At 43.2% G+C, this 1,153,433-nt stretch overlaps 2 protein-coding genes across 3 annotated transcripts; one reads left to right on the top strand and one right to left on the bottom strand.

The window, feature by feature from the left end:
* Positions 1 to 300,931: 300,931 nt before the first annotated feature.
* On the top strand, positions 300,932 to 1,140,692 carry EPB41L4B (erythrocyte membrane protein band 4.1 like 4B). Of its 2 annotated transcripts, XM_082258285.1 has the most exons (25): positions 300,932 to 301,290; positions 425,776 to 425,880; positions 482,922 to 482,964; positions 520,839 to 520,917; positions 543,101 to 543,145; positions 583,351 to 583,403; positions 642,119 to 642,239; positions 671,856 to 671,943; positions 679,272 to 679,360; positions 684,201 to 684,270; positions 684,360 to 684,529; positions 694,721 to 694,830; positions 695,729 to 695,759; positions 727,546 to 727,579; positions 733,487 to 733,554; positions 940,420 to 940,619; positions 960,296 to 960,411; positions 978,491 to 978,619; positions 995,430 to 995,497; positions 1,050,855 to 1,050,962; positions 1,055,232 to 1,055,358; positions 1,058,263 to 1,058,340; positions 1,134,526 to 1,134,594; positions 1,138,831 to 1,138,988; positions 1,139,809 to 1,140,692. In XM_082258285.1, the coding sequence occupies exons 1-25, from the start codon at positions 300,997 to 300,999 to the stop codon at positions 1,139,876 to 1,139,878; spliced, it is 2,523 nt and encodes an 840-aa protein (XP_082114411.1). In that variant the 5' UTR covers positions 300,932 to 300,996; the 3' UTR covers positions 1,139,879 to 1,140,692. The 2 variants fall into 2 exon arrangements, with proteins under 2 accessions (XP_082114411.1, XP_082114412.1); XM_082258286.1 differs by lacking the exons at positions 1,138,831 to 1,138,988; positions 1,139,809 to 1,140,692 and adding an exon at positions 1,098,711 to 1,098,740 and having other exon boundaries at positions 1,134,526 to 1,134,597.
* On the bottom strand, positions 860,182 to 862,031 carry LOC309556019 (uncharacterized protein; the record flags this gene model as incomplete). The annotated part of the gene is made up of 2 exons (XM_082258287.1): positions 860,182 to 860,215; positions 860,614 to 862,031. The coding sequence occupies 2 exons, from the start codon at positions 862,029 to 862,031 to the stop codon at positions 860,182 to 860,184; spliced, it is 1,452 nt and encodes a 483-aa protein (XP_082114413.1).
* Positions 1,140,693 to 1,153,433: the final 12,741 nt, after the last annotated feature.

The following is a 1,153,433-nucleotide window of genomic DNA, read 5'->3' as shown; positions in this document are numbered from 1 at the left end:
CTGGATATTGGATCTCAAATCTCTGATGCTCGGAAGGACAAAGTTCTTGCGTTTGCTCACATTTCCTCTCCCTCCACCAAGGTAGCGGAATCTAACTACAAGCTATTATCCCGATGGCACTATACTCCGCGGAAACTGCACAACATTTCTCCGGCCATCTCCCCGTTATGCTGGAGGGGATGCGGAGATACCGCATCACATGCACACATCTGGTGGCACTGTTCAGTAATACAACCGTTCTGGTTGGAAGTTCTCCGACTTATTCAAGTAATAATGGAAGTTACTATTCCATTAGATCCATGGGTTGTCCTGCTGCATGGAACTACCACGCCGCTATCTAAGTACAAAAGATCAATGATTCCTCATATGCTTGAATGCGGCTAAAGCCCTGATTCCCACCTTCTGGGGCACACGACACGACCATTCCCACAATACGACAATGGCTACGGAAGGTGGATATGACATACCAATTAGAGGAACTTACTTTCATAGCCCGTGACAAACTGGACCGTTTCCATTCTGCCTGGTATCCTTGGTCCTCCTTTAAAACCACTTCGTCCTATGTGGCCCTGCTCACTGAGGACACCTCCACTGGTCTATCGCCTTCTAATGCAATCCTAACTGTTTAAGGTTTTTCTTATGTGGAATATATGTCACCTATGGCCTAACCCCCCCCCCCCCCCCCTCACCTCTTGTCCCCTTTCTTTCTGGTTGCTCTTTTCTTTTCTTTCCCTTTCTTTTATGCTCTTCGCTATCCCCTCGTTTTCCTCTGGGCTCTTTCCGGCATTGGTTTTATTATGCAAGATGTTATGTTATCATTATGCTTTTTCTGACTTATTGGTGCAGTGCTTATCTAGACAATAGACACCAGTTTTTTATGACTGGGTGTTCACGGCACACACTGGAATTTTCATGCACTCGTTGATACTGTTCCATTGTTTCTTATTGTATTTCATGTCGGATTGTACGGTCTATGTTCTGTTTTTCTTTGTTTTCTTGAAAATTTTTCAATAAACAGAAATTAAACAAAAAAAAAAAACACTGAAATACAATATAAATTGTGTCGCAATTGTATGCGCTATATTGTTTTTTTTTTTTTTTTTTTTTTAGCACCCTACAAGGTAGGTGCTAGGCAAAGTATAGTGGGCCTTAGCTGCCTAACAGCAGGGCCATGATTTTCAGCTGGCCTGTCATGTCTCTCAGGTGTAGCTGTTGAGACTGGGGAGTCTCCCCACTGTGCTCCATGAGAGGGTTCTCATTGGGCAGTGGAGGAAACCCAGCCAATGGCACACTCAGGCCTGTATCTACCCCAGAAAGGCAGATTCTGCCACAAAGGATTCTGGGAGTGGGTATAAGTTTGAGGGGAGTGCATGACGCAGCATCTTTGGCGGGAAGCAGAGTCCCAGGAGGGAGATTACGGCTGTCTCTCCTCCTGTCAGCAGGATCGGGTGTCCCGGGTGGCTTGCCTGAGAGGACGGAGTGAGCTGAGTTGAGCTGCAGAGAGGATCTGGTGTGCCGAGGATCAGTGGAGCAGAGGGGGTCCAGGTTCAGGAAAGCATTCCCAGTTTGTGAGTACTGTAAACTACCCCTGGGAGTCTCCCTTGCAGAGCGGACCACTCCGGTCCAAGGGATCCAAGGGATCCAGGAGCCAGCTAGTGGTAAAGGGGGTGCCTAGTGAGAGGACCCTGAAGTGTAGAGGGGGTGCCTAGTGAGAGGACCCTGAAATGTAGAGGGGGTGCCTAGTGAGAGGACCCTGAAGTTCAGAGGGGGTGAAGTGTGCAGTGTACAGTGTTGAGAGTTGCAGCAGCACAAGCAGTTACAAGGAGCTTCTTCAGTCAGTGAAGGGCTGGAGGGAGCTGTTTTAAGGACTTTTGAGCTAACCAGAGTGTCAAGAGTCAAGTTCAAGTACAAGTTCAGCAAGTCAGTATTTTACAAGCGCCAGCAAGCGTTGGTCGGCATTCAGCTGGCGTCAAAACAGCGCTAATAGGCATTTTTCTGCAAAGTGTCCCAGTTGTACCTAGTTGAGCCAGAGGAGTATGCCACTTATTCCCTTCTCCAATCCCCATTATCAAATAAACCAAACAAACCTAAGATGCCGGAATGGTCATTGTCTCCAATCTCACACCTGGGCATTCAGCTTAAATGGGCTGAAGGTGCCACCGGTGACAATGGCAGACCCACATCAGGCCCAATGCCTGGAAAACCTGCTACATTTATTTGCTATTTTTTTTCCTCACGAAATTGTGGAGTCACCCTTTATCTAAAGAAAATACCAAACTACTCATTCATTCCCTTGTTATCTCTCACCTTGACTATTACAACTCTTTTCTCTTAGGCCTATCTCTCTGCAGGTTATCTCCCTTTTAGTCTATCATAAATGCTTGTCTGCTACCCCTCTCTCCCAGTCCCTCCACTGGCTTCCGCTTACCCAACTAATTCAATTAAAAATACTAACAACATACAAAGTCATTCACACTTCTGCCCTGAGCTACATCACCAGTTATGTTTCAAAATATCACCAAAACCATCCTCTCAGCTTCTCCCAAGACCTTCTGCTCTCTAGCTTTTTTATCTCTTCCTCCCATGTTTGTCTCTAGAACAAAGCCTAAGGCCCCTTTCACACAGGCTTTCCGATCAGGTCCCCCTGTCAGTTTTTCAGGCGGACATGATCGGATGCTCCATGCACCCCTATGAAGTGGCGGATGTCAGTGGTGACATGTCCGCTGGAACCCGTTGCTATGCTATCTGATCCGATCCTGTCCGTGAAATCCAGACGTAAGGAAATCCTATTTTCTATCCTTCTGTAGGATAGCATCAGATGAAAACGGACAGGCGTTTTTTTTTTCATCCGATCTCCCATAGAGGAGAGTGGGGATCTGACAGGTCTGTCTCTGCAAAGTAAGCGGAGACGGACCTGCCATCCGCCTGCTCAGTGGGGATCGGTGGATCGATCCCTGCTGAGAAAAATGGAGTCCACCGGGCGGAAAGCCCGCGTGAAAGGACCCTTACAATGGCCTGTTTCACTTGCTTTGAATGCATGATGTAGAGTCACAGCAATAGATTCCAAATGCAAATACAACACTTCGAATCAATCTTTTATCTGCTTAACCACTTTACGACCGGAAGATTTTACCCCCTTCTTGACCAGGCCCTATTTTTGCGATTCGGCACTGCGTTACTTTAACGGACAATTGTGCGGTCATGCGTATCCAAACAAAATTTACATCCTTTTTTCCCACAAATAGAGCTTTCTTTTGGTGGTATTTGATCACCTGTGCGATTTTTAATTTTTGCGCTATAAAAAAAGAGCCACAATTTTGAAAAAAAAATTTTTTTTTCGCATTCTGCTATATAACATTCCCAAAAACAAAATTTTAAAATCTGTTTTTTTTTTAACATTTTAGACCAATTTGTTTTCTGCTACATGTTTTTGGTAAAAAAAATTGCAATAAGCGTATTTTAATTGGTTTGCGCAAAAGTTATCGCGTTTACTAACTAAGGGAAAGATTTATGACATTTTTATGTTTTTTTTTTTTTTTTTTTACTAGTAATGGCGGCGATCTGTGATTTTTTGCGGGACTGCAATATTGCGGTGGACAGATCAGACCCCTGACTGACATTTTTGACAGTTTTCGGGGCACCAGTGACATTACTACAGTAATCAGTGCTATAAAGTTACTGTAATAAAGACACTGTCAGGGAAGGGGTAACCCTATGGGTGATCAAAGGGTTAAATGTATGCCTCATGCTCACTGACGTGGGGGGGGGGGGGGTTCTGTGACACAGACAGAGATTGCAGGTTCAGCTATGCTGAATCCTGTGATCTCTCCCTGTCTGTCACTGAGAAGATCTGCCTGCTTTGTTTACATAAGCAGGTGGGTCTTCTCACAGTTTCCCCGACGATCAGGGAAGTGAGGCGGCGATTGTCTAAACACAGCAGGAGCGAGCCTCGGGCGGCACATGCGCGCCGCCGAGACCACTAGGGGTCCAGCGACGTAGGTCTATGTCGCTGGACCCAGGGGAGCCGCACTGCCGCAGTAGGATTACTGTGAGCAGTCGGCAAGTGGTTAATTGATGAAGAAATAAGGAAGGAGTAGCCCACACCTGGCCATGAAACAGCTTTTGATGTATTTGTCCAATTACTTTTTGTCCCTTGACAAAAACGGGGATTGCTATTATTAAGAGCTGTAATTCCTAAAACCCTTCCTCCGGTTTGAGTGTACATACCCTCAAATTAAACCTGAGAGTGCACTTTCAGCCCATATCCATTATATAACTGTAGCTTGAATATGTTTTGGTAAATGGTATCTGAAAAAATCTAATGTATTAGAGCACATTGCTGAGTATGCAATAGCAATAGGCATGACACCCCTTAGAAATTGTAGACAATAGGCAATTAGGGATAAATTGGGTTTTTAACCACTTGCCGACCGCTCACTGAGCTGGTACTGCGGCAAAGTGGCTCGTTATTGTCCAGCGACGTAGACCTACGTCGCTGGACTCCTCCCCCTCTCGGTGGCGCGCGCGCGCCACTGGAGGCTCGCTCCCGCTGTATTAAGAGACAGTGGGAGTCGGGCCAGGGGAGGAGAGGCGGTGATCACCGCCGCTCTTCCCCGATCGCCGGGGATCGAGTGAGGAAACCTGCCCGCTTGTGTAAACAAAGCGGGCGGATCTCCTATGTGACAGGCAGGGACAGATTACAGGATTCAGCATAGCTGAACCTGCGATCTGTGCCTGTGTCACACAATCCCCTCCCCCAACACACGTCAGTAAGCACCAGGCATACATTTAACCCCTTGATCACCAATAAAGTTAACCCTTTCCCTGCCAGTGTCATTATTACAGTAACAGTTCATATTTGTTGCACTGTTTACTGTAGTAATGTCTTTGTTACCCCCAAAATGTCAAAAATGTCAGTTAGGGGTCCGATCTGTCCGCCGCAATGTCGCAGTCCTGCAAAAAAAATCGCAGATCTCCGCCATTACTGGTTAAAAAAAAGAAAAACAATAAAAATTACATAAATCTTTCCCGTAGTTAGTAGCTGCGATAACTTTTGCGCAAACCAATCAAAATACGCTTATTGTGATTTTTTTTACCAAAAATATGTAGCAGAAAACAAATTGGCCTAAAATGTTAAAAACATTTGATTTTTAAATTTTTTGGGGGGGAATTTCATATAAAAAAATGTGAAAAATATTGTTATTTTTTCAAAATTATCGCTCTTTTTTTGTTTATATGTAAAAATTGCACAGATGATCAAATACCACCAAAAGAAAGCTCTATTTGTGGGGAAAAAAAACAACATAAATTTAATTTGGGTACAGATTCGCACGACCGCGCAATTGTCCGTTAAAGTAACGCAGTGCCGAATCGCAAAATATGGCCTGGTCAGGAATGGGGTAAAATCTTCTGGTCTTAAAGCGGTTAAAAATACACTCATTGAGAATTTTTTTGTCAAAGACATGTAGCTAAATACATTTTGGCCTAAATATATGACAAAAATGTATTATATTGGATATGTTTTAACTGTCAAAGTAGAAAATGTCAATTTTTTCGCAAAATTTTCGCTCTAAATTTTTTAATATTGCAAAAAATGAAAAGCGCAGAGGTGATAAAATACCACCAAAAGAAAGCTCTGTTTGTGGGAAAAAAAGGACATTAATTTCGTTTGGGTATGGCGTTGCATGACCGCGCAATTGTCAGTTAAAGTCGCACAGTGCCAAGTTGCAAAAAGTGGCCTGGATGTAAAGCAGGTAAATCCTCCAGTGGTAAAGTGGTTAAGGTGCCAGTACACAAGAAGAAGAGTTCAATATAACATTAAAAAATGTTTATTTTATTTGTACAAAATAAAAAAAACATATATAAATGTAGCTGGGACCGGATCACCATGTTTGAATGTACAGACTTATTTTTGTTTTTTTTGGTTTGTTTCTGTGTCCCTCTGGTGTTCGTTTCAGGATGGGGTCGCCCCAGGGCCTACTCCAGGTCCAGACTGCAAGTATTACACTTCATCATTACACTGAACACAGACACTAAAGCCAATACCAGATCTCTGACGATTACAATCTATCATCCTGTTTCCTTTGTTATATATCAAGCCACATTGGGAATTGCTTTATATGAGCTCCAACTGCCCGTGAAGAATATAGCAAGGCCTTGAAAGGGGGGGGGGACACACATTATTGTACAGTTACTCTTAACCACTTGCCGACCGCCGCACGCCGATCTACGTCGGCGGTCAGCCCCCCACAGGCAAAGTGACGTAGGGCTACGTCACTAGCTTGTGAGGGTCTAGGGAGCGAGCGCGCGCCGCCGGAGGCGCGCTCCCGCATGGTCACGGACCCCCCCGCGCGTGTGACCGGCGGATCCGATGTCCGCCGGCCACTCTGCGATCGGCGGGGGAGAGGGAGAAAGTCAGGCAGCTTGTGTAAACAAGCTGCCTGTCATTCTCCCCTCTGTATGAGAGCTAATCATATGGATCTACTATGTAGATCCGTTGATCACTCTGCATACAGCTGAAGCCACAGCCAATCACAGTAAGAATCAAGCCCCTAGGGACACACACAGCCCCTCCCTCTCAAATAAAGTTAACCCCTTCACTACCAGTGTATTTTTACAGTAACAGTGCATATATATAGCACTGATTACTGTAGAAATGTCACTGGTAACCCCAAAAGTGTCAAACATGTCAGTCAAGGGTCCGATCTGTCCGCCGCAATGTCGCAGTACCGCAAAAAAAATCGCAGATCGCCGCCATTACGCGTTAAAAAAAAAAAACAACAAAAATGACAAAAATCTTTCCCTTAGTCAGTAAACGCAATAACTTTTGCGCAAACCAATCAAAATACGCTTTTTGTGATTTTTTTACCAAACATAGGTAGCATAAAACAAATTGGCCGAAAATGTTAAAAAATTTTGATTTTTACATTTTTTTGGGGGGGAATTTCATATAAAAAAAAGGGAAAAATATTGCTATTTTTGCAAAATTTGACGCTCTTTTTTTGTTTATAGCACGTGATCAAAAAATCGCACAGGTGATCAAATACCGCCAAAAGAAAGCTCTGTTTGTGGGAAAAAAAGGACACCAAATTCGTTTAGGTACAGCGTGGCAGGACCGCGCAATTGTCCGTTAAAGTCACGCAGTGCCGAATCGCAAAATACCCCCTGGTCGTTTAGCAGCCAAATCCTCCGGGGCTTAAGTGGTTAAAGGGGACACGTTCTGGTTTTCATATTATCATATCTCTCATTAGGATACTCATGGTATATGTCAACTCAGAGTTCCTCTTTAGCTTTGAGTGCTGCCTAACAATATAACTGAAAAGATTTACTTGCATATTATAGAAGATTGTGTTTAGTGATACCTTTTGATGTTATAACATTCTGTTTTACTTTTTGGATGTCAGTCTTGCTGAACTCTGGTGGCTTATCCAGGGTTTAGCTGACTGACATAATTCTGCATGTCTATTCTTTGATTAAAAGTTAAAACTAATTTCTACTGTGTCATACTGTGCATTACTTAAAGGTGTATACATTATGTCTGAACCTGGAGTGTCAGGAGGGCTGTACGGTTCACAGGGTAAAAGCAGTGTGAGAGAACATACATTAAACAGCAACCCTCAAGGGGGTAGTGCTACATAAAAGGAATTGTTTCACATGTGTTATGCAGTTAATCCATTTCACTCTACATGTTTCACTATGACACTACAAGAAAAAATATTTATCATTAACCACAAAAAAAATTGATGATAAGCCATTACATCTAAATCCAAGTTCTCAAGCCACAACAATGCTTAAAATGATAGGTCCTCTGGAAGGAATATAGGCCCTACAAACATATACCCAGATAAGTAGTGTGCAATAAGTTAACTAGCAAAGGTACTTAAGCCACTACTAGATTGAGAGAGGATGCAAATCCAAATTATGTAAAAAGCTTTATTATTTATCAAATGCATGTCAAAAAATAGGGAATGACCATGCATACCCATAGATAGGGAACAAAGATTTTAATTTTGAACTTTGAATTTTGAGTAGTGAGACAGTTTATTAGAGTTTAAAGCAGTCCCAGTAGTAGGCCTATAATATCATGGAGTGATAAGGTCCTTTAAATAGTTGGTAACTAGGCAAACAAAAGCCAAATAAACCTTCAAGGGTCTGTAAAAAAGGGGGGCAGAGATCAGCCAGAAATCAGATTTTTAACTAAAAGTAATAAAATAGCATTGCTGTCTGGCTCTATTTGTTTCTCCCCCCACCTCCTAGGCGCCAGGTGCAAAGGCCAAATATGACCATCTGCACATGCACAAGATGGCACCGGATCTCACGTCAAGCGCATGAGTCCTCCATTTCGAAAAATCCCAGAAGACAGGCAAACAGGGTAAACAGGCTCCCTGCAGCCATTCCAGGAATATGGCTGTTGGATATGCCAGCATAACAACATGGCCAGATGACAGGACATCGGCACGGACAGGGAGGCAGACAGTGAGGCAGACAGTGACATGACAAACTCCGCTGACCAACTGCCCGCCAATATCTCGAGCGTGCGTATAGTAGCCCATCCATATGTTTTACACCTTAAAAATTGCAAAACAATGCCATCTAGTGGCCATTTAAGTAAACTTAAGTGTTAAAATAACACATGAAGAATTTATTACCATTCATCCCATCAGAAGATTTCTACTAAAAGGGTAAGCACCATTGAAAGATGGCTGAGGACAAGACATAAATGGCAAACACAACAATCAACTGGTCAACAATTATTTCATATGAAGTAGCAAAACAGCATTGGTGAACAAAATAACACCTTTTACATCAAAAAAATAAATCAAAGATAAACTATGAAAAAGATTTGAAACTAATAGATTCATACAATCTGGGAAATTTGTGGGGGCTAAGGTATATATCCATTTGGATTCAGGCTGCAGTAGAAGTTTATCGATAACCCTCCCCCCTTTCATGTCTAGGTATATGTTCAAGGGCAAAAAAAAATTAATCTTAGATGTTTTAAAATTGTGGTAAAGGCCAATATGTCTGCCATTTGGAGTTTCCATCTTATTTTTATGAATCAGAGACACATGTTCACTAATCCTACGAAAAAAAAAGGCATCTTAGTTTTCCCAATATAGAAAACACCACATTTATAAGCCATATAGTATACAACACCAATAATCTGACAATCTGCCCAAAAGTTGGGTCTTTAGACATGACCATTAGGTCAAGTTACTTCATGGGTGTTCATAACAAAACTGCAGAAATAGCATTTTCTGCGTGGTTTTGTTCCAGCAACTAAGGGTCTTCTTTTGATGCAGTAGTGTCTTTTAACTAGCCGGTCTTTCAAAGAACAGATTCTTCTAAAAGTAATCTGCGGTTGTGCATTGACATACTTTCATCCATCACCAAATAATGCCAATACTTGTCCAAGATTTGTCGTACCTGTCTTTGATGACCAGAATATCCGGTAATCAAACTTACATGCCTTTCTGACTTGCTAGCGTTCATGGTATGCAACAACTTATCTCTAATTTGATCTCTCTGATAGGCTTTTTTAAGGCAGGAACGACAATATCCTTGGTTAAGAAGCCTGCTCTGCAGAGCCTTAGCCTCCATTTTAAAATCCTGTTGGCGACTGCAATTTATTTTTAGCTGTAATTATTGACTATAGGGTTTACTCGTTATTAAGGAAATTGGATGAGAACTAGCAGCATGAAGGATTGTATTCCCCGCAGAGGGCTTTCTGAATAGGGAAGATTCTATGCTACCATCAGGATTTATGAAGATCTGAATATCCAAGAAGCTTATAGTTCTTTGATGGCAAGACGTAGTGAATTTTAAATTGAATTCATTGACCTGTAGGATTTTCAAAAAGGCCATCAACTCTTCCTTAGACCCTGTCCAAATAATGAACACGTCTTTAAATCTACCCCAGATTAACGCCAGGTATTTGGAGATGACATCTCTTCCTCCAGACATAAAGAGTGCCCCCTTGTCCTCTGTGATGACCTTAACCACTTAAGCCCCGGAAGATTTTACCCCCTTCCTGACCAAGGGGTATTTTGCGATTCGGCACTGCGTGAATTTAACGGACAATTGCGCGGTCATGCGACACTGTACCTAAATGAATTTGACGTCCTTTTTTTCCCACAAATAGAGCTTTCTTTTGGTGGTATTTGATCACTTGTGCGATTTTTTGATCATGCGCTATAATCAAAAAAAGAGCGACAATTTTGCAAAAATAACAATATTTTTCACATTTTGTTATATGAAATCCCCTCCCCCCCCCCCAAAACAAATGTAAAAATCTAAATTTTTTTACATTTTTGGCCAATTTGTTTTCTGCTACCTATGTTTGGTAAAAAAAATCACAGTAAGCGTATTTTGATTGGTTTGCGTGAAAGTTATTGCGTTTACTAACAAAGGGAAAGATTTTTGTCATTTTTGTAGTTTTTTTTTTAACGAGTAATGGCGGCGATCTGCGATTTTTTTTGCGGTACTGCGACATTGCGGCGGACAGATTGGACCCTTGACTGACATTTTTGACACTTTTGGAGGTACCAGTGACATTACTACAGTAATCAGTGCTATACATATGCACTGTTACTGTAAAAATGACACTGGCAGGGATGGGGTTAACTTTATTGGAGAGGGAGGGGTTAAGTGTGTCCCTAGGGGCGTGCTTTTAACTGTGCAGGGATGTGGCTGTGTGTGTAACAGCACAGATTAACGGTCCTACATAGCAGGACCGTTAGATCAGTGCTTTTACACAACGAAGAATGACAGGCGGCTTTGTTTACATTAGCCGCCTGCCTTTCTCCCTTCACAGCGGACGATCGCGAGTGACCGGCGGACATCGGGTCCGCCGGTCACACGCACGGAGGTGTCCATGAACGAGCCAAGGCGGGAGCGCGCCTCTGGCGGCGCGCGCTCGCCCGCTATTGGCTCCCAGGCTAGTGACGTACCGGTACGTCACTTTGCCTGGCCCGGAGCTGACCGCCGCAGTATATGTACTTGCAGCGGTCGACAACCGGTTAAAGTGAATAACTCAACACTAAGTATTTATGTATTTAGATTATGATGTATTTATATGCATTCATCATATCCCCCCTTAATCTCCTCTTCTCAAGAGAGAATAAATTCAGTTCTTCTAATCTTCCCTCATAGCTTAGCTCTTCTATGCCTCTTATCAATTTGGTTGCCCTTCTCTGCACTTTCTCCAGTTCCCCAATATCCATTAATAACCTTGGACCATTTTGAGTATGAATCATTAATCACTATTCTCTGAATACGGTCTTTTAGCCAGTTTTCTATCCATTTACAAACTGATTATTCAATGTCTGTAGACTTTACCTTACAGGTTAATCATGTCTGGGGAACTGTGGCAAAATCCAAGTATACTATATCCACAGCCACTCCTTTGTCCAAGGTTTTGCTTACCTCCTAATAAAAAAAATCAGATTTCTTTGAAAAATTCTGTCTTTCATAAATCCATGCTGTCTTAAAAATATTAAAATATTTTTTTTTTCTACCAAGGACTCATCTACAGTATGTGAAGAAACTCTCAAGTATCTTCCTGTCTATAGAAGTTAAACTAACATCAGTCTAAGCTCCAACTATACCCAAAGCTGTAACCACCCTCCTTCTCTTCACTCATTCAGCTCATTCATCTCTCAGTCCCACAGCTCTCATCTATCACTATTAGAGATGGTATTGCGGTTCGCCCGGCGGTCGGTTCGCGGCGAATTTCGCTTGTTCGCTACCCGCCAAATTTGCGAACACATGGTGTCGTTCGCGGCGGCCATATTTGTTTACATTGGGGAGAACTTTGACCCGTGACACAGTCGTCAGGTGGAACGGGACAGCCAATTGAAACATTCCAGCACATGGACAGTCCCCCTACCCTATAAATAGACCCGATCTGCCGGCCATTTCACATTCTGCTTTCTGCCAGTGTAGGGAGAGGTCTGCTGTGCTCGTCAGGGAGAGTTTGCTAGACACATATAGCGCTGTGAAGATCCACAAAAGTCCTTTTGAGGGCTGGTATTTTTCGGTATAGGTCTACTAGTATCTTTTGAGCTTAGGGGCAGGTATCCAGTGGTTTCTTTAGGGGCAGTTAGAGATAGGCTGCAGTCACAAATCGCTCTGTCAATGTCCACAAAAGTCCTTTTCAGGGCTGGTATTTCGGTATAGGTCTAGTATCTTTTGAGCTTAGGGAGAGGTATCCTGTGGTTGCTTTAGGGGCAGTTAGAGATCAGCTGCAGTCACACACAAATCGCTCTGTCAATGTCCACCAAAGTCATGTAAAGTGCTCCAATGTCATTCTAGGCTCTATTACAGTCTCTTTACTATAGGGGCAGGTATCCAGTGGTTGCTTTAGGGACAGTTTGAGATCGGCTGCAGTCACACACAAATCGATCTGTCAATGTCCACAAAAGTCATTTAAAGGGCTGCAAATTTTTTGGTATTGCTGTGCAGTGCACTAAAAAGGGGCGTGGAGGAGGGGGTTAATCCACAGTATAATATACTTTGTAGAAAGCATATTATAGTGGATAAGTAGTATTATTGTGCACTGTGCAGCATTGTAAAAGGTGTGGTGGTGAGACTGAGCATTTCTGCAGCAACACTACACACAGTGGCAAACTCCCTGGCCAATTATTTGTAGAACTGGTGTGACAGACCAGTGGCCCCCCCAATAGCACATATTGAAGTGGGGTGTTATCTGACTGAGTATACTTTTACAAGTGTATTTGTGTCCTGCAACAACATTGCCTCTGTTGCTGTGTGAAGTCTGATACACACAGCGCCAAACTCACTGGCCAATTTTTTCAACAACTGGTGTGATAGACCAGTGGCCCCCCAATAGCACATATTGAAGTGGGGTGTTATCTGACTGAGTATATTTTTACAAGTGTATTTGTGTCCTGCAACAACATTGCCTCTGTTGCTGTGTGAAGTCTGATACACACAGCATCAAACTCACTGGCCAATTTTTTCAACAACTGGTGTGATAGACCAGTGGCCCCTCAATAGCACATATTGAAGTGGGGTGTTATTTAACATTATACTTTTCTAAGAGTGTATTTTAGTCCTGCAAAAATGTAGCCTCTTTTTCTGTGTTAACTGTGCTACACACAGTGACAACAGTTACTGGCCAATTATTTGTAGAACTGGTGTGATAGACCAGTGGCCCCCCAATAGCACAGATTGAAGCGGGGTGTTATCTACCTTTTTCCAGATATACTGCGATTCTCTTGAGACTTTTGTCACAGGGTAATTAAAAAACATGACAGGCAGAGGAAGAGACAGAGACGTACGCAGGGGTGGTAAGGGTAGGGCAGGAGCAGTAGGCCGGAGCCTAACTGCGAAGTTTCAAAAGCCGCGTGCAATTACGACAAAGGACGCACCAGACTTAGTTGAGTGGGTCACTCAGCCTTCCTCTTCTGCACCCTCCTCATCCTCTATATCTGCACCCTCTTCACGCTCTGCTGTGTGCACCCCCAAAGACACCACCAGCACATATAAAAAACTCAAAAAAATCGGCGCTAATTCTTAATCTTCCAATAAATTACAATAAAAGACAATGTAAAATAAATATGCTAGGATAAATATAATTGCAGGATAAATTAAAATATATAAAAATATAATTTATGCATATATAACTTCTTATGTGATGATCTGCCAACCCTCACTAAGATATTCAAGCAGGTGCAGATGAATGGATAAGGTGCCGATGGATAAATCCGTGTGGTGAAATTAATGAAGAATAAAAATATATTGTGTGTCTTCTATTAAAAAAAATTAAAAAAGACTGAAATTCCAAAGATGCGAAAAAATCAGTGCAGATGGATAAATGAGGTGCAGATGTGTGAATAAAAATGAAAATGGAAAAAAATCTGTGATGTGAATGGGTAAAATAATAAATATATCCTTTAATATGAGGTATCAAAAAATCTAAAACATCCTAATATGGTAAAAATAAATGTAGATGGATGAGTAAAGTGCAGATGGATAAATATGGTGTGAAAGGGTAAAATCCATGATGTGGATGAGTAAATAAGTAAATGTATCCTCTTAATCCAAAACAAATATTGAATATATAAATATGATGAACAGTGAAATAAAAACGTGCTTAAAAAAAATCTCACTGATGAGTGTATAAACAATGCATGAGAAAAATGATACTAATTATCCAATAGAAGAATGTCTGAGGATAAATTTATCAATGTAGCAAATTGTCCATACCGGAGGAGAGCCAGGATCGTACCAGTCAGGTGCAGGCAGGGGTCTGCACAGAGGTGGGCGGAGTATCGGAGGTGCAGGCATCAGAGCAGAGTAGAGGGGTGACAGTTAGGAGGGGTAGAAGGGAACAAGGCAAGGAGGCTGATCCTGGGCTGAAGCACCCCAACAGATACGCCCCGTTGTGTGATGTTGGGGAAACCAGTCAGGGACCAGCAGTGCTGGAGCAGAGCGACGCCCCTAGCTGCCAGGGGAAGAACTCCTCCAGTGAGGACGGGAGAAAGGGAAAGGAAAGACAGGTGCTGGTGGTAGGGGACTCAATTATTAGAAGGACAGATAGTGTAATCTGTGACAAAGACCGTGTGCGCCGAACAGTCTGTTGTTTGCCGGGCGCTCGGGTTCGGCACATCGCGGATCGGGTGGACAGATTATTGAGTGGGGCTGGGGAAGACCCAGCTGTCATGGTACACGTGGGTACCAATGACATAGGCAGAGGAAGATGGAGAGTCCTAAATGATTTTAGGGACTTAGGCGCTAAGTTGAGGAGAAGGACCTCCAAGGTAGTATTTTCCGAAATACTACCTGTACCTCGAGCCACACCAGAGAGGCAGCGGGAGATTAGGGAAGTTAACAAGTGGCTGAAGAGCTGGTGTAGTAAGGAGGGTTTCGGGTTCCTGGAGAACTGGGCCAACTTCTCAGTCGGCCACCGGCTCTTTGGTAGGGACGGATTGCACCTAAATGGGGAGGGTGCAGCCGTACTGGGTGAGAGGATGGCCACAAAGTTAGAGGGGCTTTTAAACTAGGGAATGGGGGGAGGGTACAGATGTAGAATTAGCCAGTGGAAAGCAAGTTTCAGAGGGCAGAAATGGGGGCATTAGCGGTAGGGTATTCGGAGCTCCTATACCCAGGGTGGGTATAGGGAAAAATCAAGAGAGCAGCCTAAAAACATCAAACGAGGATATATGTAACCCGTCAAAATTAAGAGGTTTGTATACCAATGCCAGAAGCCTGGCCAACAAGATGGGAGAGCTGGAGCTGCTGATGTTTGAGGAGGACTTAGATTTTGTGGGGATAACTGAGACTTGGTTTGACAGCTCTCATGACTGGATGGCGACCATTCAGGGGTATTCCCTTTATCGCAGAGATAGAGAGGGTAAAAAAGGGGGAGGGGTATGTCTGTATATTAAGAACAGTGTACAGGTAAATATGAGGGATGATATTAATAATGGAGCTATGGACGAAGCAGAATCCCTATGGGTAGAGCTTCAAAGGGAAGGCACGGTGGGGAAGGTAATATTGGGCGTATGCTATAGGCCCCCCAACCTGAGGGAGGAGGGGGAGGCGGACCTCATTTTACAGATAGGATTGGCAGCAAGGATGGGAAATGTCATTATAATGGGGGACTTTAATTATCCAGATATAGACTGGGCAGAAGGAACCGCACACTCAGCCAAGGCTAGGCAGTTCCTAAATGTTTTGCAGGACAATTTCATGGGTCAGATGGTGAATGCACCGACGAGAAAAAATGCGGTACTTGACCTACTGATTACCAACAATACAGACCTGCTCACGGATATAGAAATACGGGACAACTTAGGAAACAGTGACCATAGGTCAATAAGTTTCAGTATTAATTACAGTTATAGGAAGCAGAGGGGTAATATAAGGACACTGAATTTCAAAAGAGCCAATTTCCCAAAACTGCACTCGCTGCTAGAAAATATAAATTGGGATAGAACCCTGGGAACAAAGAACACGGAGAAAAAATGGGAGTGCTTCAAGAGCATACTTAACAAGGGGATTGACCAGTGCATTCCAAAGGGAAATAAATTTAAAAGAGCAAAATTAAACCCTGGGTGGCTAAACTCCAACATAAAAATGCATATTAGTGCTAAAGAAAAGGCCTTCAAAAAATACAAGACTGAGGGGTCATTGGCAGCATTTAAGCATTACAAAGAGTGTAATAAGAAATGTAAAGACGAAATCAGAGCGGCTAAAATAGAACACGAGAGACATATAGCGGAGGAGAGTAAAAAGAACCCCAAGAAGTTCTTTAAGTATATAAACAGTAAGAAAGCGAGGCCAGAACACATTGGCCCCATAAAAGATGACAAAGGAAATATGGCCACTGAGGACAGAGAAAAGGCGGAAGTGTTAAATCATTTCTTCTCTTCAGTCTTCACAAAAGAATCAGGGGGCTACACGAACCTAGCTTGTAAGGCCGAACTAAACAACACACCTCAGGAAATGCCGCCATGGCTAACAGAAGATAGACTTAGAACTAAACTAGAGAAACTTAACATAAATAAATCACCGGGACCGGATGGCTTGCACCCGAGGGTTCTTAAACAGCTCAGCCAGGTGATTGCCAGACCATTATTCTTGATCTTTAAGGATAGTTTACAGACGGGTATGGTGCCAGCTGATTGGAAAAAAGCCAACGTGGTACCAATATTTAAAAAGGGGCCGAGGTGTATCCCAGGGAACTATAGGCCGGTCAGCCTAACATCTGTAGTCTGCAAGATTTTGGAGGGGATGTTAAGGGACCACATACAAGACTTTAGTAATGAAAACTGTATTATTAGTAGCAATCAGCATGGATTTATGAAAAATCGTTCTTGCCAAACCAATCTATTAACCTTCTACGATAAAGTGAGCTGCCACCTAGATAAAGGAAAGCCTGTGGATGTGGTGTATCTGGACTTTGCAAAGGCCTTTGACACCGTTCCCCACAAACGCTTACTGTACAAACTAAGGAAGGTAGGTATGGACCATAAGGTGAGTACCTGGATAGAGAACTGGCTCCAGGGGAGAGTCCAGAGGGTGGTGATTAATGGGGAGTACTCGGATTGGGCGGGTGTGGAAAGTGGGGTCCCCCAGGGTTCTGTCCTGGGACCAATCCTGTTTAATTTATTCATAAATGATCTAGAGGAGGGGATATCTAGTACAATCTCAGTATTTGCAGATGATACTAAACTAAGCATGCCATTATCTTCTAAGCAGGATGTGGAAACCTTACAAGCAGACCTGAACAAAATAACGGGGTGGGCAACTACATGGCAGATGAGGTTTAATGTTGAAAAATGTAAAGTAATGCACTTGGGGGCCAAAAACCAGAAAGCAAGCTACTCACTAGGGGGGGAGCCTCTGGGTGAGTCTAGGATGGAAAAAGACTCGGGGGTACTGGTAGACAACAGGCTTGGCAGTGGCATGCAATGCCAAGCCGCTACAAGTAAAGCCAACAGAATACTGGGATGTATAAAAAAGGGGATTCACTCCAGAAATAAAGAGATTATTCTCCCACTTTACAAGACTCTGGTCCGGCCACATCTGGAGTATGCTGTCCAGTTCTGGGCACCGGTCCTCAGGAAGGATGTGCTGGAACTGGAGAGAGTCCAGAGAAGGGCAACAAAAATAATTAGGGGAATGGAGGACATCAGCTATGAGGAAAGACTACAAGCACTGAACCTATTCTCTCTGGAGAAGAGACGGCTGAGGGGGGATATGATATCAATGTACAAATACTGTACTGGTGACCCTAGCATAAGGAACAAACTATTCAGAGAAAGGAAATACAATAAGACACGTGGCCACTCACTAAAACTAGAGGAAAGGTGGTTTAACCTTAAAATGCGTAAGGGGTTCTTCACTGTAAGAGCAGTAAGGATGTGGAATTCTCTTCCACAAGCAGTCGTATCAGCAGGGAGCATTGATAGTTTCAAAAAACTGTTAGATGGGCACCTTAGAGACCACAACATACAGGGGTATACAATGTACGGTTAAAAGCAATCACACACACACATCATAGGTTGAACTGGATGGACTGGTGTCTTTTTTCAACCTCACTAACTATGTAACTATGTAACTATGCAATCTGTACTAATGGAATATGTGCACTCCTATGTGCAAAAAACAATTCAACAAATGTCCAAGAAAAAATCCATAAGTGATAAAACAAATTGTCCCAATGAATCCAAGATATCCTGTGTAATTAAGATGTGCACTCCTATGTGCAAGAAACCAATCTTCATACAAGGTATCCAACAATATAATGGAGGGAAAAACAAATAGAGATACAGATCCAAATGATCTTAAAGTGTGCAGTGGCCGCTTACCTCAAACACACATAATGCACGTATGTGTGACATCCAATGATGAGACTCCCTTTGCTCCCGATCAGCTCAACAGATCGTTCCTCTCTACTAAGTGAAGGGCTGGATCCTTCTTTCTACTGATTCCAATATAATGACACAGATCCTCCGCTGCGGACTACTATATCATGGATGCCGATCCACCTGGGGGGTGGGGATCTCTTAGCAATCACCTGCTGCCGGCTAGGGCCCCGGCTGTGGCCCCTGGAGAAAGGAGGAGAAGAAAGCAGGATATGGTGCAATTAATTAAACCGGTCGCCCATATAACGAACAGCACCCCCTACAGCCAGGGCCGGGAACAGCATTCGCTCCTCCGTGATGTCATGTGAAGACTTTCCTTATCCACCTGCGGTGGCAGTGCTTGAAAGAACCAACTCCCGCCAAGTTTACGGCAACTCTGTCCGCTACACCCACCCGGCAACAACTCCGTCGGATGACCCGCCTATACTGCCCCGTCCGAAGAACACCGGACTCCTGGAATATGGCGGAATAACTGTAGTGGTGTAGTGGTTTAACCCTCTAGGAAGCGCACTGGTCCTCGGCTTTTTTACCACCAGCACATACCCTCCACTTGAGTCACTGGAATTATTTTCCGATCCATCACAAGAGGTTTGCGATACGCAGCCATTGTTGGCATTGGATCAGGAAGAGGAGGTAGCAACAGCCGACACTCAGCAGTCTGACGACAGTACTCAGATCAGCCCAAGAAGGTTGGTCCCCGCTGTTGCTACCTACTCCGAGATCTCGAATGTTAGTGGTGGGGAAGATGACGTGGATGATGACGAGTCTATAGACGTCACGTGGGAGTCCACAAGAGAGGAAGAGGAAGGGAGTTCAGAGGGAGAGACGGACCGGCAGGTAGGGAGGAGAGGCAGGCAGAACTTGCATTGCACAAGAGGTAGAAAGCAGACTGCAAATGAATCAGGAGCGAGCCATTAATCATGTGCAGTCACATTTGGCGCTCCCAGGACGCCGGCACATGGCTCCGCAGTGTGGGCTTTTTTTAATGTGTCCGTTGCTGACAACAGTATTGCCATCTGCAGCCTTTGCAGTCAACGCATAAGTCGCGGTAAGCCCAACACTCACCTAGGGACTAGGGATGATCGAACGGTTCGGGTCGACCATCGGTTCGACCCGAACATTGGGTGTTCGAAATTCAGCCGAATTCCGAACTTTTTGCGGTAAAAATTCGGAATTCGGTCACCCGAACCGCCCAGAATGCAATGGGACAGGAAGTGGGCTTTTAAAGCCCGTGATTGGCCCAGAAACGTCAGTAAAAGCCAATGAGGGGGCAGGAGCCTGCTAGGAACCTGATTGGAGTGACTACGGGGACCAGAGGCCAATTAGGAGTGAATACGCCCCCCAGTTTATAATATAGCCCCGCCTAACCTCTAGCACTGTAATACAGAGGCTTTGGAAGAGAGTGGAAGCATTTGTGTTTCTCCTGCTGTGTTAGTCAACGTTGCTGCATAGCCGATTTCTTGTAAAGCTCCATATCAGCAGAAGAGCGGTCAGCTTACAGAAAGATTGTCAGTGTAGTTAGAAATACAGCGATTGTGCTGTTTGAGTTAGAAAAAAAAAATTAACCACTTTACCACGGAGTACTGGAATAGTACTGCGGCAAAGTGGCACGATCCCGTCTGACGACGTAGACCTACGTCGCCAGACTCCTCCCCTGTAGGCGGCGCTCGCGCGCCGCCGGAGGCGCGCTCCCGCTGTTTTCATTCACAGCGGGAGTCGGGCCAGGGGAGGAGCAGTGGCGATCGCCGCTGCTCTGCCCCGATCGTCGGGGAATCCAGCTTGGAGATCCGCCCGCCTGTGTAAACAGAGCGGGCGGATCTCCTCAGTGACAGGGAGTGACAGATCGGAGTGTTCAGCATAGCTGGACATCCGATCTGTCCCTGCCTCACACAGTCACCTCCCCCCCCACACGTCAGTAAGCACCAGGCATACATTAACCCCTCCCTCTCCAATAAAATGAACCCCTTCCCTGCCAATGTAATTTTTACAGTAACAGTGCATATTTATAGCACTGATTACTGCAGTAATGTCACTGGTACCCCCAAAAGTGTCAAAAATGTCAGTCAAGGGTCCGATCTGTCCGCCGCAATGTCGCAGTCCCGCAAAAAAAATCGCAGATCGCCGCCATTACTCGTTAAAAAAAAACACCAAAAATGACATAAATCTTTCCCTTTGTTAGTAAACGCAATAACTTTTGCGCAAACCAATCAAAATACGCTTATTGCGATTTTTTTTAACAAACATGGGTAGCAGAAAACAAATTGGCCAAAAATTTTTTAAAAAATTGGTTTTTACATATTTTTTGGGGGGGAATTTCGTATAAAAAAATGTTAAAAATATTGTTATTTCTTCAAAATAAACGCGCTTTTTTTGTTTATAGCGCAAAAAGTAAAAATCGCACAGGTGATCAAATACCACCAAAAGAAAGCTCTGTTTGTGGGAAAAAAAGGACGTAAATTTCGTTTGGGTATGGCGTTGCATGACCGCGCAATTGTCAGTTAAATTCGCACAGCGCCGAATCGCAAAAAGTGGCCCAGACGTAAGAAAGCAAAATGCTCTAGTGGTAAAGTGGTTAAAGGGACAGTGTCAGTTAGAAATTATCTTCTGCTGTATGGAGCTGTTCTTTTAGTGTGTGAGGAAAGGGATATGCAGTGTAGTTAGGGTACTATATACTACTATAATCTAGTTTTTGTATGGATACTTTTAGTGTCGGGGTTCCGTCTAGTGAGCACGTTGCACTGCTGATATATCTACAGCAGGTATACGTGCTTGCTAGTCAGCTATTGTGCAAAATACATTTCAGCGATACACACATCGGCTGTATTTAGCGACAACTTTGGGTCGCATAGCAGTGTGCGTTTTGCAGGTGAATTTCACCGCACAGAGTTGCCAAAGCCTCAGTGACAACTTAACGGCTGTTCTTGTTGTAAGCCATAAGTCCGCTGCAAAAGGCTTTGCTACTCTGCGTCACACACATCTGCTTTATTTAGCGACAACTTTGGGTCGCATAGCAGTGTGCGTCTTGCAGGTGATTTTCACATTGCACAGTTGATAAAGCCTCAGTGACAACTATACATAAATTAAAATTCATCACAAAAAAAACAGATTATTTTTCTTAGAATTTCAGTAGCGCAGGGATGGTGTTACCCTCCTTTCATAAAGTTCAAATAAATAAAGTGCATAAATTGCATAAATAATCCAAAACATCCAACTAAGCAAGAACAGAGTCCTTCAAAAGTCTTTGTTTATGTAGTGCCAGAGCAATATACAGTGCCTTTAATGCAGGGTCATTGGTGTCAGTTATAGGAATCACCGTACAATGTCACCACCACCAGCTTTGGCACTACATAAAGTAAGCGGGCTTCACCGCTGACCACCAGTGACACTGTACTTCTGTTTTATACTATTTTGAACCCGTTTATTGGGTAATAAACTCTTTGAACTCTAATATACTACACTATTTGGAGCATTCTTTTTCCCTCCCTACTACACCTGGTTGTTTGCCCTGGAGCCTAAGGAGCCGTTACCAGCCCATAGGACTACACATAAAGGGAACCCATCTAGCCCAGGGGGATTTTAAGCTTGAATGGTCCTAGTTCCATATGGCATTTAGGACCCACTAGATCTGGTAAGTGACTCAACTTATTAATTCACTCGGGACCAGAAATCGCTGACATAGCCAATCAAGCCTGAGCAAGTGCACCTTGAATTCTGAAGATTCACTTTCACTAAGGACATTATATCTTTTTGAGCACAAAGTCACCGTATATTCTGGACTGTTCATTTATTCATTTTTATATTGTTGATTGTGATCTATCTATTTTTATATTTTATACACTTCTATCACTTATGCACTTTATGGAACCGTTTTAACTATTTATTGGGAATTTTGATGATCTACGTATATTTATTTACTGATATTATTTCATGATATACCTTTTGATTACCTACTCACATTTATCACAGAAGTTGGCATGGATATTGCTATCCATTAGTTATTTACCAGCAAGCGCTGTATTTGGTCTTTTTACAAGACCATTCACCTTTTAGTATACCTTTTTTCCTACAGCAGCTGCTTCTTCACCAACTTATTTATTTATTTATTTACTCCCAGGCATATAGATTGTTTTCACATAATAATACACCCTTTCCCATCGGGGCGTGGAATATACTCTGTATATTTTTTCACCACCTATCAGTGCCTATCATTGCCCATCAGTGCCGCCTATCAGTGCCCATTAGTGCCACCTATCAGTGCCCATCAGTGCCGCATATCAGTGCTACCTATCAGTGCCACATATCAGTGCCCATAAGTGCTGCATATCAGTGCTGCCTATCAGTGCCCATCAGTGCTGCATATTAGTGCCTCATCATCAGTGCCACCCCATCCGTAGAGATGGCCTTGCGGTTCGCCCGGTGGTCGGTTCGCGGCAAATTTTGCTTGTTCGCTACCTGCCAAATTTGCGAACACTTGGCGTCGTTTGCGGCGGCCATATTAGTTTACATTGGGGAGAACTTTGACCCATGACACAGCCGTCAGGTGGAACGGGACAGCCAATTGAAACATTCCAGCACATGGACAGTCCCCCTACCCTATAAATAGACCTGACCTGGTGGCCATTTCACATTCTGATTTCTGCCAGTGTAGGGAGAGGTCTGCTGTGCTCATGAGGGAGGGTTTGCTAGACACATATAGCGCTGTGAAGATCCACAAAAGTCCTTTTTAGGGCTGGTATTTCGGTATAGGCCTTCTACAGTCTCTTTTCAGGTTAGGGAGAGGTATCCAGTCTGTGCTTTAGGTGCAGTTAGAGATCGGCTGCAGTCACACAAATCGCTATGTTAATGTCCACAAAAGTCCTTTTCAGGGCTGGTATATCGGTATAGTTCCAGTCTCTCTTCAGTATAGGGGCAGGTTATTCAGTCTGTGCTGTAGGGGCAGTTAGAGATCGTCATCTGCAGTGACACAAATCGCTCTGTTAATGTCCACAAAAGTCATTTAAAGTGCTCCAATGTCATTATAGGGTCTATTACAGTCTCTTTAGTATAGGGAGAGGTATCCAGTGGTTGCTGTAGGGGCAGTTAGAGATCGTCAGCAGTGACACAAATCGCTCTGTTAATGTCCACAAAAGTCATTTAAAGGGCTGCAATTTTTTTGGTATTGCTGTGCAGTGCATTAAAAAGGGGGGAAAGAGGGGGGTAATCCACAGTATAATATATTTTGTAGAAAGCATATTATAGTGGATTAGTAGTATCATTGTGCACTGTGCAGCATTGTGACAGGTGTGGTGGTGAGACTGAGCGTTTCTGCAGCAACACTACACACGGTGACAAAAGCACTTATAATTAGTGTGGAGCGAACACGGACTGTATTATTCGTGTTCGTACTGAATAATTGGATTTTTGTTACCCGAAACCGAAAACTTTACTGTATGTTCGGGTTTAAAATCCGTGTTCGGTCATTTTACTTCCTGTTTTGTATGTAATGGCGCGCTTTTAATGGCGGGTTTTCAACAGCCAATCAACAAGCGTTTAACTGGTGTGCCTTAAGCCATCCCATCCATGCCTACTAATGTATTAGTAGCTGTAATTTGCCTGTAATCTGAAGCATGTGACCATGTTTTTATAAGTTCGAGAGCCCCAGCGCGCCGCGTCATTCTGCTGTAGTATTAGGGAGAGAGCACACATACGTGCTGGCTGCTGATTAGGGACAGACAGTGAAAAATTTTATTTTGTCCGAAAATAATGCAGGGACAGGTCGGAGTGCAGGCAGGGCGAGTTATTAGGGCATTTTAGGGTGAGGCTGGAGAATAGGCAGGGTCAGTGTTCTACAGCGATTTTGCTGTGTGGGGGGTTGGTTGTGCAGTGCCAGTGAACGATCTTATCGAGAATATTAGGGCGAGGCTGGAGAATAGGCAGGGTCAGTGTTCTACATCGATTTTGCCGTGTGGGGGTTGGTGCAGTGAACACAATCGTTTTTGCCCTCAGTTAAGCCCGCTGAGGAGGAGGAGGGAGAAAAAAATCTATTTTTATCAGTCAGTTGTGTGCAGCGTTTTTGCTTCATGGCTGACTGTGATAAGACACTGCTGTGTTCACATGTGCTATTGAGTGATTTTCAATTTTATACACTTTTTTCTATTCCACTATTCAATAAACACCCTTTTGGGTTAAAAAAAATTAAATTGTGGCATAGTCTGTACTAATCTATTTAAAAATTACAAACTTAAAGGGGAATTTTCTTTTTTTAACTTCATAGCCTGCAGCAGAGCTGACTGACATAAGATACTCGATGGGGGCGAAGTTCGCTCCCAGCCTTGCCAACCTCTTCATGGCCGAATGGGAGGACAAATACATTTTTAGTAGAGAGAGACCTGCTTTATTGTTCTACCGCAGATTTATAGACGATATCTTCTTTATTTGGAATGATACTGAAGAGAGTCTGGTAGAATTTATGAGTCATCTAAATAACAACACCAACAATATTAAATTGGATTTTCAGTGGAGTCAAGATGAAATCCACTTCCTAGATGTGAATATCAGGAAAATGATGGGGAAGTTGACTACCACTGTTTATTTCAAACCTACAGACAGGAATAGTTATCTGTCCATACAAAGTGGCCACCATCCGAGTTGGTTACACAACATCCCGCGCGGGCAATTTATGCGAGTGAGACGCAATTGAACGTTTGACGAGGATTTTGTGTCACAGGTTGAAGTATTTAAGAAACGGTTTGTGGAAAAAGGTTACAAAGAGGACAAGTTGGAAGATGAAATTAAGAACATTTTAGATATCCCAAGATCTGCATGTTTACAAACCGCTAGTAGACCTCAAAACGAATCAGATGAGAGACAGTGGAGTTTCTTATCCGATTATTCGGAGGATCATAAAAAAGTAGAGGCCATTTTTAAATCTCATTGGCATATCCTACAAATGGATGCCACCCTAGGTCCTGTTTTGCCGGAGGTGCCGAAATTTATCTACCGGAAAGCTCCCAGCTTTGGGGATAGGGTAGTGAAAAAGGTGCTGGATGCACCTAACACATCCTTCTTTCCTGGTCGGCGTGGCTTCCATAAATGTGGAAGGTGTAAGACGTGTTCCTTCACCACTGCAAATATGAGGAGACGTGATTCGTTCCATGTGGAAGCTATTAATAAAGAGTTTGAGATTCAACATCTAATCACGTGCGATACTACGCATGTAGTATATGCATTGATGTGCCCCTGCAAACTAATTTATATTGGTAGGACAAAACGTACGCTTACTATTAGGGTGGGTGAACATGTCACCAACATTATCAAAGGCAAGACAGAACACAGTGTACTGGCCCATTTTAGATCACATCACCAACGTGACCCCAGTTGTTTACAGTTCTGGGGAATAGAACGGGTCACACCATCCTGGAGAGGGGCCAATTGGGTCAGGGAATTGTCCAAGTGCGAAACTAAATGGATATTCCTGACCCAATCTTTGAGCCCCATGGGTTTGAACATCGAACTGGACTTGAACTGTTTTATTAGTGATTCTTAAAATTAAATATTTTTTATTACATCTGTATATATTCTAGAATTTTAACATTTCAGAATATTTATTTTTTTATGTGAATAGCTGCACTTTACATTTTTGTATATGTGCAGTGTTCTTTATTAGGGTTGTATATTCATGAGTAATCGGGGTTGTTGGTTTTTCTCCACTCCGTATTATTAATGTTAATTTTATTAGTTTTACAGTCGATTGTGACCTGGACCGATCAATTGATTAGTTTATTGATTAATTTATTGATTACCAATCTACCTGTATCCATATCAATACCTCATATGGTTAGGTTGTTGAAGTTTTTTGATTCATGTATGTATTATATCTGAAGGAGTTGATATCTTCTGATATTGTATATTTTATGCATGCTACCTGATTTTATGAATGGAGTATGCTTGCTCATTTGTAATGTACTTGGTTGTGCATGCGCCAGTAACCTAAGTGTAGTACCCATTCGGATTTATGTGGGAATTAGATCTCTCCAATATAGAGCAATATTGGCAAAATGCACCTTATCTTGATATGGAGCGGGTGTATGGCCTGCGAGGGCTATAGTGGATGGGAGTCGGGAAGTTTCATCACCCGTAAGTGTTAAAACAGAGAGATGTTTAACAGCAGGTGGCGCATGCCCAATCATGTGTGATGTAGAGCTTGGAAACCGCCCGAATGGGCGGAGAAGTTGAGGTATTTATTTTGCTGCCGTGCCTGCCGTGGCCACGCCCCCGTGAGGAAGTCGGAAGTACGAAACGCGTCGGGGCGTGGCCAGGCGGCGTAACCTCATTCCTGCTCACAAGGAGTCTGCAAACCCGGAAGGCGCGCTACCCGCGGCGTGGAGCCTGGGTTCCGGTCCTGAAGGGTGAACACCTCCAGCTATTTTGCTATGCCGTTTATCCAGTCGTGACATGTGAGTGCATTATTTTATTGTGTGAATAAAGCAAAGTTTTAACTTTATTACACTAGTGGAGCAATTTTTTCTCCCTCTACATGTCTCATGTTGGATCGGTCTTGAGTCTCTGTTCTGGTGTGGAAGCCTGAGGGAAGCTGATATCATTTGCCTGTTTGCTCTGTCACGAGAGTGACTTAGCATCGGGAGTCGGTGAGTGGGCATTGCCTATCCCCCTTCAGAGCACAATGGTGATGGTTGGTGATCCCATACATCTGCACCTGCAGTCTACCTATTTGTGACCGATACTTGTGGATTTATGCTGCATATCAATTAATGAACTATACCTCATTGGTGACTTTATATTGTCAGTGCTAGCTGACTTTTTTGGTAGGGGCTGGACTGTGTGCTTTTCCCCTTGCGCTACAAGAATATTTCCCATGGGTGTGTTTTAGTATTCTTTTTTTATTATATGTTTTTTATCAAGTAGCAGCAATTACCATATTACTGTGAGAGATATCTCCTCATTAGCGCTTGGTGGCTTACACTTTGTCTGGTATCCGTGTGTTTGTAAGCAGTTTATTGACATAAGATACTGCTGTGTTCACATGTGCTATTGAGTGATTTTCAATTTTATACACTTTTTTCTATTCCACTATTCAATATACACCGTTTTGGGTTAAAAAAAATTAAATTGTCGCATAGTCTGTACTAATCTATTTAAAAATTACAAACTTAAAGGGGAATTTTCTTTTTTTTTTCCCTTCATAGCCTGCAGCAGAGCTGACTGACATAAGACACTGCTGTGTTCACATGTGCTATTGAAAAATCACCAATTTTATATCATATTTTCTATTCCGCTATTCAATCTACACCCTTTGGGGTAAAAAGAATTAAATTGCGGCATAGTCAGTATCGGTACGTGTGAGATACACCTTTACAATTTTTGGGGCTCATCTTACACCGCCGAGGATTGCAGGGTGTTTCAGTTTGCCTCCTGCCTGTTCGGAACTCCTCCTACTCCTCATCCTGCCTTTGGGGTACAAAAAATAGTAATCGTGGCCTAGTCTGGGTCTGTACGTGTGAGATAGATACACCTTTTGATATCATATTTTCTATTCCGCTATTCAATCTACACCCTTGGGGTAAAAAGAATTAAATTGCGGCATAGTCAGTATCGGTACGTGTGAGATACACCTTTCCAATTTTTGGGGCTCATCTTACACCGCCAAGGATTGCAGGGTGTTTCAGTTTGCCTCCTGCCTGTTCCGAACTCCTCCTACTCCTTATCCTGCCTTTGGGGTACAATAAATAGTAATCGGGGCCTAGTCTGGGTCTGTACGTGTTAGATAGATACACCTTTTGGTATCATATTTTCTATTCCGCTATTCAATCTACACCCTTGGGGTGAAAAGAATTAAATTGCGGCATAGTCTTTATCGGTACGTGTGAGATACACCTTCCAATCTTTTGGGGCGCATCTTCCACTGCCGAGGATTGCAGGGTGCTTCAGTTTGCCTTCTGTTCCGAACTCCTCCTACTCCTCATCCTGCCTTTGGGGTACAAAAAATAGTAATCGGGGCCTAGTCTGGGTCTGTACGTGTGAGATGGATACACCTTTTGATATCATATTTTCTATTCCTCTATTCAATCTACACCCTTTGGGGTAAAAAGAAATAAATTGCGGCATAGTCTTTATCGGTACGTGTGAGATTCACCTTCCAATCTTTTGGGGCGCATCTTCCACTGCCGAGGATTGCAGGGTGCTTCAGTTTGCCTCCTGTTCCGAACTCCTCCTACTCCTCATCCTCATCCTGCCTTTAGGGTACAAGAAATTGTAATCGGGGCCTAGTCTGTGTTTGTACGTGTGAGATACACCGTTTTATAAAATTTTTTCTATTCCGCTATTCAATCTACACCCTTTTTGAGTGTAAAAAATTAAATTACGGCATAGTCTGTATCGGTACATGTGAGATACACCTTTTTAAATTTTTTTGGCGCATCTCCTTCCACCGCCGAGGATTGCAGGGCGCTTCAGTTTGCCTCCTGTTCCGAACTCCTCCTACTCATCATCCTTATCCTGCCTTTAGGGTACAAAAAATTGTAATCGGGGCCTAGTCTGTGTTTGTACGTGTGAGATACACCGTTTTATAACATTTTTCCTATTCCGCTATTCAATATACACCCTGTTTGAGTGTAAAAAATTTAATTACGGCATAGTCTGTATCGGTACATGTGAGATACACCTTTTTAAATTTGTTTGGCGCATCTCCTTCCACCGCCGAGGATTGCAGGGCGCTTCAGTTTGCCTCCTGTTCCCAACTCCTCCTACTCCTCTTAATCATCCTGCCTTTAAGGTACAAAAAATTGTAATCGGGGCCTAGTCTGTGTTTGTATGTGTGAGATACACCGTTTTATAAAATTTTCCCTATTCCGCTATTCAATATACACCCTGTTTGAGTGTAAAAAATTAAATTGCGGGATAGTCTGTGTCACGGGCCCTACTTCCCCCTCCTTCTTTTCCTCTCTTCTGCACCCCCAGTACTTTGCTATCTTCCCCAGCATGAGATTCTTCTCTCCCCCCTGGCTACTCACTCCATTGCCTGCCCCCCCTTGTGCTGTCCTCCTCCCCTCCCCAGCCAGGTGCCTGGAAGTCTGCTTCTCCGCCTTCATGCTCACTGTGGACAATGAACACATTCCTTGTGTGGGGTCCAGTAGAGGGGGGTGGGGCTGGTTGCTGGGGCAACTGGACGCCAGGCTGGGAGTGGCCTGGCCACCTGCTGGGACACAAGTCCTAAGATATTATAGCTGAGTGAGAGTCTCTCCTGTGGGTAGTTCATCTTTGCTGTTTGGAAGACTTTGTGTCCCTGAGCTGCGGTCAGAGAACACAGAATGCCCTATTGGTTCCTGTGGGCCTCTTCAATCCTACAGCCAACCTGGAGTTTGGATTTACCCTGTCCTTTCCTACAATCTGGAGTGTGGATTAACCCTGGACCTGCCTGCTGGTGAGTGGAGTAACCCTGGGCCTACCAGAACTCTGCCTGGGCTTTGTCACTTCCTTGTTTGCCCTGATCCATGTGTGGCCCAATCCCTTGCTGGCCAGGACTTTGCCCGTTCTATAGGGAGCCCCCTGTTATGGACTACCCCTGCTATCTGGAACTCTGTCCTACCCATGTTGGGTCTGGCCCTGGGCACCTTTGTTTGGCCCTTTCTTTGTGAACCTACCCACTACCGTTCAATAAAAGGCTTTGTTGGCACTCCTGCTCTCCATGTGCGTTCTGTCCCACCTACACTTCCGTCACAGTCTGTATCGGTACGTGTGAGATACACCTTTTAAATTTGTTTGGCGCATCTCCTTCCACCGCCAAGGATTGCAGGGCGCTTCAGTTTGCCTCCTGTTTCCAACTCCTTCTACTCCTCTTCCTCATCCTCCCTTTAGGGTACAAAAAATTGTAATCGGGGCCTAGTCTGTGTTTGTACGTGTGAGATACACCGTTTTTTATCCATTTTTCTATTCCGCTATTCAATATACACCCTTTTGGGGTAAAAAACATTAAATTGCGGCATAGTTTGCATATTTGACTGTGAGATACACCCGTGCGATACTGTTGTTGTTTTGTTCCGCTATTCAATAAACACCTTTCTAGGGCAAGATCATAAATTACAGAAATATGAGGAGACCGTCAAATAGGGGCCGTGGCCTGGGTCGTGGTGCTGCTGGTAGAGCTCCTGTTGCAAGGAATGGACGTGGTCGATCTGTGCCAGCTACACGCACAAGTGAAACACCTTCCTCAAGTGTTAGAAGGCGACAGAACCTGCATCAGTATTTGGTAGGGCATCATACGCCTCTAGAAGTGATGAGGCCAGAACACAGAGAGGCGATAGTAGATTGGTTTGCTGCTGACAGTGCCTCCAGTTCCTTCACATTGTCTCCCACCCAGTCTAATGCAGAAAGGTCAGAGTTGGCACCTGCAGCCGATGTCCAACCGTCTTTCACCTCACCCCCTTGCAAATCAGGCAAGCAGTCTGAGCCCCAAGCCATACAGCAGTCTCTTCTTCTTTTTGATGACTCTGTCAGCAGGGTTTCCCAGGGCCATCCACCTAGCCCTGCCCCAGAAGAGGAAGAGATTGAGTGCAGCGATGCCCAACCACTTATTTCTCAAGATGAGTACATGCAAGGACCATCGCAGCACATCTCAGATGATGACGAAACGCAGGTGCCAACTGCTGCGGCGTTCAGAATTGTGGAGACCGACAAGGAGGGCAGGGGTGAAGACTGGGTGGAAGATGATGTGGAGGACGATGAGGTCCTCGACCCCACATGGAATGAAGGTCATGCAGGTGACCTGAATAGTTTGGAGGAAGAGGCGGTGGTCGCACAGAGCCACCAGCACAGCAGAAGAGGGAGATGGGTGCAGAAGCGGAGCGGCCGTGCCCTAGACACTACGCCTGCTACTGCCCAACGCAGCAAGGGAATGAGCGCAGCAAAGCCAGCTAAAAGGAGTTCTCTAGCGTGGAAGTTCTTTAGAAAATGTGCTGATGACAGGACACGAGTGGTTTGCACCCTGTGCAATCAGAGCCTGAAGCGAGGCATAAACCTTCTCAACCTGAGCACAACCTGCATGATCAGGCATCTAAGTGCAAAGCACGAGCTGCAGTGGAGTAGACACCTTCAAAACCAAGAAACGTCTCTGGCTCATCCTGCTTCCTCTTCTGCTGCAGTCTTGGCCGCTCCATCCACATCTGTAGTGATACCGGCACCTGCCACCCCGCAAACAGACGATCTGTCAGCAACACCACCACCTGGGTCCCCAACCATTTCCACAATGTCCCATGGAAGCGTTCAGCTTTCCATCTCCCAAACACTTGAGAGGAAGAGGAAGTACCCCCCTACCCACCCGCGATCCCTGGCCCTGAATGCCAGCATTTCAAAATTCTTGGCCTTTGAAATGCTGTCATTCCGTCTGGTGGAGACGCACAGTTTTAAAAACCTTATGTCGGTGGCTGTCCCACAGTAGGTCGTGCCCAGCCGCCACTACTTTTCCAGGCAAGCCATCCCTTCCCTGCACAACCAAGTGGGGGAAAAAATCAGGTGTGCACTGCGCAACGCCATCTGTGGCAAGGTCCACCTAACTACCGATACGTGGACCAGTAAGCACGGTCAGGGGCATTATATCTCCCTAACGGCACACTGGGTAAATGCAGTGGCGGATGGGCCTGAGGCGGATAGCAATTTGGTGCATGTCCTTCCACCACCGAGGATTGCAGGGCGCTTCAGTTTGCCTCCTGTTCCTAACTCCTCCTACTCCGCTCCCTCATCCTCTACCGCCTCCTCATCCGGACAGCGTAACACCTTCACCACCAACTTCAGCACGGCCAGGGGTAAACGACAGCAGGCAGTTTTAAAACTTGCCTGTTTGGGGGAAAAACCACACACCACGCAGGAGTTGTGGAGGAGCATGGAACAGCAGACAAATGAGTGGCTGCTGCCAGCAAGCCTCAAGCCCGGCCTGGTGGTGTGCGATAACGGGCAAAATCTCATAGCAGCTCTGGGCCTAGCCGGTTTGACGCACATCCCTTGCCTGGCGCATGTGCTGAATTTGGTGGTGCAGAGGTTCCTTAAAAACTACCCCGATATGTCAGAGCTGCTGCAGAAAGTGCGGGCCGTCTGTGCGCACTTTCGGCGTTCTCACCCTGCTGCTGCTCGCCTGGCAGCGCTGCAGCGTAACTTCGGCCTTCCCGCTCACCGCCCCATATGTGACGTGCCCACAAGGTGGAACTCCACCTTGCACATGCTGGAAAGACTGTGCGAGCAGCAGCAGGCCATAGTGGAGTTTCAGCTGCAGCACGCATGCGTTTGTCGCTCTGCGGAACAGCACCACTTCACCACCAATAACTGGGCCTCCATGCGAGACCTGTGTGCCTTGTTGCGCTGTTTTGAGTACTCCACCAACATGGCCAGTGCCGATGACGCCGTTGTCAGCTTAACTATCCCACTTCTATGCCTCCTTGAAAAAACTATTCGGGCAATGATGGAAGAGGATGTGGCACAGGATGAGGAGGAGGAGGAGGAGGATGAAGAGGTAACATTTCCAAGGCTTTCAGGGCAGTCATTCACAAGGGGCTCCGAGGGTGGGTTCCTGCACACACAAACGCCAGGGACGCAATTGTCCAGCAGGGGCACAGTTCTGGAGGATGAGGAAGATGAGAAAGAGGAGATGGAGGAGGAGATGTAACCATGTTCACAGCAGGGTGGCACCCAGGCCAGCTCATGGCCATCACTGGTGCGTGGCTGGGGGGATACAGAGGACACGGACGATACACCTCCCACAGAAGACAGCCTTTCGTTGCCTCTGGGCAGCCTGGCACACATGAGCGATTACATGCTGCAGTGTCTCCACAACGACCACCGAGTTGCCCACATTCTAACTTGTGCTGATTACTGGGTGGCCACGCTGCTGGATCCCCGTTACAAGGACAACGTACCGTCCTTAATTCACTCACTGGAGCGCGATCGCAAGATGCGCGAGTGCAAGCGCACGCTGGTAGACGCGATGCTGCTGGCATTCCCACCTGACAGCGGGGCCACAGTGGAAGCACAAGGCAGAGGAGGAGGAGGAGGAGGAAGAGGTTGCCAATGCAACCAGGGCACCGCCAGCACCTCAGAAGGCAGGGTTAGCATGGCCGAAATGTGGAAAAGCTTTGTCAGCACGCCACAACAAACAGCAGCACCAGCAGCTCATATGGAACGTCTTAGCAGGAGGCAGCATTTCACGAACATGGTGGAGCAGTATGTGTGCACACGCCTAGACGTACTGAATGAGGGGTCTGCCCCCTTCAACTTCTGGGTCTCCCAGTTGGGCACATGGCCTGAGCTTTCCCTTTACGCCTTGGAGGTGCTGGCGTGCTCTGCAGCCAGTGTATTATCTGAACGGGTATTTAGCACGGCTGGGGGCGTTATCACACACAAGCGCAGCCGCCTGTCCAGAGACAATGTGGACAAGCTCACGTTCATTAAAATGAACCAGGCATGGATCCCACGGGACTTTTCCATACCTTGTGCAGAATAGCGATGGATACCGACCTTACCCAGCCATTGTTCTATTTTTGCTATTTCTCACTCTTTTGGGGTGTACCCTCATTTAAAATTTCTGGAAAAAAAAGCAGTGTTGGCTACCTCGTCCTCCAGTCAGGGCCAGATTAACATAGGGGCTATTGGAGCTGCAGCTCCAGGCCCCTACCTTAATATAGGCCCCGGGTTGGCCATATTCACTGTTACCGCTCTTCTGTCACTTGTAAACACAGAAGTCTGGCTTCTATGCTCGCTTCCCCAGGCAGCTCCCTCAGAACCTCCCCACACAGCAGGAAGGCCAGACAAGGAGGGACAGTTGCCGATGCATGGATGTGTTTATGGGCTTTAGAGACAGCATCCCACGTTGAATTAGGCATGCATGGCTGCACCCTTCCTCCTCTGGGTGCATGCCAAGGCACGGCCCTTAAGGCCCTTCAAAATCCTCAGCACCAAGCCCATGATGCTCTTAATCCGGCCCTGGTCCTCCTCCACCGCCGCTTCCACCTACACCGTTTTGGAGACCACAGGAGATTAATTGAAAAGGGGTCTGTGGAGCATAGTGTTCCCAGACATTTCCGTCTCCATCATAATCAGTCGACCGAGGGACTACGGGTTTGGGTCATCGAGACCATCCCCCCTTGCGATTCAGTGGCAGAGCGTTTCCAGACCCTCTGCCATAGGGAAACTTTCTGGATTTTCACTCTCAATTCCTTGGCCCCCGGGGGGTTAAATGAGGAGCTCGAAATCAACACCATTTTATAGTGAGCACTATGGATGTGATTATGTATTATTGCTAATTTTGGTACTTTCGGTAATTTTATGCATTTCCCTTCCTTTTACAACGAGTCCTGCTGATATTTGTTGTTTTTTCCCCTCCACCCCCCCCCCCCTATTTTTGTCCTTGCCAGCGGTTAATTGGTTAACCCCCAGTGAGGTTGTTTGCCTTTTTATGTATTTTATTGATTGTTTTTTATAGAGTTATATTTTATTATTCATCCACTAATGCTATATAATATTTAGGTTTTTAATAGAGTCCCATATTTACAGCTATATTCATATAAACCTACATATTTTATATATGTGACACGTTCACACAAGATAGGTTATACCTCGTTCAAAGCGGAGGATATATTAATTTAATGTTTTAATTATATCTTATGTATTTATATATTTATAATTTTATATGAATCCAATGGGGAGATGTCCGCATTGAGCTAGTCACTCCGCTCCTATATAGGGTTCTACATATGCCAATTATTGTGATGAGTTAGTTACTCTGCTCTTATATAGGGTTTTTTTATAATGTCTATTAATGTGATGTTCCTTTAATAATGATTGCCTCCGTTGCTGCTGGGAGGTGTTCGTTTCTCCCCCCCCTCCCTCCCCTTTTTTTCTTGTTAATTTTCCCTCCCTTTTTTATTGGTGACACCTGAGGTTTGTCCAATCCTCAGCAGTGCAATTGTTTCTCAGGATTATAAATACTTTCTATGGTGGAGGGGTGGGCTTGCCTGATGAAGGAGGAGGTCCTCCGAAACGACGTTGCAGCCCGCCCTCCACTCTCGGTTCAGTGTACGTTCCTGTCGGCTTCCGTGGAGGAACCGACAGACTTGTCCTTCTATTTTTGGTTCCGGGTTATTACCTTCCTGCTGTACGGCAGACATCGGTGAGGCTGCCCAGCCAGGGAGCCCACGCCATTTGCAGCATCACCCGGCATTGCCGGTATTCAGGACTTCCTTCACCACTACACAGGACCCAGATGTGACTGTCCTTCATTTGCATCTTCCATCGGATCTACTGTGGGGACTGTCCTTTTACACCATGCATGCTGTTTCATTGGAATACCTGTTTTTAACATGTAAGTTACTACATTAAATTACACAGCTGTTCGTCTACCTTTATGACTTGGCACCCTTGTTTCTTTTCTCCGCTTCCACCTACACCGCCCATAGGTGTGCGCAGCCTATTGCATTAGGGTGTGCACCCCAAAGTTTAAATACACATGCATGTGTTTGCCTACATGTACATGGCCCCGATACATTACTCTCCCTGCTGGCAAAGTGAAATAGAGCAGAGCAGGTCCGAGGGAGATCTTTCCCATCTCCTCACTGGCAAACAGAGCGATAATGCTATGTGCCCTAGGTGATTAGGGTGTGCCCAGGTACACCCGGCACACCCTGTGTGCACGCCTATGACACCGCCACATCTACCACCACCTCAACCTCCCTCCTACTCCATATGGGCCTCGTCCTTCAGAGATGAAGAACATTGTTTTATTTTTCTGTTTTATTTTTTTGTTGTTTTAAGTTATTTCCCTATCCACATTTGTTTGCAGAGCACTTGCCATGCTCTTAGCTACGTTTTGCTGCCATTTGCAGCACTCTAGCCCTTTCCATTGGTGTTTTAGAGCCATTTTAGTGCCTTAAGGTTCGGGTCCCCATTGACTTCAATGGGGTTCGGTGTCTGTGAAAAGTTCGGCAAAAGTCCGGGACACGGACCCGGACTTTTTTTTCAAGTTCGGCCGAACCCGCCGAACATGGACATCCAGGTGTCCGCTCAACTCTAATAAACAGTTATAAACAAAAAAAATCCTTAGTGCCCCCACTTATCCAACCCACAGAGATGTCTAACACAGCAGAGGGATTTAAATGTACAGAAAGTCCATCATATATCAGATCGTCATGATACAAATCCCATCACCAAAAGAAGCAAAGCGCATGCCTACCAAATACTACACCCGTATGCGCCAAAGTATAATCACTATTGTGATCCCAATAGCCAAACCACTCTACTGGGATAGCTGCAAAGTTGATTTGTTCTGCCTCAGAATTAACTTGCATCAATTCCCTTTAGACACTGAAGGAAGGTTTAGTCTCTGTGCCCAAATGCTTAAAGGGGTTCTCTGTATTCAGGTAAAGAACCTTCTGTGTCCAGGATCTCCCCCAGACTCCCCCTTACCTGAGCCTGATCTCCATCCAGCGCTGTGACTGAGAGCTGAAGGTCTCTCCTTTCTCTCCCTCCTTACAAGGCAGATTGATAGCATTGGATGCTGTCAATCAAATCCTGTGATGAAGGAGTGAGGATGGGGCCGAGCCCTGATGTCTGTATCAATTGACAGCTTGGGTTTGAACCAGTAAGGGTGCCCCAAAAGGAAGCAATGTGTACTTACCATAGAGGAGGAGCCTGGAGCACTGGTGTGAGACCCCAGAAGAGGAGGATTGAGGCTGCTCTGTGCAAAACCATTGCAGAGAGCAGGTGAGTATAACATGTTTATTGATTTTTTTTAAATGAAGGTTTAGATTCACTTTAATGCTCCCTCACATAAACATAAAGAGGAGCAAGCCCCATAGTGAAGCATTTATGTATGATAAAATTAAATATATGTAAGTAATAGCAGAATAAAAGGCCAGAATACTGTACATCAGCCCACATGTATGCTGCTATCTAGTTCAAATGACAGCAATGTGTACTATAAATATGGCCAAGGCACAACTATCCCCACCCCTTTTCTTACATGACCAGGTATTCCCAGAGATGTAGGTCAATGTTCTGGTGACTTTGACGTTTGCTAGGAATGGGGCAGGTGGTGACACCCGCTGCTTCCTTTAAAACTATTGGCAGCGGGAAGCTATCATATATAAAAATATCCCTTCTATATATGCTGTTCAGCTCCTGCCAAACATGGGGCCAAGTGGGAAAAAGTGATGAGCTGATTGTCACTACAAGAAACAAACACAGAAGGGCGCACCAGCCCAGTGCATTATGGCACAAACTCACTTTATTAATTAATTAAAAATTCCTAACCAGCTACTTGTCTTTAGATTCACACTCCTGGACACAGTGCGCTACAAAATTCAGGGGGACCTTGCCGGGGTCAATTCTGGCTAATCTTTTTCGAAGGCATCACCTTCTTCTTCAGAGCCAAACCTAAAGGGCAGCAAAGCTTGAAGTGTACCCCCCAGATGTGAATTTATCTCCAACACTTGTATCACACTACCACATTAATATTAAGGAGGCTTTTCTTTCTGATATATGACCTGATTGTATCTGGGTTTGGTTCCAGACAGATTTGAAGAACATGCACTTGTGCAGTGCGAGACATAGCATGTAATTCTGATAAGAATTGCACCACATTCCTAATCAAATTACATGTGATTCTTTGCAGTGTGATTTGAGCCCATTCATTTTGTATAGGCTCAATTTGCATCATACCACACGAAAAAGATGCAGCATTCTTTTTTTTTTTTTTTTTGCGGCACAGCAAATGAATTGCATGGGTGTTAACTTTACATTCATCGGGTTATCAGATTCTTGCAATCACACTGCATTTTGCAGCCTATTTTGGGGTGTTAGATCACATGAACGAAATGCAATTTCAATGCAGTGTTCGAAATGCTCAGGATTTGCTGCGTTTCCTGCACCGCATATATGTTGCGTTTGGGTGCCAAAACTGAATACCACTGGGGTAATAAAGGCAGAATATTAATGTGTATGTGTGGCATATGGGTGTTAAAACTCACCTTCTTTGACAATTGCACATATGCGCTATGTGGGCGGTAAGAAGATAAACAGTAATGTCCATTTTCTAGGGTAACAGGCAGGGGGTACTGCCCTGGGGGACATGTACCAAAGCAACATAAACATTTAAAAAATCTAGTTTGGTATGGAGTAATGTTTTTTTTTTTTACAACTGAAACATTAAAAATGCAAAATAACATGTCTGGGTGTGCTCTTAACCTTACGTTGGAATGGCACATTTGTACGATGTATGCAATCTATTACAGCAAAACTAACATTCACCAAAACACCATTTAAATTGCCAGCAAATGACAGCTTCAGTTGTTTTACTTCTGTTTGAAGACAAACTGCTGGGGATTCCCGTCATCTATACTAGACCCTTATCCTAGATGAGTTCTGATATAAATGTTAATGGGGGACCACCTTAAAATAAACAAATGAAATGTAGTCCCTTGTAAAAATACATTCCAGACCTTTTCCTTGATGAAGGTCTGGTAAAGATATAAAGGGGACCCCATATAAATAAAGTAAAAAATAATCATAAACAAATAAAACAGCACTGGGTACCCCTAAAATTCCATATCAGAATTGAGGTCTAGAATGAATTTTAAGGGGGAAACCCATTAAATAAACAAGCCAAAAAACATAAGGTCCCATCAAAAATCCATACCAGACAATTGATTGTTTTGGTCTGATCAGGGTTTCATGAGCTGAGAGTTTGATGGCTTCCCCCTGTCCCTGGATGTAATAAATGTGCAAGTGTTCTTTCCCTCCCAGGAGGGTTCCAAGAATTAGAGGGGGTTGTTGCCCATAGGGACAGCTGAAGTGATGTAAGGATTACAGCCTGGGCCTTCTCAGGTGCTAGGCTGAGGGTCTGTGGCAGAATCACCAAAGAATTATATTTGCTGAAGGGCACTATCCTGAAGTCCTGGTCTGGAGAAAAGATATTTTATCTCTCTCAATGTGGATCTACCCGTGAATGCTGGGACTTATATGTTGAACTTCACCGTAAGGGATCTCGAGAAGGATTGTCTTCCTCACTAGGGAGTGTCCAGTGGAAGCTGGAAGGTGTGCAGCTATGTTGGGACTTGTAAGTACTGACCCCCAACAGTGATGCTAGGTGAATGTGTACTTTTCAGATGTAAGTGCCAGAGGTAGTTATGGACTGAGATAGCTCTCATAGGCTCTCAGACTACTGGCCATAACCCTGTGTCCTCAGCAGAATCCATATATGGGAGCTTAGAGAAATGTGTCCTCCTGTTACTGTGCAAGCGTTTTGGAGTATTTCGTTCCCTAACCCTTCTCCTGTTTAAAGTGCTTTAAGCAATAAAAAGACATTGCCTAGACTGAGTTATTGGAGCTGGAATTCATGGACTGGTGCTTGTAGGGATGGGCAGCCCCTGTACTAATTTGGAAGAACTAGCCAGTGGCCCCTATGACGGTAGTGCTACAGTGGGATTAGTGTGCACCACTCTCTTAAACCCTACAGGGCCACATGTCTTCAACATGTGGGGTACCTTACCAGAGAAGACCCCTGTAGAAATGCACCTTGTCCCCTTGTTGCTGAGGAGAAGGGCCTCTTACCCACAACCCTGGGGGTCTGTGAGTGAGGGACTTATTTCTACTGCTTCTATATAATATGTTTGGCTCCTGCTAAACTGGCAAAAAGTCCAGTGTTTGGATGAATCTCAAACAGCCAAAGTTCTGCCTGTAGCATATGTCTTTTATGAGGAACAATCTATTTTACATACATACATAAACATTTGCTTTAAAGTTCAAATATCAACATACTTTACACATGCTGAGAAATGTCTTCATCACATACAGCTAATTAATAATCTGTACATTACACATGCAGCAAGAACATCCCACACACATTTCTTCAAAATTATATATTAAATTTGCCTTTACATCTCAAATTTCAGCCTTTATGTTGCTGTTTTTAAATGGAATATAAAATCTAAGTATACTTCTTTGTTCAAACAATTAATGGTATTATTCATCTTTAAAGTGCATTAGTTGCCAGGTGGTGTGGTTTTTACATCATTAGGCTTTGTGCTTCCCCATACAATTATTCGCTTACAATATTCACTTTAAAAAGCTAAGATTTTAAAATGAATAGAATGATTTTATTGTCTTTTCTTGTCACTCATTTTTGTTAAAATTAAAAGCTTCATTGACAGCAAAGTGTGACTTAATGGTGAAGGGTAAAAGTTAACTAAAGTTTAAGTTGCTAATCTGAATGCGTTAACCAAAATGCTAAGCATTTACTTGTACTTATTTTAATTTCCTTAGTTGTGGCTTTTGTCACTGTATATATGCATCTTAGTGCTGAACCAAAGATTGCAATACCTTTCCTAAAGGCCCCCACTCTCTCAGTCTGACTCCAAACTATGGGCAATGCATGATACCTGTGGATATGGTGCACATGTGACCGTCTCCCCTATTACAAGACCTAAGAAAACTCATGTGGAAGAAAAATATAACTTGGTTGCTAGTGATGGGCCGAACAACCCCCTGTTCGATTCGCACCAGAACATCTCGAACAGGGAAAAAGTTCTAGCGAACATGCAAACTCTATTAAAGTCTACGGGACACGCACATGAAAAACCAAAAGTCCTCTTTGTAAAGGCTTTTATGCAAGTTATTGCCATAAAAAGTGTATCGGGACCTGGGTACTGCCCTGATGGACATGTTTCAATGTTTTAAACAATCATTTTTAAAGGCGCAGTGATTTTAATTATGCTTAAAGTGAAACAATAAAAAATGAAAAGTTTCTTTAAATATTGTGTCTGGGGGTCCCCCTAGTCTGCCTGTAAAGTGGTGCATCTGTACGATGTATAGAGCCTGCTGCAGCAATACTGACATTTTTATTGAATGAATGAAAAAGTGTAATTTAAACTTGCTCGCAGCTGTAATGTGTTTCTGCTCCCTGCAATACAGATAAGAAAAATGGCGTGGAACCAAAAAATGTTTTAAAAAAATGGTGTAGGGTCCCCCCTGAAATCCATACCAGACCCTTATCCGGGCATGCAGCTCGGCAGGTTAGGAAAGGGGAGGGGATGAACAAGCCCCCCCCAACTATACCAGGCCACATGCCCTCAACATGGGGGGGTGGGTGCTTTGGGGCAGGGAGGGCAGGATCTGGGGGCCCCCTTTGGTAAAGGGAGCTCCAAGATTCCGATAAGCCCCCACCCACAGACCCTGATAACCACAGCCCAGGGTTGTTGGGAAGACATTTTGTTGTGGAGATCCCGTTAAAATCTATACCAGGCTCAAAGGGGGGGGGGGACCCCACGCCATTTCTTTTTTACATATTGCCATGGAGTTTCCCTTAAAATCTATACCAGACCCAAAGGGCCTGGTATGACTTTTGGGAGAGGACCCCAAGCCATTTTTTCTGAATTCGGTCATGGGGTTCCCCTTAAAATCCATACCAGATTTTTTTTAACTTACATTCTTTTTTTACAATTCTTTTTTTAAATTCAGCTCTCAGCAGGAACGCCTTGACCACTTGCTGACCACCGCAAGTACATTTACTGCAGCAGTCAGCCCCGTACAGGCAAAGTGACGAAGTACTACGTCGCTCGTCTGTGAGCCTCTAGGGGGCGAGCGTGCGCCACTGGAGCCACGCTCCCACCCCTGCTCATTCCCTGACATGTCCCCGCATGTGACCGGTGGACCTGATGTCCGCCGGTCACTCCCGATCTCCCGGAGAGGGAGAAAGGCAGGCGGCTGATGTAAACAAAGCCACCTGTCATTCTCCCTGATCTAACTGCAGAGATCATAAGTTCCTGCTATGTAGGATTGTATGTCTCTGTGGTTACATCACTAGCCACACCCTTTTACAGTAAGAAGCACGCCCCTAGGGACACACTTAACCCCTTGATCACTAATAAAGTTAGCCCCTTCCCTGCCAGTGTCATTTTTACAGTAACAGTGCATATGTATAGCACTGATTACTGTAGTAATGTCACTGGTACCCCCAAAAGTGTCAAAAATATCAGTCAAGGGTCCGATCTGTCTGCCGCAATGTCGCAGTCCCACAAAAAAAATCGCAGATCGCCGCCATTACTCGTTAAAAAAAACAATAAAAATGACAAAAATCTTTCCCTTAGTTAGTAAACGCAATAACTATTGCGCAAACCAATCGAAATACGCTTATTGCGGTTTTTTTTACCAAACATATGTAGCAGAAAACAAATTGGCCTAAAATGGTAAAAAATTTAGATTTTTGCATTTTTTTGGGGGGCGAATTTCATATAAAAAAATGTGAAAAATATTGTTATTTTTGCAAAATTGTCGCTCTTTTTTTGATTATAGCGCATGATCAAAAAATCGCACAGGTGATCAAATACCACCAAAAGAAAGCTCTATTTGTGGGAAAAAAAGGACGTCAAATTAGTTTATAAAAGCTAGAAGAATCAGCGCTCAACTCTCAATGAGGGGGACCACTCTCTCTAACTAAATAAGCAAACCGTGTCTTTAAATACAAAAAAATCTATAGATCAATATCTAATGAATGTGTGAGTGGAAAAATGTAGAAAAAGTAAAATAATAATGGTGATGGTGAATGAAGAGATGTATAGAGTATATGCAGATGGTCATCTAATCGAAGTGAACAGGTGAATAAACTGGTACAATCACAAGATGTATACAGTATATGCAGATGATCATCCAATAAAAAATAAGAAATAAGATCAGTGAATAAACCGGTGCAATCACAAAAGTGACTGATCATGCAAAACAAAATAATGTGCAACTCCTATATGATCAAACAATTAAAATATAAAGCAGCACATAACAATGTAGACAGTGATCATAAGCAAAGTGTCCAAAAATAAATTCCAAAAAAATGTGTAGCAATAATCTGCTAAAACGTGCTTAAAATGTCCACCAACTGAATCTGAACATCTAGAAATGAAGAATATAAATAGTCCCAATAAAGTGATTAAGGTGCAAGGTGCCAAAAAAATTTTATATATGAAGTGATCTTTTCAATACACTCTAATGGTGAGGTGCGCTTTGCAGACACAGCAGGGTGAGTGTATCCCGGTGAGCTCACAATCCAGACACCGAGTGCAGTGGCCGCTCACCTCCACAACACTCAGACTGAGCGTTAGATATGAAATATCCTGGCCACCCTCTCAACTCGTCCGCCAACTGAGACCGGAAGCTTCGGATCGCACCGCATCGGCGGTTTGTGAAACTGTCTGCACGCTATTATCTTCTATAATGTGAGTAGCCTGTACTACTATGTTTGAATAAAAGTTACCATATGTTTCTGCACCATGAGAGCCTCTCTTTGCTTGAGCACTAATACAGGAAATAAGGCACTGTGAGTTTCCTATGCTGCTATACCCCCCATTGTTTGATCCATTGCTGCTGGAGGACGCTAGGCAGTTGGCGGACGAGTTGAGAGGGTGGCCAGGATATTTCATATCTAACGCTCAGTCTGAGTGTTGTGGAGGTGAGCGGCCACTGCACTCGGTGTCTGGATTGTGAGCTCACCGGGATACACTCACCCTGCTGTGTCTGCAAAGCGCACCTCACCATTAGAGTGTATTGAAAAGATCACTTAATATATAAGATTTTTTTGGCACCTTGCACCTTAATCACTTTATTGGGACTATTTATATTCTTCATTTCTAGATGTTCAGATTCAGTTGGTGGACATTTTAAGCACGTTTTAGCAGATTATTGCTACACATTTTTTTGGAATTTATTTTTGGACACTTTGCTTATGATCACTATCTACATTGTTATGTGCTGCTTTATATTTTAATTGTTTGATCATATAGGAGTTGCACATAGTGTTGAGCGAACACGGACTGTATTATTCGTGTTCGTACCGAATAATTGGATTTTTTGTACCCGAACACGGACACGGACACTTTACTGTATGTTCGGGTAAAAATCCGTGTTCGGTCGTTTTATTTCCGGGTTTTGCATGCTTTGGCGCTCTTTTCATGGCGGGCTTTCAACAGCCAATCAACAATCGTTTAACTGGTGTGCCTTAAGCCATCCCAGCCATGCCTGCAAATGTCTCAGTAGCTGTGATTGGCCGTCTGAAGCATGTGACCAAGTCTTTATAAGTTCGAGGCAGCCGCAGCGGCGTCATTATGCTGCTTAGATTCAGGGACAGAGCACACATCAACGTGCTGGCTGCTGATTAGGGAAAGATAGGCAGGAAAAAAACCATTTGTGTCCGGATAGAATTGAGGGACAGGTCGGAGTGTTTAGGCAGGGCGAGTTGTAGGCATTTTAGGGATAGAGTCTGCTGAATTATAGGGTCAGTGTCTTCTACAAACTACAATCGATATTGCTGTGTGGGGGGTGGGGTCTGCACTCAATCCTGATCTACGATCTCTTCTCAATCCTGTTAGGGACAGAGTCTGCTGAATTTTAGGGAAACTGTGTTCTACAAACTACAATCGATATTGCTGTGTGGTGTGGGATTGGAGATAGGCAGGTGTCAGTGATCCACATCCATTTTTCTGTGTGTGAGCTGCAGTGAACACAATCTTTTTGGGCTGCAGTGAACACAATCTTTTTGGGCTGCAGTGAACACAATCTTTTTGGGCTGCAGTGAACACAATCTTTTTGGGCTGCAGTGAACACAATCTTTTTGGGCTGCAGTGAACACAATCTTTTTGGGGTGCAGTGAACAAAATCTTTTTGGGGTGCAGTGAACACAATCCTTTTTGGTGTGCAGTGAACACAATCTTTGTGGGGTGCAGTGAACAAAATCCTTTGTGGGGTGCAGTGAACACAATCTTTTTGGGGTGCAGTGAACAAAATCCTTTTTGGGGTGCAGTGAACAACATCCTTTTTGGGGTGCAGTGAACACAATCTTTTTGGGGTGCAGTGAACAAAATCCTTTGTGGGGTGCAGTGAACACAATCTTTTTAATCTTTTTGGGGTGCAGTGAACACAATCTTTTTGGGGTGGAGTGAACAACATCCTTTTTGGGGTGCAGTGAACAAAATCCTTTTTGGGGTGCAGTGAACAAAATCATTTTTGGGGTGCAGTGAACACAATCTTTTTGGGGTGCAGTGAACACAATCTTTGTGGGGTGCAGTGAACACAATCTTTTTGGGGTGGAGTGAACAACATCCTTTTTGGGGTGCAGTGAACAACATCCTTTTTGGGGTGCAGTGAACACAATCTTTTTGGGGTGCAGTGAACACAATCTTTGTGGGGTACAGTGAACAGAATCTTTGTGGGGTGCAGTGAACACAATCTTTGGGGGGTACAGTGAACACAATCTTTGTGAGGTGCAGTGAACACAATCTTTGTGGGGTGCAGTGAACACAATCATTGTGGGGTGCAGTGAACTCAATCTTTGTGGGGTACAGTGAACACAATCTCATACTTCTGAAGGTTTGAGGGTGCTGCCTGTTCCATACTCCCCCTACTCCTCATCTAGCCTTTTAGGGGTACAAACAATAGTAATTGGGGCCTAGTGTGGTTGTGTACGTGTGATATACATACACTTTTTTGGGATCATATTTTCTATTCCGCTATTTAATCAAAAACCTTTGGGGATCAGTTAAATTGGGGGATAGTCTGTGTTGGTACGTGTGAGAGAGATCCACCTTTCCAAGTTGTTGGGGTTCATCTCATACTTCTGAAGGTTTGAGGGTGCTGCCTGTTCCATACTCCCCCTACTCCTAGCCTTTTAGGGGTACAAACAATAGTAATTGGGGCCTAGTGTGGTTGTGTACGTGTGATATACATACACTTTTTTGGGATCATATTTTCTATTCCGCTATTTAATCAAAAACCTTTGGGGATCAGTTAAATTTGGGGATAGTCTGTGTTGGTACGTGTGAGAGAGATCCACCTTTCCAAGTTGTTGGGGTTCATCTCATACTTCTGAAGGTTTGAGGGTGCTGCCTGTTCCATACTCCCCCTACTCCTAGCCTTTTAGGGGTACAAACAATAGTAATTGGGGCCTAGTGTGGTTGTGTACGTGTGATATACATACACTTTTTTGGGATCATATTTTCTATTCCGCTATTTAATCAAAAACCTTTGGGGATCAGTTAAATTGGGGGATAGTCTGTGTTGGTACGTGTGAGAGAGATCCACCTTTCCAAGTTGTTGGGGTTCATCTCATACTTCTGAAGGTTTGAGGGTGCTGCCTGTTCCATACTCCCCCTACTCCTAGCCTTTTAGGGGTACAAACAATAGTAATTGGGGCCTAGTGTGGTTGTGTACGTGTGATATACATACACTTTTTTGGGATCATATTTTCTATTCCGCTATTTAATCAAAAACCTTTGGGGATCAGTTAAATTGGGGGATAGTCTGTGTTGGTACGTGTGAGAGAGATCCACCTTTCCAAGTTGTTGGGGTTCATCTCATACTTCTGAAGGTTTGAGGGTGCTGCCTGTTCCATACTCCCCCTACTCCTAGCCTTTTAGGGGTACAAACAATAGTAATTGGGGCCTAGTGTGGTTGTGTACGTGTGATATACATACACTTTTTTGGGATCATATTTTCTATTCCGCTATTTAATCAAAAACCTTTGGGGATCAGTTAAATTGGGGGATAGTCTGTGTTGGTACGTGTGAGAGAGATCCACCTTTCCAAGTTGTTGGGGTTCATCTCATACTTCTGAAGGTTTGAGGGTGCTGCCTGTTCCATACTCCCCCTACTCCTAGCCTTTTAGGGGTACAAACAATAGTAATTGGGGCCTAGTGTGGTTGTGTACGTGTGATATACATACACTTTTTTTGGATCATATTTTCTATTCCGCTATTTAATCAAAAACCTTTGGGGATCAGTTAAATTGGGGGATAGTCTGTGTTGGTACGTGTGAGAGAGATCCACCTTTCCAAGTTGTTGGGGTTCATCTCATACTTCTGAAGGTTTGAGGGTGCTGCCTGTTCCATACTCCACCTAATCCTCATCTAGCCTTTTAGGGGTACAAACAATAGTAATTGGGGCCCAGTGTGGTTGTGTACGTGTGATATACATACACTTTTTTGGGATCATATTTTCTATTCCGCTATTTAATCAAAAACCTTTGGGGATCAGTTAAATTGGGGGATAGTCTGTGTCGGTACGTGTGAGAGAGATCCACCTTTCCAAGTTGTTGGGGTTCATCTCATACTTCTGAAGGTTTGAGGGTGCTGCCTGTTCCATACCCCCCCTACTCCTCATCTAGCCTTTTAGGGGTACAAACAATAGTAATTGGGGCCTAGTGTGGTTGTGTACGTGTGATATACATACACTTTTTTTGGATCATATTTTCTATTCCGCTATTTAATCAAAAACCTTTGGGGATCAGTTAAATTGGGGGATAGTCTGTGTCGGTACGTGTGAGAGAGATCCACCTTTCCAAGTTGTTGGGGTTCATCTCATACTTCTGAAGGTTTGAGGGTGCTGCCTGTTCCATACCCCCCCTACTCCTCATCTAGCCTTTTAGGGGTACAAACAATAGTAATTGGGGCCTAGTGTGGTTGTGTACGTGCGAGATACATACACTTTTTTTGATCATATTTCCTATTCCGCTATTCAATAAAAACCTTTGAGGATCAATTGAATTGCGGGATAGTCTGTGTCGGTACGTGTGAGAGAGATCCACCTTTCCAAGTTGTTGGGGTTCATCTCATACTTCTGAAGGTTTGAGGGTGCTGCCTGTTCCATACTCCCCCTACTCCTCATCTAGCCTTTTAGGGGTACAAACAATAGTAATTGGGGCCTAGTGTGGTTGTGTACGTGTGATATACATACACTTTTTTTGGATCATATTTTCTATTCCGCTATTTAATCAAAAACCTTTGGGGATCAGTTAAATTGGGGGATAGTCTGTGTTGGTACGTGTGAGAGAGATCCACCTTTCCAAGTTGTTGGGGTTCATCTCATACTTCTGAAGGTTTGAGGGTGCTGCCTGTTCCATACTCCCCCTACTCCTAGCCTTTTAGGGGTACAAACAATAGTAATTGGGGCCTAGTGTGGTTGTGTACGTGTGATATACATACACTTTTTTGGGATCATATTTTCTATTCCGCTATTTAATCAAAAACCTTTGGGGATCAGTTAAATTGGGGGATAGTCTGTGTTGGTACGTGTGAGAGAGATCCACCTTTCCAAGTTGTTGGGGTTCATCTCATACTTCTGAAGGTTTGAGGGTGCTGCCTGTTCCATACTCCCCCTACTCCTAGCCTTTTAGGGGTACAAACAATAGTAATTGGGGCCTAGTGTGGTTGTGTACGTGTGATATACATACACTTTTTTGGGATCATATTTTCTATTCCGCTATTTAATCAAAAACCTTTGGGGATCAGTTAAATTGGGGGATAGTCTGTGTTGGTACGTGTGAGAGAGATCCACCTTTCCAAGTTGTTGGGGTTCATCTCATACTTCTGAAGGTTTGAGGGTGCTGCCTGTTCCATACTCCCCCTACTCCTCATCTAGCCTTTTAGGGGTACAAACAATAGTAATTGGGGCCCAGTGTGGTTGTGTACGTGTGATATACATACACTTTTTTGGGATCATATTTTCTATTCCGCTATTTAATCAAAAACCTTTGGGGATCAGTTAAATTGGGGGATAGTCTGTGTCGGTACGTGTGAGAGAGATCCACCTTTCCAAGTTGTTGGGGTTCATCTCATACTTCTGAAGGTTTGAGGGTGCTGCCTGTTCCATACCCCCCCTACTCCTCATCTAGCCTTTTAGGGGTACAAACAATAGTAATTGGGGCCTAGTGTGGTTGTGTACGTGTGATATTCATACACTTTTTTTGGATCATATTTTCTATTCCGCTATTTGATCAAAAACCTTTGGGGATCAGTTAAATTGGGGGATAGTCTGTGTCGGTACGTGTGAGAGAGATCCACCTTTCCAAGTTGTTGGGGTTCATCTCATACTTCTGAAGGTTTGAGGGTGCTGCCTGTTCCATACCCCCCCTACTCCTCATCTAGCCTTTTAGGGGTACAAACAATAGTAATTGGGGCCTAGTGTGGTTGTGTACGTGCGAGATACATACACTTTTTTTGATCATATTTCCTATTCCGCTATTCAATAAAAACCTTTGAGGATCAATTGAATTGCGGGATAGTCTGTGTCGGTACGTGTGAGAGAGATCCACCTTTCCAAGTTGTTGGGGTTCATCTCATACTTCTGAAGGTTTGAGGGTGCTGCCTGTTCCATACTCCCCCTACTCCTCATCTAGCCTTTTAGGGGTACAAACAATAGTAATTGGGGCCTAGTGTGGTTGTGTACGTGTGATATACATACACTTTTTTTGGATCATATTTTCTATTCCGCTATTTAATCAAAAACCTTTGGGGATCAGTTAAATTGGGGGATAGTCTGTGTTGGTACGTGTGAGAGAGATCCACCTTTCCAAGTTGTTGGGGTTCATCTCATACTTCTGAAGGTTTGAGGGTGCTGCCTGTTCCATACTCCCCCTACTCCTAGCCTTTTAGGGGTACAAACAATAGTAATTGGGGCCTAGTGTGGTTGTGTACGTGTGATATACATACACTTTTTTGGGATCATATTTTCTATTCCGCTATTTAATCAAAAACCTTTGGGGATCAGTTAAATTGGGGGATAGTCTGTGTTGGTACGTGTGAGAGAGATCCACCTTTCCAAGTTGTTGGGGTTCATCTCATACTTCTGAAGGTTTGAGGGTGCTGCCTGTTCCATACTCCCCCTACTCCTAGCCTTTTAGGGGTACAAACAATAGTAATTGGGGCCTAGTGTGGTTGTGTACGTGTGATATACATACACTTTTTTGGGATCATATTTTCTATTCCGCTATTTAATCAAAAACCTTTGGGGATCAGTTAAATTGGGGGATAGTCTGTGTTGGTACGTGTGAGAGAGATCCACCTTTCCAAGTTGTTGGGGTTCATCTCATACTTCTGAAGGTTTGAGGGTGCTGCCTGTTCCATACTCCCCCTACTCCTAGCCTTTTAGGGGTACAAACAATAGTAATTGGGGCCTAGTGTGGTTGTGTACGTGTGATATACATACACTTTTTTGGGATCATATTTTCTATTCCGCTATTTAATCAAAAACCTTTGGGGATCAGTTAAATTGGGGGATAGTCTGTGTTGGTACGTGTGAGAGAGATCCACCTTTCCAAGTTGTTGGGGTTCATCTCATACTTCTGAAGGTTTGAGGGTGCTGCCTGTTCCATACTCCCCCTACTCCTAGCCTTTTAGGGGTACAAACAATAGTAATTGGGGCCTAGTGTGGTTGTGTACGTGTGATATACATACACTTTTTTGGGATCATATTTTCTATTCCGCTATTTAATCAAAAACCTTTGGGGATCAGTTAAATTGGGGGATAGTCTGTGTTGGTACGTGTGAGAGAGATCCACCTTTCCAAGTTGTTGGGGTTCATCTCATACTTCTGAAGGTTTGAGGGTGCTGCCTGTTCCATACTCCCCCTACTCCTAGCCTTTTAGGGGTACAAACAATAGTAATTGGGGCCTAGTGTGGTTGTGTACGTGTGATATACATACACTTTTTTGGGATCATATTTTCTATTCCGCTATTTAATCAAAAACCTTTGGGGATCAGTTAAATTGGGGGATAGTCTGTGTTGGTACGTGTGAGAGAGATCCACCTTTCCAAGTTGTTGGGGTTCATCTCATACTTCTGAAGGTTTGAGGGTGCTGCCTGTTCCATACTCCCCCTACTCCTAGCCTTTTAGGGGTACAAACAATAGTAATTGGGGCCTAGTGTGGTTGTGTACGTGTGATATACATACACTTTTTTGGGATCATATTTTCTATTCCGCTATTTAATCAAAAACCTTTGGGGATCAGTTAAATTGGGGGATAGTCTGTGTTGGTACGTGTGAGAGAGATCCACCTTTCCAAGTTGTTGGGGTTCATCTCATACTTCTGAAGGTTTGAGGGTGCTGCCTGTTCCATACTCCCCCTACTCCTAGCCTTTTAGGGGTACAAACAATAGTAATTGGGGCCTAGTGTGGTTGTGTACGTGTGATATACATACACTTTTTTGGGATCATATTTTCTATTCCGCTATTTAATCAAAAACCTTTGGGGATCAGTTAAATTGGGGGATAGTCTGTGTTGGTACGTGTGAGAGAGATCCACCTTTCCAAGTTGTTGGGGTTCATCTCATACTTCTGAAGGTTTGAGGGTGCTGCCTGTTCCATACTCCCCCTACTCCTAGCCTTTTAGGGGTACAAACAATAGTAATTGGGGCCTAGTGTGGTTGTGTACGTGTGATATACATACACTTTTTTGGGATCATATTTTCTATTCCGCTATTTAATCAAAAACCTTTGGGGATCAGTTAAATTGGGGGATAGTCTGTGTTGGTACGTGTGAGAGAGATCCACCTTTCCAAGTTGTTGGGGTTCATCTCATACTTCTGAAGGTTTGAGGGTGCTGCCTGTTCCATACTCCCCCTACTCCTAGCCTTTTAGGGGTACAAACAATAGTAATTGGGGCCTAGTGTGGTTGTGTACGTGTGATATACATACACTTTTTTGGGATCATATTTTCTATTCCGCTATTTAATCAAAAACCTTTGGGGATCAGTTAAATTGGGGGATAGTCTGTGTTGGTACGTGTGAGAGAGATCCACCTTTCCAAGTTGTTGGGGTTCATCTCATACTTCTGAAGGTTTGAGGGTGCTGCCTGTTCCATACTCCCCCTACTCCTAGCCTTTTAGGGGTACAAACAATAGTAATTGGGGCCTAGTGTGGTTGTGTACGTGTGATATACATACACTTTTTTGGGATCATATTTTCTATTCCGCTATTTAATCAAAAACCTTTGGGGATCAGTTAAATTGGGGGATAGTCTGTGTTGGTACGTGTGAGAGAGATCCACCTTTCCAAGTTGTTGGGGTTCATCTCATACTTCTGAAGGTTTGAGGGTGCTGCCTGTTCCATACTCCCCCTACTCCTAGCCTTTTAGGGGTACAAACAATAGTAATTGGGGCCTAGTGTGGTTGTGTACGTGTGATATACATACACTTTTTTTGGATCATATTTTCTATTCCGCTATTTAATCAAAAACCTTTGGGGATCAGTTAAATTGGGGGATAGTCTGTGTTGGTACGTGTGAGAGAGATCCACCTTTCCAAGTTGTTGGGGTTCATCTCATACTTCTGAAGGTTTGAGGGTGCTGCCTGTTCCATACTCCCCCTACTCCTCATCTAGCCTTTTAGGGGTACAAACAATAGTAATTGGGGCCCAGTGTGGTTGTGTACGTGTGATATACATACACTTTTTTGGGATCATATTTTCTATTCCGCTATTTAATCAAAAACCTTTGGGGATCAGTTAAATTGGGGGATAGTCTGTGTCGGTACGTGTGAGAGAGATCCACCTTTCCAAGTTGTTGGGGTTCATCTCATACTTCTGAAGGTTTGAGGGTGCTGCCTGTTCCATACCCCCCCTACTCCTCATCTAGCCTTTTAGGGGTACAAACAATAGTAATTGGGGCCTAGTGTGGTTGTGTACGTGTGATATACATACACTTTTTTTGGATCATATTTTCTATTCCGCTATTTAATCAAAAACCTTTGGGGATCAGTTAAATTGGGGGATAGTCTGTGTTGGTACGTGTGAGAGAGATCCACCTTTCCAAGTTGTTGGGGTTCATCTCATACTTCTGAAGGTTTGAGGGTGCTGCCTGTTCCATACTCCCCCTACTCCTCATCTAGCCTTTTAGGGGTACAAACAATAGTAATTGGGGCCCAGTGTGGTTGTGTACGTGTGATATACATACACTTTTTTGGGATCATATTTTCTATTCCGCTATTTAATCAAAAACCTTTGGGGATCAGTTAAATTGGGGGATAGTCTGTGTCGGTACGTGTGAGAGAGATCCACCTTTCCAAGTTGTTGGGGTTCATCTCATACTTCTGAAGGTTTGAGGGTGCTGCCTGTTCCATACCCCCCCTACTCCTCATCTAGCCTTTTAGGGGTACAAACAATAGTAATTGGGGCCTAGTGTGGTTGTGTACGTGTGATATACATACACTTTTTTTGGATCATATTTTCTATTCCGCTATTTAATCAAAAACCTTTGGGGATCAGTTAAATTGGGGGATAGTCTGTGTCGGTACGTGTGAGAGAGATCCACCTTTCCAAGTTGTTGGGGTTCATCTCATACTTCTGAAGGTTTGAGGGTGCTGCCTGTTCCATACCCCCCCTACTCCTCATCTAGCCTTTTAGGGGTACAAACAATAGTAATTGGGGCCTAGTGTGGTTGTGTACGTGCGAGATACATACACTTTTTTTGATCATATTTCCTATTCCGCTATTCAATAAAAACCTTTGAGGATCAATTGAATTGCGGGATAGTCTGTGTCGGTACGTGTGAGAGAGATCCACCTTTCCAAGTTGTTGGGGTTCATCTCATACTTCTGAAGGTTTGAGGGTGCTGCCTGTTCCATACTCCCCCTACTCCTCATCTAGCCTTTTAGGGGTACAAACAATAGTAATTGGGGCCTAGTGTGGTTGTGTACGTGTGATATACATACACTTTTTTTGGATCATATTTTCTATTCCGCTATTTAATCAAAAACCTTTGGGGATCAGTTAAATTGGGGGATAGTCTGTGTTGGTACGTGTGAGAGAGATCCACCTTTCCAAGTTGTTGGGGTTCATCTCATACTTCTGAAGGTTTGAGGGTGCTGCCTGTTCCATACTCCCCCTACTCCTCATCTAGCCTTTTAGGGGTACAAACAATAGTAATTGGGGCCCAGTGTGGTTGTGTACGTGTGATATACATACACTTTTTTGGGATCATATTTTCTATTCCGCTATTTAATCAAAAACCTTTGGGGATCAGTTAAATTGGGGGATAGTCTGTGTTGGTACGTGTGAGAGAGATCCACCTTTCCAAGTTGTTGGGGTTCATCTCATACTTCTGAAGGTTTGAGGGTGCTGCCTGTTCCATACCCCCCCTACTCCTCATCTAGCCTTTTAGGGGTACAAACAATAGTAATTGGGGCCTAGTGTGGTTGTGTACGTGTGATATACATACACTTTTTTTGGATCATATTTTCTATTCCGCTATTTAATCAAAAACCTTTGGGGATCAGTTAAATTGGGGGATAGTCTGTGTCGGTACGTGTGAGAGAGATCCACCTTTCCAAGTTGTTGGGGTTCATCTCATACTTCTGAAGGTTTGAGGGTGCTGCCTGTTCCATACCCCCCCTACTCCTCATCTAGCCTTTTAGGGGTACAAACAATAGTAATTGGGGCCTAGTGTGGTTGTGTACGTGCGAGATACATACACTTTTTTTGATCATATTTCCTATTCCGCTATTCAATAAAAACCTTTGAGGATCAATTGAATTGCGGGATAGTCTGTGTCGGTACGTGTGAGAGAGATCCACCTTTCCAAGTTGTTGGGGTTCATCTCATACTTCTGAAGGTTTGAGGGTGCTGCCTGTTCCATACTCCCCCTACTCCTCATCTAGCCTTTTAGGGGTACAAACAATAGTAATTGGGGCCCAGTGTGGTTGTGTACGTGTGATATACATACACTTTTTTTGGATCATATTTTCTATTCCGCTATTTAATTTAACTGGGCCTCCATGCGAGACCTGTGTGCCTTGTTGCGCTGTTTTGAGTACTCCACCAACATGGCCAGTGGCAATGACGCCGTTCTCAGCTTAACTATCCCACTTCTATGCCTCCTTGAAAAAACAATTCGGGCGATGATGGAAGAGGATGTGGCACAGGATGAGGAGGAGGAGGAGGATGAAGAGGTAACATTTCCAAGGCTTTCAGGGCAGTCATTCGCAAGGGGCTCCGAGGGTGGGTTCCTGCACACGCAAACGCCAGGGACGCAATTGTCCAGCAGGGGCACAGTTCTGGAGGATGAGGAGGATGAGGAGGAGGAGGAGCTGGAGGAGGAGATGGAACCATGTTCACAGCAGGGTGGCACCCAGGCCAGCTCATGGCCATCACTGGTGCGTGGCTGGGGGGATACAGAGGACACGGACGATACACCTCCCACAGAGGACAGCCTTTCGTTGCCTCTGGGCAGCCTGGCACACATGAGCGATTACATGCTGCAGTGTCTCCACAACGACCGCCGAGTTGCCCACATTCTAACTTGTGCTGATTACTGGGTGGCCACGCTGCTGGATCCCCGTTACAAGGACAACGTACCGTCCTTAATTCACTCACTGGAGCGCGATCGCAAGATGCGCGAGTACAAGCGCACGCTGATAGACGCCATGCTGCTGGCATTCCCATCTGACAGCGGGGCCACAGTGGAAGCACAAGGCAGAGGAGGAGGAGGAGGAGGTCGCCAACGCAACCAGGGCACCGCCAGCACCTCAGAAGGCAGGGTTAGCATGGCCGAAATGTGGAAAAGCTTTGTCAGCACGCCACAACAAACAGCAGCACCAGCAGCTCAGATGGAACGTCTTAGCAGGAGGCAGCATTTTACCAACATGGTGGAGCAGTATGTGTGCACACGCCTACATGTAGTGAATGACGGGTCTGCCCCCTTCAACTTCTGGGTCTCCAAATTGGGCACATGGCTTGAGCTTGCCCTTTACGCCTTGGAGGTGCTGGCGTGCCCTGCAGCCAGTGTATTATCTGAACGGGTATTTAGCACGGCTGGGGGCGTTATAACAGACAAGCGCAGCCGCCTGTCCAGAGACAATGTGGACAAGCTCACGTTCATTAAAATGAACCAGGCATGGATCCCACGGGACTTTTCCGTACCTTATGCAGAATAGCAATGGATACCGACCTTACCCACCCATTGTTCCATTTTTGCTCTTTCTCACTCTTTTGGGGTGTACCCTCATTTAAAATTTTTGAAAAGAAGCAGTGTTGGCTACCTCGTCCTCCTCCTCAGGGCCAGATTAATGTAGGGGCTATTGGAGCTGCAGCTCCAGGCCCCTACCTTTTATATAGGCCCCGGGTTGGCCATATTCACTGTTACCGCTCTTCTGTCACTTGTAAACACAGAAGTCTGGCTTCTATGCTCGCTTCCCCAGGCAGCACCCTCAGAACCTCCCCACACAGCGTGAAGGCCGGACAAGGAGGGACAGTTGGCGATGCATGGATGTGTTTATGGGCTTCAGAGACAGCATCCCATGTTGAATTAGGCATGCATGGCTGCACCCTTCCTCCTCTGGGTGCATGGCAAGGCACGGCCCTTAAGGCCCTTCAAAATCCTCAGCACCAAGCCCATGATGCTGTTAATCCGGCCCTGGTCCTCCTCCACCGCCGCTTCCACCTACACCGCCCATAGGTGTGCGCAGCCTATTGCATTAAGGTGTGCACCCCAAAGTTGAAATACACATGCATGTGTTTGCCAGCAGGGAGAGTAATGTATCGGGGCCATGTACCTGTAGGCAAGGAGAAATAGAGCAGAGCAGGTCCCAGGGAGATCTTTCCCATCTCCTCACTGGCAATGCTATGTGCCCTAGGTGATTAGGGTGTGCCCAGGCACACCCAGCACACCCTGTGCGCACGCCTATGTCACCGCCACATCCACCACCACCTCAACCTCCCTCCTACTCCATATGGGCCTCGTCCTTCAGAGATGAAGAAGAACATTGTTTTATTTTTCTGTTTTTTTTTTGTTGTTTTAAGTTATTTCCCTATCCACATTTGTTTGCAGAGCACTTGCCATGCTCTTAATTACGTTTTGCTGCCATTTGCAGCACTCTAGCCCTTTCCTTTGGTGTTTTAGAGCCATTTTAGTGCCTTAAAGTTCGGGTCCCCATTGACTTCAATGGGGTTCGGTGTCCGGGAAAAGTTCGGTAAAAGTCCGGGACACGGACCCGGACTTTTTTTTAAAGTTCGGCCGAACCCGTCGAACACGGACATCTAGGTGTTCGCTCAACCCTAGTTGCACATTATTTTGTTTTGCATGATCAGTCACTTTTGTGATTGCACCGGTTTATTCACTGATCTTATTTTTTATTGGATGATCATCTGCATATACTGTATACATCTTGTGATTGTACCAGTTTATTCACCTGTTCACTTCGATTAGATGACCATCTGCATATACTCTATACATCTCTTCATTCACCATCACCATTATTATTTTACTTTTTCTACATTTTTCCACTCACACATTCATTAGATATTGATCTATAGATTTTTTTGTATTTAAAGACACGGTTTGCTTATTTAGTTAGAGAGAGTGGTCCCCCTCATTGAGAGTTGAGCGCTGATTCTTCTAGCTTTTATATACGTTGTGATAAGTGGGGACACTATCAGAATTAGCGGCTTTGCTTGGAGGAGTTCCATGTTCAGTAGTATTTCCTTGATTTGGAACATCCGCTTGATCGCTTACCTCAAGATAGCACATAAGTCTACTATTTCTTTTTCCAAATTCGTTTAGGTACAGTGTCGCACGACCGCTCAATTGTCCGTTAAAGTCACGCAGTGCCGAATCGCAAAATGCCCCCTGGTCAGGAAGGGGGTAAAATCGCCCGGGGTTTAAGTGGTTAAGGTCATCACAGAGGACAAGAGGGCACTCTTTATGTGTGGAGGAAGAGATGTCATCTCCAAATACCTGGCGTTAATCTGGGGTAGATTTAAAGACTTGTTCATTATTTGGACAGGGTCTAAGGAAGAGAAGAGTTGATGGCCTTTTTGAAAATCCTACAGGTCAATGAATTCAATTTAAAATTCACTACGTCTTTTTTTGGGGGAATTTCATATAAAAAAATGTGAAAAATATTGTTATTTTTTCAAAATTATCGCTCTTTTTTTGTTTATAGCGCAAAAAGTAAAAATCGCAAAGGTGATCAAATACCACCAAAAGAAAGCTCTGTTTGTGGGAAAAAAAAGACTTCAATTTCATTTGGGTACAGCGTTGCACGACCGTGCAATTGTCCGTTAAAATCACGCAGTGCCGAATCATAAAAATAGGGCCTGGTCAGGAAGGAGGTAAAATCTTCTGGGGCTGAAGTGGTTAACAACCTATCTGAGAGTGAGAGTTAGTGCTGGGAGGATTATCACCGCAACCTTTTTCATAGAAACTGATAGGAATGGCCTTATTGATACAGGCAGTTGTCATCATTCAGCCTGGCTTAAATCCGATCCTAAAAGTCAATTTCTCAGACTCAAAAGAAATTGCACCAATCATAAGGATTTCTAGCGAGAGTCTGAGACTTTGAACTTGAGGTTTCCCGAAAAGGGTTATGACCCTATAGAGTTGGAACAGGCACTCACCTATGCCGATGAACAAAGTAGAGATGATATGCTTGCAGCAAAGAAAAATAGAATTACAAAACCATCACTACCATCTTACTACCCATTAAAATCATCATTATGCAGTTAGGAGGATCATACAGAAGCATTGGGGTGTTTTACATAATGATGGAGTGGTAGGGCTGCTGCTCTGCAGAAACCCCCCCAGTTATATATAGGAGGGCTCCCCCCTTGAGACTACAGGTAGTTCCATATGTTATTGAACCTCCAAAGAGACCCTCGGAATTAATGTTTAATGGGGCTTTTTTGGTTATACGGTTTATTATATTTGTTTTTCTGGTTGGTTTATTGATTTGTAAGGAATTTATTTTGTATTCTTTGAGCTTATCTATTCACAGCATCTTATATGTGTTTGAAATTACATTGTAATCTGGTTCCTGACCATACGATGGAGCCATGTCTGGGTGTATGGTTTCTTATTTCCTTTTAATTGTAATTATTACTTTTTAGCTGGATAATTTTTTCCTCTTTGTTGGGTTGGGTTAATGATAGATTGTTATTTCTTAAACACTAAGCTTTTGTTTAGCCTTTTTTGGTGATTACTGTGAGAGTTCTTGCCTGTGTGTCCCCTTACAGTTGGAGGCTCGATGGTGCCAATTCCTGTGTATTTTCCAGAATTGTATCTTGATGGTACAATTTCCTGTGCATGGACCGCACAGCCTCACAGATGGTGAGTTGAGGGGGTGAAGTGTTTCCTCTCTTACGGCCTGTGAGACGCAATCATAACCGCTGCCCCGGGTATTCTTTAAATACTGTGTGATGTCGCATGCTGGCCACTCCCCTGACGATGTCATTGCTGATGAAACATGTAGGGAGGAGTAGTGACGCATTATGTCATTGTTTACCGGCGACCATCTTTTTGGTTACATACATTCAGTTTCCATGCTGGATTCCTGAACTTTTATGTGTACAAGTGAGTGCAATATTTTTTCTAATAAATTACTATATTTGAACCTACTACACTATGATCTACCCTCTTTTTGCATCTTCACACCCGATGAAACTGGGGTAGACACTTTGAGCAGGCGTTTATTATTCCATTCAGGAGAAGTTGGCTATCCAAATTAGTTATAGAACAAACAGTGGTAATCAAATGATTAATACATAATTAAATGTATAAAAAACAAAATAGAGGAAATGTGGATGACAACAATCCCACAGATGTAAAAATCCTTGTGAGTGATATACACATGGGTGTTAGGAAAAATAAATAAATAAAGTCTCTAAAGGTAAAGGATGAGAAGAGGTGATGACAGGAAGCCGCTCCCACAGTAGAAAGATGATCCACCGCCGTGAGAAACAACAAGGGTACTCTTATCAAACGAGGTGGACCCTCAAATTAATGAAAGGTCAATCAAGCATGAAGTGTGTATCCTGTGTCTGGTCAGCAATGTCTGGTCACTCAGCCTCCTCATCACATTAGGTAGAAATGAAATGTACCTTCCGGTATAAAGAGGTGTCCCCAATTTCTCCAAAACACCTCACAAAGAAATAAAGGGGGATCCGATAGTGTAATACGTTCCAACTGATAATTTATTGATAAGCTGTAAAATAGGTACTCACATGAATTTTGTTTGAGAAACAGCATGGAAAAACAAATATGACCGTGGCGGGAGCGTGCTTACGTGCGTCATACGTGACTGACGCGTTTCGTCATCATAGACGTTGTCAAAGGCGTGACGAACACCCGTAAGCATGCCTATAAGTATAACAATAGCAGACAATCACATAACGTCAGCCAATCATATGCATTTCGGATATACACATATGCGGCGAGCTTGCGTTCCACCGCTAAGGCGAATGACATGAATCTCGTACAGCGGAAATGGAAATAGAAAACCGCTCGTACAGACTCCAAGAAAAAGAACTCCTAGCATATTTCATGGAATAATTGACATTTATAACCGGAGTTTATGTCAAAATAATATAAAAACGGTGACATAAATTCCCCAATAGCTAAATGAATGGACATTATTAATCGAACAAATAAATCTCTCATGAGACCTAAAAATGATACATTAAATATTTAAAAGGGATAATTAAGCAATTGGATAAACGAATACCATGTACCAATTAATCTCATAATATAAATGAACATAAATACATATACAAGTTACATAATGTAATAATAAAAACCTCAATACACATAATAAATAGAGGTCCAAGTAAAAGGGTCCCCAGACAATTGATCAAAAAGAGGGGACCCTCACAAAAATTGATAAGGCATGTGGAAATATATAAAACATAATCAAATCTTAAATAATAATAAATGGTGGGTCAAGTAATAAAACTTGACAAATGCCATCAATACTAAATGGTAGAATTACTCTACATAATCAAAAGAAAACCAGAGGCAAACTACGTATAAGCTTAATCATCAAAAATAGTATAAAAAAAAATGCAACTAAAGAATTAGAATAAGAGCAAAAAAGGACCCCAACAGTAGATAATAACATCATCCCTCAGCTATTATTAATATAACAGTTGACATCCCAGTTGCTCCCCCTCCAATGAGCTGAAAATCTATCTATTCCGATAATAGATGTTCCGTTGGCTGATTTGTTGTGGTACTCCAGATAGTGTCGTGAGACACTATGCTTCGGAAAGCCACACCTGATGTTCCCTGAATGCTCATTCACTCTAATTTGCATAGTCCTAATGGTTCTGTCCACATATTGAAAGCCACATGGGCAATCCAAAAGGTAAACTATATTTTTAGAGGTACATGTAATGAAGGAGTCTATAGTGTAGGATTTATTGGTGGTATTAGATTTTAAAGCGGAGTTCCACCCTGGATTTTTTTTTTTTTTTTAATACCCCCGGGACAGTCAGGGCTAGTGCATTCCACAATGGCTAGCCTCTGATCTGTCCCGGGTTGCACTTACCTGTTAGGACAAATACTTACCTTGCAAACGTCTTGTCCAGCGCTGCCATCTCAGATGTGGGCAGCTTGAAGCCAGCGCGTCCTCTTCGGCGTCTTCTTCCGCCTTCTTTGGTCCCACGATGCTCTGCGCCGGCCCCGACGTCACTTCCGGGTCGCGTGCGTCATCCCTCCACAGCTTTTGGGCATGCCCAGAAGCTGTTTAGAAGGGGATGACGCGCGCGACCCGGAACTGACGTCGGGGCCGGTGCAGGCGCAATGATTCCTGGGAGCTATGACGTCCAGCTCCCAGGAATCATTGCAGAGCCAGGAAGTGACGACGGGCCGCGGCCGAGGAAGGAGGAAGAAGGAAGTAAGGTAAGTATATTTTCTTCGCTACGAGGTAAGTAAAAAAAAAAAAAATATGCGATTATCCATTTCTTTTTCAGGTGACCCGGAGCGAGAAGATGGAGGTAAGTATAAAAATAGGGTGGAACTCCACTTTAAAGTATACATCTTCCTTTTGATAGAATTAGTTTGACATACCATGCATTTCCTACATGGGAAGAAGCCCTTTACCTCTGGAAAGAATGAGCAAGCTGTCGGTTGGTTTATAATTAGAGTTGAGCGGACACCTGGATGTCCGTGTTCGGCGGGTTCGGCCGAACTTTAAAAAAAAATCTGGGTCCGTGTCACGGACTTTTGCCGAACTTTTCCCGGACACCGAACCCCATTGAAGTCAATGGGGACCCGAACTTTCAGGCACTAAAATGGCCCGTAATCTGCAGCTCCAATAGCCCCTACGTTAATCTGGCCCTGAGGAGGACGAGGTAGCCAACACTGCTTCTTTTCACAAATTTTAAATGAGGGTACACCCCAAAAGAGTGAGAAAGAGCAAAAATAGAACAATGGCTGGGTAAGGTCGGTATCCATCGCTATTCTGCACAAGGTATGGAAAAGTCCCGTGGGATCCATGCCTGGTTCATTTTAATGAACGTGAGCTTGTCCACATTGTCTCTGGACAGGCGGCTGCGCTTGTCTGTGATAACGCCCCCAGCCGTGCTAAATACCCGTTCAGATAATACACTGGCTGCAGAGCACGCCAGCACCTCCAAGGCGTAAAGGGAAAGCTCAGGCCATGTGCCCAACTTGGAGACCCAGAAGTTGAAGGGGGCAGACCCCTCATTCAGTACGTCTAGGCGTGTGCACACATACTGCTCCACCATGTTCGTGAAATGCTGCCTCCTGCTAAGACGTTCCATATGAGCTGCTGGTGCTGCTGTTTGTTGTGGCGTGCTGACAAAGCTTTTCCACATTTCGGCCATGCTAACCCTGCCTTCTGAGGTGCTGGCGGTGCCCTGGTTGCATTGGCAACCTCTTCCTCCTCCTCCTCCTCCTCTGCCTTGTGCTTCCACTGTGGCCCCGCTGTCAGGTGGGAATGCCAGCAGCATCGCGTCTACCAGCGTGCGCTTGCACTCGCGCATCTTGCGATCGCGCTCCAGTGAGTAAATTAAGGACGGTACGTTGTCCTTGTAACGGGGATCCAGCAGAGTGGCCACCCAGTAATCAGCACAAGTTAGAATGTGGGCAACTCGGTGGTCGTTGTGGAGACACTGCAGCATGTAATCGCTCATGTGTGCCAGGCTGCCCAGAGGCAACGAAAGGCTGTCTTCTGTGGGAGGTGTATCGTCCGTGTCCTCTGTATCCCCCCAGCCACGCACCAGTGATGGCCATGAGCTGGCCTGGGTGCCACCCTGCTGTGAACATGGTTCCATCTCCTCCTCCAGCTCCTCCTCCTCATCCTCCTCATCCTCCAGAACTGTGCCCCTGCTGGACAATTGTGTCCCTGGCATTTGTGTGTGCAGGAACCCACCCTTGGAGCCCCTTGTGAATGACTGCCCTGAAAGCCTTGGAAATGTTACCTCTTCATCATCCTCCTCCTCCTCATCCTGGGCCACATCCTCTTCCATCATCGCCCAAATTGTTTTTTGAAGGAGGCATAGAAGTGGGATAGTTAAGCTGAGAACGGCGTCATCGGCACTGGCCATGTTGGTGGAGTACTCAAAACAGTGCAACAAGGCACACAGGTCTCGCATGGAGGCCCAGTTATTGGTGGTGAAGTGGTGCTGTTCCGCAGAGCTACTCACGCGTGCGTGCTGCAGCTGAAACTCCACTATGGCCTGCTGCTGCTCGCACAGTCTTTCCAGCATGTGCAAGGTGGAGTTCCACCTTGTGGGCACGTCACATATGAGGCGGTGAGCGGGAAGGCCGAAGTTACGCTGCAGCGCTGACAGGCGAGCAGCAGCAGGGTGAGAACGCCGAAAGTGCGCACAGACGGCCCACACTTTCTGCAGCAGCTCTGACATATCGGGGAAGTTTTTAAGGAACCTCTGCACCACCAAATTCAGCACATGCGCCAGGCAAGGGATGTGCGTCAAACCGGCTAGGCCCAGAGCTGCTATGAGATTTTGCGCGTTATCGCAGACCACCAGGCCGGGCTTGAGGCTCGCTGGCAGCAACCACTCATTTGTCTGCTGTTCCATGCTCCTCCACAACTCCTGCGTGGTGTGTGGTTTTTCCCCCAAACAGGCAAGTTTTAAAACTGCCTGCTGTCGTTTACCCCTGGCCGTGCTAAAGTTGGTGGTGAAGGTGTTACGCTGTCCGGATGAGGAGGCGGTAGAGGATGAGGAAGCGGAGTAGGAGGAGTTAGAAACTGGAGGCAAACTGAAGCGCCCTGCAATCCTCGGTGGTGGAAGGACATGCGCCAAATTGCTATCCGCCTCAGGGCCATCCGCCACTGCATTTACCCAGTGTGCCGTTAGGGAGATATAATGCCCCTGACCGTGCTTACTGGTCCACGTATCGGTAGTTAGGTGGACCTTGCCACAGATGGCGTTGCGCAGTGCACACCTGATTTTTTCCCCCACTTGGTTGTGCAGGGAAGGGATGGCTTGCCTGGAAAAGTAGTGGCAGCTGGGCATGACGTACTGTGGGACAGCCACCGACATAAGGTTTTTAAAACTGTGCGTCTCCACCAGACGGAATGACAGCATTTCAAAGGCCAAGAATTTTGAAATGCTGGAATTCAGGGCCAGGGATCGCGGGTGGGTAGGGGGGTACTTCCTCTTCCTCTCAAGTGTTTGGGAGATGGAAAGCTGAACGCTTCCACTGGACATTGTGGAGATGGTTGGTGACCCAGGTGGTGGTGGTGCTGACAGATCCTCTGTTTGCGGGGTGGCAGGTGCCGGTATCACTACAGATGTGGCTGGAGCGGCCGAGACTGCAGCAGAAGAGGAAGCAGGATGAGCCAGAGACGTTTCTTGGTTTTGAAGGTGTCTACTCCACTGCAGCTCGTGCTTTGCACTTAGATGCCTGATCATGCAGGTTGTGCTCAGGTTGAGAAGGTTTATGCCTCGCTTCAGGCTCTGATTGCACAGGGTGCAAACCACTCGTGTCCTGTCATCAGCACATTTTCTAAAGAACTTCCACGCTAGAGAACTCCTTTGAGCTGACTTTGGTGCGCTCGTTCCCTTGCTGCATTGGGCAGTAGCAGGCGTAGTGTCTAGGGCACGGCCGCTCCGCTTCTGCACCCTGCTCCCTCTTCTGCTGTGCTGGTGGCTCTGTGCAACCAACGCCTCTTCCTTCAAACTACTCAGGTCACCTGCATGACGTTCATTCCATGTGGGGTGGAGGACCTCATCGTCCTCCACATCATCTTCCACCCAGTCTTCACCCCTGCCCTCCTTGTCGGTCTCCACAATTCTGAACGCAGCAGCAGTTAGCACCTGCGTTTCGTCATCATCGGAGACGTGCTGCGATGGTCCTTGCATGTACTCATCTTGAGAAATAAGTGGTTGGGCATCGCTGCACTCAATCTCTTCCACTTCTGGGGCAGGGCTAGGTGGATGGAAGAGACTGCTGTATGGTTTGGGGCTCAGACTGCTTGCCTGATTTGCAAGGGGGTGAGGTGAAAGACGGTTGGACATCGGCTGCAGGTGCCAACTCTGACCTTTCTGCAGTAGACTGGGTGGGAGACAATGTGAAGGAACTGGAGGCACTGTCAGCAGCAAACCAATCTACTATCACCTCTCTATGTTCTGGCCTCATCACTTCTAGAGGCATATGATGCCCTACCAAATACTGATGCAGGTTCTGTCGCCTACTAACACTTAAGGAAGGTGTTTCACTTGTGCGTGTAGCTGGCACAGATTGACCACGTCCTCTCCTTGCAACAGGAGCTCTACCAGCAGCACCACGACCCAGGCCACGGCCCCTATTTGACGGTCTCCTCATATTTCTGTAATTTAAGATCTTGCCCTAGAAAGGTGTTTATTGAATAGCGGAACAAAACAACAACAGTATCGCACGGGTGTATCTCACAGTCAAATATGCAAACTATGCCGCAATTTAATGTTTTTTACCCCAAAAGGGTGTATATTGAATAGCGGAATAGGATAAAAAACGGTGTATCTCACACGTGCAAACACAGACTAGGCCCGATTAAAATGTTTTTTTCCCTAAAGGGACGATGAGGAAGAGGAGTAGGAGGAGTTGGGAACAGGAGGCAAACTGAAGCGCCCTGCAATCCTTGGCGGGGGAAGGAGATGCGCCAAACAAATTTAAAAGGTGTATCTCACACGTACCGATACAGACTATGCCGTAATTTAATTTTTTACACTCCAAAAGGGTGTATATTGAATAGCGGAATAGGAAAAATTTTATAATACGGTGTATCTCACACGTACAAACACAGACTAGGCCCCCGATTACAATTTTTTGTAGCCTAAAGGCAGGATGAGGAAGATGAGTAGGAGGAGTTGGGAACAGGAGGCAAACTGAAGCGCCCTGCAATCCTCGGCGGTAGAAGGAGATGCGCCAAACAAATTTAAAAAGGTGTATCTCACATGTACCGATACAGACTATCCCGCAATTTAATTTTTTACACTCAAACAGGGTGTATATTGAATAGCGGAATAGGACAAATTTTACAAAACGGTGTATCTCACACGTACAAACACAAACTAGGCCCTGATTACAATTTTTTCTACCCTAAAGGCAGGATGAGGAGTAGGAGGAGTTCGTAACAGGCAGGAGGCAGACTGAAGCACCCTCAAATCCTCGGCAGTATGAGATGCGCCCAAAAAATTGGAAAGGTGTATCTCACACGTACCGACACAGACTATCACGCAATTTAATTGTTTATACCCAAAGGTTTTGATTAAATAGCGGAATAGAAAATATGATCAAAAAAAGTGTATGTATCTCACACGTACAGAACCAAACTAGGCCCCAATTACTATTGTTTGTACCCCTAAAAGGCTGGATGAGGAGTAGGAGGAGTTTGGAACAGGCAGCACCCTCAAATCTTCAGAAGTATGAGATGAACCCCAAAAACTTGGAAAGGTGGATCTCACACGTACCAACACAGACTATCCCGCAATTTAACTGTTCCCCAAAGGTTTTTATTGAATAGCGGAATAGAAAATATGATCAAAAAAAGTGTATGTATCTCACACGTACAAAACCACACTAGGCCCCAATTACTATTGTTTGTACCCCTAAAGGCAGGATGAGGAGTAGGAGGAGTTTGGAACAGGCAGCACCCTCAAATCTTCAGAAGTATGAGATGAACCCCAAAAACCTGGAAAGGTGGATCTCACACGTACCAACACAGACTATCCCGCAATTTAACTGTTCCCCAAAGGTTTTTATTGAATAGCGGAATAGAAAATATGATCAAAAAAAGTGTATGTATCTCACACGTACAAAACCACACTAGGCCCCAATTACTATTGTTTGTACCCCTAAAAGGCTGGATGAGGAGTAGGAGGAGTTTGGAACAGGCAGCACCCTCAAATCTTCAGAAGTATGAGATGAACCCCAAAAACTTGGAAAGGTGGATCTCACACGTACCAACACAGACTATCCAGCAATTTAATTGTTCCCCAAAGGTTTTTATTGAATAGCGGAATAGAAAATATGATCAAAAAAAGTGTATGTATCTCACACGTACAAAACCACACTAGGCCCCAATTACTATTGTTTGTACCCCTAAAGGCAGGATGAGGAGTAGGAGGAGTTTGGAACAGGCAGCACCCTCAAATCTTCAGAAGTATGAGATGAACCCCAAAAACTTGGAAAGGTGGATCTCACACGTACCAACACAGACTATCCCGCAATTTAACTGTTCCCCAAAGGTTTTTATTGAATAGCGGAATAGAAAATATGATCAAAAAAAGTGTATGTATCTCACACGTACAAAATCACACTAGGCCCCAATTACTATTGTTTGTACCCCTAAAAGGCTGGATGAGGAGTAGGAGGAGTTTGGAACAGGCAGCACCCTCAAATCTTCAGAAGTATGAGATGAACCCCAAAAACTTGGAAAGGTGGATCTCACACGTACCAACACAGACTATCCCAATTGTTCCCCAAAGGTTTTTATTGAATAGCGGAATAGAAAATATGATCAAAAAAAGTGTATGTATCTCACGTACAAAACCACACTAGGCCCCAATTACTATTGTTTGTACCCCTAAAAGGCTGGATGAGGAGTAGGAGGAGTTTGGAACAGGCAGCACCCTCAAATCTTCAGAAGTATGAGATGAACCCCAAAAACCCCGAATATCATTCAGCTCTGCTGCAGGTCACAATTTAATTTTTTTTAACCCAAGGCTGTATATTGAATATTGGAATAGAAAAAAGTGTATGATTTTTGAAACCACTCAATAATAGCACATGTGAACTGAACACTGAACACAGCAGTGTATGATCAGTCAGCACAGCACAGCTGAAGGAAAAACGCTGCACACAGTGACTGATAGAAAAATACTTTTCTCCCTCCTCCTCAGTGGGCAAAAAAAATTGTGTTCACTGCACCCCACACACAGCAAAATCGATGTGGACCACTGACACCTGCCTATCTCCAGCCTCTCCCTAAATGGATTGATAAGATCTTAGATCGGTCACTGCAAACCCCTCCCACACAGCAAAATCGATCGTAGAAAACTGACCCTAAAAATCAGCAGCAGCCTCTCCCTAAAAGAATTGATAAGATCGTAGATCGGTCACTGCAAACCCCTCCCACACAGCAAAATCAATCGTAGAAAACTGACCCTAAAAATCAGCAGCAGCCTCTCCCTAAAAGGATTGATAAGATCGTATATCGGTCCCTGCAAACCCCTCCCACACAGCAAAATCGATCGTAGAAAACTGACCCTAAAAATCAGCAGCAGCCTCGCCCTAAAATGCCTACAACTCGCCCTGCCTAACACACTCTGACCTGTCCCTCAATTCTATGCGGACACAAATGAGTTTTGCCTGCCTGTCTGTCCCTAATCAGCAGCCAGCACGTATGTGTGCTCTGTCCCTGAACTAGTACACAGCAGAATGACGCCGCACGGCGCTGGCTGGAACTTATAAAGACTTGGTCACATGCTTCAGATGACCAATCACAGCTACTAATACATTTGTAGGCATGGCTGAGATGGCTTAAGGCACACCAGTTAAACGCTTGTTGATTGGCTGTTGAAAGCCCGCCATGAAAAGCGCACCAATGCATGCAAAACCCAGAAATAAAACGACCGAACACGGATTTTTACCCGAATATACAGTAAAGTTTTCGGGTCCGTGTTCGGGTAACAAAAAAACAATTATTCGGTACGAACACGAATAATACAGTCCGTGTTCGCTCAACCCTACTGTTTATAATGTTGGGTGCCACTCTTAGACGGAAGGGGGAAGACCCCTATAAACCACCGTGGGTTTCTCTCCCACCAGCCCAGCCAGAAGTGTGACATTTCTTAATACCTTCCAGTGTTTACAGAAGATATTTTTTATATCCTTATGTTGTTGGGAATATGATGTAACAAAGGCTACCCCAAAAGGATTATCAGGGGTGACTACCTTAGGTTTATCCATCAACATTATGGATCTATCCTTTCTAGCTACTTTGTGGATGACGTGATCCAAATCTTGTGGGGAATAGCCCTGTTCCACAAATCTAAGCTTCAAGGTTTCCGCTTGTTGAACATAGTCACACAGAAAGGAACAATTCCGTTGAATCCTAGTGAATTGAGTCCTGAGGACTGACCTCAACCAGGAAGGGTGATGGCAACTGTCAGAACCAATGAAGCTGTTCCGTTCAGTGGTCTTTTTGTGGTTTTTGGTTTTTGTGGTTAAATAGTTATCTCTTACCATGTTGTTAAGATCCTCATGTTTGAGTTTAATTCCCAAATTGTTTATGTTAAGAAAGACAAAAAACTCATCTAGAGACTGTGAGCTACCATTCCATATAACCAACACATCATCGATATATCTTTTCCAGAGGATTAGTTCAGGTCTACTATTGTGAAGGACACATTCCTCCTCCCACTTCGCCATGAAAAGATTTGCCATACTTGGCGCAAATTTGGCACCCATAGCTACTCCCCTAGTTTGAAGGTGATAAGAACCCTCAAACCAGAAGTAGTTGTGGCTCATGGTGAAGGAGAGGAGTTGTAGGATCTAATTTTTTGCTCAGAAACGAGCAATGGGCCTCGGCTGAGAAATGAGTCAACAGCTTCTAACCCATGCTCCTGTGAGATAATAGTGTAGAGGGAGGCCACATCCACAGTTGCCAGGATGTACCCCTCCCTCCACACTACATCTTCCAACAGCCTAAGGACTTGGGTTGAGTCCCTAAGGTAAGAAGGAGTAGACAACACCATTGGCTGCAGGAAACCATCAATATACTTACCCACCCTGGGGGTTAAGTGGATCCTTATGGATCTTGGGGAGGTAATATATTACCGGAACTCGGGGTGCGGCTGTATCAAAAATAATTTCTCCTTTTTATTCAGGATATTATCCCGAAACCCTTTATTCACCAAAACAGTGAGTTCGGACTTAAATTTAGAGGTGGGATTGCCATTCAATAGTAAGTATGTATCGTGATCCGAAAGGATCTTCAGCATCTCATCCAGATAAACCCCTCTATCAAGAATGACGATCCCACCTCCTTTTTCCGCAGGTCTCATAACAATATCGGTCCTAGCCTCCAACGTTTTAAGACCTGTTTGGAATCTTTTGTCAATATAGTATCTTTTGACATTTAGAGATTCCTGGATTATTCTGACGGTGCTCCTTTGACCTTCCTTGCTGGGGGTCCAAATTAAGGGGTAAAAGGCAGTGTGAACGGGTGTTGGTTTTTGACACCCCTTTCTCCTCTTGTATCATCTATCAGCACACAGCACATTTGAGGACTTATTGTGATATCCAATGGACTGATAAATGCATTAGCGCTGCACCTCTTTTGTTATATTTGTTTTTTATATATCATTAATCCTGCATTTACGTGCTGGCATCTAATTCTTATTTTTATATGATCTTATTAGTTTACAACCTAGTGCAGCTAATTATGCTATATCTTAACAACCTGTTGACTGTGCGCTTGGCAAACATCCAGCTAAGTGCCCAGAAAGTTTGGGTGTTAGGCAAGTACCTGAATGGGCGATGTTTAGGCCAAACTTATGCTTGGCCCAAACCGTTCGCCCATCCCTAGTGGTGCCTGAACACTGTAACCCCTCACAGTTACTCTTGCAGAGCACAGGAATGGGCCTTCTGTTAAAATTTGAAAAAAAATTTAAACTACATGCACCTGTCAAACAGGTGCGGAAAAATTGGGCCTTGAGTGTTGGTTGTGCCTGAACACTGTAACCCCTCACAGTTACTCTTGTTGGGCACATGAATAGGCCCTGCTGTTAAAAATTTGAAAAAAAAAAATTAAAAAACATGCACTTGTCAAACGGGTGCAGAAAAATTGGGCCATGGGTGTTGGTGGTGCCTTAACACTGTAACCCCTCACAGTTACTCTTGCTGGGTGCAGGAATGGGCAATGCTGTTAACAATTTGAAAACAAAAACCTCTGAAATTATATGCACCTGTCCAACAGGTGCATAAAAATTAGGCCTTGGGTGTTGGTGGTGCCTGAACACTGTAACCTCTCACAGTTACTCTTGCTTGGTGCAGGAAAGGGCCCTGCTATTTCAAATTTGCAAAACAATTCGAAATAACATGCACCTGTCAAGCAGGTGCAGAAAAATTTGGCCTTGGGTGTTGGTGGTGCCCCAAACCAAAAACATTGTTGGAAGCTAGCAAATTCAAGATTCAGGAACAGGATAGGCAACATAAGCAGTCTTCAAGAGATCCTAGATCCCTAGCAGATTCTACCAGTTACATCAGCATCAGGGGCTTGATAGCTGCTGTTGATCCAGGACTGATTCATTTTGATAAATGTCAGCCTGTCAACGGAGTCTGTGGACAGACGCACTCTTTTATCCATCACAAAACCTCCAGCAGCACCGAATGTCCATTCAGAAAGCAGGCTGGATGCAGGACAGGCTAGTAGCTCGATAGCATATTGAGCAAGTTCTGGCCATTGGTCCATCCTCAAGACCCAGTAACCGAGTGGATGCTCAGTTGGAAAGGTCTCCAAGTCTGCTCTTGCTCATACATAATCCTGCACCATTTGATGCAGGCGCTGCAGATGGTTGCTTAAACCTGGGCTCTGAGGACTAAAGAATTGTTTAAATACTTGTCAACCGTCCACCGTCAAATGACAGCAGAGCAGCGTGGCTCCTGTTCTGGGAGAATGTCATATGACGGCGCCCCAGAGCAGCCACTCTCGCACGTCCACGGGGGCATGCAGCACGGCGATCGTGGCCACGCCTTGTTCCTAGGACACAGCGTGACCTTGTTCCTAGGACACAGCGTGACCCCAATCTTGGTAAAGAACCAATTATGTGGCTCTTTACCCACGTGATCGGCTGTGTCCAATCACAGCCGGTCACATGTAAATGTGGAAGTGTGTGGTGAGGAGAGCCAATCAGCGGCTCCTTCTGAAAGAGGAGTCAAGGACAAGTAATCAGAGCACTGATCATCAGTGCCAAAACAATGCAAAAACAGTGCACATCAGTGACACCAATCAATGCCCATCTGTGACACCAATCAATGAATCAATGCCCGTCAGTTATACCAAACAGTGCCCACCAGTGGCCTCAATCAGTGCCTATTAGTGATCCCAGTCAGTGCACATCAGTGAATATTGATTATGTCTGCACTTTTTGGTCACTTTGTTGATTTGGAGTTGCACCAATTATTGGGTCATTTTTGATACTCACTATATATATGTTTATACATATGTTTCAATTTTCATGATAGCGCTGCACTATTTGTTTTCCATAAGTTTTGATTTATATAGACCAAGTGTTTCAGCTGCTTCACCATATCATTTTCTGTTTATATTATTTTTACTTAGTGCAGGATCTTCTTGTTTTTCAAGTGCACATCAGTGCCTGCTCATCTGTGCCGCCCATCAGTGCCCATCAGTGCTGCCCATCAGTACCCATCAGTGCCGCCCATCAGTACCCATCAGTGCCGCTCACCAGTGCTGCCTAGCAGTGCCTATCAGTCCCGCCCATCAGTGCCACCTATCAGTGCCCATCAGTGCCGCATATCAGTTCCACCTATTAGTGCCCATCAGTGCGGCATATTAGTGCCTCCTTCCCATTGAATGTCAGCCAGCCAAAAACTGGCATTGTATGACAGCCAGAAATGGCCACAGACTTTTCTGGTCTGCCTCAGAAGATTTTGTAAGCCTGGGTACCTGTTCAAGAAATGCTGCACCACCAAGATCAGGACATATGCCATGCATGGAACATGTGTCAAGTGTCTCTGTCGGAGGGCCATTGTCGCATGCAGCCATTGCTGACTCAAGTTACCGTGGTGTGAACCACCTCTGAGCCTGCCCCTGCAGAGCTGACAGAATATCTGCCCTTGTGTGGCTCCTGTCCCCTAGACAGACCAACAGAAGCACTGCATGGCATCTTTTAACCTGACTGCTTGCGTAGCCCCTTGAATGCTTAGGGAGCATTGCTGGTTCAGAGGATAATTTAGCATAAGATGCCAAAGAGGAAGAAGAAGTGGGGGGGGGAGCAGACAGATGTGACAGAATCACCACCAGCTTTTTGGAGGTGTGGTGGCAGAACAAGCTGCAGCACTGAACACTGTCCTGCATCCTTCCCAGTTGCCAACAGAGTTACCCAGTGCACTGTGAAGGAAATGTAACCTGACCATGCCTGCTGGACCACGTGTCAGCAGTAATGTGAATGAACCTTGCTGCTAACCAACAAGGCCAAAACATTGCCCTCCCCGTGATGGTAAAGAGCTGGAATGGCCTTACGTGAAATGTATTTTTGGAACCTGCCACTGTGGTACAACACATTCCGCAAATTCACGAAAAGGGGGAGAGTCTACCAGATGAAAAGGCAGCAGTTTTAGCAAGCTAGCAATTTAGCCAATCTAGCATTTAGACACTGAGCATGTGGATGGCTGGAACAGTATTTTTCTTACGGTTCAGCAACTGGGGTAGCGAAATTTGCCTGGTGAAAACAGGTGGTGTACTGCTGGCAGATTGGGTGCAAGTACCTGTGGCACCCATTGCTATACCATCATTCCTCTCAGTGGAGGTTTTTGAGAAGACTAGAGGTATAGTAGGGGTCAAGACGAGGAGCAAGGAAAAGTCTGCATTTTTTATAGTGTGGGTCTTTTAGGTGCTGTTGCCAAGGGACTGCATGGCAGCTGGTCATATGTCTTCTCAAGCATGTGGTGCCCAAGCAGCTGGTGTTCTGGCCACACTTAATCTGCTTCAGACAGAGATTGTAGGCAGCAACACGGTGGTCTGATGCACATGTGTTGAAAAAAGCCCCCACAAATGAACTAGAAGTCAGCAGGGAGTCAGCAGCGCTCTGCACCTGTGGAGCTTTGTGGTGTGATGCAATAGGGTGGCTGCCCTTAACCTGGCACCTGGAGAATATCCTGCCTCATTAGAGTTGTGCCTCCTCCTCTTCACTTTCCTCCTCTGTTCGCTCAGGCACCTAAGTACAGTCAGTGACCTCATCAGTCCCTCCCTCCTCGTAGCGGAGCAAACTTGGCAGTATGCTGCAGCTGGGGAACATGACTGCTAGTTTCTTGTCCGTCATTAGCACCCCCTCTCTCTAGGCTCACGTTACTCCCTTTCTCAACCTGAGAACCAACATCAGAAGAAATTTTTTGCTGCGCATCCTCCAGCAGCATGTAACTGGCACTTTGAATGAAAAGTTCAGGTGACTCCTCTGTGCACGATGGTGGGGCTACAGAAGGAGTAGCTGTGGACAAGGAGCCTGTGGAATAGGCCACTTTGGCAGCTGCAGTGGAAGGCAAACTAGTATGAGCCTGGGTGACAGAGGATGAGGAGGATGAGGAGGATGAGGACGGCTTACTTGTCTAATCCACCAACTCTTCTGCATATTGTGGCTCAATAACACGGCCAGCACCAGAAAAAAAGGAGTGACCACCTGTAGAGGATGCCCCATGTCGGCGACCACCACTTTTCACTGTGGACACCGAGGCTGCTTGGCCTCTTTTAGTTGCCTGGGAGCATCTGCCACTCTTTGTTGGCCTGTCGGACATGATGCGGTTTTTTTGGGGGGATTTTTTATAGCTTTTTATTATAGAGTGTGGGAAGGAAATATGGTACTTGGGTGCAATACTTTGTGCTTGGTACACTATAAACCATTTTTTATTGTTTTTTATTTTTTGGGGGGGATTTTTATAACTTTTTATTAGAGAGTGTGAGATGGGAATATGATGCTTAGTTCAGTAGGGCAGAGGATGGTGTCAGTAGAGCAGCGGGTACTGGTAGTCGGGCAGAGTATGGTTTCAGTAGAGCCATGGACAGTGTGAGTAGGGCAGAAAATAGTGTCAGAAGAGCAGTGGACAGTCTCAGTAGGGCAGAAGACAGTGTCATTAAGGCAGTGGGTGGTGTCAGTAGAGCAGAGGACCTGTCAGTAGGGCAGAGGATGGTATCAGTAGGGCAATGGATGGTGTCAGTCAGTAGAGCAGTTTACGTGTCAATAGGGCTGAGGAGGGTGTCAATAGAAGAGTGGACAGTGTGAGTAGGGCAGTTGAGAGTGTCTGCTGATTTCCATCACCCATCATGTGCAAGAAAAAATGTGTTTTTTCTCTTTATTCTCTTTGGATATGATTGGGTATTCTTTGCAAAATAAAATGTTATCACATTTATTAAACTTTATCATTAGTAAATCAAACCCATTGTGTCAGGTTTTTTTTTTGTATTTTAGACAAAATAAAAAAAATTAAAGGCTAAGTTCACCCAAACATTATTTTTTCCTAAGGAGCCTGCAGAGCATTCCAGAATGCAGGTGCAATGTCCGGCTCCTGTAAACTCTCACCGTAGCTGTCTGCAGTTACTTGAGAGCAGGACGCTCACCAGAGCCCTCACAGTTCATTGAGAACTACAAGCCATTCACAGGAAACTGAATAAATGACACAGTTGTGTGGGTGGAGCCCCGCCCAGCTGTGCTGTTTTTAAGTTTTGACAGCAGGTGAGGGGAGAGGATCCCTGGGGGGGGGGGGGAAGGTGCAGATACCTGGAACATGTTACATGTTCCACCCAGAAAACAGGTGGAACATGTAACATGTTCCAAAGATGAATTTATCTGTTAAAGCTGCACCCTGGCTAAAAAGGCCCTTGAAATGGGGCTTTCCCAGAACTGTAAGAATACAATTCTCATTTTCTCTAGGGGGAACAAAGAAAGCAACTATACCTACCTTTTCCCTGTCTACTCTAGCAACCAGTGCTTTATTCCTCTCTCTAATGCTCTGGGTTGGCCCTCAAAGTCTTCATCTAGAATGTAGAACTGCTGGTCCTAAATTTTATGTGATATTGCTAAAGTGCCTGGGACCGATGGAGTGGTAAAGAAAAGAGGCTTCTGGGGACTCGTAATGCAACTGGCAAGAAGCCTATAGGAGGGAGGAATGGTTAGTATAGTTGCTTTTTATGTTCTTCCTATGCAAAATAAGCATTAAACCCTTGTAGTGCGGCTTACCCTGCACTGCAACTACAATTACCTTATTCTTCACTCCCCAGTCTTTCCTATATAGCCAGGGTCTGGCATAAGGACCTCTTTATCATGGTGGAACAACAAGTGCTGCCATGCCCATTAGCTATGCCTCTATTGTCTCTTATGTCTCTGACTGATTGGTCAACATCAGACTATGAGGAGAAAGGTTGTTAAGAAAAGGAATGAGAGAGATGTAGTTTCAGTACAAGCAGCAAGAAAACTACAGTCCCCAGGGAGCAATGGGAGGGAAATTCAGTGAGCTCCTGGGAGGTTCAGGGCACTTGGTACCAGACCGGGAAAGAAAGCGTTTGTTCAGGCTAGAGTGCTGAGTCCACTGGCACTTGCCTTCTAGTGCGGCCTAGCAGCAGCAAAACCAAGCAGTTCACCAGTCCCCATTTACATATTCAGGCATACAGAGCAGGTTTGCCAGTCTCCTTCTACATCTTCAGCCATACAGTACAGGGCGTATTCTCCAGGTCTCAAGCTATTGATCAATGAAAAGCCCCTCCACTGTCAGCATCTACAGCTGAAGCGCAGGATTGGTGAGAGGGTTGCCAACCCACTAAACACACTGCACAACAGGAAGCAAGACTTTCCATCAGTTCCAGACATAGCCAAACTTTTTCAGCATACCATGAAAAAGTGCCATATCACTTGTTCAGCCCTCTCAAACTGGAAGTTCCTGAAAGTCAATCCGCATCACTATAGTGTGCCACCTAAATGGCCCCAACCAAGTCAGCAGAAGTACCTATTTTTTTGGAGACTGTTCCATCCTGTTATTATGATACTCTAGGTGACTATGTTACAGTTTAAGATGATTGGTAAAACCTGGGCCCAATTATTTTTTGAGTTGCTTCCCATATACAAACTTGGTATAGAAAGTGCTCTGTGTAGGAATTTGTGTTATATTATCCTGGTTATAGTTTGTGTTTACAGATGGGCCAAACACCCCTGTTTGGTTAGCGCTAGAACTCTGGAACATCGCAACAGTTCAGAGCCAAATAACGAACCCCATTGAAGTCTATGAGACCTGAACTGGAAAAATCTAAAGTGCCCATTTTGAGGGCTTAGATTAAATCTATTGGGCATACAAAGAGTATGGGGGTCCGGGTTCTGCCCTGGGGGATATGTATCATTGCAAAAAAGTTTGTAAAAAACATAATTTTTAAATGATCAGTAATCTACTGACGCTTAAAGTGAAACAATAAAAATGAAAAATTGCTTTAAATATACTGTCTGGGGGGGGTCCCCTTAGCCTGCCTGTAGAGTGGCGCATCTGTACAGTGTATGGAACCTGCTACAGCAAAAATTACATTTATAAAAGCAAAAAAATTAAATTTTCTGTGCACGCTTTCTTTCTTTTATAAACAACTGCTTGGGAAGCCCATCTGTATGATGAGGCCACAATTTAGTGCACTCGGAACACGATTAGAGATTTTTTAACATAAATTCTGGTATCTATTTCTCAGACTTTGTATAGAGGTAACATGTGTGGAAAAATTGGGTTTTGGGTGTTGGTGTTGCCTTAACACTGTAACCCTATATATGTACTCTTGATGAAAGCAAGAATTGGCCTTGCTGTCAAAGATTGAAATTATATGTCCTGGTAAAAAAGCTGCGGAAAAATTTGGGCTTGGGGTGTTGGTGGTGCCTACACACTGTAACCTTATAGAGGTATTTTTGATGAAAGCAACAATTGGCCTTGCTGTTAAAAATTTAAATGGTCAAAAACGTCAAACAGATGCAGAAAACATGGTACTTGTTTGTTAATTGTGCCCATGAAACCTATACCAAAAAATGTCTTACAGATTAAATCAACACCCACAAAGCTAGGCAGCGCAGACAGTCTTCCAGAGATTCCAGATTCAGAAAACACTTAATCGGTGACATCAGCATCAGGGGCTTAATAGCTGCTGCTAATCCAGGACTGATTCATTTTGATAAATGTATTTATCTGTCACAAAACCTTCGGCAGCACTGAATGTCTGTTCAGAAAGCACACTAGATGCAGGGCAGCCCAGCAGCTCAATTGCATACTGGGCAAGTTCTGGCCAGTGGTCTATTCTCATGACTCAGTAACCCAGTGGATTGTCAACTGGGAAGCTCTCCATGTCTGTTTTCGCCCCAGATAATCTCACACCATATGATGCAGACGCTGCCATGGGATGTGGAAGCTGACAGCCCTGGGCACAAACAACTAAAAAAACATTGAAATTAATCACTGAGGCAGACCCCTTCTCCACCACTCCTCTCTTGACCAACAGAAGTGCCACAACTACACTTTCCACCAGATTGTAACCTACCAGAGTCAGGAAAGGCATTACATAAACTCCTCTTTAAGGTGTCTTCAAGAGGTTTTATCCTCTGCTCTCTCTCTCTGTGTGGACGAGATGAGTTCCCAGACTTTTCCCTTGTAATGGTGGTCAAGGAGGGTTGCCAACCAATAGTGATCCTTCTCCTTGATGCCATGAACCCTCGGGTCCTATCACAGGCTTAGATGAATGAGGAAGCCAATGCATCACAAGTTTGCAGAGGCATGAGAAGCAAAGTCCTTGGGGTCACTGAGGATTACACTATCTGGAACTGCCTCCTCCCAGCTATGTTCTACTCCTAAGGGTTCTGGGGACAAAAAAACATCTATTAAGGTTTGACTTATGTCTTCCCGTGCTTCAGTGCTTCCAAAACTGCCAGAATCCTCCTCCTCTTGAGTGTTCTGTGGCGTCGCAAGAATGGTGCCTGCATAAAGTGGGCCTTGAGAGGAATGGAAGCCTTCCTCTTTCTCCCGCTGCTCTGCCGGGAGTGCCCTGTCCTTAATGCCACGCAGAGTCTGCTCCAGCAGGAACACAACATGAAATGTGTCATTGATGCATGCGTTGTCACAGCTCACCATCCTTGTGACCCCCCTCAAATGGTGACAGTATAGTGCATGCATCCTTTATTAGCAGCCATTGGCAAGGGGAAAAAAAGCTGAGCCGGCCTGAACCTGCCGTTGTGTCATACTCACACAGGTATTCCTTGATGGCCCTCTGCTGCATGTGCAGCTGCTGCAGCATTGTCAAGTTGAGTTCCACCTGGTAGGCATGTCACATTACGGGCAGGTGGAATTCCTGCTGAAATTCAGCCAACTGAGCACTGCATGTAAATGACTGCCTGAAATGGCTACAGACTCTACTGGACTGCTTTAGCTGATCTTCCAACCCTGGGTACCTGTTTAAAAAACGCTGCACCAACAAATTGAGGACATGTGCCAGACATACATGTGTCACCTTTCCCTGTCTAAGGGCGGACAGGATGTTAGTGTTATTATCGCCCACAACCATTCCTGACTCCAGCTGGTATGGCGTGAACCTGCCACTGCAGAGCTGAAAGAATCTCTGCTCGAGTGTGGCTCCTGTCCCCAAGACAGACAAGCTGAAGCACTGCATGACATCTTTTAGCCTGACACATTAAATAGCCCCTTGAACGCTTAGGAGGTTCATAGGACAATTCAGCAAAGGAGGGCACAGAGGAGGATGAGAAGGGGGTGACAAATCTCACATCATCACCACCAGCTGTATGGAGATGTGGTGGCAAAACAATCTCCAGCACTGAGCCCTGTTCTGCATTCTTCCGAGTTGCAAACAGAGTTACCCAGTGTACTGTGAACAAAATATAGCATCCCTGACCACGTGTAAGCAGTAATTTCTGTCTTGCCCAACAATGCCACAACATTGCCTTCAACATGATAGTACAGAGCTGGAATGGCCTTACGTGCAAAGAAAAAGCGACTAGAAAACTGCCATTGTGGTACAGCACATTCTGCAAATTCGCAGAAGGGGCAGAATCCACCAGACAAAAAGGCAGGAGTTATAAAGTCAGCAACATTGGAATTTAGACACTAGGCATGTGGGTGGAAATGACTGTATTTTTTTCACTACAGCAGCTGGGGCAGAGATGTCTGTCTGCTATAGTCTACAGCTGGTAGTGTGCTGCTGGTAGACATCTTGCAAGGACCTGTGACACCCTTCGCTATACCATCATCCCTGTCAGTGGAGGCTGCTGAGAGGTCATGAGATATAGGGGGGGTAGACCTGACAGGTAAGGAGTGAGAAGGAGCAGAACTGTGTCCCTTTTGTGTTCCTTTAGGTGCTCTTGCCAATGGTCTGAGTGGTGGGAGGTTAAATGCCTTGTCAAGCATGAGGGGCTGGTGTTTTTGGCATGCTTGATTTGCTTGAGGCAAAGTTTGCAAATTGCAACAGTGCAATCGGCTGCACATGTGCTAAAAAAGGCCCAAACAGCTCAGCTGTTGGAAGTGGACTGGGAGACAACAGCTCCACAATGTGTTTGAATAGGTTGGCTGCTCTCTGCTCTTCCATGATGACTGCCTCCTTAGGGTTGTGCCTAACTTTCCTCCTCTGCTTTATCCAGCACCCAAGTCATGTCAGTGACCTCACCATTATCACCCCCCCCCCCATCCTCATAATCACTGAAGCCAACTTGGCAATAGGCTTGTGACGGTATCAGATTTTCATGCTGCGATTAATTGATTAAGGTTTTGCCACGGTATACGGTATTATCACGGTATTCTATTATTACATTTAAATTATTAAATTTCCACCTCACTTCAATTTCATTGCTGAATTCAGGGGCTTTGGTTCACTTATGCACATTATTATATAGTCAGTCAGTACAGACTCTGTGAACCAGGCCTAAAATAGGTCATCAAGCAGTGTCTGGCCTAACTGGTGATAACTGGTCCTGGCGCTCGGCTCCGATCCGATGGCCTGGTCATTAAGAGGGCAAATCCTTGTGGTCAAGAAGTGGTTAAACCTGAAGGAGGTGTTGTTTATAAATTACTTTACTATTGCTTTAGGCCTGGTTCACATGTATGCGGGTTGGTGGTTCACATGTATGCAGGTTGGCGGTTCACATGTATGCGGGTTGGCGGCCCACATTTGCACAGGCATAGCAGCCCATTGATTTTAACGGGCTGCTATGCCCTCATTTTCCGCAGAAAAAAGGTGCATGCAGCATTTTTTTAAAATTAAGTGGCCTTGAAATCCATCCTGCTTTTGCACCATGCGACTAACCTGCAGTTCCTGCTCTGGCAAGCTTTCTGCATTTTTTGTATACGTGGGCACGGCATTTAAAAACAGTTTGCGTGTGCAGCAACGGCAGGTAAGTCGCATGGTGCAAAAGAAGGATGGATTTCATGGCCACTGCATTTTTTTAAATTCTGCATGCACCTTTTTTCAGCTGAAAACGCAGGCATAGCAGCTCAAGCCCATTCACATCAATGGGCTGCTATGCCTGTGCAAATGTGGGCCCCCAACCCGCATACATGTGAACCAGGCCTAAAGCAATAGTAAAGTCATAAATTGGTTAAACCTGCAGGAGGACCGGTGTTTTTATCTTGATTTGCCCCTTTAAAGACCAGGCCATCGGATCAGAGTGCCAGGACCAGTCATCACCAGGTAGGCCAGACACTGCTTGATGGCTATATAATAATGTAATGTGGGCTGCTGTGCGTGTGTGTGTGTGTGTGTGTATATATATATATATTTATATATATATATATTATATATATATATATATATATATTAGAGCTGCACGATTCTGGCCAAAATGAGAATCACGATTTTTTAGCTTGGAATAAAGATCACGATTCTTTCACGATTCTCTGTGTAACGAAAAAAAAAAATTGGGATAACTTTACTGTTACGTTTTTTTTTTTTTTTTTTATTCATTAAAGTCTATTAATTGCGTTTGAAAGACTGCTGCGCAAATACAGTGTGACATAAAATATTACAACAATCGCCATTTTTTTCTGTAGGGTCTCTGCTAAAAAAATATATAAAATGTTTGGGGGTTCTAAGTACTTTTCTAGCAAAAAAAAATGATTTTAACTTGCAAGAAACAAATGTCAGAAAAAGATCCAGTCTTTAAGAGGTTAAACTTCCTTTCTCCCTGGCAGAGGGAAGGAAAAGATACAATGTAATCATTTTTGTTTATAGTTAGGAGACTTAATGCTGAAAGGCGTTAGCTGTGTGAGTGAATGAGTCATCCAGCTCACTGAAATGTATCAATTCACAAGTCAGACCCAGGAGTAGAGAAACTCGGTATTTTAAAAATGTCACAATAACAATACAGTGGCTATGCAATACCGCGATATATCGAATTACCGAAAACCGGCATATGTCTACTTGGCAATACGCTGCGGCTGGGGGAACATGATTGCCAATTTGTTGTTTAGCAGTGTTCTCCCTGCTCTGTATGCTCATGTTCCTATCTACCTCAACCTCAGAACCAACATCAGAATCAAGTAATGTCTGTGCATCAAGGAGCAAGTGGCTGATGCTCTGTTCAAATAAGTCAGCTGACTCCTCCATAATTGATGCTGGAGCAATGGCAGGAGTAACTGTGGACAAGGTGGCATAATATGCCACCTTGTCCACCTCTGGCAGCTGTGATGGACTGCGCATTAGTCTCTGCTTGGGTGATGGAAGATGAGGAGGATGAGGATGGTTTAGTAAGCCAGTCCACCACCTCCTCTGCATGCTGTGGATGAATAGCATGGGCAACATCACTAAACAGAGGAAATGGTGCCCTGCCTGAGAACAGACCAAGTCCACCATTGCCTGTGGACACATATGCTGCTGGCCCCCTCACAGTGTCTTGGTAATATCTGCATCTCCTTGTTGGCCTCCCAGATATGAGGGGGGCCTAATACTAAAATGTAATAGAGATGGGTAAACATGTATTGGATGCACTTTATTTAATAGAAAGTGGTGTTTGGTGCACTTTAACTTGAGTACTCACTACACAGACACACTCCACTGACACACTACAATATACTGCAGAAAAACTGCACTGACACACTTCAGTATACTGCAGAAAAAGTGCACTATTGCAATGTAATATACTGCAGTAAAACTGCATTAATGCACTTTAACCACTTTAGCCCCGGAGGATTTGGCTGCTCAAAGACCAGGCCCTATTTTGCGATTCGGCACTGCATGAATTTAACGGACTATTGCGCGGTCGTGTAACACTGTACCCAAATTAAATTTACGTCCTTTTTTTCCCACAAACAGAGCTTTCTTTTGATGGTATTTGATCACCTGTTCGATTTTTATTGTTTGCGCTATAAACAAAAAAAGAGCGAAAATTTTGAAAAAATAACAATACTTTTCAAATTTTTTTATATGAAATTCTCAAAAAAATGTAAAAATCAAAATTTTTTAACATTTTAGGCCAATTTGTTTTCTGCTACATATTTTTGGTAAAAAAAATTGCAATAAGCGTATTTTGATTGGTTTGCGCAAAAGTTATTGCGTTTACTAACTACGGGAAAGATTTATGTCATTTTTATTGTTTTTTTTAACTAGTAATGGCAACTATCTGCAATTTTTTTTGCGGGACTGCGACATTGCGGCGGACAGATCGGACCTCTAACTGACACTTTTGGGAGTACCAGTGACATTACTACAGTAATCAGTGCTATAAATATGCACTGTTACTGTAAAAATTACACTGGCAGGGAAGGGGTTAACTTTGCTGGTGATCAAGGGGTTAAGTATGTCCCTAGGGACGTGATTCTAACTGTGGGGGGGCATGGCTTGTGATGTAATCACAGAGACATACGATCCTACATAGCAGGATCACATAGCCTCTGTGATTACTTTAGTGAGAATGACAGACGGATGTGTTTACATCAGCTGTCTGTCTTTCTCCCTCTCCTGCTGGAGATCGCGGCGCACATCAGAGCCGCCGGTCACACGCGCTGGCTCCCCAGGGAACAAGCGGGGGTGGGAGCGCGCCCCTACATGCTCGTGACACACTTCAATATACTGCGGTAAACATGTACTAACGCACTTCAATATACTGTAGGGAAAGTGCACTAACACACTTTATTATACTGCAGTAAAAGTGCACTAACTCATTTCAATATACTTCAGTAAACCTGCTCTGACACACTAAACTGACACCACAGTAAAAATGAATGATCGCACTACACTCATGCTGCACTATCACTAAATTCACACTATAGTAAAAATGAACGGTCGCACTACACCCACGCTGTACTATCACTATATTCACACTACACTGATACTTTACACTTACAATAGAATCACAATAGCACACTTTAGCACACTAACTCACTAGTAGCAATGAATGGAGCCCTGTTCTATCTATCTCCACTCCAATATCACACTGCAAATTGGTGCTCTGGGAAGGAACCTTTTACAGTGTGGGGAGGCACTATGAGCAAAAATCGATCAATTCGGGTACAGCCAGCCTGCTGGATTCTCTTGCGATTGTCATTTTCTCCCGGCGGGAATGGCTTCCCCTGCCTGAAGTCAATTGCTGATTGCCCTGTCAGCACTGTCTGTGTTAATGGGAGAATTTTGGTTTCAGGAAAGAAATCACCGTTTGGGGCCTGCCTTCATTTCAAACCATTGGATTTTCATATAAATGAGCCCCCAGATTTGCACCACGATGTGCAAACACACTATTGGCCCAATCTTATCTTTGCAACAGATTCATAAACCACCCTTCAATTTGTCAACATTCTACATGCAGCATGCTTTCTTGTTTGCTTTCCAGGTAAGAGATAATTTAATAGGGAACTTGCTTAAAAAAAGCTGTACCTAAACTAAAAGTGATGGAAGTGTACAAACAGCAGATTATTTATGACTTTATTACATAGATAACCTATGGTAGCTTTTGTGCAAAACTTTAGCAGTGGAAATTTTAAGTCAAAATTACAGTTAATAAATGTTTATTAATGAAAAGCAATTAGCCAATTGCTGTTTTTACTTTTTGGGTGCCTTTGGCCAATCATGGCTCATGGGCTAAGTCCACACCCCACACTATATAAGGCTGCTTACACGGCAGCCCTGTGTAGTGTGTAAGTGGAGATTAGGTAGGTAGTTAGTGGATTGTGCGTTCAGTCAGTTTAGTGCAATCAGTATAGTGTAGTGCTGTGCTGTGATTCTTGTGTAACAAAAGTGTAGTGGTGCCACTGAAGTGTTGGTGTATACAACACATCTGTGTCACCCCACTAATCCCATTTTTCTTCATTTATATATATATGCAGCTATGGCACCAACCTTCTCTCTGCACTCCAACAGAGACACTTGACATATGTTCCATGCTTGGCACATGTCCTGAATTTGGTGGTGCAGTTTTTCTTGAACAGGTACCTGGGCTTACAAGATCTTCTGAGGCAGGCCAGAAAAGTCTGTGGCCATTTCCGGCTGTCATACAATGCCAGTGCTCAGCTGGCTGACATTCAATGGGAACTCAACCTGCCCACCAATGGCTTAGTTTGTGACATGCCCACCAGGTGGAACTCAACTTTGGCAATGCTGCAGTGGCTTCAAAAACAGCAGAGGGCCAACAATGAGTACCTGTGGGAGTATGGCCCAAGGACAGGTTCAGGAGAGCTTGGTTTCTTTTTGCCGCACCAGTGGCTGCTTATAAAGGATTCATGCACTGTCCTGTCACCATTTGTGGAGGCCACAAGAATGGTGAGCCGCGACAATGCATGCTTTAGTGACACTATCCCTCTAGTCTTCCTGCTGGAGCACAAGCTTTGTGGAATCATGAACAGGCCACTTGAGGAGAAACAGCAGAAGGAAGAGGAGGACTTCCTTTCCTCACAAGGCATCCGTTATGCAGATACCATTCCTGCGGGGCGGCAAAACACACACAGGAGGAAGAGGAGGAGGGGAATGGATTGTGGCAGCATGGCTGTAGAGGAAAACATATAGCAGTCTTCCAGAGATGGTTTTCATTCCCCAGAAACCCCAGGAGTTGTACGTGGCTGGGAGAGGTAATTCCTGACAATGTGATCCTTAGTGACCCAGAGGACTCAGAATCTTATGCCTCCTCAAACTTACGCTGCATGGGCTGATTCTGCAAAGCCTGCGAAAGGACCCGAGGATTTGTGGTATCAAGGAGAGGGATCATTTCTGGTTGGCCACCCTTCTTGATCCATGTTACAAGGATAAAATTGCAGAGCTTATCCTGCCTTTGCAGAGGGAGCAGAGGATGAAACAGCTTGAAGACGCCTTTAAGAAAAATTTGTGTAACATCTTTCCAGACAGGAAAGATGTTAATGGGAGGTTACCATTTCATGGACAACGTGTTTCTGAGGTTGGTTCAGTCAAAGGAAGAGCGATGGAGATGGGGCCGGCTTACAGATGCCTTTAAACAATTCTTTTGTCCTCAGTGCCCAGTGCTGTTAGATTTAAACAACCATCAGCAGCATCTGTATTATTTAGTGCAGGATTATCTAGGGGCAAGAGCAGACTTGGATACCTTTCCAACTGAGCATCCACTGGGTTACTGTGTCTTGAGGATGGACCACTGGCCAGAACTTGCTCAATATGCAACTGAGCTACTGGCCTGTCCTGCTTCCAGCGTGCTTTCTGAATGGGCATTCATGGCTGCTGGAGGTGACTTATAAAAGAGTGCGTCTGTCCACAGACTCCCTTGGCCGGCTTACACTTATCAAAATGAATCAGTCCTGGATCAACAGCAGCTATCAAGCCCCTGATGCTGATGTAACTAATTGAGTTTGCTAGGGATATGGGATCCATTGAAGACTGCCTATGCTGCCTATCCTATCCCTGGATCTTGATTATGCTAGCTTCTAACAATGTTTTTGGTTTGAGGCACCACCAACACCCAAGGCCTAATTTTTCTGCACCTGTTGGACAGGTGCATATGATTTCAGGGTTTTCAAAATTTTAACAGCAGGGCCCGTTCCTGCATCCAGCATGCGTAACTGTGAGGGGTTACAGTGTTCAGGCACCCCCAACACCCAAGGCCCAATTCTTCTGCACCTGTTTGACAGGTGCATGTAATTTAATTTTTTTTTCAAATTTTTAACAGCAGGGCCCGTTCCTGCACCCAGCAGGAGTAACTGTGAGGGGTTGCAGTGTTCAGGCACCACTAGGGATGGGTGAAGAGTTTGGGCTGAGCAGAACTTTCGCCTGAACATCGCCCATTCAGCTACTTGCCTAACACCTGAACTTTCTCTGCACTTAGCGGGATGTTCGCCCACCGAGCACACAGTCAATAGGTTGGTAAGGCTTCCCTGCTGAGAGCTGAATTTAAAAAAAATAATTGTAAAAAAAAAAACATTAAAAAAAATTGTCGTAAAACCGCTTGGGGGGGGACTCTTTGGGTCTAGTATGGCTTTTAAGGGGAACTCCATGACAGAATTTAGAAAAAATGGCATGGGGGCCCTCCCCTAAGCAAAATCTATACCAGGCCCTTTCGAAAAATAGAAAAAATAAAAAACACTTTCGCCTCTTGGGAAGCGTTCCACCGAATGCCTTCTCTCTGCTTTTTCAGCTGTTATATAGGCAAGGGGCGAGCCACCTGGCTAGGTCTCCCGGTGGCACCATCCCCTTCTGATGATCCATAAGAAGGGGGTAAACAATAGAGATCAGTCACTTAGTCCCAGATGATTCCTGGAGCAAAGATGATGACTTCTGTCTAGGCCTCCTGCTGTATTGGTCCCTCTTGCTAGCAAGGTCTCACAGCCAAGCCTGACTGAGACTGCAGGGGGGCTCCTTCTCTTCTCTCTCTCTCTCTTTCGCTGAAGTAGCAATTCTAGGCAGCCTAGAGGCACAGCTCCCCAGGGCAGGGGTCGCTTCAAGGCCCTTGGATCCTGTAATCTTCTCACATGGCCATGCTCTACTATATTTTTGAGCCATCTCCACAACTTCTGGGCTGTCCTCACCCAGCGATTGGCAGAGATCCCTTAAAATTTTAGACCCTGATTTCTGTCCCTCCACCCTCTCAGTTCCAGAACCTTCAGGGAGCTTCTTGGAACCAGGAGAGGGCAACAGAGAATCAGCCTGCAGAGCCTGCCAGCTAACTAAACAAATAACCCTGGCTTCACTAGCTACAGTGGAGCCCAACTAAGTTTTACAATACTAACTCTGTACAAAGGAGGTGCTACAAAATCCCCCCTAAAAAAGAGGCCTTGTCCTCATGGACCAAAAAGGCTCCTAAGCCCAGGAAAGGGGCATCCCATTAAAAACTAGGGAAGAAGAGGGCAAAAGGGAACAAACTTGGAAGGGGAAAACATATGTAAATTAACAAGTATGAGTACAAAAATAGAAAATTAGGTTTTTTTTTAAATCTGTGCAAAATATACAAACTGTTTACACTAATTGGCAGATTTCTACCATAGCTATCTAAGCACTAAATTGAACAATATGTACACCTAATGTATACAGACACCAGTAGAAGCACCACCTCCTCAGAGGGAGCCCTTCTCGAGAATAATAATCAAACAACTGGAAAGAGAGTCCATCTTGATTGAAGAGGGACCACATAATGGTTGATGTAAGCCAAGCTCTCCTCCCCACAGCCCTTTGGGAAAAATAGACACAACCTAACTAACTAGCTCTGCCTAAATGGTTATAGCTAACAGGGGGTTATGATGCTGCTGTTAAAACAGAACAATGGTGTACAAAAGTCCTGTAAAGATACTCTAGACTTTTAGGGACAAGCTCCTCCACATATATGGGGTTAATCCCCACAACCCTCCCCTGTAAAACAATTGACCGACAATTGATCTGCAAATGACCAACCCTTATTTTTTTAAACTTACATAATCAGCAATACTGTCCTTACAGTATTGCTGATTACAAACAACTCCTACTTTATAAATGCAGGGTTACAACAGGAAGTGAGAGGAACTCTAGCCCTAGGAAGGGAAATTCACTCCTGTAAGAGTTATCATGGGAAAAAGGTGTCTCCACTGGAGATGTATCACCAATACCCGTTTCCCCAACAACCCAAAATTTTCAAAATCCAATTGTCACAGGGACAGAAAGTGAGGTGAAATCTTTAGAACAGGGGCACAGACAGCAAAACAAATGTTACAGGGGTGTTAATATGGCATACGTAAGTTGCGCTAATACGTGATGATGACAGATATAAACATAAATTGTTGATATGTGATCAAATCGCAAAGGAATGTCCACATATACTGTCAAAATATCCAAAAAATGTCCAAATACCAAGAATTGATCCAGAGATCCGGAATCATCAAATGGAAAATGAACCACCAGATATATAGTCTCCTTACCAGACAAAAGAAGGAAGTTTGCCCAAATGACACCAGGATGTGTTGGATCCAACAGCCTCAGGTTCAACGAACTTGCGTGGTATCTCAGTAATGTGTATCAAACGCATGTGAAGAAAAAATAAACTTCCATAGCATAATACTGTTTTACCAATAATACAGATCACCCAAAGTGTGAGCCACCACCGGACAAGCAATAGATATGAGTGGAGAGAAAGGCCACCACACCTATATATAATCTGCTTACCAGATGACAAAATATGTAGTGCAAAAGTGAACAGAGACAGCCAAATAGCCACCAAGATGGATTGGAGACCACCACCGATAACACTGCCGCTTACCAGACACTGATGTTGTGCAAGCCAAACAGTCTCATAAAGATGTCTTCAGAGTGTACCAGGACAGCCTCAGATATCAAGTATACAGTGCAATAGTGAAGGGAGACAACCAAAGAACAAATGGAGCCCGCCACCAAAAACACTGCCGCTTACCAGACACTGATATTTTGCCAGCCAAACAGTCTCATATGGTCTCCAAAGGTATCCCGATACCGAACCGATTGCTCCAAGTTCCAACAGACCAATAAGAAGACAAAAGCGCTCGATAGTGTAAAACCGACAATTTAATGTGTTTAAAAAGAAAGCAACTTACAAGCATAAAAATTTGAGAGTGTGGGTTTGAAATGAGCCGCCGGCCAGTCGGCTCCTCCGCCCGTCCTCAGACACAGGATGGTGACGTCAGCATGCCGCGACCAAGTTGTTTGTCACAATTTAAGTTGCTGCTTACATTGATTAGTTAGCGCAGTTATTCTCCTCCCTTTTTTTTTTTTACAGGGGTGTTAACCCTTCCTTATGCTATCCAAAAAACATAAAAATGATTTCTTTGGCTTAAGCTACACTTAAAAAATGTACCTGCTCTGACCTGCAAGCAAATTCAACTTAAGAATAAACCTACAGACCCTATCTGTTTTGTAACCCGGGGACTGCCTGTATATCTTTTAACTTCCTACTTGAATGATTGTTTTGGAGAAACAGGTTATGTTGTAAAGGATTTGTGAAAACAGTATATATCCTGTGTATTTTTTTCACTCTTCTCTATATTCAAAAAGGGCTATGATTTGCCACTTTACATTCTTTTCCTTTTCCTAAAATTTTTAAACTGTAGATGGGGGCAATGTATTTCTGAACTGCACATGTGCAAACCTAATGACGTCAAGCGCGTAATGACGCCATCGCGTGGCGTGCATGATGACATCATTGCACAGGAAGCATGGCATAAATTTTGTGAAGTTGTTTAGAAATAAAAGACCCACACACACAGATGCCGTTTTTCCACGTGGGAATAGTTCGCACTTTGGCCTATTTTATTTTTCCTTGTTTTTTGTTTACTCTGCAGCCCTGACTAAGCTCTTATTAGAGTAAAACATGTAGGGTATTTTTCGTAGCGCTTTTCTGATTTTGGTGCACATATGGTTTTTATTGGGGAGGTGGCAGTTGACTCCATTTGGTATTTGTCGAGGGTGGCTTGAAACATAGTTTGGGTCGGTTTGAGTGGGGAAAGTGTGCAGTGGATTAAGATCTGTCTCCTCTGGAGATCACTGAACCCATAATTCTGATCCCTCCATTAGGTTGACCTGCTGTTGGTCCAAGTTATTTAGGTTGAAGTAAGGTCTAGTATAAATCCGGTCCAAGCTGGAGGATTTCAAGATCTGTAGGAGGACAATGCACTATTTTTTTCTGGAGTGCGCTGTGACAACATAATCCTGCTGAATGGGTTTTAAGGTAGTAATTTGTGCCTATGTAAAGCTTTATAGCGTGCTATTTTAGAAAAATAGGTTGTGTTCATATTTTGGGTGGAGTAAGGTCAGTGCACAGAAGGTTAATTTTTGAGTTGATCTCTTTTGCCGGAATGTCACTGAACAGGTACTTGATTTACATCTCTATCTAAAATTGACTTATGATGACACATTTTGGAAGTCCTCCTTTATATACCTCTATATCGCAGAGTGATGAGAGTCCTTCTGAATTGATTTGTAGTTGGGGGAGCTTGTTTTTCAGTTATATTGACAGGCTACCATATAGTTTGGGGAATATGTCCCAGACAAAAAGAATATTGATCTTTCTTTTTTTTTTTCTGAAGTCTGTATGCCTCTCCCTTTAAGTAACAAACACACATACAGTCTTCTTTATACATTTTTAATAACGTTCTAATAATGGTTAATTTTTACCCTAGTGGCCATGGTGCATGGATAGATGCTCCCCTGTTCTGTAGTAGATATTCACATTTTGCCACATAAAATGGAAATAAGTGTCTATATTTATATATTACAGCGAAGGCTTTTATGAGTTATATTTAGAATATAAAGAAAAGGCTGCACCACAATTCACTAATCATAAAATGTAAGTTAATCATGTGGTAGCCAATGTGTTCATACTATAAACTGTACAGTCTCTGTTTCATACTAAATCAAATCCAACATTCTACAGCACACTGGCATAAATCCCACATTATCGGTCCAAACTGGTGGATTTTAGAATCTGTAGGACAAGGCACTATTCTGGAGTGTGCTGTGACAACAGAATCCTGCTGAATTGGTTTTAAGGTTGTTTTTACTAAATTAATTCTAAAAAAAAAGTGATCTGTGCCTTTGCTATTTTAGAATAACAGGTTGTGTTCATAATTATTTACAGTTATTTTTTAGTATAAGTTTTATAAATAGTGTGGGGATTTAAGTCAAATTGTTTAAAGACAGACTGTTTATTTCAGCAAAAGAAAGATTAAATGTACCCAAGGCATACAAACACAAAGCAAAGTCACAAGTGTCAAAATAATTTCTGCTTCACTAAGCTTCTACACAAATGATATCTTTGATAAGTCCCTTATTTCAGGTAGTCAATTTTCGGGAAAAACAGTGGCAGTCTAGCAACAGATTCCTATATCATTGGCAAAATTATTGTAGAAGCTTTGATCTTTACAGCTCAGAAAGGCTCCCTGAGCTGACACACACACTCATCACCACAGCCTGGTCCTTCTGAGCTTAATCAGCAAACCTGTCAGGGAAAAAACAAAAAGCCTTTGGGATTGGCAATTCATCCACCCTGCGAGGATTCCCAGGGAAACCAGTAGGTAAAGACTTAGATTTCTTTGTCATAGGGACTAGCTAAATGCACCTTAAAATGAATATTTAAGAAACTGTAGAGCCACATCCTTCCAATCATACCCTTTTTCAGATTTCACAGTCACCAATTATAGTAGCAATAAACACCTGAAAGAAAGGGCATGGTTTGCTGCTTGCAGAAGATAGCTGCATGTTAGAAACGCTCCAGCTTGCTTCACTAAGGGAAATCCACAGTCTATCCTGTGCTTATCCACCTTAGGCAAGGTCGGGAGATACGCACAACCAGGGCCGCTGATAGAAATCATGGGGCCCCGTACAGCCTATCTGACAGGGCCCCCTTCAGCCCCACCCCTGGCCCCTCCCCAGACCCGCCTTGAAACAAAGTGAAGGTTTGTCTTCAAGTGATAATTTATCATGCCACGCCATGTCATTCATAGTAAATATGTGCAGAGCGCAGTACAATCACCACACCATGCCATATTGGCATCCATAGTAAATATGTGCAGTGCAATGCAGTATAAAACTCACAACGGAAAATCAGCTGCTTCTGCCCGCCGCACAGCCACTCGCTCTCTGTCTCGAGCCTAACTCAGAGCTGAGCGGAGGAAGATTACCCTTACATAGATTATCCCCCCTTCAATCCATAATGAATGCAGCTGCAAGACTTATCCACCTTACCAACCGTTCAGTGTCCTCCAACCCTCTCTGCCAATCCCTTCATTGGCTTCCACTCACCCAACGAATAAAATTCAAAGTGCTAACAACAGTTTACCAAGCCATCCACAACTCTGCCCCCAGCTACATCACTAACCTGATCTCAAAATATCAACCTAGCCGCTCTCTTCGGTCCTCCCAAGACCTCCTGCTCTCTAGCACCCTTGTCACCTCTTCCCATGCTCGCCTCCAGGATTTCTCCAGAGCTTTTCCCATTCTTTGGAACTCTCTACCCCAATCTGTCCGACTGTCCCCTAATCTATCCATCTTTAGACGATCCCTGAAAACCCTTCTCTTTAAAGAAGCCTACCCGGCTACTAACTAATAACGCTGTTTCTCTTGCTCCATCAGCGCATCCCCCACAGCTATTGCCTTTTGTATCAATTGACCCTCCCTTTTAGATTGTAAGCTCTAACGAGCAGGGCCCTCTGATTCCTTTTGTTCCAAATTGTAGTGTAACTGTAATGTCTGCCCTCATTTTGTTAAGCGCTGCGCAAACTGTTGGCGCTATATAAATCCTGTATAATAATAATAATAATAAAGGGAAGAAACTATCTTGCAAGTGAAGCTAAACAAAACAAATAAACTGAATTCTTCAGAACAGACATTAGTTCCCCCAATAAATTCCCTACCTCCATACATTGCACTTTGGGGCAGGGCTAAAGCCAGATCGAAGGATGAAGGGAGTCTATCCACATGGGCCCCAGCACAATAATCACCCCACAAACTGGATCTCCCTCAGAGAGGGATAGGTGACCTTGAATAATTCAATAATGAGCATTTGTCAGTGGGATATTATAAGTACATACAAAAGCTCATAGAGATTCAACAATCATTTACACCCATTAATCTCCCTGGCGGCATGATTCTTTCCGATTTTAGGTGCTGAAAGCGGTACCATTATTTTGCATGTAATTCTTAAGAACGAGCAGCCCAAACCAACTATTTACATATGATTTTTTCTTTACTGTGCGTTCTTCTTTATAACATCTCGGGTATGATAAAGTTTGAAACACAAAATCATAAATTATAATATAATAAATAACTATAAATAAGTTAAAGTATGTACGTATGTATATACATACATATATATATATATATATATATACACACACACACACGTATACATACTGTATATATCTATATATATCTATATATATATATATATATATATATATATATATATATATATGTGTATATATATATATATATATATATATATATACTGTATATATATATATATATATATATATATATATATATATATATACATAAAAAGTACAGTAAAACTGCAGGAAAGGGCACTGGGGGCAAACTAATGTGAATTTATTTTATTTTGTAATGTATCAGTGTGTTTGGTGTGTTTTACTATTTGAATTTGCCCCCGGTTCCACCCCCTCTGAGCCTCACGTCGCAGGAGACGGAAGCCGGGGCACAGATCCAGCCTCCGCACACTGCCGGGATACATCGCTGGATCCCGCGGACAAGGGGAGTACCCTCTCTTACAGGATCCAGCGATCTCCTTAGCGGTACCCCGAGTGTGGCTCGGGGTTACCGCTAATGGCTCTGAAATTTCACCCCGAGCCACACTCGGGAATACCGCTAAGGAGGTTAATAAATAGTCAATAGTATTTACTCACTTTTTGATATGATATACAATGGTTGCACCAATGTTTTTAGAGAAATTGTATACAAATAAACATTCTTTGATTTTAGCTATATCAAATTCTGTTGTGTATTAAATAACCTATGCACCCTAAAAGTCCCGTATCCCCATTCCATTTTTTGAATTTTAAACTATTGGGATGTTGGTGCACACATCTTGAATTTTTGTTTATTCACAGGATTAATTATATTTTATGTGATTTCACAGTCATTTTAATTGTTGTGCAGACTTCTGCTATTATTACACTAAGAGAAAGTTCATCTTAATGCAAAAACTATAGTGTGAACGTGACAAGAAAAGTGAGAAATCTTTACCTAAGTCCTTCCATGTAAGAAAAAAACCTCCTTACAGATACACACAATTTAAGACAAACAGGCTTCCGACAAACAACAATATGGAGGCTATTGCCAGGCAATTCCAGAGATATTATATGAGGCCTTATATAAAGCCTTGTCTTTAGTGCAGGAGGAGAGAATGAAAACCTTTTTAGCAAAGTTTAAACAGGTATTATCTGTGAAAGATTCTTGGAAATTAGAAACTCTAATGAGTGAATAAGCTGGCTCAGGCTCTGAAGCTCATGAAACCTGGGAAAAGCTTGGGCCCAGACAAGTTTCTAGTTCAGTACTATAAGTGCTACTATCAGATAGTAGCTCATCCTTTTCTTTCAGTCTTTTACTCCATATTAGACTCTGCTCCTCCCTTTCCTTTTGGAGGTCCACATTACCTTAATTCCTTAAGAAGGAAAAGATGACATGTGTAGAGAATTACAGACCTATCTCCTTGATTAATGTTGATGTCAAGCTTTATGTCAAAATTCTAGCCAATAGGTTGCTTCCTTTCCTTCTCAAATGGATCTCTCTAGACGAGGTGGGATTTGTCATAGGCAGGAAAGCTCAAGGCAATACTGTGAAAGCTCCAAACATACACCACTGGCTGACGTCCAAAGGCCATAGGGTTTTTTTTTTCATTCTTTAGATGCCGAAAGGCATTTAACAGGGTGGTGTGGGACTATATGGAGATTGCTTCACATTTCTTGGGCATCCAAAAAAAGTTTGGCACCTGGATATTTTCCTTATACACCTCTCTGCATGACAGAGTGAGAGTAAATGCCCACCTGTTGGACACCTTCTGGATCCACAATCCCCTACAATACCCTATCACTTTATACTCACCTTGGAACCCTCCCTTAGGAGCTTATGAGCCAACTTTGAGGTGAAAGACATTCCAGTGGAAGGTAGAGAATATAAGATAGCAGCCTTTACCGATGACATTCTTCTATTCTTGTTGGAATTGCAATCCCTATTCATGGTCCTAGGCCACTTTCAGGAGTTACCAAACTTGAAAATCATCTATTCAAAATCAAATGCTGTCAATATTACTTTACCAAACAAGAAAGTTTCTTATTTTAGGCAATAATTTATTTTTATCTGCAAAGAAGAGGCTATCACTTTTTAGGCGATCTTCTCATCTTTGAAGCATATGATATTAAAACTTTGGCAAAGTAAATCCCCTAGATTTTACTCTAGCCCAATACTTATTACACCATACTAGCTTTTTCAAACTCCATTATTTTAACCACTTTACCACCAGAGGATTTTGCTGTCTTACGTCCAGGCCACTTTTTGCGATTCGGCACTGTGCGACTTTAACTGACAATTGCGCAGTCATGCAACGCCGTACCCAAACAAAATTCATGTCCTTTTTTCCCCACAAACAGAGCTTTCTTTTGGTGGTATTTGATCACCTGTGCAATTTTTACCTTTGGCGCTATAAACAAAAAAAGAGCGAAAATTTTGAAAAAATAACAATATTTTTCACATTTTTTTATATGAAATTCCCCCCAAAAAAATGTAAAAATCAAAATTTTTTTATCATTTTTGGCCAATTTGTTTTCTGCTACATATTTTTGGTAAGAAAAATCGCAATAAGCGTATTTTGATTGGTTTGCGCGAAAGTTATTGCGTTTACTAACTAAGGGAAAGATTTCTGTCATTTTTGGTGTTTTTTTTTTTAACAAGTAATGGCAGCGATCTGCGATTTTGCGGCGGACAGATCGGGCCCTTGACTGACATTTTTGACACTTTTGGGGGTACCTTTGACATTACTACAGTAATCAGTGCTATAAATATGCACTGTTACTGTAAAAATGACACTGGCAGGGAAGGGGTTAATTTTATTGGAGAGGGAGGGGTTAATGTATGCCTGGTGCTTACTGACATGCGTGGGGGGAGGTGACTGAGTGACACAGGGACAGATCGCATGTTCAGCTAAGCTGAACCCTGCAATCTGTCACTGTCTGTCACTTAGGAGATCCGCTCGCTTTGTTTACACAAGCGGGCGGATCTCCACACTCGATTCCCCGACGATCGGGGAAGAGCAGCGGCGATCGCCGCTGCTCCTCCCCTGGCCCGACTCCCGCTGTGACTGAACACAGCAGGAGCGAGCCCCCGGCAGCACGCACGCGCCGCCCACAAGGGGAGGAGTCCAGTGACGTAGGTCTACGTCGCTGGACGATAATGAGCCACATTGCCGCAGTAGCAGCAATGTGAGCGGTCGTTATGTGGTTAAATATTTGGAAATGCACATGGTGAACATGCCAGATTATGTGTCCCTGTCTATTGGAGAAGAACCCAGTCCCCTACCATTGCAGAATTATTTTCTTGCAATATAATAAAATTGTGGACATGGAGGAACTGATTCATATTATTCAGAACAGAATCTCACAATATCACAGATTTTGTGAGTGCTGGATTTATTACAGGTCTATGGTAGAATACAACACCCTGCTCCAGGGTAAAAACTAGATGGCAAACATGGGACAAAAGGCTATGCATTTATGTTTCACCTGTAGGGGAGAACCCTGCAGATATTTAGCTCAGGGCTGGAGACCACCATCCCACCAGACCACTCAGTTTGTGTTATTTTTTCGCTCTCCCACATGTACCTCCTTTGTATACCAGTGGCAATGCGATTTGCTCCCCCTCCCTTCCCTCATTCCTTCCTTTTTCTTTGCTCTTTTTTCCTCTCTCTCTCTCTGATCCTCTCCCAGCAGACAGGTTGGGTACAGGGTGTCTTGCTAGTAATGGATTTGAAGAAGTGTCTTACGCAGAATTATGTTCATGTTACTCAGAAAACTTTTACCCCCAAAGCACCCTTCATGGTAATATTGTTATACTGGCTATGAGTGCATAAGCACTTTGGAAGTAGACTATGTTTGCACTTACACAGGGACGCAGTCGTGTTTGAACAGGAAGTGGCCATCCCCAAACTGTTCCCACAAAGTTGGGAGCATGAAATTATCCAAATTGCCTTGGTATGCTGACACCTTAAGAGTTTCCTTCACTGGAACAAAGGGGCCAAGCCAAACCCCTGAAAAACAACCCCATACCATAATCCACCCCCACCAAATGATTTGGACCAGTGCACAAAGCAATGTCCATAAAGACATGGATGAGGGAGTTTCGGGTGGAGGAACTTTACTGGCCTGCACAGAGTCCTGACCTCAACCCGATAGAACACCTATGGGATGAATTAAAGAGGAGACTCTGAGCCAGGCCTTCTCATCCAACATCAGTGTCTGACCTCACAAATGCACTTCTGGAAGAATGGTCAAACATTCCCATAGACACACACCTGAACTTGGTGGGCAGCCTTCCCAGAAGATTTGAAGCTGTTATAGCTGCAAAGGGTGGCCCAAATCAATATTGAACCCTACAGACTAAGACTGGGATGCCATTAAAGTTCATGTGCCTGTAAAGGTAGGTGCCCCAATACTTTTGACAATATAGTGTATGTATGTATGTGAATGTACAGTATATTTTTTTCTCTGTCACTTTTTTTCCGGTCGGCTAAAAATATAACTTTCTCTTGAGTTTTAAGCATTCAGTTACGTTTCAGGGTTTGGGTTAAGTATTTGTTTTAGAAATTAGGGTAAGAATTAAGGTCAGTGGCTAAGGTTATAGATAATGGTTAGGATTTTTTGGTTTGGATAGAGCGAGCAACAGAACCTCTGCCAACATGTTAACGCTGTTTGTGTTCTCTTTTTTGGCAGATTGCTTCTCACTTATAGCAGAAAGTGAGGGAAAATGTTTTCACTTCCTCTATTTAAAGGGTGATGATGTCATCCATCCAGTCATTGAGCAACCTGGTACATGAAGCCCTACTAAGAAAAGTGACAACTAAATACAGACAGTAGGGTAAAAACCAAATTGTACAAAAAGAAGTGGCATGTGTTTGAAAAATTAGTCTGTTATGTCGAATATATGTTGCAAAAGAAAAAGACCTGAGTGCACAGATGCACGGTAAACCCCACATGGACTTTTGTGTATCCCTGAATCAGAAATGGCCTATTGTCTGGTTTTGCCTGTCCAGTAAACACGTATGTCTCATTCATTAACTGCGATAATGATAACGGCTTTGCTATAATTGGGAATATATTTTCTCCTGAATACATATGAGAACAAACCCAGCAATCTCCCTTTCCCTGTGACTGTTGTATACCAAATTCATGCATCAGCAGGAAATGATGGGGAATTCTATCCATATCCTGGAAGCCTTGAGGATGTACATTCCCTAGAATCGATGGTAAGGGATCTATGAACTCCTGTAATGCTAAATTCAAATATTTTGCTAAGTATTTTCTTAAAGCAGGGGACTACACAAAGTATTACGACACCTATTATAACAAATATTATAACAATGATAATTCCTAGCTGCATTAGGGCTTGTTTCCAACTATTAAACCATCCAAAATACTGATCCCAGGGGTTGTCAATGCCAAAATTCTTCCTTAGTTCCACCGAATGGCCAGAATGACCTTCCCTTTGGGGCCAGTATTATCAGGAATGTAAGTACAGCATCCATCTACTTTATCAATATATACACAGGTACTACCTTTTTCTGCAAGGATCATATCCAGAGCCATTCTATTCTGGAATGTCATCTGGGAAGTGGCTTCTTATTGTTCTGCTAGGATTATAATATATATAGTTTATCCAATCTACATTTTTATTTATGGTGACAAGGGGAGAGATAAAGGACTCAAAACCGTCTTTAACCTGATCTCTCGCCTTGAACTCATTAGGGACCCCTTTTGGGACCCCGATGGCATATATATATATATATATATATATACTGTATATATGGGTCAAAACCTCCTATGGAAGCCTCTCTCTTTTGTTTCCCTGTAGTACTTGTGTGTTAGAGGAATTCTACTAAAATTGTGTCATGCCATTCGTTTGTGTGAAGGCTATCTGGGAGGGTGAACTATGGGACAGGGCTCTTTTATTCCTTTTCTGAGGTGTCTCTGATACTATGTCTGGGCTGGTGGCATTATTGGTCCCACAAATTCCTCCAAGGGGCCCCAGATCCGCTGGGTGATATATACAGTTAGTTATGATCCAGGTAGGGATGAACACTAAAAATACTAGTGTCACCAACAAAATCCACAGCTTGCCAAAGTTCCTTGCTAGGAGTACAGTCATTTTACAACTTTTCAGAGACTATAACACCTGCTTCACTCGCTCTTCGAGGATTTTTAACACCTGTTTCACCTCCTTTATCTGTGTCTTTTATCTGTGTCTTACTTCCACCTTGACCTTTTACTCAACTGGCATGGATCCGGGCTTGTTGGTTTTCCACAAGGACAGCGATTCTGGTTACTGCGACTACCTTTGTCTTTTGGTCCAAAGCGAAATCCAGCCTTGGTCCTGTGATGTGGCGGCAGCTTGATAACTACTTAATTTCCCTCCTTCAAGGGATGGGTCGTTACCTGTAAAGAGAAAAGAAAGGTGCGAGCAACTTTTTCGTTCCACTTGATTCAAAGTTTAAATTACTTTTTTTCTTTTTCTCAACTCGTCTTTGAGTGTCCTATTTATCCTTTCCACTATACCTGAACTCTGTGGATGACAATCTATTTTCAGGATTACTCATCTGCTGAACATGTCCACTATTAACTTTTGTTTCTACCCTGTGTTGGGCTTATGTGTGAAATCTTTTTGAAGATGTTCATGTTTGGTTGAATTGTTCCTAATACAGGTGATGCACCTAGCAACATATACTTTCACTAATTTAGGCCTGTAAATGCAAAAAAAAAAAAAACTTCAGTAATACTTCATATGTTCTTTCCCAACCCCTATGTCCTATTCCACGATACTAGAGAATAGACAGTGGGGCGCTAGCTGCGGGAATACAAGATCTCCCCTCTTTTAGAAAAAGGCTATTCTCAATTTTTTCCTAAATCACCACCCAGTTCCTTAAAACCTGTTCTGTAACATGCGTTTATAGCTCTAACAATGTGTGATCTTTTGGCCTGGAGCAGGAACCATCTACAAAAACATCCTCTGCTCCCTCTATGGCTGTCTTGATATATTATGTCTATACAATCATGTTGTGGCGTAACACACCCTTTAATCCCAGTAACCCATCAAAACTGGGGCCTACCTAGGGCAAATGATGTGGCCATCCCTATTACCCTCTCACAAGATGCTATGCTTGGAGCCACTTCAGGCATGCCTTTAGACCTGGATTGCGACCATCTTTGGACAAAAACTATAGGGTAAAGTTTACCACCATACTTCTGGGCAAGAATACCTGTCATGGTCTTACAATTGTCCCTTGCAAAAACACAAAACATTTTTCCATAATTTGGGAGGCCCAGTGTAGGCGCTACAACCATAGCATTTTCAGATACATAAACGCATTCAACATTTCTTGTGACATTTCTGGACCTGTGGCTTGTCTCAAAATGTTGTCATAAATAGGAGCAGTCTGACCCATTGCAGTTAATGATCCTGGTTTGTGGGCGGGCAAGATCCACTTTGGGCTGGCAAGACCCAGTAGAGCCGCAGCTCTTTTGTGACTGACTCTCCTTTTCCCCTCTGTGAGAACAAAACCAAGGTAAACAACACTTTCCTAACACCATTGTCATAAATCCTGTGACACTTTGTGTCCACATACATGTAAATACTTCAATAAACTCACTGAATCGCTCTGACTGGCCTCGACAGAGTGACTACATATGTCATCTACATATTGTAGCGAGACTGACCCATGAGCAGGTGTACATCACCTCTTGCGTGGTCTGGAGAACTATAGAGCAGACAACTGAACTGTCCACTTAGCCCTAAGGCATTTTACACCAGGTCAGTTACCCGGACTGAAAAACAAGAAAACAAAGATGGCTGTGTCTCCTCATCCACTAGGATGCTTAAAAAAAACGCATTACATGAACCAATCACTGTAAAGTGGGTAGCATCGGATGGTATGGCTGTCAGTAGAGATGGCACATCAGATACCACTTGCATCCTACAATCAGATAAAAAACTAAAAACCCTTTTTCTTTTTTTTTGGCTCCATGCCAATTTTACAAAAATCTTGCCAGAGGTTCCCTTTCTTCAATAAAGGATATCCCTAAAATATCACTTAAATACTTTAATCAGATAAAAAGTTAATCTGATTTGAAACTTTTGGCCGGGTGCCAACAGGGTCCAATGGTCACACTAATTGTGGTAACCCTTTCTGTCCAAAAATAAATTCCATAACTATAACAGGAACCAAGATATTTACGTCTTTCTTGGCAAGTAGCCAATTTTCAAAATTTTGCACCAGAGCTCCCTTTTACATAGGGACCCATTTGAAAATATAATTTCTCATTATCTATAATTCTATATAAAAAAAATAACCTCAAAGTATCCTGCCGACTACGGCGAACTACGTTTTGCCTGATAAAAAAATTTTTTATTCACTATTATTACTCTTCCCAGAGGTTCCTATGCTTTATACACAATGTATAAATGGCAAAACTCCAAAAATTCCATAAAAAATAATTGCATATGTGTGGGAATTCTGGGACCCATAGTCCTATAAGCTCTGTGCAAGAAGTGACCCCCTCCCTAGGAATGTGGGAGCCACCCCTCCATAGGAATGTACCAATGTCAAGGTCAACATCGCAGCTTCAAACAATTATGTATGTCTAGCTTGGAAAATGAATATTCAGAATAACAAAAAACAGGGGCGCAGTATACTATTTCTTTAAATATACCTTCGGCCAAGAATCTGTCTAATGTATACCTGACTCCATCCTCCCTCCAAGGGGGACATGGAATCAATCCTGCATCCAGGGGACTTATGGCCCATTACCCCTGGATCCCAATATCACTGTAAATCCACTCACTGTTGGGATGTTGTTCAATTGTGGGGGGGGGGCCTAGTTTGAAAATTTCCTACTTTGCCTCTGAATTCCCCCTTTCTTCTGCTTCTCTAACTCCCTTGAAAATGCACGCTGACAGGCTGTTTTCCTTTAAGCAGATCAAAAACAGCCAGCCGCATTTTTTCCTATTATGGCTTTATGCTTATGCTTTTGGACTATCTAGACCATCCACCTCCATATATATTCTATATCTACAACTTCTTTCATTTTACTCACTGCCTCTCTGTCTTGTTTTAGGTATATATGATGAGTTGGCGGAAATCTTTTTCTATATCCCTTTAATGCCTTTTTCCCATTTCTTACAATATTGCATCACATACATTTCATCCCAGGCACCCGGGGGGATAATTGTATTTTGGGTGAAGCCCCATCATCCTTTTAACCTCCGCCCAGTCCCCTTCATTGCGAGGACCTATAGCGCGGAGCCGCGTGATTCCCAATTGCGGACCGCGCTCATATATGTTCACCCAAAATGGATCAGTGACTGTTATCCCACAGGTGCCTGATACAAAGAGTAACGGTGTGGGTCTGGTCTCCGGCTCACCATCCGGATCCTTTCCCAAATCATTACCCATGACTTTTCAATAAAATCTAAAATAAGTTCTATATATTCCTTCAAACAATAGCACAATGCGGATTATAAATAGCAGCAGTTGTAAAATTAGCTTTATGTTAGTGATAAGCGTGAGCAAGCACAATAAATACTTAATACATAAATACTTTGAAATATTCTTACAATGCATCTAGAATTTCTTTGACAATGTGGGCACCACAATGTATGGGTTTGATAAGAAGTATTTATAAATACCACTATTTGTACCATTCAATCAATACAGACCAAATCTGACTGTACAGTTATGTTACGCAATTGATTCAATCCAAAGACAATCCAAGTAAGTTGAGAACAAATATATACTTTTCGATATATTAGTTTCACTTACTGTGCGTATATTCCTTTTCCCTTTATATGTCTTATACCTTATTTAACCTTTTTCCTTGTACTTCACATAGATTCCTTGAGTGATCCTTTAACTCAATAAGCCTTGCCAACATCAAACAAGACTAGCTCTATGTTTGAAAATACCCTGCCAACACTCAAACGAGACTAATTCTGCGTTTGAAAAATTCCCTGCCAACATATGACGCGTGTTGCTACAAAACACCGTCACGCTGCGTGTTCTCTGGGAGTACGCCCCTCCTGGGAAGCTACAGAACACAAACCGCTATCTTGTGTCTGTCACAGCCATGCAAAAAACTAAACTAACCTGCCAACAACTAACCTGCCACCAACTAATATGCCAACAACTAATATTACTCTAGTACTGGGCTCACTGCATCCAGGAAAGCAACATCTCAACTAGCATAAAAATGGGAGGAAATATTACTGCTGGATAGACAGCTCCCGGGTTTCGGCACCACCTGTAAGGACCACCGGTTCGGGTATACCCTTGATTTGCTCTGTGGATGAATCTTTGGCTAGCCAGACAATCAATAAAAACCATACACAATAGATAGGTTCTAATGACTGCATTTATTTCTATATATCGTTGAGAGTATATAGCTTCAAACCACAATATTACCCTATACCTCCCATAAACCTCCCATTAGCTTAATATCCTCCCCGCACCCCATTACCCAATCAATTAACGAGTTTACTTAATTTACCCAGTTACCTGAGACATGAAAGGTTAAAATAAAGTACCAAAAGTTCATATGAAAGCATGTCATATTTGTGACACAAATACCGGATGGGACATAACAACACATTCACCACAGTGTCTGTACATTGTGCAGAGTTCTGCTAAATATACACTTGTGGTCACATAGCGTCTGCAAAAGCATCTCTCATTACTGAAAGAGATTATAGCAGTAATTTTCCTATTCACTTATCAATTATTAATTATTGCTGAAAAACTTATTCAAGCTATATCAATGTAAATATATGTATTATGCATTATATTGTAGCTGCTATATGGGATGTATTGGCAATATTCTATCATTATATATATATAAAACATTTCTATAGCTTGCATGCTTTAATTTGCAAATCGAGTTGCAAAACACATCTAACATCCTGTCTTAGATGCTAATCTCTAACCACAAGCTAATATCTGGCATAAGCTAGAGCAGGTGTGATAATGTCTTGCAAAAAGACTCATGTCTAAAGATTATATGAAAGTATATTCACAATGTGTGGGGTAACTCTAACTTTTAACATATACTGATGTGACTTTGCTAAGCTGAACATACTAAGATGGCATTCCAAGATACACATTTCCCTTACAATTTATACTTTTGTACTTCTGATGTGCTTTTTAAACCTTAATGTATAATAAAAATATGTTTTTACCATACACATTGGTCTGTCTGAAAAGTCCATGAGGGGTTTACTATGCAGTTGTGCACTCACATATTTTTTCTTTTGCAATACAGATAGTAAGGCAGTCTTCCAATTAACACAAAAAAATAAGCAGTTTTCCCAATGACTCCAGAGTTTGGGCAGTCTTTCCACTAACACTACCACTTTACCGTATAAACTGTTCTGTATGTTCCCCCTGGCCACTGCACTCTCTACACTATGTTATATGCCTTGATCCCTAATTTCTGCAAGCTGTGCTGCATATTACATACTCCTGACTGAAGTGTTTACTGTTTCAACAATTTATGATTGCCAAGTAGTCTCTGACTATGTATTTTAATGAAGTTCTTCTTTAAGGAAGGCACAGTGTTATGTCTATTTTCTGTGTGCAGAAAAGCATATGCAATGAAACAGTTTCTTTTTTTCCCTAAACTACTCATTGTCTTGAGGCATTTCAGGATCCTAGCAATGCCCCTGTAAAGAATATTCACATTTGTGCCTTAAGCAGAATTTATCTAATAATGAGGATTTTGACCTACAGGCTAAATTATTGGTATAAATAATAAATAAATATAGTTGTATGCTGGTAACTAACATTTATTGGGGGGGGGGGGGGGGGGGCTGCAAAGAAAAATAAAGTACCATTGTTTTGGACCACTGTACTTCATGCAGCAGTGCTTTTGTGACAGTGTGTTAAGAACCTGGGAATTTTTTTGTGGCTAAATGTTACTATCATTTATTGTTAAAAAGAGAATGTGCCAAGTTTATCTGCATAAAAATTCAACACAAAAAAAGTTAGATGAGCATAATGTGCAGTGCTACCAATGTTCCTAATCACCATGGCTTTTTTAAATTGAGTTTTGTAAAAAAAGTTTCTAGTACCAATTTATACAGTAAGCTTGTTGACTCAACACCTGTTCACAAATCGAGCACTAAAGTCAGAATATTACCTTAAAATGTAGATTTAAAAAACAAGTCTCTATATGCGACTACCACAGTTCTGTACTACAAAAATAACTATCAAAAACAAAATATATAAACAGAAACATGGGGGATTTACTAAGGTATTAAAACTATTTCTTTACAGCTATATGCTTGTCCTTATAGAATAATTATCTTCAAGAAAAGACAAACTGCATAAGTACTGCTCACTATGAAATACTCATACAGTGGCATTATTACTACCGATGAGATTAATTTGTGTCTGGAACAAAACTTGGCTTTTCAGGCATTAGAAAACACACCCAAATGTTTACCCATTCAGTGGGTCACTGTCACGTAGCAGTGTTATTTCCACTATTATATAAGACTGCTGTGAATTGTTAAGGTTGCCAGCAGATGCAAGCACCTCCGAGTCCTTAACAACCAGTAACGCCACCAGCCTCATTTACTTACATGGCCAGAATCCCTGGGCATGAAGAGTGGAGGTTCCCCACCAGATTAATAACAAGCATGCCATTATGTCATTTACCATATATTATGTCAATATATGTCAATAACATCACCTGGGAGATCCTACCCTTTTCTACATAACAGCTGTCATCCATCAGACCTGCCATCAGATTTGACAGGGACAGATAAATATTGGCAGGTGTTGTTTCCTTTTAGTGGGTTGGCATGTGTCAGGCATTGTGTTTGACGTGGGTCTACATGACAGGATGACAGGATGACAGGATTGACAATGGATGGATGTCATGGGGTTTTTTTTATGTTAAAGGACTTGTCAAAACTGTGTGTGTTTTTTATTTACACTATTTCTTTTTCACAAATAAATGACAGATGAAGCACAGAATCAACTTATCATAAATAGTTATCATTCTTAGAAAATCATAACAGTTTAAAGTGGTTGCAAAGCTTAATGCATTCTCTGCATTAAGATGAAAGATATCCCAGTAGCAGTATGCCCCCCCCCCCACACACAATACAATTTGAGTCCTCCCTTGATCCAGCACTGTGCCTGTCTGTAATGGCTCTCTCCTCTCTCTCTCTTCATTCACAGGGCAGAGGCAGCAGTGGGAACCATTGGCTTCTGTTATTGACAATCAAATCCTATGAGGAGCATAGGGCACACACAGCCCATCAATGGACACAGACAGCCCGTCTCAAGAGCGAGCCCACGGGTGTGCCCCCATAGGAAGTGGCTTCCTGTGTTTGGCATATAGAGAAGAAGTGGAGCCAAGAACACTGGTGGGGAACCCAGAATCCTAGATGTGGGGCCACTTTGTGGAGTACCTTTGAACATAGCAGATAAGTATAACATGTTTTTTTATTAATATATATATATATATTTTAAATCACACTTTACATGAACTAATCCTCCAAATAAATTCAAACACTCAAACAAGTCTTTCAATGGATATACAGTATCTCACAAAAATGAGTACACCCCTCCCATTTTTGTAAATATTTTATTATATCTTTTCATGTAACAACAAATTACACTTTGATAAGGTGTAAAGTAGTGAGTGTACAGCTTGTATAACCGTGTAAATTTGCTGTCCCCTCAAAATAACTCAACACACAGCCATTCATGTCTAAACCGCTGGCAACAGAAGTGAATACACCCCTAACTGAAAATGTCCAAATCAGGCCCAAAGTGTCAATATTTTGTGTGGCCACCATTATTTTCCAGCACTGCCTTTACCCTCTTGGACATGGAGTTTACCAGAGCTTCACAGGTTGTCACTGGAGTCCTCTTCCAGTCCTCCATGACGACATCACGGAGCTGGTGGATGTTAGAAAGCCTGCGCTCCTCCACCTTCCATTTGAGGATGCCCCACAGATGCTCAATAGGGTTTAGGTCATCAGACATGCTTGGCCAGTCCATCACCTTTAGCCTCAGCTTCTTTAGCAAAGCAGTGGTTGTGTTAAAGGTGTGTTTGGGGTCTTTATCATGGTGGAATACTTCCCTGCAGCCCAGTCTCCGAAGGGAGGCCAACTGTAGCTCCCGAATGCCGAAGTACTCATGCAGCCCCAGACCCTGACACTCCCACCACCATGCTTGACTGTAGGCAAGACACACTTGTCTTTGTACTTTGCTCTCACCTGGTTGCCGCCACACACTTGACACCATCTGAACCAAAAAAGTTTATCTTGGTCTCATCAGACCACAGGATATGGTTCCAGTAATCCATGTTCTTAGTCTGCTTGTCTTCCTCAAACTGTTGTGGGCTTTCTTGTGCATCATCTTTAGAAGAGGCTTTCTTCTGGAACGACAGCCATGCAGACCAATATGATGCAGTGTGCGGCGTATGGTCTGAGCACTGACAGGCTGACCCCCCACCCCTTCAACCTCTGCAGTAATGCTGGTTGCACTCATACGTCTGTTTCCCAAAGACAACCTCTGGATATGACACTGAGCATGTGCACTCAACCCCTTTGGTCAACCATGACGAAGCCTGTTCTGAATGGAATCTGTCCTGTTAAACCGCTGTGTGATCTTGGCCACCGTGCTGCAGCTCAGTTTCATAGTCTTGGCAATCTCCTATAGCCTAGGCCATCTTCATGTAGAGCAACAATTCTTTTTTTCAGTTCTTTGCCATGAGGTGCCACGTTGAACTCCCAGTGACCATTATGAGAGCGATAACACCAAGTTTAACACACCTGCTCCCCATTCACACCTGAGACCTTGTAACACTAACGTGTCACATGACAACGAGGAGGGAAAATGGCTAATTGGGCCCAATTTGGACATTTTCAGTTAGGGGTGTACTCACTTTTGTTTCCAGCGGTTTACACATTAACCACTTAAGCCCCGGAAGATTTTACCCCCATTCCGACCAGGGGGTATTTTACGACTCGGCACTGCGTGACTTTAACTGACAATTGTGCGGTCATGCAATGTGGTACCCAAACGAAATTTACGTCCTTTTTTTCCCACAAACAGAGCTTTCTTTTGGTGGTATTTGATCACCTCTGCGCTTTTTATTTTTTGCGATATTAATAAAAAAAGATCGAAAATTTTGCAAAAAAATGACATTTTCAACTTTGTCTTTTAAAAAATATCCAATATACTCAATTTATGTATTTTTTTTTTTGGCCAAAATATATTTAGCTACATGTCTTTGACAAAAAAAAATTCAATGAGCGTATTTTTATTGGTTTGTGCAAAAGTTATAGCGTCTACAAACTATGGTGTAAATACAGAAATTTACGCAGCTTTAATTTTTGACTGCCTATCTCATTTCATGAAGTGCTAAAATGGCAGGGCAGTACAAAACCCCCCCAAACTACCACTTTTTGGAAAGTAGACATCCTAAGGAATGTTCTGAGAGGCATGTTGAGCTCATTGAATATTTCATTTTTTTGTCACAGGTGTTTGAAAAATGACTAAAAATTTTTTTTTTTTTTTTTTTTACACAAAGTTGTCATTGAAATGATATATTGCTCACACATGCCATGGGTATATGTGTAATTACACCCCAAAATATATTCTGCTGCTTCTCCTGAGTACAGGGATACCACATATGTGGGACTTTTTGGGAGCCTAGCTGTGTACAGGACCACAAAAACAAATCCCCACCATCAGAATTTCAAAGGGCGTACATTTTTCATTGCATTTTCTCACTACCTCTAACGGTTTAGGAGGCCCTGAAATGTCAAGATACCACAAAACCCCCCCAAATGACCCCATTTTGGAAAGTAGACACCCCAAGCTGTTTGCTAAGAGGCATGGTGAGTCCATGGAATATTTTATATTTTACCACAAGTTTTGGGAATATTACTATTTTTTTTTTTTATTTTTTTTTTTTACACAACGTTGTCACTAAAAGATAAAATTCTCACACATGACATGGGTATATGTGGAATTACACCCCAAAATACATTCTGCCACTTCTCCTGAGTATGGGGATGCCCCATGTGTGAGACTATTTGGGAGCCTAGCTGTGTACAGGACCGCGAAAACCAATCAACACTCCCAGGTTTTCTAATGGCGTAAATTGTGCATGTCACCTCTGCACTACCTGTCACAGTTTCGGAGGCCCTAAAATTCCAAGATAGCACAAACCCCCCCCAAATGACCCCATTTTGGAAAGTAGACACCCCAAGATATTTGCTGAGAGGCATGGTGAGTCCATGGAATATTTTATATTCTGCCACAAGTTCCGGGAAATACATATATATATATATTTTTTTTTTTTTTTTCACAAAGTTGTCAGTAAATGAAATATTGCTCACACATGCCATGGGTATATGTGAAATGACACCCCAAAATACATTCTGCTGCTTCTCCTGAGTACAGGGATACCCCATGTGTGAGACTTTTTTGCAGTCTAGCCGAGTACAGGTCCCCGAAAACCAGTCCCCGCTTTCAGGCTTTCCAAGGGCGTAAATTGTTGATTTCACTCCTGACTACCTATCACAGTTTCGGAGGCCCTAAAATTCCAAGATAGCACAAAACCCCCCCAAATGACCCCATTTTGGAAAGTAGACACCCCAAGCTATTTGCTGAGAGGCATGGTGAGTCCATGGAATATTTTATATTTTGCCACAAGTTCCGGGAAATATATATATATATATATATTTTTTTTTTTTTTCACAAAGTTGTCAGTAAATGAAATATTGCTCACACATGCCATGGGTATATGTGAAATGACACCCCAAAATACATTCTGCTGCTTCTCCTGAGTACAGGGATACCCCATGTGTGAGACTTTTTTGCAGTCTAGCCGAGTACAGGTCCCCGAAAACCAGTCCCCACTTTCAGGCTTTCCAAGGGCGTAAATTGTTGATTTCACTCCTGACTACCTATCACAGTTTCGGAGGCCCTAAAATTCCAAGATAGCACAAAACCCCCCCAAATGACCCCATTTAGAAAGTAGACACCCCAAGCTATTTGCTGAGAGGCATGGTGAGTCCATGGAATATTTTATATTTTGCCACAAGTTCCGGGAAATATATATATATATATATATATATATTTTTTTTTTTTTACACAAAGTTGTCAGTAAATGATATATTGCTCACACATGCCATGGGTATATGTGAACTGACACCCCAAAATACATTCTGCTGCTTCTCCTGAGTATAGGGATACCCCATGTGTGAGACTTTTTTGCAGTCTAGCCGAGTACAGGACCCCGAAAACCAATCATCGCCTTCAGGCTTTCCAAGGGCGTAAATTGTTGATTTCACTCCTGACTACCTATCACAGTTTTGGAGGCCATGAAATGCCAAGACAGCACAACCCCCCCCCCCCCAAATGACCCCTTTTCGGAAAGTAGACACCCTGAGCTATTTGCAGAGAGGCATGTTGAGTGTTTTGCAGATCTCACTTTTTGTCACAAAGTTTTGGAAATTGAAAAAAGAGGAAAAAAAATGCATTTTCCTGTTTTTTCTTCATTTTCCAAAAAACATTAGAGCTGCAAAATACTCACCATGCCTCTCAGCAAATAGATTGGAGTGTCTACTTTGCAAAATGGGGTCATTTGGGGGGGGGTTTGTGCAATCTTGGCTTTTTATGGACTTCAAAACTGTGATAGGTAGTAAGGAGTGAGATCAACAATTTACGCCCTTAGAAAGCCTAAAGGTGCGCATTGGTTTTCCGGGTCCTGTACGCGGCTAGACTGGCAAAAAGTCTCACACATGGGGTATCATTGTACTCAGGAGAAGCAGCAGAATGTATTTTGGGGTGTCATTTCACATATACCCATGGCCTGTGTGAGCAATATATCATTTACTGACAACTTTGTGTAAAAAAATAAAAAAAAATAAAAAAATTTTTTTTCCTCGAAACTTGTGGCAAAATATAAACTATTCCATGGACTCACCATACTTCTCAGCCAGTAGCTTGGAGTGTCTACTTTGCAAAATGGGGTCATTTGGGGGGGTTTTGTGCCATCTTGAAATTTCAGGGCCTCTGAAACTGTGACAGGTAGTCAGGGGTAAAATCAGCAATTTACGCCATTAGAAAACCTGAAGATGTGGATTGGTTTTCGGGGGCGCGTACACAGCTAGGCTCCCAAAAAGTCTCACACATGTGGTATCCCTGTACTCAGGAGAAGCAAAAGAATGTATTTTGGGGTGTCATTTCACATATTCCCATGGCATGCATGAGCAATATATCATTTAGTGACAACTTTCTGTAAAAAAACAACAAAAAAAAAAAAAATAATAATTTTCCCGAAACTTGTGGCAAAATATAAAATACTCCATGGACTCACCATGCCTCTCAGAAAAAAGCTTTGGGTGTCTACTTTTCAAAAAGGGGTCATTAGGGGGGTGTTTGAACAGTTCCGGCATTTTATACTCAATCTTATCCACACATCACCCACTCTTCTAACCACTTGAAAACCAAGCCTTTTCTGTGCCTTTTTGTTTACATGAAAAAATATTTTTTTTTTACTAGAAAATTACTTTGAACCCCCAAACATTATATATTTTTTTAAAGCAGAGGCCCTATAGAATAAAATGGTGGATGTTGCAAATTTTTTTGTCACACGGTATTTGCGCACAGATTTTCCAAACGCAATTTTTGCGAAAAAAATACATTTTTTTTTAATTTATTGCACAAATACACTATATAATTCCAATTTTTTTGGTAAAATTTAAAAGATGATCTTATGCCGAGTTCATAGACACCTAACATGACATGCTTTAAAAATTGCGCATGCCTGCGCAGCGACAAAAACGTATGTACATTTTTGAAAACCTTTAAAAGTCTCTACAGGTTACCACTTTAGACTTACAGAGGAGGTCTACTGCAAGAATTACTGCACTCGATCTGGCGATCGCGGCGATACCTCACATGCATGCTGCAATTGTGGTTTACATATGACACTAGACCACCGCTTGCGTGCGCCATTGCGCGCAAGCACCGGGGGTAAGGGGGGGGGCTCAATTTTTTTTTTTTTTTTTTCTTTTTTCTTTTGCTTTTTTATGTTATTTTGACACCTTTCCTTTAATTTTTTTTTTTTAAATCATTTTTATTGTTATCATAGTGAATTTAAATATCCCCTATGATAGCAATCTGTAGTGACAGGTACTCTTTTTAAAAAAAATTGGGGTCTTTTAGACTCTAGATCTCTCCTCTGACCTTAACGCATCTGACCACACCAAAATTGGTGTGATAAAATACTTTCCCAATTTCCCAATGGCCCTGTTTATTTCTGGCGAAACAGAAGTCATAAAATGCTCGTAGCCTCCGGCATCTTAGGCCATAGAGATGATTGGAGCCATTCTCATCTCCAATTAGCTCTATGGTTAGATAATTGAACCACCGGCTGCACTCTCGGGTTAACCGGTGGGACAGGAGAGCCAGAGAAAAACCATGGAAGGCTGCGGAAGGCGGCGGTGGGGGGGGGAGGCCCCTCCCACTGCATGTAAAAGCAGTCTAGCGGCCAATTACCTGCTAGAATTGCTTTTACATGTAAGCCGACCGCTGGCTGTAAAAAACGATACCAAGATGATGCCTAAATCTGCAGGCATCATCCTGGTATAACCACTCAAAGTCCAGCAACGTACCAGTACATTGCTGGTCCTTGTTTGGCATATAGGTTTTTTTTTTTTTCATGCAGCCTGTGGGCTGAACGGAAAAAAAGAGAACCTATCAGAAATCAGCACAGGAATAATGCGTAGTATTACTCATCATTAACCGCCCAAACAACCACCCACTGAATTTAATGATGGGTATACACGACACTATCCACGTATACCAAAATAGGATTTTAACTGCAGTGCTGAAATCAGAAAATCACCACAGCTGCTATCAGCAAAGGTATCCATATATGCTGAGCGCAAACGCTGTTTGTGTCAGAATATATAAAATCAATGCGTGGTAGCCGACGAGGGACCTGCAAGAGAAACAGGTCACAAAAGAATGAAAAAACAAACAAAGGACATTGAAAAAAAGTATAGTAGGAAGGAGTAGAAGGACATATAAAATGACTGACAACAACAGTTTTTGGATCTTCATCATTAACCGCCCAAACAACCACCCACTGAATTTAATGATGGGTATACACGGCGCTATCCACGTATACCAAAATAGGATTTTAACTGCAGTGCTGAAATCAGAAAATCACCACAGCTGCTATCAGCAAAGGTATCCATATATGCTGAGCGCAAACGCTGTTTGTGTCAGAATATATAAAATCAATGCGTGGTAGCCGACGAGGGACCTGCAAGAGAAACAGGTCACAAAAGAATGAAAAAACAAACAAAGGACATTGAAAAAAAGTATAGTAGGAAGGAGTAGAAGGACATATAAAATGACTGACAACAACAGTTTTTGGATCTTCATCATTAACCGCCCAAACAACCACCCACTGAATTTAATGATGGGTATACACGGCGCTATCCACGTATACCAAAATAGGATTTTAACTGCAGTGCTGAAATCAGAAAATCACCACAGCTGCTATCAGCAAAGGTATCCATATATGCTGAGCGCAAACGCTGTTTGTGTCAGAATATATAAAATCAATGCGTGGTAGCCGACGAGGGACCTGCAAGAGAAACAGGTCACAAAAGAATGAAAAAACAAACAAAGGACATTGAAAAAAAGTATAGTAGGAAGGAGTAGAAGGACATATAAAATTACTGACACCACAACAGTTTTTGGATCCTTTTATTTTTCTTTCTAACTGTTCCTTTACTTCTTGATTTGGGAGGGACTGCGATCATCTGCGATCTTCTCTTCCAGCTTGGGTCTCTCAAAATGTCGATGGACATCCAACATCCTTCGAGACCCTGTGTTTATGTGCCCTACACTGTGTCGTGCTGTACCCTACGCTAATAATCCACTAGTGTATGGTAGCGCTCGAAACATTCCCCGATGCAGAGACCAGGTTGGTCAGGACATTTGGGACAATAATAACGGGTGTCACGCCTAAATCCGCGCTTGCTACAGACACGACATCTTCTTTGGGGCCATCTTTGGGTAGGGGTACTCGGGAGGACATGTGAAAAATGCCTCTCATACAGCCGGCTCACTGCATCTGGAAGGGGAAGTTGGGCAGGCATGCCTCCTGGGTACAGGTAGGCAAGGATGATCTCTTCCTGGAATTCCCGGAAAGATCCAGTTCGTCCTGACGCCCTGTATAGGACAAAGGCGTTCAGCATAGCCAATTGGTATAGGTAAACAGACACTTTTTTGTACCAGCGTCTGGCTTTACGGGCAACTAAATACGGCGCCAAAAGCTGGTCGTTAAGGTCCACCCCTCCCATGTTAAGGTTATATTCGTGGACACAGAGGGGTTTCTCCATAACGCCAGTTGCCGTAGGAATTTGGATCGTCGTGTCTGGGTGAAGGGAGGACAGAACATAAACATCCCGTGTATCCTTCCACTTCACCGCAAGTAATTTGTCCGTTTTCAAGCAGGCTCTCGCCCCCCGACTAAGACGGGAATCTACAAGCCGTTGGGGGAAGCCCCGGCGATTAGGTCGCACGGTGCCACATGCGCCAATTTGTAAATCAAGAAGGTGACTAAATAGTGGCACGCTTGTATAAAAGTTGTCCACGTACAAATGGTACCCCTTTCCGGATAAGGGTGACACCAAGTCCCAAACGATCTTACCGCTGCTCCCTATGTAGTCTGGGCAGTTGGGGGGCTCCACACAGCTATCTTTTCCCTCATAGACCCGGAAACTAACTGTATAGCCTGTGGCCCTGTCACACAATTTATACAGTTTGACCCCGTACTTGGCACGCTTGCTGGGGAGGTACTGTTTCATAGCAAGGCGGCCAGTAAATTTAATCAGGGACTCGTCAACGCAGACAACTTGTTCGGGGGTAAACAAGGCTGCAAACCGCTGATTGAAGTGGTCTATGAGGGGCCGAATTTTGTGGAGCCGATCGTATGCAGGGTCTCCCCGAGGACGACAGAGTTCATTGTCGCTGAAATGCATAAATCGCAGAATTTGCTCGTATCTCGTCCTGGACATAGAGGCAGAGTACATGCGCATATGGTGAACTGGGCTAGTGGACCAATATAGCCGCAATTCACTCTGTTTAGTTATGCCCATGTGGAGGGAAAGGCCCAGAAAGATCTTAAATTCGGAAACCGTTATAGGTTTCCAGCCGAATTGTCTGGCAAGGTGTGAATTTGGGTTGGCGGCGATGAACTGTTGTGCATATAAATTTGATTGATCCACAATAGATCTGTAAAGATCTTCCGTGAAGAACAGCTCAAAAAAGTTCAGGGGCGTAAAACCAGCTGTCTCCACGTGGATTCCAGGTTGGGCGGTGAATGGGGGAAGTACTGGCGCTGTAGTATCAGTGGGTTGCCAATTAGGAAATGCCAGCGCATCAGGGAGGGCACTATGGGCTCTACGGGCCTGTCTTCGAATACGCGGTGGCTGCGGGCCACTACTTGTGCTAGCCACCGCACCAGCCTCAACTGCACTTAGGGGACTCGCCACGTCACCAGGTCTTACTGCAGTGCTGGTTGTACTAGGTCCAGGTTGTACTAGGCCGCTGGCGCTTGCCAGGTCGCCAGAAGGATGAGCGGCACTAGTACCCACACTCTGCTCCATACGAGCACCCTGCGATTCCTGCATCACAACAACTTCAGAATGGGGTCGGGTACGCCTGGGTCTAACAGGGACCCATCTGTCGTCGGAGCTATCTGTCAGGGAGCCGCTGCCGTCATCAGGTTCATATACTGACACTAATTCGGTCATTGTAGCTTCCCCTTCGCTATCAGATGACTCGGTCAGCATATAACTGACAAGCTCTTCATCCCTGTACGAACGTTTGGTCATTTTGGTAACTAAATTTACTCGTACAGTGATGCGACTCACAGGTAATAAAAGCACCTGGTTGTCGAAGATTATTTCAAGCGCTACAAAAAAAACTGCTAATGCTAGCAGGGATCAGGCCTGACTCTGCTAACACAGCGGTTTTGTGTCTTGTGTTTTTTTGCAAGTGACAGTAATCTATTGATTACTACACTTGCCTGGGTGAAAGGGTTAAACGCAGGTGCTGGCCGGAATCAGTACTGATCGTGCAAACACCGCGTTTTGGGAACCCTAAACTATGGGGGCGCTAGTATAGTTCTGATCAGATCAGATATTGATCTGTTCAAACACTATACTAGAAATGGAAGTGTAGGTGCGTGCGTGCGTGCGTGCGTGCGTGTGTGGCAATCAAGGGGTTACTTCTAAACTATGCGCTGGGGATCTGGGGGGGGTGGCGGGGACCCTAAACCTCCTTTGGGAAAGAAACTAGCTAGCTAGCGCAACCTCAAGTCACAATGACACCAATACAAAATACAGTAAAAACAGTATATTATGTGTGTATTAGTGCTAATGTGACAGAGGGTGTAGGGGTTAACGGGATGTGATCAGGGGGGGATCAGGGGTTTAAATCTTTATTGGAAGGGACTGGCGGGTATCCTAAGGATAAAAGGAACGGTGGCAAGCGCTAAACCTGGTCACAAGTCACACTTATACGGGTATATAGAAAATGCTATATACTGTATACAGTGTGCGTTGTGGCAGGGGGTGTAGGGGTGATCAGGAGGGGATCAGGGGATTAAATCTTTATTGGGCGGGTGGGGGGGACCCTAAACCTGCTTGGGACACAAACTTAGTCGCCTGCGCTAATTCTGATCACAATGACACTAATACAAAAATACAAAAACACAGTATATTACGTTTGTATTAGTGCTGATGTGACAGAGGGTGTAGGGGTTAACTAGCGGTGATCAGGGGGGGATCAGGTGGGATCAGGGGCTTAAATCTTTATTAGGGGGGGGTGGCGGGTAATTCAAGTGGAAAAAGGGGGGTCGCAAGCGCTAGACCTGACCACAAATCACACTTATACGGGTATATAGCAAAATGCTATATACTGTATACGGTGTGTGTTATGGCAGGGGGTGTAGGGGTGATCAGGGGGGGGTCAGGGGCTTAAATCTTTATTGGGCGGGTGGCGGGGACCCTAAACCTTCTTGGGACAGAAACTTAGTCGCCTGCGCTAATTCTGATCACAATGACACTAATACAAAAATACAATAACACCGTATATTGCGTTTGTATTAGTGCTGATGTGACAGAGGGTGTAGGGGTTAACGGCGGTGATCAGGGGGGGTTCAGGGGGGATCAGTGGGTTAAATCTTTATTAGGGGGGGGTGGGGGGTAATTTGAGTGGAAAAGGGAGGGTCGCAAGGGCTACACCTGTTCACAAATCACACTTATACAGGTATATAGGTATATGCTATATGCTGTATATAGTGTGTGTTGTGTCAGGTGCTGTAGGGGTTAATTGGGGGGGCGATCGGGGGTGAAATGTGCCTATCTAACTGTGTGTGGGTGTGCTTGGTGCAGTACTCACAGTAAGATGTGCTCTCCTCTCACGCTGGATCCAAAAAGACCGTTGTGGGGGGAGGGCACATCTCCTCTAAGCCTGTGTTTACATTTCACAGGCTTAGAGGATGATCTGATTGGGCAGGACCGATCAACAGGTCCAGACCAAAAATGATTGGCCTGGACCTGATGACTGATCGGTTCTGAACCCAATCGAGTCATCATCGGCGGCGGGGACGCGCGGGAGCGCGCACAGGGCCGGCAAATTGTGCTGACGTAGGCCTACGTCAGTTTGCCTGGCCGGGGCTGAGTGCCGACGTAGATCGTCGTGCGCCGGTCGTAAAGTGGTTAATGGCTGTGTGTTGAGTTATTTTGAAGGGGCAGAAAATTTACACTGTTTTACAAGCTGTGCACTCACTACTTTACATTGTAGCAAAGTGTCATTTCTTCAGTGTTGTTACATGAAAAGATATGATAAAAGTTTTACAAAAATGTGAGGGGTGTACTCACTTTTGTTAGATACTGTATGTATAAACTAGGTTTTCCTTGTTGCAAAAAATATGTATCAATTTATTCCATTATGGCAGATTTGATCAAAAACATTATTAAAAACACACACAACATTTAAAACCATTTAATACAAATGCTCCAGGCTTGTATGCATGTGCAGCTCATACTCTATACCCTTTACTCATTATTAGACATAGGTTTTGCCTGGTCTCTATTCCTCTATACCTCCAGTAGAGAGAGATTGTTTGAAGTCTTGTCAGCAATAGTCAATAGCCAAATATGACAATATAATTGATATCTTCAAAAGGTTTTCAACCAAGGTTCCAGAAATAATACACACTAAACTGTCTGCTATTGACAATAATTAATCCAGAGTAATTGCCATTATTGACAATCCAGAGATAGTGGGCCAGAAATGCAGACATCATAATGTGATCATCATGTCACAAAGAAATTACGTTATTTAGCTAATTTGTTGCACGTGACTCAGTATGGTTTGGGGGGGATGCATGATCACCTCAGACGAGGCTGCATGTACAGATAATGGTCGCGCGGGGGTTCCTGCCTTACAATCCATATCAGATCTAAATGATATGCATTGGGGGGGACCCCAATGTTGTATCTTGGCCTAGGCCAACAAGGCCCAGGCCTAGGGTGGCACTTTGCAGGGGGGCAGCATAAAAGCTGCACCCTGCATGAAAAAAAAAAAACAGCCTCCTTCCGGCTGCCACACGAAAAGGGTCCCCGCCGGCTTGTGCTACACTTTTAGTATAGTGCCAGTCTTATGAGGCCAATTGGGCCAGAGGGCAGGGTCCAGGAGGCAAATCAGTCTGGCACCCACATAAAGCGGTCCCACTGCTACCTGCCGCTATGATAATACAGGCAGGTGAGGACATTCGGACAGACCACAGGCCGCCAACCACACTTAATACAACTGGTCCGATGGCCCCCAATGCTAATAAGTGTGGCACTGCAGCCTAATGCTCCACCTACCCTCCTCTGTCCCCAGGTATGGCAGGCTTCATGTCAAAAATATATTTTCCATTTCTTTAAACATCCTTGTCCTTGAGCGAGCATATTGAATTGCATCATATACAATTAAGACTTAATGATGACAATAATATTTTGGACCTGCTTACCTATCACAATATGTCACTGGGTTAGCAAGATTACTCCAATCTTATAAGATATTTGGACTTGTGTTTGCTGCCACTGATTATTTCACTTAATTGTATAATGACTATGGACGTTCTAGTCATTATACAAATAAGTGAAATATTCCTATAATTACAATCAGTGGCAGCAAACACTGTCCAAATGTCTTAGGCTGCATTAATGGGCAATGATAGGCTGCACTGGTGGCCACTGATGGGGCTGTACTGATATGCTGCACTGATGAGGTTGAACTGATGGGCAGCAATGAGGCGGAACTGATAAAGCTGCCCTGATGGGCACTGATAAGGCTACGCTGATGGGCACTGATACACTGTGGTTGTGGTCTGTGGTTTACAGATGACAGAACGGGTCATAAACATGAAGGAGTGTGGCCCTTACAGGAAGGGGTGGGTCATATTTAAATTAGTGGCTGCACAAGTTTAGTCAGGCCTAGGGCAGCGCAAAACCTAAATACACCCCTGGGGAACCCCATGTCATTTTTTTGTGGGTGGGGGGTCCCTTATTAACATCTATATCAGGCTAATGGTCTGTTATAGTTGAAGCGAATCCCCATCCATTTGGTTTGTATATAGAACAAATCATCTTGGAGCTGTCATTTTGCTGGTTTATTAAACAAACTTTTTTCTTTGTAAGTTTTACTGTATTATGTTGTAAAGATGTGTCAATTCACATACAGGGTCAGGGCATCCTCCAGGCATGTTATTTATGGAGTTTTGCGACCACACCAGTACACAAGTACTTTACTTTAAGCTGAATTAATGTGAATAGTTTTGCATCCAGTGCCTTAGTACTAGGCTATGGCAAGAAATAATATTATAATATTATACAGAAAAAAAAATAGTAATATTATACAGGATTTATATAGCACCAACAGTTTGTGCAGCACTTTATAATAGAAAGGGAGACAATACAGCGGCAATACAATTCAATGCAAGAGGGTTAGGAGGACCCTGCTCCTGCTTCCAATCTAATAGGGAGGGGCTAGTGGAACAACGGTAATTAACTGTGAGGAATGAACTGATGGGAGAAATATCAGATTTGGTTATTAGAGGACAGCAGGATAGGCTTCCCTGAAGGATTGAGTCTTCAGGGATCGCTTAAAAGAGTAAGAGAGAGCTGGATAGATTGGGGTAGTGAGTTCCAGATAATGGGAGAGGCTCTGGAGAAGTCCTGGAGATGAGCATGGAAGGAGGAGACAAAGGAGCTACAGAGCAGGAGGTCTTGGGAGGAGCGAAGAGGATGGTTTTGGTGATATTTGGAGACAAGATTGGTGATGTAGCTCGGGCAGAGTTGTAAATGGCTTTGTATGTTATTGTTAGTGTTTTGAATTGTATTCATTAGGCAACAGGAAGGCAGAGGAGGGATTGGCAGAGAGAGGCAGCAGACACTGAACGGTTGGTAAGGTGGATGAGTCTAGTAGAAGCATTCATAGTCAAAGCGAGAAAAAACAAGGGAGTGAATTAGTTGCTTAGTGATTTCACAGTTAAAAAAGGGGCATATTTTGAATACAGGTCAGAGTCCAGGATTACATCTAGCACCCTGGCATGATGGGAGGGACTGATGTTTGTATTATTGATCTTAATGGAGAATTCAGGGTAGGAGGCACAGGCAGGAAGAAATATTATGATCTTAGTTTTAGAAAGATTGAGTTTGAAGAAGTGGTGTGACATCCATGCTAATATGTTGGTTAGTAAGTTAGTAATGTGAGAGGAGACTGAAGGAGTGAGGTGAGAAGTAGGGAGTTGGATTTGTGTGTTGTCAGCATAGAAATGGTACTGGAAGCCATGGGAGTTCCTCAAGTGACCAAGATATACATTCACAGCTTTTTAAAGTAAAAGACTCTTTAAGTGACAGCTATTACATGTAGGGATTGACCAAAAGTCTTGGCTGCAAATTACAGTTTTGGTATCACTGCAACCTTTTAAAATTACTGACTAATATTGATGAAATGCAAAGAAACATTATAATAATTATGTCTTTGATAATGTATAGGATACATAAATATTTAGGTTAATTTGCACAACCCTTGTAATTACTGACTACTATTGATACAGTGCAAAGAAGCTTTCTATTCATTTTGTCTATAACAATGTATAATCTAATTAAATATTTAGGGGTATTATGCAATTATAACAATCATTTTCAGTATTTTAAAAAGAAGCATACAATGTATATTTTTTTCCAGTTCATGGTCACATCATGTGACGTACTGTCTTTGTCTTCATCCAGTATATATCTTTCATTTTAATTATGCTGCCTAATGAAACTTGGCAGCAACTGTCAGGTCATATAGCCAGCATTTGGAAGTGTTTGTCTATTTGGATCTTTTCAAACTTCGTTTTAGCATTATTATTATTTAGCATTATTTTTAGTGCTAGCAGTGGGGTTTTTTTGGAAACTATTCCTTTCCATTCTGTAAAAATGATCATACTTTCCTTGTACAACAGGTAAAATATTTTATAGAATGACAAAATTTATCATGAAAGTGTGTTTCACAATTATAAAATAATCTGTTGCAATCTATTTCTATTCAAGGAAGACTATTACTGCAAGAAATTTGCATGTTTCTATTGCTGACCCCCTCACCCCTTTCTGAAAAGGATTCGTTTTCTAGTCAATCCAATTGCTTCAATACTTCTTGAGTCATTAGTCTGGTACAAGTAAAATCAGGGGTTCGGATTTAAATGTAGCACACTTGTTCAGTAATTTATGAAGAGCAAAAGCATTTTTAAATTGAGATCAGTAATAACTGTCCATTTATTTCTCTTTGTGCATGTTTAACTGAATTAAACTTTACCTAGACCATTCATGTAAACAATGTTTCTATTTCATGCAGGTTGGTTTGGCTGTTATAAATATGGAATGTTGGGGTTGGGTGGTAGCTCTATTTAGTTCCATACTTGAAGCTGATCACTAACATTGAAAATCTTGTCTGGGGAGTTGCCCACCTACTCTCCCCTCATCTGATGATTTTTCTCACAGCTTTGCTGGCAGTTTAACCTTTCCAGTGTAAAAAAAAAAAAAAAAAAAAAAGGCCACTTTCTACTATGTATGTTTTCTTTATCCATATTCTTTTCAATGAGAAAATAGTACTAAAACTGAACATGGAGCCCTCCATGAGTACAGCTTTTTAATAGCATGAGCAGTATAAGTATGCCATTTTGAGGAGCACGGCTGTATGGCTCTGAGCAGGACCACACAGAGAGGAACACTGGATCTGTTCTAAAGATGCATTTATCCTAGTGGGAGGCATTCAAGGAAGTGAGGGTGTGAGGATAATGGGGTCTGATGTATTCCAAACTAAATAATTCCAAACCAAAAAAATTAAAAGTAGTACTAAACACTGTTCCATCCTCATTTTCTCCAGAATTTTCAAATCAATGAAGAAATGGTCAGATTCAAATTTCATGTTTAGGTTAGGCTCAAAAAGAAGTGATACAGTTGACTAACCAGAATCCCACTTAAGAAACATTTGACAGAAAGTAGACACATTTAGAAGGAAGGCAGAACCTTTTATAGCAGGATATTCAAACGATTGCCGATGAAGCCCTGTCATAAATGGTCAAGTCATAAACAGTCCAGTGACACATCTGTAAATCTTTTTTTATCCAAAACAGAACTTTCATGAATCTCAACCTCTTGACCTTAACTTATATTCTATAATGGTTATCGTAATCGAGTTTTCTTCCAAAAAAGTGGCTTCATGTACTAGACAGTACCAATCAGTTAAACACCAATTCATTTAGAAAGTCCAGAAGGCTAATAAGACACATTCTAACTTCTAAGTAAAATATACATCAGATCCAAATCATCTGTGGTATCTAACATATTGTAATTGCATTCTATAAATAATATGTTTATTGTCATATTGTAAAACCTTGTCAGATGGAAATATACAGTAGATGTATATAGGAAATATTTTTGCTTTTAAATCATTTTTTTTTGTTGCCTATGTTTTTCTTTATATTATTTATTGTAAGCTCTTCTGAGCTGGGCCCTCTTAACCCTCTTGTATTTTATTGTATTGTAACTGTATTGTCTCCCTTTTGTATTGTAAAGCGCTGCGTAAACTGTATAATAGTAACAATTTTTCTTTTCTTTTCATGAATCACTTTCCCACTAGGGCATTGGTTCTCAACTCCGGTCCTCAGGACCCACTAACAGGCCAGATTTTAAGTATCACCTTGGGGAGATGCAGACTAGAATACTGCAATCACTGAGCAGAAAAATATATCACCTGTGATATATTTCAGTTATCTTGCAAACCTGGCCTGTTAGTGGGTCCCGAACCTCAAAGTTGAGAACCACTGCACTAGGGCATTTTCCACTAGGGCACACGTGTTAAAATCTGCATTTTTAGCTATTAAAATACTTTAAACACCCAAATAGTTGTGAATATTTTAATTATAGTGTCTATTTAATTTAATAATAATATTTTAATTATATATAAATAATATAATTATAGTTAATTATATTAAATTTTTAATAATAGTGAATGATTTACATTTTTTTTAAATATAAGCTGGGTTTCGTTTGGAACGAGGCCGGACCGCAATTCTAAGTGTTAAGCGACTTCCTGATCATTCCCAAAAGTTTTTGCTATATTGAGGCTTGTATTGTCTCATAACGAGGCTAAAGCCACATATTACACGTTCCCGGAAGTTCCCAGAAATGATGTCCATATCAAGGCTTGTCTAGTCTCAGAACGAGGCTTGAACCGCACCCCAACGCCATCTTTGGCGTTCACGGCAAGGCATTACAATGCAAACTTCCTTAAACAGGTGGGAACACTAATATTTTAATTTAATCCACTATATATATCATAGGGATGCTTATTTATTTTGGCAAAAACCTTTGAAGAAGTCACATATGACGAAACGCCTCAGCACCACATTATCTGGCATCCGCCATTATTCCTATCTTTTATGCTGGTTTTACATGGATGCTTGTAAATTGCTTTAATCCCTTCTAACAAAATAAATATATATATATAGCAGTATTACAATATCTTTGTATTATCTGCCTTGCTTTCTTATGTGGATATTACACTGGGAGGCTTAGCTATCTGCTTTCAAGAGTTCATCGTTATCCTTTGAAAAATATTCTTTGGGACAGGCATACACTGTGAGATCCATGGATTATATCAAGTCTGTTTGACCCATTTGCTATAAGGTGCTTGGGTCCATACCTTCCGGTGAGCGCATTCCATATTCACTCTGTTGGTGTGGGAATTCTTCTAATCACCTGTGCAAGTTTAGGTGGCTCCACATTTATGCTCTAAATTTCACCATTTTGGGACTTATCACTATTTACTTTTTTCATCACTATTTTGATACACTGTTATATGGATTGTATCAGTAATTTTTAGCACTGCACTTTGTATTACTATTTGGACAACTATGTGTCGGTTGACGTGCTGGCAGCTTATGTTTACATGTCAGTTAGCGCAGTAAGAGCTATATGATACACCCAAATAGTTAAATATTTTCTGAAATCAGAGACCCTTTAGAATAAAACAGTAGCAGTTACAATTTCTATGCCACATGATGTTTGATCAAAAGAGTTTATCAAATGCATATTTTTTAGTACACAAACACAATATAATAGCAGTTTTTGATCAAATAAAAAATATAGGGTTGAATTAAGTAAATGGATACAAATTTGCATGTACCTATGAAATGGCAAATGTGATGAAAAACTGTGGTACCTAAAACTTTCCATAGGTAACACTTTAAAAGCCTTTACAACCCAAATTTGAAATTAACCCCAAATTATGGTTCTAGAATTATCGCTCTCATTCTGATGTTTACAGCAATAGTAGCATAATTGCTTTTTACATGCCAAGTCTTGCATTCACATGTATGTGTGTGTGGAGCGGAGAGGGGGTGCAGATGACAAGTCCTTTTTAGGGAGGTATCAGGAACGTATTAGAGACCAAATGTTATTCCTGCCATCCACAGCAGTTAATCAAGCAGAGATACTGCTTGTTTCCCTTCTTACCCTGCTGCTGTCCAAGTGTAACTCAGTTGTTCCTTCCCAATACAGTTATGACTGAATCAATAGCTGAAAATAAAGAAAAAAAACAAAAAAGCAAAAAAAAAATGCAGCCAGCACATAGAAGGATTATAGAGTTGCAATATATTGAATTTCACCACTTTAATATTTTCTAAGTTTCTGTATTAATAAGTTAAATAACAACCAGGAACATTTGTAGGATTTAGTTTTACTTTAACCACTTTACCACCGGAGGATTTTGCTGTCTTCCGTCCAGGCCACTTTTTGCGATTCGGCGCTGTGCGACTTCAACTGACAATTGCGCGGTCGTGCGATGCCGTACCCAAACGAAATTTACGTCCTTTTTTTCCCACAAACAGAGCTTTCTTTTGGTGGTATTTGATCACCTGTGCGATTTTTACTTTTTGCGCTATAAACAAAAAAAGAGCGTTTATTTTGAAAAAATAACAATATTTTTAACATTTTTTATATGAAATTCCCCCCAAAAAAGATGTAAAAACCAATTTTTTAAAAAAATTTGGCCGATTTGTTTTCTGCTACCTATGTTTGGTAAAAAAATCGCAATAAGCGTATTTTGATTGGTTTGCGCAAAAGTTATTGCGTTTACTAACAAAGGGAAAGATTTCTGTCATTTTTGGTGTTTTTTTTTTAACGCGTAATGGCGGCGATCTGCGATTTTTTTTGCGGGACTGCGACATTGCGGCGGACAGTGGTAAAGTGATTAATATGAATAGGGAACGTGTGGGTTGGCTTTAAATGGAATACTTCAGAATAGAAAAATGGAGACTGCCATCTCTGCCCTCAAGATTTGCCTTGCAATGACAGCTACAATATTTCTGACAGGTTAACTTTAATAAGAACTCTTTCAGGATCAGAAGGGGCAACAAAACGTATTCTTAAACCAGGTACCTTGACATGTAAAACATATTAAACTAAAATAGGTAAAACAAACAAGTCACACAAAATAAACGAACAAACACATAAAATGATACAAACAATATTTGTTCAAAATGCCATGATTAAAAAAAAAAAAATTGCATCCTTTGTATTATTATATACAGTACGGTATTATATTAATTAAAAGGCAGTGGTTTTAGGTATACAGCTCTAATAATCTATAATCTATAAGAAAATAAATAAAACACAATTATTCTTCTTATGATATATATACTTTTTAATATACTTATATTTTAATCTATAACTTAAATAATTTGTAACATAACAAATATAATTTAAAATATACCATGCAGTCTCAAGTGTTACTATTTGAAATACTGACTTAGCATTAAAAGTTTGTTTAATTGGCAATAGTGTGCCATTATTTTCCATCTTTTTGTCAGCTTATAATTAACTTTTTGTTTTGCATTATTTCATATAGTAATAGTGAAAGCCTGTAATTTTAAACATAAAGCACACTCTCTATTTCAAAAGAAATTACTTCATTCTCTTGTTTCTCTCTAACTGTGATAATGAATCATTTTGTACTGCAATCATTTTATACTGAGAATTTCCAGATGTGATTTAAGCAAATCTAAAATAAAATTGTTCTACGCGTTTGACTGATTGTATGTTGTTTTTCAATTACATTGAATCATAAGTTATTAATGGAGATATAAGAGCATAGTAATCCTCTTACCTATTGACAAGAAAAAAATCTAATGAAAAACCCTATGAATTAAATTGTTAAAGAATAAAACCTAAATAGAGTTATGATTTTGGTTATCAATGAGGTATAAAACAATACTGAGTAATGCAAATATGCATAGGTAAATAAAAAGAAATAAACACCTGATTAGGACTGATCGGATGCTCCATTCATCCATATGGGACAGTGGATGTCAGCGGTGACATGTCTGCTGACACCCGCTGCTCTCCGATCCAATCCTGTCCGTGAAATTCGGATAGATGGAAACCCTATTTTCCATTCATTTGGAGGATCAGATCAGATGGGATCGGATGAGAACGTACAGGCGGTCCATTCTCATCTGATCTCCCCATAGAGGACAGCGGGGATCTGACAGCTCTGTCATCCCCCTGCTAAGCGGGGATCGGCTGATCGATTCCCTGCTGAGCAGAACGGACTCCGTCGGGGGGGTGTGCCCGTGTGAAAGAGGCCTTATGCATATCATGTTCAAACGCAAAAAAGCAATTTGGAAAGACTCAAGTCCTCACAAAGGCAACATTTATAAAAAATGTGGTCAAATAATTAAAGCACAAGATATATTCAATTATTCACTGCAAAATTTTCCACCACAACTATATTCATACTATCTGTACTCGAATCAAAGCAATAGTACATGGCCAGTTTTCTCAAGTATACCACTTTAACATTAAATTCTAAGCATCTTCAAGTTCTACAGTATGTCAGTATAAACAATGTCAATACTTAAAGCGTTACTGATCTCTGTGCATTGCAGGGATTTTAACATATTTTGTTGCAGATTCCTACCTTTTGTTATTCTGAAGAAATCCCTGTTTGTTCCTCTGTGCCTCTGTGCTGAGTGGGTAAAATGGAAGTGGTTTCATTGGTAGCTGCAGGGCTCTAATGAGGAAAGCTGCTGGGCCTGCATCCCTTTAGATGTGTTCCTATTGGGAGTATCTCACCAAAAATGAATTTTTTGTTTCAGGGGATACCAGAAATCTGACTTGTATCTTAGACAGACTTCTGGGAAAATTGGTGAGCCAATCACACAAGCGGGAAATTATGTTTCTGGGGTGTGGTCAGTACACATTCTGTGTACAGAACAGCTCCAGGTATCCATATTTCATCGCAATTTCAGAACATTACAGCAGCTGAAGATTGAAAAGGAAAGGTCATTTTTAATAACATTCAATTACAATATGACTTGTGTAGCATTTGTATATGCTATATTGTTTTTTCTTTATTTGCTTGCAAAAGTGGAGTTACCCTTTAACATCCACTGACAACATATAAAAGGACAGAAATGAAAAGGAACAAAAATGCAGTATGATGGTAAACTTTTTTTTTTTTTAGTTTCGCAGAGTTGTGAGCATTATTATTACCTCTCAAGTTTTCACCGCTGTCTGTACTCTCATTGGGGAAATTGTGAAAATCACATTGTAAAAATATCTTCTCACTTCTTGTTGAGCCTACAGGACAGACATTGAAGGAACATCTCCCTAAATAAATGACACAGATGACAAAATTGCTTACAGTGGTTTTAACCCTCCTTCTGTACAAAACGAAAAAAACAATTTTGGCTTAGAAATACTTTTTTTTTTTCATGTTGCCAAAAAGACAAACAAAAGAAGACCTGCAATGTTTTGCAGTTTCTGCATCACTTATTAAAGTGGTAGTAAACTTAAAGTGATAGTATAGCTAAAAATGTTTTTTTACTTTAATGTGCATTCCTTGCACTAAAAAAGAAAACTGGAAATTATATACTCTGTAATTTTCCTTTTCTGGTGAATCTTCATAGCATCATAAAATGGGTTGTGGCTCCGCCCCATAACCTGATAGGACTGGTTAACTATAAATCAAAGACAGACCCGGCTCACAGCATTCCCTGTAACTCTCACCATTTGGGTGGGAATCTGTATGCTGCCATGATGATGCACCAGGAAAGGAAAATTACGGAAAGGAGAGTATACAATTTTCTGTTTTCCTGGCGCATCATGGCAACATAAAATGGGAACTAACTCAACATACGGGAGGGTGCAAGAAAAATGGTATAATAGTGAGTAGCGTAAGTTTGGATTTTCCAAATTTTACTATCGTGAGCCCGGTTCACCTAAGAAAGTTTAATGAAGGTGTCTCAGGAGACACTTGGCACTGTTCTGTCCACAGAGCTGACACTGCCCTAGTTAAATGTGCTCTTAAGTCTTCCGGAAAAAAGGAGGGTCTTGTGAAGAGTAGGCTCTTTTAATTGTCTTAACAATCTAGGAGGTGACTGTACGTGTTGATGCAGACTGACCCTGCCTTAAGCCATGCTGGAACCAAGCACAGTTTTCAGCTTTCCTGAATGAAAAGGTAGCTGCCAACCAGGTCAACAGAGTTAGATCAATATCCAGGGGAAGTGGTTCTCTCACTTAACCAAGAAAGACTGTAAATTGATTTCCTGGGTAAGGTGGAAGAAGAAAGATACCCCATGGATAAAAAGCAGTGCAGGGTTTTGGGACTATTTGGTCTGGGTAAAACATTAGGTGTGGGTCCTTGAGTACAAAGCCTGCAGCTCTGACACCCTTTTCACAGAGGTTGTAGCAACCAGAAATATGGTCTTCAGGGTTAGATTGCAGAGTGTAGCAAATTCTGTAGGATAGAAATGAGGCCTTGATAGAGCTGAGGACCATAAGCAATTCCCACATAGGGAACAATGGTTTCCTGGCAGGTCTATAACTTCATGCAAGCATTTTAGGAATTGCATTACTAAAGGATTAAGGACTTCTTAAACTCCTGTAAGTGCAAACAAGGCTAAACTTTGAACATATTTGAACCTAGGCCCCTGTTCAGTCCCAGTTGTAAGAACTGCAGAACCTTGGCTGATTTAGGTGATAAAGCACTCCAGGCTTTTGATGTGTGAAATCTGCATAATTTACCCATACCTCTCTGGCTTGCCACAAGGTAGCCACTACCTGCACTGAGCACCCTTGACTTGGTAGCTTCCGCCTCTCAACTTCCATGCCATCAAAAGTAGTCTCCTGGAGCTGGATTGCAAAACTGGCCATGAGAGAGCAGATCCATCATAACTGGCATAGGCAGTGGTGACTCAATGTTCAACTGTAGGAAAGAGACACTAGAGCCTAAGCCAAAATGCTATAATTGCACTTATTGATACAGGAAGTTCCACTAACAGCCTAGGATTTCTACCCTTCACTGCTGTATAGACAGAGTACCACTCTTGCTCCTCTTATACAGGAGTGACTGTCAGAAGGGCTTTGAACACTACTCTCAGTTTGAGAGCATTCAATACTTTACCTCATAAACTGAACATCCCATGACCTTGAGCAGCTGAGAGTTCTGGAACACTGCCCTGCAAACTACAGAAGAGGAACTCCTCTGTTGGATTTGTGTCTGTCTGGATGTGATGTGGTGAGTGTTTCCCCTCCCAGCAAGGTAGCAGTGCTTAGCACGGTGTACCTGCACTTTGAAATGTGTCCCCCCAACCTTTCTGGCTGGGGTCTGATGTGATAATGTTCCATTCAAAAGCAAGAATTGGTCAGTTACAAAGACCCAAGGATACTCAGGCACTGTTCTGCTAGAAGAGACTTCGCTCTCCCAAAGCACCTTTGACTTTCTCTATCAGAGGACGGATCTTCCCTTGTGGAAGTTCTACTGAATTTTTCCCATCGCTATTGCAGACAGTAAGACCTTTGTGAATGCCCTCGAAGCGGTGTACAGACCGAGGGGGAAGCACTGAAACTGGTAGAGGAATTGAGGATGGATTGGGACACATAATTAGGTGTCAGATAAACCTACAGAGCATCCAATCTCCCAGATTTATTAATAATAGAATTGATTTTACACGACTCCAACTTTCTGTGCTTGTTGAGTTTTTTCAAGTTTAGCACAGATTACCTGATTTTCATTTTTTTTTTTTTTGCTAGGAACAGAGGTGAACCTAGTCCTCATCTCCTCTGGGCACTTGGAACCTTCACAATTGCTAATTTTTCATTTAATCGAGCAACAAACTGGACCAGAATTTTCTGGACCAGAATTTTTTTCTTTTCCATCAAATCTGGTAGCCGGGCTGGCTGGAAGGGATCGGAAAGGTGAACATCTCTTAAACTTCCAGTGATGTCACACCAATATAGCTGATATGGCTCACAGATCCTGAATATTTTCCACCCAGGTGTATACGCAAAGCTTCACACAGGCACCCCCTGCATTATTTCCCCCCTAAAAAGACTTCCGCTATTCTCCCAGAACAGGTGCCTTAGATTTTTAAGGCTTCAACAATGAAGATTGGGTACTTCTCCAGTTCTTTTATTAATCTTTTTCCTGGTCCATAGCAGTTTACCTCCTTGTATCTATTTGGGAGTTGCTGCCTGTATGCTGGACCTTTTCTGATTTTTTCTGTATTTTGTCAGATGATATTCGCCCTGACCTGCTAGTGGTCACCCTTGAGATGGCTGTTTCCTGTCTACTCCCAAGTAGATTGGACCTGTTGTCTGGTATCTTGCACCAGTTTTATTTTTAAGGCGGATTTGCCGACTTCAGCCATATTGCCCTCCTTGTCATGACCGCCGGGAACATCGCTCTTGAAAAACATCAACTGACGTCTACTGACACATCTGCCGCAGAGTCTCCTGCCAATTTCAGCTCTTACAAAGCTTTTACCACCTTGTCTCTCTTCACTTCCTCCAGAAGGGCTTCTTTAAAGGGTTACACCACTTTCCTTTTCAATCTGCAGGACTGTAATTGTCTGTAAAATGCAAGGCAATATGGCTATCTGGAGGTGTTTTGTACACAGAATGTTTACAGAAACATAGAAACATAGAAACATAGAATGTGTCGGCAGATAAGAACCATTTGGCCCATCTAGTCTGCCCAATATATCTGAATCCTATGAATAGTCCCTGGCCCTATCTTATATGAAGGATAGCCTTATGCCTATCCCATGCATGCTTAAACTCCTTCACTGTATTTGCAGCTACCACTTCTGCAGGAAGGTTATTCCATGCATCCACTACTCTCTCAGTAAAGTAATACTTCCTCATATTACTTTTAAACCTTTGCCCCTCTAATTTAAAACTGTGTCCTCTAGTGGTAGTTTTTCTTCTTTTAAATATGCTCTCCTCCTTTACCGAGTTGATTCCCTTTATGTATTTAAAAGTTTCTATCATATCCCCTCTGTCTCTTCTTTCTTCCAAGCTATACATTTTAAGGTCCTTTAACCTTTCCTGGTAAGTTTTTTCCTGCAATCCATGTACTAGTTTAGTAGCTCTTCTCTGAACTCTCTCTTGAGTATCTATATCCTTCTGGAGATATGGCCTCCAGTACTGTGCACAATACTCCAAGTGAGGTCTCACCAGTGTTCTGTACAGCGGCATAAGCACTTCTCTCTTTCTACTGCTTATACCTCTCCCTATACATCCAAGCATTCTGCTGGCATTTCGTGCTGCTCTATTACATTGTCCTCCCACCTTTAAGTCTTCTGAAATAATTACTCCTAAATCCCTTTCCTCAGATACTGAGGTCAGGACTGTGTCAAATATTCTATATTCTGCCCTTGGGTTTTTATGCCCCAGGTGCATTATCTTGCACTTATCCACATTAAATTTCAGTTGCCAGAGTTCTGACCATTCTTCTAGTTTTCCTAAATCCTTTTCCATTTGGCGTTTCCCTCCAGGAACATCAACCCTGTTACATATCTTTGTGTCATCAGCAAAAAGACAAACCTTACCTTCGAGGCCTTTTGCAATATCACTTATGAAGATATTAAACAAAATTGGTCCCAGTACAGATCCCTGAGGTACCCCACTGGTAACAAACGGTCAAGAGGGAAAAGAACCGCTCAAGTGAGGGGATAGTTCCAAACACATCCAACCCAGGTGCAGGCACGGATCCGCAGTCCTGATAGCAGCAAATGGAAGAGCACAAAAAGCCGCACAACCGGTTGAAGATGCAAAAAGTTAAAATCCAAATTTATTTTGCAGGCAAAAAGATAAAATCATCCAAGATGAAACCAAAACAGTCGGAGACATGGGGGGGAAAAGGGGAGCACGGCGGTTGACGCGTTTCACGGAGTCTTCCGCTTAGTCGTAACCATGCTGTACAATACAAGACACTGCTATATATAGAGGAAAAGGCATTTCAAATAACATGTACTTCCCAGAATGTGCTTGATTGAGCCCACACAGCTGCAGATACTAAATCCCAATTAAGGGCACACAAACAGCCCAGCAGGAATTGTATGTTTGTTTTTGCTTCACCTTTTGTCCAAAAACGCATAGCAAAAAAGTTCTATAAATGCATATGCGAAAAAGCTTTCAATAAAAATAAGGAAAAAACAGTAGTGATAATATAAAAAGACAGCTGGTAGAAGCCAAAAAACGAACAAAAACAAAGTGAAGGGAGAAAAGAAAAAAGAAAAAAACGAAGGGAAAAAAAAAAAAAAAACGAAGGGAAAAAAAAAAAAAGGCGGAAAGAAAAAAAAAAAAAAAAAAAAAACAAGAAAAAGAAAAAAGAAAGACAAAGAAAAAGAAAACAGTAAAACGGAAGCATATAGATGTGTTCATACCCAGATGGAACTATGGTATAAAAAGAAATGGTGTATAATATAGTCATGAAGAGCATATATGTGTAAATATATAAGTGGTACACATAAAAAAATATATAATAAATGTGTAACCACAAACACATACATCACGTCCATATAGCATATGAAACAAATAGATAAATGGGGGGGGGGGGGAAATTGTACACATATGTAATAGGTACATTGGTAACGTCTCAGGCATATCCCACATCGATCTAACACACAAAAAAAAAAAATATATATATATATGCTTACGTGTACATGTCGACTTAGATCATACTGAACACAGAGTATAGCATGCACATGTGTGAACCACCGTGCATATAGCACAATCAATATCCATAAAGGAATCAGCCACACATTGCATAAATATATAGCCATGGAGGCAAGCCGAACGGAACAACATGCATATATATCGAAGAACACATGCATTCCAAAAAAAAAAAGATGCAGAGACCGAAGTGGGACAAAAGGGAAGGAGAAATGAGAAAAAAAAAAAAAAAGAGAGAAAAGAAGAAACAAAGAAACACTAAGACATAGAATGGTCAATCAAAGAAACATGTACCATGTATGCGTATGGGATACAGGTAGCCCTCTCTGTATGTATAGTTAAATGTATGTACCCACGAATAGATACATGAATCATTACTGGGAATAAAAGTGAGTAACATCCCATTCAAAGTTTAAACCGCCAGGTAAGCGGGTCTGGAGTTTATGAATCCCGAAAACCTCCCGCTTACACAGAAGGCGGAACACATCGCCCCCTCTTACAGGAGCAACCACACGTTCGATCACTTGGACCGATATCAGAGACAGATCACCGTCATGTTCTGAATTAAAATGTCGGGCCACATTCGTGGATTTCCTCAATCTGACATCACTAAGGTGTTCCCTAAATCTGTCTTTAAGTTTTCGTGTGGTGCGACCCACATATTGTACAAAACATTCTCTGCAAGTAATGAGATAAATAAGGTATGTAGTGTTACAATTGAAAAACCTGTTGATTTTGTATGTTTTGTTCTCAATAGAGGATTGAAAGTTAACACCCCCTAGAATATGGGGACATGTAATGCAGTCCTTAGCCCCACATCGGAAATTACCTTTCAGATGCAACCATGTTTCTGATGTATTTTTAATTGTAGTGCTAAACAGACTTGGGGATAACTGGTTTCCCAGTGTTTTGGCCCTCTTGGCGACAATATTCACTCCTCCCTCTAAGATCCTGGCACAGTCCTTATCACCATACAGAATGGGAATATGTTTATTGATAATTTGTTTGATCCTGTTAAATTCCAAACTGTATTGGATGGTGAGATTAATGGAGCCATTATTGCCAGAAGTCTTAGATTCATTGAAATGTCTCTTTGGTGTAAGAAGGCTTTTCCTGTCCCTATTAAGGGCAATAGAGTATGCCCTGTCAAGGGTCCATTTTGGATAACCCCTAGCCAAAAAGCGTCTATACAAAAGTGCTGACTCTTTATTGAAAACGTCCAAGTCACTGCATATCCTTCTGATACGAAGGAATTGACCTACCGGTATACCCTTTCGAGTATGAAATATAGGTGACTGGAGTCAGCATGTAACAAATTGTTACCAGCTGAGGGTTTCCTATATAGGCTAGTGACCACCTGATTTTGTCGATGCTCAAGGGTAACATCTAGGAAATCAATCCTATCAACATTGAATTGGCCAGTAAATGCCAGATTGTAATCATTGCGATTAAGATATTCCAAAAATAGGTCAAAAGGAAGGCCTTGTCTAGTGATAAAGATCAAATCATCTATATAACGAAAGAATATGACAATTTGATTCCTGTAGGGGTTACTATCTCCAAAAATGTGGACCCTCTCCCACCACCCCATGTAAAGGTTGGCCAGGGAGGGTGAAAAAATAGCCCCCATGGCTGCCCCACACTTCTGGAGATAGTAAACCCCATCAAACATGAAATAATTGTGCCCAAGGAGGTATTCCAAGACCTCCAAAATGTAGGTCTTGGCCACCTCAGCCAGATCAGTATAGTGGGTAAGTGAAAAATGTACAGCTACTAGAGCTAGATTGTGGGGAATCGAAGAGTAGAGACTCACTACATCACAAGTCATCCACTGGTAATCTGGCTGCCAACAAATCTCACTGGTGATATTTAAGAGGTGCATAGTATCTCTTAGGTAACTGGGTAGAGTGTGCACAATGGGTTGAAGCTGGCCATCAAGCCACTCTCCCAGTCGTTCATTGAGAGACCCGATGCCAGCGACAATGGGCCTCCCCCGAACCGGGCGTGCCCCCTTGTGCACCTTAGGGAGGTGATGAAAAATTGGGGTGATGGGATATTCCGGTATCAGTTTATCAGACTCCTTAGGGGTAAGGATACCCATAGAGGCATCTCTATCAATAAGCTCTCGCAAAATGGCTCTGAACCTATTCAAGGGGTCACCACTTAGTCTTATATATGTATCCGTATCAGACAATTGCCTGAGAGCTTCCGTTTTGTATTCACCTTTGTCTAATATGACTACCGATCCCCCTTTATCTGCATTCCTAATAACAATAGAGTCATCCTCCATCAAAGATATTAAAGCATTCCTTTCCTGTACATTCAGATTGTCATTTCTCACCTGTACCTTATTGGGAATCGTTTGTTTCAGTTCAAAAATGTCCTCTTCGATTCGTTTTTGAAAGGTGTCCATCTGGGGTACCCGTGACTGAACAGGATAAAAATATGAGGGTACTTTGAATGAAACTTTGTTGACATTATCCTCTTTCTCCTGTACAGCATCTCGATTTTCCATCATTAAGTCCTCCAGATCGATGGTTGCACAATGTTCTCTAAAAGATCTCGGTGATTCTGGGCCATTATCCCCCAATATTGTCACAGGTTGATCCACACCCAAACCATTGTCCACATCCTGAGAAACCTGTAAAGCTGTATCATCCTTCAGAAAATGCTTGCGTAAGGTCAAGTTCCGGACAAATTTATTAATATCCAGGATCGTGGAAAACGGATCGAAATGTGTATGAGGGCAAAAGTTCAATCCTTTCGATAAAAGGCTCAATTCCCCCACGGTTAGGATCTTTTGTGATAGATTAATCACATTGTTGCTTGTCTCATCCTCATGTTTTATTTCCTCTGAGCTCGCAATGAATAGTGGTGATCCCGTTGGCCTCCGGTGCTTCTTTCCTCCCCTCCTTGTTTTCTTTGCGGTTTTTTCTTTTTCTGGGGCTTTTTCTCCCTTCTCTGACTGTTTTTTGAAAAAGGGGTATTGTACGGTGTACCTCCTGATCTAGGGAGTTGAGCATGATCAGGAGAGCTATCCGAGCCAGGTGTACCATAGGGACTCTCTATGACGCTTGTTTCTGGATCGGAAAAGCTCACTCTTTTCTTAAATTGGTGGCGATTCCATCGCTGCGATTTTTTCCACACATATACATTGTCCATTTCATAATCCACTTTATCACGCTGAAACTTTTCTTTTTTGCCATTCATGATCTCCTTTTCAAATTTGTCAGTTCTAGCACTGAGATTCTGATCAAACTCCGAAAATGAAGGCAAATCTTTAAAAGTGGATAGCTCCTGTTGTAACATTGTTATATCCTCTTGTAGCTTTTTTAATTCCAGGGTTCTAGATGTTATGATTATTTTCATTAGTTCAATAGAACAAGTAGAAAGAGTATCTGTCCACAATTTTTTAAGATCCTGGTTGAAAAGATCAAACGTTGGAAATTTCTTAATTCTCAAGCCACGAGGGATACGCTGAACCTCTACATACTCCGCAAGCGTAGTTTTCTCCCAATAGGCTTTAATCTCTTTAATTATTAGTTTTTCCAGTTTTCTGAACGAAGCGTCCATAGGGGCCGAGGAATTATCTGAGTCTTCTCTCAGGAGAGATGTTGCTCCTGTTCTGAGGGGGTTAGCGTCATGTTTCCTAAGTGATCGGCCATTCACAGTCTCATCCATGTCTCCGGCTGAGTGGTATAATGATACAAAAATGTCAAGTCTATAGTAGCTCACATATGTAAAAGGGAACTCACCGAGCCGGTATCCAAAAGCGGAAACAGCAACAAACGGTCAAGAGGGAAAAGAACCGCTCAAGTGAGGGGATAGTTCCAAACACATCCAACCCAGGTGTACCCCACTGGTAACATGACCTTGTTCTGAATGTTCTCCATTGACTACAACCCTCTGTTGTCTGTCACTCAGCCACTGCCTAATCCACTCAACAATATGGGAGTCCATGCTCAATGACTGCAGTTTATTGATAAGTCTTCTATGTGGGACAGTGTCAAAAGCCTTACTAAAATCTATATATGCAATGTCTACTGCACCTCCACCGTCTATTATTTTAGTCACCCAGTCAAAAAAATCTATAAGATTTGTTTGACATGATCTCCCTGAAGTAATAGACTGAACTAGTTTTTCTTCTGCCTGCGCTTTAGAAGTTCTTATAACTTGCTTGGCCTCTTTCTGCCTAATCTTGTAGATTTCCTTATCTTCATTGCTCTGGGTTTTTTTATAATTACAAAATGCTAGCTTTTTTTTTTTAATGATTTGGGCCACTTCTGCTGAGTACCACAGTGGTCTCTTCCTTTTTTTGCTTTTACTGACAAGTCTAATGCAATTTTCTGTTGCCTTCAATAATGCACCTTTTAAGTAGTCCCATTTCTCCTGGACTCCATGTAATCTGTGCCAGTCTGATAAGGACTCATTTATGACTAATTTCATTTTTTTTGAAAAGTCTGTTTTTCTAAAATCTCAAACTTTTGTTTTTGTGTGGTGTGACTCTTTCACAGTTCTTATATTAAACCACACTGACTGGTGATCACTAGATCCCAAGGTTTCGCCTACAATGACATCATATACCGAATCCCCATTTGTGAATACCAAATCCAAAATGGCCTCCCTCCGGGTTGGCTCCTCAACCACTTGTTGCAGAGACAACCCCAGTAGGGAATTTAGAATATCTGTACTCCTGGTAGAACTTGCTATTTTGGTTTTCCAGTTTATATCTGGAAGATTGAAATCTCCCATAATGATAACTTCTCCTTTCATTGTCATTTTAGCTATTTCTTCAACTAGTAGATCATCTAGTTCTTTAACTTGACCAGGTGGTCTATATATCACACCTACACAAGTTACTGCATGATTAGCAAACTGCAACGTAACCCAAACTGACTCTATGTTGGCCTCACCAACTTGTATTAGGTTAGATTTAATGCTATCTTTCACATACAGGGCCACTCCTCCTCCTTGCTTGCCTTCTCTGTCTCTTCTGTATAAAGAGTACCCTGGTATGGTTATGTCCCAGTCATTTCTTTCATCAAACCAGGTCTCCGTAACAGCCACTAAATCTACATTCTCAGATGCCATTATTGACCCAAGTTCATTGATTTTTTTACCTAAACTGCGAGCATTTGTAGACAGGACTCTGAGCTTATCATTTCTTAACCTCTGTGCTTCTGACCTGTTCTGGCATTGTTTCAGGGGGCAATTGGACTCTTGTATTTTCACTCTTTTGCCCCCCCTTCCTAGTTCTTTTGCAAATTCTTGGAGTTCTTCACTAAGTACATTTGTTCCTTTGAGAGAAAAATGCAAACCATCTTTTTTGTACAGTTCCTTTCTATTCCAAGTAGAGCTATCATGAGAAACAAAGCCAAATCCTTGCTCTTGACACCATTTACTAAGCCATATGTTGAACTCCTTTATGCGCCTCTGCCTATCATTCTGAACATTATGCACAGGCAGAACTTCAGAAAATGAACTGGTGGATGCAAAATCCTGTATGTCATTTCCAAGTGTGATAAAAGATTTTTTCACCTCTGACACTTCATTGCAAGCCAGGTCATTTGTCCCTAGATGGACAAGAACATCCACGTCCCCTTCCTGCTTTGCTTGCTTAACAATATTAATAATACGTCTTCTATCTCGCCTAGCAGTAGCACCAGGGAGACATCTCACAAAACCATTTTCTTTAAGCTCCACACTTCTTATGATTGAATCACCCAGCAACAGCTGCTTCCTTTGAGACTTCACTTTATCTTTTTTGTCCTTGGCTGCAGTCTTGCATACATTAGACATAGGAGTCGATGGTTTCTCACCCTCTGTGCTTGAGTCCATATCCATGTTGTCCTTACATTCTGAGAGTGCTGCAAATGAATTTTGGAGAACCACCGACTGTGGGACTTGTCTTCTATCCACCACTCTAAGTCTTCCAGAACCTACAGTAACCCATCTGCCATTTCTGGGGGTCCTCTGTGGCATTGCAGCAGTCCCAGCTGAAGTTTGTTTAACAGATAATTTAAATATCTCTGATTTCAAAAATGCAATTTCCTGCTGCAGTAAGGAGAAATGTAGTTTTTGGTAAGATACACCCAATAAGAAATCATGTCTAAAGGGATGCAGACCCTGACACTTTCCTTAGAGTCCTGCAGGTGCAGCAGCTGGTTGATAATTATGAAACCACTTCCATTAGACTCCCTCAGCACATGGGCTGGTTAATGCTGGTTATTGCTAGTCTGCAGGCATCTGCAGATGCTACAGTATGTAGGAGCACTTCAGAACTGGGTATTCATTTTGGACTAGAGCCTCCTTGAACATAACCGCAAGATGACATATCTTGCCAGCTGCATTAATGATGCATCCACCATTGGAGGAGACCACAGCAGGTTAACCTTCAGCTTTTTTAGGGTATACAGTTTTGACAATATGTTTATAAAGGCCTTTTTCTCTCACCCCTTCCATTCTTCCTGGATTAACTCCTCCAGCTGTTCAGTGAAGTGAAATGAGTACTTTCTAACCTTGTGGAGAGTTTCCTATACATCAAAAGCATAGGGTGGTCTGACTGGACAGCAACAGAGCAAAGCAGCAGACTGAAATGAAAAACAGCATGACACAGTGATCCCAGAGCAAGCATTGAGAAGGAGAAAGCAAAAGCCCAGGTGAATGCTATGAACAGCACAGCGATCATAGAGCAACACTGAGAAGGAAAAAGCAAAAGCCCAGGCGAATGCCATAAAGAGCACAGTGATCCCAGAGCAACACTGAGAAGGATATAGGAAAAGCTCAGGCAAATTCCATAAAAAAGGAAAACATACCAGCAAACAATGACCACATAAGCATCCAGCATGCATGAGTAGAGAGCTCTACCATGTGTTGCCCAAAAATGTCATAAAACCATTTAAAACTATCAAATTTTGCCATTAGTGATATCAGTGCCTGAGCACCTTGGAAAATGGCTAGCCAGGAAACAGGCTACAGGGGATGCATCACTTCCTGCTTTTCATGTTCAGAGTGTACTTGCACTGCTGTAGCCATCTTGGAAATGGAAAAAGCCCACAAAAAAAAGAGAAAAGAGATATAAAGCATATGGAAAGTAAAGGGAAAATGCTGCCACTTATGTCAAAGCTTGTTTAAAACTTTCTTTGACAGGCCTGCACCGCCAGAAGGGGGCTCCAACCATATAGCTCATGTAGAGGCTGTACAGGAAGGATTTCCACTCAGGAGAGGCTGAACTATACCCCCCAGACCACCAGAATGGGTCTCCAACCATATAGCTCATTTAGGGACTGTACAGGAAGAACTTCCACCCAGGAGAGGCTAAACCTGGCTGGGGCGACAAACGGTAAGAGATACCTCATGACTCGAGTCCTGATCAGGTGAGGACAAAAAGGAGAATGCTGTGAGCCAGGTCTGTCTTTGATTTATAGTTAACCAGTCCTATCAGGTTGTGGGGGCGGAGCCGCAACCCATTGTTTGCTGCCATGATGCACCATGAAAACATTTTACTGTATATTGCTCTGTTCTCCCCCTTTCCTGTGTGAAGGGGAAGAGAAGGGAGAAGAGATCCAGCTGCATCTCTTCTCCCTTCTTCCTCCTCACACAGGGACTCAAACAGCCATAGGCTCCTGCTGCTGTCAATAAAAAGCAGTGAGAAGGAAGTGGGGTGGGGCTAAGCCCTGCTGTGTGTGTCTATAGACCACGGCTCCATAGAAACACAGCTTAGGAGTGAGCAGGCACTGTGTGCTTCCCTAGCAAGCTGTTTTAATTAAATGTTTGCTATGGGGACACACGAAGAAGAGGAGGAGCCAATATCGCCTGCAGGGGACTCCAGAAGAGGAGGCTCGGGGCTGCTCTGTGCAATACCTTTGCACAGAGCAGGTGAGTATAACATGTTTGTTACTTTAATTTTGTTTTAAAATGTAGCACTGCCCCCTAGGGAGCTGCTGAGATTGGATTTCTCTGGGTTACCCATAGCAACAGTCCGTTGAAACTTAGCACTTTAACTCTTGGCTCAGACAATGAGCAGTCCAGGGGATTTGTATTTTATTTTGAACTGGGATGGGATAAGGGATGAGTGGGATACTCCAACTACGAACTAGGCACAATTCTGAGGACAATTAGCTGCAGTGTATGCGGCAATGCCGCTGCTTTACCCTGCCACAGAAGTGAAGATAGATGAAAAGGCTTCTGTTTAAATTACTCTTCAGGGTTTCAACTTGGCACCCCCTTTCTCTCTTGCTGTGTGTACTAGCCCCTGTCCACTGACTCTAACGAAAGTGGTACCCTTCCTGGGCAGACCCCTGGCAAGCTCCCTGGTACTCACGGACACTGTTTTTCCTCAAGTTGCTCTGCCACTTGTTCCACAGTCAGTATCCCCTGGACCTCCTGGCTCAGCACCACACTTCTGATCATCTAGGCCGACTGCCTTGGACCACTTTCCACACTGACAGTAGGAGAGACAGCCATTACCCTCCTCCTGGGACCTGGCTTCCTGCCCAAAGACGCCCTGTCACATGTGCCCTTGGCTTTTATGACCAATCCCAGGATGCAACACTGTTGTGCCAATCCACTGGAACAGCCACAAAAGCCTGTGTGTCATTGGCTGGGTTTTCTCCACTGTCCAACAGGCTTCCCTATTGGATACAGCGGGGACACTCTCTCAGACCAAGTGAATCACACATGGACACATGTAACAGGCCTAACTATTGATCAGACTCTCCTGATAAGCAGGCGGAGCAAAAACTATGCTTTTCCTAGCACCTACCTAGGAGGGTGCTACATCCATCCCCCATCAAAAATGAGCCATGTCCCCACTGGTTCTGGGGCAGCCGCCCCCTACAAAAATCCTACAAAATAACAAGGAGTATCCCACAAACCTGGAGAGTATCCCACAAACCTGGAAAAGGGAAAAACAAATGTAGCACCCTACAAAGTAGGTGCTAGGTAAAGCATAGTGGGCCCTGGCTGCTTAACAGCAGGGCCATGATTTTCAGCAGGGCTGTCATATTTCCCAGGTGTAGCTGTTGCGACTGTGGAGTCTCCCCACTGTGCTCCATAAGAGGGTTCTCATTGGGCAGTGGAGGAAACCCAGCCAATGGTGCACTCAGGCCTATATCTACCCCAGAAAGGCAGATTCTGCCACACAGCATTCTGGGAGTGGGTATAAGTTTGAGGGGAGCGCATGACGCAGTGTCTTTGGCAGGAAGCAGAGTCCCAGGAGGGAGAGCACGGCTGTCTCTCCTCCTGTCAGCAGGATCGGGTGTCCCAGGTGGCTTGCCTGAGGTGACAGAGGGCTGTGCTAAGCTGCAGAGAGGATCTGGTGTGCCGAGGACCAGCGGAGTTGAGCGGGGTCCAGTTTCAATATAAGCATTCCCAGTTCGTGAGTACTCCAAACTGCCCCCTGGGGGCCTGCCTAGAGAAAGAAAGGACCACTCCGGTGAAGGTCGTGGGGATCCAGGAGCTAGCTACCCGGTGCAGGAGTCAAAGTAAAAGGGGGTGCCATTGTTGACCCTGAAGAGAAGCAGAGAGCGTGCCAGTGTGTGGACCCTGAAATGCAGAGAGGGTGCCAGTGTGTGGCCCCTTAAGTGTAGAGGGGATGCCTAGTGAGAGGACCCTGAAGTGTAGAGGGGGTGCCTAGTGAGAGAACCCTGAAGTGTAGAGGGGGTGCCTAGTGAGAGGACCCTGAAGAGAAGTAGAGGGGGTGCCTAGTGAGAGGACCCTGAAGTGTAGAGGGTGTCCGGTTTATCCCCATCCTGGGAAGGTGGAGAGACGCTTGTAGGCCATATACCCCATCCGGGGAAGGTGGAGAGACGCTTGTAGGCCATATACCTGGATTACCTTCATAGGCAGCAACTCCTGCTGTCGGTGCCTTTTGATTTTTCTACTGGGTATCTCTGCCCCACATGATTCCCTACAGAATACCTATATTGTCTGGACCTATCTGACCTTGAGAAACAACTACAGGCGGATAGTGTGCACGGACAGGATCTATGCCTTCATCAATTGTTTTCAAGTCGCTCCAGGCCCCTGACCCGACCTTCCCCGCCTTCATACTCTGGCTTTGTGCCTTATACCATGTTGATGGTTTGACAATATACAGAGCATTGAATAACTAGTTCCAGAAGAAGCTTTCCAAGCGAAACATGTCGAGCAACCCAGCTTTATGAATTCTCTATATACCTATTGTCACACCAACCAATCTCGATGGACGGCAGCTCACACACCTGCCATCTTCTGTGAGATCTTCTTGATGTAAAGTATCCAAGAAATACCGCAGTTACCACTGTTTGTGTTTATACCTTACTAGTTTGTGTGTATGTAGGCTACATATATCAACGCCTTTTTTGAGGCGAGGTATTTATGTCTTTGATGTATTTTTAGTTGTGACTTAATAAAATTGTTATATTTTAATATACCCAGTGCCTTTAAAGTCCATGTTTTTCCAACAACCTATCTTTTTTCTCCTGATAAACAGGCAGAGCAAAAACTATGCTTTTCCTAGAACCTACCTAGGAGGGTGCTACAAAAACGTAATCTTTAGTAACACTTTAATGCACTTTTATCTTCACCCAGTCTTCCTTCCAGGTTTGCACTCTCCAGCCATTTGAATGGCTGAGCTACGATGACGTCACTCCAGTGCATGCACATGGGAGTCATAAACATGGCACGGCACTCAATGTATTGACAGCACACTTGTGTGCCCTAAAAGTATAGCTGAATGCATAGATGCACTGTGATATAATCAGCAGAATCCAATGTGAATATCTCCTAAACAGAGATAAGCGAGCGGTTCGGGCCAAGCATTGGCTGTTCGCCCACTCGACAAACACCCCAAATGTTGGGCATTAGATCGTTTGTTCGGCTCACCAAAGGACCACTATGCACTGCGCCCCCGCACAGTGGATTGGAAGCCCTAATTGGCTGAAGCAATTAAAGCTTTACCCAATCAGGGCACAGAGCACTGTCAGAGCCATGATTGGAGAAAGTAATGATGAATGTGCCCAATCATGGCTCATTGCTCTTAGTCCCACCCAACACTATAAAAATATTCTCTCCATAGCGACCATTTCAAGTGTGATATTGGTGTGGACAGAGACAGAACAGGGCTCTGTTCAGTGCTACAAGAGAGGTAGTGTGCTATAGAGTGAAACTAGCCAGAGAAATGTCCACAATAAAGGGAAGTTCAATTTCTGTGAGTAGTGGAGATGCTGGGTTGATATGGATACAAACACTGGGCTGCACTCCAGGAGAGAAGCAGGCTCTGGTAAAAACAGAAAGGAAAGAGAGGCGCCTCTAAGTTCAGTATCACAACACAATTTATTAAGCTGTTAAAAGCACACTTACAAGACAGATGTAAAAGAAAGGCTCATTGATTGGAATAAATCCAGCAGGAGCTTGTCACACAGTTGTTCAGCGAGGAGGATCCAGATCCGGCCAGCAGAGGGGAATCATCAGTGGAGATAGTGACAGGACAGCCGAACTGCCAGGGCCAGCATGGAACGCATAAACTGGAAATGACGTAAGCAGGAAACCGTCAGCGCCAGCTTGGAACGCAGGTCCGGATGTGATGTAAAGGAGGCGGGATGCATTTCAGAGCTTCTGATTGGCTCTTGTTGACTGTAGTTCTATTTATTTATATCCCTTATTTTTCTGGTCATTATATACACAGATATGGTCAGAAACTTTGGACAAATGTACTCCCAGAAGAAGACTTTCAGTTGAAACACGTAGGGGTTTGGAGTCCATATGCTCGAGTAATATTATGCAAATATCCTCTGTGAACAATTTTTTGTATTCTGTGCACTTTTAATTGTTGCTGTATTGACAGTACTTTTGTACTTAATGGTATGCAATGTCAGTAATATATTGTCTTTTTATCTGTGTTTAACAATAAAGATTATACTTTTTTATATACTTTTTGCATTCACACCTTTGGTATCGCAACATCCCTTTCCCCGCTTTCCAAATCCCTCAGGGATTTAATTTTTTTTCTGTACTTCTGGGATAGATACCACATTTTGAAATTTTAGAGTGGAACATAGCAACTTTGCTCTTTTTCCTTGCAATCATAGAGACGGTACACACCTACTAGAACTTTTCTCCCCTTACATCTGGGAACCCTCTTATCTATGGGTTTCTCTTGATGTTCAGTCTTTATACACGTCTATACCTCACAATGTTGTTAATGTGCTATACAGTCTTTTTTATGTGAGGATCCCATGCTCAATCCCACACAGGCCTCCTTTATTTTAGAGGCTATTTTAAACTTAATGCTGATTTCTATCTATAGGTCCCTGGGACTGCCATGGGAGCTAATTTTGCACCGTCTTATGACAATCTTATGACAACACCTTTTCATCCAACATCGTATTTTATGGCAGGTATATTGATGATGTCATTATCATCTGGGATGGCAGCGAATCTTTGGTTTTAGAATTTGCAGCGCACTTCAATGATAACAGTATGGGTCTGTCCTTTACGTCAGTCATTTGGCTTTTCTCAACCTGGAATTATACCATGTTGGAAACCAAATCCATGCGAAAAATTATACCAAACCAACTGCAGGGAACTTGATGGCTTGACAACATCCCCAAAAGTCTGTAGAAAAATGACATAAATTTCCCGTAGTTAGTAGCTGCGATATCAAAATACGCTTATTGCGATTTTTTTTACCAAAAATATGTAGCAGAAAACAAATTGGCCTAAAATGTTAAAAAAAATTAGATTTTTACATTTTTTGGGGGGGGATTTCATATAAAAAAATGTGAAAATTATTGTTATTTTTTCAAAATTGTCGCTCTTTTTTTTGTATATAGCGCAAAAAGTAAAAATTGCACAGGTGATAAAATACCACCAAAAAAAGGCACTATTTGTGGGGGAAAAAAGGACATAAATTTAATTTGGGTACAGCATCGCACGACCGCGCAATTGTCCGTTAAAGTAACACAGTGCTGAATCGCAAAATGTGGCCTGGTCAGGAATGGGGTAAAATCTTCTGGTCTTAAAGCGGTTAAAAATACGCTCATTGAGAATTTTTTTGTCAAAGACATGTAGCTAAATACATTTTGGCCTAAATATATGACAAAAATTGAATATATTGGATATTTTTTAACTGTCAAAGTAGAAAAATATTGTTATTTTTTCAAAATTGTCGCATTTTTTTATTAATATCGCAAAAAATGTAAAGCGCAGAGGTGATCAAGTACCACCAAAAGAAAGCTCTCTTTGTGGGGAAAAAAGGATGTAAATTTTGTTTGGGTACGGCGTTGCATGACCGCGCAATTGTCAGTTAAAGTCGCACAGTGCCGAATTGCAAAAAGTGGCCTGGACGTACAGCAGGAAAATCCTCCGGTGGTAAAGTGGTTAAAGTTATTATTGAAACTAGTAACAAACCTGGCCTTTGGGACAACAGGACGTTGGGGGGGGCTGCTCTCAGTATTGTGAGTTGGAGGCATGTCCATATCCATACAGGAATTGTATGCTGATAATAAAAGATCCTCTGGATAGCCCTTCTCACAAAACTTAGCCAGCATGGATTGTGCCTGGGCAACATAGTGGTCCTTGCGGGTGCAGTTCCTGCAGAGTCTCAGGAACTGCCCCTTGGGGATGTTCCTGAGACTCCTGTACATCCCATCGGCAGCATCTGAATCATATGGAGGGAGATCATCTAGGGACAAAAACAGACACAAAGAGCTTTCCAGTTGACAATGCACTGGGCTACTAAGTCATTAGAATAGACCACTGGCTAGAACTTGCCCAGAATGCAATTGAGCTTATGGGCTGCCCTGCATCCAGTGTTCTTTCCGAACAGGCATTCAGTGCTGCCAGAGGTTTTGTGACAGATAAGAGAGCTCATCTGTCCAAAGACTCTGTGGACGGGCTGACATTTATAAAATTAAATCAGTCTCAGGTTAGTAGCAGCTATCAAGCCCCTGAAGCCAATGTTGCTGATTAAGTGCTTTCTGGATATGGAATCTCTGAAATACTATCTAGGCTACCTAGCTTTGTGGGTGTTGAGATCAGAAACAAATTTTTTGGTGTAGGTTTCATGGGCACTTTTAACACCCAAGGACCAATTTTTCTGCACCTGTTTGACAGGTGTATCATTGCAATTTTTGACACTGAAATCATTGTAATTTTTGACAGCAAGGCCAATTCTTGCTTTCATCAAGAGTACCTCTATAGGGTTACTGTGTGAAGGCACCACTTACACCCAAAGACCAATTTTTCTGCACATTTTTTGGCTTTATAAATGTCATTATTGCTGCAACAGGTTCAATACACACTACAGATGTGCCACTTTACACGCAGACTAAGGGGACCCCCCAGGCACTATATGTAAAGGAATTTTTCCTTTTTTTTTTGTTCTTTCCCATTTTTATGGTTTTACCTTGTTTTCCAGGTCGGGTCCCATAGACTTCAACGGGGTTTGTTATTCGGTTCTGAACCTTTGCGATGTTCGAAAGTTCTGCCACATTCATAGTGCATATGTTTGAATGTATTAACCTTAACTTTCATCTGCTTTTTAAATGTTACAATTTTGTAAAAGTTCTATCATATCACTGCCCCTATCCTCAGTTTTTGATTAACCCTTTTGCTGCCAGAGCCTGTTGTCCTTTATATGCTACTATATGCAATGACATACCTCCTTGGACCCAGTCTGTGTGGACAGTATGACCACTTGCTTACTTAGCAGAATCCAAAGGCAGCCTAACTCTTCAATAAGACACAGAAAATAAATTAAATGCAATTTTACTTCAGATAAGTGCATTTCCAGCCTTTGTAAGTATAAGGAGACTATGACTTTCTAAGACTTTCTAAGTTTTCCATCTCCTCTCTGCTCACCATCCTAAAATTGAATTTGGGCATCTTGGACTTCCACAGGACCCAGGTGCGCCCAGGACACAGGAAGAAGGGGTGCATCTTGCAAGTGGGACCAGGTAAGCCTCAAACCCAAATGGCAACATGTCTCAGTGTTGAGATAACAAAGGCCTCTTTCCACATCCTGTCCCCCAAAAGGGATGTTGGGGTGTGTGTGTGTGGGGGGGGGGATGATCAAAGTGTCGAAGTCCCTTCTGGAAAAAGTGGGCCCAGTGAAATATACCCTGCTAGAACTAATTTCTGAAAGAAGTTTGATTTCAGCAGACACTTTTTAAATATTTATTTATATGTAGGATTTGCAAATAACAAGTCAGATAGAAAATAAGTCACATATAAATGTTGGACAAAAGCATGACAATGAATGCACCTTCCAGCAAAGAGGAATTAAAATGTTACTAAACCCTGCACCCTGCATTCACTATATCTGGTCTCCTTCAGTACGCAGAACAAAGGAAATGCAATTATTTTAGTAAATATAAACTGCTAAATACCTTTTCTCATTAGCAGTATATAGCAGTCTTGTAACTTCTATCAGTGTCTGGCCAAGCACTGGTTAAAGCTTGTAGGAGGAGTTTTTATTCTCTTCTCTCCTATGATGCTGCATGACCTCTGACCCTCTGTCTGGACAGTGCTGATTGGCCCTGTGCCTCCAAAAAAAAAACTCTCTAGCAATAAAGATCAAACTGAGCATGTGCAGAGTGCCTCCAAGGGCTCTGTATTATCAGCAGATGGATTAGGGACTACAGAAGAAGGGGAGGATCAGAGAAAACACAATCAAACTGCCTTTTTACTCAATTCAGAGGATTAACCCCTTAGGTTCCACAGTGAGTATAACAAGCGTGCTTTACTGCATATATAGACTGACTTTACTGTTGTGGGTTTAGTGACAGTTTAAGTGTACAATGTATAGCAGATGCAAAAACTTTTTGCAGTCTATAGCTATTAGGACAGCAAAGTCTTACAGCAGATTTATACAGAGCATATGGTAATGAAATTAAACAAAGACTAGCTGGTATATCCAGCCTTTCAACTGCCCCTGTTTTGACATATGGAAGGTCAGCAAAAACTTACATGACCATTAGAGAAAAAACATAAAAGGGACAGTCAGTAAAAATATTAGTGAATTAATGGATACAATTATAGAGGGGTAAGGAGGTTGGGAGTCATCCAACATGCAGTAGCCTGTGATAAAGTCATCAGGTAAGTATTCAATGAACTCCAAACAGCATTAAATGTATCCAATTTGTTCCTTGCTCTAGCCGTAAGGTGTTCCATATGCCTTACTTCCTTAATATGATTCAGTAGATCTGGTATGGTGTGTGTGTGTGTGTGTTTGTTTGGGGGTTGTTTTCACTTAGAGGGATCAGACATCTTGTCACTGTAAGGATATGTGCCAACAGTTTTTTTTTTCCACACCTCTGATTGGGAGTCTCAGGAGATGTGTCAATGGTTCCAATAGCATTGATGTTTTAGTTAGCTTACTTAATACGGAAAGAGTTGTTGATTAAAATCGCCTCCAAGAAACAGGAGGGTGGATTGAAACGAGAACAAGTTCATGAACACCCTTCAAAAAAAAAAATCAGTTGTGCTGTGTTGTTTTTTTTTATAATAATTTTGTATTGCTATTTCAAATAGAAAACAATACAATGTATTATATATTAAATCACACAAATAATATCAAATCAACTAATAAAGCACATCTTCATTAAACCTGTAGCTTATAAAATTAGCCCTTAACCGCTTGCCGACTGCTCACAGTATATTTACTGCGGCAGTCAGCCCCGGCCAGGCAGAGTGACGTAGATCTACGTCGCTAGCCTGTGACCGGCTTTTGAGCCAATAGCGGGCGGGCGAGCGCACGCCCGCTAAGGCGCTTGCCCGCCCCGGCTCGTTCACAGAGGAGTCCGCGCGTGTGACCGGCGGGCCCGATGTCCGCCAGTCACACTACGATCGAGCGGGAGAAAGGCGGGCGGCTTATGTAAACAATCCGCCTGTCATTCTCCCCTGTGTAAAAATGGAGATCAGACGGTTCTACTATGTAGAACCGTTGATCTCTGTTTTTACAATAGGAGACATGTCCCATCACAGTTAGAAACACGCCCCTAGGACACACTTAACCCCTCCCTCTCCAATACAGTTAACCCCTTCCCTGCCAGTGTCATTTTTACAGTAACAATGCATATGTATAGCACTGATTACTGCAGTAATGTCACTGGTACCCCCAAAAGTGTCAAAAATGTCAGTCAAGGGTCCGATATGTCCGCTGCAATGTCGCAGTCCCACAAAAAAAATCGCAGATCGCCGCCATTACTCGTTAAAAAAAAAACACCAAAAATGACAAAAATCTTTCCCTTTGTTAGTAAACGCTATAACTTTAGCACAAACCAATCAAAATATGCTTTTTGCAATTTTTTTTACCAAACATATGTAGCATAAAACAAATTGGCCGAAAATGTTAAAAAATTTTGATTTTTACATTTTTTTGGGGGGGAATTTCATATAAAAAAAAGTGAAAAATATTGTTATTTTTGCAAAATTTACGCTATTTTTTGTTTATAGCGCATGATCAAAAAATCGCATAGGTGATCAAATACCACCAAAAGAAAGCTCTGTTTGTGGGGAAAAAAAGACGTGAAATTCGTTTAGGTACAGAGTCGCATGACTGCGCAATTGTCCATTAAAGTCAGGCAGTAAAAAATCGCAAAAAAAACCCTGGTCAGGAAGGGGGTAAAATCTTCCGGGGCTTAAGTGGTTAATTCAGATGTAATTACAATGTCAACGTATTTCAAGCATTAAAATATTTTTAATTGTTTTAAACATAAACCTTTAATTCCCTCCCTCTCCCCTTCGAGAGGAGGCATAAAAGGGAGGCGGTGGGAAATTGTGGTGGGGTGGGGGGGGGGGGCCTGTTACAAATGAATATATAACGCTATCAACAAGTTAAAAATTAATTTAACAGTAACTAAAATGTCATATTCTGACTCACTTTACTTAGGAGTCTGAGATTATTTCATAATAGAATGTAGTAGTCCCAAATTCAAACAAATTTGCCCATGTCTTAAAATATTTTCTGATCAGCCCCTTATTTCTACGTTAATTATTCTATTAAACGGAGGTCATCAACCCTTCATAGCCATTGGGAAATAGTAGGTATAGATCGCTTTTCCCAAAAAAATTGGATCAAAGATTTACCCACATTTAATAGATGTAGAGACATAGACAATCTATATTGTCCTATTGATTCCTTCATACAATGAAATAGGAATGCCAATGGCTAGGGCCTAATTACTACCCCTTGTATCAAAGAGATCAATTTTACAACTTCCTCCCAGAATGGACTAATTTTAGGGCAAGACCACCATTGATGCCCATGTGTTGCTCAACCTCCACATTCTCTCTAATACAAGGGTGAGTTTGACGTAAACATAGCTGCAATTTTTCCTGGCATGTAATGCCATCGGGTAAGAAGTTTAAAATGTACCTCCTCCATTCAGCACAAAGTGGCGGACATGTAGGTAAGTTGTATAGCCTTATCTTTTTGTTTGTCTGTAAATCTAATTTGCAGATCTGATTGCGAACCCATGATGTGTATGTGAGCTGCTCAGGCTGCTAGGAACTGTAGTCCTGTGCCTGCTGCTGTGACTGCTGGCTGGGAAGGAGTCCGCCCATGCTCCAAACATAGACTGATAAGAGCAGAAGATCTCAGGAGCCGCATATCAGAACAAAACCTGCTGTGTGTATACAAGTGACAGTCTCAGCCTGGACCCCACCAGGCCACGCCCCCAATGTGTTTGATTCTGCCCACTGGAGCTTACTCCCATGTTCTGATGTGTGGCTCCCGGGAACTTCTGCTCTTATCTGTCATTGCGGATCGGATTCCCAACAACCTATATAACCACTTTAAGACCGATAGGATTTGCCCCCTTCCTGACCAAGTCCTATTTTGCAATTCGGCACTGCGTTACTTTAATGGAAAATTGCGCAATCGTGCGATGCTGTAACCAAATAAAATTGATGTCCTTTTTTCCCCACAAATAGAGCTTTCTTTTGGTGGTATTTGATCACCTGTTTGATTTTAATTTTTTTGAGCTATAAACAAAAAATGAGCAACAATTTTGAAAAAAAAAAATAACAATATTTTTCAAATTCGGCTATATGACATTTTAGAAAAAAAAAATAAAAAAATCAAAATGTTTTAACATTTTAGGTCAATTTGTTTTCTGCTACATATTTTTGGTAAAAAAAAATTGCAGTAAGCGTATTTTGATTGGTTTGCGCAAAAGTTATCGCGTCTACCTACTACGGAAGATTTATGTAATTTTTATTGTTTTTTTTTTTTTACTAGTAATGTCGGCAATCTGCGATTTTTTGCGGGACTGCGACATTGCGGCGGACAGATCGGACCCTTGATTGACATTTTTTACACTTTTGAGGGGACCAGTGACAATACTACAGTAATCAGTGCTAAAAATATGCACTGTTACTGTAATAATGACATTGGCAGGGAATGGGTTAACATTATGGGTGACCAAAGGGTTAAATGTGAGCCTAGGGGAGTGATTCTAACTTTGTGGGGGCGTGGCTTGTGAAATGACAATAGAGACATGAATATAGAAGGATCACGTGGGCTCTATGATAATTTCAGGGAGAAGAACGGTCAGCTGTGTTTACAACAGCTGACCATTCTTATCTCTCAGCGGAGAACGATCGCGGGTGTCAGGTGGCAATCGGAGCTGCCTGCCCGCTGCATCGGCTTCCCCGCTGATGAGCGGGGGTGGGAGCGCTTGCCCCCTAGCCTCCCGAGAGCGCCATACATGTACGGCGATTCGCCTGGGAGCAGCTGCCTGCCGCAGTACATCTGCGGTGGGCGGTCATAAAGAGGTTAATCTGGATAGCCTGGATTTTTCAAGGTCAATAAAGCTTTGAAAAAATTGAGAAATACAATGCTGTAGTAGGTCCTTATATTGCATAATCGCTTCAATAATGTTTAGTTCATTCAGAGAGCAGTTGTGCTGTGTTAGTAGTGCAAATGTTATAAAGAGTGGTCGGACTGTGTTTCAAATGACCATCAGGATCTATTTTTTGATTGAGAAACGTTAAAAGTAATGTCCCTATGGAAAAGTATGGCAACCCTGCTGATATTCTATTTAGTGCTGCATAAACTAGGGGGTAATGTTTAGCAGCAACCGTAAAGGTGCCTGTGTCCTATCAAGGTGCGTTTCTTGGAGCAATACCATTGGGTTATTAAAACTGGAGAATGCAAAATCTGGTGCAGCTTTGCATAGAAACCAGTCAGCTTCCAGATTTTTTTGTCAAAGCTTCATTGAACAAGCTGAAGTTAGAAGCTGATTGGCTACCATGCAAAGCTGCACCAGAATTTGCACTTTCCAGTTTTAGTAAATCAACCCCCATGCCTGCTTTCTGTCGCCCATGTTCCTGAACAGTAAGTTTCCTTTTAGAATAGGAATTCAGTTCTAACATTTTATGACAGCCCACTGCTACGATTTATGGAAGAGGTAAAATGGGTGGATATATGGAGAGAAAAGTACCCTGTAACTGTCCAATTCTCCTGGTATTCTAAGACATATGGGTCACTATATAGATCTTTGTCTCGGGTCGGCTCGATCGATTGGGCTGGTTTCAAAAATAGTGTATGCTCCTTGAGGGGTGTCTGACCACTCACCTTTGATATGCTGGATTACAGCTAGACCTATCCTGACCCTTTCTAGAGCTCAGTGGCATCTAAATGCTTTTTGGCTGAAACTGATACCTGAGAGCGCTGGGATTGGACGAAACATGGTTAGTTTCTTTGAGGATAACGTGCTCTATACTGATAACCTGCTGAAGTGGGGTGCTTTTAAACGCTATATACGTGGAGTTTTCATATCCCCAGTTAATAGTATAAAGACACAATCTAAAAAGCATGAAAAGCTTCTCACTCAGCATGTCCAGGAAAGGGAGAGGGTATATATTTCACAACCCACAGACGAGGCCCAGTCAGCTTGGTTCGATGAACAGGATGCCCTGATAACCAATTAACTCCAAAGTTGAAAAAAAAAAGTTTTTTTCCTCAAAGTAACCTTTTATGAAGAGGGGGAACAGACTGTTCGTCTGCTTGCAAAAATAGTTACTGTACGTCCAGCGGCTCCGGTGGTTTGTGCACTAAAGCTTCTTACAGGGGGCTTTGCCTATTCCCTGGAAAAGGTTATGGCAGAACTACTGAAATTCTACACAGATCTCTATGCCTCTAAGGTCTCCTATATCCCAGAGGGCCTATCAAGTTATTTACAGTCTGTCAATATACCCACCCTGTCAGACGCTCATAGAGCAAGTCTGGATGCTCCTCTTACATTAGAGAAGATCCAGGAGGCGACCAGCTCTTTTCCCAACTTCAAAGCACCTGGGGATGATGGGCTGCCAATGGAGGTCTTCCAACAACATGCTAATATCCTTTTACCTAAGCTGTTAAAAGTATTCAATGAGGCCCATGAGCATGGATGGTTACTGCCTTCCACAAACAGGGCTAGTATTATTTTGATTTTGAAGCCTGATAAGCCAGCTACGGAGCCTAATCCCTACAGACCTATTATCTTGTTACAAACTGACATAAACATTTTGGATAGAGTACTGGCTCGGTGGCTTAACAGAGTCATTGCTGATATCATTCATGCAGACCAAGCTGGCGTCATGCCTAACAAATCCACTGGTTTATACCTCAGACGACTTTATATAAATATGCAAACACCAGCTGATAATGGAGGGGCGAGAGTGCTTTTGTCGCTGGATGCAAACAAACCCTTTGATAGTGTGGAATGGTGCTATTTGTCGGCACTGCTGGAAAGATTTGGCTTTGGAGAACAATTTATTGCATGGGTCCATTTATTATATAATAATTCCCACACTGCTATCCGGGAGGGTGTTAGGACCTCACAGATATTTTCACTGGGTAGGGATACTAGGCAGGGGTGCCCTCTCTCCCCCTTCCCATTTGCCCTTGCAGTAGAACTCCTGGCATCTAAAATTAGGACCAGCTCTATGGTTGAGAGCTTAAATATAGTGCACTCCATGAAAAGATCATGTTTTATGCAGACGACATGCTGCTTTTTATGGGGAACACAGGCCCCTTTTTGCAAGCTGTAATGGACATACGGAATTTGGCATTTATTCAGGCTTGACTATTAACTGGACCAAGTCAGTCCTGTTGCTGCTGGATGGAGCTCTTGACCCCCAGTGATCTTCTTTCTGCCCAGTGCCTATAGTGGGTCAGTTCAGATTTTTGGGAATGATAGTCTCGGCTGAGATTGTGGACTATTGCAGCTTGAACATATTTCCCCTGCTGTCACGGTTTAGGGATAAGGTGAAATTGTGGTCTAAAATACTGTTGTCAGTGGCGGGTAGAGCTAATTTAGCAAAAATTATCTTATTGCCCCAGCTGTTCTATTTCTTTCACAATACACTGAGTGTCTGGGAGTACCTATTACTACCTGAGTGCGAATGACCGGGCTGTGTGTCGGCGAGTGTTGTGCGACTGACAGTGTTGTGCGACTGACAGTGTTGTGCGACTGACCGGGCTGTGCGACTGACAGTGTTGTGCGACTGACCGGGCTGTGCGACTGACAGTGTTGTGCGACTGACAGTGTTGTGCGACTGACAGTGTTGTGCAACTGACAGTGTTGTGCGACTGACCGGGCTGTGCGACTGACCGGGCTGTGCGACTGACAGTGTTGTGCGACTGACAGTGTTGTGCGACTGACAGTGTTGTGCGACTGAGGGTGGTGCGACTGAATTGGGCTGTGAGACTGTGAGTGTGGTGCGACTGACCGGGCTGTGAGATTGTGAGTGTTGTGCAACTGAGTGTCAAGTGAGTGAAGCGGAGCAACAGAGGGTGAGCAGGTAGAGTTAGGGAGCCAGGAAATAGCCACATAGGATAGACTTAAATTACTGAATCCCCATTAGATTAGATTAGTAGGTACAATGCCCGGCGGGTGTGGAGATGCGACTCGGTGTACATCTTGTGATATGTATGCGTTCCTCAGACATGTGATCGAGGGCGAATACAAATGCGCAAAATGTAAGCACGTTGCTTCCCTGGAAGCTCAGGTCCTGAATCTAGGGAAGCAGCTGGCAACACTGAGACGAATGTCCATACCGGAGGAGAGCCGGGATCGTACCAGTCAGGTGCAGACAGGGGTCTGCACAGAGGTGGGCGGAAAATTGGAGGTGCAGGCATCCGAGCAGTTTAGAGGGGTGACAGTTAGGAGGGGTAGACGGGAACAAGGCAAGGAGGCTGATCCTGGGCTGGAGCACCCCAATAAATTCGCCCCGTTGCGTGATGTTGGGGAAACCAGTCAGGGACCAGCATTGCTGGAGCAGAGCGACGCCCGTAGCTGCCAGGGGAAGAACTCCTCCAGTGAGGCTGGGGAAGACCCAGCTGTCATGGTACACGTGGGTACCAATGACATAGGCAGAGGAAGATGGAGAGTCCTAAACGATTTCAGGGACTTAGGCGCTAAGTTGAGGAGAAGGACCTCCAAGGTAGTATTTCCCGAAATACTACCTGTACCTCGAGCCACATCAGAGAGGCAGCGGGAGATTAGGGAAGTTAACGAGTGGCTGAGGAGCTGTGTAGTAAGGAGGGTTTCGGGTTCCTGGAGAACTGGGCCGACTTCTCAGTCGGCCACCGGCTCTATGGTAGGGACGGATTGCACCTAAATGGGGTGGGTGCAGCCGTACTGGGTGCGAGGATGGCCACAAAGTTAGAGGGGCTTTTAAACTAGGGAATGGGGGGGAGGGTACAGATGTAGAATTAGCCAGTGGAAAGCAAGATTCAGAGGGCAGAAATGGGGGCATTAGCGGTAGGGTTGTTTGGAGCTCCTATACCCAGGGTGGGTATGGGGAAAAATCACAAGAGCAGCCTAAAAACATCAAATGAGGATATTTGTAACCGGTCAAAATTACGAGGTTTGTATACCAATGCCAGAAGCCTGGCCAACAAGATGGGAGAGCTGGAGCTGCTGATGTTTGAGGAGGACTTAGATTTTGTGGGGATAACTGAGACTTGGTTTGACAGCTCTCATGACTGGATGGCGACCATTCAGGGGTATTCCCTTTTTCGCAGAGATAGAGAGGGTAAAAAAGGGGGAGGGGTATGTCTGGATATTAAGAACAGTGTACAGGTAAATATGAGGGATGATATTAATAATGGAGCTATGGACGAAGCAGAATCCCTATGGGTAGAGCTTCAAAGGGAAGGCACGGTGGGGAAGGTAATATTGGGCGTATGCTATAGGCCCCCCCACCAGAGGGAGGAGGGGGAGGTGGACCTCATTTTACAGATAGGATTGGCAGCAAGGATGGGAAATGTCATTATAATGGGGGACTTTAATTATCCTGATATAGACTGGGCAGAAGGAACCGCACACTCAGCCAAGGCTTGGCAGTTCCTAAATGTTCTGCAGGACAATTTCATGGGTCAGATGGTGAATGCACCGACAAGAAACAATGCGGTACTTGACCTACTGATTACCAACAATACAGACCTGCTCACGGATATAGAAATACAGGAGAACTTAGGAAACAGTGACCATAGGTCAATAAGTTTCAGTATTAATTACAGTAATAGGAAGCACAAGGGTAATATTAAGACGCTGAATTTCAAAAGAGCCAATTTCCCAAAACTGCGCTCACTGCTAGAAAATATCAATTGGGATAGAACCCTGGGAACAAAGAACACGGAGGAAAAATGGGAGTGCTTCAAGAGCATACTTAACAAGGGGATTGGCCAGTGCATTCCAAAGGGAAACAAATTTAAAAGAGCAAAGCTAAACCCTGGGTGGCTAAACTCCAACATAAAAAGGTATATTAGTGCTAAAGAAAAGGCCTTCAAAAAATACAAGACTGAGGGGTCATTGGCAGCATTTAAGCATTACAAATAGTGTAATAAGAAATGTAAAGATGAAATCAGGGAGGCTAAAATAGAACACGAGAGACATATAGCGGAGGAGAGTAAAAAGAACCCCAAGAAGTTTTTTAAGTATATAAACAGTAAGAAAGCGAGGCCAGAACACATTGGCCCCATAAAAGATGACAAAGGAAATATGGCCACTGAGGACAGAGAAAAGGCGGAAGTGTTAAATAATTTCTTCTCTTCAGTCTTCACAAAAGAATCGGGGGGCTACACAAACCTAGCTTGTAAGGCCGAACTAAACAACACACCTCAGGAAATACCACCATGGCTAAAAGAAGATAGACTTAAAACGAAACTAGAGAAACTTAACATAAATAAATCACCGGGACCGGATGGCTTGCACCCGAGGGTTCTTAAAGAGCTCAGCCAGGTGATTGCCAGACCATTATTCTTGATCTTTAAGGATAGTTTACAGACGGGTATGGTGCCAGCTGATTGGAAAAAAGCCAACGTGGTACCAATATTTAAAAAGGGGCCGAGATGTATCCCGGGTAACTATAGGCCGGTCAGCCTAACATCTGTAGTCTGCTAGATTTTGGAGGGGATGTTAAGGGACCACATACAAGACTTTAGTAATGAAAACTGTATTATTAGTAGTAATCAGCATGGATTCATGAAAACTCGTTCTTGCCAAACCAATCTATTAACCTTCTACGATGAAGTGAGCTGCCACCTAGATAAAGGTAAGCCGGTGGATGTGGTGTATCTGGACTTTGCAAAGGCCTTTGACACCGTTCCCCACAAACGCTTACTGTACAAACTAAGGAAGGTAGGTATGGACCATAGGGTGAGTACCTGGATAGAGAACTGGCTCCAGGGGAGAGTCCAGAGGGTGGTGATTAATGGGGAGTACTCGGATTGGGCGGGTGTGGAAAGTGGGGTCCCCCAGGGTTCTGTCCTGGGACCAATCCTGTTTAATTTATTCATAAATGATCTAGAGGAGGGGATATCTAGTACAATCTCAGTATTTGCGGATGATACTAAACTAAGCATGCCAATATCTTCTATGCAGGATGTGGAAACCTTACAAGCGGACCTGAACAAAATAAAGGGGTGGGCAACTGCATGGCAGATGAGGTTTAATGTTGAAAAATGTAAAGTAATGCACTTGGGGGCCAGAAACCAGAAAGCAAGCTACTCACTAGGGGGGGAACCTCTGGGTGAGTCTAGGATGGAAAGGGACCTGGGGGTACTGGTAGACAACAGGCTTGGCAGTGGCATGCAATGCCAAGCCGCTGCAAGCAAAGCCAACAGAATACTGGGATGTATAAAAAAGGGGATTCACTCCAGAAATAAAGAGATTATTCTCCCGCTCTACAAGACTCTGGTCCGGCCACATTTGGAGTATGCTGTCCAGTTCTGGGCACCGGTCCTCAGGAAGGATGTGCTGGAATTGGAAAGAGTCCAGAGAAGGGCAACAAAAATAATTAGGGGAATGGAGGACATCAGCTATGAGGAAAGACTACAAGCACTGAACTTATTCTCTCTGGAGAAGAGACGATTGAGGGGGGATATGATATCAATGTACAAATACTGTACTGGCGACCCTAGCATAAGGAACAAACTATTCAGAGAGAGGAGATACAATAAGACACGTGGCCATTCACTAAAACTAGAGGAAAGGCGGTTTAACCTTAAAATGCGTAAGGGGTTCTTCACTGTAAGAGCGGTAAGGATGTGGAATTCTCTTCCACAAGCAGTCGTATCAGCTGGGAGCATTGATAGTTTCAAAAAACTATTAGATGGGCACCTTGGAGACCACAACATACAGGGGTACACATAAAGCAAACACACACACATCATAGGTTGAACTGGATGGACTGATGTCTTTTTTCAACCTCACTAACTATGTAACTATGTAACTATGTAACACCTGTGGTTATACCCCTTAAAATTTTTTGAGTGGTAAATTACATATTTCGCTCGCTACTATGGAAATCAGGTCCTGCTAGAGTCAGGCTGGAGCAACTCCTGAGATCTAATGATACAAACCCCTGGCTGTACTATCTTGTAGCCCAGCTGCAGCAGCTGCTAAACGGCATGAATGATGTATCGCCCAAGGGGGAAACACACACTGATTCCACATTAGCTGTGGCGTTACACTGTGTAGAAGCTCAGACTCTCCCGGAAGCCCTTGAGGCCCAGCTCTTCCTAAAGTTCAACAAAAGGTACCCAACATATAGGCTACTACATAAGATTTGGTTCAAAGCAAAACAATTACAAAGAGTGTAAGGATTTACTAGTTACAGCCCCATCTGGAATAACAATACTTACCTGGAACTGTCAAGGCTGCACCTTGCAGCCCGATGGCTAAAATATTGTGTTACTCACCTCCGTCACACTTTAGATTTCAATATTTTTATTAATTTTGTGTGCAAAGAAAAAATACACAAGAATGCCTACAGTTAACATCTGCAATGAAAGATACTCCATCACATTTTAACCACCTTGGCGGTATTCCCGAGCGTGACTCGGGGTGGATTTTTCATTGCAGGAACGGTAACCCCGAGTCACGCTTGGGATAGATGTGCAGAGAGCGCAGCGGTGTTCTCTTACCTTCTCCTGGCGATCCAGCGATGATCTCTCATTGCTGAGATCGCCAGCCGAGAGTCCCGCCGCTCCTCCGTCCTCCGTCGGTCTGATCACTTCCTAGTTCCGTTCCCTGCAGCAGCAATGCTGCATGGGAGCGGAACTAGGGAGGGAAATTAAAAAAAAAAAAAAAAAACGTTGCACAAAACACATTTTATATTATATATATATATATATATGCATATATATATATATATATATATATATACATACATACATATATATACACATATATATATATATATATATATATATGCATATATATATATATATATATATATATATATATATATATATATGCGCATATATATATATATACCGGTATATATATATATATAAATATATATATGCATATATATATATATATATGCATATATATATATGTGTATATATATATATATATATATATATATATATATATATATGCACACACACACATATATATATATAAAATTATATTATTGATTCAATTATAATTCATGCGTTATATATATATATGTGTATATATATATATATATATATATATATATATATATATATATATATATACACACACACACACACACACACACACACACACACATATATCTATATATAATATATAATGCATGAATTATAATCTAATCAATAATATAATTTTATTATATATATTATATATTAAATAATAAAATAATATTATTGATTCGATTATAATTCACGTGTTTGTGTTTCAAATTTATCACATCTGGGATGTCTACTAGACTCTTGTTTTGGTCAGGTTTAAGTCAGTAATTACTAAGAATTGTAGGCCTATAATACATAACGCCAAATTTCCATGAAAACAATTGTACCACTTTTGGTATGTAATTCCTGACATAATCATACCGCCAGGGAGGTTAAGCAAAGTTTCTCCCATTTGCCCAGATGCAAGCCAGACATGCAGTGTCAAACAAAACATACTTCCTCTACCTTCAATTGCAGCACGCCATTAAAGCGCAAGCATCTTTAGAGCAGGCGGTGTTTCAATATAATTCAGCGATATACATCCACTAAATGGTTTATCTCCAGGTGCTATGCAATGCTACTGCCAGAGTACCTGGAGAATTTTCCCAATACAGCTATGGAAAAATGGGTGGAGGATGTGGGTGATATAGATGGGGATCAATGGTTGGAGGACATGGAATCTGTCCATGGCTGTTCTTTAAATGTAGCCCAAAGACTGTTCCAACTATATATATTATTGCGGGTTCATCACACCCAATTTAAATTGTTTACTCTTGAACTCCGCCCAGACCCATTGTGTACGAGATGCAAGGGGGCTAACGGGGACCTGATACATCTCCTTTGGCGTGCCCAAAGTTGCACGGCTTTTGGACTGGCATAGTAAACACCAATAATAATACTTTTTAAGTAACTTTCTCTCTTAACTCTAAACCTTGCTTCTTGGGTATACTGGATGAGGTGATAACTGACATACAGTATATGTCAGAGAGGCGGTGTCCAGAGCACTGTTCTAAGCTCAAGAGCTGATGTTGCAACACTGGATATCGCAAACCTCTCCAACTTTAGAGATGTGGTTAGCCAACATGGGATTAACCTTGAGATATAAGCGCTTGATATATCAGCATAGAGGCAACCTGACTCGGTTTAATAGGATCTGGGGATGCTGGCTAGCTACCCCTGGCTTAGCTCCATTGGTCTTAATTCTTGTTAGGCTTTTACCTTAAAGTGCGATCTCAACTGCCCTGTTTGTCCCCTTGGAGTGGGTTTAATTAAAAGTACTGGGGAAGAGATATGATGATAATGTCTTCTTGAATCATACCTAAGGATGCATACACTGAGAGAGAGATATAACGACTAATGAAATCTCAGGTTCAATTGTTTTTTTTAAACCTGCTTTGTCTTTGTACAAGAACATTATTCTACTTTGTTTTCTGCAAAAGTATTGTATAATGTAATACTCCGGAATGTGTCTTGTTTATTGTTTTGTTAAAAGTTGTTAATAAACTTTATTCTGATTTTAAAAAAAAAAAACATTTTTTGACATAAATCTAGCCATAGTGATGTTGTGAGGGTGAAATAGGTATTGCCACATCCTAATTCTCCAGTGCTCCTTATCTTGTTCTTTCGGGCAAATGCATTTTGACTGACTTGGAGTTCCATTGCTGGTCTTTTAGGCTGGGTTCACACATGTTCGGCTGCAGTTTGCAGTCCAAAGTCCGGTGCTGTTTTGCTCACTGGTTCACTTGTGTTTCAGGTGCAAATTTTTACTTGAATTTGTACCTAACCTGACCAAAAATCGTAGAGGGCCCTTTTTAGAAATGGACTGTGGTCACCCCTGACATGTGTGAACTGGCTCCATTGAAAGCCGGGCTGATTCACATGTTATATAAATCAGATGCGGTTAAAAACACATCTGAGTCACATGTGAACCGAGCCTTAGTGAACCAACCTACTAGTGTATGCAACTGAATATGTTTGTATTTAAACTTACTGTTAAGCAACCCGTAGATGATACCATTTGATTTTTCGTTCTTACTGTTAAGCAACCCATAGATGATACCATTTGATTTTTCATTCAACGGGTGGGTTGAACGAAAAAAAAAAAGCTGACTCAATTTCCACACACATGATGAGAATGGAGGAATCCTCCCCACTGCGTTTTTGTATTCTGGCAGCGAGAAGACTTCCCAGCTGTCAGAATACACCGATCAGCGTTGCCAGCGATGCCAGCTATAGCCAGTGGCGCTGATTGAGATAATCCAACAGGGCAGTTGTACAGATGTCGATCAGTAGATCAATTTCTGTACAACATCCCTGTCCATACATGGATCGAAATTCAGCTCGTTCATGCTGAACCGGCCACATTTCTATCCATGTGTAGTTGGCTTAACTCTGTGTACAGAAGACTGGGAAGACGTTCAAACAATCTAGGCTGTATCCCCAATTACAGTGTGTTTTACAGTAGTGTCATTCTAACATAGTGAATATGCATACGGGAGGCTTATTTTTCAAATGTTGCTTTATTCAAGTTATATAACTCTGAGACCTAATCTGCATAGAGAATATGGTAGCTGGTTGACTAAGATTCTCAGGTGGTTTAACTCACCAAGAAGGAACACAAGTACAATTTAAAATACCTTGAGATATACAGGGGATATTTTCTGGGTTTTTTGCAGGTATAAAGTAAATTCATTTCCATTATCTTCTAACTGCATAGTTTATTAGGGTGGGTAAAGTAGAACTTATCAACACCTGAAGATACAAAAACAAAGCATACGCAATGCTACTTTCCTGTCCAATCGGCAAGCTTGGTTGGGTCTTTAACCAAGCCATATTGCTTGGTCAAAAAACTAAGCATACATCAATGTACTGCTGCTATTTTTCTGTCCAATTATCAAGCTTGGGTGGGTCTTTGACCAAGATGCGTTGCTTGAAAAAGTAAAGAAAAATCAGGCCACTGAGTGCCCTAATTAGCAGTGGTTCTTGCATTGTGAAAAATGGCTGAATAGCCAATATGAACAGATGTTTTGGCAAAAAAAACTCATATACATGAACTACAACTTTATGTTTATTTATTTCATTCGAACATAAAAAAGATGTATTCTTTTTTTGTTTTTTTTTTTGTTTTTTGTTTTTTACATTTTCACTTGGTCAACACATAGATGCTTTTAGTCTTTGCATTTGTCCAAATTATTTAAATTAGAGCAAACTGAGAAATAGGTAGTATTCTACGATGCCAACTTTTGTCACAATTAAATATTAAACAAGAATTTATGGAATTCTATTCATTTTAAAATGTTTGAGAAGCAGCTCTCTTTAAACACATAAAAGTTTACAATTGAATAGGCATCATTTCAAAACCCCCCTTCAAGTTCTGTAAAATTCTTTAATAGCATAATTGTAAAAAAAAAAAAAAAAAAAGAGAGAAATGAATTATTTATAAAACTGTCGCCTGAATGTATCTATCAAAAAGCTGGACAATATAGAGGCATTTGTAAATTGTACCATGTGTTTAGCTGTGTTATTTTCTCCTAATGATTCTGTATTATTAGCAAGTCTTTATGCAAATTGCTTTTATTTAGAAAGTGTGTTATAATAAACACATACAGATATGGAACGCAAGTACACTAAAAACACATAAATAACACTATATATTTGTTCATTACAAAACATGTTTTCAGTGCCTGAACAGCAAGGCTTTATTTAACGAAATTTATAATATTTTGTAGAAATGTTTTTTTTTATATATATTTAGGATTAAAAAAAAATTAAAAATGTTCTCATTTTGTAGTAGGAGCAGCAAGAATTTATAGGGCACTTACTAGTTAGTAGAAAAACAGTACAAAGGTTTATGGGGATACATTGAAGTAACAGTTCAATACAACAATTTTGAAAAATATTGCTAGAGATTTAGAACAATAGAAAGCACCACATCCCTATAATAAATGGTAACTACAATAAAGGGGGCAAAGTGGGACTTTATAGGTGCAAATGATGGAGAAAAATCTGGATTCTCAAATTTTTGAGAATCCAGATTTTTCTCCATCATTTGCACCTATAAAGTCCCACTTTGCCCCCTTTATTGTAGTTACCAGTTCAATACAACAGTGCATGCAGTTGGCTAAGACCACATGTAAATATAGTAGCAACAAGAGTAACATTCAATTCTGAAAAATTAATAGTGAGCCCAATGGCTATACTGTAACAGTAACAGGCATATAAAACCATGAGCAAGGCCATAAGGGTGTCTAGAATCATTTCAAATTGTGTTTGTCAAGTGGTCAACAATGTGTGGGAAGTTGGATTTAACTCAAGCCTAGCCAAGTAGGCTAGAAGTTTACCTACCTTATTACCAATCCAAAGGTTTTATGCTCTATGTAGAGCATATTTTAAAACATTTTTTCACTAAATATAGTTTGTGTTCCTTTCTCGTATGAAGCCATCCTTTGAAGTAACATGGATGTACTGTATGTACCATGCTTAGTGTGTAGCATAGCTTTTTCAGTAGTGATTACTAATAATGCCATATTTTTTCAAAGTATACTCACAAAAGACACAAAAGGACCGCTAAGAATGACTTTACGACTTAATTTAAACGAAAGGAATTTCAGGGACTGCATTAACCACATAACGACCGCCCACCGCAGATATACTGCGGCAGGCAGCCGCTGCTGGGCAAAGTGAGGTAGGGGTACATCACTCGCTCAGCCGCCTGTAGGGGGCGAGCGCGCACCGCCGGAGGTGCGCTCCCGCCCCTGCTCATTCACAGGCATCCCCGCGCGAGTGACCGGTGGCTCCGATGTCCGCCGGTCACTTGCGATCTCCCGCAGGAGAGGGAGAAAGGCAGACAGCTGATGTAAACACAGCTGTCTGTCATTCTCCCTGATGTAAGCGCAGAGACTATACGATCCTGCTATGTAGGATCGTATGTCTCTGTGGTTATATCACAAGCCACGCTCCCCCACAGTTAGAATCACGCCCCTAGGGACACACTTAACCCCTTGATCACCAATAAAGTTAACCCCTTCCCTGGCAGTTTCATTTTGACAGTAACAGTGCATATTTATAGCACTGATCACTGTTGTAATGTCACTGGTACTCCAAAAAGTGTCAAATATGTCAGTTAGGGGTCTTATCTGTCTGCCGCAATGCCGCAGTCCCGCAAAAAAATCGCAGATCGCTGCCATTACTAGTAAAAAAAAACAATAAAAATGACATAAATCTTTCCCGTAGTTAGTAAACGCAATAACGTTTGCGCAAACCAATCAAAATATGCTTATTGCGATTTTTTTTACCAAACATATGTAGCAGAAAACAAATTGGCCAAAAATGTTATAAAATTTTGATTTTTACATTTTTTTTTGAGAATTTCATATAAAAAAAATGTGAAAAATATTATTTTTTCAAAATTGTCGCTCTTTTTTTGTTTATAGCGCAAAAAATAAAAATCGCACAGGTGATCAAATACCACCAAAAGAAAGCTCTATTTGTGGGAAAAAAAGGACGTCAATTTTGTTTGGATACAGCGCCGCACGACCGCGCAATTGTCTGTTACACTCACGCAGTGCTGAATCGCAAAATAGGGCCTGGTCTTTGAGCAGCCAAATCTTCCGTGGCTTAAGTGGTTAAAGTCCCTTATAATCAGGAGTGGGCCTTTTGCTATTTCCAAGACCTGGAGGTTAAGTGAATTCAAAAAAAATTTAAAGTATATGTGAACCCTTATCTTGTAAAACAATCCTTTTTAGTTTAATGCAGAAATTAAAGGAAAACAGCTTCTGTGTATATAATATACTGTATATATATATATATATATATATATATATATATATAAATATATATATACACACAGTATCTCACAAAAGTGAGTACACTCCTCACATTTTGGTAAATATTTTATTATATCTTTTAATGCGACAACACTGAAAAAATGACACTTTGCTACAATGTAAAGTAGTGAGTGTACAGCTTGTATAACAGTGTAAATTTGCTGTCCCCTCAACATAACTTATCACACAGCCAATAATGTCTAAACCGCTCGCAAAAAAAGTGCAAATGTCTAAATTGGGTTCAAAGGGTCAATATTTTGTGTGGCCACCATTATTTTCCAGCACTGCCTTAACCCTCTTTGGTATGGCGTTCACCAGAGCTTCACAGGTTGCCACTGGAGTCCTCTTCCACTCCGTCATGACGACATCACGGATGTCGTGGATGTTAGAGACCTTGCGCTCCTCCACCTTCCGTTTGAGGATGCCCCACAGGTGCTAAAAAGAGTTTAGGTCTGGAGACATGCTTGGCCAGTCCATCATCTTTACCTCAGCTTCTTTAGCAAGGCAGTGGTCATCTTGGAGGTGTGTTTGGGTCGTTATCATGTTGGAATACTGCCCTGCGGGGTTGCCCTTTCTGTTCTAACATGACTGTGCACCAGTGCACAAATTCCATAAAGACATGGATGAGTGAGTTTGGGATGGAGGAACTTGACTGGCCTGCACAGAGTCCTGACCTCACCCCGATAGAACTCCTTTGGGATGACTGTGAGACAGGCCTTCTCGTCCAACATCAGTGCCTGACCTCACAAATGCGCTTCTGGAAGAATGGTAAAAACATTCCCATAGACACATTCCTAAACCTTGTGCACAGCTTTCCCAGAAGAGGTAAAACTGTTACAACTGCAAAGGGTGGGCCAACTCAATATTGAACCGTATGGACTAAGACTGGGATGTCATTAGAGTTCATGTGCATGTAAAGGCAGGCGTCCCAATACTTTTGGTAATATAGTGTACAGTATACTGTATATATGTGATCACATAATCTTTGTTTTCAGCTACCTTTGAAAACGTCACAGGAAGTCACAAAACGCGTCAGTCGTGGAACGCACAGCGTGACGGAAGCTCGTAGTTTGGAGCGCAAGCCGGAAACCTCCGCTCGCCACTCTGCATAGCTTTGTACAGTCACAGAATACTGTTTACCTTGCCTTTTCAATCACCGAGGATGGGTAATAAATATACAGTGGATCAAAGCAAGTTTTCCCATAGGAAAGCATTGAAACTCAGATGATTCGTTCCACAAGCATTTAATGTAATGAATAAAGATATGCTGTATTATATATAAAGTACATTCCTGTGCAGTAAAAGTATGCCATCTCCTCTGTTAAATAACATCATGTGTCCCTGTGCCTGCACTGCACACAACAAATGCTGATTTATACTTTATTAGAGAGTCTGTGGCACTGTGTGATTACTTAGCCCTGCTCTGCAGCTCTCCTCCCCTCCTCCTCAGATGACGTCAGGAGGAGTGATCGGCCCCTGCCGCTGGGGATAGCAGAGAGGACGGAAACCAGAGAGAGACACAGGGACAGGAATCGTACAAAGTAAGTGCAGGGAAACACTTTGATAAGTACATATCGGCATCTTCACATACAGTAGAAGCACTGGGACACATAATAACATGTGACAGAGGGCATTAACAGAGGGGATGGCATGGTTATAGTGTAATAAAACTGCTCGTATATCAAGACAGTGCTCGTATACCAAGACAGATTTTTTTAAAAAATGTTTCTCGTCTTTCAAAATGCTCGTAAACAAAGGCACTCGTAAACCAAGGTTCCACTGTATTTGACTCTATTACACTATTGGAGAATTTTCTTTTCTATACCGTGACCCACGCTGATACGAGGGAAGTTGAGGAGAAATCCACACAACACCCATCTCAGAGGCAGCACGAGGGGATCCACCTTGGCCCTGAGGGCCCACGAAGCGTGATTGGTCTTAATACCGTACGGTATATAAGACCCATTACATCCGGTAAGTTAACCATCTTTACCAATTTCACTGGAAAAGGAACCTGCACCTTGAAGTTCAATCGCATTGGAGGAAGCCTACCACTGAGCACTTGCACTTTTGATATAATTGGAAGAACTTTTTACACTGAAGAAAATTATTTGGACTTTTTTCAATTATTCACATATTGATGAACTTGAACTATTATTTGCACTATTCAGTTCCGTTTATAACAGCACAATTGATTTATTTATTTATTTTGGAATTCATGTCACCTATTGTTGTTTATTTATTGCTCTAGTACACCATAATTTTGAAATAAGGTTTTAGTTAATTATTGCACAACCCCTAAATTTATTAGTCATAGTTTTGCTAAAACACCCACCCATTCCACATAATACAGTGCATTGCGAAAGTATTCGGCCCCCTTGAACTTTTCAACCTTTTGCCACATTTCAGGCTTCAAACATAAACATATAAAACTGCAATTTTTTGTGAAGAATCAACAACAAGTGGGACACAATCATGAAGTGGAACAAAATTTATTGGATATTTCCAACTTTGTTAACAAATAAAAAAAACTGAAAAATTGGGCTGCAAAATTATTCAGCCCCTTTACTTTCAGTGCAGCAAACTCTCTCCAGAAGTTCAGTGGGGATCTCTGAATGATCCAATGTTGACCTAAATGACTAATGATGATAAACAGAATCCACCTGTGTCAAGTCTACGTATAAATGCACCTGCACTGTGATAGTCTCAGAGGTCCGTTTAAAGCGCATAGAGCATCATGAAGAACAAGGAACACACCAGGCAGGTCCGAGATACTGTTGTGGAGAAGTTTAAAGCTGGATTTGGATACAAAAAGATTTCCCAAGCTTTAAACATCCCAAGGAGCACTGTGCAAGCGATAATATTGAAATGGAAGGAGTATCAGACCACTGCAAATCTACGAAGACCTGGCCATCCCTCTAAACTTTCAGCTCATACAAGGAGAAGACTGATCAGAGATGCAGCCAAGAGGCCCATGATCACTCTGGATGAACTTCAGAGATCTACAGCTGAGGTGGGAGACTCTGTCCATAGGACAACAATCAGTCGTATACTGCACAAATCTGGCCTTTATAGAAGAGTGGCAAGAAGAAAGCCATTTCTTAAAGATATCCATAAAAAGTGTTGTTTAAAGTTTGCCACAAGCCACCTGGGAGACACACCAAACATGTGGAAGAAGGTGCTCTGGGAGACACACCAAACATGTGGAAGAAGGTGCTCTGGTCAGATGAAACCAAAATCAAACTTTTTGGCAACAATGCAATATGTTATGTTTGGCGTAAAAGCAACACAGCTTATCATCCTGAACACACCATCCCCACTGTCAAACATCGTGGTGGCAGCATCATGGTTTGGGCCTGCTTTTCTTCAGCAGGGACAGGGAAGATGGTTAAAATTGATGGGAAGATGGATGGAGCCAAATACAGGACCATTCTTGAAGAAAACCTGATGGAGTCTGCAAAAGACCTGAGACTGGGATGTAGATTTGTCTTCCAACAAGACAATGATCCAAAACATAAAGCAAAATCTACAATGGAATGGTTCACAAATAAACATATTCAGGTGTTAGAATGGCCAAGTCAAAGTCCAGACCTGAATCCAATCGAGAATCTGTGGAAAGAACTGAAAACTGCTGTTCACAAACGCTCTCCATTCAACCTCACTGAGCTCGAGCTGTTTTGCAAGGAGGAATGGGCAAAAATTTCAGTCTCTCGATGTGCAAAACTGATAGAGACATACCCCAAGCGACTTACAGCTGTAATCACAGCAAAAGGTGGTGCTACAAAGTATTAACTTAAGGGGGCTGAATAATTTTGCATGCCCAATTTTTCAGTTTTTTATTTGTTAAAAAAGTTTGAAATATCCAATAAATTTCGTTCCACTTCATGATTGTGTCCCACTAATTGTTGATTCTTCACAAAAAAATTAAGTTTTATATATTTATGTTTGAAGCCTGAAATGTGGCAAAAGGTCGAAAAGTTCAAGGGGGCCGATTACTTTCGCAATGCACTGTATGTTAATTTGTTTTTTGCACAATAATCTATGTTTTTTATAACTAATTTTATCTAATACAACATTTGCTTATTTGCACAACCCACTGTTTATAAGGTATTTGTGATAAATTATCCAATTTTAGTTTATAGCAAGCGCTGTAGGTAGTCCTGACCCTAGGACTATTTTTTCTGACACTTTGTTTTCAGCTGCCTAAGAAGCTTAGAAAGGTAGGAATGGAGAAACAGCAGTATACTGATTTTCCCAGTGAATGGCTGTGCTGGGGGGGGGGGGGTGTCAGCAGAGGTCTTGGCTATACGAGGACAGTCAGGCTGTGCTCTAGCACAGTCAGAAAACTAACCACACTCGAATGGAAGTACTTCTATGCCTAGCATGGTCAGTTTGAAATAGCAGAGCAGGGGGACTGGCAGGATCGCCACTGTATTTCCAACAAATTAAGCAATACAAAGGGAACAGGGTACTTTTTAACATGAGTACATGATATAACATACACACACATGAACATATAATATATTCAGTAAAGTCAATGTTTTTGTATATTAAAATGGCTGTCTGTCTATTTTTAGGATCAGTATTCCCGGTGCAATGGATTTAGTAATTAGAATTTACTTCACTCTTGTATAAAAAACTGGGCTTTATATGGGACACTGGGATCATATACAGCAGTGTCCAGTAATTGAAATACATTTTTCCCAAAGTATAATTACATGTATACAAAAATAGTAAAAGGGAATTCTTATCAATAGGTTTCCCATATCCACCTCTTCAGATATATTCAGGTATATTTATGATGAGAAAACTTTATTGGATAAATCCATAAAGAGAAGTTCACAACCACATAGCAAAATTTAAGAGAAGGCTACTAATAAAGTCATATTCTTGCCTTAGAGTTCACAATATATGTGGCTCCCTGCTGATACATGAGCGACAGGCCTGACTTCTTCTATCACTATCACAGAAGCCCCACATCTGTTGTGGACCAGACTGTTGCTTGAGCACCACACCTCCAGGAATCTATACATTGCATGTAATAAGGATCCTATCCTTAAGAAGCGGATATGCAAAATGCTGTAATAAAGGTTTCTATACTATTTTTGTATATGTGCAGTAATATAACAATTGATATCAATTACTGGACACTATATAGTATACCTTTTTAAAAATAAGGTTTTTAATTGGGCTTACTTGGCTAGTGTAGGATTTAGTGTATATGCTTTAAAAATTAAAAAAAAGTATTTTTTTTAAAATAGATTTGCTGTATATGATCCCCGTGTTTATATAAAGCCCCATTTTATCTTGACCCGAGTGAAGCACTTATACAACTTAGGATGGTTGTGAAGGCTGAGGCTGGGGGCTATGAAGACAGAAGATAGGGGAGACTGTAAAGCCTGAGGATAGAGGGGACTGTGCAGACTGTGGATGGAACTGTGCAGCCTGATGATAGGGGGACTGTGAAGCTTGAGGATGAGGACTGTGAAGCCTGGGGACTGTGAAGCCTGAGGATAGAGGGGACTGTGTAGACTGAGGATGGGGTGGGGAGCTGTGCAGACTGAGGATAAGGGGGGGCTGTGCAAATTGAGGATGAGAGGGACTGTGCAGCCTGAGGATAGAGGGACTGTGAAGCCTAAGGATGGGGGGCTGTGAAGCCTGAAGATGGGGGGGACTGTGATGCCTGAGGATGGAGGGGGCTGTGCAGACTGAGGATGGGAGGGGACTGTAAAATCTGAGAATGGGGGAGAGCCTGTGCAGAGTAAGGATGGTAAGACTGTGCAGACTGAGGTTGTGGGGGAGGACCTTTGAAGCATAAAGATGGGGGAGGAACTGTGAGGACTTACAGTAGGATGAGGGAATGTGAAGACTGACGATAGGGGCCGTGCAGACTGAGGATGAGGGAGCTGTGAAGTCTGAGGATGTAGGGTAGATTGCAAAGCCTGAGGATGGAGGGTAGACTGAAGTCTGAGGATAGGGGGGACCTGGGAAGCCTGGGGATTGGGGGGGGTTGTGAAGCCTGAGGATCGTGGGACTGTGAAGACTGGGAATTTGACGGACTGTGCAGACTGAGGATGGGGGCGATGAAGCCTGAGGATGGGGGGAGGATGCAGCCTGAGGATGGGGGACTGTGCAGACTGAAGATTGGTGGGCTGTAAAGCCTGGGGATGGGGGAGCTGTGAAACCTGAGGATGGAGGGGTCTGTGAAGACTAAGTGTGGGGGGACTCTGCAGACTAATGATGGGGGACTGTGCAGACTGAGGATGAGGAGGGATTGTGAAGCCCCAGGATGGGGACTCTGCGAAGACTACGGATGGGGGGCTGTGCAGACTGAGAATGGGGGGAGGACGTGCAGACTGAGGATGAGGGGGGATTGACTGAAGCCTGAAAATGGGAGGGGAATGTAAAGACTGAGGATGGGGGAGGGCCTGTGCAGTTGGAAAATGGGGGACTTTGCAGACCAGATATGGGGGGGGGGAAGGGAAGCGTAAGGATGGGGGGACTGTGAAGACTGAGGATTGGGGGAATGTGAAGACTGAAGATCGGTGGACCATGGAGACTGAGGATGAAAGGAGACTGTAAAGTCTAACTATTGGGGGGCTATGCAGATTGAAGATGGGGGACTGCGAAACCTGAGGATGGGGGGACTGTAAAGACTGAGGTTGAGGGGACTGCAAAACCTAAGGACGGGGGGACTATGAAGATTAAGGATGAGGGAGCTGTTCAGACTAAGGATTGGGCAACGACTGTGCATACTGAGGATGGCTGGGAGAACTGTGAGGCCTAAGGATTGGGGGACCGTGAAGGCTTGAAGATGGGGCAACTATGCATACTAAGGATCTGGGGGGGGATGTGCAGACTGAGTATGGGGGGCTGTGAAGACTAATAATGGTGGGGACTGTGAAGACTGAGGATGGGGGAACTGTGCAGACTGTGGATCGGGGGGGGGGGGAGAAACTTTGAAGCCTGAGGTTTGGAGGGACTGTGAAGGATGGGGGGGGGGAGACTGTAGACATTCTCACTCATTCACTGTATTGTACATTACAGACTTCTCAACAAGACAACTGTTCATTGTCTTAAAAGTTGCTGGTTGCTAAGCAGTCCCTCTCTATTTTAATGAAGGTCTTCTTTAAAACCTTTGCGTCCACGTTTGTCTGCACTTTGCAGGGAGGCCATCATATGACGTCCTCCAGTGCTCGCGCTGCCTGCACGCCCCCTGCAGCATCAGCAGCGATCTGTGACCGCTTCATTCTTCGGGTGCCGCTGATCACAGATCTGAGTAATTAGCCAATCACGGCAGCTCTTTACCATGTGATCAGCTGTGTCCAATCACAGCTGATCATGGATGAAAACAGGATTTGCCAGTTATTGACAATCCTGCCCTTATGCTGACAGGGAGTGAGGAGAGGTGAGCCGAAAACTGGCAAATCCACACAAGGGACATCTGCAATGACAAAAAGGGCAGCGATCATCAGTGTCCTGATTGTCAGTGCAGCCCTAAGAGTGCCCACCAGTGCTGCCAATCTGTGCCGCCAATCAGTGTCGGTCAGTGCCCACCAGTGATGCCAATTAGTGCCCATCAGTAATGCCTATCATTCCGCCAGTAAGTTCCCCCCATCAGTGCCACATATCAGTGCCCATCAGTGCCATCCATTAGTGCCACCTATTAGTTCAGCCTCATCAGTGCCTCCTCATCAGTGCCGCCTCATCAGTGCCCATCAGTACCGCCTTATCAGTGCTGCCTATCAGTGTCCATCAATGCAGCCTATCAGTGACCATCAGTGCAGCCTATCAGTGCAGCGCACATCAGTGAAGGAGAAAAATTACCTATTACAAATTTTTGTTTAATTTTCGGGCTGTTTTAATTTGGTTAGTAAAAAATAAAAAACCCAGTGGTGATTAAATACCACCAAAAGAAAGCTATATCTTTTAAAAAAAAAAAATGATAAAAATGTCATTTGGGTACAGTGTTGCATAACCACACAATTTTCATTCAAAGTTCAACAGCGCTGATAGCTAAAAATTGGCCTGGGCAAAAAGGGGGTGAAAGTGCCCAGTAGGCAAGTTGCTAAGGTAGGCTCAGATAAAATGTTAGCTCTCAGACTATTTTCAGTGTATGCAAAATCATATGTAATGGAAGAGTTTTCATTTAAAATAAAAAGTAACAGTAACAGTCATTTTTTAAAAATGATTTTGCTGATGTTTATACATGTCTGTGAGACTCTTGCTTGCGGCACAGCAATTTAAGCAATTTTTTTATGGGTACAAGAAGGCTTTTGTTTTAGTTAACCATCCCCTTTAGGCCTCTCCCACTGTTAATGCAATTTGGTTGTACTCACTATTCAATGCGGCACATCATTCGCGCGCTCCATTGGAGGTTCCCAAACACACCCCAGGTCTTTTACCATCTTAGCAATACCCCAGCCACAATAAAAACAATGCAACTCTTTGCCACAGTGCACTAAGCATGCTACATTTTTTTTTTTTATCAAGCAATGGGGCCCATCTTATGATCTTGCCCGCAGGCCCACTAATTTCATTAAACACTACTGCACATAGTGCAGATTTTTTCATCTGGAGAGGTTTTCGAGATCACCTATTTTGAAGTGAAAGTAGCAGAGGATTTTTTTTCAGTTAACTCTTGGCATTGGAGATCATAAAGGTTGTGTCTTCCAATGTATTAATTCTGTTTTCCATAGCCGGGATTTATTTTGAAAGCCCTGCTTAAGCAAGGAGAGATTAATATTCATGCTTTCCATTTGTGAAATCTTTTGATGGCCAGCATAAGTTTGGACAAAAATGCGGTCTGGGTCTCTGTGTCGAATTCCTTTAGAGTTTTCAATTAAGTGGAGGGCTAGGAGAGTCTCTGGTAGGGCTGTCATAAAATGCAGAAGGGAAAGGAAGTTGCTAGAGCTATTCTGGGAGCGCTGGAGCTTAGTAAATTTGTGAGGGACATTCAGTGTTTAACCTTGCCTGATATTCACCATAGCAGTCTGCAGGTGTGTAGAGGGATTAGTAGGATGACCTACTGCGTTGAAATCAGGGTAAATGGAGTGCAGGATGAGGTGAGTCTAGTGGAGCTGCCTTTTTCACATCCTACCATCATTCTCTCGGCAACCAGGCCACACCCATAAAAGTTCTGTAACATTAAGTACACACTAACTTTAAGATTGTATCAGTTTTTTTAAATTACAGGTAAAAAAGAAAAAAAAAATTTTTCACAGAACTTTATTGGGGGTTAAAACTTTGTTTTCAAATCAACAAGAACATTTAGTAATTTGAAGTGTGCAAACAGAAGGAGCAGTGCTACTACCCGTACAGCTCACCAATAAACAAGCTCCTGGGTGCCCGATCCACAGCTGTTTAACTGAGTGCATATGTAGAAAGATAATCTGCACACCGGTAGCTGCTCTTAAAAAATCTTCATCTTTATACAGAAACCACAGAACACAACTGCTGATAAGATCAGTTGACGCATTTCAGCCTTTGAGGCCTTAGTTATAACTACATTGCACAAAGCTCTTTATACCATGGGGATACATTTTTTTACCCAGTACAAGCGAGGAATTCCATTATGGACACCTTTCAGGCTGTAATTGAGGAGGAGCTGATAGCGCTTAAACAATGTAGCTCAGCCACCAGACTAACTATCTCTAAACAAGAAAGGCAGGCCCTACAGCATTTAAAAGAAAATAAGGGGATAGTCATAAAGGAAGCAGATAAGGGGGGGCAGTGGTGGTAATGACCAGGGAACAATATAGATCTAAAGCCATTAAACAACTTAGTGCTATTAGCACATACCACCACTTACCCAAGGATCTCACGAAAATCTTTCAATTTATCCTTTTTTTTTTTTAATCCTTTTTGAACATCTATAGATGGTTAAAGATATGGGAGTCTTATCTTCTAAAACTGCTGAATACTTCTTTGTGGACAAACCTGTGGTGCCGATCTTCCATCATCTCCCCAAGATTCACAAGGTAGGGTGCCCTCTGAAGGGATGACTCGTTGTGGTTGGAATTGGCTCCTTATCAGAACATTTGGGAGAATGGGTAGATTGGCACCTTCAGCCATTGATCCAAAGACTGCCAGGTTACATTAGGGACACCAGTACAGTTCTATCTCATATTACATCAGTCAAATGGTTGTCAACCTATGTATGGGCCACTTTGGATGTTAGGGCACTCTGTTCTTCGCTCACCCACAGCACTGGACTACAGGCTATTCAGTATCACCTGCGGCGTTACAGCTATTATTCTTTAGAATTACAGGAGTTTATTCTATTGAGTGTTGAGTGCCTATTATCTCATAGCTATTTTTTGTTTGATGGTGCATACTATGTCCAGCATTGTGGGGCATCAATGGGTGCAAGATTTTCACCATCAATAGAGAATCTTTATATGGGCTGGTGGGAGGAATTGTTTTTTGTTCTCCCCCAGCAATTGTTTTTCCAGACAGATTATTTGGCCCATACATAGGTTGTCAACCTATGTATGGGCCACTTTGGATGTTAGGGCACTCTATTCTTCGCTCCCCCACAGCACTGAACTACAGGCTATTCAGTATCACCTGCGGCGTTACAGCTCTTATTCTTTAGAATTACAGGAGTTTATTCTATTGAGTGTTGGGTTCCTATTAACTCATAGCTATTTTTTGTTTGATGGTGCATAATATGTCCAGCATTGTGGGGCATCGATGGGTGCAAGATTTTCACCATCAATAGAGAATCTTTATATGGGCTGGTAGAAGGAATTGTTTTTTGTTCTCCCCCAGCAATTTTTTTTCCAGACAGATTATTTGGTATGGTCGCTATATCATTGACCTCCTGATGGTGTGGGATGGTAACCCTGTAGGATTGCATGATTTCTGTGAGTATCTTAATGACAACTAGTTAAATCTATATTTTTCAATCGAACACAACATTTCCAGTATTAACTTTCTTGACATTAGACTGCAGGGTAATTCCACTACAGGCAGTGTTTCCACATGTACTTACAGAAAGTCACGTTCCAGCAATACTACTTTGTTTGCAGATAGTTGTCATCCATCCGACACCATCAATGCTATCCCTTATGGGGAATTTATTCAAGCTAGATGCAATTTTTCCATAGATTAAGCCTTTGAACAAGAATGTAGGGTCATTCATCATTGCCTATTGGAGAGAGGGTATAGTGTTCCCAGCATACATCAGGGATTAGAAAGATCTCTGATGAAGGATAGACAGGAATTGCTAGCAGACATGCCCAGGAATAGAAAAGGCAATAGAAGTAAGCCTCATACTTTCAGAAACAATGTAACAGGTCAACCTGTTAGCTTGGTAACTACATTTTCTCAGGAATATCATCAAATAACCAAAATAATAAAAAAAGGAATTTGCCTATATTGTACAAAGACATAGGTTTAAATGTGATTTTAAAAGCAGGCTGATGTTTTTCCAATCAGAGAGCATCCACATTAGGAAATGCTTTATCATCCAGCATTTTTACCTCTATACAATGCCAACCCACTTGGCTGGCATATCCTGGGAACTATCCTTGTAACATTAACTTGTAGGTACTGTCATTTGAGCCAGGCAAAACTTTTGTTGGCGTGGCTACGGGTGAGGAGTTTACCATACAACAATATGTTGACTGTGGCACAAATTTTGTAGTCTATCTGATTATTTGTACATTATGCGACTAAAATATGTGGGCTGCACCACACATCCCCTGAGAACCAGAATAAGGGAACACTATTGTGACATAAATTATTTAAATGTTAGAAATATTTCCAATGCAACACGTCACTATAGGGAATGCCATCAGGGTGATCTTTCCTCATTTTTTTTTAGAGGAATAGAACGGCTGTTTCACTCACCTAGAGGAGGCGATAGGGAGAGAAGGTTACTAGGAAGTGAGGCATGGTGGATTTTTAGACTTAATTCCAGATCACCCCAGGGGTTAAACCTGCGAAAGGGATCTAGATCTGCACATACACTAAACTGTCTCTCTCCAGTGTCTCTTTTTATTAAATTATTTTTATTGATTTTTTATTTTTATTTTCATTTTTATCTATGTATAATATCATTGTGTAGTTTGCAGATATTAGGTGGCATACACATGGGTTTCCTTAGTATATACTACAATTGACTCTATTTTCGGTTTATTGTCTGCAACCAATTAGGACAATGAATGGGTGGAGCCTGTGATATGTAGAGTCACTATATATTTCAAAGTTTTGTGTCTAAATGTAGTTATGACTAAGGACTTATAGGCAGAAATGCATCACCTGATCTTATCAGCAGTTGTGTTCTGTGGTTCCTGAATAAAAATGAAGATTTTTTAAAAGTAACTACCAGTGTGCGGATGATCTTTCTACATAACTTGAAGAGTGACCTGGTAATTAAGTTATCCACTGTTTCCGTAAGTGTATCAAAAGTCCTTAAATTTCAGAAATTTGAGATACCGTACCCTACTAGAAGCATAGTTGAAGATTATCAATCTTACTCATCAGAATATTGTGATCTTGTGATATTTAATATATATATATATATATATATATATATATATATATATATATATATATATATATACATACACACACACTGTATATATAGAATGTAGAAGGTCTGTGGATGTCTCCTAGGAAAACAGGTCTCTGATCTTTTATTTTTACTGCAGACTCAGCTTTAAAAAGTTCTTCAGATGTTTAGGCAAAAGGAATTTTCTTTGCATGAGCTCAGCATGTCCTATAAGCCCTGAGTATTGTTACTTCATTAAAAATAATTTTTAACACCATCACTAACTGGAGCCTCTCTGACCACACCTCTGGCTACCACTCACAACTGTCCAAAAGGCCCTACATTCCTCATCCATTCCATGTTATAACATATTAGTGAACTACTACATATCAATTGCCATACCATTTTTCATAAATCACAAATGTATTGCTTAAAAAAACACCTTACTCTGACTTTACTGGTCTCAGAAAGGAACAACCACACAAAACTATAAAATTATTAAATTTTATTACAAAAAATAGGTAAAATCAGGAAAGAACAATCCTTTTTATGCGATAAAAGCCATAATAGTTAACCATACATTTGTTTTTTATACTATCCAAGAGGTAGACGCGTTTCACATCTACAAGCTTCCTCAGGACCCCCTTATTTTGGAAGCAAAGAAAAATGGGTTAACCAAAAGTATCAAAATAAATATATAACAGCATCATTAAATATATACCACCCTGCGTGCTCTGTGTCAACTTACACATCTTTTTCTAAGTATAGCTTAAAGATGGTGGTGAAGTATCCGGTGTGGACAAAAAACACTTGCTTGGCCCAAAATACCTTAACACAACGCCATTAAGTCTAAATCATTGGCGACAAAAGTGATTACCCCCCTAAGTGGAAATGTCCAAATTGGGCTCAAAGTTTCAATATTTTGTGTGGCCACCATTATTTTCCAGGACTGCCTTAACCCTTCTGGGCATGGAGTTCACCAGGGCTTCACAGGTTGCCACTGGAGTCCTCTTCCACTCCTCCATGATGACATCACAGAGCTGGTGGATGTTAAAGACCTTGCGCACCTCTACCTTCCATTTGAGTATGCCCCACAGATGTTCAATAGGGTTTAGGTCTGGAGACATGCTTGGCCAGTCCATCACCTTTAACCTCAGCTTCTTTAGTAAGGCAGTGGTCGTCTTGGAGGTGTATTTGGGGTCGTTATCAAGTTGGAAAACTGCCCTGCAGCTCAGTCTCTGAAGAGAGAGATCATGCTCTGCTTCAGTATGTCACAGTATATGTTGGCATTCATGGTTCCCTCAATGAACTGTAGCTCCCCAGTACTGCCAGCACTCATGCAGCCCCAGAACATGACACTCCCACCACCATGCTTGACAGTAAGCAAAACACACTTGTCTTTGTACTCCTAACCTAGTTGCCACCACACACTCTTGACATCATCTTAACCAAATAAGTTTATTTTGGTCTCATCACACCACAGGACATGATTCTAGTGTCAGGATTATTGGGGGATTAAATAATATAAAAGAAAATGGAAATATTTAAAAGCCATGTAGACTATAGAGATTATGAACAGCACAGCTTCTATCTTGTTTTGGAGGTGAATGAAAGTTCATGTATGTTCTTTTGCAAAATGTCTCTTACAATAGGGTCTTATAATTTCAGCAGATATTTCTGTTTTCTTTTGTCATAAATAAGTGGTACATGGACATCTCATCAGATAAGAGTCAATTAGCGAGACACCATACTAGTCACTGATGTCCAGACGTTAGTCTATCTGTATTGAACAATGGACAATAGTGTATTCATTAGGTTCATTTAAACTATACGTTTTAAAGATATATTATATCGTGTGTAAGAAAATATGAGTAATAATTATACGTATATGTATACATATATATTTAGGAATGTTATATCACATTTTGGTTTTATATTCTTGCACATAGTAATCTTAATTAAGCTAAATACGAATTACCTCATTTTATGTAAGTTTGTGTTTAAGTTTTTATGGCTATATAAACCCTACAAGCCAGACGCTTTTCTTGACGGTATAGGACACATACAAGTAATTAATGGATTTTCACTGGCCAGACAGGTCAAAGGTTATCAGTATAATAATAGTGGGCTATTTTGTGTTTTATGCTGAATCTAATGAACAGTACAATACTGCCCCTTTGGAGATGCTACTAAATGCAGTCTTGGGGTAAATGAGATATTTCCAATATAAATATATATATTGTATTAAAAATATAATCTTTATCAATGGCTTACCAGATCCAATAATTGCCAAGATGAGTGATGGAGATATAGATGGACATTTATGTATGTACTGACAGTATGGACAAGTTTATATGGTGTTTTATGATTACTCTTAAATATAAAGAAATTATCCTTTAATTTTTATTATCCAAAGTATTGGGTTAATTGATATGGAGGCGTGACTATGACCTCACCAGTTAATGGATAGAATATCCCAACCAATGGGGATAATGTTCCTCCCTCTGGGTTTAACTTATGGTAATTTTAAAAGTCCTTTGTTCAATACCATATAAAAAGGAGAACCCAGATGTGAGAGACACATCATTAAATACTGACAACACACACACTACTCACATCCATACATATACTCATCTAAACATACTCCATTTTGCTCCATCATTTATCTGAAACTTTGAGGGAAGCCAAATGAAACTCCTCCCTAACTGGCTACCATCTTGGGAAGGCAGCCATTTAAGGACTCTGGAAACGACCATTTGAAGCTAGCAGCCATCTTAAGTATACCTTGCTGTGTTTATTTGATATTATTCAATATTGTTTATTTCCTTCCTTATATGTTTTATATTGCATATTTAAGGTTAATAAGATTACAATCTCAGCCGTATAAACAATAATAGATTTTTTTTCTAAAAAGCAGATTTTTGTTTTTATACATTTTTATTAATATCAGATTCAGCACATTATTGCGATTTTAGTCTCTCGTTTTGCATAGCTTATTTTTGCTCCATCTGCAGTGGAGTGACTGTCGGCTGTGCAATTCGCAGACAATTGTGGTCTGATTATTTAGAACACTTATATATGGTTTATGCTATACCTGGAGAAAAGGTAATCTTTAGTGTTGAGCGAACACGGACTGTATTATTCGTGTTCGTACCGAATAATTGGATTTTTTTTACCCGAACACGGACACGGACACTTTACTGTATGTTCGGGTAAAAATCCGTGTTCGGTCGTTTTATTTCCGGGTTTTGCATGCTTTGGCGCTCTTTTCATGGCGGGCTTTCAACAGCCAATCAACAATCGTTTAACTGGTGTGCCTTAAGCCATCCCAGCCATGCCTGCAAATGTCTTAGTAGCTGTGATTGGCCGTCTGAAGCATGTGACCAAGTCTTTATAAGTTCGAGGCAGCCGCCGCAGCAGCGTCATTCTGCTGCTTAGCTAAGGGACAGAGCACACATCAATGTGCTGGCTGCTGATTAGGGAAAGATAGGCAGGAAAAAACCATTTGTGTCCGGATAGAATTGAGGGACAGGTCGGAGTGTTTAGGCAGGGCGAGTTGTAGGCATTTTAGGGATAGAGTCTGCTGAATTATAGGGTCAGTGTCTTCTACAAACTACAATCGATATTGCTGTGTGGGGGGTGGGGTGAATCTGCACTCAATCCTGATCTACGATCTCTTCTCAATCCTGTTAGGGACAGAGTCTGCTGAATTTTAGGGAAACTGTGTTCTACAAACTACAATCGATATTGCTGTGTGGTGTGGGATTGGAGATAGGCAGGTGTCAGTGATCCACATCCATTTTTCTGTGTGTGAGCTGCAGTGAACACAATCTTTTTGGGCTGCAGTGAACACAATCTTTTTGGGCTGCAGTGAACACAATCTTTTTGGGCTGCAGTGAACACAATCTTTTTGGGGTGCAGTGAACAAAATCTTTTTGGGGTGCAGTGAACACAATCCTTTTTGGTGTGCAGTGAACACAATCTTTGTGGGGTGCAGTGAACAAAATCCTTTGTGGGGTGCAGTGAACACAATCTTTTTGGGGTGCAGTGAACAAAATCCTTTTTGGGGTGCAGTGAACAACATCCTTTTTGGGGTGCAGTGAACACAATCTTTTTGGGGTGCAGTGAACAAAATCCTTTGTGGGGTGCAGTGAACACAATCTTTTTGGGGTGCAGTGAACACAATCTTTTTGGGGTGGAGTGAACAACATCCTTTTTGGGGTGCAGTGAACAAAATCCTTTTTGGGGTGCAGTGAACAAAATCATTTTTGGGGTGCAGTGAACACAATCTTTTTGGGGTGCAGTGAACACAATCTTTGTGGGGTGCAGTGAACACAATCTTTTTGGGGTGGAGTGAACAACATCCTTTTTGGGGTGCAGTGAACAACATCCTTTTTGGGGTGCAGTGAACACAATCTTTTTGGGGTGCAGTGAACACAATCTTTGTGGGGTACAGTGAACAGAATCTTTGTGGGGTGCAGTGAACACAATCTTTGGGGGGTACAGTGAACACAATCTTTTTGGGGTGCAGTGAACACAATCTTTGTGGGGTGCAGTGAACACAATCTTTTTGGGGTGGAGTGAACAAAATCATTTTTGGGGTGCAGTGAACAACATCCTTTTTGGGGTGCAGTGATCAAAATCCTTTTTGGGGTGCAGTGAACACAATCTTTTTGGGGTGCAGTGAACAAAATCCTTTGTGGGGTGCAGTGAACAGAATCTTTGTGGGGTGCAGTGAACACAATCTTTGGGGGGGTACAGTGAACACAATCTTTTTGGGGTGCAGTGAACACAATCTTTGTGGGGTACAGTGAACAGAATCTTTGTGGGGTGCAGTGAACACAATCTTTGGGGGGTACAGTGAACACAATCTTTTTGGGGTGCAGTGAACACAATCTTTGGGGGGTACAGTGAACACAATCTTTTTGGGGTGCAGTGAACAAAATCTTTGTGGGGTGCAGTGAACACAATCTTTGGGGGGGTACAGTGAACACAATCTTTTTGGGGTGCAGTGAACAACATCCTTTTAGGGTGCAGTGAACACAATCTTTGTGGGGTGCAGTGAACAACATCCTTTTAGGGTGCAGTGAACACAATCTTTGTGGGGTACAGTGAACAGAATCTTTGTGGGGTGCAGTGAACACAATCTTTGGGGGGTACAGTGAACACAATCTTTGTGAGGTGCAGTGAACACAATCTTTGTGGGGTGCAGTGAACACAATCATTGTGGGGTGCAGTGAACTCAATCTTTGTGGGGTACAGTGAACACAATCTCATACTTCTGAAGATTTGAGGGTGCTGCCTGTTCCATACTCCCCCTACTCCTCATCTAGCCTTTTAGGGGTACAAACAATAGTAATTGGGGCCTAGTGTGGTTGTGTACGTGTGATATACATACACTTTTTTTGGATCATATTTTCTATTCCGCTATTTAATCAAAAACCTTTGGGGATCAGTTAAATTGGGGGATAGTCTGTGTTGGTACGTGTGAGAGAGATCCACCTTTCCAAGTTGTTGGGGTTCATCTCATACTTCTGAAGGTTTGAGGGTGCTGCCTGTTCCATACTCCCCCTACTCCTAGCCTTTTAGGGGTACAAACAATAGTAATTGGGGCCTAGTGTGGTTGTGTACGTGTGATATACATACACTTTTTTTGGATCATATTTTCTATTCCGCTATTTAATCAAAAACCTTTGGGGATCAGTTAAATTGGGGGATAGTCTGTGTTGGTACGTGTGAGAGAGATCCACCTTTCCAAGTTGTTGGGGTTCATCTCATACTTCTGAAGGTTTGAGGGTGCTGCCTGTTCCATACCCCCCCCTACTCCTCATCTAGCCTTTTAGGGGTACAAACAATAGTAATTGGGGCCTAGTGTGGTTGTGTACGTGTGATATACATACACTTTTTTTGGATCATATTTTCTATTCCGCTATTTAATCAAAAACCTTTGGGGATCAGTTAAATTGGGGGATAGTCTGTGTTGGTACGTGTGAGAGAGATCCACCTTTCCAAGTTGTTGGGGTTCATCTCATACTTCTGAAGGTTTGAGGGTGCTGCCTGTTCCATACTCCCCCTACTCCTAGCCTTTTAGGGGTACAAACAATAGTAATTGGGGCCTAGTGTGGTTGTGTACGTGTGATATACATACACTTTTTTTGGATCATATTTTCTATTCCGCTACTTAATCAAAAACCTTTGGGGATCAGTTAAATTGGGGGATAGTCTGTGTTGGTACGTGTGAGAGAGATCCACCTTTCCAAGTTGTTGGGGTTCATCTCATACTTCTGAAGGTTTGAGGGTGCTGCCTGTTCCATACTCCCCCTACTCCTCATCTAGCCTTTTAGGGGTACAAACAATAGTAATTGGGGCCCAGTGTGGTTGTGTACGTGTGATATACATACACTTTTTTTGGATCATATTTTCTATTCCGCTATTTAATCAAAAACCTTTGGGGATCAGTTAAATTGGGGGATAGTCTGTGTTGGTACGTGTGAGAGAGATCCACCTTTCCAAGTTGTTGGGGTTCATCTCATACTTCTGAAGGTTTGAGGGTGCTGCCTGTTCCATACTCCCCCTACTCCTAGCCTTTTAGGGGTACAAACAATAGTAATTGGGGCCTAGTGTGGTTGTGTACGTGTGATATACATACACTTTTTTTGGATCATATTTTCTATTCCGCTATTTAATCAAAAACCTTTGGGGATCAGTTAAATTGGGGGATAGTCTGTGTTGGTACGTGTGAGAGAGATCCACCTTTCCAAGTTGTTGGGGTTCATCTCATACTTCTGAAGGTTTGAGGGTGCTGCCTGTTCCATACCCCCCCTACTCCTCATCTAGCCTTTTAGGGGTACAAACAATAGTAATTGGGGCCTAGTGTGGTTGTGTACGTGTGATATACATACACTTTTTTTGGATCATATTTTCTATTCCGCTATTTAATCAAAAACCTTTGGGGATCAGTTAAATTGGGGGATAGTCTGTGTTGGTACGTGTGAGAGAGATCCACCTTTCCAAGTTGTTGGGGTTCATCTCATACTTCTGAAGGTTTGAGGGTGCTGCCTGTTCCATACCCCCCCTACTCCTCATCTAGCCTTTTAGGGGTACAAACAATAGTAATTGGGGCCTAGTGTGGTTGTGTACGTGTGATATACATACACTTTTTTTGGATCATATTTTCTATTCCGCTATTTAATCAAAAACCTTTGGGGATCAGTTAAATTGGGGGATAGTCTGTGTTGGTACGTGTGAGAGAGATCCACCTTTCCAAGTTGTTGGGGTTCATCTCATACTTCTGAAGGTTTGAGGGTGCTGCCTGTTCCATACCCCCCCTACTCCTCATCTAGCCTTTTAGGGGTACAAACAATAGTAATTGGGGCCTAGTGTGGTTGTGTACGTGTGATATACATACACTTTTTTTGGATCATATTTTCTATTCCGCTATTTAATCAAAAACCTTTGGGGATCAGTTAAATTGGGGGATAGTCTGTGTTGGTACGTGTGAGAGAGATCCACCTTTCCAAGTTGTTGGGGTTCATCTCATACTTCTGAAGGTTTGAGGGTGCTGCCTGTTCCATACTCCCCCTACTCCTCATCTAGCCTTTTAGGGGTACAAACAATAGTAATTGGGGCCCAGTGTGGTTGTGTACGTGTGATATACATACACTTTTTTTGGATCATATTTTCTATTCCGCTATTTAATCAAAAACCTTTGGGGATCAGTTAAATTGGGGGATAGTCTGTGTTGGTACGTGTGAGAGAGATCCACCTTTCCAAGTTGTTGGGGTTCATCTCATACTTCTGAAGGTTTGAGGGTGCTGCCTGTTCCATACCCCCCCTACTCCTCATCTAGCCTTTTAGGGGTACAAACAATAGTAATTGGGGCCTAGTGTGGTTGTGTACGTGTGATATACATACACTTTTTTTGGATCATATTTTCTATTCCGCTATTTAATCAAAAACCTTTGGGGATCAGTTAAATTGGGGGATAGTCTGTGTTGGTACGTGTGAGAGAGATCCACCTTTCCAAGTTGTTGGGGTTCATCTCATACTTCTGAAGGTTTGAGGGTGCTGCCTGTTCCATACTCCCCCTACTCCTCATCTAGCCTTTTAGGGGTACAAACAATAGTAATTGGGGCCCAGTGTGGTTGTGTACGTGTGATATACATACACTTTTTTTGGATCATATTTTCTATTCCGCTATTTAATCAAAAACCTTTGGGGATCAGTTAAATTGGGGGATAGTCTGTGTTGGTACGTGTGAGAGAGATCCACCTTTCCAAGTTGTTGGGGTTCATCTCATACTTCTGAAGGTTTGAGGGTGCTGCCTGTTCCATACCCCCCCTACTCCTCATCTAGCCTTTTAGGGGTACAAACAATAGTAATTGGGGCCTAGTGTGGTTGTGTACGTGTGATATACATACACTTTTTTTGGATCATATTTTCTATTCCGCTATTTAATCAAAAACCTTTGGGGATCAGTTAAATTGGGGGATAGTCTGTGTTGGTACGTGTGAGAGAAATCCACCTTTCCAAGTTGTTGGGGTTCATCTCATACTTCTGAAGGTTTGAGGGTGCTGCCTGTTCCATACTCCCCCTACTCCTCATCTAGCCTTTTAGGGGTACAAACAATAGTAATTGGGGCCCAGTGTGGTTGTGTACGTGTGATATACATACACTTTTTTTGGATCATATTTTCTATTCCGCTATTTAATTTAACTGGGCCTCCATGCGAGACCTGTGTGCCTTGTTGCGCTGTTTTGAGTACTCCACCAACATGGCCAGTGGCAATGACGCCGTTCTCAGCTTAACTATCCCACTTCTATGCCTCCTTGAAAAAACAATTCGGGCGATGATGGAAGAGGATGTGGCACAGGATGAGGAGGAGGAGGAGGATGAAGAGGTAACATTTCCAAGGCTTTCAGGGCAGTCATTCGCAAGGGGCTCCGAGGGTGGGTTCCTGCACACGCAAACGCCAGGGACGCAATTGTCCAGCAGGGGCACAGTTCTGGAGGATGAGGAGGATGAGGAGGAGGAGGAGCTGGAGGAGGAGATGGAACCATGTTCACAGCAGGGTGGCACCCAGGCCAGCTCATGGCCATCACTGGTGCGTGGCTGGGGGGATACAGAGGACACGGACGATACACCTCCCACAGAGGACAGCCTTTCGTTGCCTCTGGGCAGCCTGGCACACATGAGCGATTACATGCTGCAGTGTCTCCACAACGACCGCCGAGTTGCCCACATTCTAACTTGTGCTGATTACTGGGTGGCCACGCTGCTGGATCCCCGTTACAAGGACAACGTACCGTCCTTAATTCACTCACTGGAGCGCGATCGCAAGATGCGCGAGTACAAGCGCACGCTGGTAGATGCCATGCTGCTGGCATTCCCATCTGACAGCGGGGCCACAGTGGAAGCACAAGGCAGAGGAGGAGGAGGAGGAGGTCGCCAACGCAACCAGGGCACCGCCAGCACCTCAGAAGGCAGGGTTAGCATGGCCGAAATGTGGAAAAGCTTTGTCAGCACGCCACAACAAACAGCAGCACCAGCAGCTCAGATGGAACGTCTTAGCAGGAGGCAGCATTTTACCAACATGGTGGAGCAGTATGTGTGCACACGCCTACATGTAGTGAATGACGGGTCTGCCCCCTTCAACTTCTGGGTCTCCAAATTGGGCACATGGCCTGAGCTTGCCCTTTACGCCTTGGAGGTGCTGGCGTGCCCTGCAGCCAGTGTATTATCTGAACGGGTATTTAGCACGGCTGGGGGCGTTATAACAGACAAGCGCAGCCGCCTGTCCAGAGACAATGTGGACAAGCTCACGTTCATTAAAATGAACCAGGCATGGATCCCACGGGACTTTTCCGTACCTTATGCAGAATAGCAATGGATACCGACCTTACCCACCCATTGTTCCATTTTTGCTCTTTCTCACTCTTTTGGGGTGTACCCTCATTTAAAATTTTTGAAAAGAAGCAGTGTTGGCTACCTCGTCCTCCTCCTCAGGGCCAGATTAATGTAGGGGCTATTGGAGCTGCAGCTCCAGGCCCCTACCTTTTATATAGGCCCCGGGTTGGCCATATTCACTGTTACCGCTCTTCTGTCACTTGTAAACACAGAAGTCTGGCTTCTATGCTCGCTTCCCCAGGCAGCACCCTCAGAACCTCCCCACACAGCGTGAAGGCCGGACAAGGAGGGACAGTTGGCGATGCATGGATGTGTTTATGGGCTTCAGAGACAGCATCCCATGTTGAATTAGGCATGCATGGCTGCACCCTTCCTCCTCTGGGTGCATGGCAAGGCACGGCCCTTAAGGCCCTTCAAAATCCTCAGCACCAAGCCCATGATGCTGTTAATCCGGCCCTGGTCCTCCTCCACCGCCGCTTCCACCTACACCGCCCATAGGTGTGCGCAGCCTATTGCATTAAGGTGTGCACCCCAAAGTTGAAATACACATGCATGTGTTTGCCAGCAGGGAGAGTAATGTATCGGGGCCATGTACCTGTAGGCAAGGAGAAATAGAGCAGAGCAGGTCCCAGGGAGATCTTTCCCATCTCCTCACTGGCAATGCTATGTGCCCTAGGTGATTAGGGTGTGCCCAGGCACACCCAGCACACCCTGTGCGCACGCCTATGTCACCGCCACATCCACCACCACCTCAACCTCCCTCCTACTCCATATGGGCCTCGTCCTTCAGAGATGAAGAAGAACATTGTTTTATTTTTCTGTTTTTTTTTGTTGTTTTAAGTTATTTCCCTATCCACATTTGTTTGCAGAGCACTTGCCATGCTCTTAATTACGTTTTGCTGCCATTTGCAGCACTCTAGCCCTTTCCTTTGGTGTTTTAGAGCCATTTTAGTGCCTTAAAGTTCGGGTCCCCATTGACTTCAATGGGGTTCGGTGTCCGGGAAAAGTTCGGTAAAAGTCCGGGACACGGACCCGGACTTTTTTTTAAAGTTCGGCCGAACCCGTCGAACACGGACATCTAGGTGTCCGCTCAACCCTAGTAATCTTGCTTTCATTTTGCTTTTATTTTTAGTTTCATTACTGAGCTACATATCACATTGAATTTATTGTTTGAAGTTTGTATTTTATGTAGAGTTATCATTTTGTGTCATTTCCAGTTTGATCATATATTGTGAATACATGTCTTGTGAATAAATATTTTTATATATTCCATACTGTAGACTGTTTTCACTAAGATTGGTATATGCTTTTAAAAAGAAATTAATCAATTAAAAAGAATTCGCTACATATTGATTTGTGGAAATAAGTTGAGATTCTCCTACCTCACAGATCTTTGCTTATTGACATAAATAGACACTGTTATATTCAGAGCAGTATAAATATTCTGACATAATGGAGGCACTGCTGAGATATTATTAATTTATTACATATGCCAATCATAATTTTGATCATGGTGACATAATCAAAACATTTTTTTTTTATTAATTGTGAATGTTGATAGAAATGCCTTAAAAATGTCTACAGTAGGTAAGGTTCAGGCTGCCAACTCTGGCAAGGTGTCAGTCCCTAGTGGTAATGCCACAACCCCAATAGATTTGGCACAGATCAAAAATGTGTGGAAACACCTCTCTGAGTCTGAAATGGTGGAATATGTAAATGCTGGTTAGATTCCTATATCAAAATCCCCAGAAGTCGGGCCAATAATGGGCATCTGACACTTGGGTAGAGGAAAACCCACTGTATGAACTCACAAATAGCTTATCTAACACCAAAAGACGTCAGGAAGCGTGATCACATACTTTTAGAATCATGGCCAATCTTACTGTATCTCTGTGAGGAACTGCACCAGAAGGCTCAGCAAAAAGGAATTTGGTAAAGTTCCAATCTCCACTCCAAATAATAGGAAGTGAGATTAGGAACCTCCTTGAGCAGGTGAAGGAAACCTCTATTGGGACACATTAGTTAAGAGAATGTAGCGTGAAACTGCAGAATGAAGTAGAATTGTGGCAGAAGTCTTATCAAGAAAGCTGTAATGAAAGTAACCATTTGAAAGAGAAATGCAAATGATTAAAAATGATGCAATAATTAGGAAGTTTTGAGCAAGGAAAAATGTTTTCTAGCGAAAATTGCTGAGTAACCAGCAGTGGAAAATTTAGTTGCTGAGTAATCAGCAGGGGAAAACTAAAAAAAATAAAAATAAAAAAGTGTAACTGCTCAAGTAAACAGGAACTCATCAGTAAACAAATAGGAGAGTTCCAAAAGGGTCATGGTGTCCATGCAAAAGGGTAATGCTTATTAGTAGGGATGATCGAACGGTTCGGGTCGACCATCGGTTCGGCCCGAACATTGGGTGTTCGAGGTTCGGCCGAATTTAGAACTTTTTGCCCAAAAAGTTTGGAATTCGGCAGCCAGAACCGCCCAAAATGCAATGCTTCAGGAAATGGGCTTTAAAAGCCGTGATTGGACCAGAACATTAGCAAAAGCCAATTGAGGGGGCAGGAGAATGCTAGGAATGTGATTGGAGTGACTAGGGGGTCCCTAGACCAATCATTAGTGAATACGCCCCCCAGTATATAAGATCGCCCCCGCCATATTCCTAGCATTGTTATACTGGACATGGAAGAGAGTGGAAGCAGTTCTGTTAATTTTACTTTAAAAGTGTCATTTAGCTATTTTTAGTGTGAGGAAAGGGATATCTAGTGTAGTTAGAGTGCTCCTTTACACTTAAGTTAGCTTCAAAAATTTAGTTTCTGTAGGGAAAGTGTTAAGTGTAAGGGGACCGTAGTGTAGTGTAGGGTTAACTGGCAGTGACTGCTATGGCAGGGTGACAAAAACCTTCCATAGCAGGGTGACCGCTATAGAGAAATGATCATTTCTCTGAATTGCTTCGGCACACCCATATGGCTTCTCACCAGCCAAGCATTTTTTATGCTGCAGGGGCTGCCACTGCCAGTGCTTTTTTGAGGACATGTTTGATGTCAGACATGACATCTGAACATGTGTATAGGGGGTATATATAGACATATATGTCTGAATATATACCCCTAGACATATATAGGTGTGATAGTAGCAGAAATAAATGCTTGCGCTAATGAAATCATTTACAGTAATATATTTCTGCTACTATCACACCTATATATGTCTAGGGGTATATATTCAGACATATATGTGTATATATACCCCCTATACACATGTTCAGATGTTTTGCCTGCCTCAAAAGAACCCAAAAAAATGCCAAAAAACGCTAGCGTAAAAAAAAAATGCCCAGGTGTGTTTTTGCTGGCATTTTTGGGGGGTTTTGGAAGCAGGCAAAACATCTGAACTTGTGTATAGTGGTGTATATACACACATCCATATATTTATATATACACCTAGACATATATAGGTGTGATAGTAGCAGAAATATATGCTTGCGCTAATGAAATCATTTACAGTAATATATTTCTGCTACTATCACACCTATATATGTCTAGGTGTGTATATAAATATATGTATGTGTGTATATATATACCACTATACACAAGTTCAGATGTTTTGCCTGCCTCAAAAGAACCCAAAAAAATGCCAAAAAAACGCTAGCGTAAAAAAAAAAATGCCCAGGTGTGTTTTTGCTGGCATTTTTTGGGGGGTTTTGGAGGCAGGCAAAACATCTGAACTTGTGCACAGTACCACTATACACAAGTTCAGATGTTTTTCCTGACTGCAAAGAACCCAAAAAAATGCCTGCTTTGAAACCGGCAAGGTGTGGAGCGAAGCTAACCCCCTGAGCTGAAAGTTTTCTAATACATACAATCCTTTTTTTTTCTGGTTCTGGACATGCTACAGAGCTGAAACTTCACAGGTACACCTTTTAGACCCCCCAGACACAAAATCACACAAAAAAGTTCTTAAAAATTGTCATTTTTGATAAAAGAAAGCCAATTATTGAAAAAATTTTAAAAAAAAAGAGAGATTTTTTGATTTTTACTTTGGATTTCAGATCTGGGGGGTCTAAAAAGTGTACATGTGAAGTTTCAGCTCTGTAGCATGTCCAGAACCATAAAAAAAGATTGTTTGTATTAGAAAACTTTCAGACAGGGGGTTGACTTCGCTGCTGTAACACCTTGCCGGTTTAATAGAAGGCATTTTTTTGGGTTCTTTGCAGTCAGGAAAAACATCTGAACTTGTGTATAGTGGTACTGTGCACAAGTTCTGATGTTTTGCCTGCCTCCAAAAACCCCCAAACAATGCCAGCAAAAACACACCTGTGCATTTTTTTTTTTGATGCTAGCGTTTTTTTTGGCATTTTTTGGGGTTCTTTTGAGGCAGGCAAAACATCTGAACTTGTGTATAGTGGTATATATACACACATACATATATTTATATACACACCTAGACATATATAGGTGTGATAGTAGCAGAAATATATTACTGTAAATGATTTCATTAGCGCAAGCATATATTTCTGCTACTATCACACCTATATATGTCTAGGTGTGTATATAAATATATGGATGTGTGTATATACACCACTATACACAAGTTCAGATGTTTTGCCTGCCTCAAAAGAACCCCAAAAAATGCCAAAAAAACGCTAGCGTCAAAAAAAATGCCCAGGTGTGTTTTTGCTGGCATTTTTGGGGGGTTTTTGGAGGCAGGCAAAACATCAGAACTTGTGCACAGTACCACTATACACAAGTTCAGATGTTTTTCCTGACTGCAAAGAACCCAACAAAATGCCTTCTATTAAACCGGCAAGGTGTTACAGCAGCGAAGCCAACCCCCTGTCTGAAAGTTTTCTAATACAAACAATCTTTTTTTTATGGTTCTGGACATGCTACAGAGCTGAAACTTCACATGTACACTTTTTAGACCCCCCAGATCTGAAATCCAAAGTAAAAATCAAAAAATCTCTTTTTTTTTTTTTTTTTTTAATTTTTTCAATAATTGGCTTTTTTATCAAAAATTACAATTTTTAAGAACTTTTTTTGTGTGATTTTGTGTCTGGGGGGTCTAAAAGGTGTACCTGTGAAGTTTCAGCTCTGTAGCATGTCCAGAACCATAAAAAAAAATATCGTTTGTATTAGAAAACTTTCAGACAGGGGGTTGGCTTCGCTGCTGTAACACCTTGCCAGTTTAATAGAGGGCATTTTTTTGGGTTCTTTGCAGTCAGGAAAAACATCTGAACTTGTGTATAGTGGTACTGTGCACAAGTTTTGATGTTTTGCCTGCCTCCAAAAACTCCCAAAAAATGCCAGCAAAAACACACCTGGGCATTTTTTTTTTGACGCTAGCGTTTTTTTTTGGAATTTTTTGGGGTTCTTTTGAGGCAGGCAAAACATCTGAACTTGTGTATAGTGGTATATATACACACATACATATATTTATATACACACCTAGACATATATAGGTGTGATAGTAGCAGAAATATATTACTGTAAATGATTTCATTAGCGCAAGCATATATTTCTGCTACTATCACACCTATATATGTCTAGGTGTGTATATAAATATATGGATGTGTGTATATACACCACTATACACAAGTTCAGATGTTTTGCCTGCCTCAAAAGAACCCCAAAAAATGCCAAAAAAAAACGCTAGCGTCAAAAAAAAAATGCCCAGGTGTGTTTTTGCTGGCATTTTTTGGGGTTTTTTGGAGGCAGGCAAAACATCAGAACTTGTGCACAGTACCACTATACACAAGTTCAGATGTTTTTCCTGACTGCAAAGAACCCAAAAAAATGCCTTCTATTAAACCGGCAAGGTGTTACAGCAGCGGAGCCAACCTCCTGTGCTGAAAGTTTTCTAATACAAACGATCTTTTTTTTCATGGTTCTGGACATGCTACAGAGCTGAAACTTCACATGTACACTTTTTAGACCCCCCAGATACTTAATCCAAAGTAAAAATCAAAAAATCTCTTCTTTTTTTTATTTTTAATTTTTCAATAATTGGCTTTTTATCAAAAATGACAATTTTTAAGAACTTTTTTGTGTGATTTTGTGTCTGGGGGGTCTAAAAGGCGTACCTGTGAAGTTTCAGCTCTGTAGCATGTCCAGAACCAGAAAAAAAGATCATATAGGTGTTAAAGTTAAAGGAGGGTCCCGACCCACATCCCTGTTCTACTGAAAAATTATCTTTTTTTTCTCATGGTTCTGGACATGCTACAGAGCTGAAACTTCACATGCACACCTTTTAGACCCCCCAGATACTAAATCCAAAGAACTTTTTTTGTGTGATTAATAGTTAATGGGGCATGACCCAGAACCCTATGCACTTTTTAGGGGCATTTATTGGGTTTTAGGGCTTAAAATGGTGTTTTTTGATTACCGAAGTTCGGGTCCCATTGATTTCAATGGGGTTCTGAAATCCGAACCAAACTTTTGGGAAATTCGGGTGTTCTGGTCGAACCGAACTTTTCAAAAGTTCGATCATCCCTACTTATTAGTCCTGCATTTAAAATGAAGTAATTATTCATAGACCCAGATATGACTCCCAGTCTGATGGTCATGACCTAGACAGGGGGGGGGGGGGAGTCAGGCAGAGAGTCCATGTCCCACCCCAGCCATCTTCTAAAAATAGGAGGGCAGAAATTGGGCAGCCATGCATAAATAGGTATGAATCATATCAGGTCACTGCAAAAAGACGAGCACCCCTAAACAGATACCATACACTTCCAGAATTTATACGTTTTTAAAAGAGTACTGTCCTGATTTTTGTTAAGAAAGGGTCCTTAGACATTATTGATAATTTTGAGGCCTATGATAACACCCTTTCTGGGTTGGGCCTGTAGGATGTCTGTGCTGCCACGCAGCTTTAACTGTCTAGCAGTTGTTATTACATGTTATATGATGCTATGTTATTGGTATCATCCTAGCACCCCTGCTGTTTCTGGCTAGTTGGTTGCTCCCATCTCCATTTCCTGCTGTAACTCCCATTTTGTTTAGTTGTTATGAGGAGACTGCAGAGTGTGGAAGCTGTGTAACTTCATTGGAAATTTACCTATGGAAAAGTCTCTATGTTTATGCCTTTGCTAACTTGAAGCATAAAGAAGCATTGGAGAACACCTCTGGAGTCTTTATTCATTGAGTAAACTATCTGTTAAAGCCATCATTCAACCTGCTGCACACACTTTCAGACTGGGTCTACAAGAAGGTCACAGGTACAATCGATGCTGAGACAGAACAGTAAATTTCCAAGAATCTGCAGCTTCAGAAAGTAAATTTCCATGAATCTGCAGCTTCAGAAAGTAAATTTCCAAGAATCCATCACATGGTTATCTCTGCAGCTTCAGAAAGTAAATTTCCAGAAGCATCCATCACAGGTATCTGCAGCTTCAGAAATGTGAGTAAACACTTACCTGTGTGTCACCAGAAGCATTACTCTGCATATGAAACCAGACACCTACTGAATGCTTCATTACTGTTACAGCCTTCTGAGATGATCTATCCAGTCTGAACTAGTTTCAGCACTAGCTAGCTATTGTAACAACAAATACCTCAGCCCAGCCTGCTTATTAACAGAAGTCACTACTTACAGAGCTGAGCTCTGGCCGATTTCTAACAAGACACCAAAAAATACAGTACTTATTATGTCTGACAGAGATCTCACAGAGTTACCTGCATTTAGTCAAGATAAAGCAGACTCCTTACTTCATTCTGCTCATCCTGTCATGGCTCCTGTCATGCCTCCAGGGATTTTCCCTGTTTAACCTAATGCAGAGTTTATGTTTGAAGCCACACTAGCACCTCGGCCTGCCCCTTTTGGAACCCACCCTCTTCGGACTTATGCTCTAATGAGCTACTTATCAACTGGGTATATATTCCCTGTCCCTGATAAGCCACCCCCACCGCCTAATGAAGGAGCACGGATGCTCCGAAAGCTAGCAACGCCCATCTTTCCCTCCACCTCACAGGAAGTGATGTCGGGCTGACAGGAAGTAGGAAGTGGAGCCCCATTGAGAGTCCTCCACCACCACAGCACCATCAGACAGGCTGCCAGACAACAGCCTCCAGGCACCACCGGCACCTGGCACCCCTCCTTTCTGCAACGGTATCCAGGACAAAAAGATGGATGATCCCATTTACCTACCGAACCGGCCTTTACTTACCTAAGAGTAAGTCACTATGTGTTTTTTTTTATTAATAAACCTTATGCTTCACTAAGCTGGCGCTGCTTTCTTTTTGTTTATTCTCCTCAGAGCCTCTCCTTGCTCCAGCTGGCAGCCGCTTTCGTGGGCCCCCTCCCCCCTTCCACCTCATCCTTTTTTTTATATTTTTTTATATTTTTCTACCCATTTTTTACTTTCTATATTTTTAACTCTTTACCTCATGGTATGCCACCCACTATCAGAGAGCGCCATGTAATCATTGACTTCATCCTGTCAGAGCCCCTCATCCATCCTTGAAGGCAAGGGAGGTTTATGAAGCAAGTAAGGAAGAAACATCTAGTAACCTGACTGCATTATGGGAAAAGACTTTAAGTTGTATAACAGCCACTAATGAAACTAGCAACAATTCTGAGCAATTGAACACTGCTCTCTCAAGGGTTAAGAAGGCATTTGAGAATTATAAAAGACTTTCTGAGAAGTACTATTCCCTATTGTCACATTCCAACATAGAGGAAGCTGCATTGGAATTAAAGGACTTTACTTCTAATGACCAGCAGAGGCATAGTACATATCTTGAAGCAAAGGCACAGATAGAAGGTAGATTAGCACAGCTACATGAAACCACATCCTGCAAATCTGCTTCTTCCAGACACTCAGCAAAATCTTCTAGGTCTGCCCGTTCATATCATAAATCTTCTTCTAAGTCATTGCGGTCCTGCTCTATAAGGTCAATACTGAGCAACCAAATTCTCAAGGCTCGCCAAAGGGTTGCAGTAGCCCAGGTTCAAGCTGCCTGCTCTGAAAAAGAAGCAGCCTTCAAGGCAGAAGCTAAATGCAAGGAAGCAGGAATACAAGCAGAAACAGAGGCTCAGCTAGAAATTCTTCAGAAGAACAGAGAAAAGGAAGTAGCTTTAGCAGAGTTATCTGTCTTGGAACAAGCCCTATTGGAAGAAGAAGGAGCAGCTTGTACCAGCTTGGCTGCTTGTCAAGACCCTGTTGAAAGGACCCTTCAGTTTGTCTTAACTCAGAACCACGACAATACAGTCCCACCTACAGTTGGAGATTCTTCTCATAATCATCCAGCAAGTGGATCAGAAGGCAATGTGTCGCCAAAGCAAGCTGGTCAACTAGACACACCTACTAACAGAGACCCTCCACAACTACCGCATGTCACAAAATCAAGTGAATCAACCTACGCAGCTCATGTGCCACCACAACCCTATGTGCATAGAGATTACAAGGGCACAGCAGAAGACTACAGAATGAACTCTATACCCCCTTTGATACAGCTCTCTTTAACTTCAAATGCTCAGAGACCTTCAGACGACAGACCCTTACCTAGATTAAACCCATCTGCAACACCTTTCTCTCTACCTACCAGCCAACATCATATACCAACCATGGTCCAAGACGGCGCACCATCAGTACCCCCTGTGGCTATAAAAACTGAAAGCACTGACATTGCAGAGTTCAGCAAGTATATGATTCGACAAAGGTTGATTACAACTGGACTGTCTAGATTTGATGACCGCCCAGAGAACTACAGGAGTTGGAGATCTACATTTAAGGCGGTAACCAAGAACTTGGACATTGATCCTCAAGCAGAACTTGATTTACTAATAAAGTGGTTGGGGCGTCAATCTTCAGAACAAGTAAAGAGACTTAAATATGTCTACATTTATAACTTTAAAGCAGGCCTTGATGCTGCCTGGGAATGTCTAGAACAAGACTATGGGAGCCCCGAAGTCATTGAATCTGCCTTATTCCAGAGACTAAACGACTTTCCTAAAATCTCTGTTAAGGACAATCATAAGCTTAGAGAGTTAGGTGACCTCCTTCATGAACTTGAAATTGCTAAGTTAGATCCTAGTTTACCAGGTCTTAGCTATTTAGACACTGCTCAGGGCGTAAATCCTATAGTAGCAAAGTTGCCTAGTTATCTTCAGGGAAAGTGGACTAGTGTAGGATCAAAGTATAAGTATGAACATCATGTTTCCTTCCCTCCCTTTTCTTATTTAGCAGAGTTCGTGCGGAAGGTTGCAAGATCCAATAATGACCCAAGCTTCTTCTATCCAGATACAACCACCATTCCTTTAAGTACTTCAAGGGGTATTGCCACCAACAGTAAATTCAAGGATTTAAGGCATCCTATTGCCGTGAGGAAGACCGCGATAGCATACAACGTCTTAGCTACAGACATTAAAGCTAGCAATCTTAGTCAACAGTGTCCTATTCATAATGCGCCACACTCTCTCTAAATGTCGTGCATTTAAGGACAAGCCTATTGAAGAACGCAAGTCATTTCTCAGAGAGCATAATATCTGTTTTAAGTGTTGTGCATCCTCCGATGATTTAGCTAGAGACTGTAAGATCGCCATCAGATGTTCTCTCTGCAACAGTGCCAAACATGTGGACGCTCTTCATTCAGACCTGTTCAAAAGGAAACCTTCACCCGGCAGCAACCCCAAGACTACATCAGATGATGGCGGGGAGAGAACTGAGCAATATGCCAACCCAGTAACCACAAGGTGTACAGAGGTATGTGGAGAAGGGCTTCATAGCAAGTCTTGTAGCAAGATATGTCTTGTAAGGGTTTTTCCTGAAGGATGTCCACAAAATTCCATAAAAATGTATGCCATACTCGATGATCAGAGCAATCGCTTATTGGCCAGTACAGAATTCTTTGACCTATTCAACATTCAAGGAGAGACCTGGTCTTATACCTTGCAGACATGTACAGGAAAGGTCAATACTTCTGGAAGAAGAGCTCATGGCTTCATAGTTGCGTCAGAATATGAGGACACAGAGTTTCCTCTTCCAACTCTAATCGAATGTGATCAGCTACCGAACAACAGAGAAGAAATCCCCACACCAGAGGTTGCACGTCATCACCCTCATTTGAGCCACATTGCTAACTACATTCCACCACTTAACAAGGATGTTAAGATTTTGATTCTACTAGGGAGAGACATTCCTAGAGTTCATAAAATAAGAGAGTTATGTAACGGTCCAGATGATGCTCCTCAGGCCCAGAAACTTGATCTTGGATGGGTGATAATAGGAGAAGTCTGTTTAGATCAATCTCACAAGCTCTTGGATGTAGCTTCCTATAAAACTAATGTTACCTATCGATTGATGAAATGTCCATTGCACTATTATGTGAAGGAAAGACTTGATTTTAAGAACGAAGTTCCATATCAAGCACTCCAAAGCATTAACTGCAAGCTCCCTTCTCAAAAGGACTTTGGTGATTCAGTGTACCAGACTACGTGTGATGACAACAAGAAGTTAACAAACAGAAGAAGAGTTCTTCAAGGACAATTCCAACAGACCCAAGTTTTTAATGGACCAGTCTTCTACAAACTCAGAAGAAGATATCGATTTCCACCTGGAGGATCCAGATACTGATCCGGAAATCCGGCCTGAAGTTGTAGCATTGAGTTCCAACATCAGCTCAAGAAGAAACTTGGAGGTAAGGCGTTTTGAACGTTTCTCCTCTTGGAAAAGGTTGGTGAAGACTATAGCAAGATTGAGTCATATTGCGAGGATTTTCCGCAAATCGAATCAGACATCTTCTTGCCATGGATGGCACACCTGTAAGGAGTCACCCAATGCATTTGAGTATGAGAGGGCTGAGCTGTTCCTCATACGTCGTGTGCAAGAAGAAGTCTTTGTGGAAGAGATTAAGTGCTTAAGAGGCAATGGACCAGTCCCAAAATGTAGCCCACTATTCACACTGAACCCAGTGATCGACAACGAGGGCACGCTTTGAGTGGGTGGACGACTGAAAAGGTCAAACCTGCTAGGGAAAGAACAGAACCCCTTGATAATACCAAGAAACCACCATTTGGGAACATTGATTATACAGCAATACCATGAGAGAGTCAAACATCAAGGAAGACACTACACAGAAGGTGCAGTCAGAATTGCAGGGTTCTGGATAGTTGGAGTGAAAAGACAAATAGCCACGATCATTCACAACTTTGTTAAATGTCAGAAGTTACGGGGTAGACAGCAGTTTCAACAGATGGCTGACCTACCTGCAGACAGACTGAGTGAAGATACACCCTTTGCATATGTTGGAATCGATGTGTTTGGACCATGGACAGTAACTGCTAGAAGAAGTCGTGGTGGTCAAGTCAACAGCAAAAGATGGGCTGTAATGTTCACTTGCTTAACTGTAAGAGCTGTGCATATCGAAGTAATCGAGTCAATGGATACTTCGAGCTTTATCAATGCTCTAAGGAGATTTTTTGCTCTAAGAGGTCCCGTGAAGATGTTGAGATCAGATTGTGGAACTAACTTCATTGATGCTTGCAGAAAGTTACAGATCGACCGACAAAAAGTTGGAAATTATTTGAGTGATCTAGGCTGCATGTGGAAATTCAACCCACCACACGCTTCACACATGGGCAGAGCATGGGAACGTATGATTGGGATGGCAAGGCGCATACTGGATTCTTTGTTGCTTGATGTGAGTTCTTCACGTCTTACCCATGAAGTACTTACTACATTCCTTGCTGAGGTCGCAGCAATAATCAACTCAAGACCGTTGACCGCTGTATCCACAGACCCAGAATGTCCGACTGTTTTAACTCCAGCTGCATTATTGAGCCGGAAAATTGGACAGATCCCAGCGCCAAAGAGCATCTTTGATGAAAAGGACATATATAAACGTCAATGGAGATACGCTCAATACCTTGCAGATTGTTTCTGGGACAGATGGAGGGGGGAAATACCTCACACTTCTCCAAGGACGTAAAAAGTGGCAAACCCAGAAGCCTAACTTAAAGGAAGGGGACCTGGTTCTTCTAAAAGACAAGCAAACCAATCGGATCCAGTGGCCAGTTGGAGTTATTACAAAGGCCATTGCTAGTGATGATGGAAAGGTCCGAAGTGTGGAAGTCAGGATTGTAAAGGACGGGAGCCCAAAAACCTTCCTGAGACCAGTCACTGAGACAGTCCTAATTATGCCTGCTTCCAAAAATTCTGATTCAGTGTTATGTGAAGGAGTCACTTAGACCTCTAGTATAGTTAGCTTAGACTAGAGGGCTACATAGCATTCTACTGTATGCAATGTTAATTGTATGTTTATGGAAAATAATTGTGTAGTGGTATCTCACGATACCAGACGGGGAGTGTGCTGCCACGCAGCTTTAACTGTCTAGCAGTTGTTATTACATGTTATATTATGCTATGTTATTGGTATCATCCTAGCACCCCTGCTGTTTCTGGCTAGTTGGTTGCTCCCATCTCCATTTCCTGCTGTAACTCCCATTTTGTTTAGTTGTTATGAGGAGACTGCAGAGTGTGGAAGCTGTGTAACTTCATTGGAAATTTACCTATGGAAAAGTCTCTATGTTTATGCCTTTGCTAACTTGAAGCATAAAGAAGCACTGGAGAACACCTCTGGAGTCTTTATTCATTGAATAAACTATCTGTTAAAGCCATCATTCAACCTGCTGCACACACTTTCAGACTGGGTCTACAAGAAGGTCACAGGTACAATCGATGCTGAGACAGAACAATGTAATTTAAAATTCAGCCCATACAAAACCTTACGCTGCTAGAGCTGCTATCTACAATTTAAGATGTACACAGCACAAAGCCCCACTGAATTTTTGGCTGTACTCAAAAGTAGGCCTGCGGAATATAATCGAAAGATCGATGCATCGCGATTCGACCCTTCACGATTCTGCATCGATGCGGGTTGCCGGCATAATCGATTAGGAAATGACGTCATCAGCCGCCGCCACGCCCTATCGCGCAAGGGAGAAAAAGTCACAAGATCGCAGCTGATCTGTGGATTAGTGCGGGAGCTTAATAAAAAGGTTCCACCCCTCCTCTTCCGTCTCTTTGACCCGGGCCGAGGTGCAGCAAGAACATCCCCCACGTGTATCGGCGTCCCACCTGCGGCCTTGCAGCCAAGAAGCCAGCCAGCCAAGGCAGAAGCCAGTCCACACTCCACACACAGGAGCCCCAAGTGCGTCCCCATTGCAGCCAGCCAGCGCCGCCCGCCTCACCGTAGCCATCCCAGGCCCACCTGTCCTCCTCTGCAATGCAGTGCACAACAACCCACACAGTCACACAGCAGGTATGTTAAGTCCGAACGAATAAATCATAATTGTATTAATCATGGGGGTCTCGAGTCTGTATCTCTGGGGGATGTCTGTAATGGGGGGGCCTGGGACAGGGGACGGTCGGTCGGGGCCCTGGGGTACTGTTCTGCTGTGGCAGGCTGGCAGCCAGGGGGCTCTCTCTGAGTGTCAGTGGGGGGTCTCTGTCAGTGTCAGCTGTGGGGGTCTGGGCAAGGGGGGACTCACTCAGTGTTTGTCAGTGCTGTGGGGGATTGGGGAAGGTGTGGGACAGTGGGACATCCAGGTCTCTGTCAGTGTGTCAGGCTGTCAGCTCAGCTGTGGGGGGAGGGGGGTCTCTGTCAGTGTCACTGTCACTGTCACAGGCAGGCAGCTGTGGGGTAAGGGGGGGGGGTCTCAGTGGCTCTGGCTCAGTGCATGCATAAGAGGGAGTCTGACAGACAGACAGACAGTCATATTTTATGAAAGATGTTGCTTGCTTGACTTGTTGCAGCTTAGTTTACAAGTGGTATTTTTTTTTTTTTAAACTGACGGAGTTTGGCAACTTTCGTCATTCGTCTCCGTCACATATGTGGTAGTATGGTAATGGCAGAAGGAGAAAAAGATTGAGAGATAAAAAATGCACCTAGCGTTTTAAGAGCAAACATCTGGGCACATTTCAGATTTTACGAACACACAGGGAAGCGTGAGTTGGACAAGACACACGCCATGTGTAAAGCCTGTCACACAAAAATTAAATACCTAGGGAATACTACGAACTTGAGAAACCATGTTAGCCGTTTTCACTCTGAGTTAGTAACACCTGTCACCACCAGCAGCGCCACCACTGCCAAGGAAAGACTGCTAGACCCAGATCAGCCAAGAATTGATGCCATACTGTCAACTTATCCGCCCAACTCAGAAAAAGGGAAGAAACTAACCAAAGCTGTGGCAGCTTTCATCGCCAAGGACCTACGGCCTTACTCAGTTGTGGACAACGCCGGGTTTTGCTGCCTTTTGAAGACGCTAGAGCCACGTTATAAGATCCCATCATGCAGTCACTTTACAGAAAACGTTATACCTGCACTCTACCACGACACCAAAGCTCAGGTACTTGCGTCAATGAACCAAGCCAGTCGAGTCGCAATAACGTGTGATTCATGGACTTCAGTCACAACGGAGTCCTATGTTACAATAACAACACATTACGTTACTAAGGACTGGCAAGTCTTGTCACATGTGTTGCAAACAAGAGCCATTTATGAGTCTCATACAGGTGCTCATCTGGCAGAGCTACTGTCTCATGTCGTGGAAGAATGGCAGCTGTCTGATAAATCTGTAGTGCTTGTGACCGACAACGCGGCGAACATGATAGTTGCAGCTCAAGTTGGTAAATTTCCTCATGTTAAATGTTTTGCCCATACACTCAATCTTGCATGTCAGCGGGCACTGAAAGGGGCCACGCTCTCCAGGCTTCTCGCCAGAGTGCGACGAATATCCACATTCTTTCATCGTAGCACTAGAGCAAGCCACTGTCTAAAAGAGAAACGGAAATGTCTGGGCCTGAAGAATCATAAGCTAATAACTGATGTGCCAACAAGATGGAACAGCGCATATGACATGGTCGAGAGGTTCTTAGAACAACAACCTGCAATTTGTGCCACCTTGCTGTCTCCAGAAGTCAGAAAAGGAGAGTCTGATCTCTGCACTCTCAATGAAACAGATGTGTCAAATGCAGAGGACGCTGTGAGTGCATTAAAGCCAATGAAGGATGCAGTGTCTCTCATTGCCCCTCTAAATGCAAAACTGCTCCAGAGCATGACAGACACCATGGGAGACACACCCATGACCCATGAGATCAAGAATGCCATCAAAACAGATCTCATGAAGAGGTACAGCAGTGAGGCAGAGAAGAAGATCCTTCATACAGCCTCTGCACTGAATCCTCGCTTTAAAGGACTGCCTTTTATTCTCCCAGAGGAGGAGAGATCGGAGATATACAGAGGAGTGACTGAGGAGGCTGCATCTTTGGAGGTAATTAGAATTTCATCATGTTTCCTCCCAGACAGCTAGAAGCTCAGCTACATTGTGTTGTGTAACATGCCCTGATTCACTGATGCGGTGTGGGAAGTGGAACTATATGGTATGGATTACCGTGCAGTTTCCCACACCTCATCAATGAATCACACTGTTAGTCAGTTCAGCTCTTCTTATACTATTATCTTTTGTTCAAACACACAGATTACATCTAATAGAAGGACAAATGTGGATGAAGTGCCTAGGGAAAAAGCAACTGTGGAAGAAGAGACACCCATTGATGACAGCCATTCTCCTCCCAAAAAAAAGGGCACAACATCGCTGCTCATGACTTTGCTGGGGCAGTCTTTCACTGATGGTGCAATAGAACCTAAGACCCCCTATGCCAAGGCAGAAGACGAAATGGAAAAATATTGTAAAGCCCCACCTCTGCCTCTCACTGAGGACCCTTTGAAATGGTGGCATGAGCATGAGGTCATATTTCCCCTCCTCTCTCAGCTGTCAAAGAAATACTTGTGTATCCCAGGTACAAGTGTATCTGCAGAGCGGGTTTTCTCTACTGCAGGAGATGTTATAACAGCGAAAAGAAGCAGTCTGAAACCTGAGCATGTGGATCAGCTAGTGTTCTTACAGAAAAACCTACATGTTCCCAAATGCTAAGCACTGAAATAATTACTAATTCATGTTTTTAATTAATTAGTAATTACTAATTCAGTCTGCCGCCAGTCACCAGTCAGTCACACCACCAGTCTTGTTTTATAGCTTTATAGCACTGATGGTTTGTTTTTGAAGATTGTCCTGTCCAATGTGTCCATTTCCAATCCATAATCCGTTCCGTTGCTTCACACTAAAAGTGTCTAGGCAAGTAGGCAGGGGTTCATTTAACCCTCAACCAAATAAATTATATTAAAGTGTATTTTCTTCTAGACAACTGACTGACACCAAGCCAGCCACGGTGCAGCAGGAATAGGAAGGAAATCTCATTAAGAGAAGTAACTTGTACATTTGAAGCTTAACCTTGAGTAAATCTTATCTTATTGGATCACAAATAAATACACCAATTGTGGATTCTTGTGTAATATACTATATTTGTGAGTTTGTGAATGTGACCCCCATAGGATTTCCTCAAGGTTAAGCTTCAGTTGACAATTTATTCTTTCAAGGATTTTCCTTCCTCTAATGGTGGCTTGTTGGCTAGCTTGGCTTCAGTTACAGATGTAATCGACGACGTGGTAGAGCGCTGCTCAGTGCAGTGCAGGTAAAGTTTTCTTTCTATAACGTGACTGACTGACTGTCGTGACAACTCAAGAACTTATAACGCAGCTCTAGCATTAACTCAACACACACACACACAGTGTGTGTGTGTGTTGAGTTGATGCTGAGGCTGCATATAAACTTTTGAGTTGTCACGAGTCATGACACACACACACACACACACACACACACTGTGTTTAGTTGACTGGCAATGGCAGGGGCAAACACAATCACAGTGAACCTGGAACATTTTATATTTTTTACAGCTTTTCTGGCACTGGAGGGATGGAGAATGGCTTGTTTTCAAAAATGGTCCATTCACATAAGTGAATTGATATTTAAGCTTAAGCTTATATTTGTATAACTCCCCTCTAGCAGCCATCAACTCACTTCACTTGAGTTGACTGGCAGTTGCAGGGGGAAACAAACATCACGGTGAACATGGAAGTTATGCAGCAGTGCACTATTGTCAGGTTCACCTTTGATGTTTGCTACTAGTCAGGAAGTGCTCTGTTTTGTAGAGGATGGGTTATGGCACACACCTGGAATTTATTGCAACGCATGTCTGTCTGCTGGTGTCTGTTGTACTCTGTAGCAATAGCAAGTGTAGGGGGTTCCCTCAACCAAACAAATACTAAAGGTAAAAGTGTATCTAGACAACTGAAGGCAAGCCAGCCACGGTACAGGAAAGGACATCCTTGAAAGATTAAATCAATCATACATTGAAGCGTAAAACCTTGATTAAATCTTTACTGGATCACAAATACACACAAACCTGACCTAACCTATATGCCTTGAGTTGTACCAGTGTGCCAATGCCAAACCTTTCTTCAGTTCTCATGATTCTGATGCAGACTGTTGTGTGTTTTTTTGTGATCTCATGAAGATTTACTCAAGGTTTAAGCTTCAGTTGATGATTTACTCTGTCAAGGGTTTTCCTTCCTCTAATGGTGGCTTTGGCTTGACTTCAGTTGGGTTTAATCGTGGTAGAGACAGAGACTGTCGGCAGGACAGGTAACGTTTTCTGTAAAGTAAGTGACATAAAAGTGACATAAGTGAATTGATAAGCTTAAAGCTTATATTTGTAACTCCCCTCTAGCAGTCATCAACTCACTTGAGTTGACTGGCAGTTGCAGAGGGAAACAAACATCACGGTGAACATGGAAGTTATGCAGCAGTGCACTATTGCCAGGTTCACCCTTGATGTTTTCTACTAGTCAGGAAGTGCTCTGTTTTGTAGAGGACAAGTTATGGCACACCTGTTTTGTGGGAATTTATGATGACCATTTTCACAAGAATATTAGCTTGGCTGGCTGGCTGGCTTCTTCTATCTTGGCTTTAAAGTACAACTATAGGCAAAACTTTATCCAAAATCAAAAAAGTTTTGCCTTTAGTTGTACTTAAAATGGTGGTAGACCTAGCTTATATTAATATTTTCTTTTATGAAGCAGTAAACTGCACTACTACAGTTTTTTACTAATTTTACTGTTATGCCCTGTACACACTATCAGATTATCTGCAGACTTTTGTCTGCAGACTTACCTTTTCTATGTAGTGCAAGGGCCTGCCGGATTGCATACAAATTGAAAGTGTTTAGGTTTGACCTCATATTATATGGTTTTGGTAAGTCTGCAGACAAAAGTCTGCAGATAATCTGCACGTGTGTATGGGGCATAACTTCTAGTAAAATACTAGTGTTGTCTGTCTCTGCTATGCTATTTGCATTTTCAGACCTTCCTATATGTTTGCAGTGCCAATGCACTAAAGTATGCAGGGCTTGCAGGCCATGACAGGGTCCAGGAAAGTGTCCTTTTAAGCAAATGAAAATAAAAAGGATTCTTTTATTTGTGACTGCTTGATTGTTTGTTTTTTCTTATAAAGTTTTGAAAACCATTGGGCAGTGGGCTGGGCATGGGCATTGGGCAGTAATCGTGATGCATCGCGCAATCGAATCGTATCGAATCGCGACCCTAATAATCGTAATCGCATCGAATCGTGAGGTAAGTGAAGATGCGCAGCCCTACTCAAAAGTGCCTAACACCCTTCAATGAAGGAGCCTGAGCACAACCACCCGGAATTTATATCCCTGTGCTTTGAGGCATTGCCCATGTACATAAAAATGTGTTTGGCAAAGTAACAGGAGACATACCACCTAGGCCCCAAGGGGGACACCGGATACCTCAAGGAGGACACCAGACATCCCACCAATTAACAGGGGGGGGGGACACCCACAAATAGGGATTTTCCCCATCTTAGGGTTCCCCAAAATCCTCGGGAACATCGAGAGACATTAAGGCCCAGACCTCACGCCAGAACCGAGTAAGTGGTTCTGATGGGGATCTGTCCAAGCTGTCTGTACCTGAGAGATATAGGCACCGCAGGAGGCGGAGCCAATAATCCAATTCTGAAAAGGTTTTCAGCTGAGTAGATGAAGTTGGATCAGCTGATCACTTGGTTCACTCAGGGCACTGCAGCCCAGAACTAAAATAAGCCCTCTTCAGGAACAAATCCTGTGGCCAGCCAAGGGCCACAAAATCCTTAAATGTCCAAGTGGTCAGGAATCAGAGGGATACACTGAATGGAGGCATAGGATACAGAGGCTCTAACACCACTTTATCCCCAGGTTACAGCATTGAGGATCCTGAAATCCCTGCCAGGGGACCTTGGTTGTTAGATACTAACTACCCTCCTATTTTTCAGTGGTCACTTCATCCCTCTGATTCAAACAGGTCGCTCAAAGCGGACACATTTTGAAAAATTGCCAATGACGGTGATATCAAGGAGGATCAAACCCTAATGACGTAATGAAGTCAAGAGGTTAAAGGTTGTATACGGTAACCAAGAAGGAATCCTCAATGTCAGGTAGTTTTATTGCCTACAATAAATTGCATTGATGCCCCATAGGGGGAGATATTATATTTTTCCTCCCAAGTAGTAGGTAAAATTTAACAAAATATTGTATCATTGTACAATTGTTCAATGCCTAGTATCCATGGCGATAAATACATCCCCATGTTAATGAGCCCCAGAATTCAATCACCCCTAGGAAAGGTTGCATATATTAGTCTCACCTTCTATGGTAGTCAGACAAATTGACTGATCACACGGTGGCCTAAAGGAGAACTCTGAGAAAGCTTGGGTAGCAACATCGCATTGAAATTTCAATTGATAAGAATGTATATTCATACTGTATGTTTCATGTAATAGGAGGAGATTAACCTTCCATGCCAGGTCGTTGATTGGTACAGACGATGATGTTTGCCAAAAACGCAGTGATTGGATGGGTCATCTTACTCCTTAGAGCCCAGCTCAAGACGGAACCCCTCATTGAATCGGGTCCTTCTTCAGGAATCATGCTGCGAGATGCCCTAAATTCTTGTTGACGGAGAGGAAGATTTGTTTCAACAGATCTTTGTGCATTTGATCCGAGGAAATCCATTAAGAGGAATCGCACTACCTCCTGTTTTCAGTTGAAGGAGATGCAATAATGGTGCATTGCATATGTGAGCAAAACTCAGTCTAGGTGTATGACACTATAGACCATGCTGAAACCATTCATTATCCAACCAACATCCAAGGTTGAACGTCCAAACAGATTTCTTGGATTCCTAATTGCCAGCATTGTTTTACTGCGCTTTAAATGGTAGTTATACCATTGCTGTAGTTAATTTCTGTCTCCATTAAGACTTTGCAAGCTGAAGTTGCAGATTTCAAAGAACATTTGAGTTTCTTTACCAGGAGATCGAAATTCAAAAAAAATAATAAGGAACAGTTTGTGACATAGCTAACACTAGCAAAGTCACTACGAACTGACATTTGGAACTGATTTTCTTTTTCATTTTCACCGCTTTACTTAAAAGTTATGAACAATTCCCAATATGAACTATTCTCTTATAAAAAGAGGACAAGACATTTTTTCTCTTTTCTTTTTCTTCTGACTTCTTCCCAGATATATCTAAAGGCTGTTTACCTGAATACTGGGAAGAAGGGGGGGGATATGTCAGGATTATTGGGGGATTAAATAATATAAAAGAAAATGGAAATATTTAAAAGCCATGTAGACTATAGAGATTTTGAACAGCACAGCTTCTATCTTGTTTTGGAGGTGAATGAAAGTTCATATATGTTCTTTTGCAAAATGTCTCTTACAATAGGGTCTTATAATTTCAGCAGATATTTCTGTTTTCTTTTGTCATAAATAAGTGGTAAATGGACATCTCATCAGATAAGAGTCAATTAGCGAGACACCATACTAGTCACTGATGTCCAGACGTTAGTCTATCTGTATTCAACAATGGACAATAGTGTATTCATCAGGTTTATTTAAACGATAAGTTTTAAAGATATATTATATTGTGTGTAAGAAAATATGAGTAATAATTATACGTATATGTACCGTATTTTCCGGCGTACAAGATGACTGGGCGTATAAGACGACCCCCCTATTACATGATCTACCGGTAATACTTATACTTAGGTTACCTTGGAGATATTATACTCGGCGTATAAGACGACCCCCCATTTTTGGGGGATTTTTTTGAGGTTCAAAAGTAGTCTTATACGCCAGAAAATACAGTATACATATATATTTAGGAATGTTATATCACATTTTGGTTTTATATACTTGCACATAGTAATCTTACTTAAGCTAAATACTAATTACCTCATTTTATGTAAGTTTGTGTTTAAATTTTTATGGCCATATAAATCCTACAAGCCAGACGCTTTTCTTGATGGTATAGGACACATACAAGTAATTAATGGATTTTCACTGGCCAGACAGGTCAAAGGTTATCAGTATAATAATAGTTGGCTATTTTGTGTTTTGTGCTGAATCTAATGAACAGTACAATACTGCCCCTTTGGAGATGCTACTAAATGCAGTCTTGGGGTAAATTAGATATTTCCAATATAAATATATATATTGTATTAAAAATATAATCTTTATCAATGGCTTACCAGATCCAATAATTGCCAAGATGAGTGATGGAGATATAGATGGACATTTATGTATGTACTGACACTATGGACAAGTGTATATGGTGTTTTATGATTACTCTTAAATATAAAGAAATTATCGTTTAATTTGTATTATCCAAAGTATTGGGTTAATTGATATGGAGGCGTGACTATGACCTCACCAGTTAATGGATAGAATATCCCAACCAATGGGGATAATGTTCCTCCCTCTGGGTTTAACTTATGGTAATTTTAATAGTCCTTTGTTCAATACCATATAAAAAGGAGGACCCAGATGTGAGAGACACATCATTACATACTGACAACACCCCTTATGCTTGCAACACACACATTACTCACATCCATACATATACTCATCTAAACATACTCCATTTTGCTCCATCATTTATCTGAAACTTTGAGGGAAGCAAAACGAAACTCCTCCCTAACTTGCCACCCTCAAGGCAGCCATTTTAGGACTCTGGTAACGCCCATTTGACGCTAGCAGCCATCTTAAGTATGGTAAATATACCTTGCTGAGTTTATTTGATATTATTCAATATTGTTTATTTCCTTCATTATATGTTTTATATTGCATATTTAAGGGTAATAAGATTACAATCTCAGCCGTATAAACCATAATAGATTTTTCTCTAAAAAGCAGATTTTTGTTTTTATACATTTTTATTCATATCAGATTCAGCGCATTATTGCGATTTTAGTCTCTCGTTTTGCATAGCTTATTTTTGCTCCATCTGCAGTGGAGTGACTGTCGGCTGTGCAATTCGCAGACAATTGTGGTCTGATTATTTAGAACACTTATATATGGTTTATGCTATACCTGGAGAAAAGGTAATCTTGCTTTCATTTTGCTTTTATTTTTAGTTTCATTACTGAGCTACATATCACATTGCATTTATTGTTTGAAGTTTGTATTTTATGTAGAGTTATCATTTTGTGTCATTTCCAGTTTGATCATATATTGTGAATACATGTCTTGTGAATAAATATTTTTATATATTCCATACTGTAGACTGTTTTCACTAAGATTGGTATATGCTTTTAAAAAGAAATTAATCAATTAAAAAGAATTTGCTACATATTGATTTGTGGAAATAAGTTGAGATTCTCCTACCTCACAGATCTTTGTTTATTGACATAAATAGACACTGATATATTCAGAGTAGTATAAATATTCTGACACTAGTAATCCATGTCCTTAGTCTGCTTGTCTTCAGCAAACAGTTTTCAGGCTCTCTTTTGCAGAGGCTTTCTTCTGGAATGACAGCCATGCAGACCAATTTGATGCAGTGTGCGTCATATGGTCTGAGCACTGACAGGCTGACCCCCCACCACTTCAACCTCTGCAGCAATGCTGGCAGCACTCATTTGTCTATTTCACAAAGACAACCTCAGGATATGATGCTGAGCCCATGCACTCAACCTCTTTGGTTGAACATGGCGAGGCTTGTTTTAAGTGGAATCTGTCCTGTCCTAAACCACTTTATGGCCACCATGCTGCAGCTCAGTTTCAGGGTCTTGGCAAACTTCTTATAACCTAGGTGATCTTTATGTCGAGCAACAATTCTTTTTTCTGATCCTCAGAGAGTTCTTTACCATTAGGTGTCATGTTGAACTTCATGAGATCTTGTAACACTAACGAGTCACATGACACCGGTGAGGAAAAATGGCTAATTGGGCCCAATTTGGACATTTTAACTTAGGAGTGTACTCACTTTTGTTGCCAGCGATTTATACATTAATGGATGTGTGTTGAGTTATTCTGAGGGGACAGCAAATTTACACTGTTTTACGAGCTGTACACTCACTACTTTACATTGTAGTAAAGTGTAATTTCTTCAGTGTTGTCCCATTTAAAGATATAATAAAATATTTACAAAAATGTGAGGGGTGTACTCACTTTTTTGAGATACTGTAGCTCTTGTGCAATTAGACAAGTGATGAACCAGCGATATCTACACACACAACGTATGTCAAGAAATAAGTGCATATTGCAAAGATCTTAAAGAATGTGAAATTAAATAATATAATACAAAAAATATTAAAAGTCCAATGTGACAATAGCCAACACCAAACAATAACATTCACTTCCTGAAAACACCGAGTGCAGTGAAACGTACGTCGGAGAGGAGATTCAGAGTTTTCGAGTACCTCTGTGACTATCCATCCAGATCCAATACCGAAAGCGAGGCGTGTAATGCAGATCTCACTGGTTTATCACTTGTCTAATTGTACATGAGCTATGTTTGTTTGAATATTACCCCACATTGTGAGCACCAACACCTTTACCCATTGTTCTTAATTTAGAAATGACCCTTCATTTTTAAAGGGCAGCCACACATTTTATCCGATTTTTTTCATATTTCTTATTCAAGGTCGCCATCACCAGTTCTAATGTCACTAAGTAATAACATGAAAATATATTTATTATTATAGATTATTATATGTTTATATTTTTTCTCTCTAATATTAATAAAAATGTATTCTGATAAAAATGTGCAGCTGTACATAGGTCAGCAGATTATTTTGTGTTGCACACACAAGTACTTAAAGTAATTGTAAAGGATTACCTTGTAAAACAACCCATTCAGTTTAAAATTGAAAGGCAAAACATTTGTGTATAGATATAAAAAAATTAATATCTTCTTTCCCTTTTTTCTAAGTGATCACATTCCCTCTGCTCCCAGCTGCATTGGAGCTGAGGGAGGGGTGGTGACGAAGAAGCAGCAGCACACTGAGCTTCCCAGTGAATAGCTGTGCAGCAGGGGTGGGGGGCGCAAGACAAATCTGATCATTGAAGGAGAGCAGGCTGAGATTCCAGCATGCTGCAAAAAAAGTACCCTGTATAGACACAGGACAAAGAGGCTATTATGTTGACGGAAGAAGTGGCAATGGCATAACAAAAGTAGAAGGTAATAATGTAGCTTTATTATTCACAATGGAAATCTCTCTCCATAAAAACAACACATACATCCTGGACAGGAAAATACCAGAACCACATCTATGCATGTAACCATACTGACATAAATAAAAAACAGGACACAATACAACATAAAGTAAAAATTCGCCAGACAACCAGGAATAACTTGCACACAGAAGAAATACCAACGGCAAGACGCTGTATCAAAAATCTACCAAAATTTAATTTATATGTGGAAATTCCCCTATGTGAGCCCCTGGGAGCTCGAGCTGTGAAAGATGGTGTCTGAAGGAATATACTGAGATAGGGGAGCAAAGAAAAATGGAATTGTAGGTGCAGGATAATTATATCAAAGATGTATTGGGAATTCCCTTGATGCTACTGAATACTATAACCATAGGACCATCACAATAGCTGATTAGGACTACAAAACATCTCCAAGGGGAAATAAATCCTCATCAATGTGTCTTCCAAGTTTAGTTGACAGTTAATGTCTCAGTTTGTACAGCGAACATGCTTTCCATTCTTTCCGCACGACCTGAGATTAGTCCATACAAGTTGAAGGTGTTAGTGTGCACAGGTGTATGCGCTTTAACCTTTTTCTATGTGCCGTAATAGGCAATGCTAATGAAGGTAGTAATGAGCATATATCGGCTTCCACAGTGATCTGTGCGACATGGTAAGGATTGGCTGATGTGTCACATGACCATCTAATGGGTGCATACCAGTCACTTGAGATAAGAATATACTTTACCCCCTTGCTTGTAATCACTCTTAAGGCACTGCTACGATCCTTAGCCGTGATGCTCCTTCAGATTCCATGTGATATCCTTCTTGTTCGGCTTCACATGCCTGTATGAGCGTTCAGTTCAGTCTCTCCATAGTGCTGGGTACATATTGCTGTTTGTACATCCCTGCTTGAGTTCCCAGCATAGCTAGAGAACTGCCCACGGTGTTTTCTCCTGCTTAGTGTGGTCAGTTTTTAATAGGAAAGCAAGAGGACTAGCAGGAACACCAGGGATTTTACATAAAGGAAGAAATACAAAGAGAACAGGATACTTTCTCATACAAGTACATGGTGCAGTTGACATATGAACTGTTGGGGTAACAAATGCTTTAAACATCATATGGATTTATTCCCCAGTTATCAATAAATTATGGTGTTGAGAGGAGAGTGAGGGGGTAGAGAGTTTGATCTTGAATAAAGGAGATCCCTAATGCTCACCAGTGCCTTTAGTCAAAACATATTCAATTTAATTGGCTTATGAAATAATTACTGATATCATTATGTTTCATTTTATCTATCTGTTCTTCATAAATAAGTCCCAGCTGAATGCATTTTGCTTCTAGCATATGATCTAGTGAAACAACTTTTTTGAACTGCAAAGTCAGTGTGTCCTTACCAAAGCACATTTTAACACTATACAAAGCACAGTATGAGCAGCACACAAAATTCCAGGTAAAATGTATTTAATATTTTATCTATCAAGGAAAATTTCCCCCAGATACTTTAAATGTAGGAGGCATAGTTTTCACTATGTAGAAAGATTATTCTTTTATTTTCTAAAATGGGCAGTATTGAAATTCTTCTCTACCCCCCAGCCTTTCTGCCTGTGTAATTATGTATTTGAAGATTTTTCTAATGCTACATGTAACAATAAGATAGTAGTTAAGATCTGACTACGGTATTTGTCTTAGACAAAATTATATGAAAATACTGATAGCAAAAAAGTTTACTCAATTAAAACCACAAGAACAATCAGTGTGTGGAAATATAATCTTTTAGCTATTTTCTGTCATACAAATCATACAGTATGCACACACATATACATTATATTTTTACATCATAGCTGATATACAGTATGTACAAAGTACTCATGCATGAGCTATGTTACTGTAACCATTATGAAAATATGCACATGGAATCATTGTTTTATTAATATTTGGCCCCATCACATGTGCATTGTACAAATGTACCATATAAAATGAGGTTGCAGCGCTAAATAGTGACTTGAAGTGATAGATAATCCAAAAAAAAATTTTTAATGTGAAAAAGTTCTATATGGCGATTCAGTCCGTTACAACTCATAAAGTCCTTTAAATAAATCCATAAATGTGCTGATATTCAGTGCCATTATAATTAAACAGACACCACTGTGATCCTCCACCAAGGTAAGAATGCGGACTCACCAGACCGATATGCTGCCTTTTAAGGACAGCTAATGCATTTTACTATGGTATCAGGTCTTGAGCAAAGCCAGGTAAATGGGGGTTCACAAAAGAGGATGGCTCCTCCTCCAATACTCCAACAGGACAGGTGTGAGAACCAACAGAGAGAAAAGATCTTCTCATGGTGTAGTATTTATTGTAAAAAGTGACATACAACTCTTAAAAGCTGAATAAAACATCCAGTATCAATCCATACAGTGCAGACATCAGTAAAAGCACTTACATAAAGAGCCACCAGACTCAAGATAAGACTGGTGGCTATGGACCTCTGGCATGTTGCACTGCTCTTTCTTGCTAAAGTTTTCAATTAATTTATAATACACTTCTGTAGAAAATATGTATGTGTGAGCCAATCATCCAATGGCTGTGAAACGCTGCCTTGTACCTAAGTTGTAGACTAAGTTTACAGGAGGAGATATTGCAAGCAAAATACAGCACAAAGATCTTAAATTAAAAGCGACTTGGCCTAAAACAATTGTAAGGCATCAGTGCTGAAGATACATGCACAGATTATTTTCATTTCACCTGCCCCCAAACGCAAAAAAACATGCAACATATCCCCGTATATTAGTTATATAGCGTGGAGAGAGGAATCTCCAGCTGCAGTTATTGTATTCTGTCAGACAGAGCTGGAGCCTGACAGTATGTCCAAACAGTGGCTGCATCTGACTGATTGCACTTGCTGTTCAGCTGACAATTTTTCACCTTGCTCCTTCGATTTAATAATTGAAGTATGATGAGTGGGAGATGGAGGTGATGACTGACAAGGCCACCCACAAAGCAAATTTCAACTGATTTCTTAGGACTGGCTGAAATTTGTATAGTGTGCCATTGGTCTTCAAACCATTCCCTGCATACTTGTCAAGCCTCAGAATAATGGCCACTGTCCCTCATTATCAGTATCCCACAGGCTGTCCCACAAGATTCAGGACACTGTGTAGAGTGGCAGTAGGTGCTGTGTGCTAGTATGCGCTTTATCCTAGCACCTGACACTGCACTGAGGGGCAGAGCGATCTCCTACAGATAGTCATGACAGTTTCATTCAGCAGAGCAGAAGTGGTAAGTGCCCCATACCAGTAGTGGTATGGGGCTTATTACTCCCATTAACACCAATTATGGGGCTTATTTTAGTCCCACCGATACCAATTATAGCATTTATTTTACTCTCACTGACCCCAATGGTTTGGCTTAGTTTATCTCATGGACACCGGCAATAGGCCTATTTTTCTTCCACTGACACTAATGATATGCATCTTATATTCCCACCACTGACACGAATGATGAACTTTTTACTTGCACTGACACCAACAATATTTTACTTACAGTGACTCCAACAATATGCATCTTATTTTACTCCCTCTGACACCATCAATATGCAGCTTATTTTATTCCCACTAACACTAATGATGGGGTTCATTTACAACTATTGATACCAATGATAGGGCTTAGTTTATCTCACAGACCCTATTGAATGGTTTATTCCTTTCGCAGTGACACCAATGATAGACAGCTTATTTTACTCCCAACTGACACAAGTACAGGGGCTTATTTGATCCCACTTGCATTTTAGTGTACCCCAGTCTCTATTTTGTATAAAATATAGCAAAGTTGAGGGGAAAAGAAGCAATACATATGCAATGACGCCATACCCACTTTATTTTCAACACCTACTTTTGGTCACACCCAAAGTGTGACAGCTGGCAAATTTCACACTGCATTTTTGTTCTTGGACCTATCCAACTGTCCTCCAAAAAATTTTCAAATAATGGAAACCTCACCAGGGATATGGACTTTAGTCCCGAACTGTGCATGGTACTTTGGCTAAGCCTAGATAAAAGGATGCTCCCTCCAAGACCATATCAAATGTCATAACTTTAATGGGCAGTAGACACAATTACATTTGACAGCTCTATTACTGGGGAAGAGGCCTAAAGCAGGGAAGGAGTGGGGCTTAATTTTCAAATGGAGCAGATATCCAACATATGCCTGGGTCTGGGTCTAGTACCTTGCCTGATTGCGGTTAATCCCCCTGAGATAAGTGTCATTGGGAGATGTCCCTCTCCTCTGCTGGTTCTACCTTCCTACACTTTAAATTCAAACATATATGCTCAATTGAACCAAACATACAGTACATACCTTGCATCTGCATACCTGACTCCAAGTCCACCCTTAGGTTTTAAAACATTAGCGATTGCAACCTCATATATAGCAAGTACTTCCAAGCACTGAGATATGTGTGACTAGATACTGAAGATTGGTTAAAATAAATTGCACATAAATTGGAGGCTAAAATAACTCACACATATGTATTTCAATTGTGTATTAGTTGTTTAGCCAGAGCCAATGTTAATGTATTGTAATGTTGTGGGGGGGGGGGCAATATTAATGTATTGTAATGTTGTGGGGGGGGCGGGAGTTCACTTAGTGGTAGTGCTTCCCAGTAAGTTCAGTCCACTATAGAAATGCTGTTTAAGGGCTTATTGCCCCACTTTTAATAATAAAACAGAAAAAGTTCACACAGGAAAATCAGTTTCCCAGACAGGGGTTTCCACCATCAGCAGGATATGAATGCGGTTCAGGCCCGGTTCACACTAGTGCGACACGAAAGTCACGCGACTTCGATCCAACTTTGCCCTGCGACTTCGGTCCAACTTCTATATGACTAATGAACGGGACCTGATTTTAATCTGACTTTGGGATGAGTGAGGCTTATTCTTTGATCAATCAAAGCAATTCCTTTGGTTCTGGTATAGATAAAGCCTCACGGCAATTTTTTTTAAAAAAAAAGCATGGGCACCGCCCCCCCCCCCCCCCCCCACACACATGTTCAAATCTATATCAGGCCCCTTAGGTCTGGTACGGATATTAAGGAAAAACCCCATGCCAAAATTTAAAAAAAAATGGCTTGGATTCCCCCCAAATTCATGTGGGGGCTAATCGGAATCTGGAAGCCCCCTTTAAGAAATGAGGCCCCCAGATCCCAGCCCCCCCCCCCCCTCATGTGTAGAATGAGTATGGTGTACGGTGTACATTGTTCCTCTACCCATTCAACCCAAAAAAAAGCAGTGTAGTTTAAAAAAAAAAAAAAACATGACATGGTTTTTGACAAGTCATTTATTAAAATGGAATAATGTGGTAGCTCCAACGCCAATCATGATGTCCGCCGCCACAGCCCAGATTAAAAAAAAGCTTTTCCACCGATTAGGTGATGTCACCTGGAGATCCCACCCCCTTGTGATGTCACAGACCCTACAGAGAGACTTCCTGTCTCTCGAGTGGAGCCTGAACTGTTGTCAGGTCCTAGATTATAAGGGCTGTGAACATCTGCACACTTGGCCTGCTGGTTTCTGGCAAGACCCAGACACAGGATAGGAGACTCTTTCCCTCCCAAAGCACTTTGAAGTCTTTGAGCTACAGGCGCTGGTTCGGGAATTACAAAAACAGAAGGAAGATTTTAAAAAAACAAATTTTGCTGCTCAGAACTGTCATTCTGGAGCCTCTCAAACTGTATTCTTGTTAACCCTGTTGTTTTCTTCTACATTTTTACAGTGGCAGAGCCTCCAAATGTCACAGTATATATGGTAGTCAGAGCCCACCATTTAATATAAATATTCTCAGTGTACTGACCTTTCCCAGACATAGGAGTTGATGTACTAAAACTGGAGAGTGCAAAATACTACTTATGGTCTACTCCTCCACCTTTTGGGCAAACCTTCCCAGGGATTGGCTGGAGTCCCATAAATATTCAGGCCGCCTGCTCTTCTCTTCTCCTACTATGTTCCCAGAAGCCTCTAGAAGACAGTAACAGCAGCCTGTAAAAAAAACTGAGCAGCATTAAACAATAAAGCTCTGCTACACCATTTACCATTTCAAATAAATTTACCTAGCAATCTACTCCAACTAGGAGGGTGCTGCACCTTGACAAAAAACCTGGAAGCTGATTGGTTTCTTTTCAGAGCTGCACCAGATTTTGCACTCCTTTACACCATTTTAGTAATTCATTCCCAGGGTGTGTTTAATGTCCATCTTCCTGAACGCAATTTGAACAGCTCTAACAGCAACCCATATCCTTTATTATAACAATTGTAGCTAAGCATATGACCTAGAGATGTCTGTATTCAGCAAAGTAAAATATGGCAGCTTAAACCCAGGACCCTGCATTCACTATACCTGGTCACCCACAGTACACATAACATGGAAAAGCATTTTTTTTTGTAAATATAAACTGCTAAATACCTTTTCTCATCAGCAGTATATAGCAGTCGTGTGACTTCTATCAGTGTCTGGTTAAGCTTGTAGGAGGAGTTGTCATTCTACTCTGTCCTACCAGGAGATAGATTGGGGACAGTGGAAGAAGCACAGAATCAGAGAAGACAGGATTAAAGAGCTTTTTTACTTAATGCGGAGGATTAACCCCTTAGGTTTAACAGTGAGAATAACAAGCATGCTTTACTGCATATACAGACTGATTTTTTTACACAATATCAAGAGATATTTTGTCCTTTGTATGCTGGAGTGCATTCACATCTTTTTTCACATTTTTGACTTGCCTAGACCGTAGACTCAACCTGCAACTGGTTACTGAAGGGTGGAGCTTTCTCGCCTGGAGCTGTGTATACTTTATTCTGCTTTGGATTCCTTGCTTCGTGCACATGCGAACTCGGTGAGACCTTTTATTTCCCTTAACTGTTGTTTGGACTGTTTTGAGGTCACTATTTATTCTATCTACGATCTGTGCTATCAAAATATATACTATATCGGACATTAACACCGTAGATACAGATGAGCCAACTATTAGTCGCACTTTCAGAACCCTTGACAACAATCCGCTTAGAAATAATTCACAGAGTATTATGACACACAATAATGAGGATTGTACGGGTTCCATCAAGCTTCTAATTCAAAAGTTAGAAAAATGCATGATTAAAGAAGTAAAAGCTTACTGGGAGAAGACCACATTAACTGAATATCTACCATACCTAGAGGGCTTTGCATCAAAAAATAACCCACCTTTGAGTTGGTCAATGAGGAGTTGAAAAAAACAATGGATGGATTGTTCTTTTGCTTGTTCTTTTGCTCTCATGAGGTTAATAATTATCTCTAAGGCCCCTTTCACACGACAAAACGGAGCCGTTCTGCTCAGCGGGAGATCGATCCCCTGATCCCCGCTGAGCAGGTAGATGACAGCTCCATCTCCACTCTGTGTGCGGAGACAGAGGTGTCAGATCCCTGCTGTCCCCTATGGGGGAATCGGATGAGAACGGACCGCCTTTCCATTCTCATCCGATCCGCCAGATGGATGGAAAATAGGGTTTCCATCCGTCCGGATTTGACGGACAGGATCAGATCGGATGTCAGCGGACATGTCTCCGCTGATATCTGCTGCCCTATAAAGATGCATAGGGCATCCATTCAGATCCGCCTGAAAAACTGACAGGCGGATCTGAACGGTCCGCATGTGTGAAAGGGGCCTGAAACTTTAGAGTTGGAGAAATTACAAGAGGAGATTACTCCCTTTCAGCAGGAGATTTTACCTTTGAAAAGTATTGTCCTATTCCCGGACCTAGATCAAAAATTTTATTATAAAATAAATAAAATTGAAAGGAACACGATTGATGGGAAAAAAGAAAAACTTCAGGGACAGACTGGATTACGAAAACAAATAATGTCTATGTATGGAAGAAATCGGGCTAATGGGATAGTTACTCAAATCAACAGGATGGAAATTGTGTTAGTTTTTCAGACCTTGAAGTTAAGTATGCAGAGGATTCTTTGGCCATGACAGTGTCTGACACATCAATGGACAGAAGTTCAAAAACAAGAAGTTTCAAAAGAAGAAAGTACCTTCAAGAAAACAAGGAGGGGTGGAAGAAAGCATCATCGATTCTGCCAACAACCGTTACTCCCTCAGGGCTCAGAGGAAGTAAACCATATGGAAAATGTCATTAATCTATCTGCAAGAACTTTATCTCATGCTTAAAAATCCCTTTTACCTAAAAGACTTAATTTTTGTCCTCAGTCCCAGTGCCGTCACGCATAGGGAAGAGGCCAGGCTATTGTTGGTGGACACAGTATCATTCAGTGAGGACACATTGATATATGTAACAAGAGCGACATCTTTGAACGAATTGTTCATGACCTTATTACTCTGGAATCCATTTGTTACAGACTGGTGCGCTTTAGCTCCAGCACTATGTGAGTGTTTTTAAAAAATGTTAACCACTTGCCATCTGCTCACTAGAGCTCTACTGCATGCAAAGTGGTTCGTTATCGTCTGGCGACGTAGACCTACTTCGCCAGACACTCCCTTATCTCGGCGGCGCGCGCGCACCGGCGGAGGCTCGCTCCCGCTTTATTCAGTCACAGCGGGAGTCGGGCCAGGGGAGGAGCAGCGGCGATCGCTGCTGCTCCTCCCCGATCGTCGGGGAATCGAGTCTGGAGCTCTGCCCGCTTGTGTAAACAGAGCGGGCGGATCTCCTAAGTGACAGGCAGGGTCAGATTGCAGGGTTCAGCTTAGCTGAACCTGCGATCTGTCCTTGTGTCACTCAGTCACCTCCCCCCACACATGTCAGTAAGCACCAGGCATACATTAACCCCTCCCTCTCCAATAAAATTAACCCCTTCCCTGCCAGTGTCATTTTTACAGTAACAGTGCATATGTATAGCACTGATTACTGTAGTAATGTCACTGGTACCCCCAAAAGTGTCAAAAATGTCAGTCAAGGGTCCGATCTGTCCGCCGCAATGTCGCAGTCCCGCAAAAAAAAAATCGCAGATCGCCGCCATTACTAGTTTAAAAAAAAACACCAAAAATGACAGAAATCTTTCCCTTAGTTAGTAAACGCAATAACTTTTGCGCAAACCAATCAAAGTACGCTTGTGATTGTGATTTTTTTACCAAACATAGGTAGCAGAAAACAAATTGGCCAAAAATTTAAAAAAATTTAGATTTTTACATTTTTTTGGGGGGGGATTTCATATAAAAAAATGTGAAAAATATTGTTATTTTTTCAAAATTTACGCTATTTTATTGTTTATAGCGCAAAAAGTAAAAATCGCACAGGTGATCAAATACCACCAAAAGAAAGCTCTGTTAGTGGGAAAAAAAGGACGTAAATTTCGTTTGGGTACGGCATTGCATGACTGCACAATTGTCAGTTAAAGTCGCACAGTGCCGAATCGCAAAAAGTGGCCCAGACGTAAGACAGAAAAAATCCTTCGGTGGTAAAGTGGTTAAATAAATTACTTTTTTATTACGTTATTTGCACTATGAATCTTCCTATTTTTTTCCCTATGTGAATGGCTGAGCTAATTATCCACTGACTGGGAATTCACACTCAGAAATAAACATCCAGGGCTGAGCAGTGGAGTTCCAGGCTGGACACTGATTAAAATTGAGCGTATGATTGAATCTTACAAGGTAAGCACACACTCTTAAGGGGAGCCACAAGAAGGAAGGCAAATTTCAATATAAACTGCTTCATGGGATTGCAGGCACGGATCATCTATTCAAGTGTTATCAACACGGTGGTGTTTGGAATTAATTATAACCATGGACTTTAAGACATATATGTAGCATTTTTTGTTTATTGGAATTCATTTCAATCACGGACTCTAAAATTATTTTCTTTTTTGTTCACCATCTGGATATCTGAACACATTTATATTAGTATATTAAGCTGTATACACAGTTAAAATTCTTTATGAATATTATTTTACATTCACCAGGATAATTTTTTTATATCATTTACAGGATACATTGTGTGGTTCACTGATTTATTTTCAATACTTATCACGTATTTTCATACACATTTAGGTTTATAGTGATATTGTTTTATGTTGTAAATTAACTCTTTTTTCCCAAATAACACACATTTGGCTTTAAAGTACCAATCTAATGCGCAGCACTTTTTAATTCCTATTCACACTTCAGCACTTACCTTTAAGAGGAGTGATCAGTGCAAGCAGCATTACTATACCGGTTTATACATAGCTGCTCACGGGATCATACAAATTTCTGGATATGGATACATTTCAGAGGTTAGTGGAGCGTGATCTCTTTGCCTTAGCTTCTGAGACGTCTTCTCATACACGTATTAATGATGATAATTTAACCAAAGGAGAGAGATCGGCTTTTTTTGTTTCCTGATGGATGACACATCTATCATGGTCCGTAACGCTGACAAAGGAGGTGAAGTGGTTGTTTTGAGCACAGATGTATACAGGAATGAAGCGGTGAGACAAACGTATGTCATGTTGAGAAGTGATCCCACTAAAAAGTATAGAAGTATCCTCAACCTTGTTGTAGACAAGGGAGCTAGTTTGGGGGCATTTACATCAAAGGTAGCAGAAGTGTTAATCACGGATTGTCCTATTCTCCCCATCTTCCACCATCTCCCCAAGGTTCATAAGGGTATTAACCCATTATATGGTAGACCCATTGTTTAAGGCATTGGATCTCCTAATGAACGCTTAGGGGGGAATGGATGGGTGGTCAATTACAGCCTATTCAAACATTATTGTCTAGTTTCCTTAGAGATACCATTCATCTATTACCTATCATGGAGAGCTTCACATGGAAAACTGATTTTGTTTGGATCACATATGATCGGCCACGTGGAATGCATCGCGTTCTGGAAGAGCACCAGAGCTACAGCACCACTCATTTGTATTGACTTTTATTCTTCATGTAAATGTGAGTACTTTTCCTAATAAAATCATACTTGTACATTACGGTACTACACTATACAAGCCCTTCTTTCCTCATATGTGTACCCAGAGCGTACCTGGAGCCTGATTGGCCACGCTATAGGACCCTCATTGGCCATACTATCCATCCAAGGAGATATGATCCCTATTGATTACACCATCTATAGGAACCAAGGGATGAGCTTTGTGGGCTATAGGAACCACATTTAGCCCGGATTACAGGCCTACTAGCTCTGCAGGGGTTTTTACTTCTGGTAAGTGCGGTCCTGGGAGTGAGGGGAGCACCATTGACCCATCACACCAGCCACACTTGAAGAGTCACAGGAAGCACTAGAGACACTTTCGGATGCGTTTTAATATCAAGTTGCACTGATTTAGCCCTGCACTGGAGCACTTTCACGTGCGAGTGGGTCTAATATATAACTCATTTATATACCACTTTTTTATTGAGAGTTACATCTCACTTTATGCGTGATGGGGATACATGTTTTTTGTATTTTTGTATGCGATTTTGTTCATTATATTTTTTATGCTTATGCGGCTTTGAAATCGCACCATTTTGCACTGTTAGTTGCCTATTATATACAGTAAACCCCCCTCCATTGCGGGAGTTACGTTCCGGACCCAGCCGCGAAAAGTGAAAATCCGCGAAATAGAAAAACCCTATTAAAATGCATTATAGGCATGTTTTTTTTACTGTCACTGTACGTGTAAAAGCATTTTAAGGTCTTTAAACACACTTTTAAAACAATAGAAACTCATTTAAACACATAAAAGATACTGAGAGACATAGCAAGAGCTATGGAAAACACAAAAATATTTAATGATTAATGATTTATATAGTAAAATAACATTACAAAAAAAAAGCAATATACCGGGACCGCAAAAACTGAACCGCGATGGAGCGGGGGTTTACTGTAACCTGATTTGACTGCACTTTATGTCCCACTTACCTTTTAATACTTATTCACTTATTTAGTTCCACCTTCACATCCCCATAGGGTTTACCCATTGGTTGGTTACACCAACACACAGCCACTTTAGCACCTTATCTCTGACCCTGATTGTGATTTGCACTTTAATGATTTATATGGGGATATTTATCATACATTGATTTATACCACTGAGTCACTCAGTCACTCTTCATAGATCTTGATCTGCACTTTATAATTTATTTCTCGGAGAAGGAGTACATCTTTTATTTTATTTTCAAGTCACTTTTTATTGTGCAATTTACCATATTAAGTATAAGAATTTTATATTGGGACCATATTTATTTGAACATACTTTTTATCATTATCAAGTCCTTTTTTATTGTTTACTACTTATAAGTTTTCCACACTGTGACCATATTTATTTATATCTCTGAACTATACCCTTCTCCTCACACCTCTTTATCCACATTGGGCAGTGCCATTTACCTTCCCACTATTTTTTTATACTCTATTCATCTATACCCCATGATTTGGCTCATGAAGTGGTTAGGTATTCGTTGGTTTACCATGCTAATTTGTCTCCTGGTTTGTGGGAATTCATTGTGGAGGCTTTGGATTATCTTCTATTCCATAACTATTATCTGTTTGATGGGATTTTTTATCTCCAGACGTGTACAGCCACGATGGGGGCCAAATTTTTGCCCTCATTGGCCAACCTTTATATGGGTTGTGGGAGAGGTCCCACATTTTTGGGGATAGGAACCCCTTTAGGAGTCAGATTTCCCTATATTTTAGGTACATTGATGTTTTATTCTTTATCTGCAGTAAAGACAGTGGTGGGATTTAGCCGGTTCGCACCGGTTCCACAGAACCGGTTACTAAACATTAGGAAGTTTGCAGAACCGCCTTACTGTGACCATCTGTATATCATCCGCTCTGGGCACTGGCTCTCTCTGTCCCTGCCTTTGGCCGTGGCGGTGGCGCTCTCTCTCTGACCCCACACACAGCACTGGTTGCTAGGCTAGAGCCGCTTAGCGTCTAGCAACCAGTGACATCACCCCTTTCTCCTCCAGGCCGCCGCACCGCTGCCTCCCAGACAGTCCCCGCCTATTACAATTTGGCTCTAGTAGGCTTCAGGAAAGGGTGCACCCGAGCCCACCCATTGTGTGACAATAGCGAATGAAAATTCGCTATTATCACACGGATCCTCCTCCTGGCCAATCAGGAAGCGGGTCTGAGACCCGCTTCCTAAATGGCTGAAAGGCAAACCCCATGCCATTGGCCGAGGAGGAGGCGGGAGAGGAGATGCGGGGACTGATGAGAAGCCGCCGCTACAACAGGTAAGTCAAGTGCACTGGTCTCGGGGGTGCTTGGGACGCTGTTCACTCTGCATTGAAAGGGGGCACGCTGATCTCTGCATTGAAAGGGGGCACGCTGTTCACTCGGCATTGAAAGGGGGCACGCTGATCTCTGCATTGAAGGGGGCACGCTGGTCTCTGCATTGAAAGGGGGCATGATGATCTCTGCATTGAAGGGGGAACGCCGCACTCTGGTCTCTGCATTGAAGGGGGCACGCTGGTCTCTGCATTGAAAGGGAGCACGATGATATCTGCATTGAAAGGGAGCACGCTGGTCTCTGCAATAAAAGGGGGCATGCAGCACGCTGGTCTCTGCATTGAAAGGGGGCACGATGATCTCTGCATTGAAGGGGGCACGCTGGTCTCTGCATTAAAAGGGGGCAAGATGATCTCTGCATTGAAGGGGGCACACCGCACGCTGGTCTCTGCATTGAAGGGGGCACGCTGGTCTCTGCATTAAAAGGGGGCACGATGATCTCTGCATTGAAAGGTGGCATGCAGCACGCTGGTCTCTGCATTGAAAGGGGGAACACTGGTCTCTGCATTGAAGGGGGCACGCTGGTCACTGTGCATTGAAAGGAGGCACGCTGGTCACTGTGCATTGAAAGGGGGCAAGCTGGTCACTGTGCATTGAAAGGGGGCACGCTGGTCACTGTGCATTGAAATGGGGCATGCTGGTCATTCTGCATTGAAAGGGGGCACGCTGGTAACTGTGCATTGAAAGGGGGCATGCTGGTCTCTGCATTGAAAGGGGGCACGCTGGTCACTGTGCATTGAAAGGGGGCACTCTGGTCACTGTGCATTGAAAGGGGGCACGCTGGTCACTGTGCATTGAAAGGGGGCATGCTTGTCACTGTGCATTGAAAGTGGGCACGCTGGTCCCTGCATTGAAGGGGCACGCTGGTCACTGCGTTGAAGGGGACACGCTGGTCACTGCATTGAAGGGGGCACGCTATTCACTGTTTCGAAGGGGGCACGCTGGTCACTGTGCATTGAAAGGGGGCACGCTGGTCACTGTGCATTGAAAGGGGGCACGCTGGTCATTCTGCATTGAAAGGCGGCACGCTGGTCACTGTGCATTGAAAGGAGGCACGCCTGTCACTGTGCATTGAAAGAGGGCACGCTGGTCATTCCGCATTGAAAGGGGGCACGCTGGTCACTGTGCATTGAAAGTCGGAACTGGTTACTAAAATTTTTGAATCTGGTAAATCTGACTGCTTTTCTATGGTACTTGAATGATAATACCTATAAGTTAGTCTTTACAGGTCAGAGAGATGCTGATACCATCAATTTTATGGATGTAGAATTGAAATATTGTCAAGATAAAATCGTTACACAGCTATATAGAAAACCTCTCTCTGGCAGTAATTTAATTCTTGCTCAGTCTAGTCATCTGGCCCATACTATCAAAAGAATCCCTGTGGGACAGTATATAAGACTTTGTAGAATTTATAGCAAGGATTCTATTTTCAAAAAAGAATCCACAATTTTGTATGATTTTTTGAAAAGGGGTTATCCTAAAGCTTACTTGATAGCGCTTAAGAAGAAAAGAAAGGACCTTCTATCGGTTAAGAGGGAATTCAGGTCAAAGAAAAGGGGGGATAATTGACACAATATATGTCCTTTATTTACATTAGCTTATAGCCTTGAATTTAGACAAATCAAAGATATTTTTCATAAAAAAATACAATGATGAAACCTGTGCAAGAATTTTGGACAGGGGAGTTAATGTTGTGGCTTGCAAGTTGGAGACATCCTGTAAGGAAGTTATTCCACTTCAAAGCTTGGTGTCATATGCAGAGACTGAATTGGTACTTTTAATTCCAGATCCTATATCATTTATAAAGATATTAAAAAGTAAGGGTCCCTACACTGAGCCTTGGGGTACACCACTGATAACCTTAGACCAGAGTAAGCATTATTAACCACTACTCTCTGAATTCTATATTGTGATGGGAGTCACTTTGGTTGGGGGGCCTGTGGAACCCAGCTTACCTTAGAGAGGTTGGGGAATCTCTGTATCAGGTCCCCTGGCTCCTCTTATGTGTAAGTCACCCTGTGTCTATTAGGGGCACAGGGTGGACAAGGAAATGATGGACTTAATGGACACAGAATATTGTTTGGATTACTCAAATGGGATAGTAATATTTGTCAACAATATATCTCAAAGAATATATGAAGACTCTGGGACTCTAGGCCTAGCTGCCTATTGCCAATAAGGCTTCACATAGTCAGACTCCTAGTAGATGTTAATATCATCAGCTCAACCACCTGTCTTCAACACCTCGTAATTATGCTGATTTACTCTGTGTAAATGTGTAATTTTGTTTTAGCCTTGTTGCCGGCAGTCTGGTCTTCCAGCCTGGTTTAAGTGCGCGAGTTAATTAGCATGTTAATGAATACTTTTGCAAGGCCAAGGCACTGTAGATGGGATTAGCCATGAATCGTTATCTATCCATTGTGTGATGTTTTGGGTAAATATCCGGGTCATTCTTCATGTAATGACTGACAAGCTTCTCAAGTGTTTAAAAGTCTGTTTATTGTTCAAAAAAGAGTTAATTGTTTTTCAGAGACATACAAGCTTAGTTCAGGCTAGTTTTTGTAGGGCGGTTGGAATCTCTATCTATGTTCCAGACTGGAGGAAGCTGTATACTGATGGAAGACCACAAACACAGCGTGGGTCGTCAGTTCCGTTACACTGGTTGGCAGCGGTGGGATGCTTCCTGCAGTCTGGGACATCCAAACATCCACCGGGATCCAAGGTCCGAATAACAGAAGAGGAGAGGTACAGATACCAGCCGCAATGGAAGAGGAATTCGGAGGGAGGTTGCGAGAGATGCAGATACAGCACAGGGGAACAATTTCAGAGCAGGCTCTACTAGTTTGGTATGATTTAATCTGCTTTGAACTCTGGAAAGAAATGCTAGCCCATGAGCAGCGACACCAGGGAAAAATCCTCCCCTCCATCCAGGAAAGATACTGGTTGCAGTATGGATTGGGGGTGCTGGTTTTGGTAGATAAACCAAACAAGGAATGGAAAGCTGAGTTAAGCAGGCTTGTCCAGGAGGAGATGCGATTGGACGAGAGCTACAGAGCTCTCCGCTGGTATGTAATACAAGTGTGCCCATGGACAGCGGACGACAGCCCAACGGAAGGCTTTGGCTATGGCAGCCTGGGACTGTCATTAGAGAAGTGGTCAGAAGACCCTAACTTTGGTAGCGATTTGGAGTGGCGATTAGAGGAAATTTTGTATTCCAGAGAAAAGATCCTGAACATCTCGGAAGTCCTCTGGGCACTGGAAGATATGGAGTTTCTGGCCATTCAGGAATGGGAGTTGGAGATCGCCTACAGACGGCTGCTAGACTCTGCTCAGCACCAGTCAGTGTTACCGGGAGAGGAGATTGTAGGTCCCTAGTCCCAGCAGCAGCTAACAGTAATGGGAGTGGAGACGGTCAGTCCCACTACCCAGCACCAGCCAGTGTTACTGGGAGAAGAGATTGTAGGTCCCAGCAGCAGCCAACAGCACTGGGAGTGGATACGGTCAATCCCACTACCCAGCCTCAGCCACGGATTATAGATTTACCTCACTTTTCATGGGAGGATGATGTGGATGATAAATCACCTGCCAAAGTGTTGGCACTGGGCCCGAGTGCCACCAGCCTGTGCCCTGGACTTTCAGCAATTCTAGAGACTGGGGATTTAATAGACTTTTCTGCTGAGGAGGGACGTCTCAGTGAGCTTACAGCAGAAGAGCGGGCATCCAGGCCTAGCGCTGCTGACCTCTGCCTGCAACAACTGGTGACCCAGGAAGATATGTGCAAGGCCACTGACTTTTCAGTTTACTTCCCTGCGGAACAGCGGGCATCAGGGCTTAACATCACTGAACTCTGCCCAACACCAACAGCAGCTTCAGCATTCCTAAGAGAAGAGGCAGCTGGCCTTTCTGCAAATACCACTGACAGGGACATGGGGTTTCCTGCCAGCAGCATCTGTGGAGTTACAAGAAACTTCTACAGCAGAAGAGCTGACAACTGGACAGGGGGGGCAAGACCTCTGCCCCACACCTGCAGCAGTTCCGGAGGCCCAGGGTGAGAAGGTGGAGGTTACTCCCCAGCAGCCCAGAATGATGACACCAACCCAGCAGAAGAGTTGGCAGCAAGGCAGAGTGCTGCTGGCCTCTGCCCTCAACTAAAAAGGATGGGTTTCCTGAGAAAGTTGATGGGACTACAGTCATCACTTCTATACCCCAGGGATCCTGGACAGTCGGCCCAGATCCCCAACAGCCTGACAAAGTGAGCCCAGCCGCCCTGGCATCTCTCCAGCGGCTGAAAGAACTCCAGGATGAAGGGCCAGTTCACGCTTCTCCCCAGCGGCGGGTATGTTCTTCGAGAGAGGCAGAGGTTGGCTGGGTGAGTAACGCTGTGTTCCAAGCAATTTGTTTGGGGTACTGTGTGGGTACAAACATTGGGGGATGGGGACTATGGACTAACTTCGAAGTCAACCTGTTTGGGGTCTCCTCCTGTGTTAGTCTCCTTCGGAGAGGGGAGAGATGTAATGGGAATCACTTTGGTTGGGGGGGCCTGTGGAACCCAGCTTACCTTAGAGAGGTTGGGAAATCTCTGTCTCAGGTCCCCAGGCTTCTCTTATGTTTAAGTCACCCTGTGTCTATTAGGGGCACAGGGTGGCCAAGGAAATGATGGACTTAATGGACACAGAATATGGCTTGGATTACTCAAATGGGACAGTAATATCTGTCAACAATATATCTCAAAAAATATATGAAGACTCTGGGACTCTAGGCCTAGCTGCCTATTGCCAATAAGGCTTCACATAGTCAGACTCCTAGTAGATGTTAATATCATCAGCTCAACCACCTGTATTCCACGCCTCGTAATTATGCTGATTTACTCTGTGGTTAGACTTTTAATAAATGTGTAATTTTGTATTTTGTTTTAGCCTTGTTGCCAGCAGTCTGGTCTTCCAGTCTGGTTTAAGTGCGCTGAGTTAATTAGCATGTAGATGGGATTAGCCATGAATCAGCTGTACCTCATTATCTAACCATTGTGTGATGTTTTGGGTAAATATTCGGGTCATTCTTTATGTAGTGACTGACAAGCTTCTCAAGTGTATAAAAGTCTGTTTCTTGTTCGATAAAGAGTTAGTTGTTTTTCAGAGACATACAAGCTAAAAGCTAAATTCAGGCTTGTTTTTGGGCTAGTTCAGGCTAGATCTGACAGAAGCCCACAAACACGGTGTGGGTCGGAGGTTCTGTTACATATATTTTAGCCAATTTTCTATCCATTTACAAACTGATGTTTCCAAGCCTATAGACTTTACCTTAAACATTAGCCGTGTGTGGGGAACTGTGTCAAATGATTTTGCAAAATCCAAGTATACTACATCCACAGCCACCCCTCTGTCCAAGGTTTTACTTACCTCCTCATAAAAAGAAATCAGGTTTGTTTGACAACTTCGGACTTTCATGAATCCATGCTGTCTGTTGCTTAAAATATTTTTTTTTCCAGCAAGAACTCATCTATGTAGTGTTTTTTAATACCCTCCAGTATCTTCCTGATTATAGAAGTTAAAGTAACAGGTCTATAGTTACTTGGCAAAGACTTTGATCCCTTTTAAAATATAGGCACCATGTTGGCCCTACGCCAATCCAGTGGTACTATTCCAGTCCTTAATGAGTCCCAAAAAGAAAATTAGAAACAAAGGCTTTGAAATGACAGAGCTCAATTCTTTTAGGATGCGTGGGTGAATGCCATCTGGTCCAGGCGCTTTATCCACCTTTATTCTGTCTAAATATTTCTGGACCATATCACTTTTGAGCCATCGTGGATCATTTGGGGCTGTGTCAATACCATCCTCATTATGGTCATGAGCTCCCCCACGCTCCTTTGTATACACAGAGCTGAAGAAAGCAGATCTTTAGAATACTGTAGGTCACTCTGTTCATTCAAACAATTATTTTCTGTTTTTCCACACCCAGCCAGGATGAATGCCTGTGCCCCTTCCTATACTTTTATTTTTTGGCTGATGGGAATAAAGAATTTTGCATTCAACATATTCCTGTAGAACAAATTATTGATGATATTATGGGAGGATCCCTATGTTTACAGTATTTCTTATATTTCTTATATTCATCAATGCTGCCTATCAGTGCCACCTATTAGTGCTTATCAATGCCGCCTATCAGTGCTCATCAATGCTGGCTATCAGTGCCACCTATCAGTGCTCATCAATGCCGCCTATCTGTATTCATCAATGGCACCTATCAGTGCTCATCAATGCTGCCTATCAGTGCTCTACAATGCTGCCTATCAGTGCTCATCAATGCCGCCTATCAGTGCTCATCAATGCTGCCTATCAGTGCCACATATCAGTGCTCATCAATGCCGCCTATCAGTACTCACCAATGCCACCTATCAGTGCTCATCAATGCTGCCTATCAGTGCTCTACAATGCTGCCTATCAGTGCTCACCCATGTCACCTATCAGTGCTCATCAATGCCACCTATCAGTACTCATCAATGCTGCCTACCAGTGCCACCTATCAGTGCTCATCAATATTGCCTATAAGTGCCCATCAGTGTTACCTAACTGTGCCACCTATTAGTGCTCATCAATGCCACCTATCAGTACTCATCAATGCCACCTATCAGTGCTCATCAATGTTGCCTATCAGTGCTCTACAATGCTGCCTATCAGTGCCACCTATCAGTGTTCATCCTTGCCGCCTATCAGTGCTCATCAATGCAGCCTATCAGTTGTAGAGCACTGATGGGCAGCATTGATCGGCACTTACACAGAGTGCCGATAACTGACAAGTCTGTTTACATGTGATCAGCAGTACTCTGATCTGAGAGTATCTACCTCATACAGCTCAGACTCAGAGCCTGCACTGACAGTCCCTCCTACCTCACACGGATAGGAGACAGACGATCTGCTCCCTCTCCTCCCGCCCCTCTCCTGTGCGTGCACCTCGGGAAATGTGAAGCTAAGCAGCTGAATTTGATCATGTACGCGGTGCACACAGGAGAGGGGTGGGAGGAGAAGGATCAGATCGGCCGCCTCCTATCCGTGCAAAGTAGGAGGGGCTGTTAGTACAGGCTCTGAGCCAGTGAAAGAACAGGCAGACAGTCGGGCAGGCAGTCGGGCGCCCCCGCCCCCACAGTATCAAATCGTCCGACTGCTGTGACCCTAGAGGTTCCGCCACTGGGCTTTCCTAGCAATCGTCAAGCGATTCCGCGTGTCGCACATGGGGCAGCCTATGCGCATTTTGCTGTGATTGCAGCGTGATTCTGTTAGTAAAATTGTGCTTTTTGCACCTATTGCCACGTGATTTGGAATTGCAGGCATAATTGAGGTGATTCCGCCCGCGATTCCAAATTGCTAAGTGTAAATGGGGTCTAAGGGTTTACATATTCTTTAAACTAAAAATTATTGTTAAAAACATATATACACATGTTTGATACTGCATATACAAGTGACACAGAAACAAAGGCTATTTTCTCTAGCTCTTTCAAAGATACAAAGATGTGCAGGAACCTTGCAGAGGAGTGCAGATATATTATTATGAAATTTAACAAGTCAAGGCTTCAACTAGAATTCTTTCAGCACAACAAATAAACAGGTCTGACTCATCAGTACATTAATGTTAAAGAAATGTCTTGAAATATACCACACTATAAACTCATTTTTTCAAGTCATTTATTTTAAACCATTTCTTCCAGAATAATGTTCTATGTGAAGTGAGAAAAATATAGATATGTAAGAAAGCTGCAGTTTTTTTTTTTGCTTGATGCATAAATGGAAACAGAATTTAAATTAATGGAGAATTTAACACATGCAGGGCTATTTAAAGCTGGAAAAAACTCCAGCTTCAGAGAAGGGGTATTTAGAAACAACTTTCAGAGAATATATATTATGTATTATTTCAGTCCTTTGTAGCCTTCAAATCTATTTTCAAAAGAGAATAAAAGCCCAACCTTCAGTTTACATCAGCTATTCATCAAGACAACAGGCGCTCGATGTCTTACACAGTTGCACAGTAATACCTCTTGGTACATCATTTGCATCGTATTTTGAGAGTTTTGAAACTTTATATGTTTTGTAGTGTTTTGTACATTTTGTAGATAAATTATATATATTGTATATATTAAAAATAGATCTGTCCAGATTGAGAGGGTAGTAGTTCTGTACTGTAATTGTACTTACATCTTTACATTTTTAACAAAAAGAATCCAGCTAATGCTGGATAACCCCTTCCTCAATATCCTAATAAATGTACAGTATCTCACAAAAGTGAGTACACCCCTCATATTATTGTAAATATTTTATTTTATCTTTTCATGTGACAACACTGAAGAAATTACAATTTGCTACAATGTAAAGTAGTGATTGTACAGCTTGTATAACAGTGTACATTTGCTGTCCCCTCAAAAATAACTCAACACACAGCCATTAATGTCTAAACCACTGCCAACAAAAGTGAGTACACCCCTAAGTGAAAATGTCCAAATTGGGCCCAATTAGCCATTTTCCTTCCCCGGTGTCATGTGACTCGTTAGTGTTACAAGGTCTCAGGGGTGAATGAGGAGCAGGTGTGATAAATTTGGTGTTATCACTCTCACTCTCTCATATTGGTCAATGGAAGTTCAACACGGCACCTCATGGCAAAAAACTCTCTGAGGATCTGAAAAAAATTATTGTTGCTCTACATAAAGATGGCCTAGGCTATAAGAAGATTGCCAAGACACTGAGCTGCAGCACTACAGCGGTTTAACAGGACAGGTTACACTCAGATCAGGCCTCGCCATGGTCAACCAAAGGAGTTGAGTGCACATGCTCAGCGTCATATCCTGAGGTTGTCTTTGGGAAATAAACGTATGAGTGCTGCCAGCATTGCTGCAGAGGTTGAAGGGGTGGGGTGGTCAGTCTGCCAGTGCTAAGATCATACGCCGCACACTGCATTAAATTGGTCTGCATAGTTGTCGTCCCAGAAGGAAGCCTCTTCTAAAAGATGATACACAAGAAAACCCGCAAACAATTTTCTGAAGACAATCAGACTAAGGATATGGATTACTGGAACCATGTCCTGTAGTCTGATAAGGCCAAGATAAACTCATTTGGTTCAGATGGTGTCAAGCGTGTGTGGGGGCAACCAGGTGAGGAGTACAAAGACAAGTGTTACTTGCCTACAGTCAAGCATGGTGGTGGGAGAGTCATGGTCTGGGGCTGCATGAGTGCTGCAGGCACTGGGGAGCTCCAGTTCATTGAGGGAACCATGAATGCCAACATGTGTTGTGACATACTGAAGCAGAGAATGATCCCCTCCCTTTGGTGAGTGGGCTTCAGGGCAGTATTCCAACATGATAACGACACCAAACACACCTCCAAGATGACCAATGCCTTGCTAAAGAAGCTGAGGGTAAAGGTGATGGATTGGCCAAGCATGTCTCCAGAACATACATAGATCATAAAAAATTATTATGAAAAATTATGAAAAATTCCTAGTGCACATGCATGCAAAGTATGTCCAACTTGAACCAACATTATTCAACAATGCATGCATGTGTTAACCCCTGAGATACTATGCAAGAGCAGAGATACCACAAATGGACACACAGACTCCCAATGCCATGCGGTGTTATAGTTTAAACTACTCATAAAAGTGGATGACATCCCATTCAAAGTTTAATTCTTTAGGCAATCTAGTTCGGAGTCTGTATATCCAAAATACTTCCCTCTTGCACAGGAGGCAAAAGGCATCACCCCCCCCCCCCTTTGTGGGGGTGTGACTCGTTCTGAGGACCTGAACTAGCAACAAAGAGAGATCCCCATTATGTTCTCCATTGAAGTGCCGAGCAACGTTGCAGAACTTGCAGCCTCTAATGTCACTAAGATGTTCCCTAAATCTATCTTTCAACTTACGTGTAGCACTTTGTACTGGGACTTTTTCACATACAATATTAAGTCACTTCATTTTATTTTAATTGGGACATTTAATATCTTGGTTTGTTTGATTCATATTAATTTATGATTATCACCATATTTGTATATTACTTGTCACATATTCAAGCGATATTGGTTAACATTTATTCACTTAGCGCAGCAATATTATTTATTGATTACTGCCCACATATTGTATGGAACATTCTTTACATGTAATCATATAAATCAAAAATGTGGTGTTGCAGTTGAAAAATGTGTTTATAATATATGTTCTATTGTCTGATGTTGGCTGAAAAGTGTTACCTAATACAATATGTGGGCATGTCAAACAATCCTTGGTGCCACATCTGAAGTTGCCTTTGAAATGGAGCCATGCGTAGGAATTATCTGTATTTTGACTAGAAGTGAAAAAGCTGGGTGATAGGTAGTTTCCTAGGGTCTTGGCACGTTTGGCCACCACGTTAACTTTTTCCATAATCTTGGCACACACATTATCTCCATATAAAACAGGCAAATGCCTATTTATTATGTGTTTTATTTTGCCAAATTCTAGACTGTAGGGAACTGCCAATGTAATGGAGCTTCTCCACTCAACCCTATCCTTCTTGTGATTTGTCCTAGATGTGAGAATTCTACTTCTATTTTTGTTTAAAGCTATTTTATAGGCCCTATCTAGGGTCCATCTAGGATATCCCCTGGCCAAAAAACGCCTATACAGTAAACCAGACTCTTTTTTGAAAGTAGACAAATCACTGCATATTCTTCTAAGTCCGAGAAACTGTCCGACTGGAATTCCTTTAATGGTGTAAAAAAGGGTGGCTGGACTTTGCATGCAATAGACTATTGCCCTCTAAAGGCTTTCTATATAAACACTGATGTTGAAGAGTGACATCTAGAAACTCAATTTTGTCCAAATTCTGTTGTCCTGTAAAACCTAAATTAAGTGTGTTCTTATTCAAATACTGTAAAAAACAATCTAAATTCACACTGCGTTTGCATATGAAGATCAGATCGTCTATGTACCGGAAGTACAGGGCGATCTGATCTCTAAAGGGGTTCCCATCCCCAAAGATGTGGGTCCTCTCCCACCAACCCATGTAAAGGTTGGCAAGAGACGGTGAAAACTTGGCCCCCATGGCTGCCCCACACCTCTGGAGGTAGAACACCCCATCAAACAAAAAATAATTGTGTTTTAAAAGGTAATCTAGGACTTCCAAAATGTAAGATCTTACTGTATCAGACAAGCATGTATACTGCGTTAGCGAATATTGGATTGCTTCTAAGGCTAAATCATTGGGAATTGAGGAGTAGAGACTTGAGACATCACATGTAATCCAAGAAAAGTCTTCCTGCCATGTACAATTATCCATAATATTTAACAGGTGATTCAAATCCTTAAGGTAACTAGGAAGACCCTGTACTATGGGTTGTAGTTGTCCATCTACCCATTCCCCCAAGCGTTCATTGAGTGACCTGATAGCAGAGACAATGGGTCTCCCCTGGACCAGGAAGCATGTCTCCAAACCTAAACCCTATTGAGCACCTGTGGGGCATCCTCAAATTGAAGGTGAGGAGTGCAAGGTCTCCAACATTCACCAGCTCCATGATGTTGTCATGGAGAAGTGAAGGAGGACTCCAGTGGCAGCCTGCGAAGCTCTGGTGAACTGCATGCCCAAGAGGGTTAAGGCAGTGCTGGAAAATAATGGTGGCCACACAAAATATTGACCCTTTGGGCCCAAATTGGACATGTTTACTTAGGGGTGTACTTACTTGTGTTGCCAGCCGTTTAGACATTAATGGCTGTGTGTTGAGTTATTTTAAAGGGGTTAGCAAATTTACACTGTTATACAAGCTTTACACTCACTACTTTACATTTTAGCAAAGTGTAATTTCTTCAGTGTTGTCACATGAAAATATATAATAACATATTTACAAAAATGTTAGGGGTGTACTCACTTTTGTGAGCTACTGTATATAAAACCTCAAATTCTCTCTCCAACAGTTGATAAATATGTCATTTGGATCTGATTATTTTGAACTCAGGAAGCTCAACTGCACGGATCCTAGAGGGCAGTGCTGGGTAAACCATAGGTAGAGAAACTATAAGCAGAACAGAAGTAGATGAAGAGTTCTAAAAAAATGTAATTCATCTTTCCTGGAGGCAGCAATGAATTTGAAAAGTTTGCAGAAACAAGGTTTTCCAAAGAATCAAACACCACACAACACAATGTAGTTCATCCTTCAGAGTTTCTGAAAATCCAATTCCAACTAGTATTTCATGCTAACATCTGCAGCCAGACCCCAAATATTTACAAGTCTATGGACTGTTGTGTTCTGGATTATTATACTATATAGTTGAGCAATAGCTTTTAATAGGGTGCAGTAGCATCCAGAAGGGGATTATCTTGTTTCATAAGCCAATACTCCTCGGCTTGAAGAAGAGGAAAATGACAAACCCTGTCTTGGTTACTTTCTTTAAACATGTACATGGTTACAGGGCAAAGTATACCTAGCAGGAGTCCATAAAAGCATGAATTTTACTCTGGGTGGCCAAAAAAGTTCAGGTTTGGGAATATGTGGCTCTAGTGAAGAAACAGTAGTTGTGGGAATCAAAACTGAGTTTTTAATATAAGCAAGAGTAACTAAAGCTTGAACTGAAGAGCAAGTATACCAAACCACAAAGCATATGGATCTGACCATTCAACTGGAAAAAGAAATAAATATTCTAGAGATTCCCCGTGGCTTGGGTCAATGGAGCAAAAGCTAACAAAAATCCTTCATTTCATAGCAGAGGCTTCCCTCGTGAGCTACATTGGCTACATTGGCTCATGAGGGGAGTGCTACTTTCATGTACTTTGGTAAAAACTTGGATAATGAGGGCAGCTTCTCTTAGCCCTTTAGTCCTAAAGAGTGGATATTGGAGACACATGGCAAGACTAGCAAATGGTGGTAGGTAGGGATGGGCCGAACGACCCCCAGTTCAGTTTGCACCAGAACTTTCGAATATCAAAAAGTTTGGAACCAAATAACGAACCCCATTTATCTCTATGGGACTTGAAATTTAAAAAACAAAAGTGTCAATTTTAAAGGCTTATATGCAAGTAATTGAGAATACATTGGTTATGGTGGCCTGGGTACTGCCATGAGGGACAAGTATCAATGAAAAAAAAAGGATGTAAAAAAACATCATTAAATGAGCAGTGATTTACTGATGCATATAGTGAAAGCATAAAAATGAGAAATAACAATAAAAATTAAAAATTCCTTTCAATATAGTGCCTGCGGGGTCTCCTTAGTCTACCTGTAAAGTGGTACATCTGTACTGTGTATAGACGCTGCTGCAGAAATAATTGCATTTATAAAGCCAAAAAAATTACATTTTCCCTGCAAGCTTTCTTTATTTTGTAAACAACGGCTTGGTGAGCCAGTATGTACGGTGAGGCCAAAATGTAGTGCACTGGAAACAAGATTAGAGCTTTTCAGGATAAATTCTGGTGTCTCTTCCGCAGACTTTGGATAGAAGTAACAGGAACATTAAAAAATGGTCTTTGGCTGTCAAAGTTGCCTTCAAACCGTTATTGTATAGAGGTACTCTTGATGAAAGCAAGAACTTCCTTGCTGTCAAAAATTTAAATAATATGCACCTGTAAAACAGGTGCAGAAAAATTGGTCTTTGGGTGTCTGTGGCGCCTTCTCACCGTAACCCCAAGATGTACTCTTGATGAAAGCAAGAACTGGTCTTGCTGTCAAAAATTTTAAAAGATATGCACCTGTCAAACAGGTATGGGAAAATTGGTCTTTGTGCCCATGAAACCTACTCCAAAAAAATTCTACCGGATGAAATCAACACCCACAACACTAGGCAGCCTAAAAGTCTTGCAGAGATTCCACATCCCAAAAAACACTTAATCGTTGACATCGGCATCAGGGGCTTCATAGCTGCTGGTAATCCAGGACTGATTCATTTTTATAAATGTCAGACGATCCACAAAGTCTGCGGACAGACACATTATTATTAGTATTATCAGTAACAAAACCTCCAGCAGCACTGAATGCATGTATGAAGGCACGCTGGATGCAGGGCAGCCCAGCAGTTCAATTGCATACTGGGCAAGTTCTGGCCACTGGTATATTCTTATGACTCAGTAACCCAGTGGATTGTCAACTGGAAAGCTTTCCATCTCTGTTTTCACCCCTAGATAATTGTCCACCATATGAAGCAGACGCTGCAGAATGTGGAAGCTGAGAGCCCTGGGTGGTGACGACTACAAAATTGTGAATTGCATCACTTAGGCGGTCCCGCTATCCACTGCTCCTCTCTTGACCAACAGAAGCCTCAAAACAATGTTTTCTATGACACTGTAACCTACCAGAGTAGGGAAAAGCTTAAGATAAACTCCTCTTTAAAGTGTCCTCAAGAGATTTCATCTTCTGCACCCTCTGTGGGGACAGGATGAGTTCTGAGACTTTCCCCTTGGAACTGTGGTCAAGGAGGGTTGCCAAACAATAGTGATCCTTCTCTTCTTGGGTCCTTTTGCAGGCTTTGAAGCATGAGGGAGCCCATGCACCACAAGTTTGCAGAGTCATGAGAAGCAGAGTCCTCGGGGTCACTGAGGATTACAGTATCTGGAACTACCTCCTCCCAGCTACGTACTACTCTGGGGATGGAAAACCACCACTTAAGGTTTGACGTATGTCTTTCTCTGCTTCATTGCTTCTAAAACTGCCAGAATCCTCCTATTTTTCCTCCTTCCTCTCCTATTGTGTGTTCTGTGGCATAGGAAAAATAATGTCTGCATAAAGCGGGCTTCGAGAGGAGAAGAAAGGAAAATGGTTACACTTACATTTAGGTAGATGAAAGACAGCATAGACAAATGTGCACGGCCGCCTGCAGGGTGGACATTGCGTGGTGACGACATGACTGCTCCACCCAATGCATTTCCCATCAGAAGGCGTCAACTGAGATTGGATGTCACAAATCAGGTGGTTTACGGGCAGGTGGAATTCCCGCTGAATTTAGGCCAACCAAACACTGGCTGTGTATGACCGCCTAAAATGGCTACAGACTCTTCTGGCCTGCTTTAGCAGATCTTCCTACCCTAGGGACCTATTTAGGAAATGCTGCACCACCAAATTGAGGACATGTGCTAGGTATGGCACATGTGTCAACTTTCTCTGTCTATGGGGAGACAGGAGGTTTGTGCCATTATCGCACACCACCATTCCTGGCTCTAGCTGGCGTGGCTTAAACCACCAGACTGTCTATAACGAGATCCTGATGCGTTTCATCGTATCAGACATTTTCATTCTCATTATAGACAGCCTGCCTTGATTGCATATTGTTTGTCTGTACTAGTGGATGCTTGTAAGTGTATTTCTGCTTGATTAATAAACCTGTTTTAGCAGTTTTACACTATGTTCTTTTCCTTTGGTTTGTACCCTTATGGCATACGTTGAGCAAGATTTTCAGCATCTCTTCACTCCATTTGATACTTACCTTTGGATTGTCCGTGGGTGCAGTCTGACGGAGAGGAATCCAGGATATTTTTGTATGAGCCTCATATGACCAATATGCTATATGAAAGAATGTAAGAAGCCTATGCGCTGCTAATAGGGTACAAGAAAGAAGGGAGTCAGGGGGAAATTAGATGAAGGTAGGATATAAATAATGGGATAAATTCCCGCACAAAAGCAGCAGCCAATTCTGTATTTTCACAATAACTAACAGAAATGAAGGTATGAATAGTGAACCGGCGCTAGTTTGAAAAAAACCATGTAAAACATTTAAAAAACGCATCAATTGCAAATAACAAAGAACGCACACGAATGGCAATTCGATGCGTTTCCTAATTTTTTATAAAAAATTCTTGGCTGCTGGATGCATTTTCATTATTTTATATCCTTGGATATTTGGATCCATTCGCCAGCTTTGACATTGCTTTCCTTCCTATCCATTGGATAACATTTTTTTCATCTGGTATACAAGCATTATGCATATTCAGTGAATCGTGTGCGTTCTTTGTTATTTGCAATTGATGCGTTTTTTAAACATGTTACATGTTTTTTTTTTCAAACTAGCACCGGTTCACTATACATACAGTACCTCCATATGCTATATGGTAATGTGGGTTCATGACATCTGGTTAGCTCTTATCTATATATCTTTCTCTATTGGTGTCGGGATCTGGTAACCACTGTGATCACTTCTACCACTTTGGATATATCACTTCACCTTCACACATGGGACTTTTATTTATGATCATAATTTTTGGTCAGATTTGAACTATTTTGGTTTATTTATTTGTTTGTAGGAAGTAAAACTTAAGGGAAAGTGTACTCCACACGCCAAGTGTATAAATGATTGATATAATCTATGATAGTAAAAATATATGATAGTAAAATGGATAGGATTGGTAAAGGGGAGCAGCGGTAGTAGTAAAAAGGGAAATTTGTGGAAAAAATAGTCCTAAAGAATTAGGGCTATCTACAGCGCTTGCTAACAATCCAAATGTATAGAATAAATAGTGGGTGTTCAGAATAAATAATTAAATGGATATAAATAAAATATCATAAGTAAATGTATAAATAATTAAATATCAAATCAATTAATATAACATAGTGCGGTATTTTGTGCAAGTGAAGTAAATTAATAAAAGTGATCCAAATAAAATTAAAATTGATATTAATATGCAAATCAATCAATATTGTGACATGAAAAATAATAAATACATCAACTGGCAATAAAATCAAAAATTGCAATAAATCAAATAAGTAACACAAAAGTCCCAATTGGCTATTCTTCAGTGCAACAAAGTTCTTCCAGATGGGTTTAAAAGTGAAGGTGCTCAGTGATAGGTTTTTTCTCCAATTTTGTGACTTTTTTAAAGTGCAGGTGCAGGTTCCTCTTTTCAGTGGTATGTTAAAAGATGGGTGACTTACCAGATGTAATGGGTCTCGTATATCGTATGATATTGAGACCAATCACGCTTGTGGGCCCTCAGGGCCACGGTCACCTTTGAAAAAGTCACAGGAAGTGACGAAACGCGTCAGACATGGAACGCACAACGTGACGTACACACAGAGTACTGGAGCGCAAGACGGAATAACCTCCGCTCGCCACTCTGCATTGTTGTACACTGCTGTCACGGGGATTTTTAACTCTTTTACCCTGCTATACGTTGTGATTTTTATTGGAATACCCACTATATGGGGAATAAAAGCTCTTAAAACTTTATAACACTATTTGAAGCATTTATCTTTTCTATATACATCCACTGTTTGCTAATACGAGGAATGGTGAGAAGGAAACCCTAATCTACATATCCAGGAGGCATCACGAGGAGACCTACCGTGGCCCTGAGGGCCCACAAGCGTGATTGGTCTCAATATCATACGATATACGAGACCCATTACATCTGGTAAGTCACCCATCTTTTAACATACCACTAAAAGGAGGAACCTGTACCTGCACTTTAAAAAAAGTCACAAAATTGGAGAAAAAACCTATCACTGAGCACCTTCACTTTTAAACCCATCTGGAAGAACTTTGTTGCACTGAAGAATAGCCAATTGGGACTTTTGTGTTACTTATTTGATTTATTGAATTTTTTGATTTTATTGCCAGTTGATGTATTTATTCTTTTTCATGTCACAATATTGATTGATTCGCATATTAATATCAATTTTAATTTTATTTGGATCACTTTTACTAATTTATTTCACTTGCACAAAATACCGCACTATGTTATATTAATTGATTTGATATTTAATTATTTATACATTTACTTATGATATTTTATTTATATCCATTTAATTTTTTGTTCTGAACACCCACTATTTATTCTATACATTTGGATTGTTAGCAAGCGCTGTAGATAGCCCTAATTCTTTAGGATTATTTATTTGTTTGTATAATGTGAACTGTTATGGTTCACTTATCTATTTAGCGCTGCACTTTTATATATTATTCTATCTGGCCCCCAGGTCGCGTCAGTGACCTCATCGTCATCTCCTCCATCCTCATTACCACTGTAGACAACTTGGCAATACGCTGCAGCTGGGGGGAACATGACTGCAGATTTGTGTATCAGTGTTTTCCTCTCTGTGTAGGCTCATGTTCCTACCGTCCTCAACCTCAGAACCAACATCTTAATCAAGTAATGGCTGTGCATCATAAAGGAGCAAGTGGCTGACGCTGTGTTAAAATAACTCAGCGGACTCCTCCATGCCTGATGCCGGGGCTATGGAAGGAATAGTTGTGGACAAAGAGGCAGATGTAGCCACTCTGGCAGCTGTAGTGGACTGCAGACTAGTCTCTGCTTGGGTGACAGAGGATGAAGATGGTTTAGTAAGCCAGTCCTCCACCTCCTCTGCATGCTGGATAGCACGGGCAACATCACTAAACAGAGGAAATGATGCCCTGCCTGAGGACTGACCACGTCCACCTTTGCCTGTGGACACATACACTGCTGGCCCCCCTCACAGTTCCATGGGAACATCTGCCTCTCCTTTTTTGCCTCCCAAACATGATGGACACATACACTGCTGGCCCCCTCACACTTCCATGGGAACGTCTGCCTCTCATTGTTGGCCTCCCAGACATGATGGGGGGCTGATTATTAACAAAATGTAACAAAGATGTGGAAATGTGTACGTGGATGCAATTTAACCAATAGGAAGAGGTGTTTGGTGCACGTTAGTGGAAAGTGGTGTTTGGTGCTTCAGCCAATCAAGGATTCCAATGCACTGTGTGTCCGCACAGTGCATTGTGGTTAATGGAAAATGGTGTTTGGTGCACTTTAACCTGAGTACTCACTACACAGACACACTCCACGGACACACTACAATATTCTGCAGTAATACTGCACTAACACACGGAAAAATATTGCATTAACAGAAATATACTGCGTTAAATGTGCACTACGCACAGAAATGTAATGCGTTAAATATGCACTAACGCACAGAAATACAGTATACTGCATTAAACCTGCAGTAACACACAGAAATATACTGCGTTAAACACGCAGTAATGCACAGAAACATACTGTGTTAAACGTGCACTAACGCACTGAAATATACTGCGTTAAAGGACACATAACGCACTGGAATATACTGCATTAACGTAAAAATTAATGTCATTACACTCACATTGACTGAACTATCACTTAGATTCACACTAAAGTGACACTAAAGTAAAAATGAATGGTCGCACCACACACACACAGACTGAACTAACACTAGATTCACACTAAACTGATATTCTACACTGACAATAGAATCAAAATAGCACACTATAGCACACTAACTCTCTAGTAGCACTGAACAGAGCCCTGTTCTATCTCCCTCCCCGCCGATATCAAACTAAAAATGGCCACTATTGAAAGAATTGTTTTATAGTGTGGTGTGGGACTAGGAGCAATAAGCCATTATTGGATAGAGTTATCATTACTTTCTCCAATCATGGCTCAGACAGTGCTCTGTGCCCTGATTGGGCAAAGCTTTCATTGCTTCAGCCAATCCAATGCACTTTGTGGCGGCGCAGTGCATTGTGGTCGTTCAGCGGGCCGAACAAACAGTCAAACGCTCTGATAATTTGGATGTTCGTCGAACAGATGAACAGTCAATGTTCAGCCCGAACTCATGTTTGGACCAAACCGTTCACTCATCCCTAATGGTAGGTAGTGGACCGAGGAAATGCATGACTAGGCTAAGAAAAAGGCTTAGACTTAGCCAGCAATGAGCTAAAGCCATTGTTGCAATCAGAGCAGGAACAGATGCATGCATAGGAGACTATTAGCTAACCATTGTAATATACAAGGATCAGCAGTGGACAAAAGAATAATCAGTTGTTAGCCAAGAAGTTAGATCTACTAGATCCCTAATATCAGAGTAGAGATTATGGGGCAGGGAAGCAAACAGATCTATGTCCCAAAGAGAGTGGCCATGGAAGATTATGGAATGGCTCAGGCGTAGTATAAAGACGCTTTATTGTGGCACCTCTTGAGAAACTGAAAATTCTCTAGAGCAACAAAAATATACAACAGAGGGTGCATTTGAGTTTAGTGCAGGGATGGGGAACCTTTTTTCTGCCATGGGCCATTTGGGTATTTATAAAATCATTCGGGGGCCGTACAAAATTATCAACTTAAAAATGTGTCTGTTATATTTGGTCAAAAATTTAATTAACTCACCCTTAATGTGATGGCTGCAAAAAGAGGAATAGTGGTATCCATGAGATCCAGCTTGAAGCAGTCAATAAGTAGGTGGTGAGCAAGGTTCTGTGAAGGAGGGAACATGAATGGTGTTAGAAAAAATGCAAGAAATGTTGGACCCGGCGCTACCACTTTAGAATAGTATTGTGCAAATATGTGCTGTAAAAGTGCATGTGTTGCAATCAACAAAGTGAAAAGTGCTACGTGCCGTTTAAAACCAACAATAGGTATTAACCTGGGCTGTGCTCATTGTGCCACATTAAAATGTCATATACCATACATTTATACAAAGTGCCAAGTGCTGATAAAACCAAGTGCCACGTGTTGTGATCCGTGCTAAAACAATATATGGCGCCGGCGGATGTTCCACCAGAAAAAGCACCGCTGCTTACCGCACTCTTAAGCCTTTGACTCGACACTTCTTGGTCACTACAACAAAGAATAAACCTCCATTGCGTAGCATTTGTTGTATAAAGCGAAAATATTTAGCATCCACTCACAGTTTGGGGAGTTCAAGATCAGCTTGAATGGTGTTCGCCGGGTCGCTTCCGCGTTCCACTGGCTCAAACCACCAAAACCGGAAGTGACGTATTGACGTACACAAACCACGCCCTACGCGTTTCGTCATACGACGTCATCTGGAGCGTGCCATCTCTCACTACTCCCGGTCTTTTGGTGTACCTAATTTGAGGCCGGATACGGCGGCCATCTTGGTGCACCCATCCCATATCCTAAAGAATGTTTATTCATCATGTGAACTCCCTTCATGTTGTGTTTGCCGTACATAAAAACAACAATATACTTTATTAACCACAGCGTACGACTAAAGACAATTACTATGTTTAAAATACATTTGTGCAAATAGTGATGTGTCTGGTTTAATCGGAGTGAACTGATAACCAGTGTGTGCCGTGATTGGGAAATAAATAGATATTGATTGAAATATTTTTATTATTATGTGACAAAGTGATACGTGCCTAAACTATACTCAACACATAAAATATAATGTATAAAATCGTGGGCCCATGTGTCTATGCAATTGGTGCTAGACTATGAAAGAAGTGCCCATACATGTAACAATTAATCGGTGAGATAAAATCGTGCTGAAAAAATATTTTTTTTTAAAATTTGTAAAATAGTTTATATTTTTTGTAATTGAAGTCCAAAGACGGTTCTCACGTTTTTAGACGAAAATCAATAAAATGAAAATAAATAACAATGTATATTCATTATAAGATCCAGAAAAATCCAGAAAAAACGGGGAGGACGTTAAAGTAAGGAAACCATTGCAGTGGGACACTTGGAATATTCTTATATGATGAGGAGAGACATTGGAACAGAAAAAATATATAAGAATAAAATTCCAAAAAATAAAAATATAAAATATATATAAAAATTCCAAAAATCTGTAAATTGCGATTATCCATAAAAGGAGAACTTTAAGGAGGACTAAATCTGCATCAGAGGAGAAAGTTATCTTGCTTGGATGTATATTAAAATGAAAATAAAAATAAAAGAGATAAAATTCCAAAGTTAAAAATCCAAGGCTCAAAAAAACCGGAGTTTTAAAACGGGAGTTTTAAAAATCAGTGATAAAACAGTTCAGATCAATGTCGATATTCAAGCCTTTGGGTTGGAGGGTCTGCATTTGATATATCCACTTCGTTTCGTTTTTTGACACATCAATTTTCTTGTTGCTACCTCTCCAGTTATTTTTGATTTTATCAATGGCATAGAAAACCATTACCGTGGGGTCTTGAGAGTGGTGGAACTTGAAGTGTCGTGATAAACTATGCTTCTCAAATCCCTTACGGATGTTCTTTACATGCTCCCTTATGTGGACAAATAAGGGTCTGGTGGTGCGGCCTACATATTGTAATTTACAAGGGCACTCTACCACATAGGTTACATGAGTACTGGTGCATGTAATGGTCTCCTTTATTTCATATGTTTTTCCTGTGCTTTGTGCCATAAAGGACGTTGTTTTTCTTTTCTTCTCCTTAGACGTTTTGCAAGGCAGGCATTTTCCGCACCTGAAGAAACCCTTTAAACTGGTTGGGAGATTTATTTTCTTAGGAGGGTCAATAACGTTATGCACCAACCTATTCCTCAGGTTTGGTGCTTTTCTGTATGAATGGTGTTGCCTTTAAATTTTCAGCCCGCCTAATGTATTGGATATTGAAGCCTTTAAATACCATTCCGTGAATTGGAAGGGGACCATCAAATCTTTCAATTCATCTGCATGAAAGGTGTATTGCAGGAAAGAGCGCCATCTGGAGAAAAATGTTTCCATTGACGAGAATTTGTCAATGTCCAGATTTCCTTTTTCCATGTAAAGAAGTGCTTTAAGATCATTGCAAACCATGGAAATCGACGGGGGAGTGTTGGAAGTCCAAGTCTTTAGAATTGCTTTTTTGGCTGCCAAGGTGCATAAGTGGGTCCAAGGGGGTAGCCGTTTACCTTTCCGATTTGGAGCAGTTGAGGACTGTGATGTCTCTTCGTAGCCAAATAAGAACAAGTGGGGGGATTTTTCCAGCTGGATTCCCAGAACCTCCTGTATAAAAGTCATCACCTGGTCCCAGAAACAAGAAATAGTGGGGCAATGCCAGAATCTGTGGGCTAGCGTCGGTCTCTCTCCACCGCACTGAGGGCAGATTGCAGGAGTTCTCGGGTAGTTTGGTATATAGAGCAGGAACAAAGGCCCTATGAATCAGCTTGAATTGGGTCTCTCTCCATGTCTCCATCAGCACGGTTTTTCTAAGCCGTAGGTAACCTTGCAGTATTTTAGGTGCAATATCCTCCAGGGGGAAGACAGCACCCCATTTATCGAACATGGTTTCCGTGGAGATTTTATTTGAGTGTACAAGTAGTTGATCATATATGACGAAAATGTTGTAACTTTTGTTCTTGATGAAATCATCCAAGACTGATTTTTGGAAACTTTTAGCTGAGCTGGGTGAACAAGATTTAACATAGGCTATTGCCTGATGGTAGTATAGCAGATGTGATGGGGGCAATTGATATTCCCCTGCAAGTTCCGTGTATGATTTTATGGAGAGATCCGAGGGTCTAACCAAAGAATGAGCCAACATCAATCCATTCTGCTCCCAGAGTCGGAACGAAGCATATTCCATAAATTGTGGAAATAATGGATTGCCATGAAGAGGCAGGTGTTTAGAGATGGTTGAGGGAACTCCCAGACGTTTCCGTATTTCCCTCCATGCTATCATAGTGTCTCGAAAGAGTATGTGTCGTTGAAGGTGTACGGGCAATGCTGTAAAGGTGCTATGGAGCACTCCAGGAAGGTCCCATGGGTAGGCTAGTTGAGTTTCAATGTAGTAGTTGGAATAGGTTGAGGATTTGGTGATCCAGTCCAGACCATAGCGTAAGAGGCAAGACAAGTTATACAGCCTAATATTGGGTAAGCCAGCTCCCCCCTCACTCTTCGGAAGGTGCAGTTTGGCAATGGATATCCTTGATCTCCTCTTATTCCAGAGGAAGGCCGTAACGGCTTTGTTCAGAGTATTAATATCTTTATGTTTAAGGAGGAAAGGGAGGGTTTGGAGGGGGTAAAGCAGACGTGGGAAACTAACCATTTTGACCAGGTGGCACCTTCCAAAGAACGAGAGGGGCAGAGTCATCCACAATTCCAATTCTTTAATAATTTTTGCCAAAAGTGGGACATAGTTCAGTTGGTAAAGTGAAGAGGTATGTTGGCCAATCTTGATGCCCAGGTAGGTGATGTGATGGTGGTTTAGAGGGAAAGGGAGGGAGGGATCCCAGTGGTCTATGACCGGTTGCGTTAGTGGGAGGACTTCACTTTTTTCTATATTAATTTTTAACCCCGAAAATAGTCTGAATTCCTTTAACAGCGAACACAACGCTGGGAGGTCAGTACTAGGTTGGGATGTGAATATAAGCAGATCATCTGCAAAAAGTGCAGTTTTGAGCTCTGTTTGACCTAGCGGGATACCGTGGATTGTGTTCGAGGTCAACAAGTACCTGGAAAGGGGCTCTATGGCCATGTTAAACAATAAGGGGGAAAGGGGACAGCCCTGACGTGTGCCCTTGTATAATGTAATCGGGTTTGATATGCCTAACGACGTGAAGATACGTGCTGAGGGGGAAGCATAGATAGCTTTTAAGAAGTCAGTTATCTTGCCTGAAAACCCTAATTTCGTCAGGGTCAGGAAGAGCCAGTCCAAATTAACATTATCAAATGCCTTTTCGGCATCTAAAGTCACTATGGCAGAGTGACTAGTAGGGTTAGCTTTAGCATGTTCAAGGACCGCCAAGACCTTGCGGATATTTGCAGTGGCCGACCTGCCCCTGACGAAGCCAGCTTGGAAGGGATGAATTAGTGTGGGAAGAACCTGTGCTATTCTGGAAGCTATTATTTTAGATAAAATTTTAGCATCAATGTTTAAAAGGGATATTGGCTTATAGGAGCTTGGTTGAGTGGGGTCCTTGCCCTTTTGGATAGTAGTTTTATGTAAGCCTGAGAGCCTGTGGGTAGATAAGTACCATTTTGCCACAAATTGTTATACAGTGTAGTGAGAGTGGGTAAGAGGGTATCCTTAAAAGTTTTGAAAAATTCCGTCGAGTAACCGTCTGGCTTTTTGAGATGCCATATGAGATATGGTGTGAGCTATGTCCTCCGAGCTTATTGGTGCATTGATTTCTAGCAATTGGGCTTCCGTAAGTGAGGGGAGAGGGACAGTGTCCAGAAAGTTTTTGGCAGCCTCAAGATTCACCTGGTCTTTGCTATACAAAGTGCTATAGTATTTTTCCAGAATACCACTAATGTCAGTAGGAGAGTGTGTTAGCTGTCCTGACTCGTTCCTGAGTGTCAGTATATGTGTGGGTTTTTAGGGGCCTTTGACCAATCTGAAAAGTAGTTTTCCGGGTTTATTCCCGAAGCGGTAAAAGGATGCCATAAATCGGGAACGTTTAGATTCCTCGATTTTGTTTGCCCAATGGTCGAAGTTCTTTTTAGCCTCGTGCCACTCTTCCTTAAGCTCAGGGGAGTGCGATGTGGTGAGACGGGATTGGGTTCGAACATCCCCTTTTATCATACCGCCTCACTCCTTGACCAAATGCAATATTGGCTACAGGAACCACCGGACAAACTTTGGGTTTTCAGGGAGCGATCCCTTCTAGTGCACCAGGATCTAGGGGCACTATTAGCTGCCTCATCCTTGTCCTCCTCGACCCACCGCATCCATCATCCTACTATTATGGCCACACTAACTGCCTGGCGATCCTTACTGTCCATTCGCCATCAGACCCTTGAAAGGAGTAACTTAGATATTCCATTGGGGGCTTACGAATGGATCATTCCATCCTTATCGACATTAGATTGGAAAAAAAATGGCCACAACTATTGGCTCAGCGTTAAGGATAGCTCTTTCCCTGCAGACTGCTTTAAAACAGCACAAATTCGCCATTTTCACAAAACTAACAAACTTGCCTTCCAGTTATCCATCCCTGCTATGGCATGGGACTTCCTTAGGGACCACGCTACATCTGGCACATGGGGCATATCTTTTTTTTACAACTTGTATATGAATACCCAAGCACCTTCATTGGGCCCAATTAGGACTAAATGGGAATCTGAATTCCAATTCACATTTACAGATTCACAATGGCATAAGGCCATCACGGTCAACTATAAACTGTCTAAATGTATTGATCATAGGGAACAATTTCTGGAAATATACCATGGATGGTACTTAACGCCTCATAGGCTATCTAAAATCTATCCCTCCTCCAGTGCGTTGTGTTGGAGACGGTGCAATAAGGTATCATATCCTTTGGGATTGTACCTTTGTTCAATCCTTTTGGAAGGAAGTGGAGGTTTTGCTTGGAGTTTTTCTGGGAACGACCTTCTCTATCTGGCTGGCTTTGGCACTTTTGAACTTGGGAATAGATCTGATCCCTCCGAAGTACCAGACTATAGTACTCCACATCTTGTTTGCTGCTAGATTGACCATCACTTACCATTGGAAATCACCTGAGTCACCAAAAATTCAGATACTTACTTCACGGGTAAACACACAATGTCATTTTGAGAAGTTACTAGCTGTTAAAGATCATAGAATGCCTACCTTTAGCAAACGATGGATTCACTGGTTAAAGCATCCTAATGCTGCTCCTGGTCTCAAGCCCAATTAGCCTGCTTTGATTTACTACCAAAGAGTATTCCCTTTACTTTTCCTTTCATGTATTCTCTGTTAGTGTCACTAATAATACCTTATAGAACTATGTACATGTCAGTCTAATATATGGTGGTTCATGGATGTTTAGCTGTCGGACGGTCTACCCCCTCCCCCCCAACTGGACACAGTGTGTACCCATTTGGGGTGTTCAGGGGGGTTGGGGGTGGCCCTATTAGAGAATGGCCATCAGCGACCCATCTTATAAGTATTAATGCTATTCGTATATTTGGATTGCTTAATGCTGTAATGGCTTATCTACATGGGCATGAAGTTAGATTACATAACTGCACCTATCTACTACTGCCCATAATATCAATGTTTTATGAGTTTGCTTTCCTCTGTTATTATTATGATTTCCTTCCTCTGTTATTATTATGATTTATTTTCCCTGTTTGTTACTATTTGAAATAATCTTAATAAAAACTATTTAACAAGAAATACATTTAAATATTTTTTCAATTCAACTAACCACTTGCTGACCAGCCATCTTAATTATACTATGGCAGGTCGGCTCTGTTACGTGAAACAACATACATGTACATCCCCTCATTTAGCAGTTACAGTGAGCATGCACACACGCCGATTGGCTAGAGGGGAGCCAATCATTGGGTCCGGTGGCCGCTATGTCTGGCCGGCAACCGCGATCGCTCCCAATGGAGACAGAACAGTTTGGTTCTGTCAGTGATGAACACAGGGATCCTGTGTTCCTCCTTTTTAAGAACATAGGTCTCTGTGTTCATCCAGTAAACCCACCCCCCATACAGTTAGAAAGCATCCCCCAGGCACACATTTAACCCTTTGATCGCCCCTGGTGTTGACCCCTTCCCTGCCAGTGTCATTAGTACAGTAACAGTGTATATTTTTAGCACTGATTACTGTAGTAATGTCACTGGTCCCCCCAAATGTGTGAATTAAGTGTCCAGTCTGTCCACCACAATGTTGCAGTCCTGCTAAAAATCACTGATTGCCTCCATTACTAGTAAAAAAAAAAAAAAAAAAAATGACATAAATCCTTCCCCTAGTTTGTAGACGCGATAACTTTTACGCAAATTAATCAATATACACTTACTGGGATTTCTTTACCAAAAATATGTAGCAGAATACATATTGGCCTAAAATGAAGAAAAAATCTTATTTTTAAATTTTTTTTTTATTGGGAATGTTTTATAGCAGAAAGTAGAAAATATATATATTTTTTTTCAGAATTGTCACTTTTTTTTTGTTTATAGCGCAAAAAATAAAAATCGCAGACCAAAACAAAGCTCTATTTGTGGGCAAAAAAAAAGGAAATCAATTTTATTTGGTTACATTGCCACACGATCACGCAATTGTCAGTTAAAATAACACAGTGCCATATGTAAAAAAATGGCCTGGTCATTAAGGGTATAAAACCTTCCGGTCCTTAAGTGGTTAAGTAGACAATCAGCAATTTATTTATTTATAAATAATTTTATATTTATCACCGGGTTGCATTCAATATGTGTATATTTTGGGGTTGTATTCAATATGTGCAAAGAGGGATCACACAACTACTTATAAGTATAACATTTAATAAAAGTCATGACAGATACAGATAAAGTAAATATTAGAAAATATAACAAGAATACTTAACTAAAGATGCTGTTTCGCCACTGAGTCCCCCCCACACTTTTACAGTGTGGCAGATGATAACAGATGCATGCATGATAGCAAGCTTTAAAGACCAGACTGAGGTCTTACTAGTTTTGGCTGTGGCAATATAGGACTTGAATGTAAGGAAATGGTCAATTGTAGAAAAGAAAGTGGGCTTAGCCATATCTTGGTCAGTTAAAAATAACGTTACTTTGGTATGAAGTCAGCTAACGTAAAGCCACACTTATGTCCTTATATGGCCCTTTGACCAAGATTTGGAGGCTTAGATTTCATTAGTGAGCCACAATATTATTAAGGAAATACGTAATATGCAATTTCCCCATCACTTATATGATACACATGGCAATAACTGGCGTGTAACTGTAAACACACATATGCCAGCCTTTGGGGGGTGAATCTTCTCACAATAGGACAGGCTTCCTCAAAGGAATTCTAGCAACTGGGAATGTGGTAACATGGATGAGTCAACCTCACACACTGGTCCGTCAGTCTCTCAGTTTCTCCAGAAACAGGAAGGCCAGGCTGGGATCCACAGCAGCTAGGTTCCTGTAAATGTCAGTGGAAGCCAAGGGCAGCAAACTAAGTCCTCCAACGACATCATTTCCACTTAAATGCATAGGGTGTTGCTATGATGTGATATCATCTGGCACTCCCACCAGAGCCTGGGGTGGCTGATTCAACCTGCCACATCTCTGTTTGCAGTATTGCTATATTGTATGTTCGGCTGCCTGTATTAGAGAGGTTCTCTGTTAGCGTTTTTTTTTTTTTTATCCATTTACATCTGTTTTACTTACTGTTATGCACAAGTGTTTTATTAAATAACATTTTTACATACTTCACCATGGGAGTATACCAATTTTATTTTCCTATGGTATACTTCTAATGGTGGAGTGATCTGGAAGGAGAGTCCATCCTAAGCTATAAGTCTTCTTGGGATTTGGATGATATAGAGCCTTATTTGACCTTTTATAATCTAATGGTCACTCCATCTGGTAAGAGGCTCTTTTAATAGTGGCACATCTTTTCGGGCAGGAAGGAGAAGTGCGAGGACAATGTTGGTGGCACAACAGCTGTTTGATACACATTTCCACGTTCACTCATTTTTATTTTGGTTATGTAATTTGCTTATAAAGACTTTTTAACTGGCCTTTTTCTTTTTAAACTGCACTTATTTGTTTTGGAATAAAAGTTGATTATTTATGTATAATGAGCTCTTATTATAAGTAAATTTTCTTTATTATTTATTGCACTTTGTTATACATTGTTGTATTGGTCACTCATATTTATGTATTTATGTTAAGTTAAGATTCACTTTACTATACTTCAGAATTTAGCGCTGCTTTATATGGCATAGAAATATTTTCATATAGTATATGATGTAAAGAGAACATCCTGTGACAAAGACAATCTAAAGTAGGTTGAATTCTATTGCTATAGAGTAATGAAAACCTGTAATGAACTGACTTTTTTCATATCACATGCGATATATGGGTTAAAATGTGTCACATGACCCAAATACCTCATGCGATATCCTTTTGTGAGACTACCCCATTGTCCCCTAATGTCAGGGTGCCAGGAAACAAGACCACACAAAGATGCAAGTAAAATAAAGCAGTTTATGAGAGGGACAACGCACAACAAGAATGAGGAGCGAAATCAGGAAAAGCTGGAGTCAAGTCCAGAGCGGGTAGTCATCCAAGTCTGGATCGAGTCTAGAACAGGGTAGTCACCCAAGCCGGGTCATCTGCCAATGCGGAATCGAGAGCCAGGAAAGTCGTCAGCCAAGCGAGGTCATGCACGGAGGAACTTGAAGAATGGAAGACTGTACCTTGGAGCACAAACACAAGGGCAAGGGACTGCAAGCAAACAGGTGATATATATATATATATATATATATATATAGAGGCTGCATTGATAGTGTCAATAAGTTTATCCTGCTCCATAGCTTTCATATGTTTGTCAGTAATTTCTGCAGTGTGACATATCTCAATTGCTGTATGTTTCCTCAACAGGTGGCGATGTGTGCTTTCACTGATGATACCCAAAACTATTTTATCACAAATAAGTTCATCTCTCAGAGAGCCATTCTCACAGCTTGCAGCTTTTTCTCTTAGCCATGTGACAAACCTGTCTATTGATTCACAGTCTTCTTGCTCACAGCAGCCAAATATATATCTTTCATATATGCCATTTTTAGAGGGTCTGAAGAAAGCTTCCAATGCATCCAGAATGGTTTTGGTGTCACTCTTTTCCTCCTCTGTGAGGTTCAGATTATGCTTGTACACATGGAGGCATTCACTGCCCATCACCCTCCTCAGTGTGGCTGCTTGCACTACTGCAGGCTTCTCATTTAACCCTGTGGCTAGGGAGTAGTCCTCAAATTCAGCCCTAAAATTGTCCCAGTTACTGCTGATATCTCCACTCACCCTCATTGCCTCAGGCAGTGGAATGCTGTTAGCTGCCATGATGCTGTTTTCCTTGCTGCAAATACTCAGTATCCAGGACAGGACTGCAATTGTTAGAAAGCACAATCAGTTCTAAGAACACTCACATCAAGGCTAGCAGGCTCTCAGCATCCAATGTGTAGAAAGAGTATGGATCCAGAAATCTTCTGACACCATGTTTGATGCGATATATGTAAGGAGACAACACAAGCCATTACTGTACACAAGCTGTGTTTTACTGAAGTAAACAAACAGGAACAGGAAACATAACACAGGAAGTAGTACAACAGAGATGCACCATATAGTTACATTTAAAGAAACATATCATCCATAACAGGAACTTGGGTGCAAGCGTTTCCTGGACAGGTAGGATAAGATTTCAGGAAATGCCCACCAAGGCCGCAACACAGGCAACAGCCTTCCCTCCTCCCAAAGGCCTGCTCAGCTTTGGAAAGGTGAGTAAACCCCAGCTGCATGGGTTCATCACAGCCAGACACACCATCCCCAGGAGGCTTGGGAGGTGAGGGAGGAATGGGTGGGGAAGAAAACGTAGGTAGGAGGCCTCCGCAGGTTCTCCTTAAATGATGGTCTCTCCCTGAGCCTGGTATCGATCAAAATCAGGAAAGAAATGAGAGCCTCAAGATACTTGTCCTTCAATGCATCGGAGAGATCATGAGAGAAGACAGCCACCAGAGCCTCATTATTCCAGCCCACCTCTGCTGACAGGGTTTGAAATTAGATGGTATACTTGGCAACGGTTTGTATACCCTGTAGAATGGATAGGAGCAGCTTAGCTGCAGAGGCAGAGTGAGCAGGCACGTTGAACACCCTATGGAAAGAGGCAACAAAACTCGAGTAATCGAGTATCACAGGATTATCGTTCTCCCATAAGGAATTCTCCCAGGTCAAGGCCTTGTCCAAGAGCAATCAGATTAGGAAGCCCTCCTTGGTCCTGTCAGAGGGAAACGCCTGAGGAACCATCTCAAAATAAATACCCACTTGGTTTGTGAAGCCACAATACTGACTCGGTTCACCCCCATAGCGCTGCGGAAGGGGGGCTAAACCAGTCATCACTCTGGTAACAGCGATTCCAGCTGCAGGAGCAGCAACAGAGGAGCAGCAGGAGGAACCACTGGCCTAGCAACACCAGGAGCAAGGTGTGCTGTGCATTCAAGCAATGTCTGCAATGCCTGAGCGAAGCGACCCATAAGGTGAGCTTGTTGATCGAGCCTGGAAACCCGCATGGGGAGCGTAGGAGCACCTGCATCGCCAGGATTCATGGCACTTGTGTACTGTCAGGGTGCCAGAAAACGAGACAACACGAAGATGCAAGTAAAATAAAGCAGTTTATTAGAGCAACAATAATAAACACAGCTAGAATGAGGAGTGAAATCAGGAACAGCCGGGGTCAAGTCCAGAGCAAGTAGTCATCTAAGCCAGGATCAAGTCGAGAAGCTGGTAGTCACCCAAGCCGGGGTTGAGTCCAGAGGCGGGTAGTCTGCCGATGCAGAATCGAGAGCCAGGAAAGTTGTCAGCCAAGCCAGGTCATGCACGGAGGAACACAGAGAACCGAAGACTGCTAGCAGTGATGCACCTTGGAGCACAAACACAAGGGCAAAGGACTGCAAGCCAACAGGTGATATATACAGTATCTCACAAAAGTGAGTACACCCCTCAGATTTTTGTAAACATTTTATTATATCTTTTCATGTGACAACACTGAAGAAATTACACGTTGCTCCAATGTAAAGTAGTGAGTGTACAGCTAATTTGCTGTCCCCTCAAAATAACTCAACACACAGCCATTAATGTCTAAACCACTGGCAACAAAAGTGAATACACCCCTCAATGTGTACCAAATAGGGCCCAAAGTGTCAATATTTTGTGTGGCCACCAATATTTTCCAGCACTGCCTTAACCCTCTTGGGCATGGAGTTCACCAGAGCTTCACAGGTTGCAGCTGAAGTCCTCTTCCACTCCTATATGATGATATCACGGAGCTGGTGGATTTTAGAGACCTTGCGCTTCTCCACCTTCTGTTTGGGGATGCCCCACAGATGCTCAATAGGGTTTAGGTCTGGAGATATGCTTGGCCAGTCCTTCACCTTTACCCTCAGCTTCTTAGCAAGAAAGTGGTCATCTTGGAGGTGTGTTTAGAGTGGTTATCATGTTGGAATACTGCCCTGCGGCCCAGTCCCTGAAGGAAGGGGATCATGCTCTGCTTCAGTATGTCACAGTACATGTTGACATTCATGGTTCCCTCAATGAACTGTAGCTCCGCAGTGTCGACAGCACTCATGCTGCCCCAAACCATGACACTCCCACCACCATGTTTGACTGTAGGCAAGACACACTTGTCTTTGTACTCCTCACCTGGTTGCCGCCACACGCTTGACACTATTTGAACCAAATAAGTTTATCTTGGTCTCATCAGACCACAGGACATGGTTCCAGTAATCCATGTATATAGTCTGCTTGTCTTCAGCAAACTGTTTGGGGGCTTTCTTGTGCATCACCTTCAGAAGAGGCTTCCTTCTGGGACGACAGCCATGCAGACCAATTTGATGCAGTGTGCGGCGTATGGTCTGAGCACTGACAGGCTGACCCCCCACCCCTTCAACCTCTACAGCAATTCTGGCAGCACTCATACGTCTATTTCCTAAAGACAACCTATGGATATGGTGCTGAGCACGTGCACTCAGCTTCTTTGGTCGACCATTGCGAGGCCTGTTTTGAGTGGAATCTGTCCTGGTAAACCGCTGTATGGTCTTGGCCCCTGTGCTGCAGCTTAGTTTCAGAGTTTTGGCAATCTTCCTATAGCCTAGGCCAGGGCTTCCCAAACTTTTTTGGGCTGAGACCCACTTCTGAATACAGTTATTTTTTGGGACTCACTTGCTTGTAATTGAATATTGTAAAGCGCTACAAAATTTGTTGGCGCTATATAAATGCAAATATTAATAATAATAATGCATATTTTAAAGGGAGGGATATGTTAAATTAAAAATATCAATTTACTACTTTTCAATTTATTATTGAATACACTTGCCAGATGTTCTAAGTGAGCAGTCAGAAACCTGTGGCATAAAAGCGGAGTTGTAAGTAATCAGCACCCTCATAGACAGTATAAGGCAGGCAGAGGACAGAAATCAACCAACCCAGGACAGTGATCAGCAAGCTATATGGCACTCACCCTCCTTCCTCTCCCAGCAGTCCACAGTGAAGGTGAAGCCCCTGTTTGCCCTCTCCAGGGCCCAGCACACCTCACCTAGAGTCTCCATGATGAGGAGCTCTATGCTGGTCTTGGTGTCCTGGCTCTTCTCCTTCAGATCCTCTACTGGGGTCACAAAAGCTGCCATGAACTCCTGACACCGCCGGGCCACCTGGTCCTTCTATGACACCGAAGCTGCCTTCTCTACCTGCTATAGCTGAGAGAATCCTGCCGCCAGTCTAGCCACCACCGCTGCCGCCAGCAGGACCGAGGAGCTGGCTCTGCACCCCGTGAACATATCCTACATAACAGCCCACATATGTACTCACTGATGCAAGTATCCTCCTCGCGGGAAATGCAGACCAGCCTCCGTAATCCATTGCGATTTGACTGCTCTGGCTCTCTGTAATTTGCGTGGGCTCGCACAGCGCAATTTAAGAGGGCCACTCTCAGTGATTTCCTGCTCAGTGCGACCCACTTAAATGCAGCTCGCGACCCACCTAGGCCAGGAGTTCCCACAGTTTGGGAACTCCTGGCCTAAGCCATCTTTATGTAGAGCAACAATTCTTTTTTTCAGATCCTCAGAGAGTTCTTTGCCATTAGGTGCTATGTTGAACTTCCAGTGACCAGTATGAGAGAGTGAAAGCGATAGCACCAAATTTAACACACCTGCACCCCATTCACACCTGAGACCTTGTAAACACTAACGAGTCACATGACCTAGGGGAGGGAAAATGGCTGATTGGGCCCAATTTGGATATTTTTACTTAGGGGTGTACTCACTTTTGTTGCCAGTAGTTTAGACATTAATGGCTGTGTGTTTAGTTATTTTGAGGGGACAGCAAATATACACTGTTATACAAGCTGTACATTCACTACTTTACATTGTAGCAAAGTGTAATTTCTTCAGTGTTGTCACCTGAAAAGATATAATAAAATATTTACAAAAATGTGAGGGCTGTATTCACTTTTGTGAGATACTGGATATATATAGTCAGGTGTGCAACATCATCACTAAGCGACGCCCAGGCAGCAGGCAAGTGATGATGCAGACAGAGTTTATAAAAGACAGCAGTCTGCACATGTCCCAGATGGCTACCAACAGGAAGGCAAGGTAAGACCTTGACACCTATGCCTTCTACCATTTTCAAAAATCTATCAAACAATCTGCCTGCAAAACTGATATTGAATAACTCAAATTAACAAGGTGAGTCTGCCATTTGACAGTAACATGCTACTTTTATGATTTTTCTTCTAAGTGTGGTTAAGAAATACTAAATCAGGAAACAAAGGAAAGTACTTGTAACCATAAAACATATGATATAGTAAAACCTGTAAAATATTGGAACATGGAAGGGAAATACCAGGACACAAGTAAATGTAATGTCCAGGAGAATACATGACATGTTTTTAAATTACATAATATATACCATTTTGTAGCTGTGACCAACAGAAAAATGATATTTGCCAGAAATCAGCAATCTTTTTTTAACTTCTTTTAAAGAAAGGAAAAGCTCAAACATTAGGCTATTTTGCAACACCACAATTTCATCTTTTTGGATCACATAACAGCAGAATTAAAGTTTTATTCAACACCCTATACATATAGATCTCTGTTGTAGTTTCATGTGTTCGATATTTGGTTGCACAAGGGTACCCGCTTCTTCCTCTGCCTCCATGGTATATCCTTGACCATCCAACAACATATACCCCTTTATCTGATAGGGGCAGGGAACATGACTTTTGTTACCACACTTCAGTGATAACAATCAGGCCACTCTTTGTAAGCACCCTGTGGAGGCTGAATAATTATTTTTACAATGAGGTTCTCTCTCTTCCCAAACCTGTGATGTCTTTACTACGTGTTCAATCACCATGTTCGTAAGCTCACTGTCTTAGGTTAAAATTAGGTAAAATGTTACATGCTACGATGTTTTTGACCCACATATACTGAAAAGCAGATGCACACAGAGATCTGTGTTACAGGTCTACAAGTATTGCATGATAAAGTCTTGTTTTAAAAATTGAAAAAGCCCATTACAATAGTAATTTCCTACCAGTAGACTTTTTACATTTTCTTAAACATTTTCTCTGCATCAATAGTCTTCACGAAATTTGGGCTGATTGCATCCTTTGGAATTGAAGAACTATGTAAATATTCATTTTGAAAGCTTGGGCTAAAATATGGTGCCAAACGTAATAACTATGTGTACCCTTTTCCTCCTCTTGCTTGGTTTAAATTTACTGCTAATTGTGAGATGGGACAATGTTTAAATTACTAGTATATTTCTCATCAATTTCTATTTTTTATGTCTTTCAAAATGCAATCATTGAATGTTCAATCACAGTGAAAAAATAAAAGTTGTAAGATAAGGATGTGCGCTAGAGAAAAAGGTACAACTCACTCATTAGAAATTACTGTGAGGATATCATTTTTTTGTGCCTGTCCTTGCTTACTGTTGGCACCTTTTGTGCTTGATATGATCCCTCCTGAGTCTTTTAAATCTTCCTCTTCCCTAAAAGGGTCTCCTGAAGTCAATTCATTTCATGGATTTTTCCATTGAAAAATATTGAAAATGGCTTCTCTAGAAGCTGCAATTACATCTTAGATCAGCAAACCAAATAATCTGATCAGCTAAGGTCATAACTGGTGTCACTTTTCCTGTGCCTACTGCTAAAAGCAGAAAAACACTTTAACAATAGTATGTGCAATTGTTTCAGGTTGGGTGTAAGGATGTTTTTTTCCATTCATGTACTGTATTTAGTTGATTCTCACATCAGCTTCTAGTTCTCTGCTGAACACTATGTGGGCTAGTATGGCTGTAATGTTGAAGGCAAGATTTATTGGTGGTAGACGTTAGTAGAGTGGCACCCAGAGTGTTGACTTGCACAACACAATGCAAACAAAAAGTCCTGAACCTTCTAAATAGTAGAATTTTAAAAAACAAATTATTTTAAAGTGTATTTGCAACAAAAAAAATCACATAGCCCAATTTTTGTCAGAATTTTAGTAGTAATACATTTCATAGGGGGATGGGGATTAAGGCTAATAAATAGAGGTTAGATATTTTTTAGTGCAAGGTCAGTTTTGTGCAACACCACAGTACATGAACTTATAGTGAGAACAGTTAATCATACATTAAAAAAAAAAAAAACTGATTACATAATTAGAAAACCATATTGACTGTGAAAAGCTGATTTCATACTCCTTTTTATGAGTAAACTATTCATTATAAAGCCTTTTTAAGATATGAGGAACCATTAGTTGTGTTTACATTTCTTGTAGCTTTAACAAAGTACATCAAGTACTCACATCAATAGTGCTCAGATCAATAGTGCCAATATTGCTTAGTTTATTACATCAAAAAAGGTGTGCCTGTATGGCACAGTAATGCTTTTCATGCACTGTATAGGGTCACATTAATTACATTAAGCTGCTGAAAAGGCAAGCACAATAAAACGCAACACTGTCATTACAATCTGAAACATAAATAGTTCCAAAAGGCACAGAATACTACATTTTCTAACAATTATTAATCTACTATTACATTGTATGTTTTCATGATTTTATCTAGATATTAGTGTAGTTATATTCCCTTGTGTCATTTGTTTGCCTTACCCTGTAATGATGGGCTCACATGTTGCCGCTGCAGTATGTAGTGTCATGGCTAGTGTTGATTCTCCTATGCCCATGTATTGCTGCAGCTAGCCTGTTCCTAATTTCTATAGGGGCAGGCAACTTCATTTTCTGGATCCCATAGTGTCCAATTCATGACTCGCTATTTTCTCTGTGCTGCATCACAAATGTGGGAGTCATAATGATAAGAAACTGCGTAGTCTCTTACTGTTTAGCTCTCACCTGCTGGACACTAGCCTGAGAGAATCAGGGTTTGTGGGATATGTAGTTTCTTCACAGGAAATGTTAGCTCCCAGACTATAAACAGAGGTTATGCAGTAACATGTGAAGTGCCATGCGGCATACCTCATGCTTAAACACAAACAGAAACTGCTGACACAGAAATTTGAAAATTTAGTCTATTATAGACTTTAAAGCGGAGTTCCGGCCACAAAATTGACATAATCGATTTTGTGGCCATCCGCTTGCTTTTCTTCACCTGAAAAGGAAATGGATAGTTAGGATATTTTTTTTTTTTACTTACCTTGTTATTGTAGAAAGAAATACTCACCTTTCTTCCACTTCCTCCCTCGGCAGCCTCGGCCCGCGCCGTCACTGCCGGTTTGCAATGATTCCTGGGAGCTGAACGTCATCGCTCCCAGGAATCAATGCGACGGCACCGGCCCCGCTCGTCACTTCTGGTGCGACGCCGCATTCCCTGCTAAACAGCTTCTGGGCATGCCCAGAAGCTGTGGAGGAATGCAGCGCCGCACCGGAAGTGACGAGAGGGGCCGGTGCAGGCGCATTCTTGGAGAAGAAGACACGGAAGAGGACGCAGAAGAGGATCGCGCTGGCTTCAGCTGCCCACAACAGAGATGGCAACGCTGGAGAAGAAATTTTAAAAGTGAGTATTTCTTCTTGCAGGTAAGTGCGAACCGGGACAGATCAGAGGCTAGCCATTGTGGAATGTACTAGCCCTGACTGTCCCGGGGGTATGTTCATTGAAATTTTTTTTTGTGGCCGTAACTCCGCTTTAAGTACAGGTCAACTAATGACACTACGAAACGACATGAAATACCATGGTTCACACCTATATTTAGGATGTAACTAATGATACATCTAAATTATCGGCCGAAAATAGGGATTTCAGCATTGTGCAAAAGAAAAAAAGTACCAATAATGGCTACTGAAAATGCTCTTGGTTTTACCTTGCCTATGGTGTGTTTTTTCATAGGTTTGTGATTAAAAAAATTGCATCAAAAACGCAACACGGGGGGCATGTTCGATGCATTTTTGCTGCGTTTTTAATGCATTTCAATGGGGAGGTGCGTTTTCTTGTTAACTGACCAAATTTTAACAAAAGTGCAGCAAGCAAGATTTTTAACACTGCTTCAAAAGGTGCCGATAGGCCGACAATAAATTTATATTCATTTAAATTCATGTCATCAATAAAAAGTTGAATATAATACAATTATTTTTAAAAATATATTTATATATTTTTTAAAAAACGTCAATTTCAGTTTCGGCCATCCTGAATTTTTGTTTTCGGCACCAAAATTCATACTATATGCAGCATAAAACACAAACTCACCATACATAAATTCTACGAGGCCATGATCATGGAAAGGTGAATCGCTTCAGGCTCGCATGTAACAGACATTTTGCTTATGCGTTTTTCCAAAGTGTATGGGGACCTGGGTACTACCCTGGGGGACATGTATCAATACTAAAAAATGTTTTTAAAACAAAAGTTTTTAAAGGAGCAGTGATTTTATTGATGATTAAAGTGAAACAATAAAAATAAAGAATTCCTTTATACTGTATATCGTGCCTGGGGGGTCCCCTTAACCACTTGCCGACCGCCGCATGACTATTTACTGCGGTGGTCAGCCCCTACTGGGCAAACCGACGTAGGGCTACGTCGCTCGCGCACGAGCCTCTAGGGGGCGAGCGCGTGCCGCCGGAGGCGTGCTCCCGACCCCACACATTCACTAACATCCCCGTGCAAGTGACCGGCGGCTCCGATGTCCGCCGGCCACTCACGATCTTCCGCTGGAGAGGAAGAAAGGCAGGCGGCTAATGTAAAGAAAGCCGTCTGTCATTCTCCCTGGTGTAACTGCAGAGACTGTTAGATCCTGCTATGTGGGATCGTATGTCTCTGTGGTTACATCACAAGCCACGCCCCCCACAGTTAGAATCACGCCCCTAGGGATACATTTAACCCACTGTTTACCAATAAAGTTAACCCCTTCCCTGCCAGTGTCATTTTTACAGTAACAGTGTATATGTATAGCACTGATTACTGTAGTAATGTCACTGGTACCCCCAAAATTGTCAAAAATGTCAGTCAAGGGTCCGATCTGTCTGCCTCAATGTCGCAGTCCTCCAAAAAAAATTGCAGATCGCCGCCATTACTAGTAAAAACAATAAAAATGACATAAATCTTTCCCTTAGTTAGTAAACGCAATAACTTTTGCGCAAACCAATCAAAATACACTTATTGCGATTTTTTTCACCAAATATATGTAGCAGAAAACAAAATGGCCTAAAATGTTAAAAAGATTTGATTTTTACATTTTCTTTTGGGAATTTCATATAAAAAAATGTGAAAAATATTGCTATTTTTTCAAAAAATTGTCACTCTTTTTTTGTTTATAGTGCAAAAAGTAAAAATCGCACAGGTGATCAAATACCACCAAAAGAAAGCTCTGTTTGTGGGGAAGAAAAGACGTCAATTTCATTTGGATACAGCATCGCATGACCGCGCAATTGTCCGTTAAATTCAGGCAGTGCCGAATTGCAAAATAGGCCCTGGTCTTTGAGCAGCCAAATCCTCCGGGGCTTAAGTGGTTAATGTGCCTGTAAAGTGGCGCATCTTTACGATGTATGGAGCCTGCTGCAGCAATACTGACATTTCTAGGAGAAAAAATGTAATTTAAACTTCCTTGTTGCTGTAATGTTTTGTAGGCTCCCGGCAACACAGAGGAAAAAAAATGAAAAACATGGCGTGGAGTCTCCCCCCCCAGTGCATGGAAAAAATAAATAAATACGGTGTGGAGTCCCCCCCAGTTAATAGACTTTAAGGGGAGTCCCCCCAAAATCCATACCAAACCCTTATCTGAGCATGCAGCCTGGCAGGTTAGGAAAGGGGGGGACGGGCGAGCGCCCTCCTCTCCTGAACCTTACCAGGCTACATGCCCTCAACCTGCCCCCCCACCCCAGAGCACCCTATCCCCATGTTGATAGGGACAAGGACCTCTTCTCCACAACCCTGGGCTGTGGTTGTCGGGGTCTTATCGGATTATGGAGCCCCCCTTTAACAAGGCATTCACCACAAAAGTGTATAAAAAAAATAAACACAAGACAGTTTTTGACAAGTCCTTTATTCAAAAAAAATATATAGTATCCCCTGATGTAAATCGATCATCAATCAAGTCGCCCGCTGACCCGCAAAAATGTTTACAAGACAGTTTTTGACAAGTCCTTTATTAAAAAAAAATATATAGTATCCCCTGATGTAAATCGATCATCAATCAAGCCGCCCGCTGACCCGCAGAAAATTAAAAAAAGCTCTGCTCTCAGTGAATGCTTCCCGCGGACTGCCTGTTCACGGTTTGACAGTTCATATATGGGGAATGGGCAGGGCCACGCCGGTTAAGTCACCGGGTGGTCCCACCACTCGTGACATCACGGACCGGTGAGTGATGGGTCGGTGACGTCGCAAGGGGCAGGGCTGCTGGGTGACATCACTGGTGTGGCCCCACCCATTCCCTATATAAGAACTGTAAAACTGCAAATAAGCAGTCCGAGGGAAGCGTTCACCGAGAGCTGAGATTTTTCTTTTTTCAGGTCAGCGTGTGGAGGGGGCAGTGTGACTGACAATGGACTTACATCGTTGGACACTATTATTTTATTTTTAAATACAGAAAGGTATCAAAAACTGTTTTGTGTTTTTATTTTTCTTGTACACTTTTTTGATGAATGGGTAAGGGTACGATGTACCCAATATCTATTCACATGGGGTGGGGGCAGGATCTAGGGACCCCCTTGTTAAAAGGGGCTTCCAGATTCCGATAAGCCCCCCACCCGCAGACCCCCACAACCTCAGCCCAGGGGTGTTGAGAAGAAGCCCTTGTACTCAACATGGGGACAAGGTGCTTTGGGGCACACCAAAGCACCCTTTCCATGTTGAAGGCAAGCAGCCTGGTATGGTTCAGGAGGGGGGGTGCTCGCTCGTCCCCCCATTTCCAGGCCTGCCAGATTGCATGCTTGGATAAGGGTCTGGTATGGATTTTGGAGGGGACCCCACGCCGTTTATTTTTTTAAATTTTGGCGTGAAGTTCCTCCTAAAATCTATACCAGGCATGGATTTTGGGGGGGACCCCACGCCATTTTTTTTTAAATTTTGCGTGGAGTTCCCCTTCAAATCTATACCAGACCCAAAGGGCCTGGTATAGATTTTGGGGAAGACTCCATGCATTTTTATTCCTAATTCTGTCATGGGGTTCCCCTTAAAAGCCATACAAGACCCATAGGGTCCCCCAAGCTGTTTTTACCCCAATTTTCTTAAATTTACATTTTCTTTTTACAATCATTTTTTTTAAATCAGCTCTCAGCAGGGAAGCCTTAACAACCTTTTGACTGTGCACTCAGCGGGCAAACATCCCGCTAAGTGCCGAGAACGTTCAGGTGTTAGGTGAGTACCTGAATGGGCGATGTTTAAACCAAACTCTTCACCCATCCCTAGTGGTGCCTGAACACTGTAATCCCTCACAGTTACTCTTACTGGGCACAGGAACAGGCCCTGCTGTTAAAAATTAGAAATAAAAAAAATTACAATTGAAATTACATGCACCTGTCAAACAGGTGCAGAAAAATTGGGCCTTGGGTGTTGATGGTGCCGTAAACCAAAAACATTGTTGGAAGCTAGCATAATCAAGATTCCGCAATAGTAAAGGCAGCATAGGCAGTCTTCAAGGGATCCCAGATCCCTAGCAAATGTAATCAGTTATATCAGCATCAGGGGCTTGATAGCTGCTGTTAATCCAGGACTGATTAATTTTAATAAATGTCAGCCGGTCAACGGAGTCATTGGACAGACACACTCTTTTATCTGTCACAAAATTCTCGGGTCCTTTTGCAGAATCAGGGAGCCCATGCAGCGAAATTTTGAAGAGCCATGAGATTCTGAGGGTCACTAAGGATTACATTGTCAGGAGCAACCTTTCCCCAGCCACTTACAGCTCCTTGGGAAGGGGTTTCTGGGGAATGAAAACCATCCCTTGAAGACTGCTGTATGTTATCCTCTACATCCATGCTGCCACAATCCTCCTCCTCCTCTTGTGTGTTTTGTGGCCCCGCAGGAATAGTATCTGCATAAAGGGGGCCTTGTGAGAAAAGGAAGTCCTCCTCTTCCTCCTGCTGTTCTGCCTCAAGTGCCTGTCCATGATTCCACAAGGCGTGTGCTCCAGCAGGAAGACTAGTGTCACTGATGCATGCATCGTTGCGGCTCACTATCCTTGTGGCCTCCTCAAATGGTGACAGGACAGTGCATGCATCCTTTATCAGCAGCCACTGGTGTAGCGAAAAGAAGCCAAGCTCCCCTGAGCATGTCCTTGTGCCATACTCACACAGGTACTCAGTGATGGCCCTCTGCTGCGTGTGCAGCCACTGTGACTGCAGTATTGCCAATATTGAGTTCCACCTGGTGAGCATGTCACAAATGAGGCGTTTGGTGGGCAGGTTGAATTCTTGTTGAATGTTAGCCAGCCGAGCCCTGGCATTGTATGTTGTATGACTGCCAGAAATGGCCACAGACTTTTCTGGCCTACCTCAGAAGATCTTGAAAGCCCAGGTACCTGTTCAAGAAATGCAGCACCACCAAATTCAGGACATGTGCCAAGCATTGAACAAGTGTCAAGTGTCCCTGTCGGAAGGTGGAGAGAAGGTTGGTGCCGTTGTCGCATACAACCATTCCTGGCTCAAGCTCAAGCTGCCGTGGCGTCAACCACCTCTGAGCCTGCCCCTGCAGAGGTGACAGAGTCTCTGCCCCGATGTGGCTCCTGTCCACAAGACAGACCAACTGAAGCACTGCATGGCATCTTTTAGCCTGACTGCTTGCGTAGCCCCTTGAACGCTTAGATACAAAGTGAATTTGAAACACAGAAAAATAAAGATCCATGCAAGCATAAAGGGACTTACATGCGCGGGAACTGTAATTACTGTGGCTTTATGCTCACCGCAAAAAATCCTACATTACCCAATGGGCACACATTTATACCAAGGCACTTTGCCAACTGCCGCACTCACGGAGTGATCTACCTACTCCTCTGTGAGTGCGGCTGTTTTTACGTTGGCAAGACTAAACTGGAATTTTCAAAACGTGCATATAGACACATCAGAAGCATGAAATCGTGTGACCCTGAATTGCCCCTCGGTCGCCATACCAGCTTAGTTCATGCTGGAAAATTCCCAAAAATTAAATTCCTCATTTTAGACAGATTCCATCCCAGTCCCAGAGGCGGGGACTGGAACAAAGTCCTTTTACAGATGGAACTGCGCTGGATTTACACCCTGAGGGCCACTAACTCTCCAGGGTTAAATGAAATGGTATCATTTAAGCCCTTCCTGGAAGGATTCACATCAGGAGGCATGGAAAAATAAATCTTCAAAACTTCATCCCTCATCTGTTCTTTTTTCTTCTCTAACTGTTTCTAGTCATCACTCTTTGATGTAATAATAATAAGTTATTTGATATGTATATATTGCATGTCTGCTTTATTTGTTAGCATAATATATTTATATTTATATTTTGGTTTATAATCTGATGGTTGTTCATATAATTCATTCTCTTGTACTCTTACACTGTTTCAACACAGGTTCTGAGTCTACTTTCACCGGTTGACCAAGATAAAATGCTGACATAGGTTTGCTAGATTTCATGTATATGATCTGGGTTTTGCTGAGCATATGCCAATAGTGCTATGCTTTGAACTTTGCATTTTGATTGCAATATTCAATTTTTCTATTTATACAATATGCTATTTTCACTCATATACGTTTCCTCTCTTCATGATTGTGTGTTATGAGGACATGCCCGGCACGGGCAGCGGACGCCACCTAGTGGTTGTCCGCTAATTGAGCAGCGCTGAACCATATAGATCCTTAGAGATCTACTGCGCATGCTCACTTTGATTTCGTCTGCGCTCCACGCCGACGGAGTCCTTTCGTGTCGGTGGAGCGCAGTGGCCGGTCGCATCTCCGCTGCATCATGCGCGGTAGGGGCCGCGGCTGGCCTCCGTGCACCAGGAAACTCTCATAGGGAACAGCTGATGAGAATTGATGGGGTAATCACACAGGGCTGTCATTTATTGATCAATCCCCCAGCCAATATAAACCTTCACTTCCTGGTGGTTAGCTGCATTGCTCATTCACCAGGAAGATGATGATCCTTTCCCACATAGATTTTTGATGCTACTGAAACATCCTTAAGGTAATGACTCTTTGGAACCTAATTACTACATCATATACTAGAATTGATTTGATAATTCAGGGAATGTTTCCCTTCCTTTCAACCGATTTTTAGTGGCACATAAACTAACAAAGACATATCTATGTACTTGATCTATTTCATCCCTATAGAGCTCTTTCTCTCATAATATTGTGGTGAAATGTCAGCCTGGATGTGGTATATAACATTATCCTGTGAATTGATCAATTGATCATCCATGCACCAGGAAACCCTCATAGGGAACAGCTGGTGAGAATTGATGGGGTAATCACACAGGGGTGTCATTTATTGATCAATCACCCAGGCAATATAAACCTTCACTTCCTGGTGGTTAGCTGCATTGCTCATTCACCAGGAAGATGATGATCCTTTCCCACATAGATTTTTGATGCTACTGAAACATCCTTAAGGTAAAGACTTTTTGAAACCTAATTACTACATCATATACTAGAATTGATTTGATAATTCAGGAAATGTTTCCCTTCCCTTCAACCGATTTTTAGTGGCACATAAACTAACAAAGACATATCTATATACTTGATCTATTTCATCCCTATAGAGCTCTTTCTCTCATAATATTGTGGTGAAATGTCAGCCTGGATGTGGTATATAACATTATCCTGTGAATTGATCATTTTTATAGAAGAAAATTATAGATCTTGATGTGACAATCCAAATATTGGGATTTAACTGTCTCTACCCCCTCTTAAATTTCTTCTCTATTTTTATATAATAGACAATTTGTAAGATTTTATATCAGATAATTTTTGACCTTTTATGAATATGGAATTTTCTATATTTTCCTCCTCAATCTTCATCCAGCAGAGTTTCCAACTCTTGGATTTCAGCTGTCCCCAACCAGCCACTGGCTGGATAGCACACATCTTTGAGATCTCTCTCTGTGGATCATCATTAACAAAGAATCCCTCCTGACACCTCTGATCAGCATTTCTTGGTCAATGGTTTGAGCACTCTGATTACCTGTTTTTAATATGATGTTGGCAGGCCTACAATTTCAAATCAACATAGCAGAATATGTAAATGTTTTCTGACTTCAATTTTGTTTTTGGGACACTGTCCTTTTTTCACAAACTTTGTGATAAATTGTAACATGTCTATAAATATTACAAAATGACTGATTTGTGCAATTAATCATCCACAGACCGCTATCCAAGGATACCCCTGAAGAAGGAGTTATAATTGTGATTTCGAAACGCGTTGGATCTATACCCTGGAGTCTAGTGGCCACTTTTCTGCCTGCGGATTTTATGTATTGTATTAGCTTGCCATTCTTTTAACCCATGTAATTTTTTCTAATAAATTGTATTTTCATTAAATATTTTGTTTACATTCAACTTCTTTAAACCAGTGCCTAAAAAGTCCCACAACCAGGGGAAATTTTTCTTTGCAATTCTTACCTGGGATGTGGCACACCTAGGATTAGTCCAACACGAGCACAGTTGTGCATTGATCGCTTAGGGAGAACTGCTGGTGCAGCGGACAATTCAGCAGAAGAGGTCATAGAGGAAGAAAAACAGGAAGGGGTGCAGCGGCCAGATGTGGCAGAATTACCACTAGCTTTTTGGAAGCGTGCTGGCGGAACAAGCTGTAGCACTGAACCCTGTCCTGCATCCTTTCCAGCTGCCAGCAGAGTTACCCAGTGAGCCGTAAAGGAAATGTAACATCCATGACCATGAAGTTAGCAGTAATGTGAACCTTCCTGCTGACCGCTTTGTCCAACGAGGCCAAAACATTGCCTTCCACATGATGGTACAGAGCTAAAATGGCCTTGAGTGAAAAGAAATTTCTTTTTGGAACCTGCCACTGGGGTACAGCACATTCCACAAATTCACGAAAGGGGAAGAGTCTACCAGATGAAAAAGCAGCAGTTGTAGTGCTAGCAATTTGACCAAGATAGCATTTAGACGCTGAGCAGGTGGATGGCTGGGACAGTATTTTTCTTTTATGGTTCAGCAACTGGGGTAGTGAAATTTTCCTGGTAGTGAAATCAACAGGTGGTGTACTGCTAGCAGATAGGATCGAAGTACCTGTGGCCCCCATTGCTATACCATCATCTCTCTCAGTGCAGGTTTTGACAAGACTTGAGGTATAGTAGAGGTAGAGATCCCAGATGAGGAGCAAGGAGAAGTCTGCATTTTTTTTATGATGTGGGTCTTTCAGGTGCTGTTGCCAATTGACTTCATGGCAGTTCGTCATATGTCTTGTCAAGCATGTGGTGCCCAAGTGGCTGGTGTTCTGGCCACGCTTGACCCACTTCAGACAGAGATTGCAAACAGCAACGCTCTGGTCTGCTGCACATTTGTTTAAAAAAGCCCACACCAATGAACTTTTGGAAGTCAGTGGGGAGTTAGCAGCGCCCTGCACCTGTAGGGCTCTGTGGTGTGATGCAATAGGGTGGCTGCCCTTAGGCCGGCCCCTGGAGGACATCCTGCCTCGTTGGAGTGGTGCCTCCACTATTCTCTCAGGCACCCAAGTACAGTCAGCGACCTTATCCTCCCCTCCCTCTTCGTCACTGGAGCAAATTTGGCAGTATGCTGCAGCTGGGGGAACATGATTGCTAGTTTCTTGTCCATCATTGTCACCCCCCCCCCCCCCTAGGCTCACGTTATTCCCTTCCTTAACCTGAGAAACAACATTGGAGCACTCAAATTGCTGTGTATCCTCCAGCATCATGTAACTGACACTATGATCAAATAATTCAGGGGACTCCTCTGTGCATGATGGTAAGGCTATGGAAGGAATAGCTGTGGAAAAGGAGCCTGTGGAATAGGCCGCTTTGGCAGCTGCGGTGGAAGGCAAACTAGTATGAGCCTGGGTGACAGTGGATGAGGAGGATGAGGACAGCTTAGTTATCCACTCCAACTATTCTGCATGTTGTGACTCAATAACACAGCCAGCACTGGAAAAAAAGGACAAGCGTTCCCCACCTGCAAAGGATGCACTACGTTCGGGACCACCACTTTTCCCTGTGAACACAGAGGCTGCTTGCCCTCTTTTAGTGGCCTGTAAGTGTCTGCCTCTCCTTGTTGGCCTTTCGGACATGATGAGGATTCTTTGGGGGGGTGTTTTATTACCTTTTTTTTTAGGATGTGGGATGAAAATATGGTGCTTGGGCGCTAAACGTTTGTGCTTGGTGCACTATAAAACATTTTATTATTGTTTTTTATTTTTTGGGGGAGATTTTTATAACTTTTTGTTATAGAGTGTGGGAAGGGAATATGGTGCTTGGTTGCAATAATTTTGTGCTTGGTGCACTTTAAACCCTTTTATTATAGTTTTTTTTTTTTTTTAATAAAGAAAAACTTAATGAAGCCAAAAAAACAATACCCCTGCTACTGCAGATGGAATAGCACCTGTGACGCAGAAGTGAGAACAGCAATTATGCCCTAAATAATATTAGTGCTGTTGCGCCACAAAAAAAAGAAAACCTATGCTGATGCAGAAGGAATAGCACCTGCGACACAGAAGGGGGACAGCAGTTATGCCCTAAATATAGTGCTGCTGTGCCACAAAAAAATAAATAAAAAAAACGCAGAAGGAATAGAAAACCCTCTAGTATTGAGGAACAGTTTAGCATTTATGAGACCCCCAGATCCCGAATCTCATATCCTATTCCTTCCTCAATTCCCTCAGTAATTTCCCCCCAACTGACACAGGATATTAGACCACTCGCCTCTACTATTCCTATTCCCCCCCCCCTCCAGCAGACCACCACAACTCTATGACCAACTACCTATGACTCAACTACCATCCATGCCGAACCAATATCCACCTGCACCAAGACCTTTTCAACAGCCCAAACCAAGAATTTCAAGTCACTATCCATACCAACATGAATCCCTTCCAGTTGCCTCAACCCTATCCACAATATAGGCCCCCAAGTGGACCACTAGATATAGAGACATCCCCGTTTGTGCCATTGAGGCAATATCCCTCAACACAAGATAAAACCATGGAGCTTACACCTCCAAGCTCTGCAATAGAGAAGAGAAGGAAGAGGGGACCAGATAGGAAGGATGAGGAGAAGAAAGACAACACAAACAACAACAATGGGATAAATAGCGCTCCCCAGGACAAAAAAGCTAGGCTGGTGAATGAGGGATGAAATATCTCAGTTTATTGAGGATTCCATGACAAAAAAACTCCAGTAAATAGATGGTAAAGACACTGGTCACCATAAACATAGGTGGCTGGGCAGTACCTTGAGTGGGAGCCAAAGCTGAAGACGCTGTGTGGAGGAGAAGATGTCGCCCCAATGGGCGGTGGAAACGAGCTGAGCCTGGTGAAGATGGAAGGGAAAAACATCTGGGGAGATGCCGCGAGGAGGGGGAGAACCCCGGCTCGGCTGCTGTCTTCAGGTGATGTCCTCTCCCGGCGGGGCCGTGGATTCACGAGTGTAGGAGACGCCAGTTTGGTCCGAGGATGCGGCAGGCCACCCTATGCCCATAGCTGTGACCTATACTCCGGTGTGTAAAGATCCTCTGGGTTCTCCCCCTCCTTGCGGCATCTCCCCGGATGTTTTTCTCTTCCATCTTCACCAGGCTCAGCTCGGTTCCACACCCCCCCCCCCCCCCATTGGGGCGACATCTCTTCCTCCACACATCGTCTTCAGCTTTGGCTCCCACTCAAGGTACTGCCCAGCCACCTATGCTTATGGTGACCAGTGTCTTTACCATCTATTTATTGGAGTTTTTTTTTGTCATGGAATCCTCAATAAACTGAGATATCTTATCCCTCATTCACTAGCCTAGCTTTTTTGTCCTGGGGAGCGCTATTTATCCCATTGTTGTTGTTTGTGTTGCTTTTCCCATTGGGATTGAGTATGGCAGGGGTCTCCAAACTATGGCCCTCCAGTTGTTCAGGAACTACAATTCCCATCATGCCTTGTCATGTCTGTGAATGTCAGAGTTTTACAAAGCCTCATGGGATGTGTGGTTCCGCAACAGCTGGAGGGCCCTAGTTTGAGGATCCCTGGAGTATGGGACAGCTGCACCCCTGACAAAATCTATGGCCAACTTCATTTTCAACATTTTTATCGATTTCATTGTTTTTATCAATCAGTTCTTTGAGTATCCATATTAGTCAGCTCCCAGCAACAGGCCTTTCTGTGTGAGGAGGAGAAAGAGAGACTCCCTCTCACATACTAACCTATTAACTGACATGCGGGAGTAGTTGAAGAACTTATCTTCGTGTTGACAGAGATCATTATAGAAGATTGTGAACTGGCCTCTCTCTTCCCTATTTGAAATTTTTGGATGGGCCCAATATCTTCAGCTTTTAGGAAGGGGGGGGGGGGGGAATCAGCGCTCAATTTCTAGAATTGGTGGGCCACAAGACAATTAAAGTAGATGAAGGGTATCAAAAGGTAATAGAAGATGAAAATAACAATGTGTATAAATGAAATTCAATAAGCAATAATGAAACATTCAAATGATAAAAGATGTAATAGAACAAGTGCTGCAATGCTAATAAGGTGATCAAATATTGCCAAAATATGCAAATGAGCAAAAAGTGCTGGTGAAGTGATCGATAAATAACCAATAATAAAAGGTGCAAGAGATGCAATGGAGCAGCACACAAAAGTGACTGTGAAAATGCTGACAGCAAATAAACAATCAATAGCAATAAAGGTGCAAATAATGCAATGAAACAGCACACACAATCGCACCCGTTCGCATCGCACAAGTGTGAGTGGGCAAAAGGTTATAAAGGTTATTCACTTATATAAATATATATATATTTATTTTTTTTGCACAAGTGTTGGTTCATTTGTATACATAGCACATCCAAGGTGCAGCGCAATTTTATTATCCAAATATTTTTGTGAGCTTTAACATCAGGGAGATAAATGCATCAATGTCTACTTATCCTGAGAATGTTGTTTTGCTGGAAAATATCTCTGCTTTATTCTCTACTACCATTCATGACCACGCTTTAGGAAAGATAGCTGCTGTTCTGGCTACAGGCCACAGCAAGAACCAAAATCTTTTTTCTTTTTCATGGATGTAAGGCACACGCTGTGCTGTGTTTAAATGTCCCATTATCAACCAGCACACACCAACTTACTGCATTGCTGGAGCTATTGGAAACAAGGCAGTTTGCCTTGTTCTTGCCTTAGAGCTGTGTTGGGTCCCTCAGTGAGGAACTATAAAAAATGGTTTAGCAAAGTCTGAGTATTCATAGCCAACCCTTTGTTTAGGTTTCTATTTTTTCATACATAAAACCTACAAACCAGGCTGGCTATTATGATTGATTATGATCTGGTTTTCTAGTAAATACAGCATATGTGTACTTTAGCAAACAAACTACTTCCTTGCTATGGAAGCCAAACATACAGAACTGTGTGATTCCTTTATCATTTTGATGAGTTTGTTGGCCATGTATTTATACAATATATTCAGTACAATAGATGCATCATTTTGATACATATTGACTAACACGTACTGGTTTAGTAAAGGCTGGATACAGAACAAGATGTGTGCATATTCAAAATGGAGTTCCACTAATTTTTTTGTTTATTGAAAGTCAGCAGCTACAAAAAGTGTAGCTGCTGTCTTTTATTAACACACACTCACCTGTCCCACAGTCCAGTGATGCGCCCACCCGAAGCCTCGCTTTTCTCCCTCTACTCTCCACAGGGTCCGCATTGCAAGTTTGGGCACCCGGCTGTGACAGCTTGTGGCTTCACAGCCAGGTGCGAGCCGTGCAGCGCCTCCCCATTGGTCGGGCAATCTTCTGGGACCTGTGATGTGTCCCAGAAGATTACAAGGAGGGAGGGGGAGAGGTGAACTTCTGCTCGAGCCACCAAGGGGCTCGAAGGGAAGTGGGAGCAGGTACCTGTCAAATCCAGGTACCTGTTCCCCCCTCCCCCAAAAATGACATGCCAAATGTAGCATTTTTGAGGAGGAGGAGTACTAAAAGCGGAACTTCCCTTTTTGGGTGGAGCTGCGCTTTAACCACTTAAGCCCCGGAAGATTTTACCCCCTTCCTGACCAGGGCCTATTTTGCGATTCGGCACTGCGTGACTTTAACGGACAATTGCGCGGTCGTGCGACGCTGTACCTAAACGAATTTGACGTCCTTTTTTTCCCCACAAACAGAGCTTTCTTTTGGTGGTATTTGATCACCTGTGCGATTTTTTTTTAACGAAAAAAGAGCGACAATTTTGCAAAAATAACAATATTTTTCACATTTTTTATATGAAATTCCCCCCAAAAAAATTTAAAAATCAAAATGTTTTAACATCTTCGGCCAATTTGTTTTATGCTACATATGTTTGGTAAAAAAAAAAATTGCAAAAAGCGTATTTTGATTGGTTTGCACAAAAGTTATCGCGTTTACTAACAAAGGGAAAGATTTTTGTCATTTTTGTTGTTTTTTTTTTTAACGCGTAATGGCGGCGATCTGCATTTTTTTTTTTTGCGGTACTGCGACATTGCGGCGGACAGATCGGACCCTTGACTGACATTTTTGACACTTTTGGGGTTACCAGTGATATTTCTACAGTAATCAGTGCTATACATATGCACTGTTACTGTAAAATTACTCTGGCAGTGAAGGGGTTAACTTTTTTGAGAGGGAGGGGAGGTGTGTGTCCCTAGGGGTGTGATTCTAACTGTGATTGGCTGTGGCTTGAGGTGTAGGAAGAGTGATCAACGGTCCTACATAGTAGAACCGTATGATCAGTGTTTCTACACAGGGGAGAATGACAGGCGGCTTGTTTACATCAGCCGCCTGCCTTTCTCCCTCTGCACCGACGATCGCCGAGTGACCGGTGGACATTGGGTCCGCCGGTCACACGCGCGGGGGGGTCCGTGACCGTGTGGGAGCGCGCCTCCGGCGGCGCGCGCTCGCTCCCCAGAGCCTCACAGGCTAGTGACGTATATATACGTCACTTTGCCTGTGAGGGGCTGACCGCCGCAGTATATGTACTTGCAGCGGTCGGCAAGTGGTTAAAACTGAACTTTATGCAGATGCAAATGTACAAATAATGAAACTCTGTATTCAAATAATACATTCTGAAATGTATTTTGTAAATGTAAACAAATAATACATTCTGAAATGTATTTTGTAAAGGTAAACACTGTAAATAGATAATTTTACTTATTAGCCTTTAGTAATGCAGCAGAGCTTAGACTGGGAGCGGGAAAAAGAAGCACAAGGGGTCAGTTTTGCTTTTTCAAGTGCTGATAGGGGAGGAACAGAGTGACAGAGAGAAGAGCTCATCAGAGTATGGCTTCTCCTTTCAATGTCCAGTCCCAAGGGGGAGTTAGAAAGGAAACCTGTAAATGTAGACAGGAGTGTGCTGTGGGGTAGAGCTCTGTAAATCTCAAAAATGGATGAACAGAAATACAATGGTACAACCATTGGCAGGGTTGTACCATTGGCAGGTACAACCGCTCTCATATATATATATATATATTCCATGTGTGTACTTTGCGGTTTGCCTGGAGTTGAGATTTAAACATTTTCTGCTGTAGTAAAGCAAAATAAAACTGTATAGAAACAACGTAAACATTTAGAAAGTCACACGAGGGCACTAGAGAGCAAAATAGAAAATCACATTCACATGTAGAAAGAAAACCTTTTGCATAAACCTGTAAAATGCCATGTGATTTTGCATAAAAAGGTGTCTCAAAAAGATATCCAATATCAGGAAAATTACAGTTTTTTGTAAATTTGATATGAAACATAATTTATCCATAAAACATTTTGTAATGTAATATCAATTGGAAAAAAAGGGAAAAATGATATGAAACTGCAGCTCGTCATGACTTATTTGCAGCCTCTTAAGCCATTCACCATGGAGACACACAACAGTATCACTGCAGCAGGAACCGCTTTGCCTCTTTATTTGCTGTGTATGTATTTATATATACAGTATGTGTATATGCACTCTCTTCTTTTTTCTTCAGGGATTCATTAGCACATTTTATGAGACAAGGCAATCTGTGAAAAAAAATTGACTTTTAGCGTAAATAAACATAATTTTTAAAGTTTCAAAAGAAAATCTGATTCACTTTCTGCAACCATGACGATACCAGCGGCAGTCTGTGTACTGTAATCTACAAATCGCCCCCACAAAATATATTTTCTGGTCTCGTGATTGGCTTGCCATTTTTTCCCAAGCAATATTTTTATTACAAAACTGGAATTGATCTCGTAATTGTAGCAGACAGACCCTTCGACTCAGCACTACCAGGACTAAATCTTAGAACGTTGTATACATGGTGCACAGCATTGAAAAAATGCATGCCAGTTTTTTGGCCTGTTCCCCTGTGTTAGCAGCTCATTCAAAATGTATTGGCTATCCTAATGCAACACATGATGACGTGCGATACATTGCACATTAACACACTGCACAGGAACAGAGATGTGTGAATCAAGCCTATTGAAAGTTACCATATTCTTGGTAGCTGTATAATTATGCCAAACACATTTTTTTTTTTTTTTCTAAGAAAGTAGCATTTTACTTTAGAAAACAGACTTGACTATCCACAACAGCAGATTGTAGCTACTGAAGAGGATCATAGCCTATCTGTGTGTAATGCAAGTGCTGTCTGTGAGCAAGAGAAATGCTTTTTTTTGGAAAAGGCATGGGGGTATGGTGGTGAGCCTATAGATCCAAGACTCCTAACAAAAAACAGCAGGTACCTGAGTAAGTAGCACAGTTGCAGGGGCAGACAGTCATTCTACAGCCTGTGGTAAGGTAGCATGCAATTCCAATTTTACTCAGTAGGCTGTGCTGTTTTATACCAAATTTCCAGGACTGCTTTATCCTATGTACCATGCTGTATTTCACATACTCTGGACTTTAATACTCAATGCAGAATAAAATATGTTAAATAATCTGGATTGCTTTAATCTGTACAGAGTATGATACGTCACATAATCCAGGCTGTTTTACTTTGTAATCCATCCACCATGTTATATGCCCTGGACTGGTTTATCCTGAATGCTGTTCAATACACATGAAAACATACTCTGGAGGGCTTTATTTTTACATGCTCTGAACTGCTTTACTATGTATGCCATGCTATGCTTTACATGTTCTGAATGACTTTACTCTGTATGCCATGCTACATTTCACATACTCTAAATAGAAGTGAAGTTCAGGTTTGGGGCTTTGGAGGTTTTTCTCCACGCTAGCGGTTTGTGCTTTCACAAAGCAGCAAACTAAATGGCTTGTTTGCCTGCCATTGCTGCCCAAAAGCACTGGCAATGCAAGAAGTCATTCATTAGTGGTGGTATTCAGCTCAGGTTGCTAAGATGCTGGTGATCCCCAGAATCTTAGTAACCAATAATGCAGCTGCGGCCCCTTTCTCTGATGATAGAGAGTTCATTGCTGGTTTGAATGTAAACAATGTAATTGGCTAAACATGGTCAGGCTGCACAGTGTCATTGGTTGCTAAGATGTTAGCAAATACTTATGTCCTAGCAACCAATAATGCCGTGTGGCCAGAACAAAGCCCAGGCACATTTGGCTCATCACTAACTGAGCTATTGTACTCTGTAGGCCATGCTGTGTGTCACATACTCTGGACTGCATATTTCTGTATAGCATATTTCATGTCACACACTTTGGATTGCTTTACTTTGCATGAAATCAATGACATAATCTGGACTGCTTTAGTCTTGTACATAATGCATGTACATGTACAGTACTTACTCTGAGTTTCTTTACTCTGTACACCATGCTGTATGTCACATATACTGGACTGCTTCATTTTGTATGCCTCGCTGTATGTCAAATAATCTGGACTGTGGTTTTGTACACTATCTCATACATAATATACTTTGCAGTGAGAGATTTTGAATGTTACAAACTTTGTTGACGTTTGTCCTGTAATGTCATTATTTGTTAGACTGTTCCTCCTAGCTCAATAAATTATTTAGTGTTTTTTTATGGATGCACATGTAATTTCAAAATAGATTATGAAGCTTATTTTTACTGTATTATTTAGCTAGTTTATGCACTTCTATCCGAGGCATAACCCAAGGCTGAACTCAGCAAGCAGATATAAAAAACACAAATGAATGCAACTCTGCAATTAATATTACATCATGAAATGTATCTTTTTAAATACAAGCAGTAAAACTACCTGAATTTGACCTGAAATCATGCTCTTGCAGTCCCTGCAAAGCATGGCCTGAGTGTGAGACACAAAGGCAGAAAGATTCAGCTTGATGTGATGACAAGAAGCATGCTGATAAGTGGAGAAAGCAGAGTGACAGCATTTAGCTCATCACTACGCAGCCTCTCCATTTACTGTCCAGTCACCGGCTGGGGGAAGAGAGGGTTTCAGGACAACCTGAACTCAGAGGATGTGCATAGAATGCTGCCGGCCACCAGACTGAGGATACAGTATCTAGCAGCAGGAAAAAGTCCTGGTGGGATCTCTGGAATGAAAGTGAATATTGCAGCAGAAGAAAGTTTTGGTATTTTTTTTTTTTTTAAGAGGCTATTCATTTTATCATATCTTGTTTTTAAACGGAGTTCTGCTTTAATTGTGACTGATCATAATTAAAGACATTGTAAAGGCTCATATTTTATTCTATTAAAATAACAAACATGTTATACTGACCTTCTCTGTACAGTGGTTTTGCACAGAGCAGCCCAGATCCTCTTCTTCTCGGGTCCCTGGTTGCAGCTCTTGGCCCCTACCTCCTGTTGAGTGCCCCCACAGCAAGCAGCTTGCTATGGGGGCACCTGAGCCAAGCTGCAGCTCCGTGTATCCATTCAGACACTGAGCCACAGTTCGGCACCACCCCCTGTCTCTCCTCATTGGCTAACTGAGTTTGACTGACAGCAGCGGGAGCCAATGACGCCACTGCTGTGTCTCAGGTAATCAGAAGGAAGAGTCCCGGACATTGCTGGATCAAGAGGGGGCTTAGGTAAGTGTTAGGGGAGGCTGAGAGGGGGCTGCTGCACACAGAAGGATTTTGTTATGCTAAGGCAGTGATGGCGAACCTTGGCGCCCCAGATGTTTTGGAACTACATTTCCCATGATGCTCATGCACTTTGCAGTGTAGTTGAGCATCATGGGAAATGTAGTTCCAAAACATCTGGGGTGCCAAGGTTCGCCATCACTGTCCTAAGGCATTAAGATAAAAAAACCTTCTGACTTTACAACCACTTTAAAGCACCTTTGTGCAGTTTTCAGTTATATGTACTTTTATTAGGAAAGTTATAGACAGAAGCTAGTGCGAGTTAGGATGAGTTTTAAACAATTTGCTACAGTTTCTGTAGGTGTTTATGACTTGTAAAGTAATTCAGCATACAAAGCCTGACTTATACAGTGTTTTTTCCCAGGACCCTATTTTTTCTAAAACTGGCTCTGATCCAAAATCACAGTCAAGACAAACATGAAAAAGAAGATGTATAGTTTGAACAGAATGACTGAATCTAATTATTTCAAATACCACCTTATTACAGAAGTTTTGACAGGGATCAGCTACTGCCAAGTCCTATGCCAACGCGTACCTGTGAATGATGAAGTTTCTAGAACATGTGTTAGCATGGAATCAAGACATCAGTATATTGATTATTTATTTATTGTTTTGACTAGCTCCAGTATAGATGCAGTGTTTTTTTTTTAATGTTATTAAATTGTTGTGAATCTTACATTTAGACCAAACATCCCAAGAAGCAGCAGAAAAAATGTCCAGGGTGCATAAAGCCTTACGCTTGACTATCATAGGCAGTCTTTACCTTTTTTGGACCTGAAAGTTTCAGTGGAGGAGAATGGAAACATCAGCCCCTAATATTTTGCAGAAAACCACCACAAATGTTTTTTTACATGCACATAGTGGTTACCATAAAATTCTCACTAGGCTATCCCTATAGATCAATATTGAAGGTCAAGGCGCAATTGCATCAAGAAAAGTGATTTTGAACATGAAGCAGGACTATTTCCAAATCAGTGACATAAATTTGGAGTTTTATTAAGGCACATAAATTTTCCTGGAATCTCTGGCACACAGTAAGAAATGCAAAGGTGACAATGAACAGATAACTCAAATATGTTGGAGGTATAGTAGAAAACATATGGTAATTATTAGGATTTTCAAGAAAAACTGGTACTCCTGAAACCAAACCGGTATTTCAAAAAGTAGGTGATTTATAAAAGAAGTAAGTCACTAAGGGACAGGTTGTTGTGAAATTAAAGAAAATAATAGAAATCATTGTGCCAATACAGGTACCTACAAATGTGGACATTGCAGTTATTGCCAATATATACTTGAAGGTCTAGAAATGACTCTTACCAACATGTAACTATGTTAAATTCTATCACCATATTGATTGTGGTATTGAGGGGTGGTTTATGTGTTGCTTTTCCAGTGTTAGAGCTTTCATATTGGTAGGACGAAAGATACATTTTAGAAGAGGATATATGATCATTTGTATGCTATCCGCTCAGGGAATTTACAATCAATGATAGTGAGACATTTTATATTAACACTTGGAAATAAATATCCATTACCCCGCTTTTGGAGACTAGAATATAGGGATGTTAGAGGACACCTTACTGGAAATGTACTCTTACCAAAGCCACTCAGTCACCTGATATAAGTGACTGTCTACATTTTTTGTAGCACAAGTTCATTTTGGAGGAGGTAATGACGAATACTGGATTTTTTTTGTCTTCGTATTTTTACAATCATAATAGGCACAGCTTTTTATGCCAACATGGTAATAGGGTTATGATGTAAATGTATGTATTTAGATATGCATGTGCGTATGTATGTTGTTGGATGACTTGTTAAAATCCATGAGATAAAGTGTAGGGGGTGGCGCTGTCTGTTTGCTGACTTAGGTGAATAATAAAGTGCCAAGTGAATAAATAGTATCAATATATAGTTGGCAATAATAAATATGATATATAAAATGATGTATATAAAAAATGTGTGAGGTAAACCGTGAATCAAATTGACATGTGCATATACGTCCCTTAAAGGTGACGTGTGCTGAGATGATCGTAAGAGATAGAACCAGGTATTGATATGAGGTAGCAATATAATAGATATATGCGTCCTGACGGATACAGGTGTAATAGTATGTATACACTCAACAAATGGTGTAGAAATGTGACATTAGCACCAATAAATAAACACAAATAAATATAAGTGCAACTATACATAAAGTGGCACGTGAAACATCCTCAATTTAAAGTGACATATACTGGTAAGTGCATGAAACTACAAATAGATAATTACGATCTTCCTCAAAATATATAAATATGCATATAAGTGCCAATAATCCAATAAAATAGTGAAAGAATAAAAAATAAATAATGTAGAAATTATATAAATATGTTACTATAAGTGAAGAAAAAAAGGGGGCAATATAGTGATCCGATAGTAACTATAAAGTGGCAAGTGCTTGAGACTCCAAAGTGATGTGTCCCAATGACAACAACGGGATAAATTAGTGACAAGTCAATAATAGTTCGATGGTAGTCTATTTCAAGTGAAACGGTGATAGGTGATGGGTGACCGTCTTAAGGGAGTGACTATAAAATTCTTTGTGTATACCGTACACAATACTGTGTGGCTCCGTGGTGGGTGGTGAGGTGCCCAGTGACCCCTTCGATAAACAGCACACTCACCAGAGATACCCACCCCACACAGGGGTACAAGGCGGGTATGTTAGGATGTGTAGATGGTGGGTCCTGTCTCCTACTCCAGGTCCGGGACGGGACGTCAGGAAAGATCCCTGGTGGTCCAAGGGTAAAGGGTCCCGGCTATATATTATGGGAGTTTGGATCTCAGTCTCTGACAGCTCGTTGCTCAGCCCCAGGCTTCCTGCACTCATTAGAGGTTTTTTTTCTTCACTTATAGTCACATATTTATATAATTTCTACGTTATTTATTCTTTATTCTTTCACTATTTTATTGGATTATTGGCACTTATATGCATATTTATATATTTTGAGGAAGATCGTAATAATCTATTTGTAGTTTCATACACTTACCAGCATATGTCACTTTAAATTGAGGATGTTGCACGTGCCACTTTATGTATAGTTGCACTTATATTTATTTGTGTTTATTTATTGGTGCTAATGTCACATTTCTACACCATTTGTTGAGTGTATACGTACTATTACACCTGTATCCGTCAGGAAGCATATATCTATTATATTGCTACCTCATATCAATACCTGGTTCTATCCCTTATGATCATCTCAGCACAGGTCACCTTTAAGGGACGTATATGCACATGTCACTTTGATTCACGGTTTACCTCACACATTTTTTATATACATCATTTTATATATCATATTTATTATTGCCAACCATATATTGATACTATTTATTCACTTGGCACTTTATTATTCACTTAAGTCAGCAAACAGACAGCGCCACCCCCTACACTTTATCTCATTATATTATATAGTCTTCTGACTATATTATAGGGAGGCTGCAGTCCATATTGCCAAATATATCCATAACTCCATAAGCGCAGAGCCCACCATCTCTTGTTAAAATCCATGCCCTTGTTATATAAACTGTGTTACAAAGAATGGATGTGATGTGATGGGATTTCCAGGGTGAAACGCACTGCAGTATTCTGGGGGAAATGTGTGATGTACTTTCCAGGGCATATGGTTTGTGTAATATTACAGGTGAACATAGTATGTACTTAACTGACAGGTGTCTTTGATAAAAGTCATTTGAACTTTTGTTGAAAGGAATGGTGCTGGCAGGAAGTATTAATTACGTCGACAAAAATATTTTCAACAACTAAATAAACACTTTTTTAGTCTACTAAAATGTGACTAAAACAATTCAGATGACGAAAATACGGCTAAAACGGCATTTTAATCAAAAGACTATGACTAAAACAAAATTGAAATTTGATGTCAAAATAAACACTGCTGGCAGGACCATACACTGCTTGGATATTAGGTGAGCCAGCAGGAATGTTTAAGCTTTCTAGTACCCTCTTAAGGCCCATAAACATAATTTAGAGAAGCGGAAGTAAAATTCAGTCTGACAAACGATCTGCGAACGATCTGCCGATTTTCAGATCGTTCGTATAACGCTTTTGACAGCCAATTACGAATTTTCGTACGACAAAAACTGAATGTGCAGTCTAGAAATCGGAAGAGCAAGACTACGTAAGCTCAGAAACTACAGAATACATAAACACAAAATTTAACACATCACTTCTGAAGTTTATCTCTGTCGTACGAGAATTTTCGTATGAAAGTAATCTCTTCACTTTCGATATGAGATATGCTTTAGGCTGATGACACATAGGTGATGACTCTGCCGCTAGCGATCCCGCTAGTGACAGTTTGTCAAAATCAGCAGCGGCAGGATCAAGAAGCTGTTTGCTTTGTCCCTACCAACATTCTCTCTGTAGTTGGGGCAGAAAAAATGTTCCTGCCATAGCTAGGAACTGAAATTCAGCAACATTTGGTGTTGCAACAACAGAGTGACATCTACATGTGTCGACAGGGGCAACAATTCCATAGGAACACAGGCAGCCTTTTTAGCCATCCTGGCTAGTGGCAGAATCACCTGTGTGCTAAGCTCACATGTGGGCAGCTTCTGTCAGTGGCGGATTGCTTTTAGGAAGATGGATAAGCAGCCACTATTAAGTATTGAGAAAAATGTCCATTTTTTTGGAGCATTTTTTTTTTTAAATTGGTAATATTTAGTGGACTAACATGCTTTAACTGAGATCATAGCATTTGGCCTGCAGTTGTGTGGTCCTAGAAACTTGAATAGATGAATATGGCAGACAGTGACACCTGTCAACATGACACAGTGCAAAACATTGCTTCTGTGGTATGTGTATGGCCCTCTACAGCTGTATGGTGGCTTTTAGGGATGTGCAAACCACCACACAGACAGACCCTTAACATGCCTGGCAAGTTTATTGTGGATTTTAGATGTATCTAGTAATGTGTTTATATTTAGGTTCTCTTTATACTAATAAAAGTGATACAAATGTTTCTTTTTTTTATACATTTATTTATTGTTTTTGAAAAAAAGAAGGGTGCATACAAAAATATTTCACACAATAAAACATCCATTTTCAATAATATAACTACTTCCTTCCCATATTATTCCCTCTATTCACCCCCCTGTCTAAACTAGTAGTCTTTCTCTTTTTCTCCACTCCATTTAGTGTATTCTCTCGTTGTCTTAAATTCCCTCCATTCTTCCCATATGTCGCCTCTATTTCATCCTCTTCCCAATCTTTCAGATATTCCAATGTTATTCTCTCACTCTTTGTATCCAGTCTCCCGTGGTCGGGGCCTCTTCTTTTTGCCAAAATAATGGGATTAGCCCTTTTGCTGCATTCATCAGATGGGGTATTAATGTTGTTTTATATTGCCTAACAGAATTTTTAATACCGTGGAATAGGCAATACCAAGGATCTTCCGGGATTTCTATTTTAGTGATTTTTTAAATTAGTCCCAGGATTTCCTTCCAGTACTTTTTAATTTTTGGACAATCCCACCATAAATGCGACATTGTACCTACTTCTAAGCAGTCCCTCCAGCAGTTTTTGGATTTTCCTTTTTGATAATTATGGACTTTGTTGGGGGTTATGTACCATCTTGCAATGCATTTGTGATTCATTTCAGCTGTGTTTATATCTACTGTAGAACTGTGTATTAATTTTAAACTTTTTCCCGATACAAATGTTTCTATATAACTAAAATCAGATTGTATATTTTGTAAGAGCCGGTTCACAGCGACTTTTTAGCGTGACTTTAAAGAGACTTGTTTAGAGACTTGGAAGAGACTTGGGCACTACTTTGAAGAGACTTAAATGATAGGCGACTTTGTCTGTGGGGAATGCCTGGCTAATCTTTTTCTTCTTTTTGGGAAGTCTGATAACAAGTAGCTTGAAAATAGATAAGGATCCGACTTAGAGGCGACTCCCATTGAAGTTTATGTGCACAAGTCGGATAGAGGTCGCCTTGAAGTAGTACAGGAACCTTTTCTGAAGTCGGACCAACTTCAGTAGTGCATATTAATACGGCTCTCATTCATTTACATTGAATTTGTGATGACAAGAGACTTGGGGCGACTTGAGGGCACACAAGTTGTGTCCCAAGTCGGAGTAGTGTGAACCGGCTCTTAAGGGTCCATTCACACTAGCGTGACTTGTCAGGCGACTTGGTCGCCTGACAAGTCGCGGTGGGTCGCTCGCCATTGAATAGTACAGGACCCGTTCTAATAGAAGCAACACAAGCCGCTCCGACTTAGAAAAAGGGTCCTGTACTACTTTGGGGCGACCTGGAGGCGACTTGCATTGACTTCAATTATATGAAGTCCCTGCAAGTCGCGCCGAGGTCGCGGTGCACACAACGTCCTAATAAAGTGACATTACAACAAGTGAACATTTGTTGACTAAACCTACTAGAATAGTACTTATAGTACCCTGACATCCTCAAATACACCCAGAGGGCTGCCAAACATGGAGAAAATGGTGAGCCCAGATGAGTACATTTGATGGATCCCGACATGTTTCGGAACTGTAATCCTTCCTCAGGGGTGATAGTGGGTAATTTTACTTAAAGTGGTTGTAAACCTTCACATATACCCAAAGAAGTGAAAAGCCTCAGATGATACACAGAGATGAAACAAATTCTCCTACATAAGTTTTACTTGTATATCTGCTGTCTTCCCCTTTCTTCACACTTTGGAAAGCGCAGATAGTGTAGATCGAATATTTCTTCCTCTTTCAGCAGCACATAGGGATGGGTGGGGAGACTGGGCTTACACTGTGTGAGAGCTGACTGCAGGAAAGGCCCCCCTCCACATAGGCAGAGGAATGAAGGAACATGCAGAGCTGTAGTCTGAAAATACAAGCTTCCTGCTTATCTCCCTCTAAGCTCCCTTCCCACCACACATTTGCAGCTACTGTTATCTCATGTTTTAGAGAATTGGTCAGAAGTGACACATGCTGATTACAGGAACGGAGCACCGGAAAGAAACAACACTTAGAGCACCGGAGAGAGATAAGTAAACACTACAGATATATGTGCTTAGTTCAATTATCATGAACGGGGTTTACAACCACTTTAAAAATCAACCACAAGAGCATAGAAGGTCACATGGACCAGATTCAACCCTACTTGACAGGACAGGTGCATAACACCCCTCAAAGGCGTACAAGGGGGACATCCAAGATGGCCCACTATGTATTCACAGGGACCCCCCTAAAAAGCAGATAATGCCAGCGAGAGAGAGTACACCACATGTATGTGGTCAGTCAGCCAGCAGGCTCGAGCGCAACAGCCTACCTGCTGAGTTCCTTCAAAAATTGTGTGTAAGTGTACCTAGAAGAATTGATGCTGTTTTTAAGGCAAAGGGTGGTCACGCCAAACATTGATTTTATTTGGATTTCTCTTCTGTTCATTTACTTTCCATTTTGGTGATAAAAATAAACCATTTAGGCTTCATGTACACAAAGCCTATTATGACCGGTGGCCGCAATTTTGCAGCGGTTTGCAGCTGATGGTCAAAAAGTTCCTATCCTAAACATCTTCTGTGTTCAGGAGAGGGAGGTTGTCCTCTAACTGCAGCAGCTCCGAAATGATCCTATAGGCCTATGTGTACATGGAAATTGTACAAATTCCCCAGCACACCAAGGATCCCCAAAGTTTTTTATTGCAGAAAATGGTTGCACTTTCTCTTGTGATGTGATCTTTCTGCAATAAAAATCTTTGCATTGCATTTAAAGATCCTTGTTCTGCTGGCGAATATGTGCATTTACTTGTGATTTTCCAATAGCCAGCTGGTAGTCACTGCAGCACCCACTATGGATAAGCCCTGTTCCCAGGAACATGTGCCAGGGGAATATAGACAAGTATGTGTACATGGACACACAGGCTTTTATAGAGTTGAGTTTAGGAGGAGCTTTGGCATAAAAAAAAAAAATGCCAAAAGCTCCTAAAACTCAAGTTTAGGAGCTGTAGTGAACATGAAGCCCATTAGCTCTTTCACGCTGAGGCCCTTTTCAAGTGCCTTGGAGCGAAAAAATGTGCCTGAAAAGCTCACAAAGACCTTTTTTACACTCAGCCGCTTTCGCACTAAAAACAGTGCCTGAGAAGCTCACGAAAACAAATATCCAATAAAATCAATTAAGTCTTTAACATTGGTGCGGTGCGTTGGTGGTGTGGTGAAAAAACTCCTGCACACAGCATCTTTGGAACATGTTTGGAGCGCTAAAAAAGTGCCATAAAATTAATGGGAAGTGCGTCAAAATGGTTCTTTTGAGTCACGTGACCTTCAAAAAAGCGCACCGCTAACACCTCAAAAGTGCTTAAAAAGCACCGCAAAAGCGCCCAGCATTTTATGGGCAGTTTTTAAGCGCCTCAGTGTGAAAGCAGCTGAAAACCAATTCCCAATAAAATCAATGAATGCTTTCACATGGGGGGGGTGGGGTGGGGGTGGGGGTGAAAGAAATCCTGCAAGCAGCATATTTGGAGCATGTTTGGGGTGCTAAAAAAAAGCGCCTCAAAAATGCCCCTCTCCATTGAAATGAACGGGACGCACCTCAGAAGCCCTTTACATAGCTAACTTAGTCAGGTTGAAAGAAAGACACAAGTCCATCTGGCTCAACCAATAAAAACAAAAAACAGTAAAGAAAACCCAACCATACAATCCCATATACACAATCCTATATCCGCAGTTGATCCAGAGGAAGGTGAAATACCCCAGCAAAGCATGATCCAATTTGCTACAGCAGGGTTAAAAATTCCTTCCTGATCCCCGAGAGGCAATCGGAAATTTCCTGGATCAACTTTACCTATAAATATTAGTACCCATTTATATTATGTACACCTAGGAAAGAATCCAGGCCTTTTTAAAGCAATCTAGTGAGCTAGCCAGAACCACCTCTGGAGGGAGTCTATTCCACATTTTCACAGCTCTTACGGTGAATAAAAAGCGGGGGAGCAAATAATTTTCCTCACCCACCAATGGGAGCTTGACAGTATAAAGTATAGTTGAGATTCATAGCAACAGGCAGTTTTAAAATGGTTAAATGTAATTGGTCAAGAGGTTACATGATCATAACTGCCGTGGCACGAGCTACTAGCAGCAATTTGAATGAAACAAATCTGCGCAACAGCTGTCAGTCAGCAGTAGAAGAAGAAGCTTCTCACCCTCCCTCCCTCGTTGCGGTCCTTATTGTGTGGCATCTGTCCCTTTCTGCAATTGAAAGTGGACAGTTTCTGGTTAAAATGGTTATAACTTTAGCTTTAATGGCTGAGTTATCAAAAATAGATTTCAGATATATGTGTGTAAAATGATATAATAATAATTTGGTTTGGTGTGATATTATTTGGTGATAAGAAAATAATGTAAACGTGTGTTACGAAATTGGTAAATTAATTAATTTATTGCCAATAATAAAGGGGCACGGCCAATTTCGATCCATTAAAGGTGTGTGTGTAGTGTTTTTATAATCATTAATTGTATAATTGAAGAATATTATATGGATTAAATACTGTCTACGATCCCAGAAACTGTATTTGGAGACGAAATTGCTTTTCTGCTAGATCAGGGTTTCTCAACCAGAGTTCCCTAGAGTTCCTCCTGAGGTTGCTAGGGGTTCCTTGAGCAATGGGCAATTTCTGACTCTCAGATAAGTTCCCAATGACACCATTGTTCCTTTTAGCTATCTGTAAGGGGCGAATTATTCCCAATGGTGACAAGAGTAAGGCGCATTCTTCCCACTGACTGTCACACTAATGTGTCATGAGTTGTAGTTTTTTAATTTTTAGCAGGGGTTCCCCGAGACCAGAAATTTAGTTCAAGGGTTCCTTTGTTGAAAAGGTTGAGAAAGGCTGGTCTAGACTCTAGACATAAAGAGTGCCCCTTTGTCCTCTGTGTTGACCTTAAAGTGATTAACTCAACACCAACTTTACTATATGGACCCCTTATGTATTTATACATGTTGATCATATCCCCCCCTTAATCTCCTCTTCTCAAGAGAGAATAAATTCAGTTCCTCCAATCTTTTCCCATAGCTGAGCTCCTCCGTGCCTCTTATCAGTTTGGTTGCCCTTCTCTGCACTTTCTCCAGTTCCCCGATATCCTTTTTGGAGAACTGGTGCCCATGGGCACCCGCAGGTAGGGGCAAGGGGGGGGCAAATGCCCCCCTGGAATCTCAACTTCCCCTTTTAAGTGGTTATTAAGCCACTTTATACCATCTTGTCTGGTCTGTTTAATATTCCTGTGTGCCTGTGTGTCTGTTTGTTTTAAAAAAAGAAGCCGTTCTTTACCATTTTTCAGAGGGCCGAGCGCCGCTCACATGACCTGTCCACTCTCTCCTCTCCCCGTCTGACAGTTGCCTGCAGCAGGCGGGGCCAAGGATTCCTCACTGATGTCAGAAATACATCTGACAAAATAGGTGTAATGACTAAGCCCCTCCCCTTCATGACACTGTTAAAAAGGGGTGGAGCATGGGTGACCTTAAAATTATGCCCCCCCCCCCTTGAAAAAAGTTCTGTGGAAGCCCATGGTGGTGCCCAAAACTGAACTGCATATTCCAGATGAGGTTTTACTAATGATTTGTACAGGGGGCAAAATGATATCATTGAAAAGCGCCTCAAAATGGTTCTTGAAGACATTTTTGAGTCAGGGGTCCTTCAAAAAAGCACACCACTAATGCCTGAAAAGTGCTGCAAAACGATCAGCTTTTTATGGTAAGTTTTCGAGCGCCTCAGTGAGAAAGGACTCTAAAACATATGTAGCACCCTACAGGTAGGTGCTAGGTAAATGCATAGTAGGCCTTGTCTGCTTAACAGCAGGGCCATGTTTCTTTCTGTCAGGAAGGTTGTCACGGCTCTCAAGTGTGTCCTCTGAGAAGGGGAGTCTCCCCACTGGCTCTATTGGAAGCTTCTGATAGGGCCGTGGAGGAAACCCAATCAGAGACACATTCAGGCTTGTATCTACCCCAAGAGGCAGATTCTGCCGCAGAGGATTCTGGGGGAGGGTATAAGTCTGAAGGGGGCGCATGACTCGGTGTCTTTGGCAGAAGCAGAGTCCCAGAAGGGAGAGAACGGCTGTCTCTCCTCCTGTCTGAGGAAGGTGGATGTCTCGGGGTGTCGCCTGGAAATCCAGAGAGAGCTGAGTTGAGCTGAGGGGGATCCGGTGTGCCGAGAGCCTGCGGAGAGAGAGAGGGGTCCAGTCCAAGGAAAGCCTACACAGGTCGTGAGTACTGAGGATTGCCCCTGGGGGTCTGCCTAGAGTCAGAGGGGGCCACTCCAGAAGAGGTTCTAGGATCCAGTATCAGCTAGCTGAGGAAAGGAGATACCTAGGTTGAGGACCCTGAAGTTACTGAGGGGGTACAGAGTCAGTGAACCTTGAAGAGTTCAAGGTTACAAGAGGCACCTGCAGTTTGGGCCCTGAATTGTACAGAGTGTCAGTTGAGAGTTTCAGCCATACAGGAACCTACAACAAACTACCTCAAGCCAGTGCAGGGCTGGGGGGGGGGGGGGGGGGAGTAGTCAGTGACTTTGCAGTACTGCAGTGTCAGTAGTTCTATAATCCACAGTCCTGGATCTTCTGGACTTAGAGCCCATTCACACTAGCACGACTTGTGAGGCGACTTTTGTAGCCCCAGGTCGCTTGACATAACAAAAGCAATGTTAATCAATCAGTGCCGTCTTAATTGGCACTACTGAAGTCGCTCCGACTTCAGAAAAGGGTCCTGTACTACTTTGAGGCAACCTGTGATCCGACTGTCCCATATACTTCAATGGGAGTCGCCTCCTTATCTTAATTGAAGCGACTTGTTATCACACTTTCCAGGAAGAAGAAAGAGATTAGCCAGGCATTCCCCACAGACAAAGTCGCCTGTCTCTTCAAAGTAGTGCCCATATCTCTTCCAAGTCTCTAAACAAGTCTCTACAAGTCACGGGGCGACTTTCTGGTCGTGGTAGTGTGAACCGGCTCTTAAAGTCAAGGATTCAGCACTTCTATCAAGTTACAGTGTGTTCTGAGAGTCAGTGAGCGTTGGCTGGCGTCGCCTGGCATAACAGACATTTTTCCTGGATAAAGTCCCAAGTGTATTTAGTTGAGCCTTGGGAGTATCCCACTCATTCCCTTCTCCCATCCCCTTATCTACAATAAAACCACAAAACAAAAAAGCCGAGTTGTCAATGTGTCAGTCATAGGTGTGCGCAGCCTAATGCATTAGGGCACAGGTGTCAAACACAAGGCCCGCGGGCCGAATGCGGCCCCCCAGGCCATTTCATGTGGCCCTCGCACCTCTCCTGAAGCTGCAGCACCCCCCTTGTCTCTTCCCCCACCTTGTCTCTGTAGTCGACAACAGAGAGGACAGAACTCCTTTGCCAGATCCTGCACTCCTCTGTGCAGCTGTAGAAAGGCTCCTCTTTGCCCCCCCAGGACATGAGGTGCTCTGGACATCTAATCCTACAGACATAACCGGCCCTTTGAGGACAACCATAATGCTGATGCGGCCCACAATTAAATGGAGTTTGACACCCCTGCATTTGGGTGTGCACACCAAAGCTCAAACACACACTACCGATCACTTATGATGTTCATTCAGAAAGGGAGGGGGCTGGCAAATTATATATTTACCGGCCCCTTTCCCCACTCATCCTAAAATATATACCCACAGCAACAGCCGGCTGGAGAGGAAAGGAGGGAAGCCGGCAGAGCTGTGGGGGTAAGAGGGAGGGGAGCCAGGGCAGAGGGGGGGGGGGTATCTGTGCTGCACAGGGTGATTAAGGTGTGCCTGGGCACACCTATGGTGTCAGTTCTCACACCCAGGGTCACAGCTCACATGGGCTGGAGAGGAAAGGAGGGAAGCCGGCAGAGCTGTGGGGGTAAGAGGGAGGGGAGCCAGGGCAGAGGGGGGGAATCTGTGCTGCACAGGGTGATTAAGGTGTGCCTGGGCACACCTGGCACACCTATGGTGTCAGTTCTCACACCCAGGGTCACAGCTCACATGGGCTGGAGAGGAGAGGAGGGAAGCCGGCAGAGCTGTGGGGGTAAGAGGGAGGGGAGCCAGGGCAGAGGGGGGGAATCTGTGCTGCACAGGGTGATTAAGGTGTGCCTGGGCACACCGGGCACACCTATGGTGTCAGTTCTCACACCCAGGGTCACAGCTCACATGGGCTGGAGAGGAGAGGAGGGAAGCCGGCAGAGCGGTGGGGGTAAGAGGGAGGGGAGCCAGGGCAGAGGGGGGGGGGGGGGAATCTGTGCTGCACAGGGTGATTAAGGTGTGCCTGGGCACACCTGGCACACCTATGGTGTCAGTTCTCACACCCAGGGTCGCAGCTCACATGGGCTGGAGAGGAGAGGAGGGAAGCCGGCAGAGCTGTGGGGGTAAGAGGGAGGGGAGCCAGGGCAGAGGGGGGGGGGGAATCTGTGCTGCACAGGGTGATTAAGGTGTGCCTGGGCACACCTGGCACACCTATGGTGTCAGTTCTCACACCCAGGGTCGCAGCTCACATGGGCTGGAGAGGTAACCGGTAACAATGGCAGACCCATATCAGGCCACAGGCCTGGAAACTTTCTACACATAGATTTTTCAAAGAATTTTCAATTGACAGCATTTCTTCACACCTGCCTAAAACTTTTGCACAGTACTGTACATAGGCAGCCTACACAAAGTTTGGTTTTATCTACAGACTCCCCTCACCCATAGAGGCAGTTTATTCCGGTAAAGGTAAGATAAAGCTGTAGAAGAAACAGCCACAATATACAACAACAGGTCATGTAGGGAGTTGCTAGCTATAAATGCCGTTTGATACCATCCCTAGGTGATCGTCAGCCTATAATTAAAGTCCTCCCAGTGCCCTCTCCTCTATCAGATCTGTCAGCTCTCTGCTATTGTCTTTGACTGACAGCGACTTCCCCACTGTGGACTCGGCGTGGACCACGTGACCCCCGTCCTCCCCGCGCCTTACCTTTCTTTCCCTGGAGCAGGAAGTGGAGGGGAAGGGGTTAAAACACCTGCTGCTGCTGCAGCCTCGTCAATAGAGAGACTGGGAGAGGAGCCAAAGTAGTGTAGAGGGAGGAGGAGGAAGAAGAGAAGGAGGAGAAGAGCTGAGGGAAGGAGGGAGGGGGAGAAAGCAAACAAACCCGGCTCTGTGTCATTCCACTTCAGCTGGAGAGGAGACGGGAACCCGAAGTGAGAGAAGGACGGGGCGGCCATTTCCCGGGGGGCTCTCAGGTGTGTTATTAGTGGAGGAGGGGGAATGGCTGCCTGAGGAATAAGAAGAGATGTGTGGCCGGGACTAGAAGAGGAAAGTTTCCTGGAAGGACACACCTGTGTCCATGGTGCCGGCTGTGAGGTGCCCTCAGTTTTATCACCCAGGAAGAGGAGGTTCTAGGGCGGAGGGAGAGGTGAGGGGACGATGATGCTGCGGTTCCTGCGGAGGACCTTTGGCCGGCGGTCGATGCAGCGGCACGCTGGGAGAGGAGGGATTCGTGCTGGCCGGGATGAGAGAGATGGCGGAGCCGCGGGGATGAGGGCAGCAGCTCCGGTCACTTCTCCTCCTGGGGGGTTCTATTCTCACCCCACTTATCTCAACCACCCTGTGGTCAGCGGAGGAGGCACAGTCCACATCCCCGCCGCAGGGGACAGCAAGTCGGTGCTGACCTGTAAAGTGCAGCTGCTGGACGGGACCGATGTCAGTGTGGACCTACCGGTAAGACCATCAGCCACCTCAACTGAGAGGGACAATTCTTCTGTATGGGACTGGGTGTCACATGGGAGCTCAGGAGCATGGCAAGTGCTGGGGAGCTGGCAGCAATGGGTGGGCAAAGCATGGCACAGGGGGGCGACAGGACATTGCTGGGTCATCTATAGATTGCACTGATGTCAGGACACTGCGGGCTCATTCTGTAGGTTGCACTGATGACAGGACACTGCGGGGTCATCCTATAGATTGCACTGATGACAGGACACTGCGGGGTCATCCTATAGATTGCACTGATGACAGGACACTGCGGGGTCATCCTATAGATTGCACTGATGACAGGACACTGCGGGGTCATCCTATAGATTGCACTGACAGGACACTGTGGGGTCATCCTATAGATTGCACTGATGACAGGACACTGCGGGGTCATCCTATAGATTGCACTGATGACGGGACACTGCTGGGTCATCCTATAGATTGCACTGACAGGACACTGCGGGGTCATCCTATAGATTGCACTGATGACGGGACACTGCTGGGTCATCCTATAGATTGCACTGATGACGGGACACTGCGGGGTCATCCTATAGATTGCACTGATGACGGGACACTGCGGGGTCATCCTATAGATTGCACTGATGACGGGACACTGCGGGGTCATCCTATAGATTGCACTGACAGGACACTGCTGGGTCATCCTATAGATTGCACTGATGACAGGACACTGCTGGGTCATCCTATAGATTGCACTGATGACGGGACACTGCTGGGTCATCCTATAGATTGCACTGATGACGGGACACTGCTGGGTCATCCTATAGATTGCACTGACGGGACACTGCGGGGTCATCCTATAGATTGCACTGACGGGACACTGCTGGGTCATCCTATAGATTGCACTGATGACAGGACACTGCTGGGTCATCCTATAGATTGCACTGATGACGGGACACTGCTGGGTCATCCTATAGATTGCACTGACGGGACACTGCGGGGTCATCCTATAGATTGCACTGATGACGGGACACTGCTGGGTCATCCTATAGATTGCACTGATGACGGGACACTGCTGGGTCATCCTATAGATTGCACTGATGACGGGACACTGCGGGGTCATCCTATAGATTGCACTGATGACGGGACACTGCGGGGTCATCCTATAGATTGCACTGACAGGACACTGCGGGGTCATCTATAGATTGCACTGATGACGGGGACACTGCGGGGTCATCCTATAGATTGCACTGATGACGGGACACTGCGGGGTCATCCTATAGATTGCACTGATGACGGGACACTGCGGGGTCATCCTATAGATTGCACTGATGACGGGACACTGCGGGGTCATCCTATAGATTGCACTGATGACGGGACACTGCGGGGTCATCCTATAGATTGCACTGATGACGGGACACTGCGGGCTCATTCTGTAGGTTACACTGATGACAGGACACTGCGGGGTCATCCTATAGATTGCAGTATAACTGTTGTCCATGTGTGATAAAGAAGCGTCCTTTTCCAGTATCTACAGAAGCACATTGGATCATTCCTCACTGTTCTAGATTCTACTGTTGTCAGCTACAAGGTTTAATTCGTTGGCTATTTGTTTATCATTTTAAAATAATTTATTCCAAAATAGTGCTGACTTGGGGCACTGTGGGGCAGCTGTAATCTGTGGCTGGTTTATAAATGGGAGAAAAGCTGCATGCATTGTGTATTAGCGGGTACGTTGTAGAATAATGCAATATAATAGTGACTGTTTTTTTGAAAATGTTCAGCTTTTTCGATTTCATCTTTGCTAATGTTCAGTAGCTTCTTGATGAGCTAAATTCTACATTTTGCCCTGTAATACATCATTCAGTAGCTAAATATCATTGACAATCAGTTCAGCAACAGGTGAAATGCTGGAAGCTGCCAGAATAGACCACAATACTCTTCTTTTGTGTATGAAATGCTGGTTTTGAAATCGATTTGTGTTTTGCTGAATGATTTTCTGTATTCGCTGTCAAACGAAGGAAAGTAAGGCCCCTTGACATGTGTTTGGAACACAGTTCAGCATAATCCTATTGGCTTCAGAGGCGGCATTTGACCTGTTTGTGTTGTGTGTGGTTTTTGGACACGGCTTGTCCCATTAGAGGTGTGTTTACACTGCAGGCAAAGCAAGTCAAAAGCAGCGTTTCATGTTTGCCATTCTAACACATGGAATTTTGCATGTGAATAAAAAATGTAGCATTTGGAAAAAATACATGTCACCATAAGCCCTCTTAAATTTGTGGCTTGAGCTCATGCTTGCACGCTCCCAATTTTTAGTAAGGGTCAAGGCTTTTTAGACAATCTCAGGGTTTCATGGGCACTCTCTGCCCTAAACACTATCAGGTGTAAATTCTTGTGTTTTAGACATTTACTGTATACTGTGTCTCTATAACATAGGTACAGTTGCTCATTGACCCTTTATCTGAATGCAGAACGCACTTTGGACATCAGTTGCAGGTTACAGGTACTTCTGGCGGGCAGAGAAGTGTCAGCATTGGTTATTTACTCTATCAGTAATCAGAAAAATCTTTGTCAGGAAGAAACGTCAGATGCTGTTGTAGGGCTCCTAAGTGGCGTTGATTTGCTAGAAAAGAATATAGATATATATTACACACACTTATGAATGTGTAAGCTAGGAATGTTTTTTTTTAACTTCCTTCTATACATTAGGATAAAAAGCCTTCTGTGTGTAGCAGCCCCCTCAGCACCCCCTAATACTTACCTGTGCCCCCTCTCTGTCCAGTGATGTCCATGAGTCCCTCGGCCATCCTGGGACTCTCCCTCCTGATTGGCTGAGATACAGCCTGATCCTGAGATATTGGCTGAGATTGGCTGTCTGTCAATCTAAGTCAGTAAGCCAAACAGGAGAGAGAGGGGTGGGGCTGACCGGTAGTTCTGTGTCTGAATGGACACGCGGAGCTGCAGCTCCACTCTGGTGCCCCCATAGCAAGCTGCTTGCTGTGGGGTCACTTGATAGGAAGGAGGGGTCAGGAGCAGGAATGATGGACCCGAGAAGAGGAGGATCCGGGCTGCTCTGTGCAAAACCAACTGCAGAGGAGGGAAGTATAACATGTTTGTTATTTCTTTTAAACAAAACAAGACTTTACAATCACTTTAGGCCCCTTTCACACATACGGGTCCGTTCAGATCTGCCTGTCAGTTTTTCAGGTGGATCTGAAGGAATGCACCATGCATCTCTATGGGGCAGCAGATGTCAGCAGAGACATGACCTCTGACATCCGATCCTGTCCGTCAAATCCGGATGGATGGAAACCCTATTTTCCATCCGTCTGGCGGATGGGATGAGAACGGACAGGTGTTCTGTTCTCATCCATTTCCCCCATAGAGAGCAGCGGGGATCGGACACCTCCCGTCTCCACACAGAACGGAGATGGAGCTCTTATCCGCCTGCTCAACGGAGATCGGACACCTCCCGTCTCCACACAGAACGGAGATGGAGCTGTCATCCGCCTGCTCAGCGGGGATCGGCAGATTGATCCCCGCTGAGAAAAACTGGCGGAACGGACATGTGTGAAAGGGGCCTTAAGTAAACAGTTGTTATGCCTTTAGTAAAGCAACCCCAATGTGCCTATCATAGTGGCTATATTGTTTCAGTAGTAAATGTGGGTTTTCATTTAGGCTGACCATTCACAACTCAAATTTTGTCAGATTTAGCAAATGCCGTAAGGGAGTTGTGGTAATGAGAAAACCTGAAGATGTGATACAGTATAGAACAATGATGTAAATATGATCAGAGCAATAACTGTGGAATGATGGGTAGTAGTTGTATGCAGTGTCATTGGGAGATTACTCCTGCTGTGTAACATCCACAAAAACAAAGCTCCTTTTTTTTGTAAATCTGTGATTGTCAGAACTCATTAAACTCCTACAGCACTGAACTAAGGTTTTCTGTCTTGAAAGCATTTCATTATTGCAGAGTTGATTATTTTCTTCAGTGACTGAAAGGTGGTTGCTTGATCCACAGCTAGAAATGTATTAGAGCTTAAAGAAGTGTCACAGCAAAGTGAAAAACCTTGTTGACCCCACCAGGGGACCAAATGCATGTCGTTTTTTGGTCCCCTTCCGATCGGTCTATGGGTGCTGAACAGAATGGATGGATTCCTTTCACCAAAGCAAGGGGACAGTCAGCTGGTATTACAATTCCAGAACTCACATTAGACTCTGATTGTACTGTATTGTAATTGTACAGTCTGCCCTTATTTTGTAAAGTGCTGTGTAAACTGTCAACACTATATAAATCCTGTACTATAATCATAATTAGCAATGGATCTGTTAGTGCTGGTGTGCAATCGTATAGCCCTGCCAGCACTAAGAGATCCACCACTTTTTGAAATGTAGTAACAAGGCACAGTGTTTGAAGGCTGCCTGTGATCTTACCTGACTCTACTAATAAACATCAAGAGACTTCCAGGCAGCTCCAAAGATTTCTATAGCAGTGGCAGGGATTGCAGCAGGTGTTATGAAGATGGGTACCTGGAGAGATCACTTACAGCTTATCTGAACAAGCATCTCTGTGAGCTGGCTGCCTGCTGCAAACTCTGCTGCTTCTATAGGCCCCATTCCTGTCAAGGCGTTGTCTCCACCAATGTTAACATGTAGCCAGTGAGAACAAGCAACTGCAACAACCTTCTCTGCGAGGTGGTGTTTCCCTGTGTCTTCTCCGTTCCTCCCAGATTCTCTAGAGGGGTTGCACATGCAGCAAGAGGGAACTGGTCCTGTCTGGGGGAAGGGATGGAAGTGTACAATGTGGGCAATCTGAGACTCCACTTTTTAAATGGTAGTTTTCAGTCAGAGAGGGTGGTAGCTATGGTGTTGGGTGTTTCTCTCCCATAGGAAGGCCTATCAATTGAGCTTCAGTCTGGGGTGGAGCTTTTTATTTTCTTCCCATGGTGCAGATCTGAATGGGGCCAAGTGCCCAACAAGGTTTATACATTGTTGTAATAACTCAACTCCACTGATAATGATGAATGACAAAGAACTGATGCATTGAATTACCTTGCTGGCTCTGGCGGTTATCTTCCCAATAGTTACTAGTGTCTCTCCTGTCACTCTTGAAGCTTTTATTTTGTGGCAGAGCTATTTGGAGGCATCTGTACATTCAGTTGGGTAAATCCTGTCACTGTATCTTACCTGATTTTAGAGGCAAGCATGTGATTGATTGCTTTTGTTTCCCATCAACCATGCTCAGTGGAGTTGTTGGATGTCCTTTAGCTTATTTTGTTAAGAAATGTATATTTGTATTTGGGAAGGTTTAATGTCTTATTTTACAAGAGTTCATGCAATATATAATATTTCTTTAATTCCCAAAGAATTTTGGATAGTTACACACATATATAGACTTTTGCAGTGTTCCGCCTCTTTGGAGACCAGATTTGTGTGTGCTTTGTTTGTTTTTTTAGCAACTGTTGTCATTCAGACTGTATGTATAGGAAAACTGGGCAGCATGCAAACAAGGTTGTTGCTGCTAGGTACTACTAGGTTGTTGCTGTTAGGTTCTTCTAGGAATATGTGATGTATTTGGAGCCCCTAAAGCCCCGTACACACGTATTGATCGGCCGTCTTTTGTCCAGGGCTGTCTTGTCTGTTGAAAAGTGCAAAAGACTGCACACGAATTTTGTCGACCAACAACAGCCGACTGCAGAAGTGATGTCATGTGATGGTTAACTTTCCTTGTCTTTTTTCTTTTCTGAGCATGCCCAGTCTTGCAAATCTGCTGTCTGTCGGCCGAAATCTGTACTGACTGGCGAACAATCGGCCGTTCTGGTGTTGGCCAACAAAAATTTTAATGCTTGCACGACAGATTCTGTTCGGCCGAAAATGCGCTGTCGGCTGTCGGAAGCATCATACTAACAAGCCTACAATCGGCCGATCGGTCGTCGGCCGAATCTTTACGGCCGACAATCGGTACGTGTGTACGGGCTTTAACACTCTTCTGTGTTTTTCTGTTGGTATCTTCTAATGTATGTATGTATGTGTGTATATATATATATATATATATATATATATATATATATATATATATATATATATATATATATATATATATATATATATATATATATATATATATATATATATATATATATATATATATATATATATATATATATATATGTAATATATATATATAAAAAAAAAAAACACGCAGTGCCCTGGCAAATGAGGCAGGTGCGTTCAGTTTGCCTGTTGATGGAATATTGAAGATGAGCAAACGCGTGTAGACTGGTGCAATCTCCAATTCAAATAAATGGGCTGAAAATGCGCTGCGCTCAAATTGCACAGAACGCAAGTATTTTCCTTTTACAATTCCTAGTGCGAACCAGCCCTAAAAGTCAGTTCACAAAAAAAAAAGTAAAACATTTGTTAAATAAGGGGTGGCCTAAATTATTTAAGGAACACAGTCGCCAGGGTCAATGATGATGTCAAAATGGGGCATGGACAAAAAAGTGATATCATTGATCACAGTGGGATACAGCGGGGTCAATGTCATCACAAGTGCGGGGCCACACTGTTATTTAGTTGATTTCCCCATGATCAGTGTCATTGCCATGTAGCCCTGCCCTTTGTGATGTCATTGAACCACCCCCTCTCCCCCATGGTTTACTTCAAAGGGAAGCAGCATATTGCCAGGTCATCCTTCCTTTTTTTTTTTTTTTTTTTGTGGGCGGCGTTTATCATGATTGATGACTATAAATCTACAGCCAATAAAAAATAAAACTTTTTAAAAACTGGGTTCTATGTACACTTTAGTGCTTGGCCATTCACAGGGAGTCCTTGTATTTATTGATAAAATACAAGACTTCCTCTGAATGGCTAAGGTGGGGATAGTGGCGTCATCTGCCTGCCTCCCCACCTTAGCCATTCAGAGGAAGTCGTTTTGTTTGGGCTTGGTTCAAATTAATTCTTTAAAGTGATAAAAAAAGCTAAAAGTAGGCTTTAATTAGTTATCACTGCTGGTGGTTCTGAAACTATTTGCAAATGCTACACATTTCTGTATCAGTTGTGGAATTGCATCAGTTCAATACTACGCACTACAGTCCATATTACACTGGTCTCTATGGGTCATGCTCACATCTATGCAGTGCATTTTTTAGAAAGGTGCAGGAACTTCTTTTTTCACACGCAGCATGGTGCTTTTTTGGCTCCATAGACATCAATCGAATTGCTGAAAAACTCATGTATGTGCGCCTACTAGCAATATTGGCACATAGGAAAAGGAAGCAGGAACAGGGAAGCACATCAACCACAGCCTGCTTAGGTGTGAACCTATCCTGTGACTGGTCTACATGTCTTCTCTAAGACTCATGCATTTTAGTGAATTTTAATTAAAAAAATTCTAGCAGGGGTTGATGTGTGGCTTTGTGCATTTACATTGATTTCAGTGGACATGCACGTACATTAAAAAGGAAAGATGTGGATCTAGCCTAAGAACTGTGTCACTAGCAACATTGTAGCAGCTACAGATCTCTCATTATCCATGGCGATTTGTAGTTAGCCAGGAAATTGCTCTTGTAATGGAGTACCAGACTTCCCCATGCAGCTGTAAGTGACTGGTGTGCCCATGGGCATCAGGAGCTGTATTAAAAGAACATAAGTAGCTGATGTTGAACACTGCAAACATTAAATTAGTCTGTGACTGACCTAGAAACTGCAGAAACTTGTATGACAGACTTTTCACTGACTGCAGTTCAGTTCTGTCCCTAGTAAATAGAATAGCTATTGCAAACTATTCAGTAGTTGCTACAGAATTGCTTGGATGAAATAATCCAGAAGTCCCCATTTTTTCCCTACATCTGATTATGCAGAATCCCATTCTTTCTATTTGTCCCAGTTCACATTTGTATGCTGAGTCGCTTTATGCTCCAAAAAGTGCATAAGCTGCTGTGTGTTTGTTTTTTTTTTTTTTTTTGTGCTTTTTTTTTTTTTTGTGCTTTTTGTCATACAAGCGTTTTTGAAATGCTTTCATGTATTTAACCACTTGCCTACAGGGCACTTAAACCCCCCTCCTGCCCAGGCCAATTTTCAGATTTCAGCCCTGTCGCACTTTGAATGACAATGGCGCGGTCATGCTACACTGTACCCAAATTAAATTTTTATCATTTTATTCAAACAAATAGAGCTTTCTTTTGGTGGTATTTAATCACCACTGGGGTTTTTATCTTTTGCTGAACAAACAAAAAAATACCGAAAATTCTGAAAAAAACAAAAAGCTGTTTTTATAGTTTGTTATAAAATTTTGCAAACAAGTAATTTTTCTCCTTCATTGATGTGGGCTGATGAGGGGGCACTGGTAGGCTGCTCTGTTGGGCACTGATGGGTGGCACTGGTGGGTACTAGTAGGTGGCACTGGGGGCACAAATAACACCTCTCCTCTTCGGACCGATGTCCCTCTGACAGCAGCCAGCGATCATTTTGTTTTTTTTCTCCTCTCACTGTGTGAGGAGAAAAAAACAGCTGGTCGCCGGGTGCTGTTTGCTTAACATGATCAGCTATTATTGGCTATTATTGGCTGACAGCTGATCACGTGGTAAGGTGGATGGATCGCCCCAGTGTAACGTGAGAATTACCTACCCTCGTCACTTCCGGCGAGGAACAGCTGAGCAGCGCAGGAGTGCGCATGCTCACAGCCCCGAATACCCAATAGAGCAGCTGAGAATCAGACTAGTGCGCATTCGCACTAGTATGAAACGAGCACGGTGTCCGTGAAAAAAACCTATCTACGTGGGGGTTACATTAAAACAGCTGTGCTGCAATATCAGTCATCTCCGCTCCTATCACTGTCACTTCCCTGCTCTCGGCTAGTAAATATAAAAGCGGCTGGCGGCTCCGTGATTTATCTTTTCATACAGCCGCCGCCGCTTTTATATTTACTATCGGAGATGAGGGAACTGACAGGGACAGGAGCGGGGATGACTCATATTGCCGCACAGCTGTTTTAATGTAACTGCTCGTGTTACATACACTGCCGTGAACCGGAAGTGACGAGGGTAGGTTTTTCTCACGGGTAGGTAATTCTCACGGAACACCGGATCTCCAATCTGTGATCAGGCGAGTCTCATGGATTCGGCAATCACAGAGTGAGCCGAGCTCGCAGGCCGCTCATTGCCGAGAAGATGTCATTGTACGCCCTCCTGGCAATTCAGGTCCGCGCTGTAGCCATCATTCAGCTATAGCGCGGATGTCAAGTAGTTAACATGTGTTTTTGTAAGCTTTAGTTCCGGTTCACACTTAGCGATGTCAGACATCGCATGTGATTCGCAGCGCACTGCTCTGCAAATCCCGTGGGATGTCAGGTTGTATGGCTAAATTTTCATCGCATTCGGACCAAAGTTGCACAAGACACTTTTTCTTTGTCAGCACCAGAATCTGATTGCATGGTTCACACCCATGCAACCCGATTCCTGTCCAAACTGACAGTTCGCACTGCAATATGCAAACTGATCTGGGGGTGTTGTTAACTTTATATGGAAACCCCCCAGCGATTTGCATATGGCAGTGTGAACCGCCTGCGAGTTGAGTGCGATGCGGGAACCCACAGTTGATTCGCAGGGTTCCGGCATCGCATATGTGTGAACCGGCACTTAGGCAATCTTCTCTTGTGCTATGAAAATTTAGAATCCTGCTTTTTCTGAGGTGTCGTGTCTTTTTCTGCTGTTGGAACTCAGCATTTTGTCCTGCAATTCCCCCAAAATATGCAAATAAGTTTAAATAAATTTGCAAAAAAAACAATTTTTATTATGCAAACATGGTTTGTCAGGAACAGTAAGGCATTTTTTTTAAACTTCGAAAACCATATGTATGCTAAAATTCTGAAAAACAATCCTATGAAGTAGCAAAATTGTGACTTAGGACTGGATGTACACAAAGGGGAGGTGTTCTATAGTACTCAAAAATAATCAAGAACTGACCACAGTGCAGTACAGGTACAGGTACAGGATGTGATCAGTTTACAGGCTGCACATAGGCCGGCTGAGCACAGGCAACTAAGGTGCAGTATACAGCCTGCCATTGACACAGGTGGCTGTGCACTGGTGTGTGTGTGTATGTATGTATATATATATATATATATATATATATATATATATATATATATATATATATATATATATATATATATATATATATATATATATATATATATATATATATATATATATATACAATTACACATACATACAAAGTGAAGCATATGGGTGCAAGCAAGAAAAAGAAAAAAATCAGCTGTACCTGGCTCCTTGGGTGGAGGGAATAAACTGGCAGTTACGCTAAATGGGCTCAGCCAGCCTCAGTGCAACAGCCCTACCTGGTAGGGTATTCCTGGTATGATTCCTGGTAGGAGCTAGGAGCAACCGGTAATAATTCTTGATTCATCAAACCGATATAGCAAAACAACAACATTATTAAAGCGGTATTAAACCCCAAAAACAAAAATGTTAAATATTGCGGATTATCAATCCAAATGTGAAGGCTGCATATTTTTTTTTTTCTTTTACTTTCACCCGGTGATCTGGCAAGTAACCAACTTGGGTGTTTCCATTCTGGATGGAGGAGCAGTGGAGACACCTTTTGGACAGCAGCATGGTCAATCTGGGGGAGGGTAGTGTTTGATGGACTAGCAGGACAAAAACTAAAGCTGAAGCTGAACTCCAGTTAACACTGCAGTTATAGCAAATGCGTTTATTTTTTTTCCTTTTGGGCTAAAAGGTTGTGCATGAATAAAAACGGGCCATTGTAAGAACCCCTGCCAGTGGTTATTTTTTTTTCTTTTTTTTTTCTTACCACTCTGATACATTTGCTGAGGGGTTTATTAAAGGAAGTGATGAGATCAAAAAGTGAAAATAAATAAAAAAAGAAAAGGGAAAACTACTTCAGCTGCCACATTGAAGAATTGGTTTACTGCAGTATAGTGAAAACGTTGGTTTTTGTGTTTTACTAAAACTTTATAGAAAATACAGCAAGTAAAGGATAGGAAGCTGCATACTAGGTAAACCCAAAACCACATGTGCTAAAATGCAGTGAAGTGCTTAAGAATTTTATAGAAGAAAGCAAATGTACAGTTGTCACACCTGGCAGTGTCTTGTTGGACACACAAATCTTGAAATTGGCTAAAGATAATGAACTCAGGCATGTTCGGACACCAGTTTGAATCCGCATGAGCTATCCTCCTAGGAAGCTCTCACTGTCAGTTACCTGGCAGGATAGTTTACACATGCATGAGCTCACCATCTTTTAGCATGCCTGTGTAAGAACAATTAACCCATAAAACAAAACCAGACAAGGATTTTTTTCCCAAAAGTATAAAAGGCAACCCTAGACTGCTGAAGTATAGGCTACAGCTGCTGATCAGTGTATGGTGAGTGGCAGCATTTATCTGGCTGCATTGCCTAATTTATTCCCTGGGAAGAAGATGGAATGAAGGCAGTAGAGAGGATTGTGCTGTCTGTAGAAGGAGTGTGCAGTAGTGTGTGCACCCTCAAAATGAGGGTGGCTCACGGGGGGGGCAAAATGTTTGTGGAGGAGTAATACAGAGGAGAGAGATGGCTGGGATGGGGGGTTGGTATGGATGCTGGGTGTACTGTAGCGCTGTGGGTGTGTTGTGGGAGAAAAAAGAGTTGGCAGAGGAGTGCGGGGCTGTTGGGTTGTATGGGCCTAGAGATCGTGGAAAGGGAGGAGGGATTTGAGGACGGAGGAATGAACGAGACATTGAAGTTCTAGATCCTCATCCGCACTTGATACTCCTGAGGCTGTTGCAAAAGCCTTACATTTCAGGGCTGCATTCCTCCATTTAATCAGTGGTTTTTAAAATGTGACCTATAAACTGTTCAACTCAATTGAAAAATACTGAAATCTTTTTTTGGGGGGGGGGGGGGGGAGTAAAAATAAACTAATGTGTTTGCAGAAGTGTTCACACCCTCATATACTGGGGATGTAGCTGTGTTTAGAATTAGGAAGTCATATTCAAACTCATGTTAAATAGGAGTCGGTACACACCTGCCATCATTTAAAGTGCCTCAGATTAACCCCAAATAAAGTTTAGCTGTTCTAGCAGGTCTTTCCTGACCTTTATGTTAGTCGCATCCTACAGCAAAAACCACAGTTCGCAGAGAGCTTCCAAAGCATCAGAGGGATCTAATTTTTATAAGGTATCAGTCAGGGGGAGGGTACAAAAGAATTTCCAAGGCATTATATATACCATGGAACACAATGAAGACAGTCATCAAGTGGAGAAAATATGGCACAACAGTGACATTACCAAGAATTGGACGTCCCTCCAAAATTGATGAAAACACCAGCAGTGGATCACCCTTACGGTGCCCCCTCCCGCCGCTTCCCGGTCGTTTTCCCCGCACACCGGACCCGCCGGCAGCAGGGAATACGATCCGGTCAGCGCTCCTCACAAGCAGGAAGTCGAGTGAGGGCAAGATGGCCCCCAGTCGACTGCCTTGTAGGACCGGAGTGACGTCAAACGTTGTCTCGTAGCAACGCATTTAACCACTTAAGCCCCGGAAGATTTAACGGACAATTGCGCGGTCGTGCGACGCTGTACCTAAACGAATTTGACGTCCTTTTTTTCCCACTAACAGCTTTCTTTTGGCTTTCTTTTGGTAGTATTTGATCACCTGTGCAATTTTTTTTTTTTTTTCCGTGGGACTGCGACATTGCAGCGGACAGATCGGACCCTTGACTGACATTTTGACACTTTTGGGGTTACCAGTGACATTACTGCAGTAATCAGTGCTATACATATGGGAGGGGTTAAGTGTGTCCTAGGGGCGTGTTTCTAACTGTGATGGGACATGGCTACTAGTGTAAAAACAGAGATCAACGGTCCTACATAGTAGAACCGTCTGATCTCCATTTTTACACAGGGGAGAATGACAGGCAGCTTGTTTACATCAGCCGCCTGCCTTTCCGGCGAACGATTGCGAGTGACCGGCGGACATCAGGTCCGCCGGTCACACGCACTGACTTCTTAGGGAACGAGCCGGGGGGGGGGGCGCTCGCCCGCTATTGGCTCACAAGCCGGTGACAGGCTAGTGACGTACCGGTACGTCACTTTGCCTGGCCGGGGCTGACCGTCGCAGTATATGTACTTGCGGTGGTCGGCAAGTGGTTAAAGAGCCTATTTTTTTTTCATGAAAAAATACTTTTTTTTTTTTTTTTTCATAGTGTAGATGTGAGGTCTTTTTGACCCCCAGATCTCACAATAAAGAGGTCCAGTCATGCTTATTTCTATTACAAGGGATGTTTACATTCCTTGTAATAGGAATAAAAATTATCAATTTATTTTATTTTTTTTTAAAAATAGGAAAAAAAAAATTGGTGCCCTGTCCCCATTAGCTCGCGCGTAGGAAGCGAACGCATATGCAAGTCCCGCCCACATATGTAAACGGTGTTCAAACCACACATGTGAGGTATCACCGCGATCGTTAGAGCGAGAGCAATTATTTGAGCCCTGGGCCTCCTCTGTAACTTTAAGTTGGTAACCTATACAAATTTTTAAAATGTCGCCTATGGGGATTTTTAAGTACCAATGTTTATCGCCATTCCACGAGCGTGCACAATTTTGAAGCATGACATGTTGGGTATCTAATTACTCAGCGTAACATTATCTTTCACATTATAGAAAAAAACTGGGCTAACTTTGCTGTTTTTTTCTTATTTGTTTTTAATTTAAAATAGTGATTTTTTTTTTTCCCCCCCAAATAAATTGCGTTTGGAAGACTGCTACGCAAATACAGTGTGATAAACATTTTATTCTCTAGGGTCTCTGCTAAAAAAAAAAAAAAAAAAAAAAAAATCATAATGTTTGGGGGTTCTAAGTAATTTTCTAGCAAAAAAAAACTGATTCTAACTTGTAAACGACAAGTGTCAGAAAAAGGCCTGGTCCAGAAGTGGTTAAAGGAGCTGCAGGAATATCTGGCAAGTACTGGCTGTGTGGTACATGTGACAACAATCTCCCTTATTCTTCAAATGTCTGGGCTATGAGGTAGAGTGACAAGATGGAAGCCTTGCCAGATGCGTTAGCCGAGGTAAAGGGAATTATGAACAGTTCCAAATACCAGTCAATATTGGCACAAAACCTTCAGACTTCTGTTAGAAAGCTGAACATGAAGAAGAACTTCATCTTTCAGCATGACAACGACCCAAAGCATACATCCAAATCAACAAAGAAATGGCTTCACCAGAAGAAGATTAAAGTTTTGAACTGGCACAGCCATAGCCCAGACCTGAATCTGATTGAAAATCTGTGGGGTGATCTGAAGAGTGTTGTGCACAGGAGATGCCCTCGAAATCTTGACAGTTTTTAGAGTGTTTTTGCAAAGAAGAGTGGGCAAATATTGCCAAGTCAAAATGTGCCATGCTGATAGACTCATACCTAAAAAGAGTGCTGTAATAAAATCAAAAGGTGCTTCAACAGTTTGTTAAAGTGGAGTTCCACCCTATTTTTATACTTACCTCCATCTTCTCGCTCCGGGTCACCTGAAAAACAAATGGCTAATCGCATTTTTTTTTTTTTTTTTTACTTACCTCGTAGCGAAGAAAATATACTTACTTTACTTCTTTCTTCCTCCTTCCTTGGCCGCGGCCCGTCGTCACTTCCTGGCTCTGCAATGATTCCTGGGAGCTGAACGTCATCGCTCCCAGGAATCATTGCGCCTGCACCGGCCCCGACGTCAGTTCCGGGGCGCGCGCGTCATCCCCTTCTAAACAGCTCGCCTAGTGACGTAATCCCCTATAGGTGGCCGGACCCGGAAGTGCGGATGAATAAAGAAGAAAAAAAGGTATTTCCTTACAAAAAAAAATTATTTACATTGGTAAAAGCATTTTTAAAGGGGATTGCATACATCTCAACTTATTAAAATGGGTGGAACTCAGCTTTAATAACATCGAGATTGTGTGAACCTATGTTTTACAGAGAATTGGATGATGCTAATTTACCTCCTCATTTCCAGGATGGGTGGGAGGACTTCCAGTTCCTTGCTATTGATGTACTCCCCCATTGTAGCTCCTGTACCACTTCATTTCCTCTATGCTGCCTACTGTACTGTTCATTTTCTTTTAACTTTCAGGCTGGGTTCACTCTATTGCAAATTGGATGCGGGTGTTTCTGCATCCAATTCACATGGCAGAGTGTGACCGGCTCTGAGTCCTGTGTGTCTTTTAATCCAATTTCAGGTCCGAATTCAGCCAAAAGTTCAGACCGAATTTGGACCTGAAACAGTGAATTGGGACGCACCGGACCCCCCGCTGCGAGCCACGCCGCACACAGTGTGAACCCAGCCTCAGTGTGTACTGGCAAAAAAATATAAACTTTATTTAACACTGCATTTTGTACAGATGTTTGTAAGAGAAAATGGTTCCTCGTCTAACATGTATAATTTTGGGTGGAGAGAACTTTGTCATGGTTGAGCACCTGCTAAGGCCTGGCTAATTATCAAAAAAACAATTGGGCAGCATAAGTGGCCAGTGAACAGTATATATCAGTCAGAGCAGCCGGGACAGAGAGCGCAGCAGATAAACAGCAAAGGAGGATATGTGTCAGAGCAATTGAATAGTTGCAGCAGGGTACGGCACTGATAGGCAAAATATAGATAATTCAGCAGGATGACCACTCAGATTAATGGGCTAAAGCATGTAGTGTATGGGTCTGGATTCAAAGTCTACACTCCCATCATAAACCCAGCAGTCCGAGTGTAAAGAGCCAATCCTATAGCTCAGTCTGAGTGGGAATAGTCACAGCCAAATCAGACCTGGTCCCTTGTTTATTAGTCTCCTTTCATATGCCTTCAGTATGTCACCGCCCTCTCCATCAGAATAAATCATGAATGCAAACCCACAATGCCTTAAACTGAATGTGTAGTTACCGCTCTGCATTGCATCACCTCCTGTGGCACGCTCCCAAATAGGTGACAATAATGACCCGTGTGATAAATGGCGTCTGGAGCAGTAGAGTAAAGCGTCTACATGTTTCACAGATAGACCAGCTTCTTCAGGACAACGTTGTGTTTTTTTTAATGGTGATGGTGGGAAGTTTTTTTTTTTTTTTTAACATGATTTCTCTACATGTTGCATTTGCTTATATTGTATTTACAAAAAAAATTGATACTTGTTGCTACACCTATTGTAGGTTGATATGTTTTTGTAACCATTCCCCGGTGACTCATCAGATATGGTGCTTTAGAGCCTGTTCACACTGAGGCGACACGACTTCGGGGCGCGACTTGCAGGGACTTCACATAATGGAAGTCAATGCAAGTCGCTCCGAGGTCACCCCGAAGTAGTACAGGACCCTTTTTCTAAGTCGGAGTGACTTGTGTCGCTCCTATTAGAAGGGGTCCTGTACTACTCAATGGACCGTGACCGGCCGCGACTTGTCAGGCTGACAAGTCGCCTGACAAGTCGCGGCAGTGTGAATGGGCTCTTAGCCTACTCTTTCCAGTCCCCTAATTTTTCCTGTATGCTGTTTTTTATTTATTTATTTATTTTTTTGCCATAGTCCCACTCTTTATTCTACTGTATATTTAAAAGGGAGTGGGTAGGTTACTAGAGGGTGTTCACTACATCCTAATTTATTAGCATTCACATTTATCTTTTTTTTTCTAATTGTTAATAAAAGCTTTTGACACTTATAATATGCTTGTAATTATACTTAAGTATACCATAGTAACATCTGACAAACATCTAAAAACAATGTAGCAGCAGACTTTGTGAAAATGTAATATTTGTGTCATTCTCAAATGGGTTGGCCAGGGCTGTACTCCTATGACCACCCTGTTAACCTCAACACGGCATGCCAAAATCTACTGTTAAAGCAGACACCTGGACCCTTCTAACCTAACGTCATTCAAGCAGGAAGAGTGCTACTTATCGTGGAAAGGAACTTTAATTTAATTGAAAAAAATACAAGCCTTCCCAGATGGGAAGTCCTTAACTGCTGCTGTAACACTGCTGTGTACTGTATGGAGCTGATGCTACATATTCTAAAACCAGGACTGAGATAAAAATAAGGAAACAAATATTATCGCAATCACCCTGTGCTTTAGGCTACATTCACACCTGAGCGTAGCGTTTTCGCGCGGTTTTTACCGCGATTTACAGGCGTCTTTTGTGCAGGCGTTTTTTGATTGAATAGATACCAATGGAAAACGCCTGTAATCTGCCCAAAAAGAAGCTCATGTACTTTTTTGAGCGTTGGGCGTTTTGTATACAGCGTCAAAACGCTCAGATGTGAACAGGGGCCATTGAAATTAATAGGATTTGTCTTGTTGGGCGTTTTGAGAGCTGATCCTAGAGCAGAAAAACTCCCCAAAAACGCCCCAAAACGCCTACATGTGAACGGAGCCTAAGGAAAAAATAAATTCTAAAATCATATGCCAAATAACGCCCCAAAACGCCTACATGTGAACGGAGCCTAAGGAAAAAATAAATTCTAAAATCATATGCCAAATAATAAATAAACCTATCTGACATATATAGCTGCTGCTTAGAAATAATAAACAAAAGAAAACGAGTGTTAATCCCTTCAGTAGTCCGTAAGTAGAAAAAGTCCAACACATCAGCAGCGCTGTGAAAAACCCTTAAAGGTTTCCACATATGGGAATAAGCAAAGTCCTCAGAAAAAGGAGAATCCACGGATGAAGGTAAGATGAAAACTTCCACCACACCACGTGACCCCCTCAGGTATTGCTCACTCACCAGATATATAAAAAATAGAGCCTTTTAATCTCCTCAATCGGAACCGGATGTAGACCCCCCTCCACGATCTTTAGGCACAGATATCTCCCCCAATCTGAAATTTATTATCAATTTATACGTATAAAGAATATCTGGAGACCTGAACATAAATGTTCATAATGCTACTAAACGTCGATAATCACTTATAAAACAATTGATTTACACAAAGGAGGTTTTTTTTTTTTTTTTTATCTTAATGCATTAATATAAAAAAACCTCTGACTTTACAACTCCTTTAGGGCCACTTACACCCCCCTGCTTCTCCCATAAATGTTTTTATGAAGGCATCCTCCATATAATAGTATAACAGAGTAAGGACAGGAAAACATGCAGGGTTGCCATTAACTCTGTATTTGCTGTACTTTGGCCATTGAAAAGGGAGCTGTGACAGCTGACAGGCTTAAGCTGGATACACACTATACTACTTTTGTTAGATTTCCTTTAGATTTACCTTCAACTATGTAGTGCAAGGGCCGGCCTGAATGCATACAAATTGAAAGTGTTGTTTAGGTTTGACCTCATATTATATGGTTTTGGTAAATCTAAAGGAAAAAATCTAATGAAAATGTATAGTGAGTATCCAGATTAAGGCACAGCTTGGCTTTCTACTACTTTTGAACTGTAGAATTGCGTATACTGCAGACTTTTTATGTTGGTCCCATATTTAAAATTCCTATTGAAATGTAGCATTTAAACTCGTGTACAAATTTACTCCTCTAAGCGCATGTGTGCATGGACACATTGGCTAGCATGCAGAGGTGGTTAGAGGCAGAAAAAAAGCCAAACTCCCCACGAGCAGCAGAAAAAATGTCCAGTGTATATGATGGCTAAATGTGTTGCAGCATTAAGGCCGGTTCACATTAATGCGATCACAGAGATCACAAGTAATTCGGAGCGCACTGCTCCTCAATTACATGCGATCTGTGTGGTGCAAATTTCAGCCATACAGTTTTGTATGGCTGAATTCGCACCGCAATCGCACTAAACATGCACATGACCCTTTTTTTTTTTTTTAACCGCAGCAGAATCGGATCGCATGGTGGTTCACACTAGTGCGATCCGATTCTGTGCGAACTTGCAGATCGCACTGCGATATGCGATCTCAACGGGGGGTGTCGTTAACCTTTTAATTGACACCTCCTGCGTATCGCATATGGCAGTGTGAACTGCCAGAGGTGCAGATGTGATGCGGGAACAAGCTGCATATTCGCAGCGTTCCCGCATCACAGAAGTGTGAACTGGGACTTAGTGCGATTGTGGTGCGAATTGAAATTTGCACCGCACAGAGATCACATGTAATTTAGGAGCAGTGCGCTCCGAATTGCATGCGATCTCTGTGATCGCACTAATGTGAACCGGCACTTAAAAGGAAAATTATTGTAACAAAATGTCTTAAGTGTAAAAGATTGTATAAATGCACTGGTGCACAGCTGTATTGTTCATTACACTACAGAATGATAGTTTGCACATGTAATGGGTTATTCTTGCAGTGTTTATGGCCAGTATAGTGTGGGAAGAGCACTGCTTGCTCTTGATTTTTAAGCTCAGATTTGCTGCTGGTTGGCAAGGAAACCCTCTGTACAGAATGTGTTCTCTCGGTATGGAATCCTCTCTACCCAAGCAGCTTTTGCACTACCCTGCTCTCTGTTGAAGTATCCCTTGCACATTGGCAGAAGACATTGTTTTTTTTTTTTTTTTTTTTTTTACAGATCCATTTTCCCTACTTTTATGGGAGTTTTTTATCCAGCATTTAACTCCACGGAAAATGCAAACACTAATGGAGGGCAGGTCAATTGGCAACTTGTCTCCATAGTTACAAGAATACACAAGACTTGGAGCAAACATACTTTGTTTTTTTGATCACCTGCATTTGTGGAAATAAAATGAAACCTGCAAACCGTGTAGAATCTAGCTGTGGTGGTGAGCATGAAAATGCATCTAAAAAGCTGAATTTGTTTTTTGTGCAAGTATCCATAAGGAGTGACATAACTTGCCACTAAAAATGACAACTGGGGTTCTGAACAGAAAGTAATGCCTACAAAGTTGCTATGGCTGCCCTGTTGGTTTTACCTTTGTGTTCCCCATGCCTCCTTAATGGAGAAGGAAAATTAATATTAAATGATTTCAAGTTGTAATGCACTCTGATCAAGCAGGGAAAACTTCTCCAGTACTTTGTTCACTGCATGTGCATGCCCAATGCTTCGTGTTTTTTTTTTTTTTTCTTTTCTTTTACTCTTAAGTGCCCATTCACACTACCGCGACTGGTCAGCCTGACAAGTCACGGTCCATGCAGTGCTACGGGAACCGTTCTAATAGGAGCGACTCAAGTCGCTCCAACTTAGAAAATAGTTCCTGTACTACTTTGGGGCGACATCTGAGCGACTTGCTTTGACATTCATTATATGAAGTCCGTGCAAGTCGCGCCGAAGTCGCGGTGCACGCGACTTCACAGGTCACCCCCGAAGTCGTGCCGCGGTAGTGTGAACCGGCACTTAAAGTGGAAGTTCAGGCAAACCTAACTAACACTAAACCTGCTTCTCTGACGCATTCTAAACCTAACTTATTTAACACTGTAAAGCAAAAATCGCTATACTACAGTCTATTCTACAGCCATCCTGGTTCAGATCCTAGCATCCGCTGTCAGTATGGAGCTTCAGTGTGGAGGCAGGTGCAGGAGAGGCAGCCGACAACGGAAGCCCCATAGCAAGACTATTGGTGAAGTCACTTCCCAGCCATTTCACAGCCGTTATTACTGGACGTTCTTACAACTGCTGTTTTTGGCTTCAGGCTTTTTTTTTTTTTTTCTCTGCAGCCAGTAAACTCCCCAGCATATGTTATTGTATGTGTCCATGCGCACATAGGCTTATATCAGCATTTTTTTTTATTTTGGTAGGGGGTTTTTCTGGCTGAAAAAAACCCCTAGGACCTAGTGGGTTTGAAGAGGAGTTTTTCAGTTATAAAAATGCTCAAACTCTGAAAAAAAAATAAAAAAAGACAGCTATTCGGCGTTCCATAAGCGTATGTGCTAGTATCGTTTTTCTAAAAAAGACTGCAAAACTCATTCTACAGCTCCAGCATTTTACGGCTAACACTACTGGCGTTTTTTGCTCTGCGCCACTTCCCTGAACTTCCAGGTAGGGGGATCACGTGCACAGGGACCAAGTAACCATAAACAGCGCAAGCTTCTGTCAATCTTTCTCAGAAGACAGAGGAGAGGCTTTGGAGCGATCGGTTTGTATTAAGACACACAGTATAGGGACACATGGCTGTAGTCCCAGCTGAGGAGTGCGCACGTGAAGTTGGCTCCGTGGGATCCTGGAAATAAATGTAGCCATCTGAAAACAGGAGCTAGAAGACAGATGGAATTTACAGCAGCCAGAGGCAAACATGGAAAGCTCCGAGGTCTGCTGCTCTTTGCTTTTTACATTGCAGGGTTTAGGAACACTTTAACTGTTAGGGTAAAATAAATTATTAGGAATAATTAAAAGATTGATGGCATGGTTACTGACACAATTCACATTTGATTTTGTCCTATGTCGAAATGTACTGTGAAGTACTGAGCTATGTTTGCCTGAGCATTCCTCTGTAACGTGTTTCTACTGTAGAAGAACTTTAAATGGTATTAGGCATACTGATATGTGATTAACACAAGCAAAGCTGTGTCCTCCTTGATGCTGTTTACATCATCTTTAGGGTACAAGCTTTGGCATGATAGAGGGAAAAAAACTCAGGAGATGCTTGCCAGTGGAGGGGATAGCCCCTACTGGAAAATGAAAATAATTGGCTAAGTGGTTAGCACTTCCACCTGGCAGCACTAGGGTTTTTGGTTCAAATCCCAACCACAGCACAACCTGCCTGGACTTTGCATGTTCCCCCCTGTGCCTGTGCGTTTCCTCCGGGTACTCCGGTTAATTTGCTCCTGTCTAAACAAGCTTTAGTATGTGCATGAATGTGAGTTGCGGACCCAGCGTGATGTAAAATGCTGTGTAAATTGTTATTAAATATAGTGGAACAAAAACTTGGCTTAGAGCAGGGGTAGCCAAGCTGCAGCCCAACACAAAATCGTAAAATTACCTAATGTAGATTTTTTTTGCATTTACACTTAGCGAACAGATGCGGCAGAAGAAAAATGTGACCGCGCCTCCTCACTGGATTTTTATAGGTTTTTCGTATTCAAATATTTTATTGAAAAGGAAGTGAAAATACAGAAATGGAAGTGAAAATACAGAAATGGAACAGAGTACATATAACGGAATTTTATACGTTTTTTTTCTTCTAACAGAAATGTATTCTGAAGTGACAGGATTGGATGTTAATCCACCTGTGCATATTATTATTATTATTATTATTATTATTATTATTATCATTATTATTATTTTTTGTTTTTGTTTTCTCTTTCGTTCATTGACGGACACAGCTCTTGATCTTCTTGACCATTGGGTTATCCTGTCCCCCTACAGGAGTAAGACACTAGGCAGAAAAAAACTTGACTACGCCTATGGGCAGTCCCAGGAGGTATACTCTTCCCCCCCCCCCTCTCTGCTATAGGTACTCCGTTTTGTTTCTGCCTAGTCAGGAGTAAGGACCTAGTTCCTTGCTGGGATCTCTGGTCCTGGCATTTTTTTTCTTTTAAATTAATGAATTTATTTTTTTTCTCTCCTGTTTGTTTTTTTTTTTTTCCTGAGATCTACAATCAACTGCTGGACTGGGTGATTGGCTAGATAATCTAGATCCAGTGGTCACCCCAGTCTGACCAGCGAGGGTGCGCAGACCTTAGCTCCACGCTAAGTCAGCCCCACCAGATGGCCTGCAGGTTAAACGTCTTGTGAGGTCACATGCAACTGGGTCTCGGGGAAACGTCGCAGAGTTCCTCCTGGCCAACAGTCCCCCATTTTGAGGAGAGTTTTGGAGTGGACGTGGGCCCCTCCCTGGGACTGTAGGACCCCCCCCTGTTCCCCTCCTTCCTGTTAGGCCCCCCCTTGTCTGATGGTCTTGTGGGTCATCTATTCCCCCCTACACCTATACTGTATGGTGGCTTGGCTACCTACTGGGGTAGGGTGCTGTACTGGCGATAGGGGCGGTGGGGTGCACCACCAGGCCAACTGCTGTGGGGGACTCCTGCCACGGCCCCACTTCTTGTTCTGCCTTGCCTAGGCCCATGGATCCCTCCTGGGAGCCTCGTGGAGCCGCCATTTTGTTGTAGCCTATTTCCTGTATAGGCTGGCGGCCATGTTTGTGTAGCCATGGTGGCCATTTTGCATTAGTCCGGCATTGAATGGCACCCATTACTGTGGAGCCTTATCCTCTGGTGCTGACTCCTGGGCCGTACATGGAGTGCTTTGATCTTGGTGCTGCCGATGACTGACTGGTGGGGTCCTCTCCCTCTCTCTTCTGCAGGATCGGGAGGTGCTCTGTGGCTGGAGATCGGGTGGTGTTACCAGCACGGTGGGGGTGTCCCTCAGCAGTGTTTTTTTTTTTTTTTTGCACTTCCGTGGGGTACCCTTATTCCTCATGGAGTCCTTGGAGCACATTTCCCCACCTGACCCCCCTCTCAGAGCCTGCGGGGGCCCTCCAGGTCCCAACCATCCGTTGATGCACAGACAGCGATCCTGGAGTCCTTTGTGTCCTGGGTGGAGGTGGCTTTCGGGCAGCGGGGTAGAAAAAAGTGCCCCCCCCCACCTTGTTCCGCTTCATCTGTCTCCTCAGATTTTGAATTTGATCTGGCCGCCACAGACGGTGCCCGCCATGAGGAGTCTGCGGCCACACGCCCTGAGTTCTCAGATAAGGATGCCGATTTCCTCCACTCCTGTAGCCATGCATGAAGAGGCGCCGGTGGACACACTGATTGTTTCTGTGCGTGAGACTTCAAAAATGGAGGCTGGATCTGTGGCGGAGGCACAGTTTCTCTTTGGCACTCATAAGCCATCTAGAGTGGCAAAGGTGATTCCGTTTCCTTCCTATTTTGACAGATTTGTTGCACAAGAGTGGGAATGTCCAAAACGCCCCTTTGTGGTCCCTACAGCTTTTTGCAATGAGGTACCCATTTGAAGAGTCCCTCCTTAAGAAGTGGACTATTCCACCGGTTGTGGATACCCTGGTTTCCGGGTTGAATAAGGCAACCATGAATTTCGGTAGAAGAATCACCAGCTTTTACGGATCCGGCTGACCGAAAGGCGGAGGCTGTGGCCCGCAGTATGTTCCGGACCAGTGGACCTCCTTGGTGCAGGACAAGTGGGTCCATGAAGTCACACGCTCCGACTAAAAGATCGAGTTTCGTTCTTACCCTCCGGAAAGCTTCTTTCCGACCAATGTGCATCTGTCCCTGTACCGATTTCAAGCCCTCTTTTGGGGTGGTGAAAGACCTGTTTACTTCAAGGGGTACTTGTTCTGCTTCCAACTCGAACGTTTTCAGGGTTTTTTTTTTTTTTTTTTTTTTTTTAATTAACTTATTGCAAAAAAAATACAGGGTAAGGAAAACAATGCAAAGAAACCATCACAAAATCAATACATAGAGTATCCTGCAAGGCAAAAGGATAACTGGCAAATAAAACTAGGGGGGGGGGGGGGCAGTGAAGGAGAAGAGGAGCTCACATAGGTCAATGTAGTTAATAGACAACTCGAGGGATCACAAACGATAAACGAAGGAACGGTTGAAGGAGTCCAAAGTTTGGTGTGGAAGATTAGACTCAAAGGCAGACCAACGTTTAATGAAACGTTTATAGGACGTATGATGATTAAAGTCCGTATAGAGCTTTTCCTTATGGATCAGTTGAATGAGATCCTGTATGAGTAGGGGGATGGAGGTGCAAGATGACAAAGTCCAGTGTCGTAGAATAAATCTCCCAGATCTGTGAGGAGGCAAAGAAGAATCCAGTCCTTGGGGTAGAACTGAGACAGTAGAGAGTAGGTCAGAAGCTGTTTGTCCCAATATCCGAAAATCAGTAAAAACTGGTCCTTTTGGAAGGTGTAGCAGAGTGACACTATGGATGAAGTACACGACTTGATCCCAGAAGGCTGATATAAAGGAGCAAGACCAAAAACGGTGAGTGAGAGTGGGTCTCAAGGTTTTACAATGTGGACAACGTGCCGAGTCCGGGTTACCCTTATCCAGAAGGAAAGAATTGTAGGCTCTATGAAATTTTTTTAACTGAGATTCCCTCCATTGTTCACATGGGATAAGCTAGGTGGTTTTGGTGAGTCCAAGCAGTAGCTTCCATGAGGTTAGGGTCAGAAAAGTCATTGTGCTAGTTGTTAGCTGAGAGGGAGGATAGAGAATGGCTGAGGGCTTTAGACAGCTGTTTGTAGATGGCTGGAATGTGGTAAGACCCTTCCATGAGAAGTTGGTCTAGGAAGCAGGACTTGAAGCAGTGACCTCCGGATGAGCAGGATGAACGTACAAAATTAGAGCATTGCCAATAGTGGAAGGTATGGGACAGCGGCAAAGAGAATTTTTGAGCAACCGTTTCAAATGGAAGTGGGGCCCCGGTGTCTTCCCGACACAAAGAAGAGAATTTCAGAAGACCTGATTTGTGCCAGTCACGGAATATGGCATAATCCATTCCAGGAGTGAATCCGGGGTTGCCCTGGATAGGGGTATGTTTAGATATGAACGGGGGTAGTCGAAGACATTTACGCGATTCCCTCCAGGCTTTTACCGTATCTCTAAAGGATTAAATTGAGTCTCAGGTCTCTGGGGATGATGGTTAATTTGGAGTGGAGAAGAGCAGATAGAGTAAGGGTGTGCCATGGCCGATTCCAGGTCAAAGTTACAGTAACGTGAGGCTTCAGAAATCCAGTCAAGCCCTATCCTAAGCAAAGCAGACAAGTTATAAAGTCTAATATTAGGAAGGTTAATGCCCCCTTCATTCCTGGAAAGGTATAGTTTTTTTCAGAGCTATGCGGGGTCTTTTCCTTTGCCATAGAAATTTCTGTAGGGTTTTGTTAAGCATTTGGACGTGTGCATGTTTGATCAATAAAGGAATGGTTTGCATTGGGTATAGCAGGCAGGCAAAGCTGACCATCTTAGCCACTTTTTTCAACTTTGCACTGCGCGACTTTAACTGACAATTGCGCGGCCATGCAACGCCGTACCCAAACAAAATTTTTGCGATATTAATAAAAGAGTGAAAATTTTGCGAAAAATTTGACATTTTCTACTTTGACAGTTAAAAAATATCCAATATATTACATTTTTGGCATATATTTAGGGCAAAATGTATTTAGCTACATGTCTTTGACAAAAAAATTCTCAACGAGCGTATTTTTAACCACTTTAAGATCGGAAGATTTTACCCCATTCCTGACCAGGCTATATTTTGCGATTCGGCACCGCATTTCTTTAACAGACAATTGCGCTGTCCTGCGACACTGTACCCAAATTAAATTTATGTCCTTTTTCCCCCCCCCCCCCCCACAAATGGAGCTTTCTTGTGGTGGTATTTGATCACCTGTGCGATATTTATTTAATTTTTGAAAAAGAGCGACAATTTTGAAAAAAAAAACTATTTTTCACATTCTGATATGACATCCCCCCCCAAAAAAAAATGTATAGATCAAAATATTTTAACATTTTAGGCCAATTTGTTTTCTGCTACATATTTTTGGTAAAAAAATTCACAATAAGCGTATTTTGATTGGTTTGCGCAAAGTGATTGCGTTTACTAACTACGGGAAAGATTTGTCATTTTTATTTATTTTTTTTATTTTTTTACTAGTAATGGCGGCGATCTGCGATTTTTTTTTTTTTTTTTTTTTTTTTTTTTTGCGGGACTGGGACCATTGCAGCGGACAGATCGGACCCCTAACTGATATTTTTGACACTTTTGGGGGGACCAGTGACATTACTACAGTAATCAGTGCTATAAATATGCAATGTTACTGTAATAATGACACTGGCAGGGAAGGGGTTAACACTGTTGGTGATCAAGGGGTTAAATGTGTGCCTCATGCTTACAGACGTGTGTGGGGGGGAGGGGATTGTGTCACACAGACACAGATGGCAGGTTAAGCTATGCTGAATCTTGTGATCTGTCCCTGCCTGTCACAGAGGAGATCTCCTCAGTTCGAGTGATTTCCTCACTCTTTCCCCGACGATCGGGGAAGAGCGGCGGTGATCACCGCCTCTCCTCCCCTGGCCCGACTCCCGCTGTGTCTGAATACAGAGAGGGAGGAATTCAGTGACGTAGGTCTACGTTGCTGGACTAAGCCGAGCCGCTCTGCTGCAGTAGCAGCAACGTGAGCGGTCGGCAAGTGGTTAAAGAGGTGGCACCGACCCAGAAATGAGAGGAGGAGATCCATCCAGTTTTCCATTTCTGAAACAATTATGCAAATTTGAGGAGGATAGTTTAGAGAGTAAAGAGAGGAGGGGAGCTTCCCCATTTTGATACCCAGGTAGGTGATATGAGATTTGGCCAAGGTAAAGGGGGATGTGGTTGACCAGGACGGGGTGGGTGAATCGCCGAGAGGGAGAATTTCACTCTTACTGAAATTTATTGCTAGACCCGAGTAGGTTCGGAAGTCACTTTATAGTTGCTTAATGATGGGCATGTTGGACGGCGGTTTGGCAGTGAAGATAAGGACATCTTCAGCAAAGAGGGCGGTGCGGAGGTCGCAGCCGCCAATATCAGTACCGTGGAAAGGGGCATGATCAAGGAGGTATCTTGATGGTTCCAGGGCCAAGTTGAACAATAGGGGGGATAGAGGGCAGCCCTGTCTGGTGCCCTTATATAGCCGGAATTCATCTGACAGGATACCTGCCACCATCAGTCTGGCCAATGGTTTGGAGAGAGGATTAGCGACACGAAATGACCGGAGAAGCCTCGTTTTGGTTAGAACCATGGAAAGCCATTGAAAATTAACATTATATCAAAGGCTTTCTCCGCATCCAGGGTGATGATGGCGGAGTCTTGGTCTGGATGACGTTGGGCATGGTCGAGGACCAGGAGAACTTTACGAATGTTAAGAGTTGCCGTTCTGCCTTTTACAAATCCCGATTGGGCTGGGTGTATAAGGGAGGGAAGTATATCAGCGACAGCGAGTCTAGTGGCCACGATTTTAGAGAGAATTTTAATGTCTAGATTGAGGAGTGAAATGGTCCTATATGACCCAGGTTCGAGTGGGTCTTTATTTTTTTTTTTGCCAAGAAGCTTAATAGTAGCTTGATTTCCAGAAGATAGATGTGGGCCTCCCGTCCAGATGGAATTATAGATTGCTAGGAGGGTGCTTTCCAGCGGTTCTCGGAGAGTTTTAAAGAATTCTCCTGTGAAGCCGTCTGGGCCAGGGGCTTTGTTAGGGGCTAGGTGGGATATTGTAGCAGAAAGTTCAGCAGCTGAGATGGGTGTGTTAAGCATATCCTGCTGATCTTGGGAAACCATGGGAAGGGTCAATTTATCAAGGAATAGCTGGGCAGCTGATTTGTCTATTGGGTCAGCGACATAGAGAGGAGTAATAGCGAAGCATTATGTCGACCACATCCCCAGGGATCTAGCAACATTGCCCTTAGGGTCTCTCAGCGAGGTGATATGAGTGGGGGAGTACGGACCCCTGCAAAGTTGGGCTAAGAGTTTGCCCGCCTTATTACCGTGTTTGAAAAACAAGGCATCTGTTCGAGATTGTTTGGCCAATTCTATTTCTTGTACCCAAGTATCAAATTCTTGTTTGGCTTGGAGCCAAAGGTCCCTGTTTGTGGGGGAGGGATCGGCATTGAGTGAGCGCTGAGCCTGTTGTAGTGCGGAGCTGGCTAGCTTATATTTGGCCTGAGCCAATCTCTTATGGGATACCGTATAGGCAATAATTTTCCCTCTGAGGAAAGATTTCACAGCATCCCAAAAGAGCTTGGGGTTGTCCCTATGGGGGGCATTTGCACAGGCATATTCGTCCCATGCCTGGGTGATGTAAGATTTGAAATCTGCGTTTTGGTTCAGGAAGGCAGGTAAATGCCAGGTGGGTGGAGATGAAGCTGTGTCTAGGTAGTTTAGTGAGGCGGAGATGGAGGCATGATCCGAGATGGCAATTTCCTCAATGGTAGTGTCAGCGATGGTGGGGACTGCACTGTTAGTGCAGAAAAAAGTAATCTATCCTAGTGAGGACGTTGTGAGGATGAGAGTAAAAGGTAAATTCCTTATCAATAGGATGATGGAGCCTGCAAATGTCTATAAGATGAAGAGATGCCATTGTGGAACTCAACAGTGTGGGGGTATCAGGATCTTGTTGGCAAGACCTTTTTGGGGGGGGGGGGGGCGGTCATCTAATTTTGTTATAGATGCAATTAGTCACCGCCCACGACTTGGGGAATGAGAGGATATTTGAGTAGTTTTGTGAGAGGTCGGTGAAGAAGTGTGCCGTGGGATTGTTGGGGGCATATACATTGGAGATTATGAGGTCCTTGTGGTATAACCTAATGTGTACTGAGATAAAACGGCCAGAGTCGTCCGTTTCTGAGGATATCAATTCATAAGGATGATTTTCATGTATTAAAATGAGGACCCCCGCTTTGCGGCCCACGGCATCCGAGCCCAGGACCGTCCCCACCCAGAGTTTCCTAAACCTAAAAAAGTCAGAGGAGGTCAGACGGGACTCCTGCAGGAGGGCCACATCAGTTTTCAACCATTTGAGATGGCGGAGTATTTTGGTGCGTTTAGTGGGGGATCGCAATCCCTTGACATTCCAGGACACCATCTCCATAAGTGGGGGTGCAGAGAGTGGGTTTGAGCTAGGAATTTAAATGTAGAGATAGAAGCAGTGAGAGCTGTAGGTACAGTAGTGAGCTGCAAGTAGAAGGGAGGAGAGGGTGATGCTGGATAAAACGGAATAATCCAAGAGGGACAGAAGGGAGTGACATGGAGGGACCAGAGGGGAAATTAACGAAAAGGGAAGTATAAAAACATAACCACAAAATAGAGTAAACAATGGACTTCGCTTTCTTCCACATGACAACACCGTGAACCAGCTCCACGGCGTCAACGGACCATAGGAAGACATAATACGTCTCGCCAAAGGTAGAAGGGTACCCATGAAGAGTATGGCGGTCCCGTATCTGGCAGCCAGGTGATGTCAAAGAGAGAGTGTTAACATGTTTCATCAAATATAAACAGAACGAAGAGAATAAAAGGATAAATAGCTTGGCTCAACCACCGACCTCACCTGATGGCAGATAGAAAATGGGCGTTGGAGCCAACATCCATCCCCCGAAGTTAGGGATGGGAAAAAAAACATTGAGCATGTTACCGTCCATGAGGAATTAGCGTGCAATGTACCGGGAGGTCGGGCCCGAGAACCTCAGACGTTTGGGGGATTCCTTGCGCGGACTGCGCTGATCCCGGGGTCTAGCGAGTGGGGGCGCATGGGAGGAGGGGGTGTTGGTGTTATCAGGCGCGATAGATCTCAGAAAGGATTCCGCAGCTGAGGGCTCTTGAAAGACAAGTTGCTCGCCCTTGGGGACCTTCGGGCGTAAGATGGCAGGGAATGCCAGTGTAAATTTGATGTTGCGTTGATAGAGTTGTGAGCATATATGCTGAAATGCGTTCCGTGTCTTAGAGACTTCACTGGAGTAGTCGGCGAAGATTAGGATTTTGATGCCATCCACAAGTAGAGGAGAGGATTGCCGGGTTTTCTGCAGAATGAGGGATTTGTCGGCATAGTTGAGGAATTTTGCGATTATGGGACGTGGAGTGGTGTGTTCCACAGTACAGGGGCCTGTGAGACCCAGGGCCTCAGGGATGCGATTGGAGCAGAAATGCGGGATATCGGAAGACTGCAGCGATTCAGGGATGCCCACAAATCGCAGGTTGCTGCGCCTGGACCTATTTTCCAGGTCTTCAAGTTTTTGTAAAATGAACTGTTTGGTTTTGTCTTGTCTCTGCTCAGTTGCCTGAGCCTGGTACAGTCCATCTTTAATGCAAGACAGCCTATCTTCCACCTCATTTAAACAGGAGACATGTTCCCCCAGCTCCTTCTTTTTTAATGAGCTGCATAGCTGTTGATATGGCTTTTTCCACAGAAGCTGTAATTGTGGGAGTGAGAATGACAGCTACTGCCTGGGCAATAATTTGATTATGTCCCCTGGTGGTGAAGGAGTGGGGGGAGAGCCACCCCTCGCCTCCATTGCAGGCGCTTCTGTGCTGGTGGAGGAGGAGGCCGCATCCCCGGTCTCAATTAGAGCGGCAGGCTGGAGCGATTGTGTGCCGCTCTTCTCCAAATAACGGTCTATGGTGACGGCCACAATGCCTAGTATCCTCCTGTAGGGGGCAGTATAACCCAATGGTAAAGAAGATCAGGATATGTTTACTTGCAGTTTACAGGGATATTGGCACCTCCTCTTTGGTGAAATGACTCCCATGTTTAGAGTTCGCAGCAGGATGGGATGTATGTAACTTTTGTGACATCTGTGCCTATTTCGTTTTCTGTCCACATTTTGGCAGCAGAAGTTTGCTGACCCATGTTGGATCTATGGGATGCTGGTTTTAAACTGATCTGTCCATTTCTGTCAGGCTACTTCCGATCCATCACATTGAGTTCCTAAACAACTTGCAGATACAACCCTTGGACTCAAGGTAGGCGGATTTAATCAGACATGGGTTCATTTAAACCTGCCTGTCCGTAGACTTGCATGAGGCTTCCGATCAGGTCTGCCTGAAAAACGGACAGGTAGACCAGATCAGAAAGCCTGTGTGAAAGGACCCTTAAGCTAGCCCTTCATTGATTTGAAATTCAGTTGGTTCAGCAGGGACTGTTTGGTTTTTGGAGCAGTGTGTGGCAGTCCCTGCTTGACAAGTCCTTTGAACGACATCTGGCATGTTGGAAAATTTTCCTTGATCAGTGACTGCTGCCTGTGATCAGTGTGTTTTGCACTGCCGCAGGAGCAGCTGTCAGAATACAGTGTCTTGGCTCTGGGTATTCTTGTATCCACCTCCATCTTCTGTTTTTGCTTTACAGCTTATTAAAGCTTGCTAACTTTGCTAATAAAATGTGGCATTTCTAAAACCTTCAGAACTGAAAGTCCAGATCTGTTCTTTTTTTATATAGTTGTTTGGTTTTAGAAATAGGAAAACAAGGGCATAATTTTTAGTTTTTCATCAGACAATGAAGGGCAGCCCATATTTTATTGACTGTTAAACAGTACTCAATGTTCAGAACTACCCTCTAATTTCAGGTACTCACCGCTTAATTTGTGTTGCAGCATATTTTGTGAGTGTGTCAGTAGTTGGCGGTTATTGTCTTGATAGTTTATATCAAGCCACTCCAGTTTTTGTACAGTGATGTATATTGGTTTTAAAGGTTGTTTTTACAAACCTACCCAATGATTGGCTTTTGGCCTAGAAAACACCCATGATTTCAAGTGCCCTTTTGATTACAGTATAATATTTAGGGCAGCATTTGTTTATGACGAAATGGCTTTATACCAACTACTGTTCCAGTAGGGTGGATCTCACTTTAACTTTGTATAGCCAACAAGAATAATAAATGAAGCTTGTTAAAAATAAAAGTAAATTATATATGTAAATGTGTATTATTACTTAGTGACTAAGACAAAGGTGACTGTTCTATGACAACACATGTGGTGTTTTTTTTTTTTTTTTTTTTTCCTGGGGAAATCTGCAGTCATAATGCAAGCTTGCTGGCCACACGTCGCTTTTAGGGTTTGTTAATTGCAGGGGGATCAGGCAAGGAATGTTTCCGAGTCACCTTTGTTGTACCTCAATGGTATAAATGTTTACTGCTGAACTAATTTTAATGTATTACTTTCTATTTTACTCTGGATTCTTCAATCCACTCCTTGCTGTTTTAGAAAACTGTAGGAGCAATGCACCCGGATTTGGGTAATCTAAGGTAATACCTTAGGAGCGGTACCCTGACCCCAAGGATGGCTGTAAGGATGGCTTAAAATGTTTCTTCAGGCACTTGAGCCTCTTTGAGTGCTCACCTTGGCACTTAGTGCAACATGTGTAGTTATCCAGTGAATGTTATACAGTTCCAGAGTTGTGGTCCATCCCAAACACTGAAGATATACTGGGGGTATGCCAATCGTGTCGGGTGGACCGTAATTAAGGACAGGCGACATGGATAGGTAAGGCAGGTTTACCCTGTTTCGGACCAATACTAGAGTCTCCTCATTTATTACAGGTTTCCGAATAGTATTTATTTTTACGAAAACCAGGAATTGTGTTAGCAAAATATTCACTTATAGAATGTTAACTTTTCAAACTTAGCCGTAAAAATTCCACAGCTTGTTCTCAGGTAGATGACTAGGTGTTAAGTCACACCACAAGTCGCACAACTACCACCACTTCTTCTTGGAGCCCTTTATCAGGGACTCAAGCACTTCCTACCATCCTTTTGCAACAGGGACTTGGCTGCAGGGTTGACACCTGGATTGCTGTGTTTTCCTTTTAGGGACAAGCTTACCCCATTTTTGCACCCTACTCTGTGAGTACTCTACTCTACAAGGGAGCACCCTCACTGATTTTTTTTTTAAAGCCCGTAGCGTGTGAAACACACTCAAAAGACTTCACCCGGTGCATAAAAAAGTGCACACACACAAACGTGAGGAACACAAAAAGTGCACAGGGTGTGCGAACACAAATGGTTTTCCCTCCGAAGAGGTAGGACCCGAATCTCGATCCCCCGGGGCGCAAGACTCCTGACAGGGATTTAAGGTACTCATGGTCTGTCTGGCCGAAACCAGACCGACCCCGTTCTTCAGGGGGACTGCCGAAACAGCCCCCACCGAGTACTAAGTGGGGCTCCCCCGAAGGGAGACCCCATGAGAGAGGGCGAACTAAGCCAAAAGGCCATATCCACCCCCTCCCAAGACTCAAGGCAGGGCCCGAGGACCCGGAGCACCCTCACTGATAGCGGTCGTGAAAGCCAGGTGTAAGGCAACCACTGCAGTAGCTCAGCAAACATGTATTTTACCAATGGCCTGCAAAACACTCAAACTGCTCAGAGTGAGGATGCTTTGCTTGCATTGGAGCAGGACCTCTTCCTTTTTTTTTTCCTGTCAGACTTTTTCGAATGCCTAACTGCTATATTACTGTCCAGAGCTGAAAAGTGCCACACTTCTTCACCCCTGCAGTCTCTGCTAAAGTGAAATGCCTTCCTTAGTGGAGGCAGACATTTAAAAAGGAATGAAGAGGAGACCACAGATGATTTCTTACCCTCAGCCTCTCATTTAATTGATGGTATAGCTTCACCCAATATGCATGCCAAGGTAGATATGCTCACCTTTGCTGTGTGCAAAAGCTTCAGCATTGTTGCACTTGATTCTTTATAGTCTCATCATGCTCTCATTGGTATTAAGAGAGCTGCTAGAATGGGCAATTTATGACCATTAGGGGAACCTGAAAAGATTTGCAAATCGTTGCTGAACGCTATCCAGCGGAAAAAGTTTACAAAGGTACTTGCACCTCTGCTTGCCCTCCAAAAGGTCAGGGCATTCAGGTAACAGGATGCCTAGGCAAAATTCTTCTGAAGGAGCCCTCTCTCTCCTTTTACCTGCAAACATCCAAAGAACTATTTTAGGCCTCTTGCACATGATACTCCTGTTTGAGCATCTCGCAGCTTGAAAAAGCTCAGCACAGCTTTTTTTTTTCTGCGCTAAAATACAGCCCATTAATTGTAATGTGCCTGTGTGCACACAGGCACGTAAACAAGCGCTGTGCATTCTTCAGTAAGAACAAAATAGAAATATCTGCATTTTTGGTCAGTAAAGCCCCGTACACACGTACCGATGGTCGGCTTACAAATGTTCCTCTTTTCTCCCCGGGATGTCGGTGTCTGCTGAAAAGTGCAAAGACAGCACAAGGACAGCACAAGAATTTTGTCCGCCGACTGCAGAAGTGATGTCATGTAATGGTTAACTTTCCCTGTGTTTTCTATTTTCTGAGCATGCCCAGTCTTGCAAATCTGCGGTCTGTCGGCCGAATTGTGTACTGACAGGCGAACAATCGTCCGTTCTGGTGTCGGCATACAAATATTTTCATGTTTGCACGAAAGACTTTTGTCCGCGGATTGTGCGCAGACATCTGTCGGAGGCACCATACTAACACGCGTACAATCGGCAGATCCTTCGTCCACCGACGTTTGTATGCCGACGATCGGTACGTGTGTACGGGCCTTAATTCTAATCCTCAATGCATGCAAATACGCTCGATTATGCACGAATACGCGCAAATGCATTAAAAAAAAACCTCTGGAAAAAGTAGATGCTCAAACAGGAGTATTGTGTGTAAGAGGCCTTAGATGCTTTATGCTTTCAGTTGGGTAATCTGCTTTCAAAAGTCTACTCTGCACCTTCCCTTTGCTGGAATCCTTGTCTCATTCTTGACACAGCCAAGACAAATGTCTTTTCTTCCAGAAAATAAAACCTTGAAACTTGCTTGAATATTAAGATCAAAGTAGCATCCCTCTGTTTCTGTACGAAAGATCTTGGCCTCATGGTAGCCTGATTTGAGGCTGCCCCTTTCTCTTTTTTTTTTCCATTTTTAAGGCCTCCAAAGCAACATCATGTTGGTCTAAAACAAGCACAATCCTTCTCTTGATCTACCTACCTGCTTCTCTTGATCTCTGCATGCCCCAAGCAAGGAACTCTTTATCTTGGTGGATTTTCATTCCAACCCTGACAATGGGTAAGTCAATTCTATCACACCCATGGAAGGTGATCACAGATGTACCAACCCCTCATATTTCAGGGAGCATGCCCACCTAGAGAAACCAAGCTTCCCCATCAACATCCTGTAGCTCAGAGCAATAAAACTAGCTCTGAAGCACTAACCCCCCCCCCCACCCCCCCAGACTGACAATGCTTCTGTCCAAAAGTGCCCCCTGTGCTCCTTCTTCATCAGTGTGGGGGTGGGGGGCACTGTAGTGCAGGAGGTGTGTTACTGGTCAGATCACAAGGTGAAAAAAGCCTAAAAAATAGAACACTAATGCAACCACCTCTTCTAATGATTGGTAAGCTGCAATATTACATTTTTGGTTTTGCGTTTAATACTGCTTTATTAATAGCATTGAGAGATCATCACCTGCAATCATATGCTTTTAGAAATGTGCTCTGAACACCCAAAACACAGGTTTGACACTCGCATGATTTGAACCTATTAACCAGTTGTTTGGTGGTGTACAAAGACATAGGCAAATGGAGTTGTCACAAATACGTTTATTAAGCTTCTGGTTCAGGACAAAGTCCAGGTACAAAGCTGGATGGCAACAAACAGTACGGTTGTTAAACTGTTGCTGACATATGGCAATAATGTTTCTTTGCCTAGGTTCAACACAACAAATTATCATGAAGCTGAGCAGTATAATCTTAACCACATAGAAACCAGGCCAATTCTGACATGCATAAAAAAATATTTTTTTTTGTAGAAAATTACTACTTTTTAATGAATTTTAGTGTACACAAGCACAATATAATACCCAGTCTTTAGTAAAAGTCAGAGTAAATAGTTACCTTGCGTACACCTGTGGAACGGGAACAAACCATGGTTCCTAAAAATTTCAATAGGTGAGCCTTTGAATGCCTTTTCGGTCCCTTTCACGCGGGCTTTCTGCCTGGCGGACTCTGTTTTGCTCAGCGGGGATCAATCCGTTGATCCCCGCTGAGCAGGCAGATGACAGCTCCGTCTCTGCTTACTTTGCTGAGACAGAGCTGTCGGATCCCCACTTTCCTCTATGGGAGATCGGATGAAAACAGCCTGCCTGTCCATTTTTCATCTGATCCTCCAGACGGATGGAAAATAGGGTTTCAATTCGTCTGGATTTCACGGACAACATCGGATCGGATAGCAGCAAGTGTCAGTGGACATGTCACCTCTGAGATCCCCTGCTCCATAGAGGTACATGAAGCATCCGATCAGGTCTGCCTGACAGGTTGACCTGATGGGAAAGCCTGTGTGAAAGGGGCCTTACATGTTGCCAGTTAGAGTTGCACAGGAGGTCTGGCAGCTCCCAGTGATGAGTAGAACGTAACCACTTAAGGACCAAGCCTATTTCTGACACGTTGTTTACAAGTTAAAATCAGTATTTCTCTTACGTCCTCCGACAGTCGCCGCCTCCTCTAAGTCCTCACTGTTGGGTATTGTCTTCCTATCCGTAGGAATAGCTAGGCATATAGACTTAGTCCAAAGACAAAAGGCATTAGCATATACACACCCATGGGGGCTGTCCCATCCGGTCAATACCCCCCCTGCATCACCACTCCCAACTCAGTTTTAATTTGCCTAGCGTCAGGAATAGTCAGGCTTCCCTTGTGCTGGGGCTTCAGTCTCAGCCTTCCTGATCTTTTATTTGATTTTCTTTGAAAATGTCAGTTTTTTTCTCTTACTTTACTTGCTGTTTATTTTGTCAGCTCTAGTCTTCTCTTAGGATGAAGATGGATCATGCGAGGCTGGGATTCGGACTGGCCGCCCTGGTTCTCCAGAGCACAAGGGTCAGATGGACCCCCAGCCCGCCATCGAGCGTTCAGCTATGGTTCGCCCTGGCATTACGAACGACCCATCCCTGTTCGCTGCAGGGATGCAGCCGTGAGGTGGCTACCTCACAGGACTCGTCTGCGGTGCTGCAGCGTCATGTCCCTTGCTCACGGCACTCCCTGTCAGATGAGGACAGAGGTTTTCCGTGCATAGAGGCTCCCCACGCCATCTGGTACAGGTAAGTACTTTTCTGTGTGGGGCTTCTGTTTGGGGTGACAGTCTGTGTTGCTGTATGTCTGTGCCTGTGTGACTCCCTGTGCGATCCCTGCGGGGTTCGCTTGTGCAGATCTGTATGTTGCCTTGGGGGTCCCTGTCCCTGTGTCACCTTAGGTGCATGTTGGGGGTGCAGACGTTTGTGCTTGTGCGGCGACCGCAGCGGTGCATTTTCGCGCGGTCCTCCATCTGTACTGTGGGCACACATGTATAGCTCCTCTGGGGAGATCATGCTTGTCATTTTGGCGCCATCCGCCGCCATTTTGTGGGCGGTGGAACGATCGGTTCGGCCGCATGTCGGCGGCCATTTTGGCGTAGCCTCCAATGCATCCCTATGGGGCAGTCATTTTCCCTGGGGTCTGGCTTATAGTCCAGCCCTCTCCAGCAGCACTTCCTTTTCCATCAGCAGCAAGGACACTGATAGCAACGCTCTGCAGGTTATCTCTCTCAATCTCCCTCTGTATATTGCTTCTGGCTCAGTTTCTTTTCTCCTTTGGGGGTCTTTCATAGCTGTGACAGTAGCGGTGGGCTGCGCACTCCGCAGCGCTATTTAAGGGGACAGTACACTGTTTTTGCACTGTAGTTTGTTTTTTGATAACTTGAGCCATGGATTCTCAGGAAAGCAAGTTTCCTCCAGCTTTAGTGGGGGGCCCCAGTTCTCCTGTGGTCCCGCTGCGATCTGATCTGGCTGCTGTAGTTGCGACTTTGGTGGCAAATATGGAAATGCTGATGTCTGAACGGGCTGCGAGAAAGAGGCCCAGGTTGTCTCTCTCTTCTGATTCAGATGGGGATATGGCTGCTGCTGCTGCGAGCGTGCCCTTTTCAGGGTCCCGCTCATCCTTAGACCCCCCGGGGTCTGAGGGGGAGGCTGAAATGGAGGGTGTTGATACATCCTCCCCAGGGTCACCTGAAGAACGGGTGACCATGGATGAGTTAATTGTTTCTGTTAAGGAAACCTTGCATTTAGAGGATGAGCCCTGTCCTTCGGGCGTTGTGTCCTCGTTTGGGACGCACAGGACCCGCAAGTCTGCGCAGGTTTTTCCCTGCCCAGCTGAATTTCATTACACTGGTAATGAAATGTGGTGCACGTTAAAACGTCCATTCCTGGTACCTAGTCGGTTCAAATTGCTTTATCCTTTTGCGCCGGCTACTGAATCGCGATGGTGTGTGCCTCCACAGGTAGATCACACTGTGGCCGTGCTGAACAAGGCTACCTTGGTTCCTACTGAGGATACCCCGGTTTTCCGGGATCCCACGGACCGGCGGTTGGCGTCTCTAGCCCGCCATTCCTATACGGTGGCGGGTTCGTTGCTCAAACCCGTTTTTGCGTCCGTTCTGGTGGCTCAGGCGGTGGCTGATTGGACTAAGATGCTTAGAAGCAATCTCGTGTCTGATGACGTGCCGCCTGCCCGACTGGAAATGGTGGATCAGATCCACCAAGGTGTCATGTATTTGTGTGATGCAGCCTTAAATGAGGCCCCCTTGTTGGCTCGCCTCTCGAGTGTCGCGGTACTTAACCGGCGACTGATATGGCTGAAGAGCTGGTCGGCCGACCAGTCCTCACGGAAAACAGTTGCTGATTTTCCCTATGCTGGCTCTCGCCTTTTTGGCGAGGCGTTGGATACCCTGGTAAAAGGCGTCACGGGGGGCAAGAGCGCTATGCTGCCCCAGAACCCGAAGAACAAGTCTTTCCGAGGCAAGCGGGGTTCTGCGCCTAGATCCAATCAGGGGTCCTTTCGTGCCTTTCGGAACCAATCCAAGGGCAAGCCCTTCAAGGCCCAGGGCAACCAGAAGAAACCCTGGGCTGGTAAGCAGAAGGCCGGCAATGCCGGCTCAGCGGGACAATCCGCCTCTGCCTGAAGGGGTGCCCTCACCCATTTCAGGGGTGGGGGGACGTTTGCGCGGTTTCCTCCAGCCTTGGCTGCTCCGGATTTCGGACAGGTGGGTCCAGGAAATCGTTCGATCAGGTTACAAGATCGAATTCCTTTCCAGGCCGGCGGACAGATTCTTTCCCTCCAATCTCCATCTGCTTCCGGGGCGTCTGCAGGACTTGCATCAAGCGGTGCAGGACCTGCTTGCTCAGGGGGCGATTGTCCCGGTGCCTGATCGGGACAGGTTTCGGGGGTTTTATTCGAATCTGTTCACTGTGCCCAGGAAGGAGGGCAAAGTGCGTCCTATTCTGGACCTGAAAGCGCTGAACCGCTTCGTGCGTGTTCGGAAGTTTCGAATGGAGTCTCTCCGTTCGGTAGTGGCCTCCTTGAGTCCAGGAGAATTCCTGGCTTCGATAGATCTGAAGGAGGCGTACCTGCACATCCCCATTTTCGAGGGTCATCAGCGGTACCTTCGGTTCGCTATCGCAGAGGACCACTACCAGTTTGTGGCGTTACCGTTCGGGTCTCGCTTCGGCACCCAGGGTGTTTACCAAGGTGTTGGCACCGGTCCTGGGCCTGCTGTGGGCCCAGGGCATTGCGGTCCTGGGGTACCTGGACGATCTGCTTCTGAGATCGTGTGCCAGTCAGGACCTTGTGCGCGATCTGTCCATCACGGTACAGACGCTCCAGGAGTTCGGATGGACCATCAACGTTCAAAAATCAGCGTTGTCTCCGTTGCTTCGCCTTCCCTATCTGGGAATGGTTCTGGACTCTGCTCAGGCAAAGGTATTCTTGCCGGAGGACAAGCTCCGGACTTTGCGGGACGAAATTAGGTTCCTCAGGGACAATCCGTCCTCGTCACTCAGGACCTGCATGCGGGGCCTGGGGTTGATGGTGTCGGCCTTCGAGGCGATTCACTTTGTCCAGTTCCACACGCGGGCTCTCCAGACGGAGATCCTGGCCAGGTGGGACAGACTTCCTCAGTCCTTGGATCTGGATGTCTCCTTGAGTCGCCAGACCAGATTGGCTCTTCTGTGGTGGATCCAGTCCCCGTCGGTGGCGGAAGGCAAGTCCTTCCACCCGTTGGTGTGGACAGTGGTTACCACGGACGCCAGCCTGTCGGGCTGGGGTGGAGTCCTGGGCACCCTGTCTGCCCAGGGCACTTGGTCGGAGGAGGAATCCTCCCTCCCGATAAATGTGCTGGAACTACGAGCGATAAAACTGTCTCTTCCAGTGGTCGGACCGTCTCCAGGGCCTGCCTGTTCGTGTACAGACGGACAATGCTACCGCGGTGGCTTGCATCAACCACCAGGGAGGCACCAGGAGTGCTCGAGCGGCCCGGGAGGTGACCGATATTCTGTCTTGGGCCGAGACTCATGTCCCGGCGATCTCGGCAGTTCACATTCCGGGTGTGGAAAATTGGCAGGTCGACTATCTGAGCCGCCAGACCCTGGACCAGGGGGAATGGTCCCTACACCCGGAGGTCTTTCGGATGCTGTGTGCGAGGTGGGGATCCCCAGACGTGAATCGGTTCGCATCCCGGCTAAATCGAAAGGTGGGAAGGTTCGTGGCAAGAACGCGCGATCCGTTGGCGGACGCCTCGGATGCGTTGGTGGCCCCTTGGCATCAGTATCGTCTGATGTACGCCTTTCCTCCGATTCAGTTACTATCCAGGTTCCTCCACAGATTGGTCTCGGAACCACACATGGTGATTCTGGTGGCGCCGGACTGGCCTCGCCGGTCCTGGTACGCCAACGTTGTTCACCTGGCAGTGGCGCCTCTGTGGCGTCTGCCTCTGTGGGAAGATCTCCTGTCTCAAGGTCCGATCTTCCATCCTGCTTCACAGTCGCTGGCTTTAACGGCCTGGCTGTTGAGACCCAGGTCTTGAAGGACAAGGATCTATCCCCTGAGGTTATCCCTACCCTGATCAAGGCTAGGAAAACCTCCTCTGGTAAGATCTATTACCGTACCTGGAAAGCCTATTTCACCTGGTGTGAGTCCAGGGGGTTCTCCCCTCGTTCTTACTCGGTGTCGAGAATTTTGTCTTTCCTCCAGTCTGGAGTGGATCAGCGCCTGGCTCTGGCCACGATAAAGGGCCAGGTGTCTGCACTGGCTGTTCTTTTCCAATGCCCTGTGGCGTCTCATTCCTTGGTGCGCACCTTCATTCAAGGTGTGCGACGTCTGGCTCCTCCCAGGAAGGAGCCTTTACCTCCATGGGACTTGAACTTGGTTCTGTCCGCGTTGCAGCGTGCTCCCTTCGAAAACATCAGGGAGATATCGTTGCCTCTGCTGTCGAAAAAGGTTGCTTTTCTAGTGGCGATCACTTCGGCTCGCAGTGTGTCCGAGCTGGCGGCGTTGTCTTGCCGCTCCCCTTACTTGATCATTCACAAGGATAAGGTGGTTTTGAGACCACCCCCATCCTTCCTTCCCAAGGTGATCTCTGAATTTCACCTTAATGAGGACATTGTCCTGCCTTCGCTTTGTACAAAGCCAAAACATCCAAAGGCGATTGCGTTGCATTCCTTGGACGTTGTCAGGGCGATCAGGGTTTACCTGTCTACGGAATCCTTTCGAAAGACGGATTCCCTCTTTGTCCTTCCTGAGGGATCTCGGAAAGGCATGGCTGCGTCCGCAGCAACTATTGCCAAATGGATCAGACAGACCATTGAGCAGGCTTACGCCTTGAAGGAACGGGTTCCGCCCTTCCCTGTTAAGGCGCACTCTACCAGGTCTTTGAGTGCATCCTGGGCCTATTGGCATCGGGCCCCGGTGGCCCAGGTGTGCAAGGCGGCGACTTGGTCGTCGGTGCACACTTTTTCCAAGTTCTACAAAGTAGACGTTCTGGCATCAGCTGATGCTTCTTTTGGCCGCAAAGTTCTCAGTGCGGCAGTGCCATGATGGACCCTTGAATTTTTCTCTGGGTCCCTGGCTGTTGGCATTTGCTTTCCTGGGCTGTTGCTCCTGTTGAGCATTGTTGTTTTCTGTTGCCCAGTTGGTTCTCTTACGGTGCATGGAAGATTCCTTTTTCTGATGTGGGTACTGCGTTGCCTTTTCTACAGTTGCGTCTCCCACCCCTCATGTCTATACTGCTTTGGGACATCCCAACAGTGAGGACTTAGAGGAGGTGGCGACTGTCGGAGGATGTAAGAGAAAACTGAATTTTTGTAAAATCTTACCTGTAAAATTCCTTTCTCTGCGTCCTCCGACAGTCGCCGCCCCGCCCCTCTTTTGGGGTTCTTGTTACCTACTGCTATGCTACCAAACTGAGTTGGGAGTGGTGATGCAGGGGGGGTATTGAACGGATGGGACAGCCCCCATGGGTGTGTATATGCTAATGCCTTTTGTCTTTGGACTAAGTCTATATGCCTAGCTATTCCTACGGATAGGAAGACAATACCCAACAGTGAGGACTTAGAGGAGGCGGCGACTGTCGGAGGACTCAGAGAAAGGAATTTTACAGGTAAGATTTTACAAAAATTCTGTTTTTTTGCAAGAAAATTACTTACAACCCCCAAACATTACACTATATATATATATATATATATATATATATATATATATATATATATATATATATATATATATATATATATATATATTCCTGCTGCATTTCCCTGTTTGCACATGGCATGAGCATTATTAGAGAGGGCTTTCTTTTAGTTACTTCTTGGGTCCTTAACCACTTCTGGACCGGGAGGATTTACCCCCTTAATGACCAGGCCATTTTTTGCGATACGGCACTGCGTTACTTTAACTGACCATTGTGTCGTCCTGCAATGCTGTAGCCTAAGGGCTCTTTCACACGGTCCGCCTCCGTAGGCGGATCCGTGTTGCTCAGCGGGGATCGATCCGCGATCCCCGCTGAGCCGGCGGATGACAGCTCCGTCTTCGCTTGCGGAGATGGAGGTGTCTCAGCACCCGCTGCCCTCTATGGGGGATCGGATGAGAGCGGACCGCTTGTCCGCTCTCATCAGATCCGCTCCGCTCCGATTACTGAACGGATGGAAAAATAGGGTTTCCATCCGTCCAGATTTCAGCACAGGATCGGATGCGGATGGCAGTGGGTGTCAGCGGAGGTGTCTCCGCTGACACCCGCTGCCCCATAGAGCTGCATGGAGGATCCGATCAGATCCGCCTAAAAAACTGACAGGCGGATCTGATCGGACCGCCCGTGTGAAAGAGCCCTAATAAGATTTGATCACCTGTGCGGTATGTATTTATTTATTTATTTATTTTTTTTTTTGCGCTATAAACAAAGAATTCTGAAAACAAACAAAGAACTCTGAAAAAAAAACAATTTTTTTACTTGCTGCTATAAAACCTTCCCCAAAAAAAAAATACATTTAAAAATCAAATTTTTTTCATAATTTTTGGCCAATTTGTATTCTGCTACAAATTTTTGGTAAAAAAAAAATCCCAATAAGTGCATATTGATTGGTTTGCGCTAAAGTTATCGCATCTACAAACTAGGGGAAAGATATTTATGGCCTATTTATTTATTTAATTTATTTTTTTTACTAGTAATCGAGGCGATCAGCAGTTTTTAGCGGGACTGTGACATTGTGGCGGACAGACTTGACACCTAACTGACACATTTGCAGGGACCAGTGACCTTACTAGAGTAATCAGTGCTAAAAATATGCACCGTTACTGTACTAATGACACTGGAAGGGAAGGGGTTAACACCAGGGGCGATCAAATGGCTAAATGTGTCCCTAGGGAGTGCTTTCTAACTGTGTGTGGGTTGGACTGGCTGCATGAACACACAGACCTGTGTTCCTAAATAAAGGATCCCTGTGTTCATAGCTGACAGAATGGCGGCCTGCCGTGTTTACAATGGCAGACTGCCGTTCTGTACCCACGGGGAGCGACGAGGACGCCCGCTGGCAATCGCGGCCGCCGGACCCCCAAATTGGCTTCCTCTGTGATGAATGGGCGTGCGCCCCCGCTAGCTGTCCCGCGAAGCGACATACAGGTACGTGGTTTCGCGGACAGAGCCGACCTGCCGCAGTATATGTACTGCTGGCGCTCGGCAATTGGGTAAACTAATTCTTAAAGTAACAAATTCCCCGCCATTGGTTGCAGGAAAGAGAATCACTCAACACTGAATGAGTTGATTGGGAAATCCCTCCCACTGAGCCATTGTGTTCTCCTTGCCGGGGAAGTTGTCCCTGCTGGGAGAACACAGTGAATAATACTAACCGCTAACTAGAACTATATACTTCTAGCTAATAACCGATAATTATAGGCGCTAACAGTAATCCTATGTAAAATCTAACAGGCTGGTTGTACCCAAGTGTATTCAATCGATCAACCTTAGATACCTTGAGCCTGCCCATAGATGGTTTGAATCTCGGCTGGTCCCAGCCGAGATTCAAACCTTCTATGGCCAGCTTTACTCACCATTCATGACAAAAAAACAGGACTACCGAAACTTCCCCCTGTATTCTTGATCATAACAGATGGTCTGGGCCCTGTAGTCCTTAGATCAATATAACTGATAAAAGCACATAATGAACAGGGTTTTTTTTTTTTTTTGCATTTAGCAAACCGGGAACAACTTCCATATTGCAGTCTCAACAGTGTGTGTGTGTAGATACACACAGTACTGTGCAGATGTTTTAGGTAGGCGTGAAGAAATGCTGTGAAGTAGGAATGCTTTCAAAAATCTAGATTTTAATTGTTCAATTACAAAATGCAAAGTGAGCAAACAGAAGAAATCAAATTTGGTTTGATTACCCTTTGGCTTCAAACCAGCATCCATTCTTACACTTGCACACGTTGTATACTTACACAAAATCAGGGGTTTTTTAGGACTAGATTCATGTGTATGATTGCCCAAATATACCAAGCAGTTGCTAATGATCATCAATTTCATATGTAGAATGAAACACAGCCATTACCGGAAACAAAAACCGCTTTGTAAGGGGCTTAAAAATAGGTGAGGAACAGTCCAGCTCTGCTACTAAGATGAGGTTGTGGAAGACTGTTTCCTGTCACAGGTCATACACCATGGCAAGACTTAGCAAAGCAACAAGACCCAAGGTAGTTATACTGCATCAACAAGGTCTTTTCCAAGCAACAAATTCAAGGCAGACTAGGGTTTCAAGATGTTCTGTTCAAGCTCTTTTGAAGAAGCACAAAGCACAAACTGGGCAATATTGAGGAAAGTAGACGCAGTTGTCAGCCAAGGAAACTTACTGCAGCAGATGAGACCCATCATGCTTGCTGCTGTTCAGCATCATAAAATGTCCAGCGTTGCTATCAGCATAGTTCTTGTGGAAACCAGTGGGACCCAGGTATACTCACCTACTGTACAAAAAGTGGTCTCTTCCCCCACCTATAACTTGTCTAAACAGAAAGGAGCACTGGAAGGGCAAATGCATGTCAATAAAGCCAAGGAATTTCCAGTCACAATTTACCAACCAGCCTGCAAATTAACCTTTCTAACAGTATGCATTAAAAACAGGGGTTTAGTAGCACACATTTGCAAATACATGCGTAAACTGCAGGCCCTGGCAAGGCACCCTGATATCTGCAGTCCCTAACTACCTTTAAAGAGTCTCCACAGTGGGAGCACATGTATTCTGATGGATAGATGAACAGGTGACTGGAGGGAGCCCACCCCTCCTTAAAGGCGCAGGATCGCACTGAACATAATCTCTACTACTCATCTACTGTCTGGAGAAGTCTGAAAAGGAGTGGTCTTCATGGAAGAATTGCGGCCAAGAAGCCATGCCTCCAACATGGAAACGAGGCTAAGTAACTCAATTATGCATGAGAACCTACAAACTGGGGTACAGAAAAATTACAACAGGTACTCTAGACTGATGATTTAAAATTTGTATAATCGCTGTATAATCTTTTTTTATTGACGTTTTAACAACCAAAACAAAGCGAGTAATAATTGGGTTCACAAGGTAAATAGAATTTAGGACAAATTCTTTAAACATAAGGTCCGTACACACGATAAGAAAATCGGAAGATAAAATTTCGTCCGAACGATCTGCCGATTTTCGGATCGTTAGTATAGTGCTTTCAACAGCCGATTACGAATTTTCATACAACAAAAACTGTATGTGCAAGCTATAAAATGTTTACCATACGTGAACACAACGTCCCATTTTTCGTTTAATTAGTACAGTTTTTGTCTGAAAAACATCATAGGAGCAAGACTAGGCATGCTCGGAAACTAATGAATACATGAATATAATGAATACAAAACAATTCAACACATGAAATCCCTTCTGAAGTTGAATTTTGTAGTACGAGAACTTTCGTATGAAAGTAACCTCTTCACTTTCCATATGAGACTAGCATGCAACAAAAAACTAAAGAAAATTTGTCCGATAATCTGATCGTTTGTACGAGGCTATACAGAGAAGACATTGTTCTGGGTGGACCGGTTGTATTAATACCCAACTAATTGTGGAACATATCAATTTGAGGTGAACCTGATAAAAGTAAGGGGGGCTAAGATGAGAAGGTGGGTCAGGAGCAACAGGAAAAAAAAATCTAAAAGAAAATGAAGAATACGTGCTCCAGAGCAACTCTAAATATCAGGGTGTAACTATATATTTAGGATTTTGAAGCCGACCAGGTGGCATAGTACTTGGCATATTTTGGAGAACAAATGGCTTCTCCATTTTGCATTGATAATGAACGCCATTAATCATCAAGAAGGTGGAAGGTTGTGTTCAGGATTTCTATAATCTGGTAATTTTGGTATGTGGTTTTGCCACATAGCGTAGGTATACTGTGATCGTCCTAGATTTGGGAGAGAATTTATCGATGCAAACAGTATGGCTAAAACTGGGCTGCCATGGTAACCTGCGATCTCAGACATCAGGGTGAAAATATGATTCCAAAATGATTGGATGGACTTGTACGACCAAATAATGTGGGGTAAAGAACCATTTTCACCACATAGTCTCCAACATCGTTGGAAGTAGAACAATGTGAAGCCATGTAAATGTAGCGAAAGGAGTTCTCCCATTCTTGTTCTGTGATACTCGCATCAAAGTCGATTTCCCATTTGGGCAAGGTTGGTGTTCTGGGTGTCAGAATTTTTTTTATAAATAGGAATACAATTGAGATATTCCCCTACCTGGGTAAAGTTGGTTATTGAAATATTAGAATAAGGGTAATAGAAGGGTTGCCACATCCGGGACATAAGTCGAACATAGACAGTGACATATTCTGATGTAGGCGAAAATATAATCGGGACTTAATGTGTATTTGTCTTGTAGGTATTGGATGGGTGCTAATTTGTGGTTTATGTGGAGATTTAGTAGAGTGTACATTCCAGAGCATTTCCAGGGAAGTAGGTTGAGATTTGGGATCATAGATTGAAAGGCATCAATGGATAAATGTATGGTTTTAAGAGGGCGTAATGTGGGCGGGTGGGATAAAAGTTTGGACCAAGCTTCATGGGAAGCTGTAACAGTGGGGTTGTTTTTGGTTCAGAGCCAAAAAGCCCTTGTGAATGAAGTAGGAGATGGAGTTGTGTCGATGGGTAGAACAGTAAAGATTCCATCCAGGACCATGTTTTTTTTTTTTTCCCTCTAGTGGGATGTCACCAATAATACAATTGGTCCAAAAGTGTAGCAAGGCATTATGAGCGAATGTGGGGTAGGCCCATCCCTCCTCTCTTAGTAGGGCGTATGAATGTGTTAGTTGTGCAACAAGAACCACCAGGTTCCCATACATAACGAGAAAATGAAGATTGTAATTTGCAGAGAAAAGTAGAGGGTAGTGGTATTTGATAGTGTCCTAAAAATATAGAGCAGTTAAGGAAAAATTATCATTTTCAGTGTCACAATTTGACCTAGATTAGAGAGGTCGCATGATCCCCTCTCTTCAGAGACTGGGCCGCAGGGAAATATTCCAACATAACGACCCCAAACACACCTCCAAGACTACCACTACCTTGCTAAAAAAGCTGTGAGTAAAGGTGATGGGAGTGAACTGGCCAAGCATGTCTTAAAGCGGAGTTTCGGCCACAAAATCGATAAAATCGATTTTGGGCCATCCGCTTGCTAAGGGGAACCTGAAAAAGAAATGGATGCGATTTTTATTTTTTTTTGGTCACTTACCTTATTATAGAAGAAAATATACTCGCCTTCCTCCCTCTGCGGCCACGGCCCGCGCCGTCACTTCCGGTTTGCGATGATTACTGGGAGCTGAACGTCATCGCTCCCAGGAATCAATGCGCCTGCACCAGCCCCGCTCGTCACTTCCGGTGCAGGCGTGGCATTCACTGCTAAACAGAAGCTGTGCAGGGATGCACAGAAAAGTCACAAAAGAGGACATGAAGAGGGACGCTGCGGCTTCAGCTGCCCACACCTGAGATGGCATCGCTGGAGAAGAAATGTTTAAGGTAAGTATTTCTTCTTACAGGTAAGTGCGACCCGGGACTGTTCAGAGGCTATCCATTATGGGATGTACTAGACCTGACTGTCCCGGGGGTATTTTTAGCTCAAATTGACCCAGAGGCCAGAACTCCGCTTTAAGACCTAAACTCTATATATAGCGCATCTCTTGAAACTTTTGGCCCAATTTGGACATTTTCACTTAGCGGTGTACTCACTTTTGTTGCCAGCGGTTTAGACCTTAATGGCTGTGTGTTGTTGTTTTGAGGGGATAATAAATTTACACTGTTATACAAGCTGTACACTCACTACTTTACATTGTAGTAAAGTGTCATTTCTTCTGTGTTGTCTGTCACATGAAAAGATATAATAAAATATTTACAAAAATGTGAGGGGGTGTTTATCTATCTATCTATCTATCTATCTATCTATCTATCTATCTATCTATCTATCTATCTATCTATCTATCTATCTATCTATCTATCTATCTATCTATCTATCTATCTATCTATCTATCTATCTATCTATCTATCTATCTATCTATCTATCTATCTATCTATCTATCTATCTATCTATCTATCTATCTATCTATCTATCTATCGATCATCTATCTCATATATGTATATATAATATGAGAATTTAATTGTTGGGGTTTGCATATCCTAACATGGCTCTGTAATGCACATCAACTATTGCTATTGTCATGCGTCTACGCACATTCTTGTATATTTTTACCACATTTTTTTTCCCCCGTGCATGCCATTATAGTACATGCAGAAAGATTGTGTAAGCAGTGTAAATCCTCAGTTATAGCTAGATTTAGTAGGCTGGAATGTTAAGCAATAACACATGAAAGGATTAATGTTAAAATGTAGCTGTTTGAATTTTTTATTCCTTTTTCTTTTTTTTTTCTTTTATTTATTTTTACAATGCACATTATTTTACTATCCAGTAAATGACCATTTAAGGTTTTCTTTTTTGACCTAATTGGCTAAATTATTATGATTTTATAATTCTATTTTATTATTTTTATTTTTTTTGCATTAGAGGTTCAGTACATTTTGTAATACTTTCAAAACGTCTTTTTTACGAATCAGAATTTTTTTTTTTTAAGAAATATTTTACGTTTTTATCTGCGTTCAGTCCTAGGGTCCTGTGCAGATTGCTTTCTTGACATGAAAGGCGATGCATGAATATTGTTGTGTGTGGCTGTTATTCCCTGCTGATCACAGATGGTGCTTTCGCTCCCTTGAAACCTGCTCTATAAATGAGGGGAAAAGGCAGGGCAAATAAACTATTATATTTCATTGCACTTTGTTTATTCAACCAATTTTCCAAAACTGTTTCCAAAACTGTAGTGTGGTATCTGTTTTTTAGTAACCCTTAAATGCATGTAATGTGTAACTGGTATTTGTTGATCAAGATCAAAGCATCCTCAAAGCACATGTTTTAAACTGATTTAAACAATATTAAAGTGATTGTAAAGTCTTTATTTTCTTTTCTTTTCCATTAAAACATGTCATACTTACCTGCCCTTGTGATTTCTGGGGTCACACACTAGGAGGAACAGTGCTTTATTCTGTAGCACTGTTGTGTGGTCATATGATCTTTCCCTATTCTTTGGCATCTGCAGGGAAAGATCCTTTACTACTACTACTACTACTACTACTACTACTAAGCTCCCTTTACTCTGCTAATGTAGGCTCTCTACAGTGTAAGTCTGTATCTGCCCAGCCCTGTTTAGTGCTGTGACTGTGAAAGAAATAAAATAAAAACTTGCAGAAGAGCATTTCAATTGGATTATAATTATTAAATGACTGTTTTACAGCTCCCAATCTTTATTGAACAGCAAATGTGTATTTTTGTGCATTAATATGGTGTAGGCAGAGTCAGAGAAGATTGACGTTGGCTTACATTTTTGTTCATGGCGTCTGCATTCAAGGCTCTTTTTTTTTTATTTTTTTTTTATTTACAGGTTTTGGCAATTACATTAGATAATACTGATTTATATATATATATATATATATATATATATATATATATATATATATATAATTTTTTTTTTTTTTTAATTTATATCTTTATTGGTGATTTTTTATATATACATACATTTCAAACAAACATTGTCATGATCTGACCAAACCCCACCCCCCTTACCTCCCCCTCCCTCCTCCCCCCAATTAAACCAAAAAAAACAAAAAAAAAAAACAAAAAGAAAGTTTTTATACTTTTATACACTCATTCCCAACATTTCTTCGTATGAAGATGTATTCCATACTATATTACCGTACGCCAGAAGGGGTATGGGGACCGTCCCCCCGCGGCCTGGACCAGGCTCCGCCCAGGATGACCCTCTATTAAACTCCCTTTAAGAAGAATTGGCTTCCAAGTATTGCACCCAGGGTCTCCATCTCAACTTAACTTGATCCTCTGAATTTCCCAATATGGCGGACAGTTCTTCCATCTTAAAAATCTCGTTGACCTTCCCACACCACAACTCGTAAGTTGGGATCACTGTCTGTTTCCAGAAAATGGGTATGCATGCCCTTGCTGCATTCAACAGACGCAGAGTCAGGGACTTCCTGTAGCTCCGCACTGAGCTTCCTGTCAAATGCAGCAAGCACAACGCGGGGTCCTCTAGTATATCCACGTTGGCTATATGTTTTATAGCCACTGCTATCTTATTCCAAAATGGCTGCACTCTTTTACATCCCCAAACAATATGTACCATATTTCCATCATCCAATCCACACCGCCAGCATTTTCCTGAGACCGCCTCTTTTATTCTGTGTAATAGTGATGGGACTCTATACCATCTGGTTAGAATTTTATACCCTGTCTCTTGGATCTTACAATCTAGTGACGATTGGTGAACTAATCTCAGGATCTTATTTATCTGCTCTTTTGACCACACGGTGTTTAACTCCTGCTCCCATTTTTGGATAAACGGCAATTGTTGGTCTCCCTCTTCTTCTGACAATTGTGTATAGAACCTTGAGATCAAATGGCCCGTCGCTTTACCTGTTCTACACATATTTTCCAGATCTGTTAGCTCTCGTGGTGCATACCCTTTCTGCCGAACTGATCTAATATAATTATACAACTGATAAAGGCTGAAATAATCTAGCGATTCTCCTGCACCTGTCCTATGTTCTTCTAGGGAGGGCATAGGCCCATTTTGCCATATATCACCTAGGCGCCTTTTACCATTCTGAGCCCACCTACGGAGTCTGGCATTTATACACCCCGGGGGAAAATCCGGGTTCCCCAAGATCGGTGTCATCGGAGATATACCCGGGGCTACCCTCCAATGCGACTGTATTCTCTTAGTTTCTTTTGTAGTCGCTCCCACTGTAGGATGTTTGAGAATAGCGTATTTTGATTCGAACACCGACCATGGGGCTGGGGGGGTTAGCTGACCTGATTCCTCATTCTCTAAATCCACCCATTGTTTGGTAAGTTTATTGCAGTGCCAGTCTACCACCCTTACTATATGGACCGCCCTGTAATATCTCAGGATATCTGGTAATCCCATCCCACCTCTTACTTTGGGTAAGGCCAACGTCTGCATCTTAATTCTCGGGATTTGTTTGCCCAAATATAGGCGCGGAGTATGCCCTTGATTGATTGAAAGAATTCTTTTGGAACTGCTATTGGAATTGTCTGCATTAAATACAAAATACGGGGTAACACATTCATTTTAATAATGCTACAGCGCCCAAACCACGTCACTGCCAACAGCTGCCATATTCTAAGATCTGCTTTAATCTTTCCTACAAGCGGAAGGTAATTCTTTCTATAGAGATCCGCGGGATCTGCCGTTAACTGTATCCCTAAGTATTTCAGCTTATCTGAGGCCCATTGAAACGGGAACGCTGTTCGAAGTGCTCTCTCTTCTTGGTCAGATAACGATATGTTGAGTGCCGCTGATTTAGTTGCATTAATTTTATAATTAGAGAACCCACTGTATGTTTTCAGGGCGTCTAGAATATTTGGTAATGAAAGAGAAGGGTTAATAGCAAAAAACAGCAGGTCATCCGCAAACGCGGCCACCTTGTGGTGTTCCCCCCCGCTTTGGATTCCCGCTATATCCGGAGAACTCCGAATTCTGCACAATAGGGATAGAGGGCACCCCTGCCGTGTGCCATTAGAGATAGGGAAGTAACTCGACCTCCATTCATTTACCCTAACCGCAGCCGTAGGGACAGTATAAAGTGCCAGTATAAATTGCAGCATTTGTGGTCCCAGGCCTATGTATGACAGGGTGGCCCAGATAAAATCCCACGCCACCCTGTCAAAGGCCTTTTCCGCATCTGCTGCGAAGAGAACCATCTTCTTCCGTGATGTACGTGCCCGATGTATTAAATCTATGGCTCGGATTGTATTGTCCCGGGCCTCCCGGGTAGGAATAAAGCCCACTTGGTCGAAATGGACCAAGTCTGCCATATGTGGTAAGAGCCGATTTGCTAATATTCTTGCGTATAGTTTCGTGTCTACATTTATCAAAGATATCGGGCGATAGCTGCCACAACACAGGGGGTCCTTCTCCTCTTTAAGTATTAGAGTAATGTGCGCCCGTAAAGAATCCAACGGGAACGCCGCTTTTCTTCCCACTTCATTGAAATGTGATAGTAGGGGGTTCTTTAAACGCTCCCCAAATTTCTTGTAATAACTTAAAGTAAAGCTATCTGGGCCAGGTGCCTTATGTGCCTTGGTCTGTGAAATCGCAGCGGCCAGCTCTTCCCCCCGATATCTCGCCTTCCAAAGTCAGTACTTGGTCCTCTGAAAGTGTACGCATGCCCGAGTCTCGTAAATACTCCTCTATCTGCTTCCCCTTTTCTGGACTTTTCTTGCTCCCTATTTCCGGTAGGTTATATGGTGACCGATAGAAAGAGCAGAACTCTTCTGCTATGTCAGCTGAAGTGTGAACCTCCCCACCTTTTGTATTTCTAAGACGTAAAATTTGAGTTCGTCTTTTTGGGCCCGTCAATGCTCGTGCCAGCATCGCCCCTGGTTTATTTGCGTATTCATACAGGTGTCTTTTCAACCATAACATATTTCGTACTGTCTTTTGAAAAAGTATCTGATTCAATTCCTCTCTTACCCGCATGAGAGGGATCAAGTGAGCTTCTGCAAGCGTTCTCTTATGCTGTCTACTCAGATGTTCAATTTTAGTTAGATATTCTTTAATTTTCGCCTCTCGCTCTCTTTTACGCTGTGCACCCAACTGTATCAGAACCCCTCTTATCACGCACTTGTGCGCTTCCCAGATCGTGGAAGGTGAGAGCGACTCCGATGTATTTTCCAAAAAGTAGTTATATAACGCCTCCTCTATCTTCCCCCTCCGTTTCCGAGGATTGTAATAAGGCCTCATTTATGCGCCATGATCTTGGACTACAGTTTTTTGATTCCCACTCTATACTCGCATACACCGGAAAATGGTCAGAGATTGAAAAATCTCCGATATCTGAGTCTGTCACTAATACTGATTTATATTACCACCTCAATACTGGCCGCTTCCACCTCTTTCTGTCCAGACCAATGTTTAGCTTTCAATGATGTTTTGCTTTGAATAATGATTACTTATTCATGCAACACTGTACCCATATGACCTTTTTTTTTGTCCTATGAGGTCGCCCGGCAAGTCGGATCGCCCCAGTGTGAACGGGGCCTGAGGCATTATCCACTTTAAGGCCAGGCCTTCTGACACTTTTTGTTTACAAATAAAAATCTGTATTTTTGCTAGAAAATTACATAGAACCCCCAAACCTTATATTTTTTTTGTAGCAGAGGCCCTAGAGAATAAAACTGTGGGTTTTGCAAATTTTATGTCACACCCTATTTGCGCAGCAGTTTTTCCAACCCACTTATAAACATTATTTAAAAACTCATTAAAAAAGTGATTGTAAAGTCTCTCATTTAAAAAAAAAAAACAAAAAACAAACAAACATGGTATACTTACCTGCTTTTGTACAGTTGGTTTTGCACAGGGTGGCCCAGATCTTCCGCTTCTCGGTTTCCTCATCTGTGCTTTTGGCCCCTCCCTCCTGTTGAGCTGCTTGCTGTGGGAGCACCCAAGTCGAGTCACAGCTCCCTGTGTCTATTCAGACACTAAGCTGTGACCATGCCCCATCACCTCTCTCTCTCCTGATTGGCTGACTGACTTTAATTGACAGCAGCAGGAGCCAGTCACGCTGCGCTGCTATCTCAGCCAATGAGGAGGGGATTCCCAGGCAGCTGAGAAACTCCTGCAACATCGATGGATAAAAATGGGCTTAGGTAAGTATTAGGGGGGCTGTTGCACACAGGTTTGTTTCTTATTGCATAGAATGCATTAGGATAAAAAAAACCTTCTGCCTTTACAATCCCTTTAATCCACAAATGCATACAAAAAGAACATGTAAAATGTCCACTCATAAGTGTGTGTGTGTGTGTGTGTGTGAGTTCCAAAAATTGCAGTTTTTCCAACAAAAGAGTGCTCCAGAATACCAGGGAACCAACCGACCACATGGCCTTCACACCTCGCTCACCAGATGGTTTTGACGCCTTGTGTTAGCAAATGAGTTAAAATGGCAAATATACACCAAATCAGAATACTGCAGCTCCAGTTTCCCAAATGGATCGTCCTCCAGCTCCTTATTATGAGTAAAACATTCCAAAAGACGTGTAGTAATCGGCGCAAGCCTCAATAATCCAAAATAAATTAAAATTAAAAATAAATTCTATAGATGAATAGATTCAAGGCTGCAAGCAATCAGTTTTAACACATACCACCAGTGAATAAAAATCAATATTGCTGCGCCAAGTGACTCAAATCATTCAAAAAATAAATCCATAACAGTAGTGGGAATCATACACCTGAATCTAAAATGTGCATAAATATGAACTGATGGCACCGGAGACACGGGAGGTTGGTTCGGCGCAGCTTGGTCACGCAGGCGCCTCAGGAAGGGGACGAGGGGCTGTGTTCGGGCGCTGGAAGGTATCACCATACCCTGGAAACCCGTTAAGGGGAGGTTGAAGATACGGAGTGGAAAAGACATGCCGTCCAGTTAATTATACCGATGCTTGTATGACTCTTATGGGTCTATCCATGAGGTGAGCTGCTATTCCAGCACCAGTCACTGAGAGCACTAGTTTGAAGTGTTTGGAGCGCGATTTCACTTTCACTTCACTGGATCACTGATTGAGATATTTGAAAGACTCTCCCCTTCATTAGGATTGAGCTTGGGACTTTTTTCTGATCATTTGATTATTGCACTTTTTGAATATTTTTGCACTCGCACTTTTTATTGCATTTGCACTTTGGATTTACATTGTGATTATTTATATTGTATTCATATTATATTTAGTTCATATTTATGCACATTTTTGATTCATGTGTATGATTCACACTACTGTTATTGATTTATATTTTGATTTGAGTCACTTGGCGCAGCAATATTGATTTATTTTTATGAGTAAAACATTGCCCCCAAGATTATGGCCCAAGGAATGTTCTTGGTGTTCTAGAAAGACGAAAAGGAACCCTGCATAGTGAAAGTAATTTTATTCCAGTTTGAAATGAACTTGCATAGCATAAAACCATCATTGGACCATAATGTGGAAAGCACCCTCTCCAACGATGGCTGCCGCATGCTTTTGGTTCTCAGATATAACATCAGCTGGAAGTTCTCCCCTACGTGTTTCGTCATCAAAAGTTGATGTCCTCGGGAGCATGGACTTCTGGCCACTATCTTGCTAACTTTATACCTGCCCTCTCCACCCAAACTGCTACATAAGGCAGAAAATATTTTTAAGTCTTTCTGATTATGTGATGACCAATATAAAACATGCAATTCTTTGCTAAAAAAAATATGTAGGTTACTGGTGTATATAATTAATACTACGGCTGCTACTAACTATTATTTTCTTTAGAAATGCACTGAAATTTTGGCCGCTGAAATCGGCCGAAGATGGTTTTATTGTCACTGCGATTTTACCACAATTTTTACTGTGCTTTATGGTTTGCTTTTCAAGGTCATGTGACCCAAAAACGACATCAAATACGTAACACCAGTGCATTATTGATGCGTTCTTGCTGCATTTTGATGCATTTCAACAGGGAGGTACATTTTTTTTTTTTTTTTTTTTTTTTTTTATGATGTGCGTTTTTACCAAAAATGCTGCAAGCAGGATTTTTAACTTAACACTACAATGGAAGCACAATGGACCAGTGTGAAGACATATGTAGAATTTAAAGCGGAGTTCCAGCCTCAAAACGAAAATTAGACATTCGCTTGCTCTAAGTAACCTGAAAAAGAAGTGGATAATCACAATTTTTTTTTTTTTGCTTGTTTTTAACGAAAATATACTTGCCTTCCTTCCACTTCCTCCCTCTGCGGCCGTGGCCTGCGCCGTGACTTCCTGCTTGCATTGACTTCTGGGAGCCGAACGTCATCGTTCCCAGGAGTCAATGCGCCTGCACCGCCCCTGCTCGTCACTTCCGGTGCAGGTGCTTCATTCCCTGCTAAACAGCTTCTGGGCATGCCCAGAAGCTGTGCAGGGATGACACGCCTGCACCGGAAGTGACGAGCAGGGCATTCTGGGACTCCATCACCGAAGAGGACGCTCTGGCTTCAGCTGCCCACACCTGAGATGGCAGCGCTGGACAAGACATTTTCAAGGTAAGTATTTCTTCTAAAAGGTAAGTGAACCCGGGGGTATTTTTATCGAAATATTTTTTTTTTTGAGGCCAGAACTCCGCTTTAACCACTTGCCGACACAGATTTACTGTGGCAGGACGGCTTGGCTGCGCATAATCGCGTAGCTCTATGTGATTATGTGCACGCGGTCTCAGCTCCAAAAACCTATCCTGTAAAACGAAGCTTGTAAACGCTATAATTTTTGCACAAACCAATTAAAACGCGCTTTTTGGAGTTTTTTATTACCAAAAATATGTAGCAGAATACATTTTGGCCCAAACTGATAAAAAAAAATTAAAATACATTTTTTTATCTGGAATGTTTTATAGCAGATAAGAAAAAATATTGTATTTTTTTTTTTTTCAAAATTGTCGCTCTTTTTTTGTTAATAGCGCAAAATCTAAAAACCGCAGAGGTGATTAAAATAGCATCAAAAGAAAGCTCTGTTTGTGGGGGAAAAAAGGACCTCTATTTTATTTGGGTACAACCTCGCATGATCGCGCAATTGTTAAAGTAACGCAGTGCCGAATCACAAAAAATGGCCTGGTCATTAAGGTGGTAAAACCTCCTGGAGCTGGAGTGGTTAAAGGGATAAATTTTACTTGAGCTTTTCTTGCGCTAAAGGTGCCAATATTGGCTGACAAGTGAGTCATTCATTTAAATTCATTAATTAAAAAGTCGAATACAATTCTAAATATAGAATGCATTAAGATCAAAAAAAGTTCTGCCTTTACAACCCCTTTAACCACTTCAGCACCGAAGGTTTTACAACCTTAACCACTTGCCGACCAGTCACGTTGACTGTACTGCGGCAAAGTGGCTCGATTCCGTCCAGCGACGTAGAACTACCCCTTCTGGGCGGCGCTCGTGCGCTGCCGGAGGCTCTCTCCCGCTGTGTTCAGTCACAGCGGGAGTCGGGCCAGGGGAGGAGCAGCGGCGATCGCCGCCGCTCTTCCCCGATCGTCGGGGAATCGAGTCTGGAGATCCGCCCGCTTGTGTCAACAAAGCGGGCGGATCTAATAAGTGACAAACAGTGACAGATTGCAGGGTTCAGCATAGCTGAACATGTGATCTGTCCCTGTGTCACTCAGTCACCTCCCCCCACACCCGTTAGTAAGCGCCAGGCATACATTAATACATTAACCCCTCCCTCTCCAATAAAATTAACTCCTTCCCTGCCAGTGTCATTTTTACAGTAACAGTGCATATTTATAGCACTGATTACTATAGAAATGTCACTGGTACCCCCAAAAGTGTCAAAAATGTCAGTCAAGGGTCCGATCTGTCCGCTGCAATGTCACAGTCCAAAAATCGCAGATCGCCGCCATTACTCGTTAAAAAAAAAAAAAAACACCAAAAATGACAAATCTTTCCCTTAGTAAACGCAATAACTTTTGCGCAAACCAATCAAAATACACTTATTGTGATTTTTTTTTTTACCAAACATAGGTAACAGAAAACAAATTGTACAAAAATTTAAAAAAATTTTGATTTTTACATTTTTTTGGGGGGAATTTAAAAAAAAATGTTATTTTTTTCAAAATTTACGCTCTTTTTTTTGTTTATAGCGCAAAAAGTAAAAAACGCACAGGTGATCAAATACCACCAAAAGAAAGCTCTATTTGTGGGAAAAAAAGGACGTAAATTTCGTTTGGGTACGGCGTTGCACGACCGCGCAATTGTCAGTTAAATTCGCACAGTGCCGAATTGCAAAAAGTGGCCTGGACGTAAGACCGCAAAATTCTCCGGTGGTAAAGTGGTTAATGACCAGGCCATTTTTGTGCGATATGGCACTGCGTTGCTCTAACTGACAATGGCACGGTCATGAGGAGCTGTACCCAAATTAAACTGATATCCTTTTTCCCCACAAATAGAGCTTTCTTTTGATGGTATTTGATCACCTCTGCGGTTTTTATTTTTTGCGCTATAAACAAAAAAAGACTGACAATTTAAAAAAATAATACAGTATACCAAAAGTTTGGACACACCTTCTCATTCAAAGAGTTTTTTTATTTTTTTATTTTCATGACTATGAAAATTGTAGAGTCACACTTCAAGAGGTAGTCACCTGAAATGGTTTTCACTTCACAGGTGTGCCCTGTCAGGTTTAATAAGTGTGATTTCTTGCCTTATAAATGGGGTTGGGACCATCAGTTGTGTTGTGCAGAAGTCAGGTGGATACACGGCTGATAGTCCTACTGAATAGACTGTTAGCTGCTTTTTTCTTGCCATAATACAAATTCTAAGTACAGGAAAACGAGTGGCCATCATTACTTTAAGAAATGAAGGTCAGTCAGTCCGAAAAATTGGGAAAACTTTGAAAGTGTCCCCAAGTGCAGTCACAAAAACCATCAAAGAAACTGGCTCCCATGCGGACCGCCCCAGGAAAGGAAGACCTAGAGTCACCTAAGTTCATCCGAGTCACCAGCCTCAGAAATCGCAGGTTAACAGCAGCTCAGATTAGAGACCAGGTCAATGGCACACGGAGTTCTAGCAGCAGACACATCTCTAGAACAAACTGTTAAGAGGAGACACTGTGAATCAGGCCTTCATGGTAGAATATCTGCTAGGAAACCACTGCTAAAAGGCAACAAGCAGAAGAGACTTGTTTGGGCTAAAGAACACAAGAAATGGACATTAGACCAGTGGAAATCTGTGCTTTGGTCTGATGAGTCCAAATTTGAGATCTTTGGTTCCAATCACCGTGTCTTTGTGCGTCGCAGAAAAGGTGAACGGATGGACTCTACATGCCTGGTTCCCACTGTGAAGCATGGAGGAGGAGGTGTGATGGTGTGGGGGTGCTTTGCTGGTGACACTGTTGGGGATTTATTAAAAATTTAAGGCATACTGAACCAGCATGGCTACCACAGCATCTTGCAGCGGCATGCTATTCCATCCGGTTTGCGTTTAGTTGGACCATCATTTATTTTTCAACAGGACAATGACCCCCAAACACACCTCCAGGCTGTGTAAGGGCTATTTGACCAAGAAGGAGAGTGATGGGGTGCTGCGCCAGATGACCTGGCCTCCACAGTCACCGGACCTGAACCCAATCGAGATGGTTTGGGGTGAGCTGGACCGCAGAGTGAAGGCAAAAGGGCTACTTTGAAGAACCTAGAATATGACATATTTTCAGTTTCACATTTTTATGTTATGTATATAATTCCATATGTGTTAATTCATAGTTTTGATGCCTTCAGTGTGAATCTACAATTTTCAGTCATGAAAATAAAGAAAACTCTTTGAATGAGAAGGTGTGTCCAAACTTTTGGTCTGTACTGTATATTTTTAACTTTTTGCCATAAAACACATCTAATAAAAAAAGTCAAATTTCTTTATCAGTTTAGGCAAATTGTATTCTGCTACATATTTTTGGTAAAAAAAAAATCCCAAAAAGCGTATAATTGGTTTGCACGAAAGTTCTAGCGTTTACAAACTATGGGATAGATTTATGGACTTTTTATTTTTTTTTTATTGTTAGTAATGGCGGCGATCAGCGATTTTTTTTTTGCGGGACTGCAACGTTGTGGTGGACAAATCTATCACGAAGTGACACTTTTTGGGGACCAGTGACACCAATACAAAATATAAAATAATATGCACTGTTACTGTACAAATGACACTGGCAGGGAAGGGGTTAACATCAGGGGTGATAAAGGGGTTAAGTGTGCTCCTAGGGAATGTAGGGGGACTGGACTGAGGACCGGAAAAGAGATCTGTGCTCCTCATTAGTAGGAACACATGATCTCTCCCTTCCTGTCTGACAGAACAGCCGTCTGCCTATGTAAACAAGTTGTGTCATTCTCCTTCAATCGCGGGTGGCTGGCTGCCGGACCCGCGGAGTGGCTCCCGCTGTGTCTAATCCAAGCGGGAGTGAAGCTCCGGTGGCGCGCGACCCCTAAAACAAAATCACGTATATGTACGTGATTTTGCACTTAAAGCGGTTGTATCCTCACAAAAAGAAAAAAACAAAAACAAACCCTGCAGGATAAAGGCATAATGAGCTAGTATGCCTTGCATACTAGCTCATTATGAAATACTTTCCTTAGAACAAAGCCCCGACACGATCGCCTGGACACTGCTGAAGGAGCTATCATTTTCTATGAATGCTGTAAGTGGCCGGAGCCGCGATGCGTGCGGGAGTTCACTTTCTGGTGAGGAGCTCTGAAGGTCCGCCGGACCTTCAGAGTGCATGCGCTGCTGGTGTCAGCGGCTGCTAGCAGGGTGAATATCTTCTAAACCTTGCAGGTTTAAGAAATGTTAATTTTACCTACTGGTAAGCCTTATTATAGGCTTACCTTTTAGGTAAAGGTTAAAAAGCAGAGTATACTACCGCTTTAAGGGCTGCTCTGCCTCAGTATACATACGTGGAGTGGTCCTTAATTGGTAATGACGTAAAGTTTTAAAAATTCAATTATTCTTGAATATCGATATGCTGTAGTAATCCAAGTAACCAGCTATATGGTTAGGGAACACAATATCTAATCCAACAGCATAAAAGAGTACACCCTTTTTGAAAAGTAAGATTTTTTTATTCAATATCTCAATGAACACAAGAACATTTTCCAAAGTTTTGACAAAACTGAGTTTTATAGAACATTTGTTTAGCTCATTACATATAGTTACATATAGTTACATAGTAGGTGAGGTTGAATAAAGACAATAGCCCATCCAGTTCAACCTTGTTCTGATCCTTGAGATGTACGTCTAAGAGTCTTTTGAAAGCCACCATATTTCCCGCAGAAACCATCTCTTGTGGTAGAGAATTCCACAATCTTGTAGCCCTAACAGTAAAGAACCCCCTGCGTTGCCTGAGGTTAAAACACTTCTCCTCTAATCGCATTGTATGCCCTTGAGTCCTCATGCAATCCCTTCGACTGAATAGCTGTTTTTCTATGCCGAGATCCCCATTGAGATATTTATAAATTGCTATCATGTCCCCCCCCCTCAGGCGTCTCTTCTCCAGGGAGAATAAATCAAGCGTTTGCAGACGCTCTTCATAATTAAGGTCCTCCAATCCCCTAATCAGAATAGTTGCCCTTCTCTGGACTCTCTCCAGCTCCAACACATCCCTCCTGAGGACTGGCGACCAGAACTGGACAGAATACTCCAGATGTGGTCGGACCAGAGTTTTATAAAGTGGAACGATTATAGTCTTATCTCTGGAATACATCCCTTTCTTTATGCGTGCTAATATTCTGCTGGCTTTGGTAGCTGCCGCTTGACATTGCATGCTATTGCCTAATCTAATTCTCCATTTTTGATTCCCCCAAGGGTTCCCCCCCCTAATGTGTATTGTGCTTTTATGTTTTTAGTCCCCAAGTGCAAAACCTTACACTCATTAAACCTCATTTGCCATGTCGTTGCCCACTCCGTTATTTTGTCCAGGTCATTCTGTAGGATATCTGCTTCATGCTGTGCAGTTATTGCCCTGCCCAATTTTGTGTCATCTGCAGAAACTGATATCGAACTACTGATCCCGTCCTCAATGCTGTTTATGAATAAATTGAACAAGGTTGGTCCCAGGACTGAGCCTTGGGGGACCCCGCTTACCACCTCAGACCAGTCTGAGTATGTGCTGTTTATTACCACCCTTTGGACACGCCCTTTTAGCCAGTTCCGTATCCAAGAGCAAACCTTGCTGTCGATACCTGCAGACCTTATTTTATAAATTAAGCGCTTGTGGGGAACTGTATCAAACGCCTTAGCGAAATCCAGGTACACCACATCCACTGGTCTCCCCCTATCTAGCTCACAGCTCATCTCCTCGTAGAATGTTAAGAGATTGGTTTGACAAGAACGCCCATTTGTAAACCCGTGCTGATTACTGCTGATGATGTTGTTGTCTTTAGCAAACTCTACGATATAGTCCTTTATCATCCCCTCCAGAAGTTTACATACTATCAATGTCAAACTGACAGGCCTATAATTTCCCGGGATATGCCTCTGCCCCTTTTTGAATATTGGTATCACGTTAGCTTTCCTCTAATCCCCTGGTACATTTCCTGTCATAATACTGTCAGCAAAGATCAGGAACAGTGGTCTAGATATAATCTTACTGAGTTCCTTGAGTACTCTCGGATGTACGCCATCCGGGCCTGGTGATTTGTTTGTGTTAAGTTTATCCAGCCTTTCCCTAATTTCACCCTCTGTTAGCCATAGTGGCAAGACCTGTGTATTACTACTAACCAAACAGTCATGGTCAGTGTACCCCTCCGTTTCCTGTGTAAATACTGACGAGAAAAAAGCATTCAGCACGGTTGCTTTTTCAGTGTCCTCTGTAACCATCCTCCCATCATTGTTGCCCTGGTTTTTTTTGCTGTTGATCTATTTAAAGAATTTCTTTGGTTTTTTTTTTTACTATCCTCCGCTATTTGTCTCTCAAAGTTGATTATAGCCATTTTGATTTCGTGTTTACTTTTCTTATTTGTCTCCTTGTATTGCTCGAAAGCCGATACTGTGCCCTCTGATTTATATTTCTTGAAGGCCATTTTTTTCCCTAATACATTTTTTAACGTTACGGTTTAGCCAGCCAGGTTTGGCTTTGTCTCTTCTAAATTTATTAACCATAGGAATGCACTGCAAGATGCATTTGTTTAATATGTTCCTAAAGCATTCCAATTTTTTCCTCCGTGGTCAGTGATCCCAGGGTTTGGTCCCAGTTTACCCTTTCCATCAATGAGCACAATTTTGCAAAGTTTGCCCTTCTGAAGTTTAGGGTTCTTATGTTCCCCACTTGCCTTGTTATATTGTTATTTATACTAAATGTGATCATCCTGTGATCGCTAGAGCCCAGGTTGTCCTGGACTCCTACCTCCAAGATTAGGTCTGGGTCATTAGTGATCAATAGATCCAGGACTGCATTTTCTCTAGTAGGAGAATCCACCAACTGTGACATGTAGTTATCCTGTAAGGTTTTTGTGAATAGACGGGCCTTCTGTGAGTGTGCAATCCCCTCTTCCCAGTCAATGTCGGGATAATTGAAGTCCCCCAATATGATGACTGATCCCAGTTTTGCCACTTTACCCAATAGTGATAAAAATTCCAGCTCTACCTCCTCCCTTTGGTTGTGTGGCCTATAGCAAACCCCCACAATTACTTTTCTCTTTTCTTCTTCCCTGTTGAGTTCTACCCACAAGGAATCTAACTTCATACTCATCCCTTCCGTAATATCACTCCTCTCTATCACCCTTACATTGGTCTTGACATAGAGACATACCCCTCCCCTGAAACCCATACCCCTACATGAAAGTAAGGTTTATATAACATACTAAATCTTCAGTTTTACTCAAATTGGTTAATGCTAAAATGAACATACCCCCCCCCCCCCCCCCAACAAAAACTACTACATTTAGTATTTTGTATGACCATGATTCCTAAGGACAGCACTAGGCATGGAATGAACAAGTTGGCGACATATTGCAACATCAATCTTTTTCCGTTCTTCAAGAACAACCTATTTTGGAGCCTGGATGCTGGACGGGGTGATGCTAAACTTCTCTTCAGTATTCCCCGTAAGTGTTCGCTTGGGTTCAGATCAGGAAACACGGTACTTGGCCACTGAATCACGTTCACTTGTTCTTCAGAAATGACACAGTGGCCTTAGATGTGTGTTGGATTATTGTCCTGTTGGAAAAGTGCACGATGACCAAAGGCACGGAGTAATGGTAGCATCTTCTCCTTCAATATAGAGCAGTAAATTCTGTGAATTCATGATACCATCAATGAAATGCAGCTCCCCGACACCAGCAGCACTCATGCAGCCCCACAGAAGGACCCTGTCACCACCATATTTCACTGTAGGCACCATGCATTTTTCTTTTGTACTCCTCACCTTTGCGACACCTTTATAGTTTTGAAGCCATCCGTTCCAAAAACATTTTTCTTGGTCTCTTTATTCCAGAGTACAGAATCCCAGTAGTCATCTTTTTCAGCATGGGCCCTGGCAAATTCTAGGTGGGGTATTTTGTGCATGGGCTTAAGGCGAGGCTTCCTTCGTGGACAACACCCATGCATGCCATTCCACTGCAGTGTACACCGTATTGTGTCACGGGAAGCAAACCTTCCACTCATGTTTGGCTTTCTAATTCTTAGTTAACTGCAGTAAACCTGCATGGGAATTTTATTCAACCCTTCTCATCAGACGATGCTGCTGTCGATGTGTAAACTTCCCTGGATGGCCTGGACATCTTTGTAAGATGGTTGCAGCTCCATCTTTGGTTCATTTTTGTATCCCTTTTGCTACAGTATTCTAACTGATAAGTAAAGCTTTGCCGATCTACTTGTAACCCAGGGCTTGACAATCCCAGGCGCCAGGCCATATTGGCAACTAAAATTAGTGGCCTGGCGCCTGGGTTACACTGCCGGAGGGGTCTTGTCACCATACATCCTAAGTCTCCTGCGAGATGCGGAGTCTCCCGCATGCGGGCTGTGACTCTCTGACACCCGCAAGTGGCGTGCTCACATACGGGAGACCCTCGCACCACGTAGGGGACTTGGGATGTCAGGCGAAAGAACGGTGTCTGTCAGCTTTGACAGAACAGTGCTGATGCTTCCTTTGTAGCTCCAGCTCCGTCCCATCACAGGCGGAGCGATATCAAATGCACTCTGCCTGTCAGAGGAGAGATGCAGGAAGAATAGGCTCTGCATGCATCCTCCAGCGCCCCTCAGTAATCTCTGCCAGCAGTACCAGCCAGCAGCAAGTCACATGTGCTAGTGGTACAACTAGCCCCCAGCACAAATTTGTATATATCCCAGCATGTGCAGTGTTTCTGACTCCTACCACCATGACCACTTCAAATCACTGAAGTGGTCATGGTGGTTGGAGTGTTCCTTTAATATCTCTCAGAAGTAAACAAAGTACACACGGGTCGAATGCAGGACAACAATCAGCCATTTCAATAAAAACTGGCTGCCATGTCCTGCGTGTATGGCAGCCGGTCCGACAGAAGCCAGCCATTCGGCATGCGTGAAAAAAAAAATTGGTTGCTAACTTTTTTAGCTGACTCCTAGATTTCAAGCAAATTTGTGAAGCCCTGCTGTAACCTACACCTTTCTTGTGTAAAGAAATGTTTTTTTTTTTTTTTTTTTCTCAGGCCTTGCCTTTCTCTTCCATGTGGTGCCAATGGTAGCAGCATGCACTGCGAAGGGGTTTTCTTTAACTGCTTGCCGACCGCCCCACATATGTACTGCGGAGCAGCGGCTACTACAGGCAAACTGACACAACTGTACATCACCTGTTACTTCTGGGTTTGCGTGCCACCGGCGACCAGCTCCCGCTGTGATTGGACACCCGCCAATCATTTGTGAGAGAGGCAGAACGGCGGTCTGCCTTTGAAAACAAGGCAGATCGCCGTTCTGTGACAAGGGAAGACCGAGATTCTGTGTTTCTGCTAAGCAGGAACATGGATCTATGTCTTCCCACCGGTAAAGCATTCCCCACACAACTAAACGCACTCTCTAGGGACACATTTAACCCTTTGCTCTCCCCTAATAACCCCTTCCCTGCCAGTGTCAGTACAGTGACAGTGCATATTTTTTAGCACTGATCACTGTATTGATGCCACTTAGTGTCCAATTTGTCTGCCGCAATATCGCAGTCCTGCTGAAAGTCGCAGATCACCGCCATTAATAAATAAAAATGCCATAAAAATAAACTATACTTTAACTTTTGCACAAACCAATCAATATACGTTTATTGGGATCTTGTTTTTGCAAACAAAAAAACAATGTAGCAGAATAAATTTTGACCTAAACTGATGAAGACATTATTTTGATTTTTTTTAGAGACCGTAAAAAAAATATTTTTTTTATTTTTTCAAAATTGTTGGCCTTTTAAGGTTTATAGTGCAAAAAATAAAACCTGCAGAGGTTATCAAATGCCACCAAAAGAAAGCTCTATTTGTGGGCAAAAAAGCACATCCATCTTATTTTGGTACAGTGTCTGACAACTGTGCAATTGTCAGTTAAAGTAGCGCAGTGCCATATCGCAAAAAATGACCTGGTGGGGGGGGGGGGGGGTAAACCTTCCAGAGCTGAAGTGGTTGACCTCCCTGGCGGTATGATTCCTTTGGATTCTAGGTGCTGAAAGCGGTACCATTATTTTGTGAATGAGCAGCCCAAACCCCAAACCAACTGTACACATATATATATGTGTGTGTGTGTGTGTGTGTGTGTGTGTGTGTATATATATATATATATATATATATATATATATATATGTGTATGTATAATATATATTGTGACAGGAAGTCAGGTAAATCTGTGGATGTAGTCAGACAGATACATTACCACCTGGTTTAGAAAATTCACCAATTACTATAGGGTGTCGGCTGCAAAGGTAGCCAGGACGGCTTAAGGAAGTTGAAAGGCCTTCAGCTGTTCAGAATGAGGAAGTTAAGGCCTCTATAATTTGTCCAAAGGAAGTCTAAGGCTACATTCACACCTGAGCGTAGCGTTTTCGCGCGTTTTTTACCGCGATTTTTACCACGATTTTACCGCGATTTTTACAGCGATTTACAGGCGTTTTTACAGGCGTTTTTTGGGCAGGCGTTTTTAGATTGAATAGAAACCAATGGAAAACGCCTGTAATCTGCCCAAAAAGAAGCTCGTGTACTTTTTTGAGCGTTGGGCGTTTTGCTTACAGCGTCAAAACGCTCAGATGTGAACAGGGGCCATTGAAATGAATAGGATTTGTCTTGTTGGGCGTTTTGAGAGCTGATCCTAGAGCAGAAAAACTCCCCAAAAACGCCCCAAAACGCCTAGATGTGAACGGAGCCTAAGGATTGCTGCCTCCTGACGCTGTGTGAGCTGGGGAGAGGAGGACAGTCAGATGTGTGCCTCCCGACGCTGTGTGAGCATGGGAGAAGTGCTGCCTCCTGACGCTGTGTGAGCTTGGAGAAGACCTCCTGGAGCGATGTGTGCTGAGGAGGGTAAAAAGTGTGAAGACTTCTCAAGGTGAGAAAATGAACTATTTCTATGTGAAGAGTGTGAAGAGAAAAACCAATGGATGTTTTCTATGTGAAAGGAAAGTCCAATGAACATGTGCTGTGTGAAGAGAAAAGGGACATTCTCTATGTGAAGAGATAATAAATGGAGATAATAAATGGACTATTGATGGTCTGCTGTATGATCAGCCAAGTCTGCCCAACAGTAGGTTGGGTACAGACTTCTTTAGATAGGTTCCTGTGTGTGAGAAGGTAGCCGCCCACAGTGGCAAGGATTTATTTTGTGTTTTATTTTATTTTGGATGTTTTTGACGCTTGCAGTCTGGTGAAGAAAATTGCATGAATAAACCAAACTGTTGTTTGCAACCACTTCTCGGTTATCTCCTTGTGTAACGAACCCCCCAAAGGGGTCATCCACACCCGCCACCGAGCTAATCCCCACAATATATATATATATATATATAGTAGGGCTGCAACTAACAATTAATTTGTCTGTCGACTAATCTATCGATTATTTTTACGATTAGTCGACTAATCTAACGATTATTTTTATTTTATTTTTTTTGCTTTAATTGAGTGGTTTTTTGATTAGCTAATTAATCCTGTAATTAATACAGACCCCTCAGTAAGCCCCCCTCCCAGTACAGACCCCTCAGTAAGCCCCCCTCCCAGTACAGACCCCTCAGTAAGCTCCCCTCCCAGTACAGACCCCTCAGTAAGTCCCCTCCCAGTACAGACCCCTCAGTAAGTCCCCTCCCAGTACAGACCCCTCAGTAAGTCCCCTCCCAGTACAGACCCCTCAGTAAGCCCCCTCCCAGTACAGACCCCTCAGTAAGCCCCCCTCCCAGTACAGACCCCTCAGTAAGCTCTCCCACCTAGTACAGAGGATGGATGAAAGGATGGAGACACGGATGAATGAAAGGATGGAGACACGGATGGATGAATGAAAGGATGGAGACACGGGTGGATGGATGAAAGGATGGAGACATGGATGGATGAAAGGATGGAGACATGGATGGATGAAAGGATGGAGACATGGATGGATGAAAGGATGGAGACGTGGATGGATGGAGACGTGGATGGATGGATGAAAGGATGGAGACGTGGATGGATGGATGAAAGGATGGAGACGTGGATGGATGGATGAAAGGATGGAGACACGGTTGAATAGATGGAGATGTGGTTGGATGGATAGATGGGGATATGGGTGGATGGTTTGAGGAGTTGCTTTGAATATAATTAATGAATTAAATAGCATATTTTGGTTTGTGACGCTCACATGCAGTAAAGTTCCGTTGTAAAGTGAACCTGTCACCAGAGAAAAATGGAGGCTGTCAAAGCAATGTCACATTCTGCAAATGCTAGTTACTTGGCTGTCATGTTTATCCTTCTGCTTTAACCACTTGCCGACCGCCGCACGACTATCTACGTCGGCGGTCAGCCCCTCACAGGCAAACTAACGTAGGGCTACGTTGCTTGCTTGTGAGGGTCTAGGGAGTGAGCGTGCGCCCCCGGAGGCGCGCACCCGCGTGGTCACGGACCCCCCCCCCCCCGCGCGTGTGACCAGCGGACCCGATGTCCGCCGGCCACTCGGCGATCGGCGGGGGAGAGGGAGAATGTCAGGCAGCTTGTTTAAACAAGCTGCCTGTCATTCTCCTCGCTGTAAAAACACTGATCACATGGATCTACTATGTAGATCCGTTGATCAGTGTCCTTACAGCTCAAGCCACAGCCAATCACAGTAGAAAGCACGCCCCTAGGGACACACACAGCCCCTCCCTCCCAAATAAAGTTAACCCCTTTACTACCAGTGTATTTTTACAGTAACAGTGCATATATATAGCACTGATTACTGTAGAAATGTCACTGGTAACCCCAAAAGTGTCAAAAATGTCAATCAAGGGTCCGATCCGTCCGCCCCAATGTCGCAGTACCGCAAATAAAATCGCAGATCGCCGCTATTACGCGTTAAAAAAAAAAAAACAAAATGACAAAAATCTTTCCCTTTGTTAGTAAACGCGATAACTTTTGCGCAAACCAATCAAAATACGCTTTTTGCGATTTTTTTTTTTTTTTTTTTTTTTTTTTTTTTTTTTTTTACCAAACATAGGTAGCATAAAACAAATTGGCCGAAAATGTTAAAATTTTTTGATTTTTACATTTTTTTTTGGGGGGGAATTTCATATAAAAAAATGTGAAAAATATTTGCTATTTTTGCAAAATTGACGCTCTTTTTTTGTTTATAGCGCGTGATCAAAAAATCGCACAGGTGATCAAATACCACCAAAAGAAAGCTCTGTTTGTGGGAAAAAAAGGACGCCAAATTCGTTTAGGTACAGCGTCGCACGACCGCGCAATTGTCCGTTAAAGTCACGCAGTGCCGAATCGCAAAATACCCCCTGGTCGGAATGGGGGTAAAATCTTCCGGTGCTTAAGTGGTTAATACATGGTATCCTTTATCTGGGACAGGATATACATAGGAAACATATACATCATCTTATCATTCTGACAGCCAGACAACCTGCATCTTCAGGAGTGGATTGGGGATGACAGTCTCCATGCATCTCTATGGATAGGTTTGCTTTAAAGAGACGATAACATTTTGTATATTAAATATATATATATATATATAATCATGTTGGGGGGACCATGTGACTGAGGGGGGAGGGGGTACTGCCTACCCTGGAGTTGTGTTTGAAATAACTAGAAATGCGCAGGAAATCCACCATACAGAATTTATTGACAAGTAATAAAGATCAGTCTCAGGCAATCACTCTCAGCTGAGTCCAATGAGAGATGAAAATGAGGGTCACATGGCGTTCTATTACACTTCAGAGCAAAGACTGCGACTTCTCTGTCCGCCCTTATAACAAATGTAAAAAATGTGGCAACAATCAAAAAAAAGGGAATTTTACTAACTTTTGCTCCTGCAGAGCATTGCAACCACATCACTGCCTCAGTGTGCAGAGCGTCGCTCTCCTCCGGGATGCCATGCCGCTCACAGACACTCTGGACAGGAGCGCAGCGGGGGCCGGGGGCGGGGCAGTTCAGCCTGCAGCGGCCCCAATCAATGTAGCGGCCCGGCCGGAATGCGAGCAGGGGGCGTGTGACGTCACGCGTGACGCGTCAACGCTTTTCACGCATATATATGTGTGTGTGTGTGTGTGTATGTATGTGTGTGTGTGTGTGTGTGTGTATATATGTATGTATGTATGTATATATATATATATATATATATATATATATATATATATATATATATATATATGTATATGTATACACACACACACACACACACACATATTATATATATATATATATATATATATATGTACAGTAAAACTGCAGGAAGTGTGTGTGTATATAAGTACAGTAAAACTGCAGGAAAGGGCACTGGGGGGCAATCTAATGTGATTTTTTTTTTTTAATTTTGAACTGTATCAGTGTGTTTGGTGTGTTTTACATTTGAATTTGCCACCGGTTCCACCCCCCTGCGAACGACACGTCGTAGGAGATGGAAGCCGGGGCACGGAGGCGATCGGGAGTAAGAACCGCCGCTAGACACCGCCGGGATAAATCGCTGGATCCCGGTGACAAGGTAAGTAACCCTGCTTACAGGATCCAGCGATGCTTCTGGCGGTACCCCGAGTGTGGCTCGGGGTTACATCTTTTGGCTCTGAAATTTAACCCCGAACCACGCTCGGGAATACCGCTAAGAAGGTTAAGTAACACCCTTTTATATTCAGCTGTCTGCTGGACACTTGTTTAATGAAAAGAATCAGTTGAATTTTTGGTATTTAGAATTTTGTTGTCTAAATTTTAGCTCTGCTCCTAAAGACTTTCATTAGGGTGTATTCATTTTTGCAACATGGTCTTGAATGAATTTGTTCAGGAAAAAACTTGTGTGTGCAAATTAACAAATCTTGGTTGCAATCAATGGCCCACAATTGTGGGAGTATATTGTAGTATAGTGTCCCATAGAAAATGTTAATTCTGAAAGAAAAGATTTTCTGATAAATCTGTTGGGGTGTACTCATTTATGCTGAGCACTGTATATATATACTATTAGAGGTTGCATCCGGTACATATCATCAGACTTGGCGATCAAAATTTTTGTTTAAAGAAAAAAAAAAGTAAAAATTGTTCTACAGAATTGTAATAGATTATGCATTACTGACTCCCTTGTAGTAGGCAGGTAGGTTGATACAAGCTCCCTGCGCCTGCTGTCACTTATGCTAGCCATACACGCACAAACTTTTCCTTTAGAAAATTTTCATTTTAGGCCTCTAAGACACAATACTCCTGTTTGAGCATCTCCTTTTTCAGGCGTATTTGTCTTATTGAAATGTGTGCATTTTCGCGCATATTCGTTTATGCAAATTTGCGCCTTTTTGCTCAAATGCATTCTCGCTTTCTTTTAAAATATGCAAATTTGCATTTTTCCAGATCAACAGTATGTTCGCATGCATTCATTTGTTCGCAATCATGCGTATTTGCACGCATTAGACGTAAATTACTGTCCGAAAATGCAGATTTTTCTATTTTGTTCTTACTAAAGAATGCACGGCTCTCATTTACACACCTGTGTGCATAGGCACATTACAATGAATGGGCTGTATTTTAGCTCTGGGAAAAAAAAATCTGTACTGAGGTTTTTTAAGCTGCAGTGTGCAAGAGGCCTAAGGAACTTTCATTTTGATTTTCTAATCATAAGTGAGGTCAAATCGATGCTTGTTTTTCGACCACAGTGACAAGAACATTCAAAGGAGCAGAATAGAAAAATGTTCTTGATCGAACAATCACCAAAACAATTTCAGACAGTGTATGTGGTTTTCATTCAGAAATTGCATTCATTTTACAATTAAAGGTTTTAAAAGCAAGTGAAATTTTTAGAACGACCTCTGTCCATTCTTTGACTGTACAAAGACTTTTTGTAAGTATATTCTCATCCAAAAATCAATGTGTATGGCCAGCATTACACATTTGTAATAGCAGTATCATGCTTTTTTTTTTTTAATGAGCTGTCCTGATGAGGTTAAGCAAAAATTTGCCCTTTACAGTACAAAACAGCAGATATATACTGCTATAAGGAGTTAATTTATACTATGAAACATTGAAAGTAATTATATGTATATATAAAACCTAAGTATAATATACCCAGAAGTCAGACATGCAAGTCGGACATGCAGGGTAATTTAACTGGGAGTCTGACATGAAGCTAAATAAAGGGTGGAGGGGGGATATAAAACTTTTATATTAAAGTAGTACCGTACTAAAGGCTAGGATTTTTTTTTTTTTTTATGGATATAATCATTTTTGAATATAATGCACAATACTGGTAAACTTTTACTTTAACTTTTACTTTAAGAGTTGGTTCACACTAAGGCGACACGACTCCTTACTACTTCGGGGGCGACTTGTGCATTACCATGCACCACGACTTCGGAGCGACTTGCAGGGACTTCACATAATGGAAGTTTATGCAAGTCGTTCCGAGGTCGCCCCGAAGTAGTACAGGACCCTTTTTCTAAGTCGGAGCGACTTGTGTCGCTCCTATTAGAACGGGTCCTGTAGCGGTCAATGGACCGCGAGGGAGCGCGACTTGTCAGGCTGACAAGTCGCGGCAGTGTGGACCGGCTCTAAATGGAATTGTAATGCCTTATATTACCAATATTATTGGGCTTTGTTTACACTGATCCGATACGAAAGCCATGCGACTTCTGATCCGACTTTGCCATGTGACTTTATGTACAACTTCCATCTAGGCCCTCCTAAAATCCATACCATACCCTTATCTGACCATGCAGCCCGGCAGGTCCAGAAAGGGTGGGGGCAAGCAAGCGTCCCCCCCCCCCGCCCCCCCCGCCTGGACCATAACAAGCCACATGCCCTTAACATGGGGACAAGGGCCTCTTCCCGACAACCCTGGGTGTGGTTGTGGGGGTCTGCGGGCGGGGGGCTTATCAGAATCTGGAAGCCGCCTTTAACAAGGGGGCCCCCAGATCCCGCCCTCCCTTCAATCTGGTACCCCTATGTGAGTATGGGGTACATTGTACCCTTTACCCATTCACCACCAAAAAAGAAAAAGTGTAGTGTTACACAATAAATTACTTTTTAAAAGTCATTTATTAAAAATGAAGATTGTCTCCTGTTATAGCTCCGTGTCTTCATCCTCCAGTCTTCTCCCTCTGGTTCTTCATCTGCTGCTTCTCTGTTTGCTTCCTCTCCCGGTTCTTCTCCCTTCACTGATGACTACTTCTTCCACCAACCTGGTCCTCCTCAGACGCTGGCTCCCGCTGTTGTCGGGTCCAGAGACCCTGCCCCTCGTGATGTCACATGGGGCGGGGTCTCAGAGGTGACATCCCTAGATAGCCACGCCCCATGGCTATATAAGAACTGGCGGACACTGGACCAACAGCAGGCATCACCCAGCATCTGAGGAGGACCAGGTCAGTGGAGGAAAAAGACACGGCGATACAAAGGGGGAAATTCTTCATTTTTTAATAAAGGATTTTTCAAAACCTTTTCTTGTTTTTTTTGTAACACTACACTATTTATTTTATGTGACTATGGGGGGCAACCATACTCGTTTACATGGGGGGGCTGGGAACTAGGGTCCCTTGTAGTTTTGTAGTCCTAGCCCTCAGAAGCCCAGCTTTCATAGTGGGTTCCAGAAAAAAAGGTTTTGGACAAGTCTGTGCATGTTGGCTCTCTATGCTTATCAGTCCAGTTGCTTTAGATGTCAGATGTCTAAATAAGTACTGCTCTCACACATCTGCTCTCACACATCTTACACTTAAATTGTTGCCCCTCAGAAAAGATGGTGTGTAGCTGTCTGGCTTATGAAGTCCTTAAACTGCACACATGTGATATAATCCTTTATTCTGAAAAAAACAATAAAATGTCTACCTAGACTACTATCTTCTTACTACATAGCAGCATGCTTTTTTACAAAATGGAGGGTGGATTTAACAGCTATATTCCACCACTTCAGCCCTAAAAAGATTTACCTCCTTTCGTGATCGGGCCATTTTTTTGTAATACAGCACTGCATTACTTTAACTATTGCACGGTCGTGCGACACTGTACCCAAATAACATTTTTGTCCTTTTTTCACACAAATAGAGCCTTCCTTTGGTGTGATTTAAACACCTCTGCATTTTTTATTGTTTTGCGCTAATAAATCAAAAAAAAACAATTTTGTAAAAAGAAAAACTTTTTTTTTTTTTACTTTCTGCTTTAAAATACATCCAAAAAAATTTTAAAAATCCAATTTTTCTCCTTTCATCCTTCCAGGACGGCCTACATTTGAGAGATTGTGGCTCCGCCTCACAGGAAACACAACTAATTTGCAGCTGTTTAAAAGGGTCCCACCCATCCTTAGCTTCAGTTCAGTTGTGTTTCCAACCTCACATCGGAACGTTTGTTTTTTTTTACTAACCTGAGGCAAATAGCTGGCCAAGACGGTACCCCTGGAAGGCAGCTTCGGTCGGCCTAATAGCTGGTTCCTCCCTAGCTGTGTCCTTGGAAAAGGAACTTTCAGGTCGCCAAACATACCAGGTAGTGCGGTTTGCCTTATGGTGAAGGTCCCTCATACCTGAAGTCCTGCTTGTCTCTGCAGGAAGTCTCCGAAATTCGCTTCGTTGGGCGGTAAGGATTTTCAAATTTCCTGCCAGCGGTGAGCCCCAAGCCTCTCTATGGAGACAGGAAGTTCCGGCGGAAGGGGCGGAGCGGCTGATTCCCGGAAGAGACCCAGCGTGGAGGAGATGCCGGGTCTGTGTGAGCTCAGTACAACCATGGCTGACTCTCCAACTGCAAGAGGGCGGAAGCCCCAGAAAGAGACACAAGCGGCCGCAATCCTTACAGGGGAGAAAGCGGCAACGCAGGTGGTGACAGGAACGGGTAAGTGATACCGATGGCGGCCGACTGCTGTCTATTGAGTGACAGGTATGCCGTGCCATTTTTTTCCTGCATGTTAGCCGTAGTGGTGGACAAGAGGGTTATGTCGCTTCATGGTGTCCTTTCTTCTTGTCTTCATGTGTTTTCACAGGTACGCCACCGGCACAGGAAGCCCCTGCCAGACCCCTATCCTCAGCTAAAAAATGTGGGGAATGCGGGGTTAGATTGTCTAAGTCTTACACTAAGCCCTTATGCACTACTTGTACTTGTACTAAGTTAGCAGGGCAGGACTTAATGAAAGATTTTCTTAAATCTATGAAGGAGGAAATGGCAGCTGCTATTCAGTCATTTAAGGCTACAGCAGCTATCCCTCAAGTCCCAGCAGAGGAAGTAGCGAAAGATGTTTCCTCCCAAGACTGTGGGTGGTCAAAAGGACCCCCATCCCTCTGGGCAGATTGTCTATCCATTCCCTCAACTCAAGTTGGGGAACAAGAGGATCCAGAAGAAGGTTCCAGTTATTTAAGAGACCCTTCAAGTTCAGATAAGGACTCAGAAAGTAACAGTGAAGGGAAAAAAGACAAAAATCTTTTTTCCTTGGAATATATGCAGGGTCTTCTTAAAGTGATACATGACACTGAAGGAATCCCTACCCCTGCAAAGCAGTCTTCCTGCAAAGACAAGGTGTACAAAGGCTTGAGAAAAGCCCAGTACAGAACCATTCCCATTCACCAGTCATTAAAAGACATAATACACCAAGAATGGAAATTGCCTACACATGCCTTTTCCAGACCAAAAAACTGGAAAAGAAGGTTTCCCTTTGAGCCTCAAGAATTGGAAGTATTCACAAAAAGTCCTAAACTTGATGCTCCCCTGGCCCAATTATCAAAAGGAACAGATTTATCCTTTGAAAATGCCGGGCATATTACAGATCCTATGGATCGCAGGATTGAATCCGTATTAAGTAAAGCCTGGGATTCTAATGCATATAATACAACTATAGCCTTAGCTGATACCTGTATGGCCAGGAATACAGACTTTTGGCTCAAGGAACTTTCAAAATGTGTCCGCAATATGGCAGGATCACAAGACCTGATAGATTCCCTGGCCATGATTAGTAAAGCTGCATCCTGCCTAGCAGACGCAGCTGTGGAGTCATTAGTAGCATCTGCTAAAACAGCAGCATTAATAAATTCTGCCAGAAGGGCGCTCTGGGTCAAAGCTTGGGAAGGTGATGTAAACTCCAAAGTAAGACTCTGCTCTACCCTTTGAAGGTTCATTACTGTTCGGTTCAGGACTAGATGATACCTTGTCCAGATCTGCAGAAAAAGGGAAAAAGTTTCCCACTAAGAAAAAGGACAAATCAGGAAGATATTCCTTTCGAAACTTCCAAGGCAAGAATCAAAAAAGGCCGTTTAGGGCCAAGAAAGGTGGTCCTGGAAAAGGAAAACAAGGGGACAAATTGTTGTTCCTTAAACCTGGGCCTAAGTCCAAAGAATCTAACTGACGCCAGCGTCGGAGTAGGGGGCAGACTGACCCATGTTGCTTCCCAATGGGAAAACATCTCTGCCAGTCCCTACTTTCTTCATCGGGAAGGGTACCAATTGGAGTTTGTCTCACAACTGGTATCGAAGATAATAGTGACTTATCCCTCAAAAATAGAACAAAAGTTCTCCAGGGAGAACATTTATACGGTCAGATAAAATCTGTACCAAAATGTCTTTATGACTATGTTGGATTTAAGAGATGCTTACCTTTGGCAGTTCAGAGCTTCTCCTTTTTGCTTGGCAGCAAGTCCAGGGATCTTTACAAAAATCTTGGCCAAGGTAGTAGGCCTCCTGTACCTTCTAGGCCTAAAGTTGATCCCGTGTCTGGAAGATATGTTGATTTGTATAAAAGCAGCAGATCTACGGGGCCAAGGGTGTCTATGGTACAAGATAGATACCAGACTCAAACTCTTTCTCCCAAGGGAAAAAAGTGAAAGAAGTGGTCTCAGCAGTAAAAAGCATCTGCTCTCGTCCCTACGGCGCCAGGAGACAGATCATGTAGATTCTAGGGCCAAATCCAGCCATAGATTGGGCCCAACTACATTCAAGAGACCTCCAAGGCTTTCACCTAGCCTCTTGGAACAAGAGACAGAACTCCATAGACGAAAAAGTTACTATGTCCCTACAAATAATTTGGTCACTAATCAGTCACCATCACATCAAACAGGCAGAATGGGAACTGAACCCCATAATTTTCTAATGCCTGGTCCAAAAATTTTGTCAACCGGAAGTGGACATGTTTGCCACTCGGCAGAACCGAAAAGCAGAGCAGTTCTTCCCTCTGACAAAACAGAAGGATATGCTGGGCTTGGAGGCCCTAGCACAACCTTGGCCTTTCAGGCTAACCTATGCCTTTCCCCCACAGAACCTAATATCAAGAGTTCTGCAGAGTCGCATTGGATGGCCGCAACTACGCCTCATCCTAGTCAAACCTGGGTAGCCAAAAAGAACGTGATTTGCAACCCTGGTGTCTCTATCAGTGACAGTACCTTGGAAACTACCAGAAATTCCAGACCTGTCACTACAAGGACCTCTGATTCACCCCAGACCGCAGGTTTTTCAATTAAGTCTGGATAGTGAACGTCAAATATTAAAAGAAAAAGGATGCTCAGACAGAGTCATTGAGACCCTCCTTTCAAGTAGAAAGCCAGTAACTAGAAAAATTTATTCCAAAATCTGGAAGACATTTTGTACTTGGCAGAGTCAGAAGAAGGATTCCTCTGCCTCAACCCTAAGGATCCTGGATTTTCTACAGGATGGGGTAGATAAGGGGGTGGCGGTAAACACCCTTAAAGTACAGATAGCGGCACTTTCTGTTTTTTTAGACAAAAGGTTAGCCCAAGAACCTTTAATTAAGAGATTTCTGTTGGCTCGGAGAAGGGCATCTCCAATTAACAGAACTATTGTTCCAGCCTGGAACTTAACGCTAGTACTAGAGGCACTATCTAGTGAAGCATTTGAACCCTTAAACAAAATTAGTTTAAACATTTTGTCTATTAACTTAACTTTTTTGTTAGCAATCACCACAGCCAGGAGAGTGGGAGATTTGCAAAGCTTATCCATAAAAGAACCCTTTATGAGAATTCTTCAAGACAGGGTGATTCTTAAACCAGATCCACTGTACCTGCTCAAGGTGGTGTCATCTTTTCATATGAATCAAGAGATGGTTCTCCCATCCTTCTGTGAGAAACCTAAGTGTGCAAAAGAAGAGAAATTCCATTGCTTAGATGTAAGAAGATGTCTTCTAGCATATCTAGAAAGAACCAAGGGCTTTAGAAGATCTAGCCACCTATTGGTTCTACATTCTGGACCAAGGAAGGGTTTACAAGCATCAAAACCCTCAATCTCTAGGTGGATTAAACAAGCCATTAGTTTGTCATATAAGGTGTCAGGTACCCCCACACCAACAAGTCTAAAGGCACATTCCACAAGGGGCATGGCAACTTCCTGGGCCGAAAAAGCCGGAGCATCCTGGGAGCAGATCCGCCATGCTGCCACCTGGTCCAGTCAAGATACCTTCCTAAAGCACTATCGTGTGGAAGTACTGTCGCAACAAGACCTTGCCTTTGGCAGAAAGGTTTTACAGGCAGTGGTCCCGCCCTAAGGTAGGCCAGTATGGATTCCTTTATCATCCTCTCAAATGTAGGCCGTCCTGGAAGGATGAAAGGAGAAAACCTACCGTTAGTGTACCGGTAACGGCCTTTCTCTTCAATCCTTCCAGGACGGCCGGCCTACTTCCCGCCCAATGTGGTGGTGAGTTCTAAAGAATATGTATATATAAATGTATATGTATATATGTGTAGCTGTTTGAATAACTATATTCCTTAAGGTTCGGTTGGAAACTACTTTTCTATTACTGAAGCTAAGGATGGGTGGGACCCTTTTAAACAGCTGCAAATTAGTTGTGTTTCCTGTGAGGCGGAGCTACAATCTCTCAAATGTAGGCCGTCCTGGAAGGATTGAAGAGAAAGGCCGTTACCGGTACACTAACGGTAAGTTTTCATTAGTTTAGGCCAATATGTATCCTGCTACATATTTTTTGCAAAAAAAACAAATCCCAAAAATCGTATATTGATTGGTTTGCCCAAAAGTTATAACGGCTACAAATTATGGGATATATTTATGGAATTTTTATTTATTTTTTTACTAGTAATGGTGGCTGTAATGAAACCTCCGACCCACACTGTACTTGTGGTCTTCCGTCAGTATACGGCTTCCTTACAGTCATGAACATATATAAACAAAAAAGAATATATATAAAATCAAATAGATAATAAATATTCCTGTAGCGCGAGGGGGAGAAACACAATCACAGCCCCTACCAAACCGTCAGATAAAACTGACAATATAAAACATTTGCACATTTAAATCACCAATGCGGTACAGTTCATAAAATTATATGCAGCAATAGTCCACAAAGCATCGATTAGGAAGAAACAAGTTGTAAGTGCAGATGTATGGGGTCACCAAAACCGTCACCACTGTGCTCTTTTTTGGTGACGGTTTTGGTGACCCCATACATCTGCACTTACAACTTGTTTCTTCCTAATGGATGCTTTGTGGACTATTGCTGCATATCATTTTATGAACTGTACCGCATTGGTGATTTAAATGTGCAAATGTTTTACATTGTCAGTTTTATCTGACGGTTTGGTAGGGGCTGTGATTGTGTTTCTCCCCCTTGCGCTACAGGAATATTTATCATCTATTTGATTTTATATATATTCTTTTTTGTTTATGTTTTTATTTATTAAGTAGCAGCATCTATTACCATACTATTCTGAGAGATGCCTCCTCATTAAGCGCTTGGTTGCTTACTATTAGTTTGGGTACCGTGTGTTTGTAAGCAGATTCTACATGAACATATATAGATATTCCAGCCGCCCTCCATACAAAGCTAGCATGACACTTAACTTGTACTAGAATCGCTCTTTATTGAACAGTCACACAGAATTTAGATACAGCATGGACCTCCCCCTCCTGATCATATTACCACACACAGGTCAGGGGTTGCATGATTACATTATCATATGCAGATGATTTATATACAGAAACAAAATTAACCCGAACTAATTATCTAGCCATCTGGACAGAACAATGTGAGGTCATTAACATTTAACAATGGAACAGGCAGACTTAACACAATACACATTATCTCAATACACAAACAATAGGGCAAGCCTGTGTGTGACATTGGAGGACATGGAACAGAAGCCAATGTGATTTAGCTCTTTCAATGAACATGTTCAGAATCAAACCGCTGACACACATTACTGTCCCACTTGAAGCGATTCAAACTATTAAGTATGTATCTTTCACTTCCAGTGACGGTGAATACCGTCACAGTGGCGATCAGCGACTTGTATCGGGACTGCGATATTGCAGCTGACAAATCCGACACTGACACTTGACAGTTTTTTGGAAACCAGTGACACCAATACAGTGATCAGTGCTATAAATATGTACTCTCACTGTACTAATGACACTTGGTGGGAAGGGGTTAATTGGCGATCAAACGGTTAACTGTGTGCCTGTGTTTTAGTATAGTGTGGGAGGTGCTTTTACTAGTGGAAGGCATGAATCAATGTCCCTGCTTTACAGGAACACAGGATCCATCTCTTCTGTACTGACAGAACTGCAATCTGCCTTGTTTACATAGGCTGACTGCCTTCCTGCCTGTGTACCAAACAATCAGCAGGTGCCAGCAGACAGAGTCCGCGATACCCAGTAATTAGCTCCCGCTGTGTAGAATAACAGTGGGAGCGAACTGGCAGGTGCACGCATGTTGCCTGGAAGTACTGGATCATGTGTGTGTGTAGATATGTGATTCAGCACAGCACAGGAACCCTGTAGCAGTACAACTTCTATAGGGCGGTCGGCAAGTGGTTAAACAAATGTTCTGAAAATTTTTTTTCCCTTCTAAATAAAGACATTGAAAAGTGAACATGTGGTTACTGCAAGTGCTACAGCTAGTAAAGCACTAGTAACCTATGGATATCACATTTTTCTGTTGCCTAGCAAGGCTCTATCAAAGCCGATTTGTAAGAAACCCACAGCGCAACACATAATGCTAGTGGTCTGTTTATAACGCTTTCCTACTTTTACCTTTTTATAACGTAAGCTGCAAGTTGCTGAAAACTAGTAATCTCTGAAATGCTGTAAACAATAGAAATGTAAAGCACTGTAACATTAAAATTCACGGTATGGTGTTGTATTGGCAGCAAGTATCTCCCAAGACTGTATAATTGGATCTGTGAGTGAAAACTTCTTTTCCAGGCCCACCCTTAAAATAATTCCCTTTTGAGTCACCTATCAATTGAGGAAAAGAAAATGACATATCTAACATCATACTTGTGGTAAGGCCATGTAAGGGTTGCATTATCTTTACGTCCAACTCACACTACATGTTTGCATTGGAGTAGCATTTGAAGTAATTGCCCTTTTTAAAAAAGGCCTATTTAATTGCGACACCTGCTTGAGTATCTGTTCTGGTGAAGTTGATTTTCCAAGTTGGGTCCACAAAACCTTTGAAATGACAGTTACCTGTTTTCTACTCTTCTCGTGAACTAAGCTCCAATGTCTTGGTTTCAGCTACAATGACTATTCTGATTCCTGTGGTAAATTCCATGACTTGACTGAATCCAAAATATGTAAAATGTGAGCTATACATTTTCTCTAAATATAGACCTTGCAAGATTATGCTAATCTGATTATTTTTCCCATCCAAATGTGTAAAAAGCATAAAATACTGCATTACATTCTAAGCTGCTGTGGGTAAAAGCATACAATATTGCATTTTTAATCCAAGTTTTGTGCTGTGTGGAAAACCAAAAATGGAAACTGGTTTGCATAAAGTGGTGTGCATAAAGTTACAAAATCACAGGGGAGGGGGTTTATGCGTTGCCTACATCTCTCCTCTTCTGTCGGCAAAACTATTCTCCTTCAGGGCTTGTTTACTTGAGCTTCAGAGGATCATTTTCAGAGGGCTTTGGACAAGCAGTGAGGAGATACAAATTGCACCACCATGCAGCAGTTGCATACATTGGTTGCCATTGTGGGGCAGTTGTAGCACGGTGGTACTGCCCACCAAATGTGACTGGGGGGGATAGTTTGTGCGGCTGTATATGTACACCTTCACTGCTTTTGCAGCTTAAGGGGAACTGGTTGGGGGAGTGTTAACACATGGCTTTCTTGGGGAAAGTGTTCACAAGCTGCAGCTATGAATCAACCATTTCCTCCTTCACTGTTGTCAGATCAGCTGTGGGGAGGAGGTCTGTACTCGTATAACTAGGGTGAAAGCACTTGAAAACATCAAAGTACTCCATGTACTTTGTCCCAAGGGGGACAGAAATGTAAAATAAAAATTGTGATAGATCTTCTAGCATATTTATGTGGTTTTCCTATCCTCCATAACTGATAAGTTTCTCCAAGCACCCAGTAGTAGCTTTGTGTACGAGAGCGCAACCTGACAAAGCATGCTAAACTAGAAGATGCACCCTAATGGGACACTGTGTCAACCCATAGAATTCATGCTCTGAAAACCTGCTTCTCTAAAGTTACCTTCACACCTAAGCGTCACTTTTTCAAGCGTTTTGAGCGTTTATGGAATTGCACATTTTTGCAGCTTTTGACAGGTGTTTTTTCAGGCGTTTTTCCAACTGAGAGGTGTGGATTGCTGCTGAAAAAGGGATAAAGAGCTGCTGTTTGAGCAGAAAACATGCAACAACTCTTGATAAGAAGTTAAAAAAAAAAGCTCATGTTGCCATTTTCAGGCATTTCCTTCAATGTTAATGGGGACAAAATTCTCAATTCTGCCTGAAAAGTAGCTCATGTACTTTGACAGGCATTTTGCAACAAGTGTCAGGAAGCTCAGATGTGAGCAAGGGCTATTGAAAACAATACATTTTTGCTTGAGTGTTTTTGAGCTTCAAACTGCAAGCTATAAAATGCTCAAGTGGGAACAGGGCCTAAAGCTGCTTGCCTGCATATAGTTAAATAAACTTCTTCAGCTCCAGTTGTTGGGGGAGCATTCAGCCAGCTTTAAGAAGCCAAGCTTAGCAGCCATTTTAACTCTTTTGTATGAAATTGTATAACTGATGTAGCATTAATGACCCAAACCAAGAGCCTACCTACAGCAGCAGCAGTATGTGACTGCTATGGGACCAAGTGCATACCAAATCCTCCTCGGCCAAGCCGGAGCTACCAGAATTACTGGTTTCCCCTCTAGCTGGATCCTGCACAACAAACGTGATATCAGCTGTACCGGAGGAAAGGCATAGATCAGGGAATACTCCTCCCAAGCAGTCACCAAATCATCCAGTCAAATCTCTCCAACTTGTTGAACCTGGATGCCAACAGATCTATATCTGGGACCCCCCAGCATAGGCAGATCAATTGAAAAATCTCAGGATGTAAGGACCATTCCCCCCCGGAATCATCTGACGGCTCAAAAAATCTGCCTGCCAGTTCTCTATTCCTGGAATGAACCCTGCTTTTAGGCATGGCAAAAACTTCTGTGCCCAGAACAGGATAATATCCACCTCTTTCTGGGCTGATCGACTCCTTGTGCCTCCTTGATGGTTGACATTAGCCACGGCCGTGGCATTGTCAGATTGCACCCTGACAGGGTGACCCTGAAGTTTGGGCGTCCAGAATTTCAGAGCCTGACTGACTGCACGAATTTCCAAAATGGTCATGGGTAGAGAGTAGTTTCCCCTAGACAGTAGCTTCCTCCAGAACTGCTCCCCACCCGGAGAGACTGGCATCTGTAGTCACTACCTTCCAGGTTACTGGAAGAAAGGGATTTCCCCCTTTCCAGATTTCTGGTCAACAACCACCAATTTGGACTCTGTTGTACTCTTGGTAGCAGAGCTATGGACCAGTCCAAGGACAACTTTCATTCCATGCAGACAGAATGTTCTGCAAGGGTCTGGCATGGAATTGAGCATAGGAAATTGCCTCGAACATCGACACCATCTTCCCCTGTAACATTATTCAAAGATTTATAGAAGGATATCTCAGCCTTACTATAGACCGAACCTGATCCTTCAGGTCTGAGACCCTTCCTGCTGGCAAGAATAAATTTGCACCGTGTCAACAAGAAGCCCCAGGTATTCCAGACGCTGGACTGGCTGCAGTGCTGACTTTGCTAAGTTCCGTATCCAGCCCAGGCGTTTCAAAAATGTACTGTTTGAAGGATATTTTGGCTTTGAGCCGACGCCAATCGATCTATTAGTAATAGATCATGCAGATATGCTATTACAGCTATCCCTCTGGACCGTAGAACAGCCAATACTGGAGCTAAGATCGTTGTGAACACTCTTGGAGCTGTGGCCAACCCGAAGGGAAGGGCCACAAACTTAAAAAAGATGGTTTCTAATCGCAAAACTAAGTAATCTTTGATGGGTCTGAAATATAGGTACATGAAGATATGCATCCTTGATGTCTATGGATGCTAGAAATTCCTCTCCCTGCAGGGAAGCTATGACTGAACAAATTAATTCCATGTGGAAAGAACAAACGTTCAGAAACTGATTCAGCGCCTTGAGATCCAATAACAAACATAACAAACATGTGGAGCGCCTCTCCACAGCAACCTTCACTTTTTAGACACTGGTGAAAAAACTGAGGTACTTCCTGTGTGGGAGGGGTCATATAGAGGCTCATGAATTCTGATTGGTTGCCAGTGTCCTTCACCTATAGGTGACTATATAACCCATATGTTATAATTTAAGGCTCTGTGTCCCTGTGATGTACGAAAAAGTGCGATCATGAAGTCTAGGACATCATCTGCTGCAGTTATGGTTAGGTACTAGCAGAGAACATTTAGTGTATTGTTAAAGATCTTGCTCTTCCTTACTAAGCCCTCTCCTTCCTACTGTGCTGTACCTACCCTGCAAAACCCAGCCCTTGCTTCATATTCTTCATAAAGCTTGCGCTCTCTCGCTAGCTCGCTCATGCTTTCTCGCGCTCTTGCTCGCTCGCTCTCTCTCGCTCTCTCTAGCTCTCTCACGCTCGCTCTCGCGCTCGCTCTCATACTGCAGCTATAACAATGCCTCATGTGTACTTGTTTCATTACAGATTCTTCTAGGTTCTGCTTATCCCGATAAATAATGCTTGCTTTAAACCTTGCCAGGGCAAACGCAATAGCCAAATAAGCTTTTTGTAATGCAAAGTGTTTACTAAAACAATATCAACATTGAGTGAAACTGGAAAGGTGACCACAGAAACTACAACCTCCTAACTTTGTCTTTATAAGTAAACATTTATTTTCTCTTTTGTTCATTGACAGACACAGCTCCTGATATTCTTATTTACTAGACATTAAGCCCATTAAATTAACGGGTGCTAGAACATATGTGGTCAAACATTTGTATAAACAGACTTGTTCCAGTTAAGCGAGAGCCTCTGTCAGCTTTTTTTCTAACAACGCGAGAGCCGCATGACGTAGCCAGCTCTGCGCATAGCGTCCCTGTTGCCCTAGCAACATCGGGGACACGCGCAGAGCTGACCGAGTGGCTCTCGCGTGACATCGCTCGCCCGCCGCCACTTGTAACACCCGCTGCCGCTTAGCAGTAAGTCCGCGCGAGCGCACACCTGCCGCTTCAACAGTTTCGCCCGGTGTTCTATCAGATTTCCCTACCCCATCAGATTTCCCTATCTATGTCATTTCCGATTGAGATCAGCTGTGGATTCGTCATGCAGCAGCTTTGTACCTGCGTCACACGTCCTATTGGGCATGCGCAGAATAGGTAGGGAATTATGATAGCATCGTAAGGGGTCAGACAAAAGTCCTAGTGTGCATGCGCACCAACAAGTTGGGCAGTGGGATCTCTTATAACAAACATCCATCCGATCTCCATGGCACACACTGCGCTGACCCAACACTGCACTGACCCGACAATCCGATCCCCATGCCCCACACTGCGCCGACCCGACAATGAGACAGTTGGCGTGCGCGTGTGGGTACGGAATAGGATTGTCCGATCGGCGCAGTGTGTGCCATGGAGATGGGATGTATGTTTGTTATAAGAGATGGCGCTGCCCGATCCGTTGGTGCGCATGCACCTGCTCATGCGCAGTAGGATTTGTGCCTCAGCCCTTACGATGTTATCAAAATTCCCTACCTATTCTGCCAATGTTCCCTCTAATTTTTTACTGTGCTGAGCAAGTAAAACATTTTCTGAGCGCAAACCTTTAGACTGAGCAATGGGGGGGGCGTCAATGCAGAGTGCCCACAGCGATGCCCCCATATCGCAGAGTGCCCACAGCGATGCCCCCATATCGCAGAGTGCCCACAGCGATGCCCCCAATCGCAGAGTGCCCACAGCGATGCCCCCAATCGCAGAGTGCCCACAGCGATGCCCCCACCTGGAGGGTTTTGGGGTAAACGTGGGCCCCTTCTTGGGACTTCGGACCCCTGGGTTCCCCTCCTTCCTGTTAGGCACCCCCCTTCCTCTGTCCCCCCCCCATCCTACCCCCCCTTCATTTGTGCTGGGGCTGTGTGATGTTTCTGGTCCACCTCCTGGTGTGGGGGTAGGGTGCTATGCTGGCGATTGGGGGGGGGTGCCACCGATGACCGGCTGTGTGGGGTGGGGGGTTTACCTGGTAGGGGCTCCGGGTGGGGGATCCTGCCAGGGTCCCCCGTCCTGCCTGGGCCTGTCCTTGAGGCCTAGGAATCCCTCCTGGGAGCCTCGTGGAGCCGCCATTTTGTTGTAGCCTGTGTGCGCAATGCACGGCAGCTATGTTTACGTAGTCCGGTGGCCATTTTGCGGTGGTTTTCCATTGAAAATGGCATGGACCATGACTGTGGAGCCCTGTGGGCCGTGATTTTCGTAGTGGGAACCCCTGCTCATCCCCTGGTGCTGACCCCTGGATCTTTTCACTTTCTGATCGCCGCACGTGGAGTGGAAATTATCCTGGTGGCTGCGTGTTCTTGTTTCCTGTTACACGCCCATGGGACTATCCCTCCAGGCATAACCCCCACTGCCACAGCCCAGCACATCAGTTTGTTTCTGCCTAGAGCAGGAGTAGGACCTAGGCGCTTCCTGCTGGGACTCTGGTCTCAGTTTATTATTTTTTTATTTCTCTTTACTTTTACTTGCTAGCTAGTGTTGGGGGAAGAATTTTCCTGGTGATCTACAAGCAACGATGCCGGCTGGGGCTTGGCACAGGATAATCTAGATTCTTATGGTCCCCGCAGTCAGGCCTACGAGCAGGTTATAGTTCCGACCTAGGCCTAGCCAAGATGGTCCCTCTTTTCTGGAGGGGGTCGAGCCTGTGAGTGGATGCCTCGCAGGGATGCGAGGACCTGGAACGCCCTGAGTCGCAGTAAACTTCTGCTGGCCTTTGGGGGATGTGGACCCTCTCCTGGGGATAATGGGATTTGTGCCTCCCCCTGGCCTGCCTGGTCTGTGTGGGCCCCACCCCCCCCCCGCCTTCCCTGTCCATGCGGTGGCTGTGTGTCCGGAGTGCTGTGGCAATCTGGGGGGAGTGACATGGTACCTTGGGCTTGCTGGTCCCTGTTTTGGTTCCTGAGGCCTTCATGTGTCGGTCCTTAGCCGCATGGTTCGCCGTGGGTGCCACCATCTTAAGTGTGGGCAATGTGATTTTTTTTTTCCCCCCATATACTTGTATGGGGCAGCCATTTTCCCTGTAGCTTCCTATTGTTTTGTATGGGCATCCATCTTTTTGTGGCCCTGGTGCTATGCTCAGCATTGTAACCTTTATTTAGGCGACATCACTTCCTGTGCAGTCATCTCCTGCTGAGCCTAGGTAACTTCCTGCCTTGCCCTCCGTGCTGTGAAAGATCAAGGAGGCCGGTTTGTCTGAAGTGGTACAGTACTTGGGGTCCCTGCGGGTTTATTCTTGCACTTTCTGCTGTCAGTTTGGTTTACAGGGGTTCCCTGTAGACCGCGGCGATTGGTGGATAAGCGACAGTACATTGTATTTTGAAAATTGCATTATGGAGTCCCAAACTGTGAAATCACCCTCAGACTCACTCTGTGCGACTCCCGGACAGTCCAGATCGCAGTCGCTGTCCTCTATTTCAGCAGCCCTGGAAAGCCTGGAGACTAAAGTTGATTTAGTCATGAAAAAGGTTGATATAGCCGAAAATGGCTGCTGCCTTCTCCTTCTATGGAGGTGTCCTGATTCAGAGGCTGATGGGGTCGCCACCCCCTACCTGAGGGGTCCCTGTCCTCGCAGTCAGATGGTGAAGAGGACCTGTCTTCAGCTGCAACGCGGTAACGTGCCTTAGTGGAAGCCCTGATTATTTCAGTTCGGGATACTTTAAAATTGGCTGATGAGCCCATGCATGCAGGGACGTGGGTGGCTTTTGGCTCTCAGAAGTCTCCAAAAGCTGACAGGGTTTCCCCTTGTCCCGACACCTTACGCGATATTGTGAATGACCAATGGCAGTGTGTTAAGCACGTGTTAATGGTGCCTAAACGCTTTAAACGCTGGTACCCTTTTGCTGGAAAGGTTTCCAACCGTTGGGACGGTGGCACCTAAAGTGGACCATCCTTTTTTCCAGATTGAACAAATCTACGCTTGTGCCTGTGGAGGATTTCACAGTTTTTACGAATCCAGTGGACAAGTGGGTGGAATCCCTTTCCCGCCATCTTCAAATGCTGGCGGCTTCCATTTTGAAACCGATTTATGTGTCTGTGTTAGTCTCACAAACAGTGACGGAATGGATTAGGGGTTTGCGGGAGTCCTTGGACCCCGAAACTGTTCCTCCGGAAAACAGCTGCAACTGTTGGACCAGGTGATCCGGGCTCTGGTTTTCCTGTGGGATGCATCTATGGATGCGGCTCCCCTGGTGGCCAGGGTTTCGGCCGGGGGCATTGTTTTAAGCCGCATGGTTTGGTTGAAGAGCTGGTCGGCTGACCAAGCTTCTAGGAAAGCCTTAGCTTATCTCTGGGGGACCGGTTGTTTGGCGACTCATTGAATGAGTTGATCAAGGGCCTGACTGGCAGGAAGAGCACTCTTCTTCCTCAACCCTCCGAGTGTAAGACTCCCCATACTAGAACTTCTGGAGGAACTAAGAAGCCCTGGGAAAAGCCCAACTCCTGTCAGTCGGGTGCTGCTGACAAGTCCTCTTCAGCATGAAGGGGCACCCTCACCCGTCTCAGGGGTGGGGGGGGGGTGTCTGCTCTTCTTCTGGAACCCTGGACTTCCATCATTCAGGACGATTGGGTTCACAAACTGGTTTGCTCCGGGTACAAGATGGTATTCTGGTTCCGGCCAGGGGACAGGTTCTTTCCGTCGAATCTTCACCTGTCTCCAGAAAGATTGAAGGTTCTGCGGGAGGCCGTGCGAGATATCCTGACTCAAGGGGTGATTGTACCAGTTCCGCCGCTGGAACGCTCTCAAGGTTTGTATTTAAACCTGTTCACTGTGCCCAGAAAGGAGGGTAACGTGCATCCAATCCTGCACCTCAAGGCTCTGAACCGCTTTGTGCGGGTGCATAAGTTTTGAATAGAGTTTATTCGGTCCGTGGTGGCATCTTTGAGTCAAGGGGATTTTCTGGCTACCATCCATCCCAAAGATGAGTTTCTCCACGTCCCCATATTCGAGGGACATCAGCAATTTTCCCCACTTTGCAGTGGCAGAGGAGCACTTTCAATTTGTGGCGTTACCCTTTGGTCTCGCCTCGGCTCCCAGAGATTTTACCAAGGTCCTAGCCCCTGTGCTGGCCTTATGTCAGCAAGGTATCTCCATTGTGGAATATCTGGACGCTCTCCTGTTGCGAGCAGTCTCCTATTCTGATCTGCTGGACAACGTTTCTATCACCATTCAGACCCTTCAAGAATTCGAGTGGATGATCAATGTCACTATATCTGCCCTGACACCGCCCGTGCGGGTCACTTATCTGGTGCTGATCCTCAACTCTGCTCTGGCGTGAGTCTTCCTCTCCTTGCACAAGCTTCAGAAGTTGCAAAGGGCGGTCTGGTTGCAGATGGAGGCCGATCAGTCCTCCTTGTGGGCTTTCATGAGGGCCCTGGGTCTGATGGTCTCGACCTTCGAAGCGGTCCCGTTTGCTCAGGCTCATACTAGACAGTTGTAGAAAGAGATTCTGTCAAAATAGAACAGAGATCCTCGGTTACTGGACCCAACGATATGGTTGAGCCATCTCACAAAGTCTGCTCTCTTGGTGGCACTAGTCACTTATCCTGTGCGAAGGCAAGTCCTTCCTGCCAATGTTTTGGAAGGTGGTCACCACGGACGCCAGCCTGTCAGGCTGGGGTGGAGTGCTGGGGAAGTTCGGTGCCCAGGGGACTTTGGCGACGGAAGATCTTACTTGCCCATCAATATTCCGGAGCTGAGAGCGATTAAGCTCTGCCTGCTTCCCTGGACGAGTCCATTACGCGGCTCTCAGGTTCGGGTCCAGTCGGACAATGCCATGGTCGTGGCTAACATCAATCATCAAGGGGACACCAGAAGCGCCCTGGTGGCCAAGATCCTAATGTGGGCGGAACACAATGTTCTTGCTCTTTCTGCAGTCCACATTCTGGGTGTGGAGTATTGGCAGGCGGATTACCTGGAACTCAGAGTAATAAAGCTTTGCCTGAGTCACTGGACAAATAGTTTACAGGGTTGTCCAGTTGGGATTCAATTGGAAAATGCCCGGCTGTGGCTTACATCAATCATCAAGGGGGCACCAAGTGTGTCTTGGCGGCCCGGGAGGTGGCTGAGATCCTGAAATGGGCAGAAAATTTTGTTAAGCCCTTTCCGCAGTGCACATCCCAGGTGTGGAAAACTGGCAGGCGGATTACCGGAGTCGTCAGGTGTTGGATTCATCTCCTGTGTGCCCGGTGGGGGACTCCGGAGGTAGACCTGTTTGTGTCTTGCCTCAACAGGAAAGTTCCGAGTTTTGTGGCCAGGTCTCTGGATCCTCTGGCCGACACCACAGACGCTCTGGCTCCTTGGAGTCAGTATCGCTTGATATAGGCCTTCCCACCGCTCTTTCTCCTGCCGAGGTTTCTTCGCAGGGTGGGGATGGAAGGCATTCCGGTCGTTCTGGTGGCACCAGATTGGCCTCGGGGGTCTTGGTACGCAGAACTGGTAAAAATGGTCATGGATCCTCCATGGCGCCTTCCTCTGCAGGAAGACCTATCTCAAGGATCGATCCTCCATCCTGCTTTACGTCGCTGGCCTTAACAGCTTGGCTTTTGAAAGCAAGGTGTTGAGGGATAGAGGTCTCTCTTATTCGGTGATTCCTACCCTTTTGAAAGCCAGGAAGTGGACATCTAGGAAGATCTATCATCGTACATTGAAATCGTACATTTCATGGTGTAAATCGCTGCAGCTGCACCCTCACTTGTTCTCTATAGCTAGGGTTTTGGCCTTTTTTTTTACAAAAAGGGGTTAAGCAGCGCTTGGCATTTACTTCCACGTCCGTTGACTACTAATAGTTTGATTCATACTTATATTCAGGGAAGGGGGGTCCATCTGGCTTCTCTGTAGAGATCCCCGTTACCGCCGTGGGATCTTAATTTGCTTTTTTCTGTTCTTCAAAAGCCTCCTTTTGAGAATATTAGGGAGATTTCTCTGCTTTCTTTGTCACAGAAGGTTGCCTTCCTAGTGGCTATCACTTCTGCTCGCAGAGTCTGAGTTGGCAGTGCTGTCCTGACGTTAGCCATATTTGGTTGTCCACAGGGATAAAGTGGTCCTCCGACCTAATCCATCTTTTCTTCCTAAAGTGGTGTCGGATATTCACCTGAATGAAGACCTTGTGTTGCCTTCCTTATGTCCTCAGCCTAAACATTAACAAAGAAGTTGCTTTGCACTCTCTGGATGTGGTTCGGGCGATGAGGGTTTATCTGACAGTTGCGGAGTCCTTCAGGAAGTCGGACTCTTTGTCGTTTCAGACGGTCCTCTCAAAGGTTTGGCTGTGTCTGCTGCTACCATTTCGAGTTGGATCAGGCAGACAGTTGTTCAGGCTTATTCACTCAAGGGTCAGTTCCCTCCTTTCCCTGTGAAGGCGCATTCTACTAGAGCGTGGAGTGCTTCTTGGGCTTTTCACCACCAGGCCTCTGTTATACAAGTGTGTAAGGCAGTGACTTGGTTGTCTGTGCACACCTTTACCAAATTTTACAAGGTGGATTTGTTGGCCTCTTCGGATGCCTCTTTTGGCAGCAAGGTTTGGCAGGCTGCGGTTTCATAAGAGAATGTTTGTTTTTTTTATTATTCTCTTAGGGGGTCTTTTGCCCGGGTAAGCTCCTGTTGTTTGGTTGAGCTCCATGTTGCCCGGTTGGCTAGGTTTAGCCTCTTGGATTTGACGTTACTGTCTGGTTGCATTTTCCCCACCCCCTCATGCCTGTACTGCTTTGGGACGTCCCACTCAGCTCATGAAGAGAAGGCTGCGTCTGTCGATGGACGATAGAGAAAATAAGATTTTTGTAAGATCTTACCGTAAAATCTTTCTCTCATGTCCATTGACAGACGCCGCACCCGCCCCTCTGATTGGGGATGGTTCTTTTGTCTTCATTGCTTGCAAATAAACTAATGTGCTGGGCTGTGGCAGTGGGGGTTATTCCTGGAGGGACAGCCCCGTGGGCGTGTATATGTTAAAAACTTTGTACTAACGTACTGCCTAGACTACTCCTGCAGGTGGCAGCATAACCCACTCAGCTCTTGAAGATGCGTCTGTCGATGGACATCAGGGAAAATGATTTTAAGGTAAGATCTTAGAAAAATCTTATTTTTGTGGGGTCCCCCTGGTGACTCATGGAGTCTTTGGAGCACATCTCCCCACCAGACCCCTTCTCTGAGGCTGTTGGGCCCTCCAGTTCCCAAACATCCATCGATGCGCTCCTTTGGGTCCTTTTGGGTCCCGGGAGGAGGTGGTTTTTGGGCGACAGGCTAGCAAAAAGCGCCCCCCCCCCCCGCCTTCCCCTGCCTCATCTGCCCACATCTGCAACCACACACGAAAAGGCACTGGTGGAAGTGAGACCTTAAAAATGGAGGATGCAGCTGCGACAGAGGCGTAGGTTCCCTTTTGGCACTCACAAGCCATCCAGAGTGGCAATGGTGTTTCCTTTCCCAACCTATTTTGACAGAATTGTCGCTTAAGAGTGTAGATGACCAAAGTGTCCCCTTGGGGTCCCTTGCGATTTGTAGGCGATACCCCTATGAGGAGTCCCTTCTTAAGAAGTGGACCCTCCGGTTTCCAGATTGATCAAGGCAACCATGATTCCGGTTGAAGAGTCCCTGGCCTTTAAGAATCCGGCTGACAGGAAGGCGGAGGCTGTGACCCACACTGTGTACACTCTGGCTGGTTCGGCACTGAGGCCGGTATTCACCATTGCCATTGTGTCACAAACTCTGACTGAGTGGGTTAAGCTTTTACGCCATGACCTGGAGGGAGAACAGCAACGTCCTGCCTTTGCTGAGCTGGCAGTCCAGCTGGCCAAGGGGCTGTAGTTTATCTGTGATGCTTCTTTGGATGTGGCTCCCCTACTGGCTCGGCTCTCTGTTTTGGCAGTGGTCCTTTGGTGTGTTTTTTGGCTCAAATGCTGGTCTGCGGACCAGACTTCAAAAAAGCCTTGACTGATCTTCCCTTTCAAAGAGATCACCTGTTTGGAGCTTCCCTGGATGGCATCATTAAAGGTCTCCAAGGGGGAAAGTACCTTTCTTCCGCAGGCTACTAAGGGCAAGGATCCTCGTCGTAGACTTGGACCCTCCTTTTAGGCTCCTAAGAAATTTTTTCATCCCTCGGGGTCGACTGACAAGGGCTCAAAGCTTTTCAGGATCTCCTCTGGCGGATCCAAACGAACCTGGTCTGGCAAGCCGAGAGCGGGCTTCTCTAGACTCGCGGACAAGGCTCCTTCAGCATGGGGGGTAGGGGTACGTCTTCGCTGGTTTCCAGACCCAAGGACTTCCCTGGTACAAGACAGTGGGTCCACAAAGTCATTCGGTCCTGCTACAAGATAGTTTGCCTCTTGTTCCCCGGCAAGAGTTTTTCTTTCCAACTTGTGCATGTCCCCGGACCGCTTACAGAGTCTTTTTGGGGCAGTACAAGATCTGTAACTACTTCAAGGAGTGATTGTCCCAGTTACCAGTTAGAACATTTTCAGGATTTTTACCCAAACCTGTTTACATTTCCTGAGAAGGAAGGCAAAGTGCATCCAATACTGGACTTCAAGGCGCTGAATCGCCTTGTGTGGGTACAGAAGTAAGGACAGTCCATTTGTACGGTGGTGGCATCCCTGCATCGGGGATTTTCTTGCCTCTATTGACATCAAGGATGCTTACCTTCACATTACAATATGTGCCGGTCACCAGCACTTCCTCTGCTTTGCTGTGGGAGAGGAGCATTATCAGTTTGTGGCACTACCATTTGGTCTCGCCTCTGCTCCTTGGGTCTTCACAGTGTTAGCCCTGGTGCTAGCATTGTTACACCAACAGGGGATTGCAGTACTGGGTTACTTGGAAGACCTCCTTCTGCGAGCATAGTCTCCTACTGCTTTGGTGGAAAACCTGGAAATTACCATACTAACTTTGAATGAGTATGCTGGGTTCTGAATTTTCAGAAAACTGCTCTGGTTCTGTACACAAAGCTGGACTATTTGGTCTGACTCTGGACTTGGCCTTATCCAGAGTTCTCCTTCCTCTGGACAAACTTCAGAAATTGCAGGCTGCAACTCATCTCCTGCTTTCCAGCAAATTATCATTCCTCTGGATGCGGGTGCTGGGACTGATGGTGTCTACCTTCGAGGCAGTTCCCTTTGCACAGTTCCATACAAGGCCTCTGCAAAGGGAGATTCTGGCCGTATGGGACAAGACTCCACAGTCTCTGGACAATTGGATCCAGCTGAGCCGGGGATCTAAGGAGTCCCTGATATGGGGGCTTTGTTCTCCGGCGTTTCAGCTAGGTAAATCCTTTTTCCCTTTGTATTGGACATTGGTCACCACGGATGCCAGCCTGTCTGGCTGGGGAGGCGTCTTCTGCAAAAAGCCTGCTCAGGGGCTCTGGACACTGGAAGAGTCCAGACTACCGATCAATGTCTTGGAAATCTGAGCAATCAGACTGGACAGACCATTGGATGGACCGTCTTCAAGGATGTCGGGTGCGCATTCAATCGGACAATGCCACGGCCGTTGCTTTTGGCAATCACCAGGGGGGCACAAGAAGTGTCCTGGTGGCTCTGGATGTAGCCAGCATTTTAAGGTGATCAGAACGGTTTGTTCCAGCCCTCTCCGCCGTACATATTCCCGGGGTCGAAAGCTGGCAGGCGGAGTATCTCAGTCGGCAGGTGTTGGACTAAGCGAAGTGGTCCCTTCATCCGGAGGGGTTTCCATCAGTTGTGTCTCTGGTGGGGCATCCCCAGGGTGGATCTGTTGGAGTCTCGGCTCAACAGAAAGGTGCAGAGGTTTGTGGCTCGGTCAGGGGATACTCCGGCGACGCTACAAACGCGCTGGTGGCCCTGTGGGGTCAGTATTGTCTGATTTATGCCTTCCCTCCTCTCAAGCTTCTGCCAAGGCTTCTACGCAGGATCAAGGCAGAAGGGATTCTGGTCATCTTAGTGGCTCCGGACTGGCCTCCCTGTGCTTGGTACGCTGATCTGGTGCTGCCGATCACGACGTTCCTTGGACACTTCCTCTCACAAAGGATCTGCTGTCCCAAGGACCAATCTTCAATCCTGCTTAACTGTCGCTGGCTTTGACGGCTTGGCTGTTGAACGCCAGGTGCTAATGGATCGAGGTTTGTCTGTGTCGGGGATTCCAGCGCTGTTAAAAGCTAGGAATTCTACTTTTAGGAAGATCTACCATCGTACGTGGAAGTCGTACATTGCGTGGTGTGAATTTCTTGGGGTTCACCCTCGCTCTTTCTCCGTGGCTCGGATCTTGACCTTCCTTTGATGGGGGCGGGGGGGGGGGGTTGAGCAGAAACTGCCCTTGAGTACTATCAAGGGCCAGGTATCGGCTTTAGTGGTCTTTCAACGGCCCTTGGCTGCACACTCCCTGGTACATACTTTTCTTCAAGGAGTTAGGTACTTGGCCCCTCCAGTGCTGTCTATGTTGCCGGCTTGGGACCTCAAATTGGTGCTCTGGCCTTCAGAAGCCTCCTTTTTGAGAACCTTCGGGAGATTCCCTGGCTTTTGCTGTCCTTGAAGGTGGCCTTCTTGGTGGCTATAACTTCTGTGCACAGGGTGTCAGAATTGGCGCTCCAAAACAATATGGTGTTTATACCACCTTTCTCCTGTGCTTTCCAAGCTCCCCGACCACACTTCCCACGGGACTTAAGTATGGCGTCTCAGATGGCTAGAGTCTTGCTGCCCTAAAGGACTGGGGTAGTCCAACAATACTGAAAACAAAAAACACAAGCGCATTATCCTCAGTAATGTGGCTTCATTAATGGAACGGACCGTTTCAGCAGACAAGGGGTTAAAATCCCCAAGAACGAGACAAGGCTCCGTGTGAGGCTCAAGCAGTGGACTGACTTAGAACTGTTTATTAAATCCACACAAACACATTATATACACTATCAGGTAATGTGAGTCTCATTGCATTAGCATATGCAGATAGATTTGTAAACAGGCACAAAATAACACTAAACTAATTATCTAGCCACCTGGCCAGAACAATGCAAGGTCATTAGCATGTAAGAATGGAACAGGAATACTTGGCACACCCGACAATAGGTGAATGCAAAGCCACCTCAGACCAAAAGCAACATTTTCATAACTTCTAAAATATGCATCACATTCAAATAAAACTTACATTTTCAGAATCAGCATACTTCAAATGCAAACATAACCAAAAATCCTAGAAATCCCTCCAGGGGTTAAAAAGTTAGACGGAAGTCCTTTTCTGACCGACCGCAGGCACGTTTTCATGCCCAAATACAGTCTTAAAGGGGTAAAAGCCCCTAGGTCATATTGCAGGAGGCAAGCAACCAGGCTTCTCCAACGCCCAGTGGCGAGATTGGTCTCATCACATTTCTCCCCTTTTCCAAACAGACTAACAGGGTATCTGACCTTCTGCCGGGCAGTGCCCTTGTTAGTCCAGCAGCCCACCCACAAAACAGAGACAGCAGTACAGCCCACCCAAAATAACTGGTTGCTACACCTGGGTAGAAGAGAAATTTGTCCATGTCCAGGTGCCTCACCTTGGCTGTGTGAGAGACTGGCAGACTGCCTTGGTGGGTTGCTGAGTGGGCAGAGACCAGCGGTACTCTGCCCTGGTGCCAGCGCTACCACAGAAGTAGCCTGGTTGGAGACGGGTTGTTGGAGGGGGAGACTGATTGTCTCCCCTTTAGATACAGCACCATGCTGCTGTGGGGGGAAGACCGACTGTCTTCCCTTTGGCTAAACAGCCCTGTTGCTGGGGGTCAGGACCGACTGTCCCTACCCCCTGTGCTGTGAGTGCAGAGACCACGGTCCCATCTGCACTGTTGGGGGGCTTACTGTCTCCCCCTGGTACGTTAAGCTGCTGCTGTGGGATGGAGACTGGGCTCCCAATTCCCAATAGCTCAATCTGCCGCTGGGGGACAGGACCAACTGTGTCTGCCCCCTGTAACTCAATCTGCCGCTGAGGGATGGAGACTGCGCTCCCAATTCCCTGGATATCACTCTGCCAATGGGGAGAGGGGGTTACAAGCTCCTCTCCCAAATATACTTCCAGCCCCTGGGGAGGTAGACCTACTGTCTCTGCTCCCAATACAGTGTCCTGTTGCTGGGGAAAGGAGACTGGGCTCTCTGTTTCCTGCAGGACACTCTGCTGCTGTGGGATGGAGACTGAGCTCCCAATTCCCAACAAATCAGTCTGCTGCAGGGCGACAGGACCGACTGTCTCTGCCCCCTGTAACTCAGCCGGCCGCTGGAGAATGGAGACTGGGCTCCCAATTCCCAATAAATCAGGCTGCCGCAGGGGAATGGAGACTGGGTTCTCCTTTTCCCTTAACTGTACCTGCCGCTGAAGTTCCTCCCAACGTGCCAGCTGGCCCTCTCTCTCTGCCCTGTCTAGCAGAGTCCCGAACACTAAGTTCTTCACGAACCGCTTGGATCTCTCCAGTGGATTGGGTCCGAAGAAGTTCAGCCGTAACCACACCATACGGTCATATTCTCTCAGAGAGTATCTGTACTCCACTGCTGGTTCCATCCTGTTGCTTTAAGGGTCGCTGTACTGAGACATGCGTTGCCCCCAACTTGTAAATCCACGGAATGGTGCCTCCTGTAGCTGTCCTTCTGGCTGTGAGAACGATCCCGCTGCTTGCCACCAAATGTAACTGACCGTTTCAGCAGACAAGGGGTTAAAATCCGTTTAGGCGATATGCCCCTTTCTGAGAGACAGGCACAGCTACTTGCAGGACACCAAACTCCTGAACTGGATACAAAATAGCACTCCAACCTGGAACCTCACGAATAGCTGCTAGCAGACGAACAGGAAAAGCATACATCAGCTTACACTCCTAGCAATCAGTCTCCAACAGCATACAGTGAATCCCCCCAAGAACGAGACAAGGCTCCGTGTGAGGTTCAAGCAGTGGTCTGACTTAGAACTGTTTATTAAATCCACACAAACACATTCTATACACTCACAAGTAATGTGAGTCTCATTGCATTAGCATATGCAGATAGATTTGTAAACCGACACAAAATAACACTAAACTAATTATCTAGCCACCTGGCCAGAACAATGCAAGGTCATTAGCATGTAAGAATGGAACAGGAATACTTGGCACACCCGACAATAGGTGAATGCAAAGCCACCTCAGACCAAAAACAACATTTTCATAACTTCTAAAATATGCATCACATTCAAATAAAACTTACATTTTCAGAATCAGCATACTTCAAATGCAAACATAACCAAAAATCCTAGAAATCCCTCCAGGGGTTAAAAAGTTAGACGGAAGTCCTTTTCTGACCGACCGCAGGCACGTTTTCATGCCCAACTACAGTCTTAAAGGGGTAAAAGCCCCTAGGTCCATAGTCGTATTGCAGGAGGCAAGCAACCAGGCTTCTCCAACGCCCAGTGGCGAGATTGGTCTCGTCACAATTAATATAACCTAAAAGGCTACTTACAAACAGAAGTGAAAAATTATCATATCAGACTCAATTGCTTGAGTGTCAGGAGTAGTCCATGTCAGAATTGGCGGAGTTATCCTGTCGTTTACCTTACTTGGTGGTTCATAGATAAGGTGGTTCTTCGTCCCTGTCTGTCGTTCCTGCCAAAGGTTGTCTCCTATAAATGAAGACATTGTGTTGACTTCCCTGTGCCCCAGGCCAAAACATCCGAAGGAGATTGCTTTGCATGCCTTGGATGTGGTCCGGGCAATTGCTGTGTACCTGGCAGCTACAGAGTCTTTTAGGAAGTCAGACTCACTATTTGTGCTTATGGATGGGCCCTCGGAAGGGTTGTCCGCTTCCTCTGTGACCATTTTCAGATGGATCACACAGACGGCGATTCAGGCCTATTCCATCAAGGGTCAGGTTCCTCCTTTCCATATCTCAGCGCACTCTATTCGGGTGCTGAGTGCCTCCTGGGCCTTCTGTCATCAGGCGTCGGTTTGCAGGGCGGTCACCTGATTGTCAGTGCACACTTTTACAAAGTACTATAAAATTGATGTGTTGGCATTTGCGGATGCTTCTGTTGGCCGCGTGGTTTTGCAGACTGCTGTTTAAAGGACCTGGTCCTCTTTGTGGGTGTATTATTATTATTTATTTTTTTAGGTGAGCTCCAGTTGTTCTGGTTGCGCTCCTGTTTACCTGGTTGGCTATCGTGGACCTTGGGAATTTCTTTTTGCTGTTCCCACCCCTCACCTGATGGTTAAGACTATCAGGAGTTTTGTCTGTCAATGAATGAAAGAGAAAATTTGATTTTTGTCTTAATGTAAAATCCATTTAATTAACGAACACCGCACCCACTCCTCTGTGGAATTGTATTCTTCTGACACTGCTTGTAACAAAACTGAATACCTATAGCAGAGAGAGGGAGTATATCCCCTGGGACTGCCCATGGGCATAGCCAGACTTTTTTTTTCTGCCTAGTGTCCGTCTCCTGTAGGGGGCAGTATAAGCCAATGGTTAAGAATATAAGGAGCTGTGTCCGTCAATAAACATCAGATTTTTGCATTTGATTTCAGGAACTTCCACAATTCAGTTTCACAAATTTTAAGTAGATGTAAAGGCACATGTTGTTGTTGTTGTTGTGTTTTTTTTTTTTTTTTTTTAACCTTCATGCATTCTATGCATAAAGGTAAAACACCTTCTTTGTTCAGCAGCCCCAGCCCCACTTATTACTTACTTGAGCCCCCTCTCGATCCAGCAATGTCCACGAGAGCCTTGTCTCTCTGGGGACTCGCACTCCCTGCTGTCAATGACAGCAAGTGAGCCAATTGACAGCAAGTGAACCAATCAGGAGACAGAGGGGGCAGGCCTAAGTTGTGGCTTAACGTGTGAATGGACACACAGAGCTGTGGGTCGGGAGCTTGCCTGCTTGGGTTCCCCCAGAGCAAGCTGCTTACTGTGGGGTCACCTGGCAGGAGGGAGGGGCCAAGAGCACTGGCATGGGACCCTAAGAGGCGGATCTGGGCTGCTCTGTGCAAAACCACTGCACAGAGCAAGTAAGAATAACTTGTTTGTTATTTTAAAGAAAAAAAAAAAAAAGACTTTAACCACTTTAAGGCCGGAAGATTTTCCTACTTGATGACCAGGCCCTATTTTGCGATTCAGGAACTGCGTTACGGACAATTGCGCAGTTGTGCGACACTGTACCCAAAAACAAATGGACATTCTTTTTTCCCCACAAATAGAGCTTTCTTTTGGTGGTATTTGATCACCTGTGCGATTTTTTTTTTTTTTTTTTTTTTTTTTTTTTTTTTGCGCTTTTGGCAAACATTTGGCAACATGTTCTTGAATGCCACCTTCCCTGCAAATTAACCTAAAATTAATTGAACAGATCCTAAAATCGAATTTGCCAAGTTGAGATGTTGAAACATTGACATTTAAAATGAAATATGCAATGTTTGCTCATGAGTTGTCAAACGTGCTTTATTAACACCAGTTCAGTACTTGCAAGTTTCTTTTCCCTGCTAAATTTAAAGCAAAAAAGTGTTTACTGCCACCTCCAGTAGTAACCAGCCTGGTGCATGGTGGCTATCTCTATGGAATGGAACGTGTGTAACCCTTTCCATGTGGATACCAGCCAGCATGCCCTTCAGTCTTGAGAAGTCTTTGAGATGGGTTTCCCCAAAACAGGGTACCTCTTTCAAAGCACTGTTGCTACATGCTGACAGTCAACGTGCTTTTAGATGGGTGGCAGCAATGTGCCACTTACCTGCTGTAAACGGAAGTAGGTGGTCACGTCTCCCCGCTTGGACTAGTTTAAGTTTAAGTTGACCATGCAGGTGAGCATTTGTAAAACGTTGTGCTGTGGTTTTTTTTTTTTTTTTTTTTTTTTTAGGGCTTGTTTACAAGTGCTTTAAAATGTGACATTTTTAAAAGCACTCTGAATGCCAATCAAAGCCCCTGTCAGTTTTCATGATTTGGACTTACAACCACTTTAATGTAAATGAACAATTTGAATGAATATCTGAATAGTTCAGATAAAAGGACATTGACGAATGACCAAAAACAAATTCTATAGAAAGTGCATACAAATTGTGGTAACTTATTACCATTCAAATATAGGTGTAAAAGGTCCTTTCAATAAATCCCAATGGTGTTAATCCAAGTCACCATGGATAGCCGTCACAAGCATTATGATGCAGATCAACAAGACGTGATTATCCAGCACTAAAGGAGGGTATAAATACTCTTATCAGAAATCATGGACTCAGATACCAGTGGCACTGAGTCATACAGGCTGATATATGCATTTATCTCCAGAGGGATGATCTATGGGGCAGCTCCAAGAATCTCACACCATATCACTATGGAAGGGGCACCACTCTCTTGGTTATATCATATTATCCGTGTATCCATGTCAATGTCCTTTCATCTGGACTATTCATATATTCACTTGTCAAATTCACATAGCACAGCACGTTTATCTATATTACATTATGTAAAAGGCTATATTGTGCCCATTGAGGAACAGGACAGCTCAGGGAAAGGGTGCAGAACAATTTTTAAAGATACATTTTGCAGACCACAGATTATGAAATTGTAATGTAGAGTAGAAGTTAAAGATCTCAAGTGCCACGTCTAATTCTAAAGTGTACAAAAATGGCCTCAGGGTTGTGTTGTGGTGGTTTTTATTTATTTTTCAACTTTACTTCATACATGACCTCATCTGCAGTTGGCATGTGCCGTATGTTTGATTTCCACAGAAGGAAACGCATACTCAGTCTTTTACTGCAAATTACCTGCTTTTGTGGCTTGCATAATCCACCTCTCAGACAAGGCATCAGCACATAACCACTTGTCAGCACCACACTTCTATCAGTACATGTAGAGACCATCTCTGCTGAGGGTGGTATTTGGGAAACATACAATGAAGGGCATTGTCAATGAAATGACCGGTGTGGAAGAAAGGTAGGGTTGATTAAAATCTGAGGTTTGCAATTTGCATTAAGAGTTTAGAATTTGCATGTCAAAGTTGAATGCAGCAAGAGGTTTTGCTAGGCATGTTATGTTTGGTTTCATTGTATAAACCTCCTGAATTAGGTTTGCTGCTTGTATTTTTAAAAAAGAGTATAGTCCTCAGCAAAGGAGTTTTTTTTTTTTCTTTTTTACCCCATTTTTTCTTGGTCAGATCTAAATGACACCCTTTTCTACAAGCTCCGCTCCTTCTATACATACTTTTGTCAAAACTACTTCAAAAGTGTGCATTTAAGAAGGAATGTGGGGTCTGCTTTAAATGCAGGAATTATTTTTAACGGTACAGACCAAAGGTTAAAAGAAAAGATTGGCTTCATGTTTCCCAAATTCAAAAAGGCTTTCTGACTCCTTTTAGTTACCTGTACCTAGTCCTGTATCTTGACCTAGGCCAACAAGGCCTAGGCCTTGGGCAGCACTTTTCAGGGGGGCAGCAAAAAAGCTGCACCCCTCACAAAAAAAAACAGCCTTCTCCCGGCTTCCACACGAGAAGGGTCCCCGCCGGATTGCGCTACACTTTTAGTATAGTGTCAGTCTTATGGGGCGAATTGGGCAGGTTCCAGGAGGCGAGTCAGTCTGGAACCCCCAAAAAGCGGTCATACTGCTACCTGCCGGCATGATAATACCGGCCGGTGAGGACATTCAGACAGACCGCAGGCCGCCAACCACACTTAATACAAATGGCCTGACAGCCGCAAATGCTAATAAGTGTGGCACTGCAGCCTAATGTTCCGCCTAACCTCCTCTGCCCCCAGATATGGCAGACATTATGTCAATAATATAATTTAATAATAATTTATTTTCTTTAAATATCCTTGTCCTTGAGCGAGCATACTGAACTGCATCATATACAATTAAGACTTTTTAATTGTATATGATGGCAATAATATTTTGGACCTGCTCACCTCATATGTGCTATCGCAGTATGTCACTGGATTAGTAAGATTACTCCAATCTTATAAGATATTTGGACTTTTGTGTTGGTTCCACTGATCATTTCATTTGTTAGTATAATGACTATGGACTTCCTAGTCATACAAATAAGTGAAATAATCCTATAATTACAGTCAGTGGCAGCAAACACAAGTCCAAATATCCTAAAAGAAAGGAGTAACCGTACTAATCCAGTGACATAAGGCTGTACTAATTGGCACTGATAAGGCTGCACTGATGGCCACTGATGAGGCAGGACTGATAATCTGCACTGATATGATGTACTGATGGGCACTGAAATGATGCACTGATGGGTGCTAATAGGCTGCACTGATGGGCTCTAATATGCTGCTCTGATGGGCACTGATGATGCGGCAAAGGTGGATACTGAAACTGCTCTGATGGGCACTATAAAGGCTGCACTGATATGGTGCACCGATGAGGCTGCACCAATAAGCTTCACTGATGGGGCTGCACTGATATGCTGCCCTGATGACCACTGATATGTTGCACTGATGGGCACTAATAGACTGCACTGATGGCCACTGACAGGGCTGCACTGATAGGGCTGCACTGATGGGCACTGATCTGATGCACTGGTGGCCACTGATCTGATGCACTGATAGGCTGCACTGGTGGCCACTGATGGGGCTGTACTGGAGGCCACTGATGGGGCTGTACTGGAGGCCACCGATGAGGCCGCAGTGATATGCTGCACTGATGGGCAGTAATGAGGCTGCACTGATGGGCACTGATGGGACTGTGGTTGTGGTCTGTGGTTTACAGATGACAGGGCGGGTCATAAACAGGAAAGGGTGTGACCTTTACAGGATTAGGGGGTGCCCAAGTTTAGTCAGGCCTAGGGCAGCACAAAACCTAGATACACTACTGCCTGTACCCTCTTCCTGCCACAGTTGACTAACTTTAATCACAAATGTGCAGAAATGAGCAGGGAAAAATGATCAGTTTTGAGACTCTGTACTGCCCATCCTATCCCTTCTTCCCTAGGTACTGGCCCACAAGTGCCATATGATAAATACCTTACTTCTCAGCATAAAAGATCATTATAAATACAGTGGAAATAAACAATACATGGAGAGCTTCGCCCATGCTGTTTTGTTCACCAACATAAGTTTCAGGGGTCCCTTGTGATATGTTGAGCAGAATATAACAAAATACAGTTTTTTGTTTTTTTTCCCCCCAAGAAGGCTGCTTGAAAAAGGCTGTTTTAGAATAAGTAATAAGATTTGGGTTTCCTGATCGCTTTCTGCATCATGAAAATTGTTCTCATGAAATTGCCCAGATTTATAGGACCGATCCACTGTCTTAAAAAACATTATTTCTGCATATTATATCGTTCTTGTAATGCATGTGCTTTGGTCTTTAAAATTTGTGAACAAGCAACATTTAAACTGCAAAAGAAAAGTCATTAACAAACCTTGAATATTGTTTTGGGGTCCCTGTGGAAAATATTCTTAAAATGCGATCAGCACCGTTTTCTAATTTTAGTATAATATGACAGCAGTTGCAGTATGTATACGAGAAGACACAGAATCTGTACCTGCGGCAGTACTTAGGTGCTAGATCTCATCCAAACTTCCCTCTTTACATTTGAACCTTTTTTGTACTGACCTTTTCAGGGCACACAGTGTAAGGTAAGGCATGTTTACATGGGCTTCAGCTTTTATAAAAGCAGTATGAAGAGCAAGCTTTTGGAAAGCACACATCTTCCTCTGTGTCCAGAAAGCAGGTGTGGCTTGCACTTGGGGGCTAGGCATTCTTTTCAGAGCTGCACGATTAATTGTTAGACTGCTAGAGAACTATAAGAGCCGGTTCACACTGAGGCGACACGACTTCGGGGGGCGACCTGAGAAGTCGCGTGCACCGCTGTATAACATCATCACATAATGGAAGTCTATGCAAGTCGCTCCGAGGTTACCCCAAAGTAGTACAGGACCCTTTTTCTAAGTCGGAGAGACTTGTGTCGCTCCTATTAGAACGGGTCCTGTACTACTCAATGGACCGCGACTGACCGCGACTTGTCAGGCTGACAAGTCTCCTGACAAGTAGCGGCAGTGTGAATGGGCTCTAAGAGTTGGTTCACACTGAGGCGACACGACTCCTTACTACCTCGGGGGCGACTTGTGCATTACATTGCACCAGGACTTCGGAGCGACTTGCAGGGACTTCACATAATGGAAGTCTATGCAAGTCGCTCCGAGGTCGCCCCAAAATAGTACAGGACCCTTTTTCTAAGTCGGAGCGACTTGTGTCGCTCCTATTAGAACAGGTCCTGTAGTGGTCAATGGACCACGAGGGAGCGCGACTTGTCAGGCTGACAAGTCGCCTGACAAGTCACGCTAATGTGAACCGGCTCTTAACCACAATGCTTTACAATGTATCTTTTCATTCTTAGAGCAAAGGAATGAACTTTGTAAGTAAGGGCAGTTTAACCTCTTAGAGCCAGTTCACACTAGTTTGACTTGTCAGGCAACTTGGTCGCCTGACAAGTAGCTCCCAATGCTGTGCAATAGAACCGTTCTAATCAGAGCGACTCAAGTCGCTCCGACTTAGAAAAAGGTTCCTGCACTATTTTTTGGCGAAGTCGCAGCGACTTGCATTGACTTCTATTATGAGAAGTCGTTTGCAAGCCGCAATAAAGTCGCGCTGCACAGGCGACTTCAAAGTCGCCCGAAGTCAGGGCGACTGAGTCAGATTAGTGTGAACCGGCTCTTAAAGACTTAGCCTTTTTCTGACACTTGGCTTACGAGTTAAAATCAGTATTTTTTTCCTAGAAAATGACTTAGAATCCCCAAATTTATAGAATAAAATGGCGATTGTTGCAATTTGCAATCTTTTATGTCACACTGTATTTGCGCAGAAGTCTTTCAAATGCAGTTTTTTGGGAGAAAATACACTTTATTATTTTTTTTTTAAATTCATTTAACAGTAAAGTTGGGTAAGTTGGGTAAAGCCCAATTTTTGTATAATGTAAAAGATGTTATGCCGAGAATCGTGAGAGAATTGTGATCTTTATTCTAAGCAAAAAAAATGTGATTCTCGTTTTATCCAGAATTGCGCAGCTCTAATAAATATAAATATAAATTAATAAATATATATATGGGATAAAACCATTCTGAGAGTATTTGAGTCTTGGACGCATCCCACGTGGATTTCGAATAAAAAAATGTCCTACCTTTTGATTTAGTTAATGATGATCTCAAGACATTGTCGAATCCAAGACCAAAGAAATTGACAGACTGCAAAAGGATATACATGATATACAACAAAGTTTGTTACCATTAAAAACGCTATCTCAATTTATGGAGTTAAGATAAAAAATTGGATAACAAGATGACCCATTTAGAAAACATAGTTTCTGGCAAAAAGGATAAAATGTTGCGTGATCAATGTGATTATGATACAGATAGTGTATACACTTGGAAGAGCAACAAATCATGGAACCGACACCAACGCTTTGGAAATAATAAAAAGAGAGTCAGTTTTTCTGACACCGATAACGAATATTTTGAGAACACCATGGCCATCTCCATGTCTGATAATTCCACTGAGCACATTAATCGTCAGACCATATCAACTATCAGCACCCCTGCTCCCTTAACCACTTTAGGACCGCGCGCGGTAATACTACTGCGGCAGTGCGGCACGATACCGCTCAGCCACGTAGTATTAACGTCATGCGCGATCGCGACTCCAGAGCGCGCTCCCGCGCGCCGCGGGTCCCGATACCGATGGCATTCGGTAGGGAACCGATCAATCACCAGATACTGACCAATGATTTTTGGTCAGTGTCTGTAGATCGGTCCCCACCAATGGCAATCTGTCCCCTGTCTGTGTAATGTAAACACAGACAGGGGAAGTGATGTCACTGTCCCTCCTGAAGTCCTTTCGGTTCCAGGAGAGAGACAGAGACACACCAAAAACGTGAGTTTCCACCAACACTACACTGACACACCTCACATAGGCACATTTAACCCCTTCATCACCTCTGATCACCCCCTGATCACCCCCAAACCCCTCACAGTGAACACTATATACAGTGGTATACAGATATTTTACTGATCACTGTATAAGTGTCACTTGTGAGCGTAGTTTGCGCCTGCGTTAGGCCCAAATAGGGTTAGGGTACCCGCCACCTATCCCCTAATAAAGTTTTTACCCCTTGATCAGCCCCAGTTAACCCCTTCACTACCTATTACTCTGTGCACTAAATACAGTATATAGGTAAATACTGATCACTGTATTTAGTGTCACTAGTGACCCTAATTTGCGCTTGCGCTAAGCCCATATAGGGTTAGGGCACCCGCCACCTATTCCCTAATAAACTTTTAACCGCTTGATCTTCCCCAGTTAACCCCTTCACTCCATATAAAACAGTGCACTAATATATACAGTATATCAGATAACTACTGATCACTGTATTTAGTGTCACTGGTGACCCTAATTTGCGCTTGCGCTAGGCCCGAATAGGTTTAGGCCACCCGCCATCTATCCTCTATAAAGGTTTAACCCCTTGATCTCCCCCAGTTTAACCCCTTCACTTCCCTGTCACAGTGTTGGGTAGTGAGGAGTAAAATCAAAAATTTACGCCATTAGAAAACCTAAAGATGGAGATTGATTTTCGGGGTCCGGTACACAGCTAGGCTCCGAAAAAGTCTCACATATGTGGTATCCCTGTACTCAGGAGAAGCAGCAGAATATATTTTGGGGTGTAATTACACATATACCCATGGCATGTGTGAGAAATTTATCTTTTAGTGACAACTTTGTGTTAAAAAAAAAAACAAAAATTTTTATTCATTTTTCAAACCCCTGTGACAAAAAAATTAAATATTCAATGAGCTCAACATGCCTCTCAGAACATTCCTTAGGATGTCTACTTTCCAAAAAGTGGTAATTTGGGGGGGTCTTGTACTGCCCTGCCATTTTAGCACTTCATGAATTGAGATAGGCAGTCAGAAATTAAAGCTGCGTAAAATTTCAGTATTTACACCATAGTTTGTAGACGCTATAACTTTTGCGCAAACCAATAAAAATACGCTCATTGAATTTTTTTTTGTCAAAGACATGTAGCTAAATATATTTTGGCCAAAAAAAGACATAAATTGAGTATATTAGATATTTTTTAAAAGACAAAGTTGAAAATGTCATTTTTTTGCAAAATTTTCGCTCTTTTTTTATTAATATCGCAAAAAATAAAAAGCGCAGAGGTGATCAAATACCACCAAAAGAAAGCTCTGTTTGTGGGAAAAAAGGACGTAAATTTCTTTTGGGTACCACATTGCATGACCGCACAATTGTCAGTTAAAGTCGCACAGTGCCGAAGCACAAAAAGTGGTCTGGACGGAAGACAGCAAAATCCTCCGGTGGTAAAGTGGTTAAAAAACGAGAAACACAAAACGAAATGGAGTCGCAAGAGGTGGAAAAAGACCAGGAGAGGAGGCCAGAAAAGGAGGAGGGGGTATATTCCCTCAGACCCCAGACACGCAGGAACTAAATGTTAACATATCAAAACGTATCCTTACTTCAGGGGAGGTGTCTTTATTATCTAAAGGATTGGGCTTCTGTCCATCGCTTTGATGATTTTGGCACAATCTTGGACATTAATAGGTTCATCAGGAATATTACTATCAAGAGACATTTTATGTCCAGTCAGGAGAATGTTCAAGATGTTCCAGTCTCCATTCCAACGATTGAAGGTTCACCTGATTGATTTTCTTTTAAGGAACTTTGTTCATTGAGAGATCTCACAGATTTAGCACTTGAGAGTGATGGTGATGTGTATAGGTCATGTGATTAATGGAAGAGTAATTAGAGTGGATATTAAAAATAAGTCTGAATTTTATCCCGTTAATGCACGTACACCTGGAATGGATAGATTTCAAAAGTGTGTGGAAAGAGATTTGTTATTTTTGACAAAAATATTTTGATTCTCATACTACTGGCACCTATGCCGACAATCTTTCACAAGAAGAAAAAGTTACCTTGCTTGATTTACAAAATGATGACACTATAGTCATCAAGAATTCGGATAAAGGTGGCATCCTGGATGCTGATAGATATTGTGATGAAGCCATGAGACAATTGTCTGATTGTCAAACTTACAGACAATTGAACAGCGATCCAACTATGTTTTTTAGGAGAACCTTATATTGTTTAATACAGAAAGGTATATATTTAGGAGTTTTCAGTGCTAAGGAAGCTGAGTCCCTCATTCCTGAACACCCTATTACACCTATATTTCATCATCTTCCTAAAACGCATAAAGGTCTAGACCCCCTGTTTGGCAGACCCATTGTAGCGGGCATAGGATTACTCAATGAAAAGTTGGGACAGTGGCTAGATGGCCAACTACAACCTTTAGTACATTCTTTGCCCAGCTTTCTAAAAGATACTAATCATTTATTAAATGTTATGAGTGGTTTTGTGTGGAAACAGGATTATTCATGGATAACATGTGATGTTACCAGTTTATATTCCAGTATGCCGCACAACCTTGCCAATACTGCGGTGTATTTCTATTTGAATAATTTCACTGCCCTGTCATCTACTCAATCTGCGTTTATTTTAGAAGTTCTTGATTACCTGTTGTCACACAATTATTTTTTCTTTGACGGCTCTTTTTATTTCCAGCGGTATGGGGCCGCGATGGGGGCGAAGTTTTCGCCCTCACTCGCCAACCTCTTTATGGGTTGGTGGGAATGGTCCCACATTTATGGAGATAAGAATCCGTTTATACAGGCTATACATTTATTTTTTCGCTACATTGATGACCTGCTATTTGTCTGATAAGAGATTTGGGGACCTAAAATCTTTTTTGGCATATTTAAATTCAAATGACAACAATTTATCATTTACAGGATACATGGACAATTGTCAAATTTGCTTTTTAGATGTCCTGTTGGTCTCCTCTGACGAACGAGTCAATACACGTCTGTATAATTTGTCAGCTTGGGTCATATTTGTAGTGATCCCACACATACGATCAAAGGCATACTGGTAGGGCAATTTGTCCGCTTGGGTCATATTTGTAGTGATGAAGAAGACTTGGAGAAAGAGTCAGCGGCTCTTTTTAAGAGATTTAGACAACGAGGGTATCCGGTGTGGATGCTTGAGCGTGCCCTCAGTATTGCGAGAAATAAAAATAGAGATGTACTCCTTTCACAACAATATAAATGTCAAAACAAATATAATAATAAACCTACCTTGGTAACTTCCTACAGTCTGGAGTTTCATCAAATCAGAGATATAATTAACAAATATTTACCTATTATGTTTGAGGATGATCTTCCTAAAAATTATTCTGGACAGTGGGATAAATTTTGTACCTAGAAAGGCTCGCTCTCTGGGCACCTCATTATCACCTAGTTTCTTTTGTTCAACACCTAAACAGCCAACAACATGGCTCTATTTTAAAGGCAATTATAGGTGTGGAACAAATGATTGTTCCTGTTGTCCACATATACTTGGGGGCCAGACTTTTTCTTCTACCAGTGGCAGGAGATTCCACTTAAAACAGTTTAACTGCAACACCAGCTATGTAGCGTACGTTATTACCTGCAAATGTTGTAACATGCAGTATGTGGGAAGTACTACCCGTAAATTACGGGAACGCTTCCGCGAACAGTGACATCAGAACTAAAAAATCTACGAATGTAGCTAAGCACTTCAATATCCAGCACAATGGTGACATTAATTTAGTACAGGTCCAAATAGTGGAGAAAGTGCATCTCACGGCCAGGGGGTGGGGGGTAATTTATTTAGACTCCTATGTAGAAGAGAAGTCTATTGGATTTTTCACCTCGATACTTGAATTCCCAAAGGTATGAATCATGAGTGGGATATGTCCCATTACTTTGAATAAAAGTCCACGACCATTCAAATATTGATGTGTTTTTTAGTACTAGTCCTAATATGAGTAGATGTATATATACGCGGTATCTTTTCAGCCTATATATTTTCCGCCTATATATTTTCCTCCTCTATATATATATATATATATATATATATATATATATATATATATATAGATATATATATATATAGATATATATATAGATATAGATATATATATATATAGATATAGATATATATATATATAGATATAGATATAGATATATATATATATATATATATATATATATATATATAGATATATGTATGTATGTATGTGTATATATGTATGTGTATGTGCTTTTCTCATACTTTGAGGGTCGAAAAAATACAATGATACGATTACATTGCCTCTTTTATATATTAAATTAGTATACATGTGTCTTTGTATGACATGTTTGCTTTTTGTTAGATATATTTGGTCTTTTATTATCCTTTATTATTTATATATATATATATATATATATATATATATATATATATATATATATATATATATATATATATATATATATATATATATATATATATATATATATATATTTCTCTTTTTATATGCAAAAATAGGGGGTATAAGTGCGCTGTCACTTGAGTATCCAAAAGAGAGGAATTCCTATGGTGTATTGCAGATGGTAAAATCTTTAATATATAACTATGAGATTAGGATCTAATCCTACACCACAAACAGCCAACTCTAGTATTTTCACCAAATACCAATGAGGAAATAAAATAAAGAATGAGTCAGCGCTAGTGGAAGAAATCTCAAGAGAGCTCTAAATGAGCTGACCATATATCATAAACCTCAGTAAAACATCTAAAACAAAGGATAAAAGCAATCTCAATAGAATATCCTTAGTAGATCTGGGGCTAATCCATCCAAGGATTCCCCAAATAAATACACGTAGAAAATCTAAAAATATAAAACTGTTGTATCAAACAATCCTAATCCGAAAACCAAATATGTGTCTGTCTTTGATCAAAAGGGTTAAAAAACCAGACAATCAAAAAGTACAACCGAATCTGAATCGTACAACCAAACATGTGTCTGTCTTCAATCCAAAGGTTTTTTTTAAAAAATGCCGGGTAATCGCATCATGCGATTGGAATCGCAGGATCAAATAATTTCTATAAATGCTAATCCAATGGTCTCATACTACTGGAATAAATATAAATCAATACTGACTGATGTGACGAACAATAATTATGAATGAACTATTAATCCATATACAAAGTGCGAATAAATATGAAAGATCCGTGATAATGATATTAGAACGATGTTACTCAAATGAACAATTCTGTTAATGCAACTCTGAATAAATACGTAGACAATTCTATAGGTGAATAAATTAATAAATAAATATCTATATACTCCTTGTGCAATTATAGTCCATGTGCAATAAATAAAGTCCATATATAAAGTGCAAATAAATGTGAAAGATCCGCGATACCGATAGTAAAACGATGTTACTCAAATAAATAGACAATTCTATAAATGCAACCCTAAATAAATACGTAGACCATTCTAAAGGTGAATAAATGAATGAATAAATAAATATCTATATACTCCTTGTGCAATTAATAATAGTCCATGTGCAATAAGTAAAACCTATTAGTGATCAGGTGAAGTTCATATGTGCACATAAATTCAAGTGACAATTGCTGATTCTTGAAAACAACTGTGAATATCCAGTGATGTGATCTGAAGTGAGCAGGAACAATATAAGCGCAATGGCCGCTCACCTCACTGCACCATTCAAGGCGCTTTAGCTGATATCTGACCCTGGGGTTAGGATGCTGGATTTCTCCGGTGGTTTTTTGGGCTTGTACTCCAATTAGGAATGGGGAGTATCCTAAGACGTCATACCTCTGAAGACGTCATATGCTCTGACGAAACGCGCGTCAGGTGGAACGCACGCTCTGGGAAGCTTGGTGGCGCGCAAGCCGGTAGTCACCGCTCTCCACTCTCAGGCGTCACCCGCAGCAGCCGTTTTTAGCGTTTTTTTTGTACTGTTCATCAGCTATATTCAATAAAGGCACTTTTTTAACGGTAATGCACTATTGGAGCATCTTTATTTTTCCCTAATACCGGACCTGGCGGATAGAGTCTCCCGAAAGGAGCGCCCCGGACTACAGGGAACTACAAGGACCAGCAGTTGCCTCCAGGCTCAGGAAGCCACAAAGCTTTAGCGGTCTTTTTACCATAAGGTAGTTAAGACCCACTGTCTCTGGTGAGTGCGAACCCCCATTATTCCAAGTCACGTCCAATTTTCCAGCAGTTGGACTACTGGAGGATCCAGCACTGAGCACTTGCACTTTTCCTTATTTGGCACTGATTACCTTATCCGTGCACTAAGTCACCTATGAACTGTTTATTTGGACAATTTTTTGCACATATTTTGGCACCTTTTTGCACTTTGTCAACTAAAGTGTTTATTTAAGATTGCTTATACTATAATTGATATATATTTATTGTGAATACCACTGGTTCACCACCACTATACTGTGAAAAACCCTTTTATACCACTTGATTGTTAATTTATTATCCAGGATATGAAAAAAAAGGGGGTTCATGAGGAAGTCAGTATGACTAATCCAGTAGAGTGGGCTAACCATTGTTATGTTACACATTGGAGGATACAAATGGAAGCTACTACTTGTACTGCATAATAAATACCATAACAGAAGATACTCACGCGCTGCCACTGACTATATTAGTGTGTAGGTATGTATATAATATGTAGCGGATACCACAACCACGACGCTGGGTCAACTTGTTGATGTGAAAGCAACACACAGTGACGTGTTCATAAATCAAGTGCTCAGACTGTAATACACACATGACAACCTTTTCACTGTATGAGGTAGTGACCTCAAAGGTAGTAAACCGAGTGCTCCACCAAATAAACATTGTATGCTCACCTTAAGGATTGGACCTATGTAATATGTTTTATACAGGTCTCAAGCAAGGTTTGATTCTTATAAGCAAGAAGACACCTCAGAAAGCCTGATGCAGGAAGGGATTGTGTCCCTGCTGGGAATAAAACCCATCACTTTCCTTAGTAAAAGCACCTAACACAGTACACAAAAACACTGCCTAGGTGCACAGTTATCCCTTTGATCACCTAGATGTTTAACCCCTTCCAGCAAGTGTCAGTACAGTGACTGTACATATTTTTAGCACTGATCACTGTATTGGTTTTCATTGGTTCCCACCAAGTGTCAGTGTTCGATTGTCCGCTGCAATATCAGTCCCACTATCAGTCCTCACCTCCATTAATAGTATAAAAGCAAACCAAAAAAATTCCGGTACATTTCTCATAGTTTGTAGATGCTATAACTTTTCTGGGCAAAACAAACTACATACGCTTATTGGGATTTTTTTTACCAAAAATATGTAGCAGAATACATATTGGCCTAAATTAATGAAGAAATTAGATTTTTTTGTTTTTTTTGTTTTTTTTTTTTGGGTATCGGTTTTATATCAGAAAGTAAATGTTTTTTTTTTTTTTTTTTTTAATTTGTCTGTTTTGTTTTTATAGCACAAAAAAAAAAAAACCCAGTGCTGATCAAATACCCATAAAAGAAAGCTGCTTTTATGGGGGGAAAAAAAAAGGCAAATTTGATTTGGATACAGCGTTGCATGACTGTGCTATTGTCAGTTAAAGTAATGCAGTGCTATTTCGCAAAAAATTACCTGGTCATGAAAGGGGGTAAATCTTCTGGAGGTCAAGTGGTTAACTTCCTGGTGTCTCAGTGGGACAGAGCAATTTCTGCTCTGTACAAAACCTAAATGTTGACTTTACGTATACTTTAAATTTGTATTCCGTTGCATATAAAACTTTAAAGATTTATCTATTTTTAACATCGCAATTTTACCTGTATAGGAATGTATTGATTTTTGGCCTTGTTGATTTCTTGACTGCTTGGAAACTGCATATGAGATAGGAATTGATTGCCTATCTGTCTTGTGATTATTATTTTTTTTTTTTTACCCTCCTGATGGTTATTTACAGATCTTAGGACAGTGGAAATGTGTTCCATCTAGCATTTATGAAAATACAGCGGTGATAAAGAATTTTAGCTGTAAAAAGTAAAGCATAAATGCATGTATCAATTCACAAACTTTTTTATCGTGAAATTGGGTCACCTTTAAAAAAAAAAAAAGATTAAAACTACTTGCCTACTGTGCACTTAAACCCCCTTCCCATCCAGACCAATTTTTAGCTTTCAGCGCTCTCACACTTTGACAATTGCGCGGTCATGCTACACTGTACCCATATGAATTTTTTATCATTTTTTTCACACAAATAGAGCTTTCTTTCGGTGTTATGTAATCACCTCTGGGTTTTTTTTTTTTTTACAAAAAAAAAGAAAAAAGACAAATTTTGAAAAAAAAAAAAGTTTTTCTTATTTTCTGCGAGTAAATTTTGAAAATAAATTTTTCTCCTTCACTGATGTGCGCTGATGAGGCGGCACTGATGGGCACTGATGTACACTGACGGGTGGCACTGATGAGCACTGATGGGCGGCACTGATGGGCAGCACCATCAGTGCCCACACTCAGTGCCCATAGTGCTGCCAGTCAGTGCTCATCAGTGCCTAGATGAGCAGGCACTGATGGGCACTGACTGACAGCACTATGGGCACTGATTGTGGGCATTGATGGGGGGCACTGATGGCGGGCACTGTGTGTGTGTTTTTTTTTACCTCTAGTAATCAGGGCACTGGTGATCGGTGCCCTGATTACATTTGTTCTGTGTCCCCGGCGCTGTGCAGCTCTCCCTCCTTCTTCACACTGCAGGCTCTGTGTGAGGAAGGAGCGCTGGCGATGAGAGATGATCTCATATGTTTACATATGAGATCATCTCTCATTGGACGGTCCGATCACGTGGTGAATGGCCGCTGTGATTGGCCATTCACCACGATCTGTGATCGGCTGTGTCCAAGGGACACGGCCGACACAGATTTTCCCTGATGCGCGCTCGCGGGAGCGCGCGGGGAGACTGTTTCTGGGAGGCCGTATAAAGACGGCCTCCCAAAAATGTGAGTCCGCGCTGCAGCCGTATATAGGCTGTAGCGCGGATGGGAAGTAGTTAATGCTTACATGAATGGTAAATATTAATAATATTAATAATATTAATAATAATTTCTAACCGGGTGGCCTAAGATCAGCTCACAGGGAGGTAATTTACAAATTGAGAAGTGAAGCTAACTGTTCTATTGAAGTGAAAATTCTGTTCAAGTTGAGGCTCTGACTTGAGACTGCAAAGTCCTGTTTGTACAAAGATGGCTGTATCCATATAGAGACCATACAAAACAAGGTGTAATAGAGTTAGTAATGAAGAATTGCTGTATCCACTTCACGGAGACCATAGGCAATACTGGTGTATCTAGTCTTTTCCCCTCCATCTGCCTTCATGTGGGCACAGCTTAAAGAGTTTGTTACCCTAAAAAAAAAAGAAAAAAAAAATTGGATCCTGCTCCTTTAATCAATACAGCACACTTTCACCCCCTTCCTGCCCAGGCCAATTTTCTGCTTTCAGCGCTGTCACACTTGGATGACCAATGCGTGGTCATGCAATACTGTAGCCTAATTAAATTTTTATCATTTTTTTTTCACACCAATAGAGCTTTCTTTTGGTGACATTTTAATCACCACTGGGTTTTTTACTTTTTACTAGACAAAAAAGACAGAACATTTTGTGGGAGGGAAAAAAAAACTTTTTTCTTAGTTTGTCAGTAATTTTATAAAGAAGTAATTTTTCTCCTTCACTGATGTGTGCTGATTAGGTGGAATTGATGAGGCACTAATATGCCTCACTAAAGGGCACCGACAGGCATCCCTAATGGGCACGGATTGAGGTCGCTGGTGGGCACTGATTGGGGTCACTGATGATCAGGGCCCTGATTACTTGTCCTGGACTCTCCTTTTGAGGAACCGCTGATTGGCTCTCCTCGCCACACACACTTGACAGTGTGAGGTGAGGAGCGCCAATAATCGGCACTTCTGCATTTACATGTGACCGGCTGTGATTGGACACAGCCGATCACATGGGTAAAAAGCCACGTCATTGGCTTTTTACCAAGATCGGGGTTGTGCCGTATCCTAGGAAGGCACGAGAGTGGGCAATCTGGAATACCATCATATGACGTCCTCCCAAAATGAGAGCTGCTCTGCCATCATTTGACGGTGGGCAGGTGGCAAGTAGTTAAAGCATGTTATACAGCACAGTGCTTGTGTTGTGTCATTTGGTATCCCTGTATCACCTAAAAAACTGACCAATCCGGCCAGTTTCTGCCCTCCCCTCTGTACACTGACCACAGTGTATCATGGCTGCTGAGCCCTGACACCATGGTCAGTGTACGTGCCTCTGTCATCTGCTGCCCTGCTCTCCTCTGTCCTCCTCCCCCCTCCCCTCCCCTCCCTGCCTGTCGGCTCTTACCAATTGACCCCCCCCCCCTCCCGCTGCTTAAATACCTTTTTAGACCTCACACACAATCTCCTGTGTTACACTGCAGCATAGGAGGCTGTATATGTCCTTTGTAAAAAAAGATGCCTATTTCTACCTGATTTCACAGCGCAGATGGGCGGTCACATGACTCCTCGAGGCACCCCTCTTCTCCGGCTGACGTCTCGGCTCTCTCCTCCCGACTGACGTCAGCAGGGGAATTTCAGCCCCTTCCGCTCTAGCTGTGGGAGCCACAAGGAGTCACGTGACCGCCGATCTGCGATGTGAAATCAGGTAGAAATTTTTTTTTTTTCTCTCTCGTTCATTGACAGATGCAGTCTCTGTTCTTAACAGTAGGATTATACTGCCCCCTACAGGAGTAGGACGCTAAGCAGAAAAAAAGTTCTTGCTACGTCTGTGGGCAGTCTCAGGAGGGTATACTCCTTCTCTCTGCTATAGGATGTCAGTTTTTTTTTTCTGCATAGTTAGGAGTAAGGACCTAGTTCCATGCTGGGATCTCTGGTCCTGGCAAAAGTTTTTTTTTTTTTTTGGTAGTGTTTTTTTATCCGGATTTTTTCCTGTGAGATCTACAATCGCCTAAGCCGGACTGGGTGAATGGCTGGATATATAGATCCAGCGGTCATCCCTGCCGGCCAGCAAGCATGCACAGACCCCAGCTCCGCACTAGGTCGGCCGCAACATAGTCCCACTGGATGGGGACTGGCCCTGTGAGTTAAACGTCTCGCCAGGTTGCATACGACTGGGTCTAGGCCCGCGTTGCAGCATTCCTATTGGCCGACAGTCCCCCCACTTCGGTGGAGAGGGGTCCGGTCAGGAGATGGCGCCCGCTGGTTCCAGGTATGATGTATGCTTTTCCCCCTCTCAAGTTGCTGCCAAAACCTCTTTGCAGGATCAAGGCGAAGGCGGAAGGAATTCCGGTCATCCTTGTGGCTCCGGACTGGCCTCGGCGAGCTTGGTACGCCGACCTGGTCAGGTTAGTCACAGATGTTCCTTGGAGACTTCCTCTCAGGGAGGATCTACTGTCTCAAGGGCCATTCTTCCATCCTGCTTTACAGTCGCTGGCTTTGATGGCTTGGCTGTTGAAAGCAAGGTGCTGAAGGACAGGGGATTGTCTGCTGCAGTAATTCCCACTCTGCTTAAGGCAAGGAAAGCGACTTCTAGAAAGATCTATCATCATACGTGGAAGTCGTATATTGCGTGGTGTGAGTCTCTCTTGGGGTCCCCCCTCGCTCTTACTCGGTGCCTCGGATCTTGGCCTTCTATGGGGAGTTGATCAAAAATTGGCCTTGAGTTCTATCAAGGGTCAGGTCTCGGCCTTGGCAATTTTCTTCCAAAGGCCATTAGCCAATCATTCCCTGGTGCGTAACTTTATCCAGGGGGTGAGACGCTTGGCACCTCCGGTGTGACCTCCGTTGCCACCTTTGGTGCTGTCGGTTCTCCAGAAACCTCCCTTTGAAAATATTCGGGAGATTCCCCTGCACACCTTATCCCAGAAGGTAGCCTTCTTGGTGGCTGTTACTTCTGCGCGCAGGGTGTCAGAACTGGCGGCGTTGTCCTGTCGTTCTCCCTATCTGGTGGCTCACAGGGATAAAGTGGTGCTTCATCAGGATCCGTCCGTCCTTCTGAAGATGGTTTCCAGTTTCCACTTAAATGAGGACATTGTGCTACCCTCCTTGTGTCCTAAGTCTAAACATCCTAAGGAATTTGCACTGCATACTTTGGATTTGGTTCGGGCAATCAGGGTGTACTTAGCGACTACTGAGTCTTTTCTGAAGTCGGATTTGCTCTTTGTTCTCATGGATGGACAGAAGAAAGCTGCCTGCGTCTTCTGCGACTATTTCCAGATGGATCAGCCAGACAGTTGTGCAGGCTTATTCACTTAAGGGTCAAGTTCCACTTTTCCCTGTTAAGGCGCATTCTACTCAGGCGCTTAGTAATTCTTGGGCCTTTCGCCATCAGGCATCTGTGGTTTAGGTTTGCAAGGCGGCTACCTGGTCGTTTGTTCATACCTTCACAAAGTTTTATAAGGTGAATGTGCTGCCATCTGCAGATGCCTCCTTTGGCCGCAAAGTTTTGCAGGCTGCTTTTTAAGGGGGTTTTTAGTCTCCCTTGAGGGTGTTTACTGTTTTTTTCAGGTGGGTCTCATCTTGTTGTTCTGATGAGTTCTATGTTGCCTGGTTGGCTATGGTTCAGCCTTGGGAATTATTTTCTGCTGTTCCCACCCCTCATGTTTTATGGCACTGCTTTGGGACGTCGCTGCTGTTAAGAAGAACAGTCTGTCAATGAACGATAGAGAAAATTGGATTTTTGTCTTACCGTAAAATCCTTTTCTCTGAAGTTTATTGATGGAGGCAGTACCCACCCCTCTATTTTGAGTTGGGTTGGTATAGTTTTCTCTGACACTGCTTTGTTACAAAACTGACATCCTATAGCAGAAGAAGGGAGTATTCCTCCTGGGACTGCCTATAGGCGTAGCAAGAACTTTTTTTTTCTGCCTAGTGTCCTACTCCTGTAGGGGGCAGTATAACCCTACAGAGACTGTGTCCATCAATGAACTTCAGAGAAAAGGATTTTACGGTAAGACAAAAATCCAATTTTTACAAAGGACATACACTGCAGCATAGGAGGCTTTATAACAGAGGGGATTGTGTGTAGTTTATGAAGTGGCTTAACAACTACTTTAAAGAGTTCAGTTTTGGTTTATTCACCTACGTTTTAACTAATGGTAATGCATTTTCCTTTTTCTTTTTTCTTTTTTCTTTTTTTTGTAGTTTAAAATCTGCAGCATTCCCTAAAAGAATACCTCGTCATAGTGTTCTAAAAATCTTTGTTTCTGTATGTTACCCTGATAGGGACTTCTAGTGGCGGGCATGCCAACACATGGCACAGTCATGGTCTAGCTTTCGTTACTGTCAGGAAGCTGGTTCTCCAACAATAATGTGCAGCCTATGCTAAAGTGAGTGCATAGAAAAAAAAATAAGTTGAAAAATGAATTTTAAGGAAAAAAAATTGCCTTAGTTTGATACAAAAATAGTAACGTAAAATTGGAAAAACCTTCATTTTTTTCCAAACCCTTTATAAAGAAAACATTGATTTTTTTTTTTTTTTGTAATGTTTAATTGTATAAGAATTTGGCTCTTTGTTATGAAAATGGTTCTGGTAAATTTTTACCATAATATGATGCCATAATATGATGCCTAATTAGTCAAATTGGGTCTACCTTTGTATAAAAAGTGTCAAATGATTTAAAAAAGAAGGGTACAGAGTCTGTTAGAAACCCAACAGGATCAGGAAGACTGTGGGCCATTTGTGTTTAAAGTTGACTAATCTGCATATGCAATACACAGCAAATATAGAAAATGGTTCTCTGCTCTGATGAGTCTGTAGTTTTTGGCCTTGGTGCAAAATGCTATGTCTGTGGTAGAGTGCCAACATTACTAATCACCATGGGAACACAATGCTTATAGTAAAACTTGTTGTAGGGGTTGTAACATCTGAGGTGTTGTATTTTTTTTTTATATCAACAGGCACTGAAAAACCCTTAAGAGCCGGTTCACACTGCCGCGACCTCTAAGTCGCCTCATAAGGGGCGACTTGTTAGCGCGACTTCAGCTCGACTTTGCGCTTATTCAGCGCGACTTGTATGATAGACGACTTTGTACGACTTTGTATTTGGCCAATCAGAATATGATGGTTCTGGGTCATGCTCAATCACACAAAAAAAAGTTCTTCAAAATTGTCGTTTTTGATAGAGAGCCAGTTATTGAAAAAATTATTGAAAAAAAAAAGAGATTTCTTTGGATTTAGTGTCTGGGGGGGTCTAAAAAGTGTACCTGTGAAGTTTCAGCTCTGTAGCATGTCCAGAACCAGAAAAAAAAGATAATTTTTCTTATCTATTAATAGAGCAGGGTAGTGGCTTCTCTCCACCTTGCCTTTTTTTTTTTTTTTTTTTTGCTGGCATTTATCGGGCATTTTTTGGGCGTCTTTGGAGGCAGGCATGACTTTTTTGGATTTAGTGTCTGGGGGGTCTAAAAAGTGTACCCGTGAAGTTTCAGCTCTGTAGCATGTCCAGAACCAGAAAAAAAAGATAATTTTTCTTATTAATAGAGCAGGGTAGTGGCTTCTCTCCACCTTGCCTTTTTTTTTGCTGGCATTTATCGGGCATTTTTTGGGCGTCTTTGGAGGCAGGCATGAATAAAATTTATGAATGAAATGTATGGCTGAAATTTGCACCGCACAGAGATCGCATGTAATTTAGGAGCAGTGCGCTCCGAATTACATGCGATCTCTGTGATCGCACTAATGTGAACCGGCACTAAGTCCCCTTTCACACTGGCCTAACTACAAAGTTATATTTACAAATAGAGGGAGTTAGGCCCATTTCACACGATCGGACCGATCAGGTCCGCCTATCCATTTTTCAGGCGGACCTGATCGAGCCACCCATTCTCCTCTATGGAGAGGGGGATGTAAGCGGAGTTGTCCGCTGATACCCGTCTGTAATCTGATAAGATCCACTTAAAACAGACTGATGGCGATATCTTCACCATCCATCCAGTGGGTCGGATCGGATGAAAATTAACATCCTGTCCGTTTTCATCCGATCTCCCCATAGACTTCTTTTTTACACTTTATTACTTTTGAGTCGCTGACCTGGAAGCAGTCAAAGGGCTTATGCACACTGAAGAAGAAGAAGCTTCTCCTTCAGGCTTTTGAATTTTTTTTTTTTCTGCCTGTAAACTAATTTCCATGTTTGCTAATGTGTCCATTCACACCATGGCTTTTTCAAGAGATTACATGTATAGGCTCTTAAAGGCAGAAAAAACCCCTCCAAACTCTTGTTTTTGAGAGGAGCTTTTGAGCAGAAAAATGCCCAAGTGCCCAAAAACGCAAACAAGCGTGAAAAAGCTAGAAAATGCACAAAAAAAGATAAAATGAGGAGAGGGCTGGAAAAAAACGAGAGAAAAAAAAAAAAACGCTTATGCTCAAAAGAGCTCAGAACTCAATAAAAACGTGCAAAACAGCACAAAAAAGCATAACCTTCTTCAAGCTTTTAGGCAGAGAAATAAAAGCTCAAATGCCTGTAAGGTCTCATGCACATGGAACTCCTGTTTGAGCATCTACTCTTTTTTCAGATATATATTTATTTATTTATTTTTTTTATGCATTTGCACGTATTTACATGTATTTTAACATATATGGGTGAAAACTTATTCTCGCATTCTTGTTCTGCACAATATGTAAATGGGCATTTGCACACATTTTGCTAGCATTTGCGCACATGATGCATAGAATTGCACATTGCTAAGCAGTGATTCTTTTCTGTATTTCAGAAACAAGCCAAAGGACAAGATTTGTTTGACCAGATTGTATACCATTTGGACTTAGTGGAAACTGATTATTTTGGTCTTCAGTACATGGATGCTTCCCAAGTGTCGGTATGTATCTTCTGCCATTGTGTCCCTGAAAATATTTCTTTCCTATAAACAGCTCTTGCTAGGAAGCTTTGTAACCACAGGGACCAATGAAAAAAGTATAAATTGAATCCAAAATGCGCTAAAGGATTTGTTTAAAACCTTTTTATTAAGTGTTTATCCCTTGCTGCTTCCTTATTTTATTTTATGTCCCACAGTGGTGGTTATCATTTTAAAATAAAAATGAATTGGAGTTCTTCACAAACTATTGCACAGTTCAGGGCCGCATTCAAACCAGGTTTTTTTTTACTGCGGTTTTTGGCACGTGGCAGACTAGGGTTGCCCATTCACTTGAATAGGCTGCCCTATGTACCACAAACACCCTAAAGTAGTTCATGTACCTTTTTTTTTTTTTGGCACTGAGCCAAGCATGTTTTGTTATGAGTATTTTGTGTGGCAAATGCTCGAATGCTAACTCCCATCTGGGGTGCCACTAAGAATTAATGGCACAGCAAGTGTGATACTTGTTTTGGCACATGTTTTGCTCTTTTCCAGGAAAGCAAGCAGAAATGCCAAATTGTGAATTGGGGCCTTATATTCCTTAAAATTGTGCTAATTGTAGGCTATTTCAATTTAAGTTTTTCTAGAGTCGAGCAGAAAAAGGACCTAGTTTAGTGGTGATAGTTATCAGAAATAGCTTTTAGTAGTTTTATAGTTCTATAGATATTTATTGAAAATAATATATATATAGTACATGTGTATTTGTTGTGAAATCACATGATAAAATACTGAAGACAGTTAAAATAACTCCCACATCTTAGTGATAACTTGGTTCTCCATGGGATTAGGGTATTTAAAATTGAGAACATTAAAAATGATAGCTTGAATAAAGTGGAATTGGTATAAAAAAAATTGAGCTGGTTTGTTTTGTTTGCTTGTTGAGTTTGTTTTTCTTCCCCTTATTTTATATTCGTAATCTCTTTTTTTAAACATCTTACATTTTATTTTAAAATCTGTATTCTTTTTTTGAATGCCTAATATTTTTTGAATAGCCATCAAGCTCTATACAGACAGTCCCTGGGTTAAAAACAAGATACCAGTAGGTTCTGTAGGTTTGTTAAGTTTGAATTTGTTTATAAGATGGATCAGCTCGATTTTTTTTTTTTTTACATTTTATGGATAGCATAATCAATAGTTAACACCCCTGTAAGGTTTTTGTTGCTGTCTGTGTCCCTGTTCAGAAGATTTCACTTCAGTTTCTTTCCCTGTAAGAATTGGATTTTGAGTTCTTGGGTTCTTGTGGAAACAAGGATTGGTGATAAAGCTTCAGTAGAGACACTTTTTTTCCCCATGATAACTCTTACAGGAGTGAATTTCCCATCCTAAGGGTAGGTTTTCTTACACTTCCTGTTGTTTCCCTCCATTTTGCACGTAGGTGTTGTATGCAGGTTGGATGTTTGTAACGCAGGGACTGTCACAGTAGCCATTAAGTATAAAACCCTGCTTTTAGGAGGTAGACAATAAGAAAGCAGAAGGTGGGTCTCCTTCCTGTGGGATACAATCTCCTGCAAAGCTAGGCTGCCTTTGTTCAGCTTAGTCCTGAAGGGGAGTGTGTGGCGCTATTCACAAAAGTTACTGATTTTCAGCCATCACTTCACCCCGTGTTACCTTGGGATTAAAGAGCCAGTACCACCGTTGGGGCATATCCTCAGGCTTTGTTTTGTGAATGGCCAGGAGAAGTGGGAAGCAGAGCCACAGCTTTAGCACTCACCTCTGAGACCCCCCAGCATGTGAACAAGAAGAAATTCAGGATGTGGAGGAAACTGTTCATAATGTGAGGTGGCTTTTGAGGCAACTGAAATCTCCAATTTTACTAAAATTTACGAAATGCCCTTCTAGATTTCAGAAATGCATAGTTTCTGACTTTTCCTGATTTGGACAGACTGTTTCTCATTTGGAATCACATATTTCTGTCCCTCCTTTCTCCCCAGAAGTTCCTCTTTTTTTGGTCTGATGTTTAGATTTCTATAAATTTTGCTTTTTACCTAACTATTTAAAAGTTTTAAACATTACTCTAACTTTAATCCAACCACTAAATGTAAATTTGTTATTTTGAAAGGCCAGTGTAAAGTGGTGAAAAACATGTAGCTCTAATCGGTAATCTTTTGCATAACAATATTTTTCATATGTGCAATATATATATATATATATATATATATATATATATATATATAATATATATATATATATATCAGGAGTGTGTTCTTTGCTTACATACATTGTACTAAAAGATGTCCCTTTTTCTTTGCTTCAAAAGTTGAAGTATATAAATGTTGTCAAGATTTCTAGTCTGGAGAAGATTGTATTTCTCATTCAAAACCTACTAATCTCTACCCCAAAGGTCCAACTAAACAGATTACACACTTAGGTAACCAGGTTCAGGTAGTATGGCAAGAAACCCCCAACAGCAAGTGGCTCTTGTTGAGAGTTAAGCGCAAGTTTGAGTCTTTCTTCTAATGTGTGTTATCTGACTGCTATATTGCTACAGCTGCTAATGTGCAGCTATTATTACCATAATGCCTAACAAACTTCAGACTCTCCAATTCCACTCTTGGTCTCTGCAGTCCAGGAGCCAACTTAGCCCTTTGTTTTTGCATGAGGGTTTTGGTCTAAGTGGTGGCCTCCTTTTAAAAACCTTTCTATATTCCCAATTTTACTCCAGACCCTTGCAACTCCATATTCTAGCAGCATGGAATAAAAGGGTGCAGTTTCTTGACCATCCCATATGCCCGACCAGCAAAACCAGACTTGCCCTGGCATGGGGGTCACAAGTTTAGCACTGGAATCAGGGAAATTCTTCCTCCCAATGTTCTCACGACAGAAGCCTGCCTACCTAGCTAGGGTGGAGGTCTAGATACCCTTTCAATAGATGGACAAAATTATCGGACGAAGCTCCTCTCCTGATTTTAAAGTTCTTGAGCTCAAGGTGATTGTTATCCCTGCAATACTTGGTCCCTCATCCAACCAGGATTCGGTTGAACAATGCCATGACAATGGCTTACATTAACCTTCAGGGAGTAAATAAACCTCTCGCAAACACTGTTTGCCATGCACTACCTAGGCATGAAAAGTTTGCAGGAGCTTTCCGAGTGGACAGTGACTGGACTCTGGAGAATGGTCTTTACACCTTTTTTAAAGGTGGGGAATTCTGAATATGGACTTCTGGTTTCCAGGTTCAGCAACATACTGAGCAGGTTTGTTTTCAGGTCCAGGGAACGTCTAGCCTCTACAGTGGATGGCCTGGGGACTCTGGGATCAGTTCAACCTGATCAGTGCCTTACCTCCTTTAAAAAGCTGCCTTTGTCTGCTCCGTGGGATTGAGGGCTTTCTGGTGATTTTTGTGCACCAAATTGACTCAGAAGGTTTAGTAAGAGTGTAACGGAACCGCGACCCACACTGTGTTTGTGGGCTTCCATCAGTATACGGCTTCCTTCAGTCTTGAACATAGATATCAGATTTTCCAGCCGCCCCCATACAAAGCTAGCCGACAACTTATCTTGTTCTGGAACCTTCTCTTTTATTGAACAGTCACACAGTTTATATACAGTATGGACATTCCCCTCCTGATCAGCATGGACAATCCCCTTCCTGATCAGATTACCCAATCAGGTCAGGGGTTGCCTGATTACATTATCATATGCAGATGAAATTGTGTACAGAAATTGAATTAACCTGAACTAATTTTCTAGCCATCTGGACAGAAACAATATGTGAGTTTATTAACAATTATCAATGGGACAGACAGGCTTAACAGAATACACATCACACCTCAATACACAGACAATAGGAAGGGACCGCCAGTGACAGATTGTTTGTGACTGACATTGAGGTACAATACACATTATCATGAGTGTAAACACAGTACCCATTTGAAGCAATCCAAACCATATTCTCAGTGTCCATTAAGTATCTGGCTTTCACTCCCAGTGACGGTGAGTACCGTCACAAAGAGTAAGTAAACTTCCATCACTAATTTGTACCTATAGTTAGGCCTATAATAAGGCTTACCTATAGGTAGTGTAAATATTTACTAAATGTGCACCATTCCTTAAGAGCCCTGTGCAGTGACCGACAGCACCACCTATATGCTAAAGCTGGTTTTCACCTAAATAAAAAGTGGGCCTGCTGTGCTAGGGGAGAAGTTTGAGAAGGCTGGAGGAGTATTTAAGCTATAATTGACAGGGGAGGGAGAATTCCAATATAAGGCAGACGGGTATATACAATATAAAGTGGGACAGGGGCAGACGCTAATGGAGGGTGGAATAGTGGGAAGATTGGGGGAGGGAGGGCTGTGTGGCAGCTGATAAGGACTTTGCCACATTGCAAACAATCATTGGCAATGATTGAGTAGACATGAATAAACCTACTACGTCCAAAGTTAGAAGATCTAAATAAGAAAAAGGCATTTAAAAATGAAGAACACTTCCGGTATCATTCATTTTAGTCCCCGTTCACACTAAGGCGACCTGTGAGGCGACCTGGTCGCCTCACAGGTCGCCTTCCATAGGGAAGCTGCGGACCCGTTCTAATAGGAGCGACACAAGTCGCTCCGACTTAGAAAAAGGGTCCGGAGCTTCTTTGGGGCGACCCGGAGGCGACCGCCATAGACTTCAATGTTATGAAGTCCGTGGCGGCCGCTCCGAGGTCGCCCCCCCCCCCCAGGTCAGATCGCGGCAATGTGAACGGGGCCTAAAAGTTTCAAAGAATATAACAGAGTATGCAAAAATTCAAAACAAACGACAGGTTGCAAAAGGCAATATATTATTTTCTAAAAAATAAATAACATAAATGTGTCTGAAAACTGTGAACACAAATATGATGATGATGTGATTACAAACAAAATATCTTAAATTATACAATATAACATAATAATAATAATAATTAAAGATCCCAAAGTCCATAAAAATGACCAATCTCCAAATCAACGGTGAATAATGTGATTCCAATTCAAACAGTGAAAGTCCATAAATCCATAAAATGGTGCATGAATCCCTCCACCTTTCAAGCTGCTCCCTTACCGGACGGATATAATAAGGGTGCAAAATAACTCTTCCCAAGTCCTTCCTGTGCTGTGCAAGCGATAAGTGCTTCAGTACAAACTATGTGAACACTCAGCAAACAAAGCCTCTTACCAGATATCACACAGTATTTGGCATAGATGCATGCCCTTGAGGATATCCCTTCCACAACATTAATGGATGGACTCAGAGTGGCTCAATGGAACATCCTGCTGCCTCAAACGCTTCCCTTATGACGGCATCCCCAAGACGTATCCCATAGAAAATAAAGTGGCGAGCAATAGTGCATTACCTCAAAACAACTTTAATGAAATAAAAGAAGTGCACTTACACAATCCAACTTATTACGAGCAGTCTGCAATAGCTTGATGGAAACCGCATCAAAAGAGCTTCGACTGAAACAGGAGGGTGCCTTCCTGTTTCAGTCGAAGCTCTTTTGAAGGAAACGCGTCATAGAGGAGGCGCCGCGCCATCACATACAACGTCCGCGGTCCGCACTGCAGGTGGCCGCGGTTTCCATTAAGCTATTGCAGACTGCTCGTAATAAGTTGAATTGTGTATGTGCACTCCTTTTATTTAAAGTTGTTTTGAGGTAATGCACTATTGCTCGCCATTTTATTTTCTATGGGATACGTCTTGGGGATGCCGTCATAAGGGAAGCGTATGAGGCAGCAGGATTTTCCATTGAGCCACTCTGAGTCCATCCATTAATGTTGTGGAAGGGATATCCTCAAGGCGAGGCATCTATGCCAAATACTGTGTGATATCTGGTAAGAGGCTTTGTTTGCTCAGTGTTCACATAGTTTGTACTGAAGCACCTAATCACTTGCACAGGAAGGACTTGGGAAGAGTTATTTTGCACCCTTATTATATCCGTCCGGTAAGGGAACCCCGCTTGAAAGGTGGTGGGATTCATGCACCATGTTATGGATTTATGGACTTTCACTGTTTGAATTGGAATCCATCTTTTTATGGACTTTGGGATCTTTAATTATTATATTATATTATATTGTATAATTTAAGATATATTCTTTTGAATCACCATCATCATATTTGTGATCACAATTTTGAGACCCATTTATTTTTTATATTTTAGCGCACCAGACCACTCTTACACATATATTTTTTCCAATTGGCTAATTAGTGATAGGTGCGCTGATTGAAATTAAAGCTGCTACCAAAGATCCATATTTAATATATTATTTTCAACTTGTTAATATACAGTTGTGCTCATAAGTTTTCATACCCTGGCAGAATTTATGATTTCTTGGCCATTTTTCCGAAAATATGTATGATAACAAAAAAAAATTTTCTTTCACTCATGGTTAATGTTTTGCTGAAGCCAGTTATTATCAATCAACTGTGTTTACGCTTTTTAAATAATGATGGTAGAAACTACCCAAATGACCCTGATCAAAAGTTTACATATCCTGGTGATTTTGGCCTGATAACATGCACACAAGTTGACACAAAGGGGTTTGAATGGCTATTAACCACTTTAAGACCGGTAGATTTGACCCCCTTCTTGGCCAGGCACTATTTTGCGATTCGGCATTGCATTACTTTAATGGACAATTGCGCGGTCGTGCGATGCTGTATCAAAACAAAATTTACATCCTTTTTTTCCCACAAATAGAGCTTTCTTTTGCTGGTATTTGATCACCTGTGCGATTTTTAATTTTTGCGCTATAAACAAGAGTGACAATTTTGAAAAAATAATATATTTTTCACATTCTGCTATATAATATTCCCAAAAAAAAATGTAAAAATCCAAATTTTTTACCATTTTAGGCCAATTGGTTTCTGCTACATATTTTTTGGTAAAAGAAATCGCAATAAGCGCAAAAGTTATTGCGTTTACTAACTACGGGAAAGATTTGTCATTTTTGTTTTATTTTTTTTTACTAGTAATGGCGGCGATCTGTGTTTTTTTTTTTTTTTGCGGGACTGCGACATTGCGGCAGACAGATCGGACCCCTAACTGACATTTTTGACACTTTTGGGGGGACCAGTGACATTACTACAGTAATCAGTGCTATAAATATGAACTGTTACTGTTATAATGACACTGACAGGGAAGGGGTTAACCCTATAGGTGATCAAAGGGTTAAATGTATGCCTCATGCTTACTGACGTGTGTGTGTGGGGGGGTTCTGTGACAGACAGAGATCGCAGGTTCAGCAATGCTGAATCCTGTGATCTCTCCCTGTCTGTCACTGAGAAGATCCGCTTGCTTTGTTTACATAAGCAGGCGGGTCTTCTCACACTTTCCCCGATGATCGGGGGAAGGGAGGCGGCGTCTAAACACAGTGGCACGCATGCACCGCCGAGACCATTAGGAGTCCAGCGACGTAGGTCTACGTCGGTGGACCCAGGGGAGCCGCACTGAAGCAGTAGGATTGTTATGAGCAGTCGGCAAGTGGTTAAAGGTAACCATTTTCACCTGTGATCTGTTTGCTTGTAATTAGTGTGTGTATAAAAGGTCAATGCGTTTCTGGACTCCTGAGAGGCCCTTGCATCTTTCATCTAGTGCTGCACTGATGTTTCTGGATTCTGAGTCGTGGGGAAAGCAAAAGAATTGTCAAAGGATCTGTGGGAAAAGGTAGTTGAACTGTATAAAACAGGATATAAAAAGATATCCAAGGAATTGAGAAGGTCAATCAGCAGTGTTCAAACTCAAATCAAGAAGTGGAAAATGAGGGGTTCTGTTGAAACCAAACCACGGTCAGGTAGACAACTAAAATTTCAGCCACAACTGCCAGGAAAATTGTCAGGATGCAAAGAAAACCCATAAATAACATCAGGTGAAATACAGGACTCTCTGAAAACATGTGGCGTGGCTGTTTCAAGATGCACACTAAGGAGAACTTGAAGAAAGATGGGCTGCATGGTCAAGTCGCCAGAAGAAAGCCATTACTACGCAAATGCCACAAACTATCCCGCTTACAATATGTCAAACAGCACAGACAAGCCTCAAACCTTCTGGCACAAAGTCATTTGGAGTGATCAGACCAAAATTTAGCTTTTTTGGCCACAACCATAAACGCTATACTTGGAGAGGAGTCCACAAGGCCTATGATAAAAGGTACACCATTCCTACTGTGAAACACAGAAGGGGATCACGGATGTTTTGGGGATGTGTGAGCTACAAAGGTACAGGAAATTTGGTCCGAATTGATGGCAAGATGAATGCAGTATGTTATCAAAAAATACTGGAGGAAAATTTGCATTTATCAGCCCGGAAGCTGTGCATGGGGCGTACTTGGACATTCCAACGTGACAATGATTCTAAACACAAGGCCAAGTCGACCTGTCATTGGCTACAGCAGAATAAAGTTAAGGTTCTGGAGTGGCCATCTCAGTCTCCTGACCTTGCTATCATTGAGCCACTCTGGGGAGATCTCAAACGTGCAGTTCATGCAAGAATTTACAGGAACTGGAGGCCTTTTGCCAGGATAAATGGCAGCTTTACCATCTGAGAAGATAAAGAGCCTCATCCACAAATACCACAAAAGACTTCAAGCTGCCATTTATGTTAAAGGTGGCAATACACAGTATTGAGAACAGGGGTATGTAAACTTGATCAGGGTCATTTGGGTAGTTTATGTTGTCATTATGATTTAAAAAGTGTAAACACAGTTGATTGATAATAAATAGCTTCAGCCAACACTAACCATGAGTGAAAAAAGTTTTTGTGTTATCATTCATAGTCTCTGAAAAATGGCCAAGAAATCATAAATTCTGCCATGGTATGTAAACTTATGAGCACAACTGTAACAACATTGCCCTCAAATGAGTTAATATTGGTCTTAAAGGGTTAAAATACAGTGAGCAAAATACATAATCAGAAAATATATTTTTTTGTTTGCAGGAAGCAGTTGATTTAGGCAATTGGAGGAACTTGTCTTAATAATCAGCAAGCCTTTGTCTTAATTTTTTTGCAGCAAAGAGAAACATAATACATTAGTCTACTTTACCTCATTCAATCTATATAATGAAGAACAGTGCAGTAAACAGCTGACACTGATGTTTAGACATCTGGGAACCCAGAGTTTTAACCATTACATCCTGCGATACAAATTGTTACAGCTGAAATTTTCTTTTAGTGGTTGAAAACCCTTACATATACCCAGTGAAGTATAAACCTCAGTGAAAAGTGTTGCGCTGTTGTTCAGTAATTAAAATAAATCTTATTAAACAATGCTCCCAATACCATCAAGGATAATTAGGTGGAATTTATCATGATAGAAATTATAAGCAATTCTATACAATACAACCCCGCGCTTTAATGATTCGATGTCCTTATAGAAGTCCACTTAAAAAAAAAAACAACCTTTTAGCCCCCTGCATTAAAACTCTAAATTTGATTGGCAGCTGTGGGGAAAAGACTGATTTTGTGCAAGATCTTTTTTAGCAAGCTACTTGCTCAGCCTGATTTCTGATAAGGAGGGTTTAAAGCACCCAAAAGTGGAACTTCCGCTAATTAACTTTCTCCCTTATCCCCCCTCCAGTGCCACATTTGAAACCTTTCAAGGGGGAGGGGAGATGGGTACCTGTTTTTGACAGGTACCCTTCCCCACTTCCAGGAGACAGAAGCGCCATCTCATAGAAATCCATACTCCCTCCTCCTTCCCCCGCCACCGGACCAGTGAGAAAGCGCAGCGCGTTTCATGCATGTGCAGTAGGCAACTGGCTGTGTAGCCGAAAGGCTTCACTGCGGGTTTCCCTTACAACGAATGGCAGTGGCAGCTGACCCGGAAATCAGCTGGGGTACTGATGTCGTGGGCTCCCTGGACAGGTGCCTATATATTAAAAGTCAGCAGCTACAGTATTTATAGCTGCTGACTTTTTACATTTTTTTCCCAAGCTGTAACACCACTTTAAAGTGTATGTAAATCCATTTTTCTCTTTCGTTCACTGACAGACACAGCTCCATGTCTTCTTAGACCCTTGGGCTTCTGCTGCTCTCTTTAGGAGTAGGACTAGGCCGAAATAATTTAGGCTACGCCCCTGAGGCAGCCCCAGGGGGTATACCATTACTTCTTGCTTTAGGACTAAAAGTTTTTTTTTTTCTGCCAGGTCAGGAGTAGGGACCTGGCTCCCTGTTGGGATCTGTGGTCCTGGCATTTTTTTTCTTTTAAAATTGAATTTTTTATTTTCTGTTCTTGTGTGAACTACAATCAACAGCTGGACTGAGCGATGCACTGGATATCCTAGATCCTTATGGTCTTCCCAGTCTGGCCTGCGTGTGCAACCAAACTATTAGCTCCGCGCTAGTTTGGCCATGACATAGCCCGAATGGATGGGGGCTGGCCAATGAGTAAAACGCCTCGCAGGGTCGCATAGCTCTGGTCATGACAGCAGTCATGATCACAGTCGCAGCGTAACTCTGGCCGATACACCCCCATTCCAAAATGGTCTGGTGGACTTCCGGGAGTGGTGCCCGCCTAATGCCAAGGTGTGGTGAGTAGTATCTCCCCTCTTTTCTCTGGGAATTGCTGGGGTGGTTGCGGGCTCTCCCTGGGGATGGTAGTCCTCCCTGTGTCCTTCCTCCCCTCATGATTTTCCCCCCTCTCCCAATCGGGGGTTTTGGTCCTTGCTTCCGGCAAGGTTCTTTTCTTCCAACTTATGCCTTTCTCACAATCGGCTGCAGGGCCTCTACGGGGCAGTGCAGGACCTGTTAGCACAAGGAGTCATTGCGCCAGTTCCAGAGTCGGAATGTTTTCAAGGTTTTTATTCAAATCGGTTTACCGTTCCCAGGAAGGAAGTCAAAGTCTGCCTGATCTTGGACCTCAAGGCTCAGAACCACTTTGTGCGGGTTCAGAAATTTTGGATGGAGTCTATTTGCACGGTAGTGGCTTTCCTTCCATCAAGGGGATCTTTTGGCTTCTATTGATCTCAAGGACGCTTACCTTCATATTCCAATATATGTCGGGCACCAGCGTATTCTTCAATTTGCCGTGGGTGAGGAGCATTATCAATTCGTGGCACTACCTTTTTGGTCTCGCTTCAGCTCCTTGGGTGTTCACAAAAGTTTTGGCCTCACTGTTAACCTTGCTTCGATAGAAGAGGATCACAGTACTAGGTTACCTGGACGATCTGCTTCTACATGCAGAGTAAAAAGCATGTACGTGGACAGAATGCCCCAGATTGGGACTATAGCGGGTAACGACACAGGTAGGTGTAGAAAAGAAAATAATTTATTATGTATGAACAATATACAATAATTGGCAAACGGGCCGAAAATGATACACGATTGCACAATTGTGAAAAACACATTAAAAATTGTAAGCGACTCTTTACATTGTTAGACCCAATGATCCTTTAGGCATGGGGGAACCTGAAGTATGGTTCTGAAGACCCTACGCGTTTCAATGTTACTCTTCTTCAGGGGTCTTTTAGACCTTGGTCCCGATTTACTGTTTATAACTTTTTTACAATGTTCTATAATAAAATATATCTTTATCTACATGCAGAGTCTTCTACGGCTCTAGAAGTCGACTTGAGCACTACTGTGCAAACTATATAGGAGTTTGGATGGAACTGAATTTTCAGAAATCGGCTTTGACTCCGTCCACCAAGCTTGGACTACTTGGGTCTGATGCTGGATTCAGCATCAGCCCAGGTGTTTCTTCCACAGGCGAAACCTCTGACGCAATTCGGCTTCTGTTGTCGAACCGTCGGTCGTCTCTCGGGACTTGCATGCAAGTGCTGGGTCTGATGGTATCCACCTTCGAGGCGGTTCTATTCAAGGTGTTTGGATTTGAGAGGAGTCCAGTCTGCCAATCATAATCCTGGAGATTCGGGTGATCAGACTTTGTCTTAGTGGATGACTCCTCTGCAGGGGTGCCTAGTGAGAATACAATCGGACAATGCTAGGACGGTGGCATATGTCAATCATCAAGGGGGCACAAGGAGTGCCCTGGTTGCCCGGGAAGTAGCCAGCATTCTGAGGTTAGCAGAACTATGTTCTGGCCCTCTCTGCTGTGCACATTCCGGGGGTAGAGAATTGTCAAGTGCGAATGAGCTCTTCACCCGGAAGTGTTTCATCAGCTGTGTCTCCGGTGGAGGACCCCCGATGTGGACCTGTTGGCCTCCCATTTCAACAGGAAGGTGCAGAGGTTCATGTCAAGGTTTTGGGATCCTCTGGCCGACGCCGCAGACGCCCTGGTTGCTCATTGGGGTCAGTATCGTCTGATTTATGCTTTTCCTCCAATACAACTTCTGTCAAGACTGCTACGCAGAATCGAGGTAGAAGGGATTCCAGTCATTCTGGTGGCACCAGACTGGCCTCGCCATTCTTGGTACGGTGGTCTGGTAAGGCTGGTAGCAGATGTCCCTTGGAAACTTTCTCTCAGGGAAGATCTTCTTCTGTCTCCGGGACCAATCTTCCAGCCTGCTATACAGTCGTTGGCTTTAACGGCTTGGCTATTGAAAGCCAGGTGCTGAAGGACAGAGGGCTGTTGGAGTCGGTGATTCCTATGTTTAAAGTTAGGAAATCCTATTTCTAGCACCATCAAGGTCCAGATTTCCGCTTTGACCATATTTTTCAAAAGGCCATTAGCGGCAAAGTCCTTTGTTCACACCTTTGTGCAGGGAGTGTGCCATCTGGCTCCTCCTGTGCGATCTCTGGTACCTCTGTGGGATCCCAATTTGGACCTGTCCGTGCTTCAAAGCCTCCTTTTGAATACTTCCTATGCTCACTCTGTTGCAGAAGGTGGCCTTTTTAGTCGCTATTACTTCTGCGCGTAGGATGTCAGAGTTGGCTGCCTTGTCCTGTCGGTCACTTTACCTGGTGGTTCACAGGGACAAAGTGGTATTATGACCTGTCAGGCGTTCCTTCCTGAGGTTTTCCTGGGGTTTCATTTGAATGAAGACGTGTTACCGTCCTTATGTACTAAGCCGAAACATCCTAAAGAAACTGCTTTACATTCCTTGGATGTAGTCAGGGAGATTTGGGTGTACCTGGCGGTGACTGAGTCGATTCAGAAATCTGATTCTTTGTTTGTTCTTACGGATGGACCTCGTAAGGGGCAGGTCGCATCTGCTGCGATCATTTCCAGATGGATTAGGCAGACAATGGTCCAGGCCTATTCTATTAAGGGTCAGGTTTCTCCTTTCCCTGTCAAGGCGCATTCTACGAGGTCACTTACTGCCTCCTAGGCCTTCCGTCCTCAGACGTCAGTGGTTCAGGTGTGCAAGGCGGCTACGTGGTTGTCTGTACACACATTCACAAAGTTTTAGAAGGTAGATGTACTTGCATCTTCGGATGCTGCGTTTTGGCCGCAAACTTTTTTGCAGGCTGTAGTGCAGAGGCTCCTGCCTCTTGAGGGTGTATTTTTTCCTGGTTGGCTATGTTTTGCCCTTGTTGGAATTTCTGTTTATTGCTGTGTTTTTTCCACCCCTCATGTTGATACTGCTTTGGTACGTTCCAAGGGTCTAAGAAGACATGGAGCATTGTCGGTCAGTGAACCTTCGAGTAAAGGATTTTTTACAGTAAGACAAAAATCCAGTTTTCTCTTTCGTTCAGTGACAGACACTGCACCCGCCCCTCTGTTGGGTTGAGTTATGTATTTTTCTGACACTGCTTGTTATAAACTGAAGTCCTATAGCGGGAAGTGATGGTATACCCCCTGGGACTGCCTCAGGGGCGTAGCCAAAATAGTTTCTGCCTAGTCCTACCCCTGAAGAGAGCAGTAAAAGCCCAAGGGGCAAAGAAGACATGGAGCTGTGTCCGTCAGTGAACCTCAGAGGAAAGAATTTTACGGTAAGATAACAATCCAGTTTTTTTTTTTTTTTCTACTGACTGGGGGCATCTGTTTAGCAATGGCTATCTAAGAGGCTTTTTTTCTTGATATTTCCTTATACATACTGTTTTTGTGTTTTGTGGGACTTGATTGAACGCAGATGTGTGTGTGTGTGTGTGTGTGTGTGTGTGTGCGTGTAAAAAAAAAAAAAAAAAAAATTCTTAATCTTTTCCTAATTTATCCAAAACTTAAAGTTGACTTTTCATACAAATTTACCCTTTCACTGTCACCAACGTATGCCATTCATTGGCAGTAGTGGGCGGTTTAACACACACTCCTGACTGCTGTAGCCTGTATATTGTGAGCGTGTGTGTGTGTAGATCTGATAAGTCCACTGTCAGATGGGAGCAATCAATGACAGTCCACTTGTCAGATATACACACATTCTGCCTGATCGCCTTTCACACCCCGGCAACAGGCATCTGTGCTTCAGCAGAGGGAAGATGAGACATCAGAGGTCTAAAAAAATCCTGATGTCTTATCAAAGATCACCTGTGATGAAAAAACTCCGGTTTCCATCCCTATTTTTTCCAAACCTTAGAGATCTGTATTTCATTGTACCTTTGATACTGGACTTGTTATTGTTGTATTGTCCATGTACACTGTATATTTTGTTTTTCTGTGAGCATGGACTGATTCTCTTATGTCTTTGTCTTTTATTGTTTATTTTGCTTATGAAAATGAATAAAAACAGATTCAACATAAATAAAAAAAAAAAAAAAGCAGTATTAAAAATAAAATAAATAAATAAAAAACACCTGTCACTTAAAAAGTGGACTTTAGTTTAGTGAGGGGGACGAATTGTAAAACTCAAAGTGGTTCTAAACACTTAGGCTAGGTTCAGACTTGTCGTACTTGTCTGGTGCAAATTTCTCCATCATTTTCACTGTGTATTTCCAAAGCGGAATTACCCCCAGAGAGCTAAATGTAAAAAAACATTGCCAGCAATAAAACATTGTAAAAAAAACAGCGTTGAGGTCACCCCTCCAACCCCCACACCAAAAGTAAAAAATATTGCGTGGAATGCCTCCAAAATCTATACCAGGCCCCTTAGCTGAGCATGCAGCCTGGTAGGCCAGAAAAGGGGGTAGGGGGATGAGAATAAATGAGCGCCCCTCCCTCCTGAATCATACCAGGCTACATGCCCTCAACATGGGGGGGGGTGCTTTGGGGGCACAGTGGGCTCTGTTGATGGGGACAAGGGTCTCTTCCCCACAACCCAGGCCGGTGGTTGTGGATGTCTGCTGGCAGGGGGCTTATCGAAATCTGGGACTCCCTCATCAAGGCACGGCGCTCTTCATTCAGGGCACACTCGGTGTGCAGTGATGCCATCAGCTACAGCCGATGTGAAGAACTCCTAAACCGCTCAAATTTACCGTACCAATAGACAAAATTTGCTATAAGCTTACCTATAGGTACAAATTGTAAATAAGTGTGTTCCACAGCTTTAAAGGCCAAGTTCAAGCTTTATTAAAAAAAAAAAAGAAAAATGCACTAGATTTTGCAGGTAGAAATATGTACATTTTTTTTACACTGCAGCCTACAAAGCATTATGCCCACGATTAGTTCCTTGCTCCTGCAGACACTCGGTACAGCTGTCTGCCCATACATTTATACCAGTGTTTCTCAACCCCGGTCCTCAGAGCACACTAACAGGCCAGGTTTGCAAGAAAACTGAAATACATCACAGGTGATATAATTTCTCTGTCGCTCATTGACAGACGTAGTCTTCTTGATTCACAAGAACTGGGTTATGTTGTCTCCGCCGGAGCAGGACTAGGCAGAAAGAAAAAACGTTCTGGCTCCACCTTAGGGGCAGTCCCTGAGGGTATATCCTCCCTCTCTCTGCTACAAGGCATCAGTTTTTTTCTGTCTAGTCAGGAGTAAGGACCTAAGTTCCTTGCTGGGATCTTTTTGGTCCTGGCAAGATTTTTTCTTTAGAAAAAATATTTTTTAGGTAGTTTTCTCCAGTGTTTTTTTCCTGTGAGATCTTCAAGCAAATACGCCGGACTGGGCGACACTAGTGGTCACCCCAGCCGGCCTACGAGCGCGCGCAGACCATTGCATTGCGCTTGGTCGGCCGCGACACATTCAAGTAAGTATGCGGGGCCGGGCGACGGGCTGGATGTTGAGATCCAGTGGTCACCCCGGTTTCTGCCTACAAGCGCGTGCAGACCAGAGCTCCGCGCTGGGTCGGCCGCGACGGAGTTCCATTGGAGGGACTGACCTTGCGAGTTAAAAGTCTCGCTTGGACGCCAGGAACCAGAGAGTCGAGGCGTCCGGAGTGGTCCACAACCCCCCACCCCGGTGGAGAGGGTATTGTGAAGAGAGGGTGCCTGTCGGTATGGTGAGTAAACGTTCCCTTTTTTCCTCGTTATGAGGCAGTATGAATTATGGGCCCCTCCATACATGGTCAGTATATATCTGACACTAAAAGTCCCCCTTGTAAATACAGTATGTGTTTGGTGGGAAGTGGACTTGGTTTGAGAGCTAACACTCTACCCAGCAGACTGTAGTATTACAGCAGACATAGGAGGTATAATCCTACCTTAATTGTAGTGTACCTCCTGCAGATCGATAAACCGCCACTTAGCAGAGATGCAGGTGGATGTGCTGGGAAAAACGATTTCGGCAGTCCGCCGCCATTTTGCCGTAGACCGGGTGCATGAATGTCCTCAGGTCACGCCGGCCGCCATGTTTTTGGAGTCTATTGTCTCCCGTATGGGGGCGGCCATGTTTGATGAGCCCAGCTACCTCGTGGAGAGCTGGGAACGCCGGAAGGCGTACACAGGGGGCGGAGCCACGTCCTTCTACCCGGGAAAACGAACACAGCTCTTTCCAGTCTGTAAAAGACAGACGCTGACTGCAGTTGGTTGGAAACTTCTCTGCATCGGGTGGTGAGCCTTGGGGGTCCCTCTCTCTCTCTGTGGGGATCGAGAAGCAGGTACTCTGAGGGGCGCTATTGCGCTAGGGGGAGACACATAAAAAAAAAAAATAGAGGTATTTTTTTTATTTAAAAAAAAAAAAAAAAAGTTTTTTTTTTCTGGCAGAGGTGTCCTGAATTAACATGGACCCTGCCACTCCTGTATCTCCACCGGATCCCCTCGAGGTGTCTGCAGGATCCTCCAGCATTCCACTGACGGTTGAATCATTGTCAGCTATTATGGAAACTTTTGTGTCCCGGGTGGAAGTGGCTTGTCAGGGACAGGGCGCAAGAAAGCGACCCCCGCCTAACCCCTTATTATCTGAAACTTCGGATTCAGAATCTGAGCCTATTTCTGCAGTTGCAGGTACTTCATCTGGGATTGGTGTCTCGGGTACTGTCTCTTCAGACAGTGAGGAGGATGTTTCGGCATCAGCCATAGCCCGAGAGGAAGCGTTGGTAAACGCACTCATTGTATCTGTTCAAGAAACCTTAAGATTACAGGGTATTCCGTCGGAAATAGCTGAAACTGAAATCCCTTTTGGGACTAAAAAACGCATCAAAGTGGCGAAGGTTTTTCCATTGCCCTAATGTTTTGGCAATCCAATCAAAGAAGAATGGAGTCTGCCAAAACGCACCTCTGCTATTTCTAAACGCATTAACAGGCGTTATCCATTTGAGGAAACCCTCATTAAGAAATGGACAGAACCACCTGTGGTGGATTCACCAATTGCTAGATTGAATAAAGCCACGGTTATTCCTTTAGAAGACGCTCCGTCTTTTAAAGATCCAGTGGATCGCAAGATAGAAGCTATGTCTCGCACCATGTTTTCCTTGATTGGATCAGCTTTCAGACCAATAATTGCTATTGGTCTGGTTTCGCAGACTGTAACTGAATGGACCAAGTGGTTACGCCGGGACTTAGAAGAGGTCCCTCAGGCGGTATCAGATTTGTTGGAACAAATGATACAGGGGTTACAGTTTGTGTGTGATGCGGCGTTAGACGCCACTCCATTATTGGCGCGAGCATCAGTTTCAGCAGTGGTTCTCAGGCGTACACTGTGGCTAAAAGGTTGGTTAGCCGACCAAGGTTCCAAAAAAGCATTGGCTAATATCCCCTTTTTAGGAGAGCGTCTATTTGGAGCCAACTTAGATGAGATCATTAAGGATCTCACGGGTGGAAAGAGCACCTTTTTACCGCAAAATGTTAAGGGTAAAGGAACTCGTCAAAGAGGAGGGCCTTCTTTCTCTGCTCACAAAAAGTTTTTTCGTCCCGCGGGTGAAAAAATGAAGTCCTCCAAAGCTCCTTCAGGAGGCTTCAGGGGACGTTGGTCGGGCAAGCAAAAGCCCGCCCCCTCCAGACCTGAAGATAAATCGTCCAAAGCCTGAAGGTGCGCCCCCACCCATAATTGGGGTGGGGGGACGTCTTCGCCGGTTCCCGGATCCATGGCTTTCCAGAATCCCGGACAAGTGGGTTTGCGAAGTCATAAGGTCAGGGTACAAGATCGAGTTTCGATCTCTCCCACCGGCGCGATTCTTCCCTTCCAATATCCGACTATCTCCGGATCGTTTAGAAGATCTGCGGAGAGCAGTCACGGATTTACTACAACAAGGAGTGGTAGTCCACGTTCCTTGGACAGAACGTTTTCAAGGGTTTTATTCAAACCTATTTACAATACCCAGGAAAGAGGGCAAAGTGCGTCCAATTCTGGACTTAAGGGCACTCAATTCCTTTCTCAACATAAGGAAATTCAAGATGGAATCCATTCGCACAGTAGCAGCCTTCCTGCATCCAGGGGATGTCCTAGCGTCCATAGACATCAAGGACGCCTATCTTCACATTCCCATTTTCGCAGGCCATCAGCGGTTTCTACGCTTTTCCGTAGAAGAGAACCACTATCAGTTTGTGGCGTTACCTTTTGGTCTCGCCACGGCTCCTCGGGTCTTCACGAAGGTGTTGGCCCCAATGTTGGCACTACTGCGCCAAAGAGGCATATCGATTCTAGGTTACCTAGACGATCGAAAATACATGGAGAATATACACCGGGCCTAGAGTCTATGGTGTCTGTGTATGCTTGACACACTCCGTCTGGAGACTCATCAGTATGTCAGACAGCCTCTACTAGGTCATGGGGAGCCACCGCAGCCAAATAGCAGTAACAATGTAAAAAGGAGTGGGGGCTATAGAACAGCTCCGTAAGAACGGCTGCATTAAGGGATGCTCACACCAAATGTGTTAATTTGAAAAAAAATCTTTATTGAAGAGCAAAAAGACACAATGTCTAAAATGCCCCCTTTAGGGGGAACAGTGTACAAAATATAAAGGTACCTTAGACTCTAGGTAGACTCTAGGCCCGGTGTATATTCTCCATGTATTTTCAATTGCACTTTGATCTATTAAGGATCTTCTTTTTTTATACACCTGCCCTTTAGAGATACCGTCTAGATTGATAGAGCAAATTTGACACACTGTCATTTTTATTTTCATGAAATGTAGATGAATGATTTTGAGTTCATTTTGGTGATAATTGACCATGCATGGCTTTCTTGGTTAATGCTTTTCCCAGTATCTCTGGTTATATGTAGTATTTGGTGTGGCTCTGGGGCAGGCAATAGTGGTGATATATATACATTTTTTTCATTGATCGTTGATCAGCATCATAGTCCAGTTCCAGCTTTGAATAACTCAAAGTATGGCATTTATGCTAGGAGAATCCCTAGATGCGGAAATCAGGGCTACCTTTGACACTACCAAAGATACGGAACCCTATGGGGATTTAAAAAATCTGTTCAGGGACCACAAGAAGTTACTTGTTAGGTCCCTCAACAGAAAATGGGATGTATTGTCTTTGGAATCGTACATAACACAAGGTATTATACCAAGAGGTTTGCGTGAAAGAGTCATTCCGGCTAGGCACTTACACACAGAACGCTTTCTGGATAAGTGGAAAGCAGAATGCATTGCCCATGGTATTAGGGTCATGGCGTTAATAGTGGAAGAAGAAAAAATACAATTGGAAGAATTTCAGGAAGAAACGAAAAATATATTAGACAAACTAGAACCACATAAAGAACTGGAAGAATTCCAGAAGTTAAATGATAATCTCAAAAAAGAAATAGAGAGAACCCAAAAAAATCTAAAAAGTGTTACGCAGTCCAAATTCCAACGAGATTTGGACGATTGGGCCAGGGGGGAAATCTTTGACCTAGCTTCCAAAAATAGACGGAATAGGTCAAGAAGAAGAGGAGGGAGCTATAGGAACAATTCTAGCTATGAATCCATGCCCTCAGGAAGTGATGATGATGATCGATCGGTCACTTTTTTAAGGGAAGGTATGGCGGAGGATGTCACTCCGCCTACTACTCCCAAAGGAATCTTGAAGAAGGGCCCAAAAAAAGGCAAAGGAGGCAAAGAAAAAGAAAGAGACAAACCAGGAGACCAAGGGAATGTCTGGGAACAACGAACCAGACCACGGAACCGACGATAACGAGTAGTTCCAATCAGCCTATCAATCAGGAAGAGGTTTCCCTTCCTCCAACTGTCAGTCCCCTTGACTCAAAAATTATTAACTTGTCCAATTTTGTACTAAATGAATTTCATATCTCCGTCCTCACTAAGGGCCTTTCTTTTTCTCCAACCTCATGCATGGATCACTTCGAGGTATATAAAGACTTATGTCTTTACCTCAGAAAGGTCTATTACAGACTAGTGCATGAGGGTGGTGCTGTCACTCCTTATGAATTACAATTAAATGCAAAAGAAGAGGAAGCTCTGTCAGCTTTAGAGTCACTTCTGGATGAAGCGGGTGAGTTCTCGGAGGAGGATGAGGTCCCTCAAGATGTTGACAAGCTGAGAAAGAGCAACATCAGTATACGTTCCACTACCATGCCTAAATTTTGTACTAACAAGTGGCTAAACTCTTTCTTAATACTTGTGGAAGAAGACCTCAAATTAGTAGACTGGGACTCACTCTCCTCCGATAACCTAACACGCGACGAAAGAAAAGCTTTACGCGACCTTAAAGAAGCAAGTGATTTGATTATTAAGAAAAGTGACAAAGGGGGAAATGTTGTGTTGCTTACAGTTGATAACTATGAAAAAGAAGCTCTGCGTCTTCTATCGGACAAAGCCACCTACAAAAAACTTCCTTCTAATCCACTACCAGAATTGGTTCGTGGTATCAATGAAAAATTAGGGTTTGCCCATGAAGCAGGATTGATTAGCACGAGGGAGAAAAAATATCTGCAGGTGGAGGAGTATAACATACCCACATTTTATATCATACCAAAAATACATAAAAATCCAGTGGACCCCCCGGGCAGACCCATTGTGTCTGCCTGTGGGGGTCCACTGGATAGGATTGGTAAATATCTCGACTCACTGATCAAGGATCTTGTCCTGGACCTTCCCTCGTATGAGAGATACGGGGGACGTCTTGGGCAAGATCAAGGACCTTGAGTTTGCCACGGATATCCTACTTGTAGGTATTGATGTGGAGTCTCTTTACACCTCTATCCCCCACCCCTGGGGTTTACTCTGTCTATCACTTCTTGGAACAACAATTTCCCCTAAAAGGTCCACAGAACGAATTCCTTCTGGAATTACTTGAATTTTCGTTACTGAACAATGTCTTCCAGTTTTCCAACCATTTTTATCAACAAATTAGAGGCACGGCCATGGGAGCCCCATGGGCTCCGTCCTACGCTTGCCTACATTTGGGAATGTGGGAGGAGGAAGTGGTGTACACCTCGTCTATGTACCTCAGCCATGCCCTTACCTGGCTGAGGTACATAGACGATGTGCTTATGATTTGGAATGGTACACCACTCCAGCTGGAGCAGTTTGTCAGAACTCAATGCCAATTCACGCAACATTCGATTGACCCATATTGCGGACAGGAGAACTATCTCCTTCCTGGATCTAAAGGTTGAGCTCAGGGAAGGCAAACTAGTCACCACTACATATCGAAAACCAACGGCTGCCAATACCCTTCTTAGGGCTGACAGTCACCATCCAGCCAGCCAAAAAATGGGGATCCCAGTGGGACAATTTACTCGTATTAAACGTAATTGTTCACTCGATGAAGATTATATCCGTGAATCTAAAGAGCTATATGCAAGGTTCCGTGAGCGAGGATATTCACACCGAGTGATCAGGAGGGCCAGGAAAAAAGCAGCAGTCAAGGATAGAGATAGTTTACTGACCCAAAAAAAACCAAAGTCGGAAAATCCTAATTTGCCGCGTTTGATTACCAAATACGGCTGTCATTGGGATAAAGTGAAACAAATACTTCAATCACATTGGCATATATTGCAGAAAAATGAACAACTGAAAAATATAGTGGGTCCGCGACCACTTCTGACGGCCAAAAGGGCCACAAATCTCAATGACCACCTGGTACTCTCCGAGTTCACACGTACCCCTAAAACCAACTGGCTTACCGAACTGAAACCCTTAAAGGGGATGTATCCATGTGGTCACTGTCAGATCTGTGGCCATGTAACTAAAACACAGGTCTACACTGATTCTACAGCTAAGGTCATCTATGGCATTGAGTCCTTTATAAACTGTTCCACCTCCAGGGTACTGTATATCATCACGTGCCCATGCCACAAAATGTACGTAGGAAAGACCAAAAGGCAACTACGCATTAGAATAGGAGAACACCTCAAAAGTGTGCGTCTCAAGGAAGATACTCCCATCGGCACACACTTTGCCGAGAAGCATAATAGTGACCCTTCAGGTCTGAAAGTAATAGGCTTCTGGGCTCTTAAGATCTCTTCTAGGAGAGGAGACTTTGATAAAGTTCTGTTAAAAGAGGAGAAGGCCTGGATATTTAGACTCCAGACTTTAGTTCCCCTAGGCCTGAACACAGAGATGAGTCTTCGTATCTTTCTGGAACCATAACATCTAGGTATTGTTGAAGGATAGGTGGACTAGGCTTGTTTAGGGAATTAGGAACTTCATAGGTGGAAAGATCAGCTTGGGAAAATCCAACTATGGGAGAATAGAGCCCCAATATGGCATAGATAAAATAGGGAAAATGACCACTTGATTACTGACTTTTTCACGTGACATCATTCCTGTTGCCCGTGAACCAGGTTGGATTATGCATTATATTTCTAATTCTAATTTTATGCGGGCCTTTCTTTTTTCTTTCCATTGGGTTACTACGTTATTACTGCCTTGGTTGATTTTTCTTATCATACCATTATTGGCATTAATTCCCTTTGTTTATGAAAATAATTCTGTAGGTTTCTACAATAGTATTTGATGATGCTTATTATAGCATCATTAATTATTTTCTTCCCTTTATGATTTGATGAATGAACTCCACCTATATAGTTACCTTCTATAAATTAACCTAAATGAGATGGTTAAAACATCTCTTTGTATATGCTAAAAATACCAGGCTGTGGTTTTTGGCCTGAACTTCGTTTCAAATCCCTTATGAAGCCTTTTTTAATTTCAAGTATGTTTTAGCATATCTATTTGAGTCAATCTTGGGAATAGTCGTTATGTCACTCAGTAAATGAAGCCGAACTACAGCAGCAAAATTTGCATTAAGTGACCTAACTGGCTTAAAGTAATTCCACCATACCGCTATACCTTTGTTGATCCTGCCTAAACTTTTATGCTGAATCAAGTCCCCGAGCCACACCAATACTAGCCAGTAAATATGAAATAACTAGCATTACCTGTTTTTAACCACAAGATGGTGCAACACCATCCGGTCTTTTAATTACATAGGAGGCAGTATTGAGGAATGTCTGTTGTGCCGTCACCTGTCTGCACTTACCAATCAGGCTACCCCCTTTATATTGATCTTCCGTACTAACCAATGACGTCCTGAAGAAGCGTGCGTCACGCACGCGAAACGCGTTGACGTCACACGCCGGCCGCACAACACCCGGAAGAGCCACCGATGCGTTCCAGCTCCTGTGAATGGCGTAATTAGTCCGCGACGTATGGTACATGCTGCCTCCTCGTGGAACGCTGATAGCGGAACGAAAACTTTGGGCCTTCATGTTCACTTCACCCACGGAGGGCTCACAGCGGTCTCCCATTTTTGAGCAGCTCTTTTCAGCCTGGAGAACTTACGGTGAGCCACAGTTCATTTGGAATAAAAAGGGGGATAGAGAAAGGGCAGTGAACACCGGCAGGTCTGGGTTAAATAACTAGTTGATACCCATATCTCTGTGGTCGACTAAAATGTCTATTATCATGTTATCATACCAGACATAGCCCTGAAGTGGTGTGAGCCTGCGCAGTTAGCAAACAATACTGCGTCTCTCCCCTAGCTCCCGTATTTGGTTCTTATCAAGGAGAGACTTTCATTGTGGCAAGGTGATCATGTTGGCCTGACCCCGTTACCCCTATAATCAAAGTGAACTTCCTTTGTCACCCACTAGGAGTCATTCATTACTATTCAGTTTATTGCACTGAAATTACATCCAGCTCGTCAGCAATGACACACAGATATTCCTCCAACTGCATTCCAGTATTTGAGGACTTCAATTGAAGCTGCAGAGTCCCAAAAATTGTCACAATTCATATGCGTTCAAGAATGTCACGTACTGCTTTTGTATGAAAATTACTGGTTTTTCCTATTTTTTCATCCCTTTTGAATTTTGAATTTCTGAACTCTAATCTCATTCAGGGACTTGGTTTATCAGTAGCCTGCTGACCAATTAGGCATATATCATATGCAATATGTGAACTACACCGTGATGACAAATCCTGTTATAGTGACTAAGTTACCACTTTGTGGTGCAACTTTTTCTATTGTGGCATGCCGACCAACAGACTCATAACAGAGCAGCATCCATAGATTCCGTTTAGGAACGTATGCAGCCTGTATGTTATTCTGTTGGTCAGTACCTCCGGAGTGTATGTGTGGCCGGCTTTGTGTGTGTGAGTCATTGTTTCATGTTGATTGTCATGTTTGTTTAACATATTCACCTTGATACCTTTATATTTTGTACACTGTTCCCCCTAAAGGGGGCATTTTAGACATTGTGTCTTTTTGCTCTTCAATAAAGATTTTTTTTCAAATTAACACATTTGGTGTGAGCATCCCTTAATGCAGCCGTTCTTACGGAGCTGTTCTATAGCCCCCACCCCTTTTTACATTGTTACCTAGACGATCTCCTGCTTCATGCAGAGTCTCCTCAGACCCTGCTACAAAACATAGAAATTACTATAATTTCTTTACAGGAATTCGGGTGGCTGGTGAACCAGCAAAAGTCATTTCTGGTTCCCACCCAGAGGCTCGAATATCTGGGTCTAATTCTAGACAGTCAGGTCAAGAGTTTTCCTTCCGGTAGGGAAACTCCGGAAGATTCAATCAGCAGTCCAGTTGTTACTATCCAACAGCTGGTCTTCTCTTCGAACTTGCATGAGGGTTCTGGGGTTGATGGTGGCTTCCTTCGAAGCAGTCCCATTTGCCCAGTCCCATACCCGAATTCTTCAGCAAGAGATTCTTCTCAGATGGAATCGGAATCCGGAATCCCTGGACAATCGGATCCGATTGAGCAAACAGACCAGAGAGTCTCTGGTCTGGTGGCTTCGGTCTCCGATGCTCAGCCAGGGAAAGTCATTTCTGCCAATATATTGGACGATAGTGACCACGGATGCCAGTCTATCCGGATGGGGAGGAATTCTCGGTCAGTTATCTGTCCAGGGACTTTGGTCCCTGGAAGAATCCAGGTTGCCGATAAATGTATTGGAACTGAGAGCGATCAGACTTTGTCTGATTCACTGGACCGAGCAGCTCCAGGGCAGCCCGGTTCGGATCCAGTCGGACAACGCCACGGCCGTGGCTTATGTCAATCACCAGGGGGGCACCAAGAGTGTCCGAGCGGCCAAAGAAGTGGCTTGCATTCTTCGCTGGGCGGAACGATTTGTTCCAGCTATCTCTGCGGTGTTCATTCCGGGGGTGGAGAATTGGCAGGCAGATTATCTCAGCCGTCAGACTCTGGATCAGGGGGAATGGTCCCTCCATCCAGAAGTTTTCCACCAGTTGTGCCTACGGTGGGGCACCCCGGATGTGGATCTGTTGGCATCACGATTCAACAGGAAAGTACAGAGATTCGTGGCTCGCTCCCGCGATCCTCTAGCAGAGACCGCAGACGCACTGATCGCCCCGTGGGGGCAATACCAGCTAATGTATGCCTTCCCTCCTCTCGGGTTACTGCCAAGACTTCTTCGCAGGATAGAGGAGGAAGGAATTCCAGTAATCCTGGTAGCTCCGGACTGGCCTCGCCGAGCTTGGTACGCCGACGTGGTCAGACTGGTGGCGGACGTCCCGTGGAGACTTCCTCTCAGGGAGGACCTACTGTCTCAGGGACCGATCTTCCATCCTGCTTTACGATCGCTGGCTTTAACGGCCTGGCTATTGAGACCCAGGTGCTGAAGGACAAGGGATTGTCAGCTTCAGTTATTCCTACTCTAGTTAAAGCAAGGAAAGCGACTTCCAGAAAGATTTATCATCGTACATGGAAGTCCTACATTGCATGGTGTGAACCTCTGGGGTTCCGTCCACGGTCTTATTCGGTTAGTCGAATATTAGCTTTTCTGCAACAAGGGGTTGAGCAGAAACTGGCCTTGAGCACTATCAAGGGTCAGGTCTCAGCATTAGCTATCTTCTTTCAGAAGCCTTTGGCTACTCATTCCTTGGTGCGGAATTTCATCCAGGGGGTGCGACATCTGGCTCCGCCAGTGCGCGCGCCGTTACCACCCTGGGATCTTAATTTAGTATTGTCGGTTCTTCAGAAACCTCCCTTTGAAGATATTAGGGAGATTCCTCTACCTACGTTGTCCCAGAAGGTGGCCTTCTTGGTGGCTATCACTTCTGCACGCAGGGTGTCAGAACTGGCCGCTTTATCTTGTCGTTCCCCATATCTGGTGGTTCATAGAGATAAGGTGGTTCTTCGTCCGAATCCATCCTTCCTACCAAAAGTGGTTTCAGAATTTCATCTGAATGAAGAAATTGTATTACCTTCCCTGTGTCCTAAGCCCAGTCATCCTCAGGAGTTTGCTTTACACTCCTTGGATGTGGTCCAGGCGATCAGGGTATACTTGAAAACGACAGACTCGTTTCGCAAGACGGATTCACTTTCTGTGATCCCGGATGGACCCAAAAAGGGGTTGCCTGCATCTGCCGCGACTATTTCCAAATGGATCAGACAGACGGTGGTACAGGCTTATTCTATTAAGGGTCGGGAGCCCCCGTTCCCTGTTAAGGCGCACTCCACTCGGGCACTTAGTGCGTCATGGGCCTTTCGCCATCAGGCGTCAGTGGTCCAGGTGTGCAAGGCGGCTACCTGGTCGTCGGTGCATACCTTTACAAAACATTATAAAGTTGATGTAATGGCATCGTCTGATGCCTCGTTTGGCCGCAAGGTTTTGCAGGCCGCCATTTGAGGAGACCAGTGGTCTGCCTCGAGGGTTTTTTTCCATTGGAAATTTTTCATTTGAGTCTCATTCTTTGTTTATAATGAGCCTTTAAAACTTCTAGTTTGGCACCGGTTGGGCCTTCTAGATTGGATTTTGATTTCGGTCAATCCCACCCCTCATTTGTGGCACTGCTTCTGGATGTCCCAGTTCTTGTGAATCAAGAAGACTACGTCTGTCAATGAGCGACAGAGAAAATCGGATTTTTGTAAGATCTTACCGTAAAATCCTTTTCTCTTAGCTCATTGACAGACTTAGTACCCGCCCCTCTATCATTGAGTTGGGTTGGGTTAAATTCTCTGTTGCTGCTTTGTGACAGAACTGATGCCTTGTAGCAGAGAGAGGGAGGATATACCCTCAGGGACCGCCCCTAAGGTGGAGCCAGAACGTTTTTTCTTTCTGCCTAGTCCTGCTCCTGCGGAGACAACATAACCCAGTTCTTGTGAATCAAGAAGACTACGTCTGTCAATGAGCTAAGAGAAAAGGATTTTACGGTAAGATCTTACAAAAATCCGATTTTTCTGCTCAGTGATTGCAGTATTCTAGTCTGCATGTCCCCAAGGTAATACTTCAAATCTGGCCTGTTAGTGTTCCCTGAGGACCGGAGTTGAGAAACACTGCTCTATACAGACAGACCGTTAAGTGCAAGAAGAGTCAATGAACTCAAAGGCCGCTTATCAGTACTATAGTAGTTCACATCTCCCCCATTGACCCCCTAATTGAGGTGGCAGGTCCCTCGGAACCCCAGCTTCCTATGGTTGCACGGACAGCGGTCCTGCAGTCCTTAGTGTCCCGGGTGGAAGTGGCATGTGGGCAAAGGCCCAAGAGAAAGCACCCCCTCCCGCCTTCCCCTGCTCAGTCTGTCTCCTCTGATCCTGAGCCGGATGCTGCCGTGGACGTGGCCCGTCCAGGGGGACTCAATATCACACCCCCTGATCCATCTGATTAGTGCGGATTATTCCTCCATGGTCGCAGCAGCGAACGAAAAGCCGCTGGTAGAGGCACTTATTACAGCAGTGTGTGAGATGGAGGATGGGGCTGGTGTAGCCACAGACATTGCTGTGTCGTTTGGTATGCATAAGTCGCATCTTACTCCAAAGGTGTTTCCTTATGTGCCTTATTTTGACAGGTTTTCCTGTAAGGAATAGAAACAGCCAAGATTACCCTTTGTGGTCCCCAAACGTTTTGCTGTATGTTAACCCTTTTGAGGAGTCACTTTTAAAAAAAAAGTGGACAAGTCCACCAGTCACAAATCGGCAAAAGAAACAAGAGAACCGCTCAGGTGAGAAAACAATCCCGACCATCAAAGCAAGGTGCAGCTAGGATCCACAGTCTAAACAGCTGTGTTGTGTAGAGAGAAAGGCAGCTGCACTCCCACTTGAAGGTACAAAGTATAAAATCTGTTTATTTGAATCCAAGAAATAAAAACAATCCAAGATACAGTCCATAATACAGTCAGAGACAGGGGAAAAGCATAGTAGTTGACGCGTTTCACGGATAAAAGTCCGCTTAGTCGTAACCATGCACATACATGAAAAGATACTGCTTAAATGGTAGCCTGCACTTCCTGAACTCATCCTCAATCATCGTTAATTGAGCACACATTTGCAAATCATCAGTGCTTAATCTCCGGATAGAAACAGCATAGCAAACTTTCATGTATAAAGACACCAACCAAAGCAAGGTATTTGCAATGGGTGTAGGAAACAGGAAACAAAAATAAATAAACTAAAAAACAATAGCAGAAGCTCATCAAGAATGAAAAGATGAAATAAAAGAAAAGAGAGAAACAAAATAAGGGAAATAGAACCATATCCGCAAAATGCATGTGTGTTGCTGGAATAATATCCCAATGCACAAAACACAAAAACCCCTAAAAAAGAGAAAAAGAGGTCCCTCAGTGTAAACAATTCAGCATACACACATACACCGCAGAGATGGCAATCAGAGAAAGCATGCATGTAGGTCCCATGAAGTATAGACATAAATATAAATAATAATGTGTACAGAACATGTCTCTGCAAAGTGACCATGCTAATGAATAAGAAGAAAAAAAAAAAAGAGTAAAACCAAGCGAACTATAGATGGAAAGTGAAGTCACCCTGGGAAATAGAAAATACAAAAAAATAAAAAATCTATATATTGGGTCGCTAATACCATCACAACTGTGTGTTCCATGAACAAGAATGACCGTATTGTATAAATGCATAATACTCAAATATCCTTAAACATCATGCACCCCAATTTTGTTATAGCCAAAGTAAGCCTGATTGTGGTAATGTGCATTCATGTAATCACATCACAGAAAAATCCACTGTATGTAATGTAAATATACACACACATATTGACCAATATATTGGAATCTACACACATATGTTATAAGATATATCAATATCACATAGAAGCAACAACCTCAATATTCCAGGATAAACAAGACATCCAGAAAAAAGGGAAAAAAACAGAAAATAGAGAAAGGGAAAAAAAAGGGAAAAGAGAACAAGAACGAATGAAGAGAAATGTTAAAAAAGAAAGAAAAAAGAAAAGCAAAGCGAAAAAAAAGAGAAAGACAGAGATGAATAACGATCGGTCAAAAAAACCCACAAATTACCACAAAATGAGTGTGTGGTGTGGGGAGAAAAAAGATCTGAACAGCATAGCTATCTCAACTGAAGTTGTATCATTAAATCTATCTTGCTTTAAGCATATTCATCCCATATATCCATATACGATACCCTCCCATAGATCGGGAGAATAAAGTAAAATAAACACACCACCCAAAAAGCATAGAGAAGAGGGAGGTAGAGCCAAACAATGGGGAAGGATTGTTTTGTATATGTGTCCACCCGAAAACGCACATCACCACACTGAACGGAAAAAGACACAGAGCCCATCCAAAAATACCTGTATTAGTATACAGGAATGAGTAACCATATGCATCAATATTGATGTTGAATCTTGCAATGAATCCCCTATCAAAGTAAACAATTACCCATATCCAAGAGACTAAAAGATAAAGGAACAGCAAATGTAACATAAGGTCCACAGGCTGCAGATACATCTTCCTGTTCAAATATAGAGAATAAAAAACATGCATCCCAGGGATATAGCTAACTAACTTGCAGATGAATGAAGCTATGCACATACATTGATGGATATATCAACGACAAAGATCTTTCGATCCTGTGCAAAAGATATAAATGCACATAAGCTCATGGGGACTATGGCTCTCCAATATATGCATATCATGGCCATCGACCACCAAAATCAGACTCGTGTAGTATAAAAACGAAAGACATGTATATATTTAATGAACCAGATGGATGTGGCATGTTGTAAAGACAGAAGCTGTGCATATATTGAATGGGTCAAATAGGAGTATTAAGGATATGCATTGGGGAATTTACTATCCAAAAAAGATTAACACTCCCCCTAAATCGTTTAACCTAACATCATGAATAGAAGTGGGTGACATCCCATTCAAAGTTGAGTCCCCCAGGCAACCAAGTTTGGAGTCTGTGTATCCAAAACCCTTCCCTCTTACATAGAAGGCAGAAAACATCCCCCCCTCTCAATGGGGGTATAACCTGTTCTATCACCTAAACAGACACTAGGGACAGATCTCCATTGTGTTCCATATTAAAATGGCGTGCGACATTGATAGATCTGCGACCTGTAATGTTGCTCAAATGCTCCCTAAATATATCCTTTAATTTTCGTGTGGTTCGACCCACATATTGCACGGGAACACCCTTTGCATGTAATCAAGTAAACCAGAAATTTTGTATTACAGTTGTAGAATTTTTCTATTTTGTATGTCCTCTTGTCCAATGTGGACTGAAAGATGTTTCCGCCTGCAATATGTGGTTATGTAAAGCAGTCTTTAGTACCACATTTAAAGTTTCCTTTAAAATGTAGCCACGTTTCTGATGTAATCTTTTTACTTTTGGAGGAAAAAAGGCTGGGAGACAATTGGTTTCCTAGAGTTTTAGCCCGCTTCGCAACGATGTTAACACCCTGTTCTAAAATCTCGGCACATTTCCTGTCTCCATAGAGAATCGGAAGGTGTTTATTAACTATTTGTTTAATTTTACTGAATTCCAGGCTATATGGGATAGTTAGAGTGATGGAACTTCTATGACCATCTGTCCGGGGCGCCTTAAGCTGTCCTCTTGGTGTAAGTAAGCTATTTCTGTCTTTGTTCGGTGCAATATGATAGGCTCTCTCCAGGGTCCATCTAGTATAGCCCCTTGCCAGAAAGCATTTAAATAGCAAGGCAGACTCTTTGTTGAAGGTAGACAGATCACTGCATATCCTCCTAACACGAAGGAATTGCCCAACCGTAATTCCCTTGAAGGAATGGCTGGACTGTGCATGTAGTAGACTGTTGCCTGCTGAGGGTTTCCTATATAGGCGAGTGACTACATGGTTATTACGATGTTTGAGGGCCACATCTAAGAACTCAACACTTTCGATACTCTGTTGTCCTGTGAATTTTAAGTTACAGGTATTGTCATTTAGATATAACAAAAATTAATCCAAGGTCACACTGTTTGCTGATAAAGATCAGATTGTCTATATAGCGAAGGTACAAAACGATCTGATCTCTAAAGGGGTTTCCATCTCCAAAGATGTGGGCCCTCTCCCACCAACCCATATAAAGGTTGGCAAGGGACGGCGAAAACTTCGCCCCCCATAGCTGCCCCACATCTTTGGAGATAGAACACCCCATCAAACATAAAATAATTATGTTTTAGGAGGTACTCCAAGACCTCTACAATGTAAAATCTAGATGTTTCTGTCAAACAGGTGTATTGTGCTAACGAGAAATGGACCGCCTCTAGGGCCAAATCGTGTGGAATTGAGGAATATAAGCTCGAAACATCACTTGTAATCCATAGAAAATCCGACTGCCATGTAAAATCGTTAACAACATTGAGTAAATGGCTTGTATCTTTCAGATAACTGGGAAGATTCTGTACAATGGGCTGGAGTTGGCCATCCATCCACTCCCCTAGGCGTTCATTGAGAGACCCAATGCCCCAGACAATGGGTCTCCCCTGAACCGGGTGTAACCCTTGTGGACCTTAGGGAGGTGATGGAAAATAGGAGTGACAGGAAAGTCCGGTACTAATTTCTCTGACTCCTTGGGGGTTAAGACCCCCAAAGAGTCCTCCCTGTCCACAAGTTTCTGGAGAGTAGATCTAAATCTTTTTAAGGGATCACTTCTTAGAACAGCATAAGTGTATGTATCTGATTGCCTAAACGCTTCATTTCTATAAATGTCCCTGTCCAATATTGCCACTGCTCCTCCCTTGTCTGCATTCCTGATAACTATGGAATCATCACTCATAAGAGTGAGTAAAGCCTTTCTCTCGTTAATAGACAAATTGTCCTCTTTAACTTGGACCATGGAAGGAACAGTCTTACTCAGTTCAAAGATGTCCTCTTCAACCAGTTTCTGGAAAAGGTCCATCTGGGGGACACGAGATTGGACCGAATAGAAAAGTGAAGGTACCTTTATGGGGATTCTGGTCACATTGTCCCCTTCATCATATGTTATGGTCTCCCGTTCCAGTGGGGGACCCTCCTGTTTCCAGGTTGAATAAAGCAACCATGATCCCAGTAGAGGAATCCCTGTCCTTTAAGGACCCGGCTGACCAGAAGGTGGAGGCTGTTGCATGCAGCATGGTTACTATGGCTGGTTCAGCATTGCGGCAAGTCTTTGCCTCAGCCCTGGTGTCTCAGACCCTAACTGAATTGGCCAAGCTTTTGCGCCAGGGCTTGGGGGGTGATCATCTCCCCACTACTTATGTTGATTTAGCGGACCAGTTGGTCCATGGGCTGTAATTTATTTGTGATGCAGCTTTGGATACAGCTTCTGTGCTGTCTAAACTTTGTTTCAACGGTGGCGATTAGGTGCTTGCTGTGGCTTAAGAACTGGTCCGCAGATCAAGCCTCCAAGAAAGCACTCATTGATCTGCCCTTTCAAGACGATCACTTGTTTGGGGCTTCCCTGGATGACATCATTAAGGGTATCACGGGAGGGAAGAGTACCTTCCTGCCACAGTCAAGGAAAGGGAAGGAAGCCTTGCCGCAGACGGGGGCACTCCTTCTCAGCCCATAGAAAATGATTTTGTGCTTCTGGAATGGAGAATAAGGGAAATAGATCTTTAAAATCTTCCCCATGAGGTTCCAAGCAACCTTGGTCTGTTAACTCTAGAGCTAGCTTCCCAGGACCAGCAGACAAGACTCCTTTAGCATGCAGGTCCGCCCTCACCCATTATTAGGGTGGAGGGACATCTTCGCTGGTTTCTGGCCCTGTGGACAACTTTTGTGAGCGTCAAGGAAATCCGCAAAATGTTTCTATTGGGGGTACCTAGAAAGGGGGACAAAGCTTGTCCTTTCAGGTTTTTTAGGTCCTGAGTCTCCTTGTGCAGGTTTAATTCCTGCAAAGGTTCAGGAGATGTCTAAACTACATAAGGTCCCCCCTATACCTGTCCAAGGAATTCATTTACCTAGGTCTGATTCTATTTCTGACCATGGTGGTCTTTCTTCTGCACAAACTTCAGGCACCACAGGCCGTGATTCACCGGCTGCTGTCACTTATAGTTCTCTCTCCCATTTTACATACAGGTTCTGAGTCTGGTGGTATCCACCATCAAGACAGTTCTTTTTGCACAGTCCTACATGCAGCTCGTTTAGCAGGTTTGGCTCCACAGGAGAAAACCGAAGTTCGTGACAAGGTCACGGGGTCCTCTGACAGACGCCGCAGGTGTCCAAGAGCCACAGTAAGGCCAGTATCATCCTCAGCTAAGGCTTCCTGCGAGGAATTAAGGGTGAGGATCTTCCAATCATCCTGGTGGCTATATACGTCCCTTGGGGGCTTCCTCTCAGAGAAGACCATTTGTCCCGATGGGCTGATCTACCATCCTGCTTTACACTCTCTGGTTTTAATGGCTTAGCTACTGAAAGCCAGGTATTGAGGGATGGCAGTCTGTCTTGATCGCTGATCCCTACTATGGTGAAGGCGAGGAAGTAGTCTTCCAGCAAGAAATACCATTGTACATGGAAAGCGTACATTTGTTGGTGTGAGTCGATTGGCGCTCATCCCCTTTTCTTTGACTCAGATCTTAACCTTTCTTTAATAAGGAGTTGATCAGAAGTTGGCCTGGAGTACCATCAAGTGCCAGGTGTCTACCCTGACAATCCTCTTTCAGCGACCCCTAGCCACGCACTCTTTGTACCTTCATTCAGGGGGTTCGACATGTGGTTCCACCTGTACGGTCTCTTTTGCCACCCTGGGTTTTAAATATAGTACTTTTGGTTCTCCAGAAACCTCCATTTGAGAATATTTGTGAGATTCCCTTGCCTACGTTATCCCACAAGGGGACATTCTTGGTGGCTATTACCTCGGCCCGCAGGGTATCAGAATTGGCAGCATTATCCTGGCCCAGTCCCTATTTTAGTGGTCTATAGGGATAAAGTGGTTCTTCGTCCCTGTCCATCATTCCTGCCCAAAGTTGTTTCTGACTTCCATTTGAATGAGGACATGATGTTGCCTTCCTTGTGTCCCAAGCTGGCTCATCCCAAGGATTTGCCTTGCATACCTTGGATGTGGTTTGTGCGATTCGCGTGTATCTGGCAGCTACTGATTCTTTTTTGGAGGTCAGTCTCGCTTTTTGTGGTTACGGATGGACCAAGAAAAGGGCTTCTTTGGCTACCATCTCCAGATGGATCAGACAGACGGTGACTCAGGCCTATTCCATTAAAGGAAAAGAGAAATGGACAGAGGGCGCACCAGCCTAGCGCATTATCTTTAAAACAATTTATTGTAATAGACATGTATACACATTATACTCACAAAACGATTATGAAACACGGGCAATAAGCAATGAGGGACCACCAGGGGTCTCCACTGGGCATCCTCAGCTGCCGCAGGCCATGGAAGAATGTAGACCTCCAAAAAACCGCTTACGCGTTTCGGGGTGTTCCCCCTTCATCAGAGCTAGTTGGGGGAATGAGTGATAGGGCTTTTGTATATTCCAAAAGGTCACATGATCAATTCCCACAGCTCCACCCTTTGTGGTTGGTCAAGAACAATATAAATGTAAAGACGTATATTACTAGTGACAATAAAAGCATATAAATATATATAAAACCAATGCATATGCAAAGAAATCAATAAAAGATGATTACCACAATACATGACAATATGACCATGGAAGAGCCAGCCATGCAGAGTTGCCTGACATGGAACAAACATCAGACCCTATTACCTTGTGCGATCATAAATGCCATCCAAATGCAGCCACAGACTTAGTGTATGGTAGAAGAAATCGATCGAAATTCCCTGCTATATAATATGTTATAGTACATAAAAGAAAGGAAAAGGAGGCGCAAACACCTAGTGCATTACCCGTGGTACTGTTAAAATAATTTAATAAAATGCTGAATGCATACTCACAAACATGAAGAATTAAAATCGTATTGCAAATTCCCGTCACCCATGTGTTGGACCATGTCCTGGAAATTGCGACCGCTAACGCATTTCGGGAGTCAAACTCCCTTCCTCAGAGCTGGTCATGCCATAGCAGATTGAAGTCTATATAGAGAGTAGCTCAATGTTCCTCCACCTCTTCCCCTCCCTCCCCCCGGAAGGAGGGGGCGGGACCATCCAGTGTCAACAAACCTGCTCTTAATGGGCCTATCTTAGTCCTCATGTCTATGTGGCCTCTAATATTAGGTTTCATGCAACACTTCAAGTGGAGACTGTCTTCAAAACCTATAGCCACAACCAGCAAACAACAAAACAAAGGGGTCCCCAAGGCTGGGAATGCGATCCAGGAACAGCATCTGGACAATATGCAGACAAATGTTCCATGCCATTATGAAATCCTGTGCACACTCCAGACATGCCACTTCCAATGCACAGATGGGACCTTAAGTGTATGTGTGACTTACCCCTCCCAGAACTCCTTTGTGATTGCCCGTGTCCACCTTCTATGATGAAGTGAGCTGCCACCTAGATAAAGGTATGCCTGTGGATGTGGTGTATCTGGACTTTGCGCAGGCCTTTGACACCGTTTCCCACAAACGCTTACTGTTCAAACTAAGGAAGGTAGGTATGGACTATAAGATGAGTACATGGATAGAGAACTGGCTCCAGGGGAGAGTGCAAAGGGTGGTGATTAATGGGGAGTACTCGGATTGGGCTGGTGTGGAAAGTGGGGTCCCCCAGGGTTATGTCCTGGGGCCAATCCTGTTTAATTTATTCATAAATGAATGAACTAGAGGAGTGGATATCTAGTACAATCTCAGTATTTGCGGATGATACTAAACCAATAATGCCAATATCTTCTATGCAGGATGTGGAAACCTTACAAGCGGATCTGAACAAAATAATGGGGTGGGCAACTACATGGCAGATGAGGTTTAATGTTGAAAAATGTAAAGTAATGCACTTGGGTGCCAGAAACCAGAAAGCAAGCTACTCACTAGGGGGGGAACCTCTGGGTGAATCTAAGATGGAAAAGGACCTGGGGGTACTGGTAGACAACAGGCTTAACAGTGGCATGCAATGCCAAGCCACTGCAAGCAAAGCCATCAGAATACTGGGATGTATAAAAAAGGGTATTCACTCCAGAAATAAAGAGATTATTCTCCCTCTCTACAAGACTCCGGCCACATCTGGAGTATGCTGTCCAGTTCTGGGCACCGGTCCTCAGGAAGGATGTGCTGGAACTGGAAAGAGTCCAGAGAAGGGCAACAAAAATAATTAGGGGAATGGAGGACATCAGCTATGAGGAAAGACTACAAGCACTGAATTTATTCTCTCTGGAGAAGAGACGCTTGAGGGGGGATATGATATCAGTGTACAAATACTGTACTTGCGACCCTAGCTTAAGGAACAAACTATTCAGAGAAAGGAAATACAATAAGACACGTGGCCACTCACTAAAACTAGAGGCAAAGCGGTTTAACCTTAAAGTACGTAGGGGGTTCTTTACTGTCAGAGCAGTAAGGATATGGAATTCTCTTCCGCAAACAGTCGTATCAGCAGGGAGCATCGATAGTTTCAAAACACTATTAGATGGGCACCTTAAAGACCACAACATAGAGGGGTATACAATGTACGGTTAACAGCAAACACACACACACACACATCATAGGTTGAACTGGATGGACCAATGTCTTTTTTCAACCTCACTAACTATGTAACACCACTTGAAGACCAAGCCTTTTCAGACACTTTTTGTTTACACAAAAAAAGTATTTTCTTTTTTACTAGAAAATGACTTTGAATCCCGAAACATTATATATATTTTTTCTCTTACGTCCTCCGACAGTCGCCGCCTCTTCATATTCGTCACAATGGGGTATTAGACTTTGCTCCGAAGGAGTAGCTAGGCAACAGAATATGTTAACATTAAAGCTTTTAACATATCCCTCCCTCAAGGGGTGGTCCCCTCAGTCAATACCCTCCTACTTCCTGCAACCATATCTCAGTTTCAATGTCTAGCTTGTCAGGAGTAGCTGGTTCTCTCTGTGCTGGGGCTTTTTGCCCCAGCCTCTGTTCTTCTTTTTGGATTTTTGTTTGAGTTTTTTCTCTCTCTCTTTACTTAGCTGTTCTTTTTGTCAGCATTAGTTAGTCTTCTGATGAAGAGGATTATGCGGGCTGGGTCTCGGGCTGATCCCCCTGGTCGCAGGTCGTGGGTCAGTGGCTTCCCAGCCTGCCATCGAGCGTTCAGCCAGGTAACGCTCCTGGCGCAGTGAACGACCCATCCCTGTTTGGTGCAGGGATGATCGGTGAGGTGGCTACCTCACTGGACGCTGTGCGGTTTCTTAACCCCGTTTTGTGCGTCCTGAATGCGACTCTCCCTGCCTCATGTGCAGCGGCTTGTTCGCCTGTGCGGGTTCCCCACGCCATTGAGAGGTAAGTGTATCTATGTGGGGACCTGTATATCGGGGGGGTGTCAGTCTGGGACTGTGTAACCTGCTCCTGTTCACACTGTTTTGTCTCCCTATCACTCTGCTGCATGCTGTGGGCTGCAAGGGGGGGGGGGGGGAGCTGTGTGACACTGTCTGTGTCAGCCTGTGTTCAGTGTGCAGGGCTGTGTGCTGTGGGGCATGTCTTCTGTCATGTTAGGGCACAATACAGCGATCGCTGCGGCGATCTGCCATGTTTTTTTGCATGGATAGTGTTATCTGCATAACTGTATTGTAGGAGCGGCGGTTTCGGCGCCAAACGGCGCCATTTTGCCTGCGCTCGCTCCGGCCGCATGTTCTACATGTAGGCGGCCATTTTCTTGTAGCCTTCCATAGGCTTTAATAGAGCGCCCTGGTTTCATCACTTCCTCTTCTCCTGGGTGCACCGATCGAGGCAGCAGCAGCGGCAGGGATCTCCTCAGGTTTTATCCTTCTGTTCTTCCTATATCCATTGCCTGTGTTCAGTTTATTGTCCCTGTGGGGGTCTCATTGTGCTTGTGTGAGGTGCGGTGGGCTGCGCTCGCCGCGCTTGTTAAAGGGGCAGTTAACCCTTTATTCTCCGGCATATTATATTGGGGCAATGGATTCTCAGGAGGGCAAATTTCCTGCCACCTTGGTGGAAAGCCAGGGGTCTGCTGTTTCCCCCCCAGGGGGGGATTTGGCCGCTATAGTGGCTGGCCTTGCTGCTCAGGTGCAGATGCTGGTGGCTGCTCAATCTACTAAAAGACCCAGAGTTTCTAGTTCCTCTGATTCTGAGGGTGAAGGTGATGGGGCTGTTATGGCGGGGGTCTCCTTGTCAGGGTCCCGTTCCTCCCTGGATCTCGTGGGGTCCGAGGTGGAGGCTGAAGTTGAAGGGGTTGATAATTCTCCCCCTGGCTCGCCTGAAGAGCTTGCAATCATGGATGAACTGATTACTTCCATAAAACAAACGCTGCGTTTGCAGGATGAGCCGTGTCCTCCTGCTGCCTTGGCGGCTTATGGGACGCAGAGAAAACGCAGGACACCGCAGGTTTTTCCCTGCACTGATGATTTTCAGCGCGCTGTTAAGGAACAATGGCGCCACTTACGCAAACCTTTTGCTGTACCTAGTAGGTTCAAGCTGCATTATGCTTTTTCGCCTTCCACTGATGAACGGTGGTGTGTGCCACCCCCGGTGGATCACGCGATTGTGGTTTTAAACAAATCCACTGCGATTCCTGCAGAGGATTCCCCGGTGTTTTCCGTGATGCCACGGATAGGAGAATGGAGTCTCTTGCCCGTCATACTTATTCTGTTGCGGGTTCGATGCTAAAAGCTCTGTTTGCCTCTCTTATGGCAGCCCAGGCTGTCGCAAGTTGGACACAGATGCTTAGGCGCGTCCTAGTGGCTGATTCGGCCTCGCCGACGACACTGGCTATGGTGGATCAAATCCATCAGGGTGTCATGTATCTGTGTGATGCGGACTTGGACTTAGTCCCGTTGGCTGCACGTGTACACAGTGTGGCGGTGTTGTCTCGCCGCCTGGTTTGGTTGAAGTGTTGGTCGGTGGACCAGTCTTCGCGTAAAACCTTAGCCAATCTGCCTTATGATGGGTCTCGCCTTTTTGGGGAGTCCTTGGATGCTTTGATAAAGGGGATCACCGGAGGTAAGAGCACTCTCTTGCCCCATTTCCCCAAGGCTAAGGGGGCTCCTGGGAAGAAGCATGCTAATTTTAGGCCTTCTCAGGGGTCCTTTCGTGCCTTTCGGTCGCACTACAAGGGCAAACCGTTCAAGGGTCAAGGCTCTCAAAAGAAGCCCTGGTCTAGGAAACAGAAGTCCGGTCGGTCCGGACCCGCTGCCCATAACAGTGCGGCCTGAAGTGACGCCCTCACCCAGTTCTGGGGTGGGGGGACGCTTGCTCGGTTTTCTTCAACCCTGGTTGGTCCGCGTGTGGGACCGGTGGGTTCAGGAAATCGTTCGATCTGGTTACAAGATCGAGTTTCTCTCTCGGCCGGAGAGCAGATTCTCTACAGGAGTTTGGTTGGACGATAAATTTTCCAAAGTCGACGCTGAGTCCGTCGGTTCGTCTTCCCTACCTGGGAATGATCCTGGACTCGGTCCAGGCGAAGGTCTTCCTGCCGGAAGACAAACTCAGGACTCTTCAGGAGGAAGTCAGGTCCCTCAGGGACGTTCCACACTCGTCTCTGCGGGCGTGCATGAGATGTCTGGGATTGATGGTCTCGGCCTTCGAAGCGATTCCCTTCGCCCAGTTTCTCTCTCGGCCGGAGAGCAGATTCTTTCCCTCAAATCTTCAACTGTCTCCGGAGCGTTTAAGGGTCAAGGCTCTCAAAAGAAGCCCTGGTCTAGGAAACAGAAGTCCGGTCGGTCCGGACCCGCTGCCCATAACAGTGCGGCCTGAAGTGACGCCCTCACCCAGTTCTGGGGTGGGGGGACGCTTGCTCGGTTTTCTTCAACCCTGGTTGGTCCGCGTGTGGGACCGGTGGGTTCAGGAAATCGTTCGATCTGGTTACAAGATCGAGTTTCTCTCTCGGCCGGAGAGCAGATTCTTTCCCTCAAATCTTCAACTGTCTCCGGAGCGTTTACGGGATCTGCACCTGGCAGTGCAGGACCTGAGGGCTCAGGGAGTGGTGGTTCCGGTGCCTTATCGGGACAGATTTCGGGGGTTTTATTCCAATCTGTTCACCGTGCCCAGGAAGGAGGGCAAGGTTCGTCCAATTCTGGACTTAAAGGCTCTGAACCGCTTTGTGCGGGTTCGCAAGTTCCGCATGGAATCCCTGCGGTCGGTGGTGGCTGCCCTGGTTCCGGGGGAATTCATGGCCTCCATCGATTTGAAGGATGCGTACCTTCACATCCCGATCTTCGAGGGTCACCAGAGGTACCTTCGATTCGCCTTTGCGGAGGATCATTACCAGTTCGTGGAGTTACCTTTTGGTCTCGCCTCGGCTCCACGGGTTTTCACCAAGGTGCTTGCACCAGTTCTGGCCTTGTTGAGAGCCCAGGGCATCTCTGTCCTGGGGTATCTGGACGACATTCTGGTTCGGTCTGCGTCCAGCCAGGGTCTGGAAAAGGACCTGTCTGTCACAGTGCAAACTCTACAGGAGTTTGGTTGGACGATAAATTTTCCAAAGTCGACGCTGAGTCCGTCGGTTCGTCTTCCCTACCTGGGAATGATCCTGGACTCGGTCCAGGCGAAGGTCTTCCTGCCGGAAGACAAACTCAGGACTCTTCAGGAGGAAGTCAGGTCCCTCAGGGACGTTCCACACTCGTCTCTGCGGGCGTGCATGAGATGTCTGGGATTGATGGTCTCGGCCTTCGAAGCGATTCCCTTCGCCCAGTTTCACACGCGGGGTCTCCAGGCGGAGATCCTGTCCAGGTGGGACGGGCGACCTCACTCTCGGGATCTTCAGATCTCGTTGAGCCATCGCACCAGAAGGGATCTTCGGTGGTGGCTCCAGTCCCCGATGGTATCGGGGGGCAAGTCCTTTCGTCCTGTCTCGTGGACGGTGATCACCACGGATGCCAGCCTGTCGGGCTGGGGTGGTGTTCTGGGCGTTCTGTCCGCCCAGGGAACTTGGTCGGAGGGGGAGTCCTCCCTTCCGATCAACATTTTGGAGTTACGTGCAATAAACCTCTGCCTTCGACCGGCTGCAGGGCTGTCCGGTTCGGGTGCAGACGGACAATGCCACGGCGGTGGCCTACATCAACCACCAAGGGGGCACCAGGAGTGCCCGAGCGGCTCGGGAAGTGGCCGACATTCTGTCTTGGGCCGAGACTCATGTCCCGGCGATAACGGCAGTTCACATTCCGGGGGTGGAGAACTGGCAGGCGGACTATCTGAGTCGCCAGACCCTGGATCAGGGGGAATGGTCTCTCCACCCGGCTGTCTTCCAGATGTTGTGCGCGAAGTGGGGTCTTCCAGATGTGGACCTGTTCGCGTCTCATCTCAACAACAAGGTGAGAAGGTTCGTGGCAAGGACGCGCGACCCTCGGGCAGACGCGTCGGACGCGTTAGTGGTCCCGTGGCATCAGTACAAGCTGATGTATGCGTTTCCACCGATTCAGTTGCTATCCAGGTTCCTTCGCAGGTTGCACTCGGAACGCAGCATGGTGATTCTTGTGGCGCCGGACTGGCCTCGCCGGTCCTGGTACGCAGACCTCGTGAATCTGGCGGTAGACGCCCCGTGGCGTCTACCTCTTCGAGATGATCTCCTGTCTCAGGGGCCGATATACCATCCTGCTTTACAGTCGCTGGCTTTGACGGCCTGGCTGTTGAGACCGAGGTCCTGAAGGAGAGGGGTCTCTCCCCTGAGGTCATTCATACATTGGTCAACGCGAGGAAGTCTTCCTCGGGGAAGGTTTACTACCGAACCTGGAAGGCCTATTTTGCCTGGTGTGAGTCCAGGGGGTTTTCACCCCGCACGTACTCGGTTTCTCGAGTGTTGTCCTTCCTTCAGGCAGGTGTCGATCAGCGTTTGGCGCTGGCTACGATCAAGGGTCAGGTGTCTGCGCTGGCTGTTCTTTTTCAACGTCCCGTGGCTTCCAACTCTTTGGTTGGCACTTTTGTTCAGGGAGTGCGGCATCTGGTACCTCCTAGGAGGGATCCTCTGCCCCCTTGGGACTTGCATCTCGTTCTATCTGTGTTACAACGTGCTCCTTTTGAACAGATCAGGGAGATCTCGTTGTCCATGTTGTCCAAAAAGGTCGCCTTTTTGGTTGCGATCACTTCGGCTCGCAGAGTGTCGGAGCTGGCGGCTTTGTCCTGCAAGTCTCCGTATCTGGTTATTCACTTGGATAAGGTGGTCTTGCGACCTAATCCTTCTTTTCTTCCGAAGCGAGTTTCGGAATTTCATCTCAATGAGGATATTGTCTTGCCTTCGCTGTGCGCGAAGCCTAAACATCCGAAAGAGGTGAGGTTGCATTCTTTGGATGTTGTTCGGGCGATTAGGGTTTACCTTAAATCGACTTGAGTCTTTTCGAAAGATGGATTCTCTGTTTGTTCTTCCAGAGGGTCCTCGGAAGGGCATGGCGGCGTCGGCCTCTACCATCGCCAAATGGATCAGGCAGACCATTGAACAGGCATATGTCTTGCAGGGGAAAGTTCCCCCTATGCCTGTGAAGGTGCACTCTACTAGATCTCTGAGTACGTCTTGGGCCTGTCGTCATGGGGCTTCTGTGGCCCAGGTGTGTAAGGCGGCGACCTGGTCGACCGTACACACTTTCACAAAATTCTACAAGGTAGATGTTCAGGCATCGGCGGATGCTTCCTTTGGCCGCAAGGTTCTTAGTGCGGCAGTTTCCTAGGGTCCCTTGTTGGGATCCCTGGCTGTTGGGATACGTTTTTTATCCCCTGGTTATTTGTTTTTCCTGGGTTGTTGCTCCTGTTGAGCAAGTTTTTTTCCTGTTGCCCAGCTGGTTTCCTTCCTTTGGTAAGGTTCCTTTCTCTGATGTGGAGACGGCGTTGCCTTACGGCGCGGATGCGTTTCCCACCCCTCATGTTTGCACTGCTTTGGGACGTCCCCATTGTGACGAATATGAAGAGGCGGCGACTGTCGGAGGACGTAAGAGAAAACGGAATTTTTGTAAAATCTTACCTGTAAAATTCCTTTCTCTGAGTCCTCCGACAGTCGCCGCCCCCGCCCCTCTTTTGGGGTTTGGTTGTATACTCTACTGCTATTCCACTGAAACTGAGATATGGTTGCAGGAAGTAGGAGGGTATTGACTGAGGGGACCACCCCTTGAGGGTGGGATATGTTAAAAGCTTTAATGTTAACATATTCTGTTGCCTAGCTACTCCTTCGGAGCAAAATCTAATACCCCATTGTGACGAATATGAAGAGGCGGCGACTGTCGGAGGACTCAGAGAAAGGAATTTTACAGGTAAGATTTTACAAAAATTCCGTTTTTAAGAAGGAGGCCCTACAGAACAAATGGTACGTGTTGCAAATTTTGTCACACGATATTTGCTTGGAGATTTTCCAAACGCAATTTTTTTGTGAAAAAACTTTTTTAAATTTAATGCACAAATACACTATATATTGTAAAATATATAAAATGATCTAATGCCAATTACATAGATACCAAACATAATTGCTGGTTACGTATGACCCCCAGACCTATGCTTGCGTTCGCCTTTGCGCGCAAACACAAATTTTATTCCTGATTTAGATAATAGTCTGATTTTTTAAGTTGGATAAAAAATAGGGTGTTGGCGCTGCCTATTTAAAAAACAATAAAAACGTACAGACTGTAAATACAATAAAGTGACAGTGACAAATAATTTAGCGTAAATATTGCATGCTAAAACATAACTCAATACAAATGAGTGCTAATCAAAATAAAGGTGCTTAGCAGATAAAGTGCTTATCAAATAAAGTGTTGTAGTGCACGTGCAAAGAAATCCCAACTGTATCATACAGTATATGGAAAGTGCTGTAAAGAGCTGGGAAAAGAACTAGTATACAAAGGATAAATATACAAATGCCAGAAAAATGTAATAAAATGAAAACACAATCAGAATAGTGTTGGTGTACAAATAGAATATCCTAAAAGGAAACACAATCCAAATAGTGCTGGTGTGCAACCAATCTGTGAATAGTCCCAACACAATCCAAATAGTGCTGGTGTGCAACCAATCTGTGAATAGTCCCAATGATGGAATTTTTGTAGTCCAGTGACTGAGTATATTGTGCAGGAAAAAAATATATATATATGAGTGGTAGGTGACAATCACTGTATTCAAAAGGGTGACCCCGTGCCGTGTGGTAGGGTGCTGCGTGGTCCTTTCTGGTGAAAAAGGCTCGCTTACCAGAAGCACCCACCCCACACAGGGGTATAAGGCGGGTGTATAAGAATCAAGGGTCTCGGTATCTCCCCTCCTCCTGGGTCGATGGGTCCCTGAGGTGGTCCCTGAGGTCCTAGCTGGAGGTATCCCTGGGGTATTGGTGGATCCTACTATTCTCCTATAGGCTGGGGATGATCCGAGAGGTCGCGTCACTTCCGGTTCCCGCACACAGAGAACGAGGCTTGGACCACATCGCGCTCCACACTCGTACCTGTGCTTGTTTACTTACTTCTGATTGTGAGTACCTCTCTGTTTTATATTGAATAAACCTCCTAGACAGTATTACGCTATGTGCCTTGTCTATCTATCATCCCTTGGTATACGGCTATGAGCTATATCTGGCGGACCTCTCGGATCATCCCCAGCCTATAGGAGAATAGTAGGATCCACCAATACCCCAGGGATACCTCCAGCTAGGACCTCAGGGACCACCTCAGGGACCCATCGACCCAGGAGGAGGGGAGATACCGAGACCCTTGATTCTTATACACCCGCCTTATACCCCTGTGTGGGGTGGGTGCTTCTGGTAAGCGAGCCTTTTTCACCAGAAAGGACCACGCAGCACCCTACCACACGGCACGGGGTCACCCTTTTGAATACAGTGATTGTCACCTACCACTCATATATATATATTTTTTTCCTGCACAATATACTCAGTCACTGGACTACAAAAATCCCATCATTGGGACTATTCACAGATTGGTTGCACACCAGCACTATTTGGATTGTGTTGGGACTATTCACAGATTGGTTGCACACCAGCACTATTTGGATTGTGTTTCCTTTTAGGATATTCTATTTGTACACCAACACTATTCTGATTGTGTTTTCATTTTATTACATTTTTCTGGCATTTGTATATTTATCCTTTGTATACTAGTTCTTTTCCCAGCTCTTTACAGCACTTTCCATATACTGTATGATACAGTTGGGATTTCTTTGCACGTGCACTACAACACTTTATTTGATAAGCACTTTATCTGCTAAGCACCTTTATTTTGATTAGCACTCATTTGTATTGAGTTATGTTTTAGCATGCAATATTTACGCTAAATTATTTGTCACTGTCACTTTATTGTATTTACAGTCTGCACGTTTTTATTGTTTTTTAAATAGGCAGCGCCAACACCCTATTTTTTATCCATTTTATATTTAGTCCCCGGACTAATATTCAGGGAGGCTGCAGCCTACACTCACACACACTATCTATACATTTTATTTACTCCACACACTTGTCACTGGGACATATTTTCTTTGCACAATTTTTGGGCATATCCTATTAGAGTCCTTTTGCGCGGAGTTTATACATCTGATTTTTTAAGTTGTTTTGATTTTGCACTTTCATGGAAATATACACTGAATTAATTTTGTTATTTTGCATTATGCACTTTAGGTTATTTTGCACTACTACTAATTTTTCCAGTCTTCATATACGGCACTTTATATGTTAGATCAATCCAATCATGTTTTAAGACTTTAGCGTGGCACTGTTCTACTTTTTTTTTTCTTCTAAATTGCTTCTAACAATATTGTTGTGTTGTGCCAGCAGCTGTTCATATTCAGTAAACGCAGCAGTTTTATTGAGCCAAGACTTTTGTGAAGACCCGAGGAGCAGAGGCGAGACCAAAGCTTTGGCTCCGATTCTGAACCTTTAGAAGTCGTCCCTGGTCCTTTCCATGAGACTGGATTATCTGGGCCTCACTTTGGACTCATCCTCAGCCAGGGTGTTTCTTCCTCTGGAAAAACTTAAAAAACTCCAGACTGCGATTCAGCTATTGCTGTCCAGCAAATGGTCATTCTTTTGGACTTGTATGAGAGTTCTGGGACTGATGGTGTCGTCCTTCGAGGAGGTCCCTTTCACTCAATTCCACACGAGCATCCTCCAGAAGGAAATCCTTCGGTCTTTGACGTTTAAACAAGGACAATCGTTCCTCCCCTTATATTGGACAGTTGTCGCCATGGATGCCAGTCTGTCCGGGTTTGGAGGTGTTCTCGGCAGGCTTTCTGCTCAAGGGGTCAGGTCCCTGGAATAATCCAGGTTACTGATCAATATTCTGGAGCTGAAAGCGATCAGGCTTTGCCTAGTCCATTGGACAGAGTACCTTCAGGGCTGTCCAGTGCGCATTTAATCGGACAATGCTGAAGCCATGGCTTATGTCGATCACCAAGGGGGCACCAGGGGGGTCCTTGTGGCCTTGAAGGTGGCAGGCATCCTTCAATGGGCAGAACGCTATGTTCCAGCTCTCTCTGCTGTTCACATTCCAGGAGTGGAAAATTGTCAGGGGGATTACCTCAGTCGACAGACTTTGGATCAAGGGGAATGGTTTCTCCACCCGGAGATGTTTCAGTATTGGGCCTTCGTTAGGGAACTCCAGAAGTAGATCTGTTGGCGTCTCAGATCAACAGGAAAGTGCAGAGGATTGTGGCCTGCTCTCTGGACCCTCTGGCAGACACCAGAGATGCACTGGTGGCTCCATGGAGTCAGTATCAGCTGATGTATGCATTTCCCCCTCTCAAGTTGCTGCCAAAACTTCTTCGCATGATCGAGGCGGAAGGGATTCCGGTCATCCTTGTGGCTTCGGACTGGCCTTACTGAGCTTGGTACACCGACCTGGTTAGGCTAGTCGCAGGCATACCTTAGAGACTTCCTCTCAGGGAGGATCTACTGTCTCAAGGGCCAATCATCCATCCTGCTTTACAGTTGGCTTGGCTGTTGAAAGCCAGGTGCTAAAGGACAGGGGATTGTCTGCTTCTGTGATTCCCACTCTGCTTAAAGTGAGGAAAGCGACTTCTAGAAAGATCTATCCTCGTACGTGGAAGTCGTATATTGCATGGTGTGAGTCTCTTGGAATTTCCTCTCGCGCTTACTTGGCTTTCCTTTAACCGGGAGTTGATCAAAAATTTACCTGGAGTATTATCAAGTGTCAGGTTTCGGCCTTGGCAATTTTTCTTCCAAAGGCCATTAGCCACCCATTCCCTGGTGCGTAACTTTATCCAGGGGTTGCGACACTTGGCACCACCGGTGCGACCTCCATTGCCACCTTGGGACCTTAATTTGGTGCTATCGGTTCTCCAGAAAACCTCCCTTTGAAAATATTCAGGAGATTCCCCATCTTACCTTATCCCAGAAGGCGACCTTCTTGGTGGCTATTACTTATGCGCGCAGGGTGTCGGAACTGGCAGCATTGTCCTATCTTTCTCCCTATCTGGTGGTTCACAGGGATAAAGTGGTGCTTCCTCCGGATTCGTCCTTCCTTCCAAAGCTGGTTTCCAGTTTTTTCCAGTGTCAAAAGTGGATTTGGTTTTAAAAAAGGCTACTCGTAAAAAGTGCCCTATGTCCTCCCCTGTATCTTGAGGTATTCTGAGGTAGATATGGCCGATGCAGACGCATGCCACCTTGAGGGATTTACGCCATCGCACTCGGATGGCAAGGACGACAAATCCTTGCCTGCAGCCGCATGGGAAAGCGCGCTGAAGGAGGCACTTAATGTCAGTACGGGAAACTCGAAAATTTGAGGATGATTCTGCAGCACCAGTGATGCAGGTATCTTTTGGTACCCGCAAATCCCAGAAATCGGGCAAGGTTTTCCATTGTCCGGAACTTTTTGACAAAATTGTCACTGAACAGTGGGGGGCGCATCAAACCAATGTTAGTGAACCCGAAGCATTTTAAAAGGCGCTACCCATTCGCGGATGCGGTATCCGTAAGATGGACCGTACCACCGAAGGTGGACCATCTGGTTTGCAGACTGAACTAATCTGCTCTGGTCCCGGTGGAGGAGTCCCCTATCCCGCAACTTGCATGTGATAGCGGGTTCAATACTTAAACCAATTTTCGTGATCACTCTGGTGTCCCAGACCATAATGGAATGGGCAAAGTTTACTAAAAAGTGACTTAAGCCTCGTACACATGCAACAAATTTCCGCCGACCGGTCGTTCGTCTTTTGTCTAGAGTGGTGTCTGTTGGTTGGAATGTGCTCTAGACTGCACACGAATTTTGTCGTCCGACAGAATTATACTTCAGAAGTTATGTCATGTGTTGGATTGCTTTCTTTGTGGTGTTTCACCTCTGAGCATGCCCAGTCTTGCTCATAAGATTTTTCCCTGTCAAAATATGTACTGACTGCACGAAAATCAGACGTGTTTTGACGGTGGACAAAAATTTTATAGCCTGCACACCAGAATTTTTTCGACCGAAAAGTCGGAGTCGGTTGTCGGAAGCATCATACTAACAAGCCGAAAATTGGCGGATCAGTCGTCGGACGAAAATTCCCTGCCGAAATTCGACGCGTGTGTACGAGGCTTTAGAAACAGCTCTCTGGGCCTGACGATATATGTGATGCATCGCTAGATGCGGCCTCTCTTGTAGCCAGAGTGTCCGCGGTGGGGGTAGCTTTTAGACGCATGATGTGGCTAAAAAGCTGGTCTGCAGATCAGGCCTCAAAAAAGGCGCTATCGGATCTCCCCTTTACGGGAGACTGTTTGGTTCCTCATTGGATGAGTTAATCAAAGGACTCACAGAGGGAAAGAGTTCACCTCTTCCTCAATCTGCCAAGGGCAAGTCACCGCATAATACTTGGGGGCCTTATTTTACAGCCCACAGGCGGTCCTTTCGTGCCTCCGGCACGCAGGGGAAAGGATCAAAGCCATTTAGGTCTTCTGGGGGTTTCAAGAAGACATGGTCGGGTAAGCCGAGAACAGGCCAATCCAGACCTGCAGACAAATCCCTGTCTGCATGAAGGGATGCCCTCACCCATATCTGGGGTGGGGGGATGTCTTTGCTTCTTTACGGAAATATGGACTTCCTTGATTAAGGACAAATAGGTCCTTGAACTGATCCGATCGGGTTACAAGATTGAATTCTAGTCTCGACCGTCGGACAGGTTCTTCCTGTCCAATCTACGCCTATCTCCAGATCGGTTAAGGGATCTATGAGAGGCGGTACAAGATTTGCTGTTGCAAGGGGTGATTGTGCCGGTTCCCTCTCTAGAATGCTTTCAGGGATTCTATTCAAACCTGTTCTCAGTGCCGAGGAAGGAAGAAAAAATACGTCCAATTCTGGACCTCAAGGCTCTGAACCGCTTTGTGCAGGTACAGAAGTTTTAGAATGGAGTCCATTCGCACGGTAGTGTCGTCCTTACACAAAGGAGACTTTTTGGCCTCCATTGATATCAAGGACGCATATGTACACATCCCTATTTATGCTGGACACCAGCGTTTTCTTTGCTTGCTGTAGGAGAGGAGCATTATCAATTTGTGGTGTTACCCTTTGGTCTCGCCTCCGCCCCCAGGATCTTCACCAAAGTGTTGGCTCCGGTATTTGCATGACTGCGACAATGGGGGATTGCGGTACTGGGGTACTTGGACGATCTCCTCTTAAGAGCAGACTCACATTCGGCCCTGTTGGGTGACTTGACAATCACTGAGCGGACTCTGCAAGAGTTTGGTTGGAATATCAATTTCAAAAAATCAGTCCTGGTGCCATCCTCAAAACTGTATTATCTGGGCCTGACTCTGGACTCCGCTTTGGGGAGGGTTTTTCTTCCTCCGGACAAGCTGCAAAAGTTGCAGGGGGTGATTTGTTTGCTGTTATCCAGCAATCTGTCCTCTCTATGGACTTGCATGCGAGCCTTAGGTCTGTTGATGTCAACTTTCGTTAGCTCAGTTCCACACGAGGCCCTTACATAGGGAAATTCTTGTCAAATGGAACAAAGATCCAAAATCCTTGGACACTATGATTCGGTTAAGTCAACACAAAGACTGCTCTTCTATGGTGGCTTCGTTCGTTAGCACTACACCAGGCAAGTCCTTCCTCCCATCGTATTGGACTGTGGTAACCACAGACGCCAGCCTTTCTGGCTGGGGAGGAGTGCTGGGTAAGCTGTGTGACCAGGGGTCCTTGACAGTAGAAGAGTCCAGATTTTCAATCAATATTCTGGAACTCAGAGCAATAAAGCTTTGCCTGAGTCACTGGACAAATAGTTTACAGGGTTGTCCAGCCGGGATTCAATCGGACAATGTCCGGCTGTGGCTTACATTAATCATCAAGGGGGCACCAAGTGTGTCTTGGTGGCCCAGGAGGTGGCTGAGATCCTGAAATGGGCAGAAAATTTTGTTCAGCCCTTTCCGCGGTGCACATACCATGTGTGGAAAACTGGCCGCCGGATTACCGAAGTCGTCAGGTGTTGGATCAGGGGAAATGGGTCTCTGCATCCGGACGTGTTTCACCTCCTGTGTGTCCGTTGGGAAGAACAAGAAGGTTCAGAGGTTTGTAGCCAGGTCACGGGATCCTCTGGTCGACGCCACAGACACACTGGTGGCACCTTGGGGTCAATATTGGCTGATCTATGCCGTCCCTCTGCGGAATTTCCTGCCAAGGCTTCTGTGCAGAATAGAGGTGGAAGTGATTCCGGTCATTCTGGTGGCCCTTAGTACGCAGATCTGGTTCTTGGTACGCAGATCTGGTAAGTTTGGTCACCGATGCTCCTTGGAGACTTTGTCTCCGGAAAGATCTGCTGTCTCAAGGGCCAATCTTCCATCCTGCTTTACAGTCACTGGCTTTAACGGCGTGGCTGTAGAAAGCCAGGTATTGAAGGATAGGGGTCTTTCTGATTCAGTGATTCCTACACTGTTGAACGCCAGAATGTCTACTTCCAGGAAGATCTAGCATCATATGTGGAAAATGTACATCTCATGGTGTGAATCGCTGAAGGTGCATCCTCGCCATTTTTCGATGGCTAGGATTTTGACCATACAGTGGTTGGCTTTGGGCACTATCACATGCCAAGTGTTGGCTTTGGCTATGTTTTTCCAACGTATTTTAGCTATGCATGCCTTAATTCGAACTTTTATACAAGGGGTCCACCATATGGCTCCTTTGAGGCGATCCCCGCTACCTCCGTGGGATCCTAATTTGGTATTGTCTGTTCTTCAAAAACTTCCTTTTGAGAACATTAGGGAGATTCCTTTGCTTACACTGTCTCAGAAGGTTGCCTTTTTGGTGGCTATTACTTCTGCCCGCAGAGTATCTGAATTGGCGGCGTTGTCCTGCTGTTCACCCTATCTGGTGGTCCACAGAGAAAAAGTGGTACTTTGACCTAATCAGGCATTTCTACCTAAGGTGGTTTCTGATTTCCATCTGAATGAAGACATTGTGCTGCCTTCACTCTGTCCTAAGCCCAAGCATCCCAAGGAAATTGCTTTGCATTCTTTGGATGTGGTTTGAGCAATTAGGGTTTACCTGGCGGCTACTGAATCTTTTAGGAAATCCAGACTTTGTCCTCACAGAAGGACCTCGAAAGGGATTGGCTGCGTCTGCTGCGACCATAGCCAGGTGGATCAGGCAGATGGTGGTACAGGCTTATTCACTGAAGGGCCGGGTTCCACCTTTCCCTATGAAGGCGCATTCTACTGGGGCGCTGAGTGACTCTTGGGCTTTTTGCCATCAGGCATCTGTAATGCAAGTTTGCAAGGCGGCAACGTGGTCGTCTGTGCACACATTACCAAAATTCTAGAGAGTAGATGTGTTGGCATCTTCGGATGCTTCTTTTGGCAGCAAGATTTTGCAGGCTGCTGTTTAAAAGAGCAATTTTATTATCTTTGAGGGTGTATGTTTCTAGATGAGCTCCAGTTGTTCCTGGTTGAGCTCCATGTCATCTGGTTGGCCAAGTTTAGCCTTTGGGGAATTGCGTTCTTTTCTGTGTTTTTTCCCACCCCTCATGCAAATACTGCTTTGGGACATCCCAATGGTCAAGAAGAATATGGAGCTGCGTCTGTCAATAAACAATAGAGATAACTGGATTTTTGACTTACCGTAAAATCTTTTTCTCTGAAGTTCATTGACAGGCGCAGCATCCGCCCCTCTCTTTCTGAGTGGGTTGAGGTTTTTTTTCTTCTAAACGCTGCTTGCAACAAAACTGAATCCTATAGCAGAGTGTGTGGGTGTATGCCTGTAGGGACTGCCCCATAGGCGTGGTAAAGATTTGTTCTGCCTAGTGTCCTAATCCTGTAGTGGGCAGCATAAACCAATAGTCAAGAAGAATATGGAGCTGCGTCTGTCAATGAACGATAGAGAAAAGGGATTTTAATGGTAAGTCAAAAATCCAGTTTTGTTGCTAGTGTCTGAAGGTGATGGGCCTCTTTTCCTTCGTAGAGATATCCGCTTTTACTAGTTTTACTATTTTTGTGTATTTTCTTTTAACTCCTTTAATCAACACCTCACTGCCTTCTAATGCCTACACAGAAGCAGTGTATCTGGATCAGTGAGACATACCCAGACCCCATGCTGTAGGGTCAGTCTGTAATGGTGCTTCGAGCACTGGATCCTGCAAAGGCAGTCACCTTGGCACTTGGTGCAATTCATTGAGTTTGCCCCAGGGTGCTATACAAGTTCAGGGCCATGGTTCATTGCTATAGAACACAGTTCCTGAAGACTTCTTTGAGGGGTTTGGCTACCATGACTGACGAAGCCTGGACAATATATACTGTCCAGCATTGTAGATGGGTAAGACAGGGTCACCCTGCAATTGTGACTGCTGCGGTTATGGACTATGTTTGGAATGTAATCACTGCAACATTTTCAAACTTAGTGGATGATCAAGTGTTACAGCACACCACTGTTCACACACTTAAATGCCACTTCAGCCTAGAGTTCTTATAAGGTAGCCTTATAAGGCTTTTCCTGCCCTTACGTCAGGAGGATAAATTACAGGATGGTCTATACCTGGGTTACCGTGTACTCCTTACGGACATGCTTGCCCTATCTTGTAGTTATAGCAGAGATGAGGAGAAAAGGAGCGGTGATGTATCCCTTGCACCATGACAGGGCCTGGTGTTAACACCGGGCTCTATCTGTACTAGCTCTATTTAAAGTAGAGAACACGTGGTGCATTTGACTAAACCAATGTTCTCTGCCTGTATGTCACATTTCCATGAACAGATTACAGTCTTAATACAGCTATCTTTGTCCAGGGCTCAGAAATGCCCAGCCTTCTCTCCCACTCTTTTTTTACAGCTAGAGTCAGATCCAGATACACTGGTCCTAGAATACGCAGACTAAGGTAGGCCATACACAGTTCGAATCATGGCCGGTTCAGAAGGAACGGGGCAAGATTCAAACCTTGTATGGGAAGTCTGAATGTACCAAGTTGATCGATCAATCAACTTGTGTACAACCAGTATGCAGGGTTGTACCTGCGATTATTGCTAGTGGCTGCTATAGCCGCTAGCAATAATCACTGCCTTCTTCAGTAGCCAGGCAGGAGGGATACATGCTTCAACGCTGTCTGAAACCCTTGGTTTCAGGAATTAAATTTGCTCCGTTTTTGGCTTGCCAAGCGCTGGCCATACACTATACGAAAAATAGTTTGAACTCCTTTTTGAACGAACACTCAGCCGTCAGAGCAAATTATTTCTCCATCCTGTAATGACCAAATTTTGATCTTTCAAAGGACATAGATTAGTTTTTCGTTCGTTTTGTCACATATGCCTAGTGCAAACCGTTTGGAAGAGAAACACATTAACCTTTTTAATTCATCGTTCGTTCGGCAGAAAAGTTCCATACTTGTCAATTTTTTTTTTTTTCTTTGGCTCAAAAACGTCATAACCGATTTGTGCATTAACTGGCTGAAAGACAACTGTCCAAATTACAGATTTCTCGAACAATTTTTCGTCTAGTGTATGGCCACCATTGGAAGTGAATGAAGAGGATTGTGGAAGATTTCTGTCCCTCCAGATTATCACTATCTTGAACAAAGAGCTTCATGCAAAGTGGGTAATTTTAGCCTCCATATTAAACAAAGCTGCTGCTGTTACCAGAACAAGGGATCCTCTAACCCTGGCCTTGAATGCCCTAGCTATTCCCTAATCTCTGTTCAGGCTAATGTATGCCTACCCTCCAGTATTAATTCTGCCTTGCTTACTACAAAAAAAACAGGCAAGGTAAAAACCTGTATTTTTATCTGATCTGGCCCAAAATAACCTGAAAAAAATCAGACCTACCCAAATGTCTAGCAAATGACCCCTGGCCTCTACCCAACAAGCCATATCTGCTATCACAAGGCCTTATATTTCATCTTGCTTCAGTCTCTGGCTTTAAAGGCATTTGAGTCTGTGATTTCATACCTTGCTGAGAGCAAGAAAAGCCAGATGATCTGTTTTTGAACCTGGAAATTCTTTTTTCTGTCTTGTATTCTGGCTTTCCTGAAAATGGGTCTTGACCAGAAATTGGCTCTTAGTATCCACCCTTTTCCAAAGGCCTCTGGCTAGCATTCCCTTGTTTTAAAAAATAAAAAATATTCAAGGTGTTTATTGTATCGGGCCCTCTTGTAGCACCCGTTCTTCCGGGGACCTTCATTTCTCTCTCTGCCTTGCAGAAACCATACTTTGAGCACATCAGGGATTACCCCCTGGAGATTCTTTCCAGCAAAAAACTATTTTTGGTAACAAACACTTGTACCTGTTGTCTACGCCCAAGACCATCCTTGGGCGTAGACAAGGATGTTTTACGCCCCAAGACCATCCTTTCTTCTAAAGATTGTGTTTCATCTCAATGACCTGGTTTTGCCATCCTTGGGCCCTGATCCTAGGCATGCAAAGGAATTCTCTCTGCATTGCCTGTATGTAATCAGAGCCATTAGAATATACATTAAAGTTACTGCTTCCATCAAACAAATGGATTCCCGCTTTGTTCTTTCCTTGAGTCCTTGCAAGGAACACCCTACTTTAAAATCTATCACTGCATGGAGGATAAAGAACATATGCTCTTAAAAACTCCTCATGCATTGCTGCATGCCAACTCCTCCAGATCTGTAGGTGTTTCCTTGTCATTTTGGCACAGCCTCTGTAGCCTAACTGTAAAGTCCACTGCCTGGTTTTCTGTCAATACTTTTCTCAAATTTTTACCAGGTGGACATATTTTGCAAGTGCACCTTTTGGGCAAAAGGTTCTTGCAGAGGCACTCTGTGCTTGGGTTGTGTGTTTGGCCTGTTGGCACAGTTCCCGTTTCCGAATTGTGGCCCAACCTCTGTTTTCATTGCTTGGGGATATGCGTGATTATGAATATGTTGCCTGTGTTCTGTACTGTATGATTCGGAGAAAAGGAATTTTGATTTACCTGCAATTTCCATATCTTGGTAGTACAGGTCACAGGCTACCCGCCCTTCCTTTTCTTGGTTTACTATGAATTACTTTCTACAAAGCTGATGACCTATGGAGTAGGGTAGGGTTATGGTGGGTGTGTCCTCAACAGCTTGCCAGTGTCCAATCACCTGAAGGTACACGCCTAAACCCATTGTGTATGAATATGCTTTTTTTTTTTTTTGTTTTGTTGGTTTCCTGGAGTTGCATGTAATTGGTAGATTTTATATTAACTTTGTTCTAAAATTTACTGTGCAGTAGAGGGGTCCCAGTATTTAACAAAATGTAATTTAGTGGAGAACCAAAATGGGCTGCCTTCAAACAATTTTCGTGTAGTCAAAGGTGGTTTCCCCAAAGCCTGGCTAGTAAACTTTCTTTGAGAGAGATCCTCTCCTGTGCAGATCTAGGATATAAAAAACAGTTGGGCGCTCTCCATCTCACATACTGTACAGTCACATATTCGCTCCTCTGCCTCTGTCACATTAGTGACTAAGATCAGTGGCTGCTGTGACGGTGGAGGAAGAGTGCACTGCACACGCATGGTTGTATGTCTGAAGGGAATTGCTTGTTTCTTGGATGCGGTTGCCCGGCCCAGCAGTTCTCATGTCCTAGATTCTGTACAGGATGCAACCGATCTCTCTCAGTAAATGTTTTCTGACCAGGATTAGGGGAAGCCACCCCTACAGGAAAAGCTTACTTTTTCCCCAGTAATGTATAATACAAAGGAAAACTAATCCTTTAAAAAAATACAATGAAGTAAGCTCTCCCAAGCAAGCAGACCTTCTTTTTTTTTTTTTTTTTTTTTCTAAATCATTTTACATGCATGTTGACACATTTTTTGTTTTCTTTTCTTTAAAGCATTGGCTGGACCATACGAAACCCATTAAGAAACAAATAAAAAGTATGTATCTCAATATTTTGCTTTTTTTTTTTTAACTTTGAATTGTATCTGTTTTACCTACAGCTTGAAAAGTTCCAAGCAAATAATATAAAACGATTTTAAAATGACATACTGATAAAATGGGTAAGCATTGGTTTTGATTCCTTAGAGATGTATACAGTGCACCCGGAAAGTATTCATAGCGCTTCACTTTTTCCACATTTTGTTATGGTACAGCCTTATTCCAAAATGGATTAAATTCATTTTTTCGCTTTCGTTCATTGAGGGACACCGCTCTAGATCTTTTTGAGCCTTGGATTTATGCTGCCCCCTACAGGAGTGAGACACTAGGCGGAAACATGTTTTACTATGCCTATAGTGCAGCCTTGTAGGGGTTACTAGCGGGGTCTCCCCTTACCGCCCAAGTGTACCTGGGGTCCCGGGAGCCGCGTGTAGTCTCCATTTTGGGGTAGATGACTGCTGTATAATCGGCAATCATGTTTTTGTACTCTGGCGGCCATTTTCCGGTTTCCCATTGCTATCACATGGCGGCCATGTTTTTGAAGCCTTTGGGGTGGTGAATCTGTAGCGGGCCTCTTGTGGCAGTTCCTGAACTTCCTCTTTCTCTTTGAACACCGCATAGTGTGCAGCCTGGCTCTGCTTCTGAGGAGGGGGTGGTGAATCCCTGTGAGTGCTAAACGGCTCCCTCTTACTGCTATAGCTGTAATTGGTGCGCTGGGACTTGCGGTGCCGCCGGTGCAGTGGTGGGGGGGAACTTTTAACAGCAATTTTTACACATCTTGCTGGCGGTCCCCATGTTAATCCATGGAGTCCCTGGGGCGCGTCACCACCTGATCCCCTCACAGGGTCCCAGTTCGCCTTGTCTGCTATGACGGCGGTCCTGCAGTCACTGGTGTCCAAAGTAGATATGGCCCTCCAAAATAGGACAAGCAAAAAGCATCTTCTACCTTCACCTGCATCCTCTGTCTCCTCAGATTCTGAGGTTGATTTGGTCACCGCGGACACGAGTCACCCTACTGGGTCCACGTCCACGCACCCTGAGTGCTCTGATAGTGAAGATGGTTCCTCTTCCAATACAGCTGTGCAGGAAAAAGCCGATTGTATCAGTGCGGGAAACTTTGAAATTGGAGGACGCAGCTACCGCTTCGTTGGCTGCGCGGGTGCAATTTGGTACCCGTAGAGCCTCCAAAGTGGCAAATGTGTTTTCCTTCCCCACCTATTTTGACAACATTGTCGTGAGTCAGTGGGGTTTCCTCCAAATGCAACGTCGGGGGCCCTAAGAGCTTTGCTAGAAGGTATCCTTTTGAAGAGTCCATGTTAAACAAAAAACAAAACAAAACTGACAGTACCACCTTGTGGTGGACTCGCAGGTTTTCAGGTTGAATAAAGCCACCCTTCTCCTGGTGGAGGACTCTCCATCCTTTAACCACTTAAGCCCCAGAAGATTTTACCCCCTTCCTGACCAGGGGTTTTTTTGCGATTTTTTTTTTTTTTTTTTTTTTTTTTTTAACTGCGTAACTTTAACGTGCGACACTGTACTTAAACTAATTTGACGTCCTTTTTTTCCCCACAAACAGAGCTTTCTTTTGGTGGTATTTGATCACCTGTGCGATTTTTTGATCATGCGCCATAAACAAAAAAAGAGCGTAAATTTTGCAAAAATAACAATTTTTTTTCACATTTTTTTATATGAAATTCCCCAAAAAAATTTAAAAATCAAAATTTTTTTAAATTTTCGGCCAATTTTGTTCTATGCTACATATGTTTGGTAAAAAAAAAATCACAAAAAGCGTATTTTGATTGGTTTGCGCAAAAGTTATCGCGTTTACTAACAAAGGGAAAGATTTTTGTCATTTTTGGTGTTTTTTTTTTTAACGAGTAATGGCGGCGATCTGCGATTTTTTTTTTTTTGCGGGACTGCGACATTGCGGCGGACAGATCGGACCCTTGACTGACATTTTTGACACTTTTGGGGTTACCAGTGACATTACTGCAGTAATCAGTGCTATACATATGCACTGTTACTGTAAAAATGACACTGGCAGGGAAGGGGTTAACTGTATTGGAGAGGGAGGGGTTAAGTGTGTCCTAGGGGCGTGTTTCTAACTGTGATGGGACATGTCTACTATTGTCAAAACAGAGATCAACGGTTCTACATAGTAGAACCGTCTGATCTACATTTTTACACAGGGGAGAATGACAGTCGGCTTGTTTACATTAGCCGCCTGCCTTTCTCCCTCTCTACCGACGATCACCGATTGACCGGCGAACATCGGGTCCGCCGGTCACACGCACTGACTGCTTAGTGAACGAGCCGCGCTCGCCCGCTATTGGCTCACAAGCGGGTCACAGGCTAGTGACGTTAAAAAAAAAAAAAAAAAAAAAAAAAAAAAAAACAAACCCTGCAAGACAAAGGCATAATGAGCTAGTATGCATCGCATACTAGCTCATTATGAATTACCTTAGAACGAAGCCCCGACACGGACCCCCGGACACCACACCGCTGCGGGCGCTGACATGATTCCACGGCGTCTCTTCCGGGTTTGGCGGCTCCGGCACTGTGATTGGCCGGGGCCGTGATGATGTCAGAGATTTTCCGGCAAGCTCCGGCAAGGGAAGCTGTAGGTCCGCCGGACCTTCAGAGTGCATGCGCCGATCACGTGAGCGGCTGCATGCACTGCAAATATCTCCTAAACCGTGCCGGTTTAGGAGATATTAATTGTACCTACAGGTAAGCCTTATTAGAGGGCTTACCTGTAGTTAAAAGTGAAAAAAAGCAGGATACCCTTTTGACAAGAGAGCTGAATCTCTGGTCCGATACCTTTTTTATTTATTTTTTTTATTTTTTTTACCATGGCTGGCTCCATTCTGCGGCCAATTTTTTGCCATAACCTTGGTTTCCCAGACCTTAACGGAACGGGTTAAGCTCCTGTGCCAGGATTTGGAAGAGGGACAGTCCACCCGACCTTGCAGAGCTGGCGGACCAGTTGGTCTAGGGGTTGCAGTATATCTGTGATGCCTTTCAGGATGCAGCCCCCTTAGCCTGCAGGGTGTCCGTGAGAGCGGTGACTCTTCGCCACATCATATGGCTAAAATACTGGTCTGCGAACCAGGCTTCCAAGAAAGTATTGACTAATTTCCCTTTTGTAGGAGACCGCTTGTTCCGAGCTTCCATGGAAGAGATTAAGGATCTTACTGGAGGTTAGAGTACTCTGCTTCCACAGACTACCAGCAGCAAAGAGTCTCATCACAAACATGGCCCTTTCTTCTCAGCCCATAAGCGGTCCTTTCTTCTCTTGGGATCTAAGGACCAGGGATCAAAATCAGCCCTTAACCCCGCAGGGGGCCTGGTAAGTCGAGAGCGCGTTCCTCGGGAACCGCAGATAAGCCCACTTCTGTCTGAAGGGACGCCCTCACACGTATCTGGGTTGGGGGACGTCTTCACTTCTTTCCGAGTCTGTGGACCTCCTTGATTCAAGTCAAATGGGTCCACGAGTTGATTCAGTCTGGTTAACAGGTTGAGTTCCGGTCCTTGCCTCCAGCAAGGTTCTTCCTTTCCAACCTGCGTTTAGCCCCAGATCGCCTATGAGGTTTTCTTGAGGCGGTACAGTATCTACTTTTACAGGGGTCATCATACCGGTTTCGGAATTGGAACGCTTTCAGTGGTTTTATTCAAACCTATTTACTGTTTCCAGGAAGGAAGGCATGTTCCATCCAATTTTGTACCTCAAGGTCTTGAACCGCTTTGTGCGGGTCAGAAATTTAGAATGGAGTCCATTCGCATGGTAGTGGCATCCCTTCATATAGGGGATTTCCTGGCCTCTATCGATATCAAGGACGCTTACCTTCATATACCAATTTATATCGCGCATCAGCGTTTTCTTCGCTTTGCCGTGGGCGAGGAGCACTATCAATTCGTAGTGTTACCCTTTGGTCTTTCCTCAGCTCCTAGGGTGTTTACAAAAGTTTTGGCCCTGGTGTTAGCGTTGCTAAGGCAGAAAGGGATCGCGGCACTGGGGTACTTGGATGACCTTCTTCTTCGAGCCTCAGATTCTCTGAATGCTTTAACCTCCCTGGTAGTTTGATTATGTCCAGATTTCTGTGCTAAAAGCGGAATATTGTTTTGCACGGGAATCTGTTGTTTTAAAACTCCCCTTCCCCTGCGATCCCCTGCTGTCCTCCCGCTGTCCTCCTGCTGTGTGCTCCGCCGATGCCGGCACCTGTCTTCCGGTTCCCTTCCCTGCAAGCGTTGCAACGCAGGGGGGTGGAACCGGTGGCAATTTAAAAACCTGTAAATACACTAAATGACATGATACAAAGTTGTGATCCTAACGGATTACACTGTATCATGCCATTTCACCACAGGATTGCACCTGGTGACTTTTCCAGTGTCCTGCCTGTGCTTTTCCAGTTCTTTGTGCCTGGAAAATTGAGAACGACCATGGCGTCCAAAAAGCGTTCTTTTTGCGCAAAAGCACTTTTAGACGAACTGAAAATGGTGACAGCGAAACGGAGTTACTTGAAGAACTGAACAATAGCGATTTGTGGGAAAATTCGTTATCCGGTACGGAAAGTGATGACGGCGATGATTCTGATGTCTCTTTCTGGCACATAGCTCCGTTGGAAATTCTGAAGAATCATTTGATATACTTCCCAAATTCCACAAGCTATGTGCCAGAAAGAGACATCAGAATCGTCGCTGTCGCCACTTTCCGTACCTAATGACGAATTTTCCCACGAATCGCTATCGCTCAGTTCTTCAAGTAACTCCGTTTCGCTGTTGCGGTTTTCCAGTTTGTCTAAAAGCGCTTTTGCGCAAAAAAAAACTTTTTGGACGCCATGGTCATTCAAAATTTTCCAGGCTCAAAGCACTGGAAAAGAACAGGCAGGGCACTGGAAAAGTATCCAGGTGCAATCCTGTGCTGAAATGGCCTGATACAGTGTGATCCGTTAGGATCACAGCTTTGTATCATGACATTTAGTGTATTTACACTTTTGAATTTGCCGCCGGTTCCACCCCCCAGCGTCACAACGCTCGCAGGGAGGGAACCGGAAGGCCGCAATCAGCCGGGGAGGACGTCGGGGGGATCGCAGGGAACGCGAGTAACATTGCGGGGGTAATCCCGAGTGTGGCTCGGGGTTACCGCTTTTGGTACTGAAAATTAACCCCGAGCCACACTCGAAAATACCGCCAGGGAGGTTAAAAGACAGTCTGGACATTTTGGTGCGATCTCTGCAACAGTTCGGCTGGAAACTGAATTTCCAAAAATCTGTTCTTGTCCCATTCACCAAACTGGATTATCTGGACACGGCCTCAGCCCCAGTGTTTCTTCCGGAGGTGAAACTTAGGAAGTTGCAAGATGCGATGCGGCTTCTGTTGTCCATTTGGCAGCCATCTCTCTGGACTTGTATGCAATTGCTGGGCTTAATGGTCTTCACCCTCGAGGCGGTTCTGTTTGCTCAGTTCCATACCAGATCCGCAAAAGGAGATTCTTGCCAAATGGAACAAGAACCCACAGTCTTTAGACAATCTGATACTGTTGAGCTGGGGTTCGAGGGGATCCCTGATCTGGTGGCTCCACGCTACGATGATTCGACAGGGAAAATCCTTTCTCCCCCTGTACTGGACAGTGGCCACCATGGATGCCGGCCTGTCCGGGTGGGGAGGTGTCTTAGGCATGGATTGTTCCCTGGGGTTTTGGACTCCCGAGTCCAGCCTGCTGATTAATATCCTGGAAATTCTGGCGATCATGCTTTGTCTGACCCAATGGACGGTTCATCTGCAGGGGCCCCCGGTAAGGATTTAATCGGACAATGTCACGGCCATTGCATATGTCAATCATCAAGGGGGCAACAAAAGTGTCCTAGCTGCCTAGGAAGTAGCCAACATTCTAAGGTGGGCAGAAAGATTTGTTCCAGCCATCTCTGCTGTGCATATTCCAGGAGTAGAAAATTGGTAGGCAGACTAGCTCAGTCAGCAGACGTTGGATCAGGGAGAATGGTCTCTCCGTCAGGTGGTGTTTCATCGACTGTGTCTCAGGTGGGGGACTCCCGAGGTGGACCGGTTAGCCTCTAGTCTAAACAGGAAGGTGCAGAGATTTGTAGCAAGGTCTCTGGATCCTCTGTCTGATGCTGCAAACGCTCTTGTGGCTCCTTAGGGCCAGTATTGTCTGATGTAGACATTTCCCCCGATACCTCTTCTGCCAAGACTCCTGCGAAGAATCGAGGCAGAAGGGATTCTGATCATCCCAGTGGCTCCAGACTGGCCTTGCAGGTCCTGGTATGCAGACCTAGTACGGCTGGTCGCTAATGTCCCTTGGAGACTCCCTCTCAGAGAAGATCGGTTAGCTCAAGGACCGAATTTCCATCCTGCTTTACAGTCGCTGGCTTTAATGGCTCGGCTGTTGAAAGCCAGGTGCTGAAGGATAGAGGAGTGTCTGAATCGGTGATTCCTATGCTGTTAAAAGCTAGAAAATCTACTTTTAGGAAGATTTATCAAATCTGGAAGGTGTACATTGCTTGATGTGAGTCTCGGGTGTCTCGTGTTTTGGAGTTTCTCCAAAGAGGTGTGGATCAGAGTTTTGCCTTGGGTACCATCAAAGGGCAGATTTTGGCCCTGACTATTTTCTTTCAGCGCCCGTTGGCCACAAATTACTTGGTTCACACCTTTGGAGTCTGCCACCTGGCTCCCCCAGTGAGGTCTCCGTTACCTCTGTGGGACTTCAATTTTGTGCTAGCAGTTCTTCAGAAACCGCCTTTTGAAAATATTCGTGAGGTTTCTCTGCTTACTCTGTCACAGAAGGTAGCCTTCTTGGTGCCTATTACTTCTGCGTGCAGGGTGTCGGAGTTGGCTGCATTGTCTTGTTGTTCACTCTATCTGGTGGTTCTTTGTCCCTGCCAGTCGTTCCTTCCCAAAGTCGTCTCTGGTTTCCATTTAAATTAAGACATTGTGTTGCCTTCCTTGTGTCCTAAGCATCCTAAAGAGATTGCCTTACATTCTGTGGATGTGGTTCGGGCAATCAGGGTGTACCTGTCGGCAACTGGGTTGTTCCGAAAATTGTGTTCTTTATTTGTCCTTAATGAATGGACCCTGTAAGGGGCTGACTGCGTCTGCTGTGACCATTTCTAGATAGATTAGGCGGACTGTGGTGCAGGCCTATTCCATTAAGGGTCAGGATCCTCCTTTCCCTGTTAAGGTGCATTCTACGAGGGCAATTAGTTCCTCTTGGTTCTTCCATAATCAGGCGTCGATAGTGCAGGTTTGTAAGGCGGTCACCTGGTCGTCCATGAACACTTTCACAAAATGTTATAAAGTGGATGTGTTGACATCTGCGGATGCTTCTTTTGGCCGCAAGGTTTCGCAGGCCGCTGTTGGCGAGGATTAGGCCTTTTTAAGGGTGTTTTTGTCAGGTGAGCTCTAGGTGTTCCTAGTTGAGCTCCTGTTTTACCTGGTTGGCTATGTTTAGCCTTTGGGAAGTGTTTTTCTTGCTGTGTTCTTCCCACTTCATGTCGACACTGCTTTCGGACGTCCCAAGGGTCAAGAAGATCTGGAGCTGTGTCTGTCAATAAACGAAAGAGAACTGGATTTTTGTCTTACCACAAAATCCTTTTCTCTGATGTTGACTGACGGACACAAAACCCAACTCAATGGGGGGGGGGGGGGCAGTTGCTATGTTCTTCTGACACTGCTTGTTACAAAACTGAAGACCTATATCAGGAAGTGGGAGTATACCCCCTGGGACTGCCATGTAGGCGTAGTCTAACTTTTTTCCACCTAGCGTGGTAGCATAAACCCAAGGGTCAAGAAGATCTGGCGATGTGTCCATCAATGAACATCAGAGCAAAGGATTTCACGGTAAGACAAAAATACAGTTTTTCCTCAAAACTCTACAAACAATACCCTATAATGACAACGTGAAAGAAGTTTGTTTGAAATGTTTGAAAATTTATTAAAAATTAAAAACGAAAAAAAAAAAAAATCACATGTACATAGGTATTCACAGCCTTTGCTCAATACTTTGTTGGAGCACCAATTACAGCCTCAAGTCATTTTGAGTATGATGCTACAAACTTGGCCCACCTTTTTTTTTGGGCAGTTTTTCCCATTTTTCTTTGCAGGGCCTCTCAAACTCCATCAGGTTGGATTGGGAGCGTCGGTGCACAGCCATTTTCTGATCTCTCCGGACATGTTCAGGTTGAAATCTGGGCTCTGGCTGGGGCACTCCAGGACATTCACAGAGTTGTCCGGTATCCACTCCTTTGTTAGCTTGGCTGTGTGCTTGGGGTCGTTGTCCTGTTGGAAGATGAACCTTCACCCCAGTCTGAGGTCCAGAGGGCTTTGGAGTAGGTTTTCATTAAGGATGTCTCTGTACATTGCTGCATTCATCTTTCCCTCGATTCGGACTAGTCCCTCAGTTCCTGCTGCTGGAAAACATCCCCACAGCATGATGCTTCCACTACCATGCTTCCCTGTAGAGATGATATTGGCCAGGTGATAAGCTGTGCCTGGTTTCCTCCTTGCCATTCAGGCAAAAGAGTTCAATCTGTTTCATCAGACCAGATAATTTTGTTTCTCATGGTCCTAGATTCCTTCAGGTGCCACTCCAGGTGGGCTGTCATGTGCCTTTTACTGAGGAGTGGCTTCTGTTTGGCCACTTTACCATACAGGCCTAATTGGTGGAATGCTGCAGAGATGTTTTTTCTTCTGGAAGGTTCTCTCCTCTCCACAGAAGAACACTGGAGCTCTGTCAGAATGACCATCGAGTTCTTGGTCTCCTCCCTGACTAAGGCCCTTCTCCCCCGATCGCTCAGTTTGGCTGGGCAGCAGGCTCTAGAGTCCTGGTGGTTCCAAACTTATTCCATTTTTGGATGATGGAAGCCATTGTGCTCATTGGGACCTTCAAAGCTGCAGACATTTTTCGATACACTTCCCCAGATATGTGCATTAATACAATCCTATCTCAGAGGTCTACAGACAATTCCTTGGACTTCATGGCTTGGTTTGTGATCTGACATGCACTGTTACCTGTGTGACCTTATAGATAGATGTGTGCCTTTCCAAATCATGTCCAATCAACTAAAATTACCACAGGTGGACTCCAATCAAGTTGTAGAATCTCAAGGATGTTCACTGGAAACTGGATGCACCTGAGCTCAATTTTGAGTGTCATGGCAAAGGCTGTAAATACTTGTGTGATTTTTTTTTTTTTTCCAATTTTATTTTTAATAAATTTGCAAAGATTTCAAACAAACTTCTTTCATGTTGTCATTATGGGGTATTGTTTGTAGAATTTTGAGGGAAATAATGAATTTAATCCATTTTGTAATTGTGCTGTAACATAAAATGTGGAAAAGGTGAGGCGCTGTTAATACTTCCCGGATGCACTATATTTTTATGCTAGATTAGAGCTGTATTTTATAGTGTATTTTAGGAATAAAAAAAAAAAAGGCCTGTAATGTTTTTTAAAATATAAATATGCATTGAATTACTGTGCACTGTGCAATGCATCAGTTATTATGACTATTTCTAAAAATAATTTGCCTCAAAAGTTTTTGACTCTTGATGCACAGAGAATTTTGCATATTTTGCAAGAACTAGGAGTATCTACAGTATTTAACAAAAGTGAGTACACCCCTCACATTTTTGTAAATATTTTATTACTACTAGGGCTGGGCGATAAATCGATTTAATCGATTTATCGATTTTTTGGCTTGAAACGTTTTTTTTTTTTGTCAAACTCGAGTTTTTTTGTACAATACTAACCACTACTAGCCACTGAACTCCCCACCGCCGCGCCTGGATGTGACGTCGGCTGCGGGGCAGGCAGTGCGTCTGTACAGGCCGGGCCTGCGGCGCGCTGTGATAGGTACAGTCTCCCCGGCCTGGATGTGACGTCAGCTGCGGGGCGGGCCGGGCGTCTGTACAGGCCGGGGCTGTGGCGCGCTGTGATCATCACAGCGCGCCGCAGCCCCGGCCTGTACAGACGCACCGCCCGTCCCGCAGCTGACGTCACATCCAGGCTGGGGAGACTGTCTGTACCTATCACAGCGCGCTGCAGCCCCGGCCTGTACAGACGCACCGCCCGCCCCCGCAGCTGACGTCACATCCAGGCGCGGCGGTGGGGAGTTCGGTGGCTAGTAGGTGGCACTGGCTAGTATTGTACAAAACTCGAGTTAAACAAAAAAAACCCCTTTCAAACCAAAAAAAGTTTGTGTACCCAAAGGTGCCCCTGGTCTACTAGGACGCCAGAAAAGCCTCTGTATTGCAAGCTTGAAAAAAAAAGGTCATTTAATAAAAAAAAAAACGTTTCAAAATAAACGTTACTGGGGACTGGAGTTCTGTTCCTGTGGACTAGGACCTGGCTGGACTGGAGCCAAGGGCAGGCCCAGGGTGTGTGTAGTTACGTGGGGGCTGGCTGCACAAGGCAGAAAAAACTATTTTTGAAAAAACTCAAAAAAATAGTTACTTTCAGTTTCAAACAAGTCAAAGTCAAAAAAAGGTGGCCGGTTACTGACTGTGGACTCGTTCTCTGGACTGTCACTGACTGTACCTATCACAGCGCAGCGCCGCAGCCCCTGTACAGACGCACCGCCCGCAGCTGACGTCACAACATCCAGGCGCAGCGGTGGTCTGTCAGTCAGACACACATATACAGCGCTTCTCCTTCCTCAGTCCTCCCTCAACACAGTGAGCTCTCCTCCCTCCCCGCTCAGCGTGACGCCCCCGCGTCTTCTTTTACTGTCTAATGTCTAGTAGTCTATTAAAAGAACAACACAGTCAAAAAATTAACATGGCAGCGTGTAGTACTACTAGCAGCACTAGCAAAGAACTACTTCCAAAGAAAGGCACAGGTAATTCTGTAATTTGGAACTGGTTTGGTTTTGATGCAGCAGACAATACACAGACGAAGCCTTGCTGCAAAATATGTTTCAAGGCTGTTGATACTGGAAGCAGCAGTACAACAAATCCTTTTCCAGCACCTGAGGAATAAACATCGCGAAGAATGGAAGAAGTGCAGCCGGCTCCGTAGCGAAAACAGCTCCTCTAGCACACCTACTAAGGCTACTATTGCTGCTAAAAAGCAAACTACACTTCCTGACAGCTTTACAAACTGTGTGCCTTATGATAAGAACGGAGCGCGATGGAAAGCGATTACAGAGGCGATCACGTTTTATATTGCCACAGACATGCTGCCAATTTATTCTGTCGAAAAGCGAGGCTTTAATCACATGATGAAAGTATTAGATGCGAGGTACGTTGTCCCCAGTCGCAAGTATTTTGCCGAAGTAGCGCTGCCTCACCTATACAATACAACTCGGGAAAAGATCCGCAGTGAGATGGAGGAGATGCAGTTTTTCTCAGCCACAACAGACCTGTGGTCCAGCCGGACGATGCAGCCATATCTGAGTCTGAGACGGTTCACTACATCAACACTAGTTGGACTCTGCGCAGCTGTAAGATTCTGGTACCTCTGGTACCCTTAATAATTTATTTCCTTCCAAATATGCGTCCCACCTTTCTTACTAGGTGGTACGCATACACCTTTAAGACAGATGATGTAATCGCTGAGCGCCGCAGAGCGGCTATTTCAACCGCCGGCGTTCTCACTCACATCGTTCGTTCAACCTGCCTTGTGTATCCACATGCTTTCAAGCCTGTCTTGCTGTCGGAACCTCCAGCTGGTTACTTCTGCCTGGAGCAGACTGGAACCTCGCTACTGATCCCTGTATCTCGCTACCGGATCTTTCCCTCTCTACTGGACCCCTCTACTACTAACATTTACTAGAGATAAGTACCCCACAGGGGAATCCTCCATAACCTTGCTTACACTATCTATCATCTGCACTGTTGCATAGATTGCTAGCTCTTGAGTCTACTACCATCTACCATCTGCACTGTTACATAGATTGCTAGCTCTTGAGTCTACTACCATCTATGCACTGTTACATAGATTGCTTGCTCTTAAGTCTACTACCATCTATCATCTGCACTGCTACATAGATTGCTAGCTCTTGAGTCTACTACCATCTATCCTTGCACTGGGTAAGTCTATCCTGTAATTGTCATTTGCTGTCCTTACCACCTGTTACCATACTCGATTACTAACCTATCTGCACTCTACCTAATACCATCTAGTACTCTCCTGAACAAACCTATCAAGTGCTTACCATCTCTATCACTGTTCACACCTGTCCCTTCAGCACATCACCTTCATACTGTCATATACATTCTACCACTCCAGGAACATCTTATTGAGTGTGTATATATCTGTATGTTGAAGCTGACAGGCCCACAGTGATGAGTCTGGAGAGTTGGATCTGGTTATTCAACACATCTCTACATGACTACTGAGTGGAGATTTTGCAGCTGCATATCCAGCCTACTACAAAAACGCAGGAGCGTTACAGCAGCATCTGCCTTCAGACAGCGTATTTCCCCGACAACCACACTGGTGACATAATTGCCCATGGCTTAAAAGACGCTCTCAGCTCCTGGGGACTTTCGGAGGAACAACTCGTCTGCATGACAACAGATAGTGGCACCAACATCATAAAAGCCCTTAAAGACCACAACTGGCCCAGCTTGCAGTGTTTTGGCCACAGACTCCACAATGCTATAGGTAAGAGTTGGTGTAAGAATAAATAGGTGCACAATACTTGCACTTGCACATTGTAAAGTACTGTTTGCTCATAATTTAAATAGCCAGAACTGTTACATAAAATATACTAAATATCTTTTCACATTTATTACAGAGAATGGTGTAAAGGATCCAAGGATCGATCGGGCCATAGGGGTCTGCAAAAAAGCTGTATCAGCCTTCTCCTACAGCTGGAAAAAAAGGCGAGACATGACAGAGTTGCAGGCTGAGCTTGGACTTCCCCAGCATCTTTTGATCTCAGAATCCCCAACACGTTGGGGGTCTCGTCAAAAGATGATTGAGCGCTTTCTTGAGCAAGAGAAGGCAATAACTCGTGTCCTGGGTGCGGACAAGAAAACGCGTCATCTTGTTCCCACGTGGCAAGATTTGGAAGTATTAGAAGCCACCAACAAAGCAGTGAAACCTCTCCAGGACTTCACTGATGCACTGTCAGGGGAATCATATGTCAGTGTGTCGTGCATCAAACCAGTGCTGCATTTGTTTAAAACAAGTCTCCTCCTGCCAGAGGAGGAAGATTTGGAGCTAACAAAAACAATCAAAGCTGACATCATGCGTTACCTCGAAAGTAAATACTCTGATTTGGAGAAAGAGGAACTTTTGGACATAGCCACACTTTTAGACCCGAGGTTCCGTACAACCTACATTGATGCTAGCAAATTGGAAGTTGTCAAAAAAAGAGCGGTGTCTGAGATCTCTGCTCTCTGCAACTCTACCACAGAGGAAGCTGGTCCCTCAGCTGTTCAAGAGAAGAACACCCCACCACCATTGCCACCAAAAAAGAAAATGACTCTGGGTGCCTTCTTTAAAAACAGTGCACCATCCACCACGCCACACCCACAATCTGAGAAAGCTAAAATTGAGACTGAGCTTGCAACGTATTTACTTATTCCAGACATAGAGCCAGACACAGATCCTCTTGAATGGTGGAAGCTGCATGAGCCCAACTTTCCAAGGCTAAGCTTACTGGCTAAAAAATATCTTTCTATTCCAGCCACTAGTGCCCCTTCAGAGAGGGTATTTAGTGTGGGTGGAGGAATAGTTACCTGCAACCGGGCCTGCCTTAAGCCAGAGGTTGTGGACAGGCTCATCTTTCTTGCAAAAAATGTTTAGAATGACTCTGAGCATGCACAATGTTTCAGAGATCTAACAAGCACGTGTTTTGTTGTTATAGATAACTTAGTTTACATTTGTTTTGTTCACGCTTTGAGCAGGCTATATGTTTGCCACAGGCATGTTTCATTTTTTATATTCACAGTTCACACTGAAGAGTTTATTTTTTTTAATTGTGTAATGTTATATGTTACAAAATTTGTATTTATCTGTCTTGAACAGAAAATTTAAGCTACTGTGAAGTTGTTGCACTTTAGTTTTGCTTAAACCTGGGTTAAAGCTTGAAATTGTTGTATGACAGAGCCTTGTTTACTTTTTGTTTTTGGATTCTACGCATTTTAACTCTTGAGGAGTTAAAATAGCAATAAAGTTGAACTTTTGACACTATATCTGATGTCTGCAGCCATTTTTTAAGTACATTGGAAAAAAAATCGAAAATCGAATCGAAACTCGAATTTTTCTTTAAAAATCGAAGATTTTTTTTTTAGGCAAAATCACCCAGCCCTAGTTACTACAAAGAAATTACACTTTGCTGCAATGTAGAGTAGTGAGTATACAGTTTGAATAACAGTGTACATTTTCTGTCCCCTCAAACACACAGCCACTAATGTCAAAACCCCTAAGTGAAAATGTCCAAATTGGGCCCAAAATGTCAATATTTGTGTGGCCAACAATATTTTCCAGCACTGCCTTAACCCTCTTGGGCATGGAGTTCACCAGAGCTTCACAGGTTGGCACTGGAGTCCTCTTCCACGACGACAACACGAAGCTGGTGGATGTTAGAGACCTTGCGCTCCTCCCCCTTCCATTTGAGGATGCCCCACAGATGCTCAATGGGGTTTAGGTCTGGAGATCTGCTTGGCCAGCTTCTTTAGCAAGGCAGTGGTCACCTTGGAGGTATGTTTGGGGTTATGTTGGAATATTGGCCTACGGCCCAGTCTCTGAAGGGAGGGGCTCATACTCTGCTTCAGTGTGTCACAGTACATGATGGCATTCATGGTTCCCTCAATGAACTGTAGCTCCCCAGTGCCGGCAGCACTCATGCAGCCCCAGACAATGACACTTCCACCACCATGCTCGACTGTAGGCAAGACACACTTGTCTTTGTACTTTACACTGTTATACAAGCTGTCCACTCACTACTTTACATTGTAGCAAAGTGTCATTTCTTCAGTGCTGTCACATGAAAAAATATGATAGAATATTTACAAAACTGGGAGACGTGTACTCACTTTTGTGAGAAACTGTAAATTCCTCAAAATGTGCACTATACAAGGGTATCCACTTCCAAAAAATAAGCACAGCCAAAAATTCAGTATACTGGGACTTTTAGGGATACCAAAAAGTCCTAACAATAGTAAATCTGTTTTTTAAATGTTCTGCTTTGTTTTCATATTCACTTTTAAAGGTAAATTGTATACCCAATAAAAAAATATAACAAATAGCTGTTGTGTTTTTTTTTTTTAATGCTTCAATTTTATCCTTAATATCACAAATAACTATCAGTACCTAATGATCTAGGTATAGTATGTATCACCATCAGGTGTTTAACTCTTCTCATGTGTCAAGATTGTCACAACCATATGCAGTATCTTCTTGTCTGGAAACTTATGCTGGCCATACATTAGCCAAAAAATCTTTGAAAATTTGTCATTTGGTTTGTTCATTTTTTTGTCCAGTTAATGGGCACAAATAGAAAATCAGCATTAACGTTTCAGAGCCGAAAAAATCGAAGGAACAGGTTGGAAGATACGGGACAAAACGAAAAACTGAGTAATATGTCCATTAAACAATTTATCGATCAAAATTCGGCCATTGCATGATGGCAAAATCGTATGCTTTCACGGCCGAGTGTTTGTTATTTGAAAATGAGATCTAATCATTTTTCATATAGTGTATGGCCTGCATTAGGCACTCTGTTTATTGATGCACTTCAGATTAATCTGATTTATTAGGACAGGCGTTATGTTTTAATTATTAAAGTGCCCTAAATCAACAGTAAAGTGTTGTCCCTACCACCCTTGCACACTCAGCAGACTTCAGACTGACTTACTGTTGGCTAGGGGAACTTATTCCCTATGGCAATGGAGAACCATCCACAGGTGGTCCAAGATGGAAGCAAGGGCTTCGCTCTGTTGATTTGGCGTAGTTTTGTTTAAAAACGACAGTGACTGTTCTGATGAAGTGATGCAATCTATGAAATACATTGAGAAAGAAGCAGTCTGTGTGTTTCCACCCAAATACAGGTTTGTGACAACCTTGATGCCCAAGAAAATTTGAACACCTGTGGTGATTATCACTAGAAACGGAGTGTTATTACAGATAAGTTACTTGCAATATCAAGGCTAGACCTGACGCATGATGAAAATACACCATCAATTATTTTTTGTTAAATGTTTTTAATGAGTGTATTATGTATTTTTAATCATACAAAATAAAAAATACTTTAAAACAGGGCTCAACAAACCCCAGGCGGCAGGTCGCATTGGCGACTAGAATTAGCGGCCTGGTGCCTAGGCTACACTGCGCCCCCCATCCGCAGGTGCGCTGACTAAGATTCTGCTCCAGCCATTAATTGAGGCTGTGGTTTTGCGGCCTGCTGTATAGAGACACTTCAATCTGAGAACTGGCACTGTCTTGTGGTGGCCGGGGCTGCAATAAGCAGTCACTGACGGCGCTGAGTTTTTCCCCTGCCTGTTCTCACAGCTCGGAGAAGAGGTTGAGAGCTTGATCTGGTGCCCTGTCCTTACCGGCGAGTGGACAGGGAGTGTGGGGCAGCTGGTCAAAACAGCCTCCGTTCCATTTTCAACCCCACAAAGATAGAAACGGGTTTTTTTTTCCCTTGAAATTAATTTTTTATTATTTTTTATTATCTCCCTTTCATGTCACACAGCCGAAGCCCCCTTTCTCACGGGCTGTCTAAACAAGCCCACCTATCATGTTATTCAGGTGGAACTGATGAGACCCTCCAGTCTCCTGGAGTGGCGGATGTCCGCTGGCCACCGCTGCCATCCGATCCTGTCGGCCGAAAACAGATGGATGGTGGTCCTAATTCTCTTCTGTCCGACGGATTGAAATGGAGAGGCAGTCCATTTCCATCCAAATGCCCCATAGAGGAAAGCAGGACTGTGTCCATGTTCATGTTCATTTTCCATGACATGGGCCGAATGCCAGGCAACATCAGCCGGTTCATTAAAAACTGGCCGCCATTCAACCCGTGTGTGTATGGCAGCCAGTCTTAACAGAAGCAGGCCATTCGGCATCCGCAAAAAAAAAAAAAAAGGGACTCCTTTTTTAGCTGGCTCCTAAATTTCAAGCAAATTTGTCAAGCACTGCTTTAAAATACATTTTGTTAATGTTAGGATTCCCTTTGTGTTAATGTCTTGGTTTCTAAGCTCACTTTGTCATTGTAAAAATCAGCCCTTCCCCCTACAGTGACATCATATCTTCAGTACACAAACTGGTCCCTCCAGTGAGATCTCCTGTAATCCTCCTCCAATACACACGTGGGTTTTCCTCTGTGTCCCTTCATCAGCACATATTCCTCAATCTGCACTCACACACAATCACAAATAGCATATTGAACACTGTTCATGGCCTCACCATAAACAGTGCACACTATAGCTGGCCATAGATGGGTCAGTTTTTTTTTTTTCGTTCAACCACTGAGATTGACAGGAAAAAAAAATCACCCTTTCAGACTCTCTATGGGAATGAGGGAATCCTCCCCACTTTGTCCTTGTTTTCTGACAGCTGGAAGCCTTCCTGGCGTCAATACGCAAATCAGAGCTGCAAGCTAAAGCCAGCAGGGTTGATTGAGTGGAAATTTTCCAACAGGCTGGTTGAACAGAAGTCAATTGATAGATCGTCTTCTGTTCAACCAGTGTCCATGCATGGACCGAAATCCAGCCAGTCCCTGCTTAACCAGCTGAATTTCGATCCATGTATGATCGCCTTAAGCCCAGACCCAGAGTCTGGAGGTGCAGCAGCACTCAAGAATGAAGGTCAGCTCAGCAGCAACCGGTTTCTACCCCCCTCCCCTCCTCTCAAAAGTAAGGGCTCCTATTACTTACCATTGTGTACTCCACAATTGTGGTTTTTCAGTATCCTTGCCACTACCTTCAGTCTGCCATGCTACTAACATGGTCCCCACCACCTTCACTATCCCAGAATAACCTGCTCTAATTTTAGCAGACACATTCCTGGATGCTTATTTTTAACCTTATATTCCTTCTCTGTAGAATCCTCTCTATGAAGAGATTGGCTCCCATGCTGCTTCTCTATAATTGGTTTCATTATTGGGTGCTAAATGTTTTTGGTTATGGAAAATGATGAAAAAATAATCAAAGACCACCATTTAGAAGTTAAGATATTAACTGATGTTCCCACTGTCATACCCTCAAAACTTCTCCGCATAATGCTTGCTATTCTATCTTCCACAATTCTTTCCTACACATACTGCCCCTCTCATACCCCAAGAGTCCTCTACTGCACATATACTGCCCATTTTTTTTTATCTCTCCTGCACATACTGCCCCCTGTAATACTCTCCATACCTCAGTTCCTCACACTGTAATACCTTTTGCACTCCTCTTCTACAAATACTGCCTGCTGTTATATGCTGCACACTCCTGCATGCAGTCATGTCAAAAAGTAACTATACTGCACGGAAGCTCACATTTTCAAATGAATGAAAACATTTGCTCTTCATTCAAATAGTGCCTGTAGATAATGGTGATATACGTAAAAAGAAACACAAGGAAAATTGACTTGGTATTGCCTCCGCCTTATAGGCATTTTGCATAACTGCTCACCAGTCTCTGACATCAATCCATTGAACATTTTGACCAAGAACTGCCTATTATCAAATCAATATTTCAATGGAATTCAGATCAGGGCTTTGACTGGGCAAGACCACAACTCTTTTTTGCTTCTTTTTGAGCCATACCTTGGTGGATTTGCTAATGTCTTGCATTTCCAGTGCAGATTCATCTTTCAGACAGCTTTTCAATCTTATCAAGCACACATTGATCTGTTGCAGAATTCAGAGTTTAAATGAATGACTGTAAGCTGCCAGGCACTGAAACCACAAAGCAATCCTACACAAAACATTTTCACCACCATACCTCCTGTATGAGGCATTTTTTCCTTACATGTTGTAATCCTTTGTACCAAACATATTTACTGTCACTGTAGCCAAAAACTACTGTATCCTTATTCATCACTCTACAACACACTATTTCAGAAGGTCTGGTCTTGTTTGATTGCAAACTGAAATCCTAATCTAATGTTTTTAGCCAGCAAATACTTTCCTGGCATACCTTCCTGCTGCTCAAATTGGTGCAATCTTTCTGATTGTGGATGAATTCACTTTGACACCAACTGTTGAAAGACTTACCTGCAAATTCCACTATGAAATTTAGGGGTTCTTAGAAACTTCTTTTAGCATCAGACATCCCACTTTTGGGGTACATTTTCTGGGCTGGCCAGTCCTAGACAAATTTAGCAGTTAAAAAAAAACAAAAAAAAAAAACAAAAAAAAAAACACTTGTACAGTAAACCCCCCGCTCCATCGCGGTTCAGTTTTTGCGGTCCCGATATATTGCGTTTTATTTTGTAATGTTATTTTACTATATAAATCATTAAAAATGAAATATTTTTGTGTTTTCCATAGCTCTTGCTATGTCTCTCAGTATCTTTTATGTGTTTAAATGAGTTTCTATTCTTTTAAAAGTGTGTTTAAAGACCTTAAAATGCTTTTACGCATACAGTGACAGTAAAAAAAACATGCCTACAATGAATTTTAATAGGGTTTTTCTATTTTGTGGATTTTCACTTTTCGCGGCTGGGTCCGGAACGTAACCCCCGCAATAGAGGGGGGTTTACTGTATATTTAAAGTTTTAAATGATCTGTTTTATAATAATGGGATCTTTCTAAATCTCTTGCCAGGCTCCTAGGCATCCCCAACATTCTTTCTGATTACCTCAGAGAGCTTCTTTTATCTTGGCATGATGACACCACACACATCAATAGTCAAGATTCAAGAGAATGCCAGGCCCTAGATATCTGAGGTCCATGGACAGACCTGTTCCACCTACATTTTTCCCAAGAAGGTTTTAATCATTAACATCTCATCAAAAGATCGGATTCGAATTTCATTGGTTTCAAGCGGTGGTAAATGTAGGGGTGTACTAGACATCTTACATTCTCTAGACACCGTTTGAATAAATATCTGTTTGCTTGTTCAGATATGTTGAAGAAAAAAAAAAAAGTCCATGAGTACTTTTTCAAATGATTGTACATTGCCTGCTTTCATACTTTCTGTACGTATTTCCTGCACATACTGTCTATTATACCCTCCCCATTCATGCTACACATTTCTGCACTGTCATACCCTCTTCACGCCTCTTTTAAACATACTGCCCTCATCATACCTTCCACAATCTTCTCTTGCACATACCGATCCCTGTCATACAGTTTGCCCTCCTCTACTGCACATACTGCCCACCATCATACCCTTCATACACCTCTCCTGCACATAACAGCTACTTTCACACCTCTTACTCTCTGTCTCCGCACAAGCTGTCTACTGTCACTTAGTTTGGTAAATTTCCCAACCTCTCCTGGTTGGGAACACTTTTGCAAGAAGTGTCTTAATGGGCAGTGTTTGCTGGTTTAGTGCATTTGACAGTAGGCAGGAGAGACGTACAAAGGATTTGACGTGGGACAATCTATACAGGAAGGGAGTGTGGAAGGTATGACAGAGCAGTATGTGCAGGAGCAGAGAGTTGTTGGGGCAGCATGTGCAGAAGAGGAGTGTGCAGGGTATGACAGGTCAGTATGGGCAGTAGAGGAATGCAGATTATATGACATGGATGAGTTCTCTGATTGCTCAGCTAGACTTACTTTGCCTCAGGCTCCCCTCCTTTCCTTGCCTGCACAAAATCCCCTTTGCCTATATGTCTCTCCTCCCTGCTTTGATGTTGGTCCACTTCATGCTGACCATTTGGGCTGGCAACATCTCCAGGCATGTAAGCAGGGTGTGTAGTGTGTTTTCTGTAGGAAGGGACCACAGCAGCTGTAGTCCGTTTCACTGAAGGCTGTTGCTCTGCTAAATGTGTCCCACCCTCTGTAGCCAGTCTGCTGTATTTTCTGGTTTGACTTTACTGCAGCATTCCCACAGTCTTCTGAGAGGAGAGCTGGGTGTGGGGGAGATGGCAAGGGCACTGCTTCTCATTACTGGAACTGCTTTGATCCTTCAGAGAAGCTGGGGAATGGACCTGGAATGAAAACTGCAGGTGCTATGTGGCAGAATGTGTGTCAATGTTCAGCAGGGCTGGGAGCAGTACCAACCGTTGTGCTCCCTCTATTTTCAACCGCCATTATTTGGGGGCCCTTCCATGCCTGGCCAGGTCTTAGAAGTCTAACGACAAAATGCATTCTTTTTCGTACGTGGCACAGGATTTGTAGTCCTAGACCATGGGTTGTATGCAGGCAAACTTCAGGTAACACTGCCAAAAAACTTACTAGGGCTGCCTCTAGTGCACACTCATATAATCTGCCCACTCTGTAAGGCTCCAGTATTTTTGGAAGAGTCCTAGGTGATTGACCTGTTCTCCACTGGAGAAGTATTTTTGTTTTTAAACCATTCTTCTTTTTTTTTTTTTTTTCTTTTGCCACTTTCATCACTTATAAGGGAAGGCAGGGTTTCTTTATATGTTTGCACTGGTTCCTACCTTTTTAAAACAGTTGTAAAGGCTGTTTCTTTTATTTAAAAAAAATAAATGAATAAATAACAAACTGGCTTACATGTTGGAATTGGTATAATGGTATTGTACAGAGCGGCCTTGCACCTCATCTTCTGGAGTCCCCTGCCAGCACTTCTGGCCCCTCCTATTTGTCATACCTCACCATAGCACTCCGCCTGCTTTGGGGGTGCATGTGCTGGCTCACTCCTAAGCCAGGCTGTATGTGTCCAAAGATGCACACAGTCTGGCTTGGCCCCACCCCCTGCACCCAACCCACAGGTTTTGAATCACAACAGCAGGAGCCAATGCCTCCCGTTGCTGCTTATGTGTCCATTGAGGAGAGGGAGAAAGAGAAACCAGCCTCCATGCAGTAAGTATAAGGGGTTGAGGGGGCGATTACAAATACTGGAACTTTTTTTTACCTTTATGCAGGGAATGCATTTAGGTAAAAAAATATCCTGCCTCTTCAACCACTTTAATATGGTAATCTGCAGTGCGTAGGACAATATGCGGTTTTACAGGCAGAGAATTTGGGGGTTATTTACTTTTTTGCATAACAATAAAAGATGCACTATCCGTTTTTAAAACTCACTCTATCAGCATTAAAAGTAAGAATTGCTACAAAAATCAGTGAAATCCGTTATAAAGCAATAAAGTATATGTGCTTTACAGTTGTGTAAAGTAATGCAGATTTAGTGCAAATAAAACAGCTGTTTTTTGAAAGGTTAAATACTAGATGCAGAATAAATGTTCCTAAAAGTGCTGTGCTTTAATAAATTTAATTAATTGCACTTCAGTGTCAAAGTGCAAACTGCTTGCTTCCTACACTACCAGATGCACACGCTCCTTACCAGAAGGACTCACCTCTATGCTATAGGAGATCACGAATGCTTGTGTAATAGGGGGCCGAGTGACTTCAGTATGCTACATCAGTCCCACCTCCAGGACCCATTCATAAAGGCAACCAACGCAATCCAAATGGTAGTGTACCACCATAAACAAGGAAGCCACAAAAGAGCCCAAATAGTAGAATACCATTAGAACTGATTAGGTTTATTATAAAAAAGGTACTTGCAAAGGAAAAGCTTAGGTAACAGTCTGTAAGCACCATGCTCTTGGCCGGTGGTGTCTCCGTTGGCTTCACCCAACACATTTTGTTATATCAGATGTCCTCGGGGGACTGGAACTTTTTAAGAACAACTATTTGATTTGCAATCTTGGTACGCTGTATTCACTCAATGGTATTGCACATATGTTTTTTGTAGATTGCACAGATTTTTTTTGTGGTGGCTTTTACTTAAATGCTGATTAGTATGATTTTTAAAGGATAAGTTCACTCTTTAATAACAATGCACATTTTTTTTAGGTAAAATAATGTGCATTTATTTTTGTTTTTATTTTCGGAGCCTGGAAAACATTGCACCAGCGATCAGCAGATCATTGATGCCATACAAGTCTCCTGTAGACTGTCAGTGTAAAACCTTCTGCCCATACATTCATTGAGAATTACAAGCCGACAGCCAGAAAGGATGTCGGTAGTTGTAGTCCACTCATTCACAGAACACTCAATAAATGACGTCCACATGGCCGTGTTTTCTATAGATATTGGTAGCGAGTGGGTGGGAGAAAACCCTTTTACAACCTGTTACAAAAGGTGAACTTACCCTTTTAACCACTAGCTGACCGCACTATAGCCTGGATAACAGCTAGTTCTGGGAGGCCATCATATGAAGTGACCATGATCGTTGGGTCCACGGGACCCAGCACATCACAGATTGGGGTAAAGGGCCAATCACAGCAGCCCGTTACCACGTGATCGCTCCTTCCAATGATGGGCCAATCACTTTGTCAACAAACCGGGATCATGCCCGGTTCAGTTCAAGCTGCTGCAGTGTTTCTCTCCCCTCTCCTCACACGCTGTATCGGTGTGAGGAGAGAGAGAAACCCTGCAGCAGCGTGAGTTGGCTTGATCCTCACATAGTTTGTGAGGTTGAAAAAAGACATCAGTCCATCCAGTTCAACCTATGATGTATGTGTGTGTTTGCTGTTAACCGTACATTGTATACCCCTGTATGTTGTGGTCTTTAAGGTGCCCTTCCAATTGGTTTTTTTAAACTATCGATGCTCCCTGCTGATACCACTGCTTGTGGAAGAGAATTCCACATCCTTACTGCTCTGACAGTGAAGAACCCCTTACGTATTTTAAGGTTAAACCGTTTTTCCTCTAGTTTTAGTGAGTGGCCACGTGTCTTATTGTATTCCCTTTCTCTAAAAAGTTTGTTCCTTATGCTAGGGTCGCCAGTACAGTATTTGTACATGGATATCATATCCCCCCTCAATCGTCTCTTCTCCAGAGAGAATAAGTTCAGTGCTCGTAGTCTTTCCTCATAGCTGATGCCCTCCATTCCCCAAATTGTTTTTGTTGCCCTTCTCTGGACTCTCCAGTTCCAGCACATCCTTCCTGAGGACCGGTGCCCAGAACTGGACAGCATACATATTGCATGCCAATGCCAAGCCTGTTGTCCACCAGAACCCCCAGGTCCTTTTCCATCTTAGATTCACCCAGAGGTTTCCCCCCTAGTGAGTAGCTTGCTTTCGTGTTTCTGACGCCCAAGTGCATTACTTTACATTTCTCAACATTAAACCTCATCTGCCATGTAGTTGCCCACCCCATTATTTTGTTCAGGTCCGCTTGTAAGGTTTCCACATCTTGCATAGAATATATCGGCATGCTTAGTTTCGTATCATCCACAAATACTGAGATTGTACTCGATGTCTCTTCCTCTAGATCATTTATGAATAAATTTAAACAGGATTTGCCCCAGGACAGAACCCTGGGGGACCCTGCTTTCCACACTCGCCCAATCTGAGTACTCCCCATTAATCACCACCCTTTGCAACCTCCCTTGGAGCCAGTTCTCTATCCAGGTACTCACCTTATGGTCCATACCTACCTTCCTTAGTTTGTACAGTAAGCGTTTGTGGGGAATGGTGTCAAAGGCCTTTGCAAAGTCCAGATACACCACATCCACAGGCTTACTTTTATATAGGTGGCAGCTCACTTCATCGTAGAAGGTTAATAGATTGGTTTGGCAAGAACGATTTTTCATGAATCCATGCTGATTACTACTAATAATACCGTTTTCATTACTAAAGTCTTGTGTATATAGTCTCTTAACATCCCCTCCAAAATCTTGCAGACTACTGATGTTAGGCTGACCGGCCTATAGTTACCCGGGATATATCTCGGCCCTTTTTTAAATATTGGTACCACATTGGCTTTTTTCCAATCAGCTGGCACCATACCCGTCAGTAGACTATCCTTAAAGATCAAGAATAATGGTCTGGCAATCACCTGGCTGAGCTCTTTAAGAACCCTCGGGTGCAAGCCATCCGGTCCCCGTGATTTATTTATGTTAAGTTTCTCTAGTTTAGTTCTAAGTCTATCTTCTGTTAGCCATGGGGGTACTTCCTGAGGTGTATTATTTAGTTTAGCATTACAAGCTGGGTTAGTGTAGCACCCCAATTCTTTTGTGAAGACTGAAGAGAAGAAATTATTTAACACTTTCGCCTTTTCCCTGTCCTATGTGGCCAAATTTCCTTCGTCTTTTATGGGGCCAATGTGTTCTGGCCTCGCTTTCTTACTGTTTATATACTTAAAGAATTTTTGGGGGTTCTTTTTACTCTCTTCCGTTATATGTGTCTCGTGTTCTATTTTAGCCGCCCTGATTTTGCCTTTACATTTCTTATTACACTCTTTGTAATGCTTGAATGCTGCCAATGACCCCTCAGCCTTGTATTTTTTGAAGGCCTTTTCTTTAGTATTAATATGCATTTTTATGTTGGAGTTTAGCCACCCAGGGTTTAGTTTTGCTCTTTTAAATGTATTTCCCTTTGGAATGCACTGGCCAATCCCTTTGTTTAGTATGCTCTTGAAGAACTCCCATTTTTCCTCCGTGTTCTTTGTTCCCAGGGTTCTATCCCATATATTTTCTAGCAGAGAGCGCAGTTTTGGGAAATTGGCTCTTTTGAAATTCAGTGTCCTTATATTTAGGGCTGAAGCAACTAATCGACTAAATCGATAATAATCGATAATTACAATCGTTGTCAACCATTGTCATTATCGATTAGTTGCTCCGTCGATTAGTTGTGCTCTTTCACCGTCTGTCAGCGAGCTCCGGCTGCTCTGTGAAGCCGTCGGCTGCATTGATGCATTCACTGTCTCTCTCACAGCTCTGCACTTCCGTGACCTCCCTCCTCCTTTCCTCTCTGCCTTTCCTCTCCGCCTTCTTTGTGACGTCAGTGAGGGAGTGAGTCAGTGAGGGAGTGAGTCATATCAAAGTAAGGGAGAAAAGAGAGGACAGAAGCAGCAACAGAACGTTGAGTGCAGAGCTTAGTGTTAGTGTCCTGTCAATGCAATGCAGCCCACCAAAAAATATAATAAAAGCTTCTCCAGATAAAAGAGTTATTATTCCTTCTAAAGTGCAATATTATAATAGAAAAATAAGTGATTAAAAACGTCCATATAGCACATATAGGTGGTCTTTCTATGCTGCCTATTTCAGATCTATGGCTGACAGGGATGTTTTTATTTACTTATTTTTCTGTTATAATATTGCACCTTATAAGGAATATTAACTCTTTTATCTAGATAAGCATTTATTATATTATTTACAGTATATAGCAGCTTAATTAAAAAAATATATATATTTTTGGTATAAGGCTCGGTTCACACTTGTGCGATGCGGGAAGGCTGCGAATTTGCAGCCTGTTCCCGGATCGCATCCGCACATCTGGCAGTTCACATTGCCATATGCGATATGCAGGGGGTGTCAATTTAAATGTTAACGACACCTCCAGTTTGATCACATATCGTAGTGCGATCTTACAGTTCGCACAGGATTAGATCGCACAAGTGTGAACCACTGTGCGATCCAATCCTGATGCGGCTTAAAAAAAGCCTCATGTGCGAGTTTTCTGCGGATGCGCTGCAAATTCAGCCATACAAAGTGTATTACATGCGATCTCGCAAACCGCACTAAGTGCCGGTTCACACTACTGCGGGTGCGCTGATCGCATGTAATTCAGAGCGCACTGCTCCTAAATTACATGCGATCTGATGTGCGGATGCAAATTCAACCATACACTTTGTATAGCTGAAATTCGCACTGCACCCGCACAAAAGTCGCATATGACCCTTTTTTCAGCCGCATCAGGATCAGATCGCACAGTGGTTCACACTTGTGCGATCTGATTCTGTACGAACTGTCAGATCGCACTGCGATATGCGATCAAACTGGGGGTGTCGTTAACATTTAATTGACACCCCCTGCGTATCGCATATGGCAGTGTGAACTGCCTCTTGTGCGGATGCGATGCGGGAACAGGCTGCGAATTCGCAGCCTTCCCGCATCGCACAAGTGTGAACCGGCACTTACTCGGTTCGTTCATTATTATTTTAAATAAATGAAAAAAAAGGCATATTGTTTTTTTTATGATTTTTATCCGATTAATCGATTAATCAAAAAAATAATCGGCAACTAATCGATTATTAAAATAATCGTTAGTTGCAGCCCTACTTATATTACCCTTGTGTTTCCTATTACTATAATTAATACTGAAACTTATTGACCTATTGACTTATTGATCTTGAGTGCAACTACAGTACTGAACAATGCCTCTACAGTGCTCATTGTGCCCTGCAGTGCCCCTACAGTGCTCATTGTGCCCTGCAGTGCCCCTACAGTGCTCATTGTGCCTTGCAGTGCCCCTACAGTGCTCATTGTGCCCTGCAGTGCCCCTACAGCGCTCATTGTGCTCTGCAGTGCTCCTACAGTGCTCAGTGCCCTACGATGCCACTACAGTGCTCATTAGTGGCACTACAGTGCTCATCAGTGCCATCAGTGTGTGCTCATTAGTGCCCTACAATGTCCTATTAGTGCTCATCAGTGGCCAATAGTGCACATCAGTGCCCATCAGTTAGTGCCACCCTATTAGTGGATCCTCATCAGCACCAGTCAGTGTCATAAAATGTGTAAACAATGAGTAAAAAAAAAAAAAAATAATAATTTTCTTTCCACATTTTTGAAAACTTGTGGGGAAAAAAATTACATGTTCAAAAGATTCATTATGCCTCCTAGAATCCAAAGTTGAGTTAATTTTGTGGGCGTTTCCATTGTCCTTGTGCTCCAGTGCCTTCAAAAGTGTAATTGGTAGTCAAGAAATTAGATGTGTAATTTATGTCCCTAGAACACCGGACGGTCCCCCCTTGTTTTAGGCCTCTTTATGTGGCCAGGCTGTGAAAAAGTCTCACACATGGTATCGCCATACTCAGGAGTGTCAGAATGTGTTTTGGTGTGTAATTGCAAGTATGCATATGCTGTGTGAGAAAAAATAACCTGTTTATATGAAAATTTTGTGAGAAAAAAAAATTTGTGGGGAAAAATTACAGCTTAAAAAAAACTCAACGTGCCCCTTACTAAATACCTTAGAATGTCTACTTTCCAAAAAGGGGTAATTTGGGTGGGGGTTATTTGTCGGGCCGAAACAACTGATCAATTGGCAACTAGCCGATTATGAAAATAGTTGTCAACTACTTTCATAATCAATTAGTGAGCCTGCATGTAGACTGCATTATTTGTTCACATATCAGGAAATACAGTGAAGTACACATACAGCTCAGTACACCATCCACACATGTTGGAATACACAGTGCAGCACACATACAGCTCAGTACACCATCCACACATTAGAATACACAGTGCAGCACACATACAGCTCAGTACACCATCCATACATGTCAGTAAGTGCCTGAGAACTTGTGAATGTGAATATGAGGAGCAATGCCTCATGGGACATGTAGTCCTTTGGCAGGAAGTGGATGGTTCTAAAGACAGAAGTTTTTTTTTTTTACCTTGATAGGGGCACTCTATACTATACTTTGCAGCTTACTATTGGGGCACTCTGAAGGCGGGAGGAGCCAGAAGCGTCTGGGGGGGGACCCCAGAAGAGGAAAATCAGGGCTGCTCTGTGTAAAAGCATTGCACAGAACAGGTAAGTATACCATGTTTGATGTTTTAATTTAAAAAAAAATCACTTTAATCACTTCCCGCAAACCAACGTATCTGTACGTTGGCTTAAAGAAGCGGTTGTACCGGGGTGATGCCTGCAGCTTTTAGAGCCTACAGTTGGCTTTCCGGCGATAACAACCGATGCGGCTCAGCAGCTGCTCGGCTGTTATCCCAGCGAGCTGGAAGGGACACTCCCCTCCCACCGCCTTCCGTGGCTCTGCCCAGGGCTCCCGTCCTACCGGGAGACCTGAGCTAGATTCGGCTTTGATCGGATAACCCAGAAACAACGTCACAATGTCACTCCAGTTTACACAGCTGCCAACGGCGCCTATTTTAAAAAAAGTGACCGTATTCAAAATGATAAATTTTGGCATTTTGAATACTTTGAAGTGCAGTGGGAGGGGTCTGGGGTCTTTTAGACCCCAGAACCCTCCATAAGGAGTACCTGTCACTGCCTATTACTGTCACAAGGCATGTTTACATTCTTTGTGACAGCAATAAAAGGATACATTTTTTTTCTTTGTTTTTTTAAAAAACAGTGTTAAAATAAAAACAAAATAAACCGGAAAAAAAAAAATTAAAGCGCCCCTGTCCCCGTGAGCCCACGCACGAAAGAAAACGCATACATAAGTCGTGCCCACAAATGAAAACTGTGTTCAAATCGCATGTGAGGTATCGCTGCGATCATCAGAACAAGAGCAATAATTCTAGCAAAAGAACACCTCTAACTTTAAACTGGTAAACATTAACATTTTTTAAAGCGTCGCTAATGGAGATTTTTAAGTACCGTAGTATGTCGTCATTCCGTGTGCACAATTTTAAACCGTAACATGTTAGGTATTTATTTACTCATCGTGGCAATCGTCTTTCACAATATAAAAAAAAATTGGGCTAACTTTACTGTTTTTTTTTTTTTAATTCAGTGAAGTGTATTTCATCTTTGCTAAAAAAAAAATATATATATATATATATATATATATATATATATATATATATATATATATATATATATATATATATATATATATATATAATGTTTGAGGGTTCAAAGTAATTTTCTAGCAAAAAATGCTAATTTTAACTTGTAAACAACATGGCAGAAATAGGCTTGGTTCTTAAGTGGTTAATAGGGAATATCAGCATCTGAACTCAGAGAAGCTGGAGGCTCATAGACTAGAGTAATACAAGGCATTACAATTACATTTTAGTAAACACTTAGCAGTATTGTACAATATATTTAAAATGATCATATCCATGAAAAAGTCTCTGCTTTTATTACTACTTTAATATAAAATATTTATATCTCCCTTCCACCCTTCATATAGCTTCATGTCTGACTCCTAGTTAAAATGCCCATATATCCTACTTCTGGGTGTATTTATTTTACATAATATATGATATATGATATATATATATATATATATATATATATATATATATATATATATATATATATATATATATATATATATATATAAATATATATATATATATATATATATATATATATATATATATATATATGTTATAAATTATCAACATTTCTCAGGCTGAGAGACAACTAGAAACATGTTTTACAAGGTATAATTTCGTTCTTTCAGATCAAAGGGTTGAACTTTGGTCTGAAAATGAGGTCAGTTTAACCACTTTAAGCGGAGTTCCACCCAAAAGTAGAACTTCCGCTTTAAGTACTCCTGACATGCCACATTTGGCATGCCATTTTAGGGGGCAAGGGTTACCCAGTTTTGACAGGTACCCACTCACTTCCACTCAGGCCACCTAGGCGGCTCAAGCGGAAGTTCTCCTCTCCCCCACACTCCCTCCCTGCAATCTTCTGGCACACGTCACAGGTCCCAGAAGATTGCCCGGCCATTGAGGACGCGCAGCGCAACTTGCTGATTGTGGCTGTGAAGCCGCAAGCTGTCACAGCCGGATGCCAACGCTGCCGAGAGGACAGGGGGAGGATCGAGGCTTCGGGCGGCCGCATTGCTGGATCAGGGGACAGGTAAGTGTATGTTTATTAAAAATCAGCAGCTACACTTTTTGTAGCTGTTGACTTTTAAGAAACACAGACAAGGCTGGAACTCCGCCTTTAAGAACTCCGCCTTTTTCTGACACTTGTTGCTTACAAGTTAAAATCCATATTTTTTGCTAGAAAATTACTTAGAATCCCCAAACATTGTATATATTTTTTTTAGCAGAGACCCTAGAGAATATGTCACACTGTATTTGTGCAGCGGTCTATAAAACACAATGTTTTGGGGGGGAAAAACACACTTTAATAAATTAAACAAAAAACAAACAAACATAAAGTTAGCCCAATTTTTTGGTATAATGTGAAAGATGATGTTACACCGAGAATGGTGAGAGAATTGTGATCTTTATTCTTAGCAAAAAAATTGCGATTCCCATTTTATCCAGAATCGTGCAGCTCTAGACCCAGCTGATATATTCAGTTTAAGTTCTATTGTTTGTTTTCTCTTTCGTTCATTGATGGGCACAGCTCCTGATTTTCATGACTATTGGGTTGCACTGCCCCCTACAGGAGTAGGACACTAGGCAGAAAAAGAATCTGGCTACACCTATAGGCAGTCCCAGGGGCTATACTCCCTCTTCCTGCTATAGGTACTCAGTCTTTTTCTGCTTAGTCAGGACTAAGTACCTAGTTAGTTTCTGAGATTTCTGGTCCTGGTAAAAAAATTTTTTTAGATAGAATTTTTTTTCTCCTGTTTTTTTTCCTGTAAGATCTACAATCAACTGCCGAACTTGGCGGCAGGCTGGATAATCTAGATCCAGTGGCCCCCCTAGTCTGGCCAGCGAGCGCATGCAGACCTCAACTCCGTGCTTGGTCGGCTGCGATGCAACCCCACTGGAAGGGGGCTGGCCTGCGAGTTAAACGCCTTGCAAGGTCGCAAACTACCAGATCTTGGCCTTTGTCGCAGCACTCCTCCTGGCCGACAGCCCTCCATTTCAATGGTGAGGGGCTCTGTCTAGAGCGGTGCCCGCCTCGTTCCTTGTATGGTGAGTAGCTGTCCCCCCTCTCCTCCTCGAGGGATTGGGGTGGGCCCCTCCTTGGGACGGTCTGACCCCTCGGTTTTCCTCCATCCTGTCAGGCACCCCCCTTCCTCTGTCCCCCATCCTACCCCCCTCATGCTGTGTGGGTGGTCTGGTCCACCTCCTGGGGTGGGGGCAGGGTGCTGTGCTGGTGATGGGGGCTGGGTAGGGTGTGCCGCCAGCGGCCGGATGATCGGCTGTGCCGGGGGAGGGTGTACCTGGTGGGGGCTCCTGCCAGGGCCCCCTGTTCCACCTGGGTCTGTCCTTGAGCCTAGGGATCCCTCCTGGGTCCCTAAGAACCTTTTGCTGCCCCCATTTTGCTGTAGCCTGTGTGTTTCTATGCACTGCGGCCATGTTTGTGTAGTCCGGCGGCCATTTTGTGGTAGTTTGCCATTGCAAATAGTGGCAGCCATGACAATGGAGCCCTGTGGGCAGCAATTTCGGTAGTGGGAGCCCCTCCTTATCCCCTGGTCCTGACTCCTGGATCTTTTCACTTCCTGATCACGGCACGTGTAGTGCAAACTATCCTGGTGGCTGCAGGTGCCTGTTTCTGATGGGTGGTGAGTCTAGTGGGGTTCTCTCTCTCTCTGCAGAGGATCCCTTAGTGCTTGTGCCTGGCGACTGGGTGGTGCTGCCAGTGCGGTGGGGGTTGTCCCTTTGCAGTGTTTTACTTTTTGTGGGGTCCCCCTGGTGACTCATGGAGTCTTTGAAACCCATCTCCCCACCTGTCCCCTTCTCGGAGGCTTCGGGGCCCTCTGGGTCTCAACCATCCATTGATGCACTGACAGCGGTCCTGGAGTCCTTTGTGTCCCGTGTAGAGATGGTTTTCTGGCGACGGGCTAGCAAAAAACACCCTCCGCCCTCCCCTGCCTCATTTGTCTCATCTGTTCCATCTGACCCTGAATCTGATTCGGCCGCCGCTGACGTAGGTCGCCCTGCTGGGTCTGCGCCCACACGCCCGGAATCCTCAGATAGTGAGGATGATTCCTCCACATCTGCAACTGTGCACAAAAAGGCGCTGGTGGACACACTGATTGCATCTGTGCATGAGACCTTGAAGATGGAGGATGCAGCTGCGACAGAGGCGCAGGTTCCTTTTGGCACTCGTAAACCATCCGGAGCAGCAAAGGTGTTTCCTTTCCCCGCCTATTTTGACAGATTTGCGCTAAAGAGTGAGGATTACCAAAGCGTCCCCTTGGGGTCCCTAAGCGATTTACTAGGCGTTACCCCTATGAGAAGTGGACTGTTCCGCCGGTGATGGACCCGCTGGTTTCCAGATTGATCAAGGCAACCATGATTCCGGTTGAAGAGTCCCTGGCCTTTAAGGATCCGGCTGACAGGAAGGCGGAGACTGTGGCCTGCAATATGTACACTCTGGCTGGTCCAGCACTGAGGCCGGTATTTACCATTGCCCTGGTGTCGCAAACAATGAGCGAGTGGGCTAAGCTTTTACGCTATGACCTAGAGGGAGAACAGCTCCCCCCTGTCTTCGCTGAGCTGGCGGACCAGCTGGTCCAGGGGCTGCAGTTTATCTGTGATACCAATTTAGATGCGGCTCCCCTAGTGGTTCGGCTCTGTTTCCGCAGTGGTCCTTCGGCACAATTTTTGGCCAAAATGCTGGTCTGCGGATCAGACTTCTTTAAAGGCCTTGACTGATCTCCCCTTTCAAGGGGATCGCCTGTTTGGGGCTACCCTGGATGGCATCATTAAAGGTCTCTCTCTTGTTCCGCAGGCTACTAAGGGCAAGGAACCTCATCGTAGACGTGGGCCCTCCTTCTCGGCTCATGAGAAGTTTTTTCGTCCCTCCGGGTTGATTGACAGGGTCTTGAAACCTTTCAGGGCCTCTTCTGGAGGATCCAAATGAACCTGGTCTGGCAAGCCGAGAGCAGGCTTCTCCAGACCTGTGGAGAAGGCTTCTTTAGCATTAAGGTGCGCCCTCACCCATATTGAGGGTGGGGGGGGGGTAAGGGACGTGTTCTTTGGTTTTCGGACCCTGTTACAAGACAAGTGGGTCCACAAAGTTGTTCGGTCTTGCTACAAGATCGAGTTTCACTCTTGTACCCCCGGCAAGGTTCTTTCCTTCAACTTGCGCCTGTCCCCGAACCGTTTACAGGGTCTGTTTGGTGCTGTACAAGACCTGTTGCTTCAAGGGGTGATTGTCCAGGTTTCCGACTTTGGAACATTTTCAGGGTTTTTACTCAAACCTGTTTACATTTCCCAGGAAGGAAGGCAAGGTGCGTCTAATCCTGGACCTCAAGGCGCTGAACTGCTTTCTGTGAGTGCAGAAGTTCACGATGGAGTTCATTTGCATGGTGGTGGCATCCCTGCATCGGGGGGCATTTTCTTGCCTCGATCGACATCAAGGATGCTTACCTTCACATTCCAATATATGCCGGTCACCAGCGCTTCCTGCGCATTGCCGTTGGAGAGGAGCATTATCAGTTTTAGTTACCCTTTGGTCTCGCCCTCTGCTCCTCTGGTCTTCACAAAAGTGTTAGCCCCATGGCTATCGTTGTTACGCCAACAAGGGATCTCGGTACTGGGCTACTTGGACAACCTCCTTCTGCGAGCGTGGTCTCCTACTGCTCTGGTGGAAAACCTGGAAATCGCCATATAAACTTTGAGGGAATTTAGCTGGATTCTGAATTTTCAGAAATATTCTCAGGTTCCGGCCACAAAGCTGGACTATTTGTGTCTGACTCTGGACTCGGCCTTAGCCAGATTGCTCCTTCCTCTGGACAAACTCCAGAAACTGCAGGCTGCAATTCATCTCCTGCTGTCCAGCAGAAGGTCATCCCTTCGGACTTGCATGTGGGTTCTGGGCCTGATTGGTGTCTACCTTTTTTGGTGGAAATCAATGGTGCTTGGCGCATAGAAATTCTCTACTAAAAAAAACAGCGGTGTGTGGAGACCTTCAATGCGCTTAAAAGCGCAATTGAGGATATGAACACATGCCAATCACCATTAATCCCTTGTACTGAAAGTACGATATACAGCTCTTTTGTATAAAGAAATTCCAGCGCGCTCTGCAGCAAAGAATAAAACGGGCAGAAGCTGTGTCCCGATTGTTGCCAATAAAAAAAAAAAAGTCCTGCTGCAACACAGGGCTCTTATTTATTTATGGCCAGAAAACAGGGGTTTACAGTGGGAGGTGATGGGAATACAACACAACCAGTTACACACATGTATACATTCAAATGTTCAATAGAAGGGGGAGTGTATGTTGATGAATGAGCTGAGCAGCGTGAATGAGTTCCCGCTGTTTGGTGCACGAGGAATCGTGCACTATAGCTAACAATGAGACCCATGTGTAGTAAAATGCCTGCCAAACACTATACAATGGAACTAGCGTGAATCTCATGAACGCTGCCTCGCTAATACATGTGCATGCACTCCGATCATAACCTTTTAGAGTGAATCCTATATACTATAATTCACAAAAACCATATTTGATAGTGATTAAGCTACTGTTCCAGTAAATGAGATTTAATCTGCAAAGGAAATAGCAGCAGTGTTTCAATGTGGAAAGAGCATAACCGAAAGCTACCAGCCATTATTCCAGCTAAAGGGCAGATACTTAGCAAAACAATAATAATTCCACATCACAAACCTATCTCCGCCAGCGAATAATGGGGCCCCGGCTGACTGATCTACATATGCGCGGTGGTCCTCATATTGCACTTCCATAGATCCGGACCGGCGTTCGCTCCAGCGGTAGCCGCTCAGAGCACCCACCAGCCGGGATGATCAGGCGAGTAGTATGCAGTCTCCATTTAATGGAAGGTTTCCACAACTAACGGCCTTTCCTCAATTCTGGTTAAAGCCAAATTTTCTGTACATAACGAATACCGGTAACAGACACTGGGAGACATTATGGCAATTTAACTATTACACATCCTATCAGATAGTGTCCACATCAGTCCACATAAGTATTAAAAAAATTTCCACAACACCGTTGAGGCGGTTCTGTTCGCACAGTTCCATACAAGGTCTCTGCAAGGGAGATTCTGGCCAAATGGGGCAAGAATCGGCGGTCTCTGGACAATCGGATCCGGCGCTTCGGCGGGACAAATCCTTCCTCCCCTTGTATTTGACAGTGATCACCACGGATGCCAGCCTGTCCGACTGGGGAGGCGACCTTGGCAAAAAATTTTGTTCAGGGGATCTGGACACTGGAAGAGTCCAGACTACCAATGTCTTGGAACTCCCAGCGATCAGGGTGTGCCTGGAACATTGGATGGATCGTCTTCAGGGATGTCCAGTGCACATTCAATCGGACAAGGCCACGTCCGTGGCTTATGTCAATCACTAGGGGGGGGGCACAAGAAGTGTCCTGGCACGTCTGAAGGTAGCTGGCATTCTAAGGTGGGCAGAACAGTTCCTTCCAGCCCTCTCTGCCATACAAATTCCAGGGGTGGAAAACTGGCAGGCGGATTACCTCAGTTGGCAGGCGATGGACCAAGGGGAGGTGCCTTTTTATCCGGAGGCGTTTCATCAGTTGTTTTTTTTTTTTTTTTTCACAATTTTTATTTGCCGGCAATTTTTTTTTTTTTTACACTCAGCTGTCAGCAGGGAAATCAAAATTTTTGAACATTTTAGGCCAATTTGTTTTCTGCTACATATTTTTGGTAAAAAAAATCGCAATAAGCGTATTTTGATCGGTTTGCGCAAAAGTTATTGCGTTTACTAACTACGGGAAATAATTTGTCATTTTTATTGCTTTTTTTTTTAACTAGTAATGACGGCAAACTGCGATTTATTATTATTTTTTTTTTTGGCGATATTGCTGCGGACAGATCCGGACCCTTGACTGACATTTTTGACACTTTTGGGGGTACCAGTGACATTACCACAGTAATCATTGCTATAAATATGCACTGTTACTGTCAAAATGACACTGGCAGGGAAGGGGTTAACTTTATTGGTGATCAGTGGGTTAAATGTATCCCTAGAGGCGTGATTATAACTGTGGGGGGCGTGGCTAGTAATGTAACCACAGAGACCTACGATCCTACATAGCAGGATCGTATAGTCTCCTCACTTACATCAGGGAGAATGACAGGCGGCTGTGTTTACATCAGCCATCTGCCTTTCTCCCTCTCCTGAGCGGGATCGCGAGTGGCTAGCGGACATTGGAGCCGCCAGTCACGCGCGCGGGGATGCCTGTGAACGAGCTCCTGGACGAGCGACGTAGTACTACGTCGGTTTGCCCAGGAGCGGCTGACTGCTGCAGTAAATATACTGACGACGGTCCGCAAGTGGTTAAAGACACCGGCGGGCCCCACTCCTAAACAACGCTAAATCATTAGCCCAGTTTTCAGCTTTCTAAAGTGCTTGAAGCCTAAGGCCGTGTTCACACCTGAGCATTTTTCAGCTCGTAAAACGCTCATCTCTAAAGTCTCAAAACGCTCAGCAAGCTAAATTTTATTAATTTCAATGGCCCCTGTTCACATATGAGCGTTTTGTCCCCTGAAGCAAAACGCCTGAGGCTCAAAGTACATGAGCTTCTTTTTTGGCAGATTACAAGCGTTTTTGTTGGCTATCAATGCCTGCCTCCAAACACCTGCAAAAAATGCCAAAAAAAAACACCCAAAAAAAATGCCTGAAAACGATACGCTCAGGTATGAAATGAAGCCTAAAATTATTATTTTTTTTTTTTTTTTTTTAGCACATGCTACGTATGAAGTGTGGAAGAAATAAATTTGCTTGTAAGAAAACACATCTCTGTGACTCCACTCATTTGGAATTAGATGTGTATGCAGACACACATCTGGTTCAAGACCTTCTTACATGTCTTATGTCTCCATTTCTGGCACATTTGCTGTGAACTTGAGCAAGTTATTGCCTTATGCCTTCTGGTGCTCATTATCCTTTTTACCTGCTTCTCTATAGATATTGACTGATCTGTAATTTTGTGATAGGAATAAAGGGCACAATGCCTCTTGTGTGGCTAGTTTAATGTAATGTTCACTGTATCTTTCTTGTAGAACTGAGATTTAAAACCTAGCACTTTTTGCCACTTTGGAAAGGGAGTTTAAAAAGAAATGCTATGAAACCAGACTTTTTTGCACTTTATTATGTTTCTTTATATATTTCTTATTTATATATATTTAGGCATATTTTCTTTCAGCAGAACAAGTTGGTAAATTTAGAAGATATTAAAAATGTATACAATTGCGTTTAAGTTTGTTATTCTGTTTCATGACAGTGAACTTTTTTTTATTTTAAACAGTTGGCCCTCCGTATACTTTGCACTTTCGAATTAAATATTACTCCTCAGAACCAAACAATCTTCATGAAGAGTTTACAAGGTATGTTATATATACCCAGATTTGTCAGCATATTTGTGACCAATTTGTGTGTGTGTGTGTGTACGTATATAATCTATACATTTGTTTAAAATCCCTCCCCCCTGTGGTTACATTGATCATCAGAAATATACTCTTCATGTCAAAATAAAAGCAGATCTCTGCAAAGGGATTTAAATAGTTGCAATTAAAATAGCAGCCTGGACACACCTATACACCCCCTCAAGTCAAGTATTTACGTGATGGACCTTTGGGTGCAGTGACAGCCTTGAGTCTGTGTAGCTATAGGTCTTTATCAAGTTTGCACTCTGCTAGTTTCCCTCTTCAGTCCAGCTACAAATTCTGTATTAAATTGAATTCTGGACTTTGACCCAGTCATTCCAAAACCTTAACATTAAAGCAGTGTTAAACCCAAAATCAAATATGTAATCTGTCGCAGCTTACCAATGCTTAGATGGTGGTCGCAGCCTTAATTTTATTTTTATTTTTAGTTTTTTTTTTCCCTTTTATTTCACCTGGGTATCCAGCCAGTAACACACTTCCTGTATTGGGTATGCTTGCAGTTTTTTTTTTTTTTTCTTCATGTAACCAGCTGGTTGAATAGAGTCAGATTCCCGCACCCACACAAGCTATGCATGCTACACATGGACCAACAATCAGCCGGTTTCTGCTTAACTGGCCAAATTTTGGCACGTGTACCTGGCTTGGGGTCCTTTCACACTGGTGTTCTGCCCAGTTGACGCCGCTTTGCTAAGTGGGGGTTCGATCCGCTGATCCCTGCTGAGTAGGCGGCTGAGGGGTTAGTCTCCTCTCACTGTGCTGAGGCAGACTTGTCAGAGCCCTGTTCTCCTCTATAGGGAGATCAGTTGAAAACTGATGGAAAATAGGGTTACCATCCATCTGGATTTCACGGAGAGGATCGTATTGCAGCGGGTTTCAGCCGACATGTCAACTCTGAGATCGGCTGCCCCATAGGGGTAAATGGAGCGTCCGATCCGATCCGCATGCAAAATTAACAGGTGGAACTGATTGGAAAGCCCATGTGAAAGGGGCCTTAGGGTGTCTGCATTGTGGATGAAGTAGTACAGCAGAAACCTTTGGACAGCGGCATTGTCAGTCTGTGGAAATGGTATATTTAGGCTAGCAGATTTAGATGAACTTGGCTATGGAATTGACGCTAAGCTCCAGCTGAACCCTTTAAGAGCAGTTACAGCATACCATTTTTTTCTATCCATTTGGGATACAGATTTTACATAAATAAACGCTGACCATTGTAAGCACCCTTGTTAATTCTATTGGTTTGTATCAGCCCGTTAAATGCTATTTTGTCTGGGTAGCTTGTTCTATTGAAGTAAGGTGAAAAATAACACTTAAAGAAATAAATAAACTGCGCTAACCCACCTAAATAGTGTATAAGCTGCTAGCGCAAACTACTGACAAACCGATTGATACAAACATTAAATATAGAAAAGTGCAGCGCTAAATTAAAGAGAACTATGACAGCTTCCAATACAAGTGATAAAGTGCATAAATATCCAAATCAATGGTAAAAGCAATCAAAGAAATAATATAAAGTCCCAATGGTAAGTGCAGGATAAATTATCCAAAATGATGAGGTAGATCGTGATGTGAGTATGTCCCGTCACCAACACCAAAATAAATACTGCGCTCACCAGATGGTGTTGACCCAAAATTACTATACAGCATAAGGGTCAAATAGAGCTCATAAGATGATATAGGATTCCTTGTAATGGGTTGACAACCTGGAGTCATTTTGTGCACAGATGGTGTACAGAACTCCCCCCCCTGAATATGTAATTTCCTGCTTGTATGATTGGATTACTACAACTATGATTTTTTCAGAAGTCTGCACTAAGATGCAAGTCAGATTTTTTTTGGCATCCCCTGCAACAAAAAAGTAATTTTTGTGAGATCCTCCCAAAGAAAAATCACATCTAAAGGAATGCAGATGTTGCCAATTTCTTCATTAGAGCCCTGCAGGTGCAGCAGGTGATTGATAAATGTAAAACCACTCCCATACAGATTCACTCTGAACATGGACACACGCAAACCGCTATTTCGCTTTCGTTCATCGACGGACACAGCACTCCATAAATCATAACTAGTGGGTTATATTGCCTCTTCCAGGAGTAGGACTAGGCAGAAGAAAAAACACCTGGCTACGCCCATGGGCCTTCCTCAGCTGGTATATAACCCCCCTGTCTGCTCTAGGTAATTGGTTTTTATCTGTCTAGTCAGGAGTAAGGACCTAGGCTCCTGGCTGGGATCTCTGGCCCTAGCAATTTTCTCCTTCCTTACATCTTTTTTTTGTTTTTTCTCTCGGGAGATCTACAATCAACTGCCGGGCTGTATAATCTAGATCCAATGGTCTCCCAGTTCAGCCAGCGAGCGTGTGCAGACCGCAGCTGCGCGCTAGGTCAGCCGCGACATAGCCTCATGGACAGAGGCTGGCCTGCGAGTTAAACGTCTCGCAGGGTCACATACGACTGCGCCGACAGCTCCCCTACTTCAGGGGCGAAGAGTTCTGCCTGGAGCATTACCCGCACCATGGAAAGAGAAGTACAGTCCCCCCTCCCCTTTTGGTGATTTTCTTTGTGGTGGACGTGGGTAAACTCTAGGGACGGTTGGACCTGCCTGCAGGTTCCCTCCTCCCATCCTTAAATCCCTCACTGAGCTGGGCTTCCCCTACTCCCATTCCCCACTGTCTGGACTTAAAGTCTGGTGGGGGTCCCAGGGCAGAGGATGCAGCAGAGACCCCTGGCGTCTCCCTTGCTATCCCCATTCTGTAAGAGTCCTGAGATGGTGTGTGTCCCGTCCAGGTAGTCTGGAGGGGTCCCAGTGTAGGAGACCCCTAGGTACATGCCCTGCTATTTGCAGTGTGGGTATAGTGCAGGGGGTTCCCAGTGCAGAGACTGGTGCAGTGTACATGGCAGAGTCTCCCCTAAACGTGTGTCCTACCTTCAGGGAGGGTCATCTTGCAAAGGGTGCAGCATTGCAGAGGATTCAGGAAAGATCCTGGCAGCATGCTTCAGTGTGTTTAGCTGATGGTGGCCATTTTCCCGAAGTCTGGCTGGTCTCCGGTTGGCAGCCATGTTTGTGTAGTCAGATGATGTCACGGGGGCCATTTTCCCTTAGTCTGGGAGATGCTTGAAACAGCTCAAGCCTCCTGGGGATGCTGAAGCTCCTTATCTTCCTCTTCCTCCTTGGTTTCTTCTTCCTCCTTAGTTTCCTCTTCAGGATGATGCTGGGTTCGCTTTGAAATCTCCTCTGGTCAGTAGGTTGAGTCTTTGGGGGTCCCTGATATCGCTCTCTCTGCTGATGGGTAACCTGAGTCTTGAGGGGATCCTTTTAGTGGTGCCAAAACACAAAAGAAAAAAAGTTTTTGTACTGCAAGGTCTTCCTTTCCTTATGAGCCTCAGGGTCACATCCCTCCCACTTGACCCCCTCATGGAGGTGGCAGGTCCCTTGGAACCCCCGCTTCCCATGATTGCACAGAGGGCGGTTCTGCAGTCCTTCGTGTCCCTGGTGAAAATGGCATGTGGGAAAAAGCCCAGAAGGAAGCCTCCCCCACCTTCCCCTGCTCAGTCTGTCTCATCTGATTCTAAGCTTGATGATGCTGTGGACGCGGCCCTGTTAAGGAGGCTTTAGTATCACACCCACTTATCCGATATTGTGGATGATGCCTCTGTGGTCGCAGCATTGAATGAAAAAGCGCTGGTAGACGCCTTTATCACTGCAGTGCATGAGACTTTAAAAACGGAGGATGCTGCTGATGCAGCCACGCTCGTGGCTGTGTCGTTTGGTACGCACAAGTCTCATCGTACTCCAAAGGTGTTTCCTTATATGCCCTATTTTGATACGTTTTCCTGTAAGGAATGGGAACAACCAAAATTACCTTTTGTTGTCCCCACAAGTTTTGCTGTACGTTACCCTTTTGAGGAGTCACTTTTAAAAAAGTGGGCAAGTCAACCAGTGTTGGACCCTCCTGTTTTCAGGTTGAAAAAAGCAACCATGATCCCAGTAGAGGAATCCCCGTCCTTTAATGACCTGGCTGACAAGAAAGCGGAGGCTGTGGCACGCAGCATGTTTACTATGGTTTGTTCGGCATTGAGGCCAGTCTTTGCCTCAGCCCTGGTGTCTCAGACCCTAACTGAATGGGCCAAGCTTTTGCACCAGGGCCGGGGGGGGGGGGTTGGTGAGCAGGTCCCCGCTGCTTTTGTTGATTTAGCGGACCAGTTGGTCCATGGGCTTCAGTTTATTTGTGATGTAGCTCTGGATACAGCGCCTGTGCTGTCAAAACGTTGTTTTCACTGTGGTGATTGGGCGTGTGCTGGGGCTTAAGAATTGTTTCGCAGACCAAGCCTCTAAGAAAGCCCTCATTGATATTCCCTTTTAAGGTGAACGCTTGTTTAGGGCTACCCTGGATGACATAGTTAGGGTATCACGGGGGGAGGGGGTAGATTACCTTCCTGTCAGTCAAGGGAAGGAGCCTCACCGCAGACGGGGGCCCTCCTCAGTCCATGGAAAATTCTTTTGTGCTTCTGGGACGGAGAATAAGGGGGACAAAGCCTGCCCTTTTTAGGTTTTTTTAGTTTACTTGTGCGGATTTTATTCCTGCAAAAGTTCAGGTGATGTCTGAACTACCTAAGGCCCCCCCCCATCCCTATCCAGGAAATAGATTTGCCTAGGTCTGATTCTATTTCTGACCAGGGTGGTCTTTCTTCTGCACAAACTTCAGGCACCACAGGCCGTGATTCACCGGCTGCTGTCACACATAGTTCTCTCCCATTTTGCATACAGGTTCTGAGTCCGGTGGTATCCACCTTCAAGACAGTTCTGTTTGCACAGTTTTACATGCAGATCCTTTAGCAGGTTCGGGTCCACAGGAGGATACCAAAGTTCGTGACGAGGTCACAGGGTCCTCTGACAGACGCTGCAGGCTTCCAAGGGCCATGGTAAGGCTAAGGCTTCTTCCGCAGTTCCTTCAAGGAATTAAGAGCGAAGATCTTCCAATCAACCTGGTGGCTGTAAAACGTCCCTTGGGGGCTTCCTCTCAGAGAAGACCAGTTGTCCCAAGGGCTGATCTACCATCCTGCTTTACAGTTGCTGGTTTTAATGGCTTAGCTATTGAAATCCAGGTACTGAGGGATAGAGGTTTGTCTGGATCAGTGATTCCTACTATGGTGAAGGTGAAGGTTGTCTTTCAGCAAGCTATACCATTGTACGTGGAAAGCGTACATTTCTTTGTGTGGGTCAATTCGCGCTCATCCTCTATCCTTTTCTGTGGCTTAGATCTTAACCTTTCTTCAACAGGGCTTTGATCAGAAGGTGGCCTTGAGTACCATCAAGTGCCAGGTGTCTGCCCTGGCAATCTTCTTTCAGCGACCCCTAGCCACGCACGTTCATTCAGGGGGTTCGACATGTGGCTCCACCTGTACGGTCTCTTTTGTCACGACTGGACTTCCAATTTAGTACTTTCAGATACCTCCATTTGAGAATATTTGTGAGATTCCCTTGCCTACATTATCCCAGAAGGTGACACTTAGTGGCTATTACCTCGGCCCGCAGGATATCGGAATTGGCGGCATTATCTTGTCAGAGTCCCTAATTAATGGTCCATATAGATAAACTGGTTCTTTGTCCCTCTCCATCATTCCTGCCCAAAGTTGTCTCTGACTTCCGTTTGAATGAGGACATTATGCTGCCTTCCTTGTGTCCCAAGCTGGCTCATCCCAAGGTATTTGCTTTGCATACCTTGGATGTGGTTCATGCGATTCGGGTGTATCTTGCAGCTACTGAGTCTTTTCGGAGGTCAGACTCGCTTTTTGTGGTTACAGACAGACCAAGGAAAGGGCTGGTCACTTCTTCGGCTACCATCTCCAGATGGATCAGACAGACGGTGACTCAGGCCTATTCCATTAAAGGTCAGGTTCTACCTTTTCCCTGTTACGACACTGAGTGCTTCTTGGGCCTTCCGTCATTCGGCTTCAATAGCGCAAGTTTGCAAGGCGGCCATTTGGTCGTCCGTGCATTCCTTTACAAAATTTACTAAATATTTAAAATATTACTAAAGTAGATACTTTGGCATCTGCTGATTGCTTCTTTTGGCCGCAGAGTCTTACAGGCTTCTGTTTAAGAGGGGTTATTCCCTCTTGAGGGGTTATATTTTCTTTAAACCTTTATTTTTTAGACGGGGCTCCTGTGACCCGGTTAAGGGCTCTTATGTTTAGCCTTGAGTAATTTTCCCCCACCCCTCATTTTCCTTTTGGCACTGAGAAAATAGGATTTTTGTACTTGCTGTAAAATCAATTTCTCAGAGTTAGACAGACACAGCACCCACCCCTCTATGGAGTTCTGATACTTCTAATACTGCTACTAAACTGATTACCTAGAGCAGAGAGGGGGGGGGGGGGGGTTATATGCCAGCTGAGGTCGGCCCATGGGTGTAGCCAGGTGTTTTCGTTCTGCCTAGTTCGACTTCTAGAAGAGGCAATATAACCAACTAGTTATGATTTATGGAGTGCTGTGTCGGGCGATGCACTCAGAGAAATGGATTTTATGGTAAGTACAAAAATCACATTTTCTTTAGAATAACAAGGTAGGAATATGCAATCAATTTTTTTTAAAAGGGTAGTCAATCGCAAAAAAAAAAATCTCCCTGCAAATTAACCACCACTTGCTGGCCGCCCGGTGTGATCTCACACTTCAACTTGCCCCCTGTGATTATTCACAGCAAAAGCTGACATGCGGGTGCTGTGCCCTTTGTCCCCTGGCACCCACTGATCGTTGGGGACAGACTCAGAACAAGGCAGCCTTCCATTCTGACGGTGGGAAGGGATAGGTTTTGTGTTCCTGGAAAGCAGGGAACAAAAATAATCTCTTTCCCTAGTAAAAGCAGCGCACATAGTAAACACAAACACTAGCTAGGCACACAGTTCACCCTTTGATCGCCCTAGATGTTTAACCCTTTCCCAGCCAGTGTCATTAGTACGGTGACAGTGCATATTGTTAACACTGATCACTGTATATTTGTCTCACTGGTTCCCACATGTCAAGTGTCAGTGTCTGATTGTCCACTGCAGTATCGCAGTCCTGCTATAAGTCGTTGATCGCCGCCATTCCTAGTATAAAAAAAGTACAAATTCCAGTAAATATCCTATAGTTTGTAGACGATAGACCATTTGCGTAAACCGATCAATATACACTCATTGGGGTTTTTTTTTTTTTTTTACCAAAAACTTAGCCGAATACATATTGCCCTAAATTTATGAAGAAATTAAAATGTTTTAAATCTTTTCATTGGATATGTTCTAGAGCAGAAACTAAAAAATATTTTTCTCCTTCGTTCACTAACAAACACAGCTTCAGTTCTTCAGACCATTAGTATTATACTGTCACTCTTCAGGAGTAGGACTAGGCATTCCCACGGATGCCAGCCTGTCGGGCTGGGGTGGCGTCCTGGGCAACCTATCTGCCCAGGGCACTTGGTCGGAGGAGGAATCCTCCCTTCCGATAAACATATTGGAATTGAGAGCGATCAGGCTGTGCCTGCTCCACTTGTCGGATCGTCTTCAGGGCCATCCTGTACGGGTGCAGATGGACAATGCCACTGCGGTGGCGTACATCAACCACCAAGGGGGCACCAGGAGTGCCCGGGCGGCCCAGGAAGTGACCAGTATTCTGTCTTGGGCCGAGACTCATGTCCCGGCGATATCGGTAGTTCACATTCCGGGTGTGGAGAATTGGCAGGCCGATTATCTGAGCCGCCAGACCCTGGACCAGGGGGAATGGTCCCTGCATCCGGAGGTATTTCAAATGCTGTGTGCGAAGTGGGGATCCCCGGATGTGGATCTGTTCGCGTCTCGGCTAAACCACAAGGTGGAAAGGTTCGTGGCAAGAACGCGCGATCCTCTGGCAGACGCCTCGGATGCGCTGGTGGTGCCTTTGCATCAGTATCGTCTGATCTATGCCTTTCCTCCGATTCAGTTGTTGTCTAGGTTCCTTCGCATGTTGGCCTCAGAACAAACACTGGGGATTCTGGTGGCGCCGGACTGGCCACACCGGTCCTGGTACGCGGACATCGTTCACCTGGCCGTCGAACCTCCATGGCGGCTGCCAATGCGAGAAGATCTGCTGTCTCAGGGACCGATCTTCCATCCTGCTTTACAGTCGCTGGCTTTAACGGCATGGCTGTTGAAAGCCAGGTCCTGAGAGACAGGGGTCTCTCTTCAGAGGTCATTCCTACTTTAATCAAGGCTAGAAAAGCCTCGTCTTGTAAGATTTATTATTGTACATGGAAAGCTTATTTTGCCTGGTGTGAGTCCAGGGGTTTCTCTCCTCGTTCATACTCGGTGGCAAGGGTGTTGGCTTTCCTCCAGTCTGGTGTGGACCAGCGCCTTGCGTTGGCCACAATTAAGGGCCAGGTATCTGCACTGGCTGTTCTTTTTCAGCCCCTTGTGGCATCTAATTCTTTGATTCGCACCTTCATTCAAGGTGTGCGTCACTTGGCCCCTCCTAGAAGGGAGCCCTTACCTCCATGGGAATTGAACTTGGTTCTGTCCATGTTACAACGTTCCCCCGTTTGAAAACATCAGGGAAATTTCGTTACCTCTGCTGTCTAAAAAGGTTGCCTTTCTGGTAGCGATCACTTCTGCTCGCAGAGTGTCGGAGTTGGCGGCGTTGTCTTGCCGCTCCCCTTACCTGGTGGTTCATAGGGATAAGGTGGTCTTGCGACCTAACCCATCCTTTCTTCCAAAGGTGGTTTCGGATTTTCACCTCAATGAGGACATTGTTTTACCTTCGCTCTGTACGAATCCTAAGCATCCTAAGGAGATTGCCTTGCATTCTTTGGATGTTGTCAGGACGATCAGGGTTTACCTGTCGTCGACTGAATCCTTTCGAAAATTGGATTCTCTTTGTCCTTCCTGAGGGACCTCGGAAGGGTATGGCTGCGTCTGAGGCGACCATTGCAAAATGGATCAGACAGACCATTGTTCAGGCCTATTCATTGAAGGAACGGGTACCACCCTTCCCTGTCAAGGCACACTCTACCAGATCAGTGAGTGCGTCCTGGGCTTTCCGGCATCAGGCCTCGGTGGCCCAGGTGTGCAAGGCTGCGACTTGGTCGTCAGTGCACACCTTTTCCAAATTCTACAAAATTGATGTTCTGGCATCAGCTGATGCCTCCTTTGGCCGCAAAGTTCTCTGTGTGGCAGTACCGTAGGGGACCCAGGTTTTGTGTTGGGGTTGTTTACCCCCTTGGTTATTTGCTTTCCTGGGTTTTTGCTCCTGTTGAGCCTTTTTTTATGTTACCCAGAAGGTTCCCTTGCTGTTCACGTAAGGTTCCTTTCTCTGATGTGGGTACTGCGCTGCCTTTTCTGACGGTTGTGTTTCCCACCCCTCGTGTCTACACTGCTTTGGGACATCCCCATTGGTGAAGACTGTATGAGTGGGCGGCGACTGTCGGAGTACGTAAGGGAAAACTGAATTTTTGTAAAATCTTACCGTAAAATTCCTTTCTCTAAGTCCTCCGATAGTCGCCGCCCCCGCCCCTCTTTTGGGGTTCTTATACACTTAACTGCTTGCTACTGGCTATTGCAGGGGGGTATTGGACCGGTGGGACAGCCCCCATGGGTGTGTCTATGTAAATGCTTTTGTTTTAACAAGTCTTATGCCTAGCTACTCCTAAGGAGAGGAAGTCAATACCCCATTGGTGAAGACTGTATGAGTGGGCGGCGACTGTCGGAGGACTCAGAGAAAAGAATTTTACAGTAAGATTTTACAAAAATTCCGTTATTAGCATAGAGGCCTGTTGATGGTAATCATCGATAGCTTTACAATTGCGTTGTTTCCTCAGAAATTGACTTTGGGGCAGACTGCAGCCAGGAATGATGATGCCAGCTCCCCTGGCTGATGAAACTTTTACGGTCTGTCTAAAGCACCATCTTTAACCTCAATGTTCAAATCTAAAAAAATTAACCTGTTCATGGCTGGCCTCGTGCTGTAAAACCATTTCTAAAGCTTTTATGTTCAACTGGCAAATATACTCTTCAAGGACCTGCATGTCACCATCCCACAGGAGGAGGACGTCCTCTATATACCTCCTCCAGATGACCAATTCTCCATAGACAATGTCCTCCTCCCCTTTGGCCATGAACAAATTGGCCATACTGGGCGCGAACTTCGCACCCATGGGGACCCCCTATTTTGCAAATACAAGGAGCCGCCAAACCAAAAATGATGTTTCATAGCAAACGACAATAGTTGTAAGAGGAAACTACACTGCGCCGGAACCAAACTGGAATCTCTCTCAAGAAGGGGTGTCCACTGCCTGATAACTGTAGTCTTGAGAGATGATAGGATGCAGCGAGGCTACGTCAGCCGTGGCCAAGATGTAACCATCCTTTGATAGGATATCCCCCAAAAGGTTCAAAACCTGGGTGGAGTTCCTGAGATAGGAAGTGGTCTATGTTACTAAAGGTTGTAGAAAACCATACATAAACTGTATTACCAAAAGTATTGAGATGCGTGCCTTTACATGCACATGAACTTGAGTGGCATCCTAGTCTTAGTTCATAGGATTCAATATTGAGTTGGCCCACCCTTTGCAGCTAGAACAGCTTCAACTTTTCTGAAGAGAAAAAGTGACCGCACTCAGAGATGAATGAACTTGAAGTGTTTATTCCCATTCATAAAAGACAACGGTGCATCGAACAGACATGGACACGGTTACCACCGGTAACCGTGTCCATGTCTGTTCGATGCACCGTTGTCTTTTATGAATGGGAATAAACACTTCAAGTTCATTCATCTCTGAGTGCGGTCACTTTTTCTCTTTGGAAGTTTGATCACTGGACGGCAGATCCGACCAGCACCTGGATATCTGTGCCTCACCTGAGCGGCTTTCCCTGTGTTGCTTGAATTCAACTCTTCTGGGAAGGCTGTCCACAAGGTTTAGGAGTGTGTCTATGGAAATGTGTCCCCATTCTTCCAGAAACACATTTGTGAGGTCAGTTACTGATGTGGACGAGAAGGCCTGCCTTGTAGTCTCCGCTATAATTTATCCCAAAGGTGTTCTGTCGGGTTGAGGTCAGGACTCTGTGCAGGCCAGTAAAGATCCTCCACCCCAGACTCGCTCATCCATATGTTTATGGACCTTGCTTTGTGCACTTGTCTAAACCATTTGGTGGAGGGAAATTATGACAAGAAATGTATCCTGTATAGACACATGTGCTGGGGAAGCTGGTGACTAATAAAAGAGAGTTATGTGGACCATTAAGATTTTTTTTCCCCAGAACCCCCTGGTGTTGCACTATGGCATCGCCTAATATCAAAGAATGTTTGGTAATCCCAGTGGTAAACCATTCTCCAAGTATATCCAATGAAAAGTTCAAGATCCCCCTGATAAACGGATCAAGAAGTTTAGGAATCTTAGTTATTCTTGAAGTACTATATGTATCTTTCACATCATCCATGATTCAGGCAACAATAGTGAAATTGTGCACCGGTGTGAATGCGATCACTAGATAGTCCTGATAGAGATGACATCATAAGTAAGATTTGGCTGCCACGGAAATGCTACGATGTGTATTGCATATCTGCACATGTGGCACTGCTGGGTATAGTGAGTGCTGAACATACGCTTGGAATCCAAAGATAATTTACCCTCCCAGGTGTAATCAGTCCTTCGTGGAGCGCCGCTGCAATCCTGGGCCGTTGTACTCTGGGGATGTAAGGACAATCCCTGGTGGTGTCCTCCTTATGCTGGTGTGACTTTGGTAAGTCAGTCTGACCAGGGTGTCCTGTGCGTATCTCGACTGGTCCATCCCAGCCTGCTTCCACGGAGCTCGCCTCCCATCTGGGGATACGAGAGGAGGCGTCCCGGCAAGAGATAACGTCAACGCAGTTCGCAAGACCAATGCAATGGTGTGGGGTGGTTTTTCAGGGGTTGGTCTTGGCCGCTTAGTTCCAGTGAAGGGAACCCTTAAGAATCAGGATACCAAGACATTTTGGACAATTTCATGTTCCCAACATGGTGAGAACAGTTTGGACATAGCCCCTTCCTGTTTCAACATGGCTGCACACCAGTGCACAAACCAGGTCCATAAAGACCTGGATGAGCGAGTTTTGGGTGGAGAAACTTGACTGGCCTGCACGGAGTCCTGACCTTAACCCGATAGAACACCTTTGGGCTGAATTAGAGCGGAGACTGCAAGCCAGGCCTTCTCATCCAACATCAGTGCCTGACCTCACAAATGCACTTCTGGAAGAATGGTCAAACATTCCCATAGAAACACTCCTAAACCTTGTGAATAGCCTTCCCAGAAGAGCTGAAGCTGTTATAGCTGCAAAGGGTTGGCCAACTTAATATTAAACCCTATGGATGAAGACTGGGATGCCATTAGTTAGTGTGTGTAAAGGCAGGTGTCCCAATACTTTTAGTAATATAGTGTAAATTAATACTATATTCTTTTGCAGGGATCACAAGTGATCCCTTTGTTTTTTTTTTTTCTTCTTTTTGGATGGCAAGTGGTCAGCTCGGTGGGGTGTGGGTACCATTCTTTAATAAGTTTCTTAGGCTCTGTGGCCCACTTCATCACGAAGAGGTGCAGTACAGCAGGGCTTGACAAATTTTCTTTGAATCTAGGAGTCAGCTAAAAAAGTTAGGAGCCAGTTTTTCAAATCAGCTGCCCGGCGCCCAGAAAAAAAGAAAGCAAGATAGCGAAATAAAAGAGAGTGAAATGGAAAGAGGAGAACAAAAAAGAGAGGGAAAAAGAGAGAGAGGTAGAGAAGAGGAGATAGAGTTGGGGGGGGGGGGTGTAGGAGAAAGGCAAAGCGAGGGGGGGGGGTGAGGCGGGGGGGGGAGAGAAGGAAAGAGAGGGGAGGGGGAGAGAAGGAAAGAGAGGGGAGTGGGAGAGAGGGAGGGAGATAGTGTGAGTCTCGGGCAGATGTTTATACAGTGCCTTGCGAAAGTGTTCGGCCCCCTTGAACTTTGCAACCTTTTGCCACATTTCAGGCTTCAAACATAAAGATGTAAAACTGTAATTTTTTTGTGTCAAGAATCAACCACAAGTGGGACACAATCATGAAGTGGAACGAAATTTATTGGATATTTCAAACTTTAACAAATAAAAAACTGAAAAATTGGGCGTGCAAAATTATTCAGCCCCTTTACTTTCAGTGCAGCAAACTCTCTCCAGAAGTTCAGTGAGGATCTCTGAATGATCCAATGTTGACCTAAATGACTAATGATGATAAATAGAATCCACCTGTGTGTAATCAAGTCTCCGTATAAATGCACCTGCACTGTGATAGTCTCAGAGGTCCGTTTAAAGCGCAGAGAGCATCATGAAGAACAAGGAACACACCAGGCAGGTCCGAGATACTGTTGTGGAGAAGTTTAAAGCTGGATTTGGATATAAAAAGATTTCCCAAGCTTTAAACATTCCAAGGACCACTGTGCAAGCGATAATATTGAAATGGAAGGAGTATCAGACCACTGCAAATCTACAAAGACCTGGCCATCCCTCTAAACTTTCAGCTCATACAAGGAGAAGACTGATCAGAGATGCAGCCAAGAGGCCCATGATCACTCTGGATGAACTGCAGAGATCTACAGCTGAGGTGGGAGACTCTGTCCATAGGACAACAATCAGTCGTATACTGCACAAATCTGGCCTTTATGGAAGAGTGGCAAGAAGAAAGCCATTTCTTAAAGATATCCATAAAAAGTGTCATTTAAAGTTTGCCACAAGCCACCTGGGAGACACACCAAACATGTGGAAGAAGGTGCTCTGGTCAGATGAAACCAAAATCAAACCTTTTGGCAACAATGCAAAACGTTATGTTTGGCGTAAAAGCAACACAGCTCCTCACCCTGAACACACCATCCTCACTGTCAAACATGGTGGTGGCAGCATCATGGTTTGGACCTGCTTTTCTTCAGCAGGGACAGGAAAGATGGTTAAAATTGATGGGAAGATGGATGGGGGCCAAATACAGGACCATTCTGGAAGAAAACCTGATGGAGTCTGCAAAATACCTGAGACTGGGACGGAGATTTGTCTTCAAACAAGACAATGATCCAAAACATAAAGCAAAATCTACAATGGAATGGTTCACAAATAAACATATCCAGATGTTAGAATGGCCAAGTCAAAGTCCAGACCTGAATCCAATCGAGAATATGTGGAAAGAACTGAAAACTGCTGTTCACAAACGCTCTCCATCCAACCTCACTGAGCTCGAGCTGTTTTGCAAGGAGGAATGGGCAAAAATGTCAGTCCCTCGATGTGCAAAACTGATAGAGACATACCCCAAGCGACTTAGAGCTGTAATCGCAGCAAAAGGTGGCGCTACAAAGTATTAACTTAAGGGGGCTAAATAATTTTGCACGCCCAGTTTTTCAGTTTTTTATTTTTTAAAGTTTGAAATATCCAATAAATTTCGTTCCACTTCATGATTGTGTCCCACTTGTTGTTGATTCTTCACAAATTACAGTTTTATATCTTTGTTTGAAGCCTGAAATGTGGCAAAAGGTTGCAAAGTTCAAGGGGGCCGAATACTTCCGCAATGCACTGTAGATACTTTAAATACTTGTTTTACATGTTACCCCTGGATTACACTCAATCAGGTTTGCATTTTCAGAAGAGTATTTAAGGTTAACTCTTTTTTTATACAAGGCAAATATCTGAACTCTAATAGACAATAAATAGTGCGTCCATTTCCTACCCTTCAGATCCACATGCGTTCCTAGCAGGTAATCCATTCTTTGGGTTCTTATTATATCCATCCTGGGCCTGGGAGTGGTGATGTATATGTCTTGATGTTTTTACGGGGTTGGACTGATTGGTGCTTACTATTGGGGAAGCATATTCCATATATATATATATATATATATATATATATATATACAAATGTAAGTCCTTTATAATTTTGAAAACCATATCAGAGATGTAATTTGTGTATAAAATGTTAATATTTGTATTTTATAGAATTGTATTCTACCTCTTTCTGTTAGGAAATGTGTTGAAGAGTTGTACCCACACCTCATCAAGCTGATGCTTTCCATCTATGAAAATAGGGTAATTTGTGATCCCCCACAAAGGAATATAGTGTTGATACGCCCATTTGCTGGGATGTTCGCCACGGGCTACTGGAGGTGTTTGGAGGCCAGACTCCTGCCCACGGACTATGGGCCCTGGCTTGTAGGGGAGTGCACCTCTTGTGTGGGGGTATATGCTGGAGGACCATGGGAGTAGTGTTGCTTTGGACTCCAATCCATGTCACCCCAAGATACAGACTCTGAGACTGGGATCAATGTTACAGGCCTAAAGCTGCCTGTTGCAGCAGAGGACTTCTCCACACAATGAGAGACTAGAGATTCTAATGACGTCAAACTCAGCTATTGTCTACTGTGGGGATGTGTATTGACATTTATAGTAAGGTGTTTTGAAAACGAAAACGGGAAGTCTGCGAGCCTACGTCTTCTGCTGTCATCTGTTTAGAGGTGGTTTTGTCTTTACACCTCTAGGAATACGTATTTGGCTTTGTTTTGGGGGCTTGTTGTTTGTTGAGTTAATTATGATAATGTTGCAGTCTCATTCACCTATTGTCTCTTTCCAGATGACCAAGGTATGTTGACTATGTTCTGTATGCAATTGCATTTGCATATGATAATGAAATCAAACACATGAGACTGTATATATTGGAAGTGAGTTGTTGAATAAAGTGTCTTTTGTTTTACCCTTCATCGAGCTTAGGTTGATGTTTGGGGGTAATTGAGGGGGCCATGTCACTGCATCACGCGAGCGTCCAAGTATTGGGGATCTGTTACACTGTATATGTGAGGTTTGCACACACGATTATACAAATTGATTATCTTTAAACAAAAGAGAATATGTATATCAGTATAACAAATGTTTATTTTAAACAAAGGTCTTTTGTGACTGTTTGGTATCTGAGAAATTTCAATTATCTTCTTTCTCAGTACTATAACTAATCAGGGAATGTAGTGTAATTTGCCGTACTATAAATAATCAAGGAATGTAGTGCAATTTGACTGTCTAGGCCACTTCACATTTATTGTTCTTATTAAAGTACTTTAACGTATCAAATCATATATAAACTTTTTTTAGGCTTCACGCAGAACTTGCAAAAACGTTGTACATGGGCATGCAACCCTGGATGTAGACAGCTCGTGTACAGGGTTGTACACCTATGCGCATCTACAAATTTACACAAGCCCCGGTGTAACCCCTTTAGATAGAAATGTACCAACGTACAGCCATTCATTGCATTGGGAGGCTATACACTGCTCCTGCGGCTCCCTTAAGCTAGCTTTTTGCACTGCACGCATGCTATAGGTCTTCTTGAGGCTGTGTGCAATAAAGTGATTAAACTATCACCTTGTAAAACAGCCCATTCAATTTAAATCAAAACAAAAGGCAAAATTATTTATTTATAGATCACATTCGATTCCCTCATTATACATTGTAAGTGTTCACATTTCCTCTGCTCCTTCCGTTCTCAGCTGCATAGGAGCTGGGGGAAGGAGAAGCAGCAGTACACTGAACTTCTCAGTGAATGGCTGTGCAGGGGGGGAGGGGGCTGTCAGGGCAAAAAAAAAATAGATATCAAATAGTCCTGCGCCAGATAAAACTGCAAAAAGTGCTAATAATTCAACAATAATCGCATCGGATATTAATAATGTAAAGAAATAGTCCATAATGTGCAAAAAGTGGAAGGTGCTAGCAATAAAAATATTAATAATAAATACCATAAAAATATTACAATAATGTGCAAAAAATAGTCCATAAAATCTCAGTGGGTGATACTTCAGTGCAAAAATCTATAAAGTGCAAAATGCCCTGTGCTTCTCCACCACCCTACTGTAGAAGTCAATACCGGCGTAACGTGTATAGGGGCCGGAGCCTCATCGTCTATTTCAAACTGTGGCAATGGTAGCCATTGAATGTCTGTAAAGCCCGCACAGCTGCTTGTGCCTAATTTGTGGGTATACATTGCTTTTAATAAACTGTGATTCCTAAATGACAGAGCACTAGATTTCTTCCTTTCTGCCCTATATATGGATTGTTTTCCTTGGAAGGCATTTGAAGGATATAAACCAGAGATCTACACCTGATTGGATATATCCCCACATGGGGAACTGCTTTATCTGACCTGCTGGTGAAACAGAGGTCAGATAGTAAGGTGAGAGGCTCATCCATAGGGGTGGTGGAGTGTAAACTTTACACATTATGGATTTTTGCACTGAAGTATTATCACCCACTAAGATTTTATGGACTATTTTTTGCACATTATTGTAATATTTTTCATGGTATTAATATTTTTATTGCCAGCACCTTCCTCTTTTTTTTTTTGCACTTTATGGACTATTTCTTCACATTATTGATTATTTGATGCGATTTAATATTTGATGCGCTTATTTTCAAATTATTAGCACTTTTTGGCCGTTTTTGCTCCCGCAGAAATATTTGATATTATGTCTAATTGAAGTGGTTTACACATACAGTGTTGGCAGCTGGATATCTATGCACTATACACTTTATAGACATTGTTTTTAGATTGCGCTGATTAACATTTGTTTCCGAGTGTCAGGAAAAGTCTGCTTATTGGAGGACAGCAGGCGGAGTTCCTAGCACAGCTAGAGAACTGACCACAGTGTACTGTCATGTCTAGTATGTTTGGCTTCTTAATAGGATAGCAGAGGGACTGGCAGGAAACACCAGGTATTTTACAGAAAGGAAGCAATACAAAGAGCACAAGAACATTTTTAATACAAGCACATGGTACAACAGGCACATATCCGAAATATTTAATCCTGGGGTAACAAACACTTTAAGCCTAACCCTTTAATTCATGATGATTATTCAGCATGCAGTGCAGCTACCGAATGACAGTAGTACTCATACCTATTCTGACAAGCGATTTGTCATCTGATCTGCATAAAAAGGAAGGATTTTAAACCATAGGTTTAATTCACATAGCTAAACACCCTAGCAAAATTAGCTCATTGGATTATTAAGTTAGATCCTAAGGTACCTCATCCCTAGTTCTAGTACAAAAAGTATCGAATGTTGGGGCGTAGGTTGGGATTTTAAGGGTACCGTTTTGACAACCAATATATCACAAAGAAATATGTGATCTGTAGTTTCTCTAAAATTGTATCTTTATTGTATACAGACATTTCCCGACAATGGGGTACATGAATCATATATCAAACAAACATAATAACAAACAATGTATAAAATATAAAATGTGCCATAATGGCAAACATCAGTTATCAACATAAGATCAAATGCTAGATTAGGTGGGTGGACTCCTCAAAGGTCACCACCGGCTTGGACGACCATAGCCAGTATGTGGTCCTCTAGTGAATCCAACTTCCACTACCCGACATGTTTCGCGGTATATACCGCTTCCTCAGGGGTATAAGGGATTGAGCTTAACAATGACCAGCTAGAAGAGTAACAAAAAAATATAAAATTATTGTGATAGAAAATACAATTTACACTTTATCCTCATATGGTTTTGTTATTGCGAATATCAATGTATAGTTAAATGTCCAATCATATACATTATATCTTACTAATGTGTGGAATACTTAATAGTATCCATTAGCACTTAATGTACCAGCTTACTAGTACATTGTGTACCCTCTACCATGCTAGGCAAGGTTGCCTTCCTTTGTGGTCGTCCATGCCCGCAAGGGGGACGATAGTTGGCACCCAGCACTCATATCTCGGATGTAAATTGAGCCTTATGTATCCTACGCTGCTTTGATTAAAGTGGTTCTAAAGCAGGGGTGCCCAACCTTTTAAAGAGAGGGCTACTTCAGTGACTTGGTAACTTGCTAATGAGCAGAACTAACATATGACCTGTCCGTGACCACTCTACATATGCAGAGCAGACACTGACACAGCCCACTCTACTCTATGGGCCCTCTTATCCTATCCACCCAGATGGAAGGGGACAGATCCCTTTCTTTTTTTTTTTTTTTTTTGGATCGGATTGGAGGTAGACGGGTGTAAATGGACACACAAATTAGTTTTACATCTGCCCCTCTAAAGAGGTGCATGGAGGATCCGATTGTACTGATCTTGTGAAAGGGGCCTAAGGCTGCTTTTGCACTGATGCGCTGCAGTGCACCTGTGACTTTCCTGCGGATTAGCTGCACTTTGCCATACAATTCTATTCTATCTTGCAGGTGTGGTGCACTTTCTGAAAGCACACCAAACCCGCAGGTAATAGCGGAAGTCTATGACTCTGTGTGAAAGCAGTCCAGTGTAGCTAGTATACATAGTAGATGAGGTTGAATAAAGACAATAGTCCATCCAGTTCAACCTGTGTAGGTGTGTTTGGTTGTAATCATCTCACATAGCCCTGAATGTTCTGATCCTTGAGATGTACGTCTAAGAGTCTTTTGAAAGCCACCATACTTCCCGCAGAAACCACCTCTTGTGGTAGAGAATTCCACAATCTTGTAGCCCTCACAGTAAAGAACCCCCCACGTTGCCTGAGGTTAAAACGCTTCTCCTCTAATCGCATTGTATGCCCTCGAGTCCTCGTGCAATCCCTTCGACTGAACAGCTTTTTTTCTAAGCTGAGAACCCCATTGAGATATTTGTTAATTTCTATAATGTCCCCCCTCAGGCGTCTCTTCTCCAGGGAGAATAAATCAAGCGATTGCAGACGCTCTTCATAATTAAGGTCCTCCAATCCCCTAATCAGTTTAGTTGCCCTTCTCTGGACTCTCTCCAGCTCCAACACATCCCTCCTGAGGACTGGTGACCAGAACTGGACAGAATACTCCAGATGCGGTCGGACCAGAGTTTTATAAAGTGGAAGGATTATAGCCTTATCTCTGGAATACATCCCCTTCTTTATGCATGCTAATATTCTGCTGGCTTTGGCAGCTGCCGCTTGACATTGCATGCTATTGCCTAATCTATCATCAACCAAGACTCCCAGATCTTTCTCCATTTTTGATTCCCCCAAGGGTTCCCCTCCTAACGTGTATTGTGATTTTATGTTTTTAGTCCCCAAGTGCAAAACCTTACACTTCTCCACATTAAACCTCATTTGCCAAGTCGTTGCCCACTCCGTTATTTTGTCCAGGTCATTCTGTAGGATATCTGCTTCATGCTGTGAAGTTATTGCCCTGGCCAATTTTGTGTCATCTGCAAAAACTGATATCGAACTACTGACCCCGACCTCAATGTGGTTTATGAATAAATTGAACAAGGTTGGTCCCAGGACTGTGCCTTGGGGGACCCCGCTTACTACCTCAGACCAGTCTGAGTATGCGCTGTTTATTACCACCCTTTGGACACGCCCTTTTATCCAGTTCCGTATCCAACAGCAAACCCTGCTGTCGATACCTGCAGACCTTATTTTATAAATTAAGCGTTTGTGGGAAACTGTATCAAATGCCTTTGCGAAATCCAGGTACACCACATCCACTGGTCTGCCCCTATCATATCACTAGTATACCAGTGTAGAGAACAGATATGCCCATTGCTGTTTGATTTAGTTAAAAACTAACCTAAATCTTCACTTCCCCAGCACGTGCATGGCTGGCGGCTGCTGCTGCACCCCAGCACGTGCATGGCTGGCGGTTGCTGCTGCACCCCAGCGTGGGCGTGGCTGGCGGCTGCTGCTGCACCCCAGCGTGGGCGTGGCTGGCGGCTGCTGCTGCACCCCAGCGTGGGCGTGGCTGGTGGCTGCTACTGCACCCCAGCGCGGGCATGGCTGGCGGCTGCTACTGCACCCCAGCATGGGCATGGCTGGCAGCTGCTGCTGCACCTGGTATCGCTGGCTACTTCTGTCCCAGACAGAGTGCATTTGATATCACTCCGCCTGTGCTATACTGGAAGCATTGGCTCTGCTCTCTACTGCAGCCACTTGGTTCTCTACAGCTGGCTCCATTCTTCACACTGATGCGGGTCGGGAACCCGCAGTCTGGGCTTACCAACCCACCATCTCAGAGCAAGAGGTCACAGGCCAGTGGTTGGGCACCCCTGTTCTAAAGCCTGGACATTTTTTTTTTTTTACCTTTTAATGCATTCCTTAAGGTAAAAAAAATAAATGTCCCGCTATTTGTATCACGCTTCAACCCCCTCTTAACCTAAATACTATGTTGATCTAGCACTGCCTATCTGCAGTGACTCTCCCCCTTCTCACAGAGGCAGGAGCCAATGGCAATTAAATCCTTTAAACATTAAGCTGGATATAGCCCCGAGAACTATCTGTATGCTGTTAATTAAAGTTTCTGATATAGGGGGGGGCGCCCTCTCCTCCGGATGCAGTTTGATCCCCCGGGTGGGGGGGGGGGGAGCTTCTCGTTTCTGCCTAGGACTTTGGTTCATGCTATAGACTCCTTATGTAGCAGTCATGTTCCCTTGTTCATTGCTATTTCTGTATGCATGACGTTGTCATTTACCAACTTCTGCTTTGCGATTGTTTTGCATATTGTTATCCTTTTTCATTCAAAAAAAGATTATTGAAACTAAATCCTTTAAACAAGGAGCAGGGGAACGGGGCTCAGCCAAGCTGTGCTGTGTGTCAATAGACATACACAGCCCAGCTTGGGCTCAAGCCTGCAGGTGTGCCACCATATAAAGCAGCTTCCTATGATTGCACACCAAGGAGAGAAGCAGCTTGGCGCTTCAGCAGGGGATCCTAGAAGAAGGGGTTCAGGGGCTGCTCTGTGCAAAACCATTGTAAAGAGCAGGTAAGTCTAGCATTGTTTTTAAAAAACAAAAAAACAAAAGCGAAAACCTTTACAAACGCTTTAAAGCGAAAGTGTTTTATAAATTCCTAGGTATAAAGCATTTTTTTGTATATTTCACCCTTTGGTACAACAGGATTATACAGTATGTTCACTAGATATGTTAATTCATGTACTTATGTTATAGGGTCTCTCTTTGAGATTTTTTTTTTTTCCTTTGATGAAAAGTCAGTTTCTCATCATTATGCCTATGTCCTTTTGCCAAGAGTGGAATACAGAAAAGAGTGTGCACTTGTGCATAGAGCATTTCTGCTCATCTCATACATATGATTACTTGCATTTCAAAATAGTGCTTATTGTCTTGTGTGCCCCATGTTCAAAAATGTACTAAAATGTGTCTGTTTTTTATTTAAGGTATTTATTTGTACTACAGCTTAGACAAGATATTCTTACAGGAAAGTAAGTACATTTTATTGTATTACATATGTGTAAATAAAGCGCTTTAGATAGAAGGAACTGGTGGCATATGCTCCTATAAGCAGACTTTGACATCGCGTATAGATTTAAAATGCATTTTACGCTTTAATAAATAGTATTTGCATGACTTAAACACATATATAAATTAGAAAGAGTCCTGCTATTCTAAATTCCCTTCTCTATCCCAATAAACTTTTAGCAGGCACTGGGCTACTGCATATAGGTGTCCGTTTATGAAACTGAGAAAAGCCGTGATCCTTGGGATTCTCTCTCGTGTACTGTTTATTTAGCGGAGATGAGGAACACAGAACATGTTCTCAGCATCCCATTACAGCACACAACCATTGTGTCACAAACCGTTTATGAAAGTGAGAAGATCTCACTAGCTGTTGCACTGAAATCTCTTCTTCCAAGATTCTCCAGCTCAGAGGTGCGATTAGAGGAAGAAGCCTTCTTTCTTCCTATAAATCAGCACCAGTGTGATTAAAATGTGTGTGTATATATTGTATATATGTATTTACAGTATCTCACAAAAGTGAGTACACCCGTCACATTTTTGGAAATCTTTTAATATATCTTTTCATGTGACAACATTGAAGAAATTACACTTTGCTACAATGTAAAGTAGTGAGTGTACAGCTTGTATAACAGTGTAAATTTGCTGTCCCCTCAAAATAACTCAGCACACAGCCATTATTGTCTAAACCGCTGGCAACAAAAGTGAGTACACCCCTAAGTGAAAATGTCAAAATTGAGCCAAATTAGCCAATTTCCCTCCTCGGTGTCTTGTGACCCGTTAGTGCTGCAAGGTCTCAGTTGTGAATGGGGAGCAGGTGTGTTAAATTTGGTGTTATCGCTTTCACTCTTTTATACTGGTCACTGGAAGTTCAACTTGGAAAAAAAAGTATTATTGTTCTACACAGGGCTGTGGAGTCGGAGGAAATTTTGGGTACCTAAAGTCGGAGTCGGCAAACAATGCACCGACTCAGACTCTGACTCCTACTAAATTTAGATTGGAATCTAAAAATAAAGCAATTTTAAATGTCCCAATTCACAAAAAGTTATAATTAATGACTTCGCATAAGGAAACTTATAATTGAGGAGGCCAAATGTGTAAAAAGGAAGAACTGCAGAAAGTTCTGAAAGGACGTTTTGTCTTCCTTAAAATGGATGCATGCACACAGAGTCAATTATTTTGCTATTAATGTTAGATTTGTGGATGAAAATAACAAAACAATAACACGGACCCTCGGGTTAAAGGACACTCAGGCACATCACACCAGTGATTACCTCCAGAAGTTAGTGGAGGGTGTTCTAGAAGATGGATGATGGACTGGCCAAGCATGTCTCCAGACCTAAACCCTATTGAGGCATCCTCAAATGGAAGGTGAAAGAGCGTAAAGTATCTTAACATCCACCAGCTCCTTGATGTCATCATGGAGGAGTGGAAACCTCCAGTGACAAGCTGTGAAGCCCTGGGGAACTCCATCCCAAGAGGGTTAAAGCAGTGCTAGAAAACATTGGTGGCCACACAAAATATTGAAACTTTTGGCCCCATTTGGACATTTTCACTTAGGGGTGTACTCACACTTGTTGCCAGTGGTTTAGATATTAATGGCTGTTTGTTGAGTTATTTTGAGAGGACAGCAAATTTACACTGTTATACAAGCTGTAAACGCACTACTTTACATTGTAGCAAAGTGTCATTTCTTCAGTGTTGTCACATGAAACAATATAATAAAATAAATACAGAAATGTGAGGGGTGTATTCCTTTTTGTGAGATACTGTGTGTATGTGTAATATATTAGAGCTGCACGATTAATCGTTAATGCAATCTCGATTCACCCCGCACAATCTTAAAACGCCATGTCCTCGATTCTTATGAAGCTGTTCTCTGCTCACTGCTGTCAAAAGAAAGAAAAAAAGCCTCCCGCAAATGTTTATCAACATTAAGGCTGGCCATACACTATACAATTTTCTTGTTCAACTTTCCTTTAGATTTACCAAAACCATGTAATATAGGGTCAAACCTAAACACTTTCAATTTGTATGCAGTCAGGCAGGCCCTTGCACTACATAGTTTAAGGTAAATCTAAAGGAAATTGAATAAGAAAATTGTATAGTGTATGGCCAGCCTAAGGCTGCTAGAGACTTCTGTCTGTAAGTGAGGGCAGTTTAACCTCTTAAAGACTTAGTCCCTTTCATACAGGGAGTCGTTCAAATCCGCCTGTCAGTTTTTTTGGCGGATCTGAACGGACGCCCAATGCATCTTTCCGCTGACATCCGATCCGATCCGTCAAAACCGGATGGATGGAAACCCTATTTTCCATCCATCTATCGGATCGGATAAGAACGGACAGGCGGTACGTTCCCATCCGATTCCCCCATAGAGATGCATGGGGACCTGAGTGCTGTGTCTCCGCACACAGCGTGGAGACACAGCTGTCATCCGCCTTGCTCAGCAGGGGATCGGCGGATCAATCACCCCACTGAGAAAAACAGAGTCCGCCTGACAGACTGCGTGTGTGAAAGGGGCCTAAGCCTTTTTCTGACACTTGTTGCTTACAAGTTAAAATCAGTATTTTTGCTAGAAAATCACTTAGAACCTCCAAGTTTTATTTTATATATATATATATATATATATATAATTTTTTTTTTTTAGCTGAGACTATAGAGAATAACATAGCGATCATTGCAATCTTTTTGTCATACTGTATTTGCGCCAAAGTCTTTCAAATGCAGTTTTTTGCGAAAAAAATACACTTGAATTAAACCAAAAAAAAAAAAGCTAAACGGTAAAGTTAGCCCAATTTTTTGTATAATGTAAAAGATGTTATGCCGAGAATTGTGAGAGAATCTAGAATTTTAATCTAAGCAAAAAAATTGTGATTCTCATTTTATCCAGAATCGTGCAGCTCTAAAATTATATATACGGTAAAACCTTGGATTGCATAATTCGTTCCGGAAGCATGCTTGTAATCCAAAGCACTCTTATATCAAAGCGAATTTCTCCATAAGGAATAATGGAAACTCAGATGATTCGTTCCACAACCATTTATTCATAAATCCTTCAATTTATAGTCCATATAAAAAGATTATAGCATTGCCATAGGTTGTGTAACCATAAAATGTCCATCCACAAATAGCCACTTCCACAAGGGGATTAGAAGCAAAATCCAGCAGGAGCTACAGAGTATTTAATAGAAGAGAGGCGCCTCTAATGGGCCATACACACTATAAGATTTTCTGAAGACTTTTTCCTTTAGACTTACCAAAACCATATAATATGAGGTCAAACCTAAACACTTTCAATTTGTATGCAATCTGGCAGGCCCTTGTACTACATAGAAAAGGTAAATCTGAAGGAAATCTAACCACAAAGTTGGATAGTGTGTATCCAGCTTAAGTGTAGCAATAAGGTTCCATTTAATGAAGGTACAACATTTAGCAACTCACATGGTTGATGAATAAAACAGGCACATCTAAGTATGCAGGCATCCGGGGTAAAGCTGTCCACATAGACCATCTTCTGCACCGCCTGCTGCCAGTCTGTAATCCTGACCAGGAAAACCACCCTGCAGTAAAGCGATCTGAAAGCAAGGGGCAGCATGGAAAGGATGACGTAGATAACGGTGCGGAGGATGGTCCTATGTGGACAGCTTTACCCCGGATACCGGCATCCTTAGATGTGCCTGTTCCAATCATCAACCATGTGAGTTGCTAAATGTTGTACATTCATTAAATTTAACCATATTGCTACACTTAGAGGTGCCTCTCTTCTCTTTTATACTCAGCTGTGACTTGAGGCTACTTGTATATCAAGACATCGCTTGTATATCAAGACATCGCTTGTATATCAAGTCAAAATCTATTTGAAAATTTTGCTTGTCTTGCAAAACGCTCTTAAACCAAGTTACTCTCAAACCAAGGTTTTACTGTGTATATATATATATATATATATATATATATATATATATATATCTCTATATCTATATCTATATCTATATATATATATATATATATATATATATATAGTTGTGCGTATAAGTTCACATACCCTGGCAGAATTTATTTCTTGCCCATTTTTCAGAGAATATGAATGATAACACAAAAACTTCTTTCACTCATTTTTCACTTAGTTTTTGGCTAAAGCCATTTATTATCAATCAACTGTGTTTACTCTTTTTAAATCATAATGACAACAGAAGCTACCCAAATTACCCTGATCAAAAGTTTACATACCCCAGGTAATACTGGGTATTGCCCCCTTTAACATCATTGACAGCTTGAAGTCTTTTGCGGCATTTGTGGCTCTTTGAGGCTCTTTATCTTCTCCGATGGTAAAGCTGCCCATTCTTCCTGGCAAAAAGCCTCCAGTTCCTGTAAATTCTTGGACTGCATGAACTGCACGTTTGAGATCTCCCCAGAGCAGTTCAATGATATTGAGGTCAGGAGACTGAGATGGCCACTTCAGAACCTTCACTTCTGCTGTAGCCAATGACAGGTCGACTTGGCCTTATGTTTAGGATTGTTGTCATGTTGGAATGTCCAAGTACGTCCCATGCGCAGCTTCCCGGCTGATGAATGCAAATTTCTCTATTGTTAATTGATGGACGCAGTCTGTTGTTCAGAACAGTAGGGTTATACTGCCCCTACAGGAGTAGGACACTACACAGAAAACAAGATCTGGCTTTGCCTATGGGCAGTCCCAGGGGGTATACCCTCTCTCCCTGCTACAGGATGTCAGTTTAATCTGCCTAGTCAAGAGTGAGGACCTAGTTCCTTGCTGGGATTTCTGGTCCTGGCAAAAGTTTTTTTTTTTTTCTCCAGATTTTTTTCCTGTGAGATCTACAAGCAACTAAGCCGGATCTGTGTGACGGGCTGGATATATAGATCCATCCCATGCGCAGACCCCAGCTCTGTGCTTGGTCAGCCGCAACATAGTCCTACCGGACGGGGACTTGCTCTGCGAGTTAAATGTCTCGCCAGGTCGCATAGGCCGGGTCTAGGACTTAATCGCAGCGTTCTTATTGGCCGACATCCCCCCCACTTCGGCGGAGAGGGGTTCTGTCAGGGGATGGCGCCTGCCTGTTCCAGGTATGGTAAGTAAAATGTTCCCCCCTGGCGGGTTTTGGGGTGGACGCGGGCCCCTCCTTAGGACGGTCGGACCCTCGTACCCCCAGGTTCCCCTCTGTCCTGTCACGCCCCTCACTACTGGGGCTATGGGACGCTCGATCGATCATGCGGGGGGATTCACCTGTCACTTCCAGGGTCCTCTTCCTGTCGATCCCGTCCAGGAGGCTGGGGGGATTCCCATTGAAAATCACTGGCGGCCATGTTGTTGGTGTCCCTAGGCTTTTTTTTTTGGTGGTGGTGGAGGCCCTCCCTATACCCTGGTGCTGGCACTCAGGTTTTTCTCTGCTGATCGAGATCACTGCAGACACGTGCTGTACAGATATTCTAAGCTTTCCTTGTGCATCTCTGGTGCGGGTGGTGAGTCTGGGGGGTCTCTTTCTGCTGGGGGTCCTCTTGTGTGCATTCTGCCTGACCTCTTAGGGGCGCTATAGCGTGGTGGGACATTCTTAAAAAAAATATATATATATTTTTTTTTTGCTGAGGGGTTTCCATGGTGCAGCATGGACTTTCTTCCCCACCGGGCCCTCCAGATCCCAGCTATCCATAGATGCAATGTTGGCGGTCTTGGAATCCTTTGTGTCCCGGATGGAGGTGGCCTGTAAGGGACAAGGTGCCAAAAAACTTGCCCCCCCCCCCACCCCACCCCTGCCTCATCTGATGTATCAGATTGAATCTGATTCAGCCACCGCAGACGTGGGTCTCCCCGCCACGTCTACTACCTCGCGCCTTGTCTCCTCTGATAGTGAGGATGACACCTGTCCTCCGCAACCGCACAAGAAAAGGCGCTGGTGGACGCACTTGTTTCTGTGCATGAGACCCTTAAAATAGAGGATGCGACTGAGGTGCCGGTTATGATTGGCATTCACAAGCCATCCAGAGTGGCAAAGGTTTTCCCCCTTCCTGTGTATTTTGACACCATGGCCAAAAAAGAATGGGACCGCCCAAAGCGCCCCCCTGGGGTGTCTAAGCGGATTGCTAGACGCTACCCCTTTGAGGAGTCCTTTTTTTAAAAAGTGGACTGTGCCACCTACGGTGGACCCTCTGGTCTCCAGACTAAATAAAGCTACTATGATCTCATTGGAGGATTCCCCGTCCTTCAAGGATCCGGGGGATAGAAAGGCGAAGTCTGTGGCCCGCAATATGTACTCCCTAGTGGGGTCTGCACTAAGACTGGTGTTTATTATTACCCTTGTGTCACATACCTTGACTGAATGGGCTAAGTTTCTACACCGTGATCTGGAGGGGATACAACTCCCCCCTGCCTTTGCGGAGCTGACAGACCAGTTTGTGCAGGGGCTGCACTTTGCGATGCCTCGCTGGATGCTGCTCCAATATTGGCCCGACTGTCAGTTTCGGTGGTGGTCCTCCGGTGTATACTTTGGCTAAAATGCTGGTCTGCGGATCAGACCTCTAAGAAGGCCTTGACTGATCTACCTTTTCAGGGTGATCGCCTGTTTTGGGCTACCTATGATGGCATTATCAAAGGCCTTACAGGGGGAAATGGCCTTTCTCCCACAGGCTAACAAGGGTAAGGACTCTCGTTGTAGACTGGGTCCCTCCTTTTCAGCACACACAAAGTTTTTTTGTCCCTCAGGGACAAGTGATAAAGGATCAAAGTCCTTCAAGTCCTCCTCGGGTGGCTCTAAGCGACCCTGGTCTGGAAAACAGAAATCTGATTTCTCCAGCCCTGCGGATAAGATCCCTTCGGCCTGAAGGTGCAATCTCATCTGTATCGGGGGGCGTCTTTTCCGGTTCCCGAACCTGTGGCTATCCCATATACAAGACAAGTGGGTTCACGAAGTGATATGGTCCAGTTACAAGATCAATTTTCGATCTGTCCCACCGGTAAGGTTGTTCCCTTCCAATTTACGACTGCCCCGGATCGCTTACAGGCTCCCTTTGGGGCGGTACAGGACCTGTTACAACAAGGAGTAATAGTGCCAGTTCCGTACTCTGTACGTTTACAGGGTTTTTCCTCAAGCCTGTTTACGGTCCCCAGGAAGGAGGGCAAGGTGTGTCCAATTCTAGACTTAAAGACAGTGAATTGCTTTGTGCAAGTTCAAAAATTCAAGATGGAATCTGTTCGCACGGTGGTGGCTTCCTTACACCAGGGGGATTTCCTGGCCTCCATAGACATCAAAGATGCCTACCTTCACATTCCGATATATGTGCAGGACATCAACTATTTCTTTGTTTTGCCGTGGGGGAGTATCACTATCAGTTTGTGGCGTTACCCTTAAATCACGCCTCTGCTCCTCAGGTCTTCACAAACGTGTTGGCTCTGGTCCTGGTGTTGTTACGCCAGCGAGGGATATTGTCTTGGGTTACCTGGACGATCTGCTTCTCCGTGCAGAGTCTCCCACAGTGCTGGTGACAAACTTGGAGATCACCATAAGTACTCTGTAGGAGTTCTGGTGGATTCTGAACCTTCAGAAGTCGTCCCTGGTTCCTTCCACGAGACTGGACTATCTGGGCCTGACTTTGGATTTGTTTCCTCCAGAAAAACTTCAAAAGCTCAAGATTCAGCTATTGCTGCCCAGCAAATGGTCGTCCCTTCGGACTTGTATAAGAATTCTGGGACTGATGGTGTCGTCCTTTGAGGCGGTCCCTTTCGCTCAATTCCACATGAGAATCCTCCAGAAGTAAATCCTTCTCAAATAGAACAAAGATCCAAATTTCCTGGACAACCAGATCCAGGTGACCAGGGAGTCCCTGATATGGTGGCTTCGGTCCCCGACGCTCAAACAAGGAAAATCTTTCCTCCTCTTGTATTGGACTGTGATCACCACGGATGCCAGTCTGTCCAGAATTGGACTGTGACTGTGATCACCATGGATGCCAGTCTGTCCAGAATTGGGCTGTGATCACCACGGATGCCAGTCTGTCCAGAATTGGACTGTGATCACCACGGATGCCAGTCTGTCCAGTGGGGAAGTGTTCTCGGCAAGCTTTCTGCTCAAGGGATCTGGTCTCTGGAAGAATCCAGGTTACCGATCAATGTTCTTGAGCTAAGAGCGATCAGGCTTTGCATAGTCCACTGGAGGGAGTACCTTCAGGGCTGTCCAGTGTGCATTGAATCAGACAATGCCACAGCCGTGGCTTATGACAATCACCAAGGGGGCACCAGAAGTGTCCTTGCGGCCTTCGAGGTATCAGGCATCCTTCGATGGGCGGAACACTTTGTTCCAGCTCTCTCTGCTGTTCACATTACAGGAGTGGAAAATTGGCAGGCTGATTACCTCAGTCGACAGACTTTGGATCAAGGGGAATGGTCTCTACATCCAGGGGTGTTCTGGCAGTTTTGCCTTTCTTGGGGCACTCTATAAGATGATCTGTTGGCATCTTGGATCAACAGGAAAAAGCAGAGGTTTGTGGCCTGCTCTCTGGACCCTCTGGCAGACGCCACAGACGTGCTGGTGGCTCCATGGGGTCAATATTAGCTTATGTATGCCTTTCCGTCTTTCAAGTTACTGCCAAAACTTCTTCGCAGGATCAAGGCGGAAGGGATTCAGGTAATCCTTGTGGCTCCGGACTGGCCTCGCCGAGCTTGGAACGCTGACCTGATCAGGCTAGTCCCAGACATTCCTTGGAAACTTCCTCTCAGGGAGGATCTACTGTCTCAATGGCCAATCTTCCATCCTGCTTTACAGTCGCTGGCTTTGACGGCTTGGCTGTTGAAAGCCAGATGCTGAAGGACAGGGGATTGTCTGCTTCAGTTATTCCCAATTAGCTTAAAGCGAGAAAAGCGACTTCTAGAAAGATCTATTCTCGTACGTGGAAGTCGTATATTGCGTGGTGTGAGTCTCTTGGGGTTCCCCCTCACTCTTACTAGGTGGCTCTGATCTTGGCTTTCCTTCAATAGGGAATTGATCAAAAGTTGGTCTTGAGCACTATCAAGGGTCAGGTTTCGGCCTTGGCAATTTTCTTCCAAAGGCTATTAGCCACCCATTCCCTGAAGCGTAACTTTATCCAGGGGGTGCAACCTTTATTTGGTGCTATCGGTTCTACAGAAACCTCCCTTTGAAAATATTTGGGAGATTCCCCTGCTTACCTTATCCCAGAAGGTGGCATTCTTGGTGACTATTACTTCTGCGTGCAGGGTGTGAGAACTGGCGGCATTGTCCTGTCGTTTTCCCTATCTGGTGGTTCACAGAGATAAAGTGGTGCTTCGTCCGGATCTGTCCTTTCTTCTAAAGGTGGTTTCCAGTTTACACTTAAATGAGGACATTGTGTTGCACTTCTTGTGTCCTAAGCTTCAACATCCCAAGGAATTTGCACTACATACTTTGGATGTGGTTCAGGCAATCGGGGTGTACTTGGCGACCACTGAATCTTTTCGGAAGTGGGATTCGCTCTTTGTGCTCACGGATGGATCAAAGCAAGGGCTACCTGCGTCTTTTGCGACTATTTCCAGATGGATCAGACAGACGATTGTGCAGGCTCATTCAATTAAGGGTCAGGTTCCACCTTTCCCTGTTAAGGCGCATTCTACTCGGGCGCTTAGTGCTTCCGGGGCCTTTCGCCATCAGGCATCTTTGGTTCAGGCTTGCAAGCCGGCTACCTGGTCGTCTGTTCATACCTTTACAAAAATTTATAAGGTGGATGTGCTGGCATCTGCAGATGCCTCCTTTGACTGCAAAGTTTTGCAGGCTGCTGTTTAAGGGTGTTTTCAATCTCCCTTGAGGGTGTTTAATGTTTTTGTCAGGTGGGTCTCCTCTTGTTCTGATGAGCTCTATGTTGCCTGGTTGGCTGTGGTTCAGCCTTGGGGAATTATTTTCTGCTGTACTCACCCCTCATATTTTATGGCACTGCTTTGGGACGTCCCTACTGTTATGAAGAACAGAGACTGTGTCTGTCAATGAACGATAGAGAAAATTGGATTTTTGTCTTACCTTAAAATCCTTTTCTCTGAAGTTCATTGACGGACGCAGTACCCGCCCCTCTATTTTGAGTTGGGTTGGTATTGTTTTCTCTAACATTGCTTTGATACAAAACTGACATCCTATAGCAGGGAGAGATGGTATACCCCCTGGGAATTTTTTTCTGCCTAGTGTCCTACACCTGTAGGGGGCAGTATAACCCTACTGTTAAAAAGAACAGAGACTGTGTCCGTCAATGAACTTTAGAGAAAACGATTTTGCGGCAAGACAAAAATTCAATGTTTCCTCTAGTATTTTTGGATAACCTACTGCATTCATCTTGCCATCAATTCTGACCTAATTTCCTGTGCCTTTGTAGCTCACACATCCCCAAAACATCAGCGATCCACCTCCATGTTTCACAGTAAGAATAAGGTACCTTTCATCATAGGCCTTGTTTACTCTCCAAATGTAGCGTTTATGGTTGTGGCCAAAAAAGCTATATTTTGGTCTCATCACTCCAAATGACTTTGTGCTAGAAGGTTTGAGGCTTGTCTGTGCTGTTTGGCGTATTTTAAGCGGGATACTTTGTGGCATTTGTGTAGTAATGGCTTTCTTCTGGTGACTCGACCATGCAGCCCATCTTTCTTCAAGTGCCTCCTTATTGTGCATCATGAAACAGCCACACCACGTGTTTTCAGGGTGTCCTGTATTTCATATGACGATATTTGTGGGTTTATACTTTGCATCACGAACAATTTTCCTGGCAGTTGTCACGGAAATTATAGTTGGTCTACCTGACCGTGGTTTGGTTTCAACAGAAGTCCTCATTTTCCACTTCTTGGTTTGAGTTTGAACACTGCTGATTGGCATTCTCAATTCCTTGGATATCTTTTTATATCCCTTTTCTGTTTTATACAGTTCAACTAGCTTTTCCTGCAGATCCTTAGACAATTATTTTGCTTTCCCCTTGACTCAGAATCCATAAACGTAAGTGCAGCACTGGATGAAAGATACAAGGGTCTGTCAGGAGTCCAAGGTCAAACTCATTGACCTTTTATACACACACACACACACACACACACACACACACACTAATTACAAGCAAACAGATCACAGGTGAGGATGGTTACCTTTAATAGCCATTCAAACCCCTTTGTGTCAACTTGTGTGCATGTTATCAGGCCAAAATCACCAGGGTATGTAACCAGGGTATTGATCAAGAGTCATTTGGGTTTCTTTTGTCATTATGATTTAAAAAGAGTAAACACAATTTACAGTTGACTGATAATAAATGGCTACAGCCAAACACTAATCATGAGTGAAAAAAAAAGTTTTTTGTGTTACAATTCATATTCTCTGAAAAATGGCCAAGAAATCGTAAATTCTGCCAGGGTATGTGAACTTATGAGCACAACTGTTTGTGTGTGTGTATGTATATGTTATATATATGTTATATATTTATATATACGCCTCTCAAAAAAATTAAAGGAACACTTTTTAATCATAGTACAGCATCAAGTCAACTAAACTCTTGGTATATTGATGTGATCAGTTAACCACCTCAATACTGGGCACTTAAACCCCCTTCCTTCCCAGACCAATTTTCAGCTTTTAGCGCTGTTGCATTTTGAATGACAATTGCGCGGTCATGCAACACTGTACCTACACCAAATTTATGTAATTTTTTCCCCACAAATAGAGCTTTCTTTTGGTGGTATTTGATCACCGCCAGGTTTTTTCTTTTTTGGTGCACAAATAAAAAAAGGCCGAAAAGTTTGAAAAAAAAAAAAAAAGTTTTTTTGTTTAGGTTATAAAATTTTGTAAATAGATTTTTTCCTGCACTGATGAGCACTGATGACGCCGCACTGACAGGCACTGATGAGAAGACACTGATGGGGTGGCACTGATAGGTAGCACTGATATGCAGCACTGATGGGCACGGATATGTGGCACTGATAGATAGCACTGATATGCAGCATTGGTGGGCTCTGATAGGCAGCGCTGATGGGCACTGATCGGCGGCACTGATGGGCACTGATCGGCGGCACTGATGGGCACTGATCGGCGGCACTGATGGGCACTGATCGGCGGCACTGATCGGCGGCACTGATGGGCACTGATGGGGGGCACTGATGGGCACTGATGGGGGGCACTGATGGGCACTGATGGGGGGCACTGATGGGCACTGATGGGGGGCACTGATGGGCACTGATGGGGGGCACTGATCGGCACTGATGGGGGGCACTGATCAGCACTGATGGGGGGCACTGATGGGCACTGATAGGCAGCACTGGTGGGCAATAATGGGCACTGGTGGGCGGCACTGATAGATGGCAATAACGGGCACTGGTGGGCAGCACTGATGGCATTGGTGGGCAGCACTGATAGGGGGGCACCACTGGCAGGCTCTCTGAGCCCTGTTTGCCGTTCCCGGTGGCCATGGTGGGCATCCCTGGTGGTCATGGGTGGGCATCCCTGGTGGCTCTAGTGGCACCCCCTCCCCCCAGGGCTGCACTGGTAATCAATCATCTGTTTACCAGCACAGACCCCCCCTGTGATCAGTAATTTGAAATACTCACTGATCACCCCGGCTGCAGAATTGATCCTCTCCTCTTCTCTTCACTGACAGGATCTGTCAGGAGGAGAAGAGATCAAAGCCGTTACAACTGCTGTATTGACATTACATGACGGCTGTGATTGGACACAGCCGTCATGTGATCAGGAGGGCCAATCACAGGGCCCTCCTGCCGAGTCTTGTTGCTCTGTGTCCTAGGGACACAGGCACATCGAGATCGCTGCGCGTGCACGCGGCGGCGCAATCTCTCTCCTTCTGAAGGACGTTCCGGAACGTCTGATCAGAAGGACGAGACTCCCACCCGGCCGTATATATGTACAATGGCCCGGGTGGGAGGTGGTTAAGTAGCGCAAGGTGGTGTTCAGTTTCAGCTGCTTGGTGTTAATGAAATTAACAGGTGCACTAGATGGGGAAACAATGAGACAACACCCAAAACAGGAATGGTTTTACAGGTGGAGGCCACTGAAATGTTTTTTCCCTACTCCTTTTTTAATGGTTTTTCGTGAGGCGATACCTTGACCCTGAAGAGGTTGCACAGGCAGTCCAACTCCTCCAGGATGGCACATCAAAACATGCTATTGTCCCAGCACAGTCTCAAGAGCATGGAGGAGATTCCAGGAGACAGGCAGTTACTCAAAAAGAGCTGGAAGGGGCCGTAGAAGGTCCTTAACCCATCAGCAGGACTGGCAAATGTTCCTTTGTGCACAGAGGAACAGGATGAGCACTGCCAGATCTGTACAAAATTACCTCAAGCAGGCAACTGGTGTGAATGTCTCTGACCAAACAATCAGAAACAGACTTCATGAGGGTGGCCTCAGGGCCCGTCATACTCTAGTGGGCCCTGTTTTCGCTGCCCGGCACCGTGGCACTCATTTGGCATTTGCCATTGAACGCCAGAATTGGCAGGTCCGCCACTGGCACCCTGTGCTTTTCACAGATGAGTAGCTGCACCCTGAGCATATGTGACAGACGTGAAAGGGTTTTGAGAAGCAGTGGAGAACCTTATGCTGCCTGGAACATCGTTCAGCACGACCGGTTTGGTGGTGGGTCAGTGATGGTCTGGGGAGACATATCCATGGAGGGACACACAGGCCTCTGCAGGCTAGACAATGGCACCCTGACTGCCATTAGGAATCGGGTTGAAATCCTTGGACCCATTGTCAAACCCTACACTGGTGCAGTGGGTCCTGGGTTCCTCCTGGTGCATGACAATGCCCAGCCTTATGTGGCGGGAGTTGACAGTCAGCTCCTGGAGAATCAAGGAATTGATACCATCGAATGACCCCCACGCTCGCTTGACTTAAATCCAATAGAACACCTCTGGGACATTGTTGCGGTCCATTCGACACCGCCAGGTCTGTTGTCTGTTCAAGAGCTCAGTGATGCCCTGGTCCAGATCTGGGAAAAAATACCCCAGGACACCGTCAGGGCATGCTCCTAATGAGATGACTGACGTCAGGCATGCATACAAGCATTTAGAGGCCATACAAAATACTGAATACTATTTGGAGTTGCTGCAATGAAATTTTAGCAAAATGGACTATCCTGCAGCATCATTTTTTTACTTTGATTTTTGAGGGTGTCTTTGAGTCCTCTGTAGCTTGATAATTTTAATTTCCATTAAATGATTTGGCATCCTTTCGTGCCAAACACATTACCCAGTCCATATCAGTATACATATCCAGCATGATATTTTTCCCCATTGAGATCTGATGTGTTTTCAAAGTGTTCCTTTAATTTTTTGAGCAGTGTATATATCTCAAATATGTATATGTGTGTAAAGTAGTGCATGTACAGCTTGTATAACAGTGTAAACTTGCTGTCCCCTCAAAATAACTCAACACACAGCCATTAATGTCTAAACCGTTGGCAACAAAAGTGAGTACACCACAAAGTAAAAGTGTCTAAATTGGGCCCAATTAGCCATTTTCCTTCCTCGTTCTCATGGGACTCGTTAGTCTAACAAGGTATCAGGTGTGAATGGGGAGCAGGTGTGTTAAAGTTGGTGTGATCACTCTCACTCTCTCATACTGGTCACTGGAAGTTCAACATGGCACCTCATGGCAAAGAATTCTCGGGGGATCTGAAAAAAAGAATTGTCGCTCTACATAAAGATGGCCTAGGCTATAAGAAGATTGTCAAGACACTGAAACTGAGCTGCAGCACGGTGACCAAGACCATACAGCGGTTTAACAGAACAGGTTCCACTCAGAACAAGCCTCGCCATGGTCGACCAAAGTTGTTGAGCGCACATGCTCAGCGTCCTATCCAGAGGTTTTGTCTTTGGTAAATAGACATATGAGTGCTGCCAGAATTGCTGCAGAGGTTGAAGGGGTGGGGGGTGGGGTGTCAACCTGTCAGTGCTCAGACCATACGCTGCATCAAATTGGTCTGCATGGCTGTCATCCCAGAAGGATGCCTCCTTTAAAGATGATGCACAAGAAAGCCCGCAAACAGTTTGCTAAAGACAAGCAGACTAAGGACATGGATCACTGGAAACATGTCCTGTGGTCTGATGAGACCAAGATAGACTTTTGTGGTTCAGATGGTGTCAAGCGTGTGTGGCGGCAACCAGGTGAGGAGTACAAAGACAAGTGTGTCTTGCCTACAGTCAAGCATGGTGGTGAGAGTGTCATGGTCTGGGGCTGCATGAGTGCTGCCAGCACTGGGGAGCTACAGTTAATTGAGGGAAACATTAAGGAATATGATCCCTCCCTTCGGAGACTGGGCAGCAGGGCAGTATTCCAACATAACCGCCCCAAACACACCTCCCAGATGGCCATTGCCTTGCTAAAGAAGTTGAGGGTAAAGGTGATGGACTGGCCAAGCACGTCTCCAGACCTATATCCTATTGAGCATCTGTGGGGCATCCTCAAACGGAAAGTGGAGGAGCGCAAGGTCTCGAACATCCACCGGCTCTGTGATGTCATCATGGAGGAGTGGAAGAGGACTCCAGGAGGCTTAAGGCAGTGCTGGAAAATAATGGTGGCCACACAGTATATTAATACTTTGGGCCCAATTTAGACATTTTCACTTAGGAGTGTACTCACTTTTGTTGCCAGCGATTTAGACATTAATGACTGTGATGAGTTATTTTGAGGGGACTGCAAATTTACACTGTTATACAAGCTGTACACTCACTACTTTACATTGTAGCAAAGTGTCATTTCTTCAGTGTTGTCACATGAAAAGATATAATAAAATATTTACAAAAATGTGGGGGGGTGTACTCACTCTTGTGAGATACTGTATGGAAATCCGTGTGTATGTATGTAGATATTCAGTTTGTTGTTGTGTCTATATACATGTTCTTTTTAAATTTTGGCTTCACTTTCTAAACTCGAGGGCACTAATCTCACTATCTCACAAGATTACAGGCAGCCCACCTCCTTCTACACAGATCTCATCCATTTTCAGTGTAAAAAACTCACTCTGAGAACAGAAGTTCTCGGATTCATAAATAGGCTGCATAGGAGATAATTTTCCTCTGAGAACTGCTGAAAACTGAACTGAGAGAAAAAGCGTACACCATAGTTTTGTATAGTAAATGCTGCATTCCCAGAGATCCTTTAAACCACTTAAGCCCCGGAAGATTTTACCCCCTTCCTAACCAGGGCCTATTTTGCGATTCGGCACTGCGTGACTTTAACGGACGTCGTGCGACGCTGTACCCAAATGAAATTGACGTATTTTTTTTTACCACAGAGCTTTCTTTTGGTGGTATTTGATCACCTGTGCAATTTTTTGATCATGCGCTATAAACAAAGAGCGACAATTTTGCAAAAATAATATTTTTCACATATTTTTATATGAAATTCCCCCCCAAAAAAATGTAAAAATCAAAATTTTTTAACATTTTAGGCCAATTTGTTTTCTGCTGCATGTTTGGTAAAAAAAAAATCGCAAAAAGCGTATTTTGATTGGTTTGCGCAAAAGTTATTGCGTTTACTAAGGGAAAGATTTTTGTCATTTTTATTTTTTTTTTAACGAGTAATGGCGGCGATCTGCGATTTTTTTTTTTTTTTTTTTTTTTTTTGCGGGACTGCGACATTGTGGCGGACAGATCGGATCCTTGATTGACATTTTTGACACTTTTGGGGTTACCAGTGACATTACTACAGTAATCAGTACATATGCACTGTTACTGTAAAAATTACACTGGCAGGGAAGGGGTTAACTTTATTTGAGAAGGAAGGGTTAAGTGTGTCCCTAGGGGCTTGATTCTAACTGTGATTGGATGCGGCTGTGTGTGTAACAGCAGAGATCAACGGTCCTACATAGCAGGACCGTACGATCTGTGCTGTTACACAGGGGAGAATGACAGGCGGCTTTGATTGCATTAGCCGCCTGCCTTTCTCCCTGTGTAACCGACGATCGCGAGTGACCGGCGGACATCGGGTCCGCCGGTCACTCGCGCGGGGGGTCTGTGAGGGGCTGACGTAAATCGTCGTTAGGCAGTCGGCAAGTGGTTAACAGTACACACTCCAAATGTTCAGTTGGCTGACAGCACTCAGTGTATCATAACAATATATGCAGATTCTAAAGGTGTCGCGTTTTACTTATGGTCACAGCATACAATTTTATTAGATCAGCATTGTAATAGCAATACAAACAATAGTTATTTTTGACATTCCAATGTATGTTGATTGCTGCATGTCTGCTAGCCATCTCACTCTACAATTTCCTGAATTCCCGGCATGTTTTGCAGCCTCTCCTCTGCTGCACTTAAATATTGTAAGGACTACATATTCCCACTGTACCTTGCTTCCTCCACTGACACTGCCTCCTGAAAATTCAGCTCCCCATCTCTGTAGTTCAGGAGGCAGGCTCTGTGAATTATGGGGCTCAGTATGAATACATATGGGGCTCAGTATGAATACATATCACAGAATGTAAACATGCGAGGGACATCACAGGTTTGTAGATTTCAAGATCATTTAGATAAATAGGAGTAGGCTAGAAATAATTGAAATACAATGTAAAAAATAATTATAGAATATAATGAATATATCATTTGACATTTTTATGCTTTAACACCAAAGAAAACCTTCAACTCCCCCCCCCCCCCCCTTTATTTCAGTATGCTTCCAAACCGTTCACCTAAGGCATAATTTGTAAAAAAAAAAAAAAAAACATGATTTCGGGGCTGCATTAAATAAACCATAGAAAACGATATAGCAATTTATTTTTTGAGTACTAATGTTCTAAGAAAATGTATGCTTTTATGTTTACGCCATATATTTTATTTTGTTGCAAATATGGCCTTAAGTTATGGTTAAGAAAACATCCAAATATACACTGGAATATTTGTTGTATAGGTGATGGACAAAACGGTAATGTGCCAAACTTCTTGATTACTTTGGCGCTACCTATATGCTTCTTATGACCCAAAACAAAGTTTACAATTCTGCTGTGGACCTGTTTGTTCAGTGATAATTTTTTGCCATTACTTAAGATAACAAGTAATACATGTTTGTTCTTTTAATCATACTGCTTTGCAGATTGTTCATTGAGGGGACATACCTTGATGATGATTACGCAACTTATAATTCTACTGCTGCCCACATGAGAAACCGACACTAGCCAAAAAAAACATGAAGCAATAATCAACCCAAAACAAAAAAATGTAATATATTGCAGCTTGCCAATCATTGGATGTGGTGGCTGCATTAGTTTAGACTGGGCAGATGGGTCTTTACAGGGCGGGACTGGCTGTAAGCGAAGAACAGAGCTGGGTGGATGGATCTGAAAAGGGTATGACTGGGTGGATGGGGCTGGACAGGGTGGGCCTGGCTGACAGCGAAGAACAGTTACTGATTACACTACTAGGAGGTGTCAGTAAGCAGCCACATTCGGCTGCACCGATCAAAGATTGCCGGTCACCTTGATTAGACAGTTGTTTCTAATCAGCCATTTGGCAATCCAAAAAGTGCATATTACATATGTTTATCAAATAAATGAAGGGTAGACTTTGATTTTTTGACTGGAATTCCACTTTAACCTGTGCTACTTAAGGGCAAGGTTGTGTTGAGATCTAAGAAGGCTTCTTTTCTTGTTCGCTAGAACATTGTTCTCTTTCTGTTCTTGACATCTCAAGGAGATTTTGTTCCTTGGGCTAGGTTCACACACATTCAGGGTGAATTTCCTCTCAGTTTTCAATGCAAATTTCCAAATCATCTGTTCAGCTGGAAATTTAGAAGCGGTTCAGATGTGAATTTTTGGAGCCGGTGGCCACCGATGTCTTAAACATTAGCTGGTTGTTAAGGAGCGGAGCGGGAAGCGTTTCTGAGGCATTTGACAGGGAAGAGTCAATGTCGCCTCCTCAACAGCTGTTTTTAACTCCCTAAATGCACCATCACTGTGCTGTAACTGTGAAATGCAGAGGTTTCAGGGCAGTTGCAGCAAGGCCCCATTCATGTGTTCGACCATGGTTGCTGCCTTTGCAGCTAAATGGGGAGCAGTTGGGGAATAGCAAAAATGTCTCAACCACATAGTTTTACTGCCCCCCAACCTCACAATAAAAAAAGGCCTTGGTTCACATTTCTGCAGCTGCATGTAGGGCAGCCCATTAATTTCAATGGGCTGCCCTACTCACAATAATGCAGGGAAAGAAGTCCCCGACCATTTTTGTAAAATCACTCTGCACCAAAAATGCATCATGTTTACTATTACGTGGGGTGTACCTTTCACAATCAGTGGCACCCCTACTCTGCTAAAAAGCAGCGTATTTATATGAGTATCAGGAACACATCCAATTTTGCAAGCATTCCCTGACACGCAGTAATGTGACCCAAGCCATAAACTGTAGTGCCTCAAGACTGAAAATACTTTCTCTTACGTCCTCCGACAGTCGCCGCCTCCTCTAAGTCATCACTATGGGTATTGTCCACCTATCCGTAGGAATAGCTAGGCATATAGACTTAGTCAAAAGACAAAAGGCATTAGCATATACACACCCACGGGGGCTGTCCCATCTGGTCAATACCCCCCCTGCATCACCACTCCCAACTCCGTTTTAGTTTGCCTAGCTTAGGAATAGTCAGGCTACCTTGTGCTGGGGCTTCAGTCTCAGCCTTCCTAAATCTTTCATTTGATTTTTCTTTTAAATGTCAGTTTTTTTCTCTCACTTTACTAGCTGTTTATTTTACCAGCTCTAGTGTTAGTTTATTCTTCGGATGAAGATGGATCATGCGGTGCTGGGATTCTGACTGGCCTTCCTGGTTCTCCAGGGCACAGAGGGCCAGATGGACCCCCAGCCCGCCATCGAGCGTTCAGCTATGGTTCGCCCTGGCATTAAGAACGACCCATCCCTGTTCGGTGCAGGGATGCAGCTGTGAGGTGGCTACCTCACAGGACTTGTCTGCGATGCTGCAGCGTCATGTCCCTGGCTCACGGCACTCCGTCAGATGAGGACAGAGGTTTATCCGTGCATAGAGGCTCCCCCACGCCATCTGGTACAAGTAAGTACTTTTCTGTGTGGGGCCTCTGTCTGGGGTGACAGTCTGTGTTGCTGTGTGTCCCCATGTCTGTGCCTGTGTGACTCCCTGTGCGATCCCTGCGGGGTTCGCTGTGTGCACTGTATGTTTTGCCGGGGGTCCCTGTCCCAGTGTCACCTTAGGTGCATGTTTGGGGGTACAGATTTGTGTGTTGTGCGGCGACCGCTGTGGGGGAAAAATCGCGCGGTCCGCCATGTTTTTTAATATGCACACGTGTATAGCCCCTCTGGGGCGAGTTTACAGCTCATTTTGGCGCCATCCGCCGCCATTTTGTGGGCGGTGGAACGATCGGTTCGGCCGCATGTCGGCGGCCATCTTTGTGTAGCCTCCTATGCATCCCTATGGGGCAGCCATTTTCCCTTATAGCCAGCCCCCTCCAGCAGCATTTCCTCTTCCTCTCAGACAGCACAGGCACAGGTAGCAACGATCTGCGGGCTCTGCAGTGTATCTCTCTGTCTTCTTCTGCATACTGCTTCTGGCTCAGTTTTCTTTCTCCTTTTGGGGGTCTTCATAGCTGTGACAGTAGCGGTGGGCTGCGCACTCCGCAGCACTATTTAAGGGGACAGTACATTATTTTTTTGCACTGTAGTTTTTTATTATCTTGAGCCATGGATTCTCAGGAAAGCAAGTTTCCTCCAGCTTTAGTGGGGGGCCCCAGTTCTCCTGTGGCCCCCGCTGCGACCTGATCTGGCTGCTGTGGTTGCGACTTTAGTGGCAAATATGGAAATGCTTATGTCTGAACGGGCTGCGAGAAAACGGCCAAGGCTGTCTCTCTCTTCTGATTCAGATGGGGATATGGATGCTGCTGCTGCAAGCGTGCCCTTTTCAGGGTCCCGCTCATCCTTGGACCCCCCGGGGTCTGAGGGGGAGGCTGAGGTGGAGGGTGTTGATACATCATCCCCAGGGTCACTCAAAGAACGGGCGACCATGGATGAGTTGATTGTTTCTGTTAAGGAAACCTTACATTTAGAGGATGAGCCCTGTCCTCCAGGCGTTGTGTCCTCATTTGGGACGCACAGGACCCGCAAGTCCACGCAGGTTTTTCCCTGCCCAGCGGAATTCCATTACACTGTTAATGAAATGTGGCGCACGTTGAAACGTCCATTCCTGGTACCTAGTCGGTTCAAATTGCTTTATCCTTTTGCGCCGGCTACGGAATCACGATGGTGTGTGCCTCCACAGGTAGATCACACTGTGGCCGTGCTGAACAAGGCTACCTTGGTTCCTACTGAGGATACCCCGGTTTTTCGGGATCCCACGGACCGGCGGTTGGAGTCTCTAGCCCGCCATTCCTATACGGTGGCGGGTTCGTTGCTCAAACCGGTTTTCGCGTCCGTTATGGTGGCTCAGGCGGTGGCTGATTGGATTAAGGTGCTTAGAAGCAACCTAGTGTCCGATGACGTGCCGCCTGCACGACTGGAAATGGTGGACCAGATCCATCAAGGAGTCATGTATCTGTGTGATGCAGCCCTGAATGAGGCCCGCCTCTCTCTCTCGAGTGTCGCGGTACTTAACCGGCGACTGATATGGCTGAAGAGCTGGTCGGCCGACCAGTCCTCGCGGAAAACTGTTGCGGATTTTCCCTATGCTGGCTCTCGCCTTTTTGGCGAGGCGTTGGATACCCTGGTGAAGGGCGTAACAGGGGGTAAGAGCACTATGCTACCCCAGAACCCGAAGAACAATTCCTTCCGTGGCAAGCGGGGTTCTGCGCCTAGATCTACTCAGGGGTCCTTTCATGCCTTTCGGAACCAATCCAAGGGCAAGGCCCAGGGCAACCAGAAGAAACCCTGGGCGGGTAAGCAGAAGACCGGCAATGCCGGTTAGGCGGGACAGTCCGCCTCTGCCTGAAGGGGCGCCCTCACCCATTTCTGGGGTGGGGGGACGTTTGCGCGGTTTCCTCCAACCTTGGCTGCTCCGGATTTCGGACAGGTGGGTCCAGGAAATCGTACGATCAGGTTACAAGATCGAATTCCTTTCCAGGCCGGCGGACAGATTCTTTCCCTCCAATCTCCAGCTGCTTCCGGAGCGTCTGCAGGACTTGCATCAAGCGGTGCAGGACATGCTTGCTCAGGGGGTGATTGTCCCGGTGCCTCATCGGGACAGGTTTCGGGGGTTTTATTCGAATCTGTTCACTGTGCCCAGGAAGGAGGGCAAAGTGCTTCCTATTCTGGACCTAAAAGCGCTGAACCGCTTTGTGCGTGTTCGGAAGTTTCGAATGGAGTCTCTCCGTTCGGTTGTGGCCTCCTTGAGTCCAGGAGAATTCCTGGCTTCGATAGATCTGAAGGATGCATACCTGCACATCCCCATTTTCGAGGGTCATCAGCGGTACCTTCGGTTCGCTATCGCGGAGAACCACTACCAGTTTGTGGCGTTACCGTTCGGTTTTGCTTCGGCACCCAGGGTGTTTACCAAGGTGTTGGCACCGGTTCTGGGCCTGCTGCGGGCCCAGGGCATTGCGGTCCTGGGGTACCTGGACGATCTGCTTCTGAGATCGCGTGCCAGTCAGGACCTTGTGCGTGATCTGTCCATCACGGTACAGACGCTCCAGGAGTTCGGATGGACCATCAACGTTCAAAAATCAGCGTTGACTCCATCGCTTCGCCTTCCCTATCTGGGAATGGTTCTGGACTCTGCTCAGGCAAAGGTATTCTTGCCGGAGGACAAGCTCCGGACTTTGCGGGACGAAATCCAATCCCTCAGGGACAATCCGTCCTCGTCACTCAGGGCCTGCATGCGGGGCCTGGGTTTGATGGTGTCGGCCTTCGAGGCAATTCCCTTTGCCCAGTTCCACACACGGGCTCTCCAGACGGAGATCCTGGCCTGGTGGGACAGACTTCCTCCGTCCTTGGATCTGGAGGTCTCCTTGAGTCGCCGGACCATATTGGCTCTTCTGTGGTGGATCTAGTCCCCGTCGGTGGCGGAAGGCAAGTCCTTCCGCCCATTGGTGTGGACAGTGGTTACCACAGATGCCAGCCTGTCGGGCTGGGGTGGAGTCCTGGGCACCCTATCTGCCCAGGGCACTTGGTCGGAGGAGGAATCCTCCCTCCCGATAAATGTGCTGGATCTACGAGCGATAAAACTCTGTCTCTTCCTGTGGTGGGACCGTCTCCAGGGCCTGCCTGTTCGCGTACAGACGGACAATGCTACCGCGGTGGCTTACATCAACCACCAGGGGGGCACCAGGAGTGCTCGAGCAGCCCGGGAGGTGACCGACATCCTGTCTTGGGCCGAGACTCATGTCCCGGCGATCTCGGCAGTTCACATTCCGGGTGTGGAAAATTGGCAGGCCGACTATCTGAGCCGGCAGACCCTGGACCAGGGGGAATGGTCCCTACACCCGGAGGTCTTTCGGTTGCTGTGTGCGAAGTGGGGGAATCCCCAGACGTGGATCTGTTCGCATCCCGGCTAAATCAAAAGGTGGAAAGGTTTGTGGCAAGAACGCGCGATCAGTTGGCGGACGCCTCGGATGCGTTGGTGGCCCCTTGGCATCAGTATCGTCTGATGTACGCCTTTCCTCCGATTCAGTTACTATCCCAGTTCCTTCGCAGATTGGTCTCGGAACCGCACATGGTGATTCTGGTGGCGCCAGACTGGCCTCGCCGGTCTTGGTACGCCGACGTCGTTCACCTGGCAGTGGTGCCTCCGTGGCGTCTGCCTCTGCGGGAAGATCTCCTGTCTCAAGGTCCGATCTTCCATACTGCTTTGCAGTCGCTGGCTTTAACGGCCTGGCTGTTGAGACCCAGGTCTTGAAGGACAAGGGTCTATCTTCTGAGGTTATCCCTACCCTGATCAAGGCTAGGAAATCTTCCTCTGGTAAGATCTATTACCGTACCTGGAAAGCCTATTTCGCCTGGTGTGAGTCCAGGGGGTTCTCCCCTCGTTCTTACTCGGTGTCGAGAATCTTGGCTTTCCTCCAGTCTGATGTGGATCAGCGCCGCGCGCTGGCAACTATAAAGGGCCAGGTGTCAGCACTGGCGGTCCTTTTCCAACGCCCTGTGGCGTCTCATTCCTTGGTGCGCACATTTGGCTCCTCCTGGGAAGGAGCCTTTACCTCCATGGGACTTGAACTTGGTCCTGTCCGCATTGCAGCGTGCTCCTTTTGAAAATATCAGGGAGATTTCGTTTCCTCTGCTGTCGAAAAAGGTTGCCTTTCTTGTGGCGATCACTTCGGCTCGCAGAGTGTCGGAGCTGGCGGCGTTGTCTTGCCGCTCCCCTTACTTGATAATTCACAAGGATAAGGTGGTGTTGAGAACACCCCCGTCCTTTCTTCCCAAGGTGATCACTGATTTCCACCTTAATGAGGAAATTGTCTCGCCTTCGCTTTGTATAAAGCCTAAGCATCCTAAGGAGATTGCTTTGCACTCCTTGGATGTTGTCAGGGCGATCAAGGTCTATCTGAAGTCTGTGCGGGCCTCGGTGACCCAGGTGTGCAAGGCGGCGACTTGGTCATCGGTGCACACATTTTCCAAGTTCTACAAAGTAGACGTTCTGGCATCAGCTGATGCTTCTTTTGGCCGCAAAGTTCTCAGTGCGGCGGTGCCATGATGGACCCTTGAATTTTTCTCTGGGTCCCTGGCTGTTGGCATTTGCTTTCCTGGGCTGTTGCTCCTGTTGAGCATTGTTTTTTTCTGTTGCCCAGTTAGTTCTTACGGTGCATGTAAGATTCCTTTCTCTGATATGGGTACTGCGTTGCCTTTTCTACGGTTGCGTCTCCCACCCCTCATGTCTATACTGCTTTGGGACATCCCCATAGTGATGACTTAGAGGAGGCGGCGACTGTCGGAGGACGTAAGAGAAAACTGAATTTTTGTAAAATCTTACCTGTAAAATTCCTTTCTCTGAGTCCTCCGACAGTCGCCGCCCCCGCTCCTCTTTTGGGGTTCTTATTACCTACTGCTATGCTACCAAACTGAGTTGGGAGTGGTGATGCAGGGGGGGTATTGACCAGATGGGACAGCCCCCGTGGGTGTGTATATGCTAATGCCTTTTGTCTTTTGACTAAGTCTATATGCCTAGCTATTCCTACGGATAGGTGGACAATACCCATAGTGATGACTTAGAGGAGGCGGCGACTGTCGGAGGACTCAGAGAAAGGAATTTTACAGGTAAGATTTTACAAAAATTCCGTTTTTTAGTATGCCATGACTGTAAAAAGAAACTGGAGAAACCCTGGTATAACTTAATGTACCAAAACTATGTCTTGTGCAGTTTAATGTACTCCCAAAAAATTTTTACGGAAAGACAAAAATTCAAATTCTTTTTTTTTTTTTTTTTACATTATCTTTACTATAGATTAGGAGTATACTTTTTTCTATAATTTCTCATTTAGAACACTAAATTTAAACTAAACCATGAATGTGTACCAGGTCCACATACCCTGTCCATACAATGGGGTGGCGGTCCAGCTTGTCACTGAGGCATAGGTGGATGACCGCACTCAAATAAAACCACTCTTTTTTGCAAATCCATAGAACAATACATCACAGCAAAAGAGTAGTCTGATCTCTCCTGCCACCCTGTATTCTATTGATTTATTAAAACTGACTAATTTTATTGTAGTGCGGTCATCCACCTGTTTTTTATTGAAAAATGTAGGATTCTGGTTCAAAGCTTTGGAAAGTTATTCACAAATATGTTTTTTTTTCTTCTTTTTCAGATTAGCAAAAGTAAATTACCGATTTTAAAAAAAAAACTAATTTCACTTTTGTTCATTGACTACCACAGCTTCATATCTTCATTAACCGTTGGGTTATGCTGCTCTTCCTAGGAGTAGGAAACTTGGCGGAAAAGGGTTAACAAAAGTTAGGACTTTGACTACACCCATGGGCGGCCCCAGGGGGTATACTCCCACTTCCTGCTCTAGGACGTCAGCTTTTTTTTTTTTTTTGCCTAGTAGGAGTAAGGACCTAGCTCCCTGCTGAAATCTCTGGTCCTGGCATTTTTTCTCAGTTTTAAACAAAATTTTTTCATTTTTGATTTTTTTTCCTTCTACAATCAAGCTGTTCCTGTGAGAACTGCAATCAACTGCCAGACTGGGTGATGCACTGGATATTCTAGAACCTTAAGGTCCCCCCAGTCTGTCAAGCGAACACATGCAGACTGTAGCTCTGCGCTCAGTCGGCCGTGACATAGCCCCACTGGATGGGGGCTGGGCGGCGATTGGAAAACCTTGCAAGGACGGACGGGGGCCCGCAGCTCCCCAATACCAAGATGAAAGAACACGGAGTAAAAATGGGAGTGCTTCAAGAGCATACTAAACGAAGGGATTGACCAGTGCATTCCGAAGGAAAATAAATTTAAAAGAGCAAAACTAAACCCTGGGTGGCTAAACTCCAACTTAAAAATGCATATTAATGCTAAAGAAAAGGCCTTCAAAAAATACAAGACTGAGGGGTCATTGGCAGCATTCAGGCATTACAAAGAGTGTAATAAGAAATATTAAGACGAAATCAGGGTGGCTAAAATAGAACATGAGAGACATATAGCGGAAGAGAGTAAAAAAAACCCGAAAAAATTATTTAAGTATATAAATAGTAAGAAAGCGAGGCCAGAACACATTGGTCCCATAAAAGACGACAAGGGAGATTTGGCCACAGAGGACAGGGAATAGGCAGTAGTGTTTAAATAATTTCTTCTCTTCAGTCTTCACAAAAGAATTGGGGGGCTACACTAACCCAGCTTGTAAGGCCAAACTAAATAATACACCTCAGAAAGTACCGCCATGGCTAACAGAATATAGACTTAGAACTAAACTAGAGAAACTTAACATAAATAAATCAACGGGACCGGATGGCTTGCACCCGAGGGTTCTTAAAGAGCTCAGCCAGGTGATTGCCAGACCATTATTCATGATTTTTAAGGATAGATTACAGGCGGGTATGGTGCCAGCTGATTGGAAAAAAGCCAACGTGGTACCAATATTTAAAAAAGGGCAGAGATATATCCCGGGTAACTGGAAAAACAAAAAGAAGGGTATGGGACTTTGGTTGAGGTCAACTGGACATGAGAGTTTATTCAATAAATACATCATGTAAAAAAAAAAAACAATGTTGCATAAGCAACAGCCAGAGAGGACACACACAGTAGATAAAACCATACATAATGAATCAAAAATAAATACAAATATTTCTAGCACCAAAAATGGATCACTCAAGCATATCATGAATACAATATGACATCAATTGTAGTGTGCTCACAATCTTTTACATATATAACAATTTTATGAAACATCTGAGTAGTTATAGGCTCGACGCGTTTCATGGACCTCCGTCCATTCATCAGGAGCTTGAATGTAGGTTATACAGTGGGGATCGAAAGTTTGGGCACCCCAGGTAAAAATTTGTATTAATGTGCATAAAGAAGCCAAGAAAAGATGGAAAAACCTCCAAAATGCATCAAATTACAGATTAGACATTCTTATAATATGGCAACAAAAGTTAGATTTTATTTCCATCATTTACACTTTCAAAATAACAGAAAACAAAAAAATGGTGTCTGCAAAAGTTTGGGCACCCTGCAGAGTTAATATCTTGTACTGCCCCCTTTGGCAAATATCACAGCTTGTAAATGCTCTTTGTAGCCAGCCATGAGTCTTTCAATTCTTGTTTGAGGTATCTTTGCCCATTCTTCCTTACAAAAGTCTTCCAGTTCTTTGAGATTTCTGGGCTGTATGTCACGCACTGCTCTTTTAAGGTCTATCCATAGATTTTCAATTATGTTGAGGTCAGGAGATTGTGAAGGCCATGGCAAAACCTTCAGTTTACGCCTCTTGATGTATTCCCCCGTGGATTTCGCGGTGTGTTTAGGATCATTGTCCATTTGTAGAAGCCATCCTCTCTTTAACTTCAGCTTTTTCACAGATGGCATCAAGTTACCATCCAAAATTTGCTGAAATTTTATTGAATCCATTTTTCCTTCTACTCAGGAGATGTTCCCTGTGCCACTGGCTGCAATATAACCCCAAAGCATGATTGATCCACCCCCATGCTTAACAGTTGGACAGAGGTTCTTTTCATTAAATTCTGTGCCCCTTCTTCTCCAAACGTATCTTTGCTCATTCCGGCCAAAAAGTTCAATTTTAACCTCATTGGTCCACAGAACTTGTTTCCAAATTGCATCAGGCTTGTCTGTATGTTCATTTGCATTCTTCTGATGACTCTTCCATGAAGACCATATTTGTACAAATATCTCTCTTTATAGTGGATAGTGTACCACAACTCCAGTGTCTGCCAGATCTTTCTGGAGGGATCGTGCAGTCAAACGTGGGTTTTGAATTGTTTTTCACACAATCCTGCGAGCTGTTATGTCTGATATTTTTCTTGGTCTTCCAGATCTTGCTTTAACTTCCACTGTTCCTGATGACTGCCATTTCTTAATTACATTCCGAACAGAGGATATTGACATCTGAAAACGCTTTGCTATCTTCTTATAGCCTTCTCTAGCTTTTCAGTTTTCTAGACAACTGCTTAGAAGATCCCATGGCGCTGATTGTTGGGGCAAGGTCAGATGAGTCTGGGAATTTAAAACCTTTGAGATTGACATCACTTGGTCTTCCCAGAAGATGATTGAGAACAATCCATGACACTGGCAGGTCTCAGCCTTGCAAAGGGGCAGTGCGTGCTATAAATTCTGCAGGGTGTCCAAACTTTTGCAGACGCCATTTTTTTGTTTTCTGTAATTCTTTATGCACATTAATTCAAATTTTTACCTGGGGTGCCCAAACTTTCGATCCCCACTGTATGTCTAAAAATAAGAATATGGGTTTTTGTAAATGTACTTATAAAAATATGAACTATAATGGGGGATAAGCTGGAATAAACACTACCTTAGGCAGTGTCAGAGCTTCACGAGCAATCCAGTGTAGAGAGGAGAGGCAAAAGTCGATCCAGGGGATGCCTAACCCAGGGCTGAGGCATGGATCACATCCAGCACAACGGGGCAACAGATAGGAGAGGACCCCAGACAGGGTAGAAGACAGATTGAGAAATTCCAAATTAGTGAAGTTTAAGATGGATTGGAAAAAGAAAAAAGATAGACTTGGAGTGAGAGAAGGAGAAGAAAAAAAAGGGGGGGGAAGGGACACCCCTTAAGGGGGGGGGGTCCTGGAATGGGGGTGAGGATAAGTGCATGAAAGGGTGACCAAAGCAAAACGTGCACTAATCAAATCTGTGACATAGTGATAGATAAATGTGCATGATAAGTGGAAGCAATAAGGCTAAGTAATGAAATATTCCTGGAGAAACCAGAAGATGAAAAGTCCCAATGAAGGTAGACCTTGATCCAATGCAAGCCGTATGTCCCAAAGTGCAGGAGTGATCACACGCCAGCGCCATGCTGACGCCAGTATAAATAGGCGGCCAATGTAACTCCCACATCCGGTCAGTCAGACCGGGTATAGGTAGGGACAGAGACCGCCCCTGACGTAGGACGAAGGGGGAAGGGTTGCCATGGTAACATGACGCCATAAAGCGTCACGTACCATGCATACCCAGCATGGCGCCGATGGAAGGCGTGACACTCCGCCCCCCCCCCCTCCCGGATACTGCCGCAGAGACAGGCTATAACTGTCACAGATTTGATTAGTGCACGTTTCGCTTTGGTCACCCTTTCATACACTTATCCTCACCCTCATTCAAGGAACCCCCCCCCCCCTTAGGGGGTGTCCCCCCCCCCTTTTTTTCTTCTCCTTCTTCTCTCACTCCTAGCCTATCTTTTTTCTTTTTCCGATCCATCTTAGACTTCACTAATATCTCCTTCATGCACACTTCATTGGTTATCTCCTACGGATACATTCTTCTTGGTGGTCTCTCTGTAGGCACTGCCCCTTGGCCTATACATCTGATTATATACACTTTTTTATTTATATGTATTTCAAAATTGTTTTTCTCAGTATATTTATTCAATGATAATATACACTTTCAGACTGCTTTTGGTTCCCATATGCTTTCACCATCACCTCCTGGAGTTACACCCTTGGAATTTCTCAATCTGTCTTCTACCCTGTCTGGGGTCCTCTCCTATCTGTTGCCCCGTTGTGCTGGATTTGATCCATGCCTCAGCCCCGGGTTAGGCATCCCCTGGATCGACTTTAGCCTCTCCTCTCTACACTGGATTGCTCGTGAAGCTATGACACTGCTTAAAGCGGAGTTCCGGGCACAGAAACATTTTTTCAATGAACATACCCCCGGGACAGTCAGGGCTAGTACATTTCACAATGGCTAGCCTCTGATCTGTCCCGGTTTGCACTTACCTGCAAGAAGAAATACTCACTTATAAAAATTTCTTCCACAGCGTTGCCATCTCTGTTGTGGGCAGCTGAAGCCTGCGCGATCCTCTTCTGCGTCCTCTTCCGCGTCTTCTTCTCCCAGAATGCGCTTTCACCGGCCCCTCTCGGCCCCTCGCCGGTGCCGTCGCATTGATTCCTGGGAGCGATGACATTCAGCTCCCAGGAATCATTGCAAACCGGAAGTGACTGCGCGGGCCGCGGCCACAGAGTGAGGAAGTGAAAAAAGGTGAGTATTTCTTTCTACTATTACAAGGTAAGTAAAAAAAAATAAATAATAATCCTAACTATCCAATTCCTTTTCAGGTGAAGCAAAGCAAGCGGATGGGCACAAAATCGATTAGGTCTCCGCTTTAAGGTAGTGTTTATTCCAGCTTATCCCCCATTATAGTTCATATTTTTATAAGTACATTTACAAAAAAACATATTCTTATTTTTAGACATATAACCTACATTCAAGCTCCTGATGAATGGACGGAGGTCCATGAAACGCGTCAAGCCTATAACTACTCAGATGTTTCATAAAATTGTTATATATGTAAAAGATTGTGAGCACACTACAATTGATGTCATATTGTATTCATTATATTCTTGAGTGATCCATTTTTGGTCCTAGAAATATTGTATTTATTTTGGATTCATTATGTATGGTTTTATCTACTGTGTGTGTCATCTCTGGCTGTTGCTTATGTAACATTGTTTTTTTTTTTTTTTTAACATGACGTATTTATTGAATAAACTCTCATGTCCAGTTGACCTCAACCAAAGTCCCATACCCTTCTTTCTGTTGTTCCATATATAAAAAGGGATGGAGGCAACTAGACATTATTTGGCAAACCATATACATTGTTTTCTCATATCCCGGGTAACTATAGGCCTGTCAGCCTAACATCAGTAGTCTGCAAGATTTTGGAGGGGATGTTAAGGGACCAAATACAAGACTTTAGTAATGAAAATGGTATTATTAGTAGTAATCAGCATGGATTCATGAAAAATGGTTCTTGCCAAACCAATCTATTAACCTTCTATGATGAAGTGAGCTGCCACCTAGATAAAGGTAAGCCTGTGGATGTGGTGTATCTGGACTTTGCAAAGGCCTTTGACACCGTTCCCCACAAACGCTTACTGTTCAAACTAAGGAAGGTAGGTATGGACCATAAGGTGAGTATCTGGATAGAGAACTGGCTCCAGGGGATGTTGCAAAGGGTGGTGATTAATGGGGAGTACTTGGATTGGGCGGGTGTGAAAAGTAGGGTCCCCCAGGGTTCTGTCCTGGGGCCAATCCTGTTTAATTTATTCATAAATGATCTAGAGGAGGGGATATCTAGTACAATCTCAGTATTTGCGGATGATACTAAACTAAGCATGCCAATATCTTCTATGCAGGATGTGGAAACCTTACAAACGGACCTGAACAAAATAAGGGGGTGGGCAACTACATGGCAGATGAGGTTTAATGTTGAAAAATGTAAAGTAATGCACTTTGGTGCCAGAAACCAGAAAGCAAGCTACTCACTAGGGGGGGAACCTCTGGGTGAATCTAAGATGGAAAAGGACATGCGGGTACTGGTGGACAACAGGCTTGGAAGTGGCATGCAATGCCAAGCCGCTGCAAGCAAAGCCAACAGAATACTGGGATGTATAAAAAAGGGGATTCACTCCAGAAATAGAGATTATTCTCCCACTCTACAGAGACTCTGGTCCGGCCACATCTGGAGTATGCTGTCCAGTTCTGGGCACCGGTCCTCAGGAAGGATGTGCTGGAACTGGCAAGAGTCCAGAGAAGGGCAACAAAAATAATTAGGGGAATGGAGGACATCAGCTATGAGGAAAGACTACAAGCACTGAACTTATTCTCTCTGGAGAATAGATGATTGAGGGGGGATATGATATCAATGTACAAATACTGTACTGGCAACGCTAGCATAAGGAACAAGCTATTCAGAGAAAGGGAATACAATAAGACACGTGGCCACTCACTAAAACTAGAGGAAAGGCGGTTTAACCTTAAAGTACATAGGGGGTTCTTTACTGTCAGAGCAGTAAGGATGTGGAATTCTCTTCCGCAAACAGTCATATCAGCAGGGAGCATCGATAGTTTTAAAAAACTATTAGATGGGCACCTTAAAGACCACAACATACAGGGGTATACAATGTATGGTTAACAGCAAACACACACACACACACATCATAGGTTGAACTGGATGGGCTGATGTCTTTTTTCAACCTCACTAACTATGTAAGGTGTTCTGCCTGGAGTGGTGCCCGCATGGTCTCCAAAGGTATGGTGAGTAACTTGTTCCCTTTTTTTTCTCCTCTGGGAAAATTTGGGTGGAAGCGGGCCCATTCTGAGGTGGTCGGTACCTCTTTTGACCTGCCGACCCCTCTGGAACCCCATTTACAAAAAAAAAAAAAAATGGCAGTAATGGGGTGAGGACTGTGTATGGGGAGCTTTGGCTGGTAGGGGCTGAGAACGCAATGTGGCGGATCCCACAATAAATTGCACAATTTTTTTGGCCAGGTGGAAGGTCCCTAGTAAAGCTCTCCTTGCTGACTAACACATTTGTAATAGGCCCTGGGGTCTAGTGTGCCGCACTCCCACCGCGTGGCGCTGCCATTTCATCATAGCCCTTCTTTGCTGCATTTGGCGCCCATGTTTCTAGAGGAATCCATAGAAGCCTATTGGCGGCCATTTTCCTGTAGACAGAGGAGCAGCGGGGGGCCTTTAGTGGTGACATGGCTGTTCCAATTTCCTCACAGTTCGGCATGGAACAGGCTGACTAATGCTGTTGACTCACTCTGTGACAGTGTGGTGAGTCTTCGGGGGTGTATGGGACCCCCTCCTTCCTGCTGTACCATTAGCTGGGACATGTAGTGCCATACTTAAATGGTGGGCCACATTGTTTTTTTTTTTTTTTGATCTTGTGATACCAGGCATTTTCAATAGAACCTTCAGAGCATCTGTCACCACCGGGTCCACTCTGAGGCCACGGGACCCTCCGAATCTACAGCTGACCTGGCGGCCATGACGGCGGTCCTGCAGCCGCTGGTATCAAAAGTGGATCTAGCCCTGCTGAAAAGACAGGGAAAGAAGCGCCCACAGCCCTCACCTGCCCCCTCTGGGTCCCCAGATTATGAGGATGAAGTGGCTGCCGTGGACGCCAGCAACCCCAAGGGGTCTGCTTACATGCAACTGGAGGATACTACTAGTGCTGCATTGGCCACGCCAATACAGTTTGGTTCCCGCAAACCGTCAAAAAGGTACTTAAGGTTTTTCCCTTTCCCACCTATTTTGATGGGATTGTCACCAGTCAATAGAGTTCCCCGAAATGCATGGTTGGGAAACCTAAGCGTTTTGCTCGGAGGTGCCCCTTTGAGGAGTCCCTTATTAAGAAACTGACGGTTCCACCGGTGGTATATTTGCAAGTTTCCTGGCTGAATAAGACCACCTTGCTACTGGTAGAGGACGCTTCATCTTTTAAAGATCCTGCGGACAGGAAGGCTGAGGTTCTTCTCCACCATCTTTTCACTGTGATAGGTTCCATTTTGAGGCCCGTGTTCGCCATTACCTTGGTCTCTCAGAATCAGCTAGAATCCTGCGCCAGGATTTGGAAAGGGGGTCAACATCCTCCTGAGCTGGGTTGCAATATATCTGTAATGCCTCCCTGGATGCGGCCCCATTGGCCTGCAGGACATCTGACTGCGGTTACCCTCTGTCGCCTGCTTCGGCTAAAGTGTTGATCTGCAGACCAAGCTTCCAAGAAGGTGCTGACTGATATCCCATTTGTTGGGGGTTGTCTGTTCAGAGCTTCAATGGAAGAGATCATTAAAGGTTTCACTGGTGGTAAGTGTACACTGCTTCCGCGGAGCACAAGGGGTAGAGAGCTTCTGCGCAAACGTGGTCTGGTATTCTTAGCCCACAAGCGGCCCTTTCATCCGACCCAGGACACGGGTTCAAAACCCTCCCGAGCATTCTCGGGGGGGTTCAAGAGACCCTGGGTTGGTAAGTCAAAAGCAGGGCCCTCTGGCTCCGCAGACAAGTCCTCTTCGGCCTGAAGGAATGCCCTCACCCATTCAAGGGGTGGGGGGGACATCTTTGCTTCTTTCCAGATAGTTGGACTCCCTCATCCAAGACAAATGGGTTCACAAATTGATCCGATCCAGTTACAAGATCGAGTTTCGGCCCTTGCCTCTGGCAAGGTTCTTCCCTTCCAATTTACACCTGTCCCTGGATCAGTTGCAGGGACTAATGGGAGTAGTGCAAGATCTGCTCTTGCAGGGGGTCATCGTGCCAGTTCCAGAAATGGAATGCTTTCAGGGGTTTTCAAACCTTTTCACTGTTCCCAGAAAAGAGGGCAAGGTTCGTCCAATTTTGGACCTTAAGGCCTTGAACTGCTTTGTGAAAGTTTAAAAATTCAAAATGGAGTCCATTCGCACAGTAGTAGCTTCCCTTCAGCAGGGGGATTTTTTTTGTCCTCCATCGACATCAAGGACATCTATCTCCATATTCCAATATATGGTGGACATTAACGCTTCCTTCGCTTTGCAGTGGGAAAAGGGCATTATCAATTTGTGGCATTACCCTCTGGTCTCTCATCAGCTCCTCGGGTATTCACTAAGGTGTTGGCCCCGGTACTTGTCTTACTCGAACAGAGAGGAATTGTGGTACTGGGTATATGGACGACCTTCTTCTGCGAGCAGGATTGCGTTCCGTCTTACAGAATGATCTGAAAATCACTGTGCGAACTTTACAAGAGTTCGGCTGGATGCTGAATTTTCAGAAACCAACTCTGACTCCTTCCAACAGGTTGGATTATCTGGGATTTATTCTGGATTCGGTCTCAGTTCAAGTGTTTCTACTGTAGGAGAAACTGCAAAAGCTGCAGCATGCAATTTAGCTGCTGTTGTCCAACCGCTAGTCATCTCTCAGGACTTGCATGCAAGTGCTGGGGTCGATGGTTTCCACTTTTGGGGCGGTTGTTTCAGGGTTCGTACGGTCCTGGAAATCCTTGAAAAGTTTTGGAAATTTTAGATGACACTTTCCAGGCCTGGAAAGGTCATGGAAAATTAGGAAGCACACTAGGTTTTGGAAAAGTCATGGAATTCAATTACTGTGGAGGAGCGGGGGGAGCGGCGGGGACCGGGGTGCTTAATTATTTTATGATAATTATATTGGCACATACTGTATTTACATTTCGCTGTATTAGCGTCCTTCCGGGTCCGCGGTATTCGTGTGCTGTCATTGGCCAGCAGCAGCCGAAGAGATGACCCAATCAGGCAGCGGGGAGGGCCGGCCGCGGTTTGCCTGGAGACACTGTGACTGGCTAGCAGCAGCAGTAACAGCCGGGAGATTATCAACCCATGAGGCAGCAGAAGCGTCACTGGAGGGCGGGCCGGCCGCATGAACATGATGATGACGCGGAAGGGGGTGGTAACCGTTTCGGTCCACCTCCTGTATCATTCTTGCAGCCTCTGACCAACTCCTGTATCATTCTTGCAGCCTCTGACCACCTCCTGTATCATGTCCGCAGCCTCTGACCACCTCCTGTATCATGTCCGCAGCCTCTGACCTTCTCTTGTATCATGTCCGCAGCCTCTGACCACCTCCTGTATCATGTCTGCAGCCTCTGACCACTTCCTGCATCATGTCCGCAGCCTCTGACCACCTCCTGTATCATGTCCGCAGCCTCTGACCACCTCCTGTATCATGTCCGCAGCCTCTGACCACCTCCTGTATCATGTCCGCAGCCTCTGACCACCTCCTGTATCATGTCCGCAGCCTCTGACCACCTCCTGTATCATGTCCGCAGCCTCTGACCTTGTCCTGTATCATGTCCGCAGCCTCTGACCTTCTCCTGTATCATGTCCGCAGCCTCTGACCTTGTCCTGTATCATGTCCGCAGCCTCTGACCTTCTCCTGTATCATGTCCGCTAAATGTACAGTGTGTGTCGTAAAACGTTTGACATTTCGAACATGGGAGAGGCAGCGCTGTCTAGCCACGCTAAAGGGGCAAAGCACCAGTCTGCAGCTGCGTGCTTGACAGCTTCCAATCCGATCGCTGGCTTTTTCACCCGTGCGCCTGAAGTGACACCGGCTCCCAGCTGCGGCAGCGGTGCTTCCATCTCATCCACTGTAAAACAAGTGTATCCAGAAATGAAACCCTAACTGCAGAGGTACTGTACACTAAAAAGATTGTCGTTTATTTTAGTAAAAATATGCTGGGTGTGACATGGATTTTTCTTCTTATTTAACATGTAGACATTTCATGAAACATTAGGTCATGAATATTTATGTGAAGTCATGGAAAAGTCATGGAATTTTATTGGTGAAAATGTGTATGAACCCTGTTTGCTAAGTTTCACACAAGACCTCTGCAAAGGGAGATCCTGGCAAAATGGGACCGAAATCTTTGTTCCCTGGACAATCTGATCAGGTTGACCCAGGATACGAGGGGCGCTTTTTTGTGGTGTCTCCACTTTTCAGCGCTTCGTCTGGAAAAATCCCTCTTTCCCCTATACTGGATGGTGATCTCCACGGATGCCAGTTTGTCCGGGTGGGCAGGTACCCTGGGCAGACTTTGGCCCAGGGGGTTTGGACTCGCGAGGAGTCCACTCTGCCGATCAACATCCTGGAAAAATGGGCGATTAGACTTTCTGTCCCACTGGACGAATCGTCTACAAGGGTGTCCAGTAAGGATTCAGTCGGACAACCCCACGACCGTGGCATATGTCAATCATCAAGGGGGCACAAGGAGTGCCCTTGCAGCCAGAGAAATTGCCTTCCATTCCTTGGATGTGGTTTGTGCCATCAGGGTGTACCTGGCAACAACTGAAACAATTCTTAAATCGGATTCCCTATTTGTACTTACGGATGGTTTGTCTGCTGCGACTATTTCCAAGTAGATCAGGCAGACGATGGTGCAGGCCTATTCCACTAAGGGTCAGGTCCCTCCTTTCCCTGTCAAGACGCATTCTACAAGGGCGCGAAGTGCCTCCTGGGCCTTCCGTCATCAGGCGTCGGTGGTCCAGGTGTGCAAGGCGGCCACCTGGTCGTCTGTGCATATACGTTCATCAAGTTTTACAAGGTGGACATCCTGGCATCTGCGGATGCTGCTTTCGGGCGCAAAGTTTTGCAGGCCTCTGTTGTGGAAGTTTTTTTGTTTTGTTTCCGGTTGGTGAGCCCCAGTTGTTTCTGGTTGGGCTCTTTATTGCCTAGTTAGCAATTTTTTTCTGTTAGCCATTTTTTTGTTAACCGTTTGCTGTGTGCCCACCCCTCATGATGACACTGCTTTGGGACTCCCCAACGGTCAATTAAGATATGAAGCTGTGCCCGTCAATGAACGCAATAGAAAACTGGATTTTTGTCTTTTTCTCTGATGTTCACTGAGGGACACAGCACCCACCCCTCCATGGAGTTGGGTTATGTAATCTTTTGACAACGCTTGTTACAAAACTGACATCCTAGAGTAGGAAGTGGGAGAATACTTCCTGGGAGTGCCCATGGTAGTCAAAGTCTTGTTAACTTTTGTTAACCCTTTTCCGCCTAGTGTCCTACTCATAGGAAGAGCAGCATAACCCAATGGTCAATAAATATATGAAGCTGTGTCCGTCAATGAACATCAGAGAAAAGGATTTTACGGTAAGACAAAAATCTTTTTGCTTCTCTTCTCTTCTTTTCCTTTCCCATTTGCTTGTCCTGTATATATTTATTTTTTTTTTTTATGCTTCCAAGTAGCCCAACACCAACTCTCCACAAATTTTTATCCCCTAGCCCTAAAATCTTGAGACTGGACATCCTCAGGATCGTTCTTTATAAATAACATTAATCCCTTCACGCCTAAGGGTAAAACAAATCTTATTGCAATGCCTAAGCACATTTTTGCAATTTTGACGTGTTAGTAAAACTGTACATATCATCACAACTACTTGCACAAATTGGACTTTCATTTGGTAGTAGATAGTTATAGATCACTCCTGATTTTTTATTTTTTTTGTTAAGGAAAACTGGCCCAAAATAGTAAAAAAAAATTTGAGCTGCAAATACTGCATGTGTGTGTCAGTTGTTGTTTGTACGTGTAGTACAAACCAGAATACTGCACATTTCGCTTTTTTTTTTTCCCTACCTAAAACACTCTGACACTAATTGATACGGATGCTAATTTAAAGGAAAATTAAAATGTGTGTGTATACGTGTGTGTGTGTGTGTGTGTGTGTGTGTGTGTGTGTGTGTGTGTGTGTGTGTGTGTGTGTGTGTATATATAATTTTTTTTTTTATATATATTTACAGTATTTCACAAAAGTGACAACACCCTCACAAATCTTTCCATGTGACAAAACTGAAGAAATCACACTTTGCTACAATGTAAGGTGGTGAGTGTACAGCTTGTTTAACAGTGTAAATTTGCTGTCCCCTCAAAATAACTCAACACACAGCCATTTATGTCTAAACAGCTGGCAGCAAAAGTGAGTACACCCCTAAGTAAAAATGTCCAAATTGGGCCAATTAGCCATTTTCCCTCCCTGGTGTCATGTGACTCGTTAGTGTTACAAGGTCTTGGGTGTGAATGGTGGAGCAGGTGCGTTAAATTTTGTGTTATCGCTCTCACTCTTACTGGTCACTGGAAGTTCAACATGGCACCTCATGGCAAAGAACTCTCTGAGGATCTGAAAAAAAGAATGATTGCTCTACATAAATATGGCGTAGGCTATAAGATTACCAAGACCCTGAAACTGAGCTGCAGCATGGTGGCTAAGACCATACAGCAGTTTAACAGGACAGTCTCCACTGAGAACAGGCCTCTCAATGGTCGACCAAAGAAGTTGAGTGCACATGCTCAGCGTCCTATCCAGAGGTTGTCTTTGTCTAATAGACGTATGAGTGCTGCCAGCATTGCTGCAGAGGTTGAAGGGGTGGGGGGGTCAGCCTGTCAGTGCCATACCCATCGGGGGAGGCTTGTGATTGGCCCCAAATTTATTCTGCAGCAGGACAACAAACTTAAACATACAGCCAATGTCATTAAGAACGATCTTCAGCATAAAGGACAAGGATCTTGGCGTCATCATCGATTCTGTCTGGCATTACATGAAGGAACAGACGGATTTGAGGAGGGGTACATCCACATAAGATCTTTGGTTAGTTCTCCAAGATGTTTGGAACAACCTACCTGCCGAGTTCCTTTAAAAACAATGTGCAAGTGCACCTAGAAGAATTTCTGCTGGTTTGAAAGCAAATGGTAGTCACACCGAATATTGATTTGACTTGGATTTCTCTTCTGTTTATTTACTTTCCGTTTTGTTGATAAAAAATAAACTATTAAGCGCCGGTTCACATAGGAGCGACGCTACTTTCAGGGGCGACCTCCGAGATCGTGGTGCGAGCAGCGCGCCGCGACCTCGGAGCGGCCGCCACGGACTTCATAACATTGAAGTCTATGGCGGTCGCCTCCTGGTCGCCCCAAAGAAGCTCCGGACCCTTTTTCTAGGTCGGAGCGACTTGTGTCGCTCCTATTAGAACGGGTCCGCAGCTTTCCTATGGGAGGCGACCTGTGAGGCGACCAGGTCGCCTCACAGGTCGCCCTAGTGTGAACCGGGGCTTACACGATTTCTGAACTAAACCATTAAAACAAACTTAACACTATTTCTGAAAGCATTCTTCATTCACAGCATTTTTTCACACCTGCCGAAAACATTTGCACAGTACTGTATATACAAATATATGCACAAATGAACACCTTAGACAATGTATGCTTTTTAGAATGTGGTTTATAAAATATTTTTCTATTCCAGATAGTCTTGATACTCAATATAATGGGGGCTTTTTTCTTTTAATGTGTAGATTGAAATGTCCATATGAAACTGCAGTGGAGTTGGCAGCTTGGTGCTTGCAAGGTGAGTAGATTGTCATTGACTGCTAAATTTGTGTTGTCCTTACCCCCAGCAAGGAAACACTATTGTGGCTTAAGTAGATGAAAAACTAAATGAAAGCTCATCTTCATGGAGATGAACACCATTTAAATTGGGTATATTTTATTAAAAATATGTATTTCTCAAAGCAATCATGCTTTGATTTTGGGTTTTGGCTTCTAGGAGGTTAAACACTATGCAGTGGCATAGCTCAGGCCTTGTCTTTACCCCTGCAGATACTGAGCTAGCTCAGTTTAGCTTAGGGCGCTTTTACACTACCCTTGATATGCTTTGGCCAGAGCATGGGTGCTTTGCAGTGTACCCACTGTTTTCATGCAGGCTAGGTGTGCTTTCCCAAAACCACAGGTCCTAATAAGTCAAGAAAACCTACAAGAAAACACATTGTATTACACCTACGCTGAAGCCAAAGCACAGCAGATCAGTGCTCCTTAGTGTCAGATATTTACTGCTTGACCATCCCACTACTTGTTTCATACCTGATCCAGATATTCATCGCCATGACCATTAGTTATCTTGTCACACCAGACCTCCAAATTTAGATATGTACTGATAATTCACCCCACTGGTGTTGAGTAGACTGTATAAACTGTAAAAAAACTGTATCTGCTGCTTAGGACAGGGGTGAAAGAATGGTTTCCACAACTGTTCTTTATTCCTGTCCGGGGCAGTTTTTACTTTCACTGTAGGCATTTGTGATGTAATTTCTAGAGTACGGGATTAATGTTTGCTGCACCTTTCCAGCGCTACAATTGTCTTTGCAGGGGCAGTGGGCTTTTTGCATTTGGCCTTCTGAAATGTATGCAGCAATCCCCAGCAATAACCTATGTCTTCCAGGGGCCAAACACTATGGAACTACACTACTGGGTTATCCTGGTGATAGGAACACCTCCACAAGAAAAAGAACACCTGCATCTTTTTTTTCAGGCTTATTCTCCGGGCTGGTGGTTTCTAGCACTTCCTGGACAGTCCTGTGGAGGCTGCAATCATGTCAGGCGCTGGGAGCGGTGGGTGTGGCAGACGTTCAGAGCAGGCATGCTCCTTCATCAGGCCGTGGGGATGGCCATGTTAATGGTGGTATTTTATGTGCAGGAGTTGGGTGGAAGACTAGATACGTCAGCATAACAGTACCATGCAATTCAAAGCCCTGCTGCCCACTAAAAGGAGACACCCAATATAGTACATTTCAGTTGTGCTCATACAATTACATATCCTGGCAGAATTTATGATTTCTTTGCCATTTTTCAGAGAATATGAATGATAACACAAAAACTTTTCTTTCACCCATGGTTAGTGTTTTGCTAAAGCCATTTATTATCAGTCAACTGTTTTTACTTTTTAAATCATAATTACAACAGAAACTACCCCAATGACCCTGATCAAAAGTTTACATACCCCAGTTCTCAAAACCGTGTATTGCCCTCTTTAACATCAATGACAGCTTGAAGTCTTTTGTGGTATTTGTGGATGAGGCTCTTTATCTTCTTACATGGTAAAGCTGCCCATTCTTCCTGGAAAAAAAGCCTCCAGTTCCTATAAATTCTTGGGCTGTCTTGCATGAACTGCACGTTTGAGATCTCCCCAGAGTGGCTCAATGATATTGAGGTCAGGAGACTGAGATGGCCACTCCAGAACCTTCACTTTATTCTGCTGTAGCCAATGACGGGTCGACTTGGCCTTGTGTTTAGGATCATTGTCATGTTGGAATGGTCATGTACGTCTTATGCGCAGCTTCCAGGCTGATGAATGCAAATTTTCCTCCAGTATTTTGTGATAACATACTGCATTTATCTTGCCATCAATTCTGACCTAATTTCCTATGCCTCTGTAGCTCACACATCCCCAAAACATCAGCGATCCACCTCCGTGTTTCACAGTAGGAATTGTGAACCTTTCATCATAGCTTTGTTGACTCCTCTCCAAATGTAGCGTTTATGGTTGTGGCCAAAAAGCTCAATTTTGGTCTCATCACTCCAAATGACTTTGTGCCAGTTTTGAGGCTTGTCTCTGTGCTGTTTGGCGTGTATTGTAAGCTGGATACTTTGTGGCATTCTCCTCTATGGCGCAGTAATCTGCCGCCATCTGATCCTGTCTGCCAAAAACAGACGGATGGTGGTTCTATTTTCTATCCATCCCGTGGATCGGATCAGATGGCATCAGATGGAAAGAGACAGACAGTCTGTTTCCATTCAATTGCGCTATAGAGGAGAGTGGGGTTCTATTCGTATTTATGTGTAAATTTAGTATCCGTTTTATTAAATAAAGCTTGGTTGTTTAAAAAAAAAAACTGGCTTCTAACTTTTTTAGCTGGCTTCTAGCTTTCAGGAAAATTTGTCAAGCCCTGCCTTATGCTGTGTGGTTAGAAAAGAAAAAAGGAATTGAAATGGGGAATAGCAAAGATGCAAAAATGCAGGAAAAAAACATGGTATGGGAAGAACAGAGACGCCTTTATATTTTGTAAAAAAAAAATAATAAGGTAATGGGCTATATGCTATATTGCGCCAACAGGATAAATACAGTAAATAAGTAGGGCTCAGTATACACATGACCAGGGGTGGTCAAGGCCATTTTACAAGTGGGAATTTACCTATAAATGTTAGTGGTTTATAGCACTGTATGAATAATTATTTCCTCATTGAGGCTGTCTGAAGATAGAGCATCAAGCGTATATATCCAATATGTCTCTCTAGCTCACAAGCACTTAAATCTTTTGAACCGAGGCGCAGTTCCCCAGGCAATACTTATTACGTAGAAACGCAATGAGAGGGGCCTCACTAAGTCATACCGCAAGCCTGGTTAAAGCTTGGACATGGTGGCTATTTTTTAACTACACTCGGTTTAAGATCTTGCCTTGTGTAAGTGAATTAAATTATTTTGGTAAAATACTACACTATTTGGTCCTCCTGATGCATTTACATCCCCTCTTTGGAGTGCATTTGCCTTAGGAGTCCTATTTTTGTTGCATCGTGACATATTTGGCTGCAGTTTTGGATCACCTTGTGGAATCCGAATAGCTGGTACAAAGCCCTGTTAATGATTTGTGGTGAAGAGGCTTCGGGAACACTTTCGTGTGGTGGTGTATTCTAACATTTTCTACACTTCGAGAGGAGATTGTCAAGAATTATATCTTTAGCACTAATGTTTGCACTTTATTTGGACATTTTGTTGCACCTTTGTGGACTTTTCTACACTTTATATGTTGCACTTTTTGTTTATCGATTCATATAAGTAATGAGTTTTTTTATAACGCTGCTTATGTATTTGCTCATGTGAATTATTTAGTTTTATCTTAATAGATAAACATATATTTTTTGGACAGAGCACTTTGAAATTGATTTTTTTTTATAGTTTTCAAAACGGTGCTCCCTAATTTATGTTGGTAGAATTTTTTTTTTTTGGAGTTTGTGGACACAGATCCCATCAATGTTTTTCTCTTGTTAGCCTGTTGCAGTAGCTAAGTGATGCTAAACACACACTGTTTAATTCACAATATCCCTTTTCCTTCTCTATGTGGATAATGGCACTGTAATTATTTTACTAAAAAAAAAAAAATCGAAGTACTCTTTTTATAATTAGAGTTAGAGCCAAGCTGTGATCTCTATTAAAGTCTATGGGACCCGCACTTGTAAAATCAAAAGTCCCCGTTTTGAAGTCTTGTATGCAAGTTATTGGTTACAGAAAAGATAAGTCACTTCCAGCATTTAGAGGTCCTCTGTTGCAGAATGAACAATGGCAAGCTCCGGTTTGGGCAGATGCAGCCCTCCTCGGAGTAATCCAAATTGATACTAAAAAACAAGGAAGGCACAAGCACCTGGTACATTACAAAACTACATTTATTTGTATATTCAAAAGGATAAAAATGGGTACTCACAAAGTGCAACTGACAATTAGCCAAAGGACCACACCATGCTAAGCTGTACGTACACACATGTGCCGTTCACATCGAGTGAATCTGGCGCGTTTCAGGGGCGTACCTCTTTCCTCAAAGCTAGGTTATTCAAGACACCTCAAGGCAAGTGCTTAAATAGGGGAGTCAACATTAAGTAACTGCACGCCCCAAAAAGGGCAGGGAGAAAAAAATTCCTCCATATTTAAAAAAAGTGGAAAATTATATTAAATGAATAAAGTATACATAAGATCACATACTATGGGTCCACAAATTGACTATAGGTTTTTCATTTTAATAGCGGTTAGGATACACTTAGCATTAAGGTGGATAGTGACTTTCTATTAGCTGTGTCCAGGCAACAAAAACGGTCGCTGGAACACAAACGGCATCCCCTGGAGCGCCAGTGAAGCTGGATGTACAGGGCCATCTATAGACCAGAAGTACAGGGACTGGACGTTCTCCACCAGACACAGACAAGGCCACTTTGCCGTGGTGTGATCCAGACAAGCAGCAAACGCTGATATCCCGGAATGCGGGCCAGTCTTTTGCCCACTCTTAGGGTGTGGGTGACCAACACCTGACAGACTCCATCCTCTCGGGACTCCCCGGAAGGGGCAGATGATGTCACCTCTGGCTCATGGCGGAAGTCCAAAGCTGTGTCCCCATATATAGGAGACAACAGACATGACAAAAAAAGGAGGGGATTTCAGTATAGTAGGACTAATCCCAACAGCGGAAGGCTAGCGATGCCCAAGTGCTGGACCCCAACATAACGTGTTAATATTCCATATAGTTGCTATAAAATAAATTGATTAGTATTTAAAAAGTAAAAATAAAAAATATTAATAAACAGTAATGAACTAATTAAATGGGCAAAATACTTGTATGGATACTGTAATCAATATGATAAAAATGGAGTTAAAATAAAAAATATTATATGGGCGGATTATGAGAGCGGTGCATATACAGTATGTAATATCGGCAGATGTACATACAGGCAGCAAATGCTATCAACTAGAGGTCATGCGCCATTTGTCATGTCTGTTGTCTCCTCTATCTGTGGACTTCCGTCGCGAGCCATAGGCGACATCATCCCACCCCTTCCGGCGAGTCCCAAGAGGATGGAGTCTGTGTTGGACCCCCCGCACCCTCCAGTGGGCAGGTGACTGGCCCGCGTTCCGGCATATCAGGATTTCGGCAGGAGCTACCTCGTCTGTGCCTGGTGGTAAACTTCTGACCGGACAAGCTAGGCTGGCTCTGATTGGTCAGCGCTGACCAATTAAAATGCGTTCTATCCGTACGTGCTGAGAAGTACCTATAGGAGATTAAGCCACAGGGATTTCAAATCTACGGACTGGCGAAGCAGCGACTCGAAGTCTCAAAGCACCATGGGGGGGGGCGGGTCCAGTGTAAGATCCACTTACAGATCTTTCTGTAAAGGTGAACTAACCCTTGAAGATAGCCGTGGCTGGTAAAAATGTTGCCCAATCAGGGCTTAGAATGCACTGTGCAATGTGCAGTTTATTGCGAGGCACTCAGTGGGCAAACAGCCCTCACCCTGCAAATTCGAACGGGCGATGTTCGGGCCGGAATTATGCTCGGCCCGAACCGCTTGCCCAACACTATTCCTAATCGATATATTGCTATATATAGTATTGCCAACATTATATATATATATATATATATATATATATATATATATATATATATATATATATATATATATATATATATATAATTTTCCAACATTGCTCTGCAAAATCCCCAACTGCAGTGCGGTCACAGAAAGAACGGGGAGATAGAGAACAGCAGGATCAACCAGGTTTTTTTTGCAGAAAACCATTTTTACTAGTGGTGCACCAAAATTTCGGCAGCCGAAAATAGGCCTATCCCATTTCGGCCGGGACAGTCCTGCCAAATAGGACCTTGTCCCGGCTAACTTACTCCGCCGGGACTTGTCCCAGCCAGTGGGGGAGGCTCTGACCTTTATTTTCCCTAACGGTGTCTCCCTGCTCCAGCCGCCATCTTCAGGCTCAGGATGGCCGGCATGCTACCTGTGATTGGGCGAATATGGCGGGGGCTGACTTGTGCCTGTCCAGTCACAGCATAGGGTGGGTGGCGCATGTGTGGATGGTGGTTTCTTCTGGAGCTGCGCTCAGCCTCAACACACCGGCCGCCTGCTGCTAAGCTCTTGACCCAACCACGGACGTTCTTCCTCTTACTGTGAGTACCGGCAGATAATTGTCATTAAAGGATCGCTTCTCAGCCTTTTGGCTAAGATCAAGTGTAGTATCTGTTATTATCAGTGGTATGGGCCTGGAAGGTTAGTATCGGCAGGGACTGAAAACCGGAGCGCCTGGGTGTAACTGGGGGCCGGGAGTAAGTCCTGTCAGAGAAACCTAGAAGGGTCCATCACCTCCTGATTTGAATGGGATCTGTTCTTATCAGTTTGAAGGGAGCGAGAAAGCTGGTAGTCCCAGCCGATTAGTACTGCTCCTGGGTTGGTAAGGAATGGTGGTGGGAGGGCCCTTCCTCCTGGATTGAATCTGGCCTTGCAAAAGGCTTGTCCCCAGTTAAAGGCAGGCTCTCAATAAGTTGTCTAAGTTCTGATGCCGAAGGTCGGGACCGAAAGAAGTCTGTGGTGTATGTGCCCCTGAGGTGGCAGCCCAGGGGTGCCATAATTCTCTCTGGTGGGGGAGCTCACCTTGAGTTTTTTGGCACCTTGGTCACTGCACCACACACAATTTTTTCGCACCTGCCTCTAGGGACGGGCCTTTTGGCTGGGACCAGAGGAATTTTTTATTCCTGGCCGAAGGGCCTGTCAAGGTTTCGCACCTTGACACCATGCACTTTCTCCACTTCCCCTACTTCCCTTTCCCCACCTGTGTGCCCGTGTGTTTTTTTTTTTTTTTTTTTTTTGTGGTTTGTCACTCCTTTCTTTCTCACTTTTTTCATGATGAGTAGGTCCTCGGGTCTACCTTGAAAGTCTTTGGAGGGGGCGGATATGGCCTTCTGGCTTAGTTCGCCCTCTCTCATGGGGTCTCCCTTTGGGGGAGCCCCACCTAGTACTTGGGGTGGGCTGTTTCGGCAGTCCTCTCAGTCCGCTTGTTTACGGACCCCCCCCCCCCCCCGCGCGTGTGCCCGGCAGACCCGATGTCCACCGGGCACTCGCGATTGTCCGTTACAGCGGGAGAAAGGCAGGCGGCTAATGTAAACACAGCCGCCTGTCATTCTCCCCTGTGTAAGAATGGAGAGCATACGGTTCTGCTATGTAGGACCGTTGATCTCTGTTCTTACACATCAAGCCACATCCAATCACAGTTAGAAGCACGCCCCTAGGGACACACTTAACCCCTCCCTCTCAAATAAAGTTAACCCCTTCCCTGCCAGTGTCATTTTTACAGTTACAGTGCATATGTATAGCCCTGATTACTGTAGTAATGTCACTGGTAACCCCAAAAGTGTCAAAAATGCCAGTCAAGGGTCCGATCTGTCCGCTGCAATGTCGCAGTCCCGCAAAAAAAATCGCAGATCGCCGCCATTACTCGATAGAAAAAAAAACAACAAAAATGACATAAATCTTTCCCTTAGTTAGTAAACGCAATAACTTTTGCGCAAACCAATCAAAATACTCTTTTTGCGATTTTTTTTTTTTTTTTTTTTAACCAAACATATGTAGCATAAAACAAATTGTCCTAAAATGTTAAAAAATTTTGATTTTTACATTTTTTTGGGAATTTCATATAAAAAAATTTGAAAAATGTTATTTTTGCAAAATTGGCGCTCTTTTTTTTGTTTATAGCGCATGATCAAAAAATCACACAGGTGATCAAATACCACCAAAAGAAAGCTCTGTTTGTGGGGAAAAAAAAGGATGTCAAATTAGTTTAGGTACAGCGTCGCACGACCGCGCAATTGTCCGTTAAAGTCACGCAGTGCCGAATCACAAAATAGGCCCTGGTCAGGAAGGGGGTCAAATCTTCCGGGGCTTAAGTGGTTAATTTGCAAACGACTGTGAAAAGCAGTGGTAGAACATGTTTTAAAATAGTCACTCACATCACAGTACTCATGGTTACTGTAAATGTTTATCCTAGTATATAGTGAGGGATTGACCTGGCTGCTTGGTAACAAACCACCAGTCATAAACTGTATGATCCAAGTGCTTTGAATTGATTTTGTCACATGACACCTCTGGTCATGCTTGTCTCAAGCTACAAAGGGTAGAAAAGGTGTTCTGATACAACAATAAACAATGGCAGAAATATAAATTACATTATTGCTTGCTATTGGCTCTGTCTGTCTGATATTCTTGCTGAAAGGTATACTATGCACACTGAGAATCCATTGGCTATTTCTGTCAATTTTTTTTCTTCCCAGGAAGTGCTTTTTTGCTTAAAATGTGGTGCACCTGCTGGAAAGATGACCCTTTTGGCAGACACTTGTCCATACATAATAGAGTATAATGGGGGATAAAATAATGAAAGAATGGTGGATGAAATATATAGCGTGCACCACAGCCTTAATGAAAACTGACATTTTTCTTTTTTATAGGTAGGGAGATAAAATCATATTTTTTTTAATAGGGGGTGGACTAGCACCCTCACCATACCTATCCTAAGAAATGTATAGTGTTCTTGTATAGTTTTTTTTTTTTTTTTTTGTTTTCAGAACCCAAAAATAAAAATGTATCTTTCCTAATTTTTTTTTCTTTTTAAATAAATATTTACTATTACCATTTACCACTTGCACTACCATTTACACTTGATACTTAATACAAGTGATGTACAAGATTTGTTTATTAAACCAGTATAAAACCCAAAAGCAAACCTTTATTATATTGCAGCTTACCAATTAGTTTTCTTTTTTAGAATTTCTTCTATTTTCATTTTGTGATCAGAACAGCAAGTCTGCTGTTTCTAAGAAGATCAAGCTATACCACTTGCAGGGGTTATTAAAATGATCAGCTTTTATTTTTCTAAAACGGTTATCCCAAAAGGAAAAAAACAGTTTGCTGTAACTGAAAAGTGTGAGCTGTGATTTAGCTTAATTTTATTGTATTTAAATCTTCTCCTATACTTGCCACTACTACCCCCCCCCCACCCCAACTGACAATGCTGCAGTTTGACGTACCTACCATCCTCATTCCTCCAGAGTCCCTCACTAATACTGGAGGCGTGTCACTGGCCAGATCGCTAGGTGAAGACAATGGAAAAAGTCAAAAGAAGACTGATGCAGCCACCATATTGATAAGCTGCAATATAATATATTTTTGGTTTTAATATTGCTTTAATTTGTAAACCTTTACAAATACCATCAACCATATATTTATGACCGCCCACTTGAACATTCAGAAGTTTTGAACGCTTTCTTTAACCAATGCAATCAGTATGTTTTGCAACAATAAGTTTGCAAAGTTCTTGAGAGAGCTCTTTGCTTTTACCCATCATGAAATGTTTCTTGTATGACGCCTTGGTAATGAGACACCTTTTTATAGGCCATCATTTGAGACTGAACCAGCTGATATTTGCACTGACAAGGGGCAGGATTGCTTTCTAATTACTGATAAATTTCAGCAGGTGTCTTGGCTTTCCATGCCTTTTTGCACCTCCCTTTCTTTGTGTTCAATACTTTTTTGCCTGTATTATTCCATTTAATTTCTGAACTTATTTGTTTTGGTTTCTTTGTATGTATTCATTGCATGGGCTGTTAGAGTCGGTTCACACTAAGGCTCCGTTCACATATAGGCGTTTTGGGGCGTTTTTGGAGAGTTTTTCTGCTCTAGGATCAGCTCTCAAAACGCCCAACAAGACAAATCCTATTCATTTTAATGGCCCCTGTTCACATCTGAGCGTTTTGACGCTGTAAGCAAAACGCCCAACGCTCAAAGTACATGAGCTTCTTTTTGGGCAGATTACAGGCGTTTTCCATTGGTTTCTATTCAATCTAAAAACGCCTGCACAAAAAACGCCTGTAAAAATCGCAGCAAAATCGCGGTAAAAAACGCGCGAAAACGCTACGCTCAGGTGTGAATGTAGCCTAAGGCGACACGACCCCTTACTACTTCAGGGGCGACTTGTGCATTACCATGCACCACGACTTCGGAGCGACTTGCAGGGACTTCACAAAATGGAAGTCTATGCAAGTCGCTCCAAGGTCGTCCCGAAGTAGTAACATAGAAACATAGAATGTGTCGGCAGATAAGAACCATTTGGCCCATCTAGTCTGCCCAATATATCTGAATCCTATGAATAGTCCCTGGCCCTATCTTATATGAAGGATAGCCTTATGCCTATCCCATGCATGCTTAAACTCCTTCACTGTATTTGCAGCTACCACTTCTGCAGGAAGGTTATTCCATGCATCCACTACTCTCTCAGTAAAGTAATACTTCCTCATATTACTTTTAAACCTTTGCCCCTCTAATTTAAAACTGTGTCCTCTTGTGGTAGTTTTTCTTCTTTTAAATATGCTCTCCTCCTTTACCGAGTTGATTCCCTTTATGTATTTAAAAGTTTCTATCATATCCCCTCTGTCTCTTCTTTCTTCCAAGCTATACATGTTAAGGTCCTTTAACCTTTCCTGGTAAGTTTTTTCCTGCAATCCATGTACTAGTTTAGTAGCTCTTCTCTGAACTCTCTCTAGAGTATCTATATCCTTCTGGAGATGTGGCCTCCAGTACTGCGCACAATACTCCAAGTGAGGTCTCACCAGTGTTCTGTACAGCGGCATAAGCACTTCTCTCTTTCTCCTGCTTATACCTCTCCCTATACATCCAAGCATTCTGCTGGCATTTCGTGCTGCTCTATTACATTGTCTTCCCACCTTTAAGTCTTCTGAAATAATTACTCCTAAATCCCTTTCCTCAGATACTGAGGTCAGGACTGTGTCAAATATTCTATATTCTGCCCTTGGGTTTTTACGTCCCAGGTGCATTATCTTGCACTTATCCACATTAAATTTCAGTTGCCAGAGTTCTGACCATTCTTCTAGTTTTCCTAAATCCTTTTCCATTTGGCGTTTCCCTCCAGGAACATCAACCCTGTTACATATCTTTGTGTCATCAGCAAAAAGACAAACCTTACCATCGAGGCCTTTTGCAATATCACTTATGAAGATATTAAACAAAATTGGTCCCAGTACAGATCCCTGAGGTACCCCACTGGTAACATGACCTTGTTCTGAATGTTCTCCATTGACTACAACCCTCTGTTGTCTGTCACTCAGCCACTGCCTAATCCACTCAACAATATGGGAGTCCATGCTCAATGACAGCAGTTTATTGATAAGTCTTCTATGTGGGACAGTGTCAAAAGCCTTACTAAAATCTAGATATGCAATGTCTACTGCACCTCCACCGTCTATTATTTTAGTCACCCAGTCAAAAAAATCTATAAGATTTGTTTGACATGATCTCCCTGAAGTAAACCCATGTTGTTTTTCATCTTGCAATCCATGGGATTTAAGATGTTCCACAATCCTATCCTTTAATAGGGTTTCCATTAATTTGCCTACTATTGATGTCAGACTCACTGGTCTATAGTTGCTCGATTCCTCCCTACTACCTTTCTTGTGAATGGGCACGACATTTGCCAATTTCCAATCTTCCGGGACGACTCCTGTTACTAATGATTGGTTAAATAAATCTGTTAATGGTTTTGCCAGCTCACCACTAAGCTCTTTTAATAATTTTGGGTGTATCTCATCAGGACCCTGTGACTTATTTGTCTTCACTTTAGACAGCAATCTTAGAACGTCTTCCTCTGTAAAGACACATGCATCAAACGATTCATTAGTCATCCTTTCAAGTGGAGGTCCTTCTTCTTTTTCTTCTGTAAAAACTGAACAGAAGTATTCATTAAGGCAGTCGGCTAGCCCTTTATTCTCTTCTACATACCTTCCGTCCTTTGTTTTTAATTTAGTTATTCCTTGTTTTAATTTCCTTTTTTCATTTATATATCTGAAGAATGTCTTATCCCCCTTTTTCATAGACTGAGCTAGTTTTTCTTCTGCCTGCGCTTTAGAAGTTCTTATAACTTGCTTGGCCTCTTTCTGCCTAATCTTGTAGATTTCCTTATCTTCATTGCTCTGGGTTTTTTTATAATTACAAAATGCTAGCTTTTTATTTTTAATGATTTGGGCCACTTCTGCTGAGTACCACAGTGGTCTCTTCCTTTTTTTGCTTTTACTGACAAGTCTAATGCAATTTTCTGTTGCCTTCAATAATGCACCTTTTAAGTAGTCCCATTTCTCCTGGACTCCATGTAATCCGTTCCAGTCTGATAAGGACTCATTTATGACTAATTTCATTTTTGAAAAGTCTGTTTTTCTAAAATCTAAAACTTTTGTTTTTGTGTGGTGTGACTCTTTCACAGTTCTTATATTAAACCACACTGACTGGTGATCACTGGATCCCAAGGTTTCGCCTACAATGACCTCATATACCGAATCCCCATTTGTGAATACCAGATCCAAAATGGCCTCCCTCCGGGTTGGCTCCTCAACCACTTGTTGCAGAGACAACCCCAGTAGGGAATTTAGAATATCTGTACTCCTGGTAGAACTTGCTATTTTGGTTTTCCAGTTTATATCTGGAAGATTGAAATCTCCCATAATGATAACTTCTCCTTTCATTGTCATTTTAGCTATTTCTTCAACTAGTAGATCATCTAGTTCTTTGACTTGACCAGGTGGTCTATATATCACACCTACACGAGTTACTGCATGATTAGCAAACTGCAACGTAACCCAAACTGACTCTATTTTGGCCTCACCAACTTGTATTAGGTTAGATTTAATGCTATCTTTCACATACAGGGCCACTCCTCCTCCTTTCTTGCCTTCTTTGTCTCTTCTGTATAAAGAGTACCCTGGTATGGTTATGTCCCAGTCATTTCTTTCATTAAACCATGTCTCCGTAACAGCCACTAAATCTACATTCTCAGATGCCATAATTGTCCCAAGTTCATTGATTTTTTTACCTAAAATGCGAGCATTTGTAGACAGGACTCTGAGCTTATCATTTCTTAACCTCTGTGCTTCTGACCTGTTCTGGCATTGTTTCGGGGGGCAATTGGACTCTTGTAATTCCACTCTTTTGCCCCCCCTTCCTAGTTTAAATACTCTTTCGCAAATTCTTGGAGTTGTTCACTAAGTACATTTGTTCCTTTGAGAGAAAGATGCAAACCATCTTTTTTGTACAGTTCCTTTCTATTCCAAGTAGAGCTATCATGAGAAACAAAGCCAAATCCTTGCTCTTGACACCATTTACTAAGCCATATGTTGAACTCCTTTATGCGCCTCTGCCTATCATTCTGAACATTATGCACAGGCAGAACTTCAGAAAATGAAATGGTGGATGCAAAATCCTGTACGTCATTTCCAAGTGTGTTAAAAGATTTTTTCACCTCTGACACTTCATTGCAAGCCAGGTCATTTGTCCCTAGATGGACAAGAACATCCACGTCCCCTTCCTGCTTTGCTTGCTTAACAATATTAATAATACGTCTTCTATCTCGTCCAGCAGTAGCACCAGGGAGACATCTCACAAAACCATTTTCTTTAAGCTCCACACTTCTTATGATTGAATCATCCAGCAACAGCTGCTTCCTTTGAGACTTCACTTTATCTTTTTTGTCCTTGGCTGCAGTCTTGCATACATTAGACATAGGAGTCGATGGTTTCTCACCCTCTGTGCTTGAGTCCATATCCATGTTGTCCTTACATTCTGAGAGTGCTGCAAATGAATTTTGGAGAACCACCGACTGTTCTTTTGGAGAACCACCGACCCGTTCTAAGTCGGAGCGACTTGTGTCGCTCCTATTAGAACGGGTCCTGTAGCGGTCAATGGACCTCGAGGGAGCGCGACTTGTCAGGCTGACAAGTCGCCTGACAAGTCGCGGCAGTGTGGACCGGCTCTTACCGACATGTTTTGAAAATTTTCGATTTTTTTCAATATTTTACCCACTATATACGATATATATACACTATATACTATGTATATGTATATATATATATATATATATATATATATATATATATATATATATATATATATATATATATATATATATAAAAGAATCACCCCCTTTAAAATTATCACATTTTGTTGCTTTGTAGCCTGAAATGAAGACCGTTTTTTGTTTTATCCAGCTGTATATAACCCCAACTTATCAGAAAAAAATAAAAAAAAAAGAATCACTGAGTTGGAAAATATCACCCTCCTTGTGTCAGCATTTTGTTGGACCACCTTTTTCTTTAATTACAGCCTTTAGTCTGCTGGAATATGGCTCTACTAACTTTGCACATCTGGACTTTGCAATATTTGCCCACTCTTCTTTGCAGAACTGCTCAAGTTCAGTTAAATTTGATGGTGACCATTTGTGGACTGCAGTCTTCAAATCATTTCACAGATCTGACTGGGTCATGCAAGGACGTTCACTTTTTCCTCATTCAACCACTGAGTGGTCATTTTTGCTGTGTTTTTTGGGTAATTGTCACGTTGGAAGGTAAACCTTCTTTTCAATGACAACTTTCTGACAGGGCAGCAGATTTTCCTTTAAGAATTTTATGGTATTTAGCACCAATCTGTTTTTCCTTCAATCCTGACAAGTGCTCCAGTCCCTGCTGCAGAGAAACACCCTCATAACATGCTATTACCGCCTCCAAGCTTTACTGTAGGAATGGTGTTATTTGGATGGTAAGCTGTATTGGATTTCTGCCAGACATATCATTTGTTGTTCAGGCCAGATAATTCAATTTTAGTCCTGACCATTAAGCCTTTTTTCTATGTGGCCTCAGAATATTCAAGGTGCCTTTTGGTAAAGCTCGTGACTGCATGTGGCCTTTCTTGAGGAGAGGCTTTTTTCTTGCAACCCTCCCATTCAAGCCACATTTGGAGAATTTGTGATATTGTTGTAACATGCACACTCTTTGTCATAATGATTGCCTCTTGGTAGCCTCTCTGACCAATTCCCTCCTGGTTCTTTCATCCAGTTTGGAGTGACATCCTGATCCAGGGAGGTTCAGTTTTGTACCAAATACCTGCCACCAGTGGCGGCTGGTGCTCAAAATTTTTGGGGGAGGCGCAAAATGTAATAGGCATTGCTTCGTGGCAAAAAACGCGATAAAAAAATTGCGTGACTTTGAGGTCACACAAGTGTGAAAGGGGCCTTCAGTAATCAAGGTACAGTGCCTTGAAAAAGTATTCATCTCTTCCAACTGTTCAGCAGCTCAGTTCATTATCTGCAGTCATTAAAGAGGAAGTAAACCCTCCTCTGACACTTTGACCTATAGGTAAGCCTATATTAAGGCTTACCTATAGGTAGTGTAAATATCTCCTAAACATGTACCGTTTAGGAGATATTTACCTTGCATGCAGCCAGTGACGTCACTGGCGCATGCGCTCTGAAGGAATGTCCGCTGGTGCCGTTTCTTCAGAGCCCCGTGCCGTGACCGTTGGCTCCCTCGGCTCCAGCCAATCAGATGGCCGGATGCCGCGATCCCGGAAGACGGGCGACTGGACATGTCGCCCGTCATACAGGTGAGTGAGCGGCACGGCGGGGGCTCGTTCTAAGGTAAGTATTTCATAATGAGCTAGTATGCGATGCATAGTAGCTCATTATGTGTTTCTCTTTCAGGTTACAGAAAAAAAAAAAAACGTTCAAGGTTTTACAACCTCTTTAAGTGTCGGTTCATACATATATGCGATGCGGGAACCCTGCAAATCCACTGCAGGTTCCCGCATCGCACTTGACTCCCAGGCAGTTTGCACTGCCATATGCCAATCACTGGGGGTGTCAATACAAAGTTAATGACACCCCAAGATTAATGTGCATATCGCAGTGTGAACTGTCAATTCGGACATGAATCGGATCGCAAAGGTGTGAACACCATAGTTACATAGTTTGAGGTTGAAAAAAGACATCAGTCCATCCACTTGTCAAAAGTTGAAAGACACGGGACTTAGGGCTTTGGAGAGAGATAAGTAAACACTACAGATAATGCCCAGGTCAAATTTCATTAATGGCGTTTACATCCACTTTAATATAGGAACACATTTCGGGAGAGAAAATAATGAGGATTCACTTGTTGCACAAACGTTATATACTATATATTAACATTGTATGAAATATATAAGTTGAGATGTGGACTTTCACAGGGATTCCTGGTGTACAAACATGTACTCATAATGATCTAAAGAACTATCAGTGGAAAAAGGCAGTGCATTTTAATCATACGCAGGACAGAACACAGTGTAATTTCATCCCTGTAGATATTTCACTTGGCAATATCAGTCCTGTCACTTACCTGACAATTATCTCTATGTATACATCATTCTAAAATGAAATGGATGGCAGTGAGATGTACACAGGGATGGCAGTGAGATGTACACAGGGATGGCAGTGAGAAGTACACAGGGATGGCAGTGAGATGTACACAGGGATGGCAGTGAGATGTACACAGGGATGGCAGTGAGATCCACACAGGGATGGCAGTGAGATGCACACAGGGATGGCAGTGAGATGCACACAGGGATGGCAGTGAGATGTACACAGGAATGGCAGTGAGATGTACACAGGGATGGCAGTGAGATGTACACAGGGATGGCAGTGAGATGTACACAGGGATGGCAGTGAGATGTACACAGGGATGGCAGTGAAATGTACACAGGGATGGCAGTGAGATGCACAGAAGGATGGCAGTGAGATATGCACAGAAGGATGGCAGTGAGATGTACACTGGGATGGCAGTGAGATGCACACAGGGATGGCAGTGAGATGCACACAGGGATGGCAGTGAGATGCACACAGGGATGGCAGTGAGATGCACACAGGGATGGCAGTGAGATGCACACAGGGATGGCAGTGAGATGCACACAGGGATGGCAGTGAGATGCACACAGGGATGGCAGTGAGATGTACACAGCGATGGCAGTGAGATGTACACAGGGATGGCAGTGAGATGTACACAGGGATGGCAGTGAGATGTTCACAGGGATGGCAGTGAGATGTTCACAGGGATGGCAGTGAGATGTTCACAGGGATGGCAGTGAGATGTTCACAGGGATGGCAGTGAGATGTTCACAGGGATGGCAGTGAGATGTTCACAGGGATGGCAGTGAGATGTTCACAGGGATGGCAGTGAGATGTACACAGGGATGGCAGTGAGATGTACACAGGGATGGCAGTGAGATGTACACGGGGATGGCAGTGAGATGTACACGGGGATGGCAGTGAGATGTACACGGGGATGGCAGTGAGATGTACACGGGGATGGCAGTGAGATGTACACGGGGATGGCAGTGAGATGTACACGGGGATGGCAGTGAGATGTACACGGGGATGGCAGTGAGATGTACACGGGGATGGCAGTGAGATGTACACGGGGATGGCAGTGAGATGTACACGGGGATGGCAGTGAGATGTACACGGGGATGGCAGTGAGATGTACACAGCGATGGCAGTGAGATGTACACAGGGATGGCAGTGAGATGTACACAGGGATGGCAGTGAGATGTTCACAGGGATGGCAGTGAGATGTACACAGGGATGGCAGTGAGATGTACACAGGGATGGCAGTGAGATGTACACGGGGATGGCAGTGAGATGTACACGGGGATGGCAGTGAGATGTACACGGGGATGGCAGTGAGATGTACACGGGGATGGCAGTGAGATGTACACGGGGATGGCAGTGAGATGTACACGGGGATGGCAGTGAGATGTACACGGGGATGGCAGTGAGATGTACACGGGGATGGCAGTGAGATGTACACAGCGATGGCAGTGAGATGTACACAGGGATGGCAGTGAGATGTACACAGGGATGGCAGTGAGATGTACACAGGGATGGCAGTGAGATGTGCACAGAAGGATGGCAGTGAGATCCACACAGAAGGATGGCAGTGACATGCACACAGAAGGATGGCAGTGAGATGCACACAGAAGGATGGCAGTGAGATGCACACGGAAGGATGGCAGTGAGATCCACACGGAAGGATGGCAGTGAGATCCACACGGAAGGGTGGCAGTGAGATCCACACGGAAGGGTGGCAGTGAGATCCACACGGAAGGGTGGCAGTGAGATCCACACGGAAGGGTGGCAGTGAGATCCACACAGAAGGATGGCAGTGAGATGCACACAGGGATGGCTGAGGTACTATAGGAGACAATTGAATATATACTATGTCATCAATCTGATCCCCATAAGGTAAATCTGTCCCTTCAGCATTGCACAGCTTCTAAAAAGCATACACGGACAAACATGCTTCAGCTACTGATAAGCTGCTAAACGATAAAGCATAAGGAAAAGACCCCACTCCCACCTGTTGCAATCCAGCTCCACTCGGACAGGAGACAGTAAAGTGCTGAGTAGCTGAAAGGGGCGGAGTCAGTTCCCATCATAAGGCTCAGTATGTCAGGCAGGAGCAGGACAGAGCAGTGTTAGCAAAACAAAGCGAAGTTACCGTAAGCTTCACCAAGCAGGCTCACTGTTTCTAACAGCATGTCAAACAACAAGTCCCCTGCTCTAAACCCCCGGGGTGCTGCACACTGATAATGCTCCTACCGCTGATCATGCCAACAAGCCGCTGCTTAACTCTGTGTGCTGACTGCTCTCCTTGCATAGAGCATAATTTTGCTTTCCGCCCTGTCAACTTTTCAGCCACCTCCTGTTCAGCTGGGCACTGTGTACATCGCTAGATATGTGCCGCTGAGCTGCTTCCCATTGTCATTTCAGTCTCCCTCTCCCTCCACACACATGGACAGCAGCTGCTTCATTTACCTGCTCCTGGGCTGGTTGACTCCAGACATCTCCACGCTGCTCCCCCTCGTTCTGACGGCGGGCGTGAACCGGGAAGGTGAGTGAGTCAGAGTGACTGACTCACGCACCGCCCCCACGACGACGTCAGACGGGAGTCCTGAATGATTGGTCCAGGCTGGAGTCTGGACCAATCACAGGACTAGAAGTGTAGAAGTGGGAGTGTCGGGCGCATTGCTCTGCGCCCCGATGACACCCAGAAGGCCACCAATCGGCGCCTCAGCTCCAACCACGTGGGATGCCAAACCCCACCCCCCCCCATTAGCCTTAGCAGGCTTTAAAAGGCCATTTTTTTTTCCTTTGAAGATTCTGATTGGGGGTCGGTGCCCCCTATAGACCGGCTGCCACTTCCTTATAATAGTCTTCACTGTGCTTCTAGGCCTTGATAAAGCCTTTGACATTGCTTTGTATCCATCTCCTAACTTGTGTTTGTCCACAACTTTTCTGTACTCTTCTTTGACCGTCAAAGATCTTTTGACAGTTCCCTGCCACCCACCAGTTGATTGCTTCAGTTGCACTATCAGGGACTGAAATGCTCCAGGAAAGCTCTTTTCACACTGCGCTAATCAAAATGACCTCAGCTGATTAGAGTTGAAAGGGAAATTGCTTTGTGTGTCAATATGAAGGTGATTAGCTGTACCTGATTGAGTTTACAAACCATTTTTAGGAGGGGATGATCCTTTTTCCAACTCATTGATTCTGTGTTTTGATTTTTTTTTCTCTCTTTTTGACATGTTGGTGCCATATCTTTCATTTGGATGTTATAACTTGAACAGAGTAAATACAGCTGGATAAAACAAAAACTGTGTCTATCTTCATTTCAGGCTGCAAAGTAACAAAATGTAATTTTTTTAAAGTGGGTGATTCTTTTCTTTACCCACTGTGTATAGGAGTGTGTATGTATACTGTATATGTACACAACATAATGTGATACCCATTTTTCTGCTTTCAACACATCTTCAAAGGCCACATGTTTACTTGGTGGATAACCTATCCCACCAACTTTCATATACCATTAAAACGCGATAACCAGTGTTATTCACCTAACTTGTCAGTGGTCATAATATCATAAGTGATCAGTATATTTAAATATTAAGGATAAAATTGATCAAAAATCTTTATCATTTCCCATAAACACCTACTATATATACAAATGACTTGTAAAATTAATAGCACCTTTCAAATCTTCTATATTTAGAGGATGATGACTTCTTGGCTCAAAGTCCCATTTGCTATTTTTGCTGCCATATGGCAATTACCTGCATTACATTTACTCCTTAAGAAAAACAGGTCATTCCCATTAATAAAGAATTTTGCTGCACATATCCTAATTGTACAGTGCAAGACATATGCTGAATATATCTTGGCAAAACGCATTGGAAACTGAGCATGCCCCTCTAGCCATACCCCTTTAACCCCACCCTACTCCCCCTAGTCCCCCTATGCAGACATTTTCTATGCTTAAATAGATTTCTTCTACTTTAACTAGATAATAGAAGTAGTGCATCCAGATCGGTGTAAACTCAGTAATACCTTAGGAACTTTACCCTGACCCCATGCTGTGGGATCGGCCTGTAATGTTGCTAGAGCCTGCTTGTGCACTGACCTTGGGACTGAGTGCAATGAGTGTAGTTAGCCGCAGGATGCTATACAGGTCCTGGGTTGGGGATGTTTGTATGGTTCCCAGACTCTAAAGACCCCTCCAGGGATATGCACACAGTGATAGGCAAAGCCTGGACCCATATAGGGACAAGCAACATAGAAAAGTAAGACAGATTTTTCCTGTTATGGGACTAATACTGTAGCTTTATAGCAAGTATGAGAATAAAGCTATCCATTGCTTGCAGTATTCTTATTAGTACTCTCCTGAATAGTATTTATGTTAAAGCTAGCAGGAAGCAGGGAATGTTTAAGTTTATTCACTTATTGGGTGTATAAACTTTCAACTTTGTTGGAAAAAAAAAATTCCACCATTCAGAGCTTAGTCTAAGGTGGATGACTAGGTGTTGCATCACACCACTGGTCACACTTTTACCTCCAATTCAACCCAGAGCTTTTCGTACCCAGGCACATCCTTATGCCTTTTTTGCCACCAGATTTCACTACTGGACAGTCAACACCTGGCTTGCTGTGTATCACTCAATTTACACACTTGCCCTATTCCCACACCCTACATTGTTAGTAACCCACAGTGGAATACCCCTAGAGTTAGCAATGGTGAAAATTGGGTCAAAGGGAACCACTGCAAAAATTCAGGCAAACACTTGCTCTGCCAAGGGTTGCAAAACAGTCAAACCACTCAGTGACTGTTTACCTTGCACAGGAGTGGCACCCTCTTTCTATTTCTTTATCGACTGACACAGCGCTCCATAAATCATAACTAGTGGGTTATAGTGCCTCCTCTACAAGTAGAACTAGGCATAACAAAAGATACCTGGCTACGCCTGCTGTCCTCAGCTGGTATATAACCCCCTCTCTGCTCTAGGTAATCAGTTTTATTCTGTCTAGTCAGGAGTAAGAACCTAGGCTCCTGCCTGGGATCTCTGGTCCTAGCAATTTTTCTTCTTTTTTGTTTCTTGGAGTCGATTGGCCCTCATCCTCGATCCTTTTCTGTGGCTCGGATCTTAACCTTCAACAGGGAGTTGATCAGAAGTTTGCCTTGAGTACCATCAAGGGCCAGATATCTGCCCTGACAATCTTCTTCCAGTGACCCCTAGCCACGCACTCTTTAGTTCGTACCTTCATTCGGGAGTTTCAACATGTGTCTCCACCTATACGGTCTCTTTTGCCACCACGGGAGTTGAAATTTAGTACTTTCGGTTCTCCAGAAACCTCCATTTGAGAATATTCTGGAGATTCCCTTGCCTACGTTATTCCAGAAGGTGACATTTTTGGTGGTTATTACCTCGGCCCGCAGGGCCCAAAGTTGTCTCTGACTTCCATTTGAATGAGGACATTGTGTTTGCCTTCCTTTTGTCCCAAGCCGGCTCATCCCAAGGAATTTATTTCCACCTTTCCCTGTCACGGCACATTCTACTCGGGTGCTGAGTGCTTCTTGGGCCTGCAAAGTTTGCAAGGCAGCCACTTGGTTGTCAATGCATACCTTTACACAATTCATTAAGGTAGATACTTTGGCATTTGCAGATGGTTCTTTTGGCCGCAAAGTTTTGCAGGCTGCTGTTTAAGAGGGGATGTTCCCTCTTGAGGGGTGTTTTTTCTTTAAACCTTTATTTTTCAGATGGGGCTCCTGTGTCCTGGTTAAGGGCTCTTATGTTTAGCCTTGAGTTATTTTCCCAACCCATCATTCTCCTTTTTGGCACTGCTTTTGGACGTCCCACTAGTTATGATTTATGGAGCGCTGTGTCCGTCAATAATGAAAGAGAAAATGGGATTTTTGTACTTACTATAAAATCAGTTTCACAATATAAATCAAAAAAATTCTGCGCTAAGTCAAAAAAATGTGAATAAAATGGGATACAAAAAAAAGCTGCAAACAGACTCATAGAACAAATAATATGTAGTAAATATGTGTAGCGCTAATAAATGAAAGATATACATAATTAATTTATTGTTTGGTGTTTGTTTTTTCACTTGTTTAAGTGTTATAAACACCCTATAGAGATATGAATAGTATAAACCAGTATTAAGAGGGACTACAAGTCCCAGCATATATGATTGTAGTGTCAAAAAAATAATAATAAAGTCCTCCAATCATTTATAGTCCCAATAATGGTGAAGAATCCTTAAGTGGGGAAAAAAAAGGAAAACAAAAAAGTGCCAAAAAAGGAGTAGTGAAACACACTTGAAAGGAACCACAAGTCCCAGCAATGGCAGTGTCCAGTTAAGCATCCATGAATGGCACCCGTGACCAAAGAGATATTTCTATAAAAAGTCGCGCTAACTTGAATAATGGAAAATAAAGTCCATAAAGTCCATATAAATCAGGAACACAGTATCCAAACAGGCTCCCTATGGGTATACGCTTACCAGAGCTGGTAAATCAAAAGGCAGGTTCTCAGAAGCTAATCTCGTCTCTTTGATAGTAGACTGGAACCAATCTCTCGCGTAGACTCAAAAAATTGGAAAAAAGATAAAAACGCAATAGCATAAAACCCAACAAAAACGGATGAAAAAAATTATACACCAAAATGGGTGACTAACAACTGGATGAATAGTGTGAACTCCACCAGTGTATGGAAAAAAGAAAAAGAGGAATGCTCTGATAGGGACACCTAAGGTACCCCTTACCAAAGATAGCTGAAAAACATGCAATCATATAAGTGCAATCCTGTGACAGCCGGAGTCGCCTCTTACCACAGTGTAAAGATATGTTTGCCAATGTGAATAGAAAATCCTATGGGTGTCTTCTATGTAGATAACCACCACCAATAACACTCGCCTCTTACCAGATAGAAATCAGATTGAGCCAAATAAAGCAAGAGAGTATGACAGGACGCCAGCCTTCACCAGTAGAATTTGCCTCTTACCCTAAGGGGATGGTAAATGAGCCTATAGGGATGATGAGCTTCACGGAACCTGCAGTGGACTCCAGGGCAAGTGACTCCAATACGAGTAACTCCAATAAAACCAGGGTATTACCACCTCTGATCACTCCACTCTCAGTCCTCTGAATAGGGAACCGCCATGACAGCCCCGCCCTACGGGCGGTTCCCTATTCAGAGGACTGAGATTGGAGTGATCAGAGGTGGTAATACCCTGGTTTTATTGGAGTTACTCGTATTGGAGTCACTTGCCCTGGAGTCCACTGCAGGTTCCGTGAAGCTCATCATCCCTATAGGCTCATTTACCATCCCCTTAGGGTAAGAGGCAAATTCTACTGGTGAAGGCTGGCGTCCTGTCATACTCTCTTGCTTTATTTGGCTCAATCTGATTTCTATCTGGTAAGAGGCAAGTGTTATTGGTGGTGGTTATCTACATAGAAGACACCCATAGGATTTTCTATTCACATTGGCAAACATATCTTTACACTGTGGTAAGAGGCGACTCCGGCTGTCACAGGATTGCACTTATATGATTGCATGTTTTTCAGCTATCTTTGGTAAGGGGTACCTTAGGTGTCCCTATCAGAGCATTCCTCTTTTTCTTTTTTCCATACACTGGTGGAGTTCACACTATTCATCCAGTTGTTAGTCACCCATTTTGGTGTATAATTTTTTTCATCCGTTTTTGTTGGGTTTTATGCTATTGCGTTTTTATCTTTTTTCCAATTTTTTGAGTCTACGCGAGAGATTGGTTCCAGTCTACTATCAAAGAGACGAGATTAGCTTCTGAGAACCTGCCTTTTGATTTACCAGCTCTGGTAAGCGTATACCCATAGGGAGCCTGTTTGGATACTGTGTTCCTGATTTATATGGACTTTATGGACTTTATTTTCCATTATTCAAGTTAGCGCGACTTTTTATAGAAATATTGCTTGGGGTGTGGTCACACTTGAAGTTGCTGCTGTTCTCCTGTACCATTAGCGCGGTTATTACTTTTTATCTACCAAAGAGATATATATGGTAGGCTCCTTACCAGACCCTTATGGCCATCTAACCTAATAGATAGACCACATATCGCTTAGGAATGGGGTGAGTCAAATGGATCCCACGGAACAGGTGTCATCAGTGTAAAGCCAATCTTCATGATATGATGGGTAAGGCCCATACATGAATGATCAAGGAGAGGAAAGAGGCACATAGAGTGATACCGTTACAAATAAAAGCTCATTTATTTAAATTTGCACTTAACTAAAACATGGTAGCAGGCGAGCATTTCACAATAAACCCAACGCCTGTAAAAACCGAAGTTGCGGTGTCCCGCGTGTACATAGGTCTTGGCCCGGCAGTGGGAGCGTGGCAACGTCACATCTGGAACCACCCGACTAGTTTCATCATAGACTGACGTCTTCCGGGGCGTGACGCAAAAGCCTCAACATAGATGCACTTAATTCAACTCACCATGTCTCCCTAAGAACTAAGACATTTGCAAGTCTAAAAAGATAGCAAGTGCATGTGCAAGTCTGTAAAAGGCGCCTCGCTCACAATGTGGAATAGTCTCCCTCTAGATCTGGTCCAGGCCAGCTCAATAGATTGAGGCCTGGATTATTTCCTAAATGTACATGATATAACTGGATACTAACGTTGATAGGTATAGTTGATCCAGGGAATATCAGATTGCCTCTCGGGATCAGGAAGGACATTTTTCCCCTGCTGGAGCAAACTCAATCATGCTTTGCTGGGTTTATTTTTGCCTTCCTCTGGATCAATTGTGGATATGGAATTGTGTATATGGGATTGCATGATTTTTTTTCCCCTTTTTAATTTGTTGAACTTGATTCTTTTTTTTTTTTCAACCAGACTAACTATGTAACTACAGTTAATCGGAGAAAGTGTTTAGGAATTACAGCTTTTAAGAATAGACATCCCCTCTTTTTTCAAGAGACCAAACGTAATTTCACAATTGAATCAAAAGCGGTTTCATGGTCAGGTCTGGGCTACTCCTTTATTTCTTCATCAATTAAGCAAGTAAAAAGGTCTGGAGTTGATTCTAAGTGTTGTATTTGCATTTGAGATGTATTGTTGTGAGCCTACATCATGCGTTCAAAGGAGCTGTAAATGCAAGTGAAACAGGCCATGGTAAGGCTTCAAAAAATCAACCAATCCATCAGCAGCAACATTAGGAGTGGCCAAATTAACAGTTTGGTACATTCAGAAGAAAGAAGAATGCACTGGTAAGCTCAGCAACATAAGGCCTGGACATCCACGGAAGACAACAGTGAAGGATGATCACAGGATCCTCCCTATGGTAAAGAAAAACCCATTCACAACATCCAGACAAGTAAAGGACACACTCCAGGAGGTGGGCATATTATTGTCAAAGTCTACAATCAAGAGAAGACTTCACAAGGGTTCACCACAATGTGCAAACCATTTAGAAGCTTGACAAATAGAAAAGCCAAATTAGACTTTGCAAAAAAAAAAAAAAAAAACCCAGACAAGTTCTGGAAAAGCATTCTTTGGATGGATGAAACTAAGATTAATTTGTACCAGAATGACGGGAAGAAAAAAATGTGGAGAATGCTTGGAACAGCTCATGATCCAAAGCACACAACATCATCTGTAGAACATGGTGGAGGCAGAGTTATGGCATGGACATTCATGGCTTCCAGTGGCACTGGGTCATTGGTGTTTATTTCACACTTCACAGTACAGATGGACAATGATCCAAAACACACTGCAAAGACAACCCAGGAACTTTTAAAGGAAAAAAAAATTGGAAAATTCTGCAAGTGCCGAGTCAGTCACCTCATATCAACCAAATTGAGCATGCATTTCACTTGTTGCACCAGAGCACCAAAGCACCAGAAAGGAGGAAACCCAGTCTTTGGTAATGTCCATAGGTTCAAGACTTCAGGCAGTCATTGCCAGTAAAGAATTCTCAACAAAATATTAAAAGTTACATTTTATTTATGCTTGTATTCATTTGTCCAATTACATTTGAGCCCTTGAAAATAGGGGGACTGTGTATATTCGAATTAAAGCTGAAAGTCTGCACTTCAAATTTATTTGGATTTTTCCTTTTTAATTCTATTCTGGTGGCATAAAAGTATAAAAATTGTGCCTGTGTCGAAATATATATGGACCTAACTATGCAACTCGTATGTCTTTTGAAGGAGGGCACGATGCGCTTGATAAGTTAATAAAAACAGTCACTGGAAAAGTCCTCCACAATAGGAGACTTCATAACAGTGCTCCATGGGGGCTTCTAGCTCCTCTAAATGAAGAGCCTCTCTTCCAATGCATCCTTCCAGTCAAGCAAGGAACTCGCTAGCTTGGTGGATTTTAAATCCAGCCTTACAGATAGGAAAGTCCTTATTTCCATATTCATGTAACCGATGTCAGCCCCTCAGCTCCCCTGGGAAGAAGTGTTCCAAATCTCTCATGGTTCAGAGAACTTGGTCTCCAAAGGAAGAAAAGCTCCCCATGAACCTCCAGAACCCAGAGCAATTAAGCTAGTTGTGTCACAGGACCCACCTATCTTCTGGGACACTCGATCAGGGTGCAGTCAGATAAAACTATAGCAGTAGCCTATATCAGTCATTAGTGGGGGTTCCAGGCTGCCCTAGAGAAAATGGATCTGATTTCTCTCCTATGTGGAGATCCACTGTTCAGCAATTTCTGCTGTTCACATTCCAGAAGTGGCAGGTATACGGGATGTGATCCTCTGGAAGGTGGAGAAGCAGATGGCAGAGAAGAAAGACTCCAGCGTGCAGCAGCCAGCAGTCTGCACACGAGCTGCTTGCCCTGACTGGGGATCCAGGAAGCACAGAGAGGCTGGGCCACCTTCGCTATCACATGACTCCTGCCACCTGATCAGGGGGCACTCTAGGGTTGCCAGGACAATGTGTTTCAGAGGGCGTATCCTCCTTCAGGTTCCTGGATCCCCAGTCAGGAGGAGCAGCTCGCACACTGGAGACTTTCCTCTCTGCCACCTGCTCCTCTCACCTTCCAGAGGATCAGATCCTGTGTACCGGCCACTGTGAACTCTTGCACTGCATGTTATAACGCTCTACTCTATACTATCTTTGTGAGTGAAACTTGTTTTTTCATTTTAATTGTTGCTCAATAAAACTGTATTGCACCAGGAGCATGTGTGCTCTTTTCCTTTGTCTTCACAGAAAGATCCACTATCATATTTGGAAATTCTTTATTGCCTGGTGTAAACACAGGTGCTTCAGCCCCAGAGAATACTCAGTGCCTTGTATTTTGGCCTTCCTAAAATCTGGACTTGATCAGAACTAGACTCCAAAGGGATGGTTTTTGTCCTTGTCCATCCTTATCGAAGCCTTTATCCAAGGTGTATCTCGTATCAGGCCTATACTTTCTTCGGACGGAAATCTGGTTCTCTGCTCTGCAGAAAAAAACACCCTTTACATCCTCCCTTCACTTCACTGCCTTGACATAAACTACCTCAAAGCTTTTGTTCTCCTACATGCTCATGCCACCAGATCAGTAGGAGTCTCCTGAGCATTTAGTCATCAAGCCTTTGTTGCCCAGCTTTGTAAGGCTGCCACCAGGTCTTCTGTTTATACCTTTTCAAATTTCTAACAGGTGCACATCCAATCTTTTTCAGATATAGCTTTAGACCACAAGGTTCTTGTAGCAGCACTCTCGATTTGAATCGGTTTGGCTTGTTGGCTCTGTTTTCCTAGTTGCTGCACAGCCTTCTTTTGTTGCTTGGGAATGTCCCAGGGTCTATGAATATTCAGTCTGTGTCATGTACTGTACGATTAAGATAAAATGAGTTTTTACTTTTCTGCAAATTCCATATTTGAGTACATTACAGTACAGAACAGGTCATGCTCTCTTCTAATTCTGTTGCTCTGCATTGCTGGCTACAAAATTGAGAATTGTATCCTCAAAATCTTTGTTGCCAGTTTCCTATCACCTAAAGGTACCAGCCTATAACCTAGGGTCTATGAGTATTTAGCCGGTGTCCTGTACTCCAAGATAAAGGTTTTCCAGGTATAGTTGGTCAACAATTTTATTTGTGTTAAAAAAAATAAAGTTGTCAATTAGGATATTTCTAACACCCAGCATGGGTAAACTTAAAATTGCACCGCAAAACACATTCTGCTACTTCTCTGCAGTATGTGTGAGACTTTTGCAGCCTAAGCACATACAAGGGTATAAAATTCAAAGAGTACATCCAGGCTTCCAAGGGTCATAAATTCTTCATCTTAATTCCTGACTACCTATCACATTTTCAAGTGTCAGAACAGTAAAAACATCAGAACTGGGGGGGGTCTTGACTGATGCGTGGACAAGATGGCCGCGTAAGAGCAGAGCTCCTCACATAGGACCAACAAAACCCACGTCTGCCTGCTTCCTATTGGACATTCCAGCATAGCCGAGCAAACGACCCCAGTAGCCTCATGCTACCATGTCACTCAAGCGGAAAGACGATCAGCTCCTGCGGAAGCTCACAGAGTACATGTACCAGCCGGCCGCAAGGCGCACCAAAAATGTCTCCCTCTCTCACCTGCAGCCTGAACAGTCAGCAAGCTCCCGACATGAGCAAGTGGATCTTCCACTACCAGCAACAGGGTCACCGCTTTCTCCACTAGGCTCCCCTGCTTCAAACAGTCCAGCCAAATCCAAGATGAGACTGGACCCACCTGCTTTAAACCAGGAGATGAGCCACACTTCTTTTTCTCCTATGCCTCCACTAGGACTGCAAACACCACAAAATTATCCCATTGCCTCCTTCCCCACTATGGGACAGCCTGTGATGGACACCACGCTGAAAGACATGTTAATGTCCTTAAGAAGTTCTCTTCAAATTGACATGCATTCTTTCATGCATAAATTTGGCCACAGTATCACTGTAATAGAAGACAGGCTTTCCTATGTTGAAACTAACATTGGAGACATCACTACCACTGTCAGTGACCTAATTGGCACCCAAGAAAATCATATGCAAGATAGATTCTGCAGCAACAACATTAAGATCCACGGAATACCGGAATCAATACAACGCCCTGACCTATCCTCTTATGCCCACAGCCTGATCAAATCTCTATTACCTGATTTAAAGAATATCGAATTGGTCATTGACCACATCCACAGACTTCCTAAACCATCCTTTTTGCCACCTACAGTCCCTAGAGATGTAATTCTCCGAATCCACTTCTACCATGTTAACCACTTTACGACCGCCCGCCGTAGTCGTACTGTGGCAGGCAGCCACCTCTGCGCAAACCGCCATAGGTATATGTCGGTCGCGCGCAGGGAGCCAAGGGCGCGCACCAAGCCAATGCATGGGGCAGGCGGCTCAAATTGACGCCTGACACCCTTGATCGTTCCCTGCTGAGAGATGACGGGCAGCTGTTGTAAACACAGCTGACCATTATTCTCCCTGGAATGATCATAGAGCCCCTGTGATCCTTCTATATAGGATCACAGGTCTCTATGGTCATTTCACAAGCCACGCGCCCCCCACACAGTTAGAATCACTCCCCTAGGCTTACATTTAACTCCTTGATCACCCACAATGTTAACCCCTTCCCTGCCAGTGTCATTATTACAGTAACAGTGCATATTTTTAGCATTGATTACTGTAGTAATGTCACTGGTCCCCCCAAAAGTGTCAAAAATGTCCATCAGGGGTCCAATCTGTCCGCCGCAATGTCGCAGTTCCACAAAAAATCGCAAATCGCCGCCATTACTATTAAAAAAATAAATATGACATAAATCTTTCCTGTAGTTAGTAGACGTGTAGACGTGATAACTTTAGTGCAAACCAATCAAAATATGCTTATTGCGATTTTTTTTTTCTTTTTTTTTACCAAAAATATGTAGCAAAAAACAAATTGGCCTAAAATGTTAGAACAATTTTGAATTTTAAACTTTTTTTTTCGGAAATGTTATATAGCAGAATGTGAAAAATATTTTTTTTTTTTTTGCAGAATTGTTGCTCTTTTTTTTGTTTATAGCACAAAAAATAAAAATTGCACAAGTGATCAAATGCCACCAAAAGAAAGCTCTATTTGTGGGAAAAGGACATAAATTTTATTTAAGTACAGTGCCACACAACCGCGCAATTGTCTGTTAAAGTAACGCAGTACCGAATTGCAAAATATGGCCTGGTCATTAAGGGGGAAAATCCTTCCAGTCCAGAAGTGGTTAAGGAACAACTTATGCAAAGAATGAAAGCACTGGGAGTTCTACCCGATCAAAACGGGTAACTGCTTATTTTTTCAGATCTCTCCCAGCACACACGGAGTTGCCGCAGATAACTCAATATCATCACTAAGGCACTGCGTAACCACCACATCCAATATCAATGGATAGCACCAGCTAAAATGTCCATCAACCACAATGGCTCCAAACATGTAGTGTACCTCCTTACAAGAAGGCCTTCACCTCTTGCAAAGATGGGACATCATTCCCGAATCAGCTGCTACCACACCATGGATCAAAGTAATGAGGGAAACCAGCAAAACCTAACATTGCCTTAACGTCCCAACAGACACCACTCTCCTTAAAATACAACTGTAGGATTTCCTACACCTAAGAGGTCCTGTGCAATGCACACTCTCGTTCGGTCTTACTAAGGTTTCATCCCAGTGTTTTTTTTTTTTTTTTTTTTCTTCCTTTGCACCAGGTGTGCGCATTTCCAGGAAGTTTAAGCATTGACCTAGGCTCTTTTTCCTCCTAATACTCTTTTTGTTCCACCACTTTTTGGCATCTTGACACCACCTAGTCTTAAGACGATCAATTCTAGCAAGTGTATAGTCTATCTACACTACCCAGCGACTCCTGAACTCAGTACAGGCTGCAACGCTACCAATACCACTTCCACAACCTCCCCAAACCCTCCATCAACCAGAATCTCCCTCAAGGACTTCCTCAAACTCCCATCTACATAACGAAAATCACTTCTTTATCTCTGACCTCCCACCACTATGACCATTCAAATCTTAATGCCAATGGTCTCAACCACCAAGCTTGAAGGTCTTCCCTTTGGAAATTGGTAGTTCAATCCAAATGTCACATCCTCTGTGTTCAAGAGACCCATTTCCAAGCAACTAATCCACCACATTGCATGAACAAAAACTTCACCTATATGTGCACCAACCAAAAAGAAAGAATCCTTGTTGCCATCAAAAATACCCTCACATTTCAACTCCAAAGTTGCATTGTGGACCAAGATGATAGACCACCCTTATCTGCACCATCAACTAAGCTTTGTTTACCATTGTCACTGTTTACGCACAATGTATGTACACACATACACACAAATACACACAAGGTATGCTTCCTACATAAACTCCACAAAAAAGTTGGTTCTGTGCAGCAAGGAGCAATCATATGGTGTGGCTACTTCAACATCACTCCCCATCCTCACCTGGACACCTCATCCACCTTCCTGAGAGGCAAACCCTCATTAGGACCCCTACTGCCCATCTTCCAATTTACATGATGTGTGGCGATACCAGCATGCAGAAGAACGGGACTATACCTACTTCTCACCTTGCCATAACTCTTATTCGCCCATTGATTTTTTCCTCCTCTACCAATGGACTCTACAAAAAGTCTCAAGCGCTACTATTCTCCCCACTACGTGGTCTGACCACTCTCCAGTTTGCATCACCACTACCAGCTCTTCTCCTGCTTACCTTTGGCGCCTGAACACCCGCATACTCCAATCTCCTAAATACTCAACGTTCCTCCAAGATGAACTTGAAAGCTTTAAGTGGAACGATAACTCTGTTATGGTCACTTTCATATTGTGGACCTCCTACAAAGCTTTTATGAGAGGTGTGTTTATCCAGCTAGGTGCTAGCAATAGGAGGCAAAGGTAGCAGCATGTTGACAAACTTCTAAAAGACATACAAGATACCGACACACTTGACAAACAACCCCACACTGAGATCCTTTCTCTTAGACACTTATGATAAATTCCAGAAACGTAGTAAGATGCATTTTTATAGTTTTGGGACCAAAGCAGGGAAACTCTTTTCCCAATGTATTAAGTCCCACATACCCTTTATCACCCTGCCACAAAAGAAAAAGTAAGGAACCTGCAGAGCATAGCAGATTAGTTTAGGGCATATTACTGTGCTCTTTACAACTTAAGATGATCCTTCCCTAGCACAACCAAACACTTCCACAATCCAAGCCTTCTTGGACTCAATGCACCTCCCACTCCTAACAACTGATCAAATTGAGAATCTAAATGTCCCCTTCTCGAGATGGTCAACGCTGTTGACGCCCTACCAAACTGCAAATCCCCAGGCCCAGATGGCTTTGTAGGGGAATACTATAAACACTTCAAACTCACCCTGAATAAATACATCACTCAACTGTTCAATGATGCTGCTTCTTCGGCCTCCTTTCCATAAGTGCTACATGCCATGATCCGAATGTTACCAAAGCCAGGTAAAAAGCCTAACACTCCACATTTTTCCCCCCATTTCCTTATTAAATCACGGTTTGAAGTTTTATGCTAAAGTCATCGCAAACAGATTGATAGATCTCCTCCCTTCTTCCTATCCATGCTGACCAATCTCCTGCTGCTCTCCTCCATTATTCTCAGAATATGAAAGGCCCCCTCACTGGAGCATAGTTTTTGGACTAATTTGACCGTGGCTGTGCTGGTACCTGATGACCTTGGTGCTGGTTGGCTATAAGGACAACAATTTCAGCTAACAATGGTATTAGATGACATTGCACTGGTGTGGCTGGTGATCAGGTTACTGGTTACTTACACTGGCACTGGTGTCACTGTAGTGTCATGATGGTAATCAGGGATACTGTGGCTGGCTGCCCCGTTGTGGCAGCGATCAGGAATACTGTTGCTGGCTTACATTTATCTGGCAACACTGGAATGGGTGTGGCAGCAATTAGGCACACTGTGACTGACTGCACTGGCTGGTGGCGCTGTGTGCTGATGTCTAGTGATAAGGGACACTGTGGCTGGCTCTGGTGACACAGTGCAAAAGCTGCCAGCATCCACAGTTAGGAAACACTGTTTCCTCCCATTAGAATTGGCATGTGAGAGGAAGCAGAATGCTGGCTCTGTACACTTGTTTGTGATCTGCTGTCTCCAATGGATACAGGGAGTGTGTGAAGGAACACAAGAGCACCACAGAGGGGAGGCAATTTTAAAACCACCTGCTACCCTCAGGAGGCAGCCTGTGACGGGTGGTAAAGAAAACAATTTACATAATGCATTCTTTATTTTTTTTCAACTATGTTTAGTTGAGTGTCTGAAAACTTTCTAGAGATTGTTCTCCTTACAGAATAATACCAGTTTTTTTGTAGGCATGTGAAAATAATCTTTGTCATGTTTAGAGATATAATACCAGGTAGTCAAGTGATTCTGTCCTTAACGTTGTATTAGAAATGGCTCATCTTCTATAAGTAGCAATTTGCTTTCTGTTGATCCCTCTATACTGAATAGAAACTGAGACACTAAATAACGAAGAGTTAGAACATGTTGTCTAATAGTTCCCAATATTCTATTTTGATGCACTTTAAAGTAGAACTTTACTCTCTCAATCGACATGGTCTGTCATGTACCTGGGTGTCCTTGAACCGGAAGGTTCCTTGTTTCATAGCTTGCAGCCTTACCTGTTGTGCCACAGAGAAGCTCTGGAGTTTTGGCAGTGATTTTTCCAGCCTGATGCTTGCCTTGGACTCACTAGCCCCACCTGCGGTTAGCTGCGAACAATGTACAATTTAACCAGCTGTGAACAATGTACAATTTAACCAGCCTTTAAATAGCAGCACTTCCTGTTACTGAGTGCCCGTTTTGGAATATCTTCCAGCTTGTGTATGACTTCTAAAATATAACAAATTCCAAACTTACATGGATGTACACAAGTTTGTGAGAAAAATGAGTGTAAAACGATACATGATGAGCAATCCAATCAGTCAACAAACTAATGTACCCCGGCAATATCAACATTTCGGGTTATCAAATGCATCTGTGTTTAACCCACCAGGATCCCTAGCACCGTCTTTGAAGGTATTTAGAGATGTGGTGCTTAGAGACTTGGATCGCATCCAAGTACATAAAACCTCCCTACCTATTCATTTACAGACCGGATTAGATTCCCTATGTAATAACAAAAATCTGGTGATCAGGCCCGCCGACAAGGGTGGTGGGATAGCGGTCCTTGATAGGGACGACTATATGGCAGAAATGCACAGATTATTAAGTGATGGCCAGACTTATGTCACACTGCCCTCTGACCCTAAGATCAAGTACAAAAGGGTGTTGGAGAACATTGTAGAGGATGGTTACCAACAAGGGATACTTAACAAAAAGGAGAAGGCTTATCTTATTCCGAGATGTCCTCGGACTCCGGTGATTTACTGCCTCCCCAAATTGCATAAGAGTCTAACTTCCCCCCCGGGTCGCCCCATTGTCAGTGGCATAGACTCTGTGACGTCCCGGGTGGGGAAGTATATTGACTCTTATCTGCAACCCCTGGTCCAGAAGACTCCATCATATATTAAGGACACGACACATGTCCTTAATTTACTGTCTGGACTAACTCCCACCGCCAACCTATGGATGGTGACAGCAGATGTGTCCTCACTATATACTGTTATACCACACCATTTGGGTTTAAATGCGGTGGGAATGTTTCTTGACAGGGATTCCACGATACCAGACCAACAGATTTCACTCATCATGAGACTTTTGGAATTTGCTACCCACCACAACTACTTTTGGTTTGATGGGAGGTTTTATCGCCAGACAACAGGTGTGGCTATGGGGGCAAAATATGCCCCCTCTCTCGCCAACCTTTTTATGGCACAGTGGGAGGAGGACGTCATCTATGCCCACCACAGGCCTCAGTTGAGGTTGTGGGCTAGGTACATAGATGATGTCCTCCTCCTCTGGGATGGCCATCACCGTGACCTAATAGCCTTTATGGAGATGTTGAATTCTAACTCGAGAGGCATTCAGCTTAATTATGAGTGTAGTCAATCCACTATTAATTTTCTTGACATAACCATAACTGTGAGGGATAATAGTTTCATTACTTCCACCTACTTTAAATCGACGGACAGAAACTCATACATTCCCGTCGATAGTTGCCACCATGACCCCTGGTTAAAGGCTGTACCAAAGGGACAGTACCTCCGGATCAAGAGAAATTGCTCTAATCATCAAGATTTCCTCTCTCAGTCAGAGGTCCTGACCAAGAGATTTCTTGAGAAGGGATATGATAACCAATTCCTCCAAAAAACACTCTTGGAGGTGCAGCAAAAAGATCGAGCCTTACTCTTGAAACCACGGGAGGCAGATAACTCCAATACTGTTTCCAATATGCCTGTTGCACCCTTTATTACTACATTTTCCAGTCAGCACATGGTCATTAAAAATCTAATACGCCGTCACTGGCATATTTTAAATAATGACCCTGTCCTGAGCACAATTTTACCTGAAAAACCCAGAGTTGTCTTTAAGGGTGCATTATCTTTAAGGCACAGTTTGGCCCCCAATGTGCTGGAACCTCCCAAACCCAGGAGTACCTTCCTGGACCAGCTCACGGGTTATTACAAATGTAATAGGTGCCAGATATGCACTTTAAATTCTTTAAAGAAACGGAACACTAAATCCTTCACCTCACATAGTACTGGGAAGTCACATGACATTGAGCCTTTCATTTCATGTACCACCAAAGGAGTCGTTTATTTGCTCCAATGCCCATGTGGCTATCAATACATAGGTAGAACTAAGCGTCCTATGAACGTTAGACTCAATGAACATGTGGCCAATATTCGTAAATCATTTCCGAAACATTCGGTTTCAAAACACTACGCCAAGGCCCATAATAGTGACCCTAGAAATACACTATTTCTGGGAATAGACAAGTTCACTCCTCATTGGCGTGGTGAGCCTCAGAAGAGAGGTATCTCCCGCCTTGAGATGGCCTGGATTTATAGGGTTAAAACATATACACCCTTTGGTTTGAATGTTATCACAGAGGTCAACGCATTCATTGATAACTCTTGAGTTGATAACATTTCCATTGATGCATACTATATACCATCATTAACATCTTGGATGGTCGAATACATTGCTTCCATCTAAGGTTTAATATTTCTAGTATAAAGGAGTTCTCCATTTTAAATTTAATTTTAATTTTGCATAATTTTTAATATGACTTTATGAGCTATCAATATAAGCACAATCTTTATTATATTTCTTAGTTATTTTTGTGTATATATATATAATTCTATAATTTTAGTTTCCCCATGTGGACTGTACACAAGAGTGGAATCCATGACCGGAATATCCCATACTAGACTCAATTAGCATCCATATAAAATATTTTTTTTGCTATATTTAGTTGTTCTTATATTGCGCTTACTGATGGCAAATTTGCCCCTTTTTTCTAAAGGTTAACACCATAGCCGATTCCGTTGTTTGGGGTTGCTATGGTGTATTAAATTTAATTTCAATTTTAATTTCCTGCTCCGGACTTTGTAATGGATTTCCGGTTCCGGTTATTATTTTACCTTCCAGACGCTTAACTGTATTACTTGGGATTAGTGTGTTTACATCCAACATCCCGTACCTCATATCCTGTTTTGGAATATGACGTACACTTCCGGTTCCGTGTTACCATAACCAAGATGGCCGAAAAGGAACTTCCGGTCATCGGTTCAATTGAATTTTTTGTTATTTATAGGTGGCGTCAGCACGCCGCCCGCACCTTTGAGAATATCATCTTTGATGAAACTAGTCAGGTCACGGCGTGCTGACGTCACACCTACACATTCGTCTACGAAGGACGGGCGAGCGGAGCCGTCCGGCGGGCGGCTGTTACCTCCCTTCTACCCACGTATTGTCATCTGATGTTTGTAAGTTTAACCTTTATGTTTTGAATAAATTACCATTGGATTTTATGCTATGGCTCTCCCCTCCTTATTCCTCGGTTAACCTGCACTACTTCCTGAGCCTTGGTTGGAGGAGTCCTATTGGAGTTAGCCTGATGTTACTCTGAACCCCTGTTCATATACCACCTGGAGTCGGTAAGAGTACCCATCCTTACTGGTGCCCTCTTGGTTGCATGATCGGGACCCCCTATCTCTACATGTTTATATACTAGTCCATCTGGTAAGCGGACAATCACACTGGGGAGTCTATCTGATTTTCCTCTTGCTTTATTTTGGTAAAGGGTATATACTCAGTTTGGTGGTGATTGTCACTCATTCACTATTCAATTACCACATTCAGTACTGGTATTCCAGTTTCACAAATTTCGGGTGTCATTACCTATTGTTTTTGGTTTTACGCTATGGCGTTTGCCCTTTTTTTTCCTTTTTACATAATACCCATTTCTGGAGATTTGCATCACAAGAGTGCAGGCTTGCTGTTCATTCTTTGAGACCTGGTGGAGTCATCATACTACATTTTGGCTACAAAATCAGTCATTTCTGGTAAGCGGTACCTGCACAGGTCATAACCTATTTGGAGCATCTACTCCTTACTCGTTATCGGTTTACACTATGGTGTTGTTTTTCTCCTTTTTTTCATTAATGTTTCACTGAGGAGAACCATATTGGAGTCCTTTGAAGTTTACCGCGCCTCACTATTTGAAGACACCTGCCTTCACCTATTTGGCTCTTAATTGTTTGGAATTCGGTAAGCGGTACCTGCACAAGTGTCATCACTTTATATTTACACCTATGGACATTCATATGGACTGTTTCAATTTCTAGCGCAGCTTGTTTTTTATATTTCTGCCTGCTTGACCATTCTTTGGATTTCGTTTGGATACCACTTTGCCCGATCTGTTGCCGACCTGATCTCTCTGACTCCATTTTCACCTGAATCCTCAGCACTCAAGCTCCACTTCAGACTTTACCTCACAGGTACCTAACATAACAAACGGGCCATAATTACAGTGGACCCTGCTGAGACTAAGGCGCTTATGCATCAGGGACAATTGATTGGAGCTCATGAACAGCATATTTCTTTGGACGCTAAGCTAGATGGCTTATGCTATGCTAAAATCCTGTTTGCCTGGCTCCTCTGTATCTGTTCAGACTCCTGCTCCAATCCAACCCACCTCTTCTGTGCCCCTCAAACTTCCCTTACCTGAAAAGTTTGGTGACACAGAGGACGTTTGTCGTTTGCGCTTCCTCAACAACCCTGGGGCTTTCAGTACTTCTTCTGCCAAAGTGACATTTGTAATTTCTTTGTTAAAAGGGAAAGCCCTGGCATGGGTCACTCCTTACTTGGAACGCAATGATCCTGTGCTGCAAGATGCTGATAGATTTCTGGCTTCTCTTCAGACTGTATTTGACAAGTTAGATAGAGCTTCTGCAGCTGAGTGCTCACTTTTGGACATACAACAAGGAACCAGGACTTTGGCACAGTATGCTATTGAGTTCTGCACCCTGGCGGCTGAGACCAAATGGGACTCGGGCATTACGTGCAGCTTTACGTAAAGGTCTTACAGATCGCATTAAGGATGAATTGGTCTATAAGGACTCCCCAGAAGATCTTGAAAAATTCATAGAGTTGTGTGTTCATCTGGATTTCCGGTATCCTGAAAGGTGCCAGGAGAGACTCATAACTCGTAGGCTTTCAAGGCCAGTATTTCGCTTGGCCCCTAACTTCCAAGCACCATCTCAGCCTGAACCTGAAATTTCTGTTGAATCCAAGTCTCCTGTGGAACCCATGGAAGTCAGCCATTTCCACCTCTCAGAATCGGAGAGACAAAGGAGGCGTGCATTGGGCTTATGTTTGTACTGTACTATGTTTGTACTATGGACTTAAAGGACATTTGCTATCTGGTTGTCCAGCCCGTCCAGTAAAAGGCAGGGTCTAACCAGTGTCGGAGGAGCTGGGTTAGACCTTACAAGTACTTCCTCCAAAACCAGGACTACTGTACCCGCAACTTTCCACTTAGCCTCTAAACTTGTCTCCTGTGAGGCTTTTGTAGATTCGGAAGCCTCTGGTATATTCTTGGATTACAATTTTGCTAAAGAAAATAACATCCCATTTGTTCCAAAGTCTAGACCCCTGAACATTACCACCCTGAATGGATAGCCGTTAGGAGATGTCCTTGTAAAGTTTGAGACCACCACAATCACCCTTCAGGTAGGCGCACTCCATAAAGAGGAAATCATCCTGTCTCTTATTGATTCCCCACTTCTACCTGTTATCCTTGGCTACCCTTGGTTACAACAACACAACCCTTCCATTGATTGGGTAAAGGGAGAATTAACCTCTTGGGGGTCTTCTTGTTATTGTAACTGTTTATCTCAACATAGAGATCCGTGTTCCTACATAGCAGGAACACAAGATCCCTGTGTTCATCTGTGACAGAACGGTGGTCGGCCTTGTTTATATAGGCAGACAGCCGATCTGTCCCTCTGGGGAGCGATTGCATGTAACCGGTGGATATCGCGTCCGCCGGACCCGCTGATTGGCTCCCCCCACTGGCTATTGCATGAAACGATGTACAGGTACATCGTTTCACGCAATAGAGCTGATCTGCCGCAGTATATGTACTGCTTGCAGTGGGCAAGTGGTTAAAGAAAACTTACATAATGCATTCTGCATTGTTACATAATGAAAACTGTATGTTTAGTTGAGTGCCTGAAAACTTGCTAGAGATTTTTTCAAATTTTCTGTCTTTTTTCGATTATTTGAAAAAAATATAAAACCCAGTGGTGGTTAAATGTCACCAAAAGAAAGCTCTATTTCTATAAGAAAATGATAAAAAGTTTATATGGATACAGTGTTGCATGACCGTGCAATTGTCATTCAGAGTTAAACAGTGCTAAAAGCTGAAAATTGGCCTGGGCAGAAAGGGGATAAAAGTACCCAGGAGGCAAGTGGTTAATAAAGGACTTGTCAAAAACAGTCTCTGTGGTTTTATTTCTTTTTGACACTTTTTTTTTAAATTTTTTTGGAGAATGAGTAGGGGTACAATGTACCGCATACTTATTCACAGGGGAAGACGGATCTGGGGTCCCCTTTTTCTTTTTTTTGGCATGGGGGTTACTCTCAAAATCCATGCCAGACCCGATCTGAATCGCACTGCAGTGCTTGGAAAATGCACAGGACTATTTTCTAATTTGCACTGCACATACCTGTATGAACTAGCTCCATTGAAATCCATGCGAATCGGATGCAGTGCAAAATGAATCCAATGCGCATATATGTAAACGGAGCCTTAACCACTTGCCGACAGCCCCACTTAAATTTACTGCGGCAGGGCAGCTCGGCTGCGCTTAATCGCGTAGATCTACGTGATTATGTGCACGTGGATTCGGCGCCACGCTTTCACTGTGATTAGACACGGCGGGAGCCAGACCACGGGAGGAGCAGGCTTGATTGCCTCCGGCCTCCCGTTATCTTCGGCTAGAATGACAGAAGAGCCGCCTGCTTATGTAAACAAAGCAGGAGGGTCTTCTGTCAGAGAGGCAGGAAAAGATTGTGTGATTCAGCTTGGCTGTAGCTGAATCACCGATCTCTACCTTCCTCTGTCCAACCCATCCCCCCAAATAGTAAGCACAAAGAGCAACACATTTAACCCCTTGATCACCCCCAGTGTTAACCCCTTCCCTGCCAGTGTCATTTATACAGTAACAGTGTGCATTTTATTTAGCACTGATTACTGTATTAATGTCAGTGGTCCCCAAAAAATGTCAGGTGTCCGATCTGTCCACCACAATGTCGCAGTCCCAATAAAAATCGCTGATCGTGGCCATTACTACTAAAAATAAATAAATAAAGTCCATAAATCTATCCTGTAGTTTGTAAACGCTATAACTTTTGCGCAAACCAATTAATATACCCTTTTTGGATTTTTTTTTTTTTAACAGAAATATGTAGAATACAAATTGGCCTAAAGTGATAAAAAAATTGAATTTTTAATTTTTTTTTATTGGGAATGTTCTATAGCAGAAAGTAAAAAATATTGTGTGTTTTTCTTTTTTTTTCAAAATTATCGCTGTTTTTTTGTTTATATCGCAAAATCTAAAAACCACAGAGGTGATTAAATACCACCAAAAGAAAGCTCCATCAATACATCAATTGTATTTGGGTATGGCGCGACCGCACAATTGTCAGTTAAAGCAACGCAGTGCCGAATCACAAAAAATGGCCTGGTCATTAAAGGGGTAAAACCTTCAGAAGCTGAAGTGGTTAAAGTCCATTTAAAACTTTCCTGTTCATAGGGTGACAATGCTGCAGTGATTCATTGCAGAGTGAACAGTGCTGTTACCTTGTTTACAGAAAATGGAAAATCAACAGACCTACTGGTTAAATCAGTAGGTGACAAAAACTGCTGTGTAAATGCTATGACAGACTTCAGAATGTGTAATATTTGCTTTAAATGTGTGAGTTCAAGGAGATCCCCCCCCTACAAGGGGTACTCCAGAAGGAAAGTTGTAAATGAGGACCTTCAACGGTGTGTAAATTATGCAAAGTTTTATTAAAGTACTGGCAAAAGATAAAAGTTACAAAAAGTGAATGTAAAATATATCACCCTGACACCCAGTGGAAAATACAAGAAGTAAATGTCTTAGACAAGCACATAAAACGGGCCCCATTCACGCACACACTGCATTACTATTGAGCACTGTGAAAAAATCATGGACAAAGCTGTAAACTTGAAAAAATCCAAAAATAAGTCCCCTGATGTAGTTATTGGGTAAGGTGCAGACTCATCTCAGTGCAAAGTGAACTCCAGCCGTTTACTAGATCTAGTGAACGGAAGCAGGTGTCTATAGAGTATCAAAACATGAGGAGCTTAATTCCTCTAATGAACTGTGACTCAGGTATCCATGTAGACGTACCACAAAAATGTGGAAAGTGGCATCCAGATAGTCCCTGGTCCAGATACTTCTTAATCAGAATGAGTTTAGAGGGCCCAGTTCAGTAGATTGTGGATAGTAAGTACCTGCTGGTAAGTGGAAATTGCAGTCGATGGAATACAATGCAGACACACCACTAAACTGTCATGGTGGGTAATAGCGGGCATCATATGGTATCGGAGATGCAGTCATAGGTCCAGGGTACCGTGGTATGACTCACCCGTCTTCCAGTGCCGACCTTCCCCCTACCTTAGATGTATCCCCAGTCCTTATGACACTACAGTTCCATTTGTCCTCTGTTGGATAGAAATAGTTGTCCCATGGGTAGCGTGGCAGAGTGGTGCTGTTCCAGAGATCTTTAGAGTGTTTCTCGTTAAAGGATTTTCTGTTTGGCGGTGCGCCTTACGGCATCCGGAAGTAAATCCTAGGCTGGGTGGTGGAACGCAAGTTGGAGCGCAGGGACCCTTCGCACTGTTTACGTCAATGTGTTTCGCATACGTCACATACACTTCGTCAGGACGTTATTTTTGCTTTAGTCTGTAGTTTTACTTACCTGCAGATTTTATTTTTTGAGGTAGCCAGAATTTACTTGGTTTGCAGTTCTTGTTAACTTTATATACCTGTCACTACGCATAGGAGCACATGGCAATTGTATCCAGTCATCTGGGACAAAATTATATGTTGCTATTTACCCAATGGCTATTTTCAATACGGTAGGTGTAAATATATTTGCTCTTGGTCTCTAGAGTGAATTATGCCTGAATTTGTATTCGGCTCTTGTTTCAGGCATGTTAACACATGGAAACTTCAATTCCTCAGATATTTGATATCTTCCTTCTATTATACTGCATTTTTTAATACAAGTGCATTTAACTCCGGTCTCCTCATCAAAAAAAGTTGAAGGCCACACAAATGCGAGACAGGAGAACAATCAAAACGCTTGTGTTTGTGGCAACATCCTAAAACCCTGTGATCTGTACATATTTTATAGGTCATATATATTTCTCGTTCGTTCATTGACGGACACAGCTTCTGTCATTCTTGACCATTGGGTTATGCTGCCCCCTACAGGAGTAGGACACTAGGCAGAAAAAACTTCTGGCTACACCCAGGGGGTACACTCCCTCCTCCTGCTATAGTAACTCAGTCCTTTCTGCTTAGTCAGTAAGGACCTAGTTTCTTGCTGGGATATTTGGTCCTGGCAAAATATTTTAGATGGGAAATTATTTCCTCCTGGATTTTTCCTGTTAGATCTGCTATCAACTGACGGGCTGGATAATTTAGATCCAATGGTCACCCCAGTCTGGCCAGCGAGCGCATGCAGGCCTCAACTGTCTGGAGCAGTGCCCACCTGGTTCCTGGTATGGTGAGTAGCTGTCCCCCCGCTACCCCTGGAGGGTTTTGGAGTGGACGTGGGCCCCTCCTTGGGACAGTCAGACCCCCGGGTTCCCCTCCTTCCCTCAAGCAACCCCCCCTTGCCAAGTTCCTCATCCTGCCCCCCCCCCCACATATGCTGATATGCTGTGGATGTATTTTTTTGGGGTGGTCTGACCACTTTCCTGGGGTGGGGGCAGGGCGCTAACTGGCGATGGGGGGGGGGGGGATGCGCCGACGGCAACCGGACGATTGACTAGCAGGGAGGGGGGGTTGTACCTAGTTGGGGCTCCTGCCACGGCCCCCTGTCCTGCCTGGATCTGTCTTGAGGTCTGGTCTTCTGATTTCTGGGTCCCTGTAGGCCTCGTGGTGCTGTGCAGAGCCGCCATTTTGTTGTAGCCTTGTGTATTCCTATACATGGCAGCCATGTTTGTGTAGTTCGGCAGCCATTTTCTTGTGCTTTGCACTGCAAATAGCGGCGGCCATTATAGTGGAGCCCCTCCTTATCCCCTGGTACTGACTCCTGGATCATTTAGCTTCCTGATCACCTCATGTGTAGTGCAGTTTATCCTGGTGATTTCAGATGCCAGTGTCGGTGGGTGGGGAGTCTGGTGGGGTCCTCTCCCTCTCTGCTAAGGATCACTCTGTACCTTGTGCTTGGTGACCTGGTCGTGCTGCCAGCGCGGTGGGGGTTGTCCCTTAGAAGTGTGTTACACTTTTTAGTGGGGTCCCCCTGGTGATTCATGGAGTCTTTGGAGCACATTTCCCCACCTGATCCCCTCTCTGAGACTGCGGGCCCTCCGGGTCCCAACCATCCATCCGCACTAATGTGAGTCCTGGAGTTCCTTGTGTCCCGGTTGAAAGCGACTTGCGGGCGACGGGCTAGCAAAAAGTGTCCCTCGCCTTCCCCTGCCTCTTCTGTCTCATCAGATCCTGAATCTGATTCGACCGCCGCAGACGTGGGTCACCCTGATGGGTCTGCGACCACGTGCCTGGAATCCTCTGATAGTGAGGATGATTCCTCCACGTCTGCGACCGCGCACAAAGGGGCGTTGGTAGATGCACTAATTATATCTGTGCATGAGACCCTAAAGATGGAGGACGCAGCTGAAGCTGTGATGAAGGCGCAGGTACCCTTTGGCACTCACTAGCCATCCAGAGCGGCAAAGGTGTTTCCTTTCCCTGCCTATTTTGACAGAATTGTCGCAAAAGAGTGGGGATGACCAAAGTGTCCCCGTGGGGTTCCTAAGCGCTTTACTAGGTGTTACCCCTAGGAGCAGTCCCTGTGCCACCAGTGGTGGACCCTCTGGTTTCCAGGTGAAACAATGCAACCATGATTCCCCTGGAAGAGTCCCTGGCCTGTAAGGCGCTGGCTAACCGGAAGGCGGAGGCTGTGGCCCGCATTATGTACACCTTAGCTGGTTCGGCAATGAGGCCAGCATTTCCCTTTGCCCTAGTTTCGCAAACTCTGACCGAGTGAGCTAAGCTCCTACACCGTGAGCTGGAGGGGGAACAGCTCCCTCCTGCTTTTGGTGAGCTTGCAGACCAGCTGAATCGGGCTGCAGTTTATCTGTGATGCCTCTTTGGACACGGCTGCCCTGATGGCTCGCTTCTGTTTTGGCAGTGGTTCTTCAGCATGTCTTTTGGCTCAAATGCTGGTCTGTGGACCAGACCTCTAAAAAGGCCTTGAATGATCTTCTCTTTCAAGGAGATCGTCTGTTTGGAGCTATCCTAGTTGACATCATTAAAGGTGTCACAGGGGGGAAGAGTACCTTTCTTCCGCAGGCTACTAAGGGCAAGGAGCCTCATTGTAGATGTGGACCTTCCTGCTCGGTTCATACGTTTTTTCATCCCTCAGGGTCGACTGACAAGGGTTTGAAGCCTTTCAGGGCCTCTGGCGAATTCAAACGAACCTGGTCTGGCAAGCCGAGAGCAGGCTTCTCCAGACCCGCGGACAATGCTCCTTCTGCATGAAGGTGCGCCCTCACCCATCGGTGGTGGAGGATGTCTTCGCTGGTTTCCGGACCCATGGACTTCCCTGATGGGAAGTGGGTCCACAAAGTCATTCAGTGCAGCTACAAGATCGAGTTTCGCTCTTGTCCCCCGGCAGAGTTTTTTCCTATTTAACCTGCGCCTGTCCCCAGACTGGTTACAGGGTCTGTATGGGGTGGTTCAAGATCTGTTCCTTCAAGGGGTGATTGTCCTGGTTCCGACTAAGGAACATTTTCAGGGTTTCTATTTAAACCTGTTCACAGTCCCTAGGAAGAAAGGCAAAGTGTGTCCAATCCTGGACCTCAAGGCACAAAACTGCTTTGTGTAGGTACAGAAGTTCAGAATAGAGTCCATTCGAACAGTGATGGCATCCCTGCTTCAGGGGGATTTCCTCACCTCTATAGATATCAAGGATACCTATCTTCACATTCCAATATGTGCCAGTCACCAGAGTTTTCTCTGCTTTGCTGTGGGAGAGGAGCTTTATCAGTTTGTAGCGTTACCCTTTGGTCTCGCCTTTGCTCCTCGTGTCTTCACAAAAGTGTTGGCTCCGGTGCTAGCCTTGCTACCCCTTTGAGGCAGTTCCGTTTGCACAGTTCCATATGAGGTCCTTGCAAAGGGAGATTCTGACCAAATGGGACAAGACTCCGCAGTCTCTGGACAATCAAATCCGGCTGAGTCGGGGTAGAAAGGAGTCCCTGATATGGTGGCTTTGTGCTTTAGCTGGGAAAAGCCTTTTCTCCCCCTATATTGGACAGTGGTCACCACGGATGCCAGCCTGTCTGGCTGGGGTGGCGTTCTCTGCAAATATTCTGCTCAGGGGATCTGGACCCTGGAAGAGTCCAGACTACCGATCAATGCCCTGGATCATTGGACGGATCGTCTTCAGGGACGCCCAGTGCGCATTCAATCAGAGAATGCCACGGACGTGGCTTATGTCAATCACCAAGGGGCACAAGAAGTACTGTGGTGGCTCTGGAAGTAGCCTTCTAAGGTGGGCAAAACGTTTCGTTCCAGCCCACACTACCGTTCAAATGAAAATTTGTCAGGTGGATTATCTCATTCAGCAGGCGTTGGACCAAGGGGAGTGGTCCCTTCATTCTGAGGTGTTTCATCAGCTGTGACTACAGTGATGCACCCCCGAGTTGGTGCAGAGGTTTGTGACTTGGTCAGGGGATCCTCTGGCAGATGCGCTGGTGGCCCCATGGGGGTCAGTATCATCTGACCTACACCTTCCCTCCTCTAAAGCTTCTGCCCAGACCCCTACGCAGGATCGAGGCAGGAGGGATTCCGGTCATCCTAGTGGCACCGGACTGGCCTCGCTGAGCCCGGTATGCCAAACTAGTGCGGCTGGTCTCCGACTTTCCTTGGAATCGTTTTCTTAGGGAGGATCTGCTGTCCCATGGACCAATCTTCCATTATGCTTTACAGTCGCTGGCCCTCCAAAGTTGCGAGGGTGTCCCCTTTTCCGCTTACTTGACAACATTGACAACAGTAGTGTTGTCCAAAACGCAGTGGTTCCTAAGCTCTTTTTGCTTGCGGTGACCTTATGAGGATTAACTGCGTTAGTAGTGGACTTGTTGGTTTCCAGTTTAAATAAAGCTACCTTCATTCTGATTGAGGAGTCCTCGGCCTTTAAATATACAGCTGATAGGAGGGCAGAGGCTCTGGCCTGCCTTAAGTTCGCTGTGGCTGGTTCAGTACTTAGGCCGGTATTTACTATTGCCCTGGGGTCGCAAGCTCTGACCCAGTGGGCTAGACTTTTTTTTACGCCAGGACTTGGAGGGGAAACAGCTTCCCCCTGTCTTTGCGGAGCTGGCGGATCAGTTGGTGCAGGGGCTACAGTTTATCTGTGATGCCTCTTGGATGCGGCTCCTTTGATTTCTAGGCTGCTTGTATCAGCAATGGTCCTTCAGCGTATTATCTGGCTAAAATATTGGTCTGCGGACCAGACTTCTAACAAGGCCTTATCTGACCCCCCCCCTTGTGGGGGATTGCCTGTTTGGAGCTTACTTAGATGACTTATCATTAAGGGTCTCACAGGGAGGAAGAGTACTCTTCTTCCGCAGGCTACCAAGGGTAAGGAGCCCCGTCGTAGACGTGGGCCATTCTCCTCGGCTCAGAAGAGTTTTTTTCCTCCCTCAGGGTCCCAAGACAAGGGATCAAAAGTCAAGGCCTCCACCGGAGGTTCCAAGAGGACTTGGTATGGAAAGCCATGAGCAGGCTCTTCCAGATATGCAGACAAGGCTGCCTCTGCATGAAGGGGCACCCCCATCTGTATCTGGGGTGGGGGCGTCTTCGCTGGTTTGCGGATCCATGGAGTTCCCTGGTATAGGACACATGGGTCCACAAAGTTATTCGGTCAGGCTACGAGATCGATTTCATGATGGAATATATTTTGCTAAATTATTGGAGTCCCTTATCAACTGTGGTGATATTAAGGTAATAATAGCATATAATTTTTTTAATAAAACCTTCATTTTGTTGGACCTTTCTGATAGTTTTGTCACAATGGCAAGTCTAGTCAGCTCTTGTATTTGCTACAGAGGGACACAGTTCCCTGACAAATTCAACTGCGACTTGCAACATGTGATGGTTGTGCCAAATAGCACATCCATTGAATTGCAGATTGCAAAGCAACAGCTTTGTTTATTTGTGTAATTATGTAGTGTTAGTCTTTCCAAAACTGTTATTTATCCTTTAAAGACCACTATCAATTGTGTCTTTCATTGTTTTCTGCAATTGTTTGATTTTGCTCTGAAAACACTCATGCATTTAGAGTATCATTGTATGATTACAATTAACAGGTTGCACTCAAAATTTAAAAAAAAAATCTTTCCATACATCCGTACAATTTTCCTATTCAATTTCCTTTAGTTTTACAAATTGAAAGTGTCTAGGTTTTTTATTAGCGGTATATAGTTTTCGTAAATCTAAATGAAAACTGTATAATGTATAGCCAGCCTTACCAATTGTGGTTTGGAGGGGGGTTAAAAGAAACCTGTGATGAGAAGAACATGAAAGCTGCCAGTGCTGACTTTTCCTACTGAAAATGCTAGTTGCCTGGCTTTTTGAATTTTGATTCTATACTTGGGACACTAACCTTTATATGGACTTCTCTAAAACAGTCCCTAAAAGTGTATTGATTCCAAAAGATGAGCATAAGAACCAGGGGGCTAGCATTTTCCGAAAGATCAGAAACGACAGCCCCCCATTTTCTTCGCATAACCAGTTTACTGTAATAGATTTGATTCTGATAGGTTTTATATGATTGAGTTCTTAATGGAAATGTTTAAAGTGATTTTAAAGTCTCGTGTTTTTTTTTTTTTTTTTTTTTTAACAAACAAGTTACATTTGCCTACTTTGTGCAGTTGGTTATTGCACAGAACAGCCCAGATCCTCCTCTTCTCAGGTCCCTCCTGTCGAGTGTCCCCACAGCAAGCAGCTTTTTACAGGGTAAAAAGTCTTCTTCCTTTACAGCCACCTTAACCACTTGCCTACAGTGCACTTTCACCCCCTTCCTGCCCAGACTGATTTTCAGCTTTCAGCGCTCTCACACTTTGACTGAGAATTACTCAGTCATGCAACACTGTACCCATACAAAATTGTGTCCTTTTTTCACACAAATAGAGCTTTCTTTTGATGGTATTTGATCAATACTGGGTTTTTTATTTTTTGTGCTATAAATAAAAAAAGACTGAAAATATCGTGAAAAAACCCATTTTTCTTTGTTTCTGTCATAAAATTTTGCAAATTAGTCATTTTTCTTCACAAATTTTGGCCAAAATTTATACTGCTACTTATCTTTGGTAAAAATAACCCAAATAAGTGTATATTATTTGGTCTTTGTGAAAGTTATAGAGTCCACAAGCTATGGTGCGAATCATTGAAAATTGATCACACTTGATCACACCTGATGTACTGAAGGCCTATCTCATTTCTTGAGACACTAAAAAGTCAGGAAAGTACAAATACCCCCCAAATGACCCCTTTTTGGAAAGTAGACATTCCAAGGTATTTAATAAGGGGCATGGTGAGTTTTCTGAAGTTGTAATTTTTTCCCACAATGCTTTTGCAAAATGAAGATTTTTTTTTTTTTTTTTTTTTACAAATTGCCGTATTAACAGGTTATTTCTCTCACACAGCACATGTATACTTGCAACTACACCCCAAAACACATTCTACTACTCCTCCTGAGTATGGGGATACCACATGTGTGAGACTTTTTCACAGCCTGGCCACATACAGAGGCCTAACATCCAAGTAGCAGCGTCCGGCATTCTAGGAGCATAAATTACACATATAATTTCCTGACAACCTATTGCACTTTTGAAGGCCCTGGAGCACCAGGACAATGGAAACCCCCATAAAATGACCCCATTTTGGAAAGCAAACACCCCAATGTATAATCTTTGAGGCATAATAAGTCTTTTGAACATGTCATTTTTTTCCACAAGTTTTTGGAAAATGTGGAAAGAAAATGAAAATGCTTTTTTTTTTTACACAAAGTTGTCAATTTATGCAATATTTCTAACACATAGCATGTACATAGCAAAAATTGCACCCCAAAATACATTCTGCTACTTCTCCTGAGTATGCTGATACCACATGTGTGAGACTTTTTCACAGCCTGGCCACATACATAGGCCCAACATTCAAGTAGCCCTGTCCGGCATTCTAGAAGCAGAAATTACACATATAATTTCCTGACAACCTATCGCACTTTTGAAGGCCCTGGAGCACCAGGACAATGGAAACTCCCATAAAATGACCCCATTTTGGAAAGCAAACACCCTAACGTATAATTTGTGAGGCATGATGAGTCTTTTGAACCTGCCATTTTTTTCCACAAGCTTTTGGAAACTGTGGAAAGAAAATGAAAATGCATTTTTTTACACAGTTGTCAATTTATGCAATATTTCTAACACATAGCATGTACATAGCAAAAATTGCACCCCAAAATACATTCTGCTACTCCTCCTGAGTATGCTGATACCACATGTGTGAGACTTTTTCACAGCCTGGCCACATACAGAGGCCCAACATTCAAGTAGCCCCGTCCGGCATTCTAGAAGCAGAAATTACACATATAATTTCCTGACAACCTATCGCACTTTTGAAGGCCCTGGAGCACCAGGACAATGGAGACTCCCATAAAATGACCCCATTTTGGAAAGCAAACACCTCAATGTATAATTTTTGAGGCATAATGAGTCTTTTGAACATGTCATTTTTTTTCCACAAGTTTTTGGAAAATGTGGAAAGAAAATGAAAACGCATTTTTTTTACACAAAGTTGTCCATTTATGCAATATTTCTAACACATAGCATGTACATAGCAAAAAATTCACCCCAAAATACATTCTGCTATTCCTCCTGAGTATGGCGATATCACATGTGTAATACTTTTACACAGCCTGGCCACATACATAGGCCTAACATCCAAGTAGCGCTTTACACAAAGTTGTCCATTTCTCCACTTTAAGACTGGGCCTATTTTTGACACTTGGTGTTTACAAGCTAATATCATTTTTATGCTAGAAAACTACTTAGAACCCCCAAACATTATATATTTTTTTTAGCAAAGACCCTAGAGAATAAAATGGAGATTGTTACAATATTTTTTATCACACCATATTTGCGCAGCAGTCTTCCAAATGCAATTTTTTTTAACAAAAATTCACTTTTTTTAATTAAAAAAAATGAAAACAGTAAATTTAGCCCAATTTTTTTCCATAATGTGAAAGATAATGTTACGCCAAGTAATTAGATACCCAACATGTCATGCTCCAAAATTGGGCACGTTCGCGGAATGGCGCCAAACATTGGTACTTAAAAGTCCCCATAGGCAACATTTTAAAAATTTCTACAGGTTACCAGCTTAGAGTTACAGAGGAGGTCTAGGGCTCAAATTATTGCTCTCGCTCTAACGATCGCGGCGATACCTCACGTGTGGTTTGAACACCGTTTACATATATGGGCGGGACTTGCGTATGCGTTCGCTTCTGCGCGCGAGCTAACAGGGACAGGGCGCTTTAATTTTTTTTTTTTTTTCCCCATTTATTTTATTTAATAATTTTTTATTTTTACACGGTTTTTTGAAAAAAAATGTTTTGATCATTTTTATTCCTATTACAAGAAATGTAAACATCCCTTGTAATAGAAATAGGCATGACAGGTCCTCTTTATTGTGAGATCTGGGGTTAAAAAGACCTCACACCTCACAACTACACTAAAGAAGAAAAAAAAAAAATTTTGAAAAAAAAAAAAACAAAAAGGAAAAAAATAATGGCCCTTTAAACCGGTTGCTAGGCAATGACTTTTGACGTAGCTCCGGTCCTCCAAGACCATAGAGTCCAGTGAGGGGCATCTTGCCCTCACTTGACTTCCTGTCTCTGAGGATCCGGGACCAGATCATTTTCCCCGCTGCCGGCGGGTCCGGTAAGCTAGGAAAACGTCTAGGACGCGGCGGGAGGGGGGGGGGCACCTCTTCCCCTGCACCGTTGCGGCGGATTCCGCGGTGCATCCGCCACGTGAAAGCAGTCCAAACAGTAGGCAGAGACATAGTGGAAAAACAGGCCAGGGTCAGTTTATGTGGAAGGCAGTGGCATGGTGATATGAGGAAAATTGGTCAGCACAGATGAAAACGGGGGAAATGGGCTAGTAATTTATTAATGTATGGTAACGCGTGAAGCATTCTCCAATGCACAGGCCAGGTTGGGAGGGACAGTACCGACAATAGAAGCTGGTATCCTTACGAAACCCCCTTCTGCTGCATACACAGCATCTTTTTTGCCGTCTTCGGCCTGATTCAGACGGTGGAACGTATTCTGGAAAGTGGCGCTCACTAAGTCGGCTAACAGCCTCAGAGCGAAGGTTTTCTTGGGGGAGTCCTTGTGGGTAGATGAGGGTCGTGATAATTTCTTCAATAAATTTTAGAAAGGAGATGGGGCTTTCAGTGGATTTGGTGTAAATGACATAAGAGTTATAAAAGGCCAATTGAAATAAATAAATTGCAACCTTCTTATACCAGAATCGGGACTTCCTTGTGGCCAAGTAGGGCTGAATCATCTGGTCGTTAAAATCCACCCCCCCCATGTAAAGATTGTAATCCTGCACACATGATGGTTTTTGGATGGGACCTCTTCTTCTCTGAACCTCCACTGTGGTGTCGTCATGAATGGTGGACATCATGTACACATTTCGGCTATCCTTCCATCGCAAGGCCAGCACCTCGTTGTTTCTCAGGGCTGCCATTTCCCCCTTCCTCATTCTTTTATTTACTAAGGACTGTGGGAAGCCCTTCCTGTTCTTCCTGGTGGTTCCGCAGGCCAAGGTTCCTTCAAGGTACAGATGTTTGAAGAGGGGCACGCTGGTATAAAAATTATCCAGGTAAAGGTGGTAGCCTTTCCTCAGCAGTGGGTACGCCAAGTCCCATACAATCTTTCCATTTGTGCCCATGTAGGCCGGGCAGTCAGGGGGATTGAGCTGGGAATCTCTTCCTTCGTATATGCGGAACGCATACAGATATCCCGTAGCTCTGTCGCAGAGTTTATAGAATTTGACCCCATATTTGGACCTTTTGCTTGGAATATACTGCTTTATTCCAAGCCGGCCTGTGAAGTGTAGCAGGGACTCCTCTACACAAATGTTTTGATTAGGGACGTAAAGTTCTGCAAAACCTTGGGAATGAAAATTTATGAGGGGGCGAATTTTATACAGCTTGTCAAAATTTGGATGATTTTGGGGGGGGGCATTGGCTGTTGTCACTAAAATGAAGGAAGCGCATGATAATTTCATACCGGGACCTGGTCATTTGGGCAGAATATATGGGCATACTGTGTATGGGTTGGGTGGACCAATAGGCATGTCCTTCATTTTTCTTTGTAACCCCCATGTTTATGGTGAGGCCCAAAAACATTTTAAATTCCTCCAAGGTTAACTCTCTCCATTCAAACGGACGGGAATAGGAAGATTGGGGGTTGTTAGCAATAAACTGCTGGGCATACAGATTTGTTTGGTCCACAATGTATTGCAGAAAATCGTTGGGCAGAAATAAATGGAGAAAATCAATAAAAGAAAAATTTTCTGTATTTGCCTGCACACCTGGCTGTGCGGTAAAAGGGGGAATATTTGCTGATCCTGAGTTGGAGGGCAGCCATCTTGGATTGGCAAGAGCATCTGGGAGGTGGATGGTGGCCCTGGCTCTTGGGGGATGTGACACTCCAGTGCTGGTAGAAGGGGGATTAGAAATTGGGAGTGATGCCGCAGCGCTGGTGCTGGGCCTGGACATTTGCTCCTGGGGTGTATCGCTGGTGGCAGTGCTGGTACTGGGCATAGGATCCTGGGGTGTACTGCTGGTGGCAGTGCTGGTACTGGGCCTAGGATCCTGGGGTGTATCCCTTGTGGCTGCCCGGTTTCCAGAGCGCCGTGCCCTTTTGGGAGGGACCCATTCTTCCTCCGAGTCCATCTTCGATCCGCTACTATTGGCGACTTCAAATTCCGAATCGGATTCGGAATTGGACCCGGATACTGATGAGAGCTCCCCGGTGCCCTCATCATCCATAGAGATGATCTCAAACGCCTCCTCGCTGCTGAACATCCTTTTTGACATTCTGGCTGATGGGTGGCAGGTGACGGATAGGTGGCAGGTGACGGTCACTGATGGGGTGACAGATGACGATCACTGATGGGGTGACAGGTGACGCTGATTGATGGGGTGACAGGTGATGATCACTGATGGGGTGACAGGTGACGATCACTGATGGGGTGACAGGTGACGGTGATTGATGGGGTGACAGGTGACGGGCGCTGGTCACCGATGGGTGACAGGTGCACCGCTGGCGATACTTATGGCAGTCTCTGGTGACAGGTGCACTTTATAGGTAGTGATTTTTGGTGCAGTGATAGTGACAGGTGACTGTTGGGTGACAGGTGCAATGGGGGGGGGGCTGATGACACTTTTTTTTCTGATTTTCACAGGACAGGTACACAGATCAGTAACTCACTGTTTCTGGCTCTCCTCTCCTCACACTGGAAACGGTGTGTGAGGGTAGAAAAGCTAGTAACAGTGAGTTACTGCTCTTTGTTTACATTTGTGATGGGCTGTGAATGGCTTCACAGCCCATCACATGACAATCAGCCACTGTCATTGGCTGTTTTACACTGTCGGTGACTAGCTGTGTTCCTAGGGAACACATAGCCACCGACATGACCGCGCTGCGCGCTCCCGATCGCGCATGCACGGTCATTTTTTGCCGCCCTCTATTGTGATCGGCTATGTCAATGGAACACAGCCGATCACGTGGGAAACAGCCGTGCCTATTGGCTGTTTCCACCCTGCCGGTGACGGGGGGTGTCCCTGGGACACGCCGACGCACCCACGATCGCGCGCCTGCCCTGCTTAAAGTGCCGCCGTCATATGACGGCGGCCCAGGATAATGGTCGCTCCGCTCCGCTGTCCTATGACGGCGGGCGGGCGGGCGGGCGGCAAGCGGTTAAACACCCTGTGATTTATCTTTCTTTTACTGTCACTACTTCTAATCATAGTTTTCATGTGTGAGGAATAACACACATGCTAAAGGGTGGTCAGTTACAGGGGGTGACTAAAAGTTATTGTAAGGTTAAAAACCTAAAAAAAAAAAACTAAAGGTGGCATAATTACCTGCTCTGTGCAATGGTTTTGTGCAGAGCAGCCCCGATCCTCCTCTTCTGGGGTCCCTCACTGGCGCTTCTGGCTCACCCCCCCTGCTGAATTTCCCCCTATAGTACGCCGCTTGCTATATGGGCATGCATGCTGGGTCACTCCCAAACACACAGTGCAGCTCAATCCCATCCCCTGTCCCTCCTTAATGGCTGTGATGCAAGAGCCATGCCCTCCCACTGCTACCTCTGAGCCATTAAGGAGAACGAGAAAGAGAGCAGCAGTGCTGCTCTTGTGCACGGTGCTGGATTGACATCAGGCTCAGGTAAGGATAAGGGGGGGCTAGGGAGAGTTGCACACAAGGTTTTTTCCTTAATGCAGAGTATGTATTAAGGTAAAAATAATGGTGCATTTTTGGTGCGTTTTTTGTTTTTATGTCAAAGTGTTACAGGTGCATGCTGGGAGTTAGGAATCTAGAAAACACACCAAAAACAAATTCAAAGCCTTGAAAAAAAATAAATGCATACACATTTGTATCGTGCTTTCTTTTTTGTTTTGTTTTTTTTAGCAGTACTCCTGTGACCCACAAGATAAGCATGACCGTAACTAAAAGCAAACCGCTGCTTATCAAGGTTATAAGATTTTTATTATTTTTTTTTACACTGAATGTCCATGTACACGGGACGCTGGAAATGGCCGTTTAGGAGCAGTTGGGCGTTTTTTTCAGAAGCCCCTGAACCCATCTACATTTTATCTTATCTGTCCATGTACACCAGGTCGTTTACAGTCATTTGCAGGCAGTTGCGTTCAGGGACTTTTTTTAGAACACAATTATTTGCGTTCGAACGTGTGTTTCCCGGCGTTTCAAACGCACAGACGCGTCTGAACGCGATGACCCGCGTTTAGCATTCGCGTTTTTCCATTTTAAAGGGGAATAATTTTTTTGACCTCTAGGAACGGTTCTAAACGCAAACGCCGCTAAACGCGGGTACAAACGCGACCGAACGGACGTTTGAAAAATGTCATAAAAATTCCAGCATTCAAAGGGACTTTTAACAACGTTCCGTGTACATGGAGCCTAAGGCTCCATGTACACGGGACGCTGGAAATGGCCGTTTAGGAGCAGTTGGGTGTTTTTTTCAGAAGCCCCTGAACGCAGCTCCATGTTATCTTATCTGTCCATGTACACATGGTCGTTTACAGTCATTTGCAGGCAGTTGCGTTCAGGGACTTTTTTTAGAACGCAATTCTTTGCGTTCGAACGTGTGTTTCCCGGCGTTTCAAATGCAGAAACGCGGCCGTACGTGACTGAACGTGATGAACCTACGTTCAGCCACGTTATAAGTTTTTTTTTCTTCCATTCAAAATCAATGGTTCCCTATGGGAGCCTATTGATTTGAATGGAAGTCGCACCGCAAGTCGGATCTGACTTGCGGCGCGACCTGCACTGTGAGAATCTTGAGGGGGAACTCCACGCCAAAAATGGGGAAAAAACTGCGTGGGGGTCCCCCCCAGGTTCCAAGCCAGGCCCTTCGGGTCCGGTATGGAATTTGAGGGTAGCCCCACGCCGAAAAAACGGCGTGGGGTCCCCCCCAAAATCCATACCAGACCCTTTTTCGAGCATGCAGCCCGGCAGGTCAGGAAAGGGGAGGGGACGAGCGAGTGGCCCCACCCCCCCTGGACCACACCAGGCCACATGCCCTCAACATGGGGGGGTGTTGGTGCTTTGGGGCAGGGGGAGCTCTGCACCCCCCACCTCAAAGCACCTTGCCCCCATGTTGATGAGGACAAGGGCCTCATCCCCACAACCCTGGCTGGTGGTTGTGGGTGTCTGCGGGCAGGGGGCTCTTCGGAATCTGGAAGCCCCCTTTAACAAGGGGGCCCCCCCAGATCCCGGACCCCCTCCCTATGTGAATGGGTATGGGGTACACTGTACCCCTACTCATTCACCACATAAAAGGCAGTGTATGGAAATAACGACAGGAGACGTTTTGGAAAGTTTATTAAAAATCTTCATCCGGCTCTTCTTGTCTTCTCCTCTCCGGGGTCTTCTGCTCTTTTGCTGTCTGCTCTTCTTGTGTTTTTCTCTCCGGGGTCTTCTGCTCTTTTGCTGTCCCCTCTTCTGCTGTCCTCTCTTCTTTTCTTCTCCTCTCCGGTCTTCTGCTCTTTTGCTGTCGGCTCTTCTTCTTTCTCCGGTCCTCCGACGACGACGTCTCCGGTGATTATGCCGGTCTCTGCAGCTTATTATATAGCCATTAGGGGCGTGGCCCCCGATGACGTCATCTGTGACATGAGGGGGCGGGGCCTCCCGATGATGTCATCGGGGGGCCACGCCCCTAATGGCTATATAATAAGCTGCAGAGACCGGAGACCGGCATAATCACCGGAGACGTCGTCGGAGGAGGACCGGAGGAAGAAGAAGAGCCGACAGCAAAAGAGCAGAAGACCGGAGAGGAGAAGAAAAGAAGAGGGGACAGCAAAAGAGCAGAAGACCCCGGAGAGAAGAACTCAAGAAGAGCGGACAGCAAAAGAGCAGAAGACTCCGGAGAGGAGAAGACAAGAAGAGCCGGATGAAGATTTTTAATAAACTTTCCAAAAAGTCTCCTGTCGTTATTTCCATACACTGCCTTTTATGTGGTGAATGAGTAGGGGTACAGTGTACCACATACCCATTCACATAGGGAGGGGGTCCGGGATCTGGGGGGGGCCCTTGTTAAAGGGGGCTTCCAGATTCCAATGAGCCCCCTGCCCGTAGACACCCACAACCACCAGCCAGGGTTGTGGGGATGAGGCCCTTGTCCTCATCAACATGGGGGCAAGGTGCTTTGAGGTGGGGGGTGCAGAGCTCCCCCTGCCCCAAAGCACCAACACCCCCCCCATGTTGAGGGCATGTGGCCTGGTGTGGTCCAGGGGGGGTGGGGCCGCTCGCTCGTCCCCTCCCCTTTCCTGGCCTGCCGGGCTGCATGTTCGGATAAGGGTCTGGTATGGATTTTGTGGGGGACCCCACGCCGTTTTTTCGGCATGGGGCTACCCTCAAATTCCATACCAGACCCGAAGGGCCTGGTTTGGAACCTGGGGGGGACCCCCACGCAGTTTTTTTCCCATTTTTGGCGTGGAGTTCCCCTTCAAGATTCTCACAGTGCAGGTCGCGCCCCAAGTCGGATCCGACTTGTGGTGCGACTTCCATTCAAATCAATAGGCTCCCATAGGGAACCATTGATTTTGAATGGAGGCAGAAAAACGCTGCTAACATCAACGTGGCCAAACGTGCAAAAACGCAAATGGAAAAAGCTACTGAAAGCACGTTTAACAGCTGCTTTTTGCCGGCGTCAGAAATAGCTTTGCAGGACGTTTTTTCTAACGTCCCGTGTACATGGACCCAAAAGGAGATTGTTTTACTTAGGAATTGTAGAATAAGAAAGCAGGTGACAATGTTGTCATTAGTACACGCTGTTCTATGTGTGAAAAAAATTACTTTGTCTTGGACAGCAAATGCAGTGATTTTTTTTTTTTTATTTATTGTACCTCCCACTCAATATTTCAAGAGAAGGGGATGCATGCCATGTTAAATGTATTTTGTAAATGTATTTTCTTTTTTTTCAGCGGAACTTGGTGAGTGTGAGCTATCAGAACATACACCAGAACTTGTGTCTGAATTTCGATTCATTCCAAATCAAACTGAGTCTATGGAGCTTGATATTTTCCAGAAGTGGAGAGAGTGTAGGTATGTGAATTTAATTTCTCAAAATGACTTGAATGTCCATGTATAAGGTGATTTTTAATGGCAAAACAGACAATTTTACACGTAATTGAAGGTGAACTTTTGATACCAAATCTCTGTTCTCATTGACGTCAAAGAACAACTCACGCCAGAAGGTGAAAATGCTTGTTAAATCACTCAGGGTGTGCAATGCACATAGCATTTGGTCCCATTCAAACATGTGCTGAGGTTTAGAAAAAAAAAATACATTTTTGTCAGTCCAGGTCTGAACTCTATGGGCATTCACATGAGGGAGTTACAACCAGCAGTGACGCCCCCACCCCATCTTCATTCTGCAGTTTTGCTATGTAATCTTATATCGCCCTGTTTCCCTTCTGATATTCTCTATATTCATTGTAAATAAACATTGCCAATATCCGAAATGACAGTCCCAGCCACCAGTTATTCAGGTATAGAGTGTGGAGAAGTAATCCTGTCGGCTTGTGTGGTTGTGAAAATCAGCAGCTGCAACAGAGCTGCCATTCACAAAAACGCAAGCCACTCGATGATACTCTAATGTCTCTTGGACAAGTGTAAAGGGAGGGAGGTGGGCCCAGCTATGTGGCAACACTCCTCAGCAACCCCTGCACAGATTTGAATGGGACCAAGTGCGATGTGAGTTGGTTCTCTTGGAGGATTTAACAAGTATTTCAACCTTCTGGTAAGAGTTCTTTACAACTGAAGTTTAATCTGCTTGCATTTTGCTGCCTTTGGTTCCCCCTTGCCCTTCATGAAAATGCTAATGGCATTTTTGAAATGCAAAATTTCCATTTTTCATTGCATTCCAACTTATACCCAGGGAAATCATCAATGTGTCTCTGTGCTTCTTGGCGCAGGCAGATTATGGCTGGTGGGAGGGGACAGAAGAGGGCCAAGCATACTTTCCTGAAAACATCAGTTTCCTGTCGCCATACTCCTCTTAAGAGCCCTCAGCATTGATCTGGCTTTAAGTGGAGTTATGCAAATATCAAAGTGCCTTGATGAGTGGATGTCAGCCTGGCAGTGGGAGATTTTAGGCAGAAAAATTTGCGTGCAGATGTTAAGCTGACCCTCAATGTTGGGAAGGACCTGAAATTCAATAAATTAAAGGGGTGGGCCAAGGATGGTAAAGCTGGGGAGGAAAGGCCTAAAAAACCTAAAGCCAGGAAATGAGGAGGGCTCTGTCTGTCTTGCTTCAGCTTCTAATGTGCACTTTGAGAAATCTTGTCCCAAAGCCCCCCCAACTATTTAGTTATATTTCTTCATTTTAGTAATATTTGTCCTGAATTGACTGAAATTTATGTAGACAGTTGTCAGATTCCAGGAACTGGAATAAAACGAAGCCCTACGTTTCTCAAGCTTAGGGATCATTTAGCAGTAAGGCTAAGGTCCACAAATGTGGTGTCAGCTGGGAAAACTTAGGAATTATTAAAAAATAGTCAATATAGTAAGCCAGTAGATGTACTTTTGTGTATTTTTAGCAAGGGTGTGAGGATGTAGAATTATTTTTGATCTGTGGCTCTGAAAGAGGTAATTATCCTTACATAATTTGTGGCATAAAATGAGTTTCAGTTTAATACCTTTTTCATGCTTCATCTGTAAATATTTTGTTTTGTCATTATTTTGTGCCATCTGCAAACCCTAAATTCAAGAAATACAAATATTTTATTTTAATTTTGATTTGAAGACTGAGTCATTAGAATAACCACTGCTGGAAGTAATGGTACCTGCACATATCTGCAGCAGCCTACTAAAGCCTTCACCTATGGCCATACCCCAGGCTGTTGTGCCAGGTAAAGCTTAAAGCGGTTGTAAATGATATTTTTTTTTTTTTTAATTAAAATGACAAACGCGTTATACTTACCTGCTCTGTGCAGTGGTAATGTAGTGAGCCACCATAGTAAGCCGCTTCCTATAGTGGCACACCTGGGGGCTCACCTTCCAGGCTGGGCTGAGTTCATCCATAGACCTACACAGCGCAGTTTGGCCCCGCTCCCTCCTCGTATAATTTGATTGCCAGCAGCAGGAGCCAAAGCCTGTTGTTGCTATCATTCAGGATAGCGAGGAGGGAAACAGACAAGCCTCACTGCAGATGTGCACAGAGCTAGATAGAGATTGGACTCTGGTAAGTATAAAGGGTGGTTAGGCAGCTAATGGAGCATTTATTTTACCCTAATGCAAGGAATGCATTAAGGTAAAAGAATTTCTAAAATTTACAGCAGTAGAAGCCAATGACTTCTGCTGCTGTGTGTGTGCCAATGAGGAGAGAGAGACTTGGGATAGCTGAGGCTTCCGTTCACATCTCTGAATCGAGAGGGGGTTCAGGTGAGTATTAGTGGGTGGGGTCTGTGGGAAAGCTGCACATGGGTTTTTTACCTTCATGCATAGAATGCATGAAGGTAAAAAAAAAAATCCCGCCTTTACAACCACTTTAAGCACTTTTGGATAGTTCTTGTCCATCCCTTTCTCTCTCCTGCATATTTGCTATTAGCCAGTGGATAGACTTTATAATGGTAAGCGATTCAGCTGTAAGGGCAGCATTTTGGAGGTTTCTGCAGATCTTTGTTTGCACCACCTCAATTATTTTGTTATTTTTAGAGCTTAGTTTATCGGTCTTTTGGTAAGTGACTAATAAATATAATTAAGTATTATAAAAGGGTTTTCAAGGTATGTGAACTCATCACATATACACTCAGTATATCCTGTGAAAAATGTTTTTTCTCTTTCGTTCACCGACAGACACAGCTTTAAGTCTTGAGACCATTGGGCTTTATGCTCTCTCTCTAGGATTAGGACTAGGCAGAAACTTTTTTGATTACGCCCCTGGGACAGTCCCAGAGGGTATACCATCACTTCCTGCTGTAGGACTCCAGTTTTTTCTGCCTAGTCAGGAGTAAGGACCTGGCTCTTTGCTGGGATCTGTGGTCCTGGCATTTTTTCCTTTTTAGATTGAATTTTTTACTTTTTCTTTATTATTTTTGCTCCTGTGGGAACTGCAATCAACTGTTCCTGGGCAAACTAAATTCAACAGCCGGACTGGGTGACGCACTGGATATTCTAGTTCCTTATGGTCTTCCCAGTCTGGCCTGCGAGCGTGACCCAACTATTAGCTCCGCGCTAGGTTGGCCGCGACATAGCCCCACTGCACGGGGGCTGGCCGGCGAGTGAAGCACCTCGCAAGGTCGCATTGCCCTGGTCTCGACAACAGTCCCAATCAGAGTCACAGTGTACCGCAGGCCACATCACCCCCATTCCAAGATGGTGCAGTGGACTGCTGTAAGCAGCGCCCACCTGGGGACTGTGGTATGGTGAGTAGTGCCCCCCTCCTTTCTTACAGAATTGTTGGGGTGGTCGCGGGCCTTCCCTGGGGATGGTAGGCCCCTCCTGTGTCCTTCCTCCCCCCATACTTTTCCCCCTTCTCCTTAGCGGGGTTCCCCTGTGTAGGTGCCCTCATTTGCGCCCTATCCCCTCCGCTGGCCCCTCCGGGCTTGTAAGCGTTGGGCCGGAGAAGTAGTGGGGGTGTCATTACCTGGAGTGCTGTGGGGGTGGTGGTCCCCTCCTCTGAGGTCTATGTGCTTCCCTTGGGTCCAGGTTCCAATGCAGTGCCGCATGGTGCCACCATTTTGCCTTGGATTCTGTATTCCTGGCTTTGACGGCCATGTTTTTGGTTTCCCCATAGAGTTTTAATGACGGCCATTTTCCTGTAGTCTGATGCAGTGCTGAGGCTGTGGGGGGGCCTCTAGTGTCAGGTCAGCGTTTCCTCTTCCTCTTTCCAGTGTGGCAGACCGTTTTGGCGCTCTCCAGTTCGGGTGGTAAGTTTGAAGCCCCCACCCCTGCCTTCACCTTTATCCTCTGCTTCCTCAGATTCTAAAGGTGGATTTGCCTCCACGGACGAGAGTCAGCCCACTGGGTCTGTGTCCACGTATGCTGAGTGCTCTAACAACAGGATGAGTCCTCCTCTGCTCTGAAAAAGCACTGGTGGTCAGTGCGGGAAACTTTAAAGTTGGAGGACTCCGCTGCAGCTGAGTTGGCGACGCCAGTGCAGATTGGCACCCGCAAATCTTCCAACGTGACTAAGGTGTTCCCCTTTCCTGCCTATTTTGACGAGATTGTCACTACTCAGTGGGGTTCGCCAAAATGCATGGTTGGAATACCTAAGCGTTTTGTTAGGAGATATCCCTTTTGAGGAGTCTCTTCTGAAGAGACTAACAGTTCCACTGTCGGTGGATTCTCAGCTTTCCAGCCTAAATAAGACCACACTTTTGCCGGTGGAGGACTCTGTCTTTTAAGGACCCCGTGGACAAAAGAGCTGAGTCTCTAGTCCTGTACCTCTTCACCGTGGCTGGTTCAATTTTGAGACCGGTGTTTGCTATCACCTTGATATCCCAGACTTTAACGGAATGGGCTAAGATTTTGTGCCAGGATCTGGAGGGGAGTCAACACCCTTCTGAGCTGGCGGACCTGGCAGATCAGTTGATCCAGAGGTTACAGTACATTTGCGATGGATCCCTGGATGCAGCCCCTTTGGCCAGCAGGGTTTCGGTGACGGCGATGATCCTTTGCCACATGATCTGGTTGAAGTACTGGTCGGCTGACCAGGCTTCTAAAAAGATGCTGACTGATGACTGATCTTCCTTTTGTAGGTGACTTTCTGTTCAGTGCCTCTATGTAAGAGATTATTAGGGGTCTTACGGGAGGCAAGAGTACATTGCTTCCGCAGGCTGCTAAGGGCAAGGAACCTCGCTGTAAGCGGGGTCCCTTCTTTTCGGCTCACAAGCAGCCCTTTCGTCGGTCTGGATCGCAGGAAAAGGGCTCGAGATCCACCCGTAACTTTGTGGGAGGCTCCAAGAGACCCTGGAATGGTAAGTCCAAAGCGGGCGCATCTGGTTCCGCAAACAAGCCTTCCCCAGCCTGAAGGAGCGCCCTCACCCGCGTCTGGGGTGTGGGAATGTCTTTGCTTCTTTCCGGATCTGTGGACCTTGCTCATTCAGGAGAAATGGGTCCACAAACTAATTCGGTTCAGTTACAAGATAGAGTTTCGGTCCTTGTCTCCATCAGGTTCTTTCCTTCCAACTTATGCCTGTCTCAGGAGCTGCTACAGGGCCTCTACGGAGCAGTGCAGGACCTGTTACCACAAGGAGTTATGGGGCCGGTTCCAGAGTCGGAACGTTTTCAAGGTTTTTATTCAAATCTGTTTACAGTTCCCAGGAAGGAAGGCGAGGTTCGTCCAATCTTGGATCTCAAGGCTCTGAACCACTTTGTGTGGGTTCAGAAATTTCAGATGTAGTCCATCCGCTTTCAATTCATGGCGTTACCCTTTGGTCTCGCCTCAGCTCCTCGGGTGTTCACAAAGGATTTAGCCCCAGTGTTTGCCTTGTTATGGCAGAAGGAGATTGTGGTACTAGGTTACCTAGGAAGATCTACTTCTGCGTGCAGAGTCTTCCTCGGCTCTAGAAGCAGACTTGGTTGTTACGGTGCGAACTCTGCAGGAGTTTGGGGGACACTGAATTTTCAGAAATCGGCACGGTCTCTGTCCACAAATCTGAACTACTTTGGTCTGATGCTGGACTCAGCGTCAGCCCGGGTGTTTCTTACTCAGACAAAACTTCTGAAGCTACAGGATGTTGTTTGGCTCCTGTTGTCCAACCATCGATCATCACTCAGGACTTGCATGCAAGTGTGGGTCTGATGGTCTCCACCTTCAAAGCGGTTCTATTTGCGCAGTTCCACATCAGACCCTTGCAACGGAGATTCTGATCAAATGGAACAAGAATCCGTTGTCATTCAGCAATCTGATCCTGTTGAGTCAGGGTTTGAGGGAGTCTTTCCTATGGTGGCTCCACTCCCCGGTCCTACATCTGGGGAAAATCCTTTCTTCCGCTGTATTGGATTCCAGTCTGTTCAGATGGGAGGTGTTTTAGGAGTGTGTTCGGCCCAAGGTGTCTTGAATCGGGAGGAGTCCAGGTTGCCGATCAACATCCTGGAAATTTGGGCGATCAGACTTTGTCCGTCTCCATGGACAGATCGTCTGCAGGGATGCCCTGTGTGGATACAATCAGACAATGCTATGGCTGTGGCATATGTCAATCATCAAGGGGGTAAAAAGAGTGCCCTGGCGGCCCTGGAAGTGGCCGGCATCTTGAGGTGAGCAGATCGATATGTTCCTGCCCTCTCTGATGTGCATATTCCGGGAGTAGAGAATTGCCAAGTGGACTATCTAAGTCAGCAGACGTTGGATCCGGGAGAATGGTCTCTTCACCCAGAGGTTTTTCATAAACCGTGTCTTCCGTGGGGGACCCCCGATGTGGACCTGCTGGCTTCCTGTCTTGACGGGAAGGTGCAGAGGTTTGTGTCAAGATCTCTGGATCCTCTGGCCGACAACGCAGACGCTCTAGTGGTCCCTTGGGGTCAGTATCGTCTGATTTACACCTTTCCTCCAATACAACTTCTGTCGAGACTGCTGCGCAGAATCGAGGTAGAAGGAATTCTAGTCATTCTGGTGGCGATAGACTGACCTTGCCAGTCTTGGTACGTAGGCCTGGTTAGGCTGGTAGCAGACATCCCTTGGAAACTTCCTCTCAGGGAAGATCTTCTGTCTCAGGGACCAATCTTCCATCCTGCTTTAAGGTAGCTGCCTTTAATGGCTTGGCTATTGAAAGCCAAGTGCTGAAGGACAGAGGGCTGTACGAGTCGGTGATTCTTACGCTGTTGAAAGCTAGAAAATCTACCTCCAGTAATCTTTTCCATCGAGTTTGGAAGGCGCAAATTACTTGGTATGAGTCACGGGGGGTTTCTCCCTGTTCCTTTTCCTTGCCTCGCTTGTTGGTATTTCTACAATTGGGTGTAGATCAACATTTGGCTCTGGGCACTATCAAGGGCCTGATTTCCGGCAAAGTCCTTGGTTCACAATTTTGTGCAGAGAGTTCGCCATCTGGCTCCTCTGGTGCAATCCCTGGTACCTCCGTGGGATCTCAATTTGGCACTATCGGTGCTTCAAGAATTGATAAAAACAACCTATGTTATCTAATAAAGACATGAGTAAACGCATATATAATTAAATAGATGTATTACAACATATTAGACCCTCCGCAATATAAGTACATATAAAACCAACCTTTCCCCCATAAAAGCAAAGATATAAAGAAATGGGGTGGCCGGGAATATGTAACATCGGAGGAACCAACGATTATATGTGTCTAAGCGTGTATGCGAACAAGGAGCAAGACAAGAAGGATATATAAAATCGGAAGAACCAACGATTGTATGTGTCTAAGCGTGTATGCGAACAAAGAGCAAGACAAGAAGAATATATGGATGTAGAAACAATTGTGTATATATTATTAATGAATCATGGATATTAATGAAAAATGGATCATTTTTTATATATATATTCTGTTTTATTCCATATGTTATAAATATGTGTAGACCAAAGATGGCACTAGTGTGGAGGAATATAATCAAAAAGATTGTCAGATGGCATAATAAAACAGCCTATATATAGCTGTAAATCATACAGAACACTGCAGCATCCCAAGAGGGATGAAAAGGTTAATTAGATAAGGGTTTACCGAATGTTGCAGTGATCTGCCAAATGTATCCATTAAATGGGAGTCCCCGGCGTCTCTTAATGTCTGAGACCTTAGCTCCACACTAGGTCGGCCATGACAAAGCCCCACTGCATGGGTGGTGGCCTGCGAGTTAAACACCTCGCGAGGTCGCATACGACCAGGTCTCGGACCGAATCGCAGCATTCCCCCAGCTAACAGCCCCCCTTTCCGATGGAGAGAGGTTCTGTCTGGAGCGGTGCCTGGCTGGTTCCTGGTATGGTGAGTAGCTGTCCCACCTCTCCTTGGGGTGGACGTAGGCCTCTCCTTGGGACATCCAGACCGCCAAGTTCCCCTCCTTCCCGCCAGCACCCCCCCTTCGAATCTCTCGTCCGCCCCCCCTTCCCCATATGCTGGGGCTGTTTGGGTGGTCTGGCCACTTTCCTGGGGTGGGAGCAGGGCACTCACTGGCAGTGGGGGGCCAGGGAGGATGCGCCGCCGGCAACTGGACGATTGACTGTGTGTGTGTGTGTGTGGGGGATCTGTCCTTGAGGCCTGGTCTCCCAATCCTGGGTCCCTGTATGCGATTTTGTTGTGTGTGTTTTATACACGGTGGCCATGTTTGTGTAGTCCGGCGGTGATTTTGCTGTGGTTGCCATTGAATATAGTGACGTCCATGACAGTGGAGACCTCTGGACAGGGATTTCAGTGGTGGGAGCACCGCCTCATCCTCTGGTGCTGACTCCTGGATCATTTTACTTCCTTCGTGTAGTGCAGATTATCCTGGTGGCTGCAGGTGCTTTTCTCTGCGGGTGGTGAGTCTGGTGGGGTTCTCTCCCTCTCTGCTGAGGATCGCTTGATGCTTTGTGCCTGGCGACCTGGTGGTGCTGTCAGTGCGGTGGGGGTTGTCCCTTAGCAGTGTTTTACACTTTTTTGTGGGGTCCCCCTCATGACTTATGGAGTCTTTGGAGCACATTTCCCCACCTGATCCCCTCTCTTAAGGCTGTGGGGCCCTCCGGGTCCCAACCATCCATCCATGCATTGACGTTGGCCCTGGAGTCCCTTGTGTCCTGGATGGAGGCGGCTTGCGGGCAACGGACTAGAAAAAAGCACCCCCTGCTGTCCCCTGCCTCATCTGTCTCATCAGATCCTGAATCTGATTAGGCCGCTGCGGACGTGGGTCACCCTGTTGGGTCTGCAACAACGTGCCTGGAATCCTCCGATAGTGAGGATGATTCCTACACGCCTGCGACCACGCACGAAAAGGCGCTCGTGGATTCACTGATTGTATCTGTGGGTGAGACCCTGAAGATGGAGGACGCAGCTGAAGCTGCAACACAGGCGCTGTTACCCTTTGGCACTCACAAGCCATCCAGAGCGGCAAAGGTGTTTCCTGTCCCTGCCTATTTTGACAGAATTGTCGCTAAAGAGTGGGGACAACCAAAGCATTCCTGTGGGGTCTCTAAGCGCTTTACTAGGCATGAGGAGTTCCTTCTTAAGAAGTGGACTGTGCCACCTGAGGTGGTCCCTCCCAATTCCAGAATAAACAAGGCAACCATGGTTCCGGTTGAAGAGTCCCCGGCCTTTAAGGATCCGCCTGACCAGAAGGCGGAGGCTGCGGTCCGCCATACGTACACTCTGGCTGGTTCGACAACGAGGCCGGTATTCACCATTGCCCTAGTCTCTCAAACTCACCCCGAGTGGGCTAAGCTATTATGACCTGGAGGGAGAACAGCTCCCCCCTGCTTTTGTTGAGCTGGCGGACCAGCTGGTCCAGGGGCTGCAGTTTATCTGTGATGCCTCTTTGGTTGCAGATCCCCTGATGGCTCGCCTCTGTTTTAGCAGTCGTCTTTCGGCTCAAGTGCTGGTCTGCAGATCAGGCTTCAAAAAAGGCCTTAACTGATCTTCCTTTCCAAGGAGATCGCCTTTTTGGTGCTACCCTGGATGACATCTTTAAAGGTCTGAGGGGAAGATTACTTTTCTTCCACAGGCTACTAGGGCAAGGAACCTCACCTTAGACTTGGGCCTTCCTTCTCAGCTCATAAGACCTTTTTTCGTCCTTCAGGCTCGACTAACAAGGGCTGGAAGCCTTTCAGGACCTGTTCAGGAGTATCCAAATGAACATGGTCTGGCAAGCCAAATCAGGCTTCTCCAGACAAGGTTCCTTCAGCATGAAGGTGTGCCCTCACCCGTATCGGGGGTGGGGGGATGTATTTGCTGGTTTCCGGACCCGTGGACTTCCCTAGTGCAAGACAAGTCCTTCCACAAAATCATTTGGTCCGTCTACAAGATCGAGCTTCGCTCTTGTCCCCCCGGCAAGGTTTTTCCCTCCAACTTGCACCTATCACCAGACCGCTTGCCGGACCTGTTTGGGGCAGTGCAAAACCTGTTCCTTCAATGGCTGATTGTCTCGGTTCCAACTTCGGAACATTTTCAGGGTTTTTACTCAAACCTGTTCACAGTCCCCAGGAAGGAAGGCAAAGTGGGTCCAATCATGGACCTCAAGGCGCTAAACTGCTTTGTGCAGGTACAGAAGTTCAGAATAGAGTCCATTCGAATGATGGTGGCATCCCTGCGTCAGGGCGATTTTCCTTGCCTCTATCGATATCAAGGATGCCTAACTTCACATTCCAATATGTGCCAGTCACCAGCATTTTCTCCACTTTGCTGTGGGGGAGGAGCATTATCAGTTTGTGGCATTATACTTTGGTCTCGCCTCTGCTTCTCTTCACAAAAGTGTTAGCCCAGTGCTAGCCTTGCTACACCAACGGGCTATCGCAGTAGTGGGCTACTTGGACAATCTCCTTCTGCGAGAAGTGTCTCCCTCTGCTCTTGTGGACAACCTGGAGATCACAATCTTGACTCTGTGGAAGTACGGCTGGATTCTGGACTTTTAGAAGTCTGCTCTGGTTCCATCCATGAAGCTGGACTATCTGGGCCTGACTCTAGACTCGGCCTTAGCCAGAAGGCTCCTTCCTCTGGACAAACTCCAGAAATTGCAGGCTGCAATTCGTCTCCTGCTGTCCAACAGATGGTCATCCCTCCGGACTTCCATGCGGGTGCTGGGCCTGATGGTGTCTACCTTCGAGGCGGTTTCGTTTGTACAGTTCCATACGAGGTCCCTGCAAAGGGAGATTCTGCCCTTAACGGGACAAGACTTCCCAGCCTCTGGAATATCAGATCTGGCTGAGTCGGGTAACGAGGAAGTCCTTGATATGGTGGCTTCATTCTCTGGCGCTTCAGCTGGGATAATCCTTCCTCCCCTTGTATTGGACAGTGGTCACCAAGGATACCATCCTGTCCAGCTGTGGAGGTGTCCTCGACAAGCATCCTGCTCAGGGCATCTGGACGCTGAAAGAGTCCAAATTACTGATCAATGTCTTTAAACTCCAAGCAATCAGACTGTGTCTGGACCATTGGATGGATCATCTTAAGGGTTGTCCAGTGTGCATTTAATCGGACAATGCCACGGGTGTGGCTTATGTCAATCAAGGGGGCACAAGAAGTGTCCTGGCAGCTTTGGATATAGCCAGTATTCTAAGGTGGGCAGAACGGTTCATTCCAGCCCTCTCCGTCGTTCACATTCCCGGGGTTTGAAAATCCTTCCTCCCCTCGTATGGGACAGTGATCACCACGGATGCCAGCCTGTCCAACTGGGGGAGGCCTCCTTGGCAAGCATTCTGCTCAGGAGATCTGGACGCTGGAACAGTCCAGACTACTGGTCAATGTCTTGGACTGATCGTCTGCAGGGTTGTCCAGTGCCCATTCATTCTCACAATGCCACGGCCGTGGCTTATGCCAATCACCAAGGGGGCACAAGTTGTGTCCTGGCCGCTCTGGAGGTAGCCGTGTTCTAAGGTGGGCAGAAAAGTTTTTTCCAGCCCTCTCCACCGTACACTTTCCCAGGGTGGAAAATTGGCAGGCGGATTATCTCAGTGGGCAGGCGTTGGACCACAGGGAGTGGCCCCTTCATCCGGAGGTGTTTCATCAGGTGTGTCTCCGGTGGGGCCCTCCCAAAGTGGATCTGTTGGCATCTCAGCTCAATAGAAAGCTGCAGAGGTTTGTGGCTCGGTCAAGGGATCCTTTGGCCGAAGCCACAGACACGCTGGTAGCCCCGTGGGGGTCAGTATCAGCCAATTTATGCCTTCTCTCCTCTTAAGCTTCTGCTCAGACTTCTACGCAGGATCGAGGCAAAAGGGATTCTAGCCATCTTAGTGGCTCCGGACTGGGCTCACCAGGCTTGGTACGCCGATCTGGTGTGGCTGGTCGAAGTCGTTCCTTGGAAGCTTCCTCTCAGGGAGGATCTTCTGTCTCAAGGAGCGATCTTCCATCCTGCTTTACAGTCGCTAGCTTTGCCGGTTTGACTGTTGAACACCAGGTGCTGAAGGATAGGGGTTTATCTGAGTCAGTGATTCCTACCCTTTTGAAAGCTAGGAAATCTACTTTCCATCGTACATGGAAGACGTACATTACATGATGTGAGTTTTTTGGGGTTCCTCTACGCTACTTCTTGGTGGCTCAGATCTTAACCTTCCTTCAACGGGGGGTTGAACAGAAAACAGTAATTGACCTTCAGTATCATAAAGGGCCAGGTGTTGGTTTTGGCTGTCTTCGTCTAACAATCTTTGGTCAAACACTCCTGGTGCGTAGCTTTCTTCAGGGTGTCTGACATTTGGTTCCTTCAGTGCAGACTCCGTTGCCACCTTTTGGATCTTAGTTTGGTGCTTTCAGCTCTGCAGAAGCCTCCTTTTAAAAATACTCAGGAGATTCCTATCACGTACCTGGAGGTGAGCCTGAACGGTGAGGAAGGCCTCTCTTACGCCTCTGACTCGGGACCCCTGATAGTGCAGACAGGAGGCGCCGAGTATAGAGTAGCATGAGTGCCTGATGTAGCTGGAAGCAGGCTGATGTCCACAGACAGGGATAGCCGGGTAGGTCCAGAGCAGGTATGCTGGCAACTAGTGCTGGTGGCAGGAGCGTAGTGCGACAAGCCGGTCATACAGGAGCCAGAAGGAGCAGACTGGAGGTCAAGGGACAAGCCGAGGTCGGTGCAGGCGGAGAGCAGAGGATAGTCAGGACAACCCGGGTCTGGTACTGGTAAGCAGGATACAGGTTAGCAGGTTCAGGTCAACAAGGCTGAAGACAAAGCAGCACTGGAGCTGAGCAAGGGCTGGGTTTAAATAGCCCATTTGGTGCCAGCATCTGTCACGTTGCATGCGCATTCACCAAGTCCCAGCGGGATTGAACAGAAACACAACTCTGAACAGCAAACCTCTTCTTACATTGCCCCCTCCCAATGGGCAGCCTCCGGATGCCCAAACGGGCTAGTTTCTCAGGGTGAATACATTTGAATGCTTGGATTAGGCCTTTTGCATGAATATTGGTTACTGGCTCCTAGGAATTATCTTCAGGTCCATAACCTTTCCATTTAATTAAGTATTGGATTAGGTTGCCTCTTTTCCTTCAATCAATAATGGATTCTACTTCGAATTCCTCTTCTCCATCGATTAGCATGGGTTCAGGAGGCCCATTGATCCGTCCAGGTAAAGGGTCTGGTAATGTAGATTTCAGCAATGATACGTGGAAGACAGGGTGGATTTTAAAAGACTCAGGTAACAGTAATTCATAGGTCACATCATTCATTTTCCTTTTAACTGGAAAGTGGCCTATGTACTTGGGCCCAAGTTTTCTTGACGGGCAGGTTAGTTTTAGGTTGGTTGTGGCCAGCCATACCTTGTCACCAGGTTCCGAGATCAGTTCTCCTCTTCTTTTTCTGTCATAGCACCTTTTGTTACATTCTTGAGCTTTGGCCATAGTTTCCTGTAGTAATCTGTTATTGGATGTAAAAAAATTAACCGTGTCCTGGACAGCAGGAACAGGGCCTTTGGGAACTGTGGTGACCAGGAAGGAAGGGTGGTAGCCATAATTGGCAAAGAACGGGGTCTGCTTAATAGCAGAATATTCAGAATTATTGTAGGCAAACTCGGCCAGTGGTAACAGCGTTACCCAATCATCCTGTGAATAAGAGGAAAAACAGCGTAAATACTGCTCCAAGGTCTGATTTAGTCCTTTCTGTCTGGCCATTGGTCTGTGGGTGGTAAGCTGAAGAAAAGGATAGTTGAATTCCCAATTTTTCACAAAGGGATTTTCAAAACTTGGAGGTTTCGGACACTATGTTGGTAGGAACTCCATGCAGTCTTACAATCTCCTTGATGAACATTTTGGCAGTATCTGCGGCTGATGGTGTACCCTTCATTGGCAAGAAATGTGCCATCTTGGATAGCCGATCCACGACTAAAAAGATGGTGGTGTGAGCCTCGAATGGGGGCAGTTCCACAATCAAGTCCATGGATATCTTTTTCCAGGCCCTGTCTGGAATCAGCAAAGGTCTGAGTAGACCCCAAGACTTAGTTCTGGTTGTCTTGTTCCGAATGCAGGTGACACAGGTCTCAACATATTTCCTACAGTCCTTCTCCAGGCTAGGCCACCAGAAGGTACGCTGGAGCAGTTCAGTAGTCTTGCGGATACCAAAGTGACCAGCGAGTGTGTGATCGTGGCAGAGGCCCAGAATATTGACCCAAAATCTTTCAGGAATAAAGATTTTATTGTTGTGCCACAAAAGTCCATCTTTAATTTGTAGAGTAATTCCGGGAGGAGGTGGCATTCCTCTAGATCGGGCATCACTAAATGACGGCCCGCGGTCCGTTTGCGGCCCGAGCTGCTGCTCTGTCAGGACCGCTGCGATCAGCTGCTTGTTTTCATCTCTGCCTCTGCTGCTGTCATTAGCAGAGCAGGGTGGATGACCGGAGGCGGGACTGTGACTGGGGGCGGGACCGGCATTGAATAGAGAGAGGCAGCTGCCTGGGTGATTGGCTGCTGGGAGGTGGGAGGTGATTGGTTGGGAGTCACACAATCGGCTGCCTCTCTGCTTGCAGTGTTGCTGTTCTTCTGCCTCTCGAGATTGCCCCGCCTCCTGCTCTCCGTTCTGTGTGTGTAAGGTGGGAGAGTGAAGGGAGGACAGTGCTGTGAAGTTGTGAAGGATGATTGGGGAGCAGGGGTAATGTACAGGGGGGTAGTGTGGTGTGTGGGGATTCATGAAAAGGGGAGCAATGCTGTGGGGGTGATATGTTAAGAGGGTAGTGGTGTGTGTTGATGTAAAGGGGGCAGTGCTATGGGGGTGTGTGTTAACAGGGCAGTGCTGTGTATGTGTGTGGGGGTGATATAAGGGGGCAGTGGTGTGTGTGTGTGATGTAAAGGGAGACAGTGCTGTGAGGGGGATGTGAGAGGGGCAGTGCTGTGGGGGGATAGGTGAAGGGGGCAGTGCTGTTGGGGTGATATGTGAAGGGGGCAGTGCTGTGGGGGGATATGTGAAGGGGGCAGTACTGTGGGGGGATATGTGAAGGGGGCAGTGCTGTGGGGGATAGGTGAAGGGGGCAGTGCTGTGGGGGGATATGTGAAAGGGGCAGTGCTTTGGGGGTGATATGTGAAGGGGGCAGTGCTGTGCGGGGATATGTGAAGGGGGCAGTGCTGTGGGGGGATAGGTGAAGGGGGCAGTGCTTTGGGGGGTATGTGAAAGGGGCAGTGCTTTGGGGGTGATATGTGACGGGGGCAATGCTGTGGGGGGATATGTGAAGGGGGCAGTGCTGTGGGGGGGTAGGTGAAGGGGGCAGTGCTGTGGGGGGATATGTGAAGGGGGCAGTGCTGTGGGGGATATGTGAAGGGGCAGTGCTGTGGGGGATATGTGAAGGGGGCAGTTCTTTTGGGGGATAGGTGAAGGGGCAGTGCTGTGGGGGGATAGGTGAAGGGGGCAGTGCTGTGGGGGGGATAAGTGAAGGGGGCAGTGGTGTGGGGGGATGTGAGAGGGACAGTGCTTTGAGGGTTATATGGGAGAGGGACAGTGATGTTGGGGGGGATGTGGGAGGGACAGTGCTGTTGGGGGGATGTGAGAGGGACAGTGCTGTTGGGGGGATGTGAGAGGGACAGTGCTGTGGGGGGGGGGGGTAGGTGAAGGGAGCAGTGCTGTTGGGGGGGATAGGTGAAGGGGGCAGTGCTGTTGGGGGGATAGGTGAAGGGGGCAGTGCTGTTGGGGGGATAGGTGCAGGGGGCAGTGCTGTGGGGGGATATAAAGAAGGGGGCAGTAGTGTGGGGGGATGTGAGAGGGACAGTGCTGTGGGGGGATATGTGAAAGGGGCAGCACTTTGGGGGGTGATATGAAGGGGACAGTGGTGTGTGTGTGGGGGGGCTGGTGATGTGAAGAGGGACAGTGCTTTGAGGGTTATATGTGAGAGGGACAGTGATGTTGGGGGGATGTGAGAGGGACAGTGCTGTTGGGGGGATGTGAGAGGGACAGTGCTGTGGGGGGGGATAGGTGAAGGGAGCAGTGCTGTTGGGGGGATAGGTGAAGGGGCAGTGCTGTGGGGGGATAGGTGAAGGGGGCAGTGCTGTGGGGGGATAGGTGAAGGGGGCAGTGCTGTGGGGGGATAGGTGAAGGGGGCAGTGCTGTGGGGGGATAGGTGAAGGGGGCAGTGCTGTGGGAGGATATGTGAAGGGGGCAGTGCTGTGGGAGGATATGTGAAGGGGGCAGTGCCTTGGGGGGATAGGTGAAGGGGGCAGTGCTGTGGGGGGATAGGTGAAGGGGGCAGTGCTGTGGGGGGATATGTGAAGGGGGCAGTGCTGTGGGGGGATATGTGAAGGGGGCAGTGCTGTGGGGGGATAGGTGAAGGGGCAGTGCTGTGGGGGGATAGGTGAAGGGGGCAGTGCTGTGGGGGGATAAGTGAAGGGGACAGTGGTGTGGGGGAATGTGAGAGGGACAGTGCTTTGAGGGTTATATGTGAGAGGGACAGTGATGTTGGGGGGATGTGGGAGGGACAGTGCTGTTGGGGGGATGTGAGAGGGACAGTGCTGTTGGGGGGATGTGAGAGGGACAGTGCTGTGTGGGGGGGGGGGGGTAGGTGAATGGGGCAGTGCTGTTGGGGGGGATAGGTGAATGGGGCAGTGCTGTTGGGGGGATAGGTGAAGGGGGCAGTGCTGTGGGGGATATAAAGAAGGGGGCAGTGGTGTGGGGGGATGTGAGAGGGGCAGCACTTTGGGGGGTGATATATGAAGGGGACAGTGGTGTGTGTGGGGGGGGGCTGGTGATGTGAAGAGGGACAGTGCTGTGTGTGGGGGGGGTGATGTGAAGAGGGACAGTGCTGTGTGTGGGAGGGGGGGTGATGTGAAGGGGAATAAGCAGCTGCACAGAAAACATGCAGGGGTACCATTGACTCTTAAACGCAATGAAATACAAGATGCGGTTTCCCACACATGGAAATTGCATGGTGCAAACGCATCATGCATTTTCCATGCGACTGCATTTTAAAAAGGTGCCAGGGCTTTTTCCCAGCAGAAAACGCAGACACAGCAGCCCATTCAAATGAATGGGCTGTCCTGCCTGCACAACTGGGCTGTGATGTAAAGAATCCGAGTCATCACGCAAAAATGCAATCCGGACCTCTGCTGGAAGAAAATTTTACTATCGGACCTCCATGAATTTTAATTCAATACCCCTGCTCTAGATGCCTGTTTGATTTGGAGTAGTAAGTCTTCTTGTAGCAACAGGAAGTTCCCCGAAGACAGGATTGTATCTGGGATCACAGATTCTTCCGCCACACAGAACATGCGGGAGAGCGCATCGGGTTTAGTGTTCTTTGATCCCGGCCTATAGGTAAAGTGGAAAGAGAATCTTGAGGAAAAAAAGAGGCCTGACGTGGTCTTAAACGTTTTGCAGGTATTCCAGATTCTTATGGTCTGTGTATACCAGGATTGGATGAGCTGCTCCTTCTAGAAGATACCTCCATTCTTCTAGAGCTGCTTTAATTGCCAAGAGTTCACGATCACCCACATCGTAATTCCTTTCTGCAGGAGACAGTTTGCGTGAGAAAAAGGCAACGGGATGCAACAGTGCCTTCGCTCTTTGGCGTTGGAATAATACTGCTCCAACTGCTGACTCTGAAGCGCCACCTCCAGGACATAAGGTAGAGCAGGGTCAGGATGTTGGAGCACAGGTGCGGAGGTAAACAGGGTCTTCAGGGTTTCAAAAGCGGTTTGTGCCTCAGGAGTCCACTGGAACCGAATACCCTGTCTGGTCAACTGGGTGATAGGAGAAATAATTGCAGAAAAGTTGTTGATGAATTTCCGGTAAAAGTTCGCAAACCTCACAAACCGCTGTACCCCTTTCTTGTCTGTGCGGCCGGCCAGTCTAAAATGGCAGACACTTTTTTGCGGATCCATCTTGATGCCCTCTGTAGAAAGAATCAGACCCAAGAATTGAATGTCCTGTCGGCTAAATTCACATTTTTCGGGTTTTGCGTATAAGCCATGTTGCCTGAGTCTGGCCAAAATACTCCTTGCATGCCCATGATGATCCTCCAAGGTAACAGAAAAGATCAGGATATCATCAAGATATACAATGACAAATAAGTCCAGAAAGTCTCGGAAAATGTAATTTATGAAATGCTGGAAGGTGGCCGGGGCATTACAGAGTCCGAAGGGCATTACAAGGTACTCCAAGTGCCCAAAACGAGTGCGAAATGCAGTCTTCCACTCGTCACCTTCCCGGATTCGTACCAGATTATATGCCCCACGTAGATCCAGCTTGGTAAACACGGTAGCAGAACGAAGTCTCTGGAATAGTTCTGGTACCAGGGGTAAGGGGTAACGGTTTTTGATTGTGATCTTATTTTAGTCCCGATAATCCACACAGGGTCGGAGAGAGTGGTCTTTCTTTTCCACAAAGAAAATCCCTGCTCCTGCCGGGGACGTGAAAGGGCGAATAAAACCTTTCCTTAGGCTGTCATCAATGTACTCCTTTAAAGCTGCGAGTTCAAACTCTGTGAGGGGAAAAATTTGTCCAAAAGGTATTTCGGCTCCAGGGAGGAGCATGATTGGACAGTCGTATGGTCTGTGGGGAGGAAGAGTCTCTGCTCCTTTTCAGTAACGCAAGTTCGCTAGGTGGCCACCAGGTCGTTGGTGCACTCTTTTACAACGTTTTATAAAGTGGATGTGTTGGTATCTGTGGATGCTTCCTTTGGCCGCAAGGTTTTGCAGGCTGCTTTTTAAGAGGATCTGATCCTCTTTGAGGGTGTTTTTTTTTTCAGGTGGGCTCTGGTTGTTCGGTTGAGCCCCTGTTTCCTGGTTAACTAATATTTAGCCTTAGGAATTTTTTCACTGTTCCCACCCCTCATGTTTAACACTGCTTTGGGACATCCCAACTGTTATGAATACCAGGAGCTGTATCCATCAATGAACGAAAAAGAAAATGGAATTTTTGACTTACCGTAAAAACCATTTCTCTGATCATTGATAGACGCAGCACCCACCCCTCTGAGGAGTTATTCTCCTGACACTGCTTGTTACAAAATTGAGTGGCTATAGTAGAGAGAGGGAGTATACCCCCTGGGACTGCCCATGGGTGTAGCCAGAATTTTTTCTGCCTAGTGTCCTACTCCTGTGGGGGGCAGTATAACCCAATGGTTATGAATACCAGGAGCCGTGTCTGCCAATAAACATCAGAGAAATGGATTTTATGGTAAGTCAAAAATCCCATTTTTTTTTTTTTTATCATTCTAACATACATGCAATGCAGTATAAATCAATCAATCAAAACATGAAGGAAGTGTTCATGTGTCATGGAATCACTTGATCAGTAAACGTGTTTTGAGGTTATGCTCTTCCTCAGAGCTTACGGACTATGTCTATTCCACATGCTTATATACACCAGATTGACTCAATGGAGCCACCCTGGGAGGTGTGTGCAAGTCCAACCCCCTGCAGCGGGGGGGGGAGGGGGGCGTAGATCGGTTATCCGCCAAAAGCATCTACTCCCACATATGTGCATGTTGTAGAAAAAATATAATGTAAATAATCACATCTAAAGTAAAAATACAGTACTTGCAATCACAAGCAACCTTAATTGTTGTTGAACAGGCGTCTTTAAAACAGTCAGTGCTTCAGTGACCATACAAGTGAAGTTAAATAATGTTAAAAAGATCCTCATTAATAAAAACCAAAACAGAAGTGTTCATAAGGTGTTATATCATGCATACCAACATGATTCTTGTTGTTCCCACACATTCTCATGTAATACCACATTAGAGCCCACTAAAACAATCCCAGTGTTAGTAGGTGGCAGGGAAATCTGTAATAAGCAGGGTTCATACGGTCATGAAAATCCTGGAAAAGTTATGGGACTTTGACATGACACTTTCCAGGCCTGGAAAAGGTATGGAAAATGAGTAAACCCCACTAAGTTTTGGAAAAGTCATGGAATTTTGTGCAACTATTTAATTTAGAAAATGTCTCCGGGCCCCCTGTATTCTGTGAGAGCGGGGGACAGTAAGTGGGACTATTTTCTCTGTTTCGGGTTTAGGCGGATTAATCAGCCGCAGCGCGCTGCACAGCTGAAGCCTGGTCACCAGCCTCTTCAATATGAATAGACCGTCACAGGTTAGGAACTCTGCGGCGGATTGATCCGCCTAAACCTGAAACCAAGAAATAGTGCACTTACTTTCCCCGATCCCAGGGGATTACCAGCGGGGAGGAAGGGGGGGCGCGCACTGGGGGATGTCAGCCGGGCTGCCCGCATCGCCGCACTGGGGGGTGTCAGGCAGCACTGGGGGGGTGTCAGGCCGGTGTCCGCCGGGCCGCCCGCATCGCCGCACTGGGGGGTGTCAGGCCGGTGTCCGCCGGGCTGCCCGCATCTCCGTGTGAAGAAGGCAGCGGCAGGAAGAAGGTCAGTGAGAGTGTCTGAGCACCCTTGTTTTGTGTGCTGGATAAGAGGGGGATGGGATGGGATGGGACAGCTGCACAGAGATGAATTGAACTTTTCATATTCCTCCTGCTGTCACTGAATGCTTGTTACTCCTCCTCTCAGCGGCTGCAGAAGGAATATGGAAAGTTCAATTAATCTATATGCAGCTGCCCCATCCCCCTCCTATACAACTTCCTTTGCTGGCCCCCCTCAGTGCTCTTTAGCCCCCCTCCCCGTGCTCTTTAGCCCCTCAGTGCTAATAACCCCCCCCAGTGCTCTTTAGCCCCCTCAGTGCTTTTCATCTCCCCCCCCATGATCTCTGGCTCCTCCAGTGCTCTCCACCCCCCCGTGCTCCCTGGCTCCCCCCTCAGTGATTTCCAATTCCCCCCCCAGACAGTGCTCTCCAGTCCCCCCCCCCCAGTGCTCTCCACCCCCCTGCGCCTTCCAACTCCCCTGCAATGCTTTCCAAACCCCCCCTTAATTCTCTCCAGTCCCCCCCCCCCTGCCATTCAGCTCCTCCAGTGCTCTCTGCTCTCCGGCCCCCCTAGTGCTCTTCTAGCTTCTATCATGTCCGCAGTTCTTGACCTTCTCTTGTATCATGTCCGCAGTTCTTGACCTTCTCTTGTATCATGTCCGCAGTTCTTGACCTTCTCTTGTATCATGTCCGCAGTTCTTGACCTTCTCTTGTATCATGTCCGCAGTCTCTGACCTTCTCTTGTATCATGTCCGCAGTCTCTGACCTTCTCTTGTATCATGTCCGCAGTCTCTGACCTTCTCTTGTATCATGTCCGCAGTCTCTGACCATCTCTTGTATCATGTCCGCAGTCTCTGACCATCTCTTGTATCATGTCCGCAGTCTCTGACCATCTCTTGTATCATGTCCGCAGTCTCTGACCATCTCTTGTATCATGTCCGCAGTCTCTGACCATCTCTTGTATCATGTCCGCAGTCTCTGACCATCTCTTGTATCATGTCCGCAGTCTCTGACCATCTCTTGTATCATGTCCGCAGTCTCTGACCATCTCTTGTATCATGTCCGCAGTCTCTGACCATCTCTTGTATCATGTCCGCAGTCTCTGACCATCTCTTGTATCATGTCCGCAGTCTCTGACCATCTCTTGTATCATGTCCGCAGTCTCTGACCATCTCTTGTATCATGTCCGCAGTCTCTGACCATCTCTTGTATCATGTCCGCAGTCTCTGACCATCTCTTGTATCATGTCCGCAGTCTCTGACCATCTCTTGTATCATGTCCGCAGTCTCTGACCATCTCCTGTATCATGTCCACAGCCCCACACTTGACCCCTGAGTATAGACAAGAGTAAGCGCCGCATTTGTGCATCTGTGCCATCCATACCAGTCCACCTGCACCTCCATCATGACTGTGGCTTGGGCCTAAAGAGTAAGCGCTGCATTTTATGCATCGGACTGTGCCATCCATACCAGTCCACCTGCACCTCCATCATGACTGCCTGAACTGAAGCTTTATCCCCAAGCAGGAGCGGCCATTAATCTTCTTTCTCCAGTTACAGTATATTGGACAAATTACAAGTTAACTTTATGGGGGTAACACAGTTTCAGCTAAAGTTAGTGTGTTCACAGGGTAGCAATGCCAGGGAAATATAGCTTTAAAATGTATGGCTTCATGATGAAAAGTATGAGAGGTGGCTGGAGAAAGATCAGAACCTGGGACGTGGTAAATGTACACTGTGTCGTAAAATGTTTGACATTTCGAACATGTGAGAGGCAGCCCTGTCTAGCCACGCTAAAGGTGCAAAGCACCAGTCTGCAGCTGCGTGCTCGACAGCTTCCAATCCGATCGCTGGCTTTTTCACCCATGCGCCTGAAGTGACACCGGCTCCTAGCTGCGGCAGCGGTGCTTCCATCTCATCCACTGTAAAACAAGGGACCATTTTGTCACGCTGTATCCAGAAACTAAACCCTAACTGCAGAGGTACTGTACACTACAAAGATTGTCATTTATTTTAGTAAAAATATGCTGGGTGTGACATGGATTTTCTTCTTATTTAACATGTATACATAGACGTTTCATGAAACTTTAGGTCATGAATTTTTACGTGAAGTCATGGAAAAGTTATGGAATTGTATTGGTAAAAATGTGTATGAACCCTGAATAAGTTATGCCTGCAGTTATCACAAAGACATATTCTTGTGGAATTTATTAGAACATATTGCCCATCGACTGACCGATTTAATGGGAGCTGGGTCTCCTATCTCAGAGCCCTAGAACGCACGCTCATGCTGCTGACAGGAAGAGTAACTGTGTATTGCGTTCCAGACCGGGCTCGCCTCCTCTCACGTGCCCTCTCTGCAATTATGTGACACGATCACGTAGCACATGCATCTTTGTCACCTGATGCATATCACACTGGGGAGCAAGCTATGCCTATTCCTAGCTTGAAGAGGGTCCTACCCGACCAGCTGCATCTACATGTGTCTGGGGCTCCTTCCCCAGCAGTGTGCTAGATGCCTAGCAATACCAAAGTAAATAAACCGGGACTGTGTGTGGCTCCAACTATATGCCTAAGATGCCTTTATAGCACACTCGTAACTACATGTAAAAGTCTTAATTTAGTTGTAAATACACCCAAAATGATGCATACATAAATATACAAGTATAAATGTATACTTTATTTATATTAATAAATTCATATAAATGTATACTTAATATTTGAACAACCCCAGTATGTTTGAAGGCAGCAAGGCATGCATTATCCAGTCAATAAGTCTACTTAAGAGTCTGCCATAACATTGGGGCCTACCACACAGCGCAGGAGAATTAATGTAATGGTGTTTTGTGAAACAGTATAAATCCTCGCTATAAAACTTTAGCAAAGGGATATTAATAGCCTTCACAGTAACCTGAGATAATGCAGCTTATATATCTATAGCAAAGATTACAAAGGGAAAATGTTCTGTGTAAACGTGGTTGCTTTCCAGCAATTATTTTTCTCTTTTGTTCATTGACAGACACAGAGCTCCATATTCAGAACCATAGGGTTATATTGCCCCCTACAGGAGTAGGACACTAGGCAGAAAAAAAAACTTGGCAACGCCTATATGCAGTCCTAGCTGGTACACACCCCCTCTGTGCTATAGGCCTTCAGGTTTTTTTCTGCCTAGTCAAGAGTAAGGACCTAGCTCCGGTGGGGGTGGTGAGTTCTGGTGGGGTCCCTCCTTCTTTCTGCTGCAGGGTGACAGGTGCACTGTTCTCGGGTGCCCCTGTGGTAATCCACGTGCAGTGCCTTTGATGGGTGGGTCCCCTAGCGGTGCTAGACACATTTTGTTGGAGGGTTCTACTTTTTAATCATGGAGTCTCAGGAGCATGTTTCCCCACCTGACCCCCTCTTGGAGGAAGCAGGTTCCTCTGGGTCTCAGCCCTCCATTGATGCACGGACAGCGTCCTGGAATCCTTTGTTTTCCGAGTGGAGATTACGTTTGGGCTATGGGCTAGCAGAAAGCACCCCCCCACCCGCGCTCTCCCCTGCCTCATCTGTCTCGTCAGATCCTGAATCTGGCTCTTCCGCTACAGACCTAGCCCACCCTGCAGGGCTTGTGGCCTTGCTCCCTGATCCATCAGATAGTGAGGATGATTCCTTCACAGCTGTAGCAGCACACGAGAACGCGCTGGTTGACGCTCCGAATAATTTAACAAGGGAGGTTGCAGCTGAGGCGGCTGCGGAGATGGCTGTCCCTTTTGGCATTTAAAGGCAGTCTTGCACAAAAGTGTTCCCTTTTCCCTCCTATTTTGACAAGTTTGTCTACAAATATTGGGAGCGTCCAAAACGTCTTTGTGGTTCCAAAATGCTTTGTGGTGAGGTAGCCCTCTGAAGAGTCACTCCTCAGGAAGTGGACTGTCCACCAGTGGTGGACCCTCCTGTCTCCAGGTAAATAAGGCAACCAAGATTCCAGTAGAGGAATCCTTGGCCTTCAGGGATCCAGACTCTGCCTTTCTATGTTCACTATTGCTGGTTTGGCGCTAAGGCCGGTCCTGGTCATTGCCCTGGAGTCGCAAACACTCAGTGGCCTAAACTTTTTCGCCATCATCTGGGGGGTGAGCAGATTCCCCCTGCCTTTGTTGAGTTGGCGGACCAGTTGGTCCAGGGAAAGCAATTTGTCTGTGATACATCTTGACGCGGCTCCCTTGATTTCTAAGCTTTCTGTTTTGGCAGTGGTGCTTAGGCGTGGGTTGTTGCTTAAGTGTTGGTCTGCTGACTAAACCTCTAGAAGAAAAAAAAAAGTTCTGACTGATTTACTGTTTCAAGGCTACCCTGGATCGCATTAATAACTTCCGGACTGGAAGGTTTTACCCCCTAATGATATTTGATGACCTCTAATTTTTTTTTTTTTTTTTTTACTTTCTGCTAAACATTCCCAATAAAAAAAATTAAAATCTAATTTTTTTCATAATTTTTAGGCCAATGTGTAATCTGCTACATATTTTTGGTAAAAAAAAATCCCATAAGTGTATATTGATTGGTTTGCGCAAAAATTATCGCGTCTACAAACTAGGGGAAAGATTGGTCATTTTTTTTATTTCTATTAACTTTTTTTTACTAGTAATGGCAGGGATCAGCGATTTTTAGCAGGATTGTGGCAGACAGATCAGAAACCTAACTGACATTTTTGACACACTTGGGGGGACCAGTGACATCACTACAGTAATCAGTGCTAAAAATATGCACTGTTACTGTACTAATGACACTGGCAGGGAAGGGGTTAACACCAGGGACAATCAAAGGGTTAAATGTGTCCTTAGGGGGAGCTTTCTTTGTGGGGGATAGGCTTGCTGAATGAACACAGAGACCTTTGCTCCTAACTGACAGAACAGCGTTCTGCCATGTTTACAATGGCAGACTTCCATTCTGTCTCCACAGGGAGCATTCGCGGATGCCCGGCAGACATTGCAGCCGCCAGACCCACTGATTGGCTCTCCCTGTAACCATGTGGCGCGTGCGTGCCCCCACTAGCGGTCTCGTGAAATAACATACAGGTACATTATTTCGCGGGACAGAGCCGACCTGCCGCAGTATAAGTACTGTGGCTTGTCAGCAAGTGGTTAAGAGTCTCACGGGAGCGAAGAACATCTTTCTTCTGCAGTCTGGGAAGGTGAAAGAGCCTCATCGCAGACATGGCCTTTCTTTCTCGGCATACACAAATGTTTTGGGTCCCTCAGGGTCCATTGACAAGGGTTCAAAACCTTTCAAGCCCTCTTCGGAAGGGTTCCAAGCGGCTCTGGTCTGGTAAGCCGAGAGCAGGATTCTCTACAACCGCAGACTGCGATTCCAGTCATTCTGGTGGCCCCAGACTGGCTTTGCCAGTCTCGGTACGCAGACCTGGTGCAATTGGTCGCTGATGTCCCTTGGAGACTGCCTTTCAATGAGGATCGGCTGTCTCAAGATGTTTTGGCATCTGCAGAAGCTTCCTTTGGCCGCAAGATTTTGCAGGCTGCTGTTTAGAGGGTCTGTGACCTCTTTGAGTTTGTATTCAGGTTGGGCTTCAATTGTTTTTTTTGTTGAGCTCCTCTTGAGCTCCTGTTACCTGGTTTGCTTTTTGTGTTTAGCCTTGGGATTTTTTTCGTTGTCCCACCCCTCATGTTTGGCACTGCTTTGGGACATCCCTATGCTCCTAGTGTCCTACTCCTGTAGGGGGTGAAAAAACCCTATGGTTTTGAATATGGAGCGCTGTGTCAGTCAATTAACTCGGTAGGTACAAAAATCCTATTTTTCCCTTGTTTCTCTTCTTTCCCTAGTTCATAATTGTTATACACCAATTGATGTAGAAAAAATTGTAATAATTTGTAATCTTTTTTTTTTTTTTTTTTTTCCTAAATTCACAAAATCCTTTGTACATCATCTAAAACTAGGAGCCTGGTTGACACTGTGAATTGTTAACTGGCACTGTTATAAATGTATCTAAACCCCAATCACTAAAATATCATAGAAGCTTTACCATGTTAATGTAATTTCAAAAGTAGTAATCAAGGTTTATAAAGCTGCAGCTTTCATTAAAATTACACCTTGTGATTCTGCCATGAAGGTCCTTGTTCAAACATGTTCTGTTATGGGGGAACAACTGTGTTCAAGCTATTGCTTCTGTGTTGTTACCCTGTCACATTCATCTTTGTTATAGACTGCAAGTGGCCATGCTGCAGCGGTCTATTGCTTAACCCCTTGTCGCCGACTGTATGCAAATATGCGGCCTCTCGGCGTATGGTTCTTATCGCAGAGGGAGTGTATTTTTGCATGAATTGCTGCCATTACACCTGTGCCATGTTTGCACGCTTCTAGCACATTTACTGTCGCCTAACTGACAGTTTTTGGATCACGTGACAGCCAATCACGGCAGTCACGTGATCTAAAGCTCTGCTCTGCCTCCCCCTATCCTAAACGTCTTAAAGGGCGGGGGGGGGGGGGCGGGGTGCCAGCACTAAGAGGTTAAAGAAAAAAGGATGGTGCTGCACTCCAAATAATAAATATAAAGCTGGGGGCAGTAAGATACCTGTGCCTGAACCACCGCTGCACACTCAGAACCACAACACAAAATAGATAAAGGTCCGGCAGCAAGACAAGATGCTGTTAAATTCAATAAAATCTTTAAAGCATCCATCAAAAGGGGAATCTAATACATAGCAAAGTTGATGCGTTTCAACCCTGTCCTGGGCCTTAGTCATTTTATGTCTTGATGGATATTTAATAAAGATTCTACAGATTTTTAAGGGCATCTTTCCTTAATGGTCCATTGTTATTACTATCAGGAAACTAAACCTGAGCAATGGTGTAGCAGACGATGGGGGTATTGCATGTAGACATGAAGTGGCTGAAATGGGCTAGAGAATTTCAACAGTGCTGCATTACTAAAAAAAAAAATATATAATTTGTAAAAACAGAAAATGACAGTTGTTAGATGTACAAGCATTTAACAAACTAAATGGTGTTGGGTTAGGGTTTATAGCTACTGTTTAATTTTTGCTTCTATATTTGCCCCCACAGCACTGCATGGACCCTTCAAAATTGGCTATGCAAATGTCAGCCCTCTTAAAGTTTGAATTTGCAAATCCATAGATACACCCCTGCCCAGGTACATGATAGTGCATGGGAAAGCCAAAAAAAAAGATCATTAAACCCTAACCATTGCATTATATGTTGGAGAAATCCAGAAACTTGAATCAGAGACACTTTGCAAAAGCACTGCTAGCACTAAAGGGACAAATCCAAACCTGTCTTGATAGTTTGTATTGCCAGTTTGGTACACCTGCTAATGTAATCGGTGTTCCCACCATTTTGCTTTAAAGGAAACGTGCTGAGAAAAACAATGCTCCTTCCATTGCTGACCTCCATCGAAAAAATGCCAGTTGCCTGAAAATAAAGCCAGTAAAGCTTCCTAGATGCTTAACCCATTGACTTGGAACAAGCATGCTAAAAATAGGCACAAAGTTAGAACTCTTGATCCGCATGCTTGTTCTAAGTGTTTTACTCTGAAAGGGAACTGAAGAGTCGGAAGGGTCAGTAGTTGCAACCACCATGATTCTTGGCATAGTTTCCTCTAACTGTCATTTATAAGCACTGATCTTAGCTGGTGCAACATGCATTCAGTTCAAACTGAGGACAACAGATACAGTTGATTTGTGTGTACACGCTGGTGTGGTTTTTCATGAGACAGGGGTGCTTAACCTGTGTTCCGCGGGTCCCTCTGATGTGGCCTGCAACCTCAAACCAGGAAAGCGCATGCCTATGCTCTGGGATGGCGGTTCAGCAAGCCTAGATCGCGATCAGCTGGTTGCTGACCCACTATCTCAGAGCATTCGATTTCGAGGAGCCGGCAGGAAACAGACAGCTGCTAAGGGAGCATGAGTGGCGTAAGCCGGTGCTTCCTCTATAGCTTTTCACCTGGGACCTTTCTAGCAGCCTGGAGAGCGATGTCAGAAGAAGTAGTATAAGTAAAGGTCCGTGTATTTAACATCACATACACTGCACTTTTGCAATTGGTGTATTCACACTTCTAAAAAAAGGTTGTTGGGCTGCTTTCACACTGATCCTTTCCTGCAGGTTTGCTACACTGAGCCATAGACTTTATATTCTATCCTGCGGGTAATTTTCTGAATGCAGGAGTGTTGGTGCACTTTCAAAAAGTGTACCACACCCGCAGGATATAATAGAAGTCTATGGTTCATGCAGCTAACCCACAGGAAAGCTACAGGAGCACTGCCCTTCACCCACGGTGCAGGTAAACCGCAGTTCATCAGTGTGAAAGCAGCCTTCTAGGGGGCTCAGGACAGTGAGGGCTTGTTTACATTGGCAGCTTTGGGGGGTGGTAAAACCACATAGTTTATTGTGGCCTGCGACTGGCTGCCACATCACTTAAGTGACCCTCACTCTTCAAAAGGTTGAGCACCCGTTTCCTAAGATTTGCATCTTCTTTCTGAGTCCCCATGAATGAGCTCATCCTCAAATGTTGGAAACGTTTATAAATGTCAGTCAGCACTTTGTTTTTTTATGATTTATTTCAAGGCTTCCCCACACCAGTTTTTGCAATTTTTTAATGATCTAGTTGCAGATTTAAGAATTTGTCGCCAGACTATTCAATTCAGCAAAATTCTTGAATTGCATTTAAAGTATTTTATGCTTGCTATTTACCTATAAAACCATTCTGTAGATATTCAAAAACCTCGAGATTGCGGCTGTGCGCCACCATCTTGAATGTGTTGTCAGCAGCCCCAACAGACTCAAATCTGCCACTTAAGTAATTCTCTGCTATAGTATTACCCTTTTGCGTCTTCCCTGAAGGCTACCTAAAAAAATATGTAAGCGGCGAAGGGAGGGGAGGAGTACCTGGACTAGTACAGGCAGTAACTGGACACTCCTAGGTAGAGAAGAGAACTAGAATGTTCAAGGAGGGAGTGCCTGTGCTAGAAAATTGAAAAGTCAGTTTTTCTAACAAGTTCAAAGATGCTAGATTTGTTGAATTTTATATCCTTTATAGAAAACACAGCAAGTAAACATATAAATACTAGACTTTTCAGTGTTTTCACCTGCATTTTGTAAATTGATGACCAGGTCTCTTTATGAGTATAGCAGCCATGTTGCATACTTGGACCCTGATCGACTAGAGAACTGGCTGCATGGAAGAAGAGAACATTGGGTTAAAATTAGGCACTAGCTTCTGTAGCAGTTTTAACCTGTATTTGTTCTTCTGATTTGACTCGAGTTTCTATTTAATCTTTGGTTTTTTTTCCCCCCTCATTCTAAGGGGTAAAACACCAGCCCAGGCCGAGCTATGTTACTTGAATAAAGCGAAGTGGTTAGAGATGTATGGAGTTGATATGCACATTGTCAAGGTAAATTATTTCTTCTTTTGTTATACCACAATTTTATAAAATGTAATTTTTGTTTAATTAACACTTAGTGTTGTGGGGCTCTTCATTAACAAACATTTTATCAAGAAAGGTGACTTAGTCGCCTGACAAGTCGCGCTCCATTTAGTACAATGGAACCATTCTGATTGGCGTGACTCAAGTCGCTCCAACTTAGAAAAAGGTTCCTGCACTATTTGAGAGCAACTTCGGAATGGCTTGCATTGACTTCTAACCACTTACCCACTGGGCACCTAAACTCCCTTCCTAACCAGACCAATTTTCAGCTTTCAGTGCTCTCACATTTTGAATGACAATTACTCATGAAACACTGTACCCATATGAAATTTTCGTCTTTTTTTTTTTCTTTCACACAAATAGAGCATCACTTCTTTTTTTTGTGCTATAAATGAAAAAAGACTTAAAATGTTGTAAAAAAAAAATGCATTTTTCTTTGTTTCGGTTTTAAAACTTTGTAAATTTAGTAATTTCTCTTCATAAATTATGGCCAAAAGTTATACTGCTACATATCTTTGGTAAAAAATAACAAAAAACAAGTATATATTATTTGGTCTTTGTGAAGGTTATAGCGTCTACAAGCTATCGTGCCAGTCGTAAACTGATCACACCTGATGTACTGCCGGCCTATCTCACTTTTTGACAAGCCAGGAAAGTATAAATACCCCCCAAATTACCACTTTTCGGAAAGTAGACATTCATAGTTAGTCAGGTTGAAAAAAGACACAAGTCCATCTGGTTCAACTAACAAAAAAAAAAAACCAGTATTGAAAACTCAACCATACAATCCCATTTACACAATCCTATACCCGCAGTTGATCCAGAGGAAGGCGAAAAAAAACCAGCAAAGCATGATCCAATTTGCTACAGCAGGGAAAACAAATTCCTTCCTGATCCCCCGAGAGGCAATCGGATATTTCCTGGATCAACTTTACCCAAAAAAATTTTTAGTACCCACTTACTGTATATTAAGTACACACAGGAAATAATCCAGACCTTTTTTAAAGCAATCTAGTGAGCTAGCCAGAACCCCCTCTGGAGGGAGTCTATTCCACATTTTCACAGCTCTTACAGTGAAGAAACCCTTCCGTATTTGGAGATTAAATCTGTTTTCCTCTAGACGTAAAGAGTGCCCCCTTGTCCTCTGTGTTGACCTTAAAGTGAACAACTCAACACCAAGTTCACTATATGGACCCCTGTATTTATACATGTTGATCATATCCCCCCTTAATCTCCTCTTCTCAAGAGAGAATAAATTCAGTTCCTCTAATCTTTTCTCAAAGCTGAACTCCTCCATGCCTCTTATCAGTTTGGTTGCCCTTCTCTGCACTTTCTCCAGTTCCCCGATATCCTTTTTAAGAACTGGTGCCCAAAACTGAACTGCATATTTCAGATGAGGTCTTACTAATGATTTGTACAGGGGCAAAATTATATCTCACTCTCAGGAGTCCATGCCTCTGTTAAAGCGAAGTTCCGGCCCCGGGGGTCAATTTGAGCTAAAAATACCCCAATAATGGATAGCCTCTGAACTGTCCCGGGTCGCATTTACCTGTAAGAAGAAATACTTACCTTGAAAATTTCTTCTATATCGCTGCCATCTCAGGTGTGGGCAGCTGAAGCCGCAGCATCCCTCTTCGTGTCCTCTTCCGTGACGTCAGAGTGCCACAATGCGCCTGCACCGGCCCCGCTCGTCATTTCCGGTGCAAGCACGGTATCCCTGCACAGCTTCTGGGCATGCTTCAACGAAGGGGGCTACAAATATTGGATAACTGAGAAATATCAGCAATAAAGGCAGTGACTGCCGACCAAAAGGCACGGATAGGAGGACACTCCCAGAACATATGGAAAAAGGAGCCATCGGCAATAGTACATTTGGAGCAGAGTGGAGAAGGCAGTGTACCTATTTTGTGCAAGAATACGGGGGTATAGTACGCTCTATAAAGAAACTTCAGTTGGATAACCCTATCCCTGGAGGAAATAACAACAGGTATTTGTTCAGGAAGGACGTCATGCCACACCTCCTCCGACAATTCCGGGATATCCTCCCGCCACTGAGACTCAATCACCGCCAACCGTTTGGAATGAGAATGTAAAAGCCGAGTATAGTATGTAGAGACCAGCTTCTCGTGTGAGGAGTCAGAAAGGAGGTTTTCCAAGGGGGTCGGTTCCAGTGAGACATCACGAAGGCCAAATTGCACGGCCGCCGTGTGTCTCAATTGCAAGTAGCGGAAATAAGCCGTGGAGGGCAGACCGAAAGCAGATTGCATGTCCGCAAAGGACCGGAAGGTTCCCCGGACATACAAATGGGAAATAGATTTCACACCGAGATGGGACCAAAAAAGACCGTCGTCTCTACATCCTGTAAGGAAGTTATTCCACTGCAAAGCTTGGTGTCATCTGCAAAGACTGAAATGGTTCTTTTAATCCCAGATTATTCATGATTATATCTTTTATAAAGATATTAAAAAGTAGGGGTCCCAACACTGAACCTTTGGGTACACCACTGGTAACTTTAGACCATTCAGAGTAAGAATTCACTACTCTCTATCTATTTAGCCAATTTTCTATCCAATTACAAACCAATCTTTCCAAGCCAGTAGACTTTACCTTACACATTAGCCGTGTGTGGAGAACTGTGTCAAACCCTTTTGCAAAATCCAAGTATCCAAGTATATTCCAAGGTATTTAGTAAGAGGCATGGTGAGTTTTTTTGAAGTTGTAATTTTTTCAAAATGAAGATTTTTCTTTTTTTTTCATAAAATTGTCATATTACCCAGTTATTTTCTCACACACACTGTATAGGCATACTTGCAACTACACCCCAAAATACCTTCTGCTACTCCGGAGTATGGCGATACCACATGTGTGAGACTTTTACACAGCCTGGCCACATACAGAGGCCCAACATCCAAGTAGCACCTCCAGGCGTTTTAGGAGTATAAATTACACACATAATTTCCTGACAACCTATCGTACTCCTTGGAGTACCAGGACAATGTAAGCAACCTCAAAATGACCCAATTTTAGAAAGCAAACACCCCAACGCATAATCTAGGAGGCATAATGAATCTTTGGAACGTGTCATTTTTTTTCCTCAAGTTTTTGGAAAATGTGGAAAGAAAATAAAAGTGCATTTTTTTTTTATTTTTTTTTACACAAAGTGGTCCATTTATAAGATCTTTCTAACACATAGCATGTACATAGCAAAAATTACACTCCAAAATACATTCTGCTGCTCCTCCCGAGTATGGTGATACCACGTGTGAAACTTTTACACAGCCTAGCCACTTACAGAGGCCCAACATTAATTTAGCACTGTCATTTACCCATTACACTTTTGTGAGGCACAGCAGGGTACTGATAAGCACTGTAGTGGCACTGATGAGCACTGATGTGGCACGGATGAGCACTGACGTGGCACGGAATATGGCATGGAAGAGCTTTGATGTGGCATGGATGACCACGGATGAGTCATGAGGTGGTATGGGTGGGCACAGATGAGGAATGATTATGGCATGGATGGACATGATTGAGGCACGTAGGGCATGACTGAGGCAGCAGGTGTGAGCGGTGCTGCTGTCATTCCACTCCTCGCACGCTGTACCAATCGCTGTGTACAACGTGTGAGGAAAGAACTGAACCGGACATGCACCGGTTTGTTGACAACTTATCGCTCTGTCCAATGATGCAGTAAAGGGCCGCTGTCATTGGCCCTTTACTGCGATCTGTGATGCACTGGGTCCCCTGAACCCAGCAAGCACGAACGCTTCCGTGTGCGTGCCCCAAGGGGCGCGCGGAAAGCACGTTTCTTGGAGGACGTAATTGTATTCCCTCCCAGAATAAGCTGACCGCGCTGTAGCCATCATTTCGCTATGGCCAGGTTGGCAAGTGGTTAAAGAAGTTGTTTGCAAGCCGCGCTATAGGGGGGCGGCTTCAGAGTCGAGCAACTGTGAAGCCGCCCCAGTGTGAGCCTAAGGGCTAAACCATGTTGGTAATTTTGACATCCTGCTAATGAGTATTTTTTTTTTTTTTTTTACAAATTCTTTGTTAAAGAACCTGCAGTACAGTACAAATCAGTCAAAGCTTTCATTATGAAGTACATAATTTAACTCATTAAAAATAATACATAATATCATTATGATGTAATTAAAATGTTACGTTGGTGCCTGAATTTTACTTTGTGTCAGCTGATTGCAATCCCCTGTTCAGTAGTGTTCAATCAGAGAGAGAGCGAAGCAGCGCTAGGAGTCGTTCAGCTGTTCTGTTGTGCGAACAAAAGGCATGCTGATAGGAGTAGAGAGCAGAGTGACATACAAACTCCTCTTTTGCATCTTCATTCACCGAAAAGAGTAGCACTTAATTTAAATGTACACAGGTTCCAAAAAATCCACATGAATGCTAGAAAGTTGACTTTACCAAATAATTAGAAAGTGAACTTCTCATAATACACAAAACATTTCCTCAAGGGTACTATCCCATAGTTGCAAAGATATGATAAAAAGCACCTACTTTAGCTGTGCCCACAAGGAAAAAAGTAACCTCAAATCTTAAGATAATACATCAATAAACTATTGTTAAATTAAAAAGAAGTTAAAGTAAATAAAAATAAAGTAACGGTAAGTAAATAGAAAGTGAATAAATATAAAGTGAGGTATATGTAGCACCCTCTAGTATGTGTGCTAGATGCAAGATCGGTTTCTGTTAGTGTAGGTAAATTTATTTAGCTCAGGGCTAAACCTGAGCTGTGAATCTGGGTCAGGGTTCAGTGACTCAGGGCTGGATAATTTAAAGTGTTACTAAACCCACAACAGTAAAATCTGTCTATAGATGCAGAATAGCATGCTTGTAACTTGTGATTAATCCTCTGCGTTGTGTCTGCGTTGTGTCTGCGTTGTGTACAAAGGCTGTGTGATATTGTATGCCTGGTTCTTCCCCCCACCTGCACGTTCACTCTGGACAAGTCCAGATCAGCACAGTAAGTTTAGTTCAGCTGCACATGCTCTGTTTGGTCTCTATTGCAGGATAGAACACTTCCTGGTTTTAGCTGATCTATTCAGGTCACATGGTATTAACATCACACATGCGGTCGTGTATACAGATCTTAAATGACAGCCCGGTCCCTCCCTCCTCCTCCGTGCTCAGTAACTAAAAAAGAACACAGTGGGTGGGGTGTCACATCTTGATTGATGGATGATTTTTTTTTTTTTTATTGGGAGGGTACATGTGATCAGCACAGGGCCAATCAGCACTGTCCAGACATGTTCAGACAGATAATTAGGGGTCTTGAAGCCTGATAGGACAATTGTGGGAGAGAAAACTCCTCCTACAAACTATCAGCACTCACTGATACAAGTCGATTGCTGTAATTGCTATATACAGCTGATGAGAAAAGGTATTTAGCAGTTTATATTTACTAAAATCATTGCATTTCCATGTTCTGTGTACTGTGGGAGACCAGATATAGTGAATGCAGGATCTGAGTTTAGTAACACTTTAATCTTTCAGCTTTCTGGCACTTCCCCCTGGTCTGGAAGTGTGTAGAAACTTCCAGAGTAGGAGGGTGGGAGTAAGGAGGGGCTACCATGCATATTTATGAGGCCTCAGCCAATCCCCAGCAATGGGATGGCAGGGGGCAGAGCTTACCTCATAAATAGACATGGGCTATGCCATCAGGGGCAGTTGGGTGGAAGATAAATATTTAGTGCTGTGGAGGCTGTCAGTGGCCCCTTAGGGTGCCCCCTAGTCTGGGGGGGGGGGGGGCACCTTTGGCTGGGGCCTCGGGTGCTGGAAGGATCCTGACACAACACATGTAGGAAACCTATCCTGGAGCAAGTGTAAGGACAGTGTGAGTACAGAAGCACTACTGGGGACTTACAAGGGGTGAGACTGCCACATGTAGGTGCAAGACATGTCATATTCTCCCTGTTCACTCAGTTCTCCCACGTTGTGCCAAGTCTTCAATTCCTTCCCTGGGAGATCTCCTGCGAGTCAGCCGGGTGGGCTGGTGAGAGACAGTCAGGAGGACTGTGGAAGAATGTTAGCCTGAAGCGCTAGTGAAAGCGGTAGCTGCTGCCATGTGGGTTGGCAGCGCCTGAAGAAGTGGTGCTGGGGCCAATAGCCACAGGAGGAGTAATGCAAGCGGATCACTAGAATTTCTACACAAGAAGGGACTTGGAGTTCTTCCTGAAAAGGGCCATTGCTAAAAATCTGACTGCCTGTCGGATATCCAAACAGTGACTCAGCTAGTGTCTGCAAGTGTGTGCTGGAGGAAGAAGTTGGAGCTGTATATAGGAAGCGTGTCCCTGAAGATGTTAAGTTTTGTTAAAGTCAAGTGGGCATCCCATAATTTCCCATTCCCATCCAAGTTATTAACCCTCAATAAGCCACAAAAACCAAGCTGCGGACTGGTATGTCTCAGGAGTGCCTGTGAAAATTTGGTGTGCCTGACTGTGCATGGTGGGGGATCCCAGTTCATCTGTGGCTCCTTAGGGGGTGTGCTACATCTAATATATCCTGAAACGCATTGATGAATAGGGGGGTTACCTAATCTGTTTGATCTGTATATTTAAGCGCACTTTATGTACCTTTTATGTATTTATTTATATATATATATATATATATATATATATATTATGAGGGCTGAATTGCTTTAGATTTCCTTTTAATGTATTAAAAGAATGTTATTAATGTATTATCTTAAATTTTAGGTTTCATTTTTCCTGGGTCTATTAATGCTAGAAATTTGCCTTAAAATGGATACATCAGGTAGATTAATACAAAAAAATCACAGGTTTAAAAGATCAATAAGGGTCTACAGAGAGACATCCAGTCAGATTTAGGTCAAAAACACTTTCTCCCAAGATGGCCAGCCATGAATAAACTTGACCGTTCAAGAAGAGAGGAGGAGTCTGCAGTTTCTATCCCTAATTTTGCAGAGGAAGAGAAGGGTGGAACATACAGTGTAAAGATGCTCTAACCCCTTCCTGCCAGCCTCCTCCTGGACTTTTAAGGGTTCTAAACGCAGGGAGGCAGAGGCGGGCATTTCAGGTCTGATTCTGATCACTAGAATGCATCGGCAACTTTCCTGTAAATCGCTGGCTACCATGCTGGGGGCATGCTCTCAGCACAGTAAGTGGTTTACACAGGGCCATATATATCCATGCAGCTGGCATTAAGAGGTTTATCTGTTTTAGATCTAGTTTTGTGTTTGTGATCTTGCACCTGCATTTCTGGATAACACACTTTGATATTTGTACATGTTTTGCTTGCTTCCTAATTTATTTTTATGTGTTTAGGGTAAAGATGGCTGTGATTACGCTCTTGGACTTACCCCAACAGGCATCCTAATATTTGAAGGTTCAAACAAAATTGGTTTATTCTTCTGGTAATATATTTTATACCACTTCTTGTCACTCCTGATTTTACATTAGCTTGACTCTTCAATTATTTTTTCTTTATAACTGCAAAGGTTAAAATAAGGTCACAGTGGGGCAGAATCAATTGAACTTTTGCAACACTTTCCAGATGGCATGGGCCCTTTCAAAACATCCTTTGCCTATATTATGAATGCCTTGTAACCACATTCTGACAGTTTTTATAGGTTTAGGTAGTTTTTATTGATGGGGAGTCTTCTGGGGAAATATAGAAGCTTCACAAAGTGGTTGAGTAATATAAGACACTCATTTCATACACTTTAAGCTAAAATGGATATATAAAGTAGCTCAAATGAAAGTTAGTGAGCCTAAACTCCCAGCTATACCAAAATAGATAATGAAGACACTGTTATCTGTTGCCTTGGACCAAGTTGTCTCCAACATAAGATGATATGAAATGTTCATGTGTGATTTCGCCCAGGTCTTTTTATATAATCGATATAATCATAGGTTTAAAACTAATATAAATTTCGGAAAAAGATTGAGATTCCTATGGACATTAGAGAATTTGAATGCATTCATGGTCAGTTTAGTGAATGTTTGTGTTTGAAGGCTCCTCTGTGACACTTGCAGACCTTCAAGCCAAGTCTGCTTTCTTGAAAACCGACTTGCTGGATTTTGACAGTTGTTTCCCTCAGATAACTAATGCCTGTAAGGCTCTGCCTCCCCTTCCATTAGGCACCACAATCAAGTATGCCTAATACAAACTTAAATGCCTGTATACCTTTCTAGGCCTCATGCAGACAAGCTTATGAAAATAGCATTTTCGCTTCCAGTGCAGCATCTGAGAGAGAGGCTCCTCCCACCTGAAACAAACATAATAGTCCACCTTTAAAAAAATGTCACTCACACCTGATCCACAGGAGCTTCAGACTCCCTGGCCAGCCTGCCATCCAACTCAGGGGGCTTTGGGTTGTGCAGGTCAGAGGCAGCAACTCGGAGCAAGCTGGCCCCCACCTGAGGTTTCACCCCTACTAAGGGGTATGCAACCATCCCCCCGGATGCACTAAATGTCAATGAGCATAGAGGGGGTGAATCGGCGCTAATTTCTTTATAAATAATAAATAAAACCAGGCATAAAAATATATGATGATCAACTTCAATCAAATAAATAGTGTGGGGAACTGTTAAAAAGGTGTGGGAAATGTTGCGTAGTGATGGTAAATAGAAACGTGAAGATAAAGTGCTGGTGCCTATAAATACACAGATAATACGTGGCCACAAAATATATGAAATCCTTAAAAATTATAAAAATCAATGCAATAAAGTGCAACCAATGAAGAGGATGAGACCCAGGAGAGCCTCTCCTCTTGTGCACATCACTGGATCAAGATGGGGCTCAGGTAAGTATGGGGGGGAGGGGCTGCTGCGCACAATGTTTTTGTAAAAAACCTTGACCTTGGGTTCACACTTTTGCGATGCAGACACCACATGTGATTCGCACAGGAGTTACACCGCTTTCCTGGGCACATCAAATGCGATGTCTGTGTGGTGCAATTTCAGCCATAATTTAGTATAGCAGAAATTGTATCGCATCCACACCAAAATGGTGCAGGACCCTTTTTTCCCCACACCTAAATCCCATCACATGGGTGTTCATACCCATGCAACGCGATTCTGGCAATCCCGCAGCAGATTGCACCCGCAGCAGATTGCATGGACGCCACGCGATTGCAATGCAGTATGGCAAAAGCACAGAATCCCCTGCATTTCTAGCATCGCATAAGTATGAACCAGGGCTAAGCCTTTACAACCTTTTTACGTTCAATCTGAGTTCAATCCAGATTAAGGCCTGGTTCACACTAGTGTGATTTCAGTCGCGCAGAATCGCATGCCAATGAAAATCACATTGTTTTAAAAAATGCCAGTTTACATCACCGCAACAACAGTGGGATCTTGGTAAAGCGTATTGTACTACTTTGGTATGATTCCAGCGTGACTTTTCCTCTATTGAATATGCAAACCACATCCAACATGCAACCAAGTTTCAATACATAGTACATTGCATTAATGTGAACCCAGCCCTATGCTAAAACTTCAATTAGAAATGAGCAAACATTAATTATAAAACATTACAGTATGCATATTGTGATACAAAGTGTTAAATCATTGCAAAAATGCTGATCTATTAGTACTATACCATATGTGAGGATGCCTGACTCCGTACAGATGAGGTACAGTCAGGTCCATAAATATTGGGACATCAACACAATTCTAATTTTTTTGGCTCTATACACCACCACAATTGATTTGAAATGAAACAATCAAGATGTGCTTGAACTGCAGACTTTCAGCTTTAATTTGAGGGTATTTACATCCAAATCAGGTGAAAGGTGTAGGAATTGCAACAGTTTGTATATCTGCCTCCCACTTTTTAAGGGACCAAAAGTAATGGGACGATTGGCTGCACAGCTGTTCCATGGCCAGGTGTGTGTTATCCCCTCATTATCCCATTTACAAGGAGCAGATAAAAGGTCCAGAGTTCATTTCAAGTGTGCTATTTGCATTTGGAATCTGTTGCTGTCAACTCTCAATATGAGATCCAAAGAGCTGTCACTATCAGTGAAGCAAGCCATCATTAGGCTGAAAAAACAAAACAAACCCATCAGAGAGGTAGCAAAAATATTAGGGGCTGCCATATCAACTGTTTGAAACATCCTTAAGAAGAAACAATGCACCGGTGAGCTCAGCAACACCAAAAGACCCAGAAAACAACTGTGATGGATGACCGAATAATTCTTTCCCTGGTGAAGAAAACACCCTTCACAACAGTTGGCCAGATCAAGAACACTCTCCGGGAGGTAGGTGTATGTGTGTCAAAGTCAACAATCAAGAGAAGACTTCATGAGAATGAATACAGAGGGTTCACCACAAGATGTAAACCATTGGCGAGCCTCAAAAACAGGAAGGCCAAAATATAGTTTGCCAAACAACATCTAAAAAAGCCTTCACAGTTCTGGAACAACATCCTGTGGACAGATGAGACCAATGTTATTCCATGGCCAAGTCAATCACCTGACCTGAATCGGATTGAGCATGCATTTCACTTGCTGAAGACAAAACTGAAGGGAAAATGCCCCAAGAACAAGCAGGAAGGAACTGAAGACAGTTGCAGTAGAGGCCTGGCACAGCATCACCAGGGATGAAACCCAGCGTCTGGTGATGTCTATGCGTTCCAGACTTCAGGCTGTAATTGACTGCAAAGGATTTGCAACCAAGTATTAAAAAGGGAAAGTTTGATTTATGATTGTTATGCTGTCTCATTACTTTCGGTCCCTTAAAAAGTGGGAGACACATATACAAACTGTTGTAATTCCTACACCTTTCACCTGATTTGGATGTAAATACCCTCAAATTAAAGCTGAAAGTCTGCAGTTAAAGCACATCTTGCTTGTTTCATTTCAAATCCATTGTGGTGGTGTATAGAGCCAAAAAGATTAGAATTGTGTTTATGTCCCAATATTTATGGACCTGACTGTATATGTAAAATTGTGCCATAATAATCTTGATCAAGTAAAGTTGCGGATAGTATTGAATCTGTTAATCTCCTAATTCAAAAAGGCATTTTTACTTTTGTTAGGCATGATTCCAAGTAAAGTGGCAATATTCCCTTATCCGTTAACTAGGACCAACAAAGTGTTGTGTCTAAATTGCAGCCTGTAAGAGAAATAAAAAAGCCATGGTACAAAGGTCATAGAAAGGGATTGCATTTGGCTTGATGATAATCTTGACATGAGTGTTATATTGTTTTGTTACATCCTACATTTCATTCAGATTCTCTAGCAACTATGTAATGTGTGGGGCTCATCCAAACCACCTAGTCAAGGATAAATCTAAGAATGATTATATACTCCCACGCTCAGATTGTGAGACATGTTGCACTGTTTAAGCTTTCTGCCAATATCTGACTGAATCTGAATAACTTGGCACAGGTAGCCTCCATTCTAAACTATCTTACTTGGGAACATTTTATCAGGGTATTTTGCGATGACTGGATATCCTATTTTAATATGACTCTTTTTTCTGTTTATTCCCTTTGTGCAAAATTTAGTAAGCGATAACATGGTGCAAGTGCTGTTGCCCATCATTAACACTTTGTTGCTTTATTAACGACCAAAAACTTTTAAGTAAAACCTACTTTGAACATGCATTGCAGTCCTTAAAATTGCAAATCACTAAACAAGTATGCACAAAACCACAGAATACTTTGTAAACTGCCACTGATCAGACTTGCCATTCACATAGAGCTACTGTACATGTAATATATTAGATATCCAAAAGCATAATCTTATTGAAATTCAAATAAAGAATACTACATATATATATATATATATATATATATATATATATATATATATGTATACACACATCCTTAATCCTGTAGGTGGCTAGCAATTTAGGCCACTTGGGGGGAGTTGTATTACAGCTGACATTAACTTCTAACTTCTGCTTGTTCGATTTAAGCTTTGACAATAAAACCTGGAAGCTTTTGTGCAGTGCTGCACCAGATTTTGCACGCTCCAGTTTTAGTAAATAACCCTCAGAAAGTCATTGCAATTTTGCATTTCAGTAGGAATTGATATCACATATTCAGTTGCTACAAGCTATTTCAAACTGTGGGATAGCTGTAAATTTATAGTTGCCAGAAAAAAAAATCCCTTTATAAAGCAAGGGAACTATATAGACAGTAGTTCTAGTATGTTCCTCCCTATCAACTACTAATTGATGGCACTGGCTTTCTTATGTGTTTTAGCAGACCCTAAATAAAATTTCCTGTATTCTTGTTACTAGGCCAAAAATTACCAAAATGGATTTTAAGAAAAGCAAATTAACCCTTGTTGTTGTAGAAGATGATGAGCAGGTAAGGTCTACTGATGGTTTTTTAGCAAGTTATAGGCAAGCTGATATCAGTTGTCTTATTTCACACAACTTTTTCTTTTCTCACTGTAGGGTAGGGAGCAGGAACATACATTTGTTTTTCGCTTGGATAATTCTAAAGCCTGTAAACATTTGTGGAAATGTGCAGTGGAGCATCATGCTTTTTTCAGGCTAAGAACCCCAGCAAATACAAAATCCACTCGAACTGACTTTATTCGATTGGGATCAAGATTCCGATTCAGGTAAACTTACTATAATAATTGTCAAAATAACACCTCTTTTAATAAATTCTTGAAAAGTTAAATGATACATGTACTTCTTAAATATAGTGAATGGGAATGTATCAAGCAAAATCCTGCTGAAACCCAGTGATGTAGCCTTGGGTTTAGCAAAGGAGTAGCAAACATGTTTTTGTGCGTGTTTGTTACACCTGCTCTTGCAAACCTGTATAGCTGACTGAGCCAATTCTATAATGATTTGTGACCTATTTACTAAGGACTGTACCATAATGAGATTTTCCTTCTTTGCTATGAATCAAAGTTTTTGAAGATCATTTTCTGAAATTTTTAAATCCAGGGCACCAAGCAACATTGTAAATACAGTAAAACATTTTCTTGATTGTCCAGTACAGGACACAGGCATATTCTTACACTACTGGGTTATATGGTGCTACCTTCAGATGATTGGACACTGGCAAAAATAACTATAAGGACCTCCATATCCATATGACAATTTCCACTGACCTCCTATCCTCTTTTTTTTTTGCTAGTATACTTAGGTGATGGTTGCCCTTTTTTCCCTCTACTTTCTTTTTATATATATATATATATATTTATTGCTCCATCTTGGCTACATACCAGCTCTTCTGGCTACTTATGCAGCTTGCAAATCAGTACCTAAGCACGGCACTAGTACTGTACCTGGGCTCCAACAAAATAAAGGAAGATGCGGGACCGGCCTGTAAAGTCGCGTTGGGCACTAGATCCTGCAGTAGGTGCTCCTCCTTGGTATGTTGTGCAGCGTGTGGAGTGTCGCAGTGTGGTATACAGGTCCAGGTCAGTGGTATCTGCTCCTTTCTGTTCTGAGGAACAGGATGAGCACTGCCAGAGACCTACAAAATGACCTCCAGCAGGCCACTGCTGTGAATGTTTCTGACCAAACAATCAGAAACAGACTTCATGAGGTTAGCCTGAGGTCCCGACGTCCTCTAGTGGGCCCTGTGCTAATTGCCCAGCACCATGGAGCTTAGTTAACATTTGCCCTTGAACACCAGAATTGGCAGGTCCACTACTGGCACCCTGTGCTTTTCACAGATGAGAGCAGGTTCCCCCTGAGCACGTGTGACTAATGTGAAAGGATCTGGAGAAGCCATGGAGAACATTATGCTGCCTGTAACATCGTTCAGCATGACTGGTGTGATGGTCTGGGGAGGCATATTCATGGAGTGATGCACAGACCTCTACAGGCTAGACAATGCACCCTGACTCCCATTTGGTATCTGAATGAAATCCTCTGACCCATTGTCAGACACTACACTGGTGCAGTGGGTAATGGGTTCCTCCTGGAACTCATATGCCCGGCCTCATGTGGTTAGAGTATGCAGCCAGTTCCTGGAGGATGAAGGAATTGATAACATTGACTGACCCCCACGCTTACCTGACCTAAATCCAATAGGACACCTCTGGGACATTGTTTCAGTCCATCTGACACACCAAGGTTGCACCTCAGTCTGTTCAGGAACTCAGTGATGCCCTGGTCCAGATCTGGGAGGAAAATATCCCAGGACACTTTCGTCTCATTAGGACCATGCCCCCACATTGTCAGGCATGCATACAAGCACGTGGGGGAGGGGGGGGGGCAGAAAAACTACTGAGTACCATTATGAGTTGCTGCAATGAAATTTCAGCAAAATGGACTAGCCTGCTGCATCATTTTTTCACTTTGATTTTCGGGGTGTCTTTAAATTTAGCCCTCTGTAGGTTGATAATTTTTTATTTCTATCAAATGATGTGGCATCCTTTCATTCCTAACACATTACCCCGTCCATATCAGTATAGTTTTTCAGCATATTTTCCCCATTGAGATCTGATGTGTTTTCAAAGTGTTCTTAAATTTTTTTGAGTAGTGTATTTTTAACCTTTCTTTCATGTAATGAGCTAAACAAATGTTGTATAAAACTCAGTTTCTCTTTCGTTCATTGATGTACACAGCTCCTGATTTTTCTTAACCATTGGGTTATACTGCCCCCTACAGGAGTAGGACACTAAGCAGGAAAAAGCTTGACTATGCCTATTGGCAGTTCCAGGGGGTATACACCCACTCTCAGCTATAAACCGTTTTTTCCTGCCTAGTCAGGAGTAAGGACCTAGTTCATTGCTGGGAACTCTAGTCCTGGCGATTTTCTTTTTAAGTGGAATTTTTTCCTTTTGTTTTGTTCCTGTCAGAATCTACAATTAGTTGCCGGACTGGGCCACAGACTGGATAATCTAGATCCAGAGGGTCCCCCCAGTCTGGCTAACGAGCGCGTGAAGGCCGCAGCTCTGTGCTAACTTGGTCACGACATAGCCCCACTGGACGAGGTCTGGGCTGCGAGTTAAATGTCTTGCAAGGACGCATACGACCTGGCCTCAGCCTGAGTCGTAGCGTTTCTCCTGGCCGACAGCACCCACATGACAATGGAGCAGTGGTCTGTCTTGAGCAGACTGAGTTATTGGCATGAAGAAGGAGCCAATCAACGCTCTGTAATGCGTACCGCCCCTTTGACATCACTTACGGGCATTTGTGTTCCACGCTGGTCCCCGCAGCACAGCCGCCCTTCTTGGTTCTTTCTCCTGCGGACCCCCTCTGCTGGTCGGTTGGGATCTCCACCATCAAGCTGCACATTGGACCACCCCTGGGACCACCTGTCCCTGGATTCCTTGCCACATCCTATGATGAGCCTGGTTTATTTTAATGCTAGTAAGTGCATTTTTATCCTTTGGACATAAGTCTTTTATTTTCTGCACTTAGAGGCGCCTTCTGTTTGTTTTCTCTGTCTGGAGCAGTGCCCACCCTGTTCCTGGTATGGTAAGTAGCTGTCCCCCCTCCAGGAGGATTTTGGGGTGGACGTGGGCCCCTCCCTGGGATGGTGGGACCCCCAGGTTCCTCTTTTCTCCCCCCCCAGCCCCTTTAAAAATTTTGGTGGTCACTGTTTGTCTTTCACCCCTGCCTCCCGTTTGGGCATCCGCCCTCCCCTCTGCTGCCCCTGGGTCCCTGGGTGGTCAGTTCCACTGGGGCTCGCATCCAAGCAGCTGGGCGCCAACATAAATTTTGGCCGCGGCCTACAAGGCCATGCGGCCGAGCCAGGCACCTCCCTTGGGGGGCGGCCTGAGTGCATTTAGCTTAAGCCCCCACTCGTCCTTTGGGCATCTACCAGGCTGGGATCCGTGCACTTGCGGCTGGGTCTCCACAAAAATTTAGGCCGCGGCTTGTGGTCTGCTTGGCCATGTGCTCAGCTTGGCACCTCCCTTGGAAGGGGTGGCGCTGTGGGGGGGGCGCTTCATTTTTGACAGCCTTTGTGTGGGTCACCTGCCCCTTTTAGCGCTGCGGGACCATCAGGGTACCCTGCCTGCACATCCGCATCACGACGGAAGACCCCCTTTTAAGGGAGGTATTTCCTATTATGCCCTTTATGGAGGGCGACCCCCCTTGTTTTTTTGCGTTGTCCAGTAGGTGGTCCATTCGTGGGCCCTTGGTCGGTGTCCCCTTGCGGGATCGCAGTTGGCGGCCTCCCCTGATTGTTTTCCAGGTGAGCATAGTATATAGTTACCCTACTGGGTCTGCGTCCATGCACCCAGAGTGCTCAGATAGTGAGGACGATTCCACTGCTCCTCTAGCCGCGCATGAAAAGGTGCAGGTGGATGCACGGTTTGTGTCAGTGCATGACACTTTAAAAATGGAGGTTGCAGCTGATGCGCCGGTTCCTTTTTGGCACCCACAGGTCCTCCGAAATGGCGAGTGTGTTCCCTTTTCCGCTTACTTTGACAACATTGTATTATATTTTTTGCTGGGTAGGAAGGAAGTCTAGTCGGGGGCATGGCCACAGCGGCTTCAAAACTAAATGTAGGCAGAGGCTGCCTTGGAGGGGAGGGGAGGAGAGGAGAGGAGGAGGGTGAGCGCCGCCGGATTACAAACAGAGCAGGGATCATATGCTTACCCGACGGCCGCTGTCATACGAAGCCCCGCTTCCTGGATCGGCTCCTATGATAGACAGCACATTGGTCTATCATAAGAGCCGGTCCAGGAGGCAGGACTTTGCATGACAGTGGTCACCGGGTAGCTGGGAGTTCCCCGCTCTGTGTAATCCAGCGGCTCTCCTCTCTTCATTGCAGACTGCATTGGATGGGCACGCACTGGTGAAGCTGCATTGGATGGGCATGCACTGGTTAGGCTGCATTGAATGGGCACTGTTTAGGCTGCATTGGATGGGCACGCACTAGGCTGCAAGTGCCGTGCGATCTCCTGGCTGATGCGGGAGACTTAGGATGCCTGCAGTCAGTGACAGAGCCGCTGCTTCCTGTATAGTTCCAGCTCTGTCACAGGGGGAGTGATATGAAATGCACTCCGCCTGTGACAGGAGCCATACAGGAAGCAGCCGCTCTGCTCTCTAATTGATGGCGCTATATAAGTACCTGTAATAATAAATAAAATAAATTGGGTTTTATCTCATTCAGGAAAGTATATATGCCAATTTTGTGGGTATTTTTGGTAATATGTTTGCCATTCTGGTCAGATTTTCTGTCAAACTTCACATAAAATTAAAGCATGTTTTGTTTTGTTTTTTTTTTCTTTTTTTTAGCAGTGAATTTTTAGAGCTGCAAAAGGAGGAACATGTATACATTTTATAGTAAATTTGTCTGATAGTCTTTCAGTTCAGCTCCTGGGCTTAGTGCTGGATTTCCAGTGTCACTGACAGCAGGTGGTTTCAATCCAGCATGCCTCGGCAAACCACGGTGCCGTATTAAAGTATTTAATAAATTACACTTGGGACCCAAGTGGTATTTTTTTTCTGTGACTGTAGTTACACTTGGTTAAAAAGCAGTGCTGAAAATAAAAATATTTTCTTTTTAATGTGTATAAATGGTATATTGCACAAAGCCTAGTTTCCTCTAGCATAGATCTCATTAGCATTGACATTCAAAGCACTTATGTGATCTTTAGTGACCATCACTACTTTGAAAATGCTGGTAGCACAGAGCAAGGGTAGTAACAGAATTAGGGGGCTAAGACACATATCATACATGAGGACTAGAGTTCACGGGAAATAAACTGCATTATTATTCTTGTTATTATTTTACAGGATTTATATGGTGCCAACAGTTTGCATAGCATTTTACAAAATGAAGACGGATAGTACAGTTGCAATAAAATTAAATACAAAAGCAATCAGAGGGCCCTGCTTGTTAGAGCGCACATTATAGACCTTTCCACCTATAAATGCTAATTGCCTACTAAATAGGCAATATAATAACCCAGCAAACTGTAGAATATCACCCTCTGCGTCAACTGTATTAACCTTGGTAATCATCACTCAGATTTGAATAAAAATTAAATTAGGCACAGTATAATAGTTTAAAGGTGTAGTTAAATCAAATTAGAGACAGGTAAATGTTGGCAAAGGCATAACACAGTTTAATCCTGTACATTACAATAAATTTCTAACACATTGCAAAATTACTTTGGAGGTTACGTGTGTAGCAAGATCATATCCAGGGGAATGACATAATGTAGACCCCAATTCTCTGACCAATACAAGTATGATGGTGGGCGAGTATACACTGATCAGCCATAACTTTGACCACCCACCTAATATTGAATAGGTACCCCATTTGCCACCAAAACAGCCCTGAACCCTCGGGGCATGAATGCCACTAGACCTCTAAAGGTATGCTGGGGTATCTAGCAGCAAGCCATAAGTAGCATATTCTTTAAGCCCTGTAGGCTGCAAGGTGAGACCTCCATAGATGGGACTTGTTTTTCCAGCACATCACACAGGTGCTTTATTGTATTGAGATCCAGAGAATTTGGAGGCCAAGTGAACACCTCAAACTCATTGTGTTTCCCAAACCATTCTTGAACCATTTTTGCATTGTGGCTGGACACATTATCCTGCTGAAAGATTGCCACTGCCATTAGAGAATACGATTTCCGAGAAGGGGTTTACTTGGTCACCAATACTGTTTAGGTCATGGGTGTCCAACCTTTTGGCTTCTCTGGGCCACATTGAGTGTAGAGAAATTTTCTCGGGCCGCATATAAAATATATATTATAGTTAAGGTATATTAGTAATAAAACGCTGCCGTGCCCTTCCCGTGCCGCCGTGCCCCATCCCCCCGCACTAATTTAACACAACTAGAGGATGATCAAATGAAATGGAATCAGTATACAGAGGTTTACTTCTTCTGAGAGGTATTAAAGGAGCACTCTAACCACCATGACCATTTCAGGGATTTGAAGTGGTCATGGTGGTAGGGGTCAGAAACACTGCATATGCTGGGATATTTACAGTTATGTGCTGGTGGCTAGTTGCACCCCGAGCACATGTGACTTAGGCAGCCAGAAAATCTCATGTCCTTATTCATACATGTATGAACAAGGACATGACATTATGACAAAACACAACTAGTTATTAAAAAACATATTGAAACAATTTACACACGCTAATGCACATACCTTTTCTACTTATTTTGCGGACTGCTTGCGGGTACTGATGGTGCGGTTACTGCTGGTGGGTACTGCTGGCAGGTACTGCTGGTCATGCGGGTACTGCTGGAGGAAGCAGCGGATGCAGTAGAGAGCAGAGCGGCTGCTTCCTGTATGGCTCCTGTCACAGGCGGAGTTCATTTCATATCACTCCCCCTGTCACAGAGCCAGAACTATACAGAAAGCAGTGGCTCTGTCACTGACTGCAGACATCCTAAGTCTCCCGCATCAGCTGGGAGATCGCACGGCACTTGCAGCCTAGTGCGTGCCCATCCAATGCAGCTTAAACAGTGCCCATTCAATGCAGCCTAACCAGTGCGTGCCCATCCAATGCAGCCTGATCAGTGCCCATCCAATGAAAAAAAAAAAAAAATGAAAAAAATGAAATTAGTCATAAATGAGTCCTTATCAGACTGGTACGGATTACATGGAGTCCAGGAGAAATGGGACTACTTGAAAGGTGCATTATTGAAGGCAACAGAAAATTGCATTAGACTTGTCAGTAAAAGCAAAAAAAGGAAGAGACCACTGTGGTACTCAGCAGAAGTGGCCCAAATCATTAAAAATAAAAAGCTAGCATTTTGTAATTATAAAAAAACCCAGAGCAATGAAGATAAGGAAATCTACAAGATTAGGCAGAAAAAGGCCAAGCAAGTTATAAGAACTTCTAAAGCGCAGGCAGAAGAAAAACTAGCTCAGTCTATGAAAAAGGGGGATAAGACATTCTTCAGATATATAAATGAAAAAAGGAAATTAAAACAAGGAATAACTAAATTAAAAACAAAGGACGGAAGGTATGTAGAAGAGAATAAAGGGCTAGCCGACTGCCTTAATGAATACTTCTGTTCAGTTTTTACAGAAGAAAATGAAGGAGAAGGACCTCCATTTGAAAGGATGACTAATGAATCGTTTGATGCATGTGTCTTTACAGAGGAAGACGTTCTAAGATTGCTGTCTAAAGTGAAGACAAATAAGTCACAGGGTCCTGATGAGATACACCCAAAATTATTAAAAGAGCTTAGTGGTGAGCTGGCAAAACCATTAACAGATTTATTTAACCAATCATTAGTAACAGGAGTCGTCCCGGAAGATTGGAAATTGGCAAATGTCGTGCCCATTCACAAGAAAGGTAGTAGGGAGGAATCGAGCAACTATAGACCAGTGAGTCTGACATCAATAGTAGGCAAATTAATGGAAACCCTATTAAAGGATAGGATTGTGGAACATCTTAAATCCCATGGATTGCAAGATGAAAAACAACATGGGTTTACTTCAGGGAGATCATGTCAAACAAATCTTATAGATTTTTTTGACTGAGTGACTAAAATAATAGACGGTGGAGGTGCAGTAGACATTGCATATCTAGATTTTAGTAAGGCTTTTGACACTGTCCCACATAGAAGACTTATCAATAAACTGCAGTCATTGAGCATGGACTCCCATATTGTTGAGTGGATTAGGCAGTGGCTGAGTGACAGACAACAGAGGGTTGTAGTCAATGGAGAACATTCAGAACAAGGTCATGTTACCAGTGGGGTACCTCAGGGATCTGTACTGGGACCAATTTTGTTTAATATCTTCATAAGTGATATTGCAAAAGGCCTCGATGGTAAGGTTTGTCTTTTTGCTGATGACACAAAGATATGTAACAGGGTTGATGTTCCTGGAGGGAAACGCCAAATGGAAAAGGATTTAGGAAAACTAGAAGAATGGTCAGAACTCTGGCAACTGAAATTTAATGTGGATAAGTGCAAGATAATGCACCTGGGGCGTAAAAATCCAAGGGCAGAATATAGAATATTTGACACAGTCCTGACCTCAGTATCTGAGGAAAGGGATTTAGGAGTAATTATTTCAGAAGACTTAAAGGTGGGAAGACAATGTAATAGAGCAGCACGAAATGCCAGCAGAATGCTTGGATGTATAGGGAGAGGTATAAGCAGTAGAAAGAGAGAAGTGCTTATGCCGCTGTACAGAACACTGGTGAGACCTCACTTGGAGTATTGTGCGCAGTACTGGAGGCCATATCTCCAGAAGGATATAGATACTCTAGAGAGAGTTCAGAGAAGAGCTACTAAACTAGTACATGGATTGCAGGAAAAAACTTACCAGGAAAGGTTAAAGGACCTTAACATGTATAGCTTGGAAGAAAGAAGAGACAGAGGGGATATGATAGAAACTTTTAAATACATAAAGGGAATCAACTCGGTAAAGGAGGAGAGCATATTTAAAAGAAGAAAAACTACCACAAGAGGACACAGTTTTAAATTAGAGGGGCAAAGGTTTAAAAGTAATATGAGGAAGTATTACTTTACTGAGAGAGTAGTGGATGCATGGAATAACCTTCCTGCAGAAGTGGTAGCTGCAAATACAGTGAAGGAGTTTAAGCATGCATGGGATAGGCATAAGGCTATCCTTCATATAAGATAGGGCCAGGGACTATTCATAGGATTCAAATATATTGGGCAGACTAGATGGGCCAAATGGTTCTTATCTGCCGACACATTCTATGTTTCTATGTTTCTCACCAGTGCGTGCCCATCCAATGCAGTCTGCAATGAAGAGAGAGGAGAGCCGCTGAATTACACAGAGCGGGGAACTCCCAGCTACCCGGTGACCACTGTCCTACAAAGTCCTGCCTTCTGGACCGGCTCCTATGATAGACCAATGTGCTGTCTATCATAGGAGCAGGTCCAGGAAGCGGGGCTTCGTATGACAGCGGCCGTCTGGTAAGCAGGAGATCCCTGCTCTATTTGTAATCCGGCGGTGCTCGCCCTCCTCCTCTCCTCCCCTCCCCTCCAAGGCAGCCTCTGCCTACATTTAGTTTTGAAGCCGCTGTGGCCATGCCCCCGACTCAACTTCCTTCCTACCCAGCAAAAAATATAAAATAAAAAATTGTCAGGGGGCAGTGGGCCGCATTGCCTGCGGTTCCGGGCCGCCTGCGGTTCTGGGCCGCCTGCGGTTCCGGGCTGCATGTTGGACATGCCTTATTACATCAGTATTTTCATCTCAAAGTGTGACCAAGCTCTCTGAAAATCTCTGGTCCGTGGGCGTATCTACATGTCGTAGCTTGGGAGGTGGAGTCATGACATCACTGACCCCACTTCCCAGCTCTACACTCACACACACTAGCATTGGCTTAGCAGCCTCAGTGATGTCAGGATTACACTGCCCACTGATTTTCAAAAAGCTGTGATTGGCTTAAAGATGAAAATACAAAGGTAATAATACAGCGCTTTGTATTTTTATTGAACAAGCTATGAAATGGTGCAGGTTTTTGAGAACTGATGTATATGAGGTTTACAAAAACTTGACTTCCACTAAGTCTGAGACATGCACCCTTCACTCATGCTCGTGCATATGTCTCCATTGCATGTCTGTCAATCAAAGGAGAAGGGGGTGTGGCGACACATTTTATGCATGTTTTTTTTTTGTTTTCCAGTAGCAAAGCGTGTAGGATTACAGATGACAGGCTGCTCATATCCCTGCCAGACTGTACACAAATGAGTTGTGCTACTTTGCATAAATGTTCAGTTCACTTATTATTATCTGGGTTTACAACCACTTTAAAGTGATTTTCTTTTATCTATGTATGTACTTATATGCACTTGAAATGTCTATGCAAAGTGACAAGGTACTTTTTTTAGCACATTTCACCTAATGCAATTTCCATGGTGACTTTTTTTCTTTAGTGGGCGAACAGAATACCAGGCAACCCATGCTGGAAGGTTAAGAAGAGCAAGTACATTTGAGAGACGTCCTAGTAGAAGATATCCATCAAGAAGACATTCCACTTTTAAAGGTTTTCTTATCCTCCTCAATTGTCATCCTCACTCCCTGCTCTTTCTCTTTCGGTTCATGCTTGTGTTCTCTCCCTTGCTCAATATTTTCTGGCGCTGTTTTCCCTAGCTTTTGCTGTCACATTTTCTCTTCCTAGCCCTTGCTGTTTTGTACTCTCTCCCTCGCCCATGCTCTCTCCCTCGCACATGCTATCTCTCTCGCACGTGTGCTCCCCCTCTCGCTCTCCCTCGCACGTGTGCTCCCCCTCTCGCTCTCCCTCGCACGTGTGCTCCCCCTCTCGCTCTCCCTCGCACGTGTGCTCCCCCTCTCGCTCTCCCTCGCACGTGTGCTCCCCCTCTCGCTCTCCCTCGCACGTGTGCTCCCCCTCTCGCTCACCCTCGCACGTGTGCTCCCCCTCTCGCTCACCCTCGCACGTGCGCTCCCCCTCTCGCTCACCCTCGCACGTGCGCTCCCCCTCTCGCTCACCCTCGCACGTGCGCTCCCCCTCTCGCTCACCCTCGCACGTGCGCTCCCCCTCTCGCTCACCCTCGCACGTGCGCTCCCCCTCTCGCTCACCCTCGCACATGCGCTCCCCCTCGCTCTCCCTCGCACGTGCACTCTCGCTCTCCCTCGCATGTGCGCTCCCCCTCTCGCTCTCCCTCGCACGTGTGCTCCCCCTCTCGCTTGAAGGCTCTCTCCTGCTCTCCCCCTCTCCCCCGCTTGTAGGCTCTCTCTCTCTCCCGCTCTCCCTCGCTTGTAGGCGCTCTCTCTCTCTTGCGCTTTTCCTTGTCCTGTTTGTGTGTGTGTGTGTGTAGCTCCCCCCTTACTTGATTAAATGTTTTAAAGAATTTACTCATACACTTTTCAAAATGTTCAGGTACTAGCAATAAGAATTAACAATTTATTTTTGCTGTTTTTAGCTAATACCCCAATGAAGCCACCTCCTCTGTGGTAAGTACTTCTTTTCCTTGTGAACATGTGTATTGGACATTTTACTTTTCACAGGAAGGATGTAATTCTTGTTAAACGTTCTGTCTGCACAAAAGGATTACGTTTGGCAGAGTCTGGGGATTTTAATTAACAGACTCCTTTGAGATGGTTAGATCGAAGACCCCTGCTCCAGCAGTTGCAGTAGTACCACACTCTTTCTGTTGGAAATCTATTTTACTTGCATTCTAGAGAATACAGCAGGAGAAAGAAAAATGTATTTTGAGTGGATTATCAGTATATGCAGACTATCTCGTATGGTTTGTAAATACTGCATTGTTATCATCTGCTTTTGAAAATATAAGTAATTGTTGCTGCTTGTAATTTACAGTTTTTGGGGTTTTTTTGTAATTTAGTTTCCTTTTTTGCTTATACTAACCTTTTAAAATATGTAATAATTAAGGTTAGGCTGCCAAGCTCTGAATGTCTTAAAGCCCTAAAGACACATTATGTCAGTGTATTTAATATAAGGTGAGGAAAGGAACTAAGTGTAAATGCCAGAAAATACATTTTAACATTTCTCTGCAGATTGTTCTGGCAGTATATTTCAGGGCTGTGTCATGCCTGTGAAAGACACAAGAGGAAAGAAAATATAGTGCTGTCTGGGCATCCACTGCACACACAACAGATGCAACTTTTCTCTGTTTAATTTCAACAACCATATGTCCTGTATTTATTGGGTTATAGAAGATTTGGCTACAACAGCATGACTAGCACATTTCTCTAGGCTTAGTGCAGTATTCCGGGAGAGTTCAGGTATACAGGCCAAAAAAAAATGCAATGAGCTAACTCATTCTATCAAAGAGCTTTGTTTAGTATAACTTCTGTGAAATAACGCATGCTCATAGCATTCATTTTTATTTTTTTATTTCTTTTAATGACTTGTGGGATTTTAGCATGTAATTTATCTAAACTCAAGAACAAACATGTAAAATGTCGTTTTTCAGTCCTCTGATGTAGTGGCTTCATTCGTTTTAATTTTTCAGGCTAGAAACATTTTTAGCTAGTACAGGAAATACCTGTTGACCTTGCCAGAAATGCAGTTTCTTTGTCCCTTCCTGTGAAATAAAACACAAGCGTGGTTATCCTCCTTCTGTAAACTGCTATCCCCCTCTACCCCCACCCTCCTGTAATCGAGATATAAAGAGAGGGGCATTTTTTAAGTCAAGCATAGGTGTCAGCCATGGCTTCCTCCATATATAAAATTCTGTAAGCTATAGTTGCCATGCTTGGACAGTGTGATTTTTGCAGGATTTCCAGGTAAAAATAATGGGCAAAATTCTAAAAAAAAAAAATAAAAAATACAGCCTCCACATCAAGGGATTGGTAAGCTACAATATGTTACATTTTAGATTTGAGGGTAAGAAATGCTTTTAAGGCAAACTCTCTTGTTAAGACAAATATATCATTGGTTATTATACAAAGCTGAAAGACTGAAAAATAGGGACATTGAGATTTAATGAGATTAATTCCTCCTAACCAATAAAAATGTATAATATTAAAGTCAAAAGGTGTTGTACAACACTAAAAATGATTCACTCCATAAATGTCCCCACCATGATGCCAATGTGGGCATAGGTACCCCACCCCCTGTGCACTTGATGACATCACTGTAGTGCTAAGGGGGCCCCCACCCTCTTATTGTGCGTGATGGCATCATGTCCACTAATATGAAAGGGACAAACCTCCAGTAGCACAATGCTTTTACTCCTTCTGTCATCAGCTCTGATTGTATTGATAGCCATGAGAGTGACTTATCTACGGGGAGGAAACCAGCATGAACATAGACACCTAAGAGTGGAGTGAAAGGGGAAAGTCATCTTCAAACTCATTAACCCCAGCACAGAAGCACTCCAGTGGTGCACAACAGGTCAATATTTACAGATAATAAACTCAATAGATAAAAAATACAGTGCCTTGCAAAATTGTTCACCCACATTGATTTGTTTTCTGTTTTGTCGTTTTACAGCCTGGAATTAAAATGGATTTTTTGTACCATGTGATGTACACAACATACCTATGACTTTGAAGGCGCAAGATTTATTAATTTTTTTAATTGTAACACAAACCATAATGAAAAAAAATCTTGTGTGTTCACCCGTTTGCTATTAAACCCCTAAATAAGATATGCTTAAACCAGTTAACTTCAGAAGTCCCATAATTTGGTCATTACATAAGATCCACTTTTGTGCAATCAGTGTCATATGATCTAGTATCATATGATAAGAAACACTTGGTAAATACTGCATCATCCTATCTAAAAGTAAATTTAAAAAAAAGTAAAGGAGGAGCTGCTTTGAATAATGGGTAAAAATTCCAGTCTAGATGTGCATAAGAGGGACATACAAGTGCATTTAAAAATTTGAATATCATCAAAAAGTTATTTTATTTCAGTAAATCAATTCAGAAAGTAAAACTCATATATTGTATAGATTCATTACATACAGAGGGATATAGAATTTCTTTCTTTTAATTTTGATGATCATGGGTTACAGCTAGTGAAAACCCAAAATTCACTATCTCAGAAAAATAAAATTTCTCTTTCGTTCATTGATGGACACAGCTCCTTATCTTGACCATTGGGTTATACTGCCCTCTGCAGGAGTAGGACACTAGGCAGGAAAAAGCTTGACTACGCCTATGGGGCAGTCCCAGGCGGTATAGGCCCACTTTCAGCTATAGGCACTCAGCTTTTTTTTTCTGCCTAGTCAGGAGTAAGGACCTAGTTCCTTGCTGGTATCACTGGTCCTGGCTTATTTTTTCCTTTTAAATGAAATTTTTTTTCCTATCTTTGTTATTTTGTTCCTGTGAGAATCTACTATCAACTGCCAGCGAGTGCAGGTAGGCCGCGACATAACCCCACTGGACGGGTACTGCCTGTGAGTAAACGTCCCGCAAGGGCACATACGACCTGACCTCAGCCTGAATCGCAGCATTCCTCCTTGTGGACAGCCCCCCAATTCTGATGGAGCGGTGGTCTGTCAGGAGCTGTGCCCACCCTGTTCCTGGTATAGTAAGTAGCTTTACCCCCCCCCCCCCCGAAAAACCCTGGAGGTTTTTGGGGTGGACATGGGCCCCTCGCTGGGATGGTCGGACCCCCAGGTTCCCCTCATTCCATTACAGCGCCCCCTCTACTCGGTGGTCCTCTGCGGACTTGTTACCTCCCATCTGCCCACACATCTGCCCCTTTTGTGCTGTAAATCGGGGCCATGTTTGTGTAGGCTCGGAGGCCATTTTCATGTGTTTTGCTCATTGAAAATAGCAGCGGCCATGTTTTTGAAGCTATATGACGGTGATTTCAGCGGTGGGAGCCCCTCCTCATTCCCTAATGCTAACTCCTGGATCTTTCTCTTCCTGATGGCCTCATAGTGTGCAGTTTGCCTGGTGCTGTAAGTGCCTGATCTGTGGTGGTGAGTCTTTGTGGGGTTTTCACTCCCTTTCTCTGCTATAGCAGTGGTAGTGCTCTGTGCTGGACCCTTTGGTGCCGTTAGCATATTGAGGGTGTCCCTAGCAGTGTTAAGCACTTTTTATGTGTGGGTTCCCCTTTTCTCTAATGGTTTCCCTAGAGCACAATTCCCCACCTGATCCCCTCTCAGAAGCTGCCGGGCCCTCCAGGTCCCAACAATCCCTGACTGCACTGACGGCGATCCTGGAGTCCTTAGTGTCCAAGGTGAATTTGGTCCTGGGAAAATGGGCTAGCAGAAAGTACCCCCGCCTTCACCTGCTTCATCTGGTTTATCAGATCCTGAATCTGATTTGGCCCCTGCGAATGCGAGTTACCCTTCTGGGTCTGCATCCACGCACCCTGTATGCTCAGATAGTGAGGATGATTCCTCTGCTGCTCTAGCCACACATGAAAAGGCGCTGGTGGATGCGCTGATTGTGTCAGCGCATGAAACTTTGTAAATGGAGGATGCAGTTGATGCTGCATCAGAGTCGCCGGTCCCTTTTGGCACCCACAGGCCCTCCAAGGCCGCAAAAGTGTTCCCCTTTCCCGCTTACTTTGATAATATTGTCACTAAACAGTGGGGATGTGGACTTGCCAATTTCCAGGTTAAATAAAGCCACCCTAATTCCAATTGGAGTCCCCAGCCTTTAAAGATCCTGCTGATACGAGGACCGAGGCTCTGACCCGCCATATGTTCACTATGGCTGCTTCAGCACTTAGGCTTGTATTTACTATTACCCTGGTGTCTCAAACTCTGACCGAGTGGGCTAAACTTTTACGCCGGGACCTTGAGGGGAACAGCTTCCCCCTGCCTTTGCGGAGCTGGCAGATCAATTGGTCCAGGGGCTACAGTTTGTCTGTGATGCCTCTTTGGATGTGGCTCCTTTGATTTCCAGACTGTCTGTCTCAGCAGTGGTCCTTCAGCCTATCTGGCTAAAATGCTGGTCTGCAGGTCAGACTTCTAAGAAGGCCTTATCTGATCTACCATTTGTGGGGCATTGCCTGTTTGAAGCTTCCTTGGATGACATCATTAAGGGCCTCAGGGGGGGGCAGGCTTCCAAGGGCAAGGAGTCGGTCGTAGACCAGGGGGCCATTCTTCTCTGCTCATAAGAGGCTTTTTCGTCCCTCAGGGTCTCAAGACAAGGGATCTAAGCCCTTCAGAGCCTCCCCCGGAGGGTCCAGGAGGACCTGGCCTGGCAAGTCACGTGCAGGCTCTTCCAGACCTGCAGACAAGGCTTACTCTGCATGAAGGGGTGCCCTAACCTGTATCTGGGGTGGGGGGACATCTTCCTGGTTTCCGGATCCGTGGACCTCCCTGGTAAAGGACAAGTGGGTCCACGAAGTCAAGTCGGTCTGGCTACAAGATCGAGTTTAGTTCTTATACTCCGGAAATGTTCTTCCCTTCCAACCTCCGCTTGTCACCAGATCACCTAAGGGGTCTCTTTGGGACGGTGCAAGACTTGTTACTTCAAGGGGTGATTGGCCCAGTTTCACCTTTGGAACGTTTTCAAGGGTTTTACTCAAACCTGTTTACAGTTCCCAGGAAGGAAGGAAAGGTATGTCCAATTCTGGACCTCAAGGCGCTAAACTGCTTTGTGCGGGTACAGAAGTTTTAAATGGAGTCCATTCACACTGGAAGGGGTGTCCCTACATCAGGGTGATTTTCTCGCTTCTATCAACATCAAGGACGCCTACCTTCACATTCCAATATGTGATAGTCACCAGCACTTCTTCTGTTTTCCCGTGGGTGAGGAGCATTATCAGTTTGTGGTGTTACCCTTTGGTCCTGCCTCCGCTCCTCAGGTCTTCACAAAAGGGTTGGCCCCGATACTAGCATTGTTGCGTCAGCGGGGGATTGTGGTACTGGAATACCTGGATGATCTTCTGCGAACAGGGTCTCCGACTGTTCTAATGGACAACTTGGAGATTACTCTGCGAACTCTGAGGGAGTTCGGTTGGATTCTGAACCTCCAGAAGTCTGCTCTGGTTCCATCCACAAGACTTGACTATCTGGGTCTGACTCTGGACTCGGCCTCAGCCTCAGCCAGAGTGTTTCTTCCTCTGGAAAAACTCCAGAAATTACAGGAGGCAATTCAGCTTCTGTTGTCCAGCAGACGGTCATCCCTCCGGGCTTGCATGCGGGTGCTGGGCCTGATGGTGTCCACCTTCAAAGCGGTTCCGTTTGTACAGTTCCACACGTGATCTCTGCAAAGAGAGATCCTGGTGAAATGGGACACGATTCCTCAGTCTCTAAACAATCTGATCCTGTTGAGCCAGGTTACAAGAGGGTCCCTGATCTGGTGGCTTCGTTCTCCGGCACTTCGACAGGGAAAATCCTTTCTTCCCCTGTACTGGACAGTTGTCACCACAGATGCCAACTTGTCCGGGAGGGGAGTTGTCCTTGGTGCAGATTGCCCTCTAGGGGTCTGCACTGCCGATCAATGTACTGGAACTCCTAGCGATCATTGGACAATTCATCTTCAGAGGTGACCGGTACGCATTCAGTCGGACAGTGCCAAGGCTGTGGCCTATGTCAGTCACCAAGGGGGCACATGAAGTGCCCTGGCAGCTCAGGAGGTAGCTGGTATTCTAAGGTGAGCAGAATGATTAGTTGCAGCCCTCACTGCTGTACAGATTCCAGGGGTGGAAAATTGGCAAGCGGATTATCTCAGTTAACAGACGTTAGACCAGGGGGAATGGTCGCTTCATCCAGGGGTTTCATCAGTTGTGTCTCTGGTGGGGTACTCCTGAGGTGGACCTGTTGGCCTCTCGTCTCAACAGAAGGGTGCAGAGGTTTGTGGCATTGTCCCAGGATACTCTAGGCAACGCCACAGACTCCTTAGTGGCTTCTTGGAGCCAGTATCATTTTGATTTACGCCACCCTCCCCCCCCCCCCTCCTCAAACTTCTGCCAAGACTCCTGCACAGGCCTCACTGGTCTTGGTATGCCAATCTGGTACGGCTGGACGCCGATGCTCCTTGGAGACTTCATCTCAGGGAAGATCTGCTGTCCCAGGGGGCCAATTTTACATCCTGTTTACAGTCACTGGCTTTACCAATTTGGCTGTTGAAAGCCAGTTGCTGAAGGATAGAGGTTTGTCTGAATCAGTGATTCCTACACTGTTAAAGGCTAGAAAATCTACCTCTAGGAAGATCTACCATCGTACTTGGAAGATGTACATTGCGTTGTGTAATTCTCTTGGGGTTTACCCATGCTCCTTTTCAGTGGCTTGGATCTTGTCTTTCCTTTAATGGGGGGTTGAGCAGCGCCTGGCCTTTGAATACCATCAGAGGCCAGGTTTCGGCCTTGGTGGTTTTCTTTCCGTGTCCATTGGCCACACATTCCTTGGTGCGTACCTTTATCCAGGGAGTTCAACACTTAGCTCCTCCAGTGCGGTCTCCATTGCTGCCGTGGGACCTTAATTTGGTGCTGTTAGTTCTTCAGAAACCTCCCTTCGAAAGTCTTCGGGAGGTTTTCCTGCTTACGCTGTCCCAGAAGGTGGCCTTATTGGTGGCTATTATTTCTGCCCGCAGGGTGTCCTAGCTGGCGTCTTGTCGTTTACCTTACTGGGTGGTTCACAGAGATAAGGTGGTTCTTTGTCCCTGTCCGTCTTTTCTTCCAAAGGTCAACTCTGATTTCCATTTGAATGAAGACATTGCGTTGCCCTCCCTACGTCCCAGGCCTAAACATCCTAAGAAAATTGCCTTGCATTCCCTGGATGAGGTTCAGGCAATCAGGGTGTACTTGGCAGCTACGGAGTCTTTTCGGAATTCAGACTCACTATTTGTATTCACGGATGGACCTCGAAAAGGGTTGGCTGCCTCTGCTGCGACCATTTCCAGATGGATCAGTCAGACAGCCATTCAGGCCTATTCAATTAAGGGTCAGGTTCCTCCTTCCCCTGTTTAGGCGCACTCTACTCACGCGCTTAGTGCCTCCTGGGCCTTCCGTCATCAGACGTCAGTGCTGCAAGTTTGCGAAGCGGCCAACTTGTCATCTGTGAACACTTTCACAAAGTTTTATAAAGTGAATGTGTTGGCATCTGTTATGCTTCTTTTGGGCTCAAGGTTTTGCAGGCTGCTGTTTAGAGGGCCGGGTCCTCTTTGAGGGTGTATTGTTTTTTGGTGAGCTCCAGTTGTTTATTGTTGAGCTCCATGTTACCTGGATGGCTACGGTTTAGCCTCTGGAATTGTTTTCTTTCTGTTCCCACCCCTCATGTTTCACACTGCTTTGGGATGTCCCAATGCTCAAGAAGATAAGGAGCTGTGTCCGTCAATGAACGAAAGAGAAAATGGGATTTTTGACTTACCGTAAAATCCATTTCTCTGATGTTCATTGATGGACACAGCACCCACCCCTCTGTGGAGTTAGCTTTCTTTTGACACCGCTTGTAACAAAACAGAGTGCCTATAGCTGAGAGTGGAAGTATACCCCCTGGACTGCCCTATAGGGGTAGTCCAGCTTTTTCCTGCCTAGTGTCTTACTACTGTAGGGGGCAGTATAACCCAATGGTCAAGAAGATAAGGAGCTGTATCCTTTATTAGACATCAGGCAAATGGATTTTACAGTAAGTCAAAAATCCCATTATTACATGGTCTGGTGTCTCTGATCTTCCTCTTGACAATACCCCACAGATTCTCTATGGGGTTTAGGTCAGGTGAGCTTTCTGGCCAAACAAGCACAGTGATACCATGATCATTAAACCAGGTATTGGTACTTTACCTCCATAAAGCTCGTCAGCAGAGGGAGGCATGAAGTGCTCTAGAATTTCCTGGTAGAGGGCTGCACTGACTTTGGACTTAATAAAACACAGTGGACCAACACCAGCAGATGACATGGCTCCTCAAATCATCACTTGATTTCCAAATAAAATGTAAAATTTACTTTAATCCAAAAAGAGAACTTTGGACCACTGAGCAACAGACCAGACCAGTCCTTTTTCTCTTTAGCCCATGTAAGATGCTTCTGACATTGTCTCTGGTTCAGGAGTAGCTTGACAAAAGCAATGTGCCAGTTGTAGCCCATTTCCTAGATAAATCTGTGAAGCCATAGTCCACTCCTTGTGAATATCCTTCAAATTCTTGAATGGCCTTTGCGTCCCAATCCTCTCAAGGCTGCGGTTATCCCTGTAGCTTGTGCACCTTTTTCTACCACACCTTTTCCTTCCATTGAACTCTCCATTAACCTCCCTGGCGGTCTGATTTAGTACAGATTTCTGTGCTAAAAGTGGTACATTCTTTTACATGGAAATCGTTTTTTACATTTTAAAACTCACCTTCCCCTGTGATCCTTGCCGTCCTCCCGCTGTGTGTTCGACCGATGCCAGCACCTGTCTTCCGCTTCCCTTCCCTGCAAGCGTTGCGACGCAGGGGGGGGTGGAACCGGCAGCAATTTAAAAAATGTAAATACACTAAATGACATGATACAAAGTTGGTATCCTAACGGATTACCCTGTATCATGCCATTTCACCACAGGATTACACCTGGTGACTTTTCCAGTGCCCTGCCTGTGCTTTTCCAGTTCTTTGTGCCTGGAAAATTAAGAACGACAATGGCGTGCAGCAGGAACAGGAACAAGCTCTTACAAGAGCTTAGTGATTATACAAGGGAGTATGAAGAGCATAGCATACCCTTGTAGCAGATTCCCCCAATAAGACACCGGACTCTCGATTGAGAGTGAAATAGAACTCTAACTGTTTATTCAAACACATGCACAAAGAGATATACACTGCGGGACAATCCCCCCCCCCTCCCTTGGCAGCCAATACACATATACATCCCATGATATGTTCATCTTAAGGCAGACCGAAACAAATGAATGGCATACAGGCACTTACCAATAACAAACCCCACCCCATCTCACTATGTAGCAAGGGTCTATGAGACACTCCTGCAATGTTCTAGCAATCTGAAAAGTCAAACCATTCATCTTCATACATTGGGCTAAGCTTTGTGCTGTGACCTGGAGGGGGAACAGCTCCCACCTGCCTTTGCTGAGCTGGCAGACCAGCTGGTCCAGGGCCTGCAGTTTATCTGTGCCGCATCTTTAGATGCAGCTCCCCTAGTGGCTCGGCTCTGTTTCAGCAATGATTCCTGGCTAACATGCTGGTCTGCGGACCAGACTTCTTAAAAAAAGCCCTGGCTGTTCTTCCTTTTCAAGGAGATAGCTTGTTTGGAGCTACCCTGGATGACGTCATTAGGATCTCACAGGGGGGAAGAGTGCCTTTCTTCCACAGGCTACTAAGGTCAAGGACCCTCGTCGCAGACGTGGGCCCTCCTTTTCCTGAGGGATCCAAGCGAATTTGGTCTGGCAAGTTGAGAGCGGGCTTCTTCAGACCTGCAGACAAGGCTCCTTCAGCATGAAGGTGCTCCCACACCCGTGTCTGGGGTGAGGGGACCTTTTCGCTGGTTCCAAAGCCTGTGGACTTCCCATAAGTGAGTCCACAAAGTCATTCAATCCGGATACAAGATAGAGTTTCCTGCTCGCTCTCCGGAAAGGTTCTTTCCTTCCAATGCGCGACTGTCCCCAGTCCGCTTACAGGCCCTCTTTGGGGCGGTGCAAGATCTTTGCCTCAAGGGGTGATTGTTCCAGGTCCCACTGTGAAACATTTTTTAGGGGTTTTTACTCAACCTGTTTACAGTTCCCAGGAAGGAGAGCAAGGTGCTGAACTGCTTGTGCGAGTACAGAAATCAGGATAGTCTATTCGTACAGTGGTGGCTTCCCTGTATCAGGGTGATTTTCTTGCCTTCATAGACCTCAAATATGCCTACCCGCTTTGCAGTGGGAGAGGAACATTATCAGTTTACCATTTGGTCTTGCCTCCACTTCCGGGTCTTCACTACAGTGTTGGCCCCGGTACTGGCATTGTTACGCCAGCGGGGGATCGCGGTTTTGGGCTATTTATACAATCTCCTTCTGTGAGCAGAGTCTTCTGCTGGGCTGGCGGAAAAACCTGGAGATCACCATACGAGCTCTGGAGAAGTTCGGCTGGATTCTGAATCTGCGGAAGTTAGCCTTGGTCCCTTCTACGAAATTAGACTTTCTGGGGGGGGACTCTGAACTCGGCCTTAGCCAGAGTACTTCTTACTCTGGACAAACTTCAGACACTGCAGGCTGCAGTTCAGCTCCTGTTGACCAGCAGATGGTCGTCCTTGCATCCATTATGGGCCTAATGGTGTCAACCTTCGAGGTGGTCCGGTTTGCGCATTTCCATGTGGGGTCCCTGCAACGGGAGATTCTCATCGCATGGGTCAAGAATCCGCAGTCTGGACAATCAAATCCATCTGAGCTGGGGTACAAGAGAGGTCCTTAATTTGGTGGCTTCGTTAACCCGCGTTTCGGCAGGGCAAAATCCTTCCTACCCTTGTATTGGACAGTGTTCACCATGGATTCCAGCCTGTCTGGGTGGGGAGGCGTCCCCGGTGGAAGTTCTGCTCAGGGGGTCAGGACCCTGGAAGAATCCAGACTACCGCTCAATGTCCTTAGTTACGTGTGATCAGGCTGTGCCTAGAACATTGAAGGGATCGTCCACAAGGCTGTCCAGTGCGCATTCAATCAGACAAGCTGTGGCTTATGTCAGTCTCCAAGGGGGCACAAGATGTGTCCTGGCAGCTCTGCCGTTCAATTTTTAGAACATTGACAGGAGGATAACCTCAGTCGGCAGGCGTTAGACCAGGGGGAATAGTCTCTTCTTCCGGAAGGGTTTCCTCATTTGCATCTCTGGTGGGGCATCCCCGAGGTTGATCTGTTGGCATCTCGGCTCAACAGTAAGGTATATAGGTTCGTGGTTGTAACAAATGTGGAAAATATAAGGCTGTTATGAGATTATACTGTAAATATTAATCTAATAAAAATAAGAAACAACAAAATTTATAAAAGCAAAGGACTGCATACACTTGAGCAGATTAGCTCTTAATTGTTGCAGCCCAATATACAGAAAATTGCAGGTTTAACTGGACAGTCACTGAAATATCTTGTGAATATTTAGTATGAAAGCAGGCACCAAGAGCAGTTTTGATTAAAAAGCATAAAACAAAACTTTACTGGACATCATAAACACATAAAGCTTCCTTACACATGAATGTTACCATAAACATCACACAAAATACTTAGACAAAAAAACCCATTTCCCAAAATATATGAAATTATACTTAGCTCTGGTAGTTGAAATTCAAACAGCTTACAGTGGTTATCTGGAGGAACAAGACAATAAGAAGTCCTGGCTGCATGCTGGCATCCCCACAGTTCAGCTCAAAAGGAACTTCCTCATGCTAATTACTCTTTTTTATAGTACTGTGCACAAGAGACCGCCCACAGGATGTGGTCATACCTCTTGTCCACTCACAGGTAGTGAGGTCATCCACACATGACTGCACCTCCCCCCTACAAGCACATGGTTCATTAAATATGCAGCAGCCATTTTAGAAATAAGAGACCACCTGTGGGTGAGCAATAGTATTACACATGTATGGGGACATTTGTCATGAATCAGTTAACCACAACTGATACAGTGGTTCAGTCTTGGGATTCTCTGTCGGGCACCACAGACGCGCTGGTGGGGTTAGTATCGTCTGATTTATACCTTCTCTCTCTTCAAGCTTCTGCCAAGACTTCTACAGGCTCGAGGCAGAAGGGATTCTAGCCATTTTAGTGGCCCCCGGACTGGTACGCCGACCTGGTGCGGCTGGTTGCCGACGTTTCCTTGGAGGCTTCCTCTCAGGGAGGATCTGCTGTCTCATGGGGTTCCTCCTCGCTCCTTTTTCGTTGGCTCAGATCTTGACCTTCCTTCAACGGGGGGTTGAACAGAAGTTGGCCTTGAGTACTATCAAGGGCCAGGTGTCAGCCTTGGCATTTTTTCTACCCTTTGCTACATCTCTAGTGTGTACCTCTATTCAGGGTGTTTGGCACTTGGTCCCTCCGGTGTGGTCTCCTTTGCCACCTTGGGACCTCAATTTGGTACTTTCGGTTCTCCAGAAGTTTTCTCTTAAATCTTCGGGGGTTTCCACTGCTTATGCTGTCCCAGACAGCGTCGGACCCGGCGGCTTTATCCTGTCCGCCTTATCTGGTAATTCACAGGAATAAGGTGGGGCTCGCTCCTGTCCATCATCTCTTCCTAAGGTGGTCTCTGATTTTCATTTGAATATAGACATTGTGTTGCTTTCCCTGTGTCCTAGGCATAAACATCCGAAGGAATTTGCCTTTCATGCCTTGGATGTGGTCTGGGCACTTAGGGTGTACCTGGCATCTACAGAGTCTTTCAGAAAGTCAGACTCTCTATTTGTGCTCACAGATGGCCTTGTAAAGGGTTGCCCGCTTCCTCTGCAACCATTTTTAGATGGCACAGAGAGACCTTGATTCAGGCCTATTCCATCAAGGGTCAGGTTCCTCCTTTCCCTGTCCAGGCGCACTTTACTAGGGCGCTTAGTGCCTCCTGGGCCTTCTGTCATCGGGCATCAGTGATGCAGGTTTGAAAGGCGGCCACCTGGTCGTTGGTGCACATTTTTACAAAGTTTTATAAAGTGGATGTGTTGGCATCCGAGGATGCTTCCGTTGGCCGCAAGGTTTTGTAGGCTGTTCAAGAGGACCGGATCCTCTTTGAGAGTGTATTGTTTTTGTCAGGTGGGCTCCAGTTGTTTGGATGAGCCCCTTTTGCTTGGTTTGCTAATGTTGAGCCTTGGGAATTTTTTGCTGTTTCCCACCCCTCATGTTTAACTCTGCTTTGGGACATCCCAATGGTTAAGAATACCAGAAGCTGTGTCCGTCAATAAACGAAAGAGAAAATGGGATTTTTGACTTACCGTAAAATCCATTTCTCTGGTGTTCATTGACGGACACAGCACTCACCCCTCTGTGGAGTTATTTTTCTCCTGACACTGTTTGTAACAAAACTGAGTAGCTATAGCAGAGAGAGAGAGAGTATACCCCCTGGGACTGCCCATGGGTGTAGGCAGAATTGTTTTCTGCCTAGTGTCCTACTCTTGTAGGGGCAGTATAACCAATGGTTAAGAATACCAGAACCTGTGTCTGTCAATGAACATTAGATAAATAGATTGTACGGTAAGTCAAAAATATGGATTTTCCTACAGCTTACCTGTAAAATCCATTTCTTGGAGTACATCACAGGACACAGAGCCATATTCATTACCATATGGGTTATACACCACCTATAGGTGAATGGAACCTGGCAACCAATCAGACAGGAAGTCCCCCTATATAACCCCTCCCACACAGGAAGTACCTCAGTTTTGAAGCAAGCAATAAACATCCCATACAAGAGGGGAGGGACATCTGTGTCCCGTGATGTACTCCAAGAAATGGATTTTACAGAAAAGCTGTAGGAAAAATCCATATTTCTTTATCGTACATCACGGGACACAGAGCCATATTCATTACCTTATGGGACGTTCCATAGAAATACCGCCATCAGACCACAAAAGATCTACATAGTTGCCTGCAGAACACTGCGGCGAAATTCAGACTCCTTCTGGGTCCTAACATCCACTTGATAGAACCTAGTGAACGTATGCGCCAACGACCAAGTTGCGGCCTTGCAAATCTGAGCCATAGAAGCTTGATGGCAAACTGCCCAAGAGGCATCTTCTCTTCTGGTAGAGTGTGCATTTACCGGAAAAGGTGGAACCTTCCCTTTCAAACCATACGCCTGATTAATGACCTGGCGAATCAATTGAGAAATTGTAGTCTTGGATGATTCCTGCCCTTTCCTGGGGCCTTCTGGCAGCACGAACAAAAGGTCAGTCTTTCGAATCTGACCTGACCTTTTCAAGTAAATCTTAAATGCACATACTACATCAAGAGAATGTAAAAGCTTTTCCTCCTTTGGGGATTTGGAAAAAAGGAAGGCAGTATAATGCCCTGGTTAAAAAATGAAAAGCAGACACCACCTTGGGCAAAAAAAACCTGGGTGTGGACGTAGAATCACCCTATCATGATGTAAAATCAAGAATTGCTCTTTACAAGAAAGAGCTGCTAGTTCTGATACTATTCTGGCTGAAGTTATCACAATCAAAAAGACCAAATTTCTGGTCAAAAGGGGACAGGGGAATATGCCCCATGGGCTCAAAAGGATGTTTCATGTAAAACTGCCAGCACCAAATTTAGATCCCAAGGACACAATGGTGGCTTAACTGGTGGAAGCATACATAACACCCCTTGAACGAAGGTTTGAACGAAGGAATGTGAAGCGATTAGTCTCTGAAAAAAAACAGACAAGGCTGATATTTGACCCTTAATAGTGCCTAAGGCTAAATTCATATCTACCCCTACTTACGAGAAGGCTAGAATTCTTCTGATGATATATTTTTGGGGATGGTATTTCCTGGCCTCACACCAGGTAATGCAAGATTTCCACGCCATTCGCGTCAAGACACGCCCCTCCTGGCTCCATGTGCACTCTTGTGCTTAAATGGCGAATTTTCGTGCGTGCGGACGATTCCTTGCCACAGACACGCCACTGAAAGCGCTGCCTGATCTGGAGCTTTCCGAGGAGACGAATGCGCAGGCGCATGCGTGCCAAGGTGAGAATCTGCACGCCAAACAACATGGGGTGAGAGCAGTTTAAGCAAACAAGGTGCACTTTGTCACAGCTGATACACCCTTCAGGTGATCAACACAGGGTGAAAGCAAAATGTTTAAATAAACAAGGTGTGCTTTGACATAGCTGAAACACCTACTGTTTTGCACAGGGAGCAACATTTTTTAAACAAACAAGGTATGCTTTAACACAGCTAATACACCTATTGTCTCTTGTAGAGACCAACATAGCGCACAGTATCTATTATCTTTAACCACTTCAGCTCCATAAGGTTTACCCCCTTAATGACCAGGCCATTTTTTTGCGATTCGGCACTGCATTGATTTAACTGACAATTGCGCGGTCATGGGACGTCGTACCCAAATACAATTGATTTCCTTTTTTCCCCCACAAATAGAGCTTTCTATTGGTGGTATTTGATCATCTCTGCAGTTTTTAAGATTTTGCGCTATAAACAAAAAAAAAAGCGACGATTTTGAAAAAACACTATTTTTTACTTTCTGCTATAAAACATTCCCAATAAAAAATTTTTTTAAAAAATCTAATTTTTTTTAATCATTTTAGGCCAATTTGTATTCTGCTACATATTTTTGGTAAACAAAAAAATCCCAAAAAGCGTATATTATTTTTCGCAAAGTTATAGCGTTTACAAACTACGGGATAGATTTATGGACTTTTTATTTTTTATATTAGTAATGGCTGCGATCAACGTTTTTTAGTGGGACTGCGACATTGCTGCGGACAGATCAGACCTCTGACATTTTTGAAAATTTTGGGGGACCAGTGACAATACAGTAATCAGTGCTAAATAATATGCACTGTTACTGTATAAATGACACTGGCAGGGAAGGGGTTAACACTGGGGGTGATCAAAGGGTTAAATGTGTTCCCTATTGTGCTTACTTACTGTGTGGGGGGGTGGGTTGGACAGAGGCAGAGCGAGATCGGTGATTCAGCTTAGCTGAATCACACGATCTTTGCCTGCCTCTCTGGCAGAAGAGCCATCTGCTTTATTTACATAGGCAGGTGGCCCTTATGTCATTCTAGTCGAAGATCGCGGGAGGCCGGCGGCGATCGAGCCTGCTCCTCCTGCGGTCTGGCTCCCGCTGTGTCTAATCACAGCGGGAGCGCGCACAATGCCGAAACCGCGTGCACATAATTGCGTAGACCTACCTGATTATGCGCAGCTGAGCCGCCCTACCACAGTAAATCTTCATGGGGCAGTAGCCAAGTGGGTAAAGGGAACAGTGCATAAAAATATTTTTAAAAATATATTTCTAGTGGACTTACAAGTCCTGTCGCAGGAATCTGTAACAGAAACCAATCTTCACCCATCACAAGTTTATTTTAATTGTCGACCTTCAAGGACTGGGTCCCCTTGCTTTTGAGGGGCCACTCCCTTGGACCTGTAGAGAACCCTTCCGGAGCACCTTTGGGGTTTGATTTTACCAAAAGTCTGGATCCCAGGGTCCAGTGCCTAAAAAGGACAACATTAAGGGAAAAACCTTTTTAACTTCTTTCCCAAGGCTCAGATACCATCCATTTAGTCTTTGACTTTTTTTTGGATGGATCTGATTGCTAACCCCTTAGATTCAGAGATCTTTGATCGGGGGTTTGTAGCATAATCTTTCTTTCTTTGAAAAAAGCATAAAAAAATGTGAAGAGTTTCTCCACCGTGACCATCATCTTTAAGACACTGGCAAAAAAACTGAGGTACTTCCTGTGTGGGAAGGGTTATATAGGCAGACTTCCTGTCTGATTGGCTGCAAGTGTGCATTCACCTAAAGGTGGCAATGAACCCTGTGTCCCGTGATGTACGATAAAGAAATCCCATTTTGGCAGCCTATTAGCAGATGTAGTCTTTCTGGTATGGAATGTAAATTTATTAAATCAAAAAGGGGTGTTTTTTTTTTTTGTTTTTTTTTTTCTATGCTCAATAAAACTTTGATTAAAAAAAAAAAAAAGGGGGTGGTTACTTCATCATCGTTACAGTTTTTAATGTTATTTAGAATTGTTTAGGTAAATAGGAAAGCAAAACTATACATTATCTGACTAATTGGGTATGACATTAAATAGCTACATAGCTAACCAGGTTTATAAATACTTTTGTCCAAGTTCAGCTGCTAACCACTTATTTTGGTCCAGAGGCCGATGAAATAAAATAGGCAGGCATAGTTCCCAATTTTGCCATAAAGGAGGAAACAAATCATTCCTGACTCTCCAAGGAAATTTAATCAAATGATGTAATATTTTTGTTTGAAATGACCACTTTGAATTTGATTAGTTGTAGGCAAATCATTAGACCTTTTTTAATATATACATTTTGCTATTACTACCGAATGCACCAAAGCATTCTGCAGCCTAATTAATCAAAATCTGCCCATATACTGGAACATAATTCAGCCTGTTTTTTTTTTATTTTTTTATTTATCAAGCTGAATGAAAAAAAAAGAAAAGAACTTTAAAATAACACGTTAAACTTAATAGCTCTGTGCAATGTTTTTTTTTTTTTTTTTTTTTTTACAGAGCAGCCCTGATCCCCCTCTTCTAGGGTCTCCTGCTGGTGGTCCTAGCTCCTCCCCCTTTTGAGTCACTGCCCCCCAAGCAAGCCACTTGTTAATGGGAGTACTCTTGCAGTTTCACTCAGGAGCTCTGCTGCCTATGTCCATTGATACAGACAGTGGAGTTTTGCCCTAACCCCGCTCCCTCATCATGGGATTTAATTGACAGCAGCAGGAGCCAACCTCTGGCTGCTATCAATCTGCCCTGTGAGGAGGGAGAGAGAGGCACTGCTCTCCTGCACAGTGTTGGATTGAGATCAGGCTCAGGTTAAGTATAAGAGGGGGGATATCCTGGACATAGTTGTTTTTTTTTTTTTTTTTTTTTTTTTTTTTTTACCTTTAATGCAGAGAATGCATTAAAGGTAAAAAAAAAAAAAAAAAACCCTTCTGTTTTTATAACCGCTTTAAGTTTTTGCCATTCATACAACTCTTGAGAAAAAATAATTTGCCTAATTATTGTTAACACCTTTTGGACATATGTAAAAATCATAAATGACTTGCCGCAAAGATGACAATTTGAGCATATCAAATTTGTCTAATCACATTTTTAAGCAAGGTTTTCCATTAAAGTTAACCTTTAACCACTTAAGCCCCGGAAGATTTTACCCCCTTCCTGACCAGGGGGTATTTTGCGATTCGGCACTGCGTGACTTTAACGGACAATTGCGCGGTCGTGCGACGCTGTACCTAAACGAATTTGACGTCCTTTTTTTTCCCACAAACAGAGATTTCTTTTGGTGGTATTTGATCACCTGTGCGATTTTTTGATCATGCGCTATAAACAAAAAAAGAGCGTAAATTTTGCAAAAATAGCAATATTTTTCACATTTTTTTATATGAAATTCCCCCCAAAAAAATGTAAAAATCAAAATTTTTTAACATTTTCGGCCAATTTGTTTTATGCTACATATGTTTGGTAAAAAAAATCGCAAAAAGCGTATTTTGATTGGTTTGCGCAAAAGTTATCACGTTTACTAACAAAGGGAAAGATTTTTGTCATTTTTGTTGTTTTTTTTTTTTAACGCGTAATGGCGGCGATCTGCGATTTTTTTTTTTTTTTTCGGGACTGCGACATTTGGGCAGACAGATCGGACCCTTGACTGACATTTTTGACACTTTTGGGGTTACCAGTGACATTTCTACAGTAATCAGTGCTATACATATGCATTGTTACTGTAAAATTACACTGGCAGTGAAGGGGTTAACTTAGATAACCCCTTAGATAACTTAGATGTACATAGATAACTTACATTTAAAACAGGATCGTAGCTCTCCGCAATCGCGGTGCAGGTAGAATGAAAACTTCTGGTCACGGCCGTAGACCGGAAGTGACGTCACTTGGCTTCTCCTGACGCGTTCACAAACCACCTTCCCATTACTGCATGTGACTAAATTCTTTCTTTGTAAAAGAACTCCAATTGCTTTTTTTTCTAAGATATCTTCTTCCTTCCTTTTGTTGTTCACTACTATGAAATTGTATTAATAGAATTTTTCGGATGAACAGCTGGACATCCTCGATCAATTTGAAGTATATGCAAACCCTCACCTTGTGAAATAACCCATTTAATTATAGAAATGAAAGACAAAACCTTTTTGGTATAGATTTAAAAAAATATTTTTTTCCCCGCTGTTTTCCTCCTTATGCAGCTGAGAACAGAGAGCTGGGAGAGGTGAAACAGCAGCACACTGGACTTCCTACTGAATGACTGTGCAGGGGGGTGGGGCGTCAGGACAGGTCTGATCATTGGTGGAGAGCACACTGAGTTTCCAGCACAGCCAGAGCACTAACCATGCTGTGCTCTCACGACTGGTGTGGTCGGTTTTTAATAGGAAAGCAGAGGGACTGGCAGAAACACCATGGATTTCACACTAAGGAAGCATTAAAAAAAAAAAAAAAAAAAAAAAAAAAGGGAACAGGATACTTTTTCATACAAGTACATGGTACAGCAGGCACATATCAGGAATATGAAATGTTTGGTTTACATACTATTACCACTTCCATACTGCTGGACCTCATATGACGTTGTGGGATTTCTGTGGAGATATCATTCAGGCATCATTCAGATATCTTTTTTTTTTTCTGACGGCAATTTTAAAGTGTGACATGTTGGGTATCTATTTACTGGGCGTAATATCTTTCACATTCTAAAAAAAAATTTGGGCTAATTTTAGTGTTTTTTTTTTTTTTTAAATTCATAAAAGTTTTTTTATCCAAAAAAATTGCGTTTGAAAAATTGCTGCGGAAATACCTGTAACATAAAAAATTGCAACGACCGCCATTTTATTCCCTAGGGTCTTTACTAAAGAATATACCAAATGTTTGGGGGTTCGTATTAATTTTCTGGCAAAAAAATATTTTTCATGTAGTAGAGGAATGCCAGAAATGGCCCGGTATGGAAGTGGTTAAATTTGGAAGACCAGCAATAAATTCTTGTTCCTGTGTATAATATAGTCCATAGTCCTATGACCGGGTAGCATAAAAATATTAAGGTGTTTATAAACCCAATATTTATTTATTTTTTTTTTTTAGGCTTACTTACATTTTTATTGTGTTCTGTTCCCCAGGGTACAAACAAAGTACATATGGTATTTTTGTCCTATCGTTCCAGGTGCTCTCTTAGACTAGCTGTGTGGTCAGACAAAGCACTCCTCTCCATATACATAAGCAGCTAGCAAAGAGATGGATGCTATGACAAATGGCACTTTTCTCTATCTCCAAGCACTTTCCTGCTTGTTTGGAGCCATTTTTCTAACAAGCCCCTTCCCCCTACATTCCTCGTGAGGTGCTTGTCTCTGGCAAGTGTTTGAAGACAGAGAAAAATGTCATCTGTCAAATCTGCAATCTCTTTGCTAGTTGTGTTGCCCAGTTGCCTTGAAGGGAGGGGAGTTGCCCAATTTGATCTCACAGCTAGCCTATAGCTGGCCATATACTGGTCAAAATGTGGCTGGTTCAGCAGAGACCAGCAGAATTTTGATCTTTTGACTGACTTCTGTTGAAGGGACTTGCATGAAAAGGTTTCCTCCTGGTTTTTGTGGATGTAGGAATCTGTTGGCTGAACAAAACCGGCTGGTTGAAAAGAAAAAAAAATGTGTATTGACAGCTTTAGACAGCACATAGGAAGAGAAGGTACAGTATTACATGTACTTTCTCCCCTGGGGAGTAGAACATCTTACTAAAAATTCTTCTTCAAAGAATAATTGCAGGTATCAGTATGTTATACATAGTTTCATTGGTCCAGCTTGAACCGATGTAACTATGGGCAGCACGGTGGCTAAGTGGTTAGCACTTCTACCTAGCAGCACTAGGGTCTTGGTTCAAATCCCAACCACAGAATTACCTGCCTGATGTTTGTATGTTCTGGCTGTGTGAGTTTCATCCAGGCATTGCAGTTTTCTCCCACACTCCAAAGACATGCTGGTGGGTTAATTGGCTCCTGTCTAAATTGGCCCTAGTAAGTATGAATGTGAGTTAGGGACCTTATATTGTAAGTTCCATGAGCACAGGGACTGATGTAAATGAACAATATATGTAAACCGCTGCATAAACTCATGGCGTTCTGCAAGTATCTGTAATAAATAATAAGAATAAATAATATACCTTACTGATGCCTATGGAAGCTGGAATTTACTAAAGTAGGCACAGCTACTTCAGTGATCTCAACTTGCTTCCAGGTCCTGTATTCAAAACGCATCAGTCTGGCCACTCAATACAGAGAATGTTCTTCACTTCCAGAATAAATGGAAACGGTTTACTGGAGGTGTGGAAAGGCGAGGTGTTGACATCCAAGCTTAGATCAATGCAGCTATGTATAACATACCTATGCCCAAAATTATTCTTTATCCTTTCTTTCATATTATGACCTGCATTGCTAGCAAATACCTGGCTGATCCTACCATTTGCCTACTTCCTTGCCTGTCTTCTACATTGGTACTGTATACGTGTTCTGGTAGCTGTTCACTTCAAATTATTTATTTTTTCTCTGGAAACAACCCAGCTTGCAGGGAGACTCAACATAAAAAGTAGAAACAGGGCGCCAGAGTAAAAACAACAACACTTTATTCCAATATCTACTTACATCTAAATAACTCCAACTGCAGGCAGAGGTGCTGTGCTATTGTGTGTGGTAAACAGGGTGGGCTGGAGGGCTGCTGAAGATGACAACTGGGGCTATTAGCATTAGCAAACTCCAAGGCTCTCACCACCGAGTGACCAATGATAAAATGGCCCGATAGGGAGACCACCGCTCACACAAGTCCAGACCCGCTGCATAAGAAAGCAGGAGGATGGCGGTGTCACAGGCTTTCACGCACCACAACTGGCTGCAGCAAGACAGGGCACACAAGCTGGGGAGGGGGCGGGCTGCAAATGGTTTCCCAAAGCAGCTTTCTATGGGGGCACGTGAAGAAGAGAAGGAGTGAAGATTGCTGGCAGGGGACCCCAGAAAAGAAGCTTTGGGACCGCTCTGTGTAATTCTATTGCCATGTTTATTTATCTTATAAAAAATTGGCCTTTTTCATGCCTCCTGTGAACCAGTTGGGTTCTCTGTCCAAAAATTCTACTTACCTTGAAAGATTGTCCCTTCTGAGTTTCTGTAGACATTGCTCTCATTTGTTGGGTCACTGTAGCGGTTGTTTTGTCTCTCAAATGTACAATGTACAGGTCTTTGCATTCCTTATTACACTGCACTGCCTATACCAATTTATTTTGCTTGTGTTTGGCTATTGGGCATTTGGATGTACAAGCCCCTGTCTCATTGTACTGCTGGGCTTGAAAGACAGGGATACGATGCTACAGGATGACTAAATTACTTGATATTTAATTTGTGTGTTCAGCTTCTTCCCTTTTTCACTGGTCTTGTGTTTTTGTTTGACCTTGTGGTTGTTTTAACAAAAGCCCAGTCTTTGTAGCCACAAGCTTTCAAAACACTCCTGAGGTCTGTTCTTGATTTGTATCAGTTTCTGATATAATGCTTTTCCTTGGAAATGTAATTCTATAGTGCTCCCTGATAGTGCCAAAGCTTACCAGCCTTCTGCACATTCCTTATTGGCAAGTGAGGCTGCCCACTATCATGATGGGGCAGTAAGAACGGGGGTGACCGAAAGTAATGAAAAGCTCCAACACTTCCCGAAAGTGTAGAAGCTACACTCACCGGCCACTTTTTTGGGTACGCCTTGCTAGTACTGGGTTGGGCCCCCTTTTGCCTTCTGAAATGCCTTCATTCTTCATGGCATAGATTTAACAAGGTTTTGGAAACATTCCTCTGAGATTTTTGTCCATATTGACATAAAAGCATCAGGCAGTTGCTGCATATTTGTCAGCTGCACATCCCTGATGCTAATCTCCCGTTCCACCACATTCCAAAGGTGCTCTATTGGATTGAGATCTGGTGACTGTGGAGGCAATTGCACTACAGTGAACTCATTGTCATGTTCAGGAAACCAGTTTGAGATGATTTGAGCATTGTGACATGGTGCATTATTCTCATGGAAGTAGCCATCAGAAGATGAATACACTGTAGTCATAAGGGGATGGACATGGTCATCAACAATACTCAGGTAGGCTGTGGTGTTTAAACGATGCTCAGTTGGTACTAAGGCCTAATGTGTGGCAAGAAAATATCCCCTACACTATTACACCACCATCCTGAACCTTTGATACAAGGCAGGATAGATCCATGCTTTCATGCTGTTTACGCTAAGTTCTGACACTACCATCTGAATGTCCAATTTTAGTGAGCCTTTGCAAATTGTAGCCTCCATTTCCTGTTCTTAGCTGACAGTAGTTGCACCCAGTGTGGTCTTCTGGTGCTGTAGCCCATCTGCTTCAAGGTTCAATGTGTTGTGCGTTCAAAGAGGGTATTCTGCATACCTAGGTTGTGACGAGTGATGATTTGAGTTATTTTTCCCTTTCTATCATCTCCATTCAGTCTGTCCATTTTCCTCTGACATCAACAAGGCATTTTCGTCCACACCACTGCCGCTTACTGGATATTTTTTCCTATCTGAAACATTCTCTGTAAACCCCTAGAGATGGTTGTGCATGAAAATCCTAGAAAATCAGCAGTTTTTGAAATACTCAGACCAGCCCATCTGGTACCAACAACCATTCCACAATTAAAGTCACTTTAATCCCTTTTCTTGCCCAATCTGATGCTCGGTTTGAACTACAGCAAGTCTTCTTTACCACGTCTAGATGCCTAAATTCATTGAGGAGTTGCAATGTGATTGGCTGATTAGAAATTTGTGTTACCAAGAAATTGAACAGGTGTACCTAATAAAGTGGCCGGCGAGGTATGTTTTATTTTTCCAGCATTTGGCCATTATGGCAAGGTTTTTTTAAAGCGGTTTACTTTATGACTGCAACAGTGTTTTTTCCCATGACCGTTCATCAGGTAATTCACAAATTAGACGCATCACAATGCTGACATGGAGCTGCTGTCTGCAGTATTTAGAACTCACAGGGCTGAAGTCATGATGATAAAATTATTAAAAAACAACCCTTTAGGATGGGTGTTCAAACTTTTCTAGCATTGCTGGCTGCATACTTGTTACGGGTCAGTCACTCTGGTTTGACCAGGATCACAGGATAATGAGCTTGTATATGAAAAAAATGTCAGCAGTGGCAACTGTCACTTTTCAGTCCTTCTACTGTAGGTTCTTTTAATATTCATTACTGCTTACTTTCATATTTATGACCTCTGCATTTGTACTTGTTTTGTAGCCCTGATGAACAGGGGAATGTGTTTTTCCCCCAAAATGTGTTGGATTTTTTCTGCTATGAATCAATTTTATTATTAAATGCTTTGGAATCCTGGGTGTTTGATACTGTCATTGAATGTTATGCATGTATATTCCCAAGTCTAGGTCCTTTTCCTATTCCCTATTCAAAATTATATGGAATGTTCTGCCCTCTGGTAATGAGACTAAAAACTTTTCAAGGAACCCTCGTAGTTAAATCTTTTAGAAGATTTATTGCAATTATAGCCTTATCCTTAAGCTAGCCATACACCAGTAGAATTTCAATAGAAACGTTTTTTGTTTTAAGAACAGTCATTTCAGTCATTTTCAAATTATGGTGTTTGTTTAGGAAAGTCCATTCACAACTAAACTAGAATGTTGTACTTTAGAATGACGTTCAATAGGTCATCAAATGTACTGATGAGAATTTTCATACTAATGTTCATACAAACATCTACTATTGTATATCCAGCTTTGGGTGACAGCCCAAAAGCTACATTTCTCGCTTGTTCATTGACAGACACAGCTCCTGATTCTGCTAAACCATTGGGTTATACTGCCCCCTACAGGAGTAGAAAACTAGGCAGGAAAAAGCTAGACTATGCCTATGGGCTGTCCCAGGGGGTATACACCCACACTCAGCTATAGGCACTCAATTTTACTCAAACTTGTTTACAGTTTCCTGGAAAGAAGGCAAGGTACATCCAATTCTAGACCTCAAGGCGCTAAACTGCTTTGTGTGGGTACAGAAGTTCCGAATGGGAGTCCATTGGCACAGTTTTGGCATCCCTATATCTGGGGGGTTTTCTTCCTTCTATCGACCTCAAGGACGCCTACCTTCACATTCCAATATGTGCCGGTCACCAGCGCTTCCTCCGCTTTGCCATGGGCGAGGAGCATTATCAGTTTTTGGCATTTACCTTTGGTCTCTACTTCGCTCTTTGGGTCTTCACAGGTGTTGACCCTGGTGCTAGCATCATTGCGTCAGCGGGGGATCACGGTACTGGGGTTCCTGAACGATCTTCTTCTGCGAGCAGAGTCTCCGACTGATCTGATGAACACCTTGGAAGATTGCTCTGCGATCTCTGAGGGAGTTCCGTTGGATTCTGAACCTTCAGAAGTCGTCTTTGGTTCCGTCCACAAAACTGGACTATCTGGGTGGATTCGGCCTCTAAATTGTAGGAGGCAATTCAGCTTCTGTTGTCCAGCAGACGGTCACCCCTCCGGGCTTGCTTGTGGGTGCTGAGCCTGATGGTGTTGTCCAGCAGACGATTATTCTCCCTGGGCTTGCTTTCAGGTGCTGGGCCTGATGGTGTCTACCTTCGAGGCGGTTCAGTTTTCACAATTCCACAGGACATCTCTGCAAAAAGAGATTCTGTTGACACAGGACAAGAATCCAGTCTGTAGAGGTGGCTTCGTTCTCTGGCAAATTTGACAGGGAAATCCTTCTCCCCCTGTACTGGGCGGTTGTCGCCACGGATTCCAGACTGTCCGGGTGGGGAGGCGTCCTCGGCACAGCTTGTGCTAAAGGGGTTTGGACTCTAGAAGATTCGATAATGCCGATCAATGTACTGGAACTCCAAGCGATCAGACTTTGAATTCGTATTGTCCAAAGATCCAGACAATCGGACAATGCCATGGCCGTGGCCTATGTCAATCACCATGGGGGCACAAGAAGTGGTTAGTCGTTGATGCTCCTTGGAGAGTTCCACTCAGGGAAGATTTGCTGTCTAAAGGGCCAATTTTCCATCCTGCTTTACAGTCGCTGGTTTTAACAGACTGTCTGTTGAAAACCAGGTGCTAAAGGATAGAGGTTTGTCTGAATCGGTGATTCCTACATTGTTAAAGGTTTAAAATCTACCTCTAGGAAGATCTACCATCGTACTTGGAAGACGTACGTCACGTGGTGAGTGTTTCGGGGTTCTCCCTCGCTCCTATTTTCAGTGGTTTGGATCTTGACTTTCCTCCAACTGGGGGTTGAGCAGCGCCTGGCCTTGAGTACCATCAAAGGCCAGGTTTCAGCCTTGGCAGTTTTCTTTCAACATCCGTTGGCCACTAATTCCTTGGTGCATACCTTTATCCAGGGAGCTCAACACTTGGTTCCTTCAGTGCGGTCTCGATTACCGCCGTGGGTCCTCAAATTAATGTTGTCCGTTATCCAGGAATCTCCTTTCGAAAATATAGGGAGGTTGCCCTACTTACATTGCAGGTGGCCTTTTTGGTGGCCTTTTCTTCTGCGTGCAGGGTGCCGGACAAGCGTTGTCTTGTCGTTCACCTTACCTGTTGGCTTACAGAGCTAAGGTGGTTCTTCATTCCTGTCCGTTTCTTCCAAAGATGGTCTCTGAATTCCATTTGAATGAAGACATTTGCTGCCCCCTCCCCCCATGTCCCAGGCCTAAACATCCTAAGGAAATTGCTCTGCATTTCCTGGATGTGGTTTGGGCAATCAGGGTGTACCTGGCAGCTACGGAGTCTTTTAGGAAGTCAGACTCACTGTTTATACTCACGGTTGGACCTCAAAGGGTTTGCTGCTTCTGCTGAAACCATTTCCAGATGGATCAGACAGACAATTCAGGCCTATTCAATTAGTGGTCAGGTTCCTCCTTTTCCTGTTAAGGCACACTCTACTAGGGCGCTCAGTGCCTCCTGGGCCTTTCGTCATCAGTGATGCATCAGTGATGCAGGTTTACAAGGGAGCCAGCTGGTCGTCTGTGCACACTTTTACAAAGTTTTATAAAGTGGGTGTGTTGGCATCTGCGGATGCTTCTTTTGGTTGCAAGGTTTTGCAGGCTGCTGGTAGAGGACCTGGTCCTCTTTTTGAGGGTGTATTATTTTTTTCAGGTGAGCTCCAGTTGTTATGGTTGAGCTCCAGGTTACCTGGTTGACTATGGTTAGCCTTGGGAATTTTTTTCTGATGTTTTTCCCACCCCTCATGTTTGAAACTGCTTTGAGACGTCCCAATGGTTAAGAAGAATCAGGAGTGGTTTCCGTCAATGAATGAAAGTGAAAATGGGATTTTTGACTTACCGTAAAATCCATTTTTCTGATGATCATTGACAGACACAGAACCCACCCCTCTGTGGAGTTGGTTTTCTTCTGACACTGCTTGTAACACAACTAAATGCCTTTAGCTGAGTGTGGGTGTATCGCCCCTAGGACTGCCCATAGGCGTAGTCAAGCTTTTTCCTGCCTAGTGTCCTACTCCTGTAGGGGGCAGTATAACCCAATCAATGGTTAAGAAGAATCAGGAGCTGTGTCCGTCAATGAACATCAGAGAAATAGATTTTACGGTAAGTCAAAAATCACTTTTTTTTTTTTTTTAAACACAAGTACGTAGCGGTGGCTGCTATATTACTATATATTCAGATTCTATTTAGGGTTACTATAAATAACCACTCTGATAGGAAAGTGTTACTTAATACTTTGTTATAAGAAGAAACAATATGGAATGTGGGACTTTAGCAGTACTCGACAAAAAATGTTTAGGAAAAAACATCACATTTTAAATATTTAAGAATTTTTGCTTTATTTTCATATAATTTCCTAAAACCACAATTGCATCCAAAAAGTTATTTTTGTCTCGACAGAGATGTAAATAAACATATTATTGCACTTCAATTTCCGACCGGTTTCGCCAAATTAGCTTCTTCAGGGAAATGAAGATGTAGAATGTATGATTACTGAAGAGAGAAACATACATATGAGATAATTTCACATTTTATACATTACATAGTGGTGTGTTACAAATCCATTAATACATAAATCAGAAAGTAATTCAATGCAGGAAAAAGGTAGGGGAACCGATACCTGAAGCATGGAGTCCAATTTTATTGTAGAGCAGGCTGTGAGATGTGATGCGGGCTTAATTCCAAAACCCAGCAAAACCAAGCAAGAAGATGGCCCCACCTGCTGGGTCTCCCGCAGAGGGGACTTTCAGCCCCAAAAGGACAAATTAGAACTGCCTAAAAAACCTGTCAAAAATATGGGCAATTGTGGGTATTTATTAAAAAAGAATAGCGCGCAAATGCAAAAGAAATAACTACCAAATCTGAAGACAATCCATAAATAAAAATGGGGGTTTGGTCCCACCATATGGCCATATCGTGCTCAAGCCCACTACTGCGTCAAAGTACCCCATTATCAGTGGGTCCTACACTATCCATGAAAAAGAGATGAATCCAGCCTTTCTAACCCTTGGAGATAATACTCCTTGCTGGGAAGGATGTGCAAATGCACTACAGGGGACTCCTCCTATATCCACTTGATGGTGGACACTGATTGAGTACAGGTGTGTGTGGGGGGGTGGGGAGGGTTGCTCAACCTCGATAGTCTGGTCAGACCGAATACATAATAAACAGGCAAAAAATTTGGGGAGCATACCCATGTATTTCTAAAGCTGCTGCAGCTATGAACCAAAAGACATATATATTAAAAAAGAATAGCGCGCAAATGCAAAAGAAATAACTACCAAATCTGAAGACAATCCATAAATAAAAATGGGGGTTTGGTCCCACCGTTGTGGGTATTTATGAGTATACAAACCTATTTTTCAACAAAATATAAAAGAAAGGAAAAGCGTATTTATTTACAGGACCATTATACTTGCACATATAACCAATGTATCCCATATACCTAACGCTCCACAGGTGTCTCAAATGTCAGAGCTTGTAAAGATGAGCCTTAAAAAAAAAAAGTCCACTATACCAATGACAATGAAAAAACTGCCATAAAAGTATGGACATAAATATATGTGGATAAGGTGTAAAAACCACAAAGCCCAAATAGGAACGAATGTTAGCCTATGGAGACAAGTATAGAGACATTTTGAGTTAGGCATTCATAGAGCCCCCAATGATCCATAGAGAAGACAAAGAACAATCCACGGAGCCCATGAGAACCTTTACCTTTAACATTCAGAGATCAAGCACCGGCGCGGAGGGAGTGTATGGAGGCACTGAAAACAGACTGACTGGAGCTCCAATGTATACCCCCTCCACCCGCCCACGTAATGACGTCAGAGCGGGATGCGGACGTAAAGCTTGAAGGTCAAGACATGCGCACCAAAGTTCCCTTAAGAGCCTGTCGCAATGTTAATGCTTCCACCCAGTTGGGGCAGAAACGCCCAGCAAGGGGGAGAGGGCCGCCCACACTCCGCACCAAAGAGGATGCAGAGACAGATGAACCATATATATGGGGCAAAACATCGGAATTCACGGAGGCGAGTGAAGATCCCACAAGAAGAGGCGGCGTCTGAGATATAGTCCAGTCCAAATAAGGAGGATAAACCTCCAAAATTAAGAGCAGGACAACTCAGAACGCATCGGACGTCCATACGGCGGGTTTCAACAAATGTCACTGGAAAAGAAGCTGAGCTCAGGAACAGAGCCCCAAATATATGAATGAATGTGTAGTGATTGCACACTAAGGGTGAAAAATAAAACTCTGCATTGAAATAGTACCGGTTAATGCAATCAAAAGTGACAAACAATTGTTTTGTAATTGTTTGTCATTTTTTATGAGGTCCCCACGCCCGAGGCGTTCTGAGTTGTCCTGCTCTTAATTTGGAGGTTTATCCTCCTTATTTGAACTGGACTATATCTGACGCCGCCTTTCCTTGTGGGATCTTCACTTGCCTCCGTGGATTCCCATGCCTCTTTGGCGAGGAGTGTGGGTGACCCTCTCCCCCTTGCTGGGCGTTCCCGCGCCAACTGGGTGGAAGCATTAACATCGCGGCAGGCTCTCAAGGGAACTTTGGTGCGCATGTGCGGACCTTCAAGCTTTACGTTCGCATCCCGCTCTGAAGTCATTACATGGGCGGGGTGGAGAGGGTATATATTGGAGCTCCAGTCAGTCTGTCTTCAGTGTCTCCATACACTCCCTGCGTGGCGGTGCTTGATCTCTGAATGTTAAAGGTAATGGTTCTCCTTATGTGCTCTATGGATTGTTCTTTGTCTTCTCTATGCATCATTGCGGGCTCTATGAATGCCTAACTCAAAATGTCTCTATAGGCTAACATTCGTTCCTATTTGGGCTTTGTGGTTTTTACACCTTATCCACATATATTTCTGTCCATACTTTTTATAGCAATTTTTTTATTGTCACTGGTATAGTGGACTTTTTTTCTAAGGCTCATCTGTACAAGCTCTGACATTTGAGACATCTGTGGCACGTTAGGTATATGGGATACATTGGTTATATATGTAAGTATAATGGTACTGTGAATAACATATACTCTTTTCCTTTCTTTTATATTTTGTTGAAAAATAGGTTTATATACTCAAAAATACCCACAATTGCCCATTATTTTGACAGGTTTTTTAGGCAGTTCTAATTTGTCCTTTTGGGGCTGAATATCCCCTCTGCGGGAGACCCAGCAGGTGGGGTCATGTTGTTGCTTGGTTTTGCTGGGTTTTGGAGTTAAGCCCGCATCACATCTCACAGCCTGCTCTACAATAAAATGGGACTCCATGCTTCAGGTATGGGTTCCCCTACCTTTTTCCTGCATTGAATTACTTTCTGATTTATGTATTAATGATTTGTAACACACCACTATGTAATGTATAAAATATGAAATTATCTCATATGTATGTTTCTCTCTTCAGTAATCATACATTATACGTCTTAATTTCCCTGAAGAAGCTAATTTGGCGAAACTGGTCAGAAATTGAAGTACAATAAAATGTATATTTACTTTATAATAACTTTTTTGATCTGTAATTGTGGTTTTATGAAATTATATGAAGATAAATCAAAAAACTTTTTTTATATAAAATGTGATGTTTTTTCCTAAAAAAACTTTTTGTCGAGTACCGCTAAAGTCCCACATTTTTTTTTTTTTCCTCCTTGTATATTTATAGGGATGTTGGTACTCCTAATCTTATTTCTTCCTTGGTTCCACCCACTATTCTTTATTAATTAATACTTTGTTAGCTTAGCATAAGTCCTGGCACAATAGGAGTCAGACTAAGAGAGTGCAAGAATAGCAGTAATAGAAAATCCAGGGCAATGCACTGTACACCCAATAAGGTATAATCAGTGTGCTGCTCCTTAATTGTCTTTTAGAAAGCTGGGGGTTAGGAGCTTAACAAGAAAGCAGAAGATCAGCATCAATTTCACCTACGGTCCTAATAAGTGAGCACCGTTATCAGTTTGCAGAGGGGAAAAAGGATGCTGACCTGTGTACTAAGAGCAATAACGGGAAGTTAAAAAGTATATATGGGACATAATATTAAGATGTTAAGATTCTGATATATATTTTTTTTCTGAAGGTGCCCTTTAAAATGTCATTATTTTTTTAAATTCTAAACTGCATTATGTTTTTTCCCTTCCTTTGTGTAGTCCAATGTAGTGCATAAATATTTAATATCGTATGTAGTATACAGCTTTTTCTAGTAATTATTTCCAGATTTTTGTAGTAATTATTCCACTGATGTAATTTTTCTGTCTTGCAGTACTAAAACTACACCAGAAATGCAAAATGATCAGGTAAATGTATTAAATATATTGAATATGTATGTATGCAAGTTGGACAATTCAATTTTTTAATAGTAAATTACAGGTGCATCTCAAAAAATATCATCAAAAAGTAAATTTAGGCAATTCAATACAAAAAGTGAAACTCCTATATTGTATTTAGATGCGTTACACGCAGCGGGATGTATTTCAAGCATTTCTTTTTATTTTGATGATTATGGCTTACAGCTAGTTAAACCCCAAAATTCAGTATCTCTGAAAATTTAGAATATTGCGAAAAAGTTTAAAATTGTAGACTCATGGTGTCACACTCTGATCAGCTAATTAACTCAAAACCTGACCTTTAAATGGTCAGTCAGTCTGGTTCAGTAGCTTACACAATCATGAGGAAGACTGCTGACTTGACAGTTGTCCAGCAGACGGTCATTGACACCCTCCACAAGGAGGGAATTCACAAAAGGTCATTGCTAAAGAAGCTGGCTGTTCACAGTGTGCTGTCTCCAAGCATATTTATTGGGAAGTTGAGTGGAAGGAAAATGTGTGGTAGAAAAGGGTGCACAAGCAACAGGAATAACCGCAGTCTTGAGAGGATTGTGAAGCAAAGAACATTCAACAATTTTGGGGGAGATTGACAAGTGGACTACTGATCGTGTCAGTGCATTAAAAGCCAATACACGCAGAAGAATCCAGGACATGGGCTGCAACTGTCACATTCCTTGTGTTAAGCTACTCCTGAACCAGAACAACGTTAGAAGTATCTTACCTGGGCTAAGGGGAAAAAGGACTGCACTGTTGCTCAGTGGTCCAAAGTCCTCTTTTGGGACGTAAGTATATTTTGCGTTTCATTTGGAAATCAAGGTCCGAGTCTGGAGCAAGAGTGGAAAGACACCGAATCCAAGTTTTGTGAGGTCCAGTGTAAAGTTTTTACAGTCAGTGATGATTTGGGAAGCCATCTCATCTGCTGGTGTTGGTCCACTGTGTTTTATCAAGTCCAAAGTCAGTGCAGCCCTCTACCAGGAAATTCTACGGCACTTCATAGTTCATACTTCCCTCTGCTGACCAGCTTTATGGAGATGCTGATTTCATTTTCCAGCAGGATTTGGCACCTGCCCATACTGCCAAAAGTACCAATACCTGGTTTAATGATCAGGGTATCACTGTGCTTGATTGGCCAGCAAACTCGTCTGGCCTAAACCCCATAGAGAATCTGTAGGGTATTGTCAAGAGAAAGATGAGACATCAGACCCAACAATGCAGGTGAGTTGAAGGCCGCTATTAAAGCAACCTGGGCTTCCTGAGATAACTGCATTTTGGGTTTTTGCTAGCTGTAAGCCATACTCCTTAAAATTAAAAGAAAGAAATTCTTAAAATATATCACTCTGAGATGCACCTGAATAGCCTGTATGTTATTTTTACACTTCAGCATTATGGAATAATGTCCCAAAGAAACCCATTTTCAGTTCGGGATGTAACACTATAACAAATGTATATACCATGGGTTGGATTTCTTACTTTAAAAATTACTTAAAGTGGAAGTAAAGGCAAAACCTAACTAACTCTAAACATACTCCCACGCACATTCTAAGCCTAATCTATCTAGCACTGTAAATGAAAAGATTGCTATATTTACCTATTTTGCAACTGCTCCAGTCCAGTACGGTCCCAAACTAAGCAGTCCGCGGTGGCTTCAATGTGTAAGAGAAGCAGTCGACAACAGAAGCCTTATGGGAAGTCTGTGGGTTATGTCACTTCTCATCCATTTCACAGCAGATGTTGGCTTTCTCCTGCACACAGAAGGCACACCTGGAGATTGGCTTCAAAATACAGAAGTATAGCGATCTTTTCTTTACAAGGCTTACAATGTGGGTGGGAGTAGTTTTAAAGTTAGGTTTTGCCTTTACTGTATACTTCACTGTCACTTTTAGTAGTTTGTTTGCACCAAGCTGGCCCAAACTATTTCCTACCCTAACTGGTGCACCTGCTGGGCTTGCTGTATAAACTGTATGTAGCCTCAGCTACATACAGTATACAACCTTGTGTTTTGGCTGTGGGACATGAACATCCTGTTCCACACCTGAAACAAAATAATCGGGCTAAGGGACACTCAGCTATTCATAGAAAAATGTGTCTGAATACAAAGCTTCCTCTAATTTGCTGAGTTAGCGATCATGATGTCAGCCGCCCGCCTCAGCCATTCAGAAGAAGCTAATATTCATTCAGATAATACAAAGTTGCCTATTAATGGCTGAGTGCCACTCCATTTGACTCAATTTTGTTCCAGGTATGGAACAGGATGTTCACATTCCACAGCCAAAACACAAGACTGTATACTGTATGTAATATCCAAAAAAACAGGTTTGGGTGTAAGGGTAATTATATTTAGCCTGATCAACTAAAGTGTTGTAAAATGTACCTGTTTATTTCAGACATCAATTTACATTAAGAAGCAGCTCTGCTTTTGCCAATTCCCGTGCATATGATTGGATGTTTAACCAGATAAAGAAAAGTAGGGGTGTGCCAGTCACCTAGCATCAGATCTTTTACGTTCTCCTCTATATCCTAAAGTAGTGTTTTTATTAAGCTTCAGCCATTTTCATATTTGATATTACTTTTTAGAAAGGCTGCTATTTAGAATACGTGATCATTGTTGCTTTTGATAGCTGCAACTAACTACAATATTTCAGTTGACGTTTACATGTTAACTGCTTGTGGACTGCCCCACGTACATTTACTGGGGCAGGGCGGCCGCTCTGTGCCAGATCACATACCAGATCACTGGGTTTCTGCTAAGCAGGAACACAAATCTTTGCCTTTGCCTAATCAAAGCACCTCCCCCACAGTTAGTAAGCACAACTTACATTTAATTCTTTGATTCCCCCTGAGGTTAATCCCTTTCAAGCCAGTGCCATTAGTACAGTGACAGTGCATATTTCTTAGCACTGATCACTGTATTAGTGTCACTGGTACCCAAAAAGTGTCACTTAGTGTCGGATTTGTCCTCCGGAGTATCGCAGTCCCGTTAGAAGTTGCTAATCGCCATCATTACTAGTAAAAAAATAAATAATATTCCATAGTATAACTTTTGTGCTAACCAATCAATATACACTTATTGGAATTTTTTTTACCAAAAATATGTAGCAGAAATTAGATTTTTTTACATTTTTTTCTATTGAGTATGTTTTATAGCAGAAAGTAAAAAATGTTTTGTTTTTTTCAAAATTGTCAGTCCTTTTTTTTTGGTTCATAGAACAAAACAAAACAAAAAAACGCAGAGGTGATCAAATACCACTAAAAGAAAACCTGATTTGTGGGGGGAAAAGACAAAAATTTTAACTGGGTACAGTTTTGCACGACTGCGCAATTTTTCAGTTAAAGTAATGCAGCGCCGTATCGCAAAACATGGCCTGGTCATGAAGGGCTTCCTGAGCTGAAGTGGTTAAGAAGCACTGATGCTTAAACTCTTCCACTGAGTCCAGAACATTTCCGGATAAGACAGAACCTTTGGAGTCAGGCTGCCCATGCTCAGTTTGGGGTGTATTGCTAGAGGGTTTTTTTTTTTTTTCTCGGCAGAGTGCAAGTGATGAGCACAGGGCCAATCAGTACGGTCTAGAGAGAGGGTCAGGCATCCTGGATTCTGATAGGGCAGCTCAGTGCAGCATGAAAACTCCTACAAGCTTTACCAGGAACTTATAGAAATCACAAGGCTGCTATATACTGCTGATGAAAAAAGGTATATAGCAGTTAATATTTACTAAAATAGTTGCATTTCCATGTTCTGTGTACTGTGGTAGACCAGATATTGTGAATGCAGAGTCCTGGGTTTAGTAACACTTTAAACACTTTTTTTTTTTTTTAGCTGACTGGGGCTGAAAAAACTGCTGACAGCAACTCTGCTTCACTTATTAGGTCATCAGCTGTCATACTAATGGCAGCTACAGCTGAGGGCATGTGACCGCAAGAACTTTAGGATATACAAGTAGGGATGTGGACATTTTTTAAAAAAACGACTTGTGCAAGGGTCTAAATCGGGGTCCCAATCTACTTGTCCTGATAAAAAGAAAAAAAAAAAAACATTTGGAAAATATGAAGGGTTGATTTTTTTTTTTTTTTTTTTTTTTTTTTAGGCAAAGGGCAAAGGTGCTTTTCGGAATGTCTGGGGCTTTTAACCACTTTACCACCGGAGGATTTTGCTCTTACGTCTGGGCCACTTTTTGCGATTTGGCACTGTGCGACTTTAACTGACAATTGCGTGGTCATGCAACGCCGTACCCAAATGAAATTTACGTCCTTTTTTTCCCACAAACAGAGCTTTCTTTTGGTGGTATTTGATCACCTGTGTGATTTTTACTTTTTGCGCTATAAACAAAAAAGAGCGACAATTTTGAAAAAATAACAATATTTTTCACATTTTTTATATGAAATTCCCCTCCCAAAAAATGTAAAAATCAAAATTTTTAATCATTTTAGGCCATTTTGTTTTCTGCTACATATTTTTGGTAAAAAAAAAATCACAATAAGTTTTTGGTGTTTTTTTTTTTAACGAGTAATGGCGGCGATCTGCGATTTTTTTTTTTTGATCACCGCCGCTCCTCCCCTGGTCCGTCTCCCGCTGTGACTGAATACAACGTCGCCAGACGTTATCGAGCCACTTTGCCACAGTAGAGCTCTAGTGAGCAGCGGTAAAGTGGTTAAAAATGAAAGGGGCTTTATGATGACTTAAACTTTAACATTTTTTTATTTTTTGCTAAAAAAACTTTCTTAGACACCCCAAACATTATAGGCCTTAGAGAACAAATTGGTGGGTGTTGCAATTTTTTGGTAAAATATAAAAAATAATGTTACACCAAGTAAATAGATACCAAACATGTCACGCTTTAAAATTGTGCACGCCCATGAAAACAGCAACAAATAATGTCAATTTTACTTTCCATAGAAGAGTAACCACTTTAGATTTACACAGGAGGTTGGTGCAAGAATTACTGCCCATGACCTGATGCTGTGATACCTTACATGTGTGGGACGATTGTGGTTTGTGTGCATGCAGGACTTACAGGTGTTTTTTCTTCACCTTTGTGCAGGGAGACAAGGGTGCCTAAAAATTTTTTTTTTAGATTACACTGTTGCTTTAATTCCTTTTTTTTCTTTTTATTAATTTTATTGCTATCACAAGGAATGTAAACCTCCCTCGTGACAGCAATAGGCAGTGACAGGTACTCTTTATAGAGAGATCTGGGGTCAATAGGGCCACAGATCCCTCCTCTGCCCCTAAAAGCTTTTGATCACACCAAAATCAGTGTGGTAAAATGCTTTCCATTTTGTAAATATAGAGCCATCGAAATTGGAAGTGATGTTTGCTCATTACTTCCGGTTTTCTATATCTTAGTCACACAGCAAGGTTCCAGTCTTTGTCTGCCGCTATGACCAGACAGCAGAAGAAATGGGCTGGTTGTTCGGGTGTTCTGGCGGGGACATCCCTTCCCGATTCCTGTACGAGCGTTCCAGCAGGTAGTTAGCCGCTTGGATTGCTTTTACACGAGAGCAGACTGTTGGCTCTAAACCCTGATGCTTGACTGGCTAAATATAAAAGAAAAAAAATGCCTGGCTCCTGGAACTGTACATTCTGAGCATCGACCAATAGGCATTCAACATCCCTGTACAAGGTTTGTACTAGGTACTTGGTTTAATAAAACCAGGTTAATCTTAAAACATTTCAACCTTTAGTAAATCTGGCCCCTTATTTTAAGATTTACTGAGCCAGTGCATACTACAGCACCATATTACCATATTGATTTGATGTAAGCTCATTGTTTGAAAATAAGGCACAAGATAGTTTAAGATGGCATATGCATGTTCTGGAACAAAGGCTGTACTAACCTAAATAAACATTTCTCTGGATTAAAGATGTGATCTCTTTTGCAGCAACAATATCATCATAATATACAACCAAATCAGCAACATTGGCATCCTCACACATCTCCAAATATCAGGTTGGTGATCTCTTATATTAGCTTTAAATATATATATATATATATATATATATATATATATATATATATATATATATATATATATATATATATATATATATATATATATATATATATATATATATATATATATATAAATAGGGGAAAACATTTAACTTAAGTAGTAGAACATAACTTTTCTGTCTGATCTTTAAAGTTGTGTATCCATTTTCACTACTGCATAATAGAAACACATTTGTCTGCTAAAATGCTGGTTTCAAGTTGTAACATGCACAGTGTGAGGTTACCTAGGTCATATGACAGCAGTATTCTTAAATCATATTTGAATTTATTAGCTGAGGATCGTTCAGTGAAAGATTAATTGGGCTGTTATAGGTTATACAAACCTAGCACTGGTAGCAAAGAGTTTGAACCTCTATCAGAGTTTCTTGTTCCCCTTTGCTACTGAACTGATGTCAGGATTTTCCAGCAAATCACACAAGTGGGAAGAGGAATGGTTAGTTAGAAACTCTGTGCAGTTTTTTGGGGTTTCTTTGCCAGCTGCATAAACCTTGCTAAATTGGAGTGCTCTAGCTCTGACTCAGCCAGGCATATGCCTGGAACTTTGCAATTAAATCCCTGATTCTGCCCACCGCACACACAGTCCTTCTCCAACATTCTGGGAGAACTGCTAATAGTACTGCTGAAGGGCCCATCTAACCTAAAAAGCTGCACTTTATCCAAAATGTTTTTTTTCCATCTCATTTTAGATTCCATCCTGTATTTAAAATAACACTGAACACCTACTTGCCAGATTGTGTTTCACCTATTTATATTCTTAACACATTTCACCCCAGGCAAGGTCCCCTAAGCCTAAGCATTTCATGGGTGGGAATCCATTAGAGAGAGGGAGGGAGAATGGCCCAGCAAGGAGGCATTTAATATATCTTCAGTATAGAATGGAATAAAGTGTTTTTTTTTTTTCATTTAATACAGCAGTGCAGTTTGTCATGATTCTTTGATCACCTTTTGTTAAAGCACCTGGAATGTATTTAGCAGGGTTTAAAGGTTCAGTTTGTTCTAAAGTAGTTGTAAACCTCAGACATCAAATATGAACAAAGCATATCCCTCTATAGTGTGTACTTTTCCTGGCCGTAAGAGAAAAATGGTGACGGGAGGGAGCTCCATCTGGCTAACAGCCTCAGCTCTGTTTTTGTGAGCTGGGGGGAGGAGGTCTCATCCCTCATATTGGCTCTCAGAATTCTGTTCACTGAGCTCCATAGAGTATAATTTCAGCTCTCGGCCCCCTATATTTCTGAACTCTCAGACAAGCTGTATAAAGTCAGCACTTTGAACAGATGTAGAGAAGTGAATACTGCAGATAAACAATTACAACTTAAACAGGAGGATTTGTTTCACCTCTGTATATCACCTGAGGCCAGTCACTTCACTGAGTATATGTAAGGGTTTACACTTTAACTTTGCCACACAGAAAAGAGACACCACACCATGTCTATTACGATGAACATCTCTTAATAGATGAACATCTCTTGTTTTGACTCATTCAAAATGCACACCATTGCTCCTCATGCCCAGCCCTACATTTCTAACATCAGGGCTGGGGGCTGACAAGCCCCCTATGTGCAATGACTGTTTCTCTTTATGGAAACATTAGCGGTCAAAGCATAAAGTGGGTTCCCTTTATGAGGAAGAGACCAGGTATGTGAACTCTCCTCACAACCCATTTATTCATTATTTCTGGTCCTGTGCTACCTGGAGGATTAGGAGAGCCTGGTAATCATATACAGTAGAAGTGATCAGGCTGAAGATCACTTTTACGCTGTAGCCAGCAGCCTGCTAATGAAAAGTTCAGGAATTATAAAAAACAAATATACTAACCTAGGTAAATGCAGCATCAGTCCCTTGCTGCCTCGAAGACCGAGAACTGAGTGATCAAAGACCGCTGATCACTCAGTTCTTGGTCTGCAGTGAGTGGGCTTTCTGCTCTGCCCTTCCAGTGCTCACTGGAGCACCAGGATGTGGAGGGGATGGGAGCAGCTGGTTCAGTGTCCCAGTGGCTTCCTGAGAGGCTGAGCCAGATGCCAGTCCAGGCATCTTGGTGGATCCTGACATTAAAAGTGGGATTGATTCACAGCTTGGACAGGCTGAGTGATGTCAGCTGACAGTTGATTCTAGCCCACTGTCGGCTGAAAATGGATCACAGGAGTGCAGAACAAAGTGTACACCTGTGACCCACAGGAGAAGTACGACTAAAAGAGCTGTGAGCCTAAAACAACCCTCTCAATGTTATCACATGTGGTATATGTGACTGACCGCAAAATAGTTAGAAGAGGTATATTTTCAGCTCAGAACTTTCAAATCCAATATAACACATGTTTATGTACAAGTACTTTCATTGAGGTACTTATCTTAGTATGGGATGGTGAGAGAGTGTCCCTAAATCTACTCCTAGTTTAGCTGTCAACATTTTTTATCAATTGCTCTGTGTGCAGCACTGCAGATGAAAGATCAAATCGTGGAGTAAGCTGATAATTCCCTATAGACAGCACAGTATGTAATTATCCTTTATATATGATAAAAGCTTAGAACTATAGCAACTATTTTTTTTTTCTGAAGCTCATTTTGTGAAGTACTCCGCATATAGAGGTTGTGTCATGTTACATGCTTTCTTCATGTGTGGTCAGACTGTCATGTTCTTAATGTATATTAATTTTTACTTGTTTAACCATACTGCAATCTTGTAATGTTTCTCCCTAGGTGAACAGAACTAGAATTTCTTTTTATAGTTTGTGTTTGTAGGTTATTTAAAAAATGTGCATGAACTGTGTTGCAGTTAAATTGTTGTCAGGCAAGAACATGATTTGAAATTCATTAAAAGACTGCCTGCTGGCAAAAACTTTTTCCCCCCTTGGCAACATTCTGTAATTGTTTTAACAGTTGTAGGGACTCGCTATGTTTGCTTTACACGTCATTAAATGTGGCAAACTAAGCATTTACGCATATATTTTGTGTCTACAAAGCTGCACTAATGCTTTACTTTTTCCATGAGAGCTACTCAATGTCAATGGCTATTTTATCACCATTTACCTTGCGGATAAACATACAATTAGTTGACTGTCATTTTCATGCTTCTGCATACGTTATGTAAGGTGTTGCTAATCATTCATTCAAGCTTTATGTTTTTATTGTAAATAATTCATTTGTCACTAACTAATCACTGTGCAAATGGTACAGGCCATCTTCTCATGACGACAGGGTATTATGGAAAGCCGGCTCTGGAGATGGTAGAAATACAAGGTACATTCAGGATCAAAACCAGAAGAATTTGGGAGGCATTCAAAGCATTCTGTATCAAGACAAACTCATGACAACACTTTGACATCCATCTTTGACAACAACTCATAGACAACCATCACAGATATCCATTGCATTCATGAACTCACCTGTCTTACCTGTTAATCATCTGAATTCACATGTCGGTAAAAGCACAAGTGCCTGGCATTTAAAATATCAAGACTGATTTCCTGGACACCAAAATATCTCTCATGGTTTGTTGGCTGCCTGCACTATACAATTTGTGTAGTGATCAAAGCTACACAAAAAAAAGTAAACATTGTTCACAAGCAAAATGGATGGATGTATGAACAGTGGCATATTTTTTCAACTCCATACAAAGTGGGCATCCATTGACATTTTTAAGGTGATATGTATTATATTTTTAGGACTAAATTAAAGAGCTGTAAAAGGTTTACTACTTCTTAGATCTATGATATTGCGATTGCTCAGTTGTGATCTGTATCTGTTCCAAATGTTATTACTTAATCTGCGTTTAAACAGCTACATTGTTTTTATGGTTATTCATTGCTGCAAATCTAGCTTTAATTTAAAGTGCTCTTTCCCAGTGTCTGTTTTTTGTTTCAAGAAGTGCATGACGTAAGGTGATATGGCGTATTCAAAATGGGCAATACATGGTGCAGCTACCAGGAACAACTTATCAAGGTGCACTGTACTAACAAATCATTTAAACAATAATTTTGCACTTCTTGCTGTGGGTGGTTTGCATTTGCTTCACATTGTTTCCGCTATGCTATATTTTGATAAGGTTGCTAAATATAGACTCCCAGTTGGTACCTTGATAGATTTTTTTTAAAACCAATGGGACTATATATAACACACTATCATCCCATGTTTTAATTTGGAGGAAAGCTTCAATTAGGCTGCATTAATTCACTGACACAGAAAAGAGGAACCAGCATTTGTAGGAATCAGCAATGGTAGCCTCCACACTTTCCCTCTAGTGTTTTGTGTTAAAAGCAATTATTGGAGCTTTTTACATTGCTTGTTTGTGTCTTCTTTTTTAAGGTTAAGAATCTATTGAGAACCAGTTATGTTGTAACTGGGGCAGACTATTTTCCCCCCCAGATACAAAAAAAAAAACTTTAATAATGGATATAAATTGCAAGTGGAAACCTCCTTTTGTGCTAATTGAAAATGGATGATTTAACATTTAGCAAGCTCAGGCTTGACAAGAGCATCGTAAACCTATCCACGATAATACCATTAGTGTTTTTGTTTTTTTTTTCTTCACTTTTAAAATCAACTACATATTTTTTACTTGATTTACATAGAATCAGTTGGATTTCCATACATTTCCATGCATTCATTTTAGATTACGTTTTTCACATTATTAAATCGCCTATGGTCACACATTAAATATTTAGCACAAATAAAAAAAGGATTCAGTAAATTAGAATATTTAATTGTCAGTAATGGGTCTATTATTGATCATGGTCAGGTAGATTCAGTCGGAAAATCAAGTGTGTTAATGTGTCACAAAGGCATGAAAAGATATTGGACACTGATATCCAATGAGGAATTTAAAGCACTTGGCTTCTCTCTTTTTTTTTTTTTTTTTTTTATAATTCTGCAAATAGGCTTCATGAAAGTGATCTAAAAATCCCGTGCTGCTGGAATAACCAGAATTTTGCATATGGTGCCTTAAAATGTACTTTTCTATTATTTCCTGCAGCATCCTATTGAGGTTTTTTACGCCTTCAATATTTGATAACATATTGTAAATGTATGCGATTTATGATGTACTTAAACCAAAAACTTAGTAACTGGACAATTTTGTAAATATTGGTTAGTTTCTCTTCTGCCTGTATAATAAGCCCTCCACTCTCCTCCTTTAGGAGAAAAAAAATAGAAAGTACATTACTGTTGTAACTACTGAATATTTACATGAAGTTTGCACCTTATTGCACTGGTCTACTTTTATTATCTTCATCTAAATATATAAATTTATTAACATCCTGTGTTTTTTAATATGAGCTTCATATCATCAACAATTCTTCATTGTTCAGACCTACAGTGTTGTCAAGCAGAGATGAAAAGTAAAAATGTTAATTCGATGTGAATAAAGAGCTAATAATGTTGCAGGAGGAACCTTGTTAACAATGCTTGCTATAAGCGTTTTAATTTTTAACCAGTCTTTTATAGTTTAGGAGCTAGGAAACCATTGGTAACTTGAATTTGTAAATGAGAAAGTCTGTAGCAATGAAGTGATTGCTTTTCTTTGGAAAATAAGGAATGACTCATCAGAGGAAAAAGTGCCCAGTGCCCTTCTTGATATGGTAATTTAGGTATTTACATTTTTACAAGCTATCACTGACCTCCTAAGCTGCTTGTGCTGTGAAATAATTCTCAAATAGTCTCAAAAAATCACTACAAAGACTCTAAATTCAGGTTCCTGTTGGCTTCCAACAGCTTAGAAAAACCTGCTGTATGTTTACAGTAGAGGGCTAGTGGACTGCCAAAACTCTGTTGCAGTACAAAGTAATAGGAAAATATGTGAGACTTCGTGTTTGTTGTGAACTTTCAGCTCTTTTGGCCCGACTGCTCCTATGGATCACAGGAGTGCAGTTCGTGCTGTACTCTTTAACTCGTTTTCAGCTGACAACAGACTAAAGCCCACTGTTCACTGACATCACTCAGCCGGTCCAGACTCTGGATAAATTCTGACTTAATAGTCAAGATCCACCCAGATGCCTGGACCAGCAGCTGGCTCAGCCTCTCGGGGAGCTGCTTGGAGACTGAGCCAGCCCCTCCCACCCCCTCCACAGCCCAGCGTTCCAATAAGCGCTGGAGGGGCAGAGCAAATTGTTGATGACTAACAGCCACCGGCTCTCTGCTCAGACTGAGCCAAGTGATCAGTGGTCTTTGATCACTAAGTTCTCAGTCATAGAAACGGCAGGGACTGATGCAGCTGGGATGCACCTAGGTGAATAAATTTCTCTCCTTAAACTGTGTTATAAGGTCTCAGGTGTGAATGGGCAGCAGGTGTGGTAAATTTGGTGTTATCGCTCTCTCTCTCTTACTGCTGACTGGAAGTTCAACATGGCACCTCATGGCAAATAACTCTCTGAGGATCTGAAAAAAAAAATTGTTGCTCTACATAAAGATAGCCTAGGCTATATGAAGATTGCCAAGACCCTGAAACTGAGCTGCAGCATGATGGCAAGACTATACAGCGGTTCAACAGGACAGGTTCCACTCAGAACAGGCCTCGCCATGGTCGACCAAAGGAGTTGAGTGCACATGCTCAGCATCACATCCAGAGGTTGTCTTTGGGAAATGGACGTATGAGTGCTGCCGGCATTGCTGCAGAGGTTGATGGGGTGGGGTTGACCCTGTCAGTGACCATACGCCTTACACTGCATCAAATTGGTCTGCATGGCTGTCAAATAGTTTCCTGGAGACAAGCAGACTAAGGACATGGTTCAGATGGTGTCAGGCATGTGTGGCGGCAACCAGGTGAGGAGTACAAAGACAGGTTTGTCTTGCCTACAGTCAGGCATGGTGGTGGGAGTGTCATGGTCTGGGGCTGCATGAGTGCTGCCGGCACTGGGGAGCTACAGGTCACTGAGGGAACCATGAATGCCAGCATGTACTGTGACATACTGAGCAGAGCATGATCGCCTACCTTCAGAGACTGGGCCGCAGGGCAGTATTCCAACATAACGATCCAAACACACCTTCAAGATGACCACTGCCTTGCTAAAGAAGCTGAGGGTAATGGTGATGGACTAGCCAAGCATGTCTCCAGACCTAAACCCTATTTAGTATCTGAGGGGCATCCTCAAAACGAAAGGTGGAAGAGAGCAAGGTCTCTAATATCCACCAGCTCCGTGATGTCGTCATAAAGGTGTGGAAGAGGACTCCAGTGTCAACCTGTGAAGCTCTGGTGAACTCCATGCCCAATAAGGTTAAGGCAGTGCTGGAAAATGATGGCCACACAAAATATTGACACTTTGGGCCCAATTTAGACATTTTCACTTAGGGGTGTACTCACTTTTGTTGCCAGCGGTGTAGACATTAATGGCTGTGTGTTGAGTTATTGAGGGGACAGCAAATTTACACTGTTATACAAGCTGTACACTCACTACTTTACATTGTAGAAAATTGTCATTTCTTCAGTGTTGTCACATGAAAAGATATAATAAAATATTTACAAAAATGTGACGGGTATACTCACTCTTGTGAGATACAGTGTGTGTGTGTGTGTATATATATATATACATATGCACAGTGCTCAGCATAAATGAATATACCGCTTTTGAAAAGTATGATTTTTAATCAATATCTCAACGAACACAAGAACAACTTCCAACATTTTGACAAAACAAAGTTTTATAGAACATTTGTTTAGATCATTACATAAAAGTATGGTTAATAATATAACTTGGATTACAAAATTTTCAGTTTTACTCAAATTGATGCAAAAATGAATGCACACCACAACAAAAAACTAATACATCTAGTATTTTGTATGACCTTCATGATTTGTCAGGACAGCACCAAGTATTCTTCAAGAACAACCTCTTTTAGAGCCTGGATGCTGGATGGGAGAGTGATGCTGAACTTGTCCCTTCAGAATTCCCCATAGGTGTTCAATTGGGTTCAGATCAGGAGACATACATGGCCACTGAATCACTTTCACCCTTTTCTTCAGAAATGCAACAGTGGCCGTAGATGTGTGTTTTGGATCATTGTCATGTTGGAAAAGTGCACGACGACCAAGGGCACAGAGTGATGGTAGCATCTATTGAGAGCGGTACATCTGTGAATTCATAATGCCAGCAGGACTCATGCAGCCCCACAGAAGGATACTGCCACCACCATGTTTCCCTGTAGGCACCATGCATTTTTCTTTGTACTCCTCACCTTTGAGACGCCATACAGTTTTGAAGCCACCAGTTCCAAAAACATTTATCCTGTTCTCATCACTTCAGAGCACAGAGTCCCAGTAGTCTTCCTTTTTCAGCATGGGAACTGGCAAATTCTAGGTGGTGTTTTTTGTGAATGAGCTGTAGGAGAGGCTTTCTTCGTGGACGGCACTCATGCATACCATTTCTCTGCAGTGTCACGGGAAACAATCACGCTTTCTACTTTAGCTAACTGCAGTGAATTGCATGGCTATTTTCTTCAACTCTTGTCATCAGAAGATGCGTCTATCTAGGTGTTAACTTCCGTGGACAGCCTGGGCTTCTCTGTGAGATGGAGAAAATGGATTGGTTGGAGAAGCATGGACTTTGAAGGCACTGAGTAATTAAAATAACAATTTTATTAAATCACAACTAAAATTACATCAAAATGTGAACATTGCGCCTCAAAAAAGGCATTTTTAGTGAATGTAACCAATGTAGATGATTAACAATATGCAGTGTACAAATAAAAAAGCAAAAATATTGATAATATCAGTAGTTATTGAATACATCACATCAAGAAGATATCATAAAGGGTGACAGGTGTGTGAGGCTGCCGTCCAACGAGATCGATCAATGTTGTATTGGATATACATAGAATTCATAGAGCCAATTTGCTCAACATGTTTCGCTTAAATAGCTTCATCTGGAGCTAGTAGTAAAATGCTCTGTATGATTAAAAAACGGCATTAGCTAACAGAAAAGTGTAAACATATGCAGATAGCCAGCATTTTGTAACATCAGGAAATCGCATACTCAAGAAGGAGGGGTTACACACACATTGCTATTCAAACCGAGTAATAAAATGAATTGCCATAGGTGATAGCCAAAACCTGAAGTAGAGGCGGGGTGCGCCGAGTAGCCAGGGAGGCCCGACAAGGTCATATGTGGGGGTCCACGCAATACATTCTTATATCACAGGGTATATTCTAGGGTAACAATGTATAGGGATAGTATAGTAAACTATACCGGGGGGAAAAAGAGAAAGGGAGAGAAACAAGCAACAAAAAAAGGAGAAAACAAGGCAGCAGGTGCCCCACATACCTGTATATCAGTATAGTAATGTAAACAGGCGTAAAGCCAGAGTGTGATGCTAACGAGGAGGGTGAAGTAAAAATGGCCAGGAGCGAGTCAGAGGCAATAGGCAACAATATGGAGCTTTATCCGTATAGGAATATGCATCTAAGATATGTTGAATACACAACCAGTCAATCTGTGTTGGAAGGTATAGATGGACAATGATGTAATTAGTAAAAAATCAAGAAAATAGTAAGGAAAAGAGACCCCAGGTGTGACCAGAACATGCATATTAGTTTAATCGGTACAAAAAGTAAACCAGCAAGAACACCCTAGAGAGTCATGAAGGTGTGATGGAGCCCACTGCCAGTTATTTAGCTCGCTGAAAGCAGCTAAAATTATATGCATAACATCAAGTCTGCCACAAGGGTTAAAGATAGAAAGCAGGAGATGCATATGAGAATCTAAACTGCTTAACAAACTCACCAAGCCAGTATGTAATTTTATATAGAAGATGAATAAGACAGGGCTGTCTGTCCAGGTAGATAAAAACAGTAAGTAGATAATCATAAGGGATTAGAGATATGGGGTAGTATAGCAAAAAACTGGACATGCCAAAAATGGGGCCTATCAAAGTAGTAAATCCTATAAGAGAGATATATGTGTGCATAACATACCGCTGCGCCAGCTCCTACATGAATCTTCACCCTCCCCGGATGGGGATACACCGCTATAGCAAGGGCCTGTAACCATGCCCTATTTAAGGCGTGGAACCCGGGCAGTTCGTCATTGACATGATGTCACCGCCCCGGCCGTTCCACCGGGCATACACAAACCCCAGACCGTGCAGGCGCAAGGGCGCCAAGAGCGCGGCCGGGGGATAACAGCACGGATGGATCAAGGCTGGGAACATAGGGCAGGAAGTGCCCAGAATGTCCCTCCAAATGCCACAGGAAGTTCCGTCCAAAAGGGGGCAGAAGGCTTATCTGGCCGCACACAGACCAGGGAAGGGGCCTAACCCAGACTCAACGAACACCGCCCCCCAGAGGTCAAGGCTGGCAATAAGCAGAATGAACCAGTAATAACGGAGCATTGATAGCTAAGAACAAAGGATATAATGAAAAGAGTATAAGAAGTCTCTGTGAGATGGTCGCAGTCCCATCATTGTTAATTTTTTGTATCCCTTTTGCTACAGTATTCCGAATAAGTAAAGCTTTGCTGATCTTCTTGTAACCTTCACCTTTCTTGTGTAAAGAAATTTTCTTTCTCAGACCTTGTGACATTTCTCTTCTATGTGGTGCCATTGCTGACCGCATGAAATGGGAAGGGGTTTTCTTTAAGTAATGCCCTTTTATAAGCAGCTGTCTGCTGGACACTTGTTTAATGAATAATTAGACTCATCTGTAGTTAAACTCTTGTTAATTAGGATTTTGTTGTCTAAACTTTAGCTACGCTCCTAAGACTTTCATTGGGATGTATTCATTTTTGCAACATGGTTTTGAATGAATTTGTTAGGAAAAATACTTTTGTGTGTGCAAATGAACACATCTTGGTAGCAATCAAAGGCCCACATTTGTGGCATTATTTTGTAGTATAGTGCCCCATAGAAAATGTTGATTCTGAAAGGAAAGTAAAGGGTTTCTGACAAATATGTTGGGGTTCACTCATTTATGCGGAGTCCTGTTTATATAAAATCTTTTTCTCATAATCAACTTTAAAAGGTAATGCTACATTTTGTTAACCTCCCTGCCGGTATGATTTGTCTGGAATTTTGTACCAAAAGCGGTACAATTTTTTGCATGGAAATTTGGTGTTATGTATTATAGGCCTACAATTCTTAGTAATTACTGACTTAAACCTGACCAAACAAGACTCTAGTAGACATCCCAGATGTGATAAAGTTTGAAACACAAAATAATGAATTATAATCTAATAAATAATATAATTTTATTAAATAATGTAATAAATAATGAAATTTGTCAAACAAAGAAAATTCAATAAAAATCCTGAGTGTGATAAATTTTGAAACCTGGAACTGCACAAAGTCCGACGTCCCAATCGGGACAATGGAACCTGGTTTATTTTCTGACTTTCTTACCATTGCCATCTCTCTTTGAGCAGCAAACTATGCACATCCTGGTAGGTGCTGCCTTTTTTGCGGTTGGCTGGATATAGTCCGCAGAGTGACGACCGGTCAGGCGTTCTCGGTTGACAACGTCAACAGCGCGATGTCCTGGTCTATTTACAACTACTGATGGAGCCTGGTGCTTGACAAAAATCCGCTCAGCCACCTTCCAGAAAAACTCAGAATGAACAAGAGGCTTGTCACTCTTTGCTCTGTGCAGGATATATGCATTCCAAAGGCATTGTTCCAGAAGATGTCTGAATATTTTCTTATAATATTTTTTTTGCTGTTTGCACATAGCCGGATAAAATGTCATTGCCTGATCGGCTCTGTCGAAACCTCCCATGGTTTTGTTATAGTCGATCACGACTTGCGGCTTTAGCACATCTTTCCCACTTTGTGTGGACCATGGCAGTGGAGGTATTGTGCACAGTGCTCATGAGACACATGTCCTTTTTATCTCTCCATCGCATTGCCATCATCTTACCCTTCTGCCCGGCAACCATTTCTCCAGTTTTTAGTTTTTTTTTGGCAAACATAGATGGCATGTCTTGTCGGTTAGGCCTAATGGTACCATATGCGTCAGTTTTGTTTTGTAGCAAAACCTCATATAGTTCCGGGGACGTGTAGAAATTGTCCGTGGTCACACAATATCCCTGGTTCAGCAATGACTCCAGAAGTGTAAGGACAGATAATGTGGCCATCCCATAGCTGCTGTACCTGGGGTTGAACTTTGTGCTTTTACCGGTGTAAATTACCGAATTCCAGATGTACCCAGTGGATGACTCGCAGAGCATACAGGATTTGATACCAAACCGCGCTCTTTTGGATGCAATGTACTGTATCCAGCTTAGGCGACCCTTGGAGGCCATCAAACTTTCATCCACGCTGATGTCCCTTTCTGGCACGTAGGTCCGCTGGAAATTGGCCGCAATAATTTGCCATACCTCCCAGATTTATTTTTTTCGTTTGGGCGCAGGATGCGTGGCCTAATCAAACTCGTCATTGTTTGTGAAGTGGAAATACTTCATAATCAGGGAAAAGCGGTGTTCAGACATCACGGTGCCAAAAAACGGAGTGGCCAGTAACTTGTTGGTGGTCCAGTACCATTTCTGGAATGGTTTCCCCACCAACCCCTGAAGAATGAGTCCCAGAAACTGCCAGATGTCCTCTTTCGTCACCGGTTCCCACTTTCTGCTTCTGGAAAACCTGGCATGCAGTGTAGCTGATTGCTGCTCTTGGTAGCGATTCGTCTCCATGACAATTTTTTCAATTACCTCCTCAGTGAGGAATAATTGCAGGTATGCCAGTGGGTTGTCACGCTCGACATCTACCTTCATCCTAGGTGATCCAGTGAACGGGAATCTTGGGGGCGCTACCTGGTCCGCATCGCAGTCAATAGCGCACCAAATGCGCACATCGCTGAGGTCAGGTGCAGGATCAGCGCCGTTGTCACTTGCCAGATCAGTGTTAGTGTCAGACGAAAAATCACCCCACGACTCGCTATTGCTCAGTTCTGCGAGCACCTCCGTGTCGCTGCCGCTGTCATTCAACTGGTTTAAAAGCGCTTCAGTAAAGTGGTGCTTTTTTGACGCCATGTTATATTTTTTTGGCCACAAATGACAGTATAATGGCAGGCAAGGGGCACTGTACTGTAACAAATGTCAGATCTGAGGTAATACAGTGTAATCCTCTCAGATTACAATGTGTCACCTCTTTTATTTATTTTTACACTTTTGAATTTCCCGCCCAGTTCCGCTCCCGTGCGCCGCCTCTGCTCGCAGGGAACGGAACCAGGAAGTCAGACGCTGGTCAGCCGGCGATCAGAGCGAAGGATATCGCTGGATTGCCGGGACAAGGTAAGTGGGCTTTGCTGGCAGCTAAGGGGGCTCCGCTGGCACTCTGCAATGCTACCCCGAGCGTGACTCGGGGTTACCGCTCCTGACAGTAAAAGTTAACCCTGAGTCACGCTCGGGAAATACCGCCAAGGAGGTTAAGAAAAACACAATCTTCTTAGGGTAATAAATATACAAGAATTTTAACAAATTCTGTTGCAGATTTCTACCGGTTTCTGCTCTGAACAAAAGCAATTGGTTCCATTATGTGCTTTGGATCCTGATTCGGAATGGTAGCAACTAATTTATTTTAATCAGTGGGTACACTTTCTATGTTCTGAAGAGAAACATTTGCAGTCTCTACATCCTTTTAGAAGTGATTAACCCTTAAGGGGTATCCCACCAAAAATTGCATTGCAGATGAGGTCTACAACCTGCCTTTTATGTTGGTGCAGAGCTTTTCACCCAAGCAAGAAATAACCTTTCTGGGGGTGTTCTGTACACCCACTTGTGTGCAGAATGCTTCCAGGTTGCCATATCGAATTTTATTTTTGCAAAAAAATTACTGCTCTGCAGTATGAAAAGGAAAGATAATTTTAACACCTTGGGGCTGGTGCCTCCAGGTCCTTTAAGGGGTTTAGGATGCCAGGGGGCAGGGTTTATAATCATCTTACCGCCATGATTGGATGTCGCATGATCAGAAATCTCCCGATCACAAGCAGTAATTGGGAGCTTTCCGTTAGCTGCTGGTAACTGTGCCGGGGGGCGTGTGCTTTAGACACAGCTGTATTTGCAATATTGCACGTAAATATGCTGCCACTTTGCGCCAAGGCCCACCCGCCAAGAGGCTGCATATTTGCGTGCGGCCAGTGCCAAGAGGTTAAATAACCATAAATTATAATTATTGCATATGGTATAATGATTTTAATTGCTATATTTTTATAGTTCTGTTCAAGCTGCTATCAGTTTTCTTCAATTGCTTTAAAAATTATAGATAAGTAGAAAAGTAGACCTCTGTGCAGGAAGACATTTGCAACAAATGATAATACTTTATCAATGCAGCAGATTTAAAAATAATCTTTCGAGTAACATAATACATATTATCGGGCAGGTAAAAGTACAAATACACAACAGGTTAATGAAGAAATGCAGGATAAATGTTGTTCTCTAATTATGTTCTTTCTGAGCTTTGATAAATCCAAACAGTAGGAATTTAACCTTGTGTTCAATACTGACTGGATAAAAAGAAAAAGCTTTCTGCCAACAGAAGTTCCACTGTCCCTTCGTTTTGAAAATGGTTAAGTAGTCTATGTATATATGGATATATTATGTACATACAGCATAAACATTTATGTGAATCTTCATTGTATGTGCTAGGTACAAATAAAATGAAGGTATTCAAAACCAGATAGTATGTTATTCATTGTGTGTGTTTGTGAGTTTAGTCATCATATTTATCTTTTCCCTGTATCCTCACTCGTAAGTGTACTGGATTAGATGCCAGTCATGGATCCAGAAGCATGCCTTTTTTTTTTTTTTTTATATATATACGTCACTTAGCCAATTTATCCCACCTTCGCTTAGCAATTTACTGATATTTATGGTAGTTGTTGACTACTTTGTTGTGGCAATGAAATGATGATTGTAGGTGGCTATAGTACTTTCCTTTCATATTTTCATGAAAAAGAAATGACTGATTTTCATTACATTCTCTTCCAAGGTCCATTGCAACAACAATACTTTTTCAGTTCAGTTTTTACTTTTACTCACTTTACACACTAAAATACACCCGTCCCCCACACCATATATTTTTTGAAAGCATAGAGCCTGTAGCAATAAAAGATTGCTTTACTATTTTTTTATTTTTTTTTAATGTCCCGTGATAAATGCGTAAAAGCACCCACTGGCTTCCTTAACTACAAGTGACTCATGCTCTCAGTGGGCAGTCTATCAGAATGAAAAACTAAAAAAAAAAAACGTTTAAAAGTTGTGCAGTTCCCCCCCCCCCCCCCAATCCATACCATGTCCTTCGAGTCTGGTATAGATTTTGGGGGGGACCTCACACCAAAAATTATACCAGATCTTTATCTGAGCATATAGCCCAGCAGGCCAGTGAAGAGGGGGTACAAGAGTGCCCCCTCTCACCTAAACCATACCAGGCCACATGCTCCCATCATATTGGGGGGTATCCCCTTGCCAAGCACTTTGTTCTCATGTTGATGTGCCAACCCCTCCCCCCATGTGTTTGAGTAAAGGGGCACATAGTACCCCAATTCATACATCCACAAAAATAGAAATGCCCCAAAATGGACTAAACGCACTTTTACCCCTTTCCTGGCTAGATTAATTTTCATCTTTCAGTGCTCTCACTTTGAATGTCAGTTACTCAGTCATGCTACACTGTACCAAAACAAAATGTATCATTGGCTACATAAAGGCCCAACATCCAAGCAGCTCCTTCAGGCATTCTAAGAGCATAAATTAACTCCAAAGACATGCTCCTGTCTAAATTGGCCCTGGTATGTGTATGTATAAATGTCAGGGACCTTATGCTCCTTGAGGTAGGGACTGATGTGAATGTACAATTTATATGTAAAGTGCTGCGAAAATTGACAGCGCTATATAAGTGCCTGAAATAAAATAATAAATTACACATCTAATTTCCTGACTACCTATCACACTTTTAAAGGCCCTGGAGCACCAGGACAATTGAATTACTTGCAAAATGACCCCATTTTGGAAAGCAAACACCCCAACATATATATTCTATTCTACAGGCATTTTGAGCATTTAATGTAATTTTTTCCACGAGTGTTTGAAAAACGTGAAGAAAAAATTAAAACACATTTTCTCTTTCATTCATCGACGGACACAGCGCTCCATAAACATAACTAGTGGGTTATATTGCCTCCTCCAGGAGAAGGACTAGGCAGAACAAAAAACACCTGGCGAGGTCCTCAGCTGGTATATAACCCCTCTCTTCTCTAGGTAATCAGTTTTAATCTGTTTAGTCAGGAGTAAGGACCTAGGCTCCCGGCTGGAATCTCTGGTCCTAGCAATTTTCCTCCTTTCTTACATCTTTTTTGTTTTCTCTCGGGAGATTTACAATCAACTGCCAAGCTTTGTCGACGGGCTGGATAATCTAGATCCAGTGGTTCCCCCCAGCGCAGCCAGCGAGTGCGTGCAGACCGCAGCTACGCGTTAGGTCGGCCATGATAGAGCTTTGCCTGCGAGTTAAATGTCTCGCAGGGTCGCATACGACCGGGCTTGGGTCTGGGTCACAGCTCCCCTACTTCGGTGGTGAGGGTTTCTGTCTGGGGCATAACCTGCATCTTGGAAGGGTAAGTACAGTCCCCCCTCTCCTCTTTTGGTGGTTGTTCTTTGAGGTAGACAGGGGTAATCTCCAGGGACGGTCGGATCTGCCTACAGGTTCCTTTCTCCCATCCTTAAATCCCTCACTGAGCTGGGCTTCCTCCACTCCCATTCCCCCCTGTCTGGACCTAGAGTCTGGTGGGGGGTCCCAGGGCAGAGAATGCAGCAGAGACCCCTGGGGTCTCCCCTGCTATCCCCACTCTGTAAGGGTCCTGGGATAGTGTGTGTCCCGAAAGTGGGGAAAAGAAACCCAAAGGAGTTCCTCCACTATAGAACTCCTTTGGGTTTCTTTTCCCCACTTTCATTTCGGCTACATTTTGTCTTCTGGAGTTTGAAGGGCTAGGTGCCACCATTAATATGCGAGTCAGTTTCCCAATTTTGCTGGCAGTGATATTACCCAGCATTCTGATCCTGGGGTGCCTTATTTCCCTCCTTTATGTACATAGTGTGTGTCCTGCCCTTGTAGTCTGGAGGGGTCCCAGTGTAGGAGACCCCTAGGTGCATGCCCTGCTTTTTGCAGTGTGGGTATAGGGCAGGGGGGTCCCAGTGCAGAGAGCAGTGCAGAGTGCACAGCAGAGTCTCCCCTAAACATGTGTCCTACCTTCAGGGGGGGTCCCCTCGCAGAGGGTGCAGCGTTGCAGAGGGTGCAGGAAAGATCCTGGCAGCATGCTTCAGTGTTTGTAGCTGATGGTGGCCATTTTCCCTTAGTCTGGCTGGTCTCCGGTTGGCAGCCATGTTTGTGTAGTTAGATGTCATGGGGGCCATTTTTCCTTAGTCTGGGAGATGCTGGGGATAACTGAAGCCTCGTGGGGATGCCAAAGCTCCTCCTCTTCCCCCTTAGTTTCCTCTTCCTGTGCCTGGGACATATAAACAGGGATAGCATCCGTTATGATGCTGGGTTCAAATTCTCGGTGCTCCTCCGGTCGGTAGGGTGAGTCTTTGGTTATTTATCTCTCTCTGCTAATAGGTACCCTGAGCCTTGAGGGGATCCTTTTAGTGGTGCCAAAATATAGTTATTGTACTGCAAGGTCTTCCTTTCCTTATGGAGCCTCAGGGTCGCATCTCCTCCACTTGACCCCCTCATGGAGGTGGCAGGTCCCTCGGAAACCCCTGTGTCAGGGAATCCCTGTGAGAAGTCTGGGGCGTGGCCATGCACAGGCTATTCCCAGAAGAATGACTAGTGAGCGTGGCGCCAGACGGGCTATTTAAAGGAAGTTCAATCCTGTTTCCTTTGTTGACTGATCTTCAGCTGTGACCTGATGATACCTGTATGCTTCCCTGTTGCTGACCTGGCTTGTTCTGAACTTGGACTTGGATTCTGCTTCTGCTTCTCTGCTAAACCTGACCCGGCTACGTCACTGACTTTGGCTCTGCTTACGATTTGGTACCCTGCTGCACCGCCTTTCTTTCTGGCTTTCCTACTACTCTGACTCTGTCTCAAACCTTATCTCTCAGAGCTACCCGAGTGCTTGCCTGCTTATCTGCTGCACCTGATTCATACATCATTGCATGTTCCAGTTTCCGGGATCCGGACAAGCAGCCTATCCTGATCCATCAACAACCACAGGCACTCGTGTCCCTCCTGGCCCTTGACACCCTCTGTCTCACCTTCAGTGGGGTCTGAGCAGGAGATATAAGAGAGGCCGACCTCGTCAACTCAGACTCCTCCCAGGTACGTGACACCCTGCTTCCCATGGTTACACTGACGGCAGTCCTGCAGTCCCGGGTGGAAGTGGCGTGTAGGCAAAGGCCCAGAATGGAAGCACCCCCTGCTCAGTCTGTCTCATCTGATTATGAGCCGGATGCCGCCGTGGAGGTGGCCCGTCCAGGGGGACTTAATATCTCACCCCCTGTTCCATCTGATAGTGAGGATAATTCCTCCATGGTCGCAGCAGCGAATGAAAAGTCGCTGATAGACGCACCTATTACTGCAGTGCTTGAGACTTTAACCACTTGCCGACCGCCGCAAGTACATATACTGCGGCGGTCAGCCCCTCCTGGGCAAAGTGACGTACCGGTACATCACTCGCCTGCGAGCCAATAGGGGGCACGCTCCCGCTCGTTCACAGGGATCCCCGCGCGAGTGACCGGCGGCTCCGATGTCCGCCGGCCACCTGCAATCTCCCGCTGGAGAGGGAGAAAGGCAGGCGGCTGATGTAAACAAAGCCGTCTGTCATTCTCCCTGGTGTAACTGCAGAGATCATACGATCCTGCTATGTAGGATCGTATGTCTCTGTGGTTACATCAAAAGCCACGCCCCTTGACAGTAGCACGCCCCTAGAGACACACTTAACCCCTTCCCTGTCAGTGTCATTTTTACAGTAACCGTGCATATGTATAGCACTGATTACTGTAGTAATGTCACTGGTACCCCCAAAAATGTTAGTCAGGGGTCCGATCTGTCCGCCGCAATGTCGCAGTCCCGCAAAAAAAACGCAAATCGCCGCCATTACTAGTTTAAAAAAAATGACAATCCTTCCCTTAGTAAACGCAAAAACCTTTGCGCAAACCAATCAAAATACGCTTATTGCTATTTTTGTTTTTTTTTGTTTTTTACCAAAAATATGTAGCAGAAAACAAATTCTCCTAAAATGTTTAACAATTTAGATTTTTACATTTTTTGGGGGGGAATTTCATATAAAAAAAATTGAAAAATATTGTTATTTTTTCAAAATTGACACTCTTTTTTTGTTTATAGCGCAAAAAATAAAAATCGCACAGGTGATCAAATACCACCAAAAGAAAGCCTTTTTTGTGGGAAAAAAAGACGTCAATTTTATTTGGGTACAGCGTCGCACGACCGCGCAATTGTCCGTTAAATTGACGCAGTGCCGAATCGCAAAATAAGCCCTGGTCTTTGAGCAGCCAAATCCTCCGGGGCTTAAGTGGTTAAAGATGGAATATGCGGCTGATGTAGCCACAGACGTGGCTGTGTCGTTTGGTACGCATAAGTCGCATCATACTCCAAAGATGATTCCTTATGTGCCTTATTTTGACAGGTTTTCCTGAAAGGAATGGGAACAACCAAAATTACCCTTTTGTGGTCCCCAAACGTTTTGCTGTACGTTACCCTTTTGAGGAGTCACTTTTAAAAAGTGAACTAGTCCACCAGTGGTGGACCCTCCTGTTTCCAGGTTGAATAAAGCAACTATGATCCCAGTAGAGGAACCCCCGACCTTTTAGGACTTGACTGACAAGAAAGCAGGAGCTGCGGCACGCAGCATGTTTACTATGGTTGGTTCGGCATTGCGGACAGTCTTTGCCTCAGCCCCTAACTGAATGGGCCAAGCTTTTGCGCCAGGGGTCTGGGGGGTTGAGCAGGTCCCTGCTGCTTATGTTGATTTAGCGGACCAGTTGGTCCATGGACTGCAGTTTATTTGTAATGCAACTTTGGATAGGACTCCTGTGCAGTACAAACTTTGTTTCAGCGGTGGTGATTAGGCGCATGCTGTGGCTTAAGAATTGGTCTGCAGACCAAGAAAGCTCTCGATCTGCCCTTTCAAGGCAATCGCTTGTTTGGGGCTATCTTGGATGACCTCATTAACCTCCTTGGCGGTCTGATTATGTCCAGATTTCTGTGCTAAAAGCGGTACATTGTTTTGCATAGAAATCTGTTTTACATTTTAAAACTTGCCTTCCCCTGCAATCTCCGCCGTCCTTCCGCTGTCCTCCCGCTGTGTGCTCGTCCGATGCCAGCACCTGTCTTCCGGTTCTCTTCACTGCGAGCTTGCGACGCAGGCGGGTGGAACAGGCAGCAAATTCAAAAGCTTAAATACACTAAATGACATGATACAAAGCTGTGATCCGAACAGATTACACTGTATCATGCCATTTCACCACAGGATTGCACCTGGTGACTTTTCAAGTGCCCTGCCTGCGCTTTTCCAGTGCTTTGTGCCTGGAAAATAGAGACCAACCATGGCATCCAAAAAGAATTCTTTTTGCGCAAATGCGCTTTTAGACGAACTGGAAAACAGCAATAGCGAAACTGAGTTACTTGAAGAACTGAGCGATAGCGACTCGTGGGAAAATTCATCATTGGGAACGGAAAGTGATGACAGCGACAATTCTGATGTCTCTTTCTGGCACATAGCTCCGTTGGAAATTCTGAAGAATCATTTGATACTAGACATTAAGCCCGTTAAATTAACGGGCGCTAGATATATTTGGTCAAACATTTGTAAAAACAGACTTGTTCCAGTAAGGCGTTCTTTGCTACTTAAGTCAGTTTGCTTATAAATGTCCCTTTAATAGCGTGTCTATGTTCTGCGTTTTTTTTTTTTTACAGTAATGCACTTACAGTGGTAGATTTCAATCAGGCAATGTCCCTTTACCAGCGTTTCTACAGTCGCAGATTTGCTTTGCTGAGTGTGACAGGTTTTTTTCCTCTGTTTTAAATGATCCTTTTCCTGACAGCAACAGCTTTTTTCCTTTAAAAATTAATCATGGCTTTATTCGCTTTTTTCACCACAATAATTAGTCAAAGGGTTTGCCAAGTATAAGTTTCCTCATGCAATTCCAAGTATAAGTTTCCTCATACAATGTCCTTTTAATATCTTTAAGTCTCAGCCCCCTTGTCCGACCTGTCACGCACTGTGCACTGCGTCCCTGTTGCTCTAGCAATCCAATCTAGTGTCCCCATCGAAGTGCTCCCTTACATCAATGTCCCCATCGAAGTGCTCCCTTACATCAGTGTCCCCATCAGAGTGCCTCCTTACATCAGTGTCCCCATCGGAGTGCCTCCTTACATCAGTGTCCCCATCGGAGTGCCTCCTTACATCAGTGTCCCCATCGGAGTGCCTCCTTACATCAGTGTCCCTTTATGTGTCCGGTCAGAGTTCCCCTGTATGAGCCCCGGTTAAAGTGCCCCTGGTCAGAGTCCCCCTTTAATAATGCGGCCCGAGTCCCCCTTTAATAATGCGGCCCGAGTCCCCCTTTAATAATGCGGCCCGAGTCCCCCTTTAATAATGCGACCCGAGTACCCCTTTAATAATGCGGCCCGAGTCCCCCTCAATAATGCCGTCAGAGTTCCCCTTTAACCACTTAAGCCCCGGAAGATTTTACCCCCATTCCGACCAGGGGGTATTTTGCGATTCGGCACTGCGTGACTTTAACGGACAATTGCGCGGTCGTGCGACGCTGTACCTAAACGAATTTGGCGTCCTTTTTTTCCCACAAACAGAGCTTTCTTTTGGTGGTATTTGATCACCTGTGCGATTTTTTGATCACGCGCTATAAACAAAAAAAGAGCGTCAATTTTGCAAAAATAGCAATATTTTTCACATTTTTTTATATGAAATTCCCCAAAAAAAAATGTAAAAATCAAATTTTTTTTACTTTTTCGGCCAATTTGTTTTATACTACCTATGTTTGGTAAAAAAAATCGCAAAAAGCGTATTTTGATTGGTTTGCGCAAAAGTTATCGCGTTTACTAACAAAGGGAAAGATTTCTGTCATTTTTGTTGTTTTTTTTTTAACGTGTAATGGCGGAGATCTGCGATTTTTTTTGCGGTACTGCGACATTGGGGCGGACAGATCGGACCCTTGACTGACATTTTTGACACTTTTGGGGTTACCAGTGACATTTCTACAGTAATCAGTGCTATATATATGCACTGTTACTGTAAAAATACACTGGTAGTGAAGGGGTTAACTTTATTTGGGAGGGAGGGGCTGTGTGTATCCCTAGGGGCGTGCTTTCTACTGTGATTGGCTGGGGCTTGAGCTGTATGGACACTGATCAACGGATCTACATACTAGATCCGAGTGATCAGTATCCTAACAGCAAGGAGAATGACAGGCAGCTTGTTTACACAAGCTGCCTGACATTCTCCCTCTCCCCCGCCGATCGCCGAGTGACCGGCGGACATCGGGTCCGCCGGTCACACGCGCGGGGGGGTCCGTGACCACGCGGGAGCGGGAGCGCGCCTCCGGGGGCGTGCGCTCGCTCCCTAGACCCTCACAAGCTAGTGACGTAGCCCTACGTCACTTTGCCTGTGAGGGGCTGACTGCCGACGTAGATCGGCGTTAGGCAGTCGGCAAGTGGTTAATGTGCCCCGATAAGAGCTGTGTTTGTGTTCTCTAATCAGACAATATTCCCATATATATATATATATATATATATATATATATATATATATATATAATATTATATACACAGTACAAAATGTCAGCTTCACAGAGTAATGAAACGCCTCCTACTCTCTCTTGCTCTCTACTTATCTGCTATGTAACCCAAATAGTGTACACAGAGCCTATGTGTGCTGCTGAGCAGATATCTACTGTCTGATTGGTAGGTGAGAGTGGTTTATGCAAATTACCCACAGAACTGCAGAGCTGATCACATGCTGAAGTGCAATGCTGTATTTATTCGTTTCTAATATATATATATATATATATTGTGCAGAATGAAATGCACAGTCTTTAATATATATGTCCATTATGAAGTACATTGAATACAACATTTAAATGGCTTTTATTGTTCATGACAGAATTCATCACCGTTATGTGAAAAGGCAGTTGTTATGGGCTGGCAGCAGTGACTGCTGGCTATTCACTCAGATGTGGCTTTGGGTTGCCACCCACAGTTTGGGAAGTCCTGCCCTAACAGACTGAAGTAGGGTGGGGCGAAGCCTCTGCGCTCCCAATGGCTGTCCGTGGGGCACATGCACAGTAGCGCAATAACAGGTACACTGGACGCAGAGACACTTGGATTTTATTATTATAGATACTTCCCAAATTCCACAAGCTATGTGCCAGAAAAAGACATCAGAATCATCGCTATCATCACTTTCCGTACCTGATGACGAATTTTTCCAAGAATCGCTATCGCTCAGTTCTTCAAGTAACTCCGTTTCGCTGTCGCTGTTTTCCAGTTCGTCTAAAAGCGCTTTTGCCCAAAGAAAACACTTTTTGGATGCCATGGTCGTTCAATATTTTCCAGGCACAAAGCACTGGAAAAGCACTGGCGGGGCACCGGAAAAGTCACCAGGTGCAATCCTGTGCTGAAATGGCATGATACAGTGTAATCCGTTAGGATCACAGCTTTGTATCATGTCATTTCGTGTTTTTACACTTTTGAATTTGCCGCCGGTTCCACCCCCCTGCGTCGCAACCGGCCATGCACAGAGCGGGGAGAGACTGTAAGGAGGATAGAGAGGACAGTGGGGGAGCGCAGGGAAGGTGAGTAACCTTGCGGTGTAATCCAGAGTGTGGCTCGGGGTTACCGCTTTTGGTACTGAAAGTTAACCCAGAGCCACACTCGGGAAATCCGCCAGGGAGGTTAAGGGTATCACAGGAGGGAGGAGCACCTTCCTGCCACAGTCAAGGAAAGGGAAGGAGCCTCACCACAGACAGGAGGCCCCCTGCTCAGCCCATAGAAAATTATTTTGTGCTTCTGGGACAGAGAATACGGGAAATAAATCTTCCCCAGAAGGTTCCAAGCAACCTTAGTCTGGTAAGCCTAGAGCTAGCTTCCCCGGAACAGCAGACAAGACTCCTTCGGCATGAAGGTCTGCCTTCACCCATTATTGGTGTGGGGGGACAACTTCGCTGGTTTACCGCCCCATGGACTTCTTTGGTGAGCGTCAAGGAGATCCGCAAAATTTTTTGGGGGGGGGTTATTGAGAAAGGGGGACAAAGCTTGTCCTTTTCAGGTATTTTTTAGGTACGGAGTCTCCATGTGCGGATTTAATTCCTGCAAAGGTTAAGGTGATGTCTGAACTACCTAGGTCTGATTCTATTTCTGATCAGGGTTGTCTTTACTCTGCACAAACTTCAGGGACCACAAGCTGTGATTCACTGGCTGCTGTCACACAGATAGTTCTCTCTCCCATTTTTCATACAGGTTCTGAGTCTGGTGGTATCCACCTTCAAGACTTTTCTGTTTGCACAGTCTTACATGTAGTTCCTTTTAGCAGGTTTGGCTCCACAGGAGATACCGAAGTTCATGACGAGGTCACGGGGTTCTCAGACAGACGCCGCAGGCGTCCAAGGGCCACGATAAGGCCAGTATCATCCTTGGCTAAGACTTCTTCTGCAGTTCCTGCAAAGAATCAAGAGCGAGGATCTTCCAATCCTCCTGGTGGCTGTAAACATCCCTTGGGGGCTTCCTCTCAGGGAAGACCAGCTTTCCCAAAGGCTGATCTACCATCCTGCTTCACAGTTGCTGGTTTTAATGATGGCTTAGCTATTGAATGCCAGGTACTGAGGGTTAGAGGTCTGTCTGGATCAGTGATCCCTACTATGGTGAAGGCGGGGGAGCCATCTTCCAGCAAGATATTCTATTGTACGTGAAAAGCGTACATTTCTTGGTGTGAGTCGATTGGCGCTCATCCTCGATCCTTTTCTGTGGCTCGGATCTTAACCTTTCTTCAACAGGGCGTTGATCAGAAGTTGGTCTTGAGTGCCATCAACCGCCAGGTGTCTGCCTTGGCAGTCTCCTTTTAGTGACCCCTAGCCACGCACTCTTTAGTTCGTACCTTCATTTAGGGGGTTCGACATGTGGCCCCACCCTGTATGGTCTCTTTTGCCGCCATGGGATTTAAATGTAGTGCTTTTGGTTCTCCAGAAACCTCCATTTGAGAATATTCGGGAGATTCCCTCGCCTACATTATCCCAGAAGGTGACATTCTTGGTGGCTATTACCTCATCCCATAGGATATCGGAATTGGCGTCATTTTCCTGTTGCAGTCTCTATTTAGTGATCCATAGGGATAAAGTGGTTCTTCGTTCCTGTACATCATTCATGCCCAAAGTTGTCTCTGACTTCCATTTTAATAAGGACATTGTGTTGTCTTCCTTGTGTCCCAAGCTGGCTCATTCCAAGGAATTTGCCTTCATTCCTTGGATGTGGTTTGTGCGATTCAGGTGTATCTGGCAGCTACTGAGTCCTTTTAGGTAATATTTGCAGCCACAAAATACGTACTAGCTGTGCACAAATAGTCCCAGCACGTGGACAATGTCATAACAGCATTATTGCAATTGGAAATGTAAATGTTGCCCTAAATTTTTTTTTTCTTACAGCAAAAAATTATTTATTTTTTTTCATAAATCAGCCAGAACTGACAGCAGCCGGTAAATACATGTCTAATACATATAGGGTCCATTCACACATCTGTAAAATGGGTCCGCATCCATTCCATAATTTGGCGGGACCTTTACCGACCCATTGATTTTCAATTCCAGTCTGAAAAATTAGGCATTCACAGGATAAAGAAGTAAGTGTCGGCCATTCCAGGCCCCAAAATTTAGCCCACCTGCATATACCTGACAGCTAAGAACGTAGTATTCTGTGGTTGAAGGTACATTAGGTATTCACAGGATACAGAAGTAAGTGTTGGCCAGTATTGGCCCCAAAAATTAGCCCACATGAGTTTACCTGACCGCTAAGAACGTTGTGTTCTTTGGCTGAAGGTGCATTAGGCATTCACAGGATACAGAAGTAAGTGTCGGCCAGTATTGGCCCCAAAAATTAGCCCACATGGGTTTACCTGACAGCTAGGAACGTAGTATTTGGTGGCTGGAGGTACATTAGGCATTCACAGGATATAGAAGTAAGTGTCGGCCTGTATAGGCCCCAAAAATTAGCCCACAGGGGTTTAACTGACAGCTAAGAATGTAGTATTTGATGGCTGGAGGTACATTAGGCATTCACAGGATATAGAAGTAAGTGTCTGCCTGTATAGGCCCCACAAATTAGCCCACATGGGTTTAACTGACAGCTAAGAATGTAGTATTTGATGGCTGGAGGTACATTAGGCATTCACAGGATACAGAAGTGTCGGCCTGTATAGGCCCCAAAAATTAGCCCACATGGGTTTACCTGACACCTAATAACGTAGTATTTGGTGGCTGGAGGTACATTAGGCATTCACAGAATAAAGAAGTAAGTGTCGGCCAGTATAGGCCCCAAAAATTAGCCCACATGGCTGTCCGTGGGGTTTAACTGACAGCTAAGAATGTAGTATTTGGTGGCTGGAGGTACATTAGTACTGTAGCTGGAGGTACATTAGGAATTCACAGAAAAAATAGTATTCTGTAGCTGGAGGTACATTAGGCATTCACAGAAAAAATAATTGTCGGCCCTGAAAGGCTCCCAAAATGTGCCATTCAATGGACATGAAATGCCTTTTATGCCGCTGTATGTAGCGAAGCCAAGGACCAGGAATTGCTGTGGGTGGATGGCGGTCTGGCGGATATTTGTGGCCTGGCATGAGGAATTTCAATGAAACATGGTCTACTGGTCACATGTGTTGAATTCCTCAGAGATCCATGCCTCATTAATTTTTCTAAATGTGAGGTACTCTACACTGTCATGAGATAGGCGAGTGCGCTTATCGGTCACGATCCCCCCTGCTGTGCTGAACGTCCTTTCGGACAAGACACTGGACGGGGGGCAAGCCAACAGTTCCATTGCAAATTGTGCAAGCTCTGGCCAGAGGTCAATCCTGCCCGCCCAGTAGTCCAGGGGTTCATCATTCCTCAGAGCGTCCATATCGGCTGTAACCCGATGTAGTCGGACACCTGTTGGTCTAGGCGTTCCTTGATGCTGGATCCGGAGTACAGCTGTCGAAGGTTCGGCTGAAAGAAGGATCTCATATCTGAAGTGACCAAGACATCTTCCAACCGCCCTCTTCTTGCAGGCACTGTTGGATTGCTACCCACAACTGTCTCTCTGTGACTGGAAATACCTCTGCCAGCGCACGCAAAAGCAGAATGCAGCATTTCACGCAGCAAGGCCTGGAAGTGCTGCATTCTGACCGCCCTCTGTGATTGTGGTAACATTTCCGCCATTTTTTGTTTGTACCGGGGGTCTAAGTACATTGCCACCCAGTACTGGTCCTTGGCCTTTATGCTTTTTAAATGGGGGTCCCCCTTAAAACACTGGAGCATGAAGGCCCCCATTCGCACTAAACTGGAAGCGGTGTAGTGGCCTGCTTCCAGCTCATCATCCAGGATAATGTCATCCTCCCCCCCCCCCCCCCCAACCATGGATAACACCATGGATCCCAGAAAGGTTTAAAGCATGCTCTTCTTGCTTCTCCTCTACCCTCCCCCCCTTCCCCAGCACCATCCTCCTCTGACTCCTCTTTAGACTCCTGCTGTTGACTTGTCTCAGATGGAGTAGCACCCACTGGGAATTCATCCAACATTGCGACTTCCTCATCTTCCTACTCCTCAACAGCTTGATCAATGACACAATGCAATGCACGCTCCAGAAACAAGGCGTAAGGTACGATGTCACTGATGGCACCCTGGCCGTAACTGAACAGTTTGGTGATCTCATCGAATGGCCGCAGAAGTCTGCATGCGTCCCGCATGAGCAGCCACTGGCGAGGTGAAAAAACCCAAGCTCCTCAGAACCTGTCCTGCCGCAGAGTTCGTACAGGTAGTCGTTAACTGCACGTTTCTGCTGGAGCAGCCTATCAAGCGTATGCAACATTGAGTTCCATCGTGTCGGGCAGTCACAAAAAGGACGCCTGACGAGCAGGTTGTGTCGCCGCTGAATGTCAGCAAGGCGAGCCATGACTGTGTAAGATCTTCTGAAATGGCCCGAGAGTTTCCTGGCCTGCCGCAAGACGTCCTGGACCCCAGGGTATATGGCAATGAATCGCTGCACCACCAAGTTCAGGACATGTGCCATGCATGGCACGTGTTTTATTCTGCCCTGTTTCAGCGCGCTCAGCTGATTGGCACAGTTGTCGCACACCACTTTACCAACTGTCAAATTCAGGGGTGTCAACCACTGATCTGCCTGTGAACGCAAAGCTGAAAGGAGTGCAGGACCAGTGTGGCTCTTGGCTTCTAGGCACAACAGACGCAGCACAGCATGGCAACGTCTCACCTGGCATGTGGAATAGGTTCTGGGGAAGAGACGGTAGCAGCGGAAAAGGAGGAGTCAGCCGAGGACGAGAGGGAGGATGGAGGAGGAGGAGGCAGGCCTGCATGCAATCTGTGGCGGTACAACTAAATCTACACGGGTGCCACGGGTTACATGCTTGACTGCCGTAAGAAGGTTCACCCAGTGGGCAGTGATATACCTTCCCTGCCCGTGTTTGCTAGACCATGTGTCTGTGGTCAGATGTATCTTGGCACCAACACTGTGTGCCAGAGATATATTCACTTGCCGCTGAACATGGCCATACATCTCTGGAATGCCCTTCTGCGAGAAATATTTCCTGCTTGGGACCTTCCATTGTGGTGTTCCAATGGCCACAAATTTACGAAAGGCCTCCAAGTCCACCAGTTGATATGGCAGTAGTTGGCGGGCTATCAGTTCCGACAAGCCAGCAGTCAAACGTTGGGCAAAAGGGTTATCCGGCGTCACCATTTTTTTACGCTCCAACATTTGGGCCACAGAAGTCTGCCTTTTTCCAGAACAATGTGACAACGGCATCATGGACGGTGGAGTGGAGGACAAATGTGAGGAGGAGAAGGAGAAGAGGATGGACGGTGAGAGCCTGGAGTGTGGCTTTGTGGGTTCTGATGGTGTTGCTCCCATTGGGCTCGGTGATGGGAGTTCAGGTGCCGCCTTAAGGCGGTTGTCCCCAGGTGAGTGTTGGGATTACTGCGACTTATGCGTTGACTGCAAAGGCTGCAGATGGCAACACTGTTGTCAGCAACGGACACATTAAAAAAAGCCCACACTGCGAAGCCATGTGCCGGCGTCCTGGGAGCACCAGTTGTGACTGTACATGGTTGATGGCTCGCTCCTGATACAATTGCAGTCTGCTTTGTACCTCTTGTGCAATGCAAGTTCTGCCTGCCTCTCCTCCCTATCTGCCGGTCCGTCTTTCCCTCTGAACTCCCCTCCTCTTCCTCTCTTGTGGCCACCCACGTGACGCCCATAGACGCGTCATCATCCACGTCGTCTTCCCCACCACTAATATTCGAGATCTCGGAGTAGGCAGCAACAGCGGGCACCAACCTCCTTGGGCTGATCTGGGCACTGTCATTAGACCGCTGAGTGGCAGCTGTTGTTACCTCCTCTTCCTGATCCAATTGCCAGCGATGGCTTCACATCGCAAATGTCTTGTGATGGATCGGAAAATAATTCCAGTGACTCAAGCGGAGGGTATGTGGTGGTGGTGTTTGTGGTGGTGTCTTTGGGGGTGCACACAGCAGAGAGTGAAGAGGGTGCAGAAGAGGAAGGCTGAGTGAGCCACTCAACCAAGTCTGGTGCGTGCTTTGACGTAATTGCACGCGGCTTTTGAAACTTCACACTTTGGCTCCGGCCTACTGCTCCTGCCCTAACCCTACCACCCCTGCGAAGTATCTGCCTCTTCCTCTGCCTGTCATGTTTTTTAATTACCCTGTGACAAAAGTCTCTAGAGAATCGCAGTATATCTGGAAAAGGTATATAACACCCGCTTCAATCTGTGGTATTGGGGGGCCACAGGTTTATTACACCAGTTCTACAAATAATTGGCCAGTAACTGTTGTCACTGTGTGTAGCAGAGTTAACACAGCAAAAGGCCAAATTTTTGGAGGTCTAAAATACACTCTTAGAAAAATATACTGTTAAATAACTCCCCACTTCAATATGTGGTATTGGGAGGCCACTGGTCTATCACACCAGTTGTTAAAAAAATTGGCCAGTGAGTTTGGCACTGTGTGTATCAGACTTAACACAGCAAAAGAGGCAATATTGTTGCAGGACACAAATACACTTGTAAAAGTATACTCAGATAACACCCCACTTCAATATGTGGTATTGGGGGGCCACTGGTCTATCACACCAGTAATAATACATTAAAAGTGCTTTTGTCACTGTTTGTAGTATTGCTGCAGCAACGCTCAGTCACCACACCTGTCACAATCCTGCACAGTGCACAATACTAATCCACTATAATATGCTTTCTACAAAGTATATTATACCGTGGATTACCCCCCTCCCCCCCATATAGTGCACTGCACAGCAATGTCAAAAAAATTTCAGCCCTTTAAATGACTTTTGGGGACATTTAACAGAGTGATTTGTGTCACTGCTGCCGATCTCTAACTGCCCCTAAAGCACAGACTGGATACCTGTCCCTAAACTCAAGAGACTGTAGTAGACCTATACTGAAATACCAGCCCTTTAAATGACTTTTGTGGACATTAACAGAGCAATTTGTGTCACTGCTGCCGATCTCTAACTGCCCCTAAAGCACAGACTGGATACCTGTCCCTAACCTGAAAAGAGACTGTAGTAGACCTATACCGAAATACCAGCCCTGAAAAGGACTTTTGTGGATCTTAACAGAACTATTTGTGTCTGGCAATCTCTCCCTCATGAACACAGCAGACCTCTCCCTCCGCTGACAAAAAGCAGAATGTGAAATGGCCGACAGCTCAGGTCTATTTATAGGGTAGGGGGAATGTCCATGTGCTGAAATGTTTCAATTGGCTGCCCCATTCCACCTGACGGCTGTGTCATGTAAACGAATATGGCCTCCGCGAACAACGCTATGTGTTCGCAAAATTGGCAGGTAGCGAACAAGCAAAATTTGCCGCGAACCGCAAGGCCCTCTCTATCTGCGGATGCTTCTTTTGGCCGCAAAGTTTTGCAGGCTGCGGTTTAAGAGGGGCTGTTCCCTCTTGAGGGGTGTTTTTTCTTTAAACCTTTATTTTTCCAGACAAGGCTCCTCTGTCCTGGTTAAGGGCTCCTATGTTTAGCCTTGGGTTATTTTACCCACCCCTCATTTTCCTTTTGGCACTGCTTGTGGATGTCCCACTAGTTATGATTTATGGAGCGATGTGTCCATCAATGAACAAAAGAGAAAATGTGATTTTTGTACTTACTGTACAATCCATTTCTCTGAGTTCGACGGACCCAGCACCCACCCCCCTATGGAGTTCTGATACTTCTAATACTGCTTGCTACTAAACCTGGAGCAGAGAGGGGGGTTATATTCCAGCTGGGAACAGTCACGTGTTTTTCCTACTCCTGGAGGAGGCAATAATACCCTACTAGTTATGATTTATGGATCACTATGTCCGTCAATTAACTCAGAGAAATTAATTTTTATAGTAAGTACAAAACTCCCATCTTTTTTTTTTTTTTTTTTACACAAATTTGTCAATTTATAGGACCGTTCTAAAACACAGCATTGACATAGCAATGCATTCTAGGGACAAAAAATTACACATATGGTTTCCTGACAATCTATTGCATTTTTAAGACCCTTTATATTGCTAACACATAGCATGTACATACCAATTACATCCACAAATACATTTAGCTGAGCAAAGGGTAAAAAAAAGATTACCTGTGATTTTAGTAGTGCATCGGTCCAGGCAGCAGGCAGGGACATGGTCAGGAATTGTCTAGGCAGGAATACTGTCCATATTCGTACCGGCAGCAAGCAGAGATCTTGTCAGCACAACCAAAACATTGGTCCAGGTAACAGGCAGGGATGTGGTTAGCAGCAGCAGCAGTTCAGGCAGCAGGGAGGAACATTGTACATAAAGTCTTGGGCCATTACAAGCAGAGATCAGTCAGCACAGCCAAAGCGTTGGTCCATGCAGCAGCCAGGAACATTAAGCTTAGGGCTTCAGTCAGGAAAAAATGGGGACCGGGGTAGAGGCTTCTCCCACCCACATGTCTTTGAAGCCTCCAGTCTCCAGACCTTGTTCTAGGAATTACAAAACCCAGAGAAAACCAAAAACTGGTTTTCTCTACTCAGAACACTCTTCTGAAGCCCCAAACATATGTGAGATACCTGTGTACTACAGTAGCAGGGCAAATAATCAGTCCAAATGGCAGGCAACAAAAAATGGTCGAGTAATAGGCCAAGGTCAGTGCACAAGAAACTATCCAGATGGCAGGCAGAGGCATTGTCTGTAAGCAGGCCAGGGTCAGTTAACATGGAAGGTAGAAAGGGAAATTGGTAGCAAGGTGGAAGCAGGCAAATGATCCACACAGGTACTTGAAACAGGGAAAGGCAGTCTGTTAAAAATAAGAGGAATTCATATCTTAGGGATGTGTGATCACATCAGAAGCATTCTCAGATGCATAGGCCAGGTTGGGAGGGACTTTGGGGAAAATAACTGGTGTCTCTTCTAACTCCTCCTCTGCTGCATACACGACAGTTTTTTTGGCATTGTCTTCCTGATTCTGTGAGTGGAATGTTTTCAGGAATATGCTCATGAAGTTGAATCATGCAATCTGAGTGAATGCTTCCTGGGGGGGGGGGGGGGGGGGGCTGGTAGATTAGGGCAGTAACCATTTCTTCAATAAATTTGAGGAAGGTGTTGGGTCTTTCTCTTGACCTTTTAGATGGGTGACATGCGCATTATACATGGCGATATGGAAAAGGTAAATTGCGACTTTTTATACCAGTATAGGGACATTCTAATTGGTAAATAGGGCTGTAGCATCTGGTCGTTTTAAATCCCCCCCCCCCCCCCACTCCATTAACTGATTATAATCGCGGAGGCATTCAGGCTTTACAATGGGACCGTGTCTTCCGGGAATCTCCACCAAGGTGTCATTGTGGATGGTGGACAGGGAGTAGACCTCTCTCTTGTCCCTCCACTGCCAACTTACGGATTCCCCCCTTTGTAGCCTTGTTGTGGGAAGCCCTTTCTGTTTTTTTGCTGGTGGTACTGCAGGCCAAGGTTTATTCATGGTAATAGTGGTGGAAAAGAGGCAAACTCGTACAATAATGGTAGAGGTGGAAGCCTTTTTTGAACAGGGTGTATGCCAGGTCCCAGATAATTTTTCCACTGGTTCCGATGTTAGGCACTCGGGGCTGGAACTGGGAGTCTTTTGACTTCGTACACACGGAATGCATGCATATATCCTGTGGCTCTTTTTAAAAAAAAATGTGTTTTAATCTATACCTGGACTTCTTACTGGGAATATATTGTTTGAATTGCAGCCAGCCAGTGAAGTGGAGAATGGATTAGTTGACATGTTGGTCTGAAACATACATTTTTGCAAATCGCCTGGAAAAATAATTTTATAGGGGATGTATTTTATATAATTTGTCATGGTTGGGAGGGCAATGCAAGTTGTCATTGAAATGCAGGAAGCGCATGATCATGTAATTGTGTCCTGGACATGACAAAATAAATCAACATGGGGTGGGTGGACCAGAAGGCATGCACTACATTTTTTGTTTGTAAGCCCAATATTAATGTAAGGCCCAAATACAATTGTAACTTGTCTACTGTGAGACGCCGCCCATGAAACATACGGGCATAGAATTAATTGGGGTTGGAGACAATAAAGTGCTCTGCAAAAGGATGCGTTTGGTCAACAATGTACTGCAGCAAATCCTGAGGCAAAAACGAATATAAAAAAAAAAAAAAAAATCTGTTTCCGATAAAGTTTCAGTGTTGGGCTGCACACCTGCCTGTGTGGTGAAAGAGGGGATTGTAGTGTTTGCCAGGGTATCAGAAAGGTAGGTTTGGGCCTAGATTCTTTGGGTTTGGTGCATTTTTATTCCAGTGCTGATACTGGGTTCCTCCTTCCGGGGTCTAGCTCTGTTTGTGTTGGTGCGATTAGGGGGTATGGCGCTACTGGTGGTAGGCATGTTTTCTGATCTTGTTGTTCTTTCTCTATTGGGAGGGATTGTTTCCTCCTCTGATTCGGTCCCCGATCCACTACTCTCTACTGGCTCCTATTCCAAACCAGAATTGGATGGTGAGGGCTTCCCGCTGCTCTCATCATCTAACATAGTAAGGATTGTATATGCCTCCTTAGGTGTAAAATCTCTTTTGGACATGGTGGCTGATGTGAAGCTGCGATGGGTACATTGCTGATGGGTGGCAGTGATGTTGCCTCTGTTCGGGTGACACTGATTAGACTGCAATAGGGGTTGTCCTGACCGATCCACTGATGGGCTGTGTGACAGATCTGCTTATGATGGCACTAATGGAAAATGTGACTTATCTGCTGATAACGGCACTAATGGACAGTGTGACAGATCCGCTGTTGGCGGAACTTATGGACTGTGTGACAAATCTGCTAAAGGCCTGTGTGACAGACCTGCTGATGGCTGCACTGATGGACTGTGTGACAGATCCGCTGATGACGGCACTGATGGGCTTCGTGACAGATCCACCAATGGGGCTGTGTGCCAGGTTCTCTTTATTCGGGGGAGGGGGGCACACATGTGTTGCACAGTAATGTGTAGCACTGTAAAAAAAAAAAAAAAAACAGTCGCTCACTGATCCCTTTGCTTCTCCTCTTCACATGATCGGTGTGTGAGGAGAAGTAAGTGGGGAACAGCGAGTAACCGGTGTAAGTTTATGACACAGCCGATTACGTGGTAAACAGCCAAGATCAGGGATGGGATGGGATGTGTCCTAGGGTGGGGCACAATTCTTGTAGTAGGAGGCAGGAAAGCCATCAGGGCCTGGGGCATTAGCTTTTTTAATTACAGCCTGAACTTTCACCATTGCAATTTCCTTCTCTAAAATCACGCGGTAAGGGGCTGAGAGACATGGAAGAGTAATATCTTTAAGTAAATTGTCAATGGTTTTGGGGTGAAGGGTAACCCTGTTTACTGTACAAGGAGTTTTAGTAGGAGTGAAAAAGGTCCATTATCGTCTGTGGGTTCTGAATCAAGGTGCCATTAGCTAGCCTAATCTAGAGCACGGTGTGGCGAAATTGAGGTGTCAACTATGAGCCAGCATAGTGCCTGGCTAATCCTTCAATGTGTAGAAGGATGCCTGGGTCCATCTGAGATTCTTTTCCCCTTTGGTCGTTAAGCAGAGCTTCTGCTCCAGCTGGACAGAATCTATTTTATGTCTGAGGTCTAACTTTCTCTTTTTTGTTTGTGTGTCTGCATTCTTTTTAAGGCAAGCCACTATTTGGATAAAGTAACCCCTGATCGTGGCTTTATGGGCTGCCCAAATGGTCACAGAAGTGTCTTCAGAATCGTTCAGAGTGAAAAACTCCTTATGGTGTTGTTCTATATCAAAGCAGACTGAGGGGTTTGCCTAATGATTCATTTAGTGTCCAAGGGGTAGAGCCCCTAGAATATGTCAAGGGGTCACAGGAAGTCCAGAGCAAAGAGTGCTCTGGACTTCCTGTGAACTATTTTACTAGTTCGAAAAAGAGAAATCGCCGCCGATTCGTGAAAAAAAAATGGTTTACTTCTAGAGTAGGTATGATGAATGGGGGAAAAGAATTTCAAGTTTACCCTGAATGGGTTACGTTTTCACCATACATCAATCAGATTGTGATAGCGCAACATTTTAGCCAGTTTTGACCCAATTTTCGGGTAATGTTTAAATGAGGACAACGTTTTTCTAGTTTTGTCATAGATAACATCCAAAGCTACATTGGAGTCTCCCCCAAAGAGCACTACACCCCCCAAGTCTGGGGACACAGCATGCAGCAAAGCTTGGAGAAGGGTAATTGACCTGAGTTAGGGGCATAAATGGAGATTAGAGTGACAGGGGAACCCTATAGGTACCCCACTGTCATCAGATAACACCCATCTGGGTCACAGCAGTTTCCAGCAAGAAGGAAATCCGCCTAGAAAAGCATATCACTACTCCCTCAGTCCTACCCAGCCATTTGCCAAATAAAAATGGGAATAAGCCCCTTTTTATCTACATTCATTCCCCTGGGTCAAGTTCAGGACCAGGTTTAATATTTTGACCTCTCAACAAGGGCGGGAAGCAAAGAAAAACAGGGCAGATGACCACCATCACTAGCCTTTAACCCACCCTTAAAAAAACATTAACCATAATGCAAACTAAAATTGTGAGAGAAACAGAGTCCCCCGAGAGCATATTAAGATTTGAAGAATCCACGTGAAGCCTCCAGTGGTCTCCTTTCTCAGTAAATATGACAGAAAGTCAGGAATCATAAATGTTCATACTGTGATCCCACCCTAGGATCAATCAGGGAGAATCGTAAGAAAGGGTACTCTGCAGTGTTCCCGCAAGGCCCTTTGACCATCCTCAACTTCATGGGGGGGTTCTGTCCTTAAGCTTGGCTTGCTTCTGGTGGAGTGCCACACTGGAGACAATGGGCTCTGGGAAAACCTGTTAGCAGGAGACTTGGGCTGTGGGGTGCGGGGAAATCCATCTGGTTTAGTGGCAATGAGGCCTAAATTTTTCAGCAAGACTTCACCTTCATGGAACATGGAAAAGGAGTGTTTTTTATCATGAAAGGTAAAGTTCAAGCGAAAGGGAAAGGCCCAGTAGTACTTTATATCCTTGGCAGTAAGAGGTTGTAACAGGGGCTTCAGTGCTCTGTGCTTCTGAACAGTAGCCGGTGAAATGTCCACAAAGATCTGGATGTTGTAGTCTTGCAGTTGCAAGTCAGCTATTTCTCTGGCTTTGGCCATTACACGCTCTTTAACAGTGTAACAGTGATATTTTACTATGCTTTCCCGGGGTAAGACCGCAGACTTGCAAATGCTGGCTATTCATAGACCTTGGGTTATATGATGCTACCTCCACGTGATTGGACACTGGCAAAACAGTCAAAATATCAACTGCTCACTAGCCTTTACCATAACTTTAGAAGCAGTGTATTCGGATTAATGTAATCTAAATAACAACACCTTGATAACTGTACCCAGGTCACACCGGAGCAAAATCCTTTTTTAGCACCATCCTCTGCGTCCGATTCTAGTTTTATCTTCGGTAAGCAACCAGTGGCCTATGTCACACTTTCTCAAACAATTAATGGCCTAATATAGCCATCACTGTCAAGAACTCAAAAGCGCCAGGTTCCTTTACCGCCTTCTGTGCCTGAGTTGAAAGTGAATCTGCCTTCTCTGGAAGCAATGGAAACGAGACTAATGAGGACATAGGGGAGGCTGCAGAAGATTTCTCAGCTCCATGTTCCCTTACACTTGATACAAAATGCTTGCCAATATGTCAATATTGGCAAGCATTTTGTATCAAGTGTAAGGGAACATGGAGCTTAATTCTGCTGTGTGCAAAAGCCCCTGCGTAGGCAAGTCTCTGCAATCTTGCCATGCCTCTTTGGGTGCTAAGAGACCTGTCAAGTATAAAAAGACTTTCCTCATTTTATGAACAGATAAAATGAGCAATTTATGATTGGGATATTCCTGAAAATAATTTAATTTCTCTGAAAATTATTACCAAGCTATATCGGGTGGAAATAGAAATCACCTAAAAGGTGGCCTGTTCTGGTAGTAGACTCCGCCTTCTCAGTCTTAAACACCTTACTGTCACTACAGAAGATGTTCCTTTTATTTAGGGATTCTGCAGACAGAACATTTTTGGTGCTCTTAAAGGCTCTCTGCTCTTGCAGACCCAGCTTTGCAACAGGCTATTGCTGCAATCTGTGTGTCAAATTGCAACTAATTGGATAAGGGAGCTGAACAATCAACAAGGATCACAGTCTTAAAACAAATTTCTGTTGGAACACTTACAAACATTGCTTTCCACTCTACTTTCAGTGTTGAGCAACTCTTGACATAAGTTTCAAAAATGACTCCCATGTCTATCTATATGTGCAGAATCTTATGGCTGAAAGTCTGGCCAGCTGCATCTTCCTAAAAAGTATCTTACTTTGAAGATGACATGCCCTTTGAAGGAGGATGTCTCTTTGGTGATGCATGTGACAAGTTTGAGGAGCCACATGAGGTAAGGCATTTCTTCCACAAAGGAAAAATATTGGTGTTAAGCACCAACAGTACCCGCGCAGTGGAAAACAGTGTGTAGATATAAATAAATACAAAAAGTGTAAAGTATAAGGAAATATATCCCAATTGGGAGCCACAACGTAAACGTGAAAGTGAAAAAAATTATATAGTGATATATAATGGCTGCACTCAACTAATCTATTACACTTTATGTGCAAATAACAAATTTAACTCTCAATTAAATAACATATGATAAATCAATGCAAACTAGTTGCCAGGTGCACGTATAAATATGCACATACAATCAAATGATTGAATAATTATTCAATCAATAAAGTGTCCATAGGTATATAGTTGCCTGGAGGGTGCATATTTATACGTGCACCTGGCAACTAGTTTGCATTGATTTATCATATGTTATTTCATTGAGAGTTAAATTTGTTATTTGCACATAAATTGTAATAGATTGGTTGAGCGCAGCCATTATATATCACTATTTCTCTTCCACAAAGACTCCAAAACCCTCTGGGGTTTCTACCTCCTCTAAATGAAGAATTCCCCATCACTACCCTCAGGCTTCATCTTCAAAACCAAAATTCAGTCCTTCCTTTCAGCGCACAAAACACAACAGAGGACACAGTCCACTAAGTGTGTCACAGAGCCTTCTCCACAATGAAGGGACGCCCTCCCTCTTAAAAGGGAGGATATCTGTTGCAGTTTGCATCCCTCTGGGTTACATATTTCCCCAACCTATGGGTTCAAATGATACAAAAGAGATTCAAACCTTATTCCCTCACCATTTTCCTTTCTCAAACCATCCAACGTCTGCCAATAGACAGTCAGATTTGCAGGTTGCCCTGAGCCATATCTTGTCCCAGGGAGTGGTGGTTTCTTATCCTCCAAAAGGACAGGTTTAATAAATTCTATTCTAATCTGTTCACAATACAAAGCCCAATGGGGATATTCGTGCTATTCTGAACCTAAAGTCCCTAAACATGTACCTGCAGGTTCCAAAGTTTTTCATGAAATTGGCAAGGTTAGTCATTGACGCTCAGAGAACAGGGTAATATTTTGCATCAGTAGATATTCAAGATGCCTACGTGAACATTCCCGCTTACCCTCCTCTTCAGTACTCTTCATAAGGAGACAAACCTTTTTAAATTGTCACACTACTCTTTGGCTTATCCTTACCCCCAGAGTATTTACAAAGATGTTTGTACTCCTACTCATTTTCCTAAGGACCATGGGCATTCAGGACATAAGGTATAAAGATGACCACCTTCTAAAGGGTTCATCCACACTTAAACCTATCTGCAAACATCCAAACAACTATCCAGATGCTTCAGGCAGAGAATTCAACCTTACAAAGTCTGCTCACCAGCCTTCCACTCATCTAGAATACTTAAGCCTAATTATAGGCATGGCTTAGGCAAATATTTTTGTCCAATAAACCTATGTCTTCTAAGATCCCATGCTTGGACCTTAGGATCAAAAAGACATCCCTCATGGAAGTTAACAGATGTAATCTCACGGCTCAGGGAACCTGGTCTCCAAGGGAAGCATTGGCCTCTAGATAAAAACAGACTCTCCTTTTGTATTGCTCACTTCACCAGATTGGTTGGAGTTTTCTGGGCTTTCCAGCATCAAACTTCTGTTCCTTAGCATTCTAAGGCTGCCTCCCGGTCTTCGATTGATACCTTCTCTAAGTTCTGCCAGGTGGATGTCAAAGCCTCTGCAGATACAGCTTTCAGACATTCGGTTCTTTCAGTGGCACTCTGAGTTGGGTCTCTGGCCCTTGTTTTTTTGTTGGGACTGTTGGCACCATTCTGTTTGTCTTGTTGCTCACCACTCTGATTCATTGCTTGGGTACTCCCAGGATCTGCATCACAGAACTACTCAGACTTTTAGAAAGCTACCCTTGGCCTCTTCCAAACAGACCAGACCTGCTGCCTCAGGGCCCCCGGTTCTATTCTGCTTCTCATTTACTGACTTTAACTGCATGGCTGTTGAAGCCAAAGTTTTGAAGAGCCAAGGGGGTCACTGAATCTGTTATTCCCACGTTGTTAAAAACAAGGAAAGACACTTCCAGAAAGATGAGGGTCTATTTTGATATTGGTGGTTGCTGCCATTTAACTCTGTACCTGGTATACAGGACTAAGAAAGTTATATCCCTTGTTTGCTTTGTATCACCGCCTGTAATGGGGGTCATCCAGTTCTGGTGAGTAGGATGTGTGCTTGAATGTTGGTGAAGGAAGACACAGAATTATCTATTCACATATGGTGGAAATTTGAAGAAGATTCACAATTATAAGAAGATTCAAATTGGTTTTGAAAATACTTGGTGGCTGTATCTGTGGACATTGCACTTTATGGATACTGCACTTTTATTTGTTCTTTAATTCTACAAATGTTATATTTATTTAAAGTGACACCACACTTGTAAAAGTACTTTTTATCACTTGTATATAGATCTGTTTTGCCTTGTTGGCGACAACTATTATTTGTTGCTTGGGGATGTCCTAGGTTCTATAAATACCAAGCCTGTCCAATGAAGATAAAATGAATTTTGATTTATCCCTAAATTCCATATCTTGGAGTACAGTGCAGGACATATGCTGCCCTCCTCTGTTCTGCATTGCCTTCTAAAATACAGAGGACTCAAAGTAAAGTGGGTTTAAAGGGGGATGTCCAGTGAGCATGTCTTCAAAAGTTGTCCTAGCATCCAATCACCTGAAGGTACCAGCCTATAACCTAGTGTCTATGAATAATAAGCCTGGTTCCTGTACTGTACCCTAATATATGCAATTTACAGGTAAGTCAATTTTTTTTTCTCTTTCGTTCATCAACAGACACAGCACTCCAAAAATCATAACTAGTGGGTTATATTGCCACCTCCAGGAGTAGGACTAGGCAGAACAAAATACACCTGGCTATGCCCATGGGCCGTCCTCAACTGGTATGTAACCCCCCCCCCCTTCTGCTCTAGGTAATCAGTTTTAATCTGTCTAGTCAGGTGTAAGGACCTAGTCTCTTTGCTGGGATCTCTGGTCCTAGCAATTTTCTCCTTCCTTACATCTTTTTTGTTTTTCTCTCAGGAGATCTACAATCAACTGCCGGGCTGGGCGACAGGCTGGATAATCTAGATCCAGTGGTCTCCCAGTCCAGCCAGCGAGCATGTGCAGACCGCGGCTACACGCTAGGTCGGCTGTGACATAGATTAATGGACAGAGGCTGGCCCGCGAGATCAACGTCTCGCAGGGTCACATACGACCGCGCTTGGGTCCGAGTCGCAGCGGTTCCTTGGCTCACAGCTCCCTTACTTCAGTGGCGAGGAGTTCTGTCTGGAGCGTTATCCGCACCATGGAAGGGTAAGTACAGTGTCCCTCTCCCCTTTTGGTGGTTTTCTTTGGGGTGGACACAGGTAGCCTCCAGGGATGGTCGGATGACCCCAGTAGAGGAATCGCCGTCCTGACAAGAAAGCAGAGCCTGTGGAACGCAGCATGTTTACTATGGTTGGTTCCGCGTTGCGGCCGGTCTTTGCCTCAGCCCTAGTGTCTCAGACCCTAACTGAATGGGGCAAGCTTTTGCGCTAGGGCCTGGGGTTTAGCAGTTCCCCGCTGCTTATATTGATTTAGCGGACCCGTTGGTCCATGGGCTGCAGTTTATTTGTGATGCAGCTTTGGATACAGCTTCTGTGCAGTACAAACTTTGTTTCAGAGCTGGTGAATAGGCGTGTGATGTGGCTTAAGAATTGGTCCGCAGACCAAGCCCCTAAGAAAGCTCTCATTGATCATCCCTTTCAAGGTCATTGCTTGTTTGGGGCTACCCTGGACGACATCATTAAGGGTATTACGGGGGGAGTACCTTCCTGCTACAGTCAAGGAAAGGGAAGAAGCCTTGCAGCAGATGGGGGGGCCCTCCTTTTCAGTCCATAGAAAATTATTTTTGTGCTTCTGGGACAGAGAACAAGGGAAATAAATCTTTTAAATCTCCCCCGGGAGGTTTCAAGCAACCTTGGTTAGGTAAGCCTAGAGCTAGCTTCCCCGGACCAGCAGCAATGACTCCTTCAGCATGAAGGTTTGCCCTCACCCATTATTGGGGTGGGGGGACATCTTCGCTGGTTTCCGGCCTTGTGGACTACTTTGGTGAGCGTCAAGGAGATCCGCAAAATGTTTCTTTTGGGGGTACCCAGAAAAGGGGACAAAGCTTGTCCTCCTCAGGTTTTTTAGGCCCTGAGTCTCCTTGTGTGGATTTAATTCCTAAAAAGGTTCAGGTGATGTCTGAACTACCTAAGGTCCCCCTATCCCTGTCCAGGAAATAGATTTACCTAGGTCTGATTTTAATTCTGATGGAAACCCTGATTAGTAGAGATATCGTGCTTTATCATAATTTTGACTCATCAAAAATTAGGTTTTTTGCTCTTGACCATGTCCTAACACATGAAAGGGGTGGGAATATAGATCATCTAGTGTTGCAGCGTGAATCTAGATGGATTTTTACCCTATCGGCCACAAAGTTCCCTGGGCTAAATGAGTCTATGAGCTTTAAACCTTTTTTGAAGTATTACATTATTTGCCATCAATTAACAAATAAATAATATGTTAAATTGTTAATGTAATTGCAATAATGTATATAGAAATATATGATATATGCACACGGGTTAATATGAATTAAAAATGCCAATTAATTTTGTTTGTAGGTTGATTTGAAGCAAATTAATGTAATTGGACAGGAAATGTGTGTCGATTCAGTTTATTAGGTCCTTAAAAACAAAATATAATACATACAGTGGGGATCGAAAGTTTGGGCACCCCAGGTAAAAAATGTTATTAATGTGCATAAAGAAGCCAAGGAAAGATGGAAAAATCTCCAAAAGGCATCAAATTACAGATTAGACATTCTTATAATATGTCAACAAAAGTTATATTTTATTTCCATCAATGACACTTTCAAAATTACAGAAAACAAACAAATGGCGTCTGCAAAAGTTTGGGCACCCTGCAGAATTTATAGCACGCTCTGCCCCCTTTGCAAGGCTGAGACCTGCCAGTGTCATGGATTGTTCTCAATCATCGTCTGGGAAGACCAGGTGATGTCAATCTCAAAGGTTTTAAATGCCCAGACTCGTCTGACCTTGCCCCAACAATCAGCACCATGGGATCTTCTAAGCAGTTGTCTAGAAAACTGAAACTGAAAATAGTTGACGCTCACAAAGCTGGAGAAGGCTATAAGAAGATAGCAAAGCGTTTTCAGATGTCAATATCCTCTGTTCGGAATGTAATTAAGAAATGGCAGTCATCAAGAACAGTGGAAGTTAAAGCAAGATCTGGAAGACCAAGAAAAATATCAGACAGAACAGCTCGCAGGATTGTGAGAAAAACAATTCAAAACCCACATTTGACTGCACGATCCCTCCAGAAAGATCTGGCAGACACTGGAGTTGTGGTACACTATTCCACTATAAAGAGATACTTGTACAAATATGGTGTTCATGGAAGAGTCATCAGAAGAAAACCTCTTCTACGTCCTCACCACAAAAATCTGCGTTTGAACTTTGCAAATGAACATATAGACAAGCCTGATGCATTTTGGAAACAAATTCTGTGGACCGATGAGGTTCAAATTGAACTTTTTGGCCGGAATGAGCAAAGGTACGTTTGGAGAAGAAGGGGCACAGAATTTAATGAAAAGAACCTCTGTCCAACTGTTAAGCATGGGGGTGGATCAATCATGCTTTGGGGCTGTATTGCAGCCAGTGGCACAGGGAACATCTCACCACTCACGAGTAGAAGGAAAAATGGATTCAATAAAATTTCAGCAAATTTTGGATGGTAACTTGATGCCATCTGTGAAAAAGCTGAAGTTAAAGAGAGGATGGCTTCTACAAATGGATAATGATCCTAAACACACCTCGAAATCCACGGGGGATTACATCAAGAGGCATAAACTGAAGGTTTTGCCATGGCCTTCACAATCTCCTGACCTCAACATAATTGAAAATCTAAGGATAGACCTTAAAAGACCAGTGCTTGACAGACAACCCAGAAATCTTAAAGAACTGGAAGACTTTTGCAAGGAAGAATGGGCAAAGATACCTCAAACAAGAATTGAAAGACTCTTGGCTGGCTACAAAAAGCGTTTACAAGCCGTGATACTTGCCAAAGGGGGCAGTACAAGATATTAACTCTGCAGGGTGTCCAAACTTTTGCAGACGCCATTTTTTTGTTTTCTGTTATTTTGAAAGTGTAAATGATGGAAATAAAATCTAACTTTTGTTGACATATTATAAGAATGTCTAATCTGTAATTTGATGCCTTTTGGAGATTTTTCCATCTTTCCTTGGCTTCTTTATGCACATTATTACAAATTTTTACCTGGGGTGCCCAAACTTTCGATCCCCACTGTATAGTGATGTAATACTAGACTTGGTCACTGGATGGCCCACTAATAGGCAAACATATTGTTGATTTGTTAATATGCAATGTTATGTGCCCCAGGCTGTATGGGTGACCGTACAGATGCCTGGGAGACCCTGTGCTTCCTGGTCTTAATAGGTTTAAGTGCTGAGCCCCTGGATTGGGGAACACTGGGTCCCTACTCGGCTGCTAACTATCCATATCCATCCCGGTCTGCCGTTAGTTGTCAACATTGCTGCTGCGGGCGGTTCCAAGATGGCGTTGGATGACTCGCGTTGCTGACTTGATGTCATTCCTTGGCGCCATCATGCGCAGTGGCCTGATATAGCTTCCTCACCGCCGATGGCGTCCTGATGGTTGCCGGTGGTGAGAGGCATTTAAAAAAAGTCAGACAGCGGAGCTTAACAGCTTTGCTACACCCTGGGAGAGGCCAATATAGGAAGGAAGGACAACTTAGGTCTTCAATCTGGTCACTACTTTTTTTGTTCTGGTCAAATCAGACTGCTTGTATTTGGCCTTTTGGTTTTAAATAAGTATATTGACCCTTTCTTCCTTTTTAATTAGGTGGGGGATATTCCAAAATAGTTATCTTGGAGAGGAAGCCACTAATGTGACCACCTCCTCCTGGTTCAGGCCCAACTCTTTAACACTGTCAATGGGTTGCGGTTTGCAATCAACAGGTGTTCTATGGTAATTGTCTTTTCCCCTTTTTTTGAACTAATGGGGCACAAATAATAATGGTTTTATGATGAGGATTATATAAAACATGTTATATTTATTTTATGTGCCTCCCCTAGGTGTATAAAGTTCTGAGCCATAATTGCCTCTTGTGGTACACTGATGTCCACTCTCTTTGGCATTTTTTTTTTAAAATCATGCACTATAGGGATCATTATCTTCTCAAACGGATCCAACAATTGTAAGTATAATTGTATATATATATATATAATAACCGTGTCGTTTTGAAATTTAGGATTTTTTTCAAATATCATGTAGTAATTAATTATTTTGTGTGTTGTGGTTTTTTCATTAGCTTGTGTGAGCATTATCCAAACTAAATTCTCCTGAAGAAGCTATACATATATAGCGAAACATGTCAAGGAGTTGTTACTAGTATTGTCTTAACAAGAATGACAATTGTTTTTAAAGATGATTTAATTCTATTTTTCATATTAAAATATTGATTTTAATATAATGTGTTTTTCTGATCCATTTGGCACCTTAAAAGCCCCAAAATCCTTTGAAACAATTTTGGAGGTTCCCGAAGTTCGTGACAAGGTCACGGGGCCCTCTGACAGGCACCGCAGGCGTCCAAAGGCCACAGTACGGTCAGTATCATCCTTGGCTAAGGCTTCTTCCACAGTTCCTGGGAGGAATCACGACTGAGGATCTTCCAATCATCCTGGTGGCTGTAAACGTCCCTTGGGGGCTTACGCTCAGAGAAGACCAGTTGTCCCAAGGGCTGATCTACCATCCTGCTTTACAGTCACTGGTTTTAATGGCTTAGCTATTGAAAGCCAGGTACTGAGGGATAGAGGTCTGTCTGTATCAGTGATCCCTACTATGGAGAAGGTAAGGAAGTCATCTTCCAGCAAAATATAACAGCGCACATTTCTTGGTGTGAGTCGATTGGCGCTCATCCTCGATCCTTTTCTGTGGCTCAGATCTTAATCTTTCTTCAACAGGGCGTTGATCAGAAGTTGGCCTTGAGTACCATCTTCTTTTAGCGATCCCTAGCCATGCACTTTTTTGTTTGTACCTTAATTCAGGGGGTTTGACATGTGGCTCCACCTGTACAGTCTCTTTTGCTGCCATGGGATTTATATTTCGTACTTCCGGTTCTCCAGAAACCTCCATTTGAGAATATTCGGGAGATTCCCTTGCTTACGTTATCCCAGAAGGGGACATACTTGGTGGCTATTACTTTGGCCCACAGGGTATCAGAATTGGTGGCATTATCCTGTTGCAGTCCCCATTTAGTGGTCCATAGGGATAAAGTTGTTCTTCGTCCCTGTCATCATTCCTGCCCACAGTTGTCTCTGACTTCCATTTGAATGAGGACATTGTGTTGCCTTCCTTGTGTCCCAAGCTGGCTCATACCAAGGAATTTGCTTTGCATACCTTGGATGTGGTTAGTGCGATTTGGGTGTATCTGGCAGCTGAGTCTTTTCGGAGGTCAGACTGACTTTTTGTAGTTAGACGGACCAAGAAAAGGGTTGGATTTTCCAGATGGATCAGACAGACGGTGACTCAGGCCTATTCCATTAAAGGTCAGGTTCAACCTTTCCCTGTCACGGCACATTCTACTCGGGCGCTGAGTGCTTCTTGGGCCTTTCCGTCATCAGGCTTCAATATCCAAGTTTGCAAGGTGGCCACTTTGTCGTCCGTGCATACCTTCACGAACATTCTATAAGGTAGGTACTTTGGCATCTGTGGATGCTTCTTTTGGCCGCAAAGATTTGCAGGCTGCTGTTTAAGAGGGGCTGTTCCCTCTTGAGGGGTGTTTTTTCCTTAAACCTTTATTTTTCAGACGGGGATCCTGTATCCTGAGTAAGGGCTCTTATGTTTATTTTTGGGTTATTTTTCCCCATCCCTCATTTTCCTTTTGGCACTGCTTTTGGACATCCCACTAGTTATGATTTATGGAGCGCTGTGTCCGTCGATGAACCAAAGAGAAAATGGGATTTTTGTACTTACCGTAAAATCCATTTCTCTGAGTTCGACGGACACAGCACCCACCCCTCTGTGGAGTTCTGATACTTCTAATACTGCTTGCTACTAAATTGATTACCTAGAGAAGAGAGGGGGTTGTATACCAGCTGAGGATGGCCCATGGGCGTAGCTAGGTGTTTTTTTTTGTTCTGCCTAGTCCTACTCCTGGTGGAAGCAATATAACCCCTAGTTATGATTTATAGAGCGCTGTATCAGTCGAACTCCGAGAAATGAATTTTACGGTAAGTACAAAAATCCTATTTTTTTTTTTCTTGGCTGGGGTCCCTCATTAACATTTATACCAGACCCGCATCTAATTAGAGTCTGGTATAAGTGAAGCTAATTCCAGACCATTTGTTTACAAACCAAAGAAAGCAACCAAGTAGTTATATATCAGCAATTTAGACAGCATTTTTCTTTTCTGAATGTTTGTTTTGCTGTAGTAGTTCTTATACATGTACATATGCACCACTTCACAGGCAGGCTCTGGGCATCCCCAAGCATGTTAAAGAAATTGTGTTTTACATTTTTTGGCGCGAAAAAATTTCCTGCTCCCCTGGAAAAAGGGAATTTTCAAAAATAATATTCTTAATTGTACAGTACAGGGCTTGGTTATTCATAGACCCTGAGTTATAGGCTGCTACTTTAAGGTGATTTTACATTGTAAAAGCTTTGAACATGCCTTTTTGGCTGTACCACTATAACCCTCCCCCATTCCTTGATACCTATTTTTTTTTTCTAGTATCCCTAGGTGATGGACATTTTTTTACTTAAGGGGAAGTTTATATGCGCCCCTGCTCGTCAGCCGGGGAGCCAGCGCGTGTGACCGGCGGCGCCAATGGCCGCTGGCCACTCGCGATCTCCCGCAGCTGAGAGAGAAGGACAGACGGCTGATGTAAACACAGCCATGTCATTCTCCCTTAGATTATCACAGAGGCTATGTGATCCTGCTATATAGGGTCGCATGTCTCTGTGATGATCTCACAAGCCATGCCCCCTGACAGTTAGAATCACGCCCCTAGGGTCACACTTGACCCCTTTATCACCAGTAATATTAAACCCTTCCCTGCCTGTGTAATTTTTACAGTAACAGTGCATATTTATAGCACTGATTACTGTAGTAATGTCACTGGTACCCCCAAAAGTGTCAAAAATGTCAGGGGTCCAATCTGTCTCCCGCAATGTCGCAGTTTTGAGAATTTCATATAAAAGAATGGGAAAAATATTGTTATTTTTTCAAAATTGTCACTCTTTTTTTGTTTATAGCACAATAATTAAAAATCGCACAGGTGATCAAATACCACCCAAAGAAAGCTCTGTTTGTGGGAAAAAAATATAAATTTCGTTTGAGTACAGCGTCACACGACTACGCAATTGTCCGTTAAAGTCACGCAGTGCTGAATCGCAAAATAGGGCCTAGTCATTCAGCAGCAAAATCCTCCGAGGCTAAAGTGGTTAAGAACTAGTGGCCAAAACTGAACTGCATATTCCAGATGAGGTCTTACTAATAATTTGTACAGGGGCAAAATGATATCTCTCTCTCTGGAGTCCATGCCTCTCTTAATAAAAGAAAGGACTATGCTTGCTTTGGAAACCGCAGCTTGGCATTGAATGCTTTTAAGCTTAGAATCTACCAGAACACCCAGATCCTTCTCCGCTATTGATTCCCCCAGTTCTACTCCCCCTACTATGTATGATGCATGCATATTCTTAGCCCCCAAGTGCATAACTTTACATTTATCAACATTAAAACTCATTTGCCACACAGTTGACCAATGAAACCATACATTGAGATCATGTTAGGGTTACCTGATGCGAGGCCGAGGAGCTGAGAGGGCTACTCTTGCGGCTCAGTGCGGTTCACCCTTGAAGGTGGTACAGAGGGTGTAGCGCCCCAAGTGGCACAGGTTACCAGCTGGAGGCAGATGGGTGGATCCTGAGAAAATTCAAGAACGTGCTGGAAGAGCCGAAAGCACAGCAGAATGGAAGTCTTCAAGAGCTCTGGGGTAGCTGGGCAACCTTGTGCCAAAGAATAGTCTTTAGTAGAAGAGACAGGAACTAGCCAAGGTCTAGGACTGGAGCAGGCAGCGGAAACTGTGGTAGCAGCCGAGGTCATGCACAGGAGACAGACAGGTAAGCTGAAGTCTTGAAGCAAGCCGGGGTCATACACTGCACAAAACCTTCAATCTTGCTAGCACACATTTTCCCGGTTACAACAATAATACAACTAATTGAAATTTTCAAATGTTACTTACTGGTCAGAAGACTCCTGTTATAACCTCCTGTTTTAAACTCTGGTTTTCAACTCACCACTTAGTCAAGGTCCACTAGGTCAGAGATCCAGCAAGCAAAAAGGTGGCAAGCTCAGAAAGGAGTCCTGTAGAAATTTAAATAGGACCTGAAGCACCTGTGACCAATTAACCACTCCCCTTAATTAGTAGTCTGAAGGAAGGAAAGAGAAAAAGAAAAACTATTAAAAAAGTCACAGAAAAAAAGTAAAAGAAAAAAGGGGGAAAAAACTGCAAGGAAAGAGCCCCTAAAAATGCAATAAGCCACCAGCAGTAAAAAGCAAAACTGTTTATTACTCTCCACTCAAATTTTCCACTCTTCAGCCTGCAAACAGCAAATCTGGCAAGCTCAGAAAGGAATCCTGCAGAAAATTAAATAGGACCTGAAGCACCTGTGACCAATTAACCACTCCCCTTAATTAGTAGTCTAAAGGAAGGAAAGAAAAAAAAAGGCTATAAAGTGACAGAATAAAGAGTAAAACTATATATATATATATATATATATATATATATATATATATATATATATATATATATATGTATATATATATATATATATATTTTTTTTTTTTTTTTTTGTATTTTCTGTTTTTTTTGGTTAACTTTTTTGTCTAAGTATAGATCTATGTTTGTTCCAAGCATGTTTGAAGCCATTTACTGTTGACAGGCTCACTACCTCTGCTGGAAGTCTATTCCAAGCATCAACTACCCTCTCAGTAAAATACAGTGCCTTGAAAAAGTATTCACCCCCCCCCCCCTTGACTTTTTACCTATTTTGTTACATTACAGCCTTAAGTTCAATGTTTTGTTTATCTGAATTTTATATGATGGATCAGAACACAATGGTCTAAGTTGGTGAAGTGAAATGCCAAAAAAATATACATAAAACAATTTTTTAGAAATTGGAAAAATATCCAAATCTTTGATGATCATTGGGAGCACCATCAAATCTATCAAAACCAAATGGAAAGAACATGGCACAACAGCAAACCTGCCAAGAGACGGCCGCCATCCAAAAATCATGGACCTGGCAAGGAGGGCATTAATCAGAGACGCAGCACAGAGACCTAAGGTAACCCTGGAGGAGCTGCAGAGTTCCACAGCAGAGACTGGAGTATCTGTACATAGGACGACAATAAGCCGTACACTCCACAGAGTTGGGCTTTATGGCAGAGTGGCCAGAAGAAAACCATTACTTTCAGCAAAAAACAAAATGGCACTTTTTGAGTTTGCGAAAAGGTATGTGGGAGACTCCCAAAATGTATGGAGGAAGGTGCTCTGGTCGGATGAGACTAAAATTGAACTTTTCGGCCATCAAAGAAAACGCTATGTCTGGTGCAGATCCAACACATCACATCACCCAAAGAACACCATTCCCACAGTGAAACATGGTGGTGGCAGTATCATGCTGTGGGAATGTTTTTCAGCAGCCGGGACTGGGAAACTGGTCAGAGTTGAGGGAAAGATTGATGGTGCTAAATACAGGTATATTCTTGAGCAAAACCTGTACCACTTTGTGCAGGATTTGGGGCTAGGACGGAGGTTCACCTTCCAGCAGGACAGTGACCCTAAACACACTGCTAAAGAAACACTTGAGTGGTTTAAGGGGAATCATGTAAATGTGTTGGAATGGCCTAGTCAAAGCCCAGACCTCAATCCAATAGACAATCTGTGGTCAGACTTAGAGATTGCTGTTCACAAGTGCAAACCATCCAACTTGAAGGAGCTGGAGCAGTTTTGCCAGGAGGAATGGGAAAAAATCCCAGTGGTAAGATGTGGCAAGCTCATAGAGACCTATCCAGAGCTGTGATTGCTGCAAAAGGTGGCTCTACAAAGTATTGACTTTAGGGGGGTAACTATTTATGCACATTGATTTTTTTCTGTTATTTTGTTTATTTTGTTTTTATTGCTTCACAATAAAAAAAAAAAAAATCTTCAAAGTTGTGGGCATGTTCTGTAAATTGTCATGCAAATCCTCAAACAATCCATGTTAATTCCAGGTTGTGAAGCAACAAAACACAAAAAATGGCAAGGGGGTGAATACTTTTGCAAGGCACTGTACTTTCTAAGATTAGTTTTGAACTCCCCCCCCCCCCCCCCCGTTATTTTGAGGTCATGTTCCGGTGTTCTTGATTTTGGTTTTACATTGAAAAAACTGCCCTCCTGAACCTCATTCACCCCCTTGATGTATTTAAATGTTTCAGTCATGTCTCCCCTTTCCCTTCTTTTCTCCAGACTGTACATATTAAGGGCCTAGTGAAGTATATAGCGGCACCAGAGGGTTGTATAACAAACATATGATCTCAAGCATCAGAAAACGTCATAATATGGTAGATAAGTCCATTGGTAAAGTCCATGGGGTTGTGAAATAACCAAACAGCACCTGGCGGCAGCACCTTTAGTGCAAAGCAAACAACTCTGTATAGAGATCGAAGAACAGAGGCGCGCCAGACTAAGTGCAAGAGTTTAATCACAGGTTAAGACAATGGGCAACTCACGAATAGATGAATAATACAGGAACACATCATTATAGCATCAGTCTCAAATACACCAAATACAATTGTACATTGTATTCCAACACCCCCACTCAACAACTACTCCTTGTATTAGTCCCATTTAGGATCATAGTTTTATAAATATGTTTCTTGTAAGCAGTTTCCTCAAAGCATCTGATTTACTTTTGTTTTTCATGGGTTGTAAGTCTTTGCATGTCATCCCATGACCCTGGAGCTGGTTTTAATTGTACATGATCATTACACTTCTACTGATGGTTACCTTGTTTGTGTCATGGTGTAAAATTCTGTATCCTTTTTGAAATTCATTGTACCCCACAAGTAAATCTTCCTTTGAGCAAGCATTCCGTTTTGTTCGTTTTTCTTTTGGGATGCACACATAGGCTTTGCTTCCAAAGATTTTTAGATGGTTTAAACTGAGGACTTTTCCATTCTACAGTTCGTATGGAGTGGATTTTCCTGGTAGTCGATTTTGGAGATAGAATGCGGTCATATTTGCCTCCCCCCAGTATGTGGTTGGCATATCTGCATCAAATAGCATAGTTCTTCCACTCTCACATAGAGTACGGTTCATTTGCTCTGCAACCCCATTTTGTTCTGGGTTGTACAGTAGTTTGAAATATTATGCCATGCTTTCTGAGAATCGCCTGTATGTTATCACCTGTATATTCAGTTCCATTGTCTGTGCACAATACAACCCCGCATTTTGACAAATTTTGTTGCTTATTTGAGCCAAATTCTGTTCAAGTTTCTCTGGTACTTAACTTTTGTTGAGTACCAGATATGGTATCTCACAAAAGTGAGTACACCCCTCACATTTTTGTAAATATTTTATTATGTCTTTTCATGTCATGACAACACTGAAGAAATTACACTTTGCTACAATGTAAAGTAGTAAGTGTACAGCTTGTACAGCTTGTATAACAGTGTAAATTTGCTGTCCCCTCAAAATAACTTAATACACAGCCATTATTGTCTAAATCGCTGGCAACAAAAGTGAGTACACCCCTAACTGAAAATGTCCATATTGGGCCCAATTAGCCATTTTCCTTCCCAGTGTCATGTGACTCGTTAGTGTTACAAGGTCTCAGGTGTGAATGGGGAGCAGTTGTGTTAAATTTGGTGTTATCGCTCTCACTCTCTCATACTGGTCACTGGAAGTTCAACATGGCACCTCATGGCAAAGAACTCTCTGAGGATCTGAAAAAAATAATTGTTGCTCTCCATAAAGATGGGCTATGTAGGAAAATTGGCAAGACCCTGAAACTGAGCTGCAGCACAGTGGCCAAGACCCCACAGTGGTTTAACAGGACAGGTTCCACTCAGAACAGGCCTCGCCATGGTCAACCAAGGGAGTTGAGTGCACGTGCTAAGCGTTATATCCAGAGGTTGCTTTGGGAAATAGACATATTAGTGCTGCCAGCATTGCTGCAGAGGTTGAAGGGGAGGGGAGTCAGCCTATCAGTGCTCACTGACGCCGCACACTGGATCAAGTTGGTCTGCATGGCCGTTGTCCCAGAAGGAAGTCTCTTCTAAAGATGATGCACAAGAAAGCCCGCAAACAGTTTTCTGAAGACAAGTAGACTAAGGACATGGATTACTGGAAGCATGTCCTGTGGTCTGATGAGACCAAGATAAACTTATTTGGTTAAGATGGTGTCAAGGGTCTGTGGCAGCAACCAGGTGAGAAGTACAAAGACAAGTGTGTCTTGCCTACAGTCAAGCATGGTGGTGGGAGTGTCATGGTCTGGGGCTGCATTAATGCTTCCGGCACTGGGGAGCTACAGTTCCTTGAGGGAATCATGAATGCCAACATGTACTGTGACATACTGAAGCAGAGCATGATCCCCTCCCTTTGGAGACTAGGCTCCAGGGCAGTATTCCAACATAACAAGCCTAAACACATCTCCAAGATGATCACTACCTTGCTAAAGAAGCTGAGGGTAAAGGTGATGGACTGGCCAAGCATGTCTCCAGACATAAACCCTATTGAGAATCTGTGGGGCACCCCCAAATGCAAGGTGGAGGAGCGCAAGGTCTCTAAAATCCACCCACTCCGTGATGTTGTCATGAAGGAGTGGAAGAGGACTCCAGTGGCAACCTGTGAAGCTTCGGTAAACTCCATGCCCAAGAGGGTTAAGGCAGTGCTGGAAAAGAATGGTGGCCCACAAAATATTGACATTTGGGCCCAATTTTGACATTTTCACTTAGTGGTGTACTCACTTTTGGTGCCAGCGGTTTAGACAATAATGGCTGTGCGTCGAGTTATTTTGAGGGGACTGCACATTTACACTGTTATACAAGCTGTACACTCACTACTTTGCATTGTAGCAAAGTGTCATTTCTTCAGTGTTGTCACATGAAAAGATATAATATATTTACATAAATGTGAGGGGCGTACTCACTTTTGTGATATACTGTATATAATTAACTATAAACAAATTATGCTCACCAACTCCACTAGATGGAAATACCTTAAATTGTTCAAGCATGTGCGGCACGCAACAAAAACACAGATGACATATATCCGCCTGGCAGCAACCGTGTCACTGGCGGGGGGCAGGTTTGAAAGACACTGGACCATGCCTATGACATAACCGGGGGTAAGGGTACATACGTCAGTTAAGGATGGTATGCATTTGAAGCTGCATCATTAAGGATATGTATACGTCACCAGGGCACCAGATCTACAAATATTAATAGAAGAAATTATGAAAGAATATAAGGAGAGAGGAAAAAAATAAAACCCCAAACCCCCCCATATATGATCCCTCATCTTGACCTCCCTCATAAATATGCACTATATCCACATATATATACAGTGCCTTGCGAAAGTATTCAGCCCCCTTGAACTTTGCAACCTTTTGCCACATTTCAGGCTTCAAACATAAAGATATAAAACTGTAATTTTTTGTGAAGAATCAACAAGTAGGACACAATCATGAAGTGGAACGGAATTTATTGGATATTTCAAACTTTTTTAACAAATAAAAAACTAAAAAAATTGGGCATGCAAAATTTTTCAGCCCCCTTAAGTGAATACTTTGTAGCGCCACCTTTTGCTGCGATTACAGCTGTAAGTCGCTTTGGGTATGTCTCTATCAGTTTAGCATTGAGAGTCTGAAATTTTTGCCCATTCCTCCTTGCAAAACAGCTCGAGCTCAGTGAGGTTGGATGGAGAGCGTTTGTGAACAGCAGTTATCAGTTCTTTCGGTCGCTTCTATCGGTCTGAGTGAACAGAAGGCAAAGGAGACACTGAAGAACGAGGCGCTGAGCTCGGTGCTGAGGGACGCCGTGCTGCAGACATCGCCATTGAGAGTTTAAAGGAGACATCCTGTGGCCATCCTTGGCATTACACTTAAGCTTTCTGTGGTCTACTCATTAGTTTGAGAGACCTACCCGTTCTGGTAAGTAGCCATCTGGGGCGTCATCAGATGACGTCGCAGTGACGAAACACGTAGAGCGGCAAAGCAGCGTCATACGTCACTTCCGGTTAGTTGGCTCCAGCCGGTGGAACGCGGAAGCACAGCGCGGCCGAACACTGGAGATCCACTAAACAAGCTGACAGTAAACTTCCTAACAGTGAGTCGCTACTAACTTTTTCCCTCAATGTTGTACTATACTATGCAATGGAAGCTCTCTTGGTCTTTTGTACACTGACTCCCTAGATGCAAGCGCAACGATATTTGCGGAACAACCAGCTCTTACAGGCATCAGGAGAAGGGAGACACAGTATACTAGAGTGAGAAGGGAGAGGTTATTGGTAAGTGCTTTACCCACGGTATTAGCACTCCTCACTCTCAGCATGCGCAACAGGCGTTTTTACTCTCTCACTTTACACTGTATATTGTTTATAATATTCACCACGGATGTCAGTTTCCTCTGTAACAGGAGGCCACAGTAAAGATTCTATTGTCCAATCACTCAATTGCACTTAGCACTTTTTGCAATTGCCACCTATCAATGGTTGTTTACATCCGATGAGTGATACATAGATGGTACAATTCAATCGGCATACGATAAAGTACCATCTTTTTTATATCTGCACTAAATTGCACATTTATTGTGGTAAGCACGAAGTATTTTAATATCTTAACATTAAATATTTTATTTGAACAATATTTGTTTACCAATAAGCACTGTGCACTTTCACTTTGGATCACATACAACGAAGCAATTCGCTGTACAAGGTGGTAGCGCCCCATACCAACACCTCCCAACCCCTAAATAAATAGAAGTGTCCACAAAATATATACATATATATATATAAATATAAATTATATAAAATGCAGAGAATCAGAAATAATGATTATAAATAAATAATTATAAATATACAATAGTGTCCAAATAAAGTTCCGTCCTTAAAAAACACAAATGTCCACTGTGAGACTTCTTTAATGCAAATGATAACGGTGCTCCCAAGTGCTTAAAAATATATTCCACACGTGCCCTTGTTTCCCACACGTGAGTCCACTTACCAGATGGTGTGGACCCCTTAAGACCTTATGGTTTTGGGGTCTATCAGGCTTTAAGGTAAGTGGATGAGCTTGGTGCCTTCACAGTAATCTCCCCATAGAAATATGCAAATAAGCATATAAAAAACAATGGTGCAGTACGTTCCAATAAAGAGAATTTATTTGCTCAAAGTAACTTAAGGAGATACACTAACATTTCAAAGAGTATAAACAAGCCTCATATATTTAGGATATCCCCGGCGTCTAGTGGATGGTGTGCCTACCGTCCTCCTAGATGTGGAAAGTGGCGTGCGTTCCAACGCTACTTCCGCTTGCGTCCCACTGAACCGGAAGTGACGTGTTACATTGGCTGTAAAGACCGGACATACGTCAATGCGTTTCGCCCCTCCTTGTGGGCGTCATCAAAGACATATCCTCCGTGATTACAGCACTCAATTTATACCGCTGTAACGTTAGAAAACCATACCCCGTGGAGAAACCATACCCTCGTCACTTCCGGGCTGAAACAGCTGAGCAGCGCAGCAGTGCGCATGCTCAGAGCCCCGGATACGTGATTGAACATTAAAGAATTAGACAAGTGCGCATGCTCGGTGGGCATGAAATTCTCACGGCACTGTGTCTAATGTAAAACTTGCGGCGCTTACATTAAAACAGCTCATCTGAAACGTAAATCATCTCCGCTCTTCGCCCTGTCACTGCCCTCATCTCCGGTAATAAATATAAAAGCGGTGGCGGGTGTATGTGATGTAAATGTGACGGCGATCGTGGCTCCGTGATCCGCTTTTATATTTATTACCGGAGATGAGGGCAGTGACAGGGCGAAGAGCGGAGATGATTTACGTTTCAGATGAGCTGTTTTAATGTAAGCGCCGCAAGTTTAACTACCGTGAGAAATCCATACCCTCCGTAGCGGAACCGGAAGTGACGAGGGTATGGTTTTCTCACGGGTATGGATTTTTCACGGAACACCGCCTCTAGAGGTCAGCTGACCACCAGGGACCATTTCCGGTAATGTGTACTAGTGGCTTCAAGTACACCCAATTTCATGCTTCCTGTGTGTGTTCCCATACGTAAAAACTAATACCAACTTTATTTAATACATTTGAAAACTATAAATTCTTGTAAAAACCTTATAAAATCAAATATTATGAGGGGCATACAAGGAGGCACATTGAAAAACACATTAAAACTAAACCTGGCTGACTATAAACATACTTAGAAACAACATTATCCTCACTGAGGAAATGCCAATTCCGCATAAGTATTGTCCTAATCTGTTGGTGAAGAGCGTTAAATTTAGTAATTATTTTCTTGGTATCATTTTGCTTATGAGTTTTTGGTGCAAAAATTAACCTTTTCTTTTGATGCATTTTTTTGATTTTGATAGGCTTCTTTGAGCATATTCTTACTATAACAACGGGCCATTAGATGATTCCATAGGGCATTGGCCTCGAATTAAAAGTCCTCTTCCCTGGCACAGTTCCTCTGCGGCCAGAGATACTGGCTGTGACGGTGTTCACCATCACTGGGAGTGAGGGACAGATACTTGAAGGACGCTGAGAGAATGGTGTGGATAGCTTCAGATGGGAGAGTGATATTTTTCAACTGTGTCTCTCAAGTAATGTGGAGATTTGATCCCACTTTGCACTGTGAGACCTGTGGCCTGTTGCCATGGAGTCTGTGACACCTAGATGTGTATTCCATGTGTCTCAATGTAGACGGACAGACTGTCATTGGCAGTCTTGTCCTATTGTCTATTGAGATGGAATGTGGATTGTGTTACGTCTGCCTGTCCCATTGTTAAATGTTAATGACATCACATTGTTCTGTCCAGGTGGCCAGATAATTAGTTCAGGTTAATTATGTTTCTGTATACAATTTCATCTGCATAGGATAATGTAATCAGGCAACCCCTGACCTATGTGTAGTAATTTGATCAGGAGGGGGATGTGCTCATGTGTGTATAAATTGAGTGGGAAACTGTTCAATAAACGAGGAGGTTCCAAAACTTGTACGAGCTAAGTTGTTGGCTAGCTTTGTATGAGGGTGGCTGGGAAAATCTGGGATATATGTTCATGACTGCAAGGAAGCTGTATACTGACGGAAGACCACAAGTACAGTGTGGGTCAGCGTTTCCGTTACACTGGCTATACGGAATACTGCGTACCAGGAGACGAGGATGGTTACTAGTGGAATGTAATATTTCCAGCTGTTTCTTTACAATACAGGGTAGTGTGTAAGGTTCCATCTGGGTTCAAAAATAGCTTAAAATCCAGAAAGGGAATACAATGTGTATCAAATTGAATTGTAAATTTTAAAGTGAATCGTTTGTCGGACAGAAAGTCCATAAAGTGTGTAAGTTCTTCTGGGGTACCTGTCCATATGACAAGCACATCTTTGATCTATCGACACCACAACAAAATGTGGTGGAGATACGTGGCATCATCCAAAAGAAGGGATCTTTCCCACCCCTCCAGGTAAAAGTTGGCATACGATGGGGCACAGCATGTCCACATCAGAAACCCCCTGCACCTGGAGGTAAGTGGTACCATGGGTAGGGGTACAATGTGCCCAATACCCATTCACATGGGGGGGCAGGATCTGGGGGCCCCCTTTTTAAAAGGGGGCTTCCAGATTCCGATAAGCTCCCCCACCCGCAAACCCCCACAACCACAGCCCAGGGTTGTCGGGAAAAGGACCTTGTCCCCATCAATATGGGGACAAGGTGCTTTGGGGGGAACTCAAAACACCCTCCCCATGTTGAGGGCAAGTGGCCTGCTATGGTTCAGGAGGGGGGGCGCTTGTTCCCCCCCAGGCTGGCCTGCCAGGCTGCATTCTCGGAATAAGAGTCTGGTATGGATTTGCGGGGGGGACCCCCACGCCATTTTTTTTTTTGGCATGGAGTACCCCTTAAAATCTGTACCAGACCCAAAGGGCCTGGTAAGGATTTTGGGGGGGGGGGCCCCGCACCTTTTTTAGTTTTGACATGGAGTTCCCCTTAAAATCTTTACCAGCCCTAAAGGGCCTGGTATAGATTCTGTGGGGGTCCCCATGTCGTTTTTTTTTTTAAATTCTATCATAGGTTTCCCCTTAACCACTTAAATACTGGGCACTTTCACCCCCTTCCTGCCTAGACCAATTTTCAGCTTTCAGTACTCATTGGCATCTATGGGAAATCTTGGTCAGCTTTGCATGGCACTACTCACGAACTATAGGTGACAGGAACACAAAATTTGGGGAGCACCGAGAGGGGACCCAGGACTACAACATATCTATACATTTTAAAAGTGGATTATGCCTGTACACTACACTGACTGCACTAAACTAACTCAACACTCTATCCACTAACTACCTGCCTTATCTCTATTATCACACACTATACATGGCTGCCGTGTCAGCAGCAGCCTTAAATGATGTGGGGCATAGACTTAGCCCCTGAGCCATGATTGGCTAAAGGCACCCTGCCTTTGGCCAATCATGGCTCTGACAGGACATTGTGCTGTGATTGGCCAAAGCATACAGGTCAGGTGCATGCTTTGGCCAATCACAAGCACTTAATGCACTGTAATCGCGCAGTGCATTATGGGACGCTCATCGGAGGGTGAACTTGCTGCCGAGCGCCCTGGGTGTTCGTATGTTCGACCACATTGCCCCCCTTGTCGGAGGGCTTGACGATAATCTGGTCATTACAGATACGACTATCAAGGGCTTTTCTCTGTGGGACTGTCAGATTGGAGGCATGTTTGAAGTTTGGGGAATTTTTTAGATTTTGCTTTAACCCTCCTCTTATGTTAGCTTTCTGTTACTATCCATGATGTTAACGGGTCGGTTTTGACCCGTGTCTTAAATCAGCCATAAAATACCCTCTGAACAATTATTTATCATCCAATTTGTTTCTTACCTCTTGGTTACCTTGTTAGGCTTCTTTATCCTTGAAAAGATTGGTTTTAATATTTTTGGTGTGACCCCTTAGACCTTTCTTTTGATAGCATACCTCTCATTTTCAAATTAAAAAAAATGGTAAAATAAAGTCAGCAACTCAGAAATGTATTGGTCCTATGTTTCTTCACTTTATTTAGAGAAGCAGACAAGCAGGCAAAGAGATAGGCCCCTCCCTAACTACAGCTCACAGGGTTGAGAGGTGATTGGCTGTCAGTGTTACTAAGCAGAGAGAGTGTTTATGATTTCAGTTTTGGCACTTATTAGTGTCCTAAAATCCTATATTATAACTGGGTCAGAATTGACCCTAACACCATAAACGTCTTAATTTTCACCACAGTATTTTATAATTTAGTGAAAAGGATTCTTTTTCTATTACATTGTTTAAATAGAGGTTCCTGACAAAGTAAAAAAATCTTGATGCAATAAACAAATTTATGTGATACTTATAGACATTCAAAACCTGAAAATGGGTCGGTTCTGACCCTAACATAAGAGGAGGGTTAAACTTTTTGGGGCTTAGTTGAGAGTGCGATTCCTCATCACTTGAGGAAGAAGAATACTCTGTTTCTTGACTCACTTCAATTTGTTCAATTTTAGCTAACAATTGAATAAATATTTTTAATGCCCGAAAGTCTTGAGCCTTGACATCTTTATAGATGTCCTCATCGCGGGTAAAGGCTGTTCCCCGTTCCTTACCAAAATGTATTTGAAAGTAAGGTTCCTAGCAAATAGATGTGTCTTTTACTGATTCAAATGTATTCAATTTTTGGAGGGGGCGAAAGCTTAACCTGAGTTTGAGGACATCAATTTCATCTTCAGACAAATTGTATAAGGAAAGATTAAAGAGGAAGTAAACCCTCCTCTGCAACTTGTACCTATAGGTAAGTCTATGATAAGACTTACCTATAGGTACTGTAAATATCTCCTAAACATGTACTGTTTAGGAGATATTTACTTTGCATGCAGCCAGTGACATCACTGGCTCATGCGCTCTGAAGAAACGGCTGCTCGGACCATTCCTTCAGAGCCCTGTGCTGGGAACGTTGGCTCCCGCGGGAGGGACGTCATCGCTGTTCCAGCCAATCAGATGGCCGGATGCCACAAACCCGGAAGAAGGGCGACCAAACATGTCACCCGTGAGAGAGGTGCGCGGTCAGCACTGCGGGGCTTCATTCTAAGGTAAGCATTTCATAATGAGCTAGTATGCGATGCATACTAGCTCATTATGTGTTTGTCTTTCAGGTATTTGTTTTTTGTTTTTTTTTTTTTAATTCTGAGGTTTACAACCTCTTTAATCACATCTAATGTAGAAGATGTTAAGTGTGTTTGATAATGTATGGGTCTAATGTTCCTATTTTCTTGTCTCCCATTGGTGTCTGTGCCAGTGATAAGGGGAGTGTCTGAGTGGAACCTAAAGGGAGATCACTTGGATTGGTAGATAGTGATCCTTTAGTGGATTTGGGAACAGCCCCCAAATCCCAATGTGTAGTCAGTGTAGGGCCATTAGTGTCTCCAAACATAGATAATTGTGACATATCCATCACCTGTTCACCACGTGCCCCCCGTGCTATGTCTGTGGTGACATGTTCCTTAGGCTCGGAGTGAGTTTTGTGAGGTGAAACAATACATTTTTTGTTAGTGTTCCCTTGTGAATCATACCCACCACTATTACAATGTTTGTGTGATCACCCTCTTCCAGTTTTGCCTTTTTGTGTTATAGCATAGCATTTCTGAGAAGAAACAGAAGACAAGATAAAGTAGGGTAAAATTGGCCTTTAGCAGGACATGTTTATTTGGGGATAAAGGCATAACCAGTATATGCCTAACTTTTTGTTTTTATTATGGGGATAAAGGCATGTGGTGAATGTGACTGCTATAATTTATAGAGTTTTAGGTGCACACTGTTCTTGCACTTAATTTTATTTCTCTTTAAAATAATGCTGAAAACAGGCATCTTTAAGAACAAATGATCAGTAATAAGTGAATGTTGCAATTTGAGCACCAAACTTAAAATAAAAATCAAGATACCTCAAATGATGACCCATAAATACTATCCCTAAACAAAAGCCCATTTTTTAAGGGAAGCCTTGCAGCCAAAAAAAAAGCAGTTAAACCTATTCTCTAATAGGGCATTTTTCACACAATCTGCATTTTTTTTTCTGGAAATTACCTTAAAACCTCAAACATTTATATATTTTCTGAAAGTGGAGGCCCTAAAATGATGGTAGCTGCATTTGAATATGTTTCACAACTGTGTATCAAAAGCATTAAAATGAAATGTCTACAAACAATTTTTATTTACCAAATGTCTGGTGAAATATAAAGCTATTACAGGTTATTCTTCTAAAGTTATTCATAATTTATGGTCTTAGAATTATTGCTTGCATACCAACGTTAACAACGATACCTCATGTGTGACACATTTTACCCTTACATATGCCACTTCCAAGTTCATTAGTTGCAGAGCAGATCAGAGAAGAGTGCTTCCCGATCAGCTTCTGCCCTTAAGGACTGCTCAATTTACCATGGTCCTTGGTTCCCCGGAGGAACGGGAGATCTCAAGAACCACCGCAGGTGCTGGTGTAGGGGGGTGGACTCCTTGGGAGCCCTATAAAATTAATCATTTTTATCTAAAAGCAGAGAGTTGGCTGCAACAATCAATATCAAATCCGGGCTGCAGCAGAAGCCGGGAGCTTGTTTTTACTACTTGTATACCAGAATTTTTTATAAATGTACTGTGGTTTGGATGGTTTGGACAGCAGCTAAAAGTGACTGTTGACCTCAAATAGGCTACAAAATACAATTAAAGACAAAAAAAGCCACCATGTTGAAAGGCATGTTGAATCCATGGAAGATTACATTTTTGCTACAAGTTTTTGGAAAATGACAAAAAAATATTTTAAACAAAAATGTCATTTTACTGACAAAGTTCTGACACATGTCATGGGTATATGTGGAATTACACCCCAAAACACATTCTGCAACTTCTGAGTATGGTGATACCACGTGTCAGACTTTTTGGGAGCCTAGGCGTGTACGGGGGCTCAAAATCAATGACCACCTTCAGGTTTTCCTCATTTCACTTCCTGACTACCTATCACAGTTTTGAAAGGCCCTAAATTGCCAGGGCAGTTCAGAAACCCTCCACATGACCCCTTTTTGGAGGGGTTGGTTATAACCTACCCCTCTCTGCTTTTGAAGGTGGTGTCATCGCTTTCCCTATCTTTTGTCTGCAGTTCTATCTCCTTTTAGGAGGGACACTTTACTATACTATTGTGCTGGTATCGTGTGCACCCCCACATCTGCCCTTGACCTCTCTGCATGCCATATTCCACCTTTGGACCTCAAGCACAGTATTTCTACTTTTGTTTTATTTGTTAGTAAAAATTGTTTAAACATGTTATGAAATGTACTTATTGTTGTTCTCTTTATCCATCTAGAATATTAAATGAGCTCCTGAAAAAGTGAAATATCGCAAAACATGTTGAGCTTCCATTATTGATTCTGACCGATTCCAACGACATTGGCTACCATTATTGGGCCCTGGGTACCAGTTGACCCCAGTTAGTGTTCGCTTTTGGTTTGGTCAGCCACTCAATTATACCAGTTTGATTTTATAAGGCTTTATATATGATGTGTATTTTTTCTTCTGAATAAACATTTTGGATTTTATATATGTGTGCCTAAAAAGTCTATGTTTCTCTTGTACCTATATAGTCTATTCAATAGGATGTGGCACTTATTACCATCTACTTTTGCACCCATGGTACCACCTCTGTGTTGGTGCATTCTTTGTTTATAGTCCCGGTATCTATTCTTTCAGCCAGCGATGCCCTACACCATAGGTCAGCAACCCGCGGCTCTTTTGAACCTTTGCTGCGGCTCCGGGGCGGATGCTAGCAAGGGGAGGAGGCGCACTGTGCGCCCCCGACACTCCCCACTGTGGCGCTGTCCTGGCTGTGACGTCGCGTGGGGGGTGGTGCGTGCGTTAGTCACGCACCGTCCCGACGTCACCTTCCCGCCCGCTGTAAGAGAGGAGGGCAGCGGCGTGCATGCAGTTTGAAGAAGATGTCCGTCCAGACTCCCGTCAGCAGCAGCACGCCAGGCACCAGTGTGAGGTAAGTGAAGTGATGCCTCGGGGGGGGGCCCACACACTGCTTTGAAGGGGGCACGCATGCACGCTGGTCTCTGCATTGAAAGGGGCATGTATGCTGGTCACTACATTGAAAGGGGCATGTATGCTGGTCACTGCATTGAAAGGGGCATGTATGCTGGTCACTGCATTGAAAGGGGCATGTATGCTGGTCACTGCATTGAAAGGGGCATGTATCCTGGTCTCTGCATTGAAGGGGGCATGTACGCTGGTCTCTGCATTGAAGGGGGCATGCATGCTGGTCACTGCATTGAAAGGGGCATGTACGCTGGTCTCTGCATTGTGGTATGATCATTGGGCATAGCAAATTTTGCTATGGGGCCCTGTGATTTCTAATTACGTCCCTGTTTTCGACCCCCCGGTAGGTTTTTGTAGGTTCTGCGGCTCCCAGTTTTTTTTTTTTTTTCCCTTCGGAAACGGGTACAAGTGGCTCTTTATGTCTTAAAGGTTGCAGACCCCTGCCCTACACTGTAAAAGCATTCCTAGCAGCTAATTAACCACGGAATCACTTTTAAAAGCAGCAGGAGGGGTCATAACCCTCTCCCCCTCTGCTCTCCGGGGTGCTTTTGTTGTTTTCCACGCTTTTTTTTCTTACCAGAGAGTTCAGGATCTGATTCTGCAGTTCCTTCTGGTAACAAGAGAGGTGATCGGTATGTCCCTGATCATCTCTATGGTCAAGGACAGTGATCTCCAAACTGCAGCCCATTGCTTGCTTTTTTCTGGCCCTTGGGATACTATTTCATCCACTGATACCAATAGTGGGGTATAATTCCCCCCACTGACACCAATAAAGAGGCACAATTCCTACCAATGACACCAACGGTAAGGTACAATTCCTCCCACTGACACCAATAATGGGAAACAAATTCCTCCCAATGACAGTTTATTGAAATTATGATTTCTCCAAATGAAACCAACAATGAGGTACAATTCTTCCCACTGACACCAACGATGGGGCACAATTGCTCCCACTAAAACAAACAATGGGGCATTTTTTTTCCCACTGATTTCAGAACCATTTTTACTCCCAATGGCCACAGTCTAACCCCCCTAAAGTCTGAAGGACAGCAAACTGGCCCTTTGTTCAGAAAATTTGGAGACGCCTGGTCTAGAACACCAGAAGCTACAAGAATTTTGTTACTTTCGGTTAGGGAAAATGTAAATAGAGCCATTTTTTTTCTGTAAAGCATGAGAACAAAGTTTTTTTTCTAATCTCATGTTTTCAAGGGTAGAGGAGAGATCTGGGGTCCTAAAGACCCCAGATGTCCCCATAAAGAGGACTTGTCATGCTTTATTTCTATCACAAGGGATGTTTACATTCATTGCGGTAGCAATAAAAGTGATAAAAAAAAATAAAAAATAAAGGGACACTAATAATAAAACATTTTTTTAATGCTCCCCTGTCCCCCCCCCCCCCCCCCCTGTGCTCGCACGTGAACATATATGTACGCCAATCAGGCTTAGGAAGATATTTAAGTATCATAGTTTGTCACCATTCCACGAGCATGCGCAATTTTAAAGTGTTAGGTATCTGTTTACTTAACATCATCTTCTATATTTTACCATTAAAATGAATTAAAGTGTATTTTTTTCCAATACCGTGTGACATACAATATTTATAACGACCACCATTTTATTCTCTAGGGCCTCTGCAAAAAAAAAAAAAAATACAGTGGGTAACAAGTATTGAAAAAGTCACCATTGACATGACATTTTCACCACATGTCAGGAACAACCCATGCAATCCATACATACAAATAAACCAAAACAAATAAGTTCAGAAATTAAGATGTGTACATGACACCTGGAAAAAGTATTGAACACATGAAGAAAGGGAGGTGCAAAAAGGCATGGAAAGCCAAGACACCAGCTAAAATCTATCAGTTAGAAATCAATCCCCTGCCTCTTATCAGTGTAAAATAATATCAGCTGGTTCAGTATTACCTGATGGCCTATAAAAAGGCGTCTCATTACCAAGGTGTCACTCAAATATCTCATGATAGGTGAAAGCAAAGAGCTCTTTTAAGACCTTTGCAAACTTATTGTTGCAAAACATACTGGCATTGGTTACAGAAGGATTTCTGAACTTCTAAATGTTCCAGTGAGCACTGCCCGGGCCAAAATCCAGAAGTAGAAAGAACATTATTTCACCATAAACCTTCAACGGCCAGGTGCTCCTCGCAAGATTTCTGACAGAGGAGTGATATAAATTATTAGAGGATTTGTCTTAGAGCCACTTGTGGATAGCTCCAGAAAGACCTGGAATTAGCAGGTACAGTTTATTCAAAGAAAGCAATAGGTAATGCACACAACCACACAACATTTAGACAAACCTGTGAAATACTGGCAGAATATAGTCAAACACCAAACAGAACTGGCAGAATATAGTCAAATACCAACAGTGAAGTTTGGAGATGTGAGCATCATGGTGTGGGGCTGTTTTTCAGCATACGGTACTGGCAAACTTCATTTCATTGAAGAAAGGATAAATGGAAAGATGTACTAAGACAATTTAATCTGCTGCCATCTACCAGCATGATAAAAATGAAAAGACAGTGAACATTTCAGCAAGACAATGATCCCAAACACAAAGCCAAGGAAACTCAATTTGTTTTAAAGAAAGAAAATAAAGCTGCTAGAATGGCCCAGCCTATCGCCTGACTTGAAACCAATAGAAAATCTATGGAAAGAACTAAAGATCAGATTTCATTGAAGAGGCCACAGAACCTTCAAGATTTGAAGACTGTGTGGAAGAATGAGTCAAAATCCCACCTGAACAATGCATGCGATTAGTTTCTCCATGCGGGAGGCGTCTTGAAGCTTTCATTACAAACAAAGGATTTTGCACAAAGTATTAAATACATTTTAGTTAGTGTGTTCAATACTTTTTCTCTGTGTAATTCCATTTTATTACACATAATTTAATTTCTGAACTTATTTGTTTTGGTTTCTTTGTAGGTATGGGTTGCATAAGTTATTACCGACTTGGTGAATATGTCATGTCAATAGCACTTTAGAAATATATTTACCTAGAAAACTAGTGACATGTTCAATACTGGTTTTACATGCTGTATTTAATGCTTGGTGGTTCTACAAAATTTTCTAGCAAAAGAAACCTACTGATTTTCACATAGGAAGAGGGGGGGAGGGAGGGACTTTAAATGAGGCGCATGGTGGGATTGGCCGTGCATCTCCATCCCTAAATTCAATTGCAAAAAAGAGAGAGGTTGGTACTTTAACCACTTAAGCCCCGGAAGATTTTACCCCCATTCCGACCAGGGGGTATTTTGCGATTCGGCACTGCGTGACTTTAACGGACAATTGCGCGGTCGTGCGACGCTGTACCTAAACGAATTTGGCGTCCTTTTTTTCCCACAAACAGAGCTTTCTTTTGGTGGTATTTGATCACCTGTGCGATTTTTTGATCACGCGCTATAAACAAAAAAAGAGCGTCAATTTTGCAAAAATAGCAATATTTTTCACATTTTTTTATATGAAATTCCCCAAAAAAAAATTTAAAAATCAAAATTTTTTTACTTTTTCGGCCAATTTGTTTTATGCTACCTATGTTTGGTAAAAAAAAAATCGCAAAAAGCGTATTTTGATTGGTTTGCGCAAAAGTTATCACGTTTACTAACAAAGGGAAAGATTTCTGTCATTTTTGTTGTTTTTTTTTTTAACGTGTAATGGCGGCGATCTGCGATTTTTTTGCGGTACTGCGACATTGGGGCGGACAGATCGGACCCTTGACTGACATTTTTGACACTTTTGGGGTTATCAGTGACATTTCTACAGTAATCAGTGCTATATATATGCACTGTTACTGTAAAAATACACTGGTAGTGAAGGGGTTAACTTTATTTGGGAGGGAGGGGCTGTGTGTATCCCTAGGGGCATGCTTTCTACTGTGATTGGCTGGGGCTTGAGCTGTATGGACACTGATCAACGGATCTACATACTAGATCCGAGTGATCAGTATCCTAACAGCAAGGAGAATGACAGGCAGCTTGTTTACACAAGCTGCCTGACATTCTCCCTCTCCCGGACATCGGGTCCGCCGGTCACACGCGCGGGGGGGTCCGTGACCACGCGGGAGCGGGAGCGCGCCTCCGGGGGCGCGCGCTCGCTCCCTAGACCCTCACAAGCTAGTGACGTAGCCCTACGTCACTTTGCCTGTGAGGGGCTGACTGCCGACGTAGATCGGCGTTAGGCAGTCGGCAAGTGGTTAAATGAGAGACATGATAGTGACAAGGCTTGCACAGTTGAAGGATCATATTTAATGATATTGCAATGAATACAAGCATGATATACATAGTAAGACATGATATATGGTATCAAAAGGACTGAGTTGGCAAAAGAGAAATTGATTCCCAAGACAGCTTCAAACAAACCAGCGTGGCACAATAATAATGAGTAAGGGGGTGTAATCATAACATCCATAGACTGATGCGTTTCGTGGACTACATATGCCACTTCTTCAAGAGTTGATGTATGATCCATATCTATAATGAAAAATGCGTATAAGAACATTGCATGAACTGGTAGTTGATGGAAGCTGGAAGAGGGAGGATTATCCTCAAAGTTCCAAAAACTTACATGGTAATCCTGGCGCAAACTGGTAATGGAGGTAAAGGCATGAACCCAGGTGCCTCCCATGGGAGCTGAGGGCGCATAAAGTCACCGGCGTAGGCAAAAAACGCCACACACAAGGGCAAATGAGTAAAGTGAGTTGTATGAATGTTGGTAATAATATATCTATAGCAAATAAATAGTAGTAAATGTTAGAAATTATATGTATATATGTACTATATCAATAAAGTAACAATAAAAGACAAGTATGTATATATAATGTACTGTAGTATGGCTTGTATGCTGTAGATAGGAAGAGAGAGGTTGGATAGAAAATTGGTAATGAATGGTAGATACAAAGGTGTCTATATCAAATGAATTAAAGTATGTGTGTACTCGTGAAAAAGTGTAAAATAACTTACATAATATGAATGAATGTGATTTGATGATGTGTGAAAATAGCTGTGAAAAATTAGGAAGAAAATTGGAAGTGGGGTGAGGGGATGGAGCACTGAAACCAAAATGTGGGAAGTATATGAATGAGTGGAGTGAAAACATGGGAAACCAAGAGAAGTAGGGTTGCCAAGTGAAAACGTGGATGAAAAAGGGAGGGAGTGGAAAGGTATGCTCCCATTGAAGACTGTGCCCAAGGAGAAAAGGGAATGAATGAGGTAAGCAAGAATATGAGGTAGCCCGAGAGAGTGATGAAGGTGGAAGGAAGGTAAAAAAAGAAAGGTACCGGCTAGGAAATAGTAGAAAGTGTGCGGGGTTTTCGCCAAAAGCCGTCGGTCCTGTAGCGTCCAGCTTCACGTATAGTGCATCTGAGAGGGAGCCGCGGGAACGGCCGGAGAAGCCAACCCGTTCGGCAGGCTCCCTTTTGAGCACTGAGGTGGAGATCAGCTGTCGGTGTGTGGGTGTCACATGACACCACACGTCGGAGCGGGACGTGACGCCGATGTGCGGTGGCCCCGCCCATCCGATCTCCCGCTCGAAGAGGGGGAGAAAGGGGTAGGGCATGCAGCACACATCGCAGCTCCCGGGAGGAACAAAGGGAGACAACCTAACCAGCCAGCCAGCAACGCCAGAATGTCCATGCCAGATGACCAAGGCAAAATTGCTGACAAACAAAAATAAATAGATAAACAAACAATGTATCAAACATGTGTCCGGTTGTTGTTAAAATATTATATATCAACCTGTGCATGTAGCTAAAGTATGCAGAGCACCCAACTGATCCGGAGGGAATCTATTGTTGACACAGTATATGAGGCTAAAGGGTATGAGCCATCACTACCGGTCAGTGTACAATACATAAATAAATAAGAAGACCTGTCACAACAGTCATGTCTCTCCATCCCTAATTTCGGTTAGGAAGAGGGGGGGGAGGGCGGGACTTTAAATGAGGCGCACGGTGGGATTGGCCGTGCGTCTCCATCCCTAAATTCAATTGCAAAAAAGAGAGAGGTTGGGACTTTAAATGAGAGACATGACACTCCCACTTTCAATTTAATCCTACTTTAATTCATTTGATATAGACACCTTCGTATCTACCATTCATTACCAATTTTCTATCCAACCTCTCTCTTCCTATCTACAGCATACAAGCCATACTACAGTACATTATATATATACATACTTGTCTTTTATTCTTACTTTATTGATATAGTACATATATACATATAATTTCTAACATTTACTACTATTTATTTGCTATAGATATATTATTACCAACATTCATACAACTCCCTTTACTCGTTTGCCCCTGTGTGTGGCGTTTTTTGCCTACGTCGGTGACCTTATGCGCCCTCAGCTCCCATGGGAGGCACCTGGGTTCATGCCTTTACCTCCATTACCAGTTTGCGCCAGGATTACCATGTAAGTTTTTGGAACTGTGAGGATAATCCTCCCTCTTCCTTCCTCTTTCAGCTTCCATCAACTACCAGTTCATGCAATGTTCTTATACGCATTTTTCATTATAGATATGGATCATACATCGACTCTTGAAGAAGTGGCATATGTAGTCCACGAAACGCGTCAGTCTATGGATGTTATGATTACACCCCATTACTCATTATTATTGTTCATTTTGCCATGCTGGTTTGTTTGAAGCTGTCTTGGGAATCAATTTCTCTTTTGCCAACTCAGTCCTTTTGATACCATATATCATGTCTTACTATGTATATCATGCTTGTATTTATTGCAATATCATTAAATATGATCCTTCAACTGTGCAAGCCTTGTCACTGTCATGTCTCTCATTTAAAGTCCCAACCTCTCTCTTTTTTGCTACTGATTTTCACATGTAGGAGAGAAGTGTCAGAATAGACCTGGTTTTCTTAAAGCAGGGGTGGGGAACCTACGGCCCGAGGGCCGTATGCGGCCCACTAAGTCATCTGGCTTGGCCCCCTGTGCACCTGAGTCTGTGTCCCCGGCTCCATTCTGACAGTCTGGGTGAGTCACAGGCAGAGTGATATCAAATGCACTCCGCCTGTGACCAATACAGGAAACATCGCCTCTTCCTCCAGTGCGGTGCTGCTACACTTCTCCTAGCCAGCATTTTGCGCCAGCAGCACACACAGCAGTGCCAACCAGAGCCACAGTACCAGCCAGAACCAGCCATACTCACTGCAGTACCAGCCAGAGCCAGCAGTACCCACAGCAGTACCAGGCAGAGCCAGTAGTACCCACAGCAGTACCAGCCAGAGCCAGCAGTACCCACAGCAGTACCAGCCAGAGCCAGCAGTACCCACAGCAGAACTAGCACTACCCACAGCAGTACTAGCCAGAGCCAGTAGTACCCACAGCAGTACTAGCCAGTAGTACTAGCCTGAGTCAGCAGTACCTACAGCACAGTACCAGCCTGAGTCAGCAGTACCCACAGCAGTACCAGGCAGCAGTACCCACAGCACAGTACAAGCCAGCAGTACCAGCCAGTTGTACCCACCAGCAGTACCAGCCAGCAGTTCTTTTAAAACTTACCATCACAAAGAGTCGACTGCGCTCCAGACTGACCGACACAAACCTGGAAAACCTGTTGCGAGTAGCAACATCATCAATACCAGCTAACATCACACACCTCACCAAAGAGAAGCAGTTGCAGCCATCACATTAGGGGTGAGTTAATTAAATGTTTGACCAAATATAACAGGCACATTTTTAGGTTGATAATTTTGTACGGCCCCTGAATGATTTTATAACTACCCAAATGGCCCTTGGCAGAAAAAAGGTTCCCCACCCCTGTCTTAAAGTAACAACTTTGTGCAAAAAAAGAAAAAAAATATTGGTCAGAAAAACTGTGAAAAAATGATATGCCGAAGCATAGGAGCGATCCGCCCACTGACCACCACAGGCCCCTCATGCTTGGGCAGACACGTTTTTCTTTAACTGAGAAATCTCCTCTTGCAGCGCTGCAGGCACTGACGTATGTATTCTGAGAGCAGCAATCTGCTTCTCTCAGAATAAACAGATCAGTGGTGCAGCTCATTCGCGTTCCTGCACAGAAAACAGCGGTTCACAAAAACACACAGTAACAATATATCAATTAATAAATATTTTTTTAAATTTTTTGCTTTTTTTAACTTTTTAGAACCATAACATTTCCAGCCTTTGATTTCTCTATCGCTCATTGACAGACGTAGTCTTCTTGATTCTCAAGAGCTGGGTTATGTTGTCTCCGCAGGAGTAGGACTAGGCAGAATGACAAAACGTTCTGGCTCCACCCTAGGGGGCAGTCCCTGAGGGTATATCCTCCCTCTCTCTGCTACAGGGAATCAGTTTTTTTCTGTCTAGTCAGGAGTAAGGACCTAAGTTCCTTGCTGGGATCTTTTGGTCCTGGCAAGACTTTTTTTCTTTAAGAAAGACATTTTTTAGGTAGTTTTCTCCAGTGTTTTTTTCCTGTGAGATCTTCAAGCAAAAATGCCGGACTGGGCGACACTTGTGGTCACCCCAGCCGGCCTACGAGCGCGTGCAGACCATGGCATTGCGCTTGGTCGGCCGCGACATATTCAAGTAAGTATGCGGGGCCGGGCGACGGGCTGGATGTTGAGATCCAGTGGTCACCCCGGTTTCTGCCTAAAAGCGCGTGCAGACCAGTGCGCTGAGTCGGCCGCGACGGAGTCCCAGTAAAGGGACTGACTTTGCGAGTTAAAAGCTCGCTTGGACGCCAGGACCAGAGAGTCGAGGCGTCCACAAACCCCCACCCCGGTGGAGAGGGTATTGTGAAGAGAGGGTGCCTGTCGGTTCGGTATGGTGAGTAAACGTTCCCTTTTTTCCTCATTTATGAGGCAGTATATATTATGGGCCCCTCCATATATGGTCAGTATATATCTGATACTTACAAGTCCCCCTTGTAATACAGCATGTGTTTGTGGGAAGTGGACTTGGTTCAAGAGCTAACACTCTACCCAGCAGACTGTAACATTACAGCAGACATAGGAGGTATAATCCTACCTTATGTGCAGTGTATCTCTGTAGATCCATATGTCACCTCTCAGCAAAGTGCAGGTGAATGTGCTGGGAAGACGATATCGGCGGTCCGCCGCCATTTTGCCGTAGACCGAATGCATATATGTCCTCAGGTCACGCCGGCCGCCATGTTTTTGGAGTCTTATGTCTCTTCTATGGGGGCGGCCATGTTTTGTGAGCCCAGCTTCCTCGTGGAGGGCTGGGAACGCCGGTAGGCGTACACAGGGGGCGGAGCCACGCCTTCTGCCCGGGAAAAAGCAAACAGCTCCTTCTAGTCTGTGTAAGACAGACGCTGGCTGCAGTTTGTTGGAAACTGCACTGCATCGGTTGGTGAGCCTTGGGGGTCCCTCTCTCTCTCTCTGGGATCGAGAAGCAGGTACTCTGAGGGGCGCTATTGCGCTAGGGGGAGACACACAAAAAAAAAAAAAAAAAACAAGAAAAAGTTTTTTTGTTTTTGCTGGCAAAGGTGTCCTGTATTAACATGGACCCTGCCACTCATGTATCTCCTCCGGATCCCCTCGAGGGGTCTGCGGGATCCTCCAGCACCCCATTGACAATTGAATCTTTGTCAGCTATTATGGAAACTTTTGTGTCCCGGGTGGAAGTGGCTTGTCAGGGACAGGGCGCAAGAAAGCGACCCCCGCCTAACCCCTTATTATCTGAAACCTCGGATTCAGACTCTGAGCCTATTTCTGCAGTTGCAGGTACTTCATCTGGTATTGGTGTCTCGGGTCCTGTCTCGTCAGACAGTGAGGAGGATGTTTCGGCATCTGCCATAGCCCGAGAAGAAGCGTTGGTAAACGCACTCATTGTATCTGTTCAAGAGACTTTAAGGTTACAGGGTATTCCATCAGAAATAGCTGAAACTGAGATCCCTTTTGGGACTAAAAAGCGCATCAAAGTGGCAAAGGTTTTTCCATTGCCCAAATGTTTTGGCAATCCAATCGATGAAGAATGGCGTCTGCCAAAACGCACTTTTAATATTTCCAAACGCATTGACAGGCGTTATCCGTTTGAGGAAACCCTTATTAAGAAATGGACAGAACCACCTGTGGTGGATTCACCTATTGCTAGATTGAATAAAGCCACGGTTATTCCTTTAGAAGACGCTCCGTCTTTTAAAGATCCAGTGGATCGCAAGATAGAAGCTATGTCTCGCACCATGTTTTCCTTGATTGGATCAGCTTTCAGGCCAATAATTGCTATTGGTCTGGTTTCGCAGGCTGTAACTGAATGGACCAAGTGGTTACGCCGGGACTTAGAAGAAGTCCCTCAGGCGGTATCAGATTTGTTGGAACAAATGATACAGGGGTTACAGTTTGTATGTGATGCGGCGTTAGACGCCACTCCATTAATGGCGCGAGCATCAGTCTCAGCAGTGGTTCTCAGGCGTACACTGTGGCTAAAAGGTTGGATAGCCGACCAAGGTTCCAAAAAAGCATTAGCTAATATCCCCTTTTCAGGAGAGCGTCTATTTGGAGCCAACTTAGATGAGATCATTAAGGATCTCACCGGTGGAAAAAGCACCTTTTTACCGCAAAATTTTAAAGGTAGAGGAACTCGTCAAAGACGAGGGCCTTCTTTTTCTGCTCACAAGAGGTTTTTTCGTCCAGCGGGTGAAAAAACTAAGTCCTCCAAAGCTCCTGCAGGAGGCGTCAGGGGTCGTTGGTCGGGCAAGCAAAAGCCCGCCCCCTCCAGACCTGAAGATAAACCTTCCAAAGCCTGAAGGTGCGCCCCCACCCATAACTGGGGTGGGGGGACGTCTTCGCCGGTTCCCGGATCCATGGCTTTCCAGAATCCCGGACAAATGGGTTTGCGAAGTCATAAAGTCAGGGTACAAGATCGAGTTTCGATCTCTCCCACCGGCGCGATTCTTCCCTTCCAATATCCGACTATCTCCGGATCGTCTAGAAGATCTGCGGAGAGCAGTCACAGATCTACTACAACAAGGAGTGGTAGTCCACGTTCCTTGGACAGAACGGTTTCAAGGGTTTTATTCAAACCTGTTTACAATACCCAGGAAAGAGGGCAAAGTGCGTCCAATTCTGGACTTAAGAGCGCTCAATTCTTTCGTCAACATAAGAAGATTCAGAATGGAGTCCATTCGCACGGTAGCAGCCTTCCTGCATCCAGGGGATGTCCTAGCGTCCATAGACATCAAGGACGCCTATCTTCACATTCCCATTTTCGCAGGACATCAGCGTTTTCTACGCTTTTCCGTAGAGGAGAACCACTATCAGTTTGTGGCGTTACCTTTCGGTCTCGCCACGGCTCCGCGGGTCTTCACAAAGGTGTTGGCCCCTATGTTGGCACTTCTGCGCCAAAGAGGTATATCGATTCTAGGTTACCTAGACGATCTTCTGCTTCATGCAGAGTCTCCTCAGACCTTGCTACAAAACATAGAAATTACTATGATTTCTTTACAGGAATTCGGGTGGCTGGTGAACCAGCAAAAGTCATTTCTGGTTCCCACCCAGAGGCTCGAATATCTGGGTCTAATTCTAGACACAGTCAGGACGAGAGTTTTCCTTCCGGTAGGGAAACTTCGAAAGATTCAATCAGCAGTCCAGTTGTTACTGTCCAACAGCTGGTCTTCCCTTCGGACGTGCATGAGGGTTCTGGGGTTGATGGTGGCTTCATTCGAAGCAGTCCCATTTGCCCAGTCCCATACCCGAATTCTTCAGCAAGAGATTCTTCTCAGATGGAATCGGAATCCGGAATCCCTGGACAATCAGATACGATTGAGCAAACAGACCAGAGAGTCTCTAGTTTGGTGGCTTCGGTCTCCAATGCTCAGCCAGGGAAAGTCATTTCTGCCAATATATTGGACGATAGTGACCACGGATGCCAGTCTATCCGGATGGGGAGGAATTCTTGGTCAGTTATCTGTCCAGAGACTTTGGTCCCCGGAAGAATCCAGATTACCGATAAATGTATTGGAACTGAGAGCGATCAGACTTTGTCTGATTCACTGGACCGAGCAGCTTCAGGGCAGCCCGGTTCGGATCCAGTCGGACAATGCCACGGCCGTGGCTTATGTCAATCATCAGGGGGGCACCAAGAGTGTCCGAGCGGCCAAAGAGGTGGCTTGCATTCTTCGCTGGGCGGAACGATTTGTTCCAGCAATCTCTGCGGTGTTCATTCCGGGGGTGGAGAATTGGCAGGCAGATTATCTCAGCCGTCAGACCCTGGATCAGGGGGAGTGGTCCCTCCATCCAGACGTTTTCCACCAGTTGTGCCTACGGTGGGGCACCCCGGATGTGGATCTGTTGGCATCACGATTCAACAGGAAAGTTCAGAGATTCGTGGCTCGCTCCCGCGATCCTCTAGCAGAAACCGCAGACGCACTGATCGCCCCGTGGGGGCAATACCAGCTAATATATGCCTTCCTTCCTCTCGCGTTACTGCCAAGACTTCTTCGCAGGGTAGAGGAGGAAGGAATCCCAGTAATCCTGGTAGCTCCGGACTGGCCTCGTCGAGCTTGGTACGCCGACATGGTCAGACTGGTGGCGGACGTCCCATGGAGACTTCCTCTCAGAGAGGATCTACTGTCTCAGGGACCGATCTTCCATCCTGCTTTACGATCGCTGGCTTTAACGGCCTGGCTATTGAGACCCAGGTGCTGAAGGACAAAGGTTTGTCAGCTTCAGTTATTCCTACTCTAGTTGAAGCAAGGAAAGCGACTTCCAGAAAGATTTATCATCGCACATGGAAGTCCTACATTGCATGGTGTGAACCTTTGGGGTTCCGTCCTCGGTCTTATTCGATTAGTCGAATATTGGCTTTTCTGCAACAAGGGGTTGAGCAGAAACTGGCCTTGAGTACTATCAAGGGTCAGGTCTCAGCATTAGCCATCTTCTTTCAGAAGCCTTTGGCTACTCATTCCTTGGTGCGGAATTTCATCCAGGGGGTGCGACATCTGGCTCCGCCAGTGCACGCGCCGTTACCCCCCTGGGATCTTAATTTAGTGTTGTCGGTTCTTCAGAAACCTCCCTTTGAAGATATTAGGGAGATTCCTCTACCCACGTTGTCCCAGAAGGTGGCCTTCTTGGTGGCTATTACTTCTGCACGCAGGGTGTCAGAACTGGCCGCATTATCTTGTCGTTCACCATATCTGGTGGTTCATAGAGATAAGGTGGTTCTTCGTCCGAATCCATCCTTCCTACCAAAAGTAGTTTCAGAATTTCATCTGAATGAAGAAATTGTATTACCTTCCCTGTGTCCTAAGCCCAGTCATCCTCGGGAATTTGCTTTGCACTCCTTGGATGTGGTCCGGGCGATCAGGGTATACTTGAAAACGACAGACTCGTTTCGCAAGACGGATTCACTTTTTGTGATCCCAGATGGACCCAAAAAGGGGTTGCCTGCATCTGCCGCGACCATTTCCAGATGGATCAGACAGACGGTAGTACAGGCTTATTCTATTAAGGGTCGGGAGCCCCCGTTCCCTGTTAAGGCGCACTCCACTCGGGCACTTAGTGCGTCATGGGCCTTTCGCCATCAGGCGTCAGTGGTCCAGGTGTGCAAGGCGGCTACCTGGTCGTCGGTGCATACCTTTACAAAACATTATAAAGTTGATGTAATGGCATCGTCTGATGCCTCGTTTGGCCGCAAGGTTTTGCAGGCCGCAATTTGAGGAGACCAGTGGTCTACCTCGAGGGTTTTTTTCCGTTGGAAAATTTTTTCTTTTAGTCTCATTCTTTGTTTATAATGAGCCTTTAAAACTTCTAGTTTGGCACCGGTTGGGCCTACTAGATTGGATTTGATTTTGTCAATCCCACCCCTCATTTGTGGCACTGCTTCTGGATGTCCCAGCTCTTGAGAATCAAGAAGACTACGTCTGTCAATGAGCGATAGAGAAAAATGGATTTTTGTAAGAACTTACCGTAAAATCCTTTTCTCTTAAGCTCATTGACAGACGTAGTACCCGCCCCTCTATCATTGAGTTGGGTTGGGTTAAATTCTCTGTACTGCTTTAAACAGAACTGATTCCCTGTAGCAGAGAGAGGGAGGATATACCCTCAGGGACTGCCCCCTAGGGTGGAGCCAGAACGTTTTGTCATTCTGCCTAGTCCTACTCCTGCGGAGACAACATAACCCAGCTCTTGAGAATCAAGAAGACTACGTCTGTCAATGAGCTTAAGAGAAAAGGATTTTACGGTAAGTTCTTACAAAAATCCATTTTTTAGGGTCTCTCAAAATGTGATAGCATGCTTCTTGACTACCTAACATATTTTGCAACCCTTCATATGCAGAAGTGTGTGCCCTAGACTGTGCCATGCAGCACCCTAAACCAACCCTCAAAATTTCCACTCGCCTGCTCGCATTAGGTGAGTGGAAATAAACTTAGGATGAAAGGAGGAATGTGGAGCTGCATCGGGGGGGCGCAGCTAGAGTTGGTAGCCGGGGCCAAGTGTGTGGCTGCCTCCTCCACTCCTCCCAAAGACTTGTTCACTCAAACTGAGAGAATACAGCAGCCTCGGGAGTGTTCATATCCAGCAATTCTCTGTAAGGGACTGAGTACATTGTCACGGTCATACATCTCTATCCTGCCACTATTACACCATATATTAGCCAAACCTGCCACTATACTACCCAAACCTGCAACAATGCCGCCCCTATACTACCCAATCCTGCCGCTATACTGCACTATACTACCCAAACCTACCAAACAGTACCTATAGTAGCCAATCATATTTACTCCTTTTTGTAAGAGTAACCACTTATGGACTGCCCCCCTATGGGCGGCCCTTCTGCATGAGATCACGTACCTGTATATGATTTTATGCACAGGGTTTGGGGCACGCGCACGCCTCTGACAATTCTCTGTGGTCGGACACAGCGGAAACCAATAAGCAGGTACGTGGACGCGATGTCAGCTGGGAACTGCTGATCATTCACAGAAGAGGCAGAACGGCGGCCTGCCTTGCTTACAAGAGAGGAAGATGGAGATATTGTGTTTCTGCTAAGCAGAAACACGGATCTCTGCCTTTCTCCAGTTAAGCCACCCCCCACACAGTTAGAAAGCTCTCCCTTTGATCGTCCCTGATGTTAATCCCTTCCCTGCCAGTATCATTAGTATAGTGACAGTGTATTTTTTTTAGCACTGATCACTGTAGTAGTGTCACTGGTCCCCAAAAAAGTGTCAAAAGTGTCAGGTGTCCTATTTGTCTGCAGTAATGTTGCAGTCCCACTAAAAATCACTGATGGATTGGTTAATGAAATATGATTTATGTTAATATTGTTAAAGTTGTTGTTACGTAATATTTATTTTTGTAACTTAATTCTGCATAAAACATTAAACAGTGTAATTTGGTGTGTCTGAGGGTATGTTTAGGGGTGGAATTAGGGGAGGGACAGGGTAGGGGTTGAGTTGGGCAACTGATGACGAGTAAGTCTTAAGGCCTGGCTAGTAGCTCAGGACTTGAAATTTTAAACCTTGCCCTAGACTAATACTCCACTAGTAGCGATGGAAGCAGTCCTTGATGCAAAGACCAGGTTGGCCAGGACAACAGAGACAGAAAAAATGTGTGTCATGTCCTATTTTGTGTCTACTACAGACACAACATCTTTTTTGGGGTGACCTTTGAGTTGGGGTACCAGAGAGGACAACTGGAAAATGCCTCTCGTGCAGCCAGCTAACTGCATCAGGATTTGGGGTTTGGGCCACACTATCTTCTGAATAAAAAAGGGCTGAGATGATCGCTTCTTAAAATTTTATGAAGTATACAATTCTTCCAGATGCTTTGTATATTACAAAAGCATTATATACAGCAAATTGAAATAAATAAATAGACACTTTTTTGTACTAGTGTCTAACTTTGGGGGAAACAAAATACTGCTTCATCATTTGGTCTTTGAAGTCTAGGTCTCCCAAATACTGTAAAGCTTTGAATTGTAGATGCAGAGAGGCTTTTCAATGACACCAGATGCCAAAGTCATTTGGACCATCCTGTCTGTTTGAATGAAAAGCAGGATGAATACATTCCGTTTGTCCTTCCATTTTCCTGCAAGTAATTCTTTATTCTGTAAGGAGGCCTTCTCTCCTTTTCTAAGTCGGGTGTTAATGAGTCGCTGAGAGAAGCCCCAGTGATTTGGTTCTATGGTGCCACAGCAGCCAATTTCAAGATTGAATAAGTGTCTAAAAAGTGGCACGCTTGCTGGGAAAATATTGCTTTATTGCAAGTCTGCCAGTAAGATGTATGAGGGACTTGTCTACGCAGCTGTTTTGTTGGGGCGTTTACACATCTGCAAATTTCTCAGAGAGTTTGTTTATGAGGGGCCAAATTTTGTGAAGCCTATCATAGCCAGGGGTCGCCCGAGGACAACAGTGCGCCCCGAGCCCACCCAGTTTTGTGACAATAGCAAATGAAAATTCGCTGTTGTCACACGGATCCTCCTAGCCAATCAGGAAGCGGGTTTTGAGACCTGTTTCCTGATTGACCGAAAGGAGAAGCCATGCCATTGGGCATGGAGGAGGAGGGAGGAGACGCAGAAGACAGAGGGAAGAACCCGAAGCCGCCGCCTGCTGCTGCATCCAGGCAGGGTTAGAGAGGGGGGGTCCTGTCCTGTCTCTCCTAGCCTGTCTCCTGTCTCTCCTGTCTCGCTGTGGTCCGGGGGGGGGTACGGTGTGCGGCTGCCTGGTGTGGTCGGGGGAGGGGAATGGTGCGGTCCGCCTGCCCCCCCCAAACCATGGAGCACCAGCCGCCACTGCCTGGGACCCATTGACAAACTAGGACTGCAACCAATGACAGCGTAAGTTACGGGTGCGTGACGGTGCCTGTAAATACTGGCCGTCCACCAGAAAATTACTGCGGGTGGGTCAGCAAGTCGTTAAATGAATTGTATAACAAATTAATATTATTATACAGGATTTATATAGCACCAAAAGGTTATGCAGTGCTTATAAAGGGGGATAGTTCAACTACAATACAGTCCAATACAGAAGGAAAAGGAGGGCCCTGCTCATGGAGCTTACAATCTAAAGAAAGGGGGAGGTGGTACAAAAGGTTATAGCTGCAGGGGATGATCTGATGGAGGTGACTCAAGTACAGAAAAATATGGACCGCTTCAGAAATTTGCAAACCCTTTTGGAGTTTTCCTTTAAGTAATCCATTATTTGGGTTTTGCTCATACAGAAATAGTTTATAACTGCTATGAGTCATAGTACATGTTGTAACAGAAATGTGAATAATACTTTTCTAAACCTGTGTAAACAGAGTTATTTCATCTCCTTGGCAACCAAGAAGCTAAGTGTCATTTGTGAAATGTTTTGATTGCTGGCTAATAATCATATATTTTTTTTCTACACATGTAGATTAATTAAATTATGTGCACTAATCCAAGCTGTGCAGCACACACTTCATAATTACAATTTCCATATGACATTTTTGAAGGTGAGTGTCTCACCTTCAACCTTCTAATAAGAAAGTTAACCATCTTGTTATAGCCGCATAATGATGCTTCTGAACTGCCTTAAACACCCTGTTGGGACCGTTGATTGAATTTCAGTAACAAGCAAAATGTTGGTTAGTACTATAAAAACGTTACTGTGACTTTTCTCAACACAATGCTTTGTAAAATCATGAAAAATTCTAAAACAATTCGCATTATGACATTTAATACCATCACTCTTAATACCTCTTAAAACATATCTAACACTTACCCTATGCTCACACCTACGGTATCTCACAGAAGTTATTACAGCCCTCACATTTTTGTAAATATTTTATTATATCTTTCATGTGACAACACTGAAGAAATGACACTTTGCTACAATGTAAAGTAGTGAGTGTACAGCTTGTATAACAGTGTAAATTTTCTGTCCCCTCTAAACAATCTAACACACAGCTATTAACGTCTAAACCGTTGGCTACAAAAATGAGTACACCCCTAAGTGACAATGTCCAAATTGGGCCAAAAGTGTCAATATTTTGTGTAACCACCATTATTTTCCAACACTGCTTTAACCCTCATGTGCATGGAGTTCACCAGAGCTTCACAGTTTGCCATTGGAGTCCTCTTCCACTCCTCCATAACGACATCACGGAGCTGGTGGGTGTTAGAGACCTTGTGCTTCTCCACCTTCTGTTTGAGGATGCCCCACAGATGCTCAATAGGGTTTAGGTCTGGAGACATGCTTGGCCAGGAAATCACCTTTACCCTCAGCTTCCTTAGCAATGCAGTGGTCCTCTTGGAGGTGTGTTTGGGGTCGTTATCATGTTGGAATACTGTCCTGCGGTCCAGTCTCCCAAGGGAGGAGATCATGCTCTGCTTCAGTAAGTCACAGTACATGTTGACATTCATAGTTCCCTCAATGAACTGTAGCCCCCCTGTGCCAGGAGCACTCATGCAGCCCCAGGCATGACACTTCCACCACCATGCTTGACTGTAGGCAAGACACACTTGTGTTTGTACTCCCCACCTGGTTGCCTCCACACATGCTTGACACCATCTGAACCAAATAAGTTTATCTTGGTCTCATCAGACCACAGGACATGGTTCCAGTAATCCATGTCCTTAGTCGGATTGCCTTCAGCAAACTGTTTGTAGGCTTTCTTGTGCATCATCTTTAGAAGAGGCTTCCTTCTGAGACGACAGCCATGCAGACCAATTTGATGCAGTGTTCGGCGTATGGTCTGAGCACTGACAGGCTGACCCCCCACCCCTTAAATCTCTGCAGCAATGCTGGCAGCACTCATTCGTCTATTTCCCAAAGACAACCTGACGCTGAGCACGTGCACTCAACTTCTTTGGTCAATCACAGGGAGGCCTGTTCTGAGTGGAACCTGTCCCGTTAAACCGCTGTATGGTCTTGGCCACCGTGCTGCAGCTCAGTTTCAGGGTTTTGGCAATCTTCTTATAGCCTAGGCTATCTTTATATAGAGCAACAATTCTTTTTTTCAGATCCTCAGCGAGTTCTTTGGCATGAGGTGCCATGGTGACCTTCCAGTGACCAGTATGAGAGAGTGAGAGCAATAACACCAAATTTAACACATCTGCTCCCCATTCATACCTGAGACCTTGTAACACTAACTAGTCACATGACACAGGGGAGGAAAATGGCTAATTGGGCCCAATTTGCACATTTTCACTTAGGGGTGTGCTCACTTTTGTTGCCAGCAGTTAAGACATTAATGGCTGTGTGTTGAGGTATTTTTAGGGGACAGCAAATTTACACTGTTATACAAGCTGTACACTCCCTACTTTACATTGTAGCAAAGTGTCATTCCTTCAGTGTTGTCACATGAAGATATAATAAAATATTTACAAAAATGTGAGGGGTATACTCACTTTTGTGAGATACTATATGTGTTTTTTAGTATGTTTTGCATTATTCAGAAACTCACTGCAGTCCATTTAACATGGTTTTCTATGACCTTGACCCTACTTTATTACCATAAGGGTCAGGGTTTTTTTTTTCCCGCAGCAGATTGTGTTTTGCGTGTAATAGACTTAAATGGAGCCGCGCCAGAAAAGCAAGTGTTGACTTATTAAAGCATTTTTTGATGTGTTTTGCATTTCTTTTTCTTTTATTTAACACACTGTGTATAGCTTGTTGCTAAAGGCTCATACACGCTATAAGAAAATCAGGCGAGAATTTTCGTCCAAAGAACTTTTGTACGATTTTCGTAGTGTGTACACAACTTTTCACAGCCAAGTCCGACTTTTTGTATGAAAATTCCTGATGGGACAAACTCCAAAATGTTTCTCATATGAGAACAGAACAAATAATTTTTGTTCAATGTTTACCTTTTTAATTGATTTTCTAACAAGAAAAATCAGAAAAGAAAGACTGCGCATGATCAGAAACAATAAACCAAAAAAAAAAGCCTTTGTCATATGAGAATTTTCGCTCATCAGTTTTCATTTGCTGTGAAACAACAAGGAAAATCAGACGATTGTTCGCCCGATTTTCTTATAGTGTGTACCCCACCTACACTGTACCCACATCCTTAACAACCGATGAGCCATCAGCTTTCAGCGGGGACAGCTGAGAGCTAAATGCAGCTGACAGCTGAATGTAAAAAAAAGAACTGCCGGCAAAAAAAAGAATTGGGAAAAAAACAGAAAGGGGTCCCTTTCCAAAAACCATACCAGACCCTAATCCAACCATGCAGCCCAGCAGGTCAGGAAAGGGAGAGAATGAGCGAGCGCCCCACCCTCCTGAAAAATACCAGGCTACATGCCCTCAACATGGGGGGGGGCTTTGAGGCAGGGGGGTTCTGCCCCCCCTCACCCCAGAGCACCTTATCAAGAAAAAAAAACACAGCACATTTTACAAAATTCCTGCTAAATATAAAAACTATCCTGTATTGAGTTAATAAATAACCACTATTTGTAATATTGTAAATTTTACATTGTGCCTTTTTGCAAAATGGTGAAAATCGAACATACGTAAAAATGCAAATATCCACATTTTCTGAAAGCACATGATCTGTAGAATAAAAAAAAGGTGCTACTGATTTTAACGCCTTGCGATATTTGCGCAAATTCTCAAAACGATATATTCGCTAAAAATTCTCTAAATTCATTTTTAGCAGATTTAAACACAGCAAATTTCACAAAATTCCTGCTAAATCCCTATGAAATATAAAAGCTTAACCTGTATTGAGTTAATAAAAACAAATATTTGTCAATTTTAAATTACGCCTTTTTGCAAAATGGTGAAAATTGAACTTACGCAAAAATGTAAAGAACCACATTTCTCTAAAAATCTGAAGGTTTTCATTGTTCCCTTACAGCTTTCAGAATTGTTAAAGACCCCCCAAACCATATATATATATATATATATATATATATATATATATATATTTTTATTTTTTTTTTTAAACTTGTTTTTTATTCATTTCAATACAGATAACAACAATACAAACATACAATTACCCAAAGGAACCAACCAATACATACAACAAATCATAACCCAACCCCCAAAAAAAAAAAAATAGTGATAAAAAAAAAAAAAGTATACATTTTTAATATATATTTCACTTTAATCTCCCCTTTACTTTTCCTTCCTTCCCTTCTAGGTACTAAAGCATAACTTTACCCTTTTCCTACTCTTCCTACAATTTACCAAATCTATATACCTTCAGCCCATGTAGGCCAATAGCCCCCAACTCTCTACTACTCCAAGGATTTTCCATTCCTTCTGATACTGTAGATACACTACCCACCCCAACATCCCCAAACCTCATTAACATTTTCCACTGTGCCCCTATTTATGTACGTAGTTTTATAAAGCGGGAGTGTCCTATTTATAATTCCTTTCCAGCCATGTACTGTTGGAGGTTTTGGTTTTTTCCATAAAAGTATTATTAATTTCCTAGCATAGGAAAGAAACCATATATTTTCTGAAAGCATAGGACCAGTAGAATAAAAGGAAGGTACTACTGATTTTTAAGGCCCCACAATATGTGCGCAAATGTTTACCAAATTAGTATTTTCTCTAAAAATACACTAAAATTATTTATAGCAGATACAAACACAGCACATTTTACAAAAGTCCTGCTAAAATCCAACTAAATATAAAAGCTTAACCTGTATTGAGTTAATAAATAGCAAATATTTGTAAATTTCTAATTGCACCTTTTTGCAAAATGGTGAAAACTTAACATACACAAAACTGTTTTTGGACTTCGCAATAATTGCGCAAATGTTCATCATATCGCTGTTTTCACTAAAAATACACTAAAAGCATTAATAGAGCACATAAACACAACATAACTTCCAAAATTCCTGCCAAATTACTACTAAAACAATGTTCACATGTGGCATACTAAAGTGCACGCCCTTAGAGGGCCATGTTTACCCGCACAGGGATGCACAGGTGTTCTGTGCATCCCTGTACAGGCAATCCCATTTATGTCAATTTGGATGCAACGGCTGCACAGGCATAGTTACTTTTCTCAATCTGACATCTGTGTGGGTGTGGGTGCATGACCCTGAACGCAGACAGTGTGAGCTCAGGGACATGCACGCGGACCTACATGAATGTCAACGTGGGAGTGACTGCTCTGTTTGTGCAGTTGCTACATCCCAAATGACATTAATTGGACTGCCTGCACAGGGATGCATGGAACACCTGTGCATCCCTGTAAAGGTGCGCTGTGTATGCCTGGTGTGAACAAGGCCATAGGCCCCTTTCACACAAGCAGACCGATCAGGTCTGCCTATCCATTTTCAAGCATGCCCAATCGGACCACCCATTGTTTTCTGTGAGGAGGCTGATGTAAATGGCATGTGTCTGTTTACACCCCCCTGTGTCCTATCGGATCCGGTACACTAAAAACGGACGAATGGGGATCCCATTCCCCATCCATCTAGCAGATCAGATCAGATGGAAATGGACAGGTGGTCCATTTCCATCCGACCGCCCCATAGAGAACAGCGGGCTGTGTCCGTGTCCATTCTGCATCAGCGGAGCAAACGTGGACCTCTCATCCACCTGCTCAGTGGGGATTAACAGAGAGATCCCTTGCTGAGCAGGCAAATTTGCTTGACAGAGTCTGCTCCATGTTTTTTTTTTTTTTTTTACAATTTTATACATATATTTCAATTATATATATATATATATATTTTTTTTTTTGGGAGGGGGTGGGGGTCTTTGGTCAGAAGTCTAAAGAAACCCCTATATCTCTTTTTTTGAGACAGAGAAAGGGACTTAAAGTCCCTTTCTCTGCAGCACTTTACATGAATGAATAAGGAGTCTGTATAGAGAATCATTTTCCATTCATAAACTGTCAGTCTGACAGAGTGTACTATGTGATCAGCTGACCATCCGAGCTGTCAGTGGACACAGGAGCCATCACTAGCGATGGCTGCCCCAGTCCACTGCACTTCAGAAAGGGGGCTGGTAAACACATGTTTACCAAGCCCCCCCAAGCCCCAGCTTCACCAGCCCCCCTCTCCCTCCGCTTGGCATGACAGCTGGCCAGACACAGTGCCGGTCAGCAGCTGCAGGAGGTGGGAGGCAAAAGGACAGATGCCACTGGGGGCATGGATAGATGGGGATGCAGGGGCCAGTACAGGGGGAATCAGCCTGTCAGGGGGACAATATTTGATCCCTCCTAGCCCCAGCAGCACCTGAAGCCGGCAGGAGTGGCAGAGGAGGGATGCCAGCTTCTAAAGATAGCTGCAGGGGATCGGGTTTGCGGAGGGGGTCAGCGCTGGGGGGCAGGAAGGAGGGTGGGGGGTGGTTTCAGGTGACAGGGAGCGGTGGGAGGTGGAGAAGCTGGGGACAGGGAAGCGGTGGCATGGGAGTGGGGCGGTCACATTTTAGGTTAATAACTCTGATCAGCGGATTGTAATCCACTGATCGGAGTTATAAAATTGTTCAGCAGAGTCTGAAGTTGAAGTGACCATGAACTTGGGGGAGAAATGAGGTCCGTACGGCGTACGGACCTGGACAGCTGCAAACAATGCTGTATGACCTGGCAGTGAAAGGGTAAAGGGGAAGTTAACCCTTGTAACGTTTTCAGCCAAGGAATCTGCCACATTGGCCTTTGTTTAATCTTCAACTGCCATGATGCTGCACATGTGATCAGTTGTGACACCAGCTACTGGATGGTTTGATAGTTTGGTTGAGAGCAAAACCAATGGGAGTGTTACATTCCCAGCAGGTGCTGGAATTGTAACTTTTTTAAAATTGTTAAATCTGTGGGTTTTCTTCCTATTTAAGAAGGGCATACTACGGTACTTATTAACAGCAGCTTGGGCAGTTATCCCATGTCACTGGAAATTGTTACGGGCTCACTTTAATGGAATGGATTGTCAAAATGGACCAGATTACGGTAAATGTATACAGTAGAAGCGCTCATTGCCCGTGATCCTGGTACTTATGACGAATGCCATCAACCTTGCCTCTCCTGAAGGTCTTTAGATTGTCTCAAGAATTGAAAGACCTCCTTGTAGCCAGTTGATGTGGAAGAAATTGCCCTCTTTTTTATTGTACTATCCCCTGTGAGTGCTACCTGGTCCCTCCCCTTCCCCTTTTACCTTCCCGCTCTCTTTTTTTACTCTTCTTTTTTCCCAGGAAAATATTTTACCCCCTGATTTTCTCTTTTTCTTCCCTTTTTTTCTTCTCTTTTCTCTGTCTTATCTGCCCCAGATCGATTGGGCCTATAATCTGTTCACATGTTTTTATGTGGGGTCAGTTCTGTTCTCCTTTCTCTACATGAATTATATGTAAAAAATCCGCGCTAATGGATAAGAATAAATAAAAAGTTGGCTGCAGCCTACCCCAAAATATAGTGTATAAGCTATATTCAAGAATTATGATAAAAAAGTAGGGTAAATTGGCGCTGCCAAAGATAATGTATCAATCAATAGGTTGGATGTGTTACTATCAATTAGAAACCAAATAAATATGGGTAATTGCACTGGACCAATAAATAAGTAATACAATATAAAACCACACAATAGTATAAATATCAATAAATATATACTAAAAATCAAAAAGTTACAAGTGATATGGTGCAGTTCAAGGTGACTGTGTGCTAATTAGAAATAGATTTAAATATAGATTGGAGAAGAAATGGTGCATAAATAAGATAAGTTGATAAAATACCCTAAATTATCAGGTGAAGTAAATAATAAAAATAAGTTAATAGGTGTGTCCAATGTGATGCTCGAAAATTATTATAAAGTGATCTGGAAACCAGATATACTAATTCAATAGATCAAGTGAATTATGGTGAACCAGAAAATGATATATATATATATATATAGACAAATAAATACATAAATAAATATAGGTGATCCAGTAAAAAAAGTCCATATAAAAACCTATACTGTTACTTTCCAAAAAAGTCCATAAGTGATATTTTTGTGAATTTTTTTTTTTTTTTTGAAAAAGCAAGTAAATATATAGGTGAAAAGTTTTTCTTAGAGGAAAATGTGGATCCCAGAAGTGGCTCCAAAACTTGGGTGCTGGGGGAGGAAATCAGTGCTCCCCTCTCAATAATTCCCGCACTCACCAGAGGTAACCAGCGTGTAGAACCTTAAGGTAGGTCACTCAACAAGGTAGGTATCAACCTCCATTCCTTTTGGGATTTCTTCCTAATTCCACTTTCCCATAGGTATATTTATAAGCGATATCTCATCATACAGGCAATCCCTCCATAAATGGTATAGGCAAATTTCCGATGATATAAGGAAGAAAAACTCTATACAGTGATGTATTGTAAAACGCTATTGAGCTTATTAGAACAAAAATAACGTACTCACATTTTAAAAGTAGTAAGCAGTGAACATAGGCAAGTAGGGAACGCAAACCCCTCGTTTAGCGGTCCTTTCTCTACATGAATTATCTTCAATTATAGAGAATTCACCCTTGATTTCAGTCTTTCCTAATATGTGTATTAGAAAGGTCCTTTTATGTTATTGATTCTACATTGTCTATCATATGTACATAATAATCTTTTTTTTATTATGTATTCAAGGATGATATCTTGTTTGACTTTTCCGCGCTCCAGTAAGCAATGTGATTTCCACTTATATGTTGCAACAATTTGGATTTGACATCTGTTTGCTTGCACTTTGTATTCCATATCATGTGTATATGAAAAATGTTAAAAAAAAAATCAGAATACCGACAATGGAATAAAACAAATACATTTAAGCAATTGACTATTGTCAGTAGGTTTAATGAAAAGATCGTTATAGAGGCAGCCATCCTGCAGGTATAACCTTGTGTCCGGAAATGAGATAGATGACTGTTAATATATGATGTTAACCACTTAAGGCCCGGAAGATTTTACCCCCTTCCTGACCAGGACCTATTTTGCGATTCGGCACTGCGTGACTTTAACGGACAATTTCGCGGTCGTGCGGCGCTGTACCTAAACTAATTTGGTGTCCTTTTTTTCCCACAAACATAGCTTTCTTTTGGTGGTATTTGATCACCTGTGTGATTTTTTTATCATGCGCTATAAACAAAAAAAGAGCGTCAATTTTGCAAAAATAACAATATTTTTCACATTTTTTTTATATGAAATTCCCCAAAAAAATGTAAAAATCAAAGTTTATTAACATTTTAGGCCAATTTTTTTTTTTTTTACCATATGTTTGGTAAAAAAAATCGCAAAAAGTGTATTTTGATTGGTTTGCGCAAAAGTTATTGCGTTTACTAACAAAGGGAAAGATTTTTGTCATTTTTGTTGTTTTTTTTTTAACGCGTAATGGCGGCGATCTGCGATTTTTTTTTTTTTTGCCGGACTGCGACATGGGGGGGGGGGGGGACAGATCGGACCCTTGGCTGACATTTTTGACACTTTTGGGGTTACCAGTGACATTACTACAGTAATCACTGCTATACATATGCACTGTTACTGTAAAAATGACACTGGCAGTGAAGGAGTTGACTGTATTGGAGAGGGAGGGGTTAAGTGTGTCCTAGGGGCGTGTTTATAACTGTGATTGGCTGTGGCTTGATGTGTAAGAACAGTGATCAACGGTCCTACATAGTAGAACAGTTTGATCACCATTCTTACACAGGGGAGACTGACAGGCGGCTTTGTTTACACTAGCTGCCTGCCTTTCTCCCGCTTTCACGGACGATCGCGAGTGGCCGGCGGACATCGGGTCCGCCAGGCACACGCGCGGGGGGTTCGTGACCGAGCAGGAGCGCGCATCCAGCGGCGCGCGCGCGCGCTCGCTCGCTCCCAAAACCCTTACAGGCTAGCGACTTAGCCCTACGTCGCTTTGCCTGTGAGGGGCTGACTGCCGACGTAAATAGTCGTGCGGCAGGCGGCAAGTGGTTAATATGGAGGTTGGGAACCACTAAATTCAAGTACTTGTGAAACATAAGAAGAGTGTCAAGGTCACCCTACCAGACAGCAAAAACATTTTTCAGAAACCATACCGCGTTGGTACATAAGCGAGAAAAAATTATATAATTTAAGTGCTAGCATTTCATAACCAGTTGCCACAGTATATGCGCTTGTATTGTAATGATTGATGAAAAGTCTATCTGCTTCTCTCATTAATTATTCTATATGGGCGTTGGCGTGTTTAAAGTGGTTGTAAAGTCGAAATGTTTTTTTTTTTTTAACTTAATGCATTCTCTGCCTTTTAGGTTACATCCCCGCCCCCTCGAAATACTTATATGAGCCGATCTCAGTCTAGCACTGTGCCCAAAAGCAGCACTGCTCTCTCTCTCCTCACTGGACTCAGGGGGAGCAGCCGGAGCCCCTTGGCTCCTGCTGCTCTCAATCAAATCCAGTGATCGGGGGTGGGGCCAAGACGCACTGTGCATGTCAATAGCCTTACTCAGTGCAGCTTGGGAGTAAGCCGCATGAGTACCCCCCCCTCCCCCTCCCCCCTCTTGCTGGTGAGGTACTTGTAAGGCAGGAGGTGTTTGGGAGTGGTGGTGGAGGATCCGAAAAGATTAGGACTGAGGATGCTCTGTGCAAAACTATTACACAGAGCAGGTAAGTATAACATGTTTGCTATTTAAAAAAAAAAAAAAAAAAGATCCTTTAATATCACATTAATCCCTGTTCTGCTCATAAAGGGTGTGCATTTTTGCATGTGTTTCCTATGACTACTACACCAGCTTCTGCTGACGACCCAAAGCATACTGGTTAATCAGCTTTTTTCTGATTAAATAAGGTAACAAACCAAAAAAAGAATGTCTGGGCACAACCTTTTCCGACAGGGTTTGAGAGGCAATCTCTGAGCCTTATCGTGTGTTCTTAACAACAACATAATATGGGTTTACTTATTCTGCATTTCTTAAAATAAAAAAAATAAAAATGTTCCCCCTCCTGCAAATGCCCTTCATGTTTAAATGCGTGTATTGTTTGTGAAGCCTGTCCTTGAGCAGCTTTAGTATGTACTGTTGTAAAGGGTGTTAGATACACGCAGCTTGGAATACTGCTTACCATTTTCATTAAGGATGGTTTCTATAGAAACTGCTTTATACAATCATGCTAAAGCTCTTCTAACTGTAAAGGTTTTGACCCTTGCACTAATATACACCTTGTATGTGGAAATAGTCTTCATACTTTTAAAGGTACTTTGCTTCCATGGTCTCTGCTTGGTTTTACTTGCTCAGCTTTGATGTGTATTTAAAGTATGTAGATCAAATGTGAAATGTATTGTAAAAATGGCATGTAATCAGTAAAATATCGTGGACTCATGAATAATAACCTGTTCATGACACATAAAAACAAATCTGCTTAGACAATGCTTTTGGGAAAAGAATGGATTCGGAATTCTTTTTTGTTTCTTTCCAGATTTCCAACTTTAGTAGCATCTGACCCACACTTATGACAGTTTTGCATGTGACTCATACCACTGTATGGCACAGTGGTTTGTAAGCATCTGAATATGTTATGAAATGTATGCAAATTATTCAAAATAACAATTTCTTCCCCACAAAAAAAAAAAAGGATGAATGACCCAGATTGGAGATACAGTAGATCATTTGTTACCAGCAGGTAGTAGAAGGTACTAAAAGAGGAGCAAACTCTAGCCCCAGGTAGTGCTAATGAAACTGGTAGAGGTCAGCTACCAGTGTGGCTCTCAATAATATCCAACTGGAAATGGCTGTTCAGTAGAGGTGAAACTCTAAGGCGGCAAATCACACTTGAGCAATGCAACACGTGGTTTGTTTAACCACTTAAGGACCGGAAGGTTTTGCCCCCTTAATTACCAGGCCATTTTTTGCGATTCGGCACTGCATTATTTTAACTGACAATTGCGCAGTCGCGCGATGCTGTACCCTAATAAAATGAATGTCCTTTTTTTTCCCCACAAATAGAGCTTTCTTTTGATGGTATCTGATCACCTGTGCGATTTTTATTTATTGGGCTATAAAGAAAAAAAGAGTGACAATTCTGAAAAATAAACAATATTTTTCAAATTCTGCTATATAACATTCCCCCCAAAAAAAAAACATTTTAAATTACATTTTTTTCATCCTTCTAGGCCAATTTGTATTCTGCTACATATTTTTGATAAAAAAAAATCCCAATAGGTGTATTTTGATTGGTTTGCGCAAAAGTTATAGCGTCTACAGCCTAAGGGAAAGATTTATATAATTTTTATTTATTTATTTTTTACTAGTAATGGCGGCGATCTGCAATTTTTAGCGGGACTGCGACATTGCAGCAGCCAGGTCGGCCCCCCTAATTAACATTTTTGATACTTTTGGGGGGACCAGTGACATTACTACAGTAATCAATGCTAAAAATATGCACTGTTACTGTAATAATGACACTGGCAAGAAAGGGGTTAACCCAGGGGCGATCAAAGGGTTAAGTGGGAGCCTATGGGAGTGTTTTCTAACTGTATGGGGGAGGGACTTGTGGAATCAACACAGAGACTTGTGATCCTAAATAGGAGGATCACAGGCGCTTTGTGTTCATTCTAGGGAGAACAATGGTCTGCTGTGTTTACAACGGGGAGCGATTGCGGGTGTGCCCGGCGGCAATGGGGCCTAATGGAGGTGGGCGCGGCAGCAGCGCTCCCATGGTTCGCGCAGCTGAGTCAGCCTGCCATAGTATATCTGCAGTGGACGGTTAGCAAGTGGTTAAGTGTGACAACCCATTGACAGGAGCACAGAAGCAGCTCAAGTATCATTTTTCGGCACCGAGCCAAGCACGTTTGGTGACGTGCATTTGGAGAATGGAAAAGGTGCAACAAATCATGCAACTGCTACCTGCATTTGGGGTGCCATTAATAAAGAATGGTACCGCAAGTACAATGCTAATTTTTCCTTATTTTTCACACGTTACATTTCTGTCTGTCTTTCCTTGCTGCTCAGGTGTGAATGCAACATTATAGAAGCCTGAATAGATTTCATATGAAATTACCTTATTATTATTGTCATAGGTGTACTTATCCTATTGCATTTGGGTGTGCACCCTAAAGCTCAAGCACACATGTGTGTCTCTACATATATATGACCCTAGCATATTGATCTCCCTGCTGACACAGTAAAAGAGAAGTAAACTTCTCTTATGGCAGAGCCGGTTAAAAGAGAGATCTTTCCCATCTTCCTGCCAGCACATAGAGTGATAATGCTAAAGCACATGAGGTTATTAGGGTGTGCCCAGACACACCAGGCACACCCTGTGCGCATGCCTATGATTATTATATTAAATACAATTACATTTTACAAGGTATATCTCGAATAACAGCAGTAAATACATGCATGTGCATATGCACTAATATACATACATTCATAGATACATTACATATCTTTAAAATGTGAGTAATAGCCCGTGCAAATAATACAAATGTATGTAAAGCTATAAAAATAGGAGAAAAGATAATAGTGCAAGGTTTGCATATGAAAGATAAAAAATACAGAGATGTGTTAAATTTTTAAGGAGTTTGTATAAGATGGAGTATTGGATAGTGCAGCTCTGAGAATCAAGGACCCTGCATTAAAAAAAAACAGTACGCATTATGAATAGAGAAGGTTCTTTCAGGATAGGGATTAGTATCACAAGGGTGTGACAAAAGAATGACAAAGGGGTGGGGTGATTTTTGGGGACATGGTATTGGTGGGGAAAGGAAAAAGGAGAAGATTCTATGTCACACTGAGACCCTGTGACTTACTGGTTCCTTCAGTCTGCAAATATGTTCCTGAAGTGGTGGGTGTTTGTTCAGAGTTCTTTGGTACCATCTACCTGGTTGGTGTATGTCAAGGTGTGGCTGCAGTGGTTCGGCCGGAGTGGTTGGCTGGTTAGTTGCAGTAGTAAAAAAGTAATCAGGATCTATTTCTGTGATTTGTAGGCAACTTATTAGAACAGGGTGAGTCACCTGAAGCTATTGACAGGAGAGGAAGATGCTGGCACTGGCCTTCCTTTGCTAGGATGGCCTGACTTCTCTAAGTCTATTGTGGTCCATTAGGCATTGAAAGGGTGGAGAAGGATGTAAACAAGTGCAGATCACTGGAGGATGGTTTCCTGGGACACTTTGCGTAAAATGACTTGTGTCTCACCTACAGTAAGTTATGTAATTCCCCTTATGAAGTTGATATCTTTTCGTTGGCCTTTTCCCTGGCACTTTTTGGTGCCTTTCGCATAAGTGAAATAGTTCACTCCAACAAATGGACGGCTGGGGGACTCCAAGTTGAAGATGTTCAACAGAGTTGTGATAGTATTGACATTTTTCTACATTCTTCAAAGATGGATCAGCTTCCCTGGGCCATGTCTATTAATTTATTTGCATTTCCCGGTTGCATGATGTGCTTGCTTGGCATAATTTGTTGTTATTCAGCCTCAGGTTGGGGGCCCCTCCTCCTGTTAGAGGATGCCATTTTCCTATCAGGCTTCCAGTTCAAATGCATCCTTCAGCCTTGTTTATCTGAACTGAGTTTGTCGGTGTCCAACTATGGTACACATTCATATCGTATTAGGGCAGCCATGGAGGTTGCCAAGTTGGGCATGTCCAGGGATGGGGTTCAGAGGGCTGGACGATGGGAGTCAAGTCGCTTTCGTACAAATGTGGGGCCTCACAGAATGGAAGTATAATCAGACTGAAGGGTGGCTTGGTCTGGGTGTGTTGGGTTTTGAGGTTTGTCTTGTAGGTTTCATGCTTTCCTTTGTTACATTGCCATGTTACTTTTGTTTAATTTCTTTTCAGTCAGCAGCAGCTTGTGGTCTGGGTTGTGGGCCTTTGTTTTGTAGGCAGCTTATAGAGTGGAGCTTCAATGCTTCAGTGCAGTGGTCTGTAATTGGGTTTCGGGACAGCCCAAGTCAAATTGGAGTGGCTGGGGGTTCAGAGACTGCTTTAGGCCAAGGTTCCACCCTTGCTTAACTATCAGGTGGTGCCAGGGAGACCTCCAGAGGTTTTACTCCTGCATATCGGGGAGAACAATCTCAGGGTTGTTCCCTCCTGAACCACACTTCCCGGTAGTTGATAGAGTTGGTAGAATTATTAGCAGGAAGCCCAGGTAAGCCCCTGAGCCCAACCCTGGGGCCGAATTGGCTCCTGATAAGGAAGGAGAGTTTGCCATATGCCACTCAGTACTGCAAAAGGGATTCTGGTGTTGGCTATGTTTTGCAAGTTTGTTTGTTCATCATTTACAGATATCAAGATGTGGCCAATACCTAATAAATAAAGTATAAAACCATTCAAAAGTATTTGAATGGTGTGGGTATTTAGAGTACATTTTCTTAGAAGAGAGAGAAGTAAACAGTGGACCAGTCAAGAAACTGTATTTTAATCTGTTTGCATACACTGTTGATTTTGTTATATTGTTGTTTACATCTGTGCAGAGGATCCTAAAGTGGGATGGATGACTTGTTCTCAGTTCTGTAGCAGGAATGGTGAGCAGGAAACAATGCAAGAATTGTGAAGAGGAAACGCAGAGGTGGATAAAGTCCAAACGTCGAACCCCAGTGTTGTGTGTATCATGGAAAATGATACTTGTTGGGTAGCATACAATTACAAATGTGTTTACTAAGGAAATCTGCTGACTAAGCTAAGTGGCAATATTGAAATTTGGAAGTTACAACTGCCCAGATAAGTAAAAGTAATTATTACAGCCACTGGAGTTAAAGAGGTTGTAAACTCCCCATTTCAACTTTAGCTCATTCTAACCTGCCTAACCAAAGCTATAGATCGGTGCCTGTAAAACATTACTTTCTTGTATAATCTTCCTGCAATTCATCCAGAAAACTTTTATGACACCATCGGCGCATGGTCAGTTTGTTTTTCAATTCACGGCACATAATGTGTGCCGTTTCCGTAACAACAGCATGACTGGTCTCACAGTTCATCCGAAAACGGCACAGATAGGAAGGCTCGCGATACTGTGCCTTTCTCCTCAGCTTCCTGGTATCTCCCCTTGTGACTGTGAGACGTCACACAGGGGGAGTGAACCAGGGCAGCATCAGCTTTAGCAATACAGAGTGCCATACTGCGGGGCTCAGTTGCCGTAGTAACGGGAGTCGAGAACGAGGCTTGGAAAGCACCAGATCGCAGACACATCTGCAGGGGGAGCCAACAGCATTGGCTAAGATGGCACAGCCAAGTCCTGGAAGTAACCAAAAAGTAAACTTCAACAAAAAGTTATTTTCAAAACTTTTTAATCTAACTATTTAATGTACAATTCATTAACATTGTTCTATACATACAGTGCCTTGCGAAAGTATTCGGCCCCCTTTAACTTTGCGACCATTTGCCACATTTCAGGCTTCAAACATAAAGATATAAAACTGTAATTTTTTGTGAAGAATCAACAACAAGTGGGACACAATCATGAAGTGGAACGAAATTTATTGGATATTTCCAACTTTGTTAACAAATAAAAAACTGAAAAATTGGGCGTGCAAAATTATTCAGCCCCTTTACTTTCAGTGCAGCAAACTCTCTCCAGAAGTTCAGTGAGGATCTCTGAATGATCCAATGTTGACCTAAATGACTAATGATGATAAATAGAATCCTCCTGTGTGTAATCAAGTCTCTGTATAAATGCACCTGCACTGTGATAGTCTCAGAGGTCCGTTTAAAGCGCACACAGCATCATGAAGAACAAGGAACACACCAGGCAGGTCCGAGATACTGTTGTGGAGAAGTTTGAAGGCGGATTTGGATACAAAAAGATTTCCCAAGCTTTAAACATCCCAAGGAGCACTGTGCAAGCGATAATATTGAAATGGAAGGAGTATCAGACCATTGCAAATCTACGAAGACCTGGCCGTCCCTCTAAACTTTCAGCTCATACAAGGAGAAGACTCATCAGAGATGCAGCCAAGAGGCCCATGATCACTCTGAATGAACTGCAGAGATCTACAGCTGAGGTGGGAGACTCTGTCCATAGGACAACAATCAGTCGTATACTGCACAAATCTGGCCTTTATGGAAGAGTGGCAAGAAGAAAGCCATTTCTTAAAGATATCCATAAAAAGTGTCGTTTAAAGTTTGCCACAAGCCACCTGGGAGACACACCAAACATGTGGAAGAAGGTGCTCTGGTCAGATGAAACCAAAATCAAACTTTTTGGCAACAATGCAAAATATTATGTTTGGCGTAAAAGCAACACAGCTCATCACCCTGAACACACTGTCCCCACTGTCAAACATGGTGGTGGCAGCATCATGGTTTGGGCCTCCTTTTCTTCAGCAGCGACAGAGAAGATGGTTAAAATTGATGGGAAGATGGATGGAGCCAAATACAGGACCATTCTGGAAGAAAACCTGATGGAGTCTGCAAAAGACCTGAGACTGGGACGGAGATTTGTCTTCCAACAAGACAATGATCCAAAACATAAAGCAAAATCTACAATGGAATGGTTCACAAATAAACATATCCAGGTGTTAGAATGGCCAAGTCAAAGTCCAGACCTGGATCCAATCGAGAATCTGTGGAAAGAACTGAAAACTGCTGTTCACAAACGCTCTCCATCCAACCTCACTGAGCTTGAGCTGTTTTGCAAGGAGGAATGGGCAAAAATTTCAGTCTCTCGATGTGCAAAACTGAGACATACCCCAAGCGACTTACAGCTGTAATTGCAGCAAAAGGTGGCGCTACAAAGTATTAACTTAAGGGGGCTGAATAATTTTGCACGCCCAATTTTTCAGTTTTTTATTTGTTAACAAAGTTTGAAATATCCAATAAATTTTGTTCCACTTCATGATTGTGTCCCACTTGTTGATTCTTCACAAAAAATTACAGTTTTACATCTTTGTTTGAAGCCTGAAATGTGGGAAAAAGTCGCAAAGTTCAAGGGGGCCGAATACTTTCGCAAGGCACTGTACATTAGAAAAAAATTATTATTAAAGCTGAGTTTACTTCCTCTTTAAAACATATACACTCACTGGCCACTTTATTAGGTACACCTCACTAGTAACAGGTTGGAACTCCCTTTTGCCTTCAGAACTACCCTAATTCTTCCTGGCATATATTCAACAAGGTGTTGGAAACCTTTCTCAGAGATTTTGATCCATATTGACATAACATCACGCATTTGCTACAGATTTGTTGGCTGCATATGCATGATGCAAATCTCCTGTTCCACTACATTTCAAAGGTGCTCTATTGGATTGAGATCTGATGACTGTGGGGGCCATTGGCGTACAGTGAACTTATTGTCATGTTTAAGAAACCAGTTTGAGATGATTTGAGCTTTGTGATATGGTTCACTATCCTGCTAGAAGTAGTCATCAGAAGATGGGTACACGCTAGTAATAAAGGGATGGACATGGGCAGCAACAATACTCAGAGGAGCCCTGGCATTTAAACGCTGATCAATTGGTATTAAGGGGCTCAAAGTGTGCCAAGAAAATATCCCCCACACCATTACACCACCACCGTCTGCCTGAACCATTGATATAAGGCAGGATGGATCCAAGCATTCATGTAGTTTACACCAAATTCTAACCCTACCATCTGAATGTTGCAGCTGAAATCGAGACTCATCAGACCAGGCAACATTTTTTCAATCTTCTATTGTCCAATTTTGATGAGCATGTGCGAATCGCAGCCTCAGTTTCCTGTTCTTAGCTGATAGGAGTGGCACTCGGTGTGGTCTTCTGCTGCTGTAGCCCATCTACTTCAAGGTTTGATGTGTTGTGCGTTTAGAGATGATATTCTGTATACCTTGGTTGTAATGAGTGGTTGAGTTACTGTTGCCTTTCTATCATCTCAAACCAGTCGGCCCATTCTCCTCTTACCTCTTACATCAACAAGGCATTTTCATCCACCCAACTGCCACTCACTGGATATTTTCTTTTTTTCAGACCATTCTCTGTAAACCCTAGAGATGGTTGTGCCTGAAATTCCCAGTAGATTAGCAGTTTTTTAAATACTGGCACAAACAACCATGCTACATTCAAAGTCACTTAAATCCCCTTTCTTTCTGATGCCCAGTTTGAATTTCAGCAAGTCATCTTTACAACATCTAGATGCCTAAATGCATTGCATTGCTGCCATGCGATTGGCTGATTAGCAATTTGTGTTACCAAGCAATTGAACAGGTATTCATAAAGTGGTTGGTAAGTGTATAATTTTGTGACCAAGGGTCTTGTTTTTTAGTCTAGAAAAGAAAGAAAACGAAAGAAAAATAAAAGTGGGAAAAAAAAAGACAAAACAGTATGTTCCATAAACATATCTCACTGATGCATGTAAGATAACAAACAAAGTACAGTATGTAAATTTAGCACCATATACCAGTATACGAAATCAAGTCATATATCATAGCATTACCATAAAAAATCTCCAGAAACACATCTAGATGAGAAGTGACACAAATAGAATTTTATAAAATTAGGTAATTGAATAAACCAGCAATGGATAAACAGCAAGCCAGGGGGACCATATTTTATAGAGTTTTTGTACACAACCCCTATGTTGCTATGCTAATATTTCTTTTTAATCGTTTTTTGAACCATATTATGCCATTGAAGAAATGTTGGTGGCACAGGGGACAACTAATTCTGGGCTTTGTTTTCAAGTTAGAAAAAGTAAATGTATGACCATTATTCTGAGTATTGGGGATAACATGACCTCTTGTATAATACTTAGAAGCGCAATCTTAGGATCCATAGGTAAACTAATATGACCAATGTCATTACCCAGATTGCAAGCAATTGAGCTGCAAGTTTGAAAATTACTTGCTAAGCTATTGCTAGATTTGCCAGGCTTCACAAGTTTTTTGCACAATTGCAGCAAGTTTGCAATGCATGACTCCAGATCAAATTTCTTTGAAAACATTTTGTGAGTCTGCTGCAAGTTCTGGTTCAGTTATGTTGTGCAATAGTCATCCCACCGCAAGGGCCACTGTGGCTGAATTTTAATGCTGTAGACTTGCAGAGCTTTTGCTGTAGACTCACCTCTTCAACTTTGCTCTTGCTACTTTTGCTTTATGTGCTCTGCAAGTGTGCAACATGCCAGTAAAAAGGTGCAGCAAGTTAATAGCCTTACAATTCAAAACTGCCCCAAATTTGTGGCAAGTTATCCTTGCTATCTGGATAATCATATCAAATATAGAGGTCCAATATCAAAAAAACTTTGGGCATCTCCAAAGCATGTGTATCAGCGTACCCACATTTCTCATATACTTAGGATAATTAGGAGATGGCGCATGCCCCCCACAGGTGTAACTTTTGTGGCGTATAACAAACTCTATGTACTATAAACAACTACGTTTTTGAGATGGAGATAAAGAAACTAAGGGAATAACCTTGAGAGCTTCTGTCCACTGCTCCTCATCCAAAGTGCCCAGATTTTGTTTCCAGCTCTCATCACACCTCAAACAAACTCTGGCACTATTAACAGTCATAAGAGCAGAATAAATATTCCCAATGAGACCCATCTTTATCAATGTTACTGATGCAACCATAGTTAGCACTCTGGATGGATTATACTTTAAGGGAACAGTGCAAGATTGTACCTACAGGATGTGACAAAGCTGGAATTATTGGAAAAATGATTGTTTAGGTAACTGAAATTCTTCCAGTAGAGACTGTAAAGAAAGTAAAATATCATTATCGAATAACTGATAAATAAAGAGAATGCCAGCCTGCTTCCAACTCCCAAACCCTTCCAATTTGGACAGTTCGGGAAAATTCTAATTATTCTAAATTGGAGCTTATTGACTATATACAGAATGTTCAGTGATCGCTTGAATGGTTAGCCGCAGCTTGTGAATAAGAACAAGCGTAGGAAATTGCTGCCGTATATATAACGGCCAGCTTCCAATAAAGATATAAGACAATGTTGTGGAAGATGGGCAAGAAGCAATCTCTGAATAGGGTCCCCTAAATTGAAGGTACCCCACCCCCCTAAATTTTTAAGTTGGGCAGCAATCAAATATAGTTTAGCATTAGGGACTGCCAAACTACCTTCATCCTTCGGAAGTTACAGTATCGTTAATCTAATTTGAGGCTGCTTTTGCTTCCAAATAAGCTCTCTGAAAAGGGAGCCATCTTTCTGGAGAATTATGAGGAACATACAATTGTGGCATCCAAATCATGTATACCAAATTTTCCCTACCTGTCACTAATAGGTGCAATTTACACCACATTTTACAAGTCTTCCTCATCTTCAGTAAGATTGTCTCACTATTAAAAAATACATAATCCTGTATTATAGTAGAAACCTGAATGCTCAGATATTTGAAGGATTATACCAAGACTATTGACTTTGCTGCCACAGGGAGCCCGTGAGACAAGGGATCTAATGGCAAGAGTACAGATCTACTCCAATTTATGTAAATCCAGAAAAGAGGCCATATGTATGTACCAGGGATATATGAGAGTCCAAAGATTGAGAAATATCACCCAAGAACAATAAATTGTCATCCGCATAAAGGGCCTTGTTCTTCTTTTTACTGAAAATAGTTCTTAATGACATTGGCTGTATGCTTGGGGTCATTGTCCTGCTGCAGAACACATTTGGGGCCAATCACCCGCCTACCTGATGGTATGGCATAATGGATGAGTATCTGCCTGTATTTCTCAGCATTGAAGACACCATTGATCCTGACCAGATCTCAAATTCCATTTGCAGAAATGCACCCCCAAATTTGCAAGGAACCTCCCCCACGCTTCACTTTTGCCTGCAGACACTCATTATTGTACCTCTCTTCAGCCCTTCAGTGAACAAACTGCCTCCTGCCACAGGCAAATATTTAACATTTTGACTCATCATTCCAGAGCACCTGCTGACATTTTTCTGCACCCCAGTTTCTATGTTTTCGTGCATAGTTGAATTCCTTAGCCTTGTTTCCATGTTGAAGGTATGGCTTTTTGGCCACAATTCATTAAATCTTCCACAACCTAACCACCTTAGTAGCAAAGTATGGCTGTTCCCCACCCTGTTTTATGCCTCCTTTTAATTAATGATTGTGTTCTATGTTACATATGAAATTGATGATCATTAGCCCCTGGTATAATTGTATATATAATGTATATGTATTATATAATGTATATAATTAATTTATATTTAAATTATATTAAATTCAATTATATTAAATTTATATTTAAATAATAATGTATATAATATAGGTATATAATGTATATAATTATATCATGTATATAATCATACACTTTTAATCCTACAAATCCCTGACTTTATGCAAGTGTACAAAATGTACAAGCGTAAGAACTGATGTTGGTATGAAACCAAAGGGTAGGCACACCAAATACTGAGTTAGATTTTTCTTCTGTTCGTTCACTTTGAATAGATAAAAACAAACAATTTAAATATATATTTTTTAAAGCATTCTTACTTTACAGCATTTCTTCATGCCTGCCTAAAACTCCTGCACAGTACTATACATCCTTGAATGCCCATTCCAAAAGTTTCTATGTTGCACATGATGTACAGTGGAGACCTTTGTCAGTTATGGAGCACATAATTCACTGTATTAGTATACCTGTGCAAAGAATGTTAAGAGCTACTTGCAGGTATCAAACGTCTGTGCCATAATATCACAATTTTTTTCTTTTGGAGAATTATATTCTGGAAAATACTGTTATTAAGGCTTAAAATCATGGCCTTTAGATTTTCCCCATATGCAAAACAAATGCATAGCTTGCTTTGATTGAACAGATGGGCCATTTGTTAATAGAATCAATACAGCTAAATATTTTGAAAATATCAGAGTGCAATTTATTTTTCAACAAGCTCCTCCATCTGTTCATCATGTTTTCTAATGAAACTTGTTGATAAATTCTGCAGACCAAATGTGTGTTCAAATGGCAGAACTAATGAAAATAATTTTTAATTGCATACTAATGTCAGTTAATGCACAGTCCTTTTAATCCATTTGTCATTTGAATTTCTACAATGAAGAAGACACAATTTCATCCAATTTTCAGTAACAATGTGCTACCTTTTGGCTCCTTCCACTTGATATGCCTTTATGAGAAATTAGATCAAGTGTAGCAGTTCCAAAGATTCGGCCACTGGCTAATTCTTTTTTGGCCCATTTTTATTAAAGCAATATGAAACCCAAAAGCAAACATTTATTATATTGCAGCTTAGCAATTCCTAGACGCTATGGCTGCATTTGTTTCCTTTTTATAGGCTTGCTTTCTTTTATTTTCATCTGGTAATCCAGCCAGTAATTGTGAAATCCAAAAATACTGCGCTAACTTAAAAGGTGTAAAAAAGCAGCTAACACCAATCACTAGACCAAAAAGTGATAAACAATAAAAAAGAGAGAAAAATGTGTAGCGCTAATAATGGTGATGTAAATGTCCGACAACATATAAAGTCCAATCAAACAAAAATTCAAAAAAGCAATTGAGTGCATAAATGGTGATGAAAAAAATCCAACATGAAGAACTGATGTAAGCTAGTTGTGCAGCAAATCCCCACACCAATGAAGGTAGAAAATAGATGGATGGGACCCCAAATTCCCTATAGCATAGGAGTCAAACAGGCTTAAACGAAATGATGGAGTGTCCCCACAGGATTCACCGACCACGATGGACAACGTGCAGATCTCCAGCAGATATAATCAGTCAAAGACTCCACTTCCACAATGGACGGTGTATCAAAAAGAAAAAGGGGGGACATATAGCGTAATATTGCTAAAAACAATTTATTTCTAAAAGTAGCTGATGTAAGCTAGTTGTGCAGCAAATCCCCACACCAGTGAAGGTAGAAAATAGATTGCGCTCACCAAATGGATGGGACCCCAAATGCCTTATAGCACAGGAGTCAAACAGGCTTAAACAAAATGATGGAGTGTCCCCACAGGATTCTCCGACCACGATGGACAATGTGCAGATCTCCAGCAGATATAATCAGTCAAAGACTCCACTTCCACAATGGATGGTGTATCAAAAAGAAAGAGGGGGGACATATAGCGTAATATTTCTAAAAACAATTTATTTCTAAAAGTAGCTCTTTACATGTTTCGGCATACGTGCCTTTTTCAAAAGATATCTTTTGAAAAAGGCACGTATGCCGAAACATGTAAAGAGGACCTAGTCAGCACAGCTGTTTTATACTTTATACGCTCTTCTGTCATGGATGTTTGTAAGTGTATCAGCTACTTTTAGAAATAAATTGTTTTTAGCAATATTACGCTATATGTCCCCCCTTTTTCTTTTTGATACACCATCCATTGTGGAAGTGGAGTCTTTGACTGATTATATCTGCTGGAGATCTGCACGTTGTCCATCGTGGTCGGTGAATCCTGTGGGGACACTCCATCATTTCGTTTAAGCCTGTTTGACTCCTATGCTATAGGGCATTTGGGGTCCCATCCATTTGGTGAGCGCATTCTATTTTCTACCTTCATTGGTGTGGGGATTTGCTGCACAACTAGCTTACATCAGTTCTTCATGTTGGATTTTTTTCATCACCATTTATGCACTCAATTGCTTTTTTGATTTTTTGTTTGATTGGACTTTATATGTTGTCGGACATTTACATCACCATTATTAGCACTACACATTTTTCTCTCTTTTTTAATCCAGCCAGCAAGTCTGTTGTTTTTCATAGCACAAACACTCAAGCAGAATGTATAAGTTTACATGAATGAGACAAACCACTTAACACTGGCAGGGGTGATTACAACAAAAAGCAACAAGCTTATCCCCTGAAGGATTGGTTTAAAGCCCAAATCCTTTATAAAATGTAAAGATGTTAAAACAGGCTATATAACATCTCCTCAATCCTTGTCAACTGCCCTCTTAAAAGTGATACATTACTCCTCAGGGGCAAAGCCTGTAAAAAATGTGCTAAGTGTGGTGGTGATAACTGGTTGCTATTAGTATGAATAAAAGGGACTCTGCAACATAATTGCAGATGTTACAAAGTAAAAACTGAAAGAGAAAATATAAACAATGAGACAGGTAGCCTAATTGACTATTCCCATTGCCACTGATTACTAGTTAGAAGGTACAGCTTGAAGAAGCTATGGGTGATTTATTTGACTATGTAAAAACAAAAGGGAAAAGACAAGCTTCATTGTGTAGTAAACAAGGTGAACAATATTTAATAATGATTAAAAATGCACTCACAGAAGAGGCGCTTGTGAAAAAAGGAAAAAGTCAAGGCTGCTGCTTCTGGAGCCTGGAGCCACTATGGAATTTTCCTGCTTCAGCCCTGAGCAGGAGACAATCACTGGCAGGAGGGAGCCACTGTTGCAGAGAGACAACCTAACCAGGGATGGAAGTCAGAGCCCGGATGGAGAGGATGCCTGACACTGCTGGAAGTGCTTTGGGAGATGGGAACGCATTTCTAAGCATGTTGCTTCTTCCTCAGCCTAGCCCTAGGCCCTAGCCCTCTCCACCTGGGCTCCCACTGCCATCCCTGGTGGGTTTGTCTCCCTGCAGCAGCGGCTCCCTCCTGCCTATGCTCTTCTCCCCCTGCTAATGGCCGAAGCAGGGGAATTTCCACAACAAGTCTTGGCTCCAGAGGCAGCAGGTTTGACTTTTACCGCTTTGCACAAGCTCCTCTTTTGTGAGTGCATCTTTAATTGTTAATAAATATTGTTTACCTTGTTTACTACACTATGGAGGTTGTGCTTGTCTTTTCCCCTTTGTTTTCACAGGGATGATTAAAATGATTAGCTTTTATTTATTCATGTAAAACCTTTATCCCCCAAATAAATTGTTTACTTTAAAGCTTATAAAGTGTAAACTGGAGTTTAGCTTTACTTTGTTAATGGGTCTGCTAATACATTTACAGCCCTCTTCCCCCAGACTGACAGCTGGGCCTCCTGTTCTCATTCCTCGAGAGTGGTGTCTCACTAATACAGGAGGTTTGTTACTGGCTAGATCACCAGTGGAAACAGAAAACTGATGCAGCCACCACATTTAATATTTGGTAAACTGCAATTTACTACATTTTCGATTTTTGGGTTATTAGCACTCTAAAAGAAATCTTCACAAAACATATGGGTTTCCTACACAGAGGTTTTTAGTATTCATTTCATCCTCCTGGCTTGCTCTTGCATTGCCACTTCTCCGACCTTGTCTGTTCCCTCACGCTTGTGCAGAAATGCAGCCACATGGACTCCTGGGGAGGATGGAACCTTGAAATGAAGTCAAGTCTCCCAGTAAAAACCCTGCACACACATGCATATGCATAGTTGCCAGCAAAGCCTGGACCTGGGATTGGATACTGCACACCTCCCAAGTCTCTATAAAGTCTCAAAGCTCTAGGACTCTGGATTCACTTATCTCAGAGGAGAATGAACAACCAGTTTCTACCGTAGCAAACATGCATTCCAGAGCCCCTCAACCTGTATGGACGAGAATGCTGAGTGACACTAAACCCTTCTCATGCTGTGAAAGTGCACAGCACTGTCATGGCTTATTAACCTGGTTGTGTCAGGAAGTTAGGAGAGAAAAGTTAGGTGTCGCTAGTGCTTGCACTAAGAGCACATAAAAAAATGAGAACAAAAAATGTTATTCATGAGCTAGTATTCATTTGACAAGTATGAAAACTCTTTGTATTCATCATTCTTTTTGTCCAGCCTCTCTCTTCAGTACTTATTACATCGCCCCCCCCCCCCTTCCCCAACAACTGAATCTGCTGTTGCAGTCATAACAGCTGTGAATCTTTTCCTACATAATTCAGATATGCATAAAAGCCATGTTAATTAAATAAAAGTAACTACACAATTAGTAGTTTCACAGCCTCATGACCACTACAAAACCAGGCACACATGTATAACACGTTATACAATTTTACATGCATTTGTGTTAGTGTATGAGTGTATATGTATACAGGTGCATATCATAAAATTAGAATATCATCAAAAAGTTAATTTATTTCAATATGAAAAAGGTGTGTAATTCTCGCGCTGTCAAATAATTAAAATAGCCTAAACAACCTTTAATGCTGCAGGTACTATTATTAGTAACCACACAATGCTAGTAAATATAAAGGGGAGGAGTACCGCGCTTCAAAGGTGCATCCCTGCTCTTTCAATACCTTCGTAAAACTTCAGCATAAATAATAGTGTAAATATGTGTATAAAATGTCTAAAGTGTCTCAGTGTCAAATAAATAAATAAATATTAAATATATGTTTGCTGTGAACAATTCATACAAATAATGCCTTGATTATGATAGTGTATAAAACCATATAAATATATATTCAATAAGCAATCTTGATAGTGATAAATAAATTCCAAAAGGTGTTCTGTGCTTATATTATTACACTGTATTAAACCGATTTTTCAAGTCTCTGTATAAATTCACAGGTGGTTCAATACTGCTTTTATATTCAAAGTGCTCAAGTGTCCCAAATAGTGTTAATGGTCCTCAGAAATCTTCCTCCTAAATACAAATGCATGCATGTGCTCTTCGGTGTTTGTGACCACTAGGTGTCCTATGCGCTCACCTCAATTTCTTCAATATAAAGCCTCATATTGTGTCTCAAGGATGTATTCCTTACTCCTCTCTGCCTCTGGGGTCCGCTAGGAATACTGGATATCGCTTTCTCCTTATATTGGGGATCGGTATAGCAGGGTCATAGAAGGGACCTCTCAATCTCCAAAAAATTAACGGGCCAATATAGTGAAGTATTGCCAGGTTATTTATTAATAAAAACAGAGTAACATTCACATGTATCTTTCGAGTCTGTATGCCGCTACGTCACTTCCGGTGCTCGATCCTATGCATTACGCTGCGTACTCACGCAGCTTCTTCCAGGGATCCTTTTGCATACAAACCCCAAACACTACCATAAAGATTGAACACACTTTGAATCTACCTGTATGTCTGTGTCATATTTCATCAACGTGTGTTCCTGGTACCGATAGGGGGCGCTACTGGTCATCCAAGGGACACATAATAAAGATTAACTTTCAGCTTGGTGGCAGCGTGGTGGAATCAGTGATCATCCGAGGTAAGTAAATCTGTGTCATACTGACGCTGTTCTTGCTTGCCTTGGCTCTGACAATTCTGAATTCTTTTAAAATTCTTTTAGAAGTTGTACTTTTGGGAAGTACTTAAAATTGTCTTTGGTGTAGACCAAGTATGTCTTTGGTAGACTACAAGTAAATAGCATCCTTTTGGGGAGGATTGGCTAGAGTCCTTGAGGGAAGGACTAATTGGATGAACAGTGGCGCTCTCAACCTCCTTGCTTTTTCTTTCTATCGCTGCATGTTATAGAGTGTTAAGATCAACTGTGTAATTGCATTTTCTGAAAGCCATGTAAGGTAAGACAACGGCTGACAGTAAACTATATTGACTATTTTTGACACAGCTGTAACATGGGAATGTCTCATAGTAAAGATTATCCCCCTCCTAATCCTGGAGAGACATGTAAGGAGTAGGGATGATCGAACGGTTCGGGTCGACCATCGGTTCGACCCGAACATTGACTGTTCGAAATTCGGCTGAATTTCGAACTTTTTGCTGAAAAAGTTTGGAATTCGGCAACCAGAACCGACCAAAATGCAATGGGACAGGAACTGGGCTTTAAAAGCCCGTGATTGGACCAGAACCATCAGTAAAAGCCAATTGAGGGGGCAGGAGGATGCTAGGAATGTGATTGGAGTGACTAGGGGGTCCAGAGGCCAATCAGTAGTGAATATGCCCCCCAGTATATAACATAGCCCCGCCAAATCTCTAGCATTGTAATACAGGGGCTGTGGAAGAGAGTGGAAGCAGTTCTGTTACTCCTGCTTCAAAGTGTCATTTAGAAATTATTAGTGTGAGGAAAGGGATATCTAGTGTAGTTAGGGTACTATTTTCCACTATAGTTAGATTTAATAATCTCGTTTCTGTAGGGAAAATGTTAAGTGTCAGGGGACCGTAGTGTAGGGTTAACTGACTCTGACTGCTATGGCAAAAAATGCCCAAAAAAAACGCCTGCAACAACACACCTGGGCGTTTTTGTAGCAGGCGTTTTTTTGGGCATTTTTTGGGCGTCTTTGGAGGCAGGCATAATATCTGAACTTCTGTATAGGGGTATATATACACACACACTTATATGTATTTATACACGTACACACATATAGGTGTGATAGGAGCGTAGTCCTATGCCTGTTAATTATTTCATTAGCGCAGGCATAGGGTTCTGCTACTTTCACACCTATATATGTGTATGTGTATATATACATACATGTGTGTGGGTATATATACCCCTACACAGAAGTTCAGATGTTATGCCTGCCTCCAAAGATGCCCAAAAAATGCCCAAAAAAACGACTGCTACAAAAACGCCCAGGTGTGTTGTTGCAGGCGTTGTTTTTGGGCATTTTTGGGCGTCTTTGGAGGCAGGCATAACATCTGAACTTCTGTATAGGGGTATATATACACACACACTTATATGTATTTATACACATACACACATATAGGTGTGATAGGAGCGTAGTCCTATGCCTGTTAATTATTTCATTAGCGCAGGCATAGTGTTCTGCTACTTTCACACCTATATATGTGTATGTGTATATATACATACATGTGTGTGTATATATACCCCTACACAGAAGTTCTGATGTCATGCCTGCCTCCAAACACGTCCACAAAAAAGCCCAATAAAACGCCTGTAACAAAAAGCCGGGTGTCACATGGGCGATGCCACTATCCTGTTCTATTGCAATTCTAATACAAATAAACTTTTTTCTGGTTCTGGACATGCTACAGAGCTGAAACTTCACAGGTACACTTTTTAGACCCCCCCAGACACTAAATCCAAAGAAATCCCCTTTTTTTTCCAATAATTTTTTCAATAATTGGCTCTCTATCAAAAATGACAATTTTTAAGAACTTTTTTTGTGTGATTAATAGTCCCTGGGGCATGACCCAGAACCCTAGGCACTTTTTAGGGGCATTTATTGGGTTTTAGGGCTTCAAAATGGTGATTTTTGATTACAGAAGTTCTGGTCCCATTGATTTCAATGGGGTTCTGAAATCCGGGCCGAACTTTCGGGAAGTTCGGGTGTTCTGGTCGAACCGAACTTTTCAAAAGTTCGATCATCCCTAGTAAGGAGAATGTAACCCAAGTCTGTGGCATGGACTACTATCTAGTAAACCCTTTTATAGACAATTTGGCAGGTTGGCGTTCAGCAATGGGAAGCACTTCTCCATTTCCCCCGGGAGGGTGCAAATTACAAGTTTCACATGGATATGGTGAGAGGGCTTTGTCTGGGAGACAAACAGGCCTTCCCATGGTATTCAGGTGATCCTCAGTGGAATATGGAGTATATGGGGCAAGGAGGAGAGAATTGGCTCTTAGTGGCTCCTTTTTGGCATGAGGTCAGAGGAAAGGGTATCACAAAAGACATCAATAGTAACAATAAGGAAGAAAAGACTAAAAAAAAAGATAGGGAAGATAGTATTGCCTAAAATAAGAGTGTAAGAAGACTGAAGAGCCGTCCACCTTTACCCCTGAGCAATTACATGTGATAGAGGCAAAGGTAAAGCGTCCACCCGTAGTGTCTTTAGGTTTCCCTAATGCCCCACCTTCATACTGTCCTCTATATCCTGCTCTCCCATGAGCAATCACACAGACCAGAGGTGAGGAGCTAATACAAATAGCTGCATTAGCTCTGAGACCCCAAGCCCCACAAACAGCAAAAGCCCAAGCCCAGGCACAGGTGACTACATCTTCCCCCAAGTGTGATGAAGGAATCTGAGGAGGTAAGTAGTGAAGAAACGGTAACCATTCCAAAGGCAGCATTTCATAAATTAATGGAGGATGCAGAAGCAGTTGAGTGAACCACAGTCAAGCACTAGTGTTGAAGGTCCCAGATCAGCTAAGCTACTAGGCATGGAGAAACGTGAACAACTGTATAAACCTAAGCCAGCTAAGGTGAAGAACCGCTCAAGGAGCCCTGCAGAAGAGGTACAGGCAGTAGATGGAGCAGATAAGGGAAAAGGCCCACAGGTTAGTAGCCCAGAATGAGGCTTGAGGCGCTCTTGAAGCGCAGTGTCGGGGCGTGGTGAAGTCAGACCAGCCCAGTCCAGCGATGTCACTACGCCCCAATGCTGTGCTTCACGAGGGCTTCAAGTTTCATTCCGGGATCTTTCCATCTCACTGCCAACTTCCTGGATGCGAGCAGGGGGTAATAACAGCTGCAGCTGGCATCATGGAAGACAGTCACTGCTGGTGGCTTACTCTGGATGGTTATACCACTGATGGGCTATTTACTTTGTTATATTTACTCCACGTGAGTTGCCATTTGTCTTATCCTGAGGCGCCATTTGTCTTATCTTGGAGGCGCCAATCTCCCTTCTGTTTTCATAAACCAGTAAATTCAGGGGGGCAGAACTCCAGCTCTAGAGAGAAGATTTAGTAGAAATAATGAAAAAAAAAATATTCAATCCACTTCCACAGGGTCACAAGATCACAAAATATAGCAAAAGATGTTCCAAGAGACATAATAGTAAGGTTTCATAATTATGAAGAAAAGGCAGGGATGGGAGGCAAGCCTCCACTAAAGTATGAAGCGTCAATCCTTCAAATTTTTGCGTTTTTTTCATGTAGAACATAGGAAAGAAGGAGGACCCTAAAACCACTTCTGGACCAAATGCGAGAACACAACATTCAATACAATTGGGGATTTCAGCATGCCTAGTGGGTCGGAAAAATGGACGTTCAGCAAAACTGAAATTTCCAGAGGAATTAAAAGATTTCTGTAAACAATTGGAATTACTGATGATAGATAGTCCTGGTTGGTCAAACAGAAGAAGAGAAGGCCCACCACTGGACGTTGAACAATGGCAACTGGTCCCAAAGAAGAATAAGATGTGAAATTAATGAGAAAATAGAATAAGGACATTTAGTCTGAGAAAGAGTATATATAGTTAGAAAGAGAAAAGTAGGGAAGGGGAAAGTAAGGTGGAGGGAATCCCTGGATATCTGGTGGGTATCTGGAGGGTTCGGAGCAATCTCACCCCAAAGAAAATGGGAGGGCATTAGCAGGTGCTGTAGATTGAGTTCCACCCTAACCCAAGACAAGTAGAGAAAGATCTAGATGGAGGAGGTACCTGTCTAACCATTGAACAGAGGGAGGTCAAAAGCCCCACTTCTACTGAATAGTAGTAAGGGGGATGGGAGGGGGGAGGGGGGGAATTGGTGGGGGAATATTTTACCACAAGCAGGGGAGTCTCTCTACTGACGATATCCTCTCTCGTTCTCCAAGCCAACTCACTCCACTATAATTTGAGGAAATACTTGTACCCAGGGATTTGAGAAAAGAAAATAGATGAAGAGGAAAGTGGAGGTCGAAGTGGGGAAGGAGAAAGAGGGACAATATGATGTCAATAAATATTTTAACGTACAATTTTAGAGGATTTAATACCCCAACAAAGCGACATAAGGTTCCTAAAGAAGTCAAACAACACACTGCAAGTACAATATTTTCACAGGAGACACACATAGCTGACAATGTAAACGTTAGATTGTATTGAAAAGACTATCCGATATGGTACTATAGGGACTCCACAACTAAAAGAGCAAAAGGTGTAGCAATAGGATTTGCAAAAGAGATAAAATTCTCCTTGGAAGAGAGATTAGTAGATCCTAAAGGGAGATATATGTTCCTGAGGGGAAAGATACAGGAGAGGGAATTTACCTTGACAAACATATATTGCCCGAATAAAAACCTGACTCAATACCTGAAGAGGGTGCTGGGAAAGGTAAAGGAATTAAAATAAGGTGTGGTGATACTGGCTGGAAACTTAAACTTCTGAATGGACCCATATATAGATAGTATGTCACATGCACTGGGGAATGAAAGCCATCAACTGAGGAGGTGAAGAAGGAACTGTATCAAGCCCAGTTGGTGGATGTATGGTGAGCATAACACCCAGGTGTAAAGGATTACGCATTCTACTCCCCAGTGCATGGGACGTACTTTAGACTGAAACATTATGGTAGACCATAGACTTCTGGACTCAGTAGTTAAAACACCTATAGAAATAATACCTCTATCGGATCATGCCCCAGTACTAATGAAGATAAAAATGGTAGAAACTCAACATAGGATAAGCAACTGGAGGTTAAATGAGGAACTCATACAAGAGCATGAGGTACTAGGTAAAATATTCAATGAAACCCCAGGAACATCAGAAACCACAATATGGAAAGCACATAGGGCTTATATAAGGGGTATGTTGATCTCTATTGGAGCAAAAAAAAAAAGAGGGAAAGGACAACTAAAATGAGAGGTTTAACAACAGAAATATACTGTACAAGTTAGACACATCAGATGTAGAAATACAACATGCCCACGTTCTAAAAGGAGAAGCATTAAAAGAGTTAATGGAACAGGAAACAAGAATGGTATTTAATAGAGTAGCTAAAGACAGATATAAATGGGGAAACAAACCCAGAATATACTAAATAAGAGCTTTAAAAAATCGATTAATTGTATAGGAAAAATGAAAAATGAGCAAGGGGAGATAGTATACTCGCCCTCAAAAATTGCTGAAGTTCTCCAAAAATACTATAGTTCCTTGTACTTGGTAAAGCAAAAAAGGCCTCAGCAAGTAGAATTAAAAAGAATGAAAAAATACAGGAATATATTAGGGATGCAAAACTTCCTAAAGTATCAGCATAAAAACTGCAATAACTAGAAGAACCAATAACGAAGGAAGAAATTGAATCAGCATTAAAAAAATACAGCAACAATATTGTCTTGTAATGTACTGATATGTTATGTAATGTTGTTTTGATTTGCTTTTTTGTTGTCTGTGTTTGGAACAAAATTAATAAAAAGATATTAAAATATAAAAATACAGTAACAGGAAAAAGCCCAGGACCTGAGGGATTCACGACTCAATATAAGATATTTAAAGAACAATTAATGTGTAAACTATGTTCCTACATGAATGGAGGAGAAGGAAAGGGGATGAGGAAAGAATCACTGTAGGCCTGTGTCACAGTGAAACCAAAAGAGGGAATAGAAACAACCTTGTGTTCCAGCTATAGACCTATACAATTATATGCAAACGTCTACCAGATTAAAGGAGTTGATGCCAGAATAGATACATGTAGATCAAACTGGATTTATTCCGGGGAGAGAAGGAAAGGATAACAGGATTAGAACTCACAGGGTAGACTGGGGATTCATGATCAATACAATAGAAGCGGTAAGTTTGGGCCCAAAAATGATCCAAAGGATTAAAACATTATATAAACATCCAACTGCATCAATAAAGGGTAATGGAACTTTGTCTGCAACGTTTGAGATGTATAATGGAACAAGACAGTGAGGTCCGCTTTCCCCTTCTTCTATTTGTGTTGTCATTGGAGCCACTTTTGGCTACCATACAGAACAGCACTGATATGGGGGGGTGGAGATCTAAGATGTGGAACATAAGGTTGCGGAATGCCGATGATATTTTGTTTTATGTATCCAAACCAAGAATTACACTACCAAATTTTATAAAAGAAATGGAAAGGTATGGAGCACTATCAAATTTAAAACGTAACTGTTTAAAATCTAAAATCATAAATATAAATATGAACAAGAAAGAAGAACTAGCCTTACAAAAAGAATTCCCATTTACCTGGGGGAAAAAGAGCTACAATATCTTGGGATAAATTTAATCTCATCTTCAAAAAATGTATATCAAGCAAACTATATACCATTACTGAACAAAATTAGAGCAGAAATGAAAAAAACAAAAACAAAACCATTCTCATAGATGGGATGGATTAATATGTTAAAAATGTTGAAAGTAACGAAAATTCTTTATAAATTTCAGATGTTACCAATACATATCCCACAGAATTATTTTAAAACATTAAAAGCAACAATAACAAAGTTTATATGGCAGAACAAGAAACCGAGAATAAAGTACTCAACACTAAGTAAAGATAAAGCCCAAGGGGAATTAGCGGGACCAGTGTAAAACACGGTTGGGTGATAAGAAATTAATTTAGAGTTTGGGATTTAATTTACAGACAAGCAAAATGGGAATATAATTCACCGTTCATTTCACTCACAGGGACAAATTATTTTTTACCGGGGAACACAATTGGGTGACTGGATAGTAGACAAAAATGTACAGATAAAGGATATAATGAAAAAGGGAAAGATATGTTTATATCAATATTTGAAACATAAAATGGAATTATTGACTTTAAATGAGTGGCGATATCTCCAGCTAAGACACTTCATATTAACACTACCTCAGCCTATTACAGTAGGTCAGAAGAGGAACTCCCCCAATTTGAAAGTCTGTGTAACTTGCAGACGAAGTCAACGCATTGTATTTCTCAGATTTATTAAATACTTACAGAGATAGCGGAACCGAAAATACCGCCATTCATTAAAAAGTGTGAAAAAGAATTGGGATCACATTTGGAGGTACAACAATTAAGCAAAGTTATAAGAGCTGTCCATAATACGGCGGTAGATATAAACTCAATAGACATGAACTATAAATGCTTGGCAAGGTGGTATATAACGCCTGTAAAAGCAAATAAATACCAATTAGAAACATTTCCATTGTGCTTGAGAGGGTGTGATCAGAAGGGCACAATGGCGCATATATGGTGGGAGTGCCCAAATATACGGCAGTATTGGCAAAGAGTGCTACAGTATATAAAAGAGATCATGGATATAGGGATTAAATATGACCCATGTGTATGCCTATTTTATAAAACAAACAGCAAATAAAACATGATAGGAGAACAGTATTGCCCCATTTGATGAATGCGGCTAAGGGGGCAAAACCAAATAAAATGGCGAGACCCAGAAAGTCCCACGATAAAGGAGTGGTTTAAAAGAGTCAAGTATATTTATGAAATGGAATATTTATGTAGCTATGAAGAAGATGAATTAGAGAGGTTTAACATCACTTGGAAAAAATAGGTGGAATTCAAAAGAACGAGGAAATACGTGGAGATAAAGGGTAAATAGAATTAGAAATAGGAAAAAAAGTAGAGTAGGGAAAGGCGGAAGGGAGTGGGTGGGGGAGGGAGAAGGGAAAAAGGGTTCTTTCGTCTTCTTTTTTGTAATATGAATGTATTAATATATAAAAATAAATAAAGGAAGTGTAAAAATAAAAAATGTGATGTGTGTGTGATTGGTTGGCTTAATTAATAGAGGAAGTATGCATATTAGCCAATCAGATTCTACATTTCTATTGAGAGAAGTAATAACTACTGAAGAAAGACTTAATGGTCAGTAACTGTGGGCTTCATTCTAATTGACCACATTAATTAGAAAATGAGTTGCATTTCTACTGTCCTGCTATGAGCCTGTAGCTTTTATGCATTCAAAACTGGTCGAGGCATTATTTGTCAAAAGCAACTGCAGACAGCAAGTGAAATCCTGTCAGTGAGCGTTTATCTCTGCGTCTGTGCTGGTTGCAGCCTCTGTCTGCAGCCTCTGACATCTCCTGTACCATGTCCACAGCCACTGCATCTCCTGTACCATGTCCACAGCCTCTATGTCTCCTGTACCATGCCCGCAGCCTCTGCATCTTCTGTACCATGCCCACACATCCTCTGCATCTCCTGTACTATGCCCGTACAGCCTCTGCATCTCCTGTACCATGTCCACAGCCCCTGCATCTCCTGTATCATGCCTGCAGTTTCTGCATCTCCTGTACCATGGCCGCAGCCTCTGCATCTCCTGTACCATGCCCTCAGCCTCTGCATCTCCTGTACCATGTCCGCACAGCCTCTGACATCTCCTGTACCATGCCCGCACAGTTCCCAATCTCCTGTACCATGCCCGCAGCTCCTGCATCTCCTTTACCATGCCTGCAGCCTCTGCATCTCCTGTACCATGTCTGCACAGCCTATGACATCTCCTGTACCATGCTCGCAGCCTCTGCATCTCCTGTACCATGTCCACAGCCCCTGCATCTCCTGTACCATGCCCACAGCCTCTGACATCTCCTGTACCATGTCCGCAGCCTCTGACATGTCCTCCTGTACCATGCCCGCTGACCCTACATCTCCTGTACCATGTCTGCAGCTCCTGCATCTCCTGTACCATGTCCGCAGCCCCTGCATCTCCTGTACCATGTCCGCAGCCTCTTACATGTCCTCCTGTCCCATGTCCACACAGCCTATGACCCCCTCCTGTACCATGTACGCACTTTTACCCCTTTTTCTTGAATTTGCTATTATATATATAAAGCCCCATGTGCTTTCATATCTGTCTTATCTATATATAATACACTCTTTAAATGTGCTATAAAATGCATGGTTTTTCCTCTTATAAACAAGAAAATAATGACGTTATGCTGTTGGACTAGTATAATAATGCTATGGGGCTGGTATGAAATTATTTCCAGAGCTGAATTTTATTCCCAGTCCAGACCTGCTGGCAGCCATAAGGATTATGCTAAGAGGGCAAATGGCATTACCATTAGATTATAGAGTCAGACAATTGATACACCCCTGTTTACTTGAGTTAACAGGCAAAGATCTTTGACTCTTGATAGTGTAGGAGTTTGCCTTCTACTTTTGGCCACCGAGGAATTCCTAATGGCCAGTGAGGCAGCTCATTATAGGGCCAATAAAAATGTGTGGGGATGGGAGATGGCAATAGCCCTGACCCTATCAGCAAGTAGTATATTTGAACAGCTACATTTTATTTACATTCCCTGACATGAGGCTCAATTTATAAAGGTAACAGACCAGGACAAAGTTATAGATGTTCAATAACGTTATTTTCAGTTAAGTTCAATAGGATTTGAAAATTCTAATCACATAGCTCCTTATCTCTGTGTTAACGCTTTGTGAATTAAGCCTACAATCTTTTTAACACACCCCTAGCTGAATAATAACATGGGAACCATAATTTTCCATTTTTATTGTCTTTTGTTATATTCTTGTTTTCTAGCAGTAATTACTGTTGAAGATCAGATGATGGCCCTGCGCATAATATAAGTTTGTACCATTGCTTGTAGTAACAAAACAATTAATCTTTCTCTTTCGTTCATTGATGGACATAGCTCCTGATCTTCTTAACCACTGGGTTATACTGCCCCCTACAGGAGTAGAACACTAGGCAGAAAAAAATGTCTGGCTACACCTATGGGCAGTCCCAGGGGGTATACTACCTCTCTCTCCACTATAGGTACTCAGTTTTTTCTCTGCCTAGTCAGGAGTAAGGACTTAGTTCCTTGCTGGGATCTCTTTTTAAAACACATTTTTCTCCTGTTTTTTTTCCTGTGAGATCTACAATCAACTGCCAGACTGGACGATGGGCTGGATAATATAGATCCAGTATTCACCCCAGTCTGGACAGCAAGCATGCGCAGACCTCAGCTCCGCCTTAGGTCGGCCGTGACATGGCCCAACCGGACAGGGGCTGGCCTGCGAATTAAATGTCTTGCGAGCTTGCATACTACCGGGTCTTAGCCTGAGTCGCAGCGTTCCTCCTGGCCAACAGCCCCCCCATTTCGATGGAGAGGAGGTTCTGTCTGGAGTGGTGCCCACCTGGTTCCTGGTATTGTAAGTGACTGTCCTTCCTCTCCCCTGGAGGGTTTTGGGGTGAACGGGGGCCCTCCATGGTCCGGTCGGACCCCTGGGTTCCCCTCCTTCCCACTAGGCATCCCCCTCATCGGTCTGGTGGTCCCTGTGGGGGGTTTGCCATTGAAAATAGCAGTGGCCATGACAGTGGAGCCCTGTGGGCGGTTCCTGATCACCAGAGATGTATAGTAACTAAGTAGAACTACTTCACTACTGTACTTAAGTACCGAAAGGCGGTATCTGTACTTTCCTAGAGTAGAATTTTTTTCTCCTACTTCCACTTTTACTTCACTACATTTTTTCAATGATTTCAATACTTCTACTCCCATATTTTTTTTTTGTGCTGCATAGTTACTCGTTACAATTATAAAAATTACCACTGCCAGAACAGTAGATGGCAGGTTTCATGAAGCTCAAAACGTGTATTATCAGCACATACGAAAATAAAAGCTACTGTATGTATAAATAAAAGCTGCATTTGAAATAATAAAAAACAATATGATGTTCAAACTTTTGACTTCTTTCTTTAATAACTACATAACACAGTACTTGTACTTTTACTTTCAGTACTTGGGTAGCAATTTTTTTTTTTTCAAAACTACAGGTACTTTTACTTTCAGTACTTGAGTAGCAATTTTTTTTTTTGCTATGTGGTACCCCTATGAGGAGTCCCTTCTTAAAAAGTGGACTGTTCCACTGTTCCACTGGTGGTGGACCCTCTGGTCTCTAGATTGAACAAAGCAACCATGATTCTGGTTGAAGAGTCCCTGGCATTTAAGGACCTGGCTGACAGGAAGGCGGAACCTGTGGCACGTAATACAGTATGCACACCCTGGCTGGTTCGGCTCTGTTACTGATAGACCTACGTCACCAGATTCCTCCCTCTCTGGGCGCCGCCGGAGGCTCGCTCTCACTGTGTTTAGACACAGAGGGAGTTGGGCCAGGGGAGGAGATGCGGTGATCATCGGGGAAAGACTGAGGAAATCCGCCCGCTTGTGTAAACATCTCCTCTGTGACAGGCAGGGACAGATCACAGGATTCAGCATAGCTGAACCTGCAATCTCTGTCTGTATCACGCAACCCCTCCCTCCACACACGTCAGAAAGCAGGAGGCACACATTTAATCCCTTGATCACCAACAGTGTTAACCCCTTCCCTGCCAGTGTCATTATTACAGTAACAGTGCATATTTTTAGCAGTGATTACTGTAGTAATGTCACTGGTCCCCCCAAAAGTGTCAAAAATGCCAGTCAGGGGTCCGATCTGTCTGCCGCAATGTCGCAGTCCCGCAAAAAATCGCAGATCGCTGCCATTACTAGTAAAAAAAAAAAACAATAAAAATGACAAATCTTTGCCGTAGTTAGTAAACGAGATAACTTTTGCGCAAACCAATCAAAATACGCTTATTGTGATTTTTTTCCCAAAAATATGTAGCAGAAAACAACTTGGCCTAAGATGTTAAAAAAAATTAGATTTGTAAATTTTTTTGGGGGAATGTTGTATATCAGAATGTGAAAAATATTGTTTTTTTTTTTTCAAAATTTTCGATCTTTTTTTAAAAAAATTAAAAATTGCATAGGTGATCGAATACCACCAAAAGAAAGCTGTATTTGTGGGAAAAAAGGACATAAATTTAATTTGGGTACAGCGTTGCACGACCGCGCAATTGTCCGTTAAAGTAACGCAGTGCCGAATCGCAAAATATTGCCTGGTCAGGAATGGGGTAAAATCTTCCGGTCTTAAAGTGGTTAAAAATACGCTCATTTTGTCAAAGACATATAGCTAAATACATTTTGGCCTAAATATATGACAAAAATTGAATATATTGGATATTTTTTTAACTGTCAAAGTAGAAAATGTCAATTTTTCGCCAAATTTTCGCGATTTACTATTAATATCGCTAAAAATGAAAAGCACAGAGGTGATCAAATACCACCAAAAGAAAGCTCTGTTGTGGGAAAAAAGGACGTAAATTTTGTTTGGGTACAGCTTTGCATGACCGCACAATTGTCAGTTAAAGTCGCGCAGTGCCAAGTTGAAAAAAGTGGCCTGGTCATTAAGCAGGTCTTAAAGTGGTTAATGTTGTACCATAAATAGAAATGAGACTGAATAAAAAAATAGAAAAAAAAGGTTAGCTTCCCCTGTAACTCAAGTCCTTTCCTAAACATGGGCATTGCCACATTTGACATCACCATTGTCTGTGGCCACTTTGTTAACATTTAGCTGTTGGCCAGGGAATCTCCAGGCTGACAGGTAAATGGGAATTGGGGTAGAGCCCTGTTCAGAAAGCTGTAACATTTATGGCAATTTCCCAGCACAAGCATGTTCCATTTCGACTCTTCGAGTACCTCTTTATGCCAGCTCAAAGCAGGTTTTATTGACCGACTGCCATATGCTTAGTCTGTGAACTGGCTGCAATTCTTTAAGAACCTGTCACTGCTATTACCAATAACAATAGCAAGAACTATCTGAATTTATTGCCCATGTTAGAAAGGTTAATGAAACTGGTGCAAATGTCTGCCTGAATTAGGTGCAAGAAACTACCACCAGAAGAGCATTGCCAATGTGTTACTGAATCCTCCAGTCCCTCTCAGGTAAGAAGAAATGCAGGCAGTTTTGAGCCAGGTAAACACTGGGTAGCAACAAATGAGTCTCAGTCCCATGGCAAAAGTTTTCCATGTATTTTAAATGACAAGCTGATTGATCAGTATATGTAGGAACGACAATATGGCCTACAGAGACTAAGAGAGTTGTACCAAGGACACCATGTATAAAGCAAGGCTATTCTTTCTGTCTTTATTATAATAAGTGATGATGTCTCTCTGAACTAGTATAACCTGCTTCTGAGTTTTCGTTGTATACAAGTTTATGGCTTGTTTGTATAACCAGAAACTAAAGCAGAAGTAAGCATTTGTTAATGAAAAAATGGTGAAGCTTTGTTGTGTGTTATTTGCCACAATCTGTCAAAAAAACTATAAAGATGAATTCCAGGCTAAACCAAACATTTAATCCTTGTAGTGCAGGGGCAGCCCCACTGCAAGGGAGGGTTTTTGTTTTCCTTGGAGATACCCTTTATAAAGCACCCGTGCCCATACTTTGGACAGGTAAGTACAGTAATCCCCCGCTACATCGCGGTTCAGTTTTTGCGGTCCCGGTAATTCGCGGTTTTTTTTGTAATGTTATTTTACTATATAAATCATTAAAAATGAAAGATTTTTGTGTTTTTCATAGCTCTTGCTCTGTCTCTAAGTATCTTTGTTCTGTCTCAGCATCGATTGTACCTGTGACATCCTTGTAGACCCAGTCTGTAAGTGTGTGCAGCAGGTTGAATGATGGCTTTAACAGATAGTTTACTCAATGAATAAAGACTCCAGAGGTGTTCTCCAATGCTTCTTTATGCTTCAAGTTAGCAAAGACATAAACATAGAGGCTTTTCCATAGGTAAATTTACAATGAAGTTACACAGCTTCCACACTCTGCAGTCTCCTCATAACAACTAAACAAAATGGTAGTTACAGCAGGAAAATGGAGATGGGAGAAACCATATAGCCAGAAACAGCAGGGGTGCAAGGAAGATACCAATAACATAGCATAACATAACATGTAATAACAACTGCTAGACAGTTAAAGCTGCGTGGCAGCACACTCCCCGCCTGGTATCGTGAGATACCACTACACAATTATTTTCCATAAACATACAATTAACATTGCATACAGTAGAATGCTATGTAGCCCTCTCCTCTAAGCTAACTATGCTAGAGATCTAAGTGACTCCTTCACATAACACTGAATCAGAATTTTTGGAAGCAGGCATAATTAGGACTGTCTCAGTGACTGGTCTCAGGAAGGTTTTTGGGCTCCCGTCCTTTACAATCCTGACTTCCACACTTCGGACCTTTCCATCATCACTAGCAATGGCCTTTGAAATAACTCCAACTGGCCACTGGATCCGATTGGTTTGCTTTTCTTTTAGAAGAACCAGGTCTCCTTCCTTTAAGTTAGGCTTCTGGGTATGCCACTTTTTACGTCCTTGAAGAAGTGTGAGGTATTCCCTCCTCCATCTGTCCCAGAAACAATCTGCAAGGTATTGAGCGTATCTCCATTGACGTTTGTATATGTCCTTTTCATCAAAAATGCTCTTTGGCGCTGGGATCTGTCCAATTTTCCGACTCAATAATGCAGCTGGAGTTAAAACAGTTGGACATTCTGGGTCTGTGGATACAGCTGTCAGCGGTCTTGAGTTGATTATTGCTGCGACCTCAGCAAGGAATGTAGTAAGTACTTCATGGGTGAGACGTGAAGAACTCACATCAAGCAACATAGAATCCAGTATGCGCCTTGCCATCCCAATCATACGTTCCCATGCTCCGCCCATGTATGAAGCGTGTGGTGGGTTGAATTTCCACAGGTTTGCAGTGGCGGAGAAGGTGGCCCTTGGAGGTGGCTCTGTCTGAGAAGCTCGCTCCCGCAGGGGTTTGTTAATGCTCTGGGACGCTCTCTCGCTATAATTGAACTGGTTGGTCAGTTTTCTCTCCTTGTTCCTGGATGATATTTCCTCACCTTCTGTCCATTCTTCACTAGCCTGAGTGTCAGACTTCCCATCTGTATCTTTGTCTCTTGGCTCTGTGGAGTCGTTGGTCTGAGTCTCTTCAATGACTCCCAACTTCGCCATCTGTCGCCGCGCTTCATCAGAGTCTTCGCGTGGCATGTTTCCTTCCAGGGAGAAGTGTACGGCCAGCTGGTCCACGATGCTAATGGGTTTGTAGGCCCGTTCCTTAAAACTGTACCTCACAATGTTCTGGGGGGCATGAGGGTTGTTTGCAGTCAGGATACGAGTGAATTCCTCCTTAAGTTCAGCGTCGCTGAGTTCCAGCTGGTCCGGAGGCTTAACCAGAGTCTTGGCCTGCATCCATTCATCAGCTCCATTCCCCATATCTGTGGAGTCATCTTCATCCTCCAAATTTCTTCTTGAGCAGATGTTGGAACTCAATGCTACAACTTCAGGCCGGATTTCCAGATCAGTATCTGGATCCTCCAGGTGGAAATCGATATCTTCTTCTGAGTTTGTAGAAGACTGGTCCATTAAAAACTTGGGTCCTGAAAACCAAAAGGTTTGTGTGAGGACAACTGCTGGCACTAAAATCTTCTGCATAAATGCTAGAAAGTGCTCTCGCTTCTCAGGTTTGTTACGGAGAGTTTTCTTCAGTGCAGCAAATCTGGTTAAAGCTTGTTCTCGATTGTTAGGGAGAGTAAGCCTTGGTACTCGGAAGGGTACTGGAGCTACCCAACTGTTGGAATTGTCCTTGAAGAACTCTTCATCCATAATCTTGATGAACTCCTTGTCTTCGACTGAAGGAGCAATCTTGTTGTCATCACAAGTGGTCTGGTACACTGAATCACCAAAGTCCTTTTGAGAAGTGAGCTTACAGTTAATACTTTGAAGTGCTTGATATGGAACTTCGTTTTTGAAATCAAGTCTTTCCTTCACATAATAATGCGATGGACATTTCATCAATTGACAGGTAACATTCGTTTTGTAGGAAGCTACATCCAAGAGCTTGTGAGATTGGTCTAAACAGACTTCTCCTATTATCACCCATCCAAGATCGAGTTTCTGGGCTTGAGGAGCATCATCTGGACCGTTACATAACTCTCTTATTTTATGAACTCTAGGAATGTCTCTCCCTAGTAGAATCAAAATCTTAACATCCTTGTTAAGTGGTGGAATGTAGTTCGCAATGTGGCTCAAATGAGGGTGATGACGTGCAACCTCTGATGTGGGGATTTCTTCTCTGTTGTTCGGTAGCTGATCACATTCGATTAGCGTTGGAAGAGAAAACTCTGTGTCCTCATATTCTGATGCGACTATGAAGCCATGGGCTCTTCTTCCAGAAGTATTGACCTTTCCTGCACATGTCTGCAAGGTATAGGACCAGGCCTCTCCTTGAATGTTGAATAGGTCAAAGAATTCTGTACTGGCCAATGAGCGATTGCTCTGATCATCGAGTATGGCGTACATTTTTATGGATTTTTGTGGACATCCTTCAGGAAACACTCTTACAAGACATATCTTGCTACAAGACTTGCTATGAAGCCCTTCTCCACATACCTCTGTACACCTTGTGGTTACGGGGTCGGCATATTGCTCAGTTCTCTCCCCGCCATCATCTGATGTAGTCTTGGGGTTGCTGCCGGGTGAAGGTTTCCTTTTGAACAGGTCTGAATGAAGAGCGTCCACATGTTTGGCACTGTTGCAGAGAGAACATCTGATGGCGATCTTACAGTCTCTAGCTAAATGATCGGAGGATGCACAACACTTAAAACAGATATTATGCTCTTTGAGAAATGACTTGCGTTCTTCAATAGGCTTGTCCTTAAATGCACGACATTTGGAGAGAGAGTGTGGCGCATTATGAATAGGACACTGTTGATTAAGATTGCTTGCTTTGATGTCTGTAGCCAAGACGTTGGATGCTATTGCAGTCTTCCTCAAGGCAATAGGATGCCTTAAATCCTTGAATTTACTGTTGGTGGCAATACCCCTTGAAGTACTTAAAGGAATGGTGGTAGTATCTGGATAGAAGAAGCTTGGGTCATTCTTGGATCTTGCAACCTTCCGCACGAACTCTGAAAAATAAGAAAAGGGAGGGAAGGAAACACGATGCTCATACTTATACTTTGATCCTACACTAGTCCACTTTCCCTGAAGATAACTAGGCAACTTTGCTACAATAGGATTTACGCCCTGAGCAGTGTCTAAATAGCTAAGACCTGGTAAACTAGGATCTAACTTAGCAATTTCAAGTTCTTGAAGGAGGTCACCTAACTCTCTAAGCTTATGATTGTCCTTAACAGAGATTTTAGGAAAGTCGTTTAGTCTCTGGAATAAGGCAGATTCAATGACTTCGGGGCTCCCATAGTCTTGTTCTAGACGTTCCCAGGCAGCATCAAGGCCTGCTTTAAAGTTATAAATGTAGACAGATTTAAGTCTCTTTACTTGTTCTGAAGATTGACGCCCCAACCACTTTATTAGTAAGTCAAGTTCTGCTTGAGGATCAATGTCCAAGTTCTTGGTTACCGCCTTAAATGTAGATCTCCAACTCCTGTAGTTCTCTGGGCGGTCATCAAATCTAGACAGTCCAGTTGTAATCAACTCTCGTCGAATCATATATTTGCTGAACTCTGCAATGTCAGTGCTTTCAGTTTTTATAGCCACAGGGTCTACTGATGGTGCGCCGTCTTGGACCATGGTTGGTATCTGATGTTGGCTGGTAGGTAGAGAGAAAGGTGTTGCAGATGGGTTTAATTTAGGTAAGGGTCTGTCGTCTGAAGGTCTCTGAGCATTTGAAGTCAAAGAGAGCTGTATCAAAGGGGGTATAGAGTTCATTCTGTAGTCTTCTGCTGTGCCCTTGTAATCTCTATGCACATAGGGTTGTGGTGGCACATGAGCTGCGTAGGTTGATTCACTTGATTTTGTGATGTGCGGTAGTTGTGGAGGGTCTCTGTTAGTAGGTGCGTCTAGTTGACCAGCTTGCTTTGGCGACACATTGCCTTCTGATCCACTTGCTGGATGATTATGAGAAGAATCTCCAACTGTAGGTGGGACTGTATTGTCGTGGTTTTGAGTTAGGACATACTGTAGGGTCCTTTCAACAGGGTCTTGACAAGCAGGCAAGCTGGTACAAGCTGCTCCTTCTTCTTCCAATAGGGCTTGTTCCAAGACAGATAACTCTGCTAAAGCTACTTCCTTTTCTCTGTTCTTCTGAAGAATTTCTAGCTGAGCCTCTGTTTCTGCTTGAATGCGTTTAACTTCTGCTTTGAAGGCTGCTTCTTTTTCAGAGCAGGCGGCTTGAACCTGGGCTACTGCAACCTTTTGGCGAGCTTTGAGTATTTGGTCGCTCAGTATTGACCTTATAGAGCAGGACCGCAATGACTTAGAAGAAGATTTATGATATGAGCGGGCAGACCTAGAAGATTTTCCTGAGTGTCTGGAAGAAGCAGAGTTACAGGATGTAGTCTCATGTATCTGTGCCAATCTCCCTTCTATCTGTGCCTTTGCTTCAAGATATGTGCTATGCCTCTGCTGGTCAGTAGAAGTAAAGTCCTTTAATTCCAATGCAGCTTCCTCTATGTTGGAATGTGACAATAGAAAATAGTACTTCTCAGAAAGTCTTTTATAATTCTCAAATGCCTTCTTAACCCTTGAGAGAGCAGTGTTCAATTGCTCAGAATTGTTGCTAGTTTCATTAGTGGCTGTTATACAACTTAAAGTCTTTTCCCATAATGCAGTCAGGTTACTAGATGTTTCTTCCTTACTTGCTTCATAAACCTCCCTTGCCTTCAAGGATGGATGAGGGGCTCTGACAGGAGGAGCAGAATGAAGTAAGGAGTCTGCTTTATCTTGACTAAATGCAGGTAATTCTGTGAGATCTCTGTCAGACATAATAAGTACTGTATTTCTGGTGTCTTGTTAGAAATCTGCCAGAGCTCAGCTCTGTAAGTAGTGACTTCTGTTATTAAGCAGGCTGGCTGAGGTGCTGGGTATTTGATACAATAGCTAGCTATTGCTGGAACTAGTTCAAACTGGATCACCTCAGAAGGCTGTAACAGTAATGAAGCATTCAGTAGGTGGCTGGTTTCATATGCAGAGTAATGCTTCTGGTGACTCACAGACAAGTGTGGTACTTACTGTTCTAAAGCTGCAGAGTCTTGGAAATTTACTTTTCTTAAGCTGCAGAGATACCTGTGATGAATTCTTCATGTAAATTTACTCTCTGAAGCTGTGTACTCCTGTAAATTTACTCTCTGAAGCTGTGTACTCCTGTAAATTTACTGTTCTGTCTCAGCATCGATTGTACCTGTGACCTCCTTGTAGACCCAGTCTGTAAGTGTGTGCAGCAGGTTGAATGATGGCTTTAACAGATAGTTTACTCAATGAATAAAGACTCCAGAGGTGTTCTCCAATGCTTCTTTATGCTTCAAGTTAGCAAAGACATAAACATAGAGGCTTTTCCATAGGTAAATTTACAATGAAGTTACACAGCTTCCACACTCTGCAGTCTCCTCATAACAACTAAACAAAATGGTAGTTACAGCAGGAAAATGGAGTTTGGAGAAACCATATAGCCAGAAACAGCAGGGGTGCAAGGAAGATACCAATAACATAGCATAACATAACATGTAATAACAACTGCTAGACAGTTAAAGCTGCGTGGCAGCACAATCTTTTATGTGTTTAAATGAGTTTCTATTGTTTTAAAAGTGTGTATCACGTACCTGGCGGGTGGAGCCTGAATATGCTGAGGAAGGCCTCTCTTACACCTCTGACTCGGGGCCCCTGGTAGTGTAAACAGGAGGCGCAGGAGTACAAAGTCGCACGAGTGCCTGATGGCGTGCTGGTGCTGGTTAATAGCAGAGTAGGATGTCAGGTGGCCACAGAACTCCAGTGGAGAGAAGGCAGCGGGTGTGACTGGGAGCTTCCAGGAACTGAAAGTAAGCAGAGTTAAACAAGTCAGGTCATACACAGGAAGAGCAGATCAGATTAAATTGTTGGAGCAGAAGGATGGTCAAGGTCAAGCCGAGGTCGATGCAGGCAGAAGGCAGGGGTGGTCAAAAGCAAGCCGGGTTGGTATTTCACAGGAGACAGGTAGCAGATGCAGGAACAAACAGGGGAAGCTGAAGACGAGACAGCACTGAACCTGTGTTCTGATCCAGCTTAAATAATGCTGTTCCTTGATGAGAAGGGTGGAGCCAGGATTAGCCTGTGGGTTTAACTAATCCTCTGCCAGAGCTTTCCTGACATGGCCCCCCCCCCAATGGGCAGCCTCCGGATGCCCAACTGGGCCATTCTTGCTGGATGGGCCCGGTTGAAAGCCTGTATGAGTCTTTTGGCATGGATGTTTTCTTCAGGTTCCCAGGAATTGTCCTCAGGACCATACCCCTTCCACTTAATCAGGTACTGTACCTGATTCCTCCTTTTCCTGCAACCCATAATTGCCTCGACCTCAAATTCCTCTTCACCGTCCACAATTACTGGCTCGGGGGGACCTGTATTTCGCTCAGGAAAAGGATCAGGGGTGGCGGGTTTTAGCAGGGTGACATGAAAAACCGGGTGGATTTTAAAGGAAGCTGGTAGTTCCAATTCATAGGCTACGTTGTTAATTCTCCTTTTTACTGGGAATGGTCCTACAAATTTAGGTCCCAATTTCCTTGAAGGACAGGCTAAATTCAGGTTAACTGTGGATAACCATACCTGATCGCCAGGTTCCAGGATTAACTCCCCACGTCTTTTCTTGTCAAAGTTTCTTTTACTGTATTCCTGTGCCTTGGTAATTGCTTCTTGTAACAATTTATTGTTAGCCTCGAGGAAGGTTACTGTTTCCATCACAGCTGGAACGGGACATTCAGGGATAGAATTGGGTAGAAAAGATGGATGAAAACCATAGTTAGCAAAAAAAGGAGCTTGCTGGGTAGCTGAGTGTTTAGTATTGTTATATGCAAACTCGGCTAATGGCAGCAGTTTTACCCAGTCATCTTGAGAGAAGGAGGAAAAGCACCGTAAGTATTGTTCCAGAGTCTGGTTCGTCCTTTCCGTCTGTCCATTTGTTTGAGGATGGTAGGCTGAGGAAAAGGATAACTCAATCTTCAGGGCCTCAGATAGAGCTTTCCAGAATCTTGAGGTGAATTGTACCCCTCGATCAGATACAATATTATTCGGGACTCCATGAAGCCTCACAATTTCTTTAATGAACACTTGTGCTGTTTCCAACGCAGAAGGGGTGCCTTTCATGGGTAAAAAGTGTGCCATTTTAGAGAGCCGGTCGACGACTACAAAAATGGCTGTACACCCCTCAGAAGGGGGAAGTTCCACTATAAAGTCCATTGACACCATTTTCCAAGGTCTGTCTGGGATGGGCAGTGGTTTGAGCAAACCCCATGCTTTCGTCCTGCTGCTTTTGTTCTGGATACATGTGGTGCATGCCCCCACATATTTCCTACAGTCTTCCTGTAAATGGGGCCACCAAAATGTACGGAGTACTAATTCGGCTGTTTTGCTGGCCCCAAAATGTCCTGCCAACGCATGGTCGTGGCACAGGTTCAGAACAGAAATGCGTACACCTTCTGGTACAAAGATCTTGTCCTGGTGCCATAATAGACCATCCCTGGTTTGTAAAGGTGTCTCAGGGAGCAAGGGAATTCCTACAGAAGCCTGCTTGATTCGAGAAATTAAGTCTTCCTGCAACAGGAGGAAGTTTCCGGGAGATAGAATGGTGTCCGGGAGATCAGCTTCTTCAGATTCTGCGAACATTCGGGATAGGGCATCTGGTTTAGTATTTTTTGACCCAGGTCTGTAGGTTATGTGAAAGCAGAATCTCGCAAAGAACAATGACCACCTAGCTTGACGTGGCCTCAGGCGTTTTGCTGTCCTTAAGTATTCCAGGTTCTTATGATCTGTAAAAATAAGAATAGGATGAGCTGCCCCTTCCAGAAGATATCTCCACTCCTCCAATGCTGCCTTAATCGCTAGGAGTTCACGATCCCCTACATCGTAATTCCTCTCGGCTGGAGAAAGTTTACGGGAAAAAAATGCAACTGGATGCAGAAGGCCCTTGGTTCCTTGGCGCTGGGAGAGTACTGCCCCTACTGCCGTTTCTGAGGCATCAACCTCCAGGACATATGGTAGAACCGGGTCAGGATGCTTAAGAATGGATGCTGACGTGAATAATTGTTTGAGGTTTTCAAAGGCAGACTGGGCCTCAGCAGTCCAGGAGAACCTGTTGCCCTGTTTGGTTAATTGGGTAATAGGGGAAATGATGGTTGAAAATCCTCTAATGAATCTTCGATAGAAGTTTGCAAAACCAATGAAACGTTGGATTCCTTTTTTATCAGTGGGAGCAGGCCAGTCTAGAATCGCAGCAACCTTCTGAGGGTCCATGTCTATGCCTCCGGTAGAAATTATCAGTCCCAGGAACTGGATGCTCAACCGCTCAAACTCACACTTCTCTGGTTTGGCGTATAGACCATGTTGTCGAAGACGAGTTAGCACCTTCCTTACATGTTCCCTGTGAATCTCCAAAGAAGAAGAGAATATCAAAATGTCGTCCAGATAGACAATAACAAAAAGGTCTAAAAAGTCTCGAAAAATATCATTGACAAAATGCTGAAATGTAGCAGGTGCATTACACAGACGGGCATCACCAGGTATTCAAAGTGCCCAAATCGGGTACGAAAAGCCGTCTTCCATTCATCCCCGGCCCGTATGCGGACCAAGTTATACGCTCCTCGAAGATCCAGTTTTGTAAAGATCGTTGCTGATCTGAGTTTTTGAAAAAGTTCGGGTACCAAGGGTAAGGGGTACCGGTTCTTTATTGTGACTTTGTTAAGTTCACGGTAGTCGACACAAGGTCGAAGGGAATGATCCTTCTTCTCAACAAAGAAAATGCCCGCTCCGGCCGGAGAGGTGGAAGGGCGAATGAACCCCTTTTTCAAGCTTTCATCAATATAGTCCTTTAGGGCCAAGAGTTCTGGTTCAGATAAGGGAAAAATCCTACCGAAAGGTACCTCAGCCCCGGGGAGTAACTCGATTGGACAGTCATAAGACCGGTGAGGGGGAAGAGTTTCTGCCCCCTTTTTGCTAAAGACATCCAGAAAGTCCAGGTAGGCAGTAGGAACAGATTTATAAACTTCAGAGTCTGAGTCCATACATAACAAAGGTGAACCAGGGGAATCTGATAAGCAGTGCTGGCAACAATAGGAAGAGTTGAACTGGATCTCTTGTGTAATCCAATTGATGTGTGGGTTATGAGCCTGCAGCCACGGCATCCCCAAGATGATAGGAAACAAGGGTGAGGCAATGACATCAAGACATAAGAGTTCTTTATGGCAGGAAGCAATGATGACAGGTACTGGTATGGTTTCCTGTGAGACTAGTCCGGATTTAATAGCGGATCCATCCGCAAGGTGAACAGAAAGCTTCCGAGTCTTGGGTTGCAGAGGGATCTGATGCTTGGCAGCAAAGGTTTGGTCAATAAAGCAACTACAGGCTCCTGAGTCAATGATAGCTGGAACCTGAATAACTCTTCCTGGGAACTGTAATAGAACAGAGATATTTAGATGAGAAGAGTTGTTAAGCTGAGTGAAAGGCCTGGGAGAGGAGATAGACAGGCACTTACGGAGTTTGGCAGGACAGTTCCTCACGTAATGACCTGGTTCCCCGCAGTACATACACAGATTATTCAGACGCCTGCGTTGGCGTTCTTCCTGGGTGAGCGAGGGACGGAGTAGGCCGAGCTGCATAGGTTCAGCAAAATCACCAGCAGATCCTGAATTCTCAACGAGAGCGGGACCAGGAGGACTGGGGACCCGAGGAAGCATCCATACAGGGCGATAAACTCCGGTAGACCTCTCAGACCTGCGCTCCCTTAACCTCCGATCGATCTGAATAGAGAGCTTGATGAGATCGTCCAGGGAATGTGGCACTCCAACTCTGGCAAGTTCATCCTTTAGGGATTCTGAGAGTCCCATACGAAACTGGTAATGGAGAGCTGCGTTATTCCAATTTGTATCTGCACTCCAACGTCTGAAATCAGAGACATAGTCCTCGACCATTCTGCGGCCTTGTTGGAGAGAATAAAGCGCAGTTTCTGCAGTGGTGGTGCGTTGAGGGTCTTCATTAATCTGGGCTATGTCCTCAAAGAAGGAGGATAGAGTATTAAGGGAAGCAGCCTTCTGTTCCAATAGGCGGTGGGCCCATGACTGGGGCTCACCCAGTAGCAAGGAAACCACGAATCCAACCTTTGTGGTTTCCAATGAAAAGGTGCGAGGCTGTAGGGCAAAGTACAGTTCACAAGCAGTGCGGAAGGCTCTAAATTTGCTGCGGTCACCAGAGAATCTTTCTGGGATAGGCACTCTGGGTTCTGGAGGTAACATCACAACTGATGGAGGTGCAGGGTTTCCGGTGGAGGATGAGGAAGCAGCACTGGGAGCGGAGGTAGTAGAGGAGAGGGATAGGACCCGTTCCTCCAGTTGAACATAACCTTCCTGTAAGCTCTTCACGGCCTGTGTAAGGCCAGCCAGGTGTTGGCAAAGTTCATCCATGGGAGAGGTTCCTCGCTCAGGCTCAGACATGGCTGTCTCGTACTATCACGTACCTGGCGGGTGGAGCCTGAATATGCTGAGGAAGGCCTCTCTTACACCTCTGACTCGGGGCCCCTGGTAGTGTAAACAGGAGGCGCAGGAGTACAAAGTCGCACGAGTGCCTGATGGCGTGCTGGTGCTGGTTAATAGCAGAGTAGGATGTCAGGTGGCCACAGAACTCCAGTGGAGAGAAGGCAGCGGGTGTGACTGGGAGCTTCCAGGAACTGAAAGTAAGCAGAGTTAAACAAGTCAGGTCATACACAGGAAGAGCAGATCAGATTAAATTGTTGGAGCAGAAGGATGGTCAAGGTCAAGCCGAGGTCGATGCAGGCAGAAGGCAGGGGTGGTCAAAAGCAAGCCGGGTTGGTATTTCACAGGAGACAGGTAGCAGATGCAGGAACAAACAGGGGAAGCTGAAGACGAGACAGCACTGAACCTGTGTTCTGATCCAGCTTAAATAATGCTGTTCCTTGATGAGAAGGGTGGAGCCAGGATTAGCCTGTGGGTTTAACTAATCCTCTGCCAGAGCTTTCCTGACAGTGTGTTTAAAGACCTTAAAATGCTTCTACATGTACAGTGACAGTAAAAAAATCATGCCCACAATGCATTTTAATAGGGTTTTTCTATTTCGCGGAATTTCACTTTTCGCGGCTGGGTCCTTAACGTTACCCCCGCAATGGAGGGGGGTTTACTGTACTTTTTTTTTTAATGCAAAAAAGACTTAAAACAAGCATTACTCAGCTCTGTAGCTGCAGGGTCTGTGGAAAAACTCATCTTTAAAATTCACAATAGAGGCACTCAAATTGCAGCTGCTTTCCCACTTTTGTCTTGGGCAGCAAAGACTTCTTTTTTTTTTATAAATGTATTTATTATTTTCAAAATACAAAACACAAATTCATGTTGAATATGAAACTGTACATCACCCCATTGAACCCTACCCCCCACCCTCCTATATTTAAGCTTAGCCCCCCCCCCCCCCATCGCCACCAACCACTCCTTTAAGCTCCAATTTTCTTATTGCCTATTCTCCTTTCCACTTAGTATATCCCCTTGTTTTCTTAAAATCCATCCAATCCTCCCAGGTATCAACCAAATCTATGGTCTCATCTTCCTCCCACTCTTTTAGGTATTCCAATGTTCTTATTTTTTCTTCTCTTCTCACCCAATCGCCTAATGTCGGTGCTTTGGTTTTCTGCCAAAATAGCGGGATCAGACAATTTGCGGCGTTTATCAAATGGGGAATTAATGACACTTTATATTGTTTTATAGAGCTTTTTGTGCCATGGAATAAACAAAGCCAAGGGTCTTCTTTAATCTCTATTTACGTGATTACTTTAATGTGGGCTAAAACCTCCTATCAGAATTTTTTTATTTTCGGACATTCCCACCATAGGTGGGCCATTTTACCAACTTCTATACAACCCCTCCAACAGTATTTTGATTTCTCTTTTTGATAATTGTAAATTCTATCAGGAGTATTGTACCATCTTGCGATGCATTTATAGTTCATCTCTACTGTGTTCACGTCTACTGAAGAGCTGTGTATTAGTCTCAAACTTTTTCGTAAGTGATAGTCTTTATTCCGTGTTCCTAATTCTCTTTCCCACTTTTCTATGTATGGCGGTACTCTCGGGCCCATCATGTCCACCAATATTTTATATATATTGGAAATACTGTTCTTGTGTTTTTCAGATGAGCAAATTTGCTCAAATGGGAGCAATTAGTCTCCTGATGTTAGTGGCTTTGGAAGGGTGGACACGAAAGGTTTTAGCTGACAATACCGCCATTCATTGATCTTCCAATTTTTTTGTTTTAAATTATTTAATGTGCAAATCTTCCCCTTATCTATGATGTCCCTTACCCATGCATCCTCATCTGTTATCCAGTCTCCATCTTTTTTTGTCCTGGTGGGAAGTAGTTGGTGTCTCTTAAAGGAATTAATGGTGAATTGTATTTCCAGTTATTTTTTGTGTGTGTTATAGCCCAAATTCTCAGTGCATAATATGTAATCAAATGTGTATTAATATTAAATTTCCTATATTGTGAAGGGATCCATATAGCCTTCCCTAATTGGGTGCAGCTCATAGTGCATTCTATTTTTACCCCTGCTTTTTTCGCTTTTTAACTTCCCCCATTCCATCACCCGTGAAAGTAGTTTTGCATCGTAATATTTTTTGAAGTCTGAAACCGCTAGGCCTCCTTGGTTCTTGCCCTTTGTTAGTACTGTATATTGTATTCTAGGTTTGCCCTTTTTACAATTAAATTTGGAAACTAGAGATTTCAGAGTTTTAAAGTATACTTGAGGAATCGGTATTGGTAACATTTGATATTTTTAGGCTATTTTCGGTAATATTGCCATCTTGATGATGTTAATTCTTCGTATCCACGATAACCGTCTATGTGAGATCCTGTTTAACCCTCCTCTTATGTTAGCTTTCTGTTACTATCCATGGTGTTAACGGGTCGGTTTTGACCCTTGTCTTAAATCAGCCATAAAATACCCTCTGAACAATTATTTATCATCCAATTTGTTTCTTACCTCTTGGTTACCTTGTTAGGCTTCTTTATCCTTGAAAAGATTGGTTTTAATATTTTTGGTGTGACCCCTTAGACCTTTCTTTTGATAGCATACCTCTCATTTTCAAATTTCAAAAATGGTAAAATAAAGTCAGCAACTCTGAAATGTATTGGTCCTATGTTTCTTCACTTTATTTAGAGAAGCAGACAAGCAGGCAAAGAGATAGGCCCCTCCCTAACTACAGCTCACAGGGTTGAGAGGTGATTGGCTGTCAGTGTTACTAAGCAGAGAGAGTGTTTATGATTTCAGTTTTGGCACTTATTAGTGTCCTAAAATCCTATATTATAACTGGGTCAGAATTGACCCTAACACCATGAACGTCTTAATTTTCACCACAGTATTTTATAATTTAGTGAAAAGGATTCTTTTTCTATTACATTGTTTAAATAGAGGTTCCTGACAAAGTAAAAAAATCTTGACGCAATAAACAAATTTATGTGATACTTATAGACATTCAAAACCTGAAAACGGGTCGGTTCTGACCCTAACATAAGAGGAGGGTTAATTCTGTTTTAATTTCATTTAACAGAGGTATATAGTTTTCTTTATATAGATTTTCGGGTTCTGTAGTTAGTATAAAGCCAGATATTTTAAACCTGAATTTTTCCAAGAGAAGGGAAATTCTGATCTTAGTTTTTTTTTCTTCTTTTTTTTTATATTAATGTTTAATATCTCTGATTTTGCCGGGTTGATTTTTAAATTGGAGAGTTCTCCATATTTTCTTAGAATTTCAAGTTTGGGAGGGTTACTCTTGGATTGGATATATAGAGCAGAACATCCGGGCACTTTCTAATTGTAGCCAGGAGGGGTTACAAAGATAGGACAAACAACAGCGGGGATAGGGGGCATCCTTGCCTTGTTCCATTTGACATCCCAAATGGTTCTGAGCGGATCCCATTGTCCCTTACCCTGGCTGTAGGGTGGCTATACAATGTTTTTATCCAAGCCATCATTTTTGCTCCAATCATCAATTCCTCCAAAGTTTTGGTCATAAATTCCCAACCTACTCTGTCAAATGCTTTTTCAGCATCTATTGACAGTATTAGTCCATGGGATCCACTCCTAACCATCTGCTGCATCAATAGAAGTGTTCTCACACCATTATCTCTTCCCTGTCTCCCCGGTATAAAACCCACTTGGTTGCTATGTACCCATTTCGTCATCAAGTTTTTTAGCCTGCTTGCCAATACTTTTACAAAACGTTTTATATCTATATTTAATAACGAAATGGGTCGATAGCTAGAGCATGTTGTTGCATCTTTTCCTTCTTTCAAGATTATTGTAATTGAGGCTAAGAGGGCTTCTTTACTCATTTTATATATTTGACCTAGGCCATTAAAGTAGTCTTTTAATTTGGGTATAAATATTTCTTTATACTTCTTATAATAGTTCACTATAAACTCATCTGGTCCGGGGCTCTTTCCTGAATGTGTAGTATTAAGGGCTATTCTTATTTCTTCCTCTGTAATTGGGGTCTCTAACTGATCTAATTTATCTTGTTGTCTTAGATATTGTTGGATTTTATTTATTTTATTCAGGCCCTTCTCATCTGCTGACTCTTTAATATTATAAAGTTTCTCATAGTATTCCTGAAATACCTTTGCTATATCAGCAGTTGAATGTACAATTCCCCCTTACCATCTCTTATCCTCGCTATATAGTTCATTGCTTTCTTCCTTTTTAGCACCCACGCCAATTTCTTCCCGATCTTGTTATTCCATTGATAGTTCTCCTTCACAATTTTATTGTTACCCTGTCTTATCTCTTGTACCAGAAATTATTTTAGTCCCTCTCTTTTTATTTCTAGTTGATGTTGGGTCTCTATATTCCATGTGTTTTTATGTCATTGTTCTAGACCAGGGGTCTTCAAACTATGGCCCTCCAGTTGTTCAGAAACTGCAATTCCCATCATGCCTAGTCATGTCTGGGAATGTGAGAGTTTTACAATGCCTCATGGGATATGTAGTTCCACAACAGCTGGAGGGCCGTAGTTTGAGGATCCCTGTTCTAGACTATAAATATCTTTTATTAGTCTTTCTTTTTTTTCCAATCTCTCTTTTTTCCTCCTGGCCCCTTTAGAAATTAGAATTCCCCGCATGCATGCTTTTTGAGCCTCCCAGAGTATATTTTTTGGTGTTTCTTCCTTTTAATTTATCTGGAAATATAGTTCGATTTTTTTTCAAATTTCTTCTCCCCATTTTTTATCTCTCAAAAGTTCCTCATTTAGTTTCCAGGTGTTAATTTTAGTCTGTCCCCTTCTATTTTCAGCTTCATCTTAACTGGGGCATGGTCCAACCGTGTCTTGATCCCTATTTTTACCTCTGTCACCGCCTCTATTCCCCTGTGTTCAATTAATATGTGGTCGATCCTTGAGTAAGTCTTTTGCACAGAGGAGTAGAACATATAATCCCGTTCTTTTGGGTGTAACACTCTCCATGTATCCAAGAGTTGAAATTGCAACAACTTATTTTTAATCATTTTCAAATGTGATGTTCTACTTCTCTGTGCGTTCAACGTTTTATCAACCTCAGGGTCTAGACAAAAATTTAAATCTCCGGCAACTATTACCCACCCCTTTTTAAATTCCGCTAATTTATCTAGTATTTTCCCAAGATACCACATAGGTTTGTCATTTGGGCAATATATATTTACTAAGGTTACCTCTTTTGAAAACAGTTTCCCTTTCAAGAAGAGGAATCTACCTTCGTTATCTGTCATCCTTTCTTCCAGAGTAAACTGTGTTCCTCTTGCTATACCTATGGCCACCCCCTTTGCATTTTTTGTTGTGGAGTCTGCGTAATACCAACTGGGGTGGTCCTTCGAATATAGCCTAGTGTTGGATGAATGTGGGATATGGGTTTATTGTAGGAAGACTATATTAGCTTCCATATTTTTAATTTCTTTCATAATTTTTTGTCTTTTTTCCGGGGAATTGAGGCCTCTGACATTGTACGTTACAAAATTGACCTCTGTCATCTAATTCCTATTTGTAAAATTATGTATATCTTTCTTTCATGGTTACTTGATAAAGAGAACACATTCCCATTAAGTAGTGGAATAGGCACATAAGACAGTGGTTGATTTTCCACCTCCCCCCCACCCTCCCTTCCCCCCATCCCCCCTACACCCCCCCTCCTCCTCCCTCCCATCTCCCCTCCACCCCCCCCTCCCAAACCTTTGCCTGCCCCCCCAGTGGGTTCCTGGGCCCCCGCCCTTTGGGCTTTTTTAGTCGATTTACTCCCTCCCTCCTTGTATCGACTTTTTCCCCTAGGGTGGAACTCTGCACCTGTACGCCAGGCTCCCCTCCCTTCTTCACTGGAGCCATTTCAGAGAAGAGTAGTTGAGCACCCCCAGCGTCTCCCTTCCAGTCTTTAATTTTCCCTTTATCTTATTTTTCTCCTCCCACCTCCCCCCCGCCGAACCCCCCCCCTTCACCCCCCTCTCTCTATCTAGTTTTTGTCTCTTTCACTGTGTTCATTTCTTCTTAGTCTTCAGATTCCACTGTTCATCATCTTCTTCGGCTCCTTTGCCCTTTTTGGCTGGTCATTCGTGGATCTCAGGCATGGGAATTTTCAAAGTCGTACAGAAGTCTTCCAGTTCTTCCGAGAATCTTAGTTTTACTATCTGTCCTTCTTTTCTGACTCCTAGACACGCCGGGAAACCCCAAAAATATTGAATATTGTGTTGTTTCAGTATTTCAACCATTGGTTTAAGTATCCGCTTCCTAGTTAGTGACTCCTGTGACAGGTCGGCGTAGACTTGTATCTCAGCATCTTTATATTTTAAAAGGGGTCGACTTTTTAATTTTTCCCATATCTGAGATCTTGTTTCGTATCTGTGGAATCTCACTATGGTATCTCTTGGAGATTCTTTTGGGGAATTTCGTGGTTTCCTAATTCTGTATATTCTTTCAATTTCTAGTTTTTTTGTTATTTCTCTTCCTAGTAGGGGGTTAAACACTATTTCGATCATTTCTGTTTGTTTTTCTTCTTGACCCATTTCTGGTAGACCCCGGACCCTTAGGTTATTTCTTTTATATCTATTTTCCTGATCTTCTAATTTGTAGAGTAGATCTTTTTGTACTATTTGTGTTCTCCTCATTTCTTCTTTAAGTTTCTTCAGTTCTTTTCCTTGGCCTTCCGTTTTATCCTCTACCTCTTCGACTCTTCTTAACATTTGTCCCAACTCTCCATGTGGGATTGCCATGTCTTTTTTAATAGATTGTTCCAAATTAGAGAACATTTCCTTCATTTCATCTCTAGTGGGGAGTTGGTTTTTAACTCTTTGTTCTTCCTCTCTACTTGTATTCGGGTCCTTGTCCATCAGTACATTATCCATCTGTACATCTTCTTTGGACTGGGTAGTGTTGCTTTCTTCACTTATCTCTATTATTTTCTGATTGCGAGCCTTTTTGTTGCCTTCGTTACTATGTTTTGGTTTTGTTGATACTTGTCTTTCCTTATTTTCTGTCGTTCTCTCTGGGGTCATTAAATTTTTAATCGATCCTGGGCTCGTACTTAATTTTGGCGGTTTCCCTCCCACGTCTTTTGATGGTTTATTTTAAATTTTTCTGCTTTTTTGATGTATATTTGCTAGTGTGACTCTTTTAAATAGGTTTTTCTTTCCCAACAGCCTTCACCCTGTTGATAAACGTTCACAAAAAAGTCCGCCCAGAGATTTTTAACGTAGGCAGTTATTTTAAATACATTTTCCAAAGCACTATGGCAGAAAAAAGCATCAATCTAAAAACTTTTTACTTCAGCTTCACCCGGCACCTCCCCAATATGGACCTCCGTCAGGCAGGTGATATCATTTTTTACATGATAGTTCACCTGAGTATTTTCAACATTTATTGCATTAACTGCTTAGGTGTCCTACAGGTGAAGTTCGCAGGTCACTTAGGTCTTAGAATTAGTTAACAATCTTTAGTTTCAGAGAACAGTATCCTCAGACATGGCAATAATCTCTCAGTATGTTTTAAACATGTTCAAGTACATTATATACGTTCAAGCGAGATTTTAAGCAAGGCAATAACTGTTTCCCACATAGGGTACCCAGAACAATCAAAGTTCAATCATATTTCAACATAATGCAACATAATTCATTCAGAAAAGGAAAAGGATTCCTCAAAATTCTTTCTCCTATATCGATTTTCTTCACCCAGCCTTCATAGTTATAGTGGTATTTTTCACTCAATAATTATTACACAGTCAATAGTTTTGGCTTTGTTTGGTCAACAGTGTTTTTTTTTTTTTTTATATATTTTCTGTACATCCAAGTTTATAAGAAGGGGGGGGGGGGGTATTACCCCTTTCGCCTTACCCTACCGCCAGGTTATTGCAGGGACCACTCCTCCACTTTCAACCTCCCATGTTGTCCCGTTCGTCCCACCGGAGCGAGCCTCCGTTGGCCGCAGGGAACTTTGTCTGCCTGTAAACCACACGCCGGGCGTGTCCTCCCGGCGTTCACGTCGTCTCCTCTCTCTCCAAGGTCACCTGCGCTCCTCTGGTGGCTTCTCCTCGGATGGATGTCCGTTCGGGTCCCAGTCAGCACGGGAGGGCACGAGCTGGGTCGCAGAGCAAGAGGATTGGGGTAGGGTCGGCGGGGATTAGCGGGCCGCTGAGAGCAGATGTAGCTCTACAGCACTCATCATCCTGGAGGGCGCTTACACGGGATCACTCCACAATCCTCACTGGTGCCATTAGCAGGCCCCTCCCCCTCTCGACTGGGCCGAACCCCATTGGCAGCAAAGACTTCTAATGTAGAAAACAACTGAAACTAAACTTCAGAGTCTCTGTAAGGCTTCATGTACACACAGTCTACTTTGACCGCCAGCCTCCAGAAAGTCAGAGTCAAGGCGTTACTATCCCTAAACTTTCTTCTTCCACATTCAGGATAGGGAGTTTGAAGCTCCCCTTAACCACAGCGGCAGCTCTTAAACTCCGGTAAAAGCTTATGTGTACATTGATACATAGGCACTTATGTAGTTGAGTTTAGGAGCTTTGGCAAAAAAACACCAAAAACTCCTTAACTCATGTTTAGGAGCTGCTAGTGTACATGAAGCCTTATGTTTTTTGAAGATTAATTACTTCACAGTAGCTGACGAAAAAGAGATTAATGCAGTCCAGTAGCATACCAACAGGGGGGCGGTCCGTCCCAGGTGCCACACATTGGGGGGTGTCAGGGAGCACCAGGGTGACACCCAGAGCCTCCCCGCTCACTTGCACAGGAGAGCAGAGCAGGAGGCACTGTATCTGAAGCAGAAAGGGAGAGAGAGAATCACCAGCGCTGAATAAACAATGGGAACTGCCAGAGTTTACTTTCTAAATTAATGAGCAGGTGATTGTCTGCTAGGACCCCCTAGCAACCAATCACCTGCTGTTAACTAGAAAAGGTAACTCCGGCAGTTCCCGCTGTTTATTCAGCACTGGTGATTCTCTCTCTCCCGTTCTCCTTCAGACACAGTGTCATCTGCTTCGCTCCCCTACTAATAAGCTAGGAAGGGGAGAGCTGAGGGGGGGGGGGGGGGCTTTTGCTGTGTAATGTAAAGGGTTCCATTGGGGAGCTATATAATGTAAAGGGTTCCATGGGGGGGGGGGGGGCTTGTATAGTGTAAAGGGTTCCATGGAGGGGCTGTATAATGTAAAGGGTTCCATGGGGGGGATGTATAATGTAAAGGGTTCCATGAGGGGGCGTATAGTGTAAAGGGTTCAATGGGGGGCTGTATAATGTAAAGGGTTCCATGGGGGGGCTATATAATGTAAAGTGGTCCATGGGGGGGGGGCTGGATAATGTAAAGGGGCACATGGGGGGGACTGTGTAATGTAAAGGGGTTTAGAGGTGTGAGGGGAGATGTGTAATGTAAAGGGGTTTGGGCTGTGTAATGTAAAGGGGCTCATGGGGGGGGGGCTGTGCAATGAAAAGGGGCCCATGGGGGGCGTGTAATGTAAAAGGGTTCAGAGGTGTGGGGGAGCTTTGTAATGTAAAGGGGTCCATGGGAAGGCTGTGTAAAGTAAAGGAGTCCATGGGGGGGCTGTGTTATGTAAAGGGGCCCATTAGGGGGCTGTGTAATGTAAAAGAGTTCAGAAGTTTGGGGGGAGCTGTGTAATGTAAATGGGTCCAGAGGTGTTGGGGGACTGTGCATTGTAAAAGGGGTCCAGAGGTGCAGCGGCTGTGAATTGTAAGGTCCAGAGGTATGCGGGGTGTGTAATGTGAAGGGGTCCAGAGGTATGGGGGCTGTGTAATGTGAAGGGGTCCAGAAGTATGGGGCTGTGTAATGTAAAGGGGTCTAGAGGTACAGGGGCTGTGTAATGTAAAGGGTTCCAGAGGTACGGGGGCTGTGTAATGTAAAGGGAGTCTCCCTAGATTTTACCCGCAGTTATAGCTGCAGTCCTATAGATTTCTATTAGGTTGCGCTTTTTTTTCTGCATTTTCTGAAAGTGCACCAAAAGTCCCGCATGCTGCATCTTTTTTGGGGGGTAATGACACCATATTTTACTGCACCTGGTGACACCAACCCTAGTGATGCCACTGGCAGTAGCACATACAGTGTCTCACAAAAGTGAGTACACCCCTCACATTTTTGTAAATATTTTATTATATCTTTTCATGTGACAACACTGAAGAAATTATACTTTGCTACAATGTAAAGTAATTAGTGTACAGCTTGTATAATGGTGTAAATTTGCTGTCCCCTCAAAATAACTCAACACACAGCTATAAACCGCTGGCAACAAAAGTGAGTACACCCCTAAGTTGAAATGTCCAAATTGGGCCCAAAGTGTCAATATTTTGTGTGGCCACCATTATTTTCCAGCACTGCCTTAACCCTCTTGGGCATGGAGTTCACCCGAGCTTCACTGGTTGCCACTGGGGTCCTCTTTCACTCCTCCATGACGACATCACAGAGATTGTGGATGTTAGAGACCTTGCTCTCCTCCACCTTCCATTTGAGGATGCCCCACAGATGCTCAATAGGGTTTAGGTTTAGAGACATGCTTTGCCAGTTCATCACCCTTATTTTCAGCTACTTTAGCAAGGCAGTGGTCATCTTGGAGGTGTGTTTGGGGCATTTTCACGTGGGAATACTGCCCTGCGTCTGAAGGGAGGGGATCATGCTCTGCTTCAGTATGTCACAGTACATGCTTGCATTCATGGTTCCCTCTATGAACTGTAGCTCCCCAGTGCCAGCAGCACTCATGCAGCCCCAGACCATGACACTATTACCACCATGCTTGACTATAGGCAAGACACCCTTGTCTTTGTACTCCTCACCTGGTTGCCACCACACACGCTTGACACCATCGGAACCAAATAAGTTTACTTTGGTCTCATCAGACCACAGGACATGGTTCTAGTAATCCATGTCCTTAGTCTACTTGTCTTCAGCAAACTGTTTGCGGACTTTCTTGTGCATCATCTTTAGAAGAGGCTTCCTTCTGGGACAACAGCCATGCAGAGAAATTTGATACAGTGGGCAGAGTATGGTTTTAGCACTGACAGGCTGACCCCCCCACCCCTTCAACCTCTTTAGCAATGCTGGCAGCACCCATACGTCTATTTCCCAAAGACAACCTCTGGATATGACGCGGAGCCTGTGCACTCAACTTCTTGATCGACCATGGCGAGGCCTGTTCTTAGTAGAACCTGTCCTGATGAACCACTGTATGGTCTTCGCCACCGTGCTGCAGCTCAGTTTCAGGGTTTTAGCAATCTTCTTATAGCCTAGGCCATCTTTATGTAGAGCAACAATTCTTTTTTCAGATCCTCAAAGAGTTCTTTGCCATGAGGCCAGTGACCAGTATGAGAGAGTGAGAGCGATAACACCAAATTTAACACACCTGCTCCCCATTCACACCTTGTATCACTAACGAGTCACATGATACCGGGGAGGGAAAATGGCTAATTGGGCCCAATGTGGACATTTTCACTTAGGGGTGTACTCACTTTTGTTGCCAGCAGTTTCGACAGTAATGGCTGTATATTGAGTTATTTTAAGGGGACAGCAAATTTACACTGGTATACAATCTGTACACTCACTACTTTACATTGTAGTAAAGTGTCATTTCTTCAATGTTGTCACATGAAAAGATACAATAATAAAATATTTACAACAATGTGAGGGGTGTACTTTTGTGAGCTACTGTAGTAAGTGTGCCACTGCCAGTTACATGTATTTCTGTCTGGCGCCTCAGGTCAGTCGGCACCATTTTTGCAGAGGCGGAGGATTCTTTTGGGTTCCAGGCCTGAAGTGCGCGGAGGTGCTACATGCGACATCATTTGACAACACGTCGATGTGCGGTGTGTCGCCTGCCCGCCTGGGGGGTGCCAGATTAAGGAGCCGGCCTGGGTGCCAAATGCTCTAGGTACGCTCTGGGGCAGTCTTGCTTTAAAGCTCTGTTAAGAATATGTAACTACTATAATGTCCAAAGACTGGTAATGAGTTCACCATTCATTGGATGTAGTGGCTGCATTAGTTTTCTTTTTTAGGTTATGGCCTAATAGCAGATTTAAATACACTAAAGAATTGAAAACAAACTCCAGCTAACACTTTAGGCAGTTACAACAGTTTTTTTTCCTTTTAAGATAAATGTTTTTTCATAAATGAATAAACTCTGATCACTATAAGCACCCCTGTCAGTGTTTATTGTTTTTTCTCAACCTTATATCTTCAACAGACTTACTGGCAAGATCACCTAGTGAAAATAAAAGAAAGAAAGCCTAATAAAAAAAAAAATACTGCAACCATCACATCTAAGAATTTGTAAGCTGCTATATAGTAAATATTTGCTTTTGGGTTTAATATTGCTTTAATATCCCCTGCTCACTGTTTTCCTTCATCAGGAAAAATAAGCATTCACATATTTATATGTGAAAAACCCTAAGTAGATGCATACATTTGCACACAGGTATAATGCCACCACAGATTTTGAAGGCAAGCAAGCTATTTAAACCAAGGTTTTTGATAGGCTCATAAAAAAAAAAGTAAATGACCAGGAGGGCACAAGAAGTGTCCTTTTGGCCCTGGAGGTATCCAGCACTCTAAGGTGGGCAGAACAGTTCTCTCAAACCCTCTCCGCCGTATACATTCCCGAAGTGGAAAACTGGCAGGCGGATTACCTCAGACGGCAGGCGTTGGACTAAGGGGAGTGGTCCCTTCATCCGGAGGTGTTTTCATCAGTTGTGTCTCGAGTGGGGCATTCCTGAGGTGGATCTGTTGGTGTCCCAGGATCGAGGCACAAGGGATTCCGGATATCTTGGTACGCCGATTTGGTGTGGCTGGTTGCCGACGTTCCTTGGAAGCTTCCTCTCAGGCAGAATCTGCTGTCTCAAGGACTAATCTTCCATCCTGCTTTACAGTCGCTGGCTTTGATGGCTTGGCTGTTGAACGCTAGGCGATGATGGATAGAGGTTTGTCTGAGTCTGTGTTTCCAACACTGTTAAAAGCTAGGAAATCTACTTCTAGGAAGATCTACCATCATACGTGGAAGACGTACATTGTGTGGTGTGAGTCTCTTGGGGTTCATCCTTATTCTTTTTCAGTGGCTCGGATCTTGACCTTCCTTCAAAGGGGGGTTGAGCAGAAACTGGCCTTGAGTACTATTAAGGGCCAGATGTTGACCTTAGCGGTATTCTTTCAAGGGCTCTTGGCCACACACTCCCTGGTGCGTACTTTTCACAGAGATAAGGTGGTTCTTCACCCCTGCCCGTCATTCCTTCCAAAGGTTGCCTCTGATTTTCATTTGAATGAAGACATTGTGTTGCCTTTTCTGTGTCTCAGGCCAAAACATTTGAAGGCAATTGCTTTGCATGCCTTGGATGTGGTCCAGGCGATTAGGGTGTACCTGGCAGCTGTGGAGTCTTTTAGGAAATTAGACTCACTATTTGTGCTCACGGATGGGACTCAGAAAGAATTGTCTGCTTTCTCTGCGACCATTTCCAGATGGATCAGAAAGACATTGGTTCATGCCTATTCCATCAAGGGTCAGGTTCCTCCTTTCCCTGTCAAGGCGCATTCTACTTGGGCGCTCAGTGCCTCCTGGGCCTTCCATCATCAGGCGTCAGTGACAGGTTTGCAAGGCAGCCACCTGGTCGTCGGTGCACACTTTCACAAAGTTCTATAAAGTGGATGTGTTGGCATCTGCGGATGCTTCCTTTGGCCGCAAAGATTTGCAGGCTGTTTAGAGGACCTGGTCCTCTTGGAGGGTGTATTGTTCTTTTCAGGTGGGCTCCAGTTGTTTTGGTTGAGCTCCTGTTTAACTGGTTGGCTATAGTTTAGCCTTGGGAATTTTTTTTTTCACTGTTTCCACCCCTCATGTTTAACACTGCTTTGGGACTTCCCAATGGTTAAGAAGATAAGGAGCTGTGTCCGAAAATGGGATTTTTGATTTACCTGATTTACCGTAAAATCCATTTCTCTGATGTTCATTGACGGACACAGCACCCACCCCTCTGTAGAGTTGTAATTCTTCTGACGCTGCTTGTAACAAAACTGAGTACCTATAGCAGGGAGAGGCAATATACCTCCGGGCACTGCCCATAGGCAAAGCCAGGCTTTTTTTCTGCCTATTGTCGCACTCCTATAGGGGTCAGTAGAACCCAATGGTCAAGAAGATCAGGTTTTTAGTTGCTCAACTGTCTTAGGTCTTCTTTGTCGCATCTTCTTCTTTATGATGCGCCAAATGTTTTCTATGGGTGAAAGATCTGGACTGCAGGCTGGCCATTTCAGTACCCGGATCCTTCTTCTACGCAGCCATGATGTTGTAATTGATGCAGTATGTTGTCTGGCATTGTCATGTCGGAAAATGCAAGGTCTTCCCGGAAAGAGACAACGTCTGGATGGGAGCATATGTTGTTCTAGAACTTGGATATACCTTTCAGCATTGATGGTGCCTTTCGAGATGTGTAAGCTGCCCATGCCACGTGCACTCATGCAACCCCATACCATCAAAGATGCAGGCTTCTGAACTGAGCGCTGAGAACAACTTGGGTTGTCCTTGTCCTCTTTAGTTCAGATGACTTGGCATCCCAGTTTTCCAAAAAGAACTTCAAATTTTGATTTGTCTGACCACAGAACAGTTTTCCACTTTGCCACAGTCCATTTTAAATGAGCCTTGGCCCAGAGAAAACGCCTGCGCTTCTGGATCATGTTTAGATTTGGCTTCTTTTTTGGCCTATAGAGTTTTAGCTGGCAACGGTGAATGGCACAATGAATTGTGTTCACTGACAATGTTTTCCGGAAGTATTCCTGAGGCCATGTTTTGATTTCCATTACAGTAGCATTCCTGTATGTGATGCAGTGCCGTCTAAGGCCCCGAACATCACGGGCATCCAATATGGGTTTTCGGCCTTAACCCTTACGCACAGAGATTGTTCCAGATTCTCTGAATCTTTGGATGATATTATGCACTGTAGATGATGATAACTTCAATCACCGCCATTACTAGTAAAATAAATAAATTAGAATATCCCATAGTTTGTAGATGCTATAACTTTTGTGCAAACAAATCAATATACGGTTATTGGGATTTTTCTTTTTTTTACCAAACATATTTACCAGATTACACATTGGCCTAAATTTATGAAGAAATTAGATTTTTCTTTTTATTGGATATGTTTTATAGCAGAAAGTAAAAAAATTATATATATATTTTTTTTAAATTGTCGGTCATTTTTTTGTTTATAGCTCAAAAAATAAAAAGTGCAGAGGTGATCAAATACCACCAAAAGAAAGCTCTGTTTGTGGGAAAAAAGGACATCAATTTTATTTGGGTATAGCATTGCACGACCATGCAATTGTCAGTTAAAGTAACATAGTGCCGTATTGCAAAAAATGGACTGGTCATGAAGGGGGGTAAATCTCTATAGGAGGTCAAGTGGTTAAGGGAGAATAAATTTGGTTTAGCTAATCTTTACTCACATCAAAGGTTCTCCATGCCTCTTATCAGTCTGGTTGCCCTTCTTTGCGCGTTCTCCAGTACGTAATCCTCTTTTTGTGAACTGGAGCACAACGCTGTACTGTATATTCCTGATGAGGTCACAATTATGTCTCTCCTTCTGGAGTCTTTAATTCTTTTATTACAATAAATTATTTTTATTGCTTTAGAAATTGCAGCTTTGCATGCTATTATTATTATTTTATTTTTATTTTTTTTAAAGGAACAGCACACCATTTGTATGGTTCTCATGCTATTATTAAGCCTATGATCTACCAGAACACCAAGATTCTCAGTTATTGACTCCCCTAGCTTTACTCCCCCTAGAGTGTATGATGCATGCATGTTTTTAGCCCCCAAGTGCATAGCTTAACATAATAAAAATTACACCTTATTTTACACATAGTTGCCCAATCAAACATTACATTAAGATCTGCTTGTAAGTTGGACACATCCTGTAAATAATGTATTTCACTACATAGCTTGGTGTCATCTTCAAACATAGAAATTATCCTAAAATAATGTCAAAAGCTTTATAATTTATAGATAGACATTGGGGTACACCACCAATAACCCCTTAGATCATTCAGAATATGAATCTTTAGTCACTATGCTCTGAATATGGTCATTAAGGCAGTTTTCAACAGACTGACTGGTCTAAGCCCATAGACCTTAACCCCTTCTTGCCTGCCATATGCAGATATGTGGCCTCATTGACATGGGCCTTTATCAGTGAGGCTGTATATATCTGGGTACCTGTCTTTGTGCTGGGAGTGCGGTACACAGCTTGCTCCCAACACCGAGAGCGGCCTTTTGCCAGGTGCCTCAGGTCTAATATTAATGATAGGGGCCAGGGACTCTTGGTTTCTGAGTCACGTGATTGCTGTGATAGCCTCTGATTGACTATGGCAGTGATCAGCCATTGTGCAGCCCACCCCTGTGTTTATATTCTCTTCTAAATAGAGAGAAAAATACATTGTATCTTTCTCTCCTTGCAGTAGATGAAGATGTAAATAAACACAAGTGTGTAAAAAAAATAAAAATAAAATAAAAATAAAGAAAAAATAACTAGATCAAGGTTTGATCTAGGTCAGTTTCAGGGTAAGATTAAAAAAAAGCATTTTTTAACCACTTTACCACCGGAGGATTTTGCTGTCTTCCGTCCAGGCCACTTTTTGCGATTCGGCGCTGTGCGACTTCAACTGACAATTGCGCGGTCGTGCGACGCCGTACCCAAACGAAATTTACGTCCTTTTTTTCCCACAAACAGAGCTTTCTTTTGGTGGTATTTGATCACCTGTGCGATTTTTACTTTTTGCGCTATAAACAAAAAAAGAGCATTTATTTTGAAAAAATAACAATATTTTTAACATTTTTTTATATGAAATTCCCCCCAAAAAAGATGTAAAAACCAATTTTTTTAAAAATTTTTGGCCAATTTGTTTTATGCTACATATGTTTGGTAAAAAAAATCGCAATAAGCGTATTTTGATTGGTTTGCGCAAAAGTTATTGCGTTTACTAACAAAGGGAAAGATTTCTGTCATTTTTGGTGTTTTTTTTTTTTAACGCGTAATGGCGGCGATCTGCGATTTTTTTTGCGGGACTGCGACATTGCGGCGGACAGATCGGACCCTTGACTGACATTTTTGACACTTTTGGGGGTACCAGTGACATTACTGCAGTAATCAGTGCTATAAATATGCACTGTTACTGTAAAAATGACACTGGCAGGGAAGGGGTTAATTTTATTGGAGAGGGAGGGGTTAATGTATGCCTGGTGCTTACTGACGTGTAGGGGGGGAGGTGACTGTGTGAGTCATGGACAGATCGGATGTCCAGCTATGCTGAACAGTCCGATCTGTCACTCCCTGTCACTATGGAGATCCGCCCGCTGTGTTTACACACAGCGGGCGGATCTCCAGACTCGATCCCCGACGATCAGGTAAGAGCAGCGGCGATCGCCGCTGCTCCTCCCCTGGCCCGACTCCCGCTGTGAATGAAAACAGCGGGAGCGAGCCTCCGGCGGCGCGCAAGCGCCGCCCAGAAGGGGGAGTGTCCAACGACGTTAATACTACGTCGCTGGACGATAACGAACCACTCTGCCGCAGTAGTATTACTGTGAGCGGTTGTAGAGTGGTTAAACTGTTATCAGTGTCCGTGTGTTTTAGAAAGATATTTTAGAAAAAAAAAATTTGCACCATTGTCTTTGGGCCAACAACTAACATACACATATGTGGTATTGTAAAACAATGTGTCAATCTCTTCAGAAGAGGATAAATGAAAAAGTCGAACACATGAGCAGCGCTGATAAAGAGTGCGACCCCCTTTATAAAAAAAGTCTGTGAATCAGCAAAGTCCTCCATAATAACGGATCAATGTAGTGAATACAGTTGAAAGCTTCCACCACACCTCGTGACCCCTAGGGAAATGCTCACTCACCAGACATATATCATCAAAAAGCCTTTATATCGTCAGACAGGACCATGTATGGGCAAATCCGAACTCCTGAATATCGATGTCTCCCCTGCACAAAAAGGACATTGTCCAAAAGAGTATCTGAGCACTTGGCAAATATTAGAAAAGGCTACAAGGACCATAGTGTTTCATTACATTTTTGGCAGAAACATAATAAAGATCCATCTGGCCTCAAATTCTGGGGCATAGATAAAATTGACTCAGTTTGGAGAGGTTCCAACCTAGATAGAGAACTCGCCAAACGGGAGACCCAATGGATCTACCTAACTGGCTCTTTAACGCCTAAGGGTTTGAACGTTGAATTGGATGTCAATTGTTTTTTAAGTGATTATTGATGCTTTTTTACCTTAGGGATATGTACTGTCTGGTGCCCACCTTTTATAGCCAATTATTTATGTGATTTATCATCATGCGTTTTTATGCGACTTGTAATTGCCATTTTTATAGTGTAATTTTTATCCGCTGTTGATGGGGATTTTTAATTATTAACTATGATTGTTTTAGAACTATGTTGATTTTATATATTCAGTATATGTTCATGCCACTATTTGATGTTTTTATGATGGTGACTGTTGTATATGCCACTTTAGATTTGAATACTGTTTTATATATCAGTTTTATTATGTATTTAAAGTGTCAAATTGCAGCACAGATCTCTGAATGTATGGTCTGGGGGGCTTCCCTCTTTTGTCCATCCACGCTCTAGATTATTTTTAATTGATTGCTGGTGTTGGACATTTTGATATAGACTGACAATTATCACTGCTTTTGCAGTTTGAGGATAACCCCTTCTATATGCATGGTCAGTATGTCTTCTATACATACATATTCTCCTTGATGTGTGTAGCCGACTTTGCTTAGGTATGGTTATATACTTTGCCTGGTACAACTGATACATTCAGGGACTGTTGCTGTATTATCTCTGATCTCCAATGATCCTATGCTGTCCCGATCTGCAGACTGTTGCGCCCGTATGGGTTGCTGGCCGGCTGAAGGGGTTCAGCATTGGGAGAGGAGGGAGATAAAAGGAGGTTGCGGTGCTGCGCGCCCATGCCCTCTGTAGAAGTCAGTTTGATGACGAAACATGTCAGGGCGTGAGCGCGCGGCCACCCCGACTCCAACATTGTGACTAGCTGCTGCGGACTTGCCTTCACATCCACCCTGGGCTGACGAGCTGGAGAGGGGCGGTGAGCTTCCCGGCAGCGCTACTGCTGTTGCTGATATCGGATACTTTGTATTACATGCCTTTTTCATTTTGATTGATGTGAGTGCATAGAGTGGGGGAGTTTGTGGGTTGGTTTGTCAATAAAGTGTGTTGAACTACTACCCTATGTGCCCTTTATGTTTTGCATCTCACTCTGCACACAATTATTGGACGAGCTGGGAGATGGAGCCTATGTCTTTCTCTTGTCTGTGATTGGGGAGACATCGATATTCAGGAGTTCGGATTTGCCCATACCTGGTCCTGTCTGACGATATAAAGGCTTTTTGATGATATATGTCTGGTGAGTGAGCATTTCCCTAGGGGTCACGAGGTGTGGTGGAAGCTTTCATCTGTATTCACTACATTGATCCGTTATTATGGAGGACTTTGCTGATTCACAGACTTTTTTATAAAGGGGGTCACACTCTTTATCAGCGCTGCTCATGTGTTGGACTTTTTCATTTATCCTCTTCTGAAAAGATTGACCTATTGTTTTACATTTTGTTTTATTTAATGAGTAGCAACTTGATGCTTTTAATTAGTTCCATTTGATTTATAGTTTTATAGGCTTTGTCATATCTCCTAAGCGCGGGGTGATTGTGATAATAATTTAGTTAATTCATATATATATTTATTATCTCAGTCCTTTGACTTTATACATATGTGGTATTGTTGAGATTGTCAGGAGCAGGAGAAATTATTTTGAGTTGTACTTTGGTGGTAAATTATGGTAATAGCAAGAAATATACAGCTAAATTAAGGAAAATATTTTTTTTTACTCTTTTAGGCCAGTTTTCTTTTGATAATAAATAGAAAAGATTAGGAGATATCCATGACCATTTACCAATAGAAAGCCTAATTTGTCCAAAAAAAACAAACAAACAAGGTATAATCCACCAGGATAGAAAAGAGTTGTGAAGATGTACAGTTTTATTAGCACATGTCAAAGATGCAAAATTGAGTTCCGGCATTAACAATTGTTTTACCCTCCATCACTAAGGGTGTCATTTACCATCTGTGCGGAACTGTTTAAGAAAGCATTTAATATCACTTTAAAGTTTCTAGGTATGCTGGTTTTACAGTCCTGGTACCACAGGTTTCCCAGTTGCTGAAACTCAAAAGCACAAATAATAAGGGAATCATTTGAAAAAAAAAAAAAAGCTTAGCCCACTATAGGACTTGCTGGAGAAGGTTGAATTCAGCCTTATTCCATCCCAATCTTAAAAATAAAAGTTTGAATGTAACTAACTACTACTAGATATTGCCTCTTGTTATACAAGTGTATTTTCTTGGGATAATGTGGCTGTTTTTAATTGCTTTTAGCCGTTTTAGAAGCATTTGGGCTAAAAATATTGCTATTTTAATAAACGTTTTTTTGTTTTGGTTTTGATTTTCTTGATTTTGTTTTGGGGGTATCCTAAGTTTTGTTATTATAGCATTTCCAGTCAATACAATACCAATATGCTTGTTGATTGCTTTTTTTTAACAAACAGATGTCCCTTTCTCAGTGGTTCCACATCCTACAGCTCAGAGCTGTGGGAGTAGAGAAGCTGTTGAGTTTGCCAATAGCATCACAGAAGCAGACCGTCTAAGTGTTGGTTGCCAAATAGTCAGATAAGCTGTCATTCAGCCAGCAAAGGGAACTTACTTAAGCAGACAGAATGAGAGTGCAGCTGTCTGTAGTTTACAGAAGAATGTGACATCTCTCAAACAGAATAAGGAGCCTGTAGGCTAGTGTTGTCATCCTTTTAAAGGAAGACTTCGAAGAAAGCAGAAACTGCCAAGATCAACACATATTTATTCAACATTTATTCACACCAAAAACCTTTGGTTCATGTACAATTTGAGGGAATTATATAATGGTTTAGGTCAGTTTTATTTCAAATGTAGTAACTTTTTTTTTTTTTAGGTAGCACCAAAGTTGGTGCTAGGTAAAATATAGTGGGTCTTGTCTGCTTATCAGCAGGGCCACGATTTTCAGGTAGGCTGGCATGTGTTCCCAGGTGTGCCTGTGTAATGTTCCGGTACCTCTGGTACCCTCCTCTCCATATTTCTCCTCTCCTAATTGCGTCCCATCTTGTGTAACAAGGGACGCATATACCTTTAAGACCGGATGACATCATTGCCGAGCGCCGCTATGAGCGGCTATTTCAATCGCCGGTTTGCTCTCACTCATGGCTCGTTCAACCGCCATGGTTGGAGCGTCCCGCTGTCTGAAGTCAGCATACCAGTTCGACACGCTCCTGTATCTCGCTACCTGAACCTGTTTTCGGATCCTGTGTCTCGCCACCCGATCACCCCTGGCATGCTGTCTTCACCTTCACCCACATGTTCATCGCACCTACGCCTGAGAAGTCGGAGCTGCTGATATACCTCCCTTGCTGAACTGAAGCCGGAAACCTCGCTGGTGATCCGTATCTCGCTACGGGATCACCCCTCTCCAATGGACACTGTTATTCCTAAACCTATCTAAGTGATAAGTACCCCGCAGGGGATTCTTGCTAACCAATCTCCTACTGTCATCTACTGCAATTACCAAGACTATCTGTATCTATCTATTCACTATCATCTGCATAGACTGTTAGCTCTTGGGACTACCTTCAACTATCCTTGCACTAGGTTACTCTGTCTAAGTATACTCCATCTGTGTCCTCTTACCATCTGCACTATACTTGACATCAGAACCTATCTGCTTTACCATCACCTGCAACTCTCCTAATACTACTTCTAGTGCTCACCATACAATAGCCTGTCTCTCATCTATATCCTCATATACTCTATCCCTCCATTAAACATCTATTAATATATATATAGTATATAACAGGCTGTACACGGTGATGAAGTCCTGAGAGTTGGATATGTTTGTTCAACAGATTCTCTACAAGGCTACTGAGTGTAATAATTCTGCAGCTGTAAATCCATCCACTAACAAAAACGCATGAACGTTACAGATTGAACGAGCCTTTTAAAAAAATATGGATTCAGCAGAATTATCCACTCATGTACTACAATTAAAACAGCAAGTAGATGCATTGATCCTTGCGCTTACAGAGGTACAAAATGAAAATCAGTCCTTGAGACAGCAGCTTGGCCGTCTCACACAGCCTCCTGCTGCTCAGTCCCGTGAGCCTAAGATAAACCCTCCTATAGTGTTTTCTGGTGATCGGAGCAAATTCCGTGAATTTAAAAACGCATGTCGATTGTTTTTTTTTTGTTTAAACCTCTAACCTACACCACTGACCAAATTAAGGTTTGTGCCATCATCTCCTATTTAACGGGTGAACTCCGGGCCTGGGCAGATGCTCTCTTTGAAAAGGATGATCCACTCCTTAATTCTTATCCCTTATTTCTAGCACAACTTGCTACTTTATATGAAGACCCCAACAAGCAGAGTACCGCTGACACCCAATTACGGGCCTTAAAAAAACAAGGAAGGAGACCTGTTGAAGATTTCGTGGCAAATTTTAAAAGATGGTCCCCTGATTCAGGGTGGAACGACACATCTTTGCGAACGCAGTTTAGACTCGGCCTATCTGAGGCCGTTAAAGACGAGCTCGCCCGAGCGGATTTACCTGGCACTCTAGAGGGACTGATCCAGACCAGTATCAATATTGACAGACGACTACGAGAAAGAAAGGCTGAGAAGATGGGCTCACCATTTTCCAGTCCTTCTCGGATGTTGCCTGCTGACCCTACTCCTATGGAAGTAGGAATGATACGTCCACCTCTGACCCTTTCTGAACGTGCCAGGAGGAAAACCGAACATCTTTGCATGTACTGCGCATCCCCGAATCATTTGGTAAACGACTGTCCTCTTGTCCGCAGAAAAGAGGGTGAGTGTTCAAATGTCTTGCTAGGGGGACTCACAACTTCCTTTTCTAATCCTTATCTTTTTGTTCAATTAACATTGCAGTGGGACCAAACTAGGATCACCACCAAGGCTATGATTGACACAGGATCTTGTGGAAACTACATTGACATTTGTTTTGTCTCCCTTAATAAAATACCTATTGTTTCAAAACCCAAACCTGTCTCCGTTAGTTTTATTAACGGTACCCCTTTATCCTCTGGTCCTATCACCAGTCAGACACAGGCACTTCTTGTAACTGCTGACGAGTCTCATGTGGAGACCACCACCTTTGATGTATTAACTTCACCACATTTTCCAATCATTTTGGGACTTCCCTGGTTACACATACATCAACCAATCATCGATTGGAAAACAAGAACGTTAGCCTTCTCTTCTCACTATTGTGAGACGACGTGTAACCTCCCCACACATGATAGGATCCTGTCTGTACTGCCGGATGACATTATTCCCAAGTGTTATCAAGATTTATCGGAGGTTTTCCTTGAGAAAAACGCTCAAATGCTACCTCCCCATAGGGACTATGATTGTTGTATCGATCTGCTCCCTAATAGCAAGTTGCCTTACGGACATGTATATCCTCTCTCACAGGATGAACTCTCTCACCTTAAGGAGTATCTGGATGAGAACTTGGCAAAAGGATTCATCCGACCTTCTACTTCCTCCACTGCTGCTGGGCTCTTCTTCGTCCGCAATAAGGACTCTAGCCTTAGGCCTATCATTGATTTCAGACAATTAAATGCCATCACAATAAAGGATCGTTATCCTTTGCCTCTTATTCCTGAACTTATCGAACAGGTGCGTGGGGCTTCTTTCTTTTCAAAATTGGACCTAAAAGGGGCATACAATTTAATTCGAATCCGTAAAGGGGATGAATGGAAGACGGCATTCAGAACCAGATACGGACTGTTTGAGTACCTTGTAATGCCATTTGGGCTATGTAATGCTCCCGCAGCCTTCCAACGGTTTATAAATGAGATATTCCGAGACTTGCTTGATGTTTGTGTGGTAGTATATTTGGACGATATACTTATCTATTCTCATTCCTTACCTGAGCACATAAAACATGTGAGACTTGTGTTGTCAAGACTACTTGCACATAACTTATATGTTAAATCAAAGAAATGTTTGTTTCATAAAGAGGAAGTACTATTCCTAGGATATATTATATCTAAAAGTGGAATCAAAATGGACATGAGCAAAATATCCTGCATTCTGGATTGGCCTGTGCCAACCACTCGCAAAGCATTACAAAGGTTCCTAGGATTCTCTAATTACTATAGGAAATTCATTAAAAACTTCTCTGCGATTGTGAAACCTCTCACACAACTTACAAGCACGAAGAAACAATTTAATTGGACAAAGGAAGCAAATGGAGCATTCTCTCTGCTGAAATCAAGCTTTACTACTGCCCCCATACTATGCCATCCAGACCCATCCCTTCAATACATCTTGGAGGTAGATGCGTCTAATATGGCAGTAGGAGCAGTTCTCTCACAACGACCAACAAACACCTCACCTCTTCACCCAGTTGCTTTCTTTTCAAAGTCATTAAGTAGCCCCGAGGTGAACTACCCAGTAGGTGAGAAGGAGTTATTAGCCATAAAACTGGCATTAGAGAATTGGCGACATCTACTTGAGGGCACTCAATTGCCAATTCTGATATATACTGATCACAAAAACCTTCAATATCTTCAGACTAATAGAACTCTTTCCCACCGGCAGGTACGGTGGTCGTTATTCTTTCTGAGATTTAATTTTTTAGTAACTTATACCCCCGCAGACAAAAATAAAAAAGCGGATGCACTCTCACGACTAGCCGAGAAAGATTGCACTGAGGTTCCCTCAGTTCCTATAATACCACTTGAGCGTGTTGTCGGAGTTGTTCGCTCCCTGAAGGAAGAGATTTTGCACAGCATAGGGTTGGATTCACCTCCACCACAACTAACTACTGACGCAGAAGGCTTCCTCTACTACAACGATAAATTATACATACCCCCTACTATGCAAACCAAGATCTTAGAATTGTCGCATGATGTACCTATGGCAGGACATATGGGTATGACTAAAACTCTCAATCTACTCACTAGGCAATTTTGGTGGCCAGAAATGAAGACAACCGTAAAAAAGTTTGTTTCATCTTGTGATATCTGTGCAAGGTCTAAAATTGACAACACAAAACCATCAGGGTTACTTTGTAGTTTACCGATACCCCAGGTTCCGTGGGAAGTGGTATCCTTAGACTTCATAGTGGAACTACCACCTTCCAAAGGATTCAACACCATCTTGGTGTCAGTGGACCATCTGACCAAGATGGCACATTTCACTCCTATCCGAAAACTACCTTCATCCAAACAAACAGCGGAATTACTTGTGAAACATGTCTTTAAGTTACATGGTATTCCAAAAACACTGCTGTCTGACCGTGGTTCACAATTCATCTCAAAGTTTTGGCTATCTCTATGTCAGATACTGCGAATAGAGCGTAACCTTACTTCTCCCTACCACCCTCAGACCAACGGACAGACAGAGAGAATTAACCAGTGCATTGAACAGTACCTGCGTTGCTATACTTCGTATCTACAGGACGATTGGGCAGATCTCCTCCCGCTGGCGGAATTCGCCTATAACAACGCTACTCATAGCACTACTAAGCAAAGTCCGTTTTACCTGAATTATGGGTTTCATCCCACACTCCTTCCTCCATGTATCTTGCCATCAAGTAATCCAGTGGCATCTGATTATCTTGCCCAGATAAAGGATTCTCTGGGATTACTCAACAATACCATATCTCATGCTCATAGCCAACAAAAAAAGTACTACAACCTCCGTAGGAAACCCTCTCCCCAATATGCCATTGGGGATCTTGTTTGGCTTTCTACAAAAAATCTGAGACTAAAAATCCCTAGTAAAAAACTTGGACCTCTATTTCTGGGACCTTTTCCAATAGAGAAGCTTATTGGAAAAGCTGCAGTACAACTCACATTGCCAGTAGACCTCAAGATACATCCTGTCTTCCATGTGTCTCTACTGAAGCCCCATGTTCCTAACCAAGGAATAAGGCCTACTATCTCACCTCCACCTCCTGTACAAGTGGAAGGTGGAGAAGAATTTGAGATAAAAGAAATTTTGGATTCCCGTTTCAATAGAAGAAGACTCCAGTATCTTGTACGATGGAAGAATTATGGGCCCCAAGATGACACCTGGCTGGATACCTCCAAAATACATGCCCTTAGACTGATTCGCAATTTCCACTCGAAATATCCGGAAAAAACAGTTCTAGAGGCCTTCCGGAGCCAGCCTTAAGGGGGGGGTACTGTAATGTTCCGGTACCTCTGGTACCCTTGTCTCCATATTTCTCCTCTCCTAATTGCGTCCCATCTTGTGTAACAAGGGACACATATACCTTTAAGACCGGATGACATCATTGCCGAGCGCCGCTATGAGCGGCTATTTCAATCGCCGGTTTGCTCTCACTCATGGCTCGTTCAACCGCCATGGTTACATAGTTGGTGAGGTTGAATAAAGACAAAAGTCCATCCAGTTCAACCTGTGTAGATGTGTTTGGCTGTAATCATCTTGCATACCCCTGAATGTTCTGATCCTTGAGATGTACGTCTAAGAGTCTTTTGAAAGCCACCATACTACCCGCAGAAACCACCTCATGTGGTAGAGAATTCCACAATCTTGTAGCCCTAACAGTAAAGAACCCCCCACGTTGCCTGAGGTTAAAACGCTTCTCCTCTAATCGCATTGTATGCCCCCGAGTTCTCATGCAATCCCTTCGACTGAACAGCTTTTTTTCTAAGCCTAGATCCCCATTTAGATATTTAAAAATTGCTATCATGTCCCCCCTCAGGCGTCTCTTCTCCAGGGAGAATAAATCAAGCGATTGCAGACGCTCCTCATAATCAAGGTCCTCCAATCCCCTAATTAGTTTAGTTGCCCTTCTCTGGACTCTCTCCAGCTCCAACACATCCCTTCTGAGGACTGGTGACCAGAACTGGACCGAATACTCCAGATGAGGTCAGACCAGAGTTTTATAAAGTGGAAGGATTATAGTCTTATCTCTGGAATACATCCCTTTCTTTATGCATGCTAATATTCTGCTAGCCTTGGCAGCTGCCGCTTGACATTGCATGCTGTTGCCTAGTCTATCATCAACCAAGACTCCCAGATCCTTCTCCATTTTTGATTCTCCCAAGGGTTCCCCTCCTAACGTGTATTGTGCTTTTATGTTTCTAGTCCCCAAGTGTAAAACCTTACATTTCTCCACGTTAAACCTCATTTGCCATGTCTTTGCCCACTCCGTTATTTTGTCCAGGTCATTCTGTAGGATATCTGCTTCATGCTGTGCTGTTATTGCCCTGCCTAATTTTGTGTCATCTGCAAAAACTGATATTGAACTACTGATCCGTCCTCAATGCTGTTTATGAATAAATTGAACAAGGTTGGTCCTAGGACTGAGCCTTGGGGGACCCCGCTTACTACCTCAGACCAGTCTGAGTACGCGCTGTTTATTACCACCCTTTGGACACGCCCTTTTAGCCAGTTCCGTATCCAAGAGCAAACCCTGCTGTCGATACCTGCAGACCTTATTTTATAAATTAAGCGCTTATGGGGAACTGTATCGAACGCCTTAGCAAAATCTAGGTACACCACATCCACTGGTCTGCCCCTATCTAGCTCACAGCTCACCTCCTCGTAGAATGTTAAGAGATTGGTTTGACAAGAACGCCCATTTGTAAACCCGTGCTGGTTACTACTGATGATGCTGTTGTCCTTAGCAAACTCTACGATATAGTCCCTTATCATCCCCTCCAGAAGTTTACATACTACTGATGTCAGACTGACAGGCCTATAATTTCCCGGTATATGCCTCTGACCCTTTTTGAATATCGGAATCACGTTAGCTTTCCTCCACTCCCCTGGTACATCTCCTGTCCTAATACTGTCCGCAAAGATCAGGAACAGTGGTCTGGATATAACCTTACTGAGTTCCTTGAGTACTCTCGGATGTACGCCATCCGGGCCTGGTGATTTGTTTGTGTTGAGTTTATCCAGCCTTTCCCTGATTTCACCCTCTGTTAGCCATAGTGGCAAGTCCTGTGTATTACTACTAACCATACAGTCATGGTCAGTGTACCCCTCCGATTCCTGTGTAAAGACTGATGAGAAAAAAGCATTCAGCACGGTTGCTTTTTCAGTGTCCTCTGTAACCATCCTCCCATCATTGTTAATTATGTGTGCAATATGCTCTGCCCTAGTTTTTTTGCTGTTGATATACTTAAAGAATTTCTTTGGGTTTTTTTTGCTATCCTCCGCTATTTGTCTCTCAAAGTCTATTTTAGCCATCTTGATTTTGTGTTTACACTTCCTATTTGCCTCCTTGTATTGGTCGAAAGCCAATACTGTGCCCTCTGATTTATATTTCCTGAAGGCCAATTTTTTTCCCCTAATAAGTTTTTTAACGCTCCGGTTTAGCCAGCCAGGTTTGGCTTTGTCCCTTCTAAATTTATTTCCCATAGGAATGCACTGCAAGATGCCTTTGCTTAATATGTTCCTAAAGCATTCCCATTTTTCCTCTGTGGTCAGGGATCCCAGGGTTCGGTCCCAGTTTACCCTTTCCATCAACAAGTACAATTTTGGAAAGTTTGCCCTTCTGAAGTTAAGGGTTCTTATGTTCCCCACTTGCCTTGCTATATTGTTATTTACGCTAAATGTGATCATCCTGTGATCGCTAGAGCCCAGGTTGTCCTGGACTCCTATCTCCGAGATTAGGTCTGGGTCATTAGTGATCAATAGATCCAGGATTGTGTTTTCTCTGGTAGGGGAATCCACCAACTGTGACATGTAATTATCCTGTAAGGTTTCCGTGAATTGACGGCCCTTATGTGAGTGTGTAGTCCCCTCTCCCCAGTCAATGTCGGGATAATTGAAGTCCCCCAATATGATGACTGATCCTAGCTTTGCCACTTTACCCAAAAGTGCTAAAAATTCCAGCTCTACCTCCTCCCCTTGTTTAGGTGGCCTATAGCAAACCCCCACAATTACTTTTCCCTTTTCTCCTTCCCTATGGAGTTCTACCCACACGGATTCTAACTCCATACTCATCCCTTCCGTAATGTCACTCCTCTCTATCACCCTTACATTATTCTTGACGTAGAGACATACCCCTCCCCCTCTTTTTCCTACCCTGTCCTTCCGGTACACTGAATACCCTTGGATATTTGCCAGCCAGTCATGTGAGGGGTCGAACCAAGTCTCCGTTATTCCCACTAGGTCTATGTCCTCCTCATGTACTAACATTTCCAACTCATCCATTTTATTAGCTAGGCTCCTGGCATTAGCATATACCCCTCGTTTTACGGAAGTTAAACGTGATTGGTTATGTTTATTCCTGTTTGGTCTGCGGTTCTCCCGCACAGACCTACCAATAGACGTTGTGGACCTACTGTCGCTGCTGACCCTACAACTGCCTTCAGTCCTTTGCTCCCTCCTAACTGACTCTACTTCTGAGCCCTCCCCCCCGTCTCCTAGTTTAAAAGCTCCTCCAACTTGGTGGCCATCTTTCTCCCCAAAAGAGCTGTACCGCCCCCATTAAGGTGCAGCCCATCCTTACTAAAGAGCCGGTAGCCGACTGAGAAGTCAGCCCAGTTCTCCAGGAACCCAAACCCCTCCTTCCTACACCAATTCCTCAGCCACTTGTTAAGTTCCCTAATCTCCTTCTGCCTCTCCTGTGTGGCTTGAGGTACTGGCAGTATTTCAGAGAAAACCACCTTGGAGGTCCTTTTCCTCAATCTATTACCTAAGTCCCTGAAATCGTTCTTAAGGATCCTCCACCTACCTTTAACTTTGTCATTAGTGCCCACATGCACCATGACCGCTGGGTCATCCCCAGCCCCGCACAACAATCTGTCTGCCAGATCTGCAATATGCCGAACGCGGGCGCCCGGTAAACAACATACTGTTCGGTTCACAAGATCTTTTTTACAGATTGCCCTCTCTGTCCTCTTGATAATTGAGTCCCCCACTACCACAACCTTTCTAACCTTTCCTGAGTTACGGCCCCCCTTCTTCCTGGAGCCGACCCCCCCCTGGCAGCTGGGGGAGGGCGCATGCTCCAGCACTGCCACCCCTGAGTTGATATCCCCCTCAACCTGCAACTCGGCAAACATGTTGGGGTCTATCAACTCAGGACTGGCCTCCCTGACACTCCTCCCCCTAACATTCCTAACAGTCACCCAGCTGCGTACCTCTGCTGCTTGCGTCTCCTCCATTCCTCCCTCCTCTATGCTGACCCCTGCCAGCGCCTGATGGGTAAAGTCCAAGCTCCTTTCCAGGTTGTAGATGCCACGCAGTCTTGTCACTGTGTTCTTTAGATCCACGATGTGGGCTTCCAGAGCAACAAGTCGCTCACATCCTGCACAGCAGTATTCGTCCTCGATTGGATCATCAAGGAACGCATACATGCCGCAAGAAGTGCACTGAGTGGCATCCCCAATCCTGTCGGACATTATTACCCACTACTCTATGGGGATAATGTTAACGACCTGCTCTTCCTTACCTACCCTACCTCTAACTTCCCTGGTACTAAACCTGGGGTACTCACCAGTCTCTAATAAACTAACCAGTCGCTAAGATACTTACCAGTCGCAAAGATAGCACAGACGCAAAGATACTCACCAGTCGCAAAGATAGCACAGACGCAAAGATACTCACCAGTCACAAAGATACTCACCAGTCGCAAAGATACTCACCAGTCGCAAAGAATCTCTCCCGCAAGATACTCACCAGTCGCAAGATACTCACCAGTCGCAAAGATACTCACCAGTCGCAAAGATACTCACCAGTCGCAAAGATACTCACCAGTCGCAGATACTCACCAGTCGCAAAGATACTCACCAGTCGTAAAGAATCTCACCAGTCGCAAAGAATCTCACCAGTCGCAAAGAATCTCACCAGTCGCAGATACTCACCAGTTGCAAATATACTCACCAGTCGCAAATATACTCACCAGTCGCAAGATACTCACCAGTCGCAAGATACTCACCAGTCGGTCAGTCGCAGAGCACCGTCGGTCAGTCGCAGAGCAGTCTGTCAGTCGCAGAGCAGTCTGTCAGTCGCAGAGCAGTCTGTCAGTCGCTGATGGTCGCAAGCAAGGTCAGTCAGTCACAGATCCCTAAGTGGTCAGTCAGTCACAGATCCCTATGGTCAGTCAGTCACAGGTCTGTTAGTCAGTCACAATCCCAAGCACCGTCACACAGGAATAATGACCCAGCTGCAGAGATACTCACCAGTCGCCGCTGCTCCTCCTCCCCTGCTTCCGGGAACACTCGCCTCCTCAATACTGTGCGGTGTCCGTCCTCCACCGCCGTCCACTGCCGCAGCTTTCAGTCCCGGTCCCGCCGCTCTTTGTCCCGGTCCCGCAGCCTCCGCTTACCGTCCCGGTCCCGCAGCCACCGCTCTCTGTCCTGGTCCCCTGCACCCGCGCCGGCTTCTAGTGACCTAGTGCGGCTCCCCCGCACGTGTCACCCGGCTCTCCTCCACGCTCTCCTCCACACAGCTCTCCTCGCAGCTGCTGCTGCTTGCTCCTCCCACACTGCTTCCGTGCACTTCCTGTTTCCACCTCGCTTGTAATTCTGAAAAACAGAAGACCGTCCCGCTGTCTGAAGTCAGCATACCAGTTCGACACGTTCCTGTATCTCGCTACCTGAACCTGTTTTCGGATCCTGTGTCTCGCCACCCGATCACCCCTGGCATGCTGTCTTCACATTCACCCACATGTTCATCGCACCTACGCCTGAGAAGTCGGAGCTGCTGACATACCTCCCTTGCTGAACTGAAGCCGGAAACCTCGCTGGTGATCCGTATCTCGCTACGGGATCACCCCTCTCCAATGGACACTGTTATTCCTAAACCTATCTAAGTGATAAGTACCCCGCAGGGGATTCTTGCTAACCAATCTCCTACTGTCATCTACTGCAATTACCAAGACTATGTGTATCTATCTATTCACTATCATCTGCATAGACTGTTAGCTCTTAGGACTACCTTCAACTATCCTTGCACTAGGTTACTCTGTCTAAGTATACTCCATCTGTGTCCTCTTACCATCTGCACTATACTTGACATCAGAACCTATCTGCTTTACCATCACCTGCAACTCTCCTAATACTACTTCTAGTGCTCACCATACAATAGCCTGTCTCTCATCTATATCCTCATATACTCTATCCCTCCATTAAACATCTATTAATATATATATAGTATATAACAGGCTGTACACGGTGATGAAGTCCTGAGAGTTGGATATGTTTGTTCAACAGATTCTCTACAAGGCTACTGAGTGTAATAATTCTGCAGCTGTAAATCCATCCACTAACAAAAACACATGAACGTTACAGCCTGTTGAGTTGGGGAGTCTTGGGCACTGCAGGAAACCTAACCAATAGCACACCAGGGCATGTAACCATCCTGGAAGGGCAGATTCTGCCGCAGAGCATTCTGGGAGGGGGTATGAGTCTGTGGGAGCACATGACAGATTGTCTTTGGGGGGAAGCAGAGTCCCAGGAGGGAGGGTAAGGCTGTCTCTCCTCCTGTGAGGAAGAATCGGGTATCCCAGGAGGCTGCCTGAGGGGATACAGGGCTGAGCTGAGCTGCCAGAAGGATCCAGCGTGCTGAGGACTAGCGGAGCTGTGAAGGAATCGAGTTCCAGGAAACCATTCTGAGTCGTGAGTACTGCAAACTGCCCCTGGGGGTCTGCCTAGTCAGAGGGGACCACTCCGGAGAAGGTCAGTGGGATCCAGGAGCTAGCTAGCCGGTGCAGGAATAGAGTAAAGGGGGTGCCAGCGGTCCGGCCATGAAGTATACAGTATTACAGTGTTGAGAGTTGCAGCAGTGTCTACAAGTGGCTACCTCAGTCAGGAAGGACTGGAGGAAGCAGTGTAAAGGTCTTTTGAGCTACCCAGAGTGTCAGAAGTTAGTCTTCAGTTCAGTGACAGCAAGTCAGTATCTATAAGCGCCAGCAAGCGTTGGTCGGCATTCAGCCGGCGTCAAGCCAGCGTTTGAAGGCATTTTCTTCAAATCTCCCAATTTCTACCTAGTTGAGCCAGAGAGGTATCCCACTCATTTCCTTCTCCCATCCCCATATAAAAAAAAAAAAAACCAAACCAAAGATGCCGGACTGTTCTCAGATCTCACACTTGGGCAATCAGCTTAAATGTGCTGATGGTGTTAACGGTAACCATGGCAGACCCACATCAGGCCCAATGCCTGGAAATACTGCTACACTTATATAAGTTTGTTTTGCACTTAATACAGGTTGCACACATGACACAGGAGTTAGATGATTTTCAAAATAGAGAACATAATGGAAGTCCCTTTTATACTGAACTGAACGAGAAGGGGGCAAGAGGAGGATAACTCACTCATCTGATTCATTCCGTTGCGTGTTTAAACCTAAGCTATTGGTAAAAAGGCTTTTTCAGTTTAAGGCTTATCTCTGGTCAAATGTAAGGGGGTTGTGGGTTAAAGGATAAATGTACCTTTTATAAAGAAAAATACAAAAATGCACATCTTTTTTTTTTTTTAAACCGCCATTGTGATCACATGCAGGTTGGAGCCTTTATTGACAAAAATAGCCTGCAGTGTTAATCTGTGGTAACTAATTAAAATATAGAAACAAGTTGAAACATTTTTTTTTTTATTTATTTATTTACAATTTCTGAATTTTTCAGTCAAAAGCAGAGCATTTTTTTTTTTTTTTTAGGCTGTGTACCAAATGCAAGCCATCACTGCAAACAGAGATGTCACTGGAGTATGTTCAGACAGTCACTGATCTTCCCAGTAAATGGTTGTTCGGGGGGGCATGCCAGCACAAGTCTGAACATTGGATTACTGGTAGTCTGTGCTCCAATCACAGCCAGGAGACTGACCATACTGGAATGGATGTGCTCTCTTACCTAGCTTGGTCAGTTTGAAATAGCAAAGCTGGGGAACTGGCAGGATCAGCAATAGTTTACACAAAGGAAGCAATACAAAGAGAACAGGATACTTTTTTATCATACATGGTAAAAAAATACACATATCAGGAATATGAAATGTTGGGGGTAACATTCTTTAAATGATCAGAGTCAGGTTTTCACATCAGGATATTCTGTAAAAGAAGCCACAGCTTTTTTAAAAATTGACTATGGTGCTTTAGATTTATGCTATTTGGAATTCTTTTGAAACGTATTTTCGTAATTTAGCCGTATGTGTATTTCTATCAAGCATTTGAGACCTCTGCAGAGTTCTGGTCCCAATCAATGGGACCCAGTCACCTGACTTATGTTGTCAGTTTTGGGGGACTCCTTAGGACAGAAACCTTGCTGGAAAAAGAATAGTTTGTTGTGCAGTTTTTTTTTGTAACAGGTTCTCCAAGGCAGTGTCTTAACATTTGGAAAACTCTTGGGCATTATCTTAGACGTTCCAAAAACAGATTCTATAAACATGGAATTCTCTCCAGGGCAGATTCTCTTAAAATGGAAGGCTTTTTCCACTTGGCAGAATCTCTACAAGGTGGTCTTTCTCTACTTAGAATGCTCTTCCCAGTAATGTGTCTCCAGGTGTATCTCTCTTTAAGCCAGTATTTCTCTAGGGCTATTTCTGTCACTATGGCAGTCTGCCCCTAGGATCTCATAACAGTAGTTAGAAATGCATGGGGCCTACTGCAATTTTGCAAGGCAGCTTTCACTGACTGCTGATTTCATCAATACTTTAAAGCAAAAACACAGCCTGATACCAAATTTTCTCAGTTATCTAGGTATTCATTAAAAACACAACCAAGGCAATTTTGAGGATAGTCTCACTTAAGGGTTATCACTCTTCAAGACAGGGATCTCCAAACCACGGCCCTCCAGCTGTTGTGGCCCTCCAGCTGCATATCAGGCATTGTAAAACGCTGACATTCACAGACATGATGGAAATTGTACTTCCTGAACAACTGGAGGACCATAGTTTGGAGACCCCTGTTCTAAGGTTTTGTCACCATACGGCAGTGTATTTACATACCAGTCTCACCACATGGCAATCTATTTTTATGGAAGTCTATCACCAGGACAGCTTCTTACAGCTATTTTATATTCAGAGGTCAATACCTAGATGCCCAGGCCAAATTAGCTGTTATGCATGCTATAAGGTAATATGATAATAACTCTATTATACAGGATTTATTGAGCACCAACAGTTTGCGCAGCACTTTACAAACTGAATCCAGACATTACAGTTCCAATACTATTTGGTACAAGCAGAATCAGAGGGACCTGCTTGTTAGAGCTTACAATCTAAGAGGGAAGGTCAAGTGATACAAAAGGTAATAACTGGGGGGGGGGGGGGGGTGGTGAGCTAATGGAGAAAGTAAAAACACAGTGTATCAGTAAGAAGCAGGATAGGCTTCTTTAAAAAGAAGGGTTTTCAGGGATTGTCTAAGGATGGACAGATTGTGGTAGTGAGATCCAGCAGAGGACAGGGGAAGCTTAGGAGAAATCCTGGAGGTGAGCATGGGGGGGGGGAGCTAGAGGGCAGGAGGTCTTGGGAGGACCGAAGAGACCGGTTTGGTTGTTATTTTGAGATGTTAATGATGTAGCTGGGGGCAGGGTTGTGGATGGGTTTGGAAGTTGTTTTTAGTACTTTGAATTTTATTTATAGGATGAGTGGAAGCCAGTGAAGGGATTGGCAGAGAGGGGCACTAGAAAGACATATAGGACTTTTATTTGGTACATTGTTTAAAAAAAAAAACAATTTGTATTTTAAGCTAACAAATGCACAAAAATGTAAGAAACAGAAAAACTGTTTTTACAATAATTTACTGTATTTTTAATAGTGTAATTATATTTAAAAATTACAGTATTGAACAGATTCTGCCTTCCTCAGGCTACACTGATATTTGCAGGCTGAAGGCTTTTTTTGTCAAGGAGGTCTCCAGCCTGCATGTAATCACTATGTGATAGCTGACATAGTGATAGCTCATCATCACCCACAGTTATTACCTTTTGTATCATTTGACCCTCTCTTTTAGACTGTAAGCCCAAATAAGCAGGGACCTCCGATTCCTCTTGTATTAAATTGTTTTGTAATTGTACTGTCTGCCCTCATGTTGTAAAGCACAAACTGTTGGCGCTATATGAATCCAGTATAATAATGATAACAATAATAATAATGATCAGTAATCAAATTAGGGACAACAAGAATTAAAAACCACCAGCCATGCAAGATGAAGGGAGGACATTTATTAACATATTCCACATACAGGGAATCATTCTGGGAAACAGATTGTCAGGGGGAAGGGGGTAAAGGCTATCTCTTTCAACATTGCAGCCTTTTTTCAGGCCTGTTTTTCTTGTTTAAAGTATTTTATTAGAGTTATCTACATACAATAGATACACCAGAAGTGTAAAAAGGATACAACAAAAATGTAACGAAGAGTCCAAATATAGAGTGGGCAAATGGTATACAAGACTCTATAGAGAGAGTCAATGAGAGATAATGAAAAGTTAATAAGTCTAATAAATAATGTAGAAGTGGAAGTCAATGGGGTTGCAAAAATAGGAATAGCGTGTCCGTGTCCTCCCTATGGGTCACGCCTAATGGCTTCAAGCTGTGACCCAGAAGGAGAACAGGTAATGGGAACCTTCCACAAATAAAGGATCTTCAGAAAAGTTACATATCTTGACTAATAAAAGTATCTCATAGAATATATGAAGAACAGCCTAATATAGCATGGCACATAGTCAATTGTTCAAAATAAACGAGGACTCAAATCTAATAGAGAAAGTAAATTGTTGTATAGAAAAATTACTAGAAACCAAATAATAATAAAAAAATAAAAAGAAATAGAGGGAAGGAGAAGAAAACAGAAGGCAAGAAAGCCAGAAAGGAAAAAGAGTGGAAGATAGAGAAAAGAAGTGGGAACAATTATCGGGAATAAGGCAAGGCAGAAGGAAACAATATGTCAGAATTATTGGGGAGATCAAATAAAGGAAAAATTGAATTTTGGCATAGTCATATATAGATATTATATTCTATATAGAAACTTTAAGCAGTGGCCTCCATATTGTTAGAAGGTCACTGAAAGTTTAAACTCCCTTTTAGGCAAACATGTCTATTCAACGGATTTCTAAAAGGTTTACCCAAACATGCTGTGTTGACCTAAGGTAATAAATAAATAGTCTGTTTAACTTTCTTTAGATAAAGTCTAGCTGACGCTATACCAAGGTAATCTTATCTGTGTGTGTCCATAGAACACTAGTCAGTATTTTCTGTGTTTAAACCCATTTAAAAATAAGATTTACAGATACATTATAATCCTATGTGTAACAGAATATTAACAATGAAATATATATATATATATATGAATAACATACATAGATATGTAGGAAAACGTTATATATTATGGTTGATTCATTCTTGCTAAATTCTAGCTTTAACTGATATTGATGACTCATCTCTGCATGTCAAGAAAGGCTTCAGTAAACCTTTGTACATTGTAGAAGTAGTCATAAAACTTTTCTGACCTTGCCAGAGTCTAGAAGGTCTGAGATTGTAAGCTCTTTGTCAATATAAGGTTCAAAGTTTATTTGTAGGTAAATATTCTATATACTGAATCTAAAGAGCAATACAATACTGCCCTCTTTGGTGACTGATACTACGTGAAGTCTTTGGTTTAGACAGTCATTTCCAATATAATAGATATATATATATTAAATAAGATATATTAATATTATAAATGGTAACCAGATTCAATTCTTACCTAAATACATATGGAGATATTAGATGGACATGTAATAGATGAGAGTATGGATAGATTTTTATGTTGTTTTATGATATTCTTAAATGAAGAACTTATCATATAGTTTTAAATATCCAATATACTGGTTAATTACCAAGAGGTGTCACCCAATGACCTCACCAGTTAATGGATAAGTTAGCCCAACCAATGGGGATAAAGTTACTCCTTCTGGGTTCGACTTATGGTCATTTTACAGCCCTTTTGTTCAATACAATATAAAAAGGGAACCCAGATGTGACAGACACATTACATACGACAACATACATTACACCTACAACACACACGCTACTACAGCCATGCATATACTCATCTATACATACTCCATTTTGCTCCATCATTTATCTGAAACTTTGAAGGACGCCAAAGGAAACTCCTCCCTAACCAGCCACCATTTTGGGAAGGCAGCCATCTTAAGGACTCTGGTAACGACCATTTTGAGCTAGCGGCCATTTTAAATATGGTAAATATACCTTGCTGTTTATTTGATAAATATTTAATATTGTTTATTTCCTTACTTAAATGTTTTGCATTTCATATTTAAGGGCAACGAGATTACAATCCCAGCCGTATGAACCATGTAGATTTTTCTTTAAAAACTGATTTTTGTTTTTATACATTTTTATTATATATATCAGATTTAGCGCATATTGGCGTATTAGTCTCACGTTTTGCATGGCCTATTCCCGCTCCATCTGCAGTGGAGTGACTGTCGGCTGCGCAATTCGCAGACAATTGTGGTCTGATCATATATTACACTTATCTATGGTTTATGCTACTACATCTGGGAAAAACGTAATCTTGCTTTATTTTTACTTTCATTATTGAGCTACACATCACATTGCATTTATTGTTTGAAGTTTGTATTTTATGTAAAGTTATCTTTGTGTCATCTCAAGTCTGATCATTTATTGTGAATACATGTCTTGTGAATAAATAACAGTGTAAGGACCAGGAAAAGGGTAATGCGGACTGGGTCAAGTGGAGTTCTTCTGTGGAAAAGGAAATATTCAATGCTGTAGACTTATGAAAGTTCACATGTAGGCCTGAAATATTACTAAATTCGTGCAGAGATGTGAGGGGAAGAGAGAAATAGAAAAACATCATCCGCAAACAAACATAGTTTGTGGTGATGGCCCCTGCAATTCAATCCCTTTGATAGAAGGGTTTAGTCTGATGTGTTGGGCGAGTGGTTCAATTAATAGGGCAAAAAGTAGGGGCGACAAGGGACAACCTTGTCTTGTACCCCTTTTCACAGGAAAAAATTCAGATTTGTATCCAGCTTATTTTATGTATGCTCATTGTATAAGGCGGCCACCCATGTTAAAAATTGAGGGCCAAAACCCCATTTACGTAGGGCAAAATCCATGTAAGACCAGGAGACCGAGTCAAAAGCTTTTTCAATGTCTAAAGATAGGAAACAAGTGGGGATATGTCTCTTTCTAGCAATGAGGGAAAGTAGTAATGCCCAACAAATATTATCACCTGCTTGACGGCCAGAAATAAAACCTACTTGGTCTCTGTGAATGCATTTTCCGATAATACTATTTAATCTTAAGGCTAGAATTTTTGCCAAGATTTTAATATCCAAACTTAAGAGGGATATAGGATGGTAGTTAGACCAGGTAGTGTCATCAGTATGAGGTTTAGGTATCATGCATATGGAGGCTATGAGAGATTCCCCTCTAAAGGATGCACCATATAGAAGGGAATTGAAAGCATTAGCCAAAAGAGGAGTCAAAGTAGAGGAAAATGTTTGGTAATATAATGTAGAAAACCCATCTGGACTCTGTCTTTTATTAGGTTTCAATGATTTGATAGCTGCTAATATTTAATCTTGTGAAATGGGAGAATCTAAAAAATCTAGTTGTGAAGAAGGGATGGTAGGAAGACTTAGGTCAGAGAAAAAGGAAATTGCTCGGTCAAGGTCAATAGAACCTCTGGAGGTTTTAAGAGATCTAAAGTTAGCTAGAATTTTAACAGGATTGCTAGAATAGGAATTGTCCGCAATCTTAAGTTTGATATGTTTAGAAGGATTGTGAGCTTTATTTAGCATGCGTGCCAAAAGGGTATCGGGCTTATTAGATTTAAGATAGAAGTGGTGTCTACCTCTAGGAATTGTTTTGTCAGCCGTTTCAGTAAGAAATAAATCAAATTCATGCCTAGCGTTATCCAGGTCATGTTTCCAGGCAGGTGTGGGGGTCAAATTGGAACACAAGATAGCATTTGTTAAAAGTAGATTCCAATTTATCGCTAAGGGTTTTACATTCCTTTTTCAAACACTGTCGCATAAAAATACCTCTTAGTACTGTTTTATGTGCTTCCCATAGGGTTAAGGGTGGGGTTTCAGGTAAGGAATTATGAGTTAAATAGTCTAACAAGGCATTAGCTATTTTGGAGCGGTGAGTTGGATTCTTAAGTAATATGTCATTCAAATACCAAGTAGACTCATGAGCTTTAGGGATGGCGGAAGCAAGAGTGGTGCAAACCGCACTATGATCAGACCAAGGGATGGGGATAATGTTAGAAGAGAGGAGTTCTGGGAGCATACCAATGGAAAGGAAAATATGATCAATACGCAAAAAGGAGTTGTGGGGATGAGAAAAATGTGTGAAATTCTTTTTAGTTGGATTGGATTCTCTCCAAGAGTCAGCAAGGCTATATTGAGAAAGTAAACTGGACAAAGATAGTCTTCTTGAAGGGGATGAAGGAACAGGTGGTGCCTTATCTAGAAAAGGTGAAATGACCTGGTTTGAGTCGCCAGCCAACAGAAGTGTACCTATTTTATGGGAGTCTATTATTTGTAAAAGGTGTGATAGGAAAGGTAAAGGGTTCTTACTGGGAGCATAATAAGAGACAATGGTGACAGCAGTGTCTAGAAGGTGCCCAGTTAAGATTAGGTAATGACCTTCAGGATCTTTTATCTCTTTAAGGACTGAAAAAGGTGTATTGCGGCGAAAGGCTATAAGAACCCCGCGTTGTTTAGTATCTGCAGAGGCTGTGTAAACCTGTGGAAATTTAGAGTTGAAAAATTTGGGAGTTGGATTGAGAAGTGGGTTTCCTGAAGGCACAGAATGTGGGATTTCACGGAGGCAAAGGTACGGAAAGCTTTGGTACGTTTATGCCGATAATTTAATCCCTGCACATTCAGGGATAAAATAGTCAGCAGAGCCATTTTGTATTGGTAAAAGTTTTATTCCCAAGGTCAAAGATAAGAGCAAAAGAGAAGGGAGGAAAAAAAGGAGCAGAAAGGAGAAAAAAACAAAAAGTAATAATAAAAGCATATAGTAAAATAAAGACATATAAATTTACAATGAAAAAAGAAGAAAATAAGATGTCAGTTAGTGGGAGAACAATGGTCTCCCACTAAGGGGAAGGAGGCCAACGTCAGGAGTTCCGTATAAAACGCAAACTCCTGAGGGTAACCAGTGGGAGCAACCCTGGCAGAGACAGATAACTGAACCATGATAAAATATACCAATGATAAGCTATGAGGGCAAAGCAAAAGAAAACGCCCAAACTATGCCCATCGACCTTGAAATATCACCTCAGGATCCCTAAGAGGGCTTAACAGGTTAATGGGGGTCTAAGAGCCTATACAAAAAATAATATTAGTAAAATTGGAGAAAGAATGGTGTGGCATGGCGTTTATTGACCTGGGGTATAACAAATAGCTTGAAAAAAATCCCAAAAATGTAACCAAGAATGTGGGCTTAAAGAAGTCAAAGCTAGCATCAGCGAATGATATAAAACAAAAAGTGTTGCATATTCACTATAAAAAGTACTGGGAAGAAAAAAGAGAAAAAAAGGATCCTGCAAACAAAGGGTTACTGAAAAATGACAAGCATTTATGCAAGAAGTTGAAACAAGCAGGAGCACTGTCAAGAGGGCATAGCCACAAGATAGATTGAAATAACTCAGTCCATTGAGTCTGCTGGATCAGGTGTAGGAGAGATGAAGCAGCTGCGCTTGTTTGGAGTTTGTTTGCCTTTCTTCTCATTCTTTCTGGTATGATTCTGTGGGGAATTCGAAGATGATCTGCAATGAGAGTTACCACTGACAGGCGGTGATTCAATTAACTGTAGATCATGAAGCGTGGACTGTAGGTCTTCAGTTGTGCGGCATACCTATTTAGTACCTTGGAAAGTGAAGCGAATGGAAAAGGGGAAACCCTGTTGATAAGGAATGTGGTGTTGCTGCAGTATTAGAAGCTGCGGTTTCAGGGCTCTTCGTCTGTTAATGGTGAATGGGGAGATGTCTGCGAAGATTTGATAAGTATGACCTTGAAAGTTCAGAAATTTTTTTCCCCTTGCTGCAGACATGAGTTGTTCCTTAGTGCGATAACAGTGGAACTTAGCAATAATGTCGCAAGGCAGACCATCAGTTTTTTTGGGTGTAAGTGCACGGTGGACTCTGTCCATTTCCAGGTGGTCCACTGGAATAGTGGGCTATAATTCTTGAAAAAGTTCCAACATAGTGGCTTGTAAGTCACTGACAGATTCAGGGATGCCCCTGATGCGCAGATTAGAGCGCCAAGATTTCAAAATCTTCCAGGCGATATTGTAGTGAAAGATTTTCCTCCTTAAGAAATTAAATTTCTACAGTATAAGTTTGGGTATCGTTTTCTATATCATCCACTCTGGTTTCAAGGTCAGATATCCTCCTAAAGCCCAAATCTCTAATTTCCTTAGTGAGGCTATTTGTGATGAGGTCAGACGTTTGGGATAATAGTTTTTGAAACATATTTTCCAACTGTTGTAACAGTGCTGGAGATTCTGTCACTATCTTTACATTTCCCTGTGAGGATAAATTGTGGTTAAATTGATGAGAGAGTGACCCAGAAATCTGAGGAGAAATGGAACACTGGGCAGGCCTCACAGGATGTACAGGCACACCTGCAGCAGCTGAGGTATTAGCTATAGATGCTGCCATTTTAACAGGAGAGCGGGACAGTGTCTCTTTAAGGGATTTAGTTTTAATTTTGTGCCGGTTCCCAACTAAAACCATACTACCGTATTCCTGACTTTAGGGCAAATTGAGTTGAATTTTGCGATCAGTAGTCCTCTGTTTAGTGTGGTTATCTTCCTGTCAGGAGCGGAGCTTCAGTCAGACATTACCGCCTCAGCCGCCTCTGCGCATGCGCCCCCCTTCAGGCCTGTGTTTTACCAAAAAGCAGTCTCTTTCCACGTTATAATCTCTTTACGGGTAAGTTTGTCTCTCTAGGGATATTTCAGCAAGGTAATTTTTCTTCAATGCTGTCATTGTCCAGGGCAGTCTCTTTATGTGGCAGTTTGACCCCAGGACTATCTCTTTGCAGGTCAATCTCTCTTAATTGCTGAGTCTTTATGTATTTTAATTCAAATATGAGTTCTAACATAACAATAGATTTATAGGGTAAAATCCAAAATGAAATTCCTGTTATCTGTAAACAGGGTTTTGGCGTGCCCTATGTTTACTCAGTAGTAAACAGAGTTCTTCCATCACCAAGCTCATGCTCCTCTCTAAATAGAAAGCTCTTTATACAAAGTTGAAACTGTGTTGATGCTGGGAAGCAGTTGTATTACTTACAGTAAAAAGCTACATGTACATATATAAGCTTCCTGCTCACTTGATGTATGTGCATACTTTTTTGTTAGACTTCAGTTGGGTTTTAACTTTTACAACAGGGGGTTCCCAGGGGGCCACCAAGGTTTGGCATACAATACTAATATAGAGAATGTTTGAGCGCCCATGGTATATAACTAAGAAAAAGGAAAAGTGGCTTTAGAGACACTGTTGAGCTAGATCTTTTAAAGTGAACCAGTTATAGTTATGCAAGAATCAGTTCTGGTATGGGCTAAAAGGTCAAGTAGCTGTATATGCTACTTTTCAAGTAAGCAATAAAGTACAGTTTATATTTATTGTGTCATCTCTAAAAGCAATGTTCATTGAGTTGGGAACTGTTATGTGAGTACAAAACCTCTACAAAGAGCATACAATAATCCTAATGAAACAGTTCCAATTTTATGTCCTATGTCAACCCCTTTTGGCTATGAAGCCAACTAGGAAAAAAATACATATGCAGTAATTTACCATATTTTCCTTATTTGATTGTTATAATGTACTGGATATGCATCCTACAGAAAACAGTCTGGATACAAGCACAGCTGCTTGCAATAGATCTCATTACGAATTAAGATTAAGTGGAAAATCTGACATAGTGGTGAACTCAATAGACAAATTAACAACGGTGATTAGAGAACCAGCAGTGACAGCAGGGTTGTATTTACCTTCTGGATCACTCACAGAGGCGCTGTATAAATACTCTGATTGCCTAATTGATATAATTACGCCTGCAAAGTATTCTTGCTGCTCGAATCCTGCACATTTTCTCATTATAGAGATTTTATTTGCAGAAGAATGCAACTACTGTATCTAGAAATCTGATTCTCTGAAGACAGTTGTTGGACATTTGGAATTCCTGAAGTACTAGTAAAGGGCTATAAGTATTGTATATAATAGCATGGACAAAACAATGTTTGAGTAGATACCCACCAATTATAATAAATCTCAATTTTTGTCCGGAAAATATATTTATGACAGTCAGACACACATTCAGCTACATAATTTGGGACATCCCACTCACTCTATTTCTTAGACTTGGTTAATTTTCAATATAAATCAAGCTGTTACAATAATTATATATATATTCAGCCTGGGTGAATTTTCAATAAAGGGTAAATATCAAAGCAGAAAGTACCTGACTTTTAAAATAGATGATGTTACCATGTTGCACTTGGACCCAAATATTGACAAAATAAAAATACCAATTACTCCAATCAATTCATTGAATAGAAAATGGGGCACTGCATAATTAAATCAATATATTACTAACTTTTAAAACTAAGGTACACGTGGACAAGACATTTCACACTGCATTACCCTACTAAAATTTCCCAGCACACGTACAAGCTAGTCATCATAAAACAAATTCTACAATGGGGGTCTGCAACTGCCATTGTGCTGTGCTGGGATACTGGTGCATTTCTGCACCTTTAAGGAGGATGGGCTACTTCCAGGATACCTTTCCTCAATTTATTCATTGCTAGTTACCACATTTCACAAAGAGGCCTTGAATGTGTTGTTTTCACATATATGTTTGCAAGTGTATGCAACTAAAACCTCTATTTTTAATTAAAATCATTAAAACTGTGTACCACTTGTTTTTTGGCTGGTAAGTGTGCTGGAAAATGATTGTATTGTAAACTATAGATATGGACACCTGGTCACCACAAATGTAAATACTATAATGGTGACTGAGAAATGGCCTACCTTGCTTGGACTATCTATGAGAATAGATGCCTCCAGGGTGGGTCCCAAAAAGGCAGTGTATTACTTCTGTACAAAATGCTAGTTACTAGTTATTGTGCCACATAAGCTGCTCTATATATAATGGGAAAGAAATCTTAAGATAGATCCCAGAGGAGGATTGCAGTGCTTAGGCTTTTAGAATTTTCAAAGGTATCTTGAATGTCCAGCTAATAGAGGCTGGCATTAACCTGCCTAGCGGTATCCCCGAGCGTGACTCGGGGTGGATTTTCCATGCTGTTATCGGTATCCCCGAGTCACGCTCGGGGTGGATGGGCAGAGCACGCAGCGGTGTCTCTTACTCTTACTTTCTCCTGTCGATTCAGCGATGATCTCCCATTGCTGTGATCGCCAGCCGTCTGAGATCCCCGCCGCTCGTCCGTCCTCCGTCGGTATGATGACTTCCCAGTTCCGTTCCCTGCAGCAGCAATGCTGCATGGGAGCGGAACTAGGGAGGGAAATTTGAACGTTGCACAAAACACAAACACACAACATTTATATTATATATATATATATATATATATATATATATATATATATATACATATACACATACATATATATATATACATATATATAATATATATATATATACATATATATATATATATATATATATATATATACACACACACACACATATATATATATATATATATATATATATATACATACACACGTATATATATATATATATATATATATGTATATATATATATATATATATATATATATATATATATATATATATATACACATATATACAGTATATACACCTATATGTATAATATAACGCATGAATTATAATCTAATCAATAATATAATTGTATAATATAATATATATATATATATATATATATATATATTATACAATAAAATGATATAATTGATTAGATTATAATTCATGCGTTTGTGTTTCAAATTTATCACATCTGGGATGTCTACTAGAGTCTTGTTTTGGTCAGGTTTAAGTCAGTAATAACTAGGAATTGTAGGCCTATAATACATAACGCCAAATTTCCATGAAAAAAAATTGTACCGCTTTTGGTACAGAATTCCTGACATAATCATACCGCCAGGGAGGTTAAGGTTTTGTCATAGTGGTATCAGGTCCCTGCCAGGCTTTCCAAGATGTATTTTGATGCTTCACCCCAATGCCTTGGGCTAAGGCCAGGAGGGCTCAATGTATCATACTAGCCCCAAGGTCAGGCGCTATTGCATGAGGGTGTACAATCCTATGTTTTTAGTCACCATGATCAAAATCCCAAAGAGGCCCCAGACAGCAGTGTTAATTTTGGCAGCAAATTTCAATTTAGTTTAGTTTTAAGTTTAGTCTTAGTCTTAGGACTAAAACGGCATTTTAGTTTTAGTCCTATTTTAGTCTTCTGCAAGTGTTTTAGTTTTAGTCGTATTTAGTCGACTAAAACTCCAGTATATTTTAGTCGACTAAAACGCCCTACATTTTAGTCGACTAAAACTAATTTTAGTCATCTATAATCAAATGGGTGTAGTTCAATTGTAATTTGTAATGCATTATTTAAGCATTTCTCTACAATTTCCAAACTCATTATATACTACTGCTGGTCCTGGAGTGAAAAATCTAATATGTTATTATTTATGCTTTGAGCATGCACCAGTGTTAATTTTTGGCAGCAAATTTCGATTTAGTTTTAGTTATAGTCTTTTGACTAAAATGCCATTTTAGTTTTAGTCGTATTTTAGTCTTAAGACTAAAATGCCATTTTAGTTTTAGTCGTATTTTAGTCATCTGAATTGTGTTAGTCGACGGAAACGTTTTAGTCGACAAAGTTAACACTGCCAGACAGCTCTCTTAAATGACAATAACATCCCCAAAAATACGCAAATACTGATCTTTTTTTATGTTTCTGGCATCAAAATTTTTTAGAGCTACTGCGTAGAAGTCACCAGTTGTAGACATCCCTGTTATGAAGTGTAAACTTACCTGGATTATGTTGCGTGAAAAATTAGTTGGCATGTTGCAAGACAAGTGCAACCAAGAGAGGAATACCTCTCAGGTATTGATGTCAATCAGGAATCAGGTGCAGGTATCCCATATGATGGAATAAAGGTCTTTTATTAACAGAATCTACAGTGTGCAGCCAGTCCTTAACTTTCTGTGTTGCAAGACAAAGAATTCAAATTTGAGAGGGTTTGGTGCCTTTAGTTCCAGTGGGGGAGGGGTAGGAGTACAGAGTTTCAGTTGGGTTTCTAATTCTGATCCTTTCGTCTTTCTTTTTTCTTTTTATTCTTCTTTCTTATTGAGGAAAAACAAGGTGTCTCACAACACCCAATAAAGCTATCACTTGTACCAAATAGATGCTTAATGAATGATCTATGGGGTGGCAGGTTGATGGCTGGTTTGTTCATACAACTCAGGTACCCCTGTGCAGAAATACAGCTTACTGCTGACCTTTTGATGGTTTAATTCTTTGCTGTGGTTGTCCCACAAGTTTTTGGTTCTGTACGTCGTGAATGTTGATGGTTATAACATGCCTCAGTGTATACTTTCCTATGGGTAACAACACTCTGTATATGTATTTGTGCCTCAAGGGGGATGTGTGAGCCTTGCTGAGCTAATGAACCTTCATTTTTTTTAAAAGCTACTGTACTTAACGTGAGCAATAATGAACTTCATTAAATTCCTGGAATTCAGATTGGACCAACACAGGTGAATTTTGTGCGAATTTACTGAAAACTTTACCCCCCCCCCCTTTCCTTTCCCCTTTCCCCATTCATAATGTTCTTTCCCGCTTCCCCTTTCTCCACTCATTTTCTTTGCACCCTTTACCAAAAGAGGGGGGGGGGGGTTGGGTGCATTATCTGGTCTGCCTTTTCCACCTGTTTTCCACCTGTGTGCAGACCACTGTAGTGCAGTTCCAGGTTGTGTTTCAGTGTGACTAGGATGCATTGAAAACAATTATTTTCTGTGTGTTCTAGTGGTGCCTGGTGTTCTTCCATGCAGAAAAACACTGGTCACGTAAGTTGGCCTTAAATAAAGGCTTTGGTTCACTAATGATATTTTAGGTTTTTCATCTTTTCAGAGAATCCTGGATTTTATTTTGTGTTGATAGGGACTTTTTAAAGTTTGGGATGATTAAAGTGCAGCATATCATTTTGCTGACAATCTGCGCTGGTAGCTGCTTTTTTTGGGACGACACCTCTTTTTCTAGTTGTCCCATCCCATTTTTAGCATGCTGTAGTTTTGCCATTTGAGTTCCGCTCAGCTGTGAGCGAGTGGGTAATTTCCATTTTCATTTTTTTTCACTAGTTATACCTTTCCTTTTTGTTTTTTGTTATTTATGCTTTTTTTTTTTGTGGCACACTGCTGCATCATTTAAAAAGAAAAAGTGTGTTCATCAAAAGCACCTCACATTAAGAGCCCATTCCCATCAGAATTCTATGTTCTGTTCGCATTTCCAGCACCACGTTCAAAATGAACTGAGTGTGCGATCTTCTGTGGGTGTCAATGTATTCCTAACAACATCCCAAACGCAGTGCATTTTCCTGGTACTGTGGTATCATGGGATCCAGTTGCAATGCATTTTTAAAAGTATTGCATGCACTGCTTTTAGTGCGATCTAGTTCGATTTGTGCCCATTCAAATGAACTAGCTGAAAATCACATTGCACTGAATCGCATAGAAGCACTTTCCTGTGCGATTCTGGCATGAACTAGTTTACTGCACTCCCTATACCCAAAGTAAAAATAAACATTTGGCATATATCTCACAGAAAAACAAAATGGCAAGTAGTCTTAAAGGTAAAGGCTGTGGCATATGACATGGAATCAGTAGGGAAGATCAAGTCCTGAGGCAGGTACTGCAGGACAAGGCAGTGGCAGGACAATGTGCATTAGACAGAGGGGGTTGTTCAGTGCCCAAACAAAATGCATTTTCTTAAGTAATGACAAAATTATCTCTAAATAAATAAACAGGTCTATAAGGAGTATAAAGGTGCAAGAGTTAAAGTGGTTAAGTAAAATTTAGGAATTTGCAGTGTGTTCTTTTAATAAGTTAAGTTGAACAATGGGAATATAAACTAGGCCACTTTCTTTCCTAACTCTGAACTACTAAGTTGTATTGCCTGTAATTTTTAGGACATGTTAATTATACAGTGAATATCTAGGCTTTGACACATTACTGTGCTTTACCCTTAAGAACAGACTTTTAATTCTGTAACCTGTGAAACACATACTGTGCCAAAAATTGTACCATTAGTGTTTTACTTGTTTTCTTTCTTGGTCTAGAATGTATACTAAATGTTCTTTTCCTCAAAATAAAAGGTTACAAAAGTGCCTTTCAAATGAATGCCTTTGCAATACTGTAGCTGCAGAAAAAAACAGTCAAAGCACAGTTTATATAAAACTAACACATATCATGATAAAATGTTGTTTTTATTGTTGAAATAGATTGTATTAAATGGTAATATAACCCAAGGTATTGGTGGCAAAAGGGAAATTATGTGTATAACACACTGAATATTCAAAATGTTTAAAATCTTAGGATTAGATGGCCATTTAACTTTTGAACATCTGTTTAGCCAGTAAAAAGCAAACAAAAAAGAGTATGTGCTATTATATTTTCACTAGTACCCTAATATTGTTTAGTGAAGCTATGATCAAGAATTTGTACTGTTAGAAGATAAAACATAAGCGTAAAGTAATATTTGTCGAACATTCTAAACTTTTTTAACAGCACACAGTACTTGGAAATTTAAATCGTCATTAATAAACATTTCAAATTTAAACTTTACATCAAAACCTGTTTCTCATCAGGCCTAAGGTAGAAGGAAAAATAAAAATAAAAAAAATAAAAAAAACATTTATATGAGTGGAAATGTTTAGCCTTTGATACCCAATGCAAAAGTTGTGGAAATGGCACAAATCGTATAAACATATAGTTCTTATGTACACAAGGTGTTTGCTTCTCTCCTCTGAACACCAGAACTCCTTGCAGAACAAAATGTTTTAAAAAATGCACAGTATGCACGATGTCATATACTTGTAGAATAAATACACGCTTGTGTTTAAAGGTATGTGCCTATTGACGAGGAATATAATGTTTGTGTGTATGATTTTTATATTAAACTAATTTTTGAAGTGTATAGCCATCCTTATGTAATAACTGAATGTTATATGAAACTCCAAATTCAAGGGTTGGATAAAAATGTATTACGTTTTTATAGGTTAAACAAATCAAAAGTGGTGCCATTGCTTGGATTTACGGATTATAGTAAAGTGATCCTTAAAGCAGACCTTGCAAACAACATGAAGCATACAGTATTTCTAGATTAATTTGATAGGTTCCTTTGCTACTAAAACATTCCATCCACATAATACTTAAGAATAGGGTTGAGCGAACCCGGACTGTATTGTTCGTGTTCGTACCGGACTTTTGGGTATTCGGTACCCGGACCCGAACATTTCACTGTATGTTCGGGTACTGTCCGTTGTTCTGTAACGTTATTTGATGTTTTGGCGCGGTTTTAATGGCGCGCTTTCAACAGGTGCAAGGCAGCCAATCAGCAAGCGTTTAACTAGTGTGCCCTAGAAGCCATCACAGCCATGTCTACTAATGGCATGGCTGTGATTGGCCAGTGCAGCATGTGACCCAGACTCTATATAAGCTGGAGTCACACAGCGCCGTGCGTCACTCTGCTATAACTATACTAGGGACAGGTTCCGGACTGCTGCTGCTGAGGGAGAGATAGGAGTTTACTGTAGGGCGAGGCTGGAGAGATTGCATGTAGGGAAAGCATAGGAACAATCTGCTTTATCATACAGCGATCTACATTGATTTGATTGTGTGGGGGTGCAGTGCACAATCTTTTTGCCCGGAGTGAGAGATAGGAGTTTACTGTAGGGCCAGGCTGGAGAGATTGCTTGTAGGGAAAGCATAGGATAGGAACAATCTGCTTTAATCAGACAGCGTTCTACATTAATTTGATTGTGTGGGGGTGCAGTGCCCAGACCTGAGCCAAGTGAGGAGGAGAAAGGAGAATTTTTTTTTATCAGTCTATCAGTCTGTTAGGCGTGCAGTGCTGCACATTTCATGCAAGCTCAGTGCATATGTGTCTGCTTAATCTGCACTTAAAAAAGAAAAATAATTTTTTCCTTCATATTTAACTTTGACATACAGTCTTTTGACAGACACTGCTTTTCTAGCCTGCTCTTCAAAAAGCACCAATGTGAGGGGAAAATAATTATTTTTCAGTATTTAGGGTAAAAAAAAAAAAAAAATCTTTTTCAGTTTTTCATTCAAATGGGTTTTTTTTTTTTTATTCAATAGCGGAATAGAACAACAGTATCCAACCTGTTAGGCGTGCGGTGCTGCACATTTCATGCAACCTCAGTGAATATGTGTCTGCTTAACCTGCATTTAAAAAAGAAAAAACATTTTTTCCTTCATATTTAACTTTGACATACAGTCTTTAGACAGACATTGCTTTTCTAACCTGCTCTTCAAAAAGCACCAATGTGAGGGGAAAATAATTATTTTTCAGTATTTAGGGCAAAAAAAATATTTTTCAGTTTTTCATTCAAATGTTTTTTTTATTTTTTTATTCAATAGCGGAATAGAACAACAACAGTATCCAACCTGTTTGGCGTGTGGTGTGTAGCGGGCATTTCTTGCAACCTCAGTGCATATGTGTCAGCTTAATTTAAATATCTTTCATATTTTACTGTGACTTACAGTGTTTAGACAGACACTGCATTTCAAATCTGCTATTCAACAAGGACCAATTAAGGGGACAATTATTTTTCAGTTTTTCATTCATACATTTTTTTTTAAACTTCAACTTTATTAAAGTATCATGTGTACAAAAGGAGAACACCTCACCCACTAAAAAGGAGTTACAAATGCGCTCACTGTACCCAATGTGGGCACCAGAGAAACAGGACAAGCAAGGTGAGTGTCACAGAGATCTCATAAAACATTTTAACAGGAAATACAAAAGGGGGTAAAAAAGGGGAGGGGGGGAGGAAGAGCAATGGAAGTCAAGCAATCAAAACAAACATGTAGTGATATCCTCAACATACAATAACTCCGATAAAAGGTCCAAGAAGCAAAGGAAAAACAGGTACTATACCTCACAGGTCTTTCAGGCGGCACACCGCTCCAGGAACAGGCTCCCCATGCTCACACGCTCCTCCGTCCCACATATTGTGGAAGACTAAGCCTCTTCCGCAGCACAGGTTTCGACCATATCAACCCAGGCTCCCCATATTTTAATAAACTTAGCCGGGCAACCCCTGGCTTCATACGTTAATTTGTACAAGGGAAGAACCTGATTCACCATATTCTTCCAAAGATTCAATGAAATGCTAGACGTGTTGTTCCATTGCATCACCACCGTCTTCCTGGCATAGAACAGTAGTAATCTGAGGAATTGTTTTTGGCTAGAGCGCAAACCCACTTCCTCGAAGATTCCTAAAATGTAACACTTGGGGTTACAGACATTTGGGAGATCAAAATGCGCAGACAAAAAAACAGTAACCTGAGACCAAAAAGGCCTAATTTTATCGCATCCCCACAGCATGTGAAGCAGATCACCCGTCATCTTACTGCACTTATGCCACTCTGCCGTAGGCCTGTGTTTCATGAGGAACAATCTATGAGGAGTATAGTAAGTGCGATGAAAGATCCTCAACTGTATCAGCCTGTCTCTAGCGGAAATAGCCGTCACAAAGTAGGTATGTAAAAGCTCTTCCCAGTCATCATCAGACAAGTCCGGAATATCTCTCACCCACCCGGCCCTAATGGCATCCAGTCTGGACGGCACAGTACGAATCAGAGCACTATAATAGGAGCTAGTTAACTTGGCATGAACGTCGCTCAATAATTCTTTTTCCAATGGTGAGTTAGCCAGGGACACCGGGGCCGCACCGAACTGGGCCGCGGCCGCGTGTCGTAGCTGTAAGTAGCGGTAGTGCCAAGAGCCGGGTGTCTGAAAGTCCAGCGGAAACTGCCGGAAAGTCTTGAAGACTCCGTCGGAAAACAACTGGTGAGCATATTTGAGTCCCCTCCCTGCCCAAGCCACAGCATCCGGCAGGTGCCTGAAGTGTGGGAGACTGGGATTGAACCAAAGGGGCTGATTAGGCGAGAACCCTTCCTCAGAATCCTGCAGCAAGGTATCACATCTAGCATAGATTTTAAGAGAAGATTCCAAAAGGGCTGTACCCTCAAAGGGGGCAACGGAACGGCGGTAAATAAGATTTGTTAAGGTCTCAAAAGAGGAGACCACCGCCGCCTCAGCAGCCGTGCCCGCGTTGCCCCTCTGAGGGAAGAGCCACCCATGAACATACACTAATTGCGCTGCATAATAATAAAGGCGCAGGTTCGGTAGAGCCAGGCCACCCAGGGAGACTGGTTGTTGAAGCGTATTAAGCGAAAGCCGCGGTGCCTTAGGATACAAAAGAAATGCAGAAATTAGGGAATCCACCTCCTTAAAGAAGTGGTTCGGGATAAAGAGAGGGCAATTTGCTAGGATGTACAAAAACTTAGGGAGCATGATCATTTTAATTAGGTTCACTCTCCCCGCCAGAGTCAGCCGCAGATGCTTCCAATGCTCCATTTGGACTTAAACAGGGTCAGGCAGGGGAGAAGATTATTAGGAACATACATGGAAAGAGGCTGCTGTACCATAACGCCCAGATATCGGAAGGACATAGTAAGTCGCAAGGGACATCCCGGGGGCAGAAAAAGGGGAAGGTCCGGGTCAACCGGGAACAGACTAGACTTGGACCAGTTGACCTTAAAGCCAGAGAAGACCCCGAAGTCTTGAATAAGACCCAGGACCTTCCTCAAAGTGGAGTGCAGATCCGACAAATAGAGCAACATGTCATCAGCATAAAGTGACACACGTTCCTCGAGGGACCCTATACACAAACCTTGGATTTCCGTGCGCCAGGGGTTCAATAGCAAGCGCGAAAAGGAGCGGGGAGAGGGGGCAACCTTGCCGCGTACACCGACGTATGTGCAGAGGTTGTGATACCGAACCGTTCACCCGGATACGTGCCAGGGGCTGGTCATAAAGGATCCGTACCCAAGGGGAGAAAAACCCTACCAAAACCAAATTTCTCCAGTACATAAAACAAGTACGGCCATTCCACCGAATCAAACGCTTTTTGCGTATCCAGCGAGAGCACGACCCTGGGTGTGGGAGAAAAGGATGGGGCCTGCAAATTGGTAAATAAGTGACGGATATTAGTATATGCCGAACGGCCCGGGATGAAGCCCGTCTGATCCACCCCCACTATGTCGTTAACCACCTTGTTGAGTCGCAAAGCAAGAATTTTGAAAAGAATTTTGAGTTCCACGTTAATTAAAGAAATCGGACGGTATGAGACAGAGTTGCAAGTCTTTATGCGGTTTGGGGAGCAGGACGATAAGGGCTTCGCGCAGAGAGTCAGGCAGGCGACCCGCGTCGTAGATGGCATTATACAAGGCTAACAGGTGCGGGACTAACAATTCTCCGTGGTGCAGGTACCACTCTACCGGGAAACCGTCAGGGCCAGGAGTCTTGTGCTTGGGAAAAGATTTAATCGCAAGCTCAATCTCCTCAACCGTAATAGGCACCTCCAAAGTGGCACTTTGTGCCTGCGTCAAGTTGCGAAAGGATATCGAATCCACATACTCATACAGTTCAGGAGGAGTATAGTGGGCTCTAGACGGTCAGTGTAAAGGTCAGTGTAATATGATAGAAATGCCTGAAGTATCTCCTCTGTAGAGGAGCACATTCGACCAAGACCATCATACACCATGGGTATAGTAACAGGGTCGGGAATGGGACGCGCCAAAAAGGCAAGGAGACGGCCATTCCTATCGCCCGGTTCAAAAATGCGCTGGGACTGGTACAGAAGCCTCTTTTACGTTTTTTCCATAAGGGCGAGTTCATAGGTGCGTCGTGCAGAATTCCATAGGCGGTAATTCTCAGGGGTAGGGTCCAACACATAGGCCCGTTCAGAATCACTAAAAGCATCCGCCGCTTCCTCAACATTCGCTGCCATGGCTTTCTTAAAGGTCGTAACACCCTTCATATAGGCCCCCCCTCAGCACAGCCTTGAAGGCATCCCAGCGGACCAAGTCTGAGGTCTCCCCACCATTCTCCCCCCAGAAGTGTACCATAGCGGATGTGCATTCATAGAAACATAGAATGTGTCGGCAGATAAGAACCATTTGGCCCATCTAGTCTGCCCAATAAATCTGAATCCTATGAATAGTCCCTGGCCCTATCTTATATGAAGGATAGCCTTATGCCTATCCCATGCATGCTTAAACTCCTTCACTGTATTTGCAGCTACCACTTCTGCAGGAAGGTTATTCCATGCATCCACACCCCCCTTCAGTAAAGTAATACTTCCTCATATTACTTTTAAACCTTTGCCCCTCTAATTTAAAACTGTGTCCTCTTGTGGTAGTTTTTCTTCTTTTAAATATGCTCTCCTCCTTTACCGAGTTGATTCCCTTTATGTATTTAAAAGTTTCTATCATATCCCCTCTGTCTCTTCTTTCTTCCAAGCTATACATGTTAAGGTCGTTTAACCTTTCCTGGTAAGTTTTTTCGGCTGACACTGGTGGTTCCACCAACCAGTAGGCACTCATGCGCCAGACCGCCCGCTGTGGCTGTCTGGCCACCATAACGTCCAACTCCAGGGGGGAGTGATCAGAGATCGCTCTAGGCAAGTAACGCACAGCGGTCACTTTAGATAAGAGATCAGGAGCAACAAATAACTTTCATTCATACATTACAGTGTGATACACCTATTGCATACTGTTGTATTGCGCATTGCAATAAAAAAAAAAACATTTAGGGGCAAAAAAAGTTGATTGCGGCCCTGTCTGCATATGTTACAGTGAGATACACCCATTGCATACTGTTGTATTGCACCTTGCAATAAAGAAAACTATTTAGGGGACAAAAGAGTTTATTGCGGCCCTGTCCGCATATGTTACAGTGAGATACACCCATTGCATACTGTTGTATTGCGCCTTGCAATAAAAAAACATTTAGGGACAAAAAAAGTTGATTGCGGCCCTGTCTGCATATGTTTCAGTGAGATACACCCATTGCATACTGTTGTATTGCACCTTGCAATAACAAAAAACATTTAGGGGCAAAAAAAGTTGATTGCGGCCCTGTCTGCATATGTTACAGTGAGATACACCCATTGCAAACTATTGTATTCACCTTGCAATAAAAAAAAACTATTTAGGGGACAAAAGAGTTTATTGTGGCCCTGTCCGCATATGTTACAGTGAGATACACCCATTGCATACTGTTGTATTGTGCGTTGCAATAAAAACCCATTTCGGGGAAGATCCAAAATTCGATAAATATGTGGAGAAGGTCAAATAAGGGACGTTGCCTGGGTCGTGATGTTGCTGGTGGAGCTCCTGTTGCAAGGAGAGGACGTGCTCAATCTGTGCCAGCTACACGCTCAGGTAAAACACCTTCCTCAGCTGCGAGTAGGGGACAGAACCTGCAGCAGTATTTGGCAGGGCCTAATGTGCCTCTACAAATGTTGAGGCCAGAACAAGTACAGGCGATAGTAGATTAGGTTGCTGACGGTGCCTCTAGTTTCTTCACATTGTCTCCCACCCAGTCTTCTGCTGAAAGGTCAGAGTTGGCACCTGCAGCCGATGTCCATCAATCTGTCACCGCACCCCCTTGCAAATCAGCCAAGCAGTCTGAGCCCCAATTCATGCAGCAATCTCTTCTTCTTTTTGATGACTCTGTTAGCATGGTTTCCCAGGGCAATCCACCTAGCCCTGCCCCAGAAGTGGAAGAGATTGAGTGCACCGATGCCCAAGCACTTATGTCTCCAGATGAGTACATGGGAGGACCATCGCAGCACGTCTCGGATGATGACGAAACACAGGTGCCAACTGCTGCAGAATTCCGAATTGTGGAGACCGACAAGGGTTGCAGGGGTGAAGACTGGGTGGAAGATGATGTGGAGGACGATGAGGTCCTCGACCCCACATGGAATTAACATCATGCAGGTGACCTGAGTAGTTTGGAGGAAGAGATGGTGGTCGCACAGAGCCACCAGCACAGCAGAAGGGGGAGCAGGGTGCAAAAGCAGAGAGGCCGTGCCCTAAACACTACGCCTGCTACTGCCCAACGCAGCAAGGGACCGAGTACACCAAAGCCAGCTCACAGGAGTTCCCTAGCGTGGCAGTTCTTCAGACAATGTGATGATGACAGGACACGAGTGGTTTGCACGCTGTGCAATCAGAGCCTGAAGCGAGGCATAAACGTTCTAAACCTGAGCACAACCTGCATGACCAGGCATCTAAGTGCAAAACACGAGCTGCAGTGGAGTGCACACCTCAAAAACCAAGAAAGGTCTCTGGCTCGTCCTGCTTCTGCTGCTGCAGTCTCGGCCTCTTCATACACCTCTGTAGTGCCAGTGGCACCTGCCACCTCGCAAGCAGAGGATCCAACAGCAACACCACCACCTGGGTCACCAACAACCATCTCCACAATGTCCTGTGGAAGCGTTCAGCTTTCTATCTCCCAAACATTGGAGCAGAAGAGGAAGTACCCCCCTACCCACCCGTGATCCCTGGCCGTGAATGCCAGCATTTCAAAATTCCTGGCCTTTGAAATGCTGTCATTCCGGCTGGTGGAGACGCAGAGTTTTAAGAGCCTTATGGCGGTGGCTGTCCCACAGTATGTCGTGCCCAGCCGCCACTACTTTTCCAGGCAAGCCATCCCTTCCCTGCACAACCAAGTTGGTGACAAAATCAGGTGTGCACTGCGCAACGCCATCTGTGGCAAGGTCCACCTAACTATGGATACGTGGACCAGTAAGCTCGGCCAGGGACGTTATATCTCCCTAACAGCACACTGGGTAAATGCAGTGGCGGCTGGGCCTGAGGCGGATAGCAGTTTGGTGCATGTACTTCCACCACCGAGGATTGCAGGGCGCTTCAGTTTGCCTCCTGTTCCTAACTCCTCCTACTCCGCTTCCTCATCCTCTACCGCCTCCTCTTCCGGTCATCGTAACACCTTCACCCCCAACTTCAGCACAGCCAGGGGTAAACGACAGCAGGCAGTTTTAAAACTTGCCTGTTTGGGTGAAAAACCACACACCGCGCAGGAGTTGTGGAGGGGCATCGAACAGCAGACCGATAAGTGGTTGCTGCCAGTGAGCCTCAAGCCCGGCCTGGTGGTGTGCGATAAAGGGCGAAATCTCATAGCAGCTCTGGGCCTAGCCGGTTTGGCACACATCCCTTGCTTGGCGCATGTGCTGAATTTGGTGGTGCAGAGGTTCCTTAGAAATTACCCCGATATGTCAGAGCTGCTGCAGAAAGTGCGGGCTGTCTGTGCGCACTTTCGGCGTTCTCACCCTGCTGCTGCTCGCCTTTCAGCGCTGCAGCGTAACTTCGGCCTTCCCGCTCACCGCCTCATATGTGACGTGCCCACAAGGTGGAACTCCACCTTGCACATGCTGGCCAGACTGTGCGAGCAGCAGCAGGCCATAGTGGAGTTTCAGCTGCAGCACGCACGCGTGAGTCGCTCTGCAGAACAGCACCACTTCACCACCAATAACTGGGCCACCATGCGAGACCTGTGTGCCTTGTTGCGCTGTTTCGAGTACTCCACCAACAGGACCAGTGCCGATGACGCCGTTCTCAGCTTAACTATCCCACTTCTATGCCTTCTTGAAAAAACACTTTGGGCGATGATGGAAGAGGATGTGGCACAGGATGAGGAGGAGGAGGAGGATGAAGAGGTAACATTTCCAAGGCTTTAAGGGCAGTCATTCGCAAGTAGCTCCGAGGGTGGGTTCCTGCACACACTAATGCCAGGCACACAATTGTCCAGCAGGGGCACAGTTCTGGAGGATGACGAGGATGAGGAGGAGGAGGAGATGAAGGAGGATATGGAACCATGTTCACAGCAGGGTGGCACCCAGGCCAGCTCATGGCCATCACTGGTGCATAGCTGGGGGGATACGGAGGACACAGGGGATACACCTCACACAGAGGACAGCTTTTCATTGCCTCTGGGCAGCCTAGCACACATGAGCGATTACATGCTGCAGTGTCTCCACAACGACCGCAGAGTTTCCCACATAGTAACTTGTGCTGATTACTGGGTGGCCACCCTGCTGGATCCCTGTTACAAGGACAACGTACCGTCCTTAATTCCCTCACTGGAGCGTGATCGGAAGATGCGCGAGTACAAGCGCACGCTGGTAGACGTGCTGCTGGTGGCATTCCAGTGGAAGCACAAGGCCAAGGCAGGGGAGGAGGAGGAGGAGGAAGAGGTCGCCAACGCAACCAGGGCACCGCCAGCACCTCAGAAGGCAGGGTTAGCATGGCCGAAATGTGGAAAAGCTTTGTCAGCACACCACAACAAGCAGCTGTACCAGCAGCTGATATGGAACGTCTTAGCAGGAGGCAGCATTTCACCAAAATGGTGGAGCAGTATGCGTGCACACGCCTAGACGTACTGAATGACGGATCTGCCCCCTTCAACTTCTGGGTCTCCAAGTTGGGCACATGGCCTGTGCTTTCCCATTACGCCTTGGAGGTGCTGGCCTGCCCTGCAGCCAGTGTATTATCTGAACGTGTATTTAGCACGGATGGGGGCGTTATCACAGACAAGCGCAGCCGCCTGTCCAGAGCCAATGTGGACAAGCTCACGTTCATTAAAATGAACCAGGCATGGATCCCACAGGACTTGTCCATACCTTGTGCAGAATAGACATGTACAGTGGGTACGGAAAGTATTCAGACCCCCTTAAATTTTTCACTCTTTGTTATATTGCAGCCATTTGCTAAAATCATTTAGGTTCATTCTTCTTCCTCATGAATGTACACATAGCACCCCATACTGACAGAAAAACACAGAATTGTTGACATTGTTGCAGATTTTTTAAAAAAGAAAAACTGAAATATCACATGGTCCTAAGTATTCAGACCCTTTGCTGTGACACTCATATATTTAACTCAGGTGCTTTCCATTTCTTCTGATCATCCTTGAGATGTGTAATGTTCTGGTACCTCTGGTACCCTTATTTCCACATTTCTCTCTTAATATTGCATCCCATCTTGCTATCCAAATGGAACGCATACACCTTTAAGGGCAATGACGTCATCGCCGGGCGCCGCTATGAGCGGCTATTTCAATCGCCGGCTTTCTCTCACTCATTGCTCGTTCAAACCGCATGTTGCCTTGTCTTGTCCAATGCTGCCGGAGCTTCAAGCTATTCCCCTTGCCTGAACAAGACCGGAACCTCGCTACCGATCCAGTATCTCGCTACCGGATTACTCCATTACTCTTGGACCTTGCTACTACTAACCCATCTAGTGATAAGTACCCCGCAGGGGATTCCTTCCTCAACCTAACTTTCACTATCTACTACTGCATACTAAAGAGACTATTACTATCTAAGCTATTTCTATCATCTGCATAGAATGCTAGCTCTTGGGACTACCATCACCTATCATTGCACTAGGTTACTCTCTCTTGCATACTTCATCTGCTGTCCCCTACCACCTGTTACTATACATGATTGCTAAAACCTATCTGCATACTATCATCACCTACCACTCTCCTGAATACTACTACTAAGTGCTCACCATTCTATTGCCTGTCTCTCACCTCTATTCTATCATATACATTCTATCACTCCAGGAACATCATATTGAGTGTATGTATATTTGCATAACAGGCTGTACACAGTGATGAAGTCCTGAGAGTTGGATATGTTGTTCAACACATTCTCTACATGACTACTGAGTGTAATAATTCTTCAGCTGCAAATCCATTCACTAACAAAAAACGCATGAGCGTTACAAGATGGTTCTACACCTTCATTTGAGTCCAGCTGTGTTTGATTATACTGATTGGACTTGATTAGGAAAGCCATACACCTGTCTATATAAGACCTTCCAGATCACAATGCATGTCAGAGCAAATGAGAATCATGAGGTCAAAGGAACTGCCTGAAGAGCTCAGAGACAGAATTGTGGCAAGGCACAGATCTGGCCAAGGTTACAAAAAGATTTCTGCTGCACTTAAGGTTCCTAAGAGCACAGTGTCCTCCATAATCCTCAAATGGAAGACCATTTTTGGGATGACCAGAACCCTTCCTAGAGCTGGCCGTCCGGCCAAACTGAGCTATCGGGGGAGAAGACCCTTGGTGAGAGAGGTAAAGAAGAACCCAAAGATCACTGTGGCTGAGCTCCAGAGATGCAGTCAGGAGATGGGAGAAAGTTGTAGAAAGTCAACCATCACTGCAGCCCTCCACCAGTCAGGGCTTTATGGCAGAGTGGCCCGACGGAAGCCTCTCTTCAGCATGAAAGCCCGCATGGAGTTTGCTAAAAAACACCTGAAGGACTCCAAGATGGTGAGAAATAAGATTCTCTGGTCTGATGAGACCAAAATAGAACTTTTTGGCCTTAATTCTAAGCGGTATGTGTGGAGAAAACCAGGCACTGCTCATCACCTGTCCAATACAGTCTCAACAGTGAAGCATGGTGGTGGCAGCATCATACTGTGGGGGTGTTTTTCAGCTGCAGGGACAGGACGACTGGTTGCAATCGAGGGAAAGATGAATGCGGCCAACTACAGGGATATCCTGGACAAAAACCTTCTCCAGAGTGCTCTGGACCTCAGACTGGGCCGAAGGTTTACCTTCCAACAAGACAATGACCCTAAGCACACAGCTAAAATAATGAAGGAGTGGCTTCACAACAACTCCGTGACTGTTCTTGAATGGCCCAGCCAGAGCCCTGACTTAAACCCAATTGAGCATCTCTGGAGAGACCTAAAAATGTCTGTCCACCAACGTTTACCATCTAACCTGACAGAACTGGAGAGGATCTGCAAGGAGGAATGGCAGAGGATCCCCAAATCCAGGTGTGAAAGACTTGTTGCATCTTTCCCAAAAAGATTCCTGGCTGTATTAGATCAAAAGTGGGCTTCTACTAAATACTGAGCAAAGGGTCTGAATACTTAGGACCATGTGATATTTCATTTTTTCTTTTTTAATAAATCTGCAACAATGTCAACAATTCTGTGTTTTTCTGTCAGTATGGGGTGCTATGTGTACATTCATGAGGAAGAAGAATGAACCTAAATGATTTTAGCAAATGGCTGCAATATAACAAAGAGTGAAAAATTTAAGGGGGGTCTGAATACTTTCCGTACCCACTGTATACCGGCCTTACCCAGCCATTGCTGGATTTGATCTTTCTTACTCTTTTGGGGTGTACCCGTATAAAACTTTTTTTTTTTTAAAAACCAAAACCAGTGTTGGCTACCTTGTCCTCCTCCTCCATTGCCTCCGCCGCTTCCACCTACACCGCCATATCCACCGCCATATCTTCCGCCACCTCAACCTCCTAGTCCATATGGGCCTCGTCCTCCTCCTACATCATTCAAGATGATTATTTTTTTTCTGTTTTTTATGTTATTTTAAGTTATTTCCCTATCCACATTTGTTTGCAGAGCACTTGCCATGCTCTTAAGATGATTTTGCTGCCATTTGCAGCCCTCTAGCCCTTTCCATGTTTGTTTTAGAGGCATTTTAGTGCTTAAAAGTTCGGGTCTCCATTGACTTCAATATGGTTCGGGATCGGGACAAAGTTCGGGTTAAGTCCAGGTCACGAACCCGGACTTTCTTTTCAAGTTCGGTCGAACCCGCCAAACCCGAACATCCAGGTGTTCGCTCAACTCTACTTAAGAGCACTGAAAGTTGAAGAAGCCAATTTGCCGAGTACCTTTTTCTAATTTAGGCATCTACAGGTAGACAAAGGCAAAAATGTGTGTCACTGGTGTCATTGCAGCCTGTTAGTATGCTTTATAGGAAATGGATGTACAGGATAAAGGGATCAGGAAGAAGTCTAAATGCAGAAGAAAAAGATGTCCCTGTCATCCTCCATATCCGTTTTGGTAGCAAAATAAACGTAAATGGACAAGGATCACATAGTACAGGAGGCACATATTCAAAATATAAATATATTTAATACATATAATATATAATATTGCCTCTCGGGGGATCAGGGAGGAATTTTTTCCCCCTGCTGTAGCAAATTGGATCCTGCTTTCCTGGGGGTTTTTTGCCTTCCTCTGGATCAACTGCAGGTATAGGATTGTGTATATGGCATTGTATGTTTGGGTTTTCTTTACTGTTTTTCTTTTGTTTTTTATTGGTTGAGCCAGATGGACTTGTGTCTTTTTTTCAAACTGACTAACTATGTAACTGTGAAGCTTTCATATTTGAATCAATTCCTTATCTCCCAAAATAAAAAAATCTAAGTTTAAATCTTTTAAGTTTGCAGTAGGTATTCATCTGTATCTAAGAAATATGCTCAAAGCAGAGATTCTTGGTAATTCAGTAAATTTGATTAAGGTTTTTGAAAAATGGTAATGGAGGACAGTAAATTTACAAGAGTGGCAGCCAGTTTTGTTGCTAGTGAATGTTAGCTAATAAGAACTGCCATGTGATTGGTTGTATTTGGCACCACATTTTCCTTTTATACGCTTACCCCAATTCATGTTGTTACCATTATAAACTGCATTATCTCATATATATAATTTGAAAATATCAATGCTCTTTAAAATACTTGCCAGTTAATTTACTCATAAAGCGAGTATCACAGAAAGCAATTTAGATGTTAATAATAATGCCTAATTTACAAATATAACATATCCAGTTGGATATAATAATGGTGTGTAATACCACTACACTGACTCATAGTCTTGTTTTTCTCCATACCGGAAAAACATGTAATGGTAACTTACAACATCATCTTATCATTAATAATTATATATCATAGTAGAATAAACGGCTTGTTGTGAAGCATGTCCAACTGGCAGGATAAATGCAGGTTTATTCAATAAACAATACAAGGAGAAAAGTGATAATTGTAAAGTGTTATAATACCTTAGCAACCAGATTTTTTGGAGTACAGGCCCCTTGGTTTGGGGGGGGGGGGGGGGGGGGGGTGAGGGAAGTGTTGGAGCAGACTGTCACTGATACTCTATATTACAGTGGACTTCTAAGGTGTCCTTTGGATTACTTTTTACCAGTTCACTATGACACAAGTCTGCTTTCCCATTTTCTGTTCATCTTTAAAAACCTGTACAAGATGGACTTTTATACGTTTATATAGACAATGTACCTTACCATATGGGCTGATGTGTGAAACATGCTACAAGAAACCGTTCTTATTGTTAATGGCAACCATTCAGCTTCCAACTGTCATTCCTGCAGTCTGGGTTTGAAAATGAAAAAGAATTCTAGTTGGTTGTTCAGCAGCTAACTTTACAAACCCTGTCTAACTAATTGCCTCATTTTGTTTTAGTAAATGCCAAATGCCCCATTTTTATAATCTGAATCCACGGTCATGCGATATGTAAGAAAAACAAACACGTATCTGCTGCGCTTTGTAAAAAATACAAATTTAGGGTCTCTCATATGTCTGGAAAAGTCTCTATAACCCACTCTATTAAATTTCCTAATTTCAAAACCCTGCTTCTTGCCATTTCCATAATCAATATAAATCGGGAATATGACACGCTCCACTGCCAAATGCTCCATAGTTTGAAGAAAATCATACTGTTAACACACATTACCTGTTCAGTTCTGTCAATGGCTTTAATAGCCTGACCAAAGTGATCATCCAATATGTCTTCAAAGTTATTATTTTATATATATATATATATATATATATATATATATATATATATATATATATACAGTATCTCACAAAAGTAAGTACACCCCTCACATTTTTGTAAAAAAAAATGTATATCTTTTAATGTGACAACACTGAAGAAATGACACTTTGCTACAATGTAAAGTAGTGAGTGTACAGCTTGCATAACAGTGTAAATTTGCTGTCTCCTCAAAATAACTCAACACGCAGCGATTAATGTCTAAATCGCTGGCAACAAAAGTGAGTACACCCCTAAGTCGAAATGTCCACATTGGGCCCAAAGTGTGAATATTTTTGTGGCCACCATTATTTTCCAGCACTGCCCTAACCCTCTTGAGCATGGAGTTCCCCAGAGCTTCACAGATTGCCACTGGAGTCCTCTTTCACTCCTCCATGATGACATCACGGAGCTGGTGAATGTTAGAGACCTTGCGCTCCTCCACCTTCCATTTGAGAATGGCTCACAGATGCTCGATAGAATTTAGGTCTGGAGACATGCTTGGCCAGTCCATCACCTTTACCCTCCGCTTCTTTAGCATGGCAGTGGTCCTCTTGGAGGTGTGTTTTGGGCCGTTATCATGCTGGAATACTGCCCTGCGGCCAAGCCTACAAAGAGAGGGGATCATACTCTGCTTCAGTATGTCACAGTACATGTTGACATCCATGGTTCCCTCAATGAACTGTAGCTCCCAAGTGTCGACAGCAGTCATGCAGCCCCAGACCATGACATCCGACCACCATGCTTGACTGTAGGCAAGACACAGTTGTCTTTGTACTCCTCACCTGGTTGTCGCCACACATGCTTGACACCATCTGAACCAAATACATTTCTCTTGGTCTCATCAGACCACAGAACATGGTTCCAGTAATCCATGTCCTTAGTCGGCTTGTCTTCAGCAAACTGTTAGCTGGCTTTCTTGTGCATCATCTTTAGAAGAGGCTTCCTTCTGGGATGACAGCCATGCACACCAATTTGATGCAGCGTGGTCTGATCACTGACAGGCTGACCCCCCACCCCTTTAACCTCTGCAGCAATGCTGGCAGCACTTATACGTCTGTTTCCCAAGGACAACCTCTGGATATGACGCAGAACACATGCACTCAACTGCTTTGGTCGACCATGGCGAGGCCTGGTCTGAGTGAACCTGTCCTGTTACACCGCTGTATGGTCTTGGCCCTTGTGCTGCAGCTCAGTTTCCGAGTCTTGGCGATCTTCTATTAACCTAGGCCATCTTTATGTAGAGCAACAATTATTTTTTTCAGATCCCCAGAGAGTTCTTTGCCATGAGGTGCCATGTTGAACTTCCAGTGACTAGTATGAGAGAGTGAAAGCGATAACACAAAATTTAACATACCTTATCCCCATTCACACCTGAGACCTTGTAACTAGGAATGATCGAACTTTTGAAAAGTTCGGTTCGGCCAGAACATCCGAACTTCCCGAAAGTTCGGCCCGGATTTCAGGACCCCATTGAAATCAATGGGACCCGAACTTCGGTAATCAAAAAACACAATTTTTAAGCCATAAAACCCAATAAATGCCCCTAAAAAGTCCCTAGGGTTCTGGGTCATGCCCCATTAACTATTAATCACACAAAAAAAAGTTCTTAAAAATTGTCATTTTTGATAAAAAAGCCAATTATTGAAAAAAAAAAAAAAAAGAGAGAGATTTTTTGATTTTGACTTTGGATTTAGTATCTGGGGGGTCTAAAAAGTGTACATGTGAAGTTTCAGCTCTGTAGCATGTCCAGAACCATGAAAAAAAAAAAGATAATTTTTCAGTAGAACAGGGATGTGGGACCCTCCTTTTACACCTATATGATCTTTTTTTCTGGTTCTGGACATGCTACAGAGCTGAAACTTCACAGGTACACCTTTTAGACCCCCCAGACACAAAATCACACAATAAAGTTCTTAAAAATTGTCATTTTTGATAAAAAAGCCAATTATTGAAAAATTTAAAAAAAAAAGAGATTTTTTTGATTTTTACTTTTGATTTCGTATCTGGGGGGTCTAAAAAGTATACATGTGAAGTTTCAGCTCTGTAGCATGTCCAGAACCATAAAAAAAGATTGTTTGTATTAGAACACTTTCAGCACAGGAGTTTTCACACCTTGCCGGTTTAATAGCAGGCATTTTTTTGGGTTCTTTGCACTCAGGAAAAACATCTGAACTTGTGTATAGTGGTACTGTGCACAAGTTCAGATGTTTTGCCTGCCTCCAAAAACCCCCCAAAAATGCCAGCAAAAACACACCGGGGCATTTTTTTTTGACGCTAGCGTTTTTTTTGGCATTTTTTGGGGTTCTTTTGAGGCAGGCAAAACATCTGAACTTGTGTATAGTGGTATATATACACACATAATTATATGTATATAGACACCTAGCCATATATAGGTGTGATAGTAGCAGAAATACATTACTGTAAATGATTTCATTAGCGCAAGCTTATATTTCTGCTACTATCACACCTATATATGTCTAGGTGTGTATATAAATATATGTATGTGTGTATATACACCACTATACACAAGTTCAGATGTTTTGCCTGCCTCCAAAACCCCCCCAAAAATGCCAGCAAAAACACACCTGGGCATTTTTTTTTTGACGCTAGCGTTTTTTTGGCATTTTTTTGGGTTCTTTTGAGGCAGGCAAAACATCTGAACTTGTGTATAGTGGTATATATACAAACATAATTATATGTATATAGACACCTAGCCATATATAGGTGTGATAGTAGCAGAAATATATTACTGTAAATGATTTCATTAGCGCAAGCATATATTTCTGCTACTATCACACCTATATATGTCTAGGGGGTATATATACAGACATATATGTGTATATATACCCCCTATACACATGTTCAGATGTCATGTCTGACATCAAACATGTCCTCAAAAAAGCACTGGCAGTGACAACCCCTGCAGCATGAAAAATGCTTGCTGGTGAGAAGCCATATTCCTGTCCCGAAGCAACTCAGAGAAATGATCATTTCTCTATAGCGGTCACCCTGCTATGGAAGGGTTTTGTCACCCTTCCATAGCAGTCACTGTCAGTTAACCCTACACTACACTACGGTCCCCTTACACTTAACACTTTCCCTACAGAAACTGAATTTTTTAAGCTAACTTAAGTGTAAAGGAGCACTCTAACTACACTAGATATCCCTTTCCTCACACTAATAAATGCTAAATGACACTTTTAAAGTAAAATTAACAGAACTGCTTCCACTCTCTTCCATGTCCAGTATAACAATGCTAGGAATATGGCGGGGGCTATCTTATATACTGGGGGGCGTATTCACTAATGATTGGTCTAGGGACCCCCTAGTCACTCCAATCACATTCCTAGCATTCTCCTGCCCCCTCAATTGGCTTTTGCTAATGGTTCTGGTCCAATCACGGGCTTTTAAAGCCCATTTCCTGAAGCATTGCATTTTGGTCGGTTCTGATTGCCGAATTCCGAACTTTTTGGGCAAAAAGTTCTAAATTCGGCCGAACCTCGAACACCCAATGTTCGGGCCGAACCGATGGTGGACCCGAACCGTTCGATCATCCCTACTTGTAACACTAACGAGTCACATGACATCGGGGAGGGAAAATGTCTAATTGGGCCCAATTTGGACATTTTGACTTAGGGGTGTACCCCCTTTTGTTGCCAGCGGTTTAGACATTAATGGCTGTGTTTTGAGTTAGTTTGAGGAGAAAGAAAATTTACACTGTTATACAAGCTGTACACTCACTACTTTACATTGTAGCAAAGTGTAATTTCTTCAGTGTTGTCACATGAAAAGGTATAATAAAAACGACTTACATCTGTAATCGCAGCAAAAGGTGGCGCTACAAAGTATTAACTTAAGGAGGCTGAATAATTTTGCACGCCCAATTTTTCAGTTTTTTATTTGTTAAAAAAGTTTTAAATATCCAATAAATTTCGTTCCACTTCATGATTGTGTCCCACTTGTTGTTGATTCTTCACAAACAAATACAGTTTTATATCTTTATGTTTGAAGCCTGAAATGTGGCAAAAGGTCGCAAAGTTCAAGGGGGCCGAATACTTTCGCAAGGCACTGTATGTGACAGATGAGGTTTAATGTTTATAAATGTAGAGCTACGCATTTGGGGGCTAAGAATATGCATGCATTATGCATACTAGGAGGAGTACAACTGGGGGAATGAATGGTGGTGAAGGATCTGGATGTTCTGTTAGATCATAAAATGAATAATGGCATGGAATGCCAAACTACGGTTTCCAAAGCGAGCAAAATATTTTCTTGTATTAAGAGAGGTACGGACTCTAGAGAGAGAGATCATTTTGCCCCTGTACAAATCATTAGTAAGACCTCATCTGGAATATGCAGTTCAGTTTTGGGAACCAATTCACAAAAAGGATATTGGGGAACTGGAGAAAGGGCAACAAATGGAGCTCAACTATGAGGAAAGATTAGAGAAACGGAATTAATTCTCTCTTGAGAAGAGGAGATTAAGGGGGGGGGGGATATAATCAATGTGTATAAATACATAAGTGGTCAATATAGCGAACTTGGTGTTGAGTTATTCACTTTAAGCTCATCACAGAGGACAAGGGGGCACTCTTTATGTCTGGAGGAAAAGAGATTTAATCTCCAAATACGGAAATGTTTCTTTACAGAAAGAGCTGTGATAATGTGGAAAAGACGCCCTTAATTGCTGGTTCAGGCCAGTTAAGTAGATCACATTAACCACTTAACCACTTACCGCAAAGTGACGTAGGGCTACGTCGACAAACTTTGCATTGTTATACCGGGATGATGCCTCTAGCTAGAGACACCATCCTGGTACCATGGTTTACAGCCGACTGTCGACTTTCCATCAGTAACGACCGATGCGGCTCGGGAGCCGCTCGATCGTTACCAGGGTGAGCGGGAGGGGACATCCCCCCCCCCCTCCCGCCGCCTTCCGTGACTTTGAATGGGCCTCCCGTCCCACCGGGAGACCCGAGCACCCAGCCGGCCCGTCCGTCGGCTGGATGGAGTCCCGATCGAAGCCGGAAATGGCTTTGATAGGGTCTCTGATGATGTAACCTGGAGGCGGCGTCCATGACGTCATTTCCGGGTTACTCTGCTGCAAAAGGCGGCAGATTTAAAAAACAGGCTGTATGCAAAAACGCAGTTTTCAGCGTTTTGCATACATGAAAGGGTGGTGGAGGGGTCTAGGGTCTTTTAGACCCTCGATCCCTCCATAAAGAGTACCTGTCACTGGATATTGGTGTCACAAGGGATGTTTACATTGCTTGTGACAGCAATAAAAGTGATCAGATTATTTTTTTTTTTAAAACCTGTAATAAAGTTTAAAAAAAAATAAAATAAATAGAAAAAAAAAAAAAAATTTTAGCTGCCCCCGTCACCGTTAGCTCGCGCATGAAAAAAAAACGTATATGGACACATGTTGTTTACAAGTTAAAATCAGTATTTTTTGCTAGAAAATTATTTAGAACCCCAAAACATTATATATATTTTTTTGTAAAGACTCTAGAGAATAAAATGGTGGTTGTTGCGATATTTTATTCCACACAGTATTTGCGCTGCGGCCTTTCAACGCAATTTTTTTTGGAAAAAATACACTTCACTAAATTAAATGAAATAAAACAGTAAAGTTAGCCCAATTTTTGTATATTGAGAAAGATGATGTCATGCTGAGTAAATAGATACCTAACATGTTACTGTTTAAAATTGCGCACACTCGTGGAATGGCGACAAACTACGATACTTAAAAAATCTCCATAGGCAACGTATATAAACATTTTTAATAGCTACCAGTTTAGTGTTACAGGGGAAGTCTTTTGCTAGAATTATTACTGTTTCTCTGATGATCGAGGTGGTACCTCACATGTGTGATTTGAACACTATTTTCAGTTGCGGGCGCGACTTACGTTTGCCTTTTCTTTGGTGCACAAACACACGGGGACAGGGGCACTTTACATTTTTTTTTTCATCCTAATTATTTATTTATCCAAAAGCATTTTTGAATACAGTCAGTCTTTTAAAACCTGCGCCATTGGCAGCCGAGTAAACCGGAAGTGACATTGTGACGTAGCTTTCGGGTTACTTCATTGGAGACCTGATCAAAGCTGAATCCAGCTTTGTTCTGGACTCTGACCAGCCGGCGGATGTGGTGGCTGGTTGCTTGGGTCTCCCCGTGGGACAGGAATCCCGCGCAGAGCGGCAGAAGGCGCCGAGAGGGGGGGACATCCCCTCCCGCTCCCTGTGATAACGGCTGATCGGCTGCTGAGCCACATCGGTTGTTATCACCAGAAAGTCGGCTGCCAGGTCTAAAAAAAAACGGTACCGGGGGGATGGCTCTAGCTTCAGGCATCACCCCGGTACAACCACTTCTTCAAGCTGACATAAAGGTACATCGGTTTGTGGGATGTGGTTAAAAAAAGGCCTGGATTCTTTCCTAAATGTACATAATATAACTGGATACTAACATTTATAGGTAAAGTTGATCCAGGGAATATCCGATTGCCTCTTGGGGGATCAGGAAGGAGTTTCTTCCCCTACTTTTGCAAATTGTATCATGCTTTTCTGGGAGTTTTTATTATTTTTTTGCCTTCTTCTGGATCAACTGTGGGTATAGGATTGTATATTTTTTTCCCTTTTATTGGTTGAATTAGATAGACTTGTGTCTTTTTACAACCAGACTGATGATATAACTATGTATCTATGTAATGTGGGGTCCTTACTTTACTCTAGTGTGATCATCAAAGGATCAATTACATTTTCACAAAGTTATTCGCCATTTTTTTAATGCAAACTTGCGAATACAAAAACTATAGTTACAGTGAAGGTAAACGGTTGTCCTGAATTACAAGGCAAACTTCGAATTTGAACTTTCTTGTTTTTCTACATCATGTTAAAAAAATGTATGCTTATGCTTTATCCTTGTACTTAAGGCACTTTGATGAATATATTTTGAGGTGAATATCTGGGATTGGTCTAAATGTAAAAGTATTAGAGAAATTATTAAAACACATATTTTTTTCTAATTGTTCCCTCGTCTCCAATATTAATTTTTCCAAAATAAAATCTAAAAAATAAAAAAAAAAGGTATTTAAAGCTTTAAAGCCTTATGTCTCTTACCAACCCATAATATGCTGGGACTACAACATTTGTTTTTGATAACTGTGGCGTAATTTTGGCATATCTCTGAAAAAAAATTTGTTGAGTAAAAGTTTGTTTCTGAAATAGTTAAATAAAAATTGTGAATCACATAAACATCCTATAATCCTAGAAATCCCCTTTTGCATCTCCGAGCATCCTGGGAATGTATTATGGGGTGTATCTGGGGAAAATGAATAGTAGAATATGGGTAGTAAAATTGAATGTGAATACTGTATCCTGCTCTCGTTTACCAATGCAAGTTTTTGTATTTTATACATATTTGTATTACTTTAGCACTAATATAGTTTTTCTTAGCCGTGTATATAATTTATTCTGTTCATCTAATGTAAAATTCTAAGCAAAATATTTTTTTGCTTTGAAAAACATGGGAAGGATTACAGATTCCAATATGATTATTGCTTTCCTTGTTCCCTATGAGAAGATTTCCCCTCACTTTCCATCCTAAGGACTAAACAAAAACTGAGGGGCAACCTCCAGACAAAGAGGTCCTAACTCTTCCCTGCTGTATTAGGAAAGCTATATTTTTACTTTTATTCAATGACTAGCTCATGTGTGCCCTCACAAACCATACTTTGTACTTATGTTTTATCAGGTATCCATTGTCACCAGGAATTAAAAGCAGTGATCTTCATATATTCAACTTTGAAGAAAATGGAGGGACCCGTTATACATCAAAAGCATCCAGCAGACATAACCACCATCATCAACATCATCACCATCACTCCCACCCGTCTTATGGACACCTTGTCACTGACAGTAAAGATAAAGTTTCTGGAGGTACCTGTACAAGCAGTAAGTGTAACCTTTTGCTGTATATTAATAGTCAGAATTGTTGTTATTATCAGAACATTCTGACACTCTTGTTCAAATTTACAACATCTGAAATTTGTCTCAGGTCTTCCACCGTAGCTGCCAGTCAAACACACAAACATTCTTAGCACTCTTCTTAAGTTAATTCTGAAATCTACAAATGTAAGAGAGAAGGAATAGATTTGAGTTGAAAAAGAAAACATTTTTTGTCACTATAAAAATTATGCAAATTCTGAAAAAAAAATGTTGTTGATGTGCTAAAAATTCAGTGAGCTCCATACTTTCTGTAGTGAACTGACAACACCGTGCTTCTGCTGCACTGAAATCACAAGCCCTGTCCAGTTCCCTCATCTGCTGGCATACAGATCACATCCCCCTCTCTTTAATGTAATAAAATAAGGAGAAGGCATTCTGTAGTCCTGTAGAGGAGAACTCAGGCAAGTGCTGATAACATTGTGATCCTTATAAGGAGGAAACTATTTATTTACCTACAAAATTCAAGCATGTATTACAACCCTAATGTATTAGATTAATCCTGATACTACTATCCCCAAATTAGGAGAGCAAACATTTTTTCCTTTGCCCTGTCTTACATATGTAGCACCCTCCTAGATAGGTGCTAGGCAGGTAAAATATAGTTTGCTCTATCTGCTAATTGCATGTGTTCATGTGTGATTCATCTGGTCTGAGAGTGTGTCCTCACTGTGTCCAATAGGGAGGCCTGTTGGACAGTGGAGGAAACCAAGCCAGTGGCACACAGGCTTTTGTAGCTGTCCCAGTGGGTTGGCACAGACAGTGTGCATCCTGGGATAGGCTATAAAAGTCAAGGGCACATGTGGCAGAGGGTCTTTGGGCAGGAAGCCAAGTCCCAGAAGAAGGGTATGGCTGTCTCTCCTTCTGCAGCTGTGAAAGGTGGTCACAGGCAGTCACAGGCAGTCGGCCTGGTAAACCTGACGGTGTGGCTGAACCCAGAAGTCCAGTGGATGCTGACAAGTGGAGTTTAGAGGCAACGGTGACTCTAGAAAAACAGTGTCCATGAGTACAGAGGAACTTGCCCGGGGTCTGCCAGGAAGGGGACCACTCCTGAAGCTAGGATCAGCGGACGGGTGCAGCACACTGGCATTCAGAGTAAAGGGGGGGTGCCAGTTTCACAACCCTGAAGAAAATATTTACACAGGAACATTTAAAGTACCTTCATTTAGTGGCAAAGTGAAGCAGCGGCATTGTAGCATTCTACAGTAAGCTGTCCCTCAGATTGTGAATAGTTAATAGTTGAAGTATCTCACTAGACCCTTCTCCTATCCAAGTTCTCAATAAAACCACAAAAACCAACATCCCCTGGAATGATTATTGAGCCAGGAACTTTTAATGCTGTTATCTGCTGTCCGTTGCTAAGGGTAACCCAGGGGAATCCAGAAGGTGTAATTCTCAGTAGTCCTCTAGGGGGCAGTGCTACATTGGGGGGCTCATCCAGGATATCACCCTGGGTTACTGGAATGGTTGCTAATGGCAACGGCCGAAGAAAACTTCCGAAAATGTAATTTCCCTCTCAAGAACTGTGTCCGAATGCTCAAGAGAAGGATGAGGCCTGCTCTACAGGAGATAGGGAGAGTGGGATGAAGATTCAAATTCACAGTGGTGGTTGCCAACGACAATGAAAGAACCTTTGTTGGGACTGTAAATTGTCTGTGCAAGTAATATGCTGGAGAGCGGGAGAGTTGCATCTTGCTGTAACAATAGACTGTGCCTGCTTAACAGTAGATGGTGCAAGTGTGGATGGAGAAAATGGCACCTCAGGGCACGTGGATCTGTGTGCCTGGGGCCATGTGTGTGTCAGAGCTATGTGGGAAAATGTTGACCATGCATCCAATGACAGTGGGACATTCTTCCAAAGTAGTGACAGTGAGGATGCTGTAAAGTAACTTGTTGACTGTGTATGTAATGACAGCGGTACATTTTTCCAATTCAGTATGGTGAGTCTTGCCTGTACAAGTGCTAAGAAGAGAAATGTTGGCCGTGCAGCTGACAGCGGGCCAATTCTACTAAGCAAAGAGGGTCAGCTGGCTCAGAGTGATGGGGGGCACAGCTGGAGCCCTGGTACAGACAAGGATGGCGGATGCGTGTGGATTGAAGAACACGATTCGCTTTACAGTGACTTTCATGCTAGCTGAGCTGAGATGGAGCGGCATTGAAAAGGTTACTGTACTGCGCGGAAAAGCGCAAGCTGGAGAAATCTGCCTAGCAGGAGGAGACGTCGCCAATCTGAAGTCATGGGCGGAGACACCACCTATGCACAGCCAATCTGGAAAGAGGAAGGGAGTCCATAAATTACGTCCGCTTTCGGGTGGGGCTGAGAGGGAGACACGTGTGGAGGAGCAAGATGGCGAGTACTGGAGTGAGTCGGAATGCAAAGGCTATCCTGCATGTTGGCGGAGATCCTGCGGAGCAGACCGGAAAGCCGACTTAGACCCTGTGGGACACAGGGGTGAGATTGGTGCCCGATGGAAGACTGGCGTTGTGCACTGGAGGAGGCGTGGAGCACTTTGGCCTGGTATGTAGTCAGTGTCTGAGTGTTACCATGCGGATGCAAGTTTGGGGCCAGTGCAGGCGCTGCAGCAATCTGCTGCTGCGGGCAGAGAGGAGTGAAGGCCAGCCCAGAAAATTTAGTGTGACATGGGAGACTGGGGTCACTCATGCCCTGTCAGCTGCAGGAGTGGGACCCTTTGTGGGCAGAGGAAGAGGAGTCCTTAGAGTGCTAGCGGAACTGGGCTCTATGCATTCTGCCGATGACATAGTGTAAAGTAAGGGCAACCCGAACTTCCGAGTCTGTGTGCAGGCAGGTAGTGCGGGCCGGGGAGCAGCCACCTGTTGTACAGAAAGCTGCAGTGGCAGAAACAAAATCTGCTCCAATCAAGGCAGAGGGGAATAGATGGCCTGCGGTGACCAAGGCTGTGAGTGTGAGCAGCAAGGAAGAGGCCAGGGTCATCTATGTGGGGTCTCCCAGTTTCCAGCATCAATATGGATCCTTGTAGGAAGGACTGGATGTGTGGAAATCGGAGGTAGAGACCGAATGGGACTGGGGGTCGGACGACCAGAGCCGTTCAGCCAGTCCAAGTGTTCCTGATGAGGAGACTAGGGATTCCGTGGTGCGAGGACAGTGCGCCAGGAATCTGGGGTTCTGTGAGGCCTATGCTAATTGGGCTCCAGATCTATCCCCACCTCAAAACTATGCCCGGGCTCAGGATGAAAGTTATGCCTATGCCTCCCTCATCAAGAGAGAGGAGACCCTATATTCCCCATCTGGGAGAGGTAACCGGAAAACCCTCCCAAGATTCTCGAGGATGCAAAGATGATACAGCGGAAGGTGGCCTTAAAGTATGGGTATGACTATCCCTATGCTCCATGGGAAGTCATGCTCGAGATAGAGGCCAACAGAGAAGCCTGGTGTGATTAGGCTGTATGGGACTTTCTCTTTGTCCCCAAACGCTATCGCAATCAGTCTAAGCTAGACTTATCGAAGATCTTCCTGTCGGTGAAGGTGCAGTGGAATCATGGGCGGGCTATCTACATAGACCGGGTAGAGGTCCGCCGCCCAGGTGGATCTGGCCAGGCTTGGTCAGTCAGAGTTTTGGATGAGGAGGGTAAAGTTGTGCGAATCCCCATCCGGATTTCCACTGTTGAGAAGAGACTATTGAACCCAATTAAGGCTGGCTAGCCTATACTCATTGACTAAGAGACATATAGAGAAAAAAAGGAGAGAAAAGTTCAAAGTTTAGTTGTTGCTGGGGCTTATGCCCTATCCGACCCTCTAATTTTATAGGAGAAAACAATCAAAATATGCTGCGCAAGAGATCCCTTGGGCCATTGGGCTAGGATCGTGGATTACAAAATGTAAAGTGTTCTAAGTGAACTACCCTAGGCCAGTGACAGAACTCTGTGAGTGGCTGCCTGGAAGAAGTGGGCAGCAACCTGAGAATGTTTTGGTGGGGGTGCCCTAGTGCTAGGGGCCCCTGAAGAAACTGGTAATTCCTACAGGACTGATGGGTTGCTTGGGCTCCGGCAACGAAGTTCCTGTCGGAAGAAAACTGGGTGTTGAGTGTTGCCTGTGAAGAGGACACTGCAAAAACATGTTTCTGGACTGTTCATGCCTTCCTGGCCTTGGGGGCGTGACCAGTAGTAGGTAGTCAGTGGCAGGGTTTAGTGTCACCTTGGAGGGGCGGTGCTGAGTGCCGGGTCAAGACTGATGGATGGAGTACCTACTGGATCTCATAGTTAGGGACGTTGGGTGAGAAGGTCGCCTCTGTGGGAAGGGCCTTCTCACCACAATCAGTGAGACTCGTGGTATGCTCAAAATATGTATTTGCAGAAGTGTCTAACCCTCTATCTTTTTCAGGTTGCTTAGGACTAATAGTGTTAGTTAGTCGGGATGGTATGTCCACCCACCAGTGCAGAGTTTTGCTTGGTGGGGGGGGGGGGGTGAATTGCGTTAAATGGACCTAATATGTATCATATTTGTACAGCAGAAATATTTATATTTTTTCATGAAACTTATTTCATGTAAATTTCCCTTTTTCCCCTCTCCAAGTTTGTGGGATACTCCGTGGATTTTTCCAGTAGGAATTTTTGTAGGGGGTGGCTGCCCCAGAGTCAATGGAACATTGCTCATTTTGGTGGGGGTCGATGTAGCACCCTCCTAGATAGGTGCTAGGCAGGTAAAATATAGTTTGCTCTGTCTGCTTATCAGGGGAGCCTGATTGTTAGTTTTGCCTGTTGCATGTGTCCATGTGTGATTCATCTGATCTGAGGGAGTGTCCCCACTGTGTCCAATAGGGAGGCCTGTTGGAGAGTGGAGGAAACCCAGCCAGTGACACACAGGCTGTCCTAGTCGGTTGGCACAGACAGTGTGCATCCTGGGATAGGCTATAAAAGTCAAGGGCACATGTGGCAGGGGGTCTTTGGGCAGGAAGCCAAGTCCCAGAAGGAGGGTATGGCTTTCTCTCCTTCTGCAGCTGTGAAAGGTGGTCACAGGCAGTCAGCCTGGAGAACCTGATGGTGTGGCTGAACCCAAAGGTCCAGTGGATGCTGACAAGTGGAGTTTGGAGGCCACGGTGACTCTGGAAAAACAGTGTCTGTGAGTACAGAGGTACTTGCCCGGGGGTCTGCCCGGAAGAGGACCACTCCAGAAGCTAGTGTCACCGGATGGGTGTCAGCACACAGGCATTGAGAGAAAAGGGGTGCCAGTTTCATAACCCTGAAGAAAAAATGTACACAGGAACATTTAACCACTTAAGCCCCGGAGGATTTTCCTGCTAAACGACCAGGGGGTATTTTGCGATTCGGCACTGCGTGACTTTAACGGACAATTGCGCGGTCGTGCAACGCTGTACCTAAACGAATTTGACGTCCTTTTTTCCCACAAACAGAGCTTTCTTTTGGTGGTACTTGATCACCTGTGCGATTTTTACTTTTTGCGCTATAAACAAAAAAAGAGCGTAAATTTTGCAAAAATAACAATATTTTTCACATTTTTTTATATGAAATTCCCCAAAAAAAAATGTAAAAATCAAAATTTTTTAACATTTTCAGCCAATTTGTTTTATCCTACCTATGTTTGGTAAAAAAAATCGCAAAAAGCGTATTTTTATTGGTTTGCGCAAAAGTTATCGCGTTTACTAACAAAAGGAAAGATTTTTGTCATTTTTGTTGTTTTTTTTTAACACGTAATGGCGGCGATCTGCGATTTTTTTTTGCGGTACTGCGACATTGCGGCGGACAGATCGGACCCTTGACTGAAATTTTTGACACTTTTGGGGTTACCAGTGACATTTCTACAGTAATCAGTGCTATATATATGCACTGTTACTGTAAAAATACACTGGTAGTGAAGGGGTTAACTTTATTTGGGAGGGAGGGGCTGTGTGTGTCCCTAGGGGCGTGCTTTCTACTGTGATTGGCTGTGGCTTGAGGTGTAAGGACACTGATCAACGGATCTACATAGTAGATCCGTCTGATCAGTGTTTTTACACCGAGGAGAATGACAGGTGGCTTGTTTACACAAGCCGCCTGACTTTCTCCCTCTCCCCCGACGATCGCCGAGTGACCGGCGGACATCGGGTCCGCCAGTCACACGCGCGGGGGGGGGGGGGGGGGTCCGTGACCGCGCGGGAGCGCGCCTCCACGGGCGCGCGCTCGCTCCCCAGACCCTCCCAGGCTAGTGATGTTAATTAACGTCACTCTGCCTGGCAGGGGCTGACCGCCGCAGTAAATTTACTTGCGGCGGTCGGCAAGCGGTTAAAGTACCTTCATTTAGTGGCAAAGTGCTGCCTTGCTGCATTCTACAGTAAGCTGTCCCTCAGATTGTGAATAGTTAATAGTTGGAGTATCCCACTCATCCCTTCTCCTATCCAAGTTCTCAATAAAACCACAACAACCAACATCCCTTGGATTGATTATTGACTGAACCAAGAACTTTTAATGCTGTTATCTGCTGTCCATTGCTAAGGGTAACCCAGGGGAATCCAGAAGGTGTAATTCTCAGCAGTCCTACACATATATCTTGTAATCTTCCCACTTTAGTAAGGCATACACAGGCAGTAAATTATGCATGCTAGGAATTTAGACCTACATGTAATAAAATCTGATACTCTATGGCTAAAATGGACCATTTGTAGAAGGGAACTTCTGTTTAATTACAAGCACCAACAACAAGCTTTACATCTAATGTTATTATGGTTCATTCTGATCCCTTAGATATGTTCTGCACGAGAATATTTTCTTGTTTTTCACTTACTTAATGCAAAGATGGGAGACTGAGAAATGCATTTTTTTCAATTTTACATCATTTTATGTAGTATGTCAATATATTGTCACAACTTGTTATTGGTGAGAAACCTGAATTGCCTTTTTAATTATGGATTACAAATCAGAATGCAATAGATCTGATATTATGCTGTCATTGCTCAGTTTATCTGGTAACTCAGGAGTAAAGTGTATCAAAAAATTGGTGTATATGAGTAAAAGGTCAGATGATTAATTAGCTTTTGAATTTATACTTCCCAACACATTAGGGGGTATGTTTTTCCAGAATTTAAGTTTGAACTTAGTTAAAGTTAAAAAAGGTTGTTTATTTAAAGCATAAATGGAGAAGGGTATTTAATGATAGTTCTCAGGTATTTGAATTACACTTTAATAGTTTGGAAATGAAGAGAGATGTTTGGAGGGCATCTATACACAATATACCCATACAGACACCGCCTATAGATGCAGTATCCTAAAGACAAGTCTATATTAATACTTGATAGGAAGGGCCACAGTTGCTAAATTGCTATATAAATACCTAGAATATGAATACCTAGAATAAATATTTAACAAACAAAAGAAAGAGGACCAAGACCAAATATAATCATTCTGCAATTAGGGTTTTATTGTTAGTATAATTAGGTTAGCATTATACACAATTTAAAGAAGGATATTATGATCATATGTAGCTTTATAGGCTGAAAATAATTGTGTATTTAGGTGACACTTTTACCTTTTGCATTTTTTGTAGGTATTCTGTCAAGTCCCAGGGCCTTATTAGCTATAGCTTTCTGAATTTCAGCTAAACTAGTAAAATAAACTAGGTATGCAGGCTAGTATACCATTACCTTTTTGTAAGGTTTGTGCTAAGTAGCTATGAATTTTCAACAGTGATGTTTAAGTCTAAAAAGTGCTTGGTAACAGTTATTAATTACATTAAGACCGCCCCCTGCACACTTACTGTGGCAGGCTGCCTCTCCTGCGTGAACCGACGTAGCCCTATGTCGGTCGCGAACATGGTGCTGGGGGGAGAGCCCGCACCGCCGGCAGTGCTCTCCCATCCCCACTAGGCAGCAGGGATGCCGATGCATGGGGCTGGTGGCCGCGATTGCCGCCAAGCACCTGCAATCGCTCCCCGCTGAGAGAGAATGTTCTTCTCTGAAAGTATCACAGAGCGCCTGTGATCCTTCTATATAGGATCACAGGTCTCTGTGGTCATTTCACAAGTCCATTCCCCATACAGGTAGAAATACTCCCCTAGGCTCACACTTAACCCTTTGATCACCCCTAGGTTAACCCTTTCCCTGCCAATGTCATTATTAGAGTAACAGTGCATATTTTTAGCACTGATTACTGTAATAATGTCACTGGCCCCCCCAAAAGTGTCAAAAATGTAAGTTAGGGGTGCGATCTGTCTGCCACAATGTCGCAGTCCCACTAAAAATCGCAGATCACCACCATTACTAGTAAAAATTAAAAATAAATAAGAAAGACATAAATCTTTCTGGATGGTGTCAAGCGTGTGTGGCAGCAACCAGGTGAGAAGCACAAAGCCGAGTGTGTCTTGCCTACAGTCAAACATGGTGGTGGGAGCATCATTGTCTGCAGCTGCGTGAGTTCTGCCGGCACTGGGGAGCTACAGTTCATTGAGGGAACGATAAATGCCAACATGTACTGTGAAATACTGAAGCAGAGCACGATCCCCTCCTTCCAGAGACTGAGCCGCAGGGCAGTATTTCAACATAATGACCCCAAACACGCCTCCAAGATGACCAGTGCCTTGCTAAAAAGCTGAGGGTAAAGTCGATGGACTGGCCAAGCATGTCTCAAAGCCTAAACCCTATTGAGCATCTGTGGGGCATCCTCAAAGGGAAGGTGGAGGAGCGCAAGGTCTCTAACATCCACAAGCTCTGTGATGTCATCATGGAGGAGTAGAAGAGGATTCCAATGGCAACCTGTGAAGCTCTGGTGAACTCTATGTCCAAGAGGGTTAAGGCAGTGCTGGAAAATTATGGTGGCCACACAAAATATTGACACTTTGGGCCCAATTTAGACATTTTTACTTAGGATGTACTCACTTTTGTTGCCAGCGGCTTAGACATTAATGGCTGTGTGTTGAGTTATTTTGTGGTGACTGCAAATTTACAGTTATACAAGCTGTACACTCACTACTTTACATTTTAGCAAAGTGTAATTTATTCAGTGTTGACCCCTTAGCAATATTGCATGTGGGTCTATATAATGCTTGATTTGGTAAGTATAGGGAGCTGAGACAGGGTCTCAGCTGTCTATGTTTTTCAGAATATGCTCTTCTCCACTGTCAGGTGTTATGTATGATATTGTGTAACCGCATGACATTGTTTTAACTACTCCGGAGGTTCTCTCTGGATTCATGTGATTTTTATATGTTTCATGTAATAAACTTTATATTTTCTTTAGAAAAAATTCCTTTTTTCTCTTTCTCTGTATTTCTCCATACTTTTTTGAAATGTATACTTTTGTGTACCTATTGCCCTTAAAAGTCCCATCCAGAGGGATTTTTCTTGTTGTATGTAGTGATTTTGGGATGTGGGCACACTAATCTCTAATTGGCTCCAGTTTAAGGCAACTGGTAAGTATAGGGTTGATGCTTTGTGTAGTCTCCGAATGGTCGTCTCTTGTGGTAAGGAAGACAGAAAAATCCCAATAGTGTAATACGTTCATATATATTGATGTGTAGAAAAGAATAGCACTTACAAAAGCCAGATGTGAATTTGCATTTTCATATCACTTGTAAATAGGCAGACACCGTGGAGGCTCTTATGTCCCTGTCCTATGTGAAGCACAACTTCTGTGTGCGTTCAACTCAGACTGGAAATTACGCTACTGAAGACCGGAATCTACGTCAACGCGTTTCACCCCTCCCAGTGGGCGTTATCAGAAATTAGAATCATTGTCCAAAAGAAGCTGCATCCCTTAACAACATCATTATACATATCAAAATGTTAAAATCAGATGAAATCACATATTCTTAAACCTGGCTGTCATATAATATAGCACCTTCAAAAAAAGTTACAAAAACTGATAAAAATATTGACATACCTTTAGTGTACACACTAGTCTTGCGGCTCTATACTACTGTCAATGGGGCGATAGTTCCCATTACGCCACAAGTCACTTTCTTTTCTATCTTGCCTGGCTCTATTAAGTGTATAAAAAAAAGTTTCCTTAGGCACTGTGTCACGTACCTGGTCAGAGACGAAGTGCTGAGAGGGCTCCCCTTGTGGCTAAGTGAAGTAAACCCCTGAAGATGGTACAGGAGGTGCAGTGCCCAAAGAATCACAGGTTGCAAGTAGAGTACTGAAGAGCTGGCTTGGTGATCACCTGTAGAATGTTGGGACAGGCCAGATGCACAATTGGGCAGATGTCTTTCAAGAACTTCAGAAGTACTTGGCAATGGTGCACAGGAGGCAGAAGTGTAAGCCAGGCCAGGGGTCATACACGGGTGTTCATTCTGTAGTGGAGGCAAGTAGCAGGAACAAGAACAAGCCAAGGTCATACACAGGAGGGCAGGTAAGTAGCAGGCAAATGGTAGCAAGTCCGTAATGCAAGCCGGGGTCATACACAGGTGATCAAGTAGTAGCAGAATCAGTAGAACAAACCAGGGAGTCAAAGCCAGGAGCAGAGATCAGACAGGTCAAGGGAAAGCCGGGGCAACAACAGGAAATCTACGGAGATATGCACCAAGGCTCAGGAACACAGGGAAGGCTGACGACAATCCAGCAATCTGGTAAATACAGCAGCAGTCTTTTATAGGCCAGAGAGTGGCTTTATCTGCCACGTATTGCGTGCGCTATTGCGTCGTTGCGCTTTTGTGTTTGGCCTATTCTCCATTCTTGCATTAGGGTGCACAGGGATGCACTGGATTCATCCATTTCTAGTATTGGCAACATTGCCAGTTCTCCTACGACCATTTCCCTGACACACTGGCTGACAGCAGCAAGATGGGTGGTGGTGGACGGCACATGTTCCCCCTTTGAGTGGGTTGCAGAGATGGATTACATTGAGAGGATGGAGTCCCTTTTGGCTTGTGAATTGGATATATATGAACAATGCCATCAAATATGGCTCTCTTGGAAGTAATTTAGGTAATCATCTGAAATGAAAAATCTTCTTATGGGACAACAATTGTAGGACCTGAATTTGGTTTAACCACTTCCCGCCCTCCATATAGCAGAATGACGGCCGCAAAGTGGTTAGGTTATCCTGACTGGGCTTCATATGACGTCCAGCAGGATAAGCTGCTCGTGAGGACGTGCAGAGCGGCGATCGGTGGTGTGGTGTGTCACCCTGACACACCGCATCTCCGATCCCAGTAAAGAGCCTATGACATGATTGGTCACAGCTGATCCCACCGTAACCAGAAAGTGCCATTTATTGGCTTTCCTCCATTCGTGCTGACAAGGTGTGATTAGAGGAGAGTTGACCGGTGGCTCTCCGGACAGGGGGGTTCTGTGCTGATAATCAGCGCATTGATTATCTATGCAGACCCATCAGGGATGCCCACTAGAGCCCACCAAGGATGCCAACCCATGCCACTAGGGATGTCAACCCAGGGCCACCAGGGATGCCAATCAGTACTCATTAACTATGCCAATTAGTGCCTTTTAAGGATTCCAATCAGTGCCCATTAGTAATGCCTGTCAGTGCCTCCTCATCAATGCTGCCTATTAGTGCCATCTATCAGTGCCCATCAGTGCCACCCATCAGTGCCACCCATCAGTGCCTGTCACTGCCCATCAGTGCCACCTATAAGTGCCCATCAGTGCCACCTATCAGTGCCACAAACAGTGCCCATTAGTGCTGCCTATGAGTGCCCATCTGTGCCGCCTATCAGTGCCCATCAAAGTTTGCATATCGGTGCCACCTATCAGTGCCCATCAGTTCTGCATATCAGTGCTGCCTATCAGTGCCCATCAGTTTTACATATTAGTGCCTCATCATCGGCGCCCATCAGTGCCACCTCATCAGTGACTGTCAGTGCCGCCTCATCAGTGCCCCTCAGTGCAGCCTCATCACTTCTTGTTAGTGCAGGAGAAAACTTACTTATTTACAAAATTTTTATTGTAAACAAAGAAAACATTTTTTTTTTCAAAATTTTTTTATTTGTTTTGCAAAAAAGAAAAAACCCAGAGGTGATCAAATACTGCCAAAAGAAAGCTCTATTTGTAGGAAAAAAATGATATCTTGTTTGGGTACAGCGTTGCATGACCGCGCAATTATCATTCAAAATGTGACAGCAATAAAAGCTGAAAATTGGCCTGGGCAGGAAGGGGGTGAAAGTGCCCTGTATTGAAGTAGTTAAGGTTGTGTAAGGTTTGTCCCGGTGGTCCATCCCAGCTGTCTTAATGTTTTAATTTAATGTTTACATTTTTCAACTTTTTAATTTCTTAATTTCCCCAATAATGTTTTGTTTTTTTGTCATGTTGCTTACCTAAAACTTAAAACTAAAGATCGATGTTTTACAGATTAAAGTGTTTGTTATATGGGGCTGAGATGTACTCACCTTCCCTTAGAGTTGCATAATTGATAGGGCTTAGTACATTATCTTTTGTTATAGCATATATAGTATATGGCCCATCGTTCTTTTTTGCACTAGTCTTTATTTTATATGTGTTCTGGTCTCTGTAGGGTGTCTGTATACCATCTAATCTGTACACATTTATATTCTAGTACTCTTTTTCTTTTTTTGTTGTTTTTGCTGGTATGTACTGTACAGTATATACCACCTTTGTATTTAAGATTGTGTATGTTAAAATGACTCAATAAATTTAGATTGAACACTATAGTGTACACAACATAAAAGACAAGGTGGCTAAACGAAACATACAGAGAAAATAGTTCCCAGACTCACCAGAGAAATATTTTTCCCAATGCAGTCTAACTATTAAAATACATATCCATAGATAGGTTGGCTGCTTAATTCGACACAACCCCTGAGACGTCGATCCTTGAGTCCCAGTTGACTGCTTTCTTGATCATAACAGATGACACAAAATTGGCCAGGGCAATAACTGCACAGCATGAAGCAGATATCCTACAGAATGACCCGGACAAAATAACGGAGTGGGCAACGACATGGCAAATGAGGTTTAACGTGGAGAAGTGTAAGGTTTTGCACTTGGGGACTAAAAACATAAAAACACAATACATGTTAGGAGGGGAACCCTTGGGGGAATCAAAAATGGAGAAAGATCTGGGAGTCTTGGTTGATGATAGATTAGGCAACAGCATGCAATGTCAAGCGACAGCTGCCAAAGCCAGCAGATTATTAGCATGCATAAAGAAAGGGATGTATTCCAGAGATAAGACTATAACCCTTCCACTTTATAAAACTCTGGTCCAACCGCATCTGGAGTATTCTGTCCAGTTCTGGTGGCCAGTCCTCAGGAGGGATGTGTTGGAGCTGGAGAAAGTCCAGAGAAGGGCAACTAAACTGATTAGGGGGTTGGAGGACCTTAACTATGAAGAGCGGCTGCAATCGCTCGATTTATTCTCCCTGGAGAAGAGACGTCTGAGGGGGGACATGATAGCAATTTATAAATATCTTAATGGGGATCTCAGCTTAGAAAAAAAGCTGTTCATTCGAAGGAACTGCATGAGGACTCGAGGAAATGCAATGCAATTAGAGGAGAAGCGTTTTAACCTCAGGCAACGAGGAGGGTTCTTTACTGTTAGGGCTACAAGATTGTGGAATTGTCTATCACAAGAGGTGGTTTCTGCGGGTAGTATGGTGGCTTTCAAAAGACTCTTAGACTTACATCTCAAGGATCAGGACATTAAGGGCTATGTGAGATGATTACAGCCACACACACCTACACAGGTTGAACTGGATGGACTATTGTCTTTATTCAACCTCACCTACTATGTAACTATGTAACTTGAAAGCACACTTGCACTGATCACTGTAAAGCAGACATTACTTTCCAACACAGTACAGCACATCCTTTCTCCACCGACACTCCAGCACTTTACTTGAGAAGACATAGCGTTTCTTGGGTAAATATTCGGTCATTGCCAGTAGCAACCACTGCTGTAACCCCTTAGGGCTTGCTGTGTGATGACTTCTTGGGTCTGCCTCTGATTACCTGCAGACAGTCGCTAGGGGATTTTTCACACTTCCATCCTTACTCCCAGTTGCTCGTTACTCAATAAACAGTCCAGAGGCTCTGGTTTTATATTTATTGTGGAACTTGGATGGGAGAAGGGAATAGTGGGATACTCCAACTTGAACTATTCACAGTGGACAAGGACAACTCTCACTTGGCCTCACCAGAATATTTGTGGAAGCAGACACACTGATTTGACCATAATGCCACTTGTATGAAAGAATTAGGTCTTGCTCTCTATAGCAGTAGACTCGATGCAACTACATTATCTTCAGGATACTCTCTAGCATCCGAAAAAGCTTTGGAAAATATACAACATGATTGGTATAAGCTTCCTAACTAAAACATCAAAATAGATGAAAATAAAAGTGTATTGTGGTGATACTGGCCAATGAAAATCTGTGACAAGTCCTATGATTTTCGAATGGGCTAAGGAATTATGCCATGTCATGTAGGCTGAGGATCTGATGGCCCAGTTGCATGAGAGAACCTTAAGCTCATTTTGATACATAGTTACAAAGTTAGTCCAGCTCAACCAATAAGAAACAACAAATAAAACACAACCATACAATCCCATATACACAATCATATACCCACAGTTGTTCCAAAGGAAGGCGAAAAACTCCAGCAAAGCAAGATCCAATTTTCTACAGTAGGGGAAAAAATCCTTCCTGATTCCTGAGAGGCAATTGGATATTCCCTGGATCAACTTTACCTATAAATATTAGTACCCAGTTATATAATGCACACCTAGGAAAGAATCCAGGCCTTTTTTAAAGCAATCTACTGAGCTGGCCAGAACAATCTCTGGAGGGAGTCTATTCCACATTTTCACAGCTCTTACTGTGAAGAAACCTTTCCTGTATTTAGAAACTAAATCTTTTTTCATGTAGACGTAAAGAGGGCCCCCTTGTCTTCTGTGATGACCTTAAAGTGGTTGTATACCCTGCTTGGTGATTTTTACCCACAGGTAAGCCTATAATAAGGCTTACCTGTAGTTAAAATGAATATCTCCTAAACCTGCACTGTTTAGGAGATATTCACCCTGCATACAGCCATTGACATCAGCGGCGCATGCGCTCTGCATATCTCCCGGAACTTCAGAGCTCCTTGCTGGAATGGAAGGCTCCCACGCCCATACGTGGGAATGACGTCATCGCTGCTCCGGCCACTCACAGCGCCGGAGCCTGCGAACCCGGAAGAAATGCCTGGGGAACATGTCAGCTCTCTCAGCGGTGACTGGTTTGGGATGCATAGTTTTTTTTTTTGTTTTTTGAGTGGTTTACTACTGCTTTAGAGTGAATTCTTCAACACCAAATTCGCTATATGGACCCATTATGTATTTATACATGTTAATCATATCCCCCTGAATCCATATCTCCCAACTTTTTGAGATGGGAACGAAGGACACCTATTAGCAAAAGTATGTAAGCATATAACCCACCCTCTGCCATGCCCCCTTAAATGAGAATTATACTGAAAAAATGATTAGTTAGACCTACGAGTGCCTTTTTTTAACCACTACTATTCCTTTGAACTGGCTTTTGACATTTACAAATGAAGCAATTTAGAAATTGGATTGAAGGTTTAGCACTGGGAAACACTTTTTGGAAGAATAATAGTGCATTTTGTATAAAACTATATAGATCAAACCAAAATGACAGACAAATGAGGAATAAAGAGGGACAGAGGGACATTGTTCCAAATCAGGGACAGTCTGGGGCTATGCTTAATCTCCTCTTCCCAAGAGAATACATTCAGTTCCTCTAATCCTTCCTCATAGCTGAGCTCCTCCATGCCTCTTATCAGTTTGGTTGCCCTTCTCTGCACTTTCTCCAATTCCCCGATATCCTTTTTGAGAACTGGTGCCCAAAACTGAACTGCATATTCCATAGACAAGGTCTTACTAATGATTTGTACAGGGGTAAAATGATATCTTTCTCTCTGGAGTCCATGCCTCTTAATACAAGAAAGGACTTTGCTTGCTTTGGAAACTGCAGCTTGGCATTGCATGCTGTTATTAAGCTTATGATCTACCAGAACACCTAGATCCTTCACCACTATGGATTTCCCCAGTTGTACTCCCCCTAGTAAGTGGGATGAATGCATATTCTTAGCCCACAAGTGCATAAATTTACATTTATCAACATTAGTACCTCATTTGCTACATAGTTGCCCAATGAAACAGTGCATTGAGGTTGCCCTGTAAGTTGGAGACATTGTGTAAGGAAGTTATTCCACTCCATATCTTGGTGTCATCTGCAAAGACTGAAATAGTACTTTTAATCTCAGACCCTATATAATTTATAAAGAAATTAAAGAGTAAGAATCCCAACACTGAACCTTGGGGTACACCACTGTTAACCCTAGACCATTCAGAGTAAGAATCATTAGCCACTAGTCTCTGAATTCTATCTTTTAGCCAGTTTTCTATCCATTTACAAACTAATCTTTCCAAGCCAGTAGACTTTACCTTACACATTACCCGTTTGTGGGGAACTGTGTCAAACGCTTTTGCAAAATCCAAGTATACTACGTCCACAGCCACCCCTCTGTCCAAGGTTTTACTTACCTCCTCATAAAAAGAAATCAGGTTTGTTTGATAAGTTCTATATTTCATGAATTCCATGCTGTCTTCATTTTTTTTTTCCAGCCAGAACTCATCTATGTGTTCTTTTATTAACTCTCCAGTATCTTCCCAACTATAGAAGGTAAACTAACAGGTCTATAGTTACTTGATAAAGACTTTGATCCTTTTTTAAATATAGGCACCACACTGGCCCTACGCCAATCCAGTGATACTATTCCAGTCCTTAACGAGTCCCTAAAAATTAGAGACAATGGCTTTGAAATGACAGAGCTAATTTTTTTTAAGATCTGTGGGTGGATGCCATCCGATCCAGGTGCTTTATCCACCTTTATTCTGTCTAAATATTTCTGGACCATATCGCTTTTAAGCCATTGTGGATCATTTGGGGCTGTGTCAATACCATCCCCATTATGGTCATGAGCTCATCCATGCTTCTTTGTGTACACAGAGCTGAAGAAAGAATTTAATAAATGTGCCTTCTCTTTGTCCCCAGCCACCCACTCCAGATTATTTTGTAAAGGGCCTACATGCTCAGACCTGACCCTTTTACTATTAGTATATTTAAAGAATATATTTGAAGAATTGTTTGGAGTTTGCCTTACTATCTTTTGCAATCTGTTGTTCATTTAGAATTTTTGCGTCCTTGATTTCCTTTTACATATTCTGTTATATATTCTTTGTAACAATTAAACAATGATAGTGTTCCCTCATTTTTATATTTTTAAAAAGCTTTTTTTCTTATTATTTATAGCTTTTTTTAACTTTGGCCATGAGCCACATATGTTTTATTTTTAGCCTTTTAAACTTGTTGCCCATGGGAATTTACTTTGCAGTGAGTTTGTATTCAGTTTTTTTGAAGAATTACCATTTCTGTTCTGTGTTCATCAATGGCAATATTCCCTCCCAGTCTTAGTCTTGGAGAGCAGCCCTCATCCTTGGAAAATATGCTCTTCTAAAGTTAAGTGTTTTTATATTTCCTGTATACGTTTGTTGTTTACAGGTAACATTAAATTAAATCATATTATGGTCACTATTACCCAGATGTTCTTTTATATGAATATTGGTAATAAGCTCTGCATGGTTTGATATTACCAGGTCCAGCAGGGCATCATTCCTAGTCGGGCCTCAGTAAACTGCACCATAAAATTGTCTTGTAATAGGTTTTTACATTTTTTCCCTTTAACTGTTACAGCAGTGCCATTACACAAGTCAATGTCTGGGTAGTTAAAATCCACCATTATTATCACTTTCTATCTGTGCAAGGAGCTGAGTCTCCACCTCCTCATTAACACTGGGAGGTCTATAACAAACTCCAATGATAACCTTTGTATTACGCACACCCATGTACATTTACACCCATACTGCTTCAGACTCGTTATACTCTCCATCAATTAGGTCCTATTTCACACTTGCTTTGAGATCACTTCTCACATAGAGACAGACTCCACCACCACTCCATTTTACCCAGTCTTTCCGAAAGAGAGCCTAGCCAGGAATATTAATAGCCCAGCCATGTGAAGAATGAAGCAAAGATTCAGCAATGCCAATTAAATCATAGTTCTCTTTGTGCACCAGAGCTTCCAACTCACTTATTTTGCTTGGCAGACTTCTGGCATTGGTGAACAAACACTTTAATTAATTGTCACATTTTTCACAGTTATTTTGCATATTTTCTATTTTAGTACAAATAGTACCATTTCCAGTGGTTGTTTGTAACATGGGAACCTTCTTATCCTCTGATCCTCTGTATCATCTGATTTATGGAACTCCTGGTTGCTATACATGGATTCTGATAATTTCCAACTATATTTGTCAGACATGGGAGTAAGTCACACATGTGCAAGTCACAAGCAAGTCTTAATCTTCAAGTCTCAAGCAAGTCCCAAGTTATTGTGGTGAAAAGCAAGCAAGTCAAGTCGAGTCCCTGCTAGAAGTCAAGCAAGTCAAGTCGTCATTTATTTTGGTCAAGACAAAATCAAGTCAAAATACTAATCTACCCCATTTCCACCTTTAAATGAGTTAAAAGTCAGTGGTCAGGAAAGGTTTTGTTTTATTTTCAACATTAACAAAACTGCTTTTTTCTTGGCATATTAAAGAAACACTTTGAATGCCCAAACAGCTCAAAATCCTTCGTCCGGTCATGTTTCAACACCACAGTCACTAAAAACATGTTAAGTATTTCCATTGTTAAACAGCCAGTGTCCTAAACATCAGAACACACTGAGGTGTTTTAAGTGACTGTGGGTGTCAGAAACATAACAGGCACATTCATTTTTCTTTAACACATCTTGAGAAAATGCAAATATTTAATAACTTAAAAAAGTAAAGTCATTTCGAGTCATATGTCTCAAGTCGAAGTCAAGTCTCAAGTTATGAATACCAAGTCAAAGTCAAGTCGAGTCTTTTATTAATTTTAGTCAAGCAAGTCTCAAGTCCTCAAACTGGTGACTTAGGTCTGACTTAAGTCAAGTCATGTGACTCAAGTCCCCCATTTGTTGCTTGGTGCTGGATATCATTGGCTCTAATTATCATTTGTTTCAGTTGCAGTCATGTAGTCCTTTTTTCTTATCTTTACCTCTTTCCTTCTCCTTCTTTTCTTTCTCCTTCTGCCTTTTGTTGGTTAGCTTGCTTTCCTTGATACGAGTGGTGCATACCTCAAAGTATCCACGTGTCCCCTGACCTTAAACTGAAAAATTCTCCACATGTTGTGATGTAGTTGTTTTCTGAATGTCAATTTACTATGTCTAACTTTTGCTGGAATAATCAATTCTTAATAAAAATATGTCTATCTTGATAGTGATTGATGGCCTGAGGCGGGACTGTTTACCTTTATTTCATACTTATACATAACAAGATATAGGTGCTCAGCAGCAGTCTTAGACTATTTGGATGGCTACACAAAGGATTCATTTTTAGGCAAATAACATGCCTAAAATATGTTGAATGCACAATATAATCTTAAAGAAAGATTGTTTTCAAAATGAATGGTCTGGTGACAGGGTCTCTTTAAGTGTGTTATATTTTGGTAACTGTGATAAACAATGCATGTTGTCCTTTTATGTATACATTTTATAATGGAAAATGTTGTTCTGATAACATTTGTATGTTTTTTTTTTTTTTAGAAGTGCCTTCTGGGATTTCCATTCTTTATGAAGATGCTTCAGGGCTCAAAAAAACAGATGTTGAATCAAGTAAGATGGCTTCCCCATGGAAACCATTGCATATCACCGTGAGTAAGGTACTGTCATATTCTTGGCTCTTACTGATACTACTAAATGAATGCTTTATATAATATCCAAATCATTCAACGTTTTTGGGGCTTTTCAAGCATACATTTTATCTACATACTGTATGTCATATGCAATTCAGCTTGTATTGGAGCCCACTTTCCAAAAAATCAACATCAGCAAAGTTGCAGTAGATACAGTTATTGCAACATCTCCTGCCCAGCCATCTTCAATAGGTTTAAAATGTATATCTAGGAAAAATAAAAAAAAAACATATTCAGTAAATCTCTGCAATGCATGCACATTGCCCAAAATTTATTTTTAAAATTGCTGAAAAAATGAAAAAATACCTTTTGATTCTGCCAGAAATCCATTGAGCGTTTCCTGTTGAGTAGGTAGCAGGTAGCCCGATTGCATTGCATTTTTAGAAAATTACAGCTGCTGCAGATTGAAAAGGAAAAGTAATTTTTAATAACATTCAATCACAATATGACTTGTGTCGCAATTGTATACGCTATATTATTTTTCTTTATTTGCTATTTTTTTTCCCCATTAAAGTTGAGTTACTCTTTAACGTTTTGCTGCTGGTATTATTACTGAGCTTAGCTGCGTTCAATATTAGGGTAATTGAATTTAGTGCAAAATGATATGGTGGATATGGTTCTAAAGAAATCTTCAAGCAACACTCCTTTTTGTATGCACCAGGAAGACTTTGGAGGTGCTAAAAACCCCTAACCCTATTTGGAATCACCACTTTCAAGTAGCAATCCTGTGTGAACACAGGTTTCATTAAGACTAAATTTTTGCTCCCTGCTTTGAGTTCTTTTATCATAGTGAGGAAGATAAATCAGAGCCAATTGGCAATACCACAGAAAAAAAAAATGGTGTGCATAAATAAACCTTAGGGGAAAAAAACTATTCTAGGCAGTTTCCATTTTGTCATCCCTGGATATGCTGGGCATGTTTACAGGTGTTTTTGAGTTCTCTATTTGTGTGTTCGGTTTGCAGGAGGTTTGCCAAACTGTACCAAAGGTCTGATTGTTAATCCAAACCCAAGCAAAGTCATCAGAGGCAGAATTTATAAAATCAGTTCTAGCTACTTTCAAGACTAGACCTCATGCACACTGGACGTTATCAAAACGCCAGTAGAAAGCTGTAGCTGTAGAAGGAGTTTTTCAGCTTTTTTGAGGTAGCATTTTTCAGCGTTTTTCAGCTTTTTTGCAACTGTAGCGGTTTTTAGCAAAACTATACCCTCACAAAAACATTTGACTCAAAAACGTAGATATACACCTAATACCTGCGTTTTTGGACGTTTTTCAGTGTTTTTAAGCTTTTACCAGAGTTAGAGAGTTTTTACATCTGAAAACATGCTCTAAAACCCACTAGTTCTAGGGTTTTTTTCTAGTCACAAAATGCCCCTGACAAAAACTGCTGATAACAGTCTATGTGTGCATGGACACATAGGATAACATGCTGGGGAGTTTATTGGCTGCAGAAGAAAAAAACATCTGAAGCCAAAAACAGCAGCCGTAAAAATCCATACCTAGTGGGTTTTAGGGGGAGTTTTTAGCTGTAAAAACACTCTAACTCTAATAAAAGCTAAAAAAAGCTAAAAACCGATGAAAAACGCTGCTATTCCACAGATGTTAACGTTTTTGAACCATAAGCTTTTATGGGAGTATAGTTTTGCTAAAATACGCCAAAAAACACTGAAAAACGCTACTGCAAAAACGCTGAAAAACTCACTCTACAGCTACAGCTTTCTACAGCTACAGCTTTCTACAGCTAACGCTACTGGCTTTTTTTTATAACACCAAGTGTGCAGGAGACCTAAGAGGTAAAAGATTGTTAAACAAACATGTACAACACATACGAATGGAAAACCAAAATACTATTTGGAGCGAAACATTGATTTAAATAATAACGTGAAACATCTAAAACACCCAATTGCTTTAAATACCATTCTTGGGGATGTACTAAACCTGCCTGACAATCTGCACATCTGTACTATGTATACAATGTACTACAGAAAAAGTGACTTTTACAAAAAAGACACACACAAAAAAAAAAAAAAAAAAACAACCTAAATTGCACACAAATGCCATTTTTTTCTGTGCCAACCTTTTTTTTTTTTTTAAATGGCATGGGGATCCATCAAAATACATGTCAGACCCTTTAGGATCTGGTAAGTATTTTAGTGGACCTTTGGGAGGGAGGGAGGGGGGTGTAGATTGGTCTAAATACTGTTTTGTTTTTTAAAAAAGATAATGGGGTTAATTTACTAAAATTGGAGAGTGCAAAATCTGTGCAGCTGTGCATGGTAGCCAGTCAGCCTCTAACTTCCACTTGTTTAATTAAGCTTTGACAAAAAAAAAAAACCTGGAAGCTGATTAGTTTCCATGCAGAGCTGCACCAGATTTTGCACTCTCCAGTTTTAGTAAATCAACCCCAATGTCTCTGTCGCTGGACTATACAGTCAGCAGCAGTGCCTATGTAACCATAGACATGCGGTCCAACAAGCATGGACAGGGACCTTATAAATCCTTTATGACACATTGGGTAAATTTGCTGACATCTGGGAAGATTGAAGAAGCGGCACACCATTGGAGCTGGTGGTGCCAAGCGACCAAGAACCTACACAGTGGCCCATGCAAAATGCTGGTCTGTTTTGCAGCTGATATGCCTGGGGCATAGAAGCCACCCTGCGACAGGGATTATAAAAGAAGGGCAGGACAAAAAATGGCTTTACCCACACTATCTTGTGCCAGGTAAGGTCATGTGTGACAGAAGCACTAACCTCCTGTGCTCCCTTCTGCAGGTAAAGTTCACACATATGCCTTACCTTTCACACATCCTGGACCTGGTGGTGAAGAGTTTTCTAGTTAAGTACCCTGGCTTCCAGGATGTCCTTTGGCAGGCCAAATGAGTATGTGCCTACTTTAGGTGGTCATTCCTAGTGAGTGTTCATCTTCCTGAAATGCGGCAACACAATTTTCCTGCCACACATTTGATCAGCAATACACCCATGTACTAGAGCCTGGCTATGCTAAAGCAGCTGCACATGCAGCAGAGGACTGTCAATGAGTATTTATGTGAGTACAGGACTAGTTCAGAAACTGGGTTTTTTTTCACCACATCCGTGGATATTGATTTAGAATGTTTGTACTAACCTGCCACTGTTCTTAGAGGTAATCCGAAAGAGGCATGTTATAATAATAATAATAATATTAATAATAGAAATAATAAACTTTATTTTATGTAGCACCTTTAGAATAGCTTTTTCCTGACGCCAACATGGCAGCATACACATGATATAGCTACGCCCCTATATCGCCCTATATCGTTATAAAGTGTTCCCTGGTGGTCTAGTGGATTATTGTGGGTGCAATAACTCCTTTTTCTTACTGTATAGGGGTAGGAGGACGCCGGAGCGGCTGACTTCTGCATTCTCGGCTTCCCCACGCGGCCATTTTCCTGAAGCCCGAGAGACGCCGGCGCATGCACAGTGCGTCCTCGGTGCTCGGCGGCCATCTTGGATGAGGGAAAAAGTCGTTTTCCCTCATCCAAATTAACTTTCTATTAAAAAAAGCTGGGGGGGGGGAGGGTCACGGTGATTCAGCACCCTATTTAAAGAAAAACATGTCCGCTGGAACAGGACATCAAGGAAGCAGCACGCCAGGACAGTCTACTGAAACAGGTAAGTGTCTCATGGGGGGGGGGGGGCGTAAGATGAGGGGGAGGGGGTTAAGGTTAAAAAAATTTACTATTTTTTAAAAAAAAGAATGTATGTATACATATATATATATATATATTTAAAAAAAAATATTTTTAGGAAATTTTGCAGGGGGGGGGGGGGTTAGTCGGTTAAAAGTATATAAGGTTCAGTGTATTGGCGTAGATTTAAATAAACACAGGTGTTTATTTGATGTCACAAGGTATCTTTGCATGTATACAGATAGAAAATTATTAGAAATCTTCCCTCTTCCTTTCCTTTCCTTTCTAAGACTATGCAGCCCCCCTGCACCTTTCAGTATTCCATTTTCAACATGAGCTTACCGCCACACACACAAGACCACCACCATATCAGGTAAGAGCCAACATCGGGTAAGTAAGAAGAAGGGAGAAAAAAGAGTGCCCTATGCCCTGACGAGCGTGCCTTTTTATCTATTTCAGCCCCAGCTGCTCGCATACCCGCTACACGAGGTCCAGAGCATCTCTGGATCACCAAAGTGTGTCCAGGGCAGAAAGTGACTCCTCGAGTCCTGGCAGGCCTCAAGCACGAGGACGCAAATGCTTTCAAAAAAGAAAAAACACAGCATCGCCACAGCGGGCACAGCGTCCGAGAAGAAAATGCTGGTCGTGCGGAGACGACCCAATGGGGGGCAAATTAGTGTGCAGTCTCTGCTTTAGACATATAGCCAGAGACCAGGAGCTTGAAAGCCAGCAAGTCTCAACCCTGCTGAAAAGGGTAGTTCAAGATTCGCTGGTGGAATTTTGGGGGCGCCTGATGCAACCAATGGCAGGTGGGCAAGTCACGGTCCCCATACCGGCTCATGATCCTACCATCCAGGCCTCCTCGGAAAGGGAAAGGCCCAGTACGTCAGGGATAATGCCAGCTCAGCGGACCCCGCGAGCTGAATCCCCAGGTTCAGCGACACAGCGAAACATCCGGGAAGAAGGGGAAGACGTAACCTCTTCCTCGGCGGAGGACCCAGAGGACTCCGGATTCAAATTTTCTATGGTTTCCACATTTATAAAAGCCGTAAAGGCGGCACTGGAATGGGAGGACCCGGAACCCCCCCAAAAGAGAGGGAAAACGTACTACCCCAAGCTGCAAAAGCAGGGCCCTACCTTCCCTCTTATGACAGAAATAGGTGTGTTTCAGGAGGAAGGGGAGAAGTGAGAAAGAAGATCTGCTTCTTCCAGTAGACTCCAGAAACTATACCCCCTCACAGAAGAAGACGGGGCGTCATTGTTAGGGATGATCGAACGGTTCGGGTCGACCATTGGCTCGGCCCGAACATTGGGTGTTCGAGGTTCGGCCGAATTTAGAACTTTTTGCCCAAAAAGTTCGGAATTAGGCAACCAGAACCGCCCAAAATGCAATGCTTCAGGAAATGGGCTTTAAAAGCCCGTGATTGGACCAGAACCATTAGCAAAAGCCAATTGAGGGGGCAGGAGAATGCTAGGAATGTGATTGGAGTGACTAGGGGGTCCCTAGACCAATCATTAGTGAATACGCCCCCCAGTATATAAGATCGCCCCCGCCATATTCCTAGCATTGTTATACTGGACATGGAAGAGAGTGGAAGCAGTTCTGTTAATTTTACTTTAAAAGTGTCATTTAGCTATTTTTAGTGTGAGGAAAGGGATATCTAGTGTAGTTAGAGTGCTCCTTTACACTTAAGTTAGCTTCAAAAATGCAGTTTCTGTAGGGAAAGTGTTAAGTGTAAGGGGACCGTAGTGTAGGGTTAACTGGCAGTGACTGCTATGGCAGGGGGACAAAACCCTTCCATAGCAGGGTGACCGCTATAGAGAAATTATCATTTCTCTGAATAGCTTCGGCACACCCATATGGTTTCTCACCAGCCAAGCATTTTTTATGCTGCAGGGGCTTTTTTGAGGACATGTTTGATGTCAGACATGACATCTGAACATGTGTATAGGGGGTATATATAGACATATATGTCTGAATATATACCCCTAGACATATAGGTATGATAGTAGCAGAAATAAATGCTTGCGCTAATGAAATCATTTACAGTAATATATTTCTGCTACTATCACACCTATATATGTCTAGGGGTATATATTCAGACATATATGTGTATATATACCCCCTATACACATGTTCAGATGCTTTGCCTGCCTCAAAAGAACCCAAAAAAATGCCAAAAAAACGCTAGCGTCAAAAAAAAAAAAAATGCCCAGGTGTGTTTTTGCTGGCATTTTTTGGGGGGTTTTGGAGGCAGGCAAAACATGTGAACTTGTGTATAGTGGTGTATGTACACACATCCATATATTTATATACACACCTAGACATATATAGGCGTGATAGTAGCAGAAATATATGCTTGCGCTAATGAAATCATTTACAGTAATATATTTCTGCTACTATCACACCTATATATGTCTAGGTGTGTATATAAATATATGTATGTGTGTATATATACCACTATACACAAGTTCAGATGTTTTTCCTGACTGCAAAGAACCCAAAAAAATGCCTGCTTTGAAACCGGCAAGGTGTGGAGAGAAGCCAACCCCCTGAAAGTTTTCTAATACATACAATCCTTTTTTTTCTGGTTCTGGACATGCTACAGAGCTTAAACTTCACAGGTACACCTTTTAGACCCCCCAGACACAAAATCACACAAAAAAAGTTCTTAAAAATTGTCATTTTTGATAAAAAATCCAATTATTGAAAAAATTTTAAAAAAAAAGAGATGTTTTGATTTTTACTTTGGATTTCAGATCTGGGGGGTCTAAAAGGTGTGCATGTGAAGTTTCAGCTCTGTAGCATGTCCAGAACCATGACAAAAAAAAAAAGATAATTTTTCAGTAGAACAGGGATGTGGGTCGGGACCCTCCTTTAACTTTAACACCTATATGATCTTTTTTTCTGGTTCTGGACATGCTACAGAGCTGAAACTTTACAGGTACACCTTTTAGACCCCCCAGACACCAAATCACACAAAAAAAGTTCTTAAAATTGTCATTTTTGATAAAAAAGCCAATTATTGAAAAAATTAAAAAAAAAAAAAAAAAAAAGAGATTTCAGATCTTTGGATTTCAGATCTGGGGGGTCTAAAAGGTGTACATGTGAAGTTTCAGCTCTGTAGCATGTCCAGAACCATAATAAAAAAAAGATTGTTTGTATTAGAAAACTTTCAGATCACACCAATATGGTTTCTCGCTTTGCACAGCACCTTACCGCTTTAATAGCAGGCATTTTTTTGGGTTCTTTGGAGTCACCCAAATCAAAAAAATCTCTTTTTTTTTTTTTATTTTTTTCAATAATTGGCTTTTTTTATCAAAAATGACAATTTTTAAGAACTTTTTTTTGTGTGATTAATAGTTAATGGGGCATGACCCAGAACCCTAGGCACTTTTTAGGGGCATTTATTGGGTTTTAGGGCTTAAAAATGGTGTTTTTTGATTACCGAAGTTCGGGTCCCATTGATTTCAATGGGGTTCTGAAATCCGAACCGAACTTTTGGAAAATTCGGGTGTTGTGGTCGAACCGAACTTTTCAAAAGTTCGATCATCCCTAGTCATTGTCCAATCCGCCTGTGGTGGATGCGGCAGTCACCAGACTGGCCAAAAATGTATCCCTCCCAATGGAGGATTCCTCCTGCTTCAGGGATGTTCTAGACAGGCGTATCGACACTGACTTAAAAAAAGCCTACCTTGCAGCAGGTAGCGCCTGTAAACCAGCAGTGGCATTAACATCTGTGGCAATCCCCATAGGAGTTTGGACGCAGAATTTGGAATGCGCCATTAATAGCCAACTGCCGAAAGACCAGATTATTAAAGCTCTGGATGAAATAAAACTCGCCGCGGACTTCACGGGAGAAGCGGCCATAGACATCATTAGGTGGTCCGCCAGAGCGATGCTCAGCTCGGTGACAGCCAAGAGAGCCCTGTGGCTAAAACCCTGGGCGGCAGACCCTTCGTCAAAAAAAAAAATTGCTGCACGCTTCCCTTTGACCGGGAAGCCTTATTTGGCCAAAAATTGGAGACGGCCATCTCCAGACTCACGGGTGGAAGCTCGGGTCTTCTGCCTCAAGACAGAAAAACCAGGAGACAAATGTGATTTTTCGCAATATTTCCAAAAAAATTGAGTTTGAAATATATAATGTTTGGGGGTTCTAAGTAGTTTTCTAGCAAAAAATACTGATTTTAACTTGTAAACAAAAAGTGTCAAAAATAGGCACGGTCTTGAAGTGGTTAAAGTTGATTAACAACATCAGCTCCAGTAGGATTTACCCACTTAATGAACAGGCCATTTTTTGCGATACAACACTGTTGCTTTAACTTCTTAACAACCGCCTGCCGCAGATTTACTGCGGCAGGCAGCCCCTCCTACGTGAACTGAGGTAGCTCTACGTCGGTTGTGCGCCTGGACTCCGATGCACAGGGCTGGTGGCTCCGATTGCTGCCAGGCACCCGCGATCGCTCCCTGCTGAGAGAGAAGAACGGTCAGCTGTTGTAAACACAGCTGACTGTTCTTCTCTCTGGAATGATCACAGAGTGCCTGTGATCCTTCTATATAGGATAGGATCTGAGTATCATCAGCATAGAAATAATAATTGAGCCCATCTGATCTAAGCAGTTGGCAAAGTGTAAACATATAGATGCTAAAAAGTAAGGGACGCAAGATTGAGCCCTGAGGAACACTGTACTTGACTGGGCCAACTTTAGACTAGAATCCACCAAGAGAAACAAAGTGACAGCGATCAGTGAGATATTAATTAATCCATTTCAGAGCCCATTCTGAGACTCCAAATATGGTTTCAAGGCAAGAGAGTAAAAGATTGTAGTCTACAGTATCAATGGCAGAACTAAGACCCAGTAGAATTAGAATAGTGAGCTGGAATCAGAAACTAGCAGGTCATTAATGACTTTGACCAAGGCGGTTTCTGTGCTGTGCAGTTGCCGAAAACCAGATTGGAGGGTTTCAAATAGGTTATTTAAAGTCAAGTGATTATGTAACTGAGAGATCACAACCCGCTCAAGGATCTTGGCAAGGTAGGGTAAGTTAGATATTGGATGTTAGTTGTTTTAATTGTCCAGAGCCATGTTGGTTTTTTTTTTTGGTACTGGGGGGATGGCGGCAGTTTTGGTACAAAACCAGTGCTAAGGGAGTCATTTATGATATTGAGAATAATGGGGCATAGAGAACTAAAACAAGGATTTAAATAAATGGATTTAAATAAATGGGTGGGAATAGGATCAAGTATGCAGGTGGAAGATTTCATATTAGAGACCAATTTAATCAGGGATGCAGAGAGATGTGGGAGAGAGAAGGACCAGTAAAACTAGGTGGGTCAAGAAGTGATGTGAATGCAACATGTGGTGTGGTAAGAATTTGATGACCTATTTTGTCAATTTTTAAGGAGAAAACATCTAGGAATGTGTTACAGAGCTGTGTTGAGGCTGGAAATGTGGAGGGACTGTGAGGTTTTGTTAAACTGTCAATGGTGCAGAAGAGTTGTCTAGGGTTGCTAAGATTTTTTAATAGCATGGGAGTAAAAGTTTGATCGAGCAGTCTCAATTGAGTTTTTAATGGGGCAAAGGTATCAAGGGAAGATGAAAACGACTGATTAAGGGCATCTATTGTATCAACAAGGGTATCAGAAGAGGAGCTGCAGGATAGGGAAGAAGTAACATTATTTGGGCTGATTAAAAGAAGCCCAGTTGCAAAAATTTACAGATGGAGGTGTTAGAAATGTCTAATTCTATATTGAAAAGAATAGCTATATGGTCAGACAGTCCTAAGTCAAGGGGAGAGCAGTCAGAGATAAAAGAGCTGTTAATAATGATAAGGTCTAGGGTGTGTCTTTTGATATGCGTGGGGGTGCAGGCAAATTGAGTTAGGTCAAAACATATCCCGTAGAGCTAAGAAATATTTAGCCAAACTGGAAGACTCTGAGTCAGTGTGTATAATAAATTCCCCAAGTATAACAATTCTTTTAAAACTAAGGCAAAAAAATAAAAGCAAATCAGCAGTCATCTAAGAAATCTCTACAAGACTTGGGTGGTCGATAAACAGTAGCGATAACATGGGAACACAGACCTTGAGAGCAAGGCATTCCAAGAAAGAGAAAAAGGGTACAGTAACAAGGGATAAAGTGTACAGCAAGCGGCAAATAACAATTATACCTCCACCTTTGCCCAAAAAACTTGGGAAGTCAAACAATCCATACCTCGGAGGGGTCAATTGGTTTAAAAGAATGCCATAATTTTGTTTGTGCCAGGTTAAGCACAGAAAGTCCAGCTTATTACCTACAATAAAGTCCAAAATGAGTAGTGCCATGTTATTAGCAGAGGGAGTGTTCAAGAGCGCTGATCTGGCCTTTCTTGGAGGATCTATGGGAATCAAAGTGGAGTCAGGGCGTGTCAGTGAAAGTAGGCTTTTGAGGTCTGCGCCAGTGCGGGGTGGCCTTGCAGCCTTATGTTGATAAGCAGGGATTGAGATAGCACAGGTACTTGAAAGGAGGAGATGGCATCCAGTACCACGATGAATGTATCTCTTAGGTCGTAAAATCCCTATATTTCGGCAGAGATCATATGCACCTTTAGCCATAAAATAGTTCTGTTTTAGTTGCATGTGTTGAAGGGAAGTGTACCTGAGCAGCATGACTGAGAAATCCAGGTACATTGGGGGAGAAAAATGCCCAGTTGTTCACAGGGCAGCACAAGGAAATAGGTCCAGTGATCAAAGGAAGGTTCGGAGGAGAGTCAGCAGCAAGCTGGGGCAGATTAAAACAGTAAAACAGAGGTCCAATGCAGGGCAATGAAACAGGTCAAATGAGTTGTAAATGGGTGGAGTGAGATAGTTATGGACATTGTTGACCTCAATAACACTGAAGACTCAAGGTCCTTTGCTGCAGGCAATTTATGGTGAATTTCATTTATACTCAAATGCAAGGACCACAGGCTTCAGGCCATGAAGGAAAGGAATTATTACCGGTTTTCCACTCTTTTGGATTCCCAATACAATGGGAAAATGTCAGATGATATTTGCCAAGCTAGGGGGATGAAAAATAATCCACCTGGAAGAGGTGCTGCCGAATAACCTCTTGCCAGCTTTTCAAGAGCAAGCAGGACCCTTTTTCATGGCCACTGTACCTCTGATCGTCAGGTTGCTGAAAGGAGTAGCAGCGGTAATAATGGCTTAAGTAATTTTTTAGTCCACAGTCAACAGGCTTGACTGCTAGCAGCAGTCACAAACCGTGCCTAAACCATATGATTACATGGGGTCCAGAGCAAATGTGGACAACCTTCAAACTAAGGACCCCCATTGACTTTTGAGTGTCAAGGCTGGACAACTGGTAGGAGCTTGCTCAGCATGTGAAGGAGCTGCTGGTTTGCTCTGTAGCTTATTGCTGTTGGAGAGGGAATTCTGTGAAGTGGGCAGTTTTGTTTTTTGAGAGTCAAATGCATCTGTCCCTTAACACAACTGACCAGAAAACTTTTACAGTATAAAAATGAACCAGTCCTAGGTCAACACACACTGCTATTGGCCTGCCACTGAAATGTGTCACCTGCTACCACTACTGGGCTGCCATTAAATGTGCAACATGTAATTTTTATACAGCTGGGCCTCAGCTGTAAAATTTGTATTTTTTTTAGCAGTGTCAATCCTGCATTGTTCATCAAAGTTGCTTTGTTTCCACAGATGAATGTCAGCTATAAAATATATAGTGTTTGCTGGAGGGTAAATTTTGCCTACTAGTTTGCAGCATTATCCACTACTCTGTCAATCAAAAATATGCATGGCTATTGTCTCTCTGATATAATGCACTATCTTGTGACTTATTATTTAAAATAATCTTGGTCTCTCCCTGTTAAACCACCACCCAATACAAGTGCTTACATACTTTGCATGGAAGTCAGTGCAATTTCTCTTTTGCTCATTGATGGACACAGCGCTCCATAGATCATAACTACTGGGTCATATTGCCTCCTCCAGGAGTAGGACTAGGCAGAACAAAAAAAAACCTGGCAACACCCATGGGCTAAGCTTGGTATATAACCCTCCTCTCTGCTCTAGGTAATCAGTTTTAATCTGGTCAGGAGTAAGGACCTATGCTCTTGGCTGGAGTCACTGGTCCTAGCAATTTTTTCTCCTTCCTTCCATCTTTTTTGTTTTTGGGAGATCTACAATCAACTGCCGGGCTAGGCTACGGGGGGGGGGGGGAATCTAGATCCAGTTGTCCTCCCAGCCATCGAGCGCATGCAGATCACAGATATGTGCTAGGTCAGTCACGACGGACAGAGATTGGCCCAAGAGTTAAATGTCTCACAGGGTCGCATACGGCCAGGTGTGAGTCTGAGTCACAGCGGTCCCTTGGCCGACAGCTCCCCTACTTGGGGACAAGATTATTTCTGGTGCGTTGCCCGCACCATGGAAGGGTCCTGGGATAGTGTGTGTCCTGCCCTGGTAGTCTGGAGGGATCCCAGTGTAGGAGACCCCTAGGTGCATGCCCTAAACTGGTTTCAGTGTGGGTGTAGTGCAGGGGGGTCCCAGTGCAGAGACTGGTGCAGAGTGCACAGCGGAGTCTCCCCTAACGTGTGTCCTATCTGTTGAGTACAGTACCTTCAGGGGGATCCCCCTGCAGAGGGTGCTGCATTGCAGAGGGCACAGGAAACATCCTGGCAGCATGCTTCAGCATCTGTAGCTGCTGGCAACCAGGTTGGAGGAGTCAAATGACGTCATGGCAGCCATATCCCCTTAGTCTGGTTGGTCTCTAGCTGGCAGCCATGTTTGTGTAGCACAATGATGTCATGGGGGCCATTTTTCCTTAGTCCCGGAGAGGCTGGAGACGACCGAAGCCTTGTGGCGATGCCGAAGCTCCTCCTCTTCCTCCTCAGTTTCTTCTTCCTGTGCCCGGGACATATATGAAGGGATGGCATCCAGGGTGTTGCTGGGTCCAAATTCTCAGCATTCCTCTGGTCGGTAAGGTGAGTGCTTGGGGGTCCGTGTTATCTCTCTCTCTCTGCTGATAGGTACCCCGAGCCTTGGGCGGATCCTTTAGTGGTGCCAAAAGATAATTTTTGTACTGCAAGGTCTTCCTTTCCTTATGGAGCCTCAGGGTCACCCCCCCCCCTCCACTGTTCCCCTCATGGAGGTAGCAGGTCCCTCGGAACCCCAGCTTACCTGTAAGGAATGGGAACAACCAAAATTACCCTTTGTGGTCCCCAAATGTTTTGCTCTACATTACCCTTTATAAAAAAGTGGACTAGTCCACCAGTGGTGGACCTTCCTGTGTCCAGGTTGAATAAAGCAACAATGATCCCAGTAGAGAAATCCCCGTCCTTTAAAGACCCAGCTGACAGGGAAATGGAGGCTGTGGCAAGCAGCATGTTTACTATGGCTGGTTTGACATTGCCGCCAGACTTTGCCTCAGCCCTGGTGTCTGAGACCCTACCTGAGTGGGCAAAGTTTTTGCGCCAGGGTCTGGGGGGTGAGCAGGTCCCTGCTGATTATGTTGATTTAGCGGACCAGTTGGTCCATGGGCTGCAGTTTATCTGTGATGCAGCTTTGGATACAGCTCCTGTGCTATCCAAACTTTCTGCTTCAGAGGTGGGGATTAGGTGGCTTTCTGTGGCTTAAGAATTGGTCTGCAGACCAAGCCTCTAAGAAAGCTCTCATTGATCTGCCCTTTTAAGGCCATCGCCTGTTTGGGGCTACCCTGGATGACATAATTAAGGGTATCATGAAGGGGAAAAGTACCTTCCTGCCACCATCCAGGAAAGGGAAGGAGCCCCGTTGCAGACGGGGGCCCTCTTTCTCAACCAATAGAAAACTATTTTGTGCTTCTGGGACAGAGAATTAGGGAAATAAATCTTTCAAATCTTCCCTGGGAGGTTGCAAGCATCCTTGGTTTGGTAAACCTAGAGCTAGCTTTTCCAGACCTGCAGACAATACCCCCTCAGCATGAAGGTCTGTCCTCACCCATTACTGGGGTGGGGGGACATTTTCACTGGTTTCCAGCCCTGTGGACCTCTTTCATGAATGTCAAGGAGGTCCGCAACATGTTTATTTTGTCCATTTCAGTTTTTTTAGGTTGTGTATCTCCTTGTTCAGATTTAATTCCTGCAAGGGTTCGGGTGATGTCCAAACAACCTAAGGTCCCCCCTATCCCTGTCCAGGGAATTGAATTACCTAGGTCGGATTTTAATTCTGACCAGGGTAGTCCTTCCTCTGGACAAATGTCAGGAACCACAGGCCATGATGCACTGGCTGCAGTCACCTACGCAATTTTTTTTTTTTTTGCGTTGTAAAAAAATAGCGACAATTTTGAAAAAAAAAAAATATATATTTTTCACATTCACATATATGACATTCTCAAAAAAAATTTTAAAAAATCAATGTTTTTTTTAACATTTTAGGCCAATTTGTTTTCTGCTACATATTTTTGGTAAAAAAAATCACAATAAGAGTATTTTGATTGGTTTGCGCAAAAGTTATTGCGTCTACTAAACTACGGGAAAGATTTATGTCATTTTTATTGTTTTTATTTTTACTAGTAATGGCGGCGATCTGCGATTTTTTTTGTGGGAGTGCGACATTGCGGTGGACAGATCGAACCCCTAACTGACATTTTTGACAATTTTGGGGGTACCAGTGACATTACTACAGTAATCGGTGCTAAAAATATGCATTGTTACTGTAATAATGACATTGGCAGGGAAGGGGTTAAGCCTATGGGTGCTCAATGGGTTAAATGTGAGTCTAGGGGAGTGATTCTAACTGTGTGGGGGGGGGGGCTTGGCTTGTGAAATGACCATAGAGACATGTGATCCTATATAGAAGGATCACATGAGCTCTGTGATCATTTCAGGGAGAAGAACGTTTGTGTTTACAACAGCCGACTGTCCTTCTCTCTCAGCTGGGAGCGATTGCGGGTGTCAGACTGCAATCAAGGCCGCCTGACCCGTGCATCGGCTTCCCCGCTGCCGAATGGGGGGAGCGCGCCACCGGCGGCGCCCACTAGCCTCCTAGCTTCCTGCGTGCGACCAACGTAGGTCCACATCGGTTTGCGCAGGAGAGCCACCCTGATGCAGTAAAACTGTGGCGGGTGGTCGGGAAGTGGTTAAGGGTAAATTCCCCTTTTAGAAAAAAAGAATAGATACACATTTTTTTGCAGGAAAAATGTGCATTTGTCATTTTTTTCATCAGGAGCTTGCAAATCATTGCACCCACAATCAGTGGATCGCGGGTGCAATGCCTGGCTCCTACACACTCTCCCGCCAGCTTTCTGACCACACTTCTGTATGAGGTGTCAGTCTGAAAACTGGAGAGAGTGTGAATGGACAATGAGCATACTGATCAGCATGCTCCATTGAGAACTACAATTTGCTGCAGTAGCAGATGGGACTTGTATTTTCTTGGTTCAGAGATTCCTGTGAATGAATGATGCTGCTGTGCCGGGACCAATTTCAAATGGGATAGTGGTGTTTGGGGAGAGGATTCTCTACCAGCTGTAATAGTGGAGAAAAGGGAGCTAGAACATGTTGCATGTTGCACCCTAAATCTGTAAAATAAATAAAAACTTTTATGTGGCTTATAAATTTGGCCGGATGTGGCTATAGACAGCTGTAATAAGTGCAATGATTATGGAAAGCCTGGGGTCAATATTTTCTTTTAGTACCAAATGATAGATTGTTTTTTATAAGGAGAAGTCATTTACAAACAGAACTGTGAGAAAAAATCCAGTAAAAATTTTTAATTTGTGGCAGGGATGGTAAAGTTAGATGGTTACTGTTTCTGCTTGAGTGTGAGGGGGAAAACTGTCAGCGGAGGAAGGCGGAACAGTGGAAGTCCACAATGCATGGCCATGAGTTGCAGCGGGTATGCTGTGAGGATAGGAGGGAGGAGAGGTGCTCCTGGGTAACCTGACGCTGTGGCCAGTTGCTAGGCAATGCATTTAAGATGCTTGAAGAAGCCTCACACGCTTACCCAGAAGCAGCTCTCCATCCTCTCCTCATAGTGCGCATGCTGCCATACATTGACTTACCGTACATTGCAAGCTTTTGTACTCTATACTATACCTTAATCCTGTAAGCAGCTGGCACTCCAAACTCGACAACAATCAAACAAAAAAGAAAAGCTCTCAATACTGAGCGCAGTGGAAGCTTATTGTCCAATCAGCTTTAAATGACTTCAGCAGTATAGGTGCAAGCAATGTCTCCTGGGACATTAGGGAAGCTCTTAGGCCTGCCCTGATGCTTGTTTCATTTCCTTGAGCCATGGTGAGCTGCACCCCAAAAGGTTCTAGACAGCAAATGTGTTACAACAATCTAAGAAGAGAAAGGAAAGCGCCTCTAAGTGTAGACTTAACCAGAAATTTTATTAAAACTCACAAATGGCCACTCACAAGGTAGGAGAGAACAAAAGGCTCATCATAATACAAAAAAACACTTGTCTCTAGGGGGAGGAACACCACAGGAGATCCCTGTATCCAGCTGTCAGAGGGGAGGAAGCCAACTGGTAAACCATCCACCATTCAAAGAGAGGGCTGGAACGCACCTGAATCACAGCTCTGGCGTGATGACCTCACCGGAACAAGCAATGCATTTCTGAGCATGCACAATGGTTCTGTCGGGCATGCGAGCTCCTTTCTCAAGCTAATGGGGACATCTAGTGTAACCTTATTTATATTCACATAGAGGGAGTGGTTCTAAAAGCCATAGGACTACAGGGCTCAGCTTAAAGCCAGGGACAGATTAAAATTAAACATACAGTACCAACACATGTCCCAATATTGGTGGGATTACAATTTCCAGCATGGAACCAAAACAGCAATGTAAACAAAAATTATACAATTTGTGTCAAAACTATATTAGAAACAATAACTAATGGCATTGGGATAAGAAAAAAATAAATAAATTAGGATAAGGAAGATGTTTATGGGATGTCAATTCCAAAATAACTTTTGCATTGTATTGAAATAAATATCTAAAAGCCAGCCACAGAAAATGGATTTTCTTATCAGTAAGCAAGATATCTCACCAACTTACATGATACTGAATATATATCGATACCCCAAAAGACTTGAGGATGTAATTGCTGCCAAAGGTGCTTAAACAAGGTACTGAATAAAGAAAGGGTATGAATACTTAAGTACATGTGGTATTTCATTTTTTTCTTTTTTTTACTAAATTTACAGACTTTTAAAAAGTTCTGTTTTCACTTTGTCATTATGGGGTAATGAGTATAGATTATTAATAACAAATGCACTGTATATTGTGATTGCTAACAAAAATAAGGGGTTTGTCCAGTAATTTTAAGGATCATATTTATATTGATAACAAATGCACTGTATATTGTAATTGCTAACAAAAATAAGGGGTTTGTCAAGTAATTTTAAGGATCATATTTAAAAGGAAGCAAATTCTTACCATCAACAAACGTTTACTGCTGGTGATTCTTCCTGGTGCATATAGTTTGTATTAACAGTGAATGAATCACCACCAGTGAATGGTTGTAAAATTCATATTTACTGCTTTATAATTATGCCCCTACATGTGTGTAATATTATTTGGTTGTACATACTTGTGATATGTCACTAACTAAAAGTTATTCCAAGATGCCATATTATTTGCTGACTGTTTTCTGGGGACCTAAATGTGGTTGTGGATTATGAGTTTATAGCAGGCAAAGAGCATTCTAAAGGCCCGTACACACGTACCGTTCGTCGGCATACAAACGTCGGCGGACGAAAGATCTGCCGATTGTACGCGTGTTAGTATGGTGCCTCCGACAGATGTCTGCGCACAATCCGCGGACAAAAGTCTTTCTTGCAAACATGAAAATTTTTGTCTGCGGACACCAGAACGGACGATTGTTCGCCTGTCAGTACAGAATTCGGCCGACAGACCGCAGATTTGCAAGACTGGGCATGCTCAGAAAATTAAAAACACAGGGAAAGTTAACCATTACATGACATCACTTCTGCAGTCAGCTGAAGTCTGCAGACAAAATTCTTGTGCTGTCCTTGTGCTGTCTTTGCACTTTTCAACAGACACCGACATCCCGGGGAGAAAAGACGAACATTTGTATGCCGACCATCGGTACGTGTGTACGGGGCTTTAGTTATGCCTGTCTGTGCTACATATTAGCCCATGTTTATACAGCAAGACCAATTGATCCCTAATACTGGCCTTCACACGCCTAGCTTGCTGCTGTATGGGGGATTGCAAGAGGGTGCCTGGCGTTCAGGAGTAATAATTCTCTAACTAAATTAATCCAAGAGCAGTCAGGAAAATACATTTTTATACTATTGCATTGGCTACACCTGTGTTTTTCTACTCAGATGTTTAAGTAACATGTACATTTTATTTCTTTAAAAACTACAGAGTGAAGACCAGAAAACGTATGAAAAGCCGCTCCACTCTCCAATATCTCCTCCTTCATCTTTACCTGAACACATAAAATGCAACATTTTTAAAACACAGATGGACACTGCTTACAGAAGGGGGTCTCAGGTGTGTAGAACTCTATTCTACCTTACTATGTATAAAACTGAACTCCAGCCTTACATTAGCTTACAATTGACAGTTGTACTGAGGCAGGGCTTTGTGATGTTTGCGGCAAGTGATGTACAGCACTTTGCCCGCCCTCCCACCAGCCATTATTTCTGTTCATTTAACAGAGATATTACTGGGCCTAAAATGATGTATGTAATAAAAATGGAATGGGTAAAAATTGTATTAACCTGTTGATGAAGTTGAAACGGTTGGAACCAGGAACTTCAGTATTAACAGATGTGCACAGGGCATACCTGTAATCAACACAAAAATATAAAAACAAATCTCTGGTCTAAACAGAAAAGCTTTCTAACCTTCTAATAGCAGAGGTATTCAGATCTTGAAATTGAAAATGTAACCAATTAACAATTTTTAGCCTCATGCATAAAAGTGCCATGTCCTAAAGCTTAGTTTAGGTATGCATATTTTTGCAGATAAAAACAAAAATAATTCTGAGTTGGGGAAGATTGTATCTGTGATACCGAATTAGTGCATAAATAAATTAAATAGTGTGGCGCTAAATAATACAACACAATAGAAATTATACCATACTTAATCTGCATAAAACTGTAATATACTGTAAATGAATGATAAAAATCTCAATTCATAAAGTGCAAAAATGTGAAATAAATGCATATTTACATTTCATAAAAAATACATCTACATAATAAAATGAGTGTGTTGAAAAACCAATATTCAAATCCTATATATGAATAATAAGTCCCAATTCATGAAAAAAAAAAAAATCTAAAAAGTAGGTAGCACATGTGCAACAGCCAAAAAAATATAAGATGTATAGTCTCATATCCAAGTGCAAGTGAATGCTGAATTTAGAGAACACTTTGCATTCAATGAGAGTGACCTGCCCTGCTGCTTAGTGAACACCAGGGTATTTTTCTTGGCACAGGAGAAGCTAGTGGGAATCACTGTAATAGCATTGCCTGCTACAATGATTTCCAGCTTCCACAGGGATCATCTAGCTTTGACAAATGCATACTTACATTGGTCCAAGATGTAAAAATATACATACCTAAACTGTAGCTTTAAGATCTTGACTCAGGACATCAGGGTGATGGCGCCACACTTTAAGGTAGTATACTATGATACTTCATTCATGTGAGCACTGCTGTGTGCCTCAATTACAGCAGCCCCTGATTGGTTCTTTAAAAAAATATAAAATAATCGCAGGGCAAACAAGAGTTTTAATGACAGTGCTTTGGCAACGTATCCAGCAAACAAATTCTCCATACTACAGGCTGCAATATGTTGTCTTATAATCCTTAAGGATCTACTTCCAGTATTTGGAGAAACTGCTTTTTAAAGTAGAAGAAATCTGAAACAGTGGAGACCAGCTTAAGTTTTATTTATATGTTTTCTGCTTTAACACACTGTTTTATGAGAAATAGTGTGTTAAAGCAGAGGTAACGGCTTGACATGTTGTGTACAGGCAAATTTGCTTATATCCCGGGTATTCAATGGTCCAAATAGACCAAGTAGGGGTGCAATACACTATGTGTGAGTTTTTAGTCTTACAAATCTGACAAATGGGTTTACTGTTTATATGTGTCATTTTCTATGGGGGTGTATGTTCATATGGGATACATTGCTGAAGAATGTAGGTTGCCAGCAAGAGAGAATCCTAAGACTAATCCAGCTGGCCAGAGAATATGCGGGGACAAGTATTGTTGTTTTTAGTTGTACAGAACAAGGTATTCTGATTCCCTTCACTATAAAAATCCTGCACCCTGCAATTTGGGTACACTTACCTGCAGCTAATCCTTCCCCAGATTTAAACCTGTACCTGTGTATGTACAAACAAAGCACAGTGTTTTATACAAATAGTTAATGCATGCAGCTGCATTAATATACAGGATGTTCCTTCCTACTTACCTACCTTCTTGTAAAATGGATAGAAAAATCATATTAAAGACATTCTAATGTGTCTAAAATGCGATGTGAATATAAAGTGGTTGTAAAGTCCTATGTTTTTTTTATCCTAATGCATTAAGATAAAAAGCCCTCTGTGTGCTGCAGCCCCCCTCAGGCCCCCTTAATACGTACCTGAGCCCCATCTCTATCCAGCGATGTTGTAGGAGTGTCTTGGCTGCCCAAGACTCTCCCTCCTGATTGGCTGAGATGGCAGCATGGCGCAATTGGCTCCCACTGCTGTCAATTAAATTCAGTGAGCCAATCAAGAGAGAAAGGGGGCGGGGCGGGCTGTGGCTCTGTGCTGGAATAGATACATGGAGCTGCATCTCGGTTCGGGTGCCCCCATAGCAAGCTCTTTCTTGTGGGGACACTCAACAGGAGGGAGGGGCCAGGAGCAGCGACGAGGGACCCAAAAAGAGGAGGATCAAGGATACTCAGTGCAAAATCATTACACAGGGCAGGTAAGTATAACATGTTTGTTATTTTTAACCCCCCCGCCCCCAAAAAAAAAGAGCCTTTACAATTACTTTAACGCACATGAGCTTTAATATGTTACATTAGTTTTGTTTTTTTAACCTCCCTCAGGTGACCTTTTTACATTGAAATGATTTTAGCAAACTATAACGTAGGTTGTAATTATCCTGAGTTCTGAAGAAATGTAGGTTTATAGAACTAGATCATTTCTCTCACTGATTTCTGAATAGGAGAGTCTTTGATTGTCACTACCTAAACTTTCTCAGCATAATAACAATATAAGCATTTTCTGCATTCCTCTTTATGTGTCAAGTCTTAGAAAACAAAAGTGAAAATCCTATTGCAGGAGGTGTCTACATTTTCTAATGTAGCTTAGTGCGGATTCCTAGTAAAAGCCATACTGCAAGGGATAATGGTTTCAGTTCAGTTCAAAAATGGTTTCAGTTTGAAATGGAAGGGTAATCTTTACTAAGAGTGCCAATCATTTATTCATTTATAAATGGACTTGGCATTGTGTACATTTTGATATAAGGCCCCTTTCACACATGCTGTCCGTTTGTCCGTTTTCCATCCATCCGTTGACAGATGAAAAACGGACATCAATGTATCTCTATGTAAAAATGGATGATGGATGACAACGGATGATCATCCGTTAACATCCGTTTTCATCCGCTTCCGTCAATGTCCGTTTTTTTTGAACGGATGAATGCCCTATTTTTCATCCGTCAAAAAAACAGATTGGACGAAAAACGGATGACAACAGATGAAGATCGGATGGAAACGGATAACAATTGATGAAGATGGATGACAACGGATGAAAAAGGATGAAAAACGGATGAAAAAAAGATAACAACTGACGAAAAACGGATGAAAAACAGATAACAACTGATGAAAAACGGATGACAACTGATGAAAAACGTATAAAAAAAGGATGACAACTGACGAAAAAAAGGATGAAAAACGGATATGAACTGAGATGAAAACAGACGTTGACTGAAGACAAAAAACGTGACTGAACTGATGAACTGAACGGACCGTATGTGTGAAAGGGGCCTTAGAAATGTAGTTTGTTTTGTGTAATTGTTCCTTGCAGGATGGAAGCAAAGGAGTATGATGATAGAGAGAAGAAAAACACTCATGGATCAAAGTAGAGAAAAAATGATCACAAAGGAGAATGATTATAGAGGGAAGGGAAGCACACCTGGATCAAGGCAGAGAATATTGAGCACAGAGGAATGGAGAGTGAGCTTGGAAGGAAGTTGAGTTGATGGATCATAGAGCATAGAAAACAACACAATGATTAAAGTAGAGGAACAATGAGTACAGAAAAGGAGAAGGATGGCAGAGGGAAGGAGATTAAGCATGGGTGGTAGTGAAGGAGAATGATAATAGAGGGAAGGAAAGTAGGCATGAACCTAAAGTTGACGAGAATGTTTAAAGAGAGCAGGGGAGTGAGCATAGGTGGAAGTGAAGGAGAATAATTACAGAGGAAAGTACAAGTGGAAGAGAATGATCAGCAGAGAGGGATAGATGAGTAATTATGAGTGGAAGTGAGGTAGAATGATTATAGAGGGAAAGGAAGCACACATGGAATGACGTAGAGGAGACTGATCAAAGGGAAGAGAGTGAGTTTAGGTGTAAATAGAGAATAATTACAGAAGAAAGGAAAGCACAAATGGGTCCAAATAGTTGATAATGATCACAAAGGGAAAGAAAGCATGGATTGATAGAGAATGATCGGAGAGAGAAGGAGAGAGGGAACAGGTGGAAGTAGAGGAGAATAAACTAGGAGAACTGGTGGAAGGGAAACAAAGGGGGATAAAAAAAGAAGAGTGAGCAGTGATAGATGGGAACGAGAATGATCACAGTGAGAAGGAGAGTGAGCATGAATGCAGATAGAAGTGAACAACCAGAGAGGAAAGCTTACAGGCAAAGAAAAGTGATGAAAGAGGTGAGTAGGCATAGAAGGAAAAACAGAGGAATGGCAAAGAATGATAGGTGGGATTGATGAAAGGAAAGGGAGATGATCAATAAAAGTAGAGTGGGCATTTTTGGAAATAGATAATTATCACAGAAAGTGAGAATCTGGTATAAATAGAATAATAAGCAAGGAGAGTGGGGTGTAGGAAAGTAGAGGTGTAGAGAGGAGGAGAGTAAACATTAGGGTACATGACCTGTTCATGTAAGCAGTTTTAAAACTCAAAGCTCCTGTCATTTATCCATACACTACTCCTGGTTTCAATGCTAATTTTAGCTAAATCTACTGAAATCTCTTCAACTTTTGCTGGGAAAATGCTTGGATGGGCTTTCTGATCCAATCTGGATATAACTAAAAAGAACAAGGAAGACACAGTCCTTAAGAAGCACCAGCCAAAATGGCACCAGGTCGCTTTCTATTTCCCCTGCCAAAGACATGGGTACAGATCGGCGGTATATCTGGAAATTTCATCCATGACCTCAATAAGGAGACTCCCCACAAAACTCCAAGAGCTGCTTGGGCACTTTTCTTGTAGGAGCTGATAGACACAAATGTTCCAAAAAGCTCAGATCAGATGGCACAATTTAACACAATTTAATCCCCTTTTTTTTTTTTGTTTATCTGGGCTTACTACCATTCCCCAACATAATAGAATACACTCTTAAAGAAATTCTGTGTGCAGTTAATAGGGGAAAACCTCCATACTGTTCCTCATTACACAGTTGGAAGCAGTAAAGCAGAATATTTATTTAATAAGTTATGGCATGCAAAGTTGTAGAGGGAGAACATCAGCCTTTGGAAAGTTAACTGCACAATACCCTTAGACGTCAAGGGCGGGAGTATCTAGATCATAGGTTTAGGAGGAACAACATGCACCATTTGGGTATCCCCAACAATCCTGTGGATTTTATTAAGGATTAGCCTTTAGACACTTTTGGGAGATACTTCTTTAACACGTTGTTTGCTATTGTGTGGGGCCACCAGTTGTCAACCTGCTCATGACTCCTGGGAAATCCCCTGCTAATTTTTTTTTTTATTAAGCTACTGATTTATAGAAACTCTGAAATTCTCCTGGAAAACAAAAAGGAGACCACTGTAATCTGCTCATCAGTGGCTGAGATATCTCTTTTTCCAGACAAAAGTAGAGAGTAAAAGTCCTTGATGTAAAGTTTAGACTCTGGGCTCTATACCCCCCCTAGTTAAGAGTGATTGTAAATAGTCCTTCAGCGGCTGTAGTATGGTTGGATCGCAACAAACACTCATTAGGCATGGCTGATTTGCTCCTTACACAGACAAACTAGGTGTTATGAAGCTTTACCTCTTTACAAGTACACCAGGAAAAGTAAAGCTTGCTTTAGTTTTTTTTAAAATCTAGTTACAAATATTGTCACGGTGGTTTAGGTCATGTATAATACCCCTCCCACCAAGTTGTCCTGCAAGGATATGGTTGTTCAACTAAACGTTTGTTTCTCTTACATTTTAGAAAGTGGTTTATTATTAATCTTTATTGTTAGGCTAGAGATTGCAGTGCTGCAAGAATGGACTACCTATACGTCTTTATTATCATTACTGGACTTAATTTCTTGGAATTGCCTTCCAATCATTATACCTATTATTTTTTCTCTCCTTATAGAAAAGATGCTCTGATCGACATTTTCTTATCAGGTTCCATGATGTCTACCACATGGGATATTTTTTTTATATCCCTAAAATGCTTGGGACCTGTACAATCTAGCTAAGAGACTTGCAGTATACAACTTGAGTTCAAGATATAAACCTGCTATAGTCTGCCTGCAGTAGACGCTCCTCACAAAGGAACATACAACCTTTCTCAAAAAAGTTCATTACAACTACCGCGTCCATTCTTACCGTACTACCCACCCCTATGGAATCGGCATCCTTGCCAATGAGGACATCCCCTTTTCCTACCAGCAGTCTGTGATGATTGATACTCTGAGGGTAGATTTGCTTTTCTGATCTGTATCAAATACTCTGAGTTGTGTGTTGGCTAATGTGTATAGCCCCCATCCTTATACTTCTGAAGTACATCCTACAATACATAGCTGATTACATTACATTTCCTATAGTATTAATAGACAATTCCAATGTAACAAACCTCTTGTTATATATGTCTGAGGCTCTCATTCATCCAGGTCATGGTATAGCTAGTAGTAAGTAATAGCCCAGCCTTTATATTCACACCATAAGACACCTAAAACCCAGAGGCATCTTTAACCAACATTGCATCCCTGTGTCCTTCAAGCCCACCAATACACTGAGACAGAAGTTTGTATATCCTAAAGACTCAACACTCAAACTCAAGAAAATGTAAGTCAAAGAGTAATGCAGAGATGTCATTGGTGCTGTCTGCTGTGCCCCTGTTCTAATTCCTCCAGAGTTGCGTCTCACTAATACAGGAGGTGTGTTACTGGCCAGATCACCAGGTGGAAACAGAGGGGAAAAACCAAACAAAAGAAAATTGATGCAGCCATCACATCTAATGATTGGTAAGCTGCAATATAATACATTTTTGGTTTTGGATTTAATACCGCTTTAAAGTGGTTATAAACCCTTACCTCTACCAAGTCAAGTGACTAGCCTTAGGTTATACACAGAAACATATACTCCTACATACGTTCTACCTGTATATCTGTAGCAATATATTCTTAACACATGTTTAAAGTCCAGAATTTACACAGCTTTCTGAGCTTCCACAGGCAGGGGACAGGGATCTGACATAACATACTGCACAGCTCAGAGGGGAAAGCTTAGTGTAATATGAGACCTGAGTAGAAGAAAAGGGACACACTTCCTTCTACACAATATCATAGGGAAACATGCACAGATGAGGCTGTAAATCACAGGCTCAACTCCTACATCTCCCTCAATCCCCTGGAGTCAGAACAGTTTGTCAGAAACCGCTCATGGAGGTAATAGAGGAATGAGTCTGCATACGGAAATCAAACTCAGTGTTCTGTATTGAGTAGACACTATAGAAAGATATGATTTGTTCATTTTTTAATGTCAGAAGTTAACAACCAGTTTAAAGAAATCTTTAAAGAAGTAGTAAACTTAATTATATAAAAATACTAGATAGTTCGTTATTTAGTTCACACACTCACCATTTAGGAGAAAAGTCAAGTAGAAAATTTGTGACGTCATCAATTTAATTCAAAAGATAACAGATTTAGCTGAGCAGAGGAGGAGATGTAAATGTAGGGGGGGGGGGGGCGTCACATCCTGCCCTCTCACTCTTCACTTCACAAACTATAGTTTTCATCATGTGAAGGCAATTGTAGTGTATGTGGGTGAGTACACTGAGCCTGTGTACTCACCCACTTGTACATCAAATCACGCCCCCATATTCTCTAGCCTCACTGACACAAAGTAGGACTAGATAAATAAAACGTATTTTTGTCCTCTAGGTTTGCTGGTCTCAGAACACCGGCAACTGCAAATTTACATGTGCCTCATAAATTATTCTCCCTCCTGCTACAGAGACAATTGAGTACTGTCCGTGATACTTTTTTTATTTGCACTAACATACAATTTTTCAGGACAAGCTTTCGGGGTATGTCCCCTTCTTCAAGATCCAAGCAGTACTGATTCACAAAATGTTTAGCAGAATGGTAAAAAAACACAAAATCTCTAAGCCAAAGGAAAAAAAAGAGAAAACCAAACAAACATAAACAAATTTAACTGGCAATGGTAATAAAACTAGCATAGTTGGTGAGATGAGACAGAGGGAGAGCTGAAGACAGGGGGGGAAGGTGGGGGGGATAGTCACAGAGGGGGTCGTAAAACTGTAGGATAATGAGTAAGGAAACCCATATCTAAATTTAAGCCGATATTTTTTGTGTCAAAAAGAAGTATCATTCTTAATTCAAAAGTTTTCCTTTCCTGGATAGTTCTGAAATTCCCTTTAAGAACTAAAACATTGAGGTCTTCTATAGTGTGGTCCGGTTGTGAAAAATGATGTCCCACAGGTGTGCAGAAACTATCTTCTTTATGTTCCTTGATGGTATGTCTGTGCAAAGTCATCCTCGCTTGCAACTTTTGTCCTGTTTCGCCCTCATAAGATCCTTTGCTACATCTTTTGCATTGGATGAGGTACACAACATTACTGGAGGTGCAGTTGTATGATCCTCTTATATTGAAGGTCCCATTTGTGTGTGTGACACTTTTAGACAGATTGATCTGGTTGCACAGTTTGCAGCGTTTTTTGTGGCAGGGTTTGCTCCCATTATTTGCGACTTCATAATCAGAATTAAGTTTTCTGCTGATTAGTTTATGTCTGAGGTTGGGTGGTTGTCTGAAAGCCAGTATTGGAGGTTTTTGGAATATTCCTTTCAGAGTTTCATCTTCTGTTATGATGGGTTGTAAATCTTTGATTATCTTTCTTATCCCTTCTAGTGCTGGATTGTATGTAGTGACTAGAGGTACACGGTTATTTGTTTTTTTTCTCTATGCATTGGAGAAGATTTTCTCTTTGGGTTTTCAAGGCTGTGTTTATGCTGGTGTTTATGGTTTTGTTTTTGTAACCTTTCTTATGGAAGGAGTTTGCTAGTGTTCTGAGATGTTTATCTCTGTCTTCTGGGTCTGAACATATTCAGTGGTATCTGATGGCCTGGTTGTGTATGATGGCCGTTTAGTGTGTTGGGGTGAAAACTGGAACTGTGGAGATAGCCTCCAGAGTTCCAGTTTTCCCTCCTGCTGAAAGGGAGAAAAACTCCTAGGAATGTCAAAGACATCTGTGATCAGCATTACCCGTGCCAATCACCAGAGACAGACAGGGAGAGATGAAGAGTTGTATGGCCTTTCTGTATAAGCACAGAAAGGGAGCTGAGGAGCTGCACAGACTTAGGGCTGGTTGACGCCACAAAACCAACTCCAGATCAGTTCCAGATGCATTCCTGCATGCACATTATTTTATGCATTTTTAGTGCATTCTGGTGCGTTTTTGATGCGTTTCCGGATGCATTCCAGACGCTTTTTTTTTTCTTTTTTTCCTGTTTTTTGTTTCACTGTACTGGGGTCTGGTGCATTTTTGATGCAATATACCTTGTTCCAGTACAGTCCAGTGCAGGAAAAATGCTGCATGTTCTACTTTTTTTTTTTTCTGGAACTGGAACACCCAGGAACTGACTGCACTGGTGTGAACTTTGCCATTGGAAACCATATAACCTACTTTCCATGCATTTTTGATGCAGAAAGAAAACACACTGGACTGCCTGTGGTGTGAACTGGCGCTTAACCCCCTAGCTGCTGGAGAGGAAGCTGACCCTGTGGCTAACAGTTAACCCTTCAATTGCCAGACAGGTAAGTTATTCAGTGGGTGCTTTAGGTAGTACAAGGTAAAGGTGTCAGGCAATTGAGGGGTTAACTGTCACAGGGTCAGCTCCCTCCCCAGAAAGAGCATAAAACTCTTTATCTCTCCCTGTGTGTCTCTGGTGATCGGCACAGGTAATACTGATCACAGATGTTATTTTCCCCGCTGGGCTGTCTCAGTGCCTTCTTAATTTCACTAGTGAAATCTGTATCCCCCTGCGTGTGGTTACCCAGCATGTACAGCGTTCAATGCTTTGAGGGCACTCTGTGGTGTGGATGGTTCAGACCAGGTGTCTCAGACTAATGGGCCATACACACTATACAATTGTCTTTAAAATTTTTCCTTTAGATTTACCAAAACCATATAATATAAGATCAAATCTAAACACTATTAATTTGAATGCAATGAGGCAGGACCTTGCACCTTGCCAACATTTGAAAAACATTTCCAGGGACATTTTTGCAGCACAGCTATCAATTACTTGTCACACCCACTTCCCTGAAGCTCCGACCACTCCGCATAATTAATCCCCGCCTACTTATCATCAGATTATAGGGTCTACTCAATAAAGAGAGAGTTACAGGAAATTGAAAAGGGAATTTCAAACTTAAGGCCAAAGTAGCAGAATTGGAATAATTCTCCCATTCAGCTGCACTATTCTGCCTAAAGTTTAAAATTCTCATCACAATTCCCTGCAATTCTAAAGTGTCAAATGTACTCATACAAAAAATTTAATATGTAAATATGCATAAACTGCAAGGTATAATTAAGCACGATAAAACCTAATTATACTATCTGGTATACTTAGGTTTTAATGGCGCCAGGCCCAATTACGTAACTGCGCATGCGCCCGCCTGGCCGAGCTTGAACGAGATTTCCCGAGCCGGGCAGGCGTCGGAAAACAACCTTTTTTTTTACAGGCACCGGCTGCCCATAACGGGCATTTACGGGCAGCCCTATTAACGGGTGCTTGCCGAGACAATGTAAATTACACGGGACAGGCTCCTATTTGCTGGGACTGTCCCTGCAAAAACGGGTCAGTTGGCACGTATGTAGTGTGTATCCAGCTTTACTGGTACACTCACTGTGATGAGCAGGAAGTGCTGGCTGAACTAAACTACATATGGGATGTGACAAGACCAGTGGAATGCAAGGCATAGCAGGCACCGGTCTTGCAAACAGAAAACCACAGGGAATCAACCTCATTATTTAAAAAAATGCACAGACTGTTTCTCAGAAACTACAGAGGCAACCAGAAGACTGACTACATATTCTAGAAAGGTAGGAAAGCAGCACTAAAACTATGTAAAATCGTTTTTGCCCAGAGTTCTGCTTTAAATAAATTCAATATTTTTCAAGGCCTCCTTGATCCTGGTGGTTGCTTCTCTGGATTCTGCATTTTCTTATGCTGTGTGTTTGCATTTGTTTTCATATGATAAATCTGTATTACGCTGCGCAGCATTGCACAGACTGGGAAAGGGAGAGGGACACCACTCTGAGTCATTCAGGCTCCATTAATTTACACAGTGCTATCAATTTTATACTGGGAATTTGCCAACTAGAAAATATAGTTTCTTAAACCGTTTGCTGATGCTCCTTCATTGCCCACCCTGCAGGATGGTTGACTAGCTAAATTGCCTAATTAATGGAGAAATGTTAGGTGTTCTAAAAAGGCTGGATGGATATAATGATAAATATTTTAGCAGGCTAACATTAGTGATGGTTTAGATGCCACTGATTTACTGTGAATTTTGCTGGTTCAAGATTTTTAGTTCCAGCTAATTTATGTGCCAATTTGATGTGTTAGATTTTTGTTCAGACATTATGCATGTGGCCTTCAAACCTTGGCCAGAGCTTAAAAAGCTTAGAAAGACCAATAATAGGGGGGTTGAAAGGCCAGCTGCCTTGCTATAAAAGAGGGGTCTAGGAGTGCCATAGTGTCAGTATTTTAAGAAAAAATATTGTTGGGATAGGATAGAGAAAGCTGACATACTGTGTAGGAGCAGAATAAAGTCCATTAGGAAACTGTGCTTACTTCTGATTGCTAACTCTTTGGCCAATCACCCCCTCTGCTGTCTTTTTTTTGTTGTCGTTTTTTTTTTTTTTATATATTCTTGGATTCTTGGGGGTTTGTATTTAGTTATTTAGTTTTAGTTTGGGATTGATTTGGGCTGCTTTCCTATCCATAGCAAACTGTTTTATTCATTTTTTTTTTTTTTTTTAGCAAGGCAACAACAGTGTGCACCTAAACCACCTCACATGATATCACTCACATTCATAGCATTCCCAATTTCCCATTTTAAAAAGAAAAATATATACACTGATTAGTCATTTTTCTCCATGATGAAAACGTCTCTGCATCTGGCCAATTTTTACACCACTTTATCATCTGCAGTCTCTTTTTTCTTGAAGAGAAATGCCTGCCGTCTCATGCTTCTTGACATTTTGGCCTATTTTCCCTCATTTACATTGTTCTTGCCGGGTATCCATGCTTCAGATTTTTTGCATCAGTGAAAACAGGGACATCCTCAGCAAACCTTGAACCAAGTTGTGTAAGCTGGTGAAAGCAGGCTTTTTAATATTTGATGAAAAAGCATTGTGTGGCTGCTAAAACTTCTGGAAATTTTTTTTTTTTTAAATCTGACACTAAAAAGATAGGGGCGCTGCTGCTGTTTATTTGCCAAGCTGATTGCAAAAAAAAAAAAAAACCCCAATAAAAAATAAATTATACAGCCAAATATTCACTGCCAGAGTATACAGTCATTGAGGCTGTCCATGAAAATCATTCTTTTCTGTAACATCACATACAGCTTTAAAGTATTCCCCCAATATAATTTAAAAGATTGGTGTTTCATGTCATCTTTGAAGCCACATGAAAAGGACCCTCTCCCTTCTGTATAGTAAAAAAAAAAAAAAAATTACATTGGTATATATGCCTATGTCAGTGATCAACTTTCCATACCATTTCATATTTATTTATTTATTTTTACAACAGTTTGCTAGCCCTTAAAAAGGCCAGAATTTACTAGCAGGTCTTACCCCCTATAGTCTTCTGTGGGATTCACCATGTTTGGGTTTTTTTTTTTTTTTTGCTTTTTAAACTTTTTGACTGAGTACACGTCTATGTTTGTCCCAAGTATGTTTAAATTCACTTACTGTAAGTAAGTGTTAGTGGATGCAAAGAATTCTTTGTGTGGATGAGTTAGAGAGCTGGGGCGGGGATGTCATAATCTTCACCCTGAAAGTCTGTTTAGACATTCCTTGCTGTGATGGGTGAAGATTGGATCTTGATCTTTTACAGACGGATCCTGCAGTGAGAGTTAAGTGTCCATATAGTCATGTTGGTCCTTAGGACATGGCTGGGCACAGATTTGGGTAAATGGCCAATCACAGCAGCCTTTTTCCACATGATCAGCTGTGTCCAATTCCAGCTGATCATGATGTAAACACATGAAAGGTGCTTAAGCCTAACGCTTTATGTGTGCCACATCCCTAGTAACAATATACAGAAAATGAGGTTCCCCTTATTGGGACTTTATAGGCACATAAATTATATGAAAAATAGTAATTTAGAAAAATAATTTTTATTTTATCAACACAAATGATAAGTTTAAAAAACAGAGTGCAAAGCAAATATAGACAGGTAAGTCAACCACATGTAGTCTGAACTATAAACCCGACATGTTTCGAAGCCAGAGAAATTTGCTGCTTCTTCAGGGGATGGTTCAAACGGTACTCTAGTGAATAGATGAATTAACATGTAAAAAACCATGAATTTTTAAAGGTTTTTAAACATTAAAGAGCGACTATAAAAGTTCACATGATAAATACAATAACATTGGCGAGTACTCACAGGGTTGAGACGTGACTGTATTTAGGTAGCCTGCACAGTTTAAAAACATCTGATGGGTGCGAGTGTCCTTGCGACAGAATGCAATGTAGATGGTAAGTAAAATGTACTGGTTAATAGACCACAGCTGTTTAGGTTGGGTGTGCGGTCTACAATCACTGGGCATCTGAAGTCCTCAAATTGAAGAAGCCAGGGACAGTCTTTAACCATAGGTATATATCAGAAACATAGGTATCACCGATCTAAAACAATAGGCAGATCAGGGCTAATTAGTATGTATATTTGGGAACAGAGTGGAATACAATTTTCAGCTGAAAAATTGTATTCAAATTGCTAATCAAACCGTCAGGTATATCACTTACAATTACAAACAGATTAAATAGAAATGGACCTAGTAAACAGCATTGTGATACACCACTAGTGACTGGTCTCTGTTTAGAATGAACCCAATTTACAACCACACTCTGATATCTATGCTTTAGCCAACTGCGTATTAGTTAAACCACGCTTAAGTCCTACTTTGTACATCATTTTTGTGAAATCCTTATGTGGAACCCTTTGAAATGCTTTGATAGCAAGATAGACTACGTCTACAGCCCCACCGTGGTCCAAAACATTTGTGATAAAGTAAAAAAATGTAATCAGATTCGCCTGACATGATCTGCCCTTAGTAAAGTCATTCTGTTTTGGGTCTAGCAAGTTGTGTACTCTTAAAGTGATTGTAAAGGTTCCTTTTTATTAAAAAAAAATAACAAACATGAGCAGCCCCGATTCCCCTTTTTCTAGTGTGCCCTGCTGACGCTCCTGGCTCCTCTTTATCCGGTGCCCCCACAGAAAGCCACTTTCCATAGGGGCATCTGTGCGGGCTTGCAGTCCCACTGCACTATTAACACAAACAGCAGGACTCGGTCCCACCCCCCGCTCCCGTGTCACTGGATTTGATTGACAGCAGTGGGAGCTAATTACTCCTGCTGCTAATAATCTGTCCAATGAGGAGAGAAACAGGGGCTGGAGCCACTGGGTTCATGCACATCGCTGGATTGGATCAGGCTCAGGTAAGATAAAGGAGGGCAGCTGCAGCACAGAAGGTTTTTCACCCTAATGCGTAGAATGCATTAGGGTGAAAAACCTTGAGACTTTACAACCACTTTAAATGAACATGAAACCTCCTTTTATGAGTGATTCCAATAGTTTTTCTGCTACAGATGTTAAAATCACAAACCTGTAGTTGCCATATTTTTCTTCAAAACCCTTTTTGTACACAAGTATAATAATCTGTTTATAATTTTGAATATCGTTGCGACATTTTGCACTTAGTAGGGAAAATTATACAGCACAGCTAAATTTACGCTATTCGAGTTTCTAGGCATAAAACCTTTGACATCTGAGAAATATTCATATACTGGTATTAACTCTTTCACACAATATATGTTCTTAAGTTCTTAAACTCAAGGTGCTTGCATGCAGGGAAACTCATTCAGGTCTTTTAGGATGCAGTGGCTGAAAGGACACAGCCACTCATCCTAATGTGTACAGTGTGGATAAGCAGACCCGAATCAGTGTGTTGGTACAGTTGCTGTGTCTTAATAGACCTAAATGAGCTGTGAATCTTGAGACGATTAAAAAAGTGTCCATTCATGGTATATGGGCCTCAGACCTGTGTAAACCGGGCCTAAGTGTTCAGAGAAAAACAGGCACTTGATCTTGGTCTCTTGTCATGCAGCTTTAATTTTGGCACATGGTGAAATGAAGTCCCACTTTTTCATGTATACATACAGTATATACAGTATATATCACCCATCACTATATTCTCCAAAATAACAACACAATAACAAAGGATTACTTTCTTACCTTAAGTAATGACCAAGGTGTTACTAAATAAACAGGCACATTGATGGAAAAGAAAAAACTGCTCTGGTCCATAAAGGGTATAAAGGTATGAAAGCTAAAAAGATTAACCAGCAAAGCAAAAAAAAACCCTACTGTATCCCAGTAGTGGTGTTTAGCAAAAAACATTAACACTCTCTTTAGCAATGGAATGAACCTCTTCCAGACTTCTTAATTTAAGTTTGTCCTATGTGATTGTCTTCTTGGGCTTTTAATGTTTCAAGTGACATTTTACTAAACCAAGTCAGTCAGAAATATAGACTACACTGATATACTGTATGTGACATATACAATATAGTCTTACATTTTCGGATGCTTTTACCTTTAAATGCTGTTTACTCTACCCTTAGATGTGCACTTTAAATGAAGTAGTCTTTTTTCAGGTTTTTAACTTATTGCAGTTTCAAAGCATTACAGCTGATGGTTACTTTGAATAGCAGACTAAATATTTGACAACTACAGGAATTAAATTGCGGAGGAAACTCCCAGATTTCCTGCTCCGATTCACCTAGGCGTTTGTCTCATTATTTTTGGATGTTTTCAGCTGACAACTGCAATAAAACAGATTTGTTTTATAAATTGAACCTTGAAAAGATGTGACAGTATGGTTTTATAAAGGTTGGAAAGCACAAAAGGGTACCTATTAGGTAATTGAGTGACAAGATGTGACAATATATAGATGGTCATTTTGCAGTGCATGCTTTTCTTCTAGATGTGCCCAATTCATGGTGGATGTTATATTTGAACTGTCTATTTTAAAAACAATGTTAAGCACATATCTTATTTTGTTTAAAAACATATTATATTATTATAAATTACAAATAACTACCTGTTCTTTTCTCCCAAATATTATATTTTAATAGTTTCAGTTTCCAGTATTCATGTTCAAAGTGGTAGAGTCTGTCTAGTTTATTACCCATCAAATTTGGTTAAACATTAAATAAGTTGCATTAGCAGATAGAAAGCAGGCATCTATATTAACTTCCACACTCTTTTGCTCTCCTTTGCTAAAACCTTTGTCTCCGTTGCTAATAATCATTTAGCCATCCATACATTCACATTTGGCTGCCTGTCTCTAAGCCACACTGTCTCTCTCTTCTTTGCTTCACACTGTTTAGCCAGGCTCTCTTCCCCACCACCTTATGCATATTTTTAGTTCCCATATCACCCTGTGTTTAAGACATTGCTCAACAGCACCATGGGAGGAGATTCTTTTAATTGGAGTGGTGAATACATGGGTATAAGCTACACAGACTACAAATGCTGTGATTGTCCTAAAAATAATTTACAATTGTTTTCATATAGCATTATTGTCTTGCAGGTTGGTAAAGAAGAGACATGTGTTTCAGACTTCAGTAAGAGTCCAAGCCTCCAGGACACTAATGTAAGGTCTGTCTCTGCTTGTTTGTTCTCATAATTTGTAACTGACATTCGGTTCATTATTTTAATTACATTTGCACAAATTCACATTTTACAAGCAAATGTAAGAAGTGGCAACTGTTGTCTTGAATCCATCTGTATAGTGTATTTGTCATTTTGAATTTATGTAATTGAATGTTGTTTCACATTATATCCTTGTGTTGCAAATTATGTTAACAATTGCATGGAAACAAAAAACATATGTAGAATTAGTTGCACAAATGAATTCCTACAATACTCCTATTCTCACGAGATTTGAATATTCTAAAAACAGAATTGCTCAATACTGTATATATATAATATATACACACACACACTCACACACATATATATATATATATATATATATATATATATATATACAGTATCTCACAAAAGTGAGTACACCCCTCACATTTCACATTTTTGTAAATATTTTATTATATCTTTTCATGTGACAACACTGAAGAAATGACACTTTGCTACAATGTGAAGTAGTGAGTGTACAGCTTGTATAACCATGTACATTTGCTGTCCCCTCAAAATAACTCACCACACAGCCATTAATGTCTAAATCGCTGGCAACAAAAGTGAGTACACCCCTAAGTGAAAATGTCCAAATTGGGCCCAATTAGCCATTTTCCCTCCCCGGTGTCATGTGACTCAATAGTGTTACAAGGTATCAGGTGTGAATGGGGAGCAGGTGTGTTAAATTTGGTGTTTATCACTCTCACTCTCTCATACTGGTCACGAGAAGTTAAACATGGCACCTCATGGCAAAGAACTCTCTGGGGATCTGAAAAAAGAATTGTTAAATAATGCTAAAGGGGTGGGGGGTCAGCCTGTCAGTGATCAGGCCACGCTGCATCAAATTGGTGTGCATGGCTCACATCCCAGAAGGAAGCCTCTTCTAAAGATGATGCACAAGAAAACTCGCAAACAGTTTGCTGAAGACAAGCAGACTAAGGACATGGATTACTGGAACCATGTCCTGTGGTCTGATGAGGCCAAGATAAACTTATTTGGTTAAGATGGTGTCAAGCGTGTGTGGCAACAACCAGGTGAGGAGTACAACGACAATTGTGTCTTGCCTACAGTCAAGCATGGTGGTGGGAGTGTTATGGTCTGGGGCTGCATGAGTGCTGCCGGCACTGGGGAGCTACAGTTCATTGAGGGAACCATGAATGCCAACATGTACTGTGACATACTGAAGCAGAGCATGATCCCCTCCCTTCATCATGGAGGAACACTCCAGTGGCAAACTGTGAAGCTCTGGTGAACTCCATACCCAACAGGGTTAAGGCAGTGCTGGAAAATAATGGTGGCCACAAAAAATATTGACACGTTGGGCCCAATTTCAACATTATCACTTAGGGGTGTACTCACTTTTGATGCCAGTTGTTTAGACATAATTGAGCATCTGTGGGGCATCCTCAAACGGAAGATGGAGGAGCGCAAGTTCTTTAACATCCACCAGCTCCATGATGTCGTCATGGAGGAGTGAAAGAGGACTCCAGTGGCAATTAATGGCTGTGCGTTGAATTATTTTGAGGGGACAGCCAATTTACACTGTTATACAAGCTGTACACTCACTACTTTACATTGTAGCAAAGTGTAATTTCTTCAGTGTTGTCACATGAAAAGATATAATAAAATATTTACAAAAATATGAGGGGTGTACTCACTTTTGTGAGATACTGTATATACATATACATACACACACACACACACACACACACACTGGGAAATTACTAGTCCACAGCAGAGATAGCAACAAAAAGGTCAGTCAACATAATCATGGGAAATTATCACAATGGCCCAGCTCTCTGCATCACTGCTTACTTACTGCTGTGGAATAGGCCTCGTGGAACCAACTCGAAAAGATCCATAAATGGTAAGTATAATAAAAAAAAACAACAAAAGAAAAAAAATACTACAGGAGGCCTCCATGGGGTAGCGTTGGTTTCTTGCAAATATTTATTTCTTCATAAGTAACATAAAAATGTAGCATTTTTTCTAAAAACCACAATCTGCAATCAAATAATACACCAAGTTTAAGTAAAAACAACAAACATTTAAACTGTTATCAAAGAAGTAGCAGCCCCAATCTGAACATTCTGCAGGTGACAACTATAGTTGATTTTAAAAATAAATTCATTTCCCATCTATAAATGAAGCCAAGTGGAACCCTTTTATGCCAACAAAATATCCACTTTGCCTTCTATGAACATCTCCACCTTCAGGATCAGGGAGCACCCTTTCTGTCATGGGCAGGAGTCAGGCTCAGACGCCAGTGGCTATAGCAGTAGGGAGGCTCCCACTGATCAGCTGGATAAGTACACAAGCAGGTCACTCTGGCAAATGACACAGGGTGTAAGCACTAAACGGTATTCACCAGAGTTCCTGATTGTGGAGATGAATTTTGCTGCAAGTTAGTACCAGGTCACAGTCCTCAGAATCACCCCACCAAAAGGTGAGCAAGCCGGGGTCCAGTAGCAGATATAGTAGGTTGGGATCAAGCAGAAGTGTAGTCAGTAAACAAGCCAAAGGTCGGTAACAAGTGGTTGCAAGTTGGGAGCAAGCGGAAGCGTATTTGAGGAACAAGCCAAAAGTTGGTAAAGAATGGTTGTGGAGATCAGAACTGCAGGTATTCAAAGGAGCAAGATTTTGGCTGGAGAGAGCACAATAAGCTGGCCAATAGAAAGTGCAGAGACATGGCTTAAATCAGGAAATTCAAAGGAGGAGCAGAGTTCAAGATTCGCAAGAAACAAGAGACAAGGCACATTGTTCTAAAAGATCAGACAGGGAGCTGTCCAGCATCTCAGTCCGGTTCAGCAAGAAGAGCTACTGCTGAAAGCAGCAGAGGTCATGGGTCAGATCCTAGTCTTGACACTTTCAATCCAGTGGAATGGGAACAAAGCCATATTGCCACTATGAATGTCCTTGAAGTGCTGAGATACATTAGGCATTTTAGACAAAGATGTATAATATGTGGGATGTCACAGAGTGCATCCCACCTATTGTGTATTACACTGAGAACAAAAAAATCTGACAAATTACATTTTTGCTCCAAAAATTGCTGAAGTAATTTATGGGGAATTTTTCACCTGAAACAATGAAAGGACCTCCTTGGTTTTTCTGTGACACTGACAGTACTTGAAAGTAAATAGGCCACACCTGTAAGAGCCTTTAGTTATCAAATGAGTCTGACTTTTATTCTTTAGGCTTTGATCATTAAAGAGGAAGTAAAGTCTTCCGCTTTTTTTTTTTTAGTTTTATTCTTCCCTGCAAAGTAAATGCATAATGTGTTAGTATGCAATGCATAGAAAAACAAACAAGTCAAATCATATTTAAAATGACTTGCAATTGCCAGCACCCGGCTATTAAAAAATAAAGAAAAAAATGACAGGGTCCCCCCCCCCAGTCCATACCCCAGCAAATTAAAAAAAAAAAACTGACGTGGGGTCCCCCCAAAATCCATACCCTTATCCGGGCACAAAGCCTGGCAGATCAGGAAAGGGGAGCGGACGAGTGAGTGGTCTGAACCATACCAGGCCACATGCCTTCAATATGGTGGGGTGCTCTGGGGAAGGAGAGGCTCGCCCCCCCCCCACCCAAGGCACCTTGTCTCCATGTTGATGGGGACAAGGGCCTCTTCTCGACCACTAGAGAAGCCCTCTCTTTGGTTAAACCTTTTAGAAATTCTATAGTTGCAAAGTCTGATACTATCTCCCTATGCTGAAGAATGTTCTGGCCTGTTTATTCTTGGCCAATCAAGACGAATCTTGGATTGCTGATTCTGGGGCTTTATCTATCACACCTTGCCCCATGGTGTATCCAAAGGTCAAGTGCTTCCTCTAGGCCTTAGGTGCATTATATGGGTCTGCCATTAACCCTGCTATATGACTGTAATTTAGTATGGCCTGAGTCCTGTGGGGAGAGATGGCTTTATTATTCACTGCTAGGAATAACAACATCATCCAGATAAGGTAAGTCATTGGAGCCCGCAGATATATTGTAAATTACCCTCCATTGTTTACTTTTTTGCCTCCTTTGGCAAAGGCATTTGTTACAGAAACCATCTAGCTTGGGGACCAAAATTATGGAGCTCACTTTAAAACTTCTGTATCACTTCAGTGTCTAGCATTCTTAAACCACTTCAACCCCAGAAGGTTTCACCACCTTCTTAACTAGGCCATTTTTTGCGATACTGCACTGCGTTGCTTTAACTGACAATTGCATAGTCGTGCGGCACTGTACCCAAATAAAATTGATGTCCTTTTTTTCCACACAAATAGAGCTTTCTTTTAGTGGTATTTGATCACCTCTGCGGTTTTTATTTTTTGCGCTAGAAACAAAAAAAGACTGACAATTTTGAAAAAAAGACTTTCAGCTATAAAACACATCCAATGAAAAAATGTTAAAAAACAATTTTTTCCATCAATTTAGGCAAATATGTATTCTGCTACGTGTTTTTGGTAAAATAAAATCCCAATAAGTGTATATTGATTGGTTTGTGCAAAAGTTATTGTGTCTACAAACTTTGGGACAGATTTATGTATTTTTTTTTTTTTTTTACTAGTAATGGCGGCAATCAGCGATTTTCAGCAGGACTGCAACGTTGCTGTAGACAAATCTGACACTGAGTGACACTTTTTGAGGAACAGTGACACCAATACAGTGATCAGTGCTAAAAGAAAATGCACTGTCACTGTATAAATGACACTGGCAGGGAAGGGGCTAACATCAGGGGTGATCAAAGGGTTAAGTGTTCTGGAAATTTTATACATAGGCAACTCCTATCCTTATATTGATTAGTGGTTCCAAATTAATGATAACTACTGCAGTAGGGAACAGACACAAAAAGATACACTCTTTCCAAAATAACTGTTCTGCTTTATTTGATGCATTTGAAGGCTTTTATACACATGATTACGTAGGTATCACATTAATATTATAATTGTACTTTTATGGTAACAAGGGGAGTAACATAGGAAGGCTAATTCTAATCAGAACTCGAAAGAATGCAGTCATGTAATGAAAACATTATTAGTGCTGCATGCACAATGAGTGCAGTGTATATATATATATATATATATATATATATATATATATGCGGTAGGTGGTCCGGAAGTGCGTAAACTTCCTCTGCAATGACTTGCTTATGGACTTTTTAGTTCTGTTAGGTGCCTAAGAGGGACATCTATTTACATAGTTACTGTAACGACACCCCGGGTATGAAAGGGTTACAGACGTTTAGGACATTTCATTCCTGAACACAAAGGCAGCTACCCGACACTCTACTCAGACAAACAAGAAACCCATACGAATAATCCCCCCCCCCCCCCAAGTACGAGACGAGGCTCTGTATTGAGGGTCAAGCAGGAATCCGACTGTTTATTGAAAAGGAATACATGCTTTATATACACGTTAGAAGTAATGCAGTCACTACATGAACAATGACCCAAATCCAGCCCCCAACATCACACAATGGTTACATAACGAGCCCCCAATACACATTACTCTGAGTGTCAATACATCCCTTAGCAGACAACAGGTGAGTTCATTAGCACACTTAACAATAGGTGAATAGAAAGCCACCTCAGACAAGAATATCACAATTTACTTATTCAGACAAAAGCAACATCGTTAAGTATGCAAATAACAGGTGAGGCAGGAATGTCTCCCAGTCTCTGCAAGCATCCGAAAAGGTCATCAGCATTTGCTTGAGGGTCCCGTAAAAGCGTTTCAGAAACCGTTAGTCTGGGGGTGGTAAGATGAGCTCAGCAAGGGCTTAATATTGCACACCTTCCACAACTGCTAGGTGAGCACAGCGGTAAACTGGGTTCCCTGGTCAGAGAAAATCTCCTTAGGAAACCCCACTCTAGTAAATATCTTAACCAGGGCATCAGCTACTGTCTCTGCTTCAATGTTGGACATAGCTACTGCCTCTGGGTAACGGGTGGCGTAGTCCACCACGGTGAGAATATACTTCTTCCCGGATGGACTAGGCCTGGCCAAGGGAGCCACAATGTCAACGGCTATGCGGTAAAAGGGCTTCCCAATAATAGGCATGGACATAAGTCTGGCCTTAAGGTGGTCCCCCCACTTACCTACCCATTTACACGTGTCACACGTTTTGCAGTATTGTCGCACATCCTGGTTAAAATTGGGACAGAAGAAAATCTGTGTAATCCTATGGGCTGTGCGACGGGACCCTAGATGTCCTGCTAGTGGTACATCATGCCCGATTCGCAGAATCTCCAGCTGGTATTTCTTAGGCACTACCAGCTGTCTTTTCTGCAAAGGGGCTTTACTTCTCAGGGATGGCTTAGGTATCCTATACAGTCTATCCCCCACCCATTCATAAAGCTCCCCATCTATTCCCCTTTCCTCAGTATCTGCCTTAGCCCTATACTTGTGTAAGGTTGGGTCCTCCCGGGTTTCTCTCCCGAATGCCTCTGGGGTATCCCAGCCTAGGGGAGCCTGATCTAAGGTACATGTCGGGGAAGATAGTCTTACCGGGGTCTCAGCAGTGGGTGAGCCAGTTCCAGCATCATGGGTCTGGGCACGGGTAGTCACTGGGTTGGCTTCAGCGGGGCCCATCGGGGCGTAAACAGAAATGAGAGGGGCCAAATCATTTCTCAGTAGTACATCCGCTGGCAAATCCTTCATCACCCCCACATTCACGTGTCCGGAACCAACCCCCCAATCCAGGTGAACACGGGCAACGGGCAGCCGGAAAATGGTGCCTCCCGCTACCCTTACAGCTACAGTGTCTACAGGGTGTTGGCTCTCTGGGATGAGGTTCTTCTGTAGTAGGGTCATGGTGGCGCCAGTATCACGTAGGCCATTGGCTACCTTTTCATTAACACAGACAGTCTGCCTGTGTTGCTGCCTGTTGTCCCGGTTAGCCGCTTGTACTGGATCAGCCTCGTGCAGCACGTCCCACTGTTCTACCTCGTCAACGCATTGAACGGCAGGCATGAGTATTTCGGGGGTTCCCCCCTGCTGGCTTTCTCCAAGACTGGGACTGCCTGGCTGGATTCAACGGACAGTCTGGCTTTTTGTGCCCTAGCTGTTTACACCCAAAACACCTGATGGGTTGTGAGTAGTCCTGGGAGTTGAACTTGGGCTGCTGAGAATAAGTGGCCGCTGGAAGTAGTGCTGTAGGGCGGTACGTCTGTGGTTGGTAGGCGGCAGCTGGAGGGGGTGCCGCTGACCGATAATCCACCCGAGCTGTTGTCCTGACTACAGGGTTATCCAGTTTGCGAGCGTCTGTGTATTGGTCCGCCAGGCGAGCTGCTTCAGGTAAGGTGCAAGGTTTTTGGTCCCGGACCCACTCTCTGACTTCTGGGGACAGCTTGTCAAAGAAGTGCTCCAGCAGGAACAGCTGTAGCACCTCTTCCCCGGATACTGCTTGGCATCCAACGACCCAGTGAGATGCCGTGCGGTGTAGGCGACATGCCCACTCTGTATATAAGTCTGCAATCTGCTTGCTAGTCTCTCTGAACCGCCTTCAGTATGTCTCCAGTGTGACAGCATACCTGGCCAAAAGTGCTTCTTTTACCAGTCCATAAATGAAAAAGAAGAACCCGCGCTATGGAGATGTGTAGGGGTATTGGGCTGCAGCCTCCCTGAAATATAGCGTTGCTATATCCTGGTGTAGATAGTAAAAGGGGTAGGGAATTGGCACTGGCCGGGAAAGGACCTAGTATAAAGTTATTTAACACAGATATAGATGTATAAATATTAATTGAGGTATTCACTGGTTCTACTCAACGTAATTCCCTACCCCTTTTACTATCTTTACCAGTCCATAGTTCATAATATCCTCATCTGGGGTGGCCCTGAACGCTTTACTGGCCCGGCCGGACAATTTCCCAGACAAAATGATAACCAATTCTTCTGTGGGCACCTGGTGTAGGAAACATTGCCGTTCAAATCGGAAAGGTACCCTTCAATCTCCCCTTCCGTTTCAATGACATTTTTAAAAGCAGTAAAATGTACCATTCTCCTTTCAGTTGGTGCTGCTGTGACTTCTGCTGCTGCTGTACTTCTTTGCTGTAGCCAATTTGCCTCCACAGCCGCTATAACTCAGTCTATGATCTCCGCTGTAGGGTTAGGACCATAATGTGCAAGTCTTATGTTAACAGCCCGATCAAAACTTGCCTCTTCAGGTGTCCTGTCTGTTACGCTGGGCCTTTCTATTATGTTGGGTCTTTCAGCTCTGTCCATTTCGACTAGTCCTGCAATAATGTCCCTCTTCTTACGGTTGTTGGCCGGTCGGCCCCGGTTCTCCAGTAAGTCCTTGAGGGTAGAGCGCTTTAGCCATTCATACTGTGCTTCCATTGGCCTGTGTCCTGTTGTAGCTGCCCTTCTTGCTGTGGGAATTATCCCGCCACTTGCCACCAATTGTAACGACACCCCAGGTATGAAAGGGGTTACAGTAGTTTAGGACATTTCATTCCCGAACACAAAGGCAGCTACCGGACACTCCACTCAGCCGAACAAGAAACCCATATGAATAATCCCCCCCGCCCCCAAGTACGAGGCGAGGCTCTGTATTGAGGGTCAAGCAGGAATCAGACTGTTTATTGAAAAGGAATACACGCTTTATATACACGTTAGAAGAAACGCAGTCACTACATGAACAATGACCCAAATCTAGCCCCCAACATCACACAATGGTTACATAACGAGCCCCCAATACAAATTACTCTGAGTGTCAATACATCCCTTAGCAGACTACAGGTGAGTTCAGTAGCACACTTAACAATAGGTAAATGGAAAGCCACCTCAGACAAGAATATCACAATTTACTTATTCAGACAAAAGCAACATCGTTAAGCAATAGACAGTCAGTCTCCACATTGAACTTCCTGGAATGCCCATATTAGGAGTTGTACTTCCTGGTCATGGACCTCACAATGTACAGGGAATAAAATCTTCATATTTCAAGAGAGACATCATTCCTGAATATCACTGTCCCATTTGGAGCCATCCAAACCATATCCCCAGTGCCCCCCAGTTTCCTGGTCACCCCGCGCCCAAAGTGACTCCCGTCACAGTTGCATAGTAGTTGAGGTTGAATAAAGACAAAAGTCCATCCAGTTCAAACTGTGTGATTATTTAAGGGTCTGTGACAACATCATGTTTAAAATACATCTTTGTTTTGCTTCAGAAACACTTTAAACACCTGCTGTTGAGCAACTGATAGGATCTCTGGTACCTTTTTACTTGTTTTCAAATACCATACATTTTCTGCTTTCAACTGCTCAAAGTCTTTGGAACCCTCCAGGGCTAGATCAATATATGCTTTCTTATGAGGCTCAAGACTATAAATGCACCACAAGCCCCACATTCAGTGCAGTGGGACATGCTTCCCTTTTTTAGAAGTCCATTCAAAGGTTTTAAAGTGGTAGTAAACTATCTAACATTAAGTGTTATTTAAAATGTCCCCCCTCCTCCTACCTACCCTATGCTTCATAGCCTTTATAAAAGAGATCTGTGGAAATACAGTTTTTTTATCCACTCAGGTGTGTGATTGAGAAGCGCTAGCTCCCCCCCCCCCCCCTGTGTCAGGGAGCATTCAACAGCAGCTCTGAATTCCTAGAGCTGTAACGTCACCCGCCAACTCCAAAGGCCTCTGGTTGTTGATGCTCCCTCTCCCCTCCAGCCACCAATCTCTGAGACTAGAGTTTCAGCATCATGTAACAGCACCACAGCAGATAAAAGAAAAGTTATTTCCACTGCTCTTTTCTAAAACCTATATGGCATAAGTAGGAGGAGGAGGGAACATTTTTAACATCACTTATAGTAAGCCTTTACTTCCATTTTAAGGAAGGCCTTTACATTATCATTGGAGAGTATTTCTTTTTTTTTTTTTTGCTATTAATGGCTCATCCTAATTGATCCAGTGTTGCCAATGGTTACTACAGACATTTTCTGGCTGTATGCAGCAAAATGCTGTATCACTACTATTAGAATTTGATAATCTTACTCTGTTGTCTTGGACTGTACTGCTTCCTGGACATTTATGGATTCCTCAGACCACCTCATCTAGACATCTATGCATCCTTGGACAATCACAAGTCTATTTACCTTTTGTTGGTTGGCAATAACGTAATATAATATTGTTAAAGCCTTGCTGCTGTGCAATAGCATGTTATTGTGTTTTTCACCAGTTGTGGACATTAAGTGTGCTACACATGACCAAAAACATATTTGTAGTACATAGGTAATCAGTTGTATGCAGGATTCTTCTTCCCCACTGCTGCTCCCCCCCAACTATATTTTCCAGTAATTTCTAGTTGTCAAAATAGTGGCAGGAAGTTGTTGTGCAAATACAGTAGCTATTAAAACAGCAGTTGTCAAAAAAAGTATTTTTTTAGGCCTCTTGCACATGATACTCCTGTTTGAGCATCTTGCAGCTTGAAAAAGCTCAGTACAGCTTTTTTTTTTTCTGAGCTAAAATACAGCCCACTAATTGTAATGTGCCTGTGCAAACCGACGCGTAAACAAGCGCTGTGCATTCTTTAGTAAGAACAACATAGAAAAATCTGCATTTTTGGTCAGTAATTTAGGCCTCAATGCACGCAAATATGCACGAATATGCGCAAATACATAAAAAAAAAAACAGTTTCTGAAATAGTAGATGCTCAAACAGGAGTATTGTGTGCAAGAGGCCAAAAGTAGATGCTCAAACAGGAGTATTATGTGTAAGAGTCCTTAATCTGCCCAGGGTGTCAGGTAAAACGACAAGTAAAAAATAAAAAAGAAAATTGTTGTTTTTTTTTTTAAATACATTTTTTTTTATTTATTAACCACTTTACCACTAGCCACTGTGCTGCTACTGCGGCACAGTGGCTCGTTATCGTCCAGTGACGTAGACCTACGTCGCTGGACTCCTTCCCCTGTAGGTGGCGCTCGCGCGCCGCCGGAGGCGCGCTCCCACTGTTTTCATTCACAGCGGGAGTTGGGCTAGGGGAGGAGCGGTGGCGATCGCCGCTGCTCTGCCCCGATTGTCGGGGAATCCAGTTTGGAGATCCGCCCGCCTGTGTAAACAGAGCGGGCGGATCTCCTAAGTGACAGGGAGTGACAGATCGGAGTGTTCAGCATAGCTGAACATCCAATCTGTCCCTGGCTCACTCAGTCACCTCCCCCCCACACGTTAGTAAGCACCAGGCATACATTAACCCCTCCCTCTCCAATAAAATTAACCCCTTCCCTGCCAGTGTCATTTTTACAGTAACAGTGCATATTTATAGCACTGATTATTGCAGTAATGTCACTGGTACCCCCAAAAGTGTCAAAAATGTCAGTCAAGGGTCCGATCTGTCCGCCGCAATGTCGCAGTCCCGCAAAAAAAATCGCAGATCGCCGCCATTACTCGTTAAAAAAAAACCACCAAAAATGACAGAAATCTTTCCCTTAGTTAGTAAACGCAATAACTTTTTTACCAAACATGGGTAGCAGAAAACAAATTGGCCAAAAATTTTAAAAATAATTGGTTTTTATATCTTTTTTGGGGGGAATTTCATATAAAAAAATGTTAAAAATATTGTTATTTTTTCAAAATAAACGCTCTTTTTTTGTTTATAGCGCAAAAAGTAAAAATCGCACAGGTGATCAAATACCACTAAAAGAAAGCTCTGTTTGTGGGAAAAAAAGGATGTAAATTGCGTTTGGGTACGGCGTCGCATGACCGCGCAATTGTCAGTTAAAGTCGCACAGCGCCGAATCGCAAAAAGTGGCCCAGACGTAAGACAGCAAAATGCTCTAGTGGTAAAGTGGTTAAAAACTCTTTATTAACCATTATTTTATCCTAATCAGCTCTGATTACCTCCTCCATCCCCTTCTCACCTTAGCTGTTATTTTCCTGCTCATTGTTTAATATTTCTGTTTCATTAAATTTTATTAATTATTAATACATATTAGTCCATTTATAAAAAAAAAAAAAAGAAAAGGATGTAAGAATGTGGCAAACATTTCCGTCATTTATGTCTTGTTCCTTTTTTTTTTTTTTTTAAGTGTTGCCAATGCCACAACATTGGTAATAATGTTTGCGGAGTGTTAGATTACGAGCGAACTTGTTAACATCAAGTATAGTTTTGAATAAATTAAAGTGTCTAACAGGATAAAAATTCAAACCTTTGGCTAGTAATATCATCTCTGGTGCGTTTAGATCTCTCCTTGATAGATTCAAGGAGATTCTTTTTTTGTTTTTTTTTTTTGGTTTTTCCTGTTCTTTTTATATTTTGCATACATTTTGCGTATATACTGTATACACTTAACAAAATTTTAAACGCAACACTTTTGTTTTTACCCCCATTTTTCATGAGCCGAACTAAAAGATCTAAGACTTTTTCTATGTACACAAAAGGCCTATTTCTCTCAATTATTGTTCACAAATCTGGCTAAATCTGTGTTAGTGAGCACTCCTTTGCCAAGATAATCCATCAACCTCACAGGTGTGGCATATCAAGATGCTGATTAGACAGCATGATTATTGCACAGGTGTGCCTAGGGCTGGCCACAATAAAGGCCACTCTAAAATGTGCAATTTTACTGTATATGGGGGGTCCGAAAACAGTGTTGCAGTGCAACACATCTCATTCATATAGAGTTGATCAAGTTGCTGGATATTGGCAGGACCTGGAACACACTGTCGTATACGCAGATCCAGAGCATCCCAAACATGTTCAATGGGTGATATGTCCCGTGCGTATGCTGGCCATGCAAGAACTCTGATGTTTTCAGCTTCCAGGAATTGTGTACAGATCCTTGCAACATGGGGCTGTGCATTATCATGCTGCAACATGAGGTGTTGGTCATAGATGAATGGCACAACAATGGGCCTCAGGATCTCATCACGGTATCTCTGTACATTCAAAATGCCATCAATAAAATGCACCTGTGTTTGTTGTCCATAACATAAGCCTGCCCATACCATAACCCCTCCACCACCATGGGCACCTGATCCACAATGTTGACCTCAGCAAACCACTCACCCACACGACTCCACACATGCTGTCTGCCATCTGCCTTGTAGAGTGAAACCCGGGATTCATAGAGAGAACACCTCTCCAAAGTGCCAGACGCCATTGAATGTGAGCATTTGCCCACTCAAGTCGGTTACGAGGACGAACTTGAGTCAGGTAAGACCCCGATGAGGATGACAAGCATGCAGATGAGCTTCCCTGAGACGGTTTCTGACAGTTTGTGAATAAATTATTTGGTTATGCAAACCAATTGTTGCAGCAGCTGTCCGAGTGGCTGGTCTCAGACAATCTCGGAGGTGAAGATGCTGGATGTGGAGGTCCTGGGCTGGTGTGGTTACATGTGTTCTGCGGTTGAGGTGTACTGCCAAATTCTCTGAAATGCCTTTGGAGATGGCTTATGATAGAGAAATGAACATTCAATTTAAGGACAACAGCTCTGGTGGACATTCCTGCAGTCAGCATGCTAATTTCATGCTCCCTCAAAACTTGCCACATCTGTGGCATTGTGCTGTGTGATAAAACTGCACATTTTTGAGTGGCCTTTTATTGTGGCCAGCCTAAGGCACACCTGTGCAATAATCAAGCTGTCTAATCAGCATCTTGATATGCCACACCTGTGAGGTAGATGGATTATCTTGGCAAAGGAGAAGTGCTCACTAACACAGATATAGACAGATTTGTGAACAATATTTGAGAGAAATGGGCCTTTTGTGTACATAGAAAAAGATGTTAGATCTTTGAGTTCAGCTCATGAAAAATGGGGGCAAAAACAAAAGTGTTGCGTTTAGAATTTTGTTATACAGTATCTCACAAAAATGAGTACACCCCTCACATTTTTGTAAATATTTTATTATATCTTTTCATGTGACAAAACTGAAGAAATGACACTTTACATTGTAGCAAAGTAGTGAGTGTACAGCTTGCATAACAGTGTGAATTTGCTGTCCCCTCAAAATAACTCAACACACAGCCATTAATGTTTAAACCGCTGGTAACAAAAGTGAGTACACCCCTAAGGCAAAATGTCCAAATTTGGCCCAAAGTGTCAATATTTTATGTGACCACCGTTATTTTTCAGCACTGTGTTAACCCTCTTGGGCATGGAGTTCACCAGAGCTTCACAGGTTGCCATTAGAGTCCTCTTCAACTCCTCCATGACAACATCACATAGCTGGATAATAAGTATAAAAAAGTGCAGCGCTAGTGTGGAATGATGAACACTGAATGTTCACATAAGTTGTGCATAAATAGAATAAGTAACTAAAAGCAAAATCGCTAAGGATAAATATAAATCAAATGAACATCAAAAAATGAATAAATAAGGTAAATCCCATATGAAAATTGAGTCCATATGTGAGGATGACTGATGAATTCCAACCATAAAATGGAAAAGGTGAGTGCTTATCAAACACAATAGACCAGTAGCATTGTAAGCAATATAAGTCTAGTGAACCTAGCACACAAAAACTTCTGTGGGGAGTACAAAGTCCAGCAGATGTGTAGAGGATTAAGATGATAATGAAATCTTGTCACCAATTATAGTGGGATATATATGCGCTTACCACAACATCTGGACCTGCACTACCTTACAGTAAGCAGGTCAAATGAGCCAGTAGAGACAAGTGTAAGATATCTCTGGAGTAGATGTCACCGGACTTTGTTCACTAGATGCACAATCTCCGAAGAGGAGGAAGGGTGAGTCCCTCATTCAACAATGGTATGTAGACAACCAAAAAGAAAAAGATATATATAGTGTAATACTGCTAAAAAATTAAATTAAAAGCAGGCATGCACATGTATAGACTAGATGCCAAACAAGTGTATAAAAACTTCCACTGGGACTACAAGTCACATGAAGACCCATTAGAGATGGAAAATGTGATAAAAAAAGCCTGTCACCAGGTAAGATAATTATTATATGCATTTACCAGATATAGTGAATCATGATGCTATACAGCATATAGGTTAAAAAAGCCGAACAAGAATAATCCTCATAGAAAAATTGTAGGATCCAGCAATAGATCTTCTAAACAATAAGTAAGGTCCTGTCACCAACTAGGAGTGTACAACTGATATATGTTGAATGAGGGACTCCCCCTTCCTCCTCTTCAGAGATTGTGCATCTAGTGAACAAAGTCCGGTGACATCTACTCAAGAGATATCTTACACTTCTCTCTACTGGCTCATTTGACCTGCTTACCGTAAGGTAGTGCAGGTCCATATGTTGTGGTAAGCGCATATATATATCCCACTACAATTGGTGACAAGATTTTATTATCATCTTAATCCTCTACACATCTATTTATGCACAACTTATGTGAACATTCAGGGTTCATTATTCCACACTAGTGCTGCACTTTTTTATACTTATTTTCCTTACCACTTTTTGTCAGTTGGTTGTGCTAGCAGCTTTTCCAAGTTAGCGCTGTATTTACACTTTTTTACTTTGGCCAGTCCATCACCTTTACCGTCAGCTTCTTTAGCAAGGCAGTGGTCATCTTGGAGGTGTGTTTGGAATAGTTAGGTTGAAATACTGCCCTGCGGCCCAGTCTCTGAAGGGAGGGGATCTTGCTCTGCTTCAGTATGTCACAGTGCATGTTGTCATTCATGGTCCCCTCAATGAACTGTAGCTCCCCAGTGCCGACAGCACTCATGGAGCCCCAGACCATGACACTCCCACCACCATGCTTGACTGTAGGCAAGACACACTCGTCTATGTACTCACCACCTGCCACACACGCTTGACACCATCTGAACCACATACGTTTATTTTGGTCTCATTAGACCACACGACATGGTTCCAGTTATCTATGTCCTTAGTTTTCTTGTCTTCAGCAAACTGTTTGCGGGCTTTCTTGTGCATCATCTTTAGAAGAGGCTTCCTTCTGGGATGACAGCGATGTAGACCAATTTGATGCAGTGTGTGGCATATTGTCTGAGCACTGACAGGCTGACCCCCCACCCCTTCAACCTCTGCAGCAATGCTGGCAGCACTCATACGTCTATTTCCCAAAGACAACCTCTGGATATGATGCTGAGTATGTACACTTAACCTCTTTGGTCTACATGACGAGGCCTGTTCTGAGTGCAACCTGTCCTGTTAAACCACTGTATGGTCTTGGTCACCGTGCTGCAGCTCAATTTCAGGGTCTTGGCAATCTTCTTATAGCCTAGGCCATCTTTATAGAGAAACAATTCTTTTTCTCAGCTCCTCAGAGTGTTCTTTGCCATGAGGTGCCATGTTGAACTTCCAGTGACCAGTATGAGAGAGTGAGACCGATAACACCAAATGTAACACACCTGCTCATATTCACACCTGAGACCTTGTAACACTAATGAGTCACATGACACCGGGGGAGGAAAAATTGCATAAATGGGCGTAATTTGGACATTTTCACCTCGGGGTGTTCTCAATTTTGTTGCCAGCTGTTTAGACATTAATGGCTGTGTGTTGAGTTATTTTGAGGGGGGCAGCAAACTTACACTGTTATACTAGCTGTACACTCACTACTTTACATTGTAGCAAAGTGTCATTCCTTCAGTGTTGTCACGTGAAAAGAAATAATAAAATATTTACAAAAATGTGAGGGGTGTTGTAACGAAACCACTGACCCACACTGTGTTTGTGGGCTTCCGTCAGTATACGGCTTCCTCCAGTCTGAACATAGATAGATATTCCAGCCGCCCTACATACAAAACTAGCCTGAACTTAGCTTGTATGTGTCTGAAAACATCAACTAACTCCTTTATTGAACAAGAAAGACTTTTATACGCTTGAGAAATTTGACAGTCACTACATGAACAATGGCCCAAATATTTACCCAAAACATCGCACAATGGTTAGATAAGGAGGTCCATCTGACTCATGGCTAATACCATCTAGACAAGGTTATCATTCACATGCTAATTAACTCAGTGCACTTAAACAAGCTGGGATGACAAGACTGCCTGGCAACAAAGCCAAAACAAAATACAAAATTACCCATTATTCAGGAGTATAAAAACAGAACACCTTATTATACAGACAATGGCAAGAGACCCCAGTATCAGTCTGTCAGTTACAGACTTCATGGCAACGGTCTACAACAGTCTATAGGTCTCACAGTGTAAAGTGGGATTAAATCTTCATAGTCCTGAGATATACAGTATTGTTGATAATTATTACTGTCCCATTTGAGTAATCCAAACAATATTCTGTGTCCATTAAGTCCATCATTTCCTTGGCCAATCTGTGTCCCTAATAGACACAGGGTGACTTACACATAAGAGGAGCCTAGGGGGCAGAGAGAGGAATTTCCCAACCTCTCTAAGGTAAGCTGGGTTCCACAGGCCCCCCAACCAAAATGACTCTTGTCACATCTCTCCCCTCTACGAAGGAGACTAACGCAGGAGGAGACCCCAAACGGGTTGACTTCGAAGTTAGTCCAAAGTTCCCATCCCCCAATGTCTGTACCCCCATAGTACCCCAAACAAATTGTCCAGAACACAGCGTTACTCATCCAGCTAACCTCTGCCTCTCTCGTAGAACATACCCGCTGCTGGGGAGAAGTGTGGACTGTCCCTTCTCCCAGAAGTCCTTTCAGCCGCTCGAGAGAAGCCAGGGTGTCTGGGCTCACTTTGTCAGGCTGTTGGGGATCTGGGCTGACTGCCCAGCATCCCTGGGGTATGCAAGCAAAGACTGTAGTCCCATCCACCTTCTCAGGAAACCCATCCTTTGTTAGTTGAGGGCAGAGGCCAGCAGCACTCTGCCCTGTTGCCAGCTCTTCTGCTGGGTTGGTGTCATCATTCTGGGGCGCCGTCTGCTGCTGGGGAGTGACCTCCACCTTCTCACCCTGTGCCTCCGGAACTGCTGCAGTTGTCAGTGCTTCTGCTGTAGAAGTTTCTTGTAAATCCACAGATGCTGCCCATGTCTCTGTCAGTGGTGTCGCAGAAAGGCCGGCTGCTTCTTCTCTTAGGGATGCTAAAGGTGCTGTTGGTGTTGGGCAGAGTTGAGTGATTTTAGGCCCTGATGCCCACTGTTCTGCAGAATGAGACATTACTCCTCAGCAGAAAAGTCTATTAAATCCTCAGCCTCTGGAATTGCTGAAAGTCCAGGGCATGGGCTGGTGGCACTCGGGCCCATTGCAAACACTTTGGGACAGACCGTCTCCACTCCCAGTGCTGTTGGCTGCTGCTGAGACAAGGAACCTACAATCTCCTCTCCCGGTAACACTGGCTGGTGCTGAGCTGAGTGTAGCAGCCATCTGTAGGCAATCTCCAGCTCCCATTCCTGAACGGCCAGAAACTTCATATCTTCCAGTGCCCAGAGCACTTCCGAGATGTTCAGGATCTTTTCTCTGGAATCCATAATTTCCTCTAATCGCAAGTCCAAATCACTCCCAAAGTTAGGGTCCTCTGACCACTTCTCTAATGACAGCCCCAGGCTGCCATAGCCAAAGCCTTCCGTTGGGCTGTCGTCCGCTGTCCATGAGCACATTTGGGTTACATACCAGCAGAGAGCTCTGTAGCTCTCGTCCAATTATATCTCCTTCTGGACAAGCATGCTTAACTCAGCTTTCCATTCCTTATGCAGTTTATCTCCCAAAACAAGCACCCACAATTCATACTGTGACCAGTTCCTTTCCTGGAAGGAGGAGAAGATTTTCCCCTGGTGTCGCTGCTCACAGACTAGCACTTCCTTCTAGAGTTCCAAGTAGATTAAATCATACCATTCTAACAGGACCTTCTCTGACACTGGTCCCCTGTGCTGTATCCGCATCTCTCCTTCCGAATTCCTCTTCCATGGCGGCTGATATCTGTACCTCTCCTCTTCTGTTATCCGGACCTTGAATCCCAGTGGATGTTTGAATGTCCCAGACTGCAGGAAGCATCTCGCCGCTGCCAACCAATGTAACGCAACCACTGACCCACGCTGTGTTTGTGGGCTTCTGTCAGTACACGGCTTCTTCCAGTCTGAACATAGATAGATATTCTAGCTGCCTTAAATACAAAACTAGCCTGAACTTAGCTTGTATGTGTCTGAAAACATCAACTAACTCCCTCATTGAACAAGAAACAGACTTTTATACACGTTTGACAGTCACCCGAATATTTGCCCAAAACATCACACAATGGTTAGATAATGAGATAGAGCTGACTCATGGCTAATCCCATCTAGACAAGGTTATCATTTACATGGTGATTAACTCAGCACACTTAAACAAGGCGGGATGACAAGACTGCCTGGCAACAAAGCTAAAACAAAATACAAAATTACCCATTATTTAGGGGTATAAAAACAGAACACCTTATTATACAGACAATGGCAAGAGACCCCAGTATCAGTCTGTCCGTCAGTTACAGACTTCATGGAAATGGTCTACAACAGTGTATAGGTCTCACAGTGTAAAGTGGGATTAAATCTTCATAGTCCTGAGATATATTGTTGATAATTATTACTGTCCCATTTGAGTAATCCAAACCATAGTCTGTGTCCATTAAGTCCATCATTTCCTTTGCCACCCTGTGCCCCTAATAGACACAGGGTGACTTACACATAAGAGGAGCCTAGGGGGCAGAGAGAGGAATTTCCCAACCTCTTTAAGGTGAGCTGGGTTACACAGTCCCCCAACCAAAATGACTCCCGTCACAGGTGTATTCTACTGTGTGTGTGTGTGTGTGTGTATATATATATATATATACTGTATATATATATATATATATATATATATATATATATATATTCTTAATTGTATCTGTTTTTCATTTTTTTGTCTTTACACATACAATGTTTTAAGTTTGGGTAACACACCTGTTGCTAACAAGCAAAGATCAGTGTGTGTTTTAAGGATAAAAAACTATGAATAATGTGGATCCAACCACAAATACACCTGTATTTAGCTATTGATGATTAAATGATGATGTGATGTGATATATATATATATATATATATATATATATATATATATATATATATGTTGTTTCAGTGGTTGCATCTATATAGTTTTGACAAAGCACGCAAGTCGTGTGAAACGCGTCATCTTCCCCTACTGTATGCCGTGTATCATCTGTGCTTGCTTTTATATCTCCTGAATAAACTGTGATTGCATCGTATGGGTAGTGCACCCATCCTTTGTTTCCTTCCATCCATGATTCTCTGAAGTAGTGACAGGGCGTGCACCCTATCTCAGGAGATTGTTCATTATTTTCAGCCCAGCAGACCCACCTGGAGCAGCGGTATTTATTCTTGGTTTACACTGGTTTTTGGGTCTGCATAATTTATTACCCTAATTCAATCTTCATTCATTGTCATTTTTCCTCTAAACTTTCATTTTTATTAACATATTTTTTGTTAGAAAAAAAAATAATGAACTGTTTGTAAAAAGTCTAAAAAACCTAAAAAATCGGCGCTAATTCATAAAAAATCGATAAACTGCATCCGTACAGATGGACAAATAATATAAAAAGTATAAAAATATATAATCTTCCAATAAATGCTGAATGGGTTAAAAATGGTGAATAATACTAACTAAAACTGTGTAGTGATAGTGAAACAAAATTCAGCGCTAATTCTTAAAACGATAAACTACATCCGTGCAGATGGACAAATCTATATGTTGTGTTGTATAGTAAAAATAATGACACCAAATGATGCTGAATAGGTTGAGATATTGAATATTCTATAATAGGTGCAAGTGTTAAAGAGGTTGTACACCGAGATTTTTTTTTTTCATCTTCTTTAAATCCTGAAAGAGAAACCCATAATGAGCTAGTATGCATCGCATACTAGCTCATTATGAAATACTTACCTTAGAACGAGCCCCCGCCGTGCCGTCCGCTTACCTGTATGACGGGCGACATGTATAGTCGCCCGTCTTCCGGGATCGCGGCATCCGGCCATCTGATTGGCCGGAGCGGCGGTGACGTCACTCCCGCGCACGCGCGCGGGAGCCGACGGTCACGGCACGGGGCTCTGAAGGAACGGCACGATCTGCCGTTCCTTCAGAGCGCATGCGCCAGTGACGTCACTGGCTGCATTAAAGGTAAATATCTCCTAAACGGTGCATGTTTAGGAGATATTTACAGTACCTATAGGTAAGCCTTAATATAGGCTTACCTATAGGTACAACTTCCTGAGGAGGGTTTACTTCCTCTTTAATATATATAGTGATAATGAAACAAATGTCTCAAGAAATGACGAAATGTTTCAATGATGTCAAAATAAATAAACAAGTGGATAATTATTGTGAATGAACAGTGTAGGTGGAAAGAACACTTCTATTATTCCTACAAAAAAACAATCATGTATCAACAAGGTGAAGAAAATGCTAAAAATCAATTTCAAATAAATCCAGATATATAAAGAGTGTCCCAATATATACTGTATATATAAATTAAATGGATGCAAATGTGAAGCAAATAAATATATTGCAAGATGTCCCAATCATGTGTAAAATGAATCGTGCTGAACTGTAAATGTCCCAATCAATCCAAAATTTGTTACTATTATGCGTAAAAATAACTGTGCACAAAAATATCCACTCTTATACACATAAAAATGCTGCAATAATCAATTTCAATAAATCCAAAATAAATATAATATCCCAGTGACATAAATAGGAAAATAGAAACTGATGTGAAACAAATCAATCCTATTATACAGATGAAATCAATCGTATTGCACTGTGTATGTTCCAATCAATCCAATGTATGTAATAAAAATATGTAAAAAAATGTCCACTCCTACAAAACATAAAATTCCACAATAATGTCCGAGATCTGATGCAGAAAAACTGGAGTAGACCAACAGGTAGATTTCCCAATCTTGATGCTCTAAAGTGTGTAGTGGCCGCTTACCTCTACCACACACAAAGAACGCATGTGTGTAATCCAATGCTGAAAAGGGTTTTGCTCCAACACCGCTCCACAGACCGCTCTCTTTAGATGAATGGATGGCGGGATCCTTAAGCTCTGAGATGCGCCTATGATAGTACGGCTTCTCCACTATATCATCTTATGCCCAAAGCATCGAGCTCATGGGGATGTAAAGAAAAAATCGCTCATGGAGCAATATCTTCAATAAACATTTATTTATTTAAATAAAAGTACTGCACTCACATGGAAACAAATTGTTACACGCTGACACCGCTAGCAGCGGTACACAAAAGAACTTCCGGTTACGGCCGTGAACACGGAAGTGACGTCAACCTGGCTCCTCCCGACGCGTTGCGTCACTAACCACGTGACTATAACAAATTTTGGATTGATTGGGACATTCACAGTTCAGCATGATTCATTTTACACGTGATTGGGACATCTTGTAATATATTTATTTGCTTCACATTTGCATCCATTTAATTTTTATATATATATATATATATATATATATATATATATTGGGACACTCTTTATATATCTGGATTTATTTGAAATTGATTTTTAGCATTTTCTTCACCTTGTTGATACATGATTGTTTTTTTTGTAGGAATAATAGAAGTGTTCTTTCCACCTACACTGTTCATTCACAATAATTATCCACTTGTTTATTTATTTTGACATCATTGAAACATTTCGTAATTTATTGAGACATTTGTTTCATTATCACCATATATATCAACACTTGCACCTATTATAGAATATTCAATATCTCGACCTATTCAGCATCATTTGGAGTCATTATTTTTACTATACAACACAACATATAGATTTGTCCATCTGCACGGATGTAGTTTATTGTTTTAAGAATTAGCGCTTAATTTTGTTTTACTATCACTACACAGTTTTAGTCAGTATTATTCACCATTTTTAACCCATTCAGCATTTATTGGAAGATTATATATTTTTATACTTTTTATATTTTTTGTCCATCTGTACGGATGCAGTTTATCGATTTTTTATGAATTAGCGCAGATTTTTTAGGTTTTTTAGTATTTATTGACAGTAGGGACACTGATTAAAATTGGCTGCTTTTTCTTCCTTTTTTTTTTTTTGCGGAATTGCACATTAACACCTGTTGTTTCATACCATCTATACTTGAACCAGCTTCTCTGAGGTCATATTATCTCCTGGTAGCGCATTGGTCCTCGCTATCTACATCATGTTTGTAAAAAGAAACGGCTTATTTATGGGGTCAGTACAAAGGTGATCTGCATAGTGCAATAATCAATAGCAAGCAATTAGCTTTCAGATTTCAGCAGAATAATGGCATTCTTGTTGTTTGCAATTGCTGCCCTTTGCACTTTCCTCTTTATCTTATAAAAAAGCCTGAATACCCACTGCATAAAGAACTAAAGATATTTCACGGCATTTCATGAAAAAAGGTATAAGCTCAGGAATTTTGGAAGAGGTGTAATGGTAAAAGTGCTTCTGCAGAAAACATTTAGCAGATGTGCATCCAAGGTTACTTTTACTGCATAGAGAAAATGTAATTTAATTTACTTGTGAAATATCTTATCCAGTAGTGAGGTCACCTTGAGAAAGAATACACAGTCAGGATCACAATTTAAAACTGTAGGGCATCTAAATTCACAAAGCCCTTGAAATACTATATTTAAAACTTGCTAAAACCAATTGCTTTTTTTTTTTACATACAGTAGTTATTTGACAGTACTACCCACAGGATCATGTGAAAGGATTCCCTTGCAGCCCCGATGCACTTACTTAAATCAAGCTCCCAGAAACATTCACTAAACTAAGGGCTGAATCCTTAGCTGGCAGTGGGTTGAAACCAAAGGTGGGGGGCAGTAATTTTTGTAGAGTTTTTTTTTTCTGAGTGAGGATTCAAAAGAATAGAGGGTGATTGAACACAATACCCTGAAACACAGCAGTAATTCATGTGTACCGCAACCTCTATGGCTTCAACACAAGTTTCAAACCGCAGCTACGCGCTAGGTCGGCCGCAACATAGCCTCACGGACAGAGGCTGGCCCGCGAGTTAAACATCTCGCAGGGTTGCATATGTCCTTACATAGTTACATAGTTACATAGTTAGTGAGGTTGAAAAAAGACACAAGTCCATCCAGCTCAACCCATGATGCGTGTGTGTTTGCTTTTAACCGTACATTGTGTACCCCTGTATGTTGTGGTCTTTAAGGTGTACATCTAATAGTTTTTTGAAACTATCTATGCTCCCCGCTGATACGACTGCTTGTGGAAGAGAATTCCACATCCTTACCGCTCTTACAGTGAAGAACCCCCTACGCACTTTAAGGTTAAACCGCCTTTCCTCAAGTTTTAGTGAGTGGCCACGTGTCTTATTGTATTCCCTTTCTCTGAATAGTTTGTTCCTTATGCTAGGGTCGCCAGTACAGTATTTGTACATTGATATCATATCCCCCCTCAATCGTCTCTTCTCCAGAGAGAATAGGTTCAGTGCTTGTAGTCTTTCCTCATAGCCGATGTCCTCCATTCCCCTAATTATTTTTGTTGCCCTTCTCTGGACTCTTTCCAATTCCAGCACATCCTTCCTGAGGACCGGTGCCCAGAACTGGACAGCATACTCCAGATGTGGCCGGACCAGAGTCTTGTAGAGCGGGAGAATAATCTCTTTATTTCTGGAGTGAATCCCCCTTTTTATACATCCTAGTATTCTGTTGGCTTTGCTTGCGGCGGCTTGGCATTGCATGCCACTGCCAAGCCTGTTGTCTACCAGTACCCCCAAGTCCTTTTCCATCCTAGACTCACCCAGAGGTTCACCCCCTAGTGAATAGCTTGCTTTCTGGTTTCTGGCACCCAAGTGCATTACTTTACATTTTTCTACATTAAACCTCATCTGCCATGTGGTTGCCCACCCCGTTATTTTGTTCAGGTCTGCTTGCAAGATTTCCACATCCTGCATAGAAGATATTGGCATGCCTAATTTAGTATCATCTGCAAATACTGAGATTGTACTAGATATCCCCTCCTCTAGATCATTTATGAATAAATTAAACAGGATTGGTCCCAGGACAGAACCCTGGGGGACCCCACTTTCCACACCCGCCCAATCCGAGTACTCCCCATTAATCACCACCCTCTGGACTCTCCCCTGGAGCCAGGTCTCTATCCAGGTACTCACCTTATGATCCATACCTACCTTCCTTAGTTTGTACAGTAAGCGTTTGTGAGGAACGGTGTCAAAGGCCTTTGCGAAGTCCAGATACACCACATCCACAGGCTTACCTTTATCTAGGTGGCAGCTCACTTCATCGTAGAAGGTTAACAGATTGGTTTGGCACGAACGATTTTTCATGAATCCATGCTGATTTCTACTTATAATACCATTTTCATTACTAAAGTCTTGTATGTGGTCCCTTATCATCCCCTCCAAAATTTTGCAGACTACTGATGTTAGGCTGACCGGCCTATAGTTACCCGGGATATATCTCGGCCCCTTTTTAAATATTGGTACCACGTTGGCTTTTTTCCAATCAGCTGGCACCATACCCGTCTGTAAACTATCCTTAAAGATCAAGAATAATGGTCTGGCAATCACCTGGCTGAGCTCATTAAGAACCCTCGGGTGCAAGCCATCCGGTCCCGGGGATTTATTTATGTTAAGTTTCTCTAGTTTAGCTCTAAGTCTATCCTCTGTTAGCCATGGCGGCACTTCCTGAGGTGTATTATTTAGTTCGGCCTTACAAGCGGGTTTCGTGTAGCCCCCCGATTCCTTTGTGAAGACTGAAGAAAAGAAATTATTTAACACTTCCGCCTTTTCTCTGTCCTCAGTGGCCATTTTTCCTTTATCATCTTTTATGGGGCCAATGTGTTCTGGCCTGGCTTTCTTACTGTTTATATACTTAAAGAACTTCTTGGGGTTCTTTTTGCTCTCCTCCGCTATATGTCTCTCGTGTTCTATTTTAGCCGCCCTGATTTCATCTTTACATTTCTTATTACACTCTTTGTAGTGCTTAAATGCTGCCAATGACCCCTCAGTCTTGTATTTTTTGAAGGCCTTTTCTTTAGCTCTAATATACATTTTAATGTTGGAGTTTAGCCACCCAGGGTTTAGTTTTGCTCTTTTAAATTTATTTCCCTGTGGAATGCACTGGCCCACTCCCTTGTTAAGTATGCTCTTGAAGCACTCCCATTTTTCCTCCGTGTTCTTTGTTCCCAGGGTTCTATCCCATTTGATATTTTCTAGCAGCGAGCGCAGTTTAGGGAAATTGGCTCTTGTGAAATTCAGTGTCCTTATATTACCCTTGTGTTTCCTATTACTGTAATTAATACTGAAACCAATTGACCTATGGTCACTGTTCCCTAAGTTGTCCCGTATTTCTATATCCGTGATCAGGTCTGTATTGTTGGTAATCAGTAGGTCAAGTACCGCATTGCTTCTTGTCGGTGCATTCACCATCTGACCCATGAAATTGTCCTGCAAAACATTTAGGAACTGCCGAGCCTTGGCTGAGTGTGCGGTTCCTTCTGCCCAGTCTATATCTGGATAATTAAAGTCCCCCATTATAATGACATTTCCCATCCTTGCTGCCAATCCTATCTGTAACATGAGGTCCGCCTCACCCTCCTCCCTCTGGTTGGGGGGCCTATAGCATACGCCCAATATTACCTTCCCCGCCGTGCCTTCCCTTTGAAGCTCTACCCATAGGGATTCTGCCTCGTCCATAGCTCCATTATTAATATCATCCCTCATATTTACCTGTATACTGTTCTTAATATACAAACATACCCCTCCCCCTTTTTTACTTTCTCTATCTCTGCGATAAAGGGAATACCCCTGAATGGACGCCATCCAGTCATGAGAGCTGTCAAACCAAGTCTCAGTTATCCCCACAAAATCTAAGTCCTCCTCAAATATCAGCAGCTCCAGCTCTCCCATCTTGTTGGCCAGGCTTCTGGCATTGGTATACAAACCTCGTAATTTTGATCGGTTATATTTATCCTCTTTTGATGTTTTTAGGCTGCTCTCTTGATTTTTCCCCGTACCCACCCTGGGTATAGGAGCTCCGCACACCCTATCGCTAATGCCCCCATTTCTGCCCTCTGAAACTTGCTTTCCACTGGGTAATTCTACATCTGTACCCTCCCCCCCATTCCCTAGTTTAAAAGCCCCTCTAACTTTTCGGCCATCCTCGCACCCAGTACGGCTGCACCCACCCCATTTAGGTGCAATCCGTCCCTACCAAAGAGCCGGTGACCGACTGAGAAGTCGGCCCAGTTCTCCAGGAACCCGAAACCCTCCTTACTACACCAGCTCCTCAGCCACTCGTTAACTTCCCTAATCTCCCGCTGCCTCTCTGGTGTGGCTCGAGGTACAGGTAGTATTTCGGAAAATATTACCTTGGAGGTCCTAGTCCTCAACTTAGCGCCTAAGTCCCTGAAATCGTTTAGGACTCTCCGTCTTCCTCTGCCTATGTCATTGGTACCCACGTGTACCATGACAGCTGGGTCTTCCCCAGCCCCACCCAATAATCTGTTCACCCGATCCGCTATGTGCCGAACCCGAGCGCCCGGCAAACAACAGACTGTTCGGCACACACGGTCTTTGTCACAGATTACACTGTCTGCCCTTCTAATAATTGAGTCCCCTACCACCAGCACCTGTCTTTCCTTTCCCTTTCTCCCAGCCTCACTGGAGGAGTTCTTCCCCTGGCAGCTAGGGGCGTCGCTCTGCTCCAGCAATGCTGGTCCCTGACTGGTTTCCCCAACATCACACAACGGGGCGTATCTATTGGGGTGCTCCAGCCCAGGATCAGCCTCCTTGCCTTGTTCCCTTCTACCCCTCCTAACTGTCACCCCTCTACTCTGCTCTGATGCCTGCACCTCCGATACTCCGCCCACCTCTGTGCAGACCCCTGCCTGCACCTGATTGGTACAATCCTGGCTCTCCTCCAGTATGGACATTCGTCTCAGTGTTGCCAGCTGCTTCCCTAGATTCAGGACCTGAGCTTCCAGGGAAGCAACGTGCTCACATTTTGCACATTTGTATTCGCCTTCGATCACATGACCGAGGAACGCATACATATCACAAGATGTACACCGAGTCGCATCTCCACACCCGCCGGGCATTGTACCTACTATCTAATCTAATGGGGATTCAGTAATTTAAGCCTATCCTATGTGGCTATTTCCTGGCTTCCTAACGCTACCTTCTCACCCTCTGGTATTCCGCTCCACTCACTTGACACTCAGTTGCACAACACTCACAATCTCACAGCCAGGTCAGACGCACAACACTGAGTCGCACCGCCCGGTCAGACGCACAACCCTCAGTCGCACAGCCCGGTCAGACGCACAACACTAAGTCGCACAGCCCGGTCAGACGCACAACACTAAGTCGCACAGCCCGGTCAGACGCACAACACTAAGTCGCACAGCCCGGTCAGACGCACAACACTAAGTCGCACAGCCCGGTCAGACGCACAACACTAAGTCGCACAGCCCGGTCAGACGCACAACACCGAGTCGCACAGCCCGGTCAGACGCACAACACCGAGTCGCACAGCCCGGTCAGATGCACAACACCGAGTCGCACAGCCCGGTCAGACGCACAACGCTGAGTCGCACAGCTTGGTCAGACGCACAACACCAAGTCGCACAGCTTGGTCAGACGCACAACACCAAGTCGCACAGCCCGGTCAGACGCACAACGCTGAGTCGCACAGCCCGGTCAGACGCACAACACTGAGTCTCACAGCCCGGTCAGACGCACAACACTGAGTCGCACAGCCCGGTCAGACGCACAACCCCGATCGCACAGCCCGGTCAGACGCACAACCCCGAGTCGCACAGCCCGGTCAGACGCACAACCCCGAGTCGTACAGCCCGGTCAGACGCACAACGCTCAGGTAGTAACAGGTACTCCCAGATACTCAGGTACTCACAGATACTCAGGTACTCACAGGTACTCACAGATACTCAGGTACTCACAGATACTCAGGTACTCACAGATACTCCCAGATACTCACAGGTACTCCCAGATACTCACAGGTACTCACAGGTACTCAGGTACTCACAGATACTCAGGTACTCACAGATACTCAGGTACTCACAGATACTCACAGATACTCAGGTACTCACAGGTACTCAGGTACTCACAGATACTCCCAGATACTCAGGTACTCAGGTACTCACAGATACTCCCAGATACTCAGGTACTCACAGATTCTCAGGTACTCACAGGTACTCACAGGTACTCACAGATACTCACAGATACTCAGGTACTCACAGATACTCAGGTACTCACAGGTACTCAGGTACTCACAGATACTCCCAGATACTCAGGTACTCACAGATATTCCCAGATACTCAGGTACTCACAGGTACTCAGGTACTCACAGATACTCCCAGATACTCAGGTACTCACATATACTCCCAGATACTCAGGTACTCACAGGTACTCACAGATTCTCAGGTACTCACAGGTACTCACAGATACTCAGGTACTCACAGATACTCAGGTACTCACAGATACTCAGGTACTCACAGGTACTCAGGTACTCACAGATACTCCCAGATACTCAGGTACTCACAGATATTCCCAGATACTCAGGTACTCACAGGTACTCACAGATACTCACAGGTACTCACAGATTCTCAGGTACTCACAGGTACTCGCAGATACTCAGGTAGTAACAGGTACTCACAGGTACTCAGGTACTACACTACACCCTCAGTCAGTGTACAATCTCAGTCACCAGTCTTACTTACCTAGTGTATGTCCCTTTAAGTCTGACTCTAGCAGTTCCTGGCTTTTTTTTTTTTTTTTCCCTCAGATGGTCAGTCTCCGCTCTGCACCCGCCTCCCTCTGTCACTTCCCGGTCAGCCTTTGCTCCGCTAGTCTCCTCTGCTCCCTCTCTGTCAGGGGGGGGGGGGGGGGGGGTCCGCACCACTCGCCGCCCGCCGCAAAAAAAAAAAAAAAAAAAAAAAAAAAAAAGGGGGGGGGGGGTTTACTGTACCGCTCGCCACCCGCGATAAGAGAGGGGGGGGGTCCCGACCCGCTTGCCGCTCGCTTCTGGGGGGGGGGGGGGGGGGGGTTCGAGCGCCGCTCCCCGCCGCTGCTCTCCTGGGGGGGGGGGGGGGGGGTTACTCACACGCGGTCGGTCGGTCGGTCGGTCGGTCACGCACAACACACTCCTCTCTCCTGCACGCCCTGACAGCCTCTGATCCCGCGCTCTGCTCCTCTGCTCCACAGCACCACCTGCTGGACCAGAGTGTTCTTTCCTTTGCTAGGAAGGTTCCAGTTCTCATGCACTATTAGCCCCTTTTTTTCTTTGGCGTGATCTCCTTGTGTCCTGGCTTGGGTCTGAGTCGCAGCAGTCCTTTGGCCGACAGCTCCCCTACTTCGGTGGTGAGTATTCTGTCTGGAGCATTACCCGCACCATGGAAGGGTAAGTACAGTCCCCCCCTCTCCCCTTTTAGCATTTTTTTTTGGGGTGGTTGCGGGTAACCTCCAGGGATGTCGGACCTGCCAGCAGGTTTCCTCCTCCCATCCTTAAAAATCCCTCAGTGAGCTTGGCTTCCCCCCTCCCTTCCCCCCTGTCTGAACCTGGAGTCTGGTGGGGGTCCCAGGGCAGCGGATGCAGCGGAGACCCCTGGGGGTCTCCCCCGCTATACCCACTCTGTAATGGTTCAGGGATAGTGTATCCTGTCCTGGTAGTCTGGAGGGGTCCCAGTGTAGGAGACTAGTAGGTGCATGCCCCACTGTTTGCAGTGTGGGTATAGTGAAGAGGGGGGTCCTAGTTTAGAGACCGGTGCAGATTGCACAGCGGAGTCTCCCCTAACATGTTTTCTACCTTCAAGAGGGGGTAGCGTTTCAGAGGGCACATGGTAGATCCTGGCAGCATGCTGCAGCTGGCCATTTTCCCTTAGTCTGGCTGGTCTCCAGTTGGTGGCCATGTTTGTGTAGCCCAATGATGTCACGGGTGCCATTTCCCCTTAGTCTGGCTGGTCTCCGTTTGGTGGCCATGTTTGTGTAGCTCAATGATGTCACAGGGGCCATTTTTTCTTAGTCTGGCTGGTCTCTGGTTGGTGGCCATGTTTGTGTAGCCCGATGATGTCACAGGGCCATTTTCCCTTAGTCCGGGAGACACTGGAGACGACCAAAGCCTCGTGGGGATGCCAAAGCACCTCCTCTTCCTCCTCAGTTTCCTCTTCCTGTGCCCGGGACATATGAACAGGGATGGAGCCCATAGGGATGCTGGGTCCGAATTTTCTGCGCTCCTCCGATCGGTTGGGTGAGTCATTGGGGGTCCCTGTTATCTCTATCTCTGCTGATATGAACCCTAAACCTTGGGGGGATCCTTTAGTTGTGCCAAAAGATTATTTTTGTACTTCAAGGCCTTCCTTTCCTTATGGAGCCTCAGGGTCACATCTCCCCCCACCGACCCCCTCATGGACGTGGCAGGTCTCTCAGAACCCCAGCTTCCTATGGTTGCACTGATGGTGGTCCTACAGACCTTAGTGTCCCGGGTGGAATAAGCGTGTGGGCAAAGGCCCAGGAGGTAGCGCCCCTCGCCTTTCCCTGCTCAGTCTGTCTCATCTGATTCTGAACCTGATGCCGCCGTGGACGTGGCCCATCCATGGGGGCTTAATATCACACCCCCAAATCCATCGGATAATTAGGATGATTCCTCCACGGTCGCAGCAGAGAATAAAAAAGCGTTGGTATACGCTCTTATCACTGCAGTGCGTGAGACTTTAAAAATGGAGGATGCGGCTGATGTAGCCACAGACTTGGCTGTGTCGTGTTTGGTATGCATAAGTCACCTCACATGCCAAAGGTGTTTCGTTATGTGCCTTATTTTGACAGGTTTTCCTGTAAGGAATGGGAACAACCAAAATTACGCTTTGTGGTCCCCAAACGTTTTGCTGTACGTTACCTTTTTGAGGAGTCACTTTTAAAAAAAAGTGGACTAGTCCACCAGTGGTTGACCCTCCTGTTTGCAGGTTGAACAAAGCTACCATGATCCCGGTAGAGGAATCCCCGTACTTTAAGGACCCGGCTTACAGGAAAGCGGAGGCTGTGGCACGCAGCATGTTTACTATGGCTGGTTCAACATTGCAGCCAGTTTTTGCCTGAGCCCTGGTGTCTCAGACCCTAACTGAATGGGCCAAGCTTTTGCACTAGTGCCTGGGGAGTGAGTAGGTCCCTGCTGCTTATGTTGATTTAGTGGACCAGTTGGTCCATGGGTTGCAGTTTATTTGTGATGCAGCTTTGGATACAGCTCCTGTGCTGTCCAAACTTTCTGTTTCAGCAGTGGTGATTAGGCGCGTACTGTGGCTTAAGAATTGGTCCGCAGACCAAGCCTCTAGGAAAGCTCTCATTGATCTGCCCTTTCAAGGGGATCGCCTGTTTGGGGCTACCCTGGATGACATCATTAAGGGTATCAGAAGGAAAGAGTGCCTTCCTGCCATAGTCTAGGAAAGAGAAGGGGCCTCATGGCAAATAGGGGCTCTCCTTCTCAGCACATAGAAAATTATTTTTTGCTTCTGGGACTGAGAATAACGGAAATAGATCTTTCAAATCTTCCCCAGGAGGTTCCAAGCATCCTTGGTCTGGTAAGCCTAGAGCTAGCTTCTCCAGACCCGCAGCCAAGACTCCTTCAGCATGAAGGTCTGCCCTCATCCATTATTGGGGTGGGGGGACATCTTCACTAGTTTCAGGCCTCATGGATCTCCTTCATGAGTCTCAAGAGGATCCAAAAAATAATTCTTTAGGGGGTACCCAGAAAGGGGGACAAAGCTTGTCCTTTTCAGGTTTTAAGGTCCTTAGTTAGTATCCTTGTGCGGATTTAATTTCTGCAAAGATTCAGGTGATGTCCAAACTACCTAGGGTCCCCCCTATCCCTGTCCAGGGAATTGATTTACCTAGGTCTGATTCTAATTCTGAACAGGGTGGTCCTTCCTCTGGAAAAACTTTAGGAACCACAAGCTGTGATTTTCCAGCTGTTGTCATACAGATAGTTCTCTCTCCCATTTTGCATACAGGTTCTGAGTCTGGTGGTATTCACCTTCAAGACAGTTCTATTTGCACAGACCTACATGCAGCTCCTTTTATCAGGTTTGGCTCCACAGGACGATACCAAGGTTCATGGTGAGATCATGGATTCCTCTGGCAGACGCCGCAGGCATCCAAGGGCCACGGTAAGGCCAGTATCATCCTCGGCTCAGGCTTCTTCCGCAATTCCTGCGAGGAATCAAGGGCGAGGATCTTCCAATCAGTCTGGTGGCCATAAACGTCCCTTGGGGGCTTCCTCTTAGAGAAGACCAGTTGTCCCAAATGCTAATCTACCATCCTGCTTTATAGTCGCTGGTTTTAATGGCTTAGCTATTGAAAGCCGGGTACTGAGGGATAGAGGTCTATCTGGATCAGTGATCCCTACTTTGGTGAAAGCGAGGAAGTCGCCTTCCAGCCAGATATACCATTGTACATGGAAAGCGTACATTTCTTTGTGGGAGTCGATTTGCTATCATCCTCGATCCTTTTCTGTGGCTCGGATCTTAACCTTTCTTTAACAGGGAATGATCAGAAGTTGGCCTTAAAGACCATCAAAGGCCAGGTGTCTGCCCGGCAATCTTCTTTCAGTGACCCCCTAGCCCCGCACTCTTTAGCTCGTACCTTCATTCAGGGGGTTTGACATGTTGCTCCTCCTGTATGGTCTGTTTTACCGCCATGGGATTCAAATTTAGTACTTTCGGTTCTCCAGAAACCTCCATTTGAGAATATTCGGGAGATTCCCTTGCCTACGTTATCCCAGAAAGTGACATCCTTAGTGGCTATTACCTCAGCATGCAGGGTATCGGAACTGGCGGCATTATCCTGTCACAGTCCCTATTTGGTCCAAAGGGATAAAGTGGATCTTCATCACTGTCCATCATTCCTGCCCAAAGTTGTCTCTGAATTCCATTTGAATGAGGACATTGTGTTGCCTTCCTTGTGTCCCAAGCCAGCTCATCCCAAGAAATTTGCTTTGCATACCTTGGATGTGGTTCATGCGATTCGGGTGTATTTGGCAGCTACTGAGTCCTTTCGGAGGTCTCGCTTGTTGTAGTTATGGACAGACCAAGAAAAGGGCTGGCCGCTTCTTCGGCTACCATCTCCAGATGGATCAGAAAGACGGTGACTTAGGCCTATCCCCATTAAAGGTTTAGATTCCACCTTTCCCTGTCACGGCCCATTCTACTCGGGCACTGAGTGCTTCTTGACCCTTCCGTCATCAGGCATCAATATCACAAGTTTGCAAGGCGGCCACTTGGTCATCGGTGCATACCTTCACAAAATTCTATAAGGTAGATATTTTGGCATCTGCGGATACTTCTTTTGGCCGCAAAGTTTTGCAGGCTGCTGTTTAAGAGGGGCTTTTCCATCTTGAGGGGTGTTTTTCTTTAAACTTTTATTTTTCAGTTGGGGCTCCTGTGACCTGGTTAAGGCTCCTGTGTCCTGGTTAAGTACTCTTATGTTTAGCCTTCGTTATTTTCCCCACCTCTCATTTTCTTTTTGGCACTGCTTTTGGACGTCCCAGTAGTTATGATTTATGGAGCGCTGTGTCCATCGATGAACGAAAGATAAAATGGGATTTTTGTACTTTCCATAAAATCCATTCAAACCTTAACTTGGCTATAGGTCAAAATATCGGCCAGTGCCGTTCAGATCATTAGAAGTTCACCAACAATGCCCACATCAAATAGACCTCTGTATATAACCTCTTATTAAAATCAAAACAGATCATCATAGCCATTAGCTAAAATCACTAAAAAATATAATCATATAAGATGACCTATCAATAGGCATGTATAGATGCATGTGTGCAATACTATCTACATGTCATGAACTCATACGTATTAATGACTTGCCACCCAATACATTTCAAATGCTTAGGATCCATAATGCACTATGCCTTTAGCATAAAAAACATCCTAAAATGCTTAATCATAATAAAAAGACAAACACAGTGGGATGAGTCACTAGGAAACCTCCTTATTATCAGTGAAGCTAAAGTCATCTGTAATAGATCTGATAAATTTATTAGAAAACATAATATTGCACTACCTCCTATCCTGTGAAACACCTCTAGCTCTAGTAATTGCTTATAAAGCAATTTATGTCAAGCTCCATATTTAATCCATTGGGATAAAGTGCATTGGTGAGATAGATCCAATATGTTTCGCACTTGGAGAGCTCCCTGACCATATTGGAGCCCCTCCATGCTGGATCTATCTTCTCAATACCCCAGAATCTGAGACCTGAAGGGTCCTTGTTGTGCTTACGTTTGAAGTGTAGAGATACGCTGTGGTCTTTAAAGCCTTTGCATATATTCGCTATATGCTCGAAGATCCTCCTGGAAAGTGTCCTTTTAGTGTGCCCAATGTAAATTAGGCCACATGGGCACTCTAAGCCTTAGACCAAATGCGTGGACACGCATGTCATAAAATCCTTAATCTCAAATGATCGCCCATTTGCAGAAGACACAAACGAAGTGAAACCCCTCAAATGCACATTCACTTGTCTACAGGCCTTGCATCTCCGGCAAGCATAGAAACCCTCCCTATTATTCCAAAACATTTTGGGTTTACAAGGAGGGTCCAATACTTTTTTAACGATCTGATCGCCAAACGTTGGGGCCCTTCTATATATGAACACGGGCTCACTCGGCAACACCTTGCCCAAAATTTTGTCCATAGATAGAACCCCCCAATGTCTCCTGAACACCTCCTCCACTTCCTTGTACTGTACGTTGTAATTGGAAATGAAGCCCCATTCATGTTTAATGTTGGGCTCTCTATTTCTATCCCGGAGACAATCTTCTTGTGATGACCTTCCGACTTCAGCAATAGTTCTATCCAGGTTATGGCTACTGTATCCTTTTTCTACAAATCTATCTTTGATAACTTGGGCCTGAACCAAATAATCCAAATCATTGGTGCAGTTTCTCCTGATTCGCAGAAGTTGACCCTTAGGAATGTTCTTAAGCCAATGTTGGTGGTGACCACTTTGTATGGGTAAATATCCATTCCAGTCAGTGGGCTTAAAATAAGCCTTGGTCACCAATTTCCTATTTTACACCATAATTTCAACGTCCAAGTAATGGATCTTTTCCCTACTCTTTTCCCTACTCCAGCTAAATTCCAACCTGATATTGTTATAGTTGGAATTAAGCTAATTTATTTTGATGATTTACCCCTATTGACTTAAATAGTGTTTGCAATAAAGTTTGCAGATTTTAAGGTAAGTTCAATGAACAGCCGGCAAATCGAAGTAATGGATCTTTTCCCTACTCTTTTCCCTACTCCAGCTAAATTCCAACCTGATATTGTTATAGTTGGAATTAAGCTAATTTATTTTGATGATTTACCCCTATTGACTTAAATAGTGTTTGCAATAAAGTTTGCAGATTTTAAGGTAAGTTCAATGAACAGCCGGCAAATCGAACTCAAGCACATTTTCTCATCACTTTTGGTAGCTGCTCAGCTAATGTTTTAAGAAACCTCCATTGCTAATGACAGGCGGAATTACCCAGCCTAATCTGAGCAACAATTAGTTCACAAATACAATTCAGATAAACTGTTGCACAGAGCATATATTTTCTAAAATACATGTGTAGCACCACCCCCGCAGGAGCTGCTGATTATGTTATTGGGTCTACACCCTGCCTAACAACCCACAGAATTGGCTCGATCCCTCCTCAGGCACAACTGACCCAGAATAGGACTGGACTATCAAATGGATACACAGATTAGAATACAATACTTCAATATGATTTGTTACCTTTTCCAAAGATAGTCCTTCTGGGTGACACAATGGAACAACACACAGGATTGTAATTAATCAAAACTTAGTTTACTATGCTTCGAATTGAACAAGGAAGATACATTGAAACACAGTTCCTTAAAATGGGTTAAATCAGCTTTGAAAAAGATAACATAAATACCCCACACTTATCCCTTCCTTTATGCTAGACACGGTACCAGACAGGTAGGCCTATCTGAGTCCCTCCCCCAGAGTTCTCTTCTGTCTTCTTGATTCTTCGCTAGCAAGGGTATTGAATAGAGCTTATTTGTAATCCAAATTAGGAATGAAGATCAAGAGAGAGAAAAACAGCGAGCTGTTGGTTGTCACTGCAGGGTGTCTGTGTGGCTGAGCAATAACTTCTGTGAGAGTGGTAGGCCTCTGGCGCCTATTTTATAGATTCTGTTGTTTGTCTACGAATATCCTGAGATGATATACTATTCTACCCCGGGGTTTATCACCTCCTGTTACGCTACCGCTATCTGTAGATAAAGCTACTTCTTTGGCAGATAAAGTCAGTTATTGGGCATGTGCCCTCTCACCAACAGGAGTTTCTCCTTCGCGTGCTCCACTGCGGTCTCAGTCCTTTTGCTCTATATCAGCCGCGCAAGGTCTTTCTGGCGGATGACTCCGGTCTCTGCAAACAGCGGTATGAGCTCCGGGAATGTGTCTCGTGCTTGAGATAGGACGGTTCAACGTCGTCACTCCAGGCTTAGAGGCTTTGGCCTAATATCCAGCATCAGTCCTCAGCTCTAGCTTCTTGGTTCCAGCGCAGAAGGGCCGAGCTTGGCTCCTCCCTTCCTTTAAATAACCTCCCCCCATAAAGCTGTGCGGTGCAGCCGTGCACCCTGGATCTTACAATGCACACTGGGAGATGTAGTCTCTTCATCTTGCCAAAAAGGAAGTCACAGCCCGGGAAATTCCATGCAGCTACCACTAGAGGGAGCCTAATTCCTTCTCACATATCAACAGTATCTTTAGGCATATTTAACCCCGCTACACATGGAACCATTGAAATGATTATACTGTGGAATAGCATTGACAGCAGACCAATACTCTTAAAAATAAAATCTGTGAAATTAGCCAAATATAATACATTTTGGATATATTATATTTAGCTAATTTCTACCTGCCACATCGATCTTTAAAAATATCCTTGTGATCCTTTAAGACTGCAATCCCCCTGAGGAAGACTTAATTAGTCGAAAATCGTTAATGTTAACCGCTTGCCAACAGACGCAAGTACATTTACTGCGGCAATCAGCCCCTCCTGGGCAAAGCGACACTCGCCCAGGAGCCTGTAAAGGGCGAGCGCGTGCCACCGGAAGCATGCTCCCGCCCCCGCTTGTTCACGGCCATCCCCGCGCAAGTGACTGGTGACTCCGATGTCCGCCGGCCACTCGCAATCTCCCGCTGGAGAGGGAGAAAGGCAGGCGGTTAATGTAAACAAAGCCGCCTGTCATTCTCCCTGGTGTAACTGCAGAGATCATACGATCCTGCAATGTAGGATCGTATGTCTCTGTGGTTACATCAAAAGCCACGGCCCTTGACAGTTAGAAGCACGCCCCTAGGGACACACTTAACTCCCGGATCTCTAATAAAGTTAACCCCTTCCCTTCGATCGGAGCATCCAATGAGAGATGATCTCAAATGTAAACGTATGAGATCATCTCTCATTGCCAGCTCTCCTTCCTCACACAGAGACTGCAGTTTGAGGAAGGAGAGATCTGTGAGTTTTTTGAGCGTTTACAGTGTGCGATCTGAGTGCCAATCAGTGTGCCCACAGTGTCCACAGTGTCAATCAGTGTGCCCACAGTGCCCATCAGTGTGCCCATCAGTGCCCATCAGTGTGCCCACAGTGCCCATCAGCGTGCCCACAGTGCCAGTGTGCCCATCACAGAGCCAATCAGTGTGCCCATCACTGTCACAGTTCCCATCAGTGTCACAGTGCCCATCAGTGTGCCAATCAGTGTCACAGTGCCCATCAGTGTCACCGTGCCCCTCAGTGCCATCAGTGCCACCAGTGTCACGTCTCAGTTTCACCGTGTCAAAAGGGCCTACAGTTCAATCAGTGTCATCGGTGCTATCAGTGTCATCAGTGCCATTAGTGTCACCGTGCCAGTGCCCACAGTGCCATTGTCAGTGTCATCAGTGCCTACAGTGTGACCGTTCCTCGCTGTGCCATTAGTGTCACCGTGCCTCATTGTCAGTGTCAACGTGCCATTAGTGTCACACAGTGCTGCATATCAGTGCCACCTATCAGTGGAACCTCATTAGCATCCATCAGTGTAGGATCAACATCACCAACGATGGCAAAGAGATTTTTTTCAGCTGAGGAGGCCTACAATATTCTTAGTGTGGCTGACAAGATCAACAAGGAGCTCTCTGCTTGTTGATCTTGTCGGATTCTTCTTCGGATTCAGAGTCTGACTCCGAAGTAAATTACGAGCCGGTCGTAAGCAGTGGGACGCAGACGGACTCAGACGAAGAGGAATATCACGTGCCTACCAAACAAAGGCGTTCTGTTGAGGTGGAGGCAGTGGCATCCACCAGCTCCACAGTGCCATCCACCAGCACCACGTGCCATCCACCAGTGCCACCGTGCCATCCACCAGCACCACAGTGCCTCGGCAAGAAAGACCAAGTACAAGTGGGGTGTCACCTCACCCCCAAAGGGTTAGGACCCATGCAAGCCTTCCCTATGCCCTTCAGAACCCCTTGTGGCTTCCTCCTAACTCAGGAGAAGCCTTCATCCACCCTTTCACTGCCCAGCCAGGAGTCCAGGAGAACTTTGCCCCGATAGACTTCTTCAATTTAATTTTTACAGAGGACCTGCTGACGTCAATTGTGGCCCAGTGCAACCTGTACGCACAGCAATTTATTCAGAGTAACCCCACGTCTTATTATTCTCGTCCCTATGAGTGGAGAGACCTAACGGTGGGACTCAATAAAAAAAATGATCTGCACGCATATTGGTCAACCAAACCCATCTACCATATGCCAATCTACTCCGCAGTAATGCCCAGGACCAGATATTTGATGATAATGAGGTTCCTCCAGTATAATGACAATACCCAGTGCCCTCCCCGAAATTCCCCAACATTTGACAAGCTTTATAAAATTCGGCCACTTCTAAATTATTTTTCAGAAATATTCCCTCAATTATTTACCCCAGACCAACATATATGTGTGGATGAGTCCCTTGTTAAATTTACCGGCAGGCTTGGCATCAAAAAATGTATCCCCTGCAAACGGGCCCACTATGGGGTAAAGGTGTATAAATTATGTGACCGAGCCACAGGGTACACATATGCCTTCATGGTGTATGAAGGGAAGGACATCCAGCTGCATCCCCCTGAATGTCCGGACTACTTGGGATCAAGCGGGAAAGTTGTTTGGAACCTCATTTACCCTCTCCTAGAAAAAGGCTACCATCTTTACGTAGATAACTTCTGCACAAGTTTGCCCCTGTTCCGCAACCTTCACAGGAAGAAGACTCTGGCATGTGGCATGGTCAGAAAAAACAGGAAAGGCTTTCCTCAAAAGCTCGTAAACAAGAAGCTAAGAAGAGGGGAGACGGCTAGTTTGCAAAATGAGGAAATTCTGGCTGTGAAGTGGAGGGACAGAAGAGACGTGTACATGCTGTCTTCAATCCACAATGACAACTACGTGGAAGCCCGAAGAAGGAATGGCCCAATCCGAAAGCAAACGTGTGTTCAGGAGTACAACTTGTTCATGGGGGGAGTGGACTTCAATGACCAAATGATGGAACCCTATCTACCCACAAGACGAACATACCATTGGTACAAAAAAGTCTGAATTTATCTTTTTCATTTGGCCACATACAATTCCTACATAATTTACCGCAAGTCCACCGAAAGCCCCCAACCCTTCCTTTATTACCTGGAGGAAATCTTCACTGCCCTTATATTCCCAAACAGCCCACCAGAAAAAATTTGATCCGATGTTATAAGTAGACTTTCTGAACGCCATTTTCCCAGTAAAATCCCTCCCACACAAACAAACAAAAAACGGCAGAAAAAAATGTAGGGTGTGTACCAGTGCAGGAGTTAGAAGGGACACCCGTAATTATGGTCCCCAGTGTCCTTCCAAACCAGGCCTCTGTATAGAAGACTGTTTCCACCGTTACCATACTTGTCTACATTATTAGTGAAGTATGGTAAACGTAGTCCTCAATTTCTGCCATTTACCTTCACCCCTTATGCCACTGTATGCTCCTGAACTGACCCTGGCCTGTTATTGAACTACGCCTTTGCCTGCTGATTTTGTACATATGTCTGCCTTCTCAGGAACTGACCCTGGCCTGTTATTTGACCACGCCTTTGCCTGCTGATTTTGTACATACCTCTGCCTGCTCTGGAACTGACCCTGGCCTGGTTTTTGACCATGCTTCTGCCTGCTGATTCTGTTCATACCTCTGCCTGATCTGGAACTGACCCTGGACTGTATGACCTTGATTTTTGCCTGCCTCTTGGAGTAGTGGGATTCATACCACAGGGGTCTCACATATGTGAGGGGACCAGAATTGTTTTTCTGGATGAAGAAAACACATTTTTTTGTTTTTCTTCTTCCCAGATTAGGGTCTGGATCCCGGAGGCTTCAAAGAGATTTGGGTGGGAGAAGCCTCTACCCCTGTCCCCATTCTATCCTGACAGAGGCCCTACTTCTGCCTGCAGGACTTACTGCCATCATGCCTCTGCCTGCCGCATGAACTGACCACACCTCTGCCTGCTACTTGAACTGTGGACCATGTTCATGCCTACCACCAGGACCAATATTTTGGCACTTCTCACAATATCTCGGCCTGCACTGACACTGGACTGGTATCCTTACCTGTTGCCTGGACAATTGCATTCGCTGTTGCTGCCTGCTGCCTGCTGCCTGGACTACCAGTGCTCAACTCCTGTGGACAACTGTGCTTCTAAAACTACAGGTAAGCTTTTGTTTACCCTTTGCTCAGCAGAATGTATTTTGGGGTGTAATTCATGGTATGTGTATGCTATGTGCCCCTAGAACACCTGATGGTGTTCTTTGCATGTTGGGCCTCTGTATGTGACCAGACTGCGTAAAAAAGCAGAATGTATTTTGGGGTGTCATTTTTGCTATGTACATGCTATGTGTTGGAAATATCTTATAAATGGACAACTTTGTGTAAAAAAAAAATGCGTTTTCATTTTTTTTCCACATTTTCCAAAAATTTCTGGAAAAAATGACATGTTCAAAAGACTCATTATGCCTCATAGATTATACGTTGGGGTGTTTTCTTTCCAAAATGGGGTCATTTAGTGGGCTTTTCCATTGTGCTGGTGCTCCAGGGCCTTCAAAAGTGTAATAGGTGGTTGAGAAATAAAAAGTGTATTTTATGCTCCTAGAACGCCTAGAGGTGCTACTTCAATGTTGGACCTCTGTATGTGGCCTGGCTGTAAAAAAGTCTCACACATGTGGTATCGCCATACTCAGGAGGAGTAGCAGAATGTATTTGGGGTGTCATTTTTGCTATGTACTTGCTATGTGTTGGAAATATCCTATAAATGGACAACTTTGTGTAAAAAAAAAATGCATTTTCATTTTTTTTCCACATTTTCCAAAAACTTCTGGAAAAAAAGGACATGTTCAAAAGACTCATTATGCCTCATAGATTATACGTTGGGGTGTTTGCTTTCCAAAATGGGGTCATTTAGTGGGCGTTTCCATTGTTCTGGTGCTCCAGGGCCTTCAAAAGTGTAACAGGTGGTCAACAAGTTAGATGTGTAGTTTATGCTCCTAGAACACCTGATGGTGCTCCTTGCATGTTGGGCCTCTCTATATGAGTAGACTGTGAAAAAGTCCCACACATGTGGTATCGCCATACTCAGGAGGAGTAGCAGAATGTGTTTTGGGGTATAGTTGCAAGTATGCATATGCCATGTGAGAGAAATAACCTGTTGAAAATGACAATTTTGTAAAAATTTTATTTTGCAAAGAATTGTGGGAAAAAATGACAACTTCAAAAAACTCACCTTGCCTCTTATTAAATACATTGGAATGTCTACTTTCCAAAAAGGGGTCATTTGGGGGTCATTTGTACTTTCCTGGCTACTTAGGGTCTCAAGAAATGAGACCTGTCAGTACATGTAGAAGTATAAATTTTGGCCAAAATTTATGAAGAAAAATTACTAATTTGCAAAATTTTATAACAGAAACTAAAAAAAAAAACGTTTTTTTTTTTAATTTTTGTTTTTTTTTTTCATTTATAGCGCACAAAATAAAAAGCCCAGTGGTGATTAAATACCACCAAAAGAAAGCTCTATTTCTATGAAAAAAAAGGACGAAAAATTCATATGGGTTCAGTGTTGCATGACCAAGTAATTGTCATTCAAAATGTGAGAGCACTGAAAGCTAAAAATTGGTCTGGGCAGGAGGGGGGTTTAAGTGCCCAGTAGGCAAGTGGTTAATATTAAAAAAAGGTTTCCACCATTTGCTTGCTTCTTACTAAAGGCATTTCATGTTTTCTTTACTTACCTTTAATGTATTTGAAATGTATAGCATGTTAGATTGTTTCAATGCTTGCTTTTCATTACGTTGTAAAATTCCAATTCAGTTTAATCTGGATCCTGCAACTAATATTGTATTCCAAACAAGCGCATTATTTTATAAGTGCTTTTTTTTTTTTTTTGCCTCACAAGCTGAAAACTGACTTTGTTAAGATCTAGGAAATGAGGCAGAAAGTTATTCAAATGATTGGAAGTAATTTTTACAAGCAGACTTCTATCACCATCAATTAGTTGTAGTTTAGAGCTTGAGCAGCTGGTCAGACTGCTTTCCACATTAATCACTACAATAATTATTTACAGCCACAGTAGAAACACTGTGTCATATTTTGACAACACAGTCAACCAGAAGTAGGAGTATATTTTAATACTTGCAAAGTCAGCATTACATCTTAAAATATAACTAAAGGCATTTTTTTAAACATAGCGGAGAGGGATTAGAACACCTGACAGGTTTTTATTACTGCTTGTGTTGCTGTTAGGGAAATTTGCCCTCACAATTTTTCATGCATCTCAATTTTACAAGAATTATCGAAAGTGAAATAAAATCCCAAATCTTGGGTTTTCCCCAGAAAAGTAATAGAGGGGAAATGGTGATATTATTTCTGATGACCCTGATGACAACCAGGGATTTCTTTACTTCCTGTTTTGACTATGTGATAGGAAGTGGAGAGAATTCTCCCAAATGAGACACAGAGTAAGGAAGGGTTATAAGCCCCTTTATGCAATCTATTTCAAATAAGAAAAAAAAACTTTTGCTTTTAGTTCTTCTTTAACCACTTCAAGACCGGGCCTAATTTTTGACACTTTTTGTTTACCAGTTAAAATCAGTATTTTTTGCTAGAAAACTACTTATAACCCCCAAACATTATTTTTTTTTTTTTAGCAAAGACTCTGGAGAATAAAATGGCGGTCATTGCAATATATTTTGTCACACAGTATTTGCGCAGCGGTCTTTCAAATGCCATTTTTTTGGGAAAAATTACGAAAAATCAAATTTCACTGCAATTAAAAAAAAAACGAAACAGTAAAGTTAGCCCATTTTTTTTGTATATTCTGAAAGATGATGTCACGCCAAGTAAATAGATACCCAACGTGTTATAGTTTAAAATTGCGCACAGCCGTGGAATGGCGACAAACTACGGTCAATACAAATCTCCACAGGCGGCGCTTTAAAAACTTTGAACAGTTACCAGTTTAGAGTTAGTGTAAATACCTATAAAAGTGCTGCGCCAGCAATACTTAATCAATATATATACAGGTGATATTGATGGTGTAATAAATTTCAAAAGAGTCTAAAATAAAGTACATAAGTGTCCAAATAAAGGTGAAAAGAAGAAACTACCAACAAGGTAGTAAAAAAACCAAAGGTGGTAATAAAATCATAAAAATGTCTTCACAAACACCGCTGTGCATATATCCCACCACCGGCTAGATTGGTCTCTCACCTCAGCCACAGACCCATAAAGGGTCAAAGATCGCATATATCAGCTGTAGCAACCCTGGGAATTATCCTCTCCTAGCTCTCTCAGACAGCCCAACATAGATCACTCAGGTGGGGATGGATGAACTCCAATCAAACTCAGAAATCGGTGTATATATAAAACAAAGGGGACATATATAGGTCTCTCCGTCTGAATAACAATGTCTTTATTAGATACTAGACATTAAGCCCGTTAAATTAACGGGTGCTAGAACATTATGTATGGGGGAGGGAGGGGATTGTAGTGTATGGGGGGGGAGGGGATTGTAGTGTATGGGGGGGGGCGATTATAGTGTATGGGGGAGGGGATTGTAGTATATGGGGGTGGGAGGGGATTGTAGTGTATGGAGGGGATTGTAGTGTATCGGGGAGGGAGGGGATTGTAGTGTATGGGGGAGGGAGGGGATTGTAGTATATGGGGGAGGGAGGGGATTGTAGTATATGGAGGGGAGGGGATTGTAGTGTATGGGGGGATTGAACGATAAATGTCGGGTTGGAGATTGGTGTGGGGAGATGTGAGGGTGGGAAATCAGAGAGGAGGGGGGAGGGGAGCTCCTCACACACGCAAAACAGTGGATCATCCAATAGGAAAAGACACCCAAATCCACCACCACCTCCCCTCCCCCACCCCAGCTGAGGGTCTAACCCCCCCCCCTCCCCCTCTGGGACTCACCCTGGGGAAGTCGGTGACCCGGCACACACCGTACGGTAAGACAGAGGAGTTTCCGGGGTTCAGTCACCTCAGAGACGGGGAGAGCCCCAATCACCGTCCATGGCGGAACAACGCTCCCAGCATTCCCCGAGCCCGGGCCAATGATGTTGCTGTGATCGGGAGGGGGCGGGGACTGGGAGGCAGGGGCGGTTGTAGCGCGGGCTGTGATAGGTAGACGGGTTTGGTTGCATGGTGAGCCGTGAGATGGGTGGGCGGGGAGAGGGAGGTTATTATGTTGTTTAATAGGCTGCGATAGGGGTGGGCGGGGACAAAGAAGGTGATTGGGCATAATAGTCTGGGATGAGGGTGGGCAGGAAGTTTGGTTTTACACTACAGCACGCTGTAATTCTACACCGGCCGCCCGAAGTCTCTCTGCGTCCCAATGGCTGTCCTGGGGCACATGCGCAGTAGCGCATTTCCACAGACACAGGGAAAGCGGACGCAGAGACACATGGATTTTATTAATATAGATAGTAAAAGGTACTCCCATTTGGCGTCAATCAGCGGTGCACGCAATGCAGACAGATACACATGCAGCTGGGACAAAGGGAAAGTACAACGTCAGGTACGCAGGCTCCACCCCCTATACGCGTTACGTCAGAGCTAACCAATAGCTTTCGACTTCTTCAGTAGGGGTTTTTTACTACCTTGTTGGTAGTCTCTTCTTTTCACCTTTATTTGGACACTTATGGGCTTTATTTTAGACTCTTTTGATATTCATTACACCATCAATATCACCTGTTTATATATTGATTAAGTATTTCTGGCGCAGCACTTTTATAGGTATTTGCATATTATTTGTGAGGTGTTACATAATTTGTGTTTGCAGCCGGATTATTGCACTGATATTTGTATACTTATTTGCACCAGTATTAACTTGCTGTTTCAATTGTTTATATCATCTTTGGTTTTTTCACTAGTTGGTTGCGCTGATAATTTATTGATTATTAGAGTTAGAGTGTAGCTCTTTTTTTTTAATTATTGCTCACGCTCTGGCAATCGCAGCGATACCTCACATGTGTGGTTTGAACAACGATTTGATTTGCGGCGCAAATTCCATATACGTTTTCTTTTGTGCGCGAGCTCACGGCGACGGGAGCGGCTAAAATTTTTTTTTTTCCTATTTATTTTATTTTTTTTTTTTAATTTTAACACAGGTTTATAAAAAAAAAAAAAATATCACTTTTATTGCTGTCACAAGCAATGTAAACATCCCTTGTGACAGCAATATGCAGTGACAGGTACTCTTTATGGAGGGATCGGGGTCTAAAAGATCCTAGATCCCTCCACTGCACTTCCATGTATTCAAAACACCGAAAACTGCATTTTTGAATACAGTCACTTTTTGAATCTGCAGCCTTTATTACACTATTAATCCCAGCAGTGCCGCAAGATTACAGCAGCAGGGGTAGGGGGATCATAGAACAGAAGATGTCAACTAAAGTAGCAGCCAGCAGCACAAGGAACATATCGGGCGGAATTACTAATACTAGTGCGCCAGTATTAATAAATCTCCTCCATTCTTTTTACCATAAATAATGTACCTTGTGTGGTACTAAATCCAAAACCAAAATGAAATACAGTTAAAGTGCAGCTTACCAGTCATTAGATGTGGTGGCTACATTCGTTTTCTGTTTTTAGGCTTTTTAACCTTTGCTTTCACCTGGTGATCTGGACCATAACCCACCTGTATTAGAGTGTCCAAATGTGACCCCTGTGAAGGAGTGCAGGGGGCACATTGGGACAGCAGCATTGTCAGCCTGGGGGAAGGGAATTGTTAGATGTACTAGCAGATTTAGATGCACTAACAAGTTAAAGCCAAATCCCAGCTAATACTTTATAAGCAATTACAGTAAACAGCTTTTTTTTCCTGCTTTTGGGATAATGAGATTATGTTTTACATAAATAAATAGAAGACCATTGTAAACACCCCTGCCAGTGTAAATGGTTAGTATCTTGTCTGTACCTGATACATTTTGCTGGAAAGCTTGTTCTTTTGAAAACAACAGACCTGCTGGTTGGATCAACAGGTGACAATAGAAGCAAGAAAGCCTAAAAAATAAAATGAATGCAGTCATCACATCTAAGAATTGGTAAGCTGCTAAATAATAACTGTTTGCTTTTTGGGTTTAATACCACTTTAAGGCCCCTTTCACACGGGCGCTCCGTATGTCCGTATATCACCCTATCCGTTTGCGGGTGATATACGGACATAATGCATGTCAATGGGATTGCAGATGTCAGCGGATGACCATACCTAGAGGACGTAATCCACACCTACCTGGTGTAAATGCATTTTAAATGCTATCTTGAGCATTATTTCTATAAATTTGTGATCTGTAACAGTCCCAAGCCCCACTTGACTCAAATTGTTTCATCCTTTCAGACCAATTTGTATTCTGCTACATATTTTTGGTTAAAAAAAAAATCGCAAGTAGAGTATTTTGATTGGTTTGCGCAAAAGTTATCGCGTCTACAAAGTAGGGGAAAGATTTATGTCATTTTTATTTATTTTATTTTTTTCTACTAGTAATGGCGGCTATCTGCGATTTTTAGTGGGACTACAACATTGCCGCGAACAGAATGGACCCCTAACAGACATTTTTGGGGACATTACTACAGTAATCAGTGCTAAAAATATGCACTGTTATTGTAATAATGGCAATGGCAGGGAAGGGGTTAACCCGGGGGTGATCAAAGGGTTAAGTGTGAGCCCAAGGGAGTGTTTTCTAACTTTATGGGTGAGGGACTTGTGATATGAACACATAGACCTGTGATCCTATAAAGGAGAATCACAGGTACTCTGATCATTTCCGAGAGAACAACGATCTGCTGTGTTTACAACAGCTGACCGTTGTTCTCTCTCAGCGGGTGCCCGGCGGCAATCGGTGCCACCGGTCCCGTGGATCGGCATCCCTGCTGCCTAGTGGGGGGTGGGTGCGCGCCAGGACAGCTCTCGCGAACTGGTGTACCCATATGTTGATTCGCACAGCCGAGCCAGCCTGCCACAGTATATCTGCTGCGGGCGGTCAGCAAGCGGTTAAAGGAGTTGTAAAGGCAGGAAGGTTTTTTATCTTAATGCATTCTATGCATTAAGATAAAAAGCCTTCTGTGTGCAGCAGCCTTCCCAGCCCCCCCCCCCCCCATCCCCATCCCCAATACTTACCCGACTCTGTCCAGGGATGTCCATGAGTCCCTTGGCTGTCCTGGCACTCTCCCTCTTGATTGGCTGAGATACAGCCATTGGCCCCTGCGGCTGTCTATCAAAGTCAGTGAGCCATTTAGGAGAGAGAGGGGCGGGCCCTGGATGGCAACTCTGTGTCTGAATGGACACATGGAGCTGCACCTCAGCTCAGGTGCCCCAATAGCAAGCTGCTTGCTGTGGGGGCACTGGACAGGAGGGAGGGGCCAGGAGCAGTAACGAGAGATCCGAGAAGAGGAGGATCCGGGCCACTCTGTGCAAAACCAACTGCACAGAGGTAAGTATAACATATTTGTTTTTTTTTATTTATTTATTTTTTAAAATAAGACTTTACAATCACTTTAATGAACATGTCTGGGCACATTAATCAAAAATTCAACGAGAACTATAATTCCTGGGGGCCACCAGATGCTGTGCACAGGCATCCTAAGTAAGTGTATGGGAGTGCAGCAGCTGCACAGACACAGATGCAGACAGGGTAGCACACCTGTCAAATTGAGATGAGCGGCTGTGTCTGTGAAGCCGCTCTGTCCCCATACACTTATATGGTCTGCCTGCATGCAGCACCTGGTGGCTCAACCTGTTTAAATACATGACCCATTTACAGACTATGGGCCTCAGCCCCTCTTTGAATGAGGCCCAAGAGCTTATGTTGGCTGTATATCTGTGATAGAAAATTAGAGATTTACTAGTTTTAAAAAAGTATAAACAATTATAATAAAACACTAGTTTGTAATTTATAATATTAAGCAATATATAATCAAAAAATGTTTTTTGGAAAATGTTACTTGTAAGAAAAAAAAAAAACTACAATATAACTTCCCCAAAGCCCTGCAGTCTCTGGCCCATTTTGTCCAAGCTCTTTGCTCTGCAACTCTTCCCCTACATAACTTCATGAAAATGTCCTGGCCTGGGTTGCCCCAGAGTGGCAGGTTCCCATCTACTTTTTTCCTACTAATTTTTTAATGTGTAATTTTATATTTTTATTTTTTCATTCTGTATTTTTTGGCATTGTTGCAGTGGTTGGGCTGCATACAGCAGAGGCCAGGCATATCTGCAATTCCTCTGTTCTACCAATATAGTCTTTCTCCAAACAAGCACAATACAATGGAAAGGGCAAGATGCAGCAAATTGAGGGCCAAAATCTTACAGCAAGGGGAAAGCAGGCAACAGCAAACATTACATGTAAAGTCATATGGCCATATTCTGCCCACCTCCCCTGAGTTAGGGTTTTTATTTTGGCAAGGCATCATTTAATACATTTATTTTTGCTAGGACTTTTTTAATTTTGAGGTTGGAGTTTACCCTTTTGATGACACAAGCAAAGCTGCCCTTTGTTTGCAGCATATTATGATATACTTCTGCAATAAAGTAGAGTGCACCCAATCACTACACATATAAGTATTGCCATACAGTAGCTGCCATTAAATTGAGATGATCCTCTTTATTTAAAAAATAAAAAAAAAGTTAGGCATTCCTAAAGTGTAAGCCAGAGGTTCTGCACATGGAGTAGCAGGGGGTGAGCAGGTTCTGCACGGCAAAGTGGTGACTTGGTCACACCCTCTACATTCAAGGTGCATCTGCACTTTTTATCTCAGAGTGGGCATGCTACAAAGCCAACGCACACAAAAGAAATTGTAAAGTGACTGACAAAGCCTTTATCTTCTTACTCCAAGCCTTTATGTTCTTACTGCAGTCTCTAGCTTCAAGTCCTGCTAATGCAACCTTTTCCTCCACCTCCTCTGCTCCTTCCAGGTGCAGAGCAACCACTTGACTACTAGTTCTGCTAATGCACTCTTTTCCTCCTCTTCCTCCAAGGGACGAAGCAGCCGCTGAAGAATAAGTTACCAAATAACCCCTATAATGCCATCTTGTCAAAACTACGGTTGCTATTCTCATTACAGCTTGTGGAATCACTCCTTTTTGCAAATTAATGGCCTGTGCTACACCACAGTGGCAGTTATCCAACCACCATTATTTTGTCCAGAAGGCTTTTTCTGCATTTTATCTGCTTGTGGAATGCAATGAGGTAGCTGGAGGCAGAGGAGAAGTTTAACGAAATGGAGAATGGTTGGGGTGTTGGTGAACAGGAGCAGAAAATGGGGCAGGAGGAGGATACCTACAGCCATAGACTGGCCGCCCTTCTACAATGAAGGACGGGAGGCAGGCAGCAGCAAATACCTAAGCATAGAATCCTACAGTCATAGGTTGACCACACTTCCTCAAATCTTCCTGCAACAGGAAACATATCCCGTCGGGACCATGTCATTCACTGTCATAGACTGGAGGTTCTGTTTCTGTTTGTGGCTGGTATATACATTATTTTTTTACCCATTTTGTTATCTATAAAATGCCTAAATACTTTTGATTTAGACTAGGGCCTATCTCCACAATTTTTTTTTTTTTTTATGCTATTATTTATCAGATTTATTTATTTATTTTTTTTCACAATAAGGTGCTCTATTGAAAAAAAATTGTAAGATTACAATCAAGCGTCAAAGTAAAGGTAAACATATGGATAAACATATCCATTGAATCATGTAACATGAAGCAGAACATACAGATAACAATATAACTTATTCGTAAATTTGAGTTTCCAATCCACATAAGTGTACATAAGGACCAAAGTGGTGAGGATAAACCCCAATATTGAAGCTATATCAAAGTGTTGAGTAAGTATAAGTTCAGCATACGCGTGGAATGTTATCAAGGCAAATCAACATGTTATCTGGGTGAGAGGTAGAAAACATCCCTAGACCACCAACTACAAATGGGATGGTGAACTAGTGGTCTTAAAGAGATAAAGAAAGGGAAAGAAGAGGGGAAAAAGAGAGATAAAGCAAGAATGGGTGAAAGAAAAGGTAGGAAAGGTAGAGATGAAGAGAGAATAGGTTGAGGGATGGGAAGGGGAGGGGGCCCGGCATGGACACCCAATCAATTTGTGAAGGGGACAACCAGTGAAGAGGTTTCTAATATATGATATAAATTTGATAAAATGGCTCAGGATTGAACTTAACCATTATATTTTATAGAGTTATATTCTTGTGATACTGAAAAGATCTGCCAAATTGACCAAAGTTTCCGGAACTTATCGTTTTTTTCCATTTTCATGGCGATTGCTCTTTCCATTTCGTAAAATTTGATCCATCTTACTTAGCCAATCCTTGATAGGGGGTATGTGGGTAGAGTTCCAATGTAATGGGATTAAGCTTTTGGCCCGAATTGAGTAGATGTCTTGTAAGTGATGATTTGTATCTTCTGTAAGAAAATGAGTTAATGTGTAGGAGGAATGTGGGAGCGTCAAAGTCTAAGTCTACATCAGTTATGTATTTTATCCATTTTGCAATGTCTTTCCAAAATGTTTGTATTGGGGGGCAAGACCACCAAATGTGCATAAAGGTGCCGCGTCCAGCATTACATCTCCAACAGGAATCTGTCGGTGAGGGGTACCAGTGTTTAAGCTTTACTGGAGTTCTATACCATTGGGATCTGATTTTAAATGCTGATTTCTGGAGTTGGGTGCTAAGTGAGCATTGATGTGAGAAGATGCATGACTTCCTCCATTGTGCATTCCTAAAGTTTTACCCAAGTCTTTTTCCAGAGTGTTTTAAACGGATCTATATGGTTCGGTAAGGTTTCGCTAAGCCATTGATAGGCCTGTGACGTTACCTTTCTCATTGGGGCCTGGAGAAGGCAGCATTTTTCAAAGCTTGTAAGGTCTCTGTGGAATTGTATCTTGTCCTTATTACATTGGAGGAAGTCATGTAGCTGTACATAATTCCAGTATGACAGGGGGTAGTTAGCTGAGCATTTTTTTTCATAGCCGCAAACTGTAGAATTTTGGAGTTGTGGAAACAATTATTGGCCAATACTGTTTTAAATTCCCCTCGCAGAGTAGCAACAAAAGAATTGTTACCCACTCCTGGTGGGAAATCAGGATTGTTATAGAGTGCAGTGAGAGGGCCAGGGCAGGTAGTTAATTTATATCAGAAAGGTCTTGAAGCTTAGTTCCCTTTGTGGGCAAATTTTGCATACTAACTGATTGCCTGTTGAGTATATATTAAGTGATGAGTGGGTAGATTGTATTGATGAGCTATCTGGTGAAAGGAAAGGGGCCTGCCTGTTGCATGGTCAAATAGTTGTGATAATTTGGTTAGGCCAAACGAAGTCCAAGTGGTATAGGCTGCATATTGCTGTGCCTGTGGAAACAGAGGATGGTTTGCAATAGGGAGATAACTGAGGAGGTACTCCCAGCTTCTTCCTCAATTCTCTCCAGGCCAGTACCATATCCCTTATCAAGAGATTATGTTTCAGGGGAGGTGGAAGAAGTCTGATTCCACAATGCAGTAAGGCAGATAATGAGGCCGGACTTGCTATCTGGGCTTCTAATCCATAGTTTGAATATTTGGACGTTTGTGTTATCCAATCTAAACCTCCCCGCAAGAGACAAGATAAATTGTATAGATGTATATTTGGGAGGTTAACACCCCCTTCATTTTTAGGTGAGCATAATTTATGGAAGGAAATTCTGGGTCATCTATTATGCCAGATGAACGAGGTTAAGGCTTTTAGGAGTTTTTGGATGTCCTGATGTTTCAATAGTAAAGGGAGGGTTTGTAGTAGGTAGAGGAGTTTAGGGAAGCTGGCCATTTTGAACAAATGGCATCTGCCAAATGTTGAAAGGGAGAGGTTTGCCCAGTTTTCAAGTTCTGCTATTATTTTAGAGCTAATGGGAGAGAAGTTAAGTTGGTAGAGTGAGGAGGGAGTCTTACCTATTTTAATACCTAAGTATTTAATATGGGTTTTGGCTATTGGGAATATCAAACTATCGTCCCAGAGAGGGGGGCATATTTGGAAGAGGGGGAGGATCTCGCTTTTAGAGAATTGTATTCTCAGGTCTGAACATAGACTAAAGCACTCAAAGATTTCTTGGATATGGGGCAAATCTGCTTGTGGGTTTGATGTGAATATTAATATGTCATCTGCAAACAATGCCAACCAAATTTCCTGTGAGCTCACCTTGACCCCATAGAGGTTTGATTGGAAAAGAAGATAACGGGATAAAGGCTCTAACGCAAGGTTGAAAAGAAGGGGCGAAAGAGGGCAACCCTGTCGGGTGCCTTTGTGTAGTCTAAAAGTATTGGAGATGTGGCCTGCTGCAACGACATTCGCTGGTGGGGCCAAGTACATGGCAGTAATGAGATGAAGGAATGGGCCCCCAAAACCAAATTTGGAAAGGACCATCTTGAGCCATTGGAAACTGATATTATCAAATGCTTTTTCAGCATCAAGGGTGACGATGGTAGTATCCGAGGCCAAGCCGGCCCTCGACTGTTCCAGAACTGTGGGAACTTTTCTTATATTGGAGGTGGCAGAATGCCCTTGAGTAAATCCTGCTTGTGCAGGGTTTATGTGGGTGGGCATGATGAAAGCCAATCTTATTCGCCACTATCTTGGAGAGAAGTTTTGTGTCTAAATTTAGGAGGGATATTGGACGGTAGGAGCCAAGGTCAGTAGTGTCTTTCCCCTTCTTGGGTATAAGTTCTATATGGGCTTGGAAGCCGGATAGGAGGTACGCATTCCCATTGAGTATGTGCTGGAATACACTGGTTAAAATAGGGAAAATAATGTCCATAGAGAGTTTGTAGAACTCGGGGGTAAAACCATCTGGCAGAATAGGATTTGAACATTCCTCAGCTCATCCCGGCTGCTGAAGCAATTGTTAAAGCATAACTAAACCCAATAATTCAATGGTTTCAAAAAACATTTTACATGTTTACATGCTCTTTTTAAAATAGATTTTTCCTTTAAATACTAAACTATCACATATAGATTTGCTGCATTAAAGCCTGTACTACTTTGATGAACTGTGTGATGAAACCTGAATATTTCTGAATTAATCTATTATTTGAAATGCTAGGTTGGTCTTTATGTTGCCAATATTTTATGCACAGTATACATGTCCTGTATGCTGTTGTGCAGTCGTTCTTGTCTGGCTGGTGCCTAACAAGGTCACACATACATTACATTGACATCATGGTACATATTTTAGCATCAAAGGAATGTTAAGTGTATCTAAACCTAAACACTAGACATTAAAGTATTTTTTTTTCATAAAACAAATGATAGAATAAATGACATGTATTTGCTGTTTTTTTTTTCTATACAAAAAATCTACCTCTGCTTGTAACATATATTGTAGAATGGGAAGTGTGTCAGCGTGGCTGGGGGACACTTTTAAAGGTAAACACAGAGGAAAAAACACTTTAAACCAAATATGTTGTTGCACATAAGGAATCCTCTTCAAAGTGAGAAAAATGGCTTCTATTGAAGTTGAAAATTCTGGATTTTTCCCTCACCAAGACAAGAGAAAGTGAATCTCCCTAACAGGGACACAAACAGCCACAAAAATCTGAAAGAGATCCTAACACCCTATCCAAAACTAAAAAAATAAAATAAAATAAAAAATGGCTTTATATAAACTTTATTGATAAAGTATAATTAACAGTAACACATAGCCCAGTCATTATTTATGTCATTGTATGGTGGTCACCGTATTTTGATTACTATTTTTTCCCTAGAAAGTTGAGCAGATGCAACAAAAGTTCCTGCACAGACAGTATCACATTACATACTTATTTGTATTTACTGCACTTGTCAAATATCATTGTAATTTAAAGTACTCTCTTGCACAGGAGTCCAGCATCTACCCGTACTGAGAGTATACAATCTACTGGATCATCATCAAGCAAACAAGAAACCCGACCACCAAGATTAAAAAAGTTGACAAGACAATTTAGCTTGTGAGTTATGAAACTATGAGAATATATGCTTGCTACACCATAACCCTTTTTATGTAGAACAACATTGTTATTTGACTATTGTTACATTTGTATGATTGCTACAGTTTAGCTTTAGTTGGGTCAACTCAAATAAGTGTACAAATTACCAAGTATATTTTTCTAGTATAAAATTAGGTGCTAAAATTATTATAAAATTAAGTATATTACCATAACCAACGGAACACCAATTGACGTGTTATAATGTAACATGAACATTGTACACACAGTCTGCACTTACGGTTCCACAAACCCCATCAGTGGCATTTTAGATACTTTCCGATATTCACAATAGTGTAGCAAGAAGAGCTTGATATAGGGGGCTTGAGTGCTTGCAGGAAACTGTCTGATATGTCTAGCTCTGTCCCCATTTCACAGTGGCCATCTAAAATCATTGAGAGTAAATATTATGAATGTGATCAATGGCTTTTTATTGTATCAGAAACTATTTCCTTCTTGGCACCTCCTATAGATACAGGGGTTGATTTACTAGAAATGGAGAGTGCAAAATCTGGTGCAAATGTCCATGGTAGCCATTCAGCTCCCAAATTCAGCTTTTTCAATTAAGCTTTGACAACAAAAAAAAAACTGAAAGCTTATTGATTTCTATGTAGAGCTGTACCAGATTTTGCACTTTGCAGTTTTTAGTAAATCATTTCCACTGTGCATTTGGTGGAAATATCTGCAACAATATGATTATGTTACTTAAAAAAATGTATGCTTTAATAGGTTAAAAGTGACATTTACCAACAAGTTTCCCATTTGTCTGATTGAAATGCAAATTGGTTAGAACGTTATTAAAATGTAAACTGACAAATAATAAAACTATAAATGTTGATCTGGCCACAAAGATAAATTACTCCCTTACCATTAAGGCCAGATTCCAAGTGTTGCTTTGCCAGTGCACTGCTTGGTACAACATTGCTGTTTGCAATAGTGTGGCGTGCTGCTTAAAATTGTATATACCCCGTTCTATGTAATTTTTGGTGTGTTTGGCAGCCCACTACAATGAATGGACTGCTTTACTGGAATGCACATTGATGTGTGACATGAAACATGTTAACGTACTGCACAGATGTGCTCAAATATGATCAAACAACAGAACCATAATACCTTATTGAATAAGACAGTAAGAGTTCACCTGAGCTGTCAACCTTGTCTAAAAGGATTTTTGAATAAAGTTTTGTTGTTAGCAGTATGTATGGAATGGCTCTCTGAGTTATGCAGTAGAAAAAAATGACCAGATCTTCATCTGTACTCTCAAAAAGAGAGCTTCAAAAGAAGATAATAAGGAGTCCCTAAATTTGATGCATCCATAGAATATACCAAGAAAAAAAGTTTATTACTGCTATATATATATATATATATATATATATATATATATATATATATATAATACTTATAAATTGTGAAATGTAACAAGGGGGGGGGGAGGGGCAGAGTTATTTTGGCCAGTAAAAGACAATGATTCATTCAGTAATTTTGTAGAAGCTGTTGCATCACCTCTGTGTGCAGAGCATAAAACAATGTGCTATTGTGAAGTAGAACAATGTGCAGCATATACAAGAACTGTGAGAAGGAAGCCCTTGTTTTAATGTAGTCATACTGGAAAAATGTGGTTATTTGAATAATTATGCAGCTGTAATTAAAAATATAACAATTATGCAAACACCATTTTAATAGATTTCATGTCACTCTAATTAGAGGCTTAATAATTGACTTGGATATTTAAACACCATATGCTGTAAACATGAAAATCCACACTATTTTTCCAAGATCCTTAAATGACTGCTTTGAGTTGTTAATAGATATTGGCCTGATATTTGTTTAAGTGACAGTAAGAAGTGTTTTCCTTTTTTTTTTTAGTTCCTTTTAATAACTATTGTGAGAGTTTAAATTCAAATGAATCATTCTGGCTTATTTTGGTCCACTTAAACCCTCTATTTGTTCCTGCAAAGACTGCAACAGTTTACTCTGTCGATGGCCTGGTCAATGCAGAATAGACACTATCCTCTTGTCTTCACCCTCACCCAGCTGCTCCCTTAAATCACAAATGTCTCTTGGAGTGGGAGGAATACCAAGCCTCAGTTAGCATCCAAACAAAATGACTTGTGCACAGATGAATAGCAATAAGGTTTGACTTCCAGGTAAGATGTGGACCCAGAAATAGAGGCTTTATCCCATCCAAAGCTCTACAAATCCTTCATGCTTTAGAACCCAGACCTGAATTTACTAATCTCCAAGAAAACAAAAAGCTTGTACAGTGCTTTGCATTTTTCGTGTTTTGTTGCCTCACAACCTGGAATTACCATAGATTGTTTGAGAATTTGCATCATTTAATTTACAGAACATGCCTACAACTTTAAAAGATGTTTTTTTTTTTTTTTTTTATTGTGAAGCAAAAAACAAATATGACAAAATAACAGAAAAGGTTAATGTGCATAACTATTCACCCCCCTAAAGTCAATACCTTATAGAGCCAACTTTGCAGCAATCACAGCTCTAAGTCGCTTTGGATAAGTCTCTATGAGCTTGCCACATCTTTCCACTGGGGTTTTTGCCCATTCCTCCTTGCAAAACTGCTGCAGCTCCTTCAAGTTGGATGGTTTGCGCTTGTGAACAGCAATCTTTAAGTCTGACCACATATTTCCTATTGGATTGAGGTCTGGGCTTTGACTAGGCCATTCCAACATATTTACATGTTTCCCCTAAACCCACTCAAGTATTGCTTTAGCAATGTGTTTGGGGTCATTGTCCTGCTGGAAGGTAAACCTTCATCCTAACCTCAAATCACGTACAGAGTGGTACAGGTTTTGCTCAAGAATATCCCTGTATTTAGCACCATCCATCTTTCCCTCAACCCTGACCAGTTTTCCAGTCCTGGCTGCTGAAAAACATCCCCACAGCATGATGCTGCCACCACCATGTTTCACTGTGGGAATGGTGTTCTTTGGGTGATGTGATGTGTTGGGTTGGTCCGTGAGTTTTGGTGGGCAGCCATCTCTTGGCAGGCTTGCTGTTGTGCCATGTTCCTTCCATTTGGTTATGATAAATTTGATGGTGCTCCTGGGGATAATCAAAGATTTGCCTCTTGCTTAGGTGTTGCAGCCTCTGGGGCCTTTCAAAAATGGTGTGTATATTTAATGACAGATCATGTGACACTTAGATTGCACACAGGTGGACATCATTTCACTATGTGACTTCTGAAGGTAATTGGTTGCACCAGAGCTTTTTATGGGCTTCATGACAAAGGGGGTAAATACATACGCATATGCCAATTTTCTGTTTTCTATTTCTAAAAAATAGTTTTATGTATATATTTTTCTCATTTCACTTCACCATATTAGACTATTGTGTTCTGATCCATCTCATAGAATTCTAATTACCAAAACATTGAACTTAAGGCTGTAATGTAACAAAATAGGTAAAAAAGTCAAGGGGAGTGAATACTTTTGCAAGGCACTGTATTCTCCCTGGCAAGCACAAACCCTGGAGAAACCTAGGTGTCCCTTGAATATTACTCACTACCCTGCAAGCCAGTGCATCACAATTTCACCAACCTGATAAGAATATGCAGAATTTAAAGATATCAATAGAAGATAGCTTGGGAAATAAAAGCAAAGACTGAACTCTTAAAACAGATTTTTCCCCAGTGTACAGTACGTAAATGGTTGGCCATTGCCACATATTATGGCAAAGGGAAAAAAAACAATGCTCTCCATTCAATGTTATTAGTTTACCACAAGAACACCTTACACCTAATGAATAGGATAAACAAGGCAGCTGGTTGAGATGGCGTCCATCCCTGTGTGCTACAATTATAAAGGCCATAAGTTGATAAACAACTATATTTCTTTTTTAAGCTCTCTTTCAAATGGAACACTCACACAAATGTTGGTGTACGGCACATTTCGTATTTTTTTTAAGAAAAAGCTAGAAGTGGGAAACTTTAGACCAGTAAGACAGACTACTTAAAAGTATATTCCCAATATACATACAAAAGTGTACCATAGTATACTGCATAGTCCTGACAGTCAAAGGATTAAAAAAAAAAAAAACTCACTTCCGCTAAGGTTCATCAACAGTCTCTGCTCTATGTTGTAGAATTGCACTGGTTGGCTGTGAAGCATCTTCACTGCATATATTGTATACTCGAATAGTATTAAATGAGAAGGTTAAAATGAGAGAGATTTGTAGGAACTCCTGGTAACAGCTTTTTCATTTTTTCATCAGTAATCATAGTGATGAAGATGATCTTCCCCCAGCATTGGCTGCAGTAGCTGCTGAATCTGCTGCAGAGCAGAGAGCTGCCCTTCTCCTGGCTTCCAATGGAAATTCTCAGGCTTCCTCAGTTGAGAAGGTATAAATCGCTATAATGCACCTACATTTTAGAGATATAAAGCTTTTAAAGTGTGTGTACAGACAAAACTTTCTGTTTTTAGAAAAGAATGTGAAAGTATTAGAGCATCTGTGGTTTAGCAAGCTTTTTCCCCCTACTCTACCAGAAGAAGTATTGCCATTTTTGTCCGGGTAACCATTGGAGATTTTACTGTCACATTCTGTCTGGTAAACCCTCCATTCAATCACAATCCAAAAAGTTTTGGTTTGACATACACTAAGTCTATGTATTTAAAGTAAATAGTCACCAGTGTTTCAATGTACATATATTTTAGCTCTTTACCTATAATATGTCTTGTTTTCCAAAATATCCAAGTTCCTTCTTGAATGTGCATTTTTTTTATAAGGGAGCTATTCATTCACATTCATTCACATATTAGGCTTCTTTACGCAATGGAATGTGTGGTAATCAGTGGCATAGCATAGAAAGGGCAGCTGGCCTGTTTCCTCTAGGCACAATTTATGGAGGAGCACATACTGCACTGAAACCGTACATCCCCGCCTGTGCTTCATCACAGACCCCATCCAGACATGGCAGGCTCCCTGACACACTGCAGCAACAGAGTCGCAAGCACCCTGACAAGGGAAGTCGTGCACTCCAGCTTACAATGTAATCTCTCTGTGTACATGGGGAGCGTGATAAGGCATGGGTTGCAGGGCAGAGCATGTGTTAGGGAGGGGGTGGGGCAGGTTTCCCACAAAGGCAAAGTTTTTATAAGACAAGTACCTACTCATCACCACTGCTGCGGGTATCGGATCTTGTTAGATGCTACCCACGGGATAAGAGGCACCGCTTTGGCAAATGGTGAGTTCTCCAGGACTACTAGACCAAAGCCAAGTTTTCAGCGGGTGGACCTCTCTCTCACCCCCTCTCTCTCTTTCCTTTATCCCCCTTTCTTTCTCTCATCCCCCTTTCTTTCTCTCATCCCTCTCTCTCTCACTCCCCTCTCTCTCTCTCTCACCCCCTCTCTCTCTTTCATCCCCCTCTCTTGCTCTCTCATCTCCCCCCTCTCTCTCTCTCACTCCCCTCTCTTTCTCTCACCCCTTCTCTCTCTCATCCCCCCTCTCTCAACCCCTTCTTTCTCTCTCACTCCCCCCTCTCTGCCCCCTCTCTATAACCCTCTCTTTCTCACCCCTCTCTCTTTCTCCCCCCTCTCTTTTTCACCCTACTCTCTCTCTCTCTCACACCCCATCTCCCCCTCTCTCTCACCCCCCTCTCTCTCTCTCTCCCATCCCCCTCTCTCTTTCCTACCCACCACCCTCATTTACCCCCCTTTCTCGCACCCCCCTCTCTCTCTCACCCCACCTCTCTCTTTCACCCCTGCTCTCTTTCATCCTCTCTCTCTTTCATCATCCCTCTCTCCTACCCACCTCCCTCTCCCACCCCCCCTCTCTCTCTCTCCTACCCACCCCAATCTCTCTTACCCCTGCTCTCTCTCATTCTCTCAATTCCCTCTCACTCCTCTTACTCTCCCCTCTCTCTCACTCCCCCTCTCTCTTTCTCACCCTACTCTCTTTCTCTCACCCCCCTTTTCCCTCTCTCTCTCACCCCCTATCCCCCTCCTCTCTCCCCCTCTTTCTCTCTCTCACCCCCTCCTCTCCCCCCCCTCTCTCTCTCACCCCCTCTCCCCTTCTCTCTCATTCCCTCCTCTCTTGTTCCCATACTCTCACCCCCCCTCTCTTTCTCACCCCGCTCTCTCTCTGTGGGGGGGGGGGGAGGGATTTGTGAAGAGGTGAGAACTGTAAAAAGTCTGTGTGAGGGAGGAAAGCTGTGGGTGGGGAATGGTGAAAATTGGTGAGAAGGCAATTGGCATAATAATATGGAGTTTATTTTTATAACAGGTATTTATTGTCATTATTTCCAGTTAGCCTATAACTCTGATGTAACAGCGTTATGTCAGTGGTTATTGGTTGGCCACTCTGCTGTAAGTAAGTTAGGGTTAGGGGGGCACGAGTTCCTTTCCTTGCCCCGGGTGCTGACAACTCACGCTACACCACTGGTGGTAATACACCAACAAACAAGGAAACCCCCTTCTTCTGTATGTGCCCCATGAGAATAAAAACAACACAATATAGGTGATAGGTATAAGAAGGAAGAAGAAAGGGGCAGTCACTTATCAACAATAGTAGCTCTTGATGCTTTTTTGCATCATGTATTTTTAAGGTTTTGAGATTCTTTGGGCATAGAATGCATGCATGTTACCAGGTTTTGCTTGTATTAAAGTAGAACTAAAGGCAAATCATTTTAATTTAATATTGAGTAAAGGATATATAACCCTTGTCAGTTTTTTTGCCATCTGTGTCCCATTGGGGAGATTTACCTTCACTTCCTGTCACACAGTCAAAACAGGAAGGGAGAGGAAATACCTTAAAACTGAGAGAATCCCTGGTTGTCACGAGGGTCACCGGAACTAGTGTCCCCTACTGGAAGATTTCCCCTCTATTACTGTTCCTTGGACAACCCAAAATTTAGAATTTTCTTTTGCTTTCACTTTAAATGATAACTTTCAAATAGAAGGGTTGAATCTCCCAAACGGGGGCACAGAAGACAATAAAAGTCCAACAGGTGTTCTAATCCCTCTCCACCCTAATTAAAACGAAAAAGAAATGTTAAACTTTTGCCTTTGGTTTCACTTTAAGATTCTGATGCCGATGCAAGACCCTACCAGAGGACACAGGTTTACATTAATGGTTACCGGCAATATTATGATGGCATGCATTATAGAAACTAATATTGTATTTTGCTCAGCATACATGCTTATTTGGGAACCAGTAATTATACTAAATTATAGTATAGTATAACATAAAGATGACTGCAGTTGTGGTACACACTACACTATTTATCATGAACAAATTTATTTTACAGAGTCCTAGTAAAGCAAACAGCTCATTCACATTAGAGCCAGGTGACCTTCTGATGGATTTCACAGAAGCCACACCAATGGTAGGTCCCCATTTGTAATGTTAAGGAGAGTTGTGTTGAGTAATTCTGCTTGTATGCCTCTTTCATGGAAGGGTCAACAATAGCTGTGGGTCTTACTGATGTGTCAACATGCCAAAGCAATTTGTAAGTACAATTACTATTTTGTGATCATGTATGAACAATGCAGTCAGTGGGGTTTGAATTAAAAAACACAAAGCATAGTAGAGTGGAATTAGCAACATACACTACACTACAAATTCTTTGTGTGTTGCAATGCACTGCTTTTTGAAAATAGTGCACCTATTTTTATGCACCTCAATGCCAGATAATCTGTGTGATTGAAGCGGAGTTCCGGGCACAGATGTCATTTTTTAATAAACATACCCTCGGGACAGTCAGGGCTAGCACATTCCACAATAGCTAGCCTCTGATCTGTCCCGGTTCGCACTTACCTTTTAGAAGAAATACTTACTTCTAAAATTTCTTCCACAGCGTTTCCATCTCTCTTGTGGGCAGCTGAAGCCGGCGCGGTCCTCTTCTGTGTCTTCTTCCGCGTCTTCTTGTCCCAGAATGCGCCGCACCGGCCCCTCTCGTCACTTCCGGCGCGGCGCCGCATTCCTCCACAGCTTCTGGGCATGCCCAGAAGCTGTTTAGCAGGGGAATGCGGCGTCGCCTGGAAATGACAAGTGGGGCCGGTGCCGTCGCATTGATTCCTGGGAGCTGTGACGTTCAGCTCCCAGGATTCATAGCGAGGCAGGAAGTGACGGGGTGAGCCGCGGCTCCGAGGGAGGAAGTACTCTGAGGTGAGTATCTTCGATCTTCAATTGCAAGGTAAGTAAACAAAAAAAAAAATAACTATCCAATTCCTTTTCAGGTGAGGCATACCTAGCGGAGGGGCACAAAAAAAAAAATATCGTTTTTGTGCCCGGAACTCCGCTTTAAGGCACATGCATTTTGGAGTAAATGAACCCTTACATGTAACATCATCCAGTTTACTAGAGATACGGTATGATTTATTTTCTTGTCTCTTATGTTTCTTTTGTTCCTTTGCCAGGCACGCACTTTCAAAGTGCAGATGAAGAAATTGGCTTGCCAAGCTACCGCAAGTGTTCCCAATAATCACTCCTTCACTCCCTCAACACTAGAGAGATATATGCAGGGCAGGAACAGCCAAAATTAACAGAGGTTTTACCGAGTTTAGGAAGTAATATAACTCTTAGGCTGTACATACATTATACAATTTTATTGTTCAATTCCTTTAAGATTTACTATGTAGTGCAAGGACCTGACTGATTGCATACACATTTAAAGTGTTTAGGTTTGGCCTCATATTATATGGTTTTGGTAAAACAAAAGGAAAATTGTACAAGAAAATTGTATAATGTATGGCCAGGTTTACTGAACCTGGAAGCAGTACCCCTGGGCCACCTGTTGCTTTGGAACATTTTCAGCAGCATCTGAGGTTTGTCAGGAGGCAGTGGGGGCAGAAGTCATTGGCAGCTCCTGCTGCACAGTCCTTTTTCAGCATGTCTGTAATGCAGATTGTGATGGCACGGAAGGGGGGTTCTGATCTAGCCCCCTACCCCTTGGCCAAGTCCAGCCCTGACATCGGTGAAACATTATCTTACCCTAGGTTTTTATGTATGTATTCGCAACTAGCTTCTACATTCTTGAAATCTGCCTTTTTCAGAATTTATCTTCTTTCACGATCACAGTGGAAGCACTAAAAATAAAAAATAAATGTAAATTTGCAAATGCTGTCAAAGCATTGTTACATGATATATGTTTAAACTTTTCCATAGTTTATGAAATGCAATTACAAATGCTTAGATGGTACAGGATATAGAAAACTCATCAAAATATATTCACAGATAAAGCAATGATCGAATTAAATTATTTTACAAAGTAGAACCTAGCTTAAAACGTTGTTGGGTGTATCTTATTAGTTACCTATGCTATAAAAAGTTGCATTGTTAAATACCTAAATGACAATTTTATTTATTTTCGTACATCACGGGACACAGAGCCATAAATCATAACATATGGGTTATATAGCCATCTTTAGGTGAAGGACACTGGCAACCAATCAGAACTGATGCCCCCCCTATATAACCCCTCCCACACAGGAAGTACCTCAGTTTTTTCGTCAGTGTCTAAAGGTGAAGGTCACTGTTGAGAGTCTCTCCACATTTTTCTTATTTTCTCTTCAAAAGAAGACAGAAGATTATGCTATTTACCCAGATCAAAGATCAATGAATCTAAGAGGTTAAAGTGGAGTTCCACCCTATTTTTATACTTACCTCCATCTTCTCGCTCCGGGTCACCTGAAAAAGAAATGGATAATCGCATATTTTTATTTTTTTTTACTTACCTCGTAGCGAAGAAAAAATACTTACCTTACTTCCTTCTTCCTCCTTCCTCGGCCGCGGCCCGTCGTCACTTCCTGGCTCTGCAATGATTCCTGGGAGCTGAACGTCATCGCTCCCAGGAATCATTGCGCCTGCACCGGCCCCGACGTCAGTTCTGGGTCGCGCGCGTCATCCCCTTCTAAACAGCTTCTGGGCATGCCCAGAAGCTGTAGAGGGATGACGCGCGCGACCCGGAAGTGACGTCGGGGCCGGCGCAGAGAATCGTGGGACCAAAGAAGGCGGAAGAAGACGCCGAAGGGGATCTCGCTGGCTTCAAGTTGCCCACATCTGAGATGGCAGCGCTGGACAAGACGTTTGCAAGGTAAGTATTTGTCCTAACAGGTAAGTGCAACCCGGGACAGATCAGAGGCTATCCATTGTGGAATGTACTAGCCCTGACTGTCCCGGGGGTATTAAAAAAAAAAAAAAAAAATCCAGGGTGGAACTCCGCTTTAAGCTATTAGATCCATCCTAAACAGTCAGTGGACTAAAAAGATGGTACCTGAGCCTCAATAAGCAGATACAAGGTTTTGCCTGTAATGCTGTCCTTTTTAGACCCTTGGAATACCAAACCCTAAAATTCGTTCGGTGCAGGGGGCTCTACAGGTCCAAGGCCGTGGCCTCTATTATATAGGTGACCCAGTCCTTGAAGGTCACCAAGACAAAGCTCACTGTGATGGGTGAAGATTGGATTCCTGTTTCAAAACAGAATCCTGCGGCAGGACTGGTAAGTATAGTAGTAGTATCAGCTGTGATAAAAAAGATTCAGCCTAAGCTGCTCTCACCCCATATGTTTGTAGTGTTCACCCTGGCGCATAAGCGTCCGCATGTTCGTCTCTGCCTTGATCGTGTGTTTATGGCGTAGGCCATAGAATCTTTGCCTTTAAGTACAGGCATACGCTGCATAGAGGGCGTGTTCTAACGCAATTGGCATGCACGTGGATGCCACGTACCATGCCGCACATGCATAAATGGGCACATTCTGTAAAGAACAGTCTCCAACACAGAGAAAGGGACACAGAGCAGCAGCAGCTGGGTTGCATGAGTCACTGTGGGTATATGTTACTGGCACAAACAGGTCCTGGATCTTGGGATAATCAGTGCTGTGTGCATTAGGTTGTATAAGCTTGGCACTAGCCTTGAGTACACTTCAAGATAATACCCTAAAGTTTGTCTTGCTTTAAAGCAATGTCTGCCTGAAAAATGGCCGGGGGGGGGGGGGGGGCACAGTTGGAAAAGGCACTGCAATGTCACCGTCAGGCCTTGAAGGTCTACTCCTCCTGAAGAGCCAGAGGCATCTTGCCAATCTGAGCCATTACGGTTGTCAGACATAGTAGCTACTCCTAGTACTTCTGCCGCAACCTATGTCACTAAGGACAATTTGGCTGTGGCATTAGCCAGCCTTGAGGGTAGGATTTCCGGTATCATTGCAGCATCTCAAGGGAAGAAACATGATGGATCTCCTTCACCTGAGCCACCCCCTGAGTCAGTTCAGGATTGGACAGAGAATGTGGAAGAAGTAGCTGTTGATGACCCTATAGAAGGTCAAGCTGAGGTTTCCACTTCTGGGGAGTCAGAGGAGTCTCTATCTACCTCTCAGACCCAGAGATTGTTTATTCAGTCTCTTACTGAAATGGTCTTGTCTGGATACAAATTTCCTTCCCTATAGACAGCTGAAGTCTCTTTTTCCTCTCCAGGCTCATTGCGCCCTACTCATAGTCCTCGGTCATTTCCCATACATCCGCTCTTGGAGCAAGAAATGTATAAAGATTGGGACCATCCTGATAGGATTGTTGTTCCTCCCAAAAGGTTTTCATTATTGTATCCTATGGAGGAAAAGTTTGCTAAGAAATAGAATATACCCCCTGTGGATGCTTCCATTTCTGCGGTTAACAAGAGTTTAACCTGTCCTGTGGATAATGCCCAGGTTTTTAAAGATCCAGCAGATAAGAAGTTGGAATCTTTATTGAAAGCCTCCTTTGCAGTTGCAGGTTCTGCGATACAAGCAGCAGTAGCAGCCATAGGAGTTTGTCAGTCTTTGAAAGACCATATGAAGCGAGTGATCAAGACAGTTCCTTCTCAAGAAGACTCTGTGGTGGATCTGTTAGATATACCTCGCACTATATTTTGCAGTGGATGCTCTTACGGACTCCATAAGGCAAATGTCCCGATTTGCTCTGATATTAGTGCATATGCGCCGAATCCTTTGGTTAAAAAATTGGTCTGCGAAATTACCATGTAAACAATTACTGGCTGGCTTCCCTTTTCAGGGAGAACGCCTTTTTGGAGATGATCTGGATAAGTATATTCAAAAGATCTCAGGAGGGAAGAGTACGTTGCTATCCATAAAAAGGAAGAGCAAGCGTCCTTCTTTCAAAATCCTCAGCACTCATAATACCAGTGCTTCTACTTCCAGACAGGGGCAATGGCCTCAACCATCTGGATCCCGAACCAAGCCTTCAGGGCAGTGTCAGAAAAAGCCCTGGACTCAGAAATCAGACAAGTCTTCAACTAAGCCCTCTCTGTGAAGAGACGCCCCCGCTAACATGGGTGGGGGGAAGGCTGTGGCAGTTCTCAAAAGTTTGGGTGGAATCAGTTCAAGACAACTGGGTTATCTCCACCATTTCACAAGGGTAAAAACTGGAATTTCGGGTGTTCCCGTATCCCCCGGTTAATAAGGTCAAGTTTACCGACAGATCCCCTAAAAAGAAGGTCTCTCTTTCTGGAATTGGAACAGCTTCGTAGTCCCCAAATTAAACAGGGATGTGAGACCTATTCTGGATCTCAAAGCTTTAAACCAGTTTCTGAAAGTTCGTACTTTCCGGGTGGAGTCAATTTGTTCAGTCCTAACCTCCCTGCAGGGAGAGGAATTTCTAGCATCCATATACATCAAGGATGCATATTTTCACATGCCTATAGTCCAGGCTCATCAAAGGTTGCTACGCTTTGCAATAGAGAACTGTCATTTTTAGTTTATGACCCTGCCCTTCGGGTTAGCCACAGCTCCAAGAATTTTCAAAAAGATCCTAGCTCCAGTGTTGGCTGTTCCCGAGGGATATCTATAATAGGATATCTGGACGATCTATTACTATTAATAGATCGATCGACTTTGGCTTTAATCCAAAATGTCCATCAGACAGTACAGTTCTTAAAACGCCTGGGTTGGATACTGAACTTAGTAAAGTCAGCATTACAGCCAGTCCAGCATCTGGAATATCTGGGTTTTCTTGTGGACACAGCACAGGCAAAGATATTCTTGCCAGCAAGAAAGGTCGCAGACCTTAAGGATCAGGTTCGGTCCATAGTAAGGCTAAGATATCCTTCTATATGTCTTTGCATGAAGTTATTGGGGAAGATGGTGTCCCCATTCAAGGCAATTCCCTATACCCTATTCCATGCCAGACCCTTACAGAACAACATTCTGTCTGCCTGGACCAGAAAGCTTCAGTCTCTGGACCAATCTATGTCTCTGGTACCAAGAGTACATCGGAGTCTAAATTAGGGGTTATTGACCAGAAATCTGGAGAAATGGAAATCCTTTCTTCCAGTGACTTGGAAATTAGTCACTACAGATGTCTCTCCGACTGGGGAGCAGTTCTGGAGGAAGCCATTGTCCAGGGCAAATGGTCTTGGGTAGAGAAAAGTCTCACCATCAACATTTTGGAAATCCAAACAGTCAGTCAGGCTTTGAAATTCTGGACGTTCAGGCTTCGGGGTCACCCTGTCAGGTTACAATCCAACAATGCCACGGCTTTGGCTTGTATCAACTATCAAGGAGGCACAAAGAGTCGGTCAGCCCAGAAAGATGTGGACTTCATCCTGTCATGGGCAGAGAAGTTTGTGCCATGCCTGACAGCAGTTTTTATTCTGGGAATAGAGAACTGGCAGGCATACTTTTTGAGTTGTCAACAGATGTTTCTAGGAGAATGGTCCTTACACACAGATTTTTTAAGTCAATCTGCCTACGCTGGGGGGTACCAGACGTAGATCTGTTGGCATCCAAGTTCAACAACAAGTTGAAGAAATTTGTGTCCAGGACCAGGGATCCAATCGCAGTCAGAGTGGATGCTTTGGTAACTCCTTGGGAGGGGAATTCCCTGATACATGCCTTTCCTCCAGTGCAGCTGATACCGCGTCTGTTGCGCAGAATCCAGCTAGAGGGGAAACCAGTGATTCTGGTAGCTCCGGCATGGTCGAGGAGGGTTTGGTTTGCACAAATCCACAGATTGGCATTGACGAGGCCTTGGGCCCTTGCACTGTGTCCGGACCTACTCTCTCAAGGTCTGATATTCCACCCTGCTGTACAGTCTCTAAGAAGCTGGGTGTATCTGGCCCGGCAGTTCATACATTGATAAACGCTAGAAAACCAGTCTCTGGAAACATTTATTACGGAGTCTTGAAATCCTACAGTGCCTGGTGTGAGGCCAGGAAATGGCATTCCCGCAATTATATCATTGGGAGAATTCTAGCTTTCCTTCAAGCAGGAGTAGATATGAAGTTAGAATTGAGCACTATCAAAGGGCAGATTTCAGCCCTATCGGTTTTCTTCCAGGAACCGATCGCTTTCCATTGGTTGGTTCAGACCTTCATCCAGGGAATGTTACGTTTGCTTCCGCCTGTGAATTCACCATTGTGTACTTTGGTATTGGCAGTTTTGCAAAAACAGCCTTTTGAGCCTCTGAGGCAAGTTCCTCTGGTTCTTTTGACCAGAAAACTGGTCTTTTTGATTGTGATAACTTCAGCTAGAAGGGTATCGGAACTTGCAGCTCTTTCTTTTAAAGAGCCGTTCTTGATATTCCATCAAGATAGGGTGATTTTACATCCACACTCAGGTTTTTTGCCCAAGGTGGTGTCCGTCTTTCGTTTGAATCAGGACATTATACTACCTTCCTTTTTTCCAGATCCTCATTCAGAGGAGAAAAAAGTTATTGCATTCTCTTGATGTAATGCGTGCACTTAAGTTTTACTTACAGGAAACAGCTTGGATTCGTAAGACTGAGAGCTTGTTTGTGCTGCCAGAAGGCCCCAGAACGGGGTTGGCAGCATCAAAATCTATGATTTCATTTTGGATTTGCCAGGTTATTACCCAGGTGTATGATTTAGTAGGGAAAGTTCCACCTTTTCCTGTAGAGGCACATTCTACCAGAGGAGCCATCAAGCCTCTATGGCTCAGATTTGCAAGGCCGTGACCTGGTCCATCGGTGCATACGTTCACTTGTTTCTATCGAGTTGATGTTGGGACTAGTGATCCGCCGATATTGTTTTTTTACCGCAGATACCAATATTTTGGTCATCGGGTATCGGCCGATATCTGACAATATTTTCGGACATTAAAATTAAAACCCCAAACCCCTCCTCTGCACTTAAGCATTCAAAACGCCAAGTTTGGCTGTTTTGAATGCTGTAAGTTTTTTGAATTCGGCATCGCCAGTACCCGGAAGTGATGTCATGTCATGACATCACTTCCGTGTACGCGGCGGCGCCGAATTCAAAGAAATGGAGACCCGGGTCAGACGGCGGCTGTGAAGGTAGGCGGGAGGCTTCTCAGACACATCGGTTGTCATTACAAGACAGCCGACCGTCGGCTATGGACACCGGTACTGGGGTGATGCCTCTAGCTGCAGGCATTACCCCGGTACAAGCATTTTCTGTGAAATATCAGCAATATCGGTAAATAAAAAGCCGATTCCGATACATTGGGGAAAGTCCATACTGGTCCTCGATATATCGGCTTTGCCGATAATCGGTCGATCTCTAGTTGGGACCTAGGAGGAATCTACATTTGGCCACAGTGTTGTGCAGGGAGCAGTCTAATCCTTTTTTTGGGGTCAGATGGCGGTATTTTTTGGTGTCCCCCTCCCCTCAGATGCATTGCTTTGGGACATCCCATACAGTATGATTTATGGCTCTGTGTCCCGTGATGTACGAAAAGAAAAATGTATTTTTTTAATACAGACTTACCTGTAAAATCCTATTCTTGAAGTACATCACGGCACACAGAGGTCCCTCCCCTCTTTTATGAGGTCTTTATTGCTTGTTACAAAACTGAGGTACTTCCTGTATAGGAGGGGTTATATAGGGGGGCATCAATTCTGATTGGTTGCCAGTGTCCTTCACCTTACAAGTAAGTCTGTATTAAAAAATCTATTTTTTAGTGCAGTTAATCTTCAAACCTCCCCCTTGCTTATCATCCCTCTTATATTCTACACTACACTGTCCCCACTCCTAGTAGAGCTTCACTGTGCATTTTTCGCTGGGATCTGCACAGCCCCTTCACAAAGTGCTTTCTGACCATGTTGTACAGTCACAGTGACAGCAAATTTCAACAGTAGGATCACAGACAGCAGTAAATATCCAACATAGGTATCAATCCTTTCTTACATGATCAAAATAATATTGACTGCAGTTACACTTTGTGCATGTGCAATAAATATATATTGTGGAAAGTTTCTCAAATGTAGCACTTTCAAGAATGCAGTCTATTCACCAAAATCTTGGTTTTAGGGCTTTCTTGTCCACTTTTAACACACCTGCACAATCAAAACTCTGATTACCAGAAGACCATGAACCTGAGGTTGAAGGCTTGATCACACCCACTACCCTACAAAACAGGATCTATACAAAGATTTGTAAATAATTAAACACACATTGCTGAGCCGCTCCCGGAGAGTTGTCAAAATACATCCTGCTGCCAGCTTTATCCAAGGGTGCTAGCGCAGCCCGTCTCTCAATGCAAGTTAAAGGATTATATCCGGAATCCGCTGCACTTCCTTGAATCCTTTAATCAAACTTCATAAAATCATAAAAACATCAGAGATTGTGAGTACAGCAAGTGGCAAACACATTTCACACAGCAAGTGCTGTCTATAGCGTGAAACATATTTACCATTCGCTGTTCTCACACTGTCTGTGCTGTTTTTATGAATCTATGAAGTTTGAAAAAAGGATTTAAGAAGTGCAGCGGATTCCTGACATATTCCTTTCATCTGCAAGGATTTGTCAATCTAGGAGAAAACTGAAAGGCCATATTTCTCTATTCAGAAAAACATCCTGGAGCCTATCAACCTATATAGGCAGGAACCCTGGATGCCACCTACCTTTTCTCACACTGTGGCAGGGTGCATCTCTTCTGACAGGTGTTCTAGCCATCCCACACATAACTTTAAAAGCACGTTTACTTCTGTCTATGTTGCTGTTGGAGAGCTTCCTTCACTTCCTGTCTACTGAAAAGGTTGTCCTTGGGACAGTGAGTAAGGAGAAATCTCTCTAATGGAGCACAGGACAGCACTAAAATCTGACAAGGGTTCTAATCAGAGGCGTAACTAGAACCTTCAGGGCTCCGGTGCAAGAAACCATGAAGGGACCCCTGGCTGGGGCCCTTCCCTTCAAGCCTGGGGCTCTTCCCACTGATCCTGGGGCCCTTTACTCTCATTGTGGGGTCCTTTGTTATGGTCCCGCAGCGGGACCCTTTCATAAGTTCTGCAGTGGGCCCCCTTCCTGCCATCTTGGGGCCTCCCCACGGTGGTGGAATGCCACGGCCCGGTTGCAAGTGTGACCTTTGTGATCCTGGAAGTTCACCCACTGGTGTCGGTAGTTTTTATTTTTTGGTATCTTAATTGTATTTTTTTTATCATTTTATTTTATTTTTTTACAGTGTCACTGACTATGACTCTGTCCAAGGAAGGAGCTGGTAAATTACATATTTATCGACCCCTTCCTGGTTCTTTATTGTGACACATCCCCTGCAGCTGCCGGCAGGAGAGGGGAGGGAGCACAGTGGGGGGGGGGGGGGAGACCAGGGGAGCACACAGGGGCCCAGAGACAGCAGAACACAAGTGAACTGGATAGGAGAAGAGCGGGGACAGCATACAGAGGAACCAGTCTCCTCCATTTCCTTCCTGCAGCTAAAGGAGGAAAAAGGAGGACAATTATTTCTCTACATGCTGCACCCACTGCTCCTCCTATCCAGGTGTACAGGGGAGCTACACAGGCCCCCTGGAGCATGGGGCCCGGTTGCAATTGCAACCCCTGCAACCCCTGTAGTTACACCCCTGGTTCTAATCCTTCCCTTCTCTAGCCAAAACTAAATAAGAATATCTGACTATAGATACACCTTCAGTATAGATGAGATGCTAATGGCTTCCTATGGTTAAATATGGTTGAATATGTACACACCTGAATAAGATCTTCTCACTTTCTAAAATCAATTACTCGTTTATATAAAATGGAAGGCAGGTGATCACCTGACTCCCTCCTATGTGCCCTCCATTGTGCAAGCTGTGCGACAGCAATCTGTAAAAGCTTTATAAAAACAGAAATACTTCATAAATTCTCCCAGAGAAAATAGATATTTTTCGTTGCCCAACACAGAATTTCCTAACTGTTACTTTGTAGATTAATCATCTCTCACAAGTTTGTTCAGATATCATGCAGCTATCTAATTAAGCTGTGTGAATATTTTACACCATTTGTACACCTCATAAATTATCTGAAATGCAGCTAAGAATTTACATTCCTTTGGTATGCAATGCTACCTGTAGTTACATAAGCAATAAAGTGGTGAAAATCCTATTTAAGTACACCTACAAATTTATCTTGTTTTGATTAAAAGATGATGCAACCATATGGTTGGAATACAATAATATGGAGAAGGAGGCACTGCTCTTTATTTGCGTACCCCTTCTGTGTCGTTAATGTTGAACTATATAACTCTCCTCTGGCCAGTGGGCAGTGTCAATTTTGGCAGCAAATTTTGATTAAGTTTTACAGTATCTCACAAAGGTGAGTACACCCTTCACAGTTTTGTATATATTTTATTATAGATTTTCATGTGACAACACTGAAGAAATGTCACTTTGCTACAATGTAAAGTAGTGAGTGTACAGCTTGTGTAACAGTATAAATTTGCTATCTGCTCAAAATAACTCAACACACAGCCATTAATGCCTAAACCGCTGGCAACAAAAGTGAGTACACCCCTAAGTGAAAATGTCCAAAGTGGGCCCAATTAGACATTTTCCCTCCTCTGTGTCGTGTGGCTCGTTAGTGTTAAAAGGTCTCAGGTATGAATGGGGAGCAGGTATGTTAAACTTGGTGTTATCACTCTCACTCTCTCATACTGGTCACTGGAAGTTCAACATGGCACCTCATGGCAAAGAACTTTTTGAGGATTTGAAAAAAAGGATTGTTGCTCTACATAAAGAAGGCCAAGGCTAAAAGAAGAATGCCAAGACCCTGAAACTGAGCTGCAGCACGGTGGCCAAGATCACACAGCGGTTTAACAGGATAGGTTCCACTCAGAACAGGCCTCGCCATGGTCGACCAAAGAAGTTGAGTGCACGTGCTCAACGTTATATCCAGAGGTTGTCTTTGGGAAATAGACATATGAGTGCTGCCAGCATTGCTGCAGAGGTTGAAGGAGTGAGGGATCAGCCTGTCAGTGCTCAGACCAAATGCTGCACACTGCATCAAATTGGTCTGCATGGCTGTCGTCCCAGAAGGAAGCCTCTTCTAAAGATAATGCACAAGAAAGCCCACAAACAGTTTGCTGAAGACAAGCAGACTAAGGATATGGATTACTGGAACCATGTCCTGTGGTCTGATGAGGCCAAGATAAACTCATTTGGTTCAGAAGGTGTCAAGCGTGTGTGGCAGCAACCAGGTGAGGAATACAAAGACAAGTGTGTCTTGCCTACAGTCAAGCATGGTGGTGGGAATGTCATGGTCTGGGGCTGCGTGAGTGCTGCCGGCACTGGGGAGCTACAGTTCATTGAGGGAACCATGAATGCCAACTTGTACTGTGACATACTGAAGCAGAACATGATCCCCTCCCTTTGAAGACTGGGCCGCAGGGCAGTATTCCAACATGATAACAACTCCAAACACACATCCATGATGACCACTGCCTTGCTAAAGATGCTGAGGGCAAAGGTGATGGACTGGCCAAGCATGTCTCCAAAACTAAACCCCATTGAGCATCTGTGGGGCATCCTCAAACAGAAGGTGGAGGAGTGCAAGGTCTCTAACTTCCACCAGCTCTGTGATGTCGTCATGGAGGAGTGGAAGAGGACTCCAGTGTTAACCTGTGAAGCTCTGGTGAACTCCATGCCCAAGAGGGTTAAGGCAGTGCTGGAAAATAATGGTGGCCACACACAATATTGAACCTTTGGGCCCAATTTGGACATTTTCACTTAGGGGTGTACTCACTTTTGTTGCCAGGGGTTTAGACATGAATGGCTGTGTTGAGTTATTTTGAGGGGACAGCAAATTTACACTATTATACAAGCTGTACACTCACTACTTTACATGGTAGCAAAGTGTAATTTCTTTAGTGTTGTCACATGAAAAGATATATAATAAAATATTTTCAAAAATGTGAGGGGTGTACTCACTTTTGTGAGATACTGTAGTTATAGTATTTTGACTAAAATACTATTTTAGTTTTAGTCGTATTTTAGTCATCTAAATTGTTTTAGTTTTAGTCATATTTTAGTCGACTAAAATCTCCAGTACATTTTAGTCGACTAAAATCTCATACATTTTAATCAACTACAAATAGAATGGGTTTAGGTAAATTGTAATGCATTATTGTAACATTTCTCTAGGATTTCCAAACTAATTATAAACTCCTGGAGTAAAAATCTAGTATGTTATTATTTCTGGTATTAAGGTTTAAACATGCACTACAGACACAGATTTAGCCAGTGTGATATATAACGTCTTTATAAATAAAACCAGGTTTCATAAGCAATCAAAAATATTGCTTTTTGCCAAACAGAAGTGCAACTTTAACCACTTAAGCCCCGGAGGATTTTCCTGCTAAACGACCAGGGGGTATTTTGCGATTCGGCACTGCGTGACTTTAACAGACAATTGCGCGGTCGTGCGACGCTGTATCTAAACGAATTTGGCGTCCTTTTTTTCCCACAAACAGAGCTTTCTTTTGGTGGTATTTGATCACCCGTGCGATTTTTACTTTTTGCGCTATAAACAAAAAAAGAGCGTACATTTTGCAAAAATAACAATATTTTTCACATTTTTTTATATGAAATTCCCCCAAAAAAATGTAAAAATCTAAATTTTTTAAAATTTTCGGCCAATTTGTTTTACGTTACCTATGTTTGGTAAAAAAATCGCAAAAAGCGTATTTTGATTGGTTTGCGCAAAAGTTATCGCGTTTACTAACAAAGGGAAAGATTTCTGTCATTTTTGGTGTTTTTTTTTTTAACGTGTAATGGCGGCGATCTGCGATTTTTTTTGCGGTACTGCGACATTGGGGCGGACAGATCGGACCCTTGACTGACATTTTTGACACTTTTGGGGTTACCAGTGACATTTCTACAGTAATCAGTGCTATATATATGCACTGTTACTGTAAAAATACACTGGTAGTGAAGGGGTTAACTTTATTTGGGAGGGAGGGGCTGTGTGTGTCCCTAGGGGCGTGCTTTCTACTGTGATTGGCTGTGGCTTGAGCTGTAAGGACACTGATCAACGGATCTACATAGTAGATCCATGTGATCAGTGTTTTTACAGCGAGGAGAATGACAGGTGGCTTGTTTACACAAGCTGCCTGACATTCTCCCTCTCCCCCGCCGATCGCCGAGTGACCCGATGTCCGCCGGTCACATGCGCGGGGGGGGGTCCGTGACCGCGCGGGAGCGCGCCTCCGCGGGCGCGTGCTCGCTCCCCAGAGCCTCACAGGCGAGCGACGTAGACCTACGTCACTCTGCCTGTGAGGGGCTGACTGCCGCAGTAAATATACTGTGAGCAGTCGGCAAGCGGTTAAAATACAAAAAAACCCCAAAAAACTGCAAACTCTGTTGGCTATAATGTCATTGCACATATTACCTGATTATATTACTTGCATTACATATTAGGAACAAAAAAATATCAGAAAAGCCTTTTTCTTAATTTTTTCTCTTTCAACAGTTAAGTAGGGGGCCCATACCTATGTTTATGCAGTAGTGCAGTACATGTTTAAACTTTATTGTGCTATTATTGCAGGCTCTGAGTGTAATTGTGCTGCCGATTTAGAAATAGCCAGCAGAGTAGTGTTAATTTTGATGTAAATTTTCACTTTAGTTTTAGTCGTATTTTAGTCATCTAAATGGTTTTAGTTTTAGTCATATTTTAGTCAACTAAAATAGTGTTAATTCAGTCGACAAAAATATTTAAGTTGGCTAAACTAACACTGCCAGCAGGGAGAGATCCAGTAAAATTCTCTCTGCTATACCAAAAGTAGAGAGAAAGTGGAAGGCTATAAGCCAGTTCTATTAGGTCTTTAGTCCACCTTCCAAACAGGAAACATTTTGTGAAATGTAATGAAGATATTAGTAAAGTTTAAAATATACTCCTTAAATTGATACTTTTGTTAAAAATAAATTGTGATTACGCTTTGGTGGGAACCAAGGTTTGCATAGGGGCTTGATAGGTCCTATATGCAAAATATTTTTCTTTATCGTACCTCACAGGACACAGAACAGGCCATATTAATAAATATCTGGGTTATACACCACCTATAGGTGAATGGACACTGGCAAACCAATAGACCGGAAGTTCCCCCTATATAACCCCTCCTACAGAGGAAGAACCTCAGTTACTTTTTTTTTTTGCCAGTGTCTTGAAGGTGATGGTCATGGCTGTTTAAAGCTCTTCAACCTAAATGATGTCCCAGTAAAGTGGCATTGTAATCGGATCCATTCAGAGGGCTTAGCACTAAGAAGGATGGTACCCGAGCCTCAGGATGGAAAGGAATGAGGTTTTGCCTGTAATACGACCCGCTGGGCACTGGCTCCTGGTGATTGGAACTCTGGTCATTATACCCAAGGAGTTTTCCAGTAGGGTGCTGTACAGGTCCAAGGGTGTGGACCCCAAAATAATAAAGGAGACCCGGTCTTTGAAGGTCCAGAGATGACAAGGTCCGCCATGGTGGGTGAAGATTGGATCCTGTATCTGGATCCTGTGGCGGGACTGGTGAGTTTTTCCCTCTCTTTTAAAAAAATAAAGGGAAAAGAATTGAGCACTATTACCTCTCCAGTGCCTGCAGTACTGTGTTTGTCCACTAGGTGTCAGTAGTGTCTAGGCAAAGATGCCTTTTATGGTGCACTTTGTCTTCCATGGTGAGGAGTTGAGCTTTGCCACATAAGCCAGGCAGGCCGCAAGGCTAGCAGGGGCGCGCACGCATGCAAACGGCCTCCTCCGGGTGTGCGCCCGCATGGCGAGCGTGCACGAGGCTGCACGAAAAGCAGAGAGTGTGCGTGTGATGTCACTAGCGTGCACTGTATCAGATTTTGAAAGGCAGACAAGGCTCGCAGAGCTCCTGGCTGATGCTGCAAGGGACACAGAGCAAGTTTCACTGGGTCCTGTGAGTCTATGGGACTTGGACATGGCTGACGGCAGAAGGCTGGATCACAGTTTCTACATAGGATAGTGCAAAGGGGTTTTTACCTCAAATCTAGGTCTTACTTAAAGTAAACAATGCCTTCCAGAAAAAGAAGTGTGTGGGGGGGGGGGGGGCACAGCTGGAAGGGGAGCAAGTGCTCCACCATCAGGATTGGAGAATCATTGTCTTATTCCTGCTGTGCCAACTTCTCCTGTTAGGCCTGAAGCAACTGGCCAATTATGTTATGTTTGTCAGGTATTGTTGCTACTTCCAATGCCTCTGCCTCATCTTACCTCACAAAAGACGACTTGGCATTAACTTTGGCTAGTTTGGAGGGTAAAAAAGCAAGGATGACTGCATCTGAATTGCAGGGGGGGAAGAAACGGGATAGATCTCCCTTTCCTTAGAGGCGGGGATCCGGCTGAGCACCTGGACACTCAGGCTCGAGGTCTGGACCCCTGGGTTAGAGGCAGAATGGGCAGAAGATATAGAAGAAGTAGCTGTGAATGACCTGGAAGAGGGGCAGGCTGGAGATTCCTCTTCAGAGCCTTTCCCTCTGAGGTTGCTCTGAGTCTCTTACTGAAATGGTCTGGGCTGGTTTTAAATTACCTCCATTAGAGATGTCAGCAGCTCCTTCTCTACATTGGGCTCCTTACGCCCTCAGCAGAGTTCCCAGGCTTTCCCTTTACACACACTACTAGAACAGCTTGAGCTATATCTTATGGAGGAAAAGTTCAAAAGAAAGCGGTGCTTTTGGTAGACACAACTAATTCTTCTGTGCACAAAAATTTAACCTGTCTGGTTGACAATGCCCAGGCATTTAAGGACCCAGCAGATAGGAAGTTGGAATCCTTACTAAAGGCAAATTATGCCGTTGCCAGGTTGGCGGTTCAGCCGGCAGTAGTGGCAAAAGGAGTTTGCCAGTTCTTAAAGGATCATTTTAAGAGGTTGGCTAGGAACCTGCTTACAGAGGAATTGGCCGGACTTCCTCATGCCTTGTGTTTTGCGGTAGATGCCCTTAAGGATTCCATCCAACAGGTGTCTCAATTTGCACTTCTGTCAGTACACATGCGCAGAGTCCTGTGGCTGAAGAACTGGTCGGCGAAATTGCAGTGAAAAACATTACTGACAGGATTCCCCTTTCCATGGGGAACGTCTATTTAGTGAGGATCTGGATAAGTGTAGCCAAAGATTTCGGGGGGGAAAGAGTGCACTGTTGCCTGTTAAAATAAGTAATAAGCCTCCATCTTTTAAGGTCCCTAGTGTTCCTGTGCCTCCTAATATGTCGACTTCCAAGAAATTACGATGGCCTCAGCTGTCGGGTTTTAGGAGACCTCAGGGTCAGGGCCAGAAAAAACCCTGAATCCAGAGGGCTGGCAAGACAGGCTTTGCAGTGGGGCAGTGTCATTTTCAGTTCTTGGCCTTGCCATTCTGCCTAGCCACAGCCCCCCAGGTGTTTTCAAAAATCTTAGCCCCGCTGTTGGTATTCTTAAGGTCTCAAGAGATCTCAGTTGTGAGTTGTGAGTCCAGGGCTAACGCAGAATGTGACCCTGACAGTCCAGTTCTTGGAAAACCTTGCGGCTGGTTCAAGTTCTAGAATATCTGGGCCTGATTCTGGACACAGCTCAGGCAAGAGTTTTTCTGCCTCCAGCAAAAGTCCAGGCCAAAAGAGGTCTGGTCCAGGTCACAAGAAGGAAGAGGTATCCCTCTGTACTGCTGTGCATGAGATTGCTGGGCAAGATGCTCTCCTCGTTCGAGGCAATCCCTTATGCTCAGTTTCATTCCAGGCCGTACCAGAACAACATTCTGTCTGCTTAGAACAAGAAACTCCAAGCTTTGAATTATCCAATGATTCTGTCCCCAAGTTTGAGGCAGAAGCTCACATGGTGGTCGATGCCCAACAATTTAGGGAGAAGGAAGTCTTTTCTGGCAGTAATATGGAAATTAGTGACCACGGACGCCAGCCTCTTGGGCTGAGGTGCTGTTCTGGAAGAAGCATATGACCAAGTTTGTATCCAGAACCATTAATCCAATCGCTATCTGAACAGATGCATTAGTGATCCGTTCTCCCTGATACATGCCTTTCCTCCAGGCCAACTTCTACCATGGCTGCTGCACAGAATACAGGAGGAAGGGAGATCAGTGATCCTAGTGGCCCCGGCCTGGCCCAGGAGACCTTGGTACGCAGAGATTGTGAAACTGGCAGTGGGGGAGCCATGGTCACTTTCACGCTGTCTAGATCTACTATCCCAAGGTCCCATATTCCATCCAGCTTCACGGTCACTGAATTTGACGGTCTGGCTATTGAGGCAAGAGTCTTGAAGAATCAAGGAATTTCGAGTCCAGTTCTAGCTACGTTGATAAATGCTAGGAAACCCATCTCTAGAAACATCTACTATAGAGCCTGGAAATCTTACATCTCTTGGTGTGAATCCAAAAGATGCCATCCTCGCAAGTATGTTATTGGAAGAATTCTTGCTTTTCTGCAATTAGGAGTAGAATTGAAGCTGACATTAGGAACTATCAAGGGGCAGATCTCGGCCTTATCTATTTTCATTCAGAGACCGATATCGACACACTCGTTGGTGCAAGCATTTTTGCAAGGTGTGATTTGCATGGTTCTGCCAGTCAAGCCATCCTTATGCCACTGGGATTTAAATCTTGTGCTCTCTGTGTTACAGAAGCAACCATTAGAGCCTATTAGGCATATTCCTTTGATTATTTTGATAAGGAAATTGGCTTTTTTGGTCGCCATAACCTCGGACAGAAGTGTGTTAGTTCGTTTTCATCTAAACCTGGATATCACTCTGCCTTTCTATTTTCTGAATCCTCAGACCACAGAAGAGAAATTGTTACATTCACTCGACCTAGTTCGGGTAGTTAAGGTCTATTTGAAAATGTCAGCACTAATTTTAATTTTGCTTTTTTTGTCCTGCCAGAAGGTCCTAAGAGTCCAGGCAGCGACAAGTTTGACTATTTCTAAGTGCATTCGCCAGGTCATTGTTCAGGCATATGGTTTAAAGGGTAAGGTCCCACCCTTTAGATTAAAGGCGCATTCTACCAGGAGGGTAAGTGCTTTGTGGGCAGTGCATCTTTAAGTGTCTATGGCTCAGATTTCCAAGGCTGCTACTTGGTCCTCAGTGCATACATTCACTAGGTTCTACCAGGTAGATGTTAGTGCTTCAGAGGTGGCTGAATTTGGCTGTAGCGTGCTACAAGCAGATGTATAGATCCTTTTTTGTCTGATGGCGGTCTTCAGATTACTGTGTTCCCTCCCCTTAAGGGCATTGCTTTAGGACATCCCAGATAGTCATTATTATGGCCTGCTCCTGTGTTCTGTGATGTACGATAAAGAAAACTGGATTTTTCTACAACTTACCTGTAAAATCCTGGCATACATCACGGGACACAGAGGTCCCTCCCCTCTTTACTGGGATCTTCATTGCTTGCTACAAAAACTGAGGTTTTTCCTGTGTGGAAGGGGTTATATAGGGGGAACTTCCTGTCTATTGGTTTGCCAGTGTCCATTCACCTATAGGTGGTGTATAACCCAGATAGTCATTATGGCTTGCTCTGTGTCCCGTGATGTACTCCAAGAAAAATAATTTACAGGTAAGTTGTAGGAAAAATCAAATTATTCATTATTCATATTCCTAGGTATAGAGTCTTATGTTAGATTGATGAATTTGAAATATCCCTTTGATCTCTCTAGGGGGAACAGCCTCATCCTCTTGCGCTACAAGCTACATAACAGAGTTGAGGTCTGCTGCTCTCACTTTATGCACTGTAGTACAATATAATTTGTGGTAATGAGAATATTAGAGTGTTAAAGTATGCAGGGACAAAGAATTATAAGATGCTCCTATGGAAAGAGCAGATTCGAGGAATGGATCTCAAAAGCAAAAAAGCACAGAAAACATACTTATACTGCATATACAATAATAAATTAATCTTTACAAAATTATATTTCTAATGTATCTCGTAAAATCTACTTTTCTGTAAACTTGAATTAATCTGGATCTAGTTTACTGTAAATGGTTTTTACTACATTACATTTTGAAAGGTTTTCTTTTGGTCAAAGGAGCTTAGAAAGTATGTTATATTAATTATCCTATACCAGGCCCCTATTTGGGTATACAAGCAGTAAAGACCCTTTCTTGATCTAGGTGGCAAAAAAAAAAAAAATAGCAGTGAGCATAGCTACTTTTTGGATCATATTTATGTACTATAGGCAGCCTTATGTGTCTGTATTTATCCTTACAGATGTTTTGCACACACATTTTTGTCCATCTTTCCCTGAGAAGCACAGGAGGCTTTGGTTAATTACATTAACCTCTGAGAGCGTTTTTAAATAACCTGGCTCAGAGGCAGCATTGCCTTTTCTAGTTCTTCATCTTGATCTCCCTGTTACAAGTGCACCTGGGAAGCCATATAAGCTATCAACCAAGAATTTACTGCTGGTTATCTGAAAGATGATTGATAGCAGAGCTAATCACCTACTTGCCCTTCCCACATCTGCTGTGGGTGACCGGGACAATACAACTGGCAAGAGTTCTAGAGTTTTGTTATATAACCACATCAGCTGCAGCTTTAATTGTTGGATAAGATCGCTGCTATTTAGCTATATTATTTCTAGGTCTGCCAGAAAATGTGAGGCAACTGCCAACAATTTATAACTTTCTTAGTACTGTTTGTCAATTTTACAAGCTCCAGAGAATGTACTAAGGTGTCTGTGAGCCAGGAACACTTTTGTAACACAGGAAAGGTCACCTTGTCAATTTAGTCAGGTGACTGCACAATTCACAGAAAAAAGATTGCTCCTTTTCAGCTGAACTCCAGGATTCAGCCCTCTTCCCCCATAAACATATAGACACCTACGTATCCCTACATGTAGAACATTTCCATAAAAACGTTTAAGTACCTTACTTCTGTGACCTGTAAATAAAGAATTTTCTCAGGCATGTCACTCAATCCTCATGTTGACAGCTAGTTCAAACCTCCAGGAAGAGGGTTCTGTGAGGCACACTATGTACCATCCCACTTTTGATGGTGCACCTCAAAGAACTAGGGAGCGGTGACTTGTTGCTGTGCACGTGATCAGCTATGATACCAGCAATTTGATGGATTAACAGTTAGGTTGAGAGTTAACATAAGCACACTAGCAACTCTAACAGTTATCATTTAAGGCACGCCCTGAATGTAACAGTTTGGGAAACTGTTAATTCTATGGGTTTAGTTCCACATTTATTCCCAATGTTAACACATGTGTGGGACCTCTGTCAGGTCTCCCATCCCTTGGCGGGACTTAATACTGGTTTTGGTGCTGGCTGCATTGTCTTGTAGGGAATCTGTAATGGTTGTTTCTTCTCTAAAACCTTGTTTGTTTAGAATGGTTTCATCCTTCAATTGTTATGAAGTTTTGGGGTTACCTTCTTTGTTTCCATCACCCATGCATCCCTAGAAGATTGCACTACATTGTCTTGAGGTTTCCAGGCGGCTCAAATGTGTTGCTTGACTATTTTTGGTGATTTTCATAGCTTAGATATGTGAATTTTTGGATGTTAGGACCATGTGTTGTTTTAGAAGCTAGGGCTCCCCTATTTGTATGCTAGCATACCTGTTTGGTTAGTTTGTGAAGTTCCTTACAGGATATGATGTACAGGAAGTGAGGGAAGGGGAGGACTTTGAACAGGCCATGTAGTCAGACAAAGGGAAAGTTGATCTGAGGACATTAGAAAAGCAGGAAGAAGTCTGGGAGATCCTGGATCCTGGACAATAACTCCATCATAAAGAAAGATCCAAGTTAAATAGCCACCAAACAAAACACCAAGTTATTAGCATGCCACGCCATCCTTTATGACATCTAATGCTCTGTTATGTTACCAAGGGTACCTTGTCTAGTTACCCTGACCATACCACTGCTTAAAAAAGGTGCATTTTCATAGGAGGAGCATTATTAAACTGAATGAGTGTAGTAAAAAAAACAAGCCAGGAGAGTCCAGTCATGTGACCAGTGATAAACAACAAGAGAAGGGTGCACCAACCTTGTGCATTACCACTAAAAAAGTTTATTAAAATCCAAAAAAGCAGCATACATTGTGCTCACAAACGCACGATTATTGTACACATGTAAGGAAAAAGGGACCAATCGCCTCCAGGACTGCCAGGATACTCCTATGGTGCTAGATGATGTGATGGTGTATGTGACCAGTGATGTCAGCAGCATCTTCTCTGCTAACAGAGTTCTTTTTACTGCATTAAACAAAGAAAACTCTGTCGCACACCACAGGCTCTACACAATGTGGCCTGCATTTTATGAATAAAATGAAAACTGCACAGTGGAGTAGTATAACTACAGAGTGTAGTAGGGGGCTCCTGAAGTTTGTCTATGAAGTCTCCCATAAAATCAATCACTTTGTATCTGTATTGTATCTGAAGAATTCACATTAATATATTGATTACATGCATAGATTTTTACTTCACTTGCATGTAACAAAGGCTGCTTCTTGCTTGCATGTGATTTTTTAATGTACAGTGGGTACGGAAAGTATTCAGACCCCCTTAAATTTTTCACTCTTTGTTATATTGCAGCCATTTGCTAAAATCATTTAAGTTCATTCTTCTTCCTCATGAATATACACATATACACATATACACATATACTGACAGAAAAACACAGAATTGTTGACATTGTTGCAGATTTATTAAAAAAGAAAAACTGAAATATCACATGGTCCTAAGTATTCAGACCCTTTGCTCAGTATTTAGTAGAAGCCCCCTTTTGATCTAATACAGCCAGGAGTCTTTTTGGGAAAGATGCAACAAGTCTTTCACACCTGGATTTGGGGATCCTCTGCCATTCCTCCTTGCAGATCCTCTCCAGTTCTGTCAGGTTGGATGGTAAACATTGGTGGACAGCCATTTTTAGGTCTCTCCAGATATGCTCAATTGGGTTTAAGTCAGGGCTCTGGCTGGGCCATTCAAGAACAGTCACAGAGTTGTTGTGAAGCCACTCCTTCGTTATTTTAGCTGTGTGCTTATGGTCATTGTCTTGTTGGAAGGTAAACCTTCGGCCCAGTCTGAGGTCCAGAACACTCTGGAGAAGGTTTTTGTCCAGGATATCCCTGTACTTGGCCGCATTCATCTTTCCCTCGATTGCAACCAGTCTTCCTGTCCCTGCAGCTGAAAAACACCCCCACAGCATGATGCTGCCACCACCATGCTTCACTGTTGGGACTGTATTGGACAGGTGATGAGCAGTGCCTGGTTTTCTCCACACATACCGCTTAGAATTAAGGCCAAAAAGTTCTATTTTGGTCTCATCAGACCAGAGAATCTTATTTCTCACCATCTTGGAGTCCTTCAAGTGTTTTTTAGCAAACTCCATGTGGGCTTTCATGTGTCTTACACTGAGGAGAGGCTTCCGTCGGGCCACTCTGGCATTAAGCCCCGACTGGTGGAGGGCTGCAGTGATGGTTGACTTTCTACAACTTTCTCCCATCTCCTGACTGCATCTCTGGAGCTCAGCCACAGTGATCTTTGGGTTCTTCTTTACCTCTCTCACCAAGGCTCTTCTCCCCCGATAGCTCAGTTTGGCCGGACGGCCAGCTCTAGGAAGGGTTCTGGTCGTCCCAAACGTCTTCCATTTGAGGATTATGGAGGCCACTGTGCTCTTAGGAACCTTAAGTGCAGCAGAAATCTTTTTGTAACCTTGGCCAGATCTGTGCCTTGCCACAATTCTGTCTCTGAGCTCTTCAGGCAGTTCCTTTGACCTCATGAGTCTCATTTGCTCTGACATGCATTGTGATCTGGAAGGTCTTATATAGACAGGTGTGTGGCTTTCCTAATCAAGTCCAATCAGTATAATCAAACACAGCTGGACTCAAATGAAGGTGTAGAACCATCTCAAGGATGATCAGAAGAAATGGAAAGCACCTGAGTTAAATATATGAGTGTCACAGCAAAGGGTCTGAATACTTAGGACCATGTGATATTTCAGTTGTTCTTTTTTAATAAATCTGCAACAATGTCAACAATTCTGTGTTTTTCTGTCAGTTTGGGGTGCTATGTGTACATTCATGAGGAAGAAGAATGAACTTAAATGATTTTAGCAAATGGCTGCAATATAACAAAGAGTGAAAAATTTAAGGGGGTCTGAATACTTTCCGTACCCACTGTAAACCATACACAAATCTGTTACTTGGTCTATTTAATAATCCTGTGTGGTATAAAGAAAAAAATATGTGCAAACTGCTTTTGTAAAGATGCTTTATATTTTAATACAAAGCTTTCAGACTGATTCTAATTAGGTTACCTTAGTAACACAGTGCAGCATTTTTGGATTGAAATAGGATGCAGCAATGTCTTAAACAGATCCAGATTTGCCTTTGCTTCATTAGTAGGGAAGTGTCTGGGGATTGTTAAATATTTTAGAAACAATTTTTACTGATGAAGAATAAATAAGCAAATATACTATGGATCATGACTATGTGATAATAATGGTATATTTGCTATAAGGCTGCATTCACACTTGAGCGTAGCGTTTTTTACCGCGATTTTACCGCGATTTTTACCGCGATTTTACCGCGATTTTTTCAGGCGTTTTTCATTGACATCTATCAAAAACGCTGGTAATCAGCCCAAAAAGAAGCTCATGTACTTTTTTCAGTTACAGGCGTTTTGCAAAACGCTCAGATGTGAACAGGGGCCATTTAAATGAATGGGGTTTTACTTGTTGGGCGTTTTGGAAGCGTTTCTTTTGAGCGTTTTTGGAGCTGAAAACGCCCAGGTGTGAATGGAGCCTTAGGGCTGGTCTCCTAAGCTACTAAAATTATGAAATGTTTCAGAATGTCTATAAATCAATACGAAGTGTAACTTACTTTGTAAAAAAACATTTTTTAAACCACCCTGGTGCCCAATTCCAGGGGTGGCTCATTTGTGCTCATTGCATAGCCCACGGTGCTCCAGACCCCAAATCAGGTCTGAAACACAGCAGAGTGCTATAGTTGGCTTTCGCATTGGAACTGTTGGCTGTGACAGCCATGCCCCAGCACTAAGCTCACAAGCAGAATTATTCAGCTCTTGGGCTTCTGCACCTCTGACAGAGTGGTACATATGATTGTACCAACAGAGTACTGTAAACACAATGGTTTTTGTTTACAGAGGAAGGGATATAACATCACATGTAATGTCATAGCACTCCCTCTCAGTTTGAAGATTACTGATGCAGCTCTGTCTTGCTCACCCCTGCCGCAATCGATCACTGCTATAGAGATTTATTGCTGGATAATTATAACCAGTAAGAGACCACTGATAGAAGTTTTTTTTTTGCTGTGTAACTGCATGAACTAGTAGGATCAGGTCTCCGCAGACCAGATCCAGACCCGATGATAAAAAAAAAAAAAAAAATTAAATTAATTACATGTAACAAATTAATAAAATCAGTTTTTGGTTTTTAAAAATCCTTTTCCATATTAATCTCCAGGTCCCCAAAAATATGGTCTGCGTGACATTTGCTTTCTACGAGTGAGCATTACCAATGATATAAGCAAGCTCAATATTTTAGAATTTTTGTGAACTGGTGGAAATTATGTCACACCAATCTCTGCCTATGCAAACTCGACTTTATCTGATCTAAATGTTTACATGAAATAACAGGGGGAAAAAAAAATAAACTTTTTTGCATTTACAGAGATATATTAGAAATATATAATATCAACTCATTCATGTAATAAATAACTGGAGCATAAAAAAATACGAAAAATAACCCCTTTCCCCTCAAAAATGCACAAAAATGGACACACTGCTTACACTACTGTGATGCGCTTTTGATTGACTTTCAGAATGATTATGTAACGTGACTTTGATGCAAATGTGGATGTGGTTAGCATATTCTATGGAGCCAAATCGCACTGAAATCTCACCAAAGTAGCACAGGAACCTTTTCCAAAATTGCACACCACAAAGTCGCATTGATGTGAACCGGGGCACCAATGGAAATGTTATTACTATTATACAGGATTTATATAGCACCAGCAGTTTTTACAGCGCTTTACAATCTAAAGGCTTACAGTACAGTTACAATACAATAAAATACAAGAGGGTTAAAATAATGTGACTTCCCTTGTCATGTTATTATATGTGACTCAAGTTGCATCAGAAATTGCACCAATGGGAATCAGCACTAACCAGTACTAAAACCCAACTCCAGCTCCTTCCCCCTTTCTTTGGGTCTCTCTGCACCTTCTTCTTAGAAAACATTTATCAAAATGCACATGTACCTTTTTTCTGCTTTTTGTAACCAGTTGCGTGATGTTATGACACCTCTTTCTCTCTCTTTTTTTCTTTTTCTTCTGGCAGTACGGAAAAGGGGTCAGTAGGGAAAGTGGCACCATCCCCCTGATTTCCAGCACCTTTAAAAAAAAAAATCTTTATATAGTACCTACATTTTTCCAGTTGTCTTCATTCATACTTGTTTGAAAATGTCATGGGTCCCCTTCCTCTCTCAGTAGATGTTTTGGAACTCCAGCAGCAGTTCTACTCCAGATGCTTAATATAACACTGAGCGAACTGCTAATTTCATTACTCTGTAGTAAGCCAAACTTTTGCTTTTGGGTATTGTAATTCTGGCTTTAGTGCAATTTAAAAATACTCTGTTCAGTGTACCAGGGAATTTTCCATACACTTAATCGATATGGCGAAAATTCACTTTACAAAATCCATCCATCAATCCATCCATCCCTTCTGGAACAAACCCACACTTTTTTTTTTTACTTTATACCCCTTTTCTATATGTCTTTGATCTGGTCACATGGCATCACTGGTCTTCTTCCAGTGAGTCCTGAATGGTGCAGAGAGCAGTACCATATATTTGAGGTGGTGCTGCTTTCTATGGCATTCTCATGTAAGTTCAGAATGGCAAACACAAAAACTTTATTATAGGGTAAAAAGTAAAAATTAAATTTTTCGGACAGTTAATGGGCACAAATCGGTAAATGGTTGAAACCTTTTTGAGCCGAAAAAACAAAGGACAAGTTTGGAAATTTTTTGCTGAACGAACGATAAATTGAAAGGTCAATGTGTTTCTCGTCCAAACTGTTTGCACTAGGTATATGTGAAAAACAAACAAAAAATTATTAATTTATGTGCACTGAACAATTTATAGGTCATTACATGATGGCACGATCGTTTGCTCTCACGGGTGAGTGTTAGTTTTTTTAAAATGAGTTTGAATGATTTTTCGTATAGTGTATGGCCAGCATTAGTATTACAAATCCCCACGGCATGGGATTCAAATCAGGACTTTGACCAGATCAATTAACAGCCCTCCCTTTCTTCTTTTTGAGCAATTACTTTTGGATTTCTTATTGTGTTTTGAGTCATTATCCTTCTGATATATCCATTTCTGGATCACTTTCGACTTTCATACAAAATCAAGCACACTTTGATATGATGCCACAATTAAATTGTAGAATTCTTGAGGAGACTTATTTTAGCATGAAACTGTCAGATGTAGAGCTGAATCTATTAACTAATACTGGACAAAGTAGCAGTCATTTGAAATCTATGCCACTGTAGATTATTTTCTCTACATCAATCTCTTAGAGAGCTCTTATGATAGTAGCATGGTCATCTAAAAATGTTCTGATTATTGGCACCAGCTTTGAAATACCTGGTTCTGATTTAATGGATTTGAAGTGATGGTAAAATAAGGGTGTACTTATTTCTTCCTTGTGACACATTAGCATTTTTGTTCAGATTTTGAGAATAAATACACCATGTCATTTTTATGTTTTCTTTGTTCAAGCATCTGTAGGCACAATTTTCATCAAGATCTAATGCCTGTTCCGATAAGTAAAAGCTGACTCCTGGGATACCCACAACAGACCTCCCAACCTTTGTTATAGGTCCCCCCATGCTATGATCCCTATGGTGTCACAAAACCAACAATTGCATAAACATTTAAGTAAAAACTACCTGCGGCATCATTGTCTGCCTTTTACTTGATTATCTGCCCAAGCTCAGTAGATGGGGGGCTAGGGGAGAGCTGCTGCAGCACAAGTCATTTCCAGGTGTGAGATTGAACTACACATCCCACAAGAGCAAAGAAACAAACATTAGTTTTACTTGTGGACATTTATTGGATAGGTCTGTGGGCAGTGTCAGGGGAGTTATCTTGTCCATCAACACCCCAAATAACTGCTCACCACCTTTATTTCCCTGTACATGTATTTGTGCTGAAAATAGGAAAATCTCTCCTGAGAGATCCCTTTCTCACCGCATGTCTGTGTTTCTTCTGCTAGAACTTACTCTGCTTACTAAGACAGTAATATTCTAGGCAGATAGTTTACTTACTAGACAACAATGTAATAAAAAAATAATACCACCCTTCCCAGGTGTTGATTAGGAAAGAAAGGAAGAAGTTGCTGCCCAATTATCATTGTCCTGTCAACTCTTCCCTTAAATGGAGTGGTGGTGTGATGGTGACAGCAATATTGCTGATCAGTGGCGGCTGGTGCTCGGTAATTCCGGGGGGGGGGGGGGGGGGGACAAACCATAGTAAAGTAGAAGTCTGGAGTGCTGTTAAACCTTTGCACAAACAATGTCATAGAATGAAGGGCGTGTTAAGCAGCCAAGGAGACAGTTTTCCCTTTAGAATAACCAATTCAGCAGTAAATTGCTTTAAAAAGGGAAAAAAAAACAAGAGTATTGAAAGTACATGAAACATTTAAAAGGGTTAATTAATCAATTTGCAAAACAAATCCCTAAAACTAGCATCCCAAGGTTCTCAAAACGCAGGGCGTTTTATCTACTCGGCTTAAGAATGACTGATAGGGGAGTGCATGCGCGGAGGCGGCTGAAGCGGTAATGTCTGGCTGAAGCTCCGCTCCTGACAGGAAGATAACCACATTAAACAGAGGATTACTGATAGCAAAATTCAACTCAATTTGCCCTAAAAGGTAGCTAAAACAGTCAGGAATACGGCGGCATGGTTTTACTTGGAAACCAGGACAAAAACAAAATCCCTTAGAGACACTGTCCCGCTCTCCTGTTAAAATGGCAGCAGCTATAGCTAATACCTCAGCTGCTGCAGGTGTGCCTGTACGCCCTGTGAGGCCTGCCCAGTGTTCCATTTCTCTTCAGATTTCTGAGTCACTCCCTCATCAATTTAACCACAATTTATCCTCACAGGGAAATGTAAATATTCTGACAGAATATCCAGCACTGTTACAACAGATGGAAAATATGTTTCAAAAACTATTGTTCCAAACGTCTGACCACATCACAAATAGCCTCACTAAGGAAATTAGAGATTTGGGCTTTAGGAAGATATCTGACCTTGAAACCAGAGTGGATGATATAGAAAACGATACCCAAAATTATACTGCAGAAATTGAATCTCTTAAGGAGGAAAATCTTTCACTATGATATCGCCTGGAAGATTTTGAAAATAGGGCTTGGCGCTCTAATCTGCGCATTAGGGGCATCCCTGAATCTGTCACTGACTTACAAGCCACTATGTTGGCACTTTTTCAAGAATTACAGCCCACTATTCCAGCGGACCACCTGGAAATGGACAGAGTCCACTGTGCACTTATACCCAAAAAATCTCATGGTCCGCCTCGCGACATTATTGCTAAGTTCCACTATTATCGCATTTATTTATTATTCCACTATTATAAGGAACAACTCACTCGGGGGGTTCTTATAGCCTTTCGCCGCAATACACCTTTTTCACCCTTTAAAGAGATAAAAGATCCTGAAGGTCGTTACCTGCTCTTAACTGGGCACCTTCTAGACACTGCTGTCACCATTGTCTCTTATTTTGCTCCCAATAAGAACCCTTTACCCTTTTTATCACACCTTTTACAAATAATAGACTCTCATAAAATAGATACACTTCTGTTGGCTGGTGACTCGAACCAGGTCATTTCACCTTTTCTAGATAAGGCACCACCTGCGCCTGCATCCCCTTCGAGAAGACTATCTTTGTCCAGTTTACTTTCTCAATATATAATAAACAAGCAAAAAATTGGGGGAGCAAACCCTGAACATGTATATCTAAAGCCGGTGAAGCTATGGACCAAGCAACATGTATATTAAAAAAGAATAGCGCAACCATGCAAAAGAAATGACTATTAAATATGGAGACAATCCATAAATAAAAGTGGGGATTTAGTCCCACCATATGGCCATATCGTGCTCAAGCCCACCACTGCGTCAAAGTACCCCATTATCAGTGGGTCCTACACTATCCATAAAAAAGGGGTGAATCCAGCCTCTCCAACTCTTGGAGACAACACTCCTTGCTGGGATGGATGTGCTAATGCACTACAAAGGACTCCTCCTATATCTACTTGATGGTGGACTCTGATAGAGTACAGGTGTGTGTGGGGGGATGCTCAACCTCAGAAGTCTGGTCAGACCGAATACATAATAAACAAGCAAAAAATTGGGGGAGCAAACCCTGAACATGTATATCTAAAGCCGGTGCAGCTATGGACCAAGCAACATGTATATTAAAAAAGAATAGGGCAACCATGCAAAAGAAATGACTATTAAAATGGAGACAATCCATAAATAAAAATGGGGATTTAGTCCCACCATATGGCCATATCGTGCTCAAGCCCACCACTGCGTCAAAGTACCCCATTATCAGTGGGTCCTACACTATCCATAAAAAAGGGGTGAATCCAGCCTCTCCAACCCTTGGAGACAACACTCCTTGCTGGGATGGATGTGCTAATGCACTACAAAGGACTCCTCCTATATCTACTTGATGGTGGACTCTGATAGAGTACAGGTGTGTGTGGGGGGATTCTCAACCTCAGAAGTCTGGTCAGACCGAATACATAATAAACAAGCAAAAAATTGGGGGAGCAAACCCTGAACATGTATATCTAAAGCCGGTGCAGCTATGGACCAAGCAACATGTATATTAAAAAAAAATAGCGCAACCATGCAAAAGAAATGACTATTAAATATGGAGACAATCCATAAATAAAAGTGGGGATTTAGTCCCACCATATGGCCATATCGTGCTCAAGCCCACCACTGCGTCAAAGTACCCCATTATCAGTGGGTCCTACACTATCCATAAAAAAGGGGTGAATCCAGCCTCTCCAACCCTTGGAGACAAAACTCCTTGCTGGGATGGATGTGCTAATGCACTACAAAGGACTCCTCCTATATCTACTTGATGGTGGACTCTGATAGAGTACAGGTGTGTGTGGGGGGATTCTCAACCTCAGAAGTCTGGTCAGACCGAATACATAATAAACAAGCAAAAAATTGGGGGAGCAAACCCTGAACATGTATATCTAAAGCCGGTGCAGCTATGGACCAAGCAACATGTATATTAAAAAAGAATAGCGCAACCATGCAAAAGAAATGACTATTAAATATGGAGACAATCCATAAATAAAAGTGGGGATTTAGTCCCACCATATGGCCATATCGTGCTCAAGCCCACCACTGCGTCAAAGTACCCCATTATCAGTGGGTCCTACACTATCCATAAAAAAGGGGTGAATCCAGCCTCTCCAACCCTTGGAGACAAAACTCCTTGCTGGGATGGATGTGCTAATGCACTACAAAGGACTCCCCCTATATCTACTTGATGGTGGACTCTGATAGAGTACAGGTGTGTGTGGGGGGATGCTCAACCTCAGAAGTCTGGTCAGACCGAATACATAATAAACAAGCAAAAAATTGGGGGAGCAAACCCTGAACATGTATATCTAAAGCTGGTGCAGCTATGGACCAAGCAACATGTATATTAAAAAAGAATAGCGCAACCATGCAAAAGAAATGACTATTAAATATGGAGACAATCCATAAATAAAAGTGGGGATTTAGTCCCACCATATGGCCATATCGTGCTCAAGCCCACCACTGCGTCAAAGTACCCCATTATCAGTGGGTCCTACACTATCCATAAAAAAGGGGTGAATCCAGCCTCTCCAACCCTTGGAGACAAAACTCCTTGCTGGGATGGATGTGCTAATGCACTACAAAGGACTCCTCCTATATCTACTTGATGGTGGACTCTGATAGAGTACAGGTGTGTGTGGGGGGATGCTCAACCTCAGAAGTCTGGTCAGACCGAATACATAATAAACAAGCAAAAAATTGGGGGAGCAAACCCTGAACATGTATATCTAAAGCCGGTGCAGCTATGGACCAAGCAACATGTATATTAAAAAAGAATAGCGCAACCATGCAAAAGAAATGACTATTAAATATGGAGACAATCCATAAATAAAAGTGGGGATTTAGTCCCACCATATGGCCATATCGTGCTCAAGCCCACCACTGCGTCAAAGTACCCCATTATCAGTGGGTCCTACACTATCCATAAAAAAGGGGTGAATCCAGCCTCTCCAACCCTTGGAGACAACACTCCTTGCTGGGATGGATGTGCTAATGCACTACAAAGGACTCATCCTATATCTACTTGATGGTGGACTCTGATAGAGTACAGGTGTGTGTGGGGGGATGCTCAACCTCAGAAGTCTGGTCAGACCGAATACATAATAAACAAGCAAAAAATTGGGGGAGCAAACCCTGAACATGTATATCTAAAGCCGGTGCAGCTATGGACCAAGCAACATGTATATTAAAAAAGAATAGCGCAACCATGCAAAAGAAATGACTATTAAATATGGAGACAATCCATACTTTCTCAATATAGCCTTGCTGACTCTTGGAGAGAATCCAATCCAACTAAAAAGAATTTCACACATTTTTCTCATCCCCCACAACTCCTTTTCACGTATTGATCATATTTTCCTTTCCATTGGTATGCTCCCAGAACTCCTCTCTTCTAACATTATCCCCACCCCTTGGTCTGATCATAGTGCGGTTTGCACCACTCTTGCTTCCGCCATCCTTAAAGCTCATGACCCTACTTGGTATTTGAATGACATATTACTTAAGAATCCGACTCCCTGCTCCAAAATAGCTAATGCCTTGTCAGTCTATTTAACTCATAATTCCTTACCTGAAACCCCACCCTTAACCCTATTGGAAGCACATAAACCGGTACTAAGATGTATTTGTATGTGACAGATGTTGCATTTGAAAAAAGAACGTAAAACCCTTAGCGATAAATTGGAATCTACTTTTAACAAATGCTATCTTGCGTTCCAATGTGACCCCACACCTGCCCGGAAACATGATCTGGATAACGCTAGGCTTGAATTTGATTTATTTCTTACTGAAACAGCTGACAAAACAATTCCTAGAGCTAGACACCACTTCTATCTTAAATCTAATAAGCCCGATACCCTTTTCGCAATCCCTCCAAACATATCAAACTTAAGATTGCGGACAATTCCTATTCTAGCAATCCTGTTAAAATTCTAGCTAACTTTAGATCTCATCTTGCTGCCCTTTATAACTCCAGAGGTTCTATCGACCTTGACCGAGCAAATTCCTTTTTCTCTGACCTAAATCTTCCTACCATCCCTTCTCCACAACTAGATTTTTTAGATTCTCCCATTTCACAAGATGAAATATTAGCAGCTATCAAATCTTTGAAACCTAATAAAAGACCGGGTCCAGATGGGTTTTCTACAATATATTACCAAACATTTTCCTCTACTTTGACTGCTCTTTTGGCTAATGCTTTTAATTCCCTTCTATATGGTGCATCCTTTAGAGGGAAACTCTCACAGCCTCCAAATGCATGATACCTAAACCTCCTACTGATGACACTACCTGGTCTAACTCCCATCCTATATCCCCCTTAAATTTGGATATTAAAATCTTGGCAAAAATTCTAGCCTTAAGATTAAATAGTATTATCTGAAAACTTATTCACAGAGACCAAGTAGGTTTTATTCCTGGCCGTCAAGCAGGTGATAATATTTTTATACAATGCTTCACTATATTAGGTTCTTCTTCTTGTATATGACCTGGGAGTTTCCTTACATAAATTGATGGATGTGAACCACACATGAGGCTGTATTGATTTTATTGAATACATCATACATATTAGAGAGAGGATCCAGTAACAACCATTGATGAGACCGGTATACAGAACATACCTGGCTGAGGGAAACCCATATTAACATCATGCTGGTTACCCCTGTAGGGGTGCCGAGCTCCGGTGAGTGTGGGATTAATTGAGAGGGGAGCACTGGTTTCCTCACCCTGCACGCCGTATCTGGATCACCCCGAGATTCACCCATCAACGTTACTTGGAATCCAATTCACAATATAACCACCTTATGGACTTTTACTGCCCATTATTTACATTTCACTAGCCACCTCTTTCCACTTTATGGGTTGACCCATACTGCCATATCTCTCTCAGATATAATTTTATAGACTGCACTTTATCACCCTAATGCCATCATTATTTATATTATTTTAATTTAATATTACCAATAAGATATATTGGACCCACTTCACACTGTGTCACTCTATTATCATTATTTATTGAACACACTATTGCTATATTCACATGTTTAGTGTTTATTTCACATATTAAGTGCTTTATTTATTTATTGATCAGTGGCCGATGCCCTTTGGCTAATATTGGACCAAAATATTTCAGTCACCTTGTTCACTAAGCACTTTATATTATATTTATATCTTCTGATTGTGTTAATAATATTTATTTTTACTCACACCACCTACTAGCATTTTATTGCACTGAATGCGCCTTTTTTGATTGTTGATTCTTTCTGATATGTAATTATTTTTAACATATTTATTGTGGTGTTAGAGACTTAATAAGCATCACCCTATTATATTAGTACTCCAATACTTAAGGCAGCGCCATCCACCTCACCATCTCTATATCTAGGTGATAATATTCGTCAGGCGTTACTACTTCCCCACATTGCTAGAAAGAGACACTTCCCCACTTGTTTCCTATCTTTAGACATTTAAAAAGCTTTTGACTCGGTCTCCTGGTCTTACATGAATTTTGCCTTACGTAAATGGGGTTTTGGCCCTCATTTTTTAACATGGGTGGCCGCCTTGTACAATGAATCTAGAGCATACATAAAATACACTGGATACAAATCTGAACTTTTTCCTGCGAAAAGGGGTACATGACAAGGTTGTCCCTTTTCGCCCCTACTTTTTGCCCTATTAATTGAACCACTCGCCCAACACATCAGACTAAACCCTTCTATCAAAGGGATCCAATTGGGGGGCCATCACCACAAACGATGTTTGTTTGCGGATGATGTTCTTCTATTTCTCTCTTCCCCTCATATCTCAGCACCCAACCTGATTCATACTTTGCACAAATTTAGTAATATTTCAGGCCTACATGTGAACCTTCATAAGTCTACAGCATTGAATATTTCCTTATCCACAGAAGAACTCCACTTGACCCAGTCCACATTACCCTTTTCCTGGTCCTCACACCACCTTGCTTATCTTGGAATCAAACTTACAGCTGACATATCTAGTTTTTTCTCGGCCAACTACCCCCCCTTTGCAGAAAAAGATTAATGATCTCTTTAAATATTGGACATCTCTTCCCCTCTCCTGGTTTGGAAGGATTGCAGTTATTAAAATGTCGATACTTCCTAAATTTCTGTATCTATTCAGAGTCCTTCCGATACCAATACCAGCTCATTTTCTACGTATTTTACAACGGAAAACATTGAATTTCACTTGGGGTGGTACTAGACCAAGGATTGCTAGTAAAACTTATTCCTTCCGAAAATTCGAGGTGGTTTAGGGTTCCCCAACTTTAATACCTACTATATAGCTGCTCATATTGCACCGGTCACCAAATACAACGCAACACAGGAAATACCATTATGGGTTGCTATTGAATCTACTGAAATTGATCCTCTCTCTCGATCTCCAATCTTATATGGCTAAAACCCAAATCTCGTTCACCTATTCGCAACCCTATTATCAAACACACACTTTCAATCTGGGACAGAATGAAAACACCATACGGCCTGCAATCAACACATAACTCTTTGCTCTCCTTTCCTAGAAATCCTTCCTTCTACCCAGCCTGGGTAGCCCCGTCATCTTTCCGCAAATAGGTCACATCGGGACTAACTAGATTTTGCAATTTGGTCTCTGCATCCGATTTCATATCTTTTCCGGATTTAAGTGCTTACACTTCTCTCCCTTCCTCTGAACTTTTTCGATTTTCACAAATTAAAAACTTTTTTTCCCCACTTCCGTCTAGAATTGGCCCTCTGAATCAGCTTTTGCCATTTGAACAAGTTTGCTATCAAGAACCCCATGTTAAGGGCCTTATTTCGCAACTATACTTGCAACTTCTTTTTAAACCTGAAGAAGGACCCCCTGATTATGCAGTAAAATGGGAATCTGATCTGGGTCGCCCTTTGAATAACACAGAATGGTCGGATATATGGTCTAATACAAAATCCTCTTCCACCAATATTGTTGTGTTAGAGGCTTCTTATAAAGTATTCATGCATTGGTATTTGGTGCCCTCCAGAATGGCTAAATTTGCACCAAAACTCTCAGCACTCTGTTTTCGCAGCTGTTCAGAGGTTGGTACCCACTTTCACACCTGGTGGCTATGCCTGATTTTTTCCTCTTTTTGGGGAGAAGTCTTTTGACTGGCCTCTAAGCTGTTTGATATGCCACTACTGCCAGACCCAACGATTGCACCTTTAAATGCAAAACCAAACATTCTTACATGCACTCAGCTTAAATTCCTTATGCAACTCTTAACAGCCGCTAAACAGACTATTGCCAAAACATGGAAATCCTCTTCCTTAAACTTTTGTGAAACTAAACAACGAGCAAACATTTCGATAATACATGCCAAGATGTCGGCCTTGGATAATGGCACTTTGAATAAATTCGACATTCTTTGGAAACCTTGGGTTTCCAAGATGCTTCCCCCAGACTTCAATGAAGCTGTTTTACCTTCTTGGTAACATTCCTGCACGTCCTATTATATTGTTTCCTTCTGCCTTGCCTTATTCCCGATAATTGTTCCCACTTCTTTTCTCTATCTTCTACTCTTTTTCCTTTCTGGCATTCTTTCCTTCTGTTTTCTTCTCCTTGCCTCTATTTGTTTTTATTTTTTATTATTATTTGATTTCTAGTAATCTTTCGATACAACAATTTACGTTCTCTACTAGATTTGAGTCCTCTTTTATTTAGAACAATTGGATGACTTTGTGCCATGCTATATTAGCCTGTTCTTCATATGTTCTATGAGATCTTTTTATTAGTCAAGATATGTAACTTTTTCGAAGATCCTTTATTTGTGGAAGGTTCCCATTACCTGTTCTCCTTCTGGGTCACAGCTTGAACCCATTAGGGGTGACCCATAGGGAAGACACGGACACACTATTCCTATTATTGCAACCCCATTGACTTCCACTTCTACATTTTTTATTATACTTATTAACTTTTCATTATTGCTCATTGACTCTCTCTATATCTTGTATACCATTTGCCCACTCTATATTTGGACTCTATCTTCTTTACATTTTTGTTGTATCCTTTTTACACTTCTGTTGTATCTATTGTATGTACATAACTGTAATAAAATACTTTGAACAAGAAGAATGCCTGGTAGAAGAAAATGCTATTGTCTCTGCATTGTGAGGCACAAGTTATCAGCAGACTCCAGTTTTGACACCTGGCCACTAGAGGCTGACAGCGATTGTTCCTTCCCACCTCCCTACTGAAGACACAGCAGTTGTAAAGTAGACATTGCACGCAAACACTCTACTCTACCTCCCCCCCCGCCTCCTCACCTCCTCACCTTCTCCTTCCTCCTGTCGGGAGCCGGGGAGTGCTGGATGGCTGAGTTGCTGTCCTCCTCCAGCCGCGTGTCTTCTGCCTCTTCCGGGCCACTGGCCAGTAAGGTCGCTTCTCCTTTTGGCCAATTGGGAAAGGGGTCTCACAACACTCTTCCTGATTGGCTGGGAGGAGTGTCAGTGTGACAATAGCGAATATTCATTCGCTATTGTCACACAACGGGGTGGGCTCAGGGCGCAGTGCTCTGTGCCCCAAGCCCACCCTTTTTTGATGCCTATTAGAGCCTCTGGCTCTAATCACATGCTTCAAAAAAAAAAAAATCCCCATTGGAATCCATTCGTCCAGCGCCCTGCATGTAGATTAGGGGGCCGGACGCATGGATGGGGGGCAGCGCCCTCAATGGATTGGCTGCCCCTGTCACTGATCATCTAACTATATATGGACAGTGGGGGACTGGCCACCCTGCTGAGAACAGAGCAAGAATAAGTGTATAAAAACCAAATAATATCACGCTAAAAAGTCATAAGAGAGCAGCCGGTACACAAAGACTGTTAGGGTCATCCATCTTCCTCTTCCAGGATAGTGGTCATAGGAGAAGGTGGTGAGGTTCCAGAGGTATAGCCGAGCCGCTGTGGGGCTGCTAGTTGTCACTGGCCGCGGCGGAGCATGCACAACAGGGCTCTGGCTGCCGACTTCTGATCCCTGATGACATCACTTCCTGGCAGGAGAAAAATAGGGGTTGCACGCGTTCAGAGCATCCGTGCTCCTTTGTCAGGCGATGGGAGTGTCTCAGGTGGGGCAGGGAATTTATACCCTGTTGCCGGACTAATTGCAAAGACATCTGTCTGTGGGGGGGCGGAGCCAAAAGACTCTAAGAAAGTCATCTCAGTAAAAACACAATTGGGGATACATGTCTCTAGGAAATCCATAAAAGTACATACAAAATACATAAAAATACATGATGGTATTACATAAAAGAGGACTTATAAGAATAAATCCCATAAAAACAATACTGACATGGCCATGGGGAAAATAGATCGGTAATGTGTGTATACATCTACATGAAAAAACGGTATTGGAGGGAAAAAATAAAAATAGAAATAAATGTAATGATAAAAAATAAATAAATAAATAAACAAACATAAAAATAAAAATATATGACACTCGAGCGACTGTGTACCAGAGAAAACTACTGGATTTATACCCTGGACACTCTAGCGCCAGGAGGCCTAAACGAGGGATTAGAAATCAATATCACACTCTAAAATATTGCACATATACATGTGACACCTCATACATTCACACATCATTCCCTATCAGTGACATATATATTTTTTTTTTCCCATCAATATTTTTATATATATATATATATATATATATATTTTTTTTTTATATATGTATATGTGTATGTGTATATGTATATATATATATATATATATATATATATATATATATATATATATATATATATATATATATATATATATATATATATGTGTGTATTCTATTCTCATTTTCATTTTTATTTTTTTTTTATTTTTATTTTATTTTTTTTCATTTTTATTATTATCTTTATTTTTACTTTTATTTTCATGTTTATTTTTATGTTTATTTTTATTCACATTTAGTTTTATTTTTATTTATTTTTTTATTTATATATTTTTATGTTTATTTTTTTTTTATCTTTACATTTATTTCTATTTTTATTTTTTCCCTCCAATACCGTTTTTTCATGTAGATGTATACACACATTACCGATCTATTTTCCCCATGGCCATGTCAGTATTGTTTTTATGGGATTTATTCTTATAAGTCCTCTTTTATGTAATACCATCATGTATTTTTATGTATTTTGTATGTACTTTTATGGATTTCCTAGAGACATGTATCCCCAATTGTGTTTTTACTGAGATGACTTTCTTAGAGTCTTTTGGCTCCGCCCCCCCACAGACAGATGTCTTTGCAATTAGTCTGGCAACAGGGTATAAATTCCCTGCCCCACCTGAGACACTCCCATCGCCTGACGAAGGAGCACGGATGCTCTGAACGCGTGCAACCCCTATTTTTCTCCTGCCAGGAAGTGATGTCATCAGGGATCAGAAGTCGGCAGCCGGAGCCCAGTTGTGCATGCTCCGCCACGGCCAGTGACAACTAGCAGCCCCACAGCGGCTCGGCTATACCTCTGGAACCTCACCACCTTCTCCTATGACCACTATCCTGGAAGAGGAAGATGGATGACCCTAACAGTCTTTGTGTACCGGTCTCACCCAACCTCGGACAGTGAGTCACCAATTTTAACAGTGTTAAATAAACTTGTACTATACTAAGCTGGCGCCGTTCTCTCCTTTCTTGCATCTCTCAGGGCTTCTCCACGCTTCAGCCGGCTGCCGCGGACTATAGCTTCCCTACAGTACCAAACTTTGCCCCCCCCCCCCCCCATGCAGCCCCATAACCCCCCCCCTCCCATCCACCCACATTCCTTGTACCATCTTGGGATATTAGAAGAGCGCCATGACACCCCCCACTTTCATAAGAGAGCAGCCAGCACAGTAGAAGACAGTCTGTATACAAAATTATAACAAAATGTATGCCGCACATTTTGTTACAATTTTGTATACAGAGCAAGAATAAGTGTCTGGTCCCCTGCTTCTACAAGGTAAGTAGAGATTTAAAATAATGCAAACTATACACGTTTTGTGCCTAACATACTGCTAAAAATAGAATTTGCCTGGAGTGGAGCTTAAAAAACAACCGTCTTATTGGTTATACTTACTTTTTGTGACATTGTACATTGTGTCTGATAGTTAAATTTCTATTTAAAAATGCTATGCTAATGCACTGCAACAGTATTTGTGTTAATATTGCAGAACAGCCTTATTTGTTCTTCTGCTTAACCAGTGAGTTCTTGCAAGTTGCTGTATTTGCATTAATTACATGATTACATAGCAGTTAACAAATGCAAATGCCACTGTGGTACCTGTGAATATTATCAGAATAATTTTAAATATTTGATCTATTATAAATTTTACTTTGTAATGTAGTTTATAATAGTTTATGGTCAGGTTTTTTTAAGAATTATATTCTAACTGTAGTTTTAGTTTGAAATGAACTATACTGTTGCCATTTCTAGGGCTAATAAGCCATACTGCAAAACCTAGCTGCAAAATATTTTACATATTTATTGTTTAGTCAATGTGTAAGTAAGGAAATGCATGCCCGGAAACCAGAAGCAAATCCAGCCAGAACAACAAAAGATTATAAAATATTAATTTGGAAAAAGAAAATAAATAAATAAACTATTAAGGATTGTTAGACATTCAGCAAAAGACCTCAGCCTGTATCAAATCTGTTGTCATACACCAAACTGCCTATTAAACAGTTAACATTGCTTGCTGGAAGCTTGATTTTTGTCTTGTGCCTCAATGTAGTGTTTTTGTTTCACAACAAAACTACTGCAGAGAGTGATTCGTTTGATATAGAATGAATCAGTCCATCAGAGGATGACAAGCTGTGTTAATTTATTATACATGTTGTTTGGGCAATCTGATCAAAGACAGCTTATCGGGAGAAGAGCAGAGGACAACATCTGTCCCATCATTGATTTAAGGTAACTCCAGGATTGATAGTTTGAGGAACTATTAGGTATGAGACAGTTACAACTGGTAGTAACTGGGGGCAGTATGACAACAAAGCAGAAAGAAGACTTGCAAACACTTTTGCCATACCCCCTATTAACACAAATGAAAATGTAATTCTAAGGCTAGGTACACACTTATGCAGTGTGGGAAACATAGCGATCTGCGCGTGTTTCCCATACCGTATGTAAATTGCACTGTCTTTGTGATCTACTGCGCGTGTCAATACAAAGTTAATGACACCCCGAACGCAGGTCACAAACGCTTGCCTGCACCAGATCATGTGGTACAAAATGACCATGCGATCCAGTTGGGGTGTGGCTCAAAAAAGCGCACGTGCTTCTGCAAAGCGATATGGTGTGATTTGAGCCCGAAATAAATGAGCTCAAATCACACCACACTGAATTGCATGTGAATTGCACAGGAATACTGGGCGGTTCCTGTGAGATTCATATGCTGTTCATAGTGTGAACCGAGCTGGAAGCAAGATAGTGCCTGATCTAAAAGTGCTGGCTTCACTACACAAAGGTGAGACACAGCTTAGACAGTGGGCCAGCTTACCAGGTCACTTCATATAGTTACATAGTAGGTGAGGTTGAATAAAGACAATAGTCCATCCAGTTCAACATGTGTAGGTGTGTGTGGCTGTAGTCATCTCACATACCCCTAAATGTTCTGATCCTTGAGATGTACGTCTAAGAGTCTTTTGAAAGCCACCATACTTCCCGCAGAAACCGCCCATCTTATCTCAGTGAAATATACATGGGCAATTATTGGTAGAACAGTTATTATGAGTAAACTTGATGATATAGGTTTTGAATATTATTCCTCAAAAAGCTATGAAACATATTTATAGTTGAGAAAATTTAAATGTATAGCTGCAATTGGAGGACATACGTCGTAATAATGATAATGTTTTTCATAGTATTTATTTTGATTGATATATTATCTGCAGTTTTTTAGACATTAGGGAAAAATAGATTTACCTTAGTACGTAGAAAACCAATGTTTACTTAAAATTTAGCACCCTCCTAGATAGGTGCTAGGTAAAGGCATCTAATGCTTCTGCTGCTTATCAGGGGAGCAGTAGTTAGTTAGTTAGGTCTGCTCTCTGTGCTCAGTATGTATTCATCTGGTCTGAGGGCGTGTCCCCACTGTGTCCAATGGGGAGGCCTGTTGGACAGTGGAGGAAACCTGGCCAATGATACACAAGCTCTTGTAATTGTCCCAGTGGGTTGGCACCTGGAGAGATGCATCATGGGATTCATGATAAAAGCGGGGAGCGCATGAGGCAGGTTGTCTTTTGGCATCAGCAAAGTCCCTGGAGTAGGTGGATCGCTGTCTCTCCTCCTGTAGGTGTGAGGAAGGTGGTTCAGGCGGTCGGCTTAGTGAACCAGGTGTGTGGAGCTGAGCTGCAGAGATACCAGAGCGCTGACAAGTGGAGCTGCTGGCAGAAACTGTTTGGAAAAACAGTATCGTGAGTACCAGGAGTTCTGCCTAAGGGTCTGCCTAAGAGAGGGGACCACTCCAGAGAAGTCAGGGGATCAAGGAGCTAGCTCACACTTATCACTTTAGCTTATCAGTAAAGGGGGTCGTGTAGTTGACCCTGAGGAATAGGAACAAAGGGGGTGCCAGGAAGGGCCCTAAAGTTGTTCAGCAATACAGTACAGATTACCTCAGAAAGCTCATTCACTTATACTTCACAGCTAAGAGAAAAGTGAAGCAGTGGCCTACCCGTGACTAGCGTTACTCAGCGTTACTTAGCATTTTCAAGTCATCCCAGCCAATTGTGCATAGTTTTATAAAGTTGGAGTATCCCACTCATTCCCTTCTCCTATCCAAGTTCCAAATAAAAACACAAAAACCAAAGCTACTGGACGGTTTCAGGACTTTTTCAGGAGTTAAAACACTTGGGAAAATGTCAAACTGTCATTTTGTTGCTAATGGTAACCCAGGGGAAAGCGTAATCAGCAGCTCCCAAGGGAGTAGTGCTACACAAAGATAAAGAAAATGCACAGAATTTTTTAAATTCCCATTCTTATGATAGATGATCACCCTACAGTATTTCACCTCACATGTTAGCAAATTAAACTCTTAGTGGTGTGTTTGAAAAATGCTTAGCAATTCACCCAATGAAAGTTCATTAGTTCTGTGAGAATGGGGCAAAAAGATAAAGGGGTGGACTTTTTTTCTTATAATTGTATTTTTTATTGAATGAATAAAAGAAAAAAAAAGTTAAATGTACAAACAAGGGGTGGGTGTCCCCTAAAAGCAGAGCATAGCAAAATTACATATATCAAGCTAAATATGAACAATGAAACATCAAAAGATCAACCAGATCAAAAGTCAGAGTGGAAAACATAAAAGTCATATAGGGGAACGAAGAAATACATCAAGACAACAGTTTCAAGAGCATGTAAGGCACATTCACGTCAAGTCTAAAACGTACAAATCCCAGCCAGCCCAAATAGCATTGAAGCGGGTGATGTCATCGTGGACGGAAGCAGTCAAGAATTCCATTCTCCATTTCTCCATCACCAAGCGCTGTAAGAGTGCCTTATCAGGAGGTCCCGGCTTTAGCCAGCACAACGGGATAGCCCTCCTGGCTGCCAACAGGAGAAAGGTGATCAAGCGTCTGGTGTGTTTGGAGACCCCAGAGAATGGAAGACCCAACAGGTAGTGAATAGGGTCAAGTGGGAAAGATAGGCCAGTCACCGACTGAATCATCGACCTCACCATTTGCCAAAAAATATGATACAGTGTGCCCAGATCCTTGTCACATTGCCAACACGTGGCAGGACAGGATGGGTCAATTTTGTGTAGTCTAGCAGGTGTCCTTTACCAGAACATCAAAAACTTCAATGTAGTATCTCTCTGCACCACGCACCTGGATGATTTAAAAGCAGAGGTCCAGATTTTATCCCACGACTGCAAAGAGATGGGCCTTTGCAATAACTCTGCCCACTTATAAAGGGGTGGATTTAAAAAAACCGGGAGAGTGGAAAATCTGGTGAAGCTCTGCATAGAAACCATTAACCTTTCAGGATTTTTTGACAAAGCTTAATTGAGCAATATGAAGTTGGATGCTGATTTGGCTACAATGCACACCTGCACCATATTTTGCACTCTCCAGTTTTAGTAAATCAACCCTAATGTTATTAGGCTATTTCCTGAACTGGTTGAATGTTTTTCATTAATTTAAAACAGTCCACTAGCTGGCGCATTATATCATGGAAAATTCCTATAAAACTTAACTGCATCTATTGGTCAAATGCAGAAATTTTTGTTTTAAATCAATTAAAAACATTTGTTTAGCACAAGAAATAGCTTAATTATAACTATATATACTGTATACAGACCAAAGAAGAGAGCGGCACTCACGGTCTTGAAAAGCGAACGGACAATGAAGTTTTGATCAATGTTTTGATGAGGCACAAGCTCCTCTTCCTCACGAGCTTGTGCCTCGTCAAAACGTTGATTAAACCGTCATTGTCCGTTCACCCTTCAAGACCCGTGAGTGCCACTCTCTTCTTTGTTTTCTATGCGCTGTTTCTGCTGTGCACCCAGTCCCATCTTTTATCCCTAATTCGTGTGTGGTGGCAATCATTGGATATTGTATACTGTATACAGTATATATTTTTATTTCCCCAATTCACACAGCATGAACATACATGTACTTTAATGTCAATATTTCTTTATTGAATTTTAAGAAAAATGAACAAGTAACAACATCACATATATTAAGTGAGTAGAAAAAATAAAACAGAGCAAAATATGGAGCATCAACAAGAAAGCTTAAAATTTCAGAACAAACCATATTAATACATTTAGTGCAATGGCTTTTACTTTTCAAAGTACAGGCGTAGCTAAGCAAAGCAGAGGGACAGTGAGCAACTCAAACAGTAAATGGCAAATTGTGGGATTGGCGCCACGTGACCCATGGAGTCCACAACCTAGACACCTTGAGGTGGGTACCATTAGTGTATGCAAACATGGTTTCATAGCTGTAGTGTAGCTGCGTTATATTAAGAACTTCAGAGAAGGAATAGGGAGTGTCTCCGATTTCCATTTGTGTAGCAACGCCAATCTGGCCGCTAATAAAATATGACTAATTACGCACCTAAAGGGGTGAGGAATGTTTTCTAAGCCTATGTTCAAGAGTGCAAGGGCAGGAGAGATGTTAATTTGCATAGACAAAAGTCTACATAGGAGTCTAAAGATTGGTGGCCAGTATTTGGCCAAACATTTGCAGGAACACAATTGATGAAGTAGTGTGCCCGTTTGTCCACATCCCCTCCAACAAACATTGGGGGAGGTGGAGTCAAACCTAGAAATGCAATGGGGGGGTTAGATACCACCTCAGCTGAAGTTGTTGTGTCATTTCCCAAAGGTTTGAACTCCTGGTGTACTTATAGACAAACCGGAAAGCACATTCCCATTGAGCATCAGTAAAAGGAAATCCTAAGTGTATTTCCCAGGCCAAAAATGGGAGGGACTTAAAAAAAGTGGTCTTATCCTGCAGAAGGGAGAAAAATAGCGATATTTCCCTTTGGAGTCTACCCGTTTATAATAGTAGGTGGCCGCTATGGATGGGAGTGTACAATAAATGTTAGGGTTGCAATGGTAGTAAGATCTTAGTCGCAGGTAAGTGTAGTAGTCCTTGTCCTCTAAGTAGTACTCCCTCCTCAGCTCAGAGAAGGATTTCAGTCCACGCGAGCTAAAGAGATCGTGGAACTACAACAATCCCTTAGCGATCCAGCGGTCCAATGATATATATGGTGTCATCAGAGCGCACACTGCTAGTGGTATACGTACATCAGATGACTAGCTAATGTAAGGGAGCTAAGTAACACCTTCCATGCAGTCAGGGAGGCTCTCATCAAGGGAGGTAGATGTAGCTGTAGCTGTATAGGTGGTTTAAGATATCCTGCTAGTAGGTAGTGCTGTCAATTTTTGCCCGGGACCAGTTCCACTTCAATGTCAGCCCATTGATGGACACGCGGATAAGCAAACCATCCCTTAAGTTGAGCTAGTAGAGTAGCGGTATAATAGTCCTTAATGGCCACATGACCCAAGCCTCCAGCTTGCTTATGTTTAATAAGCTTTGCAAATGCACAGCGAGCTTTCCTGCCCCTCCAGAGGTATTGGTTCAATATCGACTGAAGGGATGTGTATTATTGGTTGAGTACCGGAATCGGGAGTGTGCGAAACAAATAAAGTAATCGAGGCAAGACGAGCATCTTAAACGACACCAATCTTCCTGACCAGGAAAATTTGTACCGGGACAGTTCGTTCAAAGCAGTTTTAAGTTTCATTTTCCTCAAAAAGTAATTCAACCGTCTTGGTTATCATTACTCCTAGGTAGGTAATACTCTTGTCTGACCATAGATCGGGAAAACAAGATTTCATACGCTCTCTGGTATGGGTGTCTATCCCCAGATCCAAGATGATTGACTTAGTCTCATTGACCTTGTAGTAGGATACAGAATTCAATAAGTTCAAGGCACTCTGCACCAAAGCCAAGGAAGTCTCCACGTTAGTGAGCATCAATATGACGTTGTCAGCAAATAAACTGACGACGTGGTCATGGCCCGCAGTTTGGATCCTGGTTATGTCCGGATGTGCCCATATGTACTCAGCTAGAGGCTCCATAAGCAGGTTAAATATTAAAGGCGACAAAGGACACCCTTGCCGGGTGCCATTCGTGATTGATAATGGTTTGGATAACATTCCTGAGGCATACACCCGGGCCGATGGATTCGTATAGAGAGCCAAAATTGCGGAAGATATGCATCCCATGAAGCCAAATTTTGATAACACCTTGGCCAAGTAGGCCCAGTGAATTCTATTAAACGCCTTCTCTGCCTCCAGAGCTAGGAGCACATTTGGATTGGGACACATAGTGGAGGACATTTACAACTCTCCTAGTGGTGTCCGCTGTTTGTCTGCCTTTGGTAAATCCGGAACGGTCACGGTGTATTAAAATGGGCAAAATATCAACTAATCTAAGGGCCAAAAGTTTAGCGTACAGTTTTAAGTCTGCGTTTAATAGGGATATTGGTCGTAAATTTTATGGGGTATTAGGATCCTTCCCCAACTTCGGCAGCATAATAATAAGAGCAGCTAGCATTTCCTTCGGAAAGTAGGATGAGGCTGCAGCAGAGTTAAAGAGTGATTCCAATTTTGGACGCTTACATTTTTTGTAATATTCCCCCACAAACCCATCTGGTCCCCGTGATTTATTGTTGGGTAGCGAGTCAATGGCCTTGTGTATTTCCTCCAGTGTAAAATAATCATTCAATGCGGTCAGTTGGGCATCAGACAGTTTAGGTAAGTTCACTTGGGCCAAAAAAGTGTCTATAGCAGATGAGGTCAGTTGGGTAGCAGAAGGGTCAGATTCTAAGTTGTATAGAGAGGAATAATAACAGCTAAACGCATCTGCGATCTCTTATCCCTGCAGTCTCCTGGCCAGTGATTTTCCTGCTCTGTTATCTGTGGCATAATGCATCATCTTCAGACGCCTGGTGCTCCTCTCAAAATTGTTGAGGAGCAACAGGCATAGGTTGTACCGCAGGTCAGTAAGTTTGTCACGATGGGATGGGTGAGGGCTGTCCTTGTTAGCCAATTTGAGTCGTCTGATATCCCCTAGAATACTGTCTACCTGCTGCTGCCTTTTCCCTCTTTCCCTTGAGCCCAGTTTGATAAAGATGCCTCGCATGAACGCCTTGTGGGTGTTCCAAAGGGTGAAAGGGTCTCGTACTGTTCTGGTATTGTATGCAAAGTAGTCCTGCAGCTGAGTAATAACCTGGTCCTCAGTGGATGGGAAATTGAGGAGATAAGGGTTTAATCTCCATACAGACACAGGTGTGGTAGAGTGAGAGTCTAGTACATCCAGGGTCACAGAAGCATGGTCCGACTACGTAATATTGTTAATAGATGTAGTTGGGTCCTTTGGAGAGTCCATTTGTCGACCAAGAACAAGTCGATTCTAGAGTAGGAATTATGGCAGGTAGAGAAGAAGGTAAAGTCCTTCTCTGAGGCATGGTTGCAGCGCCACACGTCATAGAGGTCGTGGGAGTGGAGAAAGGGATTCAGGGAGACCATGCGACGTTTAGGTGCAAAAGTGGTGTCCATGTTGGGGTCAGGGGCCAGATTAAAGTCCCCGCGGATAATCAGGGAGCCCTGTTTGATTTTATCGGTTTTACACATCACTTTGTTCAGGAATCTTATTTGGTCGGTGTTGGGGCCATACAAATTGACTATCGTGTACTTGGTGGAGTTGAGCATACACACCAGGATGAGGTATCTCCCTGCAGGGTCAGCAACCTTCTCAATTAGGGTGAATGCCACTGTGTCCCTAACAGCCAAAAGGACTCCTCTTCTTTTTGCCTGGATAGATGCTAAAAAAACTAACGTTAATAGAGAGAAATCTGATTGGCATAGCAATAAAGGGGTTGTGTGTGCACTTAGGTATAAGTACTTACAGGTCCTCCGTTGACGATCAATGTAGCAATGCAATTACTGGCTTCTCCTGTGGGAGGGCTCCAGTTCCAAGGGTCAGCAGGAGAATAGTGCCAAAGGGATGCTCCAAAATGAAAAAAAAAACAAGAATAAAAAAAATTAAAAGTATGTAGAACAAGCAAACAGAGTAATTGAGAACAATAAAAGTGTGGGATCTGACAATCCATGTGCAGCTTAACACTGCTCATATAATAGTAAAGTCTGCCAGCAAACACGAGTATGACCATAACGGTCCAGAGGGTCTCCATGAAATATCCGTGGTTATCCGATTTGGAGTGTTGGTGGTCAAGGCCAGGGTGTGCGGCCTAGTTGTTACAAAAGCAAAGAGAGAAAACAGGTGCCTCTGAGTAAAGACTGTAGTTTTAATTGGCAAACAATAGTAAAAACTTACATCAAGGTAAGTGATAGTAGGCAAGCCTACTATTTCTAAGCCATTCCTGAAGATCAGTAATTAAGACGGGCTCCCCCATTTGTACGAGATCTTATGATCTCTGAGCGCCTTGGTAACTGTGTTTAAATTGCGCCGCAATTGTATCGTATATTGTGAGCGATCAGCGAAAAACTGATGGGGGGGAGGGTACAGATATAGAATAAGCCAGTGGAAAGCAAGATTCAGAGGGCACAAATGGGGACATTAGCGGTAGGGTGTTCAGAGCTCCTAAACCCAGGGTGGGTATGGGGAAAAATCTCAAGAGCAGCCTAAAAACATCAAATGAGGATATATGCAACCGGTCAAAATTAAGAGGTGTATATACCAATGCCAGAAGCCTGGTCAACAAGATGGGAGAGCTGGAGCTACTGATGTTTGTGGAGGACTTAGATTTTGTGGGGATAACAGAGACTTGGTTTGACAGCTCTCATGACTGGATGACGACCATTCAGGGGTACTCCCTTTATTGCAGAGATAGAGAAGGTAAAAAAGGGGGAGGGGTATGTCTGTATATTAATAACAGTGTACAGGTAAATATGAGGGATGATATTAATAATGGAGCTATGGACGAGGTAGAATCCCTATGGGTAGAACTTCAAAGGGAAGGCACTGTGGGGAAGGTAATATTGGGCGTATGCTATAGGCCCCCCAACCAGAGGGAGGAGGGGGAGGCGGACCTCCTTTTACAGATAGGATTGGCAGCAAGGATGGGAAATGTCATTATAATGGGAGACTTTATTTATCCAGATATAGACTGGGCAGAAGGAACCGCGCATTCAGCCAAGGCTCGGCAGTTCCTAAATGTTTTGCAGGTCAGATGGTGAATGCACCGACAAGAAACAATGCGGTACTTGACCTACTGATCACCAACAATACAGACCTGCTTATGGATATAAAAATACGGGGCAACTTAGGAAACAGTGACCAAAGGTCAATTAGTTTCAGTATTAATCATAGTAATAGGAAACATAACGGTAATATAAGAACAATGAATTTCAAAAGAGCCAATTTCCCAAAACTGCTAGAAAATATCAAATGGGATAGAACCCTGGGAACAAAGAACACGGAGGAAAAATGGGAGTGCTTCAAGAGCATACTTAACAAAGGGATTGGCCAGTGCATTTCAAAGGAAAATAAATTTAAAAGAGCGAAACTAAACCCTGGGTGGCTAAACTTCAACATAAAAATGCATATTAGTGCTAAAGAAAAGGCCTTAAAAAATACAAGGCTGAGGGGTCATTGGCAGCATTCAAGCATTACAAAGAGTGTAATAAGAAATGTAAAGACGAAATCAAGGCGGCTAAAATAGAACACGAGAGACATATAGCGGAAGAGAGTAAAAAGAACCCCAAAAAATTATTTAAGTATATAAACAGTAAGAAAGTGAGGCCAGAACACATTGACTCCATAAAAGATAACAAAGGAAATATGGCCACAGAGGACAGAGAAAAGGCGGAAGTGTTAAATAATTTCTTCTCTTCAGTCTTCACAAAAGAATCGGGGGGCTACACTAACACAGCTTGTAAGGCCAAACTAAATAACACACCTCAGGAAGTACCGCCATGGCTAACAGAAGATAGACTTAGAACTAAACTAGAGAAACTTAACATAAATAAATCACCGGGACCAGATGGCTTGCACCCGAGGGTTCTTAAAGAGCTCAGCCAGGTGATTGCCAGACCATTATTCTTGATCTTTAAGGATAGTTTACAGATGGGTATGGTGCCAGCTGATTGGAAAAAAGCCAACGTGGTACCAATATTTAAAAAAAGACAGAGATATATCCCGGGTAACTATAGGCCGGTCAGCCAAACATCAGTAGTCTGCAAGATTTTGGAGGGGATGTTAAGGGACCACATACAAGACTTAAGTAATGAAAATGGTATTATTAGTAGTAATCAGCATGGATTCATGAAAAATCGTTCTTGCCAAACCAATCTATTAACCTTCTATGATGAAGTGAGCTGCCACCTAGATAAAGGTAAGCCTGTGGATGTGGTGTATCTGGACTTTGCAAAGGCCTTTGACACCGTTCCCCACAAACGCTTACTGTTCAAACTAAGGAAGGTAGGTATGGACCATAAGGTGAGTACCTGGATAGAGAACTGGCTCCAGGGGAGAGTGCAAAGGGTGGTGATTAATGGGGAGTGCTCGGATTGGACGGGTGTAGAAAGTGGGGTCCCCCAGGGTTCTGTCCTGGGACCAATCCTGTTTAATTTATTCATCAATGATCTAGAGGAGGGGATATCTAGTACAAGCATGCCAATATCTTCTATGCAGGATGTGGAAACCTTACAAGCGGACCTGAACAAAATAATGGGGTGGGCAGCTACATGGCAGATGAGGTTTAATGTTGAAAAATGTAAAGTAATGCACTTGGGTGCCAGAAACCAAGCTACTCACTGGGGGGGAAACCTCTTGGTGAGTCTAGGATGGAAAAGGACCTGGGGGTACTGGTAGACAACTGGCTTGGCAGTGGCATGCAATGCCAAGGTGCTGCAAGCAAAGCCAACAGAATACTGGGATGCATAAAAAAGGGGATTCACTCCAGAAATTAAGAGATTATTCTCTCACTCTACAAGACTCTGGTCCGGCCACATCTGGAGTATGCTGTCCAGTTCTGGGCACCGGTCCTCAGGAAGGATGTGCTGGAACTGGAGAGAGTCCAGAGAAGGGTAACAAAAATAATTAGGGGAATGGAGGACATCAGCTATGAGGAAAGACTACAAGCACTGGACTTATTCTCTCTCGAGAAGAGACGATTGAGGGGGGATATGATATCAATGTACAAATACTGTACTGGCGACCCTAGCATAAGGAACAAACTATTCAGAGAAAGGGAATACAATAAGACACGTGGCCACTCACTAAAACTAGAGGAAAGGTGGTTTAACCTTAAAATACGTAGGGGGTTCTTCACTGTAAGAGCAGTAAGGATGTGGAATTCTCTTCCACAAGCAGTCGTATCAGCAGGGAGTATCGATAATTTCAAAAAACTATTAGATGGGCACCTTAAAGACCACAACATAGAGGGGTATACAATGTACGGTTAACAGCAAACACACACACACACACATCATAGGTTGAGGTTGAACTGGATGGACGGATGTCTTTTTTCAACCTCACTAACTATGTAACTATGTAAAAACTGTATATGAGTATACAGAGCAGGTAGAGGTTCTTGGGATCTGGATCTATACATCAACTGATCCTTAACATGAAAGTAATGGACAAGCATCAATACATCCCTAGGAACGTTGTATGAAAGAAACAGAGATTTTGGCAGTCCGTGGATCCTGTCTATAAGCAACTCTGAGTCAGGCACCTCTAGTAGGAGCAATTTGAAGAAATCACAAACATATTGTCGTAAATCAGGATCTAGCACTGACTCGGGGATGCTCCTGAGCTTGAGGTTATTCCACTGTGATCGGTCCTCCAAATCTGCTAATTTAGCTTGCATCCACGCGTGCTTATCCATGTGCTCATTGTGAGCATCTACCAGAGCGTTAATAGTATGCACAAACTCCCCCATCTTGGTTTCAACGTGTTCTATGCGGGAACCCACGGCTTGTATTTCCCCTTTAAACTGATTGGTAATGTGCAATATATCAGCCTGCATGGAGCTGCAAAGCTATATTAACATGTCCTTAAGTGTAGTATCAAGAATAGGCTGATTTGAAGTGGGGAAGGAAGTGATGGAGTAAGAAGTTCCCTGGTGTCATCTAGTGAGGTGCAGCAAGGGTTAAACTCACCATATGCCGGGCTATCTGCATCTAGTCTCAGTTTGGACTTGGCTGGGCTGTGTGACAGCAGTGTAGAGGCTGCTGGTGAGTGTTTTCTGCCAGGGGATCCAGTTGGAGGAGAGCTAGTAGGACTAGGTGTGGGAGACGTGCCTCGCCTCTCTTCCGCCTCCTAGAGTGAGCCGGCGCCATCTTTGATTTCTCCCCTCTGAGTCTGGGGGAAGAACGCTGTGAGCTTTTGCAGCAGGTTTTCTTCCCTCAGCCGCGAGGTCATGATTAGCAGGTAATGAGGAGGCAGCCTGTTACCAAATCGGGCTAAAATGAGGCCTGCCTGCATGCTGGGAGCCTCTTTAGATCCTCTGGAGAGCGGACCTCCGGTCTCAGGCAGCCATCTCCATGTCCGCGCTAGCCACGTCCCCCAATATACATGTATTTTAAATAATTTTTATCCATTACTGTTCTTCTTAGTATCAAATACAACATGACACACAGGTATCATAAAGCAAAGGAACACTGACAAGAAATGATTCAAAATGTTTGGTTTAGCAGATGAATTTGATTTATTTAATATCAACACCCTTAGCTTCATAAACAGAGAGAAAGTACTCAAAGTGGTTTTTAATGCATTCTCTGCATTGATATATAAAAAAAAAAAACCTTTCATTAGTAGCTCTTCCAGCCCCCCTTAAACAATTACAGCTGGCAGCTTGCTTAGGTGACACTGGAAAAATAAGAGGAGCAGAGAGCATTGATGGGAGACCCCAGAAGAGGAGGCTTGGGGCCACTCTGTGCAATATAATTGCAGAGAACCTGTTTTTTATTAATTTGGGGGGAGGGGGAGGATTTATAACCACTTCAATAGGTTATATTTAGAGCTGAAAATTACCCTATAATTAGATGCAATAAAAAAAGTTTTAGTTTACAGTGAAGCTCTCCACTTCTGTAATCTTTGTCTCTGTGCACTACTTAAACCCTATAGGGAAGTGCCTAAGCTTGTACCAATATTTCTTAATTAGTATGTAAATTAGGTCTGTGATTTGGGCTTTGTGATTAGAATCTGGATATAGAAAAGCAGAACATAGGTACTATGTAATTGTTCTTTTATTGTGCTACAAGATGTTTGAAACATTCCCATTTATTATTGAAGTTTGCTTTTCTTTAAATATGTAGCAAATTAAATCAATCCAAATGTGTTGATTTGGAAACAACAAACATACCCCTGTTATTCTGCTAAAACTGTGGCTCAGAAGACTTGTCATTGATTGAGAAAATATGTTTCAGAATTACAAGAATGGTTATTTATTTTTTTTAAAAATGTTATAAATGTGACAAATGGTTGTAATTCTGACACATTGCTCCATAATAAATTATCTTTAGCTAGGGTGGATTTATATACTGTGTTTCAAGGCCTCATGCACATATGGGTGATTTGGAATCATGGCAAAATGGGCAATGTGCGTTCATCTTGAATGACACCCTAAACGTGGTGCAATTTTGCCGTAATTGTTGAGTGACAAATTGCAAAAGAATTGCGACAAAACACAAATGTGTAATATTGCTCTTGGCTCAGGGCCAAAATTTGGTCCTTGAACTTCTGTGGAGTGACAACTGTGCATAGGGAAGCCCATTCACATGAATAAACTGCCCTATGCATAACACACGTTTCCACATAAGAATTACACAAACAAACATTAGAAGTGCAAAAATACATGACAGAGTGTCATGACATACCCCTTGGGCTATGGTGCCCATAAGTATGGGCCCACCATGTCTAATGATGTAGGTATAGATCACTGATCTAACCACAGAAAACAATTATATTGACTGCTGTCTCCAAAATTTGCTTATCAACATTCTTGTTTACACTATTTTATTTATTCAGTAAGTTGAATTTATTTATTGGTTTGTGTAGCCAAAACATTTTTTTTTTCACTTTTGGACGTGAGGATTAAAAAACCCTGCCAGGTTATTGTTTTCTGTCTGTGTACCATTGGGGAAATTTTACATCACCTTCTGTTCCAGAGATGCAACAGGAAGTTAGAGAGAATTCCCCCCTTGAACAGTTGTCCATTAAACAGTTGTCCCTATTGGAAAATATATAGGCCGGTCAGCCTAACATCAGTAGTCTGCAAGATTTTGGAGGGGATGTCAAGGGACCACATACAAGACTTTAGTAATGAAAACGATATTATTAGTAGTAATCAGCATGGATTCATGAAAAATCGTTCTTGCTAAACCAATCTATTAAACTTCTACGATGAAGTGAGCTGCCACCTAGATAAAGGTAAGCCTGTGGATGTGGTGTATCTGGACTTTGCAAAGGCCTTTGACACCGTTCCCCACAAACGCTTACTGTACAAACTAAGGAATGTAGATATGGACCATAGGGTGAGTACGTGGATAGAGAACTGGCTCCAGGGGAGAGTCCAGAGGGTGGTAATTAATGGGGAGTAGTGTTGAGCGAACACGGACTGTATTATTCGTGTTCGTACCGAATAATTGGATTTTTTGTACCCGAACACGGACACGGACACTTTACTGTATGTTCGGGTAAAAATCCGTGTTCGGTCGTTTTATTTCCGGGTTTTGCATGCTTTGGCGCTCTTTTCATGGCGGGCTTTCAACAGCCAATCAACAATCGTTTAACTGGTGTGCCTTAAGCCATCCCAGCCATGCCTGCAAATGTCTCAGTAGCTGTGATTGGCCGTCTGAAGCATGTGACCAAGTCTTTATAAGTTCCAGGCAGCCGCAGCGTCTTCATTCTGCTGCTTAGATCAGGGACAGAGCACACATCAACGTGCTGGCTGCTGATTAGGGAAAGACAGGCAGGAAAAAACCATTTGTGTCCGGATAGAATTGAGGGACAGGTCGGAGTGTTTAGGCAGGGCGAGTTGTAGGCATTTTAGGGATAGAGTCTGCTGAATTATAGGGTCAGTGTCTTCTACAAACTACAATCGATATTGCTGTGTGGGGGGTGGGGTCTGCACTCAATCCTGATCTACGATCTCTTCTCAATCCTGTTAGGGAGAGGCTGCTGCTGAATTTTAGGGTCAGAGTGTTCTACAAACTACAATCGATATTGCTGTGTGGGGTCTGCACTTAGTCCCGATCTACGATCTCTTCTCAATCCTGTTAGGGAGAGGCTGCTGCTGAATTTTAGGGAAACTGTGTTCTACAAACTACAATCGATATTGCTGTGTGGTGTGGGATAGGAGATAGGCAGGTGTCAGTGATCCACATCCATTTTTCTGTGTGTGAGCTGCAGTGAACACAATCTTTTTGGGCTGCAGTGAACACAATCTTTTTGGGGTGCAGTGAACAATGTCCTTTTTGGGGTGCAGTGAACAAAATCTTTTTGGGGTGCAGTGAACAAAATCCTTTTTGGGGTGCAGTGAACAACATCCTTTTTGGGGTGCAGTGAACACAATCTTTTTGGGGTGCAGTGAACAAAATCCTTTGTGGGGTGCAGTGAACACAATCTTTGTGGGGTGCAGTGAACACAATCTTTTTGGGGTGCAGTGAACAACATCCTTTTTGGGGTGCAGTGAACACAATCTTTGTGGGGTGCAGTGAACACAATCTTTTTGGGGTGCAGTGAACAAAATCATTTTTGGGGTGCAGTGAACACAATCTTTGTGGGGTGCAGTGAACACAATCTTTTTGGGGTGGAGTGAACAAAATCCTTTTTGGGGTGCAGTGAACAACATCCTTTTTGGGGTGCAGTGAACAAAATCCTTTTTGGGGTGCAGTGAACACAATCTTTTTGGGGTGCAGTGAACAAAATCCTTTGTGGGGTGCAGTGAACACAATCTTTGTGGGGTGCAGTGAACAAAATCCTTTTTGGGGTGCAGTGAACAACATCCTTTTTGGGGTGCAGTGAACAAAATCCTTTTTGGGGTGCAGTGAACACAATCTTTTTGGGGTGCAGTGAACAAAATCCTTTGTGGGGTGCAGTGAACACAATCTTTGTGGGGTACAGTGAACAGAATCTTTGTGGGGTGCAGTGAACACAATCTTTGGGGGGTACAGTGAACACAATCTTTTTGGGGTGCAGTGAACAAAATCCTTTTTGGGGTGCAGTGAACACAATCTTTGTGGGGTGCAGTGAACACAATCTTTTTGGGGTGGAGTGAACAAAATCCTTTTTGGGGTGCAGTGAACAACATCCTTTTTGGGGTGCAGTGAACAAAATCCTTTTTGGGGTGCAGTGAACACAATCTTTTTGGAGTGCAGTGAACAAAATCCTTTGTGGGGGTGCAGTGAACACAATCTTTGTGGGGTGCAGTGAACACAATCTTTTTGGGGTGCAGTAAACAACATCCTTTTTGGGGTGCAGTGAACAAAATCCTTTGTGGGGTGCAGTGAACACAATCTTTTTGGGGTGCAGTGAACAAAATCCTTTGTGGGGGGCAGTGAACACAATCTTTGTGGGGTACAGTGAACAGAATCTTTGTGGGGTACAGTGAACACAATCTTTTTGGGGTGCAGTGAACAAAATCCTGTGTGGGGTGCAGTGAACACAATCTTTGGGGGGTACAGTGAACACAATCTTTTTGGGGTGCAGTGAACAAAATCCTTTGTGGGGTGCAGTGAACACAATCTTTGTGGGGTGCAGTGAACACAATCTTTGTGGGGTACAGTGAACAGAATCTTTGTGGGGTGCAGTGAACACAATCTTTGGGGGGTACAGTGAACACAATCTTTTTGGGGTGCAGTGAACAAAATCCTTTGTGGGGTGCAGTGAACACAATCTTTGGGGGGTACAGTGAACACAATCTTTTTGGGGTGCAGTGAACAAAATCCTTTGTGGGGTGCAGTGAACACAATCTTTGTGGGGTGCAGTGAACACAATCTTTTTGGGGTGCAGTGAACAACATCCTTTTTGGGGTGCAGTGAACAACATCCTTTTTGGAGTGCAGTGAACACAATCTTTTTGGGGTGCAGTGAACAAAATCCTTTGTGGGGTGCAGTGAACACAATCTTTGTGGGGTACAGGGAACAGAATCTTTGTGGGGTGCAGTGAACACAATCTTTGGGGGGTACAGTGAACACAATCTTTTTGGGGTGCAGTGAACAAAATCCTTTTTGGGGTGCAGTGAACAACATCCTTTTTGGGGTGCAGTGAACAACATCCTTTTTGGAGTGCAGTGAACACAATCTTTTTGGGGTGCAGTGAACAAAATCCTTTGTGGGGTGCAGTGAACACAATCTTTGTGGGGTACAGGGAACAGAATCTTTGTGGGGTGCAGTGAACACAATCTTTGGGGGGTACAGTGAACACAATCTTTTTGGGGTGCAGTGAACAAAATCCTTTTTGAGGTGCAGTGAACATAATCTTTGTGGGGTGCAGTGAACACAATCTTTGTGGGGTACAGTGAACACAATCTCATACTTCTGAAGATTTGAGGGTGCTGCCTGTTCCATACTCCTCCTCCTACTGCTCAACCATCCTTTTAGGGGTACAAACAATAGTAATTGGGGCCTAGTGTGGTGGTGTACGTGTGAGATACATACACTTTCTTTTTGATCATATTTTCTATTCCGCTATTCAATTAAAACCTTTGGGGATCAATTAAATTGCGTGATAGTCTGTGTCGGTACGTGTGAGATCCACCTTTCCAAGTTTTTGGGGTTCATCTCATACTTCTGAAGATTTGAGGGTGCTGCCTGTTCCATACTCCTCCTCCTACTGCTCAACCATCCTTTTAGGGGTACAAACAATAGTAATTGGGGCCTAGTGTGGTGGTGTACGTGTGAGATACATACACTTTCTTTTTGATCATATTTTCTATTCCGCTATTCAATTAAATCCTTTGGGGATCAATTAAATTGCGTGATAGTCTGTGTCGGTACGTGTGAGATCCACCTTTCCAAGTTTTTGGGGTTCATCTCATACTTCTGAAGTTTTGAGGGTGCTGCCTGTTCCATACTCCTCCTACACCTCAACCATCCTTTTAGGGGTACAAACAATAGTAATTGGGGCCTAGTGTGGTGGTGTACGTGTGAGATACATACACTTTCTTTTTGATCATATTTTCTATTCCGCTATTCAATTAAATCCTTTGGGGATCAATTAAATTGCGTGATAGTCTGTGTCGGTACGTGTGAGATCCACCTTTCCAAGTTTTTGGGGTTCATCTCATACTTCTGAAGATTTGAGGGTGCTGCCTGTTCCATACTCCTCCTCCTACTGCTCAACCATCCTTTTAGGGGTACAAACAATAGTAATTGGGGCCTAGTGTGGTGGTGTACGTGTGAGATACATACACTTTCTTTTTGATCATATTTTCTATTCCGCTATTCAATTAAAACCTTTGGGGATCAATTAAATTGCGTGATAGTCTGTGTCGGTACGTGTGAGATCCACCTTTCCAAGTTTTTGGTGTTCATCTCATACTTCTGAAGATTTGAGGGTGCTGCCTGTTCCATACTCCTCCTCCTACTCCTCAACCATCCTTTTAGGGGTACAAACAATAGTAATTGGGGCCTAGTGTGGTGGTGTACGTGTGAGATACATACACTTTCTTTTTGATCATATTTTCTATTCTGCTATTCAATTAAAACCTTTGGGGATCAATTAAATTGCGTGATAGTCTGTGTCGGTACGTGTGAGATCCACCTTTCCAAGTTTTTGGGGTTCATCTCATACTTCTGAAGATTTGAGGGTGCTGCCTGTTCCATACTCCTCCTCCTACTCCTCAACCATCCTTTTAGGGGTACAAACAATAGTAATTGGGGCCTAGTGTGGTGGTGTACGTGTGAGATACATACACTTTCTTTTTGATCATATTTTCTATTCCGCTATTCAATTAAAACCTTTGGGGATCAATTAAATTGAGTGATAGTCTGTGTCGGTACGTGTGAGATCCACCTTTCCAAGTTTTTGGGGTTCATCTCATACTTCTTAAGATTTGAGGGTGCTGCCTGTTCCATACTCCTCCTCCTACTGCTCAACCATCCTTTTAGGGGTACAAACAATAGTAATTGGGGCCTAGTGTGGTGGTGTACGTGTGAGATACATACACTTTCTTTTTGATCATATTTTCTATTATGCTATTCAATTAAAACCTTTGGGGATCAATTAAATTGCGTGATAGTCTGTGTCGGTAGGTGTGAGATCCACCTTTCCAAGTTTTTGGGGTTCATCTCATACTTCTGAAGTTTTGAGGGTGCTGCCTGTTCCATACTCCTCCTACACCTCAACCATCCTTTTAGGGGTACAAACAATAGTAATTGGGGCCTAGTGTGGTGGTGTACGTGTGAGATACATACACTTTCTTTTTGATCATATTTTCTATTCCGCTATTCAATTAAAATCTTTGGGGATCAATTAAATTGCGTGATAGTCTGTGTCGGTACGTGTGAGAGAGATCCACCTTTCCAAGTTGTTGGGGTTCATCTCATACTTCTGAAGGTTTGAGGGTGCTGCCTGTTCCATACTCCCCCTACTCCTAGCCTTGTGTGTCATCACAAGAAGTGATGAGGCCAGAACAAGTTGAGGCGATAGTAGATTGGTTTGCTGCTGACAGTGCCTCCAGTTCCTTCACATTGTCTCCCACCCAGTCTACTGCAGAAAGGTCAGAGTTGGCACCTGCAGCCAATGTCCAACCGTCTTTCACCTCACCCCCTTGCAAATCAGGCCAGCAGTCTGAGCCCCAAGCCATACAGCAGTCTCTTATTCTTTTTGAGGACTCTGTCAGCAGGGTTTCCCAGGGCCATCCACCTAGCCCTGCCCCAGAAGTGGAAGAGATTGAGTGCAGCGATGCCCAACCACTTATTTCTCAAGATGAGTACATGCAAGGATCATCGCAGCACGTCTCCGATGATGACGAAACGCAGGTGCCAACTGCTGCGGCGTTCAGCATTGTGGAGACCGACAAGGAGGGCAGGGGTGAAGACTGGGTGGAAGATGATGTGGAGGACGATGAGGTCCTCGACCCCACATGGAATGAACGTCATGCAGGTGACCTGAGTAGTTTGGAGGAAGAGGCGGTGGTCGCACAGAGCCACCAGCACAGCAGAAGAGGGAGCAGGGTGCAGAAGCGGAGCGGCCGTGCCCTAGACACTACGCCCGCTACTGCCCAACGCAGCAAGGGAACGAGCGCACCAAAGTCAGCTCAAAGGAGTTCTCTAGCGTGGAAGTTCTTTAGAAAATGTGCTGATGACAGGACACGAGTGGTTTGCACCCTGTGCAATCAGAGCTTGAAGCGAGGCATGAACCTTCTCAACCTGAGCACAACCTGCATGATCAGGCATCTAAGTGCAAAGCACGAGCTGCAGTGGAGTACACACCTTCAAAACCAAGAAACGTCTCTGGCTCATCCTGCTTCCTCTTCTGCTGCAGTCTCGGCCGCTCCAGCCACATCTGTAGTGATACCGGCACCTGCCACCCCGCAAACAGACGATCTGTCAGCAACACCACCACCTGGGTCACCAACAACCATCTCCACAATGTCCCGTGGAAGCGTTCAGCTTTCCATCTCCCAAACACTTGAGAGGAAGAGGAAGTACCCCCCTACCCACCCGCGATCCCTGGCCCTGAATGCCAGCATTTCAAAATTATTGGCCTTTGAAATGCTGTCATTCCGTCTGGTGGAGACGCACAGTTTTAAAAACCTTATGTCGGTGGCTGTCCCACAGTACGTCGTGCCCAGCCGCCACTACTTTTCCAGGCAAGCCATCCCTTCCCTGCACAACCAAGTGGGGGAAAATATCAGGTGTGCACTGCGCAACGCCATCTGTGCCAAGGTCCACCTAACTACGGATACGTGGACCAGTAAGCACGGTCAGGGGCGTTATATCTCCCTAACGGCACACTGGGTAAATGCAGTGGCGGATGGGCCTGAGGCGGATAGCAATTTGGCGCATGTCCTTCCACCACCGAGGATTGCAGGGCGCTTCAGTTTGCCTCCTGTTCGTAACTCCTCCTACTCCGCTTCCTCATCCTCTACCGCCTCCTCATCCGGACAGCGTAACACCTTCACCACCAACTTCAGCACGGCCAGGGGTAAACGACAGCAGGCAGTTTTACAACTTGCCTGTTTGGGGGACAAACCACACACCGCGCAGGAGTTGTGGAGGAGCATGGAACAGCAGACAAATGAGTGGTTGCTGCCAGCGAGCCTCAAGCCCGGCCTGGTGGTGTGTGATAACGGGCGAAATCTCATAGCAGCTCTGGGCCTAGCCGGTTTGACGCACATCCCTTGCCTGGCGCATGTGCTGAATTTGGTGGTGCAGAGGTTCCTTAAAAACTACCCCGATATGTCAGAGCTGCTGCAGAAAGTGCGGGCCGTTTGTGCGCACTTTCGGCGTTCTCACCCTGCTGCTGCTCGCCTGGCAGCGCTGCAGCGTAACTTCGGCCTTCCCGCTCACCGCCTCATATGTGACGTGCCCACAAGGTGGAACTCCACCTTGCACATGCTGGAAAGACTGTGCGAGCAGCAGCAGGCCATAGTGGAGTTTCAGCTGCAGCACGCACGCGTGAGTCGCTCTGCGGAACAGCACCACTTCACCACCAATAACTGGGCCTCCATGCGAGACCTGTGTGCCTTGTTGCGCTGTTTTGAGTACTCCACCAACATGGCCAGTGGCAATGACGCCGTTCTCAGCTTAACTATCCCACTTCTATGCCTCCTTGAAAAAACAATTCGGGCGATGATGGAAGAGGATGTGGCACAGGATGAGGAGGAGGAGGAGGATGAAGAGGTAACATTTCCAAGGCTTTCAGGGCAGTCATTCGCAAGGGGCTCCGAGGGTGGGTTCCTGCACACGCAAACGCCAGGGACGCAATTGTCCAGCAGGGGCACAGTTCTGGAGGATGAGGAGGATGAGGAGGAGGAGGAGCTGGAGGAGGAGATGGAACCATGTTCACAGCAGGGTGGCACCCAGGCCAGCTCATGGCCATCACTGGTGCGTGGCTGGGGGGATACAGAGGACACGGACGATACACCTCCCACAGAGGACAGCCTTTCGTTGCCTCTGGGCAGCCTGGCACACATGAGCGATTACATGCTGCAGTGTCTCCACAACGACCGCCGAGTTGCCCACATTCTAACTTGTGCTGATTACTGGGTGGCCACGCTGCTGGATCCCCGTTACAAGGACAACGTACCGTCCTTAATTCACTCACTGGAGCGCGATCGCAAGATGCGCGAGTACAAGCGCAAGCTGGTAGACGCCATGCTGCTGGCATTCCCATCTGACAGCGGGGCCGCAGTGGAAGCACAAGGCAGAGGAGGAGGAGGAGGAGGTCGCCAACGCAACCAGGGCACCGCCAGCACCTCAGAAGGCAGGGTTAGCATGGCTGAAATGTGGAAAAGCTTTGTCAGCACGCCACAACAAACAGCAGCACCAGCAGCTCAGATGGAACGTCTTAGCAGGAGGCAGCATTTTACCAACATGGTGGAGCAGGATGTGTGCACACGCCTACATGTAGTGAATGAGGGGTCTGCCCCCTTCAACTTCTGGGTCTCCAAATTGGGCACATGGCCTGAGCTTGCCCTTTACGCCTTGGAGGTGCTGGCGTGCCCTGCAGCCAGTGTATTATCTGAACGGGTATTTAGCACGGCTGGGGGCGTTATAACAGACAAGCGCAGCCGCCTGTCCAGAGACAATGTGGACAAGCTCACGTTCATTAAAATGAACCAGGCATGGATCCCACGGGACTTTTCCGTACCTTGTGCAGAATAGCAATGGATACCGACCTTACCCACCCATTGTTCCATTTTTGCTCTTTCTCACTCTTTTGGGGTGTACCCTCATTTAAAATTTGTGAAAAGAAGCAGTGTTGGCTACCTCGTCCTCCTCCTCAGGGCCAGATTAACGTAGGGGCTATTGGAGCTGCAGCTCCAGGCCCCTACCTTTTATATAGGCCCCAGGTTGGCCATATTCACTGTTACCGCTCTTCTGTCACTTGTAAACACAGAAGTCTGGCTTCTATGCTCGCTTCCCCAGGCAGCACCCTCAGAACCTCCCCACACAGCGCGAAGGCCGGACAAGGAGGGACAGTTGCCGATGCATGGATGTGTTTATGGGCTTCAGAGACAGCATCCCATGTTGAATTAGGCATGCATGGCTGCACCCTTCCTCCTCTGGGTGCATGGCAAGGCACGGCCCTTAAGGCCCTTCAAAATCCTCAGCACCAAGCCCTTGATGCTCTTAATCCGGCCCTGGTCCTCCTCCACCGCCGCTTCCACCTACACCACCCATAGGTGTGCGCAGCCTATTGCATTAAGGTGTGCACCCCAAAGTTGAAATACACATGCATGTGTTTGCCAGCAGGGAGAGTAATGTATCGGGGCCATGTACCTGTAGGCAAAGAGAAATAGAGCAGAGAAGGTCCGAGGGAGATCTTTCCCATATCCTCACTGGCAATGCTATGTGCCCTAGGTGATTAGGGTGTGCCCAGGCACACCCGGCACACCCTGTGCGCATGCCTATGTCACCGCCACATCCACCACCACCTCAACCTCCCTACTACTCCATATGGGCCTCGTCCTTCAGAGATGAAGAAGAACATTGTTTTATTTTTCTGTTTTTTTTTGTTGTTTTAAGTTATTTCCCTATCCACATTTGTTTGCAGAGCACTTGCCATGCTCTTAATTACGTTTTGCTGCCATTTGCAGCACTCTAGCCCTTTCCTTTGGTGTTTTAGAGCCATTTTAGTGCCTTAAAGTTCGGGTCCCCATTGACTTCAATGGGGTTCGGTGTCCGGGAAAAGTTCGGTAAAAGTCCGGGACACGGACCCGGACTTTTTTTTAAAGTTCGGCCGAACCCGTCGAACACGGACATCTAGGTGTCCGCTCAACCCTAATGGGGAGTACTCGGATTCGACGGGTGTGGAAAGTGGGGGTCCCCCAAGGTTCTGTCCTGGGACCAATCCTGTTTAATTTATTCATAAATGATCTAGAGGAGGGGATATCTAGCATAATCTCAGTATTTGCGGATGATACTAAACTAAGCATGCCAATATCTTCTATACAGGATGTGGAAACCTTACAAGGGGACCTGAACAAAATAATGGGGTGGGCAACTACATGGCAGATGAGGTTTAATGTTGAAAAATTTAAAGTAATGCACTTGGGCATCAGAAACACGAAAGCAAGCTACTCACTAGGGGGGAAACCTCTGGGTGAATCTAAGATGAAAAAGGACCTGGGAGTACAAGTGGACAACAGGCTTGGCAGTGGCATGCAATGCCAAGCCGCTGCAAGCAAAGCCAACAGAATACTGGCATGTATAAAAAAGGGGATTCACTCCAGAAATAAAGAGATTATTCTCCCACTCTACAAGACTCTGGTCCGGCCACATCTGGAATATGCTGTCCAGTTCTGGGCACCGGTCCTCAGGAAGGATGTGCTGGAACTGGAGAGAATAGAGAAGGGCAACAAAAATAATTAGGGGAATGGAGGGCATCGGCTATGAGGAAAGACTACAAACACTGAACTTAATCTCTCTGGAGAAGAGACGCTTCAAGGGGGATATGATATCAATGTACAAATACTGTACTGGCGACCCTAGCATAAGGAAAAACTTTTTAGAGAGAGGGAATACAATAAGACACGTGGCCACTCACTAAAACTAGAGGAAAAACGTTTTAACCTTAAAATACGTAAGGGGTTCTTCACTGTCAGAGCAGTAAGGATGTGGAATTTGCTTCCAAAAGCAGTTGTATCAGCAGGGAGTTTCAAAAAACTATTAGATGGGCACCTTAAAGACCACAACATACAGGGGTATACAATGTACGGTTAACAGCAAACACACACACACACATCATAGGTTGAACTGGATGGACTGGTGTCTTTTTTCAGCCTCACAAACTATGTAAAAAATGCCCTCTCACCTCTTTTTCTGGGGACAACGCTAAAATTGTGGATTTTCCTTCATTTTGTATTGTGGTGGCAATGGTCACCAGTACAAATAGAATGGAAAATCTCCTATGAGGATAAAGGCAGCAATAATAAAAATTGACAGAGGGTCTAAATCTTCATTTTCTTCTCTCTTAAAACTCTTTTTTACTATGGCAAATAATTATACAATGGCAGTGTCAGATCTGAATTTCCATATTTAGGATATACTGCAATGACAATATGATAAAAGCATTTTCTGTGCATTGGTTTCCATGACAACAGTTTTTAATCAGAATGTTTCTACCCATTATTTATTTCCCCTAATGTTTGATTCTGAATTGGATGGACTTTTTTCTTATCGTAATATCCTTTTCTCTGAGGTCCACTGACGGACACAGCGCCATGTCTTCTAGACCCTTGGGCTTATGCTGCTCTCTCTTCAGGAGTGGGACTAGGTGGAAACAATTTTGGCTATGCCCCTGAGGCAGTCCCAGGGGGTATACCATCACTTCCTACTATAGGACTTCAGTTTGTAACAAACAGTTTCAGAAGAATACATAACTCAACCCAACAGAGGGGCGGTGCTGTGTCCGTCAGTGAACCTCAGAAAAAAGGATTTCACGGTAAGACAAAAATCCAGTTTTCTCTTTCGTTCACTGACGGACACGGCTCCATGTCTTCTAGACCCTTGGGATGCCCCAAAGCAGTATCAACATGAGGAGTGGGAAAAAACACAGCAATACACATAATTTCCAACAAGGCTAAGCACGGCCAGCCAGGTAGAACAGGAGCTCAACCAGGAACAACTGGAGCTCACCACCAGGAAAAAAATAGACCCTCAACTGAAGCCTTTAAAACTTTGCGGCCAAATGCAGCATCTGAAAATGCAAGTACATCCACCTTAAAAAACGTTGTGAATGTGTGTACAGACAACCACGTAGCCACCTTGCACACTTGAACCACTGACGCCTGATGACGGAAGGCCCAGGAGGCATTAAGGGCCCTCATAGAATGTGCCTTGACAGGGAAAGGAATAACCTAACCCTTAATAGAATAGGCCTGCACCACTGTCTGCCTGATCCATCTGGAAATGGTGGCAGCAGATGTGGGCTGCCCCTTATGAGGTCCATCCGTAAGAACAAACAAAGAATCGGATTTCCGAATCGACTCATTCACCACCAGGTACACCCGAATTGCCCTAACTACATTCAAGGAATCAAAAGCCTTAGGATGATTTGGCTTAGGACATAAGGACGGCAACAAAATATCTTCATTCAAATCAAACCCTGAGACAACCTTAGGAAGGAATGCCTGACAGGGTCGTAACACCACTTTGTACCTGTGAACCACCAGGTAAGGTGACCGGCAGGACAATGCAGCCAACTCTGACACCCTACGCACAGAAGTAATAGCAACCAAAAAGGCCCCAAAAGTGTGAACCAAGGACTTCGCTACCAACGACCTTTGAAAAAATATGGCCAAAGCGGAAATCTGGCCCTTGATGGTGCCCAGAGCCAAACGTTGATCTACACATAGTTGTAAAAACTCCAACAGGCGATACACAGAAAAGGAACGGGGAGAAACTCCCTGAGACTCACACCAAGTAATGTACGCGTTCCAAACTCGATGAAAAACCTTCCTGGAAGTAGATTTTCTAGCTTTCAAAAGCGTAGGAATCACCGACTCCAACAGCCCTCTGTCCTTCAGCACCTGGCTTTCAATAGCCAGGCCGTTAAAGCCAGTGACTGTAAAGCAGGATGGAAGATTGGTCCCTGAGACAGAGGATCTTCCCTGAGAGTAAGTTTCCAAGGGACGTCTGCTCACAGCCTTACCAGGCCAGCAAGGCCAGTCTGTTGCCAGCAGAATGACTGGAATCCCTTCTACCTAGATTCTGTGAAGCACCTTCAACAGAAGTTGTAGTGGAGGAAAAACATAAACCAGATTATACTGACCAAAGGGCCACCAGGGCATTTGCGGCGTCAGCCAGAGGATCCCAAGACCTTGACACAAACCTTTGCACCTTCCTGTTGAGATGAGAGGCCAAAAGGTCCACATCGGGTGTCCCTCACCGAAGGCACAGCTGATGAAAAACCTCCGGGTGAAGAGACCATTCTCCCTGATCCAACGCCTGCCGACTGAGATAGTCGACTTGCCAATTCTCTACCCCCCGAATGTGAACAGCAGAGAGGGCCAGAACATATAGTTCTGCCCACCTCAAGATGCCAGCTAATTCCCGGGCCGCCAGGGTAATCCTCGTGCCCCCTTCATGATTGACATATGCCACAGCCGTAGCATTGTCCGATTTTATCCTCACTGGACATCAGTACAGACGATCCATCCACTGGGACAGGCAAAGACTGATCGCCTGAATCTCCAGTATGTTGATTGGCAGACTGGACTCCTCTCAAGTCCAAACACCGTGGGCCGAGTACACTCCCAAGACACCACCCCACCTGGACAGACTGGCATCAGTGGAAATCACTATCCAATACAGGGGAAGAAAGGATTTTCCCAGAAAAGGGGCGGGGAGCGGAGCCACCATATCAGAGACCCCCTCGTACCCCGACTCAATAGGATCAGATTGTCCAACGACAGTGGATCCTTGTTCCATTTGGCCAGAAACTCTCTTTGCAGAGGTCTGGTATAAAACTGAGCAAACGGAACTGCCTCGAATGTGGAAACCATCAGACACAGCACTTGCATTCAAGTTCTGAGCGACGACCGATGGTTGGACAACAGAAGTCGAATTACATCCTGCAACTTCAAATGTTTCGCATGTGGAAGAAACACCCGGGCCAACGCAGAATCCAGCGTCAGACCCAAATAGTCCAGCTTGGTGGATGGAGTCAAAGCTGATTTCTGAAAATTCAGTGTCCATCCAAACTCCTGTAGAGTTCGCACAGTAATGTCCAAGTCGACTTCTAGAGCCGAAGAAGGCTCTGCACGCAGATGCAGATCGTCCAGGTAACCTAGTACCGCGATCCCCTTCTGCCGAAGCAAGGCCGACACCGGGGACAAACCCTTTGTGAACACCCGAGGAGCTGAAGCGAGACCAAAAGGTAATGCCACGAATTGATAATGCTCACGGCAAAACAAAGAAAACGCTGATGCCCAACATATATTGGAATATGAGGGTAAGCCTACTTGAGTTCGATAGAAGCCAGAAGATGAAAGCGACTACCGTATGGAGGAAAGCCACTACAGTGCGGATGGACTCCATCCGAAATTTCTGAACCTGCACAAAGTGGTTCAGAGCCTTGAGGTCCAAGATCGGACGAACTTTGCCTTCCTTCCTAGGAACGGTAAACAGATTTGAATAAAAACCTTGAAAACGCTCAGACTCTGGAACCAGCACAATGACTCCTTGTACTAACAGGTCCTGCACTGCCCCATAGAGACCCTGCAGCTGATCGTGAGACAGGCGTAAGTTGGAAGGAAAGAACCTTGCTGGAGGCAAGGACCAAAGCTCAATCTTGTAGCCGAACCGAGCCAAATCGTGGACCCATTTGTCCTGAATAAACAAGGTCCATGGGTCCGGAAAGAAGCAAAGACATCCCCCCACCCCAGCTGCAGATGAGGGTGCCCCTTCAGGCTGGCGAAGGCTTGTCTGCAGAACCAGTAGTTCCCGCTTTTGACTTACCATTCCAGTGTCTCTTGGAGCCTCCAGCAAAGGTACGGGTGGGTCACGAACCCTTTTCCCTGTTAGATAGTTACATAGTAGGTGAGGTTGAATAAAGACAATAGTCCATCCAGTTCAACCTGTGTAGGTGTGTGTGGCTGTAATCATCTCACATAGCCCTGAATGTTCTGATCCTTGAGATGTGCGTCTAAGAGTCTTTTGAAAGCCACCATACTACCCGCAGAAACCACCTCTTGTGGTAGAGAATTCCACAATCTTGTAGCCCTAACAGTAAAGAACCCCCCACGTTGCCTGAGGTTAAAACGCATCTCTTCTAATCGCATTGTATGCCCTCTAGCCCTAATGCAATCCCTTCGACTGAACAGCTTTTTTTCTAAGCTGAGATCCCCATTGAGATATTTAAAAATTGATATCATGTCCCCCCTCAGGCGTCTCTTCTCCAGGGAGAATAAATCAAGCGATTGCAGACGCTCTTCATAATTAAGGTCCTCCAATCCCCTAATTAGTTTAGTTGCCCTTCTCTAGACTCTCTCCATTTCCAACACATCCCTCCTGGGGACTGGCGACCAGAACTGGACAGAATACTCCAGATGCGGTCGGACCAGAGTTTTATAAAGTGGAAGGATTATAGACTTATCTCTGGAATACATACCTTTCTTTATGCATGCTAATATTCTGCCGCCTTTGGCAGCTGCCGCTTGACATTGCATGCTATTGCCTAGTCTAGTTAGAGAACACACAACTCCCTCTTCACAGAGCGGTACATTACATAAACGCACATTACATTAAAAACAATCCAAATAGAACATGTAAAAACACATAAAATTATTTCAAATAAAGACTAAAAGGAGACTAGAAAATAGACTAAAATATTCCTGGACAACAATAGCATTCATAAAAATTCCCATATAAAATAGCAAAAAAACATTCTAAAAATATTATCATGAATTATTAATGAATGCGTTAATATCCCATTCAATATTCAGGCCCAAAGGGGTATAGGATTTCAACCTATAAATCCAGCTGGTCTCCAATTTGGAGACCCCCTGGGTCATATTGCTGCCCCTCCAATTCTTAGAGAATCTATCTATTCCCAAGAAAATCGTCCCCTTAGGATTCCTTTGATGACACTGGTCGTAGTGCCTTGAGACACTATGTTTGGAAACCCCTTGACTATGTTGGCCACATGCTCCTTGAGTCTGACATGAAGCTCTCGGATAGTGCGGCCAACATAGTCAAGGCCATAGGGACACTTGAGTAAATACACCACATATCTCGTGGTGCAAGATATGAAAGGCTTAATGTTAAATTCTTGACCCGTAGAGCCTGAGGTAAAGGAACGAACTCTCCTGCTTCTCTCGTGATTCAATTTGCAGATGGCACACTTCTTACATGGGAAGAATCCTCCCATCGTCTGAAAAAAATAAGTTAACTTAGGGGATCTCTCACATTAGGAGCCACTTGTAATTTTAAAGGTGGTACCCCCCTAAAAACTACCTGAGGTTGCTCTGGGATCAGGGGACCTAGTACTCCATCATTTTTCAAAATATGCCAATGGCGGCGAAGAATCTTTTTTACCGAGAAGTGTTGCGTGGAATAGGATGAAAGAAAAGCAAAGCCAAAGGACTCATTCTTCACCTTGGCTTTTGGCTGTAGTAAATCATCTCTATTACGCACGTCAGCTCTCACTATGGCCTCATCCAAGACCTGCTCTCTGTATCCTTAATTCATGATAATATTTTTAGAATGTTTTTTTGCTATTTTATATGGGAATTTTTATGAATGCTATTGTTGTCCAGGAATATTTTAGTCTATTTTCTAGTCTCCTTTTAGTCTTTATTTGAAAGAATTGTATGTGTTTTTACATGTTCTATTTGGATTGTTTTTAATGTAATGTGCGTTTATGTAATGTACCGCTCTGTGAAGAGGGAGTTGTGTGTTCTTTAACCTGTGGTTTTGTAATGCTCCTGCGTTTTTATTTATAGGCTGGATTTGCAGCTGCAAAATCTCCACTCAGTAGTCATGTAGAGATGTGTTGAATACCAGATCCAACTCTCCAGGACTCATCACCGTGGGCCTGTCAGCTTCAACATACAGATATATATACACACTCAATGAGATGTTCCTGGAGTGATAGGATGTATATGATAGTATGAAGGTGATGTGCTGAAGGGACAGGTGTGAACAGTGACAAGGATGGTAATCACTTGATAGGTTTTGTATAGGAGAGTTCAAGATGGTATTTAGGAATGCAGATAGGTTAGTATCGAGTATGCTAACAGGTGGTGAGGACAGCAGATGACAAATACAGGATAGACTAACCCAGTGCAAGGATAGATAGTAGTAGACAGGAGAGCTAGCAATCTATGCAGCAGTGCATATGATAGATGGTAGTAGGCTGAAGAGCTAGCAATCTATGTAACAGTGCAGATGATAGGATAGTATAGATAGGTAGTTACAGTCCTTAATGTGCATAGGTAGATAGTACAATAAGGTTATGGAGGGTTCCCCTGCGGGGTACATATCACTTGTAATGTTAGTAGGTTAGAGAGGTCCAGTAGATAAGGAATGATCCGGTAGCGAGATACAGGGATCAGTAGCGAGGTTCCGGTCTGCTCCAGGTAAAGGGAATGGCTGGAGGTTCCGATCGAGAGACAGGCTTGAAAGCATGTGGATAGCAAGGCAGGAAAGCAGGGTGAGATAGCCATAAGTAGAAGCAGTATTCCAAGAGTGATCGGGTAGCGAGATACAAGATCAGTGAGTGAAACAAGTCCAGGTAGCGAGATACATGAGCGAGTAACATCAGGTATGGCTGCTTCAGGCATGGCTTGATCGAATCAACCATGCGGTTGAACGAACAATGTGAGTGAGACCGCCGGCGGTTGAAATAGCCGCTCTGCGGCGCTCAGCAGTGACATCATCGTTCTTAAAGGTATATGCGTACCACCTGAAGAGAAAGGTGGGACGCATTACAGAGGAAAGTGGTGATTAAGGGTATTGGAGGTACCAGAATCTTACAGGTTTGGAGTGCGACCACCAGATGGAGCCTTGACCTCCGAGATGTCGTGTGTGTATTTTATGTTTAAAATGTGGTTATTTGGTTCCACTTAACATAATAATACATAAATACTATAAGGGATTGTTATCTCTTTCCTCCTTTTTTTGTCCCATATTATATTGGTGACGTTATTGAGAGGTTGTTATACCTCAGTCTATCTCTATAACATCCGCATCCGGTTGTTGGAGCGCAAGCCGACCACTTCCGGGTATGGGTGAGAATTAGTGCTTCCGTCCAATCTCAACCGATATACATATAGCGTCGCCACCGTAAGACCACACCCATTTGACGATGTCAGTCTCTGACGAAACGCGTCGGCTGGAGCTTACGGCGACCCACGACACACGAGGAAGAGACATGGCAGCCATTTTGTCGGTGGGATGCAGCAGCATCAAACTATCGGAGGAGATTAACACAGAATGCTCACTACCAGCGGTGATCCTGTAAGTTATTTATATTACCTTTGGGCCAAATAAAGTTGTATAGCAGGTTACACTATGAGGCGGTGTTCTGTTTTCCTTTTCTTGGGCCCTATGATGATGAGATGACGATCGCCTGATATATGCTGGGACTAAAGAGTGGAGAATCCTATTTTCCTGTGATATATACGCTATACATACGTTATATGACCTTTGTGATGAGGGTCACATATATCTGGTAAGAATCAGTGTGTGCGGGTGTTTGGTGGTGGTTTTCTCCCATTGAGGATCTTCACTTCACTACTCATCCAAAGTCCTCCACACTTACATATATGGATCACCTGTGAACTGTTGTTTCTCCCTTGGATCTATAAGAACATTCTGTGCAAACAGTCTTTTAGATTAGCGCCACATTTAGATATACTTCCCCTCCAATAGTTGACATACTATCGATGTTAGACTGACAGGCCTGTAGTTTCCAGGTAATTATCTCTGTCCTTTTTTGAATATTGGTACCACATGGGCTTTTCTCCAATCAGTTGGTACCATTACTGTTAATATGCTGTCCAAGCTGAATACAGAGATACAGTGGAATCTCCAGGATCATTGTTATTCACAGCTCTCCCTGGCTTTCTCTTTGCACCATGCAACATTTGTGTAGCTGCAGTATAGACTGTTGGGTATCTTGGCTTATACATCTTGGAGTAGATTTACAGAATTCAAAGCTTCTGGTGCAGCATCTGGATGCACCAGGGGACCTTGTATGCCTAATAATAATTGTGTGCTGGAGCCCTAGCATAGATATCATGATATAAAATATCATTATGGTTGTTATAATTATTACTACTACAATGTTTTTTTTTACTTCTGGACCAATTTTTATAATTTACACAAAGCCTTAAAGTATAACTAAAGGTAAAACTTTTAGTTTAGCATGGAGATGGATTAGAACACCTATTAGTTTTTTTTTTTGTTTTTTTTTTGCTGTCTTTGCCGCCATTAGGGAGATTCACCCTCTCCAGATTAGGAGATTACAACTGCTTTGGCTTTGGTTCCTAGTTGTGTACAAAGTTATCTGACAATTCTCCTCCTACATGTCATTAATTTAAACATACTTTATCTAAAGATCAAAAACATTGTTGTTAAGCTTGACACAACCAGATGCCACTGAGAGAGGTGACCTTAACACTTTGTTTTGGGCCCAAGGATATGTAGTTATGCCCCCAGTATTTTAGAACATTTTTACAATGTTAAAATGGATAAATAACTGAACAAAAGAATGTTTTATATGAATGGAGTTCTAATTTTTTAAAACTGTCCATTATTTGAAGGGATATCAGAAGAGAGGAACTGAAAAAGCTTTAGTTAAATGATAATGATTTTTTGTTACATGATAATGCATCCTCTACATTAAACAATATAGCAAGTAGGGATCAAATAGTCAAATGATGGAATTCTATTACTTTTGAAATCATTTTAGGCTGATTTTACAAAGCTAAAACATAAGGATAAGGACTTTTATTTAAAAAAAATAAATAAAAAAAAAAATCAACTGAGCCCAATGAGATTAAAAAATGATATTCACATGGCTAAAAATAAAAATCTTAATCCTTGTAATGAAACTTTGTGAATTTAGTCTATTGTTTACTTTTTCAATTACAAATGAAATATAGGACAGCTATTAGCAATCAGGTAAGAGTTACAATGCAATACTCTGGACTTAACCAGCCACAAACACTTTGTAAAGACTGGCAAATAAGATATGTTTTCCCAGCAATTGTAGGAAATTATGAGATGTTGTGATTTTCAATGTAGTAGCATAACTAAATGAATAACATTTTTGACCCAACTTATGAAATACAAATAAGAACACAAACACATTTTGGTACTATAGACCTTTACTATAGTGAGTTACTTTGTGCTATTCTATTTGCCTACCTGCCTATTTACCACTTGCCAACCAGCTTCAGTATACTGTATATACTGCGGCAGGTTAGCTGTATTACGCGAAACAACGTACCTGTATGTCATTTCGTGCAATTGCCTGCGGGGGCGAACGTGCGTTGATTGGCCACAGGAGGAGCCAATCAGCGGGTTCAGCAGAGAGGTAGAACGGTGGTCTGCTGATGTAAACAAGGCCGCCGTTCTGTCAGGGATGAACACAGTGATCTTGTGTTCCTGCTAAGCAGGAAAATGGATCTATGTGTTCATCCAGTGAGTTCCACCCCCCACACAGTTAGAAAGCATTCCCTAGGGACACACTTAACCCTTTGATCACCCCTTGTGTTAACTCCTTCCCTGCCAGTGTCATTAGTAAAGTAACAGTGCATATTTTTAGCACTGATTACTGTAATAATGTCACTGGTTCCCAAAAATGTGTCAAAAGTGTCAGTTAGGTGTCCAATTTGTCCACCGCAATGTTGCAGTCCCGCTAAAAATCGCTGATCGCCATCATTGCTAGTTAAAAAAATTAATAAATAAAAATTCCCCTAAAAATATCCTATTGTTTGTAGACTCAATACCTTTTGCGCAAACCAATCAATATACAGTTATTGGGATTTTGTTTACCAAAAATATGTAGCAAAATACATATTGGCCTAAATTCATGAAGAAATTATATTTTTTACTTTTTTTTTATTGGATGTGTTTAATAGCAAAAAGTCTTTTTTTTTCTAAATTGTCAGTCTTTTTTGTTTTTAGCACAAAAAATAAAAAACGCAGAGGTGATCAAATACCACCAAAAGAAAGCTCTATTTGTGGGAAAAAAAAAGAACATCAATTTTATTAGGGTAGAGCATTGATGGACTGCGCAATTGTCTGTTAAATTAAAGCAGTGCCGTAGCAAAAAACAAAATGGCATGGTAATTAAGGAGGTAAAACCTTCTTGTCCAGAAGTGGTTAAATAATATGTCTGTGAAGGCTCTCATTTATTCAGGTCATGGTATAGCTATTAATAGTTAGACACATTTAACTGCAATTGTTATGTAATGTTGAAGATATTTAATAGATAATTCAAAGTCACTTCTTCAGTTCTAATGAGTGTCAGGAGCATACCCCGGCATTTATAGCCACACAAGTAGCACAGACACCTTAATCCAATCATGATGGAATGTGTCAAGGCAGATGCTTATTGCCCAAGAACAGAGTGGGGGATGTGAATGCCTTAGAAACTCCTGTTCTATTCCATTATTTGGTGTCAGAAAATCTGTTTGGGTGTTATTCCTTTCATTTACATGGCTGAAGGTGTAAATCACTTTTTATAGCAGTAATTGGTTCACAAAGGAAATGCTGAGAAGTTTTTCTTTTGCAGCTTACAGTCACATTTTTCATGTTTGATTTCTCTTTATTTTCATGTCTCCAACAATAATGCATTTTCTCTGTATTTTTTAAGATAAAGGCATATCCCGCTGACCCATCTAATTCATTTTTTGATCCCTTTACAACAATGCAACCATATCCTGTAAGTAGATTTCTTTTTGCCTCACCTAACATTTGATCATGTGATTTCACGGTATGATGACATGGACCTCATGAATGCTTCCCTTGCTGCTTGAGGAGTTATCACAGATCTGATTTGTGACCATGTGATTGTGACTTAAAGGGAAACAAAACTTTTTTTGCTGGTTTTGTCCCATTGGAAACTTCACTTCCTGTCCTGAAGATGCAACAGAAAGTAAGAGGAATCCCTTAAAAGTGATCAGAATTTTTTTCTTAAATAGTTATCACCCAAAAAGTTGTGAATTCCCCTCTATTTCTGTCCATGCAACACAGGGGACATAACTTACCTCCAAATAAGTGTGTCCCATGTCCAGGTGGCTGCTGATCTTCTGATGCTACTGTAGTTAACATCAGCCACTGTGAATGAGTTGCACGACTTACCCGCCTCTTCCGCTAGCCTCCTCCATTCTCATAACTACTACTATTCTTTCCCAGAATGCAAAGCATTCTGTAAATGGAAGATGGACAGATGAATGAAAGGATCCACCTCTTCCATTCAAAGAACATTTTCCATTCTGGGAAAGAATAGTACCAGTTCTATGAATGGAGGAGGTGTGCGTAAGCGGTGGGTGAGCAGGGCACTCCTTTTGCAGCTGTAGTAGCTGATGTTAACCACAGCAGCAAAGGAAAATCAATACAGTTGTGAACATGGGACACACTTCATTAGAGGTACTGTATGTTATGTCTCTGGTGCTGCATAGCAAAAGAAAAAAAATTACAAAATTAGCTTTAGAGTAAATATATTTGTATATTTTTTTATTCCTGTCAATGTTAAAGAATTTAAATATGGCATTTATGGTATATATCAGTTATGATCCCGATGTGTGTTGGTGTATAGCTGTGGTGCTTCTGCACTATCGTAACTGTCCTCTGTAGAGGAATATTTACAATTTAGTTTGGTTCATAAGCCATAATGGCTACTTTAAATGTTTAATGCAGTTGAATAAATTTTAATGGCAGGGAGAATTGTAGTATCCACTAACCAATTAGACCTTCAGTTTGGTATAGTCCTAACTGCAAAATTATTATTATTACACAGGATTTATGAAGCGAAAACAGTCTGTGCAGCGCTTTACAACATGAAGGCAGACAGTACAGTTACAATACATTTCAATACAGGAGGAAATAGAGGGCCCTGCTCGTTAAGGCTTACAATCTAGAAATATAAAAATTTTCACATCATAGGTCAATGCAAATTGCATACAGTCATTGCACTTTACACTACTTTATGAAAAAGATAACCATGTTTCTAAGGGTAGTCTTCTTTAAACATGAAATTTTATCTAAAGGATAACAAGCAGTAATTTAACTAGTATTGATGTTGGTCTATTGAATATTTTTGCATTCTACCTATGTCATGAATACCTGAATTTTATTATTGGATTCCCACTGCATCCATGTTGGACACATCTCATTTCCATAAATCTCCTACTTAATCCTTCATTCCTTTTCCAGTAAATAAAAGTCGGTGAGGGTGTATTCTCCTAACAGCCACTGGCTTCTAATAAATAAAAAAAACAATACACAAAAAAGAAACCAAAATAGAATAAATGATGTTTGACTGAGATGAGTTTTTCTGCCCCCAACATTAGGCTAAAAGTACATGGAGAGCTCCACAATATTGACTTCAAAGGTACAGCTCTCACCAGTGTATTTTTCCAGTGGTGACTCACAAAAATATCTTTAAATGTATTTTTGTTTCTGGTAATATAGCCCTATCACGTCTGCAATAAGACATCTACCTCCATGTGTGTGGCCAGTCTTAGTTTTGGTGAAAATATATTTGGCCTATCGTTTTTATTTATTGATCTTGTTTGCTGCTATAAAGTAATATAGTGAAAGCATTATTTACAGATCATTTACCATGTAGCATTTTCCTGTAACTTTTACATGCGTGAAAGGATAATGCAAGGATCGTTATTGTACAAAATGTTAATAGATTAATGATTATATGGTATCATTAGTATAGCGCTGTTCTACAAAACAAGTTTCATAGCTGCAATATACATTACATGTTGCTTGGTACAGTTTACAAGGTAGTGGGTCAGTCAACTTTAAGTGGATTTAAAGGTGCTTGGAATTAATATTGGTCTATCATCAGACAAAAGTGAAAAAAAAGTAACCAAAAAAAAAACTTGATGGATGTGAATCATTTTCTGCTGTTGGTCTTCTGTTTTTTGATAATAGATGTTGGCTAGCATTTAGTAAAATGCAAGACACACTTGTACAACATTTCCTTTGGTTTACCGAAATACCAGTAAAAAATCCCCACTATTAGCCACTACATTACCCATTATTACTATGAGCCAATACTTAGAGACCATCACAACCTAAAACACATGATCACCTGTGATATATTTACAGTATAATTAAGTAGTCAAATCATTACTTTTAGTAATAAGCAAAATAGTTTAATCTCCTAGTTTAACCAAACTGCACATTCTTATGTTTCAATAAAGTTACAAAGTAAAAAATATCTTTTATAGCTTTCCCCTGCAACATAATAAGATGTTAAATGGGGTCCCTTTACCTGTTCACTATGACACCTACAATTTGTATGTGCATGGGCATCCAAGAGCGAGAATGAAGAAAGGGATCCCACACTCCCTCTAACCAAGAAGAGGTATTTGAAACTGAAGAAAATTCCCCTTGGGTATGGGACTTTATAGGCAATAACCAATCCTTGAGTAGTTGTCATAAAACAAATATATAATTTTATTCATGTTGTACAAAATATGAAAAAATACACAAAACAAGAAAAAAAAGAGAGACATTTAAAATTCATGTGGCCATATATTACATCACTTGAACATGGAGTGGCTGAGAATTCCAAATGATGAACTGACGTGTTTCGGACTTTGGCCTTTTTCAGAAGTCAAATGGAGGTATATCTCAGACTAGAGGTACAAAAATGCAAATAAGTAACATATATATAGTATTAGCATGTTATACATAGAGTTTCCACATATATAATAAAGTGTACAGAGTATCTGCTGTATCTTAATATATACCAATATAGTACTTTTTTACAAAAATAAAATATATACGTACCACAGATGGCAGTCCATGAGATGTGTATAGCCACTAATTTTAAAAGCAAGCAAGAGTTATTATGCATCCAAAATGACTGCTTTAACCTTGACAGGGCCAGATATGGCTCGATCAAAAAAGAAGAAAGAAATGGGTTGCCACAGCTAAACAAAGAGAACTGTAAAAGCGACAAGCCGTCATTTCATGGCAAAGATAACCGCACTCCACCAGTGGTTCCCACGAGGATCCCAGTGATCGGTCCAAAAAGGGCGTCTATAAAGGGGGAAGCAAAATATAAAATTTAAAATATAAATATAAAATATATATTTTCTTCCCCCTTTATAGACGCCCTTTTTGAACCGATCACTGGGATCCTCGTGGGAACCACTGGTGGAGTGGTTCCCATAATATACTCTATACTCTATGTATACTCTGTACTCTATGTATTATACTCTATGTATAACATGCTAATACTATATATATGTTACTTATTTTAATTTTTCGTACCTCTAGTCTGAGATATACCTCCATTTGACCCCTGAAAAAGGCCAAAGTCCGAAAAGCGTCAGCTCATCATTTGGAATTCTCAGCCACTCCATGTTCAAGTGATGTAATATATGGCCACATGAATTTAAATGTCTCTCTTTTTTTCTTGTTTTGTGTATTTTTTCATATTTTGTACAGCATGAATAAAATTATATATTTGTTTTATGACAACTACTCAAGGATTGGTTATTGCCTATAAAGTCCCATACCCAAGGGGAATTTTCTTCAGTTTCATGACATCAGGGATGTTGGCAATACCCACTCTAACTTCTAGATCCGAACACCTTCCAAGAATAGGTATTTGGTCCAAAGTATTGAGAGGAGGTAGGTTATAACTCAGCATAACATTTAACAAAGAATAAAACAAAATACATAACTAATTAAAAGCAAAGAAAGGCAGACCACAGATATTTTCGTCAGTGTAATAGAAGCAGTGGATTGGTTTAATGACCGGTGACGCTAATTATCACAAATGTGTTTACTGTATCTCTATTAGGTTTTGTAGAAGTTATAAAAATATCAAGTCTTCTGCAGAAATAAATATGTACCTACCATTTTAAACTTTGTTGTACTGCTTACTAGTGTCTATAATAGAAGAGGTCTTTTTTTTTTCATTCTTCAGGTAGAATTATTAGAGACTCCGATACAACAGTACTCCGCTGCACAAGCATCTCCAAAGAGAATGTCACCGGCAATTCACATGGTGCCATCCAGACAATTAAAGAATCAAGCACAAGCAATGCAGGGAGCTTATTCATCACACATTTCTTTAGTGGACAGGTACTAATTTAAAGTCATGCAATATGATGTTTTTGAATTAATTGTCTTTTAATTCCTTTTAATTTTTTTGAGGAGTGTAGTTATATAATGGAGATACTTGGAAGGGGATTTCTCACAGGCAGGAACTGTGGTGCCACACTGGAACACAGAGTCAGCCTACATACTCTCCCACTTTAGCCACTCCTGATAGTTAATAGTAGTCTTTTCGGATCTGGTTGAAAATACAACAGCAGCAACTCCATGTGGCTTAGTTCTCTCTCAGTCTACTTCCTGGAAACTCCCCTTTACTTTATAAAGAATCCATAGTCCTCTAATCTGGGGTTTCTGACCCAGCAAGCATGGACAGGAAGTGATGTACATAAATAACTCTGACAGTAAGAAGCACAGCCACCTACAATTACAGACAGCAGAGGGCAGTATATTCCTACATGTTTCAGAAGTCAAGGTCCTTGCACTCAGCACTGTGTACCATTCCTTAGAAAGAATCAGGGGCCTTGCAGTGTGCTGTAATGGACTTCTTGAACATAATAATGTCCATTTTTTTGCTTTGCTGTAATAGTCATTTCTTAATGTTTTAAAGTGTATACTAGTTTCTGTTGAGTTCAAAGTTTCTAGAGCTTGGGTCACTTTAACAGCATACCATTAAATCATAACGAGGGATCTGACATCTTACTGTGACTAAAGAAATTTGTTAGTTTAAATATGTGCAAACTTTTTGAGCTACTAGAAGTTTGATACTAATTGCGAGACATTCCATCATAAGTTGTTAATGTTTTACTCGTACATGAACACATTTCCTTTTATTTCCTTTTTCCTTCAGTTCGGAGGCACGCAGACGTGAGCTTGAAAGAGAGAAAATGATGAAAAGACTTTTGATGACAGAACTGTGAATTTCTTGTGTTCATCATCAGAGCACCGGACTCGGGTCTTTCGAGTGCCTTCTGTCACTTTACATTCCACTGTGTTATTTAGGAAGGCGACTGTCTCCTACTGCATTGGAAAAAAATGGGCCAAAACTAGTGATCTAGACTACAGTTAGTTAAAACCAACATACTGCATGTAAAAAGGAAAATTATAGTGTTTTATCTTGTACAATGTTTATTATTTGTAAATAATTTAAGAGATTGACAATATACAGAATATTTTATTAGCTTAAAAATGATACATTTTATTATCCTACACAGCTTAATATTTTTCAATAAGGTAGTCTTTGACATTTCTCATGAAAAGTTGAGTGAATGATTCAATGATGGGGCAAGATTCATTTTATTTCACCCAGAAATAGTGCATATACATTGCTGTATTCTGTGCCGGTGTAAAATATGTATAACTATTTATAGAAAAGATATTGATCATTTTAATGCAACAAGGTCAGTTATGACTTTAAGAGGACCTTTCCATAGCTGCCGTACATTTGCTTCTAAAATCATTCATAAACTTAGAAGCTATTTCTTAATGTGCACAGCTTGCCAAATGTGAATTCCTTCTACAAAACCAATAATCACCATGTAATATGAAGTAACCTGGCCTTTGGCTGAGAGTGGGGTGAAGTGCCTCTGTTGCATGCCAATTACAGGCACTCAGTGCTAGCTTTAGGAGAATTGTCAATAATTCTGTCCCAGCAAGTCTTCTTCATGCATGTAGATTCTTACTATATCTACTATCAAAATATACAGTACATATTGATATGTTGGCTACGATATAACATTGTACTACTGTTGCTGGACAAACAATCTGGAAATGACAGCATGACAGACATCAGTGATTGTGAGATGGAGTGTTTTACCAGAACATTCCTTACAGAGGACCTAGACAGCAGAAACATTTTCCTGCAAACAGGGTGAGTTGTGAATTTTATATGAACTTGAGCTGGCCATGCACCTGTAGGCTTCATGTACACATAACCTACTAAACCACCAGTCGCAGGAAAAACACAAAACACATCAAAATCGCGCTGTGATTTAACCACAATTTTGCCACGTTTTGTTGCTGAAGGTCAAAACATTCCTATCTTGAAGGCAATTCTTCCGTTGAGGTTGAACTTCCCCTGACCGCAGCAGCTCCTAAACGATCCCAAAAGCCTATGTGTAATTTGACACACAGGCTTTTCTGGAGTTGAGTTTAGGAGCGTTGGCAAAAAAAACGCCAAAAGCTCCTAAACCCAAGTTTAGGAGCTGTAGATGTAACAAAAATCAATGCAGCGCCAAAATCCTCAAATTATGTGCAAATCAATAATTGATAATCCATATAAAAATGTGCAATAATTAAACAAATAAATAAATAAATAAGTGCATAAAGAAGTCCATGTAAAGCAAAATCATGGGACAATTTTCTTCTGTTAAATTCCACCATGCCGTTCCTTTTACATTAATAAAGTGCTGGTGCAAAAATCCACAAAATAAAGTGCTGGTGTGTGCTTCCACCTGTGATCACAAGCTGCTCGTCTCAACATTTAGAATAAACGAAACAAGGGCGCCAGGTCAGAGTAGTGTTTAAATTAAGAACAAATTTATTGCAATGCACTTACATTTAAAAGAATCAACATCAGCATTCAAGTGAAAAGCATGGATCCCCAACGATAGGTGCCGAGGGGTGGTTGGAACGCAAGCACCCAGCCACAGGTGTATTTACAGATCCAGGGATGGAGGATGGGGAGTGGATGATCCGGAGATCCCGAGGGAAGGGGATCTCGTTGTGCCTCCTCCTCCTCCTGGGGACATCCACGGCGCACAGCCGCAAGCCGGATGCAGCGTCACAAGACACTGCCGGTTCCTCCATGGAAGCCAGCAGGAGACAGCTGAGACTGTGGAGAGGGTGGGCCGCAACGTTGTTTCAGAGGATCAACCTCCTTCGTCAGGCACTGAAGCACACCTGCGAGACAGTTTTTTTGGATTTTATGACTATGTGCCATATATAACATTATGTACAGTCCTTCATTATGTGATTGCAGTGAGCGCTGATCCATCGATCCTGGTCGGTGTAGATTTGTTTTGCTTTTTCACCTCAACATTTGACTCATATTTTACCAATGAGCCAAATGCCGCTTTTCCCCTCTGGGGATATCAACCAGGGATATTGCTCACTCCTCTCCTCCTTCTTCTTGATCACAGTGTAAGCTTAGACTTCGCTCCACGATATATAAAAGGAACATAAAAACACCCTCTAGTGCTCTCTGTAAACGTTTTAGTAAGCTAATAGATGCAAAGAGGTTACTTACAAACTAGGCACTCTATGCAGTGCGAGCTTGACAGGCAAACAAACAGACTTCCGTGAGGCTGGCCGAGATGCGTAGTGTAGTGTACATGAAGCCTAAGATCTTTATCTTTCATCCTCTTGGCTGAATAAAAAATCTAATAGAATTCTCCATCCATGTTATACAGCACGAATGGGTAATTACCCTGCTGTGGCTACTCTGACAGCTTGCACCATCGACTGTCAAAATAACCAAACTCCGGCTGCATCTTTTTGGATGCAGTTGATGGTCGACCAACAGTTTTCCAGGAGGGTGGCAACAGGGCCACTTAGGTAGCAAATTTCAGCTGGTTCTTTAAGAATCAACTATAATTAGCATACTGTTTGGCCAGCTTTCATTAATGAACTTATAGTTTGTTTTCTGCAGCGGCCAACTTTTTCATCCAATGCATGCTGTGTCTCTGTGCAACAGTAATCCGAAGAGGAAAGCAGAAATTCCTAACAAGCTTTTGTGAGGCTAGAAGAACAGAGTGTGCCTAGGTGCTGCATCATGTCAGGAAGTGTTCTGCTTCTTTTAATTAAGGATTACAATCTTTACTGAACTGTTTTGTCACATTAATGTGGACCTGAACACAAATCTTGAAGATTTTCTATGGTAAAGTTAACATTTAGAAATGTTAAATGTGCTTAAAGTGGTTGTAAAGGCTCAAGGATCTGAACTTTCTGCATGCAGCAGCCCCTCTAATACTTACCTGAGCCCCATCCTAACCAGCAATGTGCCCAAGAGCAGCGGCTCTCTTGGGTCTTTTCCTCTACATTAACTGAGACAGCAGTAGGTGCCATTGGCTCCTGCTACTGTCAATTAAAGCCAGTGAACCAATGAGGAGAGAGTGGAGGCGGGCCTGAGTCATGCCCTATGTGTGAATGGACACGCAGAGTAGTGGCTCGGGAGTAAGCACTCAGGGGTACTGGGGGCACTCAGCAGGAAGGAGGGGCCAAGAGTGCCAGCAGGGGACCCAAGAAAAAAAGGAATTGGACTGTTCTGTGCAAAACCACTGCAAGTATGACATGTTTGTTATTTTTTTTAAATCGGCCTTTAAACAAAAAAAGAGCGACAATTTTGAAAAAAAGCTATATTTTTCACATTCTGCTATATGACATTCTCAAAAAAATTTAAAAATCAAAATGTTTTAACATTTTAGGCCAATTTGTTTTCTTCTACATATTTTTGGTAAAAAAAATTTCAATAATCGTATTTTGATTGGTTATTGCATCTACTAATTATGGGAAACATTTATGTCATTTTTTTTTTTTAATAGTAATGGCAGCGATCTGCAATTTTCTGCGGGACTGGGACATTGCGGCGGACAGATCGGACCCCTAACTGACATTTGACACTTTTGAGGGTACCAGGGACATTACTACAGTAATCAGTGCTAAAAATATGCACCGTTACTGTAATAATGCCATTGGCAGGGAAGGGGCTAACACTGTGGGTGATCAAGGGATTAAATGTGAGCCTAAGGGAGTGATTCTAACTGTGGGGGGGGTGTGGCTTCTGAAATTACCATAGAGACATGTGATCATATATAGAAGGATTACATGGGCTCTATCATCATTTCAGGGAGAAGAACGGTCGGCTGTGTTTCCAACAGCTGCCCATCCTCTCTCAGCGGGGAGCGATCGCGGGTGTCAGGAGGCAATCAGAGCCGCCACGCTGCTGAGTAGGGGTGGGAGCGTGCCGGAAGTGGCGTGCGCTCGCCCCCTAGCTTCCTGCGTGTGACCGACGCAGGTCTACGTCGGTTTGCACAGGAGACACACCCTGCCACAGAAAAAAGGCGGCGGGTGGTCGGGAATTGGTTAAGCAGTGCCCTAAAAATAATTTACTTTTTGTCTGAAATTCCTCCTGAACAATAACACTGTGTTGTTTGGTATGTGTACTACCATACCTGCAGCCTCAGAGCTGTTTATCTGCAACATATCAGAAGCACTACTGCCTCTAGTCTCTGAAGATATGGAGTAAGATTTGGTGATATCAATACTGTGCTGCTCATTGTTCTTTTTTCTGGAGGCTCTGATTTGAGGAAGCAAAACCCTTCCTCCAAGATGACTGCCTCCACACAGAGACAAAGTGCAGAACAAGGCATGGTAAATAAGTAATGGAGAAAAAGATTCAGGGAGACTGCAGGCAATACTGGTGATGACTATTCCTTTACCCTCTGCTTTTTTTTTTTCAACACAGCTTCTAGAATGATTTTCCTCTCTAAAATGTTAATAAATCCCTAATGGACAAATGATCTTTATAATTTAAGAATAGGTCAAAACATAAAGCTAGCAGAAGTCTCTGTAAATGGGCCAAGGTGGATAGCGGGAGCACTTTACCTCCAACTATGGGTCACTGCAAATTACATTTTGTTTTTTATTGAGTATTGTTTGATGCTATTGTTCAATTTTACACAGTAGTGTGTAAAAGAATTCCGATTATAATGGACGGATCATTTCCAAATGTAGACGAGAAAAGGAATGTTTAGTTAGGGTGAAAAATGCAAGCAATTTCACAAAATGGCAGGCTATGTTTTTATTTGCTTGTGAGCGGAAGGACCTGTACCACACGTTGCAAATAAAATTCCAGCATGTGTAAATGTTTGCAGTTAAAGCACTGTGTGGATGGAGGGAGAAGTCATCATTGTATTTTCTGTAAATACCAGTTTGTGGCCAAGTCAGAGGCAAGATTTTTCACAGGCAGTCTTATTTTCCTGTTACAGGTCAAACTGTGAGGAGTTAACTTATTTTTCCAAAATAATGAACCAATGCTTTTTACAGATTTTTGTTTGCCTTGAATTATCTATAAAGAGTAACTCCACTTTTGTTGAGAAAAAAATACTCCCCTCTGGGTGATCTATGTACAATAATTTTAACAAACTTTGTTGCAGATTCCTACTTTTTGTTATTCTGAAGAAATAGCTGTTTGTTTTTCTATGTCTATGTGGAAAGTGTATCTAATGGGAGTGATTTCATAATTATCATTAAGCTGCTGCACTTGCGGGGCTCTAATGAGGAAAATGGCAGTGTCTACGTCCCTTTAGACGTGATTTCCTATTGGGAGTATCTCACCAAAAATGCCATTTTTGTTGCAGGGGATGCCAGAAATCAGACATGTATCTTGGTGTAGACTGTGAGCCAATCACACTAGCAGGAAATTATGTTTCTGGGGAGCATTCTGTATACATTCTGTGTAAAGAACACCTCTAGATAGCCATATTGAGGAGATTTTACATTTCTGAGTAGTCAGAAGTGAGGAACATGTGACTTCTGCAAAATGTTTTATTGTATCTACTACTGACATGCATATATACACTAGCATCCTATGAATGTCCATGTGTAAGGAACATGGCAAACATATCAGGGCGAACATAAACATATCAATGATTTTTTTTCTTCCTAAAAGATTAAAGGCTTTTTTCACTTACCTACAGTGACCTGTATATATCTGCTTATGTCTGTTAATAATCCAATACAGTGCACAGAAGAAACGGTACTCATATGTGTTTAAAGCGCTTTGTAGTGCATGTTAGATTAGCAACCTATTTAGAATACTATGGCCAATTTAGAAGCATAAGTGGTGGCATCTTATTCTTGTAAATGAAGAATAATTGTTTTGCCATAGTTGATGTTGCCTTATTATCTCTTGCTGTGCCATATAAAGTAAACAATAGCTTGTCTGTTAGAGTCTCAAAGCTCAGACAGTGGGCTTCTCATTTTCGAAAATATGCGATAAAAGTTGGGTAAAGTTGAAACCAGATGTAAAATTCTTGGAGCTTTTTGTGTACCTTTTTGTCTTTACAAATATACTATTTATTACAAATGATAAGTAAATGCACATAAAAGTGTGCTTACAGGTTCAAAGAGATATCTTACCAAACATTGTAGATATTCATAAAGACTTTTTACAGAGATTACAATATCTACACCATCAGTTTTTTAAGTAAAGGGACCAAGGATTTTGATAATTTAGTGTTAAAATAGTTAGTACACACAATACTGTTGTTTCAGTTTTTGGGGATCCTGGAGAGTTACCACCTGACTGGTTTTATATGTCTTGTTGGCTTTATTGGTGAGACCTCTATGTTTCAGCTCTGTGGACTCTCTGCCTGCTGTGGCATTATGTCACTCTCCCTGTTGTATTTTTATTTATTATATATATATTTTGAATATTGCAACAGAAGTTGCTGAAACACACAAACGTGGACAGAAACACCCATGACCTCCCAATGCAAAGAATCAGAGTCCTGGAATTATCACAGGGATCTTTCACTGTCAGGTTAAACAAGACACATAAAAAGCCAGGAGATGACTCAACCTACCAGGTTCAAGCTATACTGTAACTAAACTATCGCTTTTTTATTGACTTACCCATTAGGCTACGTTCACATGTTAGTGTAGCGGACCGCGGCAGAATTGCCTGAAATCATTGCAAATCGCGGGACGCCTGTGCGTTACCTTTGATTTGCAATGGCACCCCAAACGCTGTACGATGTTGCTGTGATTTCCACCTGCCGAAGTGCGGTAACATGGCGCAAACAAAATCGTGGGTCGCATGACGCCCCAAAGAAGCTCTTGTACCTTTTTTTGGGCGTAATGCGACCCGCGATTTTGTTTGCGTGATGTTACCGCGATTTGGCAGGCGGAAATCGCAGCAACATCGCACAGCGTTTGGGGTGCCATTGCAAATCAACGGCAATGCACAGGCGTCCCGCGATTTGCAATGATTTCCGGATCGCGGGCAGAATCGCGGTGATTCTACCGCGGTCCGCTACCCTAACATGTGAACATAGCCTTAAGGAAAGAGTGATAATATATTCTTTTATGTGACAGTCTGTGAGATCAGTTGATAGAAATCACTTATAAAGCTAAAAAGTGCACCACGAACAAGCTCTACGCGTTTCGTGGAATACGTTCCACTTCCTCAGGAGCAGGTGCATCACATTGCTGTAGAAAAGAAAGAGTCCTTTTTAAACAGCGTATAAAATATAATGATAATAATAAGGCTCCATGTATACGGGACGCTGGAAATGGCCGTTTAGGAGCAGTTGGGCGTTTTTTTCAGAAGCCCCTGAACCCATCTACATTTTATCTTATCTGTCCATGTACACCAGGTCGTTTACAGTCATTTGCAGGCAGTTGCGTTCAGGGACTTTTTTTAGAACGCAATTATTTGCGTTCGAACGTGTGTTTCCCGGCGTTTCAAACGCACAAACGCGTCCGAACGCGTCTGAACGCGCCCGAACGCGCCCGAACGCGATGACCCGCGTTTAGCGTTCGCGTTTTTCCATTTTAAAGGGGAATAATTTTTTTGACCTCTAGGAACGCTTCTAAACGCAAACGCCCCTAAACGCCCCTAAACGCCCGCTAAACGCGGGTACAAACGCGACTGAACGGACGTTTCAAACGTCCTAAAAATTCCAGCATTCAAAGGGACTTTTAACAACGTCCCGTGTACATGGAGCCTTATTGTATAATCATAGGAAAGGGATGTGATCATCCCTAACCTTAGTATACTGAAGAAAGGAAAGACACTGCTCCAGGTGTATAGTGTGTGGTGATTGCCAGGAGATAGGATATCCAGTAGAGTGCTGGCCCCGGCCCGCCTCCGTGGGAACACTTGTAGGAAAAGAATTAGCCGCACATCCAGGGATACCAATAGGTTTCAAATACCTTTATTTCCAAAAAGTTGCAAGTGATGACACCAAAGACACCAGCATGAAGTCATTCATGCTGGTGTCTTTGGTGTCATCACTTGCAACTTTTTGGAAATAAAGCTATTTGAAACCTATTGGTATCCCTGGATGTGCGGCTAATTCTATCCCTAACCTTAGGGTGTCTCCGACCAGTGTACTCACAGTCAAGCCTCATGTCAGCATGACCCTGGGGAACGTCTGGGTTGGGGACTGAAGAAACCGAATCCATGGTCACCAGGGCACACAAAAGATAGGACAAAAGATAGGACAAAATCGGGTCATTATAATTGGTTTAAGTGCATCCGTCTGAATACATGATACCATTTTAAAGGAGATTACAGGGACATTTCTTCAGTTATAAGATAGTGCCAAGAAATTAAAAGAATTATTAACCAAAATGTAAAGATATCGATAACAAATTGTCTAATTTTCCAGAAATACACTGCCAATATATAATGTACAGTATGTGTTACCAGTCCTTAATAGAATAAATAAATGTATGTGGGTTCAATAAAAGTCATGGGGAAGTTTAACATTTTATGATTAATTCACTGGCCCAACTAGGGCAATTTTAACTCTATATTCAACAATAATTCAATTACAGAGCCCCAGCCATTTTTACTATGATCGCATGCATGAAGAATGATATTGATATATGCATGCTTGTATAGAATGTCAGTTTTCTGTTCAATACCTTTTGGAAGGAAAGGACACAAATATATTGAATTTCAAGATAAGCAATACAATACCAGCTTATTCAAAAATGCACAAGCAAAGTGCAATAGCCCATGACGCTCAATCAGATTTTATTTACCGAAGTCAAATCACTAAAGGATGACACTCTGCCTTTTCCCTTTATTAACAAACCAGTAAGAGATCCACGTTCCTTATTTTCAGATTCATAGCTGAACTCCAGGAAGCACTTAAAACATTGCTGAAATGCATATGTGGAGATTAACTTGGCAAATTTTTATTTAGCTACTCCATGTGCTCCTTCCACACTAAATAACCAAATCCTTGACCATACCATTTGAGGATTTTTTTAAGTAGGAGAAACACCCTACCCTGTGTCAACAACGTTTCTAGGAATTATTCTCTATACATTCAGCTCCTCTTCTCCTGTCAGAAATTTCACTCAGCTACTGTATAAGTGGCAATTATTGGCTGTCAAAACGACATAGGGGAATTCCTATGTATTACATAGCAAGAGTGGGTGTCCAAATGCAGCTGCTCCTGTGTAAAATTACACTTGCAGATAGTCTACAAATGTTTTTGTTTGATGCAGTATAATAATGGAGTTAAAGAAAGTTTTTTATTTTTTTTTAATAAAATGTTTTCCTATGGAAACCCTTATCAACTCTTAGTTAAACCTAATCAGCCAAATCAAATCCTCCCTCCCATTCTCCCCTTAGCTATTCATTTAAAATAATTATTTTTTTCCTTTTAGAAATATTATCTGTTTGTTTTTTTTTTCAGTCACAGTAAAAAAAAAAAAAAATTTGAAAAAAAAAAAAAATAAATAAAAAAAAAAAATATATATATATATATATTTACACTATATTACCAAAAGTATTGGGACACCTGCTTTTATACATACTTAAAATTCACAGAAAGCAAGGTCCATAAAGACATGGATGAGTGAGTTTGGGGTGGAGGCACTTGACTGCCTTCACAAAGTCCTGACCTCAACCCAATAGAACACTTTTTGGAATGAATTAGAATGGAGGCTTTGAGCCAGGCCTTCTGTTCCACATCAATGCCCTTCCTGGAGAATGGTTAAACATTCCCATAGACACACTCCTAAACCTTGTGGACAGCCTTCCCAGAATAGTTAAAGCTGTTATAGCTGCAAAGGGTGGGCCAACTCAATATTGAACCCTGCGGACTAAGACTGGGATGCCATTAAAGTTTTGGTAATACAGTGTATATACAGTATTGCATTTGCAAATGACTGTCATGAATGGTGCATACCAGAAACATGTTAATGTAATTTTAAACAGGCCAAATTATAGAATAAAATGTATACTTTTATTTCTTTTTTTTAACTAGCACTGGTCAGGATAGAAAAAAAGAATGCATTTTTACATTGTATAAATTACCTTTTTTATCCTAAGTAATGACAATATTATTGCCAACTAAATAGTCTGGTAATGAAAATGTAAAGATTACTCTGTTCAATGTAAGATACAACTGTTGTGGGTAAATACAATAGCAGCACAGCTTGGATTAGCCAGTAATCAGGCATTTTAAATTTAGGTATGTTTAGTTGAGCCGTAAAAAGGAATTTACATGAAACTACATCCTATTAAATACATTTAGCTCTATTGATTCCTTTGTTGTATTTGTTTTTTTTTGTTGTAAAACTCACTTTCTAAGATACATCTAAGATGGCAATGCCTGATGGGTTGTGAATAGGGTTGAGCGGACACCTAGATGTCCGTGTTCGACGGGTTCGGCCGAACTTTAAAAAAAAGTCCGGGTCCGTGTCCCGGACTTTTACCGAACTTTTCCCGGACACCGAACCCCATTGAAGTCAATGGGGACCCGAACTTTAAGGCACTAAAATGGCTCTAAAACACCAAAGGAAAGGGCTAGAGTGCTGCAAATGGCAGCAAAACGTAATTAAGAGCATGGCAAGTGCTCTGCAAACAAATGTGGATAGGGAAATAACTTAAAACAACAAAAAAAAACAGAAAAATAAAACAATGTTCTTCTTCATCTCTGAAGGACGAGGCCCATATGGAGTAGGAGGGAGGTTGAGGTGGTGGTGGATGTGGCGGTGACATAGGCGTGCGCACAGGGTGTGCTGGGTGTGCCTGGGCACACCCTAATCACCTAGGGCACATAGCATTGCCAGTGAGGAGATGGGAAAGATCTCCCTGGGACCTGCTCTGCTCTATTTCTCCTTGCCTACAGGTACATGGCCCCGATACATTACTCTCCCTGCTGGCAAACACATGCATGTGTATTTCAACTTTGGGGTGCACACCTTAATGCAATAGGCTGCGCACACCTATGGGCGGTGTAGGTGGAAGCGGCGGTGGAGGAGGACCAGGGCCGGATTAACAGCATCATGGGCTTGGTGCTGAGGATTTTGAAGGGCCTTAAGGGCCGTGCCTTGCCATGCACCCAGAGGAGGAAGGGTGCAGCCATGCATGCCTAATTCAACATGGGATGCTGTCTCTGAAGCCCATAAACACATCCATGCATCGCCAACTGTCCCTCCTTGTCCGGCCTTCACGCTGTGTGGGGAGGTTCTGAGGGTGCTGCCTGGGGAAGCGAGCATAGAAGCCAGACTTCTGTGTTTACAAGTGACAGAAGAGCGGTAACAGTGAATATGGCCAACCCGGGGCCTATATAAAAGGTAGGGGCCTGGAGCTGCAGCTCCAATAACCCCTACATTAATCTGGCCCTGAGGAGGAGGACGAGGTAGCCAACACTGCTTCTTTTCAAAAATTTTAAATGAGGGTACACCCCAAAAGAGTGAGAAAGAGCAAAAATGGAACAATGGGTGGGTAAGGTCGGTATCCATTGCTATTCTGCATAAGGTACGGAAAAGTCCCGTGGGATCCATGCCTGGTTCATTTTAATGAACGTGAGCTTGTCCACATTGTCTCTGGACAGGCGGCTGCGCTTGTCTGTTATAACGCCCCCAGCCGTGCTAAATACCCGTTCAGATAATACACTGGCTGCAGGGCACGCCAGCACCTCCAAGGCGTAAAGGGCAAGCTCAGGCCATGTGCCCAATTTGGAGACCCAGAAGTTGAAGGGGGCAGACCCGTCATTCACTACATGTAGGCGTGTGCACACATACTGCTCCACCATGTTGGTAAAATGCTGCCTCCTGCTAAGACGTTCCATCTGAGCTGCTGGTGCTGCTGTTTGTTGTGGCGTGCTGACAAAGCTTTTCCACATTTCGGCCATGCTAACCCTGCCTTCTGAGGTGCTGGCGGTGCCCTGGTTGCGTTGGCGACCTCCTCCTCCTCCTCCTCTGCCTTGTGCTTCCACTGTGGCCCCGCTGTCAGATGGGAATGCCAGCAGCATGGCGTCTACCAGCGTGCGCTTGTACTCGCGCATCTTGCGATCGCGCTCCAGTGAGTGAATTAAGGACGGTACGTTGTCCTTGTAACGGGGATCCAGCAGCGTGGCCACCCAGTAATCAGCACAAGTTAGAATGTGGGCAACTCGGCGGTCGTTGTGGAGACACTGCAGCATGTAATCGCTCATGTGTGCCAGGCTGCCCAGAGGCGACGAAAGGCTGTCCTCTGTGGGAGGTGTATCGTCCGTGTCCTCTGTATCCCCCCAGCCACGCACCAGTGATGGCCATGAGCTGGCCTGGGTGCCACCCTGCTGTGAACATGGTTCCATCTCCTCCTCCAGCTCCTCCTCCTCCTCATCCTCCTCATCCTCCAGAACTGTGCCCCTGCTGGACAATTGTGTCCCTGGCGTTTGTGTGTGCAGGAACCCACCCTCGGAGCCCCTTGCGAATGACTGCCCTGAAAGCCTTTGAAATGTTACCTCTTCATCCTCCTCCTCCTCCTCCTCATCCTGTGCCACATCCTCTTCCATCATCGCCCAAATTGTTTTTTCAAGGAGGCATAGAAGTGGGATAGTTAAGCTGAGAATGGCGTCATTGCCACTGGCCATGTTGGTGGAGTACCCAAAACAGCGCAACAAGGCACAATATATGCAAATGTCAAATATGCAAACTATGCCGCAATTTAATGTTTTTTACACCAAAAGGGTGTGTATTGAATAGCGGAATAGGATAAAAAACTGTGTATCTCACACGTACAAACACAGACTAGGCCCGATTAAATTTTTTCCTACCCTAAAGGGAGGATGAGGAAGAGGAGTATGGAACATGCGGCACCCTCAAATCTTCAGAAGTATGAGATGAACCCCAAAAACTTGGAAAGGTGGATCTCTCTCACACGTACCAACACAGACTATCCCCCAATTTAACTGATCCCCAAAGGTTTTTGATTAAATAGCGGAATAGAAAATATGATCCAAAAAAAGTGTATGTATATCACACGTACACAACCACACTAGGCCCCAATTACTATTGTTTGTACCCCTAAAAGGCTAGATGAGGAGTAGGGGGGGTATGGAACAGGCAGCACCCTCAAACCTTCAGAAGTATGAGATGAACCCCAACAACTTGGAAAGGTGGATCTCTCTCACACGTACCAACACAGACTATCCCCCAATTTAACTGATCCCCAAAGGTTTTTGATTAAATAGCGGAATAGAAAATATGATCCAAAAAAAGTGTATGTATATCACACGTACACAACCACACTAGGCCCCAATTACTATTGTTTGTACCCCTAAAAGGCTAGGAGTAGGGGGAGTATGGAACAGGCAGCACCCTCAAACCTTCAGAAGTATGAGATGAACCCCAACAACTTGGAAAGGTGGATCTCTCTCACACGTACCAACACAGACTATCCCCCAATTTAACTGATCCCCAAAGGTTTTTGATTAAATAGCGGAATAGAAAATATGATCC

Source organism: Pelophylax lessonae, assembly GCF_965119305.1.
Source record: "Pelophylax lessonae genome assembly, chromosome: 5".
Classification (NCBI taxonomy): Eukaryota; Metazoa; Chordata; class Amphibia; order Anura; family Ranidae; genus Pelophylax; species Pelophylax lessonae.
The sequence above is the reverse complement of the archived record's forward strand: the minus strand, read 5'-3'. Positions and strand labels throughout refer to the sequence as shown.

Coding starts and splice junctions, on each gene's coding strand:
- EPB41L4B (XM_082258285.1), top strand. CDS start 300,997: ATGATGCTGCGGTTCCTGCGGAGGACCTTTGGCCGGCGGTCGATGCAG. Junction 679,361..684,200: donor AAAATTGGTTTATTCTTCTG/GTAATATATTTT, acceptor TCTTGTTACTAG/GCCAAAAATTACCAAAATGG. Junction 1,050,963..1,055,231: donor TTGACAAGACAATTTAGCTT/GTGAGTTATGAA, acceptor TTTTTTCATCAG/TAATCATAGTGATGAAGATG.